Here is a 1069294-nt window from a genome sequence, read left to right as displayed (position 1 = left end):
TGGAGGACCAGGAAAAGCGCACACTACAGCGCCCTCTACCTTGGAGGACCAGGAAAAGCGCACACTACAGCGCCCTCTACCTTGGAGGACCAGGAAAAGCGCACACTACAGCGCCCTCTACCCTGGAGGACCAGGAAAAGCGCACACTACAGCGTCCTCTACCCTGGAGGACCAGGAAAAGCGCACACTACAGCGACCTCTACCCTGGAGGACCAGGAAAAGCGCACACTACAGCGTCCTCTACCCTGGAGGACCAGGAAAAGCGCACACTACAGCGCCCTCTACCCTGGAGGACCAGGAAAAGCGCACACTACAGCGCCCTCTACCCTGGAGGACCAGGAAAAGCGCACACTACAGCGTCCTCTACCCTGGAGGACCAGGAAAAGCGCACATTACAGCGCCCTCTACCCAGGAGGAGCAGGAAAAGCGCACACTACAGCGTCCTCTACCCTGGAGGACCAGGAAAAGCGCACTCTACAGCGTCCTCTACCCTGGAGGACCAGGAAAAGCGCACACTACAGCGCCCTCTACCCTGAAGGACCAGGAAAAGTGTACACTATAGCGCCCTCTACCCTGGAGGACCAGGAAAAGCGTACACTATAGCGCCCTCTAAACTGGAGGACCAGGAAAAGCGCACACTACAGCGCACTCTACCGTGGAGGACCAGTAAAAGCGCACACTACAGTGTCCTTTCTCCTGGAGGACCAGGAAAAGCGCACACTACAGCGCCCTCTACCCTGGAGGACCAGGAAAAGCACACACTATAGCGCCCTCTATACTGGAGGACCAGGAAAAGCGCACACTACAGCGCCCTTTAACCTGGAGGACCAGGAAAAGCGCACACTACAGCGCCCCCTACCCTGAAGGACCAGGAAAAGCGCACTATACAGCGCCTCCTAACCTGGAGGACCAGGTAAAGCGCACACTACAGCGCCCCCTACCCTGGAGGACCAGGAAAAGCACACACTACAGCGCCTTCTACCCTGGAGGACCAGGAAAAGCGCACTATACAGCGCCCACTACCCTGGAAGACCAGGAAAAGCGCACTATACAGCGCCCCCTAAACTGGAGGACCAGGAAAAGCGCACACTACAGCGCCCTCTATACTGGAGGACCTGGAAAAGCGCACACAACAGCGCCCTCGATTCTGGAGGACCAGGAAAAGCACAAACTACAGCCCCTTCGATTCTGGAGGACCAGGAAAAGCGCACTATACAGCGCCCTCTATACTGGAGGACCAAGGAAAGCGCACACTACAGCTCCCTCTATACTGGAAGACCAAGAAAAGTGCAAACTACAGCGCCCTCGATTCTGGAGGAGCAGGAAAAGCGTACATTACAGCGCCCTCTACCCTGGAGGACCAGGAGAATCACACACTACAGCGCCCTCGATAAAAGCAAATTACTGCGGATGCTGGAATCTGAAACCAAAAAAGAGCGCCCTCTATCCCGGAGGACCAAGGAAAAGCGCACAGTACAGCGCCCTCTACCCTGGAGGTCCAGAAAAACGCACAGTACATCGCTATGGAGGAAGTGAGGGCTGCAGATGCTGGAGGCCAGAGTCCAAAGTTCTGCGCTGGAAAAGCACAGCAGGTCAGGCAGCATCCCTGGAGCAGGAGAATTTCGGACAAAAGCCCTTCATCAGGAATGAGGCTTCTGAGCTGAGAGGGTGGAGAGATCAATGGGCAGGGGTGGGGCTGAGGGGACGGTAGCTGAGAGTGTAATAGGTAGATGGAGGTGGGGGTGAAGGTGATAGGTCAGAGAGGAGGGTGGAGCGGATAGGTGGGAAGGGAGATTGACAGTTCAGACAGGTCATGAGGGCGGTACTGAGTTGGAAGGTTGCGTCTGGGATAAGGTGAGGGGAAGGGAAGGGAAATGAGGAAATTGGTGAAGTCCACATTGATGCTATGGGGTTGGAGGGGCCTGAGGCAGAAGATTCCTCCAGGCGTCATGTGGTTAGGGTGTGGCGATGGAGGAGGCCCAGGATCTGCATGTCCTTGGCAGAGTGAATCTGCAATTGGATCAGACTGCTCTACACCAACATTGTCAGTGCAGTCTCTATCAATGGGTGGGAATCAGATAGCTTCCCAGTCAGATCTGGAGTCAGGCAGGGCTGCCCTCTCTCTCCTGCCTTGTTTGTGTGCTGCATAGAGCCATTTGCCGAGTCCATCAGGAAGGATGCGAGCCTGAGAGGGGTGACTATTCCTGGCAGCGGGGGCCTGCAGGTTAAGGCCTCCCTGTACATGGATGACGTCGCCGTTTTCTGCTCGGATCCGCTGTCCGTGCGCAGACTCATGTGCATATGTGACCAGTTCGAATGAGCCTCAGGGGCCAAGGTAAAGCGAGGCCATGCTCTTCGGGAACTGGGCCGACCAATCCTCGATCCCCTTCACCGTCAGGACCGACCACCTGAAGGTGCTGGGTATTTGGTTCGGAGGGGCTGGGGCGTGCGCCAAGTCTTGGGAGGAGCGTATCAGCAAAGTGAGGCAGAAACTGGGCAGATGGAAACTACGGTCGCTCTCCATCACGGGAAAAAACCTGGTCATCAGGTGTGAGGCACTGTCATTGCTATTATACGTGGCACATGTCAGGCCTATTCCCAGAACCTGTGCTGCTGCAGTCACCCGGGCCATCTTCCAGTTTATATGGAGGTCAAAGATGGACCGGGTCCGAAGGGACTCGCTGTACAAAGATCTGGGCAACGGGTGAAAAAAATACACCCAATGCCACCCTCACCCTGATGGCCACCTTTGTGTGTGGCTGCATCAAGCTGTGCGTGGATCCCCGGTACGCAAACACCAAGCCCCACCCCTGCAAACACCAAGTGTCTCTACGTACTGAGGTTCTACCTGTCCCTGGTGTTGCGAAGGATGGGCCTGGCCTCGCTGCCGCGGAACGCTCCGAGTAGTTGGACCGTTCCGTATCACCTGTCCTTCGTGGAGAAGTTTATGAAGAAAAACACCTTTGACCACAAGTCCATCAGGAAGTGGTCAGCACATAGTGTCCTTGAGACCCTTCGGGAAAAGGAGAGGGCGGATCCTATCGAGCGGTTCCCTGAGCAGACTGTCAAAGCCATTTGGCAGAATGCCTCATCGCCAGAACTTTCCAACAAGCACCAAGACATGGCTTGGCTGGTGGTGAGAAGGGCTCTGCCTGTGAGATCCTTTATGCACGCCCGGACTCTCAGCCGCACCGCACGCTGCCCTCGAAGCGGCTGCGGGGGGACGAGACTGTCACACACCTCCTTCTGGAATGTGCCTACGCAGAAGAAGTCTGGAGAGGAATGCAGTGGTGTTTGTTGAGGTTCGTCCCGAGCAGCGCCGTGATGCGGGACTCCGTGCCCTACGGCCTGTTCCCCGGGACGCACACCAAGACGAACATCAACTGTGCCTGGAGGATCATCAACTCAGTGAAGGATGCTCTCTGGGCGGTCCGAAACCTGCTGATCTTCCAGCTGAAGGAGTTGACCCCGACTGAGTGCTGCAGTCTGGCACATTCCAAGGTCCAGGACTACGTGTTGAGGGACGCGCTGAAGCTTGGGGCAGCTGCCGCCAAGGCGCGGTGGGGAAAGACCACCGTGTAACATCTGCCTGCCTAAAGAAGAACAGGGGGCCCGCGCAGTCATTTAGGCTCCGCTGATGCCTCAGCTAAAATTGTAATTGTATAGACTTGTAAATAGGAATGATTACTCTGTTTTCCTGTAAATGTAAATGGAATGTTTGCATATGTATAACATGTTCAACTGTACAGACCATTAAAGTATTTTATGAATAAAGTATATTGGCAGAGTGGGGGAGGGGGTGGGGTTGAAGTGTTCGGCCACAGGTCGATGGAGTTGGTTGGTGCGGGTGTCCCGGAGATGCTCTCTGAAGCACTCTGCAAGTAGGTGTCCTGTCTCTGCAACGTAGAGGAGACTGCATTGGGAGCAACGGATATACTAAATGACGTGTGGAAGTGCAGGTAAAACTCTGATGGATGTGGAAAGCTCCTTTGGGACCTTGGACGGAGGTGAGGGGGGAGCTGTGGATGCAGGCTTTGCAATTCCTGCAGTGGTAGGGGAAGGTGCTGGGAGAGGAAGATGGGTTGGTGGGGGGCATGGACCTGACAATGGAGTCGCGGAGAGAATGGTCTTTACGGAAAGCGGGTAGGTGTGGGAGGGAAATGTATCTCTGGTGGTGGGGTCCATTTATAGGTGGTAGAAATGGCAGTGGATGATGCAATGTAAACGAGGTTGGTGGGGTGGAAGGTGAAGACAAGGGGTGTTCTGTCCTTGTTGTGGTTGGAGGGGGTGGGGTTCGCGGGCAGAGGTGCAGGAAGTGGATGAGATGTGCTGGAGGGCATCTTCCACCACGTCTTCATTGAAATCCAACACTGTGGAAATATGCCATTCAGCCCAACAAGTCCACACCTCCTATCTGAACAGCATCCCACCCAGACTCACCCCTTGCCCAATTCCTGTAATGTTGTATTTCCCATGGCTAATCCACCTAACCTACACATCCCTGGACACCATGGGCAATCTAGCAAGGCAAATCCACCTAACCTGTAGGCTTGAATTGAACCCGGGTCCCTAGCACTGTGCTAACTACTGAGCTACCTTGTCACCCACATGGATAACATCAGATCAAAACTACTATAGCAAGGGCCCTGTACCTTCAAGAATGGAACTAATTGCCAACCCAACCCAAAGTTTGTCTTGCGAATCTGTAGGAGCTAAACATATGCAATGGGATCTGAATTTATTGCAACTTTAGGCTGAAAAATATCAAATTAATCCATCACTTTTGCTAGAGGGAAAAAAAAGATGTGAATGTAAGTGATTATCAGTAGTAATTATCACACGAGAACTGAGATCACGAGGACCCAAATCATTTATTCAGCTTTGTAGGTGCTATGCTCAATCCTGACTCGTTACAAACTGTGCACTTACCCAGAGACACTTAAAAACATGCCAGACTTCCAACACAGTTACCAGAAGAGTTCCCTCAGCACAGGAAGGCCACACAGAGAGCAATTGAGAATCAGTTGGCCATAATCAATTGCCCATAGTGTAAGGTGCATTAGTCAGACGGAAATGGATCTGGGTGGGTTGTTGTTGGAGGTTTGGTGTGGACTTGTTGGGCTGAAGGGCCTGTTTCCACACTGTATCTAATCTAATCTAATCATTCATTTGCCCACCACCTGTTTATTAACATTCAAAGAGTGGACATTTAAACTTACCTTGCAGCAGCTAATACTGTTAAAAATGGGAAAGGTGAGGGGAGGGAAATGAGGAAATTGGTGAAGTCCACATTGATGCTATGGAGTTGGAGGGGCCTGAGGCAGAAGATGAGGCGTTCTTGTGATTAGGTTGTGGCGATGGAGGAGGCCCAGGACCTGCATGTCCTTGGTAGTGTGGAAGTGGGTTGGTGGGGGGCATGAACCTGACAATGGAGTTGCGGAGAGAATGGTCTTTATGGAAAGCGGATAGGTGTGGGGAGGGAAATGTATCTCTGGTGGTGGGGTCCATTTATAGGTGGTAGAAATAGTGGTGGACGATGCAATGTAAATGGAGGTTGGAGGGGTGGAAGGTGAAGACAAGGGGTGTTCTGTCCTTGGGAATCAATGCAGAACACAAGACCCCATTTTTAACAGTATTAGCTGCTGCAAGGTAAGTTTAAATGTCCACTCTTTGAATGTTAATAAACAGGTGGCGGGCCAATGAATGATTAGATTAGATTAGATACAGTGTGGAAACAGGCCCTTCGGCCCAACCTACCCTCCGAAGAGTAACCCACCCAGATCCATTTCCCTCTGACTAATGCACCTAACACTATGGGCAATTTATTATGGCCAATTCACCTGACCTGCACATCTTTGGACTGTGGGAGGAAACCGGAGCACCCGGAGGAAACCCACGCAGACACGGGGAGAATATGCAAACTCCACACAGACAGTAGCCCGAGGCTGGAATCGAACCTGGAGGCAGCAGAGCAAACCACTGAGCCACCGTGCCCCCCATAAAATGAGTGAGTTGAGTAGGTGAGATGTATAATTGGGTCAGACTGGGAGGTAGTCATGTGTAGGGGAGTCAGTGTTTGGAAGGATAGTTATGCAAATGGTAGACCAGATTTTCCAACATTTTCTAGATGACTATTCAGGACTGTATCATGGAATGGTCCAAAGTCACGAGCTCTAGCTAAGAGATCGCAGTGGAAGGACCCTGGGGGAGCAGTAGAGTTGCCCATCAGGACTTTAAAGCTCCCTGAGTATTTCTCAGGCAGCGTCAACATGCACTTTCAACGTACATATGGTTTCTGACAAGCTGGAAACCATAACATATGGCCCAAAGTTTATTTGGGTGTAGCAGAGGAGAGGACATAGTCAGCTTTTTAAACTGTTGTGAAACTCAACCTTTGAAATCAAATAAAAATTATTCTGCAAGGGCCAGAGATTATTAAAAGAAAAAAATTGCTGCAATATGACTCTTGATAAATCTATCATTGAAGTGCCAGTACAACACACAGAGGAACAAGTTTAATGTTAGGACATGGAATTATATAAACCACAACAGTAGTGGTGTAATTACACAAGGAATATATTTCTCGGAAATAATGAACCTCAGTCTTGCAGTGAATATCACTAAAAGTTCAAGAAAATATTCAAAGGTTATCAGTCTCCCTTTACCAAATCTCTGCTGTCAGACCGTCTCGGACACCTCCCTCCCCTTCCAGGCCCATCTCAGACACCTCCGTCCCCTTCATCATCCCAATCTCCAATGCACATGAACCAATTTGCAGGCTTGGTTTGTACCCTGAATTTCAGCAACCTATACAAGTTTTACAGATTTAATCAAATCGCAGACAGTGTGACATAGGAGGTCATTCAGCCCTTCAATTCTGTGGCAGGTCTTTTAAGGAAAGAATCTCTATAAGTATGTGTCCAATTCCCTTTTGAAGTCTATTATTAAATCTATAATTACCAACCTATCAAGCTGCCCATTCCAAAACCTACATACATGTTATATAAACATTTCTCCATTTCTTTTGTTAACCACCTTACACCTGAATCCCCATGTTACTGATCATCCAGCCACTGTGGACAGATTTTTGCTTTATCTAAGCCCTTCATGATTTCAAGCCTCTTTTAGGGGAAATTATGGACTTTGACGAAGGAGGCCATCTGGTGTGTTCTGTGGTGGAACTGGTCCTCCTGGGAGTAGATGTGGCGGAGGCAGAGTAATTGGGAATAACGGCAAGTGTTTTTACAGGTGGCAGGGTGGGAGGAGCTCAGCAGGTCCAGAAGCAGAGAAATCAAAGTACACATTTCAGGTCCAGTGACCCTTCCTCAACTTCTGTTTTTAAACCTCATTCTCTACACTGGTTTGCAATCCTGTTGAGCACAGAATGAAAGGGTTGAATGGAGAACTCTCAACTGGTTAGTCAATGAGCCAAGCCTGCAGAATCGGATTTTTGATTTCTCTGCCAGTAATTAGCCAGCTTAGTATCCACTTTCATATACAATAACTTCTCTGTGAAATAGATAACTTGGATTAAAGCCATTTCAGATTAATTCAATGGCTTATTGCTTCTGCTTTATGATGTCCACTGTGCTTCAATTAGCATTAGAATGAGATTTTATTGACACTTGTATATACAGTGAAAAGTGTACAATGTCGCCATTCCTGCTGCCATCTTAGGTACAAAGGTTCCGATGTACAAAAGTTTAGGTGCAAAGTAAAAAAAAAGAAGCACAAAGTTCAAAGTTAAACATTACAATCCTTTAGTATTAAGTAGAAAAAAAATTACTTTTAAAACTGGCCAATTGAAAATTCAGGTGGGAGAAAGTGAGGACTGCAGATCCTGGAGATCAGAGTCGAGTGAGTGGTGCTGGAAAAGCACAGCAGGTCAGGCAGCATCCGAGAAGTAGGAGAATCAACGTTTCAGGCATAAGCCCTTCATTCCTGAAGGCACGAAACATCGATTCTCCTACTGCTCGGATGCTGCCTGACCTGCTGTGCTTTTTCTGCACCACACACTCGAAAATAGAAAAATCAGTTCAGTTTAAATGACAGAATAATTCCATGCTTGGTATGAGGGACAAATCATAATCATATTTGTCCTCAATTAATTCTACATGCCATAACTAAGGTAATCCCTGCTCCTACTTATCAGCAACTTTCTCCCTTTCACAGCATTATTCAATGAAGTCGAGACAAGAGCAGGATGGGGCAGAATGATAGAGATTTGAATACATTATTGTAAAAGGTATCTGGTAACCCTTAACTCCTGGAAGTCATAACACACAGACCAATCAATCATTAAAAAATAACCAATCATGTACTACAGAAGCCAATGTTTAATTTATGATAACTTAGGTATCATGAAAACAATCTGCTCCTTTTGCTCAGGCATTAGATACAGTGCGAAATCATTGTTAAAAATCACACAACACCAGGTTATAGTCCAACAGGTTTAATTGGAAGCACACTAGCTTTCGGAGCGTCGCTCCTTCATCAGGTGATAGCGGAGTCCTCCACTATCACCTGATGAAGGAGCGACTCTCCGAAAACTAGTGTGCTTCCAATTAAACCTGTTGGACTATAACCTGGTGTTGTGTGATTTTTAACTTTGTACACCCCAGTCCAACACCAGCATCTCCAAATCGTGAGAAATCATAATTAAGAAATTACTAACATTGTCAACTTTAACAGTAAAGGTAGATTGAATAGGTTTATATCAAAGAATTACACCACTTGTACCGACTTGGAGGTGCTGGTGTTGGACTGGGGTGGACAAAGTTAAAAATCACACAACACCAGGTTATAGTCCAACAGGTTTATTTGGAAGCACACTAGCTTTTGGAGTGCTGCTCCTTCACCTGTACCATTTCTCTTTGCTTTCCTTTATAAATAAGTATTAATGATTTGCTTATATGTGATGAGAAAAAATGAATAATAACAGAAGGAAAATTATGTTTGACATTTTTGTTTGTACTTGGAGCGTTCCGCGGCAGCGAGGCCAGGCCCATCCTTCGCAACACCGGGGACAGGTAGAACCTCAGTACGTAGTGACCCGGTCCATCTTTGACCTCCATATAAACTGGAAGATGGCCCAGGTGACTGCAGCGGCACAGGTTCTGGGAATAGGCCAGACCTGTGCCACGTATAATAGCAATGACAGTGCCTCACACCTGATGACCAGGTTTTTTCCTGCGATGGAGAGCGACCGTAGCTTCCATCTGCCCAGTTTCTGCCTCACTTTGTTGATACGCTCCTCCCAAGACTTGGCGCACGCCCCAGCCCCCCCCGAACCAAATACCCAGCATCTTAAGGTGGTCGGTCCAGTTCCCGAAGAGCATAGCCTAGCTCTTGCCTCGGTTTTACCTTGGCCCCTGAGGCCCGTTCAAACTGGTCACATATGCACATGAGTCTGCGCACGGACAGCGAATCCGAGCAGAAAACGGCGACGTCATCCATGTACAGGGAGGCCTTAACCTGCAGGCCCCCGCTGCCAGGAATAGTCACCCCTCTCAGGCTCGCATCCTTCCTGATGGACTCGGCAAATGGCTCTATGCAGCACACAAACAAGGCAGGAGAGAGAGGGCAGCCTGGCCTGACTCCAGATCTGACTGGGAAGCTATCTGATTCCCACCCATTGATTGAGACTGTACTGACAATGTTGGTGTAGAGCAGTCTGATCCAATTGCAGATTCCCTCCCCAAAGCCCATTTTGGAGAGAACATCTCTCATATACCTGTGTGATATCCTGTCAAAGGCTTTCTCCTGGTCCAGGCTGATCAGACAGGTGTCCAACCCTCTGTCCTGCACATAGGCGATCGTATTCCTGAGGAGTGCGAGACTCTCAGCGATCTTCCTACCCGGCACAGCACAGGTTTGGTCAGGATGAATCACCGACCCCAGAGCAGACCTGACCCGGTTGACGATGGCCTTGGTCAGCTTTTCCAGAGATAGCGGCTGGTCCAGCCTCTCGCGTGTTCTGTCGTCTAAGACCTCCGTGATAGAGGACAGGAACGACTGGAAGGCCGCGCTGACGGTCAGCTTCGCGTCATACAGACTGGCATAGAAGGATTTACTGATTCTCATGACGTCAGCCTGAGATGACGTTATCGAGCCATCTTCTTCCTTCAGGCTGCTGAGCACAGAGCTCTCTTTGTGCACCCTCTGGAAGAAGAAACGTGAGCACGTCCCGTCCTGCTCCACCGAGCGGACCCTGGACCGGAAGATTATCTTGGAGGTCTCCGAAGCAAAGAGCGAGGCTTGCTGGCACTTGAGGTCCTCCGTGACATCCACCCCCATCGTCTGCAGCAGGAGCAGGTTCTGCATACTTTCCTGGAGCTGGGCCAACCTCAGAGCTATGGCCTCAGCAGCCGCTCGCAGCCCTGGCCAGGGCATTCGCAACACAGTCAGGGTGACTGTGAAGAAGGTGGAGGAGCGGTCGATCGGACGGTGTTTGTGAAGAAGATTTTGCTGGAGTGCTGCGGGTTTGAAGCAGCGGACGTGTACTTCCTGCAGGATTTCCCTGCGGCAGGCTATTTCGATGTGACCTTCAGGAGCGTGAAGAATTGCGAGCAGCTCCTGAAGGTCTTCAAGGAGAAGGAAGGGGAATCTCTGTTCTCCATTTTGTCGGCGGTCCCATTGTGTGTGCTTCCTGCGTAAAGGAGTCGGGTTGTAACAATCCAGATGTACAACCCTCACGTCCCAGCAGCAGATGTCCTGACCTTCTTGAGAAGATATGTCCAGGTCGAGGGAGAGAGTACCGATGTGGTCGATCCTTTCGGGATCTGGACCAGCAAACGACAGGTCAGGGTAACCCTGAGGGTCGATGCCAGTGGGAACATCCTCCACCCACCCTCCAGCAGAGGTTACCTGACATACGCAGGGCAGACGGAAGTGTGCCGAACCTGCGGGAGGTCAGGCCACATGGCGGCGGATTGTAAGGTGACCGTCTGCCGAAACTGCAAGCAGGAAGGCCACCCGACCAAGGAATGTAAGGAGGCCAAGAACTGTAATCTGTGCGGAGAGGCGGGCCACATGTACAAGGCCTGCCCAAGACAAGGGGCCGCCACCTACGCACAGATGGCCGGAGGTGGCAACACGAGCCGTGGACCGCCCAAGACCAGCAAGGTACCACAAAACAGCACGGGAACGGTGCCTGGAGGCACCCAGAAGGAAGGGCAGGCTGTAGCGGAGCAAACGGCAGACAGCGGGGAAGGGCAGCAGCCGATCCAAGCTCCTTCAAGACAGACGGAGGAAATGGAAGAGGAGGGATCAAAGGAGGCAGAGGATTGGATTACTGTCAAAAGCAGGAAGAGGAAACCTCCCAAAGCCACCCAGCGAGGGGGGAAGCGACACCTACACGGCGAGGATACAGGCAGCTCTTCCGACGGTGAGGACAGGCGCAAGGAGGGTTGTCACCAGAGGAAGAGACAGAGCGCCGTGGGGAAAAAGGAGGGCAGCACCGCCCAAGTAGGGAAAGACGATCTCTCTGAGGGGACGGGTAAAGGCCTCCCCCCACCCGGTGAGAACCAAGAGGTACCCACCGGCCCACAGCTCCAGGTAACTGGGAGAAGCGGTCCTGTGACAGCCCCGCTGTCAGATGGAGAACTGGACTATGCGGACTCTGGGCCCGACCCGAAGACACCAGAGCGGGGAAATGGCTCCAGCGTGGAGCCGGACAGCTACCTCAGCCTTGGGATGGTCCAGCAGTTTGCCGTCACCACGGGAATGCACACAGCTACCCCAGAGGGGCAAGACCAGCAGCAAATGGACACTGTTAACTTTGTAAACTGTTAAAATGGAGTTAAAAATTGCCAGCATAAATGTGCGTAGCATCAAATCGGCTACGCGATGTGTTTCTACGATGGCCTTCCTGGCCAGCGTTAAAGCCGACGTCCTGTTCCTGCAGGAGTGTGGGATACCGCACCTCAGCAGCTACAGGAGATGGTCGAGATTATGGGCCCATGGGCCGTCAGTTTGGTCGGGGGCAACGATAGCCGCGCCTCTGGCCTGGGTATCCTGTTGAGAGGAGGCAACTTCACCATCTCCGAGGGTTAAGGAGGGGGTGGGCGGGCGCCTCCTTGTCACCGACGTCATGTACAGGAATGCTCCCCTGAGACTGATTAATGTGTACGCCCCAGTGGGTAAGAGTGAACGGTTGGCCGTCCTGCAGCAGCTTCCACTATTGCTGCCTACGTCCAGGCCGGTCATTCTGGCCGGAGACTTCAACTGTATCATTGATGCAGATGGACGATCCGGCGGGGGGGACAGTAAACTGGACGCCACGTCCAGAGTCCTGATGGACACGGTAAAAGATGCCAAGCTACACGTCGTCTTCAGCACCCCTGCAGACGGAGCGCAGCGTAGATACACCTGGTCACGGGCAGACGGGCGTATCCGCTCAAGGATAGATTACCTGTTTGTGTCCCGAACGCTCTCGGTCAGATCCACCGACATCAAGCTGGTGTTCTTCTCTGACCACTGCCTCCTGCTGGTCGACTGTCACCTACAGGACGACCAGCGGGCTGGTAAGGGAACGTGGAAGCTGAACACAAAGCTGTTGACCCCGGGAAACATTGAGGAGCTCAAGAGGGACTACGCAGGTTGGAGAACCGTGAAGCCCCTCTTTGAGCCCCCAGCGGACTGGTGGGAAACACTAAAAGGGAACATCAAGAGGTTCTTCATCCTCAAAGGTGTTCAGGCGGCAAGAAAGAGAGGCAGGGAAACTGTTCCACAACTCCACTTTCTTTTTTTTTATTTCAAAATGTACTTTATTCATAGAAATAAATCTTTGATACTTGTACAATTTGTCATGTCGTTCATAGATATATACATTGCGTGTCTTAAACATTACAAAGAACAGATTGAATTACTCAAATTTACAGTTATCCTATTTACAGTTCCCTTTATTAACCATCCAGTCTCTTGTTATTTAGCTGTGGCTTCAGCAGAACCCACCTACTGAGTGGGTGCCCTGTTATACAATAGCAAATGAACCTTTTTTAATCCCAGTTTATGGGGTTACCATTGTCCATTTGACTGTCCTGTCTCTGGGGTAGCTGTCTGCATCCCCATGGTGAGCACGAACTGCTGGACCCTCGCTGGGCTGAGGTAGCTATCCAGGCTCTCACTGTGGTCATTTACCCGCTCTGGAGTCATTGAGCCAAGGCAAGGGTCTGCACCGTCCTGTTCTGTGTCTGACAATGGGACTGTCAGAGGATCGCAGCTCTCAGTTGTCTGTGGTTGTGGGGCAGTGGGTACCCCCTGGTTCTCACTGGGTGGAGGGTGGACTTCGGGGGGTCCATTGTTTCCTGGTTGGGAGGAAATGCCTTCCTCTTTATCTACGGCGTTCTGTCTCTTCTTCTGGTGGTGATGACATTCTTTGCGCCCGTCTTCACCATCCAAAGAGCTGGCCGTCCCTCCCTCATGCAGCTGTCTTTTCCCCCTTTGCTGGGAGGCTTTGGGGGCCTGGCCGGATTTTCTCTTCCTGTTTTTAACAGGTATCCACTCCTCTGTCTGCTCGATTACCTCCTCCTCCATTGCTTCCATCTGCCCAGCTAGAGCTAGGATCAGCTGCTGTGTCTCTCCGCTGTCTGCCGCCTCCTCTACTCCAGCCTGTTCTTCTTTCTGGGTGCCACCAGACTCCGTTTCTCTGCTGGGTGCACCTTACTGGTCTTTGGGGGTCCACGGCTCACATTGCCACCTCCAGCCATCTGTGCGTAAGTGGGGCCCCCCCGTCTTGGGCAGGTCTTGTACATGTGGCCCGCCTCTCCGCACAGGTTGCAGCTCTTTGCTTCCTGACAGACCTTAGTCAGGTGACCCTCCTGTTTGCAGTTCCTGCAGATGGTCACCTTGCAGTCCACCGCCACGTGTCCCGACTTCCCGCAGGTTCGGCACACTTTCGGCTGCCCTGCATATGTCAGGTAGCCCCTGTTCCCTCCAATTGCGAAGGGTGGGTGGAGAATGTTCCCATTGTCATCGACCCTCAGAGTTACCCTGACCTGCCGCTTACTGGTCCAGATCCCAAAGGGGTCGATCACATCGGTGGCTTCTCCCTCAACTTAGACGTACCTTCCCAGGAAGGTCAGGACATCAGCCGCTGGAACATGGGGTTGTACATATGGATTGTAACAACCCGATTCCTCTGTGCAGGAAGCACACACAATGGGACCGCCGACAAGATGGAAAACAGCGGCTCCCCTTCCTTCTCCTTGAAGACCTTCAGGAGCTGTTCGCACTGCTTCACACTCCTGAAGGACACATCAAAGTAGCCTGCCCCAGGGAAATCCTGCAGGCAGTACACATCCGCTGCAGCGAACCCACAGCATCCCAGCAGCACTTTCTTGATAAACAGCATGCGGTCAAGCGGCGTACGATCCTCTATCTTCTTCACAGTCACCCGGACGGTGTTTCGAACCCCCTGCCCAGGGCTGCGGGCACCTGTTGAGGCCATAGCTCTGATGTTGGCTGGTCCCTGAATTGGCGTTAGACCGAAGCCAGCATGAAGATCCACCAATAGCAGGTCAGCACAACCAAACGATCCTCCAACGTCCGATCACGATCCAGCGATGATCTCCACTAGCTCTGATGACTCTCAGCTCGACCCCTGTCCTGATAAGAACAGACTTTTTTTTATTTCAAAAATATACTTTATTCATAAAATAATTTGTTGGTCAGTACAGTTGGTCATGCCATACATCTGTAAACATGTACATACAGAGATCAGATTTTATCATTTTTATACAGGTCTGTACATTTTTCCATCATATGCCCATATAATTAGCTGAGGCGTCAGCAGAGCCCAAATGACTGCATGGGCCCCCTGTTCTTCGTTAGGCAGGCAGACTTTACACAGTGGTCTTTCCCCACCGCGCCTTGGCGGCAGCTGCCCCAAGCTTAAGCGCATCCCTCAACATGTAGTCCTGGACCATGGAATGTGCCAGTCTGCAGCACTCAGTCGGGGTCAACTCATTCAGCTGGCAGATCAGCAGGTTTCGGATCACCCAGAGAGCGTCCTTCACCGAGTTGATGATCCTCCAGGCACAGTTGATGTTCGTCTCGGTGTGCGTCCCGGGGAACAGGCCGTAGAGCACGGAGTCCCGCGTCACGGTGCTGCTCGGGACGAACCTCGACAAACACCACTGCATTCCTCTCCAGACTTCCTCTGCATAGGCACATTCCAGAAGGAGGTGTGTGACAGTCTCGTCCCCCCGCAGCCGCTTCGAGGGCAGCGTGCGGTGCGCCAGAGAGTCCGGGTGTGCATAAAGGATCTCACAGGCAGAGCCCTTCTCACCACCAGCCAAGCCATGTCTTGGTGCTTGTTGGAAAGTTCTGGCGATGAGGCATTCTGCCAAATGGCTTTGACAGTCTGCTCAGGGAACCGCTCGATAGGATCCGCCCTCTCCTTTTCCCGAAGGGTCTCAAGGACACTATGTGCTGACCACTTCCTGATGGACTTGTGGTCAAAGGTGTTTTTCTTCATAAACTTCTCCACGAAGGACAGGTGATACGGAATGGTCCAACTACTTGGAGCGTTCCGCGGCAGCGAGGCCAGGCCCATCCTTCGCAACACCGGGGACAGGTAGAACCTCAGTACGTAGTGACACTTGGTGTTTGCGTACCGGGGATCCACGCACAGCTTGATGCAGCCACACACAAAGGTGGCCATCAGGGTGAGAGTGGCATTGGGTGTATTTTTTCCCCCATTGCCCAGATCTTTGTACAGCGAATCCCTTCGGACCCGGTCCATCTTTGACCTCCATATAAACTGGAAGATGGCCCAGATGACTGCAGTTGTGGGAATAGGCCAGACCTGTGTCACGTATAATAGCAATGACAGTGCCTCACACCTGATGACCAGGCTTTTTCCCACAATGGAGAGCGACCGTAGCTTCCATCTGCCCAGTTTCTGCCTCACTTTACTGATACGCTCCTCCCAAGACTTGGCGCACGCCCCAGCCCCTCCGAACCAAATACCCAGCACCTTCAGGTGGTCGGTCCTGACGGTGAAGGGGATCGAGGAATGGTCGGTCCAGTTCCTGAAGAGCATGGCCTCGCTCTTGCCTCGGTTTACCTTGGCCCCCGAGGCCCGTTTGAACTGGTCACATATGCACATGAGTCTGCGCACGGACAGCGGATCCGAGCAGAAAACGGCGACGTCATTCATGTACAGGGAGGCCTTAACCTGCAGGCCCCCGCTGCCAGGAATAGTCACCCCTCTCAGGCTCGCATCCTTCCTGATGGACTCGGCAAATGGCTCTATGCAGCACATAAACAAGGCAGGAGAGAGAGGGCAGCCCTGCCTGACTCCAGATCTGACTGGGAAGCTATCTGATTCCCACCCATTGATTGAGACTGCACTGACAATGTTGGTGTAGAGCAGTCTGATCCAATTGCAGATTCCCTCCCCAAAGCCCATTTTGGAGAGAACATCTCTCATATACGTGTGAGATATCCTGTCAAAGGCTTTCTTCTGGTCCAGGCTGATCAGGCAGGTGTCCAACCCTCTGTCCTGCAGGTAGGCGATCATATCCCTGAGGAGTGCAAGACTCTCAGCGATCTTCCTTCCCAGCACAGCACAGGTTTGGTCAGGGTGAATCACCGACCCCAGAGCAGACCTGACCCGGTTGGTGATTACCTTTGACAGAATTTTGTAATCTGCATTCAACAGTGAGATTGGTCTCCAATTTTTGAGTTCCTCCCTCTCCCCCTTCCGCTTGTAGATGAGGGTGATGATGCCTTTCCTCATGGATTCACTCACGGTACCTGCCCGAAGCATACTGACATACACCTCCAGCAGTTCCTGGCCAATCAAGTCCCACAGAGCAGAATAGAGCTCGACCGGTAAGCCGTCGCTTCCGGGAGTTTTATTCTTTTCGAAGGACTTGAGGGCCTTGGTCAGCTCGTCCAGAGATAGCGGCTGGTCCAGCCTCTCCCGTGTTCTGTCGTCTAAGACCTCCATGATAGAGGACAGGAATGACTGGGAGGCTGTGCTGTCGGTCGGCTTCACGTCATACAGACTGGCGTAGAAGGATTTACTGATCCTCATGACGTCAGCCTGAGATGACTTTATCGAGCCATCTTCTTCCTTCAGGCTGCTGAGCACAGAGCTCTCTTTGTGCACCTTCTGGAAGAAGAAACGTGAGCTCGTCTCGTCCTGCTCCACCGAGTGGACCCTGGACCGGAAGATTATCTTGGAGGCCTCCGAAGCAAAGAGTGAGGCTTGCTGGCCCTTCACCTCCTTGAGGTCCTCCGTGACATCCACCCCCATCGTCTGCAGCACTTTCAAGGAGCTATGAAACTGCACTCCAAGTTCTGTTTGTTCAGCATAAGTCCTGCCCTGATTTGCCTCTCCAAAGTGCAGCACCTCACATTTATCTAAATTAAACTCCATCTGCCACTCCTTGTCCTGTTGGCCCATCTGATCAAGAAACCTTGTACTGTGAGGTAACCTTCTTCGCTGTCCATTACACCTCCAATTTTGGTGTCGTGTGCAAACTTACTTACCATACCTTCTATGTTCACATCTAAATCATTTATGTAAATGACAAAAAGCAGTGGACCCAGCACCGATCCTTGTGGCACACTATTGGTCACAAGCTTCCAGTCTGAAAAGCAACCCTCCACCACCACCCTCTGTCTTCTATATTCCAGCCAGTTTTGTATCCAAATAGTTCTCCCTCCAATCCATGTGATCGAATCTTGCTAACTAGTCTCCCATGAGGAATCTTGTCAAATGCCTTACTGAAGTCCATATAGGTCATGTCCACCGCTCTGCCCTCATCATTCCTCTTCATTACTTCTTCAAAAAGCTCAATCAAGTTAGTGAGACATGATTTTTATTCCATATTTACTTCATCTCTAAGATTTAAAGCAATAAGATGCCCCCTTTTGGGGTCTAGGGCCTGATGTAGCCGTGGAAGGCTGACTGTGAATCATTGCCAATGTCACCTGCTCCCACCTGGAAGGGTGGAGAAACTGAAGGCCATGGTATACTTGGTGACATCTGGCAGAGCTGCACTCAGCCTGCATTACAGAGGCAAGATGGATTATAGATAACAGTCACCACCTCTTGCTGATATATAAATGCCTTCTGACTGAGGTGGAAGTCAGAGAACTGTTCCCTAAATACCTCTGCAAGATATCATCGTCTGCAGAGAGCCCTTTCCACCTGCCTTTGCTCACAGCTCCCACTTACTGCTTCCTCCACTCTATCTCCCTACTGTTCTACAGACAAAAAACTGGCTGAAAATATTGCTCCCATCACTGAAAACAGACTTGAGCAGCCTTCCAGTTCCTTCGGGGCTTCTCCTTGTGAAAATCTCAACACCAGATCCTAATAAATCCCAAAGTTTTTACAACTCTTTCCAATAGCACTCAGCACAGCATCTACACTTACACTGTCACCGTAATTAGGAATCATAAGCACCTCATCCAAAGCTGAAAGTCCAAGGGCAACAACCACAAATGACGTGAGTTGTGAAAGGGTTTGCTGTGGATCTCAGTGGGGGCTTAGCGGGGGGGCATTTAAGAAAGGGCGTTAACGGAACCCATGCAGTTTTAAATGGTTTGGCATCATCATCAGCTCATTCTACACACTCTCAACATCACTGCCTTTACAATTAAAGCAGGGTGTGAGGGGAAGGAGGACAGACCAGTAAGGAGGTAAGTGCAATATGTCAGGGAGTGGGGCATTTGGACACTCTGAGTTGGGGCAGTAAGAGTGTGAGCAGTGTCTGGGGTGGGTCTGTTGGGGGAATGGGGTAGTGAACCCTATCTGTTCATTCCCCCCAACTTCCAATGCCTCCCGATAGATCTCCCCCACACTCCCCCAACCCCCCAGAAAGTGTTCACCTCTACTAATGCATAACCCCAAAAAGACAGTACTTGCCCCGCCCCTAACTCCACCATCACCCAGTGCTCACCCCACTCCCAAATTAGTGCTCCCTCCCACTGAAAACCCCCAAAGACAATGCTCATGCTCACACTCCCTTGACCCCAACCTCAACCCCAGACAGTGCTCATCCCACCATAACCCCCCCCCCCCGCCGCAACAAGCTATCCCTTCTTGCATCTGAGGGTGAATAAAGGGTGAATACTGTCAGGAGTAATGGAGGGGTGAACTTTGCTGGGTGGGTTAAGGGAGGGGGTGTACATTATCAGTGGATAAGGGAGGAGGTGAACACAGTTGGGGTCAGCAAGGGGATGAATACTGTTGAGGGGTAAGGAAGGGGGAAATGCTTTTAGGGATAAGGGAGGGGGTGAATATTGTCGGAGGTAAAGGAGGGGGTGAATACTGTTGGAGGTAAGGGAGGGGATGAACACTTGAGGGTAAGGGAGGGGTGAATCCTGTCGGGGTAAGGGGGGGGTGAATACTGTTGGGGGTAAACGATGGGGTGAATACTTTTGGGAGTAAGGTAGAAGGTGAATACTGTTGAGGTGTAAAGGAGGGGATGAATACTGTTGAGAGTAAGGGAGGAGGTGAATACTGTTGAGGGGTAAGGGAGGGAGTGAGTACCGTTGGAGTGAGGGAAGGATTTCTTTTCCCCTGGATGGAGGGAACAATGGATTGAAGGTAAGTGGCTGGAGGTTTCGAGAGATGTGAGAAAACACATTTTCACTCAGAGGGTGGTGGGAAGCTGAAACTCTCACAGAAACCCTCAATATTGAAGAAAGATTTATATGTGTATTTGCAATGTGAGGGCCAAAGGGCTATGGGCCAAGTGCTTGAACATGGGATTAGAATAGGTAGGTGGTAGTTTCTGACTGGTGTAGATTTGATGGGCTTAAGAGCCTTTTCTCCTACTGTAGACCTCTATGAACACTATTGGAGGGATGAGGGAGGGGGTGAATATTGTCAGAGAGGGGAGGGAGGGATTGAACACTGTCAGTGCTGGTGAGGAGTGAACATTGTCAGGGGTTGAGGAAGGAGTTGAAGACTGTTGGGCTGAGAGTTATCAATCCTGAACAAAGAAATGCTGACCACGGGATAATGAAGAATTGCAGACACTAATTTTGAAAAAAATGTCTTGGGTGAAAGAAATCTGGAATTGCACAAGTTCATGTTTTGGGACATTTATACTCTTTTCAGAATACAGCAACCACTGCTGTAAAATAAAAAGTCATCTCATGACTCTCAGCACCACAAGGGAATTGTTGGGATTTCAGCTGCCCTCTGTATTTTTGAATCAGCTGGGATCTAAAGTCCCAACAGGGACACGGTTGTTTGTGCCACAAAATGAATATACATCACTTCCTGCAGCATACAGTCATAGAGTCCTACGGCACGGAGACAGGCCCATTGGCCCAAACTGGGCCATGCCCACCAATATATCCATTAACTCTCACCCCATTTCCCTGCACTTGGCCCATATCCTTTTAATCCTTTCCTATCCACATATTTGTCCAAATGCCTTTTAAATGTTGTTAATGTACTCGCTTCAACCACTTCTGTTGGCAGCTCATTCCATATGTGTACCACCCTCTGGGTAAAAATGTTGCCCTCAGTTTCCCTTTTATTCTTTCCCCTCTAACCTTAAACTGATTCCCTCTAGTCCTCGATTCCACAATTCTGGGGAAAAGACTGAATTCACCCTGTCCATGTATCTCATGATCTTATACACTTGTATAAGATCCCACCTCAGTCTCCCATATTCTAAAGAAAAATGTCCTAGTTTGTCCAACCTCTCCCTATAACTCAGTCCAGGCAACATCCTTGTAAATTTCTTCTGCACTCTTTTCAGTTTAATAACATTCTTCCTATAACAAGATGACCAAAATGGAACACAATACTGCAAATGCAGCCTCACCAACGTCCTGTACAACTGCAACATAACTTTCCAACTTCTATGCTCAATGCCCTGATTGATGAAGGCCAGTGTGCCAAAAGCCTTCTTCGCTGCCCTATCTACCTGAGACTCCACTTTCAGAGAACCATGCAGCTGACCTCCAAGGTCTCTCTGTTCCACTACACTCCTTAAAGCCCTACTATTCACTATGAAACTCCTATCTTGATTTGACTTTCCAAAATGCAAGACCTCACACATCTATATTAAACTCCATTTGCCATTTCTCAGCCCACTTCCCCAGCTGATCAAGGTCCTGCTGCAATTCCTGATAACCTTCCTCGCTGTCCACAATGCTGCCTATTTCAGTGTCATCAGCAAACTTATAATCATGCCTTGAACATGCTCAGCCAAATAATTGATACAGATAACAAACAGTAATGGGCCCAGCACCAACCCCTGAGGAACTCCACGAGTCACAGGCCTCCAGTTTGACAAGCATCCTTCCACTATTACCCTCTACTTCCATTCTAATACATCCAACACCTCCTCTACTATGTCTTTGGGACAGTCCTGGACTGTCCCCAAGATATCACCACTAACTCCCCCAAGGTCCCAAGTCTTCATGTCTTTCTCCATGGTAAACACAGAGGAGAAATATTCATTGAGGATCTTGCCTGTCTCCTGCAGTTCTACACATACACGTCCACTTTAGTCCTTAAGGGCCCTATTCTCTCACTAGATATTCTTTTTCCTTTAGTATATTTAAAAGTACCTCTTTGGCTTCACCCTAATCTTCTCTGCCAAGGCTACCTTGTACCCCCTTTTCACCCTCCTGATTTCCTTCTTTAGTAAATTCCTGAAGCAGTAGAAAATGCCTTTGTTTTTTGCAACAGTAGAGAAATGTCAAAATTCCAAAGTTTTGTATGTTTTTCTTCTTCTCTGCAAAGACTGTACAGAACTGATTTAAACTATTAGATGATTTCATGAATAAAGTGTATGTTTGAAATAAAACATTGGTGGGCGGCACGGTGGCACAGTGGTTAGCACTGATGCCTCACAGCGCCAGAGACCCGGGTTCATTTCCCGCCTCAGGCGACTGATTGTGAGTTTGCACGTTCTCCCCGTGTCTGCGTGGGTTTCCTCCGGGTGCTCCGGTTTCCTCCCACAGTCCAAAGATGTGCAGGTCAGGTGAATTGGCCATGCTAAATTGCCCGTAGTGTTAGGTAAGGGGTAAATGTAGGGGTATGGGTGGGTTGCGCTTCGGCGGGGCGGTGTGGACTTGTTGGGCCGAAGGGCCTGTTTCCACATTGTAAGTAATCTAATCTAAAAAAAACAAAGACAGAGGGGAATCACAATCTGACAGTGACTGACGTTCCTTGGAGGTTTCAGGCTGGAGTTACGCTGTTTCCATGTGTCCCTGAATCTGCTGTTATATCAATGTGGTACCATTTCAGAACCTCGTTACTTCTGGTACAAATATAAATGAACCGTGTTTTTGCAATTACATCATGTACTGCAAACTGACATTGAAATATGTGCTGTAACTGTTACTTGTTGCTTTTTGGAATGACTCAAAACTGGACACATGCTGCCGCTGAGATTATTTTATTGCAGGCATTCAAAACTACTGCTTTCGTCATTTCCATGGCAAGAATTCCTCAAGCACATACCTTTTCCAGTTCGAACAATCTTTAGAAGCTCCATGTTTTATTGTAAACATGTTCCAGGTTAAATATTAATGAGTAACAACATCAAAACCAACTTGCATTTATGTAGCACCTTTAATGTTGTAAGACATTACAAGATGCTTCACAGGAGCCATTACTTATCAAACAAAATTTGGTACTGAGGCAGCTGAAAGGAGAGGTGACTAAAAACTCATGAAAAAGAAACCGGCCTTTCAGAAGAGAAGAGAGAGAGGTGGAGAGTCAGGGTGTGTTAGGAAGGCATTCCAGAGCCAAAAGGAAATCAGTGAGAGGCCAGAATGGGCAGAGACTGCCAAGTGTTGAGGGGCTAGAGGATGTCACTGAGATGGGTATGTGGGGGAGGGGGGAGGGCGGCTGGCGTTGTTGGGTGGGGGGGAAGCAGGGTTGGGGGAGCCCATATAAGAATTTAAAGATGAGAATAGGAATCTTAAGTTAAGGTTATGTCGTATAATTAGACAATCTTAGACCAGCGAGCATGGGGATGATGGGCGAACTGAATTTAGTGCCAGTTAGAATATGGGAAGCAGAGGATGAATAAGCTAAAAACAAAGTGTTGCAGAGACTAGAGATCTATGGAGAGAAGCAGACTTTCACACCCAAAGGAAGACTCTGTCTCCACAGATGCTGCCAGATCCGCTGGGTTTCTCTTGCATTTTCTGTTTTTATTTCTGAATAAGCTTCTATTTATGGAGGGTGTAGGTTGGGATACCAGCCAAGAGTGCATTGGAATAGTTGAATCAAGTGGTAACAAAATCATAAGGCATATTGATGCTGTTTGAAACTTTATAGGCTATCTGATCAACATTCAGACAATGAGTCACATTCACTATGATTCTATAATGGAACACTGTCTCAAGGACATAACTTCCAAAAGCTGACATTCTGTAAGAACGTTAAAATGGCATCTGTGACTTTTAGATGTTGTCAATCCCAAAGGGAATTTTAATATTCAACCTATAGCATTCAACGTGTATGCACACAAAAAAAACACTTTAAAGAGTGAGGTACAAAAAAAATTCATAATAGAATGGGTTTCCTTTTGTATTCTATTATTGTGATACTGTTAGGCTTGATATTTCATGAAGTTTTGTGAGTGCACTTTGAAAGAGTCTCATTTTGTAGTTCATTAATAGCAGTGGAAATATTATTAAACATAAATCGAATATTCTCTGACAGCCAATGTTACTTCTGCCAAATTGGCATAGTCAAGCCAACAAACATTTACACAGCCTCATAAAATATAACAAGACATGTAATAATTCATCTCATCATATGGATGAGATGATTGCTCAGCATGATCTTTTGCTAATGCACTTCATTTAGTTTGAACAATGTTATGTCGGTAACAATTTTTAACAGAGGAGACTACAGACTAGATTATGCTAAAGCAGACGTACGAGAAATGCCACTTTCAGTACATATATAAATTCTTACAATTTATTGTTTTTTGCAATGAAATGGAGTCATACTTTAATCTTGCCAGTAATTATAGAAAAGAGAGCAGCTTCAAGGAACAAAAACTGTTCAAGAAGGCCACAGGTGATTCCAAAAGTTCTCTTTGAGTTATTTAGGACTCTGCACGAAGGTTCCATCTCTAAATTACAACCAAAAGACACTTCCTAAACTGCAAAATTCATTTGAATAGAGCTCTCTTCCAAAAAGTCCAATTTATTAATATAAAAAAAAACAATAATCAAGGCTTTGAAAAACCCATGATAGTCTGGGGCTATGTCTTCAAATGACAGAAAGCATGTGGAAACTAAGTTGGCATTTTAAGTGCTTGATTTCATTGACACAAGCACAAATCTTTCAATCATACAGTCATAGAGTTGAACAGACCCTTCTGTCCAACTTGTCCATGCCAACCAGATATCTAAATTAATCTAGACCCATTTTCCAGCATTTGGTCCATATCTCTGTAAACCCTTCCTATTCACATACCCATCCAAATGCCTTTTAAATGTAATTGAACTAGCAACCACCACTTCCTCTGGCAGCTTATTCCACGCACACACTACTTCTTTGATAATTAAAAACTAAGAAAATTGTTCAACACTCGGGCCTTGATTGGATTTTCCATTGTTGGGAGTTCAAGTTAAGACATAATTAATGCATCAATAACAAAACATACTGCCTCATCATTTTGCAGTTTCTAGGCGTCAATCCAACAATGGTAGTAGCTCCCACTTAAAACAAGGACAACCTTTATTGGAACATGTAACCCCTCCACCCTCACATGTTACTTTGGCTTGCTCAATATCAGATCTAAGTCCTCCCCATGTGCAGTAGGTGACCAGGGTTGCTAGGCAGGGATAAATACAGGAAGACCAAAGAAAGGTATTTGAAATGTTTTGACAATGGCAAATCCAGGAATTGTCTTGAATTTAAGTTCTAAGGAAAAGGAAGTTTTGACTTAGTAATGGGAAAATTTAGCTCTGGCATCACTAAGATTTTCTTCAAAGACATATGTAGCATGGCCAATCAAACAAAGAATAATGCAGGCAAAGACTCAGGAACCATTTAAGACCCAATTGGAGTTATCAATGAAGAGAATTTGGGATATTTGTGGAATGGACAAATTTAATTAGGTTGAATTTTTTATTATCAGTAGTCACCTTCTGGCCCTGTAATTATATTTTAGCTGTTTTTCTTTTCCTGTCCTTTGGGTCTCATGAGCATTTGTGCCAATTATTGTAAACTCTGCCAACACCATTACAGGCCTCACGGTTTTCCCAATGGGTACCCTCCCATGTTAGAAGAGTAATGAAGGCATGTTCACCAGCTCATCCTGCATGCAGGGCTGCTCTGTGTCTTCTGACCTGCACATCTGCAGTCAAAGATGACCATGCCTTTAGCAGATGGGTAATATAGAATGTGACTCCTATTCTCAGAGGAAGCTGAGATGGAAGACCCAATAATATATGACAATGTATATTACAATTCACTGATCTATACTCATTCAGAAGCACACCAATTACAGAATATCATGCTTTCAGAGGTGCTGATTAATTTTCCCTGCGTAAAGAGCGTGTGGAAATTAAAGAGAGAATCTTGTCCAACAAGTTCAGTAAGACTACCACACCCCTTTGTTAACATAGCTTTATCTTATGTAAGAAGGCCATCAACTTTCCATTCATAGTAAAATCAGTATTATGAAGTCAAATGAAAGAGAAAATTAAATCAAATGATTGTTAGTGTTATAACCTGTTGTAAGGTGGAACATCGGTAGAGACATGTAAAGGGTTGAGACTCAGAATGACCAGGAATCTGGGTTGGTTTTGTCAAATATCTTGAAGGAGTATCATCAATGGCCAACAAGGACATTTTTTTAAAAAAAGAGGTTCAATGATTTCAGTAACTTTCAGGGAAGAAATATCCCAATCCATGAGGTTTTCTTCATGTCGTTGACCAGCTGATCGCTGAAGGCTTTTATCAAAAAGGAGACCTGTATATGGTAACAGTACAAGTAAATGTTAAATGCAGAGGAAGATAAATATTCACTCAAAACTGACACCGACTTTATTAACCATGAGAAACTGGCATCATCAGACCAGGGATTGACCATACTAGGTGCATTCTCTGAGGAGGGAGGATCAGAGATGAATATTGTCATTGCCGTGCAATTTGAAACCTATTTAGAAAGAAGAGATAGAATGTGAATGTGTGCATTTGCATAGCACACATTCACATTTCATCAATGAAACCTTTTTGAGATGCAGTCCATGTTGCTTTGTAATCTAATGTGGCAGCCAACTTAAAATCAGAAAGGCCTCACAAACAATGTTGGAACAACTTCATCCATATTGATGATACTGATTGAGGGATAGGTAACAACCAAATCAACAGGCGACCATAGTATTCCTCTTCAAATATTTCTCTGGGATGTTTTATGTTCACCTGACAAAGCAAGTAGGTCCTCCAGCATCTGACAATCTAACACTCATTTAACACTCAACTGGAGTGTCAGCCTCAATTACATGTTCAAGTATGTAAATAATTATTCTATGTAAAACAGAGTTATGCCCGACTGATGTGCGGCTTTATTTTGTTGAACAAAATGTGTTATGCATAAATAACGGTATCACTCAAAATCAGTGATGCTTCATACTGCTCATTGAATCATTCTTGGCTTATTTAAAGTGATAATCCAAAGTCAGGCTAGCGATATAACTGCAGTTCACTGTACTTGCTAATAGCTTTCAAAATAAAACTTACAGCAGTCTTCTGCTTTCCTTTGGCTGAAGCATTAAAGCTTAGGACAGCCGCTGCAAAGTCACAGTAGAGAAAAGCCCCTAAGACCTTTCCAACTATAGTATGTAGAGGGGCTGGTAAATTATAGAACCCCCCGCAGGTTGTATATTTATCACTGAATGCATACAGTAACTATCATGTGTAATACAAATAGATTGAGGCATCTGAGTTGCTACAATGCTTAATGGAGAAACGTTGTATTTTAGTGCATGTTCCAGAATGTCTGTTTTGAAATGCATTTCTATATATTTTATGAATAAAATATATTTTTGCACAAAAAGAAATTGGCTTATCAATGTGCATGTAGGTCTATACCCTTTAAATTTAAATGTTTTGTCGTTCATTGGGTGCTTATGCATTTCTCTGCGTAAAGCCAGATTACCATTGACTGTTCAATGTGGAATGAAACCAGTAGGTACACAGACTGTACTGAAAAATTAACTCACGCAAATAGTTTTTGCTGGATAAGGCTTCACCTTCTGAAAATAATTTAAAGTTTCATTTGCTCATTTATTGCATTTTTGATAACAATTAGACTCATATTTCTTCTCATTATTGTCAACTTTAAAAGCAGATGTTTTGTTACATTGGGCTAAGAACATACAGATTTTCAGCAGCATTAGTAATTATCATTTCATTTAATATAATTTAATTTTTCCATCAATGTGCTTCACTCTCTTGGATACTTCAACCTGTTCAGAACTGGAACCAACATCCATAGACCCTCTTTTATCCACCTTGTTAGCAATCTCCTCACTACTTTAGTTCAATCTCCCTTTCACAAACCCACTCCGACTTAATTTGATTATATTTGTTCAAGAAGTTCTAAGTTACTGCTGTGTTCGATAATAATTACAATGCCACAATTGATATTAAGAGGAGAAATTGCAACATCCTAGTTCCTTGCTTGCTAATTTCAAACATGATGGAGTGACTTCTTCAACTTTTCAATTTAGAGTCACAATTTCCAAGCCTAGACAATTTGGGAAAACTCTGACAAATAGCTTGGTTTTGCATTTGAACCCACCAATTTGATTTAGTACTCGAGCGGAAACTATCAGAGATTTGTTTATTTTAGTGTCTACAACATTTGTTATATGCATTTAAATCCAATAGCTACTTTGTTCCTGTTACTGCTGCATGAATGAATAAAAGGATTCATATAAAAAGTCTGCTTTCACTCTTTAAAATAAACACAATCCTTTTTGCTGTCATTAATTGTGAACTTTGGTGGTTTTAATTACTTCATGGGCTTTAGCTTAGATTGTAAAATCAAATTATTTGGGAATCTGTGAAGGTCTGGGTGATTGTTTGAATTAGCTTTGTTTAGAATGGCTCCCTGCCTGAGTTTTTGACCCCATCAATACAAGGGAGCAAGTATCACTCAAGAGCAAAAACTAATCCCACAACTTCAATTAATGTTATGCAAAGAGTTTTTAAGTTAGAATCATTCTATCACTTAATTTCCTAAACTACATACACTTAAAACATTAGCTTAATATGATATTCATGCTAAGTTTCACCTCATTTAACATAAATAAGATAATCTGTTCAAGAACACTAAAGGAAGATTTCCTCCTATTTCAGACTGAAGAGTAATTGATGGATTGCAATTACACCCCATCCACCTGGACACCCCGTGCTGGCCTCCTACCTGCCCTCGACCTCTTCATAACCAACTGCTGCCGCGATATTAACCGCCACCTGAACTCCCCCACCCCTCTCACCCACTCCAACCTCTCACCCTCGGAACGCGCAGCCCTCCACTCACTCCGTTGCAACCCCAACCTCACTATCAAACCAGCAGACAAGGGAGGCGCGGTAGTAGTTTGGCGCACCGACCTCTACACCGCTGAGGCCAAACGCCAGCTCGCAGATACCTCCTCCTACTGCCCCCTTGACCATGACCCCACCCCCCACCACCAAACCATCATCTCCCAGACCGTCCATAACCTCATCACCTCGGGGGATCTCCCATCCACCGCCTCCAACCTCATAGTTCCACAACCCCGCACCTCCCGCTTCTACCTCCTGCCCAAAATCCACAAACCTGACTGCCCCGGCCGACCCATTGTCTCCGCCTGCTCCAGCCCCACCGAACTCATCTCCGCATACCTTGACACCGTCCTGTCCCCCTTAGTCCAAGAACTCCCCACCTACGTTCGGGACACCACCCATGCCCTCCACCTGCTCCATGATTTTCGCTTCCCCGGTCCCCAACGCCTTATTTTCACCATGGACATCCAGTCCCTGTACACCTTCATCCCCCATCACGAAAGACTCAAAGCCCTCCACTTCTTTCTTTCCCGCCGTACCGACCAGTACCCTTCCACTGACACCCTCCTTCGACTGACTGAACTGGTCCTCACCCTGAACAACTTCTCTTTCCAATCCTCCCACTTCCTCCAAACGAAAGGAGTAGCCATGGGCACCCGCATGGGCCCCAGCTATGCCTGCCTCTTCGTAGGATATGTGGAACAATCCATCTTCCGCAACTACACTGGCCCCACCCCCCACCTTTTCCTCCGCTACATCGATGACTGTATCGGCGCCGCCTCGTGCTCCCACGAGGAGGTTGAACAGTTCATCCACTTCACCAACACCTTCCACCCCGACCTCAAATTCACCTGGACAGTCTCAGATTCCTCCCTCCCCTTCCTCGACCTTTCTATTTCTATCTCAGGCGACCGAATCAACATGGACATCTACTACAAACCGACCGACTCCCACAGCTACCTGGACTACACCTCCTCCCATCCTGCCCCCTGTAAAAACGCCATCCCATTCTCCCAATTCCTTTGACTCCGACGCATCTGCTCCCAGGAGGACCAGTTCCAAAAACGCACAACCCAGATGGCCTCCTTCTTCAAGGACTGCAATTTCCCCCCCGATGTGGTCGACGATGCCCTCCACCGCATCTCTTCCACTTCCCGCTCCTCCGCCCTTGAGCCCTGCCCCTCCAACCGCCACCAGGACAGAACCCCACTGGTCCTCACCTACCACCCCACCAATCTCTATGTACAGCGCATCATCCGCCGTCATTTCCGCTACCTCCAAACGGACCCCACCACCAAGGATATATTTCCCTCCCCTCCCCTATCAGCATTCCGTAAAGACCACTCCCTCCGTGACTCCCTCGTCAGATCCACACCCCCCACCAACCCAACCTCCACTCCCGGCACCTTCCCCTGCAACCGCAGGAGGTGCAAGACTTGCGCCCACACCTCCCCCCTCACCTCCCTCCAAGGCCCCAAAGGAAACTTCCATATCCGCCACAGATTCACCTGCACCTCCACACACATCATCTATTGCATCCTCTGCACCCGATGTGGCCTCCTCTATATTGGGGAGACAGGCCGGCTACTTGCGGAGCGTTTCAGAGAACACCTCTGGGACACCCGGACCAACCAACCCAACCACCCTGTAGCTCAACATTTCAATTCCCCCTCCCACTCCACCAAGGATATGCAGGTCTTTGGACTCCTCCATCGTCAGACCACAACAAAACGACGGTTGGAGGAAGAACGCCTCATCTTCCGCCTAGGAACCCTCCAACCACAAGGGATGAACTCGGATATCACCAGTTTCCTCATTTCCCCTCCCCCCACCCTGTCTCAGTCAAATCCATCGAATTCAGCACCGCCTTCCTAACCTGCAATCTTCTTCCCGACCTCTCCGCCCCCACCCCAGTCTGACCTATCACCCTCCCCTTGACCTCTTTCCACCTATCACATTTCCGACACCCCTCCCCCAAGTCCCTCCTCCCTACCTTTTATCTTAGCCTGCTGGACAAACCTTCCTCATTCCTGAAGAAGGGCTTATGCCCGAAACGTCGATTCTCCTGTTCCCTGGATGCTGCCTGACCTGCTGCGCTTTTCCAGCAACACATTTCCAGCGCTAATTGCAATGATACCAAGCTGTGCAAATTCCTATCATTTCATAAATCAAGAACAACTGTGCACAATGAATCAATTCTAGCAATTTTGCTAGAAATAGGTTTGCTATAAATAAGTAATCGAAGATACTTCTGAGTTTGAATTTTGTCAGCCAATCTTTGTTATTTTACTTCACATGCCTTGCTCATTTTCATCATTTGTTTCAGGAAATGGTTTTGGTTGCATCTTTCAGTGACTACTGACTCATGGCTGACAATTCACTTTACAATATCTCTAAGGTTTTCTTTGATGACCATCTGTCATGTGAATATGTCAAATTGGCGATTATTTACTATCAAAGCATGTCCTTCAATCATAGCTTTGTAGGTACAGATTACTCGCCTGATTCTTCCGAAAAAAAAATCCGTCGTAGCACTCTGACCTTGATTTGTAGTGACAGATGTGCCAGAGTAGATGCTTTCAAGAGAGAGGAGAAACCAGATTAAGTACAAACAAAATGAAATGTCAGACAAACAGGGGTCAAAACTGAATGCTGTCAGCCCTCTTGATGGATGCTGAACCAGGGGAAAACAACCCACTAATTTCACAGTACAATGTCCTGCATCCAAACACAGCTCGAAGTTTGTCCAACACCTTATTCGGTTGGGCAATATTAAGTTAGTTCCAGCAAATGGAATACCTAAAATAAATTAGATGTGACATGAAGGGGTACTGAGGGGCATTTGTAGATTTTTAAATTGAACTCCAATTCCACACGCAAGCTAATGCTCTCATGATTAGTGTTGCTTCTGACCAACCAAAATATTTTGTGTATATATACATAGTCACAAATGCAGTCCTGTACAGTTGCATATCAAAGAAACAAACAAACATTGGAGTTTGACTCTATCCAAAAAAACAAAAGCCCTCTCTACACATTCAATACTATACATACATTTGAGGCACTAGGAAGGTCTGATAACTGAGCAATTAACTTCCACGAGAAGACCTCAGACAGCTGTCTTTCCCCACTGCGCCTTGGTGGTAGCAGCTGCCCCAAGCTTTAGTGCATCCCTCAGCACAAAGTTGGAAGGCCAACAGGTTTTGAACAGGCCAAGGAGTATCTTTCACCGGGTTGATGGTCCTCCAAGTGCAGCTGATGTTTGACTCAGTGTGCGTCCCGGGGAACAGACCATAGAGTACAGAGCTGCTCAGAATGAATCTCGACAAAAACCCACTGCATCAGTCTCCAGACTTCCTTTGCAAAAGCACATTCCAGTAGGAGATGTTTCACAGTCTTTACTCCCCTGCAGCTGCTTCGAGGGTAGTGTGCTGTGGCACAGATTGACCAGGTATACATGAAGGATCTCACAGACCAAATTTTTTTTTATTTCAAAAATATACTTTATTCATAAAATACTTTGATGGCCTGTACAGTTGGACATGCCATACATATGTAAACATTCCATTTGTTTGCAGACCGAAACAGAGTAATCATTCCTATTTACAGGTCGGTACGATTACATTTTTGGCTGAGGCGTCAGCAGAACCCAAATGACTGCGTGGGCCCCCTGTTCTGCTTTAGCCAGGTAGACGTTACACAGTGGTCTTTCCCCACCGCGCCTTGGCGGCAGCTGCCCCAAGCTTCAGCGCGTCCCTCGACACATAGTCCTGGACCTTGGAATGTGCCAGTCTGCAACACTCAGTCGGGGTCAGCTCCTTCAGCTGGAAGATCAACAGGTTTCGGCCCGCCCAGAGAGCGTCCTTCACCGAGTTGATGATCCTCCAGGCACAGTTGATGTTCGTCTCGGTGTGCGTCCCGGGGAACAGGCCGTAGAGCACGGAGTCCCGTGTCACGGCGCTGCTCGGGATGAACTTCGACAAACACCACTGCATTCCTCTCCAGACTTCTTCTGCATAGGCATTTTCCAGAAGGAGGTGTGTGACAGTCTCGTCCCCACCGCAGCCGCTTCGAGGGCAGCGTGCGGTGCGGCTGAGAGTCCGGGCATGCATAAAGGATCTCACAGGCAGAGCCCTTCTCACTACCAGCCAAGCCATGTCTTGGTGCTTGTTGGAAAGTTCTGGCGATGAGGCATTCTGCCAAATGGCTTTGACAGTCTGCTCAGGGAACCGCTCGATAAGATCCGCCCTCTCCTTTTCCCAAAGGGTCTCAAGGACACTATGTGCTGACCACTTCCTGATGGACTTGTGGTCAAACGTGTTTTTCTTCATAAACTTCTCCATGAAGGACAGGTGATACGGAACGGTCCAACTACTCGGAGCGTTCCGCGGCAGCGAGGCCAGGCCCATCCTTCGCAACACCGGGGACAGGTAGAACCTCAGTACGTAGTGACACTTGGTGTTTGCGTACTGGGGATCCACGCACAGCTTGATGCAGCCACACACAAAGGTGCCCATCAGGGTGAGAGTGGCATTAGGTGTGTTTTTTCCCCCGTTGCCCAGATCTTTGTACAGCGAGTCCCTTCGGACCCGGTTCATCTTTGACCTCCATATAAACTGGAAGATGGCCCAGGTGACTGCAGCGGCACAGGTTCTGGGAATAGGCCAGACCTGTGCCACGTATAATAGCAATGACAGTGCCTCACACCTGATGACCAGGTTTTTTCCCACAATGGAGAGCGACCGTAGCTTCCATCTGCCCAGTCTCTGCCTCACTTTGCTGATTCGCTCCTCCCAAGATTTGGCGCATGCCCCAGCCCCCCCGAACCAAATACCCAGCACCTTCAGGTGGTCGGTCCTGACGGTGAAGGGGATCGAGGAATGGTCGGTCCAGTTCCCGAAGAGCATGGCCTCGCTCTTGCCTCGGTTTACTTTGGCCCCCGAGGCCCGTTCGAACTGGTCACATATGCACATGAGTCTGTGCACTCACAGCGGATCCGAGCAGAAAACGGCGACGTCATCCATGTACAGGGAGGCCTTAACCTGCAGGCCTCCGCTGCCAGGAATAGTCACCCATCTCAGGCTCGCATCCTTCCTGATGGACTCGGCAAATGGCTCTATGCAGCACACAAACAAGGCAGGAGAGAGGGGGCAGCCCTGCCTGACTCCAGATCTGACTGGGAAGCTACCTGATTTCCACCCATTGATTGAGACTGCCCTGACAATGTTGGTATAGAGCAGTCTGATCCAATTGCAGATTCCCTCCCCAAAGCCCATTTTGGAGAGAACATCTCTCATATATCTATGTGATATCCTGTCAAAGGCTTTCTCCTGGTCCAGGCTGATTAGGCAGGTGTCCAACCCTCTGTCCTGCACGTAGGCGATCGTATCCCTGAGGAGTGCGAGACTCTCAGCGATCTTCCTGCCCGGCACAGCACAGGTTTGGTCAGGGTGAATCACCGTCCCCAGAGCAGACCTGACCCGGTTGGCGATTACCTTTGACAGAATTTTGTAATCCCCATTCAACAGTGAGATTGGTCTCCAATTTTTGAGTTCCTCCCTCTCCCCTTTCCGCTTGTAGACGAGGGTGATGATGCCTTTCCTCATGAATTCACTCATGGTACCTGGCTGAAGCATACTGACATACACCTCCAGCAGGTCCCGGCCAATCAAGTCCCACAGAGCGGAATAGAGCTCGACCGGTAAGCCATCACTTCTGGGAGTTTTATTCATTTCGAAGGACTCGAGGGCCTCGGTCAGCTCGTCCAGAGATAGCGGCTGGTCCAGCCTCTCCCATGTTCTGTCGTCTAAGACCTCCATGATAGAGGACAGGAACGACTGGGAGGCCGCGCTGTCGGTCGGCTTCACGTCATACAGACTGGCAAAGAAGGATTTACTGATCCTCATGACGTCAGCCTGAGATGACGTTACCGAGCCATCTTCTTCCTTCAGGCTGCTGAGCACGGAGCTCTCTTTGTGCACCTTCTGGAAGAAGAAACGTGAGCACGTCTCGTCCTGCTTCACCGAGCGGACTCTGGACCGGAAGATTATCTTGGAGGTCTCCGAAGCAAAGAGCGAGGCTTGCTGGCCCTTCACCTCCTTGAGGTCCTCCGTGACATCGACCCTCATCGTCTTCAGCAGGAGCAGGTTCTGTATACTTTCCTGGAGCTGGGACAGTTTTCCCCACCTCTCTCTCGCATCCTGAACACCTTTGAGGATGAAGAACCTCATGATGTTCCCTTTTACTGTTTCCCACCAGTCGGCTGGGGACTCAAAGAGGGGCTTCATGGTTCTCCAACCTGCGTAGTCCCTCTTGAGCTCCCCAATGTTTCCCGGGGTCAACAGCTTTGTGTTCAGCTTCCACGTTCCCTTACCAGCCCGCTGCTCGTCCTGTAGGTGACAGTTGGCCAGCAGGAGGCAGTGGTCAGAGAAGAACACCGGCTTGACGTCGGTGGATCTGACCGAGAGCATTCGGGACACAAACAGGTAATCTATCCTTGAGCGGATAGGCCCGTCTGCCCGTGACCAGGTGTATCTACGCTGCGCTCCATCTGCAGGGGTGCTGAAGACGTCATGCAGCTTGGCATCTTTGACCGTGTCCATCAGGGCTCTGGACGTGGCGTCCAGTTTACTGTCCCCCCCCGCTGGATCGTCCATCTGCATCAGACCAAAAATGCAGGAGTGCTCTCAGTAGTTTCTGCACATTTCTGCACAGCCCCTGCAGTCAAGTGATATGATTGACAAACTGATGCACTCTTTACTGCACCCAATCTTTACAAAGGTCACCTTCCGGATTTTCAGGAGATTCCAAGAATAGTTGCTTTCTCAGAGTTCCATCACACCCATGGCTTGCTTCCCCCTCTCCCTCTGTTGTGCCATTAGATGTCTCTCACACCCACCCTCAATATTCAAATGATTTTCCCCTGCCATGTTTACAGCAAGGCCATTGGCTAATTCCAAAAAAAACAGAAGTTCCACCCACTGCATTTCTGCAAATGTGAGAAAGGACCAGCATTTTTCCTTATGTCTTGGATCCCACTGTTCTAATACTTAAAGGCAAACCTAACACATTGATGTAGAGTGCTGCTACAAGGGAGCTTCAGATATTAAGGAACTCTCATTTTACAAGGAAGCTATAGTTAATCTCTTCAGATCAGGGAATTTGGAAGGCACTGCAACAGATGGAAGCACTGACTGACTGTATGCCCTATATTATTTATATATTCCACACACATTGTGTACAAATGAATCAGAGTGCACGATGATATAAGTGCTGCCCCAGGCACAAAAATATTACAAATTTTAAAAACTGCAATTTTTCAAAAAAAAATGGACTTTTATGAAGAACTATGAAGCTGGTGCTCAGGAGGTAAGGTGATTTTTTGCAACATCACCCCAGATTATCAAATTTCTGGAAAGTTCCAAATTGAATCATTTTGGCTCTTCCTTGGATTGACATAGCTGAGGAGCCCCTCTTTGTGGAATTTACCCCTGCCGTTTTGTGAATCTTACTCCAAAACACAGACGCAGTGGACATTGCGATTGAATGTGCAGAATTATTCCCTCCTTGATGTGGCATGAACAATGATGAGAAAGTGGGGAAAATATAAAAGGAAATAATTTGATTTTTCATTTAAGCTTTAAAAGGTGACTTGGGAATCTTACCACTGAGCAGCGACCAACTTATTGTGATGCATTGTATATATCATTAAAGGCCTAACTTACCTTATCTATATTCAACTTCTAATTCTCTTCTTCTTCATTGAGAAAGTGGGCAACACAAACTCTGGATCTGTAAATCAGGATAGGAATTATACATTTAATGATAGAGTCCTGGAGATTGATGCCGAATAAAGAGACCTTGGGGTGCAGATTCACAGTTCCTTTAAGGTGGAGTGACAGGTAGACAGGTTGGTGAAGACGACATTTGGTACACTTGCCTTCATCGGTCAGTGCATTGACAATAGGGGTTTGGAAGTCCTGTTGTGGCTGTACAGGACATTGGTTAGGCCACTTTTGGGATAGTGCATTTGTTTCTGGTCTCCCTGCTATAGGAAAGATATTGTGAAGTTTGAAAGGGTTCGGAGAAGATTTACAAGGATGTTGCCAGGGTTGGAGGATTAGAGCTATAGGGAGAGGCTGAACAGGCTGGAGCTATTTTCCCTGGAGCGTCGGAGGTTGAGAGGTGACCTTATAGAGGTTTATAAAATCATGAGGGGCATGGATAGGGTGAATAGCCCCTATCCCAGGATAGGGGAGTGCAAAACTAGAGGGCATAGGTTTAAGGTGAGAGGGGAAAGATTTGAATGGGAGCTGGAAATGTGTTGCTGGAAAGGCGCAGCAGGTCAGGCAGCATCCAGGGAACAGGAGAATCGATGTTTCGGGCATAAGCCCTTCTCAAGATTTGAATGGGACCCAAGGGACAACTTTTTCATGCAGAGGGGATGCATGTATGGAATGAGCTGCCAGAGGAAGTGGTGGAGGCTGGTACAATTACAACATTGAAATAGGTACATGTATAGAAAGGGTTTAGAGGGATATGGGCCAAATGGTGGTAAACGAGACTGGATTAATTTAAGGTATCTGGTCAGCAGGGTAAGTTGGGCTGAAGGGTCTGTTTCCACGCTGTACATCTCGATGACTCTATGACTGTAGCTCACCAAGTGGTTATTCCAAGGAACACAGGCATCTCATGCATCGAAATAGGATCCTTCATAGCTCTTAACTTGCTTTGTTAGCACTTACTGTGCACTTACTTGGAAGCTGCCAGCCTCTGTCTATTTCATGTTGCTTTCTCAGCACATATTCTAGGCATCAGCTCTGACTAACGGGCTGCCAGCCTTTGTGTGACCTACATTGTTTTCTTTGCACACAGAGTCTTTATTGCTCAGGTCCAGTCTCTGTGGCTTTCAGCACAAAGGGAGAGTTAAGCAGCTCTTCCCGGTAGGCCGCTCTGGACAGTCAAGGGATAGACCCTGAGCAGCAACTTGCTCAATCAATGTCACACTTGCAGCATGTGGCAAATATACTGCATGTAATTTAAGAAAATAGTGATGTCTGAAAGCCAAAGGGGAGCAGACCTTAGTGGGGTAAGTAGGGACTACAGTCAGACAGGGAGCTGCTGCCACAATCATTGAAGAGGCTCATCCAATCCAATTCAAGTAATTGATCCTGGGGGTCGATGTCCTTGCAGCCCAGGGATCAGGTAACAGTCAGTCCTGCAGTCCGAGTACAACCAGTCCGCGGATTACAACTATGTCAGTCAGGGTACTGTGAGATACCAATCCAGGGGCTGCTCTGTGCTCAGTAAGGGCTGTCCTGCCAAGGGAGTCCAGGGGCTGGCTCACAGTTCATCCTGGGCTTATGCTCAACAATGGTCAGGGAAAGCCCATGAAGTCCTAGGGAAAGCAGGCAACTCAAGTCTGGGGACGGGCTTCATTATACTGGTTCACAAGGGTATGGTGAGAAGTGATAGGGGAATTGTAGACAGTAAGAAGGGTCCTCATAAGAGGGAAAGAGGCAGGGGACTGGGGACTCCTTAAGGGGAGGAATGTTCACACCTGCCAAGGTAACTCTGGCCTCTACATGGGGAGGGTGAAATGCCAACAAAGGCATGGGAGCTTCCAAAGTCATGGACTCTGGGTAAAACCTGAAATTAATATTTATATAAAGGGGCTCAACAGAAACAGGGGTAGTCTGGAAGGTCTTAGGGGCCACTGGGAGAACCAAACGAAAAGGGAATGAAAGGTGGGAGCAAACTCATGTGTTACCGTGAGGCCTGCAGGTCATTCATAGTGAAATGACATTGGATTATTGTCAGTTAGATTATAAATTACCCGAGCAATAACTATACAAAATGGCTGATACTTCAGGCAAAAATGGATGCACTAAGTTACTGTTTCTTACTTGGGGGTGGGTGGAACAAAACGCTTGGAATCTGACACCCTGATGGGGGCAATTGCAGTAATCATATATCCGCCGATTCTGTAATGGCACCCATCTGGCTACAATCAGACTTCATCATCATTCTGGACTAGTGGTGCTGGAAGAGCACAGCAGTTCAGGCAGCATCCAAGGAGCAGCGAAATCAATGTCACACTTGCAGCATGTGGCAAATATACTGCATGTAATTTAAGAAAATAGCAAAAGCCCTTCATCAGGAATAAAGGCAGTGAGCCTGAAGCATGGAGAGATAAGCTAGAGGAGGGTGGGGGTGGGGAGAAAGTAGCGTAGAGTACAATTGGTGAGTGGGGAGGGGGAATAAAGGTGATAGGTCAGGGAGGAGAGGGTGGAGTGGTTAGGTGGAAAAGGAGATAGGCAGGTAGGACAAGTCCGGACAAGTCATGGGGACAGTGCTGAGCTGGAAGTTTGGAACTAGGGTGAGGTGGGGGAAGGGAAAATGAGGAAACTGTTGAAGTCCACATTGATGCCCTGGGGTTGAAGTGTTCCAAGGCGGAAGATAAGGTGTTCTTCCTCCAGGCGTCTGGTGGTGAGGGAGCGGCGGTGAAGGAGGCCCAGGACCTCCATGTCCTTGGCAGAGTGGGAGGGGGAGTTGAAATGTTGGGCCACGGGGCGGTTTGGTTGATTGGTGCGGGTGTCCCGGAGATGTTCCCTAAAGCGCTCTGCTATAAGGTGCCCAGTCTCCCCAATGTAGAGGAGACCACATCGGGAGCAACGGATACAATAAATGATATTAGTGGATGTGCAAGTAAAACTTGGATTGATGTGGAAGGCTCCTTTAGGGCCTTGGATAGAGGTGAGGGAGGAGGTGTGGGCGCAGGTTTTACAGTTCCTGCGGTGGCAGGGGAAAGTGCCATGATGGGAGGGTGGGTCGTAGGGGGGCGTGGACCTGACCAGGTAGTCATGGAGGGAACGGTCTTTGCGGAAGACGGAAAGGGGTGGGGAGGGAAATATATCCCTGGTGGTGGGGTCTTTTTGGAGGTGGCAGAAATGTCGGCGGATGATTTGGTTTATGCGAAGGTTGGTAGGGTGGAAGGTGAGCACCAGGGGCGTTCTGTCCTTGTTACGGTTGGAGGGGTGGAGTCTGAGGGCGGAGGTGCGGGATGTGGACGAGATGCGTTGGAGGGCATCTTTAACCATGTGGGAAGGGAAATTGCGGTCTCTAAAGAAGGAGGCCATCTGGTGTGTTCTGTGGTGGAACTGGTCAGGTGATTCAGTTTCAAAAATGCAAATTAAAAGTTATTTCTTTAAGCAAACATTACCACTATTAAGTGTACACCAATTGCTTCCTTGTCCTGCCAGTGAAACAACTGTAATGAGAATAAAGCACTTAAAAGTGGTACCGTAAGTTCTTTTTTCGCAATCACATTCAAAATTTAGCATTGAAAGACAATGCTTTGCAGCTGCCACATTCACATGTTGAAATGTAAGTATGCGAGGACATAGTCGGTAATGAGCAAGGATGGATTTTTTTTGGTGTGGCCTATCATGGTGGCTTACAAGCAGAATTCTACTCCCATTCTAGTTTGAATGTTTGGATTGTACAGCATGGTGGCTTAGTGGTTAGCACTGCTGCCTCACAGCACCAGGGACCCAGGTTCGATTCCAACTTCGGGTGACAGTCTGTGTAGAGTTTGCACATTCTTCCTGTGTCTGCTTGGATTTGCTCTGGTTTCCTCTCACAATCCAAAGATGTGTGGGTTCGGTGAATTGGCCATGCTAACTTGTCCATAATGTTCAGGGATATATAGGTTAGGTGCATTAGTCATGGGTGAAAATAGGGTAGCGGAATGGGTCTGGGTGGGTTACTCTTCGGAAGATTGATGTGGACTTGTTGGGCCAAAGGCCCTATTTCCACTCTGCAGGGATTCTATGATCTGACATACCTCAGAGTTACTCATAGATTCATAGAAATGTGCAGCATGGAAACACACCCTTCAGTCCAACCCGTCCATGCTGACCAGATATCCCAACCCTAATCTAATCCCACCTGCCAGCACCCAGCCCATACCCCTCCAAACCCTTTCTATTCATATACCAATCCTGATGCCTTTAAAATGTTGCAATTGTACCAGCCTCCACCACTTTCTCTGGCAGCTCATTCCATACACGTATCACCCTCTGTGTGAAAAGTTGCCCCTTAGATCTCTGGCAACATCCTTGTAAATCTTTTCTGAACCCTTTCAAGTTTCAAAACATCTTTCCGATAGGAAGGAGACTAGAATTGCATGCAATATTCCAACAGTGGTGGCACGGTGGCACAGTGGTTAGCACTGCTGCCTCACAGCGCCAGAGACCTGGGTTCAATTCCCCCCTCAGGCGACTCTCTGTGTGGAGTTTGCACATTCTCCCCGTGTCTGCGTGGGTTTCCTCCGGGTGCTCCGGTTTCCTCCCACTGTCCAAAAATGTGCAGGTTAGGTGAAGGGGTAAATGTAGGGGAATAGGTCTGGGTGGGTTGTGCTTCGGCGGGTCGGTGTGGACTTGTTGGGCCGAAGGGCCTGTTTCCACACTCTAAGTAATCTAAGTAAAAAATCTAATCTAATCTAAGTGGCCTAACCAATGTCCTGTACAGCTGCAACATGACCTCCCAACTCCTGTACTCAATACTTTGACCAATAAAGGAAAGCAAACCAAATGCTTTCTTCACTATCCTATCTACATACGACTCCACTTTCAAGGAGCGAGGTGTAAAAATGGAAGCCTCTAGGCCACGTTGTATAATGGCATAACATGACGCTCCATTGTGATGAATGAGGGTCCAGGAATTCCTTCAATTAAATTGTATTATCGTCTTGGAAGCACCCACAGATTATCTGCTCACAGATCTCACATGGAGATCGCCATAGATGGGGCTATTGAAGCCTGGATCAACTTGTAAGACAATGTAATGAGATTAGATTAGATTACTTACAGTGTGGAAACAGGCCCTTCGGCCCAACAAGTCCACAACGCCCCGCTGAAGCGCAACCCACCCATACCCTTACATTTACCCCTTACCTAACACTACGGGCAATTTAGCATGGCCAATTCACCTGACCTGCACATCTTTGGACTGTGGGAGGAAACCGGAGCACCCGGAGGAAACCCACGCAGACACGGGGAGAACGTGCAAACTCCACACAGTCAGTCGCCTGAGGCGGGAATTGAACCCGGGTCTCTGGCGCTGTGAGGCAGCAGTGCTAACCACTGTGCCACCGTGCAGAGGAGTCAGTGATCACAACATTATAAGTAAGAACAGCAAACTCCAGTGGTGGCTGCACAGTCTCCAGAGGGAGAAGAAGCAGCTGAAGGTTCGCCCAGGAGATGAAGCAGAATGACACGACCCTGTAACTACACGTCACTGTCATTTTTTAAAAAACTGTGTGAAGGTCAAGGTAGCTGTCCTGAATTTCTATCACAATGGTTTGTTTTAAGGTCTAACAGGGTTTCTCCCAATCCCCTATTCATAAATGCATTTGGGATGGTACTGATGCCAATTTCTCCACAGGATTTCATATCCTCCTCCCATCAGTGCATGTTGTTATCATCCTAGTTCATGTTATTAACGGACAGGTCAGATCCCAGACTGAAACCTGACTTGATAAGATTTTTTTGTTTTGTTTATATCAAGGTGGTTTCTCACTGAAATACAAACATGCAATTCCAACAAAAAAAAGGTGTTTAATAGAATAAAAGATAAAACTCCCACAGTAGATGGACTACATCCCAGAGTTCTGAAGGATGTAGCTGAGGAGATTGTGGAGGATTGGTGGCAATTTACAAGAATCACTGGAGTCACAGGGAGGGTACTAGAGGACTAGAAAATGGCTGATGTGACACATGTTCAAGAAGGGAGGAAGGCAGAAGACAAGAAACTATTGGATGGTTCGCCTGAGCTTGGTCAATGATACTATTTTAGAATCCATTAGTAAGGATGAAATTACAGTGTACTTGGAAGTGCATGGTAAAATAGTGTTGAATCAGCACAGCTTCATCAAGTGGAGATCATGTTAGAATTCTGTTAGAATTCTCTGAGGAGGTAATAAACAAGCTAGGCAATTCAAACCAGTAAACGTGATCTATATGGATTACCAGAAGGCCTTTGACAAGGTACTGCACAGGAGGCTGCTAAATATGATAAGAGCACATGGTGTTTGGGACAAGGTACTAACATGGATAGAGGATTGGTTGACTAGCAGAAGGCAGTAAGTGGGGATAAAGCAGTCTTTTTTAGGATGGCAGCTGGAGACTAACACGTTTCATAAGGGTCAGTGTAGGGACCACAACTATTCACATTTCCATTAACAATCTGGACAAAGGAACTGAAGGCATTGTTGTTAAGTTTGCAGATAACACAAAGATAGGTGAAAGGGCAGATAGTGTTGAGGAAGTAGAGAGGCTCCAGAAGAAATTGGACAGACTCGAGAGTGGCCAAGGAAGTGACAGAGGGAATACAATGTGAGAAAGTGTGAGGGTATGTACTTTGGCAGAAAGAATAGAGGCACAGGCTACTTTCTAAATGGGGAAAGGCTTCGCAAACCTGAAGCATGAAGGGACTTGGAAGTCCTAGTTCAGGATTCTCTCAAGGTTAACATGCAGCTTAATTTGGCAGTAAGGAAGGAAAATGTAATGTTAACATTCATTTCAAGAGGGCTAGAATACAAGAGCAGAGATGTACTGTTGAGGCTATATGAGGCTCTTGTCAGACCCCATTTGGAAAATTGTGAGCAGTTTTGGGCCCTGTATCTAAGGAAGGATGTGCTGGCATTAGAGATAATCCAAAGGAGGTTTACAGGAATGATCCTGGGGATGAAGGGCTTATCAAATAAGGAGCGGTTGAGGACTTTGAGTCTGTACTCTGTACTAGAAGGATGAGGGGGATCTCATTGAAACTTACATGACACTGAGAGGCTGGATAGAGCAAATGTGGAGAAGATGTTTCTACTAGTAGGAGAGACTAGGACCACAAAGCACAGCCTCAGGTTGATGTGATGACCTTTTAGAACTGAGGTAAGGAGGCATTTCTTTAGGCAGATGGTGGTGAATCTGTGGAACTCAAAGCCACAGAGAGCTGTGGAGACCAAGTCACTGAGTGTATTTAAGACAGAGATAAATAGGTTCTTGATTCGTAAGAGCATCGAGGATTACAGGGAGAAGGCAGGAGAATGGGGTTGAAAAAAATATCAGCCATGATCTGAATGGTGGAGCAGACTTGATAGGCCAAATGGTCTAATCCTACTCCTATATCGAATACTCTTATGGTTTTATTACACCACAAAAATATAATAAACAAAACTATTTCCATGTAACACAAATTTAAAGGTTCTGAAGCATACGATAAACATATAAATCCCTTAATCCCTTCATTCTCAAATGGTGGACTGAGTAGTGTAGATCTTCCAGCTGTTCCTGAGATTCAGGCTTACTTTTAGATTTACTTCTATATTTCTTACACGAATACCAAATGCTTGGAGGGACATAAGCCAAGTGCAGGCAGGGGGACTAGTTTAGTTTGGGATTATGCTCGTGTGGACTGTTTGGACCAAAGGGTCTGTTTCTGTGCCGTATGACTCTAACTCTATGATTCTAGGGCACCAATTCACTCTGCTAATTGACTGGTGCCGTTTCCTTATTCTGTTCCATTGATTGAAGCTCTCTTTCGGTCTTTAGTTTTCCTTCCTGTGCACTGAGCTACAAAGAATCAATATATTTGTTAACACGTGCTGACCACTACCCCTTGTGCATGATCAGAGGCATCCTAAACTCAAATTGGCTTAGTCGTGTATGATCAGTGCATGAACAGTTCATGGTCAATTTTATGATGTGGAGGTGCCAGTGTGGGACTGGGGTGGACAAAGCCAGAAGTCACATGACACCAGCACTGCTCCAAAGAGCAACAGTCCGAAAGCTTGTGATTTCAAATAAACCTGGTGGACTATCACCTGGTGTCGTGTGACTTTTGACCTGGTCAGGTTTAGATTGGTTAGATAGCAATCTATCCAATTTTTGATTGGTTTCTTTAAAAGCAGTGGTCACCTGAATGTCACCACTTCCTACATTCTTCTGATTTGTTCTTGGACGTGGTAATCACTTCTGTAAACAATCATCCCTTTGTAACAGCTTGTCTTTCTTAGCTTACCAACACCATCGATCTTTAGCAAGATAAGTTAGCTGAGTTTTAGACCAACCAACCCAACCACCCCGTGGCTCAACACTTCAACTCCCCCTCCCACTCCACCAAGGACATGCAGGTCCTTGGACTCCTCCATCGCCAGACCATAGCAACACGACGGCTGGAGGAAGAGTGACTCATCTTCCGCCTAGGAACCCTCCAACCACAAGGGATGAGCTCAGACTTCTCCAGTTTCCTCATTTCCCCTCCCCCCATCTTGTCTCAGTCCCAACACTCGAACTCAGCACCACCTTCCTAACCTGCAATCTTTTTCCTGACCTCTCCGCCCCCCCAGCCCCACTCCAGCTTATCACCCTCACCTTAACCTCCGTCCACCTATCGCATTTCCAACGCCCCTCCTCCAAGTCCCTCCTCCCTACCTTTTATCTTAGCCTGCTTGACACACTTTCCTCATTCCTGAAGAAGGGCTCATGCCCGAAACATCGATTCTCCTGCTCCTTGGATGCTGCCTGACCTGCTGCGCTTTTCCAGCAACACATTTTCAGCTCTGGTCTCCAGCATCTGCAGTCCTCACTTTCTCCTAGGAGTTTTAGATTATGTATTGTCATCGCCTACTGATTATCATCCCAAATGGCCCAACTAATATATCGCTGTATTCAGGAAAATCAATCAATATTCTTTAATTATAATAACTGTGTCTGATTCTGCAATAGCTGATGACACTTAAAACACATTAAAGCACAAAATAACCATCAAAACTAATGCACACTGGGCTAGTACATACTTTATAATTTTAAAACTAACCCATTTAAAAACATAACTGTGTTTTTGAATAAAAGCCTTCTTCCTCAAACTATTCTCACATTAGTTTGACTAAATTTATGCTGGCTTTAGCAATAAAAACAACCTAAAACTATGATTAAAAATCACACAACATCAAGTTATGGTCCAACAGGTTTATTTGAAAGTCCAAGCTTTTGGAGCACTGCTCCTTCGTCAGTCCACTCCAGTCTAACACCGGCACCTCCACATCATAAAACCATGATGTTACCTTTAAAGTGGTCCCTTGGTCTTTCATTCTTACAGAAACGAATCACAATTAAACAAAATATAACTTAACTCCTCATTAGCCAGTCAGAGCTCCTCTGCTTATCAGTTCCTTTTTTTATTTCTTTCTTTTCCTCTTTGCAGCAGTTTTTCATTTCCCCACCCCACTACCCCAACTTCTTAAACTACCCTACCCTACCTGAAGAATGGAGGTGAGACGAAGGGAGCTGAGTCAGGGTGGGAGCCTGGGCAGGTGTGGAGCACATGGGCTGAGTAGCAGAGCAGGGAGCAGAGTGAGGAGAAAGTGAGGACTGCAGATGCTGGAGATCAGAGTCGAGAGTGTGGAAAACCACAGCAAGTCAGGCAGCATTCCAAGGAGCAGGAAAATCGATGTTTCTGATGAAGGTCTCTGGCTCGAAATGTGGATTGTCCTGCCCCTCGGATGCTGCCTGACCTGCTGTGCTTTTCCAGCAACTCACACTCAACAGGTAGCAGAGCAGGTTGTGGGCTGAAGTCTGGAGTGGCAGTAGGGCGAGCATGGGCTGGGTCCTGGAGGGGGGGCAGTAGGGTGAGCATGGGCTGGGTCCTGGAGGGGGGGCAGTAGGGCGAGCATGGGCCAGGTCCCGGAGGGGGGTAGTAGGGCGAGCATGGGCTGGGTCCCGGAGGGGGGGCAGTAGGGTGAGCATGGGCTGGGTCCCGGAGGGGGGCAGTAGGGCGAGCATGGGCTGGGTCCCGGAGGGGGGGCAGTAGGGTGAGCATGGGCTGGGTCCCGGAGGGGGGCAGTAGGGTGAGCATGGGCTGGGTCCCGGAGGGGAGCAGCAGGGAGAGCATGGGCTGGGTCCCGGAGGGGGGGCAGTAGGGTGAGCATGGGCTGGGTCACAGAGGGGAGCAGCAGGGAGAGCATGGGCTGGGTCCTGGAGGGGAGCAGCAGGGCGAGTCATGGGCTGGGTCCTGGAGGGGAGCAGCAGGGCGAGTCATGGGCTGGGTCCCGGAGGGGGGCAGCAGGGCGAGCATGGGCTGGGTCACGGAGGGAGGCAGTAGGGCGAGCATGGGCTGGGTCCCGGAGGGGGGGCAGTAGGGTGAGCATGGGCTGGGTCCCGGAGGGGGGCAGCAGGGTGAGTCATGGGCTGGGTCCCGGAGAGGGGCAGTAGGGTGAGCATGGGCTGGGTCCCGGAGGGGGGCAGCAGGGCGAGCATGGGCTGGGTACCGGAGGTGGGCAGCAGGGCAAGCATGGGCTGGGTCCCGGTGGGAGGCAGTAGGGTGAGCATGGGCTGGGTCCCAGAGGGAGCAGCAGGGAGAGCATGGGCTGGGTCCTGGAGGGGGGGCAGCAGGGCGAGTCATGGGCAGGGTCCTGGAGGGGAGCAGCAGGGCGAGTCATGTGCTGGGTCCTGGAGGGGGAGCAGCAGGGCGAGTCGTGGGCTGGTTCCTGGAGGGGGCAGCAGGGTGAGTCATGGGCTGGGTCCTGGAAGGGGCAGCAGGGTGAGTCATGGGCTGGGCCCTGGAGGGGGGGAGCAGGGCGAGTCATTGGCTGGGTCCTGGAGGGTGCAGCAGGGCGAGTCATTGGCTGGGTCCTGGAGGGGGCAGCAGGGCGAGTCATGGGCTGGGTCCTGGAGTGGTGGAGCAGGGCGTGTCATTGGCTGGGTCCTGGAGGGGGGGCAGCAGGGTGAGTCATGGGCTGGGTCCTGGAGGGGGGAGCAGGGCGAGCATGGGCTGGGTCCTGGAGGGGGCAGCAGGGCGAGTCATGGGCTGTGTCCTGGAGGGGGCAGCAGGGCGCATCATGGGCTGGGTCCTGGAGGGCGGCAGCAGGGCAAGTCATGGGCTGGGTCCTGGAGGGGGGCAGAAGGGCAAGTCATGGGCAGGGTCCTGGAGGGGAGCAGCAGGGCGAGTCATGTGCTGGGTCCTGGAGGGGGAGCAGCAGGGCGAGTCGAGGGCTGGTTCCTGGAGGGGGCAGCAGGGCGCATCATGGGCTGGGTCCTGGAGGGCGGCAGCAGGGCAAGTCGTGGGCTGGGTCCTGGAGGGGGGCAGCAGGGCGAGTCATGGGCTGGGTACTGGAGGGGGCAGCAGGGCAAGCATGGGCTGGGTCCCTGAGGGGGGGAGGCAGGGCGAGCATGGGCTGGGTCCCGGAGGGGGGGCAGCAGGGCAAGCATGGGCTGGGTCCTGGAGGGGGAAGCATGGCGTGCCATGGGCTGGGTCCTGGAGGGGGGCGCACAGCGAGTCATGGCTGGAGCCTGGAGTGCAGCAGGATGAGCATGGGCTGGGTCCTAGAGCAGTGAGGAGAGTGAGTCGCAGTCCCAGTCCTGGAGCAGGGACCAGAGTGAGTCCCAGGTGGAGACCAGCACGTGGAGAAAGCATGGTCTTGTGCTCTGAAGCCTGGCGGGCATAGACTCATATTCTAGAACTTGAGCACTTTATACATTTTTATTCTCACTGTGAACTTTTAAACTCTGTATTGCCATGCTTATCTACCTTTTACTATTTAAATTCTGTGAAACAGTTAAAGTATTCGAGTCCATGTGACAAAAAGGGTATTCTATTCTATTGCATTCTATTCTACCCTAGATTGATCAAATAAAATAATTAGGTTTTGAAAAATAGCTTGATCCTGCAACACTTACACTTGTTGAGCGAAGATTATCATTGACCTCCATCCTACACTGCTGGGCATTCCATTGGTACACAACACTGACTTGGCTACAATTCTGTAAACAAACAACAAACATCTGCAGATGTTGGCGATATAAAACAAAAGCAGAAATAGCTGAACAAACTCAGCAGGTGGCAGCATCTGTGGAGAGAAAGCAGTGTCAGCTATGTCTGATGCATCACCCTCACTTCAGCCCTCACCCCCTCTCTTCCCTCCCTGTGGTCCTCACTTACCATCACACCAGCATCCACATTCAGTGAATCATTTTTGCCACCTCCAGCAGGATGCCACCACCTGTCCCTGCACTGCCAGTGTTTTGCAGGGGCACCATGGTCCACTTCTTCGCTACTCTCAACACCTCCCAACAGCCCATGGCACCTTCCCCTTCAATTGCAGAAGGGTTTAATGCCTGCCCATTTGCTTCCACACTTCTAACTATCCATGGTCCCAGGCACATCTTCCAGGTGAAGCAGTGATATACCTGCATTTCACGCAATCTAGTCTACTGTGTTTGTTGTTCACAATGTTGTCTCCTCTACATAGGAGACTAAACGCATACTGGGAAGCTGCTTTGCGGAATACCTACACTCTGTCTGCAAAATTGACCCCAAAATTTCAGTTATTTGCTATTTCAACACACCACCCTGTTCCCTGTCCAACGTCTCTGTCTCAGGCTTGCTGCAGTGCTCTAGAAGCTCAGCGTAGGAGTTGGGTGAACAGCACCTGATTTTCCACTTGGAAATCTGTTTTCTGTTTTCCGTTTCTGTTAGTTACAATCTGTGTCCAGGCTGGCTAGGTCTGGTGGTGTGGCCTTCTTTGGCAGTCAGCTGGTAAATGGTCTGTCATTGTTTCCAGCAGCCACTCACTTGATCTTCAGGTCCCAGTCTGTGAAGCTGCGAGGTAGCTTTCCTTTCTTCTGAGCCGTACATTCAGTGATAATTTTCTAGCCCCGCAGTTGTGAAGGCCAACGGCTTGCAGCATCTGAAGTGGCGTGCAGCTGGGCTTTAAATATGACAACAAAGGCAGGAATGTCAAAAGCTTCTGTCAGTGGTGACCACTTCCACCTCTCATGCTGCTTGAGTCCTCTGTAAATGTATCCAAGAGCTGATTGTACAGCAGATGAAAAACAGAAGAATGACTAAGAGAAGTTTCTCTGAGCTACAGCAAACAGGATGGTATGAAACTCTTATAACAGATTTCTTTAACAAATGGAAAAAAAATCCATCTCACGGAGTCTACCCAAGAAAGCTGGCACGGTGGCTCAGTGGTTAGCACTGCTGCCTCACAGTGCCAGGGACCTGGGTTCTACCTCACCCTTGGGCGACTGTATGGTGTTTGCATATTCTCTGTGTGAGAAAGCTGCTCCTTTAACAAGGTTATGTTGTCCTTGGCTTTTTTTTCAGTGAGGTTATAAATGACACAGACACCAATAAAGTTTGGGGTCGAAGGGTTTTAGGGCCAATTTGATAATAGCTAAAAGAAACTGCCTCAGGCAGAAGGCTTTCAAGTTTTATAAAAACACTTGTACAATGAAAGGGGAGCGGCCAGTTCTCCTAGCTCAGCTTTTCTCTGGTTTGGTCTTGGTATTAGACAGTAGTGTGGAAAAAGCTGCTGGAGCCAAAGAGGTAGGTCCATACTGATCCTCTTTCTCTGAATTCTATCCTATAAGAACCTGTGTTTGATTTTACATTTTGTGCCAAGGTGTGCTTATGGGGATCCGTTGGATTTTTGGAGAGGTTAAATTATTCGGTATTCTGTTTTCTGTTGTTGGTGTCCCATTTAGTAATTTTGTAAATAAATTCTGTTTGTTTAAAACTAAGTAGTTTGACCAGCGGTATTTCTCCAGGAATATCTACTTTACACCTGCTTAAACTAACTAGCAAAGTTGGGGTCTGGGCTACCTTCTTGAGATGTTTTAAGGGGTCTGGCCTGGTCCATAACATCTGCATGTGTTTTCTTTGGGTGTTCTGGTTTATCCCACAGTCCAAAGATGTGCAGAATACTAAATTGCCAGTTGTGTCCTGGGATGTGTGAGTAAGCCATGGGAAATGCGGGGATAGTGGTTGGGTCTGGATGGGATACTTTTCGAAAGGTTGGTGTGGGATTCAATGGGCTGGATGGCCTGCTTCCATTGTACTGTAGGATTCTATGATTCAAGGCCTCTCAAGGAATATCAATTACCTACTACTCTCAATGGTTATTAATAATGTGATTGAAGCTCTGATACTGAATTCCTTTTATCAACACTCCAGAAAAACCTGGAGCAACTTAGCTGTCTGAAGGGCACTAGGGATGGGTAATAACAGCTGGCACAGCCAGTGATGCTGACATCTTATGAATGAATAAAAGAAAAAGTCTACAGAACCACAGCTCCAGAGGAAGTCTGTGCCATCACTGCCTTTTGCAAATCAAGAGGATCAAAAGTCTTTTAAAAGCATCCCACCTTGATTCCAAAATTGTAAGTTCACCTATAAAGAAATTGGATCTCCTAGCACAACAGCCGTGAGGGCCCATCCATATGAGTTTGAAAGAAAAATCAAACTGGACTGAAAAAGTTGAGTTAGTATCTCCACAGACACCTACCAGAGCTGTTGAGTTTCACCAGCACTTTCTATGTTTATTATCTACCTACATTTTCTGCTGTACGTTTTCTGTTAAGTTAACCTAAATATCCAACCCCAGCCAACATAGTTTATTTGAAACACAGATTAAGAGGGGAAAAAGCTTCCTACTTCATTCTCAAACACTGTTAACTATTCTTTGTGTTTAATATTCATAAAAGTGAATTCCATCTTTCTTTGTATCTTTCTTGAGTGTGAGTGATGTGTGACTGATGTAGAGTTGGATTCCTCACAGCGCTTGTGTGAATAAATATTCCTTTTGTTTAAACTCTGCTGTTGGCACTTTGGCTGGCAATTAAACTACTAAAAAGGGGGTTTGAAACACACAACTATCCTTTTAAGAATAAACCTCACTGATTACTTCTGCCCTTAAGAGTCCCTAGATCTTCTATTTATTTTAATGTAAGGCCAGGGCAGACTGAAACATAAAGCAACAAATTCTCATACATCCACAGGGGTATAGATTTTAGGATTTACTGCTTCAGCCATAGAACTGCAGAAATTCAGAAATGCAGGTCCATGCCCCAGATTCGCAGCCTCCATGATTCACTGACAGTGTTCTTATAATGAAAGGTTTTGCATGAGGAGTGTTAAGTCAGACAATTTACCAAATTGTACACCTGATTCTTATCAAAACTAACAATGTAATCTTCTCAGGTGAAATGGAAGGTGGCTCAACCCAATTACTAACTATAGCTGCTCCCACCTGAAACAGGCACCATAACACAGTGTTGTAAAGGAAATAGTTGGTGATATCAATTGGACAGCACAAACTGAAGCACTAAAAAGTCTTGCATTTATAAACTACATTTCTTATTAGCGAGTTTTGAGAAGATTTGTAGCTCAGGTTGAGATTTTGGATGTAGGTTTCTCGCTGAGCTAAAAGGTTCATTTCCAGACGTTTCGTTACCTCACTAGGTAACATCTTCAGTGGACCTCATGTGAAGCAATGCTGAAAATTCCTGCTTTTATTTATATGTTTGGGTTTCTTTGGGTTGGTGATGTCATTTTCTGTGGTGATGTTATTTCCTGTGGTGAAGTCACTTCCAGTTCCTTTTCTCAGTTCCTTAACTCGATGTGTTTGTTGATAGAGTTCTGGTTGGAATGCCATGCTTCTAGGAATTCTCGCACGTGTCTTTGTTTGGCTTGTCCTAGGATGGATGTATTGTCCCAATCGAAGTGGTGTCCTTCCTCATCTATATGTGAGCATGGCATTCCAACCGGAACTCTATCAACAAACACATTGAGTTAGACCCATTTACCACCCCCTGATAAAAGGAACAGGAAGTGACTTCACCACAGGAAATAACATTACCACAGAAAATGACATCACCAACCCAAAGAAACCCAAATGTATAAATAGAAAGCAGGAATTTCCAGCATTGCTTCGCCTGAGGTCCACTGAAGATGTTACCTAGTAAGGTAACGAAACGTCTGGAAATGAACCCTTCAGCTCAGCGAGCAAACCTACATCCATTACATTTCTTATCTCAGGACATCCCAAAGCACTTTAAAGCCAATGAATTACATTCTCCAACATATTTAAAGTTGTGTTGTAGAATTATGGAGCAGACAATTTTCATATGCAAAATCCCACCCACTGCGGTGGGATGAAAAAATAGGCGGAAGGGACACAAAAATGGAAAGGTGAGAGGATACAAACAGAGATTTTGATAGGTTAAGTAAGTGGAGTATAATTTGGGAAAATGTGAAGTTGTTCATTTTGGAAGGGAGAACAAAAGAACAGAATACTGCCTAAATGGAGAGAAACTATAGAAAGCTGCAGCACAAAGCGATTTGGAGGTACTTGTACATAAAACATAGAAAGCTAGCACCTTGGTGCAGAAAAAAATCAAGAAGGCGAACGAATGTTGGTCCTTATTTCAAGGGGTTTGCAGTATAAGTGTAGGAAAGTCTTACTGCAAGTGTACAAGGTGCTGGTGAGAGCACATAGAATCATAGTCATAGAGATGTACAGCAGGGAAACAGACCCTTCGGTCCAACCTGTCCATGCCGACCAGATATCCCAACCCAATCTAGTCCCACCTGCCAGCACCCGGCCCAAGTACTGGGAGCAGTTTTGGTCTCCTTATTTACGAAAAGATTTCATTTCATTGGAGGCACTTCAAAGGAGGTTCACTAGGATGATCCCGGGTATGGATGGATTGTCTTATGAGCAAAGATTAAACTGGTTGCGACTGTATTGGAGTTTACAAGAATGAGAAGTGATCTCAAGGAAACATATGGGTTTTTTAAGGGGCTTGACAGGGTAATACTGAGAGGATGTTTCCCCTCATGGGAGAGTCTAGGACCAGAGGGATACTCTCAGAATAAACAGGCACCAATTTAAAACTGATGTGGAGGAATTTCTTCTCTCAGACAGTTGTGAGTCTTTGGAATTCCTTGCCACAGAGAGCTGCGGGGATAGAGTCCTTGTGTATATTTATGGTTGAAATAGATAGATTCTTGATCAGTAGGGAAATTAAGGGTTATGTGGAAGGGCAGGAAAGTGGATGTGAGGAATGCTGGATCAAGCATGATCTTACTGAATGGAGGAGTAAGGGACTGAATGCCTTCGCCTGTTCCTATTTCTTATGATCTTTGGTTTATGGTCTTATGTGATAAAGATCAGTTGACCTGTATATTTTTGATGATGTTACCTGATGGGTAAACATTGACCAGGACCGAGGGAGAAGTGTCATGCTTCCTTCAGATTGGTTGCCACTTGGCCTTTTACATCCACCTGATAGAGTAAACATTGCTTCTCATGCTGATTGACATTTTAAGCCTCCCTCAGTCATGCACTGAGACTTCATGCTCAAGTCTTCAGCCTGGGACTTGTCCCATAAACTTCTGATCCTTGGGTTATTATTAAGACACAGGTGGCAGCATTCATGAGGAAGACATTACAGCAATGGTGGCTGGAGAGGGGGCCAACTAATGTAAGCCTTCATTGTACTGATTTATATGAAGCAGGCTGCTTAGTAGGTTTGAAACTTTATTGCTGGAACAGCACAGCAGGTCAGGCAGCATCCAGGGAACAGGAGATTCGACGTTTCGGGCACAGGCCCTTCTTCAGGAATGAGCAGAGAGTGTTCAGCAGGAGAAGATAAAAGGTAGGGAGGAGGGACTTGGAGGAGGGGCGTTGGAAATGTGATAGGTAGAAAGAGGTCAAGGTGAGGGTGATAGGTCGGAGTAGGATGGAGGCGGAGAGGTCAAGAAGAAGACTGCAGGTCAGGAAGGCGGTGCCGGGCTGGAGGGATTCGGCTGAGACAAGGTGGGGGGAGGGGGGATGAAGAAACTGGCGAAGTCCAAGTTCATCCCCTGTGGTTGGAGGGTTCCCAGTCGGAAGATAAGACGCTCCTCCTCCGACCGTCGCGTTGTTGTGGTTTGGCGGTGGATGAGTCCAATGACCTGCATATCCGCCACAGATTCACCTGCACCTCCACCCACATCATCTACTGCATCCGCTGCAGCCGGTGTGGCCTCCTCTATATTGGGGAATCAGGCCGCCTACTTGCGGAGCGATTCAGAGAGCACCTCTGGGCCACCCGGACGAACCAACCCAACCACCCTGTAGCACAGCATTTCAACTCCCCCTCCCACTCCACCGAGGATATGCAGGTCATTGGACTCATCCACCGCCAAACCACAACAACGCGACGGTCGGAGGAGGAGCGTCTTATCTTCCGACTGGGAACCCTCCAACCACAGGGGATGAACTTGGACTTCACCAGTTTCTTCATCCCCCCTCCCTCCACCTTGTCTCAGCCGAATCCCTCCAGCCCGGCACCGCCTTCCTGACCTGCAGTCTTCTTCTTGACCTCTCCGCCTCCATCCTACTCCGACCTATCACCCTCACCTTGACCTCTTTCCACCTATCACATTTCCAACGCCCCTCCTCCAAGTCCCTCCTCCCTACCTTTTATCTTCTCCTGCTGAACACTCTCTGCTCATTCCTGAAGAAGGGTCTGTGCCCGAAACGTCGAATCTCCTGTTCCCTGGATGCTGCCTGACCTGCTGTGCTGTTCCAGCAATAAAGTTTCAACTTTGATCTCCAGCATCTGCAGACCTCACTTTCTCCTGCTTAGTAGGTTTGCCTTGAATGGGAGACATGACCTCTTCTTAGCTTTGTGTTGCCATGAGCTTCTTTGAACAATTATCTGGAAATGTGTTCTGGAAAATGTAGAAGTCTCCATATATAAAGTCATAAAGTCATAGAATTAGACAGCACAGAAACAGACCCTTCAGTCCCACCAGTCCATGCAGAACATAATCTTAAACTAAACTAATCCCACCTGCCTGCTCCTGGCCCATTTCCCTCCAAATCTTTCTTATTCATGGACCTAAGTGCTGCTGCCAGCTTCCACCTTAGTAACCCCATGGAGCACCAGTTGCTACATTCATGTCTGTTGCTGAGCACGCAAGTTAGTACAGAAGAAACCAAATTGGACACATTTGGAGATGAGAAGACGTTTTTTGGTTACAAATGAAAAAAACCTTGAATAATTGGTTGATGGTCTGTTTACTTCTATCCATTAATCAATGATCAGACTCAGAGACAGTATATTGTATTCTGCAGATAAAATTTCTGATCACAGTGGGAAGCCATGACTACAGAGAGCATTAGCCAAAAAAAAATTATACAGTAGCTTTACCTTCACTTCTCGAGAATGAAATCCCCGCTGAAAGACGAGGAGCATAAAATAAACTCTGTTTAGTATTTGACATAGACATACGTTTCTCCAATTTTTTTTCACTTACAATTATTTCTTTACGTGTTTTATCAGTTTACAGTTTACAATCAGATAACTTTAGTACACATTTATACGATTATATAATAGGAAGGTATTCAGGGGAGAAAACAGCTAACATTTTGACAAAAAAATGACGAATGGGAATGACTCAATCCAAGCTAAAAAATAAAGTGCGATGACGACAGGAAATTTATATGGTCTGGTATCTGCATTTTGCTGAATATTATGCACATTCAGCCCTCCTTAACTTCATTTTCCAGAAGTGCGTTTCAATTTAATTTGAGGACCACTCATCCAAAAAGAAAGGAATTAATTGCTCGGTAAACATTTTGTAAAAAATTTTGATGCTTCCCTCATCTTGGTTTATTATGGTCTCGGTTATACTTTTCACAAGGATAATCAGTAACTTCCAAAGTACATGACAGCCTTCATAGTTCAAAACATTTCTTCATACTCTGCTTCTGCAATCAATCTCAATGTGTGCTTTCATGCACAGCACTCTGGATAAGTTTCCTTTGCCTTATGTACAACCAGAGAACTTGAATTTCCTTTCATGGATTCCTTCGATGTGTCGTTCAGTCGGGTGAAAACAGAAGCCTGTCTTGTAAAGCAAATTCAGATCCATTGTGACCGAAATCTCACCTTATCTTGTCCTTCATGAAGTGCTTCATCTGGTTGAACAAGCAAATGTCAAAATAAGTGCACATTTTTGTTCTGCTACAATGAAATATTCGACCACATTCAAGATAATAGGAAGTATATTACATTTCATGGACAATTGCTATTTTATTTCATGCAACTGTTATTCTGTATATTCTGTAGCAGTCCTGAATCATAAAGGCACTTCAGTTTTGTTTTAGTCTCCGTAGGAGTAATTTTGAGTAAACAAAAGCGTAAATGTCCTAATTAACAGTAAAAGTTGAAACTTCCTGAAATTATAATGCTTTCTTAGAGGATAGTGTTGAGTTAAAGTTCTGCTCGACATTTTGAATGAAAATATTCCAATCTTATGAACAATAACACAATATCTTTTGATAAAACTTAATGTCATAGAACAGCATTCATTCTTGAGATAAGAAAAACTTTAAAATAGCATTGTCTGTCAACATGAAGGAAATTAAATGAAACAGCGGCTGAAATGAAGGATAAGGCATAGGACTTTGGCATGATATTTGCTTGGTAGTGTAGAACTTAAATACAAAGGAACCTCGATTATCCAAAGGACATGGGCTGGGAGTAATGCGTTTGGTTAATCGAAATCCAGAGAATGGAATGCCGGATAACATTGTTTTGCCAAGCATTGGGACCTTGTGATCTTGCCGGATAATGCGATATTCGGATAATCGACTGCCAGATAATTGAGGTTCCTTTGTATTGTTAAAAGGAGACATAATGTTGGAGCTTTTTCGTCTTGCACCTATCAGGACTGAGATACAAGGAAATAGACTTTAGAACAGGAACAACAATTATACAGCATGAAAAGAGGATGCTGACTTGTTGAACTATGGTCGCCATGCAGTAGGAACTGTTAACTATCTTAGTTGACTTATTAAATTCAAACCTGCAAGACTAGATTTGCACTGAGTATATAAATGCTGGACATTGTTGGTTCTCTACCTTTCATTCTGATTCAGTTTTTTGGGATTCATTCATGCAAGTTGTACAAATATTTTGATGAAGCAAATAGTACGGCCATCAATGACAAATATCAGAACTCACCTACATAACCTTTGAATCTGGCTTGTTTCTTTGATAATCTTAAAAATATAAAACTGACTGACTGCCCATAATGGTATAATCATTTCTATAAGACAATAGAGGAATACAGTCAGTATGTGTCATAAAGTAAAATGACTAAAAGAGGCGGTAGTCCAGTTTGGACTTCTTTTTATAAAGTTCTGCAGCAAATGTTTAAAGTCAAACCACTAACTGGAATAATAATAACAAATATATATATAAACAAACATTATAACTGAGTTTCACTACCTACCTCAGGTTATATCCTAACTCCAACATATACTTCCCAAATTAGGAACTGCGGATACTTCTAATCAGCTTGTTCAGGCATGCTATCCCACACTCCTGGAGTAGGTGTGACCTGAAATCAGTCCTCCTGTCCCATATGTAAGGAAACTACCATTGTGCCATAAGAGTCCTTTGCAAGGTAGGGGTTGAATAGAGTCATAGAGATGTACAGCACGGAAACCGACCCTTTGGTCCAACCCGTCCATGCCGACCAGATATCCCAATTCAATCTAGTCCCACCTTCCAGCACCCGGCCCATATCCCTTCAAATCCTTCCTATTCATATACCCATCCAAATGGCTTTTAAATGTTGCAATTGTACCAGCCTCCACCACTTCCTCTGGCAGCTCATTTCATACTTATACTTTAGTCAAGTTCCTTAAGCTCATAAATCAGTCAGCCCACATGACATTTGGCACACACAACTGATGGGAATTTAGTTACCTGTGATAGCCAATGTCTCATAACTGAATTTAATTTAGTGAAGCTTTGGAGATAAAAACTTACTAAGGCTCACTATCAGTGTCCCTTAATGCCTTGAACCATTATCTATACTGGATAAAGAAATTACAATATGAAAGCCATTTGTCTTAATGGTGGACAGTGTCAGACTAAAGTCTGACTATTCTTTTGAGCTGAAATTGTTAGATTACTGTCTATCACTCACTATCCAATGAGCCCACACTTTTCTCATTTCTTGCCATTTTCATCAAGATTAATTTCTTCTTATTTCCCATTAATTTTTGAAGTGATGTTAGCTTAATGTCAATCTCACCACTCATCGTTTTAACATGACACAATTTTCATACACATTTCCTCACTTTCATCTCCCAGAAGCTGACTGCTAAACTCCATTGAAAAGGCTAAAGTAGTGGCAATATAATTTTATCAATTAGAAAATTATACCTTTTAATGATAACCTGTAGATCAAAACAATGTTCATGTTTCAAAAGTAGAGAAATCATTTTTAGTCATCTTTTCATAATTTATTAACATATAATTAAAACAAAAAACAGATTGAAGATGTACCTTTGTCTTTCCCAATGGATTCTGAGCCTCTTGAACATTTCTGATTTTCTGGGTCCTCATCTCTGGAATTTTCTCCCCACCTTCATCTCTGGAATTTTCTCCCTACCTCCCTTTTACCCTTTAAAATGCTCCTTAAATGTATCTGAGCAAGGTTTTGGCAACGTTTCCTAATGTCACCTTATGGACTCAGTTTTAAATTTGATTTGATTAGATGCCTGGGTAGCACTTTGAGATTTTTTGTGACCTTGATGCTGTACAATTTGTTATTGCTTTTGTTGAATGTAGATTGATTTTAAAACAAACATATTTTTGTGCGTCCTTTATGAGTGAGAGCCATTCTATATTTTTGTTAGTGTTGATGTCTGCAATAAAATGTTTAATAAAAAGTCATTGAATAATGCTGCTTGGGCCAAAAAAAATCATTTTGAAGCATATTATAGAAGTAAAGAGTCAGGAACACATTGCCAGTGCAACTGAGAGCACGTTCATTAAAAAAAAGTGCCCTCAGAATATTTACATTTGGAATTACATGCCTAGCTGCCAGCTACATTGGCTTACTTCATTTTAGTTTAAAAAAGCCTTTAGGCAGAGAAAATGATCTCAACTCAGAGATTAATTGTACAGCACTCATCAGTTTGTGACAGACTGTGTACATCAATAGTCAGTCAGACATCAATTTATTCCATCTTAGTTACTGCTTTTAGAAAAGCATGCAATGTTTCATTTATATGCATCTGTAAAGGGATAGATTTCGGTCTCAATGCTGAAAAGTTGCCATTTTCAGTTCCTGCTGGCATTTTTGTGCACAATCCCATTAACTTGATTTGTTCCAGTTTCACTGAAATTTTGATTTTACTGACAGAGGCTTCGTAAATACACGCACCACAGATTTAATCCAGCAACAATTACTAACATCATTGACAATGGAGAAAATCAACCCAGAATGTTGTCTGTGCAAATCAGAGAATATATACACCCTGTTTGCTGTCACATTGAGCAGAGCTGAACATGATCTGGATTCATAAGTCATTATTCTCAGAATTAAGAAAATAACATGAATACAGGCAGAGTGCTATAAATATTTATATGCAAATTCAATTTTTTTGTATGTTTTACACAGGTTTAAATTTTTGGACGAGAGTACTCATAGAGAATCATAGTTATAGCTGAAGAATATCTTTTCACAAAATTGTGCCTTAATCTCCAATGCAGACTCATTTTAACAGTATCACTAGCTCTAATCATAGTAACTGTGAACCAGAATGATAGTCATTCTAGATCAATAAACAAGCCATGAAAATAAATATAATTAATTCATTAATCATATCAAATACACCTATTTTTTTCAGAAGATGTTGTTATTGGTAGATGTAAATATTTTTTACTATTAACGTTTCTTTCCGGAAGTTTTTCTTGCTTCCCTGTCCAATGTAGGGACCCTTCATGATGTAGTAGAGGTCAAATACTGAAAACCATCAATATACATTCATGATGGATACATCAAGAAGAATAACAGAAGATAGCTCCCACAATGACTGAGTGGATGATGCAAACCCAGTTGTTAGTGCCTGTCCAATGTAACGCTGAACAACACAGATCAAAAACATATCATAATTGATGCTTAGTCTGTGCTGCCATAATTTATCTCAGTCAGGAGGCAGTCAGAGGTGACCTAAACTCTTCAGAAATGTGAAATGAGAAATATCAGTCAGTGATCCCTGCTCTTGATTGCTGTTAAGAAACGATTACTGGGAAAATTTGACATTCAGACAGTTTGCTGATATTATTTACATTCAAACATAAAATAAAGCCACTTGTGTGAGGTCTTAGAGGACTTACAGTACCTAAAAACAGCTTGTATTTCTGTAGTTCCTATAATGTGGTAAACCAACTCAAAATTCACAGGGCAATCCAAATTTGGCAATAAGCCACATAAGGAGATATCAGTACGGGTGAGATAGATGCTAAAGGAGGAGAGAGAGTGGTAGAAAAGGTTAATGGAGGGAATTCTGGAGCTTGAGATCTTGGCAATTGAAGGCATGCTCTGTCGATGGTGCAGCAACAAAACTGAAGGATGTTCAAGGGGCAGGAATTGGAGGAGCACAGAAATGTCAGAGGGCTGTAGGGTATAGGGCTGGAGGAGATTACAGACAGATATATACAGAGCAGCAAAGCCAACAAATGAGGTTTAAAGAGGATGAACATTTTAAAATCAAAGTAATTCCCTGGACTCACATCTTCCAGCCTCTGGAGCAGAAGACAGATAAATGTGATTTAGCACATTGTCCTAGCACAGAGACTCCCTCATTCCAGCTAGATAGTTGTTATTTCAATAATTCAAATACCTCAATCCATAGTTGGTAATGGGTTTAGGAGCGTGATGGCTTTGCATTCAATAATACTTTGGAGGAGCTGTGGTATTTTAGACCAACATCACACTTAAACAATCAGCTACATTCAGGGTAATCTCAGGGCTGCAGAACTATCTAATTGGTGTATACTCACATAAAGGGAAGGCTGCTGTAACCCTAACAGACAATAGGGCTGCTCTCTCTAATACAGAGATATACAATTGGTGGTGGTGATTTCACCTGAGGTTACCAAACCTTAGGTGAGGGAAGAGGATTAGGAGAATCCTTCAGGGTAACTTTCAGCTTCTGGGGCAATTGATCCTAATGCTCTTGGCATTACTCTACATCACAAACAGGCTTTCCAGCTGACTAAGCTAACCTAAACCCTAAATTAGGGCAGCATGGTTGTTCAGTGGCTCAGTGGCTAGCACTGCTGCCTCACAGCACTAGGGACCTGAGCAGCTGTTTGTGTGAAGTTTGCACATTCTCCCTGTGTCTATGTGAGTACTTTCCGGGTGCTGCGGTTTCCTCCCACAGTCCAAAGATGTGCAGGTTAGGTGGATTGGCTGTGCTAAACTGCCCATAACATCCAGGGTTGTGCAGGCTAGATGGATTAGCCATGGGAAATGTGGGGTTACAGGGATGGGGTGGGATGCTCTTTGGAGTGTCAGTGTGGATTTGATGGGCCGAATGGCCTGCTCTCACACTATAGGGATTCTATCCTTATGTTGTGACAATAAAAATCGAAAATGCTGGATTAAGGACGCAGTGGATCAGGCAATATCTGCAGAGAGACCTCAGACATCATATTTGTTTTTCTCTCTCAGAAGCTGCCTGACTTACTGATTGATTCTAGGTTGCAATTTCAGATTCCTGAAGAAGGGCTTATGCCCGAAACGTCGATTCTCCTTCTCCTTTGATGCTGCCTGACCTGCTGCGCTTTTCCAGCAACACATTTTTAAGCTGCAATTTCAGATTGTCACTAACCGCAGCGTTTTTCCTATTTCACAGAATGCAGCGTCGCTCGCTCCAGGGGCTCACAAGATCAAAAACAATTTCGTTGTTTCTTATCTTACTCGAAGCTTCTGAAATGTAGAACTTGGAATATTTTGCAGGCTATTTCGCGATCCAGCCACGCCATACAATGTGTCTGATTTGAAAATACCTTTAGGAAGATACATATCGCCCTTTTAGCTATTGTCAACTGATAAACGAACGCGGTTTGTACGGCAATACCCACAATTTATTAGTTAAAATTCCGTCTGGAGATCTTCGCATTTTTTTTTTGGTTTAGAAAGTAAAGGCATTTTTCAGACCTTGTGAAAATGATCAAGAAGGTGGTTTAAAATAAGAGATAATGTCTGTGACTGCTCGCGGTAGTGGACAAATTTATTACGAAGTCACGTCCCACCTGTTCCTATTTACAAAATACGAACTTTTAAAAAACACACAAGAACAAAATGGTTGTTAAACTCAGCAGAGACACAACTTGTTGAACCCAGTCACATACTGTGTCTATTTTCTAATGACCCCGTTCAGAGATGTTACTACACACCATTGGAGCAGGTGGGGCTTGAACCCAGATCTCCTGGAGCAGACACTATAACAAACCTTAACATCAATTTAAAACAAACAGTTGGCAAATCGTCAGGGGCCGGGATTGGAACGCGGATTTACTGTGGACAAAGCCGCTGCACTCACCATTCCACCCCTATCGCTCAGTCACGGACTCTACACCATTGCTGAGAAATGTGAACATCTTTAAAAACCTGTTCACTCACCGCCTTTGGACCGGAGTCGAGAGGGTAGTCTCCCCAGTGTGAAGCCAGCCCGCATTGCACACCCTGTGGTAACACCGCCGCATCTGCTCCCTTTTTAAAAACCAAAAACAAAAATTGTCAATCTCAAAGCCCACCCTGCACGGTGGTCAATAGTCCCGGCTGCCTGTGCAGGGAATTGATTTGTCAAAACAGCAGGATTCCAGTCGACAGCGCAGTTCCCTGTTGCTGTCAGAGCAGAGAGATGTGCTGTTTCACTGTGGTCACTAGACAGGCAACAAATGGCGACCGCTCTGCCCGCTTTCCCCACAACCTTCCTGCTGACCCGGCCAGTCTCCCCCATGGGTGGTCAGGGTCAGATGGCGTACGCGTGGTCCACATCCCGGCAGATGTACCAGAGGATCACGTACAGGATCAGCAGGATGGCGAAGAGGAAGAGCGCCACGAAGATGGCTTTGGTGACTGGAGAGACCAGGGGATGCATGGTCACGGCTGAGCAGGCAGCGCCGAGTGTGGAGCGCATTGACTGTCCCAGCAGCTCGCCAGGCACGGAAGCAAGCAGCCGGCTGTCATTGGGAACCATCACACGGACACAGCTAGGGCGCGAACTGGACAGACAGCGTATTAAGCAATAAGTCCCATTCTTCACAGAATCCCAGCTGTCAGGAGCTCACCACCACCCCCATCCCAGACCTCTTGCCCCAAATCACTCTCTCGCTCCCTCGAGCTTTTTGGGGAGAATCCCTGCAAAATACACAAAATTCATAGAACATCGCTTAGTTTCAGTTTGGATGTGATTCCTCCCCCAGACGATCAGAGACTCTGCAGTGAATCTCATTCTATTTACCAGAGTAAACATGGAGGCCAACCCCAACCTTAACTATAACAGAAATTGCTGGAGAAACTCAGCAGGTCAGGCAGCATCCGTGGAGGGAGGCAGCAGAGTGAATGTATCCAGTTCAGTGACCCTACTCAGAACCCTAACCCACTCCTTCACTGTGGGCACTAAAGGAAAATTCTGTGATCTTTATGGAAACTGGTTGCTTTTATCTGCCAACACGAACAAACAAAACGCTATTTCACTAATATGGTAAATATATTGATCTGAGTCCTAAATGTGTCCATCTTGCATTTAAACTCTTTGCCCCAGGCCACAACTTTGTTTGAGGGATGTGGGTACCATTGGCCATATTATTTCCCACCTCTAATTGTCCAGAGAACCATTAAGAGTCAACCACACTGTTGTGGGTCTGGACTCAGATTTAGGCCAGACTGGGTAAGGGCAGCAGATTTCCTTCCGTAAATGACATTAGTGAACCAAATAATTGTTTCGACCCCCTCCCCCCCGCCCCCCATCCACAGTGGTTCACCATTAGGCTAGTTTTCAATTCCAATTTCAAAAGCCACATGAATGGCTGCTCTGATTACTGTTTCTTGTGAATGGAAAAGGTTCCATAGAACTTTATCAAGAGTGTTAATCCCTGGTTTTCAAACCTGAAACAATTATCTGGCAATTGAAAGCAAAATACAGTGGATGCTGGAAATCTGAAACAAACATAGAGAGTTCTGGAGAAATTCAGCAGGTCTGGTAGAAAACTTTAAAGAAGAATCATACCAGACTCAAAATGTTAACTCAGTCTTTCTCTCTCCACAGATGCTGCTGAGTTTTTCCAGTATTCTCTTCTGTTTGTTTCAATTATTTTGTCATTACTGTTTGTATGGGTTTGCTGTATTGTACCTCATTCGCTGTAAGGTGATTTGGGATGACCTGTAGTTGTGAATGGTGCTACATAAGTGCAATTCTTCCTATTTATTCCCATAGCTCAAATATTGACACCAACTTTGTGACTCTCCTCTGGACTGTGTCCAGCATTTGAACACCACTCTCCTTTGATGATGACTGTAATGTGTGAGAATGAACCAGGAGCAAGTCGACCAGAATACTCTGATAGTTTGATCTTACTTCCTGGATTCATTGAGTCATAGATGTTTACAGTGCAGATTCTGGCTCTTCGGCCCATTGAGCCAGTCAAAAACAACCACCCACCCCAATCCCGATAACCTATCCCAATCCTAAAAAAAACAACTACCTATCCAATCCCTCCGACAACTTAGATTGATGCAGTTCACCAAATTATTGCATTTGTTGCTTCCTGCTCTGCATTAGAGTTCAAGTTTCATATTTATAGATCGTGTTCTAGATATTGCTTGAGAAACTCAACAGATCTGGCAGCATCTGTGGAGAGAAAACAGAGTTAACACTTCTTCGTATTTAGACTCATAGAGTCATAGAGATGTACAGTGCTATGGACCAGGCCAGACCCCCTCAAAACATTTCAAGAAAGTAGCCTAGACCCTAACTTCGCTATTTGTTTTGACACTTAAAATGGAGCTGGTCAAACCACTTAGTTTTAAACAAAACAAAATTTATTTACAAGATTACCAATGAAATACAAACAAAGAGAACAGAATACTGAATAAATTAACCTGTCCGAACAGATTATATCAATTTAATAATGCTGTTCCTGACACTTGCAACAATCCCCATAAACACCTCTTGGCACAAAAACACAGGTTCTTACAGGAGAGATCTCAGAGAGAGAGGGAGGATCAGCATGGACCTGCCTTCTTTGGGTCCAGCGCTTCATAACTGCCTGGCTGCTTTCAGTGAACAGCCAGACTGAACCAAACCAGAAAAGTTGACCCGGGAGAACCGGACACTTCTCTTTCATTGTCATAAGTGTTTTCATAAAACTTGAAAGCCTTTTTCCGGAGACAGTATCTGTTAGCTATAATCAAATTGGCCCTAAAACCCTTCAAACCTAGACTTTTTGTAGTCTGTGTTTTTTATGACCTCTCTGAAAAAAAATGCCATGGACAACATAATCTTTTTAAAGGAGCAGCATCATCACAACAGCATAGAAATAGACCCTTCGGTCCAACTCGTCCATGCTGACCAGATATCTTAAATTAATCCAGTCCCATTTGCCAGCACTTGGCTCATATCCCTCTAAATCCTTTCGAGCAGAGATCGAGTGAATCCTTAAAGAATGTAAAAGCAGTAGGAGTATACTTAGAGTCATAAAGTCACAGAGATGTATAGCACAGAAACAGACCCATTGGTGCAACCCATCCATGCCGACCAGATATCTCAACCCAATCTAGTCCCATCTGCCAGCATCCGGCCCATACCTCTCCAAACTCTTCCTATTCATATACCAATCCAGATGCCTTTTAAATGTTGCAATTGTACCAGCCTCCACCACTTCCTCTGGCAGCTCATTCCATACACGTACCACCCTCTGTGTGAAAACGTTGCCTCTTATGCCTCTTTTATATCTTTCCCTTCTCATCCTAAACCCTCTAGTTCTGGACTCCCTGATCCCAGGGAAAAGATTTTGTCTATTTATCCTATCCATGCCCCTCATGATTTTATAAACCTCTGTAAGGTCACCCCTCAGCCTCTGACCCTCCAGGGAAAACAGCCCCAGCCTATTCAACCTCTCCATATAACTCAAATCCTCCAAACCTGGCAGCATCCTTGTAAATCTTTTCTGAACCCTTTCAAGTTTCACAACGTCTTTCCCATAGGAAGGAGACCAGAATTGCACGTAACATTCCAACAGTGGCCTACCCAATGTTCTGCAGAGCCGCAACATGGCCTCCCAACTCCTGTACTCAATACTCTGACCAATAAAGGAAAGCATACCAAATGCCTTCCTCATTATCCTATCTACCTGCAACTCCACTTTCAAGGAGCTATGAACCTGCACTCAAGGTCTCTTTGTTCAGTGACAATCCCTAGACCTTACCATTAAGTGAATAAATCCTGCTAAGATTTGACTTCCCAAAATGGAGCACCTCACATTTATCTAAATTAAACTCCGTCTGCCACTCCTCAGCTCAGTGGCCCATCTGATCAAGATTCTGTTGTAATCTGAGGTAACCTTCTTGGCTGTCCAATTTTGGTGTCTTCTGCAAACTTACTAACTATACCTCCTATATTCACACCCAAGTCATTTTTATAAATGATGAAAAGTAGTGGACCCAGACCTCCAGTCTGAAAAAACAACCCTCCACCACCACCCTCTGTCTTCTACCTTTGAGCCAGTTCTGTATCCAAATGGCGAGTCATCCCTGTATTCCAGGAGATCTAACTAAGATGAAAATCAGGAGGGCAAAGAGGGAACATGAGATAACTTTGGCAATTAGGGTTAAGGAGAATCCAAAGGGTTTTTACAAATACATTTAGGACAAAAGGTTAACTAGAGAGAGAATAGGACTCCCTCAAAGATCAGCAAGGCAGTCTGAGTATGGAATCGCAGGAGATGGGAGAGATACTAAAAGAGTATTTTGGATCAGTGTTTACTGTGGAAAAGGTCATGGAAGATATAGAATGTGGGGAAATAGATGGTGACATCTTGAAAAATGTCCATATTACAGAGGAGGAGTGCTGGATGTCTTAAGATACATTAGGGTGGATAAATCCCCAGGATCTGATCAGGTGTACCTGAGAACTCTGTGGGAAGCTAGGGAAGTGATTGCTGGGCCTTTTGCTGAGATATTTCGATCATCGATAGTTACAGGTGAGGTGCCAGAAGACTGGAGGTTGGCTAACGTGGTGCTACTGTTTAAGAAAGGTAGTAAGGACAAGCCAGGGAACTATAGACCAATGAGCCTGATGTCAGTGGTGGGCAAGTTGTTGGAGGGAATCCTGAGGGACAGGATTTACATGTATTTGGATAGGCAAGGACTGATTAGGGATAGTCAACATGACTATCATGGGAATTCATGTCTCACTAACTTGATTGATTTTTTTTGTAAAAGTAATGAAGAGTATTGATGAGGGCAGAACAATGGACATGATCTATATGGACTTCAGTAAGACGTTCGACAAGGTTCCTCATGGTAGACAGGTTACCAAGCTTAGATCTCATGGAAAACAGTGAGAACTAGCCATTTGGATACAGAACCAGCTCAAGGGTAGAAGAGAGAGGGTGGTGGTAGAGAGCTGCTTTTCAGACTGGAGATGATCCTGTCACAAGGATCAGTGCTGAGTCCTCTACTTTTCCTCATTTATATAAATGAGTTGGATGTGAATATCAGAGATGTAGTTAGTAAGTTTGCAGAAGACACCAAAATCGGAGGTGTCATGGACAGTGAAGAAGGTTACCTCAGAGGGCAACAGAATCTTGATCAGATGGGCCAATGGGCCGAGGACTGGCAGATGGTATTTAATTTAGATAAATGTGAGGAAATGTGCATTTTGGAAAGGCAAATCAGGACAGGACTTATACACTTAATGGAAGGGTGCTCGGGAGTGTTGCTGAACAAAGAGACCTTGGAGTGTAGTTTCATAGTTCCTTGAAAGTCACAGGTAGACAGGTTAGTGAAGAAAGCGCGTGGTATGCTTGCCTTTATTGGCTAGTGCATTTAGTATTGGAGGTGGGAGGTCATGTTGCGACTGTACAAGACATTGTTAGGCCACTTTTGGAACACTGCATTCAATTCTAGTCTCCCTGCTATAGGTAGAATATTGTGAAATGTGAAAGTGTTCAGAAAAGATCTACAACGATGTTACCAGGGTTGGAGGGTTTGAGCTGTAGGGAGAGGCTGAACAGACTGAGGCTATTTATCCTGGAATGTCGGAGGCTGAGGGGTGACCTTATAGAGGTTTGTTAAATCTTGATGGCATGGATAGGGTGATTAAACAAAGTCTTTTCCCTGCGGTGGGGGAGTCCTGAACTAGAGGACATCAGTTTAGAATGAGAGGGGAAAGATTTAAAAGGAACCTAAGGGACAACATTTTCATGCAAAGGATGGAGTGTGTATGGAATGAGCTACCAAAGAAAGTGGTAGAGGCTGGTACAATTACAACATTTAAAAGGCATCTGGATTGGTATATGAATAGGAAGGGTTTGGAGGGATATGGGCCGGGTGCTGGCAGATGGGACTAGATTGGGTTGAGATATCTGGTCGGCGTGGATGGGTTGAACCGATGGGTCTGTTTCTGTGCTATACATCTCTGTGACTTTATGACTCTAAGTATACTCCTGCTGCTTTTACATTCTTTAAGGATTCACTCGATCTCTGCTGTCTTTACTTGACATACTTTGTATAGTCATCCAGCATTCCCTACACCTACCAGCCTTTCCTTTCACCCTAACAGGAATATACTGTCTCCGGACTCTTGGTATCTCATTTTTGAAGGCTTCCCATTTTCCAGTTGTCCCTCTACCTGAGAACATCTGCCACCAATAAACTTTTGAATGTTCTTGCCTAATACCATCAAAATTGGACTTCCTCCATTTAGAACTTTAATTTTTAGACACTATCTATCGTTTTCCATCACTATTTTAAACTAATAGAATTACACTCACTGGCCTCAAAGTGCTCCCCCACTGACACCTCTGTCACTTGCCCTGCCTTATTTCCCAAGAGTAGGTCAGGTTTTGCACCTTCCCTACTAGGTGCATCCACATGCTGAATCAAAAACTTTTCTTGTACACACTTACCAAATTCCTCTCCATCTAAATCCTTAACACAATGGCAGTCCCAGTCTATGTTTGGAAAGTTAAAACCCCCTCCCATAACCACCCCAGTATTCTTACAGATAACTGAAATTTCCTTACAAATCTGTTTCTCAATTTCCCTCTGACTATTGGGGATCTATAATATAATCCCAATAAGATGATCATCCCTTTCTTACTTCTCAGTTCCACCCAAATAACTCCCCTGGGTGTATTTAATACTATTTAATATCACTTGGAAGACTGAGGGTAAGAAGAATTGTGAAAAAGGCAAATTATTTCAAATTTTGTCAACATACTTAGAGTGGTTTGTTAAAAGAGGGCATTAAAAGTTCATTGTGGACATTGGAGAACTTTGCTTTAGACAAGGTTTCCTTGAACCCTTCTGACCAGTGATAACTGCTGTCCTTGCTGTCAAATCTGCAGCAACAGCTTTTGAACTATGACTGGCTTGGAGCAGCTCTTGTTTTACCTGATTCAGTTGGAGAAAAATTTCCTATGAACAAGTTGCTCAGTTGATCTAACCCATTTCGAAACCAAAACATTCTGCATCAGTTCAGAGTGAAACCTTTTAGACATTGGAGCGGAAGTAAATTATTCAGCCCATTGAGTCTGCTTCGCTATTCAGTGGCTAATCTAATAATGTTCCGTTCTACCCTCCTGCCTTACCCATACAACCCTCGATCCCCGTACTGATGCCTCTCCAAGATTCTATGCATGGCAACCAGCGTTGGTGCACCAATCAGGGCATTGACTTCTGGTTCCACAACTTGTTGCTCCACACAGACTGTGGAGGCCTGCACAGGCAGAAAGAAAATTTTAGGAAAACTACCCACAATGGGAAACAACCTTTCCATATTTAACCTGTCAAATCCCCTAAGAATCTTGTATGTTTAATAAGTGTTCCTCTCATTCTTCTAAACTCCAGTGAGCACAAGTGCAACCTACTCAACTCCTCCTTATAAGAAAATACCTCCATACTTGGGATCAACCCATGCGAAACTCATCTCTACTGCCTCCAATGTGAGTACATCCTTGCTTATGTAAGAGGACCAAAACTGTTCACAGTATGCAGGTGTGGTCTGACTAACATTTTGAGCAGTTTGAGCAAGACATCCCTATTTTTATATTCCATTCCCTTTGAAATAAAGGCCAACAGTCCATTTGCTTTCCATATTTCCTCTTGAACTTGGATGTTAGCTTTTTGTGATTCATACACGAGGACTCAACATCTTTCTGTTCTGCAACATTCTGCAATTTTTTTCCCATTTAAATAATATTCAGCTCTTCAGTTCTTCCTGCCAAAGCTAGAGTCTCACATTTCCCCACATTATATTCCATCTGATAAGTTTTTACCCACCCTTTCCGCCTGTCTATATGCCTCTGCACACTTTTTGTGTCTTCTTCCTTCCCTGCCTTCCCACCAATGTCTGCATCCTTTCTAACATTGGTGGTAGTACAGCCACTTCCATCATCCAAGTTATTAATATACTGTAAATAATCTTGGTCTCAGCACTGATACCGATGGTATTCGCCTAGTTAATGGTTGCATCCTGGAAACACTCTCTTTCTCCCAACTTCCTGTCTTCTATTGGTTAGCAAATCCTCTTTCCATGCTAACATCTACACACATTATGGACTCTTACCGTACTCATAGTCTTATGTGTGTTAGCTTATCAAATTCCTTTTGAAAATCCAAATATATTACTGCTACTGTTCTCCTTCATCTATCCTGTTTGTGAAGTCCTCCATTTGTAATACACTTCTCCAGCTTGATTTTTCCTTCATAAGGTCATGTTGACTCGATTTGATTATATTATGCATTTCTAAATGCTGTACAATTTAGAAATGGACTCTGACATTCATGCAATGACAGATGCTCATTGACCAATAGCTATCAGTTTTTTTGTCTCCTTCGCTTTTTACGATGACAATTTTCCAATCCTCTGGGACTTTACCAGAACCCAAGGATTCGTTGAAGATTACTTTCAGTCCATCTTTTTAGATTACTTACAGATTACTTACAGTGTGGAAACAGGCCCTTCGGCCAAACAAGTCCACACCGACCCACCGAAGCGCAACCCACCCATACCCCTACATTTACCCCTTACCTAACACTACGGGCAATTTAGCATGGCCAATTCACCTGACCTGCACATCTTTGGACTGTGGGAGGAAACCAGAGCACCCGGAGGAAACCCACGCAGACACGGGGAGAATGTGCAAACTCCACACAGTCAGTCGCCTGAGTCGGGAATTGAACCCAGGTCTCTGGCGCTGTGAGGCAGCAGTGCTAACCGCTGTGCCACCGTACCGCCCATCTAGTACCATTGTAGCTACTCGTTTCAAAATGCTTAGATGGAACTCATCAAGTCCAGGGAACTTATTGGTCTTTAGCCACATTAGTATCCCTAGTACCTTTTTTCTAGTGGTAGCTATCATATTTCTTTCCTCCCCACTTTAGTCCCTTGATTATTTAATATTTTGTAAATAGTTATTGAAATAATATCTTAACACCCAGAGTCAGCATTATTCCCTGTGATTACAAATCCACACAGAATGAACCAGGATCAGTATCATTGCCAGCCTTGGAGGGTTTGAGCGATAGGGAGAGGTTGAATAGGCTGGGGCTGTTTTCCCTGAAGCGTCGAAGGCTGAGGGGTGACCTTATAGAGGTTTATAAAATCATGAGGGGCATGGGTAGGGTAAATCGACGAGATGTTTTCCCTGGGGTGGAGGAATCCAGAACTAGAGGGTGTAGTTTTAGGGGAAAGAAAAGGGAATGAGGCCTAAGGGGCAACTTTTTCAAGCAGAGGGTGGTACGTGTATGGAATGAGCTGCCAGAGGAAGTGGTGGATGCGAGTACAATTACAACATTTAAAGGGCATCTGGATGGGTATATGAATAGGAAGGGTTTGGAGGGATATGGGCCAGGTGCTGGCAGGTGGAACTGGATCGGGTTGGGATATCTGGTCGGTATGGACAAGTTGGACCAAAGGGTCTGTTTGCGTGCTGTACATCTGTATGACTCTAAAATTGTATTTCCTGAGCAAGATGTGTCTGTAAGATTTCAGAGACAACTGTGCATAACTTAATCACATGGTCTACAACATCAGAGCAAATGATTCCAGAACATTCTCTCCTGTATTCTTTTGTCTTCAAGAATAACCTATTGGCTAAAGAGCCTTTTTTTTTTCAGAAAGCCAATTTCTGAATTTTTTTTCATTTGTTTTTCCTGAAATGCATGTGTGTGGTTTGGGATATTTAGAAGGAATAGCATTTATACTTTTATATTACTAACTGGTTTGTTCACCAATCATTGAATAAGTTTTGTTTTGATAATATACCCGACCTTATGTTTATGAAGAAACATAGTAAATAGACCTTTCTAATTTTAAATTAGGGAAGAGGAACTGGACTTATAACATTAATTTTGTTTCTCTCTCCACAGATGCTATCAGATCTGCTGAGTTTCTTCAGAACATTCTGTATTTGATGCTATTTTAAACCCTTGATATATATAAGGCATCTAATCAGTCATCTTAGTAATTGAAAAATGCATTATTATGTAACAAACAGAAAATGCAGGAGGAAGAGTCACCAGACCTGAAACATTAACTCTGGTTTCTCTCCACAGATCCTGCGAGACCTGCTGAGTTTTTCCAGCAACTTATGTTTTTGTTGCAAATGCTGGAGCAGGCCTGGGAGCATCTTTGGAGCAAGGCACAGAGTTAACGTTTTGAACCTGATAAGACTCGTCTTTTGAACTAAAGAACTGTATTCTGAAGAACAGTCATATCAAATTTGAAATGTTAACTTTGTTTTTCTCTCCTCAGGTGTTGCTGGACCTATTGAGTTCCTCCAGCATTTTCTATTTTGTGTTTCAGATCTCCATCATTCAGTATTTTGCTTTTATTTTATGTTGTGACCCATGGAGTAGTGTGACTACAACAATGGTCAAAGTTAAAAATCACACAGCACAAGGTTACTGTCCAACAGGTTTATTTTGGAAATACTAGCTTTCAGAGCATTGCTCCTTGTAATCCTGCAAACTCAGTTGTTACATTATTTTACAGCCTCTGGTCAGAATCACTTGATTCCACTGTCCATCCTAATATTAGACTTCTCTGTAAATGTATTAAATTTATTTTGAGTTTCAGAAACAAAACTATTGCTGTAAATTAAAAATAGTAGTTAATTTCAACACTGAACCCTGGGGCACCCCACTCACTACTTCTCACCTACTCTATAATTCCATGTAATAATCTTGAATAAGACAGCCCCCTCGCTGGATCCAATATCTTTTCTCCAAATCAAGATATCCTCTGGGTTTGCAAACATAACCCAAGCTGATTACACCACATTATTCATGCTTATGTCATAACAATTGAGAGTTTAAGAACTCAATATTGTGAACTTATTATAAAGTACACTAGACCTTCAGTGCACGGTGCTGGTATGCTGCATGTATTCTCCAATTGTTTTCAATGTAGAATCCTTTTTAAAATTAATTATTGAGATATTAGGGAATGGTATATATAGGAATTCATGAGTAAGATCAGAAATTCTTTTTGGCCATCTCTAGTTATCCTTGAGAAAGTAGTGATGAACCTTCTTTTTGTATCTTTGCAGTACCTGTGACATTGCTGTGTGAAGCTGTCAGGGAATAAATCCCAGGATTTGGATCCAGTGATGGAGAATGAATGATGACATATTTCCAAGTTGAAATGGTGAGTTACTTGGAGAGGAACTTGGAGGTGATCATGTTCCCACACATTTGCTCCGTGTTGCTTAAGGGGATTGAGGATGTGGATTTATTTCTCTAACAGTAAAGAATGTAATAAATAAATTTATGAAGATATTATTTTATGTGTTGTCATCACACTGGTTATTGCTTATATCTACAATGTTCCATTTTGAGTATTCATTGTTAGAGGTAACTGTCAATGCAGCCTGATTTTGCAAAATAGTGTTGTTCGTGTTATCCATTTCTTTGCCGTAGAAATTGAATTCAGTAGCACAACAGTGTTAGTCACACCCGCACTCATAGGTTTTGCCTTTTTGGCAGAAACATAAAACATAGAAGATAGGAGCAGGAGGAGGCCATTCAGCCCTTCAAGCTTTCTCCGCCATTCATCACGATCATGGCTGATCATCCATCTCAATAGCCTAATCCTGCTTTCTCCCCATAACCTTTGGTCCCAGTCACCCCAGGGCTGTATCTAGCTGCTTTTTGAATACATTCAATGTTTTGGTATCAACTACTTCCTGTGGTAATGAATTCCACAGGCTTACCTCTCTTTGGGTGAAGAAATGTCTCTTCATCTCCATCCTAAACGGTCCACCCCGAATCCTCAGGCTATAACCCCAGTTCTGGACACACCCACCATTGGGAATATCATTCCTGTACCTACCCTGTCGAGTCCTGTTAGAATTTTATAAGTCTCTATTGGATCCCGTATCATTTGTTTGAACTCCAGTGAAAACGATCCTAACCTCGTCAATATCTCATCATACATCAATCCCGCTATTTCCAGAATCAGCCTGGGAAACCTTGGCTGCACACCCTCGAGAGCAAGACCATCCTTCCTCAGAAAAGGAGACCAAACTGCACACAATATTCTTGGTGTGGCCTCAACCTGGCCCTCAGTAACTGCAACAACACATCACTGCTCCTGTACTCAAACGGCCAGAGAATGAAGAGGGCAGTCTGGTAGACACATAAGTGTCTTGGTTTTAAAATAGTTTCATTACAATGTATCAAGTAACTTTTAAACCTGTGACACTTAAATCATCATTTCCAAATTTTGACAGTTTTTATTTTGCTAACCACAAATGAACAAAATCTAATTGTGGGTCAACTCTGACAACAGCAATTTATAAAGAAAAATTAGTATTTCTGTTTAATAAAAGAAATGGTCTATACTGTAATTTTCCACTTAAGAAAAGGATAACATATATTATATGCGTTTATATAATTAAAGTACATTCACATTGCCAAATTTGAATTATTTTATACCCTTGTGATTAGCTTTGAAATTCATTCAGAACTTTTAAGCTAAATTAACTCAAATCAGTTTCCACTTGCTTCAAATGTAACCTTGTAATACAGGGATAAAGCAATTGGGAATTTAGTTAATTTCAGTTAATTTAATTGACTTGATCTGACTTAACAAATACATTCGTTATAATGGGACTTTTAAAAGCTTCAATAATTGTAGTATCATCTATACACACCCAAGCACCATCATATCTATTGCAATGAAACATTTGATTGCTTTGAATGTAAAAAGCTATTATACAGTAAGATGAGCATAACATATGATCATAACCATTTCACTTTTGATCTCATATTAAAGAGATCAACTCATCTCTGTGGTTGTGCTCTTGCTCCTGCATCAGAAAACTGTACATTTGGGGCAGCCCCGTGGGGTGGCACAGTGGCTCAGTGGTTAACACTGCTGCCTCACAGCACCAGGGTCCCAGATTCAATTCCAGCCTCGCGTGACTGCCTGTGTGGAGTTTGCATATTTTCCCCACTGCGTGGGTTTCCTCCGGGTATTCCAGTTTCCTCCCACAATCCAAAGATGTGCAGGTCAGGTGAATTGGCCATGCTAAATTGCCCATAGTGTCAGGTGCATTAGCCAGAGGGAAATGGGACTGGGTGGGTTACTCTTTGTAGGGTCAGTGTGAACTTGTTGGGCCGAAGGGCCTGTTTCCACACTATAGGGAATCTAATCTAATCATTTAAGCCCAAACTGAGGACTTGTGTCTGTGGTCCCTTCAGCCTGCTCTGCCATTTAGTAGAACATCTGATCTTAGACCTTTGTTTCACTTTCTCCAGCCAATCTCTATATCCAATGATTCCCTTAAGATTTTAATTTGATTTGATTTATTCTTGTCATGTCTACTGAGGTAAGGTGAAAAGTTTTGTTTTGTGTGCAGCACAGTAAAAATAATTTAAATATTTTCAATCTCAGTCTTCAATAGACTAAATGTTTGAAGATCTGCATATCCTTGGGGTTGACAACTTAAAAGATTCACAACTTACTGAGCGAAGACATTTTTCATCATCAGAGTCCAAAATAGCTAAGCTTTTATATCTCACTCTCCCCAACCCTAGACTCTCCACCAGGGGAATTGGCTTTTTAGCACCAATCCCTTACAGAATCTGAAAGGACAAAGGAGAACTACAAACCTGCGTATACAGAAAACCGACAAACACTGACCAAATACTTAACTACACCAGCAACCATCCCAACACACACAAACGAAGCTGTATCAGAACACTATTCCAACGAGCCACCACACACTGCAGCACAGACGAACTTCGGAAAACAGAGGAGAACCACCTATACAACGTATTCAAGAAGAACGGATACTCAAAAAATACAGTCCGCAGATTCCTCAAGAACAAACCACGACAAGCAGACCAAACACAGCCAGAAACCCTAACCACCTTACCATACATCAAAGAAGTTTCAGAAATGACAGCCAGACTACTAAGACCCCTCGGAATCCTAGTAGCACACAAACCCACCAACACTCTCAAACAAAAACTAACAAACTTAAAAGACCCAGTACAACCCATGGACAAAACCAATGTCATCTACAAAATTCCATGCAAGGACCGCCACAAACACTACGTAGGACAACAGGAAGAAAGTTAGCCACCAGAATACATGAACATCAGCTAGCCACAAAAAGACACGACCCTCTCTCCCTTGTAGCCCTACACACGGACGAATAAAACCACCATTTTGACTGGGACAACACATCTATCCTGGGACAGGCTAAGCAAAGACATGCCAGAGAATTCCTAGAGGCCTGGCACTCCAACCACAATGCCATAAACAAACATATAGATCTAGATACCATCTATCAACCCCTCAGAAAACGAACAGAAAATGACATCACCACAAACCCAGGAACCCCATCCAGGACAAACATATAAATAGAAAGCAGGAGACAACAGCTTCACTTCACTTGGAGGTCGTCACTGATGATGTTACCTAGCTAGGTAATGAAATATCTGGATATCAAACCTACAGCTCAGCGAGCAAACCTACACCCTAACCCTCAACCTGAGCTACAAACCTTCACAAACCTTGCAAGAATCTGATGTCTTAATGAGATCACGTCCTGTTCATCCAAACTCCGGAGTCCAAAAGGTCCATTTTACACAATCTTTCCGCGTAGGGAAACTCTCATATCCCTCTTTCATCAATTCTGTGATCACACTAGCAGTGAGTACTTGCATTCAACAAAAATGTGGGACGGAGTCAAGACTAGACCTTTTTCCTCATTGTGGCATCGTCCAACATAACTCCCTGTTGGGAAAGTGAAATCGCTTCTGTAATCCCATATTTATTTCATACAAACAACAGAACAGTATAGATTCAGAAAATGAATGCTCTCTGATTTTGTGCTGCAGGGGTTAAATCAGTTTAGATTAATTAAGTGTTAAATTCTAATAGTAAGCGCAAATAGGATCCGCAGGTGTACAGAGGCAGGATAGGAGTGTAGCAAGTGCGTCAGGAAGATAGAACTGGCCTTGGGGAAAGGTTTGGAGGTAAGAGGATACTGGGGGTGAGGTAAATCCAAAGGGAGGCTCTCCAGTGGGTCCTCGGGAATCTTTTAAGGAGAGACCACTGCAGGATGCCACCAGCTCTCATGGAAGGATTACTACTAGGTCAGCCACTTGGCTTGGGCCTCCACAACATGAGTTCAGTGTCAACCATGCCACTGGCAAAATTGCACTGGGGGTAGGGACACATAACCGGGAAGGAACTTGATGGATTTTATATGTCCTAAGCTCAGACTTATTACCTGCCAATTGGAGATTGTAAAACCAACTCTATGATTCTAAATGTTCCTCTATCTGAATGGGATATAAAAGATGTGTGGGATGCAGTTAGTAACTAGAGATTTCAAAGCTTTGGAAAAAGAAGAGTTTACCATGATGACACCAGTGAAGAAGGAGTCAATTAAATGGACGCACTGAAGAACCTGAGATGACTTTTCTTTCAACAAAGAAAATCAAGGAGACACATAATACAAATGTTCAAAACTCTGATACAGCAAGAAGAAAGAGATTTTACCTTCTGGCAAGTGGGCCAATAAATAAAGGTCTTGGACTAAACAACTGACAAAATAACTCACAAGTAAATTAGGAAACATGTCCTCATACAGAGTCTTGTTAAAATCTGCTTGAAAATGTGGCAGAGTGAGATTTAACAGTAACTTTTGAAAACCAATTGGATATATCCTTGATGAAGATTAATTTACTCGATTATGAAGAAACATCTGAGGGTTGAGGCTAAGTCAGACAGCTCTTCCAAAGAGCCAAGATAGGCACAATGGGCAGAATAGATCTTTCTGTGTTTCTAAGGGTGAAGTCACAGACAGAGACTAGAACAAAGCTACACATCTGGAGGGAAGTGAAAACCTTCTTTAAAAAAAATAGCAGACACATTAAGATGAAATCTATGCCCATGGTGGGCATTGCTTTAGTTAGTTACATTAACTTATTTTAATACCACAATGTTTTCTGAAGAAACGAAAATAAGTTCGTAAAATTTGATGAACATTGAAAAGCACTTTCCACTCCATCAGTTTATGCTTCTCACAGAATCAGTAATGTGGCTTCACAATAGCTTCTGATTGATGGAATCTTTTCATATGGCTTCGTGGGCAGCCAACACTGACTGAATGGCTGATCAATGTCACTGATGTATTCCTCGCTGAAAGTTCTAGCTGCAATCCTGCACTAAAATCCTGCTTTAAAACAGAGAAGAATTGGAAACTTTACATGAGTGTGCAAAGAACTTGGAGTACATTTTTTATCCAGACAAAGAAAAGTTTGCTTTGTAATTATTTTAATACTTTTAACCATGACTTTACCTCTGGAAAAATATTAGCTTAGCTTTAGCATTATTGTCACATGTGCTCAAATGAACATAGTGAAATGTTTACAAGTCACCAGTTACTTATAAAGTAACTATGCCATAACTTACAAAGGTAACTATGTACAGATTCTTAAGTACAAATTTGTAGGAAAAAAATGAGAAAAAAATACAGAAATTAGAGGTCCAACATTACAGAAGTTCACAGCATCTAAGGTACAAGAGAACAAAAATATAGGAACAAATTAGAAAAATTGAAAGATCAGAATAACAGTCCTTCAACAGCCCAGACCACACCATCACCTTGCCTCCAGACCACACCGGCACCTAGCCTCCAAACCACACCAGCACCTAGCCCCCAGACCACACCGGCACCTAGACTTCCGACCGCACCAGCACCTAGCCTCCAGACCACACTGGTACCTAGCCTCCAGACCACATCGGCACCTAGCCTACAGACCACATCGGCACCTAGCCTACAGACCTCACCGGCACCTAGTCTCCAGACTGCACCAGAACCTAGCCTCCCGAACGCACCGGCACCAGGCCTCCAGACCGCACCGGCACCAGGCCTCCCGACCGCACCGGTACCAGACCTCCAGACCGCACCGGCACCAGGCCTCCAGACCGCACCGGCACTTAGCCTCCAGACCTCACCGGCACCTAGCCTGCAGACCGCACCAGAACCGAGCCTCCAGACCGCACCGGAACCTAGCCTCCAGACTATGTTTGCACCAACCCTCCAGACTGTACCAATACCTAGCCTCTAGAACAGTCCGGCACCCTGCCTCCAGACCGCACCAGCACCTAGCTTCCAGATTGCTCTGGCACCTGGCGTCCAGATTGCAACAGATAGCCTCCATACCGCACCAACAACTGGCCTCCAGAATACATCAGCAACTAACTCCAGACTGCACAAGGAACGAGCCTCCAGACTGCACTGGGACCTAGTCTCACCGCACTGGCACTTAGCCTCCAGACTACACCGGAAATGAGCCTCCAGACTACACTGGCACCTAGTCTCACTGCCTCCAGACTACACCGGCAATGAGCCTCCAGACTACAATGGCACCTAGTCTCACTGCATGGCATTTAGCCTCCAGTCCACACTGGCAACGTTCCTTCAGACCACATCAGCACCTAGCCTCCAAACCACACTGGCATTTAGCCTCGAGAACCACACCTGCATCTAGCCTCCAGACTGCACTGGCACCAAGTCTCCAGACACTTGGTACCTGGCATCCAGATTGCAACAGCACCTAGCCACTATACCACGCCAACAACTGGCCTCCAGAGTGTACCGGCAACTATCTCCAGACAGCACCGTCACCTAGCCTTCAAACGGCACTGGCACATAGACTGCAGACTGCACCGGCACCTATTTTCACCACACCAGCACCTAGCCTTCAGACCACACTGGCACCTAGCGTCCAGATTGCAACAGCACCTAGCCATCATACCACACCAGCAACTGGCCTCCAGAATGCACCAGCAACTAGCCTCCAGACTGCACCGGCACCTAGCATCCAGATCATACTGGCACCTAGCCTCCAGACCACACCGCCACCTAGCCTCCAGACCACACCGCCACCTAGCCTCCAGACAGCACCGGTACCTAGTCTCCAGACCACACCAGATGGCACCGGCAAACTAGGCTCAAGATCATACTGGTACCTAGCCTCCAGAAAACACTGGCATCTTGCCTCCAGACCTCACCGGCACCTAGTCTCCAGACCACACGGGCACCTAGCCTGCAGACCGCATCGACAACGAGCCTCCAAAACACACCAGCACCTAGCCTCCAGACCACACGGGCAAAATACCTTCAGACCACACCGGCAAAGTGCCTCCAGACTGCATCGCCAATGAGCCTGCAGAGTGCACCGGCACCTAGCCTCCATACACCGCACCAATAACTGGCCTCCAGAATGCACCGGCAACTAACTCCAGACTGCACCGGGAACGAGCCTCCAGACTGCACTGACACCTAGTCTCACTGCACTGGCATTTAGCCTCCAGACCACATCAGCTCCTAGCCTCCAAACCACACTGGCATCTAGCCTCAAGAACCACGCCGGCATCTAATCTCCCGACCAAACCGGCATCTAACCTCCAGACCACAGATGCATCTAGCCTCCAGACCGCACTGGCACCTAGTCTCCAGACCACTTGGCACCTGGCGTCCACACTGCAACAGCACCTAGCCACCATACCATGCCAGAAACTGGCCTCCAGAAAGCACCGGCACCCAGCATCCAGACCATACTGGCTCCTAACATCCAGACCATGCCAGCAACGATCTTCCAGACTGCACCAGCACCTAGCATCCAGACCGCACCTAGCCTCCAGACCACACCGCCACCTAGCCTCCAGACTGCACCGGCACCTAAACTCCAGACCGCATAGCCACCTAGTCTCCAGACCACACCAGATGGCACCGGCAAACTAGCCTCCAGATCATACTGCGACCTAGCCTCCAGAAAACACTGGCATCTTGCCTCCAGACCTCACCGGCACCTAATCTCCAGACCACACGGACACCTAGCCTCCAGACCAAATCAGCACTTAGCCTCCAGACCACACCAGCACCTAGCCTCCAGACTGCATCAGCATCTAGCCTCCAGACCACACCGGCAACATACCTCCAGACCGCAACAGCAATGAGCCTCCAGACCGCACCGGAACCTAGCCTCCAGACTGCACCAGAACTTAGCCTCCAGACCGCACCAGCACCAAACCTCCAGACTGTACCGGCACCTAGCCTCCAGACCGCATCAGCACCTAGCCTCCAGACTGCATCAGCACCTAGCCTCCAGACCGCATCAGCACCTAGCCTCCAGACCGCATCAGCACCTAGCCTCCAGACCGCATCAGCACCTAGCCTCCAGACCGCATCAGCACCTAGTCTCCAGACTGCATCAGCACCTAGCCTCCAGACCGCATCAGCACCTAGTCTCCAGACTGCATCAGCACCTAGCCTCCAGACTGCATCAGCACCTAGCCTCCAGACCGCATCAGCACCTAGCCTCCAGACCTCACCGACACCTAGCCTGTACAACACACCAGCATCTAGCCTCCAGACTGCACTAGCACCTAGCCTCCAGACCGCATCAGCACCTAGCCTCCAGACCGCATCAGCACCTAGTCTCCAGATTGCATCAGCACCTAGCCTCCAGACCTCACCGACACCTAGCCTGTACAACACACCAGCATCTAGCCTCCAGACCGCACTAGCACCTAGCCTCTAGACCGCATCAGCATCTAGCCTCCAGACCTCACCAACACCTAACCTCCGGACCGCACCGGTACCTAGCCTCCGGACTGCACTGGCACCTAGCCTCCAGACCGCACCAGAAACTGGCCTCCAGACCGCACCTGCACCTGGCCTCCAGACCGCACCGGCACCTGGCCTGCATACCACACCAACGCATAGTCTCCAGACCACACCAACACATAGCCTCCAGACCACACCAACATATAGCCTCCAGACCACATCACCACATAGTCTCCAGACCACAACAACACCTAGCCTCCAGATCGCACCGGCACCTGGCCTCCCGACCGCACCAGCACCTGGCCTCCAGACCGCACTGGCACCTAGCTTCCAGACCACACCAGCACCTAGCATCCAGAGCACACCGACAGCTGGCCTCCAGACCGCACCAGCACCTAGCATCCAAACCACACCAGCACCCAGTGTCCAGACCGCATTGGCATCTACCCTCCAAACCACACCAGCACCTAGTCTCCAGACCATACCAGCACCTGGCCACCAGACTACACCAGCACCTGGCCACAAGACCACACCAGCACATAGCCTCAAGCCCACACCAGCAGATAGCCTCAAGACCACATGGAAACTTGCCTCCAGACCGCACCAGCACCTAGCCTCCAGACCGCACCGGCAACCAGCCTCCAGCCCGCACTGACACCTAGCCTCCAGATCACACGTGCAACTAGCCTCCAGACCGCACCAGCAAACTAGCCTCCAGACTGCACCGGCAACCAGCCTCCAGCCCGCCCTGGCAACTAGCCTCCAGACCACACTAGTACCTAGCCTCCAGAAAACACCAGCACCTAGCCACCAGACCACACCGGCACCTAGCCTCCAGACCGCACTGGCATCTACCCTCCAGACCACACCTGCACCTAGCCTCCAGACTGCACTGGCATCTACCCTCCAGACCACACCAGCACCTACTGTCCAGACCACACCAGCACCTACCCTCCAGACCGCAGTGGAACATAGCCTCCAGACCACACTGGCACCTAGCCTCCCGATCGCAATGGCACCTAGACTCCAGACCACATCGGCACCTAGCCTCCAGACCACACCGGCACCTGGCCACCAGACCGTACTGGCACCTAGCCTCTAGACTGCATCAGCACCTAGCCTCCAGACCACACCAGCACCGGGCCCCCAGACCACACCAACACATAGCCTCCATACCGCACCAGCACCGAGCCTCTAGACCAAATCGGCACTTAGCCTCCAGACCGTACCGGCACCTAGCCTCCAGACCGCATCGGCATCTACCCTGAAGACCGCACCGGCACCTAGCCTCCAGACCGCACTGGCACATAGCCTCCAGACCGCACTGGCACATAGCCTCCAAACTGTACCAACACATAGACTCCATATCGCACCAGCACCGAGCCTCTAGACCGAATCGGCACCTAGCCTCCAGACTGCACCGGCACCTTGCCTCCTGACCGCAATGGTACCTAGCCTCCAGACCGCACTGGCACCTAGCCTCCAGACCGCACAGGTACCTAGCCTCCAGACCGCACCGGCACCTAGCCTGCAGACTGCACAGGCACCTAGCCTCCAGACCGCACCGGCACCTAGCCTCCAGACCGCACCGGCACCTAGCCTCCAGACCGCACTGGCACCTAGCCTCTAGACCGCACAGGCACCTAGCCTCCAGACCGCACCGGCATCTAGCCTCCAGACTGCACAGGCACCTAGCCTCCAGACCGCACCGGCACCTAGCCTCCAGACTGCACAGGCACCTAGCCTCTAGACCTCACTGGCACCTAGCCTCCTGACCGCACCGGCACCTAGCCTCCAGACCGCACTGGCACATTGCCGCCCAACCGCCACAGCACCTAGCCTCCAGACCGCAACGGCACCTAGCCTCCAGACTGCACCGGCACCTAGCCTCCAGACCGCACTGGCACCTAGCCTCCAGACCGCACCAGCACCTAGTCTCCAGACCGCACTGGCACCTAGCCTCCAGACCGCACCGGCACCAAGCCTCCAGACCGCACTGGCACATTGCCGCCCAACCGCCACAGCACCTAGCCTCCAGACCGCAACAGCACCTAGCCTCCAGACTGCACCGGCACCTAGCCTCCAGACCGCACCAGCACCTAGCCTCCAGACCGCACCAGCACCTAGTCTCCAGACCGCACCAGCACATAGCCTCCAGACTGCACCAGCACCTAGCCTCCAGACCGCACTGGCACCTAGCCTCCAGACCGCACCAGCACCTAGTCTCCAGACCGCACTGGCACATAGCCTCCAGACCGCACCAGCACCTAGCCTCCAGACCGCACTGGCACATAGCCTCCAAACTGTACCAACACATAGATACCATATCGCACCAGCACCGAGCCTCTAGACCGAATCGGCACCTAGCCTCCAGACTGCACAGGCACCTTGCCTCCAGACCGCACTGGGCACCTAGCCTCCAGACCGCACTGGCACCTAGCCTCCAGACCGCACAGGTACCTAGCCTCCAGACCGCACCGGCACCTAGCCTCCAGACTGCACAGGCACATTGCCGCCCAACCGCCACAGCACCTAGCCTCCAGACCGCACCGGCACCTAGCCTCCAGACCGCACCGGCAACTAGCCTCCAGACCGCACTGGCACCTAGCCTCCAGACCGCACCAGCACCTAGTCTCCAGACTGCACCGGCACCTAGCCTCTAGACCGCACTGGCACATTGCCGCCCAACCGCCACAGCACCTAGCCTCCAGACCGCACAGGCACCTAGCCTCCAGACCTCACCGGTACCTAGCCTCCAGACCGCACAGGCATCTAGCCTCTAGACCTCACTGGCACCTAGCCTCCAGACCGCACCAGCACCTAGCCTCCAGACCGCACAGGCACATTGCCGCCCAACCGCCACGGCACCTAGCCTCCAGACCGCAACGGCACCTAGCCTCCAGACTGTACCGGCACCAAGCCTTCAGAATGCACCGGCACCTAGCCTCCAGACCACACAGGCACCTAGCCTCCATACTGCGCCGGCACCTAGCCTTCAGACCGCAGTGGAACATAGCCTCATGCTGCACTGGCACCTAGCCTCCCGAACGCAACGGCACCTAGCCTCCCAACCGCCACGGCACCTAGCCTCCAGACCGCAACGGCACCTAGCCTCCAGACTGTACCGGCACCAAGCCTTCAGAATGCACCGGCACCTAGCCTCCAGACCACACAGGCACCTAGCCTCCATACTGCGCCGGCACCTAGCCTTCAGACCGCAGTGGAACATAGCCTCCTGCTGCACTGGCACCTAGCCTCCCGAACGCAACGGCACCTAGCCTCCCAACCGCAACGGCACCTAGCCTCCAGACTGCACCAGCACCTAGCCTCCAGACTGCACCAGCAGCTAGCCTCCAGACCACACTGGCACCTAGCCTCCAGACTGCACCGGCACCTAGTCTCCAGACCACACCAGCACCGGGCCTCCAGACCACACCAACACATAGCCTCCAGATCGCACCACCACTAGCCTCCAGACCGCACCTGCAGCTAGCCTCCAGATCGCACTGGCACCTGGGCTCCAGACCACACCAGCACCTGGCCTCCCGACCGCACCAGCACCTAGCCTCCAGACTGCACCAACACACAGCCTCCAGACCACACTGGCACCTAGCCTCCAGACACACCAGCACGTGGCCTCCAGACGACATCAACACCGAGCCTCAGGACCGTACAGACACCGAGACTCAAGACTGTAGCAGCAACTAGCCTCCAGCCACATTCGCACCCAGCCACCAGCTGACGCCAAGTTTCACTTTGATGATCCTAAGGCTGTCCGGAGGCTGCACTGGCTTCACCTTGTGACTCCCAAGGCAGCGCTAAGGCCAGGAGTTCATGCCGAGGCTGCGTGTCCGTGCAGAGGCTGGGAGTCTGTGCTGAGGCTGAGAGTCTGTGCTGAGGCCGGGGGTCTGAGCTGAGGCCGGGAGGAGTCCGTGCTGAAGTTGGGAAGAATCCGTGCTGAAACCGGAAGTCTGTACTGAGGCTGGGGGTCCGTGCTGAGGCTGGGAGGAATCCGTGCTGAGGCCGGGATTCCGTGCTGAGGCTGGGAGTCCGTGCTAATGCCGGGAGTCTGTGCTGAGGCTGGGTGTCTGTGCTAAGGCCGGGTGTCCGTGCTGAGGCCGGGAGTCCGTGCTGAGGCCGGGAGTCTGTGCTGAGGCCAGGTGTCCCTGCTGAGGCCGGGTGTCCGTGCTGAGGCTGGGTGTCTGTGCTGAGGCCGGGAGTCTGTGCTGAGGCCGGGAGTCCGTGCTGAGGCCAGAAGTCCGTGCTGAGGCCGGGTGTCCGTGCTGAGGCTGAGGGTCCGTGCTGAGGCCGGGAATCCGTGCTGAGGCCGGGTGTCTATGCTGAGGCCGGGACTCCGTGCTGAGGCCAGGTGTCTGTGCTGAGGCCGGGAGTCCGTGCTGAGGCCAGAAGTCCGTGCTGAGGCCAGGTGTCTGTGCTGAGGCCGGGAGTCCGTGCTGAGGCCAGAAGTCCGTGCTGAGGCCAGGTGTCTGTGCTGAGGCCGAGTGTCCGTGCTGAGGATGGGTGTCTGTGCTGAGGCTGGGTGTCTGTGCTGAGGCTGGGAGTCCGTGCTGAGGCCGGGTGTCTGTGCTGCGACCGGGTGTCTGTGCTGAGGCCGGGAGTCTGTGCTGACGCCGGGTGTCTGTGCTGAGGCCGGGTGTCTGTGCTGAGGCCGGGTGTCTGTGCTGAGGCTGGGAGTCCGTGCTGAGGCCGGGAGTCTGTGCTGACGCCGGGTGTCTGTGCTGAGGCCGGGTGTTCGTACTGAGGCCGGGTGTGTGTGCTGAGGCCGGGTGTCTGTGCTGAGGCCGGGCGTCTGTGCTGAGGTCGGGAGTCTGTACTGAGGCCGGCTGTATGTGCTGAGGCCGGGTGTCCGTACTGAGGCCGGGTGTCCTTACTGAGGCCGGGTGTCCGTGCTGAGGCCGGGAGTCCGTGCTGAGGCCGGGGGTCTGTGCCGAGGCCAGGTGTCTGTGCCGAGGCCAGGAGTCTGTGCTGTGGCCAGGCGTCTGTGCTGAGACCGGGTGTCTGTGCTGCGACCGGGTGTCTGTGCTGAGGCCGGGAGTCTGTGCTGAGGCCGGGAGTCTGTGCTGAGACAGGGAGTCTGTGCTGAGGCCAGGTGTCTGTGCTGAGGCCGGGAGTCTGTGCTGAGGCCGGGTGTCGGTGCTGAGGCCGGGTGTCTGTGCTGAGGCCGGGAGTCTGTGCTGAGGCCGGGAGTCCGGGCTGAGGCCGGGTGTCTGTGCTGAGACCAGGTGTCTGAGCTGAGGCTGGGAGTCCGTGCTGAGGCCGGGAGTCCGTGCTGAGGCCGGGAGTCTGTGCTGAGGCCGGGAGTCTGTGCTGAGGCCGGGGGTCCGTGCTGAGGCCGGGTGTCTGTGCTGAGGCCGGGTGTCTTTGCTGAGGCCGGGAGTCAGTGCTGAGGCCGGGTGTCCGTACTAAGGCCGAGTGTCAGTGCTGAGGCCGGGTGTCCGTGCTGAGGCCGGGTGTCTGTGCTGAGACCAGGTGTCTGAGCTGAGGCTGGGAGTCTGTGCTGAGGCCGGGAGTCCGTGCTGAGGCCGGGAGTCTGTGCTGAGGCCGGGAGTCTGTGCTGAGGCCGGGGGTCCGTGCTGAGGCCGGGTGTCTGTGCTGAGGCCGGGTGTCTTTGCTGAGGCCGGGAGTCAGTGCTGAGGCCGGGTGTCCGTACTAAGGCCGAGTGTCAGTGCTGAGGCCGGGAGTCTGTGCAGAGGCCGTGTGTCTGTGCTGAGACCGGGAGTCTGTGCTGAGGCCGGGTGCCTGTGCTGAGGCTGGGAGTCCGTGCTGAGGCCGGGTGTCTGTGCTGAGGCCGGGTGTCTATGCTGAGGCCGGGTGTCCGTACTGAGGCCGGGTGTCTGTGCTGAGGCTGGGTGTCTGTGCTGAGGCCAGGAGTCCGTGCTGAGGCCAGGAGTCTGTGCTGAGGCCGGGTGTCTGTACTTAGGCCGGGTGTCTGTGCTGAGGCTGGGTGTCCGTACTGAGGCCGGGTGTCTATGCTGAGGCCGTGTGTCCGTACTGAGGCCGGGTGGCCGTGCTGAGGCCGGGTGTCGGTGCTGAGGCCGGGTGTCCGTGCTGTGGCCGGGTGTCCGTGCTGAGGCCGGGTGTCCGTGCTGAGGCCGGGAGTCTGTGCTGAGGCCGGGTGTCTGTGCTGAGGCCGGGTGTCTGTGCTGAGGCTGGGTGTCCGTGCTGAGGCCGGGAGTCTGTGCTGACGCCGGGTGTCTGTGCTGAGGCCGGGTGTTCGTACTGAGGCCGGGTGTGTGTGCTGAGGCCGGGTGTCTGTGCTGAGGCCGGGGGCCTGTGCTGAGGCTGGGAGTCCGTGCTGAGGCCGGGTGTCTGTGCTGAGGCCGGGCGTCTGTGCTGAGGTCGGGAGTCTGTACTGAGGCCGGCTGTATGTGCTGAGGCCGGGTGTCCGTACTGAGGCCGGGTGTCCTTACTGAGGCCGGGTGTCCGTGCTGAGGCCGGGAGTCCGTGCTGAGGCCGGGAGTCTGTGCTGAGGCAGGGTGTCTGTGCTGCGGCCAGGTGTCTGTGCAGAGGCCAGGAGTCCGTGCTGAGGCCGGGAGTCCGTGCTGAGGCCGGGAGTCCGTACTGAGGCCGGGTGTCTGTGCTGAGGCCGGGTGTCTGTGCTGAGGCCGGGAGAGCGTGCTGAGGCCGGGTGTCCGTGCTGAGGCCGTGGGTCCGTGCTGAGGCCGGGAGTCTGTGCTGAGGCCGGGTGTCTGTGCAGGGGCCGGGTGTCTGTGCTGAGGCCGGGAGTCCGTGCTGAGGCCGGGAGTCCGTGCTGAGGCCGGGTGTCTGTGCTGAGGCCAGGTGTCTGTGCTGAGGCCGGGTGTCCGTGCTGAGGCCGGGAGTCCGTGCTGAGGCCGGGTGCCTGTGCTGAGGCCGGGTGTCCGTGCTGAGGATGGGTGTCTGTGCTGAGGCCGGGTGTCTGTGCTGAGGCCGGGTGTCTGTGCTGAGGCCGGGAGTCTGTGCTGAGACCGGGTTCTGTGCTGAGGCTGGGAGTCCGTGCTGAGGGCGGGAGTCTGTGCTGAGGCCAGGTGTCCGTGCTGAGGCCAGGTGTCTGTGCAGAGACCAGGAGTCCGTGCTGAGGCCGGGTTTCCGTACTGAGGCCGGGTGTCTGTGCTGAGGCCAGGTGTCTGTGCAGAGACCAGGAGTCCGTGCTGAGGCCGGGTGTCTGTGCTGAGGCTGGGTGTCCGTACTGAGGCCGGGTGTCTATGCTGAGGCCGTGTGTCCGTACTGAGGCCGGGTGGCCGTGCTGAGGCCGGGTGTCGGTGCTGAGGCTGGGTGTCCGTGCTGTGGCCGGGTGTCCGTGCTGAGGCCGGGTGTCCGTGCTGAGGCCGGGAGTCTGTGCTGAGGCCGGGTGTCTGTGCTGAGGCCGGGTGTCTGTGCTGAGGCTGGGTGTCCGTGCTGAGGCCGGGAGTCTGTGCTGACGCCGGGTGTCTGTGCTGAGGCCGGGTGTTCGTACTGAGGCCGGGTGTGTGTGCTGAGGCCGGGTGTCTGTGCTGAGGCCGGGGGCCTGTGCTGAGGCTGGGAGTCCGTGCTGAGGCCGGGTGTCTGTGCTGAGGCCGGGCGTCTGTGCTGAGGTCGGGAGTCTGTACTGAGGCCGGCTGTATGTGCTGAGGCCGGGTGTCCGTACTGAGGCCGGGTGTCCTTACTGAGGCCGGGTGTCCGTGCTGAGGCCGGGAGTCCGTGCTGAGGCCGGGAGTCTGTGCTGAGGCAGGGTGTCTGTGCTGCGGCCAGGTGTCTGTGCAGAGGCCAGGAGTCCGTGCTGAGGCCGGGAGTCCGTGCTGAGGCCGGGAGTCCGTACTGAGGCCGGGTGTCTGTGCTGAGGCCGGGTGTCTGTGCTGAGGCCGGGAGAGCGTGCTGAGGCCGGGTGTCCGTGCTGAGGCCGTGGGTCCGTGCTGAGGCCGGGAGTCTGTGCTGAGGCCGGGTGTCTGTGCAGGGGCCGGGTGTCTGTGCTGAGGCCGGGAGTCCGTGCTGAGGCCGGGAGTCCGTGCTGAGGCCGGGTGTCTGTGCTGAGGCCAGGTGTCTGTGCTGAGGCCGGGTGTCCGTGCTGAGGCCGGGAGTCCGTGCTGAGGCCGGGTGCCTGTGCTGAGGCCGGGTGTCCGTGCTGAGGATGGGTGTCTGTGCTGAGGCCGGGTGTCTGTGCTGAGGCCGGGTGTCTGTGCTGAGGCCGGGAGTCTGTGCTGAGACCGGGTTCTGTGCTGAGGCTGGGAGTCCGTGCTGAGGGCGGGAGTCTGTGCTGAGGCCAGGTGTCCGTGCTGAGGCCAGGTGTCTGTGCAGAGACCAGGAGTCCGTGCTGAGGCCGGGTTTCCGTACTGAGGCCGGGTGTCTGTGCTGAGGCCAGGTGTCTGTGCACAGGCCAGGAGTCTGTGCTGAGGCCGGGTGTCCGTACTGAGGCCGGGTGTCTGTGCTGAGGCCGGGAGTCCGTGCTGAGGCCGGGTGTCCGTGCTGAGGCCGTGGGTCCGTGCTGAGGCCGGGAGTCTGTGCTGAGGCCGGGTGTCTGTGCTGAGGCCGGGTGTCCGTACTGTGGCCGGGTGTCTGTGCTGAGGCCAGGTGTCCATACTGAGGCCGGATGTCTGTGCTGAGGCCGGGGGTCTGTGCTGAGGCCGGGAGTCTGTGCTGAGGCCAGGTGTCTGTGCAGAGGCCAGGCGTCTGTCCTGAGGCCAGGCATCTGTGCTGAGACCGAGTGTCTGTGCTGCGACTGGGTGTCTGTGCTGAAGCCAGGAGTCTGTGCTGAGGCCAGGTGACCGTGCAGAGGCCAGGTATCTGTGCTGAGGCCGTGTGTCTATGCTGAGGCCGTTGTCTGTGCTGAGGCCGGGAGTCTGTGCTGAGGCCGTGTGTCTATACTGAGGCCGGGTGTCTGTGCTGAGGCTGGGTGTCTGTGCTGAGGCCAGGTGTCTGTGCTGAGGCCGGGAGTCTGTGCTGAGGCCGGGAGTCTGTGCTGAGACCGGGTGTCTGTGCTGAGGCCGGGTGTCTGTGATGAGGCCGGGTGTCTGTCTGAGGCCGGGAGTCTGTGCTGAGGCCAGCAGTCTGTGCTGAGGCCAGGTGACCGTGCAGAGGCCAGGTATCTGTGCTGAGGCCGGGAGTCTGTGCTGAGGCCGGGTGTCTGTGCTGAGGCTGGGAGTCCGTGCTGAGGGCGGGAGTCTGTGCTGAGGCCAGGTGTCCGTGCTGAGGCTGGGTGTCTTTGCTGAGGCCGGGTGTTCGTACTGAGGCCGGGTGTCCGTGCTGATGCCTGGTGTCTGTGCTGAGGCCAGGAGTCTGTGCTGAAGCCGGGTGTCCGTGCTGAGGACGGGAGTCCGTGCTGAGGCCGGGTGTCTGTGCTGAGGCCGGATGTCAGTACTGAGGCCGGGTGTCCTTACTGAGGCCGGGAGTCTGTGCTGAGGCCGGGAGTCTGTGCTGAGGCCAGGTGTCTGTGCCGAGGCCAGGAGTCTGTGCTGTGGCCGGGCGTCTGTGCTGAGACCGGGTGTCTGTGCTTCGACCGGGTGTCTGTGCTGAGGCCGGGAGTCTGTGCTGAGACAGGGAGTCTGTGCTGAGGCCAGGAGTCTGTGCTGAGGCCGGGAGTCTGTGCTGAGGCCGGGAGTCTGTGCTGAGGCCGGGAGTCTGTGCTGAGGCCGGGGCTCCGTGCTGAGCCGGGTGTCTGTGCTGAGGCCGGGTGTCTTTGCTGAGGCCGGGAGTCAGTGCTGAGGCCGGGTGTCCGTACTAAGGCCGAGTGTCAGTGCTGAGGCTGGGTGTCCGTGCTGAGGCCGGGAGTCTGTGCAGAGGCCGTGTGTCTGTGCTGAGACCGGGCGTCTGTGCTGAGGCCGGGTGTCTGTGCTGAGGCTGGGAGTCAGTGCTGAGGCCGGGTGTCTGTGCTGAGGCCGGGAGTCTGTGCTGAGGTCGGGTGTCCGTACTGAGGCCGGGTGTATGTGCTGAGGCCGGGTGTCCGTGCTGAGGCCGGGTGTCTGTGCTGAGGCCGGGAGTCTGTGCTGAGGCTGGGAGTCCGTGCTGAGGCCGGGAGACTGTGCTGAGGCCGGATGTCTGTGCTGAGGCCGGGTGTCTGTGCTGAGGCCGGGTGTCTGTGCTGAGGCCGGGTGTCTGTGCTGAGGCCGAGTGTCAGTGCTGAGGCTGGGAGTCCGTGCTGAGGCTGGGTGTCTGTGCTGAGGCCGGGAGCCTGTGCTGAGGTCGGGTGTCCGTACTGAGGCCGGGTGTATGTGCTGAGGCCGGGTGTCCGTGCTGAGGGCGGGAGTCTGTGCTGAGGCCGGGTGCCTGTGCTGAGGCTGGGAGTCCGTGCTGAGGCCGGGTGTCTGTGCTGAGACCAGGAGTTCGTGCTGAGGCCAGGAGTCTGTGCTGAGGCCGGGTGTCTGTACTTAGGCCGGGTGTCTGTGCTGAGGCCGGGTGTCCGTACTGAGGCCGGGTGTCTATGCTGAGGCCGGGTGTCCGTACTGAGGCCGGGTGGCCGTGCTGAGGCCGGGTGTCGGTGCTGAGGCCGGGTGTCCGTGCTGTGGCCGGGTGTCCGTGCTGAGGCCGGGTGTCCGTGCTGAGGCCGGGTGTCCGTATTGAGACCGGGAGTCTGTGCTGAGGCCGGGTGTCTGTGCTGAGGCTGGGTGTCTGTGCTGAGGCTGGGAGTCCGTGCTGAGGCTGGGTGTCTGTACTTAGCCGGGTGTCTGTGCTGAGGCCGGGTGTCTGTGCTGAGGCCGGGTGTTCGTACTGAGGCCGGGTGTGTGTGCTGAGGCCGGGTGTCCGTACTGAGGCCGGGTGGCCGTGCTGAGGCCGGGTGTCCGTACTGAGGCCGGGTGGCCGTGTTGAGGCCGGGTGTCGGTGCTGAGGCCGGGTGTCCGTACTGAGACCGGGAGTCTGTTCTGACGCCGGGTGTCCGTGCTGCGGCCGGGTGTCCGTGCTGAGGCCGGGTGTCCGTACTGAGACCGGGAGTCTGTGCTGACGCCGGGTGTCTGTGCTGAGGCCGGGTGTTCGTACTGAGGCCGGGTGTGTGTGCTGAGGCCGGGTGTCCGTACTGAGGCCGGGTGGCCGTGCTGAGGCCGGGTGTCGGTGCTGAGGCCGGGTGTCCGTGCTGTGGCCGGGTGTCCGTGCTGAGGCCGGGTGTCCGTGCTGAGACCGGGAGTCTGTGCTGAGGCCGGGTGTCTGTGCTGAGGCCGGGTGTCTGTGCTGAGGCTGGGAGTCCGTGCTGAGGCCGGGAGTCTGTGCTGACGCTGGGTGTCTGTGCTGAGGCCGGGTGTTCGTACTGAGGCCGGGTGTGTGTGCTGAGGCCGGGTGTCTGTGCTGAGGCCGGGTGTCTGTGCTGAGGCTGGGAGTCCGTGCTGAGGCCGGGTGTCTGTGCTGAGGCCGGGAGTCTGTGCTGAGGTCGGGAGTCTGTACTGAGGCCGGCTGTATGTGCTGAGGCCGGGTGTCCGTACTGAGGCCGGGTGTCCTTACTGAGGCCGGGTGTCCGTGCTGAGGCCGGGAGTCCGTGCTGAGGCCGGGAGTCTGTGCTGAGGCCAGGTGTCTGTGCCGAGGCCAGGAGTCTGTGCTGTGGCCGGGCGTCTGTGCTGAGACCGGGTGTCTGTGCTGCGGCCGGGTGTCTGTGCTGAGGCCGGGAGTCTGTGCTGACGCCGGGTGTCTGTGCTGAGGCCGGGTGTCTGTGCTGAGGCCAGGAGTCTGTGCTGAAGCCGGGTGTCCGTGCTGAGGACGGGAGTCCGTGCTGAGGCCGGGTGTCTGTGCTGAGGCCGGATGTCAGTACTGAGGCCGGGTGTCCTTACTGAGGCCGGGAGTCTGTGCTGAGGCCGGGAGTCTGTGCTGAGGCCAGGTGTCTGTGCCGAGGCCAGGAGTCTGTGCTGTGGCCGGGCGTCTGTGCTGAGACCGGGTGTCTGTGCTGCGACCGGGTGTCTGTGCTGAGGCCAGGAGTCTGTGCTGACGCCGGGTGTCTGTGCTGAGGCCGGGTGTCTGTGCTGAGGCCGGGTGTCTGTGCTGAGGCTGGGAGTCCGTGCTGAGGCCGGGAGTCTGTGCTGACGCCGGGTGTCTGTGCTGAGGCCGGGTGTTCGTACTGAGGCCTGGTGTGTGTGCTGAGGCCGGGTGTCTGTGCTGAGGCCGGGTGTCTGTGCTGAGGCTGGGAGTCCGTGCTGAGGCCGGGTGTCTGTGCTGAGGCCGGGCGTCTGTGCTGAGGTCGGGAGTCTGTACTGAGGCCGGCTGTATGTGCTGAGGCCGGGTGTCCGTGCTGAGGCCGGGTGTCCTTACTGAGGCCGGGTGTCCGTGCTGAGGCCGGGAGTCCGTGCTGAGGCCGGGAGTCTGTGCTGAGGCCAGGTGTCTGTGCCGAGGCCAGGAGTCTGTGCTGTGGCCAGGCGTCTGTGCTGAGACCGGGTGTCTGTGCTGAGGCCGGGAGTCTGTGCTGAGGCCGGGAGTCTGTGCTGAGACAGGGAGTCTGTGCTGAGGCCAGGTGTCTGTGCTGAGGCCGGGAGTCTGTGCTGAGGCCGGGTGTCGGTGCTGAGGCCGGGTGTCTGTGCTGAGGCCGGGAGTCTGTGCTGAGGCCGGGGTCCGGGCTGAGGCCGGGTGTCTGTGCTGAGACCAGGTGTCTGAGCTGAGGCTGGGAGTCCGTGCTGAGGCCGGGAGTCCGTGCTGAGGCCGGGAGTCTGTGCTGAGGCCGGGAGTCTGTGCTGAGGCCGGGGGTCCGTGCTGAGGCCGGGTGTCTGTGCTGAGGCCGGGTGTCTTTGCTGAGGCCGGGAGTCAGTGCTGAGGCCGGGTGTCCGTACTAAGGCCGAGTGTCAGTGCTGAGGCCGGGTGTCCGTGCTGAGGCCGGGAGTCTGTGCAGAGGCCGTGTGTCTGTGCTGAGACCGGGCGTCTGTGCTGAGGCCGGGTGTCTGTGCTGAGGCTGGGAGTCCGTGCTGAGGCCGGGTGTCTGTGCTGAGGCCGGGAGTCTGTGCTGAGGTCGGGTGTCCGTACTGAGGCCGGGTGTATGTGCTGAGGCCGGGTGTCCGTGCTGAGGCCGGGTGTCTGTGCTGAGGCCGGGAGTCTGTGCTGAGGCCGGGTGTCAGTGCTGAGGCCGGGAGCCTGTGCTGAGGTCGGGTGTCCGTGCTGAGCGCGGGAGTCTGTGCTGAGGCCGGGTGCCTGTGCTGAGGCTGGGAGTCCGTGCTGAGGCCGGGTGTCTGTGCTGAGGCCGGGTGTCTATGCTGAGGCCGGGTGTCCGTACTGAGGTCGGGTGTCTGTGCTGAGGCTGGGTGTCTGTGCTGAGGCCAGGAGTCCGTGCTGAGGCCAGGAGTCTGTGCTGAGGCCGGGTGTCTGTACTTAGGCCGGGTGTCTGTGCTGAGGCCGGGTGTCCGTACTGAGGCCGGGTGTCTATGCTGAGGCCGTGTGTCCGTACTGAGGCCGGGTGGCCGTGCTGAGGCCGGGTGTCGGTGCTGAGGCCGGGTGTCCGTGCTGTGGCCGGGTGTCCGTGCTGAGGCCGGGTGTCCGTGCTGAGGCCGGGTGTCCGTACTGAGACCGGGAGTCTGTGCTGAGGCCGGGTGTCTGTGCTGAGGCCGGGTGTCTGTGCTGAGGCTGGGAGTCCGTGCTGAGGCCGGGAGTCTGTGCTGACGCCGGGTGTCTGTGCTGAGGCCGGGTGTTCGTACTGAGGCCGGGTGTGTGTGCTGAGGCCGGGTGTCTGTGCTGAGGCCGGGGGCCTGTGCTGAGGCTGGGAGTCTGTGCTGAGGCCGGGTGTCTGTGCTGAGGCCGGGCGTCTGTGCTGAGGTCGGGAGTCTGTACTGAGGCCGGCAGTATGTGCTGAGGCCGGGTGTCCGTACTGAGGCCGGGTGTCCTTACTGAGGCCGGGTGTCCGTGCTGAGGCCGGGAGTCCGTGCTGAGGCCGGGAGTCTGTGCTGAGGCAGGGTGTCTGTGCTGCGGCCAGGTGTCTGTGCAGAGGCCAGGAGTCCGTGCTGAGGCCGGGAGTCCGTGCTGAGGCCTGGAGTCCGTACTGAGGCCGGGTGTCTGTGCTGAGGCCAGGTGTCTGTGCAGAGGCCAGGAGTCTGTGCTGAGGCCGCGTGTCCGTACTGAGGCCGGGTGTCCGTGCTGAGGCCGCGTGTCTGTGCTGAGGCCGGGAGAGCGTGCTGAGGCCGGGTGTCCGTGCTGAGGCCGTGGGTCCGTGCTGAGGCCGGGAGTCTGTGCTGAGGCCGGGTGTCTGTGCAGGGGCCGGGTGTCTGTGCTGAGGCCGGGAGTCTGTGCTGAGGCCGGGAGTCCGTGCTGAGGCCGGGTGTCTGTGCTGAGGCCAGGTGTCTGTGCTGAGGCCGGGAGTCTGTGCTGAGGCCGGGGGTCCGTGCTGAGCCGGGTGTCCGTGCTGAGGATGGGTGTCTTTGCTGAGGCCGGGAGTCAGTGCTGAGGCCGGGTGTCTGTGCTGAGGCCGGGAGTCTGTGCTGAGACCGGGTTTCTGTGCTGAGGCTGGGAGTCCGTGCTGAGGGCGGGAGTCTGTGCTGAGGCCAGGTGTCCGTGCTGAGGCCAGGTGTCTGTGCAGAGACCAGGAGTCCGTGCTGAGGCCGGGTTTCCGTACTGAGGCCGGGTGTCTGTGCTGAGGCCAGGTGTCTGTGCACAGGCCAGGAGTCTGTGCTGAGGCCGGTTGTCCGTACTGAGGCCGGGTGTCTGTGCTGAGGCCGGGAGTCCGTGCTGAGGCCGGGTGTTCGTGCTGAGGCCGTGGGTCCGTGCTGAGGCCGGGAGTCTGTGCTGAGGCCGGGTGTCTGTGCTGAGGCCAGGTGTCTGTGCACAGGCCAGGAGTCTGTGCTGAGGCCGGTTGTCCGTACTGAGGCCGGGTGTCTGTGCTGAGGCCGGGAGTCCGTGCTGAGGCCGGGTGTCCGTGCTGAGGCCGTGGGTCCGTGCTGAGGCCGGGAGTCTGTGCTGAGGCCGGGTGTCTGTGCTGAGGCCGGGTGTCCGTACTGTGGCCGGGTGTCTGTGCTGAGGCCAGGTGTCCATACTGAGGCCGGATGTCTGTGCTGAGGCCGGGAGTCTGTGCTGAGGCCGTGAGTCTGTGCTGAGGCCAGGTGTCTGTGCAGAGGCCAGGCGTCTGTCCTGAGGCCAGGCATCTGTGCTGAGACCGAGTGTCTGTGCTGCGACCGGGTGTCTGTGCTGAGGCCGGGAGTCTGTGCTGAAGCCAGGAGTCTGTGCTGAGGCCAGGTGACCGTGCAGAGGCCAGGTATCTGTGCTGAGGCCGTGTGTCTATGCTGAGGCCGGGTGTCTGTGCTGAGGCCGGGAGTCTGTGCTGAGGCCGTGTGTCTATGCTGAGGCCGGGTGTCTGTGCTGAGGCTGGGTGTCTGTGCTGAGGCCAGGTGTCTGTGCTGAGGCCGGGAGTCTGTGCTGAGGCCGGGAGTCTGTGCTGAGACCGGGTGTCTGTGCTGAGGCCGGGTGTCTGTGATGAGGCCGGGTGTCTGTGCTGAGGCCGGGAGTCTGTGCTGAGGCCAGCAGTCTGTGCTGAGGCCAGGTGACCGTGCAGAGGCCAGGTATCTGTGCTGAGGCCGGGAGTCTGTGCTGAGGCCGGGTGTCTGTGCTGAGGCTGGGAGTCCGTGCTGAGGGCGGGAGTCTGTGCTGAGGCCAGGTGTCCGTGCTGAGGCTGGGTGTCTTTGCTGAGGCCGGGTGTTCGTACTGAGGCCGGGTGTCCGTGCTGATGCCTGGTGTCTGTGCTGAGGCCAGGAGTCTGTGCTGAAGCCGGGTGTCCGTGCTGAGGACGGGAGTCCGTGCTGAGGCCGGGTGTCTGTGCTGAGGCCGGATGTCAGTACTGAGGCCGGGTGTCCTTACTGAGGCCGGGAGTCTGTGCTGAGGCCGGGAGTCTGTGCTGAGGCCAGGTGTCTGTGCCGAGGCCAGGAGTCTGTGCTGTGGCCGGGCGTCTGTGCTGAGACCGGGTGTCTGTGCTTCGACCGGGTGTCTGTGCTGGGGCCGGGAGTCTGTGCTGAGACAGGGAGTCTGTGCTGAGGCCGGGAGTCTGTGCTGAGGCCGGGAGTCTGTGCTGAGGCCGGGAGTCTGTGCTGAGGCCGGGAGTCTGTGCTGAGGCCGGGAGTCTGTGCTGAGGCCGGGGGTCCGTGCTGAGCCGGGTGTCTGTGCTGAGGCCGGGTGTCTTTGCTGAGGCCGGGAGTCAGTGCTGAGGCCGGGTGTCCGTACTAAGGCCGAGTGTCAGTGCTGAGGCTGGGTGTCTGTGCTGAGGCTGGGAGTCAGTGCTGAGGCCGGGTGTCTGTGCTGAGGCCGGGAGTCTGTGCTGAGGTCGGGTGTCCGTACTGAGGCCGGGTGTATGTGCTGAGGCCGGGTGTCCGTGCTGAGGCCGGGTGTCTGTGCTGAGGCTGGGAGTCTGTGCTGAGGCTGGGAGTCCGTGCTGAGGCCGGGAGACTGTGCTGAGGCCGGATGTCTGTGCTGAGGCCGGGTGTCTGTGCTGAGGCCGGGTGTCTGTGCTGAGGCCGGGTGTCAGTGCTGAGGCTGGGAGTCCGTGCTGAGGCTGGGTGTCTGTGCTGAGGCCGGGAGCCTGTGCTGAGGTCGGGTGTCCGTACTGAGGCCGGGTGTATGTGCTGAGGCCGGGTGTCCGTGCTGAGGGCGGGAGTCTGTGCTGAGGCCGGGTGCCTGTGCTGAGGCTGGGAGTCCGTGCTGAGGCCGGGTGTCTGTGCTGAGACCGGGTGTCTATGCTGAGGCCGGGTGTCCGTACTGAGGCCGGGTGTCTGTGCTGCGGCTGGGTGTCTGTGCTGAGGCCAGGAGTTCGTGCTGAGGCCAGGAGTCTGTGCTGAGGCCGGGTGTCTGTACTTAGGCCGGGTGTCTGTGCTGAGGCCGGGTGTCCGTACTGAGGCCGGGTGTCTATGCTGAGGCCGGGTGTCCGTACTGAGGCCGGGTGGCCGTGCTGAGGCCGGGTGTCGGTGCTGAGGCCGGGTGTCCGTGCTGTGGCCGGGTGTCCGTGCTGAGGCCGGGTGTCCGTGCTGAGGCCGGGTGTCCATACTGAGACCGGGAGTCTGTGCTGAGGCCGGGTGTCTGTGCTGAGGCCGGGTGTCTGTGCTGAGGCTGGGAGTCCGTGCTGAGGCTGGGTGTCTGTACTTAGGCCGGGTGTCTGTGCTGAGGCCGGGTGTCCGTGCTGAGGCCGGGTGTCCGTACTGAGACCGGGAGTCTGTGCTGACGCCGGGTGTCTGTGCTGAGGCCGGGTGTTCGTACTGAGGCCGGGTGTGTGTGCTGAGGCCGGGTGTCCGTACTGAGGCCGGGTGGCCGTGCTGAGGCCGGGTGTCGGTGCTGAGGCCGGGTGTCCGTGCTGTGGCCGGGTGTCCGTGCTGAGGCCGGGTGTCCGTGCTGAGGCCGGGTGTCCGTACTGAGACCGGGAGTCTGTGCTGAGGCCGGGTGTCTGTGCTGAGGCCGGGTGTCAGTGCTGAGGCTGGGAGTCCGTGCTGAGGCCGGGAGTCTGTGCTGACGCCGGGTGTCTGTGCTGAGGCCGGGTGTTCGTACTGAGGCCGGGTGTGTGTGCTGAGGCCGGGTGTCTGTGCTGAGGCCGGGTGTCTGTGCTGAGGCTGGGAGTCCGTGCTGAGGCCGGGTGTCTGTGCTGAGGCCGGGAGTCTGTGCTGAGGTCGGGAGTCTGTACTGAGGCCGGCTGTATGTGCTGAGGCCGGGTGTCCGTACTGAGGCCGGGTGTCCTTACTGAGGCCGGGTGTCCGTGCTGAGGCCGGGAGTCCGTGCTGAGGCCGGGAGTCTGTGCTGAGGCCAGGTGTCTGTGCCGAGGCCAGGAGTCTGTGCTGTGGCCGGGCGTCTGTGCTGAGACCGGGTGTCTGTGCTGCGACCGGGTGTCTGTGCTGAGGCCGGGAGTCTGTGCTGACGCCGGGTGTCTGTGCTGAGGCCGGGTGTCTGTGCTGAGGCCGGGTGTCTGTGCTGAGGCTGGGAGTCCGTGCTGAGGCCGGGAGTCTGTGCTGACGCCGGGTGTCTGTGCTGAGGCCGGGTGTTCGTACTGAGGCCGGGTGTGTGTGCTGAGGACGGGTGTCTGTGCTGAGGCCGGGTGTCTGTGCTGAGGCTGGGAGTCCGTGCTGAGGCTGGGTGTCTGTGCTGAGGCCGGGCGTCTGTGCTGAGGTCGGGAGTCTGTACTGAGGCCGGCTGTATGTGCTGAGGCCGGGTGTCCGTATTGAGGCCGGGTGTCCTTACTGAGGCCGGGTGTCCATGCTGAGGCCGGGAGTCCTTGCTGAGGCCGGGAGTCTGTGCTGAGGCCAGGTGTCTGTGCCGAGGCCAGGAGTCTGTGCTGTGGCCGGGCGTCTGTGCTGAGACCGGGTGTCTGTGCTGCGACCGGGTGTCTGTGCTGAGGCCGGGAGTCTGTGCTGAGACAGGGAGTCTGTGCTGAGGCCAGGTGTCTGTGCTGAGGCCGGGAGTCTGTGCTGAGGCCGGGTGTCGGTGCTGAGGCCGGGTGTCGGTGCTGAGGCCGGGAGTCTGTGCTGAGGCCGGGAGTCCGGGCTGAGGCCGGGTGTCTGTGCTGAGACCAGGTGTCTGAGCTGAGGCTGGGAGTCCGTGCTGAGGCCGGGAGTCCGTGCTGAGGCCGGGAGTCTGTGCTGAGGCCGGGAGTCTGTGCTGAGGCCGGGGGTCCGTGCTGAGGCCGGGTGTCTGTGCTGTGGCCGGGTGTCTTTGCTGAGGCCGGGAGTCAGTGCTGAGGCCGGGTGTCCGTACTAAGGCCGAGTGTCAGTGCTGAGGCCGGGTGTCCGTGCTGAGGCCGGGAGTCTGTGCAGAGGCCGTGTGTCTGTGCTGAGACCGGGCGTCTGTGCTGAGGCCGGGTGTCTGTGCTGAGGCTGGGAGTCCGTGCTGAGGCCGGGTGTCTGTGCTGAGGCCGGGAGTCTGTGCTGAGGTCGGATGTCCGTACTGAGGCCGGGTGTATGTGCTGAGGCCGGGTGTCCGTGCTGAGGCCGGGTGTCTGTGCTGAGGCCGGGAGTCTGTGCTGAGGCCGGGTGTCAGTGCTGAGGCCGGGAGCCTGTGCTGAGGTCGGGTGTCCGTGCTGAGGGCGGGAGTCTGTGCTGAGACCGGGTGCCTGTGCTGAGGCCGGGTGTCCGGACTGAGGCCGGGTGTCTGTGCTGAGGCTGGGTGTCTGTGCTGAGGCCAGGAGTCCGTGCTGAGGCCAGGAGTCTGTGCTGAGGCCGGGTGTCCGTACTGAGGCCGGGTGTCTATGCTGAGGCCGGGTGTCCGTACTGAGGCCGGGTGGCCGTGCTGAGGCCGGGTGTCGGTGCTGAGGCCGGGTGTCCGTGCTGTGGCCGTGTGTCCGTGCTGAGGCCGGGTGTCCGTGCTGAGGCCGGGTGTCCGTACTGAGACCGGGAGTCTGTGCTGAGGCCGGGTGTCTGTGCTGAGGCCGGGTGTCTGTGCTGAGGCTGGGAGTCCGTGCTGAGGCCGGAGTCTGTGCTGACGCCGGGTGTCTGTGCCTAGGCCGGGTGTTCGTACTGAGGCCGGGTGTGTGTGCTGAGGCCGGGTGTCTGTGCTGAGGCCGGGGGCCTGTGCTGAGGCTGGGGGTCCGTGCTGAGGCCGGGTGTCTGTGCTGAGGCCGGGCGTCTGTGCTGAGGTCGGGAGTCTGTACTGAGGCCGGCTGTATGTGCTGAGGCCGGGTGTCCGTACTGAGGCCGGGTGTCCTTACTGAGGCCGGGTGTCCGTGCAGAGGCCGGGAGTCCGTGCTGAGGCCGGGAGTCCGTACTGACGCCGGGTGTCTGTGCTGAGGCCAGGTGTCTGTGCAGAGGCCAGGAGTCTGTGCTGAGGCCGCGTGTCCGTACTGAGGCCGGGTGTCCGTGCTGAGGCCGGGTGTCTGTGCTGAGGCCGGGAGAGCGTGCTGAGGCCGGGTGTCCGTGCTGAGGCCGTGGGTCCGTGCTGAGGCCGGGTGTCTGTGCAGGGGCCGGGTGTCTGTGCTGAGGCCGGGTGTCTATGCTGAGGCCGGGTGTCCGTACTGAGGCCGGGTGGCCGTGCTGAGGCCGGGTGTCGGTGCTGAGGCCGGGTGTCCGTGCTGTGGCCGTGTGTCCGTGCTGAGGCCGGGTGTCCGTGCTGAGGCCGGGTGTCCGTACTGAGACCGGGAGTCTGTGCTGAGGCCGGGTGTCTGTGCTGAGGCCGGGTGTCTGTGCTGAGGCTGGGAGTCCGTGCTGAGGCCGGAGTCTGTGCTGACGCCGGGTGTCTGTGCCTAGGCCGGGTGTTCGTACTGAGGCCGGGTGTGTGTGCTGAGGCCGGGTGTCTGTGCTGAGGCCGGGGGCCTGTGCTGAGGCTGGGGGTCCGTGCTGAGGCCGGGTGTCTGTGCTGAGGCCGGGCGTCTGTGCTGAGGTCGGGAGTCTGTACTGAGGCCGGCTGTATGTGCTGAGGCCGGGTGTCCGTACTGAGGCCAGGTGTCCTTACTGAGGCCGGGTGTCCGTGCAGAGGCCGGGAGTCCGTGCTGAGGCCGGGAGTCCGTACTGACGCCGGGTGTCTGTGCTGAGGCCAGGTGTCTGTGCAGAGGCCAGGAGTCTGTGCTGAGGCCGCGTGTCCGTACTGAGGCCGGGTGTCCGTGCTGAGGCCGGGTGTCTGTGCTGAGGCCGGGAGAGCGTGCTGAGGCCGGGTGTCCGTGCTGAGGCCGTGGGTCCGTGCTGAGGCCGGGTGTCTGTGCAGGGGCCGGGTGTCTGTGCTGAGGCCGGGAGTCTGTGCTGAGGCCGGGAGTCCGTGCTGAGGCCGGGTGTCTGTGCTGAGGCCAGGTGTCTGTGCTGAGGCCGGGTGTCCGTGCTGAGGCCGGGAGTCCGTGCTGAGGCCGGGTGTCTGTGCTGAGGCCGGGTGTCCGTGCTGAGGATGGGTGTCTGTGCTGAGGCCGGGTGTCTGTGCTGAGGCCGGGTGTCTGTGCTGAGGCCCGCAGTCTGTGCTGAGACCGGGTGTCTCTGCTGAGGCTGGGAGTCCGTGCTGAGGGCGGGAGTCTGTGCTGAGGCCAGGTGTCCGTGCTGAGGCCAGGTGTCTGTGCAGAGGCCAGGAGTCCGTGCTGAGGCCGGGAGTCCGTACTGAGGCCGGGTGTCTGTGCTGAGGCCAGGTGTCTGTGCACAGGCCAGGAGTCTGTGCTGAGGCCGGGTGTCCGTACTGAGGCCGGGTGTCTGTGCTGAGGCCGGGAGTCCGTGCTGAGGCCGGGTGTCCGTGCTGAGGCCGTGGGTCCGTGCTGAGGCCGGGAGTCTGTGCTGAGGCCGGGTGTCTGTGCTGAGGCCGGGTGTCCGTACTGTGGCCGGGTGTCTGTGCTGACGCCGGGTGTCCATACTGAGGCCGGATGTCTGTGCTGAGGCCAGGAGTCTGTGCTGAGGCCGGGAGTCTGTGCTGAGGCCAGGTGTCTGTGCAGAGGCCAGGCGTCTGTCCTGAGGCCAGGCGTCTGTGCTGAGACCGAGTGTCTGTGCTGCGGCCGGGTGTCTGTGCTGAGGCCGGGAGTCTGTGCTGAAGCCAGGAGTCTGTGCTGAGGCCGGGTGTCCGTACTAAGGCCGAGTGTCAGAGCTGAGGACGGGAGTCCGTGCTGAGGCCGGGTGTCTGTGCTGAGGCCGGATGTCAGTACTGAGGCCGGGTGTCCTTACTGAGGCCGGGTGTCTGTGATGAGGCCGGGTGTCTGTGCTGAGGCCGGGAGTCTGTGCTGAGGCCAGCAGTCTGTGCTGAGGCCAGGTGACCGTGCTGAGGCCGGGAGTCTGTGCTGAGGCCGGGAATCCGTGCTGAGGCCGGGTGTCTGTGCTGAGGCCAGGTGTCTGTGCTGAGGCCGGGAATCTGTGCTGAGGCCGGGAGTCTGTGCTGAGACCGGGTGACTGTGCTGAGGCCGGGTGTCTGTGCTGAGGCCGGGTGTCTGTGCTGAGGCCGGGAGTCGGTGCTGAGGCCAGGTATCTGTGCTGAGGCCGTGTGTCTGTGCTGAGGCGAGGTGTCTGTTCTGAGGCCGGGAGTCTGTGCTGAGGCCAGGTGTCTGTGCTGAGGCCGGTTGTCCGTGCTGAGGCCGGCTGTCCGTGCTGAGGCCGTGTGTCTGTGCTGAGGACGGGTGTCTGTGCTGAGGACGGGTGTCTGTGCTGAGGCCTGGTGTCTGTGCTCAGGCTAGGAGGTCGTGCTGAGGCCGGGAGGCCGTGCTGAGGCCGGGAGTCCGTGCTGAGGCCAGGTGTCCGTGCTGAGGCCGGGTATCCGTGCTGAGGCCGGGAGTCTCTGCTGAGGCCAGGTGTGTGTGCTGAGGCCGGGAGTCCGTGCTGAGGCCGGGAATCTGTCCTGAGGCCGGGTGTGTATGCTGTGGCCGGGTGTCTGTGCTGAGGCTGGGAGTCCGTGCTGAGGCCGGGTGTCTGTGCTGAGGCTGGGTGTCTGTGCTGAGGCCGGGTGTCTGTGCTGAGGCCGGGTGTCTGTGCTGAGGCCGGGTGTCCGTGCTGAGGCCGGGTGTCTGTGCTGAGGCTGGGTGTCTGTGCTGTGGCCGGGTGTCCGTACTGAGGCCGGGCGTCCTTACTGAGGCCGGGTGTCTGTGCTGAGGTCTAGAGTCTGTGCTGAGGCCGGGAGTCTGTGCTGAGGCCAGGTGTCTGTGCAGAGGCCAGGAGTCTGTGCTGAGGCCAGGCGTCTGTGCTGAGACTGGGTGTCTGTGCTGCGGCCGGGAGTCTGTGCTGAGGCCGGGTGTCTGTGCTGTGACCGGGAGTCTCTGCTGATGCCAGGTGTCTGTGCTGAGGCCATGAGCCTCTGCTGAGGCCAGGTGTCTGTGCTGAGGCCGTGAGTCTGTGCTGAGGCCGGGTGTCTGTGCTGAGGCTGTGAGTCCGTGGTGTCCTTCCTGAGGCCGGGTGTCCGTGCTGAGGCTGGGAGTCTGTGCCGAGTCCGGGAGTCTGTGCTGAGGCCAGGTGTCTATGCAGAGGCCAGGAGTCTGTGCTGAGGCCAGGCGTCTGTGCTGAGACCGGGTGTCCTTACTGAGGCCGGATGTCTGTGCTGAGGACGGGTGTCTGTGCTGAGGCCGGGAGTCTGTGCTGAGGCCAGGTGTCTGTGCAGAGGCCAGGCGTCTGTCCTGAGGCCAGGCGTCTGTGCTGAGACCGGGTGTCTGCGCTGCGGCCGGGTGTCTGTGCTGAGGCCGGGAGTCTGTGCTGAGGCCGGGTGTCCTTACTGAGGCCGGGTGTCTGTGCTGAGGTCTAGAGTCTGTGCTGAGGCCGGGAGTCTGTGCTGAGGCCAGGTGTCTGTGCAGAGGCCAGGAGTCTGTGCTGAGGCCAGGCGTCTGTGCTGAGACTGGGTGTCTGTGCTGTGGCCGGGTGTCTGTGCTGAGGCCGGGAGTCTGTGCTGAAGCCAGGAGTCTGTGCTGAGGCCAGGTGACCGTGCAGAGGCCAGGTATCTGTGCTGAGGCCGTGTGTCTATGCTGAGGCCGGGTGTCTGTGCTGAGGCCGGGAGTCTGTGCTGAGGCCAGGTGTCGGTGCTGAGGCCGGGAGTCTGTGCTGATGCCGGGATCCCAGCTGAGGCCGGGTGTCTGTGCTGAGGCCAGGTGTCTGTGCTGAGGCCGGGAGTCTGTGCTGAGGCCGGGAGTCTGTGCTGAGCGGGTGTCTGTGCTGAGGCCGGGTGTCTGTGCTGAGGCCGGGTGTCTGTGATGAGGCCGGGAGTCTGTGCCGGTGCCGGGAGTCTTTGCTGAGGCCAGGAGTCTGTGCTGAGGCCAGGTGACCGTGCAGAGGCCAGGTATCTGTGCTGAGGCCGTGTGTCTGTGCTGAGGCCGGGTGTCTGTGCTGAGGCCGGGAATCTCTGCTGAGGCCAGGTGTCGGTGCTGAGGCCGGGAGTCTGTGCTGAGGCCGGGAGTCCGTGCTGAGGCTGGGTGTCTGTGCTGAGGCCAGGTGTCTGTGCTGTGGCCACGAGTCTGTGCTGAGGCTGGGAGTCTGTGCTGAGACCGGGTGTCTGTGCTGAGGCCGGGTGTCTGTGCTGAGGCCGGGTGTCTGTGATGAGGCCGGGTGTCTGTGCTGAGGCCGGGAGTCTGTGCTGAGGCCAGCAGTCTGTGCTGAGGCCAGGTGACCGTGCTGAGGCCGGGAGTCTGTGCTGAGGCCGGGAGTCCGTGCTGAGGCCGGGTGTCTGTGCTGAGGCCAGGTGTCTGTGCTGAGGCCGGGAATCTGTGCTGAGGCCGGGAGTCTGTGCTGAGACCGGGTGACTGTGCTGAGGCCGGGTGTCTGTGCTGAGGCCGGGTGTCTGTGCTGAGGCCGGGAGTCGGTGCTGAGGCCAGGTATCTGTGCTGAGGCCGTGTGTCTGTGCTGAGGCGAGGTGTCTGTTCTGAGGCCGGGAGTCTGTGCTGAGGCCAGGTGTCTGTGCTGAGGCCGGTTGTCCGTGCTGAGGCCGGGTGTCCGTGCTGAGGCCGTGTGTCTGTGCTGAGGACGGGTGTCTGTGCTGAGGACGGGTGTCTGTGCTGAGGCCGGGTGTCTGTGCTCAGGCTAGGAGGCCGTGCTGAGGCCGGGAGTCCGTGCTGAGGCCAGGTGTCCGTGCTGAGGCCGGGTATCCGTGCTGAGGCCGGGAGTCTCTGCTGAGGCCAGGTGTGTGTGCTGAGGCCGGGAGTCCGTGCTGAGGCCGGGAATCTGTCCTGAGGCCGGGTGTGTATGCTGTGGCCGGGTGTCTGTGCTGAGGCTGGGAGTCCGTGCTGAGGACGGGAGTCTGTGCTGAGGCCGGGTGTCTGTGCTGAGGCCGGGTGTCTGTGCTGAGGCCGGGTGTCCGTGCTGAGGCCGGGTGTCTGTGCTGAGGCTGGGTGTCTGTGCTGTGGCCGGGTGTCCGTACTGAGGCCGGGCGTCCTTACTGAGGCTGGGTGTCTGTGCTGAGGTCTAGAGTCTGTGCTGAGGCCGGGAGTCTGTGCTGAGGCCAGGTGTCTGTGCAGAGGCCAGGAGTCTGTGCTGAGGCCAGGCGTCTGTGCTGAGACTGGGTGTCTGTGCTGCGGCCGGGAGTCTGTGCTGAGGCCGGGTGTCTGTGCTGTGACCGGGAGTCTCTGCTGATGCCAGGTGTCTGTGCTGAGGCCATGAGCCTCTGCTGAGGCCAGGTGTCTGTGCTGAGGCCGTGAGTCTGTGCTGAGGCCGGGTGTCTGTGCTGAGGCTGTGAGTCCGTGGTGTCCTTCCTGAGGCCGGGTGTCCGTGCTGAGGCTGGGAGTCTGTGCTGAGGCCGGGAGTCTGTGCTGAGGCCAGGTGTCTATGCAGAGGCCAGGAGTCTGTGCTGAGGCCAGGCGTCTGTGCTGAGACCGGGTGTCCTTACTGAGGCCGGATGTCTGTGCTGAGGACGGGTGTCTGTGCTGAGGCCGGGAGTCTGTGCTGAGGCCAGGTGTCTGTGCAGAGGCCAGGCGTCTGTCCTGAGGCCAGGCGTCTGTGCTGAGACCGGGTGTCTGCGCTGCGGCTGGGTGTCTGTGCTGAGGCCGGGAGTCTGTGCTGAGGCCGGGTGTCCTTACTGAGGCCGGGTGTCTGTGCTGAGGCCAGGTGTCTGTGCAGAGGCCAGGCGTCTGTCCTGAGGCCAGGCGTCTGTGCTGAGACCGGGTGTCTGTGCTGAGGCCAGGAGTCTGTGCTGAGCCAGGTGACCGTGCAGAGGCCAGGTATCTGTGCTGAGGCCAGGTGTCGGTGCTGAGGCCGGAAGTCTGTGCTGAGGCCAGGTGTCGGTGCTGAGGCCGGGAGTCTGTGCTGAGGCCGGAAGTCCGTGCTGAGGCCGGGTGTCTGTGCTGAGGCCAGGTGTCTGTGCTGAGGCCGGAGGTCTGTGCTGAGGCCGGGAGTCTGTGCTGAGACCGGGTGTCTGTGCTGAGGCCGGGTGTCTGTGCTGAGGCCGGGTGTCTGTGATGAGGCCGGGTGTCTGTGCTGAGGCCGTGAGTCGGTGCTGAGGCCACGAGTCTGTGCTGAGGCTGGGAGTCCGTGCTGAGGGCGGGAGTCTGTGATGAGGCCGGGAGTCTGTGCTGAGGCCAGGTGTCTATGCAGGGGCCAGGAGTCTGTGCTGAGGCCAGGCGTCTGTGCTGAGACCGGGTGTCCTTACTGAGGCCGGATGTCTGTGCTGAGGACGGGTGTCTGTGCTGTGGCCGGGAGTCTGTGCTGAGGCCAGGTGTCTGTGCTGAGGCCGGGTGTCCGTGCTGAGGCCGGGTGTCCATGCTGAGGCCGTGTGTCTGTGCTGAGGACGGGTGTCTGTGCTGAGGCCGGGTGTCTGTGCTCAGGCTAGGAGGCCGTGCTGAGGCCGGGAGTCCGTGCTGAGGCCAGGTGTCCGTGCTGAGGCCGGGTGTCCGTGCTGAGGCCGGGAGTCTCTGCTGAGGCCAGGTGTGTGTGCTGAGGCCGGGAGTCCGTGCTGAGGCGGGGAATCTGTCCTGAGGCCGGGTGTGTATGCTGAGGCCGGGTGTCTGTGCTGAGGCTGGGAGTCCGTGCTGAGGACGGGAGTCTGTGCTGAGGCCGGGTGTCTGTGCTGAGGCCGGGTGTCTGTGCTGAGGCCGGGTGTCCGTGCTGAGGCCGGGTGTCTGTGCTGAGGCTGGGTGTCTGTGCTGTGGCCGGGTGTCCGTACTGAGGCTGGGCGTCCTTACTGAGGCCGGGTGTCTGTGCTGAGGCAGAGAGTCTGTGCTGAGGCTGGGAGTCTGTGCTGAGGCCAGGTGTCTGTGCAGAGGCCAGGAGTCTGTGCTGAGGCCAGGCGTCTGTGCTGAGACTGGGTGTCTGTGCTGCGGCCGGGTGTCTGTGCTGAGGCCGGGTGTATGTGCTGTGTCCGGGAGTCTCTGCTGATGCCAGGTGTCTGTGCTGAGGCCATGAGCCTGTGCTGAGGCCAGGTGTCTGTGCTGAGGCCGTGAGTCTGTGCTGAGGCCGGGAGTCTGTGCTGAGGCTGGGAGTCCGTGGTGTCCTTCCTGAGGCCGGGTGTCCGTGCTGAGGCTGGGAGTCTGTGCTGAGGCCGGAGGTCTGTGCTGAGGCCAGGTGTCTATGCAGAGGCCAGGAGTCTGTGCTGAGGCCAGGCGTCTGTGCTGAGACCGGGTGTCCTTACTGAGGCCGGATGTCTGTGCTGAGGACGGGTGTCTGTGCTGAGGCCGGGAGTCTGTGCTGAGGCCAGGTGTCTGTGCAGAGGCCAGGCGTCTGTCCTGAGGCCAGGCGTCTGTGCTGAGACCGGGTGTCTGCGCTGCGGCCGGGTGTCTGTGCTAAGGCCGGGAGTCTGTGCTGAGGCCAGGAGTCTGTGCTGAGCCAGGTGACCGTGCAGAGGCCAGGTATCTGTGCTGAGGCCGTGTGTCTGTGCTGAGGCCGGGTGTCTGTGCTGAGGCCGGGAATCTGTGCTGAGGCCAGGTGTCGGTGCTGAGGCCGGGAGTCTGTGCTGAGGCCGGGAGTCCGTGCTGAGGCCGGGTGTCTGTGCTGAGGCCAGGTGTCTGTGCTGAGGCCGGAGGTCTGTGCTGAGGCCGGGAGTCTGTGCTGAGGCCAGGTGTCTATGCAGAGGCCAGGGGTCTGTGCTGAGGCCAGGCGTCTGTGCTGAGACCGGGTGTCCTTACTGAGGCCGGATGTCTGTGCTGAGGACGGGTGTCTGTGCTGAGGCTGGGAGTCTGTGCTGAGGCCAGGTGTCTGTGCAGAGGCCAGGCGTCTGTCCTGAGGCCAGGCGTCTGTGCTGAGACCGGGTGTCTGCGCTGCGGCCGGGTGTCTGTGCTGAGGCCGGGAGTCTGTGCTGAGGCCAGGAGTCTGTGCTGAGCCAGGTGACCGTGCAGAGGCCAGGTATCTGTGCTGAGGCCGTGTGTCTGTGCTGAGGCCGGGTGTCTGTGCTGAGGCCGGGAATCTGTGCTGAGGCCAGGTGTCGGTGCTGAGGCCGGGAGTCTGTGCTGAGGCCGGGAGTCCGTGCTGAGGCCGGGTGTCTGTGCTGAGGCCAGGTGTCTGTGCTGAGGCCGGAGGTCTGTGCTGAGGCCGGGAGTCTGTGCTGAGGCCGGGAGTCCGTGCTGAGGCCGGGTGTCTGTGCTGAGGCCAGGTGTCTGTGCTGAGGCCGGAGGTCTGTGCTGAGGCCGGGAGTCTGTGCTGAGACCGGGTGTCTGTGCTGAGGCCGGGTGTCTGTGCTGAGGCCGGGTGTCTGTGATGAGGCCGGGTGTCTGTGCTGAGGCCGGGAGTCGGTGCTGAGGCCACGGGTCTGTGCTGAGGCTGGGAGTCCGTGCTGAGGGCGGGAGTCTGTGATGAGGCCGGGTGTCTGTGCTGAGGACGGGTGTCTGTGCTGAGGCCGGGTGTCTGTGCTGAGGCCGGGTGTCTGTGCTGAGGCTAGGAGGCCGTGCTGAGGCCGGGAGTCCGTGCTGAGGCCAGGTGTCCGTGCTGAGGCCGGGTGTCCGTGCTGAGGCCGGGAGTCTCTGCTGAGGCCAGGTGTGTGTGCTGAGGCCGGGAGTCCGTGCTGAGGCCGGGAGTCCGTGCTGAGGCCGGGAATCTGTCCTCAGGCCGGGTGTGTATGCTGAGGCCGGGTGTCTGTGCTGAGGCTGGGAGTCCGTGCTGAGGACGGGTGTCTGTGCTGAGGCCGGGTGTCTGTGCTGAGGCCGGGTGTCTGTGCTGAGGCCGGATGTCCGTGCTGAGGCCGGGTGTCTGTGCTGAGGCCGGGTGTCTGTGCTGTGGCCGGGTGTCCGTACTGAGGCCGGGCGTCCTTACTGAGGCCGGGTGTCTGTGCTGAGTCCGGGAGTCTGTGCTGAGGCCGCGAGTCTGTGCTGAGGCCAGGTGTCTGTGCAGAGGCCAGGAGTCTGTGCTGAGGCCAGGCATCTGTGCTGAGACCGGGTGTCTGTGCTGCGGCCGGGTGTCTGTGCTGAGGCCGGGTGTCTGTGCTGAGGCCGCGAGTCTGTGCTGAGGCCGCGAGTCTGTGCTGAGGCCAGGTGTCTGTGCAGAGGCCAGGAGTCTGTGCTGAGGCCAGGCATCTGTGCTGAGACCGGGAGTCTCTGCTGAGGCCGGGTGTCTGTGCTGAGGCCATGAGTCTGTGCTGAGGCCAGGTGTCTGTGCTGAGGCCGTGAGTCTGTGCTGAGGCCGGGAGTCTGTGCTGAGGCCGGGAGTCTGTGCTGAGGCTGGGAGTCCGTGCTGAGGCCGGGAGTCTGTGCTGAGGCCGCGACTCTGTGCTGAGGCCGGGTGTCCGTACTGAGGCCGGGTGTCTGTGCTGAGGCCGGGTGTCCTTACTGAGGCCGGGTTCCGTGCTGAGGCTGGGAGTCTGTGCTGAGGCCGGGAGTCTGTGCTGAGGCCAGGTGTCTATGCAGGGGCCAGGAGTCTGTGCTGAGGCCAGGCGTCTGTGCTGAGACCGGGTGTCCTTACTGAGGCCGGATGTCTGTGCTGAGGCCGGGTGTCTGTGCTGAGGCCGGGTGTCTGTGCTGAGGCCGGGAGTCTGTGCTGAGGCCAGGCGTCTGTCCTGAGGCCAGGCGTCTCTGCTGTGACCGGGTGTCTGTGCTGCGGCCGGGTGTCTGTGCTGAGGCCGGGAGTCTGTGCTGAGTCCAGGAGTCTGTGCTGAGGCCAGGTGACCGTGCAGAGGCCAGGTATCTGTGCTGAGGCTGTGTGTCTGTGCTGAGGCCGGGTGTCTGTGCTGAGGCCGGGTGTCTGTGCTGAGGCCGGGAATCTCTGCTGAGGCCAGGTGTCGGTGCTGAAGCCGGGAGTCTGTGCTGAGGCCGGGAGTCCGTGCTGAGGCCGGGTGTCTGTGCTGAGGCCAGGTGTCTGTGCTGAGGCCGGGAGTCTGTGCTGAGGCCGGGAGTCTGTGCTGAGACCGGGTGTCTGTGCTAAGGCCGGGTGTCTGTGCTGAGGCCGGGTGTCTGTGATGAGGCCGGGAGTCTGTGCTGAGGCCGGGAGTCGGTGCTGAGGCCAGGAGTCTGTGCTGAGGCCAGGTGACCGTGCAGAGGCCAGGTATCTGTGCTGAGGCCGTGAGTCTGTGCTGAGGCCGGTTGTTTGTGCTGAGGCCGGGAATCTGTGCTTAGGCCAGGTGGCGGTGCTGAGGCCGGGAGTCTGTGCTGAGGCCGGGAGTCCGTGCTGAAGCCGGGTGTCTGTGCTGAGGCCAGGTGTCTGTGCTGAGGCCGGGAGTCTGTGCTGAGGCTGGGCGTCTGTGCTGAGACCGGGTGTCTGTGCTGAGGCAGGTGTCTGTGCTGAGGCCGGGTGTCTGTGATGAGGCCGGGTGTCTGTGCTGAGGCCGGGAGTCGGTGCTGAGGCCAGGTATCTGTGCTGAGGCCGTGTGTCTGTGCTGATGCGAGGTGTCTGTTCTGTGGCCGGGAGTTTGTGCTGAGGCCAGGTGTCTGTGCTGAGGCCGGGTGTCCGTGCTGAGGCCGGGTGTCCGTGCTGAGGCCGGGTGTCCGTGCTGAGGCTGGGAGGCCGTGCTGAGGCCGGGAGTCCGTGCTGAGGCCAGGTATTCATGCTGAGGCCGGGTGTCTTTGCTGAGGCCGGTCGTCTGTGCTGAGGTCGGGTGTCCGTACTGAGGCCGGGTGTATGTGCTGAGGCCGGGTGTCCGTGCTGAGGCCGGGAGTCTGTGCTGAGGCCGGGAGTCTGTGCTCAGGCCGGGTGTCCGTACTGAGGCCAGGAGTCCGTGCTGAGGCCGGGTGTCTGTGCTGAGGCCGGGTGTCTGTGCTGAGGCCGGGTGTCCGTGCTGAGGCCGGGTGTCTGTGCTGTGGCCGGGTGTCCGTACTGAGGCAGGGTGTCTGTGCTGAGGCCGGGTGTCTGTGCTGAGGACGGGTGTCTGTGCTGAGGCCGGGTGTCTGTGCTGAGGCTGGGTGTCTGTGCTGAGGCTGGGAGGCCGTGCTGAGGCCGGGAGTCCGTGCTGAGGCCAGGTATTCATGCTGAGGCCGGGTGTCTTTGCTGAGGCCGGTCGTCTGTGCTGAGGTCGGGTGTCCGTACTGAGGCCGGGTGTATGTGCTGAGGCCGGGTGTCCGTGCTGAGGCCGGGAGTCTGTGCTGAGGCCGGGAGTCTGTGCTCAGGCCGGGTGTCCGTACTGAGGCCAGGAGTCCGTGCTGAGGCCGGGTGTCTGTGCTGAGGCCGGGTGTCTGTGCTGAGGCCGGGTGTCCGTGCTGAGGCCGGGTGTCTGTGCTGTGGCCGGGTGTCCGTACTGAGGCAGGGTGTCTGTGCTGAGGCCGGGTGTCTGTGCTGAGGCCGGGTGTCCGTGCTGAGGCCAGGTGTCCGTACTGAGGCCGGGTGTCCGTGCTGAGGCCGGGTGTCTGTGCTGAGGCCGGGTGTCTGTGCTGAGGTCGGTGTCTGTGCTGAGGCCGGGTGTCTGTGTTGTGTCCGGGAGTCTGTGCTGAGGCCGGGAGTCCGTGCTGAGGTCGGGTGTCCGTACTGAGGCTGGGATTCCGTGCTGAGGCCGGGTGTCTGTGCTGTGGCCGGGTGTCCTTACTGAGTCCCGGTGTCGGTGCTGAGGTCAGGCGTCTGTGCTGAGGCCGGGAGTCTGTGCTGAGGCTGGGAATCTGTGCTGAGGCCGGGAGTCCGTGCTGAGGCCAGGTGTCTGTGCTGAGGCCGGGAGTCTGTGCTGAGGCCAGATGTCTGCGCTGAGGCCGGGAGTCTGTGCTGAGGCCGGGAGTCCGTGCTGAGGCCGGGTGTCTTTGCTGAGGCCAGGTGTCTGTGCTGAGGCCGGGTGTCTGTGTTGTGTCCGGGAGTCTGTGCTGAGGCCGGGAGTCCGTGCTGAGGTCGGGTGTCCGTACTGAGGCTGGGATTCCGTGCTGAGGCCGGGTGTCTGTGCTGTGGCCGGGTGTCCTTACTGAGGCCCGGTGTCCGTGCTGAGGCCGGGTGTCTGTGCTGAGGTCAGGCGTCTGTGCTGAGGCCGGGAGTCTGTGCTGAGGCTGGGAATCTGTGCTGAGGCCGGGATTCCGTGCTGAGGCCAGGTGTCTGTGCTGAGGCCGGGAGTCTGTGCTGTGGCCAGATGTCTGCGCTGAGGCCGGGAGTCTGTGCTGAGGCCGGGAGTCCGTGCTGAGCCGGGTGTCTTTGCTGAGGCCAGGTGTCTGTGCTGAGGCTGGGAGTCTGTGCTGAGGCCGGGAGTGTGTGCTGAGACCGGCTGTGTGTGCTGAGGCCGGGAGTCTGTGCTGAGGCAGGGAGTCTGTGCTGAGGCCGGGTGTCTGTGCTGAGGCCGGGTGTCCGTGCTGAGGCCGGGTGTCTGTGCTGAGGCCGGGTGTCCGTGCTGAGGCCGGGTGTCTGTGCTGAGGCCGGGAGTCTGTGCTGAGGCCGGGAGTTTGTGCTGAGGCCAGGTGTCTGTGCAGAGGCCAGGAGTCTGTGCAGAGGCCAGGAGTCTGTGCTGAGGCCAGGCATCTCTGCTGAGACCGGGTGTCTGTGCTGAGGCCGGGTGTCTGTGCTGTGGCCTGGTGTCCGTACTGAGGCAGGGTGTCTGTGCTGAGGCCGGGTGTCTGTGTTGTGTCCGGGAGTCTGTGCTGAAGCCGGGAGTCCGTGCTGAGGTCGGGTGTCTGTGCTGAGGCTGGGTGTCTGTGCTGAGGCTGGGAGGCCGTGCTGAGGCCGGGAGTCCGTGCTGAGGCCAGGTATTCATGCTGAGGCCGGGTGTCTTTGCTGAGGCCGGTCGTCTGTGCTGAGGCCGGGTGTCCATACTGAGGCCGGGTGTATGTGCTGAGGCCGGGTGTCCGTGCTGAGGCCAGGAGTCTGTGCTGAGGCCGGGAGTCTGTGCTCAGGCCGGGTGTCCGTACTGAGACCGGGTGTCTTTGTTGAGGCCCGGTGTCGGTGCTGAGGCCGGGTGTCTGTGCTGAGGTCAGGCGTCTGTGCTGAGGCCGGGAGTCTGTGCTGAGGCTGGGAATCTGTGCTGAGGCCGGGAGTCCGTGCTGAGGCCAGGTGTCTGTGCTGAGGCCGGGAGTCTGTGCTGAGGCCAGATGTCTGCGCTGAGGCCGGGAGTCTGTGCTGAGGCCGGGAGTCCGTGCTGAGGCCGGGTGTCTTTGCTGAGGCCAGGTGTCTGTGCTGAGGCCGGGTGTCTGTGTTGTGTCCGGGAGTCTGTGCTGAGGCCGGGAGTCAGTGCTGAGGTCGGGTGTCCGTACTGAGGCTGGGATTCCGTGCTGAGGCCGGGTGTCCGTGCTGAGGCCGGGTGTCTGTGCTGAGGTCGGGAATCTGTGCTGAGGCCGGGAGTCCGTGCTGAGGCCAGGTGTCTGTGCTGAGGCCGGGAGTCTGTGCTGAGGCCAGATGTCTGCGCTGAGGCCGGGAGTCTGTGCTGAGGCCGGGAGTCCGTGCTGAGGCCGGGTGTCTTTGCTGAGGCCAGGTGTCTGTGCTGAGGCCGGGAGTCTGTGCTGAGGCCGGGAGTGTGTGCTGAGACCGGCTGTGTGTGCTGAGGCCGGGAGTCTGTGCTGAGGCCGGGAGTCTGTGCTGAGGCCGGGTGTCTGTGCTGAGGCCGGGTGTCCGTGCTGAGGCCGGGTGTCTGTGCTGAGGCCGGGTGTCCGTGCTGAGGCCGGGTGTCTGTGCTGAGGCCGGGAGTCTGTGCTGAGGCCGGGAGTTTGTGCTGAGGCCAGGTGTCTGTGCAGAGGCCAGGAGTCTGTGCAGAGGCCAGGAGTCTGTGCTGAGGCCAGGCATCTCTGCTGAGACCGGGTGTCTGTGCTGAGGCCGGGTGTCTGTGCTGTGGCCGGGTGTCCGTACTGAGGCAGGGTGTCTGTGCTGAGGCCGGGTGTCTGTGCTGAGGCCGGGTGTCCGTGCTGAGGCCAGGTGTCCGTATTGAGGCCGGGTGTCCGTGCTGAGGCCGGGTGTCTGTGCTGAGGCCGGGAGTCTGTGCTGTGGCCGTGTGTCTGTGCTGAGGCCAGGTGTCTGTGCTGAGGCCGGGTGTCTGTGTTGTGTCCGGGAGTCTGTGCTGAGGCCGGGAGTCCGTGCTGAGGTCGGGTGTCTGTGCTGAGGCTGGGTGTCTGTGCTGAGGCTGGGAGGCCGTGCTGAGGCCGGGAGTCCGTGCTGAGGCCAGGTATTCATGCTGAGGCCGGGTGTCTTTGCTGAGGCCGGTCGTCTGTGCTGAGGTCGGGTGTCCGTACTGAGGCCGGGTGTATGTGCTGAGGCCGGGTGTCCGTGCTGAGGCCGGGAGTCTGTGCTGAGGCCGGGAGTCTGTGCTCAGGCCGGGTGTCCGTACTGAGGCCAGGAGTCCGTGCTGAGGCCGGGTGTCTGTGCTGAGGTCGGGTGTTTGTGCTGAGGCCGTGTGTCCGTGCTGAGGCCGGGTGTCTGTGCTGAGGACGGGTGTCTGTGCTGAGGCTGGGAGTCTGTGCTGAGGCCAGGTGTCTGTGCAGAGGCCAGGCGTCTGTCCTGAGGCCAGGCGTCTGTGCTGAGACCGGGTGTCTGCGCTGCGGCCGGGTGTCTGTGCTGAGGCCGGGAGTCTGTGCTGAGGCCAGGAGTCTGTGCTGAGCCAGGTGACCGTGCAGAGGCCAGGTATCTGTGCTGAGGCCGTGTGTCTGTGCTGAGGCCGGGTGTCTGTGCTGAGGCCGGGAATCTGTGCTGAGGCCAGGTGTCGGTGCTGAGGCCGGGAGTCTGTGCTGAGGCCGGGAGTCCGTGCTGAGGCCGGGTGTCTGTGCTGAGGCCAGGTGTCTGTGCTGAGGCCGGAGGTCTGTGCTGAGGCCGGGAGTCTGTGCTGAGGCCGGGAGTCCGTGCTGAGGCCGGGTGTCTGTGCTGAGGCCAGGTGTCTGTGCTGAGGCCGGAGGTCTGTGCTGAGGCCGGGAGTCTGTGCTGAGACCGGGTGTCTGTGCTGAGGCCGGGTGTCTGTGCTGAGGCCGGGTGTCTGTGATGAGGCCACGGGTCTGTGCTGAGGCTGGGAGTCCGTGCTGAGGGCGGGAGTCTGTGATGAGGCCGGGTGTCTGTGCTGAGGACGGGTGTCTGTGCTGAGGCCGGGTGTCTGTGCTGAGGCCGGGTGTCTGTGCTGAGGCTAGGAGGCCGTGCTGAGGCCGGGAGTCCGTGCTGAGGCCAGGTGTCCGTGCTGAGGCCGGGTGTCCGTGCTGAGGCCGGGAGTCTCTGCTGAGGCCAGGTGTGTGTGCTGAGGCCAGGAGTCCGTGCTGAGGCCGGGAGTCCGTGCTGAGGCCGGGAATCTGTCCTCAGGCCGGGTGTGTATGCTGAGGCCGGGTGTCTGTGCTGAGGCTGGGAGTCCGTGCTGAGGACGGGTGTCTGTGCTGAGGCCGGGTGTCTGTGCTGAGGCCGGGTGTCTGTGCTGAGGCCGGATGTCCGTGCTGAGGCCGGGTGTCTGTGCTGAGGCCGGGTGTCTGTGCTGTGGCCGGGTGTCCGTACTGAGGCCGGGCGTCCTTACTGAGGCCGGGTGTCTGTGCTGAGTCCGGGAGTCTGTGCTGAGGCCGCGAGTCTGTGCTGAGGCCAGGTGTCTGTGCAGAGGCCAGGAGTCTGTGCTGAGGCCAGGCATCTGTGCTGAGACTGGGTGTCTGTGCTGCGGCCGGGTGTCTGTGCTGAGGCCGGGTGTCTGTGCTGAGGCCGGGTGTCTGTGCTGAGACCGGGAGTCTCTGCTGAGGCCGGGTGTCTGTGCTGAGGCCATGAGTCTGTGCTGAGGCCAGGTGTCTGTGCTGAGGCCGTGAGTCTGTGCTGAGGCCGGGAGTCTGTGCTGAGGCCGGGAGTCTGTGCTGAGGCTGGGAGTCCGTGCTGAGGCCGGGAGTCTGTGCTGAGGCCGCGACTCTGTGCTGAGGCCGGGTGTCCGTACTGAGGCCGGGTGTCTGTGCTGAGGCCGGGTGTCCTTACTGAGGCCGGGTTCCGTGCTGAGGCTGGGAGTCTGTGCTGAGGCCGGGAGTCTGTGCTGAGGCCAGGTGTCTATGCAGGGGCCAGGAGTCTGTGCTGAGGCCAGGCGTCTGTGCTGAGACCGGGTGTCCTTACTGAGGCCGGATGTCTGTGCTGAGGCCGGGTGTCTGTGCTGAGGCCGGGTGTCTGTGCTGAGGCCGGGAGTCTGTGCTGAGGCCAGGCGTCTGTCCTGAGGCCAGGCGTCTCTGCTGAGACCGGGTGTCTGTGCTGCGGCCGGGTGTCTGTGCTGAGGCCGGGAGTCTGTGCTGAGTCCAGGAGTCTGTGCTGAGGCCAGGTGACCGTGCAGAGGCCAGGTATCTGTGCTGAGGCTGTGTGTCTGTGCTGAGGCCGGGTGTCTGTGCTGAGGCCGGGTGTCTGTGCTGAGGCCGGGAGTCTGTGCTGAGGCCGGGAGTCCGTGCTGAGGCCGGGTGTCTGTGCTGAGGCCAGGTGTCTGTGCTGAGGCCGGGAGTCTGTGCTGAGGCCGGGAGTCTGTGCTGAGGCCGGGTGTCTGTGCTGAGGCCAGGTGTCGGTGCTGAAGCCGGGAGTCTGTGCTGAGGCCGGGAGTCCGTGCTGAGGCCGGGTGTCTGTGCTGAGGCCAGGTGTCTGTGCTGAGGCCGGGAGTCTGTGCTGAGGCCAGGAGTCTGTGCTGAGACCGGGTGTCTGTGCTAAGGCCGGGTGTCTGTGCTGAGGCCGGGTGTCTGTGATGAGGCCGGGAGTCTGTGCTGGGGCCGGGAGTCGGTGCTGAGGCCAGGAGTCTGTGCTGAGGCCAGGTGACCGTGCAGAGGCCAGGTATCTGTGCTGAGGCCGTGAGTCTGTGCTGAGGCCGGTTGTTTGTGCTGAGGCCGGGAATCTGTGCTTAGGCCAGGTGGCGGTGCTGAGGCCGGGAGTCTGTGCTGAGGCCGGGTGTCTGTGCTGAGGCCGGATGTCCGTGCTGAGGCCGGGTGTCTGTGCTGAGGCCGGGTGTCTGTGCTGTGGCCGGGTGTCCGTACTGAGGCCGGGCGTCCTTACTGAGGCCGGGTGTCTGTGCTGAGTCCGGTAGTCTGTGCTGAGGCCGCGAGTCTGTGCTGAGGCCAGGTGTCTGTGCAGAGGCCAGGAGTCTGTGCTGAGGCCAGGCATCTGTGCTGAGACCGGGTGTCTGTGCTGCGGCCGGGTGACTGTGCTGAGGCCGGGTGTCTGTGCTGAGGCCGGGTGTCTGTGCTGAGACCGGGAGTCTCTGCTGAGGCCGGGTGTCTGTGCTGAGGCCATGAGTCTGTGCTGAGGCCAGGTGTCTGTGCTGAGGCCGTGAGTCTGTGCTGAGGCCGGGAGTCTGTGCTGAGGCCGGGAGTCTGTGCTGAGGCTGGGAGTCCGTGCTGAGGCCGGGAGTCTGTGCTGAGGCCGCGACTCTGTGCTGAGGCCGGGTGTCCGTACTGAGGCCGGGTGTCTGTGCTGAGGCCGGGTGTCCTTACTGAGGCCGGGTTCCGTGCTGAGGCTGGGAGTCTGTGCTGAGGCCGGGAGTCTGTGCTGAGGCCAGGTGTCTATGCAGGGGCCAGGAGTCTGTGCTGAGGCCAGGCGTCTGTGCTGAGACCGGGTGTCCTTACTGAGGCCGGATGTCTGTGCTGAGGCCGGGTGTCTGTGCTGAGGCCGGGTGTCTGTGCTGAGGCCGGGAGTCTGTGCTGAGGCCAGGCGTCTGTCCTGAGGCCAGGCGTCTCTGCTGAGACCGGGTGTCTGTGCTGCGGCCGGGTGTCTGTGCTGAGGCCGGGAGTCTGTGCTGAGTCCAGGAGTCTGTGCTGAGGCCAGGTGACCGTGCAGAGGCCAGGTATCTGTGCTGAGGCTGTGTGTCTGTGCTGAGGCCGGGTGTCTGTGCTGAGGCCGGGTGTCTGTGCTGAGGCCGGGAATCTCTGCTGAGGCCAGGTGTCGGTGCTGAAGCCGGGAGTCTGTGCTGAAGCCGGGAGTCCGTGCTGAGGCCGGGTGTCTGTGCTGAGGCCAGGTGTCTGTGCTGAGGCCGGGAGTCTGTGCTGAGGCCGGGAGTCTGTGCTGAGACCGGGTGTCTGTGCTAAGGCCGGGTGTCTGTGCTGAGGCCGGGTGTCTGTGATGAGGCCGGGAGTCTGTGCTGAGGCCGGGAGTCGGTGCTGAGGCCAGGAGTCTGTGCTGAGGCCAGGTGACCGTGCAGAGGCCAGGTATCTGTGCTGAGGCCGTGAGTCTGTGCTGAGGCCGGTTGTTTGTGCTGAGGCCGGGAATCTGTGCTTAGGCCAGGTGGCGGTGCTGAGGCCGGGAGTCTGTGCTGAGGCCGGGAGTCCGTGCTGAAGCCGGGTGTCTGTGCTGAGGCCAGGTGTCTGTGCTGAGGCCGGGAGTCTGTGCTGAGGCTGGGCGTCTGTGCTGAGACCGGGTGTCTGTGCTGAGGCAGGTGTCTGTGCTGAGGCCGGGTGTCTGTGATGAGGCCGGGTGTCTGTGCTGAGGCCGGGAGTCGGTGCTGAGGCCAGGTATCTGTGCTGAGGCCGTGTGTCTGTGCTGATGCGAGGTGTCTGTTCTGTGGCCGGGAGTTTGTGCTGAGGCCAGGTGTCTGTGCTGAGGCCGGGTGTCCGTGCTGAGGCCGGGTGTCCGTGCTGAGGCCGGGTGTCCGTGCTGAGGCCGGGAGTCCGTGCTGAGGCCGGGTGTCTGTGCTGAGGCTGGGAGTCCGTGCTGAGGCCGGGAGTCTGTGCTGAGGCCGGGTGTCTGTGCTGAGGACGGGTGTCTGTGCTGAGGACGGGTGTCTGTGCTGAGGCCGGGTGTCTGTGCTGAGGCTGGGTGTCTGTGCTGAGGCTGGGAGGCCGTGCTGAGGCCGGGAGTCCGTGCTGAGGCCAGGTATTCATGCTGAGGCCGGGTGTCTTTGCTGAGGCCGGTCGTCTGTGCTGAGGTCGGGTGTCCGTACTGAGGCCGGGTGTATGTGCTGAGGCCGGGTGTCCGTGCTGAGGCCGGGAGTCTGTGCTGAGGCCGGGAGTCTGTGCTCAGGCCGGGTGTCCGTACTGAGGCCAGGAGTCCGTGCTGAGGCCGGGTGTCTGTGCTGAGGCCGGGTGTCTGTGCTGAGGCCGGGTGTCCGTGCTGAGGCCGGGTGTCTGTGCTGTGGCCGGGTGTCCGTGCTGTGGCCGGGTGTCCGTACTGAGGCAGGGTGTCTGTGCTGAGGCCGGGTGTCTGTGCTGAGGCCGGGTGTCCGTGCTGAGGCCAGGTGTCCGTATTGAGGCCGGGTGTCCGTGCTGAGGCCGGGTGTCTGTGCTGAGGCCGGGTGTCTGTGCTGAGGTCGGTGTCTGTGCTGAGGCCGGGTGTCTGTGTTGTGTCCGGGAGTCTGTGCTGAGGCCGGGAGTCCGTGCTGAGGTCGGGTGTCCGTACTGAGGCTGGGATTCCGTGCTGAGGCCGGGTGTCTGTGCTGTGGCCGGGTGTCCTTACTGAGGCCCGGTGTCGGTGCTGAGGTCAGGCGTCTGTGCTGAGGCCGGGAGTCTGTGCTGAGGCTGGGAATCTGTGCTGAGGCCGGGAGTCCGTGCTGAGGCCAGGTGTCTGTGCTGAGGCCGGGAGTCTGTGCTGAGGCCAGATGTCTGCGCTGAGGCCGGGAGTCTGTGCTGAGGCCGGGAGTCCGTGCTGAGGCCGGGTGTCTTTGCTGAGGCCAGGTGTCTGTGCTGAGGCCGGGTGTCTGTGTTGTGTCCGGGAGTCTGTGCTGAGGCCGGGAGTCCGTGCTGAGGTCGGGTGTCCGTACTGAGGCTGGGATTCCGTGCTGAGGCCGGGTGTCTGTGCTGTGGCCGGGTGTCCTTACTGAGGCCCGGTGTCCGTGCTGAGGCCGGGTGTCTGTGCTGAGGTCAGGCGTCTGTGCTGAGGCCGGGAGTCTGTGCTGAGGCTGGGAATCTGTGCTGAGGCCGGGATTCCGTGCTGAGGCCAGGTGTCTGTGCTGAGGCCGGGAGTCTGTGCTGTGGCCAGATGTCTGCGCTGAGGCCGGGAGTCCGTGCTGAGGCCGGGTGTCTTTGCTGAGGCCAGGTGTCTGTGCTGAGGCCGGGAGTCTGTGCTGAGGCCGGGAGTGTGTGCTGAGACCGGCTGTGTGTGCTGAGGCCGGGAGTCTGTGCTGAGGCAGGGAGTCTGTGCTGAGGCCGGGTGTCTGTGCTGAGGCCGGGTGTCCGTGCTGAGGCCGGGTGTCTGTGCTGAGGCCGGGTGTCCGTGCTGAGGCCGGGTGTCTGTGCTGAGGCCGGGAGTCTGTGCTGAGGCCGGGAGTTTGTGCTGAGGCCAGGTGTCTGTGCAGAGGCCAGGAGTCTGTGCAGAGGCCAGGAGTCTGTGCTGAGGCCAGGCATCTCTGCTGAGACCGGGTGTCTGTGCTGAGGCCGGGTGTCTGTGCTGTGGCCTGGTGTCCGTACTGAGGCAGGGTGTCTGTGCTGAGGCCGGGTGTCTGTGTTGTGTCCGGGAGTCTGTGCTGAAGCCGGGAGTCCGTGCTGAGGTCGGGAGTCTGTGCTGAGGCTGGGTGTCTGTGCTGAGGCTGGGAGGCCGTGCTGAGGCCGGGAGTCCGTGCTGAGGCCGGGTATTCATGCTGAGGCCGGGTGTCTTTGCTGAGGCCGGTCGTCTGTGCTGAGGTCGGGTGTCCGTACTGAGGCCGGGTGTATGTGCTGAGGCCGGGTGTCCGTGCTGAGGCCAGGAGTCTGTGCTGAAGCCGGGAGTCTGTGCTCAGGCCGGGTGTCCGTACTGAGGCCAGGAGTCCGTGCTGAGGCCGGGTGTCTGTGCTGAGGTCGGGTGTTTGTGCTGAGGCCGCGTGTCCGTGCTGAGGCCAGGTGTCTGTGCTGTGGCCGGGTGTCCGTACTGAGGCAGGGTGTCTGTGCTGAGGCCGGGTGTCTGTGCTGAGGCCGGGTGTCCGTGCTGAGGCCAGGTGTCCGTATTGAGGCCGGGTGTCCGTGCTGAGGCCGGGTGTCTGTGCTGAGGCCGGGTGTCTGTGCTGAGGTCGGTGTCTGTGCTGAGGCCGGGTGTCTGTGTTGTGTCCGGGAGTCTGTGCTGAGGCCGGGAGTCCGTGCTGAGGTCGGGTGTCCGTACTGAGGCTGGGATTCCGTGCTGAGGCTGGGTGTCTGTGCTGTGGCCGGGTGTCCTTACTGAGGCCCGGTGTCGGTGCTGAGGCCGGGTGTCTGTGCTGAGGTCAGGCGTCTGTGCTGAGGCCGGGAGTCTGTGCTGAGGCTGGGAATCTGTGCTGAGGCCGGGAGTCCGTGCTGAGGCCAGGTGTCTGTGCTGAGGCCGGGAGTCTGTGCTGAGGCCAGATGTCTGCGCTGAGGCCGGGAGTCTGTGCTGAGGCCGGGAGTCCGTGCTGAGGCCGGGTGTCTTTGCTGAGGCCAGGTGTCTGTGCTGAGGCCGGGTGTCTGTGTTGTGTCCGGGAGTCTGTGCTGAGGCCGGGAGTCCGTGCTGAGGTCGGGTGTCCGTACTGAGGCTGGGATTCCGTGCTGAGGCCGGGTGTCTGTGCTGTGGCCGGGTGTCCTTACTGAGGCCCGGTGTCCGTGCTGAGGCCGGGTGTCTGTGCTGAGGTCGGGAATCTGTGCTGAGGCCGGGAGTCCGTGCTGAGGCCAGGTGTCTGTGCTGAGGCCGGGAGTCTGTGCTGAGGCCAGATGTCTGCGCTGAGGCCGGGAGTCTGTGCTGAGGCCGGGAGTCCGTGCTGAGGCCGGGTGTCTTTGCTGAGGCCAGGTGTCTGTGCTGAGGCCGGGAGTCTGTGCTGAGGCCGGGAGTGTGTGCTGAGACCGGCTGTGTGTGCTGAGGCCGGGAGTCTGTGCTGAGGCCGGGAGTCTGTGCTGAGGCCGGGTGTCTGTGCTGAGGCCGGGTGTCCGTGCTGAGGCCGGGTGTCTGTGCTGAGGCCGGGTGTCCGTGCTGAGGCCGGGTGTCTGTGCTGAGGCTGGGAGTCTGTGCTGAGGCCGGGAGTTTGTGCTGAGGCCAGGTGTCTTTGCAGAGGCCAGGAGTCTGTGCAGAGGCCAGGAGTCTGTGCTGAGGCCAGGCATCTCTGCTGAGACCGGGTGTCTGTGCTGAGGCCGGGTGTCTGTGCTGTGGCCGGGTGTCCGTACTGAGGCAGGGTGTCTGTGCTGAGGCCGGGTGTCTGTGCTGAGGCCGGGTGTCCGTGCTGAGGCCAGGTGTCCGTATTGAGGCCGGGTGTCCGTGCTGAGGCCGGGTGTCTGTGCTGAGGCCGGGAGTCTGTGCTGAGGCCGTGTGTCTGTGCTGAGGCCAGGTGTCTGTGCTGAGGCCGGGTGTCTGTGTTGTGTCCGGGAGTCTGTGCTGAGGCCGGGTGTCCGTGCTGAGGTCGGGTGTCTGTGCTGAGGCTGGGTGTCTGTGCTGAGGCTGGGAGGCCGTGCTGAGGCCGGGAGTCCGTGCTGAGGCCAGGTATTCATGCTGAGGCCGGGTGTCTTTGCTGAGGCCGGTCGTCTGTGCTGAGGTCGGGTGTCCGTACTGAGGCCGGGTGTATGTGCTGAGGCCGGGTGTCCGTGCTGAGGCCGGGAGTCTGTGCTGAGGCCGGGAGTCTGTGCTCAGGCCGGGTGTCCGTACTGAGGCCAGGAGTCCGTGCTGAGGCCGGGTGTCTGTGCTGAGGTCGGGTGTTTGTGCTGAGGCCGCGTGTCCGTGCTGAGGCCGGGTGTCTGTGCTGTGGCCGGGTGTCCGTACTGAGGCAGGGTGTCTGTGCTGAGGCCGGGTGTCTGTGCTGAGGCCGGGTGTCCGTGCTGAGGCCAGGTGTCCGTATTGAGGCCGGGTGTCCGTGCTGAGGCCGGGTGTCTGTGCTGAGGCCGGGTGTCTGTGCTGAGGTCGGTGTCTGTGCTGAGGCCGGGTGTCTGTGTTGTGTCCGGGAGTCTGTGCTGAGGCCGGGAGTCCGTGCTGAGGTCGGGTGTCCGTACTGAGGCTGGGAATCCGTGCTGAGGCCGGGTGTCTGTGCTGAGGCCGGGTGTCCTTACTGAGGCCCGGTGTCCGTGCTGAAGCCGGGTGTCTGTGCTGAGGTCAGGCGTCTGTGCTGAGGCCGGGAGTCTGTGCTGAGGCTGGGAATCTGTGCTGAGGCCGGGAGTCCGTGCTGAGGCCAGGTGTCTGTGCTGAGGCCGGGAGTCTGTGCTGAGGCCAGATGTCTGCGCTGAGGCTGGGAGGCCGTGCTGAGGCCGGGAGTCCGTGCTGAGGCCAGGTATTCATGCTGAGGCCGGGTGTCTTTGCTGAGGCCGGTCGTCTGTGCTGAGGTCGGGTGTCCGTACTGAGGCCGGGTGTATGTGCTGAGGCCGGGTGTCCGTGCTGAGGCCGGGAGTCTGTGCTGAGGCCGGGAGTCTGTGCTCAGGCCGGGTGTCCGTACTGAGGCCAGGAGTCCGTGCTGAGGCCGGGTGTCTGTGCTGAGGCCGGGTGTCTGTGCTGAGGCCGGGTGTCCGTGCTGAGGCCGGGTGTCTGTGCTGTGGCCGGGTGTCCGTACTGAGGCAGGGTGTCTGTGCTGAGGCCGGGTGTCTGTGCTGAGGACGGGTGTCTGTGCTGAGGCCGGGTGTCTGTGCTGAGGCTGGGTGTCCGTGCTGAGGCCGGGAGTCTGTGCTGAGTCCGGGAGTCTGTGCTCAGGCCGGGTGTCCGTACTGAGGCCAGGAGTCCGTGCTGAGGTCGGTGTCTGTGCTGAGGCCGGGTGTCTGTGCTGAGGCCGGGTGTCCGTGCTGAGGCCGGGTGTCTGTGCTGTGGCCGGGTGTCCGTACTGAGGCAGGGTGTCTGTGCTGAGGCCGGGTGTCCGTGCTGAGGCCAGGTGTCCGTATTGAGGCCGGGTGTCCGTGCTGAGGCCGGGAGTCTGTGCTGAGGCCGGGTGTCTGTGCTGAGGCTGGGTGTCTGTGCTGAGGCCGGGAGTCCGTGCTGAGGCCAGGTATTCATGCTGAGGCCGGGTGTCTTTGCTGAGGCCGGTCGTCTGTGCTGAGGTCGGGTGTCTGTACTGAGGCCGGGTGTATGTGCTGAGGCCGGGTGTCCGTGCTGAGGCCGGGTGTCCGTGCTGAGGCCGGGAGTCTGTGCTGACGCCAGGTGTCTGTGCTGTGGCCGGGAGTCTGTGCTGAGGCCGGGAGTCTGTGCTGAGGCCGGGAGTCTGTGCTGAGGCCGGGTGTCTGTGCTGAGGCCGGGAGTCTGTGCTGAGGCCGGGAGTCCATGCTGAGGCCGGGTGTCTTTACTGAGGCCAGGTTTCTGTGCTGAGGCCGGGAGTCTGTGCTGAGGCCAGGTGTCTGTGCTAATGCCGGGTGTCTGTGTTGTGTCCGGGAGTCTGTGCTGAGGCCGGGACTCCGTGCTGAGGTCGGGTGTCCGTACTGAGGCTGGGATTCCGTGCTGAGGCCGGGTGTCTGTGCTGAGGCCGGGTGTCCTTACTGAGGCTGGGTGTCCGTGCTGAGGCCGGGTGTCTGTGCTGAGGCCAGGTGAGTGTGCAGAGGCCAGGGGTCTGTGCTGAGGCCAGGGGTCGGTGCTGAGGCCAGGCGTCTCTGCTGAGGCCGGGAGTCCATGCTGAGGCCGGGAGTCTGTGCTGAGGCTGGGAGTCCGTGCTGAGGCCGGGAGTCTGTGCTGAGGCCGGGAGTCTGTGCTGAGGCCAGGTGTCTGTGTAGAGGCTAGGAGTCTGTGCTGCGGCCGGTTGTCTGTGCTGAGGCCGGGTGTCTGTGCTGAGGCCGGGTGTCCTTACTGAGGCCGGGTGTCCGTGCTGAGGCCGGGTGTCTGTGTTGAGGCCAGGTGACTGTGCAGAGGCCAGGGGTCTGTACTGAGGCCAGGCGTCTGTGCTGAGGCCTGGAGTCAGTGCTGAGACCGGGGTTCTGTGCTGAGACTGGGCATCTGTGCTGTGACCGGGAGTCTGTGCTGAGGCCAGGTGTCTGTGCTGAGGCCGGGAGTCTGTGCTGAGGCTGGGTGTCTGTGCTGTGGCCAGGTGTCTGTGCTGAGGCCGGGAGTCTGTGCTGAGGCCAGAGGTCTGTGCTGAGGCCGGGAATCTGTGCTGAGGCCGGGAGTCCGTGCTGATGCCGGGTGTCTTTGCTGAGGCCAGGTGTCTGTGCTGAGGCCGGGAGTCTGTGCTGAGGCCGGGAGTGTGTGCTGAGACCGGGTGTCTGTGCTGAGGCCGGCTGTGTGTGCTGAGGCCGGGAGTCTGTGCTGAGGCCGGGAGTCTGTGCTGAGGCCAGGCATCTCTGCTGAGACCGGGTGTCTGTGCTGAGGCCGGTTGTCTGTGCTGAGGCCGGGAGTCTGTGCTGAGACCGGGAGTCCATGCTGAGGCCAGGTTTCTGTGCTGAGGCCGGGAGTCTCTGCTGAGGCCGGGAGTCTGTGCTGAGGCCAGGTGACTGTGCAGAGGCCAGGGGTCTGTGCTGAAGCCAGGCGTCTGTGCTGAGGCCGGGAGTCAGTGCTGAGACCGGGGGTCTGTGCTGAGACCAGAGTCTGTGCTGTGACCGGGAGTCTGTGCTGACGCCAGGTGTCTGTGCTGTGGCCGGGAGTCTGTGCTGAGGCCGGGAGTCTGTGCTGAGGCCGGGAGTCTGTGCTGAGGCCGGGAGTCTGTGCTGAGGCCAGATGTCTGCGCTGAGGCTGGGAGGCCGTGCTGAGGCCGGGAGTCCGTGCTGAGGCCAGGTATTCATGCTGAGGCCGGGTGTCCTTACTGAGGCCCGGTGTCCGTGCTGAAGCCGGGTGTCTGTGCTGAGGTCAGGCGTCTGTGCTGAGGCCGGGAGTCTGTGCTGAGGCTGGGAATCTGTGCTGAGGCCGGGAGTCCGTGCTGAGGCCAGGTGTCTGTGCTGAGGCCGGGAGTCTGTGCTGAGGCCAGATGTCTGCGCTGAGGCTGGGAGGCCGTGCTGAGGCCGGGAGTCCGTGCTGAGGCCAGGTATTCATGCTGAGGCCGGGTGTCTTTGCTGAGGCCGGTCGTCTGTGCTGAGGTCGGGTGTCCGTACTGAGGCCGGGTGTATGTGCTGAGGCCGGGTGTCCGTGCTGAGGCCGGGAGTCTGTGCTGAGTCCGGGAGTCTGTGCTCAGGCCGGGTGTCCGTACTGAGGCCAGGAGTCCGTGCTGAGGTCGGTGTCTGTGCTGAGGCCGGGTGTCTGTGCTGAGGCCGGGTGTCCGTGCTGAGGCCGGGTGTCTGTGCTGTGGCCGGGTGTCCGTACTGAGGCAGGGTGTCTGTGCTGAGGCCGGGTGTCCGTGCTGAGGCCAGGTGTCCGTATTGAGGCCGGGTGTCCGTGCTGAGGCCGGGAGTCTGTGCTGAGGCCGGGTGTCTGTGCTGAGGCTGGGTGTCTGTGCTGAGGCCGGGAGTCCGTGCTGAGGCCAGGTATTCATGCTGAGGCCGGGTGTCTTTGCTGAGGCCGGTCGTCTGTGCTGAGGTCGGGTGTCCGTACTGAGGCCGGGTGTATGTGCTGAGGCCGGGTGTCCGTGCTGAGGCCGGGTGTCCGTGCTGAGGCCGGGAGTCTGTGCTGACGCCAGGTGTCTGTGCTGTGGCCGGGAGTCTGTGCTGAGGCCGGGAGTCTGTGCTGAGGCCGGGAGTCTGTGCTGAGGCCGGGTGTCTGTGCTGAGGCCGGGAGTCTGTGCTGAGGCCGGGAGTCCATGCTGAGGCCGGGTGTCTTTACTGAGGCCAGGTTTCTGTGCTGAGGCCGGGAGTCTGTGCTGAGGCCAGGTGTCTGTGCTAATGCCGGGTGTCTGTGTTGTGTCCGGGAGTCTGTGCTGAGGCCGGGACTCCGTGCTGAGGTCGGGTGTCCGTACTGAGGCTGGGATTCCGTGCTGAGGCCGGGTGTCTGTGCTGAGGCCGGGTGTCCTTACTGAGGCTGGGTGTCCGTGCTGAGGCCGGGTGTCTGTGCTGAGGCCAGGTGAGTGTGCAGAGGCCAGGGGTCTGTGCTGAGGCCAGGGGTCGGTGCTGAGGCCAGGCGTCTCTGCTGAGGCCGGGAGTCCATGCTGAGGCCGGGAGTCTGTGCTGAGGCTGGGAGTCCGTGCTGAGGCCGGGAGTCTGTGCTGAGGCCGGGAGTCTGTGCTGAGGCCAGGTGTCTGTGTAGAGGCTAGGAGTCTGTGCTGCGGCCGGTTGTCTGTGCTGAGGCCGGGTGTCTGTGCTGAGGCCGGGTGTCCTTACTGAGGCCGGGTGTCCGTGCTGAGGCCGGGTGTCTGTGTTGAGGCCAGGTGACTGTGCAGAGGCCAGGGGTCTGTACTGAGGCCAGGCGTCTGTGCTGAGGCCTGGAGTCAGTGCTGAGACCGGGGTTCTGTGCTGAGACTGGGCATCTGTGCTGTGACCGGGAGTCTGTGCTGAGGCCAGGTGTCTGTGCTGAGGCCGGGAGTCTGTGCTGAGGCTGGGTGTCTGTGCTGTGGCCAGGTGTCTGTGCTGAGGCCGGGAGTCTGTGCTGAGGCCAGAGGTCTGTGCTGAGGCCGGGAATCTGTGCTGAGGCCGGGAGTCCGTGCTGATGCCGGGTGTCTTTGCTGAGGCCAGGTGTCTGTGCTGAGGCCGGGAGTCTGTGCTGAGGCCGGGAGTGTGTGCTGAGACCGGGTGTCTGTGCTGAGGCCGGCTGTGTGTGCTGAGGCCGGGAGTCTGTGCTGAGGCCGGGAGTCTGTGCTGAGGCCAGGCATCTCTGCTGAGACCGGGTGTCTGTGCTGAGGCCGGTTGTCTGTGCTGAGGCCGGGAGTCTGTGCTGAGACCGGGAGTCCATGCTGAGGCCAGGTTTCTGTGCTGAGGCCGGGAGTCTCTGCTGAGGCCGGGAGTCTGTGCTGAGGCCAGGTGACTGTGCAGAGGCCAGGGGTCTGTGCTGAAGCCAGGCGTCTGTGCTGAGGCCGGGAGTCAGTGCTGAGACCGGGGGTCTGTGCTGAGACCAGAGTCTGTGCTGTGACCGGGAGTCTGTGCTGACGCCAGGTGTCCGTGCTGTGGCCGGGAGTCTGTGCTGAGGCCGGGAGTCTGTGCTGAGGCCGGGAGTCTGTGCTGAGGCCAGGTCTCTGTGCTGAGGCCGGGAGTCTGTGCTGAGGCCGGGAGTCCATGCTGAGGCCGGGTGTCTTTACTGAGGCCAGGTTTCTGTGCTGAGGCCGGGAGTCTGTGCTGAGGCCAGGTGTCTGTGCTAATGCCGGGTGTCTGTGTTGTGTCCGGGAGTCTGTGCTGAGGCCGGGAGTCCGTGCTGAGGTCGGGTGTCCGTGCTGAGGTCGGGTGTCCGTACTGAGGCTGGAATTCCGTGCTGAGGCCGGGTGTCTGTGCTGAGGCCGGGTGTCTGTGCTGAGGCCAGGTGAGTGTGCAGAGGCCAGGGGTCTGTGCTGAGGCCAGGGGTCGGTGCTGAGGCCAGGCGTCTCTGCTGAGGCCGGGAGTCAGTGCTGAGACCGGGAGTCTGTGCTGAGACCAGGCGTCTGTGCTGTGACCGGGAGTCTGTGCTGAGGCCAGGTGTCTGTGCTGAGGCCGGGAGTCTGTGCTGTGGCCAGGTGTCTGTGCTGAGGCCAGGTGTCCGCGCTGAGGCCGGGAGTCTGTGCTGAGGCCGGGAGTCTGTGCTGAGGCCAGGTGTCTGTGTAGAGGCCAGGAGTCTGTGCTGAGGCCAGGCATCTGTGCCGAGACCGGGTGTCTGTGCTGCGGCCGGGTGTCTGTGCTGAGGCCGGGTGTCCTTACTGAGGCCGGGTGTCCGTGCTGAGGCCGGGTGTCTGTGTTGAGGCCAGGTGACTGTGCAGAGGCCAGGGGTCTGTGCTGAGGCCAGGCGTCTGTGCTGAGGCCTGGAGTCAGTGCTGAGACCGGGGTTCTGTGCTGAGACTGGGCATCTGTGCTGTGACCGGGAGTCTGTGCTGAGGCCAGGTGTCTGTGCTGAAGCCGGGAGTCTGTGCTGAGGCTGGGTGTCTGTGCTGTGGCCAGGTGTCTGTGCTGAGGCCGGGAGTCTGTGCTGAGGCCAGATGTCTGTGCTGAGGCCGGGAATCTGTGCTGAGGCCGGGAGTCCGTGCTGATGCCGGGTGTCTTTGCTGAGGCCAGGTGTCTGTGCTGAGGCCGGGAGTCTGTGCTGAGGCCGGGAGTGTGTGCTGAGACCGGGTGTCTGTGCTGAGGCCGGCTGTGTGTGCTGAGGCCGGGAGTCTGTGCTGAGGCCGGGTGTCTGTGCTGAGGCCAGGCATCTCTGCTGAGACCGGGTGTCTGTGCTGAGGCCGGGAGTCTGTGCTGAGGCCGGGAGTCTGTGCTGAGACCGGGAGTCCATGCTGAGGCCAGGTTTCTGTGCTGAGGCCGGGAGTCTCTGCTGAGGCCGGGTGTCTGTGCTGAGGCCAGGTCTCTGTGCTGAGGCCGGGAGTCTGTGCTGAGGCCGGGAGTCTGTGCTGAGGCCGGGTGTCTTTACTGAGGCCAGGTTTCTGTGCTGAGGCCGGGAGTCTGTGCTGAGGCCAGGTGTCTGTGCTAATGCCGGGTGTCTGTGTTGTGTCCGGGAGTCTGTGCTGAGGCCGGGAGTCCGTGCTGAGGTCGGGTGTCCGTGCTGAGGTCGGGTGTCCGTACTGAGGCTGGGATTCCGTGCTGAGGCCGGGTGTCTGTGCTGAGGCCGGGTGTCCTTACTGAGGCTGGTGTCCGTGCTGAGGCCGGGTGTCTGTGCTGAGGCCAGGTGAGTGTGCAGAGGCCAGGGGTCTGTGCTGAGGCCAGGGGTCGGTGCTGAGGCCAGGCGTCTCTGCTGAGGCCGGGAGTCAGTGCTGAGACCGGGAGTCTGTGCTGAGACCGGCCGTCTGTGCTGTGACCGGGAGTCTGTGCTGAGGCCAGGTGTCTGTGCTGAGGCCGGGAGTCTTGCTGAGGCCGGGTGTCTGTGCTGAGGCCAGGTGTCCGCGCTGAGGCCGGGAGTCTGTGCTGAGGCCGGGAGTTTGTGCTGAGGCCAGGTGTCTGTGTAGAGGCCAGGAGTCTGTGCTGAGGCCAGGAGTCTGTGCTGAGGCCAGGCATCTGTGCTGAGACCGGGTGTCTGTGCTGCGGCCGGGTGTCTGTGCTGAGGCCGGGTGTCTGTGCTGAGGCCGGGTGTCCTTACTGAGGCCGGGTGTCCGTGCTGAGGCCGGGTGTCTGTGTTGAGGCCAGGTGACTGTGCAGAGGCCAGGGGTCTGTGCTGAAGCCTGGAGTCAGTGCTGAGACCGGGGTTCTGTGCTGAGACTGGGCATCTGTGCTGTGACCGGGAGTCTGTGCTGAGGCCAGATGTCTGTGCTGAGGCCGGGAGTCTGTGCTGAGGCTGGGTGTCTGTGCTGTGGCCAGGTGTCTGTGCTGAGGCCGGGAGTCTGTGCTGAGGCCAGATGTCTGTGCTGAGGCCGGGAATCTGTGCTGAGGCCGGGAGTCCGTGCTGATGCCGGGTGTCTGTGCTGAGACCGGGTGTCTGTGCTGAGGCCGGGTGTGTGTGCTGAGGCCGGGTGTCTGTGATGAGGCCGGTTGTCTGTGCTGAGGCTGGGAGTGTGTGCTGAGACCGGGAGTGTGTGCTGAGACCGGGTGTCTGTGCTGAGGCCGGGTGTGTGTGCTGAGGCCGGGTGTCTGTGATGAGGCCGGTTGTCTGTGCTGAGGCCGGGAATATGTGCTGAGTCCGGGAGTCTGTGCTGAGGCCGGGTGACTGTGCTGAGGCCGGGTGTCGGTGCTGAGGCCGGGAGTCTGCTGAGGCCGGGAGTCTGTGCTGAGGCCGGGTGTCTATGCTGAGAGCGGGTGTCTGTGCTGAGGCCGGGTGTCCGTGCTGAAGCCGGGTGTCTGTGCTGAGGCCGAGTGTCTGTGCTGAGGCTGGGAGTCCGTGCTGAGGCCGGGTGTCTGTGCTGAGGCCGGGAGTCTGTGCTGAGGACAGGTGTCTGTACTGAGGCCGGGTGTATGTGCTGAGGCCGGGTGTCCGTGCTGAGGCCGGGAGTCTGTGCTGAGGCCAGGGGTCTGTGCTGAGGATGGGAGTCCGTGCTGAGGCCGGGAGTCTGTGCTGAGGCCGGGTGTCTGTGCTGAGGCCGGGTGTCTGTGCTGAGGCCGGGTGTCTGTGCTGAGGCCGGGTGTCAGTGCTGAGGCTGGGAGTCCGTGCTGAGGCCGGGTGTCTGTGCTGACACCGGGAGTCTGTGCTGAGGTCGGGTGTCCGTACTGAGGCCGGGTGTATGTGCTGAGGCCGGGTGTCCGTGCTGAGGCCGGGAGTCTGTGCTGAGGCCGGGTGCCTGTGCTGAGGCTGGGAGTCCGTGCTGAGGCCGGGAATCTGTGCTGAGGCCGGGTGTCTGTGCTGAGGCTGGTTGTCCGTACTGAGACCGGGTGTCTATGCTGAGGCCGGGTGTCCGTACTGAGGCCGGGTGTCTGTGCTGAGGCCGGGAGTCTGTGCTGAGGCCCGGAGTCCGTGCTGAGGCTGGGTGTCTGTGCTGAGGCCGGGTGTCTGTGCTGAGGCCAGGAGTCCGTGCTGAGGCCAGGAGTCTGTGCTGAGGCCGGGTGTCTGTACTTAGGCCGGGTGTGTGTACTGAGGCCGGGTGTCCGTGCTGAGGCCGGGTGTCGGTGCTGAGGCCGGGTGTCCGTGCTGTGGCCGGGTGTCCGTGCTGAGGCCGTGTGTCCGTGCTGAGGCCGTGTGTCCGTGCTGAGGCTGGGTGTCCGTACTGAGGCCGCGAGTCTGTGCTGAGGCCGGGTGTCTGTGCTGAGGGCGGGTGTCTGTGCTGAGGCCGGGTGTCTGTGCTGAGGCTGGGAGTCCGTGCTGAGGCCGGGTGTCTGTGCTGAGGCCGGGCGTCTGTGCTGAGGTCGGGCGTCTGTGCTGAGGTCGGGTGTCTGTACTAAGGCCAGGTGTATGTGCTGAGGCCGGTGTCCGTGCTGAGGCCGGGAGTCTGTGCTGAGGCCGGTTGTCTGTTCTGAGGCCGGGAGTCCGTGCTGAGGCCGGGAGTCTGTGCTGAGGCCGGGAGTCTGTGCTGAGGCCGGGTGTCTGTGCTGAGGTCGGGTGTCTGTGCTGAGGCCGGGTGTCCGTGCTGAGGCCGGGTGTCTGTGCTGAGGCCGGGTGTCTCTGCTGTGGCTGGGAGTCCGTGCTGAGGCCAGGTGTCTGTGCTGAGGCCGGGAGACTGTGCTGAGGTCGGGTGTCCGTACTGAGGCCGGGTGTATGTGCTGAGGCCGGGTGTCCGTGCTGAGGCCAGGAGTCTGTGCTCAGGCCGGGTGTCTGTGCTGAGGCCGGGTGTCTGTGCTGAGGCCGGGTGTCTGTGCTGAGACCGGGAGTCTGTGCTCAGGCCGGGTGTCCGTAATGAGGCCAGGAGTCCGTGCTGAGGCCGGGTGTCTGCGCTGAGGCCCGGTGTCTGTGCTCAGGCCGGGTGTCTTTGCTGAGGCTGGGAGTATGTGCTGAGGCCGGGAGTCCGTGCTGAGGCCGGGTGTCCGTGCTGTGGCCGGGTGTCTGTGCTGAGGCCGGGTGTCTGTGCTGAGGCCGGGTGTCCGTGCTGAGGCCAGGTGTCCGTACTGAGGCCGGGTGTCCGTGCTGAGTCCGGGTGTCTGTGCTGAGGCCGGTAGTCTGTGCTAAGGCCGGGAGTCTGTGCTGAGGCCGGGTGTCTGTGCTGAGGCCGGGTGTCTGTGTTGTGTCCGGGAGTCTGTGCTGAGACCGGGAGTCCGTGCTGAGGTCGGGTGTCCTTACTGAGGCTGGGATTCCGTGCTGAGGCCGGGTGTCTGTGCTGTGGCCAGGTGTCCTTACTGAGGCCGGGTGTCCGTGCTGAGGCCGGGTGTCTCTGCTGAGGCCGGGAGTCCGTGCTGAGGCCAGGAGTCCGTGCTGAGTGTGGGAGTCCATGCTGAGGATGGGAGTCTGTACTGAGGCCGGGTGTCTGTGCTGAGGCCGGCAGTCCGAGGCCGGGTGTCTGTGCTGAGGGCAGGTGTCTGTGCTGAGGCTGGGAGTCCATACTGAGGCTGAGAGTCCGTATGGAAGCTGGGAATCTGCAATTACTTCACTTGATGCTCAAGGACAGGAGGTAAGAAGAAAGAAGGAAAGGAAAACACAAATAGAATAAAAGAAAAGAAACAGATGGAGTGAATGAGCTATGGCTGAGGAGCCCTCCACTGCCATGTTTACTTTATTATTGTTAAATATTAACAACCCTTATTACTATTATCTCAATTTCACACTGATGTTTCTTCCTATGAAAATGAATTGTTAGTTTTGGATTTTGTTTTTAACACACATATATAAACTACCAATTTTCCACTTACTATACTTTCGTCAAATTAAAATGTGTCTGATGCTCAATGGATAAATGCATTGTGGCATGGAGATAAAGAGAGCAGAAAGGTTTAGGTATTTCTGCTGTTGAATAAGCAAATTTCAGTTTCGAAAATATAGATGTCTTACTCTTTATTGGCTAGATCAATGAACTTGATCTTTTGATTCTGGGTGGTATTCATTGCCTTCTGGTGATAAAGATTCAAGCATGGTTATTACAAAAGACAGGATTACGCTTGCACTGTGCTCCCCATACCCACAGTTTAATGACTGATGCACTCTTCAATGTCCAGATTTGAGGAGGAAGTAGCACAGTTCTGCTGGTACATTTGGTGCTAAATCCCCCTTTTTGTAGAACCTTTCATGAAGAGCAAATGTAAAATCCACCACTATTGATTCGCTAACAAGGTTGTTTGTAGTGCAGTAGTATGTCTTTATCTCAGGACTTGTTGGCCCCAGAAAGTGCCTTTGTTCATAATTTTTCCAATACACTTGACAGTGATAAAAGCGAGAGAATTTCCCAGTCAGCCATCCTACAGAAAGCAGAGGCAAACTACTACAACATGTTGTACATACGTATAGACCAATTCAATATAAGTCCATGGCCCAGCAAGGCTTGGAGAAACAACAACAGACAATAGCCAACATATTTTATGTTTTCATAATGCACAACCTCTGCGGTAAAGTGTTTGCAATTGGTACAGTTTCTTGGTGTCAGTTTTGCTTAATCATTTTTCATTTTTCTTTCATTCCAGGACACTTTCCATTTGCTCAAGCCAAATTGGTTGCACTTCTTTGTTCCATGTTAAAAACCATGGATATAGCAATGGCTATACAGTCCCAAAATCAAGAATGAAGATTTTTGGCTCTAAAACCATGAATCCATTACAAAGTATGGTTCATGTTTTTGTCAGGTGGACTTAAAAGATCCCATGGCATTAATTGAAGAGCAAAAGAAAATTGTTTCAGTATCTTCGTCAACTTTCCTTGCTTAGCCAATATCACTAAACAAAACTTGATCAGTTGCATTTTGTGCTCAGTGATGTACTATATGTGCCTGTATAACAGCTATTACACTCAAAGAGCAATTCATTGGTCATAAAGCATTTTTAGTGTCTTCTTGATGTCATGAAAGTGCTGTGTAAGTGCATTATTAAAACTGGACCAAAATCTTTCCTCATAACACACTCCTCTGTGCTTAACTAATGCTTCAGCAGATATTGGATCTTGCATAAAGATCACTTGTCTATAATTTAATACACTTACAATTCACACCAAAATTACTGTATTGCATAGACAGACAATGGATGGAACCATAGTTGTTGGGGAAATCTTCTGTGCTGTTGGAGTCATGGATTCCTGAAATAGGAATTGAAACATCTGAGCCAGAGGGTTGTATCTGTTGTTTTGTTGCCTAAGTCCGAGTTTTTTTAAGGAATTTTCATCTCAACACCTAGCACTTTATTTGCACTCTCTTATCAAATTAGACACTCTGCCCCTATAGTGTCTCCTATGTCTGATTTCCACTTCACCTTACCACGCACTGTTACTGGAATAACTCTCCCGCAGTGGGTATCCACTACCACCATCCCTTGCTCATGCATCATCTTTGAAAGGTCGTTGTGCACGTGGACAAATGTTGGCAATCTGGCATTTCCCTTCACCAGTAATATAATGGCAAAGCAGCCACAAAGCCCACAGCACACAAGGCTGACATTCCCTCATACATACAACCCTATTCTCTCAACCTAGTCTCTGTTTAACCACAACATCACACACTCTATCTGTCCCTGGCTACTTCCCGATCTTCCAAGTCACCACTACCCTGTTCCCAATGCCTGCATTTTGTCATTGCCCAGTAGTGGAACAAAACATACAGGCAAACATTCAGACAAATCAAAAGACAAATATGAGCTTTTATTTACAGAAAGGACAAGCTAATAAAATTTCTCCACCACAATGCAAACCAGATCTGGGTATCACGACCAAAAACTATTACAGCGAGTGACTGTAGATATTTTTAATCAATCCTTTAGAGATGCTGGAACACAGATTTAGACCATGTGGGACTTGAACCCAGTGCTTTAGCTCGGCGGGAGGGACACTACCATTGTGCCACAAGACTCCTAAAAAGCTTATGCACTCTGGACTGAAATATACTGGCTTCAGTAGTCAATGATTGTACGTTGCAGAGGAGGTGGTGACCTTAGCTGTATTATCACTAGACTATTAATTCAGAAACTCAGCTAATGCTGTTGGGATCGGGGTTCAAATTCCATCATGGCAGATTGCGGAATTTGAACGCAATGAAGAATTTGGAATTAAAGATCAAATAATGACTGTAAAGGTCTAATGTCCTTCAGAGAAGGAAACCTGCCATCATTGTCTGGCCTACATATGACTCCAGGCCTACAGCAATGTGGTTGACTCTTAACTGCCCTCTGGGCAATTAGGGATGAGCAATAAATGCTGCCTAGTCAGAGATGTCTATATCATGTGATTGAATATCAAAAAAGTTCACTTCTATTGATATCATAGAAACACAGAATTGTTACAGCGTAGGAGGAGGGCATTCAGTCCATTATCACCTACACTGGCTGTTCCACTGGCAACTTAGCATGGTCAATCCATTTAATCTGTACATTTTTGGACTGTGAGAGCAAACCGAAGCACCCAGCAGAAACCCACATAGACACTGGGAGAATGTGCAAACTCCACACAGAAAGTCACCCAAGGCTGGAATCAAACCCGGGTCCCTGGTGCTGTGAGGCAGTAGTGCTAACCACTGAGCCACCGTGCCACCCTCGTGCTACACTTGTTGCAGCTGACTTATGTCCTGGAAATTGTTAGAATCCTCCATCCCAATATCCTTGTCCTTGGAAGACCAGTTCCCTTCCTACAGCCTTCTCGCAGAGCGCTTCAGAGAACATCCCCGGGACACCCGCACCAATTAACCCCACTGCCCCGTGGCCAAACATTTCAACTCCCCCTCCCACTCTGCCGAGGACATGCAGGTCCTGGGCCTCCTCCATTGCCACTCCCTCACCACCCGATGCCTGGAGGAAGAACGCCTCATCTTCCGCCTTGGGACCCTTCAACTCCACGGCATCAATGTGGATTCACCAGTTTCCTCATTTCTCCTCCCCCCACCTTACCCCAGTTCCAACCTTCAAGCTCAGCACCATCTTCATGACGTGTCCCACCTGTCAATCTTCCTTCCCACCTATCCGCTCCACCTCCTCTCCAACCTATCACTTTTACCCCCAATTCCATCCACCTATTGCACTCTCAGCTACCTTCTCACCACCGAGGCTCCCAGACTCATTCCTGATGAAGGGTTTTTGCCCAAAACGTCAATTTTCCTCGGATGCTGCCTGGCCTACTGTGCTTTTCCAACACCACTCTAATCTTGACTCTAATCTCCAGCATCTGCAGCACTCACTTCCGCCCTTCCTACAGCTCCACAGTATTCAGAATATGATCTTGTTGCCTGCTTCAGTTGTTCAAAGCACATCGGCACAGGATGATGCAGCCCAATCTGTCCAGACTATACTCTCAGATTATCCAAGTAGCAGAATGGCATCCTCAAAAGCCCGACACTCTGCATGATCACACCCCTGGCAACGTTAACTGTGTCGGGGGTTCCACGTCAGTCAGGGGGTTTACAATGGTGCCATCATTTATGGCAACTCCTGTCTCCCAGTAAACAGCCTTAAGACAGCTGGATCCCAAAGTGTACCAGGTTGCACAAATACTCCAGAATGTACAAAGTATGGTAGCTGCCAGGGTAGGTCAAACACCTCCAGCGACTGGTGACAGAGATCATAGAGCACTTGAACATTAATAGAATCTGCAGCATTGTGGCAAGGCTCTCTCAGTGCCATATGTTTACAGACCATAGCACCCTGCACTTGGGGGAATCCAACTTTGTTCCCAAATCCAATGCCCAAGCTGTAGCACTGACCTTGGTTTGGGGGAGCGACATCAACCTGTGCAACCTTGCACAGATGGCACTAGATCACCATCCAACGTCATTTGTGGATGCCTGACTGAGAGACCCCACATAGACTTGCTCCCTCAGAAGGAGAGAGTCTCCTAGGAGTTGATGACCTTAACAGTTACAGGGAGAAGATGGCCTCCCACTCCTGCAGCCCTCAGGCCCCGTTGCAGCACCCACAACAGTTCCATCCCCACACACCCTGGGACAAATGGAGCCTGCCTCAGCAGTGCACTTTGCTCAACCTCAGGAAATGGAGTTGGTGCCAGAAAGTAATGGACCTCCTTTTGCAGCCCAAACATCCTGAGGGGTCCTGTGGCTGTGACGTCTCCCTGAGCTGGCCTGCTGTTGCTGCTCCTGGGCTAGCCACTGCCATCGGTCTCCAGAATCTGTCCTTGCTCTCTCAGGTGGGCATCAGCAGGGACCAACATCCCACCAGCATAGGGCCCATCACTCTCAGTGGCAAGGTCCCAAATGGGGTACAGCTGTACATAGGTGAACATCCCCACTTCTGACCTTATGATGGAAGGAATGTCATTGATGAAGCAGAAGAAGATGGCTGGGCTTAGGACACTACCTTGAGGAACTCTTGCAGGGATGTTCTGCCGCCCAAGATGACTGACCACCAACAACCACAAACATCTTCTTGTGTGCCAGTTAGGACTCCAATCAGTGGACAGTTTCCCCCCTGATTCCCATTGATTCCAGTTTTGCAAAGGTTCCTTGATGCAACACTCAGCCAAAAGCAGTCTTGATGTCAAAGACTGTCACTCTCACAGAGCTCTGGAATTCAGCTCTTTTGTTCATGTTTGAACCAAGGCTGTAATGAGATCAGGAGTTGAGTGGCCCTGGTGGAACCCAAACTGAATGTCACTGAGCAGGTTATTGCAGAGATGGTGCTGCTTGATAGCCATTGTTGATGACACTTCCATTGTTTTACTGACGATCGAAAGCAGACTGATGGGATGGTAATTGGCCAAGTTAGATTTGTCCTGCAATTTTCTACATCGTTGGGTAGATACCGGTATTGTAGCTTTACTGGAACAGCTTGGCTAGGGGAGTGGCAAGTTCTGGAGCACAACAGAATGTTGTCAGGGCTTATCCACTGCCTCCAACCATATCTTGATATCATGTGGAGTGAATCACATTGGCTGAAGACTGCATCTGTGATGCTGGGGACCACTGGAGAAGTCTAGTCCCTGTGAAATTTTGTTCTTCTAACTGTCAGCACCATTACAAAACATTGCATTACACGCAGCAGGCCTGCATCCCTCCCATTCACCCTCTTGACATCTTCAAGGGAGTTAACATATTTTTGTCATCAAAGGCTCCATTGCTGATGATGCCTTTTAAACAGTCTATAGAATGAGGTTGCCAAATCTGTCTGGTGATATTCTTGGCGATGTCATCACATGACCTGCCGCCTTCAATTACTCCTCCCCCAGAGTCCTGCCGTTGGTTGCCAAACATGTGAATTATCATGATGGCACACCTTCCCACGGCTTTTCAATGTTAGAAAATCTAATAACCCTAAATGGGGCAGATGCTGGGAATCTGAAAAAAAAACCCAGAAAATTATGGAAATATTTTATACTTTTAAACTTTCAATCCATGGTTGGTGGATTCTTCCATATTCTCAAAATCCAGAAGTTGCTGTAAGATCTTTCTCAATGGCAAAGAAATAAACAAGAGTATTAACCCTGTGGTGGCTGTTGCATCCGGTGCTGCCGTGCAGGCTGCCAACTTCCTAGCGACAAGTCTGAGGCTGTGCGAGATCCGCAGCTTTGAATGTCAATCTTCTGTGACTTGGTACTGAGACTGCTGCTGGTGTAATGATGAGATTAATCAAGTTCAATACCACCATTCCAACAAAACAAAAGCAGACCTTCACTATCTACTGTGATAGTCAGCCTGGTGTGCTAATTCAAGTGTCTGAGATTGAAAAAGCTATGACTTAGGATAACAATTTGCCGGGCAATTTTGAGCTGACTTCACAGAGAGTGCCTCAAAGTGAGACGACATTTAATATTGATGCCAATGGTATCTTGAATGTCTCTGAGTATGTGGGTAAGAGCACTGGAAAGGAAAATAAGATCACCATCCCAAATAATAAAAGATCGCTTGAGCAAGGAAGATATTCAAAGTATGGTTCAGGAAGGTGGGAAGCACAAAACTGAATAGGACCAGCAATGTGAAAAAGTTGCTGAAAAGAATGCTTTGCAATCTTATGACTTTAACATGAAGGCCACAATTGAGGATGAGAAGCAAATGGCAAAGTTGGAGATGATGATAAGCAGAACATTTTGGAGAAATGTAATGAAGTTGAGTTGGCTAGACAAGAACCTGACTGCTGAAAAGGATGAACATGAGCACCAAAAAAAGAAGCCAGAAAAAGATTTGCAATCCATTATCACAAAGCTGTACATGGACCACCAGGGGATTTGACTGGTGCTCCTTCTAGTGCAGGCACATTATTCAGTCTGACAATTGAGGACATTGATTACATACGCAATATTGGTCACTAATGTTTGGCTAATGAGTGCACTTAAACAATCTTAGAGTCATAGAGGTGTACAGCACAGAAACAGACCCTTCGGTCCAACTCATCCATGCTGACCAGATATCCCAACCCAATCTAGTCCCACCTGCCAGCACCCGGCCCATATCCCTCCAAACCCTTCCTATTCACATACCCATCCAGATGCCTTTTAAATGTTGCAATTGTACTAGCCTCCACCACTTCCTCTGGCAGCTCATTCCATACATGTACCACCATCTGTGAGAAAAAGTTGCCCCTTAGGTCTTTTTTATATCTTTCCCCTCTCATCCTAAATCCATGCCCTCTAGTTCTGGACTCCCCCACCACAGGGAAAAGACTTTGTCTATTTATCCTATCCATGACCCCCATGATTTTATAAACCTCTATAAGGTCACCTCTCAGCCTCTGACGCTCCAGGGAAAACAGCCCTAGCCTATTCAACTTCTCCCTATAGCTCAAATCCTCCAACCCTGGCAACATCCCTATAAATCTTTTCTGAACCTTTTCAAGTTTCACAACATCTTTCCAATAGGAAGGAAACCAGAATTGCATGCAATATTCCAATGGAACAGACTTCTGTCAAGTGCTAAAGTTTGGATTCATGTGAACGTCACTCTAAATACTTGTCAGTTTTAATATGACCAGAGTGAAAAGAAACTTCCAAATCCTAATTAAAATAAAGAATAAAACAGCATCTGTGGAAAGAGAAACAAAGTTAATGCTTTAAGTTCAGTGACCCTTCTTCAGAATGCAAGTTCATCTTTGATAGCGTCTTTGCAAATAATCTTCAACAGTATCTTCTGTACCCGTGGACTCTTGCACCTTTAAAGAAAAGTTCAGCAGATGCTATTGAACACCATCTCAATATGTAAGTTCCCTCTGAGATCGTCACCTTCATGACTTGGAGATATTTTCAATCAAACTGTTCTGACACACCTCTGCAGCAAGTGATTAGGCTTTCTTGACCAGAGGTAGGGATGTTACCAATGCACCACAGGAGACCTTCCACGTTAATACTGTTTCTCTTGCCACAAATGCGGCCATATCTGCTGAGTTTCCTTCAGCACTTTCCATTTTTTTTTGTTATGACACACCTCTGGTGCAGGTGGAACTTGAACCTAGATTTCCTGGCTCAGAGGTAGAGACACTACTGCTGCACCTTAAGAAACCTACTATCGAGACTTGGAACCGCATTGCCATTCCTTCACTGTTGTTGGATCAAAAACCTGGCACTGCCTCCCTAATGAGGTATGACTATGGGCGGCATGGTGGTTCAGTGGTTAGCACTGCTGCCTCACAGCGCTACTCTGTGGAGATTGCACATTCTCCTCGTGTCTGTGTGGGTTTCCTCCGGGTACTTTGGTTCCCTCCCACATTCCAAAGATGTGCAAGTCAGGTGAATTGGCTATGCTAAATTGTCCATAGTTGTTAGGTGCATTAGTCAGAAGGGGTGTGTTACTCTTCGGTGTGGACTTGTTGGGCTTGAAGGGCCTGTTTCCACACTGTAGGGAATCTAATCTAATCTAATCAACCTCAAGATCTACCATGGCAGGGCAGCTCATCAGGCACTACCCCCGGAGCAATTAGAAATGGGCAATGAATGTCATTGGTACCCGCATCCAAAGAACATATAAAACAAATGACCAAGTATATAAACTCGATACAGGGGCTTTGAGTGGGAAATATGTATTTTGTCCCACTGGGGTCAGAGTCCCGGTGTTGTCTCGCCCTCCTCTTGGATGGAAAGGCGGAAGGGTTGGGTGCTGGTACATACATTAATTTTGACCTCTTGCTGCTGCCGTCCTGGGTTCTGAGTCTGCGCAGTTGGGTTGGGGGAGGGAAGGGGACAGTAAACACACAGACCCAGGAGGAGGAGGCTGTCATGTCGTACGTGTTTATTAACGATTCCTGCCAGACCGGGGTGCCGCTGCTGCAGGCCTGCATCGACGGGGACCTGGCGTACGCCAAGCGGCTGCTGGAGAGCGGCTTCGACTCGAACATCCGCGACGGCCGAGGCCGCACCGGCCTTCATGTGGCCGCCGCCCGCGGCAACGTCGACATCTGCCGCCTGCTGCACAAGTTCGGGGCGGACCTGCTGGCCACCGACAACCAGGGCAACACCGCCCTGCACCTCTGCGGGCATGTGGACTCCATCCAGTTCCTGGTGTCCAACGGCCTCAAAATTGACATCTGGTGGGTCCGCAGCGAGGGCTGCCTGAGGGCTCCTGGGGTTAGACTGGATCTGAGTGGGTTAGAGCGGTCTCTGAGCTGGTCTGGGGGGAGAGCTGGAGTGGTCTCTGAGATGGTCTGGGGGTGGGGGGGAGAGCTGGAGTGGTCTCTGAGCTGGTCTGGGGGGAGAGCTGGAGTGGTCTCTGAGCTGGTCTGGGGGGAGAGCTGGAGTGGTCTCTGAGATGGACTGGGGTCTGGGGGTGGGGCTGGAGTGGTCTCTGAGACGGTCTGGGGGCGGGGCTGGAGTGGTCTCTGAGATGGTCTGGGGGCGGGGCTGGAGCGGTCTCTGAGATGGTCTGGGGGTGGGGCTGGAGTGGTCTCTGAGATGGTCGGGGGGGGGGCGGAGAGCTGGAGTGGTCTCTGAGATGGTCGGGGGGGCGGAGAGCTGGAGTGGTCTCTGAGATGGTCGGGGGGGCGGAGAGCTGGAGTGGTCTCTGAGATGGTCTGGGGGTGGGGCTGGAGTGGTCTCTGAGACGGTCTGGGGGCGGGGCTGGAGTGGTCTCTGAGACGGTCTGGGGGCGGGGCTGGAGTGGTCTCTGAGACGGTCTGGGGGCGGGGCTGGAGTGGTCTCTGAGATGGACGGGTCTGGGGGTGGGGCTGGAGTGGTCTCAGATGGTCTGGGGGTGGGGCTGGAGTGGTCTCAGATGGTCTGGGGGCGGGGCTGGAGTGGTCTCTGAGACGGTCTGGGGGCGGGGCTGGAGTGGTCTCTGAGACGGTCTGGGGGCGGGGCTGGAGTGGTCTCTGAGACGGTCTGGGGGTGGGGCTGGAGTGGTCTCTGAGACGGTCTGGGGGCGGGGCTGGAATGGTCTCTGAGATGGTCTGGGGGCGGGGCTGGAGTGGTCTCTGAGACGGACTGGGGTCTGGGTGGAGAGCTGGAGTGGTCTCGGAGACAGACTGCAACCTGATAAGGACTGGAGCGAGGGCTGGACTAGGCTCTGGAGTTAGACTGGTTCAAAGTGGGCTGGAGTGGTTTTGGAGTTGGTCTGGGTCCTGAAGCTGGGGTGGGTCTAGACTGGAGCAAGAGCCAGACTAGTTGTGGAGCTAAATAAAAACCAAAAGAACTGCAGGTGATGTGAATCAGGAACAAAAACAAAAGTTGCTGGAAAAGCTCAGCAGGTCTGGCAGCATCTCTGCAGAAATCAAAGTTAATGTTTCGGCTCCGGTGACCTTTGTTTTTGTAGGTATGGAGTTACACCAGGGCTGGAGCAGGACTAGTCTGGGACGAGAGTTGACCTTAACTGGTCTGGAGATGGAACAGGTCTGGATTGGGACTGGCTTTATCTGGCACTGGGTCTGTGAAAGGTTGGCGCTGGACTGCTTTGAGCAGCCCTGCTCAGATGAGGCCAGACCAGTCTACCGTGGCTCAGACGAGAGGAGATTGGTCTGGTTTGGGTCTGAGGAGAAAGTGAGGTCTGCAGGTGCTGGAGATTAGAGTTGAGTGTGTGTCGCTGGAAAAGCACAACAGGTCAGGTAGCATCCGAGGAGCAGTAGAATCAATGTTTTGGGCTGGAGTCCATCAGGAATGAGGCTGGGAGCCTCTGGAGTGGAGAGATAAATGGGAGGGGGGGTGGGGCTGTGGAGAAGGTAGCTGAGAGTGCAATAGGTGGATGGAGGTTCGGGGGGAAAGGTGATAGGTTGGAGATGAGAGTGGAGCGCATAGATGGGACATCTCATGAGGACGGGGATGAGCTGGAAGGTTGGAACTGGGGTAAGGTGGGGGAGGGGAAATGAGGAACTCGGATTGAACTGAGCGAGGCTGCATTTGGTGATCGCAGTAGAGGGGGTGCATAGGAGATTTACCGGGATGTTGCCTGGGATGGAGCTCTCCGCTTTGTGGAGAGACTGGATAAGCTCAGGTTGCTTACTCTGGAGAAGTGAAGGTTGAGGAGGAACCTGATAGAAGAGCATTAGATTGAGGGTTTTTCTGTCCAACTTCAAATCATCATGGTATTTTTTTCATCTATTCCCCACCACCAGTAAAGGCTATGAGGGCATGTACAGGGTGATTAGAAAACAGGTGTTTCCTTTAGTTGGAGCATCAGTAACAGGGGGGCATAATTTTAAAGTGAGAGACAGGAGGTTTCCTGGGGATTGGAAAAAAATTCTTTTTCTCCCAGAAGATGGTGACAATTGGGAATGCACTGTCAAGGAGAGTAGTTGAGGTGGGGAATCCTCATTTTTGAAGTTCTTGGATGAGTACTCAGAAGTGTCATAACATTCAAGGCCATGGGCATTGTGCAAGAAAGTGGGACTAGTGTAAATGGTGTTATGTTTTTGGCAGTACAGACGTTGGACTGAATGGCATCTTTTGCACTGTATGATTCTATGGACTTAGACTGGGTCTCAGCTGAATTGGATTTAGGCAGGGCTGAGTCTGCCAGTTAGACTGGACATGGATTGCAGTGGTTTTGGAGTAAGACTGGAGTGTCGCAGCATCTGTGGAGAGAAAACAGAATTAACATTTTGAGTCCAGCGATCTTACAGAACTGAAATGGGATTACAGGACTCATTAACTCTGTTTTCTTTCCCCAGATGCTGCCAGACCTTAGATTCTCCAGCCATTTGTTTTTTTCAAGTTAAATGGAACGTGAAGACAAACAAAAAAAAAGTGCTAGACATACTCCAGTCAGACAGCAACTATAGAGAGAGACTGCATGAATGTTTCCAATTGAATTGACCTGTCATCAGAATTCTGGCCAGCATTGGCTGATTTCTGATGAAAGTTCATTTGACCTAAAATATTAACTCTATTTCTCTCTCCAGAGACCCTTCCTAGCTTAATATTTCTAGCTCTTTTTGCTTTTATTTCAGATTTTAAGTATTGCAGTGTTTTGCTTCTGTTGCAGGCAGACAAAAGCTCGATTCAGTGCATTATCCAAAAGGCAACTAATGCTAACAGTGCAGTGTTCACTCTGTACTGCAACAAAGGTATCAGCCTTGATTGCTGTACTCTCGTCCTGAAGTAGGTCTCAAAACTAGACATTGAGTTTCAGAGGCCAGTCTGCTACAAATTCAACTACAGCTGACTTCTCAGTTGAATTGGATCATGGCTCATTTTTTCTATTATCACCTGTCTTGATTCTACCTTCATCAAGATCCTTGCTTTAAAAAATTGATCAATCTCCAGTTTTCGGTTTTGAGGTGACAGTCACCTTCCAATCAGCTCGTTTGAAGGAAAGATGTTTCCAGGTTTGCACTGCACTTTGTGAAGAAGTGCTTCCTGACACTATCCCTGCATAGTCTAGCTCTAGTTTTGAGGTCATGTCCCCTTTGTACTGCCTTACCAGAGATAATTGTTTCTTTTAATCTACCCTATAAATTTCTTATAGCACCCCTAAATCTTGTAAACTCAATGAAACTTTGACCTCATCTATGCAGCCTATTTTTTTTTTTACTCTTTTGGTGCCAGTGTCATTCTGATCTCTGTGCTGCGTAGCCTCTGAAGTCAATTGAATCTTTGTGAGGCATGATGTCCAAAAATGAACTTGCTGGTCCGAGCACAGGCTAACTAAAGTTTTATGTGCAACTAAACCATAACTTTTACTGTTTTGTATTCCGGCTCTCTTGAGATACAAGCCTGCAGTCCAAAGGTGTCTCCCTAAAAGTATCTGAAATATTTATTGAGCTCTAAACATTTTACTAGATACTAATAAGGCCATAAGTAATATAAATGAGCAATAGTAGCTCATTCAGCCCATCAAGCCTTCGTGTCCATTCAATGATATCAATATATTTCATCTGGTGAGCTTTTGTTCACTTATTATCCTAGTTGAATCCTTGAGCAGACTGTGTCATCCTCAACTCCATTTTCTTATCTTTTCACCCATAACCCTTGATTCCCTGACTGATTAAAAATCCTTAGCTGACAAAATGGCCCAGCCTCTACATCTCTCTGCAATGAAGAATTCCGCAGAGTCATTGTGCTCTGGGAGAAGAAATTCCTCTTCATCTCAGTCTTATATTGGTGGCCCCTGACTCTGAAATTATTCCCTCTGGTCCTAGACATACATTCAAGGTAAGAGTGGAGGAAAAGAAACCTGTCTGCATCTACCCTGCCAAGTCCCTTAAGAATCTTGTAGTTTCAATCCGGTCACCTCTCATTCTTTTATATTCCAATGAGTTCAGGCTGTACAAACCCAACTTTCCCCATTACCTGCTGAACTTCTGTTCTTGCTTTTTGTGATTTATGCACAAGGATTCCCAGATGCTGTAGGTTTCTGCAATTTTTCTTCAAGTTAAATAATATTCAGCTCCTTTTCTTCCTGCCAAAGTGCATAACCTCACATTTTCTCACAATATATTTCATCTGGTGAGCTTTTGTTCACTTTCTAACCTAGTTGAATCCTTGAGCAGACTGTGTCATCCTTACCACTCGTCTTCCCACTTAGTTTTGTGTCATCCACAAATTTGGTGATCATACCTCCACTTTACTCATCCAAATTTTAATATCCTTTCAAAATAATTGTGGTCCCAGCACTAATCCCTTGGTACTCTCTGTCTTCATCTATTTTACAAATTATTAATAGGCCATTGAACAGTCACAAGCCTTTTGCTCTCAATCTTGATCTCAAAAAGGTCCCTTTTTGCTTTTGGATAAGTTGGTAATCCTTTTTTTAGTGGATCCTTACTCTGCAGGAGCAGCTGTTGGTGTCTCAGTAGGTCAGGCAGCATCTGAGGAGAGATTTAAAGACATGTCATATCAGACTCGAAATATTAGCTCTCTTTCTTTCCACACTTGCTGCCAAATCTGCTGAATTTCTACAGCATTTTCGGTTCTTAGATTTCCAGCATCTGTTTTATATTGCTGTTGGTATCTCTTACTCTTGTGAATTTTGCAGTATAATTTAGCCCTTCAAAAATAACTTTGCATGCCGCTATCATTTCATAACATGCCTAACAGCCAAAACACTGTACAATGCTTATTTATGAAGCATCTCTTTCAAAGTGATCTTTTGAGGCACACCCCAGCTGACACGTCAGGTTTATTATACTAACGTTTACAGCATGTTTTATTCACTGAGGCATATTTTAATATGCATGGTTGAATGATCTTTTAATTGCTGCAACTCAACAGTTTGTTTTGCTTGAAATTGACATTATGGCGGCTTGTGCCAATCGTCTCTCCATGATTTGTTTATGGCCTTTGTGATTCTGGGAAGAGTGAATTTTTTTTCCCCATCGTAACCGATGTTTACTGAGCATCAGTGACAAATGTGAGAGGATCAGGATGCCTGAGGTGACTTAATTCTGGTGCTGTGGGCAGGAGGAGACTAGTGGCAAAATTAGTTCACCCTGATTTTAAAAATTAAATTGTTTGCTGGTGGAAAATAGGCAATCCAAAACTATTTGTAAATTAACAAAGCAATTGTAACTCTGTACCATGGATGCGCACAGCATGCTGTGAATGATGTGCACCACTACTGCTGTGTATTGCTTTGTTTACACCATAAAAATAATATAGGATGAGCTGGTGTTACATGTTTACTCTCGAAAGGTTAGATGTTATTTGTATTTCCAATTTAGTACAACACAGCTTCCGAGACCAGGTTCAATGTTACACTCGTTAATTTGGCACTGCAAGAGTGAGTGCATCGGGAGCATCAGTTGGAGCTGTTTGTTTGACATTGTTAACAAGTCGTATTTGCATGCTCTGATTTGACTGGCTTAAGAGCAGACAACATTGAACTCTGGCGCTGAGCTCTGTCAGACACCAGCTTTACTCTAGACATTTCGAACAGTAGCTAAAATGCTTTTGGCATGAAGATTGACAATGTAATACCTGAGAGAATGTTACACACTATTACGCTCGAGCATGTTTCTCAGCAGGTCTTTATCAGCCTCACTATAGTTGACTCAGCTCTGATTTTTATGGAACCCATTCAACAGAGCTACGACGAAGGTTAATTCCAACCAAATTTCTGTCTGCAGTTTCCTGATGTTTAGGCCAAAGTCCCCAAGAAAAACAAATTGTGCAATTTACTTCCATGGTCACTACTTTGATATTGCCATGTATTAATTTCATTCTTTCTTATCCTGTTATAGTTATTACTGTATTTCTGCGCTGCCACATCAGCAGTTTTATGATTCCACCTTCTTGCTCTTCATCCTTTTGCTTCTTGTTGACAGCATCCTTATACCTGGGGCTGAACTTTATGCTGAGGCTAGAGATGTTTCTTCCCTCACTTTCTCCACCACCCACACGAGGAAGGTCAGAGTTGCACAGATGCTCAACAAGGCTACCTGCAGCCATCAATTGCTCCCACCCCCCCCCTGCCATCCAATCATCTTTCACCTTGCTCATCAAGAATATATACTCTGGTTTTGAAATTGTTCCAAGATTCTGATTTCACTGTCTTTTAAGGGAAGAGAGTTCCAAAGTCTCTTGACCCTCTATTGGAAAAGATTTCTTCTAATCTTGGTCTTAGATGTGTTGTTGGATCTGTAAAGGCTGTTGAAATTTTTGTTTGTCAGAGCGCCTGCTTATCCTAGCAATTTCAGTTTATAGATAAGCAAGACAAATGTGCAAAGACAAAAGAGCAGAATTGCTCAATAGTTCAGCTACGGTAGAGAGCGCAGCTGCCTTTAATGCTTTACGTAACCTTTGAAAGAATGCAACAAGGATTACAGAACAGGCACCTCTATACTTTGTTTTAAAGAAAACTTCAAGCCGAAAGGGTTCTGTTTGAATCTATATCATGTCTGTCTGAGATGATTACAATATAACATTGTTTTGGGAATTCACTGGTTGTGAAAAATTGAATTGTCCTAGTTGGACAGAGTTATATAAGCTTCAAGAACAATAGCTTAACATTTCTTCTTCTGGACATTACAGTGCCTGTTAGGTTTAAGTATTTTTTCCCATCACAATAAGCAGGGGTACTGGTGACCCAGGCGGAATCTGTTGGTGTGGGAGAACAAGTTGATGTTTTGTGAAGTTAAGTAATTCTGTCAGAATTAAGAGCTAGCTGGGGTTTAGTTTTCTGTCTTAACTGAGCTTTCTCTTCTTGAAGTTGTGGAGCTGTTTTATCTTGCCAGTGACTTGTGTTTTAATTTCCCTAGCTTTTCAAAGAAAAACTTTTTCCCAAATTTTTGTATTTATCTTAGTTCTTTAAATCTTTGGGTATTCTTGCAGCTTTAGTGTGTTTTTATTCATACTTTTATCTGAGTTAAGTAATGAAAGTAACTTCCATTTGCAGAGTACCTTGGGCAACCTCAATGTCCAAAAGTGCTACCATTATCAAATAACTATATTTGAAGTGTACTGACAGTTATAATGTAGAAAATATGTCAATTAATTTGCACATAAATTCTACAAAGAGCAATGTGACTGATGATTTTTTTTATATACAATATTGATGGTAAATATTGGCCAAGGTAACAGCTCACCTACTGTTCTTTGATACAATGTCATGCGATTGTTTAAATCTCTGAGCAAGCAGTCAGGGACTTGGTTTAGTATTTCATCTGAAAGATGGCACTTTCGGTAGTAAACCACTCGCTTGGCCCTGCACTAATTATTAACCTAGGTTTCTGTGCTTAAGTCCACAAAAGTATAAAGTATAGGAACAGAATTAGGCCATTCGGCCCATTTGAGTCTGCTCTGCCATTTGATCATGCCTGCTATGCTTCTCCACCTCATTCTCCTGCCTTCTCCCCGTAACTCTTAATCCTCTTACTAATCAAGAATCTATCTATCTGTCTTAAATACATTCAATGACCTGGCCTTCACAACCTTCTGAGGCTGAAGAAATTCCCCTTCAACTCTGTTCTAAAGGGTTGTCCCTTCATTCTGAGGCTGTGCCCTTGGGTCCTTGTCTCAAGTTTGATGTAATCGAGCAACCACCTTCCTCAGGACAGATTGCTAACTGCTTAGTCATGGCTTGTGGAGGTGATCAGTTGCGTTGTTTTGCATACATTCCCTCCTTTATTAGTGAATTTGTTTATATACTCCACTCATTCTTTTTCTGCTTGAGGGACTGAATTGCCCACCCTTGTTCAAAGTGGAGAGTGTGGTGCTGGAAAAGCACAGCAGGTCAGACTGCATCAGAGAAGCAGGAAAATCGATGTTTCGGGCAAAAGCTGTTCATCAGGCTTTTGCCCGAAACGTCGATTTTCCTGCTCCTCGGATGCTGCCTGTCCTGCTGTGCTTTTCCAGCACCACCCTCTCCGTCCTAATCTGCAGTCCTCACTTCCACCCTTGTTCAAAGCCTATTTTACAGAAAAGTTATGAGTTGAAACATCAACTGTTTCCACCACAGATGTTGACTGACATGGAGGCAATTGATGCAGATTAACCATCCTTGTCAATTATCTAATCTGAAACTGTGGTTGAACGTTTCCTTAGCCTGAAAAAATTATAATCTAGATATGTTTGCAACCTCCATTAGCACAGTTACATCAGGGTCCCACAAATATTAATTTCACAGTTTAGTTCTAAGTGAAAATGTGTGAATTGTCCCAGTCTCTCATCCTAGAGACTGCAGTTCTAACTCTTGAAATGCAACATCTTTTGACAGTTGTATGGTCAAACATTGCCTGTATTTGAGGATACAAAATGGCAACCATCCATCCAGCTGCTCAGGTCATCGTTTTATTTTTCTTATAGATGGTTGTAGCAAGGCAAAGCTCCCTTACTGCAACTGCCTTTGATCTTTTTTTTAATCAAAGGCAGTTGCAATAAAGGAGCTTTGCCTTGCTGCAGCCATCGGTAAGCTGTTTTGGATTGATTGTAAAGCACTTCACTGGTGAGGGCGTGTAACAAATTGTGGCTGACAGTTGATGTTTCAGAAACTGTGTCAAGAGTGTGTTGCTGGAAAAGCACAGCAGGTCAGGCAGCATCTGAGGAGCAGGAGAATCGACGTTTCGGGCATAAGCCCTTCATCAGGGATGCTGTAGGTTGTTTTGTGTGGGCTTGGAAAAGTGGCAGTTATGTTTTGATGTTTTTCAGTAACAAAATGTAGCACAGTGTATAAGAACTAAGTTTAAATGTATGTTTATATTTTCCGCTTGATCTTTAGGATTATGCCTGGATGGAATATTGTGCTGTCGTTCCGAAATTATGCATGGAAAGCCATTGGTAGCTGTGGCCAACTTTTACTCTTTTAAAAATGGTTACTAGAAGCAACATAACTCTTGAAATATTGGAAATCATTATTTTATGTTCTTTTTGTAATTCAAGCAACCATCATGGCGCCACCCCACTCATTTTGGCAAAACGTCGAGGAGTAAACAAAGATGCCATCAAGTTGCTGGAGTCCTTGGAGGAGCAAGAGGTGAAAGGATTCAACCGTGGAGCTCACTCGAAATTAGAGATTATGCAAACTGCAGAAAGTGAGAGGTAAACATTGAATCTGAAAAATCTGAGCTGGAAGAATAATTTTGTAAGGTGTGAGTTAAAATTCTTTTAACACACTGATTAGAATATACATCTTTACAAGATTAGCTTTTGATATAGAGACAATTGCATTGTTTAAGGCTACCTTGTTTCTGTTCTTTGCAAACCAACTCTGTGGTGTGGTAAGACTTTTTGTTAGGATTTGAAGCTCTTCCTGATCTTCTGCCAAATCTTAACTAAAACTGCTGTGTGCTTGGTCCTTCGAAATATGAATAATCCTTGCCAAGTCCCCTGAATCCCGGTTCCGCATGAAATTATGCACCTCCTTCACTCATTTGATAGCTCCACTGAGATCAGAAATCTTGTATGTTGCATGTGCAGAATTAGCAATTTTGCAAAACATATTTCTTGCTGCTTGGTTTCTATTTCGCCTGTTATAATTTTGAGATGTGATTTATACTGCCTCCAAAAGAATATGATAATTAGGTATTTTGGATTACAACTTGTAGAGTAAATGCCCCACTTGTTGGTTTAGCTAACTAAAGCAAGATCCCAGTTTTGGTCCTTGTCTGTATCTTACCTCAAATAGAACTCTGGTACGTCCTTGTGTTGGCTACAGCACAATGGGGTCGAGGTATGTAGAAGGTTAAGGAGTGATTTTCATTCTGCTTTTTATGGATTGATGAGATAGGGAGAGAACCTTTCTCTGCTGGTTGGAAAGTCCAGAACAAAGGGTCATTAACATTAAAGTTTGAGCTGGATCATTCAGGAGGGAAGTACTGGCGCACTACTTCATGTAAAGAGTAAAAATTCTGTCAAAGCTATAAATTCTAGCTCAGTGATTAACTTAAAATCTAAGATGAATAGACTTTCGCTAGTTAAGAATAATTGAATTTGGATACCTGTCAGCCATGATTTCAGTGAATGGTGTTCGAACAGGCTTGAAAGGCTGAATGTTCAGCTGCTGTTCCTATGTAGTGAGGGTGAGATTGGCTCAAGTCTCAATTCAGTGATCCTAAATGAAAATTAGAAAATGGAAATCTGATGTGAAGCAAGTGAAAACAGAGTTTGTCTGTGTTGTCTGTTACAGTTGAATAGCATAGTCAGTCCTCATTGTCTTGATTTAAAAAAAAAACAAAGAATTGTAGCTTGAAGAAGTAGTTTAATCATACCCCAATGAGACAGCATAGGAATTAGGAGTGGGAGTAGGCAACTCAGCCATCCCAATCTGCTCTGCTGATTAATATGATCGTGGCTGATCTTATCCTGGTCTCAACTGCACTTTCCTACCTGCTCCCCATAAGCCTTTAACTTGCTCTACATTTTAAACATACCTATCTCTTTCTTGAATCTGTTGATTGATTCTGCCTCTACTGCACTGTAGGGCAGTGAGTCCCAGAGATTCACAACTCTCTGAGAGAAATGGTTTCTTCTTATCTTGGTTGTGAACCGATCTCCTCTCACTCTACACGTATAATCTCTTGTTTGAGACTGTCTCACAAGGGGGAACATCTGTTCAACGTCCACATTATCAATCCCTTTTAGCATTTTACATATCTCAACCATATCCCCCATCGTTCTTCTGAACTCCAGCAAGTACAAGCCCAAGTTATTCAAACATTCCTTGTCTGTCAGCCCTTCCATTCCTGGAAGTAACTTGGTGAGTGAGCCACCTCTGGCTGTCCCCAGTGCCACCATTACTCTTCCTCGAATAAGGAGACCAAAACTGGACATGCTGTTCCAGATGCAGTCTCATCCAATGCCTTATATCATTGTAACACCACTTCTTTACTTTTATAATCCAATCCTTTTGCAATAAATGTCTGGATTCCATTTGCCTTGCTTACTATTTGCTGCACCTGCATGCTCACTTAATGTGGTCAATGTACAAAGACACGCAGATCCGTCTGCACTGGTGCACTTTGAATCTGCTTTCAATTTAACTAATAATTTGTCCTTTTATATTTCTGGCCAAAATGGACAACCTCTCACTTATCCACATTAAACTCCATCTGTCAGATTCTGGCCCATTCCTCTAGCCTACCAATATAAATCTGTAAACTCCTTATCTCCTCGTTCCTGCCTATTTTAGTATCATCCATGGGTCAACCCCATTAAGCATTGTCGGGAGAAAGGATATTAAAGGAGCAGTAGTAAAATTTCACTGTTACCGTGTGTGGTTTTTTTTAAAACTGGCATTGATGTTCATATTAATCTACGTGTTGTAAAGTAGGCTTTTGAAATCATTTTTATTTATATAATTGAAGAAATTATCTAAGATTGAAGTATAATTGTAGCAGAATCTAGGTATAAGGTGCTGTGGTACAGTGGTACTTTCTCATGGCAGGTATACAAAGTAAAAGCTGTGATGCTTAATCTTATCTGCTCGTTTCTACCTAATCAATTCTTTTTGTTCACAAAAGAAGCATACAATTTTTTATATTTAAAAGTTCTGTGTCCCCTCCGAGGTCTAGTCAGATTTTCATGCCTGTATCTGCCAGTATGTGGCATCGCAGTATCTGACATGTAGGTTTTACGTCACCATACAATGGAATCCCTGATCTCTGTTTCACACAATCGGATTATAGTGAGTTAAGGATTGATGCTTCCCCACAGGAGGGGAAGTTGTTCCCTAACTACTCTCTTGCATCTTCTAGCAAGCAGGAGGCTCAGAACAGTACCATCAGAGGCTGGGAAACAGACCATCAGCCCCTCAGGTAAAGTTGGTGTGTGGCTTGCTGAGAAAACTAATTTGAACCTATCTACACAAAAAAACAACTCTTGTCTTTTTCATTTGATTTTAAGAAGTTAAATAACATTTCTTGAATCCTGAATGTAACATTTTCTCTTTGGTAATCCAAATGAAGGTTTATAAATAATTTATTTTTGACCATACTCTGAAGTTGTTTTGATGAGCTAAATGCAAATTTTGTTTCTCTTTTTTCTCCCAAGTGCGATGGAGAGCCACTCGCTCTTGAATCCAAACCTTCAGAATACGGATGGTGTCCTTTCTAGCTTCCGATCCACCTGGCAGGAGTTTGTGGATGATTTGGGCTTCTGGAGAGTTCTACTACTCATTATCATAATTGCACTGTTGTCTCTTGGCATTGCCTACTATGTCAGTGGTGTCCTGCCCTTTGTAGAAAACCAGCCAGAACTGGTGCATTAAAACCTCAACACTACCCAATGTAACTAAATACGAGTCTGATCCATATTGTCTGTATTAGAAGACGAGAACGCTGGCAGACTTTGGTAGTTGGCATTCCAGTTATGAGAGCTTGTTTGCTACCAAAACTCAACGCTCCTAATCTTGGCATTTGTTTTCATTTTTCAGGCTTAAATTTTGGTTTTCTCTTTTTGATTCCAGCCAGTAAAATGAATAGTTTTGAGAATATCACACTAATAAAGTCAGGATGTGGATTTAAGCCTAGTAGTGAAAAGTAATCTGAAGATAGAACTTCATACTGGGCTTAAGTTGTTAGATGCATATTTTTGCCATTAATTGAAATCCTTATTTGTGTTGTGTACAGGCAAAAATATCTGTTGAAATGTGTTTTGTTGTCTAGGCCACAGGTCCATTCTTTAAGAAACTATAGCAAATCACATTCCTGATGTGTAAAAGTTGAATAACTTAGAAATAAGGCTTCATGTTTTAAGATTAATATTGATCATAATGAAGGAATGAAATGAACATAGACATAAATAACTGAAATATTTTGAAAGGGGTTCAGAAAAATGTACAAGTCTTGATCCACATCTTGTTTTGTGACTTCAAATGTTTCTCAGTACCGTCCAGAAAAAAAACATGTAGAACACACATTTATGCACTTTTACTTGTAATGAAATCAATTTTACATGTATTCATGGCAATTGTTATAAGTATAATGCAGTAAATACTAATTACATAAACTGCATGCTCTTGTATTATTTAAAGAAGTATGTAACCTTTGCATTGATCTTCCATAAGTATATATTAGAAGTAGTGAACTCCAAAGAAATGAGACTCCACAGACATTAATTATGTGTCAGAGTTTGTCAGCATTTAATGATTGGTACATTTTAAACGGTTGTGTCTGTGGCCAGTGTCTTTTGTTGCAGCTGTCTACTGCCACACTTGAAGCTGTTTGTGGCTAGTGGGCACCGAGGGACTGAAGTGCAAATTTTCCAAATGCAAAACAACATTTCATTTAATTCCCCGGCATTCTTTAAAGTTACTCCTAAGTACCCCCAGTGGGCTGTCGTCTTTTTATTTTTGTTTAGTTAAATTTTGTTTTTTTTAGCAAAAGAGTACAAGAGACTTGAAGTGACTTTTCACGGCATTCATTACTCAGGCAAGATGGCGTTTTGGCAAAGCTAACTTGAATAGCAACTATTAAATGTGTACCGTTGCATATCTGTATCTCGCCTGAAGTTGCTGTACAATTTCTTTATAAATATCGAAGTGTGGCCAGTCTTTCTGTAATTAGAATCATAGAGATGTACAGCATGGAAACAGACATTTGGGTCCAACTCGCCCGTGCTGACCAGATATCCGAACCGAATCTAGTCTCACTTGCCAGTACCCATCCTGGATCCCTCCAAACCCCATCCAGATGCCTTTTAAATGTTGCAATTGTACCAGCCTCCACCACTTCCTCTGGCAGCTCATTCCACACACGTACCACCCTCTGCATGAAAAAGTTGCCCCTTAGGTCTCTTTTATATCTTTCCCTTCTCACCCTAAACCTCTGTCTTCTAGTTCTGGACTCTCCCACCTCAGAGAAAAGACCTTGTCTATTTATCCTATCCATGCCCTTCATGATTTTATAAACCTCTGTAAGGTTACCCCTTAGCCTCCGATGTTCCAGGGAAAACAGCCCCAGCCTATTCAACCTCTCCCTATAGTTCAAATCCTCCAACCCTGGCAACATCCTTGTAAATCTTTTCTGAACCCTTTCAAGTTCCTCAACATCCATTTGATAGGAAGGAGACAAGAATTGTATGCAGTATTCCAAAAGAGGCCTAATCAATGTTCTGTACAGCCACAACATGATGTCCCAATTCCAATACTCTATACTCTCCCCAATAAAGGAATGCATACAAAATGCCTCTTCCAATATCCTATGTACTCTCAAGGAGCTACGAACCTGCACTTTAAGGTCTCTTTGTTGAGCAACACTCCCCAGGACCTTACCATTAAGTGTATAAGTCCTGCTAAGATTGGCTTTCCCAAAATGCAGCAGCTCACATTTATCTAAATTAAACTCCATCTGTCTCTCCTCAACCCATTGGCCCATCTCATCAAGATCCCGTTGTAATCTGAGGTAACCTTCTTCACTGTCCTCTACATCTCCAATCTTGGTTTCATTTGCAAACTTACTAACTATACCTCCTATGTTCACATCCAAATCATTTAAATAAATGACAAAAAGTAGTGGACCCAGGATCGATCCACGTGGCACTCCACTGATCACAGGCCTCCAGTCTGAAAAACAACCCTTCACTACCACCACCCTCTCTTTTCTACCTTTGAGTCAGCTCTGTATCCAAATGGCTAGTTCTGTCTGTATTCCACGAGATCTAACCTTGGTAACCAGTCTCCCATGGGGAACCTTGTCAAATGCCTTACGGAAGTCGACATAGATCACATCTACCACTCTAAGCTCATCAATCCTCTTTGTTACTTCTACAAAAAACTCAATCAAGTTAGTGAGACATGATTTCGAATGCACAAAGCCATGTTGTCTATCTCTAATCAGTCCTTGCCTTTCCAAATACATGTACGTCCTGTCCCTCAGGATTCCCTCCAACAACTTGCCCACCACCAACGTCAGGCTCACTGGTCTATAGTTCCCTGGCTTGTCCTTCCCACCTTTCTTATATAGTGGCAGCATGTTAGCCAGTCTCCAGTCTTTCAGCACCTCACCTATGACTATCGATGATACAAGTACTTCAGCAAGGGGCCCAGCAATCACTTCTCTAACTTCCCATGGAGTTCTAGGGTATACCTGATCAGGTCTGGGGATTTATCCATCTTTATGCTTTTGAAGACATCCATCTATTTCCCTATATTCTGTTATCTTCCATGTCCTTTTCTACAGTAAACACTGATCCGAAATATTAGTTTAGTATCTTCCCCTATCTCCTGCGGCTCCACAAAAGACTGCCTTGCTGATCTTTGAGGGGTCCTATTCTCTCCCTAGTTACTCTTTTGTCCTTTAATGTATTTGTAAAAACCCTTTGGATTCACCTTAACCCTATTTGCCAAAGCTATCTCATGTCCCCTTTTTGCCCTCCTGATTTCCACCTTAAGTAAACTCCTAATTTTATCTATCCTGTCTATACCTGACATATGCTTCCTTCTTTTTCTTAACCAAACCCTCAATTGCTCTAGTCATTTCACATTTCCTACACCTACCAGCCTTTCCTTTCACCCTAACAGGAATATACAGTCTCTGGACTCTTGTTATCTCATTTCTGAAGGCTTCCCATTTTCCAGCTGTCTCTTTACCTGCAAACATCAGCTTTTGAAAGTTCTTGCCTAATACCATCAAAATTAGCCTTCCTGCAGTTTAGAACTTCAACTTTTAGATCCAGTCTATCCTTTTCCATCACTATTTTAAAAATAATAGAATTATGGTCACTGGCCCCAAAGTGCTTCCCCAATGACACCTCAGTCACCTGCCCTGCCTTATTTCCCAAGAGTAGGTGAGTTTTCCACCTTCTCTAGTAGGTACATCCACATACTGAATCAGAAACTTTTCTTGTACGTACCTAACAAATTCCTCTCCTAAATGCGGCCGAACCAATGTCTTGTACAATGTTAACGTGACTTGCCAGCTCTTATAGACAATAGGTGCAGGAGTAGGCCACCCAGCCCTTTGAGCCTGCACCGCCATTCAATATGATCATGGCTGATCATTCCTAATCAGTATCCTCTTCCTGCCTTATCTCCATAACCCTTGATTCCACTATCTTTGAGAGCTCTATCCAACTCTTTCTTAAATGAATCCAGAGACTGGGCATCCACTGCCCTCTGGGGCAGAGCATTCCACACATTATACTCAATACCCCATCCAATGAAGGCAAGCATACGATATGCCTTCTTGACCACTCTATCCATCTGTGCAGCAACCTTCTAGGTACAATGGACCTGCACTCCCAAATCTCTCTGCCCATCAACCTTTCCCAATGCTCTTCCATTCGTTGAATAATTCTCTTGAGAATTAGTCTTGCCTAAATGCATCACCTCACATTTGTCTGGATTGAAATCCATCTGCCACTTTTCTGCCCAACTTTCCAGTCTATCTATATCCTCCTGTGTTCTCTGACAGTCCCTATGCTTTCTGCTGCTCCACCAATCTTCAAGTTATCTGCAAACTTGCTCATCATACCAACAGTGCCCTCTTCCAGATCATTTAGGTATATTACAAACAACAGTGACCCCAACACTGATCCCTGTGGAACACCACTGGTCACCTTTCTCCATTTCGAGAAACTCCCTTCAACTACTACTCTGTCTCCTGTTGCTCAACCAGTTCTTTATCTCGCCCAACTAGAACACACTGCACACCATATGGCTTCACTTTCTCCATTAGTCTACCATGGGGAACCTTATCAAATGCCTTACTAAAGTCCATGTATATGAAATCAACAGCCCTTCCTTCATCTATCAACTTGGTCACTTCCTCGAAGAATTCTATTAAGTTGGTAAGGCACGATCTCCCCCACACAAAACTATGTTGCCTATCACTGATAAACCCATTCTTTTCTAAATGTAAATAGATCCTATCCCTCAGTACCTTCTCCAGCAAATTTCCCACCACTGACGTCAGGATATAAATAGATCCTATCCCTCAGTACCTTCTCCAGCAACTTTCCCACCACCGATGCCACATGACCAAAAGGATGTGGATGCTTTGGAGAGGGTGCAGAGAAGGTTTACAAGGATGTTGCCTGGTATGGAAGGTGCTAGCTATGAAGAAAGGTTGAGTAGGTTAGGTTTATTTTCATTAGAAAAAAGGAGATTGAGGGGGGACCTGATTGAAGTTTATAAAATCATGAAGGGTATAGACAGGGTGGATAGAGACGAGCTTTTTCCAGGGTGTAGGATTCAATAACGAGAGGTCATGCTTTCAAGATGAGAGGTGGAAAGTTTAAGGGGGATACACGCAGTAAGTACTTCACACAGAGGGTGCTGGGCGTTTGGAACACATTGCTAGCAGAGATGGTAGAGGCAGGCATGGTAGATACATTTAAAATGCGTCTGGATAAATGCATGAGTAGGTGGGGAGTAGAGAGATACAGATGCTTAGGAATTGGGTGACAGATTTAGACAGTACATTTGTATTGGCTCAGGCTTGTAGGGCCAAAGGGCTTGTTCCTGGGCTGTAAATTTTCTTTGTTCTTTCTTTGTTCTAAATTCTTAACACTTTGGCAATCGCAGTCCATGTTTGGAGTTAAAATCCCCTACCATGACCACCCTATTATTCTTAATAGATAACTGAAATCTCCTTACAAATTTGTTTCTTAATTTCCTGCTGACTGTTAGGGGGTCTATAATACAATCCCAATAAGATGATCATCCCTTTCTTATTTCTCAGTTCCACCCAAATAACTTCACTGGATGTATTTCTAGGAATATCCTCCGTCAGTACAGTTGTAATGCTACCCCTTATCAAAAATGCCATTCCCCCTTCTCTCTCGCCTCCCTTTCTATCCTTCCTGTAGCATTTGTATCCTGGAACATTAAGCTGCCAATTCTGCCCGTCCCTGAGCCATGTTTCTGTAATTGCTATGATATCCCAGTCCCATGTTCCTAACCATGCCCTGAGTTTATCTGCCTTCTCTGTTAGGCCTCTTGCATGTTTAAAATGCAGTTTTATTTATTAGTCCTACCTTGTCCCTGCCTGCCCTGACTGTTTGACTCACTCCTTTTCTCAACTGTACTAGTCTTAGATTGAATTCTTTCCTCACTATCACCCTGGTTCCTCCCCCCCACCTCACTAGTTTAAATCCTTCCGAGCAGCTCTAGCAAATCTCCCTGCCAGTATGTTAGTCCCCTTCCAATTCAGTTGCAATCCATCCTTCTTGTACATGTCACTTCGACCCCAGAAGAGATTCCAATGATCCAAAAATGTGAATCCTTCTCCCATACACCAGTTCTTCAACCACGCATTTCTCTGCCCTATCCTCCTTTTCCTACCCTCACTAGCTGGTAGCACCAGGAGTAATCCAGATATTACTACCCTAGAGGACCTTTTTAAATTCCTGCCTAATTTTCTAAATTCTCCCTTCAGAACCTCATCCTTTTCCCTTGCTTTGTCGTTGGTTCCAATGTGTACAATAACCTCCTGCTGGTCGGTTTCCCCTTTGAGAACATTCTGCACCTTCTCTGAGCCATCCTTGATCCTGGCACCAGGGAGGCCACACACCATTCTGATTTTTCGCTGCTGGCCACAGAAACGTCTGTCTGTGCCTCTGACTAGAGAGTTCTCTAACACAATTGATCACTTGGAACCCGACGTACTCCTCATTACATTAAAGCCAGTCTCAATACCAGAAACTTGGCTGTTCATGCTACATTCCCCTGCGAATCCATCATCCCTATAGTTTCCAAAACAGCATAATTGTTTGAAATGGGGATAGCCGCAGAAGACTCCTGCACTACCTGCCTCCCTCTCTTACCTTTCCTGGAGTTAAACCATCTATGTGACTGTACCTGCAGCTTTTCCCTATAACTGCCATCCATCACACTGCCTTGCTCTTGTAAATTCCTCACTGCCTCTAACAGTGGCTCCAACCGATCCATTTGATCTTAAAGGATGGCATTTATTGCAGATATAATCCTCAGTAACAAGTAAACTCTCCCTAAACTCCCACATCCGACGAGAAAAGCATATCACACTCTTCTAAAGGTCAGTTTTGCTTCTTCCAATCTACAGACTCAGAAAATAGCACCGTCTCATTCCTCTACAAAACACTGCTCCAGGCTAACTTAATACTAATGATTTAAAAAACATATCTCAATAAAACATATAATCAAGAAAGAACCCACTCCACTCACTGTTGTAGATTTACAGCAAAACAGAATCTGGTGCAATAATTTGCAGTTAAAACTGGAAGTAACTATATTGATGAGCAGCCGAGAGAAAGATGAACTTGCTTTTGTAACCCACTGAACTTTCTCATAGTTTACAGCAGCAGTGTCTAACTGGGAGGCTGATTACAGCCACTGTAGGCTTTTTCAGGCTTGATGTGACATTAAGTCCAACAAATTGATTTACAAGCATGTTGTCAGGGTTGGAGGATTTGAGCTATACGGAGAGGCTGAACGGGGTGGGGCTATTTTCCCTGGAGTGTTGGAGGCTGAGGGGTGATCTTATAGAGGTTTACAATATTATGAGGGGCATGGAAAAGCATCTGGATGGGTATATGAATAGGAAGGGTTTGGAGGGGTATGGGCCGGGTGCTGGCAGGTAGGACTAGATTGGGTTGGGATATCTGGTCGGTTTGGACCGAAGGGTCTGTTTCCATGCTGTACATCTCTTTGACTCTATGACTCTAATTATCATTTTTGAGTTTGTTCCGTTCCTTGCTACCCTCATTGCATTTGATGATACATCGGTTCGAACGTATTGGCTGTGAAGAAATTGTCAGGATGGAAGGTGCACGGTTGATGACCATAGAAACTGGACAGCCATACCATATGTTCCATGAAAAAATATTTGTGTAATACAAGATTAACAGTTTAGAGTCAGGGCATGCAACAAGCTAGAATTTCGGAATTGTATGCTTTCAAGTAGGGATTTAACAGTCATATTATTTAATGTTTTCTCCCTCAATTTAATCTGACATTATTCCAGAAATTATTATTTATTTCAGTTAGAATGTTAATCCTTGACAGTTGGACATTCAAGTGTAGATATAATTCTATATGTATTACAATGAGTTGTCAATTATATCCACTAATTGATGAAAAATTTAAAGAACGCATTCATTTAAAGGTCATTTGCAGTGAAATACTGCAATTCTATTTTTCTGTGCTATTTACCACTTATTTATTCAAGTATTATATTCCATATTGACTATCCAATAAAATGAGGTAAAAAATATTTGGCATCCTGAACTGAAATAATTACTCCACTGGGAAGAGAGTAACATTTACAGGGGTATGAAGGATCAGCGAGGGAATGGAGCTGGGTGAGTTGATTTTGCAGCAAGCCATGTCTGGCCAAACGTCACCCTCATGTGCACTAGACATTCCATGATTTTATGAAGAATGTTGAACTTGCATGTAGGTTGGTGGACTCTTAATGGTCTATACAGGTATCCCCTGCTTTTTGAACGTTCACTTTACCCCGCTTTGCTTTTACATTGGTACCGAACAGGATTTCCGCTTTTATGAAAAACGACAAATTTTTTTCCATATAAATCATGCATCTTCACTTTACGCCATTTTTGGCTTATGACAGGTTTCCTGGAAATGTTCTATTTTTGGATAGCAGGGGACACCTGTATTTTCTAATGATCCAGTTTCAAGTTAAGAAATAGCTTTTTAGTTTAAAATTTCCAAAAGCAATAACTACGTTACAACATTTTCTTAATGAGGAAAATATATGGAGCCTTTGCAGGCTGGCCAAAGTTAGTCATTGTGAAAGACATTTTTTAAAGAATTTGTCCATGAGATGTGGGCATTGTTGACTCAGCTTTCATTTGTTGTCCATCACTTACTGCCCTTCCCTTGAGGTTTAGGCCCTTCAAAGTGCAGTTAAGAGTCAACCACATTGCTGTAGGTCTGGTGTCACATGTAGGCCAGACTGGTTAAGGATGACAGATTTCCTTCCATAAAGGACATTTGTGAACAAGATGGGTATTTACAATGTTTCATGGGTACCATTAGACTTGCTTTTAATTCCTGATTTTTTTAAAAATTGAATTCAAATTTCACCATTTGCCACAGTGGGATTTGAACTCATGTCCCCAGAATATTTTTCGAGACTAGTAATCCAGAGTCCTAGTGACATTATCACTAGATCACTACCTCCCCAATTTCTGATTATATTAATCTGAGACTTGATGGTATGCAATATTTTGTAATAATGCTGATTTCAAGCCCATGTATGTTTAAGAATGGAGCATATTAGATATGCCCATCTTAAAGCAGCATATGTCACCTCTATTTCCTGAAAGAAAAACAACAAGCATTTGTGGTTTAATGTCTTCAGAACTTGTATGAGTTAACAATTCAACTGGGCATCTATTCAAATATTTATTTCATAAGAAAACTGCATTTCCAAATGCTGCATTTTGTTACAGGTGGAAAGCAGTAATAATGTGCTGGGCGTTCAAACTTGCATTCTAAAAACGAACAATGAATACTTCAGTCTTCAATGTTACTTACATAACAGCAATTAAACAATGATCTGAAGTCAGGTTTACTAAATTACATATTTTGTAGTCCTAAAGGAAACACAACTTCACCTTAATGGATTTGTACATTTTGTAAGATCATAAGAAGTAGGAGGAGTAGACCAGATATTCCTCCAAGCCTGATTTTCCTTGTAATAAAATTGTGGCTGATCTCACTGTGGTCTTAACTCCATTTTTCTATCTGTCCCCCATGACCCTGGGATTGATTTTTGGACAAAAAATTGACTAACAGTCTTGAATGTATTCAATATACCAACCTCTGTTGGCTCTCCGTGGTAGAGAATTCCAAACAACTTTTGAGCCTGCTCATCTCTATCTTAAATGTGAGATTTTAAAAAAAATTTGCCTTCCTACTTCTGGATTCCCCCATGAGAGGTCACATCATCTCAATATTTATCCTATAAAGCCCATGTAGAAGCTTGTACTTTTCAGTTAAATTATCTCTAATGTTTCTGAATTTCAATGAATAAATTGCCACAATTGCAACTCCCTTTGTGCCCAATTATGGTACCATTGTCACATACTCAAAACCCAGTTCTGCCATACCAATCTTTGAGCCAAGCATTGTTAATTTTTGCCAGGTTGCTTGTGGCTCATTAGCTGCACACACTTGCAGCAGAATCACTTTCCTAACTCTAACTACATTGTTGCCACCTGTGTGGACCACAATGGCTGGATCGTCACCCTCACTGCAGGTTCTTCCTCAGCATAGAAATATCTTTAACACTGGTACCAGATAGGTAACAGCCTTTGGGACTCACCCCCTCAGTTGTGGAGAACAGTCCCTAATTATACTGTCCTTTAATACAACCACACACTTTTTACAAACCCCACTGGAATTGCTCCCTGCAAAAGGGTGCCTTGGTCAGTTTGGTCCTGCTGATACTTTCTAGTTATCCATAACTGTTGGAGCCACATGCATCTGTCCCTGACAGCACCAAATCTGACAAACCTACCCTGAGTGGAACTAACTCCCACCTGTCCCCTAAAGCCGCCAATGCATCAGTATCCAATGCTCAGATTTGCAGTAAACATTGTTGCATGCTGCAATTCATTGGCTTTTGTAATTGAGGGCATTGAAAGAGTATGTTGATTTTTGAATGAAATACGTTGTTTAATTGTCCACCATTGTTCATGACTGGATGTGGCAGGACTTCAGAGCTTAGATCTGATCCATTGGTTGTTACTGTACGGTACACATGTAATTCTGTACTGTAGCTTCAATAAATTGACACGTAATTTTAGGCATGCCTCCTAGCGTTCCTTCCTTCACTCTTTGTTGACCCAGGGTTGATTCCCTTGTCATTGTCATTTTTGGTGCCAGTCTGTTTAGTTTCATACCTTTTTTCAGATATTTTATGGTTCGATGCAACTGAATGGCTTTCTCGACCATTTCAGAGGGCAGTTAAGATTAAACCACATTGCTGTGGGTGTGGAGTCGCAGCCAGACCAGACATGATAGGACATCAGATTTCCTGAGTGAAAGGAGATTATGGAACCAGATGGAGTTTTATGACAATTGGCAATAGTTTCAATATTACCAATAAACATTTAATTCCAAATTTTATTAAATTTTAATTTCACCATCTGTGATGGTGTGATTTGAAACTGAGTCCTCAGGACATTTCTCGGGTCTTTGGATTAACTAGTAAACAATGCCATCACCTTCTCTAATCCCCATTGCTTCACCTATTTTACAGTTCTTGGATATTTAATGGATACACATGTTTGTATATTAATGTATTTATCTTCACAAATTCTCTTAATAGCTTACCTAAGGTATAGACAGACATAAATGAGATGCTTTTCATTGATGGGCTGAGTTTTCATAGAATTGGCACCAGGACATCACTGGGATAACTATATTTACTGAAGCTAATACCGACAGAAATCTCAGTCTTTACCATTTGTAGATTCCTCAGAAAGTGAATCCAAACTCAATTTGAAAACTCAGCTGACTTGCAGTGTTGTATAGTGGGTGATTTCAATCGAAGGATGAGTAAGACTTATGTTCTTTGTAGTGTTTTGTAGTGCTAGCAGTGTGCCCTACATCACAAGAACAATATAGGTTTGCTGTTAGGCTTCTGTAGTTGATTTGAATTTCAATTGGCTTCTTTCTAGAAACCAGCCGCAAACATTAATACACTCTAATCTGAGTTTCTAAATGTCACTGTTGACCACCCAAAGGAAAACATCGCCGAATATAATTGTGTGGAGAAACACAAATACGTCAATAGACACCAGAAAAATACAGAATTTGGAATTCTTAATGCTATGCTTGTGCAAGGAGAGTGGCCAGCATCATACAACTTCGTGGATAACCAATAGCCATGGAATTCAGTTTGAAACCAAAATTTTAATTGGAGAATGCAATGCCACAAAAGGCAAAACATGGGGTGGCGGGGTTTCACTGTGGCTCAATGGTTAGCACCAGGGTCCCAGGTTCAATTCCAGCCTTGAGCGACTGTCTATGTGGAGTTTGCACATTCTCCCCATGTCTATGTGGGTTTCCTCCGAGTGCCCTGGTTTTCTCCCACAGTCCAAAGATGTGCAGGTCAGGTGGATTGGCCATGCTAAATTGCCCACAGTGTTAGCAGCATTAGCCAGAGGGAAATGGGTCTGGGTGGGTTGCTCTTCGGAGGGTTGGTGTGGACTTGTTGGGCCGAAGGGCCTGTTTTCACACTGTAGGGAATCTAATCTAGGTCAACCTTGAGAAGTGCACATTCCCTCTCGACTGATGACTGCGTACAATTTTCTTTTCCTTAAGCCTTGTTGTGATTTTGAAGGTGATAATATCTGTGAATTGTGTGAATGCGCTGACACTTGGTTGTCCACGAATGACTTTAACCAATTCACTGTTTGGGAGTTCTAACTTTCAAATGCAGTTTTGAAAAGAAAATGAACGTGAAGCTTGCAATTGTTGAAAGGCATGCCTTGGAATTGTTCAGTGGCTCTACATGTTGTTTCTGCAGAATTATCAATAGGAAAAAAAAGAGAGCTAACTCTGTGATTCAATTTGTTTGGATTCACTCCTTAACATCTATTCAAGCCAGATGAAGAATGGATGTTTGCATAAGAGATTTGATTCTCTGTGGCATTAACCCTTACTCTTTTGAATAACCAGGAATTCTGCAGGGAAAGGCTGGATGACAAAGTGCAGTGTCTCACCATAAGTAACCGCAATAATGCACTCACTTCACTGTTACATGTTTCAACAGTAGCTTCAGAGTCTTGGCTTCTGCCCAAAGTAATTCCTACAGCAGAATTTGAGAATCGGTTCAGCATTTTGTGGGGAAAGGACATTGCAATGAGTAACATTTTGTTCATTTAAGAAGGTGATTTTTTTTAAGTACTCCACCTCACTGACTTCTCCTCTTCCTATTGCTGACTCCTTATCATTCATACTTGTCTTGGATTATCTTCCCTATATTTATTCGATGCCTTTAATTTCCTAATCACATACTCAATCGGTGTCAACCAATTTTATTCTCTCTTGTATTTGCATTTTCAGTTTCTCATTTATTCTATGTTTTTCATTCCCAGCTGATAACTTCCCTCTTACCTCTTCCTCCTTTTGCCTTTCTGTCATTCTTAGACTTCACTTTTTCTTTCATTTGATCTTGATTCTCTCTTGGCATCTTTTTTCACACTTTCCTTCACGAATATCAGTAACGGTCATTTTTGGATTTAATTTGTGGTTCTGGCATGGCTCTGCTTGTTAGTGGTGCCTCCTAACTCTGAAGGAAAAATGTAACATGTTTCAAAATATCCATGGATTGACTGAAGAAGGGACCATAAACATTGAAGGGATGACAGGGAGTAGAAGGCAAACACATTTGGGAGCGAAAATAGAAACTGAAGTAGATGGGTGAATCTGTGGCAAATTTGGAGTTTTTAGAAGTGCATTGGTAAACACTATGTAGGAGCAAGTTACTGCAGATGCTGGAATCTGTACTGAAAGCAAAAAGTTCTGGAATTTCCTCCCACAATCCAAAGATGTGCAGTTCAGGTGAATTGGCCATGCTAAATTGCCCATAGTGTTAGGTGCATTAGTCAGAGGGAAATGGGTCTGGATGGGTTACTCTTCGGTGTGGACTTGTTGGACCGAAAGGCCTGTTTCCACACTGTAGGGAATCTAATCTAATCTAATCTAATCACAGCGGGTCAGGCAGCATCCATGGAGGAAAAGTAAGCTAAGGTTTCGAGTTTAGATGACTCTTCAACAGAGCTGATGTGAGGTGTGAAGGTGACAGTTTTATGCAATTTATTGCTCTCTCTCTCTCCATGGATGCTGCCTGACCTGTGGTAGTCTCCAGCATGTTTTGTTTTCACTGGGGAACACTGCCTTTTTGCTGGCAGAGAACTCCTGTTGAAAAGGGGACAGGACTCTTTCCTGCCCATGTTCAGTGAAAACATTAACTTTCATAGGAATGAGTATTTGACGATGTGTACAGAGCAGTTTGCAAAGGGTGAGCAGTGAAGTATGCAGAAATCCAACATCACATCCAATCTGCAAGCGCTGCCTTCAGACACCTAAGGACAAGAATCTTCGACAACTGGGACATCTGTGCTAATACCAAAATCTTGGGCCAAGGGCCACTTTCACTTTCTGGAAACATCTACCAATATGTGGTCAGAGATGTGGCTTTAGGATCATGCTCATTAGATATACAAAAACCCAGAGAATGCATGAGACCAGTGACACAGAATTTTCTAGATGGACAATTATACTCATTGACGAGTGATTGTCAAGTATGAGATATGATTATAAACAACTCAATTACTTGCACAGATATAATAAAATTCCTTAAAGTATTATCAGTTCTGTACATTTTGATCATATATCCATAGTGATGATAATGAACCCGCCTGGTCTTCCGTCTTTGCATCCTATTCATTCTCCTCTATATCGGCATTTGTCAGTCTGTGTAATGGAAGTTTTTTAGGATCAGATAACAGATAAAATACCAGGCAAGGAGGTGCATACACAAACTAGTACCGAAGACGTGGTCATCTCACCTTTTAGGATGAACAGGTAAGTTCTTGCGATGAGGGGCAGAATTTTATGGTCTGCTGGGCATGCAGGTTTGCAGATAAGGTTGAAGATGCAATATTTTGTGGTGCCATTCCTGCTGTCTACTTATCTCTCCTTACCTTGCTGCAATTTAATGGCTTCCCACCCACCTATATTCAAACTGAAAAATTAGGGAGGCAGTTAATGGCATCAGAAATGGCTGGGAAGCCTGGCAGCTGGGGCCTCAAAGGGTTGCATCCTTTGTTGGCTGTTTAGAACTGGAGGCCCCTCCGTCTGATGGCCCCTGCACATGGCCTGTGCATTCCAGCCCCTCACCCACCCGTTCCCTCCACCAGGCCCTGCTGAGAGCCACCCAAACATTCCTGCCAGCTGGCTCCTGCCTCGTCTTCACTGTGACTCCAGAAGTTGCTAACTGTCCTGATATACCTTTGGCACTGGCGAGCTGCCGACTGATTAGATTGGCTCTCAATTTGTATAGCCAGGATTTCTCCCTGGCTGTGGGGGAAGATTGTTGGTGTCAAATCTCATCCCAAGCCACTGATGCCCCTCAAAGCACTGAACAGGTCCACTGGCTGGAATTGAGACAGTTTCTCAGTCACTCTGTCACTGACAGGACAGTTAAACCCGTTGAAATCCTGTCTGTGATGTTTAAAATGGTACTCGGGTACCATCTGAGCTCTGTATAAATGAGAAGTCGTTTGGCAGAATGCCTATTTGACAGAACTTTGCAGCAAGCATCATAATGCAGCTTGGTTGGTGATGACTACTTGTGAGATCCTTCCTGTACCTCTGGACTATCTCTGCCATTGCACGCTGCACTCGAAGCCATTGCAGGGGTGAAGAGACTGTCACACATTTCCTGCTGGAATGTGCCTTTGCAAAGAAGGTCTGCAGAGAGATGGCAGTGGTTTTTGTTGAAGTTTGTCTTGAGCAGATCTGTGACGCAAGACTCTGTGCTCTACGTAAGAATCTAAGAAATAGGAACAGGAGTAGGCCATCAGGCCCGAGCCTGCTCCATCATTCAATAAGGTGCAAAGAACAATACAGCACAGGAACAGGCCCTTTGGCCCTCCAAGCCTGCACCTATACATGTTGCCCTTGCAGACTAAAAGTGTCTTCACTTACAGGATTCTGTTCCCTTCCTATTCATGTATTCGTCCAGGTACTTCTTGAATGCAGCTATTGTGTCTGCTTCCACCACCTCCTCTGGCAGTTTGTTGCAGGCACTCACCACCTGTTGTGTGAAAAGCGGGCCTCACACATTTCTTTTAAACTCCATTACCGCCCCCCCCCCCCACCTCTCCTGCACCTTATACCTGTGCCTCTAGTAATTGATTCCTCCATCCTGGGAAAAAGCCTCAGATTTTCAACTCAATCGATTCCATTCACAATCTTTTAAACTTCTATCAGGTCGCACCTCAACCTCTTACATTCCAGTGAAAACAAACCCAGTCTATCCAACCTTTCTTCATAGCTAAAATCCCCCATACCACACGACATCCTGGTAAACTTTTTCTGTACCCTCTCCAAAGTATCCATATCCTTCTGGTAGTGTTGTGATCATAACTGTACACAATATTCCAAGTGTGGCATACCTAAAGTTGTATAAAGCTGTAGCATAACTTGTCTCTTCTTATACTCCTTGTCCCTTTCAATGAAGGCAAGCATGCCATAGGCCTTTTTTACTATCTTATCTTCCCGTGCTGCCACCTTCAGCAATCTGTGGACCTGCACACTCAAATCCCTCTGCATATCAATACTGCTAAGGGTTCTGCTATTCACTGTATAATTTCCACCTGTATTTGACCTTCCAAAATGCATCACCTCACATTTGTCCAGATTTAAACTCCATCTGCCATTTTTTTTCCCATGCCTCCAACTGATCTATATCGTGCTGTATCCTCTGACAATTCTGCTCACTATCCACAACTCCACAAATCTTTGTATCATCTGCAAACTTACTAATTAGACCAGCCACATTTTCCTCCAAGTCACTTATGTAGACCACGAACAGTAGACGTCCCAACACTGACCCCTGTGGAACACAACTAGTCACAACCCTCCATTTCGAAAAGCACATTTCCACCTCTACCCTCTGTCTTCTATTACTAAGCCAGTTCTGTATCCATCTTGCCAGCTCACCATGATACCATGTGACTTTGCTTTTTGTACCATTCTGCCATGAGGGACCTTGTCAAAGGCTTTATGAAATCCACATAGACAACATCAACTACTTTTCCCTCATCAATCATCTTTGTCACCTCCTCAAAAAACCTGATCAAGATGGTGAGGCATGACCTCCCTCACACAAAACCATGTTGTCTATTGCTAATAAAGATCATGCCTGATCTTTTTGTGGGCTCAGATCCACTTACCCACCCGTTCACCATCACCCTTAATTCCTATACTGCTCAAAAATTTATCTATCTTTGCCTTAAAAACTTACAATGAAGTAGCCTCAACCGCTTCACTGGGCAGGGAATGCCCCAGATTCACAAACCTTTGGATGAAGAAGTTCCTCCTCAACTCAGTCCTAAACCTGCTTCCCCTTAATTTGAGGCTATGCTCCCTGCTTCTAGTTTCACCCACCTGTGGAAACAACCTCCCTGCTTATATCTTACTTATTCCTTTCTTAGTTTCATATATTTCCATAAGATCCCCTGCATTATAATAAATCCCAATGAATATAGTCCCAATCTACTCAATCCCTCCTCATAAGCCAAGCCTCTCAACTCTGGAATAAAACTCCTCTGCACCCCCTCCAGTGCCAGTATATTCACTCTCAAGTAAAGAGACCAAAACTGTACACAGTACTCCAGGCTATTCCCCAGCACACACACTGAAACAAACATTTATTAGCAATGGCAGAAGCATCACCAAACCCTTACCATCTGACGCCTGGAGGAAGAAAATCTCAGCTTCTGCTTTGGGATCCTGCAACCACACGGGATAAATGTGGATTTCAGCAGTTTCCTCATTTCTGCTCCCCCCCACATTATCTCAGTCCCAAGCCTCCTCTGCACCACCCTCTTGACCTATCCATCGTCTTTCCCATCTATCTGCTCACCTTCCTCTCTGACCTATCACCTTCTCCCCCACTTTCATTCACCTATCGAATTCTCAGTTACCTTCCCCCCCAACCCCACCCCTGTCCCATTTATCTCTCAGCCCCCTCAGCCCACAAGCCTCATTCCTGGTGAAAGGCTTATGCCTGAAATGTCGATTCTCCTGCTCCTCAGATGCTGCCTGACCTGCTGTGTTTTTCCTGCCCCACACTCTCAACTCTGATCTCCAGCATCTGCAGTCCTCGCTTTCTCCTGTAAAATATAGGAGCAGAATTAGATCATTCAGCTTATTGACTCTGCTGATCTGTTTCTCAATCCCATTCTCCTGCCTTCTCCCTGTAACCCTTGATCCCCTTACTAATCAAGAACCTATCAATCTCTGTCTTCAAGGCACTCAATGACTTGGCCTCCACAGCCTTCTGAGGCAATGATTTCCAGATTCACCACTCTCTGGCTGAAGAAATTCCTCTTCATCTCGGGTCTAAAGGGTGGTCCCTCCACTCTGAGGCTGTGCCCTTGGGTCCTAGTTTCTCCATGTCCCACCCTATCCAGGCCTTTCTTTATTCTGTAATTTTAAATCAGATCCCTCCTCATCCTTCTGCACTCTATTGAGTATAGACCCAGAGCCTCACCTGCTTATGTGACAAGCTTTCATTTCTGGGATCATTCTTGTAAACCTGCATTGGAATCCTTCTTACACTGGCACATTCTTCCTTAGGTACGGGGCCTAAAACTGCTCACAATATTCCAAATGTGGTCTAACCAGAACCTTATACAGCCTCAGCAGTATGTCCCAGTTCTTGTATTCTAGCTCCCTTGAAATGAATAACATTGAATTTGATTTCATAACTGCCAACAGAAACTACCCTAAGAGAATCCAAAAGAGAAAATGCTGGAAAATCTCAGCAGGTCTGGCAGCACCTGCTGAGATTTTCCAGCATTTTCTTTTTTGGTTTCAGATTCCAGCATCCGCAGTAATTTGCTTTTACCCTAAGAGAATCTTGAACTTGGAGTCCGAAGTCCCTTTGTGCTTTGGATTTCTGAAACCTTCCCACATTTAGGAAATAGTCTATACTCTGCACAACATAAAGCCTCCATATTTGTTGGCAACTGTAAGCTTGGGTTGATGTACCACATTTCACAATTTTAGAATGCCCGAATATCTTTACAGCCAATAAAGTGCATTTTTTTTCAGGTGCAGTCACTGTTATAGGAAGTGCAGCAGCAATTGTTCACAGCAAGCTACAACACAATAACATGATATTGACCAGATATTCTCTTTCAATCATGTTGGTTGAGGTTTAGATTTTGTTCAGGACTGCTGAGATTGATCCTTTGCTTTCCTTTTGAATATTGCTGTGAAATCATGATGAGAATCCATACTGAGTGTAGCACTCCTTTAGTGTGCACTGGAGTGTCAGTTTAGATTATGCACTTAAATCTCTTGACTGAGTCTTGAACTCACTTTCTCACTCTGAACTGAAAGTATTAATAAATGAGTCAGGCATTGATTTCAGTAGAAGCTTGATTAAAAAGTTGGGCTTTTAAGGAAGGTTATTTAAATGCAGAGGGTGGTAAAGCAATGGAAAAAGATTTGGAAGGAATACCAAAATTTGGGACTTACATGTTTGAAGGCACGACCGTCAATGATAAGTAGAATTGATATTGTTGACAACAACTTGCGTTTGGGGTGAAGAAGGGTCAGTCAACCTGAAATGTTAACTCTGATTTCTCACCACAGATGCTGCTAGACCTGCTGAGCTTTTCCAGCAATTTCTATTTTTGTTTTCAAACAAGATTTGGCAGTAAGCCACATAAAGAGATGATTAGGACATGTGATCAAAATATATAGGTTTTAAAGAAAAACAAAGAAATACTTATATTTATATAGCTCCTTCCACAAGCACTGGTTACCGCAAGGGGCTTTCCAACTGAAGAAGTGTTTTTTGAAGCAGAGTCACTGTTTGTATGTAGGAAATACAGCAGCAAATTTGCCGTAGCAAACTTCCACAAATATGAATGACCAGATAGCCTATGTTTTGTGGTGTTGATTGAAATATTAACCAGGACACCAGGAATAACTCCCCTACAAGAAGTCACAGATTTGGAGGAGGGTGGGCATGAAGGGATTTGAATTGGCCAGCAAATAGAAGGTGACTACAGACCATAAAGACCTGTCCTTTTATTTTTCATTGAATCACAACATTGTGGAAACAGACCATTTAGCCCAACGAGTCCACACCGCCTCTCTGAAGAGCATCCCATCCAGATTCACCCCTCTCTACCCTATCCTTAACCCTCCATTTCCCATGGCTAATCCACTTAGCTTACACATCCCTGGATACTATGAGCAATTTAGAATGGCCAATCCACCTAATCTGCACATCTTTGGACTGTGGGAGGAAACCAGAACATCCGGAGGAAACGCACAGAGACAAGGGGAGAATGTGCAAATTCCACACAGTCAGCCGAGGCTGAAATTGAACCCGGGTCCCTGGCGCTGTGAGGCAGCGGTGCTAACCATTTGTGCATTTAAAACTAAAAAAACTGGAAATTATAAAGAACTGTCTTAAACCAGGGGTTTACAAGGTTGCGATAGGTTTCAAATATAAGAAAGTTGATACCTCCTGTGAACCCTTTTTGTGTAGCTGTTGGTTCCAACAATGTGTAGATGAACTGGACTCTAGAGGTTCTGGAGCTGATTGGTTTGTGAATTGTCAATGACGAAGGTCCTCTGCCTGCCAATAACAAGGTGATTGTTTAAGAGGGAGCTGGGCAGCCTGGACTTTGAAAAAGATGGAAAATACCTAGTTCAGACCGATAAAGAAGCAAACACGTTTGCAGTAGCCAAAAATCTCCCTCTCTCAGTTCTCGGCAGTAATCCACTTGAAACCCGAAGAAAACAAGCTTATCTTTTCTTCAGCAGATGCAGCAAGTTGTGAACTTGGATAAGTCAGTGACCTTTTTATAAATGAAACAACTACCCTCTGCCTCTTGCAAACCGATGGAAATGTTTGGAAAAAGGAAGATTGATGAGAAACCTTCGGATCAACAAGAACCAACCCAATAGATCTTGGGAACAAAAATTACAGAACTGTTTTCTCTCTGCCTGTGTATTTTTTCTTTCCGGTTTATATTTCTCTGTGTGTAAGGGAGTATTCATAAGGAGTTTAGAGTTTTGATGTGTAGAGTTTTCATAATTTAGTTTAATTGTTTAGCTTTAGCTAGCATCCAATGACCTGTAAGAAAGGGGGAGAATGGGGTTGAGAAATTTATCAGTATGAGGACTGCAGATGCTGGAGATTAGAGTCAAGATTAGAGTGGTGCTGGAAAAGCACAGCAGGTCAAGCAGCATCTGAGGAGCAAGAAAATCAGCGTTTTGGGCAGGGGCCCTTCATCTTGCCCAAAACATCGATTTTCCTGCTCCTCGGATGCTGCTTGACCTGCTATGCATTTCCAGCACCACTCTAATCTTGAGAAATTTATCAGCCATGACTAGAAGAGCAGACTCAATGGACTTAATGACCTAATTTCTGCTTCTATGTCTTATAGTCTTATGGTAATAATTAGTGATTTCTTGTTAAGTACATAAAACTGGTCCATATTTTTCATTAAACTGGGTCTGAAAATCAGGTAATTTGGAGATTTTACATATTCCTTTCAAAAGCTTTGACTTTTATGATGACTCTGGGAATAGATAAGCTTGACTTCCAGCATGCTATGCCAGAGATTCATGATAAAACTTCCAGATCATTTGGCAGATATACAATGTGTAATTGGGGAAAAAGTGACAAATTTCCAGCTAACAATGGAATTTTATAGCTGGCCACAAAAATATCCACTACATTTATATATCCATCCTCTCCTTCCCAGCACTGACCAGGTACTTTCAATCGTTCCCTGAAACACCCCTCATAAACAGCTCTGCCATTTCACGTTTTGGACCTTTGTTAAAACCAAACTTTCTGTGTAACACCTAACGATATTTTCCGATATTGAAAACATCATACACAAATAGGAGTAAGCCATTCAGCCTCTCAAACCTGTTCACACCCAATTCAAGTTTTAATCAACCAATTAAGGTGTGTTATGATACACTGTGGACCATCATGTCATGATGTGAGACTTACACCAGGACCTTCGAGCCAAGGCTTAGCAATTAAGCCTGAGTCAAAGGGCCCATTCACCCAGTTTGGTGAGATCATGACAAATCATGACAAATCTGCAAACGTTTGTCGTGTTTTCTTAATACCTTTGGTTAGCACAAATCTATCAATATCAGTACTAAAATTGAACAATCATAACTTTAGATTACTTACAGTGTGGAAACAGGCCCTTCATCCCAACATGTCCACACCGACCTGCCGAAGCGCAACCAACCCAGACCCATTCCCTTACATTTCACCCAACGCTACAGGCAATTTAGCATGCCCAATTCACCTAACCTGCACATTTTTGGACTGTGGGAGGAAACTCACGCAGACACAGGGAGAATGTGCAAACTCCACACAGTCAGTTGCCTGAGGCGGGAATTGAACCTGAGTCTCTGGGGCAACAGTGCTAACCACTGTGCCACCAACACTTTAACAATATAATAAATAAACAATGAACTACCGATGCTGGAAATTTGAACTAAAACAGAAATTCTTGGAGAAACTCAGCAGGTCTGACAACATCAGTGGAGAAAAAGCAGAGTTAATGTTTCCAGTCTTAGATTCCCTACAGTATGGAAGCAGGCCATCTGGCTCATCAAATTTATACTGAACCTCCAAAGAGCATCCCACCCACTCCCTACATTTCCCATGGCTAATCCACCCAGTCTACACATCCTTGGACTGCAGGAGGAAATCCACACAGACTTGGGAAGAATGCATAAACCGCACACATAAGTCACTCAAGGGTGGGATTGAACCTGGGTCCCTGGTGCTGTGAGGTAGCAACACTAGCCACTGTGCTGCCCCATATCCAGCACCCCTTTGTTCAGAACATCAATGGCCATTTTGATCATGAGAATTTCAAACCTCCACCGATCAATATATTTTTGGGCTCAAAGTGTTTCCTAATTTTTGAAATTGTACAAAATTGTTGAGTGGAGCAGCCACATTGCTCCTGGAGTTTGAACAATCATTAGCCATTTGCTTGCCTTGCTTTTGAACAAGATATGTATCATTGTAAAGAATAATGAACTGGATGGCGTGTAGTGAGTTGGAAACCTAATCCTGGAGTTTAATTTTTGTTGTTTAGTGGAGAGGTTTGCTTTGCACGCTGGCTGATGGGTTCTGATGGATGGGCCAGGCCAGGGTTGGGAGGTTGCTTGGTTGGTTGATTGACTGCAGGGGTTGGCAGTTAGGCGGGTCCCTGGATGAGCGTCTCCTGGGAGAGAGGAGAGACAGAGAGGGTTTGGAGGCTGCTCTCACTGGGCACTACAGAGCCATGAATCTCCGCGGGCTCTTCCAGGACTTCAATCCCAGGTAATAATAATAAAAAAATTCGGTTCCCGGTTGGAGCAGGAGGGGGTCTGAAGAAGGGAAGGCGAGAGGCCGGTGTCTGGGGCAGGGGGAAAGGAAAGGAAGGCCTAATGTGCAGCACAGAAGCCTCGGGCTTGGGTTACTGCAGCAGCCGGGCCTGAGCTGCCAGCCTGTGATCTCTCCCCTCCCTCGCTGCACCAGTAATTCAAGTTAAAAGAATCACTGACTGAAAATACAAAACCGAAAGTAAAAGTGCCTTGAAAGTGCTGATAATTCGCCTTTGGTGTCCAGATATGTTAAGCCTGGGTTTCCACTGCTGATTCTGCATCAGGAACTAGATGCATAGCAAGAGTACTACAACACCCTGTTAAATTAGAGCAATTTTATTTGAAAACTGCATTGATCTCATTTATGAAGAGGTAATTGCAAATGCTATTGCACAGTACTTGCTGAGTGGTATACAATGCAAAGATATTTTGGGGCAGATTGGTCATGATTTTATGGCAGGGAAGGATTAAGGGGCAGAATGGCCTCCTACTCCTCTTTATGTTCTTGTTTATTTAGCATCTTTCATTTTTATGGACATCCTGTTGCACGTAACAGCCAATAAAACGTTTGAATTGTTGTCATTTGCATTGTAGGAAATATGGTACCCAGTTTGTGCAAAGCAGGATCCCACAAGCAGCAATACTACAGTGACCTGAGTCTTTTTATCCCTCAAACATCACTAAAAATTACTGGCAGGGACACTGAGGATACCATGCCTGCAATTTGAAATAAGCCATGGAATCTTTTACATTTATATATCAGGACCCTCCTCCAATAGTACAGCAGCCTATATTGTTGCAGTGAAATTCTGGGACTTGAACCCTTTTAGGATGATCCACACTTGAACCTATAAACCATCCAGCCTGTTCACTAGTATACATTGATTAAAAGTTTGATTTTTCCAACAAGTTCACATGACAAACGAACCACAAGACCTGACAGTCCCCATGAGTTCTTATTCCCAAATATTGCCAAATTCTTAAAGTGCAACCAACACATCTACATTTGATACTGAATGGATTATGGTTTCGGGAGCCCCAGTTAAAGCCTGCATGCTGGAGTTCTGAGCTGATTTGCAGGATGAGTTGCTTAATCGATGGGAAAGTAATCAACTTGTCAGGTTCTTTTCACTCCTATAAGACGACAAGATGCAGGAGCAGAAGAGGCCATTCAACCCATTGAGTCATTCAGTAAAATCATGGCTGCTGTGATAATCCTCAACTCTTTTCACGAATAAGCCTTGATTCCCATATTGTTTAAAAATTATCTCAGCCTTGAATATGCTATCAGGGAAATGACACTGATATCAGATGAGGAAAATTCTCTTTTAATCATTCATGGGATGTGGGTGTTATTGGCTGGGCCACTATTTATTATCCATTCTAAATTGCCTTTGAGAAGGTAATGCTGAGTTGCTGCCTTGAACTGCTACAGTCCATGGGGTGTAGCTACACCCACAGTGCTGATAGGGAGGGAGTCCCAGGATTTTGCCCCAGTAACACTAAAGGAATAATGACATGGTTTCAAGTTGGGATGGTGAGTGGTTTGGAGGGAAATTTGCAGGTGGTGACATTCCCATATTTCTGCTGCCCTTACCCTTCGTGGTGATAGAGGTTTTGGGTTTGGAGGGTGTCTAAGGAATCCATGGTGACTTATTAGCTTGTATCTTGCAAATTATGTACAGTGATCATGCAGGATGTAAAGTTGAAGGTGGTGAATGCGGTCCCAATCAAGCAGGTTGGTTTGTGCTGGAATTGTCAAAATATTTGAATATTGTTGGAGCTGTGTTCATCCAGACAAGTGGAGAAATTCCATTGCACTTATAGCTTGCAGCTGGTGGGCAGGTTTTGAAAAGTCAGGAGGTGAGATACTCAATGCAGATTTACCAATCTCTGACCTGCTATTGTATTCACAGCATTTATATGGCTACTCCAGTTCTGTTTCTTGTAATACTGTACAATGCTGGTATTGGTGGATTTAGTGATGGTAATGCCATTGAAAATCAAGAGTTGATGATTAGATTTGCTCTTGTTGGAGATATTCATTGCTTGACATGAATGTTACTTGTCATTTATCAGCTCAAACCTGAATGATGTCCATGTTTTGACGTGGACAGCTTTAGTATTTGAAAAGTTGCTAATGGTGCTGGATATTGGGCAATCATGAGCAAAACCCTTTGTAGTAAAGCAGATGGTTGGGCCTAGGTCACTCCCCTGAATGCCTGCAGTGATGTCCAGGGATGGAGGTGACTGACCTCCTTTGTACTAGGTCTAATGCCAACAATAGGAGAGCTTTTTCTGTGTCCCATTGATTCCAGTTTTGCTCGGGCTCTTTGATCCCTCAGTTGATCAAATGCTGCCTTGATGTCACCGGCAGTCACTCTCACACCCGATCAGGAGTTCAGCCCTTCTGTCCATGGCTGCCATGACGTCACGGCCTGGTCCACCTGCAGGCCTGACCTGTTGCCAGCATCTTTTGTTTCTAATTTCCAATTTCCAGCATCTGCAGGATGCTTTGAGTTTGTGGAGAGAAGTGTGTACATTGCTATCTCTCCTGCTCCGCAGCATCAGTTCATTGGAATCACACACACAGTAATTCTGGAATGTCACAATGCTGTGCAAGGTCCAATAGCCAAAGAGGGCTTTCTAACGTGTTGTAAAATCTTTTGAAATTGGTAGGAGTTGAGAATTAATAGTTTGCCAGGAGTGTGCTGTATCTTGAGTCTGTTTATTGTGACATGAATTTGCTGCTGAAGTTTTCTTTCAATTAATGTATGCCAGGTAATAGTGACAGACAGTCTGAATGGTTCACAGGTTTAGACGGTTTGGACTCTCTTACAATTGTCTTGGATCTGCAGATAAAGATAATTAGACACTCTATCCAGACCTTCCTCTAAAAGGTTAAGCTTTTAGTCTTTTTGAGAAAAGGTCAAGCTGCTGCACAGGATGTCCTAATATATTTGGGTATTCTATGTCCGCAGTGAGAGAGCAATAGCTACCGGAATGTGGCTTGCAGCTGGTAAAACTATTAGGATGTTGGAGGCTGCCTGTTTCTGTGAATGACTCACTGCTACCAAGAGAACTTATGACCCTGGAGCTCTGTGTGTGTGTTTTTGGTTTGTGTTTGAATGTCTTAATATTGTAACCAAGACTGTCCAATGCTCAAGCACACTTATAAAGCTTGATATAAAGAGAGGAGAAAGTGAGGACGAGCTTATACTCTAAACGTTGACTCTCCTGCTCTTCGGATGCTGCCTGACCGGCTGTGCTTTTCCAGCGCCACACTTTTTGACTCTGATATAAAGAGATGATTGCTTACATGATGGTGGTTGGCAACTGCTAAACTCAGTAGAGGCCTCACCTTCATCCCCCTACGTTCTCGGATTAACGAATTCAACACGCGGCGAGACGTCGAACAATTCTTCCACCCCCTTCGTCTCCGCACCTACTTTTCCAACCAGGACGACCCCTTCTCCCGCCTCCAACACACCCCATCCACCTGGACACCCCATGCTGGCCTCTTACCCGCACTCGATCTCTTCATAGCCAACTGCCGCCGTGACATTGACCGCCTCAACCTCTCCACCCCTCTCACCCACTCCAACCTCTCACCCTCGGAACGCATAGCCCTCCACTCCCTCCGCTCCAACCCCAACCTCACCATCAAACCGGCAGACAAGGGAGGCGCGGTGGTAGTTTGGCACACCGATCTTTATATTGCTGAGGCTAAACGCCAGCTCGCGGACACCTCCTCCAACTGCCCCCTTGACCATGACCCCACCTTCCACCACCAAACCATCATCTCCCAGACCATCCATAACCTCATCACCTCAGGGGATCTCCCATCCACCGCCTCCAACCTCATAGTCCCACATCCCCGCACCGCCCGTTTCTACCTCCTGCCCAAAATCCACAAACCTGACTGCCCCAGCCGACCCATTGTCTCAGCCTGCTCCTGCCCCACCGAACTCACTTCTGTATACTTTGACACGGTCCTGTCCCCCTTAGTCCAAGAACTCCCCACCTACATTCGGGACACCACCCACGCCCTCCACCTCCTCCATGATTTTCGCTTCCCCGGCCCCAACGCCTTATCTTCACCATGGACATCCAGTCCCTATACATCTCCATCCCCCATCACGAAGGTCTCAAAGCCCTCCGCTTCTTCCTTTCCCGTCGAACCAACCAGTACCCATCCACTGACACTCTCCTTCGATTGACTGAACTGGTCCTCACTCTTGACAACTTCTCCTTCCAATCCTCCCACTTCCTCCAAACCAAAGGAGTAGCCATGGGCACGCACATGGGCCCTAGCCATGCCTGCCTCTTGGTTGGATATGTGGAACAGTCCGTCTTCCTCAGCTACACTGGCACCACCCCCCACCTTTTCCTCCGCTACATCGATGACTGTATCGGCGCTACCTCGTGCTCCCACGAGGAGGTTGAACAGTTCATCCACTTTACTAACACCTTCCACCCCGACCTCAAATTTACCTGGGCCGTCTCAGACTCCTCCCTCCCCTTCCTAGACCTCTCCATCTCTATCTCAGACGACCGACTCAACACGGATGTATACTACAAACCGACTGACTCCTACAGCTACCTAGATTACACCTCTTCCCACCGTGCCCCCTGTAAAAACGCCATCCCATATTCCCAATTCCTTCGCCTCCGCTGTATCTGCTCCCAGGAGAACCAATTCCAATACCGAACAGCCCAGATGGCCTCCTTCTTCAAAGACCACAATTTCCTCTCAGACGTGGTTGACGATGCTCTCCACCGCATCTCCTCCACTTCCCGCTCCTCCGCCCTTGAGCCCTGCCCCTCCAATCGCCACCAGGACAGAACCCCACTAGTCCTCACCTACCACCCCACCAACCTCCAGATACATTGGATCATCCTTCATCATTTCCGCCACCTCCAAACGGACCCCACCACCAAGGATATATTTCCCTCCCCACCCCTATCAGCGTTCCGGAAAGACCACTCCCTCCGCGACTCCCTTGTCAGATCCACACCCCCCACCAACCCAACCTCCACTCCCGGCACCTTCCCATGCAACTGCAAAAAATGCAAAACTTGCGCCCACATCCTCCCCCCTCACTTCCCTCCAAGGCCCCAAGGGATCCTTCAATATCCATCAGAAATTCACCTGCACCTCCACACACATCATTTACTGCATCCGCTGCACCCGATGTGGCCTCCTATAAATTGGGGAGACAGACTGCCTACTTGCGGAACGTTTCAGAGAACACCTCTGGGACACCCGCACCAACCAACCCAACTGTCCCGTGGCTGAACACTTTAACTCCCCCTCCCACTCCGCCAAGGACATGCAGGTCCTTGGCCTCCTCCATCGCCAGACCATGGCAACACGACACCTGGAGGAAGAGCGCCTCATCTTCCGCCTAGGAACCCTCTAACCACAAGGGATGAATGCAGATTTCTCCAGCTTCCTCATTTCCCCTCCCCCCACCTTTTCTCAGTACCAACCCTCAGACTCAGCACCGCCTTCTTGACCTGCAATCTTCTTCCCGACCTCTCCGCCCCAACCCCCCGCCGGTCTATCACCCTCACCTTAACCTCCTTCCACCTATCGCATTCCCAACGCCCCTACCCCAAGTCCCTCCTCCCTACCTTTTATCTTAGCCTGCTTGGCACACCCTCCTTATTCCTGAAGAAGGGCTTATGCCCGAAACGTCGATTCTCCTTCTCCTTTGATGCTGCCTGACCTGCTGCGCTTTTCCACCATCACATTTTAAACTTCTAAACTCAGTCTGACACCACACTAAAATAATACATGGAGCTGTATGAAGGGTCTGCTCTACATCTGAACCAGGTTTTGAGGTTACAGTACCCTCAGGTTTTTATTTATTGATGGGATGTGGGCATTGCTTATTGGGTCAGCATTTATTGCCCATCCCTAATTATCCTGGAACTGTGTGGCTTCCTAGGCCATCAGGGTGGTAAAGGTGGTGTTTGGCATGCTTGCCTTCATTGGTCAGTGCACTGAGTACAGGAGTTGGGATGTCATGTTGTGGCTGGACAGGATGTTTGTTAGGTCACTTTTGGAATACTGTGTGCAATTCTGGTCTCCCTGCTATATGAAGGATGTCGTTAAACTTGAAAACATTCAGAAAAGATTTATAAGGACTTTGCCGACGATTAGAGAGTTTGAGCTATAGGGAGAGGCTAAACAGGCTGGGGCATTTTTACCTGGAGACTATGGGGTGACCTTATAGAGGTTTATAAAATCATGGCGGCGCATGGCTAAGGTTTTTATACCAGGCTAGGGGAGACCAAAACTAGAGGGCTTAGGTTTAAGATGAGAGGGGAAAGATTTAAAAGGGACCTGTGGGGTAACTTTTTCATGCCGAGAGTGGTGTGTGTATGGAACGAGCTGTCAGAGGAGATGTTGCAACATTTAAAAAGCATCTGGATGGCTTCATGATTAGGAAGGGTTTAGAGGCACATAGGTTAAATGCTGGCAAATGGTGCTAGATCAGTTTAGGATATCTGGTCAGCAAGGATGGGTTGGATCGTTTCTGTATAAACCTGACTCTGTTGTTAGGTTCTTTTCCTGAGGTTTCTCACATGAGATGCAATTCGCACACACCAACTTCTGCAAATAGTTAAAGTTTATTAAAGCCTGTACAAGGTAGATGACCCCTTTGACCCTCTTCGTAGGCATGCGAAGTCAAGTCAAAGTGAGGCCCCGAACAAAGGAAATACATCCCCTTTATAGAGGTCAGTTGGCAATGCTTACGGATACTCCGGCCACTCCCCCACAGTCACAAGCCACTCAAGACAACTCCCAGCCTCACAGTCACTTGTTACCCCAGGGACAGTGGTAGAATGAGATCATCCTCTGAGATAATGCATATGTTAATGCCCTAATCCTGGGGAATCGATGCAGACAATTTCCTGACTCGCTGATTCCCCAAGACAATGCAGGTGCGATGAACCTAGCTTCAGGGGATGGCTAGAAAGCTATTCTGAATGGAAGAGATTGAATGATAATTTAATTTGATAATAGTAGGGGAGTAGCAGCAAATGCCTGTCTAATTGGGGTGTGGGTGATTTGCATTCTTGCATGAATGTTGTCTCCACCCACTTCCAAAATGTTCACTCCGTGCAGTTTAACTCTTTAATATTACATCAATGTCCAGAGAGATATTCCTAGTTAATCTTTTAACATTACACTGTGGTGGGGTTGTTGGTATCCTACCTATGAGTGGAAGACATCCATTTACAAAGTTTAAACAATCCTGTTTAATTTGATAAAAGGTGATTCACAACATAGACACATAACATTTGCCCACTGGTCCATGTAGATATTATGGTGGACACAAACCTCTTCCCATTCTAATGAGTTATTTGCATATCCCTTTATATGTAGTCTGTTTGGGAAATTCCTAAATAGCCTTATTAAAGAATACGAAAAAGTGTCATCCATGCCACAATCCTCACTTCCTCATTGGCCGTGCAGGTGAGTTAGCACTATGCAGCTTTTATGTCTTTAGTCTTTTAGATCAGCAATGACAACCATATAACCTCGATCTGTCTCTGTCTCACTTCCCTCTGTTGTAGCAAGTTCCTGATCTATGCCTGCCTGCTACTGTTCTCTGTTTTGCTTTCTCTGCGCCTGGATGGGATTATCCAGTGGAGTTATTGGGCTGTCTTTACACCTGTCTGGCTATGGAAACTCATGGTCATCATTGGAGCTTCAGTGGGAACAGGAGTGTGGGCACGGAATCCGCAGTACAGGTGAGCAGTGACTGAAAGTGTGACGTCAAGTATGTATGCCACCCAAAACTTAGCAAGGCAGCTTGAAGGTTTAATTTGAAAAATGCCGAACAAAGAAGCATCCAGGACAGTGCACAGCCTGTAGGCAGCTAGTGGATCATAGGAAATAGGAATAGCCCGCCCACCCTGCCAATCAACTAGCCATGACAAACGTTCTACCTCAATGCCATTTTTCCGCACCCTTCCTATATGCCCTTTGTCAACTTTGCTATTTAGGAATCTATTGCCTCTGTCTTGAATATACTCAACGACTGAGCTCCACAGCCTTTCTGGAGCAGACGTGGCAGCACGGTGGCTCAGTGGTTAGGACTGCTGCCTCGCAGCGCCAGGGACCTGGGTTCAATTGACCGACTGCATGCAGTTTGCACATTCTCCCCATGTCTGCGTAGGTTTCTTCTGAGTGCTCCGGATTCCTCCTACCATCCAAAGATGTACAGGTCAGCTGAATCGGCCGTGCTAAAGTGCCGATAGTGTTGGACACATTAGTCAGGGGTAAATAGAGAGTAGGGGAATGGGTCTGGCTGGATTATTCTTCGGAGGGTCATTGTGGATCTGTTGGGCCGAAAGGGCCTGTTTCCACACTGTAGGGAATCTAATCTAAATTCACTATCCTGTGAATAACGGAGGTCCGAAATGGCCTGCGTCGTTTTTGAGATGGTGTCCTCTGGTTCAAATCTTGGGATATGATGGGAAATCAACATGGTAACAATTAATTTGTTACATTGTTATCACCTGAATTCCAAATTCAGAATATTCCTTTGTGTCAAGAAGTGAATTTATCAATGGATGCTCCTTTTCAAACTATCGGGCTCATTTATATTCTGTGAGAGGAAGTGTCAGTTAGTTAATAGTTCTGTCTGTTATTATCTGATGTTCTGAAACCTAGTGGAACTAAGGAACAGGTGAGGGTTACATCTTAATTCAAGGATAATTAGGTGAGAACTTGGTGTAGAAACATGGTGAGTAAGTTGGTGAATTAAAAATCAAACTTCCTTGAAGAGATTAATATATGACTGGTCTGTTCCCTACCTCTGGGCCAGAATGCCCTGATCTGAGTCTGCCAGAATGCCCTGCTCTAGAGATGCTTCATAACCTTTCTGATCAGGTTATTTCAACGGATCTATGACTCGACTCTGTGTCGCATTTTAACCTCTTCTATTTAACATTGTATATCACCTGAGATGATTAAGGACACTATATATAAGTAGGTTATATGAGAAGGTTATTGAGCATTGAATGACATAGCACAGATAGAAGCCACTTGATCCATCATGCCTATCTCAGTTCTTAGAAACAGCAATCCAGTTAGCTCCATTTTCCTGCATTTAAAGTAAATTAAAAGCACTACAACAGTCCATACTCTTCTTTGATTGAATCTCTGTTAATTTGAATCCATTAATAAGTCTGCTGTAAAGTTGCAGGTTGTTTTTTTTCTTTTATCTTTACTTCTCTTTCAATACAGGGCTGAAGGAGAAACCTGTGTGGAATTTAAAGCAATGCTGATAGCTGTGGGAATCCACCTTTTGTTGTTGATGTTTGAGGTTCTGGTGTGTGACCGGATTGAACGAGGCACTCACTTCTGGCTCCTTGTCTTCATGCCTCTGTTCTTTGTATCTCCGGTGTCAGTAGCTGCTTGTGTATGGGGATTTCGACATGATCGGTCTTTGGAGGTAAGATATCCTTGCTAGAGATCGTTGTTGGTTGGGCAAATCTTGTATTTGATATGTTAGCTCCTTAAAACCTCGTTCTTCAACCAACTTCTGGTAATCAGCGCTGATACCTCCTTATGCATCAAACTATTATTTGATAATAGTTCCTGCACAGCAAATTCTACTTCAGAGATGCTATAAAAATGGAAATTGTTGTTAAGAAATGATAGAAAATAGTGCGCACGCGCCTTTCTGCAGAATACCGGTAATTCTGCAGAATTAATCAAAACAGCCAATGCAACTCAAACCTGGTTAGTAGAATTCAAAACAAGATAGCAGAAAGTGCTGGAGGAACTCAGCAGGTGTGGCAGCATCTGTGAATAGATAAAAGGAGATAACATTTCCAGCCTGATGTGACTCTTCTTTGAAAGGCTGTTCTGTTCTGAAGATGTATCATATCAAATGTGAAACATTAACTTTGTTTCTGGCTCCAGGGATGCTGTCAGACCTGTTGAGTTTCCCCAGCATTTTCTGATTTTATTTCAGTCTCCAGCATCCACAATACTTTGCTTTTATTTGAGTGGAATTAAAACCTTGTTTTGGCTATCACACATCAATTATTGCAGATATAAACAAAAAAAAACAAAGCATCGCAGATGCTGAAAATCTGAAACAAAAGCAGAAAGAGCTGGAGAAACTTTTCAGCATGTTTGGCAGCATAGAATCATATAATACAAAAGGAGGCTCTATTGCGTCTATACCGGCTCCTAAAAGTTACCTAACTCATCCCGTTTTGCAGCATATCTCCTCCAAATCCATCACTTCCAAATATTTATTCAGCTGTACTTTGAAACTTCCTATGGAATCCACCTCCACCAGTCTCCCAGGTAGTGCATTCCAAATCCTAACAACACTTTGAGTAAAGAGGTTTCTCCTCATCTCACTCCTACCTGTCTCGCTGATAATCTTGAAATTGTGTCCCTTAGTTACTGTCATACCAACTAGTGGAAACAGAATATCTTTATTTACTCGCAAAATTGAGCATAATTTTGAACTCCTCATTTAGGTCACCTCTTAGTCTTCTGTGTTCCAACGAGAATAAGCCTAATTTATTTCCTTATGTCTAAGATCCCATATTCCTGGTGTCATTCCAGTAAATCTACTTTGAACTCTCTCCAGGGCTTTAATATCCTTCCTTAACTAAGGTACCCAGACTAAAGATTATACTCCAAATGTGGTCTGACCAATGATTTGTAGAGGTATAGCATCACTTCCTTGCTTTATATTCTATGCTTCTGTTCATAAACTCAAGGATCCTGTAAGCCTCCTTAACAGCTGTTTCAACCTCCCTGACCACTGTCAGAGAATTGTATACTTGAACCCCAAGGTCTCTCTGCTTCTGTGCTCTCCTCATAGTTGTACCATTGAGTCTGTATTGTCATTCTGTGTTTCTTTTAACAAAATGGCGCACATTTCTCTGCATTGAAATTCATCTGACAACTCAGCTGAGTTCTGAAGGAGAGTTCTGGATCCGAAATGTTGACTCTGCTTTCTGTCTGTAGATTCTGGATTAGTGGTGCTGGAAGAGCACAGCAATTCAGGCAGCAACCGAGGACAGGCAAAATCGACGTTTCGGGCAAAAGCCCTTCGATTCCTGATGAAGGGCTTTTGCCCGAAACGTCGATTTTGCCTGTCCTCGGATGCTGCCTGAATTGCTGTGCTCTTCCAGCACCACTAATCCAGAATCTGGTTTCCAGCATCTGCAGTCATTGTTTTTACCTTTCTGTCTGTAGATGCTGCCGGACCTGAGTTTCTGCAGCTTTTTCTGTTTTCATTTCAGGTATAAAGATCTGATGTAATGGATTAAACTATTTTAAATTTATATTTTTATCTTATTGCTAATATTACAAATAAATGTTGATGTACGTACTTTTAACAATATTAAAATGTTGTATGAATACCTTGAGTAACATTTTGTTACATTTCCCTTTTTTTTACTCTGTTCATCAGTTAGAAATCCTGTGCTCTGTGAACATTCTTCAGTTCATATTCATTGCTCTAAGACTGGATGACATCATCAAGTGGCCTTGGCTGGTAACTTTTCTTCCACTGATTGCTTAGCATTTCTTTTGTGTGCTGGTAAAGAGTAGAGGGGCATAAGTTGAGGCAAAATGGGAGATGTTTTCCCGCAGCCAGTAATAGAAATTTGGAATTTTATCCTGGATGTGCGAGTCAATTTAAAAACTTTCAGTAACGAGATCATTAGTTTGTTAGGCAATTATTATGGTATATAGAGCTAAGGCAGATAAATATTATTTGAGATACAGATCAGCATGGAAGGCTGAATGGTCATCTCCTGTTCTAATGTTCTCTTTCGTCTCGGAGATATTTCAATGCATTTTAAAGGTCAAAATTGACTCTGATTTCAGGCTTCTCTTCCATGGTCCGTTACTAGCTTTGAATACTGTGTGGAACGGTCTGTTAAGATGGACATGACCTGCCTGTAGAAATGTCCACCAAAGGGTTTCAGTCCACATTCTGAGGTAGACTTGAGACTTACCTCCTTGCTCCACCCCTGTGACAGGAAGGCAATGACAAACACCACTGACAAAAACTGCTCTGGAGACAGTGAAGATGAACCATCAGTAGACAGTGAGTCAAGGAAAATAAAAAAAATGCAGATGCTGTAAAGAGAAATTGCTGGGAAAGCTCAGCAGTTCTGGCAGCATCTGTGGACAGAAATCAGAGTTAATGTTTCGGGCCAAGTGACCCTTCCCCAGAACTGTTGGAAGCTAGGAAAGTGTCGGTTTGTATGGGGAAGATGTGGGGGGAGAAGAAGGAGTAGGAGAGAGTGTGGTAAGGACTAAATGACAGATGGAGATAACGCCCAAAGAGAGAGAAGAGCAGTTGGGCTCTATGCCCACCTGTTGTTAACTCCTTATCTCCTCCCCCACGCTAAGACTCAATATCGAGTTCAATAACTTTTGGGCTTGAGCTCTCCCAAGCTTGACCTCTTCCAACCCTCGCACAACAGTTTTGTTAACACATAGTCAGCCATTAGACCCACTGCCATCACCACCCCCATCCAATGCGCCTTTTGCATGTAAACCAACATTTTCCTAGCTACCATCAGTTTGGGGGAAGTGCGACTCAACCTGAAATGTTAACTCTGATTTTTCTCCACAGATGCTGCCAGACCTGTTGAGCTTTTCCAGCAATGAGTCAAGGAACCTGCCTTTAAAAGAAATGGAATCCAATTGGTTCAATTTGAGCAGGATATAGATACAACTGGCAGTTCATATATTTTTCACTCTCACTGCTCACTAGCATAGGAATACATTTTAGTAAACTGCATCAGAAAGCTCTACATCTCTTTTAACAGAAGGTTTATTCTGCTGGGTGTTAAAAGGCATGCAGATAAGTCACTTGGCCGCTTTAGGAAGCAAAACATTATGCATTATCTGTGATAAGCAGATTATAAGAGACATGAAGTGGGTTGAGCTGTTTTTGATGTTCTGTGCATTGTATTTCAATATTAGTTACTGTTGTTAAATCTTCAACATGTCAAGAGGCTCAGAGTAACTGAATATTATCATAGGTAGAACACATCAGTGAAATGAAAAACGTGTACATTTAGGAACATTCATTTTAAAAACAGTATAATTTCTTCAGCCAGATATTGCTGATTTTCTTTTGTAGGTGGTCTGTGTTCCTTTGTGGATCCTGATGTCATTTCTCTGCCTCGTTGTGCTCTACTACATTGTGTGGTCGGTACTTTTCTTGCGGTCTATGGATGTGATAGCTGAACAAAGACGGACCCATGTTACAATGGCTATCAGTTGGATGACCATTGTTGTTCCGCTTTTGACCTTCGAGGTATGCAACTTGCTTTGGCAGTGGGGTCAGTGCATTCTTCAGTTACTCGAGCGTTACTGCAGTTAGTGTTTGGTTGATCTGACTTTGATTGCTGAAGATATATTGATGCTTAGTGGACAGTTTCATTCATTTAGGGAATTTCCAGGTTTAAGTTTTACTTTGTCATTATGCTTGATTGATCAAGCACAAAAAGCCTTTGACAAGTATTGTGTTTTTACAAGCCAGCCTTGAAATGCAATGATCAGTAGCAATCTGGAAGCCACAGGGAGAAGACTGTTGAGTCATGAAACCTTAGTTCAGGTCTCTTTCTCCCCTCGCTGACTTTGGTTTTATCATTTTCCACCCTAAGACGCTGTCACCACTTCATAGTGTTCATAAGGTAATGCACAAAATCAGCCTGGGGTTGATGTCCTTTTCACTACTACTCCAAATAACCCAATGAATATTCTTCTCAAGCTAGCTGGCAAACTTAATATTCGACTAGAGGATGTTCAAGTATCAGTTGGGCTTGAATTCAAAAGTATTTTTGGCGTGCATGCCACCCTGGCACAAGACTGTCCAAATCAGACGGCTGAGACAGTCACCCTTGTGTGGTTTCTTTTTGCCCCAGACGGAGTGTCAAATCTCTCCCTATAGGTATTTATAGTTTTGGTTTTTCTCCCTAGATTCTTTTGGTTCACAAACTGGATGGCCACAATAATTTTTCTTATATACCAATTTTCATCCCTCTCTGGCTCTCTCTGATAACATTAATGGCAACCACATTTGGACAGAAAGGTGGTAATCACTGTAAGTATGAATCGTGTGCATTTAACTTTTTACAGTAAATCATTTTGATGTATATTGTCACAATAGTGCAGTGGCTCATTACAGTAATGAGATTGGACTGTGCAAATATAGTGATAGCTATGTCCTGATTAAATATTGTTTGGGACTAGCAATATTCATTACACTTCATTACTGTTCACAACACTTCCTCAGCGTCTAATAAACATCATATTATATTATACTGAATGTATGCGTAGAGAACATCTTGGTTTGAGTGCTAGTTATTAAAGTTTTTAAGAAAAAACACAAGCCCACATTCAATTTTACTCTTGATATTGTTGTTTTCTGCTCACCTGTCCATGTCTTCCGAATGAGCTCCTAGAGGACTATTAGTTGTGATTAGTTGGACATGGGTTCAGACTCAAAATTTCAATTTTGAGTACTGCATTCATCCTTGCTATCTAAAAACTCACTGCTTTGTATCTTTAAAAGGATCTTGTATTCCAAATTGTATTAAAGTAATGGACTTGACCCTCAATAGAGCTGTTAGCTGTTCAATGATGAGAATGACTTTTGAACCTCTTGAGAGCACTGATTTTGATATTTTTGTAGGGTGGTTTGGAATCCGCAAAGACTTCTGCCAGTTCCTCCTGGAGATCTTTCCTTTCTTGAGGGAATATGGAAACATTTCATATGAACTTCATCATGATGATAGCGAGGACTCTGAGGAAATGCCTGTACCAGAACCTGCCAAAATAGCCCCAATGTTCCATAAAAAGACTGGAGTTGTGATCACCCAGAGCCCTGGGAAGTACTTTGTTCCTCCTCAAAAGCTCAACATCGACATGCCTGATTAAGATTGGAGATGGTAATGGACTTTGGAATGAAATAGTACTGTCTGGATATGGTACATTTATGATTAACATGCACTAGTTCTTGTATAAATGGGACTTGATCTGGCACATGGAATTCTGCTGCCAGTAATGTAAAATTGAATCTATATTCAGTCTCTGTTTGCCTTTTTTTGTCAGTTTAAAAGTGAACAGAGCTCCTGTGCCTACAGCTTTCGTAAAGGTTAAACCCAAGGAGTAGAAAAGGTGCTGGTATTTTATTGCTACATTGAAATGCACTGATGTTGAAAAAGACACTGTGCTGAGTTCACACTTTAATATAACCTATGCCTGTTAGTTCCAAGGTTTGCATATAAAACTTGAATGATCAATAATCTGAATTATGATGTAAATAAAACTGCAAATTCAGAATTTAATGGACAAAGAAATTTGATGGAACTGGTAAGTAGAATTGACCAACTTTGAACTGAGGGGAGTAAACTATACTTAAGTGATGCTTTACATGTAGCATAATGATTAAAAGGTTAGCACAATATCGGTAGAGAATAGCTGGAATTACATTACCAATCGACTGCCGTGACAATTGAGAATAATAATTATGATTTTTCAGAGCCAAGGAATGGGAACTATTTCTTCACCCATTTCTCTCCCTACCCCCAGGTGAATTGCATCTGTTGTTATAAAAAGACAATTGGAGGCAGACTTCAATTAATTTTGCAACTCTTTAGTTTTGCAGCTGTGCTTTCTTTGTTCACCATGCTGTCATTTTACAGCTTTAATTGAAGTTTGTTTTGATGGCTACACTTCTATTCACACCCAGGACAAAACTTTTAATAGTATATCCAGAAGCAGTTTTTCTCCCCCATTCATATTAGTTTGAAGAGATTGTCTTTATTGTGCTGGGACCTGATCTAAAACACATTCAGGTCTATTTATCACAGCTCTCCCTCAGAATGATAATAATTAAATCATCATAAATCTGAACTCATTTACTGAGATTAGATTCCCTACAGTACAGAAACAGGCCATTTGACCCAACAAGTCCACACCGACCCTCCGAAAAGTAATCCACCAGGACCCATTCCCCAATGTTTACCACTGACTAATGAACCTAACACTACAGGCAATTTAGCATGGCCAATTCACCTGATCTGCACACCTTTGGATTGTGGGAGGAAGCCAGAACATCTGGAGGGAACCCACACAGACACGGGGAGAATGTGCAAACTCCACACAGACAGTCACCTGATGCTGGAGTCAAACCTGGGTCCCTGGTGCTGTGAGGCAGCAGTGCTAACCACGGAGCCACAGTGCTGCCCAGCCACATTCTTATTAAAATTCTGCTTAGGGAAGTTAGTATTCCCAAAAATGGTTGCAAACGTTTAGAAATCTAAGTGCAATGAAGGTCTCTAAAGAATCTGCCTGGAAAGAGGATTAAGAAAACTTCTTGTGTATTTTGGAGAACAATACATTTGCTCCGTGTGCCTGATGCATGGCATTGTTCTTGGTCTTATTCCTAAGGAAGACATGGAGTGCAATAATATGTTGTGTAGAAAGTAAATGTAACTTTTTAATGCATGAACAGAAATTTGAATTTTTATTGTGTGACATATTAAAGTAGGTTGCCTCATGCCATTGGCTGTTTAGCCAGTTTAACTCCAGTGAAAAGTGTATCATGCTTTTTGAATACCCTAAGTACTCAGTAGATTAACACCTTCCCTTGTCAAATAACATTTGTCTCTGGTTAGGTGTTTGATGCAATGTAAAAGACTGCTGTAATATATCAATGCCTCCAATGCCCCCTCCTAGTTCTAATGGCTATGTAATCTTTGAATGGCGATCAAGGTGTCTGCTTGCTGAGATTTTTTAACAGAAATTGGGTTAAGGTTAAGGCATCACTTATTGTGGGGGGGGAGTTTGAGATATTTACTTGTGTTCTGAGGGTAGGTAAGAACATACTATAGCTTATTCAGCTTTGGGGATGGAGCAGTGTGATGAATCTGCTTAGCAATGCATCAGAAGTCAGAAACAGTTTAAAAGTGTCTGTTCTTGTCATTTTATATGTCTACACATAAATTTTTGTGTTGTGGTTTAAATAGTATGTGATACAGCTCCTTGAACCTGCACTGCCATTCAATGAAATCGTGGCCATTTTTTTGTTTGCTGCTTTAATTTACATTCTACAACGGAGGTTCATAATGTGGCCTAACTTCCTATTTAAACACTGAAATGAATCGTTTTACATCATTGTAAAATAATCTTGGGAGTGATTCACTCAGTAGTGTTGATCTCAGCCTAGGATGGAAGTCAACTTTACAAAACACTTGCCCTATCAATGTTATGATTCTACTGCAAAATTGAAGCATGAATAGAAAAGATAAATTCCATGTAATGTAAGTAGTACCCTATTAAAGTTTCTTATCCTTTATTTTCTTGAGCTTGCACCAGCAATATCGAAAGCTTTTTTCTCGAATGGTTCATAGCTGTGTATTGCATTGCATTTAGGAAAGACTAGATTTAACTTGTATTAACTCAAATCAATCTGGCTAATTCTTAGCATTATCAAGCTGCATTAGCTACTATCTAAGTAGCTAACCCTCTGCTAACTGTTGCTTCTTCCTAGTCAATCCAAACTATGGAGATTATGACAGAAGGAAAATAGTGCAGAATCTGAAAAACTTAAAACAGAAAATGTTGAAAGCACTCAGCAAATCAATCAGAATCTGTGGAGAGAGAAACAGAGTTAGTGTTTCAGGTTTCACCTTTCATGGATGCTGCCTGAACTCCATAAGATGATTAGTTGACAGACTTGAATTTATAAATTTGATTTGGCATTTAACATGATCAGAAGCGAAGTGTTACCACAGCAGTGGCGACTGCAGACTGCTTTAGAATAGCATTCAGTGTAGTTTCAATATCTTGTTAAATATGTACTGGTTTCAAAGATAGTTTTTGAGCACATGTAAGATATGCATTTTGAGATTCTATTCCTTGCCTCTATAATATCTTATCACTAAAATCTATTTTGTTATTTGGGCTGTTAAGATCTGAAAGTTTCTCCCTTTGTGTTTTTCCTTGATTTGTTGTTTCACAGGTGTGTTTAGCCAGTACCACTGCTGATGCTGCACTCATATTACTGCAGTTGATAGGATTTAAATTAGAAAATAATATTGCAGGCTAATCCCAGTAATGGTGATTGTGAAGCTATTGCTTCATACTATCGTAGTAAAAATCCATCTGGTTCACTAATGTCCTTTATTGGAAGAAACTCTGCCATTCATATCTGGTCTGCCCTACATGTAACTTCCGATCCACAGCACTGTGGTTGACTCTTAACTGCCTTCTGAAATGGCATGGCAAGCCACTCACTTCAATGGTGGTTAGGTATGGTGAAAAAATATTGGGTTTGCTAACGATAACTACATCCCATGTACAAATGAAAGAAAATGCTACCCTAATGAGACTGTTGTCAACCTGTTGTGGAAGTTGCCAGCTCTTGACTGACTGACAGACTATCAGTGGTACAGTAAAGTGGGTGGCTTTAACCAGTGTTGAGGAGGGACATGCTCTGCCAGGTTACTGTACAGGCATTGGAGTTGACAATTATCCCTATGCATTTTGAGCAGTGATTATCAGTCACTGAAGGGAAAGCTTATCTTTTATGACATCATGAAATGATTGTTTCGGTACACAAATATCGGTGCCCTTTGGGATATTGCTTCAGGTAGTCTTGTTGATCTCAACTATTCTTTAATTTTATGGTATGTCTTAAATTGATCATTTTTGCAGACAGCATTTCAAACTGAGGTATTGCCGCTGTTATATTGAAGCTTCTTTTTTCCTTTAATTTTAAAACAATTATTTAAGTTCAATTGCAATATTTGACAAGCCACCCACACCTAGATTAACTGTCCTGAGTACCATTAAAAATCAATATATATGATGAAAGTCTCCCAAATAATTGGTCATCTGAAATAAATTGTGTTACTAGTATTTTATGGATGTTCTGTAAGTTGTTTTTTCACCAATGCTGTGGAGGAGGGGTGGGAAATTAAGATGTTGATTGGTGGAGAGAGAGAGAAAGGGGTAATGTACTTTATATATAATGCTACACTGAGTGGTTATATAAACGGGTATGACATATTAAGTATTTCAGACCTAAAGATCGTTAAGCTTTAGCAGTATGAGTTTGTGTTGATCAAGGAGGAGAGTGCAAAGCAGGAACTCTCAGCAGGCCTGAGAAGAAGTGCAATCATTTGGTGTAAAATAGCAATTGTTTATTGTTGGACCAAACAGAGATTGACATTTTGTGTTTTGTTTTCTTTCATGTAATACTATTTGTGAAATATCTGTAAATGTGTATTGTGTCCATGCTGCTTTTTGTTCAATAAATCAAATAACCAAATGTTTCTGAATTCTGTTCCTTTACCAAAACTTAACTTTCTCTGCAGATGTACTAGCTCTGAATTTGGCCTTAAGAGTACAAGGGGCTGGTGGAACAATTGCACAGCCTAGATCTGATCGATTTTAATTAATTTAAGGCAGTTGGCAAGTTGCTCGCAAAATCCATGTATTGACTGAGAATGGAAAACAGGTTGGGACAGTCATTATGCCTGCAGTAATGCCTGAGTGAGGAGAAATGGTGTATAGCGAGTGTGGGAGGTAGCAGGAGAACTTTATAGATTGAGCTCGTTACATGAATTGTACTCCACTCTCCTTTGGCAATCTTGAATGCTCAAAACTTCAAAATCAGTAAATAATACTAGATCAGCTGGATCTCATTATTGTGGAGCTGATTGCTTTCTGTGGTCTACCAACCCTAATAATGATTAGGTTTTCCACTGAGCAAGCATGAGGTGGTCCCAAAATAAAATTGAGTCCCTTTCAATGTTCAAATGACCAACATCCATCGTTTGAATTAGGTTATAGACAAGCTGGCTGAGAATTCCTCCACAAGAGTTGTTTAAATGTTAAAAAACAAGGTTGGAGAAAGTGAGGACTGCAGATGCTGCAGATCAGAGCTGAAAAATGTGTTGCTGGAAAAGCGCAGCAGGTCAGGCAGCATCCAAGGAGCAGGAGAATCGACGTTTTGGGCATAAGCCCTTCTTCCTGAAGAAGGGCTTAAAAACAAGGTTGGTCTAGTTTGGCTTCCATCATCCTAGTAATTGCATGATAAAGCAATAATGGAGTTGTTTTGCACAACAGTCGATCTCAGTCAATTACTACAGACCCATTCATGACATAAGGGAAAATGGTAGTCATGAAGAACTTAGGTAACCATGTGCCCAAAGTCACCTGATTCTCTCTAGCTTTCTATTTTCACCACATTTCGTTGTGTATACCAGCAGGTGTATCTACATTGTAATGAATTAATTAATAACTGTTCCTTGCTTCTTCCTGGGGAGTATATTCCATGGAGTGACCATGGAATTCAAATATGGTTTCCACAAACTTGTTAGAAAGTAACTGCACAGTTTGGTATCTTAATAGGCTGTCACGTAAGGAAATCCGAGATTGTTTTTATTAACACAGATCCATTTCATCTCATTAATGGTCATCATAATTTACCTTGGGGATATACTGTTAATAGTTATTTCCTTTTTAATCTTGCATCAGTGTTTATCACATTGAAAGCAGAACAGCAAAGTGGAAATTTGGGCCAAAACGAAAGAATGAAGACACGTGGTTTGAACAGCGTGAAGTTCAAGTGATTTTGGGGAGAAAGGTTGCAGGGAACAAGGATGGGTTTGACAGTAAGTGGAGAATGAGCATTATCTAATGACCGAGAGCACAATGTGAAGGAGTCACCCAGCTAGGGTGCTGGTTCTGGAGAGTTCGGTTTGGAAATTAGAAGGGTTGGGAGGATGGGGGCGGGTGTTGTGGGGACAGGCAAGAAGCTAGTGATATTTATTTGCTGACTTTTCCAAAACTATTTAAGATTTTACCCCAACAAAAGTTTCACAAATTCAGTGTCTGTGTTCACAGACTGTTTCAATTAGAGCATCTTCATTTTAAAACACGTGCCTAACAATAATGTTGACTTGTTTCCAGTTTTGTTTTTACATGAAACAAAATAAAACTAAGATTATAATGGCAATAATTATACTGAAGAAATTTGGAAAATGCTTTGCTTCTGCTGTTTAAGCTTTGGAATTCCCTCCGTAAATCAATCTTTCTTTACATCTCTTTGACCCTCAAGATGATCCTTAAAATTTACCTCTGACAAAGTTTTCAGTCACCAGTTCTGGTGTTCCCAATGGTTAAAGGTTAATTTGCAGATTGCACTCTGTGAACCACCTTGAGATGTTTTGCTATGTTAAAGGTCTCAATAACTACAAGCTGTTAGTGCTTATTTTGAACACCGTGCAATTTAAACCTTTCAGCAGCAATTTTTAAAATTTAAACTTTAGTTCCAAATTTGACAAACTACTATAGTGAGGCAGAGCCAGGAAATGTTCTATTTTCTAGGTCCATGTGTAGTGCTTTTGTGTACAGGGTTCCAATTAAGTACACATGGTGTCTGAAAGTTGTAATTGTCAAAAGAAAAGAGACATTTCAAATTTTTCTGTAGATTTTACCATGAATTAATTGCTCTCTGCTGTTATTTTCCACAGAACCTTTTTATATAAAGCCTGTTAGTGACACCTAATAATGGTGTTGAATTACTCCAACTGCAGGTATGAGTTTAGCTTCGCTTGCCATGTTGCCAGATGATTATTTTCAGATGTTTTGTGTGAGTTAATCAAATTATAAGCAAATAATGTTACAAAAAAAAGCTGAGGAGATTGAATAGAGGTATTATGAAAAAAAGATTTTTGTCGTGACTACTGTTTTACAGAGATAAGGACTTCGCTTGACTGTGCCTTAAAACCGGAGGGCTTCTCAATCCACTGGATTGATTGCACGGTGTCCTCGGGCAAGGCAAAGGCCTCCTGTTCAACACTTCTTGGAGCTTGGATGTGATGACACTGTGGAGTTATTGCTCCCTAGACCTAGAATCTCTTAACAGCAAAGTGCTGTCCCTGAAACCTGCTGCATGAGTTTACTATCTTGACAGCAGTTTACATCTAGTGGAAGTGAAGAGCACACTTGATGAAATATACACTTACAAATGACCTTGAGACGGAATACCCTGAGGGCGTGTTCATTGTAGCTGGTGACCTCAACCAGGCCACCAAGATACCATCAACAGGGGTCCAAACACTGGGCCATTGCTGCACAACAAGGACACCTACTGCTCCATTCCCAACTGCATTTCGGTAAATTGGACCTTCTCCTGGCTCACAAGCAGAGAATGAAGTGTGAGGATCTGGCACAGAAAATTGTGCAGTGCTGGTCTGAGGGAATAGATGAGTTCCTGCTTGGAGTTGGTAGACTGGTTCATTTTCAAGAACTCAGCGGCCAACTTAAATGAATATGGCACTACCATCACAGACTTCACACAATACCAGGTTATAGTCCAACAGGTTTATTTACAATCAGGAGCTTTCAGAGCGCTGCTCCTTTGTCAGGTGAAGTGAAGTTTCTTTGTCCACTTCACCTGACGAAGGAGCAGCGCTCAGAAAGCTCAGGATTATAAATAAACCTGTTGGACTATAACCTGGTGTTGTGTGACTCCTGACTTTGTTCAACTCAGTCCAACACCGGCACCTCCACCATCATGGTCACAGGCTTCATCAGTAAGTGTGTAGAGGACTGCGTGCCAAAGAAGTTAATCAGTCTATTCTCCAACTGGAAACAATAGATGAAATGGAAGATCCACTCCGTACTTAAGTCCAGGTTTGAGGCATTCAAGCCAGGTAACCCTGCCCTATGTGTGAAGTCTAGGTACCATCTTTAAAGCCATCAGGGATGCAATGAGACAATACCAAATTAAACTACAGTCCCAGACTAACCACACAAATACATGTCAATTGTGGCAAGGCTTATATGATATTATGGGCTACAAAGCTAAATCAAGTAGAATCGATTAGCTCAATGCATTCTATCTCATTTTGAAAAGAAGGTCAATGAAATGATGACATCTGCCCTGACAGCCTCAGGTGAACCTGTACCCCCAGTCACTATCACAGGCGTCAGATCATCATCTTGAGAACCTCTGGAAAGTGACTGGCCTGGATTGAGTACCCGGACATGCAGTTATCCTGCGTGGACCAGCTGGTGGGCGTATTCACAGACATCTTTAACCTCTCCTTCCTTCGATGTGAGGTTCCCACTTGATTCAAGAAGATCACCATCTTTCCTGTGCCAAAGAAAAAATCAGACAACATGCCTTAATGACTACCGCCCAGTGGCTCTGACATTGTTATGAAGTGATTTGAGAGGTCAGTAATGACACACATCAACTCCAGCCTCCCAAATTGCCTTTGACCACTACAATTCACCTATCATCATCATAGGTCCAGAGCAGACACCATTCCTCTGGCCCTACACTCATCCCTGGAATACCTGGATAACAAGGACTCCTTGTTAAACATCGGACTCCTATTTATTGACTTTAGCTCCGCCTTCAACACCATAGTTCCAACCAAACTCATCTCCAAACTGAGATCTAAGATTCTGCTCCTCCTCTGCAACTGGTTCCGCGACTTTCTGATCTGCAGACGGCAATCAGTAAAGATAAGTGACAACACCTCCTCCACAATACCTCTCAGCATGCATAGTCAGCCTCTTACTATAATCCTTGTACAGTCATGACTGTGTGACCAAATTCAGATCTAACTCCATTTACAAGTTTGCTGATGACACCACCAGAGTAAGTTGGATCTTAAACAACGATGAGACAAAGCATAGGGAAGCGATAGAGACCTTAGTGGCATGGTGTAAATACAACAATCTCTCTCTCAATGTCAGCAAATGAAAGAACTAGTCATCAACGTCAGGAAGCGAGTGGAAAACATCCCCTGGCTGTAGCAATGGTGCTTCAAGCTCCTTGGAGTAACTATCATAAATAATCTATCCTGGTCCATCCACATAAACACTACAGTCAAGAAAGCACACCAACGCCTCTACTTCCTCAGACAGCAACAGAAACACAGCATGTCCACAATGACTCTTACAAATTTTCATTTATGCACCATAGGAAGTATCCTATCTGGATGCATCACAACTGCTCTGCCCAAGACCATCACAAAAACCAGCCTTCCTTCCATTGACTGTCTATGCTTCCTGCTGCCTCGGGAAAGCAGCCAACATAATCAAAGATGCTTCCCACCCTAGTTATTTTCTCTTTCACCCTCTTCCATCGGGCAGAAGATACAGATGTTTGAAAACACGCACCAACAGATTGAAGAATAGCTTCTTCCCTGCTGTCATCAGACTTATGAATGGACCTTTCATGTATTAGAGTTGATCTTTCTCTGCACCTTCTCTGTAGCTGTAAAATTATATTCTGCATTCTGTTCTATTACTTATGTTAAGATATGATTTGTCTGGTTAGCACACAAAACAATACTTTTCACTGTATCTCGGTACATGTGACAGTAATAAATCACATCAAATCACTCTTCCTTAAGTTAGAAGTTAGTGGGCACCAATTTTAAATTTCTCACTAAAGAGAAGGTTTTAAGGACATATCCTTTATTCTGAAAACTGCTGAAGAATAGAATACTTTGTCATGAGCAATTAAGATGAAAGACAATTTCAATTTGTAAGGGCGAAAAAAGGGACAATATTTTCAGCGGAATTAGATGCTGGCCTGTAGAAAGAGGGTCAGGTAATAGGATGAGTTAATTTTGCATTTCTCTTGAAGGTGTAACGGACTGAATTGAACCAACACAGAAAGCTGGAGAAACTCAGCAGATCTGCCAGCATCTGTGAAGAATAAACAGTGTTAACTTTGTGTCGGGTATGACTCTTCTTCAGAACTCTGAAGAAAGTCAGACCAGACTTGAGACTCTGTCTCTCACCACAGATGCTGCCAGATCTGCTGAGTTTTTCTACAGGGTATGGGTTTAAGGTGAGAAGGGAGAGATACAAAAGGGTCCAGACGGGCAATTTTTTTCACAGAGGGTGGTGAATGTCTGGAATGGGCTGCCAGAGGTAGTGGTGGAGGCGAGTATATTTTCATCATTGAAGAAACATTTAGACAGAGACATGGATGGAATAGGTACAGAGCGTATTGACCAAATGCAGGCAAATAGGACTAGTTTAATTGTGAAAATAGGGTGGCAAAGGCAAGTTGGACTGAAGGGCCTGTTTCCATGCTATAGACCTCTATGACTCGATCCTTTGCATCCGTTTCAGATTATTAGCATCCTCAGATTTTTGCTTTTGTGTGGGCTGAATGACTTCCTTCAGTACACTGATGCTGAATTTGTACAGAAACAGTACTGCTTACACATTAGAAGAATAAAGACATTTTCTCTCAGGCTTCTGCTGTTCCAACCATGGCTTCTGCCACCCATCCCCAAATCTCTGTCATCTGCCTGACTTCACATTATATGATCATAGTGCACCTCAATGAGGAGTCAAAAAAAACTGTGGAACGTCAAGAATTGTGACCCTGCTACGAATGGTTTCCAGATGAAATTTCTAGCACTATTTCGAGTTCCAAAGTGAGATTTCCCCTTGGGATCTTCAGTTCCACATTTATTAAAAGATTCTGTAGAGTTGAGTTACAACTTGCCATCATTCTTTCTGGAATTCAACAAGTTACTAAATTATTTTACCACTTGTAGCAGTTTAGAATGTAATTACACCGGTGTACTGTCGAGAATGTATTATATTCTTAAAAATCTGCGGAAACTCATCTGCAGAAATCTGATGCAATTCAGGAGTGCAGTGTAAATGTGATGAGTCATCATACAGGGCATTCTTGTTGTTGCTATTTTCTCTCTTCGAGGAGCTGATTCATTTTGAGTTAGTGTTCCATGGAGACTTTCATCTCTGCGGGACCTTGTCTCAGTAATCAGTCCTAATTTCTGATTCTAGGTGTTGATGTTAGCAGCTTTCTTGATCATTAAGTGTACATTTACACTTACAATATAAGCAAACTACTGCAGATGCTGGTGATCTGAAATTGAAACAAAAAGTGCTGATGAAACTCAACAGTACGAGCAGCTTCTGCAGAGTTTCTTCAGCACTTGCTGTTTTTAGATTTAAATCTATCTCGTCGTTGCCAAACTAGTGAGCCAAGAGAGGAAGTTGGTCTTTGCCAATTAAGTGAAAGGTTATGCCAGCAAATCATCAGTTACACATTACCGCTGATTTTCTATTCCATTAACGTAACTCGGGGATAACTCTTCATCTTTGCTGATTTGCAAATCAAAATATGCAATTTGCGTTCTGTAGAGCAATACTTATTTCTGAAGGTTTGGCCATCAATAGAAGGTATCTGTAGTTTTATATTATGACATACTTTGAGAATGAATGTCTCATTCTAATTCAAAGAATATATAATTTAGATCACACCATCATAAAGTAGTTTACCACAGGTCAAAGGCTGACTCTTCATTAGCTAAACAACTGCAAGTATAACCTTTCTTGGAAATGCAACTGGCCAAAATCTATTTCAAGTTTAATAAGTTCACCCAGCTAGAAGTTTTTTTTAATTAAAAAGATAAATATGGGGTTTCTACAGTTTTGAATTCCACTTTCTTCATTTATCTCTTGTTTACAAACTTCAAGACATGCACATTTTCTTCAAGCCCCTTGTGTGTTTGTGTGTGGTGTTTTAGATATAACTTAATAATAGATTTTCCTAGTGACTGTGTCAGTTTAACTGATCTGTAGATGCCTGTTTTCTCTCTTATTCCTTTCTTGAATATGTGTTTCATTTGGTAACTTCCAAACTGCAGATGCCATTCCAGAATCTAGGAAATCTTTGAAAAGAATAGCTACGGTATCCATTATCTCTGCAGCTACCTCTTTTGAAACCTTAGGATGTAGGCCATGAGGTCCTGTGGATTTGTCTATTTTTAGTCCCTTCAGTTTCTCCAGTACTTTGTCTTTGCTGATGCTAATTTCCTTAATTTCCTCACTCCTTCTCCTGTCTGTGCTTCTAATGGACCAACATTTACTTTAGCTACACTTTTCCTTTCTAATACTTGTAAACCTTTCACATTTTCTGGTTGGTTTATTTTCATCTTTTTTGTTTTAACCTGATAGAGGTTTTCAAAATCATGTGTGGGCTGGAAAGATAGGGAGAAACTGTTCCCACTTGTAAAATGGACAAAAATGAGAGGGCATAAATTTGAAGTGATTTGCGAAGGAAACAATTAGATTAGATTAGATTAGATTAGATTACATTACAGTGTAGAAACAGGCCCTTCGGCCCAACAAGTCCACACCGACCCGCCGAAGCGAAACCCACCCATACCCCTACATTTACCCCTTACCTAACACTACGGGCAATTTAGCATGGCCAATTCACCTGACCCTGCACATCTTTTGGACTGTGGGAGGAAACCGGAGCACCCGGAGGAAACCCACGCAGACACGGGGAGAACGTGCAAACTCCACACAGTTAGTCGCCTGAGGCGGGAATTGAACCCGGGTCTCAGGCGCTGTGAGGCAGCAGTGCTAACCACTGTGCCACCGTGCCGCCCAACAAGGTTACTATGAGACAAAATCTTTTCCCACTCATCTAGTAGTTGGAGAATTGAATGTTCAGCTCAGAGATGTAGTGAAAGCATGTTCAACTGATGCATTCAACAGAGTATTGGACAATTATTTTAATGAAAATAATGTACAAGGGTTTGGGGAAAAGGCAAGAGGTTGGCATTAGGTAGTGATGTACATTTGAAGAGCAGGTCTTTTCCCCAGGGTAGGGGAGTCCAAAACTAGAGGGCATAAGTTTAAGGTGAGAGGGGATAGATATAAAAGGGACCTAAGGGGCAACCTTTTCATGCAGAAGTATAGATAGAGCAGCTAGAGGAAATAGTGGAGGCGGGTGCAATTACAACATTTAAAAGGTATCTGGATGAGTACTGGTATAGGAAAGATTTAGAGGGATATGGGCCAAATGGTGGCAAATGAATGAGATTAATTTAGATATCTGATTGGCATGGACAAGTTGAAGCAAAGGGTCTGTGTCCATACTGTACAACTTCAGGTGCTGGCACGATGGGGTGAATGGTCTATTTCCCCGCCATAAGACTTTTGTGATTCAGACTTTTTAAAAAATCAACTTTGATCATTGACACAGAGAACTATTGTTGGGAATGCAGGAGAAGCAGACAATGAAACATGCAATGAAGAGTGGGATACCTTTGATGCTGCTGAATGTGATCATGTGGTTCAGGAGCAATTGATGCAATTATTTTATAGCTCAAAGAGGGGCAATGGTCAGTGTATCTTGCAAAATGAGCCACACTTTCTCCATAAGGCAAAATGGTGCCCTGGGCGATCTTTACTCGTCTGAAGTCATTTTGAAGAAAGGTTTATTGGATAGTTACATTGATGTGAATGTAATCTCGTGTGCAGATTTCCATGCAGTGGGTTTTGGTAAGGCTCCAAAGCTTTCTGACTGTTGATGAGGACAATGAAAGGATTGGCAGCACATCGAAAAGTAAATATAAATTTATAATTTGAAGAAACACTGATGGAGGTCTTTGGCGGTCTTGACGTGCAAGGAGAAAGTGAGGACTGCAGATGCTGGAGATCAGAGTCAAAATGTGTGGAACTGGAAAAGCACAGCCGATCAGGCATTTCTGATGCTGCCTGACCGGCTGTGCTTTTTCAGCGTCACACTTTTTGGTCTTGACGTGCAAATCTGTCATCGGATCTTGGTATGGGGGCAAAAGACTAATTGAACCATCCAGTGGCTGGTTCCCTCTTAAGTTTCCCTCAGGATAGCTGGTGCTCATCCGCCACGCAGTTTTACCTGGTAAAGCAAATGATTAGAGGTCTTGGGGACGAAACAATCCCAACGTATTCTCGAACTTTAAATGGGTAACATGCCCGCCTCGCTAGCTTGGAGCTGGGCATGGAATGTGAGTGCCTAGTGGCTCACTTTTGGTGAGCAGAATTGGCGCTGCAGGATGAACCTGCTAGCGGGAGGGAAAAATAACCCTCTTAACTCCACTAATTAGTTTAGTAATCGTGGATCAGACCGGAGATTCTTCTTTTCACTAATTAGGCAAAAATCTTAACAAGCTTCAGGCCCAGGAGACTCTCTGGCGCTGAAACTCTGCCGTTGAAAAGAAAATTGCTGGAGAAACTCAGCGGGTCTGGAGACAGAGAAATCAGAGTTCGGTTCCAGCGACCCCTCCTTCCTCGTTTCTGATCTCCAGCCCTTTTTTTTCAGGATTTTGTGTAAAGGGGAAGAGGTGAGGGAGTGGGGGGGGGGGGAGGATGGACAGTATTTTTCCAGGGTGGGGGTGAAGGTTTCCTTATTGTGACGGCCCGTGGATTGTGGCAACCCGCATTGTGACGGCTCTGAGCGCGTTGGTGGTTTTGTTTTATGACGATCTGGAACTCCTCACGATGTATTTTTTTCGCCCCCCCCCCTCCCTCCCCACCACATCAGCCAACTTATTCCGTCCCAGCTCCGGCTCCTGTGTGGTGCACCCAAAATCAATCAGCGGCGTGGAAGCCTTGTGATATTTCCCTGTGGCACCAATAAAGGACAACACCTTCAGCAGCTTTTTCTCCCCCTCCCTCCCAGCATTCCCCCCCCCCCCTCACTTCTTTCCAAAATTTGAATACAAGCAAAAAAATGTCTGCACTCCAGAAAACCATCAAAGTGGAAAAGGACAGCGACACTGAAGGTGACTTAAATTCTTCATCGGGGGACGCTGTTTGCTCTGATCAGAAACAAATCTCTCACTCTTCTGACAAAACACATGAAGTGCTTTCAGCCGGCTCCGGGTGTGACCAGACAGCATCAGGAGACTCAGAATTGAGGACAATTTTGGAAGAAAATGCTCTCCAAGCTTTGACTGAGGAGTCGGTTTTAAAAAGACCCCGGCTGGTCTACTACGAGGAGGTAGGTGACACTGACCTTATGTCACTTACCTTCCCGAAAAAACTCTGGAAAATCGTTGAGAGCGATCAGTTTGCATCCATCCGGTGGGACGAGGGTGGAAACTGTGTAGTTATAGATGAGGAATCCTTTAAGAAAGAGGTGCTGGAGCGGCGCGGTCCCTCTAGGATTTTTGAAACTGACTGCATGAAAAGTTTCATTCGGCAGCTGAATCTGTATGGTTTTAGCAAAATCCGCCAAGATTTTCAACGATCTGCCTCTCTTTCTGAATTCATTGCTGAAGAAAAAGGAGCAGTTTCAATGACCAAGGTAGAAAAAAAAAGAAACAAAACGCATCAAAGCAAAAACAAGTATTAGAGTAACAAACAATTGTTGTCGCTGATGTCGCACGGACGCACATTTCCCTCCTTCACACAACCCCCGTCCCCTCGTCCCCTCCAAAACCCAAACCTCTCTTGCCTTCTGTTCTGAGACACCTCAATCTACTGGAGATGTAGGTGGATGGCTTAAGGTCAACATCAGTCGGTAGCAGCAGATGCTCAACATTTCTGAGACTGCCTGTTTGAGATGTGGCTTATTGCCTCCTAGGTCATGTTTATAATAGTTCCAACAGCAAGCAGCTGCATTTAACACTGCCAGTAGTTGTTGTGAGCAAATAGCAAAATATTTATATATGTTTTTTTTAAAAGTCTGTCGTGCCCGCCTTAAGTAAGCTGTTTAATCCTACAGTAAAGGAGATGGTAGAGTTCAATGGCAGTTTTATAAGGAAGTTATGCATTTTCCTATGATTATTAAAATTGTCTGTTAAATGTGACCAGAGCCATTCCAAGCTGCCAACAACATTCTGACAGAACTAGTTCCAAGTCTGTTGACCAGTTTATCCTCTCACCAACCACATTCTCCTTACGTTCATAGTAAATAAAGGTAATTTAAGTCTTTAATGGTGTGTCTTTGGAATAATGGGCAAGTGCTAGCTGTCTATGTAATCTTATTTAACTCACAACCTTGATCATCACAATGCTCCTAGATTATGACCAGGTTGGAGTCACTCATGGAATAAATGGACACAACTTCCTGACCTGTACATTTTTTCTAGGTTGACCTGCTATAGTGACTGACATTGTTGCTAAGGTGATGATGCCATAGTAGGTCATTCCCTGTTGCTATGTTAATTATATTATCTGTGATGTCAGAATGAATTGGAGGCTGGACATCTTTCAATAACAGACCTGCAATTGAGAGAATATGTGTTGGAGATTCATGTCAATGCGATATCTGCCCAAGTAGATATGCAACAGACTATGCAACAGACAGATTGCTGAAGAAATATATCCAACACATTGTGTTCTTTCATGGGTTGTAAAAATGGGACTCACCCTGTTCTTAAACAGCAACCAGGAATGATCTCCATATTGAACCATATGTAAACCAAATGCATTCATAACAATTAAAATCAGATGGCTCAGTTTGTAGATGCATATTGTTTTGGATTATTGAGCCAGAAAGCCAAGGTTTAATGTAAGTTTAGTTCTTCATGTGCTTGAATAATTGATTTCAGCCCAAGTGATTGCACTTGTGACTAAAATGTATTTGGGATTCCAGTCGGATCACTGTTAAGTGTGTACTGATGTTGGCTGATGCTGCCTTTGACCACATAACCCACCCAACAATCACTGTCTGGATGACGCACGAAGAATGAGTGGTGTCAGGTGAGGTCATGAGGTCCCTCTTGAACAGTGCCCTCCTAAAAATCACAATGTTCAGCAAGCAGAGAGCAAAACATACAAAAGAAAAAGTAATGGAAGAACCATGTACTAGAGTGGTTAAAAATATTCGTGACAATGCATTGTGAATTAACATACCGAAGCAGGAAAACATATGCAATGTATATCAAGTTTGTTATGTACATTTAGCACTCCTTATTTGAACGCCACCATTCCTTGTTTACAGCATACCATAGGAGAAAGTGATGAAGGGCTTATGCCCAAAACATCAATTCTCCTGCTCTTTGGATGCTGCCTGACCTGCTGTGCTTTTCCAGCACCACACTCTCAACTCTCACTTAAGATACTCCAGATCCTAACCACCGATACCTGTAGCAAATCTCAGTATCCTGAGAGGAAGTTGCTTTGTACTAACTTTCCATGGGCAATGCCAAAAGAGATCCATGAGTTGTTTAATCAATTCTCTCAGTCGTATTCAGTTGATATTACCTGATTGGGTTAGTCGAATGCAGCCTAGGCTTAGTTTTATCTGAAGTTGCAGCTTGATTGACAAATGTTCAGTGCTCCCCACTTATGGGCAGTTTTGTCCAATATGCTTCATGTTTTTCCTTATGGTTTGGTTCCAGATTTGCTGTGGACATGAGAAGATTAGGAAAGAAACTGTGAATTGCTGGAACCTTTTCTGAGTTCTTACAATTGTTATACTTCTTACACTTACACCACATCAGTGGTGGGCAAGTTGTTGGAGGGAATCCTAAGGGACAGGATTTACGTGTATTTCGAAAGGCAAGGACTGATTAAGAGATAGTCAGCATTGCTTTGTGCGTGGGAAACCATGTCTCACAAACTTGATTGAGTTTTTTGAAGAAGTAACACAGAGGATTGATGAAGGCAAAGCAGTAGACGAGATCTATATGGACTTCAGTAAGTCGTTTGACAATGTTCCTCATGGGAGACTGGTTAGCAAGGTTAGGTCTCATGGAATACAGAGAGAACCAGCCATTTGGATACAGAACCGGCTCGAAGGTAGAAGACAGCTGATGGTGGTGGGGATTGCTTTTGAGGTTGGAGGCCTGTGATCAGTCGAGTGCCACAAGGATCGGTGCTAGGTCCCCTACTTTTCATCATTTATATAAATGATTTGGATGTGAACATTGGAGGTACAGTTAGTAAGATTGCAAATGACACCAAAATTGAAAGTGCAATTGACAATGAAGAAGGTTATGGAAAAGCACAGCAGGTCAGGCAGCATCCAAGAAGTAGGAGAATCGATGTTTCAGAGATTCCTGATGAAGGGCTTATGCCCGAAATGTCGATTCTCCTACTCCTCAGATGCTGCCTGACCAGCTGTGCCTCTCCAGCACCACAATCTTGACTCTGATCTCCAGCATCTGCAGTCCTCACTTTCTTCCAGTAAAGAAGGTTACCTCAGTAAAACGGGATCTTGATCAGATGGACCAATGGGCTGAGGAGTGGCAGATGGAGTTTGATTTAGATAAATATGAGGCGCTGCATTTTGGAAAAGCATATCGGAATAGGACTTATACGTTTATTGGTAAAGTCCTGGGGAGTGTTGCTGAACAAAGAGACCTTAGAGTGCAGGTTCATAGCTCCTCGAAAGTAGAGTCACAGATAGACAGGATAGTGATGAAGGCTTTTAGTATGCTTTCCTTTATTGGTCAGAGCGTTGAGCATAGGAGTTGGGAGGTCATGTTGCGGGTATATAGGAGTTTGGTTAGGCCACTTTTGGAATATTGCGTGCAATTCTGGTCTCCTTCCTATTGGAAGGACGTTGTGAAATTTGGAAAGGTTCAGAAAAGATTTACAAGGATGTTGCCAGGGTTGGAGAATTTGAACTGCAGGGAGAGGCTGAATAGACTGAGGCTGAGGAGTTACCTTATAGAGTTTAATTATCATGAGGGGCATGAATAGGATAATTAGACAAGGTCTTTTCCCTGGGGGAGTCCAGAACTAAGACCATAAGACATAGGAGTGGATGTAAGGCCATTCGGCCAATTGAGTCCACTCCGCCATTTAATCAAGCCTGATGGGCATTTCAACGCCACTTACCTGCACTCTCCCCGTATCCCTTAATTCCTTGTGAGATTAAGAATTTATCAATCTCTGCCTTGAAGGCATTTAACATCCCAGCTTCCACTGCACTCTGTTGCAATGAATTCCACAAGCCCACCACTCTCTGGCTGAAGAAATGTCTCCTCATTTCCATTCAAAATTGACCCCCCTCTAATTCTAAGGCTGTGCCCACGGGTCCTAGTCTCCCCGCCTAATAGAAACAACTTCCCAGCATCCACCCTTTCTAAGCCATGCATTATCTTGTCAGTTTCTATTAGATCTCCCCTTAACCTTCTAAACTCTAATGAATACAATCCCAGGATCCTCAGCCATTCATCGTATGTTAGTCTACCACTCCAGGAATCATCTGTGTGAACCGCCGCTGGACACGCTCCAGTGCCAGTATGTCCTTCCTGAGGTGTGGGACCCAAAATTGAACACAGTATTCTAAATGGGGCCTAACTAGAGCTTTATAATGTCTCAGAAGCACATTTCTGCTTTTATATTCCAATCCTCTTGAGATAAATGACAACATTACATTCGCTTTCTTAATCACGGACTCAACCTGCAAGTTGAGAGTCCTGGACTGGCACTCCCAGATCCCTTTGTATTTTGGCTTTATGAATTTTCTCTTTGTTTAGAAAATAGTCCACACCAGTACTCTTTTTTTTCCAAAGTGCAAGACTTCACATTTGTTCACGTTGAATTTCATTAGCTATTTCCTGGACCACTCTCCTAAACTGTCTAAATTGTTCCGCAGCCTCCCCACCTCCTCAGTACTACCTGCCTGTCCACCTAATTGTATCATCAGCAAACTTCACCAGAATGCCCCCAGTCCCTTCATCCAGATCATTAATATATAAAGTGAACAGCTGCGGCCCCAACACTGAACCCTGCGGGACACCGCTTGTCACCGGTTGCCATTCCGAAAAAGAACCTTTTATCCCAACTTTCTGCCTTCTATCAAACAGCCAATTCTTAATCCATGCCAGTAGCTCACCTTGAACACCATGGATCCTCACCTTACTCAACAGCCTCCCATGAGATACCTTATCAAAGGCCATTTGGAGGTCTGGATAGATAACATCCATTGGATTTCCCTGGTCTAATCTATGTGTTACCTCTTCAAAGAATTCTAACAGGTTTGTCAGGCAAACTAGAGGTCATAGTTTTAGGGTGAGAGGGGAAAGATATAAAGGGGACCAAAGGGGCAACAGAGGGTGGTACGTGTATGGAATGAGCTGCCAGAGGAAGTGGTGGAGGCTTGTACAATTACAGCATTTAAAAGGCATCTGGATATGGACCAAGTGCTGGCAAATGGGACTAATTTGGTTAGGATATCTGGTTGGCATGGACGAGTTGGACCGAAGGGTCTGGTTGTGTGCTGTACATCTCTTGTCCTAACACAAATGCCAGCAACAATAATGTTTACCAAGGATTACACATATCAGCATTATTGCTTACTATTTCTCCTAATTTCAATCTTTCAATAAAGTTTATTTTCCTCATTATGTACAGATATTGAAAGATGCAGGATTATTTTAAAAATCCAGGTGGCTCACAAATGCACTCCAGGGAAGAAATCTTGCTCTAAACTTTTGGTCTAGCCTTTATTAGACTTGCAGTTCCCTTTATTACGTTGTTAATTCTTAACATCTAAAGAGACATGGGCAATAGATATTTCTTCACCACTGTTTATCATCACCCAAGACATACAAATTAAAAAGCTGTTTTATTCACGTTGCATAAAAATAGCAGGGGGAGAGGAAGAATAATTATTAACCGTGAAAATTTGAATTTCATCGTACTTTGCATTTATTGAAATTTTGAAATAAAATGGAGGGACTTTGTTTTACTGAAATAGTTGTGGACTGCTTATGGAAAGCTTAGTTAATCATTTGAAAAGTTGTCTGAAAGATGTACAGAGTCCATTAGCAAAGGATAAGCCTCTGCAACATGTATAATGAGAGCAGCCGATCTCTCAGACTTGCTCAGCAGCCTCCAGGAGTTTAAAAACAATCTTCAAGACACTGCGGTGAGCAATCTGTGAGAAAAAAAACCCAGGAAGAAAATTGCTATTTTTAACAATGCTTCTCTTGAGCTCTTGCGAATTTTAGTTTAAGAATATAAATAAGGGCGGTTTGATGATGGGCAGTCATTCACTCAGATCACGAGTCTTTGCATTTCAATTGATGTGAGAAGGTGAAATGGCACAAGGATGGACCCTTGGAAACATAGAAAGATAGAAAGCAGGAGCAGGAAAAGGCAGTTGAGCTACTCAGAGCTTGGAAGGGTTGTAGGCAGGTCATGTGATGATGGGTTCAGGGATTCATCCAACTAGAAGTATATTGGCAACCCAATATACTTCAGATGCTTAAGAAAGTGATGAAAGTTTCAATAGCCACAGCCCTGTAAGGCTAAGGCAACGTTCTGGTGTGCTCCAGTTACAGTGCTTCCAAAAGAATTCAAAATTGAAAAGGTTAAGTCAGTTATATCCATTTGGTGATTAATAAAATGATGGTATTTTCATTTCAGTTTCAGTTTTACCATAACCTGAATTTCAGAAGAGATTACCCTCACCTGCTGCCCAGAATGAAGCGAAGAGTTGGCATTAAAAGTGCGATTCCTAATCTTAACTGCACAGAAGGGGATTCCAATAGTGACTTCCCTGTCAGTGGGGGGACACCAGGAGGCCCAAGACAACTAATACAGACATTAGCTGTACAGCAGAACAACTTAGTGTCACCTACGAGGGAAAATGAGCAAAAATTTGCATTTGAAAATAACCTCAGCAATCAACGAGTCACCAATACTGGGAACACAAATGGTCCTAGCAATCCGGCTCCCCCTGCCCTTGCAGTAAGACCAGCCGACCATATAGCTACAGAGCAAAGCACTAAAGTAAACCAAATGACTCAGTTTCATCCGTCACAACATGGCGGCCTGATCCGGGCTGGCAATCATGCTGTGGAGACTAGCAGCACCACTTCAGCTACCTCAGTGTACCATCTCATGCCCCCCATGGCTGCTGGTTTTGGACCTATGATGGGGATGCCAGGTTTCCAAGGCATGTACCCTGACCTTGCTGCAGCGGCCGCCCAAGCACACCTGGCCAGCTTGTTGCCATTTTGCAATCCGTGGTTCTCCATGCCCATGATGGCGGCTGCTTCTGCTATTTCTATGTCATCGGGCTCTTCGGTCCACCATCACCGGCCTCCTCCACATCATCACCACTGCCCCAACTGCAACTGTCAAGGAGGTAGTGGATCTTCCACAAGAAGTGGTCCCAGAAACAGTGATTATATGACAGGGCCACACAGATAAGAGTATTTAAAGTGATGAAGAGAACTTATCCAGAAATGATATCTAAAGAACATGTTAAAATAAACTCCTGAACAAATGTTCTTATCAACATTGGTGTATTTGCCTGTGATTTTTTTCCCTGCTCTCTTCCTTTGCTGTCACTTTTTTTTTTAGTCTCCTTACTTGACTTTTGAGAAGTTTCTTTAATTGTTGGCGCTTGCCATAAAAAAAATCATTAATTATTTTCCTATCGAAATAGGTGCATCGTGAAATGGAAATATGGTAACTGTAAAGAAGCATTACTGTTTAATTATTAAAATTGACACAGTACTAGGCTGAGCTTAGACTGAAATATAACCTACAACTTTGGTTTATTTTTTATGCGCATTAAAATGTTGTTAAAAACTGTATTCCTGATGTGTATATCTGTTGCAACCTGTTGCCCCTCTGGAAGGGTCTGCAAGCTGTAAGAATAAGAAAAAAATAAAATACTAAGAAAGAAAAACCTGTAGTGATTTGACAGTTGCATCTACGCTTAAATTGATAAAGTAAACTCACTCACGGGTCCCGTTGCTGTTATAAAATAAACTTTCAGAACGTCACTTAACCCATCAATGTTTGAGGATTTGCCACATAATCCCACATGTTTAAAGAGGAGGAGTAGTTAAAGTGACTAACATTATTCTGTCAGATCCAGGTTCCTGTATCCCAGTTTTCTGAGGGCTGATGTTAGATTGTCAGAGTGGAGAAATATTTCTACATGTTTCCAGAGTCAGTGTTCCACCCTTGAGGACTTAGTGGACTTTATTAGAAGTGGTGCTCTGGTAACAAAGCACCTAAATATTATAAACCTTTATCTTTATGCTTGCTTACAGATTGTCCAGTTTTGGACATCTTTGATTCCTTCTGCAGTCTAATTGAACATTAGCCATACCCATTGGACATATACTTCGATCTAATACTGGTGACCAGAGTTTGTACTAAAACAACTCATCTCAGGACTACTTTGAGGATGGAATTGATTTGTTCTCCCCACAGTGACTAGATGCACTGCATGCTCTGGATACAGAAGCCATTAGAATGTTTTGCTAAAATAAAAGGAGGAATAATTTTCTACCAGCCATTAGGAAGAGGTTGCAATTCTCTTGGATTTAGGAAGACACACCATTCTGAGGAGTTCACTAGACCTTTTAGACAATGGCACATGACAAAGAATATCCCTTGAGTTTGACATCACGCAACACCAGATTATAGTCCAACAGGTTTATTTGGAAGCACTAGCTTTCGGAGTGTTGCTCCTTCACCAGGTGGTTGTGGATGATAAGATCATGATCACAGAATTTATAGCCAAAGGAGTCCAGTGTCATGAGTGATACATTAAACAATTTTAGGTTAAATCTTTCTTCTTTTAGAATGGCATATGCTGGTTTGATATGTAAATCCCAGAGCATCTTCTAAGTTACATTCTCAAGATAGCGCACCCCAGTCCAACACCAGCACCACCAAACCTTGAGTTTGATAGAGTTCTCCCCACAACCATCTTGTACAGCTGTTATTTTTTAGCCAATTACAGAGTTAGTGAGGGAATTATTGTCTGAGGTAAAATCATTTGCAGAAGATAGAAATTTACATTACGTATCATCCATCATTTTATAAATGAAGGACAATGATTCAAGCTTAGGTCTTTTTGAGTGTGCACAGCATGGCTTAAATGTTATAACATAAGATATTTCATCCATCAGGTCTCATTTGGTGCCTTTCTGTATGAGTCACTTAATCTGATCCCATTCTCCTGCTCCTTACACTCCTTAAACATCTCTCAAACAACCATGTTATTCATTTTCTTTCAAGTATTTATGGTCCATTTATGAAGTTGAAGGAGAGAATTCACCAATCGAATAACTTAATTTTGAGCCTTGCAACTGTTTCACCAAACAGTGGAAGCATGGCATTTCAATTATTTGACAACATTTCATAGTTTAAAGAATCTTTAGCACATCATTCCTCAGACTTTGGTAGTTTGAAAAACCCTTATTTCAAGCAAGATCCTAATAAATGTACACTTTCTACTAATTGTCATAGGCTTCTTGTAAGAGAGGAATTAAAACTGTGTGTAACTCTCCAAGAGAGGTCTCAACTAGAATCTTGTGCAAATTCAAAACAGACTCCTTGGTTTTGTATTCTAGCCGTCTGGCTACAAAACCAAGGATTCTGCTTATCTTTATAATAGACATGTCTACTTTAGTTGCTTTTAATGACCTGTGTATTTGAACACATAGGTCCCTCAGCCTCAGCTCCTCTATTCCATTTAAAGTCTAATCATTTTAGGTGCTCTTCTTCCTCCTATGCTTACATCTAATATGCACTGCCTGTTGAAATATGACTGCCGTCCTGATTCCTACCTTCCCCTAGTCATTCTCTGCATGCATTACAATTTGTTACAACTCTCTCCCAATTTGTTGCCATCAGTGAATTTAAATCTTACAAATATGAGTGAGTTTATCAGGTTATTTGTACTGGCAATAAGAGGAAGATATTGTTTCTATGTAAAGCATGTGAAAACAAAGACGATTATTTGATATCCATTTCAAAAACGTTTGGCAACAGCCATGTTTCTGTTATTATATGATTTTGTTGGGTATTCTGTAAAACAAAATTCGAAATATGAATGCTCGGTTGCGACTTTTTTTTTTGGTTGGTGTTATGTGGCACAATGTGTTGTAATTTTATACTGCGTGTGTAGATTATGATAAATATTAGCGGCGATGACTAAATTGGAATGTTCCGATGTCGATATGCTTTTTATTCTGTCACAGTAACTGATTTGATGTCTTAAGTTGTTTCCAGGTGCCTTCTCGAAGTGGTTAAACTTCATTTGGAGCTTAATTTTAAAATACTGCAAATTGGACTTGTTTTGCTGCAGGTTTATGATCTTCCTGATCAATGGAAGGCAAATTCATCAAAACTCATAGGCCACATTCAACTTGAGCATCTGCTAAGTAACTCTGTAAGAATAACTCTAAAGATCACTGTCCCTCTTTATCCCCACCTACTCACTTCTTTGACATGTTGCATGAGTTAATGGACCAAATAGTAAAGTCTTGTCTGCTTTTAATCATGAATATTACTAAATTGTTAGACAGTTGTATGGACAGAGTACACAGTACAACACAGAACCAAGTCCCACTCTTGGGAAATAACCATCATCATTCAAGGTTTTTACATATTAACTGAAATTGTGTCTGTCAGATTAGTCTACATTCTGCTTCTTCAATTTCGTAGACATCCAGCACATGTTTAGAATTCTTTGTAGTTTCTATTTCTCTATGGAATAATGTGTTATAATTCTTCAGTTTGGACATCTATGGTAAAATGTCACCTTATTTTAGTGTCACCTTTCGATTGTCTATATTAAGGGGATAACTTTTCAACTGGAATGTCTAATACCAATAAATGTGACCAAAAGTGATGAACAGTATTCACCAAGGTCTTTCAGTCACTCTTTGTTTGTGTGTTATATGCTTAAAAATAATCGAGTAAAAACAATTTATGCAGAGCTGTCTTGCATAGAACATCATCAAAGTGACGTCATGAAGTTCTCCAGTGAGTCATGAGCTGTGGTGGAACTCTTCAATTTACATCAGTTTGATTTAATTTCATCTTCATTTGTCACTCTCTTGGGTGACATAGCCAATCTTTCGTTATGATGTTATGAACAGCAGGAAAACACAATCAGAAATTTCAGCCTAACTTCGCAATGGATCAATGCAGCCAGGGGAGAGAGAAGAGATTGCCATTCCATTAGACAGGGTTGGATTTAAATTGCAGTTCCAGAATTGAAGTACTGCTCATTACCTGCCCGACACACAGATTTCACAGGTAACCTCAATTTTGTATGCATCTTACTTTTATCCTTTGAACAAGCTCCTTTTAAATAACAAATGTTTCTTTTACAGTTGTTTAGAGTATTTCTACAAAGGAACTTGTATATCTCAGTACCATTCTGGTAAGGCAATTGTATTTTATCTGAGCATATTACTGATTATTGTTATTGAGAATGCACATGGTTTTATACAAAATTCTGATATTTTATACTGTAAATATGGCCATACATCATCAAAACAGGTTTACTAATTGTTTTTTTTTGTTTGCACGCTAAATTACATCACAGTAATTGTCCTGATGGGATAGTGGCTTCATTGTGGTATTTCAATACACTTAAATGTTTAATATTCAACCAGCTGTGATGTTATGGAAATTCGACAAAGGACAATGAGTAATCTTTCCTGCAGGCCAGTGCATTGTGTTAACCTAACTTGACATAAACAACTGGATATAAATTAAGTTCTTTTTAAAATAAGTCACAATTTATACGGCATTTATATGCCTGTATAAAAGTAGTATATAAGTAGGACATCACCTGTTGCTTTTGCAAGTTAACTATCAAATTCCTCACACTGGTGTTAATGTAGCTTGCTCAGACTCTCAGCAGTGAGAGATAAATGGATATGGTATTTCTTCTCATTCTGTTTAACTGAATATATTAGCTGACTGTCTTATTACAGATATTCTTGCTTACAACCTCAAAAATAGCTTGTTTGCCTATTTAGCAACTGACTTGATTTCCATTAGCATTTTGACAAACATAGATATGGCTCTTGTGATACAGTGGCAGTGTTCTGACATCTAGGTCAGGAGGTAAAAGTGAGTGCTGCAGATGCTGGAGACCAGAGCCAAGAGCGTGGTGCTGGAAAAGCACAGCTGGTCAGGCAGCATCCGAGGAGCGGGCAAATCAATATTTCAGGCTTTTGCAGCCTGACTGGCTGTGCTTATCCTGCACCACACTCTTAGATCTAGGTCAGGAGCCCAAGGTTCAAGTCCTATCTGCTCCAGAGGTGCATCAAAACATCTTTTAATAGGTTGATTACAAATATCTAACAAGTCGTAGGATGACAGGATAGTAAAGAAGGCATTTGGTACAATTTATTGGTCAGTATATTGAGGACAGGAGTTGGGATGTCATTGCTGCTGCTGCACAGGAGATTGGTTAGGCCACTTTTGGCACACTGTGTTCAGTTTTGGTCTCCCTGCTACGGAAAGATGTTGAACTTGGAAGGGCGCATGAAGGATTTACAAAGGATGTTGCTGGGGTTGGAGGGTTTGAACGATAGGGAGAGGCCAAATAAGCTGGGGCTATTTTCCCTGGAGTGTCGGAGGCCGAGGGATAACCTTATAGAAGTTCACAAAATCATGAGGGGCATGGATAGAGTAAATAGGGTGGGTCTTTTTCTGACGGTAGGGGAAACCAAAACTTGAGTCCAAAATATAGAGAGAAGAAAGATATAACAGGGACCTAAGGGGCAACTATTTCAAACCGAGGGTAGTACGTGTATGGAATGAGCTGCTAGAGGAAGTGGTGTAAGTGATACAATTACAACTTTTAAAAGGCATCGGGATATGGGTCAAATGTTGGCAAAAGGGACTGGATTAATTTAGGATATCTGGTTGGCATGGGCGAGTTGGACTGAAGGGTCTGTTTCCGTGCTGTATATTTCCATGACTCTACGACTCTAACCACAGATCAATTTGCACCTCAGTTTAATAGGCTGGATTTTATATTCTTTTATATCTTTTCACTGTTACCATTTACATCTTGTCATTGCCGAGCTATTGTTAAGTGTGAAGTAAGAATGGGTTTGTTTCAGTTCAGGGACAGAGACCCTTTTAAATTGTCAAAGTGTGCAGAGCTATGATTGATGATAGAATGATGAATCAATGGTAACTCCGGTATTAAGGTATTTGCTGTGAGCTCAGTATTTTGATCAAGTGTTTTTATTATGCTGGCATGTTTTCCTGTGTCATTAAATCTTGGGTGTAGTATGCATTTCAAAGTATTATGATCCCAATTGTCAGCACTACTAGAAAAGCCAGATGCCAGAATGAAATCTAACTTGATGGATCATATCTTAAGATTTCAGTTAATGTGGCAGACATTCACTGAAACATGGTCACGCAAGTCTGCATAGTTTCTTTAAAAATGGAACAAAAGTTTATTGTACAAAAAAAGCCATCTAACTATAGAACACAATTTGAAAAATCTTAAACAACCATCAAAACAAAGTCTCATCCTGTTTCCTAACACTATCTGATACAGAGTCTCAAATCCAGAGAAATAACCACTCCATATCAAATCTTTGAGTTTGACTTCACAGATTCTTCCCAGTTCTTTCTTCTGACCTGTTAAGTCTTATATGAATACTCATAAAATTGAGAGCTTAGATTTGCTCAGCTTCTAATAATTTACAAATTTCTAGCTGATCACTCCTGGTCTGCAAGTTGCATAAACAAAACTTCCATACTGAGTTAACTGTGTTTTCCCTGAACTATTCTATCCATCTTTTTAGAGAATACTTTACTTGCTTCTAATCAGCACCATGTCTTCTTTGAATTTCCCTTTAGTCTCTAAATTTTCTCATCTAAAATCAATTCTTGATTATACTGAAGCAAACTAATGGCTTTCTATGTTTACCCCACCTGTCCTAAACCACAATTGTAAAAATAATTTTCCATTAACGCTCCAGATGGTCTATGCTGTTCGATACATACTAGATTTGGTCACTGTTTAGGAAGGACTATCTGACCTAGTAATTTTTTAAACTCTTGAGAAGTAACCCACCTCATACGCCACTATTTAAAATTCCAACCTCAAAAACATGATTTTATGTATATCTGTATATAATTCAGATACCTTTTATCATAAAAGCTATTAGCAGAGGTGATCTTTAGTCCATAAATATTACTTATAAACTAAAACTCTATGGAAACAGAATTTTTTATCAATAGGGTTATTAGAAAATGTAGTGTGTTTTCACTAGTAGTTACTGAAGATAAGAAAACGTGAGATAATCATTTAGTCAAATAACTATTAAAGGATATACAAAAGGAGCAATAAGAAAGAACTTTTACCTTCAATGTGCCATAAAGCAAATGCTTACATCTGTAGTGAATTCTCTACAATCCATAAATTTTTCATTGAACTGTAGGGCTGGATCGTACTTTCTTGGCTAAGTCCAGATTGTGTTGTTTTCTGGAGGGTTTTCACTGCAACGTCTAGCATGTTCTGTCACTGTATCTAACCCAACCAGTCTGATTAATTAGCTACCCATCCCTGTGGCATCTCCCATGTCCAACTTCCTCTCCATTATACCACATGCCCTTTGCAGAACAACTCACCACTCAGCAGACAGCTGAGCAACCCTTGTGCTTGCACAATCTTTAAAACATTGCAGTGTACCTGGGTGAACAATGAAGCTGCCCTATTCAGTAATGGACAGAGTTGGAATATGTCAGAGAAGGGGAAGTTGGCACTACAATTCTCTGGCAGGGTTCTGGAGGTGGCTGGCGATAGCTGGATGCAAAGGAGAGGAGACCTGTTCCTGGAGGATCATCAGAGGATGCTGTGCCATGAAACTCTGCCAGTCTGGTCCGTGGTCACCACTCGGATCAGTGCCAAGGTGCAGAGGAAAGGCTAGCCATGCCAAAGAAAGTTTCGTAACTTTCTCTGTTCTGCCCTGGTAAGGGCCACTCTTCTTTCTGCCACCTCACACCCACTCTCAGCTACTGCACCCACCTCAATCTCACCTTTGCTAACAACATATTCCCTCACCCATTTAGCAACCCACACCATTAGTCTTGTGTGCTCTCTGTGCTACCTCCTCAGTTCCTTGGGGCACCCAACCATCTTTGCTGGCATGCACCAGCATTAAGAGTTGCACAACCTTCATTTCCAACCTTCCTGCTGTTAAGGAAGAAGACAGCCCAATTGCAGGGCAGAGAGACCCCGAAGATGTGGAATAGTGGGGAGGGGGAGTGGCATCCTGATACCCATACTCTCAATCCCAACGTGCACTTAATCCTGCCCCTCACAGGGGTAGACCAGGAATACTCCTGCAGGAATGGCAAGTTATCATTATCTGCCAAACAGGTATGGACCATTCTCCTATTAAGCCTACCATCAGATTGCACACAATCTGGAAATAAGAGTCTAAAACTGACCATGAATCCATTGTTGATTGTCTGAAAAGCCCATCTGATTCACTAACATCCTTTAGGGAAGGAAGCTAACATCCTCACCTGATCAGGCCTACATATGATTTAAGACCCACAACATGGCCTAGCCAGCGACGCCCTCATCCTGTGAATGAATTAAAAAAAAACACCATTTCTATCCACTGACCACGATGCCTCAGGTCATTTCTTGCAGGTGCCTCAAGCATCCCCAGTCTGTGGTGAAACGTCCCACACCCCTAGATGTGCCCATGACCTGACATTCTTTGGAGGGTGGGTGCACTGTGGGCGTAGAGAGCGAGGGTACATGATCTGGTGAGCAACTCCCTGCGACAGCTTTGCAGCTGGCACTCAGGTGAAAGTTGGACACCAGGCACCTGCCCAGTCCTGGGCAGGAAATGACACAGTGGTTTAAGCAAATGGGCTTCATCCACATGCACAGGGCACAGCAACAGATACGGGACACAATACCCCTCATTCCACAGAGGCTGCAGTACTGCAGCGAATCATACGATCGTTCAGCTGCCTCCATGGGCAGGTTGTTGTTTGGAGATCTAGGCCTGGCAGCCTCAAGGTCTGCTGGAGAGGTGGCTCAAACCCACACTCCATCTCCCTGGCCATGGGTCCTCAGCACCGGAGGCATGTGTTGGGGGACTAGTTACTTGCCCTGCTCCCCCTACAGAAACAGGGCAGTGCCAGGAAGCAGCCAGCCAGAGAGAATACCACACACATTCCCCTCTGCAGTTTCTACTCAGGGCACTGTCGAGGTGCCTGGGTGGTCCATGTCAATCTGAGGAGGTCTTGAGGAAGAAGGCCCAAGGTAGGCATTAAGTGAGTGAACACTAGGACTAGGAGACCAAGAGACTAGCCCTGAGATGCAATTACTCCCACTCTTTTTCTGTTTCCTCTCAACTTTCAAGTTTGTCCTCGAGTCACAGAGGTTTACAGCATGGAAACTGACCCTTCAGCCCAATTTATCCATATGCCAGCCCTCTTTCAGGCAGTGCATAACTTTAGAACATGGAACTTTACAGTGCAGTACAGGCCCTTCAGCTCTCAATGTTGCGTCGAACTGCAAAATTAATCTGATGCCTATCTAACCTACACCGTTCCATTATTATCCATATATATGTCCAATGCCCATTTAAAGGCCCTTAACATCGGCAAGTGTCCTACTGTTGCAGGCAGGCCGTTCCACGCCCCTAATACTCCCTGAGCAAAGAAACTACCGCTAATATCTGTCATAAACCTATCACCCCTCAATTTAAAGCTGTCTACCCTATCGCCATCTGAAGAAAAAGACTCTCACTGTCTACCCTATCTAACCCTGTCATTATCGTATACATCACGATTAAGTCACCTCTCAACCTTCTTCTCTCCACTAAAAACAGCCTTAGTTCCCTCAGCCTTTCCTTATAAGACCTTCCTTCCATACTAGGCAGCACCCTAGTAAATCTCCTCTGAAACTTTTCCAAAGCTTCCACATCCTTCCTATAATGAGGTGACCAGAATTGCATGCAGTACTCCAGGTGCTTACCAGTGTCTTGTATCGCTGAAGCTGACCTCGTGGCTCCAAAACTCAATCCCCCTACCAATAAATGCCAACACACTATATGCGTTCTTAACAACCCTATCAACCTGAGTGGCAACTTTCAGGGATTTATGCACTTGGACACGGAGATCGCTCTGTTCATCTACACTGCCAAGAATGTTACTATTAGCCCAGTAGTCCGCATTCCTGTTACTTCTTCCGAAGTGAACTACCTCACACTTTTCCACATTAAACTCTATTTGCCACTTGTCAGCCCAGCTCTACATCTTATCTATGGCCCTCTGTAACCCACAACATCCTTCTGAACTGTACACAATTCTGTCTACCTTAGTATCATCTGCAAAGTTACTAACCCATCCTTGTACACCCACCCCCAGATCATTTATAAAAATGACAAACAGCAGTGGCCCCAAAACAGATCCTGCTGGCATACAACTGGTAACTGAGCTCCAGGATAAACATTTCCCATCAACCACCATGCTCTGTCTTCTTTCAGCTAGCCAATTACTGATCCAAAACACTATATCACCTTCAATCCCGAAACTGTATATTTTGTGTAATAGCCTACTGTGTGGCACCTTATCAAACGCCTTACTGAAGTCCATGTACACCACCTTACCTTCATCCATCTGTTTTGTCACCTTCTCAAAGAACTCAGTAATCCCTAATCAAATTATTCCTTTCCAGATGATTACAAATCCTATCTCTTATAACCTTTTCCAACACCTTACCCACAACCGAAGTAAGGATTACTAGTCTTTAATTACCGGGGTTGTCCCCACTCCTCTTCTCAAACAAGGGAACAACATTTGCCATCATTCTGGCACAACTCCTGTCGACAATAATGACATGAAGATCAAAGACAAAGGCTCTGCAATCTCCTCCCTGGCTTCCGAAAGAATCCGAGGATAAATCCCATCCGGCCCTGGGGTCTTATCTATTTTCAGATCTTCCAAAATTTCTAAAACCTCCTTTTTGTCAACCTCAATCCCATCTAATCTAATAGCCTGTATCTCTGTATTCTCACTAATATTGCCCTTTTCCAATGGGAGTACTGACGAAAAGTTTCTCGTGTTCTCTCTGCTTCCTTTGCTAGTGAGTATGCATCCTCTGGTTACCACTCCATTTGCCAAATAAAACACCTTCTTCTCATTTACTCCATTTAAATTCACAAACAGGTGATAAATATTTGAGGTTGATTGAGTAAGATATAAAATAAAAGAAAGTGCTGGCCTTAAGAAGTAAGAGATATGAGGATAATCAAAACTTTATCTCTTTGATTTTGGCAAGTAAGATTCCCTCAAATGTATTTTTGGCTTAGTTACTTACTAATTGCAGCTTATAAAATGGAAAAGGAAAATTGCTTCTGGCCGAACCTCGAGGTGCTAAGAGATGTTGATAAACTGTGAATAGTTACTTCTAAAAGGAGCAGGTAAGTGTAGGGAGAGTATTTCCTCCTTCCAAGAAATTCCAAAATAACTGTGACGCATGAAAAAGTGCAAAAATGGATGCCCTTGAAATGGAGCTTGTGGCTGGTAATTATGTGGTGTTGGAATCTTTTTGGGTTAATGAGTCAATGCAGAGGGAGGAAATATAAAAAGACATAGATGCAATTAACCTTGAACATTAAACATTGATCATAATGTCGTATGAGAGATCCTCACCACTGCTCACTGTGTTGGATGAGGTTAGCAAAAGTGGGGACTTGCAGATGATGGAGATTAGAGTCAAGATTAGAGTAGTACTGGAAAAGCACAGCAGGTCAGGCAGCATCTCAGATGCAGGAAAATCAACGTATCAGGCAAAAGCCCTTTATTAGGAATGAGGCTGGGACCCTCGGAGGTGGAGAGATCAATGGGAGCAGGGTGGGGCTGGGGGGAAGGTAGCTGAGAGTGCAATAGATGGATGGAGGTGGGAGTAAAGGTGATAGGTCGGAGAGGAGGGTAGAGCGGATGGGTGGGAAAAAAGATTGACAGGTAGGACAGTTCATGAGGATGGTGCTGAGCTGGAAGGTTGGAACTGGGGTAATGTGGGGAGAGGGGAATGAGGTATGAGGTTGTCTGCACAGTTGTTTACTGGTACTGCTCTTTGATCTATATTAGTGTAAGGAAACTTGGGCATAATTTAAACATTTACTGACAAAGCTAAGAAATGTTATAAGTAGTGTTGACTTAAACAGACATAAGTAGGATGTAGGTAGACTGGCAAAGTGGCAGATGAAATTTAATACAGAAAAGTGTTCTGTGATACAGTTTGTTTGGACAGATGACTGGATGCAACATGAATGAAGTAATGCAACTTAAAAGGGGTGCAAATCTTTGAAGGTGACAGCACAAGTTTAAACAGTACAGGATTTTTAGCTTGACAAGTAAAGCAGTGAGTACAAAAGTCAGGAAGGTGTACTTAACAATCTTCATAAAACATATAGCTTGCGTCTGCTTTTAGTCAGTTCTAGGTATTATTTTGGAAAAAGGCCTTCGCGCACAGAGCCAATTTTTGACAATTGTACCGGGTGTGGGAGTTTGGTAATATGGCAAGACTTGACAAATTAAATTGGTTTTCCTCACCAGGAGGTTAAAGTATAGTTCAATACAGTGTTCAGACTAATGAAGAGAGTTGATAGGAGTAAATGAGAAGAAACTGTTTCCAGTAATAGGGGGTGGGAAACCTGATTTAACTACATGGACTTCAGTAAGGTGTTCGACAAGGTTCCCCATGGGAGACTGGTCAGCAAGGTTAGGTCACATGGAATACAGGGAGAACTAGCGATTTGGATACAGAACTGGCTCAAAGGAAGGAGACAGAGAGTGGTGGTGGAGGGTTGCTTTTCAGACTGGAGGCCTGAAACCAGTGGAGTACCACAAGGATCGGTGCTGGGTTTACTGCTTTTTGCCATTTATATAAATGATTTGGATGTGAGCATAGGAGGTATAGTTAGTAAGTTTGCAGATGACACCAAAATTGGAAGTGTAGTGGACAGTGAAGAAGGTTACCTCAGATTACAATGGGATCTTGATCAGATGGGCCAATAGTCTGATGAGTGGCAGATAGAGTTTAATTTAGATAAATGTGAGGTGCTGCATTTTGGAAAGGCAAATCAGGGCAGGACTTATACACTTAATGGTAAGGTCCTAGGGAGTGTTGCTGAACAAAGAGACCTTGGAGTGCAGGTTCATAGTTCTTTGAAAGTAGAATCGCAGGTAGATAGGATAGTGAAGAAGGCATTCGGTATGCGTGCCTTTAAAGGTCAGTGCATTGAGTGTAGGAGTTGGGGTCATGTTGTGGCTGTATAGGACACTAGTTAGGCCACTGTTGGAATACCGCTTTCAATTCTGGTCTCTCTGCTACAGGGAGAATGTTGTGAAACTTGAAAGGGTTCAGAAAAGATTTATAAGGAAGTTGCCAGGGTTGGAGGGTTTGAGTTATAGGGAGAGGCTGAATAGGCTGGGTTGTTTTCCCTGGAGTGTCCGAGGCTGAGGGGTGACCTTATAGAAGTTTATAAAATCATGAGGGGCATGGATAGGGTAAATAGACAAGGTCTTTTCCCCAGGGTACTTGAGTCCAAAACTAGAGAGCATAGGTTTAAGGTGGGGAGAGGAGATTTAAAATTAAAGAGCAACTTTTTCACACAGAGGGTGGTATGTGCATGGAATGAGCTGCCAGAGGAAGTGGTGGAAACTGGTACAATTACAACATTTCAAAGGCATCTGGATGGGTATATGAATAGGAAGAGTTTAGAGGAACACGAGCTAAATGCTGACAAATGGGACTAGATTAATTTCGGGATACCTGGTCAGCATGGATGAGTTGGACCGAAGGGTATGTTTCCATGCTGTGCAGCTCTGTGACTTGATAATTGGGAAAAGATGAGATGAAATGAAGAAACCATTGATCACACCGGGTGTTTTGATGATCTGAAGTGATGGTGGAAGCAAATTCAGTTGTAACTTTGAAAAGCAAACTGGGTATCTGCAGGAAGTGGAAAAATGTGCAGGACTGTGGACAAAGAGTATGGGGAGCAGGACTAAAAGGAACACTACTTCAAAGAGGCAGCAGAAACATAATGGGATGGTTAGCCTCTCGCTGTACTATATCATTCTATGATTGGGATAAATTAGTTCTCTTTTTGGAATATATTCCTCGCTCCTCATAATCTCTAACCTTGTCCAAAGCTTTGATTATGTTGAAAAGGATTTATAATGTATTCTTTTGTCTTATTTTTCAGAATTAGAACACTGATTTGTTTGACACCACCTACAAACCTGGTTCTCACAAATCTGAAGTCTTTCTGCTCCCCATCCTCTTTAAGGTAAAGTGACAAAATTGAATGGTATAATCTAGAATGGGTTCTCACCATTGATCTGTATGATGTCAGTATAACTGTTCACATATCATTAACCAGATGAGTAATCAACATGATGTCATTGACTATTAATTACCGCACAACAATGGGGTATTTCCAGGTGATTATTTCTAATACATTTCAGCCTTGACTGACACTTGGTATAATCCTTTGGGTGGATTGCCCGTAATCCTGTGAATGTAATTCCAGGTTCATGGACTTCAAGTGCTGGCCTTTAAGTAAACTACACTTAGCAGGTGTCCCTGTTGATAGCCAGGAGGCACTTTTTACCAGAATGACTCTGAGAGGACCAGTGGGTCCATGAGAAATCTCTATCCTTATTTCCTCTAATTTTACTGTCTATAATTTATTACTTTGGGGAGAAGATATTTTCTTGTGGACTGTGTCTCCCTCCTCTAAATTTCTCTTCATCTATCCCTTTAATAGTGTGTCCCCTTTGAAGGCTATGATAATATAAAGTATAATATTCCATATTTGCAACAACCATTACAAAAGGATGCAAGTATTATCTGACTGTTTCATACTGTTGTTCATGTTTGAGTGAGCCTTGACCAGAACATGTTGTCTCCATTAACACACTGACTGTTTTTCACAATCACTGGATACCATTTAACTTAAGAAGTAATGTAATGTTGAACTTTATTTTTCAACTTTGTACTAGGATGTTGCCAGGTTTGAAGGATTTGAGCTGCACGGAGAGGTTGAATAAGGCTGTTTTCCCTGGAGCGTCAGAAGCTGAGGGGTGACCTTATAGACGTTTATAAAATCATGAGGGGCATGGATAGGATAAATCAACAGTCTTTGCCCTGGGGTGAGGGAGTTCAGAATTAGAGGGCATACATTTAGGGTGAGAGGGGAAAGATATAAAAGAGACCTAAGGGGCAACTTTTTCATGCAGAGGGTGGTACGTGTATGGAATGAGCTGCCAGAGGATGTGGTGGAGGCTAGTACAATTGCATCATTTAAAAGGCATCTGGACGGGTATATGAATATGAAGGATTTGGAGGGATATGGGCCGGGTGCTGGCAGGTGGGACTAGATTGGGTTGGGATATCTGGTTGGCATGGACGGGTTGGACTAAAGGGTCTGTTTCCATGCTGTACATCTCTATGACTTTATGACTGTAATGTTTAACCTTTAACTTTATTTCTTTATTTTTCTACCTTATTCTAAGAAGGACTGTAATGTTTAACTTTTAACGTTATCTCTTTATTTTTCCACCTTGTACCCTAAGATTTTGTACCTTAGTATTTGCATCTAAGATGGCATTGGGATTGGCGACCTTGTATGCCTTTCACTGTCCTCCTATACGTCTGCACTTGAGTACACATGACAATAAAATCCAATCTAGTCTAATCTGACCAGTTAGGTCACTTAGATTGTCTTTCAAATGAATCTGGAAGGTCAGCCCTCCCTCTTGTGTCCTGCCTTTTTAGAACTGGGGGAGGTGGGGGGTGTGGGGGATATTTAACTCAGATTGTAGTTCTCCTCATTTGATGTCGATGAAGCCCACATTGGATGATTTAGATATTTACTTGTAGAGACAAAGGCCACTTAGGACTCCCCCTGAAGTGAATTGGGTGTTTTTTGAGTTCTTTTTATTTTTTCATGGGATGGTAGTGTAGCTACCCATCTTTAGTGAGCTTCCTTCTTGACTTGCTGTGATCTATTTGTGACAGGTAGACTCACTATAATGTGAGGCGGGGGGCGGGGGGGGAAATCTTCCAGGAATTTGACTGATTAGCACTAAGTCAGGATGGGGTGCACCTTGCAGGTGGTGATGTTCCCCTGTATCTGATGCCCTTTTCCTTCTAGATGGAAGTGGTCATGGGCTTGGAAGACATTGTCTCAGGATCATTGTTGAGTTTTTGCAGTGCATTTTGTGGATAGTATACACTGCTGCTTCTGAGTGTTGGTGGTGGAGGGAATGGATGCTTATGGTTATGGTGCCAATTAAGCAGACTGCTTTGTTCTGGATGGTGTCAAGCTTTTTGAGTGTTGTTGGAAGTGCACCCATCCAGGCAAGAGGGCAGTATTCCATCACACTCTTGACTTGTGCCTTACAGATGATGAACAGGCTTTGGGGAGTCAGGTAGGGAGTTACGTGCTGCAAGATTCCTAGCCTATGACCTGCTGTTGTAGCTACAGTATATATATATGACTATCCACTTCAGTTTCTAATCAGTGGAAACCCCAGGATATTGATTTCAGGGGATTCGGTGATGGTGATGGCATTGAATGTATGGTGATGGTTAAATTCTGTCTTTTTGGACACGGTCATTGCCTGGCATTTTTGTGGCCTGAATGTTACTTGTCACTTAGCAGAACCAAGCCTGGATATTGTCCAGATCTTGTTGCATTTGAACATGGACTGCTTCAGTATTTGAGGAGTTGTGAATGTTGCTGAACATTGCCAGTGAACATTCCCACTTCTGACCTTATGATGGGAGGAAAGGTCATTGATGAAGCAGCTGAAGATTTTGGACCAATGGGGAACTCTTGCAGAGGTGTCCTGGAGTTGAGATGACTATCTTAGCCATGTACAAGTATAACCATAAACCTATAAGATATAGAAGTAGAATTATGCCCATTCGATCATGGCTGATTGAGTGACCCTAGCCATAATAAAATCCATTTGCCAAATCTCAGCCACTGATCAATTATCTTGTACAAGAAGTAGCTTTTGTACAAAATGACTGCACGTAAATTACAACATTTTTGATTTGAAATTCTGTATCTTTATTGCAACATATAGACATACACCACTCTTTTTGCTGAGGGTGAACACGTTGCAGTTCACAATTTATTTTTTGCCACATCACCAACTGTAGCAATACACAAGAAGCAATGTAACAAAAACTAGGGAATTAAAAGTAATACTTTCCCGATCGCTCAGTCAGCCAGCAGTTCCAGTTTTCGAGATCACAATAATTCTGCTCATTCCTTCGTATCTATCAGAGGTTTTAATCCTGGTGTCTGTGGTCATCATGGAATCAGTTCGTCAGGAATATCCACCATCCATACATCCTTGTGTCCTCTGGCTGGGATTGGCTCATGCAGCCATCGCGGATTGGACAAAGTGGTGAGATATTTGTGCTCCAGTCCTCGAAGGACAGTCTGTCCCTCCAGCTTCCTCATTTCTTCAGGAGTTATGTCACTCAGGCATTGCCAGGTCTCTCCGATATCAACTAATCCTTTGGTAAACACACAGAGGGATTTTTGCTTTTAAAATGGTGGAGACACATTCATCGCTGTATAGAACCTGAAGGTTCACAATGAGTGGCTGCCAGGGAGCAGGCATCACACGCAACAAAGGCCCATTCTCTTGGGCTGGCACTGTCCTTTTATCGGCAATAATTGTCAGGTGTTTATGTGACAGAATCTTCACAAAGGAACTTTAATATTCTCAAAGGAATTGGACAGCAACAATATCTGATTCAGTTGCAATTTCCTCCCTCCCTCTGACTAAGTTTGACCTGCTCTACTCATATTGTCCAAACCCTCGTCCCCTCCCCGACACCGGCTAAGAGGAGCAGGTGGGTTTCCACATTTCTGCAGTAAAGACAATCAAGTGTCACAGAGTGTGGTTAAACCTTCCTCCCTTACTCTTTCCTTCCCTTTCACTCCCTGTTCACAGAATCAGAATCCTGTTACAACACAGGAGGTAATTTGCTCCATCATGTCTGTGCTGGCTCTCCAAATGAATGATTCACAAGTGCTGTTCTCCTGCCTTCCCCATGTAGCCCTGCAAATTCTTCCTTAGCAGATAACTAATTGCCTCTTGAGGGTCTCGATTGAAATGGCCTGCACCATGTTCTCGGACAGCACATTCCAGATCCCAACAACTCACTGCGTCCATGGGTTTCTCCTTTCACTCCATTGTTTATTTTTCCAATTACACCAATAGGAACAGTTTCTGTCTATATACTCTGTCCGGACTCTTCATCATTTTGACCAACTCCATCACATCTGCTTTCACGTTATCCAAGGAAAACTTTCCTAATTTCTCCAATTTATCAGCATAAGTGAAGGTCCTAATTCCTAGAGCTATTCTTGTTAATAATGTCACTGATCATACTGTGAAAACTAACAATGCACAGTCCAGGGAGGCCATGTTGAGCGAAACACACTCTCCTGCCCGTCATTGCAAAGATGCTAAAATGGCCAAGTGCTCTGTATCTGTGATAATACCAGCGGACAAGTCCTTTGCTTTCATTACAGTTTAAACAATCTGATGATGTATACTAATGATTCACATTTACTCTGAATAATGTTAAATATGTCAAAGAATGGCACTGAGTCACGAGGTACAGGAAATTCTCAACAACTTGCAATGGTACAGAGCTTCTCATGCAGTAAAGTGACCCAAGGTGCTTCAGGGAAATATAATGACAAAAGAGGCAAAGGTGAAGATAATTGCAACAAAAACCTAAATCGTTGGAGATGAGTAAATGGAGCAGTTTCGGAAGACCATTCCAAAGCTTGGATCCCAGATAATTGAAAACACAGCCATTATTGGTGTGGCGAAGTGAGCAGAAGGGTCATGTAAAAGAGCACAGGGATGGTTGAAAACAGTTGCAGAGACAGGATGAGGTAAAACAATAAAGGTATTTAAACATGAGATTGGGAATTTTAAATTTCCCCTTGTGGGGGACTAAAGGCCACTACTGTAGAAAATGCAGGCAAGTTGGGCATGTGGGACCACTCTTGAGACAGGGCAGAACTTCTGGGGGTGAGCTGAAGATTACACGATTGGAGGATAGGAGGCCAAACAGGAGATCAATGGATGTAGAGGTGATGTTTGCATGGATAAAATCACATGCTTAATCCCTAATATGATAGTCGGTGATAGACACAACAGGTTAATGGTTGGTTAGACATTGTCCAGGACTATACTTTTCCAGTCAGAGTTTTATTTTAACTTAGAAATCACTAAATACCAACAAACTGTTGGCATTCCCTACACTGCACCCTAATCCATTTGGTCTCAGGTATCCCTGCCTGATCCTATTACACAAAAACAGAAGACCTCAGCTGAGACAGGGGGAGACGTGAGCCAATTGACCTCAGCACTGCCAGGTCTAAAGGAATTGTCACTTCGATGAGAGACAGGCCACTAGCAAATGCAGAACACAGCTCCAGCCTGACATCTCACTTACAGACTGGAGTATGGGAAGAAAATCCTATTCATCCTTGAGAAATCTATATTATAACCAACAATTTAGTATCTCGAGCGTTTTGATGTGTGCAAATTACCATTTGTGTTTCTGACATTATCACAGTGACTACATGTAAAAATACCCTATTTGTTGTGAAGTGCTTTTGGATCTTCTGAAGGTGTTGTGGAAGGTGTCACATAAGTACAAGTCTTATTTTTCTCTTCACTTAGTGCCTAATCAAGGCAAGTATGATTGTGGAAAGTTATGTTTGAAAAAGGCAAAGCATAAAGTAGTTGGCAAAAAATTAGAATAATTCTAAAACAGTTTGTAGCTCAAACACTATTTTATGAGCTGCATGACAATTTAAATTAGCATTTCTTAATTTTGGTGCAAGAAAGTGTGGTACAATATCTGATTTGTTGGCTGGTTCTTACCATTTATGAGAAGAATATTTCTTCATCTCCTCGCCCCATCTCAGTCGTGTGGGCACTACATTACAGGAAGGATGTGAATGTATTGGAGTAGAGTACAAGGACAATTTACAAGAATGGTTCCATGTATGAGAAACTTTAACTATGAAGACAGATTGAAGAAGTTGGAATGGTTCTCCCAGGAGAGAAGAAGGCTCAGAGAGTTGACTGAGGCTTTTAAAATCATAAGCAGGCTGGATTGAGTAGTTTGGGAAAAGTTGTTCCTGCTCATAAAAAAAGAACAAGAATGAGAGGGAATAGATTTAAAGTGACGAGCAAAAGAGGCAAAGGTGATGCGAGAATATAACTTTTTCTCATCAGGAGTTACTACAGATGGAATGCAGTGCATGGAAATTTGGTGGAGGCAGGTACAGTTGAGGGAGCTATGGTTGGCTATTTGGACAGTAATCGTGTGTATGGATATGGGGAAAGGCAGAAGATTGGCACCAGATCATTGAGTAAGTTCAGGTACGATGTGCAGAATAGCCTCCTTCTGCACTGTAACAGTTCTGTAATTCTGTAAATGCCAGAGGGCAAGAAAGTGTTAGATGAGAAGGTGTATTGAGTTTGGAGTCTGCTAGGGGCACATTTTATACAACTGATCCATGTTTTCAGATGAAGCAGAATTGAGACAATTCTCTCGTCTTACCGACAATTACTCCCCTGCCAAACTTCTCCCCTTCAGCCAGTAGGCTTTGTATTTGGGACTCGCTCATTTGCAGTGCGTGAGTGAGGATCTCTCTCCATTCCAGATCCTCCCAATCCTTGTGAGCTATGTGAATAGCCAGGGTGCAGTCCTGCAGCTCAGCCAGCAGAGGTCTCCAACGGGTCTCCACTGTCTTCACACTGTTCAATATCAGGCCTGCATAAGGCTGGCGGAATGAGAGACAGCCAACTCTCATTGACAACCTATTAACCCCTTCAAAACAATAAAGGGCCAACTACGATAAACCTATTCCAGACCTGGATCTGTAAGAAAAGAAATAAACAAGTATCCCCAGTCATAATGTTGTTAACCTCAAATTTTTAAATTAAGAAAACTTTACCTTTTTCAGATTTGAGATAGAAATGCCTACTTTCATAAATTGACAGTGTACATTTACTTTGGACTCTAGATAGCAGCTATTATCATCTGACATAACAGGGAAGACAGTGGCATGGTGGTAATGTCATTGGATTATAAACCAGAGGCCCATCCTAATTCCCAAGAACATGGGGTTTGAATTCCACTACAGCAGTGGGTCGAATTTGAATTCACTTAATTAATAGACTGAATTGTGTCATAAAGACACCCAGAAATTGAAACCTAATCCCAGTAATTGTGCTATTACCTATTGCCCATAGCTTGGTAGGTCTGGACTTGTAAGCTAAGCAGACTCAGGCCTGGTCAGTATCAGCTAGCTCAATTGGTAAACTGAGAGATTTTTAATCTCAAGATTGGGGGTTTGAGCCCCAGTTTACATGCTGTTGTTTGCTGCAGTCAAAAGCACTGGATTAAGGTTCCAGTGATTTTAGGGGTATAGGTGATGTCCTTACCTCTAAGCCAGGCAGACTGAGGTCGAGTCTGAACAGGTTAATTAGAAAATATGTATCAGGAAATTATTGTCATAAAACCCCATCTTGTTCAGGGGAGGAAAATTGCCACCACCCATACCTGGTCTGCTCTACATGTGACTCCAAACCTGCAACAATGTGGTTGACTTCTAACTCTCTCTGAAATGGCCACAAATGCTGGCCTGGTCAGCAACATCCAGATCCTAAGAAAGAGTAAAATAATCACAATTTATTATACTTCAAATTAAAGTTAATTTTTAATTTATGATTTGTCCTTTGTTCACAAATCATTTTTCAATTCATTTATCCTGTCAATGTGTTCCTCGCCCCTGCCTCATTGAAAACCATTCAAATTTAAATTTAATTAATAAATCTGGATTTAAAAGTAATTGTAGTTACTGGAAAAGCATTATTGTAAATAACTCATCTGGTTCACTAATGTTCCTTTAGACGTAGGAAATCTGTTGTTACCTACAAAGACCATTCAGCCGCTTGAACCTAGGCAAAAGTGAGTAGGTACATAGCTCAAAACCATCTAACCCTCGATAGAGGAAGCAAATTCACCTCAGACTATTGAGCGACAACTAACTCCCTCTCCTCAAACTGATAAAACTGGTTTTCAAAACTGTTTTCACAGTTAGGTTTTGTTATTCTGAGATTCACAGCCATTCATAAATTGCAAGAATATTTTTTTCTCTCAGTTGGCTGTGTGACTTTGGAACTCTGCTTCTGAAAGTGATAGAGGTGGGGGTCATTGAATATTTTTAAGACACAGATGGGTTCTGCAGAAGAGTCATACTGGGCTCGAAATGCTAACTCTGTTTCTTTCTCTATAGATGCTGCCAAACCTGCAAAGTTTCTCCAGCAATCCCTCCCTGTGTCTGCTGTGATAGATTCCTGTTAGGTAGGGAAACCAAGGACTGTCATGGGTAGATGGGAATGTGGAATAAGATCAGCCACAACTTTATCGAATGACTCCGAAGGGTCTGTTTCCATGCTGTACATTTCTATGACTCTATGACTGAGCAGGTTCAAGGGGCTTGGGTCAGAGTGGTGCTGGAAAAGCACAACAGGTCAGGCAGCATCCAAGGAGCAGGAAAATCGATGTTTTGGGCAAAATCCCTTCATCAAGGGCTTTTGCCCGAAATGTCGATTTTCCTGCTCCTTGGATGCTGCCTGGCCTGCTGTGCTTTTCCAGCACCACTCTGATCTAAACTCTGGTTTCCAGCATCTGCAGTCCTCACTTTTGCCTAGGTTCAAGGGGCTGAATGGTCTTTGTAGGTAATGACAGATTTCCTTCGTCTAAAGGAACATTAGTGAACCAGATGAGTTATTTACAGTAATGCTTTTCCAGTAACTACAATTGCTTTTAATTCCAGATTTATTAATTGAATTTAAATTTCACCATCTGCCATGATAGGATTCAAACCGACATCTCTGGAGTCTGAGAATATTAAAATCAAAGCATGGCTGGACTGGAAGCCAAAATCGGTCTGTAATCTGAAATAAGAACAGAAGGTGGTGGAGATACTCTGCTCCTTCTGGCAGCAGCCATGAAGAAGGACAGAGTTAACATTTCCATGAGACCATCAATTGTAGGAGCAGAAGTAGGACATTCAGCCCAAAGAGTCCACTCTGCCCTTCAATGAGATTGTCTAATATGATGATCATCAACTCCATTTTCCTGCCTTTTCCCTATAAACCTCAATTCCCTTACTGGTTGGAAATCTGTCCATTTCAGCCTTGCTGAGAAGTGGCAGATGGAGTTTAATTCAGATAAATGTGAGGTGTTGCATTTTGGGAAAGCAAATCTTAGCAGGACTTACACACTTAATGGTAAGGTCCTAGGGAGTGTTGCTGAACAAAGAGACCTTGGAGTGCAGGTTCATAGCTCCTTGAAAGTGGAATTGCAGATAGATAGGATAGTGAAGAAGACGTTTGGTATGCTTTCCTTTATTGGTCAGAGTATTGAGTACAGGAGTTGGGAGGTCATGTTGCAGCTGTACAGGACATTGGTTAGGCTACTGTTGGAATATTGCATGCAATTCTGGTTTCCTTCCTATCGGAAAGATGTTGTGAAACTTGAAAGGGTTCAGAAAAGATGTACAAGGATTTTGCCAGGGTTGGAGGATTTGAGCTATACTGAGAAGTTGAATAGGCTGGGGCAGTTTTCCCTGGAGTGTTGGAGGCTGAGGGGTGACCTTATAGAGGTTTACAAAATTATGACGGGCATGGATAGGATAAATAGACAAAGTCTCTTCCCTGGGGTGGGGGAGTCCAGAACTAGAGGGCATAGGTTTAGGGTGAGAGGGGAAAGATATAAAAGAGACCTAAGGAGCAACTTTTTCACTCAGAGGGTGGTACCTGTATGGAATGAGCTGCCAGACGAAGTGATGGAGACTGGTACAATTGCAACATTTAAGAGGCATCTGGATGGGTATATAAATAGGAAGGGTTTGGAGGGATATGGGCTGGGTGCTGGCAGGTGGAACTAGATTGGGTTGGGATATCTGGTCAGCATGGATTAGTTGGACTGATGGCTCTGTTTCCTTGCTGTACATCTCTATGACTCTATGACCTGGTCTGAACAGCAGAATTGCTATTCAGACCAGGTAAAGAATTGTACACATTCACGCTTCTCTGAGAGAAGAAATTCTTTGTCATCTCTGTCTTAAATGTGTAACCCCTTATTCTGAGATGATGCCCTCTCGTCCTCGACTCTCCCACTAGGGGAGACAACCTCTCCAAATCCACCCCTTCGAGTTCCCTATTGTATGCTTCAATAGGGTTGCCTCTCATTCTTCTATATTCCAAAAAATACAAGTTCAAATAATTTAAATTCCACCAGCTGCCGTGGGATTTGAACCTGTGAATCCAGAGCACTAATCTGGGCTGTTGGATTACTAGTCCAATGATGTTGCATAGAAAAGAGGAACAGGCCATTTGGCCCTTCGATCCTGCTTCAGCATTCAATGTACTCACAATGATCATCCAACTCAGTCTACTGTTCCTGCTTTTGCCCCATACCCTATGATCTCTTTAGCCCTAAGAACTATATCTAACAACTTCCTGAAAACATCTAATGTTTTGGTCTCAGCAATGTTCCATGGTACAGAATTCCACAGACTCACCACTCGCTGAGTAGGGTGATTTCTCCTCATCTCAGTCCTAAATGACTTACCCTGTTTCCTTTGACTGTGAACCTTGGTCCTGAATTCCCTAGTAATTAGGAACATCCTTCCTGCATTTAGTTAAAGATCACACAACACCAGGTTATAGTCCAACAGGTTTAATTGTAAGGCACAATTGTGTCCTCCACAACCACCTGATGAAGGAGTGTTGCTCCGAAAGCTAGTGTGCTTCCAATTAAACCTGTTGGACTATAACCTGGTGTTGTGTGATTTTTAACTTTATACACCCCAGTCCAACACCGGCATCTTCAAATCTTTCCTGCATTTACCCAGTCTAGTCATCACTAACTGCGTTGACCCTTTTATCGTCAAGCCATTTCAAATCAGATATGAGCCTAACATTCTGATGTAGCAAGTGGTTGGTAAATGGGAGTCAATGTGATTGACGATACAGAGCTGTGGATGAACTAAGCTCAAGTTTACAAAGGAAAAGAAAGGATGACTGCTTTACTACAGTCAAGGCTGGAGTTAATAACACCAGCTACTGTATTCCATAAAATTTAAAACAGTGTCACAAAACAGAAAGTTAAAAATCACACAACACCAGGTTATATTCCAACAGGTTTAATTGGAAGCACTAGCTTTCGGAGCGACGGTCCTTCATCAGGTGGTTGTGGAGGGTGGTAGCCCTCCACTACCACCTGATGAAGGAGCGTCGCTCCGAAAGACAGTGCTTCCAATTAAACCTGTTGGACTATAACCTGGTGTTGAGTGATTTTTAACTTTGTCCACCCCAGTCCATCACCGGCATCTCCAAATCAAACAGAAAGCTCTGATTTCAATTGCACATATCATACTAAATTAGAAATGGTGTTAAGACATTATTGCAGATCAGCTACTGGATAATACAGAGGGTTAGGGGACAATTCCAGGTCAGTGCAAATTACTCTGTGCAGGCCACAAGTAGACTTATCCCTGGGATTATTTACAAGAGTTATTTAATCAGGAAGAAGTGAATTTCAGGCTGACCTTTCTTAGAAGACAGGGGCTGCAGAACAGTCCTCTGTGTGTGACTATATTGGGAAAGAAAGAAGATTCACAGGTCAGTGTATGTATCTCCATTGAAAAATTAACACACAGACACTAACCTTCACAACTCACTGCAGCCTGGGAACCTCAACAGGAAGCACCAGCCCAAACCAATTCATCATGCTAGCAGCAATGCACAGGCCTAAGCAATTGATGACATACATGCTCATGGGGCCACTGTCAGTGTAAAGAATACATGAAAATTTGGAGTAACAAACAGGCTGTTTCGCCCTCGCTTTTTTCGTTTCACTCAACACGGCCTGTGTGTTATAAATAAAAGCCAAACATTGGATGCTGGAAAACTGAAATAAGAAAAGAAGGTGCTAGAAAACACTCTCCTACCTCTGGCAGCATCTGTGAAGAGGGAAACAGAGTTAACATTTCAAGTTGAATCTGAACAGAACCTTCTGTACAAAGTGTTCTTTAGATCTGGTGAATCTTTAGTGGAGAGTAAAACAAATGTAGACAGCAGTATCCAAGTTTTTAAAAATGTATTCATTCTTAGAATATGAGTCCCGCTGGTGACATTTTTAATTTATTACTTATTACGCATCTGTGTTTCTCCTTTCGAAGGTTATGGTGTCCAGTGTGTACATTCACTTTGGAATAATCTGAAATGAGGTGAAGTGTGAATCTGGGCTAGCCAGTCTGTTCCTGAGTGTCTGAGAGATTCTTAAAATGCAATTTGGATGATTGTGGCTTCACTTTTAAAGTATTTCTGCCAGCCCAGTAATTGATTGATTGATTGTCGGATCTTTCTTGTTCATAAATAAGAAAGGATCAGATTCTGGATAGTGCTCAGTACTGTACTTCAGCATTGTAGATGGAGCCATTATGGGGAGAACTCAGTGTGGAGCAACTGCAGACCCATGGCTAAAGAAGGACTCTAATTTGGAACTTTTAACTATATTTCTCATTTGCTGCTTTATATTGAGAAGAACTGTAATGTTGAACGTTTGACATATTTCTTTAGTTTTATACTTTTTAAACTAAGACTTTGTACCGAGTCACCTTGTACTCAATATGGCGCTGTGAATTACAACATTGTATATATTTCACTGTAACCCTGTATCCCTATAGTTGAGTACATGTGATAATAAAACCTAATTCTAAGTATACAGCTGGACTCGTACACCAGAGAGCTGTCAGGAAGAACTGGAAAGCGCCTTTTACTCCCTCAGAATGTTTCATGACCAAGTGTGTGTCTTTGTGAATGTTTGTAATGTGAGGAAGCACAACTGCCAACGTGTGCACAGCAAAATGGGCAGCATGGTGGCTCAGTGGTTAGCACTGCTGCCTCACAGCGCCAGGGACCCGGGTTCAATTCCAAGTGTTGGAGGCTGAGGGTGACCTTATAGAGGTTTACAAAATTATGAGGGGCATGGATAGGATAAATAGACAAAATCTTTTCCCTGGGGTCGGGGAATCCAGAACTAGAGGGCATAGGTTTAGGGTGAGAGGGGAAAGATATAAAAGAGACCTAAGGGGCAACTTTTTCACGCAGAGGGTGGTACGTGTGTGGAATGAGCTGCCAGAGGATGTGATGCAGGCTGGTACAATTGCAACATTTAAGAGGCATTTGGATGGGTATATGAATAGGAAGGGTTTGGAGGGATATGGGCCGGGTGCTGGCAGGTGGAACTAGATTGGGTTGGGATATCTGGTCAGCATGGACAGGTTGGACCGAAGGGTCTGTTTCCATGCTGTACATCTCTATGACTCTATAACTGTCTGTGTGGAGTTTGCACATTCTCCCAGTGTCTACATGGGTTTCCTCCGGGTGCTCCGGTTTCCTCCCACAGTCCAAAGATGTGCAGGTCAGGTGAATTGGCCGTGCTAAATTGCCCATAGTGTTAGGTGTATTAATCAGGGGTAAATATAGGGGAATGTGTCTGGGCGGGTTGCTCTTCGGAGGGTCGGTGTGGACTTGTTGGGCCGAAGGGCCTGCTTCCACACTGTAGGGAATCTAATCCCACAAACACTAATCTGTTCAATGGCCAGATAATTCTTCGTTTCAGTGACTTTAATGAATGACTCAGCATGGGCCAGGATGCCAGGGAGACTCTCATGCTTGGTTTTGAATAGCGCTGCGGGATTTTCTATACACACCTAAAACAGACAAATAGAACCTTGATTCACTGGCCCATATTTTAATGTAGTAATGGCTGCTGCTTTTGGGTGCATAGAATAATGTGGAAATTCAGAAGGTTATGTCAATAATTCTGTGCCCCTTGAAAGGCTGCAGTGTTGAGGCGCGTCAGACTGCAATCATTACAATGTTCTGAGCTAGTATGAACTCTACACTGTTTGTGCCTCCGTAAAAATCCCCTGAAAAGTTTGCATCTTGTGGAAAGATGTTCAACTGGGTTTCTAGCAGCACGCAAACTTCTTACTTATTGCTAGGCAGCCTCATTGCTCCAGTGGAACTAATTCCAGGTTTTTGAAACAACATTTTTCTTCATATAGTGACATAAAAGTACATATATTTTAAATTATTTAAGTTTATTCATTGATATTTAAGCTTCACTTTAGTTCAATCATAATATTTTTTGTCACCTGAGAATAAGTCAATGTGATTGGTTTACAGGATTGTTTCAGTGCACAGGGAGGTCATTTAGCCCATCGCGTCTGGACAACCTTCTGAACATTTTGACTTTTTAGATTAGAATAGATTAGCTACAGTGTAGAAACAGGCCATTCAGCCCAACAAGTCCATACTGACCCTCTGATGAGTAACCCATTCAGACCTATTTCCCTCTGACTAATGCACCTAACCCTATGGACAATTTCATTTCTCTTAAGTTTTCTCGCTGTATCTTAAACTTGCTACCTTAATTTCCCTCTGAGCCCAAGCAGCAAATATCACAATTGATTTCCATTAAGCTGAGGCCAAAACACTGTAATGATGACTAGAGGCCACTTTTGTTTGGGATCTGTAAGGAGTTCTTTGAGATTAATGGGATTGTACGTTTACCATGTATTTAACAAGCTTTAAATTTGTAAACAGATAGGTTTGTTCTATTTTAATCATCATATATTTTGGTTAATAGACTTTTATTTTACTGTTAAAACCAACTCTGCAATATTTTGTGTCTTTAGCCCCGAGAAAGAGGCCACCTTGTTAAAACCAACATAAAACAAAATATGATCTGTCAAGCCAGATTTCAATCTGGCATTGGACTTGTCCAGTATTTATATCCATTGGGATCATACCAATTAATATTTTGATGGAGGCAGGAAGTTGGTAATAATCTACTATTCCTTCTTCCCTCCTAAGTATATTCCCTTCCAGCCAACCACCTTGCCACCTCTGGGAGCACAAGATCCTGTCTTTAGCTGCCATCCAGTGTTGGGAATTACCTTGGAAGGTCTCCGTTATCTGACAATTCATTTAGAGTTGAATAGTCTGGTAAAACTGATGTACATAAACTTAAGTGAAGATTCATTGATGAACTGCAGGCTTGAGATTTAGTGTAGCCCAAAGAGCTGCTGCACCCAAGGAGAAAAATAGAAGGGAATTGGCGCATATCATCACCACCAACCCCACTCTTAATACTTGGTACTACCATGCTCCTGTTTAATTTTGGAACAACATCTCCTACACCACTGGCACTGATGGACTTTATAGACCTGTTGTCTGGGATGATTATTCATAGAATCCCTACAGTGTGGAAACAGGCCATTCAGCCCATCAAGTCCAAACTGACCCTCCAAATCACATCCCACCTAGACCCACTCCTCTTCATTTCACATGGCTAATCTACCTCGCCTGTTCATATCTGGACTGCGCGACGGAAACCCAGAACTCCCCCGCCCAGACACGGGGAGAATGTGCAAACTTCACACGGATGGTTGCCCAAAGCTGGAATCGAATCCAGGTCCCTGGTGCTGTGAGTCATCATGACACCACTATTAAGCCCACAGGCTAGTTGGATCTGTTAGATGAGCTGGAGATTTGAAGGTGGGGAGCAACGTAGCAAGATAGATCATACACAATATTGAAGAAGTCATGTCTTGGGGTAAGGAGGGCATACCTGAAGATACCACTTCTGTAGAAGAGAGGCACAAGCAACAAGCATTGATGGTGCTGCCTTGACAGTGGATATATGTGATATTTTAAACAGGAATAGGAAGTGAATTGCAAAACAATTCCATCATTGATGGGTTCAACATAGGAACATAAGAAATAGGAGCATTGTAGGCCATTTGGCTCATTGAGCCTGTGCTAGCATTCAATAAGATCGTGGCTAATCTTCTAAATCGACTTCAAATCGACTTCACAGCCTGATGGCTTGTAAAAGATTCTCTGTAAAATGTTCTTGGCATAGGCTCAATCTGGTGGCCATTGGGTGTGAAGGGCTAGAATATAAAAATTCCTATCATTTGTCAGTAGTAGACAATAAATTAATAGGCTTTCTTAAAGAGGCCACAAGAATTCACAAGGGAAAATGTACTGCCAGATTGAAACAAAGGATTGTTAAGGTGACATAGCATCTGACTGAGCACAGACTGAACCTTGCAATGGGACAGCGTAGGATTTGCAGGACTGGCTAATCAGGAACACAACCTTTTGGAAATAATCCCAATAAAGTTATAACCAGCCACTAAATTCTTTTAATACGTTTCACCTTTCTTTGCATAACATTAACCTGAACATGAGAACATGAAATATGAATCAAGGACAACAAAATAACGTTTATCCCAATGCAAGTAATAAATGTTTTGTTGATAGTTTCAGTTTCAATTCATCAATATGTGGTTTAATCTTGTGGAGAAGTAATCCTTTGGTTTTCCAATACATAAATTAGAAAGGAAGTTGCTCTGCAATTGTACAGTGCATTATTGGGTATGAACGCGGTTTCATAGAACATAGAACATAGAACAATACAACAGTACAGCACAGAACAGGCCCTTCAGCCCACGATGTTGTGCCGACCACTGATCCTCATGTATGCACCCTCAAATTTCTGTGACCATATGTATGTCGAGGAGTCTCTTAAATGTCCCCAATGACCCTGCCTCCACAACTGCTGCTGGCAACGCTTTCCATTTTCTCACAACTCTCTGTGTAAAGAACCCGCCTTTGACATCCCCTCTATACTTTCCTCCAACCAGCTTAAAACTATGACCCCTCGTGTTAGTCATTTTATGTTGTGTATTTGAAGTGATTTCTCTTGAAATTAAAAAAAAAGCAAATTATGATTGTATCTGTAACACATCCTCTAATGCCATTTTATTTTTCTGACTTTTAAATTCTAATGGTCACAGTAGGACAGTGTTTTGGGAACTGTAGGTAGGGGACAGCACGGTGGCTCAGTGGTTAGCACTGCTGCCTCACAGCGCCATGGACCCAGGTTTGATTCCAGCCTCGGGTGACTGTGTGTGGAGTTTGCACATTCTCCCCGTGTCTGCGTGGGTTCCCTCCGGGTGCTCTAGTTTCCTCCCACATTAGGTGAATCAGCCATGCTGAATTGTCCAGGGGTATGTAGGTTGGGTGCATTAGTCAGGGGTAAATGTAGGATAGATAATAGGGTTGGGGAATGGGTCTGGGTGGGTTACTCTTTGGAGGATTGGTGTGCACCCCTGAAGGGCCTGTTTCCACACTTTAGGATTCTATGATTCTAGGGGTGGGCACAATGGGATTAATCTGCTGCGTCCAGTTGCAGACATTGTGCACATCCTTAAGGATCAGCTGAATTGGTGCCGTGTGTTGAGCTAGAATGAAGCTAAATGTCTCTGGTTCATGAAAGGGAACTTTTGAGGGGGTATCCCACTGAGTTGTGCAAAACATTCACTGTTGCATATGAGGCAAAGCTGGATTGTTACTTCAAAGTAAATCACAAAGAGCTAGACCAAAGGACATAAATTCAAAATGACAATAGTGCCAACTCGATTCCTTCCACATTCCACGTTTGAAGTAGGCAAAGTGGTAGAGATTCAAACATCGAGGATATTCAAAATGCAATTGGAAGCGAAGTTGGGACAGTTTGAGTGCGTGGTGTATGTGTACCTCTAACTTTCTCTGGGTTAGAGAAGTTAGAGAACTGCAGTTGAAACTGGGGTTGCATTATAATACAATAACAAATGAATCCACTTTTCCTTTTTTATGTTAGCTTCAGCATTTGCAAATAGAGGTATTCGTCCAGAGACAATGGAATACCAGACAGATGTGAATCGATGCCTCAAAACATTAACTTAATTTCTCTGTCCACAGCTGCTGCCTGACCTGCTGAGTGTTTTCAGCATTTTCTATTGCTCCTTCAGATTTCAGTATCCAAAGTGTTTACTTCTCTGTCACGGAAGGAACCATGAACAATACTACATCCAGAAGAAGAACATAAAGTGTACCGTAGTGAGACAGTGTCAACTAAAGGGAGATGGTAAGGCTAAGATGATGATGTAGCTGGTGGGTGAGGTCTGTATTTCACTTGTGAGGTCCAGGGGAGACATGATGTAGGCGCCAATTTCTCATTGGTGGGGGGAAGTGTAAAGATAAGCCTAAATTTGAATCAACTCTGAATGCACTTCAATGTCACTGTATAACTATCCAAAACAAAACAGATAACCTTTCCAAGACTGAGAACCTTGAGGTTATTCGTAGCAGAATATTACTAAAAGTACTTGCTGTTATATAAAATAAATTCAAAGTCTATCAGTTTAGGGACCTAGACGGGGTGGTTTCCCCTTGTGGGAGAGTCTAGGACCAGAGGGCATCATCTCAGAATAAGGGGCTACATATTTGAGACAGAATTGAGAGGGATTTTCTTCTCTCGGAGGCAATTCTTTACTGCAGAGGCCATTTGAGGCTGTGACCTCATGGATACTCAAGGCTATATAGACAGCTTTTACATCAGTAGGGGAATTAAGGTAATGGGGAAAAGGCAGGAAAGTGGAGTTGAGGATTATCAGACCATCTTATTGAATGGTGAAGCAGACACAATGGGCTGAATGAGTCAAGATTAGAGTGGTGCTGGAAAAGCACAGCAGGTCAGGCAGCATCCGATGAGCAGGAAAATCGATGTTTCGGGCAAAAGCCCTTTATTTCTGACAAAGCGGTTTTGCCTGAAACGTCGATTTTCCTGCTCCTCGGATGCTGCCTGACCTGCTGTGCTTTTCCAGCACCGCTCTCTCGACTCTAAGTTCCAGCATCTGCAGTCCTCACTTTTGCCTCTGAAGAGTATCCCACCCAGACCCATCCCCATCCCCATAACTCTGCCTTTCCCATGGCTAATCCTCTTAGCCCGCACATCCCTGGATACAATGGGTAATTTAGCAGAGCTAATTCACCTAACCTGCTCAACTTTGCCTAGTGGGAGGAAATCAGAGCACCCAGAGGAAACCCACACAGTCATGGGAAGAACGTACAAACTCCGCTCAGACTGTCACCCGAGGGTGGAATTAAACCCGGGTCCCTGGCACTGTGAGGGAGCAGTGAACCATTGTGCCACTCTAAATAATAGTCTCCATCACTTAGGAGGGTACTTGGACGTATTTGTTGCAGCTGTTAATCCATCTGTGTTTGGGTTCAGACATGAAACTGCTCAAGACCAGACCTGACTCCAGGCTGATAAATTTCCTGCTTCCAGAACCATATCATCAATCCTTGTTTGGAAGGGGCTGGTGTTGCCTTGTACAATGCAGTTCCATCCCTTACATTGAATCCTGGCTCGGACACAGAGTTTCTCTGTCTTTATCCGCCCATCCCCCTTTGCAGAAAGCAGTTTGAATTGAAGCCAGCAGAAAATTGCAGTGGGAGCGGCTTTTTGCCAGAACATGCTGGTGTTTTGTGCCAAGCTGAACAATGAACTGACGCTAAGAAATAAAGTCACGATGTAGAGGTGCCGGTGTTGGACTGGGGTGAACAAAACCAGAAAGTCACAGGACTCCAGATTATGGTCCAGCGGGTTTATTTGAAATCACAAATAATTGATTTCAAATAAACCTGTTGGACCATAATCTGGTGTGGTGGGATTTCTGAAGTGAAAGCAAGGCACTGGCGAGCTATTTCATCCCAATTTAACACCGACATGTCTTTCACGAATATCTGGAGACTTGAGTGCAAATTAGTCTCTTTCTTCTTGGAACATTATTCTGTTGGTGAGTAAAAATGTATCAAATAGAAGCAGCCACTTGCAATAGAGGCAGAACCTTTTATTTCAATAGGCTTTTGTTAACAGTGAGGTTTAGCAGGATAACAAATGGGCGTGTTCAGAGCTGTGGCTCAGCTGGTGGCAATCATGCCTGTGAGTCAGGAGTTCATTGAAGCTGTTCCCATTTCAGACGCTTGAACAGAAAACCCAGGGATGACATTCAGGTAAATGTAAACGATCCCGGTGTAGGAGTAAGAAGAACAGTGAAATCCATCCCACTGTCTTAGTCATCGCCTAAAAACACACACAATCTTGTTATTGGTACACTGGTGTATGTGGGATCTTGCGTTATGCACATTGACTGCTGTGAATCCCGCTTTAAAACAGGGACTAAACCTTTTCAGGAGAAGGTGCTACTTTAATGCAGGTTCTTTCTTATGTTGGGGAGGTGGCAGCATAAAGTTAGCTCGCTGAGCTGGAAGGTTTGTTTTCAGATGTTTCGTCACCATGGCGAGGTAACGTTATTGCCTCAATTTGGCAATAAAAATTATAATCTGGTCAGGTTGTAGCAAACCCAGCGCAGTAAATGGGCATGGAGTGAAGAGGGAATAAACCAAGTTTTAGATAGTTAAAAATCACACAACACCAGGTTATAGTCCAACAGGTTTAATTGGAAGCACACTAGCTTTCGGTGCGACGCTCCTTCATCAGATGATTGTGATTCAATTAGATCACCACAGATCTGATGTCAGTCTCAGCTCCACTATCCTGCCTCAGCCCTTTAATTCCCAGAATATACACAATGGATGACCATTTCCAGGGTAGAGAATTCCCCACACCCACAATCCTCTGTTTGAAGAAATTCCACATTATTTCAAGGCTAAAGAGCTTACCCTTTTTTCTCCCCTTTCCTGGGATCTGGACATTATTTGACAAGGCAAGCATTTGTTCCTGATCTCTAAGTGCCCTTGAACTATGCCATTTCAACCACAATGCTGTGGACCAGGAGTCACAAGAAGGCTGGACAGGGCAAGAGAAACAGATTTCCTTTTCTGCCATGGGTCCCATGCCCCCACGGCATTAACCTGAATAGTGGGATTACCAGCCTAGCAACAGCACCACTATGCCACCATCTCCCCTTACTCTGTGTTTGCAAACCCTCAGCTGGGGAAACAGTCTCCCAGAACCTATTAAGGCCTCTGAGAATTAAATATCTTTCAATGAAATCACCTCTTGTTCTAAATTGCAGAGGCTTGTTTGATTCAATCGCTGCTCATAGGACAGTCCTCTCAGCCCAAGCCCACTCATATACATTTGAAGGTTTTTGTAGCCCTGTACTAAGAATTATTTTAAAAAGCAATGGATGCAGCTAGATAAATGTATTACAACATTGCTATTACTTAAAGTTCAAGCCCAAAATTTGGGGTCTTAAGTAGAAGAAAATCATGAATAGATCAAAGGAGGAGAAACTGTATTCCAGATGGTGAATAGATTATGAAGCTCATTACCACAAGGAGTAGTTGAGGTGAATATAAGAGCTGTATGTATGGAGAAGCTACATAACACATGAGGAAGAATGAAGTAGCAGAGTATGGTCATTGGGTGAGATCAAGGGCAAGGTTAGGACAAAGCTTATGTAGAGAATAAATCTCAGCACAGCTCGGTTTGACTGAATGGCCTGCTTCTATGCTGTAAATTCCATGTAAGTTAGAAAACTGAGTGTAAATGTTTAGGATAAGGTATGAGAAATTATTAGAGGCTATCGTGCCACAATATTAGAAATGGACTCCTCCACATCTTTGCTCTTTAAAGTGTGACCCAGGCTGCAATACCAATAGCCACCAGCAGGTGCTGCTGCTGAGAAGCCCACCAGTGCCACCAGTAGGCCAACTTTGGGACTGACACTGTTTGCAAAACAAATGTATGACAATCTCCTGTGTTAACACATTCAGAGGGTTACAGCTTTGCACATCATTGGGGAGTTTTCAGTTAAGCTTCATTCCTGAAACAGTCATCTGCTTCAGAGGCTGATGATACACCGGTTGCCATGACAAGGTCGTTGAGGGAGCAGTCACCAAGTCTGCTGAAGCGTTAACTTCCATAACGATGTTTTCATATTGCTGACCCAATAATGCCATTGCTTTTCTCATTATCTCTTATGTCCTTTTGTCTTTGTCTATGATGTAACCTTGTAGTAATGCCCCTTTAAATATAGTCCATTCTCATTATAACAGTCCTCAGCAGCATCGAACTTTGGACAACAAATTATACACGGCATAGGCACGTTATGCAAATGTTGAAGACGAACTCTGGTTGTTTGACAACAGAGACAGTGACAAAGGTCAGATTGTATTAAAAGCATAAAACGATGGCTTGATATATTCATTAAAAAACAGACAGTGGGAACAGCAAGAGGGTTTTCATCCCATTTATCTGGGTTTGTTGTTCAGGATGCACACTGACACAGTCCCCTTCCTGCCTGTCGTTGTACCCTGTCCCCATTACCCAGCATCCTGATGAATCCATCATCTTTTCATGTTTCAACATTTGCTGCACTAGATGGCAGTCTATTCCATATCGCACTGCTTGCTCTGAAATATGAAGAGGCTGCCCTTTTCACCACTGTTTAACTTGGCAGATCATAAAATTGGATCAGCTGGCTGATCAATGTGCCAAGGTTTGCTGGGAAGAGTCAGTGCAAATAGCTCCTTTTGTTCAACCCCTCCCCCGCCCACACGATTCACCCGAATCCACCCCCCACCTCCCAAAGCCAGTCTGACTTCTAGCCAAGTCCAACTGCTAATTTATTGGATCTATTCTCTCTCTCATCTGATCCTGTGATATCTTGCTAAAGTGACCTCATATAACATAGAGCATGGAAAAAGACCAGTCAGCCCATGGTGAATATACTGCCTCTTTGACATAGCTCTCCAGTTAGTCCCACTTACCCTGTACTCTTGAAACTGTTTCATAGGTCATAGAGTCATGACCTTCCGGTCCATCCAGTTCATGTTGACCATAATCCCAAACTAAACTAGTCCCACCCACCCGCGCATGTCCCAGATCCCTCCAAACATTTCTTATTCATGTACTTATCTAAATGCCTTTTAAATGTTGTAACTGTATCTACCTTCAATATCTTGTCTGGAAGTTCATTCCACACATGAACTACTCGCGATGTAAAAAAATTGCGCCTTATGTCTTTTTAAAAACTTGCTCCTCTCACCCTAAAAATAAGCGCCCCAGTCTTGAAATCCCCCAGCCTGGGGAAAGGACACCTCAAGTTCACCTTATACTATACTCCTCGTTACACCTTTGTAATGTCACCTCTCAACCTCCTATGCTCCAGTGAAAAATGTCCCAGCCTATCTATTCCCGCAGCATCCTGGTAAATCTCTTGTGAACCCTCTCCATCTTAATAATGTCCTTCCCATAAAAGAGTGACCAGAACTGGATATATATACTCTTTTTCAAGTTTCACCTGTGGAAGAAAACAAAGGTGTATCTTAAGCATGTACATTTCTCCCATATTCCAAAGATGTGTAGGTTAGGTGAATTGGCCACGATAAATTGCCCATAGTGTTCAGAGATGTGTAGATTAGATGCATTAGCCACGGATAAATGTAGGGTAATAGGGAAGGGGGATCGGTTTGGGTGGGTTACTCGTCGGAGGGTTGGTGTGGACTTGTTGAGCCGAATGGCCTGTTTCAGCACTGTAGGGATTCTATTTGAATTCTTTTCTCTTTTTTCTAATGCCATGAATTATAAAGCCAGTCTCCCTCCCTGACCCCTACTTAAGCCAAAGAATCCTATCCCAATCAAGCTGTTCCTTGATAAATCTTTCAGGGATCACCTCTGGAACTTCAGTATTCCCAGAAACAAATGCTATTTGTTTTTTAATGAATGACGATCTGCTCACAGCCAAGTTTTTGTATGGTGAAGGTGTATATTGTATTTCTCCTATTTTCTAACCTGTGGTTTAGTTTAACTGTCCCCCAAAGGCTATAGAGATGTCAACAACAATAACTCAAATTCGTAGAGAGAATTTAATATGAGATCCTTACTGGAATGTACTCAGTCACACAAACACTGAGCCAAAGGAGAGAGTAGAACAGATAATCAAAGAGGTTGACTTTAAGTTGCATGTTAGAAGTGAAAAGGCAGAGTGGCTGAGGGGGGAAATGCCAGAACTTAGGGCAACATACAGAACTTACAGGAACATCCAAATGCCAAAGTGTTAAAGGATTAGTGCTGATCAGTGGCTCTTTTTATTCCTTCCTGGGATGTGGGAGTCACTGGCTAGGCCAGTGTTTCTAGCCCATTCCTAATTGCCCTTGAGAAGGTGGTGATGAGCTGCCTCCTTGAACCACTACAATCCTGGACTGTAAGTACATCTGCAGCGCTGTCAGAAACGGAATTCTAGAATTCTGACCCAGCAACAGTGAAGGAACTGCAATATATTTCCAAGCCATGAAGGCAGAGAGTTGAGATAAAAGGTTCTGTTTTGGAATGGCAAGTGGTGTCCTGCAGGGTTCAGTGTTGGAGCCGCAGCTGTTCACTTTATATATTAATGATCTGGATGAAGGGACTGGGGGCATTCTGGTGAAGTTCACCGATGATATGAAGTTAGGTGGACAGGCAAGTAGTTCTGAGGAGGTGGAGAGGCTGCAGAAAGGTTTAGACAATTTAGGAGAGTGGTCAAGAAATGACTGATGAAATTCAATGTGAGCAAATGCAAGGTCTTGCACTTTGGAAACAAGAATACACTGACTCTTCCCAGCATTTCTATGCCTGGTCCAGTCCAGTTTCTGGTGAATAGTAAACCCCAGGATTTTGATAGTAGAGGATTTAATGGTAATGCTATTGAATGTCAAAGGGAGATAAATTCTGTCTTCTTGAAGATGGTCATTAGCTGGTGCTTTTGTGGCTCAAATGTTACTTGCCACTTCTCGCCAAAGCCTGGATGTTGTCTAGATCTTACTGCATATGGCCGCAGACTGCTTCACTGTTCAGGAAATTGTGAATGGTACTGAAGATCCCACTTCTGACCATAAGACAGAAGCAGATAATGATGATTGGTCCGGGGTACTACTTTGACGAATGTCTGTGGTGATATCATGGGACTGAGCTGTTTGGCTTAGAGCAGTCCCAACCTTCTTCCTTTGCATTAGATATGGTTCCAAGCAGTGGAGAGTTCTCTCCGAATTCCCATTGACTTCAGTGTTGGCAGGGCTCCTTGATGCCACACTCAGTAAAGTGCTGCCTTGATGTTAAGAGCAGTCACTCTCACCTCATAAGATTAGCCCTTTTGTCCATGTTTGGATCAAATTTTTATGATTTATTCACTGGATGAGGGCATCAATGGCCAGGCCAGCATTTATTGCCCACAGGGCAATGAAGGGTCATCCACTTTGCTGTGCATCTGTAATCACATGTAGGCCACACCAGGTAAGCATGGCAATTTCCGTTCCTAAATAACATTAGTGAACTACATGAGTTTTTCTGATAATTGGCAATGGATTCATGGTCATGAATAGACTCTTAATCCCAGATATTTTATTGAATCCAAATTTCATCATCTGAAGTGATGGGATTCAAACCCAGGTCCCCAGAACATTATCTGAGTCACTGGGTTAACAGTCCAGCGATATTACCCTAGGCCATTGCCCTCCTGTCTATGAGGGCAAGAGCTGAGTGGCCGTGGTGGAATCAAAACTGAGGATCAGTTATTGCTATGTATTGTCAACGCCACAGTATCACCGTGCTAATGATTGAGAGTAGACTGATACGGCATCAATTGGCCAGTCTGGAATTGTTCTGCCTTTTGTGCACAGCATATACTGGGCCAATTATGCACAGAGTCAAGAGTGTGGTACTGGAAAAGCACAGGAGGTCAGGCAGCGTCCAAGGAGCAGGAAAATCAACGTTTTGGGCATAAGCTCTTCATCAGGCTTACGTCCAAAACGTCAACTCTCCTGCTCCTCGGATGCTGCCTGATCTGTGCTTTTCCAGCACCACACCCTCGACTCTGATCTCCAGCATCTGCAGACCTCCCTTTCTACATTATGCACAGTGCCAAGTATTTGCCAGTGTTGCAGCCAACACTGGACAGCTTTGCTCAGGTGTGGCAGGTTCTGGAACACAAGTCTTCAGGACTATTGCTGAGAGTTTCTCAATACTCACAGTATCTAGTGCCTCTCTGGGCTCCTCCAATCTGAAGGACAAAAGAACCAAAAGTGATAGGAAGTAAGAGGTTTAGAACATAGAACATAGAACATAGAACGATACAGCGCAAAACAGGCCCTTTGGCCCTCGATGTTGCGCCGGCCTGTGAACTATTCTCAGCTTGTCCCCTTACACTATCCCATCATCATCCATATGCTTACCTAAGAATTGTTTAAATCTCCCTAATGTGGCTGAGTTAACTACTTTGGCAGGTAGGGCATTCCATGCCCTTACCACTCTCTGAGTAAAGAACCTGCCTTTGACATCTGTCTTAAATCTATCAACCCTCAATTTGTAGTTATGCCCTCTCGTAAGCTGACGTCATCATCCTAGGAAAAAGACTTTCACTGTCTACCCTATCTAATCCTCTGATCCTCTTGTAAGTCTCTATCAAATCCCCTCTTAGCCTTCTTCTCCCCAATGAGAACTGACCCAAGTTTCTCAGCCTTTCTTCATAAGACCTTCCCTCTAGACCAGGCAACATCTCCTCTGTACCTTTTCCAGTGCTTCCACATCCTTCCCAAAATATGGCGACCAGACTGTACACAATATTCCAAGTGTGGCCGCACCAGCGTTTTGTATAGTTGCAGCATGATATTGCGGCTCCGGAACTCAATCCCTCTATGAATGAAACCTAACACACCGTATGCTTTCTTAACAGCACTATCCACCTGGGTGGCAACTTTCAGGGATCTATGTACATGGACTCCACATGCACATCCACACTACCAAGAATCTTTCCATTGACCCCAGTACTCTGTCTTCCTGTTATTTTTCCCAAAGTGCATCATGCTCCTTGGATACTGCTGTGCTCTTCCAGCACCACTAATCCAGAATCACATTTATTTGCATTGAACTCCATTTGCCATCTCTCAGCCTAATTTACTTTATCCAAGTCCTCCTGCAACCTGTAACCTTCTTCCAAACTGTCCACTACTCCACCGACTTTAGTGTCATCTACAAATTTACTAATCCATCCACCTGTGCCTGCGTCTAAGTCATTTATAAAAATGACAAACAGCAGTGGTCTCAAAACAGATCCTTGTGGCACACCAGTAGTAACCGGACTCCAGGCTGAATATTTTCTATCAACCACCACTCACTGCCTTCTTTCAGAAAGCCAGTTTCTAATCCAAACTGCTAAATCGCCCTCAATGCCATGCCTCTGCATTTTCTCCAACAGCCTACCATGTGGTACCATATCAAAGGCTTTACTGAAGTCCATGTACACCACATCAACTGCCCTACCCTCATCCATATGCTTGGTCACCTTCTCAAAAAACTCAATGAGGTTTGTGAGACACGACCTGCCCATCGAAACCATGTTAACTATCTGAAATCAAATTGTTGCTTGACAACAGGTGTAAGGCTCACTGGTCTATAATTACATAGGTCATCTCTACAGCCCTTCTTGGACAAGGGCACATTTGCAATCCTCCAGTCCTCTGGTACTAAATCTGTAGAGAATGACAACTCCAATATCACAGCCAACGGCTCTACTATCTCCTCCATAGCTTCCCAGAGAATCTTCGGATAAATCCCATCCGGCTCAGGGGACTTGTCTACTTTAACTCCTTCTAGAATTGATAACACCTGTTCTTAACTAACCTCGATCTTTTCTAGTTTAATATCTTGTACCTCATTCTTCTCCTCTACAATATTCTCCTTTTCCTGGGTGAAACCCGATGAGAATATTCGTTTAGCACCATCCCTGATCTCCACAGGGTCCACACTCAGAACTTCCCACTTCTGTCTTGACTGGCCCTATTCCTACTCTAATCATCCTCTTATTCCTCACATACCTGTAGAAAGCTTTAGGTTTCTCCTTTATGCTATTTGCTAAAGACTGCTTGTGTCCTCTTTTTATTCTTCCTAACTCTCTCTTTAAATCCTTCCTAGCTGATCTGTAATTCCCCATTGCTTCATCTGAACCATCTTGCCTCATCAACACATAACCCTCTTTCTTCTGTTTAACAAGAGATGCAATTTCTGTTGTAAACCACAGTTCCCTTACCTTATCACTTCCTCCCTGCCTGACAGGGACATACCTATCAAGGACACGCAATATCTGTTCCTTAAACCAGCTTCACATTTCCATTGTCTGCATCCCCTGCATTTTGCTACCCTATTCTATGCATCCTAATTCTTGCCTAATCGCATTATAATTGCCCTTGCCCCATGAATAACTCTAGACCTGTGGCATGTACCTATCCCTTTCCATCGCTAAACTAAACGTAACTGAATTATGAAGATTCTCTCCAAAGTGCTCACCTGCAACTAAATCAAACACCTGGCCTGGTTCATTACCAAGCACCAGATCCATTGTGGCCTCCCCTCTTGTCGGTCCTTCGACATACTGTGTCAGGAAACCCTCCTGTACACGTTGGACAAAAACTGATCCAGCCGACGTCTGCCAGCACATTCCTGTGACCGTGAAATCCAGTCCCTGTCCTCCCTACACTCATCCTCCTGTGCACTGCAACTATACCTCAGGTTCCCATCACCCTGCTGAGCTAGTTTAGGTTCTAAATGGGACTAGTTGGGTTATGCTTATAAAGCCCCTCCATGGCCACAATGGGCTGATTGGCCTCCATCTATACTGTAGTTATTGTACAATTCTGTGATCCCACTATTTCTTAGCATCGGGTGGCACCAGGAGGAGGTCGAGACACATTGGCTGAATACGGGTTCAAAATGCTCAGCCATGTCTTTTACACTGATGTGTTGAGCTTTTCCCCAAGGATGGGAATATTTGTGGCCTTTCATTTAGCTGTTTAGTTGTCCACCACCTTTCTCAATGGGATGTGGCAGGATCTCAGGAGCTGCAATCTGATTCATTGGTTGTGGGATAGTTTAGCTGTGTCTAACACAGCTGCCTTGATATGCAAGTCATCCTGAGCTATAGGTTCGAGAGGCTGACACCTCACTGATAAATATACCCAGTTTGGTACCTGGGCTGTGCCATCACTCTGCAAGGAACCTTGTTGCATCCCTTCCTTTGCCTGACTCTTCCTTTCCAAGTCCTGGGCATGATCATCTGAACACTAGATATTATTTCTAGAGGAATAGAAAAAGGTCTTATACTGGAGTGGGCAATGTCCCTGGCACTGAGCCAGAGCTCTCGATTCTAATCCCACTATAGGACCTGATGACCAAAGAGGAGACTGTGGCATAGTGGTTAGGTCGATGGACTATAAATCCAGAACCCTTTGCTAATGTTCTGAGGCAGCACAGTGGCTCAGTGATTAGCACTGCTGCCTCACAATGCCAGGAACCAGGGTTCAATTCCACACTTGGCTGACAGTCTGTGTGGAATTTGCACAATCTCCCCATGTCTGCGTGGGTTTCCTTCGGATGCTCTGGTTTCTCACACAGTCCAAAGATTGGCCATGCTAAATTGCCCATAGTGTTCAGGGATGTGCAGGCTAGATAGGTTAACCATGGAAAATTCAAGGTTACATGGATAGGGTAGGGAGTGCTGATGCTAAATAGCGTCTTTCCATACTGTTGGGAATTCTATGAATATTCTGAGGACATGAATCTGAATTCCTCCATTGCAGATGGTGAAGTTTGAATTCTATATAAAATTTAAAAAGGATAGTAATATCTGGATTACTCCTGGTGCTACGAGCTAGTGAGGGTAGGAATAGGAGGATAGAACAAATGAATGCATGGCTGAGGAGCTGATGTTTGAGAGAAGGATTCACATTTTTGGATCATTGGAATCTCTTCTGGTGTAGAAGTGACCTGTACAAGAAGGACGGATTGTACCTGAATTGGAAGGGGACTAATATACTGACAGGGAGATTTGCTAGAGCTGCTCGGGAAGATTTAAACTGGTAAAGTGTGGGGGGGAGCGATTTGGAACCCAGGGAGATAGTGAGGAAAGAGATCAATCTGAGGCTGGTACAGTTGAGAGAAGAAGCCAGTCAACAGTCAGGGCAGGCAGGAACAAGGTAGGACTGATAAATTAAACTGCATTTATTTCAGTGCAAGGGGCCTAACAGGGAGGGCAGATGAACTCAGGGCATGGTTAGGAACATGGGACTGGGATATCATAGCAATTACAGAAATGTGGCTCAGGGATGGACAGGACTGGCAGCTGAATGTTCCAGGATACAAATGCTACAGGAAGGATAGAAAGGAGGGCAAGAGAGGAGGGGGGGGGGGGGGGGGGGTGTGGTGGTGGGAGTGGCATTTTTCATTAGGGATAGCATTACAGCTGTACTGACAGAGGAAATTCCCGGAAATGCATCCAGGGAAGTTATTTGGGTGGAACTGAGAAATAAGAAAGGGATGATCACCTTATTGGGATTGTATTATAGACCCCCCTAACAGTCAGAGGGAAATTGAGAAACAATTTGTAAGGAGATTTCAGTTATCTGTAAGAATTATAGGGTGGTTTTGTAGGGGATATTCACTTTCCAAACATAGACTAGGACTGTCATAGTCTTCAGGGTTGAGATGAAAGGAATTTGCTAAGTGTGTACAAGATAATTTTCTGAGTCAGTATGTGGATGTACCTACTAGAGAAGGTGCAAAATGTGACCTACTCTTGGGAGATAAGGCAGGGCAGGTGACTGAGGTGTCAGTGGGAGAGCACTTTGGGGCCAGTGACCATAATTCTATTAGATTTAAAATAGTGATGGAAAAGGATAGCTGGATCTAAAGGTTAAATTTCTAAATTGCAGGAAGGCTAACTTTAACGCTATTAGGCAACAAGTTTCAAAAGCTGATTGGAGGCAGATGTTTCCAGGTAAAGGGATGGCTGGAAAATGGGAAGCCTTCAGAAATGAGATAACAACAGTCCAGTGACAGTATATTCCGGGTGAAAGGAAAGGTTGGTAGGTATAGGGAATGCTGAATGACTAAAGAAATTGAGGATTTGGTTCAGAAAAAGAAGGAAGCATATGTCAGGTATAGACAGGATAGATCAAGTGAATCCTTGGCAGTGTATAAAGGCAGTAGAACATAGAAAATAGAAAGTACAGCACAGAACAGGCCCTTTGGCCCACGATATTGTGCCAAGGGTTAATCCTAATATAGAATAAAATAACTTAACCGATGCACCCCTCAACTCACTGCTATCCATGTGCATGTCCAACAGTTGCTTAAATGTCCCTAATGACTCTGCTTCCAGCACCAGCGCTGGCAACGCCTTCCATGCATTCACAACTCTCTGTGTAAAGTAGGAGTATACTTAAGAGGGAAATCAGGAGGGAAAAAGGGGACATGGGATAGTTTTGGCAAATAGAGTTAAGGAGAATCCAAAGGGTTTTTACAAATACATTAAGGACAAAAGAGTAACTGGGGAGAGAATAGGGCCCCTCAAAGGTCAACAAGTCAGCCTTTGTGCAGAGCCGCAGGAGATGGGTAAGATTTTAAACGTGTATTTTGCATCAGTGTTTACTGTGGAAAAGGACATGGAAGATATAGAATGGAGGAAATAGATAGCAACATCTTGAAAAATGTCCATATTACAGAGGAAGAAGTGCTGGATGTCTTGAAATGCATAAAACTGGATAAATCCCCAGGACCTGATCAGGTGTAGCCTAGAACTCTGTGGGAAGCTAGGGAAGTGATTGCTGGACTCCTTGCTGAGATATTTGTATTAGCGATAGTCACAGCTGAGGTGCCGGAAGACTGGAGGTTGGCTAACATGATGCCACTGTTTAAAAAAGGTGGTAAGGACAAGCCAGGAATCGAGAGACCAGTGAGCCTGACGTCGGTGGTGGGCAAGTTGTTGGAGGGAATCCTGAGGGACAGGATGTACATGTATTTGGAAAGGCAAGAACTGATAAGGGATAGATTAGAGTGATGCTGAAAAAGCACAGCAGGTCAGGCAGCATCCGAAGAGCAGGAAAATTGATGTTTTGGGCAAAAGCTCGCTGAAGCCTGATTAGGGATAATCAGCATGGCTTTGTGCGTGGGAAATCATGTCTCACAAACTTGATAGAGTTTTTTGAAGAAGTAACAAAGAGGCTTGATGAGGGCAGGGGGGTGGACGTGATCCAAGGTTCCCCATGGTGGACATGTTACCAAGGTTAGAGCTCATGGAATACAGTGAGAGCTAGCCATTTTGATACAGAACTGGCTAAAAGGTAGAAGACAGAGGGTGATGGTGGAAGGTTGTTTTTCAGACCGGAGGACCGTATCCAGTGGAGTGCCACAAGAATCGGTGCTGGATCCACTACTTTTCATCATTTATATAAATGATTTGGATTTGCGCATAAGAGGTATAGTTAGTAAGTTTGTAGATGATACCAAAATTGGAGGTGTAGTGGATAGCGAAAAAGGTTACCTTAGAGGGTCGGTGTGGACTTGTTGGGCCAAAGGGAATCTAATCTTACCTCAGATTACAACAGGATCTTGATCAGATGGGCCAATGGGCTGAGAAGTGGCAGATGGAGTTTAATTTACATAAATGTGAGGTGCTGCATTTTGGGAAAGCAAATCTTAGCAGGACTTATACACTTCATGATAAGGTATTAGGGAGTGTTGCTGAACAAAGAGACCTTGGAGTGCAGGTTCATAATTCCTTGAAAGTAGAGTTGCAGGTAGATCAGATAGTGGAGAAGGCATGTAATATTCTTTCCTTTATTGGTCATAGTATTGAGTGCAGGAGTTGGGAGGTCATGTTGTGGCTGTACAGCACATTGGTTAGGCCACTTTTGGAATATTGCGTGCAATTCTGGTCTCCTTCCTGTCGGAAAGATGTTGTGCCATAGTGTTCCAGTATGGCAGAGAAGCGTGGTGTGTTGGGTCCATCTGGTTTCATTTTTTGGAAGTCTGTCTTGTTTAATTGCCCTGATTTCTGAAGCTTTTTCAATATGTATGTGACACAGTTTTCTCGTTATGGGGTCAGGTCTATCGCCACCTGTTGTGTGTTAACAGTTGTGGAGAATAACACTTGAATGAAGGTTATAACTCTTAAAGCACCAAATGTTGCAAAGGTTGATAGATTTGATTGTACTCAGCAGCAGGGAAAGGACCCTGTTGATGGGGAGGAATTTCTTTGGCCAGAAGTTGAATCTGTGGCACCCATTGCCAGAGAGGGCTTTGGAGCCAAGTCACTGAGTGTGTTTAAGTCAACGATAGATAGGTTCCTGATTACTAAGGGGATCAAAGGTTATGGGGAAGGCAGAAGAATGGAGGTTGAGAAACATATCAGCCAAGATTGAAAGATAGAGGAAACTCCACAGATTGAATGGCCTAATTCTACTTCCATATCTAATGATCTTACGGATGGGCTGTTGAGACATTTGTGGTCCTTGCTTGTGTTAACTATTTAATGGTAATTTTTGGTGTATTTGAACACTGTTCACCTGTTAAATCATGTTTACATCATTTTAATTCTTGATATTAGAGTATAAGATAAATATTTGAAATGTATAAGATCTTGACAGGACTTGACTGGGTGGATGTGGAAAGGTTGTTTCCTCTTTTGGGAGAATCTAGAATTAGAGGTCACAGTTTTAAAATATAAGGGTCATCTATTTAAGCCAGGTGAGGAAACATTTTTTATTTCGAAGGGTTGTGAACTTGCTTTCCTCGAAAAGCAGTGGATGCAGAATCGTTAAATATTTTTAAGGCAGACGTAGATGGATTCTTGATTACAAGGAGATGAAAGATTATCAGAGATATGCAGGAATGTAGAGTGGAGGTTAAAATCAGAGCAGTCATGATCTTGTTGAATGACAGAGAGGGGAGAATGGCCTACTCTTGTTTGTTGTTCATATTTTTATACATTACCATTTGTTTAGTAAAGTTAGAAAGTTTGTGCGAAGATTTGTAGCTCGGGTGCTCGAGAACAGCCAGGGAATTCCTAGAGGCATGGCATTCATCCACAAACTCCATCAACAAACACATCGACCTGGACCCAATATACCAACCACTACAGCGGACAGCTGAAACTGACAACCGGAAGCGGCAGGGACAGACCACTATAAACACCAGAGGAAACATCAAAGAAGCGCTTCGCAGGAGGCTCCCAAGCACTGATGATGTCGCCTAGCCAGGGGACGAAACGTTTGCAACAAAAACTTCCAGCTCGGCGAACAGAACCACAACAAAGTTAGAAAGTTCTGAAGCAACTCAGCAGGTCTGGCAGTACCTGTGGAGAGAGAAGCAGAGTTAACATTTCCAGTCCCACGACTTATTTGGGATTGAAGAGAGAGGTTAAAAAATCTGGAGTTTTCTATTGTTGCAAAGCATGACTGGGTGGAGGTGGAGTTGGGGGTGGGAGGGGTGGGGTGGAGGGGTTGAGGGTGGGGTGGAGGGGTTACAAGTGGGAGTGTGGAGTGTCTGTGGGAAGTGGGACAGAGAGGCAGGATGGGGGGATATTGTGGGAGACTGGAAATTAAAGGTGTCATAAATTGAAGGACAAGGGGAGTGGTAACTGTTAGAGAAAAGATAAGCCGTAGATCCAGAGCAGCTGGGTATTAAGAGAATAACATCGAGTTCTGACCGTAACCAAAACTATGACGAATAAAATACAGACATTAGGGAGGGGTTAAGGGAAAGGGGAGCTGGAGGACAGAGATTGTGGTCTTTTAAAGAAACTAAAAGAAGATGTGAGTTTGGGGTTAAGGTTGGTGGGCTTGTGAAAGGGGAGAATGTAGCAGAGGCAACTGATTGAATGGTCACCATCTGAGACATCCCAGGGGAACTCTTTGCAGATTGTTGCAGTGGAGGCTGGAGAAGACTGAGGAGGAGCCTTTAACAAGATGGCTTGCAGTAGACAGTAGTAGCAGGGTTATCAGGATGATCCTGGAATCGTGAGTCATTTTGGTAGACAGAATAGTGTCGAGCCAGATCTAGCAGTGAATGATGGCCACAATATTCATTCAAGTCTTTGTTCTTCAGATGTTAAGGGTGTTTCCCTGGCTGTACCAGGAAAAGACCCTTAGAGAGTAATGGATTTGATGGAGGCGAGGTCAACTAGATTAGAAGCTCTCGAAAGGTTTTGGTGAACAGAAGATCAAAGTCTAGGCAAGTGGGTGTAAGGGAACTGGGGCAGATCTTTTAGCTGGATTGGATGTACAGGGAATTATGTTTGGAAAAGAAATGGGAAAGGGTGTGTAGATCAGCCAATTGAATAATCGATCTGTCTTGGTGAAGGAGGAGACTGTTTGGCCTGTTTTGTCTGTACCGGATCTCTGTGTGGGCATTATGACTCGGTGTACTTCTCCTATTCCTTAACCTGGAATATTGTCTCTACTTAAATAATAGACATTTCTCTGTATCTGTTCTGTCCAGCTCTCTCATAGTTTTGGCCCAACTTCAGCCCAACTAGTCCACACCAACCCTCTGAAGGGCAATCCACCCAGACCCACCTAGCCCCTGACTAAAGAACCAACTCTATGTGCAATTTAGTATGACCAATTCACCTGACCTGTACGTCTTTGGATTGTGGGAGGAAACCAGAGCACCCAGAGGAAACCCACACAGACACGGGGAGAATGTGCAAACTCCACACAGACAGTCACCAAAGGCTGGAATCGAACCTGGGTCCCTGGCACTGTGAGGCAGCAGTGCTAACCACTGAGCCACCATGCCACCCTTTAAGTGGTTTATCCATACAATTGAAAATTCTTATCACTGGAACCATTCTCTAACACCTCATCTTCACTCTTTTCATTGCATTCACATCCTTCCTATTGTCTAATGCTCAGAATTGTGCAAAATACTCTAGTAGTTGTCTAACTAGTGTTATATATGTTCAGCATAACTTTCTTGCTCTTGTATTTTATGGCCCTATTAATAAAGTCCAGACTATAGTACACTTTATAACTGCTGGCTCTACTTGTCTGCCACTTGGAGTGACTTAAGCACATTTGCACGTATTTTTGGTCTTTACTCATCCCGTGGGATAATCTATTTTATTTTACACTGTATTTCCATGTCCTTTCTACCAAAGATATCATGTCACACATCTCTGCATTGAAATCAATCTGCCACCTCTCTGCTTATCCTCCTCCAAGTTTGTGGTCTTTCTCTATCCTCCTTACAGTTTACAATGCTTCCAAACTTTGTATCATCTGCACACCAAGAGCTGGATTGTTAATATGTATCAAGATAGCAAAGGTCCTAAAAAAAGACCCTCCCATCCCTCTCCCCTCCCCACCCCACCCCACCCCACCCACACAGGAACTCTGCTGTGAAACTTTCTTCAGCTCAAAGAATATCAATTAACCATTCCAGTCTCTTTGCTATCACTCAGCCAGTTTTGTATTGGTGGTGCTACAGTCGGGTTTACGCCATGAGCTATGAATATTCTCACAATTCTGTTGTATAGCATTGTATTGGACACCTTTTGGAAGTCTACATACTCAACATCAACAACACTGCCCTCATCAACTCTCCGGTATATCTTCTAAAAACTCCAGCATGTTGGTTAAATGCTATTTTCCATTAAGAAATAAATGCTGGTTCTTAATTAAGATTTGGAGATGCCATTGTTGGACTGGGGTGTGGACACTCTACTGCAAACCCACAGACAACCTCATGATGCTACACTTCTCCAGCTTCCACCCAAAACATATTAAAACAGCCATCCCTTATGGACAAGCCCTACGCGTACACCAGATCTGCTCAGATGAGGAGAAACGTGACGGGCACCTGGAAGTACTCAGTGATGTCCTCATAAGAACGGGGTATGTTGCTCAACTGATCGACCGCCAGTTCCGACGTGCCTCAGCAAGGAACCATAATGACTCCTCAGGAGACAGACATATGCTGCAACAGACAGGGTACCCTTTGTTGTCCAGTACTTCCCAGGAGCTGAAAAACTACGCCATGTTCTTCGTGACCCGCAACACATTATCAATGAGGATGGGCACCTCCCCAAGACCTTCCCCACACCTCCACTGCTTGCCTTTAAACAACCGCCAAACCTCAAACAGATCAATGTTCGTAGCAAACTGCCCGGCTCTCAGGACAACTCCATACAACCCTGTCATGGTAGATGCTGCAAGACGTGTCAGAGTATGGACATAGATACCGCCATTACACGTGGGAACACCTCCCGCCATGTACATGGCAGGTACTCATGTGACTCAACCAACATTGTCTATCTTATACGTTGCAGGCAAGGATGCCCTGAGACATTGTACATTGGGGAAACCAAGCAAAAGCTACGGCACCGCACAACAATCAACAGACATGGAGTGTTCCATCCCAGTTGGGGAACACTTCAGCGGTCCAGGACATTCACCCTCAGACCTTCGGGTGACCATCCTCCAAGGCGGTCTTTGGGACAGGCAGCAGTGAAAAGTGGCCGATCAGAGGCTGATAGCTAAGTTCTGTACCCAAAGGGAGGGCCTCAACCGGGACCTTGGGTTCATGTCACACTACAGGTGACCACCATTGCACTATACACACACATAAACACACTCTCTCACACACACACACGCACGCACACACACATACACACACAGGCACTCCTATACACACACATACACACGTATACACAGACACGCACATAGACACTCACATTCCCACGCTCACACATGCATCCTCTCACAGACTTAGACCACTCTACATTCACGCACACACATATACACACTCTCACAGACACTCACAACCCCCCACCCCAGACGCACACATACACTCTCCTGCAGACACACACACTCCCACACTCACAGACTTAGACACTACACTCACATATACACTCTCTCTCACACTCACAACCCACCACCACAGACAGACAGACAGACAGACATTTGTGGGGTGAATTTGTACTTGCAGAGTTATATTGTACTTTGCTCAAAAACTGCATGAATTCATGTAAGACTCTGTTAACTCAGTTTTTAAGATTAGAATCAGTCTAAACATTATGGCACAGACAGAGAACACAGGGGGCTAACACCTTCAACATTATCTGGCTAACACCAATTATTACAGTTAACCTGAGAATGTAACTTTTAAAAAAAAACTTTTGTGATTTACATATGAAAGAAGTGAAACTATCATGGTATTCGAACAGATGAAAGACTCAACAAACAATCAAGGTATTTTTCAATGTATAATTTCAGTTACATCACACTGTAAACTTTTGCTATAAATTCTGTGTCTTACAATTGTGTACTCCACAACCACCTGATGAAGGAGCAGTTCTCCGAAAGCTAGTGCTTCCAATTAAACCTGTTGGACTATAACCTCGTGTTGTGTGATTTTTAACTTCTTAATTAACTCACATTTTCCTTGCATGATAATTAATTCTATCATGAATAATTATTTCAAGAGAACTCCTCTTCACTGAAGTTAAAATGGCTGGTCAGTGATTGTTAGGCTTATCCATAATATGCATTTATTGAGCAAGGACATTGCTTTTGAAATTCTCCACGTAGCACACCAAAATTGATAAGACCATAACTGGAGGGGTGCTTGCACTGGAGTACTCCCAACTGCTACTCAATCTCCAAAACCTGCAGTTCTGGCTTGTACAGCTTATAATATTTCCTGTGTAGGTGTGTATCCAGTTTATGTGATGTGTCCACAACTCCCACATGTTACAGGATGAGCATTCTGCTTGGCTGATCTGTCCTATCATACCTTAACCTTAGTTTTGTATTATTTCCTCCAAACTAATTTTTATTGCAATACTTTATTTTAAAAATTTATGTTTTCGAAATTTCTTAATTTTAAGACACTTAACAACAACTGCAACCTCTCCCTGCTTCACTGAACTGCCTACGCAGCAAGCTTAACTTCTGACAATAAACCTTATTTAAACACCTCTTTTCCCAACGTTTCCCTTTGGAATTAAATTTCCCAAGTATTCACTCTGTCCTGTCACACTGCAGCATAATTTGATCTCACACTTCTTGCTAATCCTTAGTGACTTGCTTCTGTCCCTACACTTATAACTCTTAAGCATGTTCATTATCATTTTAAAAGCTGATGGAAAAAACTTTGTTCATTGGAAATAAATAACAAAAAATGCTGGAGGAACTAATCAGGTCAGGCAGAAGCCGTGGAGAGAGAAGCAGGGTTAACATTTCATACCTTTTATCAGAATGGCGGAAATTTAGAAATGTAATGGCTTTGAGAAGCAAAAGGAAAAAAAATGGAACAGAATTGGGCCATTCAGCCCATCAAACCTTTTCTACATTTAACTAGACAATGGCTGATCATCTACCTCAATACTTTACACAGAGGGTGGTAGGTGCCTGGAACGCCTTGCCAGCAGAGGTGGTAGAGGTAGGCACGGTAGATTCATTTAAGATGCATCTGGACAGATGCGTGAGTAGGTGGGGAGCAGAGGGATACAAATGCTAGGAATTGGGCGATAGGTTTAGACAATGGATTTGGATTGGCTCAGGCTTGGAGGGCTGAAGGGTCTGTTCCTGGGCTGTAAATTTTCTTTGTTCTTTGTTCTTTGTACCACTTTTGCATATGATCTTCATGTCCCTTGATGTCATTAGTGTTATGGACCAGACCACCCCCCTCCTCCTCAAAATACATTAGGACGATAGTCCTGACCCTAACTTTCTCTTATTTTAAAGGCATGTACTCGGCATTGCATTGCAGATATAATTAGATTGGTCAAACTACCAGTCTTGAAACAAAACACACTTTCTTCATTAATTTTTTAAAAAACCAACAAAGGAAAGAAGAAGTTGGAATAATTTAACTCTTTTGGAAAATGTAACAGAATAATAGGTAATTTAACTACTAAACAGTCAATCTTCCAATATAGTAACATCCCATAAACACACTCTTGGCAAAGCCAAATTCAGTAAAATAGATTTTTACATGCAGTTTTCTAGCACAGAAAGAAAAAAAAACAAAGGAAACTCTTGAGAGAGAGAGAGAGAGGGTAGGGGGGAGAGATGTACCCTAACTTCTAAATTCAGCCTCAAGACCCCAACAACTGCTACTGAAAAGGTAAAACTAAAACTCCTGGTTCTGGGGGAGCTTGGCCCCATCCATTCAGGCTGCTTCTATTTTTCCAACTTTTAAAAAAGTCTAAGGCCTCACAAATTCCTGACCTTATTGGATTCAGATAGACACCTTTGTCTAAAACCGCTCTTCAAAAAAATACAGGACAAAATACACCTCTTAAAGCCATTGTTTTGTCACATTTGTCTCCAGAAATCTATTGATTTCTGTCCTGCAAATGTTATTCATTGATTTCCACAGCCCTCCAAAGATTTGCCAGCGTTTGAGGGAAGAAACCTCTTACCAACTCAGTCTTAAATGGTTGACCCCTTATTCTGAGATAATGTCCCCCCCGGTTCCAGACTCACCAGCTAGTAGAAACGTTTTATTTATACTTCGCCCTTACCTGCAGGAAGGGACTGAGATAGGTGGAAGGCAAGGGAGATTAAATTACAGAAGAGTTAATGGTAATGAAGCCAAAGATGGTGGTAATGGGACAAGTTAAGGAACGCAAGGTATCTAGAGGAGGTGTGAATGGAAGAATGGCAGTCATCTGAACATAATGTCAAGGAATAAGAAGGAAATATACTGAAATTGAACCTGAGCAAATCAACAAAACATACAAAGAAGATCTAAAATTGTTGAACTCGGTGTTGATTCCCCAAGTCGGTAGCATGCTGAGTTGAAAGGTGAGGTGCTATTATTCAAACATGTATTGAACTTCATTGGAACAGCAGAATCAGAACAATGTGGAGAATTGAAATTAACACAGAAACTCAGGGCCATATGTTTATCTTCCCTCTGCACAGATGCCGCCTGACTTGCTGAGAGTTTAGAGCATTCCTGTTTTCATTTCAGATTTCCAGCATCTGCATTATTTTGATCTTTGCATCTTTTGTTTGTTTATTATCTCGCTGATGAATGCAGGCCCGTTCTGGTTCCAATCCATTGCCCATTTAGCTGCCTGCCTTTCCGTAGCTTCCATTTCACTCATTCATCCTCAGACATAAAAGAGCATTTGTTTTTCCTCCTCACGCTCACAACCTAAACACCCTGGGTGCTAGAATCTGAAATTTGCTTTTGCCAGCTGGAGTAGGAGTTACGAGGGATTCTGGAGGGTGAGATGCCAATATTTTATGTGTCATACTGAAGCTTTGCCTGGTATCCTTCTGCTTAAGGACAACATGCCTCCTGCCCACCCCCATTCCCTGCATTACTGTGCCAAATGCCAAGGATATGATTTAGATAATTATATGGAATCACAGAATCATAGATTCCCTACAGTGTGGAAGCAGGCCATTCAGCCCATTGAGTCCATGCCAACCTTGTAAACAGCATCCCACCCAGACTCACACCCAGGCCTTGAAATCCTGCATTTCCCATGGCCAATGCACTTAACCTGCACATCTTTGGACTGTGGGAGGAAACCAGAGCACCCAGAGGAAACCCCTGCATATGATGAGATGGTTTAACAAGTGCAATGGAAGCTTTGTGAAATGGGTCAGTGATGAAGTGATGCTGAAATGTCATCTCCAAGGTGCTAAATATATGTAAATCCCCATGTGAATACCTGTGTCCTAGGAATCTCCTAAGTTCCCAGAAGACATTAAATAATTTAAGATCTTATATCTCCTATTTGGTGACACTAGTAGATATTTAGAACAGAAGTAGAACTGGTCTTTGCATCTTTACTGGTGAAAATGACCAATCTAGAACTATTATCACTTCAGAACTGCCATCTCATTTTGCTTTTTGTTTTCCATTGCTCATAGAAATGATTTTTCACAAATCTGGAATGAAATCTTAAATAGGGACCAATGCTAAAAGAATTGACTGGAAATGGAATGAAAGGGGACATAGGCAATGCCTGATCAAGAGTGATTTTGAACCTTGGTAACTGTAGGCAATGATCCCAGCATTATACTGTGTATTCTTTAACAATTATAACTAAGTCTGCCTGTTATACTATGGTGAGTTACTGCAATGGCTGCTTTCCTGAATGTTCTACCTGCAACATGAATATCTCTGCAGCCCATAGAACAGAAGTTACACCAAATCCCATTCTCCTACCACTCACATGCTGACTGACCTACTCCAGCTCCCACTGAAGCAACATCCTTAAAATTCTTATCATATTTTAAATAGCCTCATTCCCCCTTAACTCTCTAACCCCAGCATTGCCATATACACACTCTGAGATAACTGTGTCCCTCTATTTCCAATCTCTTAGAGTCATATAGGGCTTTCAATCCATTGACCTATCTATACCACTCCCCTTTCCAGTACTTGGGCCATAGCCTTGAACGTTATGACATTTCAAGTGCTCATCTACATACTTATTAAAGGTTTGAGGGCAGCCTCATCAACTACCCTCCTGGGCAATGCATTCCAGATTCCCAAAACCCTCTGAGTGAAATTATGTTTCCTCACATTCCCCTTTAAACCTCCTGACTTTCACCCTCAAATTATTCCTCCTTTTTATTGTCCCTTGCTATCCATCCTGTCCACTCCCCTCAGAGTCTTATCTCTATCAGCCTACAGCCTTGCCTGCTTTAAAGAAAACAAACCAAACTTATCCAGTCTCTCTTCTCAGCTGAAATTGTCCAACATCCTGGTGAGTCACCTCTGCATTTCCTCCAGCGTGATCACATCCTGCACTTTAATCGCTCCACCCTGGTGCCAGTGCTTAAAGCTCTGGAATTCCCTTCCTAACCTCTTTACTTCCCTTTCCTCTTTTAACACACTCCTTAAAACTTACCTCTTTGACCAACTTTTGATCATCTGTCCCATTATCATTTGTGGTTCAGTGGCAAATTTTATTTTGTGGTGCTCCTGCAAAACACCTTGGGACATTTAGTTATACCAAAGGCATCAATAGAAGAAGACCATATAGCTTCTTGAGCATGTTTTGTCTCTAGTCAATGAGGTTGATCCTTGACCTAACTCTGTATTTGCACTACTGTCCTTGACCAGAAGAGTTGTACCCGACTCTACATTAACTCTGCTTTTGTCTCCACGCATACTGCTGAATTTCTCCAGCATTTTCTATGCTTGATCAGGCATTGTCTATATCCCCTTTCATTCCATTTCCTATACTCTAGGATCTGATGACAACATGTGCTGCAGGCAGTGGTTGTCAAAATGCTTTTATCACTTGTGTGCATTTTGGGTGGCATGGTGGCTCAGTGTGTAGCCCTGCTGCCTCACAGCACCAGGGACCTGGGTTCAATTCTACCCTTGGGTGACTGCTCATGGTGAGTTTGCACATTCTCCCAGTGACTGTGTGGGTTTCCTCCAGGTGCTTCAGTTTCCTCCCATAGTCCAAAGTTGTGCTGGTTAGGTGGATTGGTCACGCTGAATTATGCGTAGTGTCCAGGGGTGATGAGCCATAGGAAATGCAGGGTTACAAGGATGGGGTGGGTCGGGGTGGGTTTAGGTGGGATGCTCGGTTTTGGTGTGGACTTGATGAGCAGAATGGCCTGTTTCTACCCTGTAGGATATGGAAGATATAGACTGTAGGGAAATAGATGGTGACATCTTGTGAAATGTCCATATTACAGAGGATGAAGTGCTGGATGTCTTGAAACACGTAAAGGTGGATAAATCCCCAGGATCTGATCAGGTGCAGCCTAGAACTGTGTGGGAAGCTGAAGAAGTGATTGCTGGGCCTCTTGCTGAGATATTTGTATCATCGATAGTCACAGGTGAGGTGTGGGTCGACTGGCGGTTGGTTAACATGGTGCCACTGTCTAAGAAGGGTGGTAAGGACAAGCTAAGGAACTATAGACCAGTGAGCATGATGTCAGTGGTGGTCAAGTTGTTGGAGGGAATTCTGAGGGATAGGATGTACATGTATTTGGAAAGGTAAAGACTGCTTAGGGATAGTCAACATGGCTTTGTGCGTGGGAAATCATGTCTCACAAACTTGATTGAGTTCTTTGAGGAAGTAACAAAGAGGAATGATGAGGGCAAAGCAGTAGATGTGATCTATATGGACATCAGTAAGATGTTTGACAAGGTTCCCCATGGGAGACTGGTTAGCAAGGTTAGATCTCACGGAATACAGGGAGAACTAGCAATTTGGATACAGAGCTGACTCAAAGGTAGAAGACAAAGGTGGTGGTGGACGAATGTTTTTCAGACTGGAGGCCTGTGACCAGTGGAGTGCCACAAGGATCGGTGCTGGGTCCTCTACTTTTTGTCATTTACATAAATGATTTGGATGTAAGCATAAGAGGTACAGTTAGTAAGTTTGCAGATGACACCAAAATTGGAGGTGTAGTGGACAGCGAAGAAGGTTACCTCAGATTATAACAGGAATTTCTTCAGATGGAGTTTAATTTAGATAAATGCGAGGTGCTGCATTTTGGGAAAGCAAATTTTAGCAGGACTCATACACTTACTGGTAAGGTCCTAGGGAGTGTTGTTGAACAAAGAGACCTTAGAGTGCAGGTTCATAGCTCCTGGAAAGTAGAGTCGCAGTTTGATAGGATAGTGAAGGCGACGTTTGGTCTGATTTCCTTTATTGGTCAGAGTATTGAGTACAGGAGTTGGGAGGTCATGTTGCGGCTGTACAGGACATTGGTTAGGCCACTTTTGGAATATTGCGTGCAATTCTGGTCTTCCTATTGGAAAGATGTTGTGAAACGTGAAAGGGTTCAGAAAAGATTTACAAGGATGTTGCCAGGGTTGGAGGATTTGAGCTCCAGGGAGAGGCTGAACAGGCTGGGGCTGTTTTCCCTGGAGCGTCGGAGGCTGAGGGGTGACCTTATAGTGGTTTACAAAATTATGAGGGGCATGGATAGGGTAAATAGATAAAGTCTTTTCCCTGGGGTGGGGGAGTCCAGAACTAGAGGGCATAGGTTTAGTGTGAGAAGGGAAAGATATAAAAGAGACCTAAGGGGCAACTTTTTCATGCAGAGGGTGGTACGTGTATGGAATGAGCTGCCAGAGGATGTGGTGGAGGCTGGTACAATTGCAACATTTAAGAGGCATTTGGATGAATAGGATGGGTTTGGAGGGATATGGGCCGGGTGCTGGCAGGTGGGACTAGATTGGGTTGGGATATACAAGATAATGAGAGGCATAGATAGAGTCGATAGCCAGAGACTATTTCCCAGGGCCGAAATGGCTAACACGAGGGGTCATAGTTTTAAGCTGGTTGGAGGAAAGTATAGATGGGGATGTCAGAGGCGGGTTCTTTTCACAGAGAGCTGTGAGAGCATGGAGTGCATTGTCAGCAGCAGTTGGGGAAGCAAGGTCATTGGGGACATTTAAGAGACTGCTGGACGTGCATATGGTCACAGAAATTTGAGGGTGCATACGTGAGGATCAATGGTTGGCAACATCGTGGGCTGAAGGGCCTGTTCTGTGCTGTACTGTTCTATGTTCTATGTTCTATGATATCTAGTCGGCATGGACGGGCTGGACCGAAGGGCCTATTTCTGTGCTGTACATCTCTATGAATCTATGCCTCTATGTAGGGATTCTGTGAGTTTGCTTGTCGACTAAAGAACTCATATTTGGGTAGGCAACAAGCATCCAGACTCGAAACATTAACTTGCTCTCTTTCCATGGATGCTGCCTGACTTGCTATGATTTACAACATGTTTTCAGTACAGATTCCAGCATCTGCAGTAATTTGCTCCTACAGCATTTTCCCAAGTTTTCCAGTCAATTAGTAAATACCTCCGAATATGATCCTTTCTAATTTAATACAGCCACATCTTAGTGTTCAATTTCATTTCTTCTTTTGTAATCCCAATCATCAGTCTTGCTTTAATCTGAATTGTTTTTGCTGGACGATTGAAGTCACTAAAAGTAATTTATTGTTGATATGAATCATGAAATATGATGCCTTTCTGTGGAGGCAGAGGATGGATTTGAGCAATATTGTACAAGGATTAACGATTTCAAAAACAAATACAATGCTGAGTGTTGAGAGGAACAGTTAAGTTCATACCTCAGTTAAAAGAAACCAACACAGGGGCAAATAACACAGTTTGGAGCAGAAAATTACTCCAGTAATGGCTCTGATTCGTTTCCCAGCTACTCTGTCCAATATTTCAGTACTTTAAACAGGAGCCAGAATTTGGGGAGACGGAAGTGTAAAATACTGTGAATGCTCGAAGGGTTTTTTTTGTGTTGTGACTGCATGAGAAGTGATAGGAAGATTTGCATTTAACTAGCACTTTTCACATACTCAAAGTGCTTGATGGCCAATGAAATACTCTTTGGAAGTGCAGTAACTTGTTGTAAAGTAGGAAGTGCAACAGCCAATTTGCACACAGCAGGGTTCACAAGCATAAGATTCCAAGTGGATCATCTGTTATTTTTAAGTGGTATGAACATAAGAAATTGGAGTTGAAGTGGACCATCTGGCCCCTCAAGCTTGTTCTGAGATTGATGTTGGTTAAATATTGGCCAATGCTCTAGTGTGCCTTCTTTTGCTCTTCCTCAAGCAATACCATGGGATCTTCAGTGCCAATCTAGGTGGGCAGACAGTGCTTCGGTCCTATTTGAAAGACAGGGCAGAACTCCCTCAGTACTGCACTGGGGTGTCAGCTTGAACTTTGAGCATAGTTCTGTGGAAGGGGGTTTGAGTCCGTATCACATGTTGTGTCCACTGAGCCCCAGCTCTGCTGTAAAATCTATTTCCAGTCTGTTAGCTTGGCTCAGCTACTTGTATTCTCAGCTCTCTGTCAGCAGGTTTAAGCATAAGTCCTCGGCTGATACTTTACAGTTTTATGGGAGTGCTGCATTGTCAGATGCATCGCCCTTTAGGCGAGATGTTAAGTTGAATGATCTGTTGACTGTGAAAAATCCCCTGGCACAATTTATAGAAGCACAGCAAGTTCTCCCACATGGCTTGAGCTAACATCCTTCCCTCGGCCAATACCAATTGATTGATTAACTGTTCATCTCACCACTCCATGTGGATCCTTTGCTGTGTGCTGTAATTGCTGACTGAGCCACACTTCGCACTGAGTCTGAGCTATCAGAATGAAAGATTCTTCAGATGGAAGATTATATCCAGATATCTTGGGAAAGAAATTGTCCATTTAAACATCACCTAGAGGAATTTGATAATGGGCATGTTGGATATAAAACCACTAGACAATCATCAAAATTAACCAACTTCTTTAAACTATTGAAATTCTTGAGTGAGTAAAGTGGGAATGCATTAGAAATCTCCTCAACCTTGTCTGGAATTAGTTTATTTTTGTCTGAAGTAAACATGTATTAACTTGGGTGAAAAAGGAAGACTTGCACTTATATGCCTCTTCACTTGACCTCTAGATACCTCAAAGTGTTTTTGAAGTGTTGTCACTGCTGCACAGTAAGAATCACAGAATCGAATTTGTACACAGGCAGCTCCCACAAGCAACAACATGACAATGACTAGGTAATCGGTTTTTGTGGGGCTAATTATTGGACAACAGAGAGAACTCCCTACACCTCAGGGGTCTCTTTCATTCACCATATTCAGCAGATATTGTTTCTTATTCATGGGATGAGGGCTAGGCCAAAGGGCAGTTCAGAGTCAACCACATTGCTGTGGGTCTGGAATCATATATAGGCCAGACCAGGTAAGGTTGGCAGTTTCCTTCCCTAATGGACATTAGTGAACCAGATGGGTTTTCCCCCAACAATTGGTAATGGTTCATGGTCATCATTAGATTCTTAATTCCAGATTTTTATTGAATTCAAATTCCACTATCTGCCATGGTGGGATTTGAAAGCAGATCTTCAGAATGTCAACTGGGTCTCCGGATTAATAGTCCAGTGACCGCCTCTCTTGAATGGCCTCAGTTTAATGTCTCAGATGAAAAATGGCACCTCCAGCAAGTTCAGCATTCTCCCAGCATTGCAGTAGAGTGTTACTCTTGCCTTTTGGCATGACCTTGGACTCTCATGAGTTGAACAATAGCTGACACTGGGTATTTGTGGTATTTGGACTAGATTTTGATGTTGTTGGAAATACAATAACTGACAATAGTGTGACCACTATACTGCTGAATGTGATTTATATTGACTACATAAGACAGGAATTCAAGATTGGTAATTTACCACAAATGGATTTTCAATCATTCCTTATGCTAAATAGTTAACTGTGTGACCATAAAAAAGATGCAGGTGAACAGTGTGTCTGTGTATTTAAAGGTAACATGTAGAGTTATAGAATAATACAGTATCGAAACAGACCCTTTGGTCCAACTAGTCCATGCCAACCATATTCCCAAACTAAACTAGTCCCACCTGCCTGCATATCTCTCCAAACATTTCCTATTCATGTACTTATCCAAATGTCTTTTAAATATTATAACTGTACCTGCATCCACCACTTCCTCTAGCAGTTCATACAAACTACTCATTCTCTGTGTAAAGAGTTAAAAATCACACAACACCAGGATGTAGTCCAACAGGTTTATTTGGAAGTACTAGCTTTCGGAGCGCTGCTCCTTCGTCAGGTCGCTAGTGGAGCAGGATCATAGAACACAGAATGTATAGCACAAGATCATAGTGTCATGCAACCAATACGATATATTGAACAAACCTAGATTGCTGTTAAGCCTTTCATTTTTTAGAATGGGTTGCAGGTATCAATTTGTTAATATGTAAATCCCAGAACTTCTTTCAAGTCACATTCCTGAGATAACTTAAGGTTTTATACAAAAAAAAGGTGACATCTCAGCTCAGACATTGTCTGTGTCCCAGCTGATCCAGCCTGTATGTGTTCACAATTTGGCTTTCTTAGACTGCTGGCCTCTTTGGTTTATCTTGACAGGTTGTGATACTATTTTTTTCATGTGTTTGGAACCTTGTGGGTTGCTTTATGCGTGCTACAATTTTATTATCATGTTTATAGAAGAAGGTTAATGGAAGGAGGCTCTGAGTAAAATTGTGAATAACACTGCATTTTCTCTAAAACCTGAGAAATATATAAAATTAATCAGCTCTTGGAACCAGAAACTATTGGCAATGCTGGTGGAACAAGAATATTTGTCTGGGATATTGGCACAACCAAAAAAGAAGAATGTTTTAATTCTAACGTGTTGCCTAATCCTGGAAGAAGCTCAGTGGCAGAGTTCTGCTCCTTGGAGGTTTGTCTCTGTTCCTTTCCATGAATACAAAATCGAGGCAGACATTTCAGTTCAGTATTAGGGAATGCTCCACTGTTGAAGGTGCCCTTTTCTGGATGAGGGACTTTAAAATGAGGATACACTTGTCCTTACAGATGGATGTAACTAGTGTAATCACATTCTTGAAAATTCTCACCGTGCCATGACCATTAATCATCCCTTGTCCAAAAGCATGAAAAATAGATTACCCGGTCATGACCATATTGCTGATTGTGGGAAATTGCTATGTCTAAATCGGGTGGGATGTTTCCTACATTTCATTGGCTGTACTATTAAAATACTTTCATAGCTGTTCAGTGCATTGGGACAACCTGACATTCTGGGTGCTATATAAATGCAAGTTCATTCTTTTTGCTTTGTTTCCTTCTTTCTGTTTAACTCATTCTGTCAGAACGTGACCTGGCTTTGTAACACAGAAAATAAACACTGAATTTCCCTTGTAACTGCAATGGAGGGAAAGTAGGACCATTTTGCACTGATACTTCAGTTGTCATAAGGATTGAAGTTTGAGGATGGGGGCTGATTGTTCTCGTCTTACACCCACGAATGGAATTGGACAGTAACGATTTCTGAGGTATAATATCAAGCACATTTGTGTGGCTGTTCAATTTGTTCTTGGCATGCTGTACTTCTATCACCTTTTTACCAAACGCCATTATTTTAAGAGATGTTATTTGGGAGCTCCTGGCTCCCTGTTGCAGGATGGCAGGATGGGACTAACTGGATACTGTAGGCAGCTAATTGAATATTGTAGGCAAGGAAAAACTGGGGATTGAGATGCAAGAATTCAGGAAAGGGGCCAAGATAGAATGCAACTTTCATTCCAGAAGGACTTCATGGAGTTAACTACCTGCACATGACGTGAAGAAGGACTGAAATGGTTGCATTTGAACTAGGAGAAGTGTTTTTTTTCCTGATGGTAATTTGTAAGCTGCTAGCTCGTATCAGAGTTAGGTGGAATGCAATGTAGTTGGAATACCAGCAAACAACCAAAGCAGCGTGGACCATCTGGAAGGAAGTGGCTGCAGCTTTGAGCGAGATCTCCATTATCCTCAAAAACTCTCTCATTTTATTAGACGGTCAATGATCCCACCAGCGCACTAAAGATAATTGTTTCCAGATGAATAACAGTGATAACTGAATCAGAGAGAAGAAACTAAAGAAGATAAAATACAAGCAATCAATTTATTTTCTGTCACACAGAGTATATGGAATGAGATGCCAGAAGAATTGGTAGAGACAAGTATAACTACAACATCTTAAAGACATTTGGACAAGTACTCGGATAGGAAAGGTTTAGCGGGATATCGGCCAAACGCAGGCAAATGGGACGAGTTCAGTTTAGGGAACCTAGTTGGCACAGACAAGTTGGGATGAAAGCTCGGTTTCTGTGCTGCATGACTCAGTGACTATGACTATAAAACATTGAAAATGTTGTAAACATATAGCAAAAGTATAGTCCTTTTAATCAAAACACCCCTTCTCAAGTTCCAAAAACAACAGCAACATCCCTTGGACAGTAGCCAACAGCAATCCTTGCACAGTACTTACACAAGAATCCCTTTCTCCAACACCTCGATAGGTTTAACGTAGCTGTGGCTTAGACTGGAAATGCTGATAGGTTATTCCTCAACCTGAATTTAAACAAACTCAACTTTTGAATGAATATTTCATGTCTGTTTTTACTGTTGTGAAAGAAATGGAGGCTAGAAAACTCAGGGACAGAAATATTGATGTTTTCAAAACAGTTCACGTTACAGAAGATGAAATGTTGAAGGTCTTAGAAAACATAAAGGCAGATAAATCTTCAGGACCTGATCAAGTTTGCTGATGATGCAAAGATAACTAGAGAGACAGGCAGCATTAAGGAGGCGAAGAGGCTGCAGAAGGATTTGGACAGGTTTGGAAAATGGGCAAAGAAGTGACAGATGGAGTACAACGTGGGTAAGTCTGAGGTCATACACTTTGGTAGGAAAAATTGAGGCATGGACTATTTTCTAAATGGGAAGAAAACTCAGAAATCTGAAGTGCAAAGAGATGTAGGAGATCTAGTCCAGGATTCTCTCAAGGTAAACTTGCAGGTTGAGACAGTAGTTAGGAAGGTAAATGCAATGATGGCATTTATTTTGAGAGGACTTGAATATAAAAGCAGAGATGCACTTCTGAGGCTCTATAAGGCTCTGGTCAGACCACATTTGGAGTATTGTGTGCAGTTTTGAACCCATATTTCAGGAAGAATGTATTGCCCTTGGATCATGTGCTGAGGAGGTTTGTGAGAATGGTCCCAGAATAAAAAGCTTAACATATGAAAAACATAGAGTCCAACTGGGTCTATACTCGCTGGAGTTTAGAAGGATGAGAGAGGATCTGATTGAAACATACACAATACTGAATGGCCTGGATAGAGTGAATGTTGTGATGTTTCCATTGGTAGGAGAGACTAGGAGCTGAGGGCATAGCCTGAGTGTAAAGGGAAGACCTTTTCGAATGGAGATAAGGAGAAACTTCTTCAGCTAGAGAGTGGTGAATCTATGGAATTCATTGTCACAGAAGACTGTGGTGACCAGGTCATTGAGTATATTTAAGACTGAGATAGATAGGTTCTTGAGTACCAAGGGGATTACGGGGAGAAAGCGGGAGAATGGGGTTGAGAAACTTATCAGCCATGATTGAATAGTGAGGCAGACTCGGTGGGCTGAATGGCCTAATTTCTGTTCTATATCTTATGGTCTTGTAGTCTAAGTGTATCCAAGACATTGTGGGAAGTCAGGAAGGAAATTGCGAGGTCCCGAGCAGAAATGTTTATATCATCTATAAACTCGGGTGAGGTGAATGGAGGATGAAAGAGTGGTTGATGTTGTGCCATTGTTTAAGAAAGGCTGTGGGGAGAAGCCTGGAAACTATCGACCTGTGAGTCTGACATTGATGGTGGGTACATTGTTGGAGGTGATTCTGAAAGATAGGATTTACATGCATTTGGAGAGGCAATGATTGAGTAGGGATAGTCAGCATGGTTTTGTGTGAGGGAAATTGTGTCTCACAAACTTGATTGAGATTTTTAATGAAGTAACCAAAAATATTGATGAGGGCAGAGCGGTAGATTTTGTTTACTTGGACTTTAAAAAGTCTTTGACAAGGTTCTGCATGATAGACTAATTAGTAAAATTAGATCACCTGGGATTCAGATTGCACTTGCCAATTGAACACAAAATTGGCTTGACGATAGGAGAAGCTGGTGGTAGAGGAGGCTGTTTTTCAGGCTGGATGCTTGTAACCAGTGCCGTTCTTCAGGGATCTGTATCGGATTCATTTTTGTTTGTCATTTATGTAAATATTTTGAATAAGAATATAGGGGGCATGGTTAGTAAGTTTGCGGATCTCACCAAAATTATGGTGGTATAGTGGACAATGTAAAAGGTTATCTTAGATTATAATATCTTGATCAATTGGGTTAATGACCTGAAGAGTGGCAGATGGAGTTTGATTGGATAAATGTGAGACATTACAGTTTGATAATACAAACAAAGACATGACTTAAAAAGTTAATGGCAGGTTCCTGGGTAGTAAGTAGAACAGAAAGACCTAGATGTTCAGGGTCATAATTCTTTGAAATTTGCGTCAAGAAGGCAGTTAGCATGTTTACGTTCATTGCTAAGACCATTCGGTATAGGAGTCAGGACGTCATGTTGAGGTTGTACAGGACATTGGTGAGGCCTCTTCTAAAGTAGTGTATGCAGCTCTGGTTGCTCTGTTATAGGAAGGGTGTTGTTCAACTGGAGAGGGTTCAGAAAAGATTTACCAGGATGTTGCTGGGAATGAGGGTTTGAGTTACAAAGATAAAGTGGAAAGACTAAGAAAGTTTTCACTGGAATGTGGGTGGGTTAGGGTATTGAACTTTATAAAATCATGATGGGCATAGATAAGGTGAATGACAAGGGTCTTTTCCCTATGGTGGGGGAATTCAAAACTAGGGGGCATATCTTTAAGGCGAAAGGAGAAAGATTTATAAAGGACACCAGGAGCAACTTTTTCACAAAGAATTTGGTTCAAATATGGAATGAAGTTCCAGAGGAAGTGATGGATGCACGTACAGTTACAACATTTAAAAGATATTTGAATAAGGCCATGAATAGGACAGATTTGGAGGAATATGGGCCATGTGCAGGCGGTGGGATGTGTTTAGTTTGGTAACATAGTCAGCATGGTGGTTGGACTGAAGGGTCTGTTTCCGTGCAGTATGAGTCTATGAGTCCATGTCCTCTTCAGGATTTTATCCCAACACTGCTGGCTTGAGACTATCACTAATTTAGTATTCTAAGTTAATCTCAAACTGTATTCTCTCCTTCTCAGGAGCACTGCTCTATACATGTCTGTCCATACAAGGACTTCACAGAATTGGCTAAAACAAAGTAAAACTGAAATCAATACGTTACTGTCTGACTGCTGGTATTTCCCTTAAGTTTATAAAAATTGTTTAAAATAAAACAAAGAACTGTGTGTGCTGGATATCAAAAACTCCCAAGTTTTGAAATTTCTAACAGCCTTTAAACATAATATTTCACATTGCTTAGTCATAAAACCCTAAAGTAAATACAAATCCATTAGGCCACCGAAGTCACCCTTACAAACTGCTTTTCAAAGAAGTCACCATGACCGCAATAATACTTACAAGTTAATTATTAACTTCAGACATACAGAAAGCCTATACATTACTAACTCCAAAATTCTAAATTCAAACTTAAATGATATTCAAAGTATGTGTAAATCAAACAGTCCATATCACGACATGTACAGGTTGTACCTCTGTAATCTGTAGCCTTGAGACAGGACCTTTGTTGGATCATAGAATTTTCTGGACCTTGGCAGGTCACCTGTTAGGGTCAGCACAGGTGTGACATTCTGTGCAAAACAGAATGAGGTGAAAAGCATTTATTTTAGAGAATGGAGATGATTTCTTAATTACGCCAGCAAAATTCTGGTAAACTGGAAGCATTGTGGAATCTTTGGAAAACCAGACGTTCTGTGGGGCTGCAAGACCACTGAGAGTGTCGAACCAAAGAACGACAGACTATGGGGGCGGCACAGTGACTCAGTGGTTAGCACTGCTGCGTCACAGCACTGGGGATCTGGATTCGACTCCAATTTCCTCCCACGATCCAAAGATGTGCAGGTTAGGTAAATTGGCCATGCTAAATTGCCCATAGTGTTAGGTGTATTAGTCAGGGGTTAATATAGGGTAGGGGAATGGGTCTGGGTGGGTTACTCTTCGGAGGGTCGGTGTGGACTTGTTGGGCTGAAGGGCCTGTTCCCTACTGTGGGGAATCTAATCTAATCTAAGTAAAGTAACTGATTAGACTAGAATGCTGCTTAAGTACATCAACGTTCACAGTACTGTATTATTTCAGCAGAGTTAGGGGTGCAGTTTATTATTATGTAGGCAGTCCTGGTGCAGTCAGCCAGGGGCACAGTCCACACATTGTCTTGACCAGCTTGGGATGCTCACCATCAGGAGTCTGCAGTCCAAAGAGTGGCGAGCGGTTTGGTACTGTAGGGCCAGCATCAGCAGTCACTGAACTAGCATCTCATCCGTCAGGGAGCTGCAAACATAGTGGTCAGGGCTCTGGTCAGTTCAGCCCAGGGGCTGCTTATTGAAGTCAGTCAGAGGTCTGGATGAATACAGTCCTGGTTATCTGTTTGCCGATCATTAAGAAGCGGGAAAAGGAGCTCTGTGGATCTGGTTACTGCCTAAAGTGGTGGGATAGTGAAGGCTGGGATGGGTGGGAAAGCAGAGGCATGTGTTGAAATGGGGACAAAGGCAGTGGTGGAGGGAGTCTAGACTTGCATTGAAGGTAGTCAAAAAGTATGGTACTGGAAAAGCACAGCAGGTCAGGCAGCATCTGGGGAGCAGGAGAATCGACATTTCAGGCATAAGCCTTTCATCATTCCTGATAAAGGGCTTATGCCCAAAACGTTGACTCTCCTGCTCCTCGGATGCTGCCTGACCTGCTGTGCATTTCCAGTGCCATACTTTTCGACTCTGATCTCCAGCATCTGCAATCCTCACTTTCTCCTTGCATTGAAGGTAGTGAGAACAGTATTGGAGGGCACGATAGGCTATGGAAGGGGGTGTTGTTGGTGATGACCACCACCAAGGTCTCCACAGGGGTAGCGTTGAGGAGCAGAGTGGGCATCATAGAACATAGAAAAGTACAGCACAGAACAGGCCCTTTGGCCCACGATGTTGTGCCGAGATTTAATCCTAATGTAAAATATAGTAACTTAACCAACACACCACTCAACTCACTGCTATCCATGTGCATGCCCAGCAGTCACTTAAATGTCCCTAATGACTCTGCTTCCACCACCACAGCTGGCAACGCATTCCATGCATTCACAACTCTCTGCGTAAAGAACCTACCTCTGACATCTCCTTTATACCTTCCTCCTCATATCTTCAAACTATGACCCCTCGTACCAGTCCATCCTGCCCTGGGGAAAAGTCTCTGGCTATTCACTCTATCTATTCTTATTATTTTGTACACCTTGATCAGGTCTCCTCTCTTCCTCCTTCTCTCCAAAGAGAACAGTCCGAGTTTATTCAACCTTTCTTCATAAGGCAAGCCCTCCAGTCCAGGCAGCACCCTGGTAAACTTTCTTCGCACCCTCTCCAAAGCCTCTGTATCTTTCCTATAGTAGGGCGACCAGAACTGGACACAATATTCCAAGTGTGGTTTCACCAGGAACGTGTAGAGCTGCAGCAAAACCTCGCGGCTCTTAAACTCGATCCCCCTGTTAATGAAAGCCAAAACACCATATGCTTTCTTAACAACCCTATCCACTTGGGTGGCAACTTTGAGGGATCTATGTACTTGCACACCCAGATCCCTCTGTTGCTCCACATTGCCAAGAGCCCTGTCTTTAATCCTATATTCAGCATTCGAGTTTGACCTTCCAAAATGCATCACTTCGCATTTATCCAGGTTGAACTCCATCTGCCATTTCTCAGCCCAGCTCTGCATCCTGTCTACATCGCGCTGCAGCCTGCAATAGCCCTCTATGCTATCAACGACACCTCCAACCTTTGTGTCATCTGCAAATTTACTAACCCACCCCTCAACCTCCTCATTCAAGTCATTTATAAAAACTACAAAGAGCAGAGGCCCAAGAACAGAGCCCAGCAGGACCCCACTCAACACTGACCTCCAGGCAGAATACTTTCCATCTAAAACCACTCTCTGCCTTCTGTCAGCCAGCCAGTTTTGAATCCAGATAGCCAAATCTCCCTGTATCTCATACTTCCTGACTTTATGAATGAGCCTACCATGGGGAACCCTATCAAATGCCTTGCTGAAGTCCATATAAACCAGTCCATCTTCCATAATTACACCGGCACCACTGCCCATCTCTTCCTCTGCTACATTGATGACTGCATCGGCGCCACCTCGTGCTCCCGCGAGGAGGTTGAGCAGTTCATCAACTTCACCAACACATTCCACCCCGACCTTAAATTCACCTGGACCATCTCAAATACTCCCTCCCCTTCCTGGACCTCTCCATCTCCATTAATGACGACAGACTTGACACCGACATTTTTACAAACCCACAAACTCCCACAGCTATCTGGATTACACCTCTTCCCACCCCACCTCCTGCAAAAATGCCATCTCATATTCCCAATTCCTCCGCCTCTGCCGTATCTGCTCCCAGGAGGACCAGTTCCACCACAAAACACACCAGATGGCCTCCTTCTTAAGAGATCGCAATTTCCCTTCTCAATTGGTTGAAGATGCCCCTCCAACGCATCTCATTCACATCCTGCACCTCCGCCCTCAAACCCCACCCCTCCAACCGTAACAAGGACAGAACCCCCCACCCCGGTCCTAACCTTCCACCCTACCATAGAGTCATAGAGATGTACAGCATGGAAACAGACCCTTCGGTCCAACCTGTCCACGCCGACCAGATATCCCAACCTAATCTAGTCCCACCTGCCAGCACCCGGCCCATATACCTCCAAACCCTTCCTATTCATATACCCGTTCAAATGCCTCTTAAATGTTACAATTGTACCAGCCTCCACCACATCCTCTGGCAGCTCATTCCATACATGCACCACCCTCACCCTCAGAGCCCCTTAGGTCTCTTTTATATCTTTCCCCTCTCACCCTAAACCTATGCCCTCTAGTTCTGGACTCCCCAATCCCAGAGAAAAGACTTTGCCTATTTACCCTATCCATGCCCCTCATAACTTTATAAACCTCTATAAGGTCAACTCTCAGCCTCCGACGCTCCAGGGAAAACAGCCTCCGCCTGTTCAGCCTCTCCCTATAGCTCAAATCCTCCAACCCTGGCAACATCCTTGTAAATCTTTTCTGAAGGGGGGAAAGTGAGGACTGCCCAGATGCTGGAGATCAGAGCTGAAAATGTGTTGCTAGAAAGGCGCAGCAGGTCAGGCAGCATCCAAGGAGCTGACGTTTCGGGCATGAGCCCTTCTTCAGGAATCTTTTCTGAACCCAACCTTCGCATTAACCATATCATCTGCCGACATTTCCGACACCTCCAAACGGACCCCACCATCAGGGATATATTTCCCTCCCCACCCCTTTCCGCCTACTGCAAAGACCGTTCCCTCCATGACTACCTGGTCAGGTCCACACCCCCAAACAAACCACCCTGGAGGCTTCTTGCCTCTATTCCTGATGAAGGGCAATTGCCCGAAACGTCGATTTCCCTGATCCTCGGATGCTGCCTGACCTGCTGTGCTTTTCCAGCACCACTCTGATCTAAGCTCTGGTTTCCAGCATCTGCAGTCCTCACTTTTTCATATATACCACATCTACTGCTCGACCATTGTCGACCTGTCTTGACACCTCCTCAAAGAACTCAATAAGATGTGTGAGGCATGACCTGCCCCTGACAAAGCTATGCTGACTGCCTTTAATTGCACTATGTTTTGCCAAATAGTCATAAATCCTATCCCTCAGAATTCTTTCCAAAACCTTGCTGACCACAGATGTAAGACTGACTGGTCTGTAATTGCCAGGGATTTCCCTATTACCCTTCTTGAAAAGAGGAACAACGTTCACCTCCTTCCAATCCTCCGGTACGATTCTTGTGGAGAGTGAGGAGGCAAATATCCTCGCCAGCGGCTTAGCAACCTCTATCCTCGCCTGCGGCTTAGCAACATCTATATCCTTGCCAGTGGCTTAGCAGCCTCAGCTAATCATGACGGTGTAATGTTGAGAATCAGGAAGTACAATTGGAGATGGAGTTCAACGTGGTGACTTTCCATATGAAGGATAGGTGGAAATGGCCTGTTGGGATAGTGGGAGGGACATGGAGGCTCAGGGAAAAGGAGCAAGAGGTTCCTGGTGACCAGGTGGGGCCTGGTGCTAATGATGTTTATTGCCATCTACTTTCCCTCCCACCAACTGCTGTTCTCTCGAACTGAAGAATGGCTCTGACAACACTCAGCGTTGGCAGAGTCAGTGCCACTTTAACAGGCAAAATGGGCATGGATGTTACGAAATTGCAAGGGCAAATACATAAAGCAGGGTCTGACTAACTCCAGCTATGTTTCAATTGCAAATGTTTCTTCTAAATGGAATCATAGAGTCATACAGCATGGAAACAGGGCCTTCGGCCCAACTCGTCTATGTCAACCAGGTTTCCTACACTGAACTAGAGTCATTTGCTTGCATTTGACCCATATCCCTCTAGACCTCTTCTGTCTATGTACTTTCAAATGTTGTAATTGTACCCGTCTCTACCACTTCCTCCGGCAAATATGCAATTCATGCAGAGTGGATGGAGAATGCATCAAACATTAGTCAAAGGGAGATTGCACCATGACGTTGATGCAGCTAAACTAACATTGTCATCTCAGTTATGCAGAACATTAGCGGCAAGAACATAGAAGGAAAGGAAGCTGGCCAAAAGCCTCCTATCATTTGTGGAACTTCCAAAATTGCTGTGGGACAAGTGAGAATTCACTGAGTCATGTGTATATTTGGTGGATTCATGTGTGTGATAATGGATTCTAATGAATGCAATGGAAACTAGGATGGTTGAAGTCGGTCTGGGGTGGGAAGGTGTTCAGAGTGCAGAAACACTCCCTTTTTGATGTCATGGTGTTGGTTTCTCAGCCAGCATGGCACCTTCACTAAGTCTCCGGTACAATTCAGACAGAATGTGCTGGAGTGCTGTGTACTGCATATTTGGAGCAGCTAGCAGGCAATATAATAGAGACTGAGGAGCTGAGGGAATAGCAGCAGATGTGTCAGGAGAGGGATGAGGACATGGAGCTGGAGCCAGCTCTCCTAGTGGATGACAGAGCTGACGTTATGAGACAGAGAGGCCCTAATCAACAAAAAGTCCAAAGAACTACAGGGAATTTCTGATTCTGATTTCCAGCATCCGCAGTTCTTTGGTTTGTTGTTTAGTGTTTAAAACACTGCCACATCTGTTCCAGATATTCCCACCTTGAGGAAGTCTGTCTCCTCTTTCCGACAGGATTTCCGTTCTAATCTTTTTTCTTGTTCACAGTCATTAATGCCATTGTCGATCCTGGTGTTTAACCAGGTATTTGCCAAAACTCACTACCACAGGCACATCTCATTCGTCAGTTACTGCCTCCCGCTCCGACTCACCCCACGTGGATTTCGACTGAGGTTTCATCCTTTTGAATCCATCCAGGATCACAGGTATCATGTACAACACTCCTCAGACAGCTGTTCTTGCTACATCCTGAGACCCACACTCAGCATCACCATATGCACACTCTCAATCTCTCTCTCTCTCTCCATCAGTATCGCCTCACGCTGGCTCAGAGCTGCCCTGTGCCCAAAGTTCCACTTCATCCTCTGGCTCAGTCGGTGTAGAGTTCTGAAGAAGGGTCACTGAACTCGAAATGTTAACTCTGCTTTCTGTCCATTAATGAATTGAATTGAATTTATTGTCACGTGTACCGAGGCACAGTGAAAAGCTTTGTCTTGCGAGCAATGCAGGCAGATCAAATAGTTAAGTAGCATTGATAGTCAATAATAGGTAAACAGTGGCAAAGACAAAAACACAGGTATAGGCAAATGTTAAGAGTTTGTGAGTCCATTCAGTATTCTAACAACAGTAGGGTAGAAACTGTTTCAAAACCGGCTGGTGATGTGTTCAGGTTTCTGTACCTTCTCCCCGATGGTAGAGGTTGTAGAAGAGCATTGCCAGGGTGGGATGGATCTTTGAGAATGCTGGCGGCCTTTCCTTGACAGCGGGCCTGGTAGGTGGATTCTATAGATGGGAGGTTGGCCTTTGTGATTGTCCGGGTCGAGTTCACCACCCTCTGTAACCATCTCCGATCTTGAATGGTACGGTTGTCATACCAGGTAGTGATACATCCAGTCAGAATGCTGTCAATGGCACACCTATAAAAGTTGGCAAGGGTATTCACCGTCATGCCAAATTTCCTCAGCTGCCTGAGGAAGAAGAAACATTGTTAGGCCTTTGTAACCAGTGCATCCACATGAAGAGTCCAAGAAAGCTTGTTGTGGCTGACCACTCCCAGGAGCTTGACTCTCTCCACTCATTCCACCTCTGTGCTGTTAATGTGTAAGGGGGCATGAGTAACATCCCGCCAAAACTCAATAATGAGTTCCTTGGTTTTGCTGGCATTGAGAGCTAGGTTGTTCTCAGTGCACTATTTTTCCAGGTTTTCCACCTCCCGTCTGTAATCTGTTTCATTGCCATCTGAGATTCGACCGACTATGGTGGTGTCATCAACGAAGTTGTAAATGGCATTAGTCTGGTATTTGGCGACGCAGTCATCGGGATACAGTGAGTACAGTAGAGGGCTGAATACGCATCCCTGAGATGCTCCAATGTTGAGTGTTAGTGAGGATAAAATATTGTCCCCAATCTGCCAGACCTGCTGAGTTTTTCCAGCCATTCCGTTTCTTGTTTAGAACCTGATCAACATCTGGTTTCAGTAGATGTGCACTCTACAGATTCCCTTTATCCACAGCATTTGTTTTAATAAAGGAAACCTTTCAGCCACTGTGTGTACAGCAAGATCCCACAAACAGCAACACGATGATAAGCAAGTCATGTTTCAGACATTGTTTCAGTTAAAAATGTGGATCAGGTCTGTTTGTTTTTCTAAACAGTGCCATGGGATCTTTTCCAGGTACTTGTGTGTGCATAAAGGGATCCTGACTTAAAAGGAACAGCCACTTATATTCACAAAGCATTACTGATGTAATAAAACATGGAAAGACAATTCACAGGATCCAGATACAGTATGATGCTGAGACACATATAGAGTTATTTGGTCAGAAGGCAAATGCCTTCATCCAGGTTTTATGGGGGTTCAGAGAAACCAGGTGAGATTGACATGGAGTGGAGTAGTTTGGGAATTCCAGACCTTAGGACAATCAATAGAAACCACTGGTGTCCATGGTGTAGCTGATAAAGCTGATAATGTGGAAGATGCCGGAATCAGAGGATTGCAGATACCTTGAGGGTTGGGGCTGGATGAGTTTATAAAGATAGGGACAGATAGGGATTTGAAAACAGGGAAGAGAATTTTCAATTCAAAGCATTGCTCAGCCAGAAGCCAATACAAGCCGCTGCCCACAAGGCTGTAGAGTGAATGGGGCTTTGAGTGAATTAAGACACAAGCCACAGAGTTTGGGAGGACCTCAGGTCTTCATCGAAAAATGGCATCACTCCCTTTCGTGAGCTCCACTGGGGTTTCACATCCGCTCAAGTTTTAAGTGTGGCACTTGAACCTGTTAGCACATTGAACTGGTATGCACTGATGACATCACTGCCATTAAAAAGTATTGAGATCTGGATTCAGGTTGGCACTGTATGAAATGGTCTCCAATGGCAATGCTTCATGTAGACTACACAGGTCTGAATTTGTTTCATTTGTCATGTAAAACAAACCTAGTGAACTGTGGCATCGACTCTCAGCGGTAATGCGTTTCCATTCCAGCGACTGCCTCATTCAAGTCTTTTCAGTCATTTACAGTAATCTGTAAAGTCTTATCAGAGTTTATGCTCTGTGATCACAGTGAACGTAATTGATAGAATTAATAATGCTAGAAGCAAATTATGGTAAAACTATTTAATGTTGTGGTTCCCCAGTTTCATTAATATTAATTTTCATCCCTTTTAAAGTTTGAATTTCCTTGATTGCCGAGGAGTATCACATCAAAGCATGAAAACCTCACATTAATTTTATGCATCTTAATCACGAGTGGAGGCAAAATGCCAAAAGTGAAAACAAGGAGCTTCATTATTGTTTCACAGTCATTTTTCTTTATTGGCTATGTGTGTTTTTTTCAGTAAAGGTATCAATGGGAAGGAATCAGATAAATGAGTTTAGTTGTACCAGCCTGGCTTTGTCAATCCAGTCAAGTTGAAATACCTAAGCTATTCGAATCCACGATGACAAGAGTAGCAGGTAAATGTTAAAGGGGCCTGTGTATTCAGTCATTCTCTGAGCAGCAGAAAGGTCCTACTTTCACACAAGGGTGATAACTGATTACCATTAGATGTCACCAGCATCTCAAAGCATGCCTGGATAGTTAGGTTCTCCTCTTGCCTGGTAGCTCAGAAAAGTTTACTCATCAATAAAAGCACACCCATTAAATTCCCCATTAATTGGCACATGCTTAATTGGAAATGGCACCAGTTCATGCCAGCTAACTCTCTGGGAACAATAATATATTATGATTATGACAATGTACTAAACTTAAATACAATTTCTTCCCTAATATGCACTTAACCTGAAAGGCATCTTATCTTCAAACCTATACATAAGTCATAGAATCATGCAGCATAGAAACAGGCTGTTTGGCCCATCATGTCTATGCCAACCAACAAACCCCTAAGTACATTAATCCCATTTATCTAACTTGGTGCATTTTAAGTGCACATCCAGATGCTTCTTAAATGCTGCAAGAGTATCTGCCTCCATCACCCTCGCAGGCAGCACATTCCAGACTTTTACCAACGTCTGGGAGAAAAAATGTTTCCTCAGATCTCCTCTAAACTACTTACTCCTCCTTTTAACCTTGTGCTCTCTGGCCTTTGACATGTCTGAAGAAGGGCTTATGCCCGAAACGTCGATTCTCCTGTTCCCTGGATGCTGCCTGACCTGCTGCACTTTTCCAGCAACACATTTTCAGCTTTGACATGTCTGCCATGGGGAAAACATTCTCACTATCCACCCTATCAAAACCTCTCATAATTTTGGATACTGCAATCAGATATCCCCCTTAGCCACGCCTGTTCCAAGGAAACCAAACCCAGCTTGTGCAGAGTCACCTCATAACGTAAACCTTTCATCCCAGGCAACATCCTGGTGAATCTCCTCTGCACCCTCCCCAGTATAACCACATCCTTCCAATAGTGTGGCAAACTTTCCAATATGTCTTAATTGAAGCGAATTGAATTTATTGTCACTTGTGCCGAGGCACAGTGAAAAACTTTGTCTTGTGAGCAATGCAGGCAGATCACAGAGTTAGGTAGCATAGATAAGTAAATAAGTAAAGTTTTGGTGTCAACCACGAATTTAGCTTTGATTGCTTAACTCCCTTCATTTAAGTAGTGATGACAATCGTAATGAATTTAGACCCCAGCACAGACCCCTGTGGGACCGCACTTGTCTCACTCTGACAATCAGACAAAGACCAATCTATGCATTCTCTGATTCTGCCAGCCTACCGATCATAGATCCATGCTAATATGATACCCTTCATATAATTATTTTTGTTTTTTGCAACAAACTTTAATTTGGCATCAGATCAAATGCCTTCTGGAAATGGAAGCTCCAAGTCTACTGACTCTCCTTTATTCACAATACATGTTATTACTTCAAAGAATTCCAATAAATTGATTAAACATAATTTCCCTTCAATAAAACCATACTGACCCTTCCTGATTATCTTGAGTTTTTTTCTAAATGCACAACTATAATCTCCTCAGTGATTGATTTTAACACCTTCTGCACCACAGATGTCAAGTAACTAGCCTAAGATCCTTAAAAAGCACCTTTCAAACCCATGAATATTTCTATCTAGAAGGACAAGGACAGTAGATGCATGGGTGAAAAGTGTGGCTCTGGAAAAGCACAGCAGTTCAGGCAGCATCTGAGGAGCAGGAGATTTGATGTTTCAGGTATAAGCCCTTCATCAGGAATGTTGGGGGAAAATGCTGAGAGATAAATAGGAGGGTGAGATTGGGGAGGGAGGATAAGGTAGCTGGGAAGGCGAAAGGTAGACGCAGGTGGGGGGTGATGGTAATAGGTCAGAGGGGAGGGTGGAGGGGATAGGTGGGAAGGAAGATGGACAGCTAGGACAGGTCGAGAGGACAGTGTTGAGTTGGAGGGTTGGATCTGAGATGAGGTGGGGGTAGGGGAGATTAGGAAACTGGTGAAGTCAACATTGATGCTGTGTGGTTGTAGGGTCCTGAGATGGAGATGAGGCATTCTTCCTCCAGTCATCAGTAGCTTGGATTTGGCAGTGTAGAGGAGACCCAGGACTCCATCTGAATCCACCCAAGGACGCCACTCAATGCCTGGAGGAAAAATGCCTCATCTTCTGCCTTGGGGCATGCAACCACATGGCATCAATGTCGACTTCACCCGTTTCCTCATCTCCCCTCCCGCCCACCTCATCCCAGACCCACCACTCCAACTCAGCACCATCCTCTTGAACTGTCCTACCTGTCCATCTTCCTTTCCACCCATCCATACAACCCTCCGTTCCAATCTATCACCATCACTCCCCACCTGCAACTGCCAATTGCCTTCCCAGCTACTTTCCCCCACCCCCACCCCTACCCCATCCTCCTAATCTCTCAGCCCCCTTCCACTCCCCCTCTCCCCAGCCTCCCAACATTCCTGATGAAGGGCTTATGCCTGAAATGTCAACTGTCCCAATCCTCGGATGCTGCCTGACCTGCTGTGCTTTTCCAGCGCCACACTTTTCCACTCTGATCTCCAGCATCTGTAGTTCTCACTTTCTCCCAGTAGATACATGGGAACATCACCACCTCCAAGTTCTCTTCTAAGATACTCACCATCCTAGCTTGGAAATATATTGCTGTTCCTTCACTGTCAGTGGGTCAAATTCCTGGTGACCTAACAGCATCATAGGTCTATCTACAGCACATGGAATGCAGCAGTTCAAGAAAGTAGCTCATCACCACCCTTTTAAGGACAACTAGGGATGGGCACAAATGCTAGCCAGCCAGCGATGCCCACGTTCCACGAGCAAATTAAAAAAAAACTAGACATGCATACAGTATTCTATCTGTCCCCTAATCAATGTTTTGTACAAGACTGTAGCAAGACTTCCTTGCTCTTATATTCCAAGCCCTATCTATGAAGGTAAGCATCAGATACCCTCAACACCACCCTGTCTACCTGTGTTGACACCTTCAGGGATCTATTCCCTAGGGACCTATCATTCATTTATCCTTCCCTTATTAGATCTTACAAAATGCATTGTATCACACTTATTGGGATGAAATTGCATCTGCCATTGCTCTGCCGAATTTACTAGCTGATTAATATCAAACTGTAGCCTGAGGTCATCTTCCTCAATTTCAACAACACCACCAATTAAGTTAAAGGTATCATCGAGATAGACTGAGAGAGGCTTGAAGAAAGCCAGAGATTAAGCAAGATGATGCCATTGGACCCACTAAAGCAATGGAACAATAAATGAATGAACACACTGATTTTATGATTAGGGTGCTAAAACCTTTACTCAGTGGCAGTCAGCTCTGCTCATGATTTCATTCACTGAACTTGGAACTGAAGAACTGAGGGGTGTCACATACTTCTGAATTGTTCCTTGGTTTAGTGCCAACCAGTTTAACATAGGACTCTCATTTACCAGATGGACATAAGTCAACCTCTAGCGGAGGTTCCACCTGTGACACCATTGACCCTTTATTAAGAGCATGGAGAAAACTGGTGCAGCGAAAGCTTAACAAATACACAATGACATTTCACAAAGTTTTCACTCAATTGTGATTGTGACCTCTACTTCAATAATATTCAAGTGATAGTTGTGAAATGCAGCCCAAGCTTCTTACTTGAAGCATTTTTATTCTCATTTTAACTCTTTCTTGTAGCTGTATTGTGACATGTTGAGGGAGAATGGTTGAACTTAGCTTTTCTCTGTCTCAGATCCAAGAAGTAGTACATTCAGGAATGAACAAAGAACTTGCCAACCTTCTGGTATTATCCTGGAATCTCCAGTAATTGAAAATTAATTCCAGGTCACTGTTTCAGGATCCTGAGTGAAGAAACATAAGGAAAAATTGCATGTGTTATTCAATTTTTTTAACACTTGTTTTATGAGTTGTGAAAATATAGGAGTCAGGGGAGAAACAGCCTATTTGATGGTCAGGAATCTTCCAAGAACAACCTACAGGCTTTCCATTTGGTTATGGGAAAGTAATGTGCGAGAAAGATGGGTGGATTGGGTGAGCAGTGAATAGGTGGAGTGGGTGGTGGGAGGGAGGGCTCGAAGAGTATGTGAAATAAGGATAGTAATCTGATTAACCAACTACTTACAAGTGACTGCTGTTTGACATTAGGATGATTTCCCCAGGGAACGCGGTATTAGAAGACGCACAATACTATGTGCTCAAAGCTGTAAGTCACAGTATGTCGATAAAGATTCCACTGTTCTGGTGTATAAAAAGTGAAGGTAGACATATAAAAACAGACTTAGATTCTAATGCCCTGCTGTGCAGGCAATGATTGATGGGATAGGAATTTCATTCTGTGATAGAACCAGAAGAAAATGACAATTAATTCCTCAGGTATTGCTGGTAATATCATAGAGAGTGAAAGATTGCCCTAGGCTACGAGAATTTGTTTGGAATTCGGAGAAGGTGCTAAGGATCTAAGTTGGGGTGGTGTAGTGTTAATATCACCAGTTTATTAATGTAGGACGCTAACTTAATGTTCTGGGAATATACATTTGAATTCCACTTCAGCTGATGGTGAAATTTGAACTCAGTACAAATCTGAAATTAAGTTCTAGTCTAATGGTGGCCATATAAAAACTATTGATTAGCATAAACACTCATCTGGTTTGCTATTGCCCTTTTAAGGTAGGAAATCTGCCATCCTACCCTGGTCTGGCCTATATGTGACTCTTAATTAATTAGGGATTAATTAAAGTTAGGCAATAAAATCTGGCCCACCCAGCGATACCCACATCCTGTGAACAAATTTAAAAAGGATAAGCAGACATGTCACTATCTATTCACTCGAGGGATGTGGGCGTCGCTGGCTGGCCAACACTTGTTGCCCATCCCTAATTGCCCTTGAGAAGGTGAGGCTGAGCAGCCTTCTTGAATCACTGCAGTTCATCTGCTGGGTTGACCCACAATGCCTTAAGAGACAGAATTCCAGGATTTTGACCCAGCGACATCGCAGGAATAGCAAATTATTTCCAAGTCAGGATGGAGAGTGGCTTGGAGGGGACTTGCAGGTGATGATGTCCCCATGTATCAGCTGCCCATGTCCTTCTGGATAGCAGTAGTCGTGGAAGGAGCTATCTAAGGATATTTGGTGAATTTCTGCAGTGCATTTAGTAGATAGTACATACCGTAGCTACTGAGCATCTATGGTGGAGAGAGTGGGGGCTAATTAAGCAGGTTGCTTTGTCCTGGATGATGTCAAACTTCTTGAGTGTTGTTAGAGCTGCATCCATCCAGGCAAGTGGGGAATATTCCATCACACTCCTGATTTGTGCCTTGTTGATAGTGGACAGACTTCGGGAAGTCAGGAGATGAGCTAATTACTACAGTATTCTAGCCTCTGATCTGTTTTTGTAGCCACTATGTTTAGTTTCTGGTCAATAATAACCCCCAGGATGTTGATAATGGTAGATTCAGTGATGCTAACACCATTGAATGTCAAGGGGTAGTGGTTAGATCATCTCTGATCGGGGATGGTCATTGCCTGGCATTAGGAGTAGTGTGAATGTTACTAGTCTATTTTATCACTCATTTATGGCTGTTACAATCTCCAGACTTAGCTATTCCAAAGCTTTTCTGATTGGTCTTACAACCTCCACAACCTTAATCTCATCTTAAAATCCACTGTCCTAATCCATACCAAGTCCCAATCACCCATCATCCCTGTCTTTGATGACTTCCATTGGCTTCTGGTCCCCAGTGCCTCAAATATAACATTGTCATTCTTTCAAGTTTAAAGCTTTCAATGGCATTGTCCCCATCTGAGGAAATAACCAAACTAATGAAAAATTTGAAGTGTGAGAATTAAATAAGAATTAACAATAAACTAAAACATTCAGAACTTTACCCTTTGCAAAGAATAAAGTTGTGAACAAATTTTCAGAAAGTTAGGGTAAGGAAGACTTCAAAAGACTTTAAGATTGCTTGCTGCAGAGATTGAAAAATAGAGACAAGAAAACATTAATTCGCGCTCAGAATTCTTAACGATGAACAAAAGGAATTTTCGAAAGTCACACAAAGTTTTTCTTTAAGATTCTGAAAGATAATTTGAGGAAAATGCATGTACGGGTCAGCCTTCTTTAACTTGAACATGGAGCTGAGTTTTCTCAAAGGAGATTCCTTTTAGAGCTGAAACAGAATAAAAGGCTGAATTTTACTGCAGCTTAGGTAACAACTTTCAGTTAGGTTTGTTTGAATGTCCTATTTCATTTTAGTTGGCTTTAATACTTTTAATTTAATTTTTTTCAGAACATTTACTGCTAATTATTAATTTGCAACTGTACATTGTCAATTCACCTACTTTAATTGTTTATCTCCGAGAAGACTAACTATTTCCATAATGTAATTCAGGATTGATTCTTATGATAAAATATTATTGTGTAACCATTATTATTGAACTTATACACTCATACTTAATGTCACAGGTTCTACAAACAAAAAGTCTCTAAAGTTTTTAAATGAAGAAGTGTGCAGACTGAGATTATCTCGGAGGAATTGTTCCTGTTATAATAGAATCATTGGATCAGAGAATTTACACAATAGAAGGAGGCCATTTGACCCATCCTGTCTGTACCTGCTTCTGAAAGAACTCCCCGCTGGTCCCACTCACCAGCCCTTCCTCCATAACCCTCTAAATTAGTCACTTCCAAATATTTATCCAGCTCTCTTTTGACACCTCCTTTGGAATCTGCTCCCACCAGTCTCCCAGGCAGTGCATTCCAAATCCTAATAACTCTCTGAGTAAAGACGTTTCTCCCCATCTCACTCCTACCTCTCTTGCTGACGCTCTTGAAATTCTGACCCCCAAGTTATAGCATACCAAGTCGGTCTGTTTTATTCTGTGATACCTTTGATAGTTCTGGAAATATCATGTGATAATTTAGGGCCAGATCAAATTTAATTAGATTTGATTTATTATTGTCACATAGAGTCATAGAGATGTACAGCATGGAAACAGAACCTTCGGTCCAACCCGTCCATGCTGACCAGATATCCCAACCCAATCTAGTCCCACCTGCCAGCACCCGACCCATATCCCTCCAAACCCTTCCTATTCATATACCCATCCAAATGCCTCTTAAATATTGCAATTGTACCAGCCTCCACGACATCCTCTGGCAGCTCATTCCATACACGTACTACCCTCTGCATGAAAAAGTTGCCCTTTAGGTCTCTTTTATATCTTTCCCCTCTTACCCTAAAGCTATGCCCTCTTTTTGTTTTGTGTGAAGCACAGGCATAAAGGTAATAGAACAGAGTGAGCAATGTAATGTTATGGCTACAAAGAAGATGCTCAAAGAGCGTGGCCAACATTAGATTTGAAATTTGAGAGGTCCTTTCAGAAGTCTAACAATAGCGGGGAAGAAGCTATTCTTGAATCTGTTGGTGCATGTGTTTAAGCTTTTGTATCTTCTGCCCAATGGAAGAGATTGGAAGAGATTATAACCGGGGTGGGACGGGCCTTTGATTAAGTTGGCTGAGTTTCGGAGACTGTGAGTAGTGTAGATGGAGTCAATGGATGGAAGGTTGGCTTGTGTGATGGACTGGCCTGTGTTCACAACTCTCTGTAGTTTCTCGATGGATGCCGTATAAGCAGGATACGTAGTTAATGTGGCAATTTACAACACCATGCCAGGAGAGACTGGGGGCAAGCAGAGGCTGGAGGCCTTGTCCATGGTTACTGATCAGGGTCGACGCCCTGCCACACCAGATCCTTCACTGACTAAAGTAATCATGAGCGGAACCAAGTCAATCACCCCAGTTGCAGTTAATTGTTGCCCAGTCCTGTTGACAGTTGCCAAACAGTACGACCGTGTCTATACTGCCATTATGTTTCTTCTTGCTTTCCACTCAAGAACTCTGTGGGGCAAATGTTTAGTTGAGAAGAAGCAAGTAATCATGTAACAGTAGAATTTGCCACATCCTGACTCAGTTCAGCCCAGAGAAGCTCTACCATGTGAGGCAGAGGTTGTGGGAAGTGTCGAGCCAGTTTTGGTGGTGGGGATTCATTCTGGTCTAATGTTGTTCATTTAAATGTCTAGAGCGACATTGGAAAGGTGGACTCTACATGAACTGCCAAAGGAAAAGCCTCCCTTCCTCCTTGCCTCTGATCGACTCCAGCCTGCAACTGTCTGTTGTGGCACAGTGGTAGTGTCCCAATTCTGAGTGAGAAGGCACAGGTTCAAGTCCCATCTGTGTAGGTTGATGTTTTTTTAAAATAAACTGTGATCTCTGCACTTCCCCAATTGCAACCTCCTGCCCTTCTCTGTTTTTAATTCCGCTGACAATGACGGCTGTGCCTTCAGCTGCCTATGTGCTAATTAGAATCCCCTTCTGAAGCCTCTAACTATCTGGCTTCAAATACTCCCATAAACCCTACTTCTCTAACCAAGCCAAGCTGATCACATGTCCTTGCATGGTTTTGTTTGTCATTTATATAAATAATTTGGATGAGAATATAGTTAGTAGGTTTGTAGATGACATCAAAATTGGTGATGTACTGGACAGTCATAGAGTCATAGAGATGTACAGCCTCTTCGGTCAGACTCGTCCATGTCGACCCGTCAATGCCGACCAGATATTCTATATAAATCTAGTCCCATTTGGCCCATATCCCTCTACACACACACACACACCCTTAGGTCCCTTGTATATCTTCCTCCTCTCACCTTAAACCTGTGCTCTCTGGTTTTGGGACCTCCCTCCCCCACCTCCCCAACCCCGGGAAGAGACCTTGCTGTTTATCCTATCCATACCTCTCATGATTTTATAAACCTCGATAACGTCATCCCTCAGCCTCTGAAGCTCTGGGGAAAATAGCCCCAGCCTATTCAGCCTTTCCCTACAGGTCAAACCCTCCAATCCTGGCAACATCCTCGTAAATCTTTTCAGAACCCTTTCAAGCTTCACAACATCCTTATGATGGGGGGGAGACCGAAATTGCACGCAATACTCCAAAAGTGAAAAAGGTTATCTAAGATTACAAAGCTTGATCAAATGGGTCCATAGGCTGGGTCTTATTTCACTGGAGCGTAGGGGGTTGGGGGGTGACCTTAGTTCAGCGATCAAAAATCAAATTTACAACACCATGCCAGGAGAGGCTGGGGGCAATCAGGTTTGTAAAATTGCTGGGGCCAGTAGAAATTTATAAAGTCATGAGAAGCATAGATAAAGTGAACAGCAAGGCTCTTTCCCCTAGGGTGGGAGAGTTCAAAACTAGGGATGCATATTTTTAAGGTGAGAGGAGAAAGATTTAAAAGGGACTGAGAGGGAATCTTTTCACAGAGAATTATTAGTGTGTGGAATGAACTGCCAGAGGAAGTGGGAGATGCCGATACAATTACAACATTGAAAAGACATTTGGATAGGTACATGAATAGGAAAGGTTTGCCAAATGCAGGCAAGTGGGATCAATTTAATTTGGGAAACTTTGTTGAAGTGGACAAGTTGGATTGAAAGGTCTGTTTCCATGAAATATGACTCTGTGACTCAGTGACTCTATGGCTCGGTTTTATAAGTTGTTGTTAGAACATAGAACAGTGTAGCACGGGAATGGGCCCTTTGGCCCACCATATCTGTGCCATCCTAAAGTAATCCCATCTCCCCGCACTTGGTCCATATTCCTCTATTTGCTGCCTGTCACGTGTCTGTCTAAATGCCTCTGAACCGTTGCTATCGTATCTGCTTCTACACCTCCTCTGGCAGTGCCACTACCACCATCAATGTAAAAAAAAATTTCCTTGCACATAAAATCATAGAATCCCGACAGTGCAGAAACAGGCCCTTCAGCCCAACAAGTCCAAACCAACCCTCTGAAGAGTAACCCCCCCAGACACATTCTGGGTAGGCACGGAGGCTCAATGGTTAGCATTGCTGCCTCACAGCGCCAAGGACCTGGGTTTGATTCCAGCCTTGGGTGACTGTCTGTGTGGAGTTTGTATGTTCTCCCTGTGTCTGTGTGCGTTTCCTCCCACAATCCAAAGATGTACAGTTCAGATGAATTGGCCATGCTAAATTGCCTATAGTGTTAGGTGCATTAGTTAGAGGGAAATGGGTCAGTGTGGGTTACTCTTTAGAGGGTCAGTGTGGACTTGTTGGGCCAAATGGCCTGTTTTCACATTGTAAAGAATCTAATCATTCCCCTACCCTATCACTCTACATTTACCCCTGACTAATGCACCTACCCTATACACTTCCTCTTTAAACTTTTCCCCTCTCATCTAAAACCTATGCCCCTAATATTTCACATTTAGTTTGAAATGGAATTACAAAACAATTCTGGTAACATTCGTGTATCCTCCAGCCTGACAATCATTACTCCTGAATTGTTATTCACCTCTCAAAGTTCAAACATGACATTTTATTTGACTTTATTCAAGGCTATCATATCAATTCACAACTCCAGATCTCTGGATATACATTCACTTGTCTTTTGACCTCCCCCACCTTGTCTTGTACAGTTACAACAAAATCAGTTGTCAATCGCATGAATCTTCATCCCATCTAGAATTGTCTTTTATGTTCCTGTGGGGTTTCTTTCTCATGTTCAATTTCGCTTTGAAAGGAAATACTTTCTAATTAACCACCATGAACACATTCTCAGACAGAGTTTGGCCTCATTCATTCTTGTAATTCCAATGATTATAAAAGGCCTCTGAATACCTCTTTGAATAACTCTTGCGTTGCAATAAAACAAGCAGCGAGCGTGCCTGCACTTTGATTGTGATTTCTATATAAGCGTGAAAAAATAAAATTGTGCTTATGATTGAAATGATTAAGCAAACAGAGTCTTGTAAATCTGGGTGAGACGAAGATACAGTGTTGCTGCTGGACAGAGAAAGACAACTGTGCACAATTATCAAAAACTTGGAAATATTGAGTGAATTTGGTCAAAGTCCAGTTGTAACGACAGCCTTGTATGAATTTGGGTGCATTTCTGAGAAACACTGGGATCCATTTTTCCAGTCAAAAAGAAACTCACTGGATGGGCAATTTTCTGCAGTTTAATTCAACACAGCCATTTCCTGAAAATAGGTTCAATCAAATACAGTTTCTCTTTAATTTCACAAATTCCGCTGTCTTTGGAAATATGCAAAAATAAAATGTATGTATTTGTGTCTACAATAAGTATCCAATAATAAAGATTTCCTTGTTACTTTGTCAATTGACTTGTGCCTGCATCATAACTTCCTCCAGTCTTACAGGACTGATTCTGGCCTCCTGAATTTCATCAGGATTTTCATCATTTCAATATCGGTGGCTATACCTTCTGCTGCTTTACATTTTGATCTCTTTCTAAAATCTTCCACCAGCCTCTCCTCCTTTAAGATACTCCTTAAAAACCTACAGGGTGGCATGGTGGGTCATTGGCCAGCACTGCTACCTCAGAGTGCCAGGGACCCAGGTTCAACTCCAGCCTTGAGTGTGGGTTTCCTCCAGGTGCTCCAGTTTCCTCCCACAGTCCAAAGATGTGCAGGTGAGGTGGATTGGCTGTGCTAAATTGCCCATAGTGAATATAGGATAGGGGAATGGGTCTGGTTGGGGTACAATTCAGAGGGTCTGTGGACACTGTAGGGATTCTATTCATGCATTTTTGACCTAGAAGCTGCATTAATCTGTGTCAAGTTTTGTCTGAAAAGATACCTGTGAAGCAAATTTGGGCATTTCTTAGGGGCAACTTAAAAATGTATGTAAACTGTGGTCAGTCATCTCAGCTCCAAGACGTCTCTACCAGAGTTCCTCAGGGTAATGGAGATCAGAAATGGAGATGTTCACCAGTGATTGCACAATGTTTATCACCATTCACGAATCCTCAGATACTGAAGCAGTCCATGTTCCAGATGCAGCAAGAGCTAGAATATTTTCAGGCTTGGGCTGAAAATGCTATGCAACAGGTACAAGTGCCAGGAAATGACCATTTCCAATAAAAGAAAATCTAACCGTCATCCCTTGATGTTCAATGGCATCTACATTGCTGAATCAGCCAATATTAATATCTTGGAATTAGACTAACAATGTAAGTACTGTGGTTACAAGAGTAGGTCCGAAATCTGTGGCGTGTAACTCACTTCCTGTTTCCAGAGTGTCTGTGCACCACCTTCGAGGCACAAGTTAGGAGTGTAATAGATCACCACTTGTTCGGAATGCTATAGTTCCAATAATGCTCCAGGAACAGCCAGGATGAAGCAGCCCGCTTGACTGGCACCTCACCCACAAACATCCCGTCCCACCAACTCTGACACATGATGGCACAACTGTGTACCAGCTGTAAGATCACATTGCAGTAACTCACCCCAGATTCCTTTCAAATTGTGACCTCCACTAGCTTGAAGGGCAGGGGGCAGTACATGTGGGGGAATCCTGCCACCTGCAATTTATCCTCCAAGCAACATATCAGCCTTACTACATCGCTGGGTCAAAGTCCTGGAACACCCTCTCCAATAGCACAGTGGCTGTTCTTACACCCCAAGGCCTGCAACAGTTCAGTGGAATTAGGGATGGGCAGTGATATTGACCTAGGCAAAAGTGAGGCCTAGCCAGTGACACGCACATCCCATGCACAAATATTGAAAAAGTTGTTGTTGTAGACATATCACTGGGAATGTAGTGATATGTCTACAACAACAACTTTCCCTCATGTAATAGCAGCGGCCTTCTGCATTTACTTCATTAGAGTAACCCTATATCTAAACATTTTTAATCAACCTGTTCAGGGACGTCACGACACATGTTTGAAGAAGGTGGGACTAGAACCTGGACTTTCTAGCCCAGAGGTAGGGACATTACCACTGCTTCATACAAGCCCCCTTTAAAGTATTCAGTAAGGATCAGCCTGTTTGGGTATTTGTGACACATTGCCAGAGCAGTGGGACTTGAATCCAGATCTTCTGACCCAGAGGCTGAGTCACTTCCATTGTGCCACAAAAGCCCCAATCCCTGTTTATATCCTGATGTGCATCTAATGGTCCATTCATTAGCCAGTTGTAGCATTAGTGTCAGCTGAACCGTGTACTGAATGAATGTACCTTCAATTTGCTTCTTACCCAAAGCAGAAAGATCACCCTTCTGCAGATAAGAGATGGGAAAGCTCAGGGACCAAGGAGATCTCCCATCCATCACTCTCAGGCCTCCCAGACATAAACTTGACTGAAACAGCAAGAGTCCAATAGGATCACAGTCAATTGTGCTGCTGGTATGTTAGCCATCAGAATTTTAGACCATTGGCTGAGGAAGGCAAGTTGAGGCAAGTTACCGTTAATTCTGTTGAGGTCATAGAGGTCATACAGTCATAGAGAGGTACAGCATGGAAACTGATCCTTCGGTCCATCTCATGCATGCTGACCAGGCATCCTAGATAAATCTAGTCTAATTTTCCAGCATTTGGCCAATATTCCTCTAAACCCTTCCTATTCATATACCTATCCAGACGCCTTTTAAATTTTATAATTATACCAGCCTCCACCATTTCTTTTGGCAGCTCATTCCATGCACGCACCACCCTCTATGTGAAAACGTTGGTGCTTAAATCCCTTTTAAATCTTTCCCCTCTCACCTTAAACCTATGCCCTCTAGTTCTGGACTCCCCCATTCCCAGGAAAAGACCTTGTCTATTTACCTTATCCAGGTCCCTCATGATTTTTTAATTCTCAAATAAAAACCAGAGTAGCCTCTTGCATTTTGCTCAAAGAGAGAGAGAGAGAGACAGGCTGCTTCTGAAACCAGAGTATAATCAATGACATATTTGGGCCCATATTCGTTATGGCTCATCAAAATCATTGGAACCAAAGATTTGGGGTGAAGTTTAATGGGTGGGCCAGGTTGATATCAAAGGGTGTAATCTAGCACGCAAAGTCAAAAGTATTATCCTTGCCTAAGTTTGTGAAAACATTCTTTAGAAGTAACTTATGCTGACAGCATTCCCAGTGTTCATAACTCGCAAAATGTTAGCAATAAATGTGTCAGCCTGGGAATGTCTTGAGAGCAGAGCCAAGTTGGAAGGGAAACTTTGTTAAATGTGTCCTCAGGCTGTGTAGTAAAAAGAGAGAAGTTGTGTATTTTCTTTCAGCTGGTCTTTCTGAGCTCTGAGATCTTCCTTCTCAGCTGCTGTCACCTCCTACAAGATGGGAGCCTTCTAGTGCTTAGGCAATTCCATCCAGATATTTCCAAGGATGCTTTTGTTTGAACCATGCTCACCCTTCTCCTCCAAGGCAGGGTGGGGGGGCCTTTGGGGGGATGGGAAGGGCCAGTTGGGAGGGATGATTTGCAAGGTTTTTGTGGTTTCTTGGGCAAGCCTTTCAAGTGAAGTATCCACCATTAGAGAAGTGCTGTTCCTGTCATTTGTTCTATCAGTTGCCTGACATGGCAGGATGTATATAGTCACTTTAGAAACAAGCTAATTTGGTGAGATTCCCTCCATCTGCACAGTACAATCTAGTTCTGCTAATACCTCCACATGACCATAGAATCAGCCTGCCACTTCTCTTTGACCACCATCAGCCTTGACCTAGTGAGTCACACTCACATTTGAGACTGAAGATTACGTGTTCGAGTCGCTAGTATAAAAATCAAGGTTGACCCATGGGTGCAGTATTGAGGGAGTATTTTGCTGTTGGATGTGCTGCCTTTCAGATGAGGTGTTAAACCAAGACCTCCCTCCACTGACTGCTTTCAGAAGGAGGAGGAAGACCTCATTAACATCAGTTATGGGGATAGATTGAAGAGGTTGGGAGTGTTCCATTTGGAGTGAAGAAAACGTAGAGGAGATCTGATAGAAGTTTTCAAAATCATGAGGGTCCTGGGTAGAGTACATGCTTAGATAAGAACCAGCGGGCATAGTGCTTTGTAAAAGAAGCAATGTGATGTGAGAAAAAAACCTTTTCACACAGCACGTAGTTTGAGTATGAAATGCAGTGCCTGGAAGTGAGGTGGAATCATTCAAGAGGGCAGTAACGATGATTGAAATAGAAACGATGTGCAAGTGTGTTGGGAGGAGGCAAGAGTTTGATGCTCATTTGGAGAGTGCATGCCGATACGATGGGCTCTTTCTGCACTGTAACATTTCTGATTCTGTGTCGAGACCTATCTTCAGCCTTTCATTATAAAATGAAAGGTGAACCATTGACTCAGTTTCTCTCTCTCGACAGATGCTGTCTGATCTGTTGAGTGTTTGCTGCATTACGAGGGTGGTGCCACTTTGAAAAGAAATAATTCATTGGCTTTTTGACACTTTTGGGATATTGTGCAGTCATGGGAAGTGCAATACAATTGTAGGTCTTTTTCCAAGCAAGTCATGTTATTTGCACTGAGTTTAAACAGAAAGGTACATCACTGCCTGTGATAACAATACAGCAGGAACTCTCGGTACACCACATGATACCTGACAGCTAGAATTATGTCACCAGCTTGGGATGATTGCAGCTGCTGTCACTTGACAATAATGCACAGTACTCAAATACTCTGTGGGAAACATCATTTCTCAATAAATCTCCTTATGAAACCTAGCCCTCAGAGCTGATATAAACATTGAAAATACAGAAATACGCAGCAGGTCTGGCAGTATCTGTGGAGAGAGAAACCAGGTTAATAATTCAGGTCAATGACTTCGAAAAATTTCACGATGTTGTAAGTTTTATACAGCAGCAGAGTAAAGGAGGAGGGTATGATAAAAGAACAAAAAGAAAAACTCTGTGACAGAATGGAAGTCAAGACCGTTGGTGGAACGAGGCAAATGGGATTTGCAATGGATCAACTAAAAAAAAGATGTGTGGTGCTGGAAAAGCACAGCAGGTCAGGCAGCATCCGAGGAGCAGGAGAATCAATGTTTCGGGTATAAGCCCTTCTGATACCTGAAACGTCGACTCTCCTCCTCTACGATGCTGCCTGACCTGCTGTGCTTTTCCAGCTCCCCACTCTTGACTCTGATCTCCAGCATCTGCAGTCCTCACTTACTCCTAAAAAAAAGATATGCCTAGAATAGTTGTGAATGGCAGAATCAGACTCAGCAATGTATGAAGGTGGTGCAATAGTGATAGTGTCACTGGGTTAGGATTTCAGAACCAAGGGTGTCGGTTAGCTCAGTTGGCTGCATGGCTTGTTTGTGATGCCAACAGCATGGGTTCAAAGGTACCGCACAGGCTGAGGTTACCATGGCGATCCTGCCTTCTCAAGCTAGCCCCTCACCTGAGGTGTGGTGACCTTTGGTGACACAAGTCATCTCTCTGGGGGAGATTGTCCGCTAGGACCATAACGATTTTAATCCAGAACCCCAGGTTGATAGAAACATAGAAGATAGATGCAGTCTTAGGCCACTTGACCCTTCAAGCCTGCACCACCATTCAACATGATCATGGTTGATCATGCAATTCCAATATCCCATTCCTGCTCTCTCCCCATACCCATTGATCCCTTTAGCTGCAAGGACCACATCCAGCTTCCTCTTGAATATATCTAATGAACTGGCCCCAACAGTTTCCTGTGGGAGAGAATTCCACAAGTTCACAACTCTCTGAGTGAGGAAATTCTTCCTCATCTCAGTCCTGAATGGCTCACCCCTTATTCTGAGACTGTGACCTCTAGTTCTGCACTTCCCAAACATCAGGAACATTCTTCCCGCATCTAGCCTATCCAGTCCCATCAGGATTTTGTACATTTCTATGAAATCCCCCCTCATTCTTCTAAAGTCCAGTGAGTACAAGCCCAGTCAATCCAGTCTTTCTTCATATGTCCGTCCTGCCATCCTGGAAATCAGTCTGGTGACCTCATGTTTTGGGGAAACGGATTCAAATCCCATCCTAGTAGTTGGTGATATTTGAATTCAATAAAAGACATTAGAATTACAAAAGAAAGCTCGTCTCATGGTGACCGTATAACCACTATTGAATGTCAAAATAACCCTTTAGAGAAGGAAATTTGTAATCCTAACTGGCCTACATGTGACTCAGGACCCATAGTAATGTAGTTGACTCTTAACAATTAGGGATAGCAATAAATGCTGGCCCGGCCTATGATGCCCACATGCCATGAACAAATACATTTTTTTTAAACGGCCATTCGAGAATCACAAGAAAAGAGAAATCAAAACCAGGGGTGTACAGGAAGGAAAAGGGGCAGAGGTTATGATTTGCAATCATTGTACTCAATGTTGAACACTGAAGGGTGAGACAAAAGGTGAACTGCTGTTCCTCAAGCTTATGCTGAACATCACCTGAACACTGCAGAAGGCTGAGGACAGATAGGTCACTGTGAGAGTAAGATGGAGAATTCAAATGACAGGTAGCTGCAGGTTCAGGGTCAGGCTTGTTCACTGAACAGAGGCATTCTGCAAAGCAGCCACCAAATATGTGCTTGGCTTCGCCACTGTACAAGAGACTGAACCATGAGTAGCAAATTTAATTAACCTCAGAATTTCCTTTTAACGTTACTCCGCTGTTACTCTGCAGGAGTCAAAGACCTCACTGCTCCTTGATATCCCCAAGCACCACAATCCTAGCCAAAGTACAGATATGTTAAAGGTCAAGCTTGGTAAACACATGAAGAAGAACGGACAGTAATGATATGTTGATTGGATTTGCGGACTAGAGACTTAGTGGGCTGAGTGGCTTGCTGTTGTGATGTGAAAGTTTTGCAGTTCAGCTCCTCAATATTGTCAAATAGCAAATGCTCTGCTGCCTCAGTGGCTATGCACCTTACATGATGTGTTTATTCTCAGGCCTTTGCTGAGGTAATTCATCTTTAATGCTAGGATGGGTGGGTTCTAAATTTGGACCCCCTTGCCCATTTCCATAGATGAGGCACAAAAAACAGTCATCTGAGTGTTCTGCTGCTAATGACTAGTGGCAGTTCTGGAGATGATGTGGGTTTGGATTATGGGACGAGGACAGTATCAGACTTGGCTGAGATACTCTCTGTCACTTGCCAACCTTCATTATCTAGACTTGCACATGAAGAATGTGACATGAGTGAGGTACCAGTTGCCATCTGTCAGATTTTAGAGCAAAGTGCCCAGAAATGCTTAGAATGTAAATCAGATGCCAAAAATTAAGATTTAAAAAAAAAAGTCTGTTAGCTAGTCTGACACTCCGGGACTGTGCATAGAAAGTTCATGTTTGTTAAATGGGCTGTCTTTTAGATGGGAATCGAGGTCTGTTCATGCAGGTGTGGGTGGACCTTTATTCTGATAAAGGTTTTGATGCAAGGACCTAGAAGGTTGAAGACATTTGGAGATGGTGCGATTTTAATTATGTGGGTAACACATGCCAGAAATTATCTGGCTTTGGCCAGATTATGGGCATCGTTGTTGCAATAAAAAAGAAAATCCAAATAAAGTCATAGAGGTGAATAGCACAGAAACAGACCGTCCAGTCCAACTCGTCCATGCAGACTCCAGATATCTGAACCTAATCTAGTTCCATTTGCCAGCACGTGGCCCATATTCCTCTAAACTCTTCCTATTCATATATTCATCCAGATGCCTTTTAAATGTTGCAATTGTACCAGCCTCTACCACTTCCGCTGGCAGCTCATTCCATACACGCACCAACCTCTGTGTGAAAAGATTATCCCTTAGGTACCTTTTAAATTTTCCCATCTCACCCTAAACCTATGCCCTCTAGTTCTGGACTCCCACACACCAGGGGAAAGACCTTGTCGACTTACCCTACCCATGTTCCTCATGATTTTATAAAGCTCTATATGGTCACCCCTCAGCCTCCTAAGCTCCAGGGAAAACAGCCCCAGCCTATTCAGCCTCTCCCTATAGCTCAGATCCTCCAACCCTGGCAACATCCTTGTAAATCCTTTCTGAACCCTTGCAAGTTACACAATATCTTTCCGATAGGAAGGAGACCAGAATTGTGCACAATATTCCAACAGTGGCCTAACCAATGTCCTGTACAGCTGCAACATGACCTCCCAACTCCTGTACTCAATACTCTGACCAATAAAGGAAATCATACCAAATGCCTTCTTCACTATCCTATCCATCTGTGGCTCCACTTTCAAAGAACTGTGAACCTGCACTCCACAGTCTCTTTGTTCAGCAAAACTTGCCAGGACCTTACTATTATGTGTAGAAGTCCTGCTCTAATTTGCCTTTCCAAAATGCAGCACCTCACATTTATCTAAATGAAACTCCATTTGCCACTCCTCAGCCCATTGGCCCTCTGATCAAGATCCCTTTGTAATCTGAGGTAACATTCTTCGCTGTCCACTACACCTCCAATCTTGGTGTCATCTTCAAACTTACTAACTATACCTCCTATGTTCACATCCAAATCATTGATACTATTGACAAAAAGCAGTGGACCCAGCACTGATCCTTGTCGCACACCACATGTCACAGGCCTCCAGTCTGAAAAGCAACCGTCTACCACCACTCTCTTCACGCCAGTTCTGTATCCAAATGGCTAGATTTCCCTGTATTCCATGAGATCTATTCTTGCTAACCAGTTTACCACGAGGAACCTTGTCGAATGCCTTACTGAAGTCCATATAGATCATGTCCACTGCTCTGCCCTCATCAATCCTCTTTGTTACTTCTTCACAAAACTCAGTCAAGTTGGTGAGACATGATTTCCCATGCACAAAGCCATGTTGACTATCCCTAATCAGTCCTTGCCTTTCCAAATGCGTGTAAATCCTATCCCTCAGGATTCCCTCGAACAAATTGCCCACCACCAATGTCAGGCTCATTGGTTTATAGTTCTCTGGCTTTTCCTGAGGTTAATTCTTACGCTTTTCAAAACTGCAATGGAGCTGCATGTCAGCTTCACTGAGTTCATATCCATTTGCGGTTGAGTTTAGTTTAAAAGCTGAAAGTTATTGGGCGTTTAGTTGGAGGAATGAGGCTGAGGGGTGACCTAATAGCGGTTTATAAAATCATGAGGGGCATGGATAGGGTGAATAGTCAAAGTCTTTTCCCCAGGATAGCGGAGTCCAAAACTAGAGGGAATAGGTTTAAGGTGAAAGGGGAACGTTTTCGAAGGGATCTGAGCGGCATTTTCACACAAAGCGTGGTGTGTGTCTGGAATAAGCTGCCAGAGGAAGTGGTGGAGGCTGATACAGTTACAACATTTAAAAGGCATTTGGGCAGGTACATGAATAGGAAGGGTTTAGAGGGATATGGGCCAAACACAGGAAAATGGGACTCGTTCAGTTTAGGAAACCCGGTCGGCATGGACATGTTGGATCGAAGGGCCTGTTTCCATGCTGTATGATTGTATTGGACAATTATTATTGCCATCCTCAATGGGCCAAATTATATCTCTCCCCCATGGCCCTGTATAAGTAAAGTTGCATTTGCATCAGTGGCTTGCTGGAATCTTGTCATTCTTCATCAACAACTTCAGCAGGGAGATTTGGCAAACAATTCAACTACAAGGGCTTCACAAGAAACCTCAATCCTGTTTTCACTTGAGTCACATGTGTCATTAGATCAGAAGCCTGACATTGTTTTTAAAGCAGCCAGATTAGGGCTCCTGTCATTAGCCTAGCTGAAGTTTGGAGACTCAGTGCAGGTCATACCTGTGGGTCACTATTGGCAGCTCTACCTTCAGCTGCTTGGGCCTTAATTCCTTCAATCTACACTCCTCCACTTCTTTTTCCTCCTTTCAAATGCCTCTTTGGCCAAACTGTTAATCCTCTGCCCTAATACCTCCTCATGTGGCTTGATTAGATTAGATTCCCTATTGTGTGGAAACAGGCCATTTGGTCCAAAAAATCTACACTGACACCACCCCCCCCCCCCCGCCCTCTAACCCACCCAGACCCATTTCCCTACATTTACCCCTGACTAAAGCACCTAACACAATGCGCAATTTAACATGGCCAGTTCAGCTGATCTGCACACCTTTGGACCATGGGAGGAAACCCACACAGACACAGAGAGACTGTGCAAACGCCACACAGACAGTTGCCCAAGGCAGGAATCAAACCCAGGTCCCTGGTGCTGTGAGGCAGCTGTGCTAACCACTGAGCCACCGTGCTGCCCAATGTTAATCCTTCATCTGTGAAGCATCTTGGGGACATTTTGTTGACTGTTTTAAAGGTGCTACGTGAATGCAGTTGTTGTTGTTTAACTCCCTTGACGCTGCTGTTATCATTTAAGGAAGCAGTTGCAATGTTTCTATTTAGCTACTGTAATATATTGACGGAGAATGAATTGCAGCATTTCTTTACAGTTTTGCAAATTAATGTCAAAAAACCTAACTTTCCACTTTAACATAAGGATTTTATTTTATTAATACTGAGGTGATGGGAGATAAAAGGAGTTCAATCCCCCTGTTTTTCTGAGCTTTAATGGGTAGGGGAGGGGGGTCGTGTGGTGGGTGTTGACAAGGAGTAATTGCTTTTGATCTTTGGAGGTGACCTCCAGTGACTTGCCAAGCTGAGCTAAACTAATAAACCGGCAATGGGGAAAGTGGCAGGGAGGGGGACGAGTGGGATGTTACTTTGGAAAAACCTCAGTGTTTCTGTTTTCTTACACAAATACAGATACGGGAAGCTGCCTGGCTAGTCTGCCAGAAGTTGGATATGTATTGAGAGAGGAGTGTGTCCAACGTAAAGCTCTTCTTCCAAAAATTGAAATGCAAAGCTGTTATTGGAGAAAAGACGAAACTAAAGTAACACTTTTCATCGGCTATGGAGACAATGCTGGTCTTTCGGTCTTTCTTGTTCCAGTTTCATTTTAGAGTGGTAAGTGTCGATTCAATAATAGAGCATGATATTTAGTGCTGTTTGTAGTTATGTGCACTGTACTGTGTACAGTCTAGGCAAAGTCAGGCTTTGTGAGTCCCATTAACCAAACAACTTACTGTCAGTGAAAACTGTATGATACAGAATACAAATGTCAGTGTAATTTTAATGTGATTTGGTATGATAAATAATTATGTGTACATTATGTATGTAAGCTATATCACGTGTGCACATATAAACATGTACATTTATTAATATTTTGATGCTTAAATTTGAAAGTTGAAAAATGCCTTCAGTTTTAAGAAATATTTAATCTAAGTAAGCTAAATTGTATAATGTAAGGAAAGGAATACATTGCTGTTAAAAATGCTTTTTGATTTAAAGTTTAGATTGTGTTAATTTTAGTGTTTTCAATTCTGAAACTTTACTTGTTATAGATACATATTTTTAGAAGTTTTTCCTTTTCAAGGAGAATTCTCTTCTATTAGCCCCCAACCAGCCTCACAACAGGGACCTTTTGGCAGGATACCAAATCTGAGGCTCTGCCAACAGTTCCTGGTGGTTTTTCCATTTCCAATCCTCAATTTCCCCATTCAGAATCTGTTCCATATCTACCAGTGGATCCCTGGCTCACAGCAGGAACATAATGTGGGGGAACTGTCCAGTTTGTCTTTGAAAGGTTTTGTTGCATTTGGGAGCAAAGGAATGGAGAAGGGTCCATCAACATTCCTTTGGAGGTGACCGAGGGTGAGTCTCGGAATTATACCTCGAGGGTTTGTATTTTGGTTGTGACTTGAGGGTCACACTCAAGGATGTGACTGGTGTTTTACCTGAGTGTGTGCATCACAAGGCTGTGATTTGAGACTGTGACTTTAGTGTGTGACTTGGGATTCATGGTGTGACTGGTGACCGTCTCCAGAGTATCACTCAAGGTTGTCTCAAGAATGTGAGCCAAAGGAGTTTGACTATTGATGTACAAAATAATCAGACACAGACAGAGCCTATGTGGTTTTGTCAAAGAGAAATCATATTTAACTAAATCATTGGTGTTCTTTGAAGATGTAACTTGTGCTGAAGATAAAAGGAGAATCAGTGGATGTTTGGTACTTTAGATTCCAGGAAGGTATTTTATAAGGTGCCACATCAAAGGTTATGGTGGGAAATAAAAGTTCATGGTGTTGGGATAACATTTGGACATGGATAGAAGACTAGCTGGCTAACAGAAAGTAGAGAGGAGGAATGAATGGCTGGCAGGATGTCACAAGTGGGTTGGTGCTGGGGCCTAAACTCTTAACAATTTACTGATCACTCTACCCACAAAAGGATGTTAATGCATTGCAAGCAGTTCAGAGAAAACTAATATCTAGAATGAGCAGATTGACTAATGAGAAATGACTAGACAGACTAGACCTGTATCCTCGGGAGTTCAGGAGAGTGAGAGGTGTCTTCATTGAGACACAAAAGATCCTGAGAGGACTTGACAGAGTGGATGCCGAAAGGATGTTTTGTTGGAGAATGTAGATCTAGGGGTCATCGTTTAAAAATAAGGGATCACCAATTTAGAACTGAGATGACGTTTTTTTCTCCCCCTCAGAGGATTGTGAATCTTTGGAATTCCCTTCCTCAAAAGGCAGTGGATGCAGAATCTTTTAAGGCAGAGGTTGATGGATTATTGATTACTCAGGGAATCAAAGATTATCTGGAGTATTCAGGAATGTAGTGTTGAGTTTAAAATTATATGGGCCATGATTTTGTTGATTGGTCAAGCAGACTGAAAGGGCCAAGTGGCCTACTCTTGTCTGTATGTTTCGACTTTGTGTCTCAAAGGTGTAACCTGAGTGTATTCCACTCAGATCAAGAAAGAGAAAGAAGCATGTGACAGGTATACCCTTGAAGAGTATAAAGGCAGTAGAAATATACTAAAGAGGGAAATCAGGAGGGCAAAAAGGAGATATGAGATAGCTTTGGCAAATAGGGTTAAGGAGAATCCAAAAGGATTTTATAAATATATGAAGGAAAAAAGGGTAACTAGGGAGAAAATAGGGCCCCTCAAAGATCAGCAAGGCAGCTTACATGTGGAACCGCTGGGGTTACGGGAGATAGTAAATGAATATTTTGCTGTGTTCACTGTGAAAGCTAGAGAACTTGGGGAAATAAATAGCAACATCATGAAAAATGTCCATATTACAGAGGAGGAAGTGCTGGATGTCTTAAAATGCATAAAGGTGGACAAATTCCCAGGACCTGATCAGGTGTATCAGGTGGGCAGCACGGTGGCACAGTGGTTAGCACTGCTGCCTCACAGCGCTGGAGACCCAGGTTCAATTCCCGCTCCCGCCTCAGGCGACTGACTGTGTGGAGTTTGTACATTCTCCCCGTGTCTGCGTGGGTTTCCTCCGGGTGCTCCGGTTTCCTCCCACAGTCCAAAGATGTGCAGGTCAGGTGAATTGGCCAAGCTAAATTGCCCGCAGTGTTAGGTAAGGGGTAAATGTAGGGGTATGGGTGGGTTTCGCTTCGGCGGGTCGGTGTGGACTTGTTGGGCCGAAGGGCCTGTTTCCACACTGTAATGTAATGTAATGTAATCTAAAACTCTGTGGGAAGCTAGGAAAGTGATTGCTGGGCCTCTTGCTGAGATATTTGTATCATCGATAGTCACAGGTGAGGTGCAGGAAGACTGGAGGTTGGCTCACGTAGTGCCACTATTTAAGAAAGGTGATGAGAAACCAGAGAACGAGAGACCAGTGAGCCTGACATTGGTGGTGGGCAAGTTGTTGGAGGGGATCATGAGGGACAGGATTTACATGCATTTGGAAAAGCAAACCCGATTAGGGATAATCAACATGGTTTTGTGCATGGGAAATCATGTCTCACAAATATGATTGAGTTTCTTGAAGAATTAACAAAGCAAACTGATGCGGGCAGAGCGATGGACATGATCTACAAAGGAACCTTGTAAATTCCAATATCAATGATCCGAATATCTGATTATCTGAAAGAGACCTCGAGGTCCCGATAGAAGCATTATGTTAAAGAGCTGTTTCAACCCTGATCCCCTCTTTTGTTTACAGGTACAATGATTAAAAACGAACTCGGCTCACTGAAATGCTGCCGAGAACAGTCCTGGAGGGTCCAGACACCGTCTCCAAATCACTGACCACCCACCCTCTCTCTCTCCCCCCACACTTTTCCTGGAGTTCTACACAGGATGTACCCTGAATCCCCCTTCCCCAGTTAATCTTTCCACCATTGTCCTATGGTGGAAAGCCGCAACCTGTCAAAAAATATTGTGTGTGTGTGTGTGCATGCACGTGCGCTATTTGGAGACTTAACCCAAAAAGGCAACAGCAGTCTTACTGTTGGTTTACAGTCCGGCTACCCCGAGGGTGTGGGGGTGGTGGTGGTGGGGGTGGGGGTGGGGGTGGGGGCACGCGGACAGGTGTGGGGGCAGATGGGGTTTGGGGGATGAGCAGGGAGTGGGGTGGGGGCAGACGGGATTAGGGAGAGGGTGGGTTTTGGGGAGCTGGGGGCGGATGGGGTTGGGGACGGCAGGGTTTGGTGGGGGCGGGGTGGCAGGCAGGGTTTGGGAGGCAGGTGGGGGAGCAGATGGGGTTGGGGTGGGTGGGGTTTGAGGGGGGCAGGTGGTGGGAATGGATGGGGCTGGGGGAGTGGGCAGGATGTGGAAGGACGGGGTTTTGGGGGGTCGGGGGCAGAAGGGGTGGGAGCGGGCAGGGATGGGGGTGGGGTTGGGGGGCAAGTGGGGCTGGGGGTGGGGACTCACGTGCAGTGTGCTGCTGCTTAGTCTCTTGAACGGGGAGCAGACTTCACAGAAAACCCCAAGCCCCAGAGGAAATCAATTAACCAAATAATCAATTATCCAAACAAAATAGTGCCCGCCCATCTCGTTCGAATAATCGAGGTTCCTCTGTACATGGACTTCATTCAGGCATTGACTAGATTCTGCATTGTAGACTGGTCAGCAAGGTTAGATCACACGGAAGAAAAGGAGAACTCGACATTTGGATATAGAACTGGCTTGAAAGTAGGAGAGAGAGAGATTGGTGGTAGAGGGTTGCTTTTCAGACTGGGGCCTGTGACGTGTGGTGTGCAACAAGGATCGTTGCTGGCCCACTGCATTTTCCTTATTTATGTAAATGATTTGCATGTGAACATAGGAGGCCTGGTTAGTAAGTTTGCAGATTACACCAAAATTGGAAGTGTGGTGGACAGCGAAGAAGGTTACCTCAGAGTACAACAGGATCGTGATCAGATGAGCCAGTGGGCCAAGGGATGGCAGCTGGACTTTAATTTAGATCTCCCTATCAAAGGAAGGATGTTGTTAAACTTGAAACGGTTCAGAAAAGATTCATAAGGATGTTGCCAGGGTTGAAAGGTTTGAGCTATTGGGAGAGGCTGAAGTTTCCGTAGAGTGTCGGAGGCTGAGGGCTGACCTTATAGAGGTTTACAAAATCTTGAGGGGCATGGATGTGGTGAATAACCAAGGTTATAGAGTCATAGAGACGTACAGCACTGAAACAGACCCTTCAGTCCAACTCATCCATGCTGACCAGCCTGCACCACTTCCTTTGGTAGCTCATTCCATACATACACCACCCTCTGTGTAAAGAGGTTGCCCTTTAGCTCCCTTTTAAATCTTTCCCTTTTCACCCTAAACCTATACCCTCTCGTTCCTTTTCTTGGGTGGGGTTGGCCAAAACTAGAGGGCATCGGTTTAAGATGAGAGGGGAAAGATTTAAAGGGAGCTAAGGTGCAATTTTTTCACACAGAGGGTGTATAGGGTGAACTGCCAGAGGACGTTGTGGAGGCTGGTACAATTACAACATTTAAAAGGCTTCTGGATAGGTATATAAATAGGAAGGGTTAGAGGGATACGGGCCAAATGCTGGCAAACGGGATTAGATTAATTTAGGATACCTGGTTCGCATGGATGAGTTGGACCAAAGGGTTTGTTTCTGTGCTGTACAATTCTATGACTGAATGATAAATGCTGCGACATTTTCACACACTGAAAGATGACACTATATGCAGTGACCTGGGTGTATAATATCCCCGACAATGTGCCTGGATACAGTGTGTATGAGAAGTATTGTCATTGTACCGTTAGTATCTGTCTGAAGTATGTTCATATAGCAGAATCTGTGTCACTGTGTACATTAATACATACCTGCGATATCAATACAACAATTACATGTAGGTTATATGTCTGTAGAGCATGTGTTTCTGCAGTGACTACATATGAAATCGGTGTATGCCTGGATAAGAAATGTACACACATTGTCTTTGTGAGAATGAAGGCACCAGGGGGTGACTTAAGGTAAAATGGAGCTGGTGCATTGTGAGTAGACTCGTGACAGATGTGACAGCTTTCTATATGCATGGAATTTCTTAGTAAAAGGATTTCAGTGATGCTGCAATGGACACTGGTGAATCACTGCCACTGGAATTCATTGATATTGAGAAAATGACCCACACACACCGAAGTGTCAGTGGCATAACCAGTTTGACTTCCAATTGGGCATTAGACAACTTGATGCTAGTGATTCGGCAGTTGAAACTTCAAAGTCTTAGTCATTTATAAGGAGAGAACTGCTTGGTGAAAGCAACAGGTTCATTCAAGAAGGCTGATTCTCTGCTTACATACCTTGGTGTCCATGTCAAATGCATCAGCAATGAGAGACAAGTGGTTTGGGATTGGGGTCATTTTGATTGAATACTGATCCACGGTTCTGGGAAATAAAATCATTTTAAACCCCTCCCTAAATGAATGCATAGATAATGTCCAGCATCATACTTTCATAGAAATACATATTTAAAAACATAATCATTTTAAATGGTAATTTTAGCTGCAATGTTGCTAAGCCTCAATGATAACATCCATCAAAGTATTGGATCAGGAAAATTTGTCACAGCTAGTTTATCTGTCTGAATAATTTCAGCATGTAGCAATCCCCATTAAAAGTAATTTCTATCCCCCTATTACCAGCAATACCTGGTCATAAAAGCTTGAATTGTTTTGTTTAACTAAAGAAGCCTTTTCCTCTGCATATTTTACATTACATGTGATAACATTGTGCTTTACTGTAACTATTTGTTGTTTAACACAAATTAATTTAAATAAACCATTGGCATCAAGGTGTGTGCTCTGTAATGTCACTTCCACGTTGTTGTTTGAATAGTGTCTCATTCCTTTCTAACCCACAGGCATTTGTGCATTTCGTGAGATTAATAATTACAAAATGTAAATTCTTGAGGATGGGAGTTATTCCTTGATGTTTGAACTAAATGTGAAGGGAGAAACAGAGACGTCAGTGAATTGTGCATCAAACAAGAGCTCTTTGTTTGATTAGCTAGTAGTCACCATGGTAAATCACAGCTGTTAGCTGTTTTCTACAATATAAGGTTTCACTTAGGAATGATCTTTAGCTTTTATTCCGTATTTTGTAAATTGCCATTTACAGCTAAGCATATTTTGTAATCTGTGTAATTGCATATCACTTTACTAAACACGGGTATGATTTATATAATGTCAGAAAGGTTGAGCTTAGTTGTTACCACTTGTTTTATTGAAAGGTGGGCATTGCTGGCCTTTATATGCACACATAAATCCATCATGTGTGACGTCCTTACACCCCGGAGGTATCTGAATGATGCATATGTGCTCGACCACCAAATTCTCCACAAAATGGGTAAAAGCAGAAATTAACAGTGGAGTGAAGGCACTTATGCTTGGCTGAGAAACTGTGCATATGAATTCCTACTGATAGGGAAATTATCTTGTGATATTTCTGGGCCAAAGATGCTGACTAGCTGTTATCAATTCTATAAAAGGTGTGATATTTCTTCCTAAGAATGGGAATTTGGATGCTATTTTGACTACAATTTGTTCTGACGTGGAATACACTGCTTGAAATGGTGGTTGAAAGAGATTCAATGCCAACTTACTATCATACAATTGCATGGTTGGCCCACTGAGTCTGTCTCAGCTCTTTGAAAGAACAATCTTCTTTGTCCTTTCCCTAGCTCTTACCACCACCCACCACCACCCCCCAACCCCCACCCCCCTCTCCCGTCCCATATAAACACACAATTTTCTCCTTCCAGTAGCAATGCAATTCTCTGTCAGGGGTTACTAATGAACTCAGATGTACCACTCTATCAGGCAATGCATTACAAATCCTAACCACTCAAAGCATTAAGTGGGGTGGCACGGTGGCTCAGTGGTTAGCACTGTTGCATCACAGCGCCAGGGACCTGCGTTTGGTTCCAGCCTTGGGCGACTCTCTGCGTGCGTTTGCACATTCTTCCCATGTCTGTGTGGGCTTCCTCTGGGTGCTCCAGTTTCCTCCCACATTTCAAAGATGTGCAGGTTAGATTAATTGCCCATTGTGTTAGGTGCATCATTCGGGGAGAAATGTGTCTGGGTGGGTTACTCTTTGGAGGGTCAGTGAGAACTTGTTGGGCCAAAGGGCCTGTTTCCACACTGTAGGGAATCTTTTAAAAAATTAAGTGATTGCCTCTGCTCCTTTTGCCAATCACTTTAATTCAGCATCAAATATTCCGCTATCCAAGGCAGTTTCTCATGTCTTTGTTATGATCTTAAATACCTCTATCTGATCTTCTCTGAACCTTCTGTGAGGAAAATGCCTAGCTTCTCCAGTGTCTGTACTCCCTTATCCCTAGAACCATTTCAGTAAATCTCTTCCTTACCCTCTCCAAAGCAGTCACATGCTTCTTAAAGTGTGGTGTCCTGAATTAGACACAATACTTTAGCTGGTGCTAAACTTGCACCTGATGGGGGATTCTCATATCTTCCTGGCTTTTGTAGACTTTTGTACTTTATTTTGTACCTGAACTTTTATTTTGTACTTTATTTATAAAGGTCAGGACACCAAATGCTTTGTGATTATTTTGTTAACCTTTTCTGCCACCTCCAAAGATTGTGCACCAACTTGAAAGAGGAACCTTTGCAGGAGTGTAAGGTCAGAGGGTTGGGACTAATTGGGCAGCTCTTCCAATGGGTTCGCCCAATGTAGTTGGCTGAATGGCACTGCACCAGTCCATGTTTAGAGGATGTGCTTCAAGTGCCTGTGTTGCCATCCATCTTTATCACCTGTAATGACTGGAGACAGACCAGGGGATTAAATAGTTTGACAGATGACAGGTTCCACTGCTAAGGTCAGTCACAGTTGAATTCCTGCCAAGTTCACCATTTCTGGTCATGCTATCATCACCAAGTGAAAATTCAATCATTTCCATTAGGGTGGGAGGGAACACAACACAGCAAACTTTCCTCAGTTGCTTTTACCAAAATCCAAAAGGCCGATTGTATTGTTGCACATAACTTACTGTTTTCCACTTTGGGACGTGTGCAAGATGGTGAGGGTACTGAATGAGGGGGAAGAAGAATAGTCACCTGCAAATAGCTCAGAGCTGCTTACAGTGTAGTGATTGCCCTGTTAGATATTACTGTGTAGTTAATATATTTGTCATTATTGCGTATGTTTCAGAAATCATTAGCTACTCCCTATAATTGGATTTGGGTAATAAATATAATATTGGCTGATAATTAACTCTTTTGAAATGAGGTGGAAGTGAGGATGATTGCTTGCTTCTTGAGGGAATTCATGAGATTTAATTGACTGCTGAGAGGGATATAATGGGATAATGAAGGATGGATAAATATATTTGTACTGCTATGGTGCCCTCATTAGTTCTGTTAACGTTGTGTATTGCGTTGGGTAAAACGAATACATGCTCAACTGTAGGCAACTATTATTGAACTATCTTTCGTTACGCCTTCCCATCAGAGAGAGCAGCAGGGAGGGGTCTACAGTATATGCCCTCTCCATTTAAATAAAATACAACTTGAATATAAAAATGTAACTGGAATTGTAACTGGTTTGTCAGAATACAATATGATTAAGTGAAGCAGATTGTGTTGTTGATTTGTTTAACTGTAATCACAAGCAAGCCGTGACTGACATTACCAGAATGATTTGTACATTTCTTTAACATTATGCTTAACAAAAGTATCACTTGAAATCATAATGGAAGGAATATCCTGCATTTGCAGATACTTTCAGTTGTCCCATGTGGCATCTATCTTTTTCTGTCTTATTGTCTCCTTCCTTTTCCATATCATTTGACTTTGCTCTCTCAACATTTCTGCCTGTGCCAAATCTAAATGTTGACTTTGACTATCAAACACACTTAATGGTTGGGACTGTGACATTGATTGATTTGGCTTAATCAAAAACCCTGGCTCACTTTGCTCCTCCAATGGATTCTGTAATTGCCGGCAAACTGTTCTCTTGCAAATTCTCATCCTCACACTCTATTTTAACTGAACATTTTACTGACCACTATTATGAGACTCTTCACTAATTTTCCATGTCCTCTGTATATGTAAAATAACTCAGTGGCTAGAAATGAATCAATCTTCATGGGAGGTTTCAAAAGATTTTTAATGGGCCATCAAAATTAATGGTCATCTCTGAAGTCTTCAGCTAATGGGAATGGTTTTCCCTTTGTGAACCAAATATGATCATAATGACGCAATGGTCAGAGAACAAAGTGACCTTCATAATGTACAAGTATTGCAAAACTTAGCAACACCAAAAATGGTCAATAATGCCTCTCTCTCAACTTGTAAGCTATTTTGCACCAATCCACTTAAAGTTTGTGAAATACACGCTACAGACTTCTGCACACCACCTTCTAGTGTACCACCTAAACCCTGTACAAGGCATTGCAAGCTAAAACCAATTGCTTCTTGGGATTGTGGTTGGCCAAGCCACTTTGCTAGTCAATAAGGTCTTCGCTTCTTCAAATGCTTTCTGACTCTCCCTGTCTTATTATCAGGAGACAGTAATTAGGAGCAAGGAATATGGCCAGTTAGGAACGGTCTTTCACACATACTTTCATTTTGGGGAGTCCTTGGAAGGTTGAGATGAAATAAATGCTTACCCACGCCAAGAAAGCAGGAAACCTCTCAAGGGCCAACTTTGGGTCTGCGGCCATCATTTTCCTTTGGCAGTTCTCTTCTTGCACTTTAGAGTGTCTAGAATTGGTGGCCCTCCTTTTCTCTCAGGATGCAAGTGGTGAACCTCTCTGCAAGGCAGGAGGCTGCTCTACCACTGACAAACTCCCAATGGCCAAGAAAAGTCACCCTTAATTATTCATTCGGCCAGTGAGGTGCTGCATTTTGGGAAAGCAAATTTTAGCAGGACTTATACACTTAATGATAAGGTCCTAGGGAGTGTTGCTGAACAAAGAGACCTTGGAGTGCAGGTTCATAGCTCCTTGAAAGTGGAGTCGCAGGTAGATAGAGTAGTGAAGAAGGCGTTTAGTATGCTTTCCTTTATTGGTCAGAGTATTGAGTACAGGAGTTGGGAGGTCATGTTGCAGGTGTACAGGACATTGGTTCAGCCACTGTTGGAATATTGCGTGTAGTTCTGGTCTTCTTCCTATCGGAAAGATGTTGTGAAACTTGAAAGGGCTCAGAAAAGATTTACAAAAATGTTGCCAGGGTTGGAGGATTTGAGCTACAGGGAGAGGCTGAACAGGCTGGGGCTGTTTTCCCTGGAGCGAGGAAGGCTGAGGGGTGACCTTACAGAGGTTTATAAAATCATGAGGGGCATGGATAGGATAAATAGACAAAGTCTTTTGCCTGGGGTGGGGGAGTCCAGAACTAGAGGGCATAGGTTTAGAGTGAGAGGGAAAAGATATAAAAGAGACAAAAGGGGCAACTTTTTCACACAGAGGGTGGTGGTGGTATGTGTATGGAATGAGCTGCCAGAGGAAGTCATGGAGACTGGTACAATTAAAAGGCATTTGGATAGGTATATGAATAGGAAGGGTTTGGAGGGAAATGGGACGGGTGCTGACAGGTGAGACTGGATTGGGTTGGGATATTTGGTTGGCATGGATGAGTTGGACCAAAGGGTCTGTTTCCGTACTGTACACATCTATGACTCTACGACTCTAACTTGCTTCCCAGCTCTGTTAGGTGAGCAGCTTAGCTCCTGCTACGAGGGTTGTGTCTAAAAGTTATCCTGATATTTTACCTCCCCAGGCCTCCATTCCCACTGCCTGGGGCTTGGTAAAACTCGACCATTGTCAATGGCAGTGCATGAGTATGAGTGAATTTAGTAACTTATTAACTGCACACATCATTTAACAACACCTTTCAAACCTGTGAGCTCTACCACCTAGAAGAACAAGGGCAGGAGGTGCAGACGGACACCTGCAAGTTCCCCTCCAAGTGATGTACCATCCTGACTCAGAAATAAATCACCGTTCCTTCATTGTTGCTAGGTCAAAATTCCAGAATTCTTTTCCTAACAGCACTGAATTTCCCTATACTGCAAGAACTGTAGCAGTTCAAGACGACAGCTGGGATGGCAATAAATGCTGGCCTAGATAGTGACACTCAGATCTTGTGAACCAATAATGCAAAAAAAAAATCTCTTAATGTAGAATAGGCTGGGTTTACAATATAACCTGTTATAACCTTTTTGCCATCACCTATTAGATTACTGGGGCCTATTGTGGGATTGCTGACATGGAAACAAACAGCACGTGCAACTGTCTAGTCAATTCAACACAATTCAATGCAGTGTAGAACAATGCATCACAGAATGCAATTCAGTACAATGGCAGAACACTCAACACAGTTAAAAGCGCTAAGTGCTACTGCATTATTGCATTATCTCCCCAACAGTTCAGAATCACTTTGATAGGATCCTAATAGATTTAATCAATACATATTTGTGTAATGTTTGGTCAGAAGCTAAGCTTCCCTATCATTTACTGGATTTGGCAAACAAATGGTTTTTAGAATGAAGTCCACATGATTTACATTCAAATTACCTGTGTGTAAGCATTTCAAGTGCTAAATTAAAGTGTCAGAGTAATCTACTAAATATATTTGGATTATCCCAGTTAAGGGCACTCGTCCATGTCTGATTATGTTTGATCCACTGCAGATTAGTCAACATAAATTCAAATTGACATATCTAGCACATGTAAACATAGCCTTTTTAAAATGTATCCACTGATTTGTGTATAATTCTGCACAGTTTTATTCTAATTTATGAAGTCAAAATCAAATAGGCACATTAGTAATAAAAATGCTCCTTCACTGTGATATGGCTTCTTATTGTGTAATTAATGTGTTGCAGTCATTATCCTATTGCTGTATTCACACTGTTAGACTAAGAAATAGTCTAGATGAATGCCAGAGAGGTTCTTGCACATCACATGTTCAGCAGCCATTTGTCCCAGTGGCAGTTTCTGCATCTACAAAGGAGGAACATTAAACAAGAGGACTTTGTGATTTTTTTTTCAGAGCATGAGCATCGCATCTTTTAGAACAGTGAGACGCTCTTTAATTTTTTTTTTGGTCATTGATGTTGTGCGTAGCACCTGAACACAACTCACACTTTTAAGTCAGAGCGGATAGATTCTTGTTTAGCAAGGAGATTAAAAAATTATATTCAAAGGAGGTTGGTAATCAGGATTGTGGATTTGTGGTTACAATCAGATTAGCCATGATCTTACTAAACGGCAGGACAGACACGAGGGGCTGAATGGCCTACTCCTGCTCATGGTCACATTGGAAGTAGCTGACGATCTGCTTGCCTGGTTGCCTTGTGAAATTTGGGAAATGTTAACGAGATGGCAGTCCCTGTAAGCACCTGAATTTTCCTGTCCCGAATTGGGATAGAGTGGACGTGGGAAGTCCAGAATGACCAGGTTAGGGCCAAGGTCAGCCTGTTGTTGGCCTTTCCTGAGGTGAGGGTTGGGGGGTTATTGTGATAGAGGTCATGACATGGCTGGGAAAGCAAAGTTGCTTGTTTTGTTAGTTGGATGTACAGTTGCCTGTTGCTTTATATTCCCATGTCAACATTTCTATCTTGGGCCTGCTACAGTACCCCAGCGAGACTCAGCACAAGCTGGAGGAACAACACCTCCTCTTCCATTTAGATACTTTACAACCTTCACCCATACTGATTCAGTCGACAAACCCTCCTCAAAAACCTCCTTTTCTGCAGCTGTGATGCACTCTCTAATGCTACCCCCCACTCCTGTTTTACCCCCTCCCTCTTCTCCTTAACTCCTTTTTACTCAGGACCCCCACTATCACCTATCTAGCTTCCAAAACCGAAAGAATATGAATGCTGGGAATGAAAAACATATAAAAAATGCTGAAAAGCTCAGAAGGTCTGGCAACATCTGTGGAGAGAAATCAGTGTGAGCATTTCAGGTTGATAGACCCTTCCTCAGAACAGTTCAGACCTGCTGAGCTTTTCCAGCAATTTCTGTTTTTGTAGCTTCTCTTCCCTGGCTTACTGTTAACACTTCCTTTGTCCACCTCCTCTTTCTTTCTCACTATCTCTCCATCTCCACCTATGCAATCATTCCTTTCCCCACCCAATCCCATCATCAGCAAAAATGTCACCTTTTCCAAGCTGCTATCAGTTCTGAAGAAGGGTCACTGGATACAAAATGTTAATGGTGTTTTCTCTCCACAGATGCTGCCAGAGTTGCTGGATTTCTCCAGCATTTTCTGTTCTGTTTGTTTCAGATCTTCAGCATCCACAGTCCTTTACCTCATCGTTAATTGGCCATTTTGAGCTCATTTAGGAAGCTTACTAAGAACTTGCCCTCAGACCTCCTGAGGTTTGTGCAGGGAGCAGGAGACGAATATGAGCTCTCAGCAGTTGATCAGATTCTTCAAAGTGGGCCAGGTTAGCAACACCAGAGCAGGTCTATTTCAATTTTTTAAAAAGGATGCATTTGGATTGAAACACTACAAAGCACCTGTTAAGTTTTAAGATCCAAAGCTTCCCTGGTGTATCTCAAGACACAGCTCTGTTGTTGCCTTCACCACTATCAGGGCCCTCTCAGTGTTGAGGCCATGTGGAAGTGTCAGTCACAGCAATGCTTAGAACACTTTCTTGTTGTCCCTCCCCATTTGTGGGTGGCACGGTGGCACAGTGGTTAGCACTGCTGCCTCACAGCGCCGGAGACCCGGGTTCAATTCTCGCTTCAGGCGACTGACTGTGTGGAGTTTGCACGTTCTCCCTGTGTCTGCGTGGGTTTCCTCCGGGTGCCCCGGTTTCCTCCCACAGTCCAAAGATGTGCAGGTCAGGTGAATTGGACATGCGCAATTGCCCGTAGTGTTAGGTAAGGGGTAAATGTAGGGGTATGGGTGGGTTGCACTTCGGCAGGTCGGTGTGGACTTGTTGGGCCAAAGGGCCTGTTTCCACACTGTAATGTAATCTTATCTAAAAAAAAAATCACTCACAGCCAGTCACTAATTTAGTCATTAACAATCTCATTTCCCAGCAGAGTTGAGAATTTGACATTGGATTGGTCCCACCTCCCACTTCCCACACCCAATGGCGGAATCTGGCCCCGGGATACCTGTCTGTTTGTTTCTGGGTCAGCAATGCAGATCCAGAACATTTTCCAATTCCACAATCCTGCTTTGGGGAAAAATGGCCCAGCAGGTTGGATCTTCCCTCTGGAGTGGTGGGAATCCCTGGAATCCTAAATTGCAGAGCGTATCATGTTTTTGAGGTGGGTTATACAGAAGACTGGCTTCAGGCTCTGGCTTGTCCTGACGTCATTAAAATGATAACTAGCCCCTACCCCCTCATAACTCCTCACCTCCATGTAGTGATTGTACTGAGGTCACCATTGAATCTAAGTTCCCTGATTGGGGCTATTAATCTGATGCAATGAGGGAGTCCTGGCTGACAGATAAAAACAGGGGTGTCAGGCACCCTGTTCAATCTGAGAACTGGCTCTGAGGGAACTAAATCAGTGTCAAGGACTTTCCACATGTAAATAAAGGGTGACTTAATGACGGGATACTGTGGAGTTATTTCACTCCATACACTCTCTATGCCATGTCCATACAAACCTGCACCCCTCACCAAACCCCATAGCCCCTCATACTCTCCATTACAACCTAAAATCTCCACTTTTCTCCCAGCACCCCTCATAACCTCCGTGTCATCCTCTGTCCCTCCACCCATCACTGTGGCACCTCTTCCCCTTGATGCTTATGAATGACCCCTTTAATCCACATGCCCATTTCAAGTCCCAAGGCCAACGTGGATCCAACTCATCCCAACCTTTACCCACATCTACTCTCCTTTATCCTTATCCACTTGTGCCTACTGACCTATAATTGTTTATGGCAGACCGCAGACATAAAGTAGTGTCTATTGATGACGTTACTGTCTTTCTAAAATGCTACTGCCATTGAGTTAAAAAATCAATACATTGATATACCTTCAGTTAATCTCTTATGAAAAATCAATTTCTGTTCTGCAATCATTTTGAGCTGTCAATAGAACTGTTCATACACCAGGCACCACACTGTGATAATATGAGGTAAAACAATCCTTCCTGGAGCACAGATCATTCATGATAATTCTCAGGCTTATGTCAACAGAGTGCAATTAAAACTATAGATTTTTTTTAAAAATCCATAATGGTTTTCTAAATTGTAAAGCCCAACTAAGCTAATTTCCCTGACTGATTTGATATTTCTAATGCATTTTGACAGCTTTGACAGTTCCAAGGAGTCTTCACTCTATTTGCACACATTCATGACCACATTTAACCATTCCAGATGACATTTTATCTCTCCCACAGATGTCCTGGGGACAATACCTGAAGGTTATAACCATTCCCAAGCTATCCAATACAATCCACAAAAGTTCTGATCTGTTCTGAGAAGGTCTAACTTGTACATTTCCAGTTTCAGACATCAACTTCACCAAAATTATATGAGTGAAAGCTGTTGGTGTGGCCCTCCCCCCCATCCCCAACGCCCCCAACAACCTCTCCATCTGTGTCCTTCTGGCAAAGTGGCAGAGGTCAAGTTTGGAGGCAGAACTTCCGGACTTGAGCCTCTGCTGGCATCTTTGCACAAAATGAAGAGCCTCTCTCCCTCTGCGCAAACTTTCAGACTGATGCCCATTGATAGAACGCTTTCTCAAACTGCCTAGTTCTTCAAAATGTGGACCACCTTGTCTACAGCATGGCAATAAACTGCCAGCATCTATTCTGATTTGCCAGGCCAAGTTGTTGAAAGTGGCATTAACCAGTCTCCTAGGACAGGTGGAGACACTAGAATAATAAAAGCAGTTACTGCCATAGGAGGAGGTGGTGGCCAAATGTATATTGTCACTGGGCTAGTCAGTGGCCTAGGCTAATATTCCAATGACCATGGGTTCAAATCCGACCGTGACAAAATGGTAAAATTTGAATTCAATAAGAACATCAAATTAAAGTTACCTAATTGTGACCACGTAACCATGTTGATTAATGTAAAACACCCATCTGGGTTCACCAATGTCCTTTAGGCAAGAAAACTGCCATCCTTACCTGGCCGAGCAGGAGGCTGAAGAACACAGCAAGCCAGGCAGCATCAGGAGATGGAGAAGTCGACATTTCAGGTGTAACCTGTCCCTAATCCTTACCTGGCCTGGCTTACATGTGACTCCAGAACCACAGCAATGTGGTTGACTCTTAACTGCCATCTGGGCAATTAGGGATGGGCAATAAATGCTGGCTCAGCCATTGGTGTCCACACTTCCTGAGCAAATGAAGATGAAAATATGTTAGGTAAATAATGAAAATGGTGAAGTTGTTAAGCGCTGCTACGGTCAACTCTGTAAACACTCTATGAATATTTATACAGTGAGCCAAAAAGGCACCCAGTGACAGCTGACAGCCTCATTAATGTCGAACAAAATCAATGAGAGTACTATTTGCAAAATGAAAATCCATCATCATGTTCTTGCGGGTTTTGGCCTTAAACCCAGTCCAAATTAATGGGGCAAGTTTACTCCAACTGTAAAATGATGTCAAGTGAGTTTGGGTGGTTTTAAGTCAGTTCCAAGTGGGCAGAATGCCATGAAAATGGCCAATATCTAAGCATCAATTGACATTCCTTTCAGAAAGGACACTGTGGACTGCTTTGAGAATCGACAAAAACCATATTGGTTGATGCAAGGAGTGGATTTCAAAGTTTGAATTAAACTGTGTTGATTTTATGTTGCATTTAATCCATCCTTTCTTGGAACAACAGCATATGAGAGAATTTATTCCTCAATTTGAGTGCAGAAAGATCTAAATTTAAAAACGATCTACTGACCTGGGCATTAATAATACCATCACTGACTATTTGTCCATGTATACTCTGTTTATTTTGTCTATCATGAATTGATTAGAGGCCTTCAAGTGTGGCTATTTAAGACCAACTTCACATGGCAATTTGCAGAGGGAGCCAAGATTAAGTGACCGTGAACTAAAATAGCGGCTAAATTAATTAAAGCTTGTATCTTGCTCATTTTATGATGAGCTGTAGCCTGGGGATCGAACAGGATTGTAGTGGGGAATGACTAATTTAGGATAATGTTGGGCAATAAGGCTTCCACATCTCTCAGTATCCTGACTGGGCACCTATCAGTATTCCCTCACTTGTGTCTTGCAACTCCCTACCAAATACCATCGTGATATTCAGTGCAGTATTGAGAGTGTACTACACTGTCAGAGGCAACGTACCTTACAATCATTCTCAAGCATGCAGTGATTTCTTTAAGTGTGTGGCTCCTTAAAATGTTTTGGCATGGCAGTACAGATATGGTGAATTAAAGGGGGACTGATTTGTACATGGCCTGCATTGGGACTATCGGGTTGCTGTATGACCAAATGGTCTACTACTCAACAGGAACTCTGAATGGACCTGTCATCTTTCAGCTGAAACACGAAACTGAAATGGGCCCACCTGTCCTTACAGAGAAACACAAAATATTCATGTCGCTGTTTTCAAGAAGACCAGAGGTGTTGTAAAGCGGGTTATCTGGTCAGTTATCACACAGAAGAATCTTGTTATACATACATTGGCTTCCACATAACTGAATTTACAGTAGTGACTACACTTCAGCTTACTGATTTAATTGAAGGAGTGGCACACTGGTCAGCAATGCTGTCTCACAGCACTGGGCACCTGGGTTTGATTCCAGCCTCTAGAAACTGTCTGTGTGGAGTTTGCACATTCTCTCTGTGCCTGTGTGGTTTCCTCCCACAGTCCAAAGATGTGCAGGTTAGATGGGTTGGCCATGCTAAATTGCTCATAGTATCCAGGGATGTGCAGACTAGGTGTATTAGCCATGAGAAATACAGGGTTTCAAATTGGGGTGGGGGGGGGAGATATTTTGCAGAGGGTCAGTATGGATTCAATGGGCCAGATGGTCTGCTCACACACTGTAGCGATTCTACGAACCATAATTCGTGGCCTTTCCAGTGTCACCCGCATCTCAGGAATACATTTTTGCAAGTTGACACACATTAAATAAGGTTTCTTTTTACCCCAGATGTGAAAGCAGTAAATGAAATGCTAGTGTTCACGATTTTTATAATGCTGCCTATTTGAGATCAAACACACTGGTATTACACATTTAAATTCATGCATTTTTCATAAAGTGTTTGTTTTTATCAGTGATGTTTTTCGTTAATATATACAGTGTGTTAATAGCTAGACCATATGTTACACCAACTTATCAATTGTTAACATTTAAGGGTTTTTCTTCCTATTTTTTGAAACTTGTTGTGGGTGTGGTATGCGCCAGAGCTTTTTCTTGTAATCTGGTTGATTGGGAATTTCCTGACATCCTAGTGGTGATGAGGTGCCCTTTCTGTTGGTGATTCTAGATAGTGAGATGAAGGAGGCGGTGACAATGCTTCCTGTCTGACTTCTGAATCACTATATTACAATTCTCCATCAATGTACAGTAGACCAGTGCTTCTCAAACTGTTTGAGTTGAAGGATCCATTTTGAAATAGAGTAGCAATTTTGGATCACTCATACATTCACATAATACTCGTAACACCTCAGAGGACTACGCTTATACCTAACAAAGGAATCAAGGGGCATACAATTGGCAGGACATAGGCCCTAATCTGATCAGCCCATGACCTTATCAACTTTCACTTGGCCTATTCCTGTTTAGAAATCATCTGTTTGTATGGATCATTGAATTTATTCAAGGCTTCATTAGATAGATTTTGATTCAATGGGGAGAAAAACAGCAAAAGTGTTTGATGATACCAGATCAGTCGTGATCTAATTGAATTGTGGAGTGGGCTTCAAGGGTCACATCCTGTGAGCTTGTATTCTGCCATGGGTTTGAGTGATGTGAGGGGGGCAGTCAAGGTAGTTGGGAATGCAATAGGTAGATGAAGGTGGGGGGTGATGGTGATAGGTTGGAGCAGATAGGTAGGAAGGAAGATGTGGCGGCACGATGGCTCAATACTTTAGCATTGTTGCCTCACAGCGCCAGGGACCCAGGTTCGATTCCAGCCTCGGGCAACTGTCTGTGCTGAGTTTGTACATTCTCCCTGTGTCTGCGTGGGTTTCCTCCGGGTGCTCCGGTTTCCTCCCACAGTCCAAAGATGTGCAGGTCAGGTGAATTGGCCATTATAATTTGACAATTGTGTTCAGGGTTGTGTAGGCTAGATGTATTAGCCAGAGATAAATATAGGGGAATGGGTCTGGGTGGGTTACTCTTCAGAGGGTCGGTATGGATGTATTGAGTCGAATGGCCTGCTTCCACAATGTCGGGATACTATGGAAATTCTATGGACAGGTAGGACAGTTCAAGAGGACAGTGCTGAGTTGAAGGATTGAATCTGGGATAAGGTCAACATTGATCCCGTGTGGTTAGAGGGTCCCAGGGCAGAAGATGAGGTGTTCTTCCTCCAGGCGTCGGATGGTTAGGGTGTGGCGATGGAGCAGGCCCAGGACTTGCATGTCCTTGGCGGAGTGGAAGTGGCAGTTGAAGTTTTTGGCCACAGGGCAGTGGGGCTGTTTAGTGCGTGTGTCCCAGAGACATTCTCTGAAACATTTCACAAATTGGTGTCCTGTCTCCCCAATGTAGAGACGACCACATCGAGAGCAATAAACACAGTAGATGATGTATGTGGAGGTGTAGGAAAATATCTGTCAGATGTGGAAGGTTCCTTTGGGGCCATGGATATGGTAAGAGTGCAAGTCTTACACCTCTTGTGGTGGGTGGAGAGTGGGTTGGTGGGGTCATGGACCTAACAAGGGAGTTGCGGAGGGAATCTCTGCGGAACGCAGTTAGGGGTGGGGAGGGAAATATATTTCGGGTGGAGGGGTCTGTTTGTAAGTGGCGGACATGGCGGAGGATTCGGTGTTGTATCCAAAGGCTGGTGGGGTGGAAGGTGAGGACAAGGAGGTTCTGTCCTTGTTGTGATTGGAGGGCTGGGGTTCAAGGACAGAGGTTTGGGAAGTAGAGGAGATGCGCTGGAGGGCATCATCAACCACATGGGTGGGAGGGAAAATTGCGGTCCTTGAAGAAGGAGGCCACCTGGGACGTTCCATGGTGGAATTGGACCTCCTGGGAGTAGATGCAGTGGAGGCAGAGGAACTGGGAGTAAGGGATAGCATTTTTACAGGAGGCAGGGTGGGAGGAGGTGTAGTCCAGGTTGCTGTGGGAGTTGCTGAGTTTGAAATAGACTTCCGTGTTGAGTTGCCTGCAAGAAATGGAGATGGAGAGGTCCAGGAAGGGGAGGGAGGTGTCTGAGATGGTCCGGATGAACTTGAGGTCAGGGTGGAAGATGTTTCTGAAGTTGATGAATTGTTCAACCTCCTTGTGGGAGGATGAGGTGGCACCAATACAGTCATCGATATAGCAGAGGAAAAGGCGGGGAATGGTGCCAATCTAGCTGCGGAAGATGGACTGTTCCACATACCCAACAAAAAGGCAGGCATAGCCGGGACCTATGCAGGTGCCCATGGCTATCCCTTTGGTCTGGAGGAAATGGGAGGATTCGAAGGAGAAATTGTTGAGGGTGAGGACCAGTTCAGCCAAACGAATGAGAGTGTCAGTAGAAGGGTACCGGCTCTGTGGTCAGGAAAGGAAGAAATGGAGGGTTTGGAGGCATTCGTCATGGCGGATAGATGTGTACAGGAACTGGATATCCTTGGTGAAGATGAGGCACTGGGGCTGTGGAACCGAAAGTCATGGAGGAGGTGGAGGTCGCCCTGAACATATGTGGGGAGTTCCTGGACCAAGGGGGACAGGACGGTATGAAGGTATGTAGAGATAAGTTCAGTGGGGCAGGAGCAGGCTGAGACGATGGGTCGACTGGCGCAGTCAGGTTTGTGAATTTTGGGTAGAAGTAGAACTGGGTGGTGCAGTGTTTCCGGACTATGAGTTTGGAGGCTGTTGGTGGGAGATCTCTGAGGTGATGAGGTTGTGGATGGTCTGGGAGATGATGGTTTGGTGATGGGAGATGAGGTTGTGGTCAAGGGGACAGTCAGAGGAGGTGTCCTTGAGTTGACACCTGGCTTCAGCGGTGGAGTGATCGGTGCGCCAAACTGCCACTGTGCACCCCACCCTTCACCGCTTTTTTAATGTTGATTTTGGGGTTGGAGCAGAGGGAGTGGAGGGCTGTGCGGTGCGAGGGTGAGAGGTTGGAATTATGAGGGGGTGAACAGGTTGAGGTGGTCGATGTCATGGTGGCAGTTGGAGATGAAGAGATCGAGGGCAGGCAACAGACTAGCACGGGGTGTCCAGGTGGATGGGATGTGTTGGAGGTGGGAGAAGGGGGCCCTCGGAGGGTGGGTGGGAGTCCTGATGGGAAAAGTAAGCACAGAGGCAGAGGCGGCGGAAGGAAAGTCTGATGTTGAAACATGTGTTGAGTTCATTGATCGGGAGCAGAGTGAGGTGAAGGTGAGGCCTTTACTGAGGACCGTTCATTCATCCTTAGTGATAGGGAGATCTTAGGGGGATGGTCAAAACAAGGCAGGGCTAGGCTGGTGGTATGGTCGCACTCCCAGCTTCCTTCTCCCAGCCCCACCCTCCTCACATTTATCTCTTAGTCCCCTTGAGCCCACCCACATTCCTGATGAAGAGCTTATGCTCGAAATGTTGACTTTCCTGCTCCTCGGATGCTGCCTGACCTGCTGTGCTTTTCCAGCACCACACTCTGATCTCCAGCATCTGCTGTCCCCACTTTCTCCTTTCTCCTGTACTCATCTGGTGCCACCACAAGCACTGGTAACTGTGGGAGTACCTGACAAGCTTTCAGTATTCCTCCATGGATGTTCTCCTCTGGACTGAGACCCATGGCGCACTTTGTGTTGCACTCTTTACTTCCTTTAGCTAATGGCAAAACCACCTCCCTTTATGTACTCCTTCACTATTGCACAGTGCCTGTGAAAGACACTATAGTGTACTGGGGTCCGCAGACCCTGGCTTGAGAAACAGCACAGTAGGGCACTTGCTGATGAGTCTCTAAAATAAGTGCAGCCTGGAATTATATCATGCAATTAACCCAGCGAAGTATCCCAAGGCTAAAAGTGCTAAAACCAACTGTTGCGATCTGATTGCAAGGTTTGGACTCAGTCTTTGGAATCTCCAGAGGAGAATAAAATCACATTTACATTCCATTCAACTTAAGATAGCTCTGGGATCAAGGTCTGTTATCATTATATGAAATGTGACCTTGGAAGTTGATGAGAGCTATGAATATTTTACATCTCAGGCAATGTGAAAAGAATACTCCATTTTAAAAATTGAATCTATTGTGTTTGGTTCAATGTAAGTTGTATTATAGCAATTTGTACGTTTTCCAACTAATTTTTAAAATTAAAATAAACTTAAATATCGCTCAGAGATATTTTGTGCATTCAGAATTCTGAAAATCCCTATCAGTTCAGCATGCTAGCTGTCGAGAGTTGGGGAATCACTGATACCTCTTGTAGACTTTCTAATTAAAATAAAGGGTCCCGGAGGTCAGTGTGGGGCTGAGAACTAGACCGTGGCTCCTGGGTTCAGTCTGGCTACAAAATGATGAACTGTCTGGAGCTGCAGCAAGTTCATCACAGTTTAAAGTTCAAAGTTCATCACAGTTTAAAGTGCATCACAGTTTACTGCAAAAGAAAATAAGCATCCAGATCATGGTTGTCAGTTTAGCTGTTCATGAATATGCTAATTCAGCTTAAACATTTGCCAGTGAGTGCCAAGAGAAGACACAGCAGAGTCAATAACTGTGCATTAAAACCTGCACTAATTCATAACAATGAGGAGCAGGAGTAGGCCATTCAGCCCTTCGAGCCTGCTTCACCATTATATATGATCATGACCAATCCTCTATTCTTGATGTCCAGGGGGGCACTGTGGCTCAGAGTGGCACGGTGGCTCAGTGGTTAGTCCTGCTTCCTCACAGCACCAGGGAACTGAGTTCAATTCCACCCTCAGGTGACTGTGTGGAGTTTGAACATTCTTCCTGTGCCTGCATGGCTTTGCTCTGGTTTCCTCGCACAGTCCAAAGATGTGCAGGTTGGATGAACTGCTCATGCTAAATGGCCCATAGTGTCCACCCATGTGTGGATTAGCCATGGGGAAATGCAGGGTAATGAGTGTGGATATGGGTGGGATGCTGTCTCAGGGGTTGGTGCAGATTCAATCGGCCCCATGGCCTGCTTCTGCACTGTGGCATTCTATGATATTCCCATTTTCTCTCCAGGCCCCTTGATGCGAAACTGCATACAATCCTCCAGGCCATACAATACCTCCAATACCAGAGTAAAACATTACTACTTATGAACTCAAATCCCCTTGTAATGAAGATCATCATGCTATTTGCTTTGCTTGCTGCACCTGTCAGTTCACTTTCATTGAGTGTTGTACAAGGATAACCAGATTCCTTTGTACATTCACATTTCCCTGTCTACCACAGTTTAAATGCCTATTATTTACTTATGTATGCTACTTAACTCTGTGATCTGCCTGTATTACTCACAAGACAAAGCTTTTCACTGTGCCTCGGTACACGTGACAATAAATTCAATTCAGTTCAATTCAATTCAATAAATAATACCCTTCCTGTTTTTCAAATCAAAGTGTATAACATCACATTTATCCATACTATGCTGCATCTCCCATGAGATTTTGCCCACACACTCAACTTGTCAAGACTACCCTGAAACCTCCTTGTATCCTCTTACAACTCAAAATCCTGCCCAGTTTTGTATCATCAACAATTTTGGAAATATTGCATTTAGTTCCTCACCCAAGTCATTTAACTGGGGCTCAAGTACTGATGCCTGGAGTACACCACTAGTCAGTGTCTGCCACTCTCATTTGTTCTCACTATTTCTAATCTGTCGACCAACTCTCAAGCCTTGTTTGTTGGACCTTGTCAAAAACTTTCCTGAACTCCAAATACAACACATTCACTCTGCGTCAGCCTAGCGTGAGCCATTCCAGTTAGTTATGACTCAGTTTCCAGCTTCGGTAACCCTACATTCACCGATTTCTGTCAGTTTTCATGTTGGAACAACTTGCACTTCTACCGGGCTCCCCTCACAGAGGGTCACTGGAGCGTTTTATGACAAAGGGTAGTGGAATGATCACCAATCACTGGAAAATTGCAGAGAAATGGCAAGAAGAGCATGGTCAACTAAAGGCATGGCCAATGATGATGGCTTTTGATAGTAGGATAGATTAGAAAGGCAGAGAGAATTGGGGACATGATTGGAGAGAGGCTGAATGATAGGAGAAGAAAGAATGGACAATTAAGCTGAAGGTAAATATTCGAGGAACGGAAGAGGTTCGTGGAGAAGTGGTAGTGTAGTGATAATGCGTCTAGGTTTGCACCAGAACCCTTGGCTCACGTCCTTGGGATTTACGTTCCAATCCTATTGTGGCAAATGGTGAAGTCTGAATTCAATAAAATCTACACTAACCAACTAGCCTAATGGTGACCACATAACCAGTGCTGGTTGTCATAAAACTGATCTGGTTCACCGATGCCCTGTAGAGAAGGAAATCTGATCTAAGCTACATCTGAATTTGGAACCTGTGATGTTATTTGTCTCCACCTTTATGAAGATAGAACTAAAATATGTAGTTAATTGGTCTGTTTGCTCCACATTATAAACCTCCTTTGTTTCTGATTGTAAAGGACCTACATTTGTGTTCACTTATCTTTTTTCTCTTCACATACCTAAAGAAGCTTTTACAATCAGTTTATATATTTACAAGTTTACTCCTATATTCTATTTTTCCCTCTAAACCAATCCTTTTTTCCTCCTTTACTGAAATCTGAACTGCTCCTATTCCTCAGGTCTGCTGGTCCTTTTGGCCAATTTATAAGCCCCTTACCAGGATCTAATGTTAGCTCTAATTCCCCTTGGTAACCATAGTTGGGTTATCTTTTATATTATTTTTATGCCAGACCGGAATCAATTATTGTTAAGCTCCTCCACGCATTCTTCAAATGTTTGCCTCTGCCTATCTACCATCATCCCTTTAAGTCATGCTCCTCAGTTTATCATAGCCAGCTTGTGCCTCATAGCATCGTGGTTTCGTCCATTTGGACTGAATAAATTCTGGAGATGATAGCAGGCAATTTTGTTGAAACAGAGGAACCTTAGCTCTGAAGAATGCAGGATGTCAATGTTTCTGACTCAAATTGAGAAAGGCACTGGGAATATTGAGGGACTCAGTACCTGAGGTACATGCTGTGATTTATTTGTGGATGTTCTGATTTATTTAGCTATGAGAAATAAGGCCATGTTGTTCTGATGACTTTCAATACACATGAGAAGCCTGACTCTTTGGGCGAGATGTTATGGTTTTACTCCACCCCAGGAACAGCAGCTCTCCGCTGACATTTAGCAGCCGTTAAGAGGCTGGAGGTGAGATTTATGACCCTCAGTGATTGATACTCCTGCCTCAGAAAGGTGTTGGCCATCCGAAGCTCCCATATAGCTCCAGGAAGGAGTGATTGTCACTGGCTGGAAATACATCCTTTCCCCAGATCCTTGCTGGACCCAGACACTGAGGTAAGTGAAGGGTGATTTGCCCAACACCAGCCAATGCAGCTAAAGTTACTGAGACGATGAGGGATTTCTTCAGCCAGAGGTGGTTTATCTGTGGAACTCATCTCTGCAAAAAGCTACAGAAGCCAACTCATTGAGTGCATTTAAGACAGAGTTAGATACGATCTTGATTAGGAAGAGGATCAACGGGAAAAGACAGAAGAAAGGAGTTGAGAAACACATCAGCCATGATCAAATGTTGAAGCAGATTCGATGGGCCAAATGGTCTAATTCTGCTCCTATTTCTTGTGGTCTTATGGTTTGCCAGCTTGCTGAGTGCTTCTCATTGGCCCAGGTAAAATGAGAAGTGAGGTGAAAGTGAGGACTGCATTTGCTAGAGATCATCTTTGAAAGTGTCGTGCTGGAAAAGCACATGTAATGATGAATCCAATCCTGTGTTTCCATCCATGGTGACCAGATTTTTCCTTTTCTAGACAATATCTACCCTTCATGATAAGTTAACATAGCCATAGTTGCAAGTCATTCTCTGGGTTCTACAAGGTCGAATCTCATAAAGTGTTTGGAGTTACTTGAAAGCGGAAAGTGATTGTCCATGGAGGTGGATCCACTTGGCACTTGATTATCTGTGGTACTGAAAAAGGATCAATGTCAGAACCATTGTTTTTCATAATCCAGATGAAAATGTTGGAGGGATGATCCATTGGTAAAAGCAAGTTATGTGCAGGAATTAGGATTTAGGGGATGCTCAACTACTGCTAATAGATCATAATGTGTTGGCGTGTAGGACCACGTTTGGAGATTATTTTAACTTTGAGAAATGCAGTGTTGTGCATGTGGGTGGTCTATTTGCTCAATATTCCTACACCTGACAGTTACAGGATTGAAAGCTCATGGTGAAAAAATTTGGACTGAGGAGTTGGAACATGTATCTACAATCAAATCGGTCCAAATGCAGATCTAGCCAGAGTAAAGCTGTGACCCAAGTGTGAGGATTTCTCATTTAACAAACTTTGGGACAGCTTTAGAGAAAGTGTCATGGATCCACAGGCTATCACTACACATAACTCCTCCAGTTATATGCTATTAACCCAACAGAACTGGCGTTTTTCTAAAACTTAGTAATCAAAGCCAAATTGAAGCTTGATTTAGCAGTCTGATCTCTACTGCGTTAAATTGTTTTTGTTCATTGCTTTCTCTTTGTGTTTTAAATGATAAATGTGCATTTCTCAAACCCTCCAACCCCATGCTAACAATGTGGGTTTCACCAGTTTCCTCATTTCCCCTCCCTCCACCTTATCCCAGTTCCAACCTTCCAGGTCAGCACTGCCTTCATGACCTGTCCCACCTGTCCACCTTTCTTCCCAAGTATCCACTCCATCCTCCCCTCCGACCTATCACTTTTACCCCAACCTCCGTCGACCTATCGCACTCTGAGCTACCTTCCCCCCCCCCCAGCCCCATCCCCCTTCCATTTATCTCTCCACCCCCGAGGCTCCCAGCCTCATTCCTGATGAAGGGCTTTTTCCCGAAACATCGATTTTCCTGCTCCTCGGATGCTGTGTTTTTCCAGCTCCACACTCTCGGAAATGAGAAGTGAGGCCAGCCTTCACTGCACTTCGTAATATTTCATGCAGGATGGGGAGGGGCAGGTAGGCAGCAGCAGGGCCAACCGCTGAGTTTTAAGTGACCCCTGCATCTGCCGCACTCCATCCAATGAAGGGACAGCCCCACATTGCTGTCTGAGTGGAGTTCCTTAACCTTGACCAGCAACAGTGACGGAATGGCATTTTCGCTTCAAGTCAGGGTGGTGTGTCGCTGCTGCTGGTGGTCCAAAGCACCTCATCAATACCTAGTTTTGAGGTGTCAGATCTGTTCTGAATATATTCCCATTTAGAAAGGTGAATGAGGGCTTAAAGGCAACCAAGTTGATCTCGAATACACAGATTATTTGCAACTGCGACCTGTGCAATCTCAAAACTGCAGCTGAGCCAGAACCTGAAATGGGAGCATATATTTGATTGCTGTGTGGACTTTTCAGAAAGGTTTTACAATAATCCGACCTTTTTATTCTCTTATAATTATTTCTTAATTGAGGAGCTTAAGAACCCAGAGGACTGGATAAAATGCTGAACAGTCCTGCAGCACTCATATGTAAAAGTTCTGACAAAGGCATTGATACTTTGCCAAGCAATGTTCTGCTCAGATGGAGGAACCCTGTAAACTGCCAATAAAATAATTAATTTGCTAATCATTTTTTTTAACCTCAACTCATTAAATTGGCACATTTATCATTTAAAAACAAAGAGAAAGCAATGAACAAAAACAATTTAACGCAGTAGTGATCAGAAAGCTAAATCAAGCCTCAATTTGGCTTCGATTACTAAGTTTTAGAAAAACTCCAGTTCTGTTGGGTCAATAGCATATAACTGGAGAAGTTATGTGGAGTGATAGCCTGTGGATCCATTACATTTTATTTAAAGCTGTCCCAAGGTTTATTAAATGAGAAACCCTCACACTTGGGTCATAGCTTTACTCTGGCTAGATCTGCATTTGGACCGGTTTGGTTGTAGATACATGTTCCAACTCCTTAGTCTCAATTCTTTCACCATGAGCTTTCATTTCTGTACTTGTCAGGTGTAGGAATATTTAGCAAATAGACCACCCACATGCACAACACTGCATTTCTCAAAGTTAAAATAATCTCCAAACATGGTCCTACACGCCAACACATTCTGATCTATTAGCAGTAGTTGAGCATCCCCTAAATCCTAATTCCTGCACATAACTTGCTTTTACCAATGGATCATCCCTCCAACATTTTCATCTGGATTATGAAAAACAATGGTTCTGACATTGATCCTTTTTCAGTACCACAGATAATCAAGTGCCAAGTGGATCCACCTCCATGGACAATCACTTTCCGCTTTCAAGTAACTCCAAACACTTTAAGAGATTCGACCTTGTAGAACCCAGAGAATGACTTGCAACTATGGCTATGTTAACTTATCATGAAGGGTAGATATTGTCTAGAAAAGGAAAAATCTGGTCACCATGGATGGAAACACAGGATTGGATTCATCATTACATCTGCTCATATAATGATTCCATGTATTTTTCAATGCTGTCACTGGCCTTAAGTTCCCTCATAAGAGGTCAACGTAGTAATTGCTTCAGGAGGCATGCTGAATATGCTAACATACAGTTAAGAATGGTGATTTATCCTCCAGATGTTACAAGTCAAGGAACAGAAGATAAAGTTGATAATTACAATAAAATTACATCCCTTCCCACCTGTTGGCAACAGTGGCTCCCACCCATACAGCCTGTCATTTATCGTCTCCCCTGTACTCAGCAACTCACAGACAGTCATTTGGGAGATTTGCAGAGTAGACTGCCTCAGTTTTTACAGCATAAAGCAGGGTTAGCTGGGGAATACACTTTCTTGCTGCATGCCAATATCTGAGACGGTTTAACATCACCATCCAGTGGATAGTCGGAAAGAACTGGGGTTATTCTTCAGACAGTAGAAAAGAATAAGAGAAGATTTAATAGAGGTGTTTTAAATTATGAAGGAATTGAAAACAGCAAATAAGGAGAAGCTATTTCTAGTGGAAGATGGACTAGTAATTGGAGGATGAATTGAAGAATGGAAAATTCCTGATGAAGGGCTTATGCTTGAAACATCGACTTTCCTGCTCCTTGGATGTTGCCTGACCAGCCGTGCTTTTCCAGCACCACACTCTTTGACAATACTTGGAGGACACAGATTTAAGCAGAAAAACTACAGAAGTCATAAATAACTGTTTTTAATTTACATGGATCTAATTGAATTGTCTGTTTGGGTGGTGGAAGCAGACTCATTCATTACACTCCAAAGGGTGATGCATCAATACTTTAAGGGGAAAACTATTACCCTGCTCAGAGGATATTGAGGGTCCTGATTATAATATGGCAATCATTTGTGAGGAGCAGAGCTCTATGTAGTCAGATTGGTGAGATTGCAAAGGTTAAGGCTGCACGCAAGACATGTATGTGAAAATGTTCTGAACGAATTTGGCTCTTGACTATCTCATGGCCCTAATCACTGTGTCTGCTTCATATCTGTCTGTTTTTCACCTGTTAGTAATGCTCTCATCTCCAAATCGATCACCAAGGGCCCAGGCCTCTCTGTACTTACCTTTCACAGACAAAAGCACATAATCAAAGTTGATGCTTCGAATGTTGTTAATGTGAAGGATCTGATGGCGTTCTGTATGTGAGACCTTGCTGTGCGCAAAATGGCCGTTGTATTTGCCTGCAAAGCAATAAAGATGGCATCTCAGTGGCAATTAGTTGGCAGCAAAGTGCATTTGGAGCATTCTGATCATATGAATATTGCTAAACAAATTTCCTTTTTTTCTCCCTCTCTTCATAGGCCTGGCCTCTTTCATCAGTAGCAGCACCATCAAGCTCTCTGGCATCCTCCAGGAGATCCACCAAAAAGTGATGAAGCATACAGTCTGCTGCCACAATCTATGAAGCAATACTTGGCGCAAACAGCAAGAAGCAAAATGGCACAAGAACATTCCTTTAAACATTCCAATGGTTTGCTCAGTTCTAATACTCAGTGCCTACTTCACTGTAACAAGCTGTTGTTGCACTGGTGGTCCTACATAGTGGCATCATGAGTGCATTGGGTATCCCTTGTCAACCATCAGACACACTGTCTCTTGTCCCTGTTGTTTAAGTGGAGCTGTAACACTGGACTGGCAAATACAGAAACATGGACGCACGGCTCAGCACATCATGTGAAAAGCTGTTCCCAAAATTGCACCTCACTTTCATAAGACAGGCTTATATCTGTGGGGATTGATACTTGGGAAATGTGTGCAACATGGACCTAATCAATAGTTCCCACCATCCTGAAGCGATGAGTGATTTGAAACTCTAATCTCGTCCTTTTAGTTATTCACATGAAATCATAGTCAAACTATACAAAGTGACACAGAGAGAGCACTAGTTTTACACATGAGTGCAATGAAAATGTTCTAATCTGGCACAAGACCTTTACGGCTCTGTGGAATGAGCCGTAGGGTAAAGATTCAGAGTTGTGGTCACTTACCCTATCACAGACAGAGTTGTCCATGCTGTGAACCTGGGTTTCAGGTGTGGTTGCATCAGTGAACAGAGCCCTGCCAAGTCTTTGTGACTGAAGCTTGTCTCTGAAGCAGAGATCACAATCATGATCCTGGAGTAAAGCATGCTTGCAGCATGTGTCCTGCAGTATGCGTGCCTCAGACTGCCTCCCTGCCCCCACCCACCTTCAACATACAAGTGATGTCAAAGGGAATCACCATTGGAAAGCCTGGTTTACAGCCTTCAGATAATTGCTTGTAAATCGCTTTCAGTACAAATCATTCCATAGGCCTGTGCAAATGCTGAGTAGAACAGTGCATAACGATCTTAGGTATCTGCAGACTGAGATCACCAAGCGTGTGGGAAAAGTCATCTGATTGTCAACAACTTGAATCACTAATCTCCACAGAGAACTAGATGCGAGCAACTACACTTATTGCACAGTACCACAAATCATGGAGCATAAGGCAGATAATGGCAAGTCACCACAACTCTCTGATTTACATAATGAGCTTGAAAGCTGGCAGAATTCTGATTTGGTGCTCTTGAGGAAGTAACACAATGGATCTGGCACCTGTCGCAAATCCATGTCCCCCCCTTGCCGAGGCGCAAATAGCAACTTCCACCAACTACCAACCCAGCCATTTTGACAGGTAAGCTGCACACACTGGGATTTACCTTGGAAAGTTTCGAATACCTTCTCCCCACCTCAGCATTTGTATCGGACTGTCCATTATTAGAGTGCAGAGCATTAACTGACATCTTTCTCTGATAACTTGCTTGGGTCAAATCAATTTGAATGTGGGGTGATCCAGGATGTGGAATTTTTTGTTCCAAATCTGGTAGAATAGTATACAATTGGCTTTGATTCAACCCATCCCAAGGGCTAAATTCTACACTTTCTTTTAAGCTTGCTAAGTTTATCTAGCTTTCACGGTGGGTTATATTGATTTGGTTCATCTACTCTTGGGATTAAAGCAAGTTCAATTTGGCAATTGCTTGAATAATTAGCATGGGAAAAAAATGTCATGAAAGTGTCTGGATCAAACTTGTGTAGAAATTACACCGATCATAATGTAAACCTGCGCTCAAATTTCCTGCAGTACTCAATTGCCTGTGATGGAATGCAGAATTCTGGGGCAAAACATGCGCTAATATAATGGCAATGTTGGAAAAATGTTTCATGCTAATGCACTTTGTACTCCCAGAAGCTCCTGTCTCTCCTTCCTGGGAACCCGATTTCCAGGCACCTTATCCTCCACAAAGGATGGTGGAGGGGGTAGCAAAGGTTACGCTGTCAGCACTTGGGTTAAGTGGAGTGCAAATGTTCAGACAAAGAGACTTTACTACAGCAAAGGAAATCCACCAACTCTATGAATCCCAGTTACTCTGTTATCATTTCAGCATCACGTATCGTAGGGTATTGAGAATGGGAGAGACAGTCAGCACAGTTGGCTGGACAGCTGGTTTGCGATGCAAAATGATAAAACAGTGTGCATTCAATTCTTACACCGGTTGATTGTCCTTCTCAACCTCTGCCCTTACCTAAGGTATGGTAACCCTCTGGTTACACCACCACCGGCCATCTCTCGAATGAGAAAGCAGCTCTATAGGGCTGTAGGACTATTGCAATTTTGCTTATAGCTTTGAGTGTAAACCTACACCAGTGCACTGTCTGCAAAAATCTAGTAAGCTCCAGCATCTTTTTGCAACGAGAGAGGGGCAATGCAATTAAAGATTCAGTGAATGCATCTCAGAAGCAATGTGCGCAGTGCCGGAAATTTGTGTTCAGCGATTTTTCAGCATTGAAGTGGCTTAAATAGACTTGGTAAGGGCAAGCAATGGTGTAACTCCATGCTTATAGCTCACTCCCACCAAACTGTGCCAATAACAGTAACTGTCTGCAGTGATAAAGACACTGCCCCAGTCCTGGTACCTAAAGGCTAAGGTGTAGAGATATGGATGCTGACGGGCACCAGATACAGTCAAAGGGGATGATAAGAAAACTGAATTAGTTAGTTGCAGAGTTTGACTGGCAATCAGCACAGTCTGCCAGAGAGGTAAGTGTGCTCAGAAATCAGGAAAACCAGTTATTTGCTGGATTGAGGGTGTTGACAGATAGAAAACATCACCACACGAATGCTGATTTAGTGAGAGAGGCGAAATTAGCCTGTATTCAATACAAACTGGTGGGGAGTCCTTCAGTCTCACTCAACTTACAGGAGGAGAAGAAGAGGTTTGATCTGATTTGAACCAAAATAGGTCAACAAGATCTGAGTCCCTGACATTTCTACAGAGACAGCTGTTGTGTGATCAGAACGTACTGTCTGAATCACATGTGAGAGAAGAATTGTGTTCAGAACTCAGGGTAATAAAAGCAAAGTATTGCAGATGCTGGAATAAGGGTAGGGGTATATCTTTCAGAGGCAATCATTCAGAATTGAGGATGACTTGCTTCCAGTCTGTTTCTCTGGTTTCTGTGATGACTAATAAATCCATTCCATGATCTCCAGACTCTGCCATATGCAGGGCAAGCAGAACATGTAGGGTTGGGGAGATGGTCAGTTTGAAGGTTAGTGCATTCCCTCTGACGATTTGACACCATCTCTGCACATTTAAGGTATCATACTGGTAATATTACTCAATAAGTACTCTAGCAGCCTAGACTAATGACCTGGAAATGTGAATTCAAGTCCAACACATCAACTGGTACAAGTAGCCAGCATCAGTAATGGCGACAAAAGCAGAAATTGCTGGAAAAGCTCAGCAGATGCACCAGCAACTGTGGAGAGAAATCAGAGTTACCGTTTCGAGTCCGGTGACCCTTCCTCGGAACTGGTTCTGAAATGTTCTGATCCGAAAGGTTACTTCTGATTTCTCTCCACAGATGCTGCTGGACCTGCTGAGAGCTTTTCCAACAATTTCTGTTTCAGTTTCTGATTTATTGCATCCACAGTTCCTTCGGTATTTATTCAGTAATGGTGACCATGAGACTGTTGCATTGTTGTCAAGCCTCATCTGGTCCATTTGGGGGAGCTGTCATTACTTAACCTGGTCAGTGTATGACTCCAGACCCATAGCAATGTCGCTAATGTTTAACTACCCTCTGAAAAGGCCTTGCACTCGGTTGTGTTTAAGAAGGTGACTCACTTCTCAATGCAATTAGGGGTGAACAATAAATGCTGGCCATTCTACAGATAAATCTGAGACAGAGCTGGGATATGCGTTACAGTTTCCTTCTTTGCCTGGATTATGGAAGAATTTTCAAACAGGAGTCTTCCTCTTCATTACTAACCAATCTCCCTGCTCCGTGTTTGTTAAATGAGGTCAGGATTGAGCTTGGGCTGGGCTGTCTCACATAGTCAAATATGCCTCAATGCAAGGTCAGTACCATCTTATTCACTTACTAAGTGAAGCTCCTTCAGCCTCAGTCATCTGCCTTAACCTTTGATAGTAAGTCATGCAAGGTAAGAAGCCATAGTCATCTCTTTCTGTTAAAGAGAGGCAATCAGTTAGGTGTAACCATTCCATAAGTGCCGGGTAAGGTGGGAAGGCAGTGCCTTCAGGAACTACCCACAGCTGACAAGGGGATTGAGCCCCACTGTTGGCTTTGTTCTTTCCCACGTTGTAGTCAGCTGGCGAACTGAGTTTACCAATCTGCATGAACTTCATCGATATTCCAGCTTCATCCAGTGATCACAGTGCTATCTTGGAGTGAAAATCCCAGACATCATTGAATTTAAATTAAAACTTTAAAATAAAACAAACCATTTTTTTATTTTATGAAAAGAATTTTGAGGAAGGAGACCAAAGTACACATCTTTCTCAATCTTTATGTTCAATCTTTTTCTTTGAAGTCAAAGCTAATAATTCCTTAGGTTTGGAATTACAGTTGGTCATGTTACTGCAGAGATGTTTAATACTTCTGCATCGAATTCACATTAATCCCTCTATTCTCATGTGCTAATGCCACAGTATGATAGCAGAGCAAGCAACTTGTAGTGAATGCAGTGGCATTCTCTCTGATAACATGGCCAAAAGCAATTCCAACCCTCTTATTTCTGTGTTCAGCCTTGTGCATTCAATGATACACAAGCATAACTAATACAGAAAATAAAAGGAACGGTTGCCAATAATGCTTTCTCAGAAAAGTGACCCTGAACAATGGATCATGGGAAGAAGAGTCAGCCATTCAGCTCCTGAAACCTGTTTTGCCGTTCAATTTAATCATGTCTGATTGTACCTCAATTCCATTTATCAGCCTTTTCTATGTCCCTCAATATCCTGACTGAAGAAAAACATCAATCAAACTCAATTCGAAAAGCTTCAACAACAACTCACATTTGTTTAGCACCATGCATGTGGTTAGATAGCCCAAGGCTCACTTGTCCCCTAGCATCTGCAGTCTATTGAGGGTGAGAGAGATGTAGATTTTCACTATCATTGATGCAAAAAGCTCTTCCTGATCACAATTTTGAATGGTCTGGCTCTAATTTTAAGGTTGTATCCCCTTCATGATTCTCTCACAAGAGAAAATAATGATTTGGAGGTGCCGGTGTTGGGCTGGAGTATACAAAGTTAAAAATCACACAATACCAGGTTATAGTCCAACAGGTTTATTTGGAAGCACTAGCTTTTGGAGCACTGCTCCTTCTGTGTCTTACGATCTTATACCCCACAACTACCACAGCGCTCCGAAAGCTCAACCTCCAAAACACCTGTTGGACTATAACCTGGTGTTGTGTGATTTTTATCTAAGAGAAAACAATTTCTCACTCCCTACCCTGTGGAATTCTCTTATCATTTTGAACACTTTTATGAGATCGCCCCTCAATTGTGCATATTCAAAGGAATATTTGCTTAGTTTATGCAAACTCACCTCAATATTTGAACACTTTTAGATCTGGTATCAATTCTGATATGAAACTCTTCTGGCATGGTCAATGTATGTTGCTGCTCTGGTGAATTGACAGGTCTGCATGTCTTTGCTGTCAGTTTGTTTCTCAATGCTCCTGTTTTGTACGATAGTTGTAAGGCACACAGGCAACCCTGGTATTCAAAAGAGCAATAGACAGGAAGGGAAACTGCAATTTCTACAACAGGTAAACATCATCTGCAGAGCGTTGCTAAGTTTCCTGATTGCTCCAAGATTTAAACATTAAGCTCCCAGTTTCTGCTATTAGCTAACCGGAGAGGGATGAATAGTGACAGTGAAAAATGTGTTTAAAAAATCTCTATTTTCTTTAAATTTTTTGTTTATTAAAAATTAATGGAGTTGGGAAAATACATTTTCTCAGAGGGCTGGAAACCATGTGATCAATGGGATCTAACCAGAATAACCAACCCTAAACAGATGAGTGCATATTTTGGGTGTGGACCCTTTACCAAACTATTCCAAAGCTATCTTTCAACTCAAATAAAATGCACCTTTTGTTTAATCTAACATCTCACTCATTTTGCAAACTTGTCAACATGATGTTTGTGGCACTATCAGTGTGCACACTATTATATCTGTGTGGTGAATAGTTTAACAGCCTGACTACAAGGTCCATGAACTACACACATCCTGTTTACTCACAGAAAGGATGACTCTGTTCATTTGAAAAGGACAGTCTGGGAAGGTTGTGTGCAGAGCTCTCTCTATTCATGGCTTCAGACACTGGCTCTTTGGTGGGTTATCTGATCTTCAGCAACAACTCATTGGTAAATCCACAAAATCAAATGCAAGAATGTTCCCAAACAAAATCTACAATCAGCCTAAGGAGATATTAGGGCAGGTGACCACAAATTTCATCAATGATGTAGGTATTAAAGAACTTCTTACAAATTACACGATTCATAAAAGCCAACGCTTAAGAGAATTGGAGTGTTTCCACCGCCAATTAATATGTTTTATTTCAGAATGCTGCCTTTGACTTCCTCCTTGTGGTTTTTTCGGAACAACAGCTTCTTCAGATGGAAAGAATAAATCTCTAGTTTCTTGGTAAACAATATCACATTTCAAAATGTATTTTTGTAAAGAAATGTGACAGAATATCCAAACTCTAAGTTGATCACTGAGTCTGGTGTGCCCCTGACAGAAGTGAAGGCTAGTAGCTAGAACTGGACCATTTTTTCCTGTTTGTTTCCTTTGGAATCAAACCATTTGTTTGAAATAAATCATGTGATAAAACAGAATTCACACCTTCGGTAGAAAGTGAGGTGATGACAGGTAGCTCTGGTGTTTTCTATCTCACTCCTTCTTGAATTCTAATTTCATTACAAAAGCTGCCTGAAGTTATCAATTGCTCTGCTGCACATTGACATTTCAAGCAAACTTCTGCCTTTCAGGTAATTTGTGATTAACATCTCTGCCTTTTACACGGAGATCGCCTTCTCATGGATGTCTTGCTCACTGTCCTATGGAAAGCAAATGGCCTAGAAACACTGACTCACTCATTTCAGAGTGCACCTCTGGGATTGAAAGGTGAGGCCCAAAGTTGGGCTTCGAGACTCATTCCCATGGAGTTGATGAGATGTGCAAAGCTGCTGATAAATGACTGATACATGTTAAATTGTGGCCCTGACATCTCAGGTGAACACAAATGATCCCATGCCTGCCACAAGTTCAAAGAAGGCTATGGGAGATCTTCCCTGTGCCCTAGCCAATATTAACCCGACGACCAACATCAGTAAAACAGATGGTCATATATCATTGTTGTTTGGAGGAGTTCCCAAAGCATAAATTGATTGTCCTATTTCCTATGTTCCAATAGTGACTGCACTTTATTGACTGTAAAATAATTCAGAGAATTCTAAGATCATAAAAGAGGCTATATCTGTGTAAAATCATTCTGTAATTATTCAAGGACTACCGTTTCTTCAGAACTATTCACTACTCTTTTAAAGATAATTTCTATAGTTTTTTTATGAGAAGTGTGTTCTAAAGTGGTCAATTGCACTGGCGATATTTTCCACACTCATTATACATTTCTCTTTCATTTGGTTGCTGAAAAGGATTTTGTTTGTTTTGTAACTAAGCACAGATGTCTCTCTCTGAGCCCCGACTCTCTCCCTTAATGAACCGGGAATCCGGTTTCTACTGGGTTGGTGTGAGGCTTTTCTGCATCCTGCTATTTCTCCAGTATTTCACCCACTGTAATAGATTAGATTAGATTAGATTTCCTACAGTGTGGAAACAGGCCCTTCAGCCCAACAAGCAAATACTGACCCTCTGAAGAGCAACCCACCCAGGCCCATTCCCCTACATTTCCCTCTGTCTAATCCACCTAATGCTATGGGCAATTTCACAAGGCCAATTCACCTGAGGAAACCGGAGCACCCGGAGGAAACCCATGCAGTTACGGTGAGAATGTGCAAACTCCACACAGACAATTGCCCGAGGCTGGAATTGAACCCAGGTCCCTGGTACTGAGAGGCAGCAGTGCTAACCACTGAGCCACCATGCTGCCCATGAGTTGAGCATGATAACTGACTGTAAGCAGATCATGGCTGACTTTCATCTTGGCTTTACCCAGTTTCCCCAAATGACTTTCTCAAAGGGACTCTGTGATGGCATGTTGAAATCCTGGGCAGTTTTCTTCTCCTTACTTAGTGGGTGGCATGGGGATGTGTAATCGGTTCACGAAATACACCCCACTGGTGTCAGTTTTCTGTCAGAACTCAGATTCAATCAAAATCAAACCAATGCAGAATAAAGGTCTGGCACAGGTAAACAGGAAGGAGAAGGTCTTGTGGCATTCTTATAGTATCCCTGCTGCTGTGCCAGAAGCTCTGGGCTCAAGTTAAACTCCAAACCTAAGGAAGATGCATTCATAACAGACCAACCATGTTCAGTTTCACATTGTAAATCCCAGGAGGGGAAGAGAGTAGATTAGATTCCCTACAGTGTGGAAACAGGCCCTTCGGCCCAACAAATCCACACCAACCCTCCGAAGAGTAACCTACCTAGACCCCTACATTTGCCCATGACTAGGCACCTAGCACTATGGGCAGTTTAGCATGGCCAATTCACCTGACCTGCACATTTTTGTGACCGTGGGAGGAAACCGGAGCACCTGAAGGAAACCCACGCAGACACGGGGAGAATGTGCAAACTCCACACAGACAGTTGCACAAGATGGGAATTGAACCCGGGTCCCTGGCGCTGTGAGGCAGCAGTGCTAACCACTGAGCCACCGTGCCACCTCTTCTCAACCATGTGACAACCTGCAGAAGGAAGTGGCAAACCACTGCAGACTGCAGTAAGTTGCCAAGTGTAACCGTGAGGGAGGATAAAAGGATGACGCATAGACGTATGTACAAACGTCTGTTGTGCTTGCATGCTAGCAACTGTGGCATTTTAAAATAATATTGTCTGAAGTGTTACTAGAGGAGTTGATAATGTGCCATTTAAGTCTATTTTGTTGCATTTGGGTGTGATCACAATCATGTGTTTTCTCATGCTGATATTATTGGCAGAAGGGATGTTTAACCTTCTTACAAATACTGGAATCCAAACTTCAGCCAATCTTCATGGTCTGTTATAAAGTAAAAATCTGCTCTTTGGCAGAGGACAAAGACAGCTGTCATTTATCCAAGGGGGCTTCATCCATTAAATTTGAAAGGTTCAGCAAATTTCCTCTCAATATGAATTTGTCTGCCCTCCCTGGTGAATGTAAGAGAACTCAAGTCACTATTTTGCCTTCATTGCTCAGGAGTATAGGAGTTGGGATGTCACGTTGAGGTTGTACAGGACATTAGTGAGGCTTCTTCTGGAATACAGTGTCCAGTTCTGGTCGCCCAGTTATAGGAAAGATATTATTAAGCTGGAGAGGGTTCCAAAGAGATTTACTAGGATGTTGCTGGGTATGGAAGGTTTGAGTTATAAAGAAAAGTCGGATAGGCTGGAAGTTTTCTCATTGGAGCATTGTAGGTTGAGAGGTGACTTGATAGAAGTTTATAAAATAGAGGGGTATTATTTTGTGGGGAATATCTAGATGAGGGAGTACATTTTTAAGGAAAGAGGAGAGAAACTTAAAAAAGACATGGGGCCAAATGTTTTGCAAAAAGTGGCTTGCGTGTGGAATGAACTTCCTGAGGAAGTGGTGGATGTGAGTACAATTAGAAAGTTTATAAGACATTTTGATGGATACGTGAATAGGAAAGGTTTGGAATGATATGGGCCAAGAGCAGGCATGTGGGACTAGTTTAGTTTGGGATTATGGTCGGCATAGACTGGTTGGACCGAAGGGTTTGTTTCTGCGCTGTGTACCTCCATAAAAAAACAGTGAAATGCTTCTCACTGTCCTCTGACCAATATTTATCCCTCAATCAGTAGTCACCAAAGCTAATTCTCTGGTCATTATGCCATTGATGTGTGTAGGATCTTGCTGTGTGCAAATTGGCTGCTTTAGTTTTTGTACGACACCAATGAAAGACATCCTAGAATCATTTGATTAGCTGTAAGGTACTTTGGGAATATCCTGATATTGTCAAAAGGCACTCCAGAAATGCAAGCTTTTCCTTCATTTTAGCATGTTATTTTTGGATGGGCCTGTTCAGGGATGTTAAACCAGGTGGGACTTGAACTCAGGTAGACTCGACTTATAGATTGGGAGATTGTCACTGCACCACAAGAGCCCTTGTGTCAACTTTCAAGTGAAAGTAAGCAACACAGAGGGTTGCCTGTAATTTGTGGCTATTTAGCTACACTTGTGGTAGTGTAATGAACTGTTCAAAACTTGACCAATTCATTATGTAGTTAATGGCTAGAATCTGCATAGCAGGTTAATTAGGGATTCACCTTTAAGGAGCTTGGCAAATCGGTAAGGGGTAACATCAGAATGCTCTGTGCCGATGGTGACCTTTGCCTGTTTCACTGCCAGAGAGGAGCTGTTCTACAGCTAATCTTCATGGTTTCCGGTGAAGTAGCTCAGTGACAGACCTTCTTCCTCAACAGCCCCTATTGCACGTGCTCAGGGACCCACAATAAGGCACCTTGCCGGAAGTAGAAAGAGAAATTTAAACTAGAGTGGTTCCTGTGTGGAATAAACTTCCAGAGGAAGTGGCAGATGCTGCTACAGTTATAATATTTAAAAGACATTTGAATAAGTACATGAATAAAAATTGTTTGGAAGGATATGTGCCGAAGCGCAGGCAGGTGGGACTAGTTTAGTTTGGGATAATGGTCAGCACAGACTGGTTGGACGGAAGGGTCTGTTTCCATGCTGGATGACTCTATGACTTTAAAAGAAATGATTCACCTCAGCTACCTTGCTAGCAGCCACAAATTGTAAACCCAGCGGTGCGCAGCTTGCATGAAATTCCTGTCTCTTTGGTTAAGGTTAATCAGTAAAAGAGAGCTAGGATAGGGAACTTTGTTCACTGATAACAGTCACACACCACATCAAGCGTCTTTTTTAAATGCTGGAAAAATGTTCAGTTAAAAAGGTCTCTTTTGAAAAGGTGACAGTTTGCTTCTGTTGTGTCATTGCTGTTGTTTTATTACGTGTACCGTTATGAGTAAACCAATCGAACAAGGATTGATTTTCATTTTGGTAAGAATCTTTTCTAAGTTAGTCATGTGGAATACAATGAACAGTGCAACTCCCTTGTTTTTCTCCTGTGGTATTTTCTGTGGGTTATTTTATAGCAGGTGCAGACCCCTGCCACTGTCATTTCACTCTCTCTCTCTCTCTCTGTGTGAGGATGATTGTAGTCCCTGTTAGCACAAAGAATACGCCACATTGTGCTTCCTGGCTGTGTGTTTTCAGTAACGTATACACAATGAGGACAATGGCGTAGTGTCTGTGTCTTGTACCTCTTCTGGCTTTCGAGCCTGTTGCTAAACGTTGTTTTCGTCCCCCTCATTAGCTTTTCCTCCAACTCGTTTCCACCACTTGATGAAGGAAGGGGCTGTTAATTGTCTCATTCACAGCTGTTCTGATACATGGCGAAATGTTTAGGCTATCCCCTTCCTTGTGCTGTTCACATCATCTGACCTAATGTTTTACAGGACGGTCATCTGCTGAATCTAACTCACGCGCACAATCCACAGGCAGTAAGCCACTCTGTTGTTAATATTTAAAAGTAACGCTAGTGTCAAAGTTTACTTTCAACTGCGAGAAATCAGCGGTTAAATAATGAATGATTTATTTACAATGGCTTTCAGTGGATATGCAGGGCCAGGCAACAGAACGCACTGCACCACATTGACTCATTCACTTTCCTTTTATTTATGAATTGCCTGTGGGTTCATCCAGCTCTCAGAAACAGGGCCATCACGTTGATATCTATACAACAGGCTCCTGTTACAAAACAAGCAGCTATCAAAACCTGAAGCACTGGAGAAATGAGCGCGAATTGAAACCAAAGTTCTAGGTGGTACTTTAGAAAACAAGTCTGGTTTGAAAATTCCTCAACCTTTATAGGTAGTTTTTATGGTATACTCTTTCTTCTTTCATGAACTGAGTTTATCTTATCCACAAAAGAAATGTAAAAATCTTGGAAACTTATAGCATGCGATGAAGCCATTTGGTCCATCATTTCTGCACTGGCTACCAAACAGCTATCCAGCCCAACTGCACTATTGATTGTGAATCTGGAACCTTGTACATTAAGGAGGAGAAAGTGAGGACTGCAGATGCAGGAGACCAGAGTAGATAAATGTGGTGCTGGAAAACACAGCAGGCTAGGCAGCATCGGAGGAGCAGGAGAGAAGGGCTTATCCTGAAACGTCGATTCTCCTACTCCTCGGATGCTGCCTGGCCTGCTGTGTTTTTCCAGCACCACATTTTTCAAACCTTGTACATTAACACAATTTCAGGTACGTCTCTGAGTATTTTTTAAATGTGAGGGGGTTTGCTTTTTAGAAGGAAGTTCCAGATATCCCCTTTCTCAGACGACTGACTGTGTGGAGTTTGCATGTTCTCCCCGTGTCTGCGTGGGTTCCCTCCGGGTGCTCCGGTTTCCTCCCACAGTCCAAAGATGTGCAGGTCAGGTGAATTGGCCATGCTAAATTGCCCGTAGTATTAGGTAAGGGGTAAATGTAGGGGTTTGGGTGGGTTGCGCTTCAGCGGGTCGGTGTGGACTTGTTGGGCCGAAGGGCCTGTTTCCACACTGTAATGTAATGTAATTTAATCAAATCTAATCAAAGTGGAATGAATTTCCTATCAAAATTCTTCGAAACCTCCTACCCCTTGTTTTAGGGATCCGTGGTCATACGTTCTGACTTCTGTCCTCTACATTTCTCAGTGTGCTATAATTTGTTTTGTACTCCCTTAAAGAGTCATGGAGATGTACAGCACGGAAACAGACCCTTCAGTCCAACTACTCGATGCCAACTAGATGTCCCAACCTAATCTAGTCTTATTGGCCAGCACTTGCCCCATATCCCGCTAAACCCTTGCTATTCATATACCCATCCAGATGCCTTTTAAATGTTGCAATTGTACCAGCCTCCACCACTTCCTCTGGCAGCTCATTCCATACATGGTAAAAACAATGACTGCAGATGTTGGAAACCAGTTTCTGGATTAGTGGTGCTGGAAGAGCACAGAAGTTCAGGCAGCATCCGAGGAGCAGTAAATCATGCACCATTAAAAAGTTTCCCCTTTTATATCTTTCTCCTCTCACCTAAAACAATGTCCTTCAGTTCTGGACTCCCCCACCCCAGGGAAAAGACTTTGTCTATATATTCTGTCCATGCCCTACATCATTTTATAAACCTCAATGAGGTCACCCTCAGCCTCTGACGCTCCAGGGAAAACAGCCCCAGCCTTTCAACCTCTCCCGACAGCTCAATTCCTCCAACCCTGGCAACATCCTTGTAAATCTTTTCTGAACCCTTTCAAGTTTCACATCGTCATTCCGATAGGAAGGAGACCAGAATTGCATGCAATATTCCAAAAGTGGCCTAATCAACATCCTGTACAGATGCAACATGACCCTCCAACTCCTATACGCAGTGCTCTGACCAATAAAGGAAAACATATTAAACGCCTTCTTCACTATTCTATCTACCTGTGACTCTACTTTCAAGGAGCTATGAACCTGCACTCCAAGATTTCTTTCTTCAGCAACACTCCCTAGGACCTTACCATTAAGTGTATAAGTCCTGCTCTGATTTACTTTCCCAAAATGCAGCACCTCCCATTTATCTAAATGAAACTCCATCTGCCACTTCTCAGTCCATTGGCTCATCTGATCAAGATCCCGTTGTAATCTGAGGTAACCTTCTTCACTGTCCACTACTCCTCCAATTTTGGTGTCATCTGCAAACTTACTAACTATACCTCCTATGTTCATATCCAAATCATTTATATAAATGACAAAAAGTAATGGACCCAGCACCAATCCTTGTGTCACACCACTCGTCACAGGCCTCCAGTCAGAAAAACAACCCTCCGTCACCACCCTCTGTCTTCTACCTTTGTGCCAGTTCCCCCAATGCATTACTTGCACTTCTTTGGATTGGACACTGTTTGTTACTATTCCCACCAATGGAGAAGTCCATTGATATAATGTGGATAAATGTAAGTTATACTGTTTGGTGTAAAAAGAAAGCAGAAGGGCAGAGTACTAATAAATGATGATATACTGGAAAATGTGAATGTACAAAGGATGTCCTTATGGACCAGTCAATGAGAGTAGACATGTAGTTGTAACAAGCAATTGGGAAGCCAAATAGTATATTGGACTTCCCTGCATGAGGATTTGAGTTCAGTGGTCTGGATATCTTCCTGCAGTTATACAGGATCTTGGTGAGACCACGTCTGGAATATTGTGTGCAGTTTTCATCTCCCTGCCTCTGGGATGATCTGTTCATCATACAGAGAGTGCAGTGAAAATTCACTCAACTGATGCTGGCAGGATTGTTCTATGGGGAGAAATTGATTCTATTGGGCTTGTATTCCCTGAAGTTTAGAAGATTGAGAATGAATCTGTTTGAAATATATAAAATTCAAGCAGAGCAGGACAGACTAGTTGCAGGGAGGATGTTTCCCTGATTGGGGAATTTGAAATGGGGGCACAGTCTTGGGATATCAAGGAGACCATTTAGGACTGAGATGAGGAAACATTTTTTTTCACTGAGAGGAATTTGCTACCACAGTAAGCTGCAGAGGCCAGGTCACTGAGATTATTCAAAAAAGAGATTGATAAATTTTTAGGTATTAAGGGTTACATGGAGAAAGCAGGAATATTGAATTGAGACGGTGTGTCAGGCATTAGACATTGAGAGGATGTTTCCCCTTGTGGAGTAATCTAGAACAAGAGATCATAGTTTTAGGATGAGGGATAGCAGATTTTAAAAAAGAGGTATCCTGTCACCAAGTCATCATTTATTTACATGTACATAGTACATGACACTGACCCAGCTAGCAGAGGGCCGGTCAGTAGAGTGAACAAAAGCCCTGACACTCCTGTTTAGATCAGTTAACCAGGGCTCCCTGATTGGACCAGGTTAATAGCCCCGGTGAGGGAGCTCGTTTTCTCTGAGGTCACCAGGCTGACCTCATTCCAATCACTACAACTAAGGGCAGCACGGTGGCTCAGTGGTTAGCATAGCTGCCTCGCTGCACCAGGGACCCGGGTTCGATTCCAATCTCGGGAGACTGTCCGTGTGGAGTTTGCACATTCTCCCCGTGTCTCCCCTGTGTGGGTTTCCTCTGGGTGCTCTGGTTTCTTCGCATAATCCAAATGTGTGCAGGTTAGATGAATTGGCCATTCAGCGATGTGTAGGTTAGGTGCATTAGTCTGGAGTAAATATAGGACAGTAGGGGAATGGGTCTGGGTGGGTTACTGTTTGGAGGGTTGGTATGGACTTGGTGGGCTGAAGGAGCTGTTTCCACACTGTAGGAATTCTATGATTCTATGACTATAACAACCCCTGAGCATGATAGATGGATGAAGGACACTTAATAAATTTAAGAAGATATACAATTTTCTAAATTAGTAATGGGTTAAAGAATTAGAGGGAATGTTTAGGAAATTGGAGCTGAGGTCAAAGTGAGATCAGCTATGATTGTATTAAATCGTGGAACAGATTTGAGGGGCTGAATTGCTGACTTCTGTTCCCTCGTCTTTATGTTTTTTTTATTCTTATGAGCATATTGATTGGAGGAGCAGCTCGAAGGGCCGAATGACCTCTGTCTGCTCTTTTTTCTATGTTTCCCACAGCCTATAGCTTCATTATCCATCACACAGTCAAAAAGCTGGCAATGTCAAAACATCCACCCCACTAATTCCCATTAGTGGAAGCTTCGAGAAACAGAGGACACAGAATTAAGACAATAGAAGCAATGGCAACAATGAGGAGAAACATTTTCATATCATGAGTGGTTAGGATCTGGAATACGTTCTCTGGTAGTATGATGAGGCAGATTCAGTTGAGCCTACCAGATTAGATTAGATTCCCTACAGTGTGGAAACAGGCCCTTCTACCCAACCAGTCCACACTGACCCTCCGAAGAGTAACCCACCCAGACCCACTTCCCTCTGACTAGTGCACCTAACACTATGGGCAATTTAACATGGCCAATTCACCTGACCTGCACATCTTTGGACTGTGGGAGGAAACTGGAGCACCCGGAGGAAACCCACACAGACATGGGGAGAATGTGCAAACTCCATACAGATAGTCGCCCGAAGCTAGAATTGAACCCGGGACTCTGGTGCTGTGAGGCAGCAGGGCTAACCACTGAGCCACTGTGCCACCCCAAGAAGGAATTAGATGGCTTTCTGAAATGGATGAATATGCAGTGTAACGATAGAAGGTGAGGGAGTGACACTGGGTAAATTACACCCCCAGAAAGCTAAACCAGACAGGGGAGTTAAATAGCCCTCATCTCTGCTATAGAAATTCTCTGATTTGAGACAGGTTATTAATCGAGAAAAGAGTGGTGCTTGGAAACATGGTCAAAGCAATGCTTCTGGGGTCTTTAACTTTCCAGTTAGCTGGCGGAAAATCAAATTGGGATAAATACCCTGGAGGGCAAGTTCATAGAATGCACTAGATGCATTTTTTAAATGAAACCAACTAGACAAGGAGCTATTTCAGATTTTATATTGTAATGAGACAGAGTTATTAGTGATCTCCTGGTAGTAAATCTCCTGGAAAGAGTGATCATAACATGATAGGATTTTGCATTGAGTTTCAGAGTGATATACAAGCATATTGAACTTAAATGAAGTCAACTTAGTAGGTGGGATGGGTGAGATGACTGAGACAGATGCAATTTTAAAAATTTGGCACTTGTTAATCAAAAAAAAGACATGATGGATTTTTAAAGAAAGTTTCCATCAAGTCTACACTCCATTCAGAAATAAAGCTCCACAGGAAATGTTATCCATCCATGGTTCACTGAAAACCTTAAAGGTAATATTAGCATAAAGAATGTTTTTATTATATTGCCAAGATAAATAGCAAACTGAAGGATTAAGAGAGATTATCAAAGAATTGAGAAAGGGAGAAAAATAGAATTATTCCTACAGTGTGAAAGCAGGCCATTCAGCCCATCATGTCCATACAAACCCTCAGAAGAACACCCCACCAGACACACTTCCTACCTTATCCCTGTAACCCTGCATTCCCTATGGCAAATCCATCTAGCCTGCAAACTATGGGCAATTTAGCATGACTAATCCACCTAACCTACACACTATGGGCAATTTAGTATAGCCATTCCATGCAACCTTCACATCTTTAAACTGTGGGAGGAAATTGTAGCGCCCGGAGGAAACCCGTGCAGACACGGGGAGAATGAGCAAACTCCACACAGACAGTTCCCCCAGGCTGGAATTGAATCTGGATCCCTGGCACCATGAAGCAGCAGTGCTAACCACTGAGCCACTGTGCCACCCATTGAATTTGATGAGATTAAATTGGTCAGGAATATAAAAGCAGATTGTAAGAGCTTTTATAAAATGTAAAAAAGAGTGTTTAAAGCAAATCTGGAACCTTTAGAGATAAAACAGGAGAAATTGCAATGGGCAATAAGGGAATATTTAAATAAATCTTGAGACTCTCACAACAGACGACAAGAAAAACGTTGCAGACATGATGGCAATATGAAAGAGATAAGTTCATTAGTATCAACAAAGAGAAAGTACTGGAAATATTAATGAGATTGAAATCTCTCAGATTTAATGGGCTAGGTCCTAATGTTGTGAGGGAGAGGACTGCAGAGGTTGGGAATGCATTCATTATGATCTTCAGAATTCTGCGATCTGAAATGGTACAATGGTTTGGAAGTAACAATTGTGGTCGTGCTGTTTAGAAAGGAGGGAGAAAGAAAACACAGAGTTGTAGCCTAATCTGACATCCATCATCAGGAAAGTTTTGGAATCCATTATTAAGGAAGTGGTAGAGGACACCTGGAAAATCATAATTTGATCAGGAAGAGTCAACATGGTTTTATGAAAGGAAGTTGTAGTTAACAAATTTATCAGACATTTTAAGGACATGACAAGCACAGAAAGAGGAACCAGTTGATGTAATATATCGGGATTTCAAAGACATTTGACACAGTGTTATGTGAAAGGTTGGTGCACAAAATAAAATCTCAATGGATTAGGGACAAAGATTAACATGAATAGGTGACTGGTTAAAGCCTAGCAAACAGAATGGGATGAAACAGTTTGTTTTCCGATTGGCAGGTTGTCAATAGTGGAGTTCCTTAAAGGTTAGTGCTAGGGCTCAGCTATTTACAATCTGTGTTAGTGATTGAGTTAAAAATCACACAACACCAGGTTTCATTCCAACAGGTTTATTTGGAAGCACTAGCTGTCGGAGTGTGTCTCCTTCATCAGGTGGTTGTGGAGAATAAGTTCATAAGACGCAGAATTTATAGACAAAGTTTGCAGTGTGATGTATCTGAAATTATATATTGAAAAAGACCTGGATTGTTTGTTAAACCTCTCATCTTTTAGAATGATAATGTTGGTTTCAGTTCTTTCATATGTAAATCACAGAACTTTTAAAAGTTACATTCTCAAGTGAACTTTAACAATCGGTTTGGAGACGCCGGTGTTGGACTGGGGTGGACAAAGTTAAAAAATACACAACACCAAGTTATAGTCCAACGGGTTTGTTTGGAAGCACTAGCTTTCGGAGCGCTGCTCATTCATCAGGTGATTGTGGAGAATAAGATTGTAAAACACAGAATTTATAGCAGAAGTTTACAATGTGATGTAACTGTCTGTGTCTGTGCTTCTGTCTGTATGTGTGTATCGTACAAAGGGGTCACCTGTAGTGTGACATGAACCCAAGGTCCCGATTGAGGCCATCCCCATAGGTACTGAACCCATATTGATGGCCTCAACTGGGACTGTGGGTTCATGTCACACTACAGGTGACCCCATTGCACTACACACACACACACACGCAGACAGATGCACACAAACGCTCCTACATGTACACACACTCAGACACACCTACTCACACACACACCTACACACACACACTCTTACAGATACACACATTATCCTACAGACCCATACACTCATACAGACCCTCTGTCATACGCTCACACATACATTCCCACACTCACACATGCACCCTCTCACAGACTTTTACCCCTTTACACTCATTCACACACACACATACACATATACGTTTGTGGGGTGAATTTGTATTTGCAGAATTACATTTTACTTTGCTCAAAAACTGCATGAATCCATGTAAGAATCTGTAAATCTGTTTTTTAGATTAGAATCAGTCTGACCATTGTGGCACAGACAGTCTCACACAGGGCAGCTCACACCTTCAATGCATTATCTGGGCCGACATGACACCAATTGTTAAAGTTCACTTGAGATTGTAACTTTTAAATGGTCTGTGATTTACATATGAAAGAACTGAAACCAACATGCTCATTCCAAAACATGAGAGACTTAACAAACAATCCAGGTCTTTTTCAATATATAATTTCAGTTACACCACACTGTAAACATTTGCTATAACTTCTGTGTCATACGATCTTATTCTCCACAACCACATGATCAAGGAGCAGTGCTCCAAAAGCTAGCACTTCCAATTAAACCTGTTGGACTATAACCTGGTGTTGTGTGATTTTTAATTTTGTACACCCCAGTCCAACACCGGCATCTCCAAATCATTATTAGTGACTGAGATGAAGGGTCTGAATAGTGATTGTAATTGCAATCAGAAGATGGACAATATGAGGGATGCCATGCAAAATCTATCAACTGAGATGTGGCATGAGGGATACACAGAATAAATAACTCCAAGATTGTGGCAAGGAATGTATAAGATGAGAGTAACAGAAAACCAGGAATGACATATTGGGATGGCTTTTATGGGTGAGTTGGAAGTCTGATAGTACCATGCCTTTATGCTTTGGTGCAAGGAAACAGCCAGAATGGCCTCACAGTGCTGGCGCATAGCAGTGCATTAGGGGCAAGCAGAGTTTCCTGACAACATTGAATAGAGTTGTGGGAGTGAGGGGTTTGTGGGTCATGACAGAGAGACTGGGAAGGAGGCATTAAGGGGGGTATGGCATTGAGAGATATCCTAATGGACAGAGCAGACCCCTCAAAGGAGGTACCACTTCCTTGCAGCCCACCTTTAGACCAGGCTATCAGAGTTGTTGGCTAGTCCACCTTCCTCTGCCCCAAAATAATAGGGCAGTAGAAGCAGATTGAGAGCCTCAAATGTCTTCTTTATTGCCTCAATAGGCTCCAAGCTGGTGAGCTACCTGCTTCCTGACCTGCCACATCCAACCCTAATTCTGGATCAGTGGTGCTGGAAGAGCACAGCAATTCAGGCAGCATCCGAGGAGATGCTGTCTGAATTGCTGTGCACTTCCAGCACCACTGATCCAGAATCTGGTTTCCAGCATCTGCAGTCATTGTTTTTACATCCAACCCTAACCCCACCCTCGGTAACAATGGCTAGACAGAAAGGCAGCTCATCACCTGCTTTATGTTGTATTCCACCCCCCCCCCTCCCCCACCCCCACTTGTCTTCAAGCACAATAGTTTGGGGAGTGAGACTTAATATTCAGCCTGTGGAAATCATGAACACAGGAACAAAGGATTAGATACACTTTTGATTGATAAGAACAATGTATCATTTAGGAATAACACAACTAATGTGTATCGCAAGACAATATTATAACCCAGGTACGAACTGATAGTTTTGTTTCAAGAGTTGGCCATGAATCTGTTCTGCCGTATGATATATATTATGCATATAAAACCCAGACTTAATGAAGAGTTATATAATTATAAAAATGGAATAACTCAACAAACAATGTGCAACCCAGGAGTGATGTATGGAGCTAAAAGTCAGGACTGGAGGATAGAATATACCTGGCAATGTTTTAAGGAATATTAATGATGTGAGAGAAATGTACCAAAGATATAATAAACAGGAAAAGTACAACAAGGGTTTGACATAAAGATAAAACCATGGATTGATGTAAGCACAGATTAACTCATCAAACCAAGGTGATGGCTTCCCAGGTACCAATCTATTGGGTTTATACTATGTTGGCTTATATTTGTAATGGGTTATAGAAATCCACTCCACACTGAAAATTAGTCAATATATCATTTCAAATCATGACATCAATCAAAAGTTTGAGATAACAAATGAGAATAAACCTAATTTCTGACTTTAAACCATGCCACAACAACAGGGAGATTTACCATATGGTCTGAATGAATGATCAGCCCTATCTTCAGCATTTATAGGATTCTGCCCGTCAGCTCCACACCATAACCAATTAAATGATCCCCTTTGTGTTTACAGTAAATGAATAAAAAACAGAATTCTTCCTTGATATTTGGTGAAAGTTGTCCGTATCAAGGTGGTGATATGCTTGCTCAGTCTAGTTCACCCTGATTAATTTTAGTCTAATTTTATCCACAAAGTTTCTTTCCTGCTTTTGTTCCTACTGCCTGTTTTAGTTGCGTTCCAAGCAGCGTTATCATCGTTTATATGACCCGAAGGCATTGGGCTGTGCAGTAATGGATGTTTTTCTAATGAGACCCAGTGGTTATCACAGCCTATAAGAATCCTGGTGTGGGAGGGTTTGCAGTTAATCTTGAGCTTTTTATGGATTGATTTGTCTGCTACATTCTTTATATAACTTTGATCACTCACTGCTTGAGTAGCCACTAATGTACAGCAAGGAACCAATCCTAATTGTTCACTGGCTGGTCTGGGAAGTCAGTTATGGTAGCATTCCTTCCTTAATTACATATTTTGTTATTTTTGACTGTATGTCTCCATCTGCAGTTAAACATACATGCTGTTCCTTTGTCCATATATGCAGTAAATGCAGAAATATGAGTATTATTTTCAGCTCCAGGGATGAAGAGCAAGATCCAACAAAAAAAACCTATAAGATGTTTCAATTACAGTTCTACTTTACCTTTAAACCTCTCAGCTCATTTTGCCTTACGCTGTCCTCAGGGATTAGAGTAAAGAGTATTATTATATGCCAGAGCCATTGAAGGATGATACTGGAACCAATCTTTATTCAATCTAACAATCATTTATAGAGGGGAACATCACAAGCATACAACTCCCAAACTCAACTACTCCCAGTTTCAGTGAGTGATTCTTTATTTCTGGTCAAGAGAATTGATGCCCTCTGCCTATGTGTAATTGAGCAGAATTAACACAGATTAAGTAAAACCAGAAAGAACTGTGAATGCTGTAAATCAGAAACAAAACAGAAATTGCTGGGAAAGAGAATTAACAGATTAACAGCTTTTCTGGACCCTACAACCAGGTGCCAAACATAGCAGACTACCTCATGGTCCCCACTTCCTACCGACAGAAAGACTCGCATTTGGTTAACACATTCCTCCACCTCAGGATGTCTCTTATAACCAATCAAGTGCAGTCACTGATGTAATGTAGAAAATGGCAGCCAATTTGTGCACAGCAAGCTCCCATAAAACAATGTGCCAATGAACTTTATTTTAACTTTTTGGCCAGTAAATGGGAGAGAAAATCCCTGGTAGCTTTTCTTGAGAAGTGGTGCACTGGAATACAGATAGGGCCCTGACTTTATTGTTGCATCTTCCACACCTGCCACAGCTCACCTGCTAGCAGATTGTGGGTTCAGTCCCCACACTAGAACCCACACTAATGTGGGGATTAAACCCACAATCTGCTGGCTCACCAGCAATAGTGCTAACCCTCTGAGTTACAGTAGCTTTACAGTGTCCACTCGATATCTCCCAGATTAGGCCAACCTGAGTTCAAAGAGTTATCAGCAAGAGCACACAATTCCAGGAACAGGAAAATCTGCCCAAAGTGTTAGAGAAAATTGCCCCCTCTACACCACCTGTACTCCACCATTCAAGGGTTAACTGGACCTGCTGTTTGGCATTGGACCATCAATGGGCACAGTGCAGACAGGGGTTAACCTGGCCGTGAGGTTAACTCCAGCTTCTCAGCCCTGAATGCAGTTTTAAACCAAACTCTTTATAGCCTGCTCAGGGTTACAGTCAAAATGAACTGTTGATAGACAATAGACAATAGGTGCAGGAGTAGGCCATTCTGCCCTTCGAGCCTGCACCACCATTCAATATGATCATGGCTGATCATCCTTAATCAGTATCCTGTTCCTGCCTTATCTCCATAACCCTTGATTCCACTATCCTTGAGAGCTCTATCCAACTCTTTCTTAAATGAATCCAGAGACTGGGCCTCCACTGCCCTCTGGGGCAAAGCATTCCACACAGCCACCACTCTCTGGGTGAAGAAGTTTCTCCTCATCTCTGTCCTAAATGGTCTACCCCGTATTTTTAAGCTGTGTCCTCTGGTTCGGCACTCAATGTTCATCAGCTAATTCTAATATCTGAGATAGTCATGCACTGAAAATGGTCTTAAAGATTGAGGAAAAACAATGACCTGCTGTGGTCTGCTGCCAAGTCTAGGTAATCCACATGATACTGGCAGCATTGGGATGACTATTTTGATGAAAAGGGCCTGAAACTCAGTGATGCATCAAGAAATTCACATCATTTGTTTAACTCACACTGGCATGGAAGTTTCACAGTTTAGAGGTGCAAGCTTATCTCAACAGTGTTTAGTCTGAAGAAAAACATTGAGAACTCTGGAATATACAAGTACATCAACAGCAGAGACAAGGGCAAATGGATACGTAAGTGAGAATAAGAAGACACTTAGTCTCCCTGTCTCTCTCGCCCTCTCGCTCTCTCACTCTCTCACTTACAAGAATGGTTTCAGGAATGAAAAGCCTATGAGGATAGATTGAAGAAATTGGGACTGTTCTCCGAGGTTAGAAGAAGGCAGAGAGGAAATTTGATCGAGGTTTTCAAAATCATGAACTGGCTGGTCAGGGTAGATGGGGATGAAAACAATGTGGTAGAGATTTAAAATGATGTACAAACAAAGTGAGGGCGTTGTGGGCAATAATACTTTCACACAGCTCTTTTTCTTTTGAAATAGCGCATGGGATATGGAGAGAGCAGATGGGCTCTAAATTTATTGGTGTGTTACACACCTACGACAGCACCCCTGAAAAATTGGGGTGTCCGCCTAGATTTAGCACACAGGTTCTAGTGTGGGGATTGAACTCTCAATCTCTGGCTCGCTAGCAAGAAGGTAAAAACCTTTTACCTAGCTAGCAAGAATGCTAACCCTTTGACTCAAGATTACCGTCTGAGCGTAGAATGCACTGCTTGGGATTGTGGTGGAGGCAGATTCATTGAGGCATTCATGAGGGTATTGAGAGTTTATTTGGATAGAAATAGTGTGGAAGAGTATGGGGAAAAGGCAGAAGATTGGCAGTAGTTAATGATGTTGATTTGAAACACCACTGCAGGGGCATGATGGGTCAAATGGCTTCATTCTGGACTGTAATAATTCAATGATTCTGTGCTTCTCTGTCTTTGTCTCAAACCTACATTCGGAAACCAGTATCTGGGTCAAAAACAACTTGAAACAGCAAGCACCATTCACAAAGAACTCCAGGCATCTGCAACTTTGCCATTACGGAGAAACCAAGACAGCAGCTAAATAGTATATTTCAGGATTTTTTTAATTATTGCAACCCAAGGGACCCTTGAGACCTGTAGTTATGTTTTATTTTATTATACCTGTGTGTATTAGACACTATTTTCCCCACCCCTTCCCTTTTCCAGTGGCTGATGGAGTTTAACTCAGATAAATGCGAGGTGCTGCATTTTGGGAAAGCAAATCTTAGCAGGACTTATACACTTAATGGTAAGGTCCTAGAGAGTGTGGCTGAACAAAGAGACCTTGGAGTGCAGGTTCATAGCTCCTTGAAAGTGGAGTCACAGGTAGATAGGATAGTGAAGAAGGCATTTGGTATGCTTTCCTTTATTGGTCAGAGTATTGAGTACAGGAGTTGGGAGGTCATGTTGCGGCCATACAATGCATTGGTTAGGCCACTGTTGGAAAATTGCCTGCAATTCTGGTCTCCTTCATATCGGAAAGATGTTGTGTAACTTGCAAGGGTTCAGAAAAGATTTACAAGGATGTTGCCAGGGTTGGAGGATTTGAGCTATGGGGAGAGGCTGAATAGGCTGGGGCTGTTTTCCCTGGAGCATCGGAGGCTGAGGGGTGACCTTATAGAGGTTTACAAAATTATGAGGGGCAAGGATAGGATAAATAGACAATGTCTTTTCCCTGGGGTGGCGGGTCCAGAACTAGAGGGCATAGGTTTAGGGTGAGAGGGGAAAGATATAAAAGAGATCTAAGGTGCAACATTTTCACACAGAGGGTGGTGCATGTATGGAATGAGCTGCGAGAGAATGTGGTGGAGGCTGGTACAACTGTAACATTTAAAAGGCATTTGGATGGGTATATGAATAGGAAGGGTTTGGAGGGATATGGGCCGGGTGCTGGCAGGTGGGACTAGATTAGGTTGGGATATCTGGTCGGCATGGACAGGTTGGACCGAAGGGTCTGTTTCCATGCTGTACATCTCTACGACTTTATGACTCTACTACCAGTGCTTGTCCACTCTCTTTCATTCAAGAAAACCATGGAATTGGTTCTCCTTCATTTTTCATCTGGTTAACTGAGTGTAATTGAACTGTGAGGAAGAGGCACAAAAAAAAGAAAAAATATTTAAAATCGATAGAACTGTAGATTATGGAAATCAGGAACAAAAGCAGAAATTGCTGGAAAAGCTCAGCAGGTCTGGTAGTATTTGTGGAGAGAAATCAGAGTTAACATTTTGAGAGTAGTGACCCATCCTCAGATCTGTCAATTATTTGTTGCGATTGACTGGGAGGGGGTTAAAAAAGAGGGGAACTCTGACCCTCTCATCTGGTTGTAAACAAGATGCGCGTGAAAGAGCCCATAGTACTATGTTCAAGAACTTTAATTCTTTATTCCTTAATTAAAACAGATGATCAGGACAATGCTGTTTGCGAGAACTACTTGCAAGCAAATTGACTGCCGTGCTTTCTGCATTAAAATAGTGGCTACACTTCAGAAGTACTTAATTGTCTCGAAAGCATTTCAGCATACCTTCGGCTTGTGAAAGGTGCTATGCAAATGCAACGTCTGTCTTCCTTTCATTCCACGGTATTAGTGGAGCAGAGCCATGATGTCACAGCAGGGGGAGTGCCGTATCCAAGATTAATTCACTACTTGTTTAACATAAAACTACACAGTAACAAAGGCGAGAGACGACAGCATTTTTGCAATTATCTCCCTTTCATAACGTTTGGGATTATGAGGAAAACTGTATTGCCTTACAGGATAGTGAAGTGAGAATCTCACTATGTGCACCTCACACTATGTGGATTTCAGCATTGATGCAGAAATGTTTTCGCTTTGTAATCTGATGCCATGGTAGCAGTGCATTTTTTTTTTCAGTTTTAATAGTCGCTCTGGGCTCTTCAGATTGGGTTGTCTGCCGTTAATGTTTTGTAGCTGAGTTCATATCAGTGTTCAGCAGCTGTGGCTTTACACAGTGTGCAATGGCTGATTCGCTTTCCACTCGAGTCAGCAACAAGTGGGTCAAGTGCCAATAGTTACATGACTGCGAGGGTAAAAGTCAGTTCCAAATTCCCGTGATAACATCGTCATCCACTCAACAATTGTTTTTAGGAGAGAGTTGAAGCGGGCACTTCCATAGTTATGATACCTGGCGATAGAGTCCTCAGGGTAGAGGGTGGATCTGAAGTGTAAGTTAAAACCAATGGGGCAGCTTGCTCTACATCTTTGCCGATATTTTATTTCCATTAAATTTCCTATTGGAAAACAGAAATGTGGTGGCTTAACTCTCCTCTAATTTCCACATTTGTAAATACTCCTTTGCAGCAATTTGATCATGCCGTGAATGCTGTTTTTAATGTTCTTTTGCAGTAATATTTCCTCTGAATTGATTCCCAAGGCATCTGGGTCATTAATGGTAAGTTGTAAAATTATTGGCCCCATTTTAAAAAAAATAATTTCTTTTCCTGTTTTTTTAAAAAAGGCCCCTATGCAATTTCCTGGCCAGTGTCAGTTAGCCTAGAGATAATAGTCTTATCAATACAAGAGACTGATTTGTATGGATAGAAGAATGGCAATAATATAGCATCTCACCAGCTCGCTCATGTTGCTGCAGTGCATCGCTCATAATGCGTTGCCTTGTGCGCTTATGGTACGGTTAAAAGTGTAATCACAGCAGCCATTTTGCCAATAGCAAGGCATTCACTGGAATTTACCAGATTAATGGGCACCTGAACAATTTTTGTGGTGCCGGCTGAGGGGAATGTTGACCTGGGTCACGAGGGAAATTGCCGCCTTGTGCCACAGGTTGTGAGGGACATGTATGATCTTCACAGCCAACAGAGTCTTTGATTTAACGTTTCCCTCAAAGGGTGCCATTTCTGACAACACAGTACATCCTCAGAACTGCAAAGGGCCAGCCTAGAATTACTGCTTGACTCAGAGCTAAGGGTATGAGCCACTGACCAGTTGGAACTGGAACCCACAGCTGTCTCCTGGGCCCCGCTGATAACCTTGCCCCCCGCCGCCCAGGAATCAGCAGGATGCCCCATGTCAGAAACCCAAACAGAATATCCAAACTGACATTCCAAAGGCAATCCTGAGTGAAACCTACACAGGTGGGAGGCCTTCAGAATGAAAGGCCACACCAGAATCCCATTTGCTTTGTTGGATGGACATGAAAGACACCATTTTACTATTAAAGAGCAGCTGGGAATTCTCCAGTGTCCTGGCCAGAATTTATCCCTCAACTAATTCAAAGAGATTACCTTGTCAGCATCTGGGAGGTTGCTCTGTGATTTGCAATGTTTCCTTCATTGCAAATACCCTCAAAGAAACACAGCTGATTGGGACAACCAGTGGTTGTGAAAGGTACTGTACTAATGCAGGTATCTCTCTTTCAATGAAATCTGCAAGTACAGAAAGCTAATAACAACTGGAAAGCCATCTAGTGGCATAATGGATTACCTTGTATGCATTGTCAGATCCCTGGGGTGAGTCGAGCCTGGTTTGAAGGCTGATCAAAGGTGCACAAGAATTGGGTTTGGTCAGAAAGAAACCAGAAAAGATATCAGAGCTCGTGTGTGAGGGCTTCTGGCCTCTGCTGATCACTCACTGCACATTGAAGATGAGTTAGATCAAATCAGTGAAGGGATGGCCTCAGGATGCCTGGCACAACACAGACCCCCACAGGGGGTCTTGCAGGAAGGAACTTGCAACGTGGGCCAGACCCCCACAAGCATCCATTGAGCCCTCTGGACCATGTGGCCAGCCTTTGAAAGGTTCTAGAGCGAGGCCTCATGCCAGGCTTCTTGAATTACTCGACCACTTTGACAGCAGTGAGGCACGCTGGAAGTGTGTCAGTGGATGGGAGTTCTCCCTCCTACCTCACTAACATTCTCATATTTGGGCGGCACGGTGGCAGAGTGGTTAGCACTGCTGCCTCACAGCGCCAGAGACCCGGGTTCAATTCCCGCCTCAGGCGACTCTCTGTGTGGAGTTTGCACATTCTCCCCGTGTCTGCGTGGGTTTCCTCCGGGTGCTCCGGTTTCCTCCCACAATCCCAAAATGTGCAGGTTAGGTGAATTGGCCCTGCTAAGTTGCCCGTAGTGTTAGGTGAAGGGGTAAATGTAGGGGAATGGGTCTGGGTGGGTTACGCTTTGGTGGGTCGGTGTGGACTTGTTGGGCCGAAGGGCCTGTTTCCATGCTGTAAGTAATCTAATCTAATCTAATCCGTAAACTCCACTGCCTGTATCCTAACTCGCACCTTGTCCCTTCCACCCACCACCCATGTGCTTCGTTACCATTGTTAGCTCCCTAATGAGTAATGCCTTCATCTTAAAATCCTTGCTTTCAAATTCTTTCACAGCCCAACCCTATTCTGGTAACTTCCCCCAGGCACACAATCCTTTGAGATCTTTGCATTCCTTTAACTCTGGCCTCTATCCTGAAACCCTTGATTTTTATCCACCCTTTCCCCCTGCCCCCTGCTGGATATACTTTCAGTGCCTTAAACTCTGGATTTCCCACCTTGCATGTCTTGAGCTCTCACTCCCCTCCATTAAGGTTATTTCTAAAATTCAGCCTCCTGGAAGAAACTATCAATCATAACACAACCTGGGCCTGGATTTTAGGTTCCCCCACAGAAGAGTTTGGAGGGCAGGGAGCTCATTAAATCCAGCAGGCCGCCTGTCACTGCCTACTCTTTCCCCCCTGCGCAATTCTATCGATGGCTGGTGTAGCATTGGGTGGTTTAGGCAATGATTATAATTCCAGTGTGCTCCAAAAATATCACCCTTGACAGATTCACACGTCACACTGCCAAAAGTAGAAGCTTTATCGGGATTAAGTTATTTGGTAAGTCTGGCGTCAAATTTGCAGACCACACCGGAGCACATGTTCATGTGATGTAGAAGGAAAACTGTACACTCAGTATCTTTCTTTATTTACCAGATTTGCAGAGATTAAGGGGTACATCAGCATATCAACCCCGCCATCCTTACAGAATTTGAGGTGGTTGCCATTTGTGATTTGTGCTGAAATATCACAGGATGACTTGAAACAGGCATTATTATTGAGGAAACCGATTCATCGATGTGTGAAACTGATCATTCCATGAGGCAAAAATGGCAAACTTAATGCAACAATAGCAGTCAACAAAGCAGTGATTTACAATCTGCATCAACTTCCTCGGATCCAGGAACTATTGGCATAAATTTAGGACTCCACAGTCTTCAAGAATTGGCATATACAATAGAATTATCTTCCGATACAACTAGCAGAACAAAGCCAATGTTTGGCAGCTTCTGTACTCATATAATGGTGCTTGCAGTGTCCCAGAGTGCCCTATGAATTAAGATCTGCCCTAACTGGTTTCCAGTAGATCATTTGTTCAGTTTTGGTAGACACTGAGGGAATGGCCAACCAACTTGATGCATCATTGTTCATGGAAGGGGCAAAGCATACCACAATCAGTGGTGCTCCTTTTAAAAACTTTTTTCTTCATTCATAAATGTCAACATTGCTGTACCAGCATTTATTGCCAGTCCCTAGTTGCCCTTGAGGAGGTGGTGGTGAGCTGCCTTCAGTCCATGTGCTGTAAGCTAACCCACAATGCCTGTGATTTTGCCACTGAAGGGATGGTGATACATTTCCAAGTCAAGCTGGTGAGTGGCCTGGAAGTGAATGTGCAGAGTGGTGGTGTTCCCATGTATCTGCTGTAATAAGGTCAGGAGCTGAGTGACCCTGGCACAATCTAAACTGAGCACGAGTAAGCAAGTGCTGCTTGATAGCACTATTGATAGCACCTTCCATCACTTGACACTAATTGACACTCATTAAGGACAAAAATACATATTCAAAAGATTGACTTTCTAGAGTACAGAGTGACAGCAGCTGAACTAAAGCCTATACACATTTTTTTACATTACATTACAGTGTGGAAACAGGCCCTTCGGCCCAACAAGTCCACACCGCCCCGCCGAAGCGCAACCCACTCATACCCCTACATTAACCCCTTACCTAACACTACGGGCAATTTAGCATAGCCAATTCACCTGACCTGCACATCTTTGGACTGTGGGAGGAAACCAGAGCACCCGGAGGAAACCCACGCAGACACGGGGAGAATGTGCAAACTCCACACAGTCAGTCGCCTGAGGCGGGAAATGAACCCGGGTCTCAGGCGCTGTGAGGCAGCAGTGCTAACCACTGTGCCTCCGTGCCGCCCACAATGCCTGTGATTTTGCCACTGAAGGGATGGTGATACATTTCCAAGTCAAGCTGGTGAGTGGCCTGGAAGTGAATGTGCAGAGTGGTGGTGTTCCCATGTATCTGCTGTAATAAGATACACGATACAACAAAACCATTCATACAATTCCAAACCCATCAAACGTGAAAAAGTTGCCGTTGTTCCAACTACGACCACAGACTCATTCCTAAATAATGTGGAATCTGTGAAGCCAATTGCACAGCAAACAATGTGTATCCACCTTAAAGTTGAAGGTAGTGTATCCACCACTCCTCACATATGTCAACCAACATGAGGAGGCGAATGATGCAACAGTTGCATCAGGAAATGTCACAGGAGATGTCAGTACATTGATGGAAATGAATAAATCAGTCACTTATATGTATGCCTATTGTGTGAAATTGAACGTAAATACTCTACTGGACAAGGGAAACACCTATGCTTGTGAACATATATCTTCAACAATTCACTCTCCACTAGGTCAGGTAAATACAGCAAGTGCTTGCAACATTGGTATTATGCGAAGGTCATGTCATAGACATCTATATATGCCAACATGTTCAGATCACTTTCATCAGTACAGGTTTGAATCAATGGGAGAGGAGGTGATGGCCTATTGATATTATGATGACTTTTAATCCAGAGACCCAGGGAAGTGTTCTGGGGACCTGGGTTCAAATTTTTCCAGATGATGGAATTTGAGTTCAATAAAACTTTGGAATTAAGAGTCTTATTATGACTATGATTCCATTGTTGATTGTTGAAAAAGCCCATTGGGGTCCCTAATGTCCTTTCGGGAAGGAAACTGCCATCCTTACCTGGTCTGGCCAAATGTGACTCCAGACCCACAGTAATGTGCTTGACTCTCAACTGTCCTCAGGACAATTAGGCTTTGGCAATAAGTGCTGGCCTAGCTAGTGACGCCCACATCCTATGAACGAATGAAAAGAAAATATCCCACAGATTCATACACCTGAGTAGCTGACACGTTAAGCAGTGCTACAATCACAGAGGTGTTGGGGATAGCAAAGTGACTTGAGGCAGTGTGATCAGAGTCATCCTGCACATCTTTTGTGAACTGTAAATCTTGTAGGGGGAGTTGAAGGCAGGATCAGTGACAGCATACTGCAGAAATTAGGTCAGTTCCTAAATATGAAGTAAAGGCCTGCAAGGCCTTGTGAAATAAAGAAATAGTTAGCCCCCAACAACAGAGTATGCAACAAACTTGCATTGCCTGATGACAACTGTCTCACATGTGAAACTCGAGCAGTTATCCTGAAAGTGTTAAACTAATGTGTCTTACTTCTTGCTCATGAAGGACATCCCAGTAAGTCACAATGAAGGAGAATTCATAAGAAAGTGCATTATATGGAAACCTAGGCCCTGAATTTTCGTTCCTGTTTCGGGTGTGCAGAAATCCTGACTTTGTGAATGTGACCTTTACAAATGCCTGGGTGTACCTCTATTATTTGGGGAGGTGGGCTGAAACAAAAATAAGGCTAGATCATCTGAGAAAGAGCTGAAGAGGCTACCAGTTCATGAAAAGGGGTGGGTGGAGAAACACCTCATGCTAACTTGTGCTTCTCCAGCCTTTCCTCTCAGCCATATCCCTCAGACTCCCTGTGCCAGCCCAGTGTCCCTTCCATCACCACCTATTCTCCTTCAGTTACCATACCAACTCAACTAACATCCACAAGTATCTATGCACACAGAAGAAAAAAAAGTTGTTACTTAATGTACTGAATTGCAGACTGCACTCTATTGGCAAAAAAGAATTCATAAAAATACATTTTCCAGGTTTTGACAGTTTTTGACTCTTCTTGACATTTCTTTCTAGGTTTGAGCACTTCTTGGCGAAACTGAGGACTGCAGATGCTGGAGATCAGAGTCAAGATTAGAGTGGTGCTGGAAAAGCACAGCAGGTCAGGCAGCATCCGAGGAGCAGGAAAATCGATGTTTCGGGCAAAAGCCCTCCATCAGGGGAATTCCTGATGAAAGGCTTTTGCCCAAAACGTTGATTTTCCTGCTCCTCGGAAGCTGCCTGACTTGCTGTGCTTTTCCAGTATCACTCTAATCTTGAGTATTTCTTGACCTTTCTTGACATGTCTTGATACTCCTTGATGGTTCTTCACAGGGTAACACATCTTGACATGTCAAAACCTCATGAAATATCTTTACAGGTTTCAACATTTCTTGACAATTCTTGACGCAGCTTGATAGTCAAAGAACAAAGAACAGTACATTACAGGAACAGGCCCATTGGCCCATGAAGCCTGCATTGACACATGATGCCTTTCTAAATTAGAAGCCTTTTGAAGCCCTCTGTATCCCTTTATTCCCTGCCTATTCGTGTACCTATCAAGATGCATCTTAAACATTGCTATTGCATCCAACTCCATCACCTGGTGCAGCAGCACATTCCAGACACTTACCAGCCTTTGTGTCAAAAGACCCGCCTCTCACATCTCCTTTAAGGTTATCCCTTTTGACCTTAAACCTATGTCCCCAAGTAATTGGCATTTCTCCCCTGGGAAATATACTCCACCTATCCATTTTATCCATGTCTCTCATAATTTTGTAAACTTCTATGAGGTCACCCCTCAGCCTCTGACCTTCAAATGAAAACAAACCAAGTTTGTCCAATCTTTCCTCATAGGTATTACCCTCAAAACCAGGTAGCATCCTGGTAAACTGTTGCTGTACCCTCTCCAAAGTCTCCACATCCTTCTGGTAGTGTGGCGACCAGAACAATACACAATACTTCAAATATAGTTGACTGAAGTTGGATGCAGCTGCAAGATGACTTGCCAATTTTTATCCTCTATGCCCCAAATGATGAAGGCAAACATGTCACATGCCTTCTTGACCACCTTATATACTTGTGTTGCCACTTTCAGGGAACTGTGCATCTATATGCCTAGGTCCCTCTGTACTTTAATGCTTCTAAGGGTTCTGTCATTTACTGTGTACTTTCCCCCTGCATTTGACTTTACAAAATGCATCACCTCGCATTATCTGGGGTTAAGTTCCAACTGCCACTTCTACATCCAAGCCTTCAGCCTATCTACATCTTGCTGCATCCTCTGGCAATCCCCCTCACTAACCGCACCTCTCCCAGTCATTCGCACACTTACTGATCAGAGCACCAACATTCTCCTCCAAATCATTAATATATTACAAACCCAGCAGGGCTCCCAGCATTGATCCCAGCATAACATCATTGTCCAGTCAGGAAAACACTCTTCCACCACTACTCCCTGTTTCTATGACCAAGCCAGTTCTCTACCCATCTTACCAGCTCACTGCAGATCACATGTGACTTCATCTTCTGTATCAGCCTGCCCTGAGGGACCTTGTCAAAAGCCTTGCTAAAGTCCACAAAGACAACATCCACTGCCCTGACCTAATCAATCATCTTTGTCACTTACTCAAAAATCTCAATCAAGTTTGTGAGACATGATGCCCCCTACACAAAACCTTGCTGTCTATCGCTAATAAGTCCATATTATTCCAAATGTGTATAAATTCTGTTCCTAAGAATCTTCTCCAATATGCCATGCTCACTGGCTTATAATTTCCTGGGTTATCCCTATTGCTCTTCCTAAACAAAAGACCAACATTGGCAATTCTCCAGTCCCCTGGGACCTCTCCTGTAACTAAAGAGGTTACAAAGATTTTGTACAAGGCCCCAAGATTTCCACCCTCACCTCACTCACCATTCTGGGACAGATCTCATCAGGTCCTCGGAAACTGTCTACCTTAATACTTTTCAAAACACCTAATACCTCCTTTTTAGGACAATAGGTCAACACTTCTTGTCAGGTTAGCACCTATTGACGTGTCTTGACAGGTCCTCAGTTCATGACTTTTCTTAACAGTTCTTGACATTTTTCGACAGATATCATAGAAGCACAGAATTACTTTTGTGCAGAAGGAGACCCTTCAGCCCATCATGTTCTGGATATTACCCTGCTATCCAAAGGAATGCACTGAGAACATGCCAGCTATTACTGGCTTTAATCTCCACCTTCTGAGTTCCAGAGACTGTGGCTTCAAAATCTGATTTGAGTGGAGGCAGCTGATTGCCAAAATGGCCAGCCCAGACAAAATACATTGCTCCCAGAGCAAAGGGAAATGTCAAGTTAGGGGGTGGACCACAGAGTATTTTTGGCACAATGGATAGGCTCTCTATTGTTGCAGAAATCTGGGCTTCAGTGAAAAGTCTGTTGAAGTATGTTCTGCCCCACTACCACTAACTGCATGGTGATCAAAACCATGGCAACAACTTTTAGTAGAAGGCGTTTGGTATGCTTTCCTTTATTGGTCAGAGTATTGAGTACAGGAGTTGGGAGGTCATGTTGCGGCTGTACAGGGCATTGGTTAGGCCTCTGTTGGAATATTGCGTGCAATTCTGGTCTCCTTCCTATCAGAAAGATGTTGTGAAACTTGAAAGGGTTCAGAAAAGATTTACAAGGATGTTGCCAGGGTTGGAGGATTTGAGCTTTAGAGAGAGGCTGAACAGGCTGGGGTTGTTTTCCCTGGGGCGTCTGAGGCTGATGGGTGACCTTATAGAGGTTTACAAAATTATGAGGGGCATGGTTAGGATAAATAGACAAAGTCTTTTCCCTGGGGTTGGGGAGTCCAGAACTAGAGGGCATAGGTTTAGGGTGAGAGGGGAAAGATATAAAAGAGACCTAAGGGGCAACTTTTTCACGCAGAGGGTGGTGCATGTATGGAATGAGCTGCCAGAGGAAGTGGTGGAGGCTGGTACAATTGCAACATTTAAGAGGCATTTGGATGGATATATGAATAGGAAGGGTTTGGAGGGATATGGGCCAGGTGCTGGCAGGTGGGACGAGTTTGGGTTGGGATATCTGGTCGGCATGGATGGGTTGGTCTGAAGCGTCTATTTCCATGCTGTACATCTGTATGACTCTATGACTCTAATTGCAAAGAGATCGAGGAATCAACACCTTTTTCTTGGTGTTCATGACCTACAAAACAAATATGCAGAAATCACTGCAACAAATTCCATGACCACCACTTTGCTCATTGGTATTTTGGGCAATTTATTTTTTCACAAAAGGCTAGAGTCTATCACTACAGTCGATGGATCACAATTTGCTTTTGGTCAAGTCACCAAGTTCCTAACAGCATTTGGAATTCAACACCATCTCAGATCATACTACAACCTTTTATGAAATAGTGGTGCCAATTGATTCAATGGTGTGATCAAAAATAGGTAATAGTCAAAGGAAAGAATGTTTGAACAATCTATTCATACGTAACTTCAGACATAACAGCATCTTCAGGGCAGCATAGTGGCTCAGTGGTTAACATTGTTGCCTCATAGTGCTAGGGACCTGAGTTTGATTCCAGCCTTGGAATCTGCGTGGAGTTTGCATGTGCCTGAGAGTGCTCCAGTTTCCTCCCACTGTCCAGAGATGTACAGGTTAGGTGGATTGGCCTTGGTAAATTACCCGTGGTGTTCAGTGATGTGTTGATTAGGTGTACTAAGTTAAAAATCACACAACACCAGGTTATAGTCCAACAGATTTATTTGCAAACTTTTGGAGCACTGCTCCTTCCTCAGGTGAACTTTGTCCACCCCAGTCCAACACCGGTCCATCCACATCTAGGTTATGTGTATGAGCCAAGGGAAATGCAGGGTTACAGTGATAAGGTAAGGAGTTGGGTCTGGGTGGAATATTCTTTGGAAGGTAGGTGTGGATTTGATGGGCTGATTGGCCTTTTTCCACACTGTGGGGATTCCATATTTTAAAAAACAGATCCGATGACTGGAAAGACACTGACTGAGCTTATGACTGGTTGTAACATTTGTGTTATTCAAATGCCAGGCAATGACCATCTCCAATAAGAGACAATCTAATTACTGCCCCTCAACATTTACTGAAACTAACATCACTGAATCCCTCACAATCAATATCCCAGAGTTACCATTGATGAGAAACTGACCTGAACTAGCCATACAAAGACATGGAAGAGCCGGTCAGAGGTCAGGGCTCCTGCAATATGTGATGATTAGATTCTCTCTTATTTGTTATATTATTGTCTGCCAGTTGTGTGGCATGAATGTTAATTAGAACATCGAACAGTACATCACAGGAACAGGCCCGTCTGCCCACCATGTCCATGTTAAGAGTAACAAAAAGATGGGGTACTGGGCTAATGGTCGGATACTTGGTAGTGTGGATGAGCAGAGGGATCTTGGTGTCCATGTACACAGATCTCTGAAAGTTGCCACCCAGGTAAATAGTGCGGTGAAGAAGGCATATGGCGTACTGGCTTTTATTGGTAGAGGAATTGCGTTCCGGAGCCCTGAGGTCATGTTGCAGTTGTATAAGACTCTGGTGCGGCCGAATCTGGAGTATTGTGTGCAGTTTTGGTCGCCATACTATAGGCAGGATGTGGAGTGCAGAGGAGGTTTACCAGGATGTTGCCTGGTATGGTAGGAAGATCGTATGAGGAAAGGCTGAGGCACTTGGGGTTGTTTTCATTGGAGAAAAGAAGGTTTAGGGGTGACTTGATAGAGGTGTATAAGATGATTAAGGGTTTAGATAGGGTTGACCATGAGAACCTTTTTCCACGTATGGAGTCAGCTATTACGAGGGGGCATAGCTTTAAATTAAGGGGTGGTAGGTATAGGACAGATGTTAGGGGTAGATTCTTTACTCAGCGAGTCGTGAGTTCATGGAATGCCCTGCCAGTAGCAGTGGTGGACTCTCCCTGTTTATGGGCATTTAAACAGGCATTGGATAGGCATATGGAGGATAGTGGGCTAGTGTAGGTTAGGTGGGCTTGGATCGGCGCAACATCGAGGGCCAAAGGGCCTGTACTGCGCTGTATTTTTTTCTATGTTTCTTTCTATGTTTCTTTCTCCATGCCAATCATGATGCTATTCGAAACTAATTCCTCTGCCTGCACATGGTCCATATCCCTCTATTCCTAACCTGTTCATTTGTCTGTCTAAATGCCTCTTCAGCTTTGCTATCATATCTCCGTCTACCACCTCCTTTTGCAACACATTCCAAACACCTATCATCCTCTGTGTTAAAAACTTGCCCCACACATCTCCTTTAAAGTTCCTCCCTCTCACATTAACCTTATGCCTCTGTGTATTTGACAATTCACTCTGGAAAGAAACTCCAACTATGCACTGTATCTGTGCCTCTTATAATTTTATATACTTCTATCAGGTTGCCCCTTGGCTTCCAATACTTGAGTGAAAACAATCCAAGTTTGTCCAACCTCTCCTCCTACCTACTCCAATCCAGGCAGCATCCTGATAAATCTCCTCTGATTCCTCTTCAAAGCCTCCATGTCCTTCCTGTAGTGCAGCAACCAGAACTGCACACAGTAGTCCAAAAGTGGTCTGACCAAAGTCTTAAAAAATTGCAACATGACTTGCCAAATTTTATATTCATTGCCCCAATCAATTAAGGCAAGCATGCGTATGCCTTATTTACCACCCTATCCACTTGTATAGCCACTTTCAGGGAGTTATGGAATTGGACCCTAAGATCCTTCTGTATATTAATGCTCTGAAGGGTGACTATTTACAGTAAACTTTCCTCTTGCCTTTGACTTAGCAAAATGCATCTCACACTTGTCTGGATTGAACTTCATCTGCCATTTCTCCACCAAGCTTTTCAGCTGCTCTATATCCTGCTACATCCTTCATCACTATCCACAACTCCACCAAAGTTTGTACTATCTATAAACTTACTAATCAGAGTATATTTTCATCCAAATCATTTATATATATTACAAACAACAGAGGTCCCTGTACTATTCCTTGTGGAACACCACTGGCTACAGACCTCCAATCAGTAAAATGCACTTCCACAACTACACTATCCTTTATGGCCAAGCCAAACTCACCATGGATTCCATGTGATTTGATATTCTCGACCAACGTGCCATTAGAAACTTTGTCAAATGCTTTCGTGAAGTCTATGTAAACAACATCCACTGCCTTATCCTCATTGATAATCTTTGTCACTTCCTCAAAAATGTCAATCAAGTTTGTGAGACAAGACCTCCTGCTGCCCATCCCTAATAAGTCCATTCTTCATCACTTGTCATCCTAATTGACGATGGATTCATGGTCTTCATTACACTCTTAATTCCAGACTTCTGTGGAATTCAAATTCTAGTGTCTGCTGCACTAGGATTCAAACCCTGCATCCTCACAACACCACCTGGGTCTCCAGATTAATAGTCTAGCAATAATGTCACCAGGCAATCAAGTCCCCTCATGGGAAGGTTGTTGATGATTGTGCTAAGCACTATGAACTTGAGAATGTGCTTCTACATGATCAGCTGATGAAGCAGATGAAACTGATCGATGTAAAAACCATCTGTTTCTCTAATGTCCTTTGGGGAAGGATGTCTGCCATCTTTCCCTGGTCTGGCCTACATATGACTCCAGACCCACAGCAATGTGGGTGACTCTCACTGCTCTCTGGGCAATTAGGGATGAGCACTAAATGCTGGCCTGGCCAGCATTCCATGAATGAATTTTTTAAAAGTCTCAAAGACTATTTCTGCGCTGAGAGAAAAGAGACAGGCAGCAAACTCTGACAAATTACTCGTCATACTTTTGGGTGATGGTTTAGAATGACTTCATTGAAGAATTGAGGTTTAGTTTTAAAAAGGTGAAAAAACTTGACATTCAAATGTTTGGTCTTCAATGATGTGTGTTCTCTATGTGCCATTAGTTGAGCTTTACTGTGGTAAGAAATAAAAAGAAACTAAAAGCTGTTGGGAAACTAGAAGCTAATGCTGCAGGCTGTTTAGAATCATTTGTAAATATGTTTACACGTAGCAGTTCTGTCCCCTGCATATCTCTGAGGCATATAACCCAACAATTGATTTAGATTTAGATTAAATTCCCTACAGTGTGGAAACAGGCCCTTCGGCCCAATAAGTCCACACCGACCCTCCGAAGAGTAAGCCACCCAGACGTATTTCCCTCTCAGAGCGTTGTGGAACGGCAGGGAAAATTAAATATTTTTTAAGGCAGAGGCAGACAGATTCTTGTCAGGAAAGGAAATCTAAGATTATTGGGGGGAGGTGGGAGCAGGTGTGATGGGACCAAATGACCAACTTCTGCTCCCCATTTCTGTGTTCGTCCATTTGCCTCTGTTCCCCACATAAGCCTGGGCATCTTCCAAGACCACGCCAGTCTCCTCATAGTGTGGCCAATTAGCAGTTGTGTGCAACGACCTCCCTCTGACCCTGTTATTGGCTTGCAGGGTCATTGACAGAGGTCATCCTTTTACAGCTAGTTTCCTAGGCAGGGCTCTGGGATCGAGCGGAGAGTCCTGGGTCTTTATTAGGTTTTGATTTTGTGAAAAAGCATGTATCAGTATACTTCCCGTAGAATCCTTGTCATTGTTGCCGATGGTCATGCTGACTGTAGTAGATAGATCAGCATTACCTTGATTCGGTGCTCTATAAATTCAATGCTGTGTGACTCAGCCATTCTGGTTTTTTTATTTAAGACACAACCTCATTTAACACAGCGGCTTGGTTGAATCTAAGTAATGCAGTGTTAGAACCTGGAGGACCCACCCGTCATTGCAATGATCAAACAGTCTCACTTATTTGTTCTCAGACAGAGCATTGACATCAGCACAACAGTCTAGCTGGAGTCTGCCTTGCCTGTTGTTTATGAGTGTGTTGGCGTCTGATTTATTAGCACATTCTCTGTTGCCAATCCAACAACTTCACGCCAGAAATATTTAACCTTCATCTGCTTGCAAGCCGCTTCATCTGCAGTATGCTGACTGTGGTTCTGATTTTGAATTTTGTACTCTGAGCTGAAAGAGGTTCCAGTTTCTGATGTGAATCCCGAGGAGGAGGAGGGACCACTATTTTGTAAGCTGTTAGCTTTGATGTTAAGGGGCTGGAGTTTGGGACAGGGCAGGGCAGGTGTTTGTTCTGTATTCCTGACCTGGGGAGACCAGGGACATCAACTTTCAATCATTCCTATTCATCCAAACCGGGACAACTTGAACTCTAGAGCAATACCAACCTGTTCAGGATTCCAGGAATTACAGTTCAAGACACGACAGCAAAAAAAGAAGCTTGGAAAGACTGATAGGAGCTTTAAAAGGAATCCTTTTTGTCAAAGCTTTTGTCTCTAACTGATAAGCTTGCTGAGAATGGGGGTGAAGGCTGTTCCCTACTCACCATTCAATGGCCTAATTTCCAGGTGAGGTAGCATTTCACCTGGTACCTCCTCCAACCTTGTGTATTGTGCTCGGTGCACTCAATGTGGCCTACTCTGCATTGGAGAAGCCAAACGCAGACTGGGTGACCACTTTGTGAAACACCTCCAGTCTATGCATGAGCAGCACCCTGACCTGCCTGCAGCCAGTCATTTTAACACAGCATCCTGCTCAAGTGCCCCACCTGTCTGTCCACAGCATGCTGCAGTGCTCCAGAGAACCACAGCGCAAACTGGAGGAACAACATCTCACCTTCAGATCAGGCGCTTTACAACCTTCTGGACTTAATATTGAGTTCAACACCTTCAAATGGTGAACCATTTCCTCCTTTTCTTTTAGCTTATTACATTCTGCTATCATGTCCTCTCTTCCCTCTCCCTCCCAGGGGAACTGACTGTCCTTTCAACACACACCATTGTCTGCCATTCTCACATTCCGATCACTTAATCTGAAGTAGTAACGTTTTTCTCCACCAGCACCGTACACCCACTACCCCCATGCCCCACCTCCCATATTATTACATAAATGCTGGGTCAAGACTGTGGTGCTGGAAAAGCACAGCATGTCGGGCAACGTCCGAGGAACAGGAGAATTGACGTTTCGGGCACTTCGGCCTTTCATCAGGAATGAGGCTTGTGGGCCAGTGTGGTGAGAGATAAATGGGAGAGGCAAGGGCGTGGTGGGAAGGTAGCTGGGAATGTGAGAGGTAGATGAAGGTGGGGGTAAAGGTGATAGGACGGAGAGGAGGGTGGAACAGATAAGTGGGAAGAAAGATGGACAGGTCAAGAGGGCGGTGCCGAGTTGGAGGCTTGGGTCCGAAATAAGGTGGGGGGGGGGGGGGGGGGTGGAGCTGCGTGAGGAGAAATGGGGAAAACTGGTAAAATCCACATTGATCCCCTGTGGTTGCAGTCTCCCAAGGTGTTTGATGAGGCGTTCTTCCTCCCAGGCATCGGGTGGTAAGGATTTGGCGATGGAGGAGGCCCAAGGATCTGCAAGTCCTTGGTGGAGTTGGAGGGAGAGCTAAAGTGTACAACCAGGAGCGGTGGGGTTGGTTGGTGCGGATGTGGTAGAGAACATCTCCGAAACAATCCGCAAGTTGGCGTCCTGTCTCCCCGATGTAGAGGAGACCACATCGGATGCGACAGATACAGTAGGTGGCGAGTGTGCAAGTGCAGGTAAATTTCAGTCAGATGTGGAAGGATCCTTTGGGGCCTTGGATGGAGGTGAGGTGGGAGGTATAAGTGCAGGCTTTGCACTTCTTGCGTTGGCAGGGAAAGGTGTTGAGCGTCGGGTGTGGGATGGTGGGGGGTGTCATGGATCTGACAATGCTGCACATCCACACTTCACTTCAGCTCTGATGAAGAGTCATCCAGATTCAAAATGTTAGCTTGCTCTCTCTCCATGGATGCTGTCTGACACCCCCTCCCCATAATCTCCAGCATTGGTTGTTTTCTGTTTGACTGACAGTCTGGAATCATTTATTCAGGTATTGAAAAGACTAACTGGTTGCCAGTTGGTGTGGGAAGGTAATGCAACTCAGGGACAGAGATATTATGAGACCATTGGCAGGGAGGAGACATCAGAGAGACAAAGGAGAGAGGGTATGTGATTAGACAGCAAGAAATGCCTTCAAGCACAGTTGTCAACCGTCAAATGAGGCACCCTTCTCTGGCCAGGGAACTTACAGGAACTGTGAAGGAATTTCTGGGAAATGCTCAGTCCATTGGCTGCAAAACTGATGTCATAACCCCCACAGTGTGATTGAGGATATCAACCAGGACAAGATTGAGGTTCCTCCAGAATAAAATAGAGGTGCCAAGTTTCCAAATAAAGCATTTTTAAAAAAAAAGAACAGGAGTGTCAGAGGTTTGGTTCACTCTGAGAGCTGGCTCTGAGGAAGCTGGGTCAGTGTCAATATGTAAATAATGAGTGACTCAGTGGTGGGAAACTGGCCTCGTTAGAGGCATTTCACCAGGTATGACTCCAACCAGTGAGGAGTTTGCCCCCGATACCCATTGATTGCAGTTTAGCTGGGGCTTCTTGATGCCACACTCTGTTGAATGCTGCCTTTATTTCAAGAGCAGTCACTCACCCCTCCCCTCTGGAATTCAGCTCCTTTGTCCATGTTTGAACCAAGGCTGTATTGAGGTCAGGAGCTGAGGGCCCTGACAGAACCCAAACTGGGCATCACTGAGCAGGTTATTGCTGAGCAGGTGCTACTTGGTAGCAGTGTTGGTGACACCTTCCATTATTTTACTGATGATTGAGAGTAGACTAATGTGGCGCTAATTAGCTGGGTTGGATTTGTTCTGCTTTTTGTGCACAGGACATACTTGGGCTATTTTCCAAATGGGTGGGCATTTTCCAGGGTTGTAAATGTACTGGACCAGCTTGGCTCAGGGAGCAGCAAGTTCTGCAGCAAAGGTCTTCAGTACTCTTGCTGGAATGTTGTCAGGGCCCATAGTCTTTGCAGTATCCGGTGCCTGCAACGATTTCTCATTATCACATGGAGTGAATCGATCTGGCTGAAGACTGTTATCGGTAATGCTGGGAACCATTGGAGGAGACTGGGGTAGATCATCCACTTGGCATTTCTGGCTGTAGCTTGCTGCAAATGCTTCAGCCTTATTTTTTGCACTGAAACGTTGGGCTCTTCCATCATTGTGGATGGAAATATTCATGGGGATATTCCCCTCCAGTGAGTCAGTTAATTGTTCACAACTATTCACGGCCAGGTGTGGCAGGACTGCTGAGTTTACATTTGTTCCTTTGAAACTTAGCTCTGTCGATCACTTGCTGCTTATGGTGTTTGGCGTGCAAGTAGTCCTGTTTGATAGCTTAACCAGGTTGACACCTCATCTTCAGGTATGAGAACGTGAGGACTGCAGATGCTGGAGATCAGCGTCGAGTAGTGCTGGAAAAGCACAGCAGGTCAGGCAGCATCTGAGGAGCAGGAGAGTCGACATTTCGGGCATACGCCCTTCATCAGGAATATGGCCCGGGGTGGGCATTGGGGGAGAAGGGGGCTGAGAGATAAATAGGAGGGTGTGGGTGGGGCTGGGGAGAAGGTAGCTGGGAAGGCACTAGGAAGATGAAGGTGGGGGGTGATGGTGATAGGCCAGAGGGGAGGGTGGAGCAGAGAGGTGGGAAGGGAGATGGACAGGTGGGACAGTTCAAGAGGGCGGTGACGAGTTGGAGGGTTTGATCTGGGATTTCACCAGTTTCCTCATCTCCCCTCCCCCCACCTCATTCCAGATGCATCTCGTCTCTTGAGCTGCTCCTGACATGCCCTCCTGCACTCTCCATTGAACCAGGGTTGATCCCCTGGCTGGATGGTAATGTTTGATTAAGGGATGTGCCAGGCCATGAGGTTGCAGATTGTGCTGGAGTACAGTTCTGCTGTTGTAGATGGCTCACAGTGCCTTGGTGGAAGTCCAGTCTTGAGTTGCTAGATTGGTTCAAAGTCTGTCTTATATTGCACGGTAATAGTGCCAGACAACATGACGAAAGTTGTTCTCAGTATGAAGGCAGATCTTTGTCTCCACAAGGACTGTGCGGTGTTAGCTCTGACCAATATTGTCACAGACAGATGCATCTGCAGCTGACAGATCGGTAAGGATGAGGTCAAGTATGATTTTCCCTCTTGTTGGTTCCCTCCCCACTTAGACCCAGTCTAGTAGCTATGTCCTTCATTGCTGCTGCTGAGCCAAATCTTGGTGATGGACATTGAAATCCTGCACCCAGGGTACATTTTGCACTTTGCCACCGTCAGTGCTTCCCAGTATTATTCAACATTGAGGAGTACTGTTCCATCAGCCAATGGAGGGCAGGATGTGATAAGCAGCAGGTGTTTTCTCCTTGCCCATGTTTAACATGAAGCCATGGGACTTCATAGGGTCTGAAATCAATGTTAAAAACTCCCAGAGCAGCTCCTTACCGGCTGTATAACACTATCATTGCCTCTGCTGGGTCTTCCTTGCCTGTGGGGCAGGTCACACCTAAGAATGGAGATGGTGGTGTCTGGGACATTGTCTGTAAGGTATGATTCAGTGAGTCTGACTATGTCAGGCTGTTGCGTGCCTGGGCTGTGATATAACAGTAACAGGTTTGGCAGATGCTAATCAGGAGGACATTGCAGGGTCGACAGGGCTGTTTCTGCTGTTGTCTTTTCTCCACACTGAAGTCAAGAACAACACCTTTTGGGTTTGTAACAATTGATGCAGTTCTGCCCTGTGCCTAGGTGCCATCACTGTCCTGATGGCAATGCAATACCCGTAAGACCTTATTGAGCAGGTCATCATGAATATACGATTCAATAAATCGAAAGATTGAACAACTCAAAGGGCTGAATGGTGTCCTCCTGTTCCTATCTTCCTGTTCTTCAGAAAGCAACCATAATGAATTCTCAAGCAGACCATCACATGCGACGTGTTAATCTCCTCTGGCCTCAACTGTAGCTGTTTGGATCTATTTCGAAAAATCTCTGCTCATAGAAAAATTCACAGTGCGTGATGTGGAGGATAATTTGGCAGCTTACAATGGGCAGTCATTTGGCAAACAGGGTGCAGAATTTATGAGAAGATGGGTGTTAACTGGAAAGATGTCAAAGGCAGATGTTGGCGATTTTAATTCTTTCATGCCGGTTTTGTGGTGTGTACTTTTTGCTGTCATGTGCTCTTTTGCAATCTCTTCTAATGTGGGAGGCTTCATTGCCAAGTTTGAACTGGTCTTCACACATGTGCAGTTATTGGAAATGTTGATATGGCCCAAGGGCTCTCTTCAGATCATGGCACAATCACGGGGAAACCCCTGCCCCAACTTCTGACATGTGAACGAAGGTGGGCACTCTAGGGTCCTGAGGGTGACTGGTTCCCCGCCACAGTCCTGACTTCTTTTCTTATTCATTTGTTGGATGTGGGCAACGCTGGCAAGGCCATCATTTATCGCCCATCGCGATAAACCTCTATAAGGTCACCCCTTAGTCTCCGACACTTTAGGAAAAGCAGCCCCAGCCTGTTCAGCCTCTCCCTATAGCTCAAATATTCCAACCCTGGCAACATCCCTGTAAATCTTTTCTGAACCCTTTCAAGTTTCACAACATCTTTCTGATAGGAAGGAGACCAGAATTGCACGCAATATTCCAACAGAGGCCTAACCAATGCCCTGTACAGCCGCAACATGACTTCCCAACTCCTATACTCAATACTCTGATCAATAAAGGAAAGCATACCAAATGCCTTCTTCACTTTTCTGTCTACCTGCGACTCCACTTTCAAGGAACTATGAATCTGCACTCCAAGGTCTCTTTGTTCAGCAACACTCCCAGGACCTTGCCATTAAGTGTATAAGTCTTGCCCTGATTTGCCTTTCCAAAATGCAGCACCTCACATTTATCTAAATTAAACTCCATCTGCCACTCCTCACCCCATTGGCGCATCTGATCAAGGTCCTTTTGTACTCTGAGGTAACCTTCTTCGCTGTCCACTACACCTCCAATTTTGTTGTCATCTGCAAGCTTACTGACAATACCTCCTATGTTTACATCCAAATCATTTCTATAAAATGCTAAATGTAGTGGACCCAGCACTGGTCATAGGCTCTCCACTGGTCATAGGCTTCCTGTCTGAAAAGCAACCCTCCACCGTCACCCTCTGTCTTCTACCTTTGAGCCAGTTCCGTATCTATATGGCTAGTGCTCCCTGTATTCCATGAGAATTCCTTGCTAACCAGTCTCCCATGGGGAACCTTGTCGACGGCCTTACTGAAGTCCATATAGATCACATCCACCGCTCTGCCCTCATCAAATCTCTTCTTTACTTCTTCAAAAAACTCAGTTAAGTTAGTTATACATGCTCTTCCATGCACAAATCCATGTTAACTATCCCTAATTAGTCCTTGCCTTTCCAAATACATGTATATCCTGTCCCTCAGGATCCCCTCCAACAATTTGCCCACCACCTACGTCAGGCTCATAGGTCTATAGTTCCCTGGCTTTTCCTTATTACCTTTCTTAAATCATGGTACAATGTTAGCCAACCTCCAGTATTCCAGCACCTCACCTGTGACTATTGATGATACAAATGTCTCAGCAAGGGCCCACAAAGTTCTAGGGTAAACTTGATCAGATTGCAGGGATTTACCCACCTTTACAGAAAACATGATTATCGGTAAACAATAATGAAATATTATATGTGAAAGCACTTAGATTGGACTAAAGCACTTTTTGGAACACTTTCAAAGGTTGGCTCAGGTAATCTCTGCTATCACTTCATGAGAGGGGGAGTTCACCTCCTCCATGAATAGATCCTCTTGAGCAGAAAAACTGGCGAGGTGCCTCTCCCTGTGAATTGTGGGAGTGCTCTCACACCAAAGGATGGATCCTAATTGGCAAATCTAGACATTTTAGAAACATAGAAATAACGAACAAGGGTATGCCATTCAGATCTTCATGCCTGCTCTCCCATTCGATACGAACATGGCTGAATGTCCAACTCAGTACACTATCAACCCATACCCTTTGATTCCTTTAGCCCAAGGAATTATATTTAATTCCTTTGTGAAAACTTTCAATGTTTTAATCTCAACCACTTTCTATGGCAGAGAATTTCATTGGCTCACCACTCTCTGAGTGAAGAAACCTCGAAACTCGACCAATAAGACACATGATCATTGATAGTCTCAATCATCGTGACAGGCAGATTTAATTTAAATGTCATCCAGCCAATCGAAATTACAGGTAAAGATCATGTTAAGTAGAGGCCTACATCCATACAGCATCATTTGCAAACTCAGGTTACTCCAATGCATTTTGCAGCCAATTGTGTACTTTGAAAATAAAAGCAAAGTTCTGCAGAGGCTGGAGATCTGAAATAAAAGCAAAACTTCAGCAGGTCTGGCAGCATCTCAGTGAGAGAAACAGAGTTAACATTTCATAGCTACTATGACTCTTCTTCAGAATTCACTTCAGAAATGTAATCACTGTTGTAAAAGTCACAAGGTCCCACAAGCAGCATTGTGAAAATGATCATATCTTTATTTAAGTAAAATTGATCATTATTTTGCCTCAATACAGGATATTCCCCACCTCTTCTTTGAGATATTAAGCCTTTATGTCCAACTGAGAACAGACAGGGAATTGGTTTCACATTATGTCTGAAAGACTGCGCCTTGAACAGTGTGGCACTCCCTTAACGGTGGCTCAGTGGTTAGCACTGCTGCCTCACAGCACCAGGGACCCAGGTTCGGTTCCAGCCTTGAGCGACTATCTGCACATTAGAACATAGAACAGTACTGCACAGAACAGGCCCTTCAGCCCACGATGTTGTGCCGACCATTGATTCTCATGTAAGGTAAACATAATGTACGAACCCTCAAATTTCTGTGACCATATGCATGTCCAGCAGTCTCTTAAATATTCCCAATGACCTCGCTTCCACAACTGCTGCTGGCAACACATTCCATGCTCTCACAACTCTCTGCATAAAGAACCCTCCTCTGACATCCCCTCTATACTTTCCGCCAAACAGCTTAAAACTATGACCCCTCGTGTTAACAATTTCTGCCCTGGGAAAAACGTCTCTGGCTATCAACTCTATCTATGCCTCCCATTATCTTGTACACCTCAATTAGGTCTCCTCTCTTCTTTCTTTTTCCAATGAAAAAAGTCCGAGCTCAGTCAACCTCTCTTCATAAGATAAGCCCTCCATTCCAGGCAGCATCCTGGTAAACCTCCTCTGAACTCTCTCCAAAGCATTCACATCTTTCCTATAATAGGGCGACCAGAACTGGACACAGTATTCCAAGTGCGGTCTAACCAAAGTTTTACAGAGCTGCAACAACATTTCATGGCTCTTAAACTCAATCCCCCTGTTAATGAAAGCCAAAACACCATATGCTTTCTTAACAACCCTGTCTACTTGGTTGGCAATTTTAAGGGATCTATGTACCTGCACACCAAGATCCCGCTGTTCCTCCACACTGCCAAGAATCCTGTCTTTAATCCTGTACTCAACTTTCAAATTCGACCTTCCAAAATGCATCACTTCGCATTTATCCAGGTTGAACTCCATCTGCCACCTCTCAGCCCATCTCTGCATCCTGTCAATGTCATGCTGCAGCCTACAACAGCCCTCTATACTGTCAACGGCACCTCCATCCTTTGTGTCATCTGCAAACTTGCTGACTCATCCTTCAATCCCCTCATCCAAGTCATTAATAAAAACTACAAAGAGTAGAGGCCCAAGGACAGAGCCCTGTGAAACACCACTCACCATGACTTCCAGGCAGAATACTTTCCTTCCACTACCACTCGCTGTCTTCTGTCGACCAGCCAATTCTGTATCCAGACAGCTAAATTTCCCTGTATCCCACTCCTCCTGACTTTCTGAATGAGCCTACCATGAGGAACATTCTCCCCGTGTCTGCGTGGCTTTCTTCCGGGTACTCTGGTTTCCTCCCACAGTCCAAAGATGTGCAGGTCAGGTGAATTGGTCATGGTAAATTTCCCATAGTGTTAGATGCATTAGTCAGAGGGAAATGGGTCTGGGTAGGTTACTCTTTGGAGGGTCGGTGTGGGTGTGTTGGGCCAAAGGGCCTGTTTCCACACTGTAGGGAATCTAATCTCGTACTGAATCTTTGTACCCAAGTCTCTGATTTGAACTATACATACAATGATAGACAGGGGAGTGAGTTGTGAAGAGGACATAAGGAGTGTACAAGATTATATTAATAGGTTATGTGAGTTTGCGAATATATGACAAATGAAATATAATGTGGAAAAATGTCAAATTATCCATTTAGGCAAGAAGATTGGAAAAAGAAGCAATTTATCTAAATGGTGAGATATTGAAAAGCTCTGAGATGCAGATGGACCTGGTTGTCCTCTTGCATGAATCCCAAAAAATTAGTGTACAGGTACACCAAGTAATCAGGAAAGCTAATAAAATGTTATCGTTTATTGTAGGGGAATTGCCCCCCATACAGAAATAGGAAAGGTGTGCTTCAATTAAACACAGCACTGGTGAAATTACAACTGTGTTGGTCACCTATTTAAAGGAAGATGTAAATGTGTTAAAGGCAATTCAGAGAAGTGGGTGGCACAGTGGCACAGTGGTTACCTCTGCTGCCTCACAGCGCCAGAGACCCGAGTTCAGAGTTCAATTACCGCCTCAGGCAACTGTCTGTGTGGAGTTTGCACATTCTCCCCGTGTCTGCATGGGTTTCCTCCAGGTGCTCCGGTTTCCTCCCACAGTCCAAAAATGTGCAGGCTAGTTGAATTGTCCATAATATTAGGTGAAGGGGTAAATGTAGAGGAATGGGTCTGAGTGGGTTGCTCTTTGGAGGGTCGGTGTGGAGTTGTTGGGCCGAAGGGCCTGTTTCCACACTGTAAGTAATCTAATCATACCTGACTAATGTATGGAATGGAGAAAGTGAGGACTGCAGATGCTGGAGATCAGAGTCGAAGAGTGTGGTGCTGGAAAAGCACAGCAGGTCAGGTAGCATCTGAGGAGAGTCGATGTTTTGGGCACAAATTCTTCATCAGGAAAATGTATGGAATAGACAGGTTGTCTAATGTGGAGAGGTTGGCCAGGCTAGGCTGGTAACTGCTAGGGTCTAGAAAAGTAAGAGGCAGCTTGATTGAAACATTTAAAATCCTGAAGGGTTTTGACAAGGTCGATATGGAGGGGATGTTTCACCTATTGAAGAAACTAGGATTACGGGCCACTGTTTAAAAATAGGGATTACCCTTGAACAGAGATTAGGCACTTTGATTCTCTAAGGACTGTTCTGAAGAAGGGTCACTGGATTTGAAATGTTAACTCTGCTTTCTCAAAACAGACACTTCCAGACTTGCTGTGTTTCTCCAGCAATTTTTGTTTGTGTTTCAGATCTTCATCGTCCGCAGTTCTCTGATTTATTCTGAATTTCTTTCATGATGCCTCCACCAGCGTTGGCATTCCTTTGGATAAATGACCCAATTGGAACCTTTGTGAACTGCGGAGATTGGAAATTTGAAGCGAGTCAGAGTCACATATCATTGGCATTTTGAACCACTTTCCCATTTGCCTGAAAAATTGCTTAAGTGACTTTTTGTGATTTAATTCAAAAGACAGCTTTCAGCCATCTTCCCAACACTTCTGCTGGTGATTAGCAGAGACATTTCACAGGTAGCAGCTTTTTATCAGCGCATTACCAGTGTTCACTCTGTTTGGCTGATTAGGGCACAAGTATAATTCAAACATCGTCATCATGCAAATAATTTGGATTATAAATTGAGTGTGTGGGAGGTATTGATATTCCTTTATATTCAAGTAGAATCAGAGCAGCCATAATGAATTCAGTGGAATAGTAGACAATAATCTAACAGATTTACTGCCCCATTCATGTGCAGCAATGGAACTGCATGCAATCTAAATGATTTACTTGTTTGCGAACACAGCACTGTTCTGTCTCTCTGACCATCATTCATTAGAACAGTTGATGCAGTACAATGAAACTGGTGTGGTAAAATATACGTGCTCTGCACAGTGATCCCAATGGATTTGATACACGCAGGAGGCTCTCTCTAACTCTTCAAGGACTAATGTCGGTTTTATTCCCCATTTAAGAATGGCTCCAAAGCCATTTCTATCTTTTCATTTTGCTGCAAAGGTACTTGTTTATTTGAGCACTGCCAGTAAAAGGCAAATTGCTGTTAAAAAAAAGGGCTGCTATTGTCTCAATCTCAGTTTACTGCAGCCAACAATGATTTAATTGCTGAATTTGTTGCATTTAGTAAGGGTGAAACCACCATTCCCTTTGCAGACATCATTTCTAGAGCTTAGGCTCTGACTAAAATAATTCCAATAAGATTGGCCTCCTTTCAAAGTGTAAAGTTGATTGCCAAAATTCCACTGTTAAGTGAGGAGAGACTTAAGTGTTCTGCTAGTGAGAGGTTGTGTTGGTGAAGTAATGTGGAAATCTTGAACAATACTGTTTGAAGTAACCGATTTAAGGGATGGTTCATTGCCATTATGCTGAAGTGCTGGCATCTCAGTGTGTTCAAATCCTGGACTTTCACATTCTGCTTTCTCCTCTCCACCAAGGGTTGTCAGTTCAGTTGAGTTATTTAGAGGAAGGAAGAGGGGAGGGGTTGGACTGCTTCCTGCACTTCCTGCAGAATGGCAATAGGGGTTAATGGCATCTGACCTTGCCTGCACAGATGTCTGTCATCTTAACTGTCCCTGAATTGTCCTTACTTTCTATGAGAAAAGAGTAAATGAGAGGGAGAAGACAGAAGGAAGGCAATAATTCCAGGTTCACAGAATCTTCTTTTACATTTCTTTGTGAGTATAAACCCTTCCTTGTGTTTTCTAGTTACACCAGTCTCTCAGATAACTCACCACCAATGCTGAGAAAGGTAAGCCCACTATCAAATGACATGGTTCCAGACCTCCATGAATCCCCAAATAGGATCCTTGGATTTTGTTTTAGAAGTTGTTTTGCTATAAAATAGTCTCCCAGAAAAGAAATCAAGATTATTTGTATTAAATTTCTGCCCCAATCACTGGGGAGGTAGCCAGGCTCCAAGGAGCCTGATAGGGAATTTCATTATCATGGGAAAGTGAGTGCACATCCCACTATTGTGGATAGTTTGTAATCAATCTGTTCTCAGATGTTATTACACACTACTGGAATTTGAACTCTGGCATCCTGGTTCAGAGATAGGGACACTACCACTGCACCATAAGGGTCCTATGCCACAATTGTGGAATGAATAACTTCCAACTTGGTGGTGATGTCATGCCATCTTAACATTGTGTCAACCTCTACAAAGATACTTGGTCAAGAGCTGACCCACTGTCAAGCAAGCAATTAAAAAGTCAAGTGGTACATTAGCATGCGTTGGCAAAAAGGATTTGAGTTGCCTTACTGAAGTCATACAGTTCCTTGGTGCACAGTTTTAATCTTCCTACCTGAGACAGGATATATTTGCCATAGCAGGAATGCAGCAAAAATTCACTTGGCTGATACCAGGAACTGCTTTATGAGGAGTGTTTGACATGATTGGATCTGTATTCAGTAAAGCCACCATAGTCCCATCAGACCATAGAGCTGCTCTCTCATTAGAAAGAGGTGACTGCTGGTGATTTATCCTGAGAGTCACTACATCACAGGTGAGGGAAAAGGCTGAGAAGGAATGTCCTTCACAGTAAACTCACTGGTATGGGAACTGAATGTATGCTGTTGGCATCACACTGCATTGCAAACTGGCTGTCCAGACAACTGAGCTATTCAGTAGGGTATCGAAGAGTAAAAAGAGATCTGATTGAAACATACAAAATACCAACAGGGTTATACAGACTGGATGCAGGGAGGATGATTGTTGAAGAGTCAAGAACCAGGGTCAAAGTTTCAGGACATGGGATAGGCCATTTAGGACTGAGATGAGGAAAGATTTCTTCACTCAGAGTGAACCTGTGGAGATTTCTACAATACAAGGCTGTGGAAGCTGGATCACTGAGTATCATTCAATTGAGAGATTTTTTAAAGATACTATAAGCATCAAAGGATGTGGAGAGAGAGAGCGGAAATATGAGTTTGAGAGAGACAGGATTAGCCATGATTATATTGACTGGCAGAGCAAGCTCAAAGGGCACATTGGTGAATTTCTGCTCCAAGCTCGATGTGACAGAGGGAACCTACATTAGACAACAGCAGATCTCAGGGTTTGATCTCAAGTAAAAAGAGAGAAAGACTTGCATCCATACAACTTCCTTTGCAATCTCGAGACATTCCAAAGTATTTTGGAACATAGAGAAAGGAGAAAGGCCATTCAGCCCCTGAAGTCTGTTTTACTATTCAAAAAGGTCATGGCTAACTCCATATACCTGTCTTAAGCCCAAGTCCCTTAAAAGCTTTGTTCAAAACAAAAATCTACCTCAGACTTACAATTAATTACTGATCCAGCATCAATTGCCATTTGTGGAAGAGAGTTCAAAACATCTACTGCTTTTTGTGTAGAAGTGTTTCGTAATGATCTGGTCCAAATTCTTAGACCATAATTAACAATAGGATAATGGTTTGAGAATTTGAGGCAGTGATGCTGGTTGAGGGGTAAATATTGGCCTGCACATAGGGAGAACTCCCTGGCTATTCTTAGAAATAGTGCCATGGCATCTTGTATACCCACTAAAAGGGAAGATGGAGCCTTATTTTAACATCCAAAGGATGGCAGTAGTTAGGATGAAAGCTTTCCCTGTGCAACTACACCATGAAGAATAAAAAAAAACTGTGTTTTTGATGAGCTCCGTTACTCATTATCGATCTTTTGGTCAAGGTTCAGGCGATTGCAAAATCCATGGAACTGTACCTCAGCATAAGTCAAATATTTTAGAGTCAGGACAATCACTGGGTTATCTTTGACCTGTGAAAGGTGCAGGTGGGATATAGTGAGTACTACAATAAAGCAATTGCAATTGAATATTGATGGATGACACTAAGGTTCAGAAGTGGGAATGTTTTGGCTTTATTTCTAATGACCCTGCCCTCTGACTCTGTGATGCAACCTCTGCATTCTACTGACTTTTTATTGCCTCTCACACCTCAGTGATCCTGAGAAGAAACTGGGGTAAAAACCAGGGCCTTGGCTTGACATCGTCTCCACATTACACACCTTCGACAACTCAGCTCTCCCTCAGTATTGCACAGGAACATTAGCCCGGATGTTATGGGCTATGGGGTCAGTGGGTATCATTGCTGCCTCACAGCACCAGGGTCCCAAGATCGATTCCAGCCTTGCGTGACTGTCAGTGTGGAGTTTGTACATTCTCATGTCTGCACGGGTTTCCTCCGGGTGCTCCGGTTTCCTCTCACAGTCCAAAGATGTGCGGGTTAGGGAGGATTGGCCATGCAAATATTGCCCAAATATTGTAGGAGCAAATTACTGCAGATTCTGTGTCTGTACTGAAAATGACAAATGCTGGAGATCACAGCAGATCAGGCAGCGTCCATGGAGATAGAGAGCAAACTAACGTTGTGAATCTAGATGACTCTTCTAGACTTGAAACATTAGCTTGCTTGAGTTCATGGAAGTTGTCTGACCCACTGTGATCTCCAGCATTAATTGTTTTTACTAAAATTGCCATATTGTCCAGGGGTGTGCAGGCTAGGTGGGTTAGCCATGAGAAATGCAGGGTTACAGGGAGAGGATAGGGTAGGGGTTTGGGTCTGCTTGGGCTGCTTTTCGGAGGGGCGGTTGGAATCGATGGGCCGAATGGCCTGTTTCCACAATGCAAGGATTCTGTGATTCTTTTGAGTGGGACTATGAGCCCACAGCTATATGACTCAGAGGTGAGAGTGCTAATCCAGTGAGCCACAATTGATAGAAACAATTGCGTAAAGGAATGAGTCGTAAGGGAGACGATAGAAAAATTGCCATGCAAATGCCTGTAAGCCAAAGAAAATCCTTTCTCTAGGTAGATGAAAGGGCCGGAGGTGGAGGAAGGTAGGAGCAATGAGAAAATAAAATCAATGCTTTTTTTCTGTGGTTGGTTACTGAGGGACAGATAAAGCAGACAATGATTGATGAGTGCAGAGGAGTGGCGAAGCTCTGTACAGAAAGCACTGCGTCTGTGAGGAAGAGGACTGGGATTTGAGGAGCAGTGTGTACGGCATGCATGACTGAGAAGTGAGTTTATCTGCTACTTATATAACTTGCAACTGAAAGAAAGACTTACCCATTCAGAGACCTGTCCAGCAGTTAAGAAAAAGATAATGAGTGCAGACAGTGACTTATGCTGGGCTCCCCCTTTCCTCCAAAATGACCTGTTCAAAGCTCAGTACTCGACAAATCCCAGGTCAGCAGGAGGAACAAGTGATATCATATCCACACCTCCTCTATCGAGAAGGAGGAAAAGCACAGCAGGAAAGCAGCACAGATGCAGTCCCTGAAATCTGCTTTCTAAAGACAGGAGCTGCCTGAAAACAGGTCACTTTTGCAACAGTGGGCTGGTCTAGTTTGCAACAGGCGCCCATTGTGGACTGCAATCACTCTGGTGGTCCGCCAAGGCAATTTCTTTTCCTCAGGCTTCCCTTTGTCCTTCTCCCACAGACACATGTGGGTCAGTCAGAGGTGTTGGTGTGAGGGAAATGCACAACTGCTGGAGAATGCAGTGAGGCCTGGGTCACCACTGGCATCTGCGGCAATGCCCAGGCAGGGCAAGTGGTCTGTTGAGACCTCCACTTTATTTGAAGGTCACACTTTTGCCAGGCCCAAGGAAGTATTCTACAGAAGTGTGACCCTTATGTTTAACCTAGCTTCTGGTTTCATTAGCATTTTTCTGAGACTCTTTGTTATTTTCAGTGTCCTTATTAGTTTCAGACATTGTATATGTGAACAGAGGGACCATCAAGTTCAGGTTCACAGTTCTCTGAAAGTGGAGTCCCAGGTAGACAGGGCAGTGAAGAAGGCTTTTGGCACAGTGGCCTTCATCAGTCAGGGCGTGGTGTATAGAAGTTGGGAAATTGTGTTGCAGTTGTACAGCACATTGGTGAGGCCGCATTTGGAGTATTGTATTCAATTTTGGTCACCTTGCTATAGGAAGGATGTTATCAAACTGGAAAGAGTGCTGAAGAAATTTTCAAGGATGTTGCCAGGACTCAAGGGACAGAGTAATAGGGAGAGGTTGGACAAGCTAGGACTTTTTTCTTTAGAGTGTAAGAGACTGAGGGGGAGTCTCATGGAAGTGTATGAGACCATTCGAGGCATGGATAGGGTGAATGCACTCAGTCTTTTTCCCAGCATTGCGGAATCAAGGACTGGGGGCATCAGTTTAAGGTTAGAGGGGAAAGAATAAATGGGAACCTGACGGTGGTATGCCTATGGAATGAGCTGCCAGCGGAAGTGGTTGAGGCAGGTACATTAGCAACACCTAAAAGGCATTGGGACAAATACCATGGATAGGAAAGGATTAGGAGGATATGGGCCAAGTGCAGGGAAATGGGATTAGCCTGGATGGACATTTTGGTCAGGATGGCTCAGTTTGTGCTGAAGGGCCTGTCTCCATCCTGTAGGACTCTATGACTCTATATTGGGTGCCCAAAATCCAGGTCAGTCCAAAATCCAGGAAAATCCAAAACCCGGCACGGCTTCAATCCCAAGGTTCCAGGATTGGGAGGTACTGTATCTGGACCAGTTGCCATGGATTGTGAACAGTAAAGGCTGAAAAGTTTCGACAAATCAGGCCTCGTCTTGTGGAAGGAGAATCAGTCTCAATGTTTTAGAACGATGTGTCTGGAAGCATGATGCTGACCTGAAGCGTTAACTCTTTCTCCCTCCACAGATGCAGCCTTGACGTGCTACGGTTTTCCAGTTTCAGATTTCCAGTACCTGTAGTGTTTGGCTTTGATTCCACTGTTTTAAAAGAGAACTGGGCATTTTCGGATATAACACAGCATGTGGAGAACACTTAGCACTAAGGAAAATAAAGAGATGGCAAATGAATTGAACAAGTCTTGTGCACCAATTTTCACTATAGAGGTACAAATAACATCCCAGAAATATCTGTAAAGCAGGAAGTGGAAGACATAGAGAAATTCAAGAAAATCACAATCACCAGAGAAATGGTACTGGGAGCTCCGGACTGACCGGTGCTCCCAGTACCATTCTGGAGTCTTAAAGTAAGTGGCTAGTGGAGTGATGGATGAAATATAAAAGCAAAATACTGTTGGATGCTGGAAATCTGAGACAAAGAGAATTGCTGGTGAAACTCAGCAGGTCTGGCAGCATCTGTGGAGAGAGAAACAGAGTTAACAGAACTGAAGAAGTTATACTGGACTCATAACGTTAATGTTGTTTCTCTCTCCACAGATGCTGCCAGACCTGCTTAGTTTCTCTCCCAATCTCTGAGATAGTTGATGAATCGATTTAACTTTTCCAAGATTGCCTTAGTTCAGAGGCAGCTCAGAGGAATGTAGGAACAGGAGTAGGCAATTCAGCCACTCCAGTCTGTTCCACCATTTCATGAGAGCCTGGCTGATTTGTGGTCTCACTCCATATAACTGCCTTTGGCCTACATCCCTTAATACCTTGGCTTAACACCAATTTATCTGTCTCAGAATTAAAATCAACTACTAATCCAACAACCTCTGCAGTTTGCAAAAGAGAGCCCCAAACATCTACCATCCTGTGTGTGTAGAAGTGCTTCCTAACATCTCAGGTTCCCTGAATGGTCTGGCCCTAATTCTCAGACTACGCTGTCTAGTCTGGTCTCCTTCCGATCGGAAAGATGTTGTGAAACTTGAAAGGGTTCAGAAAAGATTTACAAGGATGTTGCCAGGGTTGGACGATTTGAGCTATAGGGAGAGGCTGAACAAGCTGGGACTGTTTTCCCTGGAGGGTCGGAGGCTGAGGGGTGACCTTATAGAGGTTTACAAAATTATGAGGGGCATGGATAGGATAAATAGACAAAGTCTTTTCCCTGGGATCGGGGAGTCCAGAACTGGAGGCATAGGTTTAGGGTGAGAGGGGAAAGATATAAAAGAGACCAAAAAGGCAACTTTTTCGTGCAGAGGGTTTTAGGTGTATGGAATGAGCTGCCAGAGGATGTGGTGGAGGCTGGTACAATTGCAACATTTAAGAGGCATTTGGATGGGTATATGAATAGGAAGGGTTTGGAGGGATATGGGCCAGGCGCTGGTAGGTGGTAGATTGGGTAGGGATATCTGGTCGGCGTGGACAGGTTGAACCGAAGGATATGTTTCCATGCTGGACATCTCTATGACTCTATGACTCTAATCCCTGACCAGCAGAAGTAGTTAGTCTTCATCTAACCTGTTCTTGTTGAGATCTTGAAGACTTCAATCAGATCATCCCTTAAATTTTAGAAATAAAATGGGCTAACTTGTCTAATCTCTCCTCATAACTTAAACTCCTGAAGTCTAGGTATCATTCTTACAAACATTAGGTTAAAAAATAGCAAATGTAACTCCTTTATTCTAAAAAGGAGGCAAACAGAAAACAGAAAATTTCAGGCTGATTAGCTTAATATCTGCCACAAGGAAAATGTTAGCAGCATTTCTTAGAACAGTAGTAGCAGGGCACTTGGACATGTTCAAGGTACTCAGGCAGAGTCAACATGGTTTTGTGAAAGGGAGATCAGTTTGATCAATTTATTGGTGTTTTTTGAGGAGGTGATGCAGATGTACTGTACCTAGATTTCCAGAAGGTATTTGATGAGGTGATTGCAGTGCTCTGAAATACAGATGGAACTGGGTGTCTTCATGCATAAATCGCAAAGGTTAGTATATACATGTGGCAAGTAATTAGGAAAGCAAATAGAATGTTATCATTTATCACAAGGGCAATTAAATACAAAAGTTGGGAGGTTAGGATTCAGGTATACAGGACACCAGTGAGCTTGAAGTCCTGTGCACGGTGTTGGCCGCCTTATCTAAGGAAGGAGGTAAATAATTTGGAGGCAGTTCATAAAAGATTTACCAGACCTCTATTTACCTGGAATGGGACATTGACCTCTGAGGAACATTGCCTGGCACAATAGGACTGGGCTCATGAACACTGGAATTTGGAAGAGTATGGGGTAACTTGATTGACTCCCAAGGAGTCTTGACAAAAAGGATATTGAGAGGATGTTTCCTCTTGTTGGAGAGTCTAAAACCAGGGGTCATTGTTTTAAAAATCAGCGAAAATCATTTAAAACAGAGAATAGGTGGATTTCTCCCTTACAGGGTTGTGAATCTTTGCAACCCTCTTTGTCAAAAGGCAGTGGAAGCAGAGTCTTTGAATCTTTTAAAGGCGGAGGTCAATAGATTCTTGGTAATCATGGAGGTGAAAAGTTATTCAGAATCAGATCAGCCACAATTTTATTGAATGGTAGAGCAGAGTTGAGGGGCAGAGCGGTCTACTCCTGTTCTCTATGTATATGTCCATCTGTTTGTACATGGAGAAGCAAGATCTTGTATCATGATAACACATGGGCCATAAGTGGAGATATCCTGAAGGCTGTGATACCACTGAAACATGGTGGGTGGAATTTTCATTTTCATTGTGCATTAAGTAAGTTTTAATGAAAGACAAAATGCTTCACATGGACAAGAATTATGTCTCTAGAAACTAGACTGAACTTTTATAAAAAGAACACTGTCCGACAGCTTCAGGCCAACTTCCCTGAGTTTGAAAGCTGACTCTGTAAACCTACAGGAAAAGACTGAACTCAGCTACTACTACTTGGAAAAGGGAGCAATTGTGATCCAGAAATTGGACCGATGCCAGAGAGAGACTCTTTAAAACAGCTTGGAGTGTAGAAAAGTCTGCAAGTATAATGGTGCTCTTGTTTGGTTTAATGAGTCCAAGTAACTAAACGCACTGCATGGTATATATTGTATGTGAGTCCTTATACACACTCTGACAAAGACATTTGTGTGGTTCAATGCAAGTGTCCAGTGGTGGGACTGTAGGGGTTCCCTACAAAAAGATGCTGTGAACGCAATTCATGGGGCAGGATGTGGTTGGTGAGGTCTGCCGGCCATCAGTGTGCTGTCATTGACTCCATTCTGAATCCACTTAAGGAGTCATTCGGATTCTAACCTCATTACTTGGTTCAGTCATGGACAAAAGAGTTGAACTCCAGAGGTGAGGTCAGAGTGACATCAAGGCAGTATTGGGCTGAATGTGGCATCAAAACTGGAGTCAATGGGAATCCGGGGGAAATCTCTCCGCTGGTTGGAGTCATACCTGAAACAAAGGAAGATGGTCACTGGGGGTTAATGATACCTCTGCAGGAACTCCTCAGGGAGTGCCCTAGGCCGAATCAGCTTCAGTTGCTTCATCAATGACCTTCCCGGCATCGTCAGACCAGACGTCGAGATGAAGGTTCGCACAATGCTCAGCACCATTTGTGCCTTCTCAGATACTGAAGCAATCTTTGGTTATATGTTACGAGACCTGAACAACATCCCGGTTTGGGCTGAGAATCGGCAAGTAACATTTCCATCACACAAAAATGCCATTTGTACCAGGCAAAGATCTAATAAGAAAGAATCTAACTATGCTTCCTTGACATTCAATGGCATTGCTATCACTGAATCCACACCATCAACATCTGGGGGATATCATTGATCAGAAACTGAACTACTTCAGCCATATAAATACTGTGGTTACAAAAGCAGTCAGAGGCTATGAATCCTGCAGCACCTCCTGATTCTCCAAAGTCTGTCCACCATTTACAATGCACAAGTCAGAGCTCTGGTAGAATATTCTCCAGTTGGCTGGATGAGGCAGCTTGAACATCATGCAATCATAGAGATGTACAGCACGGAAACAGACTCTTCAGTCCAACTCATCCATGCCAACCAGATATCCTAACCTAACCTAGTCCCATTTGCCAGCACTTGGCCCATATCCCTCCAAACCCTTCCTATTCATATACCCATCCTGATGCCTTTTAAATATTGTAATTGTACCAGCCTCCACCACTTCCTCTGGTAGCTCATTCCATACACGCACCTCACTCCAGGTGAAAAGTTGCCCCTTAGGTCCCTTTTAAATTTTTTCTCTTTCACACTAAACCTATGCCTTCCAGCTCTGGACTCCCACACCCCAGGGAAAAGGCCTTGTCTATTTACCCTATCCATGCACCTCAAGATTTTATAAACTTCTATAAGGTCACCCCTCAGCCTCCGACGCCCCAGCCTATTCAACCTCTCCCTGTAGCTCAAATCCTCCAACCCTGGCAACATCCTTGTAAATCTCTCCCGAGCCCTTTCAAGTTTCACAACATCCTTCCGATTGGAGGGAGACAGAGAATTGCACACAATATTCCAAACGTGGCCTAACCAAAGTCCTGTGCAGCTGCAACATGACCTCCCAACTGCAATACTCAATGCTCTGTCCAATAAAGGAAAGCATACCAAATGCCTTCTTTACTATCACTCAAGAAACTTGACAATATCCAGGACAGATTTGCCCACTTGATTGGCAGCCCATTCACCACCTTTGGCATTCCCTCCTTTCATTGGCAGCAGTATGTACAATCTGCAGGAACTCATTCGGCTTCTCTGGCATCTTCCAAGCTTATGACTTATACTACCTAGAAGGACAAGGACAGTAGATACATGGGAACACCACTACCTGCAATTCCCGTCTGAGCCACTTACCATCCTGTTATCGAAGCAAGTTGTTGGTCAAATTCCTCGATCTGCCTCCCTAATAATATAGTCATAGGTAACCCTGCAGGTTCAAGAAGGCAGCTTACCGTCACCCTCTCCTGAGAAAGTAAGGATGGACAATAAACACTGACCCCATCAGCGATACACATCTCCCTTAAATTAATAAACAAAATACAACAACAACTTCTGAATTGCACACGTGAACTCCATGTTTGCTCTCAGTTTTGTTGAAGTAATAGGTGGTGAAAGTCAACGGTTTTGTTCTCTTTACCATTGCAACATCTGAACCAATGTATTCCTGTCTGTGCACTAGTACCTCAGCACATTTCCTTGTAAATATTGCAAGTTATTTAATGTCTTCTATAAATTAAAATTTTGGAACATTCCTGACTAATGCAGTCATTGATAAACAAACAGTAAAAGGTTCCTTAGATTTTAATTCAACTGAAGTAGCTTTTGACATTGAAGTCAATCAGTAACAAACTAGAAAAGCATATTTAGCTCTGACATTGCTCTGCTGACTGCCTAAGGAACACTCGTTTCCCAGAAGCTATTCATTACATTGGGTCACCACAACTTTTGTGCTGCTGTCGATTTCCTATATATGTAAATTCTGACCCTGCTGCCTGGGCAGCTGTTGCAATGAACCGGGAGTTTTCAGCAGTTGCACCCTCAGTTACATGCAGGGTTGTCCAAGAGACATATATTTCCAGTAGTCAACTCGTGGAGTGCATTCTCTTTTCCACAGTGAATTCATTACATAAATCCCTAACCAGTGGGTTGGTTCAAACTTACTCTGAGCCACAGTCAAAGGCTTACCTACAGGCTTGATCTAAAGCATTCCACTTGCAAAACAATCAATATTAAAGAGACAAAAATGTATGCATTCTGTATTACATTCATGACACGCAGGCTTTTCTGTCTCGATTTTGGATGAATTTTTCATGAATACATGTTAAGGTTTCCATGCGTCCCTTCAATCCCTGTAATTCCAATTAAAAAGTTTTGAGGTGAAGTGATTTCTGTTTTAAAAATTCTTAGGCCACCACTCTCATTCTCACACTTCAAAACCAAAAAGCCCTTCATTGGCTGTAAAGTGTTTGGAGTGGTCCAGTGGTCATGAGAATGCCACGCAAATGCAAACCTTTCTTTGTAACCCTGTCTTATTGTGGCATGGCAGTGTGCCAGTGATCAGTATTCTCATCTCAGAGTTGAAGGCTGCACCTTCAAATCCCCTTCCCGGAACTTGACGTCAAAATCCAAGTTGACATTCCATCAGAGTGCTGATGTATTGATACCTTTTGGCTGAGTTGAGGCCTAGATTTTGTGCTGAATGGCAAAGTCAGGGTGCGCACTGCTAATCTCAGAGGAAGCCACCCCCCCCCCCCCCCCTTTGTCTATAGTGATCTTGGTTGTGTTGATTTTCGTTTTCCCAAAGTCAGTTTCAATCTCCAAGTAAGTTGAAGGGATCGCCACATGTCCAGAGTCAGAAGTCACATGACACCTTTCAGAACATGACTTCAAATAAATCTGTTGGACTATAACTTGGTGTCATGTGACTTATGACTTTGTCCACTCCAGTCCAACACTGGTACATCCAGATGTGTCCAGAAACAGTGATGCCATCTAATAGGGCAAATAACCAATCACATTGATGCATTCTCACAAACATCACAGCAGGAAGTTAAATTCACTGAATTTCACATGTTTAAAATTATATTTTGCAGAGAATGAAAAATAAATGATGGAAGCATATTCATGGGATGAAAGTAGAAGCTGAATTATTCTACAAATTAAAAAATGTGGAAGTCTTTTATCATACCAGATAAATTTGACATTTTGCAAATATAAAATTAACTTTGCAGGTACTGTGAGGCTGTTCAGCATTATTTATTCATTTGGTACTGTTTAAATAAAAAGTTACACCTCATGTAACAATGTATAACCTTTCAAGCGTTTCTTTTCCAAAGAGAATAAAAGTGTAAAATAAAAGTAGATTCCTGTCAATTCAGTGATTTTATATTGTCAACTGTGGAGATTTCCACATCTTTGGAAAGCACAGAATCAATGACAGCAACTTCTCAATGCCCAGATTAACTGCACAGATGCAGACCCTATAAGAGATTGTCAGTTTCTTAGAGGAGAAACAAAGGCAGATTCTCTCATTACCACAGTGAAGTCTGAGATGTTAAACTCAGGTCCTGTCTAAGGTGCATGTGAAAGATCTCCCACCCTATTTCCGAGAAAGACAGAGGAGTTCTTTCGGATGTTCTTGGCAGAATTAAGTCCTCAACCTGCACCACTAAACAGATTATCTGGTCATTATCATGATGCTGTTTGTGGAAGCTTGCTGTGCACATATTGGCTACTGTGTTTTTTTAATATTGTAAAATGCAGTTCAAAAGTACTTCCGTGTAAGTGCTTTAGAATTTCAAGAGGTCATGAGCACAATTTCAAGAGCACTATACAGGCAGTCCCTGGGTTACACATGAGTTCATAAGCCAATATGTACACAAGGCAGAACAATATAAAAGAGCTATTTGTAAGTATGAGCAAACTATTGCATGTTGGATCTTCAACATTAATATTAATACATCCCTGTATGGGATCTCATTCATAAGCAGCAGGTGGTGAAGGAACAAACAAGAGGGAAAATCATTCTTAGGGTGAGAGGGGAAAGATATAAAAGAGACCTAAGGGGCAACTTTTTCACGCAGAGGGTGGTACGTGTATGGAATGAGCTGCCAGAGGAAGTGGTGGAGGCTGGTACAATTGCAACATTTAAGAGGCATTTGGATGTGTATATGAATAGGAAGGGTTTGGAGAGATATGGGCCGGGTGCTGGCAGATGGGACTAGATTGGGTTGGGATATCTGGTCGGCATGGACAAGTTGGACTGAAGGGTCTGTTTCCATGCTGTACATCTCTGTGACTGTATGACTCTATGACCTCATCCTTACCAATCTGCCAGCTACTGATGCATCTATCCATGACAGTATTGGTAAGAACGACCATCACACAATCCTTATGGCAATGAAGTCCCGCCTTCACATTGAGGATTGTATGGCACAATCACCTTGCTAAATGAAACAGACTTCAAACAGATCTAGAACTCAAAACTGGGCAGCCATGAAGCGCTGTGGGCCATCAACAGCAACAGAATTGTACTCCATCACGATCTGTAACCTCTTGGCCTGACATATATCCTCACTCAACCATTAACATCTAGCCAGGGGATCAACCTTGGATCAATGGAGTGTGCAGGATGGCATGCCAGGAACAACACTAGGCATCCCCATACAGGATTTGCATGCCAAATAGCATTATCAACAAGTGAGAGACAGAGCTGAGTGATCCCACAAGCAATGGATTAGATCAAAGCTCTGCAGTATAGCCACATCCATCCATGAATGGTGGTTGACAAGTAAACTACTCACTGGAGGAGGACAGTCCACAAATATCCCTATCCTCAATGATGGAGGAGCCCAGTGCAAAAGATAAGCTGAAGCATTCGCAGCGATCTTCAGCCAGAAGTGCGAAGTGGATGACCCACCTTGGCCTCATCCAGTGGTCCCCAGCATCACAGATGCCAGTCTTCAGTCAATTTAATGCACTCCATGTAGTATCAAGAAACAGTTGGAGGCTCTGGGTACTGCAATGTCTATGGGCTCTGACAAAATTCTGGCTGCAGTACTGAAGACCTGGTCTCCAAGACTTGCCATTACCCTGGCCAATCTGTTCCAGTATAGTTCGAACACTAGCAACAACCCAACAATATGGTAAGTTGCCCGGGTATGTCCTCTACACAGAAAACAGGACAAGTCCAAACCAGCCAATTACAACCCCATCAGACTATTCTCAATCATTAGTAAAGTGATGGGAGGCGTCACCAACAGTGTTATCAAGTTGCACCTGCTCAACAATAACCTGTTCAGTGACTCCCAGCTTGGGTTCCACCAGGGCCACTCATCTCCTGATCTCATTACAGCCTTGGTTCAAACATGGACAAAACAGCTGGTTTCCAACAGTGAGGTGAGAGGGTCTGCCTTTGAAATCAAGGCCACATTTGACCAAATGTGGCATCAAGAAGCCAGCCAATAATGCCTATATACGTCGAGTGAATAAAAAAAACTGCCAATTAGTTCAAAGCGAATTGACGTATTTGAGGAAATCAGGAACTCTGTTTCTGACAGCACTCTGACTTTGCCTACAGCACATGGATTACGGTGGTTCAAGTAGGCAGCTGATTAAAACCATCTCGGGGGAATAAGGGATGGGCAACAAATGCAGGCCCAGCATTGCCTACCAGCCCTTGAAACAAATTTGAAAATTATATTTGGATCTGACCCGTGCTACCAATATCCTTATTTTGTTTTTGCCTTGTGCAGTTTGCAATGTTGACTCGTGGTTTAGGCTTTCCGCTGCGATCAATCATCCATCTCCTTCCAGATTTGACAGTGATGAAAATGTGTTGCTGGAAAAGCGCAGCAGGTCAGGCAGCATCCAAGGAGCAGGAGAATCGACGTTTTGGGCATGAGCCCTTCTTCAGATTTGACACTGATACCGTTCTATTGGGTAAATGGTTGTGTAGTAGGTAAATGAAACAAACAGAATTAATATATTAGTTACTTTATGATTGGCTTCTTGTGTCATATCGCTGTGGACAAAATCTCATTCACTGGAAAAGAATGTTTCAAAACTTCATGTTCCTGCGATGCTGTTAGTGAGTCACAAACTATCATGAAAGTGACCATTTCAATGTGCTACAGATCATTCATGCCTTTTAATTGCAGCAGCTATATACAGTATAACCTCTTGGTCAAAGTTAAGAGGAAGGCCAGTTCATATGACTCCTGGCACCTAGAGCTTGTGTTGCCTGGGCAATAGCTAAGTCAAATTGCTATGTGCACTGAGGCTCAGTTGTCAAGCTGAGTTCTCAATTTGGTGGATATGCCGAGTTTATTTTGAGTTGGTGTTGAGTGAGACCAATGTGCGTATCAGTAGCACCAGCCATCGGATTGCCAACTCTTGACTGCGCCCTGATGCCATTGTTTCCTGACATCGCGCCCAACTCCCCAACCACTCTATCACCGCCCCCCTCCCCCAGCCCACTGTCTCCACTATGAATGACCTCACTCAAGAAGGAAACAACACTTCATCTTCCTACGTCGATTGGAGATCACTCCCATGTGATCGGAAGATTATTGACAGCCAGTCAAGTAGCCCATTTTCCAGCATCAATAATTCTAAATCAATAAATGGAATTATTCAAAGCAAATTTGTTTTTTTTAATGTCCCACCTTATTTTTTTCTCTCAGAGATGAGCCCTAGAGATGAATATGTAAGTCCTGCAGACTTCTGGTCAACTCTGAAGGGTTTATAAACTCACTCCAACGTGGAACTTGATACTATATTAGTTCTTCATACGAATCTTCTGCTGAGAGCTGTAAGAAATGGCATCAACAAACAGCCTCATCATTGACCTCCTTCCTACTCAACCCTTCCCCCATCCCTCAGTTGACATCAACTTCATTACTTAAAGGATACTGATGTAATGGAAAGCACTTTCTACAGTCTTCAGCATCAAAAGAGGCTTTCGGCTATTGAGTGGATTTAAAAATGACATTATTGCATTTAAATAAATTTGTTTGAGAGGTGTGGTGTAGACGAGGGTCGACATGACTCGTTTCTCATTTCTTGGGTCCTGGCCACTCGTGCATTCTATTAATAAAGAAATCTTCACAAACGAGGAAGAGAAATATTCTCTTCACATCATTCCAGCCCCCAATGCTTTACCCCCTGCACAATTACTCAGTCGCCTGAACTCGTAAAATGAAAAAAGAATGACAAATTTCCACCCTGTAGGAGCACTATGTGTTTACTACACAGTTTCATTATGTTAAGATGAGATAAATGTATGTAAAGAGACGTCAGTTCATTAGTTTTGAACGATAAATCAAAGAGATGAAACAACACCGATGACAAGTGTTCAGTGTGTTTACAAACCAGGAGCAGCATATTATACTAGTTAATTGAATTTCTGTACCATGGTTTGCTCAGTTTTCTAATATTTGTTATGCAGATTGTCATGTGTCAATATTTATTTGTGCCACTCGCGCAGGGTTCAAAGTATTTTGAACTACCATGACAATAAGTTTGAGCTTTGAAGACCATTGAACCCAAGTAATTTCTTGCCTCCTACGTTTGCTGACAGAGAGAGCAGTGTTGTGGACTGTGACACATTCCACCCCCAACCCTCCTCTGTAAGGTATTCAAAGAAGCCACAAGTGATCTCCTCTGTGACTGTGGCAGTGACAAGATCCAGGAAACAGATGCTCTGTATTATTTTGAACTTCGGTGACTAGGTCAGAATGCTGGACCTTCGAAGGAAACAGGAATCAGACTTGACAATCCCCCACTTGTCCTCATCAAATACACTGAAGCATTTGATCATTCCTTCTTTGATTTGATTTGTTGTCAGAATGTGAGTGTTTCTGGGAAGACTAGGGTTTATTGCCCATCTTGAATTGCTATGGTCTTGAACTGCGACAGACTGTGTCTTGAAGATGCTTCTACAATGTTGTGATTTCGCTGCTATTGACATGTTCAATGTTCCACTTCTGGGAGAAAGTGAGGACTGCAGATGCTAGAGATCAGAATTGAGAGTATGGTGCTGGAAAAGCACAGCTGGTAAGGCAGCATCCGAGGAGCAGGAGAATCGACGTTTCAGACATAAACTCTTCATCAGAACTGAGGCTTGTGGGCCAAGGGGGCTGAGGGATAAATGGGAGGGGGGTGGGGCTGGGGGGAAGGTAGCTGAGAGTGTGATAGGTGGATGGAGGTGGAGGGGGGGTGAAGGTGATAGGTCGGAGAGGAGGGTGGAGTGGATAGGTGGGAAGAAAGATGGACAGGTCAAGAGGGTGGTGCCGAGTTGGAAGGTCAGATCTGGGATAAGGTGGAGGGAGGATAAATGAGGAAACTAGTGAAATCCACATTAATCCCATGTGGTTGTAGCATCCTAAGGCAGAAGATGAGGTATTCTCAGCACCGTTCTCAGAAGGTCATTGAATTGCTTGGTAGGTGCACCCAGTCTCACTAACCAGAGCAAAATCCATCGCTTTTAGCATGGGTGCAGTGGTTAGCCTCGACTCTTGTTGAGACCTGGTGGGTTAGCACTGTAAGTGTAAGGCCAAAGAGTTGCAGAATGCGGGCATGGTTAGTATGAGTTGGCACTAAGTTGCCCGCAGGGCTACAGAAATCGATGGAGGTCCTGTAAGCATCATAACTTGATACCTCTCTGCACTCAGCTCAGTCCACAGTCTCCCAGGGTTACCTACCCTGATCTCTATACCCATTCCCACACTAGCCACAGGATGTTGGGAGGGTTTGAGATGTATGGATAGGCTGGGACTTTTTCACTGGAGTGTAGGAGATTGAGGGTGACCTTATAGAGGTTTATGATATCATCAGGGACATTGACAAGGTCAGTAGTGAAGGTCTTTTCTCTAGGGTGGGAGAAGTCAAAACAAGAAGGCAGATCTTTAAGGTGAGAGGAGAAAGATTTGAAAGGGACCTAAGGGGCAACTGTTTCACACAGAGGGTGGTTCATATGGATTCATAGTGTCACACAGCACTGAAACAGGCCGTTCGGTCCAACCAGTTCATGGCAAACATAATCCCAAACTAAACCTGCCTTCTGCTGGCCTGTATCCCTCCAAACCTTTCCTATTCATGTATTTATCCAAATGTCTTTTAAATGTTGTGATTTTACCCATATCCACCACTTCCTCTGGAAGTTCATTCCACACGCAAACCACCCTCTGTATGGTTTTTAAAACTCTCTCCTCTCATCTTAAAAATGTGCACCCTAATCTTAAAATCTCCCATGTGGAATGAATTGCCAGGGGAAGTGGTAAATGCATGTACAGTTACAGTATTTAAAAGACATTTGGTTAAGTACATGCATAGGAAAGGTTTAGGGGGATATGGGCCAAAGACAGGCAAGTTGGACTAGTTTAATTTGGGAAACTTTTTCGGCATGGATGAGTTGGACCAAAGGGTCTGTTTCCATGCTGTATGATTCTGTGATTCCCTGGATAGAAATATGGAAATAGAGGCAGCCATTTTTAGAGGCTGTGTTCATGGAATTCCTCTGTGTCTATGTACCTGACTAGGAAGTGACAATCCTTCCCAACATTTCAAAAATATTTCATTGGATATAACGCACTTAAAGTGTCCTGAGGTTGTGAAAAATGCTATTTTTTATTTTTAACCTGTTGTCTTGGTTGGACAATGGCAGCTTCTGAGGAATATGTACTCAATGACAAACTGTACATCTTTTTTCAAAATGTAAGTGAGACTCTTGTATACTTAGTCTTAAAATATAAAAACACTGAAGAGCAGCCAGTCGATCATGTTGCTCAAAAATAAATCCCAAAGCAATCTGACACTTTCTGGTGGGTTTTCCTTTACCTTCCACCTGATCTTGTCGGAACAGCAGGATGAAAACTCTACTGCCTTCATTTATTCAGCATCATCATGTCCTTCTCTGGTAAACAGCATAGATCAGAAGCCAACATTTCTGGAGGTTTAACATATACTTTATATTCTTCCTCTGGGATTTCTTAGCTTATAATAGTCCCTAAAAATGTGGAATTGTAATTATTCCCATATAACTGGGATAATATTTATATAGGAAATACTTTTGATCTCCCTAGGATATCAAAATAGAAGGAAGCAGCTTAATGGCCTTTAAAAGATTTAGTATTCCCAAACTAGTCTTCCACAAAAGTAAAAGGGTAGCGTATATCCTTTCATATAATTTCACTAAAGGTTCTGCCAATTCCTTTAACTTAAATGCTGCAGTACCTCCCAACTAGTGAAAGCATATTGCCTGATTTCTACGACATATTTTCTATTGAACGGAACTAAGAGTGAGGGAAAATGAGTAGATGTACACAAAAGCGGAAAGACGTCATTCAGTCCTTTGAGCAGTTCAATGTGATTTGCACCTTCACTTCCCCATTTTGGTTCTGTAGCCCTGTCACTCTGTCAATCTCAGGTTTTGAATTTCCAAATGACCTTCAGCTACAAGCTGGGAGAGAGAACCAGATTTCTCGACACTGTGTGTGCTGTAGTATCTCCTGAAACCATCTCTGAATGACCAAGGTCCAATGTTGAAGTTATGTCCCTTCATTCAGAACTCACCAACTAGAGGAGTTATTTTATCTCACTATCAAATCTCATAATCCACTTGACACATCATAATTCTAACACCTGATATACTCCACACTGTAATATTATTCCATAATATCAGACTTGGCATCGACACTGGAACCTCTCCAGTCTGGATCAGTTGGAGCTCAGTCATTTCTGGATTCCAGAATTTTCTGGATTATAGCACTGTGTTAGAATGCTGAACCACAAGTGTGTGAACCAGAAACATTATGGGTATAAACATTTACCTGAAGATTGGTGATGCAACAATATAACACAATAATAAAGATTGTGCGTGGAGTCCGAGGAGATAGGGGAAGTGCTAAATGAATATTCTTTGTCAGTATTCACATTGGAAAAAGACAATGTTGTCAAGGAGGATACTGAGAAATAGGCCACTAGACTAGGTGGGATTGAGGTTCACAAAGAGAAGGTGTTAGAAATTCTGGAAAGTGTGAAAATAGATAAATCATCTGGGCTGGATGGGATTTATCCTAGGATCCTCTGGGAAGCCAGGGAGGAGATTGCCGAGCCTTTGGCTTTGATCTTTATGTTGTCGTTGTCTACAGGAGTAGTGCCAGAAGACTGGAGGAGAGCAAATGTTGCTCCCTTGCTCAAGAAGGGGAGTAGAGACAACGCTAGAAATTATAGACCAGTGAGCCTTACTTCCGTTGTGCGTAAAGTGTTAGAAAACGTTTTAAGAGATAGGATTTATAATCATCTCGATAAAATAAGTTGATCCAGGATAGTCAACATGGTTTCATGAAGGGTAGGTCATGCCTCAGAAACCTTATTGAGTTCTTCGAGAAGGTGACCAAACAGGTGGATGAGGGTAACGCCGTTGATGTGGTGTGTATGGATTTCAGTAAGGCGTTTGATCAGCTGCACAAAATACAGAGGCATGGGATTGACGGTGATTTAGCAGTTTGGATCAGAAATTGGCTAACTAAAAGAAGACAGAGGATGGTGGTTGAAGGGAAATATTCATCCTGGAGTTCAGTTACTAGTGGTGTATCGCATGGATCTGTTTTGGGTCCATTGCTGTTTGTCATTTTTATAAACAACCTGGATGAGGACGTCGAAGGATGGGTTAGTAAATTTGTAGACGACGCTTAGATTGGTACAGTTGTGGATAGTGCCGAAGGGTGCTTTAGGTTACAGAGGGACATAGATAAGCTGCAGAGTTGGGCTGAGAGGTGGCAAATGGAGTTTCATGTGGAAAAAGTTTGAGGTGATTCACTTTGGAAGGAGTAACAGGAATGCAGAGTACTGGGCAAATGGTAAGAACCTTGGTAGTGTAGATGAGTAGAGGGATTTTGGTGTCCATGTGCATAGATCCCTCAAAATTGCCATCCAGGTTGAAAGGGTTGTAAAGAAGGTGTACGGGGTGTTAGCTTTTATTAGTAGAGGAATCATGTTTCAGAACCATGAGGTCATGTTGCAGTTGTACAAAACTCTGGTGTAGCGCCACTTGGAGTATTGCCTGCAGTTCTGGTCACCGCATTATAGGAAGGATGTAGAAACTTTGGAAAGGGTTCAGAGGAGATTTACTAGGATGTTGCCTGGCATGGAGGGAAGGTCTGATGAGGAAAGGTTGAGGGACTTGAGACGGTTTTCATTAGAGAGAAGGTTGAGAGGTGACTTAATTGAGACATCCAAGATAATCAGTGGGTTAGATCGGGTGGACAGTGAAAGCCTTTTTCCTAGATGGCGATGGCTAGCAGGAGGGGGTATAACTTTAAATTGAGGGGTGATAGATATAGGACAGAAGACAGAGACAGTTTCTTTACTCAGAGAGTAGTAGGGGTGTGGAATGCACTGCCTGCAACAGTAGTAGACACACCAACTTTATGGGCATTTAAATGGTCAGTGATAGGCTTATGGACGAGAAAGGAATAGTGTAGGTTAGATGGGCTTCAGATTGGTTTCACAGAGTAGCGCAACATTGAGGGCTGAAGGGCCTGTACTGCGCTGTAATGTCCTATATTCTATGTTTTATATTGTTTTACTTCTCCTAATACTAGTATTGTCCATGTATTCAAGTCCCGGACTAGATCAGAGGCTAGAAATCTTGCAGCAAGTAACTACCCTGACACGCTAAAGCCTGTTCACCACCCACAGGACATAAGTCAGGAGTGTGATGGAATACTCCCCACTTGCCTGGATGAGTGCAGTTCCAACAACATTCAAGAAGCTTGACACCATCCCCAAGTCAAAGTAGTCCGCTTGATTGGCACCATGTCTACAAACATTCAGTCCCTCCACCACCGACACTCAGTAGCAGCAGTGTGTACTATCTACAAGATGCACTGCAGACATTCACCAAAGATCCTTCGAAAGCACCTTCCATCTAGAAGGACAATGGCAACACATGCATGGGAATACCAAATTCCGCTCCAAGCCACTCACTATCATGACTTGGAAATGTATTGCCATTCCTTTAGTGTTGTTGGGTCAAAATTCTGGAACTTGCTTAATAATGGTATTATGGATGTACCTACAGCACATGGGATGCACGCAGTCCAAGAAAGCAGTTCACCATCACCCTTTTAAAGGCAATTAGGGACAGGCAATAAATGCTGGAGCAGCCACTGATGCTCACGGTACATGAATGAATGTTATATAAGCTGCACCCAAACAGTCGAACAGCAAGTTCCTTGGAACAGCTCAAGAGCTTTCCAGATAATTGATGTTTCGAAGTAATAGACTTCTAGACTGGGAAGGTTGCAATGTAATTCAAGCTGGGATTTTGCAGTATTGTGTTCTCTTTATGTACTCTTTCCTGTCACAATCTGGAAGCTGCACCTTTGTTGGTTAAATTACCTGTATCACCATTTCATCCATGGGCCAATGACTCTACTTTGCAATAATTTAGGTATTGGATTAATTATTAGTAAAGTTATTTACTTCTCGTTCATGGAATATTAAATTCAGACTAAGGCTTCAGGATAAAATATCTAAAACATTTACTTTCAATTCAAATTAAAAACTGGAACACAAACAAATACAGCGAATGAGGAAGAGATATAACAGCGACGTGCATTCTTAAAGCAGTAAAATGCCTCAAGGAGCTTCAAAGAAATGTACTCAATCAGCCCAAAAACCTGACATTGAGCAAGTGAGGAGACATTATGAGAGGGAATTAAAAGTTCTGTGAAACAGGTAGTTTCTAAAGAGGGCTTTATAAAGGATCAAGAGGCCAATATTGGTGGCAGGGGTGAGGGGGTTGGGCAGAGGTAGAGGCACAGAAGTGTGGAATTACAGGATTTAGAGTCTATGTTATTGAACTTACAGATTATAATGGTCGGGCGAAAGATACATAAGAAACCAACATTGTAGGCGTTCCACTGAGATGTTCCAGACAGGCAAAAGTGAGGACTGCAGATGCTGGAAATCAGAGTCTAGATTAGAGTGGTGCTGGAAAAGCACAGCAGGTCAGGCAGCATCCGAAGAGCAGGAAAATCGACGTTTCGGGCAAAAGCCCTTCATTGGGAATGAAGCCTCATTCCTGATGAATGGTTTCTGCCCGAATCGTCGATTTTCCTGCTCCTCGGATGCTGCCTGACCTGCTGCGCTTTTCCAGCACCACTCTTATCTATAATGTTCCAGATATCCCATCAGCTGCCAGGCTGAGATTGGGGCTCATATTTTCAAAGCATTGATTTTGGTCTCTGGATTACTAATTCAATGACAATGTCATTATGCCCCGATTTCCATTGAGTATCAGGAGTCAATATAGATCAGTGAGCACAGAGGCAATAAATAAATAGGATTTGATAGACGTTAGTCATGGGCAGCTGAGTTTTGAATCAAGTTAATGAATGGTGGAAGGCTGCGAAGGACAATATCGGAGGAGTCAAATTGCGAAAAGCATGGATAAGATATTTAACTATAGAGGGGCAAAGGCAGGAACAAAGTGAAGTGATATTATAAAGCTGCAATTCAGGGCAGGATTTCTGATGGAGAAGCTATGGGTTGGAAGCTTAGTTTAGGATTAAATAGGATGGCAAGATCAAAGCAGTCTATTTCGGCCTGGATTAGAGTGATGCTGGAAAAGCACAGCAGGTCAGGCAGATTCCGAGGAGCAGGAAAATCGACGTTTTGGGCAAAACCCTTTCATCAGGAATGAAGGCAGGGAGCCTCCAGGGTGGAGAGATAAATGGGAGGGAGGGTGGGGCTGGGGAGAAGGTAGCAAAGAGTGCAATAAGTGGATGGAGATGGGGATGGAGGTAATAGGTCAGAGAGGAGGGTGGAGCGGATAGGTGGGAAGGGAGATTGGCAGGTAGGACAGGTCATGAGGACGGTGCTGAGCTGGAAGGTTGGAACTGGGGTTAGGTGGGGGAAGGGGAAATGAGGAAACTGGGGAAGTCCACATTGATGCCCTGCGGTTGAAGTGTTCTGAGGCAGAAGATGAGGCGGAAGATGAGGGGGTTGTGGTGGATGAGGCCCAGGACCTGCATGTCCTCGGCAGAGTGGGAGGGGGAGTTGAAATGTTGGGCCACGGGGCAGTGGGGTTGATTGGTGTGGGTGTCCCAGAGATGTTGTCCCAGACATTGATAGACGTGCAGGTGAAACTTTGATGGATGTGGAAGGCTCCTTTGGGGCCTTGGATGGAGGTGAGGGAGGAGATGTGGGCACAGGTTTTGCAATTCCTGTGGTGGCAGGGGAAGGTGCCAGGATGGGAGGGTGGATTGTTGGGGGGGGGTGGGGGGAGGTGGCGTGGACCTGACCAGGTAGTCACAGAATTCAACCTGGCATAGGAGCTAGGAAGGAGAAAGAGTTGGTGGTGCGGGAATGAAGGTCATATCTGGTACTGAAGACAATGGTTTCTATCTTTCCAGCATTTTACTGGAAGAAACTGCAGCTTATGTAGGATTAGATGTTAGACACACGGAGGCAGACAACATAAAGGCAGAGGAGAACGAGGGAGTAACTGCTGTGTCTTTGGATGGTGTTAGTTACTGGTATCTTGGACAGATAGGAGGACGAGGCCAAAGAGGAATCAAGGAGGGATTCCAGATTATGTTGGTACAGGAGAAAGACAACTGCAGTAGTTGCTGTGGCAACACGTAAGTGCGCAACCAAGTGCAGTGCCAGTCTGTACGACAGAGAGGGAAGTTGGAGAGGGTGTGATGTTTTAAGGCAGGAAGGAGGTCATGGAGCACATGGAAGGATGGTTTACCACAGTCCCAGAGGCTCTTATTTGTGACTTTGATTAGTACTGCTCCAGTGTCCTTGCAGGTAAGGAACTTGATTGAAAAAGTAGAAAATGAGACAGAATTTTCCCTCCCTTGGAGTGAGCAATGGTGAGAAAGGTAGGAAAATATAATGAGAATGAAAAGGTCAGATTCTCAATGCTAAGAACATTTTTCCCAAATATCTCCTCAAGTCATAAATGATGACTTCAGAAACTCACTGTTGAGGGGTGACTATCTTATTTCCTTGTACTTGCATTGCAATAAAGCCCTAACTTGCCTTATTTGTACATCACTTCCAATCTTCTTCCTCTGGACCTCCTCAATGCCCGCACATCCTTCCTTCAACATGAATGATCCTGGGGATAACAGGCTTGTCATATGAGGAGCGGTTGAAGGCTCTGGGTCTGTACTCAATGGAATTTACAAGGATAAGGTGAGATCTCATTGAAACTGAGAGAATACTGAGAGATAGAGTGGATGTGGAGAAGATGTTTCCACTTGTAGGAGACACTTGGACCTGACAGCATAGCCTCAAAATGAAGGGACAACTGTTTCGAACTAAGACGAGGAAAAATTTCTTTAGCCAGTGGGTGAAGCAACCTTCCTTAGGTATGGAGCCTAAAGTTGCTCATAATATTCCAAAGGGGTTCTGAGTAGTGCCAACAGTGAACCCTGCGGAACTCCACTAGTCACCAGCTGATATCCTGAAAAAGATCCCTTTATCCGCACTGTCTGTCTTCCGCCAGTCAGCCAATCCTCTAACCATGCCAGCACCTTACCCCTAACACCATGGGCTCTTATCTTATTTGGCAGCCTCCTGTGCAGCATCTTGACAAAGGCCTTCTGGAAATTCAAACAGATTCATTGGCTCTCCTTTGTCGAACTTGTTTATTACCTCCTTCAAGAATTTTGACAGATATGTCAGGCATGACCTCCCCTTGATAAAGCCGTGCTGACTCAGCACAAGTTTACTGTGCGCTTCCAATCTCATTGTTAATAATGGACTCTACCTCTAAATGGGGATGGTGTAAGGCCAAAATATAGGGTATAGGGAATTTCTGGATTTGCCAAGGTCATGGTGTCTGGGGTAAAAGTGAGCACATTCATAGGTTTATAAAGGAGCTCAATAGGAATGGAGAGAGGCTGAAAGGTCAGAGGCTACAGGGACAGCAATACAAAACGAAATATGAAGAATGGGGGAGGGGCAAGGGCATGTGACACAGGCTGAGTCTTGAAACTAACTCACAGTGAAATGAAGTTGATACCTTGCCAGGTCAGACTGAAATTTGACTGTGCAATTGCCACACAACATGGCTGACACTGCAGCAAAGTGGGTGGAGTGTTACTTCTTTCCTCTTTGGAGACAGAATAAAACTCTTGGAAGTGAAGGTCCTGCTGAGGCCTGTTGCAGTAATCATGCTTCCACTGATTCAGCAATGCCACCCACCTGACTCAAATTTTTAACATTGTCGCCAAGTCTTCCAAACTCCGAGAATAAATGTTAAAAACGATGTCCTCGAGCAATTATAACCATTTCATTGTGAGCACTGATTTATCTCAGTGTTATTGTCAGGTAAGCAACTGTATCGACAATAAGACACTTAAAACAGCACCTAAAATTCTCATTTCACAAACATGCCACATTCGCACATTGAACTGGAAGTATGCAAGGTATGGTTTGTGATGTGGACGGGTGCTTTTTCTTTGGTAGGGACTATCGGTGGCTTACTAGCAGATTGCTACTCCCTACATGACATGAACACTTTGGTCGTGCACTGTACAACTGGAGAAAGTGACACTGCTCAGAATTCCTCATGGTTGCATGATAGTTGCCTCCTTGGGAAGCCTGCAATCCGCACTGTGTGAGAGCATGACATGAGGTTCCATTGTGATGGATGTGAGAATTTAGGAGAAATTATGTTCTCTTCCTGACATTCCACACGGATCACCAACATCCCACATGGAGATTGCCATGGCTGGAGCCACCGTGCGCCTTGTACACCTCAAAAGGAAATACAGAAGAAGGCAGCAGTCAGAGCATTGTCAGTACGAACAGTAACTTCTGGAGGCTGCTGCACAGTCTCAAGAGGGATAAGCAGCAATAGAAGAGCTGCCGAGGAGGTGGGGAGAGTGATGCAGCCCTCTTGGGCATGTTCTTTAATTGTCTGTCTAAATGGTATCATCTGTGGAGCAGGACTTGCGCTCAGAAGGACTGGGTGGCACTCTCACCCCTGATAACCGCTGCCCTGGAGTTTTATCCCAGCAGTTTGTTTCAAGGAGCATCTGGGGATCCGTGTGGCATCTCCCAATCCTTGAGCCTCAAACAAAGTCGCAGTCATGGAGTCATAGAGACGTACAGCACAGAAACAGACCCTTCGATCCAACTCATCCATGCCAACCAGATGTTCTAAATTAATCCCATTTGCCAGCACCTGGCCCATATCCCTCCAAACTTTTCCTAATCCTATACTCATCCCGATGACTATGTTGTAATTGTACCAACCTTCACCACTTCCTCTGGCAGCTCATTCATCGCACAGACTACCCTCTGTGTGAAAATGTTTCCCCTTGGGTCCATTTTAAATCTTTCCTCTCTCACTGTAAACCTATGCTGTCTAATTTTGGACTCCCTTACATTGGGGAAAATACCTTTACTATTCACCTTATCCATGCCCCTCATGATTTTATAACCCTCTATAAAGTCATTCCCTCAGCCTCCGATGCTCCAGGGAAATAGCCCCAGCCTATTCAGCCTCTCCCCATAGCTCAAACCCTCCTTCCCTGGCAACAACCTTGTAACTTTTTTCTGAACCCTTTCAGGTTTCACAACATCATTCCTAAAGCAGAGGAACCAGCATTGCACACAGTATTCCACAAGTGACCTAACCAATGTCCTGTACAGCTGCAACATGACCTCCCAACTCCTGTCCTGAATGCACTGACTAATAAAGGAAAGCATACCAAATGCCTATCTACCTTTATGATGCCACTCTCAGCCCAGGCCACAGTTCTCCACACCCTTCTCACATGACGAAAAGAGTGAAGCAGTTCAGCTAATGGGATTCTCTACCATTGCTGGCCTCTTCCATTTGCAGGCGCTATAGCCTGCAGCTTCATTGCTTTGAGAGCACCTTACCACAGCGACTCTCAACAGAAAATACTTCCATTCTATTGATGTTCAAATTATATGTGACCATTGATGTCAAGTGCCTGCGATCTGTGCTGTCAGAGTTAGGTCTGTTTAAGGCTGAAACAGATCAGCCACGGATTTGATTGAGAGCAGTCAATATCCATTACACTTTTAAAAACGTACTTGGCTGTACTCTTGAAGTTTCATAATATTCAAGATCTTGGACCTAGTGTGGGAAAGTAGGACTGGTGTGGAATTAGTGTACTTTTGGCAGTATAGACTTGATGGGCCAAAGGGCCTTGTCAGTACTGTATGGTTCTATGACATTTGTATTTAAGAACTGAACTTGCTTACCATCTCCTACATACACACTGCCCCCAGTGGATATTGCTTGTTAATTGCTCTTTTATATTATAACACGGATGAGTTGGTGATTGTGAAATAAACGTTTGGTTTTTTAGCACCTTTGAAAAGAGTAAAAAGAAGCTGAGCTCTTGTGGTGGAGCAATGGTTCAATAGATAAGATGTCTGACTTTGGTATGAATAGAGATTGTATGGCTGAGTCTGGCTGCAATTAGTAAGAACGGTTGAGCTGTTAACTTTGAAACTTACAGAGGCAACAACAGGTACAGAGGCACACTGTGGAGATGGTTGTCAATCGCAGCTAGTTTGTGCCCGGGGAGTCCTTCAAGAGGGAGCATGTGGTATCCAGCAACACCCTCGGGGCATTTACAAAGAGGTGGGCACCTCAGAGGCTGAGTGTAGTATCACCCGCTCTGAAACTATTTCAATGTAGCTCCCTGCCTTATCCTTAACACCCTTTTTGATTGCCTTATTATTCTTGCACTGCCCCAAGTGGGCCATGTTTGTTACTTGCTTTATGTTAATTGGGTGATTTGTAAATTTGGTGATGAATTTATGTATATTTCAAAAACCTGCTTCTTCCCCAGTGGGTGGTTGCTTCCAGGATAGAGAAAGGATTCCAGATGCCCAGATGCATCTTGGCTTGAACAGGCTTTGTGATCACATGCGGTAGGGGGAGTAGGCAAAGGTGCCGGACACCCCTGGAGTACACTGGCAAGAGGTTCTGGATGCCCTGTGTGTTAGCCCTCCTTCCTATTGATGCCCACTGGCATCACCTTGTTTCCCTGCCAGGAAGGAGCTAATTGTCTACCTTGGATTCCAGCATCTGCAGTTTGTTTGTCTCTAAGGAAGGAGCAGCTGGGCTGATCCCTCATCCTACTCTCACTTTGCCATTGGTTCTGAGCACCAATGGCTGGGTGATGGAGTGGGCAGATCCAACAGACATCCTCAACCTGGCTATCCAAGGTGGTTACATACATACCAGAACCAGCAAGGTGCTGATACCATTGATAACTCCTCTAAGCTTCGATCCAGCTCATCACCCAACTCTGCCAGATCCTACTGCTGTCCTCATACCTAACTGCATATCTTGCAGTAGTTACCATAGTTGAGAACATTGTCTGCCTGGGGCTGAGCGGTGCCTGGTCTCTGGCAGTCCTTTGAGTGTCAGAGTCATAGAGTCATAGAGATGTACAGCACGGAAACAGACCCTTCGGTCAAACCCGTCCATGCCGACCAAATATCCCAATCCAATCAAGTCCCACCGGCCAGTACCCGGCCCATATCCCTCCAAACCCTTCCTATTCATATAACCATCCAAAAGCCTTTTAAATGTTGCAATAGACCTGGAATGGAGACAGATCCATAATGTGCTCGCCAGATTGTGCTACTGAGTCTAATCTAGAAAGAGAGGGCACCGATGAGAACGTCTCGCAGCTGGGGGAGGTGCTGGTGAACGCCTCGCCAGCACATCCTCTGAGGGGTCAGTGACTTTCTCCTCAAAGGTGGAGGTCAAGCTGAGGACCTCTTTGAAGAGATTCTCTGGGTGCCACTAGTGCATGTAAAAGAGAAGAGAGAGAGAATTGGTTGTCTACAAAGGATAAAGGCCTGAGCTGATTAAGAGTGAGTGAGCACTGCTGGTCATGGGAGATCAGCACAGTGCAATGCCTCAGTTGCTTATTGAGGTGCCCCCATCCCCACATGAGTGCCCATGCTCTTCTCCATCTAGGTCCAATGATTCTCCTCGAAAGGAGATGAGTTTGATGTTTCCCGCCACCTCACCAGTCTTGGCCCTCTCATCCTGGTTGTGCTTTCCTGTAATGAGACACAAGCAGGGACTGAGCATGAGAGGAGTGTGATGCAAGAGCAGTTAATAATGATGCATGGGCAGGCGAGGCGGTGAGGTATCTAGAGAGTGAATGGGAAGTGCGGAGGGCAGAAAAGGTTAGTAGTTTGGTGGGATGACATGGGTGAGATCCATTGAATGGACATGATGTATGCAATAGTGAGAGTTGTAGTCCATGAGCCTTTGTAAGATGAGGGAACTATGGCAGAGTTAGAGTTGGTTCTGACCCTAGGAATGTGAGGTAGCAGAGAGAAGATGGTGGCATTTACTCCCTGCAGATTACAGAATATCATTGAACTTCTTCCTGTACTGCTGGGTGTCAGCATCAACCTGGCATGGTCTCTTGTGATAGTCTCCACCATCCCATCCATGAACACCTCCAGGTCCCTGTCTGTGAAGCATTTCTTTCCTGCAGGTTATGGGTTGAATGTTGAGTCTTGAGCAAATGCTGTGTGAGGACCAGTTCCTATCTTACCGAGTCGGAAATTGTGTGCAGCTGGGCTTTAAATCCAGCATCAATATTGGAAGGTTCTACTAGTGGTGAACATCTTCCACCTCTCCAGCCAAACACTTCCCCAAGAAAGGCACACAGAAGCCTGGATGCAGAATTATTGGAGTGAAGAGCCAAACAATTGTGGGAAAAGTGCAATAATGGACCAGGAGACACAAATCTCAGTTGACAAATCATTTTCATTGAAAACGGGTAAATTCCACCCATGGAGTTTACTTCAGGAAGGGTTGGTGCTTATAATTTGGAAAGATATGGGGAACTTATCTGAGGGTAGATAACCTCTTGTGATGTAAGCTAGCACGGAGAGAAGCAGAGTGGTCCGAATCAAGTTATCAAAAAGAAATAATTTTCCTGGCAGCTTCCAATGGTCGTTTTAAGGACTGCTGGTTAGGTCAAAGTAAACCTTGTAATGCTGAATACAGTGGGCAGTGTGCAAGGCAAACCAATTTCTGTATGTAAGTTAGCTCACTGAGCTGGAAGGTTTATTTTCAGACATTTTGTCACCATACTAGGTAACATTAAGTGGGCGGCACGGTGGTACAGTGGTTAGCACTGCTGCCTCACAGCGCCAGAGACCCAGGTTCAATTCCCGACTCAGGCGACTGACTGTGTGGAGTTTGCACATTCTCCCCGTGTCTGCGTGGGTTTCCTCCCACAGTCCAAAGATGTGCAGGTCAGCTAAATTGGCCATGCTAAATTGCCTGTAGTGTTAGGTAAAGGGATAAAGGTAGGGGAATGGGTGGGTGGCGGGTCGGTGTGGACTTGTTGGGCCAAAGGGCCTGTTTCCACACTGTAAGTAATCTAATCTAAGATTAGTGAGAGTCTCCAGTGGTTTGTCCCACCTCTCTATGTAGGTGGGTGATGTCATTTCCGATCCTATTTTTCAAGAAGGTAGATAGGGTCTAAACTGATGTGTTTATTGATGGAGTTCTGGTTAGAATGCCATGCCTCTAAGAATTCTCGTGCGTGTCTTAGTTTCGCCTGTCCTAGGATGTGTGTGTATAAAGAGCAGGAAATGACATCACCCACTTTAAGAAACCAAGACCTATAAACAGAGAGGCAGGTCATACCATCAGCGCTTCACCAGAGACTCTCACTGATGATGCTACCGAGTATGGTGACGAAATGTCTGAAAACAAACCTTTAAGCTCAGCGAGCTAAGTTACATACTTATCATCAAGATCAGAGTGGTGCTGGAAAAACACAGCAGGTCAGGCAGCATCCGAGGAGCAGGAAAATTGAAGTTTCAGGCAAAAGCCCCTCGTCAGGCTTTTGCCCGAAATGTCGATTTTCCTGCTCCTTGGATGCTGCCTGACCTGCTGTGCTTTTCCAGCACCACTCTGATCTAGACTCTGATTTCCAGCATCTGCAGTCCTCACTTTTGCATACTTATCATCAACCTGAGCTACAAATTTTCTCAAAAAACTCCAGACCAATTTCTGATTTGGGCCTTAGTTTTTCCAAGGCAGTTTATTGGGGGAGGCAATGGCCTAGTGGTATTATTGCTTAGATTGTTAGTCTGGAAATCCAGTAATATTCTGGTGGGATTTAGGTTCAAATCCTGTTCATAGCAGATGGTAAAGTTTGAATCCAATAAAAGAAGAGTATAATGATTACTATAAAATGATTACTGATTGGTTAACCCTATTTTATCACTAATATCCTTTAGGGAAGTAAATCTGCTGTACTCACCTGGTCTGACATGTGACTCCAGACACACAGCAATATGATTTATTCTTCTCTGCCATCTGGACAATTAGAGATAGGCAATAAATGTTAGTCAATGACATTCACATCCCATGAGTGAATTTTAAAAAAGGCACAGTTAGAGTGGTGCTGGAAAAGCACAGCAGATCAGGCAGCATCCGAGGAGCAGGAAACTCGACGTTTCAGGCAAAAGCCCTTCATCAGCCAGAAACGTTGATTTTCCTGCTCCTCGGATGCTGCCTGACCTGCTGTGCTTTTCCAGCATCACTCTAATCTTGACTCTAATCTCCAGCATCTGCAGTACCCACTTTCGCCTAAAAAAAAGGCATCTTCACAGGGTCTAATGCATGTTTTTGGTAGCCAAGAAGCAATACCGATACAGTGAGGCATTTAAATATGTTAAAGTGTGGTGATTTGACCCCTTAAATTGTTGCTTATTTCACCTTTTGAGTGTGTGGAAATGGGCAAAATGAGGTCTAATTACATTCCCATTCAATTAACAAATTATAGAAAAGAAACATGAATTACGTCACCAATTTTATCAGCATACATCCAGAAATTACTATGGCGGATGATCAAGTCAACTTGGAAGTTAGGAAGAGTGGTAAATTTGCAGCATGATAGTGATTCACTGCCAATTACAGGTACAACATAGGCTTACACGAAAGGCTGGACAGCAAGAGTTAGATAGAGCTCTCAAAGATAGTGGAATCAAGGGTTATGGAGATAAGGCAGGAAGAGGATACTGATTAGGAATGATCAGCCATGATCATATTGAATGGCGGTGCAGGCTCGAAGGGCTGAATAGTCTACTCCTGCACCTATTGTCTATTGTCTATTGTCTAAATCCAACAGCTTTAGTGCATTGATTGTAAACAAACACAAAGCCAGTCAGATAGACCAAGTAGAAGGACTGTGTGAAATTGACTTCAGAATGAATAACTGGATAGGTGAAGCAGATGGCAAATTAAAAATGCAAATCGAGGACAACAATTTTCAATTTGGAATGTTTTACCCTCGTGCTTTATGCCTAACACACACTGTATATTCTAAATATTCCAATTGTATTGAAGCACCTAGGATTGGCACAAGTTGAATTTTGGTGCCCGCTCCGTAATTTGATAATGAATACTAGATGTTTTGTAATGTCCTATTACAAAGTTTATGAAAGGAGCATACTTTCGAAGGTAAAATAAAAGAGGACAGCAATTCCAAATTAGGCATTTAATAAGGTGAGAGAGTTTTTGCGGAATTGAAGATGTTTTGTGTCGATAAGTTGCAGAATGTTTCAATGTTGAGTCTGGCCAGCATCATTCCATAGATATGAAAACTGGACCTTGAACACTGAAGTATGAAGATAGGAGAGTTATGGGACTACAGGCTTGCATTAAGAATTCCTTGGACAAGCAGAATGACTAATGTGAGGGTCCTTGAGGAGACCGAGACAGGATGGTGCGGTTAATGGTGGGTGGCATGAGGTGCTGTGGGCACATTACTTAAGGTGACACAAGGAAAGTCATTGGAGTCAGTACTGTCGGAAAACAGGTTGACAACAATAGATCAAAAGGCAGGGAGTGAATAATGTCACAGGATGGACACAAGCTGCTTTTGCAGAGAGAGGAAGGTAAGGAAGACCCTAGTTGTAGTCTGAACAGGAATGTGCTCAAAATGTACAGAGACACGTACTATCAGCAGCAGTTGCAGAGGAAGGATTTCCCTATCTTTGGCTAAAAGAGGGGGCCATTAAAGTCATTAAAGAAATAGACCTTCTCAATCATTTTTTGTATTCATTTGGGATATGGGTATCACTGTCTAAGCCAGCATTTATTGACCGAAGAGTAGATTGGTGTCAACTATATGGCTGTGGGTCTGGAGTCACATGTAGGCCAGGTAAAAACAGCAGGTTCTGTGACAGAATAAAGAGACCATCTGGAACATACATCTGGAGAGTGTACTGAAGACAAGCTCAAAGTGTTTGATGGGGAATTTGATGTAAACTGAAAAGGAAGAATGTACTAGATTTCTGGAAAAATTGCACAAAGTGAATTGTTCATTTAGAGAACAGGCAGAGCTACAATTGCTCTCCTTCACTGTAACTATTCTGTGGAGTGCACCAGAGTCCTCAGGAGTGCCCCAACAAATATTATCTCCTGAGCCAATAACACATGGAAACACGCAATTTTGTCTTTCTCACTTTGCTGGTTGTGGAGTCTTCCAATGCACACGTTGGCTGCTGAGTTCCTGACACTTTAACAGCGTCTGCACTTCAAAATCACTTTATAGCTGTAAAACGCTCTGGGACACTTTGAGGTCATAACTGGCACTATATTCTTTATTCAAACTATCTCGTTATCCTAATAGTAGAGATATGGTTTTGCAGCAATTTAAGTTTGCAGTTCTCACAACAACAATTTGTATTAATATACTGCCTTTTACACAACAACTTCAAACAAACAGTTCAACTTTTTTTTAAATCACTCATGGGATGTGGGTGTCACTGACTGGGCCAGCATTTGTTGCCTGTCCCTAGTTGCCCTTGTCCTAAGATGAAGTGGGATGAAGTTGCAGAGGTAGAAATAGACCTTCTCAGTCATTTTTTTTATTCGTTGGGCTATGGGTATCACTGGCTAAGCCAGCATTTATTGACCGAAGAGTAGTTAGGCATCAACTATATGGCTGTGGGTCTGGAGTCACATGTAGGCCAGGTAAAACAGCAGATTTCTGTCAATGAACACTGGTGAATTTGAATGACAATTGACAGCGGCTACACAGTCACAATTAGGCAAGCTCCTTATTCCAAATTTTTATTGAACTCACCACCTGCCATGGTGGGATTTGAACCCATGTGCCCAGATCAACAGCCCAGGTTCCTGGATGATCAGCCTTATGGCATTATCATTATGCTACCACCTCCTGACTTGATGCTGATGTGATCAGTTAGCCATCTCTGTGCCATCAAGGTCATGACCAGTTTGGTTCAGCCGCAGTCAGTCACCTGGAAGAGGGCCAGAGCCAATGAGTAGGAAAACAAGTTCCGCATTGATTTTGATTTCGTCTTCTCAAGTATTTTATTTGGAGGAAATTTGGTCCCGGCTGTGAACAACCACTTTGAGACAGGGGAGGGGGTGAGAATTTGGTGGTAGTGTAGAGCTGGGTGTCATCAGTATGTCTCTTCAAAGCTGAATTTCAAGGAGAATTTAACTGGTGACTTTTAGCAGGGGAGAAAAATTGTGGCTGTAAGGGCTGCTCCTTTTTTGAGGCATTTTAGGTGTTGGGGTGATTTCCTTGAATTCCAGGAGCAGGAATTACTGTTTTATATGCTGTTGCATTGTTTTGGAACTTTGAGGAACAAAGTTCAAAACAATGGCACTTTTAAAAGGTGGAAGACAGATAAACAGCAGCAACCACATGGTGAGTGAGGGAGAGAGAGGAAGAAACCTACACTGCCAACTGACACAGCAGTGAATCTGCACAGTTACTGCCTTTGCTGTTTGAGTTCATGTATCTCTGGACATCGGAGTGCGTCTAGGAAAAAATAACAAACAACGACATTCACAGCCAACCTTGGAGAACTTGTGTGGGAGAGCTCACAGCAAAGGAACAGATAAGTGTATAGTTTTAACATGTAACCTTGCTGTAAGTCTACAGTAGTGAATAGAGTGGGTTCTTTCTTGATTATATATTTTACTGAGATCTGTTTCTTGATTAAATTTTAAAAATATAACCCATAAGTACTAAGTTAACCTGGAGCACTGTTTGTTGGAGCAAAAAGACAGTGCTATTTTCTGGGTCTGTAGATTGTGAAGGAGCAAAGATGGCCTTGAGTAGAGTGACATGCTCTTCCTGTTCCGCTCTTAATTAACTCTCTCAGTAACTTTAGAGAGAGTTACTGATAATTATGTCTGCAATAAGTGTGTTTGGTTGCAAATCCTATCAAATCGCATGGATCAGTTAGAGCAGCAGTTAGAGGCAATAAGGAATTTACAAGAGCTAGGGAATGTGATGGATGGCAGTTATAGGAAGTGAGAAAAGCTGCAGATACAGTCAGGTAGATGAGGTAACTCCAGGAAAGGTAAGAAAGGCAGGCAGGTAGTGCAGGAGTCTCCTGTGGCTATCCCCATCTCAAACAAGTATGCTTTTGGAGAATGCAGGGGTGATGGACTCTCAGGAGAATGTAGCACGAACAGCCAACTTTCTAGTACCAAGACAGACTCGAATGTAATGAGGGGTACATCAGGTTCCAAGTAATCGATTGTGTTAAAGGACTCTCTAGCCAGAGGCACAGACAGACATTTCTGCGGTTAGCAGCGAAAAATCAGAACAGTGTGTTGCCTCCCTGATGCCAGGATCAAAAATACCTCAGAGAGGGTGTAGAATGTTCTCAAGGGAAGAGGTACCAGCAGGAGGTCATTTTACACATTGGAACCAACGATATAGGATGGGAAAAGGATGAAATTCTGAAGGAGAATATAGAAAGTTAGGCAGGAATTTAAAAAGGAGGTCCTTGAGGGTAATAATATCTGGATTACTCCCGGTGCTACGAGCTAGTGAGGGCAGGAATAGGAGGATAGAACAGATGGATGATTGGCTGAGGAGCTGGTGTATGAGAGAAGGATTCACATTTTCGGATCATTGGAATCTCTCCTGAGGTAGAAGTGACCTGTACAAGAAGAACAGATTGCACCTGAATTGGAAGAGGACTAATATACTGGCAGGGAAATTTGTGAGGGCTGTTCAGGAGGATTTACATTAGAAAGGTTGGGGGTTGGAACCCAATAGTGAGGAACCCAATCTGAGACTGGTACAGTTGGGAAAGGGAGTGAGTCAAACAGTCAGGGCAGGCAGGAACAAAGCAGAAAACAAGGTAGGACTGATAAATTAAACTGCATTTATTCCAATGCAAGAGGCCTAACAGGGAAGGCAGATGAACTCAGGGTATGGTTAGGAACATGGGACTGGGATATCATAGCAATTACAGAGCAATTACATGGCTCAGGGATGAACTTGACTAGCAGCTTAATGTGGAGAAAGTGAGGTCTGCAGATGCTGGAGATCAGAGCTGAAAATGTGTTGCTGGAAAAGCGCAGCAGGTCAGGCAGCATCCAGGGAACAGGAGAATCGACGTTTCGGGCATAAGCCTGAAGAAGGGCTTATGCCCGAAACGTCGATTCTCCTGTTCCCTGGTTGCTGCCTGACCTGCTGCACTTTTCCAGCAACACATTTTCAGCTCTAGCAGCTTAATGTTCCAGGATACAAATGCTATAGGGAGAGAAGGGGGCGCGGTGGGGGGGACAGGAAAAGAGTGGAGTTTTTGATAAAGGGATAGCATTACAGCTGTATTTAGGGAGGATATTCTTGGAAATACATCCAGGGAAGTTATTTGATTGGAACTGAGAAATAAGAAGGGGATGACCACCTTATTGGGATTGTATTATAGACCTCCTAATAGTCAGTGGGAAATTGAGAAATAAATTTGTAAGGAGACCTCAGTTATCAGAAAGAATATTAGGGTGGTAATTTTAGGGGATTTTCACATTCCAAACATAGACTAGGACTACCATAGTCTTAAGGGTTTAGATGGAGAGGAATTTGTTAAGTGTGTAAGAGATAATTTTCTGATTCAGTATATGATTGTACCTACGAGAGAAGGTGTAAATCCTGACCTACCCTTAGGAAATAAGGCAGGGCAGGTGACTGAGGTATCAGTGGGGGAGCACTTTGGGGCCAGCGACCATAATTCTATTAGTTTTAAAATAGTGATGGAAAAGGATAGACCAGATCGAAAAGTTGAAGTTCTAAATTGGAGGAAGGCTAATTTTGGTGGTATTAGGCAAGAACTTTCAAAAACTGAGTGGGGGCAGATGTTCACAGGTAAAGGGACAGCTGGAAAATGGGAAGCCTTCAGAAATGAGGTAACAAGAGTCCAGCGACAATATATTCCTGTTAGGGTGAAAGGAAAGGCTGGTAGGCATAGGGAATGCTGGATGACTAAAGAAATTGAGGGTTTGCTTAAGAAAAAGAAGGAAGCATATGTCAGGTATAGACTGGATAGATCAAGTCAATCCTTACAAGATTAAAAAGGCAGTAGGAGCATACTTAAGAGGGAAATCAGGACGGAAAAAAGGGAACATGAAATAGCTTTGGCAAATAGAGTTAAGGAGAAATCAAAGGATCTTTACAAATACATTAAGGACAAAAGGGTAACCAGGGAGAGAATAGGGCCCCCTCAAAGATCAGCAAGGCAGTGTGGAGCCACAGAAAATGGGGAGATACTAAACGAGTATTTTGCAGCAATGTTTACTGTGGAAAAGGACATGGAAGGTATAGAATGTGGGGAAATAGATGGTGACATCTTGGATAATCTCCATATTACAGAGGAGGAAGTGCTGGATGTCTTGAAATGCATAAAAGTGGATAAATCCCCTGGACCTGATCAGATGTATCCTAGAACTCTGTGGGAAGCTAGAGAAATGATTGCTGGGCCCTTTGCTGTGATATTTGTATCATCGATAGTCACAGGTGAGGTGCCGGAAGACTGGAAGTTGGCAAACGTGTTGCCACTGTTTAAGAAGGGCGGTAAAGACAAGCCAGGGAACTGGGTTTCGCTTCGGCGGGTCGGTGTGGACTTGTTGGGCCGAAGGGCCTGTTTCCACACTGTAATCTAATCTAATCTAATCTATAGACCAGTGAGCCTGACATCTATGGTGGGCAAGTTGTTGGAGGGAATCCTGAGGGATAGGATTTACATGTATTTGGAAAGGCAAGGACTGATTAGGGATAGTCAACATGGCTTTGTGCATGGGAAATCATGTCTCACAATCTTGATTGAGTTTTTTGAAGAAGTAACAAAGAGGATTTATGAGGGCAGAGCGCTGCATGTGATCTATATGGACTTCAGTAAGGCGTTTGGCAAGGTTCCTTGTGGGAGACTGGTGAGCAAGGTTCGATCTCATGGAATACAAGGAGAACTAGCCATCTGGATACAGAAATAGCTCAAAGGTAGAAGACAGAGGGTGGTGGTGAAGGGTTGCTTTTCAGACTGGAGGCCAGTGACCAGTGATGTGACATAATGATCGGTGCTGGGTATACCACTTTTCATCATTTGTATAAATGATTTGGATGTGAGCATAAGAGGTATAGTTAGTAAGTTTGCAGATGACACCAAAATTGGAGGTGTAGTGAACAGCGAAGAAGTTTACCTCAGAGTACAAAGGGATCTTGATCAGATAGGCCATTGGGCCAATGAGTAGCAGATGGAGTTTAATTTAGATAAATGTGAGGTGCTCATTTTGGAAAAGCAGAGCAGAGCAGGACTTATACACTTAATGGTAAGGTCCTGGGAAGTGTTGCTGAATAAAGAGACCTTGGAGTGTAGGTTCATAGTTCTTTGGAAGTAGAGTCACAGGTAGATAGGATAGTGATGAAGACGTTTGATATGCTTTCCTTTATTGGTCAGAGCATTGAGTACAGGAGTTGGGAAGTCGTGTTGTGGCTGTACAGAAGATTGGCCGGGCCACTTTTAGAATACTGTGCTCAATTCTGGTCTTCCTTCTATAGGAAGGATGTTGTGAAGCTTGAAAAGGTTCAGAAAAGATTTACAAGGATGTTGCCAGGGTTGGAGGATTTAAGCTATAGGGAGAGGCTGAATAGTCAGGGGCTGTTTTCCCTGGAGCGTCGGAGGCTGAGGGGTGACCTTATAGAGGTTTATAAAATCATGAGGGGCATGGATAGGGTAAATAGACAAGGTCTTTTCCCTGGGGTGGGGGAGTTCAGAATTAGAGGGCATAGGTTTAGGGTGAGGGGGAAAGATGTAAAAGGGACCTAAGGAGCACAGGGTAATGCGTGTATGAAATGAGCTGCCAGAGAAAATGGTGGAGGTTGTGACAGCATTTGAAAGGCATTTGGACAGGTATATGAATAGAAACGTTTTAGAGGGATATGGGCCAAGTGCTGGCAAATGGGATTAGATTAGGTTTGGATATCTGGTTGGCATGGACGAGTTGAACTGAAGGCTGTGTTTCCATGCTGTACATTTTAATGACTCTATGACTCTGACTTGGGTGCAGTAGCTCTGGGCTGCCTGTTTGAGGCGCTGTGTACTGCCTCCATTGTTATTGTTCTCTTTGGAAAACACTGGTTTATGGTTTTTCATGAGTCAACAGATGTTTCAGGCACTGGGACAGTAATATCCTTTTCCAGGAAGAATGTTGTCTGAAGCTTGGAAATCACAGTTATAATTAAAACATTATGTGAGCGCACAGGGAATGGGCACTTATTCGAACCACACTCATTGTGGCTGCATGATTCCTCACAGAAGTTAAAGCTTGCTAAAAACCAAGAAGGAAATCACATTAAACAATCCATTCTCGGACAGTTAAATACTTGAGCTTAGGAGTTTTGAAGTGCTCAGAGCAGAAGTAATGAGTCTTACAGTGCTGTTTCTAAACCATTTGTGTTGGTCAGTGAGCCACTGCAAATCAATTTTTGGTTCATATTTTGAGTCAGTGGTCATTCTTCAGTAGTGAGCCTACTTGTTATACAGGAATTGTGCAACGATTCTGTGAGCTGTAATGCCAGATTGTAAAGACCAATAAAATATCATAGTGTAAGGTGTTGCAGCGTTGCTAGAAGCCATTCCTAATCTACCACCATCAAAGGGGATGATAAGATTGGGAGTTATTATTTGGCATTGTGACTCCTGCTGGATGACAGGACCAGAGAATTCCTGATTCATGATCCACTGAATGAGAGAGATACAAATCCCATCCTGTTATGGCTTGATCCAGATCACTAAATTGCTACATATCACAGAACTCTCAACTGCCCTTTGTCAGGATTAAATCAGCAAGTCATGTGACGAAGACTGTTATTTTATCACGTTAAATGGCCAATAATTTAATCCAATCTTTGTAAACATCACAATAGCAGTTCACTGCAAACCTGTCATCATGTAACACTTAGCATCAGCACTATCTCTTTGGTCTAAGACACTATCACAGCTTTATCAGTACCTTGCCATTTACTAGCATTCACCAGTATTTTGTAGACATTAAACAAAGACCTTGTCTATCCTCCCAAGTGGATGCAAAACAGCCCTGTATTGGTGGAAAGATGACAGTCCTCTCCAGTGTCTGAGTTAATGGGCTGAATTTTACCAAAGATCAGCTAAGTGTCATTGTTGGGGAGTTTTCGTGGAGCTCTGTGAGTTCTCTCCCATAATTCTCTGCAGTGTACCTGATCTGGCATGCACCACACCTTTATGGCACCCTGATTGTGTTATTGTGCACTCACCGGTGATGAGATTACGTGTCATTGCCTGGACCTGCTGGGGATTCCTGGCACCTTATTTAAAGCTTGGGCACTCACCAGATCAAGTCCTTCTAGCCAGCTGGTGTCCTTCACAAAGTAGGAAAGGAATGAAAAAGAAATATTTCTGAGAGCCTCGTATATGACACGAATGACATTCAGTTCAAAGGTATGCTTACATTCATAAATATATTGCTACTTTATATCATTCCCTGTCTGACTGAGTGTCATTGTAACAGCATCTGTAGGAACCAAGCTACACAGCTTAACCATCCCTCGCACCATGCTATGTTCAATCTCTGTTAAAGGCAGTGATACCCTTTCCCTACTGCCCAGAGTAACATCACATCTTATTGTTCAATGCAGGAGCACCACATTGTTGGAAAGTCATCAAATGACTGAAAATATGAACTTTTATTTAAAACAGCAAAAACAAAGAAAAAATACAAGCAAAAACTATTGCATTTGTTTCTGGGAGCAAACAGGGCAGCTCGCAACAATAAGTTGACAGTCAATGAGTGATCACCACCCTAGTACCCATCTATTGGATTCAGGTATCAATGAGGTCTTGTCTGGCTTAGTGCACCCGGTGCTGCAGTGCTCGAACATGAAGGAGGTGATGTTCTTCCTTGCCCTTTCAACTCTTCAACATCCATCTTGGCACCCCTTCCCGCTCCCGCACGCCCCCCATCCTCCCCCATCCAGATTGGTCCAAGCATCTCTAGCAGGCCTATTGTCTGCTCTATAATGACCCTGGCTGAAGAATGGGTTGCAACGAGACGTTTCAGTAAGGCATTTGATAAGGTTCCCCATGGTAGGCTATTGCACAAAATATGGAGGCATGGGATTGAGGGTGATTTAGCGGTTTGGATCAGAAATTGGCTAGCTGAAAGAAGACAGAGGATGGTGGTTGATGGGAAATATTCATCCTGGAGTTCAGTTACTAGTGGTGTACTGCAAAGATCTGTTTTGGGTCCACTGCTGTTTGTCATTTTTATAAATGACCTAAATGAGGGCATAAAAGGATAAGTTAGTAAATTTGTGGATGACATTAAGGTCATGAGAGTTGTGGATAGTGATGAAGGATGCTATAGGTTACAAAGGGGCATAGATAAGCTGTAGAGCTGGGCTGAGAGCTGACAAATGGAGTTTAATGCAGAAAAAGTGCGACGTGATTCACTTTGGAAGGAGTAACAGGAATGCAGAGTACTGGGTGAATGGTAAAATTCTTGGTAGTGTAGATGAACAGAGAGACCTCGGTATCCATGTACATAGATCCTTGAAAGTTGCCACCCAGGTTGATAGGGTTGTTAAGAAGGCATACAGTGTGTGTAAGCTTTTATTAATAGAGGGATTGAGTTTGAGAACCATGAGGTCATGCTGCAGCTGTACAAAACTCTGGTGCGGCTGCACTTGGAGTATTGCATACAGTTCTGGTCACCGCATTATAGGAAGGATGTGGAAGCTTTCGAATGGGTTCAGAGGAGATTTACTAGGACATTGCCTGGTATGGAGGAAAGCCTGAGGGGCTTGAGGCTGTTTTCTTGAGAGAGAAAAAGGTTGAGAGGTGACGTAATTGAGACACATAAGATAATCAGAGGGTTAGATAGGGTGGACAGGGAGAGCCTTTTACCTTGGATGGTGTTGGCTGGCACGAGGGGACATAGTTTTAAATTGAGGGGTGATAGATATAGGATAGATGTCAGAGGTAGTTTCTTTACTCAGAGAGTAGGAAGGGCGTGGAACACACAGCCTGCAACAGTAGTAGACTCACCAACTTTATGTCTCCCATATTTAAATGGTCATTGGATAAGCATATGGACGAGAATGGAATAGTGTAGGTTAGAAGGGCTTCAGATTGGTTTCACAGGTCATCGCAATATTGAGGACTGAAGGGCCTATACTGTGCTGTAATGTTCTATGTTCCATGTTCTAATGTACCACGGCTCAGCCTCAGTCAGCAGGTTGTGAACTGGAGTCATCAGCTATGGTTACAGAGGGTAGACCTTGCCTCTCAGTATCCAAGCCTGTAAGGCATCCAGCCTTGAAACACAGGACTGGGTAAGGGTGGTCACCCATTGCTTCAGGGCACAAGTCCTGCTCCAGCAGCTGATAGTGTCACTGTTCTGTGACAGTGTCCTGGGACATCCTCAGTGAGCAGTCATGATCCACTTACAGATGATAGTTTATCCAAAACCTCCAAACTGTGGGCCATGGAAGACTCCAACAGGGGGGCATAGATCTTTGATATAATGGACCTTATTCTGAATTCTGGAGTACAATCCAGGCCACACAACTAGAAGAAATAACAAAGAACAAAGAAAATTTACAGCCCAGGAACAGGCCCTTCGGCCCTCCAAACCTGAGCCGATCCAAATGTACTGTCTAAACCTGTTGGTCAATTCCGAAGCATTTGTATCCCTCTGCTGCCCACCTACTCATAAATCTGTCCAGACGCATGAGTAGGTGGGGAGCAGAGGGATACATTAAGAGATCATAACAGTTGGATTACTGAAAACTTACACCCAATCCCCACATCATCTAAGAAAGGCAGCATTGCAGCTCCTTCTCACTCCAATATACTGACCATCCTTTTCTTTTCCATTTACTGACCTTTTGCTCTGGGTTCAGACAGCACAAGCAGCAGTGAGGAATCACGGTGTGGGCTCAAGAGAGCTCAGCACAGACACAAGTGATCCCAATGTAGCTTTAAGTAAGCACAGAACAGACTCGATTTAATCCAGTGTAGACTTGAGTGAGCCCAGTGCAGACCCGAGTAAACCCAGTGTAGACTTGAGTGAGCCCAGTGCAGACCCGAGTAATCCCAGTGTAGACTCAAGTGAGCCGAGTGCAGATTCGAGTGAGCGCAGAGCAGATTTGATTGAGCCCAGTGCAGACTCGAGTGAGCACAGTGCAGATTCGAGTGAGCCCAAGTGCAGATTCAAGTTAGCACAATGCAGACTCGAGTGAGCACAGTGCAGACTTGAGTGAGCCCAGTGTAGACTCGAGTTAGCCCAGTGTAGATTCGAGTGAGCCCAGTGCAGATTCGAATGGGCCCAGTGCAGACTTAAGTGAGTCCAGTGCAGACCCGAGTAATCCCAGTGTAGACTCAAGTGAGCCGAGTGCAGATTCGAGTCAGCGCAGAGCAGATTTGATTGAGCCCAGTGCAGACTCGAGTGAGCCCAGTGTAGATTCGAGTGAGCCCAGTGCAGATTTGAATGGGCCCAGTGCAGACTCAAGTGAGCCGAGTTTACGCCCGAGTGAGCACAGTGCTGATTCGGGTGAGCCCAAGTGCAGACTCGAGTGAGCACAGTGTATACTCGAGTGAGCCCCGTGCAGACTCGAGTGAGCAGAGTCGAGACTCGAGTGAGCAGACTCGGGGGAGCCCAGTGTAGAGTCGAGTGAGCCTAATGCAGATTCGAGTGAGCCCAGTGTAGATTCGAGTGAGCCCAGTGTAGATTCGTGTGTGCACAGTGTAGATATGAGTGAGCTGAGTGCAGATTCGCGTGAGTCCAGTGCAGACTCGAGTGAGCCCAGTGCAGATTCGAGTGAGCACAGGGCAGACTTGAGTGAGTCCAGTCCAGATTCGAGTGAGCACAGTGTAGATTCGAGTAAGCACAGTGCAGATTTGAGTGAGCCCAGTGCAGATTCGAGTGAGGCCAGTGTAGATTCGAGTGAGCCCAGTGCAGACGAGAGTGGGCATAGTGCAGACTCGAGTTAGCCCAGTGTAGATTCGAGGGAGCCCAGTGCAGATTAGAATGGGCCCATGCAGACTCAAGTGAGCCCAGTGCAGACTGGAGTGAGCCCAGTGTAGATTCGAGTGAGCCCAGTACAGATTCAAATGATCCCGGTGCAGACTCAAGTGAGCCCTGTGCAGACACAAGTAAGTCCAGTGCAGTCTCGAGTGAGCACAGTTTACACCCAAGTGAGCCCAGTGCACATTCGGGTGAGCCCAGTGCAGACACGAGTGAGCACAGTGTATACTTAACTGAGCCCCGTGCAGACTTGAGTGAGCAGATTCGAGACTCGAGTGAGCACAGTGTAGACTCGAGTGAGCACAGTGCAGATGTGAGTGAGCCGAATGTAGCCTCGAGTGTGCACAGTGCAGACTTGAGTGAGCCCAGTGCAGATTCGAGTGAGCCCAAGTGCAGATTCAAGTTAGCACAATGCAGACTCGAGTGAGCACAGTGCAGACTCGAGTGAGCCCAGTGTAGGTTCGAGTGAACACAATGCAGTCTCCTGAAGAAGGGCTTATGCCCGAAACGTCGATTCTCCTGTTCCCTGGATGCTGCCTGACCTGCTGCGCCTTTCCAGCAACACATTTCCAACAATGCAGTCTCAAGTGAGCACAGTGCAGATTCGAGTGAGCCCAGTGCAGATTCGAGTGAGTGCAGTGCAGACCCGAGTGAGCACAATGTATAATCGAGTGAGCCCAGTGCAGACTCGAGTGAGCAGAGTCGAGACTCGAGTGAGCCCAGTGCAGATTCGAGTGAGCGCAGAGCAGATTTGATTGAGCCCAATGCAGACTCGAGTGAGTCCAGTGCAGACTTGAGTGAGCCCAGCGCAGATTCGAGTGAGCCCAGTGCAGACTCGAGTGAGCACAGTGCAGACTCGAGTGAGCCCAGTGCAGATTTGAGTGAGCCCAGTGCAGACTCGAGTGAGCTCAGTGCAGACTTGAGTGAGCCCAGTGCAGACTCGAGTGAGCCCAGTGCAGACTTGAGTGAGCCCAGTGTAGACTCGAGTGAGCCCAGTGCAGATTTGAGTAAGCCCAGTGCAGACCCGAGTGAGCCCAGTGCAAAGTCGAGTGAGCCCAGAGTAGACTAGTGTTAGCCCAGTGCAGACTCGAGTGATCCGATTACAGACTCGATTGAGCGCAGTGCAGATTTGAGTGAGCCCAGTACAGACTCGAGTGAGCACAGTGCAGATTCGAGTGAACCCAGTGCAGACCCGAGTGAGGCCAGTCTAGATTTGAGTGAGCCCAGTGCAGATTCGAGTGAGCCCAGTGCAGACTGGAGTGAGCCCAGTGCAGACTTGAGTGATCCAATTGCAGACTCGAGTGAGCCCAGTGTTGATTCGAGTGAGCCTAGTACAGACTCGTGTCAGCACAGTGCAGATTTGTGTTAGCCCAGTGAAGACTCGAGTGAGCACAGTGTAGACTGGAGTGAGCCCAGTGCATACTTGAGTGAGCCCAGTGCATGTTTGAGTGAGCCCAGTACAGACTCGAGCGAGCCCAGTGCACATTAGAGTGAGTCCAGTGCAGTCTCGAGTGAGTCCAATGTTGATTCGAGTGAGCCTAGTGCAGACTTGAGTGAGCCCAGTGTTGATTTGAGTGAGCCCAGTGCAGATTCGAGTGAGCCTAGTACAGACTCGAGTGGGCCCAGTGCAGACTCAAGTAAGCCCAGTGCAGACCCGAGTGAGCCCAGTGCAAATTCCAGTGAGCCCAGTGCATACTTGAGTAATCCCAGTGCAAATTTGAGTGAGTCCAGTGCAGACTCGAGCGAGCCCAGTGCAGACTCGAGCGAGCCCAGTGCACATTGGAGTGAGCCCAGTACAGTCTCGAGTGAGTCCAATGTTGATTTGAGTGAGTCCAGTGCAGATTCGAGTGAGCCTAGAACAGACTCGAGTAAGCCCAATGCAGATTCGAGTAAGCCCAGTGCAGACTCGAGTAAGCCCAGTGCAGACTCAAGTGAGCCCAGTGCAGACCCGAGTGAGCCTAGTACCGACTCGAGTGGGCCCAGTGCAGACTCAAGTAAGCCCAGTGCAGACCCGAGTGAGCCCAGTGCATATTCCAGTGAGCCCAGTGCATACTTGAGTGAGCCCAGTGCAGATCCGAGTGAGCACAGTGCAGACTCGAGTGAGACCAGTGCAGGTTCGAGTGAGCACAATGTATACTCGAGTGAGCCCAGTGCAGACTCAAGTAAGCCCAGTGCAGACTCGAGTGAGCCCAGTGCAGATTCGAGTGAGCCCAGTGTAGACTCGAGTGAGCCCAGTGCAGATTCGAGTGAGCCCAGTGTAGACTCGAGTGAGCCCAGTGCAGACTCAAGTCAGCCCAGTGCAGACTCGAGTGAGCCAAGTGCAGATTCGAGCGAGCCCAGTACAGACTCGAGTCAGCACAGTGCAGATGCGAGCTGAAAATAGATTCGAGTGAGACCAGTGCAGATTTGAGTGAGCCTAGTACAGACTCGAGTCAGCCCAGTGCAGATTCGAGTAAGCCCAGTGCAGACTCGAGTGAACCCAGTGCAAAGTCGAGTGAGCCCAGGGCAGACTCGAGTGAGCCCAGTGCAAAGTCGAGTGAGCCCAGTGTACACTTGTGTTAGCCCCGTGCAGACTCGAGTGAGCCGATTGCAGACTCGAGTGAGCCCAGTGCAGATTCGACTGAGCCCAGTGCAGACTCGAGTGAGCCCAGTGCAGATCCGAGTGAGCACAGTGCAGACTCGAGTGAGGCCAGTGCAGGTTCAAGTAAGCCCAGTGCAGACCCGAGTGAGCCCAGTGCATATTCCAATGAGCCCAGTGCATACTTGAGTGAGCCCAGTGCAGATTTGAGTGAGCCCAGTGCAGACTCGAGCGAGCCCAGTGCACATTGGAGTGAGCCCAGTGCAGTCTCGAGTGAGCCCAATGTTGATTCGAGTGAGCCCAGTGCAGATTTGAGTGAGCCCAGTGCACATTGGAGTGAGCCCAGTGCAGTCTCGAGTGAGCCTAATGTTGATTCGAGTGAGCCCAGTGCAGATTTGAGTGAGCCTAGTGCAGAATCAAGTGAGCCTAGTGCAGAATCGAGTGAGCCCAGTACAGACTTGAGTGAGCCTAGTACAGACTCGAGTGAGCCCAGTGCAGATTCGAGTAAGCCCAGTGCAGACTCGAGTGAGCCGAGTGCAGACTTGAGTGAGACCAGTGCAGATTCGAGTGAGACCAGTGCAGATTTGAGTGAGCCCAATACAGACTCGAGTGAGCCCAGTGCAGACTCGAGTCAGCACAGTGCAGATTCGAGTGAACCCAGTGTAGACCCGAGTGAGGCCAGTCTAGATTTGAGTGAGCCCAGTGCAGATTCGAGTGAGCCCAGTGCAGATTCGAGTGAGCCCAGTGCATATTCCAGTGAGCCCAATGCATACTTGAGTGAAGAATCAAGTGAGCCGAGTGTAGACTCGATCGAGCCCAGTGCAGATTCAAGTGAGCCCAGTGCAGACGCGAGTGTGACCAGTGCAGAGTCGAGTGAGCACAGTGCAGATTAGAGTGAGCCCAGTACAGATTCGAGTAAGCACAGTGGAGACTCGATCGAGCCCAGTGCAGATTCGAGTGAGCACAGTGTAGACTCGAGTGAGCACAGTGCAGATTAGAGTGAGCACAGTGCAGATTAGAGTGAGCACAGTGCAGATTCGAGTGAGCCCAGTACAGATTCGAGTGAGCCCAGTGCAGATTAGAGTGAGCCTAGTACAGACACGAGTGAGCCCAGTGCAGGCTCGAGTAAGCCCAGTGCAGACTCGAGTAAGCCCAGTGCAGACTTGAGTGAGCCCAATGCAAAGTCGAGTGAGCCCAGTGCAGATTTGAGTGAGCCCAGTGCAGACTCGAGTCAGCACAGTGCAGATTCGAGTGAACCCAGTGTAGACCCGAGTGAGGCCAGTCTAGATTTGAGTGAGCCCAGTGCAGATTCGAGTGAGCCCAGTGCAGATTCGAGTGAGCCCAGTGCATATTCCAGTGAGCCCAATGCATACTTGAGTGAAGAATCAAGTGAGCCGAGTGTAGACTCGATCGAGCTCAGTGCAGATTCAAGTGAGCCCAGTGCAGACGCGAGTGTGACCAGTGCAGAGTCGAGTGAGCACAGTGCAGATTAGAGTGAGCCCAGTACAGATTCGAGTGAGCACAGTGAAGACTCGATCGAGCCCAGTGCAGATTCGAGTGAGCACAGTGTAGACTCGAGTGAGCACAGTGCAGATTAGAGTGAGCACAGTGCAGATTTGAGTGAGCCCAGTACAGATTCGAGTGAGCCCAGTGCAGATTCGAGCGAGCTGAGTGCAGATTCGACTGAGCCCAGTGCAAACTCGAGTGAGCACAGTGCAGACTCGAGTGAGCACAGTGTAGATTCGAGTGAGCCCGGTACAGACTCGAGTGAGCCCAGTGCAGACTCGAGTGAGCCCAGTGCAGATTAGAGTGAGCCCAGTAGATTCGAGTGAGCACAGTGTAGACTCGATTGAGCAGAGTGCAGATTTGAGTGAGCCCAGTACAGATTCGAGTGAGCACAGTGTAGTCTCGATCGAGCCCAGTGCAGATTCGAGTGAGCACAGTGCAGATTAGAGTGAGCACAGTGCAGATTTGAGTGAGCCCAGTACAGATTCGAGTGAGCCCAGTGCAGATTTGAGTGAGCTGAGTGCAGATTCGACTGAGCCCAGTGCAAACTTGAGTGAGCACAGTGCAGACTCGAGTGAGCACAGTGTAGATTCGAGTGAGTGCAGTGCAGACTCGAGTGAGCCCAGTGCAGATTTGAGTGAGCGCAGTGCAGACTCGATCGAGCCCAGTGTAGATTTGAGTGAGCCCAGTGAAGACAGGAGTGAGCCCAGTGTTGACTCGAGTGAGCCCAGTGCAGACATCAGTGAGACCAGTGTAGGTTCGTGTGAGACCCATGCAGATTCGTGTGAGCCGAGTACAGACTCGAGTGGGCCCAATGCAGACTCAAGTAAGCCCTGCGCAGATTCAAGTGAACCCAGTGCAGACCCGAGTGAGCCCAGTGCATATTCCAGTGAGCCCAGTGCAGATTCGAGTGAGCCCAGTGCAGACGCGAGCGAGCCCAGTGCACATTCGAGTGAGCCCAGTGCAGATTTGAGTGAGCCTCGTCCAGACCCGAGTGAGCCCAGTACAGATTCGAGTGAGCCCAGTGCAGACTCGAGTAAGCCCAGTGCAGACGCGAGTGAGCCCAGTGCAGACTCGAGTGAGCACGATGCAGTGTCAAGTGAGCCCAGTGCAGATTAGAGTGAGCACAGTGTAGATTCAAGTGAGCCCAGTGCAGACTCGAGTGAGCCCACTGGAGATACGAGGGAGCCCAGTGCAGACTCGAGTGAGCGCAGTGCAGACTCGAATGAGCCCAGTGCAGACTCGAGTGAGCACAGTGCAGATTCAAGTGAGCCCAGTGCAGATTCAAGTGAGCCCAGTGCAGACTCGAGTGAGCCCATTGCAGACTGGAGAGAGCACTATCTAGGCTCGAGTGAGCACAGTGTAGATTCGAGCGAGCGCAGTGCAAACTCGATTGAGCCCAGTGCAGACTCGAATGAGCCCAGTGCAGACTCAAGTGAGCACAGTGCAGATTCAAGTGAGCCCAGTGCAGACTCGAGTGTGCCCATTGCAGACTGGAGAGAGCACTGTCTAGACTCGAGTGAGCCCAGTGTAGATTCGAGGGAGCACAGTGTAGACATGAGTGAGCCCAGTGTAGATTCGAGGGAGCACAGTGCAGATTTGAGTGAGCCCAGTACAGATTCGAGTGAGCCCAGTGCAGATTTGAGTGAGCTGAGTGCAGATTCGACTGAGCCCAGTGCAAACTTGAGTGAGCACAGTGCAGACTCGAGTGAGCACAGTGTAGATTCGGGTGAGTGCAGTGCAGACACGAGTGAGCCCAGTGCAGATTTGAGTGAGCGCAGTGCAGACTCGATCAAGCCCAGTGTAGATTTGAGTGAGCCCAGTGACGACAGGAGTGAGCCCAGTGTTGACTCGAGTGAGCCCAGTGCAGACATCAGTGAGACCAGTGTAGGTTCGTGTGAGACCCATGCAGATTCGTGTGAGCCGAGTACAGACTCGAGTGGGCCCAATGCAGACTCAAGTAAGCCCAGCGCAGATTCAAGTGAACCCAGTGCAGACCCAAGTGAGCCCAGTGCATATTCCAGTGAGCCCAGTGCAGATTCGAGTGAGCCCAGTGCAGACGCGAGCGAGCCCAGTGCACATTCAAGTGAGCCCAGTGCAGACTCGAGTGAGTCCAATGTTGATTCGAGTGAGCCCAGTACAGATTCGAGTGAGCCCAGTGCAGACTCAAGTAAGCCCAGTGCAGACGCGAGTGAGCCCAGTGCAGACTCGAGTGAGCACGATGCAGTGTCAAGTGAGCCCAGTGCAGATTCTAGTGAGCACAGTGTAGATTCAAGTGAGCCCAGTGCAGACTCGAGTGAGCCCACTGGAGATACGAGGGAGCCCAGTGCAGACTCGAGTAAGCGCAGTCAGACTCGAATGAGCCCAGTGCAGACTCGAGTGAGCACAGTGCAGATTCAAGTGAGCCCAGTGCAGACTCGAGTGAGCCCATTGCAGACTGGAGAGAGCACTGTCTAGACTCGAGTGAGCACAGTGCAGATTCGAGCGAGCGCAGTGCAAACTCGAATGAGCGCAGTGCAGACTCGAATGAGCCCAGTGCAGACACGAATGAGCCCAGTGCAGACTCGAGTGAGCACAGTGCAGATTCAAGTGAGCCCAGTGCAGACTGGAGAGAGCACTGTCTAGACTCGAGTGAGCCCAGTGCAGATTCAAGTGAGCACAGTGTAGACATGAGTGAGTCCAGTGTAGATTCGAGGGAGCACAGTGTAGACATGAGTGAGCCCAGTGTAGATTCGAGGGAGCCCAGTGCAGATTTGAGTGAGCCCAGTGCAGACTCAAGTGAGCCCAGTGCAGATTCGGGTGAGCCCTGTGCATATTCCAGTGAGCCCAGTGCAGATTCGAGTGAGCCCAGTGCAGACGCGAGCGAGCCCAGTGCACATTTGAGTGAGCCCAGTGCAGACTCGAGTGAGACCAATGTTGATTCGAGTGAGCCCAGTGCAGATTTGAGTGAGCCTCGTCCAGACTCGAGTGAGCCCAGTACAGATTCGGGTGAGCCCAGTGCAGACTCGAGTAAGCCCAGTGCAGACGCGAGTGAGCCCAGTGCAGACTCGAGTGAGCACGATGCAGTGTCAAGTGAGCCCAGTGCAGACTCGAGTGAGCACAGTGTAGATTCAAGTGAGCCCAGTGCAGACTCGAGTGAGCCCACTGGAGATACGAGGGAGCCCAGTGCAGACTCGAGTGAGCGCAGTGCAGACTCGAATGAGCCCAGTGCAGACTCGAGTGAGCACAGTGCAGATTCAAGTGAGCCCAGTGCAGGTTCAAGTGAGTCCAGTGCAGACTCGAGTGAGCCAATTGCAGACTGGAGAGAGCACTGTCTAGACTCGAGTGAGCATAGTGTAGATTCGAGCGAGCGCAGTGCAGACTCGAATGAGCCCAGTGCAGACTCGAATGAGCCCAGTGCAGACTCGAGTGAGCACAGTGCAGATTCAAGTGAGCCCAGTGCAGACTCGAGTGAGCCCATTGCAGACCGGAGAGAGCACTGTCTAGACTCGAGTGAGCCCAGTGCAGATTCAAGTGAGCACAGTGTAGACATGAGTGATCCCAGTGTAGATTCGAGGGAGCCCAGTGCAGATTTGAGTGAGTCCAGTGCAGATTTGAGTGAGCACAGTGCAGATTCAAGTGAGCCCAGTGCAGACTCGAGTGAGCCCATTGCAGACTGGAGAGAGCAATGTCTAGACTCGAGTGAGCACAGTGCAGATTCGAGCGAGCGCAGTGCAAACTCGAATGAGCCCAGTGCAGACTCGAATGAGCCCAGTGCAGACTCGAGTGAGCACAGTGCAGATTCAAGTGAGCCCAGTGCAGACTCGAGTGAGCCCATTGCAGACCGGAGAGAGCACTGTCTAGACTCGAGTGAGCCCAGTGCAGATTCAAGTGAGCACAGTGTAGACATGAGTGAGCCCAGTGTAGATTCGAGGGAGCACAGTGTAGACATGAGTGAGCCCAGTGTAGATTCGAGGGAGCCCAGTGCAGATTTGAGTGAGCCCAGTGCAGACTCAAGTGAGCCCAGTGCAGATTCGGGTGAGCCCTGTGCATATTCCAGTGAGCCCAGTGCAGATTCGAGTGAGCCCAGTGCAGACGCGAGCGAGCCCAGTGCACATTTGAGTGAGCCCAGTGCAGACTCGAGTGAGTCCAATGTTGATTCGAGTGAGCCCAGTGCAGATTTGAGTGAGCCTCGTCCAGACTCGAGTGTGCCCAGTACAGATTCGGGTGAGCCCAGTGCAGACTCGAGTAAGCCCAGTGCAGACGCGAGTGAGCCCAGTGCAGACTCGAGTGAGCACGATGCAGTGTCAAGTGAGCCCAGTGCAGACTCGAGTGAGCACAGTGTAGATTCAAGTGAGCCCAGTGCAGACTCGAGTGAGCCCACTGGAGATACGAGGGAGCCCAGTGCAGACTCGAGTGAGCGCAGTGCAGACTCGAATGAGCCCAGTGCAGACTCGAGTGAGCACAGTGCAGATTCAAGTGAGCCCAGTGCAGGTTCAAGTGAGTCCAGTGCAGACTCGAATGAGCCAATTGCAGACTGGAGAGAGCACTGTCTAGACTCGAGTGAGCATAGTGTAGATTCGAGCGAGCGCAGTGCAGACTCGAATGAGCCCAGTGCAGACTCGAATGAGCCCAGTGCAGACTCGAGTGAGCACAGTGCAGATTCAAGTGAGCCCAGTGCAGACTCGAGTGAGCCCATTGCAGACCGGAGAGAGCACTGTCTAGACTCGAGTGAGCCCAGTGCAGATTCAAGTGAGCACAGTGTAGACATGAGTGATCCCAGTGTAGATTCGAGGGAGCCCAGTGCAGATTTGAGTGAGTCCAGTGCAGATTTGAGTGAGCACAGTGCAGATTCAAGTGAGCCCAGTGCAGACTCGAGCGAGCCCAGTGCACATTCGAGTGAGCCCAGTGCAGACTCGAGTGAGTCCAATGTTGATTCGAGTGAGCCCAGTGCAGACTCGAATGAGCCAATTGCAGACCGGAGAGAGCACTGTCTAGACTCGAGTGAGCATAGTGTAGATTCGAGCGAGCGCAGTGCAGACTCGAATGAGCCCAGTGCAGACTCGAATGAGCCCAGTGCATATTCCAGTGAGCCCAGTGCAGATTCGAGTGAGCCCAGTGCAGACTCGAGCGAGCCCAGTGCACATTCGAGTGAGCCCAGTGCAGACTCGAGTGAGTCCAATGTTGATTCGAGTGAGCCCAGTGCAGACTCGAGTGAGTCCAATGTTGATTCGAGTGAGCCCAGTGCAGATTTGAGTGAGCCTCGTCCAGACTCGAGTGAGCCCAGTACAGATTCGGGTGAGCCCAGTGCTGACTTGAGTAAGCCCAGTGCAGACTCGAGTGAGCCCAGTGCAGACTCGAGTGAGCCCTGTGCAGACTAGTGTTAGCCCAGTGCAGACTCAGGTGAGCCGATTGCAGACTCGAGTGAGCCCAGTGTAGATACGAGTGAGACCAGTGCAGATTTGAGTGAGCCCAGTACAGACTCGAGTCAGCACAGTGCAGATTCGAGTGAACCCAGTGCAGACCCGAGTGAGGCCAGTCTAGATTTGAGTGAGCACAGTGCAGATTCGAGTGAGCCCAGTGCAGGTTTGAGTGAGCCAATTGCAGACTCAAGTGAGCCCAGTGCAAAGTCGAGTGAGCCCAGGGCAGACTCGAGTGAGCCCAGTGGAAAGTCGAGTGAGCCCAGTGTACACTTGTGTGAGCCCCGTGCAGACTCGAGTGAGCCGATTGCAGACTCGAGTGAGCCCAGTGCAGATTCGACTGAGCCCAGTGCAGACTCGAGTGAGCCCAGTGCAGATCCGAGTGAGCACAGTGCAGACTCGAGTGAGGCCAGTGCAGGTTCAAGTAAGCCCAGTGCAGACCTGAGTGAGCCCAGTGCATATTCCAATGAGCCCAGTGCATACTTGAGTGAGCCCAGTGCAGATTTGAGTGAGCCCAGTGCAGACTCGAGCGAGCCCAGTGCACATTGGAGTGAGCCCAGTGCAGTCTCGAGTGAGCCCAATGTTGATTCGAGTGAGCCCAGTGCAGATTTGAGTGAGCCCAGTGCACATTGGAGTGAGCCCAGTGCAGTCTCGAGTGAGCCCAATGTTGATTCGAGTGAGCCCAGTGCAGATTTGAGTGAGCCTAGTGCAGAATCAAGTGAGCCTAGTGCAGAATCGAGTGAGCCCAGTACAGACTTGAGTGAGCCTAGTACAGACTCGAGTGAGCCCAGTGCAGATTCGAGTAAGCCCAGTGCAGACTCGAGTGAGCCGAGTGCAGACTTGAGTGAGACCAGTGCAGATTCGAGTGAGACCAGTGCAGATTTGAGTGAGCCCAATACAGACTCGAGTGAGCCCAGTGCAGACTCGAGTCAGCACAGTGCAGATTCGAGTGAACCCAGTGTAGACCCGAGTGAGGCCAGTCTAGATTTGAGTGAGCCCAGTGCAGATTCGAGTGAGCCCAGTGCAGATTCGAGTGAGCCCAGTGCATATTCCAGTGAGCCCAATGCATACTTGAGTGAAGAATCAAGTGAGCCGAGTGTAGACTCGATCGAGCCCAGTGCAGATTCAAGTGAGCCCAGTGCAGACGCGAGTGTGACCAGTGCAGAGTCGAGTGAGCACAGTGCAGATTAGAGTGAGCCCAGTACAGATTCGAGTAAGCACAGTGGAGACTCGATCGAGCCCAGTGCAGATTCGAGTGAGCACAGTGTAGACTCGAGTGAGCACAGTGCAGATTAGAGTGAGCACAGTGCAGATTAGAGTGAGCACAGTGCAGATTCGAGTGAGCCCAGTACAGATTCGAGTGAGCCCAGTGCAGATTAGAGTGAGCCTAGTACAGACACGAGTGAGCCCAGTGCAGGCTCGAGTAAGCCCAGTGCAGACTCGAGTAAGCCCAGTGCAGACTTGAGTGAGCCCAATGCAAAGTCGAGTGAGCCCAGTGCAGATTTGAGTGAGCCCAGTGCAGACTCGAGTCAGCACAGTGCAGATTCGAGTGAACCCAGTGTAGACCCGAGTGAGGCCAGTCTAGATTTGAGTGAGCCCAGTGCAGATTCGAGTGAGCCCAGTGCAGATTCGAGTGAGCCCAGTGCATATTCCAGTGAGCCCAATGCATACTTGAGTGAAGAATCAAGTGAGCCGAGTGTAGACTCGATCGAGCTCAGTGCAGATTCAAGTGAGCCCAGTGCAGACGCGAGTGTGACCAGTGCAGAGTCGAGTGAGCACAGTGCAGATTAGAGTGAGCCCAGTACAGATTCGAGTGAGCACAGTGAAGACTCGATCGAGCCCAGTGCAGATTCGAGTGAGCACAGTGTAGACTCGAGTGAGCACAGTGCAGATTAGAGTGAGCACAGTGCAGACTCGAGTGAGCACAGTGTAGATTCGAGTGAGCCCGGTACAGACTCGAGTGAGCCCAGTGCAGACTCGAGTGAGCCCAGTGCAGATTAGAGTGAGCCCAGTAGATTCGAGTGAGCACAGTGTAGACTCGATTGAGCAGAGTGCAGATTTGAGTGAGCCCAGTACAGATTCGAGTGAGCACAGTGTAGTCTCGATCGAGCCCAGTACAGATTTGAGTGAGCTGAGTGCAGATTCGACTGAGCCCAGTGCAAACTTGAGTGAGCACAGTGCAGACTCGAGTGAGCACAGTGTAGATTCGAGTGAGTGCAGTGCAGACTCGAGTGAGCCCAGTGCAGATTTGAGTGAGCGCAGTGCAGACTCGATCGAGCCCAGTGTAGATTTGAGTGAGCCCAGTGAAGACAGGAGTGAGCCCAGTGTTGACTCGAGTGAGCCCAGTGCAGACATCAGTGAGACCAGTGTAGGTTCGTGTGAGACCCATGCAGATTCGTGTGAGCCGAGTACAGACTCGAGTGGGCCCAATGCAGACTCAAGTAAGCCCTGCGCAGATTCAAGTGAACCCAGTGCAGACCCGAGTGAGCCCAGTGCATATTCCAGTGAGCCCAGTGCAGATTCGAGTGAGCCCAGTGCAGACGCGAGCGAGCCCAGTGCACATTCGAGTGAGCCCAGTGCAGATTTGAGTGAGCCTCGTCCAGACCCGAGTGAGCCCAGTACAGATTCGAGTGAGCCCAGTGCAGACTCGAGTAAGCCCAGTGCAGACGCGAGTGAGCCCAGTGCAGACTCGAGTGAGCACGATGCAGTGTCAAGTGAGCCCAGTGCAGATTAGAGTGAGCACAGTGTAGATTCAAGTGAGCCCAGTGCAGACTCGAGTGAGCCCACTGGAGATACGAGGGAGCCCAGTGCAGACTCGAGTGAGCGCAGTGCAGACTCGAATGAGCCCAGTGCAGACTCGAGTGAGCACAGTGCAGATTCAAGTGAGCCCAGTGCAGATTCAAGTGAGCCCAGTGCAGACTCGAGTGAGCCCATTGCAGACTGGAGAGAGCACTATCTAGGCTCGAGTGAGCACAGTGTAGATTCGAGCGAGCGCAGTGCAAACTCGATTGAGCCCAGTGCAGACTCGAATGAGCCCAGTGCAGACTCAAGTGAGCACAGTGCAGATTCAAGTGAGCCCAGTGCAGACTCGAGTGTGCCCATTGCAGACTGGAGAGAGCACTGTCTAGACTCGAGTGAGCCCAGTGTAGATTCGAGGGAGCACAGTGTAGACATGAGTGAGCCCAGTGTAGATTCGAGGGAGCACAGTGCAGATTTGAGTGAGCCCAGTACAGATTCGAGTGAGCCCAGTGCAGATTTGAGTGAGCTGAGTGCAGATTCGACTGAGCCCAGTGCAAACTTGAGTGAGCACAGTGCAGACTCGAGTGAGCACAGTGTAGATTCGGGTGAGTGCAGTGCAGACACGAGTGAGCCCAGTGCAGATTTGAGTGAGCGCAGTGCAGACTCGATCAAGCCCAGTGTAGATTTGAGTGAGCCCAGTGACGACAGGAGTGAGCCCAGTGTTGACTCGAGTGAGCCCAGTGCAGACATCAGTGAGACCAGTGTAGGTTCGTGTGAGACCCATGCAGATTCGTGTGAGCCGAGTACAGACTCGAGTGGGCCCAATGCAGACTCAAGTAAGCCCAGCGCAGATTCAAGTGAACCCAGTGCAGACCCAAGTGAGCCCAGTGCATATTCCAGTGAGCCCAGTGCAGATTCGAGTGAGCCCAGTGCAGACGCGAGCGAGCCCAGTGCACATTCAAGTGAGCCCAGTGCAGACTCGAGTGAGTCCAATGTTGATTCGAGTGAGCCCAGTACAGATTCGAGTGAGCCCAGTGCAGACTCAAGTAAGCCCAGTGCAGACGCGAGTGAGCCCAGTGCAGACTCGAGTGAGCACGGTGCAGTGTCAAGTGAGCCCAGTGCAGATTCTAGTGAGCACAGTGTAGATTCAAGTGAGCCCAGTGCAGACTCGAGTGAGCCTAGTACCGACTCGAGTGGGCCCAGTGCAGACTCAAGTAAGCCCAGTGCAGACCCGAGTGAGCCCAGTGCATATTCCAGTGAGCCCAGTGCATACTTGAGTGAGCCCAGTGCAGATCCGAGTGAGCACAGTGCAGACTCGAGTGAGACCAGTGCAGGTTCGAGTGAGCACAATGTATACTCGAGTGAGCCCAGTGCAGACTCAAGTAAGCCCAGTGCAGACTCGAGTGAGCCCAGTGCAGATTCGAGTGAGCCCAGTGTAGACTCGAGTGAGCCCAGTGCAGATTCGAGTGAGCCCAGTGTAGACTCGAGTGAGCCCAGTGCAGACTCAAGTCAGCCCAGTGCAGACTCGAGTGAGCCAAGTGCAGATTCGAGCGAGCCCAGTACAGACTCGAGTCAGCACAGTGCAGATGCGAGCTGAAAATAGATTCGAGTGAGACCAGTGCAGATTTGAGTGAGCCTAGTACAGACTCGAGTCAGCCCAGTGCAGATTCGAGTAAGCCCAGTGCAGACTCGAGTGAACCCAGTGCAAAGTCGAGTGAGCCCAGGGCAGACTCGAGTGAGCCCAGTGCAAAGTCGAGTGAGCCCAGTGTACACTTGTGTTAGCCCCGTGCAGACTCGAGTGAGCCGATTGCAGACTCGAGTGAGCCCAGTGCAGATTCGACTGAGCCCAGTGCAGACTCGAGTGAGCCCAGTGCAGATCCGAGTGAGCACAGTGCAGACTCGAGTGAGGCCAGTGCAGGTTCAAGTAAGCCCAGTGCAGACCCGAGTGAGCCCAGTGCATATTCCAATGAGCCCAGTGCATACTTGAGTGAGCCCAGTGCAGATTTGAGTGAGCCCAGTGCAGACTCGAGCGAGCCCAGTGCACATTGGAGTGAGCCCAGTGCAGTCTCGAGTGAGCCCAATGTTGATTCGAGTGAGCCCAGTGCAGATTTGAGTGAGCCCAGTGCACATTGGAGTGAGCCCAGTGCAGTCTCGAGTGAGCCTAATGTTGATTCGAGTGAGCCCAGTGCAGATTTGAGTGAGCCTAGTGCAGAATCAAGTGAGCCTAGTGCAGAATCGAGTGAGCCCAGTACAGACTTGAGTGAGCCTAGTACAGACTCGAGTGAGCCCAGTGCAGATTCGAGTAAGCCCAGTGCAGACTCGAGTGAGCCGAGTGCAGACTTGAGTGAGACCAGTGCAGATTCGAGTGAGACCAGTGCAGATTTGAGTGAGCCCAATACAGACTCGAGTGAGCCCAGTGCAGACTCGAGTCAGCACAGTGCAGATTCGAGTGAACCCAGTGTAGACCCGAGTGAGGCCAGTCTAGATTTGAGTGAGCCCAGTGCAGATTCGAGTGAGCCCAGTGCAGATTCGAGTGAGCCCAGTGCATATTCCAGTGAGCCCAATGCATACTTGAGTGAAGAATCAAGTGAGCCGAGTGTAGACTCGATCGAGCCCAGTGCAGATTCAAGTGAGCCCAGTGCAGACGCGAGTGTGACCAGTGCAGAGTCGAGTGAGCACAGTGCAGATTAGAGTGAGCCCAGTACAGATTCGAGTAAGCACAGTGGAGACTCGATCGAGCCCAGTGCAGATTCGAGTGAGCACAGTGTAGACTCGAGTGAGCACAGTGCAGATTAGAGTGAGCACAGTGCAGATTAGAGTGAGCACAGTGCAGATTCGAGTGAGCCCAGTACAGATTCGAGTGAGCCCAGTGCAGATTAGAGTGAGCCTAGTACAGACACGAGTGAGCCCAGTGCAGGCTCGAGTAAGCCCAGTGCAGACTCGAGTAAGCCCAGTGCAGACTTGAGTGAGCCCAATGCAAAGTCGAGTGAGCCCAGTGCAGATTTGAGTGAGCCCAGTGCAGACTCGAGTGAGCACAGTGCAGATTAGAGTGAGCACAGTGCAGATTTGAGTGAGCCCAGTACAGATTCGAGCGAGCTGAGTGCAGATTCGACTGAGCCCAGTGCAAACTCGAGTGAGCACAGTGCAGACTCGAGTGAGCACAGTGTAGATTCGAGTGAGCCCGGTACAGACTCGAGTGAGCCCAGTGCAGACTCGTGTGAGCCCAGTGCAGATTAGAGTGAGCCCAGTAGATTCGAGTGAGCACAGTGTAGACTCGATTGAGCAGAGTGCAGATTTGAGTGAGCCCAGTACAGATTCGAGTGAGCACAGTGTAGTCTCGATCGAGCCCAGTGCAGATTCGAGTGAGCACAGTGCAGATTAGAGTGAGCACAGTGCAGATTTGAGTGAGCCCAGTACAGATTCGAGTGAGCCCAGTGCAGATTTGAGTGAGCTGAGTGCAGATTCGACTGAGCCCAGTGCAAACTTGAGTGAGCACAGTGCAGACTCGAGTGAGCACAGTGTAGATTCGAGTGAGTGCAGTGCAGACTCGAGTGAGCCCAGTGCAGATTTGAGTGAGCGCAGTGCAGACTCGATCGAGCCCAGTGTAGATTTGAGTGAGCCCAGTGAAGACAGGAGTGAGCCCAGTGTTGACTCGAGTGAGCCCAGTGCAGACATCAGTGAGACCAGTGTAGGTTCGTGTGAGACCCATGCAGATTCGTGTGAGCCGAGTACAGACTCGAGTGGGCCCAATGCAGACTCAAGTAAGCCCTGCGCAGATTCAAGTGAACCCAGTGCAGACCCGAGTGAGCCCAGTGCATATTCCAGTGAGCCCAGTGCAGATTCGAGTGAGCCCAGTGCAGACGCGAGCGAGCCCAGTGCACATTCGAGTGAGCCCAGTGCAGATTTGAGTGAGCCTCGTCCAGACCCGAGTGAGCCCAGTACAGATTCGAGTGAGCCCAGTGCAGACTCGAGTAAGCCCAGTGCAGACGCGAGTGAGCCCAGTGCAGACTCGAGTGAGCACGATGCAGTGTCAAGTGAGCCCAGTGCAGATTAGAGTGAGCACAGTGTAGATTCAAGTGAGCCCAGTGCAGACTCGAGTGAGCCCACTGGAGATACGAGGGAGCCCAGTGCAGACTCGAGTGAGCGCAGTGCAGACTCAAATGAGCCCAGTGCAGACTCGAGTGAGCACAGTGCAGATTCAAGTGAGCCCAGTGCAGATTCAAGTGAGCCCAGTGCAGACTCGAGTGAGCCCATTGCAGACTGGAGAGAGCACTATCTAGGCTCGAGTGAGCACAGTGTAGATTCGAGCGAGCGCAGTGCAAACTCGATTGAGCCCAGTGCAGACTCGAATGAGCCCAGTGCAGACTCAAGTGAGCACAGTGCAGATTCAAGTGAGCCCAGTGCAGACTCGAGTGTGCCCATTGCAGACTGGAGAGAGCACTGTCTAGACTCGAGTGAGCCCAGTGTAGATTCGAGGGAGCACAGTGTAGACATGAGTGAGCCCAGTGTAGATTCGAGGGAGCACAGTGCAGATTTGAGTGAGCCCAGTACAGATTCGAGTGAGCCCAGTGCAGATTTGAGTGAGCTGAGTGCAGATTCGACTGAGCCCAGTGCAAACTTGAGTGAGCACAGTGCAGACTCGAGTGAGCACAGTGTAGATTCGGGTGAGTGCAGTGCAGACACGAGTGAGCCCAGTGCAGATTTGAGTGAGCGCAGTGCAGACTCGATCAAGCCCAGTGTAGATTTGAGTGAGCCCAGTGACGACAGGAGTGAGCCCAGTGTTGACTCGAGTGAGCCCAGTGCAGACATCAGTGAGACCAGTGTAGGTTCGTGTGAGACCCATGCAGATTCGTGTGAGCCGAGTACAGACTCGAGTGGGCCCAATGCAGACTCAAGTAAGCCCAGCGCAGATTCAAGTGAACCCAGTGCAGACCCAAGTGAGCCCAGTGCATATTCCAGTGAGCCCAGTGCAGATTCGAGTGAGCCCAGTGCAGACGCGAGCGAGCCCAGTGCACATTCAAGTGAGCCCAGTGCAGACTCGAGTGAGTCCAATGTTGATTCGAGTGAGCCCAGTACAGATTCGAGTGAGCCCAGTGCAGACTCAAGTAAGCCCAGTGCAGACGCGAGTGAGCCCAGTGCAGACTCGAGTGAGCACGGTGCAGTGTCAAGTGAGCCCAGTGCAGATTCTAGTGAGCACAGTGTAGATTCAAGTGAGCCCAGTGCAGACTCGAGTGAGCCCACTGGAGATACGAGGGAGCCCAGTGCAGACTCGAGTAAGCGCAGTCAGACTCGAATGAGCCCAGTGCAGACTCGAGTGAGCACAGTGCAGATTCAAGTGAGCCCAGTGCAGACTCGAGTGAGCCCATTGCAGACTGGAGAGAGCACTGTCTAGACTCGAGTGAGCACAGTGCAGATTCGAGCGAGCGCAGTGCAAACTCGAATGAGCGCAGTGCAGACTCGAATGAGCCCAGTGCAGACTCGAATGAGCCCAGTGCAGACTCGAGTGAGCACAGTGCAGATTCAAGTGAGCCCAGTGCAGACTCGAGTGAGCCCATTGCAGACTGGAGAGAGCACTGTCTAGACTCGAGTGAGCCCAGTGCAGATTCAAGTGAGCACAGTGTAGACATGAGTGAGCCCAGTGTAGATTCGAGGGAGCACAGTGTAGACATGAGTGAGCCCAGTGTAGATTCGAGGGAGCACAGTGCAGATTTGAGTGAGCCCAGTACAGATTCGAGTGAGCCCAGTGCAGATTTGAGTGAGCTGAGTGCAGATTCGACTGAGCCCAGTGCAAACTTGAGTGAGCACAGTGCAGACTCGAGTGAGCACAGTGTAGATTCGGGTGAGTGCAGTGCAGACACGAGTGAGCCCAGTGCAGATTTGAGTGAGCGCAGTGCAGACTCGATCAAGCCCAGTGTAGATTTGAGTGAGCCCAGTGACGACAGGAGTGAGCCCAGTGTTGACTCGAGTGAGCCCAGTGCAGACATCAGTGAGACCAGTGTAGGTTCGTGTGAGACCCATGCAGATTCGTGTGAGCCGAGTACAGACTCGAGTGGGCCCAATGCAGACTCAAGTAAGCCCAGCGCAGATTCAAGTGAACCCAGTGCAGACCCAAGTGAGCCCAGTGCATATTCCAGTGAGCCCAGTGCAGATTCGAGTGAGCCCAGTGCAGACGCGAGCGAGCCCAGTGCACATTCAAGTGAGCCCAGTGCAGACTCGAGTGAGTCCAATGTTGATTCGAGTGAGCCCAGTACAGATTCGAGTGAGCCCAGTGCAGACTCAAGTAAGCCCAGTGCAGACGCGAGTGAGCCCAGTGCAGACTCGAGTGAGCACGGTGCAGTGTCAAGTGAGCCCAGTGCAGATTCTAGTGAGCACAGTGTAGATTCAAGTGAGCCCAGTGCAGACTCGAGTGAGCTCACTGGAGATACGAGGGAGCCCAGTGCAGACTCGAGTAAGCGCAGTCAGACTCGAATGAGCCCAGTGCAGACTCGAGTGAGCACAGTGCAGATTCAAGTGAGCCCAGTGCAGACTCGAGTGAGCCCATTGCAGACTGGAGAGAGCACTGTCTAGACTCGAGTGAGCACAGTGCAGATTCGAGCGAGCGCAGTGCAAACTCGAATGAGCGCAGTGCAGACTCGAATGAGCCCAGTGCAGACTCGAATGAGCCCAGTGCAGACTCGAGTGAGCACAGTGCAGATTCAAGTGAGCCCAGTGCAGACTCGAGTGAGCCCATTGCAGACTGGAGAGAGCACTGTCTAGACTCGAGTGAGCCCAGTGCAGATTCAAGTGAGCACAGTGTAGACATGAGTGAGCCCAGTGTAGATTCGAGGGAGCACAGTGTAGACATGAGTGAGCCCAGTGTAGATTCGAGGGAGCCCAGTGCAGATTTGAGTGAGCCCAGTGCAGACTCAAGTGAGCCCAGTGCAGATTCGGGTGAGCCCTGTGCATATTCCAGTGAGCCCAGTGCAGATTCGAGTGAGCCCAGTGCAGACGCGAGCGAGCCCAGTGCACATTTGAGTGAGCCCAGTGCAGACTCGAGTGAGACCAATGTTGATTCGAGTGAGCCCAGTGCAGATTTGAGTGAGCCTCGTCCAGACTCGAGTGAGCCCAGTACAGATTCGGGTGAGCCCAGTGCAGACTCGAGTAAGCCCAGTGCAGACGCGAGTGAGCCCAGTGCAGACTCGAGTGAGCACGATGCAGTGTCAAGTGAGCCCAGTGCAGACTCGAGTGAGCACAGTGTAGATTCAAGTGAGCCCAGTGCAGACTCGAGTGAGCCCACTGGAGATACGAGGGAGCCCAGTGCAGACTCGAGTGAGCGCAGTGCAGACTCGAATGAGCCCCGTGCAGACTCGAGTGAGCACAGTGCAGATTCAAGTGAGCCCAGTGCAGGTTCAAGTGAGTCCAGTGCAGACTCGAGTGAGCCAATTGCAGACTGGAGAGAGCACTGTCTAGACTCGAGTGAGCATAGTGTAGATTCGAGCGAGCGCAGTGCAGACTCGAATGAGCCCAGTGCAGACTCGAATGAGCCCAGTGCAGACTCGAGTGAGCACAGTGCAGATTCAAGTGAGCCCAGTGCAGACTCGAGTGAGCCCATTGCAGACCGGAGAGAGCACTGTCTAGACTCGAGTGAGCCCAGTGCAGATTCAAGTGAGCACAGTGTAGACATGAGTGATCCCAGTGTAGATTCGAGGGAGCCCAGTGCAGATTTGAGTGAGTCCAGTGCAGATTTGAGTGAGCACAGTGCAGATTCAAGTGAGCCCAGTGCAGACTCGAGTGAGCCCATTGCAGACTGGAGAGAGCACTGTCTAGACTCGAGTGAGCACAGTGCAGATTCGAGCGAGCGCAGTGCAAACTCGAATGAGCCCAGTGCAGACTCGAATGAGCCCAGTGCAGACTCGAATGAGCCCAGTGCAGACTCGAGTGAGCACAGTGCAGATTCAAGTGAGCCCAGTGCAGACTCGAGTGAGCCCATTGCAGACTGGAGAGAGCACTGTCTAGACTCGAGTGAGCCCAGTGCAGATTCAAGTGAGCACAGTGTAGACATGAGTGAGCCCAGTGTAGATTCGAGGGAGCACAGTGTAGACATGAGTGAGCCCAGTGTAGATTCGAGGGAGCCCAGTGCAGATTTGAGTGAGCCCAGTGCAGACTCAAGTGAGCCCAGTGCAGATTCGGGTGAGCCCTGTGCATATTCCAGTGAGCCCAGTGCAGATTCGAGTGAGCCCAGTGCAGACGCGAGCGAGCCCAGTGCACATTTGAGTGAGCCCAGTGCAGACTCGAGTGAGTCCAATGTTGATTCGAGTGAGCCCAGTGCAGATTTGAGTGAGCCTCGTCCAGACTCGAGTGTGCCCAGTACAGATTCGGGTGAGCCCAGTGCAGACTCGAGTAAGCCCAGTGCAGACGCGAGTGAGCCCAGTGCAGACTCGAGTGAGCACGATGCAGTGTCAAGTGAGCCCAGTGCAGACTCGAGTGAGCACAGTGTAGATTCAAGTGAGCCCAGTGCAGACTCGAGTGAGCCCACTGGAGATACGAGGGAGCCCAGTGCAGACTCGAGTGAGCGCAGTGCAGACTCGAATGAGCCCAGTGCAGACTCGAGTGAGCACAGTGCAGATTCAAGTGAGCCCAGTGCAGGTTCAAGTGAGTCCAGTGCAGACTCGAATGAGCCAATTGCAGACTGGAGAGAGCACTGTCTAGACTCGAGTGAGCATAGTGTAGATTCGAGCGAGCGCAGTGCAGACTCGAATGAGCCCAGTGCAGACTCGAATGAGCCCAGTGCAGACTCGAGTGAGCACAGTGCAGATTCAAGTGAGCCCAGTGCAGACTCGAGTGAGCCCATTGCAGACCGGAGAGAGCACTGTCTAGACTCGAGTGAGCCCAGTGCAGATTCAAGTGAGCACAGTGTAGACATGAGTGATCCCAGTGTAGATTCGAGGGAGCCCAGTGCAGATTTGAGTGAGTCCAGTGCAGATTTGAGTGAGCACAGTGCAGATTCAAGTGAGCCCAGTGCAGACTCGAGCGAGCCCAGTGCACATTCGAGTGAGCCCAGTGCAGACTCGAGTGAGTCCAATGTTGATTCGAGTGAGCCCAGTGCAGACTCGAATGAGCCAATTGCAGACCGGAGAGAGCACTGTCTAGACTCGAGTGAGCATAGTGTAGATTCGAGCGAGCGCAGTGCAGACTCGAATGAGCCCAGTGCAGACTCGAATGAGCCCAGTGCATATTCCAGTGAGCCCAGTGCAGATTCGAGTGAGCCCAGTGCAGACTCGAGCGAGCCCAGTGCACATTCGAGTGAGCCCAGTGCAGACTCGAGTGAGTCCAATGTTGATTCGAGTGAGCCCAGTGCAGACTCGAGTGAGTCCAATGTTGATTCGAGTGAGCCCAGTGCAGATTTGAGTGAGCCTCGTCCAGACTCGAGTGAGCCCAGTACAGATTCGGGTGAGCCCAGTGCTGACTTGAGTAAGCCCAGTGCAGACTCGAGTGAGCCCAGTGCAGACTCGAGTGAGCCCTGTGCAGACTAGTGTTAGCCCAGTGCAGACTCAGGTGAGCCGATTGCAGACTCGAGTGAGCCCAGTGTAGATACGAGTGAGACCAGTGCAGATTTGAGTGAGCCCAGTACAGACTCGAGTCAGCACAGTGCAGATTCGAGTGAACCCAGTGCAGACCCGAGTGAGGCCAGTCTAGATTTGAGTGAGCACAGTGCAGATTCGAGTGAGCCCAGTGCAGGTTTGAGTGAGCCAATTGCAGACTCAAGTGAGCCCAGTGCAAAGTCGAGTGAGCCCAGGGCAGACTCAAGTGAGCCCAGTGCAAAGTCGAGTGAGCCCAGTGTACACTTGTGTGAGCCCCGTGCAGACTCGAGTGAGCCGATTGCAGACTCGAGTGAGCCCAGTGCAGATTCGACTGAGCCCAGTGCAGACTCGAGTGAGCCCAGTGCAGATCCGAGTGAGCACAGTGCAGACTCGAGTGAGGCCAGTGCAGGTTCAAGTAAGCCCAGTGCAGACCCGAGTGAGCCCAGTGCATATTCCAGTGAGCCCAGGGCATACTTGAGTGAGCCCAGTGCAGATGTGAGTGAGCCCAGTGCAGACTCGAGCGAGCCCAGTGCACATTGGAGTGAGCCCAGTGCAGTCTCGAGTGAGCCCAATGTTGATTCGAGTGAGCCCAGTGCACATTGGAGTGAGCCCAGTGCAGTCTCGAGTGAGCCCAATGTTGATTCGAGTGAGCCCAGTGCAGATTTGAGTGAGCCTAGTGCAGAATCAAGTGAGCCTAGTGCAGAATCGAGTGAGCCCAGTACAGACTTGAGTGAGCCTAGTACAGACTCGAGTGAGCCCAGTGCAGATTCGAGTAAGCCCAGTGCAGACTCGAGTGAGCCGAGTGCAGACTTGAGTGAGACCAGTGCAGATTCGAGTGAGACCAGTGCAGATTTGAGTGAGCCCAATACAGACTCGAGTGAGCCCAGTGCAGACTCGAGTCAGCACAGTGCAGATTCGAGTGAACCCAGTGTAGACCCGAGTGAGGCCAGTCTAGATTTGAGTGAGCCCAGTGCAGATTCGAGTGAGCCCAGTGCAGATTCGAGTGAGCCCAGTGCATATTCCAGTGAGCCCAATGCATACTTGAGTGAACAATCAAGTGAGCCGAGTGTAGACTCGATCGAGCCCAGTGCAGATTCAAGTGAGCCCAGTGCAGACGCGAGTGTGACCAGTGCAGAGTCGAGTGAGCACAGTGCAGATTAGAGTGAGCCCAGTACAGATTCGAGTAAGCACAGTGGAGACTCGATCGAGCCCAGTGCAGATTCGAGTGAGCACAGTGTAGACTCGAGTGAGCACAGTGCAGATTAGAGTGAGCACAGTGCAGATTCGAGTGAGCCCAGTACAGATTCGAGTGAGCCCAGTGCAGACTTGAGTGAGCCCAGTGTTGATTCGAGTGAGCCCAGTGCAGATTCGAGTGAGCCTAGTACAGACTCAAGTGAGCCCAGTGCAGGCTTGAGTAAGCCCAGTGCAGACTCGAGTAAGCCCAGTGCAGACTCGAGTAAGCCCAGTGCAGACTTGAGTGAGCCCAATGCAAAGTCGAGTGAGCCCAGTGCAGATTTGAGTGAGCCCAGTGCAGACTCAAGTGAGCCCAGTGCAAAGTCGAGTGAGCCCAGTACAGATTCGAGTGAGCCCAGTGCGGATTCGAGCGAGCTGAGTGCAGATTCGACTGAGCCCAGTGCAAACTCGAGTGAGCACAGTGCAGACTCGAGTGAGCACAGTGTAGATTCGAGTGAGCCCGGTACAGACTCGAGTGAGCCCAGTGCAGACTCGAGTGAGCCCAGTGCAGATTAGAGTGAGCCCAGTAGATTCGAGTGAGCACAGTGTAGACTCGATTGAGCCCAGTGCAGATTCGAGTGAGCACAGTGTAGACTCAAATGAGCACAGTGCAGATTAGAGTAAGCACAGTGCAGATTCGAGGAAGCCCAGTGCAGACTCGCTTGAGCAGAGTGCAGATTTGAGTGAGCCCAGTACAGATTCGAGTGAGCACAGTGTAGTCTCGATCGAGCCCAGTGCAGATTCGAGTGAGCACAGTGCAGATTAGAGTGAGCACAGTGCAGATTTGAGTGAGCCCAGTACAGATTCGAGTGAGCCCAGTGCAGATTTGAGTGAGCTGAGTGCAGATTCGACTGAGCCCAGTGCAAACTTGAGTGAGCACAGTGCAGACTCGAGTGAGCACAGTGTAGATTCGAGTGAGTGCAGTGCAGACTCGAGTGAGCCCAGTGCAGATTTGAGTGAGCGCAGTGCAGACTCGATCGAGCCCAGTGTAGATTTGAGTGAGCCCAGTGAAGACAGGAGTGAGCCCAGTGTTGACTCGAGTGAGCCCAGTGCAGACATCAGTGAGACCAGTGTAGGTTCGTGTGAGACCCATGCAGATTCGTGTGAGCCGAGTACAGACTCGAGTGGGCCCAATGCAGACTCAAGTAAGCCCAGCGCAGATTCAAGTGAACCCAGTGCAGACCCGAGTGAGCCCAGTGCATATTCCAGTGAGCCCAGTGCAGATTCGAGTGAGCCCAGTGCAGACGCGAACGAGCCCAGTGCACATTCGAGTGAGCCCAGTGCAGACTCGAGTGAGTCCAATGTTGATTCGAGTGAGCCCAGTGCAGATTTGAGTGAGCCTCGTCCAGACTCGAGTGAGCCCAGTACAGATTCGAGTGAGCCCAGTGCAGACTCGAGTAAGCCCAGTGCAGACGCGAGTGAGCCCAGTGCAGACTCGAGTGAGCACGGTGCAGTGTCAAGTGAGCCCAGTGCAGATTCAAGTGAGCCCAGTGCAGACGCGAGTGTGACCAGTGCAGAGTCGAGTGAGCACAGTGCAGATTAGAGTGAGCCCAGTACAGATTCGAGTGAGCACAGTGAAGACTCGATCGAGCCCAGTGCAGATTCGAGTGAGCACAGTGTAGACTCGAGTGAGCACAGTGCAGATTAGAGTGAGCACAGTGCAGATTTGAGTGAGCCCAGTACAGATTCGAGTGAGCCCAGTGCAGATTCGAGCGAGCTGAGTGCAGATTCGACTGAGCCCAGTGCAAACTCGAGTGAGCACAGTGCAGACTCGAGTGAGCACAGTGTAGATTCGAGTGAGCCCGGTACAGACTCGAGTGAGCCCAGTGCAGACTCGAGTGAGCCCAGTGCAGATTAGAGTGAGCCCAGTAGATTCGAGTGAGCACAGTGTAGACTCGATTGAGCAGAGTGCAGATTTGAGTGAGCCCAGTACAGATTCGAGTGAGCACAGTGTAGTCTCGATCGAGCCCAGTGCAGATTCGAGTGAGCACAGTGCAGATTAGAGTGAGCACAGTGCAGATTTGAGTGAGCCCAGTACAGATTCGAGTGAGCCCAGTGCAGATTTGAGTGAGCTGAGTGCAGATTCGACTGAGCCCAGTGCAAACTTGAGTGAGCACAGTGCAGACTCGAGTGAGCACAGTGTAGATTCGAGTGAGTGCAGTGCAGACTCGAGTGAGCCCAGTGCAGATTTGAGTGAGCGCAGTGCAGACTCGATCGAGCCCAGTGTAGATTTGAGTGAGCCCAGTGAAGACAGGAGTGAGCCCAGTGTTGACTCGAGTGAGCCCAGTGCAGACATCAGTGAGACCAGTGTAGGTTCGTGTGAGACCCATGCAGATTCGTGTGAGCCGAGTACAGACTCGAGTGGGCCCAATGCAGACTCAAGTAAGCCCTGCGCAGATTCAAGTGAACCCAGTGCAGACCCGAGTGAGCCCAGTGCATATTCCAGTGAGCCCAGTGCAGATTCGAGTGAGCCCAGTGCAGACGCGAGCGAGCCCAGTGCACATTCGAGTGAGCCCAGTGCAGATTTGAGTGAGCCTCGTCCAGACCCGAGTGAGCCCAGTACAGATTCGAGTGAGCCCAGTGCAGACTCGAGTAAGCCCAGTGCAGACGCGAGTGAGCCCAGTGCAGACTCGAGTGAGCACGATGCAGTGTCAAGTGAGCCCAGTGCAGATTAGAGTGAGCACAGTGTAGATTCAAGTGAGCCCAGTGCAGACTCGAGTGAGCCCACTGGAGATACGAGGGAGCCCAGTGCAGACTCGAGTGAGCGCAGTGCAGACTCGAATGAGCCCAGTGCAGACTCGAGTGAGCACAGTGCAGATTCAAGTGAGCCCAGTGCAGATTCAAGTGAGCCCAGTGCAGACTCGAGTGAGCCCATTGCAGACTGGAGAGAGCACTATCTAGGCTCGAGTGAGCACAGTGTAGATTCGAGCGAGCGCAGTGCAAACTCGATTGAGCCCAGTGCAGACTCGAATGAGCCCAGTGCAGACTCAAGTGAGCACAGTGCAGATTCAAGTGAGCCCAGTGCAGACTCGAGTGTGCCCATTGCAGACTGGAGAGAGCACTGTCTAGACTCGAGTGAGCCCAGTGTAGATTCGAGGGAGCACAGTGTAGACATGAGTGAGCCCAGTGTAGATTCGAGGGAGCACAGTGCAGATTTGAGTGAGCCCAGTACAGATTCGAGTGAGCCCAGTGCAGATTTGAGTGAGCTGAGTGCAGATTCGACTGAGCCCAGTGCAAACTTGAGTGAGCACAGTGCAGACTCGAGTGAGCACAGTGTAGATTCGGGTGAGTGCAGTGCAGACACGAGTGAGCCCAGTGCAGATTTGAGTGAGCGCAGTGCAGACTCGATCAAGCCCAGTGTAGATTTGAGTGAGCCCAGTGACGACAGGAGTGAGCCCAGTGTTGACTCGAGTGAGCCCAGTGCAGACATCAGTGAGACCAGTGTAGGTTCGTGTGAGACCCATGCAGATTCGTGTGAGCCGAGTACAGACTCGAGTGGGCCCAATGCAGACTCAAGTAAGCCCAGCGCAGATTCAAGTGAACCCAGTGCAGACCCAAGTGAGCCCAGTGCATATTCCAGTGAGCCCAGTGCAGATTCGAGTGAGCCCAGTGCAGACGCGAGCGAGCCCAGTGCACATTCAAGTGAGCCCAGTGCAGACTCGAGTGAGTCCAATGTTGATTCGAGTGAGCCCAGTACAGATTCGAGTGAGCCCAGTGCAGACTCAAGTAAGCCCAGTGCAGACGCGAGTGAGCCCAGTGCAGACTCGAGTGAGCACGGTGCAGTGTCAAGTGAGCCCAGTGCAGATTCTAGTGAGCACAGTGTAGATTCAAGTGAGCCCAGTGCAGACTCGAGTGAGCCTAGTACCGACTCGAGTGGGCCCAGTGCAGACTCAAGTAAGCCCAGTGCAGACCCGAGTGAGCCCAGTGCATATTCCAGTGAGCCCAGTGCATACTTGAGTGAGCCCAGTGCAGATCCGAGTGAGCACAGTGCAGACTCGAGTGAGACCAGTGCAGGTTCGAGTGAGCACAATGTATACTCGAGTGAGCCCAGTGCAGACTCAAGTAAGCCCAGTGCAGACTCGAGTGAGCCCAGTGCAGATTCGAGTGAGCCCAGTGTAGACTCGAGTGAGCCCAGTGCAGATTCGAGTGAGCCCAGTGTAGACTCGAGTGAGCCCAGTGCAGACTCAAGTCAGCCCAGTGCAGACTCGAGTGAGCCAAGTGCAGATTCGAGCGAGCCCAGTACAGACTCGAGTCAGCACAGTGCAGATGCGAGCTGAAAATAGATTCGAGTGAGACCAGTGCAGATTTGAGTGAGCCTAGTACAGACTCGAGTCAGCCCAGTGCAGATTCGAGTAAGCCCAGTGCAGACTCGAGTGAACCCAGTGCAAAGTCGAGTGAGCCCAGGGCAGACTCGAGTGAGCCCAGTGCAAAGTCGAGTGAGCCCAGTGTACACTTGTGTTAGCCCCGTGCAGACTCGAGTGAGCCGATTGCAGACTCGAGTGAGCCCAGTGCAGATTCGACTGAGCCCAGTGCAGACTCGAGTGAGCCCAGTGCAGATCCGAGTGAGCACAGTGCAGACTCGAGTGAGGCCAGTGCAGGTTCAAGTAAGCCCAGTGCAGACCCGAGTGAGCCCAGTGCATATTCCAATGAGCCCAGTGCATACTTGAGTGAGCCCAGTGCAGATTTGAGTGAGCCCAGTGCAGACTCGAGCGAGCCCAGTGCACATTGGAGTGAGCCCAGTGCAGTCTCGAGTGAGCCCAATGTTGATTCGAGTGAGCCCAGTGCAGATTTGAGTGAGCCCAGTGCACATTGGAGTGAGCCCAGTGCAGTCTCGAGTGAGCCTAATGTTGATTCGAGTGAGCCCAGTGCAGATTTGAGTGAGCCTAGTGCAGAATCAAGTGAGCCTAGTGCAGAATCGAGTGAGCCCAGTACAGACTTGAGTGAGCCTAGTACAGACTCGAGTGAGCCCAGTGCAGATTCGAGTAAGCCCAGTGCAGACTCGAGTGAGCCGAGTGCAGACTTGAGTGAGACCAGTGCAGATTCGAGTGAGACCAGTGCAGATTTGAGTGAGCCCAATACAGACTCGAGTGAGCCCAGTGCAGACTCGAGTCAGCACAGTGCAGATTCGAGTGAACCCAGTGTAGACCCGAGTGAGGCCAGTCTAGATTTGAGTGAGCCCAGTGCAGATTCGAGTGAGCCCAGTGCAGATTCGAGTGAGCCCAGTGCATATTCCAGTGAGCCCAATGCATACTTGAGTGAAGAATCAAGTGAGCCGAGTGTAGACTCGATCGAGCCCAGTGCAGATTCAAGTGAGCCCAGTGCAGACGCGAGTGTGACCAGTGCAGAGTCGAGTGAGCACAGTGCAGATTAGAGTGAGCCCAGTACAGATTCGAGTAAGCACAGTGGAGACTCGATCGAGCCCAGTGCAGATTCGAGTGAGCACAGTGTAGACTCGAGTGAGCACAGTGCAGATTAGAGTGAGCACAGTGCAGATTAGAGTGAGCACAGTGCAGATTCGAGTGAGCCCAGTACAGATTCGAGTGAGCCCAGTGCAGATTAGAGTGAGCCTAGTACAGACACGAGTGAGCCCAGTGCAGGCTCGAGTAAGCCCAGTGCAGACTCGAGTAAGCCCAGTGCAGACTTGAGTGAGCCCAATGCAAAGTCGAGTGAGCCCAGTGCAGATTTGAGTGAGCCCAGTGCAGACTCGAGTGAGCACAGTGCAGATTAGAGTGAGCACAGTGCAGATTTGAGTGAGCCCAGTACAGATTCGAGCGAGCTGAGTGCAGATTCGACTGAGCCCAGTGCAAACTCGAGTGAGCACAGTGCAGACTCGAGTGAGCACAGTGTAGATTCGAGTGAGCCCGGTACAGACTCGAGTGAGCCCAGTGCAGACTCGTGTGAGCCCAGTGCAGATTAGAGTGAGCCCAGTAGATTCGAGTGAGCACAGTGTAGACTCGATTGAGCAGAGTGCAGATTTGAGTGAGCCCAGTACAGATTCGAGTGAGCACAGTGTAGTCTCGATCGAGCCCAGTGCAGATTCGAGTGAGCACAGTGCAGATTAGAGTGAGCACAGTGCAGATTTGAGTGAGCCCAGTACAGATTCGAGTGAGCCCAGTGCAGATTTGAGTGAGCTGAGTGCAGATTCGACTGAGCCCAGTGCAAACTTGAGTGAGCACAGTGCAGACTCGAGTGAGCACAGTGTAGATTCGAGTGAGTGCAGTGCAGACTCGAGTGAGCCCAGTGCAGATTTGAGTGAGCGCAGTGCAGACTCGATCGAGCCCAGTGTAGATTTGAGTGAGCCCAGTGAAGACAGGAGTGAGCCCAGTGTTGACTCGAGTGAGCCCAGTGCAGACATCAGTGAGACCAGTGTAGGTTCGTGTGAGACCCATGCAGATTCGTGTGAGCCGAGTACAGACTCGAGTGGGCCCAATGCAGACTCAAGTAAGCCCTGCGCAGATTCAAGTGAACCCAGTGCAGACCCGAGTGAGCCCAGTGCATATTCCAGTGAGCCCAGTGCAGATTCGAGTGAGCCCAGTGCAGACGCGAGCGAGCCCAGTGCACATTCGAGTGAGCCCAGTGCAGATTTGAGTGAGCCTCGTCCAGACCCGAGTGAGCCCAGTACAGATTCGAGTGAGCCCAGTGCAGACTCGAGTAAGCCCAGTGCAGACGCGAGTGAGCCCAGTGCAGACTCGAGTGAGCACGATGCAGTGTCAAGTGAGCCCAGTGCAGATTAGAGTGAGCACAGTGTAGATTCAAGTGAGCCCAGTGCAGACTCGAGTGAGCCCACTGGAGATACGAGGGAGCCCAGTGCAGACTCGAGTGAGCGCAGTGCAGACTCAAATGAGCCCAGTGCAGACTCGAGTGAGCACAGTGCAGATTCAAGTGAGCCCAGTGCAGATTCAAGTGAGCCCAGTGCAGACTCGAGTGAGCCCATTGCAGACTGGAGAGAGCACTATCTAGGCTCGAGTGAGCACAGTGTAGATTCGAGCGAGCGCAGTGCAAACTCGATTGAGCCCAGTGCAGACTCGAATGAGCCCAGTGCAGACTCAAGTGAGCACAGTGCAGATTCAAGTGAGCCCAGTGCAGACTCGAGTGTGCCCATTGCAGACTGGAGAGAGCACTGTCTAGACTCGAGTGAGCCCAGTGTAGATTCGAGGGAGCACAGTGTAGACATGAGTGAGCCCAGTGTAGATTCGAGGGAGCACAGTGCAGATTTGAGTGAGCCCAGTACAGATTCGAGTGAGCCCAGTGCAGATTTGAGTGAGCTGAGTGCAGATTCGACTGAGCCCAGTGCAAACTTGAGTGAGCACAGTGCAGACTCGAGTGAGCACAGTGTAGATTCGGGTGAGTGCAGTGCAGACACGAGTGAGCCCAGTGCAGATTTGAGTGAGCGCAGTGCAGACTCGATCAAGCCCAGTGTAGATTTGAGTGAGCCCAGTGACGACAGGAGTGAGCCCAGTGTTGACTCGAGTGAGCCCAGTGCAGACATCAGTGAGACCAGTGTAGGTTCGTGTGAGACCCATGCAGATTCGTGTGAGCCGAGTACAGACTCGAGTGGGCCCAATGCAGACTCAAGTAAGCCCAGCGCAGATTCAAGTGAACCCAGTGCAGACCCAAGTGAGCCCAGTGCATATTCCAGTGAGCCCAGTGCAGATTCGAGTGAGCCCAGTGCAGACGCGAGCGAGCCCAGTGCACATTCAAGTGAGCCCAGTGCAGACTCGAGTGAGTCCAATGTTGATTCGAGTGAGCCCAGTACAGATTCGAGTGAGCCCAGTGCAGACTCAAGTAAGCCCAGTGCAGACGCGAGTGAGCCCAGTGCAGACTCGAGTGAGCACGGTGCAGTGTCAAGTGAGCCCAGTGCAGATTCTAGTGAGCACAGTGTAGATTCAAGTGAGCCCAGTGCAGACTCGAGTGAGCCCACTGGAGATACGAGGGAGCCCAGTGCAGACTCGAGTAAGCGCAGTCAGACTCGAATGAGCCCAGTGCAGACTCGAGTGAGCACAGTGCAGATTCAAGTGAGCCCAGTGCAGACTCGAGTGAGCCCATTGCAGACTGGAGAGAGCACTGTCTAGACTCGAGTGAGCACAGTGCAGATTCGAGCGAGCGCAGTGCAAACTCGAATGAGCGCAGTGCAGACTCGAATGAGCCCAGTGCAGACTCGAATGAGCCCAGTGCAGACTCGAGTGAGCACAGTGCAGATTCAAGTGAGCCCAGTGCAGACTCGAGTGAGCCCATTGCAGACTGGAGAGAGCACTGTCTAGACTCGAGTGAGCCCAGTGCAGATTCAAGTGAGCACAGTGTAGACATGAGTGAGCCCAGTGTAGATTCGAGGGAGCACAGTGTAGACATGAGTGAGCCCAGTGTAGATTCGAGGGAGCACAGTGCAGATTTGAGTGAGCCCAGTACAGATTCGAGTGAGCCCAGTGCAGATTTGAGTGAGCTGAGTGCAGATTCGACTGAGCCCAGTGCAAACTTGAGTGAGCACAGTGCAGACTCGAGTGAGCACAGTGTAGATTCGGGTGAGTGCAGTGCAGACACGAGTGAGCCCAGTGCAGATTTGAGTGAGCGCAGTGCAGACTCGATCAAGCCCAGTGTAGATTTGAGTGAGCCCAGTGACGACAGGAGTGAGCCCAGTGTTGACTCGAGTGAGCCCAGTGCAGACATCAGTGAGACCAGTGTAGGTTCGTGTGAGACCCATGCAGATTCGTGTGAGCCGAGTACAGACTCGAGTGGGCCCAATGCAGACTCAAGTAAGCCCAGCGCAGATTCAAGTGAACCCAGTGCAGACCCAAGTGAGCCCAGTGCATATTCCAGTGAGCCCAGTGCAGATTCGAGTGAGCCCAGTGCAGACGCGAGCGAGCCCAGTGCACATTCAAGTGAGCCCAGTGCAGACTCGAGTGAGTCCAATGTTGATTCGAGTGAGCCCAGTACAGATTCGAGTGAGCCCAGTGCAGACTCAAGTAAGCCCAGTGCAGACGCGAGTGAGCCCAGTGCAGACTCGAGTGAGCACGGTGCAGTGTCAAGTGAGCCCAGTGCAGATTCTAGTGAGCACAGTGTAGATTCAAGTGAGCCCAGTGCAGACTCGAGTGAGCTCACTGGAGATACGAGGGAGCCCAGTGCAGACTCGAGTAAGCGCAGTCAGACTCGAATGAGCCCAGTGCAGACTCGAGTGAGCACAGTGCAGATTCAAGTGAGCCCAGTGCAGACTCGAGTGAGCCCATTGCAGACTGGAGAGAGCACTGTCTAGACTCGAGTGAGCACAGTGCAGATTCGAGCGAGCGCAGTGCAAACTCGAATGAGCGCAGTGCAGACTCGAATGAGCCCAGTGCAGACTCGAATGAGCCCAGTGCAGACTCGAGTGAGCACAGTGCAGATTCAAGTGAGCCCAGTGCAGACTCGAGTGAGCCCATTGCAGACTGGAGAGAGCACTGTCTAGACTCGAGTGAGCCCAGTGCAGATTCAAGTGAGCACAGTGTAGACATGAGTGAGCCCAGTGTAGATTCGAGGGAGCACAGTGTAGACATGAGTGAGCCCAGTGTAGATTCGAGGGAGCCCAGTGCAGATTTGAGTGAGCCCAGTGCAGACTCAAGTGAGCCCAGTGCAGATTCGGGTGAGCCCTGTGCATATTCCAGTGAGCCCAGTGCAGATTCGAGTGAGCCCAGTGCAGACGCGAGCGAGCCCAGTGCACATTTGAGTGAGCCCAGTGCAGACTCGAGTGAGACCAATGTTGATTCGAGTGAGCCCAGTGCAGATTTGAGTGAGCCTCGTCCAGACTCGAGTGAGCCCAGTACAGATTCGGGTGAGCCCAGTGCAGACTCGAGTAAGCCCAGTGCAGACGCGAGTGAGCCCAGTGCAGACTCGAGTGAGCACGATGCAGTGTCAAGTGAGCCCAGTGCAGACTCGAGTGAGCACAGTGTAGATTCAAGTGAGCCCAGTGCAGACTCGAGTGAGCCCACTGGAGATACGAGGGAGCCCAGTGCAGACTCGAGTGAGCGCAGTGCAGACTCGAATGAGCCCCGTGCAGACTCGAGTGAGCACAGTGCAGATTCAAGTGAGCCCAGTGCAGGTTCAAGTGAGTCCAGTGCAGACTCGAGTGAGCCAATTGCAGACTGGAGAGAGCACTGTCTAGACTCGAGTGAGCATAGTGTAGATTCGAGCGAGCGCAGTGCAGACTCGAATGAGCCCAGTGCAGACTCGAATGAGCCCAGTGCAGACTCGAGTGAGCACAGTGCAGATTCAAGTGAGCCCAGTGCAGACTCGAGTGAGCCCATTGCAGACCGGAGAGAGCACTGTCTAGACTCGAGTGAGCCCAGTGCAGATTCAAGTGAGCACAGTGTAGACATGAGTGATCCCAGTGTAGATTCGAGGGAGCCCAGTGCAGATTTGAGTGAGTCCAGTGCAGATTTGAGTGAGCACAGTGCAGATTCAAGTGAGCCCAGTGCAGACTCGAGTGAGCCCATTGCAGACTGGAGAGAGCACTGTCTAGACTCGAGTGAGCACAGTGCAGATTCGAGCGAGCGCAGTGCAAACTCGAATGAGCCCAGTGCAGACTCGAATGAGCCCAGTGCAGACTCGAATGAGCCCAGTGCAGACTCGAGTGAGCACAGTGCAGATTCAAGTGAGCCCAGTGCAGACTCGAGTGAGCCCATTGCAGACTGGAGAGAGCACTGTCTAGACTCGAGTGAGCCCAGTGCAGATTCAAGTGAGCACAGTGTAGACATGAGTGAGCCCAGTGTAGATTCGAGGGAGCACAGTGTAGACATGAGTGAGCCCAGTGTAGATTCGAGGGAGCCCAGTGCAGATTTGAGTGAGCCCAGTGCAGACTCAAGTGAGCCCAGTGCAGATTCGGGTGAGCCCTGTGCATATTCCAGTGAGCCCAGTGCAGATTCGAGTGAGCCCAGTGCAGACGCGAGCGAGCCCAGTGCACATTTGAGTGAGCCCAGTGCAGACTCGAGTGAGTCCAATGTTGATTCGAGTGAGCCCAGTGCAGATTTGAGTGAGCCTCGTCCAGACTCGAGTGTGCCCAGTACAGATTCGGGTGAGCCCAGTGCAGACTCGAGTAAGCCCAGTGCAGACGCGAGTGAGCCCAGTGCAGACTCGAGTGAGCACGATGCAGTGTCAAGTGAGCCCAGTGCAGACTCGAGTGAGCACAGTGTAGATTCAAGTGAGCCCAGTGCAGACTCGAGTGAGCCCACTGGAGATACGAGGGAGCCCAGTGCAGACTCGAGTGAGCGCAGTGCAGACTCGAATGAGCCCAGTGCAGACTCGAGTGAGCACAGTGCAGATTCAAGTGAGCCCAGTGCAGGTTCAAGTGAGTCCAGTGCAGACTCGAATGAGCCAATTGCAGACTGGAGAGAGCACTGTCTAGACTCGAGTGAGCATAGTGTAGATTCGAGCGAGCGCAGTGCAGACTCGAATGAGCCCAGTGCAGACTCGAATGAGCCCAGTGCAGACTCGAGTGAGCACAGTGCAGATTCAAGTGAGCCCAGTGCAGACTCGAGTGAGCCCATTGCAGACCGGAGAGAGCACTGTCTAGACTCGAGTGAGCCCAGTGCAGATTCAAGTGAGCACAGTGTAGACATGAGTGATCCCAGTGTAGATTCGAGGGAGCCCAGTGCAGATTTGAGTGAGTCCAGTGCAGATTTGAGTGAGCACAGTGCAGATTCAAGTGAGCCCAGTGCAGACTCGAGCGAGCCCAGTGCACATTCGAGTGAGCCCAGTGCAGACTCGAGTGAGTCCAATGTTGATTCGAGTGAGCCCAGTGCAGACTCGAATGAGCCAATTGCAGACCGGAGAGAGCACTGTCTAGACTCGAGTGAGCATAGTGTAGATTCGAGCGAGCGCAGTGCAGACTCGAATGAGCCCAGTGCAGACTCGAATGAGCCCAGTGCATATTCCAGTGAGCCCAGTGCAGATTCGAGTGAGCCCAGTGCAGACTCGAGCGAGCCCAGTGCACATTCGAGTGAGCCCAGTGCAGACTCGAGTGAGTCCAATGTTGATTCGAGTGAGCCCAGTGCAGACTCGAGTGAGTCCAATGTTGATTCGAGTGAGCCCAGTGCAGATTTGAGTGAGCCTCGTCCAGACTCGAGTGAGCCCAGTACAGATTCGGGTGAGCCCAGTGCTGACTTGAGTAAGCCCAGTGCAGACTCGAGTGAGCCCAGTGCAGACTCGAGTGAGCCCTGTGCAGACTAGTGTTAGCCCAGTGCAGACTCAGGTGAGCCGATTGCAGACTCGAGTGAGCCCAGTGTAGATACGAGTGAGACCAGTGCAGATTTGAGTGAGCCCAGTACAGACTCGAGTCAGCACAGTGCAGATTCGAGTGAACCCAGTGCAGACCCGAGTGAGGCCAGTCTAGATTTGAGTGAGCACAGTGCAGATTCGAGTGAGCCCAGTGCAGGTTTGAGTGAGCCAATTGCAGACTCAAGTGAGCCCAGTGCAAAGTCGAGTGAGCCCAGGGCAGACTCAAGTGAGCCCAGTGCAAAGTCGAGTGAGCCCAGTGTACACTTGTGTGAGCCCCGTGCAGACTCGAGTGAGCCGATTGCAGACTCGAGTGAGCCCAGTGCAGATTCGACTGAGCCCAGTGCAGACTCGAGTGAGCCCAGTGCAGATCCGAGTGAGCACAGTGCAGACTCGAGTGAGGCCAGTGCAGGTTCAAGTAAGCCCAGTGCAGACCCGAGTGAGCCCAGTGCATATTCCAGTGAGCCCAGGGCATACTTGAGTGAGCCCAGTGCAGATGTGAGTGAGCCCAGTGCAGACTCGAGCGAGCCCAGTGCACATTGGAGTGAGCCCAGTGCAGTCTCGAGTGAGCCCAATGTTGATTCGAGTGAGCCCAGTGCACATTGGAGTGAGCCCAGTGCAGTCTCGAGTGAGCCCAATGTTGATTCGAGTGAGCCCAGTGCAGATTTGAGTGAGCCTAGTGCAGAATCAAGTGAGCCTAGTGCAGAATCGAGTGAGCCCAGTACAGACTTGAGTGAGCCTAGTACAGACTCGAGTGAGCCCAGTGCAGATTCGAGTAAGCCCAGTGCAGACTCGAGTGAGCCGAGTGCAGACTTGAGTGAGACCAGTGCAGATTCGAGTGAGACCAGTGCAGATTTGAGTGAGCCCAATACAGACTCGAGTGAGCCCAGTGCAGACTCGAGTCAGCACAGTGCAGATTCGAGTGAACCCAGTGTAGACCCGAGTGAGGCCAGTCTAGATTTGAGTGAGCCCAGTGCAGATTCGAGTGAGCCCAGTGCAGATTCGAGTGAGCCCAGTGCATATTCCAGTGAGCCCAATGCATACTTGAGTGAACAATCAAGTGAGCCGAGTGTAGACTCGATCGAGCCCAGTGCAGATTCAAGTGAGCCCAGTGCAGACGCGAGTGTGACCAGTGCAGAGTCGAGTGAGCACAGTGCAGATTAGAGTGAGCCCAGTACAGATTCGAGTAAGCACAGTGGAGACTCGATCGAGCCCAGTGCAGATTCGAGTGAGCACAGTGTAGACTCGAGTGAGCACAGTGCAGATTAGAGTGAGCACAGTGCAGATTCGAGTGAGCCCAGTACAGATTCGAGTGAGCCCAGTGCAGACTTGAGTGAGCCCAGTGTTGATTCGAGTGAGCCCAGTGCAGATTCGAGTGAGCCTAGTACAGACTCAAGTGAGCCCAGTGCAGGCTTGAGTAAGCCCAGTGCAGACTCGAGTAAGCCCAGTGCAGACTCGAGTAAGCCCAGTGCAGACTTGAGTGAGCCCAATGCAAAGTCGAGTGAGCCCAGTGCAGATTTGAGTGAGCCCAGTGCAGACTCAAGTGAGCCCAGTGCAAAGTCGAGTGAGCCCAGTACAGATTCGAGTGAGCCCAGTGCGGATTCGAGCGAGCTGAGTGCAGATTCGACTGAGCCCAGTGCAAACTCGAGTGAGCACAGTGCAGACTCGAGTGAGCACAGTGTAGATTCGAGTGAGCCCGGTACAGACTCGAGTGAGCCCAGTGCAGACTCGAGTGAGCCCAGTGCAGATTAGAGTGAGCCCAGTAGATTCGAGTGAGCACAGTGTAGACTCGATTGAGCCCAGTGCAGATTCGAGTGAGCACAGTGTAGACTCAAATGAGCACAGTGCAGATTAGAGTAAGCACAGTGCAGATTCGAGGAAGCCCAGTGCAGACTCGCTTGAGCAGAGTGCAGATTTGAGTGAGCCCAGTACAGATTCGAGTGAGCACAGTGTAGTCTCGATCGAGCCCAGTGCAGATTCGAGTGAGCACAGTGCAGATTAGAGTGAGCACAGTGCAGATTTGAGTGAGCCCAGTACAGATTCGAGTGAGCCCAGTGCAGATTTGAGTGAGCTGAGTGCAGATTCGACTGAGCCCAGTGCAAACTTGAGTGAGCACAGTGCAGACTCGAGTGAGCACAGTGTAGATTCGAGTGAGTGCAGTGCAGACTCGAGTGAGCCCAGTGCAGATTTGAGTGAGCGCAGTGCAGACTCGATCGAGCCCAGTGTAGATTTGAGTGAGCCCAGTGAAGACAGGAGTGAGCCCAGTGTTGACTCGAGTGAGCCCAGTGCAGACATCAGTGAGACCAGTGTAGGTTCGTGTGAGACCCATGCAGATTCGTGTGAGCCGAGTACAGACTCGAGTGGGCCCAATGCAGACTCAAGTAAGCCCAGCGCAGATTCAAGTGAACCCAGTGCAGACCCGAGTGAGCCCAGTGCATATTCCAGTGAGCCCAGTGCAGATTCGAGTGAGCCCAGTGCAGACGCGAACGAGCCCAGTGCACATTCGAGTGAGCCCAGTGCAGACTCGAGTGAGTCCAATGTTGATTCGAGTGAGCCCAGTGCAGATTTGAGTGAGCCTCGTCCAGACTCGAGTGAGCCCAGTACAGATTCGAGTGAGCCCAGTGCAGACTCGAGTAAGCCCAGTGCAGACGCGAGTGAGCCCAGTGCAGACTCGAGTGAGCACGGTGCAGTGTCAAGTGAGCCCAGTGCAGATTAGAGTGAGCACAGTGTAGATTCAAGTGATCCCAGTGCAGACTCGAGTGAGCCCATTGGAGATACGAGGGAGCCCATTGCAGACTGGAGAGAGCACTGTCTAGGCTCGAGTGAGCACAGTGCAGACTCGAGTGAGCACAGTGCAGATTCAAGTGAGCCCAGTGCAGATTCAAGTGAGCCCAGTGCAGACTCGAGTGAGCCCATTGCAGACTGGAGAGAGCACTGTCTAGGCTCGAGTGAGCACAGTGTAGATTCGAGCGAGCGCAGTGCAAACTCGAATGAGCCCAGTGTAGACTCGAATGAGCCCAGTGCAGACTCAAGTGAGCACAATGCAGATTCAAGTGAGCCCAGTGCAGACTCGAGTGTGCCCATTGCAGACTGGAGAGAGCACTGTCTAGACTCGAGTGAGCCCAGTGTAGATTCGAGGGAGCACAGTGTAGACATGAGTGAGCCCAGTGTAGATTCGAGGGAGCACAGTGCAGATTTGAGTGAGCCCAGTACAGATTCGAGTGAGCCGAGTGCAGATTCGACTGAGCCCAGTGCAAACTTGAGTGAGCACAGTGCAGACTCGAGTGAGCACAGTGTAGATTCGAGTGAGTGCAGTGCAGACTCGAGTGAGCCCAGTGCAGATTTGAGTGAGCGCAGTGCAGACTTGATCGAGCCCAGTGTAGATTTGAGTGAGCCCAGTGACGACAGGAGTGAGCCCAGTGTTGACTCGAGTGAGCCCAGTGCAGACATCAGTGAGACCAGTGTAGGTTCGTGTGAGACCCATGCAGATTCGTGTGAGCCGAGTACAGACTCGAGTGGGCCCAATGCAGACTCAAGTAAGCCCTGCGCAGATTCAAGTGAACCCAGTGCAGACCCAAGTGAGCCCAGTGCATATTCCAGTGAGCCCAGTGCAGATTCGAGTGAGCCCAGTGCAGACGCGAGCGAGCCCAGTGCACATTCAAGTGAGCCCAGTGCAGACTCGAGTGAGTCCAATGTTGATTCGAGTGAGCCCAGTACAGATTCGAGTGAGCCCAGTGCAGACTCAAGTAAGCCCAGTGCAGACGCGAGTGAGCCCAGTGCAGACTCGAGTGAGCACGGTGCAGTGTCAAGTGAGCCCAGTGCAGATTCTAGTGAGCACAGTGTAGATTCAAGTGAGCCCAGTGCAGACTCGAGTGAGCCCACTGGAGATACGAGGGAGCCCAGTGCAGACTCGAGTAAGCGCAGTGCAGACTCGAATGAGCCCAGTGCAGACTCGAGTGAGCACAGTGCAGATTCAAGTGAGCCCAGTGCAGACTCGAGTGAGCCCATTGCAGACTGGAGAGAGCACTGTCTAGACTCGAGTGAGCACAGTGTAGATTCGAGCGAGCGCAGTGCAAACTCGAATGAGCGCAGTGCAGACTCGAATGAGCCCAGTGCAGACTCGAGTGAGCACAGTGCAGATTCAAGTGAGCCCAGTGCAGACTCGAGTGAGCCCATTGCAGACTGGAGAGAGCACTGTCTAGACTCGAGTGAGCCCAGTGCAGATTCAAGTGAGCACAGTGTAGACATGAGTGAGCCCAGTGTAGATTCGAGGGAGCACAGTGTAGACATGAGTGAGCCCAGTGTAGATTCGAGGGAGCCCAGTGCAGATTTGAGTGAGCCCAGTGCAGACTCAAGTGAGCCCAGTGCAGATTCGGGTGAGCCCAGTGCATATTCCAGTGAGCCCAGTGCAGATTCGAGTGAGCCTCGTCCAGACTCGAGTGAGCCCTGTACAGATTCGGGTGAGCCCAGTGCAGACTCGAGTAAGCCCAGTGCAGACGCGAGTGAGCCCAGTGCAGACTCGAGTGAGTCCAATGTTGATTCGAGTGAGCCCAGTGCAGATTTGAGTGAGCCTCGTCCAGACTCGAGTGAGCCCAGTACAGATTCGGGTGAGCCCAGTGCAGACTCGAGTAAGCCCAGTGCAGACGCGAGTGAGCCCAGTGCAGACTCGAGTGAGCACGATGCAGTGTCAAGTGAGCCCAGTGCAGACTCGAGTAAGCACAGTGTAGATTCAAGTGAGCCCAGTGCAGACTCGAGTGAGCCCACTGGAGATACGAGGGAGCCCAGTGCAGACTCGAGTGAGCGCAGTGCAGACTCGAATGAGCCCAGTGCAGACTCGAGTGAGCACAGTGCAGATTCAAGTGAGCCCAGTGCAGGTTCAAGTGAGTCCAGTGCAGACTCGAGTGAGCCAATTGCAGACTGGAGAGAGCACTCTCTAGACTCGAGTGAGCATAGTGTAGATTCGAGCGAGCGCAGTGCAGACTCGAATGAGCCCAGTGCAGACTTGAATGAGCCCAGTGCAGACTCGAGTGAGCACAGTGCAGATTCAAGTGAGCCCAGTGCAGACTCGAGTGAGCCCATTGCAGACCGGAGAGAGCACTGTCTAGACTCGAGTGAGCATAGTGTAGATTCGAGCGAGCGCAGTGCAGACTCGAATGAGCCCAGTGCAGACTCGAATGAGCCCAGTGCAGACTCGAGTGAGCACAGTGCAGATTCAAGTGAGCCCAGTGCAGACTCGAGTGAGCCCATTGCAGACCGGAGAGAGCACTGTCTAGACTCGAGTGAGCCCAGTGCAGATTCAAGTGAGCACAGTGCAGACATGAGTGAGCCCAGTGTAGATTCGAGGGAGCACAGTGTAGACATGAGTGAGCCCAGTGTAGATTCGAGGGAGCCCAGTGCAGATTTGAGTGAGCCCAGTGCAGATTTGAGTGAGCCCAGTGCAGACTCAAGTGAGCCCAGTGCAGTCTCGAGTGAGCCCAGTGCAGACTCAAGTGAGCCCAGTGCAGATTCGGGTGAGCCCAGTGCATACTCGAGTGAGCACGGTGCAGTGTCAAGTGAGCCCAGTGCAGATTCTAGTGAGCACAGTGTAGATTCAAGTGAGCCCAGTGCAGACTCGAGTGAGCCCACTGGAGATACGAGGGAGCCCAGTGCAGACCCGAGTGAGCATAGTGCAGACTTGAATGAGCCCAGTGCAGACTCGCGTGAGCCCAGTGCAGTTTCGAGTGAGCCCAGTACAGATTTGAGTGAGCCCAGTATAGACTCGAGTGAGCACAGTGCAGACTCGAGTGAACACAGCGTTGACTTGGCACGTATCTCGTCTGCACTCTGTTAATTCTGCTTGGCTTTCTGCATGGTGTACCACCAGTAATCTACCAACAGTGGGCTCAGACCCTTAATTGGCTACAAGAGCATCAATAGATCCAAGGGCAGGATCTTCCAGCCACCCATTGCTCTAAAATTCCAAAAAGGTCATGGTGCATAGACAGATGAGCAGTGGGAGGACCACTTGCTGGATTTTACATGACCCATTCCCCTGACCCTTAGTGCTGTTGACTGTAAATTCCAGCTCAAAGAGTCATCCATTATTTGTCTTGCTCACATAAAATCCCTATCGTGTGATAGCAGGCTATTTGGACCATGGGTCAATACTGCCACTCCAAAGAGCATCCCACTCCACTCTATCCTAACCCTCCCTTTCCCATGGCCATTACATATCTTTGTAGCGAAACCTGGCACACCTGAAGGAAACCCACACAGCCACAGGGAGAACATTCAAACCCCACACAGAGAGTTGCCGAGGCTGGAATCAAACCCGAGTCTCTGGCACTGTGAATTAGCAGTGCTAACCACTGAGCCACCATGCTGCCCAATGATACATTATATCTCACAGTTGAAAACAAAAGGATTGTGTTGTGATAGGGTCTATCATGGCCTCAGTGCAGTTTATAGGCAATGAAGTACGCATGAAATGTAGTGATGCTTGTAATGTAGGACAATGCACAAAACACAACCCTCTAAAAACCATCAGGAGAATGGCCATCGGCTTGTGCTAGTGTTAACACAGAGACAAATATTAGGCAGGCTATCAGGAGAATTGACCTCCCCTTCCTTGGGCAACGTGGTGACCCAGTGGTTAGCACTGCTGCCTCATAGCACCAGGGGCCTGGGTTTGATTCCAGCCTTGAGCGTCTGGCTGTGTGAGGTTTGTACATTCTTCCGTGTCTGCGTGGGTTTCCTCTCAGTGCTCTGATTTCTTCCCACAATCCAAAGATGTGCAGGTTAGGTGAGTTGGCCAAGCTAAATTGCCCATAGTGTTCAGGGATACATAGAGTAATAGGTTAAGGGAATGGGTCTGGGTGGGTTACTCTTCAGAGGGTTGGTGTGGTCTTGTTGGGCCAAATGGCCTGTTCCCACACAGTAGAGATTCTATGATATTCTGTCAACAGAGAAAGGAGTTGGGGATATGGTGTATGTGTCATCTGAAGGAAGATGCAGCATTCCCTCAGTATATCACTGGGAAGGACAGTCTCAATTTTCTGTTCAAGTCACAAGATTGGGAATTGAAGCCACAACTTTTGAAGTGGGAGCCATGGTTATCACAGGATTAAAAATAGACCTAAACTCTCCTTTCCTGAAGAAGGGCTTATGCTCAAAACGTCGATTCTCCTGCTCCCCGGAAGCTGCCTGGCCTGCTGTGTTTTTCCAGCACCACATTTTTCAACTCTGGTCTCCAGCATCTGCAGTCCTCAGTTTCTCCTAAACTCTCCTGAGCCTACTTGCCTTCTTCACACCAGAACAATCTGCCTTTAATTACTACATTACATGAATCTAATAGAGACAGAAAAATGGGGCACCTCATCAGAAAGCCTTTTTGACCTCGCTCAGGGAGGAGAAAGCTTCTCAGTTTCCATGAGTTTCCTTTTTACATTTCACTCCTTTACATTCTAGATCTTATTTAAGTAAAGGTACAAGTTTTCAGAACAGAAGTTATCCAAATATACTTTTTGCCTGAGTGGAACTTTCCCACATTGAAAGTAAGTATATTTTGGTGGGAAAAGTAATATCTGCAGACTCCTTTGTGCTGCCCAGACTAACTTGGTGTAAAAAAGCACCAACTATTCAATGGAAAATAGCCCGGGGCATGTTCCTGCACCTGGTGTAAGCATACCTTTGGCAGCCACATGTACCCTGTATTAAATTCATGCCATTAAATGTCACAGTGCTGCGAGATTTGAAATATCAAGAAAAGCAAAAGATTTCATTATACTGGAATCAAATGGGAGATGATTTGGGTCAGCGACAATTATTTGGAGCATTTTATACATGTAATATATAGCAACAATGAAAAACAAACCTGGAAAGGCAGTGCTGGTAGTCACCAGACAGCTAGATAGATGGGCTCTCCTGAGTCTGCTCTCTGATATTGTGAACTGTACCAGTGAGGTCAGAATGCTGGACTTTCAAAGGAAACAGGACTTGACAATCAGAAGCTGAAACCCAATGCTCTGGGCCTTTTGATAAACTGACAAGCAGGGAAAATTGCACAAGTCCACAGGGAGTTCTGGAGAACAGAAAGACATTTAGGTAGTAAGTCCCCGCATGACTGGTTCTTATCAAAATGGATTGCATAGGCACCGAGCTGCAGACTTGTCACTTCACTGAGCAAGGTGGGGAGAGGATCTGTTTTAAAGCTCACGGATTATATGAACTCTATTCCTTGGAAGCTACTGGCTCTGTTTAATACAAGCCTCTATTATCACCCAGCTGATTATAGAAGGAGTGAAGTGAAATCAAAATTAGAAATCAAACAGCCATACATATTTTATTAGTGTATAATTTTCAATATTGAGCCGATCCAGCAGAATCAGTGCCTGTATAAATGTAGTTGCAATGATAAAGGCTGAACCACAATGATTCACTACTTGCACAAACCCATTAAAAACCAACGCAGTGACAGGGGATTGATTTTTTTACTTAAATAAATCTATGCCCATTAGATCAGGGTAACTTGATGCAATTTCAACAAGATGGAAGCAGGAGGATCTCACAGATGTGGTTACCTTCTTTCACAGTCTTTTGAGAATGTAAAGCGTCCTGAAAAAAATTTTGATTTCATGTCTCCTTTGTACCTCTCCATGGTGATGTGCGGTGCTGTGCTCCAGCCCTCACAGTCACAGCTGGGTTTGCATTTGACAAAGGAAGCACTGTCCAAGTACACTGGACCTTGACCAGAACTGAACTGGAGTGAATCTCCTGAACATATTTATTAAATTGCTTAGTTCTCAGGATGTTATCACACAGGAGGGGGCCATTCAGCCTATTCTTCCTGTCTTACTAGCTCTTTTAGAAGTTCCACTTCCTTTCTTTTTCTGCAGAACACTCAAATCTTTACTTGTAAACTTTACGTCCAATTCCTTTTTGAAGATTTCTATGGAATTTGCTTCTATCATCATATCAGGCAACATATTCCAGGTCATAAACACTTACAAAGTGTATCCGTGTCTCCTCCCTTCCTCCTCACCCCTCACTTATCCCCATTTGGTAAATTAGCCTTAAATCCAAATCCTATAGTTACTGACCCTCCCAACGGTAGAAATCGTTATTTATTTATCAGAACAATTTATAATCTTGAACATTCCTCTTCGCTTTCTTTACTCTCAGGGGAACAGCCCAGTTTCTTCAGACTTTCTACTCAATCTCTTGCCCTTTTCTTCCTCTTTCATGTGTTCTGAGTTGCCTACGATTATTTTGTAGATGTCTCATTGGAGTAAGGAAATGCAGTCTGAAAATAATCTAACTTAAAACATAGCAACACATTAAAAGAGGTTTTGCAAGTATGCAAAAAGGAAGAGATTAGTAAAACCAAATGTTGGCTCATTTCCTTATTGCCCATCATTGTTCCAGCTGACAGGGTTGGATTAAATTGTAATGGGGAATAAGGAAATGGCAGAAATTTTGATTAAATATTTTGTGCTGCCTTCATGGTAAAACAGACTGGAAACTGAGGATCTAACACTACTGAGAGTGAAATGGTAAAACAAGTTAATGTGAACAAATAAAAAGTTACCTGAAAAAGTGTGATCTGGAAGCTGATAAATCCCTGAACCTTATGGCTTTCACTCGTTTTGAAAGCAACATCTGCAGCAATGGTGTATGCTTTGGATTTCATCTTCCTGTATATGGTTCCAATGTACTAAAAGGTAGCTAATGAAATCCTGGCTTTTAAGAAAATAAGGTGAGTGGATAAATGGGCGTCTGTGTGGGTCCCAGTTATGCTGTCTCTTTGTTGGATGTTTGGAACATTCCTTGTTCAAGTCCTACCTGTACCTCCTCCCAAATCTCTTTAGTACATTGATTTTTAGTACAGCGTTCTATTCCATCTGGAATTGAATTTCCATGCTCCGCTCACCTACACCTGGCCTTGTCTTCCTTGACTTGCCCCCTACTGCCATGAGCACTCCTGTTGTCTTTTGCTCTGGGCATCCTCACCATCTGTTCCACTTACTCTTCCTCCCCCTTTGTCAATGGCATTAAAAAAAATGATTTTCCAGGCTCCTTCAGTTCTGAAGTGGAGTGACCTCAATCTTTAATTTTGTTTCTCTCTCCTTCAATGCTACCAGACCCGCTAAGCTTCTCCAGCATTTTCTCTTTTTATTGCAAATTTCCAATACCTGCAGCATTTTTATTTTGTTAAGAGAGGAAATAAGGACCTATAAGCCACTGAGCACGATGTCAGACATCAGGAAAGTGCTAGTCCAAATTATTAAGGATGTGGTATAGTGCCTGAACAGTTGTGAAATCACATTACGAGGCAGAGTGAACAGGGTTTTATGAAATGGGAATTGGGTTTTGCAGATATAATAAAACTCACCTCCAGCTACATCACCAGGAAAGGCATTGAATATGGTTCTCTGTAAATTCCAGCCTGAACAGTAAGAGCATCTTACACAAATGATATACAGCCTTGATGAGACCAAACATGGAGTATGGTATATATTTTGGCCTCCTTAAGAATATATTTATGATAGTGACAACTCAGTAGAGGCTCATGAGCGGAGAGAGGATTGTCAAATTCAAATATGTTGAACAGAATGTGCAGATCCTTTCCTGAGAAGAATGAGTTGGAATCGCATTGAAATGTATAATGCTCTAGGAGGTCCTGACAGAGTAGCTGATGGGTGGTTCGAGGTGAGAGTGTGTTGCTGGAAAAGCACAGCAGATCAGGCAGTATCCGAGGAGCAGGAGATTGGTGTTTCGGGCAAGAACTATTTGATTTTCCTGCTTTTCGGAAGCTGCCTGACCTACTGTGCTTTTCCAGCACCACACTCTCGACTCTGATCTCCATGATCTGCAGTCCTCACTTTCTCCTCGCTGATGGGGTGTTTTTTTGGCATAGCTAGGGAGGATAGAGCCAAGGCTAGCAACCTCAAGATAAGACATTAGCTACTTATTCTCTCCAAGAGTTAGATATTCAGTCAGTTAGCGTAATCAAGCCTGTGGTTGATAAACCTTTGGGCGCTAAGGGAATCAAGATACATGAGAATAGGGTGGGAATTTATTTGTTCCAAGGGCCTTATGATCTATTTCTCCAATTTCAAATTTAGCTTCATATTAAAACCTTTGAGCAGAATATCATCACAGCAGTAAATCATGTGTGGTTGACAGACCCTGTATTTAGGAGTTACGGATATTTTAAGAGCAGGACTGCCTATTTGAAGACATTTTGCAGCTTTCTCTTACTTGGATTTTGCACTCAATATACGTGTGTGTGAGTCTCCTCTTCTGATGTGTGCTACCTGGAGGTACATGGAAATGAGATAAATAGAAAGTCGAAAGACTTGGGGCTGAATATTATGGGTTTTTTTTGGTAAAGCTCAATTTGTGTTGGTTTTTTTTGGAGGGTCTTTTGCTGTGAAGCCAAGTGAGTTCTCTCATTTAATTCCAGAACAACTCACCAGTTACTGGATATTTGCCAAGAGACCAGCTTCCTAGCGAGTTTTGAGAAGATTTGTAGCTCAGGTTGAGGTTTTGGATGTAGGTTTGCTCGCTGAGCTGGAAGGTTCATTTCCAGATGTTTCGTCACCATACGAGGTAACATCTTCAGTGGGCCTCAGGCGAACACTGCTGAAAATTCTTGCTTTCTATTTATATGTTTGGGTTTCTCTGGGTTGGTGATATCATTTCCTGTAGTGATGTTATTTCCTGTGGTGAAGTCACTTCCTGTTCCTTTTCTCAGGGGATGGTAGATAGGGTCTAATTCGACGTGTTTGTTGATAGAGTTCCGGTTGGAATGCCATGCTTTTAGGAATTCTCGTGCGTGTCTTTGTTTTCACCAAGCAAACACACACACACGAGAATTCCTAGAAGCATGGCATTCCAATCGGAGCTTTATCAACAAACACATCGAGCTGGACCCCATCTACTACCCCCCTGAGAAAAGGAACAGGAAATGACTTCACCACAGGAAATAACATCACCACAGGAAATTATATCACCAACCCAGAAAAACCCAAACATATAAATAGAAAACAGGAATTTTCAGCAGTGCTTCGCCTGAGGCACACCAAAGATGTTACCTAGTAGGGTGACAAAACATCTGGAAATGAACCTTGCAGCTCAGCGAGCAAACCTACATCCAAGACCAGCTTCCCTTTTGACTATGCCATGTTTGAAAAGACACTGTGCTCCTGGATGAGAAATGGCATTCTGAAGCTGCCCTCCCATTGACAGATGGAATCCGAACATGTTGAAAAGAGGATGATAGCACCATGATTGCCCAGTGTGGTTCTGGAGGTCATGATGGACAGGCTGGTAAAAAGGAAAGGAATCCTCTTCCCATAAGACTGGCAGAGAAAGCTGTGCCACCAGACCTTGGCAGCTGAAAGGCAAAAGGAGAGACAAGCATGGGTAGCACAGTGGCTCTGTGGTTAGCACTGCTGCCTCACAGTCCCCCAGGATTCCACTCGTGGGTGACTGTCTGTGTGGAGCTTGCACATTTTCCCCATGTCTGCGTGGGTTTCATCCAACAGCCCAAAGATGTGTAGGTTAGATGGATTGGCCATAGGGAATGCAGAGTTACAGGGATAGGATGGGGGATCTGGGTGGGATGCTAATTGGAGGTTGCTGTGGACTTGATGGGCTGAATGGCCTGCTTCCACATTAGAAGAAATTCTTTGACCTCTCCTCAGTCATTCCTTACCTTCCCCATCGTTTTGGGAAAAGTTTGTTAACTCTGAGTGTGTGTGTACGTGTATGTGTGTGTCTGTGTGTGTGTGTGTGTGTGTGTGTGTGTAGGTGTGCGTGTGTAGGTGTGCGTATGTGTGTGCGTGTGTGTGTATGTGTGTGTGCATGTGTGTGTCTAGGTGTATGTGTGTGTACGTGTGTGTATATGTGTGTGTGTACGTGTGTGTATATGTGTGTGTGTATGTGTGTATGTTCGCGTGTGTGTGTATGTGTGTGTGTGTATGACTGTGTGCGTGTGTATGTGTGAGTATGTGTGTGCATGTGTGTGTGTTGGCGTGTATGTGTGTGCAGGTGTGTGTGTATGTGTGGGTGTGCGTGCGCGTGTATGTGTGTATGTCTGTATGCAGGTGTGAATGTGTGTGTATGCGTGTGTGTTTCTGTGTGTATGTGTGTGTGTGTTTGTGTGTGTATGTGTGTGTGTTTCTGTGTGTACGTGTGTGTGTTTGTGTGTGTGTATGTGTGTGTTGTGTGTATGTGTATGTTTGTCTGTGTGTGTGTTTGTATGTGTGCATGTGTGCGTTTATGTGTGTAAGTGTGTGTGTATATGTGTGTATGTACGTGTGTTTGTGTGTGTATGCGTGTGCGCGTGTGTGTATGTATGTGTGCGTGTGAGTATGTGTCTGTGTGTTTGTGTGCGCGTGTTAGTGTGTTTGTGTGTGTGTATGTGTGTACGTGTGTGTGTATGTGTGTGTGTATGTGTGTGTGTTTGTGTGTGTGTTTGTGTATGTGTGTGTATGTGTGTGTGCGCGTGTGTGTATGTGTGCGTGTGAGTATGTGTCTGTGTGTATGTGTGTGTGCATGCGCCTGCATGTGTGCGTGTGTGTGCGTGTGTGTGTGTGTGCGTGTATGTGTGTGCTTGCGTGTCTACATGTGTGTGCTTGTATGTGCGTGTGTGTATGTGCGTGTATGCGCGGGTAAGTGTGTGCATGCGTGTATGTGTATGTGTGTGTTTGTGTGTGTGTATGTGTGTTTGTGTGTGTGTATGTGTGTTTGTGTGTGTGTGTATGTGTGTTTGTGTGTGCGTGTGTTTGTATATATGTTTGTATGTACGTGTGTTTGTGTGTGTGCGTGTGTGTTTGTGTGGTTGTATGTGTGTGCATGTTTGTCTGTGTGTGTGTTTGTGTGTATGTATGTTTGTCTGTGTGTGTTTGTATGTGTGCGTGTGTGTTTGTGTGTGTGCGTTTGTGTGTGTGTATGTGTGTTTGTGTGTGCGTTTGTGAGTGTGTGTATGTGTATGTGTGTGTGTGTGCGTGTGTATGTGTCTGTGTGCGTGTATGTGTGTGCTTGCGTGTCTGCGTGTGTGTGTGTGCTTGTGTGTGCGTGTGTGTGCGTGTGTGTATCTGTGTGTATGTGCGTGTAAGTGTGTGCGTGTGTGTATGTGTGTGTGTGTGTATTTGTGTGTGTGCGTGTATATATGTGTGCGTGTATGTGTGTGCGTGTATGTGTGTATGCATGTGTGCGTGTATGTGTGTATGCATGTGTGCGTGTATGTGTGTATGCATGTGTGCGTGTATGTGTGTGCGTGTATGTGTGTATGCATGTGTGCGTGTATGTGTGTATGCATGTGTGTGTGTGCGTGTGTGTGTGTATGTGTGTGCGTGTGTGTGCATGTGTATGTGTGTGTGTGTGCGTGTGTGCATGAGTGTGCGTGTGTGTGTGTGCATATGTGTTTGTGTGTGTATGTAGGGGGTCCCAGACAAAACTCAATTCTGAGTTCAAGTGCAAGCGAACTGCTGGGGAGGGTCAATGCTGGTAAACTTTCAGGGAGCGCCTGCCCCAAATCCCCAAACAATTTCTATGAGGTGAAGGGACAGATGAAATGAGAGGGTGAGAGGTTAAACCAAACTGAAGTGAAAACTCGATCAAATTCCAGTTCTCATCCCAATTTACAAAGTAATGTTGAATCAAGCCTGGGATCTCTCCTTTTCATGCTGATATGTCCCCACCCATTGGGTACAAATGCCTGGATTCCTTTAGCTACCTATCTGCAAAGGGGACAATCTTGAACAATTGTCATTAGTTGTCTCACAGCAATAACCACCCGCATTAAAATGGCCTCATTAGTGTTGTAAGCCATCCCAAATTGTTTCATCGGAGAAACTATTAAAGAAAAAATGACACTGAGCCTCACAATGAGATATTAGGGCAGAGATAAAACAGAGACAGGTGTTAAGAAATACCTTCAAAGAAGAAAGCAAGTGAGAGTGGAAGAAGTGTGGGAAGGGATTTCAGAACACATGGCCACTAAAGCCCAGGGATAACAATCAGGGATAGTCAAGACAGACTGAAATTAAAGGAGCAGAGATATCTTAAATATGGGCTGGAGAAAATTTCAGACTTAGGCAAGGGAGGGATTTCAAAACCAGGAAGTGAATTTTGTTTGTTTGTCATGTACTAGTGCAGAATATTCAGAACACCTGACCAAGTGCGTGAGTTGTTCCAGTATCGTACTGGCTCCTCACCCACTATTCCCATCCACCCCCGATCAGCAAACACAGACTTTGAATGCTTCATTGTGGGCTTCCATTTGCAATGTGCATTGTCAATATTGACAGCGTTGTCACAGTTTCATTTTGCACTGTGCAACCATTGCACTTTAAAGTTGAAAACTATAAACTGTGAAAGAAGAAAATGTAGCCAGTTTCTTATTGAAACATGCTTTATGAAATAACCCGACAGATGCTGGTGTTCTGCCACTAAGTTACTCTTTATTTAAATGAGGAGCATCCTTGACACTGACCCTGCTCCCTCAGAGCCAGCTCTCAGAGTGAACAGAACCTCTGACATGCCTGTTTATATCTGTCAGCCAGGGCTCCCTGATTGGGCCAGATTCACAGCCCCACTCAGGGAACTCATATTTTATGAGGTCCACCTGGCTGATCTCATCAAAATCACTACATTTTGCATTTGCAAAGCATTGTTTTTGGAATGCTTTTGTTGATCAGTTGCTTAAATAAATGAAGCAGTATTGTGCAACAATAACTTGGATTTATGGAGCAAAGTTATGAAAAAACAAAATGCCCATTCATGGGACTGTTATAACCATGTAGGAAGTGTTGAGGAGGTTGACCTAAATGTTTGGTTATAGAAGTGAGTTTTCAGCAGCATCTTAAGAGTCAGAGTGTGACAGAGGGGAATAAGGAGCTGAGGACCAAAGCAATAGCAAACAATAATGCAGTGATTAAAATCGGAGATGCTCAAAAGGCCAGATTCACATAAACACACAGATATGTTGCAAGGTTGTGTACCCACAGGATGTTATAATAAGTGGCAACACTATGAAGGAAGGTGAAGACATGGCTGAGAATTTTAAAACCCAAATGTTGCATATCTGGGAGTCCAGTGTAGGTCAATAAGCACAGGGTGAGACATTGAGTATACGGGGGATATAATGGAAAAGGCTGTCCAGGATGCACTGAAACAGCCAGGCCTAGAGTGAACAGAGGCGTGGACAAGGGTTCCAACAGCAGATAAGCTGAATTAGGAGCAAAATCAGGTAAAATTACAGAACTGGAAATAGGTGATCTTCGTGATGGTGCAGATCTGCGGTTGGAGGCTAATCTTTCAGTCAAAAATGATGCTGAGGTTGCAAGCAGTTTGGTTTAGTCTCAGATAGGGTGCGGGATGGTACCAATGGTTATGAACTAAAAGCAAATTACTGTGAGATTCTGGAAACGAGAAACAAAAACCAAAAGTGCTGGAGAAACTCAGCAGATCTGGCAGCATTTACGCAGCGAGAGAAACAGAGTTAGTGTTTGGAGTCCAATATGATTCTTCTTTGGCGTTTTGAAGCAATCATATTGTTCTCGGAATGTTAATTCTGTTTCTCTCTCCACAACTGCTGCTGGACCTGCTGAGTTTTTCCAGCACCTTTGGCGATTATGAACTGTGTATCAGTTGCAGAGCCCAGTGTTCAGTTAGAGGAGATTTCTATTCACCCAGTACTGAAATGCTGGGCAATAAATCTGATCACTTTGAGACAGTGGAAGGTTTGGAGAGCAAGTGGTGAAGCAGAGATGGGTGTTACAGGAAACTGATGCGATTGTGTTTGGAATATGTCAATGGGGGTAGGGGGTGGAGGTCACAGGTCAATGAAAAAGATGAAGATGATCAAGAATCTTGCAGCCAAAGTGAAATACTGCAAGAACTGGGAAAAAAAGTATTGAACGTGCCAGAACTATTCAGCAGGTCTGGCAGCATCAGTCGAGATGAGAACATTTTAGGTTTGTGGCCTTTCAACAGATCTTTGGGTGTCACCAGGGGTAACAGTGTAGGAGCAGGAAGAGAAGTCAGTGCAGGTGACTCTTTAGTTACTATTCAATTATTCAGTAGACAAAAATGGATCACCTAGCTGGAGGGGCTACACATTTGGTGCAGTCAATCACATCAGAAGCTGTAGATAGATTGAGAAGATTGCAATTTGTGATTTTGATGACACATTTTACGACAATTGTAGGAATGGAAATTATGCAGCACCACACCAGGCAGTACCATCTTGAGGTTGATGTGGGGATTCTATGGATATCTGTGGTAGTATTTTAAAGTAGAGCAGGTGAGTCAGCCTTGGTGTCCTGGTCATTATTTACTGTCAATTAACATGATCAGAAACAGGTTCTCAGGCCACATCTGATTATGGGAGCTTGGTGTGCACGGGTTGGCTGTCCCATTTCCTACATTATAACAGAACTATACTTTGACACTAATTTGTTGGCTGTAAGGAAGCTGCCCTGAAGTTGGAAAAGGTACATTATACATGATCATTCTTCAGTTGCTTCCATCTTTTTTCATTTATTAATTTTGGAAAGTCATGCAAGCTGCAATTTGGATCCAATGTGTTTTGTGGTTGTGTGTTTGGGGAGTCTAGAACCAGGGGACACAACTTAAGAATTGCATTGACCTTGTGAAGTTTACATTTTGGTACAACAAACAAGGGGAGGGCTTATGCAATTAATGGTAGGGCCTTGGGTAGTGTTGAAGAACAGAACGATCTAGGTAGATAATTCTTTGAAGTGCGTATCACATATAGACAGGGTGGTTGAAAAGTTGTTAAGCAGACTTGCCTTCATTACTCAGTCCTTTGAGTATAGGAGTTGGGAAGTCATGTTGAGGTTGTACAGGACATTGGTGAGGCCTCTTCTGGAGCACTGTGTCCAGTTCTGGTCGCCCAGTTATAGGAAGGATATTATTAAACTGGAGACGATTCAGTAGTGATTTACCAGGATGTTGCCAAGTATGGAAGGTTTGAGTTATAAAGAAAGGCTGGATAGACTGGGCTTATTTTCACTGGAGCGTAGGAGGATGTTAGGCGATCTGATAGAAGTTTATAAAATAATGAGAGGTATAGATAGAGTTAATGGTCATTGTCTTTTCCTTCGGATGGGAGATTTCAAGACCGGGGGCATACGTTTAAGGTGAGAGGAGAGAGATTTAAAAAAGACATAAGGGGCCAATTTTTTACACAGAGGGTGATTCGCGTGTGGAATTACCTTCTTGAGAAAGTAATGGATGTTTAAAACATATTTAGCTCGATAAATGAATAGGAAAGGATTGGAGGGATATGGGCCAGGAGAAGGCCGGTGAGACTAGTTTAGGTTGGGATTATGTTTAGAATGGACTGGTTTGAAGTGTCTGTTTCCGTGCTGTATGACTGTGTGACTCTAATAAGGGGAATGCCATTTAGGATGGAGATGGGGGGATTTTCTTTTAACTCAAAGGGTTGCGAACCTTTGGATTCTTTATATCAGAGGGCTGTGGAAGCTCCATGTTTGAGTACATTCAAGGTAGAGATTGATGGTTTCCAATTACTGATAGCATCCAGCAAATGGGGATGAGGCAAGTAAAAAGGATTGAAGTGTTCAATCAGCCATGATAGTATTGAATTGAGTACAGGCCTAATGGGCAGAATGGCCTACTCCTAGTTGTATGTTCCATGACATTTAAATTCAGTCCAAATTCTGCTTAGAGGGAGTTTTCCTCAACATGACCCCCACACATCCAAATGTACACCTGCAAACATGCTTCCCTTTTTTGCCAATAGAAATGTTACAGAATCCTAGTGGGAGTCTGCCAGTTCCAGCCAGTTTTGTACCTGATAAATTGGAATTTCAGGCCCTGTGATTCAAAGTGCTTTTGGACATTTCTGTCAGATGTGTAATATATAAATATATATATTTAATTATATAAATATAAATTATAATTATAAATTATATATATATATATATATATATATAATCCAGGCTGTTTTCCCCTCTGTAGGAATTATTTTATGAATCAGTTCACAGTCAAACATCATTCACACAGCCAGTTTAGCAACTATTCCAGTTTAAACAAGCAAATTGTCTGGATAATAGTGCATTAATTCCATTGTTGTTTGACATTAAATAACATCAGTACAGCATGGAAGTTAACCCAATGGCATTATGATTAACTGGCCAGTTTGGACAACTATGTACAATGTATATTGTAATCATTACAATCAGAAGAAAAGGGAAATTGATTTCTTAAGTACAATGGTTCTAGAGCTACTGTACAGGCCAGGTACCTCTACAATTGACAAGCCAACAGACAATGGTCTGCCTTCATTTTGAATTCAACTCCATTTGTAGGTTGCTTTTTTTTTTGCTTAAAACTATCAACATTGACAAATTAATGCAGCTGTTTTAAAAAGCCAGGAATTGGTGAAATCTTTGTTGAATTGCTGAGTCAGATCCCAAGTCAGATCCCTGGTCTTTTCTGAACAAGCGACAGCTTGGAATAAAATGAAAGGATCAGCCATTAGCTTTAGGCTAAAACAGAAAGAAAATCTCTTCAGCTGGAGTTTATAGGATCAGCTGTGATGCCCTCCAGAGTTGAAGTGCCGGATGGTTTTCATTGTCAAGGACTGTGAATGCATTAAGTGACATGGGGGATCTGTCCATTGCCAGAGGAGCTTGGAACCCAGTAAGAGTTACTGCCAATAGGCTTGGGAAAATGGGAGGAATTTGAACAAAACACAATTATTTATTGTCATATTCGGGGGACACTCCAATAAGTCACTTAGCCAAAAGTTATCAGACCACTTCTATAAGAAACTGTGGGATGCCTCATTGTGGCAAAAGAAGAGAGAAGATGACAAATACTTGAATGAAAAATACTGTGTCTAGTGCCTGATAATAGTGATATTAATGATAACATCATTCTGTTCTGACATTATTGCCATTCCTGGGCCTCAGGGTCTCATTACTGCTCTGTGCTTTGCTTGGGCCTGTGATAGACACCTCAAGGGCAGCCACTGATGATCATTATGCCCTTAAAAAGAATAGCATGCATGCATTTTCATCATGACTAATTGGGCAGCCAACCAAGCCATCACTGGCGCATTAACTGAGGCAATGGTTATCTCCTTCTTTGTCAGTTCGACAGCCTTCAGATGTGCTCAGTCACAGAATTTCCCTGATCATCTGCTTTCCTGTTATAGAGTTGGAACTTAAAACAAATACATGTGGAACTATCCCCCACCCTCAGTGTGGAGACTGTGCCTCTGGATTCAGAGAACTCCAGTGGCTGGTGTTCTCTCCACTACAATTAATTTGAATCACAGCGAATCATACATTTCCAAACTGTTGACTAACACTCTTGCCATGGTTCATAATTTCAACTTAAACTCATTGGATCCTTAGTTTACTTGCCTTTGATCAAGTCCCAAGTTGCAAGGTTTAATTTACTTCCTCCACCACCGATGCTCAGTAGCAGCAGTGTGTACTATCTACAAGATGCACTGCAGAAATTCACCAAAGATTCTTTGCCCTTCCAAACCCAAGACCACTTCCATCTCGAAGGACAGAGGCAGCAGATACAGTGGAACACCACTACCCGCAAGTTGCCATCCAAGCCACTCACCATCCTGACACAGCAACTTCACTGTTGCTGTGTCAAATTCATTGAATTCCCTCCCTCAGGGTGTTGTGGATCTACCTACAGCATATGGACTGCAGTGGTTCAAGAAGGCAGCTCACCATCATCTTCTCAAGGGCAACTAGGGACGGGCAGTAAATGCTAGCCAACCAGTGATTAGATTAGATTCCCCACAGTGGGAGAACAGGCCATTTGGTCCAACAAGTCCACACTGACGCTCCGAAGAGTAACCCAGACCCATTTCCCTCTGACGAATGCACCTAACACTATGAGCAATTTAGCACGACCAGTTCAGTGATGTCCATGTCCCATGAGTGAATAAATAAAGAAGAACTTTCTGTCTGCAATGGTCTCCCTTCGTACTATTCCTGAGGTTCAGTTTTGATTCGGAGATGCTCAAAAACTGCATACATTCATGTAGAACTCTGAGCTCAAAAACTGCATGAATTTATGTAAAACTCTGTTATCTCACTTTTTAGATTAGAATCAATCTAAACATCAGGTCATAGACAGAGAACACAGGGGGCTAACACCTTCAACATGTTGTCTAGCTATCACCATTGTTAACAGCTAACCCGAGAATGCAACTTTAAAAAAAAAGGGTTTTGTGATTTACACATGAAAGAAGTGAAACTATCACTGTATTCTAACAGATGAAAGGCTTAACAGACAATCAATTCTTCAATGTATAACTTCAGTTACATCACACTGCAAATTTTTGCTATAAATTCTGTGTTACGATCGAGCCCTCCACAATCACTTGATGAAGGAGCGTCGCTCCGAAAGCTAGTGTGCTTCCAATTAAACCTGTTGGACTATAACCTGGTGTTGAGTGATTTTTAACTTTGAGGTTCAGTTGTCAGTCTTGCATTCCGATGACCTAGCCCTGCTCAGCACTACCTTCAAAATGTGCTCATGGAGAGGATATTTCAATAAAGTGGCCAGTTTGGGTAGGATGTCTTCCTGGAGGTTTTATCTTTTGACCTCCTACCCAGTACGCTACCTTTCATTCCCAACTCTGCAATCTTTATAATGAATGATTTAAAATAAAGAGGAAAAAGGCTTTTTAATGCATTGATCATTCTCTTTTTCTCTGAGCCCTTACAGTCAGTGGAAACCAGCACACGGTGAGGTCAGTGGTCTAATAATCCTGAGGTTCAGATACTTTGGAGACATGAGATCAACTCCCCACATGGTAGCTAGAGTAATTTACATCCCATTAATTAATAAATCTGAAATAAAATTCTAATCTCATGAAATCATGAAGTTCTCTGACTGTCATAAAAATCCATCTGGTTCCCTGATGCCCCACAGGAAAGGAAATGTTATTGCTTTTATCTTGACATGTGACTCCAAACCCATAATAATGCATTTGACTTAATTATCCTCTGAAATGGCTAAGCAAGCCATGCAGTTGTATCAAACTGCGGCTGTGAGTGTAAGCACATTGATGCTTCCAGCACTTTAAGAAATGTTTTATCACCATTGTCTCAAGGGCGTTCAAGATGGGCACTAAACGCTGGCCTTTTCAGTGATACTCTCATTGCAAGAACAAATAAATTTTAAAATAAAGTTTTTCGAAGATTAATCTTTAATTCCTGGAGATTCGGAAGATAACACAGGAGCCCTGAGAAACCTTGTAGACATTGGGAGGTTGAGCAGGGTAAGAAGGACTTGTGCTGTCCACTTGAGAGTCCTGAGGTAGAGTAGCCAGCACCATTTCTCTGCTTGAGATTGGAGGTTCCCAGAATGGGAGATGGGTAAGCAGTAGATTGGAAACTATTGGCCTAGACCATGTTCATGCTCCTCCTGGCCCAAGAAAAATCATTAAGTACCCTTCAACCCTAAAACATACTTTTCTCTGCTACTGGCTAGCAGTGGCCCCTTGTAGAACTGATGGTTAGGCCACTTATTGCATCCACTCGGTCAATAGTTCCATCATTTTATGTATGTAAGAGGACTCCATTTTCATTGGATTGATAATTGAGTCATACTGAGTCTTGAGGAGGTTTTGCAAGGCGGTGATAAAGAAGGGTAGGTTGTGAGATTTCGAGAAGCCACCCCAAAGTGTCGAATAAAGCCAGATGGGCCAATGGGCTGAGAATTGGCAGATGGAGTTTAATTCAGATAAATATGAGGTGCTACATTTGGGGAAAGCAAATCTTAGCAGGATTTATAAACTTAATGGTAAGTTCCAAGGGAGTGTTGCTGAACAAAGAGACCTTGGAGTGCAGGTTCATAAATCCTTGAAAGTGGAGTCGCAGTTCGATAGGATAATGAAGAAAGCGTTTGGTATGCTTTCCCTTATTGGTCAGAGTATTGAGTACGAGAGTTGGGAGGTCATGTTGCGGCTGTACAGGACATTTGTGAGGCCACTATTGGAATATTGTATGCAATTCTGGTCTCCTTCCTATCGGAAAGATGTTGTGAAACTTGAAAAGGTTCAGAAACGATTTACAAGCATGTTTCCAGGGTTGGAGGATTTGAGCTATATGGATAGGCTGAATAGGCTGGGGCTGTTTTCCCTGGAGCATTGAAGGCTGTGGGGTGACATTAGAGAGATTTATAAAATCATGAGGGGCATGGATAAGATAAATAGACAAGTTATTTTCCCTGGGTGAGGGAGTCCAGAACTGGAGGGCATACGGTTAGGGTGAGAGGGGAAAGATATAAAAGAGACCTAAGGGGCAACTTTTTCACTCAGAAGGTGTAACATGCATGGAATGAGCTGCCAGAGGAAGTGGTGGAGGCTAGTACAATTGCAACATTTAAAAGGCATCTGGATGGGTATATGAATAGGAAGGGTTTGGAGGGATATGGGTCGGGTGCTGACAGGTGGGACTAGATTGGTTTGGAATATCTGGTCAGCATGGACGAGTTAGACCGAAGGGTCTGTTTCCATGCTGTACATCTCTATGACTCTATGACTCTTATAACTAAGGTTTGCCATGTTGGGCAAAGGGAGATGATGAAGGGGGAACAGAAGAGGAATTCAGAGGATTAGAGCATCCAGGAGAGGTTACCGGGTTGGAGAAGATTACAAACATAATGTGCTGTGAGGTTTATTTGAACTTATGTTTAACAGGGGGTCTTGCATTTATGTTTTCATAATAGTTTATTGATCATGTATCTGTCACTTGTTGTTAGAGACAAAATTTCAATCTCAGGACAAATGATGCAGGAGTTTTTTCGGATTGTGTCCTAGACCCAACCTCTTCAGCTGCTTCAGCAATGAGGCTGCTGATTGCGCAATGTATCAAATATAAAAGCAATGTGTGCAGCAATTTCTGGACAATATCCAGCCTTATGCTGATAAGTCAAAAATAATGCTTCTCTCCCATAACTCCTGGGCAGTGACTATCTGTAGCCAGATGTGTAAATGCCAGGTCTTTGGCATTCATTGGTATTACCATTGCCAAGTTCCTCACCAACATACAGAGTGAGGGTTCATCATTGACCAGCCCATAAAAGTCACGGGTACAGGAGCAGGTTCGAGACTAGTGGCAAGTGGTTCTCTTCCTGATTCCTCAAAGCCTTTCAACCACCTGCAAGTCAGGAGTGTGCTGTAATACTCTTCACTTGCCCAGAAAGATATTATGCAGTAGCAGCCAACAAAGTGATTAATGCCGCATTCGTTGGCCTCTTGATCCACCACTTCATCAGTAGCCTACAGAGACCGCAGCACATAGAGGTTGCACTGCAGGAACACACCTACAATTCCTTAGCAACACCTTCTGAGCCAGTGACTTTCCTAAGCTGGAAGGATGAGGGCAGCAGATGCATGGGAAAGCCACCAACTCCAAGTAGTACACCTTCCCCACTTAGACATAAATCACTGTTTCTTCATTGGTGCTGGTTTAACATCCAGAAACACCTTCTCCCATCAGCACTATAGCAGCACTTGCACCACACAGACAAGTGAGTCAAAAAGAACACCCACAGCCATCACCTCAGGAGCAACTAGGGGTGAAGAATAAATAGAAGCCTTACCAGTGACCTCCACTTCCCAAGATGAATTAAAGATGCTAACACAAGAGCTGGCTGTCAATACTATTGTCACATCCATGAAAATACAACATAAAAATAGATGGTGCTAGAGATATGCAGCAGATCTGGCAGAGAGAAACAGAGCTAATGTCTCAGTGATACATTCATGAGATCCATAACATTCAAGGCTACAGACCAAGAGTTGGAAAGTGCAATTAGCATACATAGGTGATCCCAAACTCAATAGGCCAAAGGGCTTCTTTTATGCTGTACACCTCAATGTTGAATTTTCTTCAAAACACTGAAGAAGAAATATACGTAAAACACATTTTATGTAAGAATACAAACTACCTAACAATCCTTCAATCTGCAGGCTATTCTCTCTCATTTAGTTGGAAAGATGAGTGGATTATACCTCAAATTGCACAGTTGCACCTGCTCAGACAGTGAAATGGTCGGCTGGAGGTCAGGTTTACAAGTCTAATCCTGTTATTCTTCAACATGAAAACAAGGTATTAGTGGCGATATCAACAGCACTCTGCAAATCTAACATTTTGTACATCTTTTGGCAGACAGAAAGAGACAAAACATAAAGTGTAACCAAGCTGCTGTTTTGCTGCAATTTAACATGCTCGCTTCCCAACAAAGAGAAACAATCCTTTCACAAATTGTAGACCTTAAAACATATGCTCAGCTTTAAGTATAATACAGAAGAACTGCAACTGTTCAAAATCTTCAATAAAAGCAGAAAAGGCTGCAAATGCACAACCCCCATAAACAGAAAAGACAGATTTAATGTTTTAGTTATAGCATTGGAAAACTAGAAGATAAGTGGGTGCTTTTATAGGACCTAACATCCTGAGAGGGGAAAAGACTGCCTTAGATACAAGATTTCCGTACACTTGTTTTAGTGGCTTTTCATTGCCTCACTGAGAGATTGTGATATATCACCCAAGGTTTCAGGTTTACAGCATACTGAACATGCTTGTTGATCATCCAGCCTTTCTGCCTGCATTCCCGGCTCTCCTTTTAATCATAGAAAGAAACTGCAAATAATAGAAGTCTAGCATTAAAAACAGAAGCATTGACACTACACAATGGGTAAGAGAATTAACCTTTACAGTGTATGCCTTTCAGTTCCAGTGGAAACTATTTTCATTTTATAGATACTAAGGACTTGCTGTGTTGTTCTAAGGTACATTGGAACAATTGGTCCATTTAGTTTATGTTGACTGTCCTTCTTTAGTGTAACTGCAATTATCCTACTGTAACAGTGGTGGTGAGCTTTGGAGATCATAGGTGCAACATCACTTGTTTCTTTCAGGCATGGTCTACTTAAAACATCATATCTTCAATTATATTATGTCTTCCAAAATATCATCATGTTCATTGAGATTACCAGCACGTTTTAGGGAAGGAAACTGCCATCCTTACCTGGTCTAGCCTACATGTGACTCCAGACCAACAGCAATGTGGTTGACTCTTAACTGCCCCCTGAGCAATTAGGAATGCTTAATAAATGCTGAATCCGGCCAGCGATGATGTCATCCTGTGACTGAGTTTAAAATAATTCATCACTTTCCGTTTTTACTTCCTTCATTTTAATTGATTTGCTCTGTACTGACCCCATTCGTTCCATTCAGTAACAATGTGCCTCCCAAGTCTTTCATCTCCCAGTCCTGGTGAAAGGGCCATGTGCCAATCACTAATCTGCCCTTTCCCTTTCTGATGTACATTAATAGTGGTTATTGTTTTTTTATAAGGTTGTGAAACTCTAAATCCTTCTCTCTCTCTCTCCCTCTCCTTGTGCCTTTCTGCTCCAAACCGTCAGTTTCCTTTCCTTAAAAAATATGAAGTAACTTCACTGCTGCTCTGGTACATCTCAATTATTTAATGGCCACCAGAAACATCCAAAGCTCCTCCCCCATATGAACCTGTCTGTGTAGTCTCGACACTGTCTGATTTCCTCATAGAACTGAATGCACAACAGTGCTTTCAGAAATGATTGTCTTTCAATGGTTTGTGTGTTTAATAAAAGTTTATAGGCCCGATAGCTCTGCCAGGCTTTATGCTGAATGCAAAGTGAAAGTCAGGCTGCAGAGGTAGCTGTGAGTGTCAACTGGGTGATTTGTAGTGATGCCCATTGAGAGTGGGCAGAATCTACAAACATCTGCGTCATGCTATGTCATGTGGGAGTCAGTGACATCAGTGACTGGCCTTAGGGAAGTCCTGCACTTATCTGCCAGTGAAAAGACGACACATGCAGGGCTAATAACTTGATGTATATACTCTACTCACAGCCCACACATCACAATCAGCAACATAACTGTCCTGTGTTGGGACGATGCTGTGCATTGTGAATCCAATCAACAGCCTGAGACACACTGAGCCAGATTTGAATATATGTCTATGGGAGACCTCCCTTGTATTGATCCCAGTGTCTGCGAAGCCGTTGTTTCCCCAGGTGACCAAGAGTTATTTTCAGCAGCTTGCCATGTCATCAGTGCGTGTAGCCCTTCCAATGAGGCATTTGGTTGCAGCAGAGATTAACACTTGAAGGCTTTCACTCACTGTTCTGTGGAAACGTCCTTGAATGCACCTCTCACGAGCAAGTCCCAAGACCAGTTTCAGGGAGGAAGCATGTCTATAAATGTTTAATCCCTCAAACAACATCATCCTTCAGCCATCATCAATGAAACAGAAGATTTAGCCAACATTGCAGTTTGTGAGGGCTTGTTTTGCAAAAATAGACCCATTAGGTTGATGCGTATATAAAGATTAGGTGAGCGCGGTTTTATTTTGATGTGAGGCCCCCTTAGTCAAATAGTCTTTCCATACTCTTTAGATTCACATATTAAGAAAGGTCATATGGCACTAATATCTCAAATACAATACATATTCAAAATGGACTTCCATTATGGATCACATAAAACTTGTGTTTGAATCAATAATGAATAAGAAAATATTGTCTCACTGTGTCAAGTTCATCTTAATTTCATCCTTTTATGCTGAGATCATAATTTGCACTTAAACATGGACTCGTCCCTCTGAGATTTTTGTATAATTCTGGTATTTTTGAAGTGACTCCATTACTGTTTCAAAGGTAATCTTTTTAACAGCACAACAGTAGCTACACTTCAAAAAGACTTCAGTGGTTATAAAGTGCTTTGAGATGCCCTAAGATCTAAAAGGAGGTGTTCTCACAGATAATGCTTGTGCTCAGCTCATAAAGAGGAGGAAATATCAGAGAAACAAATGCTTGTATTTCTATAGCAGTTCCATGACCACAGGGCACCCCAAAGTGCTTTACATTCAATGAAGTACATTTAAAGTGTAGTCACGGTTGTAATGCATAACATGTGGCAACCAAATTATATATTGGAACTCCTTTAAACAGCAATGTGAGAATAGCCAGATACTCTCTTTTCATTGAGGGACAAATATTGACCAGGAAACTGGTGGGTATCTTTCCTGGTCTTCTTCAAAACATTGCTACAGGATCTTTTATGTGAGTGGCAGTGGCAGAGGCACATTCCCCTCTCTCAATTTATAGCAATTCAAGTAATGATCTGCCTTCCTATTTTTGCTATTAAAGTGGATAAACATGAGGTTATCCACTTTAATATCAAAAATAGGAAGGCAGATCATTACTTGAATTGCTATAAATTGAGAGAGGGGAATGTTCAATGAAGCCTGGGTGTCCTTGTGCACCAGTTGCTGAAAATAAACACACAGTTACAGCAGGCAGTAAAGAATGTAAACTGGATAGAATCCCTACAGTGCAGAAAGAGGCCATTCAGGCCATTAAGTCTGTACCAACCCACCAAAGAGCATCTTACACAGACCCAACACTCCATCCTATTCCCGAATTCCCCCTGGCCAATCCATCTAACCAAGTTAAAAATGACACAACATCAGGTTATAGTCCAACAAGTTTATTTGAAGGTACAAGCTGTCAGAGTGCAGCTCCTTTGTCAGGTAGTTAATGGGGCAGGATACATAGGACACAGAATTTATAGCATGGTGAAACCATACACTTTTGGACTGTGGGAGGAAACCGGAGCACCTAGAGGAATCCCATGCAGACACAGAGAAAAGTACAAACTCCACACAGACCGTCGCCCGAGGCGAGAACCAAACCTGGGTCCCTGCCGCTGTGAGGCAGCAGTGCTAACCACTGAGCCATCGAGACACTGGCCTCCATAGCGAAAGTTTCAAGCACAGGAACAAGGATATCTTGCTGCAATTACACAGGGCATTGGTGAGGCCACACCTGTTTTTTTGTTTTCTTATCTAAGGAATGATGTTCTTGCTATAGATGGAGTGCAGCAAAGGTTTACCAGATTGATTTCTGGGATGGCAGAACAAACGTATGAAGAGAGATTGAGTCAGTTAGGATTGAATTCTCTGGAGTTTAGCAGAATGAGGGGGCAGCTCATAAAATTCTAACAGGATTAGACAGGTCAGATGCAAGAAAGATGTTCCCGATGCAAGGGGAGACCCGAGTTAGGGGTCATAGTTCAAGGATAAGCTGTATAACTTTTAGGACTGCAATGAAGGGAAATTTCTTCACTGATAGAGTGGTGAGCCTGTGGTATTCATTACCACAGAAAGTGGTTGAGGTCAAAATATTGTGTGTTTTCAAGAAAGAAGTAGATATAGCTCTTGTGACCAAAGTATCAGGGGATGGTATAGTGACTCATTGGTTAGTACTGCTGTCTCACAACACCAGGGACCTGGGTTTGATTCCAGCCTTGGATGACTGTCTGTGTGGAGTTTGTATATGCTTCCCCTGTCTGAGTGGGTTTCCTCCCACAGTCCAAAGGTTACGTGGATTGGTCATGCTAAATTGCTGATAGTGTCCAGGGATGTGCAGGTCAGGTGGATTAGCCATGGGAATGCAAGGTTACAGGATAGGGTTGGTTGGGTGAGGTTGGGGGGGGGGGGGGAGGTGTCGATGTGGATTCAATGGGCTGAATGGTCAGCGTCCACATTGTTGAGATTTTGTATGGGGATTAGGGTGTTGAACTAAATGATCAGCCATAATCATGTTGAATGGCAGGACAAGCTCAAGCGGTCAAATTTCATACTACTGCTTCTATCTTTGATATTTCTATGTTTCTATGTTATGTCCAGCTGTGAAAAAGCTCAGGGCCTTGGTATAATGTGTCGTCTGAGAGATGATACATTCCTTCAATACCACACTAGACTGTCAGCTTTGAAGTCTTGAAGTAGAGCTTGAATACAAAACCTTCTTACTCAAGGGGAGAGTGCCAGCAGTTGAACAAAGGCCAACATCAAGGACCCTAGAGACCAAACTCACTGCCTTTATTGGGCCAGCAGCATCAGTATCGGGGCCGGAACACTTCAGACGGCTACTTTTCACTCACCTGCAGGCTCACACCCCATGCATCGATTTCGGTTTCCTTTCATGTTTGCCTGTCACTTCTTCACTCACTCCTCCTCAACTTGGCAAAGGCTGTCATTGGCTCAAAATACCTTCCAGGGCTCTAAGTCATTTGGCCTTAAACCATCTTCTCTCTCCCATTTTGACTCCACCCTTTCTTTTTAAACGTCGCTTTCACATAGTTCACATTTTTCCACTCGCTTGTCAGCTTTGCTTCCTGCACTCGTCCAGATCTCATACTGGGCTTTCCATTATTATTCTGATATGTCGGCCACAGAAAACTACGTATAAAAAGTACAATTCGCTTCATTGCAATTTAACAAATAAGGTGCATGCTGCCCTTCTCAAACAATCAATCTAACAATGCATGATATATTTCTCGAAAGGGAAAATGATACTGTTACACATTATGTACTGTCCTGAATAGCATTGTACAACTAAGCTTACACTAAGCTTACAATACCAAAAAGTATAAAGTAGCATTGACTTGGATGAATTTTGATTAGATTAGATTAGATTACAGTGTGGAAACAGGCCCTTCGGCCCAACAAGTCCACACCGACCCGCCGAAGCGAAACCCACCCATACCCCTACATTTACCCCTTACCTAACACTACGGGCAATTTAGTATGGCCAATTCACCTAACCTGCACATCTTTGGACTGTGGGAGGAAACCGGAGCACCCGGAGGAAACCCACGCAGACACGGGGAGAACGTGCAAACTCCACACAGTCAGTCGCCTGAGTCGGGAATTGAACCCGGGTCTCTGGCGCTGCGAGGCAGCAGTGCTAACCACTGTGCCACCGTGCCGCCCACGATTTGATCAATCATATGATGCATACATAAATCAATTAGCCCAGTTTGTTTTCTATTCACTTGTGGGATGTGGGTGTTGCTGTATTTATTGCCTGCCCCAGTTACCCTTCAGAAGCACACTCTGTAATGAAGGTCAAACTGAGCAGTTCTGTCAAAGAACAGGTTCTGATGTGATAGTGGCCCCTTTTTTGCACTATGCCATTCCAGATATTTCCTAATCAACATATTCAATGATGTTGTGACACACCTCTGGAGCAGGTGGGACTTGAACCCAGGACCCCTGGCTCAGAACCACCGCACCACAAAGAGCCCAGCGGTACCAGTCTATGATTCTGCACATAACTGGACCATGTGAGTGTCAATCTTTGGTCTGTGGCAATCAGCCAACTTTGAATACAGCAATGGTTGTAGCTATCATTGCCAGATTCCTAGAATTAAGAAACTAAAAACATTAGGCTTTCACATGTAAAGATCAAATGAACTTGGTTTTGTTTGGAAACGCTGGCTCTTTGTCAAAAACTCTTTCATAGTATTCAGGTTCTCAAGTTAATAAAGATACTTACACTAATACCTAAATATACCTGATAGGAAACAGAGACTTGGCACAAATGGGTCATTTTCAAGTTGGCAACATGTGGCGTCCCTCAGGAGTCAGAGCTGGGGGCCTAACTCTTTGCTGTTTGTCTCAATGATTAGATGAACGGACTCCCGTAATGGTTGTTAAATTTGCTGAGGACACAAAGGTAAGTCAGAAAGTAAGTTGTAAACAGGTGCTAAGGAGTTGGATGTGGGTTTGCTTGCTGAGCTGCAAAGTTCATTTCCAGACATCTCGTTAAACTACTAGATAATACCTTCAGGGTGCCTCAGGCAAAGCAATGCTGAAAATTTCTGCTTTCTATTTATATATTTGGGTTTCTTTGGGTTGGTGATGTCATTTCCTGTGGTGATGTTATTTCCTGTGGTGAAGTCACTTCCTTTCCTTTTCTCAGGGGTCTAACTCGATGTGTTTGTTGATAGGGTTCCAGTTGGAATGCCATGCTTCTAGGAATTCTCGTGTGTGTCTTTGTTTGAGCTTGTCCTAGGATTGTTATGTTGTCCGGGTCGAAGTGGCATCCTTTTTCCTCTGTATGTGAGGATACTAGTGAGAGAAGGCCATGTCTTTTTGTGGCTAGTTGGTGTTCATATCCTGGTGGCTAGTTTTCTGCCTGTTTGTCCAATGTAGTGTTTGTTACAGTCCTTGCACAGTATTTTGTAAATGACATTAGTTTTGCTCATTGTCTGTATAGCAAACCTACATTCAAAACCTCAACCTGAGCTACAAATCTTCTCAAAACTTGCTAAGGTGCTAAGGAGGCTATAAAGGACTATAAATAGTTAAGAGAGCAAGTAAAGATCTGGCAAATGCTGTATAATGTGGAAAAATGTAGAGTTGTCCAGTTTAGCAGAAGAAGAAAAAAAAAGAAGCCCATTATCCAAATGTTTGGAGACTGCAGAGCTCTGACATGCAGATGGATCTGGGTGTTCTAATGTATAAATCACAAAAACCTAGTTTGTACATACAGCAAGCAATTAGGAAAACCATTTGGATGTTACTGTTTATCGTGAGAGGATATGTTTTAATAATACAGTCCATTGCTGAGATTGCATCTGGCCAACTGATCATGATATTGATCTACTTACTTAAGGCAGAATGTAGATGTGTTGAAACAGCTAGAGCATTTTACATGGCAAAACCCGAGAATTGTCTGAAGGCTATCTTAAGAGGTCTTTCATTCGTGGTTTGATGCCACACTGAGTTTTTATTCATGACAAATTGGCCGAGGAGACGGCATAATCAGCAACTGATTTTAGACCTAGACTTCAAAGTAATATTATTGATTAAATTAGATAAAACAAAGGACTGTGGATGCTGAAGCTCTTAACATCTAAGGATCACAGGACTCAAAACATTAACTCTGCTTTCTCTGCGTAGTGCTGAGTTTCTCCAGTAATGGCATACATGGTAATCATAAACATACAAGGTTCAGACTTATAACTACATTAGACAAGGATTAATCTATCTTCTTTGTGAGCCTTCCAGACTAGATTGTGATCTTCTAACTCGACCCACAATCTCTTTTATGCTTAGTGATGAGCAATTCCATGACATCATCGCAAGGTTGCTTCAGGGTCCTGAATTCTTACACAACATGAGGAAGGGATAGATAGGCTAGCCCTGTATCCACTGATGTTTACAAGAGCAAAAACTCACTTGAATGAAACATACAAGATCCTGAGGGTCTTAACAAGGCAGAGGTGAAAAGGGTATTTCTACTTAGGGCGAATCTAGAACGAAGGGTCACTATTTAAAAATAAAGGCTTACATATTTGGGACAAGGCTGAGGATAAGTTTGTTCTCAGATTATTATGAGTCTTTGAAATCCTCTTCCTGAAAAGGCAGTAGGAGCAAAATATTTGCATATTGGTGGACAGAGGTAAAATCACCAAAGCCCCACTCTCTTATCAGAGTGAGACACAGACAATTTGCAGTGATTTAACTTGAAGGTCACCTCGGGTGAAGGGGAAGAGTTGAGCAGGAGAACCCTTCATGGTTAACTCAACTGGTGCAGGGGTTGAACCCATAATGTTGACATTGCACACATGACAAAGTAGCAACCCAGACAACCAATCCCAGAGTTGGTGCAAATCCTAATGTGGGAGGAAAGAAAAGGTCATTAAGAGTATGGGTGGCACGGTGGCTCAGTGGTTAGCACTCAGAGTGCCAGAGACCTGGGTTCAATTCCCGCCTCAGGCAACTGTCTGTGTGGAGTTTGCACGTCCTCCCCATGTCTGCGTGGGTTTCCTCTGGGTGCTCTGGTTTCCTCCCACAATCCAAAGATGTGCAGGTCAGATGAATTGGCCATGCTAAATTGCCCATAGTGTTAGGTGCATTAGTTAGGGGTTACTATTCGGAGGGTTGATGTGGACTTGTTAGGCCGAAGGGCCTGTTTCCACTCTATAGGGAATCTCATCTAATCTAATCTAATCTAATCTAATCTAATCTAATAGATGGGAATGTGGGGTAAACAGCTGTGATCTTATTGAATAGCAGAGGAGGCTTCAGGGGCTGAGTGCCCAACTCTTGCTCCTAATTTGTATGTTTATGTGTACAATACATATTAATACACGTTGAATATGGAATTCCATGATGGGTCAATTATACTTCATAAGAATGTGTTTAGATCGATTATGAATGTTAAATTGTCTCTCTGTGTCAAGTTTGCTGTATTTTAATCGTCTTCTGTCTGAATCATGAATTGCTCTTAAATATATACTTGTCCTTCTGGTATTTTTGAAATTGTAGCATTACTGTTTCAACAGTAATTAATACTGTAAGTGTTAAACCTGAAATTCCTGTTAACTCCTTTGGTGCAAATTCCCAGACTACAGGCAGTTCCTGGGTTGCGAGTGGATTCCATTTTTAAGTACAGCAAACTTTTTGCTAACTAACATATTCGGGACCAGGAGTGCATTGGTTCATCAAATATTCTTGTTGATACATTTGTAAGTCGATTTGTACACAAGTGGAACACAATGTAGGACAATATAAGATAGCCATTTGCAATTAAGAGGAAAGGTTTGTATGTCAGATTATTAAAATTAATATTAGTACACCCTGGTATGGGATCTCATCCATAAGTATGATATTTGTAACTTGGGGACTTCCTGTATTGTAATAGCAATTCTTATGCATTTACAATTAACAGTTGAGAATAAAATTACTGACATCCCAGGTATATTGGGACATTTTCCATTTTTCTGTGAATCTATACAATCTTGCAGTCTCTTCACATCAAGGAATAATGTTGTTAATGAAATCAAGAAACGCACCCTTTGCTCTTTGAAGCAACTAAAATAAGCTATTCAAACTTTTTGACACGAACCATTTGCAAAAAGAGACACATGTACAAATTCCTGCCACTCAGGAGTCATTAGCAACCAATTAGAGCCATAATTACAATTTTCAAAAAAAAAATAATTTTGATCAGTTTCTTGAACACTGCTGCTAAAGTCCTGAAATTTTCAATTAACCTTGAACACTAATATAACCTGACACCATCAACCAACAGAGAACATTACCATGCTGCAGTCAGTTTGCAAATGTCAGCCCTCAATATTACAGGCTTCAAGCTCAAGAATTTGAAGATAAGCTAATTAAGCCGCACTGATTGCACTGCACGCGACTGTTAAAACATCATTTTGTTATTATTAATAAAGTTGCCAAAAAATAATTAGTGGATTAATTTCCCAAGCTATCTGGGTATATGCTGTTGAGTGGAGGGTTAAAGGCACATGAATTTTAGCTTTCCACTTATACAGATCGAGACCTGATGAAGAGTCATTGATCTGAAATATTTACTGATTTTTTTTCTATTTGCAAACAGTGCCTGACCGGCTCCATATTTTAAGCATTTTCTATTTTATTTCAGAATTCCAATATTATACTATCGTACAACCATAATTTTCTCTGCAACAAAATAGTTCCCTTGATCTCCAATATCCCGCTCTATTGTGCATCGCCTATCACTGCCTTATATTCCCACCCATCAAGGTCAATGGAAGGAAAGGATCTATCTAAGCACACTTATATAATGAAGGCAGTCTATCTTTGACCGATGGATTTACATGTACTGACACCATCTCAAAGCCTCAGATTAGTTCCAAGTCATTTGTCATGAACCCCAACCAAAAATTCCTATCTATCCTCAAAACAGAAAATGCTGGAGAAACTGATCTGGTCTGACAGTACCTGTGGAGCGAGAAACAGAGTTAATATTCCAGGTCTGGTATTGCTCTTCTTTAGGACTGAGAGTGCTTGGAAAGTGATGTTTTTATGTTGCTAACGGAGGGAAAGGAGAAGCAGGAGGAACAATTGGTGAGAGTGCCCAGAATAAAAGCCAAAGGGAGTGTTCATGGTGGTAAAAGAGCAATAGAGATATTAAATAGATGTGAACGATACATGTGAAACGGATAAGGATGAGGGTCTCCATCACATCTAATGTTGCCATGTTCCACTGGAATAACTCCAACCTGTCCAACTTTTTCCTCAGCTAAGGTTCCCATTGTCCTCACTTTCCACCCACAAATTTTCAGATTTAAAGGATTATCCTCTGCTATTTCCACCATCTCCAACAGGATACCACCACCAAACACATCCTCCCTCTCCTACACTATCAGCATCCCACAAGGACCATTCCAACTGTGACCCCTTTGTCCATTCCTCCATCACTTTGAACATTTTTTCACTCTCCCATGCCACCTTCCTATGCAATCACAGAAGGTGTAACACTTTCACCTTTATCTTTTCCTTCCTCTCTGCCCAAGGCCACAAACACATCTTCCAGGTGAAGCAAGTTTACTTGTACTTCTTTCAATCTGAACTACTGTATTCACTGCTCACAATGTGCCTCCTTTACATTGGTGAGACCAAACACAGACTGGGTGATTACTTTGTGCGACACCTTCACTCTGTCCATAAAAATGCCACCAATCTGCCAGTTGCTCATCATTACAATAAACCATCTTCTCCTATGGTAACATTTCCATCCTGGGCCTACTACAGTAATACAATGAAGCTCAACGCAAGCTGGAGGAACAGCACCTCATTTTCCTTTTTGGCACTAAACAGCCTCTAGGACTCAACACTGAATTTAACAACTTCAGAGCATGTCCTCTATTCTCCATTTTGATTGCAGTCTGGCCAGGGCTGTGTCTTATTGGCTTTGCTGTCAGCACAGCGGATATGTTTTTGTCTTTTCTCATCTTACATACATACCTGTTTAACATCTCTATCCTTTCTTTATCTCCATTAACTCTGGGCACTCTCACCAGATGATCTGTCTTGTAATTCATTAAGTGAGAATCTGGTGAAGCTGAGCTGGAGTTGAACTGAAACTGAATTATTAGGGTGGGCCCCAATTTCGACTTAACCCACCCAGGTTCAGAACTGTTTCTGAAACTGATTAACAATTTCCACTCAATGTTACTTTCCACTTGCTTCTGGCCTGGATCTGCCCCCTTTTCCACTGTACCAGTTAGACTAGGGCTTTTTAAAACATTTTTGTGGAATTACAACTGACATGAAAAAAAAATACTACTGGCAATGATTTGGGCCCTGAAGTTTATGTGACTATTACCTAGAATTAGTCTATAATATCTTGTTCATGTGAGAGTTGATGTTGGCCTGGTGATGGAGTCTGCAAAAATCCATTCTTGAAATGCAAGGTATTCTGTGAATTGAACATAATAACAAAATAAAGTGGTAAGTTAGACAGTGTAGTGACACTAGTTCAGAGATGGTTAATGTTGTTGGATTAGTTGCTGAATTATAAAACCATGCTCCTGATCTACATCCACACTTACATGACCAGACAGCAAGAATAAATAAATGTAACAGCTGATATGTTTGCTCTGTCTGCTATTTTTAGTGCCCTGGTTAATTCATCTGTGTTAAAGTCCTGTCTGCACTATTTGAATGCAGTAACTAACCCTTTTAGGTTAATGATTGAGTTAAAATAAGACAGGAATTTAATGTAAACACATTATCCAGAGGCCTATAAATAGATCATGGAGGAGATTAAACCCCTGTATGCTCACGGGCTGGTCAGTGTACAAAGAAGTCTCACTTAATTTGGCAGCTAACTTGTGCCTTGGCATGAACATGACAGGGAAAGAGTCCTCTGCCTTCATCACATGGCTGGTATGAGGCCACGTTTCTACACACAGGTGTTGGAAAACCATGAGGAAAGAAATGAGAAAAGCAAACTAAAAGAACCTGCTGTTATATATAGCTCAGGGCTCAATGTGTTTATGGGTACAAAGTGCCATGTTACAAAGTCTCTGCTGTAATGTGAGACCAAATTGAAAAGAACGACATCCTGCAAATAGCAGTATGTCCACCCAACAGGACAGGGAAGGTTTTGGCTTGATGCCTATATTTGCCACTCAGCACCTCCTGACAATGCAGCACTCCAGCAGTATTAGCATGGCTTCTCTGCTGATTTCTGGAGTGAGGCTAGAAGACACACCATTGTTCTCAGGGGTGAAGGTGTTACCCACTGAGCCACTCCTACCCACACTGCATTCAGAGTCAATTTCCTTACATATAAATCAATGTTGTTAGCAAGATCTGACACATCAGGACCTCAGCACAAAGTCCATTTACATTTCATCAAGGGAGAAATCACCATTTCAACGACAGGGCATTCATTGAGCATTCACTACCTCAGCAAAGTTTCATTTTCAATCCCAGAGTAGATCATACTTGATTTTTAGTAAAATATCAAGACAGTGGAGGACACAGAGGACTCTACAACCATTGGAGTGTTGTACCTAACTCCAGGGTACAATGGATAAGAGAATCAGAAGGGTGGAGCTTTAAGAATATAAGCTGGAGGGCTCTTTCCTTGAAGCTCTCTCTAAGGATTTGTAACCAACCTGGACTGTGTGGGAGTTTCCAGTTAAGATTAGATTAGATTACTTACAGTGTGGAAACAGGCCCTTCAGCCCAACAAGTCCACACCGACCCGCCGAAGCGTAACCCACCCAGACCCATTCCCCTTCACCTAACACTACGGGCAATTTAGCATGGCCAATTCGCCTAACCTGCACATTTTTTTTGGATTGTGGGAGGAAACCGGAGCACCCGGAGGAAACCCACACAGTCAGTCACCTGAGGCGGGAATTGAACCCAGATCTCTGGTGCTGTGAGGCAACAGTGCTAACCACTGTGCCACCGTGCATGAATGAGCATGAATGACTACAGTTGGCAGAAATGGCAATGAAAGAAGTTTAGTGAAGACAAGGCCTTTATTTCTATTTTAGACTCAAATCAATTTGAAATTCTCATGTTCACAGAGAGAGATGGATAGGGCTGTAATGAAGCACTGGCCACATACATACTGTGCGGCATGTAACCAGCTTTAATCAACCCTCTAGAGTTATCTTGGAGCTGACAGGAATTAAAGGTTAAACACCAAGTCCCTGCTCCCAGCAATCTAGAAAGAATAGAAAGCAATAATGTGTGATTTGGCTTATTGTCTTAGAATCTTTATTAGTTGCAAAGTGAGTAGATGGGATGAAAGGCTGTTTGACTGATAACCAGGGAGCTGGTAAAGAATAGGCACAACTCTTGGTCTCAGTTTTATCCAGGTGCTCCTCTGATATGTAAGTAGACACTCCCTGTAGGTGAACAGAAGGTTTATGACAGCAACGAAGAGGAGAATATCCCACAGAGTGTCAGAGCTGAAACACAACCATCTTTGGTAATCTAGAAAGGGTGACCTTACTCATTGTGTTACCATGGAAGGAGGATATTGCATTGAGTGGCTTCAGCAGCAACTAATTGTCCCCAGCAGCTTAAATGTATCCCTCGACTGCCTTGGTGAGATCGATGAAGGGGATACATAGTGGTCTTCTTTATTCTGGCTATTCCTCCTGCTGCTGCTGGACTGAGATGATCACATCAATTGGAGATCTTCCAGTTCTTCACTGGGTTTCAGGGAAGATGTTTGCAGCCTGGATTTGTGGTCTTACAGGAACAACACAGACAAATGTTGTTCTCACAATGCTCAGCTGGGAGACACCTTGATAGTGGTTGTAATTGTTGAAACTGCCCAGGTACAGGGTCACAATCCTTGTGTCACACTAACCATGGGGCATTGTCCCCCTCTCTCTAGCAGAGACAGGGAGGTTTGTGCAGAAGCTCAAGGGGAGCGGATTTCCTGTTCTTGATGCACTCAGGTGTGATGATACCAGCAGACGGAGATTTGCCCATGGCAAATAAGATTCTTTTTATTCACTCATGAGATGCAGGTGTCACTGGTTGAGCCAGCATTTATTGCCCGCCTTTAGTTGCCCTTGAGAAGGTGGTGGTGAGGTACCTTCTTGAACCGGTGCAGTCCACATGCTGCAGATAGACCCACAATGCCCTTAGGGAGGGAATTCCAGGATTTTGAGTCAATAACTTGGCTAAGCTTCTCCATTACAGGTTTGATATCTATTTCTACAATGGCAGGCAGGCTTTCCCTGGTGTCTCAAGCTTCCCCAGTGACAGTATTCTTCCTAGAACATAAACCAAAGTAATATTTTACCCATCTCTCCAACTGTTAATCACAGTCAGTAGATCATATATATCCTGTATTTCTGAACAGACCCAGTCACCAACTGGACCTCCACATCCATCCCACCCACTCCCAGCACTCTGACTGTAGGGGTTAGGGGTGTCGCCATTGTCCTTGTGTGATCGTCTACAGCATGCATTTACCAGTATCTTGTCAAAGACACAAAAAGCCTTTTATTGAACGACAGGTTGAGGAGGAGGGGATGGAATCATCATAGAATCCCTACAGTGTGGAAACAGGCAGTTTGGCTCAACAAGTCCATGCCAACTCCCCGAAGAGTATCCCACCCTGACCCATTACCCCTACCCTATTGCTCTACATGTCCCTGACTAAAGCATCCAAACTACACATCCATGAACACTATGGGCAATTTAGATTAGATTACATTACATTACATTACATTACAGTGTGGAAACAGGCCCTTCGGCCCAACAAATCCACACCGACCCGCCAAAGCGCAACCCACCCATTCCCCTACATTTACACCTTTACCTAACACTACGGGCAATTTAGCATGGCCACTTCACCTGACCTGCACATCTTTGGACTGTGGGAGGAAACTGGAGCACCCGGAGGAAACCCACGCAGACACGGGGAGAATGTGCAAACTCCACACAGTCAGTCGCCTGAGGCGGGAATTGAACCCGGGTCTCCGGCGCTGTGAGGCAGCAGTGCTAACCACTGTGCCACCGTGCCGCCCATTTAGTATGGCCAATTCACCGAACCTGCACATCTTTGGACTGTGGGAGGAAACCCCCATGCAGACACAGGGAGAATGCGCAAACTCCGTGCAGAGAGTCGCCCGAGGCTGGAATCGAACCCGGGTCCATGGTGCTGTGAGGCAGCAGTGCTAACCACTGAGCCACCGTGCTGTGTAATATGTTTGGAACAAAGATGTGCAAAATGAAAGAAGTAGTTGGGATAATTGCTTCTTGTCTGTGACACTTGTACTGTACAGCACTATGGTGCTGTAAATGTTTACAGTACAATAAAGCCAGGAGTTTATTTTGTTCTTGAGGCATATAAGTTGCCTGAGCATTTCATTCTTCTGTAACCATGTCAGCTGTGGTTCAGTGGGTAACACTTTCACTTCTGAGTCAGAGGCCTGTGGGTTTCAAGTCTCCCTCCGGAGATGTGAGCACATTAGCAGAGCTAACCCTTCCACAGTGCAGGGCTGTGGGCGCACTGCACTGTCAAAGTTGCCCATCTTTCAGATGAAGTTGATGAACTGAGATCCTTTCAAGAGCATATAGAAAATCCCATTGCATTATCTGAAAATTACCTTGGCGTCTCAGCCAATAGTAATCCCCCAACCAACATTACCTAAAAAAAAAATTATCTGACTGTTGCGTTGCAGAAAGCAATTAGGCAGCCAAATAATATGTTAGCTTTTTGTTAGAAAAACAATTGGAATATAAGACGAAGGAAGTCCTATATTTATACAGGGTACTGATGAAGCCACACCTACAGTGGCATGTGCAGATTTGATTTCTTTACCTCAGGAAAAAGATTATTACACTCTACAGGAAGTGCAACAGAGATTCAGTGGGCTGTTTCCTGCTAGTGGGGGATTTGTTATTGGAGTAGAGATTGTGTAGACTGGGCTTATATTCCCTGGAATGTAGAGGCTGTGAGAGGTGATCCCATTGAAATATATAAAATTCTTAAGGGGCTCAGCAGGTTAGCTATTGGGATTATTTCCCCTGGCAGGGTCACAGGCTCAGGATATGGGGTTAATTATTTTGGCCTGTGATGAGAATAAATGTCTTCACTCAAAGGGTTATGAATGTTTGGAATTTTCCACCACAGAGAGCATCCACATTGAGAATATTTAAGATGGAAGTCAAAACAAAGATAGATTTATGGTGACCAAGGGTCTTAAGCGATATGGTACATGGAAGGGGATGGTGATGTTGACATAGGTCAGCCATGATCTTGCCCAACGGTAAAGCATGTTCAAGGGGCAAAATAGCCTCCTCCAACTCCTACCTCTCATGTTGGCAAACTGTTGATGAGATCTCCTTGTGCAAATTTGAAGATGGTGGCATCGTGGTAATGTCACTGGATAAGCTAAATGACTCTGGGGCTCTCACCACAACAACTGACGGCATTTCAACACAACCAATAATTCTGGATTCTGAAGCAAACCTTGGTGATGGTGGCCATGACAACCACCCTCAGTCGATGTGAAAACCTATTATGCTCATACCCTTTGGACAATGAAATCTGCCATCCTTCCTGGGTCTGGCTAATCCAGACGCACAGCAATGCAGAATGGCCTGAGGGAGTCACTCAGTTCAAGGATAATTTGGGATGGCTAACAAATGCAGAGACAGAATCACAGAATTGCTGTGGCTCAAGGAGGCTTTTCGGCCTGGAGTACTTTGAACAGAAAGAGAAAGGAAACCCAGCAAACAGTCACAGTAATAGCAACACACTTCAGAACTCCTTTGATAACTGGAAGGTACCACAGGATAGGAACTTTGAATTCATAAGTAATGTAAGCTTGGGTTAAATTCAATTTGACAAAGGCATAGGAAAGTTCTACTCAGTATTTTTCCTGTCTCAGATGAGGGTAAATAGACAAGTCCTTTTCCCTGGCTTGGGGGAGTCCAGAACTAGAGGGCGTAAGTTTAGGGTGAGAGGGGAAAGATTTAAAAGGGACCTAAGGGGCAACATTTTCACGCAGAGGGTGGTGTGTGTATGGAATGAACTGCCAGAGGAAATGTGGAGACTGGTACAATTGCAACATTTAAAAGGCATCTTGATGTGTACATGAATAGGAAGGGTTTAGAGGGAAATGGACCAAATGCTGGCAAATTGGACTAGATTAATTTATGATATCTGGTCAGCATGGACACGTTGGGCTGAAGGGTCTGTTTCTGAGCTGTACATCTCTATGACTCTATGACTCTGGCTCATCGTGCCTGATGCCCACATCCCATAAAAGAATTTTTTAAAATGCTCTTTAAATTGGTTATTGTAGCTCCTGACATTGGAACACTATTGCAAAAGTACTTTATTAGCTGCAAAGTGGTTTGTGGTGCCCTGCACTTGTGAAATTTACTATATAAATGCAAGTCTTTCCTTCTTTAAAGCCTCACCAATTTGCTCTAACATTAATACATTTGCAGTCTCAGTGTTTGCTATGATCTAATGTCATTCTTGTCTGTATCACAATAAAAATTGTAAGTAGGCATTTCCTGTCTGATTGCAAAGTTCGAGAACCCGTGGAATATTAGAAGTGAAATGAAACCTGGAAGAATAAGGAACCTTCAGCATTTTGACATTATCAGAAAATCCCAAGGTAATGTATAAACAATTAATTAATCAATTAACTACTTTTAAAGCTCAGTCACTGTTCTTATTCTGCCAACTACAGAACGAGAGTCATCTAGACTCAAAACGCTAGCTTGTTCTCTCTCCATGGAAGCTGCCTGACTTGCTGTGATCTCCAGCATTTGTTGTTTTCAGTGCAGAAACTGACTTGTGCTCAGCAGCTGGTTAACCTGTGTCTCATGTTATTGGCTGATCAAATTTGAAAGGTTGAGGAGGGGCAGTGGAACACTGCTGTTCTTTCCGTTGGTCGCTGGGATATGTGGTATTGACGTGAGCAGGGCTTCAGTCCACCATTTTAACAGCTCCCCTGACCCTGCAACACTCCCTCAGCTCCTGTGTCCTCTTGGATCTTCACAGGGACTCTCTTCTGAGATTCCACTAAAATTTCACCAGAGGGAATTGCAGGCTTCATGTGCTAAAGACCATGAGGGTGGCTTGAATTCATGGGGTAAAGTTTCCAGAACTAGGCCAAGCCGACAGTTAAGCACAGAATGAGGCACGCCAGTCTATCAGTATCAGGAGAGTGGAGACTCCGATGAAAACATTTCACATCCAAGCTGCGAGCCTGCCATCTTTCCAGTCCGCTCTGTTTTTATTTTCGGGTGAATGACATCTCTTCAGTTGAGTCAATAATGCAATTGCGTGCACCCTTTTGAGTGGGTCACAATTATATGGGCAATAATGACAGAAAAATTATGACTTTGAGACATTATGCAAATACGTGATTATCCAGCATGCAATTAGCTGAGTGAGGCAATTATCTGATATGCAATTAAGTATTGAGCAGGATTTTGAGCCATTTAAGCTTCCTGTCCAACCAATCTATTTCCGCCGATTGCAACAAGAATGGCAGCGACTGAACCAATAAAACAGATCCACTACTTGCTATTAGAAATACATTGACAAATCACGTCATTGCTAAATTCAGGAGTATCCTGTTCAACGCCCACATGGTATTAATCTTCATTTCTGTGCTACTTGTTATCTACCATTCAACAGTACCACCTCTCTGTCCTCCCAAAATGTTACTCTCCAAATAAACCTTCTAAAACATATTCATCGCCCACCCTTTGACTCATCACTTCCTGTGGCCTCTCAATCACCATAGTCAGACGCACTGATAGTGCTACCTCCAATGACTTCCTGATTTCTCTCCCCAGCTTGAGATCTCACCCACACAAAATTTGAACCAAGTCACTTCCATAGGCGCTCTCAAATCCCCATTGTCATAAAGGAACTCAACATTCACTACAATGGGCTAGAGTTTTTTCTTTATTCCCAGGGTTTTTTTTTATTTTAGCCTACTTTTTCAATGACCCTGGTCAGAGGTGTTATTATACATCTGTGGAGCAAGTGAGACTTTGTCATAGAGTCATAGGGATATACAGCATGGAAACAGACCCTTTGGTCCAACGCATCCATGCCGACCAGATATCCCAACCCAATCTAGACCCACCTGCCTGCACCCGGCCCATATCCCTCCAAATCCTTCCTATTCATAAACCCATCCAGATGCCTTTTAAATGTTGTAATTGTACCAACCTCCACCACTTCCTCTGGCAGCTCATTCCATACATGTACCACCCTCTGAGTGAAAAAGTTGCCCCGTAGGTCTCTTTTATATCTTTCCCCCCTCACCCTAAACCTATGCCCTCTAATTCTGGACTCCCCCAGCCCAGGGAAAAGAGTTTGTCTATTTATCCTATCCATGCCTCCTGATTTTATAAACCTGTATGGGTCACCCCTCAGCCTCCGATGCTCGAGGGAAAACAGCCCCAGCCTATTCAACCTCTCCCTTTAGATCAAATCTTCCAGCCCTGGCAACATCCATGTAAATCTCTTCTGAAGCCTTTCAAATTTCACAACATCTTTCCGATAGGGAGGAGACCAGAATTGCACGCAATATTCCAACAGTGGCCTAACCAATGTCCTGTGCAGCTGTACTGAACCCAGGTCTCCCACCCCAGGGATGGGGACATTACCGCTCCACCACAAGAGGACTCCAACTACTCGGGTTCTAATCTGTCTAAATGGACCCCTTTCCGCTATATTCATGGAATTCCTACAGTGTGGAGGTAGGCCATTCGGATGATCAAGTTGACACCGATCTTCTGAACAGCATGCCACCCAGACTGACCCTACTCCTGCAACTCTGCACATCTCATGCTCATCTACCTAACCTGCACATCCCTGGATACTATGGGCAATTGCGCATGGCCAACCCACCTAACCTGCACATTTTGGACTGTGGGAGGAAATCACACAGACACGGGGAAAATGTGCAAACTCCACATAGACATTCGCTCAAAGGTGGACTCGAATGCAGGTCCCTGATGCCGTGAGGCCACAGTGCTAACCACTGAGCCACTGAGCCATCCCAAGATCCTTTCAAGAACCTGCCTGATTCTCATTCCACACATTGTTAATGTTTGATCATCCTTATGCAAACTGCACAGATGTATTGCAATTGATTGAGAGTGTTTCAGATTTCAGTGAAAAATAAACTTCTTGTTGGGTTGGTACATGAACACCCAAATCTGGAAATGTCTTGCATAATCTTATCAGATGATCACTCGACATACTCAGGTCAAATTTCATTCCCTATTACTTTTGTTAACCCAAAATAGGTCAATGTCTCAATTAAAATGATGGAGATGACGCCAAGGTTTGTTTATTTAGGACTGCCACGCTCATACCCATTCCAATTAGGTGTAGGGTTTTTTCACATGTTCAGTTGTCAGCCCTCCAGGGATAAAGTTAAATCTCCAAGACATTGCTGTGAACAATGCCAAGGGAAACCTCATTGGGTCATTAACGTCTCCAGGAAGCTGGCCAAACCCCCACAAAAATCCCAGAGACAACCTTTACAAAGAATACAACTTCCGAACACTTGATGCAAAAGGCATTTTAAGAATTTGGCTTTGACTTGAACGTCACCCACTGAAGATCTGGTCAGAGAAAAAGTTAAAAATAAGCATGTTTATCTACACACTCAAATCCTGAGCTGACGTTTCAGGCATAAGTCCTTCATCAGGAATGAGAGGAGGTATGGTTAGTAAGCTTGCAGATGACACTAAAATTGGAGGCAAAGTGGACAGCAAAGAAGGTTACCTCAGAATGCAATGGACCAGTGAGCTGAGGAGTGGCAGATGGAGTTTAATTTAGCTAAATGTGAGGTGCTGCATTTTGGAAAGGCAAATCAGGACAGGATTTATACATTTAATGGTAAGGTGCAAGTCCATAGTTCTTTGAAATTTGAGTCGCAGGTAGATAAGATATTGAAGAAGGCGTTTGGTATACTTTTTCTTATAGATCAGAACATTCAGTATAGGGGTTGGGAGGACATATTGCAGCTGTACAGAAGATTGTTTTGGCCACTTTTGGAGTATTGTGTGCAATTCTGGTCTCCCTCCTATTGGAAGGATTATATGAAACTTGAAAGGGTTCAGAAAAGCTTTATGAGGATATTGCCAGGGTTGGACGGTTTGAGTTATAGGGAGAGACTGAATAGGCTGGGGCAATATTTGCTGGCATGCCAAGGCTGAGGGGTGACCTTACAGATGTTTATAAAATCTTGAGAGGCATGGATAGGGTAAATAGGCAAGGTCTTTTCCCCAGGGGTGGGGGAGTCCAGAACTAAACGGCATAGGATAAGGGTGAGAGGCGAAAAATTTAAAAGACACCTAAGGGGCAACTTTTTCACACAGAGGGTGGTGTGTGTATGGAATGAGCTGCCAGAGGAAGTGGTGGAGGCTGGTACAATTACAACATTTTAAAGGCATCTGGATGAGTATATGAATAGGAAGGGTTTAGAGGGATATGGACCAAATGTTGGCAAATGGGACTAAATGTATATAGAATATCTGGTTGGCATGGGTAAGTTGGAACGAAGTGTCTGTTTCTGTGCTGTATATCTCTCTGACTCTTTGGCTAATGCCAACCTGTACCCTCTGGAGTGGTTGTGAAGACTATGTCATCTGAGATACTTCCCAATAAGGCGAGTGCAGTGAAACAGGACATTTCGAGAAACCTGACTCAGCCAGTAGTGAAAATCCAGAATTGGAGAGCTGTAGGTTCTGTAGGCCTAGTCAAGGCTAACACTTCAGTGTTTTGGAGAAGAAATGGGTGTGAACTATCTTGAAGTAATCGTTGAAGATAGCAGTAGAGCGTTTCCCAAATGCTTCTAACACTTACCCCCCAAAAAATCAATAATATAGGTGGCTTTATCATTTATCTCCCTGTCTCTTGCTGGACCTTGCTGCTTGCAAATTGATCCCCACAATTACTACATCACACCAGTGAGTGCACCCATTGAATTGCCAGTGAGATGTCCTGAAAACTGCTACATAAATATTTTCTTTAGCATCCATATTATTCATGGTGATAAAAAGAATTTCCTCCAAACAGTGAAAGGTAAGGTAAAGGCACCATAGCCTTACCAGACCATGGGACAGCTCTCATTAGAGAGAGATGACAGGAGGTGGTTTAACCCGAGTGGCACTACACCTCAGATAAGGGGAGAAAGAGAATCCATCCTGGTAACATCAGCTGGTATAGGAATTGAACCCACACGGTTAGTAACACAGTTTCACAAACCAGCCATCCAACCAACTAAGCTAGACCTACGCCTTGCATACAACAAGCTCTATTTAAACATGCAAACAAATCATTTGGGAGCCATTGGTAAGTCTCTCGAACCTGCTTCACCATTTAATAAGATCCCTCCTAATCTGACTGTATCCTCAAATCCATATTCCCCCTGCTGGTGAACCTGGACCCTCCTGCTGGTGAGCCTGGACCCTCCTGCTGATGATCCTGGATCCTCCTGCTGGTGATTCTGGACCTCCTGCTGGTGAATCTGGATCCTCCTGCTGGTGAATCTGGATCCTCCTTCTTGTGATCCTGGATCTCCGCTGGTGATCCTGGACCCTCCTGCTGGTGATCCTGGACCCTCCTGCTGGTGATTCTGGATCCTCCTGCTGGTGATCCTGGATCCTCCTGCTGGTGATCCTGGGCCCTCCTGCTGGTGATTCTGGATCCTCCTGCTGGTGATCCTGGATCCTCCTTCTGGTGATCCTGGACCTCCTGCTGGTGAACCTGGATCCTCCTGCTGGTGAACCTGGATCCTCCTGCTGGTGATCCTGGACCTCCTGCTGGTGAACCTGGATCCTCCTGCTGGTGATCCTGGACCCTCCTATTGGTGATCCTGGATCCTCCTGCTGGTGATCCTGGATCCTCCTGCTGGTGATCCTGGATCGCCTGCTGGTGATGCTGGACCCTACTGTTGGTGATCCTGGATCCTCCTGCTGGTGATTCTGGATCCTCCTGCTGGTGATCCTGGATCCTCCTGCTGGTGATCCTGGGCCCTCCTGCTGGTGATTCTGGATCCTCCTGCTGGTGATCCTGGATCCTCCTTCTGGTGATCCTGGACCTCCTGCTGGTGAACCTGGATCCTCCTGCTGGTGAACCTGGATCCTCCTGCTGGTGATCCTGGACCTCCTGCTGGTGAACCTGGATCCTCCTGCTGGTGATCCTGGACCCTCCTATTGGTGATCCTGGATCCTCCTGCTGGTGATCCTGGATCCTCCTGCTGGTGATCCTGGATCGCCTGCTGGTGATGCTGGACCCTACTGTTGGTGATCCTGGATCCTCCTGCTGGTGATCCTGGATCCTCCTGCTGGTGATCCTGGACCCTCCTTTTGGTGATCCTGGACCTCCTGCTGGTGAACCTGGATCCTCCTGCTGGTGATCCTGATCCTTCTGCTGGTGATCCTGGATCCTCCTACTCGTGATTCTGGATCCTCCTGCTGGTGATTCTGGATCCTCTTGCTGGTGATCCTGGATCCTCCTGCTAGTGATCCTGGATCCTCCTGCTGGTGATCCTGGACCCTGCTATTGGTGATCCTGGACCCTCCTGCTAGTGATCCTGGATTCTCCTGCTAGTGATCCTGGATCCTCCTGCTGGTGATCCTGGACCCTCCTGCTAGTGATCCTAGACCATCCTGCTATTGATCCTGGATCCTCCCGCTAGTGATCCTGGATCCTCCTGCTGGTGATCCTGGACCCTCCTATTGGTGATCCTGGATCCTCCTACTGGTGATCCTGTATCCTCCTGCTGGTGATCCTGGACCCTCCTATTGGTGATCCTGGGCCCTCCTGCTGGTGATTCTGGATCCTCCTGCTGGTGATCCTGGATCCTCCTTCTGGTGATCCTGGACCTCCTGCTGGTGAACCTGGATCCTCCTGCTGGTGAACCTGGGCCCTCCTGCTGGTGATCCTGGACCTCCTGCTGGTGAACCTGGATCCTCCTGCTGGTGATCCTGGACCTCCTGCTGGTGAACCTGGATCCTCCTGCTGGTGATCCTGGACCCTCCTATTGGTGATCCTGGATCCTCCTGCTGGTGATCCTGGATCCTCCTGCTGGTGATCCTGGATTGCCTGCTGGTGATGCTGGACCCTACTGTTGGTGATCCTGGATCCTCCTGCTGGTGATCCTGGACCCTCCTGCTGGTGATCCTGGACCCTCCTTTTGGTGATCCTGGACCTCCTGCTGGTGAACCTGGATCCTCCTGCTGGTGATCCTGATCCTTCTGCTGGTGATCCTGGATCCTCCTACTCGTGATTCTGGATCCTCCTGCTGGTGATTCTAGATCCTCCTGCTGGTGATCCTGGACCCTCCTATTGGTGATCCTAGACCCTCCTGCTGGTGATCCTGGATCCTCCTGCTGGTGATCCTGGATCGCCTGCTGGTGATGCTGGACCCTACTGTTGGTGATCCTGGATCCTCCTGCTGGTGATCCTGGATCCTCCTGCTGGTGATCCTGGACCCTCCTTTTGGTGATCCTGGACCTCCTGCTGGTGAACCTGGATCCTCCTGCTGGTGATCCTGATCCTTCTGCTGGTGATCCTGGATCCTCCTACTCGTGATTCTGGATCCTCCTGCTGGTGATTCTGGATCCTCCTGCTGGTGATCCTGGATCCTCCTGCTAGTGATCCTGGATCCTCCTGCTGGTGATCCTGGACCCTCCTGCTAGTGATCCTAGACCATCCTGCTAGTGATCCTGGATCCTCCTGCTAGTGATCCTAGATCCTCCTGCTGGTGATCCTGGATCCTCCTGCTGGTGATCCTAGACCCTCCTGCTAGTGATCCTGGATCCTCTTGCTGGTGATCCTGGACCCTCCTGCTAGTGATCCTGGACCCTCCTATTGGTGATCCTGGATTCTCCTGCTGGTGATCCTGGACCCTCCTGCTGGTGATCCTGGACCCTCCTGCTAGTAATCCTAGATCCTCCTGCTGGTGTTCCTGGACCCTTCTGCTGGTGTTCCTGGACCCTTCTGCTGGTGATCCTGGATCCTCCTGCTGGTGATGCTGGATCCTCCTGCTGGTGATCCTGGACCCTCCTGCTAGTGATCCTAGACCCTCCTGCTAGTGATCCTGGATCCTCCTGCTGGTGATCCTGGATCCTCCTGCTGGTGATCCTGGATCCTCCTGCTGGTGATCCTGGACCCTCCTATTGGTGACCCTGGATCCTTCTGCTGGTGATCCTGGATCCTCCTGCTGGTGATCCTGAATCCTCCTGCTGGTGATCCTGAACCCTCCTATTGGTGATCCTAGACCCTCCTGCTAGTGATCCAGGATTCTCCTGTAGATGATCGTGGATCCTCCTGCTGGTGATGCTGGATCCCCCTGCTGACCACGAATCTAACCACCACTCTGTGAACAGTATTCAGCATTTCCACTGCGTCTCGAGGAAGAGGGTTCCAGAAACTTACAACCCTCCGAGAGAATATTGTTTTAACCTCATCCATTTCAAGTGGGTGACCTCTTATTTTTAAGGCTACATTTGAGATTATTTGAGACTACTAGATGGAGCAAGAAGCACATGTAGCAGAATTCGAGCATTTCATTAGAATGCAGGGGTAATATGCTGAGTCATTCCGAATAACCAGACCTGAGCTGGAGTGTTAACAGTTCCATATGTGCACACGGGTCTTGGTGGCAACATCATGTATGTGCAAACAGTTCCCAGTTGCCACTATTAATGTGACTGTGGTTGGGAACACACAGTCTGCTATTTTAAACGGCGACCCTCTAGTTTTAGATTGTCCCACAAGAGGAAACATCTTCTCCACATCCACCCTGTCAAGATTCCTCAGCTTCTGATATGTTTTAATAAAGTTGCTTGTTAACTCTTCTAAACTCCAACAGATACAAAAATAAATAGATGATTTCACTGCTGGATAAGAATGTTTGAGAGTGTGATTCAGACTGAACCATATACTTATGCTTTGTATGACTATTTCAACGACTCAAACTTTGCTGCCACTGTATTTGATGCAATCTCAGCCCTTCCCCCACAGTGTTATCCCCAGCTGTCAGTTATCCTGTATGTGTGCTACGCAGTAGTAACAAAACTGAAGGGCTTCGATGTTAGAACTAACTGCTAAATAGAACCTTAACTGGCTTCTTGGTGTATTGTGAGTATCTAGATCTGTGTCTGTTTCAAAACATTTCGTGTTTTTTTTTCAAAGATATCCCCCTCCTTCTCTCCCGAGAGACTTGACGCCTGCTGAGAGACACTACCACAAGTTCCAGCTGGCCTCTCTTGTCCTTGCCCAATTGGTGAGTCTAGACAGCTGTTGGCAGGCTGACATATGTTACAAAACAGGAATGAGAGAGGTTACTGTTCGGCACAGTGCCTGCAAACTAAACTTGCAGGCAGATGACAGGCTCGAGGATTTTCGCTGCTAGACCAACACCACAGGAACTTTGTAGCATTTAACCAACACCAGCAGAACAAAGCACCCGGCTGCAGATATTGTAGGGTGTGCGTACTGTACAACTGACACCTTGGAATTGTCATTAGCTTGCTGTGAACTTACTCAGAGCTGCCCTCTCCACAGCTTTGCTGGAAGCTTTCCAGAAGTACTGTGTACTTGCCGGTCAATACGTGACAGCCACTGGAGCAGAGCTGGAGAATGGAAGTTCCTTAAGCTGGGAATCGCTACTCCTTTGGCCAGAATGGAGGCCTAGTACATCAGTGAAGGCTATCAAGCCAAGTGTGTGCGGAGATGTGCTAATCACCGTAACACACTGTGAGGGGTGGGTTCAGGCCAAGAATGAGGCCTGCATCCACAAAGTTAAAATAGAAATGTTATTTTGCAGATCGCTTTCCTGAAGAGACTGAGACTAGCAGAGGCAGAGTTGAGGGACTGGCCCCTTTGGTTGATTGGGCCTCAACGTGTCTGGCAGCCATGAGCAGTGTTGTATCCAATGTTGCTGGTGATCAACCATCCCATCATATGAATGCCTGTTAACTCACCCACAGCATCTGCCATATTGGAATCGGAGGAACATTCAAGTCTTATTGTCTAGACTTGGCCATTTGATCAAGATCATGTCAATGGAACCAAGCCCTTGCAATGTGTTGCCCCTTCCAGAATAGAGGATCAGATTGATGAAAATATAAAAAAGAAAGCTGCCAGAATGAAAGGTTTGACCTTTGATTAGACACTGAGTAAATTTGGCTTGTATTGGATGTAGGTTTGCTCGCTGAGCTGGAAGGTTTGTTTTCAGACGTTTCATCACCGTAACATCTTTAGTGAGCCTCCAAATGAAGCCTGCTTTCTAATTATGTGTTTAGGTTTCCTTGGGTTGGTGACGTCATTTCCTGTTCTTACATTTCCTACATCCAGAACCTTAACCTGAGCTACAGATCTTCTCAAAACTTGCTTGGCTTGTACTCTTTGAAGTTCAGAAGATTGAGTGGTGATCTCATTGAACCAAACCAGATTCTGAATGGACTTGGTGAGGTAGACACCAAGAGGCTGTATCTATTGGTCAGGAATTCTAAACCACAGGCAACACTTGCAGGATAAGGAGCAATCAGTTTAGATAGAGATGGGGGAGGAACTGCTTCACTCAAAGGAGTGTGAATGTTTTGAATTGTTTACCCCAGGGGATTGTGGATGCTCCATTGTTGACTATTTTGAAGGCTGAGATGGATAGATTGCTGGGTGTCTCAGGGAATGAAAGGATTGGGGTAACAGGTAAAAAAGTGGAGTTGAAGCCAATGATTAGCCATGATTGTTTTGAATAGCTGAGCAGACTCAATGACCTTGTAGTCTACTCACAATCCTCGTTCATCTATTCTCATGTTCATTGAGGAGACTGAAACCTGGGAATGAACTCGGTGAATAAACAAACCTTGCAGAAAATTATTTTGGTCTAATTTCATACTCCATCACCTGGCTTGGGATCTTCCCCAGGCTTGCTTTGGCCTTAAAGTAGCCCTCAGTGTTTCCTGACCTCTCTTTGACATTTCTGTATTCCCTTCCTGCCCTATCCCTGTGAAACAGAGGGAACACTTTCCACTAAAGTTACAGTTTAACATTGTGAGAGTGCCATAAAGTCTGCAGGCCTATGTTCCTGTGTCAACTCAAGTGCCTTGGGACATCTTGCTGCATGAAAGGTGCTGTATAAATGCAGGTTCTTATCATCACATCCTTGTTTATGAAAATGATGAGGACATATCAAAATCATAACCCCATGGATACTTGTGGAATTTTTCTGTGCACAGCATGGCTGACACATTCTCTACATTACGCCAATGACCCTACAAGAAGAGGCTGTCAAACACTTTACAACGCCCTGAGGTTAGGAAAGATGGTTGAGGCATAAACGCAAGTTCTTTTATTTTCTAACAATGAGACTTTTCTCCATATTTCACCTCACTGGGTCCTCACCACACAAGCATCTCTGTAGGGCTCACCTGTTTGTATTCCAAATATGCTGTGATATCACACGCTGACAACTGGGTCAAAGAATTTTGAGGGTGAAGTTGAGAAAATGGAAACGGGAGTGGGGAGTGCTTAATGCCTGTAGTTTATCATTTTTTGAGCTTCCCAGGCCACCCCCATCACATTGAAAGTAATCGGTCTTTAGGAGGTCAACCTTGGCTGCATCAGAGCAACTGAATAGTGGCAGGTCGTCTCTCTTCTCAACTTGGTGAATTGCCTGTGGAGAGGGAATTTGTGCTTTGTTTTCAACAAGAGAAAAGATTTAATGAATTAGAAACAAACAGCAATAAGAGATATACCAGTGTCGTATACATGGGTGGAATTGTAGCATTTAATGAAAAAAATCTCTTCTGTTTAATATTTTAACAGATTTTTACACTTATTTGGAAATATCAGCAATGAGTACTAAGCTCGATAAAGGGCAATATACTCCCTGGGGGATCCACAGGTAATGGAGTTGATTACATTAGATTAGAAGCTCCATCTACACTTGCAGAATGACAAACACAGTTCAACACAATGTGCTGTAGCACAGAAGCAGCCAGTCTGACCACATTAGGTCTCAGAATGGTTGGATATATTGTTACCGACCTTTTCAAATCAGTCATACAGCCCTGGTTAGAATTGTTATCATAGCTTGTTTTATGGCAATAAGCAGTTTTCAATTGACGCAAAAATTACATTATTCTAATGGACAATAGATAAATTATTAACAATTTGTATTTGTGTGAACGATCGAGGGAGCTGTTCAATTTTTACTGAGATTATATTCTGCAAGGGAAACCAAAAAAAAATCAATGGAACTTTTTAATTAACATTTTTCCATCTGGATGGACGCAAAACGAATTGATCAGCAGATTGTTTTTGCAAACCTGTTTCACTACCTCGTTCTTTACGACATTCCATAAAATTACTGCTTTCAGCAAGCTTTGGGTCTAATAGCTCCTTATGTGCTTCCATGTAACATTTTGATTACAGTCCTGTGAAGTGCCTTGGGATGATTTTACAGTTTTAAAGGCGCCACTTAAATCAATGTAATTGTGGTTGTTGTTGTTGTTGTAGTTGTCCATTGTGACTGTGCACTGTTACTTATTGTTCACTAAAGGCCCAAAGTTAAGCTTTTATTTTAATTGGCAGGTGAAGCACCATTTCAGGACTGCCAGAAAATATTAATTGGATCATAATCGTGTCATTGTAGAGTGACTCCACGTGAACTGTGTAAAAGTAAAGTTGCCATAGTCCCAGAGGATCCTAGGGCAACAATGAAACTCTTTGAAAGGGGCATTATCTGTATGGAACGGGTGGGACTTGAACGCCAGTCCAGATGATACAGTTTGTGGATCAGTTGAACTCCCAGTCTGCACATTGGTGGCATTCCATGCCAGCCCTCAGTCTGGCACCTGCACCAACTCTGAGACAAAAACAGAAAGTGCTGGAGAAGCTCGGCAGTCTGGCAGCATTTTGTGGAGAGACAAACAGCATTAATTTTTTGAGTGCGAGGTGTTTCTTCTTCGGAATCCTCATTTCTGAGACATGCAAAGTCGTTGGCCGCAATGCCACCCTTGAATGTTCCATATGTAGACACAGCAGGCAGCTCCCTCAGCCTCAAACTTCCCTCACTGTCTGTGAAATCCATGACTTGGAGATGCCAGTGTTGGACTGGGGTGGACAAAGTTAAAAATCACACAACACCAGGTTATAGTCCAACAGGTTTATTTGGAAGCACTAGCTTTTGGAGCGCTGCTCCTTCATCAGGTGGTTGTGGAGTATAAGATCATGCTCACAGAATTTGGACTCCTTTGGCTATAAATTCTGTGAGCATGATCTTACACTCCACAACCACCTGATGATGGAGCGGCGCTCCAAAAGCTAGTGCTTCCAAATAAACCCTGTTGAACTATAACCTGGTGTCGTGTGATTTTTAATTTTTCTGTGAACTGTTACACTGTGATCTCACCTTACTTCATCTATCTGCTGCATGGCTCTCAGTGAGAAAACCTCTTCGAAAAAACATAACAGTGAAGTGCCTGTGAATGCAGTCTGGCTATACCTGTGAAGGGCTCTTTTTCTGCCTATTCTTTGGCTGAAAGTTGTTTTTGCGTTCTAGTTTTTTTTCTGTGGTTTTGTTTTCTGTCCTTGCCCCGCCTCAACTACACGAGCAATTCAAGCTGGCCTAGCAGATCAGAGTGACAGGCACCCCCACTGCCTAGCTGCAGCCACTCGTTTGGAATCAGATTGTCTCGATAAGGAGTCAGCAGCTAAAAGGCTGGAGGAAGTCATTTTCCATTCACTAGAAAAGGAAGTGCCTTAAATGGATGCTCAGAACACAACATGTTTGCTCAGTGATTACTTCAGCTAGAGTTCAAACACATCGACTGTTGACTTTGCTATTAGCAAGGAATACAGTAATGTGCAAGCTGTTGATTTTTTTCCTAAGGTGCTACAGAGAGTTAGTCAGCCTTGATACAGAGAATGTTGGGCTCCAAATATTAACAGAAAGAGCTTGCATTTACATAGAACCTTTCACAACCACAGAATATCCCAAAATGATTTGCAGCCAGTGTCGTGCTGGAGGGCAGTAGCTATTTATGTGCAACACGATCTCACAAGAGGCAATGTTATAATGACCAGATAGTGCTCCATGTGGAACTTCGAGGCCATTTGCCTTGGACAGGCTGGAGGGATCCATCATTTTCAAAGAATCCCTACAGTGTGAAAGCAGGCTACATTGAGTCCACGCACATCAGCCCCGCAAAAAGTGAGCCACCCTCACATTGTCCATGGCCAACCCCACCTAACCTGCGCATCTTTGGACTGTGGGAGGCAACCCACACAGACTTTGGGGAGAATGTGCGAACTCCATACAATCACTCAAATGTGGAATCGAGCTCAGGTCCCTGGTGCCAACCACTACACCATCCCTTTTTGTTCCTACACAGAGAACAGAGATTTCTTGCTTCCACTCTGATTAAGTCAGGATAGGAAGACTCGTGAAGTTCTTCCACTACTGCCAGCTCAGAGCTTTAAGTAGAAAATTAATGGTCAAATTCTGGGTCTCTTTACACTTCAGTGGGCCTTTTCATTTATTCATTCACAGGACATAGGTGTCGCTGGCTAAGCCAGTGTTTGTTGTCTATTTCCAAATGTCCAGAGGGCAGTTAACAGTCAAACACACTATGGTGGCCCTGGAGTTACATGCAGGCCAGAATTTCCCTTCCCTAAAAGGCTATTAGTTAGCCCGATGTGTATTGAACAGCAATTATCAATGGTGAGAGATTCATATTGATTTCAAATTCAACCAGTTGGTAGGGTGGGATTTGAGACCAGTTCCATAACAACAGCCTAGCATTCTGGATTCCTAACACAGTGACACTCTCACTACAACACCTCCTCCTGTTACCTGACAGGGAGCACAATGTGCAAAGCTGCATGTCTTGTTTGGGGCCTTGCTTTGTGATCAAGGATGGGCTGCTGTGAATCAGCCCTCCGGCCTTGCTGCCAACTTGCCTACGTCTCCCTCCTCGTGACTCCCTCCCAGCAAAGCCTTTCGGGCCATCACTTACTTCTGCTATAAAATAAAATGCACAACTGGCCAGGTTTCCCAAACTAAACAAATCCCACTTACCTGTGTTTGGCCCATGTCTCTCTAAACCTTTCCAATTCATGTACCTGTCCAAATGTTTTTTAAATATTGTAACTATACCTGCACCTACCACTTCCTCTGGCACATACCACATGAACCATGTGTGAAAACGTTGACCCTTAGGTCCCTTTTAAATCTTCCTCCACTCACCTTAAAATTATGCGCTCTCGTTTTGAAGTTCCCCCACCCTAGCGAAACTCCTTTGCTATTTGTCCTATTCATGCCCCTCATGATTTTATAAACCTCTAGAAGGTCAGCCATCAACATCCAATGCTCCAGTGAGAAAATGTCCCAGCCTATCCAGCTTCTTCTTATAACTCAATTTCAATTTAAAAACATCCTTCCCAGAGCAGGGTGACCAGAATTACACACAGCACTCCAAATGTTGCCTCACCAACATCCTGCAACACGACGCTGCAACTCCTGTTTAAAAAAAATAACTGAAAGAACTGCGAATGCTGTAAATCAGAAACAAAAAACAGAAGCAGCTGGAAAAGCTCAGCAGGTCTGGCAGCACCCGAGGAGAGAAATGAGAGTTAATGCTTCAGGTCTGATGGTCCTTTCTCAGAAGTGTCTTAAAGGAGGAGAAAGAGGTGGGGGGGCTAAGGGAAGAAATTCCAGAGTTTATAGCACTGGCAGCTTAAGGCATAAAACAATTTAAATTGGGGAATGTTTGAGAGATCAGTTTCCTGTTCCTGACAGCGCAGTGCTGATAATTTATAAGAATTAAACTGTAGCAAAGATATAGAAATAAATTGAAGCCATTTTAATTGTTAAAAATAGCAGGTAGAATGACAGGCTCCCTGGGAGTGCACTAATGCAGTGAGCCTAGCTCTCTTATATCTAAGTTGTTCTTGTCTGGTATGTGCTTAAATAAACCCACTATTGTATCCTTTGCTACCAGACCCTGGGGAGTGCAGATGTCATTCTAACTGGCCATTAGTGTTTCATTGCAGCATTATAATAAATAAGTATACATAATTGAACTTCTAAATATAATAAGATGGCTTGATAGCTTAGATTTAGAGAAAATAATTCCATTTGTGGTGATGTTCAAAAGTAGAGAGACCTGCCAGAGACCTGGGTTCAATTCCCGCCTCAGGCAACTCTCTGTGTGGAGTTTGCACATTCTCCCCGTGTCTGCGTGGGTTTCCTCCAGGTGCTCCGATTTCCTCCCACAATCCAAAAATGTGCAGGTTAGGGGAATTGGCCATGCTACATTGCCTGTAGTGTTAGGTGAAGGGGTAAACGTAGGGGAATGGGTCTGGGTGGGTTACGCTTCGGCGGGTCGGTGTGGACTTGTTGGGCCGAAGGGCCTGTTTCCACACTGTAATGTAATCTAAATCTAGAGATCGTAAATATAAAACTGGCACAAATAATTCAGAAGAGTCATATTTCTCTAAATTGTGATCTGCATGTGTACATCTTGGTATCACCTGGAGTCATTGAGGGGGCCGACTCATTGCATGTAAAGGTTGTAGAGGCACAAACCTTCATAACATTGAAGAAATCATTAGATGTGCCCTTGTGATGCCAAGGTATACAAGGCTTTGGAACCAAGTGCTGGGAAATGATTGGGACAGTTGGGTGCTTGTTTTTAACTGGTGCAAATTTGATGGACCAAAGGGCCTTTTTCTGTGCTGTAGGCAGCTCTGACTCTATTTATTCTGATAAAGATAGGTGTAAAGGGATTGCAGCATAGACACAAATTGATTCGGTTGGTTTGACTGGCTTGCTTCTGTGCTGTGGTGCCCGGTGTAACTTATGAATGCACCTTGTTATTGCTGTAGGGATCTGCAGGTAAGGATTGTATTTTGTTGGTTCTCAATATCCACACCCCAAACCTCTCTTGTCAAATACAATCCAGATACAAAATGAGCCCATGTTGTTCAGGCAGCTCCCATACTGTTCTTTCCTCAATGGTAGCATCAAGCCTGTTCCACCATGTCATTGAATTACAGCTGATCTGTACCTTAAAACTCTCACCTAAGGAAGTTCCCCAATCTTAACTCTGAAATCATCCACCGTTCCAGGAACCACTGCCGAACGTTATTCCAGTTTTCAATGTTGTTTGAAAACATATTTCCTCTTTCACTCCTAAAGGATCTTGTTTTAAATGTTAAAAATTGGACTGCACTGTTCAGAAAACCCCTATAAGAGGTAACAGTTTTGTTGGCTCCACCTGTGTGATTCTTTTACAACTTTAAATGGCTCGTCTCAATCAGCATTCACCATTCAAACATTGAGGAAACATAAGCCAAATCTAAACCATTCAACTCAGTGTCGGGATGGTGAACCATGTTATCTTCAATGAGTGTGGTGCTCAAAACCTCCAGGTGGAGTCTGACCAACGTTCTGTATAACTGAAGCATAAGTCACACCCGCTTGAATTCTGGGCTTTTTGAGAAAAACACTAATGTCATTTAGCTTTCTGTTTCCTATCGGTACCTGAGATTTTGAGTTGAGTGATCTGGTTCCATTACAGCCAATCACCCTCTCCCTCCACAGTTCTCGGACACCAAAATGGCCACAGTGCAAGTACAGAGGGAGCCAGTGACATCAGTTGATCTCAACAGGACACAGTGCTTGTGTTGCTGATGTCTTCTTGTTTTGAAGGAGTTAGATATAGTTCTTGGGGCTAAAGGGTTCGAAGGATCGGGGGAAAAGTGACAACAGGGGATTGAGTTGGATGATCAGCCATGACCATATGAAATGATGGAGCAGGCTTGCTCCCATTTTCACTGTTTCTATATCACTATGTTGATTATTTTGGATCCACTTGTTGTTCTAACAGGGTGGGTGCTATGACATTACTGAGAACAAAATACATAATTGTCACAGTGAGATGATCACCTCATATCGGCAGAGTGCCATTCAGTCACTGAATAGTGTTAGGCAGTGTTTCTGCACACACTGCTTATTGCTAACCTGGATGGTAGTGTTCACAATAGACACAGCCTAAAAGAAAATCCTATCTTAGTTTAAATCCAAACTGGATAGCCTCACTCTCCCCAAATGTGAAGAGGATCTGCCAGAGTACAACCCATTTCCTTACTCTGTAATTTCTAGCTCCCATTAACACAACTGAAAATGTGTGGTAACAGATTCAGTTTGCTTTGGAACGAGTGCTGGACTGATACTTCAAACATGACAGAAAGAGTTTCTTTACTGATGCACTTTGCTGACCAGCATATTTGTGGATTAATGCACTGCTTAGCCTCATGTTGGTGTGTTAGCCCACTGTGTTTACTGGTGGATTTGTGTATTGATACACAGTGTGACAGATTTTGTTTTTGCATTGACTAACAAGTGGGTTTCAGTACTGTTGAACTGTGCGGAAATTGGTTCACAATGTGCAATCAATTGAAACCCATCTATTAAGATGAACTCATAAATTTTGCAGCTCCCAACTCATTTGAGTAACAGAAGTAAGCAGGCCAGCATGCACTCAGTTCCGGGTTTACACTGAAGTAAAAGAATTCCATCTTAAAGACACTGGATTAACAAGGCTTCCAGCTCTTCTCCCATCTTCCTCCTCTGTGCACAGCTTGTTATTATTCCCAGCACTGAAGCTGAACAAGGGTAATGTTTTCACCTCTGTTTGTCTGTTCATAAAAAATATATCTCAAAAACTAATTGACAGAATTCAACATGTACTGCGAGATCGTTAGAATTGACTTTGAGCATGTTGTGGGTTGTTTCAGCTGCTGTGGTGAAATTTTTCATAGCTGTCAAAATGTTAGCAGAGTTTTCAGAGCAAGTTGTTGGATATTAATTGGCCTGAAACCTATTCAGTGAGATGGAAGGTCTTAACAAAAAAATTATTTTCCAGTTTTGGAGTTAAGAGTATCAACCAAGCAGGGAGAAGTGTTAAGATAGAGCTGTATATTTATTATAGTGCTGAGCTAGCACAGCATAGTTGGGTGTATGCTGTATTCAGAGGCCTCTGCACTTCTCTTGCCTCTGCTTAAGCTCACATGGGGGTGGCAGCTATAATATCAATGACTGAGAGAGCAAATAGTCTGATATTCTATAAGGATGTGTTGAAAGTGTTACAGTTCATAATTTACATTCACAATGCAAACCTTGGAATCTATACAGGTCGTTCTGCTATAACACAATAGTTGTGTTCCTCTGCAACCTCACGCTTTGGAAAATCACATGATGGAAAACTGTTCTAGAAAATCGCACTGAAGAAGATCGTGAATAGGAAATAGCTATACCCATTCAGTAGAAAGTTCGCGTTATCCAAACAACACCCACAATTCATCAATCGTGTTACAGCCAATTCACACTGACGAAATGCATATTACAGCAGGACGACCTATATTTGGATGGATCACCCCAGATTGGTGGGAATATTGAGGTGAATTCAACAAACTACAGGAAAAGGTTAATACACTGTAGAGTGTACAAATTATTGATAGAGTAAAGTTAAACATAGATAATTGTGAGGTAGTACATTTTGCCAGAAAGAACAGGGAGGTCAGTTAAGACTTGGAAGGTACTAGTCGAAGTGGTGTAGAGGAACAATGAGATCTCTGAGAACAAATGCATCAATCAGTCAGTTGTGCCACAGTTTAGCAGGGCAATAAAATAAAACGCCAGGTTTTATTTCTTGAGGAATCAAATTGAAAGTAGTCAAATAAAGCCAAACCTGTATGGAGATTTGGCTAGACACACATAGAGCAGTTCTGGTCACTGTTTTTTGAAAGGACATAGTGACGTGGGAGAGGATGCAGATAAGAATGATAGGAGAAATGTGTGGATATACATGTCAGAAGGTGATTAACAGGCTGGGTCCCTTCTGTTTTGAAAGAAAAAGTTCTTCTTATGAGAATAACATTATAAAGTACTTTAAATTAGAACATAGAACATAGAAAAGTACAGCACAGAACAGGCCCTTAGGCCCACGCTGTTGTGCCGAGACTTAATCCTAATGGAAAATATAGTAACTTAACCTACGTACCCCTCAACTCACTGATCTCCATGTGCATGTCCAGCAGTCACTTAAATGTCCCCAATGACTCTGCTTCCACCAACACAGCTGGCAACACATTCCATGCATTCACAACTCTCTGCATAAAGAACCTACCTCTGATGTCTCCTTTATACCTTCCTCCTAATATCTTCAAACTATGACTCCTCGTACCAGTCAATCCTGTCCTGGGAAAAAGTCTCTGGCTATTGATTCTATCTATTCCTCTCATTATTTTGTACCCCTCGATCAGGTCTCCTCTCTTCCTCCTACTCTCCAGAGAGAAAAGTCTGAGCTTAGTCAACCTTTCTTCATAAGGCAAGCCCTCTAGTCCAGGCAGCATCCTGGTAAACCTTCTTTGCACCCTCTCCAAAGCATCTGTATCTTTCCTATAGTAAGGCGACCAGAACTGGACACAATATTCCAAATGTGGTCTGACCAGGGACTTGTAGAGCTGCAGCAAAACCTCGTGGCTCTTAAACTCAATACCCTTGTTAATGAAAGCCAAAACACCATATGCTTTCTTAACAACCCTATGACTTTAAAAGAGCAGTTGCAGAGAAATTGTAGGGAAATGTATAACCAGAGGTGATCAATATGAAAAAAACCCAATAGGGAATTCAGAAGAAATGTCCTAAACAAGTTATGGTAGGCGTTCAAAACTTGCCACCACAGGGAGCAGTTAATGCAAATGCTAAAGATGGATTTAAGAGTAAATTAGACAAGGTTTTAAAGAAGAAGAAATAGCTACAATTTTGGTAGGAAAGGATAGAAAGTTCAAGTGGAGAATAAACCTTAGCATGGAGTAAGGCAGGCTATACCTTCTGCCTGCTATATTTCTCCCTGCTATATCCTGAATAATCTGTGACCACAGCATGAATTCAGAAGAATGTGCAACATAGAGATGGTCAAGAGGGACAAGTTCCTAGGAGTGACAAACACCAACAATCTGACCTGGACCACCCAGATTGATGCGACAGTCAAGAAGGCGCAACAACACCTCTTCTTCCTCAGGTGGCTAATGGAATTTGGCATGTCCATAAGGGCACTCATCAACTTTTATAGATGAACCATAGAAAGCATTCTATGTAGATACATCATTCCATGTATGGCAACAGCTTTACCCAGGACTGAAAGAAACTACCAAAAGTTGTGAACACAGCCCAGTCCATCGCACAAGTCTATCCTCCAATCTGTTGCCTCAGAAAGGCAGCCAACATCATCAAAGCCCCTACAATCTCTTCCAAACCTATCTGTCAGGCAGAAGATACAAAAGCTTAAACATACACACTGACAGGTTCAAGAACAGCTTCTTCCCCGCTGTTATCAGCCTTCTGAATGGACCTCTCAAATTTCAAATCTAATGCTGAGCTCACTTTTCTGCAGGGTTTGCAGCTGTAACTTTGTGTTCCTCACTCTGTTCGATCACTCTATGATCTTTTTTGTGACGATCTGGCTGTAAAACAAGACTTTTCACTGTACTTAGACACATGTGACAATAATAAATCAAATTAAAAGAAATCAAATCAGCAGCTGTTGATATTAGCAATTATGAGTAGCACTGGAAAGCTCCCTGTCTCTATAAACTCTGACACCAGAAGAAGAAATCAATTAGCAACCAATCTGAAAGTAGGTGATTCATTTAAGGGGGAGAAAGCAAGAGAACAGTGTGGGGGTGAAGGAGGGGTACAACCTGCTGCTGAATACATGTCTAGAAATGTGTATTTAAGAGAGGATGATAGCTGGTTCAGAGATCAAAGATTATCAGGCTGAATTTGATCAACATTGTGCACTGGTTGCCCATGCTACAGTGCCATCTCCAAAGGGTAACATGAGCTGTACTAAAAGTATGTAGGTTCAGGACTGATTCCACCTGATACCAAAATAGCATCCATAGAATTAAAACAACAGACACTGTAAAGCCAAATTTTGTATATTGAGAAACTTGTGTTACAGAGCGCATGTCTAAGAGACCCCATTGTATTGATGCACTATGTTAAACAGAGCATTTGGTATTGATTCACAGTGGTACCGAGTGCCTTTGTGAATTAATACACTGTGCTCAGCAATCAGTTTGCATGTTGCTATGCTTTGATAAAACAATGTACAAAAAGTCTGGGGCAGCACTGGGAGGAGAATGCCTACTCTATGTCACGATCTTGGTTGGGAAGTATGAGGAGGCATTAAGGGCTCAGGAGGGAACCTAAAAATGTGAGCTGAGCACTTGGAAATGTGGGCCAAACGACAAATGATTCGCTGTATCCCTTTTAGAAGTCGCAGGGAGCAGAAACAATTGCGCCTCAGAGGAGTATTTGAAAATTGAAGCTGTAGCATATATTATTTCCTGACATTACAATCAGCCTGTACATAAAATGCTGAGCTGATCTTGTCTGTACAATGGGCATGACTTTCTCAGGAGAGTTTATCATGCTGACAGAGGAGGCACAAGTCCACGCTGCTTTATTCAGGAGATTAACCCAGATATAACACTAAAAAAAAAACAAAAGTTACAGAGGCTCTTCTATTTATAACAGGGTAGTGATTGTTTAATGCTGCCAACTCTCTTGGAATTTGTGCATGACAAGACGAACAGAAAAAGCTGTAAGTTGTGGCGTCTGAGTGAAGGATTAGACTGACACATCAGTGTTCATTTACAGCAACTTCCAATCACAGTACTGACAATATTTGGCAGCTTTTCCTGTTAATGTTATTTTTATTTGTTAGTTGAAAAACTCGACCGGGTCCAGTTAAATGTAAAGATGGGGCTTATTTCCACTCACATCAACAGACTCTTAATATTCCATTTGAATATGTTTTTCCCTTCTGTTGTGCTGCTATATCTAACACTGTACAAATTACTAAGGGTGAATTGTGCTCAGTTCCATTTAGTTGACACGTGGTCATGACGTGTTGCTGCCTGTAATTCTTTGCTGCCAGTGAGGAAGGAAAAAAGGAAGGACTTGCATTTGCATAGTGCCTTTCATCGCCACTGGATATATGAAATGGCTTTATGGTACTTTTGAAGTGTAGCTATTGTGTTAATGGAGGAAATGCAACAAGCAAGATCCCACAAATAGCAATGATCAGATAACGAACTAATTTTGTCATGTCAATTGAGAGAAAAATATTTAACCAGATCCTATGGACATTTGCTCAATATTGCAATGTGGATCTGGTGGAAAAGTCCTGAGAAGTGGCACACACTTCAGTTTCTAGTCTTTCTCCTAGAGGGGAGGAAGAGAGATTTCCATGGGTTTCCTGATAGTGATACAGCAGGATAATGGTTAGAATTTCTGTGGTGTTTCAGTACTCATGTCTCCGTGCAGAATTCCTGGTTACAATGTCCACATTGCAAACACATCTGCCACTATACCTCACAAACTCACTCTCTTGGTCTGCTCAAAACAAAACGGTTAGAAACAAAACAAAATGTGCAGCAGTATGGAGTGAAGAGTTGAGAAATGAGTCAATTGAAAATAAGGAGCGAGATGACCAATGATAAGCACAAGAATACATAATATTCAACCCTGTCAGGAAAACACAGGAGAAATGTGACCAAATTGATTAACTCAAAACAATATTTTGCTCAAACTTCCATTTTTTTTTTCTTCTCAACATCTGGAATTATTAATGGAAAGAATCAAGTTTTAAACACAATAAGATGGTCAGAAAATAACTTGTTCCGATGACCTGAATAAATTTAGCCAAGGAATTATCCCCTGTGGTTTACACCAGCCCTGCCAGGGGTTTTCAGAGACTATCGTTATAAAGGAACAAGGCCTGAGGTGTCTATAATTCAGCCAGGAGGTACTCACAGATTGAACACCTCCTCCAACAGGATGTACAGCCCTACAGCACAGCCAGGATGGTGCTGCTGGTGATAGTCAAGATCACCTTCACTTTCCGATTCTGTGCAAGTGAATCCCTCCAGGCAGGAGGAAAGGGTTACCCAATTTGTCATCCATTGCTATATCAGGGAGGTGACAGAGTCCTGTATGCAAGCAAAGGATCCTTCACAGTTTTCTCTCTTACCAAAGTGAAGAAGTAGGCAAGTGGCTTTGCCGGGACTGAGGGATTCTCAAGAGAGCCATCAAATGCATACAATTGTCTCGAAAGCTCCCAGATGAGAATTGGAGAGATTTAGCAGAACAACAAGAGTGGACATTCCTCTCAGATGGGACTGCGTCCAGTCTATCATCTCAGTGAAGGTCTGCTATCCTGGCTTCATCCTAAGGTAGTCTTTCAGTTTTATTGCCTTAGGCCACCAGACTGAACCAAAGACTGGTCACTCAGTGTCCAAGGGATGACCAGTGTATCTGGCTCATGAATCCACTCCAGTACTAACCATGGAAACGCAATGTGCCTATATTCAGTCACCACAAGTAACTCCATAAAGCAAACAATTAATATCCTGAAGCAATAGTTCCACTGCCTAGACCACATCAGGGAAGTCCACCAGTACTTATTGGTCTGCTACAACCTCCATAACTGTGCTATTGTGTGTCTGCTAAAGCTAAATAGCTGGCCATATGTTGAAACAATGCAGTGTGGATTCATGCCGGCAGCATTGGTACATGTGCAAGTGGCGTATCTGAACATGAAGTGTGGGTTCTGATTGCTGATGGGTGAGAGATGGGGTTGTGGTGAATTCAGAGCTGAAAAATGTGTTGCTGGAAAAGCACAGCAGGTCAGGCGACATCCAAGGAGCAGGAGAATCGACGTTTCGGGCATCAGCCCTTCCTGAAGATGGGTTATGCCTGATACGTCGATTCTCCTGCTCCTTGGATGCTGCCTGACCTGCTGCGCTTTTCCAGCAACACATTTTTTGGCTCTGATCTGCAGCATCTGCAGTCCTCACTTTCTCCCTGTGGTAAATTCATCAAGGTTGGCAGAGCGGTGGGTCAACAAAGTCCTATGAAGATGCATTCACTGAGCTTGACCACTTGTGTAAGATCTTTGAACTTCTGGCAGCCAAATTGTTGCCAGATTTTGCTCCCCATCTGAGTACTCCTATTCCCTTCTTGGCATTTGGTGCTTGCCCCTAAACATTGCTTCTCTCTTGCTTTGGAGCTTCTGTACTAATGCTTCCAGTACCACATCAGAAAACCTTGCGGACAGCGCTCCTGTACTCTGGTTCCCAATGGTGGACATCTCCTTGTATCCACTTCCTTCACCTTCAGTCAAAGGTAGCTTGTGTACAATGAATGCAGATCACCTTTAAGCCTTCCTTCTGGTCTTTTGCCTGCATTCAACCTGTTCATTGAGAGATGATGCTGACGTGACGCCTTACTTTCTCTGCACCCCCCACCTATTCAAATCTATCTCTCTCTGAACTGACTACACTGATGCTCTCAGATCCTATTCTGATTTTGTAATGACGCCTGCTGACAAAAATGGTGTTATTGTTGTCTGGCTGACTGACCTCTACATTGCGCAGGCTGAGTGCCAGCGCTCAAGCATCTCCTGCTATCTCCCCTGGATCATGACCCCACCATCGAGCACTAACCCCATCTCATCTCATCTCGGGATGTCCCCCTCCCCAGCTTCCCCCCCCACCAATATAACCCTCTTCTATCCTCTTCCCAAAGTCAGGGCTCCCCAAGCAGAGCCATTGTTTCTGACTGTGACTGCCCCACAGAGCTCATCTCTTCCTACTTCAACACAATTTCTTTCTTCCCTTATCCAGTCCCTTCTCACACACACCCACAATTTGCCTGAAGCTTTATGTAGAATCATAGAGTCATACAGCACGGAAACAGACCCTCTGGTCCAATCAGTCCTTGCTGAACATAATCCCAAACTAAACTAGTCCCACCTGCCTATCCCTCCAAATCTTTCCTATTCACATACTTATCCAAATGTCTTTTAATCATTTTAATTGTACCCATACCCAGCACTTCCTTGGGAAGATAATTCTACACGCAAACCATCCTCTGTGTAAAAACTTGCCCCCTCATGTTTTTTTTAAAATCTCTCTCCTCTCACCTTAAAAATGTACCCCTTAGTCTTGAAATCCCCATCCTAGGGAAAAGGCAAATATCATAAACTCTATCTATACCCCTCATTATTTTATAAACTTCTACAAGTTTTCCTCTCAACCTCCTACACTCCTGTGAAAAACATTCACAGCCTATCGAGCCTTTCTTTATAACTCAAACCTTCCGTACCTGGCAACATCCTGGTAAATCTCTTCTGAACCCTCTCCAGCTTAATAATATCCTTCCTGTAACTGGGCAACCGGAACAGGACACAGTATTCCAGAAGAGGCCTCATCAATGTCCTGTACAGCCTCAACATGACTTCCTGTCCCCATCCACCACCAGCCTCCTCCACCTGGCTGAGTTCATCTTCACTTTGAACAATTTCACCTTTAACTCCTCTCACTTTCTTCAGGTCAAAAGGGAGGCCATGGGTACCCACATGGGCCTCAGTTATGCCTGTTGCTATGCGGGATATGTGGAACATTCCTTGTTCCAATCCTACTCCAGCTCGCACACATAACTCTTTCACAGGTATGTTGATGCCACCATCAGTGCTGCTTCCCTCTCTCATCTGGAATTGGAAATATTTATCAAGTTCGCTTTCAATTTCCACCATGCTCTCACTTCACCTGATCCATCTCTGACTCCTCCCTTCCCTTCCTTGACATCTCTGTTTCCATTTCTGGGAATAGGCTGGCCACCAGTATCCACTACAAACCCACTGACTCCCACAGTTACCTGGACTATACATCTTCACACTCTGCTTCCTGTAAGGATTCCATCCCATTCTCCCAGTTTCTCCATTCCAACCCACATGTTGTGAAGAATTTGGCTTCTGCAGGAGGCCCTCAGAAATGTCCACCTTCTTCCTCAACTGTGCATTCCACACCAGTGTGGTGAGCAGGGCCCTTGGCTCCATCTTCCACACTTCGGTCCTCACCCCTTTCTGTCTCTCCCACAACATCGATAGGGTCCCCCTGGTGCTCACTCTCTACACCGTCAGCATCCATGTACAAAGGATCATAAGTTGTCATTTCCATAACCTCCAGTGGACACATATTTCCCTCTCCCTTTTCAGCCTTCCGCAAAGACCATTCCCTCTGGGACATCTTGATCCACTCTTCCATCATTCCCAACACCTCCCCACAGCACTACAGCACCTTCCCCTACAATCACAGATGATGCAACATCTTCCTTCCTCCTCTCTCCAAGGCCCGAGACAAACCGGGTGAATCAGTGAGTAACCTGTTCTTCACTCAGTCTAGTCTACTGTATTCACTGTGCACAATGCCGTCACCTCTACACTGGGGAGACAAAACACAGACTGAATGATACTTTGCAGAACACCTACTCTCAGCCCATAAAAAAGGCGCTGAGCTTCCCATTGCCTGCCACTTCAACACCCCACCCCGTCCCTGGCCAACATCTCTGCCTCAGGCTTGCTGCAGCGCTCCAGCTGTATCTCAGCACAGACTGGAGGAACAGCATCTCACCTTCCCACGAGGTACCTCGCAGCCTTCAGAACTCAGTACTGAGTTGAAAAATTTCAGAGAGTGAACACCCTCCATGTTAGTTAGCCTCTCCCCACACCACTAGGTCCTCCCTTGGAAGAGTTGCTCCTTGCACAGACAACCCATTTTCAACTATTCACATTTCTCATTAGTACCCTACCTTGTATTTATCGCTCTCTCAGTTTATCATTAACTATCTCTTTGTTTACCTATTCCTTTTTCTCTCATACTCTCTCTCTCTCTCTCTCTGTCTCAGCTCTACCTCCATGTACTCTATTCATTTCCCCATCAACAGCATAAATACCACCTTTTCCCAGCTATTGCCTGTTCTGACAAAGAGTCAGTGGACTCGAAACGTTAACTCTGTTTTTCTCTCAGTACTTGCTGTCCGATCTGCTGTGTTTCTGCACCATCCTCTGTTTTTGATTCACCTTTAAGATGTCCGGACTAGCTGAAGCATGCTTGACCCAGCAGGCTGCTGGGTCCTCTGCTGAGCATACGCTCAGTTAAAATCATAGATCATACTCGGTTACCTGTTGAAATGATTCAAAGCAGGAGGCAACATAAAGTATGCATGCTGCCCTGGTTCAGTCAGACTGGGCATGGGGTGACTGCACATGACAGCCCCTACACCCCAAAGCAGGAGTCTCCTTCCCCACGGTTTTCCCAAGGAGTCAGCACCAAGCACATGCAGGTTGCAGGATTGTCCAGCTCACCTCAGTGTCCTGGTAGTTGGCATTGACAATTTCATAGAGCCACAGAGTAATAGTTGTAGAGTCATAGAGTTATGCAGCATGAAAACAGATCTTTTGGTCCAAATAGTTTTATGCCGACCAGCTTTCCCAAACTAAAATAGTCCCATTTGCCTGTGTTTGGCCCATATCCCTCTAAGCTGAAAATGTGTCACTGGAAAAGCGCAGCAGGTCAGGCAGCATCCAAGGAGCAGGAGAATCGAAGTGAGCCCTTCTTCACGAATCAGTGAGTCCCTCTCTCACTGCACACCCCAGGTCATCTTCTGATCTCCAGCATCTGCAGTCTCACTTTCTCCATATCCCTCTAAACCTTTCCTATTCGTGTACCTGCCCAAATGTCTTTTAAATGTTGTAACTGTATCTGCATCTACCACTTCTTCTGGCAGGTCATTCCACAAACAAACTACCCTCTGTGTGAAAAAGTTGCCTCTCAGGTCCCTTTTAATTCTTCCTCCTCTCACCTTAAAATTACGCCGTCGAGTTTTGATCCCCTATCCTGGGGAAGAGACCTTGATTATTCACCCTATTCGTATCCCTCCTGATTTAATTATCTTCTGTAAAGTCACTCCTCAACCTCCTATGCTCCACTGAAAAGTCCCAGCATATCCAACCCCTCTTTATAGCACAAAGCCTCCAGTCCCACTAACGTCCTTTTAAATCTTTTCTTCATCCTCTCCAGTTTAATAATATCTTTTCTATAACAGGTTGATCTGAAATATACACAAAACTCCAGAAGAGATCTCAACAATGTCCTGTACAACCGTTGCATGACATCCCAACTTTGATACTCAAGGATCTGAGCAATGAAGGAAAGTGTGCTAAATGCCTTCTTAACCACCCTGTCTACCTGTGACACAACTTTCAAAAAACTATGTAACCAAACCCCAAGGTCCCTCTGATCAACGGCATTCCCCAGAGCCCTACCATTAACTGTGTAAGTCCTGCCCTTGTTTGTTTTACCAAACTGCAACGTCTCGCATTTATCCAAATTCAACTCCATCTGCCACTCCTCGGCCCAATGTGGACTATTGTTCTGCAAAGAATTATTAAGTTTCATGACCTTTAGTTTTTTTTAAATGTTTCACGTGAAATCAGAGATTAAGTGCTCTTTAACCTGAATTTCACCTTTAAAATAATAACTAATTCATTTTTTATGATAAACTTTTGGATTTTGCCTCACCAATGATGCCTGTGATTAATAGCATATGTAGTTTGTTTGGTTGGAGTTTAGAACACAAAATGGCGATTGATTATTAAGTTTGTGTTCTTTTCAGTGGAAAATGTGAGAGTATTTCAGTTTGTTTATCTAAACCAGTGAGAAAACCATTCTGACTTTTTGGATTGCCTCTGATTGGTAGCTGCACGTGCTAATCATAACAAAGCCTTCCTCTGGTTATTTTACCTTCATAGGCAGTTAAAATAAAACATTTCTGAAAGTGTGTGAGGTTGGAGTTTAAAGGCTGTTTTTTATTGTCCAAAAATAAGGATGGCACATGCATGGTGAATGTTTGAACATTTTACAAGGTTGTCTGTGGGATAATCTGTGCTTGTCAAAAACAATTTGAATTGGCGAATGCGATAATAGTATTTCAGAGCAGGAGTGTGAAGGACAATGTTGAGTGGGGAGAGTGGGGAGTATTGGGGAGGAGAGCTGTCCTATTGTTCAAATGGACCACAGGTAGCTAAATGTCAATCTGTCACGCCTGTTTCCTCACCACATTTGTCAGATCATCCCCCATCCATGATGCTAGCAGATTTTGACATTCCCCACTCTGACCAGAAACTATCACCTAATATATCACCTAATATCACATTCTCCCCATGTCTGCGTGGGTTTCCTCCAGGTGCTCCAGTTTCCTCTCACAATCCAAAGATGTGCAAGTCAGGTGAATTGGCCATGCTAAATTGCCCATAGTGTTCGGTGCATTAGTCAGGGATAAATACACTGTATTGGGTAGGGGAATGAGTCTGGGTGGGCAACTCTTCAGAGAGGGTCAGTGTGGACTTGGGCCGAAGGGCCTGTTTCCATACTGTAGGAGATCTAATCTAATCTGATACTCCTTCCTTATCTTCTTGTGCTCAAGGATGGCCTACTCTATTCCTTCTGCAAAATAGTCTTCCTCCTGAGGTTCCTGCATCACACATAGCGAAGGGGCTTTGGGCCCTGACAACATGTCAGCTGCAATACTGTAGATATTCTCCAGAACAAGTCATGCCCCCATGCCAAGTTACCCCAGTATTGCTTCAACACTGACTCCAAAAATGTGCAGGTCAGGTGAATTGGCCATGCTAAATTGCCCATACTGTTAGGTGCATTAGTCAGAGGGAAATGGGACTGGGTGGGTTACTCTTCAGAGGGTCGGTGTGGACTTGTTGGGCCGAAGGGCCTGTTTCCACACTGTAGGGAATCTAATCTGCTTGGCAATATAAAAAAACACCCAGGTATGTTTCCATCCACTAAAAGCAGGACAGCTTCAATGTGGCCAATTATTGCTCTATCAGTCGACTGTTGATCATCAGCAAAGTGATGGATTGAATCATTGACAATACAAGGCTATGGAGCAACTGCTGGGAAATAGGATTAGAATAGATAGGTGCTTGCTTTTGACTAGCACAGACTTGATGGGCTGAAGGATCTTTTCCTGAGCTGTAGATCTCTATGGCTGTATGATTTTATGTAGACAGGCAAGAGGCTAGAAGAACACAGCGTAAGGAGGTGCAGAAGTTGATATTTTGAGTGTAACCTTCCTTCAGGACCGTTTTATGACAGTATTAACAAGTAGCACCTGTTTGACAAAAACCTACTAACGGACACTCAGATTGGGTTCTGCCAGGGCATGCTAAATTGCTCATGGTGTCTGGGGGTGTGCAGGCTAGGTGGATTAGCTATGAGAAATGCAGGGTTACAGTGGTGGGGGGGGGGGGGGTTTCTGGGTCTGGGTGGGATGTTCTTTGAAGGGTTGGTATGGAGTCGACGGGCAGAATGGCCTGCTTCCACATTGTAGGAATTCTATGATTCAAAGCACCTCAAACAGCACTTTTCACAACCTCCATCTCTGGAAGGACAAGGATAGCAGAGTCATGGGAACACCACCTACAGCAAGTTCTCCTTCAAGCCACTCATCATAGTCACTTGGAACTATATCACCATTCCTTCACAGTCATTGGGTCAAATTCCTGGAATTCCATCCCTCGCAGGATAGTTGGTGTACCAGGTGGACTACAGAAGTTATAGGACAGCTAACTACCTTCTCCTCATTGGCAATAGGGACATGCAACACATGCTGGCCTTGTGAGCAATTCCCACATCCCATAAAAAAAAATAATGTCCTGACCATTCATGTTCCAAGACTCTTGTGCTCAAACTCAAGCTCTCTAGTTCCAACAGCACCTCCAATGCTTCACATGTCTGGAACATGGCCTCCAGAATGCTCTATTCTCTCCATTGATTTCAGATCCCATACTCCTTGATCATCCCTCTCTATTGCAGCTAGCTCTTTGGAATTCACTTCCTCATATATGTTGGTTTGCAATGTTGCCCTATTGAGTAAACCTTCAATTCTAAATGTCCTCATGCTCTGCATCTTAATTTGAGAGTCCTTAGCCTAAATTCTGAGTGACCTGTGACCCAACAGCCTTACACCTTACCAGTGGAATAATACATTAATTCAAGATAATATTAATTATACATTAATTCATGATATGCTGCAACCAGACCTTGTAAAACTGTGTATCTTCTGAATTACCACAAGCACCACAAAAGGACACTTACTATTACATAGACTAATGTGTTTGTGAATTATTTCAAATTGAGGAATTAGGTGACCCTGAAGTGGAGTAATCAAACCAAGTTTACACTGTCACCTGACAATTACCTGACCTTGGGGTAATTTTGTATTCAGCTTTTGGAAAAGCTTCATGTAGGTGTTTTTTTTTAAAAATATCAGGTTAATGTTAACAAACTAATTTCATTTACAATTTTGTTTCACAATAGGTGTTTAAGCAACGTATTCCAGATGCAAATTATAACAATGACAATTCACATTCATTTGGCATCTTTAATACAGTTTACTGTGGAACAGGTTTGGATCTATAACCACTGTATTGAGATGATTTTATTGAAACTGATCATGAAGAGGATTGGACAAGTGGGATATCAGGTGGATGTTTCCCTTTTTAAGTCAAAGATGAAAAGGTTGTTTCCCTCAGATGGTGGTGAGAGTGTTCAATTCTGTTCCCCAGAAGAGAGTGGAGATTTGGTCTTTAAATTCACTGCAGGCTTCAAGGTGGTGGACAAGAGAGTAAAGGGGCAATGGAGCTGCGACCACAATCTGATCAACTGTAATCTTTCTGAGTAGTGGTTCTAAAAGGCAAATAGCCTACTCCCACTCCGAAGACCTTTGTTCTAATGTTTCACAGAAGCACTATCACTTAAGATTCAACATTAAGGTGTTGAGGGAATATGGAGACAGATGGCTAAAGGTTCGATCAAAGAGGTTCTGGGGAGTATTGTAAAAGAGAAAAATGAGATTGAAAGTTCCAGGGAGGGATTTTCATAGTTGTGACTCTATGCAGATATAGCCTTGGCCACCAATGGTAGAGAACTGCAAATGGCAGGCGCGTGTAGTTAACACAAAGAATGAACAATTCGAGGCTGCATCACCTGCCTACTACTTGGTGAATGTTGCGAAACCGGGGAGGGTTGCAGACAAGCCATCTGCTCAGTGCTAGCTGGCAGGATTCAACAGCTTGCAATCCAAACTGGAGCTGGCAGGAACCTTCATCAAGAGCCCTCCACCAGTTGCCAGATTCTAATGCAATCTTCATGAACTAATCACTTGAGGTTTACCCTCGGTCTCTCTACTCTGTAATACTGGACAGATCCAAAAGGTTGGCTTCTCTAAACCACCCCAAAGATAAGGCCAATGGCACTGATTCTGCTAGCGAGAATGTTCCCATTGCCTGCACAAAATTACATACACTAGCAGCTAACTCCCAAGGGCTGATTGCCTTTCCATGCTCTCCATTCCCTTTAGGTAATGTCTAAAGTTTGGCTCAATTCTGGGGAGGAAATCCCACAATTACTGACCGTCGCCATTCCCATCCAGCTTCCCCTCCCCCCACCCCACCACACTCTCTGGCTATCATCCCTTGTCCGGCTCAATCAAGTCCTCTGCCACTCCCTCTGCCTGTCACCCATCCCATCACACCACCTTTTGCTCTGTCCATGTCTCTGTTTCACAGAAATATAGAATCCCTACAGTATGGAAACAGGCCATTCGGCCAATTGAGTCCACACCAACCTCTCCAAATACCATCCCATCCAGATCCCTCCCCCTCCCCACCCCCGCCCCACTCTATCTATGTAACCCCGCATTTCCCATTCCTGATCCAGCCAGCCGACACATCTTTGGAAACAAGAGCGCCCAGAGGAAGTCCGCACAGTGAGAATGTGCAAACTCCACACAATTGCTAAAGGTGGAATCCAACCTGGGTCCCTGCCGCTGTGAGGCAGCTGTGCTAACTTCACCCATCCCCATTCTGTCGCTCACCCCAACCCTTTCTGAACCCCAACCCTTTCTGAACCCATTGTTCCAGTTATCACCTCACCTCCTTGCTCTGCTAACTGCTGTGACAGCACCTCCACCCAACCCTCACACCATCCATTGCCCCATCTTTTTCTCTTTCAAAGCGCAACCCATTGGGTGTCCATCTTGCATGCTCTGAATGAAAATCATGAGCATGAGACCAAACCTGGAGATGGGACTAGGGTACAGTTACTGGTACATTACAGCCAATATATGAAGCTTGCTCTTTGATGGTTTTGGAGAAACCTGAACAGAAATTCAGCTACTCTGAAGGAGTTTTCGAACCTCAAAGGTCAAAGTGCATACTAACAGTAAAGTGACAGTTGCCGCAATTGCTAATCGTTAAAAAGAGTCAACGTCTGATATACGACATCAGTCCTGGAAGCACTGGCGAGTAAAAGTGTGTACTCTTCTTTCAGTATAAGCCAGTCTTTGTGAGCTTGGGTTATGCAGAAAGAATTTGGAAGGGACAGTGCCTGGATTTTCTGTGATGCAGAAATCTGTAAACACAGCAAGGCAAGTCAGAGGTCAGTGGACAATGTATTCTTATTATGGTGAGGAGTCAGTACTTTATTTATTTTCTTTGTACTCTTTCTAATTGAAGGGTAAACCGTGTGGGTAATTTTAGTTTTGGCTAGCTGTGTATGTGCCTGACACATGCAGAAATCTATCAACACGCTTGCCTTCAAAACAAGTAACCAAGATACCGACACTGCTGCTATTGCTCATGTGACGTGTGCAGCTTCCTGTGCATAGGACACACCCCTTTTTGTTAACTGAAGTCTGGACTCTACATGCAGTTTAGCAAAAGTCAAGGTTCAGAGATTCTACCAGTGTGTGTAATGGGGCACTGCTGAGTTTTAAATGTGGCGCCACTGGGACCCAATGATCAGAGTTGGTACTGGTGGCAAATCACAGGCAGTTCCTTGAAGAAGGAGAAAGTGAAGACTGCAGATGCTGGAGATCCGAGTCGTGAGTGTGGTGCTGGAAAAGCACATCAGGTCAGGCAGCATCCGAGGAGCAAGAGAATCGACTTTTCGGGCATAAGCCCTTCATCAAGGGCTTGTTGATTCTCCTGCTGCTCTTGAAGAAGACAACCCAGCAGACCAGGTGAAGATATGCCCAGAGTTTCACCAAGACCCAGGGTACCAAGAGGGGTTGTGGAGCTGGGATGGATAGGGTAGTGAGCGTGGAGGATGGGGTGGGGTGGGCAAAACACATGGGTGCACATCGCCTTGGAGGGGATTATGATGCACATGACATCCTGAGAATGTGGCACCTCATACACCTGGCCATTTGTTAAATTGGTTTCACCTCAAGGGTCTGCTGGTGCCAGCCTCCCCTCCATTGCAGGGAAATAGGATTAACGTAGATAGGTCAGCACAGACTCAATGGGCTGAAGGTCTCTTCTGTGCTTTATGACTCTACGTAAAATTTCAGTAGGCCCTTAATGTTATTAGATTTCAAAGTTCACAGTTCATGGTTGGTGACATAAAACTAAGCCTTTCCTTTGTACAGAGAGTTTATGGACTTGCTCAGTCTTAGCTCTTTCATTCACTCCCACCTCCCACTTTCCCCCAGCACCAATGTCATAGCACCATACTTTTTTTTTTTCACCAATCTTTATTCAAATTCCACCACTAGGAAGATAGGAAAACACCCGGGTGGCCAGTGACAAACACTGCCCTTCACATCAAAGGGCAGTGCTGTGTGATCAAAACAGTGAAGGGGAGGGTAGGGACTAAATCAAAATAGAGTTGGAGGGAGAAATGATGCACTCCACTCCCTGCGGCGCCCACCTCTCCCTGAACAACTCCAGGGTGTTGGTCGACACCGCGTGCTCCTTCTCCAAGGACACCCGGGCTCTAACGTAACCGCGGAAGAGGGGCAGGCAGTCGGCCCTAACGACCCCCTCCACGGCCCGCTGCCGGGACCTGTTGATGGCCAGTTTGGCCAGGCCCAGGAGCAGACCCACGAGGAGGTCTTCAGACCTGCCCTCCTTCCTCCGTACCGGGTGCCCAAAGATCAGGAGCGTGGGACTGAAGTGCAGCCAAAAGCAGAGGAGAAGGTTTTTCAAGAAATCAAAAAGGGAGTGCAAACGCCCACACCCAATATATACGTGGTCCACGGACTCCACAGCGCCACAGAACAAGCAGAGCACCATACTTATATGTGCTCAATGACAATTAATATCCACCATCTGTTTCTTTTAAACTGAACAAAGACATTCACAAATCTTTAGGATGCTATTGACCAGATATTAACACTTAAGTGGCCATTCATTGGCTGCTTGAAGACCTCAACTGGTCCATTAGCATGCTGGATACCTGATGACAACCCCTGCTGCTGGTAAAATCAGGCATGGGTAGGGGCAGGGAACCAGCGGACACAGTGCCATTTTCATGGTACCCAGTTTTGCACTCTCGCCCACTATACCTGCCATCCTGCCACAGCTCATAAAATCCCTGCCATGCTATCTTTTGTATTCACTTGAGAAGGCAGTGGAGGCCTTGGTTTAATTTATTGTCAAAAAGACAGCACTTCCAACATTGCAGAAAGGGTTGCCAATTCACCCACTTTGCCGAATCACAAAAGACTAATTGCTACTTCCTCTACCTCCCCAACACCTGAACTCTTGAACTGAAGCTTCTTGTGACATGAGGAGATGTTTTGGCGAAACGATGACTAGTAACACTGCAAGTCACAAGTGTAACCGCAATGAATCCTGCTTCATGTTGTTCAGGCTAACGTACTGCTCCTGATCCCAGAGATAATAGCAAAACACTGCATTGTGTTTCCTTAACACAAGTCCGTCACACTGTTATTCTGTGCAGAATTCTGTCTGTACATCCTCCAGCAACTAAAAACAAGTTCACTAATCAAAGCAGTTTGAGCTTTTAATCAGGAGATTACAGCTATGAAAATGAGGTTAATGCATTGCAACATGTTGCTATAAATAGTGAGAATTAGCCATTGACCGAGTATACACCCAGGAAACTAGAGCTCAAGTTGTTTGGCAACATTCTGTTTCTTGTTTGTTTACATGTGACAAGCTAAGGAGAATGGTGACTGTCCAAGGGAACCATTCAGAGTACTCATTTCTACACAGGGTTCAAAGGCTGTGAGGCCATTCTCATCCTGTTTATTAAACAGGTCCGTGCAAATGTTTCATCAGCGAACAGGAGTCTGATCTCCTGTTTGGAAATCCTCTCTGGATGTGCAGCCTGTCACTTTAAATCCTATCCAGCCCTTCTTGTGCTGAACCCAGTTATCTTGTATCTCGCAGTGGAAGGACAGATATCAGAAGGGGCAGTAAGAGGGCAACAGCTAAACTTCTTTGGTACTTAGACAGATGTGGCACAATATCAGCGCAATGTGCAACTGTGGCAGCAGAGAAACACTCCACACCATCATTCGCAATGGTGACCAAACCGGCCGATGCCTTGGAACCCCTGGCATCATGCAAAGGTGGATCAGGGCAGCAGCATCTAGGCTATGGGCCACAGGCTGGAAAGTGGGAGCAGTGTAAATAGGTTGGTTGGCACAGACTTGAAGGGCCGAAGGGATTCTTTGGTGCTATATGACGCTACAACTATGACTCTATGACACCACACATCCCTCTTTATATAGATTACTTAGCAGTGATTAAGTTGCTAAATTGTGAAAGTGTCCTGCAGTACCTCACTAGTTAGCAATACTGCCTTCACAGCACCAGGGACTTGGGATTGATTCCAGCCTCAGGCAACTGTCTGGAGTTTGCACATTCTCCCTGTGTCTGCATGGATTACTATTAGGTGCTCCAATTTCCTTCCATTGTCCAAACATGTGCACATTAGGGTGGATTGACCATGCTAAATTGTCCCATAGTGTCTAGGGACATGCTCTTCGGAGGGTTGGTGCAGACTTGATAGGCTGAGTGGCCTTTTTCTGCACAGTAGGAATTCTATTCTATGATTCTACATTCCCAGCTGGAGCATCTATTTCCTTCTGAAGTTGAATTACCTGTGGTCTTGATGCAACAACAAGCTGCAATTAGATAGCCCAGGCACAATTATCATATCCCATGCCCCTTGAGGAGGTGTCAGGGCAGGAAGCCAGCACAAAACACTCGAGGAGAGTATTAAAGGAGGAGAGGATGATGTAGAATTACAGAGCATGAGACGGGGCAGCTGGAAATGTGCAGGAGGCAGATTCAATTGAGGCATTCAAGAGGACATTAGATGGTTATTATAGAGAAATGGTATGTGAGGATACAGGGTCAAGGTAGGAGACTGGCACTAGGTAATTGAAATAATGCAGAATGGGTCAAATAACCTCCTTCTGCCCCATAATAATTCTATGAATCTGAGCAGATTCACTGTGGGGCAGTGGGAAATGAGGATGTGCAGGAGTCTCAAGTCTTGTTGTGTACCTCAGTTTCAGTTTGTGCAGGATGGCATTAAACTATTAATTGAAGGTCAGTCATGACTTGGAGCTGTTTTATGTTTGAATCCTGAAGTGTCACTGGCTAAAGTGCAGCCATTTGACAATTGGACTTTAAACTCATCAGCTTTACAATGGAAGTAAACAAAGACGGCTCAGAACTGAAGGCCTCTGATCGATTCAAAAATATTTATTCAAAATAAATTTTTATTGTGACTGAACTTTATTTTGAAATTGCGAATTTTATAACCATGAAGGCTCTTTGTTTTGCCTTCAGCTTTATTACATTTACCTTCAGATTTACTGAGTGTTGAGCAGAAAATTGACAATCAATCATCGCACTGACAGGACTATTACCCTCACCAGACTGATAGATAGTGACCACTCTTCATGCAGGTAAGTGATTTGCCCTTGGGTTACCTGAATAACCTCTATTTCTAAGATGGGCCTGAATTCTGATCCAGGCTCCCAAAAACGTGCATGTCGAAAGGATGTTTCCTCTTGTGGAATATTCTAGAACTAAGGGTCATGATTTGAAAATTAAAAGATCCCGAATGTAAGACAGTGATGGGGACAGTGATGTTTCCCACATGGTGCCTTTGGAACAGTGTGGAAACAGAGTCTTTGAATCCTTTTTAAGGGAGAAATGGAGGATTCTTGATAAGTGAGGGAGGTGCAAAAAGTTATGTGTGGGCACAAAATGTGTAGACAGGAATTTGAAGTGATCTGGTTAACTCGTGGAGTAAACTCCAGGGATATAATGGTATCCTCTTGTTCCTAACCCCATATGTATGCCTGTATGTTTGCTCTTAAACAGTAATAAAACACATACAGACTTCATTTACTCAGTGGTTAGCAGTGGTGCCTCATAGCACCAAGGACTCATGTTTTATTCCAGCCCTGGGGGATCTGTCTGAGTGGAGTTTGCACTATCTCTGCATGGGTTTCCTCTGGGTGCTGTGGTTTCCTCCCACAGGCCAAAGATGTGCAGGTTAGGTTGATTGGCCATGGGAAATTGTCCATAGTGTTCAGGGCTAGGTGGGTTAGCTGTGTGTGTGTGTGTGTGTGTGTGTGTGTTGGGGGGAGGTTGGTGGTGGGCAGCTGGTCTGGGTGGGATGCTCTTCAGAGGGTCAGTGCAGACTTGACAGGCCGAACAGACACTGTAAGAATTGTTTGAGCTGGTGATTTGCATGTGAGGTGTACCACTGATTGATCACACAAATACGAGGAAAGAACTATGTCCATGGACAAGTCTCAATGTCAGTGAGTTGTGAACATTTGCCTGAACCAAAATAGGGGTCAAAGGTTAAAGCCTGGTGGCGAAGAGTTGAGAGTAATGGGTGACTTTGGACCTGCAGTTCTGCAATTTATCTGCCACAGGGAGCCTTCTGCGTCTTGTGTCTGGATCTGTTGTGAAATCATTATTATTAAAGGTAAATTGCTATGATTGGGTCCCAACACCATTGCAACTGCACTATATAACATTAAGGAAAGGGTAGAGTCTTTTCTTGTCTGGGAATTCCCAATGTTTTCATAGTAGGCAATGATGAGGCTGCAATTGGGCTAGAAATAGACCCCAGCAAGAAACAAACAGTGGAAAAAAAAGCAGTAATACTTGGAAATGATTGTACTAGTTGTACTGGAGCACTGTTCTGAGGTATACAAGATGAGTCAGACCAGTAAACCTTGTGTGTGAGCATAATAGTGCTCCACTGCAGCCAGTATGCCAACTTCCAAGTATTGCTTTTTTTTTACTTCATTTTTCCCAGCCTCTTCTGGTCCCAATTCAATCTTTAAAAAGTGACTTACCTTTTCAAGGAGAGATCTGTAGTAGTCTCTATAAGGCTGTACGTGAGGAAAACAAACCATCTACCAGTATACTGGACAAAACAACACTGAAATCAGGCTCCAAATTCAATGAAATCTCAGTTTTAAAATTCTCACCATTATTTTCAAATGTTCGTGTTCATTTTCATCTCTATATCACCTCCAGCCATACAACCTCCGAGATATTGATGCTCTCTCCATCTCTGGCCTCTTGTACTTCCCCAATTTAATCACTTCTTCACTGGTGGCTGTCCTTTCAGTTACTGGGACCCAAGCTCTGGAGTACAGTCATTCCTTACTTAATATTAGTTATAGAATACTGTTAGTGTTTTCTACTCTGAAGACTGATGCAAAGTATTTATTCAACTCCTCTGCCGTTTCCTAGTTCCCTATTATTATTTTCCCAACCTCATTCTCAAAGGGCCCGAGTTCACTTGGGGTCCCCTCTTCCTGTTTAAATATATAAAGAAGCTCTTTCTGTCCATTTTGACATTACTTGAAAGTTTACCCCCAAAGTTTATTTTTTCTGTCAATATTTTTTTTGCAGTCTTTTATTAGTTTTTAAACATTTCCCAATCCTGTCACTAATCTTCACCACAATGTATGTGTTTTTCTTCCAATCTGATGCTATCTTTAACTTTCCTGGTTAATCATGATTGCTTTTTCGCCTTTGTAAGATCCTTCTTTCTCACTGGTTATATCTCAGTTGTAGGTCCAGCGCTCTTGGTTGCTAACTCTCCCAGTCACTGCTGACTGTGGGGATTGATTCTTTTCTCAATGAACCTTGCGCTCACTGAATCTCCCTCTCACTGAATTTTCCATTCACTTTCACCGAATCTCCCTATATTTACTGGCCATCACTCTTGCCAACTCTCCCACTCCCCCGCCTCTCCTGCTCATCCTGAACTATCACTGTGAGCAGGGACCCATGAGATGAGCAAGGAGAGCAGCTTAGAGGTGTGAGCAGCTTCAGGTCACAGGGTTACAGAGATAACCACAAGCTGGAGAGGTGGTGAGAGGCAGGGACAACAGTGACTGTGAGGGTCATTGGGATGGAGGTTCAGCAATGGCGAGGAGGGTCACTGAAAGAGAGGATCATTGAGAGAGAGGGTCAATAGAGATTGGGAGGGTCATTAAGGGGAGAACCTTCTTTTTATTTCAAAAATATACTTTATTCAAAAAAATATTTTGACGATCTGTACAATTGGTCATGCCATACATACATCACATCTTTGCCATCAGAGATCGAGTAATCATTCATATATACAGGTCTGTACATTGACCATCCACATATTTAGCTGAGGCATCAGCGGAGCCCACTTACTGAGTGGGCCCCCTGTTCTTAGGCAGGCAGACATTACACGGTGGTCTATCCCCACCGCGCCTTGGTGGCAGCTGCCCCAAGCTTCAGTGCGTCCCTCAACACATAGTCCTGGACCTTGGAATGTGCCAGTCTGCAACACTCAGTTGGAGTCAACTCCTTCAGCTGGAAGATCAACAGGTTTCGGACAGACCAAAGAGCATCTTTCACCGAGTTGATGATCCTCCAGGCACAGTTGATATTCGTCTCGGTGTGCGTCCCGGGGAACAGACCGTAGAGCACGGAGTCCCGCGTCACGGCGCTGCTTGGGACGAACCTCGACAAACACCACTGCATTCCTCTCCAGACTTCTTTTGCGTAGGCACATTCCAGAAGGAGGTGTGTGACAGTCTCGCCAACACCCCTCCCCGCAGCCGCTTCGAGGGCAGCGTGCGGTACGGCAGAGAGTCCAGGCGTGCATGGTGCTTGTTGGAAAGTACTGGTAATGAGGCATTCTGCCAAATGACTTTGACAGTCTGCTCAGGGAACCTCTCAACAGGATCCGCCCTCTCCTTTTCTCGAAGGGTCTCAAGGACACTACATGCTGACCATTTCCTGATGGACTTGTGGTCAAAGGTATTTTTCTTCATAAATTTCTCTACGAAGGACAGGTGATACGGAACGGTCCAACTACTCGGAGCGTTCCGCGGCAGCGAGGCCAGGCCCATCCTTCGCAACACCGGGGACAGGTAGAACCTCAGTACGTAGTGACACTTGGTGTTTGCGTACCGGGGATCCACACACAGCTTGATGTAGCCACACACAAAGGTGGCCATCAGGGTGAGGGTGGCATTTAGTGTGTTTTTTCCTCCGTTGCCCAGAGCTTTGTACATCGAATCCCTTTGGACCCTGGCCATCTTTGATCTCTATACAAAATGGAAGATGGCCCGGGTGACTGCGACGGCACAGGTTCTGGGAATAGGCCAGACCTGTGCCACATATAACAACACTGACAGTGCCTCACACCTGATGACCAGGTTTTTACCTGTGATGGAGAGCGACTGTAGCTGCCATCTCCCCAGTTTCTGCTTCACTTTCTTGATACACCCACACCCCCAAGATTTGGCGCTCGCCCCAGCCCCTCCAAACCAAATACCCAGTACCTTCAGGTGGTCAGTCCTGACGGTGAAGGGGATCGAGGATTGGTCAGCCCAGTTCCCGAAGGGCATGGCCTCTCTCTTGCCTTGGTTGACATTGGCCCCCGAGGCCTGTTCGAACTGGTCACATATGCACATGAGTCTGTGCACAGACAGCGGATCCGAGCAGAAAACAGCGACATCATCCATGTACAGGGAGGCCCTAACCTGTAGGCCCCCACTGCACATTGTGATGGAGGGTCACTGCCTTGGTAGCAGTTGCCCTGAGCTTGGAGTCATGTTTTGTTTGATAACATTCCTATGAAACACTTTGGGGTGGTGTACTATGTGAAAGGCATCATATGAATGTAAATTCTTGTTGACAGTTCCTTTTGTCCATTTTGAGGAACGCTAATTAACTAAGTTTGGCATGCCATTAATGACCAGTGGGCAGGAGATTTAAAATTGCCTGCCAAACGCTTGAATATTCAGTGTGAACTGGGTATAGACAGTCAATCACCTCTTTCTCAATGAGTTGCTTCAGGGAGACTGATGTTACTGCATGGCTGAAAATGTGTTGCTGGAAAAGCGCAGCAGGTCAGGCAGCATCCAGGGAACAGGAGCATCTACGTTTCGGGCATAAGCCCTTCTTCAGGAATGATGCAAACCCACAGGACCACTTTGGGTACTGGGGAAATAGAAAGGGGGATTGAAAGCAAATATTACATCAGGTAATCAGGGAGATTGGATATGTGTCATAGAGTCATAGAGATGTCCAGCATGGAAACAGACCCTTCGGTCCAACTCGTCCATGCCAACCAGATATCCCAACCCAATCTAGTCCCACCTGCCAGCACCCGGCTCATACCCCTCCAAACCCTTCCTATTCATTTATCCGTCCAGATGCCTTTTAAATGTTGCAATTGTACCAGCCTCCACCACTTCCTCTGGCAGCTCATTCCATTCATGCACTACCCTCTGTGTGAAAATGTTGCTCCTTAGGTCTCTTTCATATCTTTCCCCTCTCACCCTAAACCTATGCCCTCTAGTTCTGGACTCCCCAACCCCAGGGAAAAGACTTTGTCTATTTATCCTATCCATGCCCCTCATAATTTTGTAAATCTCTATAAGGTCACCACTCAGCCTCCGACGCTCCAGGGAAAACAGCCCCAGCCTGTTCAGCCTCTCCCTGTAGCTCGATCCTCCAACCCTGGCAACATCCTTGTAAATCTTTTCTGAACCCTTTCAAGTTTCACAACATCTTTCCGATAGGAAGGAGACCAGAATTGCACGCAATATTCCAACAGAGGCCTAACCAATGTCCTGTACAGCTAGATTTAAAATCTACTGGGTCATCTTTTCAGATTCAGGCACAGGAGGAAAAACAATGAACAGGTTCAAAGTGGCAAGCTTTGGAAAGCCTATAATGAGGCTTAAAAGGGAAGTGAACAATAAACATGTTAACTGGCAATAAAACAAAGAACATGCGTAATAAGACATTAAATGTAGAGGCTGATCAAATCAAAGTGCGATATGGACTTCCTAAATAAATCTGAATGGACACAGTTATCTTACTCTGAATACTGGACCCCAGCATTGGTGTATTGATTATTGACTAGACAGTTTGCAAAACTGGTTTCCCAGTGGAGATAAACAGTAAAAAAAAAACCCTAAAGAACTGAGGATGCTGTAAATCAGAAACAGAAAACAGAAACTGCTGGAAAAGCTCAGCAGGTCTGGCAGCATCTGTGCAGAGAAATCAAAGTTAATGTTTTGGGTCTGCTGCCCTTTCCTCAGCACCTCAGATCTCTTCCTCAGAAGAGACAAACAGTATGTTGCCTATGGGGTAAAAACAATGACTGCAGATGCTGGAAACCAGATTCTGGATTAGTGGTGCTGGAAGAGCACAGCAGTTCAGGCAGCATCCAAGGAGTAGCGAAATCGATGTTTCGGGCAAAAGCCCTTCATCAGGAATGTTAAGAATTGTTTTTTTTTCTTAGGGCAAGTATTTGATGGACAGGCTGTTGATTGCACCCTGTATGGGTGGCACAGTCACCAACGGCTTAAGAAACACTGCAAAAGGAATCCACTTATAATTCAAATATTTTTTGGAATGGTGTGATGACAATCCAGAATAGTGCCTGAACAGTTCTGCTGATGTGTCATAACTGCCCATTTCTCTTCTTATTTGCACTGAGGATTTAATGGAGTTAAATTGCTGTGAAAGTGAAAGGCAAGAAAATTATGAGGAAATCTTCTTTAAATGGGAACAAAATATCGGCCATATTTTATAAGCAATCAAAATGAATTGACTTTGGAACCGTCTCAATCCAGCTCCCTTGAGACAGAAATCTACTGCACCAAACTGACCATAAATTAGTGCAAGCTCTGTGCTTGGTTGCTGCGGGAAATGGGAAAATGGCACCAGTGCAATAGGGCATGAACATCTCAGACTGAATTCTGTACTGTAACTGGTACTGCCAGCACAGGTTGAAGAGAGAGGAAAGTTATTGGAGTCCTGGATGCCAACATCTCTAATGCCTCTCACTGTTAGAAATGCAGGTCCTTTTAAGGGTCAACGATAAGATATTTTCTAATCAAACTGTTCAAAGATCATTGAATTATAGAATCTCTACAGTGTGGAAGCAGGCCCTTGGGCCCAGCAAGTCCACACCGACCCTCTGAAGAGTAACTCACCCAGCCATTCCCCCTCCCCTATATTTACCCCTATATTTATCATATTATACACCTCTAGAGCAGGTAGGATTTGAACGCAGGTTTCCTGGCCGAGAGGTAGGAACAGTACTACTGCAACACAAAGCACCCATAACTTCCAACTTATATGAAAATTCACCAGGTAGGTTCTAGTTATTTTAATTAACCTGTTCAGATATGTTATAACCAACATCTGGAGCAGGTGTGACCTTTATTTAGGCATCTGGCTGAGGACTAGGGACACTGCTACTATGCCATCTGAGCCCTGAAGGATAAAGCATAGCAGGACCAGAGTTGATGGAGAGCACATGATATTCATTAGACTTTGTAAGTCCCATTTTCTCCTTTCATAGACTCATAGAGATATACAACATGGAAACAGACCCTTCAGTCCAACACATCCATGCCGATCAGATATCTTATCTAAATCTAGTCCCATTTGGCCCATATCCCTCAAAACCCTTCCTATGCATATACCCTTTTAAATGCTGTAATTGTACCAATCTCCATCACTTTCTCCAGCAGCTCATTCCACACACGCACCACCCTCTGCATGAAAATGTTGCCCCATAGGTTCCTTTCATATCTTTCCCCTTTCAACTTAAACCTATGCCTTCTAGTTTTGGACTCCCCCAGCCTGGGGAAAAGATCTTGCCTATTTATCCTATCCATGTCCCTCATGATGTTATAAATCTCTGTAAGGTCACCCCTCAGCCTCTGATACTCCAGGGAAAACAGCCCCATCCTATTCAGCCCCTCCCAATAGCTCAAACTCTCCAACCCTGGCAACATCCTTGTGAATCTTTTTTGATCCCTTTCAAGTTTCACAACATCCTTCCTATATTCAGGAGACCAGGACTGCCTGCAGTACTCCAATAGTCCCTTAACCAATGTGCTGTACAACCACAACATGGCCTCCCAACTCCTATACTCAATGCTCTGACCAATAAAGGAAAACATACTAAATGCCTTCTTCACTGTCCTATCTGCCTGACACTCCACTTTCAAGGAGCTATGAACCTGCACTCCAAGGTTTCTTTGTTCAGCAACATTCCCCAGGACCTTACCATTAAGTGTATAAGTCCTGCCCTGATTTGCCTTTCCAAAATGCAGCACCTCACATTTATCTGAATTAAACTCCATCTGCCACTCCACAGCCCATTGGCCCATCTGATCATGATCCCATTGTACTCTGAGGTAACCTTCTTCACTGTCCACTACACATGTAATTTTAGGGTCATCTGCAAAAGTACTCCTATGTTCACATCCAAATCATTTATATAATTGACAAAAAGCAATGGAGCCAGCACCAATCTGTTTGGTACACCACTGGTCACAGGTCTCCAGTCTGAAAAGCAACCCTCCACCACCACCCTCTATCTTCTACCTTTGAGCCAGTTCTGTATCCAAATGGCTAGTTCTCCCTGTATTCCTGTGATCTAACCTTGCTAGCCAGTCTATTATGGGGATCCTTGTTGAACACCTTACTGAAGTCCATATAGATCACATCCACCACTCTGCCCTTATCAATCCTCTTCATTACTTCTTCAAAAAACTCATTCAAATTAGTGATACATGATTTCCCATGCATAAAGCCATGCTGACTATCCCTAATCAGTCTTTGCCTTTCCAAATACATGTACATCCTGTCCCTCAGGATTCCCTCCAACAACTTGCCCACCACCAACGTCAGGCTCACTGGTCTATAGTTGTCCTTCCCACCTTTCCTAAACAGTGGCACCATGTTAGCCAACCTCCAGTCTTCTGGCACCTCACCTGGGACTATCGATGATACAAATATCTCAGCAAGAGCCCCAGAAATCACTTCCCTAGCTTCCTACAGAGTTCTTGGGTACACCTGATCAGGTCCTGGGAATTTATCCACCTTTATGTGTTTTAAGATGTCCAGCACCTCCTTCTTTGTTATATGGACATTTTATTAAAGATGTCGCTGTTTATTTCACCACGTTCTATATCTTCCATATCCTTCTCCACAGTAAACACTGATGAAAAATATTTGTTTTGTATCTCACCTGTCTCTTGCAGCTCCACATGTAGGCAGCCTTGCTGATCTTTAAGGGGCCATATTGTCTCCCTAGGTACCCTTTTGTCCTTAATGTGTTTGTAAAATCTCTTTGGATTCTCTTTAACCCTATTTACCCATTGTGTCCTCCTGATTTCCCTCTTAAGTATACACCTACTGTCTTTATACTGTTCTAGGGATTCACTGGATCTTTGCTGTCAGGCTGATTAGAAATTATCCTCACAGTTTCACCTCTCAGGCCTCTTGTGGCACAGTGATAACACAAGTAGATGTGTTATAATATCTGTTAACAGGTTAATGTGAAAATAATAAGAGCTGGGTTCTCATTGGAGACTTGGGGTGGACGGTATAGCCGTCCTGAGTAATTGTAGATCGTGGTATTTCAGTCTCCCAGTCTTACTGATTACTTTGTGAAGTCTGTGGGACCGTGAATATATCAGTCATAGATGGTTGAACCCATGTTTTAGTTATTTGAAGAATCTTTGTTGTTTCTTAGATCACACTTCAACCCAAAGCTCCTGTTCTTTGGACCTTCAGTGTGGAAGTGGGTGAGGAAATCTGAGAACCTCCTCATGGATCTGGTCCTGACCAAGGTAGCCATCAACAGGTCAAGGCAACAGGGCCCTAGTTCAAGTCTATCTGCCCCTCTTCTATGGCTATGTTTGTTCAGGTGTGTCCTGAGAGAGATACACTTGGTGTCGACAAACATTTAGAGAGAGAGCTGGCACTGCAGAATGCATTAGTTCTTCCTCCAATTCCATTTCAATTGAATCCTCTCCCTCTATGCTTACCCTTGCTAGTGCTGATGTTGGACTGGGGTGGGCAAGGTCAGAAGTCACACGACACCACGTTATAGTCACCTGATGAAGGAGCAGCTCTCTGAAAGCTTGTGATGTCAAATAAATTTGTTGGACTGTAACCTGGTGTTGTGTAACTTCTGACCTTGTCCACCCCAGTCCAAGACTAGGAGTACTGCAGCGAGTCACTCATTTCCTGACTCCCCTAAGCCTATTCACCATCAGTAAGGCACAAACCAGGAGTATGATGGAATGCTCCCCACTTGCCTGGATGGTACAACTACAGAGTTGGAAAGAATGGCGCTGGAAAAGCACAGCAGGTCAGGCAGCATCCGAGGAGCAGGAGAGTCAACATTTTGGGCATAAGCCTTTCATCATTCATGGTGAAGGACTTACATCCGAAATGTCAACTGTCCTGCTCCTCGGATGTTGCCTGACCTGCTGTGCTTTTCCAGCATCACACTTTTCGATTCTGGCTCTCCAGCATCTGAGTCCTCACTTTCTCCTGGGTACAACTACAGCACATGGACTGGAGTGATTCAAGAAACCAGCTCATCACCACACTCTCAAGGTTGGCTAGGGACAGGCAATAAACGCTAGTCAGCCGGTGATGCCCACTCCCCTCTAATCCCTCTCCAATCTTCTACCAAATTAAATCTGCGCCTCTTGGTTATTAACTCTCCACTGGGGTAGACAGGTTTTGCTGTTCTCATTATCCAGGGCCCTCATTAGTTTGCATGTCTCAATTAAGTCAACTATCAGCCACCTCGGTTTAAGGAAAGCCCCCCTAGCCTTTCCTCTATGAAGATATAGTGCCGAATCTCACCACACCGCTTGCATGCATGACTCATTCCAAAAACGTTCCAAAAACGTACAACCCAGATGGCCTCCTTCTTCAAGGACCGCAATTTCCCCCCCGACGTGGTCGACGATGCCCTCCACCGCATCTCCTCCACTTCCCGCTCCTCCGACCTTGAGCCCTGCCCCTTCAACCGCCACCAGGACAGAACCCCACTGGTCCTCACCTACCACCCCACCAATCTCCATGTACAGCGCATCATCCGCCGTCATTTCCGCCACCTCCAAACGGACCCCACCACCAAGGATATATTTCCCTCCCCTCCCCTATCAGCATTCCGTAAAGACCACTCCCTCCGTGACTCCCTCGTCAGATCCACACCCCCCACCAACCCAACCTCCACTCCCGGCACCTTCCCCTGCAACCGCGAGAGGTGCAATACATGCGCCCACACCTCCCCCCTCACCTCCCTCCAAGGCCCTAAAGGAAACTTCCATACCCGCCACAGATTCACCTGCACCTCCACACACATCATCTATTGCATCCTCTGCACCCAATGTGGCCTCCTCTATATTGGGGAGACAGGCCGGCTACTTGCGGAGCGTTTCAGAGAACACCTCTGGGACACCCGGACCAACCAACCCAACCACCCCATGGCTCAACACTTCAACTCCCCCTCCCACTCCACCAAGGATATGCAGGTCCTTGGACTCCTCCATCGCCAGACCACAACAACACGACGGTTGGAGGAAGAGCGCCTCATCTTCCGCCTAGGAACCCTCCAACCACAAGGGATGAACTCGGATTTCACCAGTTTCTTCATTTCCCCTCCCCCCACCTTGTCTCAGTCAAATCCATCGAATTCAGCACCGCCTTTATAACCTGCAATCTTCTTCCTGACCTCTCCGCCCCCACCCCAGTCTGACCTATCACCCTCACCTTGACCTCTTTCCACCTATCACATTTCCGACGTCCCTCCCCCAAGTCCCTCCTCCCTACCTTTTATCTTAGCCTGCTGGACAAACTTTCCTCATTCCTGAAGAAGGGCTTATGCCCGAAACGTCAATTCTCCTGTTCCCTGGATGCTGCCTGACCTGCTGCGCTTTTCCAGCATCACATTTTCAGCTCTGATCTCCAGCATCTGCAGTCCTCACTTTCTCCTCCTGCATGACTCATTCCCATGGTGCCTATGGTGTCTCCTTTTCCTAGAGAGAAATCAAATGAACTTTGTCCCTCCTCCTGCGCTCACCTCCTCTCTCCAAAGCTTGTAAACCTATCCTATAGGAAAGTAGTGTTCGCATCACACATGTTCTAGACAATGGCCTTCTTCAATGAGAGAGATTCCAACTATTTCCCCTTGGTATTCAACAGTATTACTAAATCCTCTACTATCAACATCTTGGAGGTTAGCATTGACCAGAAACTTAATTGCACAAGTCACATAAATACTCTGCGTCCAAGAACGTGTCAGAACTTGACATTTCTTTGGAAAATAACTCACCTCCTGACTATCCAACATCTACAAGGCATAAGTCCAGGATCGTGATAGAATATTCTCCACTTGTCTGGATGGCTGCAGCTCCAACAACATTCAAGAACCTAGGCACCATTCTGAACAAAGCAGCACGCTTGATTGATGTGGGAACACCATTACCTGCAAGTTGTCCACCAAGCCGAACATCAACCTGACATGGAACTATGCCACTGTTCCTTCACTGTCAGTGCTTAACCCAGAATCACACAATCACAGAATTGGTATGGCACAGAAGGAGGCCATTTGGCCCGTTGTGCCTGCATTAGTTCTATTACCTCGTGTCAATCTCCTGCTGTTTCCCATAATAGTATACGCCTTTTCTATCCAAGTAAACATCCAATGAATACCCTCTTCAATGCCTCAAATGCCTCCACCACATTTCAGACAGTGCATTCCATATCTTAACTACTCGCTGTGTGAAAAGTTATTTCTCATAACTACGTTGCTTCATTTATACACCTCTTTAAACCTATGCCCTCTCATTCTTTTATCTTTTACAAATGGGAACAGCTTCTCCCTATCTACTCTAACCAGGCCGCTCATGATTTTGAAAACTTCTATCAAATCTCCTCGCAGCCTTTGTCTCTCCGGGGAGAACAGTCCTAACGTCTTCACTCTTTCCTCATAACTAAACATCCTGGAGCTCCCTCCTTAAAAACATTGTAGGCTTCCTCTCATCACATGGACTGCAGAGGTTCAAGAAAGCAGCTCACCACCACTTTCTCCAGGGCAACTAGGGGTGGGCAATAAATGCTGCACCTACCAGAAAAACCCACATCCTGTCAAGAATTTTTTTTATATGGAAGAAAGTGGTTAGTGGTTGCTTTGTGAAATGCTTTGAGGATATATATATATCATATGCACTGATGCTGATGTGATGAAGAAGTAGGAAGTGCAAACAATAATGGTAAGGGATGCAGAGTAGGACATTAGGAATCGCAGATAGATCAGGATGGGTTTGGTTGTGTGGGTGCAAGGTTGTGGGGAGAGAGTGTCGCACAATAGCAATTACAACTTTTCCTTTAGTAACAAGACTGTTCACCAAATATTTTCCTGGACTATTGCTCTGATCCAGGGACAATTCTCCTGGCACTGTCACTTGCTGCCAGCTGTGCCAATGCTGATGCCAAATTCCACCCAGGACCATCAGTGCCATATCTGGCAAGTGGCTTAACACTTGAAGCTTCTCTTGACCTGCTTTATGCATGGGTCACCCTTCTGTTTGCAGCGCAGATCCTTTTTAAGAAGTGCAAGCTACCTTTAAATAGCTTGAGGGAAGTCCAATATCTGTAGCCTCAGTCAGTGAAATGCTAATAAGCTCCGCAACGAGTGTTGGCACCTCATCAATTTCATGTTAGCAAGGCTTCCCCGTTCCCCATCCCATCCCCCAATTCGGCTTCTTGGTTTAGCACAATGCCAACTTCAGGCCTGAGCACAGGCCCCAGATTAGTTTCAACCCCAAGATGTGCTATTGCTGCCTTTAGCTACAACAATTTAACTGCATGTCTTGAAATGGAAAAAAAACAATTTAATTGCATAGCAACTGAGAAACACAAGCCAAACTATATCTGTGTACATGGAAACATTTACATATTTGTAGAAATTGAATCACTTGTAACATTATCATGCTGATGCAGGGCTAATCTCTGTTTTCAGAATTTGTATCAGCTTCTCAGCCACTCCTTTAACCAGCCTATGTATGTTTAAAAGATCTGTTATGCATTGATTTAGAGTCATTTAGAGTCACTCCTGACCCTTTCTCATTTTAGCATGCTCATATCTTTTCACTGCATGTAATAATCAATAACTGAACACAATCTGATCTGTGTTGGACTATTTCTCAGAATTGCTGCAGTCTCTGACTGGGCAACATGTCTGATTCAGCCTGTAAGGTGCTTTGTCATCGCCAATTTGTAGCCAATGTTCTTGTAATTGGTGCTTTGTACAATACAGCGTAATGTCTGTAACTACATTGGAGATGTTACAATCCAAACTGAGCAGTCAACTAATAAACTCAGCCTCTTTCTGCCAATTATTTTTATAAATCCACGACCATACCAATGTGCACTTTCCTGTTGGCAACCAGTAATATTAATCAACACTATACATATCAATCAGTGCCTCATGCAGTACGCCAATCTCTCAAGGAACGTATGACCTGTGAAACTGGGAAATTGAATTATAATACAGAATTACATTCAGCTGGGAATGTGCGACACCATTAAGTGAACCTTCTGCCAGCTTTTTTTTAATAGTGAATTGGCCCTGTGGTCAATGAATTGACCCTATATTTATTTTGTCCATCTTCTTTTGAAGTCTCCAGCGCGATTAGACTAGATTAGATTACAGTGTGGAAACAGGCCCTTTGGCCCAACAAGTCCACACCGACCTGCCGAAGCGCAACCCACCCATATCCCTACATTTACCCCTTACCTAACACTACGGGAAATTTAGCATGGCCAATTCACATCTTTGGACTGTGGGAGGAAATTCATGCTGGGGAGCATAGCCACAGGCGCCAGCGATGTCTTAAAAATGAGGAGTCCCATTTATATAGCACGTCCTCAGGACATCCCAAAGTACATCACAGCCAACTGAGTCTTTTTCTATCAGTGCACTCATTGTACATAGGAAAGAGTCCATAATAGGACAAAGGGAAGAATAGCCAATTGACCAGTTGGTCAAGAGGACTCCCTGCTCTTCTTTGAGAAAGTGCCATGGATACTTTTGAGTTCCTCTTTGACATCTCAGCTAAAGAACAAGTCTTTCCAAAAGCACTACACTCACTCTGTTTCATACCAAGACTGAGGTCAAACCTACTAAGAAACATTGAATAGCCTCTTTCCACTACAGAAGAGAAAACTGGATAGTGACCTGATAGAAGTCTTTAAGGTTATGTAAGTATGATAGGGAGGACATAGGGAAAGTAATTCCATTTATGGACAAATCCAAAACCGGGGCCATAAATGTAAAGTAGTCATTAATAAATCCAGTATGCAATATAGGAGAAAGTTATTGACCCAGAAAATAGTTAGAATGTGGAACTTGTTACCACAGAAATAAATTAAGGTGAGTCATATAATAGAGAGAGAAATCGAATATTATGTTGATGCGCTGAGATGCAGAAGGAAGGAGGAAGTTTATGTGGAGTTTTAGCATGTTTCTGTGTTGTAAATACTTTGTAATATTGCACTGAAATGTCAGTCTGGATTACTTGCTTAAGTCTCTGGTGTAACATTTGAACCCACAATCTCCTTACTCAGAGATGGGTGTGCTTCATCTGAGTCAAGTTATCACAATTGCCCATTGCCTATTTACTATCATGTTTTAATGTATCCTCATTTTAAATAAATAGATGTATGTAATTGGAGCTCTTCCCATGATAATTTATATTCACATTTTGACTGGTGGTCTCGTCCCGAGTTCATAAATCTATTTCTACTGTTGTTCTTTCTTTTTAATTTATGTGCTCTTCAACCTTCTGAGACTCTCTTCTATTGTTGTGCCTCCTTTCACCTCTCTCAACTCAGGCTGTCTCACTTCCCCATCCCCGACCTCAAACTTGTATCCCTCCACAATATTCCTGCTCTTGATCACCTTCTCAGGCTTGACTCCCTTTTGGATAATCCTACAGCTTCTATAACTTTCCTGCTATACCCTCCAGGAGCTCATTAAGGCACTTGGCATTAGTTCACTATGAGCAGGAACCCCAATTGTCTCTGTGTTCTTCCATCACCCTCCTCAATCGTACAAGCACATGACGGTCACTTTGCTATTCTGTAACCTGTTCAGTTCACACTTCCCACCTTCCTCACACTGACCGCATAGACTCTGTAAGCAAATCATCTCTCGTCATCCCTCTACACACCTCCCTTCAAAGTATCTGCTCATTTAGAGTTATAGAGTCATACAGATGTACAGCACGGAAACAGACCCTTCGGTCCAACTCGTCCATACCGACCAGATATCCCAACCCAACTTGGTCCCACCTGCCAGCACCTGGCCCATATTCCTCCAAACCATTCTTGTTCATGTTCCCATCCAAATGCCTTTTAAATATTGCAAATATTCCACCACTTACTCTGGCAGTGCATTCCACTCGCATACCACCCTCTGCATTGCCCCTCAGGTCCGTTTTAAATTTTTCCCCTCTCACCCTAAATCTATGTCCTCTAGTTCTGGACTCCCCCACCCCAAGGAAAAGACTTTGCCTATTTACCCCTATCCATGCCCCTCATGATTTATAAACCTCGATAAGGTCACCCCTCAGTCTGCAGCGCTCCAGGGAAATCAACCCCAGCCTGTTCAGCCTCTCCCTGTAGCTCAAATCCTCCAACCCTGGCAACATCCTTGTAAATCTTTTCTGAGCCCTTTCAAGCTTCACAACATCTTTCTGATAGGAAGGAGACCAGAATTGCACGCAATATTCCAACAGTGGCCTAACCAATGTCCTGTACAGCCGCAACATGACCTCCCAACTTCTGTACTCAATACTCTGACCAATAAAGGAAAGCATACCAAACGCCTTCTTCACTATCCTATCTACCTGCGACTCCACTTTCAAGGAGCTATGAACCTGCACTCCAAAGTTTCTTCTGCCTTTGAGCCAGTTCTGTATCCAAATGGCTAGTTCTCCCTGTATTGCATGAGATCTAACCATGAGATTAACAAATTCACCACAAAAATATTGTGGCGAATCTGTTAAAATTGCTGCCCATGCTATCCCCCATTTGCTTCAACTAATAAACATCTTAAATACCGCTCTGTTGTATCCTCCATGCTCACTTCCAACTGTAGATTGAGACAATTAATTATTCTCTTGCACAAATTCAACGGTTTAATCGAGAGTGCAAGAGGGCATGCCCATGGCAGAATGAGGCATCTTGAAAAATGAGGTGTCAACTTGGTGAAGCTAGCAAACAGGACTACACATGTGCTGAACAGAATAAGCAGTGAGTGACAGATAGAAATAAGCAATTCCACAAATAATATGATAGAGTTATAGAGATGTGTAGCACGCAAACAGACCCTTTCGTCCAACTTATCCATGCCAACCAATCTAGTTCCACCTGCCAGCCCCTGGCCCATATCCCTCAAAATCCTTCCTATTCATATACCCATCCAAATGCCTCTTAAATGTTACAATTGTACCAGCCTCCACCACTTCCTCTGGCAGCTCATTCCATACACATACCACTCTCTTCGTGAAAAAGTTGCCCCTTAGGTCTCTTTTATATTTTTCCCCTCTCACCCTAAACCTGCGCCCTCTAGTTCTGGACTCCCCGATCCCAGGGAAAAGACTTTGTCTGTTTATCCTATCCATGTGCCTCATGATTTTATAAACCTCTATAAGGTCACCCCTCAGCCTCCGACGCTCCAGGGAAAACAGCCCCAGACTGTTCAGCCTCTCCCTATAGCTCAAATCCTCCAAACCTGGCAACATCCTTGTAAGTCTTTTCTGAACCCTTTCAAGTTTCACAACATCTTTCCGATAGGGAGGAGACCAGAATTACATGCAATATTCCAACAGTGGCCTAACCAATGTCCTGCACAGCCACAATATGACCTCCCAACTCCAATACTTAATATTCTGACCAATAAAGGAAAGCATACCAAACGCCTTCTTCACTATCCTATCTACCTGTGACTCCACTTTCAAGGAACTATGAACCTGCAATCCAAGGTCTCTTTGTTCAGCAACACTGCCTAGGACCTTACCATTAAGTGTAGAAGTCCTGATAAGAATTGCTTTCCCAAAATGCAGCACCTCTGATTTATCTAAATTAAACTCCGGGATCAGATCTAAACTCTGGAGTCCTGTCACATCCAGTCATGAGAAGTAATGGACATTTTAAAAATTCACTAGAAGCGGAAGCTCCACAAATATCCCATCCTTGTGATAGGAGATCCAATAGATCATTGCATCAGAAGACTTATACCTCAGAACTTACCACATCCTAAGCACCTACAGGACAATGTGGCAAATTGCTCAGTTATGCCCTGAACACAAAAAATCAGGATAAATCCAAACTGGCCAAATACTGATCACCAATAAAGATGGAATCTCAGTTGTGTTTTCAAATCCCACCATGGCCCTCTCCATTCTGTAATCTCATTCAGTCTTACAACAGTCAAAAGTACTAACATTCCTCTAATCCTGACCTCTGGAGCATCCCTAATGTTGATTGCTCGACCATTAATGGCTGTTCCTTCAGTTGCCTGGGCTCCAAGTTCTGGAATTCTCCCTGCACATCTATCTCTCTGTCTCTCTTCCCACCTTTGGGAAATCCCTTAAAACTTAGTCTTTGACCAAGCTTTTGGTCACCAAACCAAAGATCTCCTTATTGTGGCTGTTTGTCATGTTATGTTTTATGTTCAATACTATGAGGTATCTTGAGACATTTCATTATGCTAAAGGTGCCATGATAATACTCTTAATTAACCAGATGTGTGAATACATGACAGGTGAACCTAGTTCTGTCTTCATTCTTCCAACATGTGGATAGGGCTCTCATGACATACCGGTACTATCTCTCTCTGAGTCTGAAGGTGCAAGTTCAAGTCCAACCTGGTCCAGAGGTGTATGATACCACATTGAAGATAGAACCCAGATGTTTCCAATCTATTTATATCAGTACCATTATCCATTAAGCCAACAATGGAGCTCTTGATGCACTTGATTTACTATCTCCCATTCCTTCCCATAGCTATTCCCAGAAGTGACACTGCTACTCCACATTGCGATGGCGTTCTGGAAAAGAAATCCCTGTATCCTCTGTCTTGTCACAAAAGTTAAAGATTTTATAGAACAAAATCTTTAGTTCAGTTTGACAAAATATGGACCAGGTTTCTTTCCTTAACAAGGATGTCTATTTATTACCATTACATACAAACTGAAAAATTGTGAATGCTGTAAATCAGAAACAAAAAACACAAGTTGCTGGAAAAGCTCAGCAAGTCTGGCAACATCTGTGGAGAGAAATCTTTGGGTTAATACTTTGGGTCCGGAGACCCTTCCTCATAGATTCTGAGCACAAGTAATCAAATATGGTCTGTCAACATTCAATTCTACCAGTTCAATCTCTAACCCCCTCCACAAAAAAAAGTTTGTGTTATGGTTGCAGAGAAAAAACTGGGAAAGCAGTTCATTTCCCACAGTCCAAAGAGAGCGGAGAGATGATCCTCTTGCTTGTGAGGATGTGCTGTTCAACCATCTTGGCTCTCTAGTTCCTTTTCATCTCTTTGCTAGTAGCACAGACAATTGGTATACTTAACGGGTACTGGTTAAAAGTCACAACTTACAGTAACTGGTGAGAGAAAGTAACTGTCTTTCTTCATGCTTGAGGTGTTTAACTGAAGAGAAAGCTATACTATCTGCCCTTGCTGGGGTCCAAACACCTCTGGCAATATCATTCAAACCCACAAACTGTTCAGCTTGCCTGGAGCCAGTCAGATTATTGATGTCAGATAGAGTCATAGAGATGTACAGCACGGAAACAGACTCTTCAGTCCAACCCGTCCATGCTGACCAGATATCCCAACCCAATCTAATCCCACCTGCCAGCACCCGGCCCATATCCCTCCAAACCCTTCCTATTCATATACCCATCCAAATGCCTTTTAAATATTGCAATTGTACCAGCCTCCACCCTTTCCTCCGGCAGCTCATGCCATACACGTACCGCCCTCTGCGTGAGAGAAAGCTTTCTGCTGAAACCCATAATCGAACCGGGGACCTTTAGATCTTCGTTCTCCCAACTGAGTTATTTTGGCACCACCTGATGTCACTTTTAATCCACAACTGGTCACATTTCTACAAACCAATCAGGTATCTGTTGCCATCTCCATCTTATTTTGTACACACCCCTGGTGCCAGCCCGTCTGCAAGCAGTCTCCCCCACTGTATGAACAAAGCATCAGTGCAAATATGATTTACAATGCGTTTCTGTGACTTGCTTTTAAAAATGCAGCAATTGTTTTCACGATCTTTGGTTTTAAAACAGTCCTTTTCCATTTCAGTGCACAAAGTACAAAAAATGAAAAGATACAGTCTTTACAAGAGGTATTCACCGTTTTATTGCCCAAGGATAGCAAAGCTCAAAATCATCTTTCCAAGTAAACTCATTTTGAAAGGACAGAGTATGATTGTATTGTCAATATTTTTATAATTGTTTGGTTCAAGAGACCAGATTACTGGGCCTATTATTAAGCTTCACTGAAACTTTACTGGCAAAAATGTTTATCAAGTTATTTATTGGAATGGCATGGTGGCTCAGTGGTTGGCACTGCTGCCTCACATTCAGGAATCCAAGTTCGATTTCACCTTTGGGCAACTGACTGTGTTGAGTCTGCGCATTCTCCCTGTGTCTGTATAAGTTTCCTCCGAGTGCTCCAGTTTCCTTCCACAGTCTAAAGATATGCAGGTTATGTGGATCGGCCATGCCAAATTGTCATTGTGTCCAGGCATTTGCAGGCTCAGTGGATTAGCTATGGGAAATGTAGGGTTACAGGGATAGGGTAGGGGAGTGGGTATTGATGGGATGCTCTTTGGAGGGTCAGTGTGGACTCGATGGGCTGAGTGGCCTGCTTCCACAGGCAGGGATTCTATGAAATGTGCTAGTTAGCACTGATATAAGTTACAAACATGTAAATAAATATATAAAGTTCTTAGTTGGATTTAGTATTCATCACTGTTGTGGCAATGCTGAATTATAGCATTTCCTCTCCCAGTTTCTGTTGTTACAGTAAGCCAGAAATGAAATCAAAATTCATCTTCCTAAAATATGCTTACAGCACCAAAGTTGTATTTACACCAATTCAGCCAAAGAAACAGCTTTTGTGTGTGTAAGTCCTCAAGTTCACAAATAATGGTCTTTATGTTGCTTGAACCAAGCAGTAAGTAGGAGCCACAAGTCCCCAGACTAGACCATATCTTTTAGGTCATTAGCAAACTCAATTATGGTTCAATTTTGATTTAAAAGATCACTGATTTTATTTACAAGTAAATGGGTATGAACAACAGCTTTCAACATGCAAGATCTTGAACATCAAATCCCGTTATATCATTATCAGAAATGATTCTTAGTCAGACCTGTGAAAAGTGATACACTTTCTTTAAAAACACTCGAGACAGTGAATTATTCTGCAGACTATCATTGTTTATAGCTTGGCAAAGATCACATCCAGATTAACTATCTGCATTTTTATGCTGCTATCACATCAGTTTGTGCTAAAACAGTATAAGTATTGTGTGATCTGTAAGAACACTGATTGACCTCTGATAACATGCTGCCTATGAGCATCAGCAACAAAACAGTCCTGGGGTTTGGATTGTCTGCATGGATCACATATGACATAGACTGGGTTGTAGGGAATTGGAGCGTACAACTGTGATGTACAGCCTGGTGAACTGCAATTCAGCCTTGAATTGGCAGAGACCTGTTCAACTGCCTGTCACTCAGCCATCAGTTCGAGGCTGCCTTTACACTCCATAATAAACTGTCACCTAGCAGACTCCAGCTGCCTTCTCGTGTCAGTTGTAAATCAGGTGGCGTGCCAAATACAACTCTGAGTGAGTTTAATTGACAATTAGTATTTTACAATACCATCAAATACTTGAAGGGAGTACACTGAACGAATTGTGTCCAGAGAAAGAACTTCCATTTCTATGATGTCTTTCACTGCCTCAAGCCATCCCAAAAGCTTTTCACAGCCAGTGAATTACTTTTGGACTCGTACTCACTGCTACATATAGGCGAATATAGCAATCAATTAGTACATAGCAAGGCCCTTCAAACATCTGAGATAAAACAATGTAGTGATTGGAACCAGGTGGATCATGTTGACTATGAGATCCTTGATTGGGGTTGTTAACCTGGGCCAATCAGGGAGCCCTGGCTGACCAACATAAACAGGAGATTCAGAATCTCCTTACTTCATGGCTGAGCTGACTGGCCACAGCCAGTGTACTGTGCACAAGCAAATACAGGGTGCTGAAATACTAGCCTCTGTGCAGCTATTTCAGACAAATTAGTCTGTTTTGGTCCTGTTGATTGAGAAATAAATGTTCTGTCTGAACAAGAGGAAAACTCTCCTGCCCTTCTTCACTTGGTGTCAGGAGATCTTCATATGTCCATACAGATGGGAACTTGGCTGTTTGTCTCATGCAGAAGATGGCTCCTCCAACACTTCTTTAGAACTGTGCTAAAGGATCAAACTAATTCATGGCTTCAGCCTTAACTCCACAATGGGGATGTTAACTTTCGATAAGGAGTACATTCTTTGTGTTTGACAAAGTTCTTTTCATGGACCAAAAAATTTGTAAATCCACAATGTGGTAAACCTTGTTCAAACTGATTAATGCCTGTCACATTATAAAAGTGATGTCGCTCTTCTAGGGGCTTTCCTTCGTAAAGCTGAAAATAAACTGTCCAAACATTTTTCAGGAAGACTGTGCCCTTTAAGTCAATCCCTTTCATGCCTAGGTACACAACCAGCACCTTTTGACAGAACTTCAATTATTGTAGCTTCAGTACACATCACAGATTTAAAAACATCTTTTTAAAAATAAATTTGGTTACAATGGAAACTAACAAATAATGTTTTATCAATAGCTCCCTCTAAATATCTCTTGAGTCGTTTTGTAGTAAGCAATTTATTGAAGTAACAATAAATACTGGCATTTATGTAGCACCTTTTAACATTGTAACATGTCCCAGGATGATTCACAACAGCATTATTAGACAAATATTTACACTAAAAGGCATCTAGACGGTACATGAATCAGAAGGGTTGTTGGGATATCTGGTTGGCTTGGATGAGTTGGACCAAAGGGTCTGTTTCCATGTACATCTCTATGACTCTATAACTCTATATTGCAGGAAGAAATATTAATAGAGAGAATCACAGAATTGTTATAGTGTAGAGGAGATGAAAATGTGTTGCTGGAAAAGCGCAGCAGGTCACGCAGCATCCAAGGAACAGGAGAATCGACGTTTTGGGCATAAGCCCTTCTTCAGGACACTGGAGGCTATTCAGCCCACTCTGCCTGCACTGTTTCTACTACCTAGTGCCAATTTCCTGCCTTTCCCCATTTCCCTACACCATTTTGATCCAAATAATTATCCAAAGCCCTCCTGAATGCCATGATTGAATCTGCCTCCCTCGCATTTCCACACAGTGCATTCCTTACACTAACTACTCACTGTGAGAACTTTTATTTCTCACAACATCCTTGCTTCATTTACACATGAATTCAAATCCACGTGCTCTCATTCTTTTTTTCTTCTTTTACAAGTGGGAATAATTTCTCCCTATCCACCCTAAACAGCCCACTCATAATTTTGAAAATCTCCATCAGATCTCCTCTCAGGAGAACAATCCCAATGTCTTCAATCTGTCCTTATAGCTGAAGTTTCTAATTCCTGGAAAGATTGTTGTAAAGTGCTTCTGCACTCTCCCCATTCACATTGTTCCTATAATGTGGCACCCACAACCATACACAAAGCTTCAGTTGAGACAATTATGACTGATGGTTACTGTTCAGCAGGTGGGGAGAGAAACAATGTAAAGTTACAGGTGGATAACCTGGTAGCGGACAGAAGGGAAGCTTGGTCGAAAGGGTAAGCTTTAAGGAGCTTTTTAAAGGCGGAGACAAAGAGGGTAGAGGGGTTTAGGGAGGGCATCCAAAGGTCTGGGGCCCTGACATCTGACAGCATTGGCGTCATTGGCATAGCAATGAAAAAATATGGATATTCAAGTGGCCAGAATTGGAGGAGTGCAGGGAATTCGGAGGGTTGCAGGGCAGGAGAGGTTTGCGGAGGTGCAGAAGTAGCATAAATTGACAAAATTTCAAAAGCTCAGCAATGATATTGCAAAGAACTTTACGTGCTATTGGAACAGTTTGCCAGCTGCCTGACTTTTTATGCTAAGAATTCATTTATTATCCTAGCTGCACTACGGGCAGATTGCCCATCCTCATTTCTTCTGTGCATGTGTCTTAACTTGCTGGGACAGTGTGTCCCGGTGACTGCTATTCTGTGGAACTGCAGTGACTTCAGAGCTGCACATAAAACTCCTCTCTTCCCACTTCACTGCAGCAAGACAGCCAGGGTGTAGTGACATGCAGAGAGAACAAGAAGATTAAGTGTAATGGGTTTCGAAAAAAAATGTTTGATCCCTGTGTCTGAGAATGGAAAAATAAATCAGCCAACATTCCTATTCTTGATTGCCAGCCAATAATTCCTGCTGCAAAAAAAAAGTCTGTGCTTGGATGACAGACGAGGGCTGCTGGATTGGGATTTGGGAATGATGGTTGCTGCAGTCGAACAGCTGTGTCGGCACTCCTCAGACATAAACATTAAGGCGAGAGGGGCGAGAAACATCTCGCCCTTGGGCAGGAAGGGAAAACACCAGAGTGGGTCGAAAAATACAAAGGGGAAAAAAACGTTGCTTGAATGAAGTCAACTGTACGGTACATGGGAGTGCAAAAAAAAACTATGCGATTAACTCAGGACCAACGTGTGCTGTTGTACATTCCTCTGGTGTGGAATGTTGCTATATTTTGCATAATGCACCACAAAGTTGGGAGGAAGTTAGCAGAGATGGTCCAGAAACCTCTCTTAACCCTTGTCTTTCACACACACTGTGCTGCGTGCCACTTGCTTTCCTTGCGGGGTTTGGGGGGGGGGGGGGGGAGGGGACACAGTGAAACTGAGCAACAAGACAGCAATTTGTGACATTTGAGACCCTGACGCACTCACTACCGCCTGCGCGCAGCCAGGGAACTGCGCGTTTCTGGAGGGGGTTGTTGTGCGGTTTTTTTCCTCTCTCTCTCTCTTCCTTCCTCGCTGTCGGCCCCCCTTTCCTGCAGGGAGTGTTTCAGCACTTTCTCGGCTGCTGGTCATTGCAGATCTTTGCTCGGATTGTGTTTCCCTCCCAGCAGGTGAGAACGTGAGCACAAGCAGATAAGAAGCCGTCAGTGAATGGTGTTGTCTTCACCCTAGGCTGACCTTACCAGTGGCTGTTCGCTACATTTTTGTCCTTGTTTGGCCTTCATATATAAATCATGCATACTTCTGCCTGGATTAAAATGCCACAAGGGAATTCTGTGCTGCAATTGTTTATACACAAAACGGGGGCTACGTTGCAATTTCCTTTAAAGTCTCGTGAAAGCTTTGGAACCCGTATTTCTTTTACAATAACACTTTGATACATGAGCTTCTTCAATGGTCCTTTCTCTATAGATAATCATACCCGCTGATTCAGCCCAGAAACTGCGCCCCCCTTGTTTACTCCTGGCTCTGATAAGAGGTTGCCATGACTTTAACTTGTAACTTTGTGACTAGCTTATTGTCTTCGATTCGACCAGGATCGCGTGCAAACCAGAGCCAGAGATCCAAAGCTGGGAGACCTTTCAGCCTATCTGAATTATACTGGAAAAGGTTCACAACCAGCACCCACTGTCCCATATTCCTTATTAATCCCCGCCAGATCAGCTTTGCTTCCCTCTAGGCCTCAAGTCCTGTCACCCAAGCAATCTTCGATGTTTTCTGCCTGTGGGAAAAATTGACTTTCCCTGACTGAACTCGCAATCAAAAGATGTCGAGTTCACCATGTGTGGAATTCTAAGCAGCAGACTCTCCACTTTTCAACTCTCCAAATGTCTGAAACAAAACTAAGTGTAGGATTTATGACAGAAGGTAGGAGAACAGGACAAAGTGGGCCGGCAGGAACACATTGGGCTGAATGGATTCCTTCTTCACTAACAATTCTCTGATGTTCTCAGAGATTAAGATTTAGATTTACTTCTAAAGATAACCTATAAGGATTACACAAGTACACCATTCATTCCAAGGTACAAAGCTGAGAGGCCCGAGTTCAAGTCCCACCCACTCTCAACATGTGTAATAACATCTCTGAACAGGTTGATAAGAACATATCTACAGAATATCAGTTGATCTGAGAGATCTGCTCCAAGTTCCCAATGCCTGAAGCATTATGATGAGGCACTTGGTAGTCCTCAGCTCTTTTGGGAGAGACAATTTCATAAAAAGAGGAAGTAAAAAGAGTTGAGAAAAGATTTACAAGATTGCTGCCAGTGTTGGAGGGTTTGAGCTATAGGGAGAGGCTGAATAGGCTAGGGCTGTTTACCCTGGAGCATCAAAGGCTAAGGGATGACCTTATAGAGGTTTATAAAATCATGAGGGGCAGGAATATGGTAAATAGACAAGAACTTTTCCCCGGGGTGGGGTACTCTAAAACTAGAGGGCACAGGTTTAAGGTTAGAGGAATAAGATATAAATGGGAACCGAGGGTCAACCTTTTCATGCAGTGGGTGGTGCATGTATGGAATGAGCTGCCAGAGGAAGTGGTGGAGGATGATACAATTACAGCATTTAAAAGGCATCTGGATGGGTACATGAATACAGGGGGTTTAGAGGGATATGTGCCAAGTGCTGGCAAATGGGACTAGATTAATTTGGGATATCTGGTCAGCATGGATGAGTTGGACTGAAGGTTCTGGTTTAGAGTCATACCTCTATGACTTTAAATCTGAAGAGCTCCTCCCCGATTGTCTCAAGTGATTGAACCCAGGCTAGAGCATGTATGTGTCTATTGACTGGGGAATCACTTACCTTTTCATAAGCTGTGATCTGTGTTTCAGCCAGGAAGCAATCCACCCCTCTTTGCAGGTCCTCAGCATATGCTACACAAGCCAACAAATTCTTTATAAAGCTCACTATTTACTGGGAATCATCAAATTACAGAGTGCAGGAGGAGTACTTTCTGGCACAGACCTTTACCTCGGATGTCCACTGAAAAGCAACCAGATTTTTATTGCGATTGAAGGACAAATTTGTCAATCTCACACTCCCAGCAGTCTGTCCATATGAAGAGATTAAGTGTGCAATAGTGTATTGTGGTTTTGCTCTGATCACATGCACACAGCTCAGGATAAGTGAATTTATTCCAAAGTGCCACAAACATAAGGAGTTCAAATTCATATGGAGGCCCAGCTTGGCACTGGCACTCCAAATATTTAACTATAGGCTTGTAGACAGAATACTTCTCAAGCCTAGTAAGGTTTGAGGTCTACACACTTGCAGGTTTGGTCCACAAATAAAACATCATAGCTGTGGAGAGGTAAGACAAATTGGCCAATGCCCATCAGGAGAAAGGGAGAAAAATGAGAGGGATTTTTAAAAAATTCATGAAAGAAAATGAGAATATTCAAATCATGTTTACAAAAACACTTCATTGGAGTGTTTTTTGTCTGTCGTTGAGAGTGTGGTGCTGGAAAAGCACAGCCAGTCAGGCAGCATCCGAGGAACATCTAAGAACATAATTTTGCTTCAGAAATCACAATGCAGTCCAAGTTTTCTGTCCCAAATTGTCAACTTCAAATATTAATCCTGGTCTATTTTAGTGTTTATTCCACACCTGTGGTCAAAGACAGGTGTAGAATTTTGGAGGGGCATGGGGGTCAAGTGATCTTTGGTTTAGGAGAGACACAAAGGGTCACTGAAGCAAGCTTCAACCAATGATGATTTTATCAATATCAGATCTGATTGATTGTCCATTGCAGACCTACATATTTGACCTGCTTTCTCCCTCACTTGTGAATTCAGACAGCTGTGACTTTGTGCCCCATGTCAGGACTTGAGAACAGACGACCAAGTTTTCTGACTGCCTCCCCCCACCCCACCCCCCCCCCCTCACCCTGCTAGGGCCTCCTCATGCAGTGGGTGTGGGCAGGAAATCTGGCTCCTGACCTTGTGTTTCTGATTCACAAGAACTTTGCTTTTTTTGCAAAAAGGTGACTTTGACACCAAAAAGAACTTTATATCACCAACATAAGCTCTGCAATTTGGGGCCTTAGCTCTGCTTTTGGAAAGCTGTCTATGTGTGTAAAATGGCAGCACAAAAAGCAAAGAAGATCTGGCCTGCTTTCAGAACATCGAACAGTACAGCACAGTACGGGCCCTTCTGCCCTCAATGCTGTGCTGGCCTTTTCTCCTACTCTAATATCAGACTAACTTACATACCCTTCATTGTACTATCTTACATGTGCCTATTTTAATGGTTCCCGAAAACTAGCTTGATTTTTAAATATTAAATATTGAAATGGTTTCATCGTTGCAAGTATTTATTGGCGTGTGCATTAAAATTGTTGCAATTGTGATTCTTCCACAATTGCTACCATGTTTTCCTCAAGCCTTCATTTAGCTAAAACACATTGGAGATGCCTTTGACTTCAGACGACACTGTAAGTAGGCAATGGTGGGTCGTTGTAGATACAATTTGGGAGTAATGTCTAAGACTTTCACCTAAGGTCATAATTATTCCCAGCTCCCTTTCCTTGAGTCTTGACAAGTGTACAGTTTACAGCTCACTAGATTTCAGGAATGGGAATCCCACCAATGGGATGAGGAGGATAAAGTCACCAGAGCCCCTCACCTTCAGGTAGAAGAGAACACTGAGCTATTATTCATATCAGTTGCTACTTCAAGATATTTCCTTACTGAGCACAACTGAAAGATTGAACCAGAAACAGCATTGTCTACATGATTCAATAATCATTGCAAACCCAAGGGAGCACTGGGAGCACATTCATTTTCATTTTTTACCATGATTAAAAGCTTGCTCAAGTGAAATAATTGATGTGGCAATATAAAACCAATCACTTTGCACTAACAAACATTGAAAAGATATTGAAACTCATGAAGTATACCTTCTGAGTGTAAAATGTTTGAATATTGTACTTTGGTTTTATCACATTTTCCTGTTATGTGATGTCAAGATATGTGGTAAAATTTGGCAGCAACAGTTGGGCAATGGGTTTATAAGACATTAACCATTGCACTAAACAGCAAGAGGAAAACCACACGCATTGCAAGCCAGCCACGTGCAGCTCTCTCAAGTGGAGTCTCAGTTCCCCCTGGGTGGGAGGTTGCTAAGCTTGGCCACATCAGCTTTGGCACCAAGTAATGACAATCAGAGGCACTGTGTTCATAGAATCCCTGCAGTGTGGAAACAGGCCATTCGGTCCAACAGGTCCACGCCGACCTTCTGAAGAGTAAACCTCACAGACTCATTACCCAACCCTATTACTTGACCTTTACCCCTGACTAATGCACCTAACCTCCACAACCCTGAACACTCTGGGCAATTTAACATGGCCAATTCACCTAACCTGCACATCTTTGGATTGTGGGAGGAAGCCGAAGACATGGGGAGAATGTGTAAACTCCACACAGACAGTTGCCCGAGGCTAGAATTGAACCCAGGTACCTGGCGTGGCGTGGCACTGTGAGCCATCGTGCCACGCCATGTTGATACAAGCCAGTTGGCAGATCTGACTGTAGCATAGTATTGATGCCTCTTCCTTTTTGAGGAATAATGTGGAGATGCCAGTGTTGGACTAGAGTGGACAAAGTCACTTGTTTTCTCTTTCTAGCTTAATTAGTTTGAAGGATTTTTGATTACTTGCTACTTTGGTTAGACCCTCATCATATGACTCTGATACACACTCATGTTATCCCAGCCATTTGATCTGTCTCTAGCACCATTTTAAGATTATTTAGAATTACTTCTCTGTCTTAATTCATCTGGTCATAGGTCATCCTTCACTTTTTATTCAACTGTAAACACTTTATTCACACAGTTTGTATTAATCCACAGATAATGTTGATTACTTGCAATGATTCAGTTTGTCAACACTCTGTTCACACTATTTATACTTATCTGTAGACATTGTTAATTACATGAAATTATCTTAGAATCATCGAGGCATAGAGATATGCAGCTTGGAAACAAACCCTTCGGTCCAACTCATCCATGCTAACCAGATATCCGAACCTAATCTAGTCCCATTTGACAGCATCTGGCCCATATCCCTCCAAACCTTTCCTATTCATAAACCCATCCAGATGCCTTTTAAGTTTTGCAATTGTACCAGCCTCCACCATTTTCTCTGGCAGCTCATTCCAAACACATACCACCCTCTGCTTGAAAAAGTTGTCCCTTGGTCCCTTTTATATCTTTCCCCTCTCACCCTAAACCTATGCCCTCTAATTCTGGATTCCCCCACCCCAGGGAAGAGACTTTGTCCATTTATCCCATCCATGCCCCTTATGATTGTATAAACCTCTATAAGGTCACCCCTCAGCCTCCAACGCTCCAGGCAAAACACTACCCCACCTATTCAACCTCTCCCTGTAGCTCAAATCCTCCAACCCTGGCAATATCCTTGTAAATCCCTTCTGAACCCTTTCAAGTTTCACAACATCCTTCCGATGGGAAGGACACCAGAATTGAACTCAGTATTCCAAAAGTGGCCTAACCAATGTCCTGTACAGCCACAACATGACCTCCCAACTCTTGTACTCAATACTCTGACCCATAAAGGAAAGCATACCAAATGCCTTCTTCACTATCCTACAACCTGCAACTCTACTCTCAAGGAGCTACGAATCTGCATTCCAAGGTCTCTTTGTTCAGCAACACTCCCGAGGACCTTACCATTAAGTGTATAAGTCCTGCTAAGATTTGCTTTCCCAAAATGTAGCACCTCGCATTTATCTAAATTAAACTGCATCTGCCACTTCTCAGCCCATTGGTCCATCTGATCAAAATCCTGTTGTAATCTGAGGTAACCTTCTTCGCTGTCCACTACACCTCCCATTTTGGTGTCATCTGCAAGCTTAGTAATTATACTTCCTATGTTCATATCCAAATCATTTATATAAATGAAGAAAGGTAGTGGGCCCAGCAATGATCCGTGTGGCACTCCACTGGTCACAGGCCTCCAGTCTGAAAAACAACCCTCCACCACCAATCTCTGTCTTCTACCTTTGAGCCAGTTCTGTATCCAAATGGCTAGTTCTTCCTGTATTCCATGAGATCTAACCTTGCTAACCAGTCTCCCATGGGGAACCTTGTTGAACGCTTTACTGAAGTCCATTTGGATCATGTCTACTGCTCTGCCCTCATCAATCCTTTTTGTTACTTTTTCAAAAAACTTAGTCACGTTTGTGAGACATGATTTCCCACACACAAAGCCACGCTGGCTATCCCTAATCAGTCCTTGCCTTTCCAAATCCATGTACATCCTGTTCCTCAGGATTCCCTCCAACAACTTGCCCATCACCGACATCAGGCTCACCTGTCTATGGTTCCCTGGCTTGGCCTTACCACCTTTCTTAAAAAATGGTACCACATTAGCCAACCTCCAGTCTTCTGGCACCTCATCTAAGATGATTGATGATACAAATATCTCAGCAACCACTTCCCTAGCTTCCCACAGAGTTCGAGGGTACACCTGATCAGGTCATGGGGATTTATCCACCTTTATGCGTTTCAAGACATCCAGCACTACCTCTGTCATATGGACATTTTTCAAGATGTCACCATCTATTTCCCCACATTCTATATCTTCCATGTCCTTCCCCACAGTAAACACTGATGCAAAATACTTGTTTAGTATCTCCCCCATCTCCTGCAGCTCCACACAAAAGCCGCCTTGCTGATCTTTGAGGGGTTCTGATCTCTCCCTAGTTACCCTTTAGTTCTTAATATATTTGTTAAAACCTTTTGGATTCTCCTTAACCTAATTTACCAAAGCTATCTCATGTCCCCTTTGTGCCCTCCTGATTTCCCTCTTACATATACTCCTACTGCCTTTCTACCCTAAGGATTCACCCAATCTCTCCTGTCTCTACCTGACATATGCCTCCTTCTTTTTCTTAACCAAAACCTCAATTTCTGTAATCATCCAGCATTCCCTGTACTTACCAGCCTTTCCATTCACCCTAACAGGAATATCCTGTCTCTGCACTCTCATTATCTCATTTCTGAAGGCTTCCCATTTTCCAGCCACCCCTTTATCCGTGAACTTCTGCCCCCAATCAGCTTTTGAAAGTTTTTGCCCAATACCATCAAAATTAGCCTTCCTCCAATTTAGAACCGCAACTTTTAGATCTGGTCTATCATTTTCCATCACTGTTTAAACCTAATGGAATTATGGTCGCTGACCCCAAAGTGCTCTCCCACTGACACTCAGTCACCTGCTCTGCCTTATTTCCCAAAGGTAGGTCAGGTTTTGCACCTTCTCTAGTAGGTGCATCCACATACTACTGAGAAAATTTTCTTGTACACTCTTAACAAATTCCTCTCCATCTAAACCCTTAACACTATGGCAGTTTCAGTCTATGTTTGGAAAGTTAAAATCCCCAACCAAACCACCCTATTATTCCTTTAGTTTACTGAAATCACGTTGCAAATTTGTTTCTCAATTTCCCACTGACTATTAGGGGTCTGTAATATAATCCCAGTAAGGTGATAATCCCTTTCTTATTTCTCAGTTCCACCCAAATAACTTCCCTGGATGTATTTCTGGGAATATCTTCCCTCAGCACAGCTGTAATGCTATCCCTTATCAAAACCGCCACTCCCCCTCCTCTCTTGCCTCCCTTTCTATCCTTCCTGTAGCATTTGTATCCTGGAACATTAAGCTGCCACTCCCATCCGGCCTGCCATTATCTCTGTGCCTATATAATATGTATCTGTGTGCCTCCCTCCACTTCACCTAATGAAGGAGCATCTGATTTTAAATAAACCTATTGGACGATAACCTGATGTCGTGTGCCTTTTGAGGAAAATGAGGTAGATGTGGGGAGTCAACTCTGAGGAGGATTATGGAGGCACTTACAATGAACACAGAATTGGAGTACCAATGTGGGTTGTCGGTTGGCTTCTGTGCCATCAACCTATCGGGAAATATTAATTAGGACTTCTAAGATGTCCGTCTGATCATTGTCTGTGTTGAAAATTCAGCTGTAAAAGAAAAATTAATCCCTTCTCAGAGATTTATAGAGTCATAGAGATGTACAGCATGGAAACAGACCCTTCGGTCCAACCTGTCCATGCCGACCAGATATCCCAACCCAATCTAGTCCCACCTGCAAGCACCCGGCCCATATCCCTTCAAATCCTTCCTATTCATATACCCATCCAAATGCCTCTTAAATGTTGCAATTGTACCAGCCTCCACCACTTCTTCTGCAGCTCATTCCATATATGTACCACCCTCGGTGTGAAAAGGTTGTATCTTTCCCCTCTCACCCTAAACCTATGTCCTCTAGTTCTGAACTCCTCGACCCCAGGGAGAAGACTTTGCCTATTTACCTCTATCCATGCCCCTCATAATTTTGTAAACCTCTATAAGGTCACCCCTCAGACTCCGACGCTCCAGGGAAAACAGCCCCAGCCTGTTCAGCCTCTCCCTATAGCTCAAATCCTCCAACCCTGGCAACATCCTTATAAATCTTTTCTGAACCCTTTCAGGTTTCACAACATCTTTCCAATAGGAAGGAGATCAGAATTGCATGCAATATTCCAAAAGTGGCCTAACCAATGTCCTGTACAGCCGCAAAATGACCTCCCAACTACTGTACTCAATACTCTGACCAATAAAGGATAGCATACCAAACACCTTCTTCACTATCCTATTTGTGGAAACAATTATATTTCAGTACCCTTGGGTTCAAAATATTTTCATCTCTTGAATTCCATTCAACACTTCATCAGAGCATAGGGAACATAAAACTTTGCACCCAGTCCCAGAGGAATATACAACTTCTCTCCCATTATGAAGAGACAAGTGGCAGTGCTTTAACCCAAGGGGAGAGCTTAAGAAGGAGAGTCCTTCACTGTGGTTTTAGGCAGTGCAGGAGTTGAACCCAAGCTCTTAGCATCACACTATATTGCAAACCAGCCAACCAGCCAATTGAGCTAGATCAAAATGATAATGTATGAGTGCAGTTAATATAGAGCCAGCAAGGCCCCACAAACATATTGACTAGAAAGTCTGTTCTAATGTTGTTTGAGGGATAAGTGAAATTATACCACAGAATCGTTTGCATCCACTCAGAAGAGCATGAGGAGACTTTTGTATTAAATGTCTCTTCTGAAAAGAAATGTCATTAGCAGCACTGTATTCCCCACCTCTCCCACTCTGAGTGTTAACTTAGACTTCGTGCTTAAGTCTCAAGATTAGGATTTGATCTAAGATGCAAAAGAACGATGAACAGAGCCACAGCTAATACAGTGCACAAAGCCAGTTGTTAGCATTTAACCGAATTCTGGTCTTGTACCCCTTCCAATGATGATGCCTGGTCAGAGGGGTAAGTTTGTATTCAATTAATTGACTAGCTAGGGCCTCAGTTTAGGATCTCATCCAACAGACACTACCTCCTACTGTTCAGCTTTCATTCAGAACTGCATTACAGCATCAGCTAAGATTTGAAATATAAAGAAAAAGCTGGAGAAACTCAGCAGATTTTCTCCAGCTGGACAGAAAAATAGGGTAAATGTTTCGAGTCCGATATGAACTGAAAGGAGATGGTAAGCAATTGCTTCCAGACTGTTGGTAAATGGAGAGGCGGAGCAAATGAAACAATTGGTGAGGGTACACAGAGCTAACGACATAGGGAGCACTAATGCCAGCCAAGGAACGATACAGACGAAGAATAGGTGTTATTGGTAAGTGTGAATACTGGAAAATAGGTCAGTAATGTTGAATGGAAACCCTTCCAAACAAGAGACAGGGGAAGAAGGGGATGGAATCAAAGTGGAGGGCTGTGTTCATACTCTGAAGTTGTTGAACTCAGAGTTGAGTCCTGAAGGCTTTAAAGTGTAAAAGTGGCAACTGAGGTGCTATTTCAACAGCCTGCCTTTTACTTCTCTGGAACACTGCAGCACAGAAATGATAGCACAGAGGAAAATAGTACAAGCAGAAGTACACCACAAGACATAGGAGCAGAAATGATTTAAATGGCACACAAATAGAAGTTCTAGGTCATTCTTTATGTACAGTGGAAGTGTTTTGCAAATCTAGGGCCAATCGTAGGTTTGATCCCGCCAGTGCTGAGACTGCGCTGTGAGCAAAGAAAACAGCAGACTATATTGAAAAAAGTACAATTCTGTTTCACCAAGAAAATATGTTTGGAGCCTTGGACATGAAGAAGCAGAAGGTAAAAGGGTTGTATCTTGTGAGGTTGCATAGGAAGATGCCAAGGGGAATTGAGGAAGTGGTAGGAATGACAGAGGAATGGGCGAAGATGTGACAGAGCTGTCCCTGCAGAATACTGACAGTGGAAGGGAGGGGAAGATGTCCTTGCTGGTGGCATCGTTTGAATACAGAAGCTGATGAAAAGTGAGGACAAGGGGACACTTATCATTACTCTGGAAGTGAGCGGAAGGCAGAAGTGGAGGAAATGGCTCAGACACAGCTGAGGGCCCCGTTAATTTCAACAGGAAGAAAATTCCAGATTGAGGAAAATGGCAGACATGTTGAAGGGCAGCCTATAGAAGGTGGTATCATTGGAAGAGATGCTACAGAGGTGGAGAAACTGGGAGATTGGAATGGACTCCCTACAGAAAGCAGGTGTGGGGAGGTGTAGTCAAGGCAACTGTTAGGAATCAGTGGGTTCATGATGGTGGACAACCTATCTCCAGAAATGGAAACAGAGAAGCTGATGAAGGGAATGAAAGGGTCAGAAACGGACTAGGTGAAAGTGAGAGAAGGATGGAAAATAGAAAAAAAAGATAAATGTTTCCACTTCCACATGAGAGCTGGAAGCAGCAATGACAGTGTCGTCAATATATTGGAAACAGAGTTGTGGGACAGGGCCTGCATAGGATTGGAACAAAGAATGCTGCACATACCCCCTCAAGGGATAGGTAATTAGGTACCCACTGGAGAAAGTGAGATGAATTCAGGTCCAAAGACATAGCTGAAAGTCAGAATGAGCTCAGCCAGGTTAAGGATGGTCTTGGTAGATGCAGGTAGTTCCTTTCAGGCCAGAAGCAGAGACTGTTCGGACCATCTTGGTGGGGGATGGGCGTACAATGGTGAAGAGGAAGCTGGAACTTGTGGAATTGAAGTGTCAGAAAATCATGAATAGAAGTGGGAAAAGACTGGACAAAGGGAGAAAAATAGGGTCCAGACAAGAAGAGAGAAGATCAGTGGGGCAGGAACTGACTAAAATGATGGGTGTTCCAGGACATTCATGTTTACAGATTTTTGGAAGAAGGTAGAAGTGGACTGTGCAGGATTGTTGGACCATGAGGCATGAAGATATGGAGGCAATGTCTTCAGAGATGTAGTCAATGACAGCTCTTGGAGTAATAGCTTGATATTCAGTGGAGGAGACATGTTCACTTCTATGGAGTGGGGTTGGAACCCGCAACCTTATGCATTAGAAACAAAAGTAAGAGCCAATGAGCCACTTGTGAAGTCATAATGGGAAGCTAATATACGTTAAATATTTAGTGATAACGGGAGTCAATTAAAACAGCATTGGACAATGAAACTCTGCTAGCTTAAAGCAAGGAGTTACATATTGTTGTTTACATTGGCTACAGGAAGCCAACATTACTTTACAGTCTCTGCTAAAACACATCTTTTAACGTGGGAGTTGCGCTAAGCACTATGTTTCGATTTTGTGAAGGTCACCATATCACAAGCCGAGGCCTTGAGCTGCTGCGTCATTGCTTTGCTGACATCAGTTCACTGCTAAAGGTGGCGAAAGGGGAATTTCTCCTCCGGCTGAATTAATGGGACAAAAAGGAAATGTCGGCATCTTTTCTCACAGTTGAATGCTATCAGCAGGGAAGAGAGACAGAAAGATCACAATAGCAATAAAAATCTACCAAATGCTGACCATGTTTTCAAACGGCTCCATGCATCTGTGTCCTCTCTATCTCTATAATCTCTTTCAGCCCTACAGCCCTCCAGAGTATCTTAATTCCAGCCTCTTGCTCATCCATGATAATAATCATTATCCAACTATAATCACTCCAACATTGACCACTTCCAACAGTCCAGCCTTAAACTCTGGAATTCCTTTGTAAACCTCTCCAGCTCTTTAACTCTCTCCCTCTTCCATTAAAATGCTTGTTAAAATCTACTGCTTTGACCAAGCCCTTTTGTTCTGATATCCCTTATCAAAAACAATTTTGTACACTTATGTGAAAGGTCTTGGGATCACTTACAGTGCCAAAGATGAAATATAAATATATAAGTTGCTGTTTTTAAGTGTCAGTGGAGAACCTGATTGGGGATGAACCAGAACTCAAGAAGAATCTCTCTATTTGATATTATTCATAATGTAGTAACACTATCTCAGCAGTGATGATTCAGAAAGGGACCATCAAAATGCATTCTTGCAAAGGATCTCCGAAAGTCTTGACCACAGAGATAGCCTCACTTGTTCCCTTTTGGCTGCTGTATTTGAATTAGTATCAGTATCAAACTGCAGAAGGTCTGTTAATTTGCCCTGTTCACTGAATCTAATCACGCACTTGTGCAACAAAAATTCAACTCAGATTTGTGTAGCTGTGCTGGTTCTCTGAAAGGAGAAAGTGAGGTCTGCAGATGCTGGAGATCAGAGCTGAAAATGTGTTGCTGGAAAAGCGCAGCAGGTCAGGCAGCATCCAGGGAACAGGAGAATCGACGTTTCGGGCATAAGCCCTTCTTCAGGAATGAGGAAAGTTTGTCCAGCAGGCTAAGATAAAAGGTAGGGAGGAGGGACTTGGGGGAGGGGCGTCGGAAATGTGATAGGTGGAAAGAGGTCAAGGTGAGGGTGATAGGTCAGACCGGGGTGGGGGCGGAGAGGTCAGGAAGAAGATTGCAGGTTAGGAAGGCGGTGCTGAATTCGATGGATTTGACTGAGACAAGGTGGGGGGAGGGGAAATGAGGAAACTGGTGAAATCCGAGTTCATCCCTTGTGGTTGGAGGGTTCCTAGGCGGAAGATGAGGCGCTCTTCCTCCAACCGTCGTGTTGTTGTGGTCTGGCGATGGAGGAGTCCAAGGACCTGCATATCCTTGGTGGAGTGGGAGGGGGAGTTGAAGTGTTGAGCCACGGGGTGGTTGGGTTGGTTGGTCCGGGTGTCCCAGAGGTGTTCTCTGAAACGCTCCGCAAGTAGCCGGCCTGTCTCCCCAATATAGAGGAGGCCACATTGGGTGCAGAGGATGCAATAGATGATGTGTGTGGAGGTGCAGGTGAATCTGTGGCGGATATGGAAGTTTCCTTTGGGGCCTTGGAGGGAGGTGAGGGGGGAGGTGTGGGCACAAGTCTTGCACCTCCTGCGGTTGCAGGGGAAGGTGCCGGGAGTGGAGGTTGGGTTGGTGGGGGGTGTGGATCTGACGAGGGAGTCACCCAACCCCCTGCTCTTTCTCTGTAGCATCTTTTTTAAGCAGACATCTAATTTCTTTTCATTTATAAAAAAATGTTTGAAGGAATGCAGGCAACACCAATTTTCGTTGCTGTAACAGTGGACTTGAACAGAATGGCTTACTAGTCAATTGTTAGAGCCAACCACATTCCATGGGGTGGGTCATATGTAAGCCACATCAGATAAGGATGTTAGAGTTCATTCCTTAAAGGATATTGGTGAACTATATAGTTTGACAATTGATGGTAGTTTCATGGTCACCGCTAACTTTCAGTTCCAGACTCAGTCATTGAATCCATCAGCTCCTATTGAGTCATAGAGTCATAGAGATGTACAGCACAGAAACAGACCCTTCGGTCCAACCGGTCCATGCCGACCAGATATCCCAACGTAATCAAGTCCCATTTGTTAGCATGTGGCCCATATCCCTCTAAACCCTTCCTGTTCATATACCCATCCAGATGCCTTTTAAATGTTGTAATTGGACCAGCATCCGTCACTTCCTCTAATGTCATCTGAAGCTGTGAGCATTATCCTAGGCCTCTGCATTACTGGTCCTGTGACATTATCTTTCCGCTACCACTTCTCCAAACTGTTGGATCTGTTTCCAGCATGTTCTTAGACTTTGCATAACAATGTTTCCACCCAAACTAATATTTACGTTCAAAGTCATCCTGCATACAGAGCTTGCATTGAATAAATCAATTGGATTCTATAATCCATGGAGGATTGGCCTGGAACTCAGGCCATTGATATAATCTCTAGAACAGTTCCTACAGATTGTAGGGTAGTGAGTTTAACTACACCATTTTAAAAAGGAGATAAAGAACAAACAGGGAAATATAGATTGGTGTTAGCCTGACATTGGTAGTGAGGAAAATGCTAGAGTCCATTGATGGTTGAAGCACAAACAATTCACTCATTTATTTGCATTATATTTTTTACTATGTTGATATCTATTGTTTAGATGTTGAAGGGCTGATGGTTCTGTAGCTCTTAGCACAGTTGTAACATAAGTAGGTAAATCCTACTAAGAACCAGTAAATCGGTAAATGAATAAGCAAATAGATTTTAAACTTATCTAGCAGGTCTTTTGCATATTTATGAGATATCCCTTATTCTTCTAAACTTCTGTGAATATTATCCTGACCGATCTCTTCATAGGTCAATCCTGCTATTCAGGAATCAGGAGGAGAAAGTGAGGACTGCAGATGCTGGAGATCAGAGTTGAAGAGTGTGATGCTGGAAAAGCACAGCAGGTCAGGCAGCATCTGAGGAGCAGGGAAATCAACGTTTCGGGCATAAGCCCTTCATCAGGAATTCCTGATGCCCTAAATGTCCATTCTTCTGCTCCTTGGATGCTGCCTGACCAGCTGTGCTTTTCCAGCACCACATTCTTCAACTCTGATTTCCAGCATCTGCAGTCCTCGCTTTCTCCTCCTGATTCCTGGATAGCAGGCTGCTCGGATACTGTCTGACCTGCATGCCTTTCCAGCACCACACTCTAAACTATCCAGAAATCAGACTGATAAACTTTCCCTGCACTCCCTCAATACCAAGAACATGCTTCCTCAGATAAGGAGACCAAAACTGCACGCAATATTCCAGGTGTGGTCTCGCCAGGTTTCTGTACAATTGCAGCAAGACATTCCTCCTCCTGTTCTCAAACCCTCTTGCTATGAAAGCCAATACAGTACAACCTCGATTATCTGATCGAGATGGACAGGGGAGTATTTTGTTCCGATAATTGATCGTTTGGATAATCGATCTGATAGTAAACAAGTGGTAATTTGTGAATGCCAATTATCCAAATATTTCTCGGTTATCCAGCAATGCACACCAGAATGCCATTTAACTGAGAACCAAATGCTGAGTTGCCTTATGCCGTTTTTATGGGACCTTGAGATCTTGTTCGGATAATCCGAAATTTGGAGAATTGATGTTTGGATAATCGAGGTTGTACTGTATACCATTTTGCTGCACCTGCATGCTTACTTTCAGCAACTGGTATACAAACACACTCAGGTCTCACTGCACATCCCCTATTCACAATCTATCACCATTCAGATAATCATCTGCCTTCCTGTTTTCAATACCGAAGTGGATGACTTCACATGATACTTCACTGCCATACATATACACATTCACTCAACTTTTCCATATCACACTGAAGCAACTCTGTACCCTCCTCACAGTTCACCCTCCTAGCCAGCTTTGTGTCATCCGCAAACTTGGAGATATTATATTTAATTCCTTTGTCTAAATCATTAATATCTATTGTGAATAGTTGGGGTCCAAGCACTGATCCCTGATGTACTCGACTGGTTACTGGCAGCCTCTCAGAAAATGATGTATTTATTCTGCTCTTTGGTTCCTGTCTGCTATCTAGTTCTCTTTATGTCAGTACACTGTCCCCAGTCTAATTAAGTTTGCATACTAAACTCTTATATGGGAATTAATGGAATTTTTTCTGAACGTCCAAATAAACCATATTCACTGGTTCCCCTTTATCATCTCCACTAGTTACATCCTTGAAACTTTCCAATAGATTTGTCAGACATGATTTCCTTTTCTAGTTCTGTCCATTCTTGTCACTTTTTCCAAGATTTCTGTCATTAAATCTTTTATAATGGACTCCAGCATTTCCGACTACCTATGTCAGGCTGACCAGTCTATAAATCCCTGTTTTCTCTCTATCTCCTTTTTAAATAATGTGGTTAGATTGATTTACCGTCCAATCCAGAAGAACTATTACAGAGTTTGTAGAATCTTGAAAGATGACTACTAAGTTTCCACTGTTTCAAGGGATATTTCCTTAAATATTCTGGGATGTAGGTTATTGGGCTCTGCGGATTTGTCGGATTTTAATCCCATCAGTTTGCTCCACACCATTTCCCTACTAATGCTGATTTCCTTCAGTTCCTCTGCCTCACTGGATCATGTGTTCCCCAACATTTTTTTTGACGTTATTTGTTTCCTCCTTTATAAAGACAGAACTAAAATATGTATTTAATCAGTCTGCAATCTCTTTGCTCCCCATTGTGGGCAGCACGGTGGCACAGTGGTTAGCACTGCTGCCTCACAGCGCCAGAGACCCGGGTTCAATTCCCGCCTCAGGCGACTGACTGTGTGGAGTTTGCACATTCTCCCGTGTCTGCGTGGGTTTCCTCCGGGTGCTCCGGTTACCTCCCACACTCCAAAAATGTGCAGATTAGGTGAATTGGCCACGCTAAATTGCCCGTAGTGTTAGGTGCAGGGGTAAATGTAGGGGAATGGGTCTGGGTGGGTGCGCTTCGGCGGGTCGGTGTCGACTTGTTGGGCCGAAGGGCCTGTTTCCACACTGTAAAGTAATCTAATCTAATCTAATCTATACTTTCCTCTGTTTCTGATTCTAAGGAACCTACATTTGTCTTCACTCATTTTTTTCCTTCACCAACCTAAAGAAACTTTTACAATCAGTTTGTACGTTTCCTGCAAGCTTACTCTTGTGCTCTATTCCTCCATGTCCCCACACCTCCATAATCAACCCCTCTGTCCTCTTTTGCTGAAATCTAAACTACTTCCAATCCACAGGTCTGCTGCTCCTTTTGGCCAATTATATGCCCATTCCAACAGGAATGAATAATCATTGCAATTCCTCCATGTGTTGTTTGGATGTTTGCCAATGCCTATCCACCACCATCCCATTAAGGAACGGTTCCCTAATTTATCAAGCTATCATAATTTCCTTCATTTACATTCTGGACCTGAGTTTCAGAATCAAATACGTCACCCTCCAGATTAATAAAGAATTCTATCATATTATGGTGACTTTTCCCCAAGGGGCTTCACACAGCTAAATTGCCAATTATTCCTTTCTCATTACACAATACCCAGTCCTGTCCTCTAGTTGGTTCCTCAATGTATTGATCCAGAAAACAATCTCAGATGCACTCTAGGAATTCTTCCTCTGTGGTTTTGCTAGTGATTAGATTTCCACACAAAGCTGGAAGGCTGGAACACACTGTTCCTGACAGGTGATACATGAGTAAAAGTTTCATATAACTGCAGTTGCAAAGTCCTTGGGCTGAAAGAAAGAACAATTCTAAATTTACACTGACACAAGGTCAGGGACACGTGGCTTAAGTGTTGCATTGCAATGTCTTTAAAGCTCAATTATGGATAGCAGAACCCTCATTATAGATTGGGTATCCAGTGACAACCTTACTGAATTAAAACTGTTGCAACAATACTTGGGAGTTCTATTTTATGGATGATACGATGAACGGTCCTGAGAAAGGAACTCTAAAAAGCATACTTGCCATTGGTATGGCGGGGCTTCACAGAAATAACACATCTGGTTTTTCCATGGAGAACCAGAAAAGGTTTGGAAGGATTTTGAAGACCAGCTTAAGCTAAAAATTAACTTCATGATGAACAAACTCCAATTAATGTCAGACAGCAACCCTAAGAGTCTATTTGCCAATTTCTAAGAAGATGCTGGCGCGACATGGTGGCTCAGTGATTAGCATTGCTGCCAGGGTCCCAGGTTTGATTCCAACCTCGGGTGACTGTGTGGAGTTTGCACATTCTCCCCGTGTATGCGTGGGTTTTCTCCAGGCGCTCCGGTTTCCTCCCACAGTCCAAAAATGTGCAGGTCAGGTGAATTGGCCGTGCTAAATTGCCCGTAGTGTTAGGTACATTAGTCAGAGGGGGGTGGATTACTCTTTGGAGGGTCAGTGTGGATTGGTTTGGCTGAAGGACCTGTTTCCACACTGTAGGGAATCTAATCTAAAAAAAATGAAGAATTGTCAGAGGTACTCATTGAGTTAGTCATCACATTGTCACAATGAAAGCCTTTAAGAAGCATCTTTTGGGCAAGAAAAGGGGTGGGTGTGGTCATCCATTCACTCATTACTTGAGGATGAATGCACATATGAAGTCATGATGGTGAGTCAACAACAATTGCATGCTCTCTGTGCAGCCAACACTATTGATACAGTCAGCAAAGTGCACCAAACCAGCAAGCTGGATGTGGCTTGTCACATCTCCCCAAAAGCTGTCCAACTGAAGCATGTGGCCCAAAGGAACCAACAAGACAGTATAACAACATGACACTGGCAACAAAAGAAGTGGTGGGAAGGTGCATCAAGTGCAAATATGTGAATGAGGTTCAGAATCAACCAACAAAGAGCAAATTTCAGAAAGTGACTAAGTATTCAAAGGCTTTTGCCTGAAATGTCGATTTTTCTGCTCCTCAGATGCTGCCTGACTTGCTGGGCTTTTCCAGCACCACTCTAATTGAGACTCTGATTTCCAGCATCTGCAGTCCTCACTTTTGCCGAAGTTTTCCACATTGTTAACCCAACATGCAATTGGTATGAAAATAAGGGACAAAGAGAGGGTAGAGGGAAGAAAGTATGAATATCAGAAGCTTTTAGAATCATTTGTCATGGAATCATAGAGCTGTACAGCATGGAAACAGATCCTTCGGTCCAACTCGTCCATGCTGACCAGACCGGTGGTGTTACAGATAGCATTGAGGGCTGTTGCAGGCTACAAGACATTGACAGGTTGCAGAGCTGGGTTGAGAAGTGGCAGATGGAGTTCAACCTGGATAAATGCAAAGTGATTCATTTTAGAAGGTTAAATTTGAACGCTGAACACAGGGTTAAAGACAGGATTCTTGGCAGTGTGGAAGAACAGCGGAATCTTGGGGTTCATGTCCCTAGATCCCTCAAAGTTGCTACCCAAGTTGATAAAGTTGTTAAGAAGGCATATGGTGTGTTGATTTTCACTAGTGGGTGATTGAGTTTAAGAGCTGTGAGGTTATACTGCAGCTCTATAGAGCCCCAGTTAGACCACACTTGGAATATTGTGTTCAGTTCTGGTCACCTCATTATCGGAAGGATCTGGAAGCTTTAGAGAGGGCGCAGAGGAGATTTACCAGGATGCTGCCTGGATTGGAGGGCATGTCTTATGAAGTAAGATTGATGGAACTCAGGCTTTTCTCATTGGAGCAAAGAAGGATGAGAGGTGACTTGATAGAGGTGGACAAGATAATGAGACGCATAGATAGAGTGGATAGCCAGAGACTTTTCCCCAAGGAAGAAATGGCTGTTACAAGGAGTCATAGTTTTAAGGTTACTGGACAAAGGTGTTCAGGGATGTCAGAGGTAGGTCCTTTACGCAGATAGTGATGGGTGCGTGGAATGCACTGCCAGCGGTGATTATATAGAGTCAGAGACATTAGGGACATTTAAGCAATTGCTGGACAAGCACATGGACATCAGTAAATTGAGGATTGTGTAGTTGAGGTTGATCTTAGATTAAGATAAATGCTCGGCACAACATTGTGGGCTGAAGGGCCTGTACTTTGCTGTACTGTTCTATATCCTAAATTAATCTAGTTCCATTTGCAAGCAGTTGACCCATTCCCCTCTAAACCCTTCTTATTCATATACCCATCCAGATGCCTTTTGAACATTGTAACTGTATCAGCCTCCACCACTTCCCCTGGCAGCTCATTCCATATACACACCACCATTTGCGTGAAAATGTTGCCCCTTACGTCCCTATAAATCCTTCCCCTCTCATCTGAACCAATGCCATCTATTTTGGACTCCCCTACCCAAGGGAAAAGACCTTGGCTATTAAGACCACAAGACCATAAGAAATAGGAATGGAAGTAAGGCCATTTGGCCCATCGGGTCCACTCCACTATTCAATCATGGCTGATGGGCATTTCAACGCCACTTACCCGCACTCTCCCCATAACCCTTAATTCCTTGCGAGATTAAGAATTTATCAATCTCTGCCTTGAAGACATTTAACGTCCCGGCCTCTACTGCGCTCCGTGGCAATGAATTTCACATGTCCACCACTCTCTGGCTGAGGAAGTGTCTCTTCATTTCTGTTCTAAATTGACCCCTCTAATTCTAAGGCCGTGCCCACAGCCCCTAGTATCCTCACCTGACAGAAACAATTACAATTTCCCAGCATCCACCAATAAGCCATGCATTATCTTGTGAGTTTCTATTCGATCTTCCCCCAACCTTCTGAACTCTAACAAATACAATCCCAGGATCCTCAGCCGTTCATCGTAGGTTAGGCCTACCATTCCAGGGATTATCCGTGTGAATCTCCGCTGGACACGCTCCAGTGCCAGTATGTCCTTCGTGAGATGTGGGGCCCAAAACTGGACACAGTATTCTAAATAGGGCCTAACCTTTATAATAGAGCTTTATAAAGTCTTAGTAGCACCTCACTGCTTTTACATTCCAACCCTCTTGAAATAAATGACAACATTACATTGGCTTTTACCCTATCCATGCCCCTCATGATTTTGTAAACCTCTATAAGGTCACCCCTCAACTTCCAATACTCCAGGGAAAATAGACCCAGCCTATTCAGCCTCTCCCTGTAGCTCAAACCCTCCAACCCTGGCAATATTCTTGTAAATCTTTTCCAAACCCTTTAAACATGCTTCCAATAGCAGAATCCTGAAAATGCAGCATATATCTCACTCAGAGCTAAAATTAGAATGGTAACTAGCCCCAACATATTATCATTACATGTCCTGCAAGATATGTATGTCAGCAATGGCATTCCATGGTACAGCCTACAAGAGACCATCACACAACTTATAACCAATTCTATGAAGTGGTAGATTCACAGAGCAGTGTCAATACTTGGATTCCTGGGAGATGCCAACAGTCCAGCAGTGCAGGAAGACCAGTATGACTAGATCTTGGAGTAGTCACAATTCAAGAGATTCAAACCCACATCCTTTGTAGAAGAAAAGACCACGTGACACAATCTAATCACTCAACAATCTCCAAGGATATGATGGAATTGAGATATCGGCCAGGTACCAGGATGGTTACATCTGATTTGCTGAGCAGATTACCAAATCCACATAAAGTCCCAGGTATTCCTCTTGAGTTATGCATTAATGCTCTGGATTATGATGGTTGAAGATGTTCTTGAGGTTTATCTATTTCACATTGGCTGAAGCATAAATTGACTTTCCATAAGACAATAAGATCATGAGAAATAAGACCAGGAGTAGGCAAACGTGTTCCATCGTTCAATAAGATCATGGCTGAATCGACATTCCTCACGTCCACTTTCCTATCCTTTCCCTGTAACCCTTGATTCCTCTACAAGTCAAGAATCTATCTATCTTAGCCTTAAATAAAATCTATTGCCACTCCTTCAGTGTTGCTGGGTCAAACTCCTCCAACTTCCACCTGAACCACATTTGGAGGTACCCACATCAAGTAGGTTCTCCAGTGTTTCAAGAAGACAGCTCAACGCCACTTTCCCATGTGCAACTAGGAAAGTACAATAAATCCTGGACTAGCCAGCAACACCTACATCTCATTCATGAGTTAAAAGAAAGTTGAATCAATAACTATCAAAGATGAACAACTACCTGCACATGGGTTGCAAAAGACCATTATACAGACATGGCCTAATAGTATCAAGGACGTAGCTGAGCAGAATCATTCACCTTGTATATACAGAGACGTATATCATGACAGATCATTTACAAATGCAAACAAATCTTTACACCAGAAACATTATGTCTACTTTCAATCAGGGACACATGGTGTTGAACTCACAGGACAGTTCGCACAGGAATCTGTGTACTGACCAGGGATGAATCATTGTGTTCAATGACTCATGCATGTGAAGCATGCAAAGTGTATTAACCCCAGCAGCAGAGTTCCCTTCACTCTTGGGGCCAAAGTAGCACAGAACTATCCACAGTTCACAGGGACGATTACGTCCTTGTGAAGGAATTTCTCTCAATTTCCCACTGTTTGAGGTTTGGCAACACAACACAAAGTGGAGCTATCACTGGCAGGATGTGAGGTACTTTTACACAAAGAAAGAAATTGCTGGAGAAACCCAGCAGGTCTGGCAGCCTCTGTAGAGAAAAGACAGAGTTAGCGTTTCAAGTCCAATAACATAAATTCAGAACTGATAGCAGCTAACAAAAGCTGAAGATAAGGGGTAGGTGCGGAGGGGAAGAGTGAGCAGGAAGGAGCTCAGAAAAAGACAGAGAAAAAAATTAGGCAGACAAAGGGATTGTTGGTAGTAAGCCAGAGAAGAATAGGTGATGCAAGTAACCTTTCTCATGACAGGGCCTGGAGTGTGGGGGTGGGTAATACACATGGTAGGAGGTGTTCATGCTCTAAAGTTATTAAACAATATTGAGTCCTGAAAGCTGCAAGGTCCCCAAGTGGAGAATGAGGTGTTGTCCCTCCAGCAACTGCAGAGGCCTGAGATAGAAATGTTGGCATGGGAACATGGCGTGCGCTGAAATGGCAGGCAACTGGAAGCTTGGACTCAGGCTTTATCTGACAGTGGGCCATGAGATGTGTGCTAAGTGTAATATCCTCCCTCAAATGGTCGAGCTAAACATATGCACGTACTAATAAATTAATAACCAATAAGCCTTTATTCAAGATTTTCACATTGCATTGCTGTATTTTTATGCAACAGCACTATTCCATGAGTAAATATCTGGGATTTCACTCTTTGTTCACTTTTAGAGAAGGCCAATAGCTGTTTTGAGGGGAAAGGGGCAGCAAGGGGCGGCATGGTGGCTCAGTGGTTAGCACTGCTGCCTCATAATACCAGGGACCCGCATTTGAATCCTGCCTCAGGCCGACTGTGTATGTGGAGTTTGCACCTTCTCCTTGTGTCTGTGTGGATTTCCTCCCACAATCCAAAGATGCGCAGGTTAGGCATATTTTCCATGCTAAAATGGCCCATAGTGTTAGGTGCATGAGTCAAGAGTAAATATAGGGTAGGGGAATGGGTCTGGGTGGGTTACTCTTCAGAGGATCAGGATGGACTTTTTGGGCCAAGTGACCTGTTTCCATACTGTAGGGAATCTAATCTAATCACGTTTTGTTATGTTGCATGGTCAATATGTCAGTATGGTAAAAACAATGACTGCAGATGCTGGAAACCAGATTCTGGATCAATGGTGCTGGAAGAGCACAGCAATTCAGGCAGCATCGAGGAGCTTCAGCAAAATCGACGTTTCAGGCAAAAGCCCTTCATCAGGAATAAAGACAGAGAGTCTGAAGCGTGGAGAGATAAGCTAGGGGAGGGTGGGGGTGGGGAGAAAGTAGCATAGAGTACAATGGGTGAGTGGGGGAGGAGATGAAGGTGATAGGTCAGGGAGGAGAGGGTGGAGTGGATAGGTGGAAAAGGAGCTAGGCAGGTCGGACAAGTCCGGACAAGTCAAGGGGACTGGAAGTTTGGAACTAGGATGAGGTGGGGGAAGGGGAAATGAGGAAACTGTTGAAGTCCACATTGATGCCCTGGGGTTGAAGTGTTCCGAGGCGGAAGATGAGGCGTTCTTCCTCCAGGCGTCTGGTGGTGAGGGAGCGGCGGTGAAGGAGGCCCAGGACCTCCATGTCCTCGGCAGAGTGGGAGGGGGAGTTGAAATGTTGGGCCACGGGGCGGTTTAGTTGATTGGTGCGGGTGTCCCGGAGATGTTCCCTAAAGTGCTCTGCTAGGAGGCGCCCAGTCTCCCTGTTGTAGAGGAGACTGCATCGGGAGCAACGGATACAATAAATGATATTAGTGGAAGTGCAGGTAAAAATTTGATGGATATGGAAGGCTCCTTTAGGGCATTGGATAGAGGTGAAGGAGGAGGTGTGGGCACAAGTTTTACAGTTCCTGTGGTGGCAGGGGAAAGTGCCAGGATGTGAGGGTGGGTCGTAGGGGGGCGTGGACCTGACCAGGTAGTCACGGAGGGAACGGTCTTTGCGGAAGGCGGAAAGGGGTGGGGAGGGAAATATATCCCTGGTGGTGGAGTCTTTTTGGAGGTGGCGGAAATGTCGGCGGATGATTTGGTTTATGCAGAGGTTTGTAGGGTGGAAGGTGAGCACCAGGGCGTTCTGTCCTTGTTACAGTTGGAGGGGTGGGGTCTGAGGGCGGAGGTGCGGGATGTGGACGAGATGCGTTGGAGGGCACCTTTAACCACGTGGGAAGGGAAATTGCGGTCTCTAAAGAAGGAGGCCATCTGGTGTGTTCTATGGTGGAACTGGTCCTCGTGGGAGCAGATACGGCGGAGGCGGAGGAATCGGGAATACGGGATGGCATTTTTGCAAGACATAGGGTGGGAAGAGGTGTAATCCAGGTAGCTATGGGAGTCGGTGGGTTTGTAAAAAATGTCAGTGTCAAGTCGGTCTTCACTAATGGAGATGGAGAGGTCCAGGAAGGGGAGGGAGGTGTCAGAGATGGTCCAGGTAAATTTAAGATCAGGGTGGAACTGCTCCCAGGAGGACCAGTTCCACGACAGAACACACCAGATGGCCTCCTTCTTTAGAGACCGCAATTTCCCTTCTCACGTGGTTAAAGGTGCCCTCCAACGCATCTCGTCCACATCCCGCACCTCCGCCCTCAGACCCCATCCCTCCAACCGTAACACGGACAGAACGCCCCTGGTGCTCACCTTCCACCCTACAAACCTCTGCATAAACCAAATCATCCACCGACATTTCCACCACCTCCAAAAAGACCCCACCACCAGGGATATATTTCCCTCCCCACCCCTTTCCGTCTTCCGCAAAGACCGTTCCCTCCGTGACTACCTGGTCAGGTCCACGCCCCCCTACGACCCACCCTCACATCCTGGCACTTTCCCCTGCCACCGCAGGAACTGTAAAACTTGTGCCCACACCTCCTCCCTCACCTCTATCCAAGGCCCTAAAGGAGCCTTCCATATCCATCAAAATTTTACCTGCGTATCCACTTATATCATTTATTGTATCCGTTGCTCCCGATGCGGTCTCCTCTACATTGGGGAGACTGGGCGCCTCCTAGCAGAGCGCTTTAGAGAACATCTCCGAGACACCCGCACCAATCAACCAAACCGCCCCGTGGCCCAACATTTCAACTCCCCCTCCCACTCTGCCGAGGACATGGAGGTCCTGGGCCTCCTTCACCACCGCTCCCGCACCACCAGACGCCTGGAGGAAGAACGCCTCATCTTCCGCCTCGGAACACTTCAACCCCAGGGCATCAATGTGGACTTCAACAGCTTCCTCATTTCCCCTTCCCCCACCTCATCCTAGTTCCAAACTTCCAGTCCCCTTGACTTGTCTGGACTTGTCCGACCTGCCTAGCTCCTTTTCCACCTATCCACTCCACCCTCTCCTCCCTGACCTATCACCTTCATCTCCTCCCCCACTCACCCATTGTACTCTATGCTACTCTCTCCCCACCCCCACCCTCCCCTAGCTTATCTCTCCACGCTTCAGGCTCTCTGCCTTTATTCCTGATGAAGGGCTTTTGCCCAAAACGTCGATTTTGCTGAAGCTCCTCGATGCTGCCTGAATTGCTGTGCTCTTCCAGCACCACTAATCCACAATATGTCAGTATGCCTTTAGAAAACACGCTCAAGTTAACATCAATGCATCACAGCATATGATCTAAGGATATAATGATCTCATACTACATCACAACTAATGTTCAGAAGGTAAGTGTGAATGGCCTGGCTCAGGAACTAACTGTTGAATGTTCAGAGACATAGGTCATTTCTCTTCAAATTCAGAGGAGAATGGAAGAGATACATAATGACTGATCAAATAGACAGCTGCCAAAACTGCATTATTGGCAGAGAGTGCAAGTTAGAAACAAAAATAGTTGGTTACCAGCAAAGGTTTCTAATATATGCGACCAGCCCAAATAACGTGGAGTCATTACTGATCATGGGGCTACATTGCAAGGAAAAGAAGCCAGCTCTGTGTGAGACAGAGAGAGAGTAAGGAAGAACACTCCAATGATGCGGGTTGTGGGGCAATGATGAGTGACAGCAACCAACAGCAAGACAAGCAACTTGTCAAACAGAGAACCACGTATATATTTCCAGATGGATATACAATCACCAGATCAGGACAAGTTGTCAAACTTCCAAAGTATTACTTTAAATCTGGAAATGTTAAACTTGTAAACTCTGTTTCACCTGTTTGTAGAATTATTGAATTGACAATATTCATCAATTTGCAACTATACTGTACATATGTTTAGTTGGGATAAGTTTTTATATTTGGCAAAGGGGGATACTGTGTTATACCACATGGTTGATATGTCGGTCTGCCCTTAGGCATCATGTTCATGATGTCATCACTGCATCACAGTGACCTGAGGGTAAAGAGATCCCATACTCCAACTTCCCTCAGATTACTCGAGGCATGACACTCTACTGGAAGCATGCTTCTCTGTGGTAAAACAATAGCTTAATATTAGTCCAGTCACTTATGTGCCTGAGGAATTTGATGTTTATATATTACAATAGTTAGTTATAGAAAATGGATGTAAATTTGCTCGCTGAGCTTGGAGGTTCATTTCCAGATGTTTTGTTACCTTACTAGGTAACATCTTCAGTAGGCCTCATGCGAAGCAATGCTGAAAATTCCTGCTTTCTATTTATATGTTTGGGTTTCTTTGGGTTGGTGATGTCATTTCCTGTGGTGGTGTTATTTCCTGTGGTGAAGTCACTTCCTGTTTCTTTTTCAGGGGGTGGTAGATGGGGTCTAACTCGATGTATTTGTTGATAGAGTTCCGGTTGGAATGCCATGCTTCTAGGAATTCTCGTGCATGTCTTTGTTTGGCTTGTCCTAGGATGGATGTGTTGTCCCAGTCGAAGTCATATATCCTCACATACAGATAAGTAAGGACACCATTGTTTAAATCTCCCTAATGTGGCTGAGTTAACTCATGATGGGAAATAACAAATATTTCTGCAACAAAGGACATGATTCTGAGGAGAGAATATAGGAAGTCAGGCAGGAATTTAAAAAGTAGGTTCTGGAGGGTAATAATATCTGGATTACACCGGGTGCCACAAGCTAGTGAGGATAGGAATAAGAGGATAGCACAGATGAATGCGTGGCTGAGAAGTTGGTGCAGGGGAGAAGGATTCACATTTTTGGATCATTGGAATATCTTCTAGGGTAGAAGTGACCAGTAAAAGAAAAGATGGCTTGCACCTGAATTAGAAGGGAACTAACATACGGGCAGGGAGATTTTCTAGAACTGCTCGTGAGGTTTGAAACTAGGGGGGAGGGAAGTGGGATTCAGGGAGATAGTGAGGAAATTGATAAATCTTAGACTGGTACAATTGGGAAAAAGCAAGCCTTACAGACAGAGCAGGCATGAACAAAGTAAAGAATAAGGTAGGACTGATAAATTAAACTACATTTACTTCAATGCAAGAGGCCTAAAAGGTAAAACAGATAATATTCCAGGGTACAGATGTTGTAGGAAGGATTGAAAGGGGGGCAAGAGAGAAGGGGGAGTGGCGTTTTTGATAAGGGATAACGTTATGGCTGTACTTAGGGAGGATACTCCTAGGAATACGTCCAGGGATGTTATTTGGATGGAACTGAGAAATGAGAAAGGGATGATCGCCTTATTGGGATTATACTATAGACCCGTGCAATAGTCAATGTTATTGAGAAACAAATTTGTAAGGAGATTTCAGTTATCTGTAAGAGTAATAGGGTGGTTATGGTAAGGGATTTTAACTTTCCAAACATAGACTGGGACTGCCATAGTGTTAAGGGCTTGGATGGAGAGGAATTTGTTAAATGTGTACTAGAAAATTTTCTGATTTAGAATGTGGATATACCTACTAGAGAAGGTGCAAAAGTTGACCTACTCTTGGGAAATAAGGCAATGCAGATGACTGAGGTGTCAGTGGGGGAGCACTTTGGGTCCAGAGATCATAATTCTATTTGTTTTAAAATAGTGATGGAAAAGGATAGACCCGATTTAAAAGTTGAAGTTCTAAGTTGGAAGAAGGTCAATTTTGATACTATTAGGCAAGAACTTTCAAAAGCTGATTGAGAGCAAATGTTTGCAGGTAAAGGGATGGCTGAATAATGGGAAGCCTTCAGAAATAAGATAACGAGAGTCCAGAGACTGTTAGGGTGAAAGGAAAGGCTGGCAAGTATAGGGAATACTAGATGACTAGAGAAATTGAGGCTTTGGTTAAGAAAAAGAAGGAAGCAGAAGTCAGGTATAGACAGGAGAAATCGAGTGAATCCCTGGAAAAGTATAAGGGCAGTAAATGTATGCTTAAGGGGGAAATTCGGAGGGCAAAAAGGGAACATGAAATAGCTTTGACAAATTGGGTTAAGGAGAATCCAAAGGAATTCTACAAATACATTAAGGACAAAAGGGTAATTAGGGAGCGAATAGGGCCCCTTAAAGATCAGCAAGGCCACCTACTTGTTGAAATGCAGGAGATGGGGAAGATACTAAACGAGTATTTTGCATAAGTGTTTACTGTGAAGAAGGATATGGAAGATAGAGAATATGGTGAAATAAATAACAACCTCTTGAAAAATGTCGATACTACAGAGTAGGTAGTGCTGAATGCCTTAAAATACATGAAGGTGGATAAATCCCCAGACCTGATCAGGTGTACCCTAGAACTCTGTGGAAAGCTAGAGAAGTGATTGCTGGGACCCTTACTGAAATATTTGTATCATCGATGGCCACAGGTGAGGTGCCGGAAGACAAGAGGTTGGCTAATGTGATGCCAGTATTTAAAAAAGGTGGTAAGGAAAAGCCAGGGAACTACAAACAGGCGAGCCTGACATCAGTGGTGGGCAAGTTGTTGGAGGCAATCTTGGGGGACAGGAATACTGTACATGCATCTGGAAAGACAAGGACTGATTAGGGATAGTCAACTTGGCTTTGTACATGGGAAATGGGGTGTCATTATCTTGATTGAGTTTTTGAAGAAGTAACAGAGAGGATTGATGAGGCAGAGTGGTGGACGTGATCTATATGGACTTCAGTAAGGTGTTTGGCAAGTTCCTCATGTTAGGTTGGTTAACAAGGTTAGATCCGACAGAGTACAGAGAGAACTAGCCATTTGGATACAGAACTGACTCAAAGGTAGAAGACAGGGTGCTGGTGGAGGGAGACTTTTAAGATTTGGAGGCCTTTAACCAGCAGTGTTCCACAATGATCGGGTGCTGGGTCCACTGTTTTTGTCATTTATATAAATTATTTGGATGTGAACATAGGAGGTATGGTTAGTAAGTTTGCAGATGACACCAAAATTGGAAGTGTAGTGTACAGTGAAGAAGGTTACTTCAGGTTACAATGGGATCTTGATCAGATGGGCCAATGGGCTAAGGAGTGGCAGATGGAGTTTAATTTAGATAAATGCGAGGTGCTGCATTTTGGAAAGGCAAATCAGGGAGGAACTATTTAATGGTGAGGTCCTGCAGAGTGTTGCTGAACAAAGAGACCTTGGAGTGCAGGTTCATAATTCCTTGAAAGTGGAAAGTGAAGGTAGATAGGATAGTGAAGGCATTTGGTATGCTTGCCTTTATTGGTCAAAGCATTGAGTAGAGGAGTTGGGAGGTCATGTTGCGACTGTACAGGACGTTGGGTTGGCCACTTTGGAATACTGCCTGCAATTCTAGTCTCCCCGCTGTAGGAAGGATGTTGTGAAACTTGAAAGGTTTCAGAGAAGATTCACAAGGATGTTGCCAGAATTGGAGGGTTTAAGCTATAGGGAAAGGCTGAATAGACTGGGGCTGTTTTTCCTGGAATGTCAGAGGCTGAGGGATGAGAAGTTTATAAGGTTTATTTCGCGGTTTATAAACTCATGAAAGGGTGCGGATACGGTAAATAGACAAGGTTTTCTCCCCAGGGTGTAGTAGTCCAAAGCTAGACAGCAAGGGTTTAAGGTGAGTGGGGAAAGATTTAAAACAAACTTAAGGGAAAGTTTTTTCATGCAGAGGGTAGTGCATGTATGGAATGAGCTTCCAGAGGAAACAATGGAGGCTGGTACAATTACAAAATTTAAAAGGCATCTGGATGGGGATATGAATAGGAAGGGTTTGGAGAGATTTAGGCCAAATACTGGCAAATGGAACTAGATCTAGTTGGCATGGATAAGTTGGACCGAAGTGTGTATTTCCGTGCTGTATATTTCTATGATTTTATGAGGTGAAGCATCCTATTGGAGGAAATCTTCTACCAGTCTCTCACCAGATTGTAAGATACAAGTTGGTCTTGTCTGGAATCATAACATAACAGTTAATAAATGTTAAGAATATGTTGGTGTCTGAACACAGATCACGGTGGGACACCACCAGTCATATTCAGTTCATAGCACATCCACTTAACATTGGACACTTGAATAGTCGCACTCTCAGTAGGTATTTTTAAACAGCATGTTTGCAGAATATGTCAACAAGTGCTTACAATTATAAAAAACCTTTCACATAAAAAAAGACCTCAAGGTGCTTCACAAAATTCTGATGCAAGTGCAGCGAGATTTCAGAGGTTTCTGGGATTCACAGACATTTTGGAAATAGTGAGGGGTCAAGGCCATGGGGGAGTTTGAAAACATGGGTGAGAATTTGAAAACACCCCGTGCTAGGACAAGAACCACAGGACAGTAAGCACAAGGATCTTAGATGAATGAGACTTGACCTGGGTTCAGACACGTCAGCAGAATTTTGGATTCTGTGGGAAAATAAAATGACCACATAGTTAATATTCTTTTATTGTAAGAAAATGGAATGGTCAGTTTTTAAGCAGCTTTGAAAATTAATGACCAGTTAATCTGACTTGGTAATATTAACTAAAGGATAAATGTTGGCTTGACCTCAGGACATATTCAATAATGATGTATATTTATGCTGGGTCTTTAATGTAAGAAGTTGTGCTAAGGCACTTCACAGGAGCATTGTTGAGCAAAGAATGAAACTGAGCCACATAAAAAAATGTTAGTCAGATGACCAAAAACTTGCTCAAAAGAGTAGACTTTTAGGAATGTCCTAAAGGAGGAAAGCAAAGTGAGAGATTTAGGAAGTGAATTTCAAAGTAGAAGCATGAGACAATTAAAATCAGGGATGCTTAAAAGTCTGGAATTGGATGAATGCAGATAACTTGGAGGACTGTGGCTTGGTGGGGTTTAAACAGATAGGGAGGGGTAAGACCATGGGTATGGGAGGGAGCGTTTTGAAAACAAGGGTTTTGGCTAGCACAGTCGCTCAGTGGTTCGCACTGCTGCCTCACAATGCCAGTGACCAGGGTTCAATTCCACCAGTGGGTGACTGTATGGAGTTTGCACCTTATCCCTGCATCTGTGTGGGCTTCCGCCAGGTGTGCTGGGGTTTCCTCCTAATGTCTAAAGATGGGTAGGTTAGGTGGATTGGCCATGCTAAATTGTCCATCTTGTCCGGGTATGGGCAAGTTAGGTGGATGAGCCATGGAAACTGCAGGGTGACAGGGCTAGGGTGGGTCTGGGTGGGATGCTCTTTGGAAGGTCGGTGTGGACTTAATGAGCCAAATGGCCTGCTTCCACACTGTAGGGATTCTATGAAGATGAGAATTTTAAAAATCTGCATGTGGCTTGACTGGGACACACGTAGGTAAGCAAGCAGAAGGCTGATAGAGGAACTGGACTTCCTGTAAGTTAACATATGAACAGCAGAACCTTTTCTTCAAATAACAGCCTGGAATCTTCTCTGTTCATCTGAGCAGGCAGTCAGGACCTGAAATTAATATCCTATCTGAAAGACAGCGGCTCCGCCATCACGGCACTCCTTCCATTCAACAATGAAGTGTCAGTCTAGATTATGTGCTCAACAGCTGATATCAGGGCTTGGACCAGACCCTTCCAACTTATGAAGTGCTGCCAATAAGGCAAGATGACACCTAAAGCGATATCAAACATCATCAGCTCCGTACAGTCAGAGCGAGGTGAGACTAATCTTCATCTGCTTTTAAATATTTATACCCACGTTTCAAAAGCTGTAGTGCAATAGCAATATACACTGGAGTTGGTGAATGTGCTCTGATAAATAACATTGTCCCTGGCCTTGTTATTTATTCAAGGCTTGGAGGCTGTTTATCAACTTGATATTTTGCAGCTCTGAGGGTATATCTTTTTCAAAAAATGTTTAACTTGCCTTGCAGCAAGAAAAATGGAGCTGTATAAATAAAATACGGGATTACAGACATATCATAAGAAGCACCAGCGCAAAGATTGTGAGTGAGTTCAAACCTGGTGCGCAGCAGGTTTTTGAGCATCAGTCCATTGTAGCCAATATGAAGAAAGCTGATCCATCCTGCAGTGTAATACCAATGCTCTGTTATCTAGACCCTTCACATTATGGTCACTGCTGTTATAAATCTGCAGGCAGGAGTTAATGCTGATATCCCAGTGGAATAGTTACTCTCTTCACGTAAGCAATACAAAAGCAATAAATAGAACCCGATTGATTGAGTAGAAGGAGGCATATCTGATACCCCACGGTTAACTATCTCAGTCTGGACCTATAAACTGAGCCAGTCCTCCTCCCTTTACCCTCAGGCCACTGCCTTAACTGACAAAAGCTGTCACACAAACAGCAGGAAGTGTGGAATATCCTGATCAGAATTAAAATCAGGATAATTGTTGAAAATAAATGACACACCGGTTACGAAGAACATTAGAGGGGAAAACCCCTTTTGTTTCCTGAGAAGAATGAAACTGCATTTTGTAATATTGGGATTGGCGGAATATTTTCTTGATCAATATGTAGTCAAGATACCACTGGGTGACACCAATAAGTGTGATTGAAAGCCAGCAGCAGTAGCTTGTGTGAAGTGCCGTTTGTGAATACCATCAGGCACCCTTTACCATAATGATGTCACCGATTGCAGTCTTGATATCTTTTCTCTTTGCAATCAAAATCTTGTTGTACCCTAATCAACAGGCCAACTAATTGTACTCCAATGTTCTCAAAATCACACTTCCCCGCAGGATGCCAAATTGCTGGTAGCAGGAACCATTTTTCTAAGGATTGTTTTCCAAGGTAATCTCATTATGAAATGGTTGCCACCACTTACACCATCCGCACTTTCTATAATCAGATGCATATCTCAAGTAAATAGAAAACAAGAAACACCTGTATTTATATAGCACTTTACATGACCACCAGATGTCCCAAAGAACTTTAAAGCTATTAAGTACGTTTGTAATGCACTCGTGTTTTTAATGTAGGGAACGCAGCAACCAATCTGCACACAGCAAACTCCCACAAAAAACTAAAGGGCCAAGTGTTGAGAGCACAATCGACAGATAATGTACGAAACATGGTACAAATATTGAATGCATAATTTCATGCTGCTTTTGGCCCTTTTCCTATCCTCCAGTTGGATAAAATGTTGAGCTGTATTTTACCAGAAATTGGCTGAGTGTCAATTTTAGTGAGTTTCATCGAACGTTTCTCCCTGTGAGCCCTAGTGAGATTTCTCACGCTATACTCTGAAACTTACCTTATTCCTAGACACCAAGCCTCAATGGCTACCTGCTTGTCCTTTCTTCCTTTACGCCAGAGGCAGAAATACTCGCTACTGCCAGGACTTTCAGGGATTCCTGGAGCTGGCATTGTCTTTAATGGCATACAGTCAAGCATTGGCATCCCACAGGTGCCCTTCATAGTGCATGCAGCTGGAGAGGAACCAAAATGGAACACTTCTCAGGGCACAATGCTGGCACAGCTGACTCCTCGTTGTGTGTAAGTGCACATTTGTAAGTCTGTTGCTGTATGGTGACCAAGTTACACAGGTTACCCAATTTAGAACCCTGGGAACAAAGTGCCATTCTCTCCCCAGTGCCCAGTGTAGCCCACTATTTTACTCTTTGTTCAGCGTGGGACCATTCCATATGGGAAAGCCTTCAAACAGCTGACAACCTTCACTTTTATTCAGCAACACCAAAAATAAAGAAAAAAACACAATTAAAAGCTGTGTTTGCTTTTGCGTGGCGACAGGGGCCACTTGCCTTTCAATTAGCCACAAATTTACAATCAAGGAGTGATCACTGCACAATGCCACATCATTGGAATCGGACATTAATTAAGCTGCTACCATTCTCCCAGCTCTTCAAGTTCCATCATATCCCCTCTTTAGCTGCTTCAGCTGTGCAGAGCACAGAGTGAGCACAAATTATGTGGTGTGCATCAGGAGGCCTATTCCTCTTCTTCACCATAGTCCTGTTGGAAGAGTGGGCTGCAGTCATATCTATATTTGGTCTCTGTTGAAGTTTCTATCCTGGAGTCACCAGCCATCATTGTAGAGGGTAGCCCTTGATTTCCAGTAACCATCACAACCACCTGATGACTGAGCAGCCCTCCGAAAGCTAGTGCTTCCAATTAAACCTGTTGGACTATAACCTGGTGTTGTGTGATTTTTACTTTTGTACACCCCAGTCCAACACTGGCATCTCCAAATCATCATCTGGACTTGACAGTTTAGCATTGTTCTCCAGACATTGGGACATGGAAGACTGCAATAAGGAGGGTTATGGAATGCCTCTACCTGGCCCTTTGACAAGGGAATCTTATTCCGATGAGTGCAGTACAAATACAGTAAGAGATCGAAGTGCGGTAGAGTTACCGATACTTTGCCTACATGCCCACACACAGACACACACACACAAACACACACACTCTCCGTCAAATCCGCCAGTATCACTTTTCTCCTAAGTGAGTGCTCTTGAATTTGACAGACATGTATTTATCTAGCTGTAGTAGCAGCATTTCCACTCCCCAGGTAAAACAGAAATGTAAAATCAGTGCAGCCATAATAAACAGAAATAAATTAAGCAGAACTTTAATTTGAGTGCTGTGAAATTTACCCCCTCCCTTGGCGTTAAGAAAGATCATAATGGTTATTACGGATATTAAAACCCAACCACGATTACGTCTCTATACACATCATGCCTCGTCAGCGATGATGCAAGATTTTTATAGCCTGGGCAATTTTGCAATGTACCTAACTGAGAACAGTTTGGAATTCCCATTGTACAACTGATTGACTCTCTGTACACTTACTCCGCTGTTAAAAAAACTACAAAACTCCAGTTACTATGCACTGAAAATCAGTGTTATTCCTTCCAAGCAAACCTTCTTCAAAAACAAGGCCACCATCTTGCAAGATATTTGTAATTGTAATATCCTCCGAATGATTATGGTAATAATCCCATACTATGTAGCTATTACAGAAACTCAGGGCAGGGCCTCCTCGTTTATCTCTGTCACAGCTCATTCAGACACTTCTTTTCAAAAGTATTTAACATATTCTTCCATCAAGCCCCCTTTAGATTGTCAAACAACAGCCTGCTTTTGCTATTGTGAAATGAGCCATACCATTTGCAGCACTCAATGTCGCTGGGAAAAGGAGGTTATCTTAGACAATTGGAGCTTTCACCTTAGCCAGGAGGGATAAGCACCTACTCTGATCAGCACAACAGTCGGGTCTCAAAGGTTATTTATTTGTATTTTCAGTGGCTGCCTAAACAATGGCAATTTTTCACCTTCAATTGCCATGTTCTAATTCTCCCTTTTCCTTAATCGACTTTAGGAAGGTGGTGGGGGTCAGTGCTAAGCATTTGTTTTTAGCAGGCTGTTTCTAAACCAGACTGATATGACAATTCACACTCAGAGCTGGAGAAAGTAAGCAACAGTCTCAAGCTTTACATGCTTCAGATCAAATGTGCCAGTTTTCCAGCATGTGATTATCAGTGGACTGCCCTGTCACTGGTACAACATCTGCATATTGCAATCCAGATTGATTATACAGCACAGAATTTAACAAGCTGCACTCTGTCTGCTGATGCTTGCACAATTGATTGTTTCACACCAGTTCCCCATAGATACAATTAGTTTCATTTTTTCATATGCAAATACAGCCCAACATTAGTTTCTACTTGACATTGGGCAATGAGCTGTGTACCAATTTCCTATATATATTTTGCAAATATTGTTGTTTAATGCCGAGCTGTTTCTTGAGGTAGTGAAAAAGCAAGAGACTGACAATTAACACTTCGTTCATCGTAGGTTTTGATTTCCTAATGAGTTTCTCCTTCCCTGCTGCCTTGATACAAAGCAGTGTACTGTATGAATCTACACATACCGTGCTCCTGCACTGAGCTATCTGACCTTGATTGGTGTTTTGGGAACCGGTTAAATAGATTACATATAGGTAACCTTGACAACTGTCTTTGCTGATTTAGCAAAGTAGTTCATTTTTGGACGTAGAACTCACAGCAACTCTGGAATTCCTGCGACTTGCTATGAATGATTAACTCACTATTAGTCAAAAGGGCTTTTGCCAAAACAACAATAAGAGCCCGTTTGAAAATGGCAGCTTTAGTGTAATATATATGTATTTCACAAGCAATGCTATCTTAACACAAAGTGAATGTTAAAAGAAATATTTGTACTATATTTTTGTCACTCATAATTAAACCTGATAGAAGTTATTTTAATTGATCCCATATGAATGGTTTCAAAATGTGACAGATCATTCCCATCAATAATTATGAAACCTTTAAAGCTGTCATTTACACAGGATATATATATGCCATATATATGTAAAAGAAACTTCTTAACCTCGTTGCAAGATATGTGTTTGGGAAGGGAAGGGTTTTGTCCGGGGCCTGATATATTTTATGTTCTGCATCTAGCTGACGAGCTAAAGGAAGCCCACACATTGCTTGAATACACAACAGGGAGTTGAGAATGACTGCAGAAATAAATTCTATTAACACAGATGCTGCACACAGCAAGGCCAGACAGAATAATCTCTTTCAGTCTGGCTTTGGTAGCGTCCTGTTTAAGTAAAGCAATTTGAATACAGTACTGCGTGCTAGATCGCAACAATTATCATGCCGATAGGATTGCACGTGAGCTAAAGCAAAGCAACATTTATTGATTTGCATAGCAAGGGATCACTAATCTTTGAACTGATATATGAGTAGCACAATATTAAAATATTAATTCAGCCATTAAGACAAAAGCGAATCCCACTTGAACACTTTTTTGCAGGCAGATATGTAGACATCAGTGCTGCCATAGTGCAACATGCAGCTGTGCACCCATGATGTCAAGTGAACTGCACTAGCAGCATTGGTGAAATAACACACGAAAGCCACACTGTCACCATATCACACTGCCATTTCAACCTCTTTGGGGAGCTTTAAGGAACTCCTTTCCACGATTCAGCTAATGTTGACTCTCCAGAGCTGCCCGATTTATGGAATTTTTAGCGTTCCAGTGAAATAACTGCATGGAAACTGGTATCCCATCACCAAGTCTCCCTTTATTTACATGTGCACAGGACATGGATTCTAACCAGCCAGTTCAGAGCCAGTCCCTAGAGAGGGGAGAATCCCTGGGACTCCTGTTTCCATCTGTCAGCCAGGGCTCCCTGATTAACCCAGGTTAACAGCCCCAATTAGGGAACTCATACACAGATCCTGCTAGCCAACCTTGTTCCAATCACTCCTCCCAGGAATGGTTTTGTTGCAATCCAGGTGTACTGCTTGTTCCATGGCTCTGTGGCTGCCTGCTCCACTGGATTGCTCCAAATTATCATCAAAGTTGACATAAGCCATAATAAAGAAAGGTGCTATGCCTCTCCCACCACAATTCCCCTGGCCCCTGTCTGATCGTGCCACAATAAGTAAATCTGACAAGATAGGAAGGCCTGGAATACTGTGCACAATTTGAGCCGCCTCATCTAAGGAAAGATATACTGGCAATGGAGGCAGTCCAGTGAAGATTCACTGAGCTGATCCCAGGTATGGAGAGGTTGCGTAGTTTGGGCCTGAGCTCCTTGGAGTTTAGAAGAATGAGAGGCGGCCTTATTGAAACATACAAGATTCTTAGGGGACTTGACAGGATAGATGCAGCAAGGTTGTTTCCCCCTGTGGGACAGTCTAGGACCCAAGGGCATCATCTCATTGCACATTTATCACAGAGATGAGGAGGAATTTTTTCTCTCAGACGATTCTGAATCTGTGAAATTCTTTTACCCACAAAGGGCTTTTGAGGCTTGGTCATTATGTATACTCAAGGCTGAGGTAGACAGATTTTTAATCAGTAAGGGAATCAAAGGTTATGAGGAAAAAGCAGGGAAGTGGAGTTGAGGATCATCAGATCAGACAAGGGCAGAATGACTCAATGGGCTGAATGGTCTACTTCTGCTCCTACAATTTATGCTTGACCTCCCTTGTGCAACAGAACAGCCCATTTTACAGTCACTTACATCACATAAAGTTGCAAAAGGTTGGAACTGATTTGAGGCAGGTGAAGAATTTGATGACGATCTTGCCACATATTGATGCGAGGGACAGCTTTAAACAGATGGAGCTTTCTCCTCTGTCACTTTTCAAGACTGATTCCTGGGGAGAGAGCTGGATAGAGAGAGTCAGAGACCTCACTTCAAAGAGAAGCTGAATAGAAACAATCAAGGTCAGATCCCACAGAACCAGCTGGATAAAGGGAATCAGGGATCTAACATCAGCGTGTCAGCTAAAGTTAGCAAATCAACTCTGGAGTCTTTTCTCTATATTTCAATGTAGCTGAAAAATAACAAAAAAAGTTCAGAGTATAAGTTAAGTTTAACTTTGATTTATTTCCTTTGTGGGTTCATTCAGTTCCATTGCTGAATGTAAGTAATTAGGAGAGGGAGTGGATTGGCTCACAGCTAAATTTCTGAGGTCTGTTTTGCTCTTGATAAAACTTTCACCAACAGTTTTAGCAATGAATTACTCCACATTGGAAAATACAGATGACGAATGTTGTATTCAGACTTTGTGGGGTGCAATTCTTCTTGAGGAGATGAGTATAGCAAGTGATAATGATAAGCCCATTTTCCACTCTGCCTGATTTTTGCTACTGGTCAGAGATTAATTTCATCTCCCCTCTCCGTCTCCTTTATGCTTAAAAATTGAACAAACCAGCTCTGGGACATGTTAACAGCTCTGAGTACTCGATACTCAGTTAGACAGTGTGGAACAGAGCCAGAAGGTCCCAGTTATGAACCTTACAGATTACTTCATTTTTCAGGCCCAGATTGGCATCTAGTCAACATTGTATCCAGATCACTTTGTCATTATGTCCGCAAAGAATTGAGTTGTTCTCAAAGAGCAAATGACTTCTTAAAAACGTAGGAAAATGGATAATATCCCCCTTTTATTTATCTGTTGCATTTACTGCTACAAGTTTAGTTCTTTAAATTTTGGGGGTGAGGGCACGGAGATTTCCAGTCACCAATATACAAGTTCTTCCTTTTCATAATTCCTTACATTTGTTTTCCTCATATTTTTCAACCCCGAGATCCAAGATTGACTGAAAGTCAAAAACTATTGATACAGTTGATTTTAATTTGAATCAAAATTGTGGCACTAGGTCAAAACCCTGGAATTCCCTCCCTAAAAGCATTATAGTTTATCTATAAGACGGTCAAAGACACAGCCCACCATCACCTTCTTAAAGGCAACTAGGGATAGACAATAAATGTTGGCCCAACTAGCAATGCCCATATCAATGAGTGAATCTATAAAGTTGCAGCTTACCGTTCTGATGAACGGATTCCATCTTCAATGTGATGCTTTGTATCCCAAACTGGCTGAGCAAATGCCAGATCCTGATTATTAAAGGCATGGCAGTAATTTATACACATTGCAAAACACTGGCATTTTCTGAGGTGTGTACATTTATAGGATTGATTTATTGACTTGAGTTACATTATTATAGGTTAAAATTTATTTTGTTCATTGTCACTTTTGGTTGGGAAATGTCATTTTTCTGAGGGATGCTTGAAGCTGTTCTGATGGGCCACAGTCCTTTCCCAGTGACTGAACAAAATGAAGTAGGTTTTGGTGCAAAGGAGCATCCATAAACATTTGTTATTTTTAATTTGGTTCGATTCCTTTTGTCATACATTTCTTTCCTCTGTCTCTGTTACAAGAGCCGCTCCTTTTGATAAATGTGCACTAAACAGCAGAAACGACCCTGTCGGCCTTACAAAGTCCTCTTTACTAACATCTGGGGGCTTGTGCCAAAACTAGGAGAGCTATCTCACAGACGAGTCAAGCAACTGCCTGACATACTCATACTCTGCATTCATACCTTACAGACAATGTTCTAGACAACACCATCACCATCACTTGAAACGTCCCGTCCCACCAGCAGGACAGACCCAGCAGAGGTAATAGCACAGTTGGGAGGGAGTTGGCCTGGGAATCTTCAACATAATAAAGAACAGAGCTGCTGGACTGCATCGATGGCAGGTGGTGAGGGAACCAACAAGAGGGAAAAACATACCTGACCTCATTCTCATTAATCTGCCAGCTGCAGATTCATCTGTCCATGATAGTATTAGACCACTGCACAGTCTTTATAGAGACAAAGTCCTGTCTTCACATTCAGAATACCCTTCATTGTGTTATGTGGTATTACTATCACAGTGCTAAGAGGGACAGACTTCAAACAAATCTAACAACTGAGATTGGGCATCCATGGGCCTCTGTGGGCCATCAATAACAGCAGCAGAATTGTACTCCAGCATAATCTGCAACCTAATGGCCCAGTATTTCCTCCATTCAACCATTATCATCAAGCCAGGGAATCAACTCTGGTTCAGTGGAGAGTACTGGAGGGCATGGCAGAAGCAGCACCAGGCATACCTGAAGATGAGGTGTCAACCTGGTGAAGCTACCAAACAGGACTACTTGCATGTCAAACAGCATAAGCAGCAAGTGGTAGACATAGCTAAATGATCCCAAACAAACAGATCAGATCAAAGCTCTATAGTCCAGAACAAGGTGGTGGACAATTAAACAATTCACTGAAAGAGGAGACTCCACAAATATCCCCTTCCTCAATGATGGAAGAGCCCAACACATTAGTTCAAAAGTTGAGGCTGAAGCATTTAAAGTGATCTTCAGCCAGAAGTGCTGAGTGCACAATCCATTTCATACTTCTCCAGTGGTACCCAGCATTACAGATACCAGTCTTCAGCAAATTCGATTCACTCCACATGATATCAAGAAACAATTGGAAGCTTTGGATACTGTAAAGGCTATGTCCCTAACAACATTCCAGTAATAATACTGAAGACTTGTGTTTCAGAACTAGCTGATCCCCTAGCCAAGCTGTTCTAGTACAGTTACAACACTGGCATTTACCCAACGATGTGGAAAATTGCCCCGGTTGCCGGGTAGGGGGTGGTGGCGGTGGTGGAGGTGGTGAGGTATGGCCCGTACACAGAAAGCAAGACAAATACAACCCAGCCAATTACTGCCCCATCAGTCTCTCAATCATTAGTGAAGTGGTGGGAGCTATCATCAACAGTACCCCCAAGCAGCACCTGCTCAGCAGGTTAAAGTCATACCTGGCACAGAGGAAATTGTGTGGTTGTTGGAAGTCAATCATCTCAGCTTCAGGTCATCTCTACAGGAGTTCCTCAGAGTAGTGATCAAGGTTCAACCATCTTCAGCTGCTTCATCAATGACATTCCCTCTATCTTAATGTCAAAAGTGGAAAGGTTTGCTGATAACTGCACAATGTTCAACACCATTCGTGACTCCTCAGGTACCGAAGCATTCAAAAAATGCAACAAGATTTGGACAGTATACACACTTGGGCTGACTAGAGGCAAGTAACATTCATGCCACACAAATGCTAGGCAGTGACTATCTCCAATGAGAGACAATTTAATAGTCACCCCTTGACACTCAATGGTTTTACCATCACTGAATCCTCCATTATAAACATCCTTGAAGTTACCGTTGACCAGAAGCTCAACTGGACTCACCATTTTGAGGTTGTACAGGACATTGGTGAGCAGTCTTCTGGAATTTTTTGCCCAGATTTGGTCGCCCACTTATAGGAAGGATATTATTAAACTGGAGAGGGGTCAGAAGAGATTTGCCAGGATATTGCTGGGTATGGGATGTCTGAGTTATAAAGAAAGGCTGGGAGTTTTTTTCACTGGAGTAGAGGAGGTTAAGAGGTGACCTTACAGAGGCTTGTAAAATAATGAGAGGTATAAACAGTGTTAATAGTAGTTGCTTTTTCTCTAAGATATGGGCTTTTAAGACTAGGAGGTACATTTTTAATGAAAGAGGAGAGAGATTTAAAAAAGACATGGGGGCAAATTTTTACACAGCAGGTGGTTCATGTGTAGAATGAACGTATAGAGTCATAGCATCACAGACTCATACACCATGGAAACACACCCTTCACTCCAACCAGTCCATGCCAAACATAATCGCAAACTAAGCCTGCTCTGGCCCATATCCATCAAAACCTTTCTATTCATGCACTTATCCAAATATGTTTTGATTGTTGTAATTTTACCCAAATCCACCACTTCCTCAGGAAGGTGAGAGGAGAAAGATTAAAGGAATTAGGAGGTCATGTTGCAGCTGTACAGGGCATTGGGTAGGCCACTTTTGGAGTAATGTGTACAATTCTGGTCCCCCTCCTGTAGGAAGGATGTTGTGAAACTTGAAAGAGTTCAGAAAAGATTTACAAGGATGTTGCCAGGGTTGGACGGTTTGAGCTAAGGGAGAGGCCGAATAGGCTGAGGCTATTTTCCCTGGTGCATCGGAGGCTGAGGGGTGACCTTACAGAGTTTTATAAAATCATGAGGGGCATGGATAGGGTAAATAGACAAGGTCTTTTCCCTGAGGTGGAGGAATCCAGAACTAGAGGGCATAGGTTTAAGGTGAGAGGGGAAAGATATAAAAGGGACCTAAGGAGCAACTTTTTCACTCAGAGGGTGGTGCGTGTGTGGAATGAGCTGCCAGAGGAAGTGGTGGAGGCTGGTCAATTACAACATTTAAAAGGTGTCTGAATGGCTATATGAACAGGAAGGGTTCAGAAGGATATTGGCCAAATGCTGCCAAATGGAGCTAGATTTAGATAGGATATCTGATTGCATGGCCAAAAGGGTCTGTTTTGATGGTGTCTCTCTCTAATAGGAACACATTTTCAGCTCTCTCTCTAATACTCAATGACTAAGCACGTCAATAGGAAACTTTTGGAGGGTTATGGGGTAGGAGCAGGCAGATCGAAGTAGTTTAGTTTGGGATTATGTTCGGCATGGACTGATTGGACTGAAATGTCTGTTTCCATGCTGTATGACTCTATGATTCTATAAGGAGAAAGTGAGGACTGCAGATGCTGGAGATCAGAGCTGAAAATGTGTTGCTGGAAAAGTGCAACAGGTCAGGCAGCATCGAAGGAGCAGGAGAATCGATGTTTCGGGCATGAGCCCTTCTTCAGGAATGAGGGAAGTGTGTCCAGTAGGCTAAGATAAAAGGTAGGGAGGAGGGACTTGGGGGAGGGGCGTTGGAAATGCGATAGGTGGAAGGAAGTCAAGGTGAGGGTGATAGGCCGGAGTGGAGGTGGGGGCGGAGAGGTCAGGAAGAAGATTGCAGGTTAGGAAGGCGGTGCTGAGTTCGAGGGAATTGACTGAGACAGGGTGGGGGGAGGGGAAATGAACTCAGATTTCTCTAGTTTCCTCATTTCCCCTCCCCCCACCTTGTCTCAGTCAATTCCCTCAAACTCAGCACCGCCTTCCTAACCTGCAATCTTCTTCCTGACCTCTCCGCCCCCACCCCACTCCGGCCTATCACCCTCACCCTGATCTCCTTCCACCTATCGCATTTCCAACGTCCCTCCCCCAAGTCCCTCCTCCCTACCGTTTATCTTAGCCTGCTGGACACACTTTCCTCATTCCTGAAGAAGGGCTCATGCCTAAAACGTCGATTCTCCTGCTCCTTGGATGCTGCCTGACCTGCTGCGCTTTTCCAGCAACACGTTTTCGTCTATGATTCTATATAAATGCTATGGCTACAGAAACAGGTCAGAGGCTAGAAATATTGCAGTGAGTAACTCACCTCCTGACTCTCCAAAACCTGTCTATCACCTGCAAGGCACAAGTCACGAGTGAGATGCAATATTCCCCAAGTGCCTGGATGGGCATTGCTGCAACAGCACTCACGATGCTTAGCACCATCCAGGACAAAAGTGGCCCACTTTGGCACCAGACCCACAAACATTCACTCTACTACAAATGCTAAGTAGCAGCAATGTGTACCATCTATAGGTGCCCTATAGAAATTCACCAAAGTTCCTTAGATAGCACCTTCCAAACTCACAATCACTTCCATCTAGAACAAGGGCAGCAAATAAAGTAGAATACCACCACCTTCAAGTTCCCCTCCAAGTCACTCACCATCCTGACTTTAAATTATATCACTGTTCCTTCAGTGTTACAGGGTCAAATCTTGGAATTCCCTCCATAGAAGTATTGCGAGTCTACCCCAGCACATGGACTGCAGCAGTTCAAGAAGGCAGTTCACCACCACCTTCTCAAGGGCAAATAGAGACGGGCAATAAATGCTGTAGCAATACCCACATCCTATGAATGAATAAGACAAGTTTGATCATCAGTTGAGATTCAGAACTTGGAAAATGGAGGTAATTTTAATCCAATATTTCCCCCCACTGGATGGAAACTGGGAAGGGGTGATAATTAAAATGGGTTGAGGGTGTGGTGTTGGAAAAGCACAGCTGATCAGGCAGCATTCGAGGAGCAGGAGAATCGATGTTTCAAGCATAAGCTCTTCATCAGGAATGATTCCAGCATCTGCAGTCCTCACTTTCTCCGAGGTAGTTAAAATGGAGCAGGGGACCACCACTTTACTTCCTGTGCCAATCTAATATGCAGGTGGCGAAGGTACCTGGTGGAAGCTGATGTCCTTCTTTGTTTCTGCAGATCAAACTCCAGCCAGAATATGGCACCTGATTTTTAAAATGATTTTTCTTTACTAGAACGTGGCCATGGCTGGCAAGGTCACGTGTCATTGTTGCCCATCCCAAATTGCCCTTGAAAAGTTGTTGATGAGGCATCTTCTTGAAGCTTTTGTAGCAGTTTGGTTCACCTCAGTGACATACTAAGGCTGTTTCAGTGGACAATTACTGGCCAGGTTTCAGATCTAGAATGAGAGATCATAGTTTTAGGAAAAGGGATTGCACATTTAAAACAGAGATGAGAAGGAATTACTTCTCTCAAAACATGGTGACTGTGTGGAATTCACTAAACCCAGAGTGTGGTGGACGCTGGGATATTGAATAAATTGAGGGAGGAGATGGAAGGATTTTTAAGCAGAAATGGATTGAAGGGTTATGGAGAGCAAGCAGGAAAGTGGAGGTGAAATTGAGATGAGATTAGCCACGATTGTTTCGAATGGCAGAGGGGGCTTGAGAGGCTGAATTTCCAACTCCTGTTCCTAGTTCTTATGTTTGATCACATCACTGAGAGTCTGGACTCACAGAAGAGACAGGGGGGTCAGACAAGGTCCTTCCTAGAAGAAATGGAGTAAGGTGTGTACTTGAGATTTGTGGGCCAGGTGAAGTAGTGACTCGCCTGTGCATCCTACAAGGAAGTGGTGGTCTCTCCAGCCTCAATCCTCCCCCTCCTTGAAATGTTATCACCTCCATTTCTCAACTATGATCTTCTTCCATGAGCCTTTCTGGTCCATTAATTTTATGCTGGAGTCAATTTCACAGGGTCAGTTTATGAAGATGAAAAAGACTTAAATGAATGCATATATTCCTTTTGTGGCAAAGTGATTCATACAAACAAGCTGAGTTTAATCACTGATTCTAAGTAACAATTTGCATGATGTCGTAAATGAAGCAGGCGGCTATAATGAAATCTATTAGGCACCATCTCTGTGTTGCAAGTTTATCAATGCTGCCTTCACTACTGATAAACAGAATATTGTGATTGCTGGAAATCTGAAAGAAAAACAGACAATGCTGGAAATCGTCAACAGGTGTGGCAGCATGTGAAAATAGAGAGAGAGAGAGAGAAGCTGATTTAATCTTTTACATAGAACATAGAACAGTACTGTACATCATAAGAACAGACCCTTCAGCTGAGCATGACTCTAAATTAAGTTAATCCCTTTTGCCTGCCCTTGGTCCATATCCCTCCATTCCTTGCATATTCATGTACTTATCTAAAGGTCCCTTAAACGCTCCTATTGTAATTACCTCCACCACCCTCCCTGGCAACGTGTTCCAGACTCCTACCGTTCTCTTGCCCTTCACATCTCCTTTTAGGCTAATGAGTTTTCATCAGAACCAGGAAACATTAGAGATGCAATAGGATTTGATCAATCGTTGGGTAGAACAAGGGAGGAAAAAGGCCTGAGCCAGCGTGGCAGACAGGAGAGACGGGGTGACAGAAGAGGTAGGAGAAGAGCGCATAAAAACAGTTTGGTCTGTGGATTCCGTCATCTCATCTTGCAAAGCTCCCCTTCTTTGTATCCTCTACTCTATTTCCTGATCATGTCACAGACTAAAGAGATGTTAACAACCACAATCCTCATACCTCGATCACCAAACCATGCAACCTCACTGATCATAGTTAAAAATCACACAACACTAGGTTATAGTCCAACAGGTTTAATTGGAAGCACTAGCTTTCGGAGCGACGCCTCCTTCATCAGGTGGTTGTGAAGGAGCGTCGCTCCGAAAGCTAGTGCTTCCAAATAAACCTGTTGGACTATAACCTGGTGTTGTGTGATTTTTAACTTTGTCCACCCCAGTCCAACACCGGCCATCTCCAAATCATCACTGATTGTATGCAGCAATGATACAAAACACCATTACAAATGATCCACACTGTTTGACCAAACTCAAACCGAGCGGAGGTAAGGCAGGAGGACCTCACCTGTAAATTGGTGACTGGCTCTTTTAAATAATAGAAGTGAGTTGCACTCTTGTGTTGCCGAACACATGCAGAGCTTAGAAAGATCAGCAGAGACATTCAATAGAAGCAAAGCTCCTGAAATGAAAGACTGATCAGCTGGAGTGGCTACCTGATGCCATGCTAACAGGAATGCCGCCATTTCCAGTACAAAGTTAGAAGTCACACAACACCAGGTTATATAAATGACTTCACCCAATGAAGAGCAGCGCTCTGAAAGCTTATGATTTCAAATAAACCTGTTGAACTATAACCTGGTCTGAAAATGTGTTGCTGGAAAAGCGCAGCAGGTCAGGCAGCATCCAAGGAACAGGAGAATCGACGTTTCGGGCATAAGCCCTTCATTCCTGAAGAAGGGCTTATGCCCGAAACGTCGATTCTCCTGTTCCTTGGATGCTGCCTGACCTGCTGCCCTTTTCCAGCAACACATTTTCAGCTCTGATCTCCAGCATCTGTAGCCTTCACTTTCTCTCAAAGAACTATAACCTGGTGTTGTGTGACTTCTGACTTTGTCCACCCCAGTCCAACACCGGCACCTCCACATCATGACTTCCAATACAGGCATGGCACACCTTCACTAGAGCCCTTGCTGATATGGAGCACTCTGTGGACTGTGCTGGAAATGACAGGGAATATGGGTGGTTTTCATTTTCTTGCTTTCGGGTTTCTGGAGCATCAGTACCTGTGGTTTACAGGGAGCCCAATTCCATGTCCTCTATTTTCTTATCAGAATTCTCGAAAACCTGACAGTGTTGTGCACTTCTACAGTGTCATTCTTCTGTTGCCATGTTCTGTTATCTCATTAAGGATCATGATTCGGCTGAAAGGGAAATTGTGACGTCTGTACAATATATTTAATACACATGGCACTTCTCCAGTGTGTTGTTTTTGACGCTGTGATTTTATTGCAATTCACCTAACACATTAAAAACAAGTTGTTAATCTGGAAAACACTCATCACTGATTAATCATTTCTTTTACCTCACATCAAAATGCAGACTTTATGCAAAGTACTTCAGAACAGCACCAACACAGTCATAGCAATAATTATCTTATAATCTGTTCAGGCAAATCATTGATGAACTGTACAAAGATTTTCACCCAGCAACATCCTCCCCTGATCACTTCACCACCATTGTCACTACTAACTCTCACAGCCTCATCCTGTAACCTCCTGAAAGTTTTGGTAGAGAAAATGTCAAGAGGCTCATTTAAGTGAGGTCCAGCCATTCGAATGGGCATAACCTCATTGCCATTACAGCTGGCATGGGGCAGCCACTCACTGAACCATGTTCTTTCTGGAGACTTACAGTCATTCCCCGCCCAATGTTGGTGAGCCTGGCCGAATGTCAGGACTTAGAGAAATGTGGCTTTTCACAGCTGCATCTCCTGTTTAAGGGAATCTGCTCTGTTGTATAGCTCAGCATCTGTTACAGAGCATCAAGTTACTGTTTTGTCCAAGGGAACAACAATAGTAAACACTACAGATGTGAAATCCTTGCTACTTATATACAGCCTGTTGTGGCACGGTGGCTCAGTGGTTAGCACTGCTGCCTTACAGTACCAGGGACCTGGGTTTGATTCCACCATCAGGCTGAGTGGAGTTTGCATGTCCTCCCTGTGTCTGTGTGGGTTTCTGCTGGGTGGTCTGGTTTCCCCCACAGTCCAAAGATATGCAAGTTAGGTGGATTGGACATGCTAAATTACCCATAGTGTTCAGGGATGTATAGGTTACTTGTGTTAGTCATGGGAAATGTAGGGATAGGGTAGGGGTTTGACCTGCTCTTCAGAGGGTTGGTGTGAACTTGTTGGGCTGAATGGCCTGTTTCCACACTTTAGGAATTCTATTCTTAAACAAGACAACACCTACACTGGGGAGAAAGTGAGGACTGCAGATGCTGGAGATCAGAGCTGAAAATGTGTTGCTGTAAAAGCGCAGCAGGTCAGGCAGCATCCAAGGAACAGGAGAATCGACATTTCGGGCATAAGCCCTTCTTCAGGAATACCTACACTGCCCCAGTAACCCTGCTTCCAGGAGTCTATGCTTTCTATCTATTTATGAAGCATCAGTCTATATTGCAAAGTAGTCTTTCTTATGGGGTGTTTAATAGTGAAAAAAGTTATGCCTTTTTACAGAAGTACACCTGTACACCAGCTGCTGGCTCAGCCATTGGTTAGATTGGAAAGTTACAGGGAAATTTCTATTGGAGGATTCCACAGTTTAAATGTTGCCCAAATTCCAAATGTGGGTTTGATGAATTGTCCAAACAATGTATTGCACAGGGGTTGCTACTGGTAACCACTTAAGCTTCAGTCACCCACCTTCCCAACCTATCCAGCAGGACGGTTTGTCTCTTTAAATAACAAACACGACCGAACTTCAAACATAACTTCACCACAGTAGAAAGGGGCTTTTCAGTAAACATGAAAGGGTGGTGAGTGGGGGTGGGGAAACGAGATGGTTCGACTTACAAAGATGAATACTGAAATATATGCAGATATTCCCTTGTGGTAAACGGATTTTGCAAACTCATAAAAACATGCTGTGTTTAATAACTGGTTCTGAGGAGCAATTTTCATGATGTGGCAAATGGAGCAGACGTGTATAAATTCTGCTAAACATCAACCTTGTTCTGCAACTTTATCAAAGTTCTTTTCAGCGTTGTTGACTAGTTTGAAAGGTCTGGGCTCTAGTTTGAAGGGACAATAGTCTTTCGTGAGAACCGTTGAAAATCTGGACATGTTGCACAAATCCACACTATCGTAGTTCTGTTGCAAAGTTGTGGTCTGTTATTAAAAGCCACAATTGTGCTGAAAGGAAAACTGTGATGTCTAAATAACATAATCTTCTAAGCAAAGCTTAATTCCGGGGCGTTCTCACGTGTAAGTCAAAGGAACCATTACAGGGAGAGTTTGAAAACATCAGTTTGGAGTTTTGGTGCTGACTACGGGCACTGGCAGAAGCTCGTCCAGGATGGTGACACCTAGGGCTATTGCATGAGGAAAGGTGTAGCCTCCTTCAAAAACATGTGCCCATTAGAAGGGAGAGGAAACACAATAAAAGTACATCTCAAGTCTACAATTCATTCAAAACTCAATGGTCTGTTGTACCCTCACTCGAAATGTGGACTGTCCTGCTCCTCAGATGCTGCCTGACCGTCTGTGCTTTACCAGCATCACACTCTTCAACTCTGTTCTCCAGCATCTGAAGTCCTCCCTTTTACCCGATTTGTGGTACCCTGTCCTGTTTGTAGGAGAATTTTCTGGATGGAGATCAGCCTTAGTGGTCTCTTAAGTACCTGACAGACACTCCCAAATATCCGAGATGATGAATGTAGTCCCTTTCACCTCGGAGGATGGACAGAGATACAAAGGGCACTTCCATCATGCAGTCATTGAAGTTTTGATTGTTTTCAATTCACTTAAAGCAGTGAAAACAAGTTGTTAATCTAGCAAACACTCATCATTCTGATTCATCACTTTATCTCAATTTTATCTCAAATCACATACTTGTGTGGAGGAAGGTTTATTTCCAAGTGCAGGTTTGCAGTACTGTGAGAATCTGATAACCTTTTCTCTTGAGTGAAATTCTGAATAAATGAAGTGCTGTTTGAAATAACTCAACAGAGGCTGGTATCCCATCACCAAGTCACCCTTTAATTACACATGCACAGTAATTGACACCGATCCAGCTCCCTCTGCCAGCTGTCAGAGTGAACTGAACCTCTGACACTCCTGTTTATTTTTTATTTTTTTTTATCAAAGGACAATGCTGTGTGAGACCATCCCGTATTCATTTTTAATTTTTTTTTTTATTTAACCCCCACACTACCACCTAAGTGCGGTAGTGTTTATTTTTTTCCCCAGCACCCATGGTGTGTGTGTGTGTAGGTGCGAGACACAGTGAAAGACACAAAGTGCACGAATCTTTATTCAAATTCCACCACCAGGAAAACACCCGGGTGGCCAGTGACAAACACTGCCCTTCACATCAAAGAGCAGTGCTGTGTGATCAAAACAGTGAAGGGGAGGGTAGGGACTAAATCAAAATAGAGTTGGAGGGAGAAATGATGCACTCCACTCCCTGCGGCGCCCACCTCTCCCTGAACAACTCCGGGGTTTTGGTCGACACCGCGTGCTCCTTCTCCAAGGACACCCGGGCTCTAACGTAACCGCGGAAGAGGGGCAGGCAGTCGGCCCTAACGACCCCCTCCACGGCCTGCTGCCTGGACCTGTTGATGGCCAGTTTGGCCAGGCCCAGGAGCAGACCCAGGAGGAGGTCTTCAGACCTGCCCTCCTTCCTCCATACCGGGTGCCCAAAGATCAGGAGCGTGGGACTGAAGTGCAGCCAAAAACAGAGGAGAAGGTTTTTAAGGAAATCAAAAAGGGAGCGCAAACGCCCACACCCAATATATACGTGGTCCACGGACTCCACAGCGCCACAGAACAAGCAGTTGGGCTGGGAGTCCATGAACCACCGCAATCTGCGGTTGCAGGGGACTGCTGCGTGCAGCACCCTCCACCCCAGATCCCCGAGAGAAAAGGGGAGGACTCTCGCGTAGAGAGCCCTCCACTGGGGATCCCCACCGCCCGGTGGCAAATGGGCACGGACTCCAGTTTATTCTTTTTTTTTTCTGTGTGATCAAAACAGTGAGGGGGAGGGTAGCACACCTGTTTTTTTTTTCTTTTTTCTTTTTTTTTCCTTTTTTTCTTCTTTTTTTTTCTTTCTTTTTTTTCCCTTTAAAAATTTAACCCCCACACTACCACCTAAGTGCGGTAGTGCTTATTTTATCCCCAGCACCCATGGTGTGTGTGTGCGCAGCTGTGAGACACAGTGAAAGACACAAAGTGCACGAATCTTTATTCAAATTCCACCACCAGGAAAACACGCAGGTGGCCAGTGACAAACACTGCCCTTCACATCAAGGGGCAGTGCTGTGTGTTCAAAACAGTGAAGGGGAGGGTAGGGACTAAATCAAAATAGAGTTGGAGGGAGAAATGATGCACTCCACTCCCTGCGGCGCCCACCTCTCCCTGAACAACTCCAGGGTGTTGGTCGACACCGCGTGCTCCTTCTCCAAGGACACCCGGGGTCTAACGTAACCGCGGAAGAGGGGCAGGCAGTTGGCCCTAACGACCCCCTCCACGGCCCGCTGCCTGGACCTATTAATGGCCAGTTTGGCCAGGCCCAGGAGCAGACCCGCGAGGAGGTCTTCAGACCTGCCCTCCTTCCTCCATACCGGGTGCCCAAAGATCAGGAGCGTGGGACTGAAGTGCAGCCAAAAACAGAGGAGAAGGTTTTTAAGGAAATCAAAAAGGGAGCGCAAACGCCCACACCCAATATATACATGGTCCACGGACTCCACAGCACCACAGAACAAGCAGTTGGGCTGGGAGTCCATGAACCACCGCAATCTGCGGTTGCAGGGGACTGCTGCGTGCAGCACCCTCCACCCCAGATCCCCGAGAGAAAAGGGGAGGACTCCCGCGTAGAGAGCCCTCCACTGGGGATCCCCACCGCCCGGTGGCAAATGGGCACGGACTCCTGTTTATTCTTTTTTTTTTCTGTGTGATCAAAACAGTGAGGGGGAGGGTAGCACACCTGTTTTTTTTTTCTTTTTTCTTTTTTTTCCCTTTTTTCTTCTTTTTTTTTCTTTCTTTTTTTTCCCTTTAAAAATTTAACCCCCACACTACCACCTAAGTGCGGTAGTGCTTATTTTATCCCCAGCACCCATGGTGTGTGTGTGCGCAGCTGTGAGACACAGTGAAAGACACAAAGTGCACGAATCTTTATTCAAATTCCACCACCAGGAAAACACGCAGGTGGCCAGTGACAAACACTGCCCTTCACATCAAGGGGCAGTGCTGTGTGTTCAAAACAGTGAAGGGGAGGGTAGGGACTAAATCAAAATAGAGTTGGAGGGAGAAATGATGCACTCCACTCCCTGCGGCGCCCATCTCTCCCTGAACAACTCCAGGGTGTTGGTCGACACCGCGTGCTCCTTCTCCAAGGACACCCGGGGTCTAACGTAACCGCGGAAGAGGGGCAGGCAGTTGGCCCTAACGACCCCCTCCACGGCCCGCTGCCTGGACCTATTAATGGCCAGTTTGGCCAGGCCCAGGAGCAGACCCGCGAGGAGGTCTTCAGACCTGCCCTCCTTCCTCCGTACCGGGTGCCCAAAGATCAGGAGCGTGGGACTGAAGTGCAGCCAAAAACAGAGGAGAAGGTTTTTAAGGAAATCAAAAAGGGAGTGCAAACGCCCACACCCAATATACACGTGGTCCACGGACTCCACAGCGCCACAGAACAAGCAGTTGGGCTGGGAGTCCGTGAACCACCGCAACCTGCGGTTGCAGGGGACTGCTGCGTGCAGCACCCACCACCCCAGATCCCCGAGAGAAAGGGGGAGGACTCCCGCGTAGAGAGCCCTCCACTGGGGATCCCCACCGCCCGGTGGCAAATGGGCACGCACTCCTGTTTATTTTTTTTTATTTTTTTCAATTTCCACCACCAGGAAGACAGAAAAACACCCGGGTGGCCAGTGACAAACACTGCCTTTCACATCAAAGGGCAGTGCTGTGTGATCAAAACAGTGAAGGGAAGGGTAGGGACTAAATCAAAATAGAGTTGGAGGGAGAAATGATGCACTCCACTCCCTGTGGCGCCCACCTCTCCCTGAACAACTCCAGGGTGTTGGTCGACACCGCGTGCTCCTTCTCCAAGGACACCCGGGGTCTAACGTAACCGCGGAAGAGGGGCAGGCAGTCGGCCCTAACGACCCCCTCCACGGCCCGCTGCCTGGACCTATTAATGGCCAGTTTGGCCAGGCCCAGGAGCAGACCCACGAGGAGGTCTTCAGACCTGCCCTCCTTCCTCCGTACCGGGTGCCCAAAGATCAGGAGCGTGGGACTGGAGTGCAGCCAGAAACAGAGGAGAAGGTTTTTAAGGAAATCAAAAAGGGAGTGCAAACGCCCACACCCAATATATATGTGGTCCACGGACTCCACAGCGCCACAGAACACGCAGTTGGGCTGGGAGTCCGTGAACCACCGCCATCTGCGGTTGCAGGGGACTGCTGCGTGCAGCACCCTCCACCCCAGATCCCCGAGAGAAAGGGGGAGGACTCCCATGTAGAGAGCCCTCCACTGGGGATCCCCACCGCCCGGTGGCAATTGGGCACGCACTCCTGTTTATATCTGTCAGCCTGGGCTCCCTGATTGGGGCTGTTAACCTGGTCCAATCAGGGAACTCGTATTCTATGTGGTCCACCTTGCTGACCTCGTTACACTGTCAAGTCACAAGACAGCACAACTAAACAGAAATCTCAGAAAGAAAGAATGTGTATTTTTACAGCCAATCTCAGACAATCCCAAAGCACTCTTCAACCAGCGAAGTAACGTTAAACAATTCTGAAGAAGAATCATACCGCACTCGAAACATTAACTTTATTTCTCTCTCCACAAGTGCTGCCAGACCCGCTGAGCTTTTTAACCAGCATTTTCTGTTTTCATTTCAAGTTTCCAGGATCCAAAGTATTTGGCTTTTAGTTTGAAAGAGTGGTGCTTTGAATAGTGCAGTGGAATCTTTTAATGTCTCGACCCGAGAGGGCAGACAGAGCTTTGCTTTAATATCTCATCTAAATGACAGCATCTCTGAAAGCGCAATACTCCTTCAGCACTGTAGCGAAGTACCTAGGTTATGTGCACAAGACTCTTGAAATCACACAGTCTTCTGACTCAGGGCTCACTGAGTCATGACTGACACATTCTGCTGTTTGACTTGAGACTGGATTCGGTGAAATGATGCAATCATTTGGCATTTTGGTTTCTGGATTGTCTGCTGTCTGTCCAGGTTCTTTCTAGTCACTTTCTGCCTTAATCCTAGTTCTCTCTGCTTTGCTCAACTCACAGAACCTGTAGGTTAATCTGTCTGTGTGGAGTTTGCACACTCTCCTCGTGTCTGTGTGGGTTTCCTCCGGGTGCTCCGGTTTCTTTCCACAATCAAAAGATGTTCAGGCTAGGTGAATTGGCCGTGCTAAATTGCCCAGTGCTAGGTGCATTAGTAAGAGGTAAATATAAGGTGGGGGAATGGGTCTGGGTGGTTTGCTCTTTGGAGGGTCAGTGTGGACTTGTTGGGCCAAAGGGCCTGTTTCCATACTGTAGGATATCTAATCTTAACTGCTCCTAAGCCTCAGATTATAGCTATAAAAATTACACAGAAGTACTGTATGTAGGAACAATCCATTTAGTTCTCATTTTTTTCTCTATGGACAATGCCTCCCCACACACTGTATCCCTATACAGTACAAGGGTGGTTTAGTGGTTAGCACTGCTACCTCACAGCACCAGGGGCCCGGGTTCAATTCCACCCTTAGGCAAGTATATGTGTGGAGATTGCACATTCTCCATATATCTGTGTGGGTTTCCTCTGGGAGTTCCGGTTTATTCCCACTGTCCAAAGATGTGCAGGTTAGGTGGATTGGCCATGCTAAGTTGCCCATAGTGATATGGATATATAGGTTAGGTGGATTTGACATGGGAAATGCAGGGCTACAGGGGTAGGGTGGTATGGGTGGGAGGTAAAAACACTGACTGCAGATGCTGGAAACCAGATTCTGGATTAGTGGTGCTGGAAGAGCACAGCAGTTCAGGCAGCATCCAAGGAGCAGCGAAATCAACGTTTCGGGCAAAAGCCCTTCATCAGGAATAAAGGCAGTGAGCCTGAAGCGTGGAGAGATAAGATAGAGGAGGATGGGGGTGGGGAGAAAGTAGCATAGAGTACAATGGGTGAGTGGGGGAGGGGATGAAGGTGATAGGTCAGGTAGGAGAGGGTGGAGTGGATAGGTGAAAAAGGAGATGGCAGGTAGGACAAGTCCGGACAAGTCATGGGGACAGTGCTGAGCTGCAAGTTTAGAACTAGGGTGAGGTGGGAGAAGGGGAAATGAGGAAACTGTTGAAGTCCACATTGATGCCCTGGGGTTGAAGTGTTCCGAGGCGGAAGATGAGGCTTCTTCCTCCAGGCGTCTGGTGCTGAGGGACCGGCGGTGAAGGAGGCCCATGACCTCCATGTCCTCGGCAGAGTGGGAGGGGGAGTTGAAATGTTGGGCCACGGGGTGGTGTGGTTGATTGGTGCGGGTGTCCCGGAGATGTTCCCTAAAGTGCTCTGCTAGGAGGCGCCCAGTCTCCCCAATGTAGCGGAGACTGCATCGGGAGCAACGGATACAATAAATGATATTAGTGGATGTGCAGGTAAAACTTTGATGGATGTGGAAGGCTCCTTTAGGGCCTTGGATAGACGTGAGGGAGGAGGTGTGGGCGCAGATTTTACAGTTCCTGCAGTGGCAGGGGAAAGTGCCAGGATGGGAGGGTGGGTTTTACGGGGGCATGGACCTGACCAGGTAGTCACGGAGGGTACGGTCTTTGCGGAAGGCGGAAAGGGGTGGGGAGGGAAATATATCCCTGGTGGTGAGGTCTTTTTGGAGGTGGCGGAAATGTCGGCGGATGATTTGGTTTAAGCGAAGGTTGGTAGGGTGGAAGGTGAGCACTAGGGCGTTCTGTCCTTGTTACAGTTGAAGGGGTGGGGTCTGAGGGTGGAGGTGCGGGATGTGGACGAGATGCATTGGAGGGCATCTTTAACCACGTGGGGAGGGAAATTGCGGTCTCTAAAGAAGGAGGCCATCTGGTGTGTTCTGTGGTGGAACTGGTCCTCCTGGGAGCAGATACGGCAGAGGCGGAGGAATTGGGAATACGGGATGGCATTTTTGCAAGAGGTAGGGTGGGAAGAGGTGTAATCCAGGTAGCTGTGGGAGTCGGTGAGTTTGTAAAAATTGTCAGACTCAAGTCGGTCGTCATTAATGGAGATGGAGAGGTCCAGGAAGGGGAGGGAGGTGTCAGAGATGGTCCAGGTAAATTTAAGGTCAGGGTGGAATGTGTTGGTGAAGTTGATGAATTTCTCAACCTCCTCGCGGGAGCACGAGGTGGCGCCAATGCAGTCATCAGTGTAGCGGAGGAAGAGGTGGGGAGTGGTGCTGGTGTAATTACGGAAGATCAACTGCTCTATGTAGCCAACAAAGAGACAGGCATAGCTGGGGCCCATACGTGTGCCCATGGCTACCCCTTTGATCTGGAGGAAGTGGGAGGATTCAAAGGAATTGGCTGTTAGCCCTGTGGTTCACTTTGTGTTGTTCTGAGGGATTGCAATACCTTCTTAATTCATTTGCTGTAAGGGCCATTCCATTAATCCTAATCCATTTCTGTGATTGGGTGCTGTTGGGCGTGCAGGCTGGATTCCTGGCATCGTTCTGTCACCAAGAGAGAATTTGCTGATGGTGAGAAGGAATGTTTCAGCTGTTTTTGCAACAGAAGAGGCTGAGGACTACTTGAAGAGGCAGGAGAACTGAAGGCTTCAGCAGTTGAATAAGAAAGAAGGAGTTGCATTCATAACCAGAGGATATCATAAAGCATTTTACAACCAATGTATAGCCATTGTTGTGACAGTCGGAAGGAAATATGGCAGTAAATTTGTACACAGAAAGAGCTCACAAACAGCAATGTGATCACAACCAGATGATCCATTTTAGTGACATTGATTGAGGGAATAATATTGGTGAGGGTGTTGGGGGAATAACTCCCCCAACCATCATTGTAATAGTTTCAGAGGACCTTTTATATAAATCTGGGAGGGTCCTCAGTAAATCTTTCATCTCAATGACAGCATTTCGAAGGATTGTGCTGAAATGGAGAGAGTCGAGGTTCTTACAGCCTTCTATCCCTCCATAGAGGAACTTCTTGCCAATATTCCAGGAGCTTTGCCTGAGGGTGCCTCTTATTGACAGTGAGAAGGACAGGACAAGTGAAAAGATTCAGGAATCCGGGTCTTGTCTCCATCATTAGCATGCAGTGGTGGAGGTTGGGAGAGGGAAACCATTGGTGAACTTGTTGGAGATTGGGGAAAGAAGTCAAACGTGAGGCAAGGTGACAGTAGAGTAAGATATTTTCCAGCATGGAAATGTCCAACTTATCCAATAAATTTTGATTCAACACACGATTAATTAACCACTTGTAATAACCTGCATTCAGTTTTCTTATTAAGAGGCGGATAACACCAAGGTAGAAAAACTAAAGTGAACCAAATCATGAAGTAATAACTAAGTGACACCAAACTGGACTTTTAAGAACCAGATGCCGATGGTAGAATGAACAACTCAGAGTAGTGAGGATTTTGAGGTCTTGGGAATGATTGAGTTAAAGTAGGAGAGACTCAGCAATAATTTCAGATTTCAGTGTAATGGGGCTACAGGCAGATACTTCATTGTTACAGTATTTACATTGCTTCCTGGGAGCGTTACAAAACAAAAATTGACTGAGTCAAAGAAGGAAACATTCTGGTCTCACTGCTATTCTCTATCCTGTTTCCTTATGTTCTACCTTTATCTGGTTCCGATGTCGGCTTGACTGAATCCCTAGAATAGTAGCACAAGTGAAAGTGCGAGACCAGAGGGATTGTGAAGTAGACAGAGTTTGGAAGCTGGAGATGAATGAGGAAACTATCCAACTAATGCCACATTTTAGTCTTCTGTCATGTTCAGTATTGTGATGGAAGCACAGAGCAAGTCTCAAGTCTTTGATGAATATAAACTCTCTACTGAATTGAATCATTGAGGGAAAAGAAGGAAAATAAGATGAGTATTTGGGAAGTTTCAGCAACGTGGGAGTTCCTTTTATAGGTCGGAGATGTTGGCGGGAATATAATCATGATAGGTGAAGAAGGTTTAATAGTGGGGTAATTAAGAAATGACAGCTGATAGCTGTTTTTAGTCTTGCATGACACACACAAAAATGGTGATTTTATAGGATTTCAAAGAGAAGGTTTTATCATTGAATGGCTGGAGAAGATCATAATGCAATGATTCAACCATTGCTGTTCAGGATAACTGGAGGTTGTGGAACATTCAAGATGTGTGATCCGAAAGAAGCTAATGATTGTAGGGTGGATTATTAGCAAAGGATTGAATACAGTTGGGTAACTAGTGGAGGAGGTGATTGATATGAAGAAGAAACGCTGTGGGAGAGATGATAGAACTCTGGGAATTCTCTGAGTTAAGAGAAAGGGTGAGAGGATGAGCTGTTAACAGCACAAAGAGTGCGAAACAAAACAGAGAAGCACAGCTTCAGTGGAAAGTTGTATTAAAGAGTAAGCTGTTTTAAAAGTGCATACCACCAAAGACTGTCAAGAGACTTTGACTTTAGAACTTTGGGAATGGGAGCAGGAGTAGACCATTCTGCCCATCAAGCCTGTTACACCATTTAATCCAAGGCGGCTGATTGTCAACTCCACATCCCTGCCCTCTCCCCATAGCTTTTGATTCCCTGTGAGACCAAAAATCTGTTTCTATCAGCCTTAAATATATTAAAAATATTAAATAAACTCATTCAAAAGCTTCACAACCATTTGTGTAAAGAAATATTTCCTAATCTCCCGTCCCATATGATACATCACTTTCTTTTATCTTATTCATGAGATGTGGGCATTCCTGGCTGCGTGAATGATTACTAATTGCCCTTAAATCTATTTTCGTAGACCATTTCATTGCGGTTGGTCTGGAGTCACATATAACCAGACCAGGTAAAGTTGGCAGATTTCCTTCTCTACAGGATAATAGTGAGCCAGATAGGCATTCACAACAATGGTTATATGGTCACTATTAAACTAGTTTTTAATGCAGATTCTTTTACTCAACTGAACCCAAATTTAGCTAGCTGCCAGGGTAGGATTTGAGGCTATGTTCCCAGAACATTCATCTGGGACTCTAGATTACGCGTACAGTCTCATTACAACTACGCTATCACCTCCTTCAATCCTTTATCTTGAGATTATGGCCTCATGTTCTAGATTCCCCAGTCAGGGAAAAAAGACCATTCAGTACCTATCCTATCATGTTCCTTTAGAATTGTCATTGTTTCAATGAAGTCCCCAGTCATTCTTGTAAACTGAAGATAATACAATCCCAATTTATTCAGCCTCTCAATGTAGGGGTCCTCTCTCATCTCAGGGACTAATGAATCCCCACTCTACTGCCTCCAGAATGGTCCTTCTTCAAATGGTGGCGATCAATACTGAGCACAGTATTCCAGGTGTGGTTTTGCCAAAATTTTGTCCTGCATCAAAACATTTGTATTCTGGCATTCTAATGTCCATGAAATACAGAACACCATAGACATTCTTCTTAATTGTAATGCACAGTAATATTCTGTATTTATTATCCACCTAAGTACTTTTGAACATCAACAGGTTTCATGTCTTTTAGGACTATTTTGCTTTTTCACCTTTGCAATCCAAGTGAATACTCTCATACTTCCCTAAATTATACTCCATCTGCCACTCAATTGTCCACTCGTTTAATCTGTCTGTATCTTATTGCAGTCTCTTTGTGTCTTCCTTGAATTCACATATGGTTTTATATCATCAGCAAACATTGGCCTCTTCATCATGGGCATGTCCAATGCAATTCAAAACAATGGTTCCTGAGGTGACCAAGTAAATAGATGGCAAGTGGATAGAACCAAATTGAGAAAGTATTAGCTAACAGAGTAATAACACCCTCAAATAAGGTTGGCAGACTTACCGCCCAATAAGACCAGAAATGCAGAAGATGTCATTGAGGAGATAGGATTTTTTTATTATGGCAATGCAGGGCCTATGATGCCAATAGGTTGTATAATGGCTGATCAGGACCTGCAGAGTTCAGACTTGGATGAGTTCCATGAGCAATAGAAGAAAACAGGTTCTTTGAATTCCAATCATTTTTGTGGGATATTTTAAACTAATCTGCTTGCAAACTCTGGAACCCATCTTCTCATTTGCACCCCCTGCCCTCATCAACCCTCTTCCCAGACACATGTTCCAACTCAGCACCACGTTGGAAAAACTAGAGTCATAGAATCATAAAGATGTACAGCACGGAAACAGACTCTTTGGTCCAACTCATCCATACTAACCAGATATCCTAATCTAATCTAGTCCCACCTGCCAGCACCCGACCCATATCCCTCCAAACCATTCCTATTCATATACCCATCCAATGCCTTTTAAATGTTGTAATTGTACCAGCCTCCACCATTCCTCTGGCAGCTCATTCCATACACATACCACCCTCTGTGTGAAAAAGTTGCCCCTTAAGTCTCTTTTATATCTTTCCCCTCTCACCCTAAACCTATGCCCTCTAGTTCTGGACTCCCCAACCCCAGGGAAGAGACTTTGTCTATTTATCCTATCCATGCCCCTCATGATTTTATAAACCTCCATAAGATCATCCCTCAGCCTCCAATGCTCCAGGGAAAACAGCCCTAGCCTATTCAAGCTCTCCCTATAGCTCAAATGCTCCAACCCTGGCAATATCTGTGTAAATCCTTTCAGAATCCTTTCAAATTTCACAACAGAATTGCACACAATATTCCAAATGTGACCTAACCAATCAACATCTTCTTCACTATCCTATCTACCTGTGACTCTACTTTCAAGGAGCTATGAACTTGCACTTCAAGGTCTCTTTGTTCAGCAACACTCCCTAGGACTTTACCATTAAGTGTATAAGTCATGCTAAGATTTGCTTTCCCAAAATGCAGCACCTCGCATTTATCTAAATTAAACTCTATCTGCCACTTCTCAGCCCATTGGGCCATCTGATCAAGATCCCATTGTAATCTGAGGTAACCTTCTTCACTGTCCACTCCACCTCCAATTTTGTTGTCATCTGCAAACTTACTAACTACACCTCTTATACTCACATCCAAATCATGTATATAAATGATAAGAAGTAGTGAACCCAGCACTGATCCTTGTGGCACTCCACTGGTCACAGGCCTGCAATCTGAAAAACAACCCACCACCACCACCCGCCATCTTTGAGCCAGTTCTGTATCCAAATGGCTAGTTCTCCCTGTATTCCATGAGATCTAACCTTGCTAACCAGTCTCCCATGGGGAACCTTGTCGAACGCTTTACTGGAGTCCACATAGATCATGTCCACCGCTCTGCCTTCATCAATCCTTTTTGCTATTTCTTCAACAAACTCAATCAAGTTTGTGAGACATGATTTCCCACACACAAAGCCATGTTGACTATCCCGAATCAGTCCTTGCCTTTCCAAATACATGTACATCCTGTTCCTCAGGATTCCCTCCAACAACTTGCCCACCACTGACGTCAGGCTCACCGGTCTATAGTTCCCTGACTTGTCCTTACCACCCTTCTTTAACAGTGGCACCACGTTAGCCAACCTCCAGTCTTCCGGCACCTCACCTATGACTATCGATGATACAAATATCTCAGAAAACTGCCCAGCAATCACTTCCCTTGCTTCCCACAGAGTTCAAGGGTACACCTGATCAGGTCATGCGGATTATCCACGTTTATGCGTTTCAAGACATCTAGCACTTCCTTCTCTGTTATATGGACATTTTTTAAGATGTCACCATCTATATCCCTACATTCTATATCTTCCATATCCTTTTCCTCAGTAAACACTGATGCAAAATACGTTTAGTGTCTCCCCATTTCCTGTGGCTCCACACAAAGGCCACCTTGCTGATTATTGAGGAGCCTCATTCTCTCCCTAGTTACCCTTTTGTCCTTAATGTGTTTATAAAAACCCTTTGGATTCTCACTAACTCAATTTGCCAAAGCTATCTCATGTCCCATTTTTGCCCTCCTGATTTCCCTCTTATGTATACTCCTACAGATTTCATATTTTTCTAAGGACTCATTCGATCTATCTTGTCTATACCTGACATATGCTTCCTTCTTTTTCTTAACCAAACCCTCAATTTCTGTAGTCATCCAGCATTCCCTACACCTATCAGCTTTTCCTTTTACCCTAACAAGAACACACTGTCTCTGGACTCTTGTTATCTCATTTCTGAAGGCTTCCCATTTTCCAGTCTCCTTTGTCTGCAAACATCTGCCCCAATCAGCTTTTGAAAGCCCTTGCCTAATACCGTCAAAATTAGCCTTCCTCCAATTTAGAACTTCAACTTCTAGATCTGATCTATCCTTTCCATCACTATCTTAAAACTAATAGAATTATGGTCGCTGGGCCCAAAGTGCTCCCCCACTGACACCTCAGTCATCTGCCCTACCTTATTTGCCAAGAGTAGGTCAAGTTTTGCATTTTCTCTAAGTGTACATCACATTGTGAATCAGAAAATTTTCTTGGAAACACTTAATAAATTCCTCTCCATTTAAACCCTTAACACAATGGCAGTTCCAGTCTATGTTTGGAAAGTTAAAATCCCAGGTAGTCTATAAGCATGGGACAATGCTTATGTCATTGACACTTGGCCCTCAAAATAGCTTAGACTTTCTGCTGACAACACTGAATGGGCAACACAATTGTAACACCCAAAGAGATAGGAGCCACCCGGTTGCACCTTGGGGATAAAATTAACTCCTTGATATTTATTGGCTCTGTATTGTTCATGACACACAAAGATTGTATTTCCACTGATGCTTTCTCGTTGCCATTATGACAGTTGTTCAACCCTACCTTTTGTTTCATTCTTCCATGGGGTGTGACTGTTACTGGGTAAAAACAATGACTGCAGATGCTGGAAACCAGATTCTGGATTAGTGGTGCTGGAAGAGCACAGCAGTTCAGGCAGCATCCGAGGAGCAGCAAAATCGACTTTTTTGGCAAAAGCCCTTCATCAGGAATACAGGCAGAGTGCCTGAAGGGTGGAGAGATAAATGAGAGGAGGGTGAGGGTGGGGAGAAAGTAGAATAGAGTACAATAGGTGAGTGGGGGAGGGGATGAAGGTGATAGGTCAAGGAGGAGGGTGGAGTGGATAGGTGAAAAAGAAGATAGGCAGGTAGGACAAGTCATGGGGACAGTGCTGAGCTGGAAGTTTGGAACTAGGGTGAGGTGGGGGAAGGGGAAATGAGGAAACTATTGAACTCCACATTGATGCCCTGGGGTTGAAGTGTTCCGAGGCGGACGATGAGGCATTCTTCCTCCAGGCGTCTGGTGGTGAGGGAACGGTGGTGAAGGAGGCCCAGGACCTCCACCTCCTCGGCAGAGTGGGAGGGGGAGTTGAAATGTTGAGCCACGGGGCGATTTGGTTGATTGGTGCGGGTGTCCCGAAATGTTCCCTAAAGCGCTCTGCTCGGAGGCGTCCAGTCTCCCCAGTGTAGAGGAGACCACATCGGGAGCAACAGATACAATAAATTGGTGGATGTGCAGGTAAAACTTTCTGGCAAGGCCAGCAATTATTGTCCATCTCTAATTGCTCTTGGTAAAAGAGTTGGGAGTTACCTTGAACCCCTGCAGTCTTTACAGTGTAGGTTCAGTGATGTTAGGAAAGGAGTTGCAGCATTTTGACCCAGTGACTGTGAAGAAATTATGCTTTAGCTACAAATCAGGATAATTTTTTTTATTTCAAAAATATACTTTATTCATAAAATACTTTAATGGTCTGTACAGTTGGACATGCCATACATATGTAAACATTCCATTTGTTTGCATACCGAAAACAGAGTAATCATTCCTATTTACAGGTCTGTACGATTACATTTTTAGCTGAGGCGTCAGCAGAGCCCAAATGACTGGATGGGCCCCCTGTTCTTCTTTAGGCAGGCAGACGTTACACAGTGGTCTTTCCCCACCGCGCCTTGGCGGCAGCTGCCCCAAGCTTCAGCACGTCCCTCAACACGTAGTCCTGGTCCTTAGAATGTGCCAGTCTGCAACACTCAGTCGGGGTCAACTCCTTCAGCTGGAAGATCAACAGGGTTCGGACCGCCCAGAGAGCATCTTTCACCGAGTTGATGATCCTCCAGGCACTGTTGATGTTCGTCTCGGTGTGCGTCCCAGGGAACAGGCCGTAGAGCATGGAGTCCCGCGTCACGGCGCTGCTCAGGACGAACCTCGACAGACACCACTGCATTCCTCTCCAGACTTCCTCTGCATAGGCACATTCCAGAAGGAGGTGTGTGACAGTCTCGTGCCCCCCGCAGCCGCTTCGAGGGCAGCGTGCGGTGTGGCTGAGAGTCTGGGCGTGCATAAAGGATCCCACAGGCAGAGCCCTTCTCACCACCAGCCAAGCCATGTCTTGGTGCTTGTTGGAAAGTTCTGGCGATGAGGCACTCTGCCAAATGGCTTTGACAGTCTGCTCAGGGAACTGCTCGTTAGGATCTGCCCTCTCCTTTTCCCGAAGGGTCTCAAGGACACTACGTGCTGACCACTTCCTGATGGACTTGTGGTCAAAGGTGTTTTTCTTCATAAACTTCTCCACGAAGGATAGGTGATACGGAACGGTCCAACTACTCGGAGCGTTCTGCGGCAGCGAGGCCAGGCCCATCCTTCGCAACACCGGGGACAGGTCGAACCTCAGTACATAGTGACACTTGGTGTTTGCGTACCGGGGATCCACGCACAGCTTGATGCAGCCACACACAAAGGTGGCCATTAGGATGAGGGTGGCATTAGGTGTATTTTTTCCCCCGTTGCCCAGATCTTTGTACAGCGAGTCTCTTCGGACCTAGTCCATCTTTGACCTCCATATAAACTGGAAGATGGCCCGGGTGACTGCAGCGGCACAGGTTCTGGGAATAGGCCAGACCTGTGCCACATATAATAGCAATGACAGTGCCTCACACCTGATGACCAGGTTTTTTCCCGCGATGGAGAGCGACCGTAGCTTCCATCTGCCCAGTTTCTGCCTCACTTTGCTGATACGCTCCTCCCAAGACTTGGCGCCTGCCCCAGCCCCCCCGAACCAAATACCCAGCACCTTCAGGTGGTCAGTCCTGACAGTGAAAGGGATCGAGGATTGGTCGGCCCAGTTCCCGAAGAGCATGGCCTCGCTCTTGTCCTTGGTTTACCTTGGCCCCCGAGGCCCGTTCGAACTGGTCACATATGCAATTGAGTCTGCGCACGGACAGCGGATCCGAGCAGAAAACGGCGACGTCATCCATGTACAGGGATGGCCTTAGCCTGCAGGCCCCCGCTGCCAGGAATAGCTACAAGTCAGGATAATGTGTGGGAGGAAAACTGTAGGTTCCCATGTATCTGCAGCCCCTCTCTTTCTAGGTAGTAGTGGGCAAGGATTTGGAAGGTGTTGCCAAATAGCCTTGATGTGGAGGTGGCCGTGTTGAACTGGGATGGACAAAGTCAAAAACCTGAAGAAGGAGCAAGGCTCCGAAAGCTTGTGGTTTCAAATAAACTTGTTGGACTATAACCCAATGTGTGATTTTTGACAAAGTAGCCTTTGGCAAGTTGCTGCAATGCAATTTGCATGTGTTATACACCACTGCCCCTACAGTTGGTTGAAGGAGCGAACGTTGAGGGTGGTGGATCGGTTAAGCAGGTTGTGTTCCATCAGTCTTCAATTTTATGGCTGTGAGTTCTTCCACGCCAATTCTTTTCTAAATACTATTGTTGCTATTGACCTTACAATGTGCCCTTAAAATTCATTTAGACACTTATTTCAATTCAATTCCCTCTCCTGCCTGCACACTTGTGTTTATTGAACTTAGGACACATATGGATGAATTTTTAATCCTTTTTTGTGACAGGAATCTTACTTAAATGTCAGGCAAGCCACCTAGCAGGTGTCCTGACATGACTTCCCAGGTTAAACACTGCAATGTGGGCCAGAGCTGCCTCCAGTAAAGTACGTTGCTATCACAGAGGAGCAATGGACCTGATAGAAAATGTTAGTTCAGTCTGGCCCAACTAAAATAAAATGATTTGTTTTTAAATCTACCTTTTCCTGAATAGCTCTAAGCTGTCCTTTTAAGGTCACTGTGTATGAAAACTATTTTGGACATCAGTACTTTTGAATTGTCTTAACTCCTGTGAATATCATGGGGCCAGAACTAACAAGTAGACTCCTGAATGAAACATTTAATAGCCCTCCCCCTGGTAATGCTCAAGGGCAGCAGTGAGATGGGGGTGCCATTAATGAGGGAATTTGCAGAATTAGAAGTTTTACTTTTTCCCTGAACCAACACCGGCTTAAAAAACCTCAACATTCTTTTTCTGAGAAAGAACAAGCAGAATGGTGGGGTGAACAGAAGGGTTTGCAAAGGGTTTTAGAAATACTTCTGGCAAGACACTTAAAGGAAGGGCAGAAATACAACAACGTTTAATGAAACTGGGTCAAGCAGCTCTGTTTGTGGAGCTCCAAATCATTCGTTCAGGATACTTCAGACTGATTAGGATTCAAGGTGCAATAAAGGCAGAATTTTTGCAAGAAGTAGCAGAGTGACATGGTTGATTGAACCACAATCTAATAGCAGATCTGACAGAAGGGGAAGACCAGTCATGCCAGCTGGAATAACATCAGTTATTTCACTGGCACAGATAGACAAGTCAGAATACTGAAATCTGTCGTTGAACCGGGAAAAGGCAGCAAGGAATTCTGGAAGAGTGTCTCAATTGGCTGACTTTAACCAGCAAACAAGATGGATCAAGTTTGCAGAATGTTATCTGTGCAGGGCATTCAATAAGAAGTAACTATGCAATAGAGATCATGGGGCTTTGGTGGCATAGTGGTAGTGTTCCAGGAAGTCAGGCTTCAAGTTCCACCTGCCCCATTGGTGTGTCAATAACGTGACTAACCAGGTCGATTGAACATAACTACAACAGAGATCAGAGAAAAAGGCAGTCAAATTATGGATCTGCAGGAAAGGACAAAGACATTACCAGGAGGTGGGTAATGTGATAGAAAAATTGCTCATGGTCTTTCAAGCTACCTAAGGTGATGACTAAAAGATATGAAACATTGAAGTAGTTGATAACAGTGATGGATTTGCCTTTTCTTCAACAAAATATCCAGAGAGGAAGCTATGTTGGAAGAATAATGACAGCAACAGATGAGAGGGAATGTTATTTATCCCAATAGACATTAGCTGATCCAGAGGGGCTTATACAGCAGGGGTGCCAGAACAAATTGAAAGGTGAGAAACAAAAGTTGAAGCTGGAAATGGAAACGGAACAATCACGGAATCCACATCATAGGAAAGCTGTGATAGCAATGGAGAGGATGCAGAGGAGATGTATCATGATGTTGGAGGGGGCTGGAGAATTTAAATTATAAAGAGAGATTGGACAGTCTGGGAGGAGCAAATTACGGCAGATGCTGGAATCTGTACTGAAAACAAAAAATGCTGGAAACCCCAGAAGGTCATATAACATCCACGGAGAGAGAACAAGCTAACGTTTTGAGTCCAGATGACTCTTCATCAGGGCTAACGTGAAGTGTGGAGGGAGGCAGCATTTGTGCAATAGTGGGGGTGGGGTGGGGTGCTGGAGGAGAAAGGCTGCTGATCGTGCAGATTATGTGATTGGAATGTGAGAATGGCAGAACAATGGTGTGTCTAACTGCCAAACAGTAAAGAACAGACAGTCCCAGTGGAATGGGGGAAGGGAGAGAGGACTATGTGACAGAGAATGTAACAAGTAAAGTCAAAAGAAAAGGAAGGAATGGGAGTGGGTTCACAATCTGAACGTGCTGAATTCAATATTAAGTCCAGAAGATTGTAGAGTGCCTAGTCTGAAGGTTAGATGTTGGACAGACCGAGTTGATTTTCCTACAGAGAGAAAGTGATGCAGATGCAGAGTCGAGAGTGGGGTGCTGGAAAAGCACAGCAGGTCAAGCAGCATCTGAGGAGCTGGAGAATCAACATTTCGGGCATAAGCCCTTCGTCAGGAATGTGGCTTATTCCTGATGAAAAGCTTATGCCTGAAACATGGATTCTCCTGCTCCTGGGATGCTGCCTGACCTGCTGTGCTTTTCCAGCACCACATTGTCGACTCTTGTCTTTCTTAGAGCAGAGGAGATTAAGTGGATATGATTGAAATGTATAAAATTATGAAGGGCATGGGTAGGGTAGACAGGGAAAACTTTTCCCCTTATTGGAGAGATGAATGACCAGGGGACATAGACTTAAGGGAAAGGCAAAACATTTAGAAGAGATGTGAGGAATTTTTTTTTAAGCAGGAGATTGTAGGAATCTGGACTAACTGCCTGTAAGGGTGGTAGAGGTAGAAATCCTCATAATATTTAAAACTATTTGGATGTTCACTTGCAATCCCAAGTCATACAAGGCTATGGGCCCAGTGCTGGAAAATGGGATTAGAATAGTTAAGTGGTTGTTTTTGACTGGTGCAGGTCGAAGGATCTTTTTCAGTGCGATAGAGCTCCATGACTGTACGACTGAGAAAATGTCATGTATATTGGAAATCTTCAGGTTAAAGTGAGAGGAACTAGAGGTTCAAGTGAGATCTGAAAGCCTCAAGAACCATAATGATTAATACACAGAGATTATAATAACTCTGCATTATTAGATTAGATTACTTACAGTGTAGAAACAGGCCCTTCGGCCCAACAAGTCCACACCGACCCGCCACCCACCCAGACCCATTCCCCTACACCTAACACTACGGGCAATTTAGCATGGCCAATTCACCTAACCTGCACATTTTTGGACTGTGGGAGGAAACCCACAGACACAGGGAGAATGTGCAAACTCCACAGTCAGTCGCCTCAGGCAGGAATTGAACCTGGGTCTCTGGCAGTGTGAGGCAGCAGAGGCTAACCACTATGCCACCGTGCCACCCATTATTAGCATGGACTGACATTTTGGTCAGCATGAACTAGTTTGGGCCAAAGGAGCTGTGTCTCCATCCTAAAGGACTCTATGATTCTATGACTCTATGTGACAATGGTAACTAATATACAGGGAATATAATAACTAACAGCAGGGGCTATAGGAACTAATACTCAGGCCTACAGTGACTAACACATGGGGACTACAGTAACTAAAACAGTAGGAGTTCCATGAAATTAATGTAAGACGAATTCGTAGAATGAAGGCTCATGACAGGTATAAAGGGAGAAGGACCTGGCAGATTCCACTTAGAACATAGAACATAGAACATTACAGCGCAGTACAGGCCCTTTGGCCCTCGATGATGCGCCGACCTGTCACACCAATCTGAAGCCCATCTAACCTACACTATTCCATGTACGTCCATATGCCTATCCAATCGCCATTTAAATGCCCTTAAAGTTGGTGAGTCTATTACTGTTTACGGGGAGTGAGGAGATAGGGTGTAGGAGACAGATAGGCATATGACAAATATGATCTGTCTTCACCCTTCACCGTACAACATTTTATGTTAAAGCCACAGGCTCAATGATGAAGATACACTATAACTATGCAGGAATGTTCACTTGCTGTTGGTCACTATCCTAAATAGGATCAATGGATTCAAGCCCTTGGTGATATTGTTTCCTATGTTCTTTCATGGGTCTAACTAACCAAAATGATTCAAGCAGTGAGGAAGATGGGGAAGTAGAGTAGGGGGGAAGGTTGTTCCAATGACTGAGGAATGAAAATGATTATGGAAGGATGGAAAAAGAAAAGTTCGACAATTCCAATAATTTGAGAGAGATATCCCCATCTCTGAGTGACTCTGCTTTAACTTTAACCTGGTCTCAGCTCAGTTAGATACCTTCAGATGGAAGAATGATTGTTGAATGCAGTACTCCTTGATTATGAAAGGGCTAATCTGATACATTTCCTGCTCCTAAATGAAGTGCAATAATCTCCACTAAAAATACACATACACTGACACCATTGTAAATAGGGTTCGACTGTAACCTATCCTCGGTTTTGACAGCTTTGCTGGTAATCCTCTGCTAGGACCCATGCAGAAACCACAGTCAACTGGATGAGCTCTTGGAGAGCAACCATTATGAATGAAGGAATGAATGATTTATTGTCACATGTATTTTACAGTGGAATACAATAAAATACAGTGAAAAGCTTTTATTTGTTGCCATAATCGGCATAATTTTTATAGTTTAAGAATAACAGAAAATATAAAGATATAAGCCCAAAGAGAAGTCCTCAAAACCTCCACCGTCTCACCAGACCTGACTAAGATCGAACTCACCGATCCTCAGGTGCCATCTTTCATCTCTGGGCCAATTCACCTTCACTGCCACCTGCACCGGGCGCACCAACATCAAAGTCTATTTTCATGGTTGATGCTGCCGTGGGTTCCGCCAGGCACTGCATCGCCACTGCCAGCACCAAACGCAGCCAATGACGAAGTCACCAATCCTCAGGCTCCATCTTTCACTGCTGGGCCGACCTCACTGACATCACCCTCGGGATTCTCTCCTCCACACTGTGCTCACTCTCACCCACACTGGGCTTGCTCTCCCCCACACTGGGCTTGCTCTCCCCCACACTGGGCTCGCTCTCCCCCACACTGGGCTCACTCTACCCCACACTGGGCTCGCTCTCCCCCACACTGGGCTCCCTCTCCTCCACACTGGCCTCACACTCCCCCACACTGGGCTCGCTCTCCCCCACACTGGGCTCCCTCTCCTCCACACTGGCCTCACACTCCCCCACACTGGGCTCGCTCTCCCCCACACTGGGCTCCCTCTCCTCCACACTGCGCTCACTCTCCTTGACACTGGCCTCACTCTCCTCCACATTGGGCTCACTCTCCCCCACACTGGCTTCACTATCCTCCACAGTGGGCTCGCTTTCCCCCTCTCTGGCCTCTCTCTCCTCTACACTGGGTTCCCACTCCTCCACACTGGGCACGCTCTCCCCCACACTGGGCACGCTCTCCCCCACACTGGCCTCATTCCCCCCCCCACACTGGCCTCACTCTCCTCCACACTGGGCATGCTCTCCCCCTCTCTGGCCCCACTCTCCTCCACACTGAGCTCGCTCTCCCCCACACTGGGCTCACTGTCTCCCACTCTGGCCTCACACCCCTCCACACTGGGCTCACTCTCCCCCACACTGGCTCACTCTCCCCCACACTGGGCTCGCTCTCCCCCACACTGGGCTTGCTCTCCCCCACACTGGCCTCACTCTCCCCGCACTGGGCTCAGTCTCCTCCACCCTGGGCTCACTCTCCCCCACACTGGCATCACTCTCCCACACATTGGGCTCAGTCTCCTCCACACTGGCCTCACTCTCCCCACACTGACCTCACTCTCCTCCACACTGGGCTTGCTCTCCCCTCTCTGGCCTCACTCTCCTCCACATTGAGCTCGCTCTCCTCCACATGGGCTCACTCTCCCCCGCACTGGCCTCACTCCCCTCCACACTGAGCTCACTCTCGTCTACACTGGGCTCAGTCTCCTCCAAACTGGGCTCACACTCCCCCACACTCGGCTCGCTCTCCCCCACACTGGGCTCGCTCTCCCCCACACTGGGCTCACTCTCCTCCACACTGGGCTCACTCTCCCCCACACTGGCCTCACCCTCCCCCACTTTGGGTTCGCTCCTCCGCACACTGGCCTCGCTCTCCCCCACACTGGGCTCACTCACCTCCACACTGTCCTCGCTCTCCTCCACATTGGGCTCGCTCTCCCCCTCTCTGTCCTCACTCTCCTCCACACTGGGCTCACTCTCCTCCACTCTGGCCTCACCCTCCTCCAAACTGGCCTCACTGTCCCCCACTGTGCTCGCTCTTCCTCTCTCTGGCCTCACTCTTCTCCACGCTGGGCTCACTCTCCTCCACACTGGCCTCGCTCTCCTCCACACTGGCCTCACTCTCCTCCACACTGGGCATGCTCTCCCCCACATTGGCCTCACTCTCCTCCACACTGGGCTCACTCTCCCCCTCTCTGGGCTCACTCTCCCCCTCCACACTGGGCTCACTCTCCCCTTCCACACTGAGCTCGCTCTCCTCACACTGGGCTCGCTCTCCTCCACACTGGGCTCACGCTCCCCCTCTCTGTGCTCACTCTCCCCTTCCACACTGGGCTCGCTCTCCTCACACTGGGCTCGCTCTCCTCCACACTGGGCTCACTCTCCCCCTCTCTGGGCTCACTCATCCCCTCCACACTGGGCTCACGCTCCCCCTCTCTGTGCTCACTCTCCCCTTCCACACTGGGCTCGCTCTCCTCCACACTGGGCTCGCTCTCTTCCACATTGTGCTCACTCTCCCCCTCTCTGGGCTCACTCTTCTCCACACTGGTCTCGAGTTTTCCTTAATCCCATCAGCCAAAGATATTTCATGGACCTTCCTTGCTCTCCTAATTTCCTTTTTAAGCAATCTCCTGCACTCTCTACTTTTTAAGAGTCTCCTTTTTTTAATGGGACCTAACATATGCTTTCTTCATTTTCTTTCTCAAACTCTCAATATCCTTTGATACCCAGGGACTTGCTGCCCTTGTCCTTCACTCTTCGAAGAACACGCTGGCCCTGACTTCCACTGTATTACTTTTAAAAGACTCACTCTCCAATGATAGACTGACCTGCAAGTAGCTGCTCCCAGTCTATGTTTGCCAGGTCTAATGATATTAAGATCAGTTTGCCCCCAGTTCGGACATTTAACTTGTGCACTATCCTTATCCCTTTCTATAATGACTTTGAAACTTAAGCATTATGGTCAGTATCTCCAAAATGCTTGCTCGCTGAAACTTTAATCATCTGTTAGGCTTCAGTCCTGAGGATTAGGTCTAACTCTGCCTCATCTCGATGAGGACTATCTACATACTGGCACAAAAAGGTCAAACATTTCACCCTGTCTTAACCTTTCACACCAAGGCACACAGTTGATGTTAGCAAATTATATTATCTAAATGGTGAGAGATTGCAAAGAACTACGATACAGAGAGATGTGGTGCACCTCAAAACGTTATCTGCAGTTACAGTAAGCCATGAGGAAAGCTAATAGAATGATATTATTTATTATGAGGGGAACCTGACACAAAAGCGAGGAACAAAAACAGAAGTTGCTGGAAAGTCTCAGTGGGTCTGGCAGCCTCTGTAGAGAAAAATCAGAGTTTTTGAAGAAGGATCACTGGACACCAAACATTTTCTCTGATTTCCTTCCACAGAGGCTGCCTGACCTGCAGAGATTTTCCAGCAATTTCTGTTTTTGTTTCAGAATTCCGCAGTTCTCTTGGTTTTTTGACGAAAGCGAGGAGGTTATGCTTCAGTTATAAAGGGCATTGCTGAGACCACAACTGTGTGTACAGTTTTTGTCACCTTATTGAAAGAAGGATGTTAAACAAGCAGGCATGGATTTAAAGTGGTGTGCCAATGAAGCAAGGGTGACTTGAGAAAAAACATTTTCTCTCAGCAGGTATTTAGGGTACGAATGCTCTACCTTGAAATGTGATGGAGCAGGTTCAACTGAGACCTTCAAGAGGACATTGGATGTTTTGAGGTTACAATCAGATTGGCCATGACCTTATTGAATGGTGCAGCAAATTAAAGGGACTGGGTTACCTAACGCCTTCTCCTTGTTCATATGTACAGATAGACTGCAGAATTCAGATACATAACATAAATGTTCATAAAATTGGAATAGATAGAAGGCTGCAGATATGAGCAAACTGAGACAAAAGCAGAAAATGCTGGAAACACTCAGCAAGTGGGCAGCACGATGGCACAGTGGTTAGCACTGCTGCCTCGCAGCGCCAGAGACCCGGGTTCAATTCCCGCCTCAGGTGACTGACTGTGTGGAGTTTGCACGTTCTCCCCGTGTCTGCGTGGGTTTCCTCCGGGTGCTCCGGTTTCCTCCCACAGTCCAAAGATATGCAGGTCAGGTGAATTGGCCATGCTAAATTGCCCGTAGTGTTAGGTAAGGGGTAAATGTAAGGGTATGGGTGGGTTACGCTTCAGCGGGTCGGTGTGGACTTGTTGGGCCGAAGGGCCTGTTTCCACACTGTAATGTAATAATGTAAAAAAAAAGTCAGCGAACATCATGCAGAGGCCATTTGGACCAACCTGCGGCAGTTCTTTGCAACATCTATCTAATTAATTGCACTTTCCATTCACTTGTTTTCCTTTATAAGTATCTGTCCAGTTCCTTTTCAACAGCACAAAGAAATATGTTTCCAATATCCTTTTATTATTAATAATTTCTGATCTCAGCAACTTGCTGTTTAAAATGCATTCTCCCCATGTCCTCACCTTTGCTCTTTTGCCAGTTATCTTTTACCTGGAATTCCCTCCCGAAGGGCATTGTGGGCCAACCCAGCAAGTGGACAGCAGCAGCACTGCGCCACCTTCTCAAGGGCAACTAGGGACAGGCAATAAATGCTGGCTGCCAGTGACACCCACATCCCACAAATGAATAAATACGTTTTTTTAAAATGCAGAGAACAGAAAACCACGCCTTTCAGGTGCATATCTCTATTGCAGGGCTGTAGTATAGAAGGTGGGACTAGCATACTAATGTCATCAGAGAAACACCATCTCTTTCTTGAAAAAAAATCCATCATTTTGGTTACAGTGCGTCACTACGGTGAGGAGAAATGGTGATACATATCGAAACAGCTTTTCTGTTCTGTCACACGGTGTTAGTGTCAAACCCTCTCAGCTCAGGTACAGTGAGCACAGCCAATGTAGTACCTTCAACAGCTGGCAACTTTCCATCACTCACTGAATATTCTTGTGGTTGCCACTTCACTGTTAGTAATGCCAAACTGTCAGCGATAGAGTCCGGCACTGTGGAGTTGTGCCCTGTGTTGAGGCCATCCAAATTCACTCTACTTCAAACTCCTACGCCTGGTAAAGATCTTCATCCCATCATAGCAGCTGCAGTGAGAGAAAGCACCCGATATTAAGATGCAGTGCTGTGGAAGCTGTGGCAAGCATGATCATTTGAATTTAAGTGATTTGAAGATGACCATCCAGCCACTTTTCCAGCTAAAAGCTATCTTCCTTGACATTGTATGTAAAGTCATTTGCTTTCACTGTGTTATAATTTTAAGTACATTCCCTAACCCTTGGCCTCTCAATGTAAATATAAGCATTTATGGGTTGCTGGCTGTATTGGTATCCTGTGCACTGCTGGCAGCACACCCTGTGAACAGGAACAGATCTGATATTACAGTGTCTCCTTCCAAGGTAAAGGGTTTATAAGTGGTTATTGCAGTGTTTCTGCTCTTGGGATCATTCAGAGAAAATTGAAAGCTGTTCTGTGAACTCATTCAGCCCTCACGAATCCAACTGCAATTAACTCTTTCCTTGTGGATTTTGAGCTCCAAATCTGGTAATCTCAACCCTCTCCCTGGCTACTCTCTCCAACTGAGCCAGACTCTTCACAACATCAGTGTCTCATTCAACCTGAGCTGAGTTTGCAAACCTTTTTACGCTCCATCACAAAGACTTCCTATTTCCAACTCTGCAATGTTCGCCAGCCCCACCTCATTCCTACTGAAACCCTCAAAAATAAGAAGGTAAGAGCTAGGAGCAGGAGTAGGCCATCTGGCCCCTCAAGCCTGCTCCACTATTTAATAAGATCATGACTGATCTTTTCATGGACACAGCTCCACTTACCCACCCTCTCAATATAACCTGTAATTTCTTTACTGTTCAAAAATCTATCTTTGCCTTAAAAACATTCAACAAGATAGCCTCAGCTGCTTCACTGGGCAGGGGATTCCACAGATTCACAACCCTTTGGAAGACATTCCTCCTCAACATAGTCCTAAACCTGTTCCCCTTATTTTGAGGCTATGCCCCCTAGCTCTAATTTCACCTGCCCGTGGAAACAACCTCCCTACAAATATCCTATCTATTCTCTTCATAATTTGATACATTTCTATAAGAGCCCCCCTCATTCTTCTAAATTCCAATGTGTATAGCTCCAGTCTACTCAATCTCTCCTCATAAGGCAACCTTCTCGAGTCTGGAATTAACCTAGTGAACCTTCCCTGCACCCCCTCCAGTGCCAGTACATCTTTTCTAAAATAAGGAGACCAAAACTGTACACAGTACTCCACATGTGGCCTCAGCAGTACCCTATACAACTGCAACACAACCTCCCTGTTTTTGTCAAACTTCATCGCTGTAGTAATGAAGGACAATATTCCATTTGCCTTTTTAATTACCTGCTGCAACTGTAAACTAATTTTTTTGCGATTCATGCTCAAGGAACCCTGGTTCCCCCTGCACAGCAGCATGCTGCAATTTTCCACTATTTAAATAACAGCCCATTTTGCTGTAATTCCGACCAAAATGGATGACCTTGCCCACTCATTTAACCGAACAATACCCCTCTGCAGACTTGCAGCGTCCGCTGCATGCTTGGCTCTAACACTCCCCTTAGTGTCATCTGTGAACCTTGACACACTACACTTGGTCCCCAACTCTAAATCATCGATGTAAATTGTAAACAATTGCAGTCCCGAAACTGATCCCTCATTTGTGGCTTTGTTCTCTCCAGACTTGAATGGCCAGCTTGTATTTACCCTCTCGTACCAAATTCCACACACAATAAATTCTAAAATGCATCCAGAATGATCTTGCATGACAAAGTTGGAGTTATCAACAGTGCCCTTCCCAATCATCAGTTTGTTGGAAGTCCTTTTCAGAAATTATCTTCCTTGTTTAACAGCTTTGACAGATTGTGGGGCTTTTATCACAGAAAGACTGGGAGTATTGAAGGTATTATGCTGGCTAGTGCTGTCTTGCACTAAATCCCTTTTGCCCAATACCCTGACCTCACTGACCCAATGGAATCCCGTTCTCTTAATGTCTCAAATTTGAAACCATCCTTATGCTTAGGTACTTTCAGAACATCAACCTTACCAATCACAGCAACCACCTTCTGCCCCACAAATTGTCCACCATGAGCTCTGTTCGTCTGACATTGACGTTGTACAATATTCCTGCCGCATTCCCTGCATTCCACTAGTTGTTCTGCCTTCAGGCACCCATGTCCCATTCAATGAAGAATCACCTTCTTAATCGCATCATCCGTAAACTCTCTCCTTTCTCTATTTGCATGCTGCTCCTCAGCATGATTATTGTGTAGTGGAAGGAAGTGAGGACTGCAGATGCTGGAGATCAGAGTCGTAGGGTGTGGTGCTGGAGAGGCACAGCCAGTCAGGCAGCATCTGAGTAGCAGGAGAATCGAGATTTTGAGCATAAGCCCTTCATCAGGTAGAGTCCATTTCCATGTGTACATTGATGTCATTCAGATTTACTCGAGCACCACCATTCACAATTTTTAATAAAACAAGGAAATGCGGATGCTGGAAATCTGAAACAAAAACAGAAATTGTTGGACAAACTTGGCAGGTCTGGTTTGACTGGAAATGTTAACTCTGCTTTTTCTCCACAGATGCTGCCAGACCTGCTGAGTTTCTCCAGCAATTTCTGTTTTTATTCTCAATCCTTCTACTAGCTTTAAATTGTCAGAATTCTTTCTGAAATCTGCTACAGGATGAGAGGAAATCCTCGATTATATATTTGGAAACAAAAACTATTGTTTTCAAATACTGTGACAAACTCAATTCACGAAATACCTACATAACCCAACTTCCTAACAATGGTTGAAGGGCAAAAATTTAAACTTTTAAAATGTGTCAATTTAGGTCAGGTGGTGTGTTAAAAATTAGCTTCCCAACCCAAATTCACCTCCAATCTGCTCACTTCTGTTTCTTTTTCAATTTGATTTTTTGATCGGATGTATTATTGTCACGTGCCCAGATACAATGAAAAGATTTGTTTTGTATGCTATCCAGGCAAATCATACCTTGCATTATGCCATACATTACGGTAATAGAACAGAATGCAGAATATAATGTTACAAGAGAATGTGCAGAGAAAGATCAACTCTAGTATATGAGAGGGCCATTCATAAGTCTGATAATAGCGGGAAGAAGCTGTTCTTGAATCTATTAGTACGTGCTTTCAACTTGTTATCTTCTGTCCAATGGAAGAAGGTGGAAAAAAGTATAATCAGGGTGGGACGGGTCTTTGATTATGTTCGCTGCTTCCCTGAGGCAGCAGGAATTGTACTTGGAGTCAATGGAAGGAAGACTAGTTTTCATGATGGATTGGGTTGCATTCACAATTCTCTGTAATTTGTTGCCATCTTGGGCAGAACAGTTGCATACCAAGCTGTGATGCATCTGGATAGGATGCTTTCTATGGTGCATCTATAAAAATTGGTAAGTGTCATTGTGGACATACCAAATTTCTTTATCCTTCTGAGGAAGTAGAAGCATTGATGTGCTTTCTTGATTGCAGCTTCTACAAGGATGGACCAGCATGATTTGTTGGTGATATTAACTCCTAGAAATTTGAAGCTCACAACCACCTCCACCTCAGCACCATTAATACAGACAAGAGCTTGTTCTCCACTCCACTTCCTGAAGTCAATGACCAGCTTCTTTGTTTTGTTTGTAACCAAGGTGGCAACATGAGAATGGTCAGTACATTAAAATGATAATGAGGTTGCGAGTCGTAATGTTGATCAACTTTTCAACCTTAATTATGGATTTCTTCAGCTGTGCAGCATCCAGCAGTTACACGAAGACTTGATGGACCCTAGGTGAAAGTGAGTACTGCAGATGGACCCTAGACCTGAGCACACTTACCCTACTAGCCGGATCCCTTGTAGTTTGCTAACCCCTAAAGTCAGGTACTGAACCTCTCCTCACTGCCCCATATTCTCCTGGGCGCTGCATTGTCAAAGAAAAACAAAATTTCAAATTCTGTTGCGCTTATCTTGATTCATATCATGTTCCATTCCTGGTTACCCCTGTGATCAGTGACCTACATGGGCTCATGATCTAACAATGGTTGATTTAAAAATTCCCATCCTTATTTTTCAAATCCCTCCACGTCCTCAACCCCCTGTATCTTAGTTATTCCCTCAGCCCCACAATCCTCTGATATATGTGAGCAATCTGATTTAATCGTTCCACCACTGGGGACTATACCTTGAGCTGCCTGGGTACTAAGATTTGGACTGTCTTTCTTACACCTCTCCACTTCCTTACATGCCTTTCCTCCTTTAAGACAATGCTTAAAATCTATTGCCTCAACCAAGCTTTTATATAGCAGTGATTCAGATCTGGAATATACTGGCTGAGAATGTGGTTAAAGCAGATTCAGTTATGGCTTTTAAAGTGAATTGGATAGTTATGTGAAGAGGAATAATTTGTAAGACTACAGGGAAAAATACCTGAAGTAGGGTGAGGTCATTTTCAGAGAGGTGAATAGCCTTCTTTAGAATCTCTCATAATTAATCTGGAATCTACTTGAATTTTTATCCCCTCCTGTGATGGGGTATGTTTTTATCTCTGTTTATCTGTTACAAATGATCAATCTCAAAACTTGGTGGATGGATTTGAATGAAACCTGGTACATGATAGGGCATGGTCTGAGGAAGCACTTACTAGTTTTTGGCAAAGATACAGTTCCAGACCTATAACTTTTACAGCATCTGTTAATACTGGGAGATAGAGCAAATTGTCTCTCTCTTTTAGAATACTGTGGATTGTTTGATTTAACATATTGCTTTGGAATGTTGCATACTGTCACAGATAGAGTCATGGAGATGTACAGCACTGAAACAGACCCTTTGGTCCAATTCATCCGTGCCGACCAGGTATCTGATTTTTCAGAGCAGCTTGGTAGATGTGGATTGGCCTGAAGCCTTCTCAGTGAGATGTGAGCTCTTAACAAAAAAAAAGATTTATTTGTTAAGCTATGTATTGATAGGACAACAAGCAGGCAGGGCTGTCTCAAAGAAGAACTGAGAAATTGCAATAACACAGAGTTAACACAATTAGATGACGTGGTACTCCACTAAGTATGCTGTAATAAGCATATTAGATAAAAGAGAGAAGCACTTTGGAGCATCTGACTTTGTTACAGGAATCATATAAATATAAGTTGTTTAATGCTCTCATTAAAACCTTACCTCTTCAATGGGATTTTCAGTCATGTCTGTTGATATTTTATTGGCTTTGTGAAAATGTGCTTGAATACATTTCAATGGAGCATCTGGGTGGCACAGTGGCTCAGTGGTCAGCACTGCTGCTTCACAGCACTAGGGACATGGGTTCGATTCCAGCCTTGGATGACTGTCTGTGTGGAGATTGCACATTCCCCCAGTATCTGTACGGGTTCTCTCCGGGTGCTTGCGGTTCCCTCCCACAATCCAAAAAGGATGTGCAAGTTAGGTAAAATGGCCGATAGTGTTCAGGGAGGTGTAAGTTATGGGCATTGGTCAGGGGTAAACAAAGGGGAATGGGTCTGGGTGGGTTACTCTTCGGAGGGTTGGCTTGGACCTGAAGGACCTGTCTCAACACTGTGGGGATTCTGTATAACCTTGGGATATTTGTGTTATGTTAAAATGCTAGTTGCATGTTGTTATTTCTGTAGTTAAAGACAACAAATTCTGCAGATGCTGGAATCCAAAGTAGACAAGCAGGTGGCTAGAAGAACACAGCAAGCCAGGCAGCATCAGGAAGAGGAGAAGAAGGGTTATACCCGAAACATCGGACTTGTCCACCTCCTCATGCTGCCTGGCTTGCTGAGCTCTTCCAGCCTCCTGCTTGTCTATGTTGTTTCTGTAGTAGCATAGTCGTATAAAATCTCTCTGCTAAAACAAACTCCACAGCCAAGCATTAGGGACAGGATGTTCATGTATTTGGAAAGGCAAGGACTGATTTGGGATAGTCAACATGGCTTTGTGCGTGGGAAATCATGTCTCACAAACTTGATTGAGTTTTTTGAAGAAGTAACAAAGAAGATTGATGAGGGCAGAGCAGTAGATGTGATCTATATGGACTTCAGTAAGGTGTTCGACAAGGTTCCTCATGGGAGACTGATTAGCAAGGTTAGATCTCATGGAATACAGAGAGAACTAGCCATTTGGATACAGAACTGGCTCAAAGGTAGAAGACAGAGGGTGATGGTGGAGGGTTGTTTTTCAGACTGGAGGCCTGTGACCAGTGGAGTGCCACAAGGATCGGTGCTGGGTCCTCTACTTTTTGTCATTTACATAAATGATTTGGATGCGAGCATAAGAGGTACAGTTAGTAAGTTTGCAGATGACACCAAATTTGGAGGTGTAGTTGACAGTGAAGAGGGTTACCTCAGATTACAACAGGATCTGGACCAGATGGGCCAATGGGCTGAGCAGTGGCAGATGGAGTTTAATTCAGATAAATGTGAGGTGCTGCATTTTGGGAAAGCAAATCTTAGCAGGACTTATACACTTAATGGTAAGGACCTAGGGAGTGTTGCTGAACAAAGAGACCTTGGAATGCAGGTTCATAGCTCCTTGAAAGTGGAGTCGCAGGTAGATAGGATAGTGAAGAAGGCATTTGGTATGCTTTCCTTTATTGGTCAGAGTATTGAGTATAGGAGTTGGGAGGTCATATTGCATCTGTACAGGACATTGGTTCGGCCACTGTTGGAATATTGCATGCAATTCTGATCTCCTCCCTATCGGAAAGATGTTGTGAAACTTGAAAGGGTTCAGAAAAGATTTACAAGGATGTTGCCAGGGTTGGAGGATTTGAGCTATAGGGAGAGGCTGAACAGGCTGGGGCTGTTTTCCCTGGAGCATCGGAGGCTGAGGGGTGACCTTATAGAGGTTTACCAAATTATGAGGAGCATGGATAGGATAAATAGACAAAGTCTTTTCCCTGGGGTTAGGGAGTCCAGAACTGGATGGCATAGGTTTAGGGTGAGAGGGGAAAGATATAAAAGAGACCTAGAGGGCATAGGTTTACCTGATGAAGGAGCGTCGCTCCGAAAGCTACTGTGCTTCCAATTCAACCTGTTGGACTATAACCTGGTGTTGTGTGATTTTTAACTTTGTCCACCCCAGTCCAACACCAGCACCTCCAAATCATACTCCACCAGAGCACCCTGCCTGGCCTTGACAGTGAGGATCCTAAATTTAATGTCAAACCCTTAGGGGAGTACGTCACAGATCAGGTATATCGGGTCTGCCCCTTCAAGGTGTGCCTTGAGTTATGAGCTAAAGCCAGTCTGTGATCAGTTCTGTGAGAAAGAAAAGAGAAAATGAATGTAAAAAGCAGGGAGTTAAGTCTATAAAAAAGGAGCCAGAGGTGAGGCTAGGTGGGAGGGATTTGAGAAAACCTCATGAAATTCATTGCTGACATATTTTGTGGTTATTTTGACACTAATTGTCCCCAACCCCCCCTATTTTTACAAGTTCGAATTCAATGGTAAGCTTTTACACCATGAGAACATTTGAACTTTGTTTAGGTTACCAGGCTTGTATGGAAGCAGTGTTGAAGCTCTTCCATTCAGATTTGGGACACCTGCCAGCAATTCATGGAAAAAAATTTAGGGCAGAGGTGATGACTGTCACTGTGAGGAAGAGGGCCAGTTTGAGAAGCAAAAATCATTTTCCTCAACAACATTAAAGAACGAGACAGGGAGTCCAGTGGAACATTTAACACGACAGAGAGCATCTGGTCCACAATCTGGGATGGCAAACTTACAAAAACTGGGTGACAGGACAATGAATGAAGTTAAGTTACCCTACCCTCATGCTTCCGATTGAAACAAAACTATCATACAAATTGGCCTGCTGATTCCCCGGGTCAGAGGCCAGCATTACTTTGAAACATAGAATGTGGAACATAGGAGCAGGAATAAGCCATTCAGCCCTTCGAGTCTGCTCTGCCATTCAATATGATCATGGCTGAGTATCCAATTCAAGCCCCTCTTCTTGCTTTCTCCGAAAGCCCTTTGACCCTTGAATAGGAAGGGTTTGGAGGGATATGGGCTGGGTGCTGGCAGGAGGGACTAGATTGGGTTGGGATATCTGGTTGGCATGGATGGATGGGACCGAAGGGCCTGTTTCCATGCTATACATCTCTATGACTTTATGACTCTAATTGTATTAAACTCCTTCCCAATGATTTGGCCTCAATCACTTTCTGTCGCAGACATTTCCACAGTCTGATCACTCTCTGGATGAAGAGATTTCTCCTCCTCCTAGTCCTAAATGGCCAACCCCATGTCCTTAGAATGTGACCCCTGGTTGTGAATTCCCTGGTCATTGGGAACATCCTTCCTGCGTTGACCGTCGTGTGGTCCTAGTGTTGATTGGAATGCTATTAACTTTTGTTGTGAACCGGCTCAATGGAGACCTGAATTCTTTTCCAGTTCAAACGCAAGCAAGGAGTCTGGCAGCTCCTCCAGGAATTGAATTGATCATCATGGCATGGGGCCAGAATTAAAGAAGGGTGGTAATCCTAAAGAAGGGCTGTGGATGGCTAGGCATCCCTGAGGAGTTTATATGCAGTTAGTTATGCTGCTATGCATATCACGTTCCAAAAGGTGGATGGTGTGCGGGGAGTTAACCATCTTAGCAACACATTGAAATTTGTCGGAGGTTCCAATTGATGCCACAGGATGTCAACTGACATAGGCTAAGGAGACTTCTGCCTGTTCTAAGGGGCAGTTGTACTCCTTATAAACAGAGGCAGACCAAATGAGTATGATGAAAGCTCAATTGTGGTTTTCATTAACACTTCTGCCCCATTCCTGCCAAAAATGGAAGACAGCATTATCCAGCCCGCTAACCACTAGATCCTAATGGTCACTTGTCCAACAATGCTGACAACCTCTTGTCCCTGTCCAAAAAAAAATCATGCTTCAGGGGTGAATCTGAACAGTGAATGTTGCCCAAAAGTAAAAGGAAATGACACACAATGCCAGGTTATAGTCCAACAGGTTTATTTGGAAGCACTAGCAGCACTCTGAAAGCTAGTGTTGACAAATAAACCTGTTGGACTATAACCTGGTGTTGTGTGATTTTTAACTTTGTCCACCCCAGTCCAACACCCGCACCTCCGCACCTTGTTCAAAGTAGACAAGCAAGAGGCTGGAAGAACATAGCAAGCAAGGCAGCACCAGAAGATGGAGAAGTCAACGTTCTGCTATTCTACCCACTCCCACCCCTACCCTCACCCCTCTTTATCTGCAGTTCCCTCAACCCCACATCCAGTCCTGAAGAAGGATTATACCTGAAATGTTGACTTATTCACCTCCTAATGCTGCCTGGTTTACTGTGTTCTTCCAGCCTTCTGTTTATCTACATTGGATTCCAGCATCTGCAGTTTTTTTTGTCTTGAAGTGAATGTTGTTCAGTGATTTGATCCAGAAGTCCTTGTCTCCTGTCCACTTCTCAGCTGAATGAGCGATTCAGAAGGGAAAGCCTCAACTCACAACTTGGACACTGCAGCTGCACTGAGCAAACTTCACATAAATGAGATATTGAACCTGAAATCTTTTAGTCTAATTTACAAGAATAGTCCCAGAGATAAGAAAATTCAGTTATCAAGATAAATTGAAGAAGCTAAGACAGATTTCCTTGAAGAAGAGCAGGCTAAGAGGAAATTCAATAGGGGTGTTCAAAATCAGGAGAGGTCTGAACAGAGCCGACAGAGAGAAACTGTTCTCATTCACAAGAAGAAACTTTTTCACACAACAAGTTGTTCAGGTCAGGAATGCTTTGCATGGAAGTGTGGTGGAGGCAGATTCAATCAAATCATTCAAGAAGTCATTCGGTGATTGTTTAATTGAAATAGTGTTGTTGGAAAAGGGTGGGAGAATGGCACTGAGTCCTGATGTTTATTTGATGGGCCAGCACTGTCAAAATAGGCCAAATGGCTTCCTTCTGCACGCCATCAATGCTGTGATACTGTTTATTTCTACATCACTAACCATTTTCCAACTGAACCATTGGGACTCTGCTGCATACTTTCATGATAATGTATCATATGTCACAACATAAATTTAGCATGCAGGCGAGGTACCACAGCTTGCCTACACTACCGCCTGTTAATTGAGCCACCTCGCAGGGGAGGTTACATAAACAAACCCTGCCTGGAATAATGAAACCAAAAACTGCTTAATTGACATTCAGGTCAGATGATTACGGCAACAAGATTGTCGTAAAAATGTGGCTCAATGAAACACAATTGCACATATTTAGTATTCATTTCTTTATCCCATTCTCTGGTCTCCTCTCAGCCAGGTTTGAAAGTTCTTGATCCCATTGCCTGTGTACCAAGACTACCCCATGTGATGAGCATGAGGCACCTCTCCAGGGATAGTCCGCTAGTCCCTTATTCCACTATGTGCATGGCCTCTGTTTGATGTTTGCACAGTAGTCTGAGCCAAGTTAGGAAGTATGAAGGTGACAGAAAGCCAGCATTCTGTCTAAATGCTTTTGTGTGTTAATGTTACTATTGGGAAGGGTATATCACCATGACTTAAGCAAGAGTTGTAGATATTTAATTGTTTCTTTGGAACAATAGTAGGAATGAAAATATAGAACATAGAACATTACAGCGCAGTCCAGGTCCTTCGGCCCTCAATTCTGCGCCAACCTGTGGAACCAATCTGAAGCCCATCTAACCTACACTATTCCATTTTCATCCATATGTCTATCCAAAGACCATTTAAATGCTCTTAAAGTTGGTGAATCTACTACTGTTGAGGGCAGTGTGTTCCATGCCCCTACTACTCTCTGAGTAAAGAAACTACCTTTGACATCTGTCCTATAAATGACAGATTTTCTTTCCCAAATGATATTAAGTGAAGTAGATAGGTTTTTACAGTCATCATTTTACAAGCTTTTAATTCCATAATTATTAATCAAATTAAAATTCCACCATCTGCAGTGTTGGGATTTGCACCTCTGTATCCAGAACATAAGCCTGGATCACTGGATTACCAGCCTAGGGACAATACCACTATACCATCACCACCTCCAGCAAAATTAGGCTCAAACTCTACTGTCTGCCATGGCAAGATGCGAACCCAGGTCCCCTTGATGTTACCTGGGTCTCAGTCCAGCAACAATACCATGAGGCCACTGCATCCCCCTTTCATACATCTTTCCATTTAATATTCCAACAATTCATAGAGCACAAAAGAGGCCATTTGACCCATTGTGCTTGTGCCGGCCCTTTGAAATGACTATTCAGTAAATACAGAGAGAGAAAGTGAGGGCTGCAGATGCTGGAGATCCGAGCTGAAAACGTGTTGCTAGAAAAGCGCAGCAGGTCAGGCAGCATCCAAGGAACAGGAGAATCGACGTTTCGGGAAGGGCTTATGCCCGAAACGTCGATTCTCCTGTTCCTTGGATGCTGCCTGACCTGCTGCGCTTTTCCAGCAACACATTTTCAGCTACATCAAATATACAGCCTAGTGATAAGTCATTAGGGCCAGCCAGTCCAATTCTGATAAGTAGTCTACTCCCTTTCTCTTTTCCATTACCCCTGCACTTCACAAAATCTCTACAGTGCAGAAGCAAGCCAACTGGCACATTGAGATCACATCACCCTTCCAAAAAAGCATCCCACCCAGACCTGGAACCCTGCATTTCCCATGACTAACCCATTTAGCCTGCACATCATGGGCAATTTACTACAGCCAATCCACCTAACCTACAAATCTTTAGACTGTAGGAGGAAACCAGAGTACCTGGAATAAACCCACACATACATTGGGAAAATGTGCAAACTCCACACAGACAGTCACCCAAGACTGGAATCAAACCCAGGTCCCTGGCACTGTGAGGCAGTAGCACTAACCACTGAGTCACTGTACTGTCCCAAAATGTTTTTTGTTTTTAAGCTTATATTCAAGTTTCCATTGAAAGCTGATATGACAAATGTGCAGAAAATCACTTTTGCAACTGCTGTGCAATAGACTGTGAATAAAAACTGTGCAGGAAATCTAGCACATAAAAAGTTAAAATATCAAACAATCTGCAAGTTTCTGATGGCTGTCCTGCTGTCAAGACTGTTCACAGGTCTCTGCTCTCATCTTTTTTTCTCTCACGTTCTCAACTGCGCTTCCCCTGCAGCTAGGAAACACATTTGCAATTGGAAAAGTACACAGAGAGAGAAAGCACCTCCCACACTCATGTTCCAGACAAGTCTGTCTGACTCACTAAACATCACCTCAACAGCAACAGGGAAACCACTGCAAGATCGTGATCCTATTTCTCCAGGAAGTCTTCCTTAAGTTTTTTTTCTCTCCTCCTTGTGAGTGATTGCTTCAATTAGCTGGCAAGGCTGCTTAAAATACAAAGCATCTCTGTCACACAAAACTTCAGCTCAACCTTCTGCACTCATCCAGAACACTGGCACCCATGTCATAACTCGCTCCGTGTCCTGATCAACTATCGCCCCTGTATCGTATAATCTAATTGGCTCCCAGCCTCCGTTTTAAAATTCCCATCCTTGTTGTGAATCGCTCTGACGCCTCAGTCCTGCTTATATTAGTAATCTCCTCCAGCACCACAATCCTGTGCATTCATCTTCATTCTGGCTTTTTGCACATCCCCGATTTTCAATTGTCCACCATTGGTGGCTATGGCCTTTATTATTTGTAGGCCTTTGGGTTGGAATCCCCTGCCCAAGCTTCTCCATCTCCATCTCTTTTAAGACAATGCTTAAACATATTTCCTGTCAAGTGTGTGGTGCTGGAAAAGCACAGTAGGTCAGGCAGCATCAGGTTTCCTGATGAAGGGCTTTTGCCTAATACATCGATTCTCCTGATTCTCGGATGCTGCCTGACCTGCTGTGCTTTTCCAGCATCACACTCTCGACTCTAATCTCCAGCATCTGCAGTCCTCACTTTCGCCTTGAATATACTTCTTGCCTGATAATAGCTCCTTATGTGTTTCAGTGTCAAACTTGATTTGTCAACACTCCTGTGAGGTGCCGAGGGATGGTTTACTGTGGTCAATTGATACAATGACTGGTGTGGATGAGGTATGGTGTCTCAATGGTTAGCACTGCTGCCTCATGGTGCTAGGGACCAATGGTTAATTCCAGCCTTGGGTGACTGTCTGTGTGGAGTTCACTTGTTCTTTCTATGCAAAATACTTACCTAGTACAGAAGACATCATGATCTTTAAGGTGTTTGCTTGTTCCTTTATATGCTACTGTATAGAACCGAACTGTTTTAGTGGCTACAGTTTATGAAGAAACAATATTAAGATAACACAGTGAAGGTTAACTGTGTTTGACCCAGGAATTAAGAGGCTGTCTTATTTTGAGAGATGGAGTAAATTGGACCTATGTTCTCTGGAGTTTAGAAGAATGAGAGGTGATCTTATTGAAACACACAAGATTCTGAGGAAATCATACTGGACTTGAAATGTGAACTCTGTTTCTATGTCCACAGATGCTGCTGAGATCCTGCAGCAGTCTCTGTGTTTGTTTAGGATTCTGAAGGGCCTTAAAAGGTTAGATGCTGAGAGGAGACCACTAGTTGGAGATTCTGAAATGCTGGGCCGCAGTCTCAGGATAAGAATACCTACAGTGTGGAAACAGTCCACACAGACCCTCCAAAGAGTATCCCACCCAGACTCGTTCCCCTACCTTACATTTACACCTGACGAATGCACCCAACCTGCACAGCCCTGAACACTATGGGCAATTTAGCATGGCCAATTCACCTGACCTGCACATCTTTGGAATGTGGGAGGAGACCATAGCACCCGGAGGGGACCCATGCAGACATGGAGAGAATGTGCAAACTCTACACAGACATTTGCGTGAAGGTGGAATCAAACGCGGGCTTCTAGTGCTGTGAGGCAGCAGTGTGAACCACTGAGCCACAGTGCCAAACTTCATGTAGGCCAGTCATTTAGAAGAGAGTTAAGGAGAAATTACTTCACTCAATGGTCTATGAATCTTTAGACTTCGCTACCTCAGAGAGCTGTAAATGGTCCATCAATGATTACGTTTAAGGCTTAGGTAGACAGGAAATCAAATGCACAAACATATAAATTATGTGTAGGAATGGATCATTTGGACCTGCGAATCAACGGATAAAGGGGTCAGCAGGAAATTGTATTTTAAATCCAAGTTCAGCCCTAATTATTTTGCATCGATAGGATAAATAGACAAGGTCTTTTCCCTGGGATGGGGTGTCCAAAACTAGAGGGCATAGGTTTAGGGTCAGAGAGGAAAGGTTTAAAAGGAATCAAAGGGGCAACTTTTCACACAGAGGCTGGTGCCTGTATGGAATGAGCTGCCAGAAAAAGCAGCGGAGGCTGGTACAGTTACAACATTTAAAAGACACCTGGATGGGTGCATGAACAGGAGGGTTATGGGCCAAATGCCAGCAAACAGGACCAGATTAATTTAGGATGTCTGGTCGGCATGGACAAGTTGGATCAAATGGCCTGTTTCTGTGCTGTATATCTCTATGACTGTGTAGGCATTGTCAACAATTAGTTCGACTTCACCACCATCCTTCATGAGCCCTGCAGTGTCTCTAGGTGCAAAACCTGACCTACTCTTGGGAAATAAGGCAGGGCAGGTGACTGAGGTATCAGTGGGGGAGCACTTTGGGGCCAGCGACCATAATTTTATTAGTTTTCAAATATTGATGGAAAAGGATAGACCAGATCTAAAAATTGAAGTTCTAAATTGGAGGAAGGCCAATTTTGATAGTATTAGGCAACAACTTTCAAAAGCTGATGTTCACCGGTAAAGGGATGGCTGGAAAATGGGAAGTCTTCAGAAATGAGATAACAAGAATCCAGAGACAGTGTATTCCTGGTCGAGTGAAAGGAAAGGTTGGTAGGTATAAGGAATGCTGGATGACGAAAGAAATTGAGGGTTTGGTTAAGAAAAAGAAGGAAACATATGTCAGGTATAGACAGGGTAGATCGAGTGAATCCCTAAAAGAGTATAAAGGCAGTGGGAGTATACTTAAGAGGGAAATTAGGGGGCCAAAAAGGGGACATGAGAGAGCTTTGGCAAATAGAGTTAAGGAGAATCCAAAGAGATTTTACAAATACAGTAAGGACAAAAGGGTAACTAGGGAGAGAATAAGGCCCCTCAAAGATCAGCAAGACGGCCTTTGTGTGGAGCCGTAGGAGAAGGGAGAGGGACTAAATGAGTATTTTGCATCAGTTTTTACTGTGGAAAGAACATGGAAGATATAGAATGTAGGGAAGTAGATGGTGACATCTTGAAAAATGTCCATATGACAGAGGAGAATGCCTTGAAACACATAATTGTGGATAAATCTCCAGGACCTGATGAGGTGCACCCTAGAACTCTGTGGGAAGCAAGGGAAGTGATTGCTGGACCTCTTGTGAGATATTTGTATCATCGATAGTCACAAGTGAGGTGCCGGAAGACTGGAGATTGGCAAACGTGGTGCCACTGTTTAGGAAGGGTGGTAAGGACAAGCCAGGAAACTGTAAACCAGTGAGCCTGATGTCGGTGGTGGGCAAGTTGTTGGAGGGCATCCTGAGGGACAGGATATACATGTATTTGGAAAGGCAATGACCGATTAGGGATAGTCAGCATGGCTTTGTGTGTGGGAAATCATGTCTCATGAACTTGATTGAATTTTCTGAAGAAGTAAGAGAGAATTGATGAGGGCAGAGAGGTAAATGTGCTCCAAATGGACTTCAGTAAGGCGTTCAACAAGGTTCCCCATGGGAGACTGATTAGCAAGGTTAGGTCTCATGGAAGACAGGGAGAACTAGCCATTTGGATACAGAACTGGCTCAAAGGTAGGAGACAGAGTGTGGTAGTAGAGGGTTGTTTTTCAGACTGGAGGCCTGTGACCAATAGAGTGCCACAAGGATCAGTGCTGGGTCCACTGCTTTTTGTCATTTACATAAATGATTTGAATGGGAGCATAAGAGGTACAGTTAGTAAGTTTGCAGACGACACCAAAATGGGAGGTGTAGTAGCCAGCAAAGGAGGTTACCTCAGATTACCACAGGGATTTGATCAGATGGGCCAATGGGTTGAGAAGTGGCAGTTACAGTTTAATTCAGACAAATGTGAGGTGCTGCATTTTGGGAAAGCAAATCTTAGCAGGACTTATATACTTAATGGTAAGGTCCTAGGGAGTGTTGCTGAACAAAGAGACCTTGGAGTGCAGGTTCATAGCTCCTTGGAAGTGGAGTCGCAGGTAGATAGGATAGTGAAGAAGGCGTTAGTATGCTTTCTTTTATTGACTACAAGAGTTGGGAGGTCATGTTGTGGCCGTACAGGATGTTGGTTAAGCAACTTTTGGAATATTGCGTGCAATTCTGGTCTCCTTCCTATCGGAAGGATATTGTGAAACCTGAAAGGGTTCAGAAAGGATTTACACTGATGTTGCCAGGGTTGGAGGATTTGAGCTATAGGGAGAGGTTGGATAGGCTAGGGCATTTTTCCCTGGAGCATTGGAGGCTGAGGTGTGACCTTATAGAGGTTTATAAAATTATGAGGGGCATGGATAGGATAAGTAAACAAAGTCTCTTCCCTGGGGTTGGAGAGTCCAGAACTAGAGGGCATAGGTTTAGGGTGAGTGGGGAGAGATATAAAAGAGACCTGAGGGACAATCTTTCACACAGAGGGTGGTTATGTGTATGGAATAAGCTGCCAGAGGAAGTGGTGGAGGCAAGTACAATTGCAACATTTAAAAGGCATTTGGATGGGTATATGAATAGGAAGGGTTTGAAGAGATATGGGCCGGGTGCTGGCAGGTGGGACTAGATTTTGCATCAGTGTATCAGTGTTTACTGTGGAGAAGGACATGGAAGATATAGAATGTAGGGAAATAGATGGTGACATCTTGAAAAATGTCCATATTACAGAGGAGGAAGTGCTGGATGTCTTGAAATGCATGAAAGTGGATAAATCCCCAGGAGATGATCAGCTGTACCTTTGAACTCTGTGGGAAGCAAGGGAAGTGATTGCTGGGCCTCTTGCTGAGATATTTGTATCATCGATAGTCACAGATGAGGTGTCAGAAGACTGGATGTTGGCTAACGTGGTGCCACTATTTAAGAAAGGTGGTAAGGAAAATCCAGGGAACTATAGACCAATGAGCCTGACGTTCCTGGTGGGCAAGTTGGAGGAAATCCTGAGGGACAGGATTTACATGTATTTGGAAAGTCCCCCAAGGTGTGTGAATTTACAAAAGTACATTCTGAACTTTTAGTTTAGCTCCTGTCATCTGGTTAGCGAGAAAATTGATATCACACAAGATAGGCTATCTGGTGCATTTGTGAGCATTGCAATACTTTTACATGACATGTTAATCTTTCTCACACAATTAGAAATGTACAATAATCTGGTCAGTGATGACATTGGACTGCAGCAGTTCAAGAAAGCAGCTCATCACCATTTCCTCAAGGGCAACTAGGGAGAGGCAATAAATGCTGGCCAGCCAGCGATGCCCACATCCCACGAATGATTAAGAAATACAATCATTGAGTGTTTCTTTAATGTTTTGCCTTCAATGAGACTTCATATTATAATTTAAAGTTCAGGGTCAATGTTTGAAGTGTAGGTCCCCTTAAGGGTAATCCAGACAGCTCCAGGGTCGAGTGAGAGCAGATGGTTTTCAGACAACTTTGTGTTTGAGAGCTGGAGATTTCCTCAGTTAACGGCTGATGTCTGGACTTTAGAATGGTCCTGAGGAAGGGTCACTGGTCCCGAAATAGACGCTGCCAGACTTGTTGAGCTTTTCCAGCAATTTCTGTTTTTGTTTTGGATTTCCAGCATCCGCAGTTCTTTCAGTCATTACATTTGAAGTTTAATTATTGTGGTTAAGTAAGCTATTGCTGCAACTGATTTGCACACAAGATACTTCAACTGACCAGTTAATCAATTTTGATGGGGTTCATTGAGGGATTAATATCAGCCGGAACAGCTGGAGAACTCTGGTGCTCCTCTTCAAATAGTGCCACGGGATCGCTTATGCCTTAATTTAATGTCTCATCAGTACTACATGAAATGTCAGTCGAGATTATGTGCTCAAATCCTCTAGTGAGGCTTAAACTTTCAAGTTCCAGATACAGAGATGAGAGGACAACCACTGACATTTAATGTGCATTTTCTTTGTATAAGGAGGACTCTGGCAGGTTACAGAGAAACTGCTGCATTCTGCTAACAACCTCAGTGGGATGTGTTTGGTAATAGAGTGAAACCATGGTCATTTTACTCTGAACCAGGATGAGTTCTCAATCTCTTACGTTTCTGCAGCATAATCTCAAAGTGATCAGCCTGGGATGGTTCTGATTGTAGATATACTCCAAATCAACCTCTTCAGAAATGTTAGGACGCACCTCTGGAAGAGGTGGTACTTCAGCCCAGAACTTCTGGTTCTGATTTCCAGACTGAACTGCTTTCCCATCACCAAATCACTGTGACTTTTTCTTTTGTTTTTAACTATTAACTGTCACTAGCAAATCACCTGGGTAGCCAATTGGATTTTTACATGAAAATCCCATTATGGGCAATGCAAACCATCAAAGTGAGGGAAGGGTAGCGACTAAATCAAATTGGAGTTGGAAAGGGAAATATGGCACTGCTGCCTCCACGGTGCCCAGCTCTATGTTAAGGCATTGAGGCCATTGATGGACACTTTGTGTTCCCTTTTCAAAGATATCTGGCTGGTTCTTATTGTAGATATTTTCTAACCAACCTGTTCAGAAATATTATTACACACTTCTGGAACAGGTGGGACTTGAACCCAGGCCTCCCAGTTCAGGGCAGAGACACTACACTGCACCACAAGAAGGCTCCTGGTTCTGATTATAGACTGGATTGAATGACTGATATCAGCAGTGGGGAACTTGAGCAGTTATAAGAGGCACCTGCTTCTCAGTCAGTAGCACTCTCACCTCTGAATCAATGAGTTGAAGTCCCACTCTGGAGACTGAAGCACAGACACTCCAGTGTAATACTGAGGGACTGCTACACTGTTGGAAGGGGAAAGGCTTTTGAATGAGATGCTGAACCAAGGCAGCATCTGTCTGAATTTATGGAAAAACCTGGAAATTATTCCTGGTGTCACACTCAATAATTTCACAAATATCAATGCTGCACCATGTTGCCTGGGCATTATCACATTGTCTGTGGGAGTTTTGATGTGTGCAAATTGGCGACTGCGTTTCCTATACTACATTGGGTGACTACACTTCAACAGTACAAATCAAGTTGGGGAGCACTTTGACACTTCCTGAGGTTGTGAAAGGCTCCATATAAATGAAATACTTTCATATGTCACACATCTGATATTCATGTTAACTGAAAGATGCAAAGCTCGAAAGTGACTCTGGGTCATTTTACCAATTGGTAAGGACTCTTGATTTGCTCAGGAATATACCCCTGTCAGCTGTGATAGATAATCCCTTGTACTGTGAAGGAAATTGGAGCCTAATCTATAATGATCTCTGAGTGAACACTTCCCAAAGCTTATGATATAGTTTATAATCAATCAGCGAACATGTCTCCTCAATCTTTTTTTCCCTAATTCTAGGATATCGCCTGTACGAAGTAATTGGATTTTCCTTCCTGGTAGATAATTTCCTCATCAACCTGTTCCAAAATGCTGCTTTATATATGTCTGGAGCAAGTGAGGCTTGAACCCAGATCTCCTAGCTTCAGAGCTAGGGAAATTACCACTATACAATAACAGTCTTCATACTTCCTGACTACAGGATTTTCAGTCCAATGCTCTCCTAACTGAATTATTTTCGCCAAAAACATACATGTCCTGACTACTGATAATTTGCTGATCGTCATTCTTATACGCATGCACCAAAGAGGCTATCTATTTTCCCTGGATTTACTGCTAGACTAATTAGTCATCTGATTATTACCTGTGGAGAGGTCAAACAAGCCAGAATAGCTAAATGATTTTGCTGAATTGTTGCTCCAATGGAGAAAGGATGCCAAGGGAGGTTTCGGCAAAGGTGACCTCCAATTACATTCTTTGGAGGAAGTTCATTGGGACCTTTTGGGAGTTGGGTTTTTAGGTTTATATTGTTTCTCCTGCCTTTTGCCGGGGCTGAAATCCAGATTGATTATAGACTGTATCGTGAACTTTTGGAAGTGTTTATCCTGTGCTGGTTGTCGATTAAGCTCCAATTCACTACAAAGTGAAAGAGACTCATTTTTCCTTTGCCTTATTTGCTTCAAATGTGATGTGGAGGTGCTGGTGTTGGACTGGTGGATAAAGTTAAAAATTGGAAAACACCGGGTTATAGTCCAACAGGTTTATTTCAGACGCCGCTCATCACAACTACCTGATAAAGGAGCAGCGCTCTGAAAGCTCGTACTTCCAAATAAACCTGTTGAACTATAACGTGGTGCTGTGTGATTTTTAACTTTGCTTCAAACTGAAAGTCCATCAGAGCAAGCACAGATCCTACTCTTCAGCCAATCGGGAGTTGTCCCTGGTTTGCAGCACTCGACTGAGGTTAGTACACAGTTGTCACATTTTCTCACTTCAATCTACTTGCTCCTCCATGTAGTTTGACTTCTTATTATCCCTCAAAATTCTCCATCGTCACCACCCAAATTTCACTCAATAAGAGTACCGATCAGGAGAAAGTGAGGACTGCAGATCAGAGCTGAGAGTTTAATTAGATTACTTATAGTGTGGAAACAAGCCCTTCGGCCCAACAAGTCCACACCGACCCTCCGAAGAGCAACCAATCCAGACCCATTTCCCTACATTTACCCCTTCACCTAACACTATGGGCAATTTAGCATGGCCAATTCACCTAACCTGCACATCTTTGGACTGTGGGAGGAAACCAGAGCACCTGGAGGAAACCCACGCAGACACGGGGAGAACGTGCAAACTCCACACAGACAGTTGCCTGAGGTGGGAATTGAACCCAGGTCTCTGGCACTGTGAGGCAGCAGTGCTAACCACTGTGCCAAAGAACAGCTAGTCAGGCAGCATCCGAGGAGCAGGAAAATTGATGTTTCAGGCATAAGCCCTTCATCAGGAATGAGGCTTGTGGGCCAAGGGGGCTGAGAGATAAATAGGAGGGAGGTGGGGCTGGGGGAAAGGGAACGGGGAATGTGATAGGTAGATGAAGGTGGGGGGGTGTGAAGGTGGTAGTTTGGAGAGGAAGGTGGAGCAGATAGTTGGGAAGGAAGATGGACATGTTGGACAGATCAAGAGGGTGCTGCCAAGTTGGAAGGTTGGATCTGGGATAAGGTTGGGGGGGGTAGGAAATGAGGAATCTGGTGAAGTCCACATTGATCCCATGTGGTTCGAGGGTCCCAAGGCAGAAGATGAGGTGTTCTTCCTCCAGGCGGCAGGTGGTAAGGGTTTAGCGATGAAGGAGGCCCAAGACTGATCAGACAAATATAGTGTCAATTTGAACACACTGCACTCATTTATAAACAAAGGCTATGCACTGTCCCATAGTTTTAAGTGGGCTTGAAGTTCATGTTAAGAATGACACTCCCCTATGTGGAGTGTTTTAACTTCTATGATCCAAAGAAAGTCACAAGAGCTGGAGGGTGGACCATCCATATGGACCGGATCATCAATATAGGGAATGGATTAAACTACAAATCCCTAACCTTAACTCTCTCAGTAGCAGCTCAAATCAGACGCACACATACAGACTCACTCTCCTCTCCCTCTCTCCCTACCTCTCCCCTCACCTTTGGTGTGATTACATTGCTTTTAATGGTGATTCAGTGGTGGTAATGGTGGTAGTGAAGGGGTGAGATTTAGTGATGGGAAAAGCTGTGTCTGGGACTCTTATGGTACAGTGGAAGTGTCCATAACTCTGGGCTAGGAGGCCTGGGTTGAAGTCAAAAAGGTGTGGCGCTGGAAAAGGACGGCTGGTCAGGCAGCATCCAAGGAGCAGGAGAGTCGACAAGTTCCTGATGAGCATTCCTGATGAAGAGCTTATGCTTGAAACATCGATTCTCCTGCTCCTCGGATGCTGCCTGATTGGCTGTGCACTTCCAGCACTACACTTTTTGATTCTGATCTCCAGCATTTGCAGTCCTCACTTTTTCCCAGCCTGGGTTGAAGTGCTATCCTCTCCAGACATATGTAATATCGTTCCTGGATAGGTTGATTGAAAAATAGTCATATAAATTATGAGTGAGAGGGCTTCTCGATATTAAAAGGGGGAAAGCTCATTTACCAACAGATGCTTACTAACGCAAAAGTGCAAGTCAAGAGTAGATAGTAGAATCCTGTGGTCGTTACATTGGATAGTACTGATAGATTGGTGAACAGTTGATTTCTGGATCTTTGGCTGACTTTCAGGTCAACTGAAATTCCTTTGTCCTGGTTCCTTTCAACAGTAGCTGCTGGCAGTACTCAGAGTGAGACAGTGTTATTTTCCTTCCTTTACCAATAGGACAGAGATGTTTAATGGCGATTCACAAGCAGTGATCTTGATAGCACTCTAGCCCACACATGATTTGGAGATGCTGGTGTTGGACTGGGGTGTAAAAAGTTAAAAATCACACAACACCAGGTTATAGTCCAACAGGTTTAATTGGAAGCACACTAGCTTTCGGAGCGATGCTCCTTCATCAGGTGATAGTGGAGGGCTCAATCCTAACACACAGAATTTATAGCAAAAATTTACAGTGTGAAGTAACTGAAATTATACATTGAAAAATTGATTGTCTGTATTCTAACAGATGAAAGGCTTAACAGACAATCAATTTTTCAATGTATAATTTCAGTTACTTCACACTGTAAATTTATGCTATAAATTCTGTGTTAGGATTGAGCCCTCCACTACCACCTGATGAAGGAGCATCACTCCGAAAGCTAGTGTGTTACCAATTAAACCTGTTGGACTATAACCTGGTGTTGTGTGATTTTTAACTTAGTCCACACATGAGTACATCAGGCCACTGAGGCACTCAGGGGAGTTTTGCAGTTTGTTTTTGTATATTTCTGGAAGAGTAATCCAGAGTAACATTGAATGACCAAATGGCCTAATTCCTGCTCTTATTACCCCTAACCTTGTGTTCCTTAATGAGTGTTAGGCCTAGGGTGGAGGATGAAAATTTTGTGGAGTATTGAAGCAATTTAATACCATTCAAACAGGAGTTTCTGATAATTATGAATTTTACATTTTGTAACATTGGAAATTTATATCAGATTATGAACATATTAAAAGCCTTAGATATATTTTAAATATATCCTTCTGAACTACACCGGCGATTTGTGAACCTGGGAATTGGAGGTATGTGTATTGCTTCCCTTGAGCCTGTTCCATCAGTCAATTTGATCATTGCAGATTCTGTACATCGGCTCTGTTTTCCTGCTTTGATCCCTATCTCTTGATAGCCTTAGATTGTTTGACAACACAAATCACCTGTCAAATTTAAATGAGTTTGTGGCTTCAAAATCACAGGGACCTCTTCACCCCTGGAACGTATAACTCAGCAATGTACTCCACCAATTGAAAGCCAAAATCTTTACTGTCATACAATATCTGTGTAATCTACAAAAACATACATTGACATAGAGACTTTAAGATAGAATAAAAATCCCAGAGAACTTCACAGAACTAAGTTTGTTTTTCCTTACTTCCCTGTACTTGCAATCGTGGTAATGTTACCAGGCCAGTAATTCAGAAGCCCAAGCCAATGCACTGGGAATGTTGGTTCGAAACCCATCAGGGTTGCTGGTGGAATTTAAATTAATCAGGATTTGGAAATGATTTTCAGTAATACTAGCTGTGTGCTATAATTGTCAATAAAAAAAAAATCTAATGTCTTTTAGGAAAGGGTCCTGGCCCCTGTGTGACTTTGGATCCAGAGCAATCTTGTCTCTTAGCTGTCTTCTGAAACAGCTGCATAAAAACTACTCAATTGATGGGTAATAAATGCTGGGCAGTGCTGGTGTTATTCCTATCTCCTGAAAGCCTGCACAGTCAATGTGGGAATGGATTAAACCATAACTCTGAAAATGAATTGCTGCAGCTGGTAACAGCCACTCACACAATGAGACTATTCGAGTTTACTTCTTGAAAGGTTTTATCCTCCAGTAACATTCCCATCTCTTCCCTGTCAAATGGTTACCTATGTTGCAAAAATATCTGTGATGCACAATTGCACAGTGGGTATTTTTGCACTTCATTTCTCTGCCTGCTCCCCTCATTTTCTTCTTTGTTCTCTATTACTATGGAATACTTCCCATTGTTGGACCAGATAACTGGTACTTTGTCAATGTCCAGTGATTGAGACCTTCAGCATTAAGATACTGGATCTGTCCTTGGATACCTCAGAGTCCATTGTTTCATGACTCCCTGTGTTACATATTAGTCTAGAGCCATGTGGATACAAGCAAATATAAGTCATGAGTTTTGAAGAAGAATCACATTGGACTCATAACATTAACTCTGTTTCTCTCTCCAGAGATGCTACCAGGTGTGCTGAGTTTCTCCAGCACTTTCTGTTTTTAGTTCAGATGTCCGGCATCCATGGTATTTTGCTCTGATTTAACTGGTTGAGATCATGCTACCAGTGGATAACACGTAGCCCAGTGTTAGGGAAACGAAAGATTCACCCTGCAATCACTAAGGTAAGGTGAAAGACGGCCATAGTGGGTCTTGAATGCCAGGACATGGAATTTTCTGATAATCCAGTAGAGCTCATGATTGGTTAATTGTGCCTGGAGCTTACACACAAGAATGAGCCACTCTGGGAGATACTTGAAGACTTCCTAGTACAAGTCAATGTTATGTCACAAAAAAGAGGGCAGAAATTGGAGGGATGACTTGTAAATGGCACACTTTGAAATGAATGTTCTATGTAGGTGACAGTGCAGAGTTGCTTTGGGGATAATGTAGAATTCCAATTGTTTTGATCCATTCACACATGATTTCATTTTCGCTAACACTACCACAAAATAATCATTTTTAAAATGATGAAGTAACAATTTTTCCACCTTCTGCATTGACATTTGCAGTGCAGGTATATGTTGGATGATAGTTTGCAGAAAGCCATTGACACATTGAATTCTGCTTGCAGTAGTTATAGGCAGTAATAATTCATACTGAATTTTAATATCACAGCAAAATAAATGACAGAAATACACATAGATGGAAGTATCATGTGACCCTAATTTACCATACACTACTTGTCATTTCTTTCTACTATGGCCTGTGGCTAGATTTGTGGAAGTTACAGTGTACAAAGAATATTATGATGGTCTTGAAATGATTAAATATTATGTTTGCCACCTAGATTGAGTTATATTTTATTAAATACCTAATTACTTGAAAAAATAAACTTCTGAAACATTTTCCAAGCATTTTATTTGCTTTAGCTTTCTTTGTCTTGAAGGAGACTGACCTTTGACCCGTTACCCTGGCAACCAGATGAGTTATGTGTTAACAGCACTTAGTGGAGCAAGAAAACAAATTCCTCCAAAAGTACCTTTTACACATTTTATTTCAGTTGAACAAATTTGAAATATCTAAAATAAATAAAGTATCTCAAAGAGAAAATCTGAACATCAGTGCTCACTTGTGACTAAAGGTTGTGGTCACAAACTTCACTGTGTATTCCTAGAGCAGTGACAGCTTGGAATTATATAACGCTTTTAACTGAGGAAAGGATTTCTGATAATCGCACGCATGTATTTCATGAATGACTAATCCACTGACAAGTCATAACATTGAGACTGCCTCAGTCCTGACCTGTCCGCTATCCCGTCTCCAGTACATTTAGGAGGTAAGAAAAGATTATTCTAAGAAAGCATGGTGAAGTAGGAGGTTCTGGTGTAGTGACAATGCCACCAGATTAGTAATGGTACAGTTGTGAGTTCAAATGCCAACACCATAGAATTTAAATTTTAAAATCTGGAATTGAAAGTTAACCTCAGTCATCGTGATCAAAATAAAAACCCATCAAGTTCAGTAACTGCCTTCTGGAATGGCCATCTGATATTTCTTGCCTTGTTTGGACCTACTGCAATGTCGTTGACTCTTGCCCTCCAAAATGGACTCAAAACCTTTCAAGGGCAATTAGGAAAGGCAAATAGATGTTGGTCTTAGCAGTAATGCCCACATCCTTTGAAAGAATGAAGAAAAGTACTTTGGGAGGTGGATGGTAGGGTAGGGTGTACAGGGTGGTGCTAAGGAGCATACACACTAGCAAGGACCAATTGGGCCAAATGGCCTGTTTCTCAGCAGCAATTTTGACATAACTAGAAGTAACCCCTGGAGAGTTGATTCTGAAAATCTTTTACTCACTTCTGATACTAAAAGCTTGTTAGAATTTTGGTAACATTTCATTGATGTCCAAGAGAACATCAAATGATGTGTCTTTGATAAGTCTTTTGCTTCTTAGACTCTGCTGGGCAATAGACTCACTCTTAATTCAGTTAGTGAGTCTGTTTTCCATACTGCTGAACTCAAACTTCGATTGAAATATGAGAATTGATGACAAGTATGAACAAGAAGCAGCATTTCTTAAAATATTTTTTCCTACAGTAATTATATCCACAGCTTGTTGTTTTCTCTGTCTCTTCCCTTTGCCTCCACTGATCAAATCTAAACTCTAAGGTATTGTAGTAAGGTTTCACTGGTTCTATTTATTTTGCACCTCCAGACACACACACACACAATGGGGGAGGGGGGGAATGGATAAGATGCATTATCCATAGGACCGGCAGCCTGCAGCACTCTGAAGTAGCACCTTGAATGCAGTAAACAAATCAGTTTCAGTCATTACCCCACTTTAGCTCAGTGGGTCCTGGCCCAGTGCCATTAGACTTGAACAATTATCAAGTTAGAACATCTTAATGAAAATGAGAATGGTTTAGACGATCAAAATGGCTCACAGAGGAGTTTCTTTGTTTCGTCCTGTTCTATCTCAACTGATTTTCACCCCCCGTTGTACGTTTTTGGTTTTTGAGAAGGCAGTCTTCTACCAGGACATTGTGAGGATCTGGAGTCTTGGCTCTGCATGGGTTTTCTTCAACAAGTCAGCCAGGAATGGTTCTGGGAAGTTTGAACCCTTCCCACTCTGTGGACCATGAGCTAGGACCTTGGACCAAATGGTGCAAGTGTGGAAGGCGGTAGGATTTACCCTCCAAACACCACCTCCTATGGCTTAACAGCAAAAAAAAATCAAAATATATAATTCTTGTGCCTTTAACATAATGAAATGTCCCGAGACTCTTCATAGCAGCATTACAAAACAAAGCACGGTGCAGAATTATATAAGGCGAAAGTGAGGACTACAGATGCTGGAGATCAGAATCAAGGTTAGAGTGCTGCTGGAAAAGAACAGCAGGTCAGGCAGCATCCGAGGAGCAGGAAAATCAACGTTTCGGGCAAAAGCCCTTCATCAGGATGAAGCCCTGATTAAGGGCTTTTGCCCAAAGTGTCCATTTTCATGCTCCTCAGATGCTGCCTGACCTGCTGTGCTTTTCCAGTGCCACAAACCTATATAAGGAAATATTAGACAAAATGACCAAACGTTTGCTGATACAGCAAGGTTTTTAAGAAGTGTCTTATTGGAGGAAAGTGAATTAGAGAGGTGGAAATGTATAGGGAGGGAATTCAACCACTTATGGTCCAACTGAAGGCACAGCAAATACGTCTGGAGCGATTGCAGTTGGGAGCTCAAAAGGGGCCAGAACCAGAGAAGCTCAGGTCGCCCAAAGGGTTGTGCATTTTGAGGAGGTTAGAGAATTGGGAAGGATTTGAAAACAAGGATGAGAATTTTAAAACCAAGACATTGCTTGACTGGGAGCCCAATACATCTGAGCACAGGGCAGCTGGACTAAGTAATTAAGGTGCTCAATCAGATATATTCCTGTCCAGGACTATGAACCTAGCCCAGAGATTGGCAGTTTCTTCCTCTGATGGATATATCAGAGTTAGGGAAGTTATTTTGATATTTACATGAGTATATAGACACACATACACATAGATACACACACACACACACACACACACACACACTCTCACACAGTCATGAACACACGGATGCACATGCACACACACTAAGACACAAACAGACACATATAAGTACACAAAGTCTCCAAATCATATATACACACAAGCATTCACTCACATACATACATCCATAGAAACACATTACACACATGAACATACATCCATGCAAACACACCTACACACACATATACTTTTTTTTAATTTCAAAAATATACTTTATTCATAAAAATATTTTGATGATCTGTACAATTGGTCATGCCATACATGCGTAAACATTCCATTTCTTTGCATACAGAGATCGAGTAATCATTCATATATACAAGTCTGTACATTTACCATCCACATATTTAGCTGAGGCGTCAGCGGATCCCACTTACTGTGTGGGCCCCCTGTTCTTCTTTGGCAGGCAGACGTTACACGGTGGTCTTTCCCCACCGCGCCTTGGCGGCAGCTGCCACAAGCTTCAGCGCGTCCCTCAACACGTAGTCCTGGACCTTGGAATGTGCCAGTCTGCAACACTCAGTCGGGGTCAACTCCTTCAGCTGGAAGATCAACAGGTTTCGGACAGACCAAAGAGTGTCTTTCACTGAGTTGATGATCTTTCAGACACAGTTGACGTTCGTCTGAGTGTGCGTCCTGGGGAACAGGCCGTAGAGCACAGAGTCCCGCGTCACGGCGCTGCTCGGGACGAACCTCGACAAACACCACTGCATTCCTCTCCAGACTTCCTTTGCGTAGGCACATTCCAGAAGGAGGTGTGTGACAGTCTCGTCTCCCCCGCAGACGCTTCAAGGGCAGCGTGCGGTGCGGCAGAGAGTCCAGGCGTGCATAAAGGATCTCACAGGCAGAGCCCTTCTCACTACCAGCCAAGCCATGTCTTGGTGCTTGTTGGAAAGTTCTGTTGTTAAGGCATTCTGCCAAATGGCTTTGACAGTCTGCTCAGGGAACCGCTCGATAGGATCCGCCCTCTCCTTTTCTCGAAGGGTCTCAAGGACACTATGTGCTGACCACTTTCTGATGGACTTGTGGTCAAAGGTGTTTTTCTTCATAAACTTCTCTACAAAGGACAGGTGATATGGAACAGTCCAACTACTTGGAGCGTTCCACGGCAGCGAGGCCAGGCCCATCCTTCGCAACACCGGGGACAGGTAGAACCTCAGTACGTAGTGACACTTGGTGTTTGCGTACCGGGGATCCACGCACAGCTTGATGCAGCCACACACAAAGGTGACCATCAGGGTGAGGGTGGCATTGGGCGTGTTTTTTCCCCCGTGGCCCAGATCTTTATACAGTGAGTCCCTTCGGACCCGGTCCATCTTTGACCTCCAGATAAAATGGAAGATGGCCCGGGTGACTGCGACGGCACAGGTTCTGGGAATAGGCCAGACCTGGGCTACATATAACAACACTGACAATGCCGCACACCTGATGTCCAGGTTTTTTCCCGCGATGGAGAGCGACCGTAGCTTCCATCTGCCCAGTTTCTGCCTCACTTTGCTGATATGCTCCTCCCAAGACTTGGTACACGCCCCAGCCCCTCCGAACCAAATACCCAGCACCTTCAGGTGGTCGGTCCTGACGGTGAAGGGGATCGAGGATTGGTCGGCCCAGTTCCCGAAGAGCATGCCCTCGCTCTTTCCTCGGTTTACCTTGGCCCCCGAGGCCTGTTCGAACTGGTCACAAATGCACATGAGTCTGAGCACTCACAGCGGATCCGAGCAGAAAACGGCGATCTCATCCATGTACAGGGAGGCCTTAACCTGCAGGACCCCGCTGCCAGGAATAGTCACCCCTCTCAGGCTCGCATCCTTTCTGATGGACTTGGCAAATAGCTCTATGCAGCACACAAACAAGGCAGGAGAGAGAGGGCAGCCCTGCCTGACTCCAGCTCTGACTGGGAAGCTATCTGATTCCCACCCATTGATTGAGACTGCACTGACAATGTTGGTGTAGAGCAGTCTGATCCCATTACAGATTCCCTTCCCAAAGCCCATTTTGGAGAGAACATCTCTCATATACGTATGTGATAAACCTGTCTATGTCCATCATTATTTTGTACACCTCGATCAGTTCCCACCTCAGCCTTCTCTGCTCAAACCAGAACAACACCAGCCCTTCCTATCTCTCTTCATTGTGAGCTTAAGAGGTATAGTTAGCAAGTTTGTAGATGACACCAAAATTGGAGAAGTAGTGGACAGTGAAGAAGATGGGCCAATGGGCTGAGTAGTGGACAGCAAAGGAGGTTAAAAACAATGACTGCAGATGCTGGAAACCAGATTCTGGATTAGTGGTGCTGGAAGAGCACAGCAGTTCAGGCAGCATCCGAGGAGCAGTAAAATCAACGTTTCGGGCAAAAGCCCTTCTGAGGATGCTGCCTGAACTGCTGTGCTCTTCCAGCACCACTAATCCAGCAAAGGAGGTTAGATGAAAGTCTTTTGCCCGAAACGTTGATTTTCCTGCTCCTTGCAGGCTGCCTGACCTGCTGTGTTTTTCCAGCACCACTCTAATCTAGACACTGGTTCTCAGCATCTGCAGTCCTTGTTTTTACCTAACAAAGGAGGTTACCTCAGATTGCAACGGGATCTTGATCAGATGGGCCAATGGGTTGAGAAGTGGTAGATGGTGTTTAATTTAGATAAATGTGAGGTGCTGCATTTTGGAAAAGCAAATCTTAGGAGGACTTATACAGTTCATGGTAAGGTCCTAGGGGAGTGTTGCTGAACAAGGAGACCTTAAGAGTGCAGGTTCATAGCTCCTTGAAAGTGGAGTCGCAGGTAGATAGGATAGTGAAGAAGGTGTTTTGTATGCTTTCCTTTATTGGTCAGAGTATTGACTACAAGAGTTGGGAGGTCATGTTGTGGCCGTACAGGACGTTGGTTAAGCCACTTTTGGAATATTGTGTGCAATTCTGGTCTCCTTCCTATCGGAATGATGTTGTGAAACTTGAAAGGGTTCAGAAAAGATTTACAAGGATGTTGCCAGGGTTGGAGGGTTTGAGCTATAGGGAGAGGCTGAACAGGCTGGGGCTGTTTTTCTTGTAGCGTCAGGGGCTGAGGGGTGACCTTATAGAGGTTTACAAAATTATGACATGCATGGCTAAGATAAATAGACAAAGTCTTTTCCATGGTGTTAGCGAGTCCAGAACTAGAGGGCATAGATTTAGGGTGAGAGGGGAAAGATATAAAAGAGACCTAAGGGGCAACTTTTTCACACAGAACGTGTATGGAATGAGCTGCCAGAGGATGTGGTGGAGGCTGGTACAATTACAACATTTAAGAGGTATTTGGATGGGTATATGAATAGGAAGGGTTTGGAGGGATATGGGCCAGGTGCTGGCAGCTGGGACTAGATTGGGTTGGGATATCTGGTTGGCGTGGATGGGTTGGACCGAAGGATCTGTTTCTATGCTGTACATCTCTATGACTCTGACTCTATAACTGAATTGCTCCAGCCAGCTAACATTATGATGAACCTCCTCTAGTGTAATCACATTGTTCCTACGGTATGGTGACCAGAAAGTCTGTTTATGGTCCACAGCAATGGGGTCCAGCTTTATCATCTAACTCTCCCTCCTTTCCTGTGGCACAATAGCATGCAAGTACTTACCACATAGACAGACTGGTGAACAATGACTTGAGGGAGGTAGTGTACTTACTGGTAGCAGTGAACTTAATGCCAGCTACAAGAGAGAGGCTTCTGCAGAGTAGAGGGACAGAGCAGGTTAAATAACAAAAAAAGAGAAAGCTCTTAATTATATAGATTATAATTTGTAAAATTTGTTTGCTGAAGTGATTCTTCATAAAGGTGTTTCATTTTCCTGCAGTAGAGATTGATAGTCATGCAGTTTGTGTATCTTTTCTGGGCGACCTCTATTCTTCACCTCCAACTCTCAGCTAGGTGATTGGCAGGAACCCAGGGCAGTGTGCAAAGGTTACCGTGTTACTGATAGCATTCTCTGCTCCAGTAAGGTAAATATCTTTAAAATGAATAGCACGACGAGTCAAAACAAATTTCACATGCTGGTTTCTGCAGCTACTCCTGTTGCTATATTTTCTTACTGTTACTCCCCTACTTTGTTCAAGGTGATGACTGATACTGAAGTACACTTCCGTTAGCACCAGAAACCCTTAGTTCAGTGGTTTCTCTTCACAATTAAGCAGTTTATCTTGGGGTGCATTGGAAGCTGGTTTGTTTCAAGTTATGTGTTAAATGGCTGCCACAAAACTAAAGTGAAAGCATTTACCACAGAGGGAGAGGTCACATCACCATTGGAAATAAGCCAGCATATTGCATACAAATTTTTTCTCTCCAAATATCCCACTTTTAATTTTAAAAAATTGGTGTACTCCGCCATTTGCAGCTACAAATTACCCAAAATATTGATGGTCAAAGGAAAATCATCATTCATTAAGAATCTGCACATAAATTCGTGTCAGTCTTACTTTCATCAGTCTCTGCACATACATTTCACTTGTTATCTCTAAAGTATTCAGATCTTTTAATAACATGTGTGAGTTGTTGTTGCCTGCTGTCTGGTATCTGCTCATTCCTGTGGTGACATTTCATTCCTGTGTGTTGTTCCTGTGGTGAATGAATATTCAAAGCAAGATCCTTATACTTCAGATTTAATGCTGGGTTGATGACTTCCAGAATATAGGAGAAAGTGAGGACTGCAGATGCTGGAGATCAGAGTGAAAAAGTGTGGTGCTGGAAACGCACAGCTGGTCAGGCATCTTCTGAGGAGAAGGAGAATTGATGTTTCAAGCATAAGCTCTCATCAGGAAAGTGGGATGGGGGAGCCAAGGGGCCTGAGAGATAAATGGGTGGTGGGTGGGGCTGGGGGAAAGGTAGCTGGGAACATGATTGGTAGATGAAGGTGGGGGTGGTGGTGATAGGTCAGAGCGGATGGGTGGAGCGGATGGGTGGGAAGGGAGATGGACAGGTAGGACAGTTCAAGAGGGCAGTGCCAAGTTGGAAGGTTGGATTTAGGATGAGGTGGGAGGAGGGGAGATGAGGAAACTGGTGAAATCAACATTGATCTCATGTGGTTGGAGGGTCCCAAGGAGGAAGATGAGGCATTCTTCCTCCAGGTGTCGGGTGGCTAGGATTTGGCGGTGGAGGAGGCCCAGGAATTGCATGCCCTTGGCGGAGTTGGGGGGTGAGTTGAAGTGTTCGGCCACAGGGCAGTGGGGCTGTTTAGTGCATGTGTCCCGGAGATATTCATTAAAATATTCTGCGAGTTGGCACTCTCCCCAATGTAGAGGAGACCACATCAAGAGCAGCAAACACAGTAGATGAGGTGTTTGGATGTGCAGGAAAATCTCTGCCAAATGTAGAAGAATTCTTTGGGGCCTTGGATGGATGTGAGGAGAGAGGTGTGGGTGCAGGTCCTACACCTCTTGTGGTGGCAGGGGAAGGTGCCAAGAGTGGGTGGATGGCTGGTGAAGGGCTTGGACCTAACGAGGGAGTTGCGGAGGGAATGGTCTCTGCGGAATGCCAAAAAGGATGGGAGAGGGAAACATCTCCTCTCTCCTCTCCTTATCCCAGATCCAACTCTCCAACTCTACACCACCCTCTTGACCTGTCCTAACTATCCATCTTCCTTCCCACCTATCCAAACCATCCTCCTTTCTGACCTATCGCCATCAGCCCCCACCTTCATCTACCTATCGCATTCCCGGCTACCTTCCTGCCCAGCCCTACCCCCCTCCCATTTATCTCTCAGCCACCTTGCCCTCTCCCCATCCCCTCACCACCTTCCATTCCTGATGAAGAACTTATGCTCGAAACATCAATTCTCCTGTTCTTCAGATGCTGCCTGACTGGCTGTGCTTTTCCAGCGCCACATTTTTTGACTTCCAGGGTATGTTGCGATGTTGTTGTTGGTCTTTACTAGAAGCATCTGCTGTTCTGTGACCCACTATTCATGCACATCCTTCATAATTAACTTATATAGATGTTCACTGTTTGATGAAAAATTAGGTAAGAACTTCGCTAGATAGTTCATGAATCCAACAAATTGTTGCATTTCTCACACAGCTGTTGGGTTGGTGGATCTCTGCATCAGCTCTCACCCTGTCAGAACCAGGGTGAAGTCTTTTCGACATCAGTCCATAACCTGAGTACTTGACTTCAGATATTTTCAATTGCATAATTTTCTTGTTCAGTTTCAGATTAATTAGGTCAGTTGTCTCTAGCAGTTGTACTAGATGCTGATCATTATCTGTTATGGCAACTTCTCTTATGTCTCTATGTCCGTAGATTATCCACAATAGTTTCCAATCGAGGTCAGGGAGTAGAAAAGAGAAGGTGAAAGGGCATTAGTGCTAACTAAGACACAGGAAGTAAAAGTTTGATTGACCTTAAGTTTTCGACAGATTTTCAGGAGGATAGTAACTTCCAGCAGATCCCTTCCTGCGCGACTTCCTTTCAGTGGGATGCCTCAAAAAACATTGAAAACCATTGGTTTACAAACATGTAGGATGATGAATCTCCATATATATAATTTATGTGATGTATTACAATTAAAACAATCTCCTCAAAACATTTCCCATTTAACTTTATACATCAAGACAAAATTTCATTTGTCTATAATTAAGTTATAGCTATAAACATAAAGACAAATTTCCATAATGTCTCGACAAATGGTATTTAAAGTCTCTGGATATTGTGTCAAATTTAGGGCCATTTTTAAAGGCAAGTAAAACACTTTCCAAAGCCCATTGTAATCTCTGATCCTCTTCTATATTCTGTCATCAAATGTGACTTCGAAGGGGAAGGGAAGCGCGAGGAAAGAAAGAAAATCCAACTGTGCTGGACGGCTGAAAAATAAAATATTAGCCAAGGTTTTGGTAAATAAACTGTGGCCAAACTCCCATCTATCCTCCCCTTGTTCAGACATTGGCCTTCCTGATTCATTTCAAGCATGTTCCATTTCAATTTAAGAAATTAAACATTTTGAGTACAATAAGAAATGACATTTTCTTTAAGCCAAGGAAGAGAAATACAGAGTGCTCCACTACATTACAAAATCAATAGGAAATGCTCGTGCTATCTGAGGCTCACAGCTTCCACTCTTGAGATGAGTGTTTTCCTCTTCTCGTGTCTGCTTGTCTGATTTATTTTTCTCTCCCATATCCCAATACACTTTTGTGTGTTTTTCATTTTCAACTGATGCTCTGCTTTGGGATCACACATTAGGACTGGGCTTGTGCTGACGAAATAGATCTTATCTTTAAATGCAGCCTTTGTGCTGCTCACTTCACTTGCTCCGGCTCACGGTTGTTATGCAGGGCCAGTTATTGATCACATCGTTTTCAGCAAAGGGAGAATGGAAGTGTCATTTCCAGGAGATCCCTCCCATAAGTGCAGAGGCAGCCTTTTCCAATGATCGCGAGGAAGATCTGTCTGCCATCTTTCTGTTCATTTACCAGTTGCATCTTTGAATTGATCAATCAGTCATTGAGAGGCTAGCCTGTGGAAGCAGCATGCCGAGGGAGGGATAAGGGCAACTGTGAACTGGGCTGGTGTGAAGCTGCCAAAGTAGATCCACTATGCTATCTTTGGTGACACAATGTTTTTGGCAATGTGAGTGGTGTGGTGGACTCACACTAATCAGGACAGGTACTAACTTTCCCTTTCCTGGAAATGTAATTGGAAGAGAAATGGTTGTTAGTGGAGGGGGCTGGGATGGGGAAGGTTCTGCCTTATTTCTGGAAGCTGAGATTTACGGACGCCAAATATTCTGAGTTTGACTCCTGCTATCTGCTGAATTTGACTTGACAGAGGTTTACAGGTTATGATAAGTTTAAATAAGGGAGACCAGGAAAAATGATGATAATGCAAGAATCAAGATTTACGGCTTTGCTCAAGTGATGTTGTGGGGGGCTGTGAGGAGGCTTTTTTTGTAATGCAGGGCATGGTAATTACTACTCGCTGTTTATGAGGGTGAAGGAAATGCCGCACCAATTAATTTGAAGGAAATAAAAGAATAGATTTGAAGGACAAGTTGGAGAGAACATGGGAATGTGACAGACTGCATTGCTGTAGAAAGCCAGTATTGACATAGTTGGTCAGGTAGGTCAACACATTTTCAGCTCTGATCTCCAGCATCTCCAGTCCTCGCTTTCTCATAGTTGGTCAGGTAGCCTCACATGGATCTATGAGACAATCTCAATGCCTATAGTTAGAGTGGAAGGTTGGGAAAATCAGTTTGGATCATTGCTCCTGCTTTGCATTTGCTGAAATGTGGTGTACATGTAAGTGTATGGATACAAATGCCTACATGAGTAGCATTGCATGTGAGTATTTCAGCATGCATGTGTGACTGTGCACGGGCATGTGTGTGTGCGGGTGTGTTTGTATGGGAGTGTGTGCAAATGTGTGTAAAGTGTGTTTGCATAAGTGTGCGTTCGTTTGTGTAGGTGTGTTTACATGAGTGTGTTTGCATTGTGTAGGTGTGTTTGCGAGAATGTGTGTGCATGTGCAGGAGGTGTATGTCAGTATGCTTCGGGCAGGTACCATGAGTGAATCCATGAGGAAAGGCATCATCACCCTCGTCTACAAGCGGAAGGGGGAGAGGGTGGAACTAAAAAATTGGAGACCAATCTCACTGTTGAATGCAGATTACAAAATTCTGTCAAAGGTAATCGCCAACCGGGTCAGGTCTGCTCTGGGGTCGGTGATTCACCCTGACCAAACCTGTTCTGTGCCGGGCAGGAAGATCGCTGAGAGTCTCGCACTCCTCAGGGATACGATCTCCTACGTGCAGGACAGAGGGTTGGACACCTGCCTGATCAGCCTGGACCAGGAGAAAGCCTTTGACAGGATATCACACAGGTATATGAGAGGTGTTCTCTCCAAAATGGGCTTTGGGGAGGGAATCTGCAATTGGATCAGACTGCTCTACACCAACATTGTCAGTGCAGTCTCAATCAACGGGTGGGAATCAGATAGCTTCCCAGTCAGATCTGGAGTCAGGCAGGGCTGCCCCCTCTCTCCTGCCTTGTTTGTGTGCTGCATAGAGCTATTTGCCGAGTCCATCAGAAAGGATGCGAGCCTGAGAGGGGTGACTATTCCTGGCAGTGGGGGCCTGCAGGTTAAGGCCTCCCTGTACATGGATGACATCACCGTTTTCTGCTCGGATCCGCTTTGAGTGCGCAGACTCATGTGCATTTGTGACCAGTTCGAACGGGCCTCGGGGGCCAAGGTAAACCGAGGCAAGAGCGAGGCCATGCTCTTCAGGAACTGGGCCGACCAATCCTCGATCCCCTTCACCGTCAGGACCGACCACCTGAAGGTGCTGGGTATTTGGTTTGGAGGGGCTGGGGCGTGCGCCAAGTCTTGGGGGGAGCGTATCAGCAAAGTGAGGCAGAAACTGGGCAGATGGAAACTACGGTCGCTCTCCATCGTGGGAAAAAACCTGGTCATCAGGTGTGAGGCACTGTCATTGCTGTTATACGTGGCACAGGTCTGGCCTATTCCCAGAACCTGTGCCGCTGCAGTCACCCGGGCCATCTTCCATTTTATCTGGAGGTCAAAGATGGACCGGGTCCGAAGGGACTCACTGTATAAAGATCTGGGCAACAGGGGAAAAAATACACCCAATTCCACCCTCACCCTGATGGCCACCTTTGTGTGTGGCTGCATCAAGCTGTGCGTGGATCCCCGGTACGCAAACACTAAGTGTCACTACGTACTGAGGTTCTACCTGTCCCCGGTGTTGCGAAGGATGGGCCTGGCCTCGCTGCCGTGGAACACTCTGAGTAGTTGGACCGTTCCGTATCACCTGTCCTTCGTGGAGAAATTTATGAAGAGAAACACCTTTGACCACAAGTCCATCAGGAAGTGGTCAGCACGTAGTGTCCTTGAGACCCTTCGGGAAAAGGAGAGGGCGGATCCTATCGAGCGGTTCCCTGAGCAGACTGTCAAAGCCATTTGGCAGAATGCCTCATCGCCAGAACTTTCCAACAAGCACCAAAACCTGGCTTGGCTGGTGGTGAGAAGGGCTCTGCCTGTGAGATCCTTTTGCACGCCCGGACTCTCTCCCGCACCGCACACTGCCCTTGAAGCGGCTGCGGGGGGGACGAGACTGTCACACACCTCCTTCTGGAATGTGCCTATGCAGAGGAAGTCTGGAGAGGAATGCAGTGGTGTTTGTCGAGGTTCGTCCCGAGCAGCGCCGTGACGCGGGACTCCGTGCTCTACGGTCTGTTCCCCGGGACGCACACCGAGACGAACATCAACTGTGCCTGGAGGATCATCAACTCGGTGAAGGACGCTCTCTGGATGGTCCGAAACCTGTTGATCTTCCAGCTGAAGGAGTTGACCCCGACTGAGTGTTGCAGACTGGCACATTCCATGGTCCAGGACTACGTGTTGAGGGACGCGCTGAAGCTTGGGGCAGCTGCCACCAAGGCGCGGTGGGGAAAGACCACTGTGTAACATCTGCCTGCCTAACGAAGAACAGGGGGCCCATGCAGTCATTTGGGCTCTGCTGATGCCTCAGCTAAATGTATGGACATATGATCAAAAAATGTACAGACCTGTATAAAAATGATAAGTTTTGATCTCTGTATGTAAATGTTTACATACGTATGGCATGACCAATTGTACAGACCATCAAATTATTTATGAATAAAGTATATTTTTGAAAAAAAAAGTGTGTGCATGTGCAGGATTTCCCTGGGGCAGGCTATTTCGACGTGACCTTCAGGAGCGTGAAGAATTGTGAGCAGCTCCTGAAGGTCTTCAAGGAGAAGGAAGGGGAGCTGCTGTTCTCCATCTTGTCGGCGGTCCCGTTGTGTGTGCTTCCTGCGCAGAGGAGTCGGGTGGTTACAATCCATATGTACAACCCCCATGTCCTAGCAGCTGATGTTCTGACCTTCCTGAGAAGATACGTCCAGGTTGAGGGAGAAAGCACTGATGTGGTCGACCCTTTCGGGATCTGGACCAGCAAACGGCAGGTCAGGATAAATCTGAGGGTCGATGCCAGTGGGAACATCCTCCATCCACCCTCCAGCTTTGCAATCGGAGGGAGCAGAGGGTACCTGACGTACGCAGGGCAGCCAAAAGTGTGCTGAACCTGCGGGAGGTCAGGCCACATGGAGGCGGACTGTAAGGTCACTATCTGTTGGAACTACAAGCAGGAGGGTCACCCAACCAAGGAATGCAAAGAGGCCAAGAACTGTAATCTGTGCGGAGAGGTGGGCCACATGTACAAGGCCTGCCCAAGATGAGGGGCCGCCACCTACACACAGATGGCCAGAGGTGGCAATGTGAGCTGTGGACTGCCAAAGGCCAGCAAGCTACCACAAACCAGCAGGGGAACGGTGTCTGAGGGCACCCAAAAGGAAGGGGCAGAGCAGGCGGCAGCCAGTGGGGAGGTGCAGCAGCCAATCCAAGCTCCCACATGTCAGACGGACGAAATGGAGGAGGAGCAAACCAAGCAGGCAGAGGACTGGATTCGTGTAAAAAACAGGATGAGGAAATCTGGCCAGGCCCCCAAAGCCCCCCAGCAAAGGGGGAAACGACACCTGCGTGAGGAGGATACGGGCAGCTCTTCAGATGGTGAGAACTGGTGTAAGGAGGGTCGTCACCAGAGGAAGAGACAGAGTGCAGCACCCCCAAACAGGAAATGACAAACCCTCTGAGGGGGCTGGTAAAAGCACCCCCCACCTGGTGAGAACCAAGAAATACCCACCACCCAAAAGCTCCAGGTAACTGGGAGCAGCGATCCACTGACAGCCCTGCTGTCAGACAGAGAATGGGACTGTGCGAACCCTGGGCCCTACCTGAAGACACCAGAGCAGGGAAATGCCTGCAGCGTGAAGCCGGACAGCTACCTCAGCCCTGCGAGTGTCCAGCAGTTTGCGTTCACCACAGGAATGCAGATAGCTACCCCAGAGAGGCTGGACCAGCAGCAAGTGAACACTGGTAACCTCATAAATGGTTAAAATGGGAATAAAAATTGCCAGTATTAATGTGCATAGCATTAATTCTGCTACGCGATGTGTCTCTACGTTGGCCTTCCTGCAGCAGCCCCAACGGGTAAGAGTGAACGGTTGGCCATCCTGCAGCAGCTTCCACTGTTGCTGGCTATGTCCAGGCTGGACATTCTGGCCAGAGACTTCAACTGTATCATTGATGCAGATGGACGATCCGGTTGGGGGGACAGTAAACTGGACACCACGACCTGATGGAAACGGTCAAAGATGCCAAGCTGCACGATGTCTTCAGCACCCCTGCAGATGGAGCGCAGCGTAGATACACCTGGTCACGGGCAGACGGGCCTATCCGCTCAAGGATAGATTACCTGTTTGTGTCCCGAACGCTCTCGGTCAGATCCACCGACGTCAAGCCGGTGTTCTTCTCTGACCACTGCCTCCTGCTGGCCGACTGTCACCTACAGGACGAGCAGCGGCTGGTAAGGGAACGTGGAAGCTGAATACACAGCTGTTGACCCCGGGAAACATTGAGGAGCTCAAGAGGGACTACGCAGGTTGGAGAACCGTGAAACCCCTCTTTGAGTCCCCAGCAGACTGGTGGGAAACACTAAAAGGGAACATCAAGAGGTTCTTCATCCTCAGAGGTGTTCAGGAGGCGAGAGAGAGGAGGGGAAAACTGTCCCAGCTCCAGGAAAGTATGCAGATCCTGCTCCTGCTGCAGATGATGGGGATCGATGTCACGGAGGATGTCCAGGAGGTGAATGGGTCAGCAAGCCTCACTCTTTGCCTCGGAGGCCTCCAAGATAATCTTCCGGTCCAGGGTCCGCTCGGTGGAGCAGGACGAGACGTGCTCACGTTTCTTCTTCCAGAAGGTGCACAATGAGAGCTCCGTGCTCAGCAGCCTAAAGGAAGAAGATGGCTCGATAATGTCATCTCAGGCTGACGTCATGAGGATCAGTAAATCCTTCTACGCCGGTCTGTATGACGCGAAGTCGACCGACAGCGCGGCCTCCCAGTCGTTCCTGTCCTCTATCACAGAGGTCTTAGAAGACAGAACACGGGAGAGGCTGGACCAGCCGCTATCTCTGGACGAGCTGACCAAGGCCATCGAGTCCTTCGAAAAGAATAAAACTCCCGGAATCGACGGCTTACCGGTCGAGCTCTATTCCGCTCTGTGGGACTTGATTGGCCAGGACCTGCTGGAGGTGTATGTCAGTATGCTTCGGGCAGGTACCGTGAGTGAATCCATGAGGAAAGGCATCATCACCCTCATCTACAAGCGGAAGGGGGAGAGGGAGGTTCTCAGAAATTGGAGACCAATCTCACTATTGAATGCGGATTACAAAATCTTGGCAAATATCATCGCCAACTGTGTCAGGTCTGCTCTGGGGTCGGTGATTCACCATGACCAAACCTGTGCTGTGCCGGGCAGGAAGATCACTGAGAGTCTCGCACTCCTCAGGGATACGATTGCCTAGTGCTGGACAGAGGGTTGGACACCTGCCTCATCGGCCTGGACCAGGAGAAAGTCTTTGACAGGATATCACACACGTATATGAGAGATGTTCTCTCCAAAATGGGCTTTGTGGAGGGAATCTGCAATTGGATCAGACTGCTCTACACCAACATTGTCAGTGCAGTCTCAATCAATGGGTGGGAATCAGATTGCTTCCCAGTCAGATCTGGAGTCAGGCAGGGCTGCCCTCTCTCTCCTGCCTTGTTCATGTGCTGCATAGAGCCATTTGCCGAGTCCATCAGGAAAGATGCGAGCCTGAGAGGGGTGACTATTCCTGGCTGTGGGGGCCTGCAGGTTAAAGGCTCCCTGTACGTGGATGACATCGCCATTTTCTGCTCGGATCCGCTGTCCGTGCGCAGACTCATGTGCATATGTGACCAGTTCGAATGGGCCTTGGGGGCCAAGGTCAACCGAGGAAAGAGCAAGGCCATGCTCTTCGGGAACTGAGCCGACCAATCCTCCATCCCCTTCATCGTCAGGACTGACCACCTGAAGGTGCTGGGTATTTGGTTTGGAGGGGCTGGGGCGTGCGCCAAGTCTTGGGGGGAGAGTATCAAGAAAGTGAGGCAGAAACTGGGCAGATGGAAGCTATGGTCGCTCTCCTACGCGGGTAAAAACCTGGTCATCAGGTGTGAGGCACTGTCAGTGTTGTTGTATGTGGCACAGGTCTGGCTTATTCCCAGGACCTGTGCCATTGCAGTCACCCGGGCCATCTTCCATTTCATATGGACCGGGTCCGAAGGGACTCGATGTACAAAGCTCTGGGCAACATGGAAAAAAACACACCAATGCCACCCTCACCCCGATGGCCACCTTTGTGTGTGGCTGCATCAAGCTGTGCGTGGATCCCAGGTACGCAAACACAAAGTATCACTACGTACTGAGGTTCTACCTGTCCCCGGTGTTGCGAAGGATGGGCCTGGTTTCGCTGCCGCGCAATGCTCTAAGTAGTTGGACCGTTCCGTATCACCTGTCCTTTGTAGAGAAATTTATGAAGAAAAACACCCTTGACCACAAGTCCATCAGGAAGTGTCAGCACATAGTGTCCTTGAGACCCTTCGGGAAAAGGAGAGGGCGGATCCTATCGAGCGGTCCCCTGAGCAGACTGTCAAAGCCATTTGGCAGAATGCCTCATCGCCAGAACTTTCCAACAAGCACCAAGACATGGCTTGGCTGGTGGTGAGAAGGGCTCTGCCTGTGAGATCCTTTATGCACGCCCGGACTCTCAGCCGCACCGCACGCTGCCCTCGAAGGGGCTGCGGGGGGGACGAGACTGTCACACACCTCCTTCTGGAATGTGCCTATGCAGAAGAAGTCTGGGGAGGAATGCAGTGGTGTTTGTCGAGGTTTGTCCCGAGCAGCTCCGTGACGTGAGACTCCGTGCTCTACAGCCTGTTCCCCAGGACGCACACCTAGACGAACATCAACTGTGCCTGGAGGATCATCAACTCAGTCAAAGATGCTCTTTTGTCTGTCCAAAACCTGTTGATCTTCCAGCTGAAGGAGTTGACCCCGACTGAGTGTTGCAGAGTTGCACATTTCAAGGTCCAGGACTACATGTTGAGGGACGCGCTGAAGTTTGGGGCAGCTGCCGCCAAGGCACAGTTGGAAAAGACCATCGTGTAACGTCTGCCTGCCTAAGAATAGGAGGCCCACGCAGTAAGTGGGCTCCACTGACGCCTCAGCTAAATATATGGATGGTAAACATACAGACCTGTATATATGAATGACTAATTCCAATCTCTGTATGTAAAGAAATGCAAGGTGTGCCTATGAATGGCACCACCAATTGTACAGATCATCAAAATATTTATGAATAAAGTATATTTTTGAAATTAAAAAAAAGGACATTGATGGGTTAGATAGAGAAAAACTTTACCCCATTGTAGAGATGTCAATAACCAGTTTTATGGTAAGGAGCAGGGGGTTCAGAGGGAATTTGAAGAAAGATTTTATTCATCCAGAGGGTGGACCTCGCTGCCTGAAAAAGGGTGGTAGAGGCATGAACCCTCAAGAAACTTAAGAAGTGGAAGGGGAAAAATTTAAAAGGGACTTATAAGGGGCAACGTTTTCATGCAGAGAGTGGTGCAGGAATGGAATAAGCTGCCAGAGGAAGTGGTAGAGGCTGGTACAGTTACAACATTTTAAAGACATCTGGATGACTACATAAATAAGAAGGGTTTGGAAGGATATGGGCTAAATGTTGGCAAATCAGACTAGATTAAGCTGGATGGGTTGGACCAAAGGGTCTGTTCCTATGCTGTACAACCCCACGACTCTACAACTCTAAGTATATAACTGAGCACTTCAAGTACCACAGCATACCTGGAATACAGGATGGAAAAGGGTCTTGAACAGATTCTTGTTTGATGACCATTAAGAGCCCAATTAACCAAAGGGTGGCCTTCCATGTTGTAAAAACACTATGATTTTTCATGCTTGACAGCTGATCATTCCTTTCCCTAACTGAGTCAGAAAGTTCTTGGTCATATCCCACTCACTCTCAAAGCAAGGAGAATGTTTGCCACAGAGTTCAGTCCATAAGAACCTTCTTGTGGAATCCTTCAACATGGGGGTGGAGTGCTGCTACACTGCAGCTAAAAAGGATTCTGCCTCACCAGGATTCTTGCATTAAAAGGATTTGCAAGTTGACAGTCAACCTGTTTGTTGCAGTGGGAGAGGGACTCCCTGAGATTTTTGTAGAGAGAGGAGGAAAACTTCTTCAAGGCAGGCATCCTTGCAAGAGGATTCGCAGTAGGGTTAAAATCAACGAGGTAAAAACAATGACTGCAGATGCTGGAAACCCCACCCCCACCGTCCTCTAGCTTATCTCTCCACGCTCCAGGCTCACTGCCTTTATTCCTGATGAAGGGCTTTTGCCCGAAACGTCGATTTCGAAGCTCCTTGGATGCTGCCTGAACTGCTGTGCTCTTCCAGCACCACTAATCCGGTCAACTTGTTTGGCATTCTGTGGCCATCAAGATGTGGAATGCAGCTTAAATTCAAAGAATCTGGCTCAAACGTAGGAACTCAACTGTTGCTCTACAAGATCTCCTCAATTCCCATTGCAGGAATTTTAGCACATAATCAAGGCTAAAAAATCCAGTTAGTAAGGACTGAATGCTGGACCCTGGGGGGATTCCATCATTCAGATGAGATGTTAAACTGAGATCTGTCTCCTGTCTGTGTAACTATCAAAAATCTATAGTACTATTCTGATAGAGACTGGGAAAATTCTGAAATGAAAGCAGAGAATGCCAGAAAAAGTTTGCAGGTCTGGCAGCATCTAGTGAGAGAGAGAAACAGATTAAACATTTCAAGTCCCATGTGACTCTTCTTCAGAATGTTCCAATGGACTCGAAACATTAAATCTGTTTCTTTTTCCTCAGATCCTGTCAGAACATCCAGCACTTTCTGTTTGTATTTCTTATTCCCAGAACCATAGATTTTTGCTTGTTATAACAGGGACATGCCACCTTCTATCTCAGATAAGATTCATCATTCAACCAACCAGCAACATGCAAGCATTGTCCTGAGTATCAAATGATTGTGTATGGGATCTTGCCATGCTCTCGTTAGCTAATGTGATCATAGCAAGCACCTGCATTTCAAAAGTACCTCATTGGTTGTAAAGTGCTTTGAGACATTCTGAGGTCTTGGTAAGTAATACACAGCGCTTTCTTTCTATAAGTGCCCTTCCCATCCATTGTGTTGTAACTTATAATTGGGGTCTTAGAAAAGGTGTCAAACTGTCTGGATTCAACTGTGCACAGACTGGGATCAAACCTGGAGGCTCAGTTTCGCTCTGAGATGTGCAATTGTTAACAGAGCCAGCTGGACTGAGCAGCACTGCAACTTTAACAGAAAGTACAGGTTCTTTCCAAATTAGTCATCCAATTATATGGATTGTCTAAATTTGTTCACATTGACTAAATTGCTGCTATTTCCATTATTTTGTTCTCCAGCCTCATTGCTACATTCCTGCACTCAGTTAACCTGTTATTGTTTTGCCTGGATAGCAAATATGTGACTGACAAACCCCTGTGAATTTTGCTTTGATTAACTCAACTGCACTGTACTATGTTTGAAATTTACTTTTCTCCATTCTCCTCACCAACCCCAGTTCTCATTTATTCTCTCCTCATCCTTTCAGTCTCGCTAATCACAAAACACGGGTGCTGACATGACCTATGTGCTGGCCTGAACCAATATGTATGTTATAATACCTTCTCAGTTGCAGGTAGGTTTTGATTATCACAGGTACATAACAAGTAGGAGCAGGAGCAGGCTATTCAGCCCCTTGAATGCTCCATCATTCAAAGAGAACATAACTAATCTAATTGTAATCCTAATTTCACACTCCTGTTCACCCTACAGAATTCCCTTGTCGATCAACAGATCAAATATTTGCCTGAATAGCCCCCCATGGCAGAGCTTCGGCACATAATCTACACTTACATACTGTACAAAGGGACACTTTGGTATCCCAATGGCACTATATGAAGCAAGTTAATGTTGCAGTTATTGAACCTCTGAGTCACGTTACCTTGGAATACAGTATCCGTAAGAATGCACTCTGCACGTTTGTAATTCTGAAATCACATTGCTGAAGGCAATTAACTCCACATACACAGTTCTGGATCACTGTACAAATCTGAATTTTTATTGAAGGTGAAGGTTTCATCCTCATGGTTGTTTCTTTGTAAGTACCTTCTACTCTTTTAGATTGTATCCAGTTGATATCCATTGATGGCTAGTCATAATTTTGTAGGCAACAAAATACATTTGGAATTGCTCTAGACTATTGCCGTGTCCAGGCACATGATGCAAATGCCAAAGCAATGATGTCGGAAGCCTTTCTATAACTTCCAGTCGACTTACTCAGTATAGAAGTGACAAAAGTCAAAAGTGCATGTTAGCTGATAATAACCGAACAGCAAATTAATAATACAGATAACTTTTGAAAGTTCAAGTTAACATGAAAGGAAGAGTACATTCATTGCTCTACCTAGAGAGAGGGAGTTAAAACAATAATGGTCCTAACTGTGGGAGCTCCAGCTACCTTAATGTCATACTGCATTTCCCAACTGGAGAAAGAGCAGCTTTCATTTCCAGTAGTGTGTTATTTAAGTGTGTTGGGAATCTATGTTTGCCCTACTCTGACTGTTTATTTTACTATGTAAATTTAAGATAGATACACAGCACCCGAGAGAGCAGAGACATTTTATTTTTTTCTCTGAGAAGGGTAAATATTTTAAATTTCAAGATACCTTTCTCTACAATTATACTATTGATGGCTACTTAGTAAAGAAAGAAGCTGCAGCCAGTCTTTACTTGAAATAGATTAATTCACAGAATGAAACATTACTGGTATATATCTCTGCTCCTGTGTCAGTATGTATCTCTATATATCTGCTCAAGTGACTATCCAATCAATGTTCTATACGCGTACATAATTAACGTCAAGTGACACAGTTACAGTTTTCAGGAATCCTTTCTCCACTCAGAGGGTGGGGAGAATGTGGAACACGCTACCTGGAATGGTAGTTGAGGCCAGAAACCTTTTAAAAAGTATTTGGATGAGCACTTGAGATGTCATAACATTCAAGGTTATGGGCCTAGTGCAGGACAGTAAGACTAGTGTGGGTATTAATATATTTTTGGTGGTACAGATGTGATGAGTCAAATGGCTTCCTGTACTGTATGATTCTATGAGCTTGCAACCCATAAAGCCCTAGGTAGGCGATTTATTTTATCAAATAGAATTAACCAGTTCCACATTATGGCTAAGCACTATGGATGCATACAGCGTGAATGATTTCAAAGCGGGAACTGGACATTAACTTGAGGATGAGCAAATTACAGTTACAAGAAAGGCTGCTCTTGAGACTGTAAGAACATGCTTGATGGGCCAAATGGCATAATTCTGTAATGTAAATCTCTATGTTTCCACAAAACTTGTGTCAAACTGGATAACTGACAGCCAGAAGAATGAACATTTATCAAGTACCTTTAAGTAAAGAAAATGTGCTCCACAGAAGTGATATTAGACATTAATTGACATGAAGGGGAGTTAGGCCAACTGAAGAACTGTCAAGTGCATCTAGAATACTATCTACACCCTAACAATTGGATTGTATCTGATTCAGCACATGCTGAGTGTGGATATTGAGGATTAATTTGAATGGGGCTGCTTTTCATTGTCTCAGATGAATCTCCCTAACCATGCAGGAGCTTCTGCAGAGGAAGGACCAACAAGAGTGATCATGAATTGTTTCAGGAGATGCAAGTGTCACTGGCAGGGGCAGTGTTTTTTGCTCATCCTTAATTGCCCTTGAGAAGGTGGTCTTGAGCTGCCTTGTTGAGCCACTGAAGGCTGTATGGTGAATGTACATGGACAGTGCTGTTAGAGAGGAAGTTCTGGGATCTTGACTCAACAACAGTGTAGGGTATGATTCCAAATCAGGATGGTATGTGGCTTGGAGCCAAAACTTCCAGTGGTGCTGTTCCTGTTACGTATTTTCTATCCTTGACCTTCAAGATGGTAGAGGTCACAGGATTCGAAGGTGCTTTTGAAGGACCCTTGGCAAGCTGCTATAGTGCGTTTTCAGAATGGTACATCCCTCCTAACACAATGTGGAGGGAGTGAATGTGTAACTTAGTGGATAGGTTGCTGAGTAAGCTGGCTGCTCTGTCCTGGATGGTGTCGAGCTTCTTGAGAGTCATTGGAACTGCATTCAGCCAGGCAGCTGGAGACCATTCTATCTTACTGTTGTCTTGTGTCTTGTAGATGGTGGACAGACATGGAGAATCAGTAGGTGAGTGACACACCTCAGGACTCCTAGGCTGTTCCAGCACTTGTAACCACTGTATTGATTAGCCAATCCAGTTCTGTTTCTGGGCAAAAGTGAGGACTGCAGAGTTTAGATCAGAAAGCACAGCAGGTCAGGTAGCATCCGAGGAGCAGGAAAAGCGACGTTTTGGGCAAAAGCCCTTCATCAGGAATAGAGGCAGGAAGCGTTCAGAGTGGAGAGATAAATGGGGGGTGGGGAGGTTGGGGGCTGGGGAGAAGGTAGCAAAGAGTACAATAGGTGAATGGGGGTGGAGATGGACGTGATAGGTCAGAGAGGAGGGTGAGGGAAGGTAGCAAAGAGTACAATAGGTGAATGGGGGTGGGGATGAAGGTGATAGGTCAGAGGGGAGGGTGGAACGGATAGGTCGGAAGGGAGATTGGCAGGTAGGACAGGTCATGAGGACAGTGCTGAGCTGGAAGGTTAGAATTGAGGTAAGGTGAGGGGAGGGGAAATGAGGAAACTGGTGAAGTCCACATTGATGCCTTGGGGTTGAAGTGTTCCGAGGCGGAAGATGAGGCGTTCTTCCTCCAGGCATTGGGTGGTGAGGGAGCGGCGGTGGAGGAGGCCCAGGATCTGCATGTCCTCGGCAGAGTGGGAGGGAGAGTTGAAATGTTGGGCCATAGGACGGTGGGGTTGATTGGTGTTGGGAGCAACGGATACAATAAATGACATTGGTGGATGTGCAGGTGAAACTTTGATGGATGTGGAAGGCTCCTTTGGGGCCTTGGATGGTGGTGAGGGAGGAGGTGTGGAGGCAGGTTTTGCAGTTCCTGCAGTGGCAGGGGAAGGTGCCAGGATGGGAGGGTGGTTTGTTGGGGGGTGTGGACCTGACCAGGTAGTCATGGAGGGAATGGTCTTTACAGAAAACGGAAAGGGGTGGGGAGGGAAATATATCCCTGGTGGTGGGGTCCTTTTGGAGGTGGTGGAAATGTCGGTGGATGATTTGGTTTATGCGAAGGTTGGTAGGGTGGAAAGTCAGGACAAGGGGGTTCTGTCCTTGTTATGGTTGGAGGGATGGGTTTGAGGGCGGAGGGGCGGGATGTGGAGGAGATGCGTTGAAGGGCATCTTCAACCACGTGGGGAGGGAAATTGCGATCTATAAAGAAGGAGGCCATCTGGTGTGTTCTGTGGTAGAACTGGTCCTCCTGGGAGCAGATGTGGTGGAGGTGGAGGAATTGGGAATACGGGATGGCATTTTTGCAGGAGGTGGGGTGGGAAGAGGTATAATCCAGGTAGCTGTGGGAGTCGGTGAGATTGTAAAAAATGTCAGTGTCAAGTCGGTCAAGATGGAGATGGAGAGGTCCAGGAACGGGAGAGAGGTGTCAGAGATGGTCCAGGTGAATTTAAGGTCGGGGTGGAATGTGTTGGTGAAGCTGATGAACTGCTCAACCTCCTCGCGGGAGCACGAGGTGGCGCCGATGCAGTCATCAATGTAGCAGAGGAAGACGTGGGGAGTGGTGCCAGTGTAACTACGGAAGATGGACTGTTCTACATAGCCGACAAAAGAGACAGGCATAGCTGGGGCCCATATGGGTGCCCATGGCTACCCCTTTGGTCTGGAGGAAGTGGGAGGATTCGAAGGATGAGGACCAGTTCAGCCAAACGAATGAGAGTGTCGGTGGAAGGGTACTGTTGGGGATGCCGGGAGAGGAAGAAACAGAGGGCTTGGAGGCCCTGGTCATGGCGGATGGAGGTGTAGAGGGATTGGATGTCCATGGTGAAGATGAGGCCTTAGGGGCCAGGGAAACGGAAGTCTTGGAGGAGGTGGAGAGCTTAGCACTGTCCTCATGACCTGTCCTACCTGCCAATCTCCCTTCCCACCTATCTGCTCCACCTTCCCCTCTGACCTATACCTCCATCCCCACCCCCATTCACCTACTGTACTCTTTGCTACCTTCTCCCCAGCCCCAACGCCCCCACCCCCGCCCCCCATTTATCTCTTCACTCTGGACGCTTCCTGCCTCTATTCCTGATGAAGGGCTTTTGCCCGAAACATCGATTTTCCTGCTCCTCGGATGCTGCCTGACCTGCTGTGCTTACTCAGTTCTGTTTCTGGTCCCCTTCAGGATGTTGATGATAGCAGGATTCAATGATGATGATACTATTAATGTCAAAGGGAGATCTTTAGATTCTCTCTTGTTAGAGATTATCATTAGCACTTGTGTGGCCAAACAATATTTAAATTTAAATTCCATTGGTTGTAATGGTGAAATTTGAACCTATGTCCCCAAAACATTAGCTTAGGCCTCTCAATTAGTAGCCAATAAATATTTTGCAATTTAGGTAGGTTTTTAAACAAAATTATGGCACCTTTCAGGTGGTAACCTTGAAGGATGCCTTTAAGGATTGCTGGCTGAGTCTCTGATTGGCAGATTTACTGACCATAAGATGTAAAAGCAAGCTGTTGTCAGTCCGAGTCCAATATCACAAAGGGCCTAAAACAGACGTTAGGTTCCAGAGTTGCCTATGCAGTTAACATGAACAATTCTGGATGCTTAGGAAGCAGACCAAATAAATACAGGGATGATGTACATCAAATACTAGCTCAGCACATACACACTACCGCCATGTTGAACATTTTATCCTATGCAATGGGAGCAGGCCCATTCACCTTCTAGATCAATTTTTTCAGTGACAGCAGTTGATGCAGAACTCAAATGAAGATTGAGACAAGCAGATAGCCTCAGTTTTTCTTCCCCCTCGCACCCCCTGAAGATTTAAAGGTTATTTTAGAGTCTTACTAAGGAGGAGGACTATTCTGTGGTAAGGAAACTGGAGTGGTAACTGTATGATTAGATATTCCATGTCCTCTGTCAAATTATAAGACCTACTTTACTGAAAAGAAAGAGCAAGAACAGAGGAAGTGATAGAGGCAAGTACAATTACAACATTTAAAAAGCATTTGGACAGGTACATGGATAAGAAAAGTTTAGAGGGATTTGGGCCAAATACAGGCAGTTTAGTTTAGGAAACCTGATCAGCATGGACAAGTTGGGCCGAAGGGCATGCTTCCATGCTGTATGCCTCTATAACATAGGAAATAGAAGCAGGAGTAGGCCATTCGGCCCATTGGGCATGCTCTGTCATTCAATAACACCATAGCTGATCTGGCTGTGACCTCAATTTCACTTTCCGAAGCTGACCCCTAACCGGGGACTTCCTTATGGATCAAAAATCTGTCTAACTTCACCTTGAATATAGACAAAGACTCTGAAATGCAATGAGGCACCTTTTTAATTTTTTTGATAGCACTTTTAAAATGGCTATATAAATAGGATTCACAGTTTATTGCAGGTAGGAAAGCTGCCAAAAATAACAACAATAATTACAAACTATAATGCTTATGTGCAGTCTTCCTGATATTCAGTTTTTATTCCCTGAATTCAGGTCAGAAAGTTAATCAGAATCAACAGTAACTAAATTTATTTTAGGGTCAAAGGCTTGGAATCAGAAAAGTTGTATAGTTGATAAAATAATTTTGAAATACATGTATGCAATATTTAAGTCATGAAGAATTGTATTGTTAAAAGGTGTTGATGTGCATCATTTGACTTGCTGTCAGCATTTCTTCCCTTGCAGAGTTTGTTTAGCTATCTCTAGTGAATAAAAGGGGGCTAAAGTTGAACTCTATGTGAACCTGGCAATTGGTATGAGTGAGATGCACCCTCACTATAAACAGGGAAAGCATCATTGCAGAAAGCACTCAGTCATTGATGACGTTCCAGGTTTTAGTCAGCATCACCCATGGCTTAGTGTGTAGCACAGTTGCCTCTGAGTCACAGATTCTGGGACCAGATCCCACTCCTTTCCAGGGGTTGAGTGCAAAAGTCAAGATTGACAATCTCTTAGAATCCCTACAGTATGGAAATAGGTCCTTCAGCCCAACAAGTCCACACCAACCCTCTGAAGAGTATCCCACCCAAACCCATTCCTCTACATTTACCCCTGACGAGTGCACCTAACCTGCACACCCCTGAACATTATGGGGCAATTCAGCTTGGCCAATTCATCTTTGGATTGTGGGAGGAAACCAGAGCACCAGGAGGAAAACCAGGCAGACACGGGGAGAATGTGCAAACTCCACACAGACAGTCACCTGAGGATGGAATCAAACCCAGGTCCCTGGCGTTGTGAGGCAGCAGTGCTAACCACTGAGCCACCATTCTGCCCTGTTAGTGCTGCACTGTTGGAGATGTGGCCTTGCAGGTGAGGTGTTAAACTAAAGCCCCTTCTGCTAGTTTAGGTACATGGGAACTGACCAACATTTATCCCTCACTCAACATCTCTGAAGCAAATTATCTTGCCAATATTGTATTGCAGCTTGTGGGAGCTTGCTGTGCAAAATTGGCCACTGAATTTCCCACATTACAACAGTGATTATATTTCAAACACATTTCATTGACTGTAAAGCGCTTTGAAGCATCTTGTCATTGTGAAAAGAGCTAAATAAATACAAGGTTTTATTTACAAAAAATGTATTTCGATAGTGTCTTTCTTGCCCTTAGTATGACCCCAGATACATCATGTGCCAATTAAGTATTTTTGATGGGTAGTCACTGTTATAATTTGTGCAGGTTCCTACAAATAGAATCAAGGTGGATGACCAGATAATCTGTTTTAATTCTGTTATTAAGATTAATGTTGGCTAAGCCACTGAAAGAATCCATCATACTGCACATATCCTGCTTCTTAGCATAGTTTGTTCAAATCTTTCGCACTCATCTGAGGGGCACAGGTAGCCTTGGTTCACTGTTTCCTCTGAAAGGTGGTGCCACCAACACTCCCACAATGCGATAAATTTATCTTGAATCACTGGGGTGGTTTCAGGACCAATATTCCTGCCCTACCAGTGGTGAAGGACATCTTACTGTGGATTGGACATGTCTTCAAGCAGAGAATTGAAGAAAAGGTGATGTTTAGATCAAGTGGTCAGTCTGTGGAAAAAGACTATCTGGTTTCACTCCGACTTTGGAATTTGTCTATTCGAGCACTAAATTAAAAGCAGGGTTTGTGGCACTACTTGATACAATTGAACAGTAGAGTCATAGAGTAAGAGAGAGTTTCCAGCACAGAAACAGACCCTTCAGTCCATCCCGTCCATGCTGACCAGATATCCCAAATTAATCTAATCCTATTTGCCAGCAGTTGGCCCAAATCCATCTAACCTCTTCCAATGCATATACCCATCCAAATGCCTTTTAAATGTTGTACTTGTACCAGCCACCATCACGTCCTCTAGCAACTCATTCCATAGATGCATCACCCTCTGTGTGAAAAGGTTGCCCCTTCAGGTCCCTTTTAAATATTTTCCCTCTCACTGTAAACCTATACCTTCTAGTTCTGGATTCCCCCACTCCAGGGAAAAGACCTTGTCTATTTACCCTATCCATGCCCCTCATGGTGTTATAAACATCTATAAAGTCACCCTTTAGCCTTGACATTCCAGGGAAAACAGCCCCAGTCTATTCAGCCTCTCCCGATGTCTCAAACCTTTTAATCCTGGCAACATCCTTGTAAATTCTTTTTTGAACCCTTTCAAGTTTCACAACTTCCTTCCTATAGGAAGGAGATCAGAATTGCACACAATATTCCAAAAGTGGCCTAATCAATGTCCTGTACAGCCGCAACATGACCTTGTTGAGTTGAGGCGAGGGAGAAATTGAGCACTATTGCAAGAGGCAAATAGCCTCATTTTAGTAATGGATAGAATAAGGCTTTAAAGTATGCCTCAGGGTAAAAGCAAACATCCAGGTTTGCTCCACCCCCCCTCCCATTTCTCTCTCAGCCTCCTTGGGCCACCCCCTCATTCCTGATGAAGAGCTTATGCTCGAAACATCGATCCTCCTGGTCCTCGGATGCTATCTGACCAGCTGTGCTTTTCCAGCACCCCACTCTTTGACTTTTGTCTGAACTAGCCTCAGGAGGTGGCTAGGGAAAGGGTGTCAATAGCATTTTTATTGTGAGATTTGGAGAATGGAAATATTGTCCCATGTGGGGGTGGCTTGGGTTTATATACAATGGTTTCTCTGGTCTCTGTAGCTTCCAGCAGCTCCAAGCCTGCCCAGATACTGCATTTGTCAATTCTAGCCTTTTCAGCAAACACGATTAAATCTCATGTTTGAATTAATCCACTATGAGTGGTCAAACTTGTTTGAGCAAATTTTCAGCCAATCAGCAAGGATGTTTAGCAGTTCAGCATACCAGTGTTATGGAATGCGACATGGTTCAATCTCACACTGAGACCTATTCATGAAGATTTCACCGAAGTCAGTTATTCAGAAGAAGCAAACATGGATGGACATAACTGACCAGAAACCAGTATTAGCCATCTCAGCTATGACCCCCAGTTGATAGCACTCTCACCACCGAGTCAGAAAACTGTTGGGAGGTTAAGTGGGTTTAAGAGCAAAATATCTATGCTGACTCAACAGTGCGGTACCAAGCAAGCCTTCACTGTCAGAGGTACTGTCTTTCCAGTGACATGCTGGACCATTTGCCTTTTTGGATAGTGACAAAGGATCCTGTGACAATGTTTTGACATGGAAACAGAGGTATTCTGTTTGGTGTCTTGACCAACATTCATCCCTGGAATAACATCACTACAGTAGATCAACTGGTCTTTGCATTATTATTATGGGAGCTTTCTGTTCACTAATTGTCTTTTACATTTTGTAAATTGGCTACACTTTAAAAAGTTCTTCATTCAAACGAGGTTTGGATAAGTGTTTTTGAAGGAAAATAATTTAATGAGTAATGGTGAATACAGGGGAGTGGAATTAATTGAATAGTTCCACCATAGACATGATGGCTGAATGGCTAATGCAGACTGACTCAGGTACTGTGTGATTATAGTATTGTCAGAGGTATCAACAACACCCCATGGTGATCTTTCAAAGATCCGGGGTGTTATCTCCAGTGTCTTGTCAGTGTTTGTCCCACTCTAAACATCATAAAAACACAGATGATATAGTCATTATCACATTGTTTTTCCTCCTGAAAGTATGCCATACCTAATTCGCTAATATTTAATGCACATCCCTAATGGCACTTGAGAAGGTGGTAGTGAGCTGCCTTCTTGAAACCCTGCAGTAATCTGATGTTGGTAGACTCACGGTGCTCTCAGAGAGGATTTTGATCTGACGACACTGAAGGAAGTATGGTATAATTCTGAGTCTGAATGGTATTTGACTTGGAGGGAATCTTGCAAGCAGTGGTTGTAGAGGTCTCGGGTTTGGGAAATAATGTTGAAGGTGCCTTGGTGAGTTGCTGTGTATCTTACGTTACAACAGTGACAACGTTTCATTAACAATTAGCTGCAAAATCCTTTAGGAGGGCCTAAGGTTGTGAGGGGTGTGATATAAATGTAGACTCTTTATTTTGTTAATCCTCTCAAAACAAGAGAGAAAGCTCCCATAATGTACTTGTGCAAACCTTTTGGGCAGATTACACAATCTGAATCTGAATCTGAAACAAGCACTTACTAAATGTAAAAAAAAGCTCCAACAGTTAAATATCTGAGAATGTGAGGCTCTTCTGGAAAAATATTTTCTGTTGACCAGCCAGGCAGACTGGTGGATGGGTTCCAAGTCATCTGGAATCAGGGACACTCAGATCTTTAAAGATTTGGCTCACTGCTCCTGCATTAATGAGCTATCTGTTCCCTGATCCAAACTAGAGGCTTTGGTCTATTTTCACAGGCCAACAAGGGTTGCCCTAGTGTCATCAAACAAGAATCAACAGAACAAATTCCCCTTTTAAGGCACCAACAAATGTAAGGAAGGAATGAATGGGAGAATCAACCTAAACATTTCCCACCCAAAGCACAATAAAACTCTCAATAAAAGCAAATGGTAGCTTCTGAACTGAACCATCATGTTGTTCTTTGTGTTATTTCATCCACCATCTTTAACACTCATTTTCTCCACTACTGGTACAGTATGTCTGCATTGTGAGCCATTTACCAGAAACAGTGCAGCCATGTGTCAAACTCCTTTGCCAGTTTCTTTCAGACCTGTGACTTCTACCACCTAAGAGGACAAGGGCATGAGAACAACACCACCTGCAATTTCCCCTCCAAACCACACACCATCCTGACTTGGAACATTTAGGTGATGCTCGGTCAAAACCTCCCTCCCTAGCAGCACTGTGGGAGTACCTATGCCATAAAAACTACAGGAAGGTAGCTGCCTCCACCTTCTCAAGTTCAACTGGGGTTGAACACATGTTATAACCTGTAGTGCCCAACAATCAATAAAGGCCTGATGCATACCATCAAGAGTTTGGAACGGAAGGGGGAATTACACGGTATTAACAACACAGAAACAGGCAAACAGCCCAACCAGTCTTGGGTGTGCTTTGAAGGTGGGCATGAGGAAATTACTGACATAATAGAAGCCTCTGAAGACCAGTGGATACCACAGGGGCTAGGATGAACCAACACCCTTAACAATGACATTTTGATACAATTTTGAAGAGTTAAATCCGTTAATTGCTTCTATCCCCAGATGCTACCAGACCTGCTGAGTTTCTCCATTACTTTCTGTTTTTATTTCAGCTTGAAATACACAGCGAGTGGTTTGGGTCTGGAAAGCACTGCCTGTATGATTATAAGTAGGGTCAATGAGGGAATTGAAACTGAGAAAAAATATACAGAGGAAAGGTGCGGAGTGGCTCGACGTGAATTGCTCCCTCAGAGCCAGCACAGCTATGATAGACTGACTGGCCTCTTTCTGTTCTGTAACAAATCGGTGATTATATTTTGGTCAAAACAGATGACCTAGCACTTGTCCTGCTGCTGTCTGTGGGATCTTGCTATGCACAAACTACCTGCTGCCTTTCCTGCTTCCAACAGCAATTGTAACTCATTGGCCGCAGTATATCCTGTGAAAGGTGCTATGCAAATGAAGGTCTTCATTTTCTGCTGCATCCACACAAGGAATTAAGGGATAAGGGGACAGTGTGGGTAAGTGGTGTTGAAATGCCCATCAGCCATGATTGAATGGCAGAGTGGACTCGATGGGCCAAATGGCCTTACTTCCACTCCTATTTCTCGCCTCATCCAGCACCCCCCTCCCCCACACACACACACCTGTATCTAGCCCTTTGGGATTTTCCTCCTCACTTTTGATCATAGGATGAACAGCCAGGGAAGGCAAGTCCACAACAGGACATAGGTTTAGGGTGAGAGGGGCAAGGTTTAAAAGGGACCTGTGGGACAACTTTTTCACTCAGAGGGTGGTGCGTGTATGGAATGAGCTGCCAGAGAAAGTGGTACAATTACAACATTAAAAAGGCATTTGGATGGGTATATGAATAGGAAGAGTTTAGAGGGATAAGGGCCAAACGCTGGCAAATGGGACGAGATAGGATATCTGGACGAGTTGGACCGAAGGGTCAGTTTCCATGCTTGTACGGCTCGATGATTCATTCCCGCCTCTCTCCTACGCTGCTTCGCAGGACTACTGTGCCCAGAGTGCTTTTCAAGGAGACTGTCTTGTGCAACTCACTGGCGCACACCCATCCATTCCCTGTCCCTCTCCCCTCCCCATTGCGATCACCGTGGTACCGGCCTCCCTGCTTGACGTGATGCCGGAGCTGCCCTATGGAGACCGAGCTGAGTGGTTCAGCTCCGCCTGCTGCTCAGGAAGCTGTAGGCTGATGTTAATGTAGTCGGCACGATTCAGGGGGAGAGAGAGTGAGTGAGTGAGTGAGACACACAACGCAGACACACACAGAATTACCAGCAGCTGCTCGCTCAGGGTAGCAAGCCGTGGAATGAACTTGTCGGAGACTTGAGAAGGGTAGTAACAGTAGCAATAGTCCGTTACTCTACTCCAAAGTGGATTTTAAGCCTGAGCGAACATTGCAAGATGCTGCTGGTCTCTCAGCGGGTTGAAGCACCTCGCATGGAGCAGCACATCTCGGTGAGTACAATCCCCCAACTTGCCTTTTATTTAAAAAAAAATCTTCCGCACCGGCTTGTCTGCTGCTCAGGTCAATTTGAAGATTGAAAGAAAGAGAATCGGATGAGAGAGGAAAAGAGAGAGTGGGAGAGAGAGAGAGAGACTGATCCTGTGTAGTTAGAAATCTCCGAAGAACAGTAAGAGCCGAGAGGGCTAAACAAAATCCCTTTAGAAAGCAGCATCGCGTCGTGGATAACCAGAATTAATCCAGACTGAGGGAGTTTGTCGTTCGTATGATTTTTTTTTAAAAAGCAGTGAAATCTCAATAGGTTCGTCCAGCATCAGCTCCCCCCGGGGGGCACTCTCTCCAGTGACAATCACTAAATGTTGCGAAAGATGTGTGTGTGTCTGTATAAATATATTTCCTGTTTTTGTCTATTGTGATCCATCTCGGCGTCTGGCACCTTGTAGTTTATCTGTGTAATTAATAATCTGTTAGCAGCTTCCGATTCAAGAACAGGCGGGGGAGAAGAAACTGCAGGCTGGTTTATCCAGGATTAGGAATGGCTGCGCAGGGATTAAAGAGGATTTTATTATTTTTGAAACTAGCAATAAACTCTTGTTCTATAAACATTGCTTTTGTGTCGCCCTCGCTCAGTCACTCACCCTCTCAATCACTCTCTCTCCAGTTTGGGGATGTGTATTGGCCAGAGATTTTTTTTTCCCTTTTTTTTGAAAATGTGGTTGATTTTGAAGGAGCCAGCAACAAGCCCCTCTTTGTCTCTCGTTATCAGTGGGGTGTCATCAGTGTCTGAGGCGGACAGGTTACCTGGGGAGAAACGATCACGAAGAAGATTTAAATGCCTTTTTTAAAGGAACGAAGGCTTCTAGTTCGTTCTAAATTTCCTGGCGCGCTCACACACTCTCGAGAAGGGATGCGTTTTGTTGTCAAACTGCAGCGGCGTCTAGCTCTTATTGTTGTGTATTAGGATCGTATGCAATTGGTGTTTTTTTTTAAGAAAGCAAATTGTGTGTGTGTTTGATATGGTCAGTTGATCTTGGGTTGTGAAGTTGAATAAGGACGTGGTGGGAAGATCATTCTGACCCAAGAATACTGGATTAACTTCGGTTTGATTTCTCATTTTCACACAAGAAAATCATTGTTGCAGATGTGTGTTTTTTTTTCAAATAGAAACGGGCCAGTGTTTGTTGTTAACTCCTGTCGTCCATTGGTTCTCGGTTGTAACATTTCAGCACAGATTTTTTTTCTCTTGTGTAGCTAAAGAGGGCTGGACTGAGAGGGTGGGGGGAGGGAGGGAGCCGGGCTGTGTTTAAATCTTCCGAAACTTGTGGATCGGGAACAGGAGGAGACACACGCAGAGCGAGAGAGAGAAAAAAATCGCCCCCCTTATTACAGCGAAGGGGAAGCAGCGTTTAGTGTGCGGCTGGTGGCGGGCCTCTGGTATCTGTGTGGGGCTGGGTTTATGATAATGAAGTTTGCAAATGGCCTGCACTCTCGGAGCCGCGGAATATTGAGTCACCCAGATTAAAGTTGGAGAAGTGAACACTTATTCATTCAGCGAGGTGACGGCGGGGGGAGTTGCGCTGTTTCCGTGCAGAGTGCCCTTGAATGTACGTCACATTTACTCTGGCTCCCAGGAAACCGAGCAGAATGGGAGCTCAGAGCTGAAGGAGGTGGCCCCAGAAATAACAATCACAGAAAACCTGAGGCAGTGTTTCAAAACATTCTCCCTCTCCCCTCCTCCCTCTCCTTTTTAAAAAATATCCTCTTGGCTCCCTACATGTTTTGAATCACAGCCCTAGGAACCGAGAGTGTGAGGTTTTCTCTTTGATCTTTATTTGGGAGCTAATTCCAATTTTGTTCTCTGTTTCAAAAAGAGATTGCAATCATTTGCAAGATGATTTTTTTATGCCTATACATATTGTAAAGAACGCCCCCGGGATGTAAAGAGGGCCTGTGAAATGTACTGACAAGTACATAATGCAATCTGAATTTGCTGATATTTCATATTACCGCCCAGTTATTGCTGAGGGCACTCCAGCTATTGTGTCTTTAAAGTGAGCAGGCTTCAGTGTCTGAGTCTGAAGTGCTGAGAGATGTAGGCCTATCGAAAAGGCAGGTTACAGAGGGGTGGAAGGGAGTTACATTCTGATTTCATATTTTAATGGGAGGAAGCTTTCAGTCTCTCTCTCTGGTGAGTTCCATATCCTGTATTGCTCTAGCTTTACATTAAGTATTGGAACCGCTCACTGCAGCATATGGGCCCCGAAGTGGAGAGGAGGCTGGCATGGCCTTGAACCTAACTGGGCAGCTGTTTCCTGCCATCACAGGGAACATGTGAGGTTCCATTGAAGGAACCGGGCTCGGACGAATATTGGCTGGACTCAGGGGGTAGAGGGAGCCTGGGCTCTGGTCTTGTGCGTGGGAAGTAACGATGCACTGACTGAATGCAACTCCAATTTAGGAAGCATGACTTTTACTTATTTTTTAAAAAAGTAATGTTTTCCTGCTGACGTGCATGGCAGGGTTGTGTGGGTTGGAAACGTCACTGATCTTCCAAAGGCTTTAGGCGGAAGTATGTCTCCAGTGTATTCGAGTCAGTGTCTGGCAGTGTCAATGTTTCCTCTTGTTTGTGTCACATCTCGAGTTGCCCCATTTACAGCACAGCAGATCCTCGCTCTCCGCGCAGATATGATCGCTCACTCGGTATTTTTAGTGACGAAATCTCAACCGTGGCTTTAAACCGATCCCAACCCCTTTCAAGGGTCAGTACTTAATTGCATAACGACGCCCGGTCAAAGGGCAGTCATTTGTGAACTGCCATAAAGGGATTATTATGGTGTTTCAAACAGGATCTAGAATGTGTGCGGTTTAAGATATATTCCCATGTTTGGGCCAACCATGATGCGTCGCTTTCACTTCTTCTGCCTTGGGTGCTGCAGACACATTCGCCTGTATTGTCTTCAAATGTATCATGGAGCAATGTTTGTTTTCTCTACACGAATAACAATCTATCCAGTATTTTGGATTAGTGGTGCTGGAAGAGCACAGCAGTTCAGGTAGCATCTTTACCTAGTCTATCCAGTATTACTGCTTTTTTGCTTTGCTCTTATTGAGTGGTAATTTGCCTCTGAAAATCCTTGCCTATGGCAAGATTCTAGATTTTAGTGATAATGTTCCTGTGAAGCATCTTGCAACATTAAAAGGCGCCAAATAAATGTACATCACACACTCGCAACAAATAAGTTCATTGTCATAACAGTGGCAGGAAAACGCCGCGCTACTTATTTATCCAGAGGTACACTGGCATTCTCTGGAATTGGTCACGTGGGAACTTCTCCAACCCACTAATCATCAGAAGTCTAACAATAATTGAGTACCTGGACTATCTGTTCATATCTCTGTACCTCAGGCATTGCAACATGACAGTGTCAGTCTGGACTATCTGTTCATATGTGTCCTCTAGACAATGCAACATTGCAGTATCAGTCTGGACTATCTGTTCATATCTCTGTACCTCTGACAGTGTCAGTCTGGACTACCTGTTCATATGTGTCCCTTAGACAGTGCAACATGACAGTATCAGTCTGGACTATCTGTTCATATCTCTGTACCTCAGACAGTGCAACATGACAGTGTCAGGATTGGGTACAAATAAGGACTGCAGATGCTGGACACCAGAGTCTAGATTAGAGTGGTGCTGAAAAAGCACAGCAGGTCAGGCAGCATCCAAGGAGCAGGAGTCTGGACTACCTGTTCATATCTACTTGTTCAGGTAGTGTAGACTGACACTGTCATATTTGAGATTGTGGTACTGGAAAAACACAGCAGGTCAGGTATCATCTGAGGAGTAGAAGAATCAACGTTTCGGGCATAAGCCCTTCCTCAGGAAGGTACAGATATGAACAGGTAGTCCAGGCTGACATTGTCGTGTTGCACTGTCTGAGGGACAGTTGTTTCCATGAGACATTAAACTTGAGGCCCCCTCTCTCCTTTGAATACGTGTAAAAGTTGGTATGGCACTCATTCAGTAAAGGGCTTGGGAGTTCTTGATACCTTCAAACCACATCACTAAAGTATTATCTACTCATTAATACATTATTGATTGTGGGATTTTTTTTTGCTGTGTGCAGTTTCCTACATTACAACACATGTCTACATTTCAAAAGTACTTAATTAGTTGTAAAGTGTTTTGGGAGAAGAGGCTATGAGAAACTCTATATGAAGTGAATTTTTTAAAAAATGAACATTAAATTGTAACCAAAGAGCTTTCTTTTTAAAAAAAAAACTTTGGATTCGAGCAAATAGCTGCATAACTGCAGAAAACTGGACTCCAGCATGGGTAGCATGTGATGACAAGCCACGCAAAGAATCTATTCCATCCCAGGCATCAGTGACCTCATAGTCACTTGGTGCTGTACTTAATAGCCTGGCAGTTTGGAATGAGACTTCAGTCGGAATCTTACGAGTTGCTGGGTCTGAAATGGTACACATGTGAGTCATGGTTGTTTATATTTCTTTTGCATTCTAAGTGCCCCTAACTGGGTACAGAACATTTCCTCCTTGTACCCCTGTACAAGCCAGGCAGTAATGTGATGCCATCTCTCTAATGTCCAGTTTGGGAGCCGGTTGCTACTTGAAAAGTGGCTGAGATTAAATTTAGTTGGTATGAATACCAGAAATAAAATTAGACCTGCAATGTAAAAAGGGATGTTGGTCGTTTTACAGGTGTCTAGACAGATAAGGGAATACAGTTGTGCTGGTAGTGTCATGCAGTTGTTTATTGACCTGCAAAAGCCATTACATTTTCTGTAAACTAATTCATGAATGTTTTCATTCCAAGGTGTCCCATCAGTATGTTGAGCTCATGAACTTTCAAACTGACACGCAGAAACATTCTGCAAATGGTTGCAAGTACAATGTGTCAGGAAATCACTTCAACCCAGCAGTGGATAGAATAAAACAGTTTCAGATTGGATTTGTGTAGGGACATTTTCAATGTTATGGTGATAAGGGAGTAGAATGAGGCAGTGAGGCAGTTTAGTTTGGTTTACACTGATTGATATAGCCACATTCATTTCAAGTGGCCCATCATCCCTTTATCATGAAAACAAAACCAAAATACAGGTTAAACTTTTGCAGACTGTTTTGTGATTGGACCTACAATCTGCGTGAACTTTGTGGGGACAAAATCCGAGGACATAAATATCAGTCATTAATCAATCCAATAGGAAATTCAGAGGAAATGCCATTCCCTGGAGAATGGTGAGAATGAGGAACTCACTACCACATGGGGTAGTTGACAGAAGTGGCTTTGAGGTTTTTAACAGGAAACTAGGTAGCTACATGAAGGGGAAAGGACTGAAAAGGTATGCTGGTGGGGTGAAATGAATAAAGATGCGAGCAGGTTGATGTTGACCAGAAACACTGGTGAGGGCGGCTGAATGGCCTGTTGCTGTGTCATTCCTTCTTGCAATCCTATTGAACCCCTTAGGCACTGATATTCATATATTTCAGCGGAAGTCTATTGAGCTCAGCCTGCCTGCCTGAATCAGCCCTGTATAAAAGGACAGCAAATGTCATTTTAGTCTACATTGTCTTGTCAGGTATACATTTGGAGCCAGACCCCAGTGCCTCAGTACATCTCCCTTTAGTTTACACCAACAAATGGTAATCAGACTTGGTTGCTTTTTTTGGAATGTAATAGAGAGGACTGAAATGTATCAGAAACAGACATAATAAGTCACCCATTTGTCTTGTTTAACTCATGTCATTTAACTTAACTGGTAATTCTCTAATTTTAAATGAATAATCATCTTTGCTGGGTATAATTGGAAGACAGCTTGATCTGAGCAGAAAGACTAGGTGTTTTGGGAAATGCAATACAGAGAGCATGCATAAGACAAAGCCACATGTCACTGGCTAGGAAAAGAAATGATCGATGAACAGGGACTGGTTACTATGGATCACCACAATAAACCAATCCCTCTGTCACTCAAAGGTAACCTTGGTAGCACCGTTGAAGTGCAGGATTTTTTTTTCCCCATGGAGCAGAATCACAGCCTACTGCATTTTGCCAGGCACAGAGCTTCTGTTTGATGCTTCTGACTTCGAACACCAGCTCTGAACCAGCCACTTAATGATAAGACAAATTGATGTGGGTTTTGAGGATTATTTCAGGTTCCCAATCCCGAAAAATGGATTTGCAAACATTCTGCCCTGACACCTTTTGAATCACTTCCTTTTACCACTTGGTGTTACTAAAGGTCAGGTTAGCATGCATGTTGCACTGCAAAAAAGTGAATTCACTTTGGGAAAAACTTTTGAAATTCTTCATTTTAATTTTGATTCTGGCTATCTTATGTCAATCTGCAGGGTGTACTGGGCTGATCTTTGCGTGCAAATTGCTTTGTTGTAAACATTGTCACAATCGAACAGCCTCCACTGCTATTTGTTTCAGACAATATATCAATAAGATCATTTGTATTTTCTTTAAGACAATAGTACCTGAGTGGGGGTCACTTAGCTGAGTTGGGTGGATGGCTGCTTTGTGATACAGTGAAGTCAATTGTGTGGGTCTGATTCCTACTGAATGAGGAGCAGTCTCCTTCTCAACATCTCCCCTCATCTGAGGTATGGTGATCTGCAACATAAACCACCATTCAAATGAGAGAGTACTCCCATGGACAGTTGAGACTAGGGCAACTTTATGTTTAGGCGAAAGTGAGCACTACAGATGCTGGAGATTAGAGTCAATATTAGAGTGGTGCTGGAAATGCACAGCATGTCAGGCAACATCCGAGGAGCAGGAAAATCGACGTTTCGGGCTGTGCATTTCCAGCACCACTCTAATCTCAACTTTATATGTAAGTAGCTGAAAATGTGTTGGTGGAAAAGCGCAGCAGGTCAGGGCATGAGTCCGATTCTCCTGTTCCTTTGATGCTGCCTGACCTGCTGCGCTTTTCCAGCAACACATTTTCAGCTCTGATCTCCAGCATCTGCAGTCCTCACTTTCTCCTTTATGTGTAAGTACCTGGGTTACATTAGTAATAGAATGTACAGGAAAACATGCAAGCTCATTGGAATAGGCTCAAAAAGCCTCTCAACAACGCACATACATATTGTTTTCAAAAAAGCACCTGGTATTTTTGAAAGCAAATCAGAGTGAAGTTCCCACCCTTTATCCTCTTGTTATTTGAATAGCATTGCTAATGCAGATTTGTTTGTATTTAAGTATTAGAAGTGATGAGATTATTAGTGTAATTTTTCAGTTTTTAAAACAATGTACCGAACTGTGGCCCCAAGCTTTTTGAAGATTTTTTTTAATTGAAGGAACAAGACTGTTTCTGATGTTTTTTCCGTTTTTAAATAATTTGTACACGCGTTCCCTACCAGGCATATTTCTAGGTCAAACACTTACTATACTTACCTTGAACGTATTACTGGTGCCATCTCCCTATTAACAGCCTGCTAATTGAATTACAGGCTCAAGCACGCTGTGTGTTCAGAGCAGTAGGCTTCCTTGAAGATAATTAGTTGAGAATGACTCTTGGAAGTTCTGCTGATTAACAGAAGATGTCACATTGGAAAGGTACACCGTGTGCCAAAGGTTAAGAACGGATTGTCTTTGCCCTGGATAACAGACATAAAACGGTGTGCAGTCCTCAGAATCTCCATGCTTCTAATTTGTGAAAATATTGGGAAGAAACAGCAGGTCTATCAGCCTCTGACACAAATCCAGGTCAAACTTGAGGAGAACCTCCTTATTCAGAACAATTTTGCTTTTTATCTCTTCCCAGACTTCGTATAATTCTTCACCCATCCCATTTCTTCAATTAGATTTGTTTAGTTGAAGCAGTTTTTTTGCAGTTCCATTGTTTAGCTAGCTATGTTGATATAAACGATATCGGAAGAATCAGGATTTAATCAACATAAGAATATTTCCTTTTTGGGCCTCCTATTTCTATTTTGATTGGACACAATAGCTGTAAAAAGGTGTGAGTTGACCTGGGTTCTGCCTGTAGTTCAATGGCACGTGATATGTACAGGAAAAATGTAGCAGTTGTGCCAAGTACATTCTCAAGTATACCTGCAAAAGTGCTTCATCTGCACAAGACTCCCCCCTCCCCCACCAGCCCCCACCCGTTTGCATGAAGAATAGCAATCAATGGTCAGAAATTAAGTTCCGCGATGAACTTGTCACTTGGAGCAGTGTATTGTTGAATCTTGTCGCTGAAGGTTTTTTCTTTGACTGACGACCCAGATCAGAGGGGAACACTATCCATTGAAAAGGAAAAGGGCTGGGACTGTTTTGGTGAGAGTTCTCGAATTTCCCAGATTGCATAGTGCGATTGGTTGGCCTCTGTATTTTATCTGACCGGCTTCGTTCCCCCCTCCCCTTCCAAGATCACAAATTTTAAAAAACTGGAAAAGCGTAGATGTCTAAATTGAAAATTCACCTGTTCCAGTTGATTTGTGGTTTATACATGACCGTCTGATTTCACTTAGAGAGGAACATTGCTTTAATGAAAATCTGTCCAACAGAAGTTTTTAATTTATTGGTATTTCTATATTTGTGACAAATAAAATCATTGGAGAGCGAACTCTAACCTAACAATTTGGGAGTGTATACAGCAGCCTAATAGTCACTTGTTCCATGTCTTTTTTTTACCAACAGGACTGCAGCAGCGAGAGGAGCATAAGGTTCCAATAAATTCGAATTGCCATTCCACATTGTTTGTTTCCCCAGATGCAAAAAGCCCATTACCGCGGCCTGATCTGTCCCTGTAGTATCTCTCGAGTTTCCTCCCATTTAACTGTGTCACATGTGGCCCAGTCTGGCACAGAGGGGGAGAAAACATATTTGAAAGTTGTCATAAACATATTGCCTTCTTTTGATGGAAGAGTCCTTCCTCCTTTGTTACATTACTGGGATTTCAAAGTACAAATCGAAACTAGGGCTCATTACTAAACTGAAAAATGTAAAAGCATTTAAATGTACTTTTTAAAGTACTGAACTAGAGTTTGAGAGCCCCTCTGCGTGTGTTCATTATATCAGCATTGGTTCTTTTTTTTAAAAAAAGACCTTGATCTTTTTTTAAACAAAAAAGTGAATGGATCCTCAAAGGCATGAGTTTAGAATTACATTCTGCAAACCCTCCTTCCAACTTAGAAATGAGTACAAAGAGATCAAATGTCAAGGATGCAGATAATCTGCTAAATCTTTTAAAGGTCAATTTATTTGAAGCAATTTGCAAGCAGGTTACAAGCGAGCTCATGTAAACCCTGGTTATGTGGAACTGACTGATTTGCAATTCCCAGTTAAACTGTTGTGAAAATAAAACCGCGCATCCCAATCCCGATCTGTTGGTGCTGAAAGAATCTACAAGTCTTGCCCTTCAGGCCTCATTGCCAGATTCCGCCCCCGCCACCCATTTTCGAGTTCTGTTATACACATTACATGGAACAAAGACATCACATCTCTTTTCCTACAGAAGGGTACAGTGGATAATAAATTGCTTGCCATGTGGAGAGGCGGAGCTGTAAGCGACCCTCAACAATAACGCGCCCCCCAACCCCTGCATCCCTCCACTCTGAGACAGGTTTTTATCAGCCTCCAGCATATCAGGGCACCTTCACTGTATCCGCGCATTCTGCGAGGTGGTGGGGGAAGAGTCCCTCCTCCCCCATTAAAGTGCGTGGAGTAAGGGGTGGGATGAGCATTGACTGAGGAAGGCATCAAGGCAAGTGCTGGAGAAATACTGCTACGAGTTGCAATGAACAGCTGTGTGGCCTTTCCACCTGATAAAGGAACTCCAAGTCCTGAAGGATTTGTGCTATCCGTGCCCTTCTGTTAGGCTAACAAGTATCACATCTGCCATAAATCTATCAAGGTTTCAACTGGGCCACGAAGAATCCTAGCAATTCGACCCAACAATAATGAGCGGGTAGGCAAGCTTACACTAAATGTGGTGCTCTGTATTCAAATAGAGTGCATGTAAAATGTAACTAAACAAAACCACGGCTGGTAGATGGCTACCTTGCTAATGGCAGCTTAAATCTGATTGTCACTAAAAAGGGAAAGGACAGAAGATGCTGGTACACATTGAAATTGGAGGATTGGCTCTCTATGTATTAGGAGGATAAATGAAGGGGGGTGGTGGTGCGGAGGGGAATGTGTTCAAGACAACTTATGGCTGTTTGTTATGTGTCACTTACACTGTAAGTTCTCTGCATTTCTGCTTTCCCCCCAGAAGGCTGCCTAATGGGATCTTTTCGTGCAAATTACAGCCTGTGCTGACCTACTTCGGTCTTGTCCCCGCAGGCTGTTGCAGACTGCGAGAGTGCATTGTGTGGAAATAAACAATCCGAAAGGGGATTGGGTAGTTGCTGTTGTTCCACCGCCTTTAATTAGAAAACACAGCTCCTTAGAAACGTCATGCCGATAAATATTGAATGCAATGCAAAGTGTATTTAATTGGAGTCGCCATAGACTTCTTCCGATCGTTCGTATAGGCTCAACATTGTTAACTTAAAACTGGAAAACCAGACGACCCAATCACGCCTCAAGTAATGCCTCTGAATTTGAGGATTGTGAGTAATTTGTCTCTATACTTGGTCTACAATGAGTGCAGTCCAGCCACTACTGAATCAATTTGCACCGCACTCACAGAATTTTGCTCGTTTCTCTCAAACGTTGAAATCAATCGCGAACAAAGACCAATTCATTTAGCTGATATCAAGCTTCAAGCGTTGAAACATTTTAAAACTGTAACGCATATCCTTTTTCATTCATCTGACTTAAGTTACGAAAGGCTCGGCACATAACCCCGGCACTCCATGTGCAAGATAATTATTGAGATTATTTCTGTTGTGGTAGTGTCTGTTAAAGACGCTTTTGCTTATTTTGAAATGTAAATGGGTTTTCAGTACAGGAAGGCTGATTGAAGTGTGGGAAATACCAGCTAGATCTGATCAATGGCTTTGTTATGAAGGAGGTGTGGTGCTGACAGAAGCTGGTCTACCGAAAGCTTGTAACAATTTTGCGAATTTGCATGAGAAACAATTAAGACAAATTTGTGTTGCTGCCTTGGGCCTCCACTATCAATGAGCTTTACAGTGATTCCTGGCTTCATGAGGCGAATGGGCTTGGCAAATACGGGGGAAAATTAGCTGAGGAAGCTCGTGGAATTTGAAGCATTTGGTTAACTTTTAACTTTCCATTATGCCATCTGAACCCTTTGTGAAGGCGACTTTTGTCTTTCTTCATATATCTAGTACTTTACTGTGACCTCTGTATTTCATACTTTGTTAAACTGCTGACAGGCTGATGTGTTGGATCTGTAACTGTTTTAAAACTACTCAGTGTAAACACCTCTCCTTCAGTCAGACTAACTAGTCACTGTTCAGCTGAATGGCAGCGTGTTATATTAGACCTATCAAGATGAGGGAGCTTCTTTTTTTTAAGTCTTCTAAGCTGCTCTTGACATTTTTTTCCAGGCACTACAGCAATTCTATTCTGTTTAAACTTACTAATGAATGAATGAAGAGAATGACTATTTACTGTGATGTTTTATTAAACATGACAGAATGTAAAATGATCAAGTTGTGATGACTGTGAGCATGTTTATTTGATTTGAGGAAATTTTATCCACACACATGGACATTTTTTAAAAGCTATGCAATGCTCAAACTGTTTCCAGTGCTGTGCCTGCTTTTGAATTGGATTTCAATGTGTGAAATCTGTAGTCCTGTGGATTCAGATGGTTATTTCAACAGTATTCCTGTTTTTATTTGATTTTAATATGTTGTGCTTTATGGAGGGAAACAACCAGTCACATCCAGCCCCACAATAGCATGACCAAAGTAGATCTACAATTGTGTCAGTGAATCTGTTTTTCTTTGTGGATCAGAGTAATCCATTAGTGTCTTTAATAGATCCTTTCAAAAAATGTTGATTTCAGTGTAGCAGGTGCTCCTTAAAGGGAGGAAATGAAAATATTGTTTTATTTAGCAGCTCTTAATTTTATATACTTAGCTGAGTCTGGCAGAGATTCAGATTTTGTGTGTGTGTCTTTTTGTGTGTGACAAAACTGGTATTCTGTCTTGAAGCCAGCCTTGCACAAACTGTGCTTTCTTTGTAAACTGAAACAAAGCTGAACGCTGTTATTGTTTTCTCTGCTTCACTTCTCTGTGATGTAGTGGTTGCAATAAAAGTGTCTTTGTTTCCTCATCCAGCATCTTTCAGTAACCAGCCCATTTTTAAATGCCTTGTTTCACACTCAGCTCATTTTCTTTCATCCCTGCAATGCCATAGAGTCATTTAAGGCAGGGGGTGGGATTGTGGATTTAATTGGAAAATGCTTCTCCGAGTGTTTGTTCGGCTATCAGTTTGAAACAATATATAATTTGCTAACTGGACAAATAAACTGTTATGTTGATGCTTCTAGTATCCTGACTATTATTATTTCACCATGTATACAATTACTGTGGTCAGGACAAAATATTATATGACGGATGCCCCTAAAAAAACCCATGGTACTAGTTGACAACGAGCAGGGAGTTCTCCATGTTTCAAGACCAATATTTACTCCTCAAAGAGCAGTACTGAACAAATTATCTAGCCATATATTTTATTAGTGTTTGTGGGACCTTGCTGTGTGCAAATTGGCTTCCATTCTTCCAAAATTACAATATTTAACAAAATAATTCTTTGCTTAGAATACATTTTGGGATGTTCTAGGGTTATGAAAGTTATATAAATGTGGATCTGCCTGCCATCACTCACTTACTGACGTATCACTGAGGTTTGGGACTTACCAGGAGGAATTTCCCATCATTTAACGTGAAAGTAGGCTGCTTGATATCTAACCCTTTTAGGGACCAAGCTTTAAAAGAGAGTTGTTTCTGCATTCTGCTTTTTGACTCACATCCAGGTTGAGTACTTTTGAGCTCTCAACCTGATCTGTTGCAAGTCAAAGGAATCATTTATGAACTATATTCTAGCAGCCAAAAAAAGGAAGGCCGACTACTGGCTTTACTCAATGTTATCAGCTACTGTATATACATTTATTATATTTTTTAAAATATATTTTGCTCATGTACATAACAATAAACAAAATTGTTGCATATGTTTAAAAGGTGACACAAAAACAATTGAACTTTTAGTATTATAATTACCTTTTTAGGATGTCCCAAAATCTTCAGTTAGTTAGAGACAAAAAAACTGCAGATGCTGGAATCCAAGGTGGACAAACAGGAGGCTGAAATAAAACAGCAAGCCAGGTAGCATGTGTTTTTCCAGCCTCCTCTTTGTCTACCAAAATACTTCACAGCCAATTTAAACTTTAAGGGTGCACCACAATTGTAATGTAGGAAAATAGCAACCAACTTGTACACAGCTAGATCCCACAGCCAGCAATGTAATAATGACCAATTCTAAATGCTGAGGGATCTTTTGCACTGAGAAGACTTATGGGGACCTTGAATTAACATCACATCAGTACCTCAGACCAGTGCATCACTCCCCCAGTGCTAGCTTGGAGTGAACTTGAACTCATAACTTTCTGACTTGAGGTGAAAGTGCTACCAGTGACAAATTGAGGTCTATGGTAATTCTAATTCTGAGTTAGCTGACACCGTCTGTGAGATTTGCCACTTTCTTTTTAGCTACAGTTGGTGAGTGCAACTTGTTGACCTAAGAAAAACAAAACTCATTTTGACAACAACTGGGTGTATTCTAATTTAACAATTAAATGTTTTTCTTGTGGTTGAAATGGCATCTATTTACTTCAAGCTTTAATATCACAAAACAGATTCAAAGATTCCAGACATTTTTAAATACATTCCTTAGTGTCGCTGGCTAGGCCAACATTTCTTACTCAACTCCAATTGCTGAGAGGGCATTTAAGAGTCAACACATTTTTGTAGGTCTGTCATCACGCATAGGTCAGACTAGGTAAGGACAGCAGATTTCCTTCCCTCAAGAGCATTAGGGAACCAAATGAGTTTTTGTGACAGTTGAGAATGATTACACAGTTACCATCAGACTAACTTTTTAAATTTTACTCTATTTTAGTTAACTTTTTAAAAATATACTCAGTGTCAAAAAGTTCTGCCTCTGTGGGGTAGAGAATTTTAACAAATTTTCCATTTATAATCCTGGGTCAATTCCCAGTGGAAGATTTGGAAATTCTGCTGAGATTGGTGAAAGGAGGGACCATATGTTCCTATTGATTCTTAATTGAGTATTGCTCAGTTCAAACGATGCATTTTTGCACAAAATTTCTGATGCTGTGTTTGCACTGCTTAATTCAAATTATTGAATATGTAGTGCAAACAAGACTTGGAATTATCAAAAGTACACTACAATAACAACTACTTTATAAAACAAAAAAATAACTGTTATTTTATGCAGCAGTCTTTTCTGTTTGTGCTCCTTGTGTTTGGATGTCAGTGTTTGAATGTCAGTCAGTGAATAAATCCTTTCTAAGTGCTGCTGTTTCAATATGAAGCTGGGCAGCAGGTTCTTATTAGCATTGCTGTGGCTGAAGCCTTATTGCATTATAGATTGAAGGTCATAGTAATGTACTCCACTAAAATGCAACTGTTGTAATACTAATAATTTGGATGATACAGTCATAGTATTAGGTTTTCTTGGATGGAATGGTGCATGGACACTATATGTGGTTAAAATAGCATTGTCTTTTTAATAGCCCTGGATAGGATACAAGAAACAGCTTAGTATCTGATTTATCTCTTCCTCTGCCTGTCTCTCATTTTCTTTATCTCTCTTTTGCCTGTACTATTTTTTTTCAGAATTTTCTTCTCCTGTTAAGCTGTAAAGATGTGTTCTTACTAACATTTGTTTCACTTGGATTGTCGAAGACTATAGTCCAGACTGTAACTGTTTCCACTGCTGAATTTGGCTTTGTGTTTTGTTCCTGAAGCAGTAATGTGGTCTTCTAATAAAAAAATCTCAAGTGAGTCCTACTGCTGTTAGCATTAGAGAACTGTACTTGATAATGTAAACATGTCAGTGTAAAATACTTTTAATATTCTCCCTTTACCTAACGTCATCACAATGTTGACATTAAGACTCATTGCATAACTTTGTGTTTTAGCTAGCACTTTTCCAGAACCACAAAATTATGGGATTCATTTTTACCACCACTGCCTGTCTGTTGACCAGACATAGTGAATGGCCTACATATAGTAGAACGTCCCTGGCTGTCATCTTGCTGAAGTACAAAATGTATAACATCAACAAGGAGGAAAAGACTAGCTGGCCCATCAATACTGTACTACATCATGATATAGTGTCATGAATAAATTAATCCTTCCCATCCCACACTCCATGTGCTGCATGCTTCCAACAAATGTACTGTATATTGTGAAGATGAAGAGTATTGAGGTACTTCATAGTAGAACAGAGAAAAAAATAGAGAATAGAGAAAAAAAATATATTGTACATTTTGTAATATCCAATTTGAAATGTTTTACCCTTGGCTGTGCACCTATTTTGGAATGTATTTTGTAAATATTAAGATCATTACATTCATAATAAGTGGAACATGCAGTATACAGGCAAGTTGAAATGTTGGAATGTTTTGTATTTTCTTTAAAAAATTTATAAATGAAGTTTTTTGGAAAAAAAGAGCAACACTGATGGTCTTAGGATACCAATCTTCTGAATAAATGAACTAAAAATCAAATTCTACAAAGATGAGACAGGGGCATTGGTGTCCTGGATTCATGCCTAAGGCGTAAATTCCCTCAGTTCTTCCTTCTTACTTTTGATAGTCATTCTTGCAAAATGCCAACCCTCAGTGTCCCCCAATCACTACTACGTACCTGCTTTATCTCATTTGTGTTATAGACCTTGACACTTGATGTAATGTTAAATGAGGGAAGTATACCCAGGAGTGTTTATTATCGAAACATTCCTGCTAACCCATTAGTCCAAATGAATGGTCTGACACCTGTGGCTTTGAATGATTAAGTGCTAATGAAGTTCATTCAAAAACAACAAAAAAAATCACTAGCTGTTTAACGAACGTGGCCTCAGCATTAATGACTGCTGATTCAGAAGCTGTTGTTTGACTGGCATTGCTCGTAAAGGTATAAATTTGGTTCTTCGTGTTACTAAATGATTCAGTTGGACAACAGTACAGACGAGGAGACTAAAGTTAATGCAAAACTGCTGTTAACACGAGTTTGTCCAGAGACCAGAGGGAGTTAAAGGAATTGAATTGAGCTCAACAGTGTTTATCTTATCCCAACAAAATGATGTAACCAATGCATACAACTCAAATCGAATCAATGTCTTACAGCCAAATCCTTCTTTTGTTGAAGAACTCTGAAAAGTACTGCAGCACGCTTTGGCTATTCCTAAAACATTCCATGAATCTTAAAAGCAAAGTATTTCTGATGGTGTTGACATGATGGGAGTTCAGATCAGATGTCAGATTCTTTATTTTTGAGCCTGCTGATTCACAATCCAATGTGGTTCATCTAATTTTACGAAACGTTTGAAAAATAGAGGTGAAGTTTCTTCGGGTTTAATGCTGAAGAATTGTAGCCCGATCCAATTCCAGTTCCTGTGGTTGAAACAGAACAGGTTAACTTTTTAGAGTTCCAAACTTGCATGTTTCTCAGGTGCTGAAAGAAAATCTTCCTGGTGAATTCAGACTGGGTCTCCACCCCTGGACCCTGCTACAAGGAGTAACAAGTTCCTTGCATACTGTAAGAATCTGCAACCTTTTCAAACTGTCTTTACATTCCAACACTGGGTTACTGATGAAAAAGTGAGGTACCAATTTGACACAAACTGATTTTGTAATTGCAAAAACTGAGAGGGCCAAGATTTTTCATCATCTAATGTATTCTACACTTTTAAAAAGACCAGTTTAAAAAACATACTTCTCAGCATCAGAGCTTGAAAATAAAGGGTCTGTTGCAATTTGTAGATTATGATTTATTTGGGGAGAACCTTCGAGCCTATTTTTGACAAGACTTGGCTATGATTCACTGTTATCTCTTCAAATACCAGTGACCATGACTGTCGGTGAAGGGGGGTGATGTCACGCCAGTAGCATGTTGCACAGAAAGCCTATGTGCTTCTAACTGCCTTTAGCTTTTGATGAAACTAGTTGCTTTTCTGGGGGTGTGCGAATAGGTAGAAACAAACAAGGGCACATACCTCCCAGAAATAGGTAAAGGGAGATTGTAAGCCACCACTGGGTAAACAAAACTTGCATTTATATATTTCACAGTCTCAGGGCATTTTGCAGCCCATGAATTGTTTTTAAAGTGTAATCACTGTGTTAATATAGGAAGCACAGCATGCGCACAGCAAGATTACACAAACAACAATGTGATAAGGAACAGAGAATCTGTTTCTTTTTGGTGATAATGACTGAAGGATAAAGAATAGCCTGCACAAGTGATAACTCTTTTAGTCATCAATATAGTGACATGGTTCACCTAAGAGGGCAGAACTAACCTTGGTTTAATGTCTCCTCTGAAAGATCCACGAAACAAAATACTACAGAGGAACTAATTTTCTTATTCTGACACACAGCTGTCTATAAATCTGCCTTAGTCCTTTTGATTTTGTTTGCCACTCCTTTTAAATCTGATAAACAACTAAGCATTTTAAGTAGTGATTAATGGCTGTAGAACTAAAAACTAAAGATGGGGAATACTTCTCTCTAGGGTTTACATAGGTCTAAGAGTGATGGGTATTTGGCCTCTCAGGCCTGACCTACTATGCAGTTAAATCGTGGCTATTCTGTACCTTAACTTCATTTTCCCAGCTTGGTTCTGTAACTCTTAATAATCTTGCCTCACAACCATCTATCAATCTCAATAGTGAAGTTTTCATTTGATTAAGGCATTTTAGATCAAAAAGAGTTTGCAGATTTTCATTAGCTACTTTTAGCTGTTTAATTTTATTGGGATGAATTGGAGAGTTTTTCTGGTGGTTGATTCAAGAGCCACAAATAGCACAGGAGATCTGAATTAAGATGGTCGGCAATGTCTGTTTGGTTTGCCTGCTGAGATGATTGGCTCAAAGCCTGCTATTCTTGTTCACATTCAGCTCTTCGCATTCTATCCATCATGTCCAAGGAGCAACATGTTTGTTATTTGTACAGAAAATCAGATGGAATCAACCATTTTATTATTCGTTATTTATCTGTTTGACAAGTCAGGTGGTTGACTCTCGCTATTAAAAAACTGTTGCACCTTCAATTTCTTCCAGTAACTTGACTCCATGAGTGTTTAAGACAGCCTTGTTTATGTCGGTTTCTGAGATGGTCTACAGACAGTTGAATGACAGGGAAGTTTTTGAAATTCAGTGTTGATTAATAACAAGACTATTTTTGACAGGCACGTGCACTTATGACTAATTATTGCTGCTTTCAGTTACCATAAGCCCATTTAAGATAAATAGCATATTTTTAACCAGTTCCCTTTGTGTTTGAGAACTTTTGTTTTCAACCATGAGGTGAGAAAATACTGTTAAACTTGCTTATGTTTTTAATTATTAAGTGCAGGTTTAGCTTTGGTTCAGTGAGAAATAATTACACATAGAGTCAGAGGGCTGGACAGCACAGAAACAGATCTTTTGGTCCAATTCGTCCATGTCGACCAGGTATCCTAAAGTAATCCAGTCCCATATGCCAGCATTTGGTCCATATCCCTCTAAATCCTTCCCAATCATTTACCTATCCTGATGTATTTTAAATGTTGTAATTGTACCGGACTTCACCACTTCATCTGGCAGTTTATTCCATACATGCACCACCCACTGCATGAAAAAGTTGTCCCTTTGTCCCCTTCTAAATCTTTCCCCTCTCATCTTAAACCTATGGCTTCTTGTTTTGGACTCCCCCACCCCAGGAAAAAGACCTTGACTATTCACCCTATCCATGCCCCTCATGATTTTATAAACTTCTATTGTGTCACCCCTCAACCTCCAACACTCCAGGGAAAATAGCCCTAGTCTATTCAGCCTCTCCGTATAGCTCAAACCCTCCAACCATGGCAACATCCTTGTAAATCTGTTCTGAATCCTTTCAAGTTTAACAACATCTTTCCTAAAGCAAGGCGACCAGAATTGGAAGCAGTATTCCAAAAGTCATCTAATCAATATCCTGTATAGCTGCAACATGACCTCCCAACTCCTATACTCAATGTACTGACCAATAAAGGCAAGCGTGCCAAATGCCTTCCTTCACTCTCCTGTCTACCTGCAGTTCCACTTTCAAGGAACCTGACTCCAAGGTTTCCTTGTTTGGCAACACTCCCCAGGACAATAGCATTAAGTGTATAAGTCCTGCCCTGATTTGCCCTACCAAAATGTAGCACCTCAGATTTATCTAGATCAAACTCCATCTGCCACTCCTCAGCCCATCGGACTAGCTGATCAATGTCCTGCTGTACTTTACGGTAACCTTCTTTGCTGTCCATAACACCATCAATTTTGGTGTCATCTGCAAACTTAATCATACATGGGAATACCACCATCTGCAAGTTCTCATGCAATCAACTCACCACCCCTGGCTTCAATGATGAAGGAGGTGCGCTCCGAGAGCTTGTGATTTCAAATAAACCTGTTGGACTATAACCTGGTGTCATTGCGACTTCTAATTTTGTCTATCCTGGCTTGGAAATACCTTGCCCAGTGTCACTGGGTCAAAATCCTGGAATTCCCTCCCTCATGGCATTATGTCTTGGGTAGGAAGGTTTTTAGGTTTGAACCCCATTTTTGACTGGCTAGTCTCGACGGACACTCCAATGCTGAACTGAGGAGGTGCAGCACTGCCTTGTGGATAAGGTGTGATTGCTTCTGCTCTCTCAGGTGGACACGAAAAGACCACATGGTGCTGTTTTGAAAAAGAGGAGTCCTCCTTGTTCAGTATTTGTCAGCAATAACCTATATGTATGGAATGCCATCCCAAACTGCCAGCATGTTTCTGCATTTGAGACACCCTGGAATTTGCAACTATTTGGGAGGTGGTGAGAAGCAAGTGACAGTAGCCAATTAGGCATTGGTTAGAGCGTGTTTTGGGGTTTAACTTACCATTGCGTTCAACAATTCAGACAGACACACTGCTCTAGTTATGTTTTTTTCTTTCTTTCAATTTTTGTTTCCTTGCCTCATCACCATTCCCATTAGCCCTGTAAGGCCAACTCTGTTTGTCAATCAATCTCCCCTGCCTTGTTTCAGAACATCAAATGTCCTTTGTCCTTGCTCCACCCACCTCTTGCTGAAATTTGATTATATCTCCAACACTGCCCAAATCTGATGGCAGGTCATTGACCTGGGTCGTTCATACTGTTTCTCTCCCTGCAGACACTACCAGACCCACTGAGTTTATCCAGCGTGTTCCATTATCATTTTACTTTGACAGCGTCTGTAATTTGTTGCTTTCCTACTGGGAAAGCTCTGCCTCTCAAAGGTGACTGTAAAGCGGGATTCTCTCATCCCTGCCCATACCCCAACCCCTTTCACTGAGGCTGAAGCAGGGGTGGAAATGAACCCCCCCATGTCAACGAACGCAAAATGGCCATAGGATCAGCATGGACTTTTGATCTAGTAGCTGTGATTTTCTTTAATTTCACCCTTTATTGAAAATCTGTAGAAGTTGTCTTCATCTTGAAGCTTCCCATTTTCCCATCCTACAGCAGCAACTCCCAGCTCTGACAGTGAGGCTGAGAAACTCTTAGTGCCAAAACTTCATTGGATAGTAAGGGTGATCCCTGGCCATTAGTTGTCCAGTTGGTCAGAGACCAGGTGAAGCAGCAATTTACCTGCGTTTCACTCAATCTAATGTACTGTATTTGCTGCTCACAATGTGGTCTCCTGTACATTGGGGAAATGAAGTGCAGACTGGGCGACCGCTTTTCAGAATGTTCTGTCTGCAAAAATGACCCTGAGCTTCCAATTGCCTGTCATTTCAACACACTGTTCCCTGGCCAATATCCCTGCCTAAGACTTGCTACAATGCTCCAGCGAAGCTCAGTGCAGGTTGGAAGAACAACACCTCATTTTCTGTTTGGGAATCCTGCAACCTTTTGGACCCAAAGTCCAGTTCAATAATTTTGGGGCCTGTGCACCATCTCCCATGTCTTTACCCCAAACCCCACACACACAGGCCTTGTCATCACATGAGCTGCTAGCACAAATTACCCATTGTCAGCCACTAACGATCCCCATTAACAGCTTATTCAAACTCCCAGGCTGACCTTTACCCATTCCTTTGGTTGCCCAACTGTTTTTCCCCTTCTTTGGGTTCCACCTCCAACTATTGTTTACTCCTTCCCCCTCCCCCAAACTTTTCCCAGTTACAGTCAGTTCAGAAGAAGGGTCAGTGGATGTTAGCTCTTCTTTCTCTCCACAGATGCTGCAAGACCTACTGAGTCTTTTCAGCAATTTTTGCTTTCAGTCAAAGACCTCATTGGACATAAGGGTGAAGGCCTGGGACCTGGAAATGTGCCCAAATTGATGTCTAGCCCACTCAGTCGGACTATCAAAACCTTGACCAAATAGCTAGGTTTAAGGTGTGATTTTCCTGGGGAATCCAAGGTGGAGAGGGGTAGGAAGGATATTCTAGAATTGTGACCAAGGTAACTGAAGCCACAGCAATCAATATGTCAAAAAGGCAATCTGGCCATGAACTTATTCTTGTCCAAGGGAAGTGTGCAAATGTTGTGATTCCTGCATCACAATATGGACTGTGCTTCAAAAATGATTAATTTGCTGCAAAGCATGAGGTCATGAAAAGTGCTATATAAATGCATGACCTTTCTAAATGCAGCCATTTTGACAATGCAAAGTTTGTGAACACTATATTAATATTGCAATCCTATCTGGAGAACTTTCTTCGTATGGGAATGCCAGCCATTCCTTCTCTTTGGGCTGAGTAGGGATGTAAAACAAATAACAGAATTGGGTGTAGCTGGAAAAGATTCTGCAATTGTGCAGTGAGTGGGAGTGGTGAGGTAATCACAAAAGCAAGTAAAGTGGAGAGGAAGCAGCTATCGAGACAAGCGTGGCATCTTCCTTCCTGTTCCCAGAAGCTGGAGACTTTGGCCTGTGTCGTTTCAGCTAACTGTAGCATTTGTTTTTCTCATGAAGGACAACTAATAAAGAATCTCTGTAGGCTGCAATTTTTACAGTAAAATGATTGAGGTTGCAATTCTTGAACCTGGAGTGAAAAATTACAGATATTTGACTGGCAATGTCACTTCCCAGCAAGTGTTTGCTATAACCAGAGGAAAGCTTATTCATTAAAGACACTGGATTTCATTTTTTAGACTTGGTGGGATTAAGTGCTAAATTGATTGAAAGCTGAAATGAAGTGTATGGAATCTCCCCATGACTCTATAATTTCACTCTCTAGGACCTTTTCATTTCTGTTTTCTTCTCTTTAAATGAAACCTGCAAAATTTCAGATGGGGATTTCACCAACTTGTTTTTTTTCCCATTGCATACTAGAATCAAAACTTTTATTTCTGTTTCAACTGTAAACACAAAGGAAAGCTGACAACCGCTATTCCTGGTGGCTTCACAATTGAACTTGTAGACCTACATATCATGGCCAAACTCTTCACCTATTGACCATTTTATAACACGGTGTCACTGTTAGCAGCCAAAATGTTGCGAGATGGCTGAACAGTTCGAGTATGGTGTCATCGTGACAACATTATGCTGCTGGGTTGCTCATGACATTGCTGACCACGGCAGCATTTTATTTTGTATCTAGTTTTGTAAGCAAAGGTATGATCATAATGGGTACTTTTCAGATTGGCAAATTGCTGGAGGAACTAGCTCTGGAAGTATGACAGTCGTTTCAGTAAGGTCGTTCTGAGATAGATGTCCTGTGTGATGTAAGTCAAACTTACAGCATGGTCTCCTTGAATTTTAACAGTGTCTTTCCTTAAACAAGGGTCAGTGATTTGTTATTGTTCACTTCCACATAGAAGCCTTGCATTTTCACTTCCACTGGGACTCTTTATCTGAAATTGGCTGGAATGATGTTGAGACATATCACAGGTCCCAATGACGACAGGAATCTTCATGGCAAAAATCTACAATGAATAAAAGTTTTAAAACATAATTCAACATTAAAAAAAAGCTTTTATATCTTTCCCCTTAAATTGGAGGTTGTATCTTTAACAGCCTGGGCCCTAACCTCTGAAATTCCTTACCTAACCATCTCCACCTCTCCTTCTCCTTTATAGGCTACTAAAATCCTACCTCTTCAGCCAAGTATTTATGATTTGTCCTGATAGAGTCATAGAGATATACAGCATGGAAACATACTCATCCATGCTGACCAGATATCTTACATTAATCCAGTCCCATTTGCCAGCACTTGGCCCATATCCCTCTAAACCCTTCCTAGTCATATATCCAACCAGATGTCTTTTAAATGGTGTAATTTTACCAGCCTCCACCACCTCCTCTGGCAGCTCATTCCATAAACTCACCACCTACTGTATGAAAAGGTTGCTCCTTATGGCCCTTTTAAATCTTTTTAAAAATAGATCATATGTAGGTATACTGACCAGGCTGACATTTTTTTGCCCATCCCTAAGGTTACATGGTTACCATTGGGCAAATTTTCAACTTAAATTCCAAATTTTACTGAACTCAAACTTGCCATGGTAGGATTCAAACCCATGTCATGTCATTAATCTGAGGTATCTGGATTACTAGACCACTACAGTACCACCTTGTCAAGGTAGTTTATTATGTTAAAGATGCAAAATGGATGCACATTGTTATGTATATGGTCTGACAACCAAACATTTAAGAAATCTGTGTGACAACATAGACAAACAGTAGAATATGCTGCTTTAAATGCCCTATTAGGGTTGCCAGACAAACTTCTCCAACAAATGAAAACACAACATTTTGGAAATAGTCAGCAGCACAGGTAACATATGACGATATCCAGTATTTTCTGTTTTTTATTTGCAGATTTCCAGCATCTGCAGTATCTTACTTTTGTATTCAAGACTTTCTGTCTTGGTACTAGAGTGATTTAAACTACTTGAGTCCTCTAACGAATACGAATTAATGATCACAAAAATATCTTGCAAAATCTAATTTCCAAGATCACAATAGTGGTGTTTATCAGTAACAACAGCTTGTATTTATATAGCACATTTAACTTAAAAGAAAATCCCAGGGTGTTTCACAGGAACATTATAAAGCTAAAATGTAACACTGAGTCACATAAGGAGATATCAATGCAGATGACCAAAAACTTGTTCCAGGTTTTAAAGGGCATCATGTACAAGGAGGAAATGTATGAAAGTTTTAGGGAAAGAATTCCAGAGCTTGGGTCCAGGCAGCTGAAGGCTTCACCCTAATGTGGAAGTGATTAAAATGTGGGATACTCTGTGGAATCCTTTACTGTAGAGGCTAAGTTGTTAGGCATATGCAAGGCTGGGATAGATTAGATTACTTATAGTGTGGAAACAGGCCCTTCGGCCCAACAAGTCCACACCGATCCTCCGAAGAGCAACCCAACCATACCCATTCCCCTACATTTACCCCTTCACCTAACACTACAGGCAATTTTAGCATGGCCAATTCACCTAACCTGCACATTTTTGGACTGTGGGAGGAAACCGGAGCACCCGGAGGAAACCCATGCAGACACAGGGAGAATGTGCAAACTCCACACAGACAGTCACCCGAGGCTGGAATTGAACCCGGGTCTCTAGCGTTGTGAGGCAGCAGTGCCGCCATAGATTTTCAGTCAGTGAGGGAATCAAGGATTATGGGGAAAAGGCAAGAAAGTGAAGGTAAATATTATCAGATCAGCTACAGTCTCTTTGGATAGCAGAGAAGACTTGGTGGATTGAATGGCCTACATCTGCTCTTGTGATTTATAGTCTTATGTTCTAGGCCAGAATTAGAGGAATGCAGTTTTCTTGGAGAATATTTTGGAGATAAGGATTTAACAGTCAAAGATGGAATCAATAATTTTTACGATAATTCGTTTCTTAAAAAAAGTGATAAATTCAGAAAATCAGCCAAATGACAAGACTTGAGTTTTACGTTGGAAGAGGATGAAATTTCTGGGCAGAAACCTGTTTTGGGCAGTCCATAGTATTGTGTGCAAATTATTTCATTTGTTGAAATAATACTTGAAATTTTGAGATCGAAAACAGAAATAAATCTTGAGCAGAGTCTCCTGGTGGAACTGTGTGGGAGTAACACTCTTTAAATCCTTGGCTATTATAAATAACTGACATGGAACTCCTAAGCTGTGTAACATTTTAAATTCTGTAGTTTACTTACAAATGGAATCTTATGCCAGACATTGAGAATTTGTACCGGTACTGCACTTGTGTCAGTGTTTTCCCTCTCACACCAGAATGTGCAGTAAATAATCTGGGAAGAATTGAATCATTGGGGTGAATTTGTGCAATGATACCATAAACCTTGCAGCTGTAACCGTTGAGACGTTCCAGAAAAGTCTGGAATCATAAAAAAATAAATCCACTTGCTTTGAGGTAAAACTCTGTGGAATTTTGTTTTCCTAGCAGAGCTGGAATAGCCCAGTGAGCAGTGGCCAATGTTACTGCAGCAGATGGAAGAGTGAGACTGGATTGAGTTGCATTTATATAGCACCATTCACCATCTTGGGATCTCCCAAAGTACCCTTCAGAAAATGGAAGGACTTTTGAAGGGTAATCACAGTCGCGAAGTAAGAAACATGGCAGCCGATTTGAGCACAGTAAGGTCCCACAGACATACTGAGAGAATGACCAGATACTTTAGTTCTCTTCATCCAGTTAGTTGAAAGATAAGAGACCCTGGGAAACCTCTTCTGCTGTTCTGTGAATAGTGGCCTGGGATTATATAAGTCCAGCTGAGAGGGCAGACATAGGCCTCTGTTGAACACCTCATCCATAACCAGATATTACAGCTGGGAATATTAGCCAATGAACTATTAATGAGGTGGAATGACAGTGTGCAATTTAATGTGTTAAAGGAGGTATTAATCTATTTAAAATAAATGGTTTTATGCCTCCATTTAAAACAGCAACCAGATAAATGCTGTATGAATATGTTACACATTTGTCCAATTACCGTAGCAATAATCATTTCTAGATTTGTTTAAACTCCTCTTGAATGAAGTTACTGTATCTTCACCAGGAGCAATTGACACCTGTGTTTTACTGATACTGAAATGGTTGCTAATTTATCATTTTAGTTTTTCTTCTAAGAACCAGAGGTGTAATCTAGCCAAAGTGTTTGTAATCTGTGTGGACAGACTGGGAAAAACATTCTTGAGTTGTACTGCATTTTCTGTCAGCAGGGTATCTCTGTAGCAGAATATCCCTCAGTTTATTGACACATGTACAATCAATTATAACTTTCTCAGCTTAAAACAAAGAAGGTGGTGGTGACAACCGGTAAAATGGGTAACCACAGCCTGCATGATTTTGTAAGGGATGTGGTGGGTGGAATAGTAATGGGGTGGGATGTGGTCTCAACTGCAATGTGCATTTGGTTTTCATTTGAACTGGCATCTCCATTAAGTGAATCACAGGAGTTGGCCTCTTTATACAGCATGTATCAGTCAGTGCAAATTACATTGTCTGTTTTGTAGCCTCCTCTGACCTACAACCCTCTCATATGTGTTCCTCTAATTTTGCCCTCTTAATTGCTGCATCATCAGTAGCTATGCCTTCAGCTGATAAGGTTCTATTCTCTCCTAAAACCTCCCCACCTCTTGACCTCCCTTTCCCCCTTTCAAAGCACTCCTTAAAACCTAAGCTTTTAATCATCAGCCCTGATATGTTTTTTATGTAGCTCTGTATCACATTCTAACTGAGAATACTCCTGTGAAGCACCTTGGGGTGTTTTACCATGTTAAAAGTTCTATTTAAATACAGCCTGTCAGGGATCTTATGTTATACAGTTTTTGTTCCCTCTGACCTATGGCGTAAGAGAATACCACTGTCAAGCCATTTTGGCTCAAGTCGCTGTTGTCCATGAAGTTAGATAATCAGTCCCACTGACATTCTTGACGTCCCATCTCCTTGCTCTCAACTTTTGATCCTGGCCTTTTCGGAGCTTTCTATCGTGTAACAGACCAGTGTTTCTCATATTTTATATTGGGAGTATACAGCAATAGTACAGTTTATTTTAATCTTTTTGTTTGAAGTAAAATAATTTCAATTTTTTTAGACTCCATTTTGAGAAAAAGCAAATGATAAAAGTTGCAACATTTAAAAGGCATCTGGATGGGCATATGAATAGGAAGGGTTTGGAGGGATATGGGCCAGGTGCTGGCAGATGGGACTCGATTGGGTTGGGATATCTGATCGGCATGGACGAATTGGACCGAAGAGTCTGTTTCCATGCTGTACATCTCTATGTTGTGAAAATTGAAAGGGGTCCAGAAAAGATTTACAAGAATGTTGCCAGGGTTTGAGGATTTGAGCTGTAAGGAGAGGCTGAATAGGCTAGGGCTGTTTTCCCTGGAGCATCGGAGGCTGGGGAATGACCTCATAGAGGTTTATAAAATCATGAGGGGCATGGATAGGATAAATAGACAAAAGTCTTTTCCCTGGGGTAGAGGAGTCCAGAACTAGAGGGCATAGGTTTTGTGTGAGAGGAGAAAGATATAAAAGAGATGTAAAGGGCAACTTCTTCATGCAGAGGGTCGTGTGTGTATGGAATGAGATGCCACAGTGTTGGAGACTGGTAACATTTAAAAGGCATCTGGATGGGTATATGAATAGGAAGGGTTTAGAGGGATATGAGCCAAGTGCTGACAAATGGGACTAGATTAGGTTGGGATATCTAGTTGGCATGGACAAGTTGGATCGAAGGGTCTGTTTCCGTGCTGTACATCTCTATGACTCTATTTGTCGAGGCCTTTTCACCACAGGTTACACAGCACATACAATATGCTTTCTGGGCAATGGATTTCATAATTGTTATGGCTCATTTTGGGCTCTGATGTCTGTCTCTAGTCAAACAGTGTATTTGTCCCACCTGCGCTGTGTATTTACTGTTGCATCTACTGTTTGTTTGCATTTGGTATCCATTGGGACTGTGGGCACAAGTCCAATGTCTGCAAAGCTTCTTCCCTGGCACAATCCAGCTGTACGAGCACTTGGCATTGGCAGCAGTGTCGCCATGCTGCCCCTGCTGAAGGAGACAGTTTGCTGATTTGGAGGCTCACCCCAATGCTCCCACTGCATGCTGACACTGGTGCTCATGTGTGATGTCCCTCTTGCACAGAAGGAACAAGTTCTCTTTTGCATTGCCAACATGTCAGTGTGAATGTAAATTGCTGAATGGATTTTTTAAAACTTGAAATCTTCATGTGGTCATCACTGGCAAGGCCAACATTTATAGCCCATCTCCAACTGCCATTGAAAAGAACGTCATGAACTGATTTCTTCAAACACAGCAGTGAAAATGGTATTCGTTATCCCGCAGTGCTATTAGGCAGAGTTTCAAGATTTCCACCCAGTGACAATGAAGGAATGACAATGTATTTTCACAAATTTGGGAATTTGATAATGCTGGTGTTTCCATGTACTTGTTTGTCCTGTTTTTCCAAGTGATAGGGAACCACAGGTTTTGGAGTTGATGTTGAAGAAGGTTTGGTGAGCTGTTGAGTGCACCCTATAGCTCGTGCACATCACAGCTACTGTACACCGGGGCGAGGTTTGTATTCGGAATAATCTGTGCCGTGTAAATTTGGATTTCCAATTAATGTTGTGTTTCTAGTAAAATGATGATTGGCTCTTGTTAATATTCTGTGTGAGATCCTTAGACACTTTCTTATGTTTAGTAACTTGCATGGGCGTGAGGAAATACAACCCCACCTGTTCTGAAACTAGGAATCAGCCCCTATATTTCCAGATCCACACTAGATTTGTAAGATTTCTGAGTTCTTTTTAACATTAAACAACTGTACTTCTCATTTCAGTTTTCAAGCAATGTAGAAATCACTCTCTTTGATGCATTCTTGTGTTGGCACACCAAATTATATCATGGGTCCTTAGATGGAAAGATTGATTTATATCTCTCTGGAATCGTAGCCCATGCTTTGCTACAAAAACATTGTGAATGTGATATAATGATTTCCTTTATCGAGGGCAGGCTGTGGTAGGGAAAAATAAGATGCAGAATGTTCAGGACTTGGGTCCTTTTGTTAAACTCAAATTGGATATGTTTAGAAATAACACATAGAGATGAAAGTGAGCATAAGTCAATTTACTATGAATTCTGACAACTTAATCAGCAGGTAAAGTGGCAAATCTGAGGATGAAATGCAGCAAAGCAGTAATTGGCAAATTGAAGTGTGTGCATTCAATTAAGCAGGTACCTAGCATTGATACTTAACCTGTAACCACTGGCCACTAGTCTCCTTAGCTTTCTGCATAGTCCTGATTTCAAACATGCAAAAATGTAATTCTTGAGAGCACTGCTCCAAGAATGTTATTTCAAGAAACAAAATATTTTAAGTCAATTTTTAGCATTCGGACACAAAATCAGTTGAGTAAATTACATATTCTGCTTGGGAGTTGAATGACTGCTGTCCTCTGTGATGGGCTTAAGATGAAGAGGTAAAAATGCTTTCTCTCTTGAGGCTCATTGATAGTAATGGCAGTGATTACAGTCCTGCTCTGTAATACCTGTCTGTCTCAGTACAAAACCTCCTGGAATCAGAAATGGGTATCATCTGTGATTTTTTATTTGCAAGCTGACAATTTCTTTGCAATTGCTTTAGAATTAATCCATAGCTCGTCTCTGAACCCTGTATGTGATTATGTGAAAGTCACTATTAAGAGGCAATGCTGTGCCTCCCACATCTGCAGGTGGCAGGCTGAATTAGTGAAGAGGTCCCTTTACTTCCAATGACGATCTGCCGGTTTAGAACGTAATTGATCTCTGCAGATAAATAACTGGATAATATGAGGGATTGTTGACATGAGATGCTCTGTAATTTCCACTGGAATGGGGCAGCACGGTGGCTCAGTGGTTAGCACTGCTGCCTCACAGCACCAGGGACCCGGGTTCGTTTCCAACCTCGGGTGACTGTCTGTGTGGAGTTTGCACATTCTTCTGTGTCTGCGTGGGTTTTCTCTGGGTGCTCCTGTTTCCTCCCACAATCCAAAAAAGATGTGCAGGTTAGTCAGGGGTAAATATAGTATAATAGGGTAGGAGAATGTGTCTGGGTGGATTGCTCTTTGGATGGTCAGTGTGGACTTGTTGGGCCGAAGAGCCTGTTTCCACACTAGGGATTCTACAATTCTGTAGCATGTATCTTGTTATCACTGTCAGGGTAGGGCAAGTATCCACATTGTTGACTGGAGCTCAGCGGAGCAAGCTAGTCATGTCTTAGTTTAGAAAATCTATTCTTCTCTTCCCTAGCCCTTAATATGCTTTTTCAAAAAAAGAGGCAGTTCTTTAAGATACAACCTGAGTTAGCTGAATTGACACTTGAGCTGTGGCTGCACTGAGAACTTGTGCATCTTGTGAGCACAACCTTGAAGAAGCATTATGGGTGGTAGAGGCTGCAATAATATGGTTTTAACTTGAATGAGATTTGAAACATTGGCTGAGATTCACAAGATTGTTTCCCTATGATCGTAGTTTGCATGCAAATCAGATTTATTCCCTTTTCATTAATCTGTCGCACACAGAGGTTGGTTTGGTTTATGCTTTGGAGCACTCTTTGTCCCCGAGATCACTGACTTACACTGGTACCCAATCCAGTCCTTACTACTGTTTCCATACTTGTTAGTGGCCTCATCTCTACCTATCTCTGTAATCTCCCTCAGGCCCCACGACCTCCCATGATCACAGCAATCTTCCGAGTCTGGTCTCTTGCCACCATTACTGGCTGTGCCTTCTGCTGCTTAGATGCTAAGCTGTGGAATTCTATCCCTAACCCTCTTGACTTAATTTGTCTCCTTTTCAAGATGCTCCTTAAACTTACCTCTGTGACCAAACCTGACCTAATATCTCAATGCAGCTTGGTGTCAGATTTGGTTTAATAATGCTTCTGTGAAGGGCCTGGGTTGCTTTACAGTGTTAAAGGGCACTGTAAAAATATGAGTTGTCCTTTTGTTCATTACTAAGAACTGTGCTGCAGTCAGCTCATCATTAGTGCACATCCTTAACAGAATAACTTTTGGTTTCAGTAACAAAATGTCAATCCTCCAATGAATGATTCATAAGAGAAACTGGGGGGGGGAATGCATTGCAAAGGTTTGTGGGGGAGCTGGGGTCTGAGAGAAGGTCTAGTCTACTTTCATTTGCAGCCTGTCAGCACAGGCTTGTGAATGTCTCCCTGTGTACCTACTTTGTAATTTTAGTGCAGTATAGATTGAATAACAGCAGCTTACTTTACATAATAATTCATTCTGTCATATTGAAATAATGTATTAGGTTCAGACCGACTTCCTAAATAAATCAAAATGTCAGGAGATATTATCACTCAGTATAACTTTGGGATACTAACAGATGACAATCAATGTTCAGCTACAGAAAGATTAATCATTTGATTAAGTTTGTAAACAGAGTAAATTAAATTCATTATGCAGTCTTTATTTCTGCAAAAGTTTTAATTATTTTGTCTGTTTGGAAACCTTGTTGTCTTCCAGTTATACCAGCTGCATCTCCAAGGCAAATTTCCCCCCCCAAAAAAATCACTCTTGATTTTCTCCATCACTTGTACCATGTTTGAAATGAATCTGTGGAGCATAATTGCTGTAATTAAATAATTGGATCTTACTTTTTAAATTGCCAGTGCAAAATAGGAGGGAGGGGAGTGAATGATTACAGAGGTGGTCGATTCATCTGAATGCATTCTTGGCAATGTAGCATCATTGGACAATGTGCTTGTTTCATATAGAAGCCAGCTTGTGAGGTTGTGGTCCTGTATTTAATTATCCAATCATCCTTCCAGCTCATACTGGGTAGGGGGCACTAACTAAGTGGCTTTGAATTTGTGAAACTAATAATTAATTTTGGAGATGGGGAGTACAATGCCAAAGCCTTAGTAAGCTTTCACTCCATAAGTTTGAGTGTAGCTAAATCCAGATTTAACACTCTTACATGGACGTAGCTGGTGGAGGCTTCCTGATATAAGACCCCTGACATCGGTATTGAGATTCATTGATAAACTGCATTCCTCTCCTGCATCTTTTCATCCAGCATAAGTATAATGACAATCTAGACAAACCATTACATTCCTAGATGCTTTGTAAGTGAGGTATCCTATTACAGAAATGCAAAGTTTACTACTTGGAGACAAGATCCATTGTACAACATGTGTGGCCTCTAAACTAAGATGCATTCTGTTATCTTGTATGTGTAACAGTAAGATTTATGTTTCTTAGCCATGATATGGTATTCTACCACACATCTGGGTTTTTAGAAGTCGTTCATCAAGTTTGTGTGCTAGTCCTGCATTGCAGCAGTGACAGTATTTCAATCAACAGTGAAACAGCATTCATGGAAGATACCGTACAAATGTAAGCTCTTCCCTCTTTAGGAGAGTTGTTTTGTTGCACTTATATAATTTGTTTCTGATTCTGAAGCTCCCAGGGAAGGTGGTAATGTCAGATAGTAATCCAGATGCACAGGCTAATACTCTGGGAACACAGCAGCTGATGGAATTTGAATTCAATTAATAAATCTGGAATTAAAATCCAGCCTTGGTAATGGTGGCCATGAAATCATTGTTGACTGTGGTAAAAACTCATTGGTTCACTAATGTCGTTTTAGGGAATGAAATTTGCTGTCCTTACCTGATTAGGTCTACACATGACTCCAGATCCACAGCAATGTCCTCTCAAGTGATCCTGGTAAGCCACTCAAGGGCAGTTAGGGATGAATAACAAATGCTATCCTTCTGGCAACTCTGTGAAAGAATTAAGAAATAATAAAATTCCACCCTTTCTCCGACTTACTATTCTTCATTATTCCACAATTCTACTTATGATTTAAAATCATAGAATTCCTACTGTGCAGATAGAGGCTATTTGACCAATCGAGTCTGCACTGAATCCCCAAAGAGGATCCCATCCAGACTCCACCACCCTCATCATCTTAACCCTACATTTCTGTGACTAATCCATCTAGCCTGCACATCCCTGGACACTACGGGGCACTTTAACATGGCCAAATCACCTAATCTGCACAATTTTGGATTATGGGAGGAAACCCACGCAGACACACGGAGAATGTGCAAACTCCACACAGACAATCACCCAAGGTTAGAATGGGTCCCTAGCACTATGAGGCAGCAGTGCTAACCAATGAGCCACCGTGCTGCCCTACTATTACTTTATCTTCTTCAGAAAGTGCAGAGGAATACAAAACCTCAAAATGAGCAACTAGATTATTACTGCTGTGGTCACATTGTCCCATATTGTCTTTTTATTTGCCAGGAGACTTTCAGAATCACTGTAAACTGAACATGCACTGTCAGCAATGTACACGTTAAGGGTAGCCGTGAATTTATTGAAAATCACTGCGAAGCTGCCAAAATAACTCGCTTGTGTCTGCTTTGTTTGTGATCGCTGTAGCAGCATTTACTTACTGCATTTTTTGTGCTCACTGTTTCTCATAAATTGATTAAGACAATCCCTCTAAGACTGACGGTGACTTTCAAAAGCAAACAGTCATTCACTAGACCTTGTGTACAATACTCTCTTGCACATCCTCTAATGTACTTGAATAACATAGCTACGCCAGAGTTTTAAACCAACCTGTGTTTCAGATAAAAACTGAATGAACTGTGGATGCTAGAAATTAGAAAGAAAAAGAGAAATTGCTGGAAAAGCTTAGCAGTTCTGGCAGCACCTGTGGGGAGAGATCTGAGGAAGGATCACTAGACCCAAAACGCTAACTCTAATTTCTCTCCACAGATGCTGCCAGACCTGCTGAGCTTTTCTAGCAATTTCTGTTTTAGTTTCTGTGTTTCAGATAACTATATTTATGATTTCACCTTCTACATGGTATGCTTGAAAGTTGTTTCTCTTAAACGTTGCTTGTTTTCAAAGCCTTAAAATAGCTAAGCTTCATGTGGATCTCTGTGTGAAGTTCACTCCTCCATAGCTAACTGCACAATAATTAACTGCTTGGCACTGTACAATTCTGAGGTGCCTCAAGTCCAGGTTTTAAACCAAACATTCCACCCTATGGGACAAGTATGTGAACACCAACAAACCTGGAGAATGGAGCATGAGCAGGCAAACATTGGCAATGCTTTTAGGTCCAAGTCACACCTCGTACAACTGGGATGCAACTTGGGAAAGTGTAAATGCATTTAACTTCTGTTTGTACCTTTGTGGATGGTATTAGTGCTTGGTGTATTGTTTCTTTGTTTGTAGATCCCAAAGAGATAATTTTTGCATGAAATGTTATTAGTGAATTTGGTTTGAAAGAAATAAATACTTGTATTTATATAGTGCTTCCCAGGATGTTCTAAGCTTGATTACAGTCAATGAGGTAGTTTTTGAACTCCTGTTGTAATGTGAAATTTGGCAGGTAACTTGCAAGTAGCAGACTCCTGCAAACTGTAATGTGTCAATAACCATGGAATTAACAACTCTTCAGGATTGGCCTGGAGTCTTCTGGAATTGAAGATCAAACTCCAGGACAATGCTGGAGGCATCCCTGTAAGAAAATCATCACAACTTTAAAAAAAGATTGGGTTTTTAGTCATTTTCTTTGAACATTTCTCTTTTACTGGTTATAAAAATATTGAAAACGAGAAAAAAATGGCTGCTTGATTTTTAACCAAACATTCATCAATTGGCCTTCTTGCTTTACCATTGGTGCAGTCATGTGATGAAACCTCCTGGTATATATTTAATCCACAGTTGGCAAGCCCAAATGCTGAGATAGCACTGTTGGTTAAGGAGTTGAAAAGTGTGGTGCTGTAAAAGCGCAGCAGGCCAGGTAGCATCTGAGGAGCAGGAGAATCGACGTTTTGGGCATAAGCCCTTCTTCAGGAATGAGACTGGTGTGCCAAGCGGGCTGAGATAAAAGGTGGGGTGAGGGGGGGGGGATCTGGGGGGGGGCGCTGGAAATACGATAGGTGGAAGGAAGTGAGGGTGAGGGTGATAGGCCGGAGAGGAGGTGGGAGCGGAGAGGTCGGGAAGAAGATTGCAGGTCAAGAGGGCGGTGCTGAATCCGAGGGTTGGGACTGGGATAAGGTGAGGGGACGGGAAATAAGGAAGCTGGAGAAATCTACATTCATCCAGTGTGGTTGGAGGGTTCCTAGGCGGAATACATTCATCCCGTGTGGTTGGAGGTCTACCTGGCCTGCTGTGCTTTTCCAGCACCACACTTTTCAACTCTGGTCTCCAGCATCTGCAGTCCTAAATTTCTCCTGTTGGTTAAGGAATAAACATTGGCCAGGACACTGGAGATAGCCCCTGCTTTTATCCAAAATAGTGTTGTGAAATTATTTATATCAACCTGAAAAGTAAATGGGAGCTTTGGTTTAACATTTCGTTCAAAAGGCAACACCTCTGACAGTGAAGTACTCCCTCAGTACTGCACTGAATTGTCAGCATAGATCAAATCTCTGGAGTGGGACTTGAATCCACAACTTAGAAATTCAGAGGTGAGAGTGCTGTCCACTGAGCCATGGCTAATAATTTAAAAATGAAGATTAAGGTTAATTCTAATCTTTGAGCAGTATTGCTTAATTGGGGAATCAAAATGAAGTAAAAGATCAAACTCACAACCCATTACTGTGTGCCTTTGAGAAAGAGAAGTGGGTGTAGTTCTGCCTTTGCGAGAATATTAATAAAAGGCAGGAGGTGAATTAGACTGACAGGAAATGGAAGCATATACAGTCATGACTCAAAAATCTGACCACAGTTGCAATTGGCCATTTTGCTGGATAAATCAAGCTGCCAGATTAACAAACCGACTACATGTATCTCAGTAAATGCCAAATCATTGCCATATATTGGGTCATATTATTGAAATGTTTGCAAATGTGTTACACAACCAAAGCAGATCACGTGAGATTGGAAGAATATCTCCTTGTGGTAAAACTATAGCTGAAACATGAGCGACTGGTAATTGCCTGCGTGGATCAAAGCCAGAAATTGTGCATATTTTAAAAACAAAATTGTTTTGATACCAAAATGCCTGAGGATTTGAAATGACAGGGATCTTGTTTGAAGGATACTTTTCAAGTTGAATAAAAGTAAGCTGAGTGGAATAAGTTTTGAGCTGTGACCTATAGCCCATAGGAAATGCATATACAACAATACTCAATATTTAAACCCATTTGCTTTACCAGTAGCATGTTTAACATTGAATTTATATAAAGGATCCAATCAGTAACAACAGGGAATATTCACTGTGATTTTCCACTTCTAGGGGAAGATTGTTTTCGGATGTTACTCAGAAGTCATGCTTAACATTCTGTAGTCATTGGAATCACATTATTGAAATTTAGTGGGAACTATGCAAATTTATTTAGGCTTCCAAATCCCAGGACAACTTTAATAGTTGCTTGTTTGCTGATTTGTGAACCTCTCTAAACATTGTTTCAGCTTACTGTTTCTTGACATACTCAGAACTTTGAGAGAGATTTGTAGGTGGTTGCCACACAATGATTGCATGACAGATAGCATTACTTGGGTGTACTATACCTTGTGGAAAACATACATCAATCTGTACCCCAAGCATTAGAAATATATCTGATGGAAGTTCAGTTTTAGACCATTGTGGAACTTGACTCATGTTCTCATACAGAAGCGACATATCTTCATTGACACTGTCAAATTAGCACACTTAATCACTTGTGTATTTTGAGGTGCATACTGGATACACATGTTGCATCTCCCTGCTTCATACGTGTAACCTTCTGATCTTTTCTCTGCACCCCATGAATTGCCTCTTCATCAAATGCACTTTGATCTAGGCTGGCTAATCTTAGCACCTTAATCCACGGCGCATCCAAGTTCATTTTATTTGGAGCTGGGTCGGCAAAGCAGCCAGTTCTGTAGTGGCCATGTGCATGATTTTTTCTATGAGAGTTTTGGATGCCCTTAACATGCGCATCACAAATCTGTTGGCCTTAAGTTTGCTCTGGTAATGACAGTGAAGTTGCCATTATTGCCAAGGAGGCTGACGTATATAGTAATGTGTGGGATTCCAGGAAAGGCTATCAGTGAGTCTCTGCTCCTCTGGATAGTGTGATATAGAAATGGTATAGAGGTTTCAATAGCTTTACATCTTTACAGTCATGATAGCTTCCAAACATGCTGCAAAATAAAAAGCCTGGAAAACATTATAGCTTGTAGAATAAGGAGAAATGGGGTTGATGAACTTGCACTAATATTAAAAAATGTATTTTTATCTATTTTTTAAAAATAAGCTTTCAATCTTTATGTTAGCTCCTACCATAATAGATTTGTTTGGCTATCTGAAAAATTAAAATGGATGTGAAGGATCTAAAGTGCTTTTATTTCTAGCAGCACAGAGCACAGCCTAGGTCCAGTTCCTGCTGTCTGCTTTTATTTCGATCTGTGCAAATGCTTCAATTTGATTGGCTGTTTGCTGATATCACTGCAGCTCCACACCAAGACATTCCTAGACTTTGCCAGATTTAAACAGCCATCAAAAAAAGGGAAATTCTTGCCAAAGAAATTACAAGATCTTTGTGGATACCTTTCCTTAAGATCTGCGGTGACCTTCCTACCTTTGCAGCTGGGCATACAGTTTAGAATAGGAAGACTGTCACGCTGACAAACATAGAAATGTACAAACTAGCAGCAGGGTAGGCCATTCAGCCGGTTTTGGTTCCATTTTGAATCTCATGAAAGCAATGGGAATCTCGTTGGCCACCTTTTTGTGTGGCTGCATCAAGCTGTGCGTGGATCCCCGGTACGCAAACACCAAGTGTCATTACGTACTGAGGTTCTACCTGTCCCCGGTGTTGCGAAGGATGGGCCTGGCCTCGCTGCCGTGGAACGCTCCAAGTAGTTGGACCGTTCCGTATCACCTGTCCTTCGTGGAGACGTTTATGAAGAAAAACACCTTTGACCACAAATCCATCAGGAAGTGGTCAGCACGTAGTGTCCTTGAGACCCTTCGGGAAAGGAGAGGGCGGATCCTATCGAGCGGTTCCCTGAGCAGACTGTCAAAGCCATTTGGCAGAATGCCTCATCGCCAGATCTTTCCAACAAGCACCAAGACATGGCTTGGCTGGTGGTGAGAAGGGCTCTGTCTGTACGATCCTTTATGCACACCCGGACTCTCTGGCGCACCGCACGCTGCCCTCAAAGCGGCTGCAGGGAGGACAAGACTGTCACACACCTCCTTCTGGAATGTGCCTATGCAGAAGAAGTCTGGAGAGGAATGCAGTGGTGTTTGTTGAGATTCATCCCAAGCAGCGCCGTGACACGGGAGTCCGTGCTCTACGGTCTGTTCCCCGGGACGCACACCGAGACAAACATGGAGGATCATCATCTCGGTGAAAGATGCTCTGTGGGCGGTCCGAAACCTGTTGATCTTCCAGCTGAAGGAGTTGACCCCGATTGAGTGTTGCAGACTGGCACATTCCAAGGTCCAGGACTACGTGTTGAGGGACGCGCTGAAGCTTGGGGCAGCTGTTGCCAAGGCGCGGTGGGGAAAGACCACCGCGTAACATCTGCCTGCCAAAGAAGAACAGGGGGCCCGCGCAGTCATCTGGGCTCTGCTGACGCCTCAGCAGAGCAGCTGGATAGTAAACGTACAGACTTGTATATAGGAAAAATAAATTTCGATGTCTGTATATATAGCAATGTAATGTGTGCACAAGAATGGCATGACTAATTGTATAAAAGATCCAAATAATTTTATGAATAAAGTATATTTTTGAAATAAAAAAAGTCTGCCAGCAGGACAGCTGGTGCAAGGCATGTCCATTGAATGATGAGCTCACCAGGGCAGCTGAGAGGTGGGTGTTTGTCCTGCATGAGGATCCTGTGAGTGGAGATGCCACCTACCAACAGCTGCCAACCAGAGGGAGGTCTGTAGCTCATTTATTCAGCAGCATCATTGGAGGTGGCAGTTGCTGTTGGATCCATAGCCTCTGGAGACTCAGAATAGTGGAATGACCCAGGCCAGAAGCGGGTAATGGCAGTGCGATTGGGGAGGTCAGCAGGGTGGAGGTCATCTCCCCCAAAGGGAGATGAGAAGCAGCCCACATAGGTTTATTTATTGCATTCTGAGTGGCAACTCACCGATGTGTGGCTGGGAAAGCAGCAGTGACAGTGAAATGAGGCCCTTAAGTGGTCCTTAATTGCCCATTAAAGGACTTCAATTCTGGATTTAATGGGAGTGAACAGATTCTTGTGGTACAGTAGTAGTGTCCCTACCTCTGAGGCAGGACGTCTGCATTCAAGTCCCACCTGCACCAGAGGTCTGTCATAACATTTCTGATAAAGATTAATTATGAAAATATACAGGAAGGCGTGTACCTTCCATTCCAATTAAATACCCTCACTGCTTCTCAGCACACCATGAGAGAAAGCAGATTCTTCATCTCCCTCCCCTAAATATTTCTCAATTGGAAAATAGTTAAGTAATCTTCTCTTCTTTGCATTGTAGAGATTGATTATAGCCATTTTAATTTACGAAACAAAGCCAGACAGCAACCAGGCTCTGTGGCATGTAAATTTGTTTATAAGGCTATTTGCATAGACAGCACGGCGAGCAAAAAAAACCTAATGAATTTTTAAATGGGTTGCATAGCGTGACACCAGTCACTGTAGCTCAACAGCAGCACAGTTAACTGGGGACAAGAATCAAGGGTTCACAATGCAACATGGCACATGCAGAGCTTTGCTGGATACTTAATGCATCATCAGTATTAGTGGATTTAAACAAAGGCTGATTACAGACCAGCTTTAATTTAAAAAGAAAAGTACTGGAAAACAAACTACATAGAAGGAAAAACAAATCTGATGTGTGTCATTGGTTTTGAAATGGACTCCAATTACTTTTTTTTTCCTGTGGCACTTTTTTTTAGCACACACTAATAATAGATTAATGACCTGCTTAGTGTTTGGGGATTTTGGGTGCATTATGATTTACTTCATGGTTCTCCTGTGAAACACCAGATGTTCCAAGAACTTTAGATGGGATAATCTTTTCATAATGCACAGTTTGAAAGCCCGAGTGCAGAACCCGTCAGTCGTTACTGCTGAGTCTGAAATGCATGGAACAATTCAGGCTAATGCTCCAGTATAACTATAAAGAGCCTATGCAGAACACTGCAATGGCTAGCAACCTTCTTTTATTAATTGTGTACAAAGACGTTTCATGAGCTTATGAAACTAAATCAAACACCCAGTCTAAAAAAAGGTAAAGGCTCTAGTTTCATTTCTTTGCCTATTTTAAGATAAATAGCACGCCTGTGACTGAAATTTGTATCATATACTAAACATGGAATATTTACAGGTTGGATAAATGGATTCAGTTAGATTGAGTGGCTGGTTTACAATGTAGAGTGATCTCAAAAGTGTAGATTCAATTCCCACACTGGCCGAGGTTATCAGTGAGGACTTTCTTTCTGAACCTCTTCCCCTCGCCTGAGGCATGGTGACCCTCAGGTCAAAGTGCAACTGCTGAGAGATCAGCCTATGGTCCAGTAGGACTATAGTTACTTTACCTTTACTTTTTCCCAGGTGGATACAGGGAAGTCCACTACAAGACAACATACTGGGCCAAATGTTCATGTCAGAGGCAGGAAATGGAACTAATTATCTACCTACTTTAAGTGAATTAGGATAAATCATCACCTACTTTTTGATTCTTCTGCTAAAATGAATAGATGGAAACTTTAATCTCCTGCAATGTATGTGAGATAGTCTTGTGATGAGAATTCTCAGGGCAAGAACCCAGACATGACACCTTTTAATACAGGGAGGTCACTGCAATGCAGCTACCACACAGTTCTGGCTGACCAGGAAACACTCTCACTCTTGCTGCCTGCCATAACCATTTATAGATTGACCAGTCTGGCTGACATAACTTCATTTTTAAAATCTCTTTCCATGCACATTCTGTCTATCTGGTGGTTTTAGTCATTGATGTCTGTCTACAGTCACCTTAAAGCAGACTTGCTTGGGTCTTCTTTGGCCAGAGTTCTATAATATCTTCCATCTTGTAGCACTGCAGTGAACTGAGAAATCCAGTGAATTAAATTTCAAGGAACCTGCAACTGGGGATCCATAATCCAACTTTCCTGGGACTTCTGATTGATAGTCCAGTCCTTAAGTAAAAGGATATGTAACACATTCTACCTTCATACTTGTATCTATTGATGGTGTTATTATGAGTGGTGCAATGTAACTATATACAGGGTTGTTATGTATTCCCTGAAGCAGTGCAATATTATGGAAACCATTTGCTCTTTAATGGGCAAGTCTGCATTGGACATCTTACTGTATGTTTTGTGACAGAGAGATTTAAACAGGAATGCACAAACATCTAACTTTCCATTAACATCTGGTTTCTTTTTAAATTAATAATTACAGACATTAAAAATATTGCATCTTCTAGTTCTGATGGATAAAGAAACCTCACAAAGAGTACAGATAAAATTATGTTGACATGTAATTAAATTTAGAACTTTGTCAAAAAAAATGAAATCACTGTGTTGTGGATGTCAATCTATTTGCAGGTATATTGTCCTATGTTCAGTTAGGGAATATAGATTGGAAAAAATATCTTTTGAGATAACTCAGATTACATGTCATGGCTATAGGATGAAATAAGTTCCATTGGCAGTGGTTGACTTTACATTGCTTTGGTTTACTTGTTTACATTTATCGCCAGTGTTGTCGATTTAATATCTCAGATCTATGTAAATACAACACTAGTTTCTGATTGCCCAGGGGCTTTTCTTCAGAATACTGTACACAATGCTTTAAAATGTATACTCCATGCTTCTGGCTCAGGCTTTCAGCTACTGTATCTTTAACTTTGTCAGGATCCCCACACAAGCTTAACCAATCGGGCACAATGAGCATCAGGCTTATATATTCAAACTCAGAACAATTGAATCATTGAACACTCCAGTCAGCTTAATAGATCAAGAGTGCAAGATTTTTAAAATTCACTCATAGGCATTGCTGGGTATATATTACCCATCCCTAGTTGCCCTTAAGAAGATGGTGGTGAGCTGCCTCCTTGAATCACTGCAGTCCGCATGCTGTAGGTTGACCCACAATGATGTTAGGAAGAGAATTCCAGGATTTTGACCCAGTGGCAGCTAACAAACAGCGATACACTTCCAAGTCATGATGGTGAGTGACTTGGATGAGAACTTGCAGGGGGTGGTGTCTCACACATCTGCTGCCCTTGACCTTCTCTGATTGAGCAAGAAACCAAGAAACCAAGCTTAAGGAATACTTAAGGAATTTTGCATTGCAGGAGGTGCTGTCCTTTGTGTTAATGTTCAAATGGAGATAAGATCCCATGACACTATAAGCTGGGTAAAAATCCCTATTGGGATTGTGGGTCTACCTACAGCACATAGGCTGCAGCAGATCAACAAGGCAGCCCACCACTACCTTCAAGGGCAACTAGGGACAGGAACAAATGCTGGTCCAGCTATCAATGTCCAAGTCCCTTGAATTAATAATTTAAAAAATGTAGGTGTGTTTTAATGGCATGATGGCCTCTCAAGTCCCTATGGCTTACAGAGCCACCAAGAACATCAAGTCTGTCTTCTGCCCTTAACTAACCTCTGTGGAGAAATTTGGAGGTGGGTAACTGCTTTCTCCTTCAGGACCAGAAAGGAGACCCAATCCCCATCTTGCATTTTCTTGCAGAGAAAATCCAGCCCATGGCTCAAGACTGAATCAGGATTACCATGATGCCGTTTTAAGCCTCTAAGAGTGACCTAAGCTGGCAGGAATGAATATATTTAATTGCTGTGTCCCTGTGAGATATTCAATTAATTAGGGGCTGAGGACATGATACTGGGCATGCATTCTTCACATCAGACAACTTAGTCAAGTGCAACTGGCATAGAGTGAAATCGGAGGATAGAGCAGCAATGAAGAAGAAATAGGATGCTTTGAGGTTAGGGGAGGGAGAGATCTGAAGGGAAAGAGAGAAGCTAGGAAGAAATGAGTAATTGCCAGCCGGCCACAAGTGAATGAATAGGCGGTACTTCCAAATATTCCAGTAGTGGCAGATGAGACACATGTTCCAGCATTGGAAAAACGTGTACATGTGGAATATATTTTAATTCACACTTTAGGGGAAACACTTGTTTTTTGTTTTGAAGCAAGGCCACAGAAAGGTTGCATGTTTCATTGCAGTGGTCTTTTTCAAAAAAGAAAACAAAAGATGTTGTTCTCGGATTAATGATTGAGCAATCATTTTGTCTCTCTTCGACTGCACAAAATAAGTTTAAAGCTTTAAAACCTTAAGCCAGCCAATTTAGTCAGCACTTAGCCAGCTACATTTAACAAAAACACAGTTGGCAGAACTTTGAAGAAAATGCTTAAAATCAGAAGTATATGCACAAGTTAAAAAACACTCCTAGGGGCTCTTCAATTCACCAGAAGTCTAACCAGGAAGCTACAGCCAAAAAAAAAATACTAAATAATCCTTTTAAAATGAAAAAAAACTAAGCTAAATCAATTTAATTTAAAGACATTAATACGGCGTGGTTAATTTATAAAATTTGATGAAAGCAGTATGTTAAAATGTGGCAGAGTAAGTCACTTCTAATTTAAAGGTAAGATATAGAGTGATATTTTTGCATTAGAGACTTGCCGATTACATAAAAGAATAAAATAACAGTTCTGTGGGACTTCACAAAACTAAACATGCTGCACCGTTGAGGTGCAAGTACACATCCAGCCAAGAATTTGTCCAATTTATTGCGATCACCGAAGGATGAGAGTGTTTTTGCAGTTTGAGAAAAAGCTGGAGAATGGGACCAATTTGTTGCTATGGCAACGATTATAACAAATGAATGCAGACTTTTTTTGGAAGCAAGAGTTGTAAACTAGGTTGAATCTTGTGTTTCTTCAGCAGCAAGGCTTCACTTTGGTCCAACATCTGTAACTCATTGTTAATTTTTACACATAGGCAGCTTGACAACTTGTCATGGACCCAGGAGAATATGCATGCAATGGGCATCTTTTGGTTGTTTTTATTAAATGGTACTTGAGCTCACTGATTAGCTGCCACAGCATGTTGCTTGTCCCCAGAAGAAAACTTGAGTAAATCATACTGTGCAGTACACACCAAGCAGTCCATACTGCCTCCCAGCAGCTCAATCAGGCCAGTGTGATACAGCATCATATCCACAGATCATCCAGAGCTTTTCCATTCAGCTGAAATATGAGTGATCATGCCAAGACAAAATGGAATTGTGACTAAGTCTATGCTAAGGATATATTGGTTTAGTCAGCCATGGTTCTGTTGGTAGCACTCTCATCACACAAATCTGAGGGTTGTGTTCTCAAGGCCAACTCCAAAGACCTTGAGCACGGCAGTCAGGCCTGACACACCAGAGGATTGCAATTGTACTGTTTAATTTCCACTCAAGGATGTTCATTCCCTAGGCTATAACCTACACATTTGGTGGCGGGGGTATTTAACGAGGGAGATGGGTGGGGACCTCACTTCCTTCTCGACTCCACCCTGATTAAGTCTGAGGTAGAAAGGTCATTGAAAGATCCCCCGTCATTAGTCAACAGTGGCAATACAATTAGTCAGGAAAGAGGACATTTAATGAGTGACATTTTGGTCAGATATTAAGGATATAGAAGTAGTCAATAAAAATGAGTGGGGATCCTATGGAATTCTCTGCCATAGAATGCAGTTGAGGCCAAAACATTGAATGTTTTCAAGAACAAATTAGATACAGTTCTTAGGGCTAAAGGGGTTCAAATGGTATGGAAAGAAAATGGGGACCATGTATGGGGTTGGATGATCAGGCATGATTAAATTAATTGGTGGAGCAGGCTCTGTGTAATATACTCTCTATATTACATTTTAACCCAGAATGCTGCTTTAAACTGCAGAAGTAGAAACTAAGAGCAAGTGAGATGTAAATGAGGAAACATTGTAGATGAACAGTAAAGGTGTGGGCTTTGGAAATGTTCTAGGAATAATTGAGGATAACGTTGGGATCTCTTTGGATGGATGAATAGCCTTCCATCTTTATTTTATCAAATTATGATGTGAACATTCCTTGTGGTGCACTTTCAGTCTTGACTGATGGAGGTGCTTTCCAACTGGAGGAAGTGAAATTAGTGGGTTCAGTCCCTGGCTATTCTTATACAGCTCCTTGCAGTCTGTTGCAAAACATCATTGAAAGGCCAAAGTTTCAGGCCTTCCCATCAGCCTGAAATAAGTGTAGGGGCACGGGTGGAAAAGTGTAAATGGGGAGGGGTCTGGCAAAATTTTAAAACTTTCTCAACTTGAGGAAAGCCAACAAAAAAGATAATCCTTAATTGTATAAACGTAATTTTGTAATTCAGAACTTTATGTATTCATAAGAAAAGACACATCTTTCTCCAAGCTTTTTGTTTTGAACTCATCAGGACAATTTGCAAGAATACCAATATAACAGGAAAATCAACATTTACACCGAGAAGAGAATGCTCATTGGTTGGGAAATGGACTCTGATGGGTAGGAGCATTGCTATGAGAATGCAAGAGAGTTAATGATGGTGATAATCCTTAACTGTTATGGTAATACTGCCAGCCATCAGAGTCCACTTCCCTCTCATTTAGATTGACTTGGTTTCTTGAGTCAACACCATAGTCAGATAATATCATATTCGCACAGTTTTCCTATGTGCTAGCCCTTGTATAACATAGCCTTATAACAGAGAAAATATAGCGAATGTCGGAGAACTTCAGCAAATCCGGCAGCATCTGTGGAGACAGATACAGAGTTAATGTTTTGAGTCTGGTCTGACTTTTGTTCAGAACTAGTTCAGTTCAGGCTGAACAGGCTTCAGTTCTGAAGGAGTCAAACCAGACTCAAAGTCTTAACTCTATTTGTCACTCCACAGATACAGTCAGATCTGTTGAGTTTCTCAGTCATCCTCTTTGTTTCAGATTTCCACCACCCACAACATTTTGCTCTTGTAATGAAGACCGAGTTCTTGCTGAGGCAGGTGTTTTGAAATTTGTGAACAATGCTAACACCGTTACAAGATCTCAGACTTAAACGTAGACTGGGTTCTATGCTTCCTGGTGTTATAGCAACATTACATATCTGCAACCCATAACGTAGCTGACGGACTTCAAACTGCACTAACTCCATTGCAGTGAGAGTGCTGAAGGTGGAGATCTGGACCTTTTATGCTGGAACATCACATCATAATGTTATCTAATAGGCTTAAAGGTATACTGCTTTTCTTGGATCGTGCAATAACCTAATACAGACCACTGACGTTGTCTGGATTAATAATATTGATAGTATATTACCCTTTAGGATTGTTTTCTGTTCCAAGAAAACCTTTTACATTACACTAGTAACTGGAATTAAGGAACAGTGCCCTGCTGTGGCAGGTTTGGAATTAGATTGAATGTGATATTTAGATCATATGTTTATGGTACAGACTGCCCTGTGCAGCAAATTGAAGATATTTGTAGTCATGTTGGTTTCCTGCCCAGTAGGTTCCTAATCTTTGCCATGTTTTCCTGTGGAAATGCTGAAGGGAGTTGAGAGGCTTCTGAAAGCAGAGGTGACCAGGTTTTGCTTTTCTACTTCCGAAACATCAGTTAATAGCATAAGCACCTGGTTCAGAAGGCTTGGGATGGTATTTCTAAAAGTAAAGATAGAATCAAAAAGTGCAGATCAAGGGCATTTGCCTGTGTTGTCTATGCTAATTCTTTGAAGTTGCTATCCAGTTAGTTGCAGTCTCCCTTGTCTTCCTCTGCAACCCTTTTTGACTTTTTAAAATACCCCATCTGTTTCAGAAGTTATCACTGAATCTATTTCCACTGCCCTTTCAGGAGCGCATTCCAGTTCATAACAACTCATTGCATTGTTTTCAAAAAAAGTCTCCTCATTCCCAACTTTTTGATACTGGTTTTAAATCTGTATTTCTGGTTGCAGACTCTTCTGCCAATAGAAACATTTTCTCCACACCTATTCTTTCAAGGCCCCTTGGATAATGGAAATACAAGTTGTTGGTTGTCTGAGCTATTTTAATTTGAGGGTAGTGAATCAACTTAGAGATGAGCGGGGAAAAAGAAATTGCTTCTGCCTCTAAATAAATACATACAACTGTTTTCCTTTTTAATACCCACCAATGTTAGTACAGGAGAGGAGAAAAAAACACGAGTCTGCAGAAAGCTATCATCAATACAACATACAAACTGTTTTTACACTTGTCACTAAAATCAACATTAAACTTGCAACGTACAAATCAAATTTAAGTACAGAGCTTGAGGCGACATTTCCTCCTGCATATCTCATGTTGAACTAAAACTCCAGATTTAGGCTACACTGTGATCCCACTGTATATTGACTTTCCAGTGATTGTGTAACTAAACCCTCATGTTCCTGGAAGTGTCTCAGATTGTTTTATGAATACAGAACTCAAGCAGTTTACAGCAAAGATGGAGGCATTTCAGTCAATTGTATCCTTGCAGATTCTTTGGTTGAATGCTCCAACAGTTAATCCTACTGCCCTGTGTTGCCTGCTCTCCATGAGTTTATCTGTTCTCCCTTTTTAAAAAGATAGTTAGTCTCTGCATCAATAATACATGGCAAGACATTCCTTGCTCCAACAACCTGCTGTGTGCAATTCAGTTCCTTGGTGCTCTTTTTCTTGTTTAATCATTTCATCAAAATGAAGTATTGACCTGGTTCCTAGCCAATAATTAACTTTACATGTGAGCTTATGTTAAGTGTGTCCCATTTTTAAACAGCCTTTATTCCTGTTGTATTACATCATTGTTTTGTGTGTTCACCTCATCTGGTAGAGATTGTCTAATAGTTGTGTGTTTTGTACCATAAACCAAGAATTTCTGCAATTTAGTTTTTTCCCCAGTGCATTCATCCAGTTACCCTGGATGCTGCCTGAACTGCTGTGCTCTTCCAGCACCACTAATCCAGAATCTGGTTTCCAGCATCTGCAGTCATTGTTTTTACCTCATACAGTTACCCCTTACTGCATATAATAGGAACAGGAATAGGCCATTCAACCCAGCATGACGATCCCACCATTCAGTACAATCATGGCTGAACCAAAACTTCAATACATTTTACCATCTGATTTCCATAACCCTGTACTTAACAGGTATTCAGAAATTAATCAAATCTCTCCCTTAAACATACAGAAACTCAGCCTCCACAGCCCTCGATATTGCATGGTAGATTCACAATGTTTATTGTTTGTAGACAGAAGCAACAATGATATATGTAAATCCCAGATTCGCACCGATAAAGGATTAACCCATGAGATTGAAAAGGTCTGATAAACACGTAACAGATCATTGAAAGTCAAGATTACAATACGATCATTGGAAAGTCAGCATGCAGTGGAATCAGCTTTTCGATCAGTTTGGAATGGGCAATGAAGCCTCCTTTTGACTTGATGTGGGACATTTGTTCTTTTCCAGAGTTGGCGTAACCTCAAACTGTCCTTTTTGTTTCTTTCAGCTCCAGGGATCAATAAAGAGAAAGTTGGAAAGCAACGGCTCACCTGCCAGTCATGACAAAATCAATGATCTCTCAGATGGCACATTCTCAGGCGAGGTTAAAAGGATCTGCCTGGACGATGTCAGTCTTCCGATGGGTCAGGGCGATGCCTCCAGTGTCCTTCGCCCTGATGTGCAAAGCTCCTCGCTGCCAATTGGGCACCGTAGCCAGGCCCTGCAGACCTCTGCCTCCATGGGCCCCTCTTTGGGTTGTGTTGCCCCAGGCACCAATGCAGGCCTCATGGGCAGCAACCAGGCAAACGGGGGTGACATTGGCTCGCAATTTGCCGTGACATCCAACCCGGAGATGAAACCCAGTGTAGGGGACGGCCACAACATGTTCTCGTTTGACTCCAAGGCGGTCAACAACATGCAAACGATGGACCAGGACTTGGAGGACCTTTTGGAGGAGCTGACCAACATGCCCAACCCGTCGCTCAACGAACTCGACCTTCTGACCAACAGGAGCGACCCCCTGAACCTGGGCCTCGTGCAGACCAGCCAGGGCAACACTCGGAAGCCATCTCCTCAGGCGGCCTCCCATTTGGAGAACCCCATACCCAGCCGGGAGTTTTCTCCCAATTACAGCCAGGCACCTGCGGGCTCTCCGCAGCGACGGCCCCCGTCGACGGGTACCTCCTCGTACCCGTTACCGGCGCCGCCCAACCCCATGCCGCTGCCCATGTCCTCGGCGTCACAGAACCAGGCGGCGAACCAGCCGCAGCCGCCATTGTTGTCAGGCGCCGGCGCCAACCGCGTGGGGACCAACTGGCACGAACTGTCGCACGCGCAGCAACTGAAGAAGATCGCCGCGAGCCAGCACCAGCGCTCCGTCACCCAGCAACCGCACCCGCAGCAGGGCCAGGCGGCAAACTGGCCTCCCGTCCCTTCATCTGGGCCTTCCCCGCCCTACCGGCCGGACAAGCTGCCGAGCCCCTCCCTGCACCAGCAGCCGTTCAGCCCGCCCAGCGCGATGCTGCCCAGCATCCCCGCCTCGAGCGGCACCATGCAGAGTTACCTCTACAACAAGGCGCCGTCCAGCCAGCCCAACCGCATCCCCATGATGGTGCAGCAGCCAGCAGGCCTGAGCCAGGGCCCGGTGACTGAGAACGCCCTGCCTTCGGAGCAGCTCTCGTTCAGCAACACCAAGCCGCTGTCGCATTTTGACCCCGACCTACCTGCTCAGAAGATGTCGCAGGTGGCCGGCACTCAGAGCCAGCCCTCGGTGGTGCATTACATGCAGCAGCCCACCGCAGCCGTGCAGCAGCAGCAGCAGCAGCCGCCGCCTCCGCAGCCTGCACCTGCTCAGCAGCCGACAGCCCTGCAGCTGCAGTTTCGAAACAAGCTTCGAATGCACCAAATGAGACTGCACGGCAGCCTTCAGCAGTCATCGGTAAGAGTTTTCTAAAACTGAATGACTGACGTGAACTGATTTGCTGTTTCTTCGAAGCTGACAAAGGCGAATTCTTGTCGGAGCAAATTACTGCAGATGCTGGCATCTGTACTGAAAACAAAAAAAAATGTTGGCGATCACAGTGGGTCAGGCCTAGAGAGCGCAAGCTCACGTCTAGATGACTCTTCCATCAGAGCTGAAATGAAGCAGGGGTGCAGCATTTATGCAATGGTGGGGGAAGCAGGTTGGATTGCTGGGGGAGAAAGGATATTGATAGTTTAGATCAAGTGATTGGAATGTGAGAGAGAATCTGAACTGTCAGCATCCTTTCTCTCCCAGCACTGCAACCTCCCCCTCCCCTACTGTTGCATAAATGCTGTCCCTCCACACTTCAGTTCTGCTGAAGAGTCATCTGAACTCCAAACGTTAGCTTGCTTTCTCTCCATGGATGCTGCCTGACCCACTGTGATCTCTAGCATTTGTGTTCAAAGGTGAATGCTTGGCTCCTAAGACCCCAGAAATTCCAACGTACTTGATAGCCATTGTAATAAATGACCCCGGGGATAGTGAACTCTGCAGATGTTGGCGATGTCAGGGTTGATAAAGTATGGCGCTGGAAAAAGCACAGCATCTGAGGAGCAACAGAGTTGATGTTTTGGGCTTAACCCTTCATCAGGACTGGGGAGGGTGAAAGGGGCTAAGAAATAAATGGGAGGGGATGGGTGAAAGTAGGAGGTGAGTGTGATAGATCAGTGGAAAGTGTGAAGCGGATAAGTGGGAAGATGGACAGGTGGGTCAGGTCAAGAGGGTGGAACCAAGTTAGAAGGTTGGATCTGGGATGGGGTGAGGGGGGAGGGGAGATTTGGAAACTGGTGAATTCAAAGTTGAGGCTATGTGGTTGTAGCCTCCTGAGGCAGAAGATGAGATGTTCCTCCTCCAGTTTGCAGGTGGCCTTGTTTAGGCGGTGGAGGAGGCCCAGAATGGACATATCATGAGGGGAGTGGAAGGGGGAGTTGAAGTGGATGGCTACAGGAAGATGGGATTGGTTAGTCCGTACGGACAACAGATGTGGCCTGAACCATTCCGCAAGTTTGCGCTCGGTCTCTGCGGTGTACAGGAGACTACATCAAGAGCAATGGATGCAGTAAATGAGATTCGAAGATATGCAAGGATATCTTTGATTTTGAATGATCCTTTTGGGTCTTTAGGGGAGGTGTGGGTGCAGGTTTTGCACCTCTTCCAGCATAAGCGGTAAGGTGCCAGGTGTGGAGAGGGGGTTGGTGGGGAGTGTGGACCTAATGAGGGAGTCACGGAGAGAGCAGTCCCTTTGGCATGCAGATAGGGGTAGGGTGGGAAATATATTTTTGGTAGTTGGGTTTGGCGGTAGGTGGCAAAAATGTCCAAAGATAATACAATGGATTTGGATATTAGTGAGGTGAAACATGAGGACCGGAGACAGGATTCTATCCTTGTTGCAGTTGGAGTCTGGGGTTCAAGCATGGAGGTGCAGGAACTGGAGGAGATGCAGTTGAGGGCATTGTTGATAACAGTGAAGGGGAAATTAGAGTTCTGGAAAAAGGAGCTCATCTGGAATGTCCTGGAGTTGAATCACTCATTCTGGGAGCAGATGAGGTGGAGGAATTGGGAGTTGGGGGGTTTGGAAGGAGTTGTATTCAAGGTAGTTGTGGGAGTCTGTGTGTTTGAAGTCGATGTCAGTGTTAAATTGGTTGCCAGGGATGGAGAGGTCGAGGGAGGGGAGGGAGGTGTCAGAGATGGTCTAGGTGAATTTGAGTTCAGGGTGAAAGGTCTTGTTGTAGTGGATGAACTGTTCAAGCTCCTCGTGGGACACAAAGCAGCGGTAATACAGTCATCGATATAGTGGAAGAAACAATGGGGGATGGTGCAAGTGTAACTGTGGAAGCGGGACTGAAGAGACAGGCATAGCTGGGACCCACGCGGGTCTGGTTTGTGGGAGGTGGGTAGGGTGAGGACCAGTTCTGCCAATGGAATGAGAGTATTGATGGAGGGAACTGGTTGGGTCAGTGGGAGAGGAAAAAATGGAGGACTTTGGGGCCTTCCTCATGGGGAACATCAGAATGGAGGGACTGCTTATCCATGGTGAAGATGAGGTGTTGGGGGCCTGGGAATTGCAAGTCATGGAGGAGAGGACGGCGTGGATGGTGTCTCAAATTGGCTGGCACATCCTGTGAGGAGGAAGTCAATGTTCCCCCTAACCCAGTAGCCATAGGTTTTGAATTTTGTTATGTGGCATCTCTAGATTGCAAAGTACATGTTTTTACCGCTTGCGAGTTGAGTTTTAGCGTACATACAGCACAGATGTATGTGCTCCAAAAATGTGCAGGTCAGGTGAATTGGCCATGCTAAATTGCCCGTAGTTTTAGGTGCAGGGGTAAATGTAGGGGAATGGGTCTGGGTGGGTTTTGCTTCGGCGGTTCGATGTGGACTTGTTGGGCCGAAGGGCCTGTTTCCACACTGTAAATAATCTAATCTAATCTATCTAATCAGAAATAGGCCATTCTGCCCAATCTGTCTGTGTGCTCCATTCGAACCTCCTCTTTGTCGGAACCTGTCATCATAAGCCTTTCTCCCCTCTGTTTTACATGTTTGTTTAACTTGTCCCTGGTAACTATGGTTTGGCAAAGATAAATTTAAATGGAGCATTCAATTTTCATTAACTAGATTGAAAGTATGTTTCCTAGTGCGAATGCACATTTTTAAAAAAAGAATGAATTCTCTCTGCTGACTTCATCAGCTAATGTGTTACTCCCTCCCTCTTCACCACAAGGCCACTTCCCTCCATTAAGACTCCATTTAACTGGGAATTTGGATCGTCCAGGGTTGAGCATTGCTGTGCTCTGTGTTCACTCTTATTGTTTTTAAAGAATTGATTTTGCCGAAGTCGGAGTGAGGTGACTATGATAATAGTTTAGAGCAGCTAAAAGTGACAGTACCATTCAAGGAGCTGGCAAAAAGTAAGTCTTTTGGCTAATGGATTTTCTGTCATCTTTGAGCAGTACTTCAATGTTAAAATTTGGTGGAAATAACAATACCACTGTGCCATTTAGGGACTTCTGACTTGCAAATCTAGGAATATTGATGGCAAGATTTCTTCAATTATCTTGCAGGTAGTGTTGCTTGAAATATGCCAGAAAAAATAGTTAGTCCTAGTGTGTTTTGAAATTCCCAAACACCTGCTTATTGAAGAGTACTGTGGTATCCTAAGGCTTTCAGTTTAACAGACTGGCTTTGAACCGATGATACTGATTGAGCAAACCTGTTTTACAAAGTGAGAAGCAGATCTTGTATACCCTCTAGAATCTGTGGCTCAGTGGTAGCACTCACATCTGAGAATAGAAGACCACGAGTTTGAGTCTTTGCTCTGAAGGTCGGTACATGTCATGCAGGCTGACATTCCAGTGCAGTGCTGAAGGAGTGCTGTGCTACTGAAGGTGCTGTCTTTTGGATGAAATTTTAAACTGAGCCACAACCTTCCCTTTTGGCTGGATGTAAAAGAAGAGAAAGGGAGTTTTCTCTCGCCCCCTCGCCAATTTTAAAGCCTCAATCAACATTTCCAGAGATAAAAATGTTAAAATATGTAAATAGTTGCTAGATTAGACTTTCATTTCCTCAAATGCTGAAAATTAAGTGGTGATCTAATTGGCATGGTTTGAAAGATGATCAAAGCCTTTCATATGGTAGATAGGGATAAACAATTTTCCTCCATTGAGGAGGTTTACTGTAAAATTACACTCTGGCTGATCAGGGATGATGTTAAGAAGCACTTCTTCACAGAAAGGTAAGTTGAAATTCACCAAGGTTCCTTACATACCACCTTCTAATCTCATGACCACCCCATGACCATGGCCATCGAGAAGAACGAGGGCAGCAGTTGCATGGAACACCATCCCCTACAAGTTCCCCTCCAAGCAACTCACTGTTCTGACTTGGAAGTATATCATCACTCCTTCAGTGTTGTGGGATCAAAATCCTGGAATTCCCTCCCTAAGGGCATTGTGGGTCAATCTCTAGCACAGGAACTGCTGCAGTTAAAGAAGACAGCTCACTACCACTTTCTTGGGAATGGACAATAAATGCTGGCCCAGCCAGTAATGCCCACATAGAGTCATAGAGTCAGAGAGATGTACAGCATGGAAACAGACTCTTCAGTCCAACCTGTCCGTGCCGACCAGCTATCCCAACCCAATCTAGTCCCACCTGCCAGCACCCGGCTCATATCCCTCCAAACACTTCCTATTCATATACCCATCCAAATGCCTCTTAAATGTTGCAATTGTACCAGCCTCCAACACATCCTCTGGCAGCTCATTCCATACAAGTACCACCCTCTGCATGAAAAAGTATCTTTCCCCTCTCACCCTAAACCTATGCCCTCTAGTTCTGGACTCCCCGACCCCAGGGAAAAGATCTTTGTCTATTTATCCTATCCATGCCCGTCATAATTTTGTAAACTTCTATAAGGTCATCCCTCAGCCTCCATCGCTCCAGGGAAAACAGCCCCAGCCTGTTCAGTCTCTCCCTGTAGCTCAAATCCTTCAACCCTGGCAACATCCTTGTAAATCTTTTCTGAACCCTTTCAAGTTTCACAACATCTTTCCGATAGGAAGGAGACCAGAATTGCATGCAATATTCCATCAGTGGCCTAACCAATTTCCTGTACAGCCGCAACATGACCTTCATTTAGTATCTTCCCCATTTTCTGTGGCTCCACACAAAGGCTGCCTTGCTGATCTTTGACGGGCCCTATTCTCTCCCTAGTTACCTTTTTGTCCTGAATATATTTGTAAAAACCCTTTGGATTCTCCTTAATTCTATTTGCCAAAGTTATCTCATGTCCCCTTTTTGCCCTCCTGATTTCCCACTTAAGTATACTCCTACTTCCTTTATACTCTTCTAAGGATTCACTCGGTCTATCCTGTCTATACCTGACATGTGCTTCTTTCTTTTTCTTAACCAAACCTCAATTTCTTTAGTCATCCAGCATTCCCTATACCTATCAGCCTTTCCTTTCACCTTGACAGGAATATACTTTCTCTGGATTCTTGTTATCTCATTTCTGAAGGCTTCCCATTTTCCAGCCGTCCCTTTACCTGCGAACATCTGCCTCCAATCAGCTTTCGAAAGTTCTTGCCTAATACCGTCAAAATTCCGGGTGTCCTTGGAGAAGGAGCACGTGGTGTCCACCAACACCCTGGAGTTGTTCAGGGAGAGGTGGGTGCCGCAGGGAGTGGAGTGCATTATTTCCCCCTCCAACTCTATTTTGATTTAATCCCTGCCCTCCCCTTCATTGTTTGATCACACAGCATTGCCCTTTGATGTGAAGGGCACTGCTTGTCACTGGCCACTCGGATGTTTTCCTATCTTCCTGGTGGTGGAAATTGAATAAAGATTCGTGCACCTTGTGTCTCTCACTGTGTCTCACACCTGCACATACACACACCATGGGTGCTGGGGAAAAATAAGCACTACCGAAGTTAGGTGGTAATGTGGGGGTTTAAAAAAAAGAGAAAAAATACCGTCAAAATTGGTCTTTCTCCAACTTAGAACTTCAGCTTTTAGATCTGGTTCATCCTTTTCCATCACTATTTTAAAACGAATAGAATTATGGTCACTGGATCCGATGAGTGGATTTAAAAAAAAATCCAGAACTGTCTGTCCTCCAAAAGGAGATACAAATCAACTATTATTTAAATAGATAGGAAAATAGGCTTGAATGGACTCTAGTTGTTCAATTGTTCCCATCAATTTCTACTAATGGAATCTTACTGTGCACTCACTGATTGCTGTGCTTCCTATAGTGGTGACAATCTCCCTCCAACTCTATTTTGATTTAGTCCCTACCCTCCCCTTCACTGTTTTTGATCACATAGCACTGCCCTTTGATGTGAAGGGCAGTGTTTGTCACTGGCCCCCTGGGTGTTTTCCTATCTTCCTGGTGGTGGAAATTGAATAAAGATTCGTGCACCTTGTGTCTCTCACTGTGTCTCACACCTGCACATACACACACCATGGGTGCTGGGGAAAAATAAGCACTACCGAAGTTAGGTGGTAATGTGGGGGTTTAAAAAAAAGAGAAAAAATACCGTCAAAATTGGTCTTTCTCCAACTTAGAACTTCAGCTTTTAGATCTGGTTCATCCTTTTCCATCACTATTTTAAAACGAATAGAATTATGGTCACTGGATCCGATGAGTGGATTTAAAAAAAAATCCAGAACTGTCTGTCCTCCAAAAGGAGATACAAATCAACTATTATTTAAATAGATAGGAAAATAGGCTTGAATGGACTCTAGTTGTTCAATTGTTCCCATCAATTTCTACTAATGGAATCTTACTGTGCACTCACTGATTGCTGTGCTTCCTATAGTGGTGACAATCTCCCTCCAACTCTATTTTGATTTAGTCCCTACCCTCCCCTTCACTGTTTTTGATCACATAGCACTGCCCTTTGATGTGAAGGGCAGTGTTTGTCACTGGCCCCCTGGGTGTTTTCCTATCTTCCTGGTGGTGGAATTTGAATAAATATTCGTGCACTTTGTGTCTTTAACTGTGTCTCACACCTGCACAGACACACCATGGGTGCTGGGGAAAAAATAAGCACTACTGCACTTAGGCAGTAATGTGGGGGTTAAAAAAAAGAAAAAAGAAAAGAGAAAAAAAAACAAAGGATAAAAAATAAGCACTAAAAAAAAATAGTGGTGACAACAGAAATGCTTAATTGGATGCAAAATGCTTTTGAAAAGCCTGTTTCAGTGAAAGGCTCTAAAATGTTGTTTTAATTTCTTTCTGTCTCAGCCAGAAAACTGCTTTCGTAAATCTCCAATATCACAGCAAAAGTAATAAATTATGACCATACTGTTGTCACTTTAAAGTCCACTATCTCAAAATCAATTAATAACCCTCGCACCACAGATTAAGTGCTTTGAGCCACAGTGAATGAAAGCACGGTTGTAGAATGCAAATCCAAAACTGGTGGGCTATACACGAGAATGGAAATTCTGCTGAACACTGGTCATTTTTTTTCTCTCTCTCTCATCCCCAATGTCTGGGCGGTAAGTATTCTTTTTCTGGGAATGACTCAAGCAGACCAGCAGATAGGTCAAAGTTCACAGCGAGGCAGAGATTTGTGGGCGAAGGTATGTGGAAGGTAGCCAGCTGGAGAGGGAACAAAAAAGCCATGAAATGTGATCTCTGTAACAGGCAGTGGAAACACAGCTAGCAGCTGTTGTATGGGTCCTAAACTTTTTTTTGTGCGTGTGTTCTTGTTAGTTCTGTGAATGGAAAGATGTGCATTTTGTTGTAACACAAATACGCTTGTGTCAGTGCAGTTTTCACTACATGTGTTAACTGAGTGGTTCCAAACAGTGTTTGGCCTCTGTGTTTCAATCTACATGGTTAAAAATGCAAGTGTACCATCTCAATGAGGTAACTAAGGATTTTTTTTAGCTGCAGAGACCTCTGTTGTCTGGCAGTGTAGAATGAGTGAGCTTATGTTTAAAATATTCTTGCTTCCTTCTAGGCTTTTAAGGAATATGTAACCATGTTGAAGATGTTCAAATTAAAATGACATTTTCCAACACATACCCCACCCTGTTTCCAACGAATACCCCCAATCTGTGCTGCCCCTTTCCTTTCAGATTTTGGACTATTATAACTGGCTGTTGTGTATCCTTAAATTATGGAGTAAATCTCCACAGACCTGCTCGAGAGAGAGAGAGAGACACACACACAGACGGTTGGGGAGAGAGGGAGGGACGGCAGAAGAGAGAGACATTCAACCAGAGAGAGAGAAAGGGAGCCAGAGTATGAAGGAAAGGCAGACAAGGGTGAGACAGTCGGGCTGGTCATGGAGGGAGGGAGTGAATTGAGAGGAAGAGAGATGGAATGGAGACAGAAGATTTAAAAACCTGGATTTGATTTCAAAGGGCTGTGACAATGATAATGCCAGACTGAGCTTTTGAGAGTGTGCGCAGCTTCTGAACTACAGCAGCAGCCCCTGCAGCTAATTGAGTACCTTTGAATAGGCGAATAAAGGATGATGAATCAGTGCTGTCTCGGAGCAGTGAGCTAGACGTTTGGTTTCAAGTTTTCTCACTGGTGTTAGCAGTGACTTACTTAGTGGTCATTTGGTTGTTTTTCATGTATAGCAATAGTACCCCAAGGCGCTGCACTTACATTCCATGTATTGATATTAAAAGAACTGCCACTCAGCAGAATCAGAAAACATCGACAAATCTTTCAACTTGGGTAAATTCAAGAACCCTGAAGTTGGCATCTGTCCATCTCTGGTGATATGGACTGCACCCATAATGTAGGTCACTTCTGGGTGGGACATTGTGAAGACAGTTATTTTCTAAAGGATAATTAAAGGTGTGCTTTGTCATCATATAAAAAAAAACAAAAGTGTATTGGCCTGCTCAAAGAATATTGTTCTACTCCCTCAACCGATAAATCCTCCAAAAAAAATGACTTCAGACTCTAATAAAGATTGTCACGCATTCTGACATTGCTTTATTCTAAACTGCTGGTGCCATGGGAAACTTTATACCAAAAAAGCCACTCTGAGCAGACTGGGTAAGTAATGTTTGGAGCCAGTTGTTTTGCAGCACTAGATCAGCCAGTTAGAATATTGATGGTGGCTGACACCATGACCTACAGGCTTGATGAGTAGAAAGATTCATTGGCTCACAAGCCAGCTATCTTGAGGGGTATTCAGTGTTAGAAAAGAGCAGATTAACGAGTTGCCAATACTTCTATGTTGCGCTGCCTCCTGCTGACTAAGTGACAGAACACTCATGATCTTGAAAACAGCAACAAAGTCTTCAGTTCATTAATACTCTTTCGCTCACTTTCTTTTCTCCCACTCTCTCCTGTTTTCTATATTGTAGCTTTCCCATACTTCTAATTTTCCAGTCTTTTTCTTCGTTTTACTGTTTTTCTTCCTCTCCTTCACTAGCACTACCTCGCTGAAGGCTGAGAGGTGAAACCACAGTGATACAATGGCTGACAGAGCAGAAAGCTCATCCACTGGAGGTCTGAAAGCTGATAGTGTGGAGGAGCTCCTTTCAAAAATAACTTAATTTTCAGTATTTCTTTAATTATCCTTTAGAAAATAACTGTCTTCACAATGTCCCACCCAGAAGTGACCTACATTATGGGTGCAGTCCACTATCACCAGAGATGGACAGACACGACCTTCAGGGTTCTTGAATTTACCCGAGTCACATCTATCTGACAGAAATGACATTTCCAACCCTTAATTTAATCACACGAAGTTGTTTCGCGCAAATGTAAACTGAGGAGCCCATAATCTTGTTTGGCTGGATGTAAAGGCAGAGTGATGCCTGCAGTGCATGTTAAATTTCCACACTGGTAGAGGTCACTCTGAATTCCTCACCTCCTCAACCTTACCTAGAGTACCCCTGTGATGACCCTCAGATTAAATTCACTGCCAGTCATCACTCTTTCTCATGAGAGCACGGTCTATGGTCCTCCAAGGCTGTAGTGACTCACTGACATGTGCCAGTGAACCTATTGTATCCACTTTGGTGTCACACTGCCCTGGGAAACCTAATCTAGCTTAGCAAGGATAGTCAACTAAACCAGTGTGTAATATCAGTTCTCCAAAGCTTGAGTGCAATCATTTTTGTTAAAGAAATAGTTGAGTATGTTTTTTAAGACAGCTAGAAAGAATAACAAAACAAGGATTGTGCTTTTCCAAGTTTGTAGCTGAGGTTTGTTGTTAATAGCAGAAGTTCCAGAAATATTCCAGCAAGGCAACATTCTTATTCCAATGACGTGTCTGATTAACCTGTAGCAAGTTAAAGCCACATCAAAGTGAAATGAGATACAAGCTGGCAAACTCTCAGAAATATGTAGATCAAAAGTTTTTTCCATTTCATCTAATCTGTTTTTAAGCAACTGAAAATTCTTTAGTTGAATTGCTTATTTAACTAAAGAAAATGGGTTTGTACATGAAAAACATTTCTCAAAAGAACAGGCGCTATCTACAAGCAAATTGAAATAAACAGTCTTTTTGTAAGAATTTAAATGTCAGCAGTACTTGGAATGAAAATGAGTTCCTTTTTGACAAAAAAAAGTTTAAAGTTCGTTTTCACTTGCCGCAGAGTCATTCTTCAGCTGATGGGAGAAAGTGAAGCTGGACTTTTTGGAGAAATTCTGTGTAAGTGGGAAAATGGTAGTTATTGTAAACAGAAACTTGCTCTGGTTCATGAAACCTCAGTTAGTGAAGAGGATGCAAAACAGACATGGTTTCATAAGGCTGTGTAGGACCTTTGTACCAATGTACTGAGGATGAATCAGAGTTTAAATATCACTCCAGCTTTCAGTGGCCTGATTTCACCTCAGTGAGACATGTATTATGATCTAATTTTTTGTTAGTAAATGGTTGGGCCTGTGCATTTTACTTGAATTACTAGAAGTCAGTGAAAGAAATCTCTATTTTAGTGAGCAAAGCAACAGAATTGTTATGATAATAAGCCCTTGTCGAACCCAAGGTTTCAGAATGACTTCCTGCACCATCTCCCTTACAAAATGAAGTTTGTTTCTTCCTGCCGAGTCAATGAACAGTACACACTGTTTAATACCTGCACTTCCTCAAATTGTATTGTGAGGTTTTCATTCTTATTTATTTTGCTTTGGCACAACAGCATAATTGCTTAGATGCCAAACCTATTCAACTGTGCTCTTCTCACAGTATTTACTTGGTGTTAAAATTTACGGAAAAATCAATCTCATTGGTTCTTGATGGTCCAGCCAATCACGCTGCCAATAAAGAATTGAATCGAAACATGATGAAACGTTGAGGCTAAAACTCTCAATACTGTTCTGTGAAGGTTTAGAGTTTCCCCACAAACCCCTCAGGACTTTCATCAATCGAAGGTTTTTCTTCAGGAGAGATATGTGGAATAGGCCAGCAATTAAGGTGAAACACTTCAGTCTGCTGATATGAAAATTGGAGTTGTGGTGTCCATAAACAATATTTTAATCAGATTCTATTTCCACTGATCTGCGTTTACCTTCTTTTCATTGGAATGGAAAGTGATTTTATTCAATCCACATCTGAGCTGAATCAGTCTGCAAAAACTTTTGTCTGAAACCACTTTGGAATCTTGCCTTCCTTTCTTGAAATGGAGACACAATTTATTGTGTTCACAGAATATTTCTGCTTCATGCTGGGTGGCACCAGTTCTCAATTCCTAGCATCCTCTGGGAGATTCGGGGGCATTTGAGTTGGCAGCAGTGTCACTGCAACTGGTTAAAAGCTAATTGAGACCCAGAAAACAAGGAGGTAAGATCGTGAATGTTGCAGGTTAAGTTGACTGCCTTCGAATTGTATTTGGTGACGACTGTACTGGTATGTGCAGAGGACATGGAGAATGGATTGTGTAGCAAATGTTTCTTTTTCAACCATAAAAATAAATTGCAAATTTTCTGTATAGTTCAAAGTAAAAAACATCACAACTATAGTGGTGGCTGGAAGTTTTTTTTTTAAAAAGACATGGTATCAACAATGCCCAAAGGTAAACTGCTGGACCAAGGATGGCAAAAGCTCAACTCTGTTTGTCTTTCTTGTTATGTGCATCAGATCTCCAAATTTTTCACTGTCTCAGGAGTGGTATGTGTGAATGAATAGCCATAACTGGATCGATGTCAATATAGTCAAACCTTGATGCCATGTTTTTTAGCAATGATTTTGCTATATCTGCTTTTAATCAGGCAATGTTACCTAAGCTTAGTTACCCATTTTAAGAGAGGCAGTGTTTCTGTATTGATTCTCATTGTGCTGTTTCTGTAACTCATTGAGCACGGCAGAAGTGCCAAATGCAGTGTCATATCTAAATTATCTTTAACATATGCATATACAAATCCTGAGTCGTTAGTTCTGACCAAGTAGGCAAGCATTTCAAATAAGTTGGGTTGCCAAAGATTCATTCGCTTTCTAACTGGGGCCTAGTTGAGTTTACAATTGGTGTCCTCCTATATCAGTGATGGCTGTTGCCCCAGATGTTGACTGCTGTGACTATTCCCATGTCCAGGGTTGCCTTTCAGAACCCACTCCAGAAATTAACTAGTCTAGACATCTAAATGCTGCCCAGGTTAACCCTGTAATAGACAAGCCTGATACCTGATCACAGGTAGGAGCAGTGTAGAATCAGGCACTGGGAATCAGTGATTGATCACAGGTAGGAGCAGTGTTGAACCAGGCACTAGGAATGCACAGAAATTACCAGCAGAGGATCTGGAAAGTTCACATTCCTTGCATTCCCCTCTCTGCCCCTTTCCTTATGAATGACCTTGCTCCTTTATTGGCCAACTCTGTGTTGGGTCCAAGGCAGGAATGATGCTCTCTGCAGCTGTGGAGCATTCACATAGAAGCCTCTTTATGCTTCTGTTAACCAAGGAAGAGCTCAGCGACTCTCCATTTGTCCTGATTGGCAGATGTTCGGATCAGAGCCCTCCGGCAAGAAGGGGACTATTTTGAGAAAGTGGTAATTTTTTTTGTATCGAAATAAGGATGTAATGATGATAAAAGTCATGAATTCAGGTGTTAAATTGTTTTAAGTGTATTCTGATGGATCCATGCACACTGCAGTTTTGGAGATTTTCAGTTTTGCTCATGAATTGAATTTAGATCAATATGTACTTTAGCATCAGCAACATGTGCATCCTAGGATTATGACTCGAAGCATTGTAAAACTTAGATAATTGAAAGTCAGAAGCAAACTTTGCTGACTAGAGAGTGAACATATTGGGCTAGTTCAAGAGAGCTTTTCCAGTGAAGTTTCATGAGAAATATGTTCTGCTCTGTGACCATTATCTACTTAAACATTTCAAAAAACAGAACAGTTTGACAGCATCATTTCATGGAAAGAATTGATATGCTGAAAGGACAGATGCCAGCTTCTAAACATCATTAGAGAGAAGTATTTGATCTGACTGGATTGAATTTTACTGTGCAACTGGGTTTTAAAGAACTTAAAATTCCAGGAGAAGTGCATTTAATTTTCTCCATGAAATAACTTTTATGTTGGGAGAAGGTGGGGAGCTGGTGTGCATGTGTATATTTGTGTATCTAATTTTAAGTCAAAATGGCATGCAACAATTATGGTCCATTAATAGAATCTTTCAGTACTTTGCCATGTGATATCTATCTGGTTTGACAGATTCCTGTGGGACCAATTTCAGACCTACTCATAAATGTGTCAGTCATGGTTCCTGGATTATATTATCTTCATTAGTGCAAACACAAATGTTTTTCTGCATTTTACATGTGGGTATCCTGAAGGTGCTGAGTTCCTCCGTTTTCCTCTCTGTTCTCCGCTGTCCGGTGCAGGGCCGTGCGTAGATTGTTGCCAAGAACCCTGTTCCTAGGCCTCCCGGATTATCATACTTGTCAGTGAATTATCCCACAGCATGTGGCTATGCCCTCTTCTTCCAAATCATGGAGACCAGGTACTACATGGACTCCCACTTGAATTTAAAATTGCCAGCCCTCTGGTCAACTCCCTCCCTCTATGACCTCCTGCACCCTTCTGTCCTCCAGGAATGTTGCATTCCTCCGATTCCAGCTACCTGAACATGGCCAGCATCTTTTGTCCAATGGTCAACTTTTGTGCCTTTTCCTATTTCAATCCAAAGCTCATGAACTCCTTTCTGAATCTTTTCATGTCTCTTTCTGCATCTCAAAATACTCCCTAAAACATACATCTCTGACATCACTTTAGTCATCTGGCCTAATGCCTCCTGGTTCACTCGGGTTTTCTCGTTATGACCGCTATGAAGCAACTTGGGACATTTTATAACATGAATTTCAGTTGTTGTGAAGTGGCACTATTTTGCAAATGTAATTTATATCCTAAAATGATATACAAGAGGGGTGAACAGGCACTATTATGTATTGTGAAAATATCATTTTTTCAAATGTTAATATTGTGTTCTTTCACTCAGTGAACTCAAAATCTGTAATGTTTGTATTTTATATCATGAGAGCTGAAAGAAAAGTCTAATGTCCCCAGAGACTTGTTCTTTACTTATTTCAATGAAATACCAGATTTCTGAAGTCACACTTCTCTTATTTTGTTTTGGCAATTTTACAGACTCCAAAGTGTCAAAAAGACACTGCAAAGTAATGAAAGTACTTGGAGCCCAAAGTCATAGCTTTTAAGCCAATAATGAAGAGGGTGTGCATTTTAATATAGGCTTTGGAACACTGGGGAGCCTCTTGCCCTGAAGGAATACTGAGGATTAGATTGTGTTGATCCAATGTATTTTTTCACACAGATTTCTTTTTGTACTAGAAACTTGTTTTTGTCTGACTTTGCTGCCCTGATGCAGTGCAATAAGAGGCTGTTGTGTGGCTGGTGATTCCAGTGGCACTTTGCCCTATTTTACAATGAAGTGGAGCTTGTGAAAACTCCACCACCAGCATCTGAAGCCAGATTCCAGGAACGTGAGACCTGTTAAGAAGAACTGGGAGCAGGAGGAGGGCCTTTAGCCTTCATCGTATAAAAGGAATCATTAATTCATCCCCCTAATGCTGTGCCTCAAAGAATTTTGAGCTTTTCTATGTTCTTTCATAGGATGTAGATGCCACTGGTAAGGTCAGTGTTTATTGTCCATCCCTCACTACCCTTGCACTGTGTGGCTTGATTGGCCCTTTCAGAGAGTTCGGAGTCAAATACTGGCTGGACTAGATAGGGCAGGAAACCTTGATGATCCAGGTAGGTTTTTAACAACTGTTGACAGTTTCGTGGTCATCGTTATTGAGACTAACTTTCAGTTATGAGTTTGAATAACACTAAGTGCCATGATGGGATTTGAACCTTAGCCTTGGGATTACTAGCTCAGTGACATTATCACCAAGCCAACATCTCTCCCCTTACTGCTGTGCACTTTTCTGAGAACGTAGGAATAGGAGCAGGCTATTCAGACTCAGGCCTGTTCTGCCATTTAGTGAGATCATGGCTGATCTGTGGCCTAACTCCAATTACCTGCCTTTGGTCCATATCCCTTAATACCTTGGCTTAGCAAAAACTATCCACCTCAGATTTAAAATTAACGACTGACCCAGCATCCACTGCTGTTTGTGAATGAAAGTTCTTAGCATTTACCACCCTTTGCATGTGCAAGTGCTTCCTAACATCTCTCCTGAACAGTTTGGCACTAAATTTTAGACTACACCCTTAATTCTGAGAAAAGTTCAGTCTCAATGCCCACTTCCTCTGTCCAGGAGACTTCATTTGGAGTGGACCCTTTTCTTCTGTTTTCCATATCGTACTTTCGTCGAGAGACCTCCCTCAGGCATCTAGCCCTCATTGGACCTTTCTACTATCATAACATTGACCACCTGAATTTATTGCTCCCCTTATTTGATCTACTTTGTCCTTCTCTGAATTTGCAGCCATTTGATTGTCTCTGGTTTACTTCTAACCCATTGAATCCCAACTCTCATTCAAATCACTGTCAATAATGATCTTGTTATTGGCTAGTGAACTAACCTTAACTTGTAGAGTGTCATCCCACAGAGTCTCCAAACTCTGTACAGTTTACTTCTCCCTTCCTCCGAAGACCCGCAAAAAACTGCTGTGGTAGACCAATTGTTTCAGCTTGTCCCTGTCCCCACAGAACTAATTAATTCCTGTCTCAACTCTATATATATTTTATTTATCTGAGCGACCTCTCTTCAACTCATTCCTGGTCCTGACCCAGCCCTTAAACCTTGGCCATTCAGTCCCTCTACATCTCCATTCCCACTAGGACATCCTGAGTGAAACTGATCCTTCCTTGAAAGGGTGCCCAACAAATCCTTATCCACTGCCCCACTCCTCTACCTGTCAAAACATATTCTTACATTAACTGACTTCGCCTTGATTTCCAATCACTTTGTTCGGGTTATTGGTGTTATCAAGAGATTTTATATGGGCCCTAGCTATTGCCTCCCTTTTCATTGTTTGTTCCAGCCTGACTCAGGCTCATCTTTTTTTTGTCCCGTACATTAATGACTCTCTGTCAGTGCTATTTCCTGATCTTGGCCCCATTGTGGAAACTTAAATCAATTTTGTTCCAGTTTCTACCCTTTTCTCACCTCCCATGAGAGCCAGGTAATGACCACCATCCAGATCAGTGTCTTTGTTTTTTTTGACAGATTTCCCTCAGAAGAGTAGGACTGTCAGGGCCCTATGCCAATTGCACTCCAACCTCTTATTTCTAGCTCTTCTGCTTTCAGCTTTTTCCCTCTTTCCCAGAAACTGTGTTGACTTTCAATGGACAATTCTCCACCGTTTCCACCATCTCAGTGCGATTGCAGCATCAAGGTTAACATCTGTCTCCCTTTCCCCTCTGATCTCTTCCTCTTTGGTATCCTGGTCCACTCAATTGCCCCCCATTTCCACATCCTTCCCTTTCCCACAGTTTCTCCCTGTGCAAGTGCAGGAACGCTTGGGATTAGATTTTACAGTTTTGAATCAGGACAAATGGAAAGTGGTGACAGCTGCCTGTATTCCCGACTTGCTGACTATTTTCTGAAGAAAAAGCGGAGGTGGGGGGGAGGTAAATGGGAAAGTGAAGTTACCTGCCATGATGGTTAGGGTGTTTTGAAATTCTTAGGGAGTTTAAAAGCTCACCTTCTGATCTCCTGTGGTTTTGTTGTGATGTTCCCTGAAGCTGATGAGCTGCAACCTGGTGCACATGGGAGTGGTAGCACTGGAATAGTTCTTTTTATTGCAGAAAATGACAGTTCACATCAGTAATAAAACTTTAATGTCCAAACTCTCCCAATTGCATATTCTCTGTTTGCCTTGACCACTTTGAATTTGAGGAACTTGTCTGTTTTGAAAACTGCACACATATGGCGCCCAGAGCGATGGCTGCTGATTCAAACCATTATGTGACTTGCTTCCTTTGTGTCACTGAGATCACCCCTTGCCCTGTCATGCCCTGGTCACTAATACAATCCATGTTTCGCAACATGTTGGAGATGGAGTGGCAGTGCAGCCCAGAATCAATGTGTCTCCTGATTTCCACTTCCCATAGGTAAATCTAATCCCGGGCCTTTTACTTCCTCTATCCCACCATCCAAAGTCCCAGTCACTCTTAGAAGGCAAAACACTTACTTACCTGGATGTCTTTACAATTTACTATCCTGTGTTTGAGATAAAATACAGATTGAGTGATAACTGCAGAAGACCTCGTTCATTCTGCAAGTGCAGTAAACTGCACTTCACCTTTTAACTTGGTACGTCATGGCCTTGGAACTTGGAATGATTTCAGATGGTAACTACTGAGGTGGCATGGTGGGTCATTGGTTAGCACTACTGCCTTACAGTGCCAGGGACCCAAGTTTAATTCCACCCTTGGGCAATTGTACAAACTCCACACAGACATTCTTCCTGTGTCGTTGTAAGTTTCTTCTAGGTGCTTCAGTTTCCTCCCGCAGTCTGAAGGTGTGCAGGTTAGGTGGATTGGCCATGATAAATGCAGGGGTAGGGTAGGGGAGTGGGTCTGGGTGGAATTCTGTTTGGAGGGTTGATGTGGACTCGATGGGCCAAATGGCCTGCTCCTATACTGTCGGGATTCTATGGTTCTTGCTTTTTTTTTCAGACAGTAATTGTTAGTAGTTTTCTGCTTTTTTTCATTTATCCCTTGTAGGGTCCATCTTTTATTTCTTCACTTGCCCCAATTCCATCTTTTCTCACAATCCACCATCACTTTGTCATTTAATCTTGCACTGTATCACAGCCCTTCCCTTCAGTCCTGACTTTTGTGCCCTATTTTATCAGTTCTATCACTGATTGATTAACTTCTGATGATTTTGTATGTATAACCTATATATGTCCTGTGGCAGTTGATGGCAAGGCCAGTGTTTGTTGCCCATCGTAAATGCCTCAGAATTCATTGACATGCTCAGTCAATTAAGAGTAAACCGCATTTCTGTACATCTGGAGTCACATGTAGGCCAGACCTGTTAAGGGCAACAGATTTCCTTCTCTAAAAGAGCCTTTGTGAACCAGATCATTGACCAATCATTGACCACCATCGTGGTCACCATGACTGAGGTTAGATTTATATTTCCAGGTCTGTTAATTGAATTTAAATTCCATTAACTACTGTGGTGGCTTTGAGCCCCCATCTCCACAGCCTTTGATCTATTAGCCCAGTAATAATGCCACCACATCATCATCTTGCCAAGATGTTATAAGCATAAACCCTGAACTCCATTTTTCTCATAAGGCTTGTGTGGAGAGGAAACTAGATAAACAGATGGAGGGAAATGAATAGCAGGATAGTATGTTGATAGGGTTAGATGAAGAGGCTTTATGGAGGTTTATGTGGAATGGAAACAATGGTATAGACCAGTTGACTAGCCTGTAACATCTACTATACCAGTTTACTAAAGATTTCTGTGTATACGTTACATGTTTACCTGGTTCCTTCTGAACATTGCATGTGTCTTTACACATTTACGATGCTACAAGTGGTGGTGGCAACAATGAGGTTTGTGGGATCTTTCATTTACATAAAGAGAATCTGATTAGAGGCAGTTCACATGAATAGGGTGATGTCGGTGCCAGTAAGACAGATGAACTGTAATCGGAATGAAGGGGATTCCCCCATGCTTTAACAGAGTAATGTTTTTAAATTCCGATCAGCCCTTCACCCTTTCACATGTGAAAACAGGCCTGTACATTGTACCGGAATCCAGTGGGTAACGATAAATTGCAGGAGCTCCCTGACTTACTGGGCATAGAATCTACACAAGACAAACAGACCATTTGGCCCAAGTAGTCTATTCAGACAGTTGTGCTGCACCTAAGCCTCCTCATAATCCTCTTTGTAAAGCCTGGCCTCCATATCCTTTTATTCCTTTCTCCCGCATGGTGTTATCTAGCTTCTCCTTTAATGCATGCATTAAGGCCCTACAGATAGATGGCTGCATTGAATTAGTACTGTTGTTTTCTGGTAGATGTTCTATCTTGGCATGCTGAGGAAAGCTGGTGAAGTCCAGACTGCACTGTATTCAGGCAAAGACTGACCTAATGAAAAGGAAGAAAAACAATCTTCCAGTGGAAGTTGTAGCATAGCTGGTCTGTTGTGTGAATTGGGGTTGTGCGAGAGATAGGCCTTTCCTGTATCCCAGGCACCAGACAGTGGAAGGAAGACCGGCACCAGGACGAGTTAATGTGATGGATAGGGACAGCGGGTCACTGAGCCAAGCTAATTGGTGTGCAGCCATTAAATGATTTCAAAGTACTGATGCTTGGTTGCAGTTGACATTTCCCGCAATCGTCCAAACAGGATGACGCAGTGAAAGACATGAATTTTTGACAAAATCGATGCTGTATGCTTTCTTATTACAACAAAACCGTGCCTGCTTGTGTGAAGAAGCCGTTCATTATGTGTATACATCCTTGTGTGTGTATCTGTATATACATATGTTGCTGTGTGTATATGCTTCTCAGTCTTTCAAAGCTTGATTTCCGGACAGATCAAAAGGATAAAGGTCAAAGGTGAAAGTCCGTTACATTGTGAAAATCAATCACAAGTTAATTTGGCTGAAATAGTGAATGAATCTGACCCAGAGTAATGATCATTGTACAATTACAACAAAGCAGTAATTACTTTATTATCAATTGGTAATTAAAATTACTATTCATAAGACCAAGTGTGTAAACACACAACCGTCATAAAAGCCTCCAGTTTAATCTTCAAACCTAACTGGTTTTTTGGGCGACATTTTTTCCCAGACGCACAGATGTCAGTTCACTAATTAATAGTGAGCTAAAAATACATTTCTCGTGTTTATTTTGTTGTTTCAACAACATCAGCAGCCTCTTGAGGAACAGGAAGTGAAAAGCTGGTTGAAATGCATACAGCAGAATGTTCAGGAGCTCAGAGTTCAATGACAGACAATTATCTATTTTGCAGCTGATTAACATTTTTCTGCATTATATTTCAGCGCCTGTCATAGCTTTAAAAAGACTAGGGTGGGGTGTGTTGGGGGGAAGAAACATTGAAATCAGGAAGATGGCAGTTTAACCAGAATCAAACTTAAATAGAGAGGAAGTGAACTCAAGCACTTGATGTAGTGGTTTAGATTATTGAAGGTACATAATCAGTTATATCCTCTGAGTAATGTCACCGGAAATTTATCCTCTTATGGTTTTACAAAATTTGGGGAGCATGAGCAAGTTTCACAGGAAAATCCCAAGTGACTCAGTTTGTCACCTCAGCACCAAAGCAGAGTTTTCACTGTAATTACTCCCATCGGTTAGCTTTCAGAATTTCCTTTTTTTTTAAACTGTTGTTATTACTGAAAGATTCATATTTGCAATGTCATCACAGTGAGAGAGAGTTCGAGACTTGCTGTCACCAGATGGTTAGCATGAGGTGCTGCTGATTTCCACTTGCATTGCAGATGGTTGGGAGTTTCTGAAGGCCATCCTTGTGACTGGCAAACAGAGTGCATGTGTTCTCCGGCTTTACTAACCCCCACCCACCCTCCTCCACACCCCTTTACACATTGGAAAAATGTATTTCTCGTCCTGTCCACCAGACAAGAATGAGTGAGTCAATGCTGCTATTTTTAATCCACAATTTACTGCTCCCAGGTCCTGCACTCAGCTGACTAAACCGTAATGTGATAGTATAAGGTCGCAGCACTTAGTGAGGAATATGATGTTTAACAGCATTGAGTTGACCTAGTTCATACCCCTTCCCTATCCTGTTAAGTGTGTGTGTATTATTGTAGTGGGTTATAAGTATTTTTAATCAATTTGTTCAGAAGTATTATTCAGTATCAGGTGTGACTTGAACTCAGGATCTCTTCTGACCCTGAGGTAGGAACACTATCACTGTGCCTCAAGAGCTCTGAAGTGGGGTATATTGTAGTGACTCTTAGCTGCCAATTCAACAGCTTGATTTAGAAGAAGCATTTGGATTCAATCACCTTTTATTATTTGGTTTCTCTTTTATGCATATTTGTGCTGCAAGCAGTAAGTATATAAACATGGATTTACTATTTTAGCAAGCTCAAACTTACTCATGAGTAAAATCTCTCCCTTCATGAATTGGGGCTTGTCTTGTCTCCATCATAACCATTCAACTGCCTATGTACGTCCAACATTTGTCTCTTGCACATTCCCTAATTCCTTTGTCTCACCAATGGCAACTGTGCCTTAATTTGTTGAGGCCCTAAACTCTGAAATATCTTGCCAATACCTTTCCACCCATCATTCTCTCAATCCTCCTTGAAGATTTTGCTTAACCCCGCTATCTTTCACCAAGCTTTTGATAATTTCTCCTAAAATCTGCTAATAAGACAGTGTCAAATGCTTTGGGAGTTTTTTTGGTGTTAAGGGTGCTATGCAACTGAAAGTAGTTATTTTCCAAAATGGACATACTAAGAGCCTCTCTTTCACATTGGAAACATAATCAAATCAATAGTAAAAGGCAGGGTTCCCATTAGCAGTGTGACCTCAACGTTGACCACATTTGCCTGCCACGAATTACATTAAACATTATCTGTCATTACTCATACAGAGTGTAATTAAAACTATGAAACCAATAACAGAGCCCTTTTATTCTCCTCTTCACCCCCACAACATATCTCTCCTGTTACATTATTAGGCTCACCATCCCAATTGCCTCTGAGAAGGTGGTAGTGAGAGGCTGCACACCCACAATTTGATTGGGAAGGGAGTTTCACAACTTTGACCAGGACACACTGAAGGAAAGATGACTGCTGTGACTTGGAAGGGAACCTGCAGGTGGTGTTGGTGTTCTCGTTTGTCTGCTGCCTTTGTCCTTCTAGGTGGTAAAGGTCTCCAGATTTGGAAAATGCTATCTGAAGACTGTTGCTGCAGTGCATCTTATTGATGGTACTTACTACTACTACTACTACTACTACTACTACTGTACATTGGTGATGATCACAGTAAATGTTGAAAGTTGTGGATGGGATGTCGATCAAGTGGGCTATTTTGTCTTGGATTATTTGTTGAACTTTAGATATTGTCCTAATTTACCTGTTCAGAGATGTCACTACCTACCTCTGGACCAGGTGGGATTTGAACCCAGGTGTTCTGGCTCAGATTTAGGGACACTAAGGACTCTTGTAATGTAGTGGCAATGTTGGTGTCTGACCTAGATCCAAGAGTGCCTCTATTTGGACATAGTCCCTGCTTCACTGTAAGCCACAGTCACAGGCAGCAGAAGTCAGGTGTGGGTGGAAAATGAACAGATGCTAAGAGTTCCAGCCCACCTACATCATTAGATTATCCTGGAATGTATTCTAAATGCACACAGGCCAGTTGGTGCTTCGAGTACTTCACTTTATTTTAAATGGCTGAGAGAGAGAAAGAGAACGGAATGACTAATAGTTTCTGACCAGAAATAATAATGGCGAAACAAGATGCTGAATTTGACAACTGCTGTTAATTTAATTTTCAAAAACTCGGACACACACATGGTCTGTACCAGTTGCGCCTTCAATTAAACTGTCTAAAAGTGGGAGTTGTTTGCAATGTTTAACCCTTTATCATAACTGCTTTTTTCTGTGGCTTGAATGTTGCAGTATATGTGACACTGTAATGTGAAACAGATTTTTCTGTGTTTCCTGACAAACTAAAAAAGAAGGATCTCTAATTGCTGTGTTTTATGACTGGGGTTTTGTAGAACAGCCTGCAGTTGTGCCTATTTGGTACCAGGATATATTCAAAATGGGGTCTGATTACCACCCCACCCAAACAAAAAGGAAATGAGGTTACACTGCAGCTCAGGTACACACAGCCATCCCAGCATCATTTCTCATATGGCATGAAGTGACCAACCCCAGATACAGGGAGGAGGACAAACTCAAAGCAGTTTTACCAAATTGTTGATTGGAGGTGAATGTCAGTAGCAACAGGAGCTTGCACCTTCGACGTCCCTCCAATACAGCAAAACATCCCAAGCCCTCTCATTGAGGGTGTAGACCATAAGAATATAACATATAACAATTGAATTCAGCCCATCCATTCAATCATGGCTGATATGTTTCTTAACTCCATTTTCCTGCCTTCCTAACCTTTCATCCCCTTATTAATCAAGAACATATCTATCTCTGTCTTAACTACACTCAATGACTTTGCCACAGAATGCTTTAGAGGCCATGAATTCCACAGATTCACCATCCTCTGGCTGAAGAAATTCCTCCTCCCCTCAGTTCTGAAGTCTTGCCCAAAGTTGACTGGAAGACATTCTGCCTGAGAGAACAGAACTACAGCACAAGAGAAGACTGTTTGGCCCATCAAGCTTGTTCCTGCTCATTGAAGGAATTGTCCAATTTATTCCCACACACATCTTTATGTCCAATTGCCTTTGAAAGTTGCAATGGAATTTGATTTCATCGTCTTTTTATCTACATTCCAGATCTTAACAACTCTTTGTGAAGGAATTTCCCTTCATTTCCTCTCTAGCTTCTGCCAATTATTTAACATTTCTGACGAGAGAAAATAGTTTCTCACAGCTTGCTCCTGTAAAGCCCCCTCCTCATTTTGTATGCTTCATTTAAGTTTCCCGCGACTTTTCCACTTGAAGGAAAATAATTCCAGCCTTTTCTATCTCTTTACGTCATTGAACTGTCTCATCGCTGCTGTCATCCTAGTAAATCTCTGCACCTTCTCCTCACATCCTTCTGAAAGTATGGTATTTCAAACTGCACACAACACTCTCATTGAAACCTGATTTCATGGTTTAGAAAGGTGAGCATGATTTTCTTCTTATATTTGATGTCCCTGTTTACAAAATCAAGTGCCCCATTTACCTTCCGAACAGCATTATCAACTTGTCCTCCTTCCCTCCAATGATTTGTGAATATGCACTCTGTGCTGTTTGGACAGTGGAGTGGAGGCAGTGTTCGTGGGCAGTTAAAACTGGTTATCTTGGGCTTTCATTAGGTGAGCCACCTGCAGGTTACAGAGTCATAGAGATATACACCAAGGAAACAGACCCTTCGGTCCAACTTGTCCATGCTGACCAGATATCCAAAACCAATCAAGTCCCACCTGCCAACACCTAGTCCATATCCCTCCAAGCCCTTCCTATTCATATACACATCCCAATGCCTTGTAAATGTTGCGATTGTACTAGCTTCCACCAATTCCTCTGGCAGCCCGTTCCACACATGCACCACCTTCTGTGTGAAAAAGTTGCCCCTTAGGTCTCTTTTATGTCTTTCCCCTCTCACCCTCAATCTATGCCCTCTAGTTCTGGACTTCCCCAACCCAGGGAAGAGACCTTGTCTATTGACCCTATCCATGCCCCTCATCCCTCAGCCTTCGAAGCTCCAGGGAAAACAGTCCTAGCCTATTCAACCTCTCCCAATAGCTCAAATCCTCCAACCCTGGAAAGGTCCTTGTAAATTTTTCTGAACCCTTTCAAATTTCACAACATCCTTCCACGAGGAAGGAGACCAGAATTGCATGCAATATTCCAAAAGTGGCCTAACTAATGTCCTGTACAGCTGCAAAATGACCTCCCAACTCCTGCACTCAATACTCTGACCACTAAAGGAAAGCATAACAAATGCCACCTTCACTATCCTATCTACTGTGACTCTACTTTCAAGCAGCTATGAACGTGCACTCCAAGGTCTCTTTGTTCAGAAATACTCCCTAGGACATTACCATTAAGTGTATAAGTCCTGCTAAGACTTGCTTTCCCAAAATACAGCACCTCGCATTTATCTGAATTAAACTCCATCTGCCACTCCTTAGACCATTGGCCCATCTAATCAAGATCCCGTTGTAATCTGAGGTAACCTCTTTTGCTGTCCACTATAACTCCAATTTTGGTGTCATTTGCAGACTTACTAACTGTACCTCTTATCCTTGCATCCAAATCATTTATGTAAATGGCAAAAAGGAGAGGACCCAGCACTGATCCTTGTGGCACTCCACTGGTCACAGGCCTCCAGTCTGAAAACAACCCTGTACTGGCACCACCCTCTGTCTCCTACCTTTGAGCCAGTTCTGTATCCATATGGTTAGTTCTCCCTGTATTCCATGAGATCTAACCTTGCTAACCGGTCTCCCATGGGGAACCTTGTAGAACACCTTACTGAAGTCCATACAGATCACATCTACTGCTCTGCCCTCATCAATCCTCTCTTACTTCTTCAAAAAACTCAATCAAGTTTGTGAGACATGATTTCCCATGCACAAAGCCATGTTGACTATCCCAAATCGGTCATTGCCTTTCCAAATACATGTACATCCTGTCCCTCAGGATTCCCTCCAACAACTGGTCAACCACCGACGTCAGGCTCACTGGTCTATAGTTCCCTGGCTTGTCCTTACCACCTTTCTTAAATAGTGGCACCACGTTAGCCACCCTCCAGTCTTCTAGCACCTCAAGCACCTCACCTGTGACTATCGATGATACAAGTATTTGAGCAAGAGGCCCAGCAATCACATCCCTTGCTTCCCACAGAGTTCTAGAGTACACCTGATCAGGTCATGGGGATTTATCCACTTTTATGCGTTTCAAGACATCCAGCACTTCCTCCTCTGTAATCTGTACATTTTTCAAGATGTCACCATCTATTTCCCAACATTCTATATCTTCCATGTCCTTTTCCACAGTAAACACTGATGCAAAATACTTGTTTAATATCTTCCACCATCTCCTGCAACTCCACACAAAGGCCACCTTACTGATCTTTGAGGTGCTGTATTCTCTCCCTAGTTATCCTTTTGTCCTTAATGTATTTGTAAAACCCCTTTGGATTCTCCTTAACTCTATTTGCCAAAGCTATCTCATGTCCCCTTTTTACCCTCCTGATTTTCCTCTTAAGTATACTACTACTATCTTTATACTATCCTAAGGATTCACTCAATCTCCTGTCTATACCTGACATATGCTTCCTTCTTTTTCTTAACCAAACCCTCAATTTCTTTAGTTATCCAGCATTCTCTATACCTACCAGCCTTTCCTTTCACCCCAACAGGAATATCCTGTCTCTGGACTCTTGTTATCTCATTTCTGAAGGCGTCTCATTTTCCAGCTGCTCCTTTTACCTGCAAACATCTGCTCCCAATCAGCTTTTGAAATTTCTTGCCTGATACCATCAAAATTAGCCTTTCTCCGATTTAGATCTGATCTATCTTTTTCCACCACTATTTTAAAACTAATAGAATTTTGGCTGCGAGCCCCAAAGTGCTCCCCCACTGACACCTCAGTCACCTGCCTTGCCTTATTTTCCAAGAGTAGGTCAAGTTTTGCACCTTCTCTAGCAGGTACAAAAGCATACTGAATCAGAAAATTTTCTTCTCTACAGCAGCTCCTCAGCCACGCATTCATCTGCTCTGTCCTCCTATTCCTACCCTCACTACCTTGTAGCACCAGGAGTAATCCAGATATTGCTGCTCTCCGTTTTAAATTCCTGTCTAACTCTCCATACTCTCCCTTCAGAATCTCATCCTTTTCCCTTCTTATGTCATTGGTTCCAATATGTACAATGACCTCCTGCTGGCCCCCTCCCCCTTGAGAACATCCTGCACCATCTCTAAGGTATCCTTGATCCTGGCACCAGGGAAGCAACACATCATTCTGATTTTTCGCTGCTGGCTACAGAAACATCTGTCTGTGCCTCGGACTAGGGATTCCCCGAACTCAATCAATCTCTTAGAACCTGATGTACCTCTCATTGCATTAGAGCCAGTCCCAATACCAGAAACTTGGCTGTTTGTGCTACATTGCCCTGAGAATCCATCACCCCCTACATTTTCCAAAACAGCATACTTGTTTGAAATGGGGATAGCCACAGAAAACTCCTGCACTACCTGCCCACCTCTCTTACCTTTCTGGAGTTAACCCATCTATGTGACTGTATCTGTGACTTTTCTCCCCTTCCTATAACTGCCATCCATCACACCCCCTTGCTGTTGTAAATTCCTCATTGCCTGTAACTATTGCTCCAGCCAATCCATTCCATGTGATCGGATTCACAACCAACGGCATTTATTGCAGATATAATCCTCAGTAACATGTGAACTCTCCCTAACCTCCCACATTTGACAAGAAGAGCATATCACTCTACTCAGGGCCATTTTTGTTTCTTCCAATCTGCAGACCCAGAAAATAGACACGTCTCATTCCTCTACAAAACCCTGCTCCAGGCTAACTTAATACTTATGGCTTATATTTTTAAGTTTAATCAAGAAGCGGATCTCAATAAAACATATAAGCAAGAAAGAACCCACTCTACCTACGACTCCAGACTTACAGCAAGACCCCAAGGCCACACTTAAAATTATTCAAGTATCTGTTTCTGTGCTGTGGCCTCTTCCAAACAGGTTCCTCCAAAATCAGTTGTGAATTTCACTGTTTGTTAATTTTCCTAAACACACTCCGGTGATCATCGATACATGCATTCAACGGCAAAAACTGTATTTGCACAAGTTCACTGCTGTGTCAGTTAGCAATGTGGGTTTTTTTTTTCTCTCTCTCTCCACCTCACCTCTCTCTCTATCTCTCCATTTCTCTCTCTCTCTCTCTCTCTCTCTCTCTCTCTGTCTCTCTCCTCCACTGACCTGACTCTGTGCTGCTTTTGTCTGTTTCTCTCCCTTTTAAAAGTGCCATGTGATATTGGGCAGCAATTGTTGTGCTGTAGAGAAGATGGACAGCATGGTGACAGTGGTTAGTACTGCTTCCTCACAATGTCAGGGAGTTGGGTTCAATTCCAGGTTTGGGTGTCTGCATAGAGTTTGCACATTCTCCTTGAACCTATTTTGGGGCAAAGACCATAACTTGTGAACCTTCACTGGGAGAAAGACTGTGATCCTTGAATCTGCATTGAGACAAAAGCCATGAACTGTGACACTACAATGGGGCTAACTCCATGACACATGAACCCACATTATGGCAAAGACCATTAGCCGTGAACCTACACTGGCGCAAATTCCATGACCTGTGAACTTACACTTCTGTTTGAACAAGGTCGCTTGGTGACACAGTGGTTAGCACTGCTGCCTCTCAGCAGCAGGGACCTGGGCTTGATTCTAATCTTGGATGACTGTGTGAAGTTTGTCATTCTCTTCATGTCTGCGTGGATTTCCATCAAATGCTCTGGCTTCCTTCCATAGTCCAGTGACATGCAGGTTAAGTGGATTGGACATGTTAAATTGACTATAGTGTCCAGGGTTAGGTGGATTGGCTATGGGACGTGCAGAGAAAGGATGGAGAGTTGGTCTGGGTAGGATACATTTTGGAATGTTGGTGCGGATTTGATGGGGCAAATAGCCTCTTTCAGGGATTCTGTGAACACAATTTTCTGATGACTATTTTAGATACTTTTTTCCATCTTGTCATGTTCATCAGCACGTGTGGCTGTGTATCTGAGCCAGTGTAAATAAATACATTTTGAATGTGCTCCATTTTTGCCTTTCTGAAGGTTATGAATCATGATTCTATGGGAGTCAGTGCCACTTCATTAGTTTACCAAACTGGCCTTGTTTTTAAATTTGATAGTAGACTATTTAAACGTGAGGTTCTTCACCTGGGGCACCCAATTTGTTGAGGTACACTACAAAGCAAGGCCTGTGATTTTTTTATGTTTAATCCATTCATCAGTGCAACTTTGCCAGTCCAGTTTTCCCTCATCTAGAACTTAATTTAATAAATTACCAGTCTGTTTTTGAAATTGCCAATGTCTTACACTCCATCACTCTAAAGCAAAAAGCTATCAGCTGCTTTCTCTAACAGGTGCTTTCACAGTTTGTCCTTGTACTGCTCCAGATCAGTGTCAAAATTCAGGTGCCACTGTTTAGAGTGAAGCATGGGATCTTGACTGGATGAAGTATTGGATTGTAAGTCTGTTAGTCATGTTTCTCATCCAGCAGGTCTGCTGGAAAGGTTTGGTTCAGGCTCTGATTTTAAAATGGTGCTGTGGTCTTCTGGTTGGCATAGTAACTGTTTTCTACAGGCACCCAGAAACTTTCTTCAGTTTATTGAGCAGCCATAACAGTGGAGGAATAGGGAGAGAACTCAGCCCCTCAAACCTGTTGGTGACAAAAGTTACAGCAGTGGGGAGAAAGTATGAGTGAAGTCATTTGCACTGTTTGGCAGCTCATCCCAACTGACTGTCTTCAGTCACCAACCATTTACTCATGCTTCCTGGAGGGCTTGCTACTCACTGTGCAGGAACCCTGTCTAGACCTTGCACTAAACACTCCCCCCACCCTCCACCCTTTCAAGTGTAGCCCAGAGAAAGTGGGGCTAATTAAAGCATCCTACGGTGTTTGAATCTCAGTGGATATGGAACAGAGCAGTTTGCTGACTGCAGAACGAGACTTCACAGCAACCAGCTGCTCTTGTCATCTTAGCTGGAGATTGGTTAACTTGCACTGAACAGAGATCAAACCTGCAATCATCCTGCTTCATTACCTAGTGTCTCGCAACAGGGTGCATTCCCTTATCATAAAAACTGCAAAAATAAACTTTCAACCTGAAGTCAGTTAAGCAACTGTTTGACAGACAGGTCCAAAATACATTGTTTTGAAATGAATAGACTTAGGGCACTTCAGTTTGTTTTAAAAAAGCACATGCAGTTATCCCAATGGTCCAAATGGAAGTTTCAAACCTGCTTCTAGATTTATATTGAGACCAGGGTCCCAATGCTATAGAAACATCACAGCAGCATTAAAATGTGAACAGGTTTCAGTTCAGCATCTAAATTCATGAAGCATGGGCCAATTTGGTCTCTTAGCAGCTTCTATCTTCACCATGCATAACAACACCATTCAAACACACCAAAGCGACACTACTGAGAAACTCGCTAACTGGGTGTTACACACTTGCCATTCCCTTCACCGTAGTATATAGAGTATGGGAGAAAGTGAGGACTGCAGATGCTGGAGATCAGAGTCGAAGAGTGTGGTGCTGGAAAAGAGGATGGGACCCAGTGGTTTCCTGGATGTATTTATGCTCACAGCATGGCATAGAATTTTACAGCTGAGAAAGAGGCCATTCTCTCTGCCTCACCTTCCACCCCGCTCCCAGCTCTTCCAATCCTTTATTGAACTCTATCAACATCTTATTTCTCTCTTGTCTATATATCCAGCTTCCTCTCAAATGTATCCATGTTATTTACCTCAACTATTACATGTGGAAGTGCACTCCACATTCTCAGTACTCTTTGTATAAAGAAATAATTTTTGTCTAAAGGGGCTATCGTGAACTTTGTTCAAATGAGTTCCACGGGACATACAAACATGGGCAACTTGGCTCCTCGCGACTGCTCTGCTATTCAACAAGTTCTGGTCTGCTCTGATTGTGGCCCCAACTCTATATTTCCACCTACTCCCAATAACCTTAGATTCTTGACTAACAAAAGAATCAATGTACCGCTGACCTAAAAATATCTAATGAATGGATATCTGGTCGACATGGATGAGTTGGACCAAAGGGTCTGTTTCTGTGCTGTACAACTCTCTGACTCTGCCTCCCCTGCTTTCAGAGGAGGAGAATTTCAAATTCACATGACCCTCTGAGGGAAGGAAGACTCCTAATTTTGAAACTCCGTTCTAGTTTCTCCTACAAGGATATCCCCTAACGAGAGTCCTTAATATCTTATGTTTTAGTAAAATCACCTCTTCTAAATTCCAGTGAATCACAATTATTTCTGAGATGTTATTTTTGTTATGTACTGTGAAGACAGATGCAAAATATCTGCTCAATTTATCCATTACTTCCTTATTTTCCATTATTAATTCCCCAGACTCCCTCTTCAGAGGACCAGAACACACTTTACTTGCTCTTTTCCTTTTTAAATACAAGTAGAGACTCTTACTGTCTGTTTTTAATTGGATGTTAATGGTTTCTATCAGCATGGAAGGTTTTTTACACTCCCTCTCTAGTGTAACTGTTTTGAGTGCTTTGTAGTTTGTTTACTGAGTTCTCATTCAAATCACTGAGTGAGGTGTAAGGAAGGGCTGAAGTGAAATCTCTGAAACTGAAGTTGGACTGTACTTTCTGAAGGCAGTGTTCAGCCTGAAAGCTTACTTTGAAGTAACGTAAACAGTATGTTGTAATCCAACAGTTCCTGCATGGAAACTCTCCTCTCCACACACAACTCAATTGAAACTAGTCTCGCAACAGATTCACGTGTTTTTTTTTATAATACTGCTATATTTGAAATGTGGATAAACATGATCATCCTGCAGAACTGCCTAGATCAAAAACACACTTAGTTGTAATAAATAATGCAGTTGAGTAAAGCTCTGGTCAGTGTGAGCAACTGATGGTTTCTGCTCCTCAAGCCAGTAACCACAGTGTCTCAATGCTCTTTTTTTTTTGTTTGGGAGATGCAAAGATATACCATGTGCCTGACCATCAAATTGATACAGAAGGCATGGAAATGAGAAATTTGGATGAATTCACTGCCAGTTTTGTGATGCTAAAAATTTGAACAGAGGTTCCAAGTGCATAGGGCTACGTATAAGAATCTGGTAAATGAATAATTTCAGACCTGATATTCGCCACGTGTAGCGTGTAATTCAGCAACAAGGGACCTTGAACCATGGTTTCCAAAGTTCTCAGGCACTGTGAATTTCCTCCTGTCATTTCTAGCTCCATTATTGTTATATCAGGATGGTTGAGGGTGGACTCAATGGGCCTTCCTCTTGTTTGCTGAAACAATTCTGTTGATTATTTGTGGAAATGAGATTAATTTAAATGCTTGTTTACTTCTGAAGAGAGGTTTGAATAATTCTTATTCCTTGGCTTTTCCATATCTGATATCATATGCAGATATGGCTACTCATACAGACAACTTCCTGAGATACAAATCCCTTGTTTTCTGACATGGAAAGAATAAGGCGGTCTATGCTCTTAACTTGTTCCATTCAGTGGATCAGCCAGCAGAAATGTTACCAGAGAAAGTACTCAAGGCTTCAGCACTGAAATTGGTAACCCTGTGCCATTTGTAACTTAACAGTAAGTACCCATGTATTAGGGAATGAACCATGATCAAAGTTTACATGGGCCTGTGCAGATAACAATATCATTGCCAGAAGTATTGAAGAATATCACCTTTTGACTGGCATGGCCATAGATTTAATTCTTATCCTGTTTATTGTTCTCATGATTTGTTTGAATAACTTCTGAATTAAGTGTTCTATTGATACTTAGAAGATGTACTGGAAACTTGCCTCTAACAAAAAAATTGCATTGAATCCAACTGGCTCTGCTTGTAACAGGAAGAGCTCAGTATTTCTGTCATTACTCCATTTCCTCCTTTTTGGGACAGGTTTAACCCTGAGTAGTAGATGAGGGAGTAAAGGAAGATTGCAATTTGAATCAGTTTTTCAAAAATGAAGATGAAATATTTTAAACTTGGAACAGTGTTTTTAAAAAAAATGTTGTTTTCCATGTCTAAATTGTGGGACATAATATCAGTATGCAGCAAATTAGGAGATTGGAGCCAAATATCAATTTTTCTGATATTGAGGAGAGGTCTGTCTATGCTAGAGTGCTTTTGTGGTCACAACGCTTTGATAGGAGGATATTTCCTTTGGGAGATAAGCAACATGTGGCTGAAAACACATGCTAAAAATGGTTTGTCCTGTCTTGAAGTTAGCCGCTTTATTTTGAATATCGATTGTTGATTTCAGCAAAATAGCCACCATTTAAAATCAATACTCCTTAAATTGAAATTCAAGCCAGCCCCAAATCATTGTCACTCCATCTCGAAAGACTGATTTCTAACATTAATGTGATTAATCCCAGGAGCCCACCATACAGAATGAAAATTGTTTCAATTTCCAGTCTGTTGAGAATGGAACATTGTGCTGTTTGATTATTTTTGAGTCTACCAGAGATATGTTCATTTTGTCTGAACAGAAGTTACCCAAGGTTTGTATCTTGGTGGGGAAGCGAGAGGAGGAATCATGAGGGAGGTAGGGAAGGTGTGGAGTTCAACAAAAAGATGAGAATCAGTGCCCTCTAAATCTCTTGGAAGCAGGTTCACTCTGTGTCCAGTGCTAACTGAGATGATCTCTAGAAGAGCAATGCATTGCTTCAGTTTTCCATTCAGTCCATTGGGACTGCTCTGCCATTAAATTAGAGCTTGGCTGATCATCTACATCAATGCTATTTCCCCACATTTTTCCATATCCTGTCGATATCGTTAGTATCCGGTAATTTGTCGATTTCTGTCTTGAATCTACACAGTTATTGAGCTTCCACTGCCCTCTGGCTTACAGAACACCAAAGGTGTTCTGCACCTCAAAAACATTAATTTGCTTTTGAATAGGCTGTTGCCCAGCTTCACCAGAATGATGCTGAGGTTTCAGAGTATTAATTTACCAGGGCATATTGCATAAACCTTGTTTGCATTAATATGAAGACAAAGTACTTGGTTTGCACTTCCTTGTGTCGAGAAGATTGAAGGTCATCCAGTGTGTTTAAAACATTGAAAGGATTTGATTGGGTAGAAAGAGGGAAACTACTTTTCTACTGTGAGGAGATCAAGAATAAGAACTGAGGGTGGGGAGTTGGGGGGGGGGGGGGGGGGGGTGTCACAATGTGGAAATTTGAGCCAAGCTATTTCTGAGTAAAATCAGGAAATATTTCTCCACACAAAAAGCACAAGAAAGCTAGAATTCTCTCACTGAAGAACTGTGTTCAATGAAAACTTTAAAATCTCAGGACTGAGAGTGATAGATTTTTCTTGGGTAAGTTGAACAAAGGGACAAGGTACCGTCAAACTAAGAGTTCATTGAATGAAGAAGCAGGCTGAAAGGGTTAAATGGCCTCCTCCTATTCCTATATGGGAAGGGTGTAAATGTGACTGTTGGCTGGGACAGGGCTTTTCAGGGCAATGATAACTCCCCTTCCTCCTCCAAAATGAGCGGTCTATTGATGACTGATGTCCCAGTCGATGAACTTGTTTGAACATCTGTCAGCCAGCACCCTGAGAGTAGTCACTGCCTGCTGAGGGGAGAGAAGCAGGATAAACTATGCCACATTCAAACAAGGTATAAGTATATATTGTCCTTTTTGGTTTGCACTGTGCAATATTACAAGACTAACACAGTTTAATATCAAAGAAAGACAAACTTGCTTTGATATGGTGCTTTTTTATAATGTCTCAGAGCACTTAACAGTCACTTTGCACACAGCAAGGCTCCACATACAGCATGATGGTCATGAGCAGATAATCCGGTCCTTGTGACATGACTTGATGGGATTCATTCTGTAGTCAGGACATCACAAAGAAACTCTGCTGCTGAGCTTGGAAACCTCCAGCAGCGTGGTGCTGGTGCACTGCCCTGTGAGCCCAGAGTGTAATTTCAACTCCAAAGCCTTTTGACCCTGAGCCAGGAGTGCTATCCACTGAGTCACAGAGTATACAATTCACCAGGACTTTCCTTCCTGCATACTTGTATTCTTGTCGCTTCCGTGAACTTCCAGTGTTGATGGCCTTTGCAGTGGTTGGTTGATTAACTGACTCGAATCTATTGGTGCTGTGAACTCAGACAAATCTGATTACATCTGTCTCAAGGTACATTGCTCCACAACTATGTTTGCAATATTAAAATATCATAAAAATTGCACTTAAAACCATGTGGATTTTCATAATATTTTTACGTAGGTACGTTTGCTGTTCGTATAATGATTAGGGGACACAAAATTGAGGTTTGGAAAGGATGTTTGATGGAAATGTGAAGAAATTCTTTTTTTACGCAGTAAATAGTAATGAGCTGGAACTTGCTGAGCAGGAGAGTGATGGAAACAGAGACAGATCAGTGTTTTCAAAAGAAAACTGGATGGACACTTGAAGGAGATGAACTTGCAAAATGCTACAGGGATAGAGTGGGAAATGGGAATGATTGGATTGCCATATGGAGAGCCAGCATAGACTTGATGGATCAAATGGCCTTGTTCAGTGTGTTTTTCTGAGTCTTGTACAGTAGACACTTGTTGTTTCAACCTTGTTCAGGCTGTGTTATCAATAGTAGCTCAGGTAATAAATATAGAGGGCAACATCATTAAGAATTGTTTGAGTAATGCATTCAATGGAATGACAGAAGCAAAGGCCTTGAATTTGTTTTTGTGAGCTGCCTGTATTTTAAAATTAAGTTATAACAATCAAAACTATATAAACCTGACTATGGACACTACACCTACATTAGAAGCCTAAGTGCTCTACGTCCAAGGGTTGGAAAGGTTAAGAGGAAGGCTTTACAATTTGAAGGAAAGCAACAAAGTAATGTTTGAATATCAAGAAGTTATTTTAAAATGAAAAGTTTGAAATTTTCAAGCAACTTATATATTTTTTTCTTCTCTGGCAGGACATTGCAGAGCTTTGCAAAATATTTAGAAGCTAAACTGCAAAAAATAGACCAAAGGAATTATTTTAATGTTGAATTTGATAAGGAACACACATCGAGCACTAAATGCCTTTCTGTCTTCATGTTTAAAATCAAGGTCCAACCAATTAATTCAATTATGTTTTTTAAATCTGGTGATACTTCTTCTGCAAGAGACGAAACTTTTTTCTGGCTTCTTTTTGACACCTATTGCAAGTTCACTTGGCACCCCACTCCACAATGACACTTTGTGTCCCCACCCCCAATCAATAACAACTGTTCTCTTCCCTGCCCCCAGTCTCAAAGAGAAGAGATTTTGTACACACCATGCCAGTCCCAGAAAACTGCCAGCCATTTTCCTTTCTAGCCATGTCCCTGGGGAAAAGATATCTATAGCTAATCATGTGACCTTAATGAGAAGCATGAAGAAAATGCTGCATTATTAATATTTAAGACATCCTTAATTCTATAGTCTTGCAATCTGAATTTTGGCTCTCTGACCCATCTCCCCCCTTTCCCCATTCCCTCTATTCATATAAATCAACTTGTGTATAAAATATTATTTACTGTACATGGCTGCAGCTGGTTCAAAAAAAAAATTGTGCGCAGTTTGCAATTTCTGCATGACAGAATATTGAGGTGGTTGGAAGTATATGCTAATCATGACTATAAGCCTTGTTTTCTGACCCATAGCTAACACTTTGAGTCACATGAATCTGCAGATGATTCCTGAATTTGAAAAAAGGCAAATTTTCAATTAGCAATTGTATTTAATCTAGATATCTTGTGCAGTTTTTCTTAAATATTTCAGCCTGCTAAAATGAAAAGTACCATTGGTGATAAGCATAGGCGACTAAGTTATAGTGGAGAGTAGGTGGGTGGGGTGTGTGGTTTGAGGGGGAAGAAATATCTTTTTTGAAAGCTGAAGCATGTTGGGATTTGCCAACCATGGACAAAGCAGCATTTTGTTTCCTTGCTCAGTGACGACTTTATTTCCCAAGGACAAACCAAAGGCTGTTGAAATGAGGTTGCAGATGGCCACCGATCGCAACGCTGAGCAGTAATAAAGTCAAGGGGATGGAGGAAATTGAACACTTGGGGCAGCAGGACTTTAGTCAAAATAAAGTGTGTGGGCTGAGGAAAAAAAAGTGAAGGATTAATTAAGCAGCCTCCTGTGCATTTTGTTTGGTTTGCCTCTACTCGCTGAGGTATTGTTTCTGAGGATGCTCTCGGTGTACCAGGAGAGTTAAATGGTTGCTGGAGTCAAACAAAATGGAATGATCACAGAGCCAACGACAAACTCGGGCACCGTAGGCAAATGTACGTGCTGGCACATGTCCCCACCTTTTTAACTTTAAATGTGATGACTAGGCCTGAATATGATTCAGAGAGAACTTGCCATTTTATCAGATGGAGCCTTTTGAAGTCGCTTGCTATCAGCCAATTTTCATTGCTTAGCTTTGATGGAACAACTGTCTCCTCTTAAGCCTGCATTTTCTAGTTTGTAAAAAATTTCCTCTGGGGGATAGCCTTTTTCTGTCTTCCCTTATGGATGGCTTGATGAACAGCAGTGCTTCCATGTGATTTATATGACATTGTATAAAGCAAAGGAAAATAAAATCAAACTCCTGCTCATCCATTGCTTAATGTTTTCTAACTCAGCAACATAAATTGTTCATTTTAGAAAATTATCCAGCTGATTTCTAGAATGATCTTCTGCATTCTTAACGAAATGCCTCTCCCAAAAAGATAATGGGGAGTGAGAATAAGTAGGGATCTGTTGAAAATAATACTTTATAGTCAGAAAACTTGGAATGATGTCAGAAGCTGCTGGGTTACTGTGAGCAGGTTAAACATTCAGGTGAACTCAGTACTGATTCAGCGTCCCTGATTCTGTGCTGGCAATGCACTGCCCCGTAGTCTTAATTTGTTCTGGTATATCCTGCCAGTGTCCCCGCTAGAGTGAAGCCACCAGTTGTGAGTGATTGGCAAGTTAACACCGCTCCCTAAGTCATCTTGTGCATAATAATTGGAGGTAGAATGCATTACTAATGAGCAAAATACTTGTTACCACACAGGCCTGCTCTGGGCTTTTCAATGCATTTGCGAAGCAGGCTGCTTTTCCTGCTTTGTTACAGACTCCATCGATAAACTTGTCAGCCAGGTGTGGCTGTAAGAGTCAATGATTCCCTTCAAAGAGCGGCTTGGCTTTGTTGTACAAGTGTGTACTTATCAGTGCCACAGGGGCAGAGGAGCAGAATGCACTTAAAAGGACTCGTTCAGTACAGTGTGCCAGTGGATCAGTTACTGCTATCAAAAAAAATCCTTGTGATGGACAGCTCTCGTGACATGTACAGTAATTTGAGACTTGATCATTTCTTTGTGCATTAGTACTTCAAAAGGGGTGCATACGAAAACAAACTCTGAAGCCAGCCTGGATTAGCATTCAGATATATTACTCTGCCAGGACTGACTGTATCAGCACTGTAACTGATTACCCAGTGCCATATCCTTTTGTATTACACATTGCTTTATACGCTGTTTAGAACTGCACTAACATCCAACAATAACTGAATGCTAAATCATATTTTAACGTCTAGAGTGGGGAATTTGTTCTGTTTACTTCTCACTGCAAACCATTTATAAAATGAATGTGCATTAGTGATATCATGTTCTTATCATTCTTACCAATACAACTAAATTCAACCTGGTGGTCTGCCACCTCCCAAACAAAACCTATTCAAGTCCCCAAGACCCTAAAACAAACATTCTATTTTAGGAAACAACTAACTCTAAAAAATATAGTAAGTAACATTTCCACACACTTTCAATTAAATTCTAACAGTGGATTTGTTCTCTAAATTTCATGCCAGCATATTAATCAAGTTCCAACGCTGGATCAGTTTTGTAGAAAAACACACCAACTCTGTAACTGTTTCCTCCTCAACAGAATATTACATAAAAAACTGCAGATGCTAAAAATCTTAAGCAAATACTGAAAATGCTGGAGAAACTCAGCACATCTGGCAACATCTGGGAAGAAAGCGGAGTTAACATTTCAGTCCAGTGACTCTTCTGCAGAACGGAGTATTACATGTTACTTCAAGTGAGGAATTTGGGGAGTTGAAATCAAATAATCACAGTTAACAGCTAACACTTATTTTCATGGAATTAATTCTCTTAAAGGGTCTTGAATCTGTGGAATTTCACTACCCCAGTTATCAGTCGATGTTGGGACATTGAGTGAATTTAAGAAATAAATAACTTTTTAATTATCAATGGGTTGTACGGTTATGCAGAGTGGGCAGGAAAGTGGAGTTTAGGTCGAGATGAGATCAGCCATGATTGTATCAAATAGGGGAGCAAGTTTGAACTGCCTACTTCTCCAAGTTCTTAGGTTCTTTTGTTTTGTACATTGGTCACATGCTGAAACTGCACCATTCAATCCAGCCACTAGTCAACTATGATTAATGTTTGTATTGCTGCAAATAACACCTTTGTAGATAAACCATCTCACTGATGTTTAGGCATTTACTTACTCTGCTGTTGATATCAGTGGCAAACTGTGTCATAAGGGATTTATATTGGCAAATTACAATTTTAAATTGTCTTCAAAGTGAAGTTTGTACTAAATTGCCTTAAGTATGTATTTAGTACATATCAAGTACTTTGAAGCAGTTCAGTGGACATCAAGAATTATTTGACCAGATCTCTGTCCTACTCAGACTGTGCTGTATGTCCTCTGCTGGATGAGTATAATTTTCCTTTGATTAAATATTGGGAAGGCTGAAGCTAATATCTTCAGTTCCCACCACAGACTCTGCTCCCTTGCTGATTGTTTTCCATTTCTGTCCCTGGCAACTGCCTGCAACTGAGCCAGACTGTTCACAGCCGCTCATGTATTTTCCCAGAGACACTTGTTTCCACCTCTGCAACATCACCCACATGCCTACACATTTCTCCCCATTCTTTTATTGTTGAAACTCCCAACCACACTTTTCCTATCTCCAGACTTGTGTAGTCCAATGCATTCCTGGCTGGATTCCCACATTCTATCCTCTGAAAACATGATGTTATTCCAAACTTCTAGGAGAAAGTGAGGACTGCAGATTCTGGAGATCAGAGTCTAGAGTGGAGTGTTGGAAAAGCACAGCAGGTCAGGCATCATCCGAGGAACAGGAGAATCGACGTTTCAGGCAAGAGCCCTTCATCAGGAATTCCAAACTTCTGCTGCCCATATCCTGACAAATACTGTTCACACATGGCCGCTGTTCACACTGGCTCACACTGCTTCATGGTTAGGCAACATCTCAACCTCTTGATTCTCTTATCCTCTTTTCAATCCCTCTTTATCTCTAATCGTACCAGCCTTGTAACCCTCCTCGATTTTGCAGTCTTCTAATTTTGTCATTTTGGACATCCCCACTTTATTAATGGAACAAAAATAGAAATTGTTGGAGAAACTCGGCAGGTCTGGCAGCATCTGTGGAGAGAAAATGAAATTAACGTTTTGGGTCTGGTGTTACTCTTCATGTACTCTGTTTTTGTTTCAGATCTCTTCCATTCTTAGTTTTATTTTAGTGTTTTAACTCGACTCTTCTAGGTTTGCCCATCTTAAAGGAGTTTTTTTTTTAGATTACAATACAGCATGGAAACAGGCCCTTTGGCCCAACAAGTCCACACCGAAGCGTAACCCACCCATGCCCCTACATTTACCCTTTACCTAACACTACGGGCAATTTAGCATAGCCAATTCACCTGACCTGCACATCTTTGGACTGTGGGAGGAAACCGGAGCACCCGGAGGAAACCCACGCAGACACAGGGAGAACGTGCAAACTCCACACAGTCAGTCGCCTGAGGCGGGAATTGAACCCGGGTCTCAGGCGCTGTGAGGCCCCCTGCTCCTCTCTCCAACAAGAATTCCATTCTAACCCCTTCTTGTTCACCATCGTTACTTTCATTTTCTCTCCCAGTATTTGATAAAGTCTTTGCCAAAACTCGCTAGCACAGCCACGTCTCTGTTCTTTGGTGACTGCCTCCGGCTTAGACACACCCAACATGGATTCCGACTGAAGTTTCATCTTTTGTGTTTTGAATTCACCTGGGATCACAGGTACCTCTGTGATAAACAATGCTCCTCAGACAGCTAGTCTTGCTGCATCCTGAGATTCACTCTCACTACCATGTGTCACCATATGCACATTCTTAACCAGCATCTCCTCACAATGGCTCAGGGCTGCATTGCTGCTTAGTTCAACTTCACCCTCTGGTTCATTTAACATGCCACCTCTTCATGTGTTGTGATGAAGAGTCAACAGACTTGAATCATTAACTGCTTTCTCCCCATAGATGTTGCCAGACCTGCTGAGTTTCTCCAGCAATTTCTATTTTTGTTTGATTTCCAGCATCTGCACTTTGTTGTTTTACTTCAATTATTGGAGATGGTGCCTTCAGATGTCAAAGCCCTAAGCCTCTGGAATACCTTCCCAAACTTGGAATCATAGAATCTCTACAATATAAAAGCTGGCCATTGAGCACATCAAGTCCACACTGACCTCTGAAAAGCATCCCATCTAGTCCACACTCCCCCACTCTATCCTTGTAACCCTGTATTTCCCATGGTTAATCCACCTAGCCTGTACATCCTGGATACTGTGGGCAACTTAGTATGGCCGATCCACTAATGTGCACATCTTTGGACTGTGGGAGGAAACCCATGCAGAAATGTGAGAATGTGCAAACTCCACACAGACAGTCGCTCAAGGGCAGAATCAAATCTGGATTCCCGGCGCTGTGAGGCAGCAGTACTAACCACTGAGTCACTTTGCCGTCTCTCTGCTTCTCATTCCTTCTGTAAGATGCTCTTTAAAATTTTGAAGTAATGCAAACACCTAATTGGCAGACATCAACTACCTACAATAGGATTGGATCAGGAAATCTGCTCGAATGAAGATTGCAGTGAATGCAACTTTGAATGTGAAAAATTTATGGAGCATGGTGATAGATTTTGGAGGTCAGAGAGGTTCTCTTTGCCTTGTGCTGGGCTGATATATAGGGATTACCTATAGACTCATGGAGTCATACAGGACGAAAACTGGTCCTTTGGCCCAACCTGTCCATGCTGACCGGGTTTCCTGAACTAGTCCCACTTGCCTGTGTTCAGCCCATATCCCTCTAAACCTTTCCTATCCATGTACCTGTCCAAATATCTTTTAAGTGAAATTATACTTGCCTCTATTACTACTCTGGTGTGGTTTGATTCCTAGGATTTGCCATGGCTGGATTGGGACAGGGAAGTTGATGGTGTTTTGATAAGGTCATTGGACTGGTATTGCAGTACTCCAGGCCATTGTTCTGGGGACAAAAGGCAGAAACTGCTGGCGAAACTGAGCAGATCTGGCAGCATCTGTGGGAGGAAAACAGGCTAAGGTTTTGAGTCCAGTGACACACTTCATCAGGTCTGTCAGTTTCGCCAGCAATTTCTGTTTTTGTCTCTAATCTCCCAGCACCCACAGTTCTTTATTTCAGTCTTCTGGGCACCTGGGTACAAACCCCACCATGTGAATTCTGCAGATTTAAGAGCTAACCATTGGTTGGCACTGTAAGCATTGTTGTAAAGACTCATCTGGTTCACTAATGTTGTTTTGGGAATGGAATATATGGAATTCTTTTATTTGGCATATGTACTTCATTGCAGGAGTGCAGTGAAAAGCTTTTACGATATCTGCTTTATGGCAACATAGTCATAAAGATATACAGCATGGAAACAGACCCTTCGGTCCAACTTGTCCATGCCAACCAGGTATCCTAAATTAATCTAGTCCCATTTGCCAGCACTTGGCCCATATCTCTCTAAACCCTTCCTATTCATGTACCCATCCAGCTGTCTTTTAAATGTTGTAATTGTACCAGCCTCCGCCACCTCCTCTCGCAAGTCATTCCATACATACACCACCCTTTGTGTGAAAATGTTGGCCGTTAGGTCCCTTTTAAATCTCTCCCCTCTCATACAAGTAGTTAGGTACAATTCTTAGATACAGCAGACGAATAAAAGTAGTTACATTACTTTACAGAGTTGAAAAATAAGTTAAAAATAGGACATCATTAAAGGTTGACATTAAAGTATGGTAGGAAATTTCAAGTAGGCATTACATTACAACAGCACAGTCCAGGGCCTGCACATGTGTTCTGACCACCCGCGCCAGACCCCAGTCCAACAGCTGTCCTTGCTCCGCTCCAAGCCCCAATCTGCTCCAAACTGGCACTCAGCTGCTCCCAGGTAAGTTCCAGGGCTGCCCTCACCTGGTCTGGCGCACATGTGACTCCAGACCCACTTCAGTATGGCTGTTGCGGGCAATTAAGGATGGGCAATAAATACCAGCCTAGCCAGTGATAGCCACATCCCATGAATTAATGGAACAAATTCTGAGATGTTTTGGAGGTACTTGGTCATTTATAGGATACAATTGATTACTATATAGACAAAAGAGGGTAATTTATCAAAGAAACAGCGGTAATTCATTGGAAGTATGACTTTAAAAGAAAGGAGGAGCTAAGTGCAGTTCACCATATTTGATAAGGGCTGTGCTGTCTGAGACTTCCAGATGAGCTTCCTCCTTGAGGCCACCTGAAGGTGATATTTGAACCATTCACACTGTTAAGATTTAGCTCCGTGACCTGCCTAAACATCTGCAAATGACCCTGTGCCAGATTTTATTTACAGTATTCCTGTGAAGCACTTCAAGATGTTTTCTGAATTTACAGGCACTATATAAATGCAAATTTTGTTGTGCTAGCAAGGTGACATTTATGTAATAATCCTTAATCATATTTGAGATTGTACTTGTTTGACTCAGTTCCTGAGACTACCTGTTGTGGAGTTTTCTATTCCTACCCCTTGTTTTGATTGCTGGGGCAGGCAGGATTTGGCAGGTAAATGTTTATAACACGCATTCTCCTTTGAAGAAAACTCTTTCTAACTTCCACTTTCTCAGGTTTATTTTATGAATTTCACAGTAAACTTGATGTTGGTAATGCAACGGACACAGCGACTTTATTTTAATGACAGTGATCTTCACAGGAGAGGCTATTATTCCAGTTCTCTCCTTCCATGCAATCATGTCTTGTTATGTGAAAAATGCTCAAAGTCATTTTAGACTAACAACCGATTGACTGAAAGGTGGTTTATTGGATCAGTTTGTTTGAGAGAGGAGAAAGAAAAGCATTCTTTGTATTTGTTCACAAGCAAACATATGAGCTTTCTCCTGTTAAGCTGTCCATATTCCTCATTTACTCTTTTAGTCAGATCGTCTTTCCCATTTTTTTTACAGCACCGACTTTTTTCTTTTCCCTCCTTTGTTCTAATCTGCTCTTTGTCTCAGAGCTATCCAACAATTCCCCAGCAGTGGCCACAGGCTGCTGTAGTCTGCCATTATTGATCAATATAATGAAGCATGTGCTGCAATGATCTGCATTATATCACTGTCAAGCAACGGTAAAGCTGTACTGCACTTGCAAATGTGTTAAATAATACAGTGCACACCAGAACTGCTTTAAGTACAGAGCAGGAGAAGGTGGAAAGGATTCGGTTATACTATTTTTCATAGTCCATTATTAATGCCTATTCACTCTGTCCCTCTGTGTCTGTCTCTCTAGTTTTTTTCAGTCCCACTGCGGGCAAACCCTGAATTAATGGATGAACCACAATATGATTAGCAGGGTGTAATGTGGTCTGATTTATGGAAATTGATCATAGAAATATGATTAATTACAATGTGAAATATCTTGTACTGAGCCTCCTCTAGTCATGGATTTTTTTAAAAAATCATTCATAGAATGTAGATATCAGCCAGCATTTATTGCCCATCCCTAATTGCCCTTGAACTGACTGGCTTCCTAGGCCATTTCAGAGGGCAGTTTAGAGTCAACCACGCTACATATAGGCCAGACCAGGTGAGGATGGCAGATTTCCTTCTCTGAAGGAAGTTAATGAGCCAGATGGATTTTTATAACAATTAACTATGGTTACTGCTGGGATAGCTTTTAATTTCAAATTCCTCTTTAATAAACAAATTTAAATTCCACCTTCTGCCATGTTGGGATTCAACTTCATATCAATATTGGAACTCTAATGCAATAATATTACCATTATAATGACATTACCTTCTCCCCATGGATATCGATATATATGGAGCTGTATTAAATGAGGTCGAGACACAATATTGTCCATCAGAATATACCAATTAAAGGCAACTGGTGTTTGAAAGATGCAGGTGTATTAGCTTTTCACTGTGCATTTAAAGCATACTGGGTACTCCTGGAAGCTTTGTTGGAGGTTTTGAACATAGCTTTCTCGTCAGCAAGAAACTAACTGGGAAATTTCCAAGAAGAGAGGATTATTTCATTCACGAACTATTTCATGTATCTGACTCTCTAGCCATCCATTAAAACTTGTCATTCAGATTAAACACTGCTTCTATCGGAACACTTCTGAAGGACACAGTTTAGACACCAGCTCCCACTAGTGGCAAATCTGTTTAACTGCAGAGAAATGAGGGATTAACACACATTGTCCTATTTTTCTGTTGTTTCTTGCAATCCTTCTCCCCCAAGAGAAATTAAACACTGAAATAAAAGGTTTTTTTGGCTATTAGTTTGATTGTATTCTAGAGCTGGGTGCAAATCAAACCTGGGAATCAGACATGAAAGAATAATTAAGTAAAACAGAAGTTGCTGGAAAAACTCAGCAAATCTGGCAGCATCTGTGGGCAGAAATAGCTGTAAGTCTCGAGTCTGGTGATTCTTCTTCAGAACCGGACTCAAATTGTTAACTCTGCTTTCTCCCCACTAATGCTGCCAGTCCTGCTGAGTTTTTCCAGCAATTTCTACTTTTATTTCAGATCTCCAGCATCTACAGTATTTTATTTTATCAAAGGATCATTACTCCAGTTAGCCTGAGATGCTAAATCCATGAGAAATTTGGTATGATTTGAAACTATTTCAAATTGACATTTTTTTAAAAAAGCAGATGCACAGTTTTGCTTCTGTAAGCACGTGTCTGGAAGACATACAGTGGACTGGATAGTAAGGTTAGATCACATTGGATCCAGAGGAGCTAGCCAATTGATACAAAATTGGCTTGAAGTTAGGATTCAGAACAGTGGTAGAGGGTTGTTTCTCACACTGGAGGCCTATGACCAGTGGCATGCCGCATGGTTCGGTGCTGGATCCAATGCTTTTCTTCATTTATATAAATTATTTGAATATTAATAAAGGAGGCATGGTTAGTAACTTTATTGATGACTCCAAAATAGGTGATGTGGTTGCCACTGAAGAAGATTATCTCCGAGTACAATGGCCCATCTGATAAGGGTTCCATTGGACTGAGGAGCGGCAGATGGAGTTTAATTTAGATAAATAAATGTATTTCATTTTGGTAAGGTAAATCGGGGCTTAATGCTTGGGGCCTGGGGAGTATTGCTGAACAAAGAGACCTAGGAGTGTAGATGATGATTAGTTTGTTGAAGATAGAGTCACAGGTAGATGGTGAAGAAAGAGTTGGGCGAGCTTGCCTTGACTGGTTAGACATTGAGCATAGGAGTTGGGATGTTATGTTGCAACTGTACAGAGCATTGGTGAAGCCACTTTTGGAAGACTGTGCACAATTCTGGTCATCCTTCCTGTTGTGAAAGTTGAGCGGGTACAGAAAAGATTTACAAGGATGTTGGTAGGACTGAAGGTTTGAGCTATAGGGAGAGACTATTTCCCTGGAGCTTTGGAGTGACCTTCTAGAGTTTATAAAATTATGAGGGGCATGGATTGGGTGAGTAGCCGTGGTCTTTCTTCCTAGAATGGGGGAGTCCAAAACTAGAAGACAGGTTTTAAGATGAGAGGGGAAAGATTTAAAAAGGACCCTAGGGGTAACTTTTTCACATGTAGGGTGGTGTGTGTATGGAATGAGCTGCCAGAGGAAATGGTGGAGGTGGGTACAATTACAATGTTTAAAAGGCATCTGGATGGGTACATGAATAGGAGGGTTCAGAGGGTAATGGGCCAAATGCTGGCAAATGGATCTAGATTAGTTTAGAATATCTGGTTGGCATAAACAAGTCGGACCGAAGGGTCTCTTTCTGTGCTGTATGACAGTGAGTCTGAGTCATTAGATGTAAAAAGATGATCTAAAAGGAAACAGTACTGTTTTTAGCTCAGTGTTGTTTGCCTGCTGTCTTTGAATTCAGGATACTGTTGTTCCTGTACATGTCATATCTGCTGCCAGTAAAGGTGGTAGAAACAGACTGATTATTAACTTTGAAAAGGGAATTGGATAAATTCAGCAGGACTGTGAGAAGTTGAAGAAGTGAATGTAAGTAATTAGAACACAATTTCAAAGCGCCAACACAGGTGGATGATCACCTTCTGTACAGTATGAATATCCACAAGATTCCTGAATGGCAGGGCAAGGAGTTTGCATTTTTATTCTCCTTTCTACGTCTCTGTTATAAAGTACAGTGAGTCTCCCGAAGGCTTTGATTTGCTGTTTGCCTCAGTGATGGAAATGTGACCACGACACTTTGACAACACAGCAACAACAGTCAGAGACTGATTGATGGTGGCCCAGAAACCAGAGCTAGGTTTAAAAAGAATCTGTCTGATCAATAATGCAAGCTCTATTTTCTCCTGTGATCTTTCATTATTGGTGTTCACATCAATCACCAGTGTAGTGGAATTTGCCAAGCTCAACATATCCTCTTCATAGATGTTGAAGAAAAACACAATTTAACATGTTTCTAAGCCTAAGAACTTTGCACAATGGGAAACCATAAATTATTTGAAAATCCTTTGGTGCTTAAATTAAGTCTTACTAGACCATAATCCTGCTTTCTTGTTAGATGGAGACAACTGGTGGTGGTTTAACCTGTGGGCCACTATACATCCAGTAAGGGAAGAGGTTGAGAAGGAAAGTCCTTCACTGTAACCTCAGCTACTGTTGGAATCAAACATGTGCTTTTGGTATCTCACACTAACCTGCCTTTCCTTCAGTGTTGCTGGGTCAAAATCCTGGAACTTGTTTCTTATATCCCAAGGGCTGCAATGGTTCAAGAAGACAGCTCATTACCACCTTCTCGAGGACAGTTAGGGATATATCGGCAGTAAATGAGCCTGGCCATTGAAGCCCACATTCCATTAATAAATGGAAAAAAACTTACTTGTCCTTCAGTGTGGTAATGGCCATGGATTTGGGAGGTACTACCAAGTTAATAACACGAAAGTAGATCATCTTCAGGTTATTACATTGTTGTTTGTGAGAGAGTGCTATGTGTAAATTTCCTACAGCAGAAACTACATAGCCAAAGAACTTCATTTGCTGTCAAGTGCTAATAGATGTCCTATGGTCATGCAAGGCACTGTAGAATTGAGTGTTATTTGGTTCTGCAGCTGTCTAAAATTGATCTTGTTCTTACTCTTTTTTTTTAATTTCGATCATTGATTGCATCTACCCTCTGCTCAGGACAATACATTAAAGCAAATGGTAACATCCTATATTACTGGTTCCGAAATGATTTGAACCTTGAGCAATGTGCCTCAATTGGTTGTTTCTCTGCTTTTTCATCACCACCCTAATGCTGCTACAAAAACTGAGGTTTTGCCATACAATGGCCCGACTTGGAAGAGCAGCACAGCCACTTGCTGAGCATTTCCCAAGCAAGAAACTGTCTCCCTTAAGGTTTGGGAGGAAGATGATCTAACCTCCCCTGCTGATGTTTCTTCTTTTTAAAAGCATGATTGGGAGTTGGAATCTTGGAATAGAAAGCTTTGAAGAAGAAAGATGATGTCAAAATGGAAGGTTCCTTGGTTCACAAAATCATTACAGCACAGAAGGAGGCCATTTAGCCCATTGTCCTTTTGCTGACTTCGAACATTTCACTTCACGCCATTCTAATGCCTTCTCAGCATGCCCCTGCACGGTGGCTCAGTGGTTAACACTGCTGCCCCACTGCGCCAGGGGCACTGTTTCGATTTTGACTTCAGATGACTATCTGTGTGGAGTTTGCACATTCTCCCGTGTCTGTGTGGGTTTCCTCCAGTTTCCTCCCACAGTCTGAAGATGTGCAGGTTAGGTGAATTGGCCAAGCTAAATTGCCCATAGTGTTCAAGGATGTGTAGGCTAGGTGCATTAGTCAGGGAAAATGTAGACTAATAGGCTAGGGAAATGAGTCTGGGTGAGGGGATATTCTTTGGAGGGTTGGTGTGGACTTGTTGGGCTAAATAGCCTGCTTCTACACTGTAGGGATTCTATGAATTCTATGAATTATTCCTTTTCAAATAACAACCAAAATCCTATTTGAACGGATCAATTGAATCAACCTCCATGACACTCATGGGTAGAACAGTCTATGCCCTAACTCATGTAAAGTCACTATGGACTTACAGGACTGTAGGGCTGCTTTCTCATTAGAGAGATTCAGAAAGAGATAACTGGTTTAATGTGAGGGTCACCACGTCTCAGGTGAGGTTGAGAACCCAGGCCCATCATGGTAACCTCAGCTAGGACAGGAATATGGGGAGGTAACAACCTAGTGGTATTATCGCAAGACTATTAATCCAGAGACTCAGGCAATATTTTGGGGGACATGGGTTTAAAGCCTGCCATAGCAGGTGGTGGAATTTGAATTTGATAAAAATCTGGAATTAAGAATCTCATGATGACTACAAACCCATTGTTGGTTTTTGGAAAAACCCACCTGGTTCACTAATGTCCTTTTAAGGAAGGAAACAGCCATCCTTACCTGATTTGGCCTATAAGTGACTCCAGAGCCACAGCAAGCTTTTGTTTGACTCTTACATGTCCTCTGTACAGTTAGGGATGGGGATAAATGCTGGACTAGCTAGTGTCACCCTCATCTTGTGAATAAAACAAAATTAAATTCAGTGTAAACCAGCCACCTAGCTAACTGAGCTAAGTAACCACCAGAGCCTTGCCACCTGCTGCATGAACAGTTTTTCCTCATAACCCTTTTGCTTCATTAAATCTGTACCCTCTTATTTTTAAAGTTTCATGCTTGGCAATATTTCCTCCCAAACTACTCTGTCCAGACTCCTTATGATTTTAAACACTTCTTAAAAATCTTCTCTCAGTCGCCTCCTCTTCAATGAAAGCAGTCTGAACTTCTCCAAATTATCCTCATCCTGGAACCATTAAGGAAATTAATTTATGAAGATAAAGTGTTATGAAGATCTTTGAGGATAGTTTTTTTCTCGATTTCCCGAAAATGTGGAGAGCAATTCACAATGTAAACCTGTGCAAAAGTTACAAAGAATTGGTTCCCAAATATATAACAGTACAGAACTGATTTAAATCTGAACAGTTTCAAATAGAAGTGTGAATTCATAGGTCATGGTGTTTGCCCCAGTGTCAGTTCATGGGTCATGGTGTTTGCCCCAGTGTCGGTTCACGGGTCATGGTGTTTGCCCCAGTGTCGGTTTATTGGTCATGGTGTTTGCCCCAGTGTCGGTTCATGGGTCATGGTGTTTGCCCCAGTGTCGGTTCATGGGTCATGGTGTTTGCCCCAGTGTCAGTTCATGGGTCATGGTGTTTGCCCCAGTGTCAGTTCATGGGTCATGGTGTTTGCCCCAGTGTAGGTTCACGGGTCATGGTGTTTGCCCCAGTGTCGGTTCATGGGTCATGGTGTTTGCCCCAGTGTACGTTCATGGGTCATGGTATTTACCCCATTATAGGTTCACTGGTCATGGTGTTTGCTCCAGTGTAGGTTCATGGGTCATGGTATTTACCCTATTATAGGTTCACGGGTCATGGTATCTGCCCCAGTGTAGTTTCATGGGTCATGGTGTTTGCCCCAGTGTCAGTTCATGGGTCATGGTGTTTGCCCCAGTGTCGATTCACGGGTCATGGTGTTTGCCCCAGTATAGCTTCACGGGTCATGGTGTTTGCCCCAGTGTAGGTTCACGTGTTATGGTGTTAGCCCCAGTGTCAGTTCGTGGGTCATGGTGTTTGCCCCACTGTAGGTTCACGGGTCATGGTGTTTACCCTGGTGTCGGTTCACAGGTCATGGTGTTTACCCCAGTGTAGTTTCACGGGTCTTGGTGTTTGCCCCAGTGTGAGTTCATGGGTCGTGATGTTTGCCCCAGTGTAGGTTCACGTGTCATGGTGTTTGCCCCAGTGTAGGTTCACGGGTCATGGTATCTGCCCCAGTGTAGGTTCACAAGTCATGGTGTGTGCCCCAGTGTAGGTTCACGGGTCATGGTGTTTGACCCAGTGTAGGTTCACGGGTCATGGTACCTGCCCCAAGTGTCAATTCATAGGTCATGGTGTTTGACCCAGTGTAGGTTCACGGGTCATGGTATCTGCTCCGGTGTAGGTTCACAAGTCATGGTGTGTGCCCCAGTGTAGGTTCATGGATCATGGTGTTTGCCCCAGTGTAGGTTCATGGGTCATGGTGTTTGCCTCAGTGTAGGTTCACGGGTCATGGTATCTGCCCCGGTGTAGGTTCATGGGTCGTGGTGTTTGCCCCAGTGTAGGTTCACGGGTCATGGTCTCTGCCTCAGTGTCGATTCATGGGTTGTGGTGTTTGACCCAGTGTAGGTTCACGGGTCATGGTATCTGCCCCAAGTGTCAATTCATGAGTCATGGTGTTTGACCCAGTGTAGGTTCATGGGTCATGGTATCTGCCCCGGTGTAGGTTCACAAGTCATGGTGTGTGCCCCAGTGTAGGTTCAGGGTCATGATGTTTGCCCCAGTGTAGGTTCACGGGTCATGGTATCTGTCCCGGTGTAGGTTCATGGGTCATGGTGTTTGCCCCAGTGTAGGTTCACGGGTCATGGTATCTGCCCCGGTGTAGGTTCATGGGTCGTGGTGTTTGACCCAGTGTAGGTTCATGTGTCATGGTATCTGCCCCGGTGTAGGTTCATGGGTCATGGTGTGTGCCCCACTATCAGTTTATGGGCCATGGTGTTTACCCCAGTGTCAGTTCATGGGTCATGGTGTTTGCCCCAGTGTCAGTTCATGGGTCATGGTGTTTGCCCCAGTGTCAGTTCATGGGTCATGGTGTTTGCCCCAGTGTAGGTTCACGGTTCATGGTGTTTGCCCCAGTGTAGGTTCATGGGTCGTGGTGTTTGACCCAGTGTAGGTTCATTGGTCATGGTATCTGCCCCGGTGTAGGTTCATGGGTCGTGGTGTTTGACCCAGTGTAGGTTCATGGGTCATGGTATCTGCCCCGGTGTAGGTTCACAAGTCATGGTGTATGCCCCACTATCAGTTCATGGGCCATGGTGTTTACCCCAGTGTCAGTTCATGGGTCATGGTGTTTGCCCCAGTGTAGGTTCACGGTTCATGGTGTTTGCCCCAGTGTAGGTTCATGGGTCGTGGTGTTTGACCCAGTGTAGGTTCATTGGTCATGGTATCTGCCCCGGTGTAGGTTCATGGGTCGTGGTGTTTGACCCAGTGTAGGTTCATGGGTCATGGTATCTGCCCCGGTGTAGGTTCACAAGTCATGGTGTATGCCCCACTATCAGTTCATGGGCCATGGTGTTTACCCCAGTGTCAGTTCATGGGTCATGGTGTTTGCCCCAGTGTCAGTTCATGGGTCATGGTGTTTGCCCTGGTGTAGGTTCACGGGTCATGGTGTTTGCCCCAGTGTAGGTTCATGGGTCATGGTGTTTGATCCAGTGTCAATTCACGGGTTTGCCCCGGTGTAGCTTCACGGGTCATGGTGTTTGCCCCAGTGTCGGTTCATGGATCATGGTATTTGCCCCAGTGTCAGTTCATGCGTCATGGTGTTTACCCCAGTGTAGGTTCACGGGTCATGGTGTTTGCCCCAGTGTAGGTTCACGGGTCATGGTGTTTGCCCCAGTGTAGGTTCACGGGTCATGGTGTTTGCCCCAGTGTAGGTTCATGGGTCATGGTGTTTGCCCCAGTGTAGGTTCATGGGTCATGGTGGTTGCCCCAGTCTAGGTTCATGGGCCATGGTGGTTGCCCTGGTGTCAGTTCACAGGTCAAGGTATTTGCCCCAGTGTCGATTCACGAGTCATGGTGTTTACCCCGGTGTCGGTTCATGGGTCATGGTGTTTACCCCAGTGTAGGTTCATGGGTCATGGTGTTTGCCTAAGTGTAAGATCACAGTGTTTGCCCCCGTGTGGGTTGACAAATTGTGATGATTGCCACGACTGAGATCTGTAGTCCGTGTGTAACTGAGGAGGAATGCCCCGTCAATACTTTTGCTTCTGAAATATACAAATGCCATTGTAAGGCAAACTGAAAGTACTTGGCTGCTCAGCTGGAGAGAGAGATAGAGTTATCAGAATTATGGGAAGTCAGAAACAGCACCTGTTTTTATGGTGAAAGAGGAAAGTTGGGGAGGTGCAGAGAAGAACAGGCAGGAAGTTCTGAGACAGGGTAGGAGACAGGAGAGATGACATGACATTTGCAGTGGTTGTATATGGGAGTGGGCAATGGTAAAAATGCCATCAGTTGTTTTTGGAAAAGCATGATTTTTTTTATTACGTGCTTTGAAATTTGAAATGAAGAGTGAACACAGTTTGGATCACTGGCAAGTGGCAAAGTTTTAATTTGGGCCATGATATTAGGAGCTTTCTTCCCTCTGCCCTTAATGGAAAACCCCCTGTGAACCAGATTTATTTCAGTAGCATGCTGGTAAAGTTGAAATCTTCCTGTACCTTATCATAGCGGTTCCTTTACACATTGTGCTGAGCTTAAAACATTTCCTGTTGATTCCTTCCAAAGGCTGCATTTCCCAGTAAGTTTAATTTTCCAATTTTATCTCATGTCTTGAGATACCAAAACTCACGTGAACTCTTTTCATCCCAAAACGGTACTGATTTAAATTTCGTTTCCATAAAGAAAATGTGACTGCACATGACCAGTAGATATCATACTCAAGTAAATTGTAGACAGAATCACAGAACTGTTCGGGTGCAGAAGGAACCATTCAGTCCATCGTGCACTGCATTGGTTCTCATCTTAACTTAGTGCCACATCAGCTTTTCCCTGTATCCCTGTACACAATCTTTAAATAATCATGTAATGCTGTTGAATACCTCGATTGGACCTGCCTCCTCTTCCAATTTCAGATCCCAACCACTTACTGTGTTAAAGTGGTTTTTCCCTTGCCTCGCACTTGCTTCCTTTGCAAAACACTTTAAAGTTGTCCCCTCAGGTTCTGTCTGTTTATAAATGTGAACACTTTCTCCCTAGCCACTCTGCCCAGCTCCCTTGCGATGTGGAGGGGTAGGGTGGGGGTGTGGATTTTGAACTAAAAACCAAAACTGCTGGAGAAACTCAGCAAGTCAGGCAGTTTCTGTGGAATAAGAGACAAAGTTACATCTCAAGTTTGATATGATTCTTCAGAACTAAGGAGAGATAATAATGAGACTACCTTCCTTCAGTACTGGATGAAAACCATTCATCCCATCTCCATTTTAATAAATGTTCATGGAGACTGATTTGAAAAAATATTTTGCAGTACTTTGCTGCTAGCCTCTTGTGCTTTTCAAAGCCGTGTTGATTTTTTTCTACTTTATACTAGAGGGACTGGAAGCTGATACAATTACAACATTAAAAGACATCTGGATGGGTATACAATGAGGAAGGGTTAAGAGAGATATCAGCCAAATGCTGGCAAATGAGACAGGATTAATTTTGGATATCAGGTCAGCATGGACGAGTTGGATAAAAGGGTCTGTTTCCATGCTCTATGACTCCATGATTCTGTAGTTTTGTTTCTGTATTTTTCTACCTTGTACCCTAAGATTTTGTACCTAGGTACATTGTACCTAAGATGACATCAGGAATGGTGACTTTGTGCACTTTTCACTATTCTCTTGTACTTCTATACTTGAATACACGTGGCCATAAAATCTAAATCTGTTAATACCTCATGACTCCTTATTGAGAGGAGCTAGTGATTTCCATCACAGGACTAACTTTGCAAGAGGTTTTCCAACTTACTGTGCACAAAATGCAGAGTTCACAAGTTCCTTGCAGAATCCAGTGGACTGAATCTGACCATACCCAAGGGAGGAAGAGCAGTAACATCATAGGAAACCTGATCTGTTGGTACCCCGACACTGCTACCGACATCTTTCCCTGTCCATAAAAAAGGCAAGAACGAGCAGGCATAAACTTAAACTTATATGCAAACCAAACAAGGGTGATGTGAGAAAAAACTTTCTCACTCTGTACATAGTTAGAGTATGGAGTGCCTACCGGAAATGTGATGAGGTCATGTTCAATTGAGGCATTTAAGAGGGCATTGGATAGAAATGGTGTACAGGGATATGAGAAAAGCCAGTAGATTGACACTAGGTAATGATGCTTGTTTAAAGAGTGGTGCAGGCACGATGGGCTGAATAGCCACCTTCTGCACTGCAATAATTTGGCAATTATATGTACCATCATGGCCAGAATCTTCCAAATAGCAAAGTTTCCCATTGTTTTTTAATTTTAAAGAAAAGGCCATTAATTGTCTGGTTAAGGGCCTCAATGGGGGCAGCAGCAGGTGAGCTGCTCTAGGTTTTGTCTATCCCACTGTGTCATTGTGGTGAGGTGGTTAGACAGGAGAAGGCTGAATATTGTATCCTCCCCTTGTCTCTTGCCTGTGAATTCTTCAGTCTGAACCACCTGATTAACTGCAGCTTATTGATCAGGGGAAGCATCAGTTTAACAACAGACTGGATTGTTAAAGAGTCTCACTAATAATTAAAGGCTTATGTAATTTTTTTTAGAAAATTACCTTTCTTCTTCTTCAATATAGGATCCTAATCCTGGTAACAATTACATAAAAGCCACACCACATGCCTTCCTGAAGCAGCAACTTCTGAAAAAACAGCAGCATAATTTCCTCCAACAGCAGCTCATGGCAGACCAGGTAGGTGCCTCTGTTTTTGAAGCACATTTGAAATGTACTCTTGGGGCTTCATTTTCCAATAGAGAAGATTCAATACCTCATTGACTGCACTGGTGTGCAAAGTCATTGCCTTACCAAAACAGTTTGCAGCTTTATATGCAACAGGAACATACTGCTATCCCCAAAAAGGAAATGTAAAATGAAAATAGAAACAGTGGAAAATGACCAGCAAAGTCAGGCAGCAATTGTGAGGAAAAAGAGAATCAATGTTAACTTTCAGGTTGCTGAACTATTGTAGTTAAAACTTAAAACATCTATAAGTCCAAGCATCACTCATAACTTTATTCGTTTAAGGCAGACAGGTGTTGTATTTCTAACTGGGCGAATGAATTCTTGTTTCATTTAGAAATTTGTACTCCTATCCCAAGTCCCCTTTCCTCACTTCTTCCAAGGCAAAATCTTGCCAAATATTCTTGGTGGCATGACCCTTTGGTTAGGTATTTGGACTGGATGGATTGGTTACTATTTATGGTGATGGCTAGACAGCAGATCATCTTTGATAGAGTCATTGATATATACAGCATGGAAAAACACCCTTCAGTCCAACTTATCCATGCTGACCAGATACCCTAAATTAATCTAGTCCCATCTGCCAGCATTTGGGCACATGTCCCTCTTAAACCCTTCCCTTTCATGTACCCATCCCGATGCCTTTTAAATGTTGTCATTGTACCAGTCTACAGCAGCACGGTGGCTCAGTGGTTAGCACTGCTGCCTCACAGTTCAATTCCAGCCTTAGGTGATAGTCTGTGTGAAATTTGCACATTCTCCCCGTGTCTGCGTGGGTTTCCCATGGTTGCTCTGGTTTCCTCCCACATTCCAAAAGATGTGCAGATCAGGTAAATTGGCCATGGTAAATTGCCCATCGTGTTATGTGCATTAGTCAGGGGGAAATGAGTCTGGGTGGGCTACTCTTCGGCGGGTCGGTGTGAACTTGTTGGGCCAAAGGGCCTGTTTCCACACTGTAGGGAATCTAATCTAATCTACTTCCTCTGGCAGTTCAATCCATACATGCACCACCCTCTGCATGAAAGTCCTTGTTAGACTTTATCCTAAAGTCTTAAATTATAGAATGAAAGAACTGAATGTATAGTTTGGAGAAAGTGAGAACTGCAGATGCTGGAGTACCAGAGTTGAAAAATGTGGTGCTGGAAAATTACAGCAGGCCTGGCAGCATCCGAGAAGCAAGAGAATCGACGTTTCGGGCATAAGCCCTTCTTCAGGAATTCCGAAACGTCGATTCTGAATGTATAGTTTGCCAAATTAGTTGCTCGATCAGTAAAATAGGATCTTTCACAATTTCCTGAGCAAAACAATGAACTGGAAAGTCTCCCACTATCTGAAAGTTTGCACTTTAGAGCATTGATTTCTGCTCTATAAGGGAATGGATGGATTCTGAGGACAATGCTGCTACAAGTTGCAAATCATACTGTGTTCTTGACATGGTTCACAGCCTTTCAGCAGCTACAAACTGACAGATTTGAGACACTCGTCCTTCACATTGTTTGGTCAGCTCATGTTTTTGAGAAGCACAAGCTCTAAGCTTTTACTAATGGGATTCCGTTGAGGCAGCAATAAATAACTTGGAGTCATTTCTGGGAGTGGAATTTAGAAATTCTGCCCTGCCATCAATCAAGACTTTCACAATCCTTGGAAACCTTCAGACAGTTAGCTTTTTATTTAATCTGCCTAAACACTTGCAAAATGTACTATTGTGAGTATCAGATTCCAGCTTTGTTTGGGTACCTGAAGCAAAATACTGCAGATGCTGGAGATCTGAATGAAAAACAAAGTACAGGAGAAACTGAACAGGTCTAGCAGCATCTGCAGAGAGAGAGTTAACATTTAGAATCCAATTTGAGTGGCCTGATGAAGAGTTATACGGGATTTTACATTAACTCTGTTTCTCACTCCACCGATGCAGCCAGACATATTGAATTTATGCAGCACTTTCTGTTGTTATTTCTTGCTAGGGTATCGTTTGTTGACTTTCTGACACAACAGGTCAGTGGAAAGCAACTGCCTGGCTCTTGAAACCAGGTGTCCATAAGATGCTGCCAGAGGGTAAGGGGTATGTTCCCTAGCACAAGGTACATGCCACGAGTGAGAAGTGTCAGGTATAGACAGGATAGATCAAGAGAATCCTTAGAAGAGTATAAAGAAAGTAGGAGTATACTTAAGAGGGAAATCAGGAGAGCAAAACGGGGACATGAGATAGCTTTGGCAAATAGAATTAAGGAGAATCCAAAGGGTTTTTACAAATATATTAAGGACAAAAGGGTAACTAGGGAGAGAATAGGGCCCCTCAAAGATCAGCAAGGCAGCCTTTGTGTGGAGCCACAGAAAATGAGGGAGATACTATATGAATATTTTGCATCAGTATTTACTGTGGAAAAGGATATGGAAGGTATAGGCTGTAGGGAAATAGATGGTGACATCTTGTAAAATGTTCAGATTACAGAGGAGGAAGTGCTGGATGTCTTGAAACAGATAAAGGTAGGTAAATCCCCAGGATCTGATCAGGTGTACCCGAGAATTCTGTGGGAAGCTAGAGAAGTGATTGCTGGGTCTCTTGCTGAGATATTTGTATCATCGATAGTCACAGGTGAGGTGCCGGAAGACTGGAGTTCGGCAAACGTGGTGCCACTGTTTAAGAAGGGCGGTAAAGTCAAGCCAGCGAACTATAGACCAGTGAGCCTGACCTCGGTGGTGGGCAAGTTGTTGGAGAGAATCCTGAGGGACAGGATGTACATGTATTTGGAAAGGCAAGGACTGATTCGGGATAGTCAACATGGCTTCGTGCGTGGGAAATCATGTCTCACAAACTTGATTGAGTTTTTTGAAGAAGTAACAAAGAAGATTGATGAGGGCAGACCAGTAGATGTCATCTATATGGACTTCAGTAAGGCATTCGACAAGGTTCCCCATGGGAGACTGATTAGCAAGGTTAGATCTCATGTAATACAGGGAGAACTCGCCATTAGGATACAGAATTGGCTCAAAGGTAGAAGACAGAGGGTGGTGCCGGTGGAGGTTTGTTTTTCAGACTGGAGGCCTGTGACCAGTGGGGTGCCACAAGGATCGGTGCTGGGTCCTCTACTTTTTGTCATTTACCTAAATGATTTGGATGCGAGCATAAGAGGCACAGTTTGTAAGTTTGCAGATGACACCAAAAATGGAGGTGTAGTGGACAGCGAAGAAGGTTACCTCAGATTACAACAGGATCTGGACCAGATGGGCCAATGGCTGGGAAGTGGCAGATGGAGTTTAATTCAGATAAATGCGAGGTGCTGCATTTTGGGAAAGCAAATCTTAGCAGGACTTATGCACTTAATGGTAAGGTCCTAGGGAGTGTTACTGAACAAAGAGACCTTGGAGTGCAGATTCATAGCTCCCTGAAAGTGGAGTGGCAGGTAGATAGGATAGTGAAGAAGGCGTTTGGTATGCTTTCCTTTATTGGTCAGAATATTGAGTACAGGAGTTGGAAGGTCATGTTGCGGCTGTACAGGACATTGATTAGGCCACTGTTGGAATATTGCTTGCAATTCTGGTCTCCTTCCTAACGGAAAGATGTTGTGAAACTCGAAAGAGTTCAGAAAAGATTTACAAGGATGTTACTAGGGTTGGAGGGTCTGAGCTACAGGGAGAGGCTGAACAGGCTGGGGCCGTTTTCCCTGGAGCGTCGGAGGCTGAGTGGTGACCTTATAGAGGTTTACAAAATTATGAGGGGCATGGATAGGATAAATAGACAGTCTTTTTCCTGGGGTCGGGGAATCCAGAACTAGAGGGCATAGGTTTAGTGTGAGAGGGGAAAGATATAAAAGAGACCTAAGGGGCAACGTTTTCACATAGAGGGTGGTATGTGTATGGAATGAGCTGCCAGAGGAAGTGGTGGAGGCTGGTACAATTGCAACATTTAAGAGGCATTTGGATGGGTGTATGAATAGGAAGGGTTTGGAGGGATATGGGCCGGGTGCTGGCAGGTGGGACTAGATTGGGTTGGGATATCTGTTTGGCATGGACAGGTTGGACCGAAGGTTCTGTTTCCATGCTTTACATCTCTATGACTCTATGACCCCTAGAAGGCGATGGCAGAAAAGGATGAAAGTTCTGACAGTTCCAAGTATAGTTCCAGAATTATTCCCCCTGTGCTGTTCTAAACTATTTAAATAAACAAAAAAAACCTCTGGCCCTTTCTGCTGTTACTGAAGTTTTGTCTATTGGGAACCCACCGCTGCCTTCCCAAGACTCTAAGTTGGTATAACACATGTTACGTGTAGAACATGACTCAATCAGTCAGGACTTGCTCAGTACTGTATTGAAGCTCCATTTTTCCATAGAAGTTCAGTGCTCTGACTGAAATCAGGTCCCTTGCTGACTGAACTTTTTCATTTAACTGTTTCTTTAGTCAGTCATGCCATTGTCTTGCTTTCACAGTAACAGGGGCAAAGAGACATATCCCAAGTTAACCACAGTCAGAAGCAGAATTGAACCCATAATGATGGCATTATTTGGGACCATACACTAGCCAGCTAGCCAACTGAGTTAGCCAGTCACCCTACATTGCCTTGTTGCCCTCGATATTATGTACTCAATTCCTGGAGTTGGAGGCACATTTCTGGCTCGAGGGGGAAATTGCTGCAATTGAGCTCAGCTGACATTACATGGATTATTTTTGGTGACTTTTTTTTGTGACTAAGTTACAAGGGAAGCGATTGTGTGCAATATTACATTACAATATATGGCAGCAGAGACATTTGTATTGAGTGTTGTTGTTTTTATGCTTTTACTGTCCTTGTCTTCTGTGCGCATACATGTGCTCGGAATGAAATACTCAGGAAAGAGCCAGTATGTGAAAATTTAAGTGCCTAACTTGTGAGGGGCTGAAATATCCAGGTTAAGGTGGCAAGGTTAGTTCTTATTTAACTGAAGTTTTGCCTTCTGTTTCATTTGTCTGCAGTTTTAGGATGTACTTGAAGGGACATTACACCTTCCATTTGTTTTTCAGGAGAAGCAAAGACAACACGATCAAATAAATGGCCACATGATCAGAGTGTCCCCTGAATATAAAGAGCAGAGAAGTGCATTTGGAGTTCAGCAATTAAATCAGTTCCAAGGTAAGATCAGTATTGAGCTGCACAGTTTTTTTTTAAAAGTGAGGATATCAGTGAGTACTTTATTCAGCATTCATCCCTGGTATGCTGGTTAATTCAGAGGGAAACAGAGCTCTTTAAACTGGACTAGTCTGCCTGATGGTATAGTCAAGATTTAAAGTGACCCATTCCCCACCTGACCAGAAAAATCTCCCATTTCCCTGATATTCATTTTTAATTTCTTGCAGTGTATGCCCCTCCCTTCATACAGCACCCAACAATGCCACTTGTTTTCCTGTCCAAGTTCTAGAAAGTCTACACTCTGAAAAGTTGCATATCAACACCGAGCCGCAGCAAGCAGCCGGTGGCGAAGACATAGGTTAGAAAGGTGGGGGTAAAATTCATGATTGTGGTCATGTAAACTCCTGATGCCAAACAAACTCATTGTCCCATTGAAATTAAACTGTAATCATTCTGGTTTGCCCCAAAGATGTTCAGGGGGAACCACAGATCCAAAGTGCACACACTGCCATATATTGGGAATTACCTGGTATTGATTTGAAAGATAGGCTCAGAGACCCTGAGACCTTGTGGAAATGCTGTCGGTGTGACAGGTGCTTTTCTGAAGTTTTGATTTTGTTGGATCAAGCTAAAGGAGCTTTGCCTGTTTGGGGAATATTTCATGCTTTCACTAGGTTATGAAATTTAAATTTAAAATGCCAGTATGTCTGTAAAGACAAAAACCTGCACTATATGTAATGCAAAAAAACCCCAAAGCACTGGGGTTGCAGAGAAACAGAAAATACTGGAAAAATACAGTTCTGAAGTAGGATAACTGGATCCGAAACATTAACTTTGCTTTCTTTCCACAGATGCTCTCAGACCTGCTGTGTTTTTCCAGCAATTTGTTTTTGTAGAAAATGCACTACAGGAAGTGCCAAGCTCTTTATAGGCAATAAAGTCTCGATGGACCTGGATGGCCACTATTGTAATATAGAAATGTGGCCAAATTCTACACAACAAACTCTCTCAAATAGTAATCTGGTGATGACCAGATCAACTCTTTTTATTATTTGGTGTACATTGAGTGATAAGTGTTGACCGGGGAAAAAACTCATGCACATGAGTATTTGAAGTTTTACCTCGTAAGTCCTACACAGACGATAAATCCAAAACAGAAATTAAACCCTGTAAGAGCAGCAAACATCACGGCTGCCACTTGCCCCTTCTCATGCAACAAGTACATCATCTACTTCGAGCGTTCATAGTTGCCATTATTATCTTTGATATCCCAAATCAGGAACAGACAACATAACTGGGCAAGTGGAGCAATTTTTGAGTACTTGGCTAATGACATGTTTAGCTATTTGCTGAAATCAGTTCTTGGGGCAGAATTTTAGGAGTCCCTCAGCTTTGGTGGGTTTTCAGGCTGTGGGAACAGACCTCTTTCTGCGGCCTTCCTCCAGCTAGAGTGTTAAAACTCCAATTGAAACAAATGTAAATTCATATCCTAAATTCCACAACCCCCCACCTCACAAAAAAAATTAAATGTACATGTAACAGTTTTTTTCAGAGTAGTTGGAGATAAATAAATTGCAATATGATATAGATCCAATTTAAGACCATGTCTCTTTCTCCACCTTCAAACAGTAGATGTTCGGTTTCCATGGAAAATAGCCATTCAATCCCCATTTAATCTCCTTGTCGTGAAAATGTCTCCCACTTCAATGTTGCCAGCATCAACAGCCAATTTGAATGATTTCTTTGTAATTCACTACTGCTAAAACCAGTGATGTTTCAGCATGTCTTTCTTGGTCTCAGAAGTGCTCTTGCCCATTCAAATTTCTTGCCCTTTCTCAATGCATTTGTCGAAGAAGCTCACTGTAGGTTTGAAGCATGGAACAAATTTTCAATGAATTCCATTTATGCTCATGAATTTTATGTTTCATTTTAGGCATAGGAAAGTCCAGCATAGCCCCTTATTTTCACTTTGTAGTTGCTACTTGTTCTTGTGCCACAGTGGGGTCTAAATAAAGCACTTTTGCAATGGCAAATACACTATTATCTAAGCTTATGCACAAATGGCTCTTTATAACTGATCAGTTTGTCCTCATAGTGTAAATGTTATTCTGAGATTTTGCTGAGCCACAGCCAAGTTATCAATGTAGAGAACACCACAACACCTCTCTTTACGTCCAAAACCTCCAGCTATCCATTTCTTTAAGAGATATCAATCTCTCTTAAACTCAATTTAAACCCTGGTGAAGAGCCCTCACCTGTTGTGATCTTAGCAGATGATACTATTGGATAAGAGAAATTGCAATGAAACCTGACTTGATAGATCATATGTTTATTTTTGTTTATTAAGTTAATTCATTGGCTAATCACTGAGGTGTATGCAGACAAAGGTAAAGATTTTCTTTAACATCAGGCATTTATTATGCTATAAGACTGTAAGAAATAGGAGCTTAGAAATAGGAGGTTGTTCAGCCCTTGAGACTGCTCCTCCATTCACCAGGCTCATGACTGAAATAACATTCTTCAAATCCACTTTCCTGCCTTTCCCTGTAACTCTTGATTCTCCTGCTGATCAAGAATCTCAAACTTACCAGGCGGCACAATGGCTCAGTTGCTAGCACTGCTGCCTTACAGTGCCAGGGACTTGGGTTTAATTCCAGCCTTGGGTAACTGTTTGTGAGGAGTTTGCACATTCTCCCCATGTCTGCATGGGTTTCGTCCAGGTACTCTGATTTCCTCCCAAACTTCCGCAGGCTAGGTGGATTAGCCATGCAAAATTGTCTCATAGTGTCCAGGCTTGTACAGGTTCGGTGGATTAATCATGGTATTATGGGGTTACGAGGATAGGGTGAGACACTGAGTCTGAATAGGATGCTCTTCAGAAGGTCAAAGGTTCTCGATGGGCAGAATGGCAAGTTTCCGAACTGTAGGGATTCTATGGTTTAAACAAACACAACAATGCTACCCCACAGCTTCCTGTGGCAAGGAGTTCCAAAACACTCAATCCTCTCAGAGAAGACATTCCACTGACAATAGACAATGGGTGCAGGAGTAGGCCATTCTGCCCTTCGAACCTGCACCACCATTCATTATGATCATGGCTGATCATCCTCAATCAGTATCCTGTTCCTGCCTTATCTCCGTAACCTTTGATTCCACTATCCTTGAGAGCTTTATCCAACTCTTTCTTAAACGAATCCAGAGACTGGGCCTCCACTGTCTTCTGGGGCAGAGCATTCCACACACCCACCATTCTCTGGGTGAAGAAGTTTCTCCTCATCTCTGTCCTAAATGGCCTACCCCTTATTTTTAAGCTATGTCGTCTGGTTCGGGACTCACCCATCAGCGGAAACATGTTTCCTGCCTCCAGAGTGTCCAATCCTTTAATAATCTTATATGTCTCAATCAGATCCCCTCTCAGTCTTCTAAACTCAAGGGTATACAAGGCCAGTCGCTCCAATCTTTCAACATAAGATAGTCCCACCATTCCAGGAATTGACCTCGTGAACCTACGCTGCACTCCCTCAATAGCCAGAATGTCTCTCCTCAAATTTGGAGACCAGAACTACACACAGTATTCCAGGTGCGGTCTCACCAGGGCCCTGTAAGCTGCAGAAGAACCTCTTTGCTTCTATACTCAATCCCTCTTGTTATGAAGGCCAGCATGCTATTAGCCTTCTTCACTACCTGCTGTACCTGCATGCTTACCTTCATTGACTGGTATATAAGAACACCCAGATCTCTTTGTACTGCCCCTTTACCTAACTTGACTCCATTTAGGTAGTAATCTGCCTTCCTGTTCTTGCCACCAAAGTGGAGAACCATACATTTATCCCCATTAAACTGCATCTGCCATGCATCTGTCCGCTCACCTAACTGTCCAGGTCACCCTGTAATCTCCTAACATCCTCCTCATAATTCACCCTGCCACCCAGCTTTGTATCATCAGCAAATTTGCTAATGTTACAATTAATAACATCTTCTATATCATTAATATATATTGTAAAAAGCTGCGGTCCCAGCACTGATCCCTGCGGTACCCCACTGGTCACTGCCTGCCATTCCGAAAGGGAGCCGTTTATCACTACTCTTTGTTTCCTGTCAGCCAACCAATTTTCAATCCAAATCAGTACTTTGCCCCCTATACCATGCGCCCTAATTTTGCTCACGTTCCTCCTATGTGGGACTTTATCAAAGGCTTTCTGAAAGTCCAGATACACTACATCCACTGGATCTCCCTCGTCCATCTTCAGAGTTACATCCTCAAAAAATTCCAGAAGATTAGTCAAGCATGATTTCCCCTTCATACATCCATGCTGACTCTGACCTATCCTGCTACTGCTATCCAGATGTGTCGTAATTTCATCCTTTATAATTGACTCCAGTATCTTTCCCACCACTGAGGTCAGACTAACTGGTTTATAATTTCCTGCTTTCTCTCTCGCTCCTTTCTTAATAAGTGCCATTAGCCACCCTCCAATCCGCAGGAACTGATCCTGAATCTATCGAACTCTGGAAAATAATCTCCAACGCATCCACGATTTCTAGAGCCTCTGCATCCTCATCTTAAAATTGGCATGTCTTTCTTCTGAGACTATGCCCTCTGGTCATGGATTCTCCCATTTGGGGGAAACATCCTCTCAACATTTACTCTGTCAAGCCCCTTAAGAATTCCATATGTTTCAATGAGACCACTTCTCGTTCTTCTGAACTCCAGTGAGTAGTGTCCCAAACTGTTTAGCCCTTCCTCATAAAATAATCCCTTCACACTGGGATCATCCTAGTGAACCTTGCTCTAAACACAGACTTTAAAAAAAAAACAAGCTAGTTAAATGTTTTGGGAGGCACAGTGGTTAGCACTGCTGCCTCACAACGCCAGAGACCCGAGTTCAATTCCTGCCTCAGGCAACTGACTGTGTGGAGTTTGCACATTCTCCCCGTGTCTGCGTGGGTTTCCTCCAGGTGCTCCCACAGTCCAAAAATGTGCAGGTTAGGTGGATTGTCCATGCTAAATTGCCCGTACTGTTAGGTGAAGGGGTAAATGTAGGGGAATGTGTCTGGATGGGTTGCGCTTCGGCGGGTCAGTGTGGACTTGTTGGGCCGAAGGGCCTGTTTCCACACTGTAAGTAATCTAATCTAAAAGAAATCTTGTAGATAATTAGGATGATCTCACCACACACACAAAAGCAAAATTACAAACCATTTTCCAACAGTATCCTTAACACAAACTCAGCTCTAAAGAAATTACTCCCTATTGTAACTATTTGACTTTTTTTGTCTGATCAGTGATAGTTTTTTTTGCTGTGGACTGTGAAGACGGTTCACTAAGCCCATTCCAAATCTGCTCATGTAAACAATTCACAAATCTGAGCTTCTAAACTATTCCAGTTATAATAACGTCAAATTCTCCTGGCTTGAAAGTTTTAACAAACTATATCCTTCTGCTGAGGTGACTTATACACTGAATGCCCAGAATACTTCTAAGAGAGAAACTAATGTGGTTTCTACACTCAGCACTGGTATCTTCTGAACAGAACTTTTTAAAAAAAAAATCTTGCTGATATTGGATTGAACTTAAAACAAAATTAAATGTGAGCTTTTCCTGTCATCAACCCAACAGCATGGCAATCTTTCCATTAACACCGCAGGGAAATGCGGTCACATGCTTCTTTGACAAAATGTTGAATTTAAATCACTGTTCATGATGGACTTTCTGACTTTTTTTAACGGGAAAATCCTTGACTGAAGTAGTCAATACCCACTTGCCTTTATTTGAAATCCAAATTCCAAATTGATATCTAAATGTATAGAACAATTATACACCTTTCATCACCCTACAAGACCATGGACTTTTGCTGTGTTCCAGCATTCTGGCATTTTTTGAAACTGCTGACACCTACTGACACCCTTTCCCTCTCTTCTGGAACCACAAGAAATTCCTCTTTCCTCACCTTTTAATCCCCCCGCAACCACCACCACCAACCCCTGTTTTCACCAGATCCATACTCCTCTTCTGGCACTTGTAATGCCATGTCACCACCAAAGAGAATTTCTCTCAGTATTCCAAAGAGCTGGCTTTCTCAGAGAAAACCCTGGTCCATTCCTCAATCATGTTGACACACCCTTCTCTTGAAGTATATGCCATGCAAGTGCAGGAGATCTTCTTCCATTTTACCATCCCAGGGTCTTTGCCAGTCCTTCCAGAAGAAATAGCTATTTGGTTGAATCTTTTCCAATGTTATTGACTTCAGTGCTCACATTTCTCCCCCATTCGTTGAGTGGCTAAAGGCAGATTGTAGAACATTTTTAATCAAATCACCATCATGATCACATGCCATTTTGCTCTATTTGTATTCTAATCTCTTTATTTTTGGTGAAAATGTGTTGCTGGAAAAGCGCAGCAGGTCAGGCAGCATCCAGGGAACAGGAGAATCGACGTTTCGGGCATAAGCCCTTCTTCAGGAATGGCTTATGCCCGAAACGTCGATTCTCCTGTTCCCTGGATGCTGCCTGACCTGCTGCGCTTTTCCAGCAACACATTTTCAGCTCTGATCTCCAGCATCTGCAGTCCTCACTTTCTCCTCTTTATTTTTGGTGTCTTATGTTGAGCATACTCAGAAAATTGTAAGCCCAAGGAACAGACCTCATCTTGCAGTTAGGCACTTGACAGCTTCTTGGCTCTGCCATCAGTTTACACACGTTTTGGTGATTCTGCTCTTTCTCACTTACTTGATGCATTTTAGTTTGAGAACTTGTTTCATTATTACCTCTTTTTTGCTGTGCACTGTCATCCCTGCTGTCACTTAATTCCTCTTATCTTCCACCCTATTGCAGACAGCTGGACACTTTGTAGGCAGAAAGGGTGACCAGCAGGCAGAGTAAAAGGCAGAAGTCCTCTGAGTTCATCACCCCCTTTTAACACATTATCTGTTTTGGATACTGCCAAGGGAGGTGGTTTTTCAGGGGAATGCAGCAAGTGCCAAGTCTCTGGCACAATGTGTGACTGAGCTCTCTGTGAGGATTAAAAGGAGAGATTCTGGATTATGCAACTGCCACCGGGACATTAACCGCCTCAACCTGTCTACCCCCTCCCCCACTCCAACCTCTCACCCTCATAACGCACAGCCCTCCATTCCCTCTGCTCCAATCCCAACCTCACCATCAAGCCAGCAGATAAAGGGGGCGCAGTGGTAGTCTGGCGCACTGACCTCTACACCGCTGAAGCCAAACGCCAACTCGAGGACACCTCTTCCTACCGCCCCCTCGACCATGACCCCACCCCCCCATCACCAAACCATCATTTCCCAGACCATACAGAACCTCATCACCTCAAGAGATCTCCCACCCACAGCTTTCAACTTCATAGCCCGGGAACCCTGCGCTGCCCAGTTCTACCTCCTTCCCAAGATCCACAAGTCTGACCACCCTGGCTGACCCATTGTCTCAGCATGCTCCTGCCCCACTGAACTCATTTCTACCTACCTCGACACTGTCCTATCCCCCCTAGTCCAGGAACTCCCCACATACGTTCGAGACACCACCCACGCCCTCCACCTCCTCCAAGACTTCCGTTTCCCCGGCCCCCAACGCCTCATCTTTACCATGGATATCCAATCCCTCTACACCTCCATCCGCCATGACCAGGGCCTCCAAGCCCTCCGTTTTTTTCTCTCCCGACGTCCCCAAGAGTACCCTTCCACCAACACACTCATTCGTTTGGCCGAACTGGTCCTCACCTTAACAATTTCTCCTTCGAATCCTCCCACTTCCTCCAGACCAAAGGGGTAGCCATGGGCACACATATGGGCCCCAGCTATGCCTGTCTCTTTGTTGGCTACGTAGAACAGTTGATCTTCCGTAATTACACCAGCACCACTCCCCACCTCTTCCTCCGCTACATTGATGACTGCATTGGCGCCACCTCGTGCTCCCGCGAGGAAGTTGAGCAATTCATCAACTTCACCAACACACTCCACCCTGACCTTAAATTTACCTGGACCATCGCTGACACCTCCCTCCCCTTCCTGGACCTCTCCATCTCCATTAATGACGACTTGACACTGACATTTTTTACAAACTCACCGACTCCCACAGCTACCTGGATTACACCTCTTCCCACCCTATCTCTTGCAAAAATGCTATCCCGTATTCCCAATTCCTCCGCCTCCGCCGTATCTGCTCCCAGGAGGACCAGTTCCACCACAGAACACACCAGAGGGCCTCCTTCTTTAGAGACCGCAATTTCCCTTCCCACATGGTTAAAGATGCCCTCCAACACATCTCGTCCACATCCCGCCCCTCCGCCCTCAGACCCCACCCCTCCAACTGTAACAAGGACAGAACGCCCCTGGTGCTCACCTTCCACCCTACCAACCTTCGCATAAACCAAATCATCCGCTGACATTTCCGCCACCTCCAAAAAGACCCCACCACCAGGGATATATTTTCCTCCCCACCCCTTTCCGCCTTCCGCAAAGACCGTTCCCTCCGTGACTACCTAGTCAGATCCACGCCCCCCTACAACCCACCCTCTCATCCTGGCACCTTCCCCTGCCACCGCAGGAATTGCAAAACCTGCGCCCACACCTCCTCCCTCACCTCCATCCAAGGCCCTAAAGGAGCCTTCCACATCCATCAAAGTTTTACCTGCACATCCACCAATATCATTTATTGTATCCGTTGCTCCCGATGCGGTCTCCTCTGCATTGGGGAGACTGGACGTCTCCTAGCAGAGCGCTTTAGGGAACATATCTGGGACACCAGCACCAATCAACCACACCGCCTTGTGACCCAACATTTCAACTCCCCCTCCCACTCTGCCGAGGACATGGAAGTCTTGGGCCTCCTTCACCGCCACTCCCTCACCACCAGATGCCTGGAGGAAGAACGCCTCATCTTCTGCCTCGGAACACTTCAACCCCAGGGCATCAATGTGGACTTCAACAGTTTCCTCATTTTCCCTTCCCCCACTTCACCCTAGTTCCAAACTTCCAGCTCAGCACTGTCCCCATGACTTGTCCTACCTGCCTATCTTCCACCTCTCCACTCCACCCTCCTCCCTGATCTATCACCTTCATCCCCTCCCCCACTCACCTATTGTACTCTATGCTACATTGTCCCCACGCCCACTCTCCTCTAGCTTATCTCTCCACCCTTCAGGCTTTCTGCCATTATTCCAAATGAAGGGCTTTTGCCCGAAACGTCGATTTTACTGCTCCTTGGATGCTGCCTGAACTGCTGTGCTCTTCTAGCACCACTAATCCAGGATCTGTTTTCCAGCATCTGCAGTCATTGTTTTTACCTACTTAAAAGGATAGAGACAGTAATGGTAATGGGAGATTCTGTTGTTGTCAGGGGAATTGCTCGGTATGTCTGGGGCTGTCGTCATGACATCAGGCTGGTATTTTGCCTCTTTACATCATGGTGAGGTTTGTCACTGAAAGGCTGCAGGATATCTGAAGACTGGAAGCCCGCTGTCTCCAAAAACATCCAACCCTATATTTCTTACATAGGCAGAAAATCCTTACCAGGTTTTGTAGTCACTAGCTACGTGTGGATAGCATCAAGTCCTTGTGAACAGTACTTTAACAGGGACTCATGTTGAAGAATGGTTTATTTGGATACCACATCCAAGTTGTAACCCACCATATCTCAGTCCTTTCAGTGAGTACTGGGGAGACTTATCTAACTTTTTCGTTCCTGGGGTATAGATATTGCAGGTGAGGCCTGCATTTCTTGCTTACACCCAAATTAACCCTGAGAAGGTGGGGCTCAGAGTCTCCTTGAATCGCTGAATTAATCCTTGAACATTCTGGACAACAGTATCAGAAAGAGCAACCTGGGGCTAACATTCATCACTTGCTACTGATTGTGACTTCCTGACAGCCACTCTGGATGAGTGACAGGTCCTATAGTCTAATATTAAACTGCAAGAGAGGAAATTCATAATGCCTTATTTGAATTATGGCATTTTTAGCCATATTAAAGCAAGAACTGATCAGAGGCAGGAAGGTTTGCAGTTAGTAATTCATCTCTTGATTTCCCCGCTCCCCCACCCCGATTCTTGCTCACCATGTACAATTCACAGCACTCGAGTATGATTGAATATTCCACAGTAGTCTGGATTTGTGCAGTTCTAACAATATTTGAGAAGCTAGATATCATCCAGAATAAAGATGTTCATCCACATTTACCACTGGTGCAAAGTGGCAGCAGTGTGTACAGTGGGTAAGATGCTTTGCAAGAGCTCGCCAAGGTTTCTTTGACAGTACATTCCAAGTCCAAGATCTTTACAATATAAAAAGATTAGGGCATCAAATACACAGGAATACCACCTACTGCATATACGTCTCTAAGACAACATCATTCCTATTTAGAAATGGTTGTTTGTTAAATTGGATTAGATCAGCCATGATCTTATTGAATGCCGGAACTGAATTATCTACTTCTATGTTTTATGATCTTATTATTATGCTATACATACTGAGAGTCAGAAGATTTATGGCACAGAAGGAGGTGTGCTGTTGTCTACACTGACTCTTTGAATGGGCATCGTGACTTAATGCCTGCTCAAATGAGCATCTTGCCATTCTCCACCTTAATCCCATATCTGTTCTCATTGTTTCTTCATAAACAATCATCTAATGGCATTTTGAATGACTCAATCTCTCTATCTAACAACATTGTGGGCATACCTAAACTAGACTGACTACAGTGCTTCAAGAAGGGAGCTCACCAAAACTTTTTGAGGGCAATTAGAGTCAATAAATTCTGTCCTTGCCAGTAAGGCCCACATTCTGTGAACAAATAGTACAAAAGTCACATCTTGTAATGACAGCCTGAAGTAGTACCTACCATCAATCAGTACTACTGCAGGCAGAGTTTGTTGTAGACACTACATCAGGAAAATATACTTGATAACTTTATTTTGTTTGCTAACTATAGTGGTGTTTGCAAATAATGAACTGATACATTTCAACATCAGTTGTCAACCTTAGTTCAGTGTTCAAGCTAATATGTTTCCTTCAATAAACATTACTGAACAAAACAGCCGTTATCACTGTTTGTCAGAGCGTCTTGCATGCAGATTGTTTGAGTTCTGTAAATAAAAGAGGCTACACTTCAGATATAATTCATTGGTTGTAAAATGCTTTGGGGCATCCTGAGGTTGTGAAATACTCTGCATAAATGCAAATTTGTTTCTTTCTCTCCATGCATTTCAGCAAGGAAAAAGAATGTTTGCCAAGTAGCTTTCTCAAAAAGGTGTTATAATTGCCCAGGTTTGTCAGTTACTTGATCTTCAAGTTATCACCTAATGAAGGATTGTGCAAAAACATAACGTTAATTCCTTTTCTCTTCTCTTTTATAGCTGTGGCACAATCTTTGCCTACAAATTCTGGGCAGCCTTTGCCAACGCCACCGTCTGCCACTCATTGTGGTATGAGGCTGAACACTGGGCTTTTGCAAGTGACATCTCAGAATAGCCTTGGACCTGGGGTTCCTGCAGTGACGGCCAGTCAGAGTGACCGGACTATGGGAATGTACCCAAGTAATCCCAGCAACCAACAAAATATCTACATACCATCATCTGGCATCAATATGCCTCTCCGGCCAAGTCAAAGTGCTTTGGGAATGAGATCAACCAGCCAGGCAGTGCCTAGCCAGGCTATAATTCGCCAAAGGACAGCAATCTCGGGGTTTACTGGGTCTGTACCAAACACTGCTGTACCTCCCCAACACATCAGACAATCCATAAACCAGGCAGGAACCAATATTCCAGTCCAAGGAATCTCTAATGCGTTGGCCACTTCAGGCATGGCTTCTCAATTGTGGCCACAGCAAAGGATTCCAGCAATGCAAAATCAGACCAAAATGGATGGCAGCATGCAACAATTCTCAAATAGCCCATTGTTCTCCAAACAGACCATGAGGTCAAACTTGCAACCATTTTCTCATCAAACCATTGCACCACCAAACCAGATAGCACCGGGAGGACAGATGAGGCCACTACAACAACTGAACCCAGCTCAAACTGGACAAAGCTTGGTCTCCATGAGTGGTCCATCACCAAGGCATAATCAACCCAGGCTATCCTCAGCAGCTATGGCTGGCATGAAGTCTGTCCCACAAGGAATTACCAATTTGAGTCAGACCCATCCTGTGCCAGGTCTTGCTCCAACCAGCTACCCTTCCACCGGCCAGTCATCTGGATCCTTCAACCGTATGAACCCCACCACTGAGGTATCTTCCTTTGACTTTCTTCAACACAATAACAGCAATACCTTGGGTGGAGCTCGGAATGAGTCTGACTTCATTGAGTCAATTATGAAGAGCAGTAGCAGTAATGATGACTGGATAAATGACTTAACTCTCGACGACTTTCTGGGGCAGCATTAAAGTCTGGCTGATGGGTATAATTATCTGACCTCCAGGCTGTTGTACATAGAGAGCGCCCATCTACACATTGTGGCATTGGACTAAAGACTATTGAGCATGTGTGTAGGTGTGGACACTGTAACTTTCCAGATACTAGCAGGTATAAGTCACTGGATGTACCTAGTGTACTGCCTGCAACACTGAGTTTTAAAGTGGCAATACATAAATTAATGTATTTGTTCAAAATATTCTGTAAATTATGTTTTCCTAATAAATATTGTACGTCAGGAAGGAGTAATTATACTTTGTTGGATCATTTGTCAATAAAATGCAGTATAGGCAAAATCATTGTTTTTATATTAGCAAAATTTGTTTATTTTTATTTGGTATAAAATATGCAGACTACATTGTTCAATCAGTAATACTATGTATTACAATTTTAAAATACAGGTTGTGTTTTTGGCATGACATAGGCAGTGCAGTCTTGTGTTGTACAGGTGATTTATTCCTGATTTCATAGATCTTCATTCACCATCAATCCCATTTTGATTTAAATATGTTACCACAGTGAACATTCAACTGATGGAATGGCTGTCAATATGAAATTGCTTTCTTTGTAATCCGTCAGCTCGTGTTGACACTTTGTACATTTTAGATGTGCATTCTACCAAGATATTATGAACTTCATAATGTGTTTGTTGCTGAAACCTTTTGTGACCTTATGTTTTATTAGTTACATGTATTTTTTTCTCACTGCCATGAATGTGTTTCTTTTATTTTTAATTTAATACCATCTTGGAGCACAAATAGTATGACAAGTTTTTGCTTCATATCATAATAAACTTGCCTTGTGCCAAGACTGCATTATGGGTGACTACCATACTTCAAGCATCAATTTTAGTGGTAGCTTTCTCAACACCATTGCTATGTATTCAACATCAACCACTTGGGCTGTAGAATTTGAAGTTTCTGTCATCTGTTCAAATTCCAAAGCTGGATGCTGTCATTTAACATATTATTCAGTTTCTTTCATATTTCTATTCTTTAAAACTTGTGCAGCTCCATTACGATTCTGGCACCAGCAGACATTATGTTCAACTGTTTCCTGGCCATTCCTCAATTGTAAAAATATGAAAGGAATACCGTGCCTTGCCTTTCTGAATAAAAATCCTCTCAATAGATCAAGAAAAGGGGTCATCTTGACAATGGTAGGAAGGCCCTTGCATATATTCTAAAAATTAAAGGATCCTTTGTTTCTGTGCTAGTATTCTAATTATAAGATGATTGGAGTTGTATGGAGCATTGATATCCTTACAAATTTCTCTCCAAGAAATAGGAAAAATTCAGAGGGCAAATCACTATCTTGGTGCCATAGAGGTCTACAGTGCAGAAAAATGGTCTCTGGTCCATCATGTCTACACCAGTCAAAAACAGCCACCTAACTATTTTATCACATTTCCCAGCACTGGGTCCATAGCCTTGTATGCCTTAGCATTTAAAAATGGCTCGAATTTTAGGAGGATTTCTCCATCTATCACCCTTACAAAGAGTGAGTTCCAGATTCCCAGTACCCTCTGTGTGGGGTGCCAGGGGTATTTTCTCACATCTCTTCTACGCCCTCTGCCCCTTACCTTAAATCCATGCCTCCCCCGGTCATTGATCAAGGGGAAATGCCTCTTCCTGCCAACCCTATCTGTGCTCCACATAATTTTATACATCTCAATCTTATCTGTTCTAAGGAACCTACCACAGTCTGTCCAATCTCTCTTTATAACTGAAACTGCCCAGCTTAGGCAACATCCTGGGGAATACCCTCTGCACCCTCTCTAGTGCTATCACATACCTTCTATAATGTGGATTCCAGGACATAAAACAGCACAGGAATGGGCCCTTTAGCCCATTATGTTGTGCCAAACATGATGCCAGATTAAATTAATCCCTTCTGCCAGCCTTTGATCAGTATCCTTCCATTCCTTGCATATTCATGTGCTTATGTATAAGTCCCTTTAACGCCACTATCATATTTGTCTCCTCCACCATCCTGGCACATTCCAAACTCCTACCACTGTTTCTTAAAAAAAAAACTTGCCCTTCACATCTCCTTTGAACTTTTTTCTTAAATGCATGAGGGAGAAAGGGGGGGACTGCAGATGCTGGAGATCAAAGTCTAGAGTGTGGTGCTGGAAAAGCACAGCCAGTCAGTCAGCATCCGAGGAGCAAGAGAATTTACATTTCGAGCATAAGACCTTCATCAGGAATGAGGCTTGTGGGCCAAGGGGCCTGACTAGCTGTGCTTTTCCAGCACCACACTCTCAACCCTTAAATGCATGACCCTTGTATTAGACATTTCAACTCTAGGAAAAATATTCTGACTGTCAACCGTATCTATGCATGGCATAGTTTTATAGACTCCTATCGAATCGCCCTCAGCGTCTGCTGCACCAGAAAAAACAAAACTGAGTTTTTCTAGCTTCTCCTTCTAGCTCTTACCCTCTAATTCAGGCAGCATCCTGGTAAACCTCTTTGCACTCTCCAAAGCCTCCACATCCTTCTCTAATGTGGTGACCAGTACACAATACTCTAATTGTGGCCTAACCAACATTTTATACAGTTCCAGAGACCCTCCCTGCTCTTAAACTCTACACCTCAGCTTATGAAGACAAGTATATCTTCTGTTTGTGTACTTATCTGTTGTTTTTGGAATGTTCTAATGAGGATAGAGGAGCAGCTGTGCTGTTACATATGATAGGCCTGTGTTTGCAAGCTTGTCATAGACTTCTCTGTAGCTCTCCTTTGCCTGCTGAGCATAACAGGTAGGAGTAGACTGCATGCTCTGTTGTGGCTGTTCTGCCTTCAAAACAATAATGGCTGATTTTTGCTGTCCTGCCAAATCCCATTATTGAATTTTTTTTAAAAAACTGTATGTCATCCTAAAATATTATTCTCCAACCATAAATGAGACAGTTGAGACTTGGGATTTAAATGTGAGGAAAAGAGAATTGATATGTGGAAAAAGAAGCCTCTGGACTGATTTTGTTTTTGTTCAGGAGTTGTACACTTAATGATAAGGTCCTGGGGAGTGTTGCTGAACATCAAGAGACCTTGGAGTGCAGGTTCATAGTTCCTTGAAAGTAGATAGGATAGTGAAGAAGGTATTTGGTATAATTTCCTTTATTGGTCAGCATTGAATAAAGGAATTGGGAGGTCATGTTGCTGCTGTGCAGGACATTGGTTAGGCCACTTTTGGAATATTGTGTGCAGTTTTAGTCTCCCTCCTATTGGAATGATATTGTGAAACTTGGAAGGGTTCAGAAAAGATTTACAAGAATGTTGCCAGGGTTGGAGGATTTGAACTATAGGAAGAGGCTGAATAAGCTGGGGCTGTTTTCTCTGGAGCATCAGAGGCAGAGGGGTGACCTTTGAGAGGTTTATACAATCATGAAGGGCATGGATAGGGTAAATACGCAAGCTCTTTTCCCTGGGATGGGGGAGTCCAGAACTAGGGGACATAGGTTTAGGTGAGAGGGGAAAATTTTAAAAGAGTCCTCAGTGGCATGCAGAAGGTGGTGTGTGTGTGTGGAACAAGCTGCCAGAGGAAGTGGTGGAGGCCAGTATAATTACAACATTTAAAAGGCATTTGGATGTGTATATGAATAGGAAGGGTTTAGGGGGATATGGGCCAAGTGCTGGCAAATGGGACAAGATTAGGTTAGGATATCTGATTGGTATAGATGAGTTGGGCCAAAGAATCTGTTTCCATGCTGTACATCTCTGACTCTTGACTGATTAAGGTCAGTTGTCCTTTTCCAGTTAATGTAATTACCTAAAATAGGAACAAATTCTCACCGTATTAAATGCCTCTGAGCAAAGGCAGAAAATTAATAAAGAACAAATGCACTTACACCTATATAAGGGTCAATCTAGAAATGAATTTTGAATTTAAGATGATCTAATTCTCCACATCTCAACTATGAATAGATTCGGACATCCTTTCTTAAAAAAATGGGCTGAGAAAGTTTTCTCATGTCATTTTAATTCACATGAGCCTGAAATTTAAATCCCAAATCATGGTTGTTTATAACCTTGCTATACGCATACCTGAATATTTTTAGTTTTCTTGACACTTGATTACTTAATGGAAGAAATTTACAGACATTATTTTAATGTTTTTCATACCTAAATTCCCACTGTATAAAAAGCTGCTGTAAAAACAGCCTAGGGTAACATTACCTCATTGGAGGAGGGCTAATTTCAGTCAGGTCCAGGTCCAGTCCAGGAAAATTATAATCCAAGATTGGCAGGCAGAACTGTAATGTCACAATGTGCTGTAATTGACTATAAGATGGTTCAATATGATTGAAAAGAAGTAGGGCAAATAAAGCAAGTTCTCCCTCAGTATAAAGAAAAAGGATTATGATGAAACAGAAAAAGAGACTGACAGTAATAGTTACTTGATAGTACAGAACTCAGTGGTGGTTAGCACTGTTGCCTCACAGCACCAGGGACCCAGGTTCGATTCCAGCCTCAGGCGACTGTGTGGAGTTTGCACATTCTTCCCATGTCTGCGTGGGTTTTCTCTGGGTGCTCTGGTTTCCACCCACCATCCAAAAATGTGCAGGTCAGGTGAATTGGCCATGCTAAAGTGCCCATAGAGTTAGGTGCATTATTTAGGTGGAATGGGTCTGGGTGGGTTACTGTTCGGAGTGTTGGTGTGGACTAGTTGAGTCGAAAGGGCTGTTTCCAAACTCTAGTGAATCTAATCTAATCTAATCTTAAATACTGCTGAAAGAAAAATCCATTTCGTCAATGCTTTTCATCTTGAACTCGGCAATACACGAACACCAAAGTTATGGCAAACCAGTATTAATTTTGCATGTAAGGAGTGTACTGATTGGCATCAAGTAAACTCTGTTAGAAGCTTTGCAAGTGTGAATGCTAACCGTTGATGATGACTGTCTGTTAACTGCCAAATATTTCTTAAATTTTAAACCAAACAGTTTGATCCTGATTGGTCAAGTCATTGTCCTGGGAAAATAACAATTAAAGGTCAGTCACCTATTTTGTTGATTTGAAGCAGCATTCTGTATATATGTAATTTCTGTCTGCATAGGACAGGGCACTATGTATTAATGTATGTAGATTCTGCTAAATGTAAGTGCTGTAATATGTGAGAACCAAGTTGAATGCAGGAAGATCTATGGAGAGATGCAAAAGAAAATTAGGGAGATGGAATGAAATGAAACTAGCTGCTAAAATGAAGTCCAAAAGGTCGTCTTCAGAGGTCTTCAGACATCTAAGCGATGAAATGTTTGTAACTGCAGGGGTGAGGGAGGTGATTTAAAGTGATCAGCAAATAATCCAGAGATGACATGGAGAAGCTTTTTTCACAAAATGAGTGGTTAAGATCCATAAGGCACTGCCTGAAGGTGTAGGGGAGGCAGATTCAATCATAGGTTCCACAAAGGAATTGGATAAGCCAGCGGATATGGATGTGCTGGCATAGTTGAGGTAATGTTGCTAGACTGGCAATCCAAAACATAAAGCTAATATTTTGGGGGGATGGGTTCGGTGAAATTTGAATTCAATAAATTAAAACTGGAATTAATGACTTTTATGAAAGCTCATCTTCACAAACACTCCTTGGGGAAGGATATCTGCCTGTATTCCCTTGTACTACCAGCATATGACTCCAGACTCCCAGCAGTATGATTAACTTAACCCACCCCGAGTAATTGAGGATAAGCAATAAATATTGGCTTTGTGATGACCACATCCCTCAAACAAATACAAACATGCAAAGGGTTGAATAACATGCTTGAGATGATTTTGTTAAACAAGGAAAATATTTTGAACTTGAACCTTTTAACATACTTAATTTAATAATCCTACTTGGAGTATAAACCCAAGGGCATGCAGTCATGTCCATCTGATATATACTGCAGTAATGGTGGAGGCTCTGTTATTGGATGTAAAGTGGACTGGATTGTAATTGATGGATGAGCTGCAAGGTTTAGGTAATGAAGCCAGGCAAGTGATTGAAATATCAGTTGGGAAGTGTTTTTCAGACAGTAATCATAACTCCTAGATCAACTCAAATCAATCTTGAATTTGATTTATTATTGTCACATAAACCTGGGTATGGTGAAAACTTTTGTGTGCAGTAAAGGCACATCACACCATATAAAGATCATAGGGTGACAGAACAGAGTGAGAAACACCAAATTACGGATGAAAAGAAGATGCAGGAAAAGCAAGATCAACGTTAAATTTGAAATTTGAGAGGTCCATTCAGAAGTCTAATAACAGCGGGGAAGCAGCTGTTCTTGAATCTGTTGGTGCATTATGTTTAAGCTTTTGTATGTTCTGCCTGACCGAAGAAGTTGGAAGAGATTATAACTGGGTTGGGAGGGGGTACTTAATGATGTTGGCTGCCTTTTCAATGCAGCAAGAAGTATAGGTGGAGTCAATGGATGGAAGATTTTGATGGGAAAGGGCAAAGATGGGCCTGAAATCAAAGTTTGAAACTGGAGGGAAGGTTGATTTCAACAAAATCAAGTATGTTTTGGCCAGCGTTGAGTACAAGATACTTTTTAGGTAAATCCGTGTAGAGTAGTGGGAACATGTTCCAATAAAGATAAAGGGTGTGACCAACAAATCCAGTGGGCCTTGGCTAGTGAGGAATACACAGCATTGTGTAAAGAGAAAAAAGGAGGTTTTGAACAGCTACCGTGAGCTCAAAATAACCAACGTCTTCGGGGAGTATAGGTCGTGCAAGGGGGATCTTAAAAAGGAACTTCGGAGACCAATAGTGGACAAGAAAGGATAATGATAGGTAAAGTAAAGGATAATCGTAAGTTATTTTACAAGTGCCTTAAGAATAAAAGGACAACGAGGGAAAGAGTAGGATCCATTAAGGACAACTGGTAATATGTGAGTGGAACAAGAGGACTGAGGTAGTGTTCTGAATTAAAACATTGTGTCAGTGTTCATTACTGAGAGGGACAATGTGGGTTTATATCAGGGAAAAGGACTAATCAAATTAAAGAAATTAGCATAATCAGAATATTCTGAGTGCTCTGGCGGGTTCAAAAAGTAAAACTCTCGAGCTGGATGAAGCGTATTCCATGTTTTGGATAATGGTGCTGGAATTGCACAGCAGTTCAGGCAGCATCTGAGGAGCAGTAAAATTGAAGTTTCGGGCAAAAGCCCTTCATCAGGAATAAAGGCAGAGAGCCTGAAGGGTGAAGAGATAAGCGAAGGGAGAGTGGGGGTGGGGAGAAAGTGGCATAGAGTACAATAGGTGGGTGGGGGAAGGGATGAAGGTGATAGGTCAGGGAGGAGGGTGGAGTGGAGAGGTGGAAAAGAAGATAGGCAGGTAGGACAAGTCATGGGGACAATGCTGAACTGGAAGTTTGGAACTGGGGTGAGGTGGGGGAAGGGGAAATGAGGAAACTGTTGAAATCCGCATTGATGCCCTGGGGTTGAAGTGTTTCGAGGCGGAAGATGAGGCGTTCTTCCTCCAGGCGACTGGTGGTGAGGGAGCGGCAGTGAAGGAGGCCCAGGACACCATGTCCTCGGCAGAGTGGGAGGGGGAGTTGAAATGTTGGGCCACAGGGCGGTGTGGTTGATTGGTGCGGGTGTCCCGGAGATGTTCCCGAAAGCACTCTGCTAGGAGGCGTCCAGTCTCCCCAATGTAGAGGAGACCGCATCAGGAGCAATGGATACAATAAATTATAGTGGTGGATGTGCAGGTAAAATTTTGATGGATGTGGAAGGCTCCTTTAGGGCCTTGGATGGAGGGGGTGTGGGTGCAGGTTTTGCAATTTCTGTGGTGGCAGGGGAAGGTGCCAGGATGAGAGGGTGGGTTGTAGGGGGGCGTGGATCTGACCAGGTAGTCATGGAGGGAACGGTCTTTGCGGAAGGCGGGAATGGATGGGGAGAGGAATATATCCCTGGTGGTGGGGTCTTTTTGGAGGTGGCGGAAATGTCGGCGGATGATTTGGTTTATGCGAAGGTTGGTAGGGTGGAAGGTGAGCACCAGGGGCGTTCTGTCCTTGTTACAGTTGGAGGGGTGGGATCTGAGGGCGGAGGTGCGGGATGTGGACGAGATGCGTTAGAGGGCATCTTTAACCACGTGGGAAGGGAAATAAAGAAGGAGGCCATCTGGTGTATTCCATGTTGTTGAGCGAAATAAGGGAAGAAGTAGCCAGGACCCTGGCAATATTTTTCAATTTCTCTTCCACCACAGGAGAGGTGCCAAGCACTGGAGGACAGCGAATGCAGCACCATTATTCAAGAAGGGAGCAAAGGATAAACCAGGAAAGCATAGGCCAGTCGGTGTCAGTTATGGGGAAGAAATTCTGTGGGAGAGAATTAATCTGCATTCTGAGAGGCAGAGATGAATCAAGAAAATAAGGCAGGGCAGGTGACTGACGTGTCAGTGGTGGAGCACTTTGGGGCTAGCAACTATAATTCTATTAGTTTTAAAATAGTGATGGAGAAAGATAGACCAGATCTAAAAGTTGAAGTTCTCAATCAGAAAAAGGCCGATTTTGACGGTATTAGGCAAGAACTTTCAAAAGTGTTCACAGGTAAAGTAACAGTTGGAAAATGGGAAGCCTTCAGAAATGAGATAATGAGAGTGCAGAGACAGTATATTCCTGTTAGGGTGAAAGGAAAGGCTGGTAAGTATAGGGAATGCTGGATGATTAAAGAAATTGAGAGTTTGGTTCAGAAAAAGAAGGAAACGTGAGGTATAGACAGGATAGATTGAGTGAATCCTTAGAAGAGTATAAAGGCAGTGGGAGTATACTTAAGAGGGAAATCAGGAGGGCAAAAAAGGGATAAGAGATAGCTTTGGCAAATAGAATTAAGGAGAATCCAAAGGGGTTTTACAAATATATTAAGGGCAAAAAGGTAACTAGGGAGAGAATAGGGCCCCTCAAAGATCAGCAAGGCAGCCTTTGTGTGGAGCTGCAGGAGATGGAGGAAGATATTAAACAAGTATTTTGCATCAGTATTTACTGTGGAAAAAGGACATGGAAGATATATAATGTGGGGAAGTAGATGGTGACATCTTGAAAAATGTCCATATTACAGAGGAGGAAGTGCTGGATGTCTTGAAACGCATAAAAGTGGATAAATCCCCAGGACCTGATCAGGTGTACCCTAGAACTCTGTAGGAAGCCACGGATGTGATTGCTAGGCCTCTTGCTGAGATATTTGTATCATCGAAAGTCACAGTTGAGGTGCCAGAAGACTGGAGGTTGGCTCACGTGGTGCCACTATTTAAGGAGGGTGGTAAGGACAAGCCAGGGAACCCCCATAGACCAGTAATCCTGACATTGGTGGTGGGCAAGTTGTTGGAGGGAATCCTGAGGGACAGGATGTACACGTATTTGGAAAGCCAAGGACTGATTAGGGATAGTCAACATGGCTTTGTGTGTGGGAAATCATATCTCACAAACTTGATTGAGTTTTTTGAAGATGTAACAAAGAGAATTGATGAGGGCAGAGCAGTAGACATGATCTACATGGACTTCAGTAAGGTATTTGACAAGGTTCCCATGGGAGACTGGTTAGCAAGGTTAGATCTCATGGAATACAAGGAGAACTAGCCATTTGGACATAGAACTGGCTCAAAGATAGAAGACAGAGGGTGGTGGTGGAAGGTTGTTTTTCAGACTGGAGGCCTGTGACCAGTGGAGTGCTACAAGGATCAGTGCTCGGTCCACTACTTTTCGTCATTTACATAAATGATTTGGATGTGAACATGGGAGGTATAGTTAGTAAGATTGCAGATGACACCAAAATTGGAGGTGTAGTGGACAGCAAAGAGGGTTACCTCAGATTACAACGGGATTTTGATCAGATGGGCCAATGGGCTGAGAAGTGGCAGATGGAGTTTAATTCAGATAAATGAGAGATGCTGCATTTTGGGAAAGCAAATCTTAGCAGGACTTTTCCACTTAATGGTAAGGTCCTAGGCAGTGTTGCTGAACAAAGAGACCTTGGAGTGCAGGTTCATAGCTCCTTGAAAGTAGAGTCGCAGATAGATGGGATAGTGAAGGTGGTGTTTGGTATGCTTTCCCTTATTGGTCAGAGTATTGAGTACAGGAGTTGGGAGGTCATGTTGCGGCTGTACAGGACATTGGTTAGGCCACTTTTGGAATATTGCGTGCAATCCTGGTCTCCTTCCTTTCGGAAGGATGCTGTGAAACTTGAAAGGGTTCAGAAAAGATTTACAAGGATGTTGCCAGGGTTGGAGGATTTGAGCTATAGGGAGAGTCTGAATAGGCTGGGGCTGTTTTCCCTGGAACATCGGAGGCTGAGGGGTGACCTCATAGAGGTTATAAAATTATGAGGGGTATGGATAGAGTAAATAGACAAAGTCTTTTCCATGAGGTGGGGGAGTTCAAAACTAGAGGGCATGGGGTGAGAGGGGAAAGATATAAAAGAGACCTAAGGGGCAACGTTTTCACATAGAGGGTGGTATGTGTGTGGAATGGGCTGCCAGAGGAAGTGGTGGAGGCTGGTACAATTGCAATATTTAAAAGGCATCTGGATGGGTGTATGAGTAGGAAGGGTTTGGAGGGACATAGGCCAGGTGCTGGCAGGTGGGCCTAGATTTGGTTGGGATATCTGGTCGGCATGGATGGGTTGGATTGAATGGTCTTCTTCCATGCTGTATGTCTCTATGACTCTAAGTCAGCACAGTTTTGTTCAGGGGAGGTCACATACCAACCTGATAGAAGTTTTTGAAGCGATAACCAGATATGTCGATGAGAACCAAAAACAGATTTTGCTGGTAAAGCTCAGCAGGTCTGGCAGCATCCGTGCAGAGAAATCAGAGTTAACATCTCAGGTCGGTTGCCCTTCCTCAGTAAACCCGAAATGCTAACTCTGATTTCTCGTCACAGATGCTGCCAGACTACTGAGCTTTTCCAGCAATTTCTGTTCTTTCTGGATTACACCATTCGCACATCTTTCAGTTTTTATGTAGATGAGGGCAATAAATTTGATATAATTTCTTCGGATTTCCGCAAGGGGTTTGATAAAATCCCATATGGGAAACTGATAATGAAGAGTAGAACCCGTGGGATCCAAGGAACTGTGACTGATTCGATTCAGGAGTGGAAAGTGAGGACTGCAGAAGCTGGAGATCAGAGCTGAAAATGTGTTGCTGGAAAAGTGCAGCAGGTCAGGCAGCATCCAAGGAACAGGAGAATCGACGTTTCGGGATTCCTGAAGAAGGGCTTATGCCTGGATCCAGGAGTGGCTGAGTGGCAGGAAGCAGGTAGTGTTTGGGGGTGTTTTTGAGACTGGAAGCCTGTGCTCGGTGGATTTCCCCAAGGATCAGTTTTGGGAATCTTGCTGTGTGTGGTATATATCACCAATTTAAACTTGAATATAATCAGATTGATCAGTAAGTTTGTGGATGATACAAAAATTGGTGGAGTGGTAAATAGTGAGGAGGATTTCCTTAGATTACAGCAGGATGTAGGATGGCTGGTCAGTGGCCAATGGAATTGGGGCAGGACAAACCAGGCAAAGGAATGCATGATGAATGGAAGCTTTGAGAATCAGAGGGATTTTGGTGTGCATGCCCACCAGTCCCTTAAGGCAGCAGGACAGGTGGATAAAGTGGTTAAGGCATATGAGTTACTTGTCCTTATTAACCAAGGCATAGAGTTTAAGAGCAGAGAGGTTATATTGGTTAGGCACAGGTAGAGTCTCCAGTGCCCTTGCTAGCCCCGACAAGATGAATAACAGATTCCACTTTGTTTTAAAAAAATAAGTTAGTTCTATCTGCAATAACGGTAGAAAAGCAAAATACAAAATGACAACATATCATGCAAAATTACAAAATATCATATTCCTGCTTCATTTTATTTGGTATATGTTAAAGTTCCAAATGTCATTTTTAAAATTATTTCTAATAGTTTCTTCAAGCTTGCTCATTTCTTCATGAAACAATCAAACAGCTGATTGCTGCTGTCCATCCATTTCAATATGAATACCTCTCCATTCTCCAGCATCTCTTCTAAAGCTGCAATATTGATCCTCAAACTTCTGTTATTCGTGTAGAATGTATATTATATAGTATCAATGTGGAACTCAATGGGCATTAATGCTGAATTCCTTTTTATAATTTATTTCAATAGTTTTGCCACGGAGGGCACCATATCTACAGCTTGAACAAGAATGAGATTTTCTGTCACTAAGGTCCTGTTCAAAAGTCCTACAACAATCCCAATAAACATCCCTTGGCAAAAAAAATACAGTGCAGTACAGGCCCTTTGGCCCTCGATGTTGCGCCGATCCAAGCCCACCTAACCTACACTAACCCACTATCCTCCATATGCCTATCCAATGCCCGTTTAAATGCCCATAAAGAGGGAGAGTCCATCACTGCTACTGGCAGGGCATTCCATGAACTCACGACTCGTTGAGTAAAGAATCTACCCCTAACATCTGTCCTATACCTACCACCCCTTAATTTAAAGCTATGCCCCCTCGTAATAGCTGACTCCATACGTGGACAAAGGTTCTCATGGTCAACCCTATCTAAACCCCTAATCATCTTGTACACCTCTATCAAGTCACCCCTAAACCTTCTTTTCTCCAATGAAAACAGCCCCAAGTGCCTCAGCCTTTCCTCATACGATCTTCCTACCATACCAGGCAACATCCTGGTAAACCTCCTCTGCACCCGTTCCAGTGCCTCCACATCCTTCCTATAGTATGGCGACCAAAACTGCACACAATACTCCAGATGCGGCTGCACCAGAGACTAATACAACTTCATCATGACCTCAGGACTCCGGAACTCAATTCCTCTACCAATAAAAGCCAGTACGCCATATGCCTTCTTCACTCCACTATTTACCTGGGTGGCTTCTTCCATTCTTTTTATCTTCCAAACCCAAAGGACAACATTTACCTTCATCTCCCAAAAGAAAAGTCCTAATTGCTCCAGTATTGGGAATTGTTATGGATCAGGCTACCCCTTCAAACATTTCAAGAAAGAAGCCCAGGCACTAACTTTGCTTGTTGTTTTAAGTAGGTGTGGAGTGGATACTCCAGGAGTGATACAGCTGACCCAACCACTTAGTTTTAAACAAAACAGAATTTCTTTACATGATAACCAAATGTAACACAAACAAAAAAAGAACAGAATACAGAATAACTTAACCTATCTGAAAACCCATCAGATTATTCCAATTTAATGATGCTGTTCAAAAGTCCTACAACAATCCCAATAAACATCCCTTGGCAAAAAAAAAGAAAAATCCAACACAGGGTGTGATAGGAGAGATGTTAGAGAGAGGGAGTTTCAGCATGGACCTACTTCTTTGGGTCCAGCTGCTTCACAACGGCCTGCTGAAACCAAACCAAACCAGAGAAAAGCTGAGCTGGGAGAACTGGCTACTCCCTTTTCGTTGTTCAAGAGATTTTTATTAACTTGGAAGCCTTTTGCCTGAGGCAGTGTGAGGATGCTGCTCCTTTAACAAGGTTATGTTATCCTTGGCCTTTTTGTCAGCGAGGTGGTAAAAGACACAGATTCTGAAAAGTCTTGGTTGAAGGATTGCAGCTAACAGATACTGCCTTAGCCAAAAGGATTTTACGTTTATTAAAAAATTATACAATGGAAGGGGAGTGGCCAGTGCTCCCAGCTCAGCCTTTCTCTGGTTTGGTTTGGTTTTAGCACAGCAAAGTTGAAGAAGCTGCTGGACCCAAAGTAGCAGGTCCAGGCTGATCCTCCTCTCTCTCTGACTTTTCTCCAGTAAGACCCTGTGTTTGATTTTGCCTTTTGTGCCAAGGTGTGTTTATGGGGATTATTGCAATTATTGGGAACAGCATCATTAAGTTGGAAAGATCTGTTGGGTTTTCGGTTAGGTTAGGTTATTCAGTATTATATTCTCTTTTGTTTGTGTTTCATTCGGTAATTAGAAATAAATTCTGTTTTGTTTAAAACTAAGTGGTTTGACCAGCTGCATCCCTCCTGGAATATCCTTGTTACACCTGCTTAAAATAACTAGCAAAGTTAGGGTTTGGGCTACTTTCTTGAAATGTTTTGAGGTGATCTGGCAGGATCACCTCAGGAGGTGTTAGCTATAATCAACTGTGGCGGCACGGTGGCTCAGTGGTTAGCACTGCTGCCTCACAGCACCAGGGTCCCAGGTTTGATTCCAGCCTTGGGTGACTGTCTGTGTGGAGTTTGCATATTCTCTCCATGTCTGTGTGGGTTTCCTCCTGGTACTCTGGTTTCCTCCCACAGTCCAAAGATGTGCAGGTTAGGTGAATTGGCCATGTTAAATTGCCCATAGTGATAGGTGCATTAGTCAGAGGTAAGTGGGTCTGGGTAGGTTACTCTTTGGAGGGTCGGTGTGGACTGATTGGGCCAAAGGGTCTGTTTCCACACTGTAGGGAATCTAATCAAACTGGCCCTAAAATCCTTCAAACCTAGACCTCCCGGAGTCTGTGTTTTTACGAGTGCTCTGAAAAAAAACCCAAAGACAATATAACCTTGTTAAAGGAGCATCATCATCACAGGAACCCATCACAGAAAGTTGTACCAGAAGCATCACTAAAAACAAAAACTTTAACGTTGCTGGCATCTCCTAGTGATGGAAATGTATCTTCATTAACTACAAGGATATTCGGGGATGGTAAAGAAAGGCCATCTCAGGAGCTCGACAGACTCGACTTCCGGTTCTGTCTGACCTGATATCACTATGTCACTAGTTCCCTACTGATCACATACTCAGTAGCTATCTTAGAGTAAAGGTATAGAGATTATTTTACCGCATTAAAGATCCAAACAAAGCTAATTGATTAAAAACAGGACAAATGTTGACTTCCTTCCTTGTCTTAAGCCTGTTGCCTGTTTACTACAGTCAGTGGAGAGAGAATGACAAATTTTAAATTTACTTTTGTACCTTCCTTGCTGTGCTATGAGTTTGAATTTGCCTTTAGAGTATTGCATAACATCTAACTCTGATCCTTGCCTCACAGGAACTGGAGAATCAGTGTTCAGCTATTCTGAGTATGAGTAGCTACTTCTAGATTATTCTTCTCACTTCACTTCTTAGTGCCCACGAAATCCAAGGGCTGGTTTCTAGTATTTAAACTTGTGAATTTGCATTTCCTATCTACAGCTTTAGTCTGGGCTACTCGTCTGTTACTAAACATGTATCATATAACCCCAGACTGGTAATGGCAGAGAGGAGGCCATTTGATCTGTTGTGCCACTGCCAGTTCTCCACATGAACAGCTCAGCTAGTCCCACTCCTCCACCATTCCTTAGAGCGTTGCAATCTATTTTCTCTTCTGGTGGTGATCCAATTCCCTTTTGAAAGCTACAATTGAATCTGCCTCTACCACTCTCTGAGGTATTGCAATGCAGATATTGACTACTTGCTACATTAATAAATATGTTTTTTTTTCATATCATCTTTGGTCCACTGGTTTGAAAAGGCTTCGAGCTAGCAGTGGAATTCCCTATGTAACCTCATTTGCAGACAAACACCCTTTATGTGAACAATAACAGATTAACAACAAAGCAGCAAATATGTGAAAAATGTTTTTTGTTTCCGATTTGTTCGCATCTTATAATGGTCTGACCTTGCACAATAAAAATCATTGGCAGTTAGCTCTGGAAGAAACTCAGTAATCTTTCTCTCCTTAACAAGCTATCTTTGGATAAATTTGCAATGTCATCAATTCAGCCAAGCATGTTTTTGAGCTCTTGTGCTGCAATGCCAAGTTCTGGAGTATCTCCATAGCTTTTGAGAGTTCAGTGAGGAAAACAGATGGGTGAAGGGGTGGGCATTCATCAGACCCCTCAGGGTGAGAGTCCTCCATTGTTATGTTTTGCCCACTTTCCTGATCCATGCCTCAAATGCTTGAGGTTGTCCAGGCGATTCTGTTCATCCTATGTTACATGAATAGTGTCTTGACATTCACAAGGCAATGTAGCTTCTTGGACTTTCCTATCACAACAGTTGACAACACTTTGGTGCTATCCCTATTGACACAGACCACGGCAGTGACACATTCCTTGCTTCCTTTTTCATATCTTTTAACATTAAAGAGCGATTTTGGAAACAATTGTGAAGCTGTCCAGTTTCATGCGTCTTAAAATCTCATTAACTGCACGCCCATTCAGGACGTGAGCCAGAACATTTCTGCAGCCATCGTTGCTCAAGATGTCACCCTCTGTTGTGTCTTAACTCTGGTCCAATTGGTCAGTGCAATCTTATCACAAGTAGGCTCAAATCCACAAGTTACTGTCCCGAAACTTCAGCCTATCGTGGGCATCCTTCGGTTGGCTGCCAATGGGAATGGCTGACTTTGTTCCAGCTGGAGCTGGAATTTATCCAAATCTTACTCATCGTGATTTCAATGCATTGGTGTATATCTTTTCTGCACTTTCTCTCTGGCTTTCATCTGCTTCTTGAAGCGCAGTGCCCAGAATTAAACACAATAATAGAATTGAGGTTGAATCAGTGTCTTGTAAAGTTTTATCGTGATTTCCTTGCATTGTACTCTGCACTTCTACTTATAACGTCTATAATCCCAGGTGCTTTTTAACAACTTTCTCAAGTTGCCACATCACTCTCAGTAATTTGTGCACATGTAGCCCCAGGTCTTTCTGTTCCTGTACTCCATTTAGAATTCTATCCTTTAGTTTATTTACTCTTCCTCATTCTTCAGATCAAAATGTATCACTTCACACTCTCCTGCACTCTATCTGCCATGTATCTGCCAATCCACCAGCTTTTCTCCGTCAGAAAAGAAGATTTAATGATATAACTGCTATAATTTGTGGATGTCAGTCAGTCTGTGGAGTTCTGAATTAAAAGAACATCATGAATGTACCTCTGCTGTGGACTAACAGCAAAGCTAAGTGCCATGGGCACTAAGGGATTTTAATCAACTTTCAATTTGCAGATCACTCATGGAAATCTCAGCTTAGACAATGTCCACTTAGGGCTCCTATGGCACAGTGTAGTGTCCCTGCCTCCAGGCCAGGAGGTTCATGTCCCACCTGCTTCAGAGGTGTGTCATAAAGTATTTGAACAGGTTGATTGAAATATCTAGAAAATGCCCATTACCTGTCCATATTATATGTAAATGGGAAAGCAATAATTGTGCATTGGCATGAATGCATCCTTTATGCTAGATTTTCTTGCCTCATTGACAAGGCTGGCAGGGCGTTGTGGTGTGGTCTCCTCTGCCAGTCCTAAAGGAAGAGGTGCACCCTCCTCTGCACCACCCCATCCACAAGGACCAATTAACATGGAGCTAGTCTGTCCACCATCTTTGGGATAATTCCCAGAAGCATGTAGGGCAGCTCCACACTGACAGAGCTTTGTCTAGTGCACAAATACATTTCAAATATGGTGCTAATGCCAGGAACTCCCAAAGGTCCCAGCAGTGACAGGGGGCAATTTAAGAGTCAATTGCATTGCTATGTAAGAGTCACATGTAGGTCAGACCAGGTAAGGATGGCAGTTTCCTTCCCTAAAGAACAATCGTGAACTAGATGGGTTTTCCCCGACAGCGATTTCATGGTCACTATAATGCTCTTAATTCCAATTCCACCATCAGGAATTGAACCCCAGTCCCAGGTCTCTGGATTGATAGACCAGCGATAATAACACTGGGCCATCATCTCCCCCGCTGAGGTTTTTTTTCAAATCCTGCCAATGGTGAGTGGGAGGATTGGACAAGGAGGGTGCCATTGAGGTGTGGTGTATAGATAATGAGACGTTTTGGATAATAGCATGATAATCTCTTTAGGGCTCACGGAGAGAAATCCTCCACAAAATCACCAAAACTGACACTTAGCCGATTTCAGGTAAATGTCAGCCCAATGTATTGTAACAACACGAGGCAGTTCTATCCAGATCCCTTTGGAATTTGAGCAGGACAGTGTGCACTAGTGGTGAAATCTTTGTGCCTGTTATACAAATCACATTTAGTAGTGTTGTAATCATTGCATTATTTGCTATTTTAATCCTGTTCTAATAGATATTTCCAAACAACTGGTTCAGGTATGTAATGACAGACCTCTGGAAAAGGTGGGATTTGATCCCAGACCTCCAGTCCATTACCAGTGCCTACACCGCTCTGTATTGGGACAATCCTAGATATAAAGAGAAAACTTTCGTGATAAGTTTCAAATTAACTAGTGACTAGCTCTAACCAATTGATTGCTTGTGTTATGGATATGGAATTGATCCAAAAGCAAAGACTTGAGAAGAGATTTTGCAATTTTCAACACATTAAAACTAAGCAAGTCTATTTAGTTGATTTTTCAATTGCTTCTCTGCAATAATATGCCTCTGGTAATGACCTCATTAGAAGGCGAATCAAGTCACAGCACTAATGTAACAATTTTCTCTCATCTATCCTTCAAATAGAGCAGTTTACAGAGTAATTTGAGACTGGCTTTCAAAATTATGCAGAACTGGAACAGAGCAGATTAAAAATCAGTGGCTAAAAGGTCTAGAACAAGGATGCATAGATAAAGGATTAAGCGTAAGAAATTTCAGACAGAGAGCAGGAGACACTTGTTTACACAGAGAGCTTTGAGATTGTGGAATGTAATATGGAATTAATAATTGAAGCAGAGACCATTTAGGGAAAGGATCCTGGAGAGCCAGAGAAGGCTATGGAGGTGGGCGAGTTGCCAAATTTGCTCAAGAGGGTAGTGCGCCCCTTGCCATCTTCTTATCATTTTTCCACATCATGGAGATGATGGGCTTTGCTTGGCATTAGCAGCAGGAATTCAAACAATTGTTAAGGAATGACTTAACAGTGCTAATTGAGGTAATGCAGAAATTCTGGGCAGTTTCTGGGACCTTCTGCTGTGGCCTGACCCTGATAAGTAAAGGAAGCAGGAAAGGTGGAGACTGCATTACAGGTGAGGGATGATTAAATTTTGTCAGCAGAGAATGGCAAGGCTGCTGTCTTCTCATCTCAGAGCCTGGCCATTCAGTTTGAAGTTCCCAGTGTCTCTAATTGCCCTCAATTGGAGCCCTCATTCCGTAGTTGCTGTGCTTGCCCCTGTTTTAAAAACAAAGAACAAAGAAAATTTACAGCTCAGGAACAGGCCCTTCGGCCCTCCAAGCCTGAGCTGATCCAAATGTACTGTCTAAATCAGTCAGCCAATTCCTAAGCATCTGTATCCCTCTGCTCCCCACCTACTCATGCATCTGTCCAGACGCATCTTAAATTTATCTACCATGCCTGCCTCTACCACCTCTGCTCGCAACACACTCCAAACGCCCACCACCCTCTGTGTGAAGTACTTGCTGCGTTTTTCCCTCTTAAACTTTCCACCTCTCACCTTGAAAGTGTGACCTCTCGTTATTGAATCCTTCACCCTGGGAAAAAGCTTGTCTCTATCCACCTTGTCTATACCCTTCATGATTTTGTAAACCTCAATCAGGTCCCCCTCTATCTCCTTTTTTCTAATGAAAATAAACCTAACCTACTCAACCTAGCTAGCACCTTCCATACCAGGCAACATCCTCGTAAACCTTCTCTGCACCCTCTCCAAAGTGTCCACATCCTTTTGTTAATGTGGCAACCAGAACTGTACGCAGTATTCCAAATGCGGCCGAAACAATGTCTTGTACATTGTTAACATGACTTGCCTGCTCTTATACTCAATACCTCATCCAATAAGGCAAGCATTCTATATGCCTTCTTGACCACTCTATCCACCTGTGCAGCAAACTTCAGGGTACAGTGGACCTGCACTCCCAGATCTCTCTGCCCATCAACTTTTCCCAAGGCTCTTCCATTCATTGTATAATTTTCTCTAGAATTAGTCCTGCCTAAATGCATCACCTCACATTTGTCTGGATTGAAAATCATTTGCCACTTTTCCGCCAAACTCTCCAGTCTATCTATATCCTCCTGTATTCTCTGACAGTCCCTTATGCTTTCTGCTACTCCACCAATCTTCGTGTCATCTGTAAACTCACTGATCATACCAACAGTGCCCTCTTCCAGATCATTTATGTATATTATAAACAACAGTGGCCCCAACACTGACCCCTGTGGAACACCACTGGTCGCCTTTCTCCATTTCGAGAAACTCCCTTCAACTACCGCTCTCTGTCTCCTGTTGCTCAACCAGTTCTTTAGCCACCTTGCTAGAACACCCTGCACACCATGTGACTTCACTTTCTCCATCTACCATGGGGAACCTTACCAAACACCTTACTAAAGTCCATGTATATGACATCAACAGCCCTTCCTTCATCTATCAACTTGGTCACTTCCTCGAAGAACTCTATTAAGTTGGTAAGGGACGATCTCCCCGCACAAAACCATGTTGCCTATCTCTGATAAGCCCATTCTTTTCTAAATATAAATAGATCCTATCCCTCAATACCTTCTCCAGCAACTTTCCCACCACTGATGTCAGGCTGCTTGTGCCTGAGCAGCACTCTGACTAATCACACAGTGATGGGAGCTAGCAGCTTTCCTCACAGTCGGTCCCACTGTCCTAAGCCTCCGCCTCCCTAACTGGAGAGTAAATGTGGAGGTGCTCTATGTCTAGTCCATGAAAGATTTAGCTAGCAAGTACACTTTGTCAGTAGACAGTGTTTACCTTTGAATTCTCACATTAAATGGATCACTATCTGTTTCAAATTATGTAATTAATAGCTGACACAGACTGAACACAAAGGCTTACAGGAGAGGCAGAGATCACAAGACTATGGAAAGTCATTCCAGTTACTAGATACAATTGCCTTTCTTCAACAATTCCCCTTTTCATTAAAAGAACAAAACAAAACGCATGCACTATCACTTGCAGTTACAAGTTACGCAACTTGCTCAGTATACATGGGCATAAAGAAAATTATTATTCCTTAACAAATCAATGTGGTAACTCTAGTCAGTTCCATTTTTGTCAGTCTCAGCATTGGCATTGCAGACATTGTCTTTAAATAGCGCAGGTTTTATAATGGTATACATGTAAGAGACCTTAGAGTGCAGGTTCATAGCTCCTTGAAAGTGGAATCGCAGGTAGATAGGATAGTGAAGAAGGCGTTTGGTATGCTTTCCTTTATTGGTCAGAGTATTGAGTACAGGAGTACAGGAGTTGCAGCGCTTTTCCAGCAACACATTTTCAGCTCTGATCTCCAGCATCTGCAGTCCTCACTTTCTTCTACAGGAGTTGGAAGGTCATGTTGCAGCTGTACAGGACATTGGTTCGGCTACTGTTGGAATATTGCGTGCAATTCTGGTCTCCTTCGGAAAGATGTTGTGAAACTTGAAAGGGTTCAGAAAGGATTTACAAGGATATTGCCAGGGCTGTGGGATTTGAGCTATAGTGAGAGGCTGAACAGGCTGGGGCTGTTTTCCCTGGAGCGTCGAAGACTGAGGGGTGACCTTATAGAGGTTTACAAAATTATGAGGGGCATGGATAGGATAAACAGACAAAGTCTTTTCCCTGGGGTGGGTGAGTCTAGAACTAGAGGGCATAGGTTTAGGTGAGAGGGGAAAGATATAAAAGAGACCTAAGGGGCAACATTTTCATGCAGAGGGTGGTGCGTGTATGGAATGAGCTGCCAGAGGAGGTGGTGGAGGATGGTACAATTGCAACATTTAAGAGGCATTTGGATGTGTATATGAATAGGAAGGGTTTGGAGGGATATGGGCCGGGTGCTGGCAGGGTTGGGATATCTGGTTGGCATGAACAAGTTGGACCGAAGGGTCTGTTTCTGTGCTATACATCTCTAAACCTCTATGAGTCAATGACTTTATGTGCATTGCCTCTGGCTATTGTGCTGGTTTCTGCTTGTTCCTATGATGATGTTCCTTCACTTGCATGGTGAATGCTGTTGTGATGGTGACCATTATTTCTGATCCATTATGAATTGGGTACACTGGGACTATACTTATTAGAATATAGAAAAATGAGGGACAATCTTATAGAGAGGTTGTTTCCACTGGCAGGTGAAACTAGAACTAGGGGGCATAGCCTCAAAATTAGGGAGAACAGACTTAGGACTGAGCTTAGGAAGAACTTCTTCACCCAGAGGATTGTGAATCTGTGGAATTCCCTGCCCAGTGAAGCCGTTGAGGCTACCTCGTTGAATGCTTTTGAGGCAAAGATAGATAGATTTTTAAAGGAATTACGGGTTATATTGAGAGGGCGGGTAAGTGGAGCTGAGTCCACGATAAGATCAGCCATGATCTTATTGAATGGCAGAGCGGGCTCAAGGGGTCAGATGGCCTACTCCTGCTCCTATCTTCTACATTCTTATGTTCTCATTGGTGTTGCTGCAGAGCAGTGGACTTCCGGTATTGGGATTAATGCTTTTTCTGTCCTTTGTGCGGGTGGTGAGATCACTGATCACAGGAGCAGCTAATTGTATTTAGCTGTCTCCAGTTGGAATGAAGTCTCTGATCATTCATGTTCACATTGTACAATCATGAAGATGACTGCTCTGCATACGTCTTGAATCACTACACGGGCAGACTTTTGTTGAGAGCGTTGAACATTTGTACACCAACTGTCTCTCCAAAACTCACCTCTGGCAATGACACTGCAATTTTATCAAAGTTAAATGTTGCTTTCTGTTGTTTCACCTTCATGCTACCATTCACTCCTCTTATTGTCATTGAAGAACAGTTGGAATGTGGCCTACCATTAGTCTTTGGATTAGACTTTTTTTTTCACCGGAGGAGATTCTAATCTCCTGGTTATATTTTATTAACCAGCACAAATTACAAACAGTTTACATTAACAGCTGTATACAAGAAACAGCAAATTACAGGGGAAAGGGGAAGCAAAGCCAGACCCCAAACCCCATCATACAATCAGTTCACAAGAACACAAGGACGAATCTCAAGTCCCACCTGACATCAATCAAGAAGGAAATAGTAATGCAATCACATCCAGATAGTCCGATAAACCGAACAATAAAACAGTGCCTATATCATAGACACCCCGGCAACCCAGCAAACCAGCCGTCCCTCCCACCTTCCAGCTACTCAAAGGCAGCCCGCCCCTACATCCCTTTTATCTCTCGGTCCACCTCATGTCCCTTCTGGCTCTTGGTCAGCCGTGACACACCTTCTGGCCACCTCGAGGACAGCCCGTCTTGTTTTCCCACTCCCCTTAAGAGTGACAGCGATTAGGACAGCCTACCCACTTCCGGCTTGGATTGGACTGTTTTATATGCCTTCAACAGGTCTATTTCATCACTCAAAATTGCCTTGTAGAAGCATGTGCTTAATTTCTTAATGATCCCCTTCATCCCTGGGATCATTCTTGTGAATTTCCTCTGGACCCCCCCCAATGCCAACTCATTCTTCCTTAGATACGGGGCCCAAAAATGCTCACAATATTCTAAATGCAGCGTGGTTGGAGCCACATACAGACTCCACAGTACATCTCTGCTCTTGAATTCTTGACCTCTTGAAATGAATGTTAACACTGCATCCGCCTTCCTTACTGCCAAATGGACTTGCATGTTAACCTTAGGAGTATCCTGAACTGGGACACTTAAATCCCTTTGTGCTTCAGATTTCCATAGCCTTTCCTCATTTAGAAAATAGTCTACACCTGTTTTGTTTCTCCCAAAAGTGCATAACCTCATACTTTGCCACATTGTATTCCATCTGCCACTTCTTTGCCGAGTCTCCTAGCCTATCCAACTCCTTCTGTAGCCTCCCCACTTCCTCAACACTACCTGGCCCTCCACCTATCTTTGTGTCATTTGCTAACCTAGCAACAATGTTCTCAATTATAGAGTCATAGAGTCATAGAGATGTACAGCATGGAAACAGACCCTTCGGTCCAACCTGTCCATACCGACCAGATATCCCAACCCAATCTAGTCCCACCTGCTAGCACCTGGCCCATATCCCTCCAAACCCTTCCTATTCATATACCCATCCAAATACCTCTTAAATCTTGCAATTGTACCAGCTTCCACCACATCCTCTGGCAGCTCATTCCATACACGTATCACCCTCCGCATGAAAAAGTTGCCCCTGACGTCTCTTTTATATCTTTCCCCTCTCACCCTAAACATATGCCCTCTAGTTCTGGAATCCCTGACCCCAGGGAAAAGATTTTGTCTATTTATCCTATCTATGCCCCTCATAATTTTGTAAACCTCTATAAGGCCACCCTTCAGCCTCCGACGCTCCAGGGAAAATAGCCCCAGCCTGTTCAGCCTCTCCCTATAGCTCAAATCCGATAGGAAGGAGACCAGAACTGCATGCAATATTCCAACAGTGGCCTAATCAATGTCCTGTACAGCTGCAACATGACCTCCCAACTCCTGTACTCAATACTCTGACTGATAAAGGAAAGCATACCAAACGCCTTCTTCACTATCCTATCTACCTGTGACTCCACTTTCAAGGAGCTATGAACCTGCACTCCAAGGTCTCTTTGTTCAGCAACACTCCCTAGGACCTTACCATTAAGTGTATAAATCCTGCTAAGATTTGCTTTCCCAAAATACAGCATCTCTCATTTGTCTGAATTAAACTCCATCTGCCACTTCTCAGCCCATTGACCCATCTGGTCCAGATCCTGTTGTAATTTGAGGTAACCTTCTTCGCTGTCCACTACACCTCCAATTTTGATGTCATCTGCAAACTTACTAACTGTACCTCTTATGCTCGCATCCAAATCATTTAGGTAAATGACAAAAAGTAGAGGACCCAGCACCGATCCTTGTGGCACTCCACTGGTCACAGGCCTCCAGTCTGAAAAACAACCATCCACCACCACCCTCTGTCTTCTACCTTTGAGCCAGTTCTGTATCCAAATGGCTAGTTCTCCCTTTATTCCATGAGATCTAACCTTGCTAATCAGTCTCCCAAAGGGAACCTTGTTGAACGCCTTACTGAAGTCCACATAGATCACATCTACTGCTCTGCCCTCATCAATCCTCTTTGTTACTTTATCAAAAAACTCAACCAAGTTTGTGAGACATGATTTCCCACGCACAAAGCCATGTTGACTATCCCTAATCAGTCCTTGCCTTTCCAAATCCATGTACATCCTGTCCCTCAGGATTCCCTCCAACGACTTGCCCACCACTGAGGTCAGGCTCACCGGTCTATAGTTCCCTGGCTTGTCTTTACCGTCCATCTTAAACAGTGGCACGACGTTTGCCAACCTCCAGTCTTCCGGCACCTCACCTGTGACTATCGATGATACAAATATCTCAGCAAGAGGCCCAGCAATCACTTCTCTAGCTTCCCACAGAGTTCTCGGGTACACCTGACCAGGTCCTGGGGATATTTCCACCTTTACCCATTTCAAGACATCCAGCACTTCCTCCTCTGTAATATGGACAGTTTGCAAGATGTCACCATCTATTTCCCTACAGTCTATATCTTCCATATCCTTTTCCACCGTAAATTCTGATGCAAAATATTCATTTAGTATCTCCCCCATTTGTGTGGCTCCACACAAAAGCTGCCTTGCTGATCTTTGAGCGGCCCTATTCTCTCCCTAGTTACCTTTTTGTCCTTAATTAATATATTTGTAAAAACCCTTTGGATTCTCCTTAATTCTAATCATCCAGATCATTGATGTATAATGTGAATAGTTTTGGTCCCGACACAGACACTGTGGAATTCTGCTTGTTACCACTGCAATCCTGAAAAAGACTCCTTTACCCTCATTCTCTGCTTTCCCCCACTCAGCCAATCCTCTATCCATGCCAGTACTTTGCCCCTAACACCATGGGCTCTTACCTGATGTAACAGCTTTCTGTGCAACACCTTGTCAAAGGCCATCAGGAAATCCAAATAGATCATGTCCACTGACTCCCTTTTATCTAATTTGTTTGTTACCTTCTCAAATAATTATAATGGATTTGTCAGATATGACCTCTCCTTGACAAAGCCGTGATGACTTATCCCTACTTTACCATGCACTTCCAAGTACTCCACAACCTCATCTTTAATAATGGACTCTAACCTTATCAAGACTGAGGTCAGGCTAACCAACCTATAATTTCCTGTCTTCTACCTCCCTCCCTCCTTAATTAGGGGTGTTATATTAACCAATTTCCAGTCCTCTGGGACACCTCTGATTCCACTGAAAGATCACCACCAATACCTCCACAATTTCCTCAGCTATCTCCTTCAAAACTCTGGGGTGAAGTCCATCTGGTCTGTATGATTTGTCCACATTCAGACTTTTCAACTTCCCCAGCACCTTTTCCTAATGATGGCTACCGCACTCACCTCTGACCCCTGACTTTCATGAAATTCTGATAGGCTACTGGTGTCTCCCACGATGAAGACTGATGCAAAATACCTATTCAGTTCCTCCACCATTTCTTTCTTCTCCATCACTATGTCTCCAGCTTCATTTTCCACTGGTCCACTGACCACTCTTGGCTCTCCCTTACCTTTTATACACATAAAAAAAATTCTTGCAATCTTCTTTTTTATTACTAACTAGCTTAGCCTCATATTTTTATCTCCCTCCCCACCCCCAACTCCTATTGATTTTTTAGTTGTCCTCTGCTGGTTTTTAAAGATTTCCCAATCCCTTAGCTTCCCACTGATCTTCACCTCATTGTTTGCTCTTTGTTTTGCTTTCATGCTGTCCCTGACTTCCCTTCTCAGCCATGCTGGCCTTGCTCTCCACTTAGTATGTTTCTTTCTTCTTTTTTTTAATTTCAAAAATATACTTTATTCATTAAATAATTTGATGATCTGTACAGTTGGTCATGCCATACATACGTAAACATTTGCATACAGAGATCAGAATTTATCATTCGTATATATAGGTCTATACATTTATCAATCATATATTCATATATTTAGCTGAGGCGTCTCCTTGGGATGAATTTCTGCTGTGCCTCCTGAATTACCTCCCAGAAACTCCCACTGTTGCTGCTCCACCATTTTTCCTGCTGGGCTCCCCTTCTGGTCAGCTCCTCCCTCATGTTTTTGTAGTTACTGATTGTAATGCTGTTACATCTGATTCAAGCTTCTCCCTCTCAAACTGCAGGGTGAATTCGATCACATTATGGTAACTGTCCCCTAGGGGTTCCTTCACTTTAACCTTCCGAATCAAGACTGCCTCATTACATGTCGCCAAATCTAAAACTGTCCTGTTCCCGAGTCGGCTGTACCACAAGCTGTTCCACAAAACAACCTTGTAAACACTCCATGACTTCCTTTCCTTGGGATGCACTACCAATCTGATTTCCCCAGTTCATTTACATATTGAACTCCTCCATGGTTATTGTAATGGTGATTTTATTACATGCCTTTTCTATCTCCGATTTATTTTCTTTCCCACATCTGACCAATGTTAAGAGGCCTGTACTAAACTCCCACTGGAATGTTTTTGCCTTTGTGGTTCCTCGACTCTACCTACGCAGATTCTACACCTTCCAACTCTGAATCACTTCTTGCTATTGATTTAGTAAGAACTTCATTTCTTACTAACAAAGCAATCCTGCACACTCCCCCAATCCCCCACCCTGCCCACCTGTCTGTCCTTTCGATAAGACGTGTATCATGGATATTTAGTTCCCATCCCTGATCCCCTTACTGCCATGACTCTGTGATGCCCAGAACATTGTAGCTGCCCATTTCAATCTGTGCTACAAGCTCATTTACATTGTTGTGTGTACTGTGTGCATTAAGGAGAAAGTGAGGTCTGCAGATGCTGGAGATCAAAGTTGAAACTTTATTGCTGGAACAGCACAGCAGGTCAGGCAGCATCCAGGGAACAGGAGATTCGATGTTTCGGGCACAGGCCCTTCTTCAGGAATGAGCAGAGAGTGTTCAGCAGGAGAAGATAAAAGGTAGGGAGGAGGGACTTGGAGGAGGGGCGTTGGAAATGTGATAGGTGGAAAGAGGTCAAGGTGAGGGTGATAGGTCGGAGTAGGATGGAGGCGGAGAGGTCAAGAAGAAGACTGCAGGTCAGGAAGGCGGTGCCGGGCTGGAGGGATTCGGCTGAGACAAGGTGGGGGGAGGGGGGATGAAGAAACTGGTGAAGTCCAAGTTCATCCCCTGTGGTTGGAGGGTTCCCAGTCGGAAGATAAGACGCTCCTCCTCCGACCGTCGCGTTGTTGTGGTTTGGCGGTGGATGAGTCCAATGACCTGCATATCCTCGGTGGAGTGGGAGGGGGAGTTGAAATGCTGTGCTACAGGGTGGTTGGGTTGGTTCGTCCGGGTGGCCCAGAGGTGCTCTCTGAATCGCTCCGCAAGTAGGCGGCCTGTCTCCCCAATATAGAGGAGGCCACACCGGCTGCAGCGGATGCAGTGGATGATGTGGGTGGAGGTGCAGGTGAATCTGTGGCGGATATGGAGGTTTCCTTTGGGGCCTTGGAGGGAGGTGAGGGGGGAGGTGTGGGCGCAAGTGTTGCACCTCCTGCGGTTGCAAGGGAAGGTGCCGGGAGTGGAGGTTGGGTCGGTGGGGAGTGTGGATCTGACAAGGGAGTCGCGGAGGGAGTGGTCTTTTCCGTGTTGATTCGGTCGCCTGAGATAGAAACAGAAAGGTCTAGGAAGGGGAGGGAGGAGTCCGAGACTGTCCAGGTGAATTTGAGGTCGGGGTGGAAGGTGTTAGTGTAGTGGATGAACTGTTCAACCTCCTCGTGGGAGCACGAGGTAGCGCCGATACAGTCATCAATGTAGCGAAGGAAAAGATGGGGGGTGGGGCCAGTGTACCCCACCAATCTCCATGTACAGCGCATCATCCGCCGTCACTTCCGCCACCTCCAAACAGACCCCAGCACCAAGGATATATTTCCCTCCCCTCCCCTATCAGCTTTCCGTAGAGACCACTCCCTCCATGACTCCCTTGTCAGATCCACACCCCCCACCGACCCAACCTCCACTCCCGGCACCTTCCCTTGCAACCGCAGGAGGTGCAACACTTGCGCCCACACCTCCCCCCTCACTTCTCTCCAAGGCCCTAAAGGAAACTTCCATATCCGCCACAGATTCACCTGCACCTCCACCCACATCATCTACTGCATCCGCTGCTGCCGGTGTGGCCTCCTCTATATTGGGGAGACAGGCCGCCTACTTGCGGAGCGATTCAGAGAGCCACTCTGGGCCACCCGGACGAACCAACCCAACCACCCTGTAGCACAGCATTTCAACTCCCCCTCCCACTCCACCGAGGATATGCAGGTCATTGGACTCATCCACCGCCAAACCACAACAACGCGACGGTCGGAGGAGGAGCGTCTTATCTTCCGACTGGGAACCCTCCAACCACAGGGGATGAACTTGGACTTCACCAGTTTCTTCATCCCCCCTCCCCCCACCTTGTCTCAGCCGAATCCCTCCAGCCCGGCACCGCCTTCCTGACCTGCAGTCTTCTTCTTGACCTCTCCGCCTCCATCCTACTCCGACCTATCACCCTCACCTTGACCTCTTTCCACCTATCACATTTCCAACGCCCCTCCTCCAAGTCCCTCCTCCCTACCTTTTATCTTCTCCTGCTGAACACTCTCTGCTCATTCCTGAAGAAGGGCCTGTGCCCAAAACGTCGAATCTCCTGTTCCCTGGATGCTGCCTGACCTGCTGTGCTGTTCCAGCAATAAAGTTTCAACTGTGTGCATTAAGTACAGCGCCCTCAGCCTTGCATTGACTGTCATGCTTCTCATCGTTATCCACTTACCTGCTGTGCCTGAGTTAGATTCCTGAGCCTTTCCATACTCTCTGCCCTGTTACTTGTTCTGGAAACTTTCATAACCTCTGCCCCACCCTCTTCCATCTTTCATGTTTTTCCATAATTTCTCACGTAACTGAAGCCACTTTCCCACTATTTAGTTTAAAGCCCTATCTATGGCCTTAGTTATGCGAGTCGCCGGGATTCTGTCCCATTGGAACAGTTCCCTCCTTCCCCAGTACTGATGCCAATGTCCCATGAATCTGAACCTGTTTTTCCCACACCAATCTTTGAGCCACGTATTTACTTTAATCCTGTTGACCCTGTACCAATTGGCTCATGGCTTAGGTAATAATCCAAGGAAGCTTTTTGATTCAGCTTTCCGCTTTAACCCCAAGCTGCTCATACTCCCTCAGCTGAACCTCTTTCTTCTTTCTAGCTATATCGTTGGTATTGACACGGACCACAACAACTGGATCTTTCCCCTCCCACTCCAAGTTCCTCTGCAGCCCAAGATGAGATATTCTGAACCTGGGCACTAGGGAGGCCACATTGAACAGACTTTCTTTGACTATATTGTCCCTGATTATAACCACATTTCTCTTTTTGCACCCTCTTGAATGGCTCCTTGTATCATAGTCCCATGGTCAGTTTGTTCATTCTCCCTGTAGCCCTCATCCACACAGGGACCAAGAATCTCATCTTGTTAGACAAGCTCAATGACTGAGAATCCTTCAGCACAACCTCCTGGGATCCCTCTAACTGCCTTGCTCATAATCACACTGTCCTGTCCCAGACCACTTACCAAATTCAAGGCAGTTAATCTAAGGGGTGTGACTGAAACTCAGCATCCAGGTAACTCTCCCTCTTCCTGATGCATCTCAGTGTTCGAAGCTCAGACTCCAGTTCATTGTCTCTGAGCTGGAGTTCCTTGATCAACTAACACTTGCTACAGATGTGGTCACTATTAACCGCAAAGGGGTCAACCAGCTCCCAACACAGCACCTGGCCCTGCATCTCTATTTTAATTAGTTAGTTAGTTCTAGATTTGAATTTTTAAAAAAATTCTTACTGGTCTTTTCATTTGGAATCATTAAATATTTCCCACAATTTTACCTTCAATCTGAAAGTAACCTATAACAGATATTCAAATTAGAAGCTATTACTGACCAATTAACTTATGGCTTTCCTGTGATGTTATTCTTTCTTTTGTCCTCGACCCCTGACCCTGGGTTTCAATTTATCCGATTAAAAAAACGGCCAAAATACAAGCAAAAGGCACCCTTTTCCCTCTGCACCAAATTTATATACTGGCAGCAAATTTCCCAAACTACATGCTCATTCAGGCTTCATCACCATCCACAGCTTACCGGTCCCCTGCTGATGCCACCTCTCATTATTTTACTGATGATGGAGAGTATACTGATTGGGCGGTAATTCACCGGGTTGGATTTGTCCTGCTTTTTGTGCACAGGACACACCTGGGCAATTTTCCACATTGTTGGGTCTATGTCTCTGTTGTAACTCTACTGGAAGAGCTTGGCTTCAGAAACAGCAAGTTCTGGAGCACAATTCTTCAGTGTTATTTTCAGAATACTGTCAGGCCCATAGCATTTGCAGTATCCAGTGCCTCCAACTGTTTCTTGATATCACATGGAGTGAATCAAATTGGCTGAAATCTGGTATCTGTAATTCTGGGGACCACTGGAGGAAACCGAGATGGATCATCCACTTGGCACTTCTGACTGAAGATTGTTGTGAATGCTTCAGCCTTACCGTTTGCACTGATATGCTGGGCTCCTTCATCATTGAGGATGGGGATATTTGTGGAGCTTCCTCCTCCAGTGAGTTGTTTAATTGTCCACCACCATTCACGACTGGATGTGGCAGGACTGCAGAGCTTAGATCTGATCCGGTGGTTTGGTATGCTTTGTGTTTTGTTTGGTAGCTTCATCAGGTTGACACCTCATGTTCAGGTATGCCTGGTGCTGCGGCTGGTATGCCCCCCTGCGCACTCCATTGAACCAGGGTTGATCCCCTGGCTTGATGGTAATGGTTAAGGGGGTTTATACTGGGCAATGAGATTGCAGATTGTGCTGGAGTACAGTTCTGCTGCTGTTGATGACCCATAGTGCCTCATGAATGCCCAGTCTTGAGCTACTAGATCTGTTCAAAGTCTGTGTCATTTAGCACGGTGATAGTGCCACACAACACGATGGAGGGTATTCTCAATGTGAAGGTGGGTCTTTGTCTCCACAAGGACTGTGCGGTGATACTGTCATGGACAGATACATCTGCAGCCAGCAGATTGGTAAGGATGAGATCAAGTACTTTTTCTGCCTTGTTGGTTCTCTCACTATCTACTGGATAAAAACTGAAAGAACTGTTGGAAATCAGAAGGAAAAACAGAAATTTCTGGAAAAGCTCAGCAGGTCAGGAACCATCCATGGAGAGAAATCAGAGTTAACATTTCGGGTCTGGTGACCCTTCCCCAGACCCAGTATAGCAGCGATGTCCTTCAGGACCCAAACTGGTTAATCACTTAAGCTGCTGTAGACCCACTCCTGGTGGTGGACATTGAAACTGCCACTGCCCTGCCCCACCCCCACCCTCCCCCCCAGAATATATTTTGTGTCCTTGACACCCTCATTGGTTCCTCCAAGTGTTGTTCAACATGGAGGAGTGCTGATTCATCAGCTGAAGGAGGACGGGACATGGTAATCAGCAGGAGGTTTCCTTACCCATTAATAACCTGAAGCCATGAAACTTCACGGGATTCTGAGTCAATGTTGAGGACTTCCAGGGCAGCTCTCTCCCAACTGTATACTACTGTGCCGCCACCTCTGCTGGGTCTGTCCTGCCAGTGGGACAGGACATATCCAGGGATGGTGATGGTGGTATGTTGGACATTGTCTATTTCCTTTGTAGAAGATATCATCTTGAATTATGTCATTGTCTCTGTGTGTCCAGTACTGTCTTGCAGCAATTGGTGTGTCCTTGATGTTTTCAGACCATCCTTTTATGACCACTTCCTGCAGAACTCAGAGAGTTGAATCTTATTGCTTGATCAGAGCAAGACACTTACCTTTCAGATTCAATGTCTCTGCTGGATTAATGACTTTCAGAGGATATTGAGGTTTTGCATCTCACTGAATATGGAAAACTTCACACTGCATCTTATCATCCTCATCTGTCTTAACACAGAGTGTTGCTCTCTACAGCATATCAGCATTATACATCTGTTTCCCTTGATTCGATGTCACTGCAAACAACGTAATATTCTTTGCATATGCTTCAGATCAGATGGAAGCAATTTGAGGATGATGCTTTGAAGTGGTTTGTGGTCAAACTCCACTGTAATTTTGTTTCTCCAAAACATGCATTGATTAAAATGCTTGCAAACACAGATAATATCCAGGCACTCCTTCAGCATCTGAGCTAACTGTCTTTAACGCCCAAGATGCAAATTCAACTGAGTGTCTTTGCTGTGCTGGGTTCCTTCCAGTCCTGTCCCACTGGTATCACACTGCGAGGTGACTTCACCATTAACATCACGTGCACTGGCATTGTCATCACTAGCTGTTTGAATGTAATGAAAGTTGCTTTTGGTACTGTACCCAGTATCAGTGCATATCCTTAGCAGTGCCAAGAGTTTCACATTCCAATGACCAGTTAGTTCATGATTCCAACAAATCGCTACTTTCACATCTGTTTGTTCTTATGTTTCTGCTGCAGCACTCTCCTTGTCAGAATCTGAGCAAACATGTTAGTGCGTAACCTGTTTACTGATTTCAGGCATTGTCTTGTTCAGCTTCAGGTTCATCTGGTGAGGTCTTTTTCGTGGTCACTCTACATTTTGATCATAGTGGCTTATTGTATTCGGTCTCCACATCTGTAGACTAGGAGATCTTTTGAAATTAGAGTTGGAATCCCTGCAGTGTGGAAACAGGCCCTTTGGCCCAACAAGTCCACACCAACCCTCCAAAGAGTAACCCACCCAGACCCATTCCTCTACCCGACTAATGCACCTAGCCTATACATCCCTGAACACTATGGCCAATTCACCTGACATGCACATTTTGGACTGTGGGAGGAAACCGAAGCACTCGGAGCAAACACACACAGACACAGAGAGAATGTGAAAACTCCACACAGAGGCTGGAATTGAACCTGGGTCTCTGATGCTGTGAGGCAGCAGTGCTAACAACTGAGCCAGTCCACAATAGAGTCATAGAGACGTACAGCATGGAAACAGACCCTTTGGTCCAACCCGTCCATGCCGACCCCCAGATATCCCAACCCAATCTAGTCCCACCTGCCATAGTTTCCACTCTGAGAAGATTTGTGACAATGTCATGCTGCCTGTGCTGATACTGCTCTGGAGCAGTGGAGATGTCATACGGCATATGGAATCATCTGCAATCTCTTGACTGAAAGCCAGAACGTATTTCAAAAGCTCTTACATTCATCCAGCTTCACTCATGGATTCATGCATTATCTCAGTCTAGATTAGAGTGGTGCTGGGAAAGCACAGCCGGTCAGACAGTATCCGAGGAGCAGGAAAATTGACGTTTCGGGCAAAAGCCCTTTTTCTAGCACCACTCTAATCTAGACTCATGCATTATCTCAGTTTACCAGGTTTTTCCCTGAGTTTACCAGGTTTTTCTGCAGTTATAATGCTACTAATTTCATCTCTTTTTTTGGCTCTACCTCCTTTCTTTCCAGTTCTTCTATCCTGTCTTTCAGGTTAGAATGAAGGCAGCTGCAACTCTCCTCAGTGGATACTGTATTGGTTGCACACTGCCGTCCACTTCAAGATGATATTTGATTTATTTACTTGACTTATTTATTGCCACATGTATTTTGTTACAAAATACAGTGAAAAATATTGTATAATGTCACCACTCTCCGGCCGCCATCTTAAAACACAGGAAAATAATCCAAAACATTGAACACAAAGGCAGAAAAATGAAGAAATAAATAATAAAAATTACCGAAAAACTGTGGATGCTTTAAATCAGAAACAGAACAGAAATTGCTGAGAAAGCTGAGTAGGTCTGGCAGCGCCTGTGGAGAGAAATCAGAGTTAACTTTTCGGGTCAAGTGGAGGTCTGAGGAAGAGTCACTCGATGTGAAACATTAACTCTAATTTCCCTCTGAAGAAATAAAGGAAGTGTCCAACTTCACAGTCCTTCTTGTTAAGGGCTCAGCCATGGGCCATGAGCCAGGCACATGTACCCTTCATTGTTCCACCGCTGCTGGAACAATTTGGCGCCACCTCACCACCAACACCCTCGCCATGGTGAGTCCTTGCTGGACCTTGCCAATGCAGATGCCACTGATGCTGCCAAGTTCCACATGTGCCCAAACTCAACTCCATCGCTGCCATGAGTCCCCTCCGGACCCACCTTGCTGATGCAGCCACCTCCATGTATCTACACTGGAGGCAGCCACTGACTGGGATCCCAAACTGGACTCTGCAGCAGCAGCCATGAGTCGACGCTACAGGACAGATCGAGTGAATCCTTAGAAGAGTATAAAGGCACTAGGAGCATACTTAAGAGCGAAATCAGGAGGGCAAAAAGGGGACATGAGATAGCTTTGGCAAATTGGGTTAAGGGGAATCCAAAGGGTTTTTACAAATACATTAAGGACAAAAGGGTAACTAGGGAGAGAATAGCGCCTCTCAAAGATCAGCAAGGCAGCCTATCTGTGGAGCAGCAGGAGATGGGGGAGATACTAAACAAGTATTTTGCATCAGTGTTTACTGTGGAAAAGGACATGGAAGATATAGAATGTAGGGAAATATTGAAAAATGTTTATATTACAGAGGAGGAAGCGCTGGATGTCTTGAAACGCATAAAAGTGGATAAATCTCCAGGACCTGATCAGGTGTGCCCTAGAACTCTGTGGGAAGCTAGGGAAGTGATTGCTGGGCCTCTTGCTGAGATATTTGTATCATCGATAGTCACAGGTGAAGTGCCGGAAGACTGGAGGTTGGCTAACGTGGTGCCACTGTTTAAGAAGAGTAGTAAGGACAAGCCAGGGAGCTATAGACCAGCGAGCCTGATGTCGGTGGTGGGAAAGTTGTTGGAGGGTGTCCTAAGGGACAGAATGTACATGGATTTGGGAAGGCAAGGACTGATTCAGGATAGTCAACATGGCTTTGTGCATGGGAAATCATGTCTCACAAACTTGATTGAATTTTTGAAGAAGTAACAAAGAATATTGAGGAGGGCAGAGCAGTAGATGTGATCTATATGGACTTCAGGAAGGTATTCAATAAGGTTCCCATGGGAGATTGGTTAGCAAGGTTAGATCTCACGGAATACAGGGAGAACTAGCCATTTGGATACAGGACTGGCTCAAAGGTAGAAAACAGAGGGTGGTGCCGGTGGAGGGTTGTTTTTCAGACTGGAGGCCTGTGACCAGTGGAGTGCCACAAGAATCTGTGCTGGGGATTTATCCACTTTTATGCGTTTCTAGACATCCAGCACTTCCTCCTCTACATTTTATCATTTATATAAATGATTTGGATGTGAGCATAAGAGGTACAGTTAATAAGTTTGCAGATGACACCAAAATTGGAGTGTAGTGGACAGCGAAGAGGGTTACCTCAGATTACAACAGGATCTGGACCAGATGGGTCAATGACTGAAAAGTGGCAGATGGAGTTTAATTCAGATAAATGCGAGCTGCTGCATTTTGGTAAAGCCAATCTTGGCAGGACTTATACCCTTAATGGAAAGGTGCTAGGGAGTGTTGCTGAACAAAGAGACCTTGGAGTGCAGGTTCATAGCTCCTTGAATGTGGAGTCACAGGTAGATAGGATAGTGAAGAAGGTGTTTGGTATGCTTTCCTTTACTGGTCAGAGTATTGAGTACAGGAGTTGGAAGGTCATGTTGTAGCAATACAGAACATTGGTTAGGCCACTGTTGGAATAGACAATAGACAATAGGTACTGGAGTAGGCCATTCTGCCCTTCGAGCCTGCACCACCATTCAATATGATCATGGCTGATCATCCTTAATCAGTATCCTGTTCCTGCCTTATCTCCATAACTCTTGATTCCACTCTCCTTGAGAGCTCTATCCAACTCTTTCTTAAATGAATCCAGAGACTGGGCCTCCACTGCCCTCTGGGGAAGAGCATTCCACACAGCCACCATTCTATGGGTGAAGAAGTTTCTCCTCATCTCTGTCCTAAATGGTCTACCCTGTATTTTTAAGTTGTGTCCTCTGGTTCGGCAATATTGCGTGCAATTCTGGTCTCCTTCCTATCGGAAAGATGTTGTGAAACATGAAAGAGTTCAGAAAAGATTTACAAGGATGTTGCCAAGGTTGTAAGATTTGAGCTGTAGGGAGAATCCACATAGGCTGGGGTGGTTTTCCCTGGAGCGTCGCAGGCTGAGGAGTAACCTTATAGAAGTTTACAAAATTATGAGGGGCATGGATAGGATAAAGCGACTAAGACTTTTCCCTGGGGTCGGGGTGTCCAGAACTTGAGGGCATAGGTTTAGGGTGAGAGGGGAAAGATATGAAAGAGACCTAAGGGGCAACTTTTTCACACAGAGGGTGGTACCTTTATGCAATGTGCTGCCAGAGGAGGTGGTGGAGACTGGTACAAATGCAACATTTAAGAGGCATTTGGATGGGTAAATGAATAGGAAGGGTTTGGAGGGCTATGGGCCAGGTGCTGGCAGGTGGGACTAGATTGGGTTGGGATATCTGGTCCAAATGGATGGGTTGAAACGAAGGGTCTGTTTCCATGTTGTACATCTCTATGACTCTATGACCGCCTCGACAATGCAACCTCTGCTGATGCTGCTGTATCTCGTACTGGGCCCAAACTCCACTGCCGCCACATCCACCGTGAATGTATGCTGGAAATGCCGGGGTAGCACAGTGGCTAAGTGGTTAGCACTGCTGCTTCACAGTGCCACGGACCCAGGTTCAATTCCAGCCTCAGATGACTGTCTGCGTGGAGTTTGTACGTTCTCCCCAACTCTGCATGGGTTTCCTCTGGGTGCTCCAGTTTCCTCCCACAGTCCAAAAATGTGCAGGTCAGGTGAATTGGCCATGCTAAATTGCCCATAATGTTAGGTGCATTCGGCAGAGGGAAATACATCTGGGTAGGTTACTCTTTGGAGGGTCAGTGTGGACTTGGGCTGAAAGGCCTGTTTCCACACTGTAGGGGAATCTAATCTAAGAAACAGAATCCACTGGGAACCCAAACCTGTCACTGATGCCATCACTGATATTCACCAAGGAGATATCCAAGCCCTGTAAAACATCTTTGTAATTTTCTCTGATCTGTTCAGAAGACAATGGCCTGGCAGCCTGAGAAATGTTGTAAACATCTTCTTGAATAGTTAGGGTTACCTGTCTAAGCTTGAGATTGGCTTTTATTGAACTGAGTAGAATTTTGCTGAACATCTCTGCTCTGGATTTCCAGATCTTCATTAGCCTACTTGGCATGATGAGCATCTCATCAATCTGGAGAAAGGGAGGGCTGCAGATGTTGGGGAAAGAGTTGAAGAGTGTGGTGCTGGAAAAGCACAGCCAGTCAGGCAGCTTGAGTTGACATTTCAGGCAGAAGCTCTTCATCAAGAATGTCATCAATATAGTCTCAATTTCACTTTGGAAGACTTTATTGTTGGTTACTATCTAGAGCTTGTACAGATCAGCAAAGTTTAAGATGTTGCATGAACCTGGAGTCAACCTGATATATCACATTCACATGATGCTCTCATCCTAACAGTTTTTAAACCATTCATCATTTATAGACCTGAAGATACTAACCTGTTGCATTGTGTATTATGAACTGTCAGAATCACCAGCTAACTTACTCAAGCAGCCATCTCAAAAGGTCTTGCTTTGTTTTTGGTATTCAAATACATGGGTGCAAGGTGATATAGTTTCTTATTGTTGCTTTCCTCATGCTGAACCTGTTTTCCTTTATTTCAGGCGATGTCCTCAGCATTATTTCCTCTGTTATTGTTTTGATTTTGGTTTGTTTGCAGGTATTTCTTCCTTCTCCAGTATATTTTTTTCATTCAATCCAGAACATCTGTAACCAAATGAACACCCTCATCTGTTCTCGCATTACTATGCTCTTGTTGGTGATTGACTAACTTAGAGTTTCTGAAAACGTTGATCCCTTTGTTGAGAATACACTTTCTCTCTCAGCAAGTGTTCTCCCATGGCAAATCTGCCAAAGACAATCTAATGAGATGAGCTTTCAGTTTTTCAGCTATATATATTAGTACAGTAACATACTGATCAATTGTTTCTCCTCTTAAGCACTGTTGTTGAATAAATACCATTCATAAGTCACATTAAATGGTACTAAATGATGTCTTCAAGTTTGTAAAATCTCTGCTGCCTGGCATTTTGTTTTAAGTGAGATCTAGGTTGGAATGGAACTTGTAACATTCTTTCCCAGGATTGATAGGAGAGTTGCTACTCTAATTTGTTCAGTATTCTTATGTAACTCTATTGCTATTTCATAGTCTTTCTCCTTTCAATTCCACACATAAATGCATAATTCACAGTCATTTTGATTTACCCCAGTAATTCAAAGTTCTAAACTATTGTTTCTTTCAGTAGCTGATTCCCTACCGCTCTGAAAATCCACACGTCGTCAGCTGGATGTTAGTTATCTTTTCTTTGAAGTATCTGATCCTCTTACAGCTCTGAAAATTTACTCAATCTCAGCTGCACCTTTCCTGACAAAATACTTCCAGCTGTGGTTTTAATGCTGTGCTTCCCAAAGTGGGTGCCACAACCCAAAGTGGGATTTTGGGCAGAGGTTTGGCGGTTGGAGGCTTTAAGGCAGCAATGGCTACCACACCACCCCCCTTCACTAACCCCCCCCGGCAATTCTCGCCTCCCCTCCTTTAACTTGCTGTAATCGCCCTCCCACCATTCACCAAGGGCTTGGGAAATTTTCAAACCTCAAAATGGGGTGGCAATGGGAGAATGTTTGAGGACCTCGGGTGCAATTGCTGCAAATGTGTTTTGTCAATAGTCTGCACAGCATCACCTCTATAGAGTGGTGGTGGTTTAGTTGCCATGTCAATGGGCTCATACTCCAGAAACCTGAGCTAATGTTCTAGGAACTTTGGTTCAAATCCAACCATGGTGGAATTTGAATTTAATAAAATTACATTAAAATTGAATTAAAATTAAAACTCTGGCCCAATGAAGACTATGTAACTAGTTTCAATTGTAAAAATGTTATCAGGTTCACTTATGTCCTTTAGGGAAGAAAATCTGTGACCCTTACCTAGTCTGGTCCACATTTGATTCTAACCTATGCGGTTGACTTTTATCTGCCTTTGGGGAATTAAGGATGGGCCGTAAATGTTGGATGAGCCAATGACGCCCACATCCCATGCATGGATTGAAAACAGACCGCACACAAAAATACTTAGAGCAGACACAGAGATCACACGACCACAACCAGTACACCAAATATAACTACATTCCTCCAATCAATAATTGACAGTGTAAAGGTGAAAACATTGAGCTTAAATGTAACCATGAAATTGAATAGTACAATAAGCAATGTAAAGTGGCTACTCCCACACAGGAACAGGTTCCCAACCACAGGTGATTGGTGATTACACACCAGGACGCTCTGATGTTAAGCAGGAGCATGACCAAGGGAAAAACAGGTTTCGAATACTCTTAGTATCAACATTTCAAAATAGATTAAGAAAAGGGATTTAAAATGGGTCTGACACATGGAATGAAGTTTGTCTGATGGGTAAACATCAACATGGATTGGTTGGGCAAAACTATCTGTCTCTATGGCTAGGATATCTTTTGGATTCAGCAGCCATCCATGCTGCCATTCTAAACTAATCCCTTCTGCCTGCACATGGCCCATAATCCCTTTATTTCCTGCATGTTCATGTGTCTGTCTAAATACCTCTTAAATGTTACCAATGTGTCTGCTTCTAACACCTCCTCTGCCAGTATATTTCAGACATCTACTGCCTTCTGTGTAAAAAATAACTTTCCTCACACATCTCGCTGGACATCAGAGTGCATCTGGGAAGATTGACAAACAGTGAAATTCACAACTGATCTTGGAGGAACCTGTTTGGGAGAGATCACAGCACAGAGGCAAATAAGTAAATATTTTAAAGTGTGGCTTTGGGGAGTCTGCAGTAGTGAATAGAATGGGTTCTTTCTTGATTATATGCTTTATTGAGATATGTCTCTTGATTAAACTTAAAAATATAAGCCATAAGTACTAAGTTTAAGACTAGATTAGATTACTTACAGTGTGGAAACAGGCCCTTCGGCCCAATAAGTCCACACCGACTCTTCGAAGAGCAACCCACCCAGACCCATTCCCCTACATTTACCTCTTCACCTAACACTATGGGAAATTTAGCATGGCCTATTCACCTAACCCTGCACATTTCTTTTTGGACTGTGGGAGGAATCTGGAGCACCCGGAGGAAACACACGCAAACACAAGGAGAATGTGCAACTCCACACAGACAGTTGCCTGAGGCGGGAATTGAACCCGGGTCTCTGGCGCTGTGAGGCAGCAGTGCTAACCACTGTGCCACCATGCCGCCCACTGTGCCACCGTGCCGCCCATGTAGCCTGGAGCAGTGTTTTGTAAAGGAATAAGAAGGTGTATTTTCTGGGTCTGCTAATTGGAAGAAGCAAAAATGGCCCTGAGTAGAGTGATATGCTCTTCTTGTCGAATGTGGGAGTTTAGGGAGGGTTTATATGTTACTGAGGATTATATCTGCAATAAATGCTGTTGGTGGCGAATCCTATCAGATCGAATGGAACAGTTGGAGCGACAGTTAGAGGCAATGAGGAATTTACAATAAGCAAGGGGGTGTGATGAATGGCAGAAATAGGAAGGGAGAAAAGTTGCAGATACAGTCACATAGATGGGTTAACTCCAGGAAAGTTAAAGAGCTGGGCAGGTAGTGCAGGAGTCTTCTGTGGCTATCCCCATGTCAAACAAGGATGCCATTTTGGAAAATTTAGGGAGTGATGGATTCTCAGGGGAATGTAGCATGAACAGCCAAGTTTCTGGCATTGAGACTGGCTTGAATGCAACGAGGGGTACGTTGGGTTTCAAGAGATTAAATGTGTTAGAGGACTCTCTAGTCCAAAGCACAGACAGATGTTTCTGTGGACATCAGTGAAAAATCAGAATGGTGTGTTGCTTCCATGATGCCAGGATCAAGGATGTCTCCGAGAGGGTGCAGAATGATTTCACAGGGGAGAGGGGCCAGCAAGAGGTCATTGTCCACATTGGAACCAATGACATAGGAAGGGAAAAGGATGAGATTCTGAAGGGAGATTACAGAGAGTTAGACAGGAATTTAAAAAGGAGGTCCTTAAGGATAATAATATCTGGATTACTCCCAGTGCTATGAACTAGTAAGGGCAGGAATAGGAGGATAGTGCAGATGAATGCATGGCTGAGGAGCTAGTGTATGAGAGAAGGATTCACATTTTTGGATCATTGGAATCTCTTTTGGGGTTGAAGTGACCTGTACAAGAAGGACGGATTGCACCTGAATTGGATAGGGATTAATATACTGGCAGGGAGATTTGCTGGAGCTGCTGGGGAGTGGGGGGGAGGGGTGTTCCTCCAAACCCTTCCTTTCATATATCCATCCAAATACCTCTTAAATGTTGTAATCGTACAAGCCTTCACCACATCCTCTGGCAGCTCAATCCATACACATACCACTCTCTGTGTGAAAAAGATGCCTCTTAGGTCTCTTTTTTATCTTTCCCCTCTCACCCTAAACCTTTGCCCTCTAGTTCTCGCTTCCTCCACCCCAGGGAAAAGACTTTGTCTATTTATCCTATCCATGCCCCTCATAATTTTGTAAACCTCTATAAGGTCACCCTCAGCCTCCGACGCTCCAGGGAAAGCAGCTTCAGACTCTCCCTTAGCTCAAATCTTCAGCTCTGGCAACATTCTTGTAAATCTTTTTGATACCTTTCAGGTTTCACAACAACTTTCCGATAAGAAGGAGACCAGAATTGCACGCAATATTCCAACAGTAGCCTAACCAATGTCCTGTATGGCTGCAACATGATCTCCTAACTCCTGTACTCAATATTCTGACCAATAAAGGAAAGCATACCAAATGCCTTCTGCACTATCCTATCTACCTGCGATGCCACTTTCAAGGAGCTAAGAACCTGCACTCCAAGGTCTCTTTGCAGATGACACCAAAATTGGAGGTGTAGTGGACAGCGCAAAAGGTTACCACAAATTACAATGAGAGCTTGATCAGATGGGTCAATGGGCTGAGGAATAGCAGATGGAGTTTAATTTAGATAAATGTGAGGTGCTGCATTTTGGGAAAGCAAATTTTAACAGGACGTATACACTTAATGGTAAGGTCCTAGGGAGTCTTTCTGACCAAAGAGACCTTGGAGTGCAGGTTCATAGTTCCTTGAAAGTAGAGTCACAGGTAGATAGGATAGTAAAAGTGGCGTTTGGTATGCTTTCCTTTATTGGTCAGAGTATTGAGTACAGGATTTGGGAGGTCATGTTGTGGCTGTACAGGACATTGGTTAGGCCACTGTTGGAATATTGTGTGCAATTCTGGTCTCCTTCCTATTGGAAAGATGTTGTGAAACTTGAAAGGGTTCAGAAAAGATTTACAAGGATGTTGCCAGGGTTGGGGGATTTGAGCTATAAGAAGAGATTGAATTTTGAGAAGATTTTTTGCTCAGGTTGAGGTTCTGGATGTAGGTTTGCTTACTGAGCTGGAAGGTTCATTTCCAGACATTTCATCACCCTACTAGGTAACATCTTCAGTGGGCCTCTGGGCGAAGCACTGCTGATTATTCCTGCTTTCTATTTATATGTTTGGGCTGGTGATGTCATTTCCTTTGGTGATGTCATTTCCAGTGGTGATGGCATTTCTGGTTCTTTTTCTCAGGAGGTGGTAGCTGATGTCTAACTTAATGTGTTTATTGATCGAGTTCCTGTTGGAATGCCATGCTTCCAGGAATTCACGTGTGTGTCTCTGATTGGCCTGTCCTAAGATGGATGTGTTATCCCAGTCGAAGCGGTGTCCTTCTTTATCTGTGTCTAAGGATACTAGTGAGAGAAGGTCATGTTGTTTTGTGGCTAGTTGAAGTTCATGTATCCTGGTGGCTAGTTTTCTGCCTGTTTCTCCAATGTAGTGTTTGTTCCAGTCCTTGCGCGGTATTTTATTTTGACTGCAACAGAGGGTATAGGTTTAGGGTGAGAGGGGAAATATATAAAAGAAGCCTAAGGGGCAACATTTTCATACAAAGGGTGGTACGTGTATGGAATGAGCTGCCAGAGGAAGTGGTGGAGGCTGGAACAATTACCGCATTTAAAAGGCATCTGGATGGATATTTGAATAGGAAGGGTTTGGAGGGATATGTGCTGGGTGCTGGCAGGTAGAATTAAATTTGGTTGGGATATCTGGTCGGCATGGATGAGTTGGGCTGAAGGGTCTGTTTCCATGCTATATATCTCTATGACTCTATGATTCTATCTTGTTTAAACTTTCCCACCCTTACCTTACAACTATGTCCCCTAGTATTTGACATTCCCACCCTGGGAAAAAGACTTTGACTGTCCATTATATCCAGGCTTCTCAAAATTTTATATGCTTCTGTTAGGTCCCCCTCAGCTTCCCATATTCTGGCAAAATCAATCCAAGCTTTTTCAAACTCTTCTAATAGCTAATACCCTCCAATCCAGGCAACATCCTGGTAAACCTCTTTTGCATCCTCTCCATATCCTCAATATCCTTCCAATCTGTGGTGACAAGAATTGTACACAATACTTCATCTGTGGCCTTACTAAAGTTTTGTACAACTGCAACATGACTTGCCAGCTTTTATATTCAGTGTCCTGACCAATGAAGGCAAACATGCCATCCACCTTCTTCATCATATCGTTACCATCTTAAGACGATGAGATGGCATTGGGGTCAGGTTCAGGTTTCCCTGTTAGAAAAGTTAAGAGAAATGTCTTTTTGAAAAGTTCCACCCATGTCATGATTTGCCACAAGTGACATTTTAAAGGTGATATTTTAAATATTTGAAGTGAATGGTAATGGTAATGGATGGAGAAAAAGGAGAGAATTGGAAATAGGTTTTGAATATCTCTGGGGCTTACAACAATGGGTTAAGTAGCCTCCTTCAATTCTGAAAAACCTCATTCTATATTGTAACATTATGTTATTTAAATGTTAAAAAAACCTGTTGATTTTTACAGCCTTCAAATTATGAGTATGATTCAACAAGTTATTTCCTTTAGGATAATCTGGATAGCTTTATTTTCCATAGCCATTGACTTCAGTCAAGAAGTGCATCCCAACTCTCATTTCGTTTCCATTTATCAGTTTAAAGTATGTTTATATTTGTTTTTAGTTCCTTATATATTAAGGATACCCAGACCACATTGATTTAAATAAGGAAAACAACAATTTCTTCCTTTAAACTATTTTCGTTTGTTCTGTTATTGGGTTCTGTGGTACTGTGGTTCCTGGAGACTGTTCCCATTGTTAGAAAATATGTTGAGTATTGTGCAACTGCTTCATTGTTACAACAACTTCGAGAAAATGTGAACTTGAGCAATATAAGGTAGTTGCGAGATCTGAAGTCGTCGTCAGTGGAGCTTGAGGGATAAATGAGTGGAAGTAAAATTCATGAGGGGCATGAATAAGGTAAATAGACGAGGTCTTTTCTCTGGGGTGGGGGAGTTCCAGAACTAGAGGGCATAGGTTTAGGATGAGAGGGGAAAAACTTAAAAGGGGTCCAAAGGGCAACCTTTCCACGTGGAGAGTGGTGCATGTATGGATTGAGCTGCCAGAGGGAGTGGTGGAGGCTGGTACGATTACAACATTTAAAAGTATCTGGATGTGTATATGAATAGGAAGGATTTAGAGAGCTATGGGCCAAGTGCTTTCAAATGAAATAAGATTAGGTTAGGATGTCTGGTTGGCATGGACGAGTTAGACTGAAGGATCTGTTTCCATGCTGTACATCTCCGGTTTTGACTTTGACTGTGACTATGGCTCTTAGTTCTAGTGTTATGACCCTGTTGAAGTAATTTTTAATGGTTTCTATTTTTACAATCACATAAATTAAACCTGAATTAACAGACACATTGCAGTTAAATATAATATCTGAATCATACACGAATTAGTACCACATATGGCAGATACAACTGAGGAGGAATCTCACAAGTATATTAAGCAGTCCACTCAGCATATATGTCATTAAACTCAGCTCCAAAGCTTTTCAAAACTCTGTGTTACTCACAAATAATTCCAGCTCCTTTTCTTCCTGGATTTAACCTCAACCCCCAGCCCAACAACAACACACAACCCACCAGAGTTCCACAGGCATGCTCCTCACCAAGAAGTCATATGTCTGCAGAACCTTCTCAACATCGCTTCTGATATATTGAAAGTGTGGATCCATTAGTATTATCTTCAAGTGACAAAACAGTTGCAGCATCTATGTATATGGCTGTTCCCAGCTTCTAGATGCAGCCTCTGTATTCTTCAGCCTGCCTGTACTGGGTTCATCATCTAGGGCTCTGTGTTCACTTACCAGGCTTGAAACAGTTTCAGTTTCTCCAGACATTTTGGTTACCAATCTCTGTTTCAGCTATAGTTTCCCCAGAAGTTAAAAGTTTCAGTTTCCTTTATTACTTGTTCTTTTTGAATGAGGTACTGTCTCAAAACTACATATTCCATCTGGCATAGGGAAGCCAGCACTCATTGTCGAGGTAAAAACAAGGACTGCAGATGCTGGAAACCAGAGTGTAGATTCGTGTGGTGCTGGAAAAGCACAGCAGGTCAGACAGCATCCGAGGAGCAGGGAAATCGACGTTTCAGACAAAAGCCCTTCATCACGAATAGCCTTATTGTCTATCCTGTTCAACTCTCTAATAGGTCAATCTAATTCAATGAGATCACCTTGCATTCTTCACAACTCCAGGGAATATGTTACATTTTACAAATTACAAGCTGGTCTCCCAGGAATGCCCTCTCATTCAGGAATCAGTTTAGTGAACCTTTATTGCACCCCTCCTAAGGCCTTAGATAAAGAGAGCAAAGTTGTGCACAGTACTTCAGGTCTGGTCTCACCAAAACCAAATATAATTTCAATAAGATTTCCTTACTCTTAAGTGCCTGCTTGTGGGGGGGGGGGTTGGGGGGTGAGGGGGGGGGTTGGAAGTGGTGGGGGAGTGGCGACGGAGGCATACTGTGATGTCACTAGATTGTTAATCCAGAGGTCCAAGCTAAGGGTTTGAGGCCATTGGTTAAAATCTTACCACAACAGATCGTAGAGTTAACATTTCATTGATATAGCTGGCTTTGATAACGAGCCTCACTAATAATGACTACAAGATCATAATACACTGTCATAAAACTCATTCTTGTTCTCTCATGCCCATTAGGGTAAGAAATCTAACATCCTTCTTGATCCAGTCTACATGTGATTCCAAATCCATTATTGTTGGAGAGTCCAGAGATGTATGGCACAGAAACAGACCCTTTGGTCCAACTCGTCCATGCCAACCAGATATCCTAACCTAATCTTGTCCCTTTTGCCAGCACTTGGCCCATATCTTTCTAAACCCTTCCTATTCATGTACCCATCCAGATGCCTTTTAAATGCTGTAATTGTACCAGCCTCCACTTCCTCTGGCAGCTCATTCCATACATGCACCACCCTCTTCATGAAAACATTGCCCCTTAGGTCCCTTTTATATCTTGCCCCCGTCACAAAGCTAGTCCCTTTTTTTTCTAAAAGCTGTTCCGTTGCTCAAGAAGACTCTGTCCTTGGTTTTTTCAGAGGGGCAATAAACCAGGCCGGATTCCGATCAGTCTGGTTTGGTACACAGATAGAAAGGGTTTGAGAGGCCTTTTGTTTACATGTAAATAGGTGAGACTTCAGGCCAAAGTGGTCATGTTTTAGAAGTGACCTGTATAATGAAACAGGAGTGGTCAGCTCTCTCGCTGAGCTGAGCTGCGCAGTGTTACTTCAGTCTTGAACTGGGATTTTCAACAGGGAGCTGTGTGGAAACTCTGTCTCTTTTCTGCCCTTCAACTTCACCCTGTAAGCTTGTGTTCCATTTATACTGGGTTTTAAAGGGAGTTTGTTTATTGGGACTGTTGTGTATATTCGGAATAGCATACTTAAGTCTAATTGGATAGGCTGGGTGCTGTAGGGGTTCTTTATTCTGTTCTTTGTGTTTCATCGTGTAATTTTGTGAATAAGTGTTTGTCTGTTTTAAAATCTAATATTCAAACTAGCTAACTTATTCCGGGTAATTTTCGCTGTACACTTACCGAAACATATTGCAAATTTATGGTCTGGGGCTGCCTGCTTAAGAATGTTTTGGGTGGTCTGGCTTAGTCCATAGCAGATTGGAGGCTCTTTGCAGGATTTTAAGCAGCGAGTGGTAGGTGCTAGTGTCTTTATTTCGGGTGTTGGTTTGGTTGGGTAGACAAGGCTTGGGATAGTAATGGCTCTTTCAATCGCCAAAAGTTTTCCGGATGTGGATGCGGTGACTTTGGAAGTTTTGCAAAATGTGAATAAGACCAAGTTGCAAGAATTAGCAGAGAAGCTGGAATTGGAACTGCCTGCTTCTGTAAGGAAAGGAGAGCTAATTACAGCAGCAGCTCAGCATTTAAACTGGCTAGAGAAACCATCATGTGAATATGCTCAAAAGGTATTTTGATAGGGAAGGAAAGCAAGAGGAGAAGATTTTAATGATTAAAGCACAGAAGGAAGAGCCAAGTTCAGAGGATTCTGAGTTAGACATTCCTCAAATCAAATTGGACAATGAGGAAGTTGTCAAAAATTTGGATAAATTATTGAGTTATCCTCCACAAGAAAATTGAAATGACCTGAAAGAGTTATTACTATCACATGGGGAGATATGCAGAACTAAACTGGGAAGTACTAACCTAATTGTGCATGATGTAGAGATAGGAGATGCTGTTCAAATTAAGCAACATCCTTTTAGGCATAACCCTCTAAAATTGGCAGAGGTTCAGAAGGAGATAGAATGCATGCTCCAAGATGACATAATTGAAGTGAGTTACAGTGACCGGAGCTCACCCATAGTTATTGGTGCCAAAGCCAAATGGTACCCAATGGTAATGTGTGGACTATCGCAAAATCAATGGCATTACAAAGACTGATGCATATCTAATTCTACGGTTGGAGGTCTGTGTCGAAAAAGTGGGACAAGCAACTTACATTTCTAAGTTGGACTTGCTCAGAGGCTACTGGCGGGTACCTCTGCCAGAGAGAGCAAAGGCAAATTCAGGTTTCGTAAAGCCAATGGACTATATCAATTCAAAGTCATGCCATTTGATATGTAAAATGATCCAGCCACATATCAGAGACTGACTAATAAGGTCATTGCCGAATTACCTAACTGTGTGGTGTATATCGATGACCCAGTGATTTTTACTCACTCATGGAAAGAACATTTACTGCATTTATCAGATTTGTTTGATCGACTACGGAAGGCAGGCTTGGTGGTAAACCTGTCTAAAAGTGAATTTGCCAAAGCCCAAGTCACCTTCCTAGGCCATATTATTGGACTTGGACAAATGGGGCAACAAGATGCAAAAACAAAATGAATTGGGGGATTTCCCACACCATCGACGAAAAAAGCAGTACTGCGGTTCCCCTAGGATTGAATGGATTTTACCAAAAGTTTGTGCTGAACTTTAGCAACATGGCTGTTCCACTCACCGAATTGTTAAAAAGGGGCAAGAGTTTCAGTGGACAGCAGACTCTCAAAAGGGATTTGACAGCCTAAAAACTGTGCTAACCACTGCCCCAGTATTAGCCACACCGGATTACACAAAGCCTTTCAAAGTGGCGATCGATACCAGTGACGTGTGTGTCAGTGCAGTGTTCCTGCAGGAGGATGACAAGGGGATAGAAAGACCCATTGGATATTTTTCCAGGAAGTTGAATGTTCATTAACAGAAATCTTCAATGGTGGAGGAAGAGACTTCAAGCTTGGTGTTAGTATTATAACATTTCAGTGTTTTTATTACTAGCAGGCATCTGAGACAATCATATCCACTGATCACAACCCATTGACATTTCTGGAAAAAATTAAAGATAAAAATGCCAAACTGTTTAGATGGACCTTGTTGCAGCCATTCAATTTGACAATTGTGCATGAGGCAGGTCGTGAAAATGTGATTGTCGATGCGTTATCGAGACTCAAATGACATACAGAAGCGTTGGGTGGCGGATGTACCATTGCCTGAATTTGCATGAGGTTGTGCATGTTTGCATGTTTATAGTTAGTATAATGTATATATGTGTTTAGACCACTAACTGGTTTTTGAAGGGTTAAAAATGAAACTATCTTTTGGGATTGATGGTTCATTTTCTTTACGGGGGGAGGTGCCACAAAGCTGGTCCCGTTTTTTTCTGAAAGCTGTTCCTTGGCTCAAGGAGACCCTGTCTTTGATTTTTTTTTCAGCGGGGCAATAAACCAGGCCGAGCCCCGAGTCTGATTAGTACAGGGATGAAAAGGATTTTGAGAGGCCTTTTGTTTATATGTGAATAGATGAGACTTCAGGCCAAAGTGGTAATGTTTTAGAAGTGACCTGTATAAAGAAATGGGAGTGGTCAGCTCTCTAGCTGAGCTGAGCAATTTTAGTTCAGTCTGAACTGGAAAGTTTACCAGGGAGCAGTGTGGAAACTCTCTCTCTTTTCTGCCCTTCAACTTCAACCTGTGTTTCACTTATCCTCGTTTTTACAGGGAGTTTGCTTATTGGGACTGTTGTGTCTATTTGGAACAGCATAATTATGTCTGGTTGGGTAGATTGAGTTCTGTAGGGGTTCTTTATTCTGTTCTTTGCATTTCATTGTGTAACTTTGTAAATAAATTTTTGTCTATTTTAAAATCTAGTAGTCGACCTAACTAACTTACTCCGGGTGATTTTCACTGTACACTTACTGAAATAAGTAGCAAATTTATGGTCTGGGACTGCCTGGTTAAGAATGTTTTGAGTGGTCTGGCTTAGTCCATAACAGCCCTCACACCCCAAACCAATGCCCTTTACTTCTGGACTCCCCCACCCCAGGGGAAATACTTTCTCTATTTATTCTATCCATGCCCCTCATGATTTTAGTTGCCTCTAAACTGCTTAGTGCTCTGGCAAGTCACTCTGTTCTTGGGCAACAAATATTGTTCTTGATAGTGACACACATATTCCATGGAATTAGAACTTCAAAGAAAATCTCTGAACCCCATGCAATAAAGACCTTAAAATAACTTTCCTTCCTAATCTCTGATAGTGTGTAGAAAGTATTGTGATTATGTTAGGGACACTCCCCCACTCCAAAACCACTATGCTGAACAATATTTCAGACTATAGCAATAGGATTGACACGGTTAATCATATTTTCTGGTGCTTCTTTGAAACTGTTGAGTATTTATATTCCTGCTTTATTTCAAACGCGCTAGTTTTTATTTTTCCTCTTTTCTCTTCTGAAGATTTCTATTTGATTCTTAGAATCTGGCTCCATAGGTCCAGCCAATATGTCAGCCAAGTGATCATTCATCATGAGTGATAGCAGGCTAATTGTTCCGGAAGGCATCACATCAGCACATTCATTTCATTCATTTGTGGGATGCAGGTGTCGCTGGCTGGGCCAGCATTTACTGCCCACCCTAAGTTGCCCTTGAGAAGGTGGTGGTCGGTTGTCTTCTTGAACTCCTGCAGCATTCCTACAAACCTAACCCCAAACCCACAGAAGGGCCACCAAATGACAATCAAACTTTGGAATTCTAGTGTTGAACCTTTGTAACTGTTCCAGCAGAAACCACCTTCAGATGTCCATTGGAAGGTCAGAATGCTTAGGTTCTTCATTGAGCATCTGGCATAGACAAAACAACAAACCTCAGGACAGAGAGATGCCCATCAAACAACACTTTGAAATCCATATGTCCTTGAAGTAAAATTAATGCATGCCTAAGTGGCAGTTTGGCTTAATTGATAGTGTTTGGCTTTGATCAGTGGGTTGTAATTTACTTTTGCATTCCAAGACATGTGCACATAATTTAGCCCCGTATTTTGTCACCAGTGTGTCACCTCACACTCGCTGGTGTTGAATTCCATCAGCTACTGCTTAGCTCTTCCCCCCCACCTTATCAACTTTGTAGCATTCTTTATTCTTCTGAAGCATGAACTACATCTCAATCTGATAATCAATTTTGACATCAAATCTGCTAATCCTGCATCTAAACCATCAATGTACAAAATGAACAGCAATGACCTCAGGGCTAAACCATGTGGGACTCTGAGTTCTGGCAATGGACTTTGATTCTGATGTTTTTCTTTCTTACCAATTTTTAGTGCAGATTACTATAATCCCCCTAAACCATTACCCATTGATCTCTAACATGGTACTTTGTCAAATATTTTTCTAAAGTCCATGTACAGAATATCCTCTATAATTCCTCCATCAGTTATGTCCTTTACCTTCACAAGGAACTCCACAAGGTTTGGTCAAGCATTGTCATACTTTTTGAAATGAGTCTATTTCTAAGAATACTACTTAGAATCCCTACAGGGTAGAAGCAGGCCATTTGGCCCAACACATCTACCCTCAGAGTATCCCACCCAGCCCCATTCCCCTATCCAATTACTCTACATTGCCCCTGACTAATGCACCTAACCTACACAATTTAGCATGGCTAATTCACCTAACCTGCACATCTTTGGACTGTGGGAGGAAACCCACACAGACATGGGTAGAATGTGCAAACTCCACACAGACATCACCCAAGGATGGATTCAAACCCAGGTCTCTTGCGCTGTGAGGCAGCAGTGCTAACCACTGAGCCACCTTGCCACCCCATTGACTTTTCATCTACAAAAGTGGTCATTAGTTCTTCCTTCAACTTTCCTCCCTCTTTCAACTTTCTTTATGTCTAGAATTCCATCTGTAGTAATCCAGAATCTGAAAAAAAGGTTACATGCTACACACAGAGGGCAGAATCTTCTCAGTCCCTGAACAACATGGGCCAAGACAAGGAAGCTGGGAAAATTGCATGAGATGACAAGTGAGGAGTTTTGACATTGCAAGCAAAAAGACATATTTCACACAGGAGGTTCACTAGGTTGTTTCTGGAGTTGAGGGGGTTGACTTATGAGGAGAGACTGAGTAGACTGGAATTATATTCAGTGGAATTCAGAAGAATGAGGGGGGATCTTATGGAAACATACAAGATTATGAAGGGAATAGATAACATAGCAGTCGAGAGGCTGTTTCCACCGGCAGGTGAAGCTGGGACAAGAGGACATAGCCTCAAGACTAGAGGGAGCAGATTTAGGACTGAATTGAGAGGAACTTCTTCACCCAGAGTGTTATTGATCTATGGAATTCCTTGCCCAGGGAAGTAATTGAAGCTACTTCAGTAAATGTTTTTAAAGCTAAGGCAGATTGTTTTTGAACAATAAAGGAATTAAGGGATACAGTGAGAGCACAGGTAAGTAGGTCCAAGTCCATGAAAAGATCAGCCATGATCTTATTGAACAGTGGAGTAGGCCGACGGGCTAGATGGTTATGTTCTCCTTGTATGTATTAACATCTCAGTAATTAATTTGCATGTATAAACATTTTATTAATAGCTAATTTCACTTTATTGATATGCAGTTTCACATTTCCCCACCAGCCTTGAAACTAAATGGTGACATCAAGTCAAAACAGGCACCTGGTGACTCCAGCTTACAACTTGCACCTCTGACCATCCACCAGATGCCAACATCTCAGGGCACACTTCAGGGCACATATTCTTGATCTATGGGACCTTGGCACCGACATAAACCAGCCTCCCTCCATCATCATGACACATCTCTCATCCACTTGCAGTACAGATCTATACTTTAATGCCACACATTGGGGCGCACCAGCACCTTTCATTGTGATGCTGCTGCCAGATTCTGTTGTGCACAGGGACAGGCACCTATATTAAACATTGGACCAAGCTTCATTTCAGGGATCCTTGCTTGCTATCTTGATGCTCACAAACTTTTCTTTTATTCACGGTTGCGAAGTGGACATCGCTGACGGTGCCATCATTTGTTGCCCATTCCTGGATGCCCTAGAGAACGTGGTGGTGAGCTGCCTGCTTGAACTGCTGCAGTCCATATTCTTTGGACCTACTTTGATGCTCACAGTGTCCCTGTCTTTGCTTTGCCCTGTTGTGTGTTGCCCTCTCAGCTAAAGCTTAAAGGCTCACAATCCTCTGAACTTGCCTCTGAGTGCAGACACAAAGTCAGGCAGCTTGTCATAGTTATAAGCAGTGACCAGTCAAGGGGGTGGGCATGTTGTTTTCTGTCACTGTGTTACAACAAGCTCATTTGCCAACCGAGTATTGCAGCAAGCACACTGCATGTCCATCAAACAAATGACAATGTCTCAAAATCTCAGTGGAGTCGTCCTCAGTCAAGTCAAGGCAGACCCACTTCACTCAGAGAGTCCAGGAACAGTAGGTCAAGGGCCACCTCTGCTATCAGTCCAGGAACATGTGCTGGACTTTTGCTTGGGGCACTCAGGATGAGGGGATCTGTAGCTCTGCATTAAACAGAATAGGTGATAGTCAGCCCTATAGGTCTAGTACCACCGCTAGGAGAAGTGGTGGTAAAGTGGTGCAGCGCTGCACAAAGGTCCGTCAGAAGTAGTCACTGCCGAACGGGGGCTATTCATCTAAATCAGTTGGGGTACTGGTGGGGGGCATGGTCAGTCCCAATGGTCTGTCTACTTAGGGTCAAGGGGTGGAGTCATCAAGGGCCACTGATGTGGAATACAAGCTGGGGGATGTAATTGTGGGGTTTGGAAGTTTCATGCTGCAATAATAATTGTGAAGGGGGCAACTCAATACATAAGGTTGGGTGGTTATAGAACAATGAAGGAAAAGGAGTAATGTAGTACAGGGCCTTATTAAGGAGAAAGTGAGGTCTGCAGATGCTGGAGATCAAAGTTGAAACTTTATTGCTGGAACAGCACAGCAGGTCAGGCAGCATCCAGGGAACAGGAGATTCGACGTTTCGGGCACAGGCCCTTCCTCAGGAATGAGCAGAGAGTGTTCACTCTCTGCTCATTCCTGACGAAGGGCCTGTGCCCGAAACGTTGAATCTCCTGTTCCCTGGATGCTGCCTGACCTGCTGTGCTGTTCCAGCAATAAAGTTTCAACTTTGATCTCCAGCATCTGCAGACCTCACTTTCTCCTCGAAGATTTCAACCTACTGCGAATCCTCTTACAAGGATGCCTTCCTTGAAGAAGCTCTCTGCCTCAAAAATTTCCACCTATCACATTTCCAACTCCCCTCCTCCAAGTCCCTCCTCCCTACCTTTTATCTTCTCCTGCTGAACACTCTCTGCTCATTCCTGAGGAAGGGCCTGTGCCCGAAACGTCGAATCTCCTGTTCCCTGGATGCTGCCTGACCTGCTGTGCTGTTCCAGCAATAAAGTTTCAACAGGGCCTTATTAACAATCATCAATACCTGTCTTTCAAAGAGGGGACAGTTGACATGTTGTTTGGGGCCTAAAGGAGGTAAAATGGGGAGTTGAAGACTTAGAGAGATGGGTTTGATGGGAATGTGGGAAAGTTCAAATCCAATGGGGTTAAGGTGGTGGCTACTAAGAGGGATATTGTACATTTGGCAGTTCACCAATAATAAAAGACTGAGCCTGAGTCTCACTGTGTGAGGAGTGACTGCTGTTTCCTTCCATTGTACTATAAAACCAAGATAGTATTGGAACTGAAAATGGCTGCTACCATAGCCAGAGAGGACAGGGTAAATGTTTTGTTCTGTGTGATACGAAGCCTTTCAAAGGGCAAGGATATTTCACAGGCACCCATACAGGCCAGGTGAAAGACTCTTGTGAGTACTAGATGCTATGTGCGAACCTTAGACATTAACTTACAGTGTGGACAACAAACCCTGGGTCCAGGCCCCTTTGGCTACATCCTGCAGCATCAGGAATCAATCCCACTCATTGCTGCGATACACAAGCCATGCTCTGTAACCTGGAAGGATTCACCCTCATCGCCAAAGTAACAATCAGCTCCCAGGTCCTCACAACCAGCGCCTGGTGAATGAGCTGGTTATTTCACACCTTGGACCTTAAAACCTTGTGTAGTGTGAAGGATGGCAAGGCTCTGTAACATCAATTATTTAAGTGCAGCAGGACAGGGGTTCACTCACTCTCTTACCTGATGGTGAAAAGGGAATAGAGTTGTAAAGTCATAGAGCACAAAACACCCCTTTCAGTCTAACTCGTCCATGCCATGAATATGATAAGATGTTAACAATGAAGCTGGGGGGAAAGAGTACGCACCATCTCATCCACAAGGACCTCCATATTTCTGTCTGCAAAGCAAGGCACCAGTTGCCCCTTATCTGCCATGTGTGGGACATGTTAATTGAAGTGTACAGGGCATTTCTGGTCTGCCACCTCATGACCATGTACATAACTGGGTTTTAAACATGGTGCTGTGTCGGGAATCCTAGAAAATCCCAAGTGACTATTTCAACCAATGGCGAGTGGGAGAATAAGACAATGCGGAATGCTCTAGGATGTAGTTATTGACATGGGTCCGGATAGTGAGAGTGCAAGAAAATCCATTAGCCCTCATGGAGGGATCTCCTTCATAAACTCACCAAAAAAATTTCTGGTCAGACACAGCCAAGAGGAAAAATTTGCAACTTTTTCTGAAAATACTTCCTCTTATTGAGGCACCAGAAAACACTGCAACCATCTGGTATTCTATTTTGAGTAGATGAGGCAGATAACAGTCCAGTCCTTAAGCAACAGAAAATGAAATGTAAAACTAAAATGTGGTTCATAGTTGAGTGGATTTCTAACATCGACAGATGCTGTTGAACACTTCCTTCTATAAAACTACCTCATGACATCCTTAAGTGCTTTAAAGCTAATGAGGTTGTTTTGAATGTGGTGGGGCACTGCTGCAACGTAGGGAAAAATGGTCAACAGCTTGTACATAGCAACATCCCATAAACTGTGATGTGATAAATGACCAAATCATCTATGTTAGGGATCCTAGATGAGGAATAAATATCAGGGAAAACTCCATTCTTCTTCTTCAAATGATGGCATGTGATCTTTCATGTTTATTCAAGCAGGCATCTGTAGCCTTGCTTTATCTCTTCTAATAGATAGGACCTCCATCCTGTACAGTTCCTGTACAGAAATACCAGCCTAGAGTATGTGCTCAAGTCATGACCAATGGTTGCAAAGGTTGGAAGGTCATTTGTTCTATTTAAAGTATATTTACACTCTTTGTGATAGTGTAGTGTTTTAGTTTTACTCCATGGAATGCAGTTCCTTGAGTTGCTAACGTAGTCATCAGTCATGCCTTCTGACGGTTTCCCTTATCTGGAATTAAGAATCTAATGATGACCATGCAACAGTTGCCAATCGTCAGAGAAACACATCTGGCTCAGTAATGCCCTTTAGGGAAGGAATCTGCCATCCCCACCTGTCTGACCTATATGTGACTTCAACCCACAGAAATGTAGTTGACTTTCAACTGCCCTCTGAAATTACTTGGCAAGCAGTCAACTCAGGGCAGCTCAGGATGGGCAATAAATGCTGGCCAATCAGCGATGCTCACACTCACAAAGATTCTCTGTTGGCTGATGAATCAGCACTCCTCCATGTTGAACAACACTCGGAGGAAGCAATGAGGGCGGCAAAAGCACAAACCGTACTCTGGGAGGGGGATTTCAATGCCCACCACCAAAAATGGCTCAGCAGCTGCAATACTGACTTAACATAATTATTAGATTGAGTGTACTGCGGGAGGTGAGGGAACCAACAAGAGGGACCTCATTCTTACTAATCTGTCTCTTGATAATCAGTAAAGATGTCAACAACAGTGCTGTCAAGTAGCACTGAATCAGCAATATCTTGCTCAGTGACACCTAGCTTGGGTTCTGCCAGGGCGACTTAGTTCCTGACCTCATTGCAGCCTTGGTTTAAACATGGACAAGAGAGCTGAATTCCTGAGGTGAGGTCAGATCAAGGTTGCCTCCAACCAAGTGTTGCATCAAAGAGCCCGAGCAATGTTGTAATCAATGAGTATTGGGGGCAACTCTCTGGTGGTTGGAGTCATACTTGGCATACTTGGAAGATGTTTATGGTTGCTGGAGGTCAGTCATCTCAGTTCCAGGACATCTCTGCAGAAGTTCCTCAGGGTAGTGTCCTAAGCCCAACCATCTTGAACTGCTTCATCAATAACCCTCCCTCCATCGTAATGTCAGAAATGGGGATGTTCCCTGAAGATTGTACAATGTTCAGTACCATTTGTGACTCCTCAGATATTGAAGCAGTCTATGTTCAAATGCAACAAAATCTAGACAATATCCTGGCCAGGCCTGTCAAGTGGCAAGCAACATTTATGCCACATAAATGCCAAGTGATAACATCTCCTGTAAGAGACAATCTAACCACTCTCCCTTGATATCCAATGGTGTTATCATCACTGAATCACTCACTGTCAACATTTTGGAGGTTACCGTTGACTTGAAACTCAACTGGACTTGTCATGTAAACACAATGGCTCCAAGAGCAAGTTAGAGGCTAGGAATACTTTGGCAAAGAACTCACCTCCTGATGCCCAAAGTTTGTCCACCATCCACAAGGCACAAGTCAGGAGTGTGATGGAACACTCCTACTTGCCAGGATGGGTGCAGCCCTAACAACACTCAAGAAACTTGACACTACCCAAGGCAAAGCAGCCTGTATGATTGGCACCACATCCACAAGCTTCCACTCCCTCCACCAATTCACCATGGATACGGTGAGCAAAGTAGCTGAACTGTTGGATTTGTAGCCATTGCTGTGCTAAGTACGAGAGACCGTTGACTGCATGCATGTGGAGCTCAGAGCTCCTTTGTGTCATTCAGCCAGATTCATGATCAAGAAGAAATTTCACTGACTCGAAATCCAACAATGAGGGAGATGCCTGCCATACTCCAGGGAGCTATCATAGTACTTAAATTCCACACAGCTCACAGATTCTTTGAATGTTTAACACCCCCCCACCGCCCAGACCTCCCACCATACATCAGCTTGGGTTGTGGGCGTAGCTGCCTGGCCAGCATTTATTACCCATCCCTAGATGCCCTTAAAAAGGTGACAATGAACTGCCTTCTTGAACTGCCACAGTCCATATGCTGCAGGTAGAACCACAATGTCTTGAGGAATAGAATTTCAGGATTTTGACCCATTGACACTAACAGAATAGCAGTAGTTTTCCAAGTTAGGATGGTGAGTGGTTTAGAGAAGAACTTGCAGATGGTGGCATTTTCATGTACCTGCTACCCTTGTGCTTCTAGATGGAAATGGTCATGGGTTTGGAAGGTGTTGACTCTAAAGAGCCTTGGTGAATCTCTGCTGTGCATTTAGTCGTGATGTGCACTGCTGCCACTGAGCATCAGTGATGGAGGGACTGAATGTTTGTGGATATGATGCAAATCAAATAGACTGCTTTGAGGTGAATGGTGCCATGATTCTAGTGTTATAAATGGATTGCTCGAATTGCACTCATTGAAGCAAATATTCCACAGACTCCTGACTTGTGCCTCATAAATGATGAACAGACTGTGGGAAGTTAGGAGATGAGTTACTCTCTGAAGGATACTCAGCTCTGCTCTGTTCTTGTAGCCAGAGTATTTATATGGCTAGTCAGCTATGCTTTGGATCAATGGTAACCCTCAGGATGTTGATAATGGGTATTCAGTCAGAAATGGTAATGCTATTGAATGTCAAGTTGCAGTGGTTAGATTCTCTCTCATTTAAGATGGTCATTTCCTAACATTTGTCTGGCATGAATCTTATTTGCTACTTGTCAGCCTAAATCTGAATATTGTACAGGTCTTACCACATCTGGTCATGGACTGCTTATGTGGGGAGTCCTGAATGGTGCTGAACATAATACAATCATCAGTAAACAGCCACCACATCTGACCTTATGTTGAAGGGAAGGCCATTGATGGAACAGCTGAAGATGGTTGGGCTAGGTACGCTACGCTGAGGAACTCCTGAAGAGATAGCCTGCAGCTGAGATGAGGGAACACAATCATCTTCCTTTTATCAAACAAAAACTGAAGTTGCCTTCAAATCTCAAATGGTCTGGCAGCTTCTGTGGAGAAAAAAACGTAGTTATCATTTCAACTCCAGTGACCCTTCTTCAGAAGGGGTTTTCTTGGATCTCCAGCATACGAGTTCTTTGTTTTATCTTAATTTACGTCAAGTATGACTCCAAGTAGCAGAGTTTTCCCCCTTACTCCCATTGACCCTAATTTTGCTCAGGCTCTTTAATACCACATGGTCAACTCTCACATCTCGAATTCAGTACCTCTGCTCATGTTTGAACCAAAGCTGTAACAAGGTCAAGACCTGATTCTGGTGGAACTTAAACTGGGCATCGCTGAGCAGGTTGTTGCTGAGCAAGTACTGCTAGATAGCCCTGTTGATGACCTCTTCCATCACTTTGCTGATAATCAACAGTAGGCTGATGCCAGTTTGAATTTGTCTTGCTTTTAGTCTACTCGACATACCTGGACAATTTTCCACATGGTTGGGTAGATGCAGGTTTTGTAGCTATGCTGGAATAGTTTGGCTAGGACAGTGGCAAATTCTGGAGCACAAGGTTTTGCTGTCTGGGCCCATTCTCTTTGCAGTATTAAGCACTTCTAATTGTTTATTAATATCTTATGGAGTGAATTCAGTTGACTGAAGACTCGTACCTGTGATGCTTGAGATCACTGGAGGAGGCTGAGATGGGTCATCCACTTGTCACTTCTGGCTGAAGATTGCTGCGAATGCTTCAGCTTTACTTTTTACACTGATGTGCTGGGCTCCCCATTATTGATGATAGGGATATTTGTAGAACCTCCTCTTCCAGCGACTTGATGAATTGTCCACCATCATTTATGACTGTGTGTGGCAGGACTGCAGAACTTGGATCTGATTCATTGGTTGTAGAACCACATAGCGTTGTCTATCATTTGCTGCTTATGCTATTTTGGACAGAAGTAGGCCTATTTTGTAGTTTCACCAGGTTGACGCCTGGTGCTGCTCCTGGCATGCCCTCCCTCTCTCTCCATTGAACCAAAAGTATATCCATTTTTGAATTACCTTCCCTCCACACCAGGCAACATCCTAGTAAAACTCTTCTGAACCCTTTCCAAAGCTTCCACATTCTTCCTATAATGCAGTGACCAGAACTGTACGCAATACTCCAAGTGTGGCTGCGCTAGAGTTTTGTACAGCTGAAGCATGACCTCATGGTTTCGAAACTCAATCTGTTTATCAATAAAACTCAATCCGTCTATCAATAAAACTCAATCCGTCTATCAATAAAAGCTAACACACCGTATGCCTCGCTGTATTCCTGATGAAGAGTTTTTGCCCGAAACATCGATTTTACTGCTCCTCGGATGCTGCCTGAACTGCTGTGCTTTTTCAGCACCACTAATCCACAATTTGGTTTCCAGCATCTGCAGTCATTGTTTTTACCTTCTTAACAACTCTATCAACCTGGTTGGCAACTTTCAAGGATCTATGTACCTGGACACTGAGATCTCTCTGCTCATTTACACTACCAAGAATCTTACCATTAGCCGAGTACTCTGCATTCCTGTAACTCCTTACAAAATTAATCACCTCACACTTTCCCGCACTATCTGCACTGCGGATGATTGTTAAATTTCCTTTTTGTTAAAGGCTACTGAATAACGGGCTATGTTTGGAAGGTAGTGAGGACTGTAGATTAGAGTTGAAGAGTATGGTGCTGGAAAAGCACAGCCGGTCAGGCAAGATCTGAGGAGCTGGAGAGTTGATATTTCGAGCATAAGCTCTTCATCTTCCTGTTGATTTTCCAGCACCACACTTTTCAACGATTTTTGGGAGGTGGCTGTTTGCAGCTGCAGTATCACTTTTAATCTTCCATGTGGGTTTCCCTTTAGAGCAAAGGACTTAACTGAGTGCTTGTACAATAGTATTTTACAGATTCTGTTTCCATTCCCTCAGTTGGGTGAGTTTGCACTGTGCAGCAACACAAACAGATCTAGGATTTCTTCTATTTGCACTATGCATTCTGTGTGAGGCCATAGTTTGAAGAACCATTCAGAGAAATATCGGATGTTAATAATAACTTTCCAACAAGTCTTTCACCTTCAATGATCCACCCCCATGAAGAAAATTGTTCCTCCCATCTTCTTCTTTCCTCTGGTGTCCTCTCTATCCTTCTTTGATTTCTCCATGTGACTGTCTTCCCGGATATTCCTGCCCTCCCCCCAGATCCCACTCCCACTGGGATCCCCATCCCCAGCCTCACCCTTATACTGCAACCCCCCTCCTTGCTGTTCTGCTGCTTTTTCACTATTCCCAGTATCACACCCGATTACCCCACTGTGTTTACCACCCTTCATATTCATATTCCTGAGTCCCTATTGCCCTTATTCCTGTGACTCTCTCCACAGTATCCCAGTTTGCAGTCTCCATTTCCCAGGATCTTTCTTGTACCCCTGAGAACCACAACCTTTCAGTTCCATTCACTATCTTTCCTTCTGACGCATCTCATCTTTCTATTCACATTTGTTGTTAATCCTTTTTATAACTTCATCTCCCTTTAAAGTTGAACTCTGCTTACCTGCCCCAGTTAGGTTCTTCTGGAATCAGATAGTGTGTTTGCAATGCTTGGATAGAGTACTGGGTCTAGATTAGAGTGGTGCTGGAAAAGCACAGCAGGTCAGGCAGCATCCCAGGAACAGGAAAATCGACGTTTCGGGCAAAAGCCCTTCATCAGGAATAGAGGCAGGGTGCCTGCCCCCAACCCTCATAACATAAGTGTTTAAATACAAGAAGGCAGAATGCAAATGACTGAGAGATTTCATGAGCTGGTTGGCCCTATTGAGATTTCATCTCTTGCATTGTAACCATTTACCCCAAGAGATATTATGATCGGAACCAACTCTACCACATAAACACTCATATATCTAGATTAGAGTGGTGCTGGAAAAGCACAACAGTTCAGGCAGCATCCGAGGAGCAGGAAAATCGACGTTTCGGGCAAAAGCCCTTCATCATTCCTGATGAAGGGCTTTTGCCCGAAACGTCGATTTTCCTGCTTCTCGGATGCTGCCTGAACTACTGTGCTTTTCCAGCATCTCTCTAATCTAGAATCTAGTTTCCAGCAACTGCAGTCCTTGTTTTTACCTACACACTCATATATACATACTTGAGTTTCTGAACACTAGTTCTCCAATATTATTCTTGGGAGCTGCAGCATTAACGAGTGTTCATAAAGTCAGAAGTCACACGATACCAGATTATAGTCCAACATGTTTATTTGAAATCACAAACTTTCGGAGCATAGCCCCTTTGACAGGTGGAGTGAGAGAGAAAAGCTCACATACATAGAATTCATAGGTAGAGAATAGGCAGAGAGATCAGAAGATCATACAACTGGTGCAAGTGGAGTGTTGAATAATAAGTCTCAACAAGTGACCAAGAGTTGATCCAGTCATTTAGCTTGTCTCCAGCACCACGTTATTTTTAATATTTTGTAATTATCTCTCTGCTTCATATAATCAGATTATAAATCAGATTACAGCGGACAACTGAAACTGACAACCGGAAGCGGCAGGGACAGACCAATATAAACACCGGAGGAAACATCAAAGAAGCGCTTCGCAGGAGGCTCCCAAGCACTGATGATGTCGCCTAGGCAGGGGACGAAACGTTTGCAACAAAAACTTCCAGCTCGGCGAACAGAACCACAACAACGAGCATCCGAGCTACAAATCTTCGCACAAACTTTGATCAGATTATAAATCATCCATTCACTTGTTATTCAGTTGTTGATACTTTACTCACACTGGAGGGCCTTCTCCACCACCAAATCTCAGCCACCCCATGTCTGGACAAAAAACGCCTCATCTTCATCGATTTTGCCAGTTTCCTCATCTCCCCTGCCCCCATTTTATCCCAGATCCAATCCTCCAACCCAGCAACGGCCTCTTGAACTGTCCTACCTGTCCACCTTCCTTCCCACCGATCTGCTTATTATTTGACATTCCACTTGCACCAGTTGTGTGATCTTTTGATTTTTCTTCCCTTGAACTTTCTGCCTATAAATTATATGAGTGTGTGCTTTTCCTCCTCACTACACATGATGAAGCGGCTGATCTCAGAAAGCTTGTGATTTTAAATAAAACTGTTGGACTATAGCCTGGTGTTATGTGACTTCTGACTTTGTCCACCCCAGTCCAACACCAGCACCTCCACGTAATGAGTATTCATGACATGCTAATGAATGCAAAGCAGGTTCCCAATGATGAATGTTTAGAAAACTGACCTGCCTGGAAGTTTCAGAGAATTTAACAACAAACTGTAATCTGTTATTTGGAAGTTCCTTAATGCAGTAGGTCAATTGCTTGACTAGCTGTCACTTTAAATGTACAGCATTGTCATTCTTTGGAGTTGATAAGTTTCTACATTTAAAACTACAATAGATTAGGCTTTTCAATCTAAAGAAAATTTGCAAGCAAAGACTCAGTCATGTGCTAAATATGTGAAGCCCACTGTAATCTATTTGTAATCTAGTAGGTTGGGTTGGGTGGGTTGGTTGTGTCTCAAACGGTAACATTCTTGCCATTTGGGGAAGAAAGCTATAGATTCTGTTCAGGGAATCTGCCTCTGCAGAATTATCAAAACCTGTTGCATTAGGGAACTGACTAACATCACTAATTACTAACTCCATATTTAGTGCTTTTGTAAATATGGCTTCCATGGTCTCAAAGGCTTTTCCAAATCAATGAAACCAACATTATGAACACATGGAGCTAGACTTAGAGTCATAGGTGTACAGCATAGAGAAACAGACCCTTCGGTCCAACCCATTCATACCGACCAGATATCCCAACCCAATCTAATCCCACCTGCCAGCACCCGGACCATATCCCTCCAATCCCTTCCTATTCATATACCCATCCAAATGCTTTTTAAATGTTGCAATTGTATCAGCCTCCACCACTTCCTCTGGCAGCTCATTCCATACATGTACCACCCTCTGTGTGAAAATGTTGCCCCATAGGTCTCTTTTACATCTTTCATCTCTAACACTAAAGCTTTGCCCTCCAGTTCTGGACTCCCGACCCCAGGGAAAAGACTTTGTCTATTTATCCTATCAATGCCCCTCATAATTTTGTAAACCTCTATAAGGTCACCCCTCAGCCTCAGACGCTCCAGGGAAAACAGCACCCACCTATTTAGCCTCTCCCTATAGCTCAAATCCTCCAACTCTGGCAACATCCTTGTAAATCTTTTCTGAACCCTTTCAAGTTTCACAACATCTTTCCGATAGGAAGGAGACCAGAATTGCATGCACTATTCCAACAGAGGCCTAACCAATGTCCTGTACAGCCGCAACATAACCGACCAACTCCTATACTCAATACTCTGACCAACAAAGGAAAGCATACCAAACGCCACCTTCACTATCCTATCAACCTGTGACTCTACTTACAAGGAGCTATGAACCTGCACGCCAAGGTCTCTTTGTTCAGCAACACTCCCTAGGACCTTACCATTAAGTGTATAAATCCTGCTAAGATTTGCTTTCCCAAAATGCAGCACCTTGCATTTATCTGAATTAAACTCCATCTGCCACTTCTCAGCCCATTGGCCCATCTGATCAAGATCCTATTGTAATCTGAGATAACCTTCTTCACTGTCCCCTACATCTCCAATTTTGGCGTCATCTGCAAACTTACTAACTATACCTCTTATGCTCGCATCCAAATAATTTATATAAATGATGAAAAGTAGAGGACCAGCACCAATCCTTGTGGCACTCCACTGGTCACAGGCCTCCAGTCTGAAAAACAACCCTCCACCACCACCCTCTGTCTTCTACCTTTCAGCCAGTTCTGTATCCAAATGGCGAGTTCTCCCTGTATTCCGTGAGGTCTAACCTTGCTAACCAGTATCCCATGGGGAACCTTGTTGAATGCCTTACTGAAGTCCATATAGATCACATCTACTGCCCTCATCAATCCCCTTTGTTACTTCTTCAAAAAACTCAATCAAGGTTGTGAGACATGATTTCCCACACACAAAGCCATGTTGACTATCCCTAATCATACTTACACTTGATGCTGCATCTTTGGAGATACTGTCTTTTACATGAGATGTCAATCCAAGATTCTGCCAGTACACCGAGCTGGACATAGTTGTAATGCTATTTTGAAGATGAGTAGGAGAACTATGCCTGATGTCCTGATCCAGGCCAATAGTTATCCCTCAAATAACTTAAAGACAGATGATCATATTGCTATTTGTGGTACTTCGCTGCATGCTAATTGGCAGTTGTGTTTTCTACGTTAAACAGTGACTACACTTCAAAACAGATGACTTCATTGGCAGTAAAGTGCTTTGAGACATACAGTAATTGTGAAAACTGCTATATAGTAAAAAATATTTTTAGCTTCTTCAGCATATCTCTAACTGTGCTTCGACTTTTGTTGGCTTAAGTCTGAAGTTGAGACATTTAGGCAACAATACAACAAACAGTTAAAGTAAAACATGATAAAATTTTGGAAAGAATAAACCTGTGACATGGTACACAGGGTGATAAAGGAGGCATTTGGCACTCTTGCCTTCATTGCTCAGACTGTTGAGTGTAGGAGTTGGGGCATCATGTTGCTGTTGTACGGGATGTTGGTGAGGCCACTTTTGGAGTACTGCATACAGTTCTGATCACCCTGCTATAGGAAGGATATTATTAAATAGGAGAGGGTGCAGAAAACATTTACAAGGGCGTTGCTAGGGCTGGACAGTTTGAGTTATAAGGAGAGGTTGTATATTTTTCAGTGGAGCATAGGAGGTTGACGGGTAACCCTATACAGACATAAAATATTGTAAATTATAAATTAACGAATTAATGAGGTGAATAGCAAAGGTCTTTCCCCTCGGTGCATAAACTAGAGGGCATATTTTTAAGGTGAGAAGAGAAAGATTTAAAAGGCATCTGAGGGGCAACATTTTCACACAGAAGGTGGTTCATGTGTGGAAAGAACTGCCAGAGGAAGTGGTAGATGCAGGTACAGTTACAATATTTAAAAGACATTTGGACAGGGACATGAAATGGAACAGTTTAGAGGGATTTGGGCCAAACGCAGGCAAATGGGACTAGTCTGGTTTAAGAAATATGATCAGCATGGACGAGTTGGAATGGAAGGTCTGTTTCTGTGCTGTATGACTTTAAATTGTTAGAAACCTCTTCTTTTCAGTTTGGTACAGACAGAAATTGGAGCAAATGCAGGGAATTTCAGAGTGGACAGAGAAGGTGTGGCACTGGCAATGCACATTGCTGGCAGCTCTTCCCTGCCACAGTGTGTACCATGAAAGGCCAAGTCAGGCTGTTTCCATCAGAACACAGCTGCAAGAAGTCGGTGGGGAGGGTGACCTCTTGGCCAGGAGACTACAACTCCCAGAGGGCCGCGCGGCGGAAGCGCATGCGCAGTGCGGGTGACCGGGCGGGGAAGGTCAGGTGACGCGGTCGGTAGAGGCGGCGGAGTGAGAGACTGACTGAAAGAGGGAGGAGGGCGGATTTGGGCTTGTGAAGATTCCGGTCGGCAGGAACAGGTATGGCTACCCCTTGTTGTTATTGTTGTTGTAGTGACGCTTCAGTCGGGGGCCGATCGGCTGATTAGAGTGTGTTTGTTGGGGGCTAACGCGTTTAAAGGAGAGCAGAGCAGAGCCAGTGCTATGTGCCTGTCTAAAGGGGTTCAGTCAGTGCTGGGCCCTGGCTGCACTCACCTTTCTCCCCCACTGTTTCTGGACAGGTGTCAAAGTTAGCAGCAGTTCAAGTTAAAGCAATAATTTATGCCACAGCTGGACCTGTACAGAAGGGTGAAGAATTCCCCTCTGTCACTTATGTTGTGATGTAAATGCTATCTCACTTTTCTCTCTTAAACTCTAGCTGTGCAATTCTATGAAACGTAAGGAAAGGTTAATTTTTGTTTTACTGATGGTGCCTTCCCTGCCACCCCCCCCATATATATTTGTTCATTCTTTATGGTTATGCTTTTTCTTAAACCCTCTTTTTCTTTCCATCAGTGTAAGAGTATGATGCATTGAAGTGCAAATGGTGCTATGAACTGTAACAGCATTCTGACGTGGTAAAATAGGAAACAGAATTTTATTCAAAGGTTAAGAAAGCTTTCTTTGGCAAGCACCAGTATCCTACATTTTCTAATCTACAGGATCCAACAAGTTCTGGATAGTTTGATTTTCTTTCTGTTTGAGAGTCTTTAAGGTTTAAAACTTTTAGAAAAAATTGGTGTAAGTAAGTTTTGGTGTGAAATCTCTCCTGGTGCTCAGGTATGGGCACTGAGGCCAGTAGTTGCATTTTGGCCACTCCCAGGATGGGATCAGTTAAACTGGTGCTTAATGGAATGGTGTAACAACAACAATCTCTCCATTAATGTCAGCAAAATGAAGGAGCTGGTCATTGACTTCAGGATGTGGAGTGGAGGGCACCCATGTCTGCATCAGTGGAGCTGAGGTGGAGGTGGTCAAAAGCGTCAAGTTCCTGGGAATGATGATCACCAATAATCTGCCCTGGTCCACCCACATTGACACTATGGTCGAGAATGCACAGCAATGCCTCTGCTTCCTTAGGAAGCTAAGGAAATTCAGCATGTCCATGAAGACACTTACAATTTTTTATAGATACACCATAGAAAGCATCCAATTTGGATGCATCACAGCTGGGTATGACAATGCTCTTCCCAAACCGAAAGAAATAGAGAGTTGTGAACACAGCACTGTCATGCAAACCAGCCTCCTGTCCACTGACTTCATCTATACTTCCCACTGCATCAGGAAAGCAACCAATGTAATGAAAGACCCCTCCCACCCCAGTTATTCTATACTTCACCCTCTTTTTTTTTTCAGGCAAAAGATGTAAAGGTTTGTGTGTATGTACAAACAGATTCAAGAACAGCTTCTTCCCCACTGCTATCAGACTTTTGAATGGACCACTTTAATGTTAATGGTGATCTCTCTCTGCGCTGCCTTGGCCTTTGTAACACTATATCCTGTGCTCCATTCTGTTAGCCTGATGAACCTTTATAGTATGATCTGCCTGTAAGTTACACAAGACAACACTTTTCACTGGATCTCTATGCGTGACAGTAATCAAATCAAATTCGCAGAGTGAGGATCAGCCTTGTGGTCTTTTTGCTCTCTGGTGTACTACTCAGGGTTATTTATTTTTCAACCAAGTTAGTTGGATGCTATTTCACTGTGTTGGAAGAAGGACTATTGTGAGATTATGCAACTTTAATCCATAGTCTTAAAGCCTTGTTCTGGAAGTAAAGTATTCAGCAAACTATTAAGGTTGATTTTGAGAGTCTGGTCAGATTAAACATGGGATACTGCACAAATAACATTTTTGTTTTCTTGTCTCTTTCCTTCCCAAATTAGACAAGGACATGTGAGAAATTCACTTAAATATTTCTGTCGCTTAGTAATACTATCACTTTATAGAGGTCACTGACAAATACTTTGTTTCAGAATGCTTTTGAGTTGATGTATTGTGTGTGTCGTGAATACTAACCACTGGAGTAGCAAATACAACAGTAACAAATGAAATAGATTAAATCAGTGTTTAAGGTATGTGGATATTTCCAAAAAAATAGAATTGAGGCCTTCAACATTCCCATTTGTTACAGTGCACTGAAACACTGCAGTGTATGTAGGGTCTCACTTTACAGCAGTAGAATTGTGTATTTAAACTAGTTGAAAGTCTATGATGCTACATGTAATTGTGTGTTTTTGTAAAGTGACAGCCACTTGAACAATTAGTAACAATCTTGTACCTAATGCGCTTAGTTATGGATTCAGGCCCAGGTACAAAGTCAAGGCTCACATCACATTGAGTGCTACAGTATCGCTATGCTTCATTTTAGATGAGACATTGTCAACTTGGGAACTTGCTCTGTACAAATTGGTTGTTTAAATTACAACAGTTGACAATATTACATGCTATTGAGTGCTTTGTTCACTGTGAAGAGTGTTGGAAAGTCCAGAGATTGTGAAAGGTGTTGTATAAATTACAAGTTTTCCCTCAAGAGTTCATGCAAATTAGTTTTAGGTTTTAGTTATAATTGTTGAGTTGATCATGCTCAACTTTCTCGTACTTCCTCTTTGTAATTTTTTAGCCGATCTGGTGCCAAGTTATTTTTTTAGACTGAGACTTTGGTAACATTTTTCCTTGAGGCTGATCCTCACTCGAATCCACACAATAATCCACCAATCTCAATTTGCACATTCTCCATTGATCCTTAGCCTCAACAGCTTTCATGGGGAGACATCTAGATTTCCTTCACCTCTTGTGTGAAAATGTGGAAGCAGAAGGCATGGCTGTAGTATTGAATGAGTATTTTGCAGCTGCAACCTGAGGCAGAATTTTTTGCCGGCATCTACCAAACAATGTGGAAAATTGGCCAAGTGTGCCCTGTCCACAAGAGCAGGACAAATTCAACTTAGCCATTACTTTTCCATCAGTCTACATGAAACTAGATTGGCAGAGGGGTGGAAACCGGTGCTATGAATCAGATGATGGAGTAGGCAGTGAACAGCCAGATGCAGCGTGCAGAGTCTGTGAAGAGGGATAGGCATTTGAAAAGGCAAAGTTGCAGTCAGTGTGATGGGTTGAAGTGTGTCTATTTAATGCAAGGAGAATCAGGAATAAGAGTGATGGACTTAGAGCATGGATCAGCACTCGGAACTATGATGTGTGGCAGTTACGGAGATTTGGATATCACAGGTGCATGAATGGTTGTTGGATGTTTCAGGTTTTTGATGTTTTAAAAGGAATCTGGGGAAAGGTAAAAGAAGTGGAGGAGTGGCATTGCTAATCAGGGATGGTATCATAGCTGCAGAAAGGGAGCTTTGAAGATGGTTTGTTTACAGAGGTAAAAACAATGACTGCAGATGCTGGAAACCAGATTCTGGATTAGTGGTGCTGGAAGAGCACAGCAGTTCAGGCAGCATCCAAGGAGCAGCGAAATCGACGTTTAGGGCAAAAGCCCTTCATCAGGAATAAAGGCAGTGAAACTGAAGCATGGAGAGATAAACTAGAGGAGGGTGGGGAGAAAGTAGCATAGAGTACAATGGGTGAGTGGGGGAGGTGATGGGGCGGGGGGAGGGTGGAGTGGATAGGTGGAAAAGAAGATAGGCAGGTAGGACAAGTCTGGACAAGTCATGGGGACAGTGCTGAGCTGGAAGTTTGGAACTAGGGTGAGGTGTGGGAAGGGGAAATGAGGAACTGTTGAAGTCCACATTGATGCCCTGGGGTTGAAGTGTTCCGAGGCGGAAGATGAGGCGTTCTTCCTCCAGGCATCTGGTGGTGAGGGAGCGGCGGTGAAGGAGGCCCAGGACCTCCATGTCCTCGGCAGAGTGGGAGGGGGAGTTGAAATGTTGGGCCACGGGGCGGTGTGGTTGATTGGTGCTGGTGTCCCGGAGATGTTCCCTAAAGCGCTCTGCTAGGAGGCGTCCAGTCTCCCCAATGTAGAGGAGACCGCATCGGGAGCAACGGATACAATAAATGATATTAGTGGATGTGCAGGTAAAACTTTGGATGTGGAAGGCTCCTTTAGGGCCTTGGATAGAGATGAGGGAGGAGGTGTGGGCGCCGGTTTTACAGTTCCTGCAGTGGCAGGGGAAAGTGCCAGGATGGGAGGGTGGGTTGTACAGGGACGTGGACCTGACCAGGTAGACACAGAGGGAACGATCTTTGTGGAAGGTGGAAAGGGGTAGGGAGGGAAATATATCCCTGGTGGTGGGGTCTGTTTGGAGGTGGCGGAAATGTTGGCGGATGATTTAATTTATGCGAAGGTTGGTAGGGTGGAAGGTGACCACCAGGGGCGTTCTGCCCTTGTTACGGTTGGAGGGGTGGGGTCTGAGGGCGGAGGTGCGGGATGTGGACGAGATGCGTTGGAGGGCATCTTTAACCACGAGGGAAGGGAAATTGCGGTCTCTAAAGGAGGAGGCCATCTGGTGTGTTCTGTGGTGGAACTGGTCCTCCTGGGAGCAGATACAGCGGAGGCAGAGGAATTGCGAATACGGGATGGCATTTTTGCGAGAGGTAGGGTGGGAAGAGGTGTAATCCAGGTAGCTGTGGGAGTCGGTGGGTTTGTAAAAAATGTCAGTGTTAAGTCGGTCGTCATTAATGGAGATGGAGAGGTCCAGGAAGGGGAGGGAGCTGTCAGAGATGGTCCAGGTAATTTTAAGGTCAGGATGGAATGTGTTAGTGAAGTTGATGAATTGCTCAACCTCCTCGCGGGAGCACGAGGTGGCGCCAATGCAGTCATCAATGTAGTGGAGGAAGAGGTGGGGAGTGGTGCTGGTGTAATTACGGAAGATCAACTACTCTATGTAGCCAACAAAGAGACAGGCATAGCTGGGGCCCATACGTGTGCCCATGGCTACCCCTTTGGTCTGGAGGAAGTGGGAGGATTCAAAGGAGAAATTAAGGGTGAGGACCAGTTCGGCCAAACGAATGAGAGTGTCGGTGGAAGGGTACTGTTGGGGACGTCTGGAGAGGAAAAAACGGATGGCTTGGAGGAGTCAGTATGTGTGGAAGTCCGAAACAGGAAAGGAGCAGTCGCTTTATTGGGCGTTTTCTACAGAACTCCCCAGTAACAACAGAGATATAGAGGAGCAGATTGGGAGGTAGATTTTGGAAAGGTGCAGAATTAACAAGGCTGTTGTCACGGGTGACTTTAACTTCCCTAATATTCATTGGAACCTCGTTAGTTCAAATAGTTTGGATGGAGCAGTTTTTGAGGAGCAGGAGAATCGACATTTCGGGAATAAGCCCTTCATCAGGAAGGGCTTATGCCCAAAACATCGATTCTCCTGCTCCTTCAATGCTGCCTACCTGTGCTTTTACAGCATCACACTGTCAACTCTGATCTCTAGCATCTACAGTCCCCACTTTCTCCTTGGGGCAGTTTTTGTCAGCCCAGGAAGGGTTCCTGATTCAATATGTAGATAGGCCAACTAGATGGGAGACCATATTGGATTTGGTGCATGGCAATGAACCATGCCAAATATCAGATGTCTCGGTGGGAGAGCATTTTGGTGGTAGTTAAGGTCCCTAAGTCATGGAGAGGGATTGGAGCAGATGGTATGGAAAAGTTTTCAACTGGGAGAGAGGGAATTACAATGCTATTAGGCAGGAAATGGGGTGCCTAAATTGAGAATCCATGTTCTCGGGGAAATGCACAACAGAAATGTGGAGGTTGTTTAGGAAGCACTTGCTGATATCCAGGACAATAGGGATGGTAGGTTGAAAGAACCTTCGGTGACAAGGGATGTGAACATTTGATCAAAAGGAAGAAGGAAGCTTACTCAAGGCTGAGGAGATGCGGATCAGACAAGGCTGTAGAGGGTTACATGGTAGCTAGGAAGGAACTGAAGAATGGACTTAGGCAAGTTAGAAGGGGGCATGAAAAAGCTTTGGAGGGTAGGATTAAGAAAAGCTGTAAGGCATTCTACACTTATTTGAGGAACAACAGGATGGCCACAGTGAGGGTAGCCTTATCAGGGATACTGGATCTTGCACCTGGAGTCCAAGGACGTCGTCAACGTTTCTGAGGACGGTGTGAAATAGACTGATATGCTTGAACAGGTTAATGTTAAGAAGGAGGATGTGATAATTTTGAAAAACATAAGGATAGTTAAATCCATTTGGCCAGATGGGATATACCCTAGGTTAGTACAGGAAGCGAGGGAAGTAATTGCTGCACCTTTGGCGAAGATCTTTCCATCGGAGAGTGGCAAATATTATTAACCTTTTGTTCAAGAAAGGGAATAGGAATAATCCTGGGAATTACAGACCAATCAGTCTCATGTTTGTGGTGGAATAGTATTGGAGAGGATTCTGAGAGGCAGGGTTTATGATTACTTGGAAAACCATAGTCTGCATGGCTTTGTGAGGGGAAAGTCATGCCTCACAAACCTTATTGAATTCTTTGAGGATGTGACAAAATGCATTGATGAAGGTAGAGCAGTGGATGTAGTATACATGGATTTTAGCAAGGCGTACGATTAGGTTTCCCATGATAGGCTCATTCAGAAAGTAAGGAGGCGTGGGATACAAGGAAATCTGGCCATCTGGATACAGAATTGGCTGGCGTATAGAAGAAAGAGGGTGGTAATAGATGGAAAATATTCAGCCTGGAGCTTGGTGACCAGTGGTGTTCTGCAGTGATCAGTTCTGGGACATGCTCTGTGATTTTTAGAAATGACTTGGATGAGGAAGTGGAAGGGTGGGTTAGTAAACTTGCCAATCACGCGAAGGTTGGTGGAGTTGTGGATAGTGTGGAGGGCTGTTGTAGGTTGCAATGAGACATTGACAGGATGCAGAGCTGGGCTGAAACGTGGCAGATGGAGTTCAACCTGGAAAAGTGTGAAGTGATTCATTTTGAAAGGTCAAATTTGAATGCGGATTACAGGGTTAAGGATGGGAATCTTGGCAGTGTGGAAGAACAGAGGGATCTTGGGGTCCACATCCGTAGACCCCTCAAAGTTGCCAGCCAAGTTGATAGGGGTGTCAAAAAGGTGTATGGTGTGATGGCTTTCATTAGCCGGGGGATTGAACTTAAAGGCTGCGGGATTATGCTGCAGCTCTATAAAACCCTGGTTAGACCAGACTTGGAATATTGTGTTCAGATCTGGTTGCCTTGCTATAGGAAGGATATTTAAGTGTTAGAGAGGGTGCACAGGAGGTTTACCAGGATGTTGCCTGGACTCGAGGGCGTGTATCATGAAGAAAGGTTGAGGGAGCTAGGGCTTTTCCCACAAGTGAAGAAGGATGAGAGATGACTTGATCGAGGTGTACACAACGACGAGAGGCCTAGATAGTGGATAGCCAGAGACTTTTTCCCAGGGCGGAAATGGCTATCACGCGGGGACATCATTTCAAGTGATTGGAGGAAGGTTTAGGGGAGATGTCAGAGGCAGGTTCTTTGCACAGTGTGTGGTGGGTGTGTGGAATGCATTGCCAGCAGTGGTAGTAGAGTCAGATACATTAGGGCCATCTAAGCATCTCTTTGATAGCCACATGGAAGATAGTACAATGAAAGGTATGTAGGTTAGTCTGGTCGTAGAATAAGATAAAAGGTCGGCACAATATTGAGGGCTGAAGGGCATGTTCTATGCTAAAAATGTGTTGCTGGAAAAGCGCAGGTCAGGCAGCATCCAGGGAACAGGAGAATCGACGTTTCGGGCATAAGCCCTTCTTTTCCAGCAACACATTTTCAGCTCTGATCTCCAGCATCTGCAGACCTCACTTTCTCCTCATGTTCTGTGCTATACTGTTCTATGTATGCTCAATCATCAGCAAGTGCACTGATACTCAGTTTGCGATCCACCAAGTCCACTCACCCTTTGGTACAAACAAATTGGCAAAAGAGATGGGCTCTGGAGAGGAAGTGAAGATGAATACCTTGGGATCAAGACAAAATTTTATGAATATGACGTGAAGAAACACTTGCAATACTGAAATCATTAGGAATCTGGGTAAAACTCCTCATTGAGCCCAAAAGCCACAACCAATCAGCTGATTCATAGGTTATCACTGCAAGAGTTCCTCAGATTAGGTATTTTCTGAATTAACTTGTTAGAGATGTTGATACTCATCTCTGGAGCAGGTGGGACTTGAACCTGGGCCTCCTGGCTCAGAGGTAGGGATACCTGCTACTGTCACGAGTCCTTAAGTTCCACAGGGTTGTGCCTGAGGCCCAACAATGTGCAGCTATTACATTAATGAACATCCTTCACTGTAAGGTCAGTAATGAGTACATTTGTTGATCTTTGCACAATGTTTGGCTGTTCATGTTCAAGTGCAGGAAGACCCAGACCATACTCAGGCTTGGGCTACTAAGTGGCAAATAACTTTCATAAAAATGCCAGGCAGTGACCATATCTAATAAATGAGAATCAAACCATGCCCCTTAATTGTCCTGTCTTTACCTCTGGGTAACCATTGAATACTGAACCATGTACGTACTGTGGCCAAAATTACAGGTGAGGGATGAGGAGTTCTGTGGTGAATAACTCGTGGCTTGTCTTGCTGCTGCCTGTCCACCAAATCCGAGGCAGAAATCTGATGCGTGATTGAATATTCTCAATTTACCTGGATGAAAGCAACTTCAAAAGCAGGCGAGATGCCTGACAACATCCAGGGCAAATTAACCTTGGTGCCCCACCCGCCTTCTTCAACGTTCATTCCCTTCATGAGGAAACCAGAGTCTGGTGAATGCCAGGAAACTGAGTATATTTAAGAAGGGAATAGACTAATTTTAAATTAGTAATGGATTGAAAGGTTAGGGAGACCAGGCATGAAAGTGGAGTCAAGGTCGAGGTGAGATCAGCCATGATTATATTGAATAAAGGAGCAAGCTGAGGGGCTGAATTGCCTACTCTTCCCTTTCTTAGGTTCACCTTCACAATGGTGGCAGTCTGTACCATCTTCAGGATTTTCTGTAATAATTCAAGGCTCCTTTGGCAGCACGGTGGCACAGTGGTTAGCACTGCTGCCTCACAGCGCCAGAGACCCGGGTTCAATTCCCGACTCAGGCGACTGACTGTGTGGAGTTTGCACATTCCTCCCACAGTCCAAAGATGTGCAGGTCAGGTGAATTGGTAAAGGGGTAAATGTCGGGAAATGGGTGGGTTGCGCTTCGGCGGGTCGGTGTGGACTTGTTGGGCCGAAGGGCCTGTTTCCACACTGTAAGTAATCTAATCACCTTCTGAATAGCAGAGAGCTGCCAAGGGACTGGAGGATGGCAGATGTTATTCCTATTCCCTTCTTAAAAAGGAAGAAGCAAATCTGTGCGAATCCAGACAACTGTAGGCTAGTGAGTTTGGCGGTTGCAAATGAAGTTTTGGAAGCTCTTTTTAAAGTACAGGTCATTCTGTTATAACCCGTGCTTTGTTAATGCGAATTTGCTACAATGCAATTGACGAACTGGGGACAGTGTTTCCAAAGTGCAAACTTTCAAAGTGTTAATTGGTTATAAGGCCCTATTAGTTTAAATGGTGCTGCTATTATGCGATTTTTCTTATAACCTGGGATTGTACGAGAACGGAACTACCATGTTAAAGTAGAACTGACTATAAGATCACAGTGCATCTAGGTTTAAACAAAAGTCATACCAAAAAAGGCTCATAGAGTCATAGAGGTGTACAGCACGGAAACAGACCCTTCTGTCCAAGTCATCCATGCTGACCAGATATCCCTCCCCTCCCCCCAAATCCCCGGACAAGACTTTGTCTATTTATCCTATTTATGCCCTCATGATTTTATAAACCTGTATAAGGTCATCTCTCAGACTCCAACACTCCAGGGAAAACAGCCCTAGCCTATTCAGCCTCTCCCCATAGCTAAAATCCTCCAACCCTGGCAACATCCTTGTAAATCTTTTCTGAACCCTTCCAATATTTACAACATCCTTCCAATAGGAAGGAGACCAGAATTGCATGCAATATTCAAAATTGGCCGAACTAATGTCCTGTACAGCCACAATATGACCTCCCAACTCCTGTACTCAACACTCTAACCTACAAAGGAAAGCATACCATAGCTGCCTTCACTATCATATCTACCTGCGACTCCACTTTCGAGGAGCTATGAACCTGTACGCCAAGGTGTTTTTGTTCAGCAACACTCCCTAGGACCTTATCATTAAGTGCATAAATCCTGCTAAGATTTGTTTTCCCAAATGCAGCACCTTACATTGACCTAAATTAAACTCCATCTGCCACTTTTCAGCCCATTGGCCCACCTGATCAAGATCCTGTTGTAATCTGAGGTCACCTTCTTCACTGTCCACAACACCTCCAATTTTGGTGTCATCTGAAAACTTACTAACTATACCTCTTACGTTCAATCCAAATCATTTATATAAATGACGACAAGCAGTGGACCCATCATCGATCCATGTGGCTCTCCACTGGTCACAGGCCTCCAGTCTGAAAAACAACCCTCCACCACCACCCTCTGTCTTCTACCTTTGCATCAGTTCTTTATCCAAATGGCTAGTTCTCCCTGTATTTCATGAGATCTAACCTTGCTAACCAGTCTCCCATGGGGAACCTTGTCGAATGCCTTACTGAAGTCCATATAGATCATGTCTACCGCTCTGCCCTCATCAATCCTTTTTGTTACTTCAAAAAATTCAGGTCAAGTTTGTGAGACATGATTTCCCAAGCACAAAGCCGTATTGACTATCCCTAATCAGCCCTTGCCTTTCCAAATACATGTACATCCTGTCCCTCAGGATTTCCTCCAACAACTTGTCCACCACTGACGTCAGGCTCACTGGTCCATAGTTCCCTGGCTTGTCCTTACCACCTTTTTAAATAGTGGCAATACGTTAGCCTACCTCTAATCTACTGGCACCTCACCTGTGACTATCGACGCTACAAGTATCTCAGCAAGAGGCCCAGCAATCACTTCACTAGCTTCCCACAGAGTTCTAGGATACAGCTGATCGGGTCCTAGGGATTTATCCACTTAAATCCATTTCAAGACATTCAGCACTTCCCCCTCTGTAATGTGGGTATTGGTTTGGAGAGATTTTTCCAATCTAAGTTGAGGGTTTTCTTTGAGGGTATGAGAAAAGAACCTGATAAGTAAAGAAATGAATGTGGTGTCCTTGAATTTTACTTTGACCCAGATACTCTGTAAAAGAGAATATTGGAATGCTGCATCAGAGAAATTATTTTTAAATTGACATAGGAGTCAATGACAGAAGCTAGAAGATGTTTCGATAGGGATCATCATCCACCGAGATGAATGTAACCAAAATGGAGCCTTCGAGTTAGTTTTGTTTCTCGTCTGTCTTAACAACTTTAGAAGTGTGCACTGTGGCTACATTTGCAGATGATGGAAAGCTATGAAGATGGTAGACAACAGTTGAAAATGGTAACCGAAGGGGGATGTTGAATAGACTTGCAATTTGGGCAGTTAGGTGGTAGGTGAAATTGGGTGCAGAGAAACAAAAGAAATTTCAGATTTAGTTTAATGAATTTTTTTTTTAGATTAGATTCCCTACAGTGTGGAAACAGGTCCTTCGGCCCAACAAGTTCACACCGACCCTCTGAAGAGCAACCCACCCAGATCCATTCCCTGACATTTACCCCTGATTAATACACCTAATACTACGGGCAATTTAGCATGGCCAATTCACCTAACCTGCGCATCTTTGGATTGTGGGAGGAAACCGGAGCACACGGAGGAAACCCACGCAAACACGGGGAGAATGTGCAAACTCCACACACAGTTGCCTGAGGTGGGAATTGAACCCGGGTCGCTGGCGCTGTGAAGCAGCAGTGCTAACCACTGAGCCACCGTGCCATCCTCTTCATTGCAAATTATGGTGTGTCATAGAGTCATAGAGATGTACAGCATGGAAACAGACCCTTCAGTCCAACCCGTCCATGCCGACCAGATATCCCAACCCAATCTCGTCCCACCTGCCAGCACCCAGCTCATATCCCTCCAAATCCTTCCTATTCATATACCCATCCAAATGCCTCTTAAATCTTGCAATTGTACCAGCCTCCACCACATCCTGTGGCAGCTCTTTCCATACACGTACCACTCTCTGCGTGAAAAAGTTGCCCCTGAGATCTCTCTTATATCTTTCCCCTCTCACCCTAAATCACCCTGGACTCCCCGACTACAGGGAAAAGACTTTGCCTATTTATCTTATCCATGCCCCTCATAATTTTGTAAACCTCTATAAGGTCACTCCTCAGCCTCCGACACTCCAGGGAAAACAGCCCCAGCCTGTTCAGCCTCTCCCTGTAGCTCAGATCCTCCAACCCTGGCAACATCCTTGTAAATCTTTTCTGAACCCTTTCAAGTTTCACAACATCTTTCCGATAGGAAGGAGATCAGAATTGCACGCAATATTCCAACAGTGGCGTAACCAATGTCCTGTACAGACGCAACATGACGTCCCAACTCCTGTACTCAATACTTTGACCAATAAAGGAAAGTATTGAAACATGTAGCCTACGAAGGTTCAAAGATTGTTTTTTGATCTGTGGGCAGTTAGCTTATTTCACCTGGAGTTACCAGAATTCTCGAACTGTCCTTTTTTGCCCAAGGTAAGCAAAAAATAAGGCAGTGTCCCTCCTCCTGTCCCCATATGGTTATTTTTATAACCCACCAGAACTGCACCTTTTTTTTTGAGGGGGGGGAAGTAGAGAACATAGATGGAAAGGAGACTGCTGACAGGTAGGACTCCCATGTGGCTAATTTATGTCGTCAGAGTAGATAGTTTGTTTTATTCACTCATGGGATGTGGAAGTCACTGGCTGGGCAAACATTTATTCCCCATCCTAGTTGCTGTTGAGGTGGTGGTGAGCTGCCGCCTTGAACTGCTGAGTCCATTTGTCATAGGTGAACCATAGTGCTTTGAGGGAGGGAGTTCCAGGATTTTGACTCGGTAATGTTAAAGGATATATTTCCAAGTCAGGATGGTTGGTGGCTTGGAGGGAAGCTTGTGTTTCCATGTATTTGCTACCCTTGGCCTTCTCGATGTTAGTGGTTACAAGTTTGAGGTACTGTCGAAGGAGATGAGGTAAATTTCTGCAGTGCATCTTATAGATGCTACACATTGCTATTGAACAGGAGTGTTTAACATCATCTGAAGGACAGAATCTCTGACGCCACTGTACTGGAGTATCAATCCGCATTTGAATCTCTCGAGTAGGACAACCTGACAGTGTTACCAATTGATTTAGAAGTGAGATCAAATTTGAGAGAAAATTGTATTATTTAAAACAAATTCACAGCTAATTCACAGCTGTATAAAAAGATAAAAGTGACGTTAAAAAATCGGATTGAGTATATAGATATGAAATTACTTAATAAAAATCCAAATTTAAAAGTGAAAATTTGTGGCATTTAAAAGAGGAACATGGAGAACAAACACATGAGACTGCAAAATTGTTTAGTTCCATTTTGAATGTTTTGCAATGTTTACTGCGTTAGTCCTTTTCTGAGAGAAAATTGTGACTGCAAGCTGTGTATTCAATCAGATTTCCCTGTGAGACAGATATGTGCTGTTAATATTCTAGAGTTTTATTTGTGTCCTTGAAATTGACTTCAAATTCTGTTCTCTTTAAACTGCACAGCTGGCATTTTTTTTTCCTCCCTTGATTTTATTGTTTTTTTTTGCAGTGTGTCATTCTGCATTACTAACAGACAGCAGTCCCTTGTGTTCTATGGGATGTTGGCTTTTAACTCCAATGGGTGGAGGGTGATTGGAATGCAAAAGTGGGAAAGTGATGCTTCAATTGCATGGTATGTTGTTAAGAATTCATCTGGAACTTTGACATTGATCAGTGATCAGATTCTTCAAAACTGTGCTGTACAATTGGACTCTCGACACAATGGGCAGAAATATAAGGAGTTTTACCCTGTATTTGACCTTACAAAAGGTTTGTGGGAATGTTTTGTCAATGCTGATCTCTCTAGAATGTTGATGATTGGAGATTTAATTATGGAAATGCACTTGAGGTCAAGGATAGGTGGTTAGATTCTCTAGCTTGTTAGAAATGGTTATTACCTGATGCGTTTTGGTAGAAGAACTAGAGATAAGCAACATGGACTGGATGACACAGTTCAAAGTGTTTGCACGGACAGTCAACCAGGAGGTTCATGTGTACAGATCTTTCAAGGCAGTACTGCAAAATAATAGTAAAGCATATGGGATACTGGAATTCATAATTAGAGATATTGAGTGCAAAAGGATGTAAGTTTTGTTGAATTTTTGAAGAGCTAATGATGACCATGAAACCATTGCTAGTTGTCATAAGAACCGATTTAATTCATAATGTCCTTTGGGGAAGGAAGCTGTATCTTAATGTGACTCTAGACAATATGTTCTTGACTCTTAGCTGCCTTCTGAAATGGCCTAGCAAGCTATTTCTGATGAAGGACTTTTACCCGAAACGTCGATTTCCCTGCTCCTCTGATGCGACCTGACCTGCTGTGCTTATCCAGTACCACACTCTTGACTCTAGTCCCCAGCATCTGCAGTCCTCACTTTCACCTAGCAAGCTATTTGGTTGTATCAACCACAAGACAGTCTCAAAAAAGAATGAAACTGGACAGAGAACCTGGTATCCACTAAGGCACTGGGAACAACAATGGCAGAAACAAGCCTGTCAATACTGCAAAGCTCTCCTTGTTGACAGCTGGGGCTAGTGCCAAGAAGTGGGAGAACTGTGTCCCAGACTAGGCAAGCTACATCCCGAAATAGTCATTCTGATGGAATCATACCTTACAGAGAATGTCTAAGACAACACTACCACCATTCCTGGGTATGTCCTGTCATACCAGCAGGATAGATCCAGCAGAGGTAGTGGAGCAGTAGGGAGTTATGCTGGGAGTCCTCAACATTGACTCCACACCTCATGAATTCTCATGGCATCAGGTTAACTGTACTTCAACACAGTCTGCAATTTCCTGGCTCTCATTATACATTACCATTGAACCGGGGGATCAATCCTGGTTCAATGAAGAATGCAGGAGAGTATATCAGGAGCAGAGCTAGGGATTGCTGAAAAGGAGGTGTCAACAGATACTTGGGGATGTCATCACTATCCAGTCTTGGATGCATATTGCGATTCCATAAATGTTGCTGAGTTAAAATTTTGGAAGGTTTGTCTAAAGATTTGTAGCTCGGGTGCCGTTTGTCATGATTGTGGGTATGTTCATTGAACTGTAAAGTTGATTTGCAGATGTTTCATCCTCTGTCTCAGTGACATCTTCAGTGCTTCGGAGCCTCCTGTGAAGTGCTGCTGTACTGAGTCTTCTGGAATTTGGTTCTGTTCCTGCTGCTTCCGGTGCTGGTTCTGGTAGTTTGTTGAAGTGGTTGGTATATTAGGTATATCAGTATATTAGCTCTAGGTTTATGTGCTTGTTGATGGAGTCTGTGGCTGAATGCCATGCTTATAGAAATTTTCTGGCTGTTCTCTGTTTAGCTTGTCCTATGATCATTGTGTTGTCCCAGTCAAATTTGTGTCCTTGTCATTGGTGTGTATGGCTACTCTGGTCAGCTGGTCGTGGTGTTTAGTGGCCAGTTGGTGTTCGTGGATGCGGATTGCTAGTTGTCTGCCTGTTTGTCCTATATAGTGTTTGGTGTAGTCTTTGTATGGAATCCAGTGAATTATGTTAGTCTTGCACATGATGGGTATAGGGCCTTTTGTCCTGATGAGTTGTTGTCTGAGCATGGTTGTCGGTTTATGGACTGTCAGGAATCCAAGTGGTTGGATTAGTCTAGCTGTCAGTTCCAAGACATTTTTTACAACTTTTAACTCACGAGCTACGCTACCTTACATAAAAAGAAGTCTTGGAACTGACAGCCAGACTTTTTCGACCACTGGGATTCATGACAGCCCATAAACCGACATCCATGCTCAGACCACTAGGACAAAAGGCCATCATGTGCAAGGCTAACTTAACTTACAGGATTCCATGCAAAGACTGCACGAAACACTCTGGGCAACCAGGCAGACAACTAGCAATCCACATCCACGAACACCGACCAGCTGATCCTAGTAACCATACACACAAATGATAAGGGCCACAAATTTGACTGGATCAACACAATGATCATAGGACAAGCTAAACATAGGATAGCTAGAGAATTTCTCGGAAGCATGGCATCCATCCACAGACTCCATCAACAAGCACGTAGACCTAGACCCAATATACTGGTCACCACAATGAACAACCGGAAGCAGCTGGAACAGAACCAAATAAATTCCTGAAAACACAGTATAGCAGGCTTCACAGGAGGCTCTACAGCACTGAATATGTCACCTAGACAGGGGATGAAACGTCTGCAAATCAACTTCCTAGCTCGGCAAACATACCCACAACCATGACAAAATTCTGGAATACCCTCCCTAATTGCATTGTGGGTTTTATAAATCAAGTGAGCAGCTGCATTTCAAGAAGGCAGCTCACCACCACCTTCTCAAGGTTATTTAGAGAGGAGCATTAAATGCTGCCTACCTTGCTGCACAGTAAATGGATTTTAAAAAAGGCAATGGAATGAAGGTGGAATTAAATAAAGCTTGAACTCCAAAGAATGGGGAAATTAGTATTGGCTAGAGAAAAGCTTAGATTGAGCAATGAAAGAAAGGGTACCGCTAAGAGTAATTGAGACCAATGTGCCTCTCACGACCCTCTGAGACATGCAATCAGTGAGGAAATTAGAGAACAAGTAACATTTGGTGCCAGACAATGACCATCTCCCACAAGAGAAAATCTCACCACGTCCCCTTGACCTTCAGTGGTGTTACCATCACTCAACCCCTCACTATCAACATCCTGGGGGTTACCATTGACCAGAAACTCAACTTCTCTCGCCAAATAAACACAGTGAGTCCACCATATGAATAGGAAAGGTTTAGAAGGATATGGGCCAAACACAGGCAAGTGGGGCTAGTTTAGTTTGAGTAGCTTGGTTGGCATGGGTGAGTTGGACTAGAGAGTCTGTTTCCGTGCTGCATGACTCGAACATATGTTTAGTAGCTTGTCATCCAAATGATGGAGTCAAAATGCATTTCGCCTAATTTGAAAAGGTAATTGCTCAGATGAAGTGACCAAAAAATGTTTGGATCTGATTGTTAGTATTTTGATAGGCCTGACTGTGTTTCTTCTAACAAACTTTCATAGGATCTGCAGATTATAAAATGGCTCACAAAAAAACAAGACTGTTCTTCTGATGTTATCCATGAAGCTTATGAATTACAATTTAGGACTACCAAAAAGAAACATAATCAGACATTTGTAGAACTTGCAGGTGTCATAAAAGAGATGGTATTGAATCAGTGGTTCAGATCATTCAAGCTGCGGAAAAGTGTTCACAACATAATTAAAGTAATTAATTATGGAAGCAATCAGAAATGGCATTTCTGCACATCTAATGACTTATTTAGATGAGTACTGTGTGCTAAAGATCAGAGAAGCACCAGTTCAAGTGGGGCTTGGTCATATGTGGATCCACAAAGAATCTGGAGGATTAGAAAACATGCGATGGAAGGGTTACTAGTTTTAGAGAACAACCAATGCTTAAGTAGTGAAGGTGAAAGGCCACATAGAGCAACTAATATGCTTCCATTATAATGAAACTGAGCGGACCAAAGCCAGTTACCAAAGGAAATTAAATGGGAGACTGATTTAACTTGATAAAAACACTTGAACAATCCTCTGAAAGGAGCCACGAGAAAATGGGTATTGAAGCTATTGTTGTAGTACAAAGTGAGCATGTTTCTTATAAATGTACTCAGGAAGGAAAGATGATTCCAGGTCACCAAAACAAAACTTCAAATATTGGTAAAGAAAAATCAGGCTGCTGAAGGTTTTAAATATTTTATCTGAGAAGGAGAGATATTTTCTTACACTTCAAATCAAGAGGTAACCCAATAAAGATATTGAGAAACACTGGGGCAAGTCAGCTAATGCTGGCTGATATCATTTGTCTTCCAGAGGGATAATGGAAATATTAATTGGAGGTATACATCAAGGTTTCAAAGCATTCGCGTTATATAGAGTTGATTTAAAGAGTGACTTAGTAAATTGAGCAGTTGCAGTTGGAACATGAAACAAATCCTTACAGAATGAATTGGCTTTATCATGAAAAATGAACCAGTTCATTTAAAAGCATTGGCATCACCAAGTGGAATTACTTGTCGAAGTAAAAGAAATTGAGCTGCTGCATGAGAAACATCTTGTATTGTTTTCAGACTCTGTTGTGAGAAGGTCTCAAGTCCTTTGAATTAGTTAAGAAGAGAAGGAGTCTATGACAAAAAGAGAGAACCTTGAAATTCGGTTATTGCATAAATTTTTAAAATTTTAAATAAAAACAACGAATGCGACTGATATGTTCAGCCTGTCTTTAACAGAAGTACGACAAGCAGAGCCTGAATGGAGAGTTATATCAAACAGCTTATTCAGAACTTGAACCATACCAGGTGTTATTACTTGAAAGACAATGTATGGATGAGGAAATGGAGACCACCAAAAATACCAGCTAATGAAGAATGATCATTGTGTGTTAATGCCATCTGAGCCTCATAATTTGTAAAATTCCACTGCTTGGTTACTTATTATTTTACTAATAGTGTTTTGTCTTAATATCTAACACAATTTTTTGGCCAGGATTACATAAAGATGTGGTAATATTTTTCTAGACATATCAGGTGGTGGGGAAATCCCAATCATCAATTAAACATGTGCCTTTAATCCAAATTAAAATTTAAGACTACCAAATAGTACCAGCTATTGAAGAGTATCTTAATAGATGGTGTAGGTCTCCTATCTTAAACCACCAATAGGAATCGCTATCTTTTAACGATTATGGAATTTTTCAACAAGATTTTCTGACGTGGGCGTCTTTCGAATAAATTACTCCAAAAAAGACAATGAGAAAGTTAGTTCAATTCTTTTTTGATAGTGTGTGGGTTATTCAAAGTAATACGATCAGATCAAGGTTCAAATTTTATGTCACAATTTTGTTTTAAAGTGTTGACAAGTTTCTGAGTAAACTGATTTAGAACATAGAACATTACAGCACAGGAATGGGCTGTTTGGCCCACGATGTTGTGCTGAACATGCCGCCAAACTAAACGAATCCCTTCTGCCTACCCATATCCCATCATTCCTTGCAGATTCATGTATTTCTCTAAAAATCCCTTAAACGCATCTGTCTCCACCATGACCCCTGACCACGCATTCCAGACTCCTAACACTTCCTGTATAAAAACAAAACTTGTCCCCCTCACATCTCCTTTGAATTTTCCCCCTTTCACCTTAAATGCATGCCCCCTATAATGAGACGTTTCAACTCTGAGACAGTGATTCTGACCCTAAACCCTATCTATGCATCTCAATCGTTTGGACTTCTGTCAAGTCACCCTTCAACATCTGCCACTCTACAACAAAAAACTGAGTTTTTCTAGCCTCTCCTTACAGTTCATACCCTCTAATCTAGGCAGTATCCTGGAAAACCTCTTCTGCACCCTCTCAAAAGCCTCCACATCCTTCCTGTGATGTGGCAACTAGAATTGAATGTAATACTCTTTAAGTGTGGCTTCACCAAAATCCTCTAAAGCTTTAGGATGACATCCTGACTCTCATACTCTGTTCCCTGAGCAATAAAGGCATGCACGCCTTGTGCCTTCTTTACTACCCTATCTACTTGTGTGGTCACTTTCAGGGAGCTATGGATTTGAACCCTAAGATCCCTCTACACATCATTGCTGTTGAGTGCCCTGCCATTAACTGTTTACTTTTCCTTAACATTTGATCTCCCCAAATGCAGCACCTCACACTTATCCCAGTTTAACTCCATCTGCCACTTCTCTACCCATATCTGCAACTGATTGATATCTCGCTGTATCCTTTGACAAACTTCTACACTAGTCACAACTCCACTGACCTTGGTATTGTCTGCAAACTTCCTAACCCACCCATTTACAGTTTCATCCAATTTATTTATATATACAAACAGCAGAGGTCCCAGTACAGATCTGTGTGGAACACCACCAGACATATACCTATAGCCTGAAAAATACCCTTCCACCATTAACATTTGCTTTCTGTGGACAAGCCAATTCTGAGTCCAAGCAACCAAGTCACAGTGCATCCTGTGCATCTTAATCTTCTGGATGAGCTGACCATGAGGGACCTTGTCATCCACGGTCTCGTGATGCATTGGAAAAATGGCATTAAAGTTTGCAGATGATGATTAGAGCTTTTGTCAAGAATGTCCTAATGATTGGGTTAAAGAAATTCCCTTGTTACTGTTTGCCATTAAGAACACTGCTAATGTGAATGTAGAATTTGGTCCTTTTGAAATGATATGTGAACCCCAGAGGTAAGAAGACCACTGAAATATTCAAAGAGAAAATGAAGAACCAAAGCTCAGAGATTATGCTTCAAGCTTGTTTTAAGTTTGAGGGAAAATAGCCAAAGCATGCAAGTTGGCATAAAAAATTGAAGACTACCCTAGGAAAAAGATGATCATGTAATAGACCCCCCCCCCACCACCAAAAGTCAATGGGAAATTGAGAAACAACTTTGTCAGGAGATCTCAGTTATCTGTAAGAATAATAGGGTAGTTATAGTGGGGGATTTTAACTTTTCAAACATAAACTGGGACTGCCAAAGTGTTAAGGGTTTAGCTGGAGAGGAATTTAAGTGTTGCAAGAAAATCCTCTGATTTAGTACGTGGATGTACCTACTAGAGAAGGTGCAAAACTTGACTTACTCTTGGGAAATAAGGCAGGGCAGGTGGCTGAGGTGTCAGTGAGGGAGCACTTTGGGGCCAGCGACCATAATTTCATTTGTTTTAAAATAGTGATGGAAAAAGATAGACCAGATCTAAAAGTTGACGTTCTAAATTGGAGGAAGGTTCTGGAAAAGCAGAGTAGGTCAGGCAGCATCTGAAGAGCAGGAGAATTGACGTTTTGGGCATAAGCCCTTCATCAGGAATGAGGGTTTATGCCGGAAACATTGATTCTCCTGCTCCTTGGATGCTGCCTGACCTCCTGTGCTTTTCCAGCATCACACTCTCGACTCTGACCTCCAGCATCTGCAGATCTCACTTTCTTCTAAATTGGATGATGGCCAATTTGAAGGTGTTAGGCAAGAACTTTCAAAAGTTCATTGGGTGCAGATGTTTGCAGGTAAAGGGACAGCTGGAAAATGGGAAGCCTTCAAAAATGAGATAATGAGTGTCCAGAGACAGGATATGCCTGTTAGGATGAAAGGAAAGTGTGATAGGTATAGAGAACGCTGGATGACTTAAGAAATTGAGGATTTGGTTAAGAAAAAGAAGGAAGCATATGTCAGGTATTGACTCCATCTCTGCTGCCTTTCTTTAGAGTATAAAGGCAGTAGGAGTATACTTGAGGGAAATCAGGAGGGCAAAAAGGGGACATGAGATAGGTTTGGCAAATTGAGTTAAGGAGAATCCAAAGGGATTTTGTAGATGTATGAAGGACAAAAGGGTAACTAGGAAGAGAGTAAGGCCCCTCAAAAAGCAGCAAGGTAGCCTGAGTATGGAACCAGAGGTGATGAGGGAGATATTAAACAAGTAAAATGTCCAGATTACAGAGGAGGAAGTGCTGGATGTCTTGAAACGGTTAAAGGTGGATAAATCCCCAGGACCTGATCAGGTGTACCCAAGAACTCTCTGGGGAATCTAGAGAAGTGATTGCTGGGCCTCTTGCTGAGATATTTGTATCATCGATAGTCACAGGTGAGATGCCGGAAGACTGGAAGTTGGCAAATGTGGTACCACTGTTTAAGACGGGCAGTAAAGACAAGCCAGGGAACTATAGACCAGTGAGTCTGACCTCGGTGGTGGGCAAGTTGTTTGAGGGAATCCTGAGGGACAGGATGTACATGTATTTGGAAAGGCAAGGACTGATTAGGGATAGTCAACATGGCTTTGTGCGTAGGAAATCATGTCTCGCAAACTTGATTGAGTTTTTTGAAGAAGTAACAAAGAAGATGTGATCTGTATGGACTTCAGTAAGGCGTTCAACAAGGTTCCCCATGGGAGACTGATTAGCAAGGTTAGATCTCATGGAATACAGGGAGAAGTAGCCATTTGGATACAGAACTGGCTCAAAGTAGAAGACAGAGGGTGGTGATGGAGGGTTGTTTTTCAGACTGGAGGCATGTGACCAGTGGAGTACCACAAAGATCGGTGCTGGGTCCTCTACTTTTTGTCATTTACATAAATGAAGAAAGAGACCTTGGAGTGCAGGTTCATAGCTCCTTGAAAGTGGAGTCGTAGGTAGACAGGATAGTGAAGAAGGCGTTTGGTATGCTTTCCTTTATTGGTCAGAGTATTGAGTACAGGAGTTGGGAGGTCATGTTGCAGCTGTACAGGACATTTGTTAGGCCACTGTTGAAATATTGCGTGCACTTCTGGTCTCCTTCCTATCGGAAAGATGTTGTGAAACTTGAAAGGGTTCAGAAAAGATTTACAAGGATGTTGCCAGGGTTGGAGGATTGGAGCTATAGGCAGAGGCTGAACAGGCTGGGGCTGTTTTCCTTGGAGCGTCTGAGGCTGAGGGGTGACCTTATAGAGGTTTACAAAATTATGAGGGGCATGAATAAGATAAATAGATAAAGTCTTTTCGCTGGGCTCGGGGGAGTCCAGAACTGGAGGGCCGAGGTTGAGGGTGAGAGGGGAAAGATATAAAAGAGACCTAAAGGGCAACTTTTTCATGCAGAGGGTGGTACGTGTATGGAATGAGCTGCCAGAGGATGTGGTGGAGGCTGGTACAGTTGCAACATTTAAGAGGCATTTGGATGGGTATATGAATAGGAAGGTTTTGGAGGGATATGGACTGGGTGCTAGCAGGTGGGACTAGATAGAGTTGGGATATCTGGTCGGTGTGGACAGGTTGGACCGAAGGGTCTGTTTCCATGCTGTACATCTCTATGACTCTGAAGTATTTTGCATCAGTGTTTACTGTGGAGAAGGACATGGAAGGTATAGAATGTGGGAAAATAGATGGTGACATTTTGAAAAAGGTCCATATTACAGAGGAGGAAGTGTTGGATGTCTTGAAACGCATTAGGTGGATAAATCTCCATGACCTGAGCAGGTGTATCCTAGAACTCTATGGGAAGCTAGGGAAGTGATTGCTGGGCCCCTTGCTGAGATATTTGTACCGTCGATAATCACCGGTGAGGTGCCAGAAGACTGGAGGTTGACTAACGTGATGCCACTATTTAAGGGTGGTAAGGAAAAGCCAGAGAGCCATAGACTGGTGAGCCTGACATCAGTGGTGGGCAAGTTGTTGGAGAGAAACCCGAAGGACAGGACTTACATACTTTTGGAAAGGCAAGGACTGATTAGGGATAGTCAACATGGCTTTGTGCATGGGAAATCATGTCTCATGAACTTGACTGAGTTTTTTGAAGAAGAAACAAAGAGGATTGATGAGGGCAGAGCGGTGGACATGTTCTGTGTGGACTTCAGTAAGGCATTCAATGAGGTTCTCCATGGAGACTGGTTAGCAAGGTTAGATCTCATGGAATTAGCCATTTGGATACAGAACTGGCTTAAAGGTAGAAGACAGAGGGTGGTGGAGGATTGATTTTCAGACTGGAGGCCTGTGACCAGTGGAGCGCCACAAGGATCTGTGCTGGGTCCACTACTTTTCGTCATTTATATAAATGATTTGGATGTGAGCTTAAGTTATATAGTTAGTAAGTTTGTAGATGGCACCAAAATTGGAGGTGTGGTGGACAGCGAAGAAGGTTACCTCAGTACAATGGGGCCTTGATCAGATGTGCCAATGGGCTGAGGAGTGGCAGATGGTGTTTAATTTAGATAAATGCAGGGTGCTGCATTTTGGAAAGGCAAATCAGAGCAGAACTTAGACACTTAATGGTAAGATCCTGGGGAATGTTGCTGAACAAAGAGACCTTGGAGTGCAGGTTCATAGTTCTTTCAAAGTGATGCAGGTAGGTAGAATAATGAAGAAGGCGTTTGGTATGCTTTCCTTTATTGGTCAGAGTATTAAGTACAGGAGTTGGGAGGTCATGTTGCGGCTGTACAGGACGTTGTTTAGGCCACTTTTGGAATGTTGTATGCAGTTCTGGTCTCCTTCCTATTGGGATGATCTTGTGAAATTTGGAAGGTTTACAAGAAAGGTTTGCAAGAGAGATTTACAAGGATGTTGCCAGGGTTGGAGGATTTGAGCTGTAAGGAAAGGCTGAATAGGCTAGGGTTGTTTTCCCTGGAGCATCGGAGGCTGAGGGGTGACCTTAGAGGATTATAAAATCATGAGAGACTTGGATATGCTAAATAGACAATGTCTTTTTGCTGGGATCGGGGGAGTCTAGAACTAGAGGGCACAGGTTTAGGGTGAGAGGGGAAAGATATAAAAGGGACCTAACGGGCAACTTTTTCGTGCAGAGGGTGGTGCATGTATGGAATGAGCTGCCAGAGGAAGTGGTGGAGGCTCATACAATTACAACATTTTAAAAGGCATCTGGATGTGTATATGAATAGGAAGGGTTTAGAGGGATATAGGTCAAGTGCTGGCAAATGGAATGAGATTAGGTTAGGATATCTGGTTGGCATGGGTGAGTTGGACTGAAGGGTCTGCTTCCGTGCTGTCTGTCTCTGAGTAAGTAAAATGTTTGAAGTTTGAATTTTATGGCTGGCAGCAAGTTATTGATATTGATTCCCGTCTCTGAGGAATAGTTATAACTAAGATTCACTCTACCTTATCAAAAGGCAACAAAAAGAAACTGTGATATAAGTTGGTTATAATGAGTCCTTCAAACGGGAGGAAAGATCAGTCAGTGTGTCTTGTTACTATGCGAGTGATTATGATAAGGAGTAGTGAAAAAAATAGGAAGTGAAATGAAAATATCGGAACAATTGTAGAATCAATAAATAATTGAAAATTCAGAAGTTGATCATCCAAAAATCAGATTGGATAATGCAAAGGTGCTTAAAGGCAAGGAGCTGTTTAGTTTTCTAACCAAAGAAACGTTTTGTGCGGCAGATTGGTAAGGTAACGAGTTTATTTTTTTATTCCTTATTTTTTTCACCAGTCTCTTTGGGAATTTAGAATCGTGGGAATGGCGGTGAGGGCAGTTGAATGTTCCTCCTGCAGAATGTGGGAGGTAAGGGTCACCGCTAGTGTCCCTGCTGACTACATCTGCGGGAAGTGCACCCAACTCCAGCTCCTCGAAAACCGCGTTAGGGAACTGGAGCTAGAGCTGGATGAACTTTGGATCATTTGGGAGGCAGAGGGGGTTATTGAGAGGAGTTACAGGGAGGTAGTCACTCCTCAGGTACAAGAAAAAGGCAGATGGGTTACAGTCAGGGGACGGAAAGGGAACTGGCAGGCAATGCAGGGATCCCCTGTGGCCATTCCCCTCAACAATAAGTATACCGTTTTGGATACTGTTGGGGGGGGACTTACCAGGGGAAAGCAGTGGGGCACAGGGCTCTAGCACAGTCTGTCCTTGCTGCTCAGAAGGGAAGGGGGAAGAGGAGCAGAGCAGTAGTCATTGGGGACTCCATAGTTAGGGGGAACAGATAGGACGTCCTGTGGGGAAGAGAGAGACTCGCGGTTGGTGTGTTGCCTCCCAGGTGCCAGGCTTCGTGATGTCTCTGATCGTGTTTTTGGGATCCTTCAGGGTGGAGGGGGAGCAGCCCCAAGTCGTGGTCCACATAGGCACCAACGACATATATAGGAAGAGAGATGGGGATTTAAGGCAGAAATTCAGGGAGCTAGGATGGAAGCTTAGAGCTAGGATGAACAGAGTTGTTGTCCCTGGTTTGTTGCCTGTGCCACCTGTTAATGAGGCAAGGAATAGGGAGAGAGAGGAGTTGAACACGTGGCTATCGGGATGGTGCAGGAGGGAGGGTTTTGGATTCTTGGATAATTGGGGCTCTTTCTGGGGTAGGTGGGACCTGTACAAGCAGGATGGTCTTCATCTGAACCAGAGGGGTACCAATATCCTGAGGGGGACATTCGCTAAGGTTATTGGGGTGGGTTTAAACTAATCCAGCAGGGGGATGGGAACCAAAATTGTAGTTCAAGTATAGAAAAGGTTTTGAGTAGGGAGGTCCAAAATCAAGTTTCAGGGACACAAGATGGCACCGGCAAGCAAGACGTTGGTTTGAAGTGTGTCTACTTCAATGCCAGGAGCAACCGAAATAAGGTGGGTGAACGTGCAGCATGGGTTGGTACCTGGAACTTTGATGTTGTGGCGATTTCGGAGACATGGATAGAGCAGGGACAGGAATGGTTGTTGCAGGTTCCAGGATTTAGATGTTTCAGTAAGAATAGAGATGATGGTAAAAGAGGTGGAGGTGTGGCATTGTTGGTCAAGGACAGTATTGCAGTTGCAGAAAGGATGTTTGGGAACTCGTCAACTGAGGTAGTATGGGCTGAAGTTCGAAACAGGAAAGGAGCGGTCACCCTGTTGGGAGTTTTCTATATGCCTCCGAATAGTTCCAGAGATGTAGAGGAAAGGATAGCAAAGATGATTCTCGATAGGAGTGAGAGAGACAGGGTAGTTGTCAAGGGACTTCAATTTTCCAAATATTGACTGGGAACACTAGTACGAGTATTATAGATGGGTCAGTTTTTGTCAGTGTGTGCAAGGGGGCTTCCTGACACAGTATGAAGACAGGCCAACAAGTGGCGAAGCCACATTAGATTTGGTACTGGGTAATGAGCCTGGCCTGGTGTTAGACTTGGAAGTAGGTGAGCACTTTTTGGTGATAGTGATCACAATTCTGTTATGTTTACTTTAGTGATAGAAAGAGATAGGCGTATACCACTAGGCAGAGTTACAGCTGGGGGAAAGGCAATTACAATGTGATTAGGCAAGATTTAGGAAGCATAGGATGGGGAAAGAAACTGCAGGGGATGGGCACTTTAGAAATGTGGAGATTATTCAAGGAAAAGCTCCTGAGTGTCCTAGATAAGTATGTACCTGTCAGGTAGGGAGGAAGCTGTAGAGCGCGGGAGCCGTGGTTTACAAAGGAAGTGGAATCTCTGGTCAAGAGGAAGAAGAAGGCTTATGTTAGGATGAGATGTGAAGGCTCAGTTAGGGCGCTTGAGGGTTACAAGATAGCCAGGAAAGACCTAAAGAGAGAGCTCAGAAGAGCCAGGAGGAGACATGAGAAGTTGTTGGCAGATAGGATCAGGGTAAACCCTAAGGCTTTCTATAGGTATTTAAGGAATAAAAGAATGACAAGAGTAAGATTAGGGCCAATCAAGGATAGTAGTGGGAAGTTGTGTGTGGAGTCAGAGGAGATAGGGGAAGCACTAAATAAATATTTTTCGACAGTATTCACTCTAGAAAACGACAATGTTGTCGAGGGGAATACTGAGATACAGGCTACTAGACTAGGTGGGATTGAGGTTCACAAGGAAGAGGTATTAGAAATCCTGCAGAGTGTGAAAATAGATAAGTCCCCTGGGCCGGATGGGATTTATCCTAGGATCATCTGGGAAGCCAGGGAGGAGATTGCCGAGCCTTTGACATTGATCTTTAAATCATCTACAGGAATAGTGCCAGAAGACTAGAGGATAGTAAATGTGGTTCCCCTGTTCAAGAAGGGGAGTAGAGGCAACCCAGGTAATTATAGACCAGTGAGCCTTACTTCAGTTGTTGGTAAAGTGTTGGGAAAGGTTATAAGAAATAGGATTTATAATCATCTAGAAAAGAATAATTTGATTAGGGATAGTCAGCGCGGTTTTGGGAAGGGTAGGTTGTGCCTCACAAACCTTAGAGTTATTTGAGAAGGTGACCAAACAGGTAGATGAGAGTAAACCGATTGATGTGATGTATATGGATTTCAGCAAGGCATTCAATAAGGTTCCCCGCAGTAGGCTATTGTACAAAATGCGGAGGAATGGGATTATGGGAGATACAGCAGTTTGGATCAATAATTGGCTTGCTGAAAGAAGACAGAGGATGGTTTTTGATGGGAAATGTTCATCCTGGAGTCCAGTTCCTAATGGTGTACCGCAAGGGTTGGTATTGAGTCCACTGCTGTTCATCATTTTTATAAACTACCTGAATGAGGGCGTAGAAGGGTGGATTAATAAATTTGCAGACGACACTAAGGTCGGTGAGTTGTGGATAGTGAAGAAGGATGTTGTAGGTTACAGAGGGACATAGATAAGCTGCAGAGCTGGGCTGAGAGGTGGCAAATGGAGTTTAATGCGGACAAGTGTGAGGTGATTCACATTGGTCGGAGTAACCAGAATGCAAAGTACTGGGCTAATGGTAAGATTCTTGGTAGTGTAGATGAGCAGAGAGATCTCGGTGTCCAGGTACACAGATCCTTGAAAGTTGCCACCAAGGTTGACAGGGTTGTTAAGAAGGCATATAGTGTTTTAGCTTTTATTAATAGAGGAATTGAATTCCAGAACCATGAGGTTATGCTACAACTGTACAAAACTCTGGTGCGGCCGCACTTGGAGTACATAGAACATAGAAGAATACAGCGCAGTACAGGCCCTTTGGCCCTCGATGTTGCGCCGATCCAAGCCCACCTAACCTACACTAGCCCACTATCCTCCATATGCCTATCCAATGCCCGCTTAAATGCCCATAAACAGTATTGTGTACAGTTCTGGTCACCGCATTATAAGAAGGATGTGGAAGCTTTGGAAAGGGTGCAGAGGAGATTTAGGATGTTGGGGAGAAAGTGAGGACTGCAGATGCTGGAGATCAGAGCTGAAAATGTGTTGCTGGAAAAGTGCAGCAGGTCAGGCAGCATCCAAGGAACAGGAGAATCGATGTTTCGGGCATAAGCCCTTTTCTGAAGAAAGGCTTATGCCCGAAACGTCGATTCTCCTGTTCCTTGGATGCTGCCTGACCTGTTGCACTTTTCCAGCAACACATTTTTAGATTTAGGATGTTGCCTGGTATCGAGGGAAGGTCTTACGAGGAAAGGCTGAGGGACTTGAAGCTGTTTTCATTGGAGAGAAGAAGGTTGAGAGGTGACTTAATAGAGACATATAAGATAATCAGAGGGTTAGATAGGGTGGACAGGGAGAGCCTTTTTCCAAGTATGGTGACGGCGAGCATGAGGGGTCATTGCTTTAAATTGAGGGGTGATCGATATAGGACAGATGTCAGAGGTAGTTTCTTTACTCAGTAGTAAGGATATAGAATGCTTTGTCTGCAACGGTAGTAGATGTGCCAAGTTTAAGTGCATTTAAGTCATCATTGAACAAGCATATGGACGTACATGGAATAGTGTAGGTTAGATGGGCTTCAGATTAGTACGACTGGTCGGCGCAACATCGAAGGCCGAAGGGCATTACTGCGCTGTAATGTTCTGTTCTATAAAATATCAAAGTGACTTACAGATGCTTTTATGAATCTGTATCATTTTGTGTGAATAGACCAGAAGGAATGTCTTTGACTGTTCGTGATATTAATGTAAGGGATAGTATTACCTATGAAACAAAATCCTTATACCCTCAATCCAGAGAAATTAGTTTGAGAAGGAGGTTAAGTTCATGGTGGACAAAGATGTTAACAACTGACTCATCATGGTTTGAGGTCAGCAGTTGTGATGCTGGTGAAACTAGATGGTTTTCAAAGATTGTGTGCTGTTTATTGCAACATTAATGAGCTTACAAAGAAGCAGAGAGGCATAGAATGTCTGAGCATAAGTAGTCCATTTGGCCATTGAACCATTCTGCCATTTGGTATGACCATGGCTGATCTATCTCAACACCACGCTCCATTAGATTTCTAAAGGCTAAGTGTATCTGTTTCTTAAATGTATTCAGTGACTTGGCTTCCATTTAGCCTTCTGTGGTAGAGTGTTCCATAAGCTTACCATCCTCTGATTAAAGGAATTTCAAAACAGCTGACTATGTCCATTTTATCTGGACCCCCTGGCCAGGGGAAACATCATTCTTGCATCCAGTCTGTCCAAACCTGTCAGAATCTTAATGTGTCAGTAAGATCCCCTCTCATTCTTCCAAACTCAAGTCAGTACAGACTCAGTTGGTACTGCACCCTTGAGTCAGTTTGATAACAAAAATTAGATTCCTATTATGTTCTGAAATTGGAGGGTCGCATTGTGATAATTGGGCATGCATAATTTATGACCAAAATCAACTTGCTAAAAAGTATATTGGTATGTTGTATTGACAGCGGCAGAGAAATATCAGCTTTTATAATACTGCTAAACTTTATCAATTCAAAATCATATAGTTTGCAATGAGAATATACCGATAATGGTTTAATGACTAACCAGTAAAGTTAGTGAGGGACTACATAACTCTGGTTTACATTGATGACTTAGTTATGTTCCAGGAGAAAGTGAGGACTGCAGATGCTGGAGATCAGAGCTGAAAATGTGTTGCTGGAAAAGCGCAGCAGGTCAGGCAGCATCCAAGGAACAGGAGAATCGACGTTTCGGGCATAAGCGAAACGTCGATTCTCTTGTTCCTTAGTTATGTTCCACCAAACATTTTTAGATCATTTGACTGAATTGTTCGATTGGTTATGCAGAGCCATGAAATCTGGTTAAAGTGAATTTCCCGAAGTGAAAGTGGCTTATTTGGAACATACTATTTGGTGTTATCCCACAGTATCAACAGAAGTGAAAATAAAGGCTAAGTTGGATTTTTCTATCCTAAGTCAAATTTTGGAGTATATCGACCTGACTGGATTTGGCCAGACGTTTATTCAGAACTGCCCAGTCTGGCATTCATCCTTTGCGACTTGACCAGTTTGGTGATAATCATGCCACTTAGAATTTCTCTGGTTGGCAAGATTTAATTAGTGCATTCGGTCATCGGGCTCCAACTATTTACAATATATATTAATAACTTGGATATAGTGACAGAGAGCATTATTGTCAAATTTAGAGATGACATTAAAATAGGTGGGAAAATAAGTTGTAATGAAGAAACAACAAATATGCAAATAGATATGAATCAGTTCGATGAATGGGCCAAAATTTGGCAGATGAAATAACATGTCAATAAATGTGATGTTGGTGGTAGGAATATAAAGGCAACCTACTATCTAATGGGGAGGAACTTTAGTGCTTTGGTGCAGAGGGATCTGGGTGCCCTTATGCATGAATTGCAGAAAACTAGTGTGCAGATGGAACAGATATTAAGGAAGATAAATTGAATTGTGGCATTTATTGCGAAAGGAATAGAATAGCGATTACTGCAAATACATTTTGTTTTGATTGATTAGATTAGATTCCCTTCAGTGTGGAAACAGGCCCTTCAGCCCAACAAGTCCACACCGACCCTCCGAAGAGCAACCCACGCAGACCCATTTCCCTACATTTACCCCTGACCAATGCTTCTAACACTACGGGCAATTTAGCATGGCCAATTCACCTAACCTGCACATTTTTGGACTGTGGGAGGAAACCCACACAGACACTGGGAAAATGTGCAAACTGTACACAGATGGTTGCCCGAGGCTGGAATTGAACCTGGGTCCCTGGCGCTGTGAGGCAGCAGTGCTAGCCACTGAGCCATCATGTGAGAGTTGCTGCAAATGTATAAAGTACTTGTGAGACCGTTCTTGGGGTATTGTGTAAACTTTTCTTCCCCTTACTCGAGATGTTTGTGGTCAGAGGCAGTTTAGAGGATGTTCACTAGATTGATTTCAGAGATAAGGAGTTTGTCTTATGAAGAGAGATTGAACCGTTTAGGCCTGTAACTTCTGATGTTTTGTCAAATGAGAGATCTAGTTGAGGTATATAAGATGTTGAAGGTTTTTGACAAAGTACACAGAAAGGATATTTCCTCTTGTGGGGCAACCGAGAAGCAGAGGTCACAGTTTTAGGCTAAGGGGTAGCAGATTCAAAATGGGATTGAAGAGAAGTTTGATTAATACAGTCATTGAGATGTACAACATGGAAACAGACCCTTCAATTCAACTCGTCCATGCCAACCAGATATCCCAACCTAATTGAGTATCACCTGCCAGCATCTGGCCCATATCCCTCCAAACCCTTTAAAAGATGCCTTTTAAATGTTGCAATTGTTCCAGCCTCCTCCACTTCCTCTGGCAGCCCATTCCATACCTGCACCACTCTTTACGTGAAAAAGTTGCCCTTAGGTCTCTTTTATATATTTGCCCTCTCTCCCTCAACCTAGGCCCTCTAGTTCTGGAATCTCCCACCACAGGGAAAAGACCCTGTCTACTTAGCTTATCCATGCCCCTCATAATTTTATAAAGCTCTAGAAAGTCACTCCTCAGCCTCCAAAGCTCCAGGTAAAACAGCCTCAGCATATTCAATGTCTCCCTATAGCTCAAATCCTCCAATCCTGGCAGCATCCTTATAAATCTTTTCTGAACCCTTTCAAGTTTCATAACATCCTTCCGATAGGAAGGAGACCAGAATTGCACTCAGTATTCCAAAAGTGGCCTAACCAATGTCCTGTGCAGCCACAACATGACCTCCCAACTCCTGTACTCAATACTCTGACCAACAAAGGAAAGCATACCAAATGCCACCTTCACTATCCTATCTACCTGCCACTTTACTTTCAAGGATGTTGTGGAGTCTGTGGAATTCACTACCCAGAATGGAGTAGATGATGGGACTTTAAATTTGAGGAGGAGATGGACAGATTTTTAATTATTAATGGGTTGAAGGGTTATGGAGAGTGAGCAGGAAAGAGGAGTTGAAGCCAAGCTGAGATCAGCCATGATCATATCAAATGGCAGAGCAGGCTTGAGGGGCTGAATTCCTCCTTGTTCTCTTATTTTTATGTTCTTTAATAATCATTTATATCACTTAACAAGAGTGCTCAGTGCTTCTTCCAAATGGTGGTCAACATGGAGGAGTACTGATTTGTCAGTTAATTGCGATTGGTGTGAGGTAACAAGCAAGAAGTTTTCTGGCCTGTGTTTGACCTGATGTTACGAGAAGTCATTGTTGAGGACTTCCAGGCTGCTCTGGCCTGACTGTATGTACACTGAGGTAAAAACAATGACTGCAGATGCTGGAAACCAGATTCTGGATTAGTGGTGCTGGAAGAGCACAGCAGTTCAGGCAGCATCCAAGGACAGGGAAAATCCGAGGATAGGCAAAATCGACGTTTCGGATAAAAGCCCTTCATCAGGAATCAAGGCAGAGAGCCTGAAGGGTGGAGAGATAAGCTAGAGGAGGGTGGGGGTGGGGAGAGAGTAGCATAGAGTACAATAGGTGAGTGGGGGAGGAGATGAAGGTGATAGGTCAGGGAGGAGAGGGTGGAGTGGATAGGTGGAAAAGGAGCTAGGCAGGTCGGACAAGTCCGGACAAGTCAAGGAGACAGTGTTGAGCTGGAGGTTAGAAACTAGGATGAGGTGGGGGAAGGGGAAATGAGGAAGCTGTTGAAATCCACATTGATGCCCTGGGGTTGAAGTGTTCCGAGGCGGAAGATGAGGCGTTCTTCTTCCATGCGTCTGGTGGTGAGGGAGCGGCGGTGGAGGAGGCCCAGCACCTCCATATCCTCAGAGAGGGATGGGGAGGGAAATATATCCCTGGTGGTGGGGTCTGTTTGGAGGTGGCGGATGATTTGGTTTATGCGAAGGTTGGTAGGGTGGAACCCCTCCAACAGCAACAAGGTCAGAACACCCCTGGTGCTCACCTTCCACCCTACCAACCTTCGCATAAACCAAATCATCCACCGACATTTCCGCCACCTCCAAACAGACCCCACCACCAGGGATATATTTCCCTCCCCACCCCTCTCCGCCTTCCGCAAAGACCGTTCCCTCCGTGACTACCTGGTCAGGTCCATGCCCCCCTACGACCCACCCTCCCATCCTGGCACTTTCCCCTGCCACCACAGGAACTGTAAAACCTGTGCCCACACCACCTCCCTCACCTCCATCCAAGGCCCTAAAGGAGCCTTCCACATCCATCAAAGTTTTACCTGCAAATCCACTAATATCATTTATTGTATCCGTTGCTCCCGATGCGGTCTCCTCTACATCGGGGAGACTGGGCGCCTCCTAGCAGAGCGCTTCAGGGAACATCTCCGAGACACCCGCACCAATCAACCACACCGCCCCGTGGCCCAACATTTCAACTCCCCCTCCCACTCTGCCGAGGACATGGAGGTCATGGGCCTCCTTCACCGCCGCCCCCTCACCGCCGCTCCCTCACCACCAGACGCATGGAAGAAGAACGCCTCATCTTCCGCCTCGGAACACTTCAACCCCAGGGCATCAATGTGGACTTCAACAGCTTCCTCATTTCCCCTTCTCCCACCTCATCCTAGTTTCTAACCTCCAGCTCAACACTGTCTCCTTGACTTGTCCGGACTTGTCCGACCTGCCTAGCTCCTTTTCCACCTATCCACTCCACCCTCTCCTCCCTGACCTATCACCTTCATCTCCTCCCCCACTCACCTATTGTACTCTATGCTACTCTCTCCCCACCTCCACCTTCCTCTAGCTTATGTCTCCACGCTTCAGGCTCTCTGCCTTTATTCCTGATGAAGGGCTTTTGCCCGAAACGTCGATTTTGCCTGTCCTCGGATTTTGTATGTACACTGTATCATCACGTGTACCGTCCACCCTGTACTAATACAGTCTGAGCTGTTTTTGGATGGTAGTATTTTGGGAGTGAGTGTCAAGCATTCCCAACTCCTCAGAATAAAATGTTATTAAGGAGGACTTTGGAGGGTCAGGGTGTGTCTTTACTGTGTGTCTTGGTGAATGGCAGAGGGTTTAATTTGGTTTTATTATTTTTTGTAGTGATTAGGTACAACTGTAGTTTACACGACTGTTTCAAAAGTCAGTTAAGAATTAACTTTATTGCTGTGGGGCTAGGGCCATTTACAAAAACCAGACCTAAGGCAACTGAAGGACATTAGTGAATGAAAAAGGGTTGTACAGTAATCTCGTGGTTTCATGATCTCTCTTACTGAAACTTTTCAAATAAAATTCTAGGTTTATTTGATTGGCTGGTAGCTGGGGAATTTAAATTGTTGTAGACTATAATGCACTTGCTTAAGAGAGAAACCATTTTTGAGTGTAAAAGATCTTTCCTTTCTGGAGAAACTTACTTTTGTAGAAGAGGATTGATGCTGGATACTGTATGTTCAGAAATAGATGTCCTACCAGCAAGTTGGTGTGAAATTTTTTGCATTGTTAGAATTGGACAGCAGGCAGTGATCATTAGAGTAACAGCAGATTGATTATATGGTGAAATTGCATTTCAAGAAGATAATCTTACTACATTAAAGCCAGCATGACTTTGAATCATACAGTGATTCAGGTCTACTTGAAACAAATAAACAATTTGTGAGAGGATTTATAATCAAATCTTGCTGGGCTGTCATTGTGCAGCACAATCCTTTACAGTCATGATTTTACTAGCATGAATCTGAATAACTGAGTGGTTAAAAATACTTAAATGATGGTATTTAGAGAAATAATTCACTTCAAAGTTTTGTTGTATTCTTTTGACCAGCAACTTTGAATTATGCGTCTTTTGGGTGTGACTGTCTAATTAATTCCTTTGCTATTGGCAGATTTGTTTTTAAAAGAACGAGTGTTGTGTTCATGTTATCAGTGTGTAACAAAATGCATGGAATTTGTATATTGGTTCTGCTTTGTCCAACAAGCATTCCTCAGAATTTTAAAATTGGCTTGGACTTCTTTTACTGAGAAGATCCAATTTAGTACCTTGGCTAGAAATGGATGTATACTTCCAAGATTTACCCACTTCTTCTTTGATTGTTGCTATTGCCTCCTAGTTATCCAGAGGTATTATTCACAATTATTTCAACTTATTCTCTTCAGTTGCTTTTGGATTGTAGTATAGTTCAGAATTTTGTAACAGGGTATCCTTTAGAATAATAAGGATCAATGTACAAAGTGGTTGTGGCACAGTTTAAATGCTGGTCTTATGACCGGTTGCTGGTTTAAGTTACACCCATGATATCTGGCCAAGGGAGAAAAAATTGGAGGGAATAAAGGATTTGGTTGAGTGGGTCCAGGCATTTCCTGGAGGCTGGTATTGGCTTGGTCCTTAGAGCAGACCTTGCCCTACCCTCAGACAGTAAACGAGGATAAGTTAACTTCCTTGTGTGCTTGCAGAAAAGTGAACTCTGCAGGATTTTATTTAGGAGGCAAAGTTCAAGATCATGGCATGAAAACTGTTTCTCCTAGTTGTAAATTATGTTACCTTTTTTTTTTGAAAAAGAACATAAGAAAAATTCTTCAGAGATGTGCTCCTGCATTTATGCAGAGACTAGAACAAAGAACCATTTGTCACTTAAAATGCATTTTAATGCCAGAACAGTGTGTTAAGATTCCAGTTGGCTAAGTGACAAACCCAGACTATTTACTTCACCAAGATCTTTAGATTTAATTTTTCCAGTGAGGTTTGAAATATTACATTAGAACAGCAAACTATTTAAACTTTTCTCTAATTTTACAGCACCCAGATCACGTGTCAAATGTGCACTTGCCTTTGTGATGATTTAGATCTATTTTCAAATAAAAAAGTAATTCTCCACAACACTATTATCCTAAACCTGTAGATTCACACTTGCACAGGCAACTGCAGACTCTGCAGCTGTTCATTTACGTGCAAACCTGGGCAGTGAGCCGGAACCTTTCGGACCTTGTGTTCCAGGCCTCACCACGTATTGACAGATGTATGTGTTTTGCTGAATAGCAGTCAAGGATGGAGAGTATGGTTGTGATCGGAGGCCAATTATCGTGCTAAATTCAGTTAATTAACCATAAACCAGAGATGGAGTCTTTGAACCTCCTTAATTTGTATGGTTCAGCACCACGTCATTATACCCGCTGGGCCATGAGCGAAGCTTTCACCAAGTCTTTCTTTCCTACAGTTTTCAGATGTGTATGGTCTAGGAGAAAAAAAAAATCATATGGTGTTACTCTTGGCATGGAAGATCGAAGATCTTGAGTTTAGCCCTGTTTTCAGGGACATCAGCAGGCCTCCTCACTGACTCTTCAGTGCTGCACTGAGGGAGTGCTGAAAAGTCGTAACCTCTCATCAGAAAAATGGCACTTAAGTTGAGGGCCATCGGTCTTTTGAGGTTGATGCTAAGCATCACATGACACTACTTAAAGCATTGGAGCTATCCTTGTGTCCTGTGGCCAACATTTTTCCCTCAAAAAGCATTAGTAGATTCTTAAATCATTTATCTAAGATTCTATCTAATTTTGTATATTGTTTGTGGGACTTTTACTGTGCAAATTAGCTACTTGAGTTTGCATTATTACAACAATGCATGTTTCATATGGAATTCATTTCCTCAAAAGCTCTTTGGGAATTATGAGGTCATGACAACTATTATGTTATTTTGTTCATATTGTCCAGAACTGTAGAACATTTTAAAAATAGTATAATAAACTGTACGGAATGACTTTACATATGGCCACTTGAGGAATCTGAGGAATCTTTTCAAATGAAGTAACATTCTTACGTTTTGACTGGGAATTCCCCAGGTTATTTAATGTATTGTGTTGGAAAATTCAAAAAACAGCTTTCAGATCCTAGCTTTTAGGTATTGAGCTGGGATAAGACGAGGACGGATGTTTTTTGTTTATCTCCTTCTGCGTGCTCTCCAGCATTCAACATGAAGTATAATCTCAATTTTTTTTGATGAATTTAAGGTGTATGAAAATCTTTTGTATAGGAAGGTAAGGAGCATGGTTTTAATTTGTAGCAACTGAGTTACTGGCAAAAAAAAAAGCTTTGAACGTTTGGACTAGTGGATGGTTTCAACAGGAGAATTAAAAAAGCGTTTATTTCTAGAATACTTGAAAACTAGGTGTCCATGTAAAGGTAATCCTCCTATTGTTGTCCGATTTAACATGATCTTTTTAAAGGCTCATTTCTTAGATTTACCTTTGTATTTCCTCTTTGACATCCTGTGTTAATGTGTCATCAGGTCACAGAGTCATTGAAGAAAGTGGCTCCTTACTAAAATGAGTTACAGGGCTGCATAGGAAGACAGGATGGTGCCATGGTTTAAAGTTGCCTCAGTTCACCTGAGTATTCTGCTTAGTCCAAATGCTGTAGGAGATTATAAGTCCACACTTTTCATGGTGTACCAATCTACAATACCATTGGTGTTATGGGATTATTCTCGGAACACATACCTGTCATCTTTAAAGAATGGTTTTGCTGTTTGCTATTTATGCATGGAGGGAATATTGTGCCAGAGAAAATCTCATCTTTTAAGATTTTGTTCTTCTTGGGCAATTGTCCGTTTCGTTTTAAGTGTCGACAAATGTGAAGGTGATTTGCCTTCTACCCAACATGCCTTCATTGATAAAACCTTTGGATCATGGAGTCAAAGCAGTGTTCAAGACTAATCATTGACACTGTATCTTCTCCTGATTCATCAAGGCAACAGGTGTGCCATTAATTAGAGAATTTTGACATGGCAGTAGCATCCAAATGGAATTAAATCTTGTCATATTTGAATGGTATCAGTGGCCATGGAGAATCTTATGATGTCCTTAAGATTCAGTGAGAAATCAGAGCCTGAACAAGGGATGTTGACTTTGAAGTGGATGATGCTGACTTTGAAGTGGATGATGCTGACGTGGTGGAATTACTTGCAGAGGAAATTTCCAATGAAAACTTCATGCAACTAAAATGTCAATGAGCTGAAGAGGACAACCATACTGAAATCCAAGCTTGTCAAGCATTGGGAACACAACAGGAGTAAGTCATTCAGCCTGTTGAGTCTGCAGCACAGTTTATTTAGATCATAGCTGATGGAACACTCCAGTATCTTTTACCCTTGTACCATTGCAAATCAAACATTTATCAATCTCTACTTATACTCAAAGACTGAGCTACCATAGCCCTCTGGGGAGAGAACATTCCAAAGTTTTGTCACTCTCTTGTTCCCCTAATCTCTGTCCTAAATGCCATCCTCTTTATTTTTACCCCCGGTTGTAAACTCCCAACCTGGAGAAGTATCTTACCTGCATTTACCCTCTATATCCCTTTATGCTTTGTCAACAAAATGCCTATCAAGAACTTTAGAACTCATGAAAGAGGCAATGGAAATTTTTAAATTGATCAGGATGATAAATGATGGTATTAACTGCTACAAAAATGAATCAAGTGTCATAACTTAACTCAAAATATATCACTGATTGTGTCCTATTGATCCACAAGCTGTCCCAAATGTGTAACTGTAGTAAACTCTGATTCGTCCACCAAGATGATCACTTTTCCTGGTTGACTATGATTCAAGAAAGAAACAATTTACAGTAGGTTTCATCATTAGCAGAAAATAGCAGTCCAACTATTAAATATTTATAGTCCCAAATAGTCCTCAAAAGAAATGTATGGTAACTTACAGTTGAATAATGGTCTGTCCAGCAATCTTTAGCAAAATGTTGCAGATGATGTGAGTTTATATGATAATTCCTAATAATTTAATTTAATTTTGTAGGTAATTTCAGTTTGCAATGCACAGTACAGCGTTTCAGCTTGTACATTGGTTATTCTGGACAAGAAAGTGACCAAATGAATGCAACTCTGGCTTCAGCATTGATTCCTGTGGGAACTCACGATTCACTTGAATGTTGTTTCCCTTAAAGCAGAGATTCTCAGGAATGCAACCGCAATGTTAAATGAGACTACCTGTATGATTGACAGGAGCACGTAGTTTTGTCCTGTTTGTGCTTTGATTTCTTTCTTGCTAGTGGTTTGTGTTTGCATTTTTGCGCACACTGGTCTGTTTAAAGCACTACTTGGCACTGTTGTCTCAGGAGTGAATAAATCTATCTCACCATATCAATAATGTGGTATCTCAGGTTTTTATATCAGAAAGTAAATTGGAGCACTTACTTTGTTTGTGACCTCCAGCGTTCCACAGTTCAAGTCTAAATGACTTATTAGGATAGAGAGTGTGGATATAGTTTCCTGTACCTCTGTCAAGCAGTTAGATATAACTAATCTTATATTCAAAACATAGATGGTACAGATATTACAGTCGCTCCTTTTCCAAACCTTGTCTAACCCAAAAGGTCAGTTTTTACTATGATTCTGTTGCCTAAATGGTCACGAGTCCTTAAGCACTCTAGATTGAAGATATTTGATTTGTAAACAATTATTTTTTCATATCATTTCAATTAGTTCTGCGCATGCAGTCAGTTTTTGTTTGAGTAACTATCAGAAAAGGGTAAAACAATAATTCAGTTGGTCCAGTTCATGTTTTGAAGGTAAAGACACTTTTTGTTCTCTAGTGATGCATTGACTATGATTGGGAACACAATGTTATGTTTGTGGTAGCCAGCTGGTGAGGAAGAAACCAGTGCCAGTCTTTGCTTGGTATAAATTTATTCACAGAGTGAATCATTTCAGGTATATCGCTCCCAGTCGATTCACACCCTTATTGTTAAGTGTCTCTTTATACTCTTTGAAAACCTATAAAACAAAATTAATCACAGTCTCTTAAAGGGGCAAAGTGTGTGTGCTTAATTAACCATCCAGTTGATGCTTTACACCTGTATATACTTAACCTCAATTGATATAATTAACACAAGTGAGTAGAATTTACTGAGGGGCTATCCCACTGCTAGTGTGTGGAGAGCATCAGCAGCAATGATTCCTCCTCCTTTCTGTCCAGTAATGCCTGGCCTTGGTTTCCTCTCAGCAGTGCAATATACTTTGAAGCCTGCAATTTCTTTTTGTTGTGACTGTATCCTACATAGTTGGTGTACTGTATCTACCCCATTGGAAACTCTGATATAGATTGTGAATTAAGCATATAAAATAATGTTGATGCATAGTTTCACAGATGAAGAGTTACTTCATTTCTAACCTATATATAACAAATATCAAACAGTACATAAACAGACTTGATCAAAATACATTGAAGACATCTCACTATAGTGACCTAAACACAGTTGATTTAATGTTTGGGTTTTGGGATGTGTTGTCATTGCTAACTGGTGTGTTTTTATTGCAGTCGACTTTGATTCCGCTAAGAACCTGGATAAATTATGGCTTCAGCATCATCACCAATAGTAAATTCCACTTCTGCAGCAAACAATGTAACGAATAAAAAGGTATGTTTCTCCCCTCCTCTGAATTTATTGATCACTGCAGACCCTGACTAATTGCCACGTCTACCTCCATATTGAGTATTGACCATCTGTTTACTCATTTTTAAAATAAATACGTTCATTGCATTTGGGATTTGCCGATTCTTGCATCATCTTGAAAGGGTGAGAATAGGTTGACTTCTTGGACAACTGGAGTTGAGACACCAATAGTGCTGTTAGGAAGGGTGTTCCAGGATTTTGACCCAGCGACAGTGGAGGAATATAGTTTTAAGCTATGATGGTTTGACTTAGAGGGGAACTTGCAGGTGTGATGCTTTCTTGCATTTGCTGCCTTGTACTTCTATAACCATAGAAAATAGGTGGTTCAGCACTTCAAGCCTGGTTGATCATCCAGCTCAATAGCTTTTTCCTGCTTTTTCTGCATATCCTTTGATCCCATTAGCCCAAGTGCTATGTCCAACTCCTCCTTGAAATCATACAATGTTTTGTTTTTTGTGACAATGAATTCCACAGGCTCACCACTCTCTGCACCTTCTCATCTCGGACCTAAATAATTTACCCCGAATCTTTAGATTGGCACCCTGGTTCTGAATTCCCCTGCCGTTGGGAATGTCCTTTCTACATCTCCCCTGTCAATCCTGCTCAAATTTTGTGGATTTCAATGTGATGCCCCTTATTCTTCTGAATTCCAGTGAATATAATCCACCTCCTTGTCTGTCATTCCTACCATCCCAGAAATCAGTCTGATAGGCCTTGGTTGCATTCCCTTTATAGCAAGAACATGTTTCCTCAGAAAAGGAGACCAAAACTGCACACACAGTTCAGGATGTGGTCTCACTGAGACCCTGTACAATTGCAACAAGACACCTGAACTAACCCTGTCACTATCAAGCACAATAGACCATCTGCCACCTTTACTGCCTGCTGCACCTGCATGCTTACCTTCAGTGACCAGTGCATGAGATCTTGTATGTTTCCCCATCTCAATTTCTAGCTGTTCATATAATATGCCTTCCTGTTTTGCTACCAAAATGAATAACATCACGTTTATCAACATTGTGGCTCAAAGGTAGAAGACAGAGGGTGGTGGTGGAGGGTTGTTTTTCAGACTGGAGGCCTGTGACCAGTGGAGTGCCACAAGGATCAGTGCTGGGTCCTCTACTTTTTGACACTTACATAAATAATTTGGATGCGAGCATAAGAGGTAGAGTTAGTAAGTTTGCAGATGACACGAAAATTGGAGGTGTAGTTGGCAGCGAAGAAGGTTACCTCAGATTACAACAGGATCTGGATCAGATGGGCCAATGGGCTGAGAAGTGGCAGATGGAATTTAATTCAGATAAATGCGGGGTGCTGCATTTTAGGAAAGCAAATCTTAGCAGGACTTATACACTTAATGGAAAGGTCCTAGGGAGTGCTGCTGAACAAAGAGACCTTGGAGTGCAGGTTCATAGCTCCTTGAAAGTGGAGTCGCAGGTAGATAGGATAGTGAAGAAGGCATTTGGTATGCTTTCCTTTATTGGTCAGAGTATTGAGTACAGGAGTTGAGAGGTCATGATGCAGCTGTACAGGACATTGATTAGGCCACTGTTAGAATATTGTGTGCAATTCTGGTCTCCTTCCTATCGGAAAGATGTTGTGAAACTTGAAAGGGTTCAGAAAAGATTTATAAGGATGTTGCCAGGGTTGGAGGATTTGAGCTATAGGCAGAGGCTGAACAGGTTGGGGCTGTTTTCCTTGGAGCATCAGAGGCTGAGGGGTGACCTAATAGAGGTTTACAAAATTATGAGGGGCATGGATAGGATGAATAGACAAAGTCTTTTCCCTGTGGTGGGGGAGTCCAGAACTAGAGGACATAGGTTGCGGGTGAGAGGGAAAAGATCTAAAAGAGACCTAAGGGGCAACTTTTTCATGCAGAGGGTGGTACATGTATGGAATGAGCTACAAGAGGGTGTGGTGGAGGCTGGTACAATTGCAAAATTTAAGAGGCATTTGGATGGGTATATGAATTGGAAAGGTTTGGAGGGATATGGACTGGGTGCTGGCAGGTGGAACTAGATTGGGTTGGGATATCTGGTCGGCATGGACAGGTTGGACCGAAGGATCTGTTTCCATGCTGTACATCTCTGACTATCTATTATATTTGCATTTAACCATTTACTCAACTTGTCCAAATCACACTGAGCATTTCTGCAACCTCCTCATAGTTCATCCTCTTTTCTCCTCTTCTCTCCCCACTGCCCTGCAAAAACTTTCTGCCATCTGCAAATTTAGGGATATTACATTTAGATCTCATCTAAACCATTAATACATAATTTGCATAGCTGGGGTCCTAGCACTGAATGCTGTGGTACCGCACAAATCACTGTCTGCCATTCGGCAAAAGACCTGTGTATTCCTACTCTTTTGTTGCCTGTCTACCAACCAGTTTTCTTTCCATCTCAATTGATTATCCCCCGGTTCCATGTACATTAATTATACACCTTAATCTCTTATGCAGAGTTTTCAAAGTTGAAAGCTTTCTGAATGTCCAAATAAATTGCATCTTCTGTATACCCCTTATCAACTCTACTCAGTACATCCTCGAAGAATTCCAGTAGATTGTCAAGCATGATTTTCTTTTCTTGAATTCATACCAGCCCTGTTTGGTCCTATTTCTCTACTTTTAAATCTTTAATTACTGACTGTAGCATTTTCCTCACTACTTTTATGAGCGAAATGTCACAGGATTAGAAGGTGTTCCCAAAGGAGCCTTTGTGAATTGCTGCAATGCTGCTTATATGTGATGTATGGCGCTGTCCAACTCTGCATCAGAGATGGACGTTGTGAATGTTTAAGGTGGTGGATGGCTGCTTTGTCGTGGATAATGTCAAAACTACTTCAATGTTGTGGGAGTGGTAATCATCCAGACAAGGGGAGAGCATTCCATCTGACTTGTATCTTTTTGTACGGCTGGGAGACATTGGGCAGTTAGATGAATCACTGCAGAATCTGTAGCCTCTGACCTGCTGTTGTGGGCACAGAATTTATATGTCTGGTCCAGATCAGCTTCTGGTCAACTGTAATCACCAGAATATTGATCGTGGGAGATTCAGTGACGGTGATGCCATTGAGTAGAAACATAGAAAATATGAGCAGGAATAGGCCATTCACCCCACTGAGTGTGTTCTGCCATTTAAACAGCTGATGGCTGATCATCTTCTCCCTCTCCATTTTTCTCCATTATCTCCACATCCCTGATGTTACTAATATTGAGAGATGTTGATTTCTTTCTTGAACTCGCTCAATGATTAAGCTTCCACATCGCTCCGTGGTAAAGAACTCCAAAGATTCTCACCCTCTTAGAGTGAAGGAATTCCTCTTCATCTCAGTCTTAAATTACTTGCCCCTTAATTTGAGACTCTGTTTTTGGTTCTAGACATAACATTCTGGGAAACTTCCCACCCACATCTACTGCTGGCCTGTAAGAATTCTGCGAGTTTCAATGAGATCACCTTTCATTCTTCAAAACTCTAGGGAATCCAGGCCCAGTTTCTTCAGTTTCTGTCCTCATGAGTCAGAGTTGAAACTTTATTGCTGGAACAGCACAGCAGGTCAGGCAGCATCCAGGGAACAGGAGATTCGACGTTTCGGGCACAGGCCCTTCCCTAAATTTGCAGATGCTGCCTGACCTGCTGTGCTGTTCCAGCAATAAAGTTTCAACTTTGATCTCCAGCATCTGCAGACCTCACTTTGTCCTCATGAGTCAGCCCTGCCATCTGAGGGATTGGACGATGAACATCTGTTGTACATCCTCGAGGACAAGAATCTCCCTCCTCAGATAAGGAGACTAAAATTACATATAATACTCCAGGTGTGGTCTCACCATGGCTCTGTACAATTATAGCAAGCTATCTTTGTTCCTGTCCTTAAATGGCCTTGCAATAAAGGCCAACTATTTGCCTTCCAAATAACTTGCTGCATGTGCATGCTAACTTTCAGTGACTCATTAGCAAGGATCCCTTTGGACATTAGTACTTGCCACTCTATCATTAGAGATGGCCGTTACCTAACAATGTGTAGAGCAAATTTTACTTGCCATTTATCAATCTAAGACTGGATATACTCTGTTTTACTGCGTATGGGCACAAACAGTTTCAGTATCCTCTGCAAGAAGGATTCACGAAGGAGATCTAGACAAGTCATCTGTGTGGGCAAACACATGACAGATGTAGTTTCATGTGGCTAAATATGAAGTTCTACACTTCAGGTTTTTTTTAATAAACGAAAGGCAGAGTCTTATTTAGATAGTGATATCTTGTGAAATGTGGTTATGCAAGGTGATCTTGGTGTCCCTTGTATACCAGACAATGAAAGTAAGCAAGCAGATGTTCAGACATTTTGGAAGGCACATGGTAAATTGGCCTTCATTGAAAGAGGATTTGGTTTTAGAAGTAGGGCTGACTTACTCCAGTTATAAAGGGTCTTGGTAAGACTGCATCTGGAGTCTTGTGTACAGTTTTGATCTCCTCAACCTAAGGAAGGATATACTTGCCATGGGACGATTGGGGAAAATTCCGTAGGCTGACACCGAAGATGGCAGAGCCATCATATGGTGCAAGATTGGTTTGACTGGACCTGTATTCACTAGAAGAAGAAGAAATGATTTGGATGTGAGCATGAGAGGTACGGTTAGTAAGTTTACAGATGACACCAAAATTGGAGGTGTCATGGACAGTGAAGAAGGTTGACTCAGATTACAAGAGGATCTTGATCAGATGGGCCAATGGGCTGAGAAGGGCAGATGGAGTTTAATTCCGATAAATGTGAGGTGCTGCATTTTGGGAAAGTAAATGTTAGCAGGACTAATACACTTAATGGTAAGGTCCTAGGGAGTGTTACTGAACAAAGAGACCTTGAAGAGCAGGTTCATAGCTCCTTGAAAGTGGAGACATGGGTAGATAGGATAGTGAAGATGACCTTTGGTATGCTTTCCTTTATCAGTCAGAGTATTGAGTACAGGAGTTGGGAGGTCATGTTGCGGCTGTACAGGACATTGGTTAAGCCATTGTTGGAATATTGTGTGCATTTCTGGTCTCCTTCCTATCGGAAATATGTTGTAAAGCTTGCAAGGGTTCAGAAAAGCTTTACAAGGAAGTTGCCAGGGTTGGAGAATTTGAGCTACAGGGAGAGGCTGAACAGGCTGGGGCTGTTTTTCCTGGAGCGTCGGAGACTGAGGGGTGACCTTTTTGGAGGTTTACAAAATTGAGGGGCATGGATCGGATAAATAGGTAAAGTCTTTTTGCTGGGGTGGGGGAGTCCAGAACTAGAGGGCATAGGTTTAGGGTGAGAGGGGAAAGATATAAAAGAGACCTTAGGGGCAACTTTTTCACGCAGAGGGTGGTACGTGTATGGACTGAGCTGCCAGAGGATGTGGTGGAGGCTGGTACAATTACAACATTTAAGAGGTATATGAATAGGAAGGGTTTGGAGGGATTTGGGCCAGGTGCTGGTAGGTGGGACGAGATTGGGTTGGGATATCTGGTCGGCATGGACGGGTTGGACCAAAGGGTCTGTTTCCATGCTGTACATCTCTAGGACTCTAAAAGGGGATCTGATTGAAACAAATGAAATTCTAATGCAGGCAGCAAGAGTAGATGCAGGGTGGATGCTCCCTCTTGGGTGCGGGAATCTAGAACCAGGCTGGACAGTCTCAGGATATGGAGAGGACCATTTACGCTTGAGATGAGGAAACATTTCTTCACCCAGGATAGTCACTTTGTGGAATTTGCTACCTCTGTAGGCTGTAGAGGCTGGGTCACGAGTTTATTTAAGAAAGAGATTGATAAACGTATAGACATTTTAAAGGCATCAAGGAGAATGAAAGAAAATTGGGAATGTATCATTGAGAGGGAATTAACCATGATCATATTGAATGGTGGAGCAAGGGCCGAATGGCCTACTCCTGCTCCTAGTTTCTTAACTTCTTTAAACACTGCATTACATTACTCTGCAGTGGTTCCAACATTATTTTTGCAGCAAGTGCTTTTTCCCTCTGGTTTTAATTATCGACTGTAGAATACATGAGTAAAGTGATTAACGATATAAAGTTTGTTTTTTTTTCCTCTTGGTAGAATCCTCATTTTGGGTAATGCAAATCACAAGGTGCCACATTTTGTCCATCGTTTCAGTTGAGTCCGTTCAGCTGGGGTAGGAAGTTAGATGTACAATTAATCTCAGTGGTCTGTGCTCAAGGAACAAGCTTAAAAGTAACAAAGAAATAATAATAGCAGTTTTGGACAGTACTGCTTGCTGTTGTAAGGTGCATGTGAGTTGCTAAGAGAGAACATGATTGAACTTAGCTTTATTGCCTGTTAAAATTGTTAGCTTGGAGCCCATGAGCGGATTACCTTTCTGTGCAGGCTAGGTTACAACAGTCAACATGGACTTCACCAGAACATTTAAAAGCAATGAGGTGGTAATTTGACAAAGCTTGTTAACATAAATGGCAATTAAACAGCATCAGTCAAGGTAATTTTCATATTTTTTGGTTAAGAAACAGCTATAGAGAGAAAAAAATGACCCCAATTTGTGATTACCAGGGAAAGGGAATGGCACCTGGGACAGAGCTCAGGACTTCGTTTTTACAAGCCCAGGTGAGTTAACTTTCCAGCTGGGGTTTCCTCCACTCTGTCTGCTTCTCCCACCTTCCTCTCTCCCCTTTCCCTCTGTCACAGTCTTATCCCTTTTGCTCTTTTCTCTCTTGCCCTTCTCACTCTGCCACCAACCCCCCGTGAACCTCGAGAAATAATGCATGAGGTTTTGCACTCCGAAAAATATTATCTCCAGTTGCATTACCCCACCAGTAAGCATTTCACATTGAAATGAAAGTGGCTGAGATTTTTTAAAGCCTTTTCGTAAAAGGTTATTAATAAATGAAGTGAAAGAAAAATGAATGAAAGTGACTGTCATTTGACTATCAAATCTTCTCCTCCTCCTCCTGCACTCTCTGACCTCTCCCTCAACCAATGAACTTTCACTTCATATTTTTTTCTTGAACTATGATCCTTCCATGTAAAATTATGTAATCATTAATTATAGAAACCCTATGAATGAGCTGTAAAGTTGCCTACCAATCCTGTGCAAAATGCCAAATCATGTGATCTGTAACCTGCCTGTAGTTCGGGTACCCTAGCATATAGACACATACGATGAATAGTCATTTAGCTAAACTGCAGGATGATCTGGCAATGTACACTAGAATGAATTGCCACCGAGGAGGAGAGAGAAGGCTGGATGTTTGAACTAAGTTCCAAACAGACTGCAAGAAGGTAAACTTGTAATTGGTCTTGTATTAATTCATGGATTTATTTACAGGAGCTGTGAGGCATGGCATTGTTCTTAATCTGCAAAACATGAGTTTGGAAATAAGAATGATATATGGGGAATACTCAGCAGCTCAGGCAGCATCTATGGAGAAAGAAAGTGAGTTCATGTTTCAGGTCCCTGACCTTCAGGGACCTGAAACTAACTTGCGCAAGTTAGGTGCCGGTAACAAGAAATGGTAGGATAAGATTGATGCACCTTTTAGGATGCCATAAAACAGAGGATTTAAAAAGCAGTAAATAAAAGACTAGTGATGATGACGTCTGTTTCCTGACAGTTGGATCAATTTGTATCCGTAATTGAACTTTCCTGGAAACATGAAGTACGTGTTGATTTATTTTAACCTGTATGATTTAATAACATTGTTAAATCATTTTATTGAAGAGGCTGGGGGAGCTTTGTGGAGGTTTCTCATGATAAACAGTAGCTAAGAAGTTCTTTTTATGTCTATTGTAATGGGATTTTGGAAAAAGCAAATACTAAAATTTAACTCCATTCAAAGTGTGGTTCTGTAAATAAAAAAAACTTGAATTGAATTTGAGAATTTGTAAAGTACTAGGATTTGTCTGTATGATTTGTTTGTTGTGAAGAATAGCCAGAACTAATTGTATAGTGATCACTGCAGCATAAGAATATTTGATGAGCAAAATCAAATGCATTTGCAAGGTTAATAGGACATTTCCTTCTTTTCAGGCACAGCTGACCGACGAAATACCATTGTTAGCAGGAGAGGATATTAAAAGTAAAGGTAGGAATGCATTGACAGTAATTCAGCCTGTAAATCTGTTTACTACCTAATTAAACTTTGTTTCATTATTTTGAGATCTAAATAGTAAACTTCTTTTTTAGGAATTTTCCTCATTAATTACTGCATTTATAATTTTTTGTGTGTTTGTCATTGATAAATCATCTTTGCGCAAATTAAAGAATTTTAAAAAAAAATTGTTGCTAGCTTCTATCAGCTAATGACTCTTTAATTCCTACTTCATAGAAAAGGATGTGATCTACATTTGTCACTTTAATGGACCTAAGAAGGGAGTGGTGTACATTACAAACTACAGGCTTTACTTTAAAAGTGTTGAAATGGTAAGTTCTGATTTTGTTTAATCGTTGAAATTCTTTCACTTTTGTATTTCGCTGTGGTGTGTTACTGTAAATCCATGTCTTCATGCTCAAGTGTTATTACATGGAGATAGGCAACCAAAGCAAATCACCTTTTCTACTTCTGTTTGCGCAATACTGTAAAAGTAAAACCTTCAAAGACCCTCAAAATTGGCCCCAGTGGTTCCTCAGCAGACTTTTTGAATAACCATTCCCAAACTTTGTGAACAATCACTTCTTGACGTCGGTTTATAGCTTAAATAAAAGACTTAGTAATTTATACACAGTACAGTAACGCAAAGCAAAATTAAATAACAAAATAATCTAATTGTTGACTATGTTTAAGCCCAATGACCTTTGTTTTTGAGCCCTGTTGGTGCACAAAACAGACAGACAATGATAAACAAAAGAAAATAACACAACTGGCGGATTACTGAAGTGATTTTTGCAGTGCATTGTTCTGTAGGCATGGATAGTTGTTTCTTGGTTGATATTCTGAAGGTGCTGATCAGGGCCATCTTGTTAGCTCACTCAGAGTAGGTCAGTACCATGTATTATGAGCAGAGCTGGGCACTGTACCATAGGAAGGATACATTGGAGTACAACATAGGTTTACAAGAATGATATCTGGATTTCAAAAGTTATGAGGGGAGACTATACAAAGTAAGTCTTTTTTCTCTTAGAATTTAGAAGGTTAGGGGGTGCTATGATCAAAATCTTCAAGATATTAACAGGAGAAGATACGGTAGATGAAGGTAAGCTATTTCCACTGGTTGGGGATTATAGAACTAGGGAGCATAGTCTAACAATCAGGGTTAGGCTGTTCTGGAGCTAACTTGGGAACCACTTCTACATAAAAAGGGTGATAGATGGAACTTTCTTCCACAACTGGCAGTGGATGCTAAATCACTTGTTAATTTTATGTCTGAGATAGGGAAACTTTTGTAAAGCAAAGGAATTAAAGCGATATGGGCCAAAGGCAGGTAGATGGAGTTATAGAGTGATAGAATCATACAGCACGGAAACCGACTCTTTGGTCCAACCAGTCCGAGCCAACCATAATCCCAAACTAAACTAGTCCCACCTGCCTGCTCTTGGCCCATATCGATTAAACCTTTCCTATTCATGCACTTATCCAAATGTCGTTTAAACATTAATTGTACCCACATCCACCACTTCCTCGGGAAGTTCATTCCACACATGGACAACTCTCTGTATAAATAAAAATGTCCTTTGTCTTTTTTTTAATCTCTTTCTCCCCCACCCCACCTTAAAAATGCACCCCATAGTCTTGAAATCCCATATCCTAGGGAAAAGACATTAACCCTATCTATAACCCTTGATTTTTTTATTTAACTTCTATTAGGTCATCTGACACCCACCTGTACTCAAGTGAAAAAAAATCCAGCCTTTCTTTATAATTCAAACCTTAAATACCTGACAACATTCTGATAAATCTCTTCTGAACCCTCTCTAGCTTAATAATATCTTTCCAATAACTGAGTGACTGGAATTGGGCACAGTATTCCAGGTGAGGCCTCACCAATGTCCTGTACAACTTCAACATGACTTCCCAACTCCTATACTCCAAGGACTGAGCAATGATGGCAAGCTTTTTTAACCACCTTGTCCACATGCGACGCAAACTTCAAGGAATTATGTACCTGCACCCCCTAAGTCCCTCTGTTCTTCAACACTACCCAAGACTCTACCATTAAGTGCATAAGTCCTACCCTTGTTTGTCGTATCGAAATGCAATATCTCGCGTTTATCCAGATTGAACTCCATCTACTTTTTAGTCCATTTGATCAAGACCCCTTTGTAACCTTAGAAAGCCTTCTTTCACTGTCTACAATGCCACCATATTTGGTCTCATTTGCAAACTTATCATCCATGCCTTCTGAATTCTCATCCAAATCATTTATATAAATGACAAACAAAAGAGGACAGAGCCAATCCCAGTGGAACACAGGTGGGGATAGGCCTCCAGTCTGAAAATCAACCCTTCACCAGCATTCTGTCTCCTCCTGTTAAGCCAATTATGTATCAAAGTGGCAAGCTCACCCCAAATCCCATGTGACCTAATGTCACTAATCAGTCCTCCATGCGGAATCCTGTCGAAGACTTTACTAAAGTCCAAGTGAACAACGTATGCTGCTCTGCCCTCAATCTTTTCAGTAACTTCCCCAAAAATCTCAATCAAGTTTGTGAGACATTATTTTCCTCTCACACAACTATGCTGACTTCCAAATTCAATTTTTGCCTCTCTAAATGTCCATACATGCTATCTTTTATGATCACATCCAACAATGTCCCCAGAACCAAAGTCAGGTTCACAGGTCTATAATTCCCCGGTTTCTCCTTGCAACTTTTCTTAAACAAAGGTACAAAGTTAGCCACCTTCCAGTCATCAGGCACCTCACCTGTAGTTACAGATGATACAAATATTGATCAAGATTCAACCTGCAGTTAACTTTCAGGTCTGGCCTTACAAGCAAACCACAGTTTGTTTGATTTGTTTTTTAACGTAAGCTGCTGCCCATTGTCCAAAGGTCATTTTCAGTTCTCCGTTCACAGCTCCAAACAGCAAGTGATACAAGATAAAAATAAAAAAATCAATGAATGTTCCAGCACAAGTTAAAGGTCTGTAATCTGTTACTTGTGTCTCTATTCCCATTAACATTCTTAATATCACCATTTCCCTAAATCTTGTATGAAAGTCTGTCTCTTTGGCTAGCTTCAAGAAGTTCCGGCTAGCACTTAATGCCGGCAAGTTCTCCCATCAGCAACTCAAGCCTTTATAAAGGCTAACTTTAATTAATTAAGATTTGAATGCTGCGCACAGAAATGAAGAGGCTATTTCTTGTCTACCTGACCACCACCAGTTCTCAGTTTTATGGCTTTATAACCCAGACAGCCTCTCTTAGCATGCAAACTCAAAATTATTTTTTTGTGCAGTGTACGTGTGAACAATTTCTAATTGGTAACCAGATCTAATTAGAGGGCAGATTTCTGGCAAAGAGTACCTCGCTATGTAAAGACTGCAACTTAGATACTATCACATTCAAGCAGTTATTTATCATAGAGTTGCAGAAATGCCATTTCTTTTCCCTGATGCCAAGTCCAATGACATTTTAGGAGAGATGGCTAAAAACATATTCAGGTGGGAGAGTTTTAGGGAGGAGAGGAATGTGGAATAGTTTGAGGACGGAATTCAAGTGTGGAGCAAAGATTATTGGATACATGAGAACACATGGTAGGGTGAAAGATGAACGGCATTTGAAAGTATTTTAAATTTCAATGCCAATAAGTGATACCTGATTATTGCCCTTGTCTTCTACTTACTACTGTTCTTTATAACCTTGGTAGTAGTCAGAAATGTTGGCTCCTACCTTCAATTTAGATGAAGATTTAGACAAAAAAAAACAAATTTGTTAGTCACCTTTTCAGGTTTTATCTCACCCATTTTTCCCTCCTTTTGGTAATCCTCCCCTTCTGAATGTGCTGAAGTAAACTTCATATAAGCATTGGCATGAAACCACAGGATTGCTAAAGTGGCCATTGTCCATATCTGGGTTCAGTTAGTGTGTGTCAGTGGGCAATTTCATGGGGGAAAGTTGCAATTAAGACTGCCTCCATCATTATCTGTAAATGTGGACACTGTCACAAATGTCACTGTGCCAGCAGGATTCACTTACGAGCAATTAAGAGTAAGGACACTGACTTAAAATGAAAAATTGTAGCAAAGCACCCTAAAGGGAGAAGCCTTGCATTTCTGAAGCAAGTGACCACAATGTCTGTTCATGCTTGCAACAGAAGGAAACTAGTCTCAACTTTATTTTTCTTCTGCTTCTCTGATGCTGAACACTTGGCTACTTAGACTATTTTTCAATAGTGTCAGACATCCTGTCTGATTCAAAAACTAGTTTTCCGTTCTGGGCTTGAGTGCAAGGACTGTTTTTCAACTTAAATTCAGCAATTTTGTATTGCCTTGTGTATTACTTGAGTTGCAGGTTTTGATCATATCTCATTTTTTGGAGGCATGCATTGGTACATTCAGTTCCATATTTAGACAAGCGTGTATTTTTTGATGATCATGTGTAGTCTGCAAAAGTCAGGTAGTGAAATATTTGATGCCTTTTCCAAGGAAACCCACTGTGGCATATGGCAGCAAGTTTATGCAATCTGATTTTCTGAGAGCTTTGTATATGCTTAACATGTTAGATATTTGAATCAAATGTTGGTTTCTGGTTCCAAGATTGATGTGTGACTGTTCAGTGAATACTTGGATGGTAAAACGTCAAGTGCTAATATGTTGCTCTTACAATGTCAGTACAAGCATCGGATACTGATACTCCTGGTTTAGTGTTATGTAGGCTTATATGGAATGTTTGTAGCTGACATGGTGCTTCAGAATCTCTAGCATGTGGGATTGCATCTGTTGTGCCTTTTAACTGACATATGATTGATATAAGCTGATAACTGGTGCTTTGGTAAGTTTGGCAGTGCGTTGGTAAACCATCTGACGTGGCAACGCCGACAGTGTCAGGGTGGCATGGAATTATTCATCTTGTTTCTCTCCGATAAACTAATGCAAATCTCATAGATGCCTCTAACTAATAATCCATCAATGATCCTGAAGTCACACCTTAATTCCATACATTTTACCTTTGCCTTTATCCCTAAATCAAGCCCTCACCACTGTTGTAGCAGTTTTTCAGTTGTTGGTTGGGGTGGGGGAGGAGTACAGTGAAGGATGGTAGAGGTTGTAAGTGAGCTGCAGACATGTATGCAGTATTATTTACTGTTATATTAAATACAGGTCCTGCTCCAGTATTAACGTTCTACTCATCAACTTGACAGTTGAATAATGTGTATCAATCAGTGTGATTGTGCAATAATGGTAATATCACTAGTTATGCAATCCAAAGGCTCTGTGATGTGCTGGAGAAATGGATTCACATCCTATCACAACATTCATAATGGACATTGATAGTAGGTAAGTCAGTCTAAATAATGCCATTGAAAGTAAAGGGGTGATGGTTAGATTCTGTCTTTTTGGCATGATTGTTACCTGGCACCTCTGTGGTGTGAATGTTGCTATCCATTTACCAGCCCAAACCTGAATGGTCTTGCTGCACTTCAACATGGACTGCTTCAGTCATAGAGTCATAGAGAGGTACAGCATGGAAGCAGACCCTTTGGTCCAACTTGTCCATGTCCAACTTGGATATCCCAACGCAATCTAGTTCCACCTGCCAGCACCCGGCTCATATCCCTCCAAACCCTTCCTATTCATATACCCATCCAAATGCCTTTTAAATGTTGCAATTGTACCAGCCTCCACCACATCCTCTGCAGCTCATTCCATGCACATACCACCCTCTGTGTGAAAAAGTTGCCCCTTAGGTCTCTCTTATGTCTTTCCCCTCTCATCCTAAACCTATGCCCTCTAGTTCTGGACTCACCCACCCCAGGGAAAAGACTTTGTCTATTTATCCTAACCATGCCCCTCATGATTTTATAAACCTCTATAAGGTCACCCCTCAGCCTCTGACACTCCAGGGAAAACAGCCTTAGCCTATTCAACCTCTGCCTACAGCTTAAATCCTTCAACCCTGGCAACATCCTTGTAAATCTTTTCTGAACCCTTTCAAGTTTCACAACATCTTTCCGATAGGAAGGAGACCAGAATTGCACACAATATTCCAACAGTGGCCTAACCAATGTCCTGTTCAGCCGCAACATGACCTCCCAGCTCTTGTACTCTATACTCTGACCAATAAAGAAAAGCATACCAAATGCCACCTTAACTATCCTATCGAACTGCGACTCCACTTTCAAGGAGCTATGAACCTGCTCCCCAAGCTCTTTGTTCAGCAGCACTCCCTAGGTCCTTACCATTAAGTGTATAAGTCCTTCTAACATTTTCCTTTCGCAAAATGTAGCACCCTTCATTGATCTAATTTAATCTTCATCTGCCACTTCTCAGCCCATTGGCCCATCTATTTGAGATCCCGTTATAATCTGAGGTAACCTTCTTTGCTATCTACTACACCTCTAATTTTGGTGTCATCTGCAAACTTACTAACTATGCCTCTTATGCTCACATCCAAATCATTTATATAAATGATGAAAATAGTGTACCCAGCACTGATCCTTGTGGCACTCCACTGGTCACAGGCCTCCAGTCTGAAAAACAACTCTCCGCCACCACCCTCTGTCTTCTACCTTTGAGTCAGTTCTGTATCCACATGGCTGCTTCTCCCTGTATTCCGTGAGATCTAACCTTGCTAACCAGTCTCCCATGGGGAACCTTGCCTTCAATGGAATGCCTTACTGAAGTCCATATAGATCACATCTACTGCTCTGCCCGCATCAATCCTCTTTGGTGTCTGAGGTGTCATGAATAATGCTGAACGTAGCACACACATACACTGATGATTGTATAATACTCCACTTCTGACCTTATGGAAGGAAGATAATTGCAACAGCTGAGGGTGTTTGGACCTAGGGTACTTCCCTGAGGCATTGCTGTCATTCCTGACTCCAGACTCTTAGCAATGTGGTTGACTCTTAAATGCCCTCTGAAATTACCAAGTGAGTAATTGTAAGAGTATTGAGGAATGGACAAAACAGGCTGGCCTTGCCAGTAATATCGAAATTCCATGAATGAATAAAACTAAATTTCTGTACCATTATTTTTCACAGAAGGCTTGCTGTAATTCCTCTGAAGTAAAAATACGATTGTTTATATCAGATTTTTGCAAGAAATTGTTCTTGTTGTATTAATATTAAACTGTTGTCAATGTAGCTTTTGGTATGGAAGTGAGTGGAAAGAGTGGGAAGCTTTTGGTTTCAAAAGTTTGAAAGATTAAAGTGACGCATAAGAAGAATATTTGCTTAGAAAGTTTATTAGGTTGCTTTTGTGGCTGGGTGCAATTTATTGGTAATATTAGAATGATGAATGAAAGTAATGGCCAAACTGAGTGCTTCATATATAATTTATCGAGAAACTGAGATAGTCTTGTTTTAGCTGGAAAATATTTGAATTTCTTCACTAATTAAATCTATCGATTCATTCAGTCTCTGCACCTGCATTATTGTTGAAATAATACTATTTTAGAAGCCATAAAACTATCTGAATTCAAGTAAATGAGCCACAACGGTAATACTTAGTGAGAAATAAAATTGGGTCAGGCAGTATCTATGGAATGGTAAACAGTTAATGTTTCCAGTCAGTAACCTTTCATCAGAAGCTGCTAGTTTTCAGTTTTGATAAAAAGACCTGAAAGGTTTAACTGTGTTTCTTCCTCCCTAGATGGTGTCTGCCAAACTGAATGTTGTCAAGCTTAGCGTTTCATTTCAGATTCCCAGCATCTCTATATATTTTACTTTCAGTAAAATTAGATTTCTTTTCTCACTTCTTCTAGAATTTCACATTTTTTTTGCTGCATTATTTATTAATGCAATAAGAAGAAGCACTGATGTTCATGTTCACTACCTGGAGACTTGCAGTTAATCTCGAGAGAAAATTTGCAGCCCTTGTAATGTCATTTATTGGTTTCGTACAAAATTAAATCTATGTCACTAGTTTCAGGAAATAATGGACTCTCTGAATTGGTCACTTGGTTGATGTTTCACAAATTGGTAAAAACTAAATAGCATTTCAGAATTGTTGGCGTAGCTTTATACCATAATAGCTTCACCGATTTTACTTGGAGTCACCACAATGCTGGCTGAAAATCCTCCTTCTGGCAAGCACCCTTTCCTCTGATTCCACTGCCTTTAAGTATCTTGTCACTGCATCTTTCTATTTGCTCCCTTACCTGTCTGTTCTTCTCCTTTTTGACTGTCCCATCACTCATCGCATCACGTTTCTCTCTCCATCCATGGCATTATCATTTCCATCTCTTCTCAGCTATGTTTTTCAATGCTCCCACAATCTGCCTTGAGCCTGTGATGTACTATTTCCTCATTTTGATTTGTCCCCTTACCCTCCACATATGCATATCAGTATTTGCATCTTATTTGTATGTAGCTGTTGTTCATCTCTTGATGTTGTCTACGTTCCTATGCTATGCAAGTCTTTCTTGTAAATTCTTCCTTTCAGTTTAAATGATGCTTTTCTATCTCTCAACTCCACTACACTGCTGATTACTACAAACAGTGCTCACATGGTGCTTAATTTCCATCTCCTTGCTTCCATCTTCTGTCAAACTTGACCTCAGTGACTTGAAATGGTATGCTTTCTCCAAGTCTTTTCCAATAATCTTTATGCCTATAATATCAATGCACAATATAAATGAACACTTTTTTCAGATTTATTTTTAATATTTCAGCTATTTTGTCACATACAACTGTTTTTAAATGCTATCTTTCTTTAATTTTCTGTTTTTCATGTATCATACATTTACATTTCAAAATCATTTTATTATATGTGCTGTCTCCAATAAGTCTTTAACAAATGAAAGTGAAATTGATTTCTAATTTGCTGAAAAACTGGTTGAATGTTTCTTTAGTCAATTAGATTACAGCTTTCATTAGAAAGCTTGACTTGCTTGCATCATTACAGGAGGAGTTAAATGTTGTGCATGATTTCAAAAGTGTCATGTCCAAAAAGCCCCAGTTATTAGTCTAGAGCAAGGGTCTCATGGTATAAGTTATCACATCATGATGTTGGAGGCATGAGCAAAAGGTATGATTTAAAATGAATATTTCGGTGTATACTGATTTGAGCAATCACCATTCTGTGTTTTTGTCAAGTGAAGGCAAGCATCAAATTGGAGTCATGTTAAAAAGTCAAAGGTAATGTTACTCAATATGAATGCAAATAGCATTCATGACAAAGCAGTGAAAAGTGGAATGCCACAAGGATCGGTGCTGTGTCCACTGCTTTTTGTCATTCATATAAATGATTTGGATGTGAGCGTAAGAGATATACTTAGTAAGTTTGTAGATGACACCAAAATTAGAGGTGTAGTGGACACTGAAGAAGGTTACCTCAGATCAGATGGACCAATGGGCTGAGAAGTGGCAGATAGAGTTTAATTTAAATAAATGCGAGGTGCTGCATTTTGGGAAAGCAAATCTTAGCAGAACTTATACACTTAATGGTAAGATCTTGGGGAGTGTTGCTGAACAAAGAGACCTTGGAGTGCAGGTTCATAGCTCCTTGAAAGTGGAGTCGCAAATAGGTAGGATAGTGAAGAAGGCATTTGGTATGCTTTCCTTTGTTGGTCAGAGTGTTGAGTACAGGAGTTGGGAGGTCATGTTGCGGCTGAAGAGGTCATTGGTTAGGCCACTGTTGAAATATTGTGTGCAATTCTGGTCGTCTCCCTATCGGAAAGATGTTGTGAAACTTGAAAGGGTTCAGAAAAGATTTGCAAGGATGTTGCCAGGGTTGGAGGATTTGAGCTATAGGGAGAGGTTGAATAGGCTAGGGCTGTTTTCCCTGGAGTGTTGGAGGCTGAGGGGTGACCTTATAGAGGTTTATAAAACCATGAAGGACATGGATAGGTTAAGTAGACAAAGTCTCTTCCCTGGAGTGGGGAAATCCAGACCTAGAGGGCATTGGTTTAGGGTGGGAGGGGAAAGATATAAAAGAGACCTAAGGGGCAACGTTTTCATGCAGAGGGTGGTACATGTATGGAAGGTGACAAGTAGGTTAGACCGGGGAAACCCAGTGGATGTGGTCTACCTAGACTTCCAAAAGGCCTTTGATAAGGTGCCACATGGGAGGCTGCTGAGCAAGGTGAGGGCCCATGGTGTTCGAGGTGAGCTACTGGTATGGATAGAGGATTGGCTGTCTGACAGGAGGCAGAGAGTTGGGGTAAAAGGTTCTTTTTCGGAATACAGCCGGTGACAAGCGGTGTCCGCAGGGTTCAGTGTTGGGGCCGCAGCTGTTCACATTATATTATTAATGATCTGGATGAAGGGACTGGGGGCATTCTAGCGAAGTTTGCCGACGATACAAAGTTAGGTGGACAGGCAGGTAGTACTGAGGAAGTGGGGAGGCTGCAGAAGGATCTAGACAGTTTGGAGGAGTGGTCCAGGAAATGGTTGATGGAATTCAATGTGAGCAAATGCGAGGTCTTGCACTTTGGGAAAAAGAATAGAAGCATGGATTATTTTCTAAACAGTGAGAAAATTCGTAAAGCCAAAGTACAGAGAGATCTGAGAGTGCTAGTTGAGGATTCTCTAAAGGTAAACATGCAGGTTGAGTCCATGATTAAGAAAGCGAATGCAATGTTGTCAATTATCTCAAGGGGGTTGGAATATAAAAGCACTGTTGTGCTACTGGTTTATAAAGATCTGGTTAGGCCCCATTTGGAGTACTGTGTCCAGTTTTGGTCCCCATACCTCAGGAAGGACATACTAGCAATGGAGCGTGTCCAGCGGAGACTCACACAGATGATCCCTGGAATGGTAGGTCTAATATACGAGGAACGGCTGAGGATCCTGGGATTGTATTCATTTAAGTTTGGAAGGTTAAGGGGAGATCTAATAGAAACTTACAAGATAATACATGGCTTGGAAAGGGTGGACGCCAGGAAATTGTTTCCGTTAGGCGAGGAGACTAGGACCCGTGGACACAGCCTTAGAATTAGAGGGGGTAAATTCAGAACAGAAATGCGGAGACATTTCTTCAGCCAGAGAGTCGTGGGCCTGTGGAATTCATTGCCACAGAATGCAGTGGAGGCTGGGACGCTAAATGTCTTCAAGGCAGGAATTGATAAATTCCTGATGTCACAAGGAATTAAGGGCTACGGGGAGAATGCGGGTAAGTGGAGTTGAAATGCTCATCAGCCATAATTGAATGGCGGAGTGGACTCGATGGGCCAGATGGCCTTACTTCCGCTCCTATGTCTTATGGAATGAGCTGCCAGAGGAAGTGGTGGAGGCTGGTACGATTGCAACATTTAAAAGGCATTTGGATGGGTATATGAATAAGAAGGGTTTGGAGGAGATATGGGCCAGGTGCTGGCAGGTGGGACTAGATTGGGTTTAAAGTATTTAGAGTATTTAAAGAAATATTCTATGGTCTCCTCAAAATATATGTTTGACTGAGACAAAATAAAATGAAAGGAGAATAGACTGTGGCTAACAAAATAAGTTAAAGATTGCATTAGATTTGAGGAATTAGCTTATAAAGTTGCCAGTATAAGTGGTCAATCTGAGGATGGGAAGCCTTTTGAAGCCAACAAAAAGAGTATGGAACTTGTGAATAATGGGGGAAATATCAGTGAAAACCACTGAAAGCTAGACTGTAAAAGCTTCTTTAGGTACATGAAATAAGATTAGATTGGAGAATTCTGGATCCATTTCAGGTAGAGACAGGAGAATTTAAAATGGAGAATAGGGAAATGGTAGAGTCTGTCTTCACAGGAATATACAGAAAATCACCTGTAAATACAATGAAACCAAGGGAATTGAAAAATGAGGAGCTGAAATTAACTAACATTAATAAAGAGAGAGTCTTCAAAATTAATTTCCAAATGAAACTTGCCAAGTTCTCTGTATGAGATGAGCTATATTCCAGAGTTATGAAGGTGGGGCTGTAGAAATAATGAAAGCTTTGGTGGCTATCTTTCAAAAGTCTATAGATTCTGGAAAGTGTTCTGAAAACTGGAAGGTAACACATTTAACCCCACTATTTGGAGAGTGGAGAGCTACAGGTCTGTCAGTTTGTGGCCAGCAGTGGGGAAATGAAAAAATCTGTTATAAAGGATGTGATAATGGGTTACTTTGATTTTACCCAATCATATTATTCTATGTGGATTTATGAAAGGGAAATTCTGTTTGACAAACCTGTTGAAGCTTTTGAGGATGTTACTTGTTGCATAGATGAAGGAGAACCAATGAATCAGATGAACTGAAGGTTGTCTTAAGGTCCCATGCAGGAGTTTACTGAACAAAATGAAAGCCTGTGGGATTTGGTGTAATATACTGCTATGAGTTAAGACTTGGTTAACAGAAAATAATATACATAAATTGATCTTTTTCTGCATGGCTGGCAGTGACTAGTTGGGTACAATAGGGAACAATGCTTTTATCCCAGGTATTCACAATTTAAATTAATGATGTGGATGACTGCATGTCATATCTCCAGGTTTGCAGACGACGCAAAGCTGGGTGAGAGGGTGCGTTGTGAGGAGAATCCAAAGATGCTTCAGTATGATTTGGACAAGTGGGTGGGTAAATGTGTGACTGATGCATTATATGTATAAATGTGCGGTTTACTTTGGTAGCAAAAATGGGTAGGCAGATTATTATCTGAATGGTGGTAGTGCAGCTCCCTTTCTCCCCAATCTAAGACCTGGACATCTTTGTGCAGCAGTGGCTGAAAGTAAGCATGCAGGTGCAGAATGCTGTGAAGAAGGCAAATGGGTCTATTAGTCTTCGTAGCAAGAGGAATTGACTATGTGAGCCAGATACCACTGTTGATAAGACCACACTTGGAACATTGTGTGCAGTTTTGACCACCTTATCCAAAGAAGGATGTCCTGGTTATTGAGGGAGTGCAGTGAAGGCTTACCAACCTGATTCATGGGATGGTGAGACTGACATACATGGATTGATTAAGATGATGTTCACTAGAGTTTAGAAGAATGAGAGGAAATCTCGGTGAAACCTTTAAAATTTAAATTAGGCTAGACAGGGTAATTGCAGGAAGATTGTTCTCAATGACTGTGAAGTGCAGAACTGGACATCAGTCTAAGGATAAGGGATAGCCCTTTTAATGCTGGGACGCGGAGTAAGTTCTTCACCCAGAAGTTGGTCAGTCTGCTGAACCTGGAAATTGTTGATGCCAAAATATTGAAGACTTTCAAGAAAAATGGTGATAAAATTCTTGGGAATCAAAGGATTTGGGGAGAATAGGAACAGGAGACTGACTTGGGTATCAGCCATGATCATTTTGAAGATTGAACCAGGCTCTCCAACACCACCTCCTGCTTCTATTTTCTGTTTCTAAAATAGGTAACAGGAATAAACAGGTCCTCCTTACGATGCCATTTGTTCTGAATGATTCCTGCATGGTCAATCTGTATAAATGATTTTCTGAATCACAGAATTATGATGCAGAAGGAAGCCATTTGGCCCATTGTGCTGGCACCAGTTCTATCTGGTGCCAATCTCCTGCCTTTTCCCAATATCACTGCACACCATTATTATCCAAAAAGCATCAGTTCCCTCTTGAATGCCTCAATTGAATCAGACTTCAACATATTTGCAGGCCGTGCATTCTATACCCTAACTACTCTCTGTGTGAAATTTTTTTCTTTATCAGCCTCGCTTCATTTGCACGTTACTTTAAATCTTTGCTCTCTTGTTCTCGTTTTTATAATCTGAAATAGTTTCACTCTATCTGTTCTGTCCAGCACCATCATGATGTTGAAAACCTCCAGTTCTCCTCTCGGCCTCCAAGGAGAATAGTCACAACTTCTTTAATCTATCATTATTACTGACGTTTCTCAATCATGGAAACATTCTTGTAACTTGCTTCTTCACTCTCTCCAATGCATTCACATCTTTCCTATAATGTGGAGCCCACAGTTACATAGTAGTCCAGCTGAAGTCTAACATGTGTCCTGAGGGTCCCCCTCCTTCTCTTCTGTAAATCCTCTTTTTGGTCTCTAATCACTCCTGCTCTTCTTTTAGCACCTCTTACTATTTATATACATATAGAAGACTTTGAGACTTCCCTTTGTTCATTGGCCTTTTCTCATAGTCTCTTTTGGCTTTTCTTATTTGTTTTTCCACCCCTCCCCTAAAACTTCAATATTTCTGGTGATTCTCAGTTGTAGTTATAAGCTTGTCTTTCTGACTTAAATTTCCATCTGCATGAAATTCTGTATTTGTGTCTTACCTTTTCCATTGCAGGGAATATATTTCGACTGTACTGAAACCATCTGCACCTTGAAGGTGGCTTATTGTTCAGTCACTGATCTTGCTTCCAACTTCCTCTTCCAATCAATCATGCTCGCCTCTTTTCTAGACCCACTGAAATCAGCTGTGCACCCATTCATATTTTTGTTGTTCTGGATTGTTGCATATCATTTTCCAGCACTTTGGATGTGGCTACCAAATCTAATATTTTTGAATTGGCTGATGCATTCGTTGCAAATACGTATCGAGTTGTGAGAAGCATTCAAGGAGACTGTACAAATCTGTTTGGAGAAGATGTGTAGCTCAGGTTGAGGTTCTGGATGTAAGTTTGCTTGCTGAGCTGGTAGGTTTGTTTTTAGACGTTTTGTCACCAGACTAGGTAATATCATCAGTGAGTCTCTGGTAAGCATTGGTATTATGGCCTGCTTTGTTTGTTTAGATTAGATTTAGATTACTTAGTGTGGAAACAGGCCCTTCGGCCCAACAAATCCACACCAACCCGCCGAAGCGCAACCCATCCAGACCCATTCCCCTACATTTACCCCTTCACCTAACACTGCGGGCAATTTAGCATGGCCAATTCACCTAACCTGCACATTTTTGGACTGTGGGAGGAAACCGGAGCACCCAGAGGAAACCCACGCAGACACGGAGAATGTGCAAACTCCACAGAGTCAGTCACCTGAGGCGGGAATTGAACCCCGGTCTCTGGTGCTGTGAGGCAGCAGTGCTAACCACTGTGCCACCGTGCCGTTTGTGTTGGTGATGTCATTTCCTCAGAGGGTGATAGATGGGATCCAAATTGATATGTTTGTTGATAGAGTTCAGGTCGGAATGCCATGCTTCTAGGAATTCTCTTGCGTGTCTCTGTTTGGCTTGTCAGAGGATGGATGTGTTGTTTAAGTCAAAGTGGGTGTCCTTCCTCTTCTGTATTAGCAGCTGCATTACAGCATTATTTCAATGAGCCACCACATGCTGCCGCACCAAGGAACTACAAAGAACAGAAGAAAATCACCTATACAGTGTATTCAAAACGAACGGGTACCCAATGAACACAGTCTGTTGATTTCTCAGCAAAAAAACCAAACAAGCAGACAAGCCACGCCCAGAAACCCTACCACTCTCCCTGCATCAAAGACATCTCTGAAATGACATGATGCCAGACTACTCAGACCTCTTGGCATCATGGTAGTCCACAAACTCACCAACACATTAAAACAGCAGCTAATGAACTTGAAAGACCCTATACAGGCAACAAACAAAATGAAAGACATTTACGAAATTCCTTGCAAGAGCTGTTACAAACACTACATTAGACAAACAAGGAGAAAACTAGCCACCAGGATACATGAATATCAACTAGTCACAAAACGACATGACCCACCATCACTAGTATCCTTACATACAAATAAGGAAGGACAACACTTTGACTAGGATAACACATCCATCCTAGGACAAGCCAAACAGAGACATGCACCAGAATTCGTAGAAGCATGGCATTCCAACCAGAACTCTGTCAACAAACACATTGAGTTAGACCCCATCTACCACGCCCTGAGAAAAAGAACAGGAAATAGACATCACCACAGGAAATGACATCACCAAAGGAAAAGACATTACCAACCCAAAGAAACACAAACCTATAAATAGAAAGCAGGAATCAGTGGTAGTGCTTCACCTGGAGGCCCACTGAAGATGTTACCTAGTAGGGTGACGAAATGTGTAGAGCATGGCAGAGGCTCGTGTGTGTGTGTGTCTGTTTAGCTTGTCCTTGGATTGATGTTATCACACTTATCCACACCAGCAACAGAGTAAAGATGTCTTGCTGCAATTGTATAGAGCCTTGAGATATTGCACCTGGAATAGTATGTACTGTTTTTCTGAAGAAAGATGGATTTGCCTTAGAGTGAGTGCATTGAAGGTTCACCAGAATAACCACTCAATTGATGGGATTGTTTTAAGAGGAGATATTGAAGCAACTGGGCCTGTATTCTCATGAAAAATTTTGAGAAATCACACGTGACCTCCATCCTTATGGAGTATGACAGAGTGCACCCAAATAGGTTGTTTGCCTGGCTGTGGAGTTGAAATTAAGGACTGGCCTGTTAAAGAATGAAATGAGAAATAATTTCATCATGCGGAAGGAGATGCATCTTTGGTATTCTTTCCCTCCAGAAGACTGTGGAAGCTCAATCACTGAACAGGTTCAAGGCAAAAGTTTGAATATTTCTGGATACAAATGACACCAAGATATGGTGATGTTGGGTAGAAATGGAGATGATCAGCTATTATCTGTTTGAATGGTGGAGCACTAGTTCATTGGTGCAAATGGTCCTATTTTGCTCCTACTTCCTGCATTCCTCTGTTTGCATTAAAAGTAATACTTGTGCCCTTCAGTAAATTCTATGCAAGATCGATTGTACTGTGCACTGTTCATGCTGCTGACATAGTCAAATGTTTCCATATTTATAAGCTATATCAATGGAGGGAAACGAAAAGGAAAATGAAATTGAAAACATTCTAAATTGGATTCACTGTCTCTGCTTGTTAAACATAAAATGTTTCCATGCTCACACTAAAAACTGCATCATTAGTTGGCACGCGTGTAGGCTTCTCTGCCAGCCCACCTGACCTATGAATTTTTCATAAAAAATAAAGGTTTCATGTTGTTTGCTGTTGTCTAGAATTTATTTAACTCATTTAGCATTGTTCTGTCTATGGGTTTTGATCTCATTTGTCATTTTAAATTAAGTTCCCACTGTCACCTCATTTTCTAAAGTGTCCATTCTGTCTGAAGTAAAGCCACACTTTAAAAAATTGTGCAAGCATCAACTCTTTTTGTAAGCAGTTAGTGGCTGTCTTTCGAACAGGGAAAGTTCAACAACAGTGTTTTCCTCTGGTATCCACTTGCTCCTCTGCACATGAGGTAGCCAGTTAAATGAACATCAAGGAAATCTTGGATAATTTTACCCCTTCCTCCCCTTGCCAACATGTTTAGTTTCTACATTTAAGAAAGTCGATGGCAAGCTTTTGGCTCTGGCAAAGTTTGGCTCAGAGCTGAAAATGTGTTGCTGGAAAAGCGCAGCAGGTCAGGCAGCATCCAGGGAACAGGAGAATCGACGTTTCGGGCACAGGAATGCCCGAAACGTCGATTCTCCTGTTCCCTAGATGCTGCCTGACCTGCTGCACTTTTCCAGCAACACATTTTCAGCTCTGATCTCCAGCATCTGCAGTCCGCACTTTCTCCTCAAAGTTTGGCTCAAGCAGGTAAAAAGACTGAACGCTGTAAGAGAAGTTCCTTACTTTGGGGAGAAAGCCTTGTTTGAGTTGTTTCCTTCCCGGGGATGGGCAGACTGGTTTAGAGATGAGACAAATATGTGCATGATATTTTTTTCTTTTAAAGCTCACCACATTGTTACCATGGTACCGACAAAAGTAATGCTTTGTGTTTTAATCTGGGACATTCAAGATATTGTAAGTGTTAGGAAATATTGAGATTGGCCCTAGTTCTGCAATGTTTTTCCATCTTCAGTGTAACCATAAACTTGAACAGCAAATGTAATGCCTGAAACAGATAATTATGTCTGTCGGAAGGATTTTGCTCGAGTACAGCTCTATTTTTCAGAACTAAGTGTATTTAGTTTTTTTTGCTTTGTGGTAAACTATTAGCATAGACAGTGTAGATGGGAAGAGACTTTCCCCTGTGGTGAAGGGTTGAATGACCAGGGGACAGAGATTTATGGTAAGGGGCAGAAAGTTTAGAGGAGATAGGAGAAAAAAGATTGTACCTAACAGGTAGTGGGAATCTGGAACTCGCTACCCGTAAGGGTGGTAGAGGCAGTAACTCAGTCAAAATTTTAGTATTTAGATGTACACTTGTAATACCAACGCATACAAGGCTGTGGGTGAAGTGCTGGAAAATGAGATTAGAATAGTTAGATGGTGGTTTTTGTCCAGCGCAGACTTGATCGGCCAAATGGCCTTTATCTGTGCTGTAGATCTGTACGATTAATATTCTGGATTAGTGGTGCTGGAAGAGCACAGCAGTTCAGGCAGCATCTGAGGACTTCAATTTTACTGGAAAGACAGAATTGAAAGTTTACTAGAATTCCCTATTTATTGCATAAGTGTATTCTAAAATCCCTTAGCCCCTGAATAGTTCTATGCTGCCTATGAATAACCACATCTGGCATATTGTAATGAAAAGCAAGTCAAACTACCTGTGTTGCTACTGCAGGAACAAATATTCAATTCCAGAATAGTTATAAAAGCTCCAAAACATTGTATAAATGCATCATAAACTAATGCACATTTCTGTCCTCTTATTAAAGTCCCACTGTTGCCCTCTGGTATCTTACCTAATTCACCATTATTCATACAAACCAACAGGGTCAACGGGCTATTTGCTTGAGGGTATTGGTGTAAGACAGTTCCTGACCCTACCCAACATCCACTTCCATCATGGATTACTTAGCAATGATTGTGTGAAGGTGTCACATCGAATTCTGCCTCCCTAAACAAAACTGATGCTATGACCACATTAAAACCAGATGACCTGACACAGAATTGGAACTACCCTAGCCTATAGCTCGTTGGATACTGACAAAGCTCAGGCATTTCTGAAGCCACTTTTGTTTAGGTTTTGTATTTCAATTTGAAATTTATTCAAAAATGTCACGTCTGAGTTGCTGCAGAACCTTTTTTAGACTGTCAAATTCTTCCTTAGAGAGATTAGTCGCACTTATGGCATGTGTATTTAACTGTTTTAAAAAAAAAATTAAGTTCTGGGTAAATTTTGCCTTTTGGAAGATTATTAACTTTGAAAGTAACTTATGGCTTACTAAGTACTTCAGGATAGACGAAACATGCAAGGCACTTGTGTAAATTTGTTTTTAAAAACTATTCCACTTTGGTCAGCCTTGCAGTTGATATCCTAATGAATGGCCTTGAATGGTCAACCGGAACTCTAAATCGTTATAAGGCCTTGGTGATGTGATTTATTTGCTAGTTTATGCTTAAAAGAATACAGATAATATTACATTGAGAAATGCTGGCTCTTAAATTCATTACTTAATTTAACCTTCTGTTTGGAGAATTTTTGCTTCTGTAATGTTTCCTTTCTGATGGTCACCCAACTTTAAACGTTAAGAGCTGAAGGGAAGGTTTCAGCTTTTTAGAGATTCCAAATTGATTTCTGTAGTGGAAAACGTTTTACCACTCAAAGATATTTTCTTGACCACTCCCAATTCTCTCCACCCATCTTATTAATTCATATTTTTCCGCTATGAACAAACTTAGATTGGGAAGGCAAATAAAGGAAAAAGAAAGCAAGACATTGATCATGAGCAGTGTTACTCATCCTTTTTTGTTTCGATGTTATTTCATGTGTAAAACAAAAGCCACCTACCTGAACAGTGTGCTGAAAGGTAGCAACTCAAATAAACAACAGTCATGTTGGATGGCACATGAGCAACAAATAAATGGGACTCTGTTATCTTTACACACTTTATCCACCTGACCTCACCATTATAAATTCTTTAGTCACGAAGGCAGTCCAGCCTCTGTCTTCCCTCTTAGTTTTTACACGCTCAAAGGGAGAGTGAGGCCTGCAGATGCTGGAGAGTCAGAGTCGAAAGGGATGGCACTGGAAAAAGCACACCGGTCAGGCATCCGAGGAGCAAGAGAGTCAATGTTTCGGACATAAGCCCGTCATCACGACTTTGGAGGGAGAAGGGGGCTGAGAGACAAATATGGGATTTGGGTTGCGGGGGTGGGGCAGGTAAGTGCGGTAGTGATAGGTGAATGCAGGATGCAGGTGGGAGGTGATTGTGAAAGATCAATGGGAAGGGTGGAGTGGATAGGTGGGAAGGAAGATGGACAGGTAGGTCAATTCAAGAGGGCAGGTCCGATTTGGAGGGTTGGATCTGGGATGAGGTGAGGAGATTTGGAAACTAATGAAGGCAATGTTGATGCCATTGATATCACCTACCTTCCCACCGCCCCCCCCCCCCCCCCCCCCCCCACACCCAGCCCGACTCAGACCCCCTATTTGTCTCTCAGCCCCCTACTCCCTCCACATTTGTGATGACGGGCTTCTGCCCAAAACATTGACTCACCTGCTCCCCGGATGCCTGACCTGCTGTGCTTTTTACAGTACCATGAGGAGAAAGTGAGGTCTGGAGATCAGAGCTGAAAATGTGTTGCTGGAAAAGCGCAGCAGGTCAGGCAGCATCCAAGGAACAGGAGAATCCACGTTTCGGGCATAAACCCTTCAGGAATGAGGAAAGTTTGTCCAGCAGGCTAAGATAAAAGGTAGGGAGGAGGGACTTGGGGGAGGGGCGTCGGAAATGTGATAGGTGGAAAGAAGTCAAGGTGAGGGTGATAGGTCAGACTGGGGTGGGGGCGGAGAGGTCAGGAAGAAGATTGCAGATTAGGAAGGCGGTGCTGAATTCGATGGATTTGACCGAGACAAGGTGGGGGGAGGGGAAATGAGGAAACTGGTGAAATCCAAGTTCATCCCTTGTGCTTGGAGGGTTCCTAGGCGGAAGATGAGGCGCTCTTCCTCCAACTGTCGTGTTGTTGTGGTCTGGTGATGGAGGAGTCCAAAGACATGCATATCCTTGGTGGAGTGGGAGGGGGAGTTGAAGTGTTGAGCCACAGGGTGGTTGGGTTGATTGGTCCGGGTGTCCCAGAGGTGTTCTCTGAAACGCTCTGCAAGTAGGCGGCCTGTCTCCCCAATATAGAGGAGGCCACATCGGGTGCAGAGGATGCAATAGATGATGTGTGTGGAGGTGCAGGTGAATCTGTGGCGGGTATGGAAGTTTCCTTTGGGGCCTTGGAGGGAGGTGAGGGGGGAGGTGTGGGCGCAAGTCTTGCACCTCCTGCGGTTGCAGGGGAAGGTGCCGGGAGTGGAGGTTGGGTTGGTGGGGGGTGTGGATCTGACGAGGGAGTCACGGAGGGAGTGGTCTTTACGGAATGCTGATGGGGAGGGGAGGGAAATATATCCTTGGTGGTGGGGTCCGTTTGGAGGTGGCAGAAATGACGGCGGATGATGTGCTATACATGGAGATTGGTGGGGTGGTAGGTGAGGACCAGTGGGGTTCTGTCCTGGTGGCGGTTGGAGGGGCGGGGCTCAAGGGCGGAGGAGCAGAAAGTGGAAGAGATGCGGTGGAGGGCATCGTCAACCACGTCGGGGGGGAAATTGCGGTCCTTGAAGAAGGAGGCCATCTGGGTTGTGCGTTTTTGGAACTGGTCCTCCTGGGAGCAGATGCGGCGGAGACGAAGGAATTGGGAGAATGGGATGGCGTTTTTACAGGGGGCAGGGTGGGAGGAGGTGTAGTCCAGGTAGCAGGACTATTGTATATTAGCTGCGATATTAACTTCATAGCCAACTGCCGCCGCGATATTAACTTCATAGCCAACTGCCGCCGCGATATTAACCGCCACCTGAACTCCCCCACCCCTCTCACCCACTCCAACCTCTCACCTTCGGAACGCGCAGCCCTCCACTCCCTCCGTTGCAACCCCAACCTCACTATCAAACCAGCTGACAAGGGAGGCGCGGTAGTAGTTTGGCGCACCGACCTCTACACCGCTGAGGCCAAATGCCAGCTCGCAGATACCTCCTCCTACTGCCCCCTTGACCATGACCCCACTCCCCACCACCAAACGATCATCTCCCAGACCATCCATAACCTCATCACCTCAGGGGATCTCCCATCCACCGCCTCTAACCTCATAGTCCCACAACCCCGCACCGCCCGCTTCTACCTCCTGCCCAAAATCCACAAACCTGACTGCTCCAGCTGACCCATTGTCTCCGCCTGCTCCTGCCCCACCAAACTCATCTCCGCATACCTTGACACCGTCCTGTCCCCCTTAGTCCAAGAACTCCCCACCTACGTTCGGGACACCACCCACGCCCTCCACCTCCTCCAGGATTTCCGCTTCCCCGGTCCCCAACGCCTTATTTTCACCATGGACATCCAGTCCCTGTACACCTCCATCCCCCATCACAAAGGACTCAAAGCCCTCCGCTTCTTACTTTCCCGCCATACCGACCAGTACCCTTCCACTGACGCCCTCCTTCGACTGACTGAACTGGTCCTCACCCTGAACAACTTCTCTTTCCAATCCTCCCACTTCCTCCAAACCAAAGGAGTAGCCATGGGCACCCGCATGGGCCCCAGTTATGCCTGCCTCTTCGTAGGATATGTGGAACAGTCCATCTTCTGCAGCTACACTGGCCCCACCCCCCACCTTTTCCTCCGCTACATCGATGACTGTATCGGCGCCGCCTCATGCTCCCACGAGGAGGTTGAACAGTTCATCCACTTCACCAACACCTTCCACCCCGACCTCAAATTCATCTGGACAGTCTCAGATTCCTCCCTCCCCTTCCTCGACCTTTCTATTTCTATCTCAGGCAACCGAATCAACATGGACATCTACTACAAACCGACCGACTCCCACAGCTACCTGGACTACACCTCCTCCCACCCTGCCCCCTGTAAAAACGCCATCCCATTCTCCAAATTCCTTTGTCTCCGCCGCATCTGCTCCCAGGAGGACCAGTTCCAAAAACGTACAACCCAGATGGCCTCCTTCTTCAAGGACCGCAATTTCCCCCCCGACGTGGTCGACGATGCCCTCCACCGCATCTCTTCCACTTTCTGCTCCTCCGCCCTTGAGCCCCGCCTCTCCAACCGCCACCAGGACAGAACCCCACTGTCCTCACCTACCACCCCACCCATTTCCATGTATAGCGCATCATCCGCCTCATTTCCGCCACCTCCAAACGGACCCCACCACCAAGGATATTTTTCCCTCCCCTCCCCTATCAGCATTCCGTAAAGACCACTCCCTCCGTGACTCCCTCGTCAGATCCACACCCCCCACCAACCCAACCTCCACTCCCGGCACCTTCCCCTGCAACCGCAGGAGGTGCAAGACTTGCGCCCACACCTCCCCCCTCACCTCCCTCCAAGGCCCCAAAGGAAACTTCCATACCCGCCACAGATTCACCTGCACCTCCACACACATCATCTATTGCATCCTCTGCACCCGATGTGGCCTCCTCTATATTGGGGAGACAGGCCGCCTACTTGCAGAGCGTTTCAGAGAACACCTCTGGGACACCCGGACCAACCAACCCAACCACCCTGTAGCTCAACATTTCAATTCCCCCTCCCACTCCACCAAGGATATGCATGTCTTTGGACTCCTCCATCACCAGACCACAACAACACGACAGTTGGAGGAAGAGCGCCTCATCTTCCGCCTAGGAACCCTCCAAGCACAAGGGATGAACTCGGATTTCACCAGTTTCTTCATTTCCCCTCCCCCCACCTTGTCTCAGTCAAATCCATCGAATTCAGCACGCCTTCCTAACCTGCAATCTTCTTCCTAACCTGCAATCTTCTTCCTGACCTCTCCGCCCCCACCCCAGTCTGACCTATCACCCTCACCTTGACCTCTTTCCACCTATCACATTTTCGATGCCCCTCCCCCAAGTCCCTCCTCCCTACCTTTTATCTTAGCCTGCTGGACAAACTTTCCTCATTCCTGAAGAAGGGCTTATGCCCGAAACGTGGATTCTCCTGTTCCCTGGATGCTGCCTAACCTGCTGCGCTTTTCCAGCAACACATTTTCAGCTTTTTACAGTACCACCCTTTTTAACACACTCAAAGGGCACAAGCCTTCAAACATGGCCTATCTGCCAATCTGAGAAGTGTATGGCCATGAACAAAAAGCTCTGAATGTGAGGTACAAGGAGAACATCTTCAGCAAAACTCTGAACTCAGCATGAAGATACTGAAGGAAAAAAGTGTTGCCGCAGGCCCAGTGTCTTGTTTCCAACCCCCTTTCTCTCACTCCCCTAAGACTACATGATGCGCACGTGCTCTCTATTGACTCATTTGCTTAGATATACCTTCCAATGTGTTTCTGTACATGGGTTGAAAATCTGACCTACGATCAATTTAACAACGCACGCATAGCTATAATTGGTCTGAAAGCCCATGTTTTCTTCTCTTAATACTAAATCTGATGCACACCCTGCTGCACGTTCTGAGAATAGCAGATCTTTTTCTTCTAATCCCTCTCAAGTTCATGTGGTATACTCGCTACCTACCTCAACTGCCTCATCTAATGAGAGAAAGTAAAAGCAAAATATGGTGAATGCTGGAAATCTGAAACAAACATAGAAAATTCTGGAGAAACTCAGGAGATCTGGCAGCATCTGTGGAAAGAGGAAGAATTAACTTTTCAATTCCTCTTTATAACTCTTTAGAATATTAACATGAACCTTTAATTCTGTTTTTTTTCTCTCTACGGATACTGCCAGACCTGCTGAATTTTTCCAGCATTTTCTGTCCGTTTTTTTATCAACAATGCAACTGGTTCCCAACTGGTAGAGGGTGATTCTGTTTGAGGGGAAAGAAAGCATACACCAATCTGGATAAACTCTGATTTTCCCATCCCCTGCACATATTTCAAGAAGCTGTAACTTGCTGTCTTTCACAGTTTAAAGGCATCCCAATAGGTTGTTCCATGCAATTTTAAAAAAATGTTACCAACAGATAGCCATAACAGACCAGGGATATATAGTGGAACTTGCACAAACACCATACAGATGATAACCAAACTTCAGAATGTTTATACTGAGTTTGTGTATCTCCGATTATTCAAATTGTATCAATACATACAGGAGGCAATGGATTGAATAAGCCATTGAACCTGTGAAACTTCTAGACACTATTTGAGAATCTTGTGTTAGGGTAAATGCAGGGTTCAATAAAATTGTCCTTTGCAGTTAGTGATAAAGTCTGAATTTTTCTGTTAGGTTTCCATGCATTCCTGTTTTGTATTCCAGAGAGGTGACTGGTGGTGATTTAACCTGAGGGTCACCAGATCTCAGGTGAGGGAAGAGAGGCTGAGAAGGAGACTCCTTCATGGTAATCTCAAACCAGTGATGAGAATTGAACCCATGCTTTTGGCATCATGCTGCTCTGTAAGCCAACTGAGCTAAACTGATTCCATGTAAGGGGCACAAAAGGAGGAAAATATGACTAGGTGTAGTAAACGTGAACGTTTTGAAACAAGTTATGCTGTAATGACAATAAGCGAATCTAGACTGGCCCAAATTCATGTCATAGCAACGCTGGTTCAATTGATCTTGGAATCTTAGCTTCTGCATATCTAAGACGTTCTCTGCAATTACACTATGAAAGAGTAGATTTCATTTTTTTAATCTTTTCAAGCCTTAATTCTCTGATACAATAGAAACAATCTTTACTTGTAGAAGCACCATAGCATTCCTTCTCACTGTTTCCTGCCTAAAGTTAGGTTAAAAACTATGCACTGTGCACTTGAGTGGTCATGCCTTTCTTTAAAATAAATTTTGTTGATTTCAGTTATTTGGTGAGACATGATACTGAATTGTGTATAAGAGGGAGCTGCAATTCCATCTGCTCCTCTATCTTACTTGCAAGTCCCAAAGAAAAAAAATTTCCCTGCTCTGCAAAATTTCTACTCCACTGGATATTGAAAGCTTGCTAAGATTTAGAAATTACTTCTTCATAACCTGCTGAAAATTGTCAATGTTAATGGAGATGAATAAAATATAAGGGTTTCATGCATTTCATAGGATCCCTTCTTTCCAATCTCCTAATTTCTTTCATTATTTCTCAATTTCTGGAAGTCTTTAAAAATACCAAGTTTTTTTATTTTGATGCAGAAATAGATTACCACAAGGTTAATAACTTGATGCAGTTAACAAGGCCATATTAGATGTCTTATTTCTTTAACTGTTTTATTTTGACTGAAGTTTTCATGGGCTTAGACAGATGCCTAATTGCATCTATAACGCGATCTAATCGTATTTCACTTACTTGAAGAGTAATTCGTTCCTAAAATATTTTAATTGAAGTTTTGTTGACTGAGGCAAATGACACAACTGAATGTATTAAAATCTTAAGCAATTATGTTCTCTTGCTTTTGCACAGGATCCCTCGATGACTCTTGACATCCCCCTGGGAGTGATCAGTCGAGTTGAAAAGATAGGTGGCCAGTCAAGTAGAGGTGAAAATTCCTATGGATTGGAAATAACTTGCAAAGTAAGGCTGTTTGAAAGATGAACTCTTGAGTAATTTCTGCATACACCTATCGAGTCTTGATTGCTAGCAACAAGCAGAGTTGCGTTTTTTGGGAGTCCTGCTTTCAGTTTGTTCCGGCTATACCTTCTCTTGTACAGAATCTAAGAAATGGGCAAAATACAGTTTATAAAGAGAAAGTTTAAGGGAACTTGTTGCAAATCCGTAAACAATTTGTAAGATATTTCTCAATTGGATAGAGGAAGCATGCATGCCTTGACCTAATGAATGATGAGCTCCCTCTGTTGATAGAATGGATAAATGTACCAGGTGGTCATTTGCTGTAAAGGTCAACAAGGTTGGATCCTTGGTGTATGTTGCTTAATAATAGAGGTAATGCAATTGTAAAACATGTTGAGCTGAGAAAGGGAAAGAATTCTCTGGGTTCCTGTTTCCTGCTTCAGAAGCAGGTTTGTGTAGGTGTCAGGTAAGTCGACTATTGAAGCAGCTAAAAGGTAGTAATTGAGACTGAAGTTCTTCAGGGCAAATAAATTGTATTGCAGATTCTTTTGGTGGATAGATAATTTCATCACAAAGTACAGATAATGGCTTTGAGATTTCTGTGCCTGATATTTGTTTTCAGGGCAAAGCAGAGCTGTGCAGGATGGCATAGAACCGTTCCATACTGCATGTATGTAAAGTGAAGTTGAAGTGCTTCCTGCTAGCTCTGAAGCTTGCCTGTCTCCCTTCCCATCACCCGTTGCCTCCTCCGCAACCCAAGATCTTGTCAGCGCATGACCTCTTGAAACTCTTTCTCACATAGAGTCATATAACACGGAAACCGACCCCTTGGTTCAGCTCATCCATGCCGACCAAGTTTCCCAAACTAAACCATTTGCCTGCATTCGGCCCAGATCCCTCTGAACCTTTTCTATTCGTGTACCTGTCCGAATATCTTCTAAATGTTGTAACTGTACTTGCATCTACCACTTTCTCTGGCAGTTCATTGCACATAGAAACAACCCTCAAGTGAAAAAGTTGCCCCTCAGGTCTCCTCTTAAATCTTTCTCCTCTTACCTTAGAAATATGCCCCCTTATTTTGAACTCATCCACCCTCGGGGAAAGATTTTTGCTATTTACTGTATATATGTCCCTCATGATTTTATAAACCTGTATAAGGTCATACACCCCTCGACCGCCAATGCTCCAGTGAAAAAGGTCCCAGCCTAGCCACCCTCTCCTTATAACTCAAGCCCTCATTCCCAGCAACATCCTAGTAAATCTTTTCTGAACCCTCTGAAATTTAATAATATCCTTCCTATAGCGAGGTGACCAGAACTGCACACAGTACTCCAAAAGTAGCCTCACCAGCTTCCTGTACAACCTCAACATGATCATAAGACCATGATGTCCCACCTCCTATGTCAATGGACTGAGCAATGAAGTCAAGTGCGCTAAATGCCTTCTTAACCATCCTGTCTACCTGCAACCAACTTTCAAAGAACTGTGTACCTGAATCCCTAGGTCTCTCTGTTCAATAATACTACCCAGGGATGTACCAATAACTGTACAAGTTCTGCCCTTATGTTGCATTTTGGTAAAATGAACATCACATTCATCCAAATTAAATTCCATCTGCAACTCCTCAGTCCGTTGGCCCAATTGATCAAGATCCTTTTGCAATCTTGGATAACCTTGTTCACTGTCAACAGGACCACTAATCTTGGTGTCATCCACAAACTTACTAGTCATGCCTCTTAAATTCTCATCGAACTCTTTTATACAAATGACAAACAACAGTGGACCTAACACTGAACCCGGGAGAACACTGCCAGTTATAGGCCTCCAGTCCGAAAAAACAACCCTCCACCATCACCCTCTTTCATCCTACTGTCAAGCAATTTTGTATCCAATTGGCAAAGTCTCCCTGAATCACATGAGTTGTAATTTTACTCATCAGTCTGACATTTGGAATCTTATCAAAGGCTTTACTAAAGACTACGTAGACAATGTCTGCTGTTCTGCCCTCAATCTTTTTGATTATGTCCTCAACACTCAAGTCAGTGAGACAGTTTCCCATGCACAAAGCTGTGCTGACTATTCCTAATCAGTTCTTGCCTCTCCAAATGCATGTAACTCCTATCTCTCAATCCCTTCCAACAACTTACCCACTGTTGATGTCAGATTCACCTGTCTATCATTCTCAGACTTTTCTGTACAGCCTTTCTTAAATAAAGGCATATTGTTAGCCACTCTCCAGTCTTCCAGCACCTTAGCAGGGATACAGTCTTGACGAAATCAAGATTGATGAAATTGATGTGCTGGAAATTTTGGGAAACATTAAGATTGATAAGTCCCCAGGGCCAGACCAGATTTATCCTAGGCCGCTCCGGGAAGCGAGAAAGGAGGTTACTAAGCCACTGGCGAGGATATTTGCCTCCTCACTCTCCAGGGGAGTTGTACCGGAGGATTGGAAGGAGGTGAATGTTCCTCTTTTCAAGAAGGGTAATAGGGAAATCCCTGGCAATTACAGATCAGTCTTACGTCTGTGGTCAGCAAGGTTTTGGAAAGAATTCTGAGGGATAGGATTTATGACTCTTTGGCATAATGTGATTAAAGGCAGTCAGCATGGCTTTGTGAGGGGCAGATCATGCTTCACTAATCTTATTGAGTTCTTTGAGGAGGTGACAGGTCGACGAAGGCCGAGCAGTGGATGTGGTGGATATGCACTTCAGCAAGGCATTTGATAAGGTTCCCCATGGTAGGCTCATTCATAAAGTCAGGAAGTATGGGAAACAGGGAGATTTGGCTATCTGGATTCAGAATTGGCTGGCTGACAGAAGGCCAAGAGTGGTTGTAGATGGAAAGTATTCTACCTGGAGGTCAGTGTTGAGTGGGGTCCCGCTGGGCTCTGTTCTTGGGCCTCTGCTCTTTGTAGTTTTTATGAATGACTTGGATGAGGAGGTTGAGGGGTGGGTTAGTAAATTTGCAGATGACACAAAGGTTGGAGGTGCCATCGATAATATTGAGGGCTACTGCAGGCTGCAGCGCGATGTAGACACGATGCAGAGCTGGGCTGAGAAATGGCCGATGGAGTTCAACCTGGATAAATGCGAAGTAATGCATTTTGGAAGGTCGAACTTGAATGCTGAATATAGGATTAAAGACAGGGCTTTTGGCAGTATGGAGGAACAGAGGGATCTGGCTGTGCAAGTACATAGATCCCTCAAAGTTGCCACCCAAGTGGATAGAGTTCTTAAGAAAGCAAATGGTGTTTTGGCTTTCGTTAACAGGGGAATTGCGTTTAAGAACCGCAAGGTTTAGCTACAGCTGTATAAGTCCTTGGTGAGACCACACTTGGAATATTGTGTCCAGTTCTGGTCGCCCTACTATAGGAAAGATACAGAGGCTTTGGAGAGGGTGCAAAGAAGGTTTACCAGGATGCTGCCTGGACTGGAGGGCTTGCCTTATGAAGAAAAGTTTGAATAAGCTCAGACCTTTCTCTCTGGAGAGAAGGAGGAAGAGAGGAGACCTGATCGAAGTATACACGGTAATGAGGGGCATGGATAGAGTCAATAGACAGAGACTTTTCCCCAGGGCAGGATTGACTGATATGCGGGGTCATAGATATAAGATATTAGGAGAAAGGTATAGAGGGGGCGTCAGAGGTAGGTTATTTACGCAGAGAGTTATGAATGCATGGAATGTGTTGCCAGATGTGGTGGTGGAAGCAGAGTCAGTGGGGACATTTAAGCGACTGCTGGACAGGCACATGGAGAGCAGTGAGTTGAGGGGTGCGTAGGTTAAGTTATTATATTTTACATTAGGATTAAACCTCGGCACAACATCGTGGGCCAAAGGGCCTGTTCTGTTTTGAAATCGCCTCAGGAACCTGCCAAACGTATTCCAAATCCTAACAACTCTCTGAATAAAGAAGTTTCTCTGTGTCTCACTCTTAACAATCTTGCTGAAATTCTAGATGACCTCTAGATACTGACGTACTTTGTGACATCAATTTTGAATGCAAATTTAATAGTGACGAAAGCTATTTTTAAAGAAACCTTCTTTTAAAAAATAGCACTGAATATCTCTGGTTGATCATCCACTTATGCAAATCTTTAAGCTATCGTTTTGGCTTCTATTAATGTCAAAAGCATTCCAGTCTTAACACTAGGAGATTGTGAATTTGTAGTGATGCATTTGAACATTGAATATAACTTTAAAAGTTGATACCAAGTTATTGTTCAAACATAAAGTTAAACCAACTTGAAGGAAGATTGCGGGAGAAGAGTAGTCTTGTTTAGCAAAGTTGTTATATAACTGCTTTGTGACAGTTTATATTGGACTCTAAAGAGCAAAAGGGAGTGCTGAATGGTTCTTACTGTGTACAGTGTATTTTTAAAGGACTTGTGAAGTTGCCATACCATGGAGAGACTGCCTTCTGTTCATTTCAACTGGAATCAACATGTTCTTAATTGGCTACAGATGAATTGTAAATAATTTCACTTGGTTTTAGTGGTAGATCCTGGAGAGAAATAGCTCACCTTCTTTTCACACTTTTTAAAAGTTAGAAGTAAATGTATCCTAAGACTCAAATTTACAAATGAGTAGAAAACAGGATGCAAGAAAACAGGGCAGCATGCAGTTTCAGCAGTCTGGTTTGTATCTCCTGGGACTTGCCTCATTTAACATCTGTGTGCTTGGAGTTGAAAATAGCTTTTTTTCACTATGCTGAACTGGTAAATGTGCAGTCTCATCTGTGGCAAGCTAAAGTATCTTTGCAGTCAGTGGTCCTGGGAAATATCAGTTCATGGCAAATTGAGTTAATTTTTTTGTATATTTCAAACAGATTCTTGCTGTGAAGTTCAACTAAGTTTTAAGTTATGCCAAGAATTTAATTTACATTGAAGAGACTGTCTACGTTTGCTTAGTGTACCAGCTGACTGAACTACAGTCTTTATAGTGCAGCTGTGTTTTTCTTAAAATCCTTAAAAAATAGTGTTCTACATGAATAAATATTGTGTTTTTCCCAGAGAGATCACACACAGGCCACTTAATGTCCCATTACATCTGTTGCCAGACAGTGTCCTACTGGAATCTGCTCGTATTTCATGTAATGTCTTAGTTTCTCCTTTGAATAATTAGTGCTGACATGTCACACACATTAACAATAGCTGTGTAATACAGATAAATGTGACTTGTAGGGAGCTACTTTGAAATTTTCTGTAGCGGAAGACATACTAACTGATTTATTATTTAATGTGAATTTACAGTGATGCATTTGAATATTGAATATAACTTAAAAGTTGCTATCAAATTCCGTAAACCTTTTTACTTTATTAAACTGACAATTAAGCATTCATTTCTTCTTCTGTCAATTGTGTTCCTTGTCCCCTTTTCCTAAGTGCTTTAAATCTTTGCAGATCTACACTCAGTTGGTAGGTGTTGTCCTCTAGTGTTCATACTGAATGTCATTAAGGTTTCAGTGTTGACATACTGGCATATGCTAACCTCAGTCATGTCCTCACAAGATATCTTCCAGCAGATAATGTGTTCTGGACAAGGGTCAGGAGTTGGGACCATGACTATCATCCTGCCTTATCCAGTGGTCTTGCAGCATCCTGGTTAACATCAGCTATGGGAGATGGTGGGCATAGTGGTAATGCCACTGAACAAATAATCCAAAACAAAAGCAGAACTTTCTGGAGAAACAAAGGTGTGGCAATACTTTAGATTTAGATTACTTACCTTTAGATTACTTAGTATGGAAACAGGCCCTTCGGCCCAACAAGTCCACACTGACCCGCCGAAGCGCAATCCACCCAGACCCATTCCCCTACATTTACCCCTTCACCTAACACTATGGGCAATTTAGCATGGCCAATTCACCTAACCTGCACATCTTTGGACTGTGGGAGGAAACCGGAGCACCAAGAGGAAACCACACAGGCATGGGGAGAATGTGCAAACTCCACACAGTCAGTCGCCTGTCAGTCTACCTTTGTAGAGAGAACATTTTTAGTCCAATGACCCTTCTTCAGAACTGATAGCATGTAGGAAAAAGTGGTAATTATCATGATGACAGGTGATCCCATCACCCCTAATCCCATCATTCTCCATACACTTTCAGTGGGCTTTTCCACAAAAAATTCCAGTCAACCAACTGTTTAGAATCTCTCTCGAACACTTGGTCCATTTCAAGGGGTCAACTAAATGTGTAGCTCCTTAATAATAATAAGCTGGAATTTTTTTTCAGTAAAATGTAGGGGTTTGAGGTTTATAGAGGTTTATAAACGCATGAGGGGCATAGCTAAGGTGAAATGTAAAGGTTCTTTGGCCAAAGTTGAGGAGTTCAAAACCAGAGAGCACAATTTTAAGGTGAGAGGAGAAAAATTTAAAAGGGACCTGAGGGCCAACGTTCTCACTGACGGTGGTTCATATGTAGAATGAACTGCCAGAGGAAGTGGTAGATGCATGAGCAGTTACAACATTTAAAAGATATTTGGATAGATACATGAATAGGAAAGGTTTAGAGGGATATGGGCTAAATGCAGGCAAATGTAACTGGTTTAGTTTGGGGAACTTGGTTGGCATGGCTAAGTTGGTCAGAAGGATCTGTTTCCGTGCAATATGACTCTGTGACTCTTTAATAACAGCTTTACAGAATCTTTGTTGCAAGATGACCAAAGCTCGAAACTAGATATTTCAGGTTACTTGACATTTTGATAAGACAAACAGAAGGCAAAAGGACTGACTGTTCCTGATAATGGGAGAAAGGATCTTATCTAAGAAGACAAGGAAGTAAAATTATGGATAGAGATATGGAATAGGGCAGAATACTTGTGGGAGAAATTTACTGACTCCCCTACACTATCAGTAGCATTGGACAAAGTATTTATTAGCAATGAGTTGGAGTTTGTAACAAAAGATTGTGGAGGATTTTAATCATATAAACTGGACGTACCAAAGTGATACAAGTAATCTGGAGGGTGCTTGTGAGACAAACTCAGAACAATATGTTGTGGAGTCAACCAGGGGTAAGGCTATGTTAAATTCTGTATTGAGTAGTGAGGTATGATTAGTTAGTAACCCTGTAGTGTAGGATCCAAGGGGACAGGCGATTGTGACACCATGGAAATTTAATTTAGACAAACACATGTCTATGAAAAATAAATTGTGAAAAGCATAGAGTCATAGAGATGTACAGCATGGAAACAGGCCCTTCAGTCCAACCTGTCCATGCCGACCAGATATTCCAACCCAATCTAGTCCCACCTGTCAGCACCCGATCCATATCCCTCCAAAACCTTCCTATTCATATACCCATCCAAATGCCTCTTAAATGTTGCAATTGTACCAGCCTCCTCCACATCCTCTGGCAGCTCATTCCATACACGTACCACCCTCTGCGTGTAAAAGTTGCCCTTTAGGTCTCCTTTATATCTTTCCCCTCTCACCCTAAACCTATGCCCTCTAGTTCTGGACTCCCTGACCCCAGGGAAAAGACTTTGTCTATTTATCCTATCCATTCCCCTCAATTTTGTAAATCTCTATAAGGACACCACTCAGCCTCAGCTGCTCCAGGGAAAACAGCCCCAGCCTGTTCTGCCTCTGCCTACAGCTCAAATCGTCCAACCCTGGCAACATCCTTGTAAATCTTTTCTGAACCATTCCAAGTTTCACAACATCTTTCTGATGGGAAGGAGACCAGAATTGCACGCAATATTCCAACAGTGGCGTAACCAATGTCCTGTACAGCCGCAACGTGACCTCCCAACCCCTGTGCACAAACTAGATTGAGTTTTTTGAAGAAGTAACAAAAAAGATTGATGAGGGCAGAGCAGTAGATGTGATCTATATGGACTTCAGTAAGGTGTTCGACAAAGTTCCCCATGGGAGACTGATTAGCAAGGTTAGATCTCATGGAATATAGGGAGAAGTAGCCATTTGGATACAGAACTGGCACAAAGGTAGAAGACAGAGGGTGGTGGTGGAGGGTTATTTTTCAGACTGGAGGCCTGTGGCCAGTGGAATGCCACAAGGATCGGTGCTGGGTCCTCTATTTTTTGTCATTTACATAAATGATTTGGATGGGAGCATAAGAGGTACAATTAGTAAGTTTGCAGATGACACCAAAATTGGAGGTGTAGTGGACAGCGAAGAGGGTTACATCAGATTACAACAGGATCTGGACCAGATGGGCCAATGGGCTGAGAAGTGGCAGATGGAGTTTAATTCAGATAAATGTGAGGTGTTGCATTTTGGGAAAGCAAATCTTAGCAGGACTTATACACTTAATGGTAAGGGCCTAGGGAGTGTTGCTGAAAAGAGACCTTGGAGTGCAGGTTCATAGCTCCTTGAAAGTGGAGTCGCAGGTAGATGGAATAGTGAAGAAGGCGTTTGGTATGCTTTCCTTTATTGGTCAGAGTATTAAGTACAATGGGAAATAATGAAAGGAATCATTTATAGTTTGCAACAGAAACATGTTTTATTGAGTAACAAACTCCTCGCATGCCAAGTGATAAATTTGAAGCTAACTGAAGATGTTCAGGATAGTTTTAGAATTAAAAAAGATGCTTAGAATGTTGCAATGAATAATCGTAAATGTAAGACATGGAATTTTAGAAACAGGTCAATCAAAAAGTGCTGAGAAGGGGAAAATAGAGTTAGAGTAAGCTAGCTACAAATACAAAGAGAGATTGAATTTCTCCAAATATGTATAAAGGGCAAGAGTAGCAATGTACAGGTTAGCGTATTAGAGGCTAAGGTGGGGAAGAAGGAAATGATAATGCACTAAATACATACTTTGCATTCGTCTTCACAGTTGAAGATGCAAAAAGCTTACCAAAGATGGTACGGAACAAAGGGACCAAAATAAACTAAGAACCTTAACTAACTCTGATAGCTTTGAGAATTACTGGAGAAACCACAGAAATTTAAAAATCTATTGGATTTGATGCCTGCACCTTAGGGTTCTTAAAAAGGTGGCATCAGAAATTAGTTCCAATGGTTGTGAGCTTTTAAAATTTCTTAGATTCTATACCAGCCCCAATGGGTTTTAAGGTGACCATACGATATCGGAGCAAAATCAGGCTATTCAGCCCGAGTCTGCTTGCCATTCAGTCATGGCTGATCTGTTTCTCAACTCCATTCTCCTGCCTTCTCCCTGTAACCCTTGATCCCCTTACTAATAAAGAACCTATCTATCTTTGTCTTAAATGTACTCAATGACTTGGCCTTCACAGCCCTCTACATCAATGAGTTCCACAGATTCACCACCTTCTGAGGAGGAAGAAATTCCTCCTCATCTCAGTTTTAATGAATCAGCCCCTCACTCTGAGGCTGTGCTCTTGGTTCCTAGTCACTTCCACTAGTGGAAACATCATCTTCACCTCATTGTATTCAGGCCTCTGTGTTGCACAGAGGGGAGAGAGAGAGAGAGAACCATTAACCTGACAACTAAGATGTTACAGTCAAAAATCATATGATCAGACAGTCAGCATGAGAAGGGTAAATCATATTTGGCAAATTTTACAACACTTTTTGATAACATAATTGGCAAAGTAAATAAAGAGGAGCCAGTAGATGAAATGCATTTAGATTTTCAAAGGATACTGAAAAAGATGCGAGAAAGGATTCTGGGTAATCCAAAATGGAGGATGGGAAAAATTTCTGGCTGTAACAGCTGCACCTTTTTTGAGGTATTTTAGGTGCTGGAGGTGATTTCCTCGAAATCTGGGAGCAGCAATTACTGTTTTATAAGCTGTTGCATTGTTTTGGAACTTAGGGGGAAAAAAAAGTCAAAACAACAGCAGTTTTAAAAGGGAGAAGAGCAGACGAAGGAAGCTCCTGGTAAGGTCAGTGCAAGAGAGAGAGAGAGAAAGAAACTGACACTGCCTTTGATGTTTGAATTCATGGATCACTGAACATCTGAGTGCCCCTGGGAAAATGCACAAACAATGAAATCACAACTGATCTTGGAGGAACTGTTGGGTGAAGTTCACAGCACACAAGCAGATAAGTGTATTGTTGTTTTAAGTGTGACCTACAGAAAGTCTGCAGCAGTGAGTAGAGTAGGTTCTTTCTTGATTATATGTTTTTGGAGATATGTCTCTTGATTAAACTTAACATATAAGCCATAACTATTAATTTAACCTGGGGCAGTGTTTGTAGAGGAATAAGACGGTGTTATTTTCTGGGTCTGTAAAATGTGAAGGAGCAAAAATGGCCTTTAATAGTGTGATATATATTTGTCAGATGTGGGAGTTTAAAGAGAGTTTAAGGGTTACAGCCGATTATATCTGCCATAGATGCTGTTGCTTGCGAATCTTATCAGATCGAATGGATTGGTTGGAGAGACAGATAGAAGCAATGAGGAATTTGCAACAACAACAGTATGTGATGAATGGCAGTTATAGGAATGGGGGAAAGTCTCAGATATAGTCACATAGATGGGTTAACTCCAGGAAAGGTAAGAGAGGTAGGCAGCTAGTGCAGGAGACTTTTGTGGCTATACCCATTTCAAACAAGTGTGCTGTTTTGGAAAATGGAGAGGGGGATGGATTCTCAGGGGAACGTAGCATGAACAGCCAAGTTTCTAGTATTGAGACTGGCTCTAATGCAATGAGAGATACGTCGGGTTCCAAGAGATCAGTTGTGTTAGAGGATTCTCTTGTCCGAGGTATAGACAGACGTTTCTGTGGCCAGCAGCGAAAAAGCAGAATGGTGGGGTGCTTCTCTGGTGCCAGGATCAAGGATGCCTCAGAGAGGGTGCAGAATGTTCTCACGGGGGAGAGGGGCCAGCAAAAGGTCATTGTCCACACTGGAACCAATGACATGGGAGGAGAAAAGGTTGAGAGTCTGAAAGTGGTTTACAGAGAATTAGACCAGAATTTTCGCAACAGAGCGGTGGGAGCTGGGCAGAAGTGAAGGCGGAGTGCAAAGCCGGTCGGGAAGGTAAGTGATTGTTATTTGAGTGGGTGTGTTCTAGACCCCAGGTCCTACAAAGTAGGGCCTCCCTCCCTCCTCTAACCTAAATTAAAAGACCACAGACTTGCCCCAAAAAGAGGGTCCAAGGAAGTTTCTGTGCATTGAAGAGTGAGCCTTTAGCTCAGGAGTCTTTGACAAGGAGGTTGAGTGAAGTGATTACGCCACAGTTGAAGAGAGTGAAGACATGACTGCCAAGCTGGTTCAGTGTGCTACGTGCTTGATGTGGGAGGTCAACAACTCTGGTGTGTCTAGCTCGTATAAGTGTGGAAAGTGTGTGCACGTTCAGCTACTGACAGAGCATATTGCAGCACTGATGAAAGAACTCGAGGACCTTAGGCTCATCCGAGAGAACGAGATCTTTCTGGACAAGACCTTCAGCGAGGTTATTACACCAACCATACCAGAAAAGAGCAGAAGAGAGCAGACGATGAGGAAGGCAGAGAGGAGACAGGTGCAAGAGACCCTGGGGGGAAGTACCTGTCAGGAACAAGTTGAATCTTTTGGAAACAGTAGAGACAGATGACACTGCCAGTCCGCGAGGCGGCCAGGTCTGTCAATCAAAAGTTGGCGTGGAGACAGAGCGGAAAAGTCGGACATCGCACAGAGCCGTGGTAATAGGGGACTCCATAGTGAGAGGAACTGACCGGGGTTTTTGTGGCAGCAGACGGGACTTGAGGATGGTGTGTTTCCTTCCTGGTGCCAGGGTTAAAGACATCACAGACAGAGTGCAGGAAATTCTTGGATCACTGGGGTATGTTTTGTGGTAAGCATAAATTCTACAAGAGAGACGGTTTGCACCTTAATAGGTTAGGGACCAGCATTCTGGCAGGCAGGTTTGCTACTGCAACACAGCTACGTTTAAACTAAGTAGCGGGGGGGGGGGGGGGAGGGGACAAACTGGATGTTTAAGAAGGAAATTGGAGGGAAAGTTAGAACAAGGGAAGTCAAGAAAGACAACTGTATCAATGAAGCAGAAAACTCAGAAAGGGATCATGCTGTAAGGTTGAGTGAAATAGGAGTTGATGGGAAGGGTGAGGGCAGTAACAAATTAAAAACACTATAAATGAATGCGCGAAGTATTAGAAATAGGATGGATGAGCTTGAGGCTCTTTTGGAAATTGGCAGATACGATATTGTGGGGATAACAGATGTGGCTTCAAGTGGACAGGGCCTGGGAAATGAATATTCAAGGCTACACGTGCTATCGTAAGTACAGACTGACGGGCAGAGGGGGTGGGGTGGCCATGTTGGTAAGGGATGATATTCAGTCCCTTGCGCGGGGGGGACCTAGAATCAGGGGATGTAGAGTCAGTGTTTAATAGAGCTGAGAAATACTAAGGGTAAAAAGATCCTCTTGGGAGTTATCTACAGGCCCCCAAACAGTAGTCTGGATGTCGGATGTAAGTTAAATCAGGAGCTGAAATTGGCCTGTCGCAAAGATGTTACTACAGTTGTTATGGGGAATTTCAACATGCAGGTAGACTCGGAGAATCAGGATGGTATTGGACCTGAAGAAAGAGACTTTGTGGAGTGCCTCCAAGATGGATTCTTAGAACAGCTGGTGCTGGAGCCGACCAGGGAGAAGGCAATTCTGGATCTGGTATTGTGCAACGAACCAGAATTGATCAGGGACCTCTAAGTGAAGGAGCCATTGAGAAGTAGTGACCATAATACAATAAGCTTCAATCTGCAATTTGAGAGGGAGAGGGTGCAATTGGAAGTGACAATATTTCTGTTGAATAAAGGGAACTATGGAGCTATGAGGGAGGAGCTGGCCAAAGTTCAATGGTGCAATACCTTAGCAGGGATGACAGTGGAGGAAAACAATGGCGGATATTTCTGTGTATAATGCAGAAGTTGCAGGATCAGTTCATTCCAAAAAGGAAGAAAGATCCTAGGAGGAGGCATGGGTGGCCGTGGCTGACGAGGGAAGTTTAGAAACATGTAAAGTTAAAAGAGAAAAAGTGTAACATAGCAAAAATAAGTGGGAAAACGGAGGACTGGGAAGCTTTTAAAGAACAACAGAGGATTACTAAGAAGGAAATACGCAGAGAAAAAATGAGGTACGAAGGTAAACTGGCCAATAATATAAAGGAGGATAGTACAAGTTTTTTTAGATATGTGAAAGGCAAAAAAATGGCTAAGACTAAAATTGGGCCCTTGAAGACAGAAACAGGGGAATATATTACGGGGAACAAAGAAATGGCAGAAGAATTGAATTGGTACTTCAGATCTGTGTTCACTGGGGAAGACACAAGCAATCTCCCTGAAGTAACAGTGGCTGAAGGACCTGAACTGAAGGGAATTTATATTTGCCAGGAATTGGTGTTGGAGAGACTGTTAGGTCTGAAGGTTGATAAGTCCCCGGGGCCTGATGGTCTACATCCCAGGATACTGAAGGAGGTGGCTTGAGAAATCGTGGATGCGTTGGTGATTATTTTCCAGAGTTCGATAGATTTGGGATCAGTTCCTGCGGAATGGAGGGTGGCTAATGTTGTACCACTTTTTAAGAAAGGTGGGAGAGAGAAAGCAGGAAATTATAGACCAGTTAGTCTGACCTCAGTGATGGGAAAGATGATGGAGTCTATTATAAAGGATGAAATTATGACACATCCGGATAGTAGTAACTGGATAGGTCAGAGTCGGCATTGATTTATGAAGGGGAAATCATGCTTGACTAATCTTCTGGAATGTTTTGAGGATGTAACTCTGAAGATGGACGAGGGAGATCCAGTAGATGTAGTGTACCCGGACTTTCAGAAAGCTTTTGATTAAGTCCCACAAAGAAGGTTAGTGAGCAAAATTAGGGTGCATGGTATTGGGGGCAAAGTACTAACTTGGATTGAAAGTTGGTTGGCTGATAGGAAACAAAGAGTAGTGATAAACGGCTCCATTTTGGAATGGCAGGCAGTGGGGTACCGCAGGGAGCAGTACTGGGACTGCAGCTTTTTACAATATATGTTCATGATATAGAAGATGGTATTAGTAATAACATTAGCAAATTTGCTGATGATACTAAGCTGGGTGGCAGGGTGAAATGTGAGGAGGATGTTAGAAGATTACAGGGTGACCTGGACAGGTTAGGTGAGTGGTCAGATGCAGTTTAATGTGGATAAATGTATGGTTATCCACTTTGGTGGCAAGAACAGGAAGGCAGATTGCTACCTAAATGGAATCAATTTAGGTAAAGGGTCAGTACAAAGAGATCTGGGTGTTCTTGTACACCAGTCAATGAAGGTAAGCATGCAGGTATAGCAGGTAGTGAAGAAGGCTAATAGCATGCTGGCCTTCATAATGAGGGATTGAGTATAGAAGCAAAGAGGTTCTTCTGCAGCTGTACAGGGCACTGGTGAGACCACACCTGGAGTACTGTGTGCAGTTCTGGTCTCCAAATTTGAGGAAAGACATTCTGGCTATTGAGGGAGTGCAGCATAGGTTCACGAGGTCAATTCCTGCAATGGTGGGATTACCTTACACTGAAAGACTGGAGTGACTCGGCTTGTATACCTTTGAGTTTAGAAGACTGAGAGGGGATCTGATTGAGACATTTAAGATTATTAAAGGAGGCAGGAGGCAGGAAACATGTTTCTGCTGATGGGTGAGTGCCGAACCAGAGGACACAGCTTAAAAATACAGGGTAGACAATTTAGGACAGAGATGAGGAGAAACTTCTTCACCCAGAGAGTGGTGGCTGTGTGGAATGCTCTGCCCCAGAGGGCAGTGGAGGCCCAGTCTCTGGATTCATTTAAGAAAGAGTTGGACAGAGCTCTCAAAGATAGTGGAATCAAGGGTTATGGAGATAAAGCAGGAACAGGATACTGATTAAGGATGATCAGCCATGATCATATTGAATGGTGGTGCAGGGTCGAAGGGCAGAATGGCCTACTCCTGAACCTATTGTCTATTTAAAAAGGAAGCCCTCAAGAGAAGTAATATCTGCATTACTCCCGAGCTAGTGAGGGCAGGGATAGGAGGAAACAGCAGATGAATGCATGGCTGAGGACTGGTGCATGGAAGAAGGATTCACATTTTTGGACCATTGGAATCTCTTTCAGGGTAGAAGTGACCTGTACAAGAAGGACGGATTGCACCCAGGGAGATAGTGAGCAAAGAGGTCAATCTGAGACTGATACAGTTGAGAACAGAAGCGAGTCAAACAGTCAGGGCAGGCAGAGACAAGGTAGGACTAATAAATTAAACTGCATGTATTTCAATGCAAGGGGCCTAACAGGGAAGGCAGATAAACTCAGGGCATGGTAAGGAACATGGGACTGGGATATCATAGCAATTACAGAAACTTGGCTCAGTGATGGACAGGACTGACAGCTCAATGTTCCAGGATACAGATGCTACAGGAAGGATAGAAAGGGAGGCAAGAGAAGAGGGGGAGTAGTGTTTTTGATAAGGGATAGCATTACAGCTGTGCTGAGGGAGGGTATTTCTGGAAATACATCCAGGGAAGTTATTTGGGTGGAACTGAGAAATAAGAAGGGGATGATCACCTTATTGGGATTGTATTATAGACCGCCTAATAGTCAGAGGGAAATTGAGAAACAAATTTGTAAGGAGATCTCCGCTCTCAGTAAGAATAATAGGGTGGTTATGGTAGGGGATTTTAACTTTCCAGACATAGGCTGGGACTGCCATAGTGTTTAGGGTCTCGATGGAGAGGAATTTGTTAAGTGTGTACAAGAAAATTTTCTGTTCAGTATGTGGATGTACCTACTAGAGAAGGTGTAAAACCTGACCTACTCTTGGGAAATAAGGCAGGACAGGTGACTGAGGTGTCAGTGAGAGAGCACTTTGGGGCCAGCGACCATAATTCTATTAGATTTAAAATAGTGATAGAAAAGGATAGACCAGATCTAAAAGTTGAAGTTCTAACTTGGAGAAAGGCCAATTTTGATGTCTCAGGCAAGAACTTTGGAAAACTAATTGGGAGCAGATGTTCACAGGTAAAGGTACACTGGAAAATGGGAAGCCTTCAGAAATGAGATAACGAGAATCCAGAGAAAGTATATTCCTGTCAGGGTGAAAGGAAAGGCTGGTAGGTGTAGGGAATGCTGGATGACTAAAGAAATTGAGGGTTTGGTTAAGAAAAAGAAGGAAGCATATGTGAGGTATAGACAGGATAGATCGAATGAATCCTTAGAGTATAAAGGCAGTAGGAGTATACTTAAGAGGGAAATCAGGAGGGCAAAAAGGGGGCATGAGATCGCTTTGGCAAATAGAGTTAAGGAGAATCCAAAGGGTTTTTACAAATATATTAAGGACAAAAGGGTAACTAGGGAGAAAATAGGACCCCTCAAAGCCGCAGAAAATGGGGGAGATACTAAACAAGTATTTTACATCAGTATTTACTGTGGAAAAGGATATGGAAGATATAGACTGTAGGGGAATAGATGGTGACACCTTGCAAAATGTCCAAATTACAGAGGAGGAAGTGCTGGATGTCTTGAAACACATAAAGGTGGATAAATCCCCAGAACTTGATCAGGTGTACCCGACAACTCTGTGGGAAGCTAGAGAAGCGATTGCTGGGCCTCTTGCTGAGATATTTGTATCATCGATAGTCACAGGTGAAGTGCCTGAAGACTGGAGGTTGGCTAACGTGGTGCCACTGTTTAAGAAGGATGGTAAGGACAAGCCAGGGAGCAATAGACCAGTGAGCCTGATGTCGGTGGTGGGCAAGTTGTTGGAGGGAAGCCTGAGGGAGAGGATGTACTGTATTTGGAAAGGCAAGGACTGATTAGGGATAGTCAACATGGCTTTTGTGCATGGGAAATCATGTCTCACAAACTTGATTTAGTTACTTTCTCAAAAAACTCTAGAGGACTGCTGAGGGCAGAGTGGTAGATGTGATCTATGTGGATTTCAGTAAGGCGTTCGACAAGGTTCCCCATGGGAGACTGATTAGCAAGGTTAGGTCTCATGGAAGAAAGGGAGAACTAGCCATTTGGATACAGAACTGGCTCAAAGGGGGAAGACAGAGGGTGATGGTGGCGGGTTGTTTTTCAGACTGGAGGCCTGAGACCAGTGGAGTGCCACAAGGATCGGTGCTGGGTCCTCTACTTTTTGTCATTTACATGAATGATTTGGATGTGAGCATAAGAGGTAAAGTTAGTAAGTTTGCAGATGACACCAAATTGGCGGTGTAGTGGACAGCAAAGAGGGTTACCTCAGATTATAACAGGATCTGGACCAATGGGCTGAGAAGTGGCAGATGGAGTTTAATTCAGATAAATGCGAGGTGCTGCATTTTGGGAAAGCAAATCTTAGCAGGATGTATATACTTAATGGTAAGGTCCTAGGGTATGTTGCTGAACAGAGAGCTTGGAGTGCAAGTTCATACAAGATAATCAGAGGGTTAGATAGGGTGGACAGGGAGAGCCTTTTTCCAAGTATGGGGATGGAAAACACGAGGGGACACAACTTTAAAGTGAGGGAGATAGGTATAAGACAGATGTCAGAGGTAGATTCTTTACTCAGAGAGTAGTAAGGGTATGGAATGCTTTGCCTGCAACGGTAGTAGATTCGCCAAGTTTAAGTGCATTTAAGTTGTCATTGGAGAGGCATATGGACATACATGGAATAGTGTCGGTGGGATGGGCTTCAGATTAGTATGACAGGGTGGCGCAACATTGAGGGTCGAAGGGCACGTACTGCGCTGTAATGTTCTATGTTCTATATAGCTCCTTGAAAGTGGAGTCGCAGGTAGATAGGATAGTGAAGAAGGCGTTTGGTATGCTTTCCGATATTGCTCAGAGTATTGAGTACAGGAGTTGGTCGGTCATGTTGCAGCTGTACAGGACATTGGTGAGGCCACTGTTGGAATATTGCGCGCAATTCTGGTCTCCTTCCTATCGGAAAGATGTTGTGAAACTTGAAAGGGCTCAGAAATGATTTACAACGATGTTGCCAGGGTTGGAGGATTTGAGCTACAGGGAGAGGCTGAACAGGCTGGGGCTGTTTTCCCTGGAGCGTCGGAGGCTGAGGGGTGACCTTATAGAGATTTACAAAATTATGAGGGGCGTGGATAGGATAAATAGACAAAGTCTCTCCCCTGGGGTTGGGGAGTCCAGAACTAGAGGGCCTAGGTTGAGGGTGAGAGGGGAAAGATATAAACGAGACCTAAGGGGCAACGTTTTCACACACAGGATGGTACGTGTATGGAATGAGCTGCCAGAGGAAGTGGTGAAGGCTGGTACAATTGCAACATCTGAAGAGGCATTTGGATGGGTATATGAATAGGAAGGGTTTGGAGGGATATGGGCTGGGTGCTGGCAAGTGAGACTGGGATTGGGTTGGGATATCTGGTCAGCATGGACAGGTTGAACCGAATGGTCTGTATCCATGCTGTACATCTCTGTGACTCTATAACAGTTATATAAGCTAAGTGCTTGTAGATTAGATAATGTATTAGCATGGATTAAAGAATAAATAATGGACAGAAAGCAGAGTGTCAGGATAAATGGGACATTTTTAAGTTGAGCTGTAACTAGTAGGGTGCTGCAAGGGCCAGCTCTGGAGTGTAGGCTAATTGCAGACTCTACTAATTAGTCTGATATAGGGATTAACAATGTTCGTTAATACAAAGTTAAACGAAAATGTAAACAGTAAGAGAAAACCTTACAGGTGTGTTGGGCTGTGGTGAGAACAAAGCTGTGTGCAGTTTTGGTGTCTATATTTTAGGGACGAATCAGTTGCTTTGGATTTCGTGTTGCCAATGTTCTGTGAATTGATCCTGGGGATTGATGAGAGGCTGAGTAAATTGGGCCTATCCTCTCTGGCATTGAGGAGAATGATCGGTGATCTCATTGAAGCATACAAAGTGCTGTGTAGAGTACATACTGAGAGGTTGTCTCCTCTGGGGAATCTAGATCACGGGCATAATCCTAGAAGAAACGACTTCGCTCAGTGTTGTGAATTTTTAAAATTCTGTGTCATAGAGTTCTAGATACATCATTATTATCTACATTTAAGATTGTGATCGATGTTTGGTTTTCAGGAATTGAGGATTTTGAGGAGTGGGCACGAAAGTGAGTTAACAGAAGATCAGCTGATGTTTTTACATTTAGCAGGATATCTTTCCTTGCTGTAACAATGCTTATGTTTTCACTCATAACATAAACCTGGCTGTGGGTATTGAAATATCCAACAGATGTTTATTACAATTGTAATTAATATGTACAAATATTACATGCATGGGCTGATGATGAAGCTATTTGATTACAAAGAGTAACATGCTTCCATTGGCATGCCATGCTTCAGGTGACCTGACCAAAAGGTTTTGTGTACTTGTTGTTTACTGAGCTGCTGCTTATTTTTACAGGTTATGTTCAACCTGAGGTTTGCTCTTAATATGGAAGATCTTTATACCTTCCGTTCATATGTTGTGATAGTCATGATAACATGAGCATATCTGTAGAAGATTTACTGACCTACAGACTAAAACATTATGCAATGTCAGCCATTATTTTATTGAATGACAAAGTGAGTTTAGGGATAATATGGTCTACCTTGCTCCCATTTTTCTATTTCTGCTTTATTTCTCTGTTTTTACAGAGTCTAAAAAGAGGTCAATAAATAATAAGTGGTAGATGAATTATTATTTGGGGAAATGCGAATTATTGGGGAGATATTGGCATAATGGTGTTATTACTGCATCAGAGTAACCAGAGCCCAGGTGAATGCAGTGGGGACCGGTCTGGATGAGATTTACTTTTAGTTAGTAAATCTTGAATTGAAAACTAGTTTCAGAAATGATGCTCCAAAACTCTAGTCAATTGCCACAAAAGCTCATCTGGTTTATTATCTTCTTTCCCTTAGAGAAAGAAGTTAGCTGCCCTCATCTGATCTGACCTGCATGTGACTCCATATCCACAGCAATGTGGTTGACTCTTAACTAATCTTTGAAATGGCCTATGAGTTACTCAGTTCAAGGGCAGTTAGGGATGGGCAGCAGGTTGATTGGTAGCCCTTTGACACTCAACCCATCAAACAAATAAAAAAACCAGCTTTGGTATTTAAATGAGAATGTTCAGGGAGATTTGTGTGACCTTGTACAAAAACAGAATAAGAATACAGATAGAGTAAGCAATCCGTAAGGCAAATAGTATCTTAACCTTCATTGCAGGGGTTTAGGATTACAAGAGTAAATACCTCTTGCTACAGTTGTACAGGGCTTTGGTGAGACTGCACATAGACAGCAGTTTTGGCTTCCTTTTCTACAGAAGGATATTGCTAACTTGGAGAAGGATTGAATCCTGTTATGAGCGGGCTCTATAATAAGAGGTTGAATGAGCTCCAGAAGTTATTAAAAGTGATGGGTGATCTCACTGCAATATATAAGATTCTGAGGGGCTTGATGGGGTAGACGCTGTGAGGGTTGTTTCACTTGGCTAAAGATCTAGAATTAGGGGCTTGTTTTCTGGGTGAGTTCATTTATGACCAAACTGAGGAGAAATTTCTTTATTTAGAAAGTTGTGAACTTTTGGAATTCTCAGACTTCTGGAATAATAACTCATTGAGTATGTACGAGACTTGGAGAAATCTTTGGACTCTGGGGGAACTAAGGAAAATGGAGAAGTCTGAGGAAGACCAATTAATTATCACTTCAAGAGTTCATTTGCCTTTTGCCAATATTTTAACTATAGCAGAGTAAGACCAATTCTTGTGGAAACTCAGCAGTTTTAGCTGCATGGTCTTGTGTCAGGCAAAGTATATGAGGAGAGAGGGAAAAGGCTTCTGAGAATGGTTACAGCCATGAGGAATTCCAGTTCATGTGGATAGATTGGTGAAGATGGGTTTGCTCTTAAGAGAATATTCACTCAAGGTGCTCAAAATCACAAGGGGTCAAGATGGATTAGAGCAAAACTATTCTCATTTATGGATAGATTAAAAAGCATAGGACACTAATTGGCCGAAGAACCAATGGTAACATGAAGACAATATTCTGTTAACAGCATGTGGTTATGATCTGGAGAATGAAACAGTTAATATTAATGGAAGCAGATACAAAGGGTGCTTACAAAACTCATTTAGATATACTACTAAAGAGTGAATAATAGTAGAGTTATAGTGAAAGGGCAGGGGAGTCGGATTAACTGAATTGTTCGTGCTAATGTTGGCAAAAACGTGGCATGACCGCCTTTTCTGCTGCAAACATTCTCCAATTCATTGATTTAACATAAAATATCCTTGCTTCACTAGGTTGTTCTTAAATAATCTAACATTGGATCACATAAGGAGCTTTTGGAGCAGATGGCCACAAACATGGTTAGAGTAATTGGATTTAAGGTTGTCTTAAACCGTCTGGTGGGCAAATTCTTATTTTCCCCTTGTTTTTGCTCATTTACTAATTTCCTAAATTCAGTTCAACATCTATCTGGTATCTTCTGGAAGAATTTTAACAACCCAGAAATCTGGCTAGAGTTGGATTAGATGGGATACTGAAGCATTTTGTCCACGACCTGCCCTTTGATGTGAGAAGATCACAGAATCAGAAGTGTTACAGCGCAAGAGGAAGCCATTCAGCCCATTGCACTGCTTCTCCAAATAAGTATGCAGATAAATTTCCAAATAGCAATGCAGCTTCTTTTGTTGGTGTATGAATACCAATTAAAGGAGGAATCCTGGGCATGTTTTATGAATTTGGTTTGTTTGCTCTAATTGATTGGATGGTGGAGAAATTAATGATGAGGTAATTAAAATCTCATTTAAGTCGTGTTGCTCCTACTGAACTCCCTGATCTGTCTACAGATTTCCTGTTCCATTTCCTTTCCATAATTAGGCATTCTGTTGTGTAATCCTACTAAATAACAATTGTGTTAATTATTCGATTTCTAGCCATATGTTATCTGATACTCATTATGTGTGGTCTAAAATGGAACAACAGTTGTGGGATCTTTTTGTGTAGCAGATCTGTGTTTCTGCCTTGAAAATTATGGGCGGCACGGTGGCACAGTGGTTAGCACTACTGCCTCACAGCGCCAGAGATCCGGGATCAATTCCCGCCTCAGGCGACTGACTGTGTGGAGTTTGCATGTTCTCCCCGTGTCTGCGTGGGTTTCCTCCGGGTGCTCCGGTTTCCTCCCACAGTCACAAAGATGTGCAGGTTAGGTGAATTGGCCATGCTAAATTCCCGTAGTGTTAGGTAAGGGGTAAATGTAGGGGTATGGGTGGGTTGCGCTTTGGTGGGGCGGTGTGGACTTGGTGGGCCGAAGGGCCTGTTTCCACACTGTAAGTAATCTAATCTAATCATCAAAAAAAATTAAGTTATTCATACCTTTACAACTTTGAAGAGCAGGAGGGAATAAGTGATTTTGTTTTATCACGAATGAAAAGGGTCTCATGTACCGATTGTTGACTGAGCTACTTTTTATTTTTACAGGATATGCGCAACCTGAGGTTTGCTCTGAAACAGGAAGGTCGCAGCAGAAAATCCATGTTCGAAAGTCTTACAAAATATGCATTTCCTATTTCAAGTGGTTTGGTAAGGATTTCTACTGTTAATACGCCCCGTCAATAAATACATTGTAAGACCATGCCAGACTGAATGTGGTTACTCTATATGAACTAGTTCTATTGGCCTTACTTCAGCTAAAATTTAAGACTCTCTGAATACCTCCAACCTCCCCAGCCCCCCATCTCTGTCTCACACCGACTCTCCCATGCCCCTCTCCTTCTCTTCCCCCATCCCTCTCCCTCTCTCTCCTCCCTCTCTCTCCTCCCTCTCCCCACCATCCCACTCCATCCCTCTGCCTCTCTCCCTCTCCGCCCATCTCCCACCCTCCCTCTCCCCTTCCCCCCACCCTCTTCCCCCCCCAACCCTCCCTCTACCCCTTCCTCTCCCTCTCCCCCATCCAGCCTCCCTCCCTCCCCTCTATCTCCGCCTCCGTCTCTCCCCCTTTCCCTGTCTCATCCCGCCCCCTATCCCTGTCTCTTCTCCCCCCATTCACTGTCTTTGCCCCCCCCGCCCCGTCTCTGCCCCCCCCGCCCCGTCTCTGCCCCCCCCGCCCCGTCTCTGCCCCCCCCGCCCCGTCTCTGCCCCCCCCGCCCCGTCTCTGCCCCCCCCGCCCCGTCTCTGCCCCCCCCGCCCCGTCTCTGCCCCCCCCGCCCCGTCTCTGCCCCCCCCGCCCCGTCTCTGCCCCCCCGCCCCGTCTCTGCCCCCCCCGCCCCGTCTCTGCCCCCCCCGCCCCGTCTCTGCCCCCCCCGCCCCGTCTCTGCCCCCCCCGCCCCGTCTCTGCCCCCCCCGCCCCGTCTCTGCCCCCCCCGCCCCGTCTCTGCCCCCCCCGCCCCGTCTCTGCCCCCCCCGCCCCGTCTCTGCCCCCCCCGCCCCGTCTCTGCCCCCCCCGCCCCGTCTCTGCCCCCCCCGCCCCGTCTCTGCCCCCCCCGCCCCGTCTCTGCCCCCCCCGCCCCGTCTCTGCCCCCCCCGCCCCGTCTCTGCCCCCCCCGCCCCGTCTCTGCCCCCCCCGCCCCGTCTCTGCCCCCCCCGCCCCGTCTCTGCCCCCCCCGCCCCGTCTCTGCCCCCCCCGCCCCGTCTCTGCCCCCCCCGCCCCGTCTCTGCCCCCCCCGCCCCGTCTCTGCCCCCCCCGCCCCGTCTCTGCCCCCCCCGCCCCGTCTCTGCCCCCCCCGCCCCGTCTCTGCCCCCCCCGCCCCGTCTCTGCCCCCCCCGCCCCGTCTCTGCCCCCCCCGCCCCGTCTCTGCCCCCCCCGCCCCGTCTCTGCCCCCCCCGCCCCGTCTCTGCCCCCCCCGCCCCGTCTCTGCCCCCCCCGCCCCGTCTCTGCCCCCCCCGCCCCGTCTCTGCCCCCCCCGCCCCGTCTCTGCCCCCCCCGCCCCGTCTCTGCCCCCCCCGCCCCGTCTCTGCCCCCCCCGCCCCGTCTCTGCCCCCCCCGCCCCGTCTCTGCCCCCCCCGCCCCGTCTCTGCCCCCCCCGCCCCGTCTCTGCCCGCCCCGCCCCGTCTCTGCCCGCCCCGTCTCTGCCCCCCCGCCCCGTCTCTGCCCCCCCCGCCCCGTCTCTGCCCCCCCCGCCCCGTCTCTGCCCCCCCCGCCCCGTCTCTGCCCCCCCCGCCCCGTCTCTGCCCCCCCCGCCCCGTCTCTGCCCCCCCCGCCCCGTCTCTGCCCCCCCCGCCCCGTCTCTGCCCCCCCCGCCCCGTCTCTGCCCCCCCCGCCCCGTCTCTGCCCCCCCCGCCCCGTCTCTGCCCCCCCCGCCCCGTCTCTGCCCCCCCCGCCCCGTCTCTGCCCCCCCCGCCCCGTCTCTGCCCCCCCCGCCCCGTCTCTGCCCCCCCCGCCCCGTCTCTGCCCCCCCCGCCCCGTCTCTGCCCCCCCCGCCCCGTCTCTGCCCCCCCCGCCCCGTCTCTGCCCCCCCCGCCCCGTCTCTGCCCCCCCCGCCCCGTCTCTGCCCCCCCCGCCCCGTCTCTGCCCCCCCCGCCCCGTCTCTGCCCCCCCCGCCCCGTCTCTGCCCCCCCCGCCCCGTCTCTGCCCCCCCCGCCCCGTCTCTGCCCCCCCCGCCCCGTCTCTGCCCCCCCCGCCCCGTCTCTGCCCCCCCCGCCCCGTCTCTGCCCCCCCCGCCCCGTCTCTGCCCCCCCCGCCCCGTCTCTGCCCCCCCCGCCCCGTCTCTGCCCCCCCCGCCCCGTCTCTGCCCCCCCCGCCCCGTCTCTGCCCCCCCCGCCCCGTCTCCCTTTCCCTCACCTCCCCTCCCCCCACCCGCCCCTCCCACCGTTGTAAACTCTTTCTCCAAATTCCTCCCCCATGCTTTATCCATTGTAGATTGGAAAAAAATGTCCTGCCAACATACTTTTGATTCTGGATCGAACTGCTTTCCAAACTTCAGAATTTTTTTCGATCGTTTTGTCCTTCTTCTACAAAACCTTTTTTTTTCACTTTTGTGAAGGCATACAAGGGATAGAAATTACTGATTACATTGTTTAACTTATGATCGGTTTATATTCTACATGGAAAGTTGATAACATACGTTCTTCATTTATGTTTGGAAATGGGAAAAGCCTAACATTCTCTGGATGCATCTGTTTAGTGAGATTACTTATTCATAACAGCAATTTTTTTGCATTTTTAATAAATTAGATATATATGAAACTTGCCATGAAAATCCAAGTGAACCATAAAGTAAATGGATTCAATAATGCATCTTTTATTAACCTTTTATAGACAGATATATATGGTCGTCTCATTTCAGCTTGAATCTTGCTGTGAAACAGGCTATAATTTTATTACTGTATCCAAAGCACAGTTAATTATCAATGGTTTATAAGCGGTACTTGACATGGGTTTTAAATAATCAATAGCTTTTGTAAAAAAATTTGTTTTATCAAACTAACTTCCACTTTGGAATTCACTTGGATCATGCAATAGGATTTTATTTGAGTTGTGCTGTTTTGAGTTTAGTCACCTTGGCGCACTACAGTTAGCTGTCAGATAAAGTGAATCCAAATTTCAAACCAAATTCCTTGTAAGCCTCATCACTGATGCTTTCTCACTTGGATATCATATGTTGGATTTTCTTTCTCTGACAGAGTGTGGGGTAAAAGGTGGTTCACTGATTAATTTTCAGCAACTATAACCAGCTTTTAAGATTTGTTTAATTGCGCACCATATTTTCTCTAATGCTGTATAGCCACTTTGTGCTGACTACATGCTTAATTTTGGTTGTCATAACAATGTGCATTCTTCTAGCATACTCAATAGCCTGAAATGCTGCAAAGGAGAAAGTGAGGACTGCAGATGCTGAAGATCAGAGCTTAAAAATGTGTTGCTGGAAAAGCACAGCAGAAGGGCTTATGCCCGAAACGTCGATTCTCCTGTTCCTTTGCTGCCTGACCTGCTGCGCTTTTCCAGCAACACATTTTTAAGCTCTGAAATGCTGCAAAGCCTTATATGATTCCTTGCATGATAAAAATAATAATTTCATACAAAGAAGAATAAATGTGGTCAATGTCACCAGTATTATTGAAACAGTTTAGAATTTTGCCCCAAAGTGTAGTTTGTTTGCAAAATAGAAATGTCAAAAGGTATGGGGAGTGAGAGATGGGAATGAACGTAGGTATTTTTTTGTGGAAGCATAGATTTGATTGGTTATCCATCCCGTTTTTGTGCTGCAACATTCTGCAATTTTTATAATTGGCACCAGTCCTTTATAAGGAGTGATTATGCCAGTTGTGCTCAGCAACTTCTTGTGAAATCCTGTATGTAACTGAAGGCTGGCTCCAGTTTGGCAGTAATGCTTCCTCTGGTCTAACAGCCCATTTAAAAAAAACAATAGGACAGATAAAAAAATATATAGAGCTGCTGTTGATTGTGGCGCAGTGGATTTTCTTGCCAAGTTGGGGACCTTTTGAGTATTTTTTTCATACAAGTTGAGGGAATTAACTGAAGTAAAATAAGCTCATATTAGCAAATGCCAAATAAAGATAGAAAATTCTACAAATAGTCATCAGATAGGCAGCATCTGTACAAAGAAACACAATTAGTGTTACAAGTAATTTTGGCATTGCACTGCAAAGAGTTTTCTGTACAATATGTTGGATGATTGAGGAGGGAGCAGTTACAAATGTTCATCTCCAGAGATGTTATGAAGCTTCTGTGAAGTAATAATTTATCTTAAGGAGTTTTTACATTCAAACATTTGGTAAGCTTAGAGGTACAAGAAATACATATGTAATTGTCTGCAAGGCAAGATAATTCTAGACTGCTGTTTACTCTGAAAATGCTATTGTATAATCACAATTGACCTCTTATTGTATGTAAATCTGAACAAGATCCTGAAACGAGAGGGTAAGCAGACAGAAGTTATTGACCATATTGGCACAAATGACATAGATAGGAAGAGTGACAAGGTCCTGCAATAACAATTCAGGGCATTAGGTAGTGAACTAAAAAGCAGGACTTTTAGGGTGGTAATCTCAGAATTACTCCCCTGCCATATGCTACTGAGGCTAGGAACAGAGACAGAGTACAATTGAACACAGGGCTAAGGAGCAGATGTGGAGGGTGGAATGTCTTCCAGGGAAGGTGAGACCTGTACAAAAAGGGCATATTGCACCTGCATTGGAGGGGCATCAGTATCCTGGCAGGGAGGTTTGATAGTGCCATTTGGGAGGGTTTTAAATCGTGTGGTGAGGGAATGGGAACTGGAGCAGCAAGTCACTAAGTATAGATACTGAGAATGAGCTTGAGACTAAGGAAAATGTAGCTCGGAAAAAGAGTAGTCAGGGAGAGGTTGATGCGCTCAGTGGAACTGGAGATTTGGACTGCATTTGTTTCAATGCAAGCAGTATAAATGGTAAAACAGATGAGTTTAGAGCCAGGATTAATGCATGCAGTTATGATGCCATTGCTATCACAGAGACATGGTTGAAAGAGGCACAGGATTGGCAGTTTAATGTTCCAGGATATTGATGTTTTAGATGAGACAGAGGAGGCAGCAAAAGAGGTGGAGGTGTTGCATTACTGGTTTTTAGATTAGATTAGATTAGATTACAGTGTGGAAACAGGCCCTTCGGCCCAACAAGTCCACACCGACCCGCCGAAGCGCAACGCACCCATACCGCTACATTTACCCCTTACCTAACACTATGGGCAATTTAGTATGGCCAATTCACCTGACCTGCACATCTTTGGACTGTGGGAGGAAACCGGAGCACCCAGAGGAAACCCACGCAGACACGGGAAGAACGTGCAAACTCCACACAGACAGTCGCCTGAGGCGGGAATTGAACCCGCGTCTCTGGTGCTGTGAGGCAGCAGTGCTAACCACTGGGCAGGGAGTATATAACAGTTGTATTGAGGGTGAACATCCTGGAAGGATCTTGTAGAATAGGAAGGGTGCAGTCACAATGCTGGGATTGTACTACAGATCTCCCAGCTGCCAGCAGGTGACAAATGAAAGGATATGTAATCCAATCCTAAAACAATGTGAAAGTGACAGGGTTGCTGTTGTGGGTGATTTTTAACTACCCCCGTTTTGACTGGGACTCCCTTAGTGCTGGGGTGCACTTTGTTAGGTGTGCCCAGGAAATAGTATGTGACTAGGCCAACAAGGGAGAGGACCATACTGCACTTGGTACTGGGAAACAAGTCTGCAGGTGATCAAACCTAAAGTGGGAGAGCATTTTGGGAATAGTGACCATAATTCCGTATGCTTTCAGTAACTTATGGATAAGGACCAGAGTGGAGCTTGGATGAAGGTGTTAAATTGGGGAAAGGTCATGTATCACTAAATTATGGAAGAATTGGAGAATGTAGATTGGGAGCGGCTGTTTGAGGGTAAATCCTCATCAGACATGGGAGTCTTTTAAAGACCAGTTGATTAGAGTGCAGGACTGGTATATTCCTGTGAAAATGAGGGACAGGAATGGCAGGATTTAGGAACATTGGATGACAGGGGAAATTATCAGCTTAGTCAAAAAAAAGGAAGCATACCTAAGGTCTAGACAACTAAAAACAGATGAAACAGACTTGTATAATATAGAGAAAGTAAGAAGGAGCTCAAACAGGGAGTTAGGAGGGCTAAACGGGGGACACTAAATGACTTTGGCCAGCAGCATTAAGGAGAATTCCAAAGCATTTTTTACACTTTGTTGGAGCAAGAGGGTACCTAGGGAAAGTGTAGGCCCACTTGAGGATAAAGGAGGAAGGTACAATGTGGAGTTGGGAAAATGGGTGTGATCCTTAATACATAAATTTTATTGGTATTCACCAAAGAGAGGGCCATGAGGGATGTTGACATTAGGGAAAGGTGTGTGGTTACTCTTGAGCAGGTCAACATAATGAAGGCAAAAGTTTTGAGTGTTTTGAAATACATTAAGGTAGACAAACCCCCAGGACCAAATGGGATCTATCCCAGGATACTGTGGGAGGCAAGGGAGGAAATAGCCGGGACCTTAACAAATATTCTGGGTGGCACGGTGGCTCAGTGGTTAGCACTACTGCCTCACAGCGCCAGAGACCCGGGTTCAATTCCCGCTTCGGGCAACTGTCTGTGTGGAGTTTGCACATTCTCCCCATGTCTGCGTAGGTTTCCTCTGGGTGCTCTGGTTTCCTCCCAAAGTCCAAAGATGTGCAGGTTAGGTGAATTGGCTATGCTAAATTGCCCGTAGTGTTAGGTGGATTAGTCAGGGGTAAATATGGGGGTTGTGGGTTTCTCTTCGGAGGGTCGGTGTGGACTTGTTGGGCCGAAGGGCTAGTTTCCACACTGTAGGTAATCTAATCTAATCTATATATCTTTGCATCCTTATAGGCCTCAGGCAAGCTTCTAGAGGACTTGAGAATGGCCAATGGCCTTCCTTTGTTTAGAAGGGAAAGAGAGATAATTCACATAATTACAGGCCGATGAGCCTGTTGTCAGCCATGGGGAAGCTGTTGGAGAAGATACTGAGCGACAGAGTTTATTCATGTTTGGAAGCAATTGGACTGGTGATAGGCAGTGTGCGTTTGTGCACAGTGGGTCATGTTACATCAACTTGGTTAAGTTTTTTGAGGTGGTGGCAAGACTGATTGAGGGAAGAGCAGTGGACTTTAGTAATGCATTTGTTAAGGTACCTCATGGCAGGCTGGTACAAAAGGTAAAATCGTCAAAACATAGGTCGGATCCACTTAAGCTGCCTAGATAGATACAGAATTGGGTTGGTCATAGAAGAAGGGCTTATGCCCGAAACGTCGATTCTCCTGTTCCCTGGATGCTGCCTGACCTGCTGCGCTTTTCCAGCAACACATCTCCGGCTCTGATCTCCAGCATCTGCAGACCTCACTTTCTCTTGGTCATAGAAGCCAGAGTAGTGGTGGAAGGGTGTTTTTTTTTTTGGGTGGAGTTCAGAAACTGGTGGTGTTCCACAGGGATCAGTGCTGGGACCTTTGTGGTTTGTAATATATATAAATGATCTGAAGGAAAATGTAGGTGGTCTGATTACTAATCCTGCGGATGACACCCAAATTGGCGGAGGTGCAGGCAGTGAGGAGGATTCTTAAAGGGTACAGCAGGATATTGATAGATTGTAGATTTAGGCAGAGAAATGGCAGATGGAGTTTAATCCAGCCAAACATGAGTTGAAGCATTTTGGAAAATCAAATTCAAGTGAGAATTATACAATAAATGGTAGAACCGTTAGGAGCATTAACATATAATTATCTGGGCATACGTGTTCACAGATCCCTGAAAATAGCGACGTCGGTGGATAAGAATTAGAATTAGAATCCTTACAGTGTGGAAACAGGCCCTTCGGTCCAACAAGTCCACAGACCCATTCCCCATCCTATGTTTTGCCCCTGACTAATGCGCCTAACCTACATAAACCTATGGGCAATTTAGCATGGTCAATTCACCTAACCTGCACATCTTTGGACTGTGGGACGAAACCGGAACACCCAGAGGAAACCCACGCAGACACGGGGAGAATGTGCAAACTCCACACAGACAGCCGCCCGAGGCTGGGATTGAACTTGGGTCCCTGGAGCTGTGAGGCAGCAGTGCTAGCCACTGTGCTACTAAGGTTGTCAAGAAGGCATACAGCACATTTGCCTTCATTGGCCAGGGCATTAAATATAAAAGTTGACAAGTTATGTTACAGCTGTATAAAACTTTAGTTAGGCCACCTTTGGTATACTGCGTGCAGTTCTGGTTGCCAAGTTGGATAAACTCAGATTGTTTTCATTGGAAAGATGGAGGCTGAGGGGCAATCTGATGGAGGTCTACAAAATTGAGACATCTGTAGGGTGGATAGTCAGGGGCTTTTCCCTAGGTTGGGAAGGTCAACTACAAATGGGTTCAAGGTGAGAGGGGGCATGTTTAGGGGAGAAGTGCGAGGAAACGTTTTCACACAGGGTGGTGAGTGCCTGAAATGCACTGCTGGGGAGGTGGTGGAAGCAGGCAAATTAACACAGTTTAATGTGTATCTTGATAGATACGTGAAAAGAGGGATGGAAACTGTATGGGCAATAAGTAACTAAATAAGGAATAGGAATTAGCACAGGCTTGGTGAGCCGAAGGGCCTGTTTCACGCGCTTTATTGTATTGTATATAAAATTGCTCAATGAGTTCTGAGGAAGGGTTCCTCGACCTGAAACGTTAACTCTGCGTTCTCTCCACAGGTGCTGCCTGACCTGCTGAGCTTTTCCAGCAACTTCTGTTTTTGTGTCAACTGTTTCTTGTGATTGATATGCCAAGCATTGCGAGATGCAGATATCAAATTAATTTTGAGATATGCTGAGGACTTTAAAAATGTGGAATAATACACCATTCATAATTGGCACAGAGATCATACCATTGGGATGGCTAGTAGAAGGAAGGAGAGCTGTAGGAACAGGGTGGGCGCTTGTTAAAACTACTGTTTGTAAATACCACAGACTGGGCTGAATGGCTTGCTTTTGATCTTGTGTTTTTATGTTGCAATTTGTGTATGAAGGTGAGAAGTGAACACGGAAGAGAAATTAGATAAGCAAGTTGAACTGTTTAATTAACTTTTGAGATGTTTTTGAATGCTTGGAGAGATTGCAACGTAGAGGGAGTCAGCAAGAGTTTATGTAGAGTTTTAATAGATGAATGTTTAGTGAGATGCAGTAGGATCAGTAAGTGAAAGTTGGAATGTAGGGCTGAGGATGGCCAGAGAGATGGGGTTTAGTGAGGCCATGGACAGACTTATAAATGAGGTTCAGGATTTTACAATCCACATAGTGGGAGGCTGGCAAGTCTAGTTATCATGATGAAGCAATTAAAGAATTGGAAAAGAAGAAAATATAGATTACTAAGGTATGGCTATTAGCTCACCCCTTCAAGAATGACCACAAACTAGGTTGGAGCAGTGGTTGTTTTCTGAAGGATACCATTTGCAGAATCTTGGTTCTCTCCGGCTAAGTCTACACTTTCAATCTTCACTGCTGGGCATTACAGTGATGAGGCACAGGTGAAAATGAAAGAGTACTGTAGTATTGGAATCCTGATGTGAAAGGTCACAGCAGAGTTTCTGGCTACACTGGGATAACACTTCTATAAATAAAAAACAACCCTGAGACGATTGTACAACAGAGGTGGGCATTGGATGAAAGGTGATGGGAAGTGTGATGGAGGCAGCAGAAATGTAGCTGAATGTAAAACAGCAAGAAGTACTGCAGTTGTATTCATGTGTGTCATAGTCACTGAAGAAGGAAGATTAAAAAAGAATTAGAGGGAAAATCCTCTGAATTGTTCTTGCAATTATGTATGATGACTTGCCATAGTCTGACTGGACCATTTTTGAGCTGAGGTTAACATGCTTCAGACAAGGGAAGAGTTGGAGAAGGAGATTCCTGGTGCAGAAACTGAATGCACGTAATTGGCATTACTTTGTATTGCAAACCAGCTATCCAATAAACTGAGCTAACTGATCCCACATAATGACTAACGACAAGTGACTTTGAAAGACTTGAGAAAGATACGAAAGGCGGTGGCACGGTGGCTCAGTGGTTAGCAATACTGCCTCAGTGTTCAATTCATCCTTTGGTGACAGTGGACTTTACCTGTTCTCTCTGCTTTTGTTTCTATTGGCTGCTCTGGTTTCCTCCCAGCCGTGCAGATTAGGGTGAATTGGCTGTGACAAATTACCCTGTGGTGTCTGGCGATGTGCTGACTAGGTGAAGTAGTTATGGTAAAATGCGAGGTTATGGGGATAGGATGGGGGTTAATTTGGGCGATGTGCTTTTTGGAAGGTTGGTGCAGATTTGATTGGCTGAATCACTGGATGCCACAATGTAGAAATTGTGATTCTAGAATCTGGTGTAATTCTGCATTACAAATTGGGCATGGTTCTGTCACCCAGAGTTTCCTACGAAACAATATAGAATACTAGAACCTGCAAAAGGCTCATATGTTCAACACAGACCTCAAGGATTTATGAAAACTGGGCATTGTTGAGGAGCTTATGATTTATATTTGTACTCATCACATTCTGGCCAGATGGAAGTTTCTGCAAGGATCATTGTCAAGAAATTTCATGCAATATCTTTTTCAAATTCAAGTTTATAACTTTTACACAGTACCCAATGTGTAGAAAATACATTATATAATCAATGTGTGGATAATTTTATTGTTTTGAAGCAAATAGTTTCATGGCAGATTAAGTATGGCAACTGCAGGACTCTGAAAATGTGTCCAGTACATTTGAATGTTAACAGAAGTTCATTCAAATTCTTGCAAACTGTGAACTTATTTGGAGTAGTTTAGATAACTCTGAACATCTTTCAACATTCATTTATTCACTGGCTCAGTCTGTTTTTAAATTGACTGCACAGAAGTGGGCAGCAAGTTGGCATTTTGCCAAACTATGTTCAGTTTGAGGCCAGGCAAGCATAATGTAGGAGGGTCAGGAAAGACAGGAGATTAAATCATAGACTGATAGTTTGCAGTTGCGAATTTAACTAACAATCTGACCCTTTGTTTTGATGTTTGGATTTTGAAGGTTCCTCTGTTGTTGATTCTGTAAGTTTGTGTTATAAGTTTTAATGATAAAGAGAAAACTTTTAAAATGTGTTCGGTCCTTTATGTTTTTAGGCTTTCCAATATCAACTACTTCTGTGATAATTGCAAGAGATTTGCATGCAATCTCATACAATTTTATTTTTAGAAGGAAAGATATTTTTGTGTTGTATTTATAGGAAAATTACAAATGTGCAGCAAAAGAAACAGCTTGCATTTACGTACCATCTTTAATGTAATAGGACGCTTCAATGCACCTCTCAAGAGCACTACCAAGCAAAACTTGATCCTGAGCCAAGGGAGCTATTAGAGCAGGTGATCACAGGCTGTTCAAAGAGAGAGGTTTTAAGCAAGGTCTTAATGGAGGAGGAAGTGGTGGAGTATGACTTTGTTATGGAGTGACCCTGGAAATCATCCCTCTTTATCAATTAGACATTGCTTAGTCTAGCTGCAAGATTTGTTCATTAGTAACTTGACCCTCTGGTGTCCTTGTATTCTCACTCCTCAAATCTTTCTTTCAGTAAGGACTAACATTAACTGCAAAATTGTGTTTGAAAACTATTCCAAGAGCATGCATGGTACATAATTGCTTAGACTGACAATAGGAGGCTTGAACAATGTGTCAATCTTCACCATTTACAGAACTTTTGTGCGAACTAAGGAAATTAGAAAGATTTAGTCTTCAAAAGAGTGCATCCTAGAGTTCTCCCAATAATATCTATTCTTGATGTTTTTTTCAGTATCTATAGTTGACTTTTCAATAGGCATAATTCACATTGCAGGCACATAGCACTATTTTTATTCCTTTTATTGAGTGAAAGAACAGTTGATTTAGGATATTTAAATTAAATCTTTAACTGAAATTTCCCACTCTAGTTAGCGTTTTGTTGTGAGATTCCTGACGTTTGGTCTGCCCTCGCTCTGAGTGACTTTTCTCATCATTTCTCATGCAGTTACCTTATTAATGATGCATCCAGGCTGTGTGACACCTTAGAACATAGAATAATACAGCGAAGTATAGGCCCTTCGGCCTTCAATGTTGCGCTGACCTGTGAAACCCTTGTGAAGCCATTCTAACTTGCACAACTCCATTGTCATCCATATGTTTATTCAATGACCACTTAAATGCCCTTAAAGTTGGTGAGTCCACTACTGTTTCATGCAGGGCATTCCACGCTGTTACTACTGTCCAAGTAAAGAGCCTACTTTTGACATCTGTCCTATATCTATCACCCTTCAAGTTAAAGCTATGTTCCCTCGTGCTAGCCATCACCATACGAAGGAAAAGGCTCTCACTGTCCATCCTATCTAATCCTCCAATCATCTTATATGTCTCTTAAGTCACCTCTTAACCATCTGCTCTCTAACGAAACAGCGTCAAGTTCCTCAGCTTTTCTTCACAAGACCTTCCCTCCAAACCTGCAATGCTGGATTTATACAGCTGGGACCTCCTGCCATTTACAGCATAGCTAGAAGCCTAGCTACACATAGCTTCAGATGCTGTAAGCCAGGAACTGCCCCTCACTTTGGTGCTTGACAGTTATAACTGAGGGCATGGTCCAGAAAGTGAACCTGGCACTTATTTCACTGGCAAGGACCTGGAGATGCTGGTGGGTGGACAGTGCAGAGGTGGGTCATCTTTTATTCTGCTGACCTCTAAATGAGGCTGTGCCTTCAGACTCAGCAAGCTTGGATGGAAATAGCAGGGTAGGTCAGTACTGTGTGGCAGATAAAAAGAAATGCATAGCAGTGCCTGAAGAAGGCCAGTTATCTCCAGCGCTTTGTGAGATTAAGTGTTGCCATTTTCTCTTTGCCACCTGACACCCGATGCCTCACTCCATCTGAAGAGAAAATTCTCCAGTAGGCTGAAGAAGAATGTGACCACTCTTTGGGTCGGGGATATATCTGTCTCAGCAAAATAATAAGCTTAATTCTGATGTGCTGATCTCTCGTTACCAACTTGCCTGACATTTCTGTAACCCCTGAACTTGGTGTTCAGAATTTTGTGCCAATCCCTGGACTACAAGGACTCTGATACCCAGAATCAAGTGCTTGGCTAATCATGACCAACCTTCTGAACTGGAATAGGATGAGCCCTGACTAGCTGGTCCCCCTTGACCCCACTGAGGACTGCTCCCCTGTGGCTTTCAGATCTGTCCATTTGGTTAAAGTGTATGCGTTGTGTTTGTTGACTAAACTGCTGGCATATGCTATAGGTGTGACGTAGATGTAGCATGGTTCCCATACAGTGACATGTCCACACCCAACAGTGGTAAGCTGCTTTCTTCCCTCTGTGCTAGAAGGCAATGCAGGCCTCAGAGGCTGGAGCTGCCAATTAAGCACCAAGTAGGTCAGCACTAAGAATGGGTGGCACGGTGGCTCAGTGGTTAGCACTGCTGCCTCACAGCACCAGGATCCCAGGTTCGATTCCAGCCTCGGGCAGCTGTCTGTGTGGAGTTTGCACATTCTCCCCATGTCTGCGTGGATTTCCTCCGGGTGCTCCGGTTTCCTCCCACAGTCCAAAGATGTGCAGGTTAGGTGAATTTGCCATGCTGAGTTGCCCATAGTGTTAGGTGCATTAGTCAGAGGGAAATGGGTCTGGGTGGGTTACTCTTCGGAGGGTCGGTGTGGACTTGTTAGGCCGAAGGGCCTGTTTGCACACTGTAGGGAATCCTTTTTTAAAAAAAAAAGCCAGGCTAAGAACTGTAGGCACATGAGCTGCATGTGTCCCTGCACACAAAGTGACCTGGCAGAAACATTAAGATTGTAGGTATCCCTGAGCTCTACAATCAAGTGTTGAAGGGCTGAAGTGGTGTGTGAGTAGGTTTGATGTTTTTATGAAGCTGGTGGTTTGCCCACGTTGCCTTGTTTGAAGAAAACTGGAGCAATATGGTCTCCATAGAGCATGCAGGGATGTGGTGAAGTCATGTTTGAAGAACATTTGGTGAGCCTCAGCCATCAAATACCTGCTCTGATTGACACATCGGATATTTGTGTGCATATTTTGGGGCGGAGAGGAGAATTGGAAATAGTATATTAATGAGATGAGTTGGACTACTAATAAGATGCAAATTTATAAAAATAAAGTAGTCGCTGCTCAATAATGTTCGAAGGGGAAATTTGGGAAACATTTTCCAGATGTTGGAGAATGGATTATTTTTATTTTTGCCTTATTTTCTCAGCTTTCTTGCCATTGTCTAAGCTGCTGCAGGGAAGGGAACATCCCACCCGTTGTTTTGATTCAGCATGATTGTGGCCCTTATATATTTGTATGATACAGTAAGAAACTGTACAACAGCATTTGGCCCACAGGTTGTACTGCACGGATCCAAACATAAAACTTTTACCTCTTTTTGGACAAGGTACACAACTCAGCCAGGAAATTACTGGAAATGCCTGTTGCTGTGATAGATTCAGGAAGGAACCATATGAATTTCCCTCTGGTACCATATTTTCAAGTGCTCCCAGTCAATCAGTCTCCACTTAGCTTTATTGTGTCATGTGTGGTATCATATGACAATTTTATTCAGTACAACACTGGTCTCTGTGGCCTTTCCAGAATAGGGGCCATGCTTAAGCAGATTGAATTTGTTTTGGAAGATTAGTTAGCTGTTTTCTGCTTTGGTTAATTATTCCAATTCTTCTGCAATGGCACTGTAGTAAAGTACAGCAATGATACCCGTTAGATTATGTCTATTGAGAAAAATTGAACGTGCTTGGCCTGTTTTCCACCTGAGGGTAGCTGGATGACCTGATCGCTTTAAGATACCTTTAAATACTGTTAAATACAAGTTTTCCACTTGTGGGAGCTATCAAAGCTACAGTCCACAAAGCTAAAACTACCACAAACAAATCTGCCGACAAATCCAGGAGTGAATTCAAGAGAAACGTCTTTATCTAGAGAGTGGTTAGAATGTGGAACATGCCATGGCCAAGAGCTGCTAAGGTGAGTACCATAGATTCATTTTAGGGGAATTTAGGTAAACAGATAAGGGTGAAGCTAATGGGGTTAAATGAAGAGGAATTAGAGAAGGGTCATGTGACAGAAAGCAGTATGGACCAATTGGTTTGGTTTTGGTCTTTATCTTCTTTAATATTTTGAGGGTACAGGGTTAGTAATTTAATCAGTTTACACATACACATTATGAAATGATAACCTTATAGCCTTATGCTTATGTGATATTCAGTGACTCAGAATATTATGTTGAGAAGCCACAGAAATCTTTACCTAGACTTGGAATACTGTAGTCCTTTGCTGCCAATCAAACTAAAGTAAGTTAACTTGGTTTGAACTGGATGATTGTCTGTCTTGGTTTGGCTGTCTTAATATATCAGCCGAAGTGATGTTTCTACCTTCATGTATGTAGCTAACCAGAAACGCTAAAACACAATACACTTCACCAAAAATAGTGTGTTTATGTGCAGAGTTCTGATAAAATAGCCACTATTTATTTACTTGCAATAAAAAAAACGAATAGTTCTTTCAAAGACTGAGTTTATTCAGTTAACAGCTGGTTCTAGGTTTGAAGTTTGGACTGTAAGGCTGATTAACTGAGCTGTCTTCAGTGTCCTGGACTCAGAAGGAGAAAATTGACCAGGGTTCCTTTTCCTGATTGCACGTTTGAAGTCAGTGATGAAATTTTATGCATTTGAATGCAGTTATGGTCTATGGCATTTGTAGGATAGATGATGGACATGAAAGTCAAGTGCTGTTTCGATGTCCTTCAGTTTTTGCTGAAATGTTGGAAGTGTGTGTGGTATCAATGTTATCATACTGTAGCAAGAATTCGCGTCTACTTGGAGGAGAAGGATAAAAGCTGAAGACTACTAACAGAGAGAAAGAACTTGTTACATTATCTATCCAGAACCATTAAAACAGTACCAAAACTGTTAGACTGCTTTGATTTTTGGTGTGGAGTATTTAAGAAAATGATGGCAGGTCTTGCTGTTAAAGAGAATTACGGCTGAACTCCTATAGAGATTAGCTTGAATGGCACAATTTAGAATTCTTTTCCTTATGTCTGTGTGGATATGCATTACAATACCTTTCAAAACTACGTCATTTAGAAACCCCTTGGCTAAGACAGTGATGTTAGAATGCTGATCAAATAAAAATCAATTAATGGAAATAAATTTGTAAACTGCTTTTCAGAGGAACACATGCCTATGAGTCATATGGAAAGTGAAACATTTCATTTTTCTGCCAAGTACTAAATTTGTTAGTTCTGTTTTCCAGTATGGAATCTAAGCGACTTAAGTTTAGTGATTCATTACAGAAGAGAGGTATCAGTGCCATAAGCTAGAAACAGAAGACGCCATTGTTCAGTACTGCTTGCAGGTGTTCCTTCAATGTACCCTTTTGTTTGTGAATTTCTGCAGTGTGTTGCTAATTTCAGAATGACAGCACCAGCAGAGTATTTAAAATGTGGTTTAAATTTACACATTGTTAGGTAGCTTGACATGTGTTCTAAGGCACTTTGTCACTTGGCTGAAGCAGGTTTTATGCATGTGCTTGTAAACCTTAGTGGCAGTAAGATGATTGTTTCACTCTTGTACACTGAATGTTCTTGTGTTTCTCAAAATAAACATAAATGATGAAGTCATAAAGAGTCAACATGAAACCCACAAACTTGTTCAGCAACAGTTCAAACTGGTTTTATGACCGGATAATGTTTAATAAGTAAGATTAATTATTGTTTAGAAAGAAAAACTGTAGTATTCTACAATGTAAAAGCCTTTGTAAACAACTTGGGGAGTAGTGTTGAATTATTTTAGATTGTACATGTCTCTCAGTGAGTGTTTGCAAGTGTGCCACTCTTGTGTAAAAGTAAACAGATTCTATTTATGGTGCAGCACTATTGTAGAGTTAGTAAAATTTTATTCATTTTCAATCGTAGAAAAAAAATTCCTAATCAATTCTTATCAAAAAAGATCAAATGCATATCAATGCTAAGTAGAAATTGGAATTTATTCTATGCTGCAAGAATTCCTGTTTTGATTGAAGACCAGACTCATTATTGATTAGAGTAAGGAAGGAAGTGTTAGTGTTGCTGCATTCTCAGTTGAGCAAATTTACCAGTAAAATATTAAACCACTAGGAAGAAAGTAGAGAAGTTGATAATAGGCTCTAGCACTTGCTCACCCCACCCTTTCCTAATTGAATAGTGGCTGAAGACTCAGCCCAATGTAACACTTAATTCATCACAGGGATCTATGGTTAGATGACAAGTTTTTTTTGCTGAGTGAGGTGATTGCAGCTGAGGATGTGTTTGGAACACAGCAGTTGTCCTTCACATCCCTGCACTTAGAGGTAGAAGATAAATCACAGGTTCCTGTTCCTGATTACTGTAGTGTCCCCTGCTGGAATGTGGTTGTAAGTCACTTTTGAGAGATGCCTCCACGGAGTTTGCAATTCTTTGCTGTACTTTGGAACAATATTCCATTTATTTTAAATTGACTAATGCCTCTGCTAAAATAGCAGGGCAGCATTTTAATGAACATATTAATGTTTGTGTACTATGCTACCATGATATGACTTCAGGACCGATGAATCAATTCAAAGTGGTGGTTATGATACAGTTTGAAAGGCAAGTTTTTTTAAAATGAAAACTGATGCATGTGTATTTTGAAATCTGGAGTAAGAAGTCAATGACCTATCTAGTAATTTGTGCTTATAGTTGCAGCAAGAACCCTTATGTTTTTAAAAAAAAAGTTGGAGTTTTCTCCTTCAAAACGTAGCAAAGGTAAATTTAGGGCCTCAAAATAATAAGCAGAAATTATTTCCGTCCTTCTTCATAGACAGACCATTGGGAAAGAGAATATCTTGCTTTCACTCTGGTTTCATGGGTCCTGGGATCACTAAGTTCCAAATGCAATTTACAGACTTTGCTCTGTGGTGTAGGCAGGTGGTGCTTCAAGGGTGGGCAGATGACGGTTTGCGATGCTTCAACTTTACCTCTATTACCAACAAAGTCTGTGGTGTCCACCTGAATAAGTCTTTTCTGTTTTGCCGAGACACTGGTTACAGACTGCCATGAGTTGGTAGGGATTGTTAATCTCTTCAGGAATGAAATGAGGGTATCCATGAAGTGTTTCTGCTATTTTCCTGGATGCATCCTGCTGCGACTGAGTTCTGAGTAGAGGAATTGCTTTCAGAGTTTGGCATCAGTCTTATAAATGATATGTCCTACCCAACACAGCTCGTTTTGGATGATCAAGACCTCTGTGTTACCTTGGGGAGAGGGCGTTGCTGTTGGATCACCTTTCTTGCCACTGGATCTGGAAGATCTTACAAAGGCAAGATGGTGCTACATCAGTGCTTTGGGATGTTTGCTGTAGGGTTCCGCATCTCTGAAGAATATAGGACTGTGGGGATCACTGCTGCCTGGTGAATGATAACCTGGCCTTCAGTGCGAGATCCTGGTCTCTTAAATATTCGCTTCCTCAGTCTGCTGAAGGTTAAGCAGGTACATTGAAGGATGTTGAATTTCATTGCCTATGTCTGCATGCATCAAAAGGAGACTCCTGGCATTTGGAAAGTAGTGAATAATTTTCCAGGATCTTGCCACTTACCCCAGTCAATGAAGCAAGGTGTTTTGGGGGCTGATTGGAAAATCCTAGTTATCTAAATGTTTAATAAAAGACCCATTTCTCATACACTTCAAAGAAGGAGTTGCAGTAACCTGGAGCTTAGTTTTGAGTGAATGCGCATGCAGGTTAATCTGCATATTGAATCAATGATTGAGGTTGTGGAGGTGGAAAGGTCTGTAACCAAAAGGTTCACATTTATTAAAGATCAGAGAGTACAACTATGTGGGTGGCTTTTCAGAGAGCTGGATCAGGCATAATGGGTATATAGCCTCCTGTGTTGTGACATGATTTTATTTCTGCACCTCTTTTCATTCCTATATACCATTTAAACTTCTTCATGAATTATTCCAATATTTAACTGTTATCTACCAAAGCTATCATTTCAGGTAATACAACTTAAGACGGGATAAAGTGCTTGTGATACAGTTTGAAAGGCAAGTTTTTTTAAAATGAAAACTGATGCGTGTGTATTTTGAAATCTGGAGTGTGAGTAAGAAGTCAATGACCTATCTAGTAATTTGTGCTTATAGTTGCAGCAAGAACCCTTATGTTTTAAAAAAAAAAGTTGGAGTTTTCTCCTTCAAAACGCAGCAAAGGTAAATTTAGGGCCTCAAAATAATAAGCAGAAATTATTTCCGTCCTTCTTCATAGACAGACCATTGGGAAAGAGAATATCTTGCTTTCACTCTGGTTTCATGGGTCCTGGGATCACTAAGTTCCAAATGCAATTTACAGACTTTGCTCTTGACCTTTAGTTTATGCTGATAAGAAGCTCATCCAGAGTAATTGTGATCAATCTTGGAGCTTCTCTAATCACTGTCACGTACAATGTAATGGAATCTGTTTTTGGATATTGTGTTCCATGTGGCACTTTAAAGATAATCCTGAAAGACATCTGTTTCTAAATTTCATATTTTAAGGGCAAAATTGAGATTCTTTAGGTTTGCCTTCGAATACTGTCAGGAGTTGACAATGTATTGTTTCACACAGACCATCTCTTGTACTATGTCATTTATATGACTCTAGATTCTACTGTGCGCATAGTTCCTATCCCTAACTGACGGCCACCATCCGTCATCATCCTGACCTTGCCGCTTAGATTTATAACTTTTTATTTGTAAAACTGGAGCCACGCTCAGCTTCTGGCACTGTGTTTTGTTTTTGTGTAGAAAAACAATTCATCAGAAACATCAACTGCATTATACCTCAGGAAATGAAAATATTGGGATCAAGCATTGCAGAAGACGACTCTGTATTTAATTTACTGTGTCATCCCAAGGAAAGATATATTGTAATAAAGATTCACTAGATTGTTTCCTGATTTGAAGCTGTTATCCTGGCCCTATATTTTCTAGCCTTTTTGAGAATAAGAGATGATCTAATTGAACCACGCATATCTTACAGTCTTGATTGGATAGGTGCGAAGGAGTCTGTAGAGTCATAGAGATGTACAGCATGGAAACAGATCCTTCGGTCCAACCTGTCCACGCCAACCAGATATCCCAATCCAATCTAGTCCCACCTGTCAGCACCCGGCCCATATCCCTCCAAACCCTTCCTATTCATATACCCATCCAAATGCCTCTTAAATGTTGCAATTGTACCAGCCTCCTCCTCATCCTCTGGCAGCTCATTCCATACAAGTACCACCCTCTGCGTGAAAAAGTTGCCCCTTGGGTCTCTTTTATAATCTTTCCCCTCTCACCTTAAACCTATGCCCTCTAGTTCTGGACTCCCCGACTCCAGAGAAAAAACTTTGTCTAATTATCCTATCCATGCCCCTCATAATTTTGTAAACCTCTATAAGATTTACAAGCCTCTATAAGCCTCTGATGCTCCAGGGAAAACAGCCCCAGACTGTTCAGCCTCTCCCTGTAGCTCAGATCCTCCAACCCTGGCAACATCCTTGTAAATCTTTTCTGAACCCTTTCAAGTTTCACAACATCTTTCCGATAGGAAGGAGACCAATATTCCAACAGTGGCCTAACCAATGTCCTGTACAGCCGCAACATGACGTCCCAACTCCTGTACTCAATACTCTATACAACTAAAAGTCACTATCTCACATAAGGGGTTTACCATTTAGGATGAGATAAGTTCACTCAGTGTTGTGAATTGTTGGACTTGGCTACTCTAGGGAACTATGGGCGTTCAGCTTTTGAATATATTTAAGTCAGAGGCTTAATTTTTGAGGCATGGGAGTTGAGAGAAATGGATCATGTGAGAAAATACTGTAAAGATAAAGGGTCAACCATGATCTTGTTGAATGGTAACATAGTTGGATTGTGTAATCCTCCTATTTCTTATGCTTTTACTTCAAATGTTATCGGGAATTTTGTAGTACTGACCAATTTGTACACAACAAAAGCTATCACAGCTGCCACATTAAATAAATTACCAGTTAATCTGTTTTCAGGATGTTGGTCATGATTGGAAGAACTCATCCACTTATTCTCAAATAGTGTTGTTGATGTTTGCACTTGGAAAGGTAGATTGGATCTCATTTCAAGTCTTACCTGAAAGATAAGTATTTCTGACAGTGAAATACTCTGTCAGGACTACATTGAAGTGTCAACGTGGATGAATTGCTTAAGTCTGGAGCAGAGAGAGAACCAATTACTTTCAAATGGAAAAAGATTGTCACAGAGTTGTTTCATACATATTAACTGTGAAATTTGTGTAATTCCGTTATTGTCTGACACCTGGTATTTGCATTTTCTTAAGGATCTCTTTGTAATATTTTGCTTTTGTTCAATGTTTCCTCTAATACTTGTGGCATGATGTTTATGTGAGAAACACCTCTTGTGTTTTATCTTTTTATTTCAAATCTTTATCACGGTAAATAGAATTTCTACTCGACCACATAATGTTGTTCTTTTAGTTAGTTTAAAGAGTGAAGTTCTTCTCCACTGCTGCAGCAATATATCTTCCCCCTAAGTGACTGATGCCATGCCTGACTGTTTTGCTCCATTTCCTATGTTTGTCTTCCTGTTGACCCTTTGAGTTCAATTCCAAATCAGTGCTAAACAAGAGTTTGTGCTGTAAAACTTGTTTGAGAAATGAAATGCTTTTGAAACTGTAGATTGGAATTTCCTGCCCTTGCTAGCACCAAGGTTTGAAGGAATTTGTGTACCTTAGAGTTATCTCAATGCAAGCCAGTTCATAGCAGAGACCTGGAAAATGGTACAGAAGAAGCAAGCCTATTGTTGTGCCCTAAGATTAGAAAGCAGGATTTTGATTGCTGATGGTGTTCGACAGTGAGAAGATCCTGCTTAAGATCTTTGTTTGATTTGGGTTGGTGGTGGAGGTTTGGGATGGTGGTTGGGTGGGGGGGGTGGAGAATGTTTAAATAAAAATATGTACAGTGTTGTCCTTTGATCTACCCCTACAAATTTGGTTTCTGTGATGTCTTCCTGACACATGTACCTTGGAAAGTGAACTTTCTCTGAGAACTAGGGTCAAGCAAATTTTACAAGAGGCGAGTTTTATTTTTGTAAGAGCATAAGTTGTTTTGTTCTTCTACACAGTTAATGGTCGAAAGATTGGATGACATACACTCAGACTGCTGTTTGTGAAAGAACAAAGGACTTGTATTTATGTAGTGCTTTTCATGTCTTCAGGGCGTCCTAAATAAATTTATAGCCAATAAAGTATTTTTTTGAAGTGTAGTCACTGTTGTAGGAAACGTGGTAACCAGCCTGCTTCAGTTAGCTTCCACAAATAGCAGTGAAATCGGTGACTTGATAATCTATTTTAATAAAAGTTTAGGGATAAAGAATAGTCAATATGCTGGTCTCTCTTTTCATACATTGTCATAGAATCTTCAACCTTTGAACGTGACAGGGCATATTGGAATAGCAGTTTACAAGGCATGTAGGATCGTGGACTTCATAAATAGTTTTTTTGAGTGCAAAGCACTGAGAGGGTATTGCATCCAGATCTGATCACCACACCTTTTTAAGAAAGACATGCTGGGTTTTTTTTTGAGAAAGTGCAGAAGAAATTTGTCAGAATTTTTACAAGGATAATGGATTCTAGCTACAGGGTTAGGCTGCTTTTTGGAGTACATGGGATTGAGCTGGGATTTAATAGAGGTGTACAGAATTGACAAATTCAGATTAAATTGAGCATAGAAAAGCTGTTCCCTTCTGCCAATGGTATGGGCATTAGGTTTTGGGTAAGAGACATAGGAATAATTTGTTTTCCACAACAAGTGGTAATGTCCAGGAATGCTCTTCCTGTCAGGGTGGTAGAAGTAGAGACAGTGAATGATTTCAAAAGGATATTGGATGGGGAGTTGAGTAAAACAAACCTACAGGGCAATAAGAATAGAGTGAGGATATGGGACTGACCGGGTTCCTCAGTAGAGAAATGTCCATGGACTGGATAGGTCAAATTACTTCCTCCGGTGCTAAAATAACTTTTTGCCCACTTCAGGGGCTGAAGGGGCCTTGATTTAACTTCTCGTTCCCAAGCAGCACCCTTTCACTGAGATTAGATGGTCTGCTCTTTTTAATAGGCCTTGCACTCATAACATTCTAAACCAAGTGGCCACTGAGCCATAGCTCACATATGTCTCTTACCTGGATCTAAGCCATAAGTACAAGGTGGTAATCAAGAGGAAGATACTGCCACTTTTATTGGAAAGAGCCAGAATCTAGTGCCTGGTTCTTGAGAGCAACTTGAATGAAATTAACAGTTATGTATTTTGAGAAGAATCAAACATGTAATCACATTATTTTCATTTTTTTAAAAAAATCACTAAATGAAAAATAAACTGCAGTTAGCAACGGTTTGCAGTAAGGTTTCATATAACATTGTTAAAGTTGTGGTCTGACCAACTGTTGCGATTTCTAAGCTGCAAACTATTTTTATCTTTGAACTTAATTCAGTAATGAGGTAATAAAACAGATCGTTGCTGAAATGCTGTGATTTCTATTAAATCAGTTTCATGTAATGGTGGAGATGTTCTTTAATAATCTTTCAACTTGTCCAATTTTACTTGAAGTTACGAGAATGCTGGTTGACTATCTTTTACCTTGTTCTGTCAGTCACCCATTCCTCTTCTACTAATGTTGTATTTAAGTCTCTCTTGGCTACATCGTTTTATCTGACCTTGGGTCATCTTCCTGATGTTCAGTCTCCATTAATTGCCTCGCCACAGATCCTCCTCTCCCAGAAGATTTCTATCTCTTTGATTACCTTCCTCAATGCTTCCAGAATCTTTTTTTTGTCACCATTATATCAGTTTCTTCAGTTTGTATCCAGTTGTCCTCTTTTTGACTTTGTCCGCATTTCTGCACTTTAAGGTGGTCTTTTAACTGTCTTGTAGCTTTTTACATTTGGTTCTAATATTTTTCTATTGCGTTAACACACCATTGCATTTTGAAATTGTAACTTAAAACACTAGCAGTGCCATACTGTTTCCTGTTCCATGATACCTGTCTGTCTTCAACATCAGTCCTGAAACATTTACCAAGCAATTTTTATTCTTCAACAAATTTTTTCTCTCTTCTCCAGACCTTTCTTGAATCCTCACAGCTTTGACCTCCACTAAATTATACCACTGACATCACCGGTCAGGTGCCTTTTTGAAGTTTAAAACTTAACTTGAAAATAGCAAATCTTTTGTTTTTGTCAGTGGAACTTCCTGCAATTTAGAATAAATTTTGCTATTGTTCTTCTTTGTATGTTTCCATTTGCGTTTAGCTTCATAATGTGACTGGTGCCAAAGTAATTTAACAAATGTGGATTTTGGAAGGAGCCCATATAAAACAATTACTCGACTGATTGTTTTTTTAAATTCTGTAAAATTTGATGTGCCTGTAAACAACAGACAGCGCTTGGAGTTTGCAGTCCTGAATTAATATGATCACTTCCTGCTTACTGTTAGAATTGGGCTTATTTATGTCTGATTGCTTTTTGGTAAAGCTCAAGAAAGAAGCTCAGAAGGATAAAACTTGCTTGCATGTTCCTTTTTAGATGTTTTTTATACTATGTGTTCAGATGTGTTACAATACACCTCTAGAGTTGATTACTTGCATGGCTACTGTTTCAAATTATGATTTCAAGATACCTGGAGTGATAGAAAAATTGCATTAGAACCAAAAATAAAAAACTACAAGACAATTGAGAGATCACCCTACAGTGCAGAAATATCAGAAAGAGAGAGCAACAACTGTTTCAGACACCAGGTACGACCTCTGTTCCACAAGACCGCTGAAAATTTAAATATAGGTGGCATGTGAGCTCACTACCCTGACATTGAATCTCACGCTTTACTGACTGAGCTAGTTGGGCACTCCTTTTGCCTGATGATCTTTAATTGAGTGTGGGCACAATTTCTTGACCAATTTAAGAATATCAATCAGATGTGCAATGTGGCTGACTTGCATCTGCTAAAAGCTGCAAATACATATGTCAGGCATCAAGGCTTTTATTTTGAAGTAAGTCAAACTTGCAAGGACTGTAACAAACACTACATTGGACAGACAGACAGAAAACTAGCCACCAGAATACACGAACGCCAACTAGCCGCCAACAGACATCACTAGTATCCTTCCTTACAGACTAAGAAGCACACCACTTTGACTGGGACAACACATCCATCATAGGACAGGCTAAACAGAGACACGCACAGGAATTCCTCGAGGTCTGGCATTCAAACCGGAACACTATCAATAAACGCATCAACTTGGACCCCATTTACCAACCTCTGGAAAAAAAAGAACTGGAAATGATATCATCTCCCTTAACAGACCAAGACACACACACAGCAAGCGGAACAGAAGACCAGCGCTTCATTGGAGGTTCACTGATGAGGTTACTGAGCATGGTGACGAAATGTCTGAAAACAAACCTGGCAGCTCAGCAAGCAAACTTGCTGTGTGTGATATTATGGATGTAGCCTCCTTGAGCATTTTTATTTTTAAAAAAAAGCCAAAAGGACCAAGAACCTTAATGTCTTAAGTTATTTGAAGAATGCGTGGAAAGCAGGAGTAATTGATGGTAGTCATCATTTTTCCACTTTGCGTTGACCTCTTTCTGAAACTAGTCAGCATTAGAAACAAAGTAACTTTGTTTGAAAGTACGACCGTCTAATGCTCAAGAGTAGTGCAGTTTGTCAACTCCAACATGAATTGTCTGAGTTCTCCTTTGCCCAAGAAGCCCAATTTAATATTGCATTAAGATACAATAGGAAGATTTTGTAGTCATGTAGGAAATTAACAAGTGATTTAATACTTTTCCCTAACAATTACTGTTGCATTTCTTTCAGCAATTTTTTGCATTTGAAAATAAAGAAACTTATTCTGAAGATGGCTGGAAAGTTTATGTTCCAATTGAAGAATTTAAGAGGCAGGTGAGTTGCCTTATGAAACTGATGGTATTAACTCGAGTCATAGAGATGTACAGCACAGAAACAAATCCTTTGGACCAATTCATCTACGCCAACCGGATATACTAATGTTCCCATTTGCTAGCATTTGGCCCGTATCCCTCTAAACCTTTCCTATCAAGATGCCTTTTAAATATTGTAATTGTACCAGCCTTCACCACTTCCTCTGGCAGTGCATTCCGCGCACACACCACCATCTGTGAAAAAGTTGCCCTTCAGGTTTCTTTTAAATTTTTCCCTTCTCACACTAAATCTATACCCTCTAGTTCTGGACTCTCACACCCCAGGGAAAACTCCTTGTCTATTTGCCCTATTCATGCCCCTCAAGATTTTATAAATCTCTACAAAGTCACCCTCAACCTCCAATGCTTCAGAGAAATCAGCCCTGGGCTTTTCAGCGCCTCCCTATAGCTCAAACCCTCTAATCCTGACAACATCCTTGCAAATCTTCTCTGAACCTTTTCAAGCTACCCTTACTAGACTGACTGAGGTCAATAGTTTTACTTCTCATCTTATTCTTGAAACAGAATGATAACTGTTCTCCACACCTGAAATAGTAAGTGTTGAAATGAACTTTGTTCAGTCTACTAGAAATATGTCACTAAGTTAAATCTTCTGAACCCAAATTCTGATGCTTTACCATTTTCATGTGGTTAGCTGAAACAGCTACAGCTAATCAGAAAAGAAAGCCTAGGGAGTGTAAGTTTTGTATCAAGCATTCCACTATTCTCTGAAATGAAATCTTAATCTCAAGAAAACTCCATGTTTTTCTTTTAAGTGTAATTTGTATTCATAAGAAACAAACAGATTTTTGTACCCTCTACTCCCTTGAGTAGAGTTCTCCTGAGGATAATGCTTTTCATAAGATGTTTTTCTTCCTTTATTCTTTCTTTGGGTGTAGGCATGGCTGCTGTTTGTTGTTTATATCTAGTAGGCAACAAATGCTGGCCTTGCCTGTAATGAGCTCATCCCACGAAAGAATTTTTAAAAATGGGGAAATGTGCACTCTCCCCTCCCCGCTTTCTTAACTTTGAGCAGAGCAGACCCCACACTTCCAAATAATCAACTTAGATTATCATTTTGGCTTATTAGTATCTGGCTTCTTGTGTTTGCTCAATTTTCATGTGCACATGGAGGTTCTATCATGTCAAGAGCAGAGGGAACGAAATCATGTGGGATGCTGTCCCTTAAAGAATCCAGGATGTGTAACATCTCAACTGTTTCCTTCACATTTTGAGCTCAAAATGTGAAGGAAACAGTTGAGATGTTACACATCCTGGATTCTTGGAGATTAAACCTTATTCAGAGAGATCCACCATATATAACATTGGGCAGACTACCTCAGTAATAGGTAGTGTGATGTTTCCATCTGCAGCTTCGAGATGCTGATGCAAGCATAACATTAAGTGAGATGTTTTAGGTAATTTTTCCACAAGAGAAAGTTCATTTCTACAATTTTAGGCATAATGACTGATGCTTTTGGCTGCTTGTTAGTCACACTACTGATATTTGTTTTCACTTGTTTCTGCAGGGTTTACCAGATGAAAAACGAAAATGGAGAATCACAAACATAAATCAAAACTATGAGCTTTGTGACACTTATCCACCAATCTTAGTGGTTCCAGCCAGCGCTGGTGATGATGATCTGCGAAAAGTTGCAGCCTTCAGGTCCAAAGGACGATTACCGGTGGGTATGGCCAGGATAGATAATACATAATATCTGATGAGAACTATTCAATTTTGGATTTAATTCATTTTTAAATAAATTATTAAGGAATCTTTGAAAATGTTGTACAGTTTCCGAAGTCCCTCAGTTTCTTTACTCCAGCCTAGCTTGATCTTCACTTTTCAAATTTCCCAGTTGAAGTACGTGAAATGTTTTTTATTGACTTGTTAAAAATGTAATAAATATTGCTGTATATCTCAGGATGATCTGACTATCCTAAATAGTGTGTCTGGGTGTGAGTAATATTAAAATCTCATTCACTTCTATAAGTGGTGTTGTGATAGCCATTTCCAATATCGAAAGGGCTATGCTTGTCTTTCACAACTCTGTGCAATTATGTTTTTGCTGAAACGTATCTCATCTGCTTGTATGTCCTTCTGTAACTAAAGTTTCCTTTACATAAGAGTTTAACAAATAAATTGTGATTCACTACATGATTAAATTAATTCACTTAACTTTGCTTTGTATTTTCAAATGCTGTCATTTAAGTTTAAATTTGATGGTTTTAGCTTCTCCCAAAAGCTTGGGCTTTGACTGGACAGTCTCTGGGGAAAGAATATTTTCAGTAATATAATTTTTTGAATAGTAATCTATTGACTTAACATTGTATGCTATTCTAGTGCAGAATTCCTTTTGAAGTGTCAATACACAGTATATGAAAAATATTTTTCCTTCAGCTACCTTTGGTAAATTCTCTGGCATCTGAAAAATGAGGTTATTAATTTCAATGATCACTTAATTATTGAAAGGGGCAGCATTTGTTACCATACCCAGATGAAGGTTCCTCTCCAACAGTTGATCATTAAAAATAGAAATGTGGAATGTGCCATCTTCATTCAATTACAAAACAAAGATAAATGAGCTGTGATTTGCAATGGTAGGATTTAGTGATTGACTGAGTGCCCACCTCCCTGTATACCATCTAAATGTCTTTAGATTTTAGTGTGGTAATAACTCTGTTGTAGGTATTTTTAACTGCTTTTTAAATAAAATTTTGATCTGACCATATGCATTACAACTGAAGGAATGTTATGTGAAAACTGAATTTGTCTAAAATGTTAACATTTTGAATAACACATGCTGCATAAATTTTGGCTATATTCATTATCCCATATGATATTTTATAATCTTAACTTGTACTTTTTCATACGACAATAAGATATAGGATTAGAATTAGGCCATTCTGCCTGTTGAGTCTGCTGCAGCATTCCATCATGGCTGACATGTTTCTCAATCCCATTTTCCTGCCTCCTCCCACCTTCTCCCCATAACCCTTATTCCTCTTATTAATCAAAAACCTATCTGTAAAGAAAAGAAAGAACTGTGGATGCTGGAAGTCAGAAACAAAAACACATTGCTGGAAAAAGTCAACAGTTCTGGCAACATCTGTGGGAGAAATCAGTTAACCTTTCAGATCCAGTGACCCTTCAGAACACAGATGCATTTCTGAAGGGTATATTGGGTATGAGGTTAAGTATGTATTTTCCCCTCCAGTTATATCAGTTCTGAGAAAGGGTCACTGGACCTGAAGTATTAACTCTGATTTCTGTCCCTGGGTGCTGCTAGACCTGCTGAAGTTTCTCAGCAATTTCTGTTTCTGTTTTTGTTTCTTTTCCTCTGTTGTTTACCTTGCCACTTGCTGCAAGCCCAGTCTGGCACCTATTTTAGGATGACAAATCTAATCCCGCATTCCCTCTGCACAGTGGCTTAAAAGTTTCTCCAAGTTTCTGCACACCAACATGCCAATGCATTGACTTTTGCCTTTGGAAGTCACTGCTGCGCATGGACCTCAAATGACTGTGCATTGGAAAAAGAACATTCGAGGGAGAATTAGTCAGATTCAAGATTGAAACTTCACTTAATAGATTTTTTGCAGTTTGGTTACTGTGGTGGTCAATCACTCAATATATTCACGAGGCTGCCAATGTTCTTTTAACAAAGAATGTAAGTTTTAGATCTTAAACAACAAAAAGAAAGATTCCACCCTTTTCCCCAGCATTATCATACAGTCACAGCATGGAAACAGTCCGTTATAAACAATCATCCCTAATGAAATATCATTCCTATCTTCACTCTTTAATTTCTTACTCAACTGACAAAGTAAGAAGTATTCCTTTTTGACGACTTTCTGCATGTTATCTAGATGTGATTTACTCTGTCTTTCCCCAAGAGACACAGACAGGCTAATGCATTGACAGTTCTCTGACATTGGCAACTTTGAGACTATGTAACAGCATACCTGCTGGTGTGGATCTTTTCTTCTGAAGCGAACCTGCTGCTGACCACACTTTCTATAAATGGTAAAAGCTCAACTTAGTAAACACTTCAGCTGTCTTACCAGGTAGCTTATCGAGTCATTTAAGCTGAGGTTACCTGATTAATTGGAAGTGTTGTTTTGATTCGGTGCTTAAAAAGAATACATTTTTGACCCTTAAAAATAAAATTGCCTTAAAAGTAAAAAAAAACAAAAAAGCCATTTCTCAGTACATTTGAAATCAAGTTGCCAAGCAGTGATGTTATATTATACATCTTTATCATACTATCCTTTAGGACTTGCCCATCTTATTCAGTAGTGGTGCTGTTGAGCCACTTGCTGTGATGGACTTTGAAGCCTCCCCACTAGAGTGCATTCTGTGCTCTGTCCATACTGGGTGCTGCTTTCAGCTATTGTTTGACTGATTCAATAGGAGCTTTTCTTGTCCTGTTTAACTTGATACTATGAAACTTCAGAGAGTTGGAAATCCATTGAGGACTCCCAGGGCAACTCCTTACAACTGCGTAACATTGGTCTGTTACCTCTGGTATATTTATCCTATCCATGGGCAGGTTACTCTAAGTGTTGGTGGTGTCGAGGACATTGTCTGTGAGGTATGATTCCATGAGAATGATGATGTCATCCGTGACTATCTATGGGACAGCTCTCCCAATTTTGGTGCTCACCTCTAAATGTTATAATGGAGAACTTTGCAGGGTTGACAGGGCTGCATGTGCTGTTGCCGTTTCCAGTGCCTTAGTTGATGCTAGTGGTCCATCTGGTTTCCTCCCTTTTGTCACACTTCATTTAACTAGGCTAACTGAGTGGATAGCCAGGCCATTTCAGATGGCAATTAAGAGTCACCCATGTTGCTGTGGATCTGCAGTCCTCTGTCACCCAGACCAGGTGAGGATGGTAGGATTCTCCCTTATGGGCAATAGTAAATTATTTAGTTTCTAATGGCATTTGAAAATGGCTTGTTGTCACAGTTAGACTAGCTTTTAATTACAGATTTTTAAATCTATTTTCCCTATCTGCTGTAATGATCATGGAGCTCATGTCCGCAGAATATGACCCACCCCTCTGGATTATTTGCCTCGTGCTTGTGGCGGCTCGGTGGTTAGCACTGCTGCCTCACAGCGCCAGGGACCTGGGTTCGATTCCCGCCTCTGGCAACTGTCAGTGTGGAGTTTGCACATTCTCCCCATGTCTGTGTGGGTTTCCTCTGGGTGCTCTGGTTTCCTCCTACAATCCAAAGATGTGCAAGTCAAGTGAATTGGTCATGCTAAATTGCCCACAGTGATAGGTGCAGGGTGAATATAGGCTGGGGGAATGTGTCTGGGTGGGTTACTCTTGGGAGGGTCGGTGTGGACTTTTTGGGCCAAAGGGCCTGTTTCCATACTGTAGAGAATCTAAAAATCTAATCTAATCTAATCTTATGCCATTGTGCCCTCACCTCCCCCCAGCCTGCCTTAATAATAGATCCTATAGAATACCTATCACTCCTTGAAGTTTCAGGTAGTTGTCACAAATTTCCCACACAATAACTCTTGCAAGACCAAAATAGCATATTTTGCACCATATAGTTACATAGAAAACGTAACTTTGGGTAAAAGCAAATTACTGCGGATGCTGGAATCTGAAACCAAAAGAGAAAATGCTGGAAAATCTCAGCTGGTTTGGCATCATCTGTAAGGGGAGAAAAAAAACTGACGTTTTGAGTCTAACTGACCCTTTGTCAATTAGACTCGAAACATCAGCTCTTTTCTCTCCTTACATATGTTGCCAGACCTGCTAAGGTAACTTTGGGGTTGTTGAGCAAAAAACTTCATTGGCTTTGAAACATAGCATTGTGTACACACAAGGAAATAAAGTAGTAACCCATGCTCTCGTTCTGTGCAATAAGTGAATGTGCAATAGAAAAGATTTTCAAATGAAGATGTTTACATTGTTAACAGATAGCTATGGGGTTCTTATGTAGTGCCAGAAGGAATTGTGTCAAAGTGAGTTGTCTTCATTAATAAGGGGATCAAGGGTTATGGGGAGATGGCAGGTGAATTGGTTTGAGAAATATATCTGGTAAAAACAAGGACTGCAAATGCTGGAAACCAGAGTCTAGATTAGATTGGTGCTAGAAAAGCACAGCAGGTCAGGCAGCATCCGAAGAACAGGAAAATCGATGTTTTGGGCAAAAGCCCTTCATCAGGAGTAGAGGCAGTGTGCCTGCAGAGTGGAGAGATAAATGAGAGGGGGTTGGGGGTGGGGAGAAAGTAGCATAGAGTACAATAGGTGAATGGGGGTGGGGATGGAGGTGATGGGTCAGAGAGGAGGGTGGATTGGATAGGTGGAAAGGAAGATAGGCAGGTAGGACAGGTCATGGGGACGGTGCTGAGCTAGAAGGTGGGAACTGAGGTGAGGTGGGGCATGGGGAAATGAGGAAACTGAAATGAAATCCACGTTGATGCCCTGGGGTTGAAGTGTTCCGAGGCGGAAGAGGAGGCGTTCTTCCTCCAGGCGTTGGGTGGTGAGGGAGCGGCGGTGAAGGAGGCCCAGGACCTGCATGTCCTCGGCAGAGTGGGAGGGGGAGTTGGAATGTTGGGGCACAGGGCGGTGTGGTTGATTGGTGCGGGTGTCCCAGAGATGTTCTCTAAAGCACTCTGCTAGGAGGCGTCCAGTCTCTCCACTCTGCAGGCACCCTGCCTCTATTCCTGATGAAGGGATTTTCCTGCTCCTCGGATGCTGTCCGACCTGCTGTGCTTTTCCAGCACCACTCTAATCTAGACTCTTGAGAAATATATCAGCCATGGTGCAGTAGCTTCAATGGGCTGAATAGCCTAATTCTACTCCTATGTTTTATGGTCTTAAAGTCCTGGCTGCTGTACCCTGTTGATTATTTTGTAGCTATGACCACCTTAAATTACCACAAAATTAGTTTTAAACTTTTGTACTAATTTGTGTTTGCATCTGTTCAGGTGTTATCCTGGATACATCCAGACAATCAGGCTGTGATTGTTCGGTGCAGTCAGCCTCTGGTTGGCATGAGTGGGAAACGCAGCAAAGATGATGAAAGGTATCTCGACATTATTAGAGAGTCCAATGGGCAGACCCAGAAGCTAACGATCTTTGATGCAAGACCAAGCGTCAATGCTGTAGCCAATAAGGTGGGTACCAGTGTACGAGGAGAGACGTAGTTCATGTTAGACAGTTAGTTTAGGACTATGAAAATTAAAAATTGTGTTTCTACCTCTCTCACTGAACTGCCTTTACAATAGCCTTGCAAGCTAGATATGTGAAAGCAGGAAATTATAGGTCTGGCAGCATCTGGGCTGAGAGAAACAGACTGTGTTGCAGACCTTCCATAAGAATATTTACACAGATAACAGCCAGACCAATTAAGCTGCCCAGTCGTGTACACATGACGAGTCAGGAAGCAAGGCAGGGAAATTAAATGCATCTTTGCCAGTGTTGTTGACATCCAAGAATAATTAAATAAGATTCAATGTTCCTGTTTTGGACACCTTTCCCTTTGCATTTTTTGAGCTGTTTACAGCAAGTGTCCTGATTTTCATTTACTATTGTGTCCTGCTGTGTAATCGTGTAAGAAACCTGTCCCACTTTAGTTTCCTATATTGCATTCTTAACAAATTTTCCACCATTCCTTCTTTAAGCTGTTGAATAATCTATCAATCACTTCCAAAGGATTAATGGATTCATGTGGTAGGGTCAGCAAAGCGACTACTTTCCAATTGGTTATCAAAATTAATCCCGATACTGTCTGACATACACATCTAGCCTGTATTTTAAGATCAGCCTGTATCAAAAGGACTTGCATGGCTGGCTTGCTCCAGAATACAAGCCTGACTACCCCGGCCAACCTGTTGTCTCAGAGTGGTCCTGCCCCACCGAATTCATCTCCACATACCCCGCTACTGTCCTATTCCCCCGGTCCAGGAACACTCCACATGTGTTCGGGGCACCACCCACGCCCTCCAGGTCCTCCAAGACTTGTATTTCCCATTGTCCCAATGCTCTGGTTTCCTCCCACAGTCCAAAGATGTGCAGGGCCAGGTGAATTGGCTATACTAAATTGCCCGTAGTGTTAGGTAAGGGGTAAATGTAGGGGTATGGGTGGGTTTCGCCTCGGCGGGTCGGTGTGGACTTGTTGGGCCGAAGGGCCTGTTTCCACACTGTAATGTAATCTAATCTAATCTAATCTAATCTAATCTTATCTTCACCATGGACATCCAGTCCCTATACACCTCCATCTGCCATGACCAGGGCCTCCAAGCCCTCCGTTTCTTGCTGTCCTGACGTTCCAACCAATACCCTTCCACTGACACACCTATTCGTTTGGCTGAACTGGTCCTCACCCTCAACAATTTCTCATTCGAATCCTCCCACTTCCTCCAGATGAAAGGGGTAGCCGTGAGCACCCACTTGGCCCCAGCTATGCCTGTTGCTTTGTCAGCTATGTATAAGAGTCTTTCTTCCGCATTTAAACAGGCACCACTCCTCCGCTACACTGATGACTGCATCGGTGCCACCTCGTGCTCCCACAAGGAGGTTGAAAAGTTCATCAACTTCACCAACACGTTCAACCCTGACCTTAAATTCGCCTGCACCATCTCTAACACCACTCTTCCCTTCCTGGACCTCCCCATCTCCATCAACGGTGACTGACTCAACACTGACATTTTCTACCAACCCACTGACTCCCACAGTTACCTGGATTACACCACCTCCCATCCTGCCTCCTGCAAAAATGCTATCCCTTATTCCCAATTCCACTGTATCTGCTCCCAGGAGGACCAGTTCCACCACAGAACACACCAGATGGCCTCCTCCTTTTAAAGACCGCAATTTCCCCTCCCACGTGGTTGATGATGCCCTCCAGCACATCTCATCTGCTTCCTGCACCTCTGCCCTTGAACCCCAACCCTCCAACCACAACAAGGACAGAACCCCTCCAAGTCCTCACCTTCCACCCCACCAACCTCCATATACATCGCATCACCCTCCGCCATTTCTGCACTTAGAAATGGACCTCACCACCAGAGGTATATTTCCCTCCCCACTTCTATCTGCTTTCCGTAAAGAGCGTTCCCTTTGCGACTACCTTGTCAGGTACTCTCACACTCTCACACTCTCACACTCTCACACTCTCACACTCTCACACTCTCACACTCTCACACTCTCACACTCTCACACTCTCACACTCTCACACTCACGGCAGGAATTGTAAAACCTGAGCCTGAGCCCGCACCTTCCCCCTCACCTTTGTCCAAGGCCCCAAAAGAGCCCTTCCACACCCATCAAAGTTTCACTTGCACTTTGATACATCACTTACTGTATCCGTTGCTCCCGATGCGGTCTTCTCTACATTGGGGAGACAGGACAGCTACTTGCAGAGCGCTTCAGAGAACATCTCTGGGGCACCCGTACCAAACTACCCCATCGCTCCTTGGCCGAGCACTTCAACTACCCCTCCTACTCTGCCAAGAACAGGCAGGTCCTGGGCCGCCTCCATCGCTACTCCCTTACCACCTGGAGGAAGAACATCTCATCATCTGCCTTGGGACCTCCCAACCCCCATGGCATTACACTAGTTTCCTCATTTCCCCTCCCCCGACCTTACCCCAGCTCAGCACTGTTCCTCATGACCTGTCCCACCTGTCCATCTTCCTTCCCACCTATGTGCACTACCCTCCCCTCTGACCTATCACCTTTACCCTCACCTCCATCCACCTATTGCACTCTCAGCTACCTTCTCCCCAGGCCTACCCTCCTCCCATTTCTCTCTTCAACCCGGATGTTCCCAGCCTCATTCCTGATGAAGGGCTTTTGCTCAAAACATCGATTCTCCTGCTCCTCGGATGCTGCTGACCTGATATGCTTTTTCAGCACCACACTCTTGACTCTGGCTTGCTCCATTTGCCAAGGACTAGTATTGTTTGAAATAGTAAAATACTCCACTGTCGACTAGTGTGAAATTGAAGTTTATTGTTTGGGGTGCAGGCAAGGGTAGCAAAATAAAAGATAGAAACAGAATAACGTCTGATAAATTAACAACAATTAAAATAAAGACATTTGAAAGTAAATTAAAATTCACTGTCAATACTGAATTCTGCCTTACCTTTTAAATGAGATGGCTTAGAAGTGTTTAGAATTTTACATAGTTGAGGCCTTTTAATTGTAACCAATGAAATAATTTTGATAACACTATATCAGATTACATGTACTAAAGTGTTAATTGTAAGCCCAAATAGTAACTGCATTAGGTATCTAAGGTTACTGTCCATTTACATAATGTCTTACATATAATTGCTGCCAACATTTCGATTTGATTTATTATTGTCACGTACTGAGATACAGTGAAATGTATTGTTTTATGTGCTATCCAGACAGACCATACCTTACATAAGTACATTAGGGTAATAGAACAGGATGCAGAGTATGGAGAAGCTGCAGAGAAAGACCAACTCTTGAGACGTCCATTCTTGAGTTTGATAACAGTGGGGAAGAAGCTGTTCTTAAATATGTTGGTAGGCGTTTTCAAACTTTTACATCTTCTGCCCACTGGAAGAGAGTATAACTCGAGTGGGCTTTGATTATGTTGCTGCTTTCCCGAGGGAGCAGGAAGTAAAGATGGAGTCAACGGAAGGAAGGCTGGTTTGCGTGGTGGACTCTGCTGTGTTCGTGACTCTCTGTAATTTCTTGCAGTCATGAGCAGAACAGTCACCATACCAAGATGTGATGCATCCAGATAGGATGCTTTCTATGATGCATATATAGAAATTGATAAGAGTCATTGTGGACATGTTGCATTTCCTTAGCCTTCTGAGGAAGTAGAGCCATTGGTTGCTTTCCTGACTGTAGTATCAACATGGACGGACCAGGATAGATTGTTGATTATATTTATTTCTAGAAATTTGAAGCTCTCCACCACCACCTCCTCAGCACCATTAATGCAGGTAGGGGCGTGTCCTCCACTCCACTTCATATAGAATCATAGAATCCCTGCAGGGTGGAAACAAGCCATTTGGCCCAACAGGTCCACACCGACACTCTGAAGAGTATCAGAGCCATTCCCCTGTCCTATTACTTTACATTTCCCCTGACTAATACACCTAACCTACACATCCCAGAACACTTTGGGCAATTTCGTGTCCTCACGTCGATAACCAGCTCCTTTGTGCTGCTGACATTGAGGGAAAGATTGTTACCTATACACTATGTCACTAAGCTGTCTATCTATTTCCTGGTCTGTAGTTTGAGGTTTAACCCACTATGGTGGGAACATCGTCAAATTTGTAAATGGAGTTAGAATTTCTACTCTAACATCATTAGTTCTATTAAAAAGCTAGTTGCTTATTATTCAAAGGGCCATTCTTTGTAAGTAATTTTAAAGAACATTTAATTTAAATATTTCACTGTCCTTATTTTGTTTATGTTAATGTGATATTAAACTCAACCGTATTTAATTCTTCCTGTAAAGTAGGTTAATAATATAATCAAATTTGTGCTTAACTTTGGGTGTGTGTATTTCTAGCCCTGACCCACCCTCGTACAGCACCTGCTTTTCTTGTATAGTCAATATTGTCGAGCATGCATTGTGGGTAATTGAAAGGAAAGCACTTATTAAATTTCACTTTTTTAGGCCACAGGAGGGGGCTATGAAGGTGATGATGCCTATCAGAGAGCAGAGGTCATCTTTCTTGACATTCACAACATTCATGTGATGAGAGAATCCCTGAGGAAATTAAAGGACATTGTGTATCCTAGCGTTGAAGAATCCCACTGGCTGTCAAGTCTTGAGTCAACGCACTGGTTAGAGCATATTAAGGTAAGGTGATTCAACTGCAACTGCTCTGTAAGAACTGTTGGTTTGTGACTAGCTGCTATATGCAGCATTCGTTACTTAATGTTTTTAATTATTAAAATGCAAGATAAGGCAAGATGATCAACTAGTAACTTAATTTTTAACAAGCAGTTTAGGTTTTTTTGTATGTATAATACTTTCCTTAATTTTTTAAATTAAGTGTATAACATTTAACAAAAAAACTTGTGTTTAATTGCACCAATGTGTTTTCTGTACAAGCTTTGAACTAAATAGTCTGTTTCTTGGAAGTGCATTGTTACCATATTTTGTTTAAAAACACGTAGTACAACTTATATTTTTATTGTAGTTTGTTTTGGCAGGGGCAATTAGAGTAGCAGATAAGGTTTCATCTGGGAAAAGTTCAGCATTGATACACTGCAGTGATGGCTGGGACCGTACCGCACAGCTTACTTCTTTGGCACTACTAATGCTTGATAGCTATTATCGAACAACAAAAGGTTTTGAAGTACTTATTGAAAAGGAGTGGATAAGTTTTGGGCACAAATTTGCAACGGTAAGAATTCCAAATCATCATTCATCATTTGGAACACTGTGTTCTTTGTCTGGGGTTGGGGAGGAGTTGGTGGGGGTGCTGGTGCTGGTGTGTCGCACACATTTCTGAGACTAACATAAAACAAATATCCCTTGTGGTAAATACTTTTTGGAAAGTTGACATTTTAGCAGTTGCTGCTTCAACTTCAGGTAATAATGTAGTGTATTTAGAAGTCCTATTGCAGTGAAAGGATTTCTTCACTTTTCCCCATATTATAATGACATTAATAATTTAATGGTGAAAATCTAAATGGTAACTGTTTGCTGATTTACCTCCAGAGCAGAAGAAGCTTAGTACAAAAATGGTGCTTGTATTTAGCAATTATTAGTACATTAATTAAAAATTATGATGTGGAGGTGAAGGAGCAATTCTCTGAAAGTTAATACCTTCAAATAAAGCTGTTGGACTATAACCTGGTTTTGTGTGAATTAAAAATTAGGAATTATGTAGTTGTTCTGGAGCTAAGGTTGATTCCCCAGGAGTAATTTTGTATAACTGATTGACAGTTATAAAAGCAGCAAGTTTGCATTAAAAGTGCAGATATACACAGCTCTTGAGTCAAAGTTTCTGCTCCTTTTTGATACCCAATAGCAGCAACAGCAGTGTGGATGGTATTGGAATCTGGCGTTGTTTTTGTCGTTTTGCCACCTCCTTCTCAATTCCATAATATAATTAAGTCTGGCAATTTAAAGGTTAGAGTAATTGCTGAAAGTTCCATTAGATCTGGAATAAAGGTCAGAAAATTGCCAATGTGTGTTGCTTGTTATTAATTAGATGTTTAATTGTAGCCTGGTGGTAAACATGAACCAAGGATTCAAGTGTGCCTTGTACATTGACTTTAAGAGCAGGCTGAAAGTCTAGTGGTTTGATTGGCGATGCAGGATATGTAAAGTGTGACTCTGCAAGGAAAAGCTTATAAGTGTACAAAGACTAGGCACTATCTAGTATTCTTTACCATATAGTTACCTGTGTTATATTAATGGGGAGAAAACAATAACAATTTTGCTTAAGTGTGGCTTATCTTCATAAACTACACTGCCTTGTGTCACAGTTTTGTGTATAAAATAAATTTATGTTGAGAAATTCATTGAGTCTTAAAGTAATTCGGTTGTGATTGCATATTTCTAATCGGTGTAATCGACACAGCATAATGGATGATTTTGAAGAAAAATAATATTGCAGTTATACTGTAATATAAATGATTTCTAGAAATTTTAACTGTAGAGTTTCCATGATCAAGAGACTATCTTTGCAAATGTTGTAAAAGTGATTTAAACATAAACTTTTACTTTGTAAAATGTCTCAGCTGATGGACTGAAGTTCCAGCCAAGGTCGCCATTCAACATATCATGAGATGCAAAGTCGTATCTCTCAGGTGTTCTCTAATCAGTGATTCAGAAGTACAAAACTGGTAAAAAGAGGACTGAGACATCAGTTATGTGTTGGTATCTCAATTTATAGTATAAGCCTTTGTTCAGATGCACACAGTTCCCAATCAATATAGTCATTGTGCGAATTCTCATCATTAAATGTCTGTTGGTATCTGAACAGGAACAAAAAAATTCCAAGCGTGGACCCTCAGCACCAATGAACATTTCTGTAGCCTATTTGTGAATATTGCAGCATTATTAGTGGCAGATCAGGTGATTGTTATTCCAGCTTCATTAATATGACTAAATTGTAATTGTTCTTGAGGTTAAAATTATTTAAGTTGCAGTTGATAGAAGTTTATGATGTATATTTTTGACAAAACTGAAGTTGATTTAATTATTTACTTTAGAGAATAGGACATGGTGACAAGAACCATGCAGATGCAGATCGCTCTCCGATATTTCTGCAGTTCATTGACTGTGTTTGGCAAATGACAAAGCAAGTGAGTGGTTTTCACACTATGTGGGGTAAATGTAAAATGTTATTACGTATAATTTAAGTGCATGATAACCGTCATTGTATATCTTCATATGCCTGAATATTTTGACAGTCCTTTCAAGGAAAGGAATATGGTACATTGCTTTAAAAGCTACTCTTAAAATTAAATTTGATGCTAGTTATTGGTTTCATCTCTCTTCCGTATAGCCACCTGAGACTAATCTAAACTACTTAGAACTATAGAGCCATCTTTGACTCCAAGATGACTGGCTAATCTCACATTTGTGTGACCACTGTGATAGCTTGTTTCCTGCGTAACATTGCTCGACACTGTCCCAGCTTAGCTCATCTGCTCAAGCTGTCATTCATTCCTGTTTTTAAATTTATTTCATTTGTGGGATGTGGCTGTTGTTGACTGGCCAGCATTTATTGCCCATCCCTAGTTCCCCTTGAGAAGGTGATGGTGAGCTGCCTTCTTGAACTGCTGCAGTCCACCTAATATGGATTAACCTGCAATGTCTTGAGGGAGGGAATTCCAGGATTTTGACCTCTACATGTGACCATTCCTGTGCATTCATGATTTGGTGTCTCATAAGCTAAACTTGGGTAGTGAAGTTTTAATGACTTGTGTCCTCACTACAGGTTTTGTTCACCTATCATGCCTGTACTTGACTATATTGATTTCTGGCCAAGCTCCATCTTAGTTTTAGAAACTCACCTTTGTTTTTAAATTTTGGAGATAATGTGAGAGTTTGACATCCCAGCAGCTGTTTCAGTACTGTGACAATGCTCTTCATTTGAAGTCAATGACAAATCAGGGCTGTAAAGGTAGTATTCTCTTTGGACAAGCCTATCTGTTTTGACAGAAAAGTGGCATAATCACTGATCATTGACCTTTGGGAAAACAGGTGGGCAGTAAGACATTGGCCTACTGGAAGAGTGGCTCTATCCTGGGGTGGTGAACAGAATACAGATTCATTATTCTGTTTAAGTAAAATAAGTTACATTAAAGGGGTCATTTCAGATATTATTTGGTATCTTTATGTTGAATTTAAGTTGCATTTATGTAAACTGGCCTATGCTAATTAGAATAATTGCTTTTCACTTTCATCTTACTGGGGAGTAAAGCATAATTTGAAACAAACAGCCTCCTCTTGAATTAGTGAACTGAATATGCTTAATAGGGAAACCTTTTGTTGACATTATTTTCTCTTGTCTCTAGTTTCCTACAGCCTTTCAGTTTAATGAGCTTTTCTTGATTACCATTCTGGATCATCTGTACAGCTGCCGATTTGGAACCTTCCTTTATACCTGTGAACAACAGCGATGGAAGGAGGTTGGTGCAAGCAGGTTTACAAGCTTAGTCTTTGTGTTTTCCATTGACTTTTTATTTTCTCTAGATTCCACCCCAGTTTATTTTTCCTTTTCCCTTATATCCAGAAAGAAAGGTTAGATAAGTTTCAATTTCTAATATTTTCAAGGAGAGAGGTGTTGGGAGTCAGCATGCATTTATGGAGTCAGATGAAGAGGGGAGGGACCGGGAAGCATAAGTGCTAAGATCTTGTCATTGTTTTTATATCTTACCTTTCATTTCTTCCAGTGTACAATTAAAACCTCAATATGAAAAATCTGCGGTGGGGTTCCAGGAAGGGGTGATTGAAAGTTGCAGCATATTTAATTAAAAGATTGTGTCCACATAGACAATCTTTTATCCAAAATCCGAAAAGCTCCAAATTCCAAAGGTTTTTCTGTGAAGTTTTTTTCTCATTAACAAGGTTGTTTGGCGAGCAAACAGTTAACCCAAGTCCACACCCACTCGAAGCGTGTCACTCAGATGCGACGTGGCTGGGCTTCGCCTAGCATCGGCAGGCCTCAATTCTGTCTTCGAGCCCGTAATACTCAGTGAGTCTGCTCTTTGTTAAGATCTTTTAAAATTTCACCGTCAAACTGTCACTTATTCCAAAATTCAAAAAATTCCAAATTCCGAAAACCAGCTGGTCCCAAGTGTTTCGGATAAAAGATCGTGTACCTGTATGTATGTTTGCTGTTTTAATCCTGGGCAGTTATTTTCCAAAGTTTGTGAGAAGATTTGTAGCTCGGGTGCTCGTTGTTGTGGTTCTGTTCGCCGAGCTGGGGATTTGTGTTGCAGACGTTTCGTCCCCCGTCTAGGTGACATCCTCAGTGCTTGGGAGCCTCCTGTGAAGCGCTTCTGTGATGTTTCCTCCGGCATTTATAGTGGTTTGAATCTGCCGCTTCGGTTGTCAGTTCCAGCTGTCCGTTGCAGTGGTCGGTATATTGGGTTCAGGTCAATGTGCTTATTGATTTGAATCTGTGGATGAGTGCCATGCCTGTAGGAACTCCCTGGATGTTCTCTGTTTGGCTTGTCCTTTAATAGTAGTGTTGTCCCAGTCGAATTCATGTTGCTTGTCATCTGCGTGTGTGGCTACTAAGGATAGCTGGTCGTGTCGTTTCGTGGCTAGATAGATTTGGGTATGTTTGGGGATGTGACTGGGTGACAATCTGGTGGGCCTGACGAAGAGAAGGAAAGAGGGTGTGGACTTTGAGAGGCCAATGAAGAAGGGAAACAGGACAGAAGTAAAAACTTTGGGGAGCCCTCTCGGCTAAGAAGATTCATTAAGTGAGTACTATTCCACCTGCTGTCCTATACTAGCTTGCATGTGGAAACCTGGCCCCTTGGAAAGCCATTAACTGGGAATTAATTACTTACAATAAGTTACAACAGGAATTAATTGGTTTTAGTTGACACGGTTGTTGACTTCCTGACGAGGTCATTGCTACTGGGAAAGGAGTGTTGGGGGCAGAGGCAGGTGGGAAGATTATGGGCAGTCTGTGAGAGACAGAACTCACTCACAAATCAGCCTGAGACAAAGCCTTGGAAACAACAATTTATTATGGCCTTGCAAGTACCGGACGCTTCTGCAATCAAATGCGTGCGAAAACAAAGCATGTCAGCATTCTTATTCAGTTTGCAAGTTGCGGAATCACGCCTCCCTTTTCCCATCCTATCATAAGCCGATTACCTCACTTGTTTTTTCTCTCTCTCTGGTTATTTTCTTATCTGGCCATCCTGCTGTCTTTGTATGTCTGCATTCTTTGTTCCTTGTTTGTTACAGCTTGTTCTTTTATCCAATTTCTCTTATCATACTATAAGCTTTATTGTGAAATGCCCCTGCTGCTTCTTTTTGTGGTCAGCTACAACCCTTCATAGTTATTTCCTAGCTTAAAACTATTTTATTAAAAAGCCTTCTATATTTGTTAAAATCTTAGCCTTAAGTATGCTGCAAGAATCCCGCGACTGTTTGTGTAATGTCCGCCCCACCCCCCCACAACACCCCACTGCCCATCTGCGAAAACAACATCTCTAACCACCACTGTCTGCTGAAACTACATTTCTAACCTTCCACAAGTCCATCTTATTAAAGTACCTTTCACCTTCTCGCCCACCGAAAGGAAGGATAAAGTCAGTCCTTGTGTGCATTACTTTTATGCTTTTTGTCAGAATTGCAATTCTCCATCTCCAACTTCTTTGTTTTTTCTTTCTTTATATTCTCTTAAGCAGAATTTAGCTTTTTCCTCCCTCTACCTCGTTGTTAAGAGAATAGAGGACCTGATCTTTATTGGTTTCCCTTAGATTTTCTGCCTCGATTTCTGGCAAAAGATGGTGACTAATGCCTTGTCTTTCAGGCCTGGTGATGCCTTGTTTTTTCGCATTGACAAGCTGCATTCCCTCACCATTAAGGATGGGATGTTTTTGGAGTCCCATCCTCTGGTCAGTTGTTTAATTGTCCAAACATTTATTACTATATGTGACTAGACTGCAGAGCTTTCATCTCATCTGTTGATCATTTGATTGCTTAACTCTGTCTGTCATGTGCTATTTAGCAGGTATGTAGTCCTGTGTTGTATCTTCACCAGGTTGACACACACATTTTTACGTACGCGTGGTGCTGCTCCTGATGTGCTCCCTGCAACATCTTAGAACTAAAGTCAATTCCCTGGCTTGATGGTAATGAGGTGCCAGATCATGGTGAAACATAATCCACCTGCTGCTGATATCTGTTAGTGCTAGTTTCTGGTTACTGGATCTGTTCTGAATCATTGTTAATCATTGGAACAGAACTTGGTTATTTTGAGGTGGTGGTGAAGCTGGGGCATTGTTTCCACAAGGACTTGTATAGTGGGTTTTCCTACCAAATTGCATTCAACAGATCCATTTGCAAGGAGTGGATTGGTTAGGACATGGTTAAGTATATTTTTCGTTCCTTCACCATCTGCCACAGGCCCAATCTGACGGCTGTGTGCTTTAATACTTGGTTCTAGATTAGAGTGGAGAAGGAAAATCAACGTTTCGGGCAAAAGCCCTTCACCAGGAATATAGGCAGAGTCCTTGCAGGGTGGAGAGATAAATGATTTATCTCTCCACCCTGCAGGCACTCTCATCTATTCCTGATGAAGGGCTTTTGCCCGAAATGTCGACTTTCCTGTTCCTCGAATGCTGTCTGAACTGTTGTGCTTATCCAGTACCACTCTAATCAAGAATCTGGTTTCCAGCATCTGCAGTCATTGTTTTTACCTACTTTAATACTTGGCAAACGCAGTAACTAGTGGTTCTTTTGTGATGGACATTGAAGTACCCCACCCAGAGTATGCTCTTTACCATGCTTCGTGCCTCTTCCAAGAGGACAGAGGTTTATTAGCTGAGGCAGTTGATAATCGGATTTGCTTCTGATGTTATACTTGTGACTTTTTTTTCTGTGTTTTTACAAAAGTTGTTAAAAGTCATTTTTTATATTGATTCAAGGAGTTGCGAAAAAGGACTGTGTCCTTATGGTCTTATGTGAACAGTGAAATGGACAAGTACATCAATCCCTTTTATACAAAAGACCAACATCGTGTGCTCTATCCAGTTGCCAGCATGCGGCACCTAGATCTCTGGGTGAACTACTACATCCGATGGAATCCTTGGTTCAGGCAGCAGGTATGTAATAGAAACATTGACTCATTGAAGCAAATAATTATTTCTTGTCATGCATCATGTCCTTCTATAAGGGCACAAAAGTTTTGACAGTCTGAGAAAGCTGATCAAATTAGCCATTTTCTCTGATCTGTAAGGCACCCAACCAATGAGAGATTATGAATTCAGCTAATGGAATTGTAGGTAAGCCTTTGTCATGACCTCTGTAGCAAAGAGTGTTCGTGCAGAATACATCGTTCATAAAGTCAGTTAAGGTGCAGAGGAAGGTCATTCAGCCCAACATGCTGGTTTACTGTGCAATAATCTATTCAGTTCCTTTCCGCCTCTCTGTCCCTATAACCTGCAAGTGCTTATTTCATCTCCTTTTGAAATCATTGTCTCTGTTTTCACACCCTCATTATGACTCATTTTGTAAGAAGATGTTTGTCCATAATCTTAAATGCTGTATCATAACATCTTATGGTCCAAAGAGAACAGCCCCAACTTCTCCAACTAATGTTTGTAGTTAAATTTTCCCATTCCTGGGAAAAATCCTGTTTCATGCTATTCAATCTGCTCTGCAGCTTCTTAATGACCCTCACATCCTTCCTGACTTTGAAAGAACCAGAACACATTTTTTATTTGTTCATTGGATGCAGGCATTGCTAGCATTTATTGCTCAACCCTAGTTGTCCGGAGGTTAGTTAAGAGTCAACCACTTTGCTGTGGATCTGGAGTTACATATAGGCCAGACCAGGGAATGACTGCAGTTTTCCTTCCGTAAAGGACATGAATATATCAGTCTTTTAACAACAACTGATATTGTGTATGCATGTTTGCTTTTAGACTGGTGTTTTAATTATATAATTATTGAATTCAAATATTTATGGAACTCAACCCAGATCCTGCTACTCTCTCAATATGTCCTGGCATCTTCAGTAGTTGGTGCCCTTGCACCTCTAGGCCCCTTGGTTCCTTAATTAACATTGACATTATTGTCCTTTTTGAAGTATGGAGCTTAGACCTATCCCTGCTGTTAATGTTCGCAGAAGGAATGATACAACAAGTGAGATATTTAGCCCATTGTACATGTGCCAATTCCTTGAAAGAGCTATCCAATTAATCCGTTGCCTCATCTTGCCCTAAAGCCCTGTCATTTCCCCCCCCCCATAAGAATTTATCTTTCTGAAATTTATTATTGAATCTCCTTCCCACCTTTTCAAGTAGTTCATTTCAGACCATCCTAGCCTTTCCCCTTAAAAAAATACTCCCTCCTGTCATCTCTAGTTCTTTTGCTCATCACTTTTGGTCACTCCCTCTGCCATATTTATTCCATCAAAACTATTTGCAATTTGCAGCACTGAATAACAGGTTTAGATTTTTTAGATTACATTACATTACAGTGTGGAAACAGGCCCTTCGGCCCAACAAGTCCACACCGACCCGCCGAAGCGTAACCTACCCATACGTTTACCCCTTACCTAAAACTACGAGCAATTTAGCAGGGCCAATTCACCTGACCTGCAGGTCTTTGGACTGTGGGAGGAAACCGGAGCACCCGGAGGAAACCCACACAGACACGGGGAGAACGTGCAAACTCCACACAGTCAGTTACCTGAGGTGGGAATTGAACCCGGGTCTCTGGCACTGTGAGGCAGCAGTGCTAACCACTGTGCCACCGTGCCGCCCATATAAAGGTTTGCTTTACTGTATTAAAACTAATGGGAACAACTTAAGTGTCTCTCCACCTAATTTAAGCCCCTAAGCCTTGGCCATTCTATTAAACCTTCTGTAGTCTTAATATCCTTCCTGAAAAATGATGTTCATAATTGAATGCAAGACTGTTGCTGAGGCTGAACCAGTGTTTTATAAATATTTGCCACCATTTTGTTGCTTTTGTACTTTACACCCCTGTATTTTAAAGTCTTAAGATCTTTTAAAACAGTTTGTGTCCCCTGCTTCCTTCAGATATGCATCGCTTTTAGAGAAATATTGTGAATTTGTGTTTTGTTTCTGGGTATATCTTTTATGGTAAGTGAAAATACCATACAGATTTGAGTGGAAAATCAAAAAAAAGTTTTAAATGGAATGTATAATACCAGGAATGCTGGAAATCTGAAATAAAGATACAATGAACAGAATCTTCTGATGAAGATTCCCGATGAAGAGTTTATGCTCAAAACGTTGATTCACCTCGTCGGATGCTGCTTGACCAGCTGTGCTTTTCCAGCACCACACTCTTCGACTCTGATCTCCAGCATCTGCAGTCCTCACTTTCTCCCAGAATCTTCTCAGCCCCTGACGACATGGGGCCATGGTGAGAAATTTGGGAAAATTGAAATGGCCTACGAGGAGCTTCTCAATATTGAGAGCAAAAGGTCCTATTTTCCAATCAAATGGGGAATAGCCAAAATTCTTGCTTTTGAGCAGCGAGAGCCATGTTTGTATGAATTTGCATGCGTTAATATCTCTATCTCACTCCTCATTAATATGTAATTTCCCATTCTCCCAACTAGAAATTAGATGGCAACATTTCTTGACATGAACATCAGCGTGAGTACCTGGCAACTTCAGCTTGCTGCCTGTTCCACCAGCCGTCCACTTTAGTACAAGTCATCAGCATCTTAGGGCACACTCCCCAAACTGTGACCATGTGCACTCCCTGACCATGGATGTTAGCATCTGACCCATACTAGCCTCATCACACTCCCACAGCTTATCTTCAGTTCACTTCCAGTGCAGCTCTGCACCTCAATGCTGAATTTTGGAATGCGCCAGCATCTTTCAATGGAAAGCTGCTGCATGGAATCTTTATGCAATGGTCAGGCACCAGTCTTCTGGATTGGATCAGGCTGAATTTTATTGCTGCTCACTTGTTCTCTTAGAACTCACTTTGTCTCTAGTTTGATCACAATATCCCTGTTTTGCCTTTTGCACTTCTCCCCCTCATCCACACATTAAAGGCTCATAGTACCTATGTCTTAGTTTGCGCGTGAGTACAAGCACAAAGCCAGGAAGGTTGTCACAATTGTCAGCAGTCATCAGTCAAAGGGATGGACATATTGCTGTGCAGCACAGTGCTTTGTAAATCTCTCACCTATAACATGTACCAGTAGCCTACGTGGTAAATGCATTGCATGTGCATTGGTCCAATGGCCATGTACCAAAGTCTAAGGGATTAGTCCTCATTTAAGACAAAGTGGGGTCAGTCAGGATGTACGTTAAGTCCAAGTCATTGCCAATCCCAATCCAACGGTTAGTCATCTGTTTGAGTTAGACGTGGCCAAGGGGTTCATTTCACTACAGTCCAGAGTGTGGGCCATAATCCATTCTGCACATTGATTGTGTACAATCAGGGGAGTTGAAGTATGTCAGTCAGGGAAGAGCAAACAGGTCAGTCATGGGTCCAGTCAGTCATAGTTGGAGCTGCCTGTTAAAGTCAGTCAGAAATGGGTACTGGCCAGTCCCAGAGGTCAACAAAATGAAAGTCAAGGGGATTTATCAGGGGTTTCTATTGTGGTAGTGAGATGGGGAACTCAATTGGAAGCTGCAGTCTGGAATACAGAGGGAGCCAGGGATGGTGAAGAGGCGAAATGGGTATAAGGGGAGAAATTTAACATTTAAAGGAGGAAGTTGATAATGTGTTGGATACAGCAGGAGGGGGCATTATTAGTAGTCACTACAATGACAGGGCGACTGCATTAGTAGGGTGTGACTAAACCATAGCCTGGGGTCCGGGGTAATGATGTAAGTTGCAAACGTTTCAAGAGGTATGTGGTAACATGGAGGATCAGTACTGATGGGTGTCCAAGCAATGCCAGGAGGCAAGGAACATTGCTACATTTGCCTTCCATGTTCAATTGACTCCTAAATGCAAAATGCAAAATGGCTGCGGCACATCCCCGAAATAGGCCGAGTCAGTGTTTTTTTTTCTCTGTTCCAACGGGTGGGTTCCACTTCTGATTGACATGAGGCCCTTCAAGGGACAGTTACATCAATCATGCACTTGCATGGTACAGGTCGAAGTCATCTGTAATCATAGCATCCTGCATATGAAATGCATGCAGTGCCCAAATGTATGGGTTTCAGATGCTAGTCACAAGCAATCTCGATCATGTTCATTATTACAGAGTACAGATTGATATTTCTGCTTCACAGAGATAACTTTGTAGTTACTGCACTGCAATAGAGGAACAGATGTACCAGTTGACTTAAGACCAGCAACAATCCCCCTGGCTGATACTGAACGAATTCCATGTAAGGTCTCAGCTGAACCACCCTTCAGGATGCACAGAAGCTGCAAGAGGCCCAGTGTCTATTGTCCTTGATGCCATTTTCTCTAGATGAGTGGGGTGCAATGTCATTGCAGACTAAGGATGCCCCAGGTCACCGTTACAGAACTATGCCAACTGCTGGACCAGGACCTGTGACTTAAGAGTGGGTGGCCTTGCTATCCCAGTGGCCGTAAAGGTGACAGCAACATTTAACATTTATACAACTGGCTACTTCCAAGGAGCCACTGGGGACCTGTGTGGAAGATATTACTCCTCAATCCACAAGTATATCAAGACTGTTACTGATGCACATTGTGTCACATCACATCACTTCATCTGTTTCCCATGACAGGGTCCACACTGGAGCCTGAGTAGTAGGCTTTGCCAACGTTGCTGCCTTCCCTCAGGTGGACAAAATTAAAAATCTCACAATGCCAGGTTATAGTCTAACAGGTTTATTTGGAAGTACAAGCTTTCAGAGCACTGCTCCTCCAGGTAGCTAGTGGGGCAGGATAATAAGGCACAGAATTTATAGCACAAGATCATAGTGTCATGCAACTGATATATTGAACAAACCTAGATTGTGTTGGACTATGACCTGGTATTGTGTGATTTTTAACTTTGTCCACCCCAGTCCAACACCAGCACCACCACCTCATTCCCCCAGGTGCAGGGTGCTATAAACTGTGTACGTGTTCAGAGTGCCTTACCATAATGCAGCTGAGTTCGTCAATAAAAAGGTTCCATTCCATCAATGTGCAAGTCATCTATGATCATCGACATCACATTTTGGAGATCTGTGCCCAGGTTCTCTGGGAGATGCCATGATGTCTTTATCTTTGAGAATGTTTTATGTTTCTGATGTGTTTCAAGCACCAGACACCTTACAAGGATGATACTAGGAGACCAGGGCGACCCATCTGCAATGATGGCTGAAGACTCCATTACCAACCCTGACTTTGCTGAGCTTAGATATAAAACAACCTGTACTTCAACCAGAACTCTGGAGCAGGCAGAGGGCCTGCTGTAGATGTGGAATGACTGGTTGGATCAGTGCGGGAGTATGTTGAAGTACATTCTAGGCAGAGTGTACCACACGATCCTCACATGCTGTGCTCTGCACAGCTGGCGCAGGCAAAGAGGGAATGTTAGGAAGGCTGAAACAGGCAGAGAATGCTTCAGCCTACTGAGAATAAGGATGAGGACATTGGGTGGGGGGAGGGTCATCATCCTTTGCATGATCGAGTGCATCACTGCAAGGCAATAGTAAAGAGTTGGGTGCAGTGATCATTTATTGACTGTGAAATTGTTGAAAGATAAGCAGTCTATTTCTCTTCAGAGAAATGTGGTCTCTGTTTCTTGTTAGCTTTCGCTGTCGCTGAATAAAAGTGAATGTTTGTAATCTTCCTGTATGTGATGGTCCCACATTTAACAATGAGAAGATGTTGGGCTACGCATGGAAGAAAGAGTGGCAGTGACTTTGAGCTGTAAGGTGGGATATGGCTAAGGACAGGTAAATTGTGTGGTTTGGTACTTAAACAGTTAATGTGCACCTGCATGTGTAAAGAACTGTCAGCCCTGCCACCTGGGTGTCCTGAAAAGTGTTGGTCTGTGGTTGCTGTTCGATGAAGGGCAGTTGTGGACTTCCAATGCTTGACCGGATGCACAACTGAGTTTCAAAGATCGAACCAGGGATGCTGTGATATTCTGGCTGTGGCAAGACTCTCCACCTGTGGTGAGTGAGAATATAATGAGTGGGGTGTTATAAGGGAATAGTGTATAGTTAATGAAGTGAATTTGGGTTGATAGTGCATGAAAACTTGCTAGGTCTCACTGAGAGAAACCCTCCATGAAATGCACCAAAAATGATACTTGGCTGAATTCTGTTAAGACTCCACTCAAAGCATCTTTATTTAATTAGATGATTCTTTTGGAAGTAGTTACTCTTATCACAGAATATTCTCACTAAATGAGTGTCACAGTGCTTGGATGAATAGCTTAAAATTGCAAGTCATATTACTTTTGTTTTGAGTGAATGAAACATTTGCAACCCTATGGTATTACTTCCATATCTCAGGAAGGCTAGAGCTTCCACAGTTTCCAAACATACTTCCCTCAAAGCGAGGATGCATCCTATCTGGATTGAGTATCGTTCCTAATTTGAGTACTGCTGACATTCTGGATACATCATTTTTTATTTCTATCCTATCCAGTATTGTTGTGCTAACTCTGTGGCTCTCTTCTATATTCAGTTTTATTTCAAATTTCTAACACTTGATGAATTTTTTAGAATTCAAATAGTTTCGTTTTGAACTGTAAATCTGCAAAGTAGTTTCATTGATGTGATTCACCCAGAAACAGAAATTCATAAAACTTAAAGGAATGAAAGCAATTATTGAGCTTTGGTGTCCAGCTGGTATCATATTTAGAGTGTGGTCTGTCAGTTTTCTTGGGGGTATCATGTGACAAACCATTGTTGAACTGAATCCCAATGTGATAAAAGGTTTCAGCATTCACTAGAAATGTTATTAGTCTGGAGGAAGTGAATGACTGCTTATTACCAAATGGCATAGCTTCTTTAATGTGACTAAAGTAACTGGGGGGGGAAAGCTGGTGGACGGGAGATCGTGGCTGGAAGAGCTGCCATTGTATTTGAGGGTTCTTCAGTGCTCACCTGGATTTACTCACTTCCTTAGGATGGTATTTGGTTTTTATACACCAGTTGTTGCATTGTTTTTGGAATGTTATCAGAAAAAAAACAAAGCAAACCTATCTTAAAAGGGACTTGTAATGTTAAGGATTGGTATTAAGTTAGCCTAGAGCAGTGGATAAAAGCAAATTACTGCGGATGCTGGAATCTGAAACCCTCCCTCACCTTCACCTGGACCATCTCCGACACTTGCCTTCCTTTCCTTGACCTTTCTGTCCCCATTTCCGGCAATAGTCTATCCATTACAAGCCCACTGACTCCCACAGTTCTTCTCACCCTACGTCTTGTAAGGACTCTATCCCTTTCTCTCAGCTCCTTTGCCTCCGCCGCATTTATTCCGATGAGGTCACTTTCCAAAGTGGTGCTCTTAATATGTGCTCCTTCTTTTCCAACCGTGGCTTCCCACCTACAGTTGTTGACAGGGCTCTCGACAGCCTGCAGTCCATCTTCTGCACCACGACCCTCACCCCCTCCCTCTCCTCCCAGAACCAGGATAGGGTCCCTCTTGTTCTCATCTTTCACCCCACCAGCCTTCACATGCAAAGAATGATCCTCCTCCATTTTCGCCAACTCCAACATGACACCACCACTGAACACATCTTCCCTTCCCTCCCCCTGTCAGCATTCCGCAGAGATCGTTCCCTCCAGGACAACCTAGTCCACTCCTCCATTACACCTAACACCTCTCCCATCTCACACTGCACCTTCCATCACACCTAACCTCTCTCCCATCGCACCCAACCCCACTCCCATCGCACCCAACCCCCCTCCCATGCAATTGCAGAAGGTGCAACACCTGCCCCTTTACCCCTTCCATGCTCACCATCCAAGGCCCCAGACACTCATTTCAGATTAAGCAGCGTTTCACTTGTACCTCTTTCAATTTGGTCTATTGCATTCGTTGCTCCCAACGTGGTCTCCTCTATATCGGAGAGACAAAACGCAGACTGGGTGATCGCTTTGCTGTGCATCTTCGGTCTGTACGCAATCAGGTCCCGGACCTTCCCGTGGCTTGCCACTTCAACACAATCCTGCTCCCATGCCCACATGTCTGTCCTTGGCCTGCTGCAATGTTCCAGTGAAGCTCAACGCAAACTGGAGGGACAGCATCTCATCTTCCGACTAGGCACGTTACAGCCTGCCGGTCTCAACACTGAATTCAACAACTTCAGATGATTATCCCATCTCGACCCCTCTGTTTTCATTCTGCTCTGTAATTTTTTTTTTCATTTATTTCATTTATCTTTTGTAAAAACTTTTTTTCACTCTTCTGTATTCTTATTTCTTGATTGTCTCTCTTTCTCTCGCTCCCCACTCTCTCGTCACCTTTTTCCTCTCCTCTTTCCCCCTTTGCTACCCTTTTCCCCTGTTTTCCATTTTGCCTCTGTTTCACCCATTCTCTCCCCCCCCCCCCCCACCCCATCCCCCACATATTTTGTCACATAGCACTGGCTTCAGACTTGGTCATTCACAGCTCCTAATCTCCCCATAATCTCTCTATGCACTGTCATTATCACCTCTTTATTGCTACCTTTTGCTTCTGGAGCCATGACTCACCTTCTCTCAGCCCAATATAAATACCTGCACCAATCAACCCCACCGCCCTGTGGCCCAATATTTCAACTCCCCCTCCCACTCTCCTGAGGACATGGTGGTCCTGGGCCTCCTTCACCGCCGCTCCCTCACCATCAGATACCTGGAGGAAGAATGCCTCATCTTCCGTCTCGGAACACTTCAACCCCAGGGCACCAATGTGGGCTTCAACAGTTTCCTCATTTCCCCTTCCCCCATCTCACCCTAGTTCCAAACTTCCAGCTCTGCACTGTCCCCATGATTTGTCCTACCTGCATATCATCTTTTCCACCTATCCACTCCACCCTCCCCCCTGACCTATCACCTTCATCCCCTCCCCCACTCACCTATTGTACTCTATGCTGCTTTCTCCCCACTCCCAACCGCCTCTCGTTTATCTCCCCACCCTTCAGGCACTCTGCCTGTATTCATGATGAAGGGCTTTAGCCCAAAACGTCAATTTTACTGCTCCTCGGATGCTGCCTGAAGTGTTGTGCTTTTCCAGCACCACTCTAATCTAGACTCTGGTTTCCAGCATCTGCAGTCATTGTTTTTGCCTAGTATAAATACCTCCCTATTTCTCCCTTTTTTTTAGCTTTGACAAAGGCTCAGTTAGACTCGAAATGTCAGCTCTTTTCTCTCCTTACAGATGCTGCCAGACTTGCTGAGATATTCCAGCATTTTTACTTTAGCCTAGAGCAGTGTATTTTGAGCAGTACGAGTGCGCTAATGCTGTGTTTTTGAAGAAAGTGTGTTTTATTTGTTTGGTCATTTCTGGATCTGTGGATAATTATAAGGGGCGGAAGTGGTTTTTAGTTGGGTGATGTGCCCTTCCTGGGAGAAAGTGAGGACTGCAGATGCAAGAGATAAGAGTCAAAAAGTGCGGCACTAGAAAAGCGCAGCCAGTCAGGCAGCATCCGAGGAGCAGGAGAATCAGTTTTGAGCGTAAGCTCTTCAGGGATTCCATGATGAAGAGCTTATACTCGAAACGTCGACTCTCCTTCTTAGATGCTCTCTGACCGACTGTGCTTTTCCAGTGCTCTTCCTGTCAGATGTGGGAGATGATGAATCTTCCTGGAGACTGTCTGCAGTAATTGTGTGTTTGGTTGAGAATGCTATTGGAATGCATGGATTGGTTGGAGCAGCAGTTAGAGGCAATGAGTTTACAAGAGCAAAGGGGTGTGATGGATGGCAGTTTCAGGAAAATGGAGAAACTGCAGATAGAGACAGGTAGATAGTTAACTGCTCGGAATGGGGTAGACCATTTAGGACAGAGCTCAGGAGAAACTTCTTCACTCAGAGAGTGGTGGCTGGGTGGAATGCTCTGCCCCAGAGGGCAGTGGAGGCCCACTCTCTAGATTCATTTAAGAAGGAGTTGGATAGAGCTCTCAAAGATAGTGGAATCAAGGGTTATGGAGGTAAGGCAGGAACAGGATACTGATTAGGAATGATCAGCCATGATTATATTGAATAGCGGTGCAGGCTCGAAGGGCTGAATGGCCTACTCCTGCATCTATTGTCTATTGAATGGTAGGAGAGGTAGCCAGATAGTGCAGGAGTCTCCTGTGGCTATCTATCTTCATCTCAAACAGGTATGCTGGTTTTGATACCATGGTTGAGGGAGGTGGGATGGTGGTGACATCTGTTACCATGACCCCCTCTACTGTAATGAGGGGTATGTCAGGTTTCAAACGTTCGATTGGGATAGGAGACTCTCTAGTTTGGGGCACAGACAGATGTTTCTGCCGCCGTAAGAGGGACATCAATGCTGTATTAACTCCTCTGTGTTTGAAGGGGACCAATATTCTTGCAGTGAGATTTGCAAATGCAACTTGGGAGGCTTTAAACAAAAGGGTTGCGTGGGTGAGATTGGGGGTATGGTGTGGTGGTGCTGGTAACCAAAGCAATAGTGAGAAAAAGTTGAGGCTTGCACAGCAGGCGCAAGTCTAATAGTCAAGTCAGACAAGAGCTTGGCAGAGAATGAGGTAAGTCGACGTTTCAGGGCTTTTGCCCGAAATGTCGATTTTACTGCTCCTCGGACGCTGCCTGAACTGTTGTGCTCTTCCAGCACCACTAATCCAGAATCTTGTTTCCAGCATCTGTAGTCATTGTTTTTACCTAGAGAATGAGGTAAGACTAATAAATTAGACTGCATTTACTACAATGCAAGACACCTGTCAGGTGAGGCAACTGAACTCAGGGCATGATTGGCGCATGGGACTCAGATAGCTATTACAGAATATAGCTCAGGGGTGGGCACATCTGTCAGCTTAATGTTCTGGGAATAGATACTACAGAAAGTGTGGAAAGGGAGGCTAGAGGGGGGGGGGGTGAATGATGCTTTTGATTAGGGAGGACATTATTGTGTACTTAGGATATTCCTCAGAAATGTTCAAGTGAAGTTATGAGAGGAACTGAAAAATGAGGGGGATAATCACCTTGCTGGGATTGTATTATAAACCCCCACCGCCACTGTCACCACATAAGAAATTGAGAAGAAAATATGTAAGGAGATCTCAGAAATCAGGAAGAATAAGAGGGTGAAAATAAGGGATTTTAACTTTCCAAATGTACATTGAGACTGTCACCATGTTAAGGACTTGGGTGGGGAGGAATTTAAGTGTGCATAAGAAAACTTTATTATTCATTGTGTGATGTACCTACTAGAGAAGGAGCAATACCTGACCTGTTGGAAAAAGGCAGGACAAGGGACTGAGGTGTCAGTGCGGGAGTACTTTGGGGCAACTGATCATAATTCTGTTCTAAAATAGCTATGGAAATGGATAGAACTGAGCATAAAGTTAAATTTCTAAATTGCAGTAAGGGCAATGTTGACTATTGGACTGGAACTTACAGAAGTTAATTGGAGGAGGCTATTTGCATGTAAAGGGATGTTTGGGAAGTGGGAGGCCTTGAACACTGAGGTAATGAGAGTTTAGGGACAGTATGTTCCTGTTAGTGAAAGGTAAGGCTGGTAGGTGTAGGGAATGGTGGATAACTAGAGAAATTGAGATTTTGGCCAAGAAAAAGAAGGAAGAATGTATCAGGTATTGACAGCTGGGATCGAGTGAATACCTAGAAGTATAAGCGCAGTAGGAGTATACTTGAGGGAAAAGAAGAGGGCACAAAGGGGAGATGAGATAGCTTTGGCAAATAGAGTTAAAGTGAGTCCAGAGAGAATCTGTAAATATGTTAAGGGCAAAAGAGTGACTAGGGAGAGAATAGGGCCCCTTTAAAGATCAATATGTGAAACTACAGACTGTGGCCATCAATATGTGGAGCTACAGGAGATGGGTGAGATACTAAACAAATAGTATGCGACAGTATATACTGTGAAGAAAAACATGGAAGCGAGGGAACTTGGGGAAATAGTGATGTCTTGCAAAGAGTTCATATTACAGAAGAGGAGATGCTGGAGGTTTTAAAACCAATAAAAGGTTGATAAGTCCCTGGGAACTGATCAGACATTTCCCAAATCTTTGAGGGAAGCTGGGGAAGAGATCACTGGGCTCTTTGTTGAGATATTTGCATTATCGACAACCACATGTGAGGTGCTGAAAGACTGGACATTGGCTAATGTGGTGCTGTTGCTTAAAGGCTGTAAAGAAAAATCAAGGAGCTACAGACTGGTTAGCCTTACATCAGTGGTGGATAGGTTGGTGGGGGTGTGATTCTGAGGGACGGCATTTACATAGGTTTGGTAAGGCAAGGGCTGATTAGGGATAGTCGTGTGGCACAGTGTGTGAGAAATAGTGTGTCTCTGATTTTTTTGTAGAGGTGACAAAGAAGATTGATGAAGGGAGAATGGTAGACATTGTTTATGTGGACTTCAAAGTGTTCGGCAAAGTTCTGCATGGTAGACTGGTCAGTAAGTTTAGATCATTTGGTATCCAGGGGAGCTAGCTAATGGGATACGAAATTGGTTTGAAGGTAGGAGATCGGGTGGTAATGGAGAGTGCTGGAAAAGCTCAGCAGGTCTGGCAGCATCTGTGAAGAGAAATCAAAGTTAACATTTTGGGTTCGGTGACCCTTTATCTTTTCTGAAACGTTAACTTGGATTTCTCTTCAGGTGGGACTAGATTGGGTTGGGATATCTGGTCGGCATGGACAGGTTGGACCGAAGGGTCTGTTTCCATGCTGTACATCTCTATGACTCTATTTTGTTCCTAGATCTCCTGAGCTTTTCCAGCAACCTCTGTTTTTGTTTCTGACTTACAGCATCGCAGTTCAGATGGTGGTGCGTGTATGGAATCAGCAGTCTGAGGAAGTAGTGAAGGCTGGCACAAGAGAACATTTAAAAGACATCTAGATTGATACATGAACAGGAAGGATTTAGCAGGATATGGGTCAAATGCTGGCAAATGGGACGAGGTCAGTTTGGGATGTCCGGTCAGCATGGATGAGTTGGGCCAAAGTGTCTGTTTCTGTGCTGTGAGACTCTGACTGTATAAGTATTAATATTATATGGTAACAGTCTCTCTTGTCTCCTCTTTGAGTAGCAGGACCCAGTTCAACAGCGATACAAGGAGTTGTTGGTTGTACGGGAGCAGTTGCTGAAGAAGCTAGAGGAGCTGCAGATTTCAGACACTCCAACAGGAATGCTTCCCCATGTCTCCAATTCGTCACCTTCATCTTCTCCAGTGCCAGTATCTCCACACTCTCAGACAATGCTTTGAGACGTGTGCGTGGACAATTCCAAATACTTGCAGTACTGCTTATGTTAGAGACTCTTTAAAAAAAACTCATTTAAGCTATATTGCAGCATGTTAAAAGAATGCTGGCTAGGGTTGTTGATTTATTTGCATGTTAATACTATAATTTCTCTTTCTACAAAAAGTGAATTAAAGATATTTTGATAAATGGCGTTCTAAATGATGTTTGTGCCTTTGTTTGAGTGGTAGCAGGCTGCCATTTATTTAGGGTTACTGTCCTGCTCTTTTTGTTTCAGTCTGTAGTCACGCTGACTGTCTCAATCACTGAGTAAACAGTGGTCTTATTCATCTCAAATCCATATGAGTAGTGAGGGTCTGTAGAGGACAGCGATGAAAGCTCTACAGATTGCTGCAAGAACTGACCAGAAAAAAACTGATTGGTGCACAAATAGCTTATATATGGCTTTTACTGCAAGTTACTGATCATGTATAGTTTGCTCCTTTGGTGATCCCTAGCAAATGAAAATAGTACTGTAGTATAAATGGAGCTTTTGTAGGGTCAGTGGCAAGCAAAAGCAGAAGGTGAGAAGAGATTTTGAAAACAATTTGGCAGTGATGTTGATCTTGGACAGAATCTCAAACTGGTGATAGTGGGCAATGGACAACCTGCTTTACATTGCACCAGGTACCGAATACTGAATCTCAATTTCCTCATCATCTGCTGCTGCTCAAGCTGAATTTCAGCCCCCGGTGTCTTTTTGCATGACTACAGCTGGTCAATTCCTCCACCTCCTGTTATGCATTTGTTTTCAGTATCAAAATATAAATATAAAAGTTATCAGTTTATTTCTATTAATATTTTATAAGTTTAGTTCTCCCTTTGTTTTAAATAAGTAGAATCTCTCCCTGACTGGAATTCAGTCTATACCTACAGCATTTGCAATTAATATGATCCCCTAAGCAAACACCTGTATTCCTGGTCGTTCTCTACACCTGCATTTTATGAGCTTGTGTAATTGGCCAAAGTATTTCCCCCATTTATTTTTGTATTACTTCGAGGAGCTAAAAAGGTAATGCAAAATTTAAAGAAATATGAACTAAATTAAACTACTCGTACCTGAAAATGCTGATCATTTTATTCATTTCTTTAAAACTATTGTACTGATATTAAGTGAAATTAGGTTTAGGATTTTGTACAAATGTTTTGTTTTTAATGGATAGTACGACTGCGTTTGGAAATGGGTGACTATCTGAAGCATTTTAGCAGCTACTTATTTTTTCCCTCTAACCAATTTACTTCTGTGCAATGCAGATCTGAAAATAACAACAGTGGGGGACAAGCACTGTCCTTCATAAACCTGAAAATTACAGTTGCCATTGTTATATGTTCGCCAAACAGTTGTCTGATATTTTGCCAAAGGTGTTAATTCATTGCGAATTACCATGTATTTACTGAAATAGTCAACAAGGGGCTGTGAGTAGCACCAACAACAATTTTCTCTAGTGTTCCAAATGTAGTATCTAGGAAAGCAGAATTTTTTTTTTAGTGCAATGTTTCTTTCAGTAACATAGGCTTTTTCAGTTCCATTTACACAAATCAAATTTGATCAATTTTAATTTCATGCTTTTCACCTGTGTCTTTTGCATTGGAGCTATTTTTCATTGAATGTATTTTTGACAGCAAAATATTTACCATGATTCACCTTTTTTAGGGAAATCAAAGGTGATATTGAGAATTTAGCTAAATTGGCAAAACTCACTGTATAGAAAGGGCATGAATACTTGCTAGTATGCTCTAGGCTGACAGTTCTTTTCACGATTAAGGAAGGGTCATTTTGTTGAAGGCGTTCAGAACAGATGTTAAATCAAGTGCTCATCTACCAGTTCATGTAGACGTAAAAGATCCTATGCTGTATTCTAAGAGCACTAGGGGAGTTATTTTGGTCAATATTCATTCCTTTGCTGTTTGTGGTGCTTCGTTTGATGCACAACTTTACATGCATAACAGTAATTGCATTTCAGAAAGTAATTAATTGGCACTGAAGTGCTTTAAACATCCTGAGGACATAACACTTTATATAAATGCAAATTTGTTCTTGCAGATTTATCACAAATTGAGCACACTTGAAATAATTCTTCAAAATTCGTACAATATCCAAATTTAATTCCAGAAGACGTGATTCGATTTATATGCTTTCTGGTTTCTGCCATTTACACCTTATATCACTGCACCAGGAAAACCAAAGAAATTGTTTGTCCTTGAAAAATTTACATCTGCTTGAACTTGTTGAGTTTCTATTCTACTTCTCAAACTTAGTTCAACTTCCTACTGTTTGCATTTGAACTTTAATTGTTTTAGTCTACTAGGCCATATCTACATTCAAGACCTAAGCCGTAATCTGGGGCTGAAAACATTACATACACCACCTTTGGAATGATTTTTTGCTAGTAGATCAGACATTTCTACATGTTGAAGTTGGACGTGCTTGGAGACAGATATACATGACAAGCATTCAGGAAGAGTTTGGCCAGTTGAAGTTTATGCCACTGTCCCTCAATGGTTGTTCCCTGAATTTTCTGTTGCACTTGATTGTTTTTGGGGATGGCACATTCTCTTCTATTTTTGGTTTAGTTAGGTCATTTATTATTTTGGTTAAAAATGCTTTAATGTAAAATGTTTGAATTGAATATTATAAATTACTTTGGTTCAGCAATAAATATTTGCAATGCATAATCTATTTTAACATTGGTCAAGCATTCCACATATACAGTATTTGTCAAAAGTCAAGACTGGTAAAGCATTTTACTTTTGGCTGATCTGTATTTTGGAACATATTCCCTTTTAAATAGCAAACCATAATAGCCAAAGGTCTCTATTCTGTGGGTTATGAAGCATTTGGTAATTAAAGTTTGAATTAATGACAGATTAAACTGTTACATTAAGGCTGATGCTCACAGAATCTGCTAATGTTTACAAATTACGTTTTGTGGCCAAGCAGCATTGCTGTCATATTTGTTACTGTTTAGTATTCAGATACTTCTATCTTGTTGATGGTCTGAATTTTGCTAGCCTGTTGTATAATTGCAAGAAGTGGAAATTTTAGACTGAAATGTTCCTGTATGCTGCACACAATGCATTGCGACTACTGACTTATGTATTCATTTTGTTTAATGTCCTCAAAGAAAACATCTTCCCTTGAAATGAGTGTCTGATTTACAGTAAAAAGGGCTTTTGTAACTGAAAATATAAGTAAATGGGAATAAATTAAACATCCACAGGGCTCTCCTGGGATTGATGAGACCTGAGGGGAGGAAGTTTCATTAGAATTAGAAACCCTTAACAATATGATGCAACCTATTGTTAATCACTATTGAATGTTCACTTACCACACTGTACATTTAATTTCATGGAAGGTTTGCAATTGAACAAAAATTGCTTTTAATGGTCACTAAACCGTTTTCATGACTGCTAATTGTTAAAATCATCAATCACGCTTGAATAAATCAAACAGCAGTTGCATATTTATTAGATTGTTTTAAAAAGTCTCAACATCACACTTGGGTTTTAAGCATAGTTTGGTCCAAATGCACTTCTATTTTGTTTCTTTTGAGTCAGTGTACTTTTTGTGGCTGTCTCAGATTTACTTGACAATTATGGTTTTGCTACTACAGAGTGGACCAGAATCAATTTGCAAGGGAGTGAAATTCTTGCATTCATTAACTCCGTGAAAATGGTGACTTCTGTGTTTTAAGTTGGAATGCAATATTCAACATCCATTGACATTTTTGTAAATTTTTCAATGCAGAAATTTCACCCTCACTGGTGTGTACCATTTGTAGCTTGTCCATATATTTTCTGATCATTTAATTGTACTCAGGACATTTGCCTTTAACATAGCATTGTGTTTTCTTTCCCCCTATGATGGGTCAAATTACTAACTATAGATTCAGGAATGTTGATAATTAGATAATATTCCATTATTATGTAAGTAATAGAAGACACATTTTCGCATACTGTACTTTGACAAGTTGATTATAGTTAAACAGTGTACAAAATTTATCTATATTGTATGTGTCCTGTACAGTCAAATATGCTGTCTAGTTATTGTGAAATAAAAATCAACAATAATATAACACTCCAGATTTTGCAATATTTCTGTCAACATATTAAGCTTTAATTTCTGACTCTTAACTTGGAGCACGGATTGTGCAGGACACTCTTAAGTGGGAGGGGTAGGTGCTGCTTAGTGCAGTTAACTAGGTAATGTGGTTCAGAACAGTAGCGTGGGTTCAGTTCCTGTTCTGGCTGAGATAGACTTGGGACCTGTGCCTTGCCTGACCCAAGAGTGGAAGGCAATGGGATGCCACCACTGAAGCCATGGAAAATAATTCAAGATGAAACATCAGCAAACAATGAGCCAAGGACCTGCATTCAAGAATGTGTAAGAGATCACAAAGTACTGTATAAATTGCAAATTTGCAAAAGTGCATACACGTTGTAAACAAAAATAAACATTTGCAATTCAGACACATACCAGAAACTAGAGTCTGCAACTTAATTGACCTACCTATAAATGAAGGCATGGTTATGATCTTGAATCTTTGAATGAATTCAGTTTTTGTAATTTGGAATGTGGCCAGGATTTTGTGTATCCTGGTGATCTGCCCCCTGGAACTGCTGTAGTCCATGTGCTGTAGATTGACCCACAATGCCCTTAGGGAGGGAATTCCAGGGTTTTGACCCAGCAGCAGTGAAGAACTGACGATGGATTTCCAAGTCAGGATGGTGAGTGACTTGGAGGGGAATTTCTGGTCTTAGTTTTCCCATGTATCTGCTGCCTTTGTCCTTCTAGATGGACACTAAATGTGGTCATGTGTTGGGAGGGTGCTGTCTAAGGAATCTTGGCGATTGTCTGCAGACCACTTTGTGGATGGTTCACACAGTTGCTACTGAGCATCAGTGGTGAGGGTAGTGGATGTAATTCCAATCAAAGTGATTGCCTTGGTGTCATGAATCTTAAGTGCTATTGGAGCTTTTGTTATTTGGTCTTGGGATGTGGGCATTTATTGTCCAGACAGACAATGCTTGTGTGGCTGGAGTCACATGTGGTCCATACCTAGGAAAGGACTGCAGGTTTTTATAACGATCAGTGTAGTTATACAGTCAACGTTAGGCCTGTTATCTATCCTGGATTTTATTGAATTCACATTTCACCATCTTCCAATGTGGGATTCAAACCAATGTCACCAGGGGTTCTGGATTGCTAATCCAGTGACATTACCCCTACACCACCTCTCCTTGCTGCACTGATCCACGCAGGTGGGGAGTGTTGACTTGTGCCTTTCACATGGTGGACAGACTTTGAGGTGACCAGATGAATTGCTGGCTGCAGTTTCAAACCTCTGACCTGCTTTTGTAGCAACAATGTTTATATAGCTGATCCAACTCAGTTTCCTGTCGATCATAACCTCCAGCATGTTGATTATTGGGGATTCAGTGATGGTAATGTCATTAAAAAGTTAAGGATACTGGTTTGACTCTCTTTGAGATGGTTATTGCACATCCATTGCGTAGATGTTATTTACCACTTGTCCCAACCTGGGACATTGTTCAAGAAATAACGAACTATAGATACTGAAGAAATGGAACAAAAACAAAAATAGTTGGAGAAACTAGGCAAGTTTGGCAGCATCTGTGGATTGAAAGCAGAGTTAGAGTCTAGTGAGCTGCCTTCACTCAACCTGAAACCTGAGCATCCTATTTCTGACCTTACAATGGAGGGAAAGTCATTGTGGGAACAGCTTAAGATGTTCGGGCCAAGGAGGACTTAGCTGATC

General features: G+C 44.9%; 6 protein-coding genes and 1 pseudogene across 13 annotated transcripts; 5 read left to right on the top strand and 2 right to left on the bottom strand.

Moving 5' to 3' along the window:
* Positions 1 to 32155: 32155 nt before the first annotated feature.
* LOC148148758 (uncharacterized) lies at positions 32156 to 49207 on the bottom strand (annotated as a pseudogene).
* A 94169-nt stretch (positions 49208 to 143376) lies between these two features.
* On the top strand, positions 143377 to 164185 carry LOC122557412 (ankyrin repeat domain-containing protein 46). Of its 2 annotated transcripts, XM_043705099.2 has the most exons (4): positions 143377 to 143722; positions 152937 to 153095; positions 155750 to 155809; positions 156045 to 164185. In XM_043705099.2, the coding sequence occupies exons 1-4, from the start codon at positions 143412 to 143414 to the stop codon at positions 156259 to 156261; spliced, it is 747 nt and encodes a 248-aa protein (XP_043561034.1). In that variant the 5' UTR covers positions 143377 to 143411; the 3' UTR covers positions 156262 to 164185. The 2 variants fall into 2 exon arrangements, with proteins under 2 accessions (XP_043561034.1, XP_043561035.1); XM_043705100.2 differs by lacking the exon at positions 155750 to 155809 and having other exon boundaries at positions 143380 to 143722; positions 156045 to 157001.
* A 14782-nt stretch (positions 164186 to 178967) lies between these two features.
* tmem185a (transmembrane protein 185A) lies at positions 178968 to 198477 on the top strand. 2 transcript variants are annotated; one of them, XM_043705101.2, is made up of 7 exons: positions 178968 to 179074; positions 186709 to 186885; positions 188387 to 188594; positions 190584 to 190667; positions 192273 to 192449; positions 193115 to 193238; positions 193830 to 198477. In XM_043705101.2, the coding sequence occupies exons 1-7, from the start codon at positions 179037 to 179039 to the stop codon at positions 194072 to 194074; spliced, it is 1053 nt and encodes a 350-aa protein (XP_043561036.2). In that variant the 5' UTR covers positions 178968 to 179036; the 3' UTR covers positions 194075 to 198477. The 2 variants fall into 2 exon arrangements, with proteins under 2 accessions (XP_043561036.2, XP_043561037.2); XM_043705102.2 differs by lacking the exon at positions 192273 to 192449.
* A 10523-nt stretch (positions 198478 to 209000) lies between these two features.
* LOC122557457 (heat shock transcription factor, Y-linked-like) lies at positions 209001 to 216115 on the top strand. Its single transcript, XM_043705216.2, has 2 exons — positions 209001 to 209303; positions 215327 to 216115. The coding sequence occupies exons 1-2, from the start codon at positions 209016 to 209018 to the stop codon at positions 216113 to 216115; spliced, it is 1077 nt and encodes a 358-aa protein (XP_043561151.2). The 5' UTR covers positions 209001 to 209015.
* A 16682-nt stretch (positions 216116 to 232797) lies between these two features.
* On the bottom strand, positions 232798 to 241535 carry LOC122557415 (protein EOLA1). Of its 3 annotated transcripts, none has more exons than XM_043705107.2 (4): positions 241420 to 241527; positions 237388 to 237462; positions 236355 to 236674; positions 232798 to 233270 (listed from the first exon to the last, which is right to left on the bottom strand). In XM_043705107.2, the coding sequence occupies exons 3-4, from the start codon at positions 236605 to 236607 to the stop codon at positions 233062 to 233064; spliced, it is 462 nt and encodes a 153-aa protein (XP_043561042.1). In that variant the 5' UTR covers positions 236608 to 236674; positions 237388 to 237462; positions 241420 to 241527; the 3' UTR covers positions 232798 to 233061. The 3 variants fall into 3 exon arrangements, with proteins under 3 accessions (XP_043561042.1, XP_043561039.1, XP_087848004.1); XM_043705104.2 differs by having other exon boundaries at positions 237360 to 237462; positions 241420 to 241526; XM_087991878.1 differs by lacking the exon at positions 237388 to 237462 and having other exon boundaries at positions 241420 to 241535.
* Positions 241536 to 344775: 103240 nt separating this feature from the next.
* On the top strand, positions 344776 to 840552 carry LOC122557414 (mastermind-like protein 2). 3 transcript variants are annotated; one of them, XM_087991876.1, is made up of 5 exons: positions 344776 to 345700; positions 765422 to 766852; positions 822052 to 822165; positions 827213 to 827321; positions 838684 to 840552. In XM_087991876.1, the coding sequence occupies exons 2-5, from the start codon at positions 765554 to 765556 to the stop codon at positions 839709 to 839711; spliced, it is 2550 nt and encodes an 849-aa protein (XP_087848002.1). In that variant the 5' UTR covers positions 344776 to 345700; positions 765422 to 765553; the 3' UTR covers positions 839712 to 840552. The 3 variants fall into 3 exon arrangements, with proteins under 3 accessions (XP_087848002.1, XP_087848001.1, XP_087848003.1); XM_087991875.1 differs by lacking the exon at positions 344776 to 345700 and adding an exon at positions 716496 to 716743; XM_087991877.1 differs by lacking the exon at positions 344776 to 345700 and adding an exon at positions 719619 to 719803.
* A 66424-nt stretch (positions 840553 to 906976) lies between these two features.
* mtm1 (myotubularin 1) lies at positions 906977 to 1067590 on the top strand. 2 transcript variants are annotated; one of them, XM_043705109.2, is made up of 16 exons: positions 906977 to 907076; positions 948012 to 948111; positions 954690 to 954743; positions 956167 to 956221; positions 956465 to 956559; positions 982470 to 982580; positions 1004938 to 1005039; positions 1030873 to 1030956; positions 1032524 to 1032679; positions 1037945 to 1038133; positions 1042630 to 1042815; positions 1043159 to 1043365; positions 1045185 to 1045277; positions 1046496 to 1046609; positions 1050096 to 1050272; positions 1063304 to 1067590. In XM_043705109.2, the coding sequence occupies exons 2-16, from the start codon at positions 948046 to 948048 to the stop codon at positions 1063478 to 1063480; spliced, it is 1866 nt and encodes a 621-aa protein (XP_043561044.1). In that variant the 5' UTR covers positions 906977 to 907076; positions 948012 to 948045; the 3' UTR covers positions 1063481 to 1067590. The 2 variants fall into 2 exon arrangements, with proteins under 2 accessions (XP_043561044.1, XP_043561048.1); XM_043705113.2 differs by lacking the exon at positions 954690 to 954743.
* The last annotated feature ends 1704 nt before the right edge of the window (positions 1067591 to 1069294 follow it).

This window comes from Chiloscyllium plagiosum, unplaced genomic scaffold (genome assembly GCF_037043375.1).
Source record: "Chiloscyllium plagiosum isolate Xiang-an unplaced genomic scaffold, Cpla_swu_hap1 HiC_scaffold_11, whole genome shotgun sequence".
NCBI classification, from domain to species: domain Eukaryota; kingdom Metazoa; phylum Chordata; class Chondrichthyes; order Orectolobiformes; family Hemiscylliidae; genus Chiloscyllium; species Chiloscyllium plagiosum.
Note: the sequence above shows the minus strand (reverse complement) of the source record. Positions and strands in the feature narration are given on the sequence as shown.

Excerpts from the sequence above, each read along its gene's own strand:
- LOC122557412 (XM_043705099.2), top strand. The coding sequence starts at position 143,412 with ATGTCGTACGTGTTTATTAACGATTCCTGCCAGACCGGGGTGCCGCTG. Across the intron at positions 153,096-155,749 it reads CAAACTGCAGAAAGTGAGAG|CAAGCAGGAGGCTCAGAACA; the intron begins GTAAACATTGAA and ends TGCATCTTCTAG. Across the intron at positions 155,810-156,044 it reads ACAGACCATCAGCCCCTCAG|TGCGATGGAGAGCCACTCGC; the intron begins GTAAAGTTGGTG and ends TTTTCTCCCAAG.
- mtm1 (XM_043705109.2), top strand. The coding sequence starts at position 948,046 with ATGGCTTCAGCATCATCACCAATAGTAAATTCCACTTCTGCAGCAAAC. Across the intron at positions 1,032,680-1,037,944 it reads GGTCCAAAGGACGATTACCG|GTGTTATCCTGGATACATCC; the intron begins GTGGGTATGGCC and ends GCATCTGTTCAG. Across the intron at positions 1,043,366-1,045,184 it reads TTGGGCACAAATTTGCAACG|AGAATAGGACATGGTGACAA; the intron begins GTAAGAATTCCA and ends TATTTACTTTAG.
- LOC122557415 (XM_087991878.1), bottom strand. The coding sequence starts at position 236,607 with ATGAGAGTTGGCTGTCTCTCATTCCGCCAGCCTTATGCAGGCCTGATA. Across the intron at positions 233,271-236,354 it reads TGGCAGGGGAGTAATTGTCG|GATTAGTTGATATCGGAGAG; the intron begins GTAAGACGAGAG and ends TGTTTACCAAAG.
- LOC122557457 (XM_043705216.2), top strand. The coding sequence starts at position 209,016 with ATGTCACTTACCTTCCCGAAAAAACTCTGGAAAATCGTTGAGAGCGAT. Across the intron at positions 209,304-215,326 it reads GAGCAGTTTCAATGACCAAG|TTTCAGTTTTACCATAACCT; the intron begins GTAGAAAAAAAA and ends TTTTCATTTCAG.
- LOC122557414 (XM_087991875.1), top strand. The coding sequence starts at position 716,690 with ATGCTGCTGGTCTCTCAGCGGGTTGAAGCACCTCGCATGGAGCAGCAC. Across the intron at positions 822,166-827,212 it reads AGCAGCTCATGGCAGACCAG|GAGAAGCAAAGACAACACGA; the intron begins GTAGGTGCCTCT and ends TTTGTTTTTCAG. Across the intron at positions 827,322-838,683 it reads GCAATTAAATCAGTTCCAAG|CTGTGGCACAATCTTTGCCT; the intron begins GTAAGATCAGTA and ends TCTCTTTTATAG.
- tmem185a (XM_043705101.2), top strand. The coding sequence starts at position 179,037 with ATGAATCTCCGCGGGCTCTTCCAGGACTTCAATCCCAG. Across the intron at positions 179,075-186,708 it reads TTCCAGGACTTCAATCCCAG|CAAGTTCCTGATCTATGCCT; the intron begins GTAATAATAATA and ends CCTCTGTTGTAG. Across the intron at positions 190,668-192,272 it reads TCATCAAGTGGCCTTGGCTG|GTGGTCTGTGTTCCTTTGTG; the intron begins GTAACTTTTCTT and ends TTTCTTTTGTAG.